Source organism: Leguminivora glycinivorella, chromosome 25, assembly GCF_023078275.1.
Source record: "Leguminivora glycinivorella isolate SPB_JAAS2020 chromosome 25, LegGlyc_1.1, whole genome shotgun sequence".
Classification (NCBI taxonomy): Eukaryota; Metazoa; Arthropoda; class Insecta; order Lepidoptera; family Tortricidae; genus Leguminivora; species Leguminivora glycinivorella.
The window spans coordinates 1,710,140-2,831,563 of NC_062995.1; the positions used below are offsets into that span (position 1 = coordinate 1,710,140).

At 38.7% G+C, this 1,121,424-nt stretch overlaps 41 protein-coding genes, 9 long non-coding RNA genes and 2 other non-coding genes across 68 annotated transcripts; 25 read left to right on the forward strand and 27 right to left on the reverse strand.

Annotated features, from left to right (window-relative positions):
- Nucleotides 1-18,147: 18,147 nt before the first annotated feature.
- Nucleotides 18,148-47,812, reverse strand: LOC125239057 (guanine nucleotide-binding protein-like 1). Of its 3 annotated transcripts, none has more exons than XM_048146515.1 (13): nucleotides 47,735-47,812; nucleotides 47,350-47,455; nucleotides 46,339-46,486; nucleotides 45,637-45,784; nucleotides 45,236-45,376; nucleotides 39,630-39,837; nucleotides 35,453-35,626; nucleotides 33,404-33,452; nucleotides 31,906-32,059; nucleotides 28,898-29,013; nucleotides 27,313-27,447; nucleotides 26,292-26,389; nucleotides 18,148-18,452 (listed from the first exon to the last, which is right to left on the reverse strand). In XM_048146515.1, the coding sequence occupies exons 2-13, from the start codon at nucleotides 47,441-47,443 to the stop codon at nucleotides 18,259-18,261; spliced, it is 1,659 nt and encodes a 552-aa protein (XP_048002472.1). In that variant the 5' UTR covers nucleotides 47,444-47,455; nucleotides 47,735-47,812; the 3' UTR covers nucleotides 18,148-18,258. The 3 variants fall into 3 exon arrangements, with proteins under 3 accessions (XP_048002472.1, XP_048002473.1, XP_048002471.1); XM_048146516.1 differs by having other exon boundaries at nucleotides 31,906-32,033; nucleotides 33,378-33,452; XM_048146514.1 differs by lacking the exon at nucleotides 31,906-32,059 and having other exon boundaries at nucleotides 33,250-33,452.
- A 1,222-nt stretch (nucleotides 47,813-49,034) lies between these two features.
- Nucleotides 49,035-53,512, reverse strand: LOC125239060. The gene is made up of 3 exons (XR_007178490.1): nucleotides 53,192-53,512; nucleotides 50,322-50,324; nucleotides 49,035-49,236 (listed from the first exon to the last, which is right to left on the reverse strand). It is a non-coding gene; the product is annotated as an uncharacterized LOC125239060 (long non-coding RNA).
- On the forward strand, nucleotides 49,258-52,255 carry LOC125239056. Its single transcript, XM_048146513.1, has 2 exons — nucleotides 49,258-50,206; nucleotides 50,551-52,255. Exons 1-2 carry the CDS (start codon nucleotides 49,907-49,909, stop codon nucleotides 52,129-52,131), a joined length of 1,881 nt encoding a protein of 626 aa, XP_048002470.1. The 5' UTR covers nucleotides 49,258-49,906; the 3' UTR covers nucleotides 52,132-52,255.
- Nucleotides 53,513-63,603: 10,091 nt separating the features above from the next.
- Nucleotides 63,604-85,165, reverse strand: LOC125239059. The gene is made up of 5 exons (XM_048146518.1): nucleotides 84,518-85,165; nucleotides 73,507-73,677; nucleotides 69,647-69,774; nucleotides 66,385-66,544; nucleotides 63,604-63,961 (listed from the first exon to the last, which is right to left on the reverse strand). The coding sequence occupies exons 1-5, from the start codon at nucleotides 84,685-84,687 to the stop codon at nucleotides 63,895-63,897; spliced, it is 696 nt and encodes a 231-aa protein (XP_048002475.1). The 5' UTR covers nucleotides 84,688-85,165; the 3' UTR covers nucleotides 63,604-63,894.
- Nucleotides 85,166-85,971: 806 nt separating this feature from the next.
- Nucleotides 85,972-99,488, forward strand: LOC125239493. The gene is made up of 11 exons (XM_048147107.1): nucleotides 85,972-86,046; nucleotides 87,123-88,217; nucleotides 88,631-89,260; nucleotides 89,738-90,001; nucleotides 91,043-91,144; nucleotides 94,772-94,830; nucleotides 95,502-96,258; nucleotides 96,459-96,532; nucleotides 96,704-97,835; nucleotides 99,001-99,072; nucleotides 99,454-99,488. The coding sequence occupies exons 2-11, from the start codon at nucleotides 87,137-87,139 to the stop codon at nucleotides 99,486-99,488; spliced, it is 4,206 nt and encodes a 1,401-aa protein (XP_048003064.1). The 5' UTR covers nucleotides 85,972-86,046; nucleotides 87,123-87,136.
- An 8,744-nt stretch (nucleotides 99,489-108,232) lies between these two features.
- LOC125239054 lies at nucleotides 108,233-121,485 on the reverse strand. Its single transcript, XM_048146510.1, has 7 exons — nucleotides 121,160-121,485; nucleotides 119,151-119,289; nucleotides 118,563-118,854; nucleotides 117,258-117,739; nucleotides 114,037-114,251; nucleotides 111,826-112,007; nucleotides 108,233-110,016 (listed from the first exon to the last, which is right to left on the reverse strand). Exons 1-7 carry the CDS (start codon nucleotides 121,362-121,364, stop codon nucleotides 109,228-109,230), a joined length of 2,304 nt encoding a protein of 767 aa, XP_048002467.1. The 5' UTR covers nucleotides 121,365-121,485; the 3' UTR covers nucleotides 108,233-109,227.
- A 1,765-nt stretch (nucleotides 121,486-123,250) lies between these two features.
- On the forward strand, nucleotides 123,251-149,561 carry LOC125239055 (zinc finger protein 700-like). Of its 2 annotated transcripts, XM_048146511.1 has the most exons (12): nucleotides 123,251-123,502; nucleotides 125,017-125,133; nucleotides 125,899-126,583; nucleotides 127,133-127,446; nucleotides 130,520-130,605; nucleotides 134,783-134,908; nucleotides 135,870-135,971; nucleotides 142,223-142,322; nucleotides 142,988-143,097; nucleotides 144,302-144,413; nucleotides 146,596-146,700; nucleotides 149,266-149,561. In XM_048146511.1, the coding sequence occupies exons 1-12, from the start codon at nucleotides 123,380-123,382 to the stop codon at nucleotides 149,449-149,451; spliced, it is 2,166 nt and encodes a 721-aa protein (XP_048002468.1). In that variant the 5' UTR covers nucleotides 123,251-123,379; the 3' UTR covers nucleotides 149,452-149,561. The 2 variants fall into 2 exon arrangements, with proteins under 2 accessions (XP_048002468.1, XP_048002469.1); XM_048146512.1 differs by lacking the exon at nucleotides 130,520-130,605.
- Nucleotides 149,562-150,855: 1,294 nt separating this feature from the next.
- LOC125239058 (uncharacterized protein PFC0810c-like) lies at nucleotides 150,856-155,255 on the forward strand. Its single transcript, XM_048146517.1, has 2 exons — nucleotides 150,856-150,908; nucleotides 153,511-155,255. The coding sequence occupies exons 1-2, from the start codon at nucleotides 150,866-150,868 to the stop codon at nucleotides 155,106-155,108; spliced, it is 1,641 nt and encodes a 546-aa protein (XP_048002474.1). The 5' UTR covers nucleotides 150,856-150,865; the 3' UTR covers nucleotides 155,109-155,255.
- A 1,229-nt stretch (nucleotides 155,256-156,484) lies between these two features.
- On the reverse strand, nucleotides 156,485-184,384 carry LOC125239471 (zinc finger protein 91-like). 2 transcript variants are annotated; one of them, XM_048147082.1, is made up of 12 exons: nucleotides 184,213-184,384; nucleotides 183,925-184,053; nucleotides 182,925-183,371; nucleotides 181,576-181,739; nucleotides 180,936-180,995; nucleotides 179,050-179,184; nucleotides 178,276-178,353; nucleotides 173,158-173,334; nucleotides 164,370-164,472; nucleotides 160,053-160,172; nucleotides 157,837-157,935; nucleotides 156,485-157,241 (listed from the first exon to the last, which is right to left on the reverse strand). In XM_048147082.1, exons 1-12 carry the CDS (start codon nucleotides 184,327-184,329, stop codon nucleotides 157,104-157,106), a joined length of 1,767 nt encoding a protein of 588 aa, XP_048003039.1. In that variant the 5' UTR covers nucleotides 184,330-184,384; the 3' UTR covers nucleotides 156,485-157,103. The 2 variants fall into 2 exon arrangements, with proteins under 2 accessions (XP_048003039.1, XP_048003040.1); XM_048147083.1 differs by lacking the exon at nucleotides 160,053-160,172.
- A 456-nt stretch (nucleotides 184,385-184,840) lies between these two features.
- LOC125239340 (zinc finger protein 239-like) lies at nucleotides 184,841-198,931 on the forward strand. The gene is made up of 10 exons (XM_048146891.1): nucleotides 184,841-185,026; nucleotides 185,318-185,425; nucleotides 186,845-187,255; nucleotides 189,394-189,482; nucleotides 190,559-190,681; nucleotides 191,910-192,020; nucleotides 193,365-193,577; nucleotides 195,350-195,461; nucleotides 196,608-196,712; nucleotides 198,701-198,931. The coding sequence occupies exons 1-10, from the start codon at nucleotides 184,859-184,861 to the stop codon at nucleotides 198,845-198,847; spliced, it is 1,587 nt and encodes a 528-aa protein (XP_048002848.1). The 5' UTR covers nucleotides 184,841-184,858; the 3' UTR covers nucleotides 198,848-198,931.
- Nucleotides 198,932-201,892: 2,961 nt separating this feature from the next.
- On the reverse strand, nucleotides 201,893-203,802 carry LOC125239413 (U-Asilidin(1)-Mar3a-like). Its single transcript, XM_048146984.1, has 2 exons — nucleotides 203,573-203,802; nucleotides 201,893-202,196 (listed from the first exon to the last, which is right to left on the reverse strand). The coding sequence occupies exons 1-2, from the start codon at nucleotides 203,666-203,668 to the stop codon at nucleotides 202,089-202,091; spliced, it is 204 nt and encodes a 67-aa protein (XP_048002941.1). The 5' UTR covers nucleotides 203,669-203,802; the 3' UTR covers nucleotides 201,893-202,088.
- Nucleotides 203,803-225,188: 21,386 nt separating this feature from the next.
- Nucleotides 225,189-235,799, reverse strand: LOC125239376 (zinc finger protein 154-like). The gene is made up of 10 exons (XM_048146940.1): nucleotides 235,620-235,799; nucleotides 235,184-235,288; nucleotides 234,361-234,810; nucleotides 233,445-233,591; nucleotides 232,850-233,055; nucleotides 230,407-230,520; nucleotides 229,224-229,424; nucleotides 228,124-228,235; nucleotides 226,846-226,950; nucleotides 225,189-225,320 (listed from the first exon to the last, which is right to left on the reverse strand). The coding sequence occupies exons 1-10, from the start codon at nucleotides 235,731-235,733 to the stop codon at nucleotides 225,189-225,191; spliced, it is 1,686 nt and encodes a 561-aa protein (XP_048002897.1). The 5' UTR covers nucleotides 235,734-235,799.
- Nucleotides 235,800-248,534: 12,735 nt separating this feature from the next.
- On the reverse strand, nucleotides 248,535-260,932 carry LOC125239444 (zinc finger protein 729-like). The gene is made up of 9 exons (XM_048147022.1): nucleotides 260,626-260,932; nucleotides 259,953-260,075; nucleotides 259,260-259,709; nucleotides 257,389-257,585; nucleotides 255,228-255,335; nucleotides 253,253-253,453; nucleotides 251,886-251,997; nucleotides 250,786-250,890; nucleotides 248,535-249,038 (listed from the first exon to the last, which is right to left on the reverse strand). The coding sequence occupies exons 1-9, from the start codon at nucleotides 260,752-260,754 to the stop codon at nucleotides 248,904-248,906; spliced, it is 1,560 nt and encodes a 519-aa protein (XP_048002979.1). The 5' UTR covers nucleotides 260,755-260,932; the 3' UTR covers nucleotides 248,535-248,903.
- A 292-nt stretch (nucleotides 260,933-261,224) lies between these two features.
- LOC125239422 lies at nucleotides 261,225-269,947 on the forward strand. Its single transcript, XM_048146991.1, has 8 exons — nucleotides 261,225-261,428; nucleotides 263,088-263,243; nucleotides 264,746-264,853; nucleotides 265,700-265,870; nucleotides 266,374-266,477; nucleotides 267,833-267,937; nucleotides 268,945-269,088; nucleotides 269,660-269,947. The coding sequence occupies exons 1-8, from the start codon at nucleotides 261,309-261,311 to the stop codon at nucleotides 269,793-269,795; spliced, it is 1,044 nt and encodes a 347-aa protein (XP_048002948.1). The 5' UTR covers nucleotides 261,225-261,308; the 3' UTR covers nucleotides 269,796-269,947.
- A 7,206-nt stretch (nucleotides 269,948-277,153) lies between these two features.
- Nucleotides 277,154-287,560, reverse strand: LOC125239329 (zinc finger protein 58-like). Its single transcript, XM_048146876.1, has 9 exons — nucleotides 287,386-287,560; nucleotides 287,191-287,301; nucleotides 285,709-286,296; nucleotides 284,356-284,570; nucleotides 283,331-283,435; nucleotides 281,432-281,638; nucleotides 280,365-280,476; nucleotides 278,640-278,741; nucleotides 277,154-277,398 (listed from the first exon to the last, which is right to left on the reverse strand). The coding sequence occupies exons 1-9, from the start codon at nucleotides 287,494-287,496 to the stop codon at nucleotides 277,249-277,251; spliced, it is 1,701 nt and encodes a 566-aa protein (XP_048002833.1). The 5' UTR covers nucleotides 287,497-287,560; the 3' UTR covers nucleotides 277,154-277,248.
- A 698-nt stretch (nucleotides 287,561-288,258) lies between these two features.
- On the forward strand, nucleotides 288,259-313,293 carry LOC125239494. Its single transcript, XM_048147108.1, has 10 exons — nucleotides 288,259-288,411; nucleotides 289,390-289,524; nucleotides 299,902-300,009; nucleotides 302,529-302,630; nucleotides 303,364-303,582; nucleotides 304,583-304,717; nucleotides 309,463-309,888; nucleotides 310,785-310,891; nucleotides 313,128-313,223; nucleotides 313,290-313,293. Exons 1-10 carry the CDS (start codon nucleotides 288,274-288,276, stop codon nucleotides 313,291-313,293), a joined length of 1,470 nt encoding a protein of 489 aa, XP_048003065.1. The 5' UTR covers nucleotides 288,259-288,273.
- A 1,636-nt stretch (nucleotides 313,294-314,929) lies between these two features.
- LOC125239245 lies at nucleotides 314,930-317,680 on the forward strand. Its single transcript, XM_048146779.1, has 5 exons — nucleotides 314,930-315,004; nucleotides 315,326-315,459; nucleotides 315,733-315,814; nucleotides 316,127-316,436; nucleotides 316,869-317,680. The coding sequence occupies exons 1-5, from the start codon at nucleotides 314,933-314,935 to the stop codon at nucleotides 317,615-317,617; spliced, it is 1,347 nt and encodes a 448-aa protein (XP_048002736.1). The 5' UTR covers nucleotides 314,930-314,932; the 3' UTR covers nucleotides 317,618-317,680.
- Nucleotides 317,681-319,385: 1,705 nt separating this feature from the next.
- LOC125239290 lies at nucleotides 319,386-322,785 on the reverse strand. Its single transcript, XM_048146832.1, has 2 exons — nucleotides 322,546-322,785; nucleotides 319,386-322,094 (listed from the first exon to the last, which is right to left on the reverse strand). Exons 1-2 carry the CDS (start codon nucleotides 322,718-322,720, stop codon nucleotides 320,827-320,829), a joined length of 1,443 nt encoding a protein of 480 aa, XP_048002789.1. The 5' UTR covers nucleotides 322,721-322,785; the 3' UTR covers nucleotides 319,386-320,826.
- An 831-nt stretch (nucleotides 322,786-323,616) lies between these two features.
- Nucleotides 323,617-329,458, forward strand: LOC125239415. The gene is made up of 5 exons (XM_048146986.1): nucleotides 323,617-324,076; nucleotides 324,901-325,201; nucleotides 327,455-327,541; nucleotides 328,076-328,267; nucleotides 329,308-329,458. The coding sequence occupies exons 1-5, from the start codon at nucleotides 323,692-323,694 to the stop codon at nucleotides 329,408-329,410; spliced, it is 1,068 nt and encodes a 355-aa protein (XP_048002943.1). The 5' UTR covers nucleotides 323,617-323,691; the 3' UTR covers nucleotides 329,411-329,458.
- A 1,757-nt stretch (nucleotides 329,459-331,215) lies between these two features.
- LOC125239495 lies at nucleotides 331,216-342,623 on the reverse strand. Its single transcript, XM_048147109.1, has 9 exons — nucleotides 342,617-342,623; nucleotides 342,262-342,429; nucleotides 341,587-341,727; nucleotides 340,367-340,545; nucleotides 339,483-339,630; nucleotides 338,453-338,613; nucleotides 337,794-337,878; nucleotides 337,431-337,610; nucleotides 331,216-337,140 (listed from the first exon to the last, which is right to left on the reverse strand). The coding sequence occupies exons 1-9, from the start codon at nucleotides 342,621-342,623 to the stop codon at nucleotides 336,980-336,982; spliced, it is 1,230 nt and encodes a 409-aa protein (XP_048003066.1). The 3' UTR covers nucleotides 331,216-336,979.
- A 36-nt stretch (nucleotides 342,624-342,659) lies between these two features.
- Nucleotides 342,660-343,387, forward strand: LOC125239299. Its single transcript, XR_007178516.1, has 2 exons — nucleotides 342,660-342,855; nucleotides 342,941-343,387. It is a non-coding gene; the product is annotated as an uncharacterized LOC125239299 (long non-coding RNA).
- Nucleotides 343,388-349,440: 6,053 nt separating this feature from the next.
- On the reverse strand, nucleotides 349,441-351,489 carry LOC125239496. Its single transcript, XM_048147110.1, has 3 exons — nucleotides 351,362-351,489; nucleotides 350,528-350,732; nucleotides 349,441-349,719 (listed from the first exon to the last, which is right to left on the reverse strand). Exons 1-3 carry the CDS (start codon nucleotides 351,439-351,441, stop codon nucleotides 349,441-349,443), a joined length of 564 nt encoding a protein of 187 aa, XP_048003067.1. The 5' UTR covers nucleotides 351,442-351,489.
- Nucleotides 351,490-351,548: 59 nt separating this feature from the next.
- Nucleotides 351,549-377,764, reverse strand: LOC125239498. The gene is made up of 17 exons (XM_048147111.1): nucleotides 377,687-377,764; nucleotides 376,896-376,999; nucleotides 376,145-376,312; nucleotides 375,212-375,284; nucleotides 374,356-374,489; nucleotides 374,201-374,275; nucleotides 372,355-372,412; nucleotides 371,492-371,629; nucleotides 371,082-371,140; nucleotides 370,447-370,492; nucleotides 356,697-356,857; nucleotides 356,154-356,198; nucleotides 355,567-355,651; nucleotides 354,120-354,495; nucleotides 353,210-353,383; nucleotides 352,221-352,338; nucleotides 351,549-351,732 (listed from the first exon to the last, which is right to left on the reverse strand). The coding sequence occupies exons 2-17, from the start codon at nucleotides 376,991-376,993 to the stop codon at nucleotides 351,549-351,551; spliced, it is 1,992 nt and encodes a 663-aa protein (XP_048003068.1). The 5' UTR covers nucleotides 376,994-376,999; nucleotides 377,687-377,764.
- Nucleotides 377,765-378,183: 419 nt separating this feature from the next.
- LOC125239319 (nuclear factor erythroid 2-related factor 2-like) lies at nucleotides 378,184-393,029 on the forward strand. The gene is made up of 5 exons (XM_048146863.1): nucleotides 378,184-378,365; nucleotides 383,685-383,821; nucleotides 387,544-387,717; nucleotides 389,987-390,470; nucleotides 392,705-393,029. Exons 1-5 carry the CDS (start codon nucleotides 378,308-378,310, stop codon nucleotides 392,743-392,745), a joined length of 894 nt encoding a protein of 297 aa, XP_048002820.1. The 5' UTR covers nucleotides 378,184-378,307; the 3' UTR covers nucleotides 392,746-393,029.
- Nucleotides 393,030-402,711: 9,682 nt separating this feature from the next.
- Nucleotides 402,712-472,702, forward strand: LOC125239111. The gene is made up of 14 exons (XM_048146604.1): nucleotides 402,712-403,142; nucleotides 443,192-443,289; nucleotides 445,681-445,845; nucleotides 447,441-447,554; nucleotides 449,207-449,360; nucleotides 450,832-450,977; nucleotides 453,787-453,886; nucleotides 455,888-455,985; nucleotides 457,161-457,334; nucleotides 458,823-458,930; nucleotides 461,657-461,806; nucleotides 463,614-463,727; nucleotides 467,231-467,317; nucleotides 468,506-472,702. The coding sequence occupies exons 1-14, from the start codon at nucleotides 402,962-402,964 to the stop codon at nucleotides 471,752-471,754; spliced, it is 4,938 nt and encodes a 1,645-aa protein (XP_048002561.1). The 5' UTR covers nucleotides 402,712-402,961; the 3' UTR covers nucleotides 471,755-472,702.
- Nucleotides 419,371-420,479, reverse strand: LOC125239112. Its single transcript, XR_007178493.1, has 2 exons — nucleotides 420,035-420,479; nucleotides 419,371-419,648 (listed from the first exon to the last, which is right to left on the reverse strand). It is a non-coding gene; the product is annotated as an uncharacterized LOC125239112 (long non-coding RNA).
- A 1,941-nt stretch (nucleotides 472,703-474,643) lies between the features above and the next one.
- LOC125239461 (ribonuclease H2 subunit C) lies at nucleotides 474,644-485,252 on the reverse strand. The gene is made up of 4 exons (XM_048147070.1): nucleotides 485,047-485,252; nucleotides 484,768-484,895; nucleotides 475,516-475,620; nucleotides 474,644-474,818 (listed from the first exon to the last, which is right to left on the reverse strand). Exons 1-4 carry the CDS (start codon nucleotides 485,192-485,194, stop codon nucleotides 474,804-474,806), a joined length of 396 nt encoding a protein of 131 aa, XP_048003027.1. The 5' UTR covers nucleotides 485,195-485,252; the 3' UTR covers nucleotides 474,644-474,803.
- Nucleotides 485,253-490,708: 5,456 nt separating this feature from the next.
- LOC125239421 lies at nucleotides 490,709-494,155 on the forward strand. Of its 2 annotated transcripts, XR_007178528.1 has the most exons (4): nucleotides 490,709-491,078; nucleotides 491,176-491,523; nucleotides 492,135-492,292; nucleotides 493,117-494,155. It is a non-coding gene; the product is annotated as an uncharacterized LOC125239421 (long non-coding RNA). The 2 variants fall into 2 exon arrangements; XR_007178529.1 differs by having other exon boundaries at nucleotides 490,709-491,523.
- A 128-nt stretch (nucleotides 494,156-494,283) lies between these two features.
- On the reverse strand, nucleotides 494,284-497,707 carry LOC125239420. Its single transcript, XR_007178527.1, has 4 exons — nucleotides 497,405-497,707; nucleotides 497,082-497,318; nucleotides 496,363-496,516; nucleotides 494,284-494,415 (listed from the first exon to the last, which is right to left on the reverse strand). It is a non-coding gene; the product is annotated as an uncharacterized LOC125239420 (long non-coding RNA).
- A 1,062-nt stretch (nucleotides 497,708-498,769) lies between these two features.
- On the reverse strand, nucleotides 498,770-499,669 carry LOC125239447. Its single transcript, XR_007178532.1, has 2 exons — nucleotides 499,330-499,669; nucleotides 498,770-499,216 (listed from the first exon to the last, which is right to left on the reverse strand). It is a non-coding gene; the product is annotated as an uncharacterized LOC125239447 (long non-coding RNA).
- Nucleotides 499,670-500,162: 493 nt separating this feature from the next.
- On the forward strand, nucleotides 500,163-566,610 carry LOC125239296 (GTP-binding protein 2-like). Its single transcript, XM_048146838.1, has 20 exons — nucleotides 500,163-500,493; nucleotides 504,662-504,778; nucleotides 507,518-507,661; nucleotides 509,731-509,798; nucleotides 511,742-511,861; nucleotides 514,012-514,118; nucleotides 515,855-515,987; nucleotides 518,992-519,204; nucleotides 526,722-526,815; nucleotides 527,281-527,396; nucleotides 535,225-535,389; nucleotides 536,866-537,024; nucleotides 547,187-547,293; nucleotides 550,969-551,089; nucleotides 551,687-551,801; nucleotides 552,152-552,291; nucleotides 555,136-555,183; nucleotides 561,351-561,446; nucleotides 562,770-562,897; nucleotides 566,040-566,610. Exons 2-20 carry the CDS (start codon nucleotides 504,667-504,669, stop codon nucleotides 566,080-566,082), a joined length of 2,229 nt encoding a protein of 742 aa, XP_048002795.1. The 5' UTR covers nucleotides 500,163-500,493; nucleotides 504,662-504,666; the 3' UTR covers nucleotides 566,083-566,610.
- On the reverse strand, nucleotides 527,612-527,684 carry Trnad-auc. Its single transcript has one exon. It is a non-coding gene; the product is annotated as a tRNA-Asp (tRNA).
- A 9,757-nt stretch (nucleotides 566,611-576,367) lies between the features above and the next one.
- On the reverse strand, nucleotides 576,368-583,675 carry LOC125239295 (zinc finger protein 91-like). The gene is made up of 3 exons (XM_048146837.1): nucleotides 583,538-583,675; nucleotides 582,191-582,311; nucleotides 576,368-581,034 (listed from the first exon to the last, which is right to left on the reverse strand). The coding sequence occupies exons 2-3, from the start codon at nucleotides 582,303-582,305 to the stop codon at nucleotides 576,440-576,442; spliced, it is 4,710 nt and encodes a 1,569-aa protein (XP_048002794.1). The 5' UTR covers nucleotides 582,306-582,311; nucleotides 583,538-583,675; the 3' UTR covers nucleotides 576,368-576,439.
- Nucleotides 583,676-584,004: 329 nt separating this feature from the next.
- On the forward strand, nucleotides 584,005-586,878 carry LOC125239440 (PCNA-associated factor-like). The gene is made up of 5 exons (XM_048147016.1): nucleotides 584,005-584,138; nucleotides 584,225-584,293; nucleotides 584,366-584,515; nucleotides 585,024-585,140; nucleotides 586,507-586,878. The coding sequence occupies exons 1-5, from the start codon at nucleotides 584,105-584,107 to the stop codon at nucleotides 586,695-586,697; spliced, it is 561 nt and encodes a 186-aa protein (XP_048002973.1). The 5' UTR covers nucleotides 584,005-584,104; the 3' UTR covers nucleotides 586,698-586,878.
- Nucleotides 586,879-595,202: 8,324 nt separating this feature from the next.
- Nucleotides 595,203-716,545, reverse strand: LOC125239204 (catenin alpha-like). 7 transcript variants are annotated; one of them, XR_007178504.1, is made up of 11 exons: nucleotides 716,454-716,545; nucleotides 617,818-617,963; nucleotides 613,449-613,521; nucleotides 611,133-611,200; nucleotides 609,364-609,545; nucleotides 608,022-608,127; nucleotides 605,978-606,112; nucleotides 603,982-604,098; nucleotides 599,740-599,905; nucleotides 595,997-598,021; nucleotides 595,203-595,883 (listed from the first exon to the last, which is right to left on the reverse strand). XR_007178504.1 is itself a non-coding variant. In XM_048146723.1 (10 exons), the coding sequence occupies exons 1-9, from the start codon at nucleotides 716,536-716,538 to the stop codon at nucleotides 599,741-599,743; spliced, it is 1,077 nt and encodes a 358-aa protein (XP_048002680.1). In that variant the 5' UTR covers nucleotides 716,539-716,545; the 3' UTR covers nucleotides 595,203-598,021; nucleotide 599,740. The 7 variants fall into 7 exon arrangements, 6 of the variants coding, with proteins under 6 accessions (XP_048002680.1, XP_048002681.1, XP_048002679.1 ...); XM_048146723.1 differs by lacking the exon at nucleotides 617,818-617,963 and adding an exon at nucleotides 617,351-617,496 and having other exon boundaries at nucleotides 595,203-598,021; XM_048146724.1 differs by lacking the exons at nucleotides 613,449-613,521; nucleotides 617,818-617,963 and adding exons at nucleotides 617,050-617,119; nucleotides 617,351-617,496 and having other exon boundaries at nucleotides 595,203-598,021.
- On the forward strand, nucleotides 658,792-658,864 carry Trnad-auc. The gene has a single exon. It is a non-coding gene; the product is annotated as a tRNA-Asp (tRNA).
- LOC125239207 lies at nucleotides 671,919-674,232 on the reverse strand. Its single transcript, XM_048146730.1, has 3 exons — nucleotides 673,857-674,232; nucleotides 673,183-673,437; nucleotides 671,919-672,108 (listed from the first exon to the last, which is right to left on the reverse strand). The coding sequence occupies exons 1-3, from the start codon at nucleotides 673,908-673,910 to the stop codon at nucleotides 672,070-672,072; spliced, it is 348 nt and encodes a 115-aa protein (XP_048002687.1). The 5' UTR covers nucleotides 673,911-674,232; the 3' UTR covers nucleotides 671,919-672,069.
- Nucleotides 677,527-689,148, forward strand: LOC125239209. The gene is made up of 3 exons (XR_007178505.1): nucleotides 677,527-677,617; nucleotides 688,287-688,427; nucleotides 688,924-689,148. It is a non-coding gene; the product is annotated as an uncharacterized LOC125239209 (long non-coding RNA).
- On the forward strand, nucleotides 707,763-715,397 carry LOC125239206 (larval cuticle protein LCP-17-like). Its single transcript, XM_048146728.1, has 4 exons — nucleotides 707,763-707,820; nucleotides 712,665-712,859; nucleotides 713,717-713,821; nucleotides 714,794-715,397. Exons 1-4 carry the CDS (start codon nucleotides 707,818-707,820, stop codon nucleotides 714,887-714,889), a joined length of 399 nt encoding a protein of 132 aa, XP_048002685.1. The 5' UTR covers nucleotides 707,763-707,817; the 3' UTR covers nucleotides 714,890-715,397.
- Nucleotides 716,546-716,828: 283 nt separating the features above from the next.
- LOC125239208 (catenin alpha-like) lies at nucleotides 716,829-749,602 on the reverse strand. The gene is made up of 14 exons (XM_048146731.1): nucleotides 749,501-749,602; nucleotides 746,969-747,138; nucleotides 745,187-745,333; nucleotides 743,424-743,590; nucleotides 742,226-742,435; nucleotides 740,769-740,904; nucleotides 739,039-739,219; nucleotides 737,363-737,447; nucleotides 736,565-736,680; nucleotides 734,382-734,499; nucleotides 729,296-729,388; nucleotides 719,240-719,396; nucleotides 718,079-718,184; nucleotides 716,829-716,974 (listed from the first exon to the last, which is right to left on the reverse strand). Exons 2-14 carry the CDS (start codon nucleotides 747,132-747,134, stop codon nucleotides 716,836-716,838), a joined length of 1,821 nt encoding a protein of 606 aa, XP_048002688.1. The 5' UTR covers nucleotides 747,135-747,138; nucleotides 749,501-749,602; the 3' UTR covers nucleotides 716,829-716,835.
- A 13,193-nt stretch (nucleotides 749,603-762,795) lies between these two features.
- LOC125239448 lies at nucleotides 762,796-764,399 on the forward strand. 3 transcript variants are annotated; one of them, XM_048147035.1, is made up of 3 exons: nucleotides 762,796-762,820; nucleotides 762,907-763,623; nucleotides 763,705-764,399. In XM_048147035.1, exons 1-3 carry the CDS (start codon nucleotides 762,799-762,801, stop codon nucleotides 764,256-764,258), a joined length of 1,293 nt encoding a protein of 430 aa, XP_048002992.1. In that variant the 5' UTR covers nucleotides 762,796-762,798; the 3' UTR covers nucleotides 764,259-764,399. The 3 variants fall into 3 exon arrangements, with proteins under 3 accessions (XP_048002992.1, XP_048002993.1, XP_048002991.1); XM_048147036.1 differs by having other exon boundaries at nucleotides 763,714-764,399; XM_048147034.1 differs by having other exon boundaries at nucleotides 762,907-764,399.
- A 580-nt stretch (nucleotides 764,400-764,979) lies between these two features.
- Nucleotides 764,980-770,422, reverse strand: LOC125239449. Its single transcript, XM_048147037.1, has 5 exons — nucleotides 770,342-770,422; nucleotides 769,257-769,920; nucleotides 768,349-768,452; nucleotides 767,801-767,983; nucleotides 764,980-766,322 (listed from the first exon to the last, which is right to left on the reverse strand). The coding sequence occupies exons 2-5, from the start codon at nucleotides 769,883-769,885 to the stop codon at nucleotides 765,577-765,579; spliced, it is 1,662 nt and encodes a 553-aa protein (XP_048002994.1). The 5' UTR covers nucleotides 769,886-769,920; nucleotides 770,342-770,422; the 3' UTR covers nucleotides 764,980-765,576.
- Nucleotides 770,423-770,889: 467 nt separating this feature from the next.
- LOC125239550 (serine/threonine-protein kinase PRP4 homolog) lies at nucleotides 770,890-791,917 on the reverse strand. Of its 2 annotated transcripts, XM_048147172.1 has the most exons (7): nucleotides 791,819-791,917; nucleotides 789,863-790,406; nucleotides 777,704-777,807; nucleotides 775,779-775,961; nucleotides 773,346-774,574; nucleotides 772,283-772,381; nucleotides 770,890-771,692 (listed from the first exon to the last, which is right to left on the reverse strand). In XM_048147172.1, exons 5-7 carry the CDS (start codon nucleotides 773,752-773,754, stop codon nucleotides 770,959-770,961), a joined length of 1,242 nt encoding a protein of 413 aa, XP_048003129.1. In that variant the 5' UTR covers nucleotides 773,755-774,574; nucleotides 775,779-775,961; nucleotides 777,704-777,807; nucleotides 789,863-790,406; nucleotides 791,819-791,917; the 3' UTR covers nucleotides 770,890-770,958. The 2 variants fall into 2 exon arrangements, with proteins under 2 accessions (XP_048003129.1, XP_048003128.1); XM_048147171.1 differs by lacking the exons at nucleotides 770,890-771,692; nucleotides 772,283-772,381 and having other exon boundaries at nucleotides 773,372-774,574.
- Nucleotides 791,918-837,039: 45,122 nt separating this feature from the next.
- Nucleotides 837,040-881,671, forward strand: LOC125239499. Its single transcript, XM_048147112.1, has 6 exons — nucleotides 837,040-837,199; nucleotides 870,827-871,008; nucleotides 872,994-873,487; nucleotides 874,167-874,980; nucleotides 875,877-876,048; nucleotides 880,436-881,671. The coding sequence occupies exons 1-6, from the start codon at nucleotides 837,150-837,152 to the stop codon at nucleotides 880,680-880,682; spliced, it is 1,959 nt and encodes a 652-aa protein (XP_048003069.1). The 5' UTR covers nucleotides 837,040-837,149; the 3' UTR covers nucleotides 880,683-881,671.
- Nucleotides 881,672-890,708: 9,037 nt separating this feature from the next.
- Nucleotides 890,709-899,206, reverse strand: LOC125239500 (high mobility group nucleosome-binding domain-containing protein 5-like). Its single transcript, XM_048147113.1, has 6 exons — nucleotides 899,073-899,206; nucleotides 896,999-897,112; nucleotides 896,287-896,401; nucleotides 894,264-894,336; nucleotides 893,498-893,709; nucleotides 890,709-891,314 (listed from the first exon to the last, which is right to left on the reverse strand). Exons 4-6 carry the CDS (start codon nucleotides 894,328-894,330, stop codon nucleotides 890,709-890,711), a joined length of 885 nt encoding a protein of 294 aa, XP_048003070.1. The 5' UTR covers nucleotides 894,331-894,336; nucleotides 896,287-896,401; nucleotides 896,999-897,112; nucleotides 899,073-899,206.
- A 58,164-nt stretch (nucleotides 899,207-957,370) lies between these two features.
- LOC125239386 lies at nucleotides 957,371-959,759 on the forward strand. Its single transcript, XR_007178524.1, has 3 exons — nucleotides 957,371-957,433; nucleotides 957,900-957,974; nucleotides 959,591-959,759. It is a non-coding gene; the product is annotated as an uncharacterized LOC125239386 (long non-coding RNA).
- Nucleotides 959,760-969,258: 9,499 nt separating this feature from the next.
- Nucleotides 969,259-1,034,062, forward strand: LOC125239368. 2 transcript variants are annotated; one of them, XM_048146929.1, is made up of 5 exons: nucleotides 969,259-969,385; nucleotides 1,011,543-1,011,560; nucleotides 1,025,176-1,025,297; nucleotides 1,027,935-1,028,029; nucleotides 1,030,266-1,034,062. In XM_048146929.1, the coding sequence occupies exons 1-5, from the start codon at nucleotides 969,383-969,385 to the stop codon at nucleotides 1,033,121-1,033,123; spliced, it is 3,096 nt and encodes a 1,031-aa protein (XP_048002886.1). In that variant the 5' UTR covers nucleotides 969,259-969,382; the 3' UTR covers nucleotides 1,033,124-1,034,062. The 2 variants fall into 2 exon arrangements, with proteins under 2 accessions (XP_048002886.1, XP_048002887.1); XM_048146930.1 differs by having other exon boundaries at nucleotides 1,025,176-1,025,284; nucleotides 1,027,934-1,028,029.
- A 1,309-nt stretch (nucleotides 1,034,063-1,035,371) lies between these two features.
- On the reverse strand, nucleotides 1,035,372-1,043,887 carry LOC125239192 (zinc finger protein 420-like). Its single transcript, XM_048146711.1, has 5 exons — nucleotides 1,043,641-1,043,887; nucleotides 1,041,526-1,041,695; nucleotides 1,040,783-1,040,868; nucleotides 1,039,339-1,040,406; nucleotides 1,035,372-1,036,704 (listed from the first exon to the last, which is right to left on the reverse strand). The coding sequence occupies exons 1-5, from the start codon at nucleotides 1,043,833-1,043,835 to the stop codon at nucleotides 1,035,479-1,035,481; spliced, it is 2,745 nt and encodes a 914-aa protein (XP_048002668.1). The 5' UTR covers nucleotides 1,043,836-1,043,887; the 3' UTR covers nucleotides 1,035,372-1,035,478.
- A 1,153-nt stretch (nucleotides 1,043,888-1,045,040) lies between these two features.
- On the reverse strand, nucleotides 1,045,041-1,054,719 carry LOC125239193. Its single transcript, XR_007178501.1, has 2 exons — nucleotides 1,052,765-1,054,719; nucleotides 1,045,041-1,045,149 (listed from the first exon to the last, which is right to left on the reverse strand). It is a non-coding gene; the product is annotated as an uncharacterized LOC125239193 (long non-coding RNA).
- Nucleotides 1,054,720-1,055,657: 938 nt separating this feature from the next.
- On the forward strand, nucleotides 1,055,658-1,067,364 carry LOC125239501 (zinc finger protein 135-like). Its single transcript, XM_048147115.1, has 5 exons — nucleotides 1,055,658-1,055,909; nucleotides 1,056,609-1,056,728; nucleotides 1,058,545-1,058,676; nucleotides 1,065,643-1,066,290; nucleotides 1,067,333-1,067,364. The coding sequence occupies exons 1-5, from the start codon at nucleotides 1,055,861-1,055,863 to the stop codon at nucleotides 1,067,362-1,067,364; spliced, it is 981 nt and encodes a 326-aa protein (XP_048003072.1). The 5' UTR covers nucleotides 1,055,658-1,055,860.
- Nucleotides 1,067,365-1,071,322: 3,958 nt separating this feature from the next.
- LOC125239151 lies at nucleotides 1,071,323-1,095,607 on the forward strand. Its single transcript, XM_048146653.1, has 16 exons — nucleotides 1,071,323-1,071,352; nucleotides 1,072,770-1,072,821; nucleotides 1,075,163-1,075,208; nucleotides 1,076,579-1,076,656; nucleotides 1,080,837-1,080,872; nucleotides 1,081,353-1,081,423; nucleotides 1,083,110-1,083,134; nucleotides 1,083,338-1,083,409; nucleotides 1,083,530-1,083,574; nucleotides 1,083,763-1,083,807; nucleotides 1,084,159-1,084,179; nucleotides 1,084,456-1,084,536; nucleotides 1,090,589-1,090,777; nucleotides 1,091,622-1,091,675; nucleotides 1,092,471-1,092,635; nucleotides 1,095,230-1,095,607. The coding sequence occupies exons 2-16, from the start codon at nucleotides 1,072,792-1,072,794 to the stop codon at nucleotides 1,095,397-1,095,399; spliced, it is 1,128 nt and encodes a 375-aa protein (XP_048002610.1). The 5' UTR covers nucleotides 1,071,323-1,071,352; nucleotides 1,072,770-1,072,791; the 3' UTR covers nucleotides 1,095,400-1,095,607.
- Nucleotides 1,095,608-1,098,867: 3,260 nt separating this feature from the next.
- On the forward strand, nucleotides 1,098,868-1,115,535 carry LOC125239427 (zinc finger protein ZFP2-like). 2 transcript variants are annotated; one of them, XM_048147000.1, is made up of 4 exons: nucleotides 1,098,868-1,098,997; nucleotides 1,109,693-1,110,465; nucleotides 1,111,183-1,111,314; nucleotides 1,114,253-1,115,535. In XM_048147000.1, the coding sequence occupies exons 2-4, from the start codon at nucleotides 1,110,351-1,110,353 to the stop codon at nucleotides 1,115,062-1,115,064; spliced, it is 1,059 nt and encodes a 352-aa protein (XP_048002957.1). In that variant the 5' UTR covers nucleotides 1,098,868-1,098,997; nucleotides 1,109,693-1,110,350; the 3' UTR covers nucleotides 1,115,065-1,115,535. The 2 variants fall into 2 exon arrangements, with proteins under 2 accessions (XP_048002957.1, XP_048002956.1); XM_048146999.1 differs by having other exon boundaries at nucleotides 1,098,875-1,098,997; nucleotides 1,109,697-1,110,465.
- Nucleotides 1,115,536-1,121,424: the final 5,889 nt, after the last annotated feature.

Here is a 1,121,424-nt window from a genome sequence, read left to right on the forward strand (position 1 = left end):
GTCAGAATGAAGGAGTAATTCATCTGTTATTTGCATTTAAGTAAGTGTAAACCGCTTTTGCACGCTCTAAGAATAAAATATTTAACCCTTAAATGCATGATTTTTTTATTTTAATGAGATATTAATATATGTGATAGACAACGGCTTTCTGACTCTGGGAAAAATAATTAAAAATTATATTTAATACCGATTTTAATATTAAATCAGTGTTAGAAATAGGCCAAAACTTATTTATATAAATACATAATTATTGGTAAGTTTTATTTGTAAAGTTTTACTACTATTAGAAAGGTACACTATTTGTGAAACCCCCATGATAAAATGTTTAAACATAAACTAATTATTACTAACTCCGAAAAAATCATCCTAAATCACATACCTACTAAAAATCGCCATCATCCTGTTTTTTCACACTTTTCCGCCATTTCATCTTTATCCTTAAATAATAAATAGTAAATCATTATATTATTTAATTATTTATTAAATAATAATAAATACTGAATAAATGTGATTTAATAGCTATAAATGTGATTTTGGATAGCTACATATTGAGCCACAGGCCATCAAATATATGATGCATATATACAACGTGTTTCCGGTATCACTCAAAACCTCAGACACCCCAACAGATTTTTATTTTTTTAAACTCATCTAGAGTATTCATCTTTTAATCTCATGGTTACTTTTTTTTTAAATTGAATTTTTAGATTTCTGTACAGCTCTACTTGACTTTTAGCTCTACACTCAATAAAATAATTGCTAACTACCATCATAAATTATGAAACTATTTATTTGTGTACGTTACTGCAACGACATAAGGTTTACCAATAGGCAGCTAAGATGTCATTTGTCACTTTAAAGCTTTGTCACAGTAAACTTCAAATTGATGGACAGGTAATCGCAGTAAGCAAATTTAAACCCAATATTCAGAATGACAAGGTTGTAATTAGGTACGAGTTCAGTTTGTTATGACTTTTATGATAAACATTAAGATTAAACTGACAAACAACGTCAAACTCGTAGCGGAAAAAATAATCGCCCAAGTAACCAGCCAGTATTAATACCCCTAAATACTGAAAAAGGTAAACAACCTCTAGCAATGCGATATACACAATGTTGTATTACGAATACAATAGAATAGGCACGTAAAAAATAACTAATCATACTAATTTAAATAAAAATATTACCCCCATCAAGATATAGCTCAATCGATTCTACTCTCGATTCTGAACAAACGGTTTTCAGGTTTTTAGTGTTAAGTGAAACACGGTGTATACATCACCGTCTACCAATTTTACAGCGCATTGGCCTATAAGTATAAGCTGTAATGCTGTGAATTTTTTTCTTGGAATAAATAAAATAAATAAATAAATTTAAGGGTTAAGCCCCCTTGTAAAACAAATATCTATTGTTTTTGAAGTGAAACTTCCACTGCGACTTCCAACTGACAGCGCGTAACACTCAATCATTGTTACTTTGCGTGGAATGCCGCTCACTCAGCGCGTAACATTCTGACTCGACGCGACTCACTCATTCCATTTATTCACTTATTCACTCAGTCAGTGACGGAACAGAATGCCCAGAATGGTTTTGAATGGTGGAATGGTTGGTTGGAATGTGTGTGTTTTATATTTAGATCGAGTGCAAAATGAGTTTGTTTTTCAATGATTTGAGCAAATAGCAATATAAAATATTTAAAACAGTAAAAAGATGGACGTAACTGAACGCAAACACATGATGGTCACTTGACAAAATGTTTTTGAGGTTATGTTAGGAAGTGTCACTTCTTCCGCGTGGAAGGAGTCCACGCCATCGACCTACAATAGGGACTGAGCTCACACTTTTTTTGCCATACTAAATTGAACCTTATCACCTGCGCATAAAGGCGTTCTTGACAGACTAGCAAAAGTGTGTCCACATGAGAGGGTCAAAGTTGGGGCTGGTGTCCCTCTCGCACGTGTGACCAGTGTTAAAAAATTACTATAGTAGTAGTATTTTTACCTGTATGATAACTAAGTTTATAAACTTCTTAAATTATTTTCGTATTATATCTAGGCAAGGGTATTAATACCTTGTAACGAATTGGTAAGTCATTATTATGAAGCCATAAAACCAAAAAATTGCGCAATTATTAAAAACCTTTAATTGGGTATTAGTAGATTTGGTAGTAACTTTGAATATTGACTGGTATCCCCAAATGATGACAGAGATGACGTCATTCAAATGATTTTGATAGTAGTAATAAGTGCGAGAGGGACACCAGCCCTAACTTTAACCTCTCATGTGGACACACTTTTTGGCCTAACAACTCATTCTGGTTTAATTATAATTCTGTGGTCCACGCACTGTTTTTTTTTATGGGATGACATAATTTTAATGTCACAGCATACAAAAATAAAATAGCAATTTCTTAGCAAACTTTAGTAGAGAAACTGTACTGCTGCTGGAAATAAAAAACACTTTCTAAAAGCAAAGCACGTCACGCAGTTTTCTTTGTTTTATCAGCAATTCCCGTTAAGTTTGTACATTTGGATCACGTCTCCGATTTTGATAAAAATTGGTAGGCTGATAGAGTCCATGATGCTGAGCAAGATCCACTAGGTTTCCCAAAATGTCCTAGGTTGATTGTATGAAACTTTCCTTTTTCGTTACCGAAAATGTATAGATATCTGCGGGTCGATTTTTGAGTCTCACGCGTTCGAATTCAGAAAATTGTCACTGAAAATAATAAGCAAGTAACCGTTTTCAACCGGTATTTTAGTGACAAAATCCCGTATGCGAGATTCAAAAATCGCCCCCCCCCCCCCCTGGTAACAAAAAAGGAAGGTTTCATACAAACTACATAGGACATTTTGGGAAACCTAGTGGATCTTGCTCAGCATCATGGACTATCAGCCTACCAATTTTTATCAAAATCGGAGACGTGATCCAAATGTACAAACTTAACGGGAATTGCTCTTATACCGTAGCTTGTCAAGAAATATGACGATGACCAGAAAAAATACCCATAGTTTTATGGTTAGTAAGCACTTTTTAAGAGCTATGTTACTTAGTATAATTACAGTTAGGTATTTTGTGGTTATTTCTACCATTCTGCACCGATATTGCTGGAAAAGTTACGATGCCTGTCGATGACATTAAGGGCCGGTTGCACCAAACCGTCTGTCTCCGTTAAAGCGTTCGTTAAATTTTATTGTATGGGAAGTTCCATAGATTTCTGCTGCGTGACGATGATGTGTCTGTCACTTGTGGTTGACGCAACTGGCCCTAATTCCGATAGTCCACCATCATATGTTTATCATAGAAATATGATCATAGGTCTCTATGCCTCCCTTTTTCTCCAACGTGAAAAAAAAGGATGGCATGTTGCCTATGATCATATTTCTATGATAAACATATGATAGTGGACTATCGGCCTAAGAAACAAAGTTTTGTTTTTTTAAAGCGCATATGAAAGAGGAGATACCTAGGTAGGTATATAAAAAGTTTCTGAAAACTCACCTTCTCACACTTGACAGGCGGCCTGACAATATACGGCATGGCGCCAAATATCGAAGGCATCATGGCCGGCGCGAATATCACTTTGACAGCTTGACAATTGTCACTTGACAGTTGACACTTGTCAACTTGCTCACGCTTACAACAACATTTACAACACTCCGTTTGTATGGACGCGGTTCTCATATCATTCGTTTCAGTGTCAGTATTGCACGTCACTATTGTTGTCTTTGGTGACTCAACTTTTTTAATTTCACTTTTTTTCGTTACAATAGGGCTAGACGCAGTTTTGTCGATCACTGTAGAAGTTGTCTTTGAGTCGACTTTTTTAATTTCACTTTTTTTCGTCACTATAGGGTCAGTTTTTTCAATAAACGGTTTAGGTTTTTTAGTAAAGTCCTTCGGTATTTCCAGTAAAGGCGTTTTTCTTTTTAAATCCTTTGGCAGTTCGAGTAAGTAGTTTTTCGTGCGTTTCTCTTGGTTGTTAAAAGGATGTACTAGTAGCGTTTTTGGTTTGGATGGTTTTTGAGAGACCCCAAGGGCCTCTGAGGACATTAATGCATCCAATTTGATGGTTTTTCGAAAACTTTTATGGAAACGAACATTTGATTTTTCGGTTGAATTCTTGGTATTTATTCACTTTGTCCAAATATAAGTGTTAAAGAATGTTTTGAATGTTAACCTGTGTTATAACCTTTTATTTTTATTATTTATACACTTTTTTTCACAAGCGACGGTACCAAAATGTTTATAAACTTTGGTACTTAATATTACATGTAGGTAATAGGTACTTATTCGTTTCAGTTAAAAAATGTTTAAATAGTAATTATTAATTAATCAATATTCATAGATTAAATATTAGTTTTTAGTTTTATTTTTAAACACACAGTTCAGTTTCAGAACTCCACTTTATACTTTTTGTGTACTTTTTTTTTCGTTTTAAACACGCACTAGTTACTAACTATAACACTACTATTTACACTTATATTTCACCGTCAACACAAGCATAATCCTATGTGTACAATTCCATAATTCCTTCCATACATTCAAAGTCAAAGTTCATTGACCCCCCCACGTGCGTTTGTTTACAAACAAACAACAAACAAATATCGAATTTCATCGAAAAAAACGCCCAAATAAATACCAACACGACCGCATCACTACAACTGTCAATCTGACATTTATTTACGCGCGAAAGTGTCATAAACAAATCAACTTTTTTTTAATTTCGGGGCAAAAGCAGCGCGCATACGTCCGCTCGGCGTCGATATTCTTGTAATACTGAAATGGGAGGTTCGGTGGGCGTGGGAGGGGGCGTGGTGAGAGCACGCCCATTGGACATTTAGTTTTTTTAAATTATTTAACGTCTAGACTTTGGAAGATGGCAGTGAAATCTAGGTATTATGAATAGAGTTAAGTATAGGTGACGAATGGTCTCGCATAGTCTGTAGTAGGTAACCCTGCCTGCTAGGCCACGGTCCTGGGTTCGAATTCCGGTTATCATCCTACTTGCGTTATCCCGGCATTTGCCTCGGCTCATCGGAGCCTGGGGTCCGCTTTGACAACTAATCTCAAGATTTGGTGTAGACACTAGTTTTTACGAAAGCGACTGCCATCTAACCTTCCAACCCAAAGGATAACTAGGCATTATAAAATAATAAAAATAAAAGAATAAACAATTTGTTCCTGAGTTATGGAGGTTTTCTATGTATATAAGGACTAGTTTTTACCCGAGGGTTCGCTCGAGTGAGAAAGAGACAAAAAGTAGCCTATGTCACTCTCTGTCCCTTCAACTATTTCCACTTAAAAAATCACGACAATTCGTTGCTCCGTTTTGTCGTGAAGGACGGACAAACAAACATACACACACACTTTCCTATTTATAATATTAGTATGGATAAAGAATAAAGAATTAGTTCCTGAGTTATGGACGTTTTCTATGTATATAATATAAGTATGTATATCGTCGCCTAGCACCCATAGTACAAGCTTTGTTTTAATTCAGGGCTAGGTTGATCTGTGTGTCCCCCTATATTTATTTATTTATTGACCCTTTTGTCTTGGAAATCATCATACTATGCAGACGGAATGACAGACAAATCCTAGGCTTTACTTAAACAGTTTAATTAGGACATTAACCGTTATTAAGCTACCTGGACGGGCGAAGGGTTAACTTAATCAACGGTAAGTGTCCCTAATTGCTCCCGAAATGGACAGGGTTCTAACCCTTCACTGTGTTGAGCAAATTTACGATATCTTTATGTCTGGACTTGTGCGGTATCGATTTTCTAAGCGCTTGAATCATAGAGGAATATGTACGGGAAGAGTTGTAAAGTTGTAATCAGTAAATACAAGTTATTTGTAGTGACATCTAGCGCCATCCACGCGTCAATCACGCGTCAACTAGTGTAAATTATCAGTACTGCTCTACAGCTACTTGTCAATAGATGTCGCGACGAACAAAAAGTCTAATGCACAACAATTTTAAGATAATAATATTACAATAGTATTAATCAGTATTCTGTTTTCAATTCCTTCTACTTCATCATCAAGATGAAAATATATACACATATTTAAATATTCTTGAACGCATTCACATTTTTCGTAATTGCAAACACGACTAGCCAAGTCTAAGAAGTGTATGCATACGGTAGGACCGAAAGTATATAACAAAATCCCGCTCGAATTGAAATCAACAACCAGCGATAAATGTTTCTTTGAAAAACTCAAATCTAAACTGGTGTCTGACGCACACTATTCAATTGATTCCTATTACGAGACCTAACACTGTATCAAATGAGTAAAACTGTAAGCATACAAATATACGGGTCTATATTAATTCGCATAACTGAATACTCCTAATATGAATTGGCATACCGTTTATTACGCATAACGTTTAATACGCATAACATTATTTCGCATAACATATTTCGTATAATGCTAATGCGCATAATGTAAATTGTTATAACGATGAATTGGTATAAATATAATACGCATAACTTTGTTTCGTAGAATGTTTAATTAAATGGCATACAATAAAATAATATTTTCACCACACTAACGAGTAACGGCTTACTTTTCTGTTCGAAAACAGATAGCAAAATTGCATTTTATCCACAAGAGTGCAAAGTAATTTCATACAAATGTTAACTTGATGTCTTAAGCTAGCTAATAGAATTTTACCTATAAATGATGATTTTGAATCATAAATATTGAAGAAATCGATGGATTTGATTTAGTTTGATGTTTTATAGTCAGTATTTTGTTCGTGTTGGGGTGGTGAAAAATTTGGTTTTCAAACTCGGTGGCAATGTTTAACGTGCCGTACGAAGGTTAATGTGCCTTGAAACCCTCGCAACGCTCAAGATTCCATATTGGAATCTTCCGCTTGCTCGGGTATCAGTATTGGCAGGTGCGATCTGGGAAAATCTGAACGATGAAATAATGTTATTTAAATACTATCCATTTTCAATTTCTTTAGTAAAGTACAGCGGGGCAAATCTAGACTAAAAGGCAATTGTAACTAATCCATTTTTTTCATTATTACACTATTTTCATTATACCATTATTACATGTATCCACTAAACACGCCTACTACATAACTAATAGACACTCTATTTTCTGAAAAACACTTATGAAAAACGAAAAAACTTAATATGTAATGTATAAATTAAATAAATACTCCTTAACTCAAATAATCCTTTTAATTTAAGATTGGCAGTTAAGTTCATAAATGCATGTATGTTTCTTAAAAATAAACAGGTTTTTTTTAATAATGCAGTCATTGTAAAACATAGAAGAAATTGACCAGTTATATTTGCCCCCCACTCGAGATTTGCCCCGCTGTACCTTACTTACTCCTATTTTCTTCATGCTTAATAAGTGAGACAGAATAAAATTAAACATTCAAAATCGAGCGCTCGAAATTGAAAAATCAGCCCCTGATTGAATCGCTTTGAATTGAATTGAAAATCGCTTGCTCCATACAGTTAGTAAGTATGGCAATTCATTTTAGGATAATTAAAGTTATACGAAATAATAGTATGCAAATTTCAATTATGCAGATTCATTGTTATGCGAAATAAGAATTATGCATTTTTAATATTATGCTTATTCAATGTTATAAACAATTATGTTATGCCAAATCTGTTATGCAAATTCAAATTATGCGAATTAATGATAGGCGAAATAGAGGGCACCCCAAATATACACATATAATTATAAAATTCGCTCGCTCAGCCTTGCCTATTAATAATTATTGTAATTTTTAATCTAGCAGTAAGCATGCCAATGTACCGTCCTGACGTGTAAAATTTTATTTTATCAATAAAGGATTGTATTGTATTGTATTGTATTGTATTGAGAACTGGCTTATTTTCTATTTATCTCGTCTATGGCTTGTTCGGCGCGAATTTTGTTGGTGTAAACTTTGGCGAAACCATGGCGAAACTATTTCAATGTTTTGTAGTTTATTATCGGTCGACGTTATTGTGCAAAATCTTAAGTTATTAATTATTATGAGTGATTCTGATGAACAATGTACTGAATTCTGAATCAAGGCTAAGGCGCTCAAAGTGACTGACAATTTGTTACCTGAAAAGTCGAAGAAAGCGTACAGGGAAATCAACCCATTTTATTGTTCTCGGATAGGTATGTACAGGGTGGCCCAAAATTACGTTGACAAAGAATAGTAAAATGTTGAAATAAACCAAAATATTGAAGTTACCGAAAATATTTTTTGAGCCTATATTTATTGTATATTTCTACATTCACCATGAATATTTCAACAGCATTCATGTCCATTTCGCAAGATTTGCTATGTAGACCAATTGTAAAACGGCGATTTTTTCAAATTCATACGTTCGATACGTTTCAGCCTACCTACGTAAATTCACCTCACTTAAAACTATAAATTATAGTTTGTAATCAATCTTGAAACCCTAGCCCGTTTATTGATTACAAAAATTAGGATATTTAAAAAGCTAAACGTGCAATAAGTTAGACGAAAGTCATACTAGAGGTGCAGCGGCATATCGTTATTTTTTTTTCTTACATTTGCGTTTGTACTTCAAAGCCAAAGGAGGGCATTTTGAAGGCGATTCGATTTATTTGGTCAAAAATTATTAAGGTTTCACATTTTAATTTGTTGGACAACCATTCGTATAAGGACAGAAAAATAATTATACAAACGTTTGTCAACGTATTTTTGAGCCACCCTGTATTTGGCAGTCGTAGAAAAAGTATAGTATACAAATTGTAACATTATGAAGGCTAAAAGTTTTACTTAAACGCGGTACTCAATTTTTATAGCCTTCATAAAGTTACCATTATATAATATACTATTCAGCTACACTAATTGAGTGGTAATTTTTCTCCAAATCTTTTCTTCCTCCCTTGATCAGTATGCGGACCGCGAACCGGAAAATCAACAGACTCTAACTACGCGATTGATTTTGTAAATCCGGGGACCTTTTGTCATTTAGGGAGTATTTTGCTAGATAAAAGAAATAATGAATTTTGAAGAAGCCCTGGTGGTTTAGCGGTAAGAGCGTGCGACTTTTGGAGGTCGCGGGTTCGAACCCTGGCTCGTACACTCACCGGCATAAATAAATGAAACACAAAATTTTTCACCACACCGACACGAACAAAATACCGACTATAAAAAATCAAACTAAATCAAATCTATCAATTTATTCAATATTTATAATTCAAAATCATCTTTTATATGTAATTTCTACCAGCCAGCTCAAGACATCAAGTTAAAATTTGTATGGAATTACTTTGCACTCTTGTGCACCGAAGGGAGTGTTTTAAATCGACACGAGTTACGAATTCCCTTTTCGGACGTGTATCGAACGACGTTTTTCAGTACAGATGGATCTCCGAAGTTTCGACCTGCCATATAATGAACCACTAGTGCGTAAAAAAAACTCCCTTCGGTCGTGTTTTAATTTATCGCCACTCGTTTCGAACTTCCTTTTTTACGCAGTTGTATCGTAATGTACTATTTTTGTAACTACAGTCAAGTTTAACCTATTAGGCAGTGAGTCCTACATTTTTCAAATTTGCAGCCTTTTGTTAGTGCCAAGATTTGGTTGACCGTTTTTATAAAGTAAATATGTTTGAAACTGGCTTAGGTACCTCCTGACCGCCGGTACAAAGGTTAATTTTTTACGCGCACCATTTATTTATTTATCTTCTTCAATATCCTTATAACTTATTTGCACTTTTGACACCATGTATTAAGATTGCATTAAAGTCCGCCACAAAACACTCAAAACATTCACTGTACACAGTTCATAATAATTTAATAAAATCACATAATATTTGTATCGAACAGTTACAGAGCTACAGACACAGAATAAGCACACCATATTTATAAATTGATCCAAACAATTTACAAAAGATCATAATCTAAAAATTCGTCGCACATTCACAAAGGAACTGAAAAAAAAACATCGACAACGGCATTCGAACCAGCCAGTGTGCAAACACTCGTGCAGCGCAAAGGTTGGTTTTGATATTTCGCCACACCAACTGGTAAAAAAGCAGGGAAATTTTTATTTTCTATGGGAATTAAAAGTTCGCCCGTAAATTTTCAATCAATTTTTAGGGTTCCGTTGTCAACTAGGAACCCTTATAGTTTCGCCATGTCTGTCTGTCCGTCCGTCCGTCCGTCCGTCCGTCCGTCCGTCCGCGGATAATCTTAGTAACCGTTAGCACTAGAAAGCTGAAATTTGGTACCAATATGTATATCAATCACGCCAACAAAGTGCAAAAATAAAAAGTGGAAAAAAATGTTTTATTAGGGTACCCCCCCTACATGTAAAGTGGGGGCTGATATTTTTTTTCATTCCAACCCCAACGTGTGATATATTGTTGGATAGGTATTTAAAAATGAATAAGGGTTTACTAAGATCGTTTTTTGATAATATTAATATTTTCGGAAATAATCGCTCCTAAAGGAAAAAAAAGTGCGTCCCCCCCCCTCTAACTTTTGAACCATATGTTTAAAAAATATGAAAAAAATCACAAAAGTAGAACTTTATAAAGACTTTGTAGGAAAATTGTTTTGAACTCGATAGGTTCAGTAGTTTTTGAGAAAAATACGGAAAACTACGGAACCCTACACTGAGCGTTGCCCGACACGCTCTTGGCCGGTTTTAAGTATTATGGCTCGTCGATGATTCCGTCAAATTGTTACCCACGCCACTTGTCTTTTTTGACCTCCTTTAAACGCCTGTTGCATAATAGTTATTTGTTATACAAGTAGGGCGTCATCCATATATTACGTCACAGTGTAAGGGGGAGGGGGGGGTCATACTAAATGTGACAAGCCCTGTTAAAGGGATACAAAAAAGCGTGACATAGGGGGGGGGGGTCCAAAAACCTGAAATTTGGTGTGACGTAATATGTGGATGATCCCTAGGGGCAAAGTTGTATTTTAACGCCGAGTGTAGAATTAAAACGAGCAAGTGAAAGGATTCTATAGTTGAACCACGAGCGAAGCGAGTGGTTCGAGAATAGAATCCTGACCTTGCGAGTTTTTTAACACACGAGAAGTACCCCGTTTGCACCCGAGTGTAACACAAAACTTCTACCCTCACTAGAGCGAGGAATCTACAACGCAAAAAATGCGTTTATTACTGCTTCCAGTAATTCCACAGGTGGTAAATCATCTTTATTACTAGATTCACCCTTTTACCAATTTTAAAGCTGTTAATTTGACTTTATTCAAGGTCAAATTACTTTACACTCTAGTGGATAAAATGCGTTTTTACCCGCTGGTATTGAAGGACAAAACACGTGTTTCCGAGCTAGTGAGGGGAAAAATACTATACAAGAACAAATGACATGCTTCTTTATTTTAATATCATGATATCACGTCAATACACATATTGAAAAAAATTTTTCTCAAACATGGTATGAAATATTGATGTTATGTGCCTTATAATTGGCAGCGAAGTATGACGTTGCAGGTGCGGCTAGGACGATTGATAGATAATGGAATTTCATACAAACCTTGCAGGCCAAGGCCGGCAAAGTCTTCTTTTTTAATTTCCAAACACAGATAATTGTGACATAACATCCAAGTATTTAGCCAATTAAAAAAAAACTATAAGGGGCTTTATAGACGTGCCGACTGCAACTGGTACGGGCCCTAGACAATATTTGATTTTAGGTGCGTTTTCATACAAAAAAAATTTTTTTCGTTTTTTTTGAATTTTTTTTAACTTTTTGTTTTTTTATAAGCGTATACGGGGCATCAAAGGGGAACGAAAATTCGATTATTTTTGCGCTACGACGCACCGTTTAGGAGATACAGCCATCCAAAGTTACTATTTTCAGTAGACTTTATTTATTTCATACCATGTTTGAGAAAAGCACTATACATACCTCGGCGGGAAATGGGGTTGCCCGCCTCAGACCTATCCTTCTCTAGTCTATATGTCTTCGGCCGGCAACCCCCTTTGTCCCGGCCTCTGTAGTAATGTACTATTTCAGGCATCATCAGTGTCAAATTGAGGTACGATATAGTGCGAAAAAGGTTTCCTTCGGAAGCGTTCGTATTTGTCATGCTAGTTCAGTCAATGTCAGTCACAGAACACCCCACTAGAAGCCAAATGCAAGCGATATTGTTCGAGACGCAAATCACCAATCCTTGCGGGGTGAGGCGGGCGCGCACGGTGCTGCCATTGGTCGTTTCAAATAATGGCGCGCCTTTATGATTAGCAGTAGGGATGGGAATGGGACATGTCTATTATAGACAATGGTACCGGTACCAGTACTGTGGTGAATTTGTTTTGCAACAAATTATAATATTATAATTAAATTATAATAAGGCCTAGTTACCCTTCGGGTTGGAAGGTCAGATGGCAGTCGCTTTCATAAAACTAGTGCCTACGCCAAATCTTGGTAGTAGTTTCCAAAGCGGACCCCAGGCTCCCATGAGCCGTGGCGAATGCCGATGCCGGGATAACGCAAGGAGGATGATAATTGTGATAGCATCTCAATAAAAATCATTCTAGTAACTAATAACTAAACTGTGCATTTTTACTTACGTTTACTAAGTTAAATAACCAACTAAATATTCTAAACTAATCAATGAACTAAATACCACTACAGACTCTACAGATTCTAGATAATTATTCACTATTACAAATCTGCTTTCTTTTATATTTCATAAAATGGTAGCACATGGTACGAACGGCAGTACGAAGTTCCCGCAACAGACATAAACTAACATGGCCCCATGCCTAGTCGTTTACGTGAAAGGGATAGCATATCACATTGTTAACTCGGTAAAGAGGGATGGACGCGCCTCGGCGCCGCTCAGCACAACCATATTGACCAGTATAAATGAACTCCGCGGACAATAAACAATATTCAACAAAATAATTAATTTGACTTAACTGTGGAATGTTGTTCCATCTTTTTTATATGTAGAAGTGTTAGAAGACTTGCCACACCACTTTATGCTGTAAGAGACCATTGTTTGCAACCAAAATTGATTATTTAAGATTTTTTCCCGAGCGGACACGGACACTGTTAGCGGGTCGTATACTTGGGCGCTACTGATCGGTGTCGCACGCGTTCAAACTTTTATAAACCTGATTTGTCGTATGCTTGGTGACCGCAAGTCGCCCTGTAAGGGCCATCTTGTTGTATTGATCTGTGATGTCAGTACATCTTGTATTGACACTGACTGAAATAGCATGACACGTTCGTACGTTTCCGTAACAATTCGAAGGCAAATCTTTTCGCACTACCTCTGTACGATTTTTTTTTTATGGGATAGGAGGCAAACGAGCAGACAGGTCGCCTGATGGTAAGCGATCACCGCCGCCCATGGACACTTAGTATGAAGATTGTAAATCTTATATAAATCATCCTTGTTACTACCTACCGATAGAACTTCGGAACCCTTTACAGATTGGCATCGTGAAGTTTTGAAAAGGGTCCGTTTGGCGCTGACAGCTGTTTATGATAACAGACGGAGAAATAGTGGATTTTAACTCGGAAGCCTGATAAGTGATAACCGACGCATACAGCAGCCATACTCAAAGTGTGCTCCGCGGATCCCTAGGGCTCCGCAAAGCCTCTCTGGGGGCTCCGTGTGAATTTTGGTTACCTGATATGCAACTTCAACTCTTGCATAAAATTAATTTAATTAATTAATTAATTTATGAGAGACATGTAACCTAATTTTGACATTGCCAGTAGCTTCTAATATTTAATTTCAACTTCTTTTTTATTTTATTTTATTTTAACCTTTATTTATTTTGCTTCTTAGGTTAAGCTTTTTATAATATGAATATAAAAGTAAAATACAAAAACACATACAAAACAATATAAAAAAACATATAAACACATTATAAAAAACCTAACCTAGCGTGCCGCCAGCAGCGGGGCAGGGCCCAAGCTGCCGGTGGTTAGGGCTGCAGAGAGAGGAACCGTCGGACTATCCGCGCCGCGTCCAAGATCACCGCCTTCTGCATCTGGCCCTTGATCCAGCCACCTAGCGAGAGTCTCTTAAGATGTTGGTCGAGACTCTTCGCTATGAGACCGTTCGCTGAAACGACTATCGGAACAATGATCGTTGAATCAACATCCCACATGGCGGTTATCTCGTGAGCCAAGTCTAGGTACTTACTGGACTTGTCCTTCTCGGCTTTCACGAGATTCTCATCATGGGGGATGGTGATGTCAACGAGCACGGCCCGGCGTTGCGGTCGATCTATTATCACAATGTCAGGCTTATTGGCTACAATAGTCCTGTCAGTGATAATAGATCGATCCCAATAGAGCGTGGCACGACCATTTTCAAGAACTGGCGCAGGCAAGTACTTGTAGTACGGTACTTCGCGGTCCACAAGGCCGTATTGAAGAGCAAGTTGCTGGTGAATAATCCTGGCTACGAGATTATGTCTGTGCAGGTACTCGCCGTTAGCAAGATGAGAACAACCGGAAATGATATGCCTGAGTGACTCTCCGGGACGGCGGCATGCCCGACAAATGTCAACCGTACCGTCCTTCAGGATATATTTCCGGTAGTTGTTCGTCATCATAACTTCGTCCGCAATTGCACAGGCAAAACCCTCGGTTTCTCCGAAGAGGTCCCCGAATCGTAACCAGTTCACCGATGCGAGCAGGTCTACATCGGGTCCCGTGAGGGCCTTGTAGAACCGCCCGTGTAGCTGCTTGCTCTCCCATACCGCCTTGCGGTCCGCAGTACTTAGTACCACAGGTTTGCGCCAGTTCTCTTTCGCCAAGGAGAGCGGCGTGAGGTTATTTTATTTTATTATTAAGTACTTATTTTTTATAATTTTTGACATGTTTCCTATAATTTAATTAATGCTTTATTGTTAATGTGCGTTATTTGATGTTTATTTTAATTTCTAAATTGTATAGGTACTTATGAGATGGCGGAAAGACCTGGACTCATTTTGTGGCGATTGGCGGGAGCATGCACAGAGCCGTGACGAGTGGCGGAAAACAGGGGAGGCCTTTGCCCAGCAGTGCGAAACAATATAGGCTATAAAATAAAATAAAATAGGTACTTAGTTATTTTGTCACTCATTGTATGAGCCATGTTGCTTGATTTAAATACTCGTAAATAAATGAAAATGAAAAAAATAAATAACACCAAATATTCACCAAGTGTTAAAAAAAAACAATTTCATGTATGTAAATACCTCACATTAGAATCTTATAATTAGATTTTACTATTATGATTATGTACTTATTGAAATAAAGATTGCAATTTTTTATTTAATTTGAGGGTTCCGTCAGATATGTTTGCTTTCTAAAAGGGTTCCATGGGAAAATAAGTTTGAGAACCGCTGGCATAGAGGAATAAATAAGGGAAGAGTTGCAACTCCATACATCAGTAAATGCGGGTTATTTGCATAGGCATAGTTAAGTGACATCTAGCGACAATCACGCGTCAAGTAGCGTGAATTATCAGTACCACTACTCGATACTAGGTGGCAACTGTGTCGTGTCGTGTCTGCCAAAAATGTAATATTACAACAATTTACAACTTATATTACAAGCAGAAGGAATTGAAAACAGAATACTGATTAATACTATTGTAATATTAGCTAAAAATTGGTGAGCATTAGACTTTTCGTTCGTCGCGACATCTATTGACAAGTAGCAGTACTGATAATTTACGCTATTTGACGCGTGATTGTCGCTAGATGTCACTTAGACAGTAGACAGTGTCTTAGCATGACAAATACGAACGTTTCCGGAAAGATACGAAGGAAAAGCTATTCGAACTACATCTGTAAAGCCTACCGGCGTAGCCGAATGGCAATAGTCAACGCCAGACGTCGACAGAAATGCGGTCTGGCTCTGTCGCGCCAATACGCAAAAGCGATAGAGATAAATAGCTACGAAAAAGATTTGGGTATGTACCCTGATAACTGATAGCCAGTTTAAAAGTAGAGCGTAACCTCGATAGCACAGTATAATAACGACTATCTTACAGTATGGCCACTCCCACTCCCCGCTGAAAGCGCCGCCCACCCCCTCTCGGTTACCTCACAGTTACCGCCAATCAAAATCGCGAACAGTCGACCTGTCACATCTAACTCATACAAGCATAGTACACGTTCACCTACACGAGCTTAGAATATGTGCTAGGAACGCGCCTCTTTCATATATTTGATCGCCAGTGTCCGAGGTTTGTCGATAGTATGATATTTCTAGCAGTTCTTAGGCCAGAGGCTGGCAACCTGTAACTGCACTGTCACAAATTCGTTTTCTTTCAACCCCTTATTTTCCAAGAGTGGCACTGAAACTTGAGTAGTTTCACGTGCTCTGCCTACCCCTTCATGGGATACAGGCGTGATTGTATGTTATGTTAGGATTAAAATTAAAACAATTTATTTTAAATAAAATAGTTTATTCGTAATAAATACAGCAACCATAGCGCAATCAGTCAGAATTGACTTAGAATACTTATAAATTAATGGACAAAAATTACTGATTATAACAAGACTAGTCAAATATATACAGTATGTAAACTAACGAAAACCATTTACTGTAACCCGTAAATGTCCAGGTGATATTGAGAAACTTTTACTATGGGACCAACACCCAAAACGCGAAATAAAAATTTACTCTCCCATAGGAAATACTTACTATAAAATAAAACTACCTATGAAACTGTCAGAAGATATTTTCGTGATTTCGGATTGATCCCATAGTAAAAGTTTCTCAGTATCACCTGGACATTTACGGGTTACAGTAAAATGGTTTTCGTTAGTTTACATACTGTATATTGTCATTCACATATTACTTATGTAAAGCCTGACCAGAAATATATGACAATTGTTAAGAGGGCGTAGGGTTGCAACAGAAAAAAAAACAATTTTTTTTTTCAGAATTGTGAAAAAAACATGAAAAAACCGAGCATCACTGTTTTTTTTTTCTAAATATGTTTTTTTTTTTAGATGAACAAATAAGACGACTATAATGGTTTTCGTGATTTGTAACGTTTCAATAACAATAACGTACATTTCAATTCGATAAACATTCAGTATACAAACGTTTATTGGGGAATCCCCAATGCAGGGTAGAGGCCGTGGTGTTGCCAACAGTAAATAGCGACAACTGCTAACTACAGATTTCGTAAATGTTAGTTTGTTAAAACCAGAAATTAAAATTATTAAATGAAATTCGTGTAATAGTAAACATAAAGTCCGAAAAACCGTATAAAAGTATTAATTATACTCTGTCAAACAAGTCTGTCAGTAAATAAGAACAAAGAAAACTATATGCATCCTTTTCTTTAGGGTGCTAGAGAAAAGGATACCTACAGTTTTCTTTGTTCTTATTTACTGACAGACTTGTTTGACAGTTTACTTAGCAAATTTTAAATTTAGTACTTTAGAAAAAAGACATACTCCAGAAAAAAAACTGTTTTTTTTCAAGCCAGACAAAAACCGTTTTTTTTTGCAACCCTAAGAGGGCGCTGTTCTGATGTATGCGGTGACAGGTTAGTATAGTATGAAGAAAATAGTTGTAATGAAATTCCGCAAGATGGCGCGTAGTCATATATTACTAGTCAGGCTTTAGCCATGAAACAAAATAAACAATGAGAACTATCGTATAACAATAAATGCGAACTTTAAGTTAATAACTTCATTTATTTAAATCTTCAGAAAATCACCTAAATGTACTTAAAGTACATAATAATAAGCTACTAGACTCGCATCGAATTTGGCACAATAAATGATTGTTTTCTGTAGTGTTTGACATCAATAAACAATATTTATAGATTTTGGATGTTAAAAGTGTATGATGACTACGTATTTTCGATTAAAGATGTGTGAATTTTTTTTTTTTTGACACCGAAAACGCTGTCAGCGATGAAGTGACGTCATCGAATTCAAACCTTACTGAATGTCAAAACAATAACTGACATATTGAACTTTATGCCTTCATAGTTAAAGTCAGAAAATGTTGTTTTCGAGTAGAATGACCTGATGCACAGATAATCTAAAGATCATTACTGTGATGTTTTGAAAAGAAGTTGCCCGCCGAGTTTCTTGCCGGTCCCATAGTGGATACCCCCCTCCCAACTGGGGGACTGAAATCTTCTCGAGGCTGAGGCGTAGGGTTAGAGCCGGCGTAGCTTTATTTGATGTCCATATGCGCATTATAATATGCCTACTTGAAAAATAAATATTTCATTTTCTGTTTCTTTTTTTTTCGCCTGATCAAGGTCAAGGACCCTATTATAAAAATCTACATATCGTTGCCCAAAGCGGCGAACTTATTAGCAATAGCGATGTCTTCCACCCCGCTACTGTCGCTGTCATCCGCGTCCGTCTGTGTGTCTGTCTCTTCTGACGATTCGCTTGTAGCCGGCTGTACTGATTCCGATGTGAGTTGTTGCACCCATTTCACGTATTTTAGCTCGTCGGCGGTTTCAAACGACTCTGGGGAAAAAAAGTAATGCATTTATGAAATTAAACAAGGATATTTCGTCACTACTTTTAAAAAATCTCGTATCTCACGCTGCTCCTCAAAGTTAAAACGCAGTAAGTCTATATGCATTCCATACATGCTTACTACAATTTTCTTTTCATTGACAGACGAAGATACAAGTTGTTTTAAAAGTAGTGACGATTTGTTTTGCATGGGGGCAAACTTGTTGTTTAAGACGCTGACAACGCCCAATGACCTTGACGCTAGCGTACTTTGTCTATTTGTATGGGAGTGAGAGCGCGACGTCACTAAAATAGGGCGTCACAAAACTGACTCTGAGTTAATTTCTGTTAACAAATTTCACTAATAGAGTCGTATCGAATTTAGCACATCAAGTTATTGTTTTCTGTAGTATTTGACGTAAGAAATCAATATTTATAGCTTGCGGGGATTAAAAGTGCGTGATGACTGCGTATTTTTAATTAAAGATGTGTGTATGTTTTTTTTAAATTATGGACTCCGAAAACGGTGCTGGCCAATGTAGTGACGTCACATAATTCAGATCAACTATGGAAATTAGAGGTAGTAATCTGATCTCCATAGAAGCAACCTCTATTGTATTAAAATTCATAGTCGTTGACGGGTGTGACAATGTGAAATATTTTTTCTAAATATACTGACGTCATGTCATAGATATTCTATAGATTAATATGGCTGATGTTGTTTTTGCCTGATGATCACGTAAAAGTAAACTTTAAATAATTTTTTTGCGGGTTTTTAAGTCGTAATAAAATATGGTACTATTTTTTTTTCGTTTAATTAGACAGTAATTAATAATATAAGACATACTTTGAAAAAGGGTCAAGTAGCCTATTGGGGGGTCCCAAGTTCTGAAAATGCCCAGATACGTTTGCTTGATCTATGGTTTAGATGACATCTGTGGGTTAAGCTAGGAACATACCAGGGACCGGCCCGCTATCCCTTATACGGGGTTTTGTATGGGTATTTCGTTAGGCTTAACTTACCCTACCCTTTTGACGCGATACCCTTTCATTTTGCTTTTAAAGCCCTAACGAAAGCGCTTACCTAAAATAGCCCAATACCCTTTCAAAACCCTTATCATCGGCTCAGCCTAACGCCATAAGGGTGAGCCTTATATTGGGTTTTATTTGCTTTCCCTTATAGATCATATCGTGCGAGTTTAAATCCTGTACCTCGCTCATAAAGCACACATTACTCCGAACGAAATAACATACGATCGTTACCTATGGCGGCACTGTGTGTGATATTTGCGCGTTTCTGTTTAATGGAAACGGCTGTAGATAAAATAAGGTTCAATTTTCAATACCAAATACTTATAGTTATGATAGGCTCCTGCTTTGCTCGGGTGTAACACAGGCAAACGCTGCTTTTTAGGGTTCCGTAGTTAACTAGGAACCCTTATAGTTTCGCCATGTCTGTCTGTCCGTCCGTCCGTCAGCGGATAATCTCAGTAACCGTTAGCACTAGAAAGCTGAAATTTGGTCCCAATATGTATATCAAATCAATCACGCCAACAAAGTTCAAAAATAAAAAATGGCAAAAATGTTTTATTAGGGTACCCCCCATGTAAAGTGGGGGCTGATTTTTTTTTTCATTCCAACCACAACGTGTGATATATTGTTGGATAGGTATTTAAAAATGAATAAGGGTTTACTAAGATTGTTTTTTGATAATATTGATATTTTCGGAAATAATCGCTCCTAAAGGAAAAAAAAGTGCGTCCCCCCTCTAACTTTTGAACCATAAGTTTAAAAAATATGAAAAAAATCACAAAACTAGAACTTTATAACGACTTTCTAGGAAAATTGTTTTGAACTTGATAGGTTCTGACCGTAGCCCGACACGCTCTTGGCCGGTTTTTTTTATCGGACTTGTCTTGATGAGTACCCGAAGTCTAGCTGATGCTGAACCCTGGCTGCACCTAGGGTTTAGTGTAACACAGGCAAACGCTGTTTTCGTCATCGGACTTGTCTTGATGAGTACTCGAGTGAGCAGTACCCGAAGTGCAGTTGATGCTGAACCCTGGCTGCACCTAGGGGAACTCGGGTTTAGTGTTACACAGGCAAACGCTGTTTTCGTCATCGGACTTGTTTTGATGAGTACTCGAGTGAGCAGTACCCGAAATCCAGCTGATGCTAAACCCTGGCTGCAGCTAGGGGAACTCGGGTTTAGTGTAACCCAGGCAAACGCTGTTTTCGTCATCGGACTTGTCTTGATGAGTACTCGAGCGAGCAGTACCCAAAGTCCAGCTGATGCTGAACTCTGGCTGCACCTATGGGAACTCAGGTTTAGTGTAACACAGGCAAACGCTGTTTTCGTCATCGGACTTGTCTTGATGAGTACTCGAGTGAGCAGTACCCGAAGTCCAGCTGATGCTGAACCCTGGCTGCATCTAGGAGAACTCGGGTTTAGTGTAACACAGGCAAACGCTGTTTTCGTCATCGGACTTGTCTTGATGAGTACTCGAGTGAGCAGTACCCGAAGTCCAGCTGATGCTGAACCCTGGCTGCACCTAGGGGAACTCGGGTTTAGTGTTACACAGGCAAACGCTGTTTTCGTCATCGGACTTGTCTTGATGAGTACTCGAGTGAGCAGTACCCGAAATCCAGCTGATGCTGAACTCTGGCTGCACCTATGGGAACTCGGGTTTAGTGTAACACAGGCAAACGCTGTTTTCGTCATCGGACTTGTCTTGATGAGTACTCGAGTGAGCAGTACCCGAAGTCCAGCTGATGCTGAACCCTGGCTGCATCTAGGAGAACTCGGGTTTAGTGTAACACAGGCAAACGCTGTTTTCGTCATCGGACTTGTCTTGATGAGTACTCGAGTGAGCAGTACCCGAGGTCCAGCTGTTGCTGAACCCTGGCTGCACCTAGGGGAACTCGGGTTTAGTGTTACACAGGCAAACGCTGTTTTCGTCATCGGACTTGTCTTGATGAGTACTCGAGTGAGCAGTACCCGAAGTCCAGCTGATGCTGAACCCTGGCTGCACCTAGGGGAACTCGGGTTTAGTGTTACACAGGCAAACGCTGTTTTCGTCATCGGACTTGTCTTGATGAGTACTCGAGTGAGCAGTACCCGAGGTCCAGCTGTTGCTGAACCCTGGCTGCACCTAGGGGAACTCGGGTTTAGTGTTACACAGGCAAACGCTGTTTTCGTCATCGGACTTGTCTTGATGAGTACTCGAGTGAGCAGTACCCGAAATCCAGCTGATGCTAAACCCTGGCTGCAGCTAGGGGAACTCGGGTTTAGTGTAACCCAGGCAAACGCTGTTTTCGTCATCGGACTTGTCTTGATGAGTACTCGAGCAAGCAGTACCCAAAGTCCAGCTGATGCTGATCTCTGGCTGCACCTAAGGGAACTCGGGTTTAGTGTAACACAGGCAAACGCTGTTTTCGTTATCGGACTTGTCTTGATGAGTACTCAAGTGAGCAGTACCCGAAGTCCAGCTGATGCTGAACCCTGGCTGCATCTAGAGGAACTCGGGTTTAGTGTAACACAGGCAAACGCTGTTTTCGTCATCGGACTTGTCTTGATGAGTACTCGAGCGAGCAGTACCCAAAGTCCAGCTGATGCTGAACTCTGGCTGCACCTATGGGAACTCAGGTTTAGTGTAACACAGGCAAACGCTGTTTTCGTCATCGGACTTGTCTTGATGAGTACTCGAGTGAGCAGTACCCGAAGTCCAGCTGATGCTGAACCCTGGCTGCATCTAGGAGAACTCGGGTTTAGTGTAACACAGGCAAACGCTGTTTTCGTCATCGGACTTGTCTTGATGAGTACTCGAGTGAGCAGTACCCGAAGTCCAGCTGATGCTGAACCCTGGCTGCACCTAGGGGAACTCGGGTTTAGTGTTACACAGGCAAACGCTGTTTTCGTCATCGGACTTGTCTTGATGAGTACTCGAGTGAGCAGTACCCGAAATCCAGCTGATGCTGAACTCTGGCTGCACCTATGGGAACTCGGGTTTAGTGTAACACAGGCAAACGCTGTTTTCGTCATCGGACTTGTCTTGATGAGTACTCGAGTGAGCAGTACCCGAAGTCCAGCTGATGCTGAACCCTGGCTGCATCTAGGAGAACTCGGGTTTAGTGTAACACAGGCAAACGCTGTTTTCGTCATCGGACTTGTCTTGATGAGTACTCGAGTGAGCAGTACCCGAGGTCCAGCTGTTGCTGAACCCTGGCTGCACCTAGGGGAACTCGGGTTTAGTGTTACACAGGCAAACGCTGTTTTCGTCATCGGACTTGTCTTGATGAGTACTCGAGTGAGCAGTACCCGAAATCCAGCTGATGCTAAACCCTGGCTGCAGCTAGGGAACTCGGGTTTAGTGTAACCCAGGCAAACGCTGTTTTCGTCATCGGACTTGTCTTGATGAGTACTCGAGCAAGCAGTACCCAAAGTCCAGCTGATGCTGATCTCTGGCTGCACCTAAGGGAACTCGGGTTTAGTGTAACACAGGCAAACGCTGTTTTCGTTATCGGACTTGTCTTGATGAGTACTCAAGTGAGCAGTACCCGAAGTCCAGCTGATGCTGAACCCTGGCTGCATCTAGAGGAACTCGGGTTTAGTGTAACACAGGCAAACGCTGTTTTCGTCATCGGACTTGTCTTGATGAGTACTCGAGTGAGCAGTACCCAAAGTCCAGCTGATGCTGAACTCTGGCTGCACCTAGTTGAACTCGGGTTTAGTGTAACACAACACAGGCAAACGCTATTTTGGTCATCGGACTTGTCTTGAGTACTCGAGTGAGCAGTAGCCAGTACCCAAAGTCCAGCTGATGCTGAACTCTGTTTGCACCTAGGGGAACTCGGGTTTAGTGTAACACAGGCAAACGCTGTTTTCGTCATCGGACTTGTCTTAATGAGTATTTGGGTGAGCTGTACCCAAGATAGAGCTGATGCTGAAACCTAGCTGTACCTAGGGGAACTCGGGTTTGGTGTAACATAGGCAAACGCTGTTTGCGTCATCGGACATGTCTTGACGAGGACTTGGGTGCGCAGTAGCGCAAGACAGCGCTGTAGCTGAGCCCTGGCGGTATCTAGGGCAACTCTGGTTTCGGTACATTATAATATAGAAATATTTCATGCAATCTCAAGTTAGGCATAAAAACATAATATTAATTGAACAAAAATCTTACCAGAAGTGAATATTAACATCAAGTAGTTAGAACACATTTATTAATTTGCCATACATGAAACACTTTATTTGTGTCTAAAAAAATACGTATGTATATCCATTTGAATATCAAAATTAAGTACAGTCGATTTCACTAATAGTAACACAGGGAATAAAGAGAATACTGGAGTTCCAAGCGTCCATAGACTACGGTAACTACTTACTATCAGACGCGCTGTATGCTTGATTTCCACCAGAAAAGTATTTCTGTTTCAAACGATCTTCATAGAATTCACAACAATCAACAGAAATAGTTTGACAGATTCTATGGTACTACTCAACTCAACCAAGTACCAGTCATAAAGACGAGTCTCAGATATTTCACGATGACGAAAACAGCGTTTGCCTATGTTACACCAAACCCGCGTTCCCTTAGGAATAGCCAGGGTTCAGCATCAGCTCTACCTTGGTTACTGCTCACACAAGTACTCATCAAGACAAGTCCGATGACGAAAACAGCGCTTGCCTATGTTACTCCAAACCCGCGTTCCCCTGGGAAAAGCCAGGGTTCAGCATCAGCTCTCTACTTTGGTTACTGCTCACTCAAGTACTCATCAAGACAAGTCCGATGACGAAAACAGCGCTTGCCTATGTTACTCCAAACCCGCGTTCCCCTAGGAAAAGCCAGGGTTCAGCATCAGCTCTCTACTTTGGTTACTGCTCACTCAAGTACTCATCAAGACAAGTCCGATGACGAAAACAGCGCTTGCCTATGTTACTCCAAACCCGCGTTCCCCTGGGAAAAGCCAGGGTTCAGCATCAGCTCTACCTTGGTTACTGCTCACTCAAGTACTCATCAAGACAAGTCCGATGACGAAAACAGCGTTTGCCTATGTTGCACGAAACCCGAGTTCCCCTAGGAATAGCCAGGGTTCAGCATCAGCTCTGCCCTGGTTACTCCTCACTCAAGTACTCACCAAAACAAGTCCGATGACGAAAACAGCGCTTGCCTATGTTACTCCAAACCCGCGTTCCCCAAGGAATAGCCAGGGTTCAGGATCAGCTCTACCTTGGTTACTGCTCACACAAGTACTCATCAAGAGAAGTCCGATGACGAAAACAGCGCTTGCCTATGTTACTCCAAACCCGCGTTCCCCTGGGAAAAGTCAGGGTTCAGCATCAGCTCTACCTTGGTTACTGCTCACTCAAGTACTCATCAATACAAGTCCGATGACGAAAACAGCGTTTGCCTATGTTGCACGAAACCCGAGTTCCCTTAGGAATAGCCAGGGTTCAGCATCAGCTCTACCTTGGTTACTGCTCACACAAGTACTCATCAAGACAAGTCCGATGACGAAAACAGCGCTTGCCTATGTTACTCCAAACCCGCGTTCCCCTGGGAAAAGCCAGGGTTCAGCATCAGCTCTACCTTGGTTACTGCTCACTCAAGTACTCATCAATACAAGTCCGATGACGAAAACAGCGTTTGCCTATGTTGCACGAAACCCGAGTTCCCCTAGAAATAGCCAGGGTTCAGCATCAGCTCTACCTTGGTTACTGCTCACTCAAGTACTCATCAAAACAAGTCCGATGACGAAAACAGCGCTTGCCTATGTTAAACCAAGCCCGCGTTCCCCTGGGAAAAGCCAGGGTTCAGCATCAGCTCTATCTTAGGAACTGCTCACCCAATTAACTCATCAAGGCGAGTTGGATGACGAAAACGGCTTATTTTTATGTTGGCAATTAACGTTTTCAATGTGTAATGATAATGGTTAATTGTATTGATTTTCGGCCAACACTGTATGCATGTAAATATACATGTATATTTACATGCATACATACATATTTACATATTTATATATTTATATTCATACATACATACCTACATACATTCATACATACCTACATACATTCATACGTACGAACATACATACTGATCTATGGGCGACGATGATCATTTACCATCAGGCGATCCATCAGTCCCTTGTCTCCCAGTTCATTAAAAATAATTTCTAGCCGTGTTCTACTTCTATCCAACGAAAACATGTTTCGTTGCAAAATTAAAAATGGGGCGCATAGTGCGGAGTGGCAACAGCGCATTTTCCTTCCGCCTCTTACACTAGCTTAGATTCATAATCCTGTCTCTTTCACGCAAGGCTCGACTACGCTTCAACAAAAGGGAAAGCCTTATAAATAGCGCTTAAAATAAGGGTAACCCTTATTAAAGGCTTGCAAGCCGTATCGGATAGCGGTAAGCCAATGCACAGGGCTAGCTTTATTGTTTTGCTAAGTTTTTTGTAAGGGCTAGTCAAATGAATGGGCTTGCAGTTCGAAAGGGAGAGTCTCTCGATTGGGTCGTCCTTACGTTAGGGATTCCCAATGAAAGGCTTGTAGCGCGGAAGGGGTTGTCCGGTCCCTGGAACATACTACGCGGACGTCCGTCGTAAAACGACCGCGACCGCGACCTATCAGTGTGCACGGAACAAAACATCCAGAGAGCCAGATTTCGATCGGACGTCCGTGCGCTCAAGGCCACGTCCGCGTCCGTCGACCGATAGTTTGCACGGTTAAGTGTAATGTCATTGTCCAGATTCCCGTCCGCGGTCGATTCACGACGGACGTCCGCGTAGTGTGTTCCTAGCTTTATACCATTATCCCTTATACCTTTCATCAACATCATCATCTTATACCTTTGTTAGCAGTGAATCCGGGCGGTCTAAGCCAAAGGCAGATCTTTCCATCTAGAGCCATGCGGAGAAGACTGTTCGCCGCTCTATACGTATCCAACCTGAAAACAGACCAATCATATTATTACTCCACTTTACAAAATAGCACATTAGGACACGGCCAAGGCTAAACTAGATGGCGCTGTTTCACGACCTGAAATCGAACGATACAATTTAACTTAGTCCTAGTCGATATAAAAAATCAATAAAAAAACGTGTCGCTTAACTTCAAACCTGGGTAAATCTATTCTGCTATAAGGTTGATTATCTTTCAGATCAATATTATATTTTTTAGTACAGATGGTGTTTTTTTTACGCACTAGTGCGAGAAGTGGTTCATTATATGCCAGGTTGAAACTTCGGAGTGCTATCTGTACTGAAAAACGTCGTACGATACACGTGCGAAGAGGAAATTCGTAACTCGTGTCGATTTAAAACACCCCCATCGTCACTCGTTTCGAACTTCCTTTTTTTCGCACTAGTATCGTAATGTACTATTTCAGAACAGATGGTGACTTTTTTACGCACTAGTGCGAGAAGTGATTCATTTCATTTCAGATCGAAACTTCGGATCGCCATCTGTACTGAAAAACGTACGATACACGTGAAAAAAAAAAAAAAATTCGATGTCGATTTAAAAATGTTCATCACTCATTTCGAACTTCACGTATGGATCAGAATGTTCGGCTCTAAAGGTGATGGACGAAAAGAGATTGCATATAGCGGAGATGAGAATGTTAAGATGGATGTGTGGAGACACAAGAATGGATAAGATTAGGAATGAGTATATAATAGGAAGTCTGAAAGTTGCACATATAGTAGAAAAAGTAAGAGCAAATCGACTAGCATGGTATGGGCAATATGGGCATGTGATGCGAAGGACATGTTGCGCCGACCCCAAATGACTGGGATAAGGGCAAGCGAATGATGACTAGTTTCGAACTTCCTCTTTTCCGCACTTGTATCGTAATGTAGAATTCCATACCTAGCAGCTTTAGCGGTGAGATAGCCTTTCTTCTTAGCCCATCCGTCACAGATATCCCTCGGAGACCACGAATCGTCATTCTCTGGGTGGTCTATGCGGAGCAGCGATGGGAGGTCTAGCCTCTCGCCGAGATATCTGTGGAAAATATGTACATAATAATAATAATAAAATCTTTTTCCCCTCACTTGCTCGAAAACACGTGTTTTGTCCTTTAATATCAGCGGGTAAAAACGCATTTTATCCACTAGTGGGTAAAGTAATTTGACCTTGAATAAAGTCAAATTAACTGCTTTAAAATTGATAAAAGTAGGTGAATCTAGTAATAAAGATGATTTACCACCTGTGGAATTACTGGAAGCAGTGATAAACGCATTTTTTGCGTTGTAGTTTCCTCGCTATAGTGAGGGGAAAAAAATTGTGTGACACTCGGGTGCAAATGTATTTTACTTCTCGTGTGTTAAAAAACTCGCAAGTTCAGGAATCCTTTCACTTGCTCGTTTTTCAATTCCACACTCGGCGTTAAAATACAACTTTGCCCCCTTGTATAACAAATAACTATTATTTCGGACAAACAGGGTATCCATAGAAAGTTAGTAAACATGCCGAATCTTAATCTAGTGTTAGTATTACAATATATCTAAACTTATGTGTACTAATTTATATTATTATTCTTCCTATTTTTCGTATACCGCTACACTTTTAATCTGCTTGGTCCAGTAGTGTAAGATCGGACAGTCAAACCTATCAGCGATTTCTCTTAAAATGCTGTTGGGAATGCCTGTGTGGTGACGGGTTAAGAATTTCACCACCCCCTTTCTTCCCGTGGGTGTCGTAGAAGGCGACTATGGGATACGGGTTAAATTGTGGCGTAGGCGAGAGGCTGGCAACCTGTCACTGCAATGTCACAGTTTCGTATTCTTTCAACCCCTTATTTGCCAAGAGTGGCACTGAAGCTTTAGTAGTTTCATGTGCTCTGCCTACCCCTTTATGGGATACAGGCGTGATTTTATGTTGTTTTTGTTGCTGTTGGAACTACGTCTCACACGACATAGCAATGACAGTATGTTTCTTCTTAGTATTGCCTGAAAACTATCCGTGGGAGCAGCCACAAACATAAAGAATGAAAAAAAGATTCGAGGTTTGGCTTGCTTCTATATTCGGTTCTGATCTGACAGAATACCAGCGCTGTGGGTCTCGGCTTTATGCTGAAAAAGCCCCTATTTCTAGCACCATCACATGGCTCAACTTATTTTTACCCCCGACGCATAAACACGGGGTGTTCTAAGTTTGACGTGTCTGTCTGTGTGTGTGTCTGTCTGTGGCATCGTAGCTCCCGAACGGATGAACCGATTTCGATTTAGTTTTTTTTGTTTGAAAGCTGAGTTAGTCGGGAGTGTTCTTAGCCATGTTTTATGAAAATCGGTCCACTATGTCGCGGTCGGGGGTTTTTTCTAAATTTTAATTACCTTACAGTGTTTGTTTGTATATGTTTGGGGATTAAGATTAATGCCTTATAGCATTAAGTTCGCCTTTTGTACGATGTTTTTATTTGTGCAATATAGATGAACAGCTGCCAGTAACTCACCTGATGGTGGTATAGGGCTCCCGTAGCTGTGCTATGGGGTAGGCTCCCATGAGGATCTGCACTGGCCGCGGGACTAGTGAAGGGAACACCAGGCCTGGGCAATCGCAGAGACGAACCTGAAAAATATGGAATTTTATTACTCATAGAAAAAATAAACAAACATTTATACAACATACAATCACGCCTGTATCCCATAAAGGGGTAGGCAGAGCACACGAAACTACCAAAGCTTCAGTGCCACTCCTGGCAAATAAGGGGTTGAAAGAAAACGAAACTGTGACGTAGAAAAAATAAAGTTTTGAAAAAAACCCCGACCGCGACATAGTGGACCGATTTTCATGAAACATGGCTAAGAACACTCCCGACTAACTCAGCTTTCAGACAAAAAAAAATCTAAATCTGTTCATCCGTTCGGGAGCTACGATGCCACAGACATACACACACACAGACAGACAGACAAACAGACAGACACGTCAAACTTATAACACCCCGTCGTTTTTGCGTCGGGGTTTAACAAATTAAATTATCTTCATCCATACTAATATTATAAATAAGACAGTGTGTGTGTCTGTTTGTTTGTCCGTCCTTCACGGCAAAACGGAGCGACGAATTGTCGTGATTTTTTAAGTGGAGATAGTTGAAGGGATGGAGAGTGACATAGGCTACTTTTTGTCTCTTTCTAACGCGAGCGAAGCCGCGGGCAAAAGCTAGTAGAAAATATTTTAATTTGTATTTTTAGACACGGCTCATGGGAGCTTGGGGTCCGCAGTGACAACTAATCCCAAGATTTGGAAGGGCATTTTCGCGCGAACAATCACCAAAAATATTTTTTCTAAGGTAGGTAAATTTTTTTGCTTGTTAAAATCAACTTTTTCGGGTTCCGTAGTCAACTAGGAACCCTTATAGTTTCGCCATGTCTGTCTGTCCGTCCGTCCGTCCGTCCGCGGATAATCTCAGTAACCGTAAGCACTAGAAAGCTGAAATTTGGTACCAATATGTATATCAATCACGCCAACAAAGTGCAAAAATAAAAAATGAAAAAAAATGATTTATTAGGGTACCCCCCCTACATGTAAAGTGGGGGCTGATATTTTTTTTTCATTCTAACCCCAACGTGTGATATATTGTTGGATAGGTATTTAAAAATGAATAAGGGTTTACTAAGATCGTTTTTTGATAATATTAATATTTTCGGAAATAATCGCTCCTAAAGGAAAAAAAAGTGCGTCCCCCCCCCTCTAACTTTTGAACCATATGTTTAAAAAATATGAAAAAAATCACAAAAGTAGAACTTTATAAAGACTTTCTAGGAAAATTGTTTTGAACTTGATAGGTTCGGTAGTTTTTGAGAAAAATACGGAAAACTACGGAACCCTACACTGAGCGTGGCCCGACACGCTCTTGGCCGGTTTTTTTTTTAATTTTACTGGCTTATGAGTTAACTACAAGTATGTTTGTTTACCTTAATGTATAATTATATTGTGCTGTATGTTTCCCAAATAAATAAAATTTAAAAAAAAAATTTCCTACTCAGAATCACGAGCCCTTTCGATCTAGGACAAAAATAAGAGGCAAAAAAATGGTCCCAAAAATTTTCTATTATTTTGCATACTTTCCACTTTTTAACCGCTGTACAAAGTGTTTGAAAAATAGTAACGAAGTGGAAAAATTAAATTTGGGACGCTTTTTTCCGGCCAGATCAAAAGGGCTCGTGTTCTGAGTAGGAAAAACATGAAATTTACCTATTTTAGAAAAATAAGTTTTTCAATCTTTTTTCGCGAAAACGCCCGTAAAGAAAGAAAGAAAGAAAAATATTTTATTTGCACACACACACCAACATAAACAGTAAGAACAAACAATCTTTCGCTTCGCTAATCGCTTTCGTAAAAACTGGTGCCTACGCCAAATCTTGGGATTAATAAATAAAAAAAGTAAATAAATATTATAGGACATTCTTACACAGATTGACTGAGGCCCACGGTAAGCTCAAGAAGGCTTGTGTTGTGGGTACTCAGACAACGATATATATATAATATATAAATACTTATATACATAGAAAACATCCATGACTCGGGAACAAATATCTGTGCTCATCACACTAATAAATGCCCTTACCGGGATTCGAACCCGGGACCGCGGCGTAGCAAGCAGGGCCACTACCGACTGCGCCAGACCGGTCGTCAAAATTACCGGATTAGTTGTCAAAGCGGACCCCAGGCTCCCATGAGCCGTGGCAAATTGATAACGCAAGGAGGATGATGATTACCTGTGGCGTAAGGAATATGGTCTGGAAGTGCTTCGTGTGCCCCGGGGTCTTGGAGACCGAGACCACCTTACGGCCCATGATCGCGTTCATGAGCGAGGACTTGCCCACGTTGGGCTGACCCACGCAGCCTATGGTTAGGACACCGCTTTTGTACTCCTGTCTGTTTGTCTGTCTGTTTGTCTGTGGCATCGTAGCTCCCGAACGGATGAACCGATTTAGATTTACTTTTTTTTGTTTGAAAGCTGAGTTAGTCGGGAGTGTTCTTAGCCATGTTTCATGAAAATCGGTCCACTATGTCAGAAGTTTTTTTTTTTTTTAATTGTGGTTAGGTAATTTTTTCCGTATGTAAAAAATTTAGCTATAGTTAGTAATTAGTTACCTGTGGCGTAAGGAATATGGTCTGGAAATGCTTCGTATGTCCCGGGGTCTTGGAGACCGAGACCACCTTACGGCCCATGATCGCGTTCATGAGCGAGGACTTGCCCACGTTGGGCTGACCCACGCAGCCTATGGTTAGGACACCGCTTTTGTACTCCTGTCTGTTTGTCTGTGGCATCGTAGCTCCCGAACGGATGAACCGATTTAGATTTACTTTTTTTTGTTTGAAAGCTGAGTTAGTCGAGAGTGTTCTTAGCCATGTTTCATGAAAATCGGTCCACTATGTCGGGGTTTTTTTTTTTTATTGTGGTTAGGTATTTTTTTCCGTAGGTAAAAACTTAAGCTATAGTTAGTAATTAGTTACCTGTGGCGTAAGGAATATGGTCTGAAAGTGCTTCGTGTGCCCCGGGGTCTTGGAGACCGAGACCACCTTACGGCCCATGATCGCGTTCATGAGCGAAGACTTGCCCACGTTGGGCTGACCCACGCAGCCTATGGTTAGGACACCGCTCTTGTACTTCTCGTACTTTTTAAGTTTGACTTTTTTTTTTTACTTTCGCTATAATTAGTAGTTAAGTGTGGAGCCCCACACGGTTTTCATCTAATTTGACAAGTTTTGAGTTGAAATATCTTAAATTTGCACTACAGGTATAGCCTGACAAGTTTTTATTTGACCCTCGCCACGTTGCGGATTTTCAGCTGAACTAATTTCTTTTACTGGCAAGGATTAATATTTGACACCCGTCGTCGAAAGTCATTGAATGTCAGTGATGTAAACGAGAAGTAAATATTTTAGATTTTCTAACGGTTTCATCGCAAATATGCCCAAAATAATATTTGAAAAAGTGAAAATAATTATACTTAACGAGATAAATTACTAACAACAAAAAAGGATGAAGGATTTCACAGTATTTCGATAACAATGTTCCGAAATCGGTTGTTGACATGTCCGGTACTGACAATGTATAGTGCAGTTCTCCTGTACTGATTATTTAATTTCGATTTAGCTTAATATATTTTTTGTTCTTATTTAAGGTGTCTGTAGCTCAGCCGTGAAAAAGATTTATAGAAATAAGGAAGCCGTTACATCATTGACACCAGTATAAAACAAGGTCCCACGCAAAAACAAAATAAACATCGACGACTTGGATAAAGGCACAAGATTCATGGATTTTAGGCTGTAAGTAGCGAGTATTTAAACCATGCTTATTAAACTTTGATTCTCTAAAACCCTGTTTTCATTTTCTACAAATATTTACGCGAAACCAGTACACGCTGTCCCCATTATACATGACGTCCGAACATTATTGCCATATGAAAGCGGTTCGTAGCGACACTCTTTCAGGGTCAAATAAAATCTTGTCAGGCTATAGAATTATAAGACGTTCGGCCATCGTTTCTTCGATCTTTTATCTCTATTCGTAAGTCATATTTAGAAAAAAACTAATAATTGTTTTTTTTTAATGATTTTTTTAAACATGGTCTAAAACACTTTTATCGAAATTTGATTTTAGTGAAAAAAACAGTTTTTGACCCTAAAATTGTTCAACTTTGATTCCAAATATCACAGAAACAATGAGCTGTGAAGGAATTATGAGATACTATTTTGTTTAAAGACGATGCTGTTAATATGATAGGCTTTAGAAACTATCATAATATCAATGGATTCAAATCGAAGGTTATTGGCGCAGGGAACGCCCCTAATTACCTGTGGCGTAAGGAATATGGTCTGGAAATGCTTCGTGTGCCCCGGGGTCTTGGAGACCGAGACCACCTTACGGCCCATGATCGCGTTCATGAGCGAAGACTTGCCCACGTTGGGCTGACCCACGCAGCCTATGGTTAGGACACCGCTCTTGTACTTCTCGTGTTTGTAGTAAGTGGTGTCAGCTTCTTGAAGAATTGTCTCGCCTGTCGACAATATAGATAATAGTACATTGTGCAACAAGGGGATAAGTTGAATAAGACCAAATTAAATTATTTCATAGGAAATATTTTAATTTGTGTTTTTTAGTAGACACACTACTATTATTTAACTATAAACTGAAATAAATGTCATATACAAATCCACCATCGGACACTTGGAGGCCTTGGTCATTTTTTCTTTGTATATGACATTTATTTCAGTTTATAAGTTGAATATTACTAACGAGAGTAAGTTAAATCGCGACGGCTTGCCGGATCACAATGTTTTTCATCACACTCGCAAAGTAAACAATAAGACGCTAGATGCGGGAGGCCCTTACACAGATTGACTGAGTCCCACGGTAAGCTCAAGAAGATTTGGGTTGCGGGTACTCAGACAACGATATATATCCCTACTAATATTATAAATGGGAGGGTGTGTGTGTGTCTGTTTGTCTGTGCGTCTTTCACGGCAAAACAAAGCGACATATTGACGTGATTTTTTTAAGTGGAGATAGTTGAAGGGATGGAGAGGAGACATAGGCTAATTTTTGTTTTTGGCAAAAGCTAGTACTTATGTACATAGAAAAACATCCATGACTCAGGAACAAATATCTGTGCTCATCACACAAATAAATGCCCTTACCGGGATTCGAACCCAGGACCGCGGCTTAGCCCATCCTCGCTTGAAATACTAGTAAATTACGATATAAGTGCTTAAAAACTACTTTGGTCACTAGTGCGGAAATACGAGTATAGCATGATAATGTAATAAAATAGAAAAACATTACAAGTGCGAAAAAGAGAAAATTTCTAACTTCGCACGTGTATTGTACGATGATTTACAGCCAAGGAATGTACTATTTTGCGAACTAGTGCGAGAAAAAATACCATATGTAATGCATTTTTATAAATTTTGACTTGAGTAACATATGTACCGACTTCAGCCTAAAAGACGAAATTTCCCTCTTCGCACGTGTATCGTACAACATTTTTACTGACAAGTAATGTACTATTTTGCGAACTTGTGCGGAAAAAAAAACACAATGTGTACTTTTTTTTAATCCTTTGCGTAACTCACCCACTTCCGCCTGATCTTCATAATCGAACTCCACATCAGTTTCCTCTTTAATCTTCTTCTCCCAAGAGCTGAGGTCCACCTCAGTGCCCGCCAGCTCTTTACAAGCCTCTAGGAGCTTGGTGGCCTCATACACTCCCTATACCATTCCTCGCTTATAATATATTACATTACGATAATCCCGTGTGGTGACGGGTTAAGAATTTCACCACCCCTTTTGTTCCCGTGGGTGTCGTAGAAGGCGACTGTGGGATATGGGTTAAATTGTGGCGTAGGCGAGAGGCTGGCAACCTGTCACTGCAATGTCACAATTTCGTTTTCTTTCAACCACTTATTTGCCAAGAGTGGCAATAAAACGAGTAGTTTCATGTGCTCTGCCTACCCCTTCATGGGATACAGGCGTGATTGTGTGTATGTATGTATATTACGATATTAGTGCTGAAAATCTCTTCACACGTATATCGTACGTTTTTCAACATGTGACTCATACATTCGCTGTACCATTCCTTGCTTAAAATATATTTTTCATCACACTTTCTCGGTTAGTGTAAAATTCCGGGCGGGCCGTGTGCTTGTTTGCCATCGACGTAGTATAAAAAAAAATCCACTCGTGAGTAACGGGAGATATATAAGTTTTTTTCCCCGAGGGAGTTATGAAACTGCTAGTAACATTATTAACCTTTTTTAACCGACTTCAAAAACGGAGGAGGTTCTCAAATCGTCGGGATCCTTTTTTTATTGCAAGTGGGATGAAAAACATTGTGTTTCACTCGGGAGGTAAGAATATTGCAAAAGTCGAGTGTTTATATTGCTGCCGATGCCGTCGCGATCGCGATTTATCTATACGCTTAGTTGCAATATTTAACTTACTCCCCATGTCACTATATAGATTCTCTTACTAATACTTTTTGTATAGATTCTGACTTACCCACTTCAGCTTGGTCATCATAATCGAACTCCACATCAGTTTCCTCTTTAATCTTCTTCTCCCAAGAGCTGAGGTCCACCTCAGTGCCCGCCAGCTCTTTACAAGCCTCTAGGAGCTTGGTGGCGCCCTCTGCGCACATGCGTTGGCGGCCGCGACGTCGGCGAACTTGGAGCCCTGAATACGACAGAGAATTTTCATTTTTAATAATAAAACTACCGTGAGACACTGACATTTTTTTTTTTTTTTTTTTTTTTTTTTCAATTTATTTGGGACAGCAAACAGTAACACACAAGGTTATAATAGAGAATTACAGTGTTAACAATAGTAAGGTATGAGACCAACAACATTGTCCACCGATTACTAGATATTAAACATTTAGACAGAGACACTGACATCCATACTAATATTATAAATGGGAAAGTGTGTGTGCCTGTTTGTTTGTCCGTCCTTCACGGCAAAACGGAGCGACGAATTGACGTTTATTGGGTCCGTATCATTTTTACCATATCGCTAAACGACAATATAGCTGAAACGTCTGGATTTTATTATGTCGTTGTGACCACAAAGACATGAATGTTAAATGCCTATTTAGCAAAACGTCTGGAACTCATAATGTTACAATTTAAAATGAGCTAGCAGCAAAACCTCTTTATCTTCGAATATCTTTATGGCTTAATTGACATTAACGCTAAATGGTCCGGTAGCAAAACATTTGCAACGCAAAATACCCATTAAGCAAAACGTCTGGATTGTGTGACGTCTTCATAATTAAATATGACAAACAAATTCTAATTCACACATATACTAATTATTTTACTTCAGACATTTCATGACGTTATGCTACTAACTCTTTCTGTGTTCATGTCAATCAACTTGTATCACTTTCGGCTTATTGGATATTCTAATCATAAGGGCTATTTATATTTCCAGACGTTTAACTACTTGTCCATTCTAATTCTTAGTCATTCAGCTAAATTGACGCTTTGCTGAGTGTGTATTATACTTTTATGTCGTCGCGGTTGAATTGACTCTATGCTGACCGTATATTTAACTTTTATGTCATCTAACTGAAATGGTCGTTTAGCGATAAGGTACATTCGATAGTGACCCCGTTTTTTAAGTGGAGATAGTTGAAGGGATGGAGAGTGACATAGGCTACTTTTTGTCTCTTTCTAACGCGAGCAACGCCGCGGGCAAAAGCTAGGAAAATACAAATAAATAAATATTATAGGGCATCGCGTGCTCAATGAAAATGCACCTCGCTACGGAGCGAAACAATCTCGAGCAATCTTCGACAATTTTCGCGTCAATTCGTCGCTCCCTTTTGCCGTGAAAGACGGACAAACAAACAGACACACAAACTTTCCCATATTTTATAATATTAAGTATGGATTTATGATTCAAAAACATCATTTATAGGTAAAATCTAACAGCCAGCTTAAGACATCAACTTAAAATTTATATGAAATTACTTTGCACTTGTGGATAAAATGCAATTTTGCTATCTGTTTTCGAATAGCAAAGAGAGCCTTTACCAGTTGGTGTGGTGAAAATAAATATTATAGGACATTCTTACACAGATTGACTGAGTCCCACGGTAAGCTCAAGAAGGCTTGTGTTGTGGGTACTCAGGCAACGATATATCCATACTAACATTATAAATGTGAAAGTGTGTGTGTCTGTTTGTTTGTCCGTCTTTCACGGCAAAACGGAGAAAGATATATGCTACTTTTTGTCTCTTCCGGGCTCAGCGGCCCATTGTCTTCAATAACCTAACCACAAAATCAAAATTTTTAAAAAACCCCCGACCGCGACATAGCGGACCGATTTTCATAAAACATGGCTAAGAACACTCCCGACTAGCTTTCAAACAAAAAAAAACTAAATAGAAATCGGTTCACCCGTTCGGGAGCTACGATGCCACAAACAGACACGTCAAACTCATAACACCCCGTCGTTTTTGCGTCGGGGGTTAAAAATAAAACTATTTATTTCTTTACTAGCTTTTGCCCGCGGCTTCGTTCCCGTTAGAAAGACAAAAAGTATAATGTGAAATATAGTATTTTTCTTCAAATAAATATATCTATCTATCTACAGTATCTACCAGCTTTGTCACTAGTATCCCCAATCAAATTGTACCCTGGGCAAGTCATACAGGGTGGGCCAGTGACAAATTCACTTTTGTCTCGACCTCCTTTGTCAAAATTACAAAACATTGGCATATAGTAATGGTGTCATTTAAAAGAAAAAAAAGTAAATTTTTATTCAAAATGGTGTCTTACACGGGAGAACAGCGAGCGTTTTGCATTCAAGCTTTTTATGAAAACAATCGATCTTATGTGTCTGTTCGTCGGCGTTTTCGACTTGAGTTCGGATTCGGGGTGATATTGCTTGGCCTCCCAGGAGCCCTGACTTAACTCCAGCTGACTTTTTTTATGGGGTTACTTGAAAAGTAAAGTGTACTCAAATAATCCGGCAACCACAGCAGAATTAAAGGAGAACATTCGCCAAGAAATCCAAGCAATATCTCCGCAACTTCTGACGAAAGTCTTTCAAAATTTACAAGCAAGGCTGGAAGAGTGCCGCAACCGCCACGGACGACATCTTGATGATTTAATTTTTAAAACGTAAAATTTATTTATTTGACATACTTTCTAAATATACTTTTTATTTCAAAACCACAAAAAAATCCTATTATTTCAATTTTCAAAAATGCATTTATCATTGGCCCACCCTGTACAAAATACAAAATAATTTATTTCTAAAATACATTTTTAACAATACATAAATTATAATAACTAGTCATTGGCTGCATCTTGGGTAACATAAAGTACACAACTTGATATTGTCTTCGGTCACCGCGATAGTTACTCATGAAATAAAACTATGGAAACGGATTAAATCGCGTATAATGAATTTAAAATACATCCCGACGTTTCGAACTTTTTACAGCGTTCGTGGGCAACGGGTGACTGAGGAAAAATTACAATGTGCAAAAGCTACCCACATACATGAAATATTAACGAACCATGACCACAAATATAGAAGATGGCTTTACTTTACCACCGGCTTGGGATCCAGTAGTACATCTGATAATGGAACAAGCACGACGAAGGCTGTGAGGCATTTGTGTTGTATGGTGTTGGTAAATTTTTTGAATATTGTATAACTATCTTTATTAATAGTGTGTGAACCTGCCTTAGAAATCTATAATATTTATGGTCATGGTTCGTTAATATTTCTTGTATGTGGGTAGCTTTTGCACATTGTAATTTTTCCTCAGTCACCCGTTGACCACGAACGCTGTAGAGTTCGAAACGTCGGGATGAATTTTAAATTCATTATACGCGATTTAATCTGTTTCCATAGTTTTATTACACAACTTGAGTAAATTTTATCAGCTTTTGCCCACGGCTTTGCACGCGTTAGAAAGAGACAAAAAGTAGCCTATGTCACTCTCCAGCCCTTCAACTGTCTCCACTTAAAAAATCACATCAATAGGCTAGTTTCCTATACTTAAAATAAAATATTTTATACATTGCACGAAATAAAGCACCACATAATTAGAAGAAAAATATGGCCAGCAGCTATGTTTAAAGATAATTTATATTTAATAAGTCAAAGAGAAAGATATAAAGTAAATGAATTGACCGTGACGTCACTCCTCAGTATTTCATAGTAAATCCATATTATCAAATCGTTTTGACAGTTCATAAAAAGAAGCGGATTTGACTAGTAGGAAACTAGCCTATTCTTAAACAAAGGATACTATAGACTAGACAACCAAATAATAATACCACTACCGAACGAGATGGTCACATACAAATTATAATAAGAGTGACAGAGAGCAAAATGTTATTTTTTGTCTTTGTCATAGTTTCACTTTTCCGCCGTTGCCACAAACGAGTTTGTGGCAAACAATAAGGACGTGACTTGTCAAGCTTATTATCCGCCCAAATTACGTAGGTTGTTTATGGTAAACTGTCAGCCATTTTTAAAGTGATTCTTAAATTCGCTCCATTATTCTATATCTGTCCCTTACGGGTGTACGCTTGCGTCAAGTCTATAGTATCCTTCGTCTGAGCATCAATTCGTCGCTCCGTTTTGCCGTGAAAGACGGACAAACAGACACACACACTTTCTCATTTATAACATTAGTATGGATACTATAACTTACCTGCTTTGTCACTAGTCGCCCCATTCAAATTGTACCCCGGGCAAGATGTAAAGTACACAACTTTGAGTCCAGGGTACGCTTCCATCAGGTATTTCTTCCAGGCAACGACTGCAGCTGCGGGCACTAAGTCCACCTTGTTGAGGACCAGGATCATGGACTTTTGCTGGTCCATGACGTGTTTGTAGAGGGAAGGGGGGAACATCATGCCCTGGGGGGAAAATGGGAATGTTAGTTAAAGTTATGCATGACTTGGGATTGAGAATACCGTCATAAGGAAGAGCCGCTATCGGTCACTATAGAGGTTAAAAACCGGCCAAGAGCGTGTCGGGCCACGCTCAGTGTAGGGTTCCGTAGTTTTTAGTATTTTGAAAAATCTAAATCAAAATCAAAATAATTTATTCAGCAAATAGGCCACAGAGGCACTTTTACACGTCACATGTACATATTTAGAAAATATTTAAAATTGAGTTGAAATTACAATTGATACTATTATCAGTCTCGCTCGCACAGCGTAACCGATCGGGTGTGCTCGGCGATTTTAAAAATATGGCGTTAAATACGTTAAAATGTAACAACTGCAATGTTGTTATTTGTGAAGTTCTGTGTTATATTCAGTACAAGTTTGATGTAATTGACACAGTAAGCCTGAAGAAAATGTGTGACTCCGCGTTCTCAGAGAAAGAAATTGAAAATGCAAAAAAGTTATTATTCGAATCGTCAATAAGTTCACAGCAATTCATAAGTAGACGTAAAGGAAACCAAGAAGGTGGTAAAAAGATGAGAGACTTGCAAGATATCATCAGCTTTTTCAAGGAAGTGGATCCTGATTCAGTGCCGATATTTGTGGCCCGTGATCTACAAAAATTACCACCAACATCGATCGACCATATAGATTGTGTGACGTTATTGAAAGATATCATTAAAATAAAAAACGAACTAAATTGTCTAAATGAAATATATGCAACAGTTTCTCAATTACAAAAAGTGCAAGCGGATTTAGATACCTTAAAATCGACGTCCATTGTTAACCATTACAATGTAAACGTGAGAAAAAGAGGAGCATATTTATTCGATAGTGGGCCTTATGGTTTACCACATAGCATAAATTCGGAATGCGCGGGTAGCTCTGTAACAGCTGAGCGCGACGTTGAGACCGTTGAGGCGATCGACGATACGACCGAAGTATCAGCAAACGAGTCATCGCACCCCTCTCTGTCGCTCCCGCGCGTAAGTGATGCCGCGCAAGCGAACTCTGTCTCTACCTCTATTGCGCATGCGCAATCACAACATGGCGTTGACAGCCAGAATCTATGCCTCTCTCAGTTGAACTCATCTGAATCTGTAACGGACATTGTGAACAAAGAAAGAAGTGAGAATACTAAAAATATGCCTAGTTTTGCGGACGTTGCTCGCAAGGAGGGCCAGTTTAAAGACAGTGAACCAAGTGAAGATTGGATCAAAGTGCAGAGGAAAAGGTTGCGAAATCGGTTCATCGGAAATACTGGCAAAGCAATACCGCAACCGGGAGCGAAGTTTAAAGCCGCCGACATTAAAGTGCCGTTATTTATTACTTTTGTAAACAAAGAATCTACTGAACAGGATATTTCTGAGTACATCTTGGAAAAAACTAGCGAAGTGGTTACAGTGGAAAAAATGACACTAAAGAAAGATCGACACTATAATTCATTTAAAATGTACGTGTATAAACATAATCTACACTTGTATTTAAATGATAATTTATGGCCAAATGGTGTCAGTTGTAGGCGTTTTATACGTTTCAAGAAGACTGACAGCGAAGAAGCAATGGATGATTCGAAGTTAACCTCTAAATGAATCAGGATAACATCATATTTATCAGTTATAATTGTAAAAATATTAAAAGAAGCTTTCACTGCGTCCGGGAACTATGCAAAAAAGCAGACATCGTGGCGCTTCAAGAAACTTGGCTGTACAGTCATGATATAAATATCTTAGGACAAATAGACAACCAATTCAGTTTCACGGGCAAGTCTTCAATAGATCTCTCCAGTGGCGTACTCCGCGGAAGACCGCACGGTGGCGTAGCTATTCTTTGGAGAAGCAGTGCGTTCCGTAACGTATCAGTGTTAAAGTGTACCAGTGAGCGCGTAGTAGCAATTAAGGCCTCAACAGCTGATTCACGTGAGATTATAGTTATGTGCGTATATATGCCGACTGACGAATCGTGTAATCTTCCACTTTTCACGCAGTGTTTAGGAGAAATGAACGCTATTATTGAGGACAACAGTGTCGAAAATGTGTATATGTTAGGGGATTTTAATGCCCATCCGTCAGCATGTTTTGGTGAAGAACTTTTCAATTTTTGTCACGAAAGGAGTTGGATATGTGCAGATGTGGTGCGATTAGGTATATCGTCTGACACTCATACATATGTAAGTGAAGCGCATGGTTGCCGTAGATGGCTGGACCACTGTGTGGTAAGTACCTCAGCAATGTCTACCATAGCAAATATTGAAGTAGTTGATGACATATACTGGTCGGACCACTATCCATTAAAAATTGTGTGTAATATGAAAATTATTAAAAATAAATTAAGTTTACAAAACGAATCACAAAATAATATTGTATGGGGTCTTAGGACTACAGAGGAATCAGACCAGTACCATGAATTATGTAATAAGTATCTTAAACAAATACATTTTCCTTATGAGTTAAATCAATGTGCTGATAGAATGTGCCACAACATAACACATAAAAAAGTTATTGATAAATTATATTCTGACATTATATGTGCTCTAAAGAGTGCAGCCGTGGACAGCCGGGCACGGACTCACAAGGCAGCTGTTAAAGGAAAATGTATCTTAGGGTGGAATAAGCATGTCGCTGACGCACATAGACAGGCCAGACTAGATTATAAAATGTTTGTACTTTATGGAAAACCTAACTGCGGGGTGGTGTATGAAAAAATGTGTTTGAGTCGTAAGGTTTTCAAATCTAGACTGAAATTTTGTCAAAATAATCAAGAACAAATCCGTTTTGATATACTTGCCTCGCAACATTCCAAAAAACAATTTAGTAAGTTTTGGAAGAGTACAAAAAACTTGAATGGGAAGGTGGGCCTGCCTGCAAGTGTCGATGGGATAAGCGACCAAAAAGATGTTGCAAATGTTTTTAAAGATCATTTTAAAGTATTCTCGCCATGCCCATCGTTACACAATGTGGTCGGAGACACGCTTAACTCTGGTTATATACCTATCCAAATTACTAGCGAACAGGTTGTAGATGCCATTAAGAACATGAAAAGAGGTAAATCGCCTGGCCATGACGGGCTCAGTATTGAGCACCTCCAATATGCAGGTGTTCATATTGCCAGACTGTTGTCAATGTTATACACCACATGCATAAGACACGCATATTTGCCATCAGATCTCACTAAAACTTTAGTTATACCACTGGTTAAAAATGGTACTGGTGACCTGTCAGATAAAACTAATTACAGGCCAATATCATTGGCAACAGTACTGGCAAAAGTCCTTGATAGAATATTGGATGTGTATTTAAGCCGGCAAATTAAATTAAATGATGCTCAGTTCGGGTTTAAAGAAGGATTATCAACAGAAAGTGCTATTTTAGCATTAAAACATACCGCCAGCTATTATGTTGAGAGGGAAACGCCCATCTATGCCTGTTTCTTAGATTTAACTAAGGCATTTGACTTAGTGTCTTACGATATACTGTGGGCGAAGTTAAGAGAGAGAGGCATTCCACCTGAATTAATAGGTATATTGTCACATTGGTACAAAACTCAAATTAATGTAGTTAAGTGGGCCAATGCCTATTCTGATCCATATACACTTAATTGTGGCGTGAGACAGGGCGGTTTAACTTCGCCTAGGCTCTTTAATCTATATGTTGACCAGCTCATCGGCAGACTCAGTAACATGCATGTTGGATGTAGAATAGACAACACAAGTGTTAATAATATCAGTTATGCTGATGATATGGTGTTGCTGAGTCCGTCGGTAGCGGGTATACGTAAATTATTGGAAGTGTGCCAAGAATATGCTGTGGAACATGGTTTAAAGTACAATGAGAAGAAAAGTGAATTTATGGTAATTACAGGTAAAAATAAGGGTCCGGCGACTGTGCCTCCTATAATCTTAAATGGAACTGCTTTGAACCGTGTTACCAATTTCAGATATTTAGGTCACATAGTGACTGAGGATTTAAAAGATGATATGGACATGGAGAGGGAGAGAAGGGCTTTATCTGTTAGAGGTGGCATGTTGGCGCACAGGTTCGCTAAATGTAGCATTGAGGTAAAAATTACTCTATTCCGATCATATTGCCAATGTTTTTATACTAGCGGCCTGTGGACCAACTTTAAGCAGAAAACCTTTCACTCTCTTAGGGTTCAATATAATAACATCTTCAGGGCCCTGTTGAGGCTTCCCCGATATTGTAGTGCCTCTGGCATGTTCGCGAATGCGCATGTAGACGACTTTTATGCCATTATGCGAAAGTCTAATGCTTCAGTGGTGCACCGTATGCGGGGGAGCGGCAATGGGATCCTGAAGATGATAGCAGAGCGTTTCGACTCTGACATTTTGGGGCGATATATCGAATTACATGTGTACAAGCATGTGATTCGGTAAATCACTCAATTCACTTTGTAGTCATTAAAATATGTTAGTAGATTATAAGAACGTAACATAGCATGTAAGTGTACACTAACAACTATGGACTGTAATTGTCTGAAAATAAACAATTTTTAATTTTTTAATTTTTAATTTATTATATACTAAGGGCCGGTTGCATCAATCTTTCTGTCACCGTTAAAGCGTTCGTTAAATTTTATTGTATGGGAAGTTCCATAGACATCTGCTGCGTGACGATGATGTTTCTGTCAAATGTGGTTGATGCAACTGACCCTAATTCTAAGTTCTAACTAAAGTTAACTCTATACAATTAATTAGAGATGTAGAAGGTCTTGAAAAACTGTTCAATCTATATAGTTCAAAATAATTTTCCTAGAAGTTCTTTATAAAGTTCTACTTTTGTGATATTTTTATATTTTTTAAACTTATGGTTCAAAAGTTAGAGGAGGGGGGGGACAAATTTTTATTTACTTTTGGAGCGATTATTTACGAAAATATTACCGATATAAAAAATGATTTTAGCAAACCTCTATTTATTTTTAAATACCTATCCGCAATATATCACACGTTAGGGTTGAAATGAAAAAAATCACTCCCCACTTTACGTGTAGGGGGAGTACCCTATTAGAACATTATTCCACCAGTATGTTTTTGTTCCACTTTTATTTACTCCCCAAACTACCCTTTTGTGACGTCATTGCCACAATAATCCGAGGTCTAATGATAAGTCTGTGAGAGAAACTTACCGCGAACCTCACATCAAACTAAACTAGTTAACTAAACAAGCTAAGTAACTAAACTACCTAGCTAACTAACTAAACTAACTTACTAAACTAACTTACTAAACTAGTTAACTAACTAACAATTCAAGCTCATTAACTAACTCACTAAACTAGCTCACTAACTAACTAAACTAGCTCACTAACGAACTAAACTAGCTAACTATTTAAGCTCACTAACTAAACTCACCGCAAATCTAACATCAACAATGAGTAGCAGGATATCACACATCTCCAAAACTCTCCAGAGTTGCCTCCAGGTCTCCAGGTTCAGTTCGAAGTAGGACATCTGTTTCCAGTAGTCAGTAGCCTGGAGGGCGTTTATGTACTCCTGGAAAAACAAAATGTATTTTAAATTATTTAGTTTAGTTCGATTTAGTTTTTTTTTGTTTGAAAGCTGAGTTAGTCGGAAGTGTTCTTAGCCATGTTTCATAAAAATCGATCCACTTTGTCGCGGTCGGGGGTTTTTTCAAAATTTTAATTTTGTGGTTAGGTTATAATATAAATTATTTGTTTTAACTGTGTGTCTGTATGTACCCATATCCCACAGTCGACTTCTACGACACCCACGGGAAGAAAGGCATGACTCACCGTGAAATATCTGTGTTCCTGAGCGTCGAGTTGAGCAGGTGACATATTGAAGTCCCACGGGGGGCGTTTCGGGAACGCCAAGTCTTCAGGGAAGTAGTCATGTGGGTCCACCTCTAGCTCTGACTCTTGAACCGGGTTTAAGGCTTTCCTGGTGATAAGACAGCTTGTTAGTATATTTTCTACAGTAAAAAAATCCATACAAAAATATATGGGATAAGTATGTGTCCGTTTGTTTGTCTCTTTCACGGCAAAAGGAGCGACGAATTGACGTGATATTTTAAATGGAGATAGTTGAATAGATGGAAAGTGATATAGGCTACTTTTTGAGTCTTTCTAACCCATCATACAGATTGTTTGTGAGGACCAAACATCGTAACTTTTTTAGCCATTGTCGCGTTAAAGGAATAAATATTTAATAATGAGTAAAAATGAGCCTTCATTGATCTACCTAGAAAAACACATGTATTGTATTTCTACCATGCTGCTTAGAAATTGCTAGAAAAGTTAATGTCTGTTCATCAGAATTAATGATTGGACTTAAAAAAAAATGTTTTACTAGAGGGTCATAAGAACCTACATACATACAATCACGCCTGTATCCCATAAAGAGGTAGGCTGAGCACCTGAAACTACTTAAGTTGCAGCGCCACTCTTGGCAAATGAGTGGTTGAATGAAAACAAAATTGTGACATAAGAACTCACAAAGCATTTTCCTTCTTCATATTAAGCTCCGCTTCGCTCTCTCGGTAGAACTTGAGAGCATATCTGTTCTGGTCCCTGCCACCGCCGCCACCTCTCGATGGCTGGTAGTTGACGGACACCACATCCTGAGCCGACTCGCCTGATGTGGCTGTAGAAATAACACAGTTCAAATTTAATCATGATGATATGATGATTATCAATTCCTAACCGTATTAGTAGTAGTAGTAACTCTTTATTGTACAAAAACACATTAAAAAATTGCATACATTGAGATGTGAAGTATAAAGGCGAACTTATCCCTTTGAGGGATCTCTTCCAGTTAACTTCGTATTCGTATTTTCTAACATACATTGCGGTCCCGGGTTCGAATCCCGATAAGGGCATTTGTTTGTGTGATGAGCACAGATATTTGTTCCTGAGTCATGGATGTTTTCTATGTATATAAGTATTTATATATTATGTATATCGTTGTCTGAGTACCCACAACACAAGCCTTCTTGAGCTTACCGTGAGCCTCAGTCAATCTGTGTAAGAATGTCCTACAATATTTATTTATTTATTTATTTACATAAAAAATGATCCACAGAGTTTAAGAAAAGTTAGTGTTGTTTTTTAAAAACCTTGCAGACAAAAATGGCAGTCAGTCTGTACTGTCTGTGTCTGTCTGTAGCTAAATATTCAGACAAGCTCTACAAAGTCCAACTTTCATTCTTGATAAAATGAGGAAAGACTGGCTCTAGGCTCTGAGTCTAAAATTTTTTTTTTTTTTTTTCAATTTATATTTAAAACATTAAGGACATAAAATTATCTTACAATAAAACTAAACTATTAAATCTAAAATTAAACTTAAAATAAAATAAAAAATTAAACAAACAAATCTAAGAAATATACAGTTTTGTGAAAATCTTTCAAACAGTACATGCAGAGAATCATACTACTATTTTTTTACTATAAAAATTGCTTGTCAAACTACTAAGTAGGTACTTAACATGTAGGCAGGAATCTACTTACTGGAGAGTAACAGAGTTTTATTCTGCTTCTTAAACTGTAGCTGCTGCTTCTTCGCTTTGCCGCTAAACGGCGTCTTGCGGCGCGCTTGAGGCATCTCGAAAATTCTCTGAAATTACGCCGAATTTGCTTAATCTAACCTTGAAACTGGCTCAATTGGGCAATAAAATGTCCATGTGCCCGGTATGAGCGTGTCTGGATGGCTAATTTACAGTTAACACGCGAAAGATAAGTACGTAATGTACGTATAGTCAATGTTTACAATTACGCGTTAAACGTCCAGCGTTGGATTTGACGGTTAAATGAGTACAAGCTCTTGGCAACGACTTTGATATGACGAAAAAGAATAAATACGTCAATTTTAATTAAAATATTTAATAATACTTACTTTAATAGCTCGATTTGTACAGTTTAAAACGAATACAATGCGGCAAATTCTCGAAGTGTGGAAAGGAAATGAAGTGAAGTGTCAAATGTGACAGAACAACTGTCATATTTTTTCATAACATTTGTTTGAGGTACATTTAAAAACTCTCATTTCTATGACCAAAAGTAGTTCTTTCGGTATGAAAAACGCCTCAAAAACATCAGATTGGCGAGATTATTATTAACAGACGAACGTACCTTGCGGATATTATGGACTACTATTGAAAGATACTGGCAGGATCTTCTTAGTAGTCTGTGCTGTGCTGGCAGGTCACTTTGTCTATGATCGTGCTTTATTTAAATTTTGAAGGATAATTATATTCTTTTTGTCTCCAGTTCCAGTCTCTCGCGGGTCTCGCGGCGACGACTGCTAAAAGCCTCCTTTGCTTGATTTTCTATTTTTTATACTAAATTCTATTCTAATAAGTGATTCAAAAATGTAAAAGTGTGAAAAACAGAATCGATAAATATAATTATTAATTATGTTATAGTACAGCGGTATTAGGCACTGGTCTCACCGCGAGCTAGTAAGCTATGAGCTATCGGCTATAAAAACGAACAAAATATAATCACTCCCATAAAAGAGACACGGCGATGTTTATAGTTACTCGCCCAGCGGTGAGCCAGTGCCATAAGGACTATTTATTGATTCAGTTGTTTACATCTTAACTTTTTGTATTTTTTTAAACATATTTTTTGTGGAAATAAATAAACTTTGACTTCATTTTTTTTGTTTCATTTTCTCTAAGTATGTATCCCAAGGCCTGATTTAGACGGCGTACGAACTCGCATTTATTTACATTGCCGTACCGTCTAAACGGGCCCTAAATGCTGTATGAGAATTCTTTCAAGGATCAGTTGACAATGCCAGAAAATAGTTGCTATTTTCTTACGTTTATAAATTGTCAATTTTATTTTAAATTGTGAAATAGTTTAAATAAACTGATTCAACAACATCATACGCCAACTTTTATAATACAAACTAGCTTTTGCTCGCGGCTTCGCTCGCGTTAGAAAGAGACAAAAAGTAGCCTATATCACTCTCCATCCCTTCAATTATCTCCCTTTAAAAAATCACGTCAATTCGTCGCCCCATTTTGCCGTGAAAGACGGACAAACAAACAGACACACACACTTTCCCGTTTATAATATTAGTATGGATTACAATATAAAAATATTATAAAAATTTCACTTCATAGAAATCGTTTTTTTTTACTTATGGGGTGTGGGGATATTTATGAATAAAAGTAAAAATAAAATCAAACATTAAAGGAACATTTACTAATATAATATACTTAATAGTAGCATATAATCATATGACAAATAAAAATAGATTCTTTCCTTAAGCAAATTAAAAATAGCGTTTACAGTAATATGGCAACACTAGGATTGCACCAAAGATCTGATGACACGGACAGAGATCATTTAAAAAAGCAAAGAATACCATAGACTATAGGCACTGGTCTCACCAAAATAGTGATGGGCGGTGGAAACATTCCCGTTACCAGTAAGTTTCCATTTGGGAACATTACTAGTAAGTTCCCAATGTTACCAGTAACATTCCCAAAAGACGGTAACATACGAAATTGATGATGTATTGAATTAAAATTCGTTGTAAACGTTATTGTCTCAGTGCACCATGTTATGTATATCTAACTATACATATAACAATTGTCCTGACTGACTGACTGACCGACTGACTGATTCATCATCGCAGAGCCGAAACTGTCAAAGCTAGAACGTTGAAATATGCACACTGGGTTGCAATTAAAAAGTGTACTAAGAGATGTAGAAAGATTTTGAAAAATTCCACCTTTAAGAATGTTAAAAAGAGAAGACAATCTGTATGCCAAAATAAATATTTTAAGTTTATTATTATTCCGAATTCATACATAAATATCGGGAAATTAATCCACGCGAATGAAGTCTTGGGGAACAGCTAGTATACTACACGTGTAGATATACATCTTTCTCTTTCATACTCAACGTTTATTTTCTCTTTCGCTCAAGCCTCTTATCGCAATTGTTACCTGGCATGGATCCCTTGGCTTGGGGTTAGTTTTATCTAAAACACGGCTTTGAGTGAACGTATTAATTGTGATAACAAGTGGAGTACAGAACTGAATATGTTACAATGAAGCCGAAAAGTCCAGTGTATAGTTATTTTACTGAAAATACTATAAACAATAAAAAAAGTTACACTTGTAACTTTTGCAGTGTTGTGTACAACTATAGAAATGCTACAAAGTTTGCGGTTCATATTATAAAATGTAAAAAGAGCCCCCAAGATGTAAAGGACAGTTTTAAGAAAAATGACAAAAACTCATCAACATTATGTGAAGCTCAAGTATTAAGCGACAGTGACCATAGCCGTGCCTATACATCACAAGATACAACAAATGTCAGACCAGCATTGATGGATAAAGACGAGCAGGTAAATATATTTTCAGCTTAATATAAATTGTATTGTAAAACTGACTTTGGTAGACGACTAAAAGAAGTTGATAATAATAATTGTATTATATAATTTAAATAAACAAAGTAGGTACCTACTAATTAATAAATAAGTTAAAAACACAACGTAGTATAAAAAAATACCCGACTGTTTCACTGTTTACCTATAATTAATTGGGTATGACCTGTTTGAAAACGTGGTGATTATTTTTTCCGCGTGTACCTTTTTTAAGTAAACGTGATTCAATTCGTCATTTGAAGATATAACATAATAACAAAATAATATAATAGCAATTGTTATATCTTTTAAACTTATTGTTTCAGATGAATATACACAAAGCTGTTGCAAGAGCAATGTATGTAACTGGCACACCTTTCTCTCAATTCGAGCACCCGCTATGGAAAGAAGCTTTTCATATGATGAACCCTTTATACGGTATGCCTTCAAGAAAGAGATTGGCTACATCTCTATTAGATGAAGAATATTCAGACGTTCAAAGCGAAATAGTGAGCAAAATCAATCAAGCCAGTATTATTCACTTGGCTATTGATGGATGGTCTAACCTAAGAAAAGAATCCATCCTAAATGTGATTCTCTATGCTCCGAAACCATACTTCTACAAATTTATAGAAACAAAGGAACAAAGACATACGGCCGAATATCTGTGTGAAGAAGTCACAAATATAATCGAAGAGTTTCATCCGTCAAAGTTTGTTGCAGTTGTTACGGACAATGCGGCAAACATGGTCAGATTTGGGAAGCTCTTGCACGACAAATATGAACAAACTCTATGGACAGGATGTTTGGCTCATACCCTGCATTTGTTTGTTGGGGACTCATTAAAAGTCATGAAAATACGTCGCATTTTTGCATTTACAGTGAGAGTAATAAAAACAATTACACGATCACATATCCTTGGAGCTGAATTCCGAAGACTCGCGGAGGAAAAAAGCGTCAATTCGAGTCTTCAGTTACCAGTTAAAACCAGATGGGGCAGTTATTTAGCATGTCTTCAAAGCTTTATCAAATCAAAAATTGTTGTGCAAAATATGGTAATAAATGAATCTACAACATCACTAAGACAATACAAAAATAAAATTTTAAACGAAGACACATGGACAGAGCTCCGTAACCTTGAAAGGTTTTTAGACCCCATTGTCCAATGGATATACATTCTAGAAGGGGATTATTTTGCAGTACATCTAGTGTACAAGGCATTTAAAGAATTAGATGCATTGCTTAACAATTACCAAACAACAAATCTTCTTGAAAATAATTTAGCAGACCTCAAAGCGAAATTTGAAGAAAGAAAGGCAAATGCTCTGAAACCCATCCATTTTGCAGCGACAATACTAGACCCAAAGAATCAAGGATCACAATTAACAGATCAAGAAAACGTTGATGGATGCGAAATCATATTTAATCTTGGGAATGAATCAACTGATATTTTAATGGAATTATCGGACTACAAGACACACAAAAGCATCTGGGCAAAGGATTTTGTGTGGAAAATGGCAGCTACTACAGAGCCAGTCACATGGTGGGAAACATTATTCTCCAATACAGTGTTAGGTAAAACAGCTGTCAAAATACTAACCATGCCTGCCACCTCTGCAGCGGTAGAGCGGTCTTTCTCTACATTTTCAAATATTCATACGAAACGAAGGAATCGGTTGAAGACAAACAGAGCGGGAAAATTAACTTATATATCTCACAACTGGAAGTTATCTCATCAATCAGAATCACAAAAACCTTTTGATCGGAGTACAATTGTCAACGAGGATATGCATGATACGGATTCGTCCAACTCTGAAGATGAATTTTCGGACGTTGAAGATATGGAAGATGGCACCTCAGATTCAATTTCATCAAACAGTATTTTTTCTACAGATTGTACAGATTGAATTTGAATTGATTAAAATTTTTAACAAGAATGAATGTTAAAGATTTCATTGTTGGAGATTATAGTAAATTTTAATATATTATACCTGTTATGTGAATTTTTACTAGTTGATTTGTGTGCCTGAAGCTGAGCTAACTTAACTGCATAACTGCTGCTGTGCTGAGCTGGATAACTTATTGCAAATAAGCTAATTGTATCTACTTAACTGATTTCATTTTTAAACTATATGGTCATGCTTAATATTTAAATTAAGATGATTTATATGTGAAACAACATTTAAATATACATACTAAAATTATACACAATGTTGATTGTTATATTTTTCAAATTAAAGTAAGCTAACTGCATGTACTTAATTTCATATAAAAATGATAATACATACTGATTTCATTTTAAAGTACTGACATACTTAATATTTAATTTATAATTATTTACACATATGTGAAACATCATTTAAACGTTACAAAAACTGTGATCATTATTATATACATAATGTTGATTGTTATATTTTCAAAATTAAAGTAAGCTTATTGCATGTACTTAATATAAACATTTATAATAAGTACTGATTTTATTTTAAAATATTGACGTACTTAATTTTTTATTTAAGGTTATTTATATGTGAAACAACATTCAAATATACGTAAAACTGTGATCATTATTATATTATACATAATGTTGATTGTTATATTTTCATAATTAAACTGATTTTTACACATATTTTCTTTTATTTTACATAATTATTGATCTTCGTTTCCAGATAAATAGTATTGATCCCAGTAACTTTGGAAAGTTTCCTGGTAATATTGGGAATGTTACCGGTAACATTGAGAATGTTACCAGTAATATTGGGAATTTACTCTCTTAGAGAACCCTGGACTGTTTTATTGTTGTAAAGAATAGCATTATTATTGAGTTAACTATTTGACACGAAAATAAATATACAATACTAATTATTTTTTGAAAGTTACTCAATGTTACCGCTCGGGGGTAACATTACTAGTAACATTACCGGGAATGTTCCCATTGTTAGTAAGTTACTGGTAACGACCCATCACTACACCAAAAGGAGTAAGCGATGAGATATTGGCTATAGAAACGAACAAAAGATAGCTCCCGTGTAAATAAAAGAGCGAGCGATTTAAGCCTGGCGTCCACTAAGGTGGAATGGAGCCGCGTCGAATCGAGTCCTCATACATTTTGAATGCGATTCGACGCGGCTCGAGACTCATAGGAAATGCAGAAAGCGAATTAGGGCCATTTTTCAAAGTTGTCCACCCCACTTTTTTTGTAACATGGGTATTTTTTACGCGATTCATACTCAGAATCGCGAGGTCTTTCAATCCTGATAGGAGAAAAAAAATGTCCCAAGATTTCCATACATTTTTCAAACCGTCCATTCCGTTACCGCCATACAAAATGTATGAAAAAATGGGAATGGAATGGGAAAAATCCTTGGGACACTTTTTTTCTCGTATTAGGATTGAAAGAGCTCGCTATCCTGAGTGGAAACCACATAAAAAACTAAAAACCAAAAATAAAGTGGGGTGGACAACTTTGAAAAAAAATGGCCCATTAACGAGGCTCGATTCGGTGGGCCTAGTGGGCTGTATAGTTCATCGCTCAGCGACGAACTATATCTCGCGCGGGCTTAGTTATAATGAGAGCATGTCTCCGCCAACAAACTGTTTTTACAGTTTGGCGGGCACGTTAATAAATGTAGCCAGGTTATTTTTTCTGAATAAATGTTTTTTTTTTTTTTTAATCATCCCGTCTCTTTTATTTACATGGCGATTATCTTCTGTTCGTGTCTATAGCCGATAGCTCATAGCTTACTCGCGTTTGGTGGCACAAGTGCTATGAGGCAAGCTGATGTTTCGTAACACCAGGTGGCGCCGCACAGGGCAATGAAAATATTAAAATGGATACAAGTTTTATGAAATAATATTAATGTACTTATTCAAAATCAACAAAATACCTTCAGGTGTCAGTTTTTTTTTAATAAATTGATGATCGCGGTTCATTTCCGAAAGGTTTTAATCAAGCATTTCTGACTCCAAAAGAAGGAAAAAATTATATGTAAGTTTAAGATTTTTTTTTTTAGTTTTTGAATGTATATATCTAAAATGAATGTTTAATATTTTTCTACTTAGAATCACAAGCACTTTTTATCTCAATAGCAGAAAAAAAATGTCCCATAATTCCCACACATTTTTTTTACTTTCCTCTTTTGTTACCCCATACAAACTATTATGAAAAGTGGTAACACAGTAGGAAAAATCGTGTGGGACACTTTTTTACCTATTATGATTGAAAAAGCTGATTCTGGGTAGGAATAACGTTATCAAAATGGGCATTTTCAGAGTTTGGGACCCCCCCCCCTAAACGTAAGTTGTTAACAAAAATTAACTCACTATCAGTTTTGTGACGACAGTTAAGCATACAATTTGTCTAAAAATTTACTTTTCTCGCATTCTGAATGTAGATTATCGCTTAAAGTTTATGTAATTAACACAAAAACAATCTTTTTATTCAAATTTCACGCTTAATTATCGTCAAAACTGACAGTGAGTTATTTTTTTGTTAACAACTTAGGTTTGATTTAGACGGCGTGCGAACTCGTATGCGATTTTAGTTACATTGCGGGCTGTTGAGGTTACATAGAAGTCAGCACAGCTATCAAATACCTCAATGTACCTCTAATAAACCTCGTATGCGAGTTCTCGTCCCGTCTAAATTGGCCCTTACGCTAATTGGGGGATCCCAAATTCTGAAAATGCCCAAATATCACATTAAAAAAAAGTTACCAAAAAAAGACACTCCCTCATAAAACTTGTATCAATTTATAGCAACTGTCAAAATGTTCATTATATAATGCAGAGCAGATCCTTAATCTACTATTAACTATAACCTTTCCATTTCCACAATTTTTGACTAGCTAAAATCAAATATACAGTGTGTAAATCTAATACGGGCGAATCTCTTAACGCTGGTTAGTAAAGGACGTAAGAAATGTAATTAGATAACTTTTAATTTTTAAAATTAAAATTTTACGAATACAAAATTCGACCCGCAATGTAATGCAAACACACTCGAGGTAAACACTCGTTGACAGTTTTAAAATCGCGCATGCCATTAACTGTCATCGCAACCATGTTTACATTACATTGCTGCTGAGAAAAAAAGGGGTGGCAATTAAGACTAACTAAAAAACACCTCTTAACCCCTCGTGTGCGGCCTGTCAATTTTAATCATTGAAAATATGACCTTGACATTTAAAACAATAGGTTAAATTTCCCACGCACGGATCCGTGCATACGAAGGGTTAACAAATGAATAAAATTATGTCTGGTCTAATTCATCGCTCGTATAAGGTTTACACACTGTATACAGTGCGACAAGACTTATAGGAACAATTTCAAACGTTTAAATGTCCGTTTTTTACAACATACTCAGACTGGCAAAGACATTTCATGTTGTCTAAGGCCTGACCAAAATATATGACTATTGTCAAGAGGGCGCTGTTATTCTGATGTATGCGGTGACAGTTCAGTATAGTATGAAGATAATAGTTTAGTTCTAATGGAATTCCGTAACATGGCATGTAGTCATATTTTTCTAGTCAAGTTTCAATACCTTAATGAAGTCAAGTTGTACTTATGTTTAGTTCATAAAATAGTTTAAATAAATTAGCATATTACATTAAAATCGCTGAAGACAATTAAAAGAACAGTGTCTAAAAGTAACTTAAAAAAGGTCGCATTAACATTAGAAGATGAATATGTTCTTGTATCGCAAGAGAAGCGACATCTATCTTTTTACCTTTAAGTCTTGTCACACTGTATAAAAAAGCAGCGAAATTATCATACAATATTTTCTCAATAAAATGAATAATTACTTAGCACCAATAATTTAAAAAAGAACATACATAAAGTATGGGAAACTTAATCAAAACTAATTATTTTTTCTTACTAGCAACACCTTAGCATAGACAACAAAAAACACTTTTTATCGCAACATTTTTTAACATCAAAAACACCGTCGTACCAAAAGGTTCTAACTACAGGACAGACTTATTTGAGCTGGCATTGAAACTATACTCTGTCAAACAAGTGTGTCAGTAAATAAGAACAAAGAAAACTATATGCATCCTTTTCTGTAGGGTGCCAGAGAAAAGGATACCTATAGTTTTCTTTGTTCTTATTTACTGACAGACTTGTTTGACAGAGTTTACTCGCACTTTCGCTTTTTTGGATGCAGTTTGCACTGCTGCGTACCAATTTGACGTGCTCCTAATTATATAATAAAAGGCAAACATTATTAGCCCGTTTATTAAGTTTCAAGTTTGAAATGGAGTATGTGCGTTGCATGCCTTTAAAATACCCATAGTATAATTTTACAGTGGATAGCGCGGTATTATTTTGTTATTGTCAAATCAACGCATATTTAATTTAGACGAACTTCACAGTTTTTTTTTTTTTGCTGGACATAATCATAAGTTTAGTTTTTGAGTTGACCAGAAACAATTTTTTACGCATTTTTTTACCATAAATTTCAAAATCATGTGAATGTTTTTTTTTATAGTATTGCCAGCTCAAATAAATCAGTGTACACTCCAAACGCACCTTATTTTACTAACTAGAAAGAGATAGACATTTTTCTTGACGAACTTTTAAAAACACTAATTTTTAAATAGAATTTTTGTACTGAAAAACGGCCAATTCTATTCTTTAACGAGTTTGCCATAGACAACGATTTTATTTTATTTTAGCCTTTTAAAAAGGTCAAGTGCGAGTCCGACTCTTACATAATACTTTTTTTTTAAACATTTAAATGCTTGGCATATCGAACAACTTTTTAATACAAGTAATGACATGCTTATATTCCAATATTTTTTCTCGCACAAGTAATAATTTCAATTTAAGTAATACCTACTATCTTTTACAAATGATTTTCTTTACTTATAATAAAGACAGCTGTCTATAGGATTCCTATATATACTCTGGCAATCCCACATTGTCAATAAGAAGGCGCGAAATCCAAATAGCACAATTCTTGTTGCCAACATTTTTATTTAATTTGCAATCTTTATCTACTGACAAATATGGCGAGTCAAACTATAATAAGGTCTCCATTTTTCTTCGAAAAATGTGAGGGTGTTTAGTAAACCGTCCCACTTTGTCGCTTACCATAAAGACGAGATTTACTTGTATCTTTATATGAATAAACTAACAAAGCGGATTTATAGCAATCGACAAAGTGTCCTACTTTATTAAACACACTTAGGACCAGTTGCATCAACCACATTTGACAGACACATCATCGTCACTCAGCCGACGTCTATGGAACTTCCCAATAAAATAAAATTTAACGAACGCTTTAAAGGTGACAGATGGTTTGATGCAACCGGCCCTTAATACAATTGTTAATTTTTTTGAAAAATATTTCCAAGTTTTTTTTTTAGTCTATGGAACTCAAAGTCCCTGTTTGTCTATGGCAAGCCCGTGGTCTTCGAGCTACTCTACAATCACATTATGCCTTCAATCACAGATATTTGACCCTGCCACGGGGTATACTTCGCGCTGTCTTTCCTTCACCATACAAAAGAAGATCAAGTATACATAGTGTTTTTTTCGGTTCGTTATCAGGAACCACCACGCTTTCTGTTAAATTTTCGTTTTCATACATGTACATAGAGGAATAAGTAAGGGGAGAGTTGTAACTCCATACATCAGTAAATGCGAGTTATTTGTAGTGACATCTATCGTCATTCACTCGTTAATCACGCGCCAACTAGCGTAAATTATCAGTACTGCTACTCGACACTAGGTGCCGACAGTGTTGCGTTTGCCAAAAATGTAATATTAAAACAGTTTACACCTTATATTATAAGCTGAAGTAATTGAAAGCAAAGTACTGATTAATACTATTGTAATATTAGCTAAAAATTGTTGAGCAATAGACTTTTTGTTCGTCGTGACGTCTATTGACAAGTAACAGTAATGATAATTTACGCTAGTTGGCGCGTGATTGACGAGTGAATGACGATAGATGTCACTACAAATAACTCGCATTTACTGATGTATGGAGTTACAACTCTTCCCTTACTTATATCCTCTATGTACATGTATAATAAATGAATTAATTAGTGTGTAAGGACCTTAATTATTTGTTTTGACATGTGTCTGACGGCACATGTCAAAACAAATAAATTAGGAGGTGGAAATGGTTGTCAAACACTTGTTCTGTAATTTAATATTTTTTTTATAACTCTATAACCGTAAAACGCTGGTATCTGAACGAAAGTAAACCTTATCTGTCAGCGTGACAATTTGACAGCGTCCGCCATAGCAACATTAACGTCCATCAATTTTGAAATTTGATTAATTAGAATAAAATGAAAATTACAATAACTCAAATTCAGTCCTACACTTAAGGAGTTGGGCCATTTTTTTTTCAAAGTTGTTACTACCTACTTTTTTGTAGGTAACATGGGTAATTTTTACGCTCAGAATCGCGAGATCTTTTTCATACACTTTAAGGCGTTACTGACATCGCGGACACGGCAGCACACGACGCCTTTAGCCGTTCTTGGCGGTAAACGGGTTAACCGAGACAGCACGAAGCAACCACCAATGCTTCAATTCCCACATATCACTTCAACCATTTTTAAAACGTCCAAAAACACCGAAACCCTTAACATTAGGAAACAAAACATACTTACCACTAAGACAAAGTTAAATTTGCGGTCGGCGAAATGTACAGTTAATACAAGTTGTACGAAACGTGGACGACGCCGAACGTATATTTAAGTTTGTATCTGTTCTCGTAGTCTTTATGTGGTATTTAAAATAATTAAAATAGTTATTTGTATCAAAGTTGTTGTAAATTGTAATAAATTTGACAAAAAGTTTACTATTGAAAATTAATATTTGTTTTACAAGGGGGCCAAGTTGTTGCTTAACCGCACGTGCCTATATTTATAACTAGCTTTTACCCGCGGCTTCGCTCGCGTTAGAAAGAGATAAAAAGTAGCCTATGTCACTCTCCATCCTTTCAACTATCCCTACTTAAAAAAATCACGTCAATACGTCGCTCCGTTTTGCCGTGAAAGACGGACAAACAAACAGACACACACACTTTCCCATTTATAATATTAGTATGGATCACAGAACTTTATTTAGATAGAAGAAACAAGTTCGTCTATTTGTATAGGGGCCGAGCGTGTCAAATTTTGTACTGAAGTTGTTTCTTGCCTGTAATTTTAAATATGTCTCAGGCTCTTGATTGTTCATAATTTTTGTGTTGTTGCAATTGAATATCACGTAACGAGTCATTTTTTATGTTTTGATTAACTTCAACTTACAAAAATTGACGCCCGAAAGCTGCAAGCTGCGATTAAAGACGGACAACTCAGTGGATTTCACTGAGTTCATTTGACACGCTAAGTAGATACGTTTGCTTGATCTATGGTATATATGACATCTGTGGTATGGATTATAAACATCATCATCATCATCCTCCTTGCGTTCTCCCGGCATTTGCCACGGCTCATGGGAGCCTGGGGTCCGCTTTGACAACTACTCCCAAGATTTGGCGTAGGCACTAGTTTTTACGAAAGCGACTGCCATCTGACCTTCCAACCCGAAGGGTAAAATAGACCTTATTGGAATTAGTCCGGTTTCCTCACGATGTTTTCCTTCACCGAAAAGCGACTGGCAAATATCAAATGACATTTCGCACATAAATTCCGAAAAACTCATTGGTACGAGCTGGAGCAAAAGATTTTAGTATTGAACCGTGAGCCTAGCGAGTGGTTCAAGCAATGGAATCTTTCACTTGCTCGGGTATCAATATATATCAATATTGGCACGTGCAGTTAAACAAGTTTGCCCTCTTATGAAAATGAAATATTTCTTTTCCAAGTAGGCATATTACAATGCGCATATGAACGTCAAATAAAGCTACGCCGGCTCTAACCCTACGCCTCAGCCTAGAGATTTCAGTCCCCCCCTCAGTTGGAGGGGGGTTTCCACTATGGGACCGGCAAGAAGTTGTAAAACATATATTAATCTTCAGTAGTAAACTTTTTATAAGTACAATTTATGTAATATTGAGTTTTTTGTGTTCTAGGAAAGTGCCCTTATATTTTTATTCCCATTTTGTTACTATTTTACACACACAATGTATGATGGTAACAAAATGGAATTGAATGAAGATTTTAGAACAGTTATTTTTAGTAATAATATAGAATTGATGATTATCAATGTACGAAAAAAAACACAGTAAATGACTAAATGTGAGTCCAACTTTGTCGGTTACAATTAAGGCGAGATTTACTTGTATCTTTATATGAATAAACTGACAAAGCGGCTTTATAGCAATCGACAAAGTGGGACGTTTTGACGTGCACACTCACAAATAGAAAAAAGAAGTTTAAATAAAAATAAACAAAGAATGAACTAATTATCATTTAACCTATTTCATATAATTTTAAATACCAACATAAAGACTATATTTTTTAAAACTACGAAAACAGGACTATAATTACATCTGTCCTCTTTCGACACATGGTCTCCTGATATGGTAAATAGAGACGGCATCACATTTCCCAGTTCACACTCTTCTAATTTCTTTAATATAATTTCGGTAGCATTTTTATCAACTTTAATGAGTAACAAAAAGGCAAGAAAATAAAAAAAACATAGGGAAATTGCCAGTTACTGGCTAGTGTCCAATAACTGGCCACTCTATACTGAAAATGAATTCTCTTTACCTATAGGATACAGCGGGGCGAATCTCGACTGGGGGACAATTGTAACTGATCCATTTTTTAACTATGATGTTGAGTTCTACATGTATCTGTCGCAGGGAAATGGCCAAAACAGAGATTTGATCAAATCTCTAAGGGATATGATCAAATCACGCAAGATGCCAAAATGGCGAATCCATTTCATCATTTATCTAGAAAATTTCAGTCATTTGACTAAATCCCTGACTCTGTTTAGTGGAATCACAAAATCGGCCAATAGACACGCCACGTTTCGTCATTTCACTAGATTTGTTTAGGGATTTGATAAAATCCCTGAACCACGGCAGTAAGTTGACGAAACGAGCTTATAAAGTCAATTTCTTTTAACATTTCGCTAAACGAATTTAGGGAAATGATAAAGTCTTAACTGAAATATGGTATACATATAATAAATATGGTGGTATGATCAAATCTCTGGACAGGTTTCGTCGCGAAATGATAAAACAAGTTGACTTTATAAGCTCGTTTCGTCAACTTACTATTGTGGTTCAGGGATTTTATCAAATCGCTAAACAAATCTAGTGAAATGACAAAACGTGCCATGTCTATTGCCCGATTTTGTGATTTCACTAAACAGAGTCAGAGATTTAGTCAAATGACTGAAATGTTCTAGAGAAATGATGAAATGGATTCGCCATTTTGACATCCTGCGTGATTTGATCATACCCCTTAGAGATTTGATCAAATCTCTGTTTTGGCCATTTCCCTGCGACATATCCACTGAACACGCCTACCATATATAACCGGTGGACACTCTATTTAATAATGCAAACATTGTAAAACATGGAAAAAATGGACCAGTTACATTTGCCCCCCAGTCGGGATTTTCCCTGCTGTACCTTAAACCCGGATGGCCTTACCCACTTTTTTTCGTTATAAAGCCAAAATATACATCATATTTTTACCGTCAAACCATTCTAAGTTAGCATCAATTTTAATAAAGCACATTTTGCAAGTATTGTGTATTCATTTAACATAAACATATCACAGAAGTTTGATTTTTAAACCGTCTGTGATATTAAAATCGTTGCATACATAAATTGGTCAGACTCTAGATTCAAATATTAATAATAATATATTATAACATAGAAAATAAATAAAGTTAATTTAAATTTCAATAATAAAGTTGATAAAAAAGCATTTTTATCTAAAAAATATGTCTTCATGAATTCTTCACATCGATGCTTCGGTCAACGAACTCAGTACAGGTATGTGTTAGAGTGAGATAGCGTTATCTAATATATAGAGACGGTCAATCGACCTTAGCACTAAAAAAGGCGGCAAATTTGAAAAATGTATAGGGCTCATTGACCAATTGTCTTCATAAAACCATAGATTAAATAGGAGATCATACCATCCCATACATTAAAATGCGACCGCCTAAGAACGCGCATACACTACACCACACATAGATGGCGCCACAAAAAAACGTTCTTATATTTAATTTATGATAAAACGCGTGCATTAAACCTTGACGTTGGCGGAATCATCGACGAGCCATAACACTTAAAAAAATATTAAAAATGTAGGGGCGAAGTCCTATTTTTAGTGCCAAAGCCGTAAACCGTCTATAGGACGCTGACAACACCCAATGACCTTGACGCTAGCGTACACTGTCTATTTGCATGTACGAAAAGTACTGAAAAATATTAAAATAAAATAGAAAGATGCATTATTTGTGCAATATGTTTCGTCAGTGTTCTAGATATGTATATTTTTGTTATTGTAATTTTAATTAAAGACAACTAAGTGAATAATTGACCGACATAGAACCGTTAAAAGACGAACTCGAGACCAATCTTTCCAATTTTTTTCTATCGAGCCAATTTCGTTAAATCGTGTATCGAGTACGACTATGTTCGTTGAAATATAATGAATAACAACATATAATTTACTTGACTTACTAAAACTAATAGTTTGTCTTAAAAAACTGCGCAAGTAACATCAATTTTGCGCAGTTGGGTGTTGTCAGCCCATAATATTAGAGAGCGGACAAACCGCCGGCAGTCAAGTCGCAGTTGTTACCATACAGTTGTCGTTGTGTGCGTGCGTGATGACACGTGTGCGCTGGTCGTTCGTACACACACATGGAAATGATGCGCGTGTGTCGCCTAATACCATAGAGGAATAAGTACCTAAGGGAAGAGTTGTAACTCCATATATTTGTAGTGACATCTAACGACAATCACTACTTGTCAATAGATGTCGCGACGAACGAAGAGTCTAATGCACATCAATTTTTAGCTAATATTACAATAGTATTAATCAGTACTCTGTTTTCAATTCCTTCTGTTTGTAATATCATAAATTAAATATAACAAGATCATACCATCCCATACATTAAAATGCGACCGCCTAAGACCGCACTTACACTCCACCACACATAGATGGCGCCACAAAAATGTCTTGTAGCTTTCGATTGTACTTGTAGATGGCGTTAAGTGTCACTTTTGACATAGATTTACGGCTCGGAATTGACACTTAATGCCAATCTACAAATAATCGGTGGCAACAAGGCATTTTTTTGTGGCGCCATCTATGTGTGGTGGAGTGTAAGCGCGGTCTTAGGCGGTCGCATTGTAATGTATGGGATGGTATGATCTTGTTATATTTAATTTATGGTAATATTAAGCTGTAAACTGTTTTAATATTATTTTTTTGACAGACTCGACACTGTTGACACCTAGTGTCGAGTAGTGGTACTGATAATTTACGCAATTTGACGAGTGTTTGACGCTAGATGTCACTACAAATAACTAGAATTTACTAATGAATTTACAGGAGTTACAATTCTTTCCTTAGGTAATTATTCCTCTATGGTGCGATGGACTAAAAAGGTGGCGCCATCTATTCTCAAGTGTGCCTCCTCATAGGAGCGTCCATATACAAGTTTGTGTCAAGAATGGCCGGCATGTTATATCTCCTATCTCTCTCCTTCCTTATGTTGGTACCTTAAGGACTGTCTCTGTCTCGCTTCCGGGTTTCGACGGGCGTGATGTGTGTCATATTCATGTGCCGCCTGTGAAAAAAAGGTTGATGATAAAACCTGGCAAAATCCATACTAATTAGAGATGGGCCGAATATGGACTTTGCCGAATACGAATATTCGGCCGAATATTCGGTTACACCATATTTTTAAAGCGAATGTTAAGATTAAAACTATGAAATGATTGATAATGTTCATACATACTACATCTATGTTCTTATGATTTAGTGGATAGCAAAAACTTAGTAAAACAACTCTGAACTCTTCTCAACTCTTAAACTACGGTTTTTAAACTTTTTACAGAACAATTGTGTTTACATTTTGACGCATTTTTAGTAGTTCCTTAGCAAGCCACTAAAATAGGAGCTTATTATCCAATGGAATACGTAAGATCTTCATTAGTTATTTACTTTGTTTATTCGGTAAATATTCGGCAATGCAACCGAACTATTCGGCCGAATACGAACATTGAAAAACTTGCCGAATATGCCGAATACCGAATATTTACCGAATATTCGGCCCATCTCTAATACTAATATTATAAATAGGAAAGTGTGTGTGTCTGTTTCTTTGTCCGTCCTTCACGGCAAAACGGAGCGACGAATTGTCGTGATTTTTGAAGTGGAGATAGTTGAAGGGATGGAGAGTGACATAGGCTACTTTTTGTCTCTTTCTAACCGCACTTCCCTAACATGGGGGGTGGAAGTTTGTATGGAACATTCCGCAATTTTCGAATTTAAGGCAAGCGAAGCCGCGGGCAAAAGCTAGTATTATATACAAATACCAAAGAGGATCGAGTATTAAAGAGACTTAGGCTCCCCACAGACAGTCTTAAAAATTCATAATCTTAAAAAAAACTTGTATGCAAATTGACAGTTCAAACTGTCAGTCAATCTGTCAGTGTCAGTTTGAACTGTCAATTTGCATACAAGTTTTTTTAAGATTATGAATTTTTAAGACTGTCTGTGGGGAGCCTTACTGTCAAAGTTTTTTTTTTTTTTTTTTTTTTTTTTTTTTATATAAACCTGATGGAAAGTGACGACAAGGCCGAGGTTGTAGCTCACTGGTAGTAAAATATGTAGTCACAGTGCATAGACTGCCATCTCTCGACACAGGCTTAAAACTTTTGAACCTCAGTTTTGACAATTTGGCCCATATTCTTAGCTTGATATGTTTTAAAATGTCAAATATTTATATTAGCGCCATCTAGCCGAGCGTACCCCAAAGGTGTATCGCCATCTAGCTCACCGTACCTTTTTCTGTATGGTTTTGGGGTACGTTTTTTTCTTAGACTTTATCTGTCTATACGAAGTTATATAGGTCTTTGCAAATACATACATAGACATTATCCATGACTCAGGCACATATATCTATGCTCATCACACAAATAAATGCCCTTACTGGGATTTGAACCTGGGACCGGGGCTTACCAGGCAGGGTCACTACGTGCTAGGCCAGACCGGTAGTCAGTGTCTTGTCTGTGGTATAGGGAACGTGCAATAACTATAGAGGGCAGCACTGGCCGACTAAAGCGACACTGCGCGGATAAAATGGAAAGCAAAAACTTATCTGTCAAACTGCGGTCACATAGTACAAACTGAAAAACATGAGTAAATAAATAAAATTATATTAAAATAATAAAGTACGGCTTTCTTCCCGTGAAGAGCGACATCGAGCGCGGTCAGAACAACGCCAAAGAGCTCAAATTATTTCAGGCGGGCCACGTTTTAGATGTGACTGAGAAAATCAACGTCGACAAAACATCCAAAATTTGTGGACGAATCGTGGCCCAAAACTATTATATAGATAATTTTATATACTAATCGTAAAAAAAAGAAACAAACTAGAACCGAAGTAAGTGTGTAATATAACACATTTGTCTCTGGTCCATGTCTGTCTAGTCTATGGTCCTCATCTGTCTTGTCTGTGGTATTATTACAATATTTACAGTACCTCAGCCCCCTCTCTCCCCTAAAGCACAGACTGCACATTTGTCTCTGGTCCATGTCTGTCTAGTCTATGGTCGTAATCAGTCTTGTCTGTGGTATTATTCCAATATTTACAGTACCTTAGCCCCCTCTCTCCCCTAAAGCACAGACTGCACATTTGTCTCTGGTCCATGTCTGTCTAGTCTGTTGTCCTCATCAGTCTTGTCCGTGGTATTATTACAATATTTACAGTACCTTAGCCCCCTCTCTCCCCTAAAGCACAGACTGCACATGGAGCAAGCCTTCAGCTCGCTTTTCTCCTTGTCTATGGATTCCTTGTCTCTGGTCCATGTCTGTCTAGTCTATGGTCCTCATCTGTCTTGTCTGTGGTATTATTACAATATTTACAGTACCTTAGCCCCCTCTCTCCCCTAAAGCACAGACTGCACATTTGTCTCTGGTCCATGTCTGTCTAGTCTATGGTCGTAATCAGTCTTGTCTGTGGTATTATTACAATATTTACAGTACCTTAGCCCCCTCTCTCCCCTAAAGCACAGACTGCACATGGTGCAAGCCTTCAGCTCGGTTTTCTCCTTGTCTGTGAGTTCCTTGTCTCTGGTCTCCTTGTCTGTCTTGTCTTTGGCGTTCCACGGTTTCCGCTCGGGCGTTTTTATACGTGGTTTAGCGTCTGAAAAGAATAAGGTAATGTTATAGAACGATAATAATATAAACATGGGATACCTTAGGGTTGCAAAAAAACGGTTTTTTTTCTGGCTTGAAAAAAATATGAAAAAAAACCTTGAAAAAAAAACAGTTTTTTTTCTGGAGTATGTTTTTTTTCTAAAGTACGAAATCTCAAAATTTGCAAAGCAGTTAATACTTCTATACGGTTTTTTAGACTTAATGTCAACTATTAAACGAATTTAATCAAATAACTTTAATTTCTGGTCAAAAAAGTAACATTTACGAAATCTGTAGTTGGTAGTTATCACTATTTACTGTTGGCAACACCACCGCCTTTCCACGCTGCACGCAGCATCGGGGATTCCCCAATAAACGTTTGTATACTGAATGTTAATCGAATTAAAATGTATGTTTTGTTATTGAAACAAGTTACAAGTCACGAAAAACCGGTACTGTCGAATTATTTGTTCATCTGAAAAAAACCATATTTAGAAAAAAAACCATGGTGCTCGGTTTTTTTTCATGTTTTTTTTCATAATTCTGAAAAAAAACATTTGGTTTTTTTTCTATTTGCAACCCTAGGATACCTACTCAAAATTCAAAATTTAAATGTGTTAATTCTAGACATTTTGTTTATTAAGTAGATACTTAGTTTGATAAGTTAGAGTAAGGCATGTGGCATTTATTAATATGCATTTTTAATCTAAAATCAGTTATGTTTAACATTACATATGTATATTTCGTTTGATTATAATTGTAGAACAAGTCATGTCTTCCCTGAGCAACCATAATTTTTTAAATTCAGTAGTGGAAACTGTTTTTGGCCTATGTATAATCTAAATTGTATTTCTTTTATATGTGTTATTTTCGCTGTTTGTTTCCCATTATCAATAATAAAAAAAAAATGAAATTGTAAGAACATAGGCAACTTTCCTTTTTTCATAGAGGAATAAGTATGGGATGAGTTGTAACTCCATACATCAGTAAATGCGGGTTATTTGTATAGGCATAGTTAAGTGACATCTAGCGACAATCACGCGTCAAATAGCGTGAATTATCAGTACCACTACTCGATACTAGGTGGCAACTGTGTCTCGTCTGCCAAAAATTTAATATTAGAACAGTTTACAACTTATATTACAAGCAGAAGGAATTGAAAATAGAATACTGATTAATACTATTGTAATATTAGCCAAAAATTGATGAACATTAGACTTTTCGCTCGTCGCCACATCTATTGACAAGTAGCAGTACTGATAATGTATGCTGGTTGACGCGTGATTGACGAGTGATTGTCGCTAGATGTCACTTAACTATGCCTATACAAATAACTCGCATTTACTGATGTATGGAGTTACTACTCTTCCCTTACAGTCCTCGACGTCCGGTCTGGCCTAGCGCGTAGTGACCCTGCCTGCTAAGCCGCGGTCCCGGGTTCGAATCCCGGTAAGGGCATTTATTTGTGTGATGAGCACAGATATTTGTTCCTGAGTCATGGATGTTTTCTATGTATATATATATGTATGTATTTATATATATAAGTAAGTATATCGTCGCTTAACACTCAGAGTACAAGCTTTGCTTAGTTTGGGGTTAGGTTTGATCTGTGTAAGGTGTCCCCCAATATTCATTTATTTATCAATGAGAAAAGTGGGACTATTCTCCATAATGGTATTAGCGCCGTTAAAAAAAAAAAGACCTCTATCACACCTCGGACACTGGCGATCAAATATATGAAAGAGGCGCGTTCCTAGCACACAGTCTAAGCTCGTGTAAGTGAACGCGTACTATGCTTGTATGAGTGAAATATGACAGGTCGACTGTTCGCGTTTTTGACATGCGGTAACTGTGAGGTAGCCGAGAGGGGGTGGGCGGCACTTTCAGCGGGGAGCGGGAGTGGCCATACTGTACGATAGTACTCTTTATTATACTGTGCCTCTATGCTACCAACAGATAAAGTCTAAGAAAAAATGTGTGTGTTTTTGTGTGTGCGGCATGCGTTCGTAAGTGCATGCGTGCATGGTGAATGATGATCACCCACCTTTAGTGATGATCACTATGTTAGGTACGATTCGTTCGGACAGCATTCGGCTGAGCGGCGCGGCCGAGTCGCTGGACGCGTGTATATGGTTGCAAAAAAAAAAAAAGACAGGTTTTTTTTTCTGAATTATGAAAAAAAAAATGAAAAAGGAACCGAGCCCCATGGATTTTTTTCTAAATATGGTTTTTTTCAGATGAACTCAACAATAACGGTTTTTCGTGAGTTGTAACGTGTTTCAATAACAATAACGTACCTACCTACATTTTAATTCAATTAACATTCAGTATACAAACGTTTATTGGGGAATCCCTGATGCGGCGTGCAGCGTGGAGAGGCGGTGGTGTTGCCAACAGTAAATTGTGATAACTCCCAACTACAGATTTCGTACATGTTACTTTTATAAGACCAGAAATTAAATTTATTTTATTAAATTCGTTTAATAGTTAACATTAAGTAACTATTAAACGAATAGTAACTTAAGTAACTAAAAAACATATAAAAGTATTAACAGCTTTGCAAATTTTGAGATTTCGTACATTAGAAAAAAAACATACAACAGAAAAAAAACTGTTTTTTTTTTCACGGTTTTTTTCATGTTTTTTTTTTTCAAGCCAGAAAAAACTACCGTTTTTTGCAACCCTATTGAGTGCGTGCGTGAGTAGTACACTAGTGCGTGAGTGTGCGTGAAGCGTGCGTGCGTGTGTGTGAGTGCCGCTCGTGTGTTTCTACACCCACCTTTAGTGATGATCACTATGTTAGGCACGACCCGTTCGGACAGCATTCGGCTGAGCGACGCGGCCGAGTCGCTGGACGCGTGCATGCGTGCGTGCGTGAGTCGTGCGTTGGTGCGTGCGTGTGCGTGACGCGTGCGTGCGCGCGTGTGTGTGTTTCTACACCCACCTTTAGTGATGATCACTATGTTAGGCACGACCCGTTCGGACAGCATTCGGCTGAGCGACGCGGCCGAGTCGCTGGACGCGTGCATGCGTGCGTGCGTGAGTCGTGCGTTGGTGCGTGCGTGTGCGTGACGCGTGCGTGCGCGCGTGTGTGTGTTTCTACACCCACCTTTAGTGATGATCACTATGTTAGGCACGACCCGTTCGGACAGCATTCGGCTGAGCGGCGCGGCCGAATCGCTGGACGCGTCTGAGTCGGGCTCCGCTACGGGACGCTTCTTGACTCGCTTGCGGAATCTGGGGACAAGTTGGGAATCAAAATGACACAATCTTATCTTATATTATACAAGGTGCTCGCGAGGAACCCGCATAACTTGAACCACGCGTTTCTGAGACAAAAAGAAAGAAAAAAATGTTATATGAATTTTAAAATTTTTCGCCAAAAAAAAATTTTTTTTTTTTTTACTTTTTTGGACGTATTTTCACATAAAAAATTTTTTTTATCCATAAAGTTGGCAATTAAAATGAGTTCCTTCATTTATTTTTCTAAAAACCAAATTACAGTAGAACCCGGTTAAAACGATCACGTTTAATACGATTTCCCGCATTATACGCCATTTTACGCCGGTAGAATCGTTTTAAGGCGATATATTTCCGTAGACGCTGCGCGCACTCGTTTTTTGAAGCCGTTAAAAACATAGGAAAACGCAATGGAAAAATCTGAAAACGATATATGTTAAATTTCAGCATCTGGTGAGTATGTTATGGAGTTGAACAACATGAATGTTACAACTTCGCTCGATAGAAAATGATCCCAAAGTTACCTCTTCTTTAAACAATAAATCGTTCCCATAGCTGGGATAAAAACTTTTTTGACTTCTTTTTTACTTCAATATATAGGTAATAAGATTATCTAGACGAATCTGATGAGTTTGTGCCGGTAGCGTCATTAAAATAATATAATATTTATCAAATACTACCAAATCCGCAGAGGAAAGATGGAACAACTATGAACCCAATTTTAAAGACCCGTTACTAATCCTGTTTTTGCAAAAAAAAAATTTTTTGAAAAATTTTTTGAAATTGAAAACATTTTCGATGGCACTTATGGCCTCTTCAGTCGCGCGGCGGCGCTTTCAGAGGACGGACCTGTGTCAGTTTTCTCCGCGTGGTCACGTGTCATTGAAACAATGGGAACAAAGCTTTGAGGAGGCAGAAAAAATAATTGCGTGCTAGAAAACAAATAAATAAAGAAAATTCTAACCAAAGACTGTGAAAAGGTAAGAAAATGATAATTTATATATACTCGTAAGTATTTAATTTTCATATGATGTTATCAAGTGACATTTACGATATCTAAACATCATAGATTGTAGAAACCCCTAGATGACGCGTCTGTGACGTCATTACAGCACAACTTTCCACTTAGAAAATATATGACTGATGTCCAACTAGTGAACAAACTTACGTATAATTTTCATAAACATATTGAGTTGTTCGAAAGAAAAGGCGGCGGTAGATACAGTACTGATTGAAGATCAGGTAGGGTAGGTATTTCTGTCTTTCAAAATTTGGTATAAGGTTAATTAGATCGTGCTACCCTCCGTCTATATTTTTTCTATGTCTATGCCAAACATGTGGCCAGCCTGACAGAAATTTTGTTTGTCAACTGTCGCCATTTTTCCATAATAGTTAAAAGATTTCAGTATTTTAACTTCTCAATAAATTTTGATGAAAGTCCATAATCATACATTGATAAAGCTGGACAATTTTTTTTATTTTTATTTGGTGGGTATGATTACGGTACTTTATATTTACAGATATTTGTCTAATTTGCAAGATTATACGAATCCTTCAGCAAGCTGTCTGACTCCTTTGACAAAAGTTGATACTTGATTTGAATATACTTGAGAATTCGAGGTAGGCATAGAATGGTATTGATTTATCAATAAATTATTATGAAGTATGATATTTTATCTTGTGCTGGGTTGTATTTTATTTGGAGATATTAGTGGCGGTAGTGCCCCCACCAACACGAGTCAAGCGAAGAGAAAAGCTGTTTTCTTGAAGCATTTTGTCGTTCTTCTGAATCCTCGAATTTGGGGTCTGGTTTAAACCAGATAAATATAATTGTCAGGATATGATATCAATAGCAACTTTATTAAATAGACAAAGTTTCAATTGCATAGTTTTCATACTTTAGATTTTATTCATATCTTAATATAAATAGCACAGATTTCATCAGTGACTGGATGAGTGATTTCATCATGATCATCAAAATACGTTATACGAGTAAGTAACCTGCTATTAGTAGGTTCATGAACAACAAGAATAAAATTCGAAACTTTGGCATGTATACAGGTTAAAGGCATTCAATATGAAAATGAAAAAGCGTTATTTATTCACGGCTGAAAAAAATAATGTGTATTTTTAAACAGCAGTGACATGACATAATATCTTTTTACATAAAGTTTATGGTCAAAGAAGCTGACGGTTACTAAGAAAAAACTTGTAAATGAAGTAGAAAACTCGCCGAGATGTTAATCTTCACCCTCCTACCCATTTTTATGTCCCCATTTTCAGTTTTTTTATATATTCAGGAAAAGCTACAGTTATGATGTTTAGGAGAAGTAGGTATATTTCCATAAAATTCTCTACACAGTATATATTTGCAGGTAAATAGTTGTAACTCGTAATTTCTAATCAAATCAAATTGTGCTTCTATTTACTGTGGGACTAATGCTGAAAACGCAAAAAAAATATCTATTTTATACATTTCGACTGTCATGATACAGCTCATTTCTATGGAACATCCAATTTTTTTTCGTATATGTTTCAGCATTGGACCCTTAATAAAAGTTGTTCATAATGACCTCAAAAGTCACTATGCAAAGTTTGAATGGTCCTTTTTATTTCACCCTGTCGATCTGTAAATAAGTGCGATTACTAGAAGTTCGATAAAATTGATTGTACTTTAGGTACGTCTTTAAAAGCTCCGACAACGCTGACCAAACACACTGTAACTATAAATCATTAGTATTACTTACACAAATGATGAAACCTAATAAAAAAAATAAAGGCGGTGATCGTTTACCATCAGGCGATGAGCTGCTCATTTGCCTCCTATTTCATGAAAAAACTAAGAAAGCCCAGTTAAAATACGGCGATCATTATGACTGCGATCCGTCTGTGTCATGCTGCCGCGCGAATTTGAGTTCCCGCGTGCGACAAGCGAACATCGCCGCGCGGGCGGGGCTGCCCGGACGCCGCGCACCTCACCCCTTGGATTGGTTAGTTTGACAGATCATCTCGCCTTAACAGATAGCCACAGATTTTTCAATCTCGACTTGAGCGATGCAACCGACTGTGCTTGCCTGATCGAAGCAGTATTTAGTAGTATTTACAGGCGAAACGACTAAAAAAAACCTAATTAGTCCGTCAGTTAGATTATCAAAGAATTTTAGACACGTATTTTTTCTTTTTTCTCGTAAACGAAAAATGACGATGGTACAGTGCGTTGAAGTTTCGCGTGACGTCACGCCTAGGTACATTTCTTTACATAGAAGTGACGTCACAAGCCCCCACTCCGGAACTTTGATGCTCTATATCTTTGTATTTTTTCATTAAATAGAAAAAGCGAAAAATATGTGTTCAGTATTTTTGGACGATCTAACTGACGAGCTAAACAGAATAAATAAATAAATATTATAGAACATTCTTACACAGATTGACTGAGGCCCACGGTAAGCTCAAGAAGGCTTGTGTTGTGGGTACTCAGACAACGATATATATAATATATAAATACTTGTATACATAGAAAACATCCATGACTCAGGAACAAATATCTGTGCTCATCACAAAAATAAATGCCCCTACCGGGATTCGAACCCGGGACCGTAGCAGGCAGGGGTCACTACCGACTTCGCCAGACCGGTCGTCATAAACCCATGCCATTTTTTTATGTAGTCGTCATCCCTATTATAGATTGGATTGCTTTTGGCCACAGACTAGCCAGAGGTAAAGTCATACCGTTTCCTTGGCCGCCGCGACACGGCCGCTTTCTTCTTCTCCTCGTTATTGTTGATGTTGACCGCCCTCGCCGGCGCCTCGGCCTCCAACTCGGAGCTGCTGGAGATGCTGCTCTTGTCGCAGGCGAACAGGTCTGTCTCGTTGCTTAGTTCGTTGCTGTCGATCAGGTCACTGTAACAAGTCAACTTATCAGTCTACCACATTTTTTGGGCCAATTTTTACGACGCAAAGACGACGAGGTGTTATAAGTTTGACGTGTCTGTCTGTCTGTCTGTTTGTCTGTCCGTGTGTGTGTCTGTCTGTGGCATCGTAGCTCCCGAACGGATGAACCGATTTCGATTTTTTTTTTGTTTGAAATCTGAGTTAGTCGGGAGTGTTCTTAGCCATGTTTCATGAAAATCGGTCTACTATATCGCGGTCGGGGGTTTTTTCAAAATTTTATACGCCGTGTCTTGCGATGGCGACGGTCGCCGCATCGTCTATTTCCATATCGATAAGGTTTGATTTCGTATGCGTCGCATCGCCGTCGCCCACGCAAGTCACGGCGTTATATTCACGCATAGAGGAATAAGTAACGGAAGAGTTGTAACTCCATACATCAGTAAATGCGGGTTATTTGTATAGGCATAGTTATAGTGACATCTAGCGACAAAGACATTTTTTTTCCCCTCACTAGCTCGGAAACACGTGTTTTATCCTTTAATACCAGCGGGTAAAAACGCATTTTATCCACTAGTGGGTAAAGTAATTTGACCTTGAATAAAATCAAATTAACTGCTTTAAAATTGATAAAAGTAGGTGAATCTAGTAATAAAGATGATTTACCACCTGTGGAACTACTGGAAGCAGTGATAAACGCATTTTTGCGTTGAAGTTTCCTCGCTATAGTGAGGGGAAAAGTTTTGTGTTACACTCGGGTGCAAATGTATTTTACTTCTCGTGTGTTAAAAAACTCGCAAGTTCAGGATTCTATTCTCGAACCACTCGCTTCGCTCGTGGTTCAACTATAGAATCCTTTCACTTGCTCGTTTTTCAATTCCACACTCGGCGTTAAAATACAACTTTGCCCCCTTGTATAACAAATAACTATTATACTCTGGGAGCGATTATTTCCGAAAATATGAGCATTATCAAAAAATAGTTTTAGTAAACCCCTATTTATTTTTAAATACCTATCCAACAATATATCACACGTTAGGGTTGAAATGCAAAAAAATCACTCAGTCAATATTAATATTTGACCATTTTAACACATATATACAAGTACGGAACATAAGAAATTCGAAATATACAAATACGGAAAATACGAAAGTGGCGTAAAACACACCCGAAGGGAGTGTTTTAAACCGCCACTCGTTAAAAATTACCTCTTTACTGCACTAGTATCGTAATGTACTATTTTACGATTTGGTCGCGTTATTTGGATAATAGTACATTACGATACAAGTGCGTCAAAAAGGAAGTTCGAAACGAGTGGCGATAAATTAAAACACGACCGAAGGGAGTGTTTTAAATCGACACGAGTTGCGAATTTCCTTTTCGCACGTGTATCGTACGACGTTTTTCAGTACAGGTGAGCTTCCGAAGTTTTGACCTGTTATATAATGAACCACTTCTCGCACTAGTGCGTAAAAAAAACACCATCTGTACTGAAAAAATAGTATCGGTCACCTCAAATGCTAATTTTCTATTTTTACTTGGAACAGGTTTCTATTATACATGCGTCTGGTCCCTAAATGCATTATAATGTGTTTATTTTATACCGAAACCAGTTTTGATCTCGGACTTCTGACTTTACGAGTGTATTAGACCACAAACATAAAATAAATGTCATATACAAAGAATTAAAATTTTGAAAAAACCCCCGACCGCGACCTAGTGGACCGATTTTCATGAAACATGGCTAAGAACACTCCCGACTAACTCAGCTTTCAGATAAAAAAAACTAAATCAAAATCGGTTCATCCGTTCGAGAGCTACGATGCCACAGACAGACACACACAGACAGACAGACAGACAAACAGACAGACAGACAGACAGACAGACATACACACAGACAGACACGTCAAACTTATAACACCCCTTCGTTTTTGCGTCGGGGGTTAAAAAGTGACCAAGGCCTCCAAGTGTTCTGAGCTGGAATCGAACCAGCGTACTCCGTTAACCGGACGGATGCCTGTAAAACCACTCGGCCATCGGATCACGAAAGCAAGGGTCGAAATTTCCAAGTATATGACACAATTTTTATAGCTTTCATCTGCATCGTTTCCAAATTGTTATTTAACTTAATTGTAGTACAAAATTCTTAAAATAAATATAAAACAAGAATAGCCACTTGTCCTTTCTCTTAATAGACTAATTAGCACGCATAACGAAGACATTTAACTGTCCGTCGGCGGAAATAATTCGTGTATAGGCGAATTTTCGCATAGTTGTAGGGAATGGTGTTCTAATCCACATACTCAAAGTACTGATGGGTAGGGGAGGAGCTAACGGGTGGAGGGGGGTGTAAAGGTCCCTTTTTTTAGTTTTTCGCGAATAACTCTTAAACTGTGGCACATAGCAAAAAATGTTCTGAAACACAAGTAATCTTCATAAAATTCTCTACAAAAAAGTCTTATACACTTTTTATCTGGGACCAATCGTTCATGAGATATGGAAGGGAAAAGATGGACAATAAAGGAATAAACTCATTTGTTTATGAACAATACGTTTATTCTTATAGAGACGCGGTAGCGTGTCAAGCCAGGTTCAAGTAACAAAAGTAGCAAGCAGCATCGTGTGTAATATTACACGAACCGTTTGGAGCCACATATGACCCCCTTCTAACTCAAAAACTATTTCACATAAAGTCGCCGTCAATAGAACTTGTGAACAATGTAAACAAACCATTCTATAAAATATCAATATTCTAGCACAATTTTATTGCTTTAAAGGTTGAGGAACATAATGTGATATGAATTGATTAAATAACACATGGATTTAGCCAGTATCTGATGAGTTAGAATGAAAATTAAAGACATTTTGACTACAAGGTTTGTTTACATTGTTCACAAGTTCTATTGACGGCGACTTTACACGTGTTATAATTCAACGTAAAAAGAAACCAACGCGCGTAGTAAAAGTATGAGCTATAAGCGCTCCTCAATAAGCCCGGTACTAGCAGCCCGCCTTACTGCGTTTTCACATTATCCGATCCGATATCGGATGTCGGAAGGATTTCAAAGGCAAAAATCCAAGACGGCGCCTTAAATGTACGGGATATCGGTCCTACTTCCGATATCGGATCGGATAATGTGAAAACGCACTTATCCCGCGCGCGCGCGCAGCCCTTTATAAGCCACCGCGCGGTCGGCGCTCGCTCATCCCAGTCGTCCTCAAAACGTCGACGTAAGACCGCCCCACAAGGATGGGGCGCGACCAGATACAGCCCTCACAGCGCCCAGCGCGGAAGGGACTACACACACCCCAGCAGGGGTGTTGAACGACATTACAGCAGCGCTCGCTCAGTTTGTCTCGCGCAGCGATCCGATCACATTGTAGCTGACTTGACGAGCAAAGCATCACGACCGCCCAGTATTGCTTTGGTGGGATAAATTCATAAATAAAATTCCTAACTATCTTCCGTCTCTACTTCGATGGGAGCTCCGTTAGTGCATGCTCCCGAGCATACACCACAGACACTGAAGCAGGCAATTCCTGCTTTTCGGCAGCCGCATCGCACCCCACACCCAGTCTTGCATCGGAAAAATATAGTTTTGAGAATGGAGTCAGGTGCCACTGGGTCGTTGGTTGTCACTGGCTTTCATATGCCATCGCCTCTTCTAGTTCATCCTCATTTATTTACCATCAGTAGGTGGTAAATAAATTGTACGTTAAATACAAAAATATTTGTACGCCTTTTTTTTCGGATTCAATAAGTAAAATTTTCCTAAAATAGAGGTAAGTTTAGCAGGTGCATTCAATATTCAAGCAGGCGTACAAATATTTTGTATTTAACGTACAATTTATTTACCACCTACTGAATGGGGATGAACTAGAAGAGGCGATGGCATATTAAAGCCAGTGACAACCAACGACCCAGTGGCACCTGACTCCATTCTCAAAACTATATTTTGCCGATGCAAGACTGGGTGTGGGGTGCGATGCGGCTGCCGAAAAGCAGGAATTGCCTGCTCCAGTGTCTGTGGTGTATGCTCGGGAGCATGCACTAACGGATCTCCCATCGAAGTAGAGACGGAAGATAGTTAGAAATTTTATTTATGAATTTATCCCATCAAAGGAATACCGGGCGGTCGTGATGCTTTGCTCGTCAAGTCAGCTACAATGTGATCGGATCGCTGCGCGAGACAAACTGAGCGAGCGCTGCTGTAATGTCGTTCAACACCCCTGCTGGGGTGTGAGTAGCCCCTTCCGCGCTGGGCGTTGTGAGGGCTGTATCTGGTCGCACCCCATCCTTGTGGGGCGGTCTCACGTCGACGTTTTGAGAACGACTAGGATGAGCTAGCGCCGGCCGCGCGGTGGCTTATAAAGGGCTGCGCGCGCGCGCGGGGTAAGTGCGTTTTTACATTATCCGATCCGATATCGGAAGTAGGACCGATATCCCGTACATTTAAGGCGCCGTCTTGGATTTTTGTCTTTGAAATCCTTCCGACATCCGATATCGGATCGGATAATGTGAAAACGCACTAAGGCGGGCTGCTAGTACCAGGCTTATTGAGGAGCGCTTATAGCTCATACTTTTACTACGCGCGTTGGTTTCTTTTTACGTTGCATTATAACACGTTTATGTGAAATAGTTTTTGAGTTAGAAGGGGGTCAAATGTGGCTCCAAACGGTTCGTGTAATATTACACACGGTGCTGCTTGCTACTTTTGTTACTTGAACCTGGCTTGACACGCTACCGCGTCTCTATAAGAATAAACGTATTGTTCATAAACAAATGAGTTTATTCCTTTATTGTCCATCTTTTCCCTTGCATATCTCATGAACGATTGGTCCCAGATAAAAAGTGTATAAGACTTTTTTGTAGAGAATTTTATGAAGATTACTTGTGTTTCAGAACATTTTTTGCTATGTGCCACAGTTTAAGAGTTATTCGCGAAAAACTAAAAAGGGACCTTTACACCCCCCCTCCACCCGTTAGCTCCTCCCCTACCCATCAGTACTTTGAGTATGTGGATTAGAACACCATTCCCTACAACTATGCCAAAATTCGCCTATACACGAATTATTTCCCGCGAGATAGGCTTCATTGAGTGTGCTAAATCGTCATAATTAATTGTTAGCGTCAAAATTTTTGTTAAGTACATATATGTATAATATAGGTATATAACCCTATATGTAGTAACTATAAATAGCTGCGTGCAACTACGCTCCCTACAGGTGTTCACGGAAGACCAGCGTCGGGTACTACTCCAGTAGGACCGGGCATTATGCTGAGTGTTCACCTTTTTCAGTGTAATTACCAGAGATCGGATTTTTGTGCGTCATCTCATACTAAAAGTCATTAAAATGACGTAAGTCACTAAGGGTCCCCCCACATCTAACGTCTCGCGAGCGTAGCGTCGGGCCAACTGTATGGAAAAAGACGCCGCGTCGACGCAACGTCGACGCGGCGTCAGGCTTTGCCCATACAGTTGGCCCGACGCGACGCTCGCGAGACGCTAGATGTGGGGGGACCCTAAGAATGTCGCAAATCCGTCCGATCTCTGGTAATTACCTACAGTGTACATGTTAGTTATAACTGTTATGTCTTCTTTTTTTTTTTTCATCTCATTGTGTATGCATTGTATAATTGTGTTTTTATATTGAAATAAATTATATTCTATTCTATTCTATTCTATAATTACCGAAGGCTTACGGCGGCGGCGGGCTTAAAAATACAAATTAAAATATTAAGAGAATAATTTGATTTGTTCTAAGATTTGTATTAGCCAGCGTTCCCACTTAAGCGTCGCGTGTCTCGGGGCGCGCAACGGACGTCCGCGCCACGCCACCTGAGTGTAATTGACAACATTTCATATTTTTGAGTACTACTTTTTATTGTTTGGTTTGAAAGAACTCAATACTAAAAGATACACGTATTTTTTTATTTTTCCAAAAACTGCTATTTTAATGAGAAATTCCCTTTTTATTACTGCTTCGAGCAGAAAGAGCGTAAGTTACAAACGTCAAGACACAGCTTCGTGACGTCACATGTGTTGTTTCATACACCTAAGAAAACGACAAAATCATTCCTAAAAAAAAGTTTTAACAGTCAGCTTAAACAGTCCGGTATGTCTGACTGTCAAGTGTCACTGTCAACCACTAGTGAATGACTACGAATCATAGACTAAGCCATGATTTTTTTAATATCTTTGCTACGAACTGTGATAAGTTTCACTGTCAAACTCAAGTGACATCCCAACTGGAAGATTTTTTTGATATAGTGGCAGCTCTAAATCAGCTATTTGACGTCACTTCCCCTTTAAACTATTTTTAAGATTTTTTATACTAAAAATGCGGAAAAAAAAATTTAAAAAATGATTTATGTGATCTACAAGCGTATATCTCGAAATGGTTTTCGATTTAGGGACATTGAAAATTTTGAAACATTGTCAATTCAAAAAACGTCTCCTCAGTACATTTTGTATAGGAAGGACGTAAGGCGCGCCCCGCCGCCGCCACGCCACCTGGGGCGCGTCTTACGTCTTTCCTATACAAAATGTACTGAGGAGACGTTTTTTGAATTACACTTAAGCGGCGTGGCGCGGACGCCCCTTGCGCGCCCCGAGACACGCGACGCATAAGTGGGAACGCTGCCTTAAGCGTCGCGTGTCTCGGGGCGCGCAACGGACGTCCGCGCCACGCCACCTGAGTGTAATTCAAAAAACGTCTCCTCAGTACATTTTGTATAGGAAGGACGTAAGACGCGCCCCAGGTGGCGTGGCGTGGCGCGCGCCGCGCCGCTTGGCGGCGCGTCTTACGTCCTTCCTATACAAAATGTACTGAGGAGACGTTTTTTGAATTACACTCAGGTGGCGTGGCGCGGACGTCCGTTGCGCGCCCCGAGACTCGCGACGCTCTGATGTGGCCGGTCCCTTAGACCACTTTCAGTGTTAACTATTTAAGGCAACTAGCGAACAAAATTATTTTATTAAATATTTATTGGTTTGTTGTTTTTAACCCCCCGACGCAAAAACGACGGGGTGTCTGTCTGTCTGTCTGTTTGTCTGTCTGTCTGTGTGTGTGTCTGTCTGTGGCATCGTAGCTCCTGAACGTATGAACCGATTTAGATTTAGTTTTTTTTGTCTGAAAGCTGAGTTAGTCGGGAGTGTTCTTAGCCATGTTTCATGAAAATCGGTCTACTATGTCGCGGTCGGGGGTTTTTTCAAAATTTTAATTTTGTGGTTAGGTTATTTCAAGTAGTCACCCTACTATATAAATTATAAACTGAAATAGATATCAATATCATACACGAAGGAAAAAAAAAAAAAAAGATGAAGACCCCGGTTCGATTCCCGGCTCGGCCACCAGTGGGCCTTGTCGTTTTTTCTTTCGTGTATGATATCTATTTCAGTTTATAATTTACTAGCTTCTGCCCGCGGCTTCGCTCGCGATAATTTTTTTTTCGAATTTAACAAAAAGCGATATACAGGATGATTCCTGATGATGAACCTAACTGCGTGTCGAATTTAACGGATAACAAAAAAACACGGTGTATACTAATATTATAAATGGGTGTGTGTCTGTTTGTTTGTCCGCCTTTCACGGCAAAACGGAGCGACGAATCAACGTGATTTAACCCCCGACGCAAAAACGAAGGGGTGTTATAAGTTTGACGTGTCTGTCTGTCTGTCTGTTTGTCTGTCTGTCTGTGTGTGTATCTGTCTGTGCCATCGTAGCTCCCGAACGGATGAACCGATTTAGATTTAGTTTTTTTTGTCTGAAAGCTGAGTTAGTCGGGAGTGTTCTTAGCCATGTTTCATGAAAATCGGTCCACTATGTCGCGGTCGGGGGTTTTTTCAAAACTTTAATTTTGTGGTTAGGTTATTTCAAGTAATCACCCTACTATATATAAATTATAAACTGAAATAGATATCAATATCATACACGAAGGAAAAGAAAAAAAAAGATGAAGACCCCGGTTCGATTCCCGGCTCGGCCACCAGTGGGCCTTGTCGTTTTTTCTTTCGTGTATGATATCTATTTCAGTTTATAATTTACTAGCTTCTGCCCGCGGCTTCGCTCGCGATAGATTTTTTTTCGAATTTAACAAAAAGCGATATACAGGGTGGTTCCTGATGATGAACCTAACTGCGTGTCGAATTTAACGGAAAACAAAAAAACACGGTGTATACTAATATTATAAATGGGTGTGTGTCTGTTTGTTTGTCCGCCTTTCACGGCAAAACGGAGCGACGAATCAACGTGATTTTTAACCCCCGACGCAAAAACGAAGGGGTGTTATAAGTTTCACGTGTCTGTCTGTCTGTCTGTTTGTCTGTCTGTCTGTGTGTGTGTCTGTCTGTGGCATCGTAGCTCCCGAACGGATGAACCGATTTAGATTTAGTTTTTTTTGTCTGAAAGCTGAGTTAGTCGGGAGTGTTCTTAGCCATGTTTCATGAAAATCGGTCTACTATGTTGCAGTCGGGGGTTTTTCAAAATTTTAATTTTGTGGTTAGGTTATTTAAGTGGAGATAGTTGAAGGGATGGAGAGTGACATAGGCTACTTTTTGTCTCTTTCTAATGCGAGCGAAGCCGCAGGTAAAAGCTAGTTGTGTTTTAAACATGGAAACTTTATTACCTTACTAGCTTTCGCCCGCCATAGAGAGAAGTGTCCTAAACATAAAATTAGTTGACAGAGTCAAAAACACAGAGATTAGAAAAAGAACAAACTTTATAGACGCCGCAAGACATATATTAAAACAAAAATACAACTGGGCAGGGCACATAGCCAGAATGAGGAACAACAGATGGACAAAAATTGCAACATACTGGAACCCAAAAATTGGCAAGAGAAAGAAGGGGAAACCCAAAACGAGATGGGAAAAAGACATCATAGAAAAAATAGGAAAAACCTGGACAGAAATAGCTACAGACAGGCAAAAATGGAAAGAAATGCTAGATAACTATCTATCCATATTAGATTCGGAAGAGGCCTAGGTCAAAAGACCATTACGAACATAAACAGAAGAATATACATAAAAAATAAGAATAAAAACAAATGAAACTAGTATTATTAAGTTAAAACGAATCAAATTAAATTGAAGCGATTGAAATCAGGAAACATCGTAATTTCAATCAAAATGAAGGGCAAGGGATTTCATCTTCGTGGAATCCAGTGATTAGCAAGTGTAAACGTGAGAAAACTTCCCGTCCCATACCATCGGATGTCGTGAGTGTTGTATGTAGGCAGAGTGGCAACCCTAGCGTAAAAGTGACTGATGACAATCAAGTGCGGGTAGTTCGAAAAACTCGTACAGCTAGAAGATGTTGATACAACTCCCAGCCAGTCTACCCGTGACCACGGACGTAATGTCATGTCCGAAACGTCGGGTTAAATATAAAACGTAAGTTTTACGCGATTAAGTCCCGTTTTAATTTAATAATATGAGTGAAGATCGTGTTAGTTTAAATCAATATAAATGAAACTAGTTCGTGAAAAGAAAGGCTTTAATAATAATAATAAAGCTTTCGCCCGCGGCTTCACTCGCGTTAAATTCGAAAATTGCGGAATGCTTGATACAAACTTCCCCCCCCTCCATTCCATTTTAGGGATGTGGGGGGTTATTCACTCTCCATCCCTTCTACTATCTCCACTTAAAAAATCACGTCAATTTGTTGCTCCGTTTTGAAAGATGGACAAACAAACAGACACACACTTTCCCATTTATAATATTAGTATGGATTATTATTGAATGACTTTAAAATGTATAATAGGATTCTGTGTAAGTCTCACTTTTAGATACAGCATCGCATCTTACAAGCATTGGAAGGTAAAATGGCAGTCACTCTCATAAAACTAGTGCCTACGCCAAATCTTAGGGTTAGTTGTCAAAGCGGACCCCAGGCTCCCATGAGCCATGGCAAATGTCGGGATAACACAACAGGGTGATGATTTTAAAATGTATATTATTTCTTTAAAGGAGAGGGCTGGTGGCCTAGTGGTAAGAGAGTGCGACTTTCAATTCAGAGGTTGCAGGTTGGAAACCAGAATGCATGTGCGAAATTCCTCTTGATATTTGACAGTTGCTTTTCAGTGAAGGAAAACATCATGAGGAAACCAGGCTAATTTTAGTAACACTTAATTTATTTTGTGAAAGATTGACCTTCAACTCAGTGTTGGTCAAAATCCATAATAATATTATACATGGGAAAGTGTGTGTGTCTGTTTGTTTGTCCGTCTTTCACGGCAAAACGGAACCACGAATTGACTTGATTATTTAAGTGGAGATAGTTGAAGGAATGGAGAGTGACATAGGCTACTTTTGGTCTCTTTCTAACACGAGCGAAGCCGCTGGAAAGAGCTATTTAGTTATATTTTTAAACGAGATTAAATCTCCATAGATTCCATATGTTGAATATAATAAAAAAATGGCAAAGAATATGTGTGTTGTGTGTGTTGTAGTCCTAAGGCACCCCAGAGGTGCAAAGGGCCTTCACAAGCTCGCGCCACGACTTCCTATCTTCAGCGACCCTTGTGGCCTCGCTCCAGCTCAAACCAGCCGCAGAAGAATATAATATTCGTTTAAAAAAACAATCATTTGATCCCTTCCATACTATTTTTTTTTATTATAAGAATTTTCTTTATTATATTATTATAAGAAACAAACAAAATAATAATTAAAGAATTTATGAAACTATTTACATCAATAATCAATATAAATTATTCTGTCGCATTGCTTTCCTTTACTACTCTAAAATAAACCATTTTCGGATCAATATGGCAAGGTAAATTGTCCACAACTGACAAACAAACATCGTGAAATAAATCATTCAGGAAAGAAGGAAAATATAACATAAATACCTTTGGTCCGAATCATCACTTTGAGTCCCCGTTTCCAGCTTTTTGATTTGAAATGTTATGTTTATCCTCTTGTATATCTCCTCGGTGATATTTCGACATTTCTCATATCTGTCGTCAAGGTTACCCCTTGATAGGTCGGGCCACACTTGCTTGGCATCAATAGCTGACATCCTTCTAATTCTTATTAGAATCTTATGTGTTTACCACCAAGTCTCTGTTTCAGGCTGTTTGAGAAGCTTCCACGGCCGAAATTGAGCAATACAGCCATGTTTCTCGTCGAAAAGACAAGGCGGACTGTTACGAAATATTACAACAAGCCACAATCTATGGTCGACGTATTTAACGTGATTTCACCTCGAAATACCTGCTTCTGAAGCTGTATAAGCAAAAACAGCGCGCAATAATGGTATTCTAGTCCACAAAACACTTAATCATTGGTCCACGGCCGCAGAAATAGGCGAGTTGCAAACAAAGGATCGTCAATCAACAGTTTTATGGCACAATAACATGGTCATTGCTTTGGAATTGCGAGCTAAAATACCGTACATACAACTAAGACTAGATAAAATTATGGTTGGAGCACTCTTTAGGAGTTTATGTTAATAATAATTAAACAAATAACACTAAAAACTAAATAAACTACGATCGCCTTTGCGGCTTTTTTGATTTTTTGACGTTTAAAATTTAGTGTTGCTTGACGTTAATTGCTCATAATTTTTAATGAAACATCATTTTTTTCCCATAGACAATCATGTACTTGGAAATTTTTAGTCTGGCAACTGAATCTTTACAATAGGACGGAATTGAGCCGAGCGAGCGGACGATGGATAATCGATACTAACCGTGATTCGTTTTTATATTATGTGGCTCCTTTTTCACAAGATTTCACCATTTTTCTCTCTATTTCATTAGCAAAGGCGTATGTGTTGAAAAGTAAGACTGTTTTTTTACTGTAATATAACTGTTTAATCAAAGAACATATCAAAACAAATCATACTGTAAGAAGAATTTTACCTAGATTTTGCCATAAACAATTCCAATTCTTCTTCTAAATGACATAAAATCAAAATCACACTGACATTTCAAAGAATGAAACATAAAAATTCAATAAATATTTTACTTAATTTATATAAGAGCTCTAATGTTATTAATTAATTTTATATGGTGAGTGTTGTACTAGAAAAGTGACTGTGTTTTCCTCCAGAAACTTATTACAATTGTGTTGGTTTAGGGTGTGCGCATCAAATAATCATCATCATATCATTTCAAGGCCATATCTGAGAGCCTACAGTGAACTATATCGTTCGTCTATTTGCCTCTCTATCGCTCAATAATGGAAGAACGAGAGAAAAATAGATAACGATAGTTTATAGGCCCCCTGCTTCTAACGACTTAATTTTTTTTCAGTATATTTTATTTAATGGTGCTTATAAGGTGCGATGCTATATCTAAAAGTGAGACTTATACAGAATCATATAATGGCGTAACATACCCTTTCAACGCGCTGTATTCGCGGCAGGATGATTCAGGTAAATAAAGTAGATCTAGACTGATTTTTACAGCCTGGCAAAAAATAGTAGAAACCCAGGCACACCCCGGACATTGGCTTCCCACAGACAGTCTTAAAAATTCATAATCTTAAAAAAAATTGTATGCAATCTGACAGTTCAAACTGACACTGACAAGACACTGACAGATCTGTCAGTGTCAATTTGCATATATTTTTTTTTAAGATTATGAATTTTTAAGACTGTCTGTGGGAAGCCTTCGGCGATCAAATATATGAAAGAGGCACGTTCCTAGCAAACAGTCTAAGCTCGTGTAGGCGAACGCGTACCATGCTTGTATGAGTGAAATATGGCAGGTCGACTGATTGCGTTTTTAACAGCCGGTAACTGTGAGGTAACCGAGAGGGGGTGGGTGGCACATTCAGCGGAGAGCGGGAGTGGCCATACTGTACGATAGTACTCTTTATTATACTGTGACCCAGGCGCCACCGTCTGTCAATCATTTTGTATGTGGCAACTATTGAGCCACTTTTGGTGCTATACTTCCGTGACTTTTGGACACCTTTTGGGCGCTCTCCACGCTCGCGCGCGTATCGCTTTGGACATGGATGACTCATGTATGAGAAAAGTAAGTGCTGCTAGGATAAAAAAAAAAGTTCCATTTCTACTGTTTTTGCCAAGATGTAGGGCCTACTGCGAATACTTACCGAAGTTGGGCACCTGCAATGCAAGTGCTAGCATCTCTACCTCTTTAAAGGCCAGACCAGACGGGGCAATTGTTCGTCAATCTGATTAAATTGTCTATACCTACTCTACATACCGATACATACATACATACAATACATACAATCACGCCTGTATCCCATAAAGGGGTAGGCAGAGCACATGAAACTACTAAAGCTTCAGGGCCACTCTTGGTAAATAAGGGGTTAAAGAAAACGAAACCGTGGCATTGCAGTGACAGGTTGCCAGCCTCTCGCCTACACCACAATTTAACCCATATCCCATAGTCGCCTTCTACGACACCCACGGGAAGAAAGGGGGTGGTGAAATTACCGATACTTTATTATACTTTATTATAAAATACTTTGTTTTAGATCCCGACCCTCGAATGGTGGAAAAACCACATCCAATTAACCAAAGAAAACCGTGGCTTATAGTGCCATACTCCGACTACAGTACGGCTGCCCTCGAGGAAGTCCTCAGCAAGCTAAAACAGAGAAATTTAAATCGTTATGCCACTTCCTCATTCGGAAGCGAGGCCATGATTTTCGCGACAGAACTCGCTTACGGGCAAGCGGTACAAAATTCAGAAGTTTCCTCAGACTTACCCAGAGACGTAAACAGAGAAACAGAAAGTACGAATCACAAAACGCTTGACGCAACCACAGAATTCGATGAATCCAATTATATAGACACCCTGAGAATGCAGGAAGCTAAAAATAAACCACGAAAAGTAAAAGAAGTAGAGAAAAGTACAAAAGAAGAAGATAAAAAGAAAAAAGATAAATGTAAATTCAAGTTTAGAGACTTCTTCAAGTTTCTTCATCCCAAGAAGAAAAAATGTGAAAATAAAACTGAAGATCCTAATAAAACCTTTTTAGAGCAAGCTTCAGTTATGCCTACTACGGAAATTAAAGATGAGAAAAGAATTTCTGAAGCTGTAAGTACAGTTGTAACTACAGCTGCAAGTATAAATACAACGACATGTAAAATGACGGACAAGAGTTTATTTAAGAAAACTACAGCGCTGAAGAAAAATAGGCAAAGACGAACAATCGACCGAGACAACCATGTGACCAGTGTGAATAGATACAATAAACAAAAATGGCAAATAAGCAAAACTAACTTTAAGAAACGAGAATCGACCCCAGATAACAGAGCTTACGAAGTTCTATCAAACAAAATGTCTTATAAAGACTTTGTGGATGGATTCAAGTATTATTTAAATTTCGAGAGAGATATGGCTAGATCCAACTTCTCGGATATGGTGCGGTATCAAGCGCACAAACATCATAATGTTGATGATATCGGAAAATTTATACTGGAGAAGATTCCGCAAGTGCCGGCCACTGACAGGCTGTATGAGTCTACTGGCCAAATGCTAGAGTTTAAAGAGCCAATACAAACTAGGAATTATTTTCAGAAGAAATTGACAGAACGGCTCAATGCGAGCACTGAATCCGATTCAGGTACTTAAATTCTGTTTTGGAAATTTTGAATTTTGATAAGTTTCTTATTTGAAAATGTTTAGGATATTTTTATACCATTCCATATCTCGTGAATCAGGAAATGAGGTCGTAGTAAACACTACAAAGAAACGTGGTGAAATTGAAAAAAAGGGCTGTAATAAACTAAATATATTGCATCATTCACTTATTAAATTATTAAACGAACATGTTTTAATTGAGGTTGAGGACATTGAAATTGAAATTGTATCATAGATTCTTTACAGCTCAAATAAAGCTTTTATCGATCTATCTATCTACAGTCTAGATGACCCGACTGTTTGTTAGGATGACCCTGATACAATAAAGATATAATAGTTTCCAATCTTTAGGTTATGATGTATACGGCATCAGAACATCTCAATTCTTGTTTTCAGATGTACGTTTAGAAAAATACGGAAGCACAACTCTCCCTACAGCCTTCCACGGTCTTGAGTCCCTCAGGAAAAGATTAATTGACGTCCAAGGGCCGTCCTGGCTCCACAAGAAGTCAATTAGTTCTTATTTCGACTCAAAATCTAGAAACCCTAGAATCAAGAGGGGACTCAAGCCGCGCACGCAAAACACCATCCCTTTTGAAACCACTCAATTCCCACAAACACTCAAAAGTGACACAGCACAATTGAGAGACTCCACGAAAAACGTGGCCTTCGCAAAAGTGCATTTGATCGAAACATCTAAAACTAAGAAGCCATTCAAAGGTTTCTTTGAAAAGTTTAAAAAACAGAAATCCAAACGTGATGCGAGTGGCCTTTTAAAGAAATTTAGGCAAATATTTTCGAACGGGCAAACGACTTCTGCCCAATCCAAAGGGTTGACAGCCAGATACCGGTACCCGTCCAATCTGTACGACTCGATAAAGTATCCGATGTACAAAGCTCCACAGATGGCCGATGATTTAGACGATATTATCGAGAATTTCAAGAAGGCAGTACCTCGAACTACCACTCCTTTGGCTTCGTATGTGGACGATTATGACAGGGATCCGAAAAGCTCGATATATCCTGGTCAGTAGTAGAATATAGTGTACAGTCAACCAATTAGAACCCTAGGCCACTCTACAACCATGTCAAAATGACAAGCAGAGATTTCTTACAATCTCATTTATAACGTCACTATGACATAGTTCTACAGTGGACTTGTGTTCCAATTGGTTGACTGTACCTACCCATTGTATCCAGGCGATAATTCCTTAAATATAACAGATATCAGAGAACTTCCAATTGATATCGAAAGAGCGGCACCCAATGAGTAAAATTACATTAATAACTTTTTTGAAATAAAAGTAATAATATAAATATTCAGTTCAACTTACAGCCGCCTCAAAGATGTCGGCGTCGTAAAGCGCCCTCCACACTCGCGCGCGTATCGCGGCACGATGGATTATTTCTGCGTATCGAATTCACACTCACGCTATACGCGCGCGAGTGTGGAGGCCGCTAAAGAGATTATCCTACAGTTATTTTTTTTTGCTTTCGTTACAGGGCCCTCGCGGTATATTCCAAGTGAATTTCATGGCGACCCAGCCATGCCTTTCGAGGTAACTACGCCACACCAGAAAGACAGCACCCTTCAGAAGAAATTTCACAAATTAGAAAAGGAATATGATGCCGTAGCAGCCAGGGCTATGGAATCGGAATACGACATCAAATCACGCAAGCTATGGCCGACATCGGCGACGTCTGATCATCTTTGGAAACCGGCGACTTTGAAAAAGCCTTTGATTGAAAATAAGGCTACGTACCCAGGTACGTAATTGAACAGACAGTTAACCAAATCTGGGTACAAAAAATGGCGCAAATTTCAAATTTTCAATTTTTTTACATGTTATGGCACGTCGATGATTCCGCCAACGTCAAGGTTTAGGAAGTTTTATGAAGACAATTGGAAGGTGAACGCTACATTTTTCAAAATTGGTGCCTTTTTTTGATGCCAAGATTAGGTTGACCGTCATCTACCGTATCTATACCTACCTAATTAATTGAATGTCTGCGATTTAGACGACAAATACATCCCATCTGCTAGCGAAATCGAGATTTCCGGACATCTGGGGGTCTGGGCTACTCCTCAATCTGACAATGTGACGACGCACATGTGAAAAAATCTTACTAGAATTTGTACCGTGATCATACTGAAATCTGGCGTCTATTTTAGTATAGGCATAAGGCATATGGTAGATAAACAGGATTTTAAACATAATGACTCAACGGTTGTACTCACGTTATTATATCGCTACTGTTGGTGAGCGTCAGAATGGCGGGTGTACATCAAGCAATCCTGGTGTGGTATACGTCAGGAGTTAGTGCTAGCAATGTGCCAAATGTGCGCCAAAATTCGAGCAATGTGCTCTTTGAACTCCAGAGATATTTAAGAAATCAATGACACCCGCCATTCTGACGTCAGGTTGGCGGGTGTACTTCCAGCGTATATATATTTATTCAATCCCATATTACTCTTCAACGGCTCTCTGAATTAGTGTGTCTTTCATACATGTGGAAGCACATTGCAAGCACTAACCTTAGGCAGTACTTTCACCCTCGAGTAAGCAGCCATTAGCTAGAACTGGAAGTACACCCGCCAACCTGACGTCAGAATGGCGGGTGTCATGATGGGTTACGACATGTTTCGGGCCATTTAGCCCTCTTCAGGCATATAGGAGTACTCGCGGCGGCTACACTCCGTGCACTGCCCGCGCCGCTCGCCGCGATATTTCTGCTTAAATGTTTTAACATGTCTCACGAAAGGTGGTATCTAGGATTTTATGCGCTAAAAAAGCTTCATTGTTATAGCGCTTCACAAGGGAGGCGGCCGGTTGAAAACGGTTACAGCGCCTCACAAATACCCCGAGGCCACAACTAACGACTTCGAATATGACGAGTTGCAAGATATGCGTAAGTCTACCGTTTAATAGTAATATTAACACTCCGTACATTTAACATAGAAACTGTCAAACTGCGGCTAGAGACGGTCAACTAAATTTTGGCACTAAAAAACGCGCGAAATACAAATTTTCGAATTAATCTTTCGCCCCCTACATTTTCAAGTGTCATGGCTCGTTGCTAATTTCCATCAAGGTCAATTCAAACACGCGCTCGGCCGGTAAGCCCTACATTTTTCAAATTTGCCGCCATTTTTGTGCCAAGATTTGGTTGACCGTCTATATTTTTCAGGGCCCGTTTTAGCAGCGATCGTAGCGCATTGTCACCGGACAAACAGTAGCGTGCCTGAAGACGCAAGCGAGAACGATAATAATGATTTGAATGCTGAGGGAAGACGAGTTTTGTAGGTGGGAGTGTTTTTTCTTAAGGGCTCTACACACTTTGCGACAGTCGCATGTAGTTCGCATAGGTTTGCAAAAAAACGGTATTTTTCTGGCATGAACTAAAAACCTGAAAAGAAACCATAAAAAGAACAGTTTTTTTTTTAAGTACGAAATCTCAAAATTTGCAAAGCAGTTAATACTTTTATACGGTTTTTTAAACTTTATGTTAACTGTATACGAATTTGATTTAATTTTTGTTTTATAAAATTAACGTTTACGAAATATGTCGTTGGTAGTTATCGCTATTTACTGTTGGCAACACCACTGACTCCACACTACTCCGCATCGGGGATTCCCCAATAACTTTACTTTTTTGTTTTATACTGAACTAGCTTTTGCCAAGGCTTCGCTCGCGTTAGAAAGAGACAAAAAGTAGCCTATGTCACTCTCCGTCCCTTCAACTATCTCCACTTAAAAAATCACGACCATTCGTCGCTCCGTTTTGCCGTGAAGGACGGACAAACAAACAGACACACACACTCTCCCATTTATATTGGGTTGGTAAGAAAGTAATGAGCGAATCATAACCAATATTGTAATTTTTATTTAATTTATTATTTTAATCATTTATCAAAAATATAATGGCCTTCGTTATCTACTACTTGTCTCCATCGTTCTGGTAAAGAATGAATAGCATCGGCGAAGAAGTTCTTAGGTTTAGATTCAAAAAACTCAGCTATGTACTGTCGTAGATGGGCTTGATCATCGAACTTTTTTTCATTCAAGGCATTGCTTAGCGATCTGAACAATGCGTAATCCGTAGGTGCCAAGTCTGGAGAGTACGGTGGATGAGGTATCACTTTCCAACCTAGCTCCAATAGCTTTAGCCGAGTCACTTTTGCAATGTGTGGGCGAGCATTGTCGTGTAAGAAAAAACTTTAGCATGCTGTGGACGATTCTGACAGATTTTTTGGTTTAAATTTTCAAGCTGATTACAGTATACTGATGCGGTAACAGTCATTCCACTTGGTAGGAGTTCCCAGTGAATAATACCATGAATATCCCACCAAACGGACAGCATAACTTTTTTCGGGTGAGGCTCTGTTTTTGGTGCCTCTATTCCTTTTTCGTTTGGAGCTAGCCACTGACGTTTGCGTGTGTGATTTATATATAAGACCCATTTTTCATCTCCAGTGATAAGATGGTCCAACCAGTTGAATGTGCGGCGAAAAGACAGAAGTTGTATGCAGATATCGGCACGGCGGTTTAGTTGATCTCTATCAAGTTCGTGCGGTATCCAAACACTGTATTTGTAGTTTTTTCCCAACTCGTGTAAATGTGTTTCTATGGTGACATGAGAACAGCCTAACTCGGTAGCAAGACTACGACTCGTTAGCCTCGGTTCTCCTTCAATTAAGGTTTTTAATTTGGCTACATCAATCTTCACCGGTCGACCAGACTTAGGTTGATCTGATAATGAAAAGTCGCCACTACGAAACCGCTGGAACCATCGTTTCGCCGTGGCCTCAGACACAACTTCAGGAGCAACACGCTGACATATATTACGCACTGCTTCGGCGGCTGAATGGCCAGACTGAAATTCATATAGTAAGCAATGCCTTACATGCACTTTTAATTTGTCCATTTTCTTCCTTATATTAGCTCGGCGACAGCTAGTGAATGACTGTCGAGAAACTGTGCGACTCGCCCTTTATATACTTTCGACCATAGAAGATTCTAGAACTCTCTCAAAAATGTTATGTGGAATTTAATCGATCGCTCATTACTTTCTTACCAACCCAATAATATTAGTATGGATGTTTATCGAATTCGAATGAACGTTATTTTTACGAAAAAGCGTTATCGTTGTATTATTTGTACATCTGAAAAAAAAACATATTTAGAAAAAAAAAATTGGTTGTCTGTAAAGTCGGTTTACGGACGGTAGTTTAACGTGATAACGTCAAACATTACAGTAGTATAGACAGGGGCGGTCAGAGTATAGCAAAAGGGGCCCGATACTGGGACTTTTATCACGTTTTTTTGTTCTTATTTGAAAGAATGCATTAAAATAAGCATCTTTTATAAATTAAAGTTTTTTTAAAAACCTACTAATTTAGGAGTTAGAGTGGTGCACAGTTGCAAAATTTTCCCGTAGCATTACTAAGGTGCCAGAGACAGAAAGCGATATCGACGACGGAGCCCCGCTTACGCTTACGCGGGGCTCCTATTCTGTGCAGTTTGGCCTTCGGCCGTTTGAAGATACCTAACGAACCTATAGTGGGCCTTTGTGTGTCACGTCGACCAAGAGAGATACGAACGAATAAAATATAACGAACCTAACCTATACCTATATAAAAGTCGTCATTTTGTATCCTAGACCGTTTGCGAGACACGCGTTAATTTTATTAAAGTGCTAGTGCCATTTACTAATCTTAGAACTCTAATATCTCAGTAAATATTAATGGAAAAGAAAAAGTTTATATAACAAAACATCCTTATTTAAACGTGTTCTATATGATTTATCACTATTAACATAGGTTATATTGGTAAAAAAAATCATCGTAAATTTTCTGTCTCTGGCGCCTTAGTAAATACTATGGGAAAATTCGCAACTTCGTACTGCTATAACTCCTAAATAAGTAGGTTTTTCAAGCAACTTCATTGTATAAAAGATGCTTATTTTAATGCAATCTTTCATGTTTTTAAATTACAAACACTCAAAAATAATAAATGAAAATTTTTAACAAAAGTCCTAAAATCGGGCCCCTTTTGCTTATACCCCAACCGTCCATACACAAACCACTTGCTCTTGCTTGGTGGCCTTGAGGAACGGGACAATGACGTCATCTTTTTCGTGCATGCTGCCCGTAGTAACGAGTTATTAGACGTTATCACGTCAAAAAACAATGGTGTCTAAACTCCAATCACGAGGGTGCTCGGCGTTTAGCCGTCGCGTGAACTCCTATATGCTTTAAGAGGGGCCTCCAAAAATTGGCCCGAAACATGTCACACGCAGTAGCGATATAATAATGTGATTACAACCGTAGATTTCATTAAATATTGAAATATGTCGCACGAAATTTTAACGTTTAAAGTAATGGTTTTAACGTTTTTTTTTTTTCATAAATATCATATCATTTCATAAAATCAGAAAAATATATTACTTGCTTATCTTCGAAAAACATTACCTACCCTACCCAATTGCCGTGATTTGTTATTATATTTATTTATAATTGAACTTTGCTATTTCCAGTCAGAAATAACCAGAAGCAAAGACACCACTCGATCCATGGATTTAACAAACCTGCCATTGTAAGTGAAACTATTATTAATTTATTATAGACGATCAACCACATCTTTTCACTAAAAAAGGCGGCAAACTTGAAAAACGTAGGGCTCACCGGCTAATGAGGAGGCATACTGACATTTTATCCCGCCAGGTGGCGCCTGTGCAACTGCCTAGGCATGCCACTGTCATTCATATGTGAGAGAGAGAAAAAACTTATCTGCGCCATTTGTCATAACCTTTTTTTTTTTTCAAAAAAACTAATGTATTAAATTTTTTTCTTTTCGCCAAACTGGAAACAGTTTGTTGGCGAATAGTGCGCTCTCTGAGTGTGCCCCCTCATTTTCTTCATAAAGCGCGTGCCTTCCTTAACCTTGACGTTGGCGGAATCATCGATGAGCCATAACACTTAAAAAAATATTCAAAATGTAGAGGCGAAGGTTTAATTCCTAAAAAAGATTTTAATTCTGCGCTATTTTTCAATGCCAACATTTGGTTGATATTAAATATATTGTCTATATTGATATATACCGTCTATAATATATTGATAAATTTTATCAAATGTCAGAATACCCCTTAATCGTTTCCAATAAGTTTACCAGCCTTTATAAGGTTGTTGCTACCGTATGGCAGATATATTAGTCTTCCTTGCTTTGATGACGTATGAAACCAATTTAAAATTATCATTTTGTTTTAGCTAAAGTCCAAAAGTAAGACTCAGGATTATGAAGAAAATTGGCAAATCAATGACTCAGAACTTGGAGTTAAAGAAAAGGAAGACTACAATCTAGAGGATGAATCTACTCTTACTTCATCCGAAATACCGGCAGGTGTCGCGCTTGACGACAATATATCAGTAAAACGTTATGACAATAAACTTAATAATTATGAAACTAATGAGTTAAAAACGAAACCTATATTCAACATGAATAGACTTAAAAAGAAGACAACAAGACAAGCAAATACAAAAATGGACTTATATAACAAAAATTGTCCAACACGCCGTAGTAATCTAGTCCACAATAAAGCAACAACTATGAATAATATAGAAAAAGGAATAAAAACTGGTAAAGGAAGAGAAAATCTTGCGAAAAGTTTAACAGGAAAAATCGTCAAAGATCTACTTATGATTCAAACTAGTACTGTCCTAATACCTAATGAAGATAATGCTAGAAATTATGATTACAATATTAATACTAAGATTCAAAAAAATCGAGTATCAACATCAAAACGGCCACAAGAACTCAACAAAGAAACACTTAACGATCATGATTATTATGATTCAGGAGAGATTAAAAACGAAGAACGAGTATCTTCAAAAACTGTTGGGGTAAAAGATGCACAATCAGTTGTTAAGGGGAAAACGATACCAGTTCACAACGCATTAATGTATGGAACAGTGCAGAGACAAAAACCCGTGGCGAAAGCAAAAAGTCCACCATATATGTCAACAGGTAATGATATTGCATTCTTACTAAATGTTTTCGTTAGTGTTTTTGTGAGCCGATGAGCCTGATGAAATTTTCCAAAATTAAAAATGTTGAATGGATAAATTAGAAATTTCTTATGATACTTTTCTGAAATTTCCCTGAAATAAAATTACCTTGCAATGACTTATATTCAAGTAACAAAGTAACAATGTAATATTTTACAGATAAACTCCAGCAAATCGCATTCAAATACCCTGCAAGCAAATATGACACAATTTTGCATCAAAAGCATGAGAAGGTTTGTAAAATCCATACAATAGAACATTTTGCGAAACCGACCTAAATTGTAGATAAATATAATAAATACAATTGAATATGTCGTTCTCAGGAAAAGGCACCTTTTGAAAGTAAGATATTACCACACTTCGGTCCCTTTTTCCTGAAAACAACACCAATGTGTTATTTGTAGACTACACCGAAAACCAGGCCACCTCCGCTGACCCAGTCCTCAACTGCTGACGGCTCGGAAACCCAGTCCAAATACGACGACGAAGATAAACCCCCGTATCCAAAAACAACTGATAAGGATACAAAAGAAACTGCACACACATCAAACATTGATTTATCCGATTTAGCTCATAAAATTGATCATGAGATATTTGGTTTTCCTAGCAAAGGCCACCCAAGTACGACAACAATGAAAAGTCTTATCGACTGGTTCGACAAACACTACTCCGTTTCGATAAATATAGACAGAAAAGCGAATTCTAATGGTCCATTTGAGACTACTAGTGTCGGGGCCCTTCCAACGAATTGGGAGCCACAATATATCTACGGTGATGAAAAAACTACAAAATCGATGAATCCTACACTAAATAAATATAAAAGTGACAATAAAAAAATTCCAGTTATAGAAGCCAACTTTGCCAAAAATGATAATAAACTACATGCAAAAATAGATAACTCTAATAACGATTATGTAGCGCAGTTATTAAAAATAAAAACATGCAAACCACCAGCTAAAACAACAACAAAAAAGGATGATTGTACTATAATTGATATAGGAAAAATAGTGAAGGATTGGATGACCTCACATTTAGAAATAGCAAAAGATGAAACTACGACAAAATGCAAAAATGGCAAAACTGCTAGAGATATGGCAACATATTTGGCTGACAATCTTTATAATTATGTAACTGAAACAACAACCAATAAAAACAAAATGATAACACCTTTCAATACCATCAACGCCTTTGCAACCCGAAAGCCAGAAATAGAGAAACATTATTTCACTAAAAAAATAGTATTTACAGATAATTACAATTCTTTATTCGATGAAATTCCAAATACTAAAGAGAAAATGCAAGGATACGGGAGGCCCAGCCAGAATCCATGCTTCAAAGAGAGACCTTATGCTGTTACGAAATCAAACAAAGCGAATAAAAAAACCTACGCTAAAGGGAAATATGATATCATGCAGAAAGAGACTGGTATCAAGAAACCACTAGAAGTTGAGCACAAAGTCCGCCCTGAACAAGTTAAGGTTGTGCATACTTTCGACATAATATATGCGCATGGCAATATGCCGTTCACCAATCAGTGTAAGTATATCTACACACACACACACACACACACACACACACACACACACACACACACATGAGGAAACCGAATTCCTGATCACATTTCAAAAGTGACGTCTAAAACATTTTGAAAAATGCAATTTTTTTGCCAAAACTTTGTTCCTTTACTGTAACATAGGTATTTGGCCCAAAAAATGCGTGGTGGAAATCTTTCGAGTTCCTCGTGCTTCAAAATGTATGTATGAATTCTGAAAAACTTTTAGCGAAAACCAGAATTAGTTTTAACATTGTCATTTATAAATCTTTATAATTTCATAGAGGGCGTTCTTAATTCTTATTTAATTCTTCTCCAGCATTTAAAAATGTACAAAAAATTTTGGAACAAATGTCTCATCTGAAAAAAAGGAACTTACGGAAATCAAAGTGTGAGTAACTATTAATTTTTAATTATAGACAGTCATCAAAATCTTAGCAAAAAAGGCAGCATATTTGAAAAATGTAGGGCTCAGCGGCCAATTGTCTTCATGAAACGCGTGCTTTCCTAAACCTTGACATTGGCGGAATCTTCGACGAGCCATATAACACTTTAAAAAAAATTCTCTAGCTCGGAAACACGTGTTTTGTCCTTTAATACCAGCGGGTAAAAACGCATTTTATCCACTAGTGGGTAAAGTAATTTGACCTTGAATAAAGTCAAATTAACTGCTTCAAAATTGATAAAAGTAGGTGAATCTAGTAATAAAGATGATTTACCACCTGTGGAACTACTGGAAGCAGTGATAAACGCATTTTTTGCGTTGTAGTTTCCTCGCTATAGTGAAGGGAAAAGTTTTGTGTTACACTCGGGTGCAAAATCAAATGTATTTTACTTATCGTGTGTTAAAAAACTCGCAAGTTCAGGATTCTATTCTCGAACCACTCGCTTCGCTCGTGGTTCAACTATAGAATCCTTACACTTGCTCGTTTTTCAATTCCACACTCGGCGTTAAAATACAACTTTGCTCCCTTGTATAACAAATTTTAACTATTTTTTTATATAAATTTTTGTGGTTTTATTAGTGCCAAGATTTAGATGACCGTCTACATAAATTGCCATAAGAGTATTTCAGACTGAGCGCTCAGTGATATAAATAAATAAAAATAATCAATGAACGGCCCTCAACATTATTTTTTTCTTTTTCAGTAGCATTAAAGCACAAGACATTAAAAGCAAACAAATATCGAAGACGAAAGAGATTTTCGGAACTTTCAAGAAGTAACAAACGGGAAAGAAATAAAGTAAGTTTACAATTTTTACATTATATATTTTAATATTTATAATAATTAATATCGCGCCCCTTACATTTCATTAAAGTGTCAAAAGTGCCTCAACGTGTTGGCATAGATTTGTGTGTGTTTTTTTTCGTACCAGATTTGTGTCTTAGTCTAGCCGATATCATAAGCACGTTTAAATTATTTTTTCCACAGAATGGCGGTTTTTTATGACGTCTCTTCTTTTTATTATGAATTAGACGCATAAAAGATGAAATAATCCAGCCAAGTAAATTCGGGCAGCAAAAATCCTCTTTGAATAGGCACTAAAAACTATGAAACTTAGAAAACTGTGGATAATACAAAGATATAATTTATTGAACAGGTGTGCTTCAATATCACCCCGGATCCAGTGGCTGAAAAGAGAGCACATAATAAAAAGAGAGAGGCAAATGAAAAGCAGAAAGTTAAAAATGTCGCTGCTTTAGAAATAGTAATGGATATGATGAAAACCGATTATAATCAACAAACCTTAGAAAAGCCTCCACTGAAGAATACTGAGCCGGCCAATGTCGTTCAAGTGCATATATCTGTGCCAAGAGACGAGAATATGAAGAGATCCCTAAAAAGAGTTAAGAACATATTTACAGCAAGACTTTCCAGTCCAGTTGATTTAGAATATCAGATAAATTCATATTATGAGAATGCCGAATCCACTACACTGCCGGGTCTTTCCCCGGGCGTCTATGTCCTGGCGGGAAACCAGAGCCTGACTAGTGATAGTCGATATATACTGAAACCGGTTCCAAGTAACATAAGTTTATCTGCAGTGTTGCAACGCCGGATGACCCCCGCTACGAACCCTGAGTCACACAATAAGGAACAAACTATTCGTAGCGATACATTCACTAAAGTTACTTTGAGTAAAAATTTTGTGTCAGCTGTTAATGAACATCTGCTACAATTATACGAGACGTTTGCAAAGGACGAAACTAAAATTCATGAAGCAATGTCTACCACTCAACTAAATAAAGTAATGTTCAATAATTACTTAATGACAGAGAGCATTCCTACAGAACTGCGCTTCAATAATTATCAGCCTAAAATAAAGAAAAGAGATACAAATTCGAAGAGTAAAACGGCTATGCCAGAGTGGAAAACGTTAAGGAATCTAAATGAAGAAGCTGACCGACTTAATAAAAGAGTAGTTGAACCACGCCCCGTCGATAATGAAGTCATGACGGCACTTGTGCTAGAAGTAAACACACTAGTCGAGTATATGCGCGAACATTGTACTGAAATACAAACCTATTTTTGGAATAATCCCACCGGCGGAAGGAAACTTAGAGCTACTGTGAGAAACGTTAACAAGTTACTAGAGAAATTTGCTAAAAATGCCTCACATCGCAGTTCTTGTTATTGTATTAATAAACCGCGTAGAAGAATATCTAAAAGAGATGTTGATGAAAAAGTCACTGTCCCTAAACACTACCAGCTAAATAATTTGATTGATGACATAGAACACTTAGCTTCTGATATTATTAACGCTACTAAATTAAGGGTATGTGTCACTGACACAATGCATGACAATTGTAATAACTTGAATAATATTGTAGATAAGTGTGTGTCTAGTGTAGAGAAAAGAAATAATATTCCCAAAGTAATAGACAATAAAGACGTGTATTCTATAGATAAGGTTAAGGTTAATATAATTTGTAATAATGATCATCCAATTAATTCGACTCAACCGCCTCCTTGGTTATTATTCCACAAACCATTTGAAGAGAGACTGAAAAAGAAATGGAAATTAAAAGATTTTCTCCGACGCAACTATATAAAAAAGAATAATAACAAGCTAATGATTGGAATCCAGAAAAGGGAAGTCGGAACCCTTGATAGCCCTTTAAATGCTGACACCGGTGGTTCTTTTTGGAGTAACTATATTCATAAGTTTGATAATCTACCTAAATTTGCAAATGGAAAATCGTTTACAGAAACCGATATAACTGTAAGAGATGCACTTAATTATAATATGACGAAACAAGAACAAGAAATGGCAAAAAACACCACGCACAAGATAAATTCAGTAAATAAACGATCGGAAGAGGAAACAAACATTACTAGTTTGAATCGAATTATAAACGAGATATTTAACAATAAAAAATTAAACACTACCGGTCTCAATACTATAGATGTAACGCCTACAGAACCTAATATATCAGTAGAATCTACAAAACTGAATTTAAATGACAAGGAGTTAAGAAATGTCACATCTAAATACAAAGAAAAACACATGAAATTTAAAATATCTAACACATCTATAGCGAGTAAAACAAAAAACAAGGACGGTTTTGATAAAGCAGTAATTACCGATGATCGGACTCGTTTTACTACTCCAAAAGTACCAAGGATTCATACGAAATATACCTCTGATGTAAAATCAAATCCTACCCAATCGACTTCTACTAGTTCTAGAACTAAACCGGAGATTTCTACAGAGAATACAACACAATTTAACATAATTATTCATATAATGGAGCAGATCAATAAACTAGCCAAGAAAAATGTTCAAGATCGGAGCAGCAGCACAGACAAGTTTCGTTATGAATACGATGTTAAATTAAGTCCGAAACCAAACGTTTCATCTACAGATTTTGTACAAATTAGTAAAATGAAGATATCGTCAAGACCTGTTAATAAAATTGACGATCACAGCTTTAAGCTTCTGCTCTTATCGATTCTCAAATATGAGACAAAGATGAAGAGCAAAGACACAAAGTTGCTGGATACTAATAATTTTAACGAAGAACAAGCTTATGAGGAAGATGATTCGAGCAAATATGTTGACATTAAAGGTTGACAATTTAAGGAGACTTTGAGGATTTCAAAATCGGCTTGGTTCATAAAAACCGATTAATTCCCAAAACTGAATCAGAAGTTTAGGATTGATATGAATTTAGGAAGAAACCGAAAATATTAATAGGATCAGCTAAAAATGTAAATCCTCTGAATAGAATAAAGTGTCTAAAAGATTATTCACGGATGCATCGTAGTCTCCAGCTTCTGTTTTCAGAGTTCTAAGGTTGACCCCTTTTAGGCTTATAGTACTTTTAGTGTGCCTACAAACTTCGAGGATTTATGTACAATTATCCCATCTGTCAATCTGAAACTTGTCTTGAATCTGTTATTCAAAAAACGATTGTAATTACAAATTTTACTGAACAGGTGCGCTCCGACGCCAACAAGGAAGGGAATGGCGAAATTAAAGCTCAAAAGAGAAAGAGACAGATACATCAAGGTATGGAATATCACGTTCTAACCGATGACCCTGTTATGGTGTTGTGTGAATCCAATCCCAACGCTATGCCTCCTGAAACGTACATATTGCTTGTGAACTGTAGCGCGACTTTACCAAGAGGTAATTACTTGTTGAAACCTCTCGGAGAAGGAGCTTTTAGCAATGTTTTGTCTAAAATCGGAAGACAAGCTAACAGAACTGAAAAGCCAGATGTCACAAGCGATGACCTTGAACTGCTGAACGAGTTAGGCAAGATGAAAGAGAAAAGAGAAAGTAGACAAAGACGCGCTTGTAGTTGGAAGAAGATAAAGAAATTGATCCACGGTGATAGGACATGTAGTTGTAAGTGTAAGCCTCATAAGACTATGTGTCCCGCTTGCGCTGCTAGTGACGCTGTCATGACAGATGTTCTTTTCCGAATAAAAACTGTAATTAATTACGTGAACGACCATGCAAATGCAATAGAGGAGTATTTTAAAGTGAACCCAGGCGGGGCGGCGGAATTCAGGAATGCGTTGAAGGAAACTGATAAATGTTTAAAGAACTATTCTAAGAGAACGAAGGGACAATGTAGGGGAAGCCCTGTGAAGCTTTCTTGGTCTCGGAAAAAGAGAATGATGATTAAAATATCCCAATACCGATTCGGATTGTATATAAAGTCTGTCAACCTCTTTCCGTCACTAGGCAAATTTAAATATGTAGGCGCGAACAGTTTTAATTTCACTTTTAAAATATTCACTTTTGTCAATCACATCCCTCTTTAATTAAAATTGAACTAACTTTTTTTTTAAACTCCGCGTTCCAACTGTTCCAAGTTATCTTTATTTTGCTGCCTGAACCATAAATAATTTAATTTTTTTTAATCGTGGCAGAAAGCACTAGCATCCAAAGTATCGCTAAAAAACATGTTGGCGGTGGCGCCAAAATATTTTAAAACACAATACTTCATGTAAAATAAATAATTTATTTAGTCAATTGTTTTGCTTGTAAGCGTTTACTTTTAGATATAATATTGTCTCATGTTCAAGGACCTATTTTAGTCGTTACGCTAAAATAAGTCTGTGAATATGAATCCTTAATTTTATAAGCACATTGTTAGTTTTATATTAGTGTTTGAGGAATGTATTTTTAGAAATATCATTATTAAAGTGAACCATGTTAAACGTATATGTTAATTAATTATCATTAATTACCGAAGTGGATTATGATATTTATGCTAAACCTATTCTTTATATATCGGATCATGTAATTGTATATTTTATCTCAAAAATGTGTTTTGTTTTTTACAATAGAAACGTTTGCCACTGACAACGAAAATTTTAAATTTTGATAATTGTCTCTATCGCTACCTATCAATATTTTGATTGTAATGTATTGGCTTTCTGTTTTTATCGTTATCAAAATTGTACATAAATTTGTTGAAACACTGCTAAACAGAAATATGCCTTTGTCTTATTTCACGCTAAATGTAATAAACAATGCTGGTTCCAAGGTGTTTTTTTCTCGACTATACTACATACAGCTTGGCAAAAAGAGTATTTAAGAAGATACTACGTATACTATAGCTATCCTTTCCTCTAGCACCCTAAAGAAAAGGATGCATATAGTTTTTCCCCTCACTAGCTCGGAAACACGTGTTTTGTCCTTTAATACCAGCGGGTAAAAACGCATTTTATCCACTAGTGGGTAAAGTAATTTGACCTTGAATAAAGTCAAATTAACTGCTTTAAAATTGATAAAAGTAGGTGAATCTAGTAATAAAGATGATTTGCCACCTGTGGAACTACTGGAAGCAGTGATAAACGCATTTTTTGCGTTATAGTTTCCTCGCTATAGTGAGGGGAAAAGTTTTGTGTTACACTCGGGTGCAAATGTATTTTACTTCTCGCTTCGCTCGTGGTTCAACTATAGAATCCTTTCACTTGCTCGTTTTTCAATTCCACACTCTGCGTTAAAATACAACTTTGCTCCCTTGTATAACAAATAACTATTCTTTGTTCTTATTTACTGACAGACTTGTTTGACAGAGTATATGAGATACCTATTTACTCTTGCGTTAAAGAGACCTGGATTGTTTTACGAAAGCGACTGCCATCTGACCTTCCAACCCGAAGGGTAACTAGGCCTTATTGGAATTAGTCCGGTTTCCTCACGATGTTTTCCTTCACCGAAAAGCGACTGGCAAATATCAAATGACATTTCGCACATAAGTTCCGAAAAACTCATTGGTACGAGCCGGGGTTTGAACCCGCGACCTCCGGATCGAAAGTCGCACGCTTTTACCTCTAGGCCACCAGCGCTTGGCCTTGTACTATGAGGGTGTTTTAATTAAAACTAGAAAAAATTGTGTAAAAGCAATCTTACTTTATTAATATGTACACACTTACATAAAAACAACATCTCGGATACATGCAAACTCGTTTTCTAGATACTATTTCACAAACCAAAGTCATAATTTAGGGAAATAAAATAACATAAACAGTCAACCAAATCTTGACACAAAAAAATGGCGCGAAATTTAAATTTTCTATAGGAGTCAAACCTTCGCCTATACATTTTCAGTAATTTTTTAAATGTTATGGGCTTGTCGATAATAGGAAACTTGGATGTAGTTAAAATAAAATATTTTATACCATGCACGAAATAAAGCATCAGATAATTATAAGAAAAATAAGGACAGAAGTTATTTTTTAAACCAATTTCTATTTCGAAATAGAGTAAAGTAAGCAGTAGAGAAATATATAAAGTAACTGAGTTGACCGTGACGTCACTCAATTCGATTTCATATAAATTCCATATTAGCAAGTCGTTCGAATTCGTTTTGACAGTTCTTAAAAAGAAGCTGATTTGACTAGGATGCAAGTCAGACTATTGCCCGCTGAGCCCTATATTTTTCAAATTTGCCACCTTTTTAGGGTTCCGTAGTCAACTAGGAACCCTTATAGTTTCGCCATGTCTGTCTGTCCGTCCGTCCGTCCGTCCGTCCGTCCGCGGATAATCTCAGTAACCGTAAGCACTAGAAAGCTGAAATTTGGTACTAATATGTATATCAATCACGCCAACAAAGTGCAAAAATAAAAAATGGAAAGAAATGTTTTATTAGGGTACCCCCCCTACATGTAAAGTGGGGGCTGATATTTTTTTTCATTCCAACCCCAACGTGTGATATACTGTTGGATAGGTATTTAAAAATGAATAAGGGTTTACTAAGATCGTTTTTTGATAATATTAATATTTTCGGAAATAATCGCTCCTAAAGGAAAAAAAGTGCGTCCCCCCCCTCTAACTTTTGAGCCATATGTTTAAAAAATATGGAAAAAATCACAAAAGTAGAACTTTATAAAGACTTTCTAGGAAAATTGTTTTGAACTTGATAGGTTCAGTAGTTTTTGAGAAAAAAACGAAAAACTACGGAACCCTACACTGAGCGTGGCCCGACACGCTCTTGGCCGGTTTTTAGTGCAAAGATTTGATTGACCGTCTATATGTGTATAGGTGAAAAATTTAAGAAAGTCACCTGTTGTATGTGTGAGTGACGTGTTCGAATAGGCGTTTGTTTTGTTTGTGTTACCAAATACTATATAAACTCTAGAGTTAATACGTGCAGCTTCTGACGTTTCCCATACAACGGAGCGGCAACAATTTTACTAGCGCCATCTAGCGGTACGAGTTGTTCAAAGTAGTTTGTCAGACTTTTATTTTAGTAAATTTAAATAGAAAATGCGATTACTTGATCTACTTTAACATTTTTAGACGAAATAAAACAAAAAAATAAAAATGTGTGACTTTTTTTAATTTTATACTGTATGAACTAAACTATTTTGATCAACTCATGCCGCTAGGGGCGCTAGTGCGCGTGTTGCCAACTTTGGCACCAAGCTGCACGTATAACTCGTAGAGTTTACATAGTATTTGGTGTTACTAATTTTAAACATGTGTTCTCTATTCGAACACGTCACTCACACATACTTACGTTTCTTAAGTTTTTCACCTATATAGCTTGGCAACAGAGGAATTCAAAAAGTGGCAAGAACGTAGTGCCGTCCCGTTTTCTCACACATATTGGTTTAATTGCCTGACGGGTTAAGAATTTCACCACCCCCTTTCTTCCCGTGGGTGTCGTAGAAGGCGACTATGGGATATGGGTTAAATTGTGGCGTAGGCGAGAGGCTGGCAACCTGTCACTGCAATGTCACAGTTTCGTTTCCTTACGACCACTTATTTGCCAAGAATGGCACTGAAGCTTTAGTAGTTTCATGTGCTCTGCCTACCCCTTTATGGGATACAGGCGTGATTGTATGTATGTATATTGATTTAAAAGGGAAGACACTGCGATATTGCCATTTTTCAATTTCTACTTTTTTTACAATAGAGGAATACGTAAGGGAAGAGTTGTTCCATACATCAGTAAATGCAAGTTATTTATAGTGACATCTAGCGTCAATCACGCGTCAACTAGAGTAAATTATCAGTACTGCTACTTGTCAATAGGTGTCGCGACGAATGAAGAGTCTAATGCTCAACAATTTTTAGCTAATATTACAATAGTATTAATCAGTACTCTGTTTTCAATTCCTTCTGCTTGTAATATAAGTTGTAAACTGTTTTAATATTACATTTTTGGCAGACGCTACACTGTTGACACCTAGTGTCGAGTAGTGGTACTGATAATTTACGCTATTTGAGGCGTGATTGACGCTAGATGTCACTACAACTTGCATTTACTGAATGGAGTTACAACTCTTCTTTCCTTACTTATTCCTCTATGCTTTTTTAACCCCCGACGCAAAAACGACGGGGTGTTATAAGTTTGACGTGTTTGTCTGTGTGTATGTCTGTCTGTCTGTGTGTGTGTGTGTGTGTGTGTGTGTGTGTGTGTGTGTGTGTGTGTGTGTGTGTGTGTGTGTGTGTGTGTGTCTGTGGCATCGTAGCTCTCGAACGGATGAACCGAATTAGATTTAGTTTTTTTGTCTGAAAGCTGAGTTAGTCGGGAGTGTTCTTAGCCATGTTTCATGAAAATCGGTCTACTATGTCGCGGTCGGGGGTTTTTTCAAAATTTTATTTTTACAGACTACAGTTGGTGGAAATATGGAAAATACTAAAACTATATAATAAATACACAGGTCTTTAAAGTTAAACGTTGATAACATAACATCATGCAGTAGGTAAAGCCAGAAATATATAACTACGCGCCATCTTGCGGAATTTCATGAGAACTATTTTCTTCATACTATACTGAACTGTCACCGCGTACATCAGAACAACAGCGCCCTCTTGACAATAGTCATTCTGAGGCTTTATATGATCGCATAAAAACCCGGCGAGCTAAACCTATTGGTTTATGGTACTTTTGATTCTCAACATACACAAAAAATCATTTACACTTATATGTTAACCCCCTAAGGCACTGGTCCCACCGCGAGCTAGTAAGCTGTGAGCTATCGGTTATAAAAACGAACAAAAGATAAGCACTCCCGTGTAAATAAAAATTAATAAATAAAATAAAAAGATATTTATTTACTAACACAGCACAAAATGGACATGTCAGGACTTATAAAAACTTAGTAAGTAAAATTACAGATGTGTGTGCAGTAAAATGGATGAGACTCGGCGAGACCGCTGATTTTCAGTCCCCAACCAAATAAAAGAGACATGGCGATGTTTATAGTTACTCGCCCAGCGGTGAGCTATCAATATCGCCGTGTCTCTTTTATTTACGCGGGAGTGCTTATTTTTTGTTCGTTTTTATAGCCGATAGCTCATAGCTTACTAGCTCACGGTGGGATCAGTGCCTTATAAACGTTCACTAAAGTTATCAAGCCGATAAAGTTCGTTTGTCCCTTTCCGACGTATTGGTGTGATGAAAAGGGACAAAAAAAACTTTATCGGCTTGATAACTTTAGTGAAAGTTTATGATTAAGGGCATTTTCAGAATTTGGGACCCCCCAATTAGCGTAAGTTGTTAACAAGAATTAACTCACTGTCAAAGGGAACCCAATCGAAAAAGTGACCAGCTTTTGCTACCTGGGCAGTTTTCGTTGACCAGAGTGGAGGAACTGAAGCTGACATTGAATCTCGAATAAACAAAGCCCGAGCCGCTTTCGGTCAGCTTAAACCGGTGTGGAGCTCCTCGACCCTGACTAGAAGAACTAAACTGAGGGTTTTCAATTCCAATGTAAAGGCCGTATTACTGTACGGGTGTGAGACCTGGTTTGTCCGCAAAGACCTAATGTCAAAACTCCAAGTGTTTGTGAACAAATGCTTGAGGCAGATCCTGCGTATCTTTTGGCCTAACTGGATCACAAACGCCCACTTATGGAGAATAACTGGACAAGCACCCGTACAGGAAGAAATACAAACGCGGAAATGGCATTGGATTGGACACATCCTCAGAAAACCTGATACCCACCTATCCAAAATGGCCTTCACCTGGAATGTACCCGGAAAGCGCAAACCATGCCGCCCTAAATCGACCTGGCGTCGTTCGGTTCAGCAGGAGCTCAGGGTGCTAGGCATGGGGTGGGAGGAGGTCACCCAAACTGCCTAAGACCGGAGTAAATGGAGAAATATGAGTCGAGCCCTACACCCCAGGGTAACAGGATGCAAAGAAGAACGAAGAACTCACTGTCAGTTTTGTGAGGATAATAAAATTAAGCATGAAATTTGAATTAAAATATTGTTTTTGTGTAGTACATAAACTTTAAGAGATAATCTACATTCAGAATGTGAAAATAGTAAATTTTTACACAGATTTTATGCTTAACTGTCGTCACAAAACTGACAGCGAGTTAATTTCTGTTAACAACTTACGCTAATTGGGGGTCCCAAATTCTAAAAATGCCCTTAAGGGACTTAGTTTTTCTAAATCTTTAAAATCAATATATTGCAGTCATTCTCTTGTTCTTTCACTTCATATTCTATATCCTTAACTTTTTTAGGAGAGATGTTAGTTGGAGAGAATGATACTTTCTTAGGAGGGCTTTTAGGTTTAAACTGACCTATTTTAGTTTTGACCGGAGGCGTCTTTTTACTAACTTTCACCGTCTTATCATCTTTCTTTGCTAAACTTTTCCCAACGAAATCTTGAAAAGTGTCTATAAATTTAGACTGATTCGGCGAAACATTTTTATTTTCTATAGTAAAAGATCTGTTATTTTTAGGCGTTTTCAAGTTCTCAGTGCTTTGAAAGATTTTGCTTCTTTTAGGGGAAATTTCATTCGATAAATCTGATTTTCTTTTAAAATTAGCTAAAGCTAACTTGACATCGTCTTGTAAATTATCTTTATCGGAATCCATTTTTAATACGGAGTTGGAGCTAGTGATTTCATCGTCATCATCTTCGACATAGTTGTTTATAATGTCCATCATGTCTAAAGCTTTTCGCATGAGTTTCTTTAGCCCGTTGACATTGATTCTGGCCGCTTCGTTGACAATGGTCTCTGTTATTTTCTGGAACTGTAGATACAGGTCCGGGGTGTTGAGTTCGGTTCTGAGCTTGTTGAAGTCTGTCCGGGGGGCGTTGGCTCTGGATTCTTCTAGAGTGCTCTTGGCAGTGAGGTTCATGAGCGATGTGATGGAATATTGCTCGAAAGCGCTGCTCAGTTTATATTTCTGGTGATCGTGGCCGTAGTGGTGGGGGTAGTAGTGGACCTGGAGAGTGATAAAATCATGCATTTAATTAGGATTTATGACATTTCAAATTTTGTACCAAAGAGGATCGAGTAAGGTATAGCGGGAGAAATCCCGACTAGGTGTCAAATATAACTGGTCCATTTTTTCCATATTTTCATTATTAAATAGTGTCCACCGGTTATATATGGTAGGCGTGTTTAGTGGATACATGTAGAAATCAACATCATAGTTCAATACAATAATGCGTTCCGGGTTTTGATGGGTGCGTCACAAATTGCTATTGTAGTGCGTCACAAATGTTCGCTGATGCAGGAGTAACGTGCTTTAAAGCGGCAATGCGCCTGCGAGCCGCCTCGCTCGTACGACGCGTGCGCGCCAGCCCCAACACCATCCTGGCCATGATTGCGGATAGACTTGACTGTCCGTACATAGTGCACTGTTGTGAACTTCACAAGCCCAGTAACGGTGTACCATTTAGTTAAGTTATTTATTGTATCACTAACATAGTTTTTAAGTATTATTGTATTATTCTATATTGTACATCTTATGAGCCATGAGCTTGAAATGAATGAAATTTAATTTAATTTAAATAATTAATTTAATTTAATAGTAGTATTGGTAACCACGTTTAGTAACCGGCTTCGAAACAGGCAAAAGAATCCCGTGTTGTAACCGGTTACAAAATGAGACTAAATTAGCGATTCGAAGGCATGGTTGGTAACCAGCTTCCAAACGGGAAAAAATATTTTTTTTGAAAAAATATTTTAATCCATGATTTATACGAATAATGCTGACATTGAGTAATTTTTGTTGGAACTTACGTAAGGTTATAAGTTTATTAACTATGAAGTTCGTATGTGTACCACTATAAACTCTACTGGTTGAATAGAATCGTCTTCTAGACCAGTGGTTTTCAAACTTTATGGTGTCACGGTCCTTTATGACTCCTTAATTTTTTCGCGACCCCCATAGCTCTTTCTTTGCCAAATATTAGCTATATCAATTATAACAAAACTGGATTTGCAGATTTATTTTCTGATTATGTTTGGCTATTGAAAGTAGCAAACGAGTATCTTGCCGCGATATCTTTGACGAAAACATAATTACAACAGATAAAGTTAACGGGTTTCTATAGCAAAAATAGAGTTGTGGGCAACGTCTTTACACAATATGAACGTGAACGTAGAAATCCATATTTCTGTTATGGTGGAGAGCTTGCAAAGTTAAAAAAACCAATTCTCAACATATCCATTTCAATTGGTTTTCAAATAATGGCTTGATCCCATTTGCTACTTCATATTTATGTGAGCTGACATTTTCAACAATGGTAGATATAAAAACAAAAAAAGGTATAAGAATTTGACTTTTCAAGAATTTGACTTCATTGAGTTAGAAAAAATCAAATCAGCCTGTCATAAGTTTCTCTTAAACCTAAACTTCGTGGCCCCCCAGGATAAGTGCCGCGACCCCCCTTGGGGTCGCGACCCACACTTTGAAAAACACTGTTCTAGACAATGTCACATAATGTAAACATGTCAGTTTGGTTCAGTTCGTTTGCCTGTGCGGTCGGCACAAATATACATTGGAAAACTATCTAGTATTTTATTTACTGTGTCCACGGATATTTCCAAGTATTTTTTAGGGTTCTGTAGTCAACAAGGTTTAATAGGAACCCTTATAGTTTCGCTCCATCTATCCGTCTGTCCGTATGTACACCGTCCTAGCTTCGATTTGGTAGAAACTGGAATCAAGATTCCCAGTTTGTAGCCGGTTACAAAAGTTTGGCTACTAAACGGTACTAAACCATGTCTTTGGTGTAGTCCATACCTGGAATCCCTTGGTGAACTCTTGAACGACCACCGAAGAAGGACACATCCGCTGTCGGTTGTAATTGCCAGCGATCCCAAACCGATATGTGCAGCGGTAGGTTTTCTTTGCTTCGTTCTGATCCAGCGTTGAGTATTTCGCCCGGGTTTGGTTTTCCATTTTCTGCTTCCAATGCTCTAATTCTGTGAATAAAAAAAACTCTTAATATTATATCATATCATAGAGCAGCCATACTCAAAGTGTGCTCCGCGGATCCCTAGGGCTCCGCAAAGCCACTCTGGGGGCTCCGTGTAAATTTTGGTTACCTGATATGCAACTTCAACTCTCGTCCATAAAACCAAATAAGGTGTACTCGGGTAATTCCGAACGTCGAAAACCGTCGGAAAATTCCGAAATTCAAATGATAATCACCCGTGATTCCATAGTAATAAGGGTCCCTTTTCGGAATTTGCCGACGGTTTTCGACGTTCGGAATTACCCGAGTACACCTTATTAACCAAATGGTTAAAAAAAAACATTTTCAGGTAACACCCCACATTAGAATTTAATGATTAGATTTTACTAATAGGATTACATTTAATTTAAGGGTTCCGTCAGATATGTTGCTTTCTAAAATGGTTCCATGGGAAAATAAGTTTGAGAACCGCTGTCATAGAGGAATAACACCTTATACTAAGTAAGGAGGAGAGAGTTGTAACTTCACACATCAGTAAATGGGAGTTATTTGTAGTGATATCTAGCGTCAATCACAAGGACAACTCTTCCTTTACTGATTCCTCTATGATCATATACACAAACTTGGCAAATATTTGTTGGCCTGTCTGGCGTGACAGTCGGTAGTGAATTGCTTGCTAACATAGCTGGGCACCGTTAATCAAATAGTTAACTTCGTTAATCGCTAATCCGTTACTAAAAAAGTTAACTTCGTTAATCGTTAAAGCGATACATTTCGACAAATTTAACGTAAGTTAAAGTTAATCGTTAATCCGTTAACACGTGAAAAAAAATTAACTTAAATTTTCTTTAAATATTTAGTTGCATCAGTATCCACTATAACGTATTATATTTCTGTAAAAGGCCGAAGTACCGCTAGCCTATTGAACTCTAGGCTGCACGTGGAAGGCAGTGATCGCCTGAGCTACTGCCAAGAGCTGTGTCAGGAGAGATGCTGGCGGTGACGGGACTGTTGTGGCACTTTGGGCGGTAGAGGCTAGGGAAGCGAATGTGGTCGTAAATAGGGCTTGAATTTGCTGCCCTATCACTACAACAGTCGCCATGGTAAAGCTTAGGATTCACCGAATCAAAGTAAGTAAAAGCAAATCCACGTGAAGAATACTTTTTTAGGTAATATTTCGGACTTTTAGCAATCGACATCGGTAAAACCTAGGATTTACCGGCAAATCATAGGATTTGCCGTACTTCGGGCTTTTATAGTAGCGTTCAGAACGTGTTTTTCGCAGCACAGATGGCGCCTGTGCCCTACTAGATTGACGATTAACGGACTCGAAGAAATTTAACGGAAGTTAACGAGTCCGTTAACATTTTTTCAAGTTAACTTAAAAGTTAATCCGTTAATCGAAATGTTAACTTCGTTAATTAACGATTAACGGATTAACGAGTTAATGCCCAGCTATGCTTGCTAAGCTCTGGTCCTGGGTTCGAGTCCTAATAAGGTCATTTATTTGTGTGATGAGCACAGTGAGCGGAGAGCAAAGTGTCCACAAAAACTTTGTTGTAAAATTTCACCCTTAAAATATGGATTTTATAGTTTTCACTTTATGATGTATGTAAAAACATTCAAACATTCAAAACCCTAACCATTAAATCCTATAAACTGAAAAGCCTATCATTAGAAGTTCGATTTCTTGGTAACTCCACAGACATTTTGAGTAACACTAAACTGTCGGTCAAAAAGTTGATTCGCCAAAATCTTACACTAAATTCATCTATTGATAATTTGTACTTGGGTGAATCAACTTTTTCTTGCCTGTTATTGCCATGGTTACGGTCTCCTGAGTCACGCTGGTTTTATGCAAAATTATGCTAGTTAAATTATTCAAACATGCATGTAGTCCATGTTTGTAGGTGGAAAATTAAGGAAAGGGCTTGTTAACACCAGAAAAATGCATGTTTGCATAGTTTAAGTAGCATAATTTTGCATAAAATCAGCGTGACTCAGGAGAAAACGTTGATTCACCCATTTGCTCTCACCATCTAAAGTAGAGAAGAACATGCTCTGAACTCCATCGCTGTGCATACTGCTCTTATGCATGTCGAACAGAGTGAGCGTCTTGTACTCCTGTTCACAGCCGATGCAGTACAGGCCGACTGCCTGCTTCAGCGGCCCAGCGCACACGTGGAAGTCATCCTCGACTGTCATGTTGCAGATTGTGCAGATCTCTATGCGGGTTGGTTTTGGGAGAATTCTGGAATATACAATAAGTCAGGATTAATTTGATGCTCTTAAGAAAACTTCAAATAGCTAGTACAGTTTGATATGAGTGGCGATAAATTAAAACACGACCAAAGGGTCTTTTTAGGGTTCCGTAGTCACTAGGAACCCTTATAGTTTCGCCATGTGTCTGTCCGTCCGTCCGTCCGTCCATCCGTCCGTCCGCGGATAATCTCAGTAACCGTTAGCACTAGAAAGCTGAAATTTGGTACCAATATGTATATCAATCACGCCAAAAAAAAAAATGGAAAAAAATGTTTTATTAGGGTACCCCCCCTACATGTAAAGTGGGGGCTGATTTTTTTTTTTTCATTCCAACCCCAATGTGTGATATATTGTTGGATAGGTATTTAAAAATGAATAAGGGTTTACTAAAATCGTTTTTTGATAATATTAATATTTTCGGAAATAATCGCTCCTAAAGGAAAAAAAAGTGCGTCCCCCCCCTCTAACTTTTGAACCATATGGTTAAAAAATATGAAAAAAATCACAAAAGTAGAACTTTATAAAGACTTTCTAGGAAAATTGTTTTGAACTTCATAGGTTCAGTAGTTTTTGAGAAAAATGCGGAAAACTACGGAACCCTACACTGAGCGTGGCCCGACACGCTCTTGGCCGGTTTTTTTAAATCAGCATGAACTACGAAATTTCCTTTCTACATGTGTAGCGTACGACGACGTGAAATGAACCACTTCTGACACTAGTGCGGGCAAGCACTATGTATATGAACTGGAAGAAAATAAACTTTTTCGGTCTGTTTTAATTTATCGGCATGCATATCTAACTTCCTTTGAACAGGGGCTCTTCCAACAGAACCATAGAAAACAATTTCTTTTTATAAAATAAACTTACTTACATGTTTTATTAAGACTGTTTCTCAAGGGATATAAAAAAGATAGGTAAACAGTTTTTGTTTTATGTGTTGCCATGGTTACAGTTGTCCAGGGAAAACAGGGAAAAATGTTTTTTTTTTTTCATAAAAAGCCAATAATGGTTTGGTTCCTAATAATGAGTCTAAATTAAACAGATAACAAAAAAGTGTGTGTGTGGATTGAGTGAGCACCTTCAAAAAAATATGCTGATCATTTAGTAAAAGTTCTAAAACAATTGTAAAACGAATCTCTGAATTTGTAAAAAGATAAATCAAAAGATACAGCCATTAACATGTGCTCACTCAGTTCTCACAAACTACCAACGAAAACAGTGAATATATTCATTTAACATATAATATTTATATACTAACATTTAGTAAAAAATAGGCCAACCTACCTCTATAAAATGTTAGATCACCTAGTGACGTATTTAATTTTTTACAAATAGTTTCTTATGCTCACTCAATCCTCACACTTTTGAAAAGCCGAATTTTGATGAAAAACATAAGATTTAGACCGCTATTATATGTGTATAGTTTAGTAAAAGTGAAATGGGAATTTGTAAAATACAAAACGAACCACTAACGTGTCAGGTTTTTTTATAATAAATTTTTGTAAGTGCTCACTCAGTCCACACGTTTTGAGAAAGTTAAAAATGTAAATATCTTACGATTTGAGTACCTAAGACACTCGAAAGTACTTCAAAATTTAGTAAAAATTTTTACTAAATATCCACCATCTAATATTTTATATTCGTTGTCTTGTTTTAAAGATATTCAGACATAACTTTTCTCATACAAATGTATCAAGTAGGGTGACCACACTATGTCGGCTCCTGATTTTCCCCACCTTCCCATTGTCATATTGAGATTGGGGAGTTTCGTTCAATTTTGATAATAGTTTATATTAAACTAATACCATATTAATTCTCCATCTGCAAACTGTTTTTAGGTTATGTTCTTGGCCTAGTGGTGATGTGTATTGTGTAATTTTTATCGACGTCAGGATAATTAAACTATTATCAAAATTGAACGAAACTCCCCAATCTCAATATGACAATGGGAAGGTGGGGAAAATCAGGAGCCGACATAGTGTGGTCACCCTACTTGATACATTTGTATGAGAAAAGTTATGTCTGAATATCTTTAAAACCAGACAACGAATATAAAATATTAGATGGTGGATATTTAGTAAAAATTTTTACTAAATGTTGAAGTACTTTCGAGTGTCTTAGGTGCTACAAATCGTAAGATATTTACATTTTTAACTTTCTCAAAACGTGTGGACTGAGTGAGCACTTACAAAAATTTATTATAAAAAAACCTGACACGTTAGTGGTTCGTTTTGTATTTTAAAAATTCCCATTTCACTTTTACTAAACTATACACATATAATAGCGGTCTAAATCTTATGTTTTTCATCAAAATTCGGCTTTTCAAAAGTGTGAGGATTGAGTGAGCATAAGAAACTATTTGTAAAAAATTAAATACGTCACTAGGTGATCTAATATTTATAGAGGTAGGTTGGCCTATTTTTTACTAAATGTTAGTATATAAATATTATATGTTAAATGAATATATTCACTGTTTTCGTTGGTAGTTTGTGAGAACTGAGTGAGCACATGTTAATGGCTGTATCTTTTGATTTATCTTTTTACAAATTCAGAGATTCGTTTTACAATTGTTTTAGAACTTTTACTAAATGATCAGCATATTTTTTTTTATTTTCGGAAGGTGCTCACTCAATCCACACACACACAACAAAAAAACCTGGTGTAAACAGTTAAACCAAAAACAGTCTATAAATAATCTGAAGTAGAAATATTCTACATACACATACATACATACAATCACGCCTGTTTCCCAGAGAGGTAGGCAGAGATCACGGATTTCCATTTACTACGATCCTGACAAATCACTTTCGCTTCACACACTTTCATAACGTTTCTCATACACGCTCGTCGGTTTCGAGTACTTCTGACCTGGCCTTTTTGCAATATTTCCCCGATTTGAACAAGAAAAGTTCGTCTAGGTCTTCCACTTCCAACTGACCCTTCCACTCTTTTATATGAAAAATATTCTAATATTATTCTAAAGTAATTTACTTACGATTTACTTCCATTAGGCGTCCCAGAGTGGTGCTTCTGTACATGCTTGTACGCCATAAAGTACACAGCGAAACGTCTCTTACACAACGGACACTCGAATTCAGTTTTCCGGTGCGCTTGGTTCTCAACAATCTCTTCCTTCACACTCACTTCGGAGTTACTCGCTAAGTAATCCCGATCACCTTGAAGTACTTTCTCTAATATACTCATAGATAGAGGTTGCGATTTCACAGGAGGTTTCGCGAGTAAATTTTCAGGACTTTTAACGGAAATTAAAGGGACTGTAGGTGGTTTCGGCGATGATTTAGCCTTATTATTCACTGGAGAGTCCTTCTTAGGGTTCATAAGACTGGTTCTAATGTTCTTATGCGCGAGTTGTTGGTGTGTTTGCAAGCCTTGCGGCGTGAGACACTTTCTGCCGCAATGTTCGCATTTTATCGTCCCCTCGCGTTGCCGGAGCCTTGTAGGACCGCGGGCGGGTGTCTTAAACAAAACATTGTACATAATTATACGTACTAAGGCACCATTTATCACGATATTTGATAAGTTTATTCTAAAAATAAGCTAAATACCAGCAAGTGGAGAGCCCGCTTTGACAGTTGGATTTGACGTTTTTTTTTTCGAATCTAGGATAAGGCAATGGTTGGTGGCATACAGCCAATCTAAAAAACGTTCAGACTGCAACGCTAATTATTAGTGACTAATATAGATCGTCAAGCAAATCTTGTCACTGAAGGGCGCAAAATAAGAACGTCACATTATTTGCAGCCTTTTTAGATAAGATTTTCTAGACCGTGTGTAATTTCAAATGGTTCTTTGTAGAACAACTAACGGTTAAATTAAACCAAATACTATGTAAACTCTACGAGTTAATACGTGCAGCTCGGTGCCAAAGTTGGCAACATGCACACTAGCGCCATGAGTTGATCAAAATAGTTTAGTTTCATACAGCATAAAATTAAAAAAAGTCACAAATTCTTATTTTTTTGTTTTATTCCGTCTAAAAATGTTAAAGTAGATCAAGTAATAGCATTTTCTATTTTATTTTACTAAAATAAAAGTCTGAACAAAGTTACTTTGATCAACTCGAACCGCTAGATGGCGCTAGTAAAATTGTTGCCGCTCAATTGTATGGGAAACGTCAGAAGCTGCACGTATTAACTCTATAAAGTTTATATAGTATTTGATTAAACACTAACTATACTATGGCACACCCACTTTATCAGAAACAAGCAGCACTTTCTTTACTGACAAAGTGGGTGTGTTTGAGTATAAACACAACAGTATTAATTCTATAAACACTTACATTATCTTTCTTAGCCTCTGAAGCTTCTGCACCTTCAGCAGTTTCTTCATTATTTTTATCAGTCTCTTCGTCATTCTCATCAATTTCTTCCTTTTTCTCCACAACCGGCTCAACGGATGTAGATTCATCTTCTTCACTTACCACCTCACTTTTTATAGATTCTGTCTTCTTTGTTTTTTCAGTTACTTCAGGTTTTTGATTAGATTCACTTTTCTTGGCAATTTCAAGTCTTTTTATTGGAGTTTCTGGTTTTAGTGCAGTTCCAGTTTTTGCGCCCGGAGAATCTGACACCCTGTAGCAGAAGGAATAATTAAATCACTCAACTAATTTATAAAAGAAAGAAATAAAAGCTTCACCAAACTTTCAGTTAATTTTTCAGGATGTTTTTCAGTACATTTTTTTTTAATACCACGTCGGTGGCAAACAGGTATACGGTCCGCCTGATGGAAAGCAAGAGCTTTTTGTTTGAAAGCTAGTCGGGAGTGTTCTTAGCCATGTTTCATGAAAATTAGTCCACTATGTCAGGGGTTTACAAAATTTAAATTTTTTGGTTATGTTATTTTTTGTCAGGCTATCATGGTCACTTACTTGGATAGTCGGTTCTTCAAGCGCTCCATGCGAGCCTTGGCCAGGCCAGGACTGACTCTCTTGTTCGGGAACTGCCACGGCAAATTCTGAGATGGAACCGCTGACTTCTTTAGCCTCTTCACTTTGGTGCCGCCATTATCTGCAACAAAATAATACATTTCAATACTAGTGCGGAAAAAAAGGAATCCCAAAAGGCGTGACAATAAATTAAAACACAACCAAAGGGGGTGTTTTAAATCGACTATTCGTAGAGGGTTTTGTTTGTCCCCAAAAATGTTTGATTTATTTATTCCCATAAATTATGTGTGTATTTATTTAATTATTTGTCTTTCTGGTACCTTGTTGTACATGTTGCTGCATTTGTCAGCCTCATCTCTTTTTATTCTCTCATTCACTCAAAGGTTAACTGGAAGAAATCCCTCAAAGGGATAAGTTCGCCTTTGTACTGTTTTACTGTAATTACTATGTTTTTTGTTATTAATTGTACAATAAAGAGTTTACTACTACTACTACTACGATTCCTGTGCTGAAAAAGTACTTATGATTGTGTTTGTTAGCTAAAACAGTTGGTAAGATTTTTACAAATCACCTCAACTACTAGACGATCATTCAAAACAACTCAAAGGCAACACACATATTAACACACACACACACACATATCTCTTTGTGGGTTAGCACATGTTTTCAGTGATAGAATAAGGTTTGACTAAAACTAATGTAATGAAGTGGTACAAGATATAAGTCAAAGCCGGGGTTCAGGCAGACCAAAAAAGAGATGGCGGGATGACTTGAACGCATTCCATCCAAGCTGGCAGAATTATGCACATGACAGGGTTGAGTGGAAGAAGCGAGGGGAGGCCTTTGCCCAGCAGTGGGACACTACAACAGGCTAATTTAAAAAAAAAAAATTTTTTTTTGCAAAAATTACATTTTTGGCACAAGCTATATTGCTGACTGTACCTTTCTTTCAACAGTCATATACTGCTCTCCGAGACGTTCTAGAAACCTCTATCTCAATGGGGATACAACGTTTCATAATAGAGTTCCTATGACGACCTTTCTGCTCCATGGTACCATAATATTGCATTAACACATGATTTACATATGTGTGCAAAAATCGGAAACCGGCAAGTGGGTCAAATTTAGCTTCTACAATTTGACGCACACTAACATACTAACAAGGCAAGTTGAATAAAAGCTTGTAAAAGAGCTGTGCAATCCGAACACCATCAATATCACAGACATAATGACTACTAGCTAAACCTGTCATAGTAAGATGGAATACAAAGAAACAAAAAGAATATAAGTGGAGTCATTATAATAGATAGCATGGAACACAAAGAACATAGAATAGAATAGAATAGAATAGAATATAAGCTCATTAGAAGTCTTTCAGATGCATAACACTGTACAGTCAAGTTTATAAATCCCCAACAGCATCTTGAGCGTATTTATGGAGCGTGAATTTGGCCCCATGCTCAACCGATGGCAAATGCTGCACACTGTCGCTATGTAGGTTTTGAGTGTGAGATGATTTAGTTTCTTTTAAGTCTTTATTAGGTAAATGTCTTACTAACACTAATATTAGTACTTCTACTAACCATTTATGGACCTTGAGTCAGAAATAAATGATTTTTATTTTATTCATTATTTTTTTTATAAATGTGTGTACATTTTTTCACGTTATTGCAATGAGTTAAGGTGAAGAAATGTTCACATATTAAATTTATGAACTCAACTGTACAGATGCAGTGTGAAATGTTTTTCCTTCGTTTTTTCACGGAAACGCACGAACGTGTCATGCTATTTAAGTCACCGACTAGCACGACAAATACGAACGTTACAGAGAAAATACGATGGATCCTTCCTTTCCTACACATCTGTAGACTGAGCTGCATTCATAAATGGAAATCAAGCAAACTGCGCAGAAATCAGCAGGGCCACATATTGCAAGCTAAGGTTAAACGTATTGTGTATGAAATACTGTTTATATTAGAACATTCACTGACCTGATATAATGTAATCACTTTTCACAAAGTGACGGCTGCAAACTTGCATGTTTGGAGTAATTTTACTCTCAATTTTGATAGCCTCCGTCCATTTTTTCCTCTGCGCCTCTTCTTTAGGATAACGATATAGTGTTATTTCATTCGTACTCCTAGATTTGCATTCCGGAACGGAGCAGGTAGAGTTCGAATCCCCGGTTTTTCCCATTTTCAGGACTTTTTATTCACATCACAACAACAGAGAGTATAAACGAGTATTTTGCGCTCGTATTATTGTGTTTTCACTTCACTTTAATCGCGATATTCTGGGGAAATCGACGGACGCCAATCCTGACGCCATCCACATCTACAATTTGACAATTGACGTATCTTTTTTTTTATGCGCTACTCTACGTTCAGAAATAAAAATTATATCCGAGCTCCATGTTTATTCGATTTTAAAAATATATAAATCGATTGTTGACGATTGTTCGTTACGATTACTGGCGCGAACTTCAAATTGACATTGATATTTTTACGTCAAGCTCACCTTAATCAACCAGAATATTGGTTCAATATGAAAAACACAACAATATATTTATAAATAGGCTCTGAGAATATTCTTACACTACAAATTTTCAGTTTGATTTAGAAAATTCCATTTTTACAATGTTCTGTAAAAGTATATGGATTCTATTAGTTTCTGTGGCACTGTTTGTTATTATTTCTTCCACTGAAGCTAAATGGACCAGACAGCGGCCTTGTGATGCATTCTGTAATAGAACAAACATGGTGAAGATGTTCTGCTGCCGACTACAAGGACACACGCTGTATGCGACTTGTGAAAACGGGAGAATGTATTGTTTGTAAAAACTTGTATGTACAGTGAAGCTTATACTAACCTCTTTTTTATTTTCTCCGAAAATTCAATATGTGTATGTTTTATATTATAACACAACAGCTAAGAGGAACTTCCTGGGCAATAGGCTGTTGAGCTTTGTAATCTTTTGCTACATCCCTCCTTACATCTATTCACTTCATGTCAGCAACTAGACTGAGGCTTCCTGAGCCAGTCTATGCTTGCCGACGCGACGATTCAACTGTTATACTATACTAGGTATTTTAAAACTATAAAATTAATGAATTTCCAATAGATGCCGCATTCGAGGGTCTGTAATTTCGTGCCCTAAACCAATCTTACCTCAAAACGGAAACATTTCATCTAAGCAAGTTTTGCTCCCTACGGTATTGTATGCATTTCGCCAAGGAATAGGAAAAAAAAACAGATATGGGACCACCCCCTTGACTGTGCTGCCTTTTATAGTTCTTGCACGTACCCTCCTTGCTATAACTACACAAACTAAACTCAAACTCTTTTGTAAGACGTCAACTGTCAGTTTTGTATTTTAGTTTTGCATTTTGCACGTCACAAACTTAAAACGTAAGGAAAAAATAAAAAGAATAAAACAACCTAAATTAACAAGTACATTTATTAAGCAAATAAGTAAAAAATATTCGTTTTAAAATGCTCAGCAAGTGTATATTTCTTCTTCTAAGTTTCGTCGTGTTATTTGCGTCCTTGGCCAGTCTTGCCGAGGCTCGCTTCACAAGGGAAGGAGCGTGCGACGGGTTTTGTTCTAAAACTAAAGAAGAAAAACATTTTTGCTGTAAATTGCGTGGGTATCGCATGTACGCAACTTGTGAAAATAATGAAATGTATTGTTTATAAGTTATAAGACTTGTGTACTTTTTCCCTTTTAAAACATTGTTTAAGTCCTTTTGGTACGTGATCCTGAATATAATGACGTGTAATAATGTGGTTTTATTTGTATTCAATATCCCTACTACACTAACAGTGCACCGCACCTCGACCTTGTATTTTTTTCAAGTGAGAGCGAAAGAAAAATATCTCTTTCTCGCTCTTTGGTGTAGTGCGGTAATGTGTTGGCCACGTTGGCAGCTACAACTCTGGCGGCAGAACATTGCCGTTATTCCTTATGATTCATGATCTAATTGTCAATTTGATCGTCCCCTATGCCCGACACAGGACATTTTCGAACGAAAATGTCATAACTGACAAGTGCAATTCCCTATTCCCTAGTTTCCCTACTACTGGACAATTGGACATGTACCTGAGACCTGAGGACCCTGAGTTCCTCCTGGAAGTCCTGGAGTTCCTAAGCAAGATTCTTCTTCTAGATGGTTCTAAATGCTATAAAATCTTCTGATTAGTGTCTTTCCAACATGAGTGCTTACAGTAGACCCCCACACGCAGTCTGCGCGACATGCCTAAGCCAAAATAGACAAATGTTTACATTGCCATTGCAACACATCAAACTAGTTTCTATGTTTTATAAGGATTTGACTGTAAGTAACTTACTAGAATCTATATTACTAGAATTTCTTATTGAGGTAGTCAAGTTAGACACAAATCATGAAAAATTTCGTACTCTGATTTGTCGTTTCATTTGTAAGCTGTGTTCTATAGAAACTGCGTTGCCTTCGATGATATCGGAGGTCAATGCCTTTGTGTGAGAGAGATAGCTATACAACCATTAGCGTGAAATGAAGATAGGTCAGTGAACGGAATTCTTTAGCTAGCTTACTGATTTCAGTTTACTTTAATAAATAAATACATTACGATACAAGTGCGTAAAAAAGGAAGTTCGAAATGAGTGTCGATAAATTGAAGCACGACCAAAGGGAGTGTTTTAAATCGACACGAGTTACGAATTTCCTTTACGCACGTGTATCGTACGACGTTTTTCATACAGAAAATATGATTATTGTGGAGAGAGTTGTTATTTATTTTTTTAATCTTTATTGCACAGCAAAATAAGGTACAAATGGTGGACTTAATGCCTCAAGGCATTCTCTACCAGTCAACCAATGGGCTTAACCCAAAAGATTAAGTAGGTGTGTCTAGGATTAAGTAGTTCAGTAGTATGAAGAAAATGGTTGTAATGAAATTCCATATCATTATGCACAGTCATAATTATGTGAGTGGGCACGGGAAATCATCCCACTTTTTCGATTGCTATGAAGCCGCTTTGTCAGTTTATTCATATTTATTTTATTTATTTTATTTTTTTATTTCAAATATGTTACACAGTATGACAGTAAAAACCAAAGCACTGAGTAACTAAAAATACATAAGAGCAAAAAAAATAAACACATAAAAGTAAGAAACGTCATCTAGATTTAGGTGACAACGTAACGTCGAGGCTTCGTTGCGTCGTCTGTCCGGGCGTACAATTCGGCAGGTTGCCCCGGAACCGTCGAAAGACTACACCCTTCGGCCAGAAGTCTGCACTCGCGATGGTGTCTCGTGGTGGTGATATAAAGATATATATCTTACCTTAATGGGAACCAACTAAGTGGACCGTTTTTAACCCCCGATGCAAAAACAATGGGGTGTTATAAGTTTAATGTGTCTGTCTGTTTGTATGTATATCTGTGTGTATGTCTGTCTGTGGCATCATAGCTCCCGAATGGATGAACCGATTTTGATTTAGTTTTTTTGTTAGAAAGCTGAATTAGTCGGGAGTGTTCTTAGCCATGTTTCATGAAAATCATGTCCACTATGTTGGGGGCTTTTTCAAAATTTTAATTTTGTGGTTTTATACTAAACACACTCACATATATTCTGGTCAGACCTTCACTGTCCTTACATACTAACACTACATTAGCACAACCATCTTTTAGGTTTTAGGTATCCAGAGGCCGTGAGTTCAAGTCTCACCCAAGGCAGACATTTTCCACTTTTAAATTTATTCTAAGCCTAGTGGCATCGATTGCAGACGTTTCTGCTAATCAGAAGTTAAAAAAAAAAACACAACTATCTTGTATTTTTATTTATATTTGTTAATTTTATATTTCAGCTGACTGAAAACGACCAAATTTGCTGGGAGTGCAAACATTTTGTTATAAAAATGGTAAATTTCAAAGATAGGGCCATAAAAGCACAAAGCACTCTGGCAGGCATGATTAATAAAAAGGTAATGTAACTTAGTAATTCAATTAAATAAATTAAATATTATAGGACATTCTTACACAGATTGACTGAGTCCCACGGACATTATATACATAGAAAATTCATGACTATGGAACAAATATCTGTGCTCATCACACAAATAAATGCCCTTACCGTGATTCAAACCCAGAACCGCGGCTTAGCAGGCAGGGTCGTCCTGGTCGTCAAGTTGATTGGATAAAGGAGAGACAGTTGATATTTATATAGTTACATCCAATGGTCAAGGGAAGTAAATAATAGGTCATATTTTGTGTTAGAAAATGTATTTTATTTAATACATTCGATAATTCAAAATAAATAATACTTAAAAATCAAACTACTGACTTGAAAACTGCAGGACTGAAGAAATATTTCATGTCAAGTGTAAAATAAAGCTATGGCATGGGGTTCTTCAATAAGCAGGTATTTAGGGTAACATTGTGTTTTATTTTTCGTTCTAGGTTCCCGACCTATCCTTCCAAAAATTAAATCAAAATCACCGAACACTCTCGTTAAAAAAAAAAGTCAAAAGTCACCACGACATTGGCAGAATCCACCTGGCTCAAAATAGCAAGGAGTAAAAGCCATGATAGGAAAAAAAAAAGGGTTGTCAAAAGTCGGCAATGCGTGGTGATGACTGCTTCGTCTGTTCCCCATCAGTCGGCTCATCTGCATGTTTGCTGCCTGTATCACAAAAAAAAATAGTTAAATAAGTATGGTTTCAGCATTTAAACTAATTTTATTATTTCAGCAAATCTCCATTGGAAGTCTATCCGCGCTCAAAATATGTAATGGAATATACTTGGAAATAACAAACACAACACCAAACATGCCTGAAGACCCACTTCTTATCGAGAGAGTAAAATCTGAACCAGATTTAAACAGACCAAGTAACAAATGCAATATGGAAAATAGCAATACCGAAGGCTTAACTCAGGAGTCCCATATTGTTAATACCCCTATTGGTATTCTTTTGGTCAAAGATGAAACTCTACTCGAAAACGAAACTCACGCTAGTGTGGTACAGGGATCTGTTCCTCAAATACATGAATCTGTGCCTCAAATACATGAGTCTGTACCTCAAATACATGAATCTGCACCTCAAATACATGACACAAATCCAGAGTGGGAGTCTGTACGTCAAATACATAACTCTGCACCTCAAATACATGAGTCTGTACCTCAAATACATGAATCAGTACCTCGAATACATGCATCTGTACCTCAAATACATGAATTTGTACCTCAAATACATGACTCTGTTCATCAAAAACATGAGTCTGTACCTCAAATACATGAGTCTGTACCTCAAAAACGTGCTGGAGTGTGGGAAAGTATGTTAAATCAGGAATGTGTGCCTCGAGTTGAAAACCCTGGTGTTTGGAGTGAGGTTGGGTTTGCAGATGCGACACTGATGTCACTTTTGAATAGGAAATGTAAGTATTTACATTATTATGGCTGCCGCCAGTTAAACCTAGGATTCAAGGTATGAAATTAAAACAACCTTAACGTTTAATCAATAAAGTAGTGTATAAATATTTTTTGGTACTTTATACGCATCTACATTCGATACGTGCATGTGGTATCTATGTGTAGACACTTACCCACTTATTCATAAACATTCACTAAAGTTAACAAATCGATAAAAATTGTTTGTCCCTTTCTATCACACTCATACGTCGGAAAGGGATGAAACGATTTTTATTTAGTTTATTACTTGCACAAAGTATCAATTTATTTACGATTTCGTTATTACTTTTAAGCTGGAAATGTGCTCGCGAGGTAAATGTTCAATGTAGATGTGCCTTGGCCGAGATAGGTTGCTTGTGGTTACATGTTATATTCATTATACAAAAGTATATATAGTCCTCCTCACCGATTTCGGCGATGGCGACCTCAGCAACTATGGATTACGCCTGTTATGGGCTCTAATATGGCTGGCCAGGCTAGACTAAAAAAAATCTCAAAGATTTTCGCTATTTCAGCCGTCGCATACCCTCCACCAATAAACATACCCCAACAAAAACTACCAATGATAGAAGTGCCTACATTAATTCTACCAAAAAACCCTACGACCGAGATAGATGCAGAAAAACCTGACACTTCGGAAAATCCTGATACGTCAGGTCCAAGTTTTACAGAAGAGAGATTGACAGAAGAGGAGAGAAGGAAATGGTGGGAGAGTAAGAAGGAGAACGCGTTCTATGCGAACAGTATAGATGTGTTTAGATGTGAGAAATGTGTGGAGCCCTTTTTTACAAGGAGAACGTTTTTGGGACATCAGAAGGTACATACCGAGGTATGTGGTTATTAACTTATTTATTTTACTTAGGTTTACAAAAACAATCTAAAATAGGCTACTTGCCTCCTAGTCAAATCAGCTTCTTTTTAAGAACTGTCAAATTTGAACGACTTGCTAATATGGGATTTATATGAAATCGAATTGAGTGACGTCACGGTCAACTCAGTTACTTTATATACCTGACTTATTAAATAGAAATTGGATTTAAAAATAATTTCTGCCCATGTTTTTCTTATAATTATCTGATGCTTTATTTCGTGGATGGTATAATAGTACATTTCGATACAAGTGCGAAAAAAAGGAAGTTTGAAACGAGTGGCGATAAATTAAAACACGACCGAATGGAGTGTTTTAAATCGACACGAGCTACGAATGTCCTTTTCGCACGTGTATCGAACGACGTTTTTCAGTACAGATGACCCTCCGAAGTTTCGACCTGACATATAATGAACCACTTCTCGCACTAGTGCGTAAAAAAAACACCATCTGTACTGAAAAATATTTTAACTACAGTCAAGTTCCCTATTAATTTACAACATCACTGTCAGAATCGAAGCGCTGGTGGCCTAGCGGTAAGAGCGTGCGACTTCCGAAGGTCGCTAATTCGAACCCCGGCTCGTACAGTCAGCCAAAAAATGGTTTACCACTTTTCGACTTTATGTTTAAAAATAGAGTAGAAAAGTGGTAAAAGAGGTGAGATGGCCCATCTTAAAGGCCGGCAACGCACCTCCAACGCTAGTGTTTCGGGTGTCCATGGGCGGCAGTGATCGCTTACCATCAGGCGACCTGTCTGCTCATTTGCGTCCTATCCCATATAGCCAGTCCTAGCCAGTCGCTTTTCGGTGAAGGAAAACATCGTGAGGAAACCGGACTAATATAAATAAGTACTTCCGGTCGGAAGGTCAGATGGCAGTCGCTTTCGTTAAAACTAGTGCTTACGCCAAAGGCTCCCATGAGCACACGCATTCGCCTTTGGCTCGTTTCATAAAACAACAATCGCGTTTAATGACTCTCACTATTCACCAGTTACATAAATTACTAATATAACATATCCGATTATAAATAACGTTGATCTAGACGGTTAACCAAATGTCGGCACTAAAAAAGGCGCAATTAAAAACTTCTACGAGAATTTTATTAAGCCTTCACCTCTACATTTTCAATCATTTTTTGGTCGTCGATGATTCCGCCAACGTCAAGGTTTAGGAAGGCACGCATTTTATGAAGACAATAGGCTAGTTTCCTATACTTAACATAAAATATGTTATGCAGTGCACGAAATAAAGCATCACATAATTAGAAGAAAAATATGGATAATAGTTATTTTTAAACATAACTTTTATTTAATAAGTCAATAAATTAACTTTTTAACAAAAAATAAAACCGCCTTCAAAAATAAGCGCGTTACAAAACACGGAGAAACTAAAAAGCAAAAAATAATAAACCTTTGAATTCAGATTTCTTATCGGATTGCAATAATCTAAACATCCAAATTATAAACAAATCAATTACTTTTGTAGTCGGTACCAGACCTGTTCATCGCCTTGCTATTCCTGTTTGCACCACCCAACCATACGCAGGCTGGTACCGACTCCAAAAATAATTGATTTGTTTATAATTTGGATGTTTAGATTATTGCAATCCGATAAGAAATCTGAATTCAAAGGTTTATTATTTTTTGCTTTTTAGTTTCTCCGTGTTTTGTAACGCGCTTATTTTTGAAGGCGGTTTTATTTTTTGTTAAAAAGTTAATTTATTTGTTGATTTTTAGTGGTTCCAATTGATATTTTACGTATCAGTCCGAATATATGTACAGTAGTGAAAGAATTATCCTTTAACTCCTAACCATTGAGGAGTTGACCTTCCATCATCAGCTCAGCCACATAAAGTTATCACCATCAGGCGTAAATACTGGTGTACCTTTGAAAAATACACTAAAAACATTACATGTGCCTATAACATTTGAGGAGTTCCCTCGATTTCTCCAAGATCCCATCATCAGACCCCGACTTGGTGCCAATGGGACCATCTCGGGGTTATACCTGATCGAATGAAAAAAAAATTTTGAAAATCGGTCCATGATTCTCGGAGATATCGAATAACATACATACAAAAAAAAAAAAAAAACATTCAGTCGAATTGAGAACCTCCTCCTTTTTTGAAGTCGGTTAAAAAGAATGATATAATAGTTATTTGTTATACAAGGGGGCAAAGTTGTATTTTAACGCCGAGTGTGGAATTGAAAAACGAGCAAGTGAAAGGATTCTATAGTTAAACCACGAGCGAAGCGAGTGGTTCGAGAATAGAATCCTGAACTTGCGAGTTTTTTAAAATACGAGAAGTAAAATACATTTGCATCCGAGTGTAACACAAAGCTTTTCTCCTCACTATAGCGAGGAAACTACAACGCAAAAAATGCGTTTATCCATGCTTCCAGTAGTTCCATACAGGTGGTAAATCATCTTTATTACTAGATTCACCTACTTTTATCAATTTCAAAGCAGTTAATTTGACTTTATTCAAGGTCAAATTACTTTACCCACTAGTGGATAAAATGCGTTTTTACCCGCTGGTATTAAAGGACAAAACACGTGTTTCCGAGCTAGTGAGGGGAAAAGTAAATTAATTGAGCGTGACGTCACTCCTCAGTACTTCATAGTAATTCCATATTAGCAAATCGTTTTGACAGTTCATAAAAAGAAGCTGATTTGACTAGTAGGAATAGGAAACTAGCCTATTGCCGGTGATCCCTACATTTTTCAAATTTTCCGCCATTTTTTAACCCCCGACGCAAAAACGACGGGGTGTTATAAGTTTGACGTGTCTGTCTGTCTGTTTGTCTGTCTGTCTGTGTGTGTGTCTGACTGTGGCATCGTAGCTCCCGAACGGATGAACCGATTTCGATTTAGTTTTTTTTGTTTGAAAGCTGAGTTAGTCGGGAGTGTTCTTAGCCATGTTTCATAAAAATCCACTATGTCGCGGTCAGGGGTTTTTTCAAAATTTTAATTAGTGTCAAGATTTGGTTATGTTTTAATGTAAATGATTTCCTTATATGTAATGATATGTACAGATATACGGCAAGCATATATGCAACATTTGCAAGTTGAGGTTCCACACTGCAGACGCTCTGGCGACGCATAAGGACACGCATTATAGGTAATCCATACTAATATTATAAATGGGAAAGTGTGTGTGTCTGTTTGTCCTTCCTTCACGGCAAAACGGAGCGACGAATTGTCGTGATTTTTTAAGTGGAGATAGTTGAAGGGATGGAGAGTGACATAGGCTACTTTTTGTCTCTTTCTAACGCGAGCGAAGCTGCGGGAAAGCTAATGTTCTATACCAGTGTTTTTCAAACTTTATGGTGCCACGGCCCATCTCTCAAATTTTTTCACGACCCCCATACCTCGTTTCTAATACTACATACATACATACATACAATCACGCCTGTATCCCATAAAGGGGTAGGCAGAACACATGAAACTACTAAAGCTTCAGTGCCACTCTTGGCAAATAAGGGGTTGAAAGAAAACGAAACTGTGACATTGCAGTGACAGGTTGCCAGCCTCTCGCCTACGACCTAATACTACCTATCTATAACTTACTGCTGAACGATGTAATAAATTTTTCAGTACAGATGGTCGTTTTTTTACGCACTAGTTCGAGAAGTGGTTCATTATATGCCAGGTCGAAACTTCGGAGGCTCATCTGTACTGAAAAACGTCGTACGATACACGTGCGAAAAGGAAATTCGTAACTCGTGTCGATTTAAAACACTCCCTTCGGTCGTGTTTTAATTTATCGCCACTCGTTTCGAGCTTCCTTTTTACGCACTTGTATCGTAATGTACTATTCATACATCTTTCAGCACATCCAATCGAATCGAATTTACAACTTTTATAAATAAAAGTTGTAAATTCGATCAAAGGTTCGCAAACTCGTCTATTGCGAATAGTATGCGTAGATATGGGTGTACTTTATCACTTATAACTCAGGGGTGAGATGGCTTTCGAGAGGAAGGGTTTTGACACGCGTTATAGAGCTTCAATCAGAATTATTAATATTTTTACAATATTGTTGCTGATAATGCTGATTATGTTACGATATTGAAAGTAGCATATCTTGCCGGTATCGTTGACCACTTAAATGTTATGATCGCAAGTCTGCAAAGAAAGGAACGAAAACATAATTAGAGAAAAAGATACAGTTAACGGATTTCTAGCAAAAATTGAGTTGTGGACTACATTTTAACACAGCATGCAGTTTGCGTATGCGTATGCAGTTTGATTATTTCCCTTGCATGGCTAAAATCATTCAAGAAATATCAGCAGATATGGTGGAGAGCTTGCAAAGTTTAAAAAACCAACTCCAAAGTTATTTCTCAACTGAAACATTGATTGATGATGGAAAGTTGGATTTTGAATATTTTTTAAATATGAAGTCCGTTGAGCTGGCCGATCTCAACGCCTCGGTGAAAGAAGCACCATTTCAATTGATGCGTTCTGGGTTAAAAGAATGGCTGCATTTAGTAAAAGAAGCCCTTAAAGTTTTGATTCCATTTGCTACTTCATATTTATGCGAGCTGACGTCTTCAACAAATAAACACAATTTATTTATTTATCATAAAAATAGTTTTTTAAGGTTAACCTTTTAATTTTAAAGAACTTGACTTTTTTAAGTTAAAAAAAAACGTAACCAGTTTATCATAAAGCTGAACTTCGCGACCCCCTTGGATAGATGCCGCGACCCCCCTGGGGGTCGCGACCCACACTTTGAAAAACACTGTTCTATACAACCTGTTTTTAGCCCCCGATGCAAAAACAACGGTGTTATAAGTTTGACGTGTCTGTCTGTTTGTGTGTGTCTGTCTGTGGCATCATAGTTCCTCATATAACCCGGCAACCTTCTAATCACAGATGTCATATATACCATAGATCAAGCAAACATATCTACTTAGCGTGTCAAATGAACTCAGTGAAATCCACTGAGTTGTCCGTCTTTACTCGCAGCTTGCAGCTTTCGGGCGTCAATTTTTGTAAGTTGAAGTCAATCAAAACATAAAAAATGCCTCGTTACGTGATATTCAATTGCAACAACACAAAAATTATGAACAATCAAGAGCCTGAGACATATTTAAAATTACAGGCAAGAAACAACTTCAGTACAAAATTTGACACGCTCGGCCCCTATACAAATAGATGAACTTGTTTCTTCTATCTAAATAAAGTTCTGTGCTTCTAATCAAGAGTGAACAGGCATCTTCTGGGCGAGCTCACTCCATGGTAGGCCACGTCTTTGCCTTTGGCTAGTCTGTGGCCAAGAGTAAGCACATTTATTTATTTATTTATTTAATCAAAAAGTAACACAGCATTACAGTTTACACTAAGGCACTGTGAAACTACAAAATACAAAACAAGACATAAACGATAAATATTACAAAAAAGAATACAAATTAAACATTAGATTTGGGCAACGACGTAACAGCGTGGCTCCGTTGCGTCGTCTGACTCAGCGTAGGATTCGGCAGGTTGCCCTGGAACCGCCGAAATACCACACCCTTCGGCCAGAAGTCTGCGCACGCGATGGTGTCCTGCAGCGTGCGCGGCACGCGCACAACAAATGAAGTGAAGTGCACGTAGTGACGCGACTGCAGCTGTTGCATCCTCAGCGTGTAGCCAGTCTTCCGGCGAACGTACTCCACCACCTCATCAGCCCCGGCGGAGTAATGCAAGCGCGACACGTAGAGCGCTTTACTCGGTGTAGCAACTCGCAGACCAGAAGTAATCGGCTCCGCGGTACCACACAGAGTCTTACGAGGCGCCCTACGCGCCTTGCTCTTTCCTTTCTTGTTCTTCCTTGCCTTTATAATAAATAAAAAAAACAACGGATAAACCGATTTAGATTTAGTTCTTTTGTTTGAAAGCTGAGTTAGTCGGGAGTGTTCTTAGCCATGTTTCATGAAAATTGGTCCACTATGTCTATGGTTTTTTCAAAATTTAAATTTTGTGGTTAGTTTATATAAGGTGTTGAGATTATATTGTCTTCGGTTACCGCGATAGTTACTCATGAAATATAACCTAACCACAAAATTAAAATTTTGAAAAACCCCCGACCTCGACATAGTGGTCCGATTTTCATAAAAACGTGGCTAAGAACACTCCCGACTAACTCAGCTTTCAAACAAAAAACTAAATCTAAATCGGTTCATCCGTTCGGGAGCTACAATGCCACAGACAGACACACACACACACACAGACAGACAGCCAAACAAACAGACAGACAGACAGACACGTCAAACTTATAACACCCCGTCGTTTTTGCGTCGGGGGTTAAAAACTACGGAAACGTTTTAAATCGCGTATAATGAATTTACAATTCATCCCGACGTTTCGAACACTTTACAGCGTTCGTGATGATCAAAGGGTGACTGAGGAAAAAATTACAATGTGCAAAAGCTACCCACATACAAGAAATATTAACGAACCATGACCATAAATAATATAGATTTTTAAGGCAGTATTATACGCGATTTTATCCGTTTCCATAGTTTTATTTCATGTGAGCTCAAACGAATACTATGTAAACTCTACGAGTTAATACGTGCAGCTCGGTGCCAAAGTTGGCAACACGCGCACTAGCGCTCCTAGCGGCATGAGTTGATCAAAATAGTTTAGTTTCATACAGCATAAAATTAAAAAAAATTACAAATTCTTATTTATATTATTCACAGGCTTGAAACTTTTGAACCTCAGTTTCGACAATTCGGCCCATATTCTTAACATGATATGTGTTAAAATGTCAAATATTAATATTAGCGCCATCTAGCCGAGCGCTCCCCAAAGGTGTAACGCCATCTAGGCGACCGTACCTCTTTCTCTATGGCTTTGAGGTACGTTTTTTTCTTAGACTTTATCCGTCTACACGGAGTTACATATGTCTTTGTTGTTGTTGTTGTAGTCCTAAGGCACCCCAGAGGTGCAAAGGGCCTTCACAAGCTCGCGCCACGCCTTTCTATCTTCAGCGACCCTCGTGGCCTCGCTCCAGCTCAGACCAGCCGCTCGTAGCTCATTTTCGACGGACCGCTTCCATGAGTGAACAGGGCGCCCGGGGCCACGGCTTGCATTCTGCGGTTTCCAGTCGAAAGCAATGCTCGCATTATTTCTTCCCCCTCTCCGAAGAGTGTGTCCAATCCATCTCCATTTTCGAGTCGCGATTTCCTCGTCAATGGGTGTTTGCTGGCATATACTCCACAGGTCTTGATTTCGGATAGTGTTTGGCCAGAAAACGCGAACATATGTCTTTGGTAGAGATTAATCAGTATTTTTCCCCACAGACTGTTGAAGTGTACCCGCTGTGATCATAAATGGGACTCCCCAAACTCGATGCGTCGCCACTGCGAGACGGAACACTCGATACCTGTTAGTGCTTGGAACTGTGACATTTGTACCAAGGAACTCACGTACGTACTCAGAAGTATATTATATGTATGTATGTATGAGCTTTATTGTACATAAAGGAAACAAAAGAGACACAGTTACAGAGCCAGTAATATACAATGTAGGCGAACTTATCCCTTAATGGGATCTCTTGCAGTCAACCTTTGAGGAAATGAGTAGAAGCGAATTAACGATGAGTGACAAATACGGTCATTATAGGTCATATAGTATTATAGGTACGGTCAACCAATTTGATTCCACTAGAACCCTGTCTCATTTGAACCGTGTTCTATTTGCCATAAGAAATCACATTGAAAATGAAAATGAAATATTTATTTTTCAAGTAGGCATATTACAATGCGCATATGAACGTCAAATAAAGCTACGCCGGCTCTAACCCTACGCCTCAGCCTCGAGAAAATTGACGTTTACTGTGGCCTATGATTGAAATAGGCTAGTTTCCTACTATTCAAATCAGGCCCCGTAACCGAATGGCATTTCTACGACGCGAAACGAAAACGAAACGCCGCGAAGGGTAGTCTGGCTCTGTCGCGCCAATACGCAAGAGCGATAGAGATAGATATCTACGAGCGTTTCGTGAGCGTTTGGGCTAAGCAGCTCCTTTTTAAGAACTGTCAAAACGATTTGCTAATATGGAATTACTATGAAATACTGAGGAGTGACGTCACGGTCAATTCATTTACTTTATATCATTCTCTTTGACTTATTAAATAGAAGTTATGTTTAAACTTAACTACTGTCCATATTTTTCTTCTAATTATGTGGCGCTTTATTTCGTGCACTGCATACAATATTTGTGAGTGTGCACGGGAAAACGTCCCACTTTGTCGATTGCTATAAAGCCGCTTTGTCAGTTTATTCATATAAAGATACAAGTAAATCTCGCCTTAATGGTAACCGACAAAGTGGAAAGTTTTACTAAACACACTCACAAATAACTGTTATAATTGTGTTTTTTTGCAGTGTGTACGGAAGATATCTCAACCACCTTCGGTGTCATGGACGCGAATATTGCAACCAGTGCGACAAGTGGCTGTTTATCAACCAAATGAAAGTTCACCAGCTGTGAGTACATACTTATATACACATACACTAACCAAAGACCTTTACAGGGGACAGCGGAATCACATTTTTTGCCATACGAAGTTGAACCTTATCACTGAGATAGAAAGTCGATCGTATCAGACTAGGGATTGCAGTACCGGTACTGTTTCAAAGAACCGGGATTTTCGGTACCGAAGCAATACGGAACCGGGATTTCCCGGGATTTTCGGTACTTTCGGAACTGGTCAATTTTTTTCGCTTTTTCAAATAAAACAACATATTTTTTGGCATTTCACATCTTTTATTATTATATTACCATAGCCGAACCGTACCGCCTTCGATGGGCGTATTATTTTATCTGTATGTTTTTATTATGTGGGTGAATCACTTTTTTCTTGCTTGTTATTGCCATGGTTACGGTCCCCTGGGTCACCCTGGTTTTATGCAAAATTATGCTACTTTAATTATGCAAACATGCAAGTAGTCCATGTTTGTAGATGGCCCATTAAGAAAGGGATGTATTAACAACAGAAAAATGCTTGTTTGCATAGTTTTAATAGCATAATTTTGCATAAAACCAGGGTGACCCAGGGGACCGTAACCATGGCAATAACAAGCAAGAAAAAGGTGATTCACCCATAAGGAAACGGGAGTCGGGAGAACAAGCAAAAAATCGTGAAGAATTCCGCTTAAACCCGACTATCTGGCCACCATAGGCTTTAATGGTTACCGTTGCAATACATTGCTCCGATTAAGCTATCTGCTATTACTGGGAGATGTTTAATGGATTAGTAAAAGAAATAAGACAAAATACTATTAAAGAAATATAATAATTGATTATAGACCGGCAGTAAAATTCACAAAATTCCCCAAATATGTAATTTGAAGCAAAGAATGTAAACTAAAGGAAACAAAACATTTGAGATGGTGCACAATTTTTTTGCTAGTCAAAGGGAACGTTCTCGAGAAAATTAGTAATTTTCTGGAAATTTCTGTGGAATACCGTAATACCACATTATACGTAAACATTTTTTTTAAGTTAAGCATGTTTATAGCAGTTATCCTTTAAAGTTAGACATAAGCCATTGCCGACTTTTTTTCTAGGCCTAAATTTATGTATAAGAGCGACAATTCCACCATACATTATTTTGTTATAAGTCGATCGGTACTTACGGGCAGGGTTTTCGATTGAAGCTCTTAAGCAGCGTGATTTTTACCGACTTTTAGCACATATAGTCATGTTTTAATAATCAATTTATAATAACAAAACCTTAAACATTCCTCAAGAATCACTCCATTCATACATAGGTGAAAAAAGCATAAATATCCGTTTAGTAGTTTTTGAGTCTATCGCAAAATTCGCGAACACAGTTTTATAACATGCAGAAAAATGAGTCAAATGAGAAATGAGATTGAGAGAGAAAAACTAAATACACAAATTAATATAACAAACCTTCACCAAAAATACAAAACTCGACTGCTGAACTGGCTAGTGGGGCTAGCTAGGGTATAGCGGTGGCCACAGCTGCCAGACTGCCACTGCCACCCTCTATTAAATAGTGATTAAGCGCGTTTTACTGTACCTATGCCTATTTTTTAACTGTTTACATAATTTAAACAGAAATAAATACATTTTGTAGCAAAAAATGGCATTAAAAAGTATTTCCCGAAAGTACCGAAAGTACCGGGATTTTTCAAGTTGATTTCCCGGTTCTTTGCTTGGCCAAAAATCCCGGGAATTCCCGGTACTTTCGGTACCGGTATTTCCCGGGAGCAAACCCTATATCAGACTAGCGAAAACGGTCCACATGAGAGGGCATTGTTTGGGCTGGTGTCCCTCTCGCACGTGTGGCCAGTGTTAATAAGGTTACCATAGTAGTAGTATTTTTATCTCTATATTACCTGACTTTATAACTTCTTATATTATTTTAGGGTTATATTCAAACTAGGGTTTCGATATATTTAGAAGAATTGGAAAATAATTATAATGTAATTATTTTGATGCCAATAAATTAAAGATTTGTATAATTAAAAATACCTTCCATTGGGTATTAGTAGATTTGGTAGTAACTTTGAAAATTTACTGGTATCCCCAATGTATGACAGTGATGACGTCACTGAATAATGTTGACATTGTCAGTAAGTGCGAGAGGGACACCAGCCCAAACAATGACCTCTCATGTGGACACACTTTTTGACCTAACTACACAATCTAGTTTAATAATTCTAAATCTATGACACTAACTGGAACTTAATACTATAACTTAATAATATAACTTAAATGGAACTTAATGTGTTTTATCAAAACGTCCGTGGCCTAAGAACAAAAAGTAAGATATTTTTTAGAAATGTTTTACTTAACGATTATGACGTCATTTGTTTAAGTGAGACTTGGTTGCTTCCCGGTATTTATGACACCGAATTGTTTGACAGCAGGTACAACGTTTATAGGACGGACCGCGACTATCAGCGTGTAGGTATGACCTTGGGAGGCGGTACGCTTATAGCCGTGCGCCGGCCATTTATTGTGAATATGCAAAAAACTAGTAGTTTACCAACATTTCCCGACGCTGATATAACTACTGTTACAATTTCGCTTGGACGGAGTCCTGTAACATTGAACTTGCATATCTTTTGTTGTTATTTTCCACAGAACCATCATCAAATACAATCTCAATTAATGTTTTTTGAACATTTATCTAACCTATATTTAGATAACTCAAATGACAGTTTCATATTGGTCGGAGATTTCAATATTAGAGACGCTGTGTGGGAGCTTGGATCGGTGGATGAGAAATTAATACTACAGAACCCTCTTTCTGACATATTGACCTCTCAATTATTTGCGTTTATGTGCTTTACGGGATGGAACCAGTATAATAATACGCCTAATACTAATAACAGATGTCTTGATTTAGTTATCACTAACAATCCCTGTTCGGTTTCACGCACGAATCCACTTTCATACCCAGAAGACCCTCATCATCCATCATTAGTATTAAAAACAACTCTTGGGTGCACCAAAGTCTTCTTAAAACCTGCACAACGTACTTCTCGACGCTTCCATTCGGCCGATTATGTCAATATCAATTTAGATTTGTCCGAAATAGACTGGGACTCGCAACTTAATAAAAAAAACGTAGAAGAGGCAGTTCAAATTTTTTATCGCGTCATTGATGGCGTGTTAGATAAACACATACCCTCAAAATTAATTACAGATAATCATAAATACCCGGTTTGGTTTAATAAAGAATTAATTAAATTAATACAGAAAAAACTTAAATTTCATAAAAAATGGAAAATTTATAACCGACAGAGTGATTACAATTCATTTTCATCATTGAGACGTGAAGTCAAAAATCTTGAAAAAGCTTGCTACGATTTGTTCATATCGCGCGCAGAGAGTAATATAAAATACAATTCTAAACAATTTTGGTCATTTATTAAATCCAAGCAGGGTAACAACGATATACCTGACTCAATATACTTGAATAGTTGCGTAGCATCGGATGGTCAAAGTATGGCAAACGTATTCAATACATTTTTTCAGTCAGTATTTGAAAACGATACTACTCATATTGCTGATAGCCCGCAACCTGTATCGGAAAGTAATAACATTTTGATTAGTACAATAGACACTAGCCCTAGCACCGTCGAAAGATATTTAGCACGACTTGACGTATCAAAAGGTATGGGCCCCGATGGACTTCATCCCGTATTTCTAAAAAAATGTTCAAAGCAATTAGCTTTACCACTGTCAATATTATTTACACTTTCGTTTAAACAGGGAATCTTACCAGATACGTGGAAGAGATCTCTGGTTGTACCCATCCACAAAAATGGAGACAAACACAATGTCAAGAATTATCGCGGTATTTCTAAATTATCAGTGATTCCCAAACTCTTTGAAAAAATCGTTTACGATCAATTGTTTCCAGCTGTTAAACCCTTATTGACTCCCCATCAACATGGTTTTGTGAGTGGTCGCTCGACAGAGTCTAATTTGTGTGAATTTCTTGACATTGTCCTTGAAGCCATGAGTAACGGCTATCAGGTGGACGCAGTGTATACCGACTACTCGAAGGCCTTTGATAAAATTTCCCACTTGTTGTTATTAAAAAAGCTAGAAGCGGTCGGTATACATGGCGATCTTCTGAGATGGCTCGAATCGTATTTACATAATAGAAGTCAAGCTGTAGCGGTGAAGGGTTACCTATCTAGTTTCGTTCCCATTTCTTCAGGTGTCCCTCAAGGTTCCCACCTTGGACCCCTGCTGTTTAATATATTTATAAATGATGTCACTAATTGTATATTAAACTCTCAAATTCTACTTTACGCAGATGATACCAAAATCTTTAAAATAATTAAGAACGAACAAGATTGCTTAGAACTTCAACAGGATTTGAACCGCCTGGGAGAATATTGTGTTAACAATAAGCTGGTTTTGAATGTTGATAAATGTTCCTTTATTTCTTATTCTCGAAAACGTAAACCTATTATTTATAACTATAATTTACTAAACACTAAACTTAGAAAGGTAACTGAGATCAGGGACCTGGGAATACAACTAGATCAGGAATTGCTATTCTCATCTCATATTCAGAAAATTACCGCGAAAGCTTATAAAATGTTGGGATTCATATTTAGACAAGGAAGTGATTTTAAAAACTGTAATACTCTTAAAATTTTATATAAAACACTTGTACGGTCTCAATTAGAATATGTATCTACGACGTGGAACCCACAATATCATTGTTATATTAACTCAATTGAACGCATTCAAAAGAAATTCATAAATCGTCTGAAAACTAAATTTAAGAATGTTACATTCAACGATATTGTACCCTTGCAGAAACGTAGAGAACACAGTGACCAGATCTTACTTTATAAAATTATCAATAATATTGTTGATTCTCCATATCTATTAAGTAACATATCTCTTAAATGCTCCGGTCTGCGTACTCGCTCCAAAAATACCTTTGCTGTAAAGCCATGTAGGAATAATTACTCAACAAATCGTTTTACTATAAGAGCCTGCTCCACCCATAATACTATGTATAGCCATACCGATATCTTTCATCAAAAGTATACTAGTTATGTAAACACGATTAGAAATACTTTATAATTAAGTTTTTGCATGCATTTGTATCAAAAAATAATAATTTTGTAACGTTTTGTACTAAAGTAACTTATGTTACACTAGCTTAAATTTATAACTTTGTGCATACTTTTACACATAAGTGTTACCTATTAGTGAAAACTTCATTGGCTTATGATCCACCTAAATGTACGATTTACAATGTATTATATAATGCTGTTTGTTTTCCTTAATAAAGAAAAAATAAAAAATAAAATAACATACAGTCAACCAATTGGAACCACTCTATAACCATGTCAAAATGACAAGCAGTAAGCGATTTCTTACAATCTGATATATTTGACGGAGGCCGGTCTGGCCTAGTGTGTAGTGACCCTGCCTGCTAAGCCGCGGTCCCGGGTTCGAATCCCGGTAAGGGCATTTATTTGTGTTTGTTTGTTCCTGAGTCATGGACGTTTTCTATGTATATGAGTATTTGTGTATTATATATAGCGTTGTCTTTAAAAAGCGCTGGTGGCCTAGCGGTAAGAGCGTGCGACTTACGATCCGGAGGTCGCGGGTTCGAACCCCGGCTCGTACCAATGAGTTTTTCGAAACTTATGTGTGAAATGTCATTTAATATTTGCCAGTCGCTTTTCGGTGAAGGAAAACATCGTGAGGAAACCGGACTAATTCCAATAAGGCCTAGTTACCCGTCGGGTTTGAAGATCAGATGGCAGTAGCTTTCGTAAAAACTAGTGCCTACGCCAAATCTTGGGATTAGTTGTCAAAGCGGATCCCAGGCTCCCAAAGCGGACCCCAGGCTCCCATGAGCCGTGGCAAATGCCGGGATTACGCAAGGAGGATAGCGTTGTCTGAGTACCCACAACACAAGCCTTCTTGTGGGACTCAGTTAATCTGTGTAAGAATGTTCTATAATGTTTATTTATTAACCCCCGACGCAAGAAGGACGGCGTGTTAAAGTTTGACGTGTCTGTCTGTTTGTGTGTGGTCTCTCTGTGGCATGGTAGCTCCTGAAAGGGTGAACCGATTTAGATTTAGTTCTTTTTGTTTGGAAGCTGAATTAGTCGGGTGTTCTTAGCCATGTTTAATGAAAATCGGTCCAATATGTCGGTGGTTATTTCAAAATTTTATTTTTTTGTTAGGTTATTGTCTTATTGTTGTTTGTCTGCAGGACTCATAAGGACGAGCGGCTGTTCAAGTGTTCTGAGTGTGAGAAAAGCTTCAAAACGCAGCTGAATCTTACTACTCACATAGCTCGAGTCCATTCTCCTGTAAGTATGTCATACCACAGTATAATAAAGAGTACTATCGTACAGTATGGCCACTCCCGCTACCAGCTGAAACAACCGCCGCCTATACGCTCTCGGGTACCTCATAGTTACCGCCTGTCAAAAACGCTAACAGTCGACCTGTCATATCTCACTCATACAAGCACAGTACGCGTTTACCTACACGAGCTTAGACTGTGTGCTACGAACGCGCCTCTTTCATATATTGGAACGCCAGTGTCCGAGGTGTGACCACAGTATAATAAAGAGTACTATCGTACAGTATGGCCACTCCCGCTACCCGCTGAAACAACCCCCCATACGCTCTCGGTTACCTCACAGTTTAGTGCGAGCAAGTCATTTAGTGCGAAAACAATATTTTCTTTCAGTACGAGGCAAAATGGTCATTATGTCAGTGATTGATTTGACATGAATTCTATGACGTCACTACACCGCTGACAGCATTTTCGGTGGCCAAAATAAAAAAAAATAATACTCACATTTTTTAATTAAAAATACGTAGCCATCGTACACATTTAATACCCAAAATCATTAAATATTGGTTTCTTATGTCAAATATTACAGAAGGCAATCATTTTTTGTGCCAAATTAGATATGAGTCTAGTAGTTACTAATTGCTGGCAACTTAGCTTGACTTTTTTTCACAGGAGGACGCAATGATGTATTGCGCGCAATGTGACAAACAGTTCAAAAATATGTTCTCGTACAGCTACCACCTGAGGAACGCGAGCGGACACGTCCCCAAAGAAAGGCTTATGTAAGTTTATGTATAATTTATAAGTCTAATAACCTAACCACAAAATTAAAATTTTGAAAAAAACCCCGACCGCGACATAGTAGACTAATTTTCATGAAACATGGCTAAGAACACTCCCGACTTACTCAGCTTTCAGACAAAAAAAAAACTAAATCCAAATCGGTTCATCCGTTCAGGAGCTACGATGCCACAGACAGACACACACACACACAGACAGACAGACAAATAGACAGACAGGCAGACAGACACACACAGAGAGACACGTCAAACTTATAACACCCCGTCGCTTTTGCGTCGGGGGTTAAAAATGGTTGAGTACATATTACTTTTCGTTCGTCGCGGCATCTATTGACAAGTAGCAGTGCTGATAATTTACGATATTCGACGCGTGATTGACGCTAGATGTCACTACAAATAACTCGACTTTACTGATGTATGGAGTTACAACTCTTTCCTTCTTATTCCTCTATATCGTCACTACTTTTAAAAAATCTCGTATCTCACGCTGCTCCTCAAAGTTAAAACGCAGTAAGTCTATATGCATTCCATACATACTTACTACAATTTTCTTTTCATTGACAAACGAAGATACAAGTTTTTTTAAAAGTAGTGACGATATGTCTATATGTGATTTATGTTAAGTATGTTATATCACAGAATTGTACTTAAGCCAGAATGAGTAGTTAGGTCAAAAAGTGTGTCCACATGAGAGGGCATTGTTTGGGCTGGTGTCCCTCTCGCACTTACTGACAATGTCAACATTATTCAGTGACGTCATCACTGTCATACATTGGGGATACCAGTCAATCTTCAAAGTTACTACCAAATCTACTAATACCCCATTGAACGTACTTTTTAATTATACAAATCTTTGATTTATTGGCATCAAAATACTTACATTATAGTTATTTGCCAATTCTTTAAAATATATCGAAACCCTAGTTTGAATATAACACTAAAATAATATAAGAAGTTATAAAGTCAGGGAATATACAGATAAAAATACTACTACTATGGTAACCTCATAAACACTGTCCACACGTGCGAGAGGGACACCAGCCCAAACAATGCCCTCTCATGTGGACCGTTTTCGCTAGTCTGATACGATTGCCTTTCTGTCTCAGGTTCAATTTAGTATAGCAAAAAATGTGATTGCGCTGTCCCCTGTAAAGGTCTTTGTGTTATATTTAATGAATGTGTACAGGTACAAATGCACGCAGTGTGAACGACAGTTCAGGATCAGGAGTCAGCTGGCGCGCCACGTGGAAGCCGCGCACAGTCACGAGCGCAGACACGAGTGCCAAGTGTGCCGCGAGGTGACTAACAATAATACATTACCTACGGTTAGAGATGTTACGGATATCCGGCCATTATCCGGTATCCACATTTTGCTATCCGGCCGGATACCGAATAGTAGCTTGGTATCCGGCCCGATGCCGGATAGTAGCTTGGTACTCGGCCTGATACCGGATAGTGACTTGGTATCCGGCCTGATACCGGTAGCTTGTTATTGCGCCGGATACCGGATAGTATCTTGGTATCCGGCCGGATACCGGATAGTAGCTTGATATTCCGCCGGATACCGGATAATGTCATGGTATCCGGCCTGATACTGGGTATTAGTAGCTTGCGGTGGCGGCTGGTGAAAATTTCTGCTAGGAAACACTGATCAAAAAGAAACCTACCGTAACATTAGGTACTTTACTAATAATCAATTTTAGGCAAGCCGGTGGGAATCGGCTTGTATCGACCAGCCGTTACTGGTAGTTTGGTATCCGGCCTGATACCGGATAGTAGCTTGGTATCTGGCCGGATACCGGATAGGAGTGTGATCGACAGTTCAGGATCAGGAGTCAGCTGGTGCGCCACGTGGAAGCCGCGCACAGTAACGAGCGCAGACACGAGTGCCAAGTGTGCCGCGAGGTGACTAGATACAGTACATTACGGTTGGAGATGCAACGGATATCCGGCCACTATCCGGTATACGGCCGCGTTTTACTATCCGGCCAGATACCGGATAGTAGCTTGGTATCTGGCCGGATACCGGATAGTAGCTTGGTATGTGGCCGTATACCGGATAGTAGCTTGGTACCCGACCGGATACCGGATAGTAGCTTAGTATGTGGCCGTATACCGGATATTAGCTTGGTATGTGGCCGGATACCGGATAGTAGCTTAGTATGTGGCCGTATACCGGATAGTAGCTTAGTATGTGGCCGTATACCGGATAGTAGCTTGGTATCTGGCCGTATACCGGATATTAGCTTGGAATGTGGCCGGATACCGGATAATGTCTTGGTGCCAAGTTTAAGCATGTTAGTTGTAAGTTGCATTGTGGTTTGTGGTAAACAACTTAATTAAGGTAAAATATATTTGAGAGCGCACTATTCGCCAACAAACTGGTTCCAGTTTGGCGAAAAAAAAAAATGTAATATAGTCATAAGTTTTTTGAAAAAAAAAAAAATAAAGGCGAAAGCTTGAAATATATGACTACGCGCCATGTTGCGGAATTTCATTAGAACTATTTTCTTCATACAAACTGAACTGTCTGAAGATAACAGCGCCCTCTGACCGACAGTACAGGATCAGGGGGTTTACCATGACGTGCTAAAGCCGTTCAGTTCAGGTTGAGAGAGAGGGACGGAGCTATGTAACTGCTATAGCTGTGTCCCTTTCTCTCAACCTAAACTGAACGTCTTTAGTACGTCATGGTAACCCCCCAGGAGTCTGTATTTCTGGTCAGGCTTTACAATATAAGAAATTTGAAACAAGTGACGTTTTAAATCGACACGAGTTTCTAACGCAACTGCAACGTTTTACCACAGTATAATAAAGAGTACTATCGTACAGTATGGCCACTCCCGCTCCCCGCTGAAAGGGCCGCCCACTCCCTCTCGGTTACCTCACAGTTACCACCTGTCAGAAACGCGAACAGTCGACCTGTCATATTTCACTTATACAAGCATGGTACGCGTTCACCTACACGAGCTTAGAATGTGTGCTAGGAACACGCCTCTTTCATATATTTGATCGCCAGTGTCCGAGGTGTGTCGTCAGTGTCTAAGGTGTGTCATCAATGTCCGACTTGTGTCGCCAGTGTCCGAAGTGTGGTTTTACAGTACATATGGCCATTTCAATTTTTGACATAGTTGCGTAATAAATATAAATATTAAATAAATAAATATTACAGGACATTCTTACACAGATTGACTGAGGCCCACGGTAAGCTCAAGAAGGCTTGTGTTGTGGGTACTCAGACAACGATATATACAATATATAAATACTTATATACATAGAAAATATCCATGTCTCAGAAACAAATATCTGTGCTCGTTACACAAATAAATGCCCTTACCGGGATTCGAACCCGGGACCGCGGCATAGCAGACAGGGTCACTCAGACCGGTTGCCTAGGTAATGAGCTCATTACCTAACAAGTGCGGTAATATACCGCCATATGTACTGTAATTAAGTACATATTATCTCTTTGCACTTCAGATGTTCAAAAGTGCGAAAAGCCGGCGTCGACACGTGCGGCTGGTGCACGAAAACTACATCGCGCCCAAGGACAAGATCTGCGACTACTGTGGAAAGGCCTTTAGGGTAATTATAATTATATTACCTACTACATATTATAAATGTTCTTACTGGGATTCGAACCCAAGACCAGTGCCTTCACTGGCTTTCACTACCTAGGTAGTTTGTTGCATGTAATTTTTGCCTCACATATTTGCCCACCAGGACCCCAAGATACAGGCTCAGCCTAGTTTGGGATTGGCTAGATATCTCAATTATGTATAAAAATACAAAATTGTTTATTTGAAAAATACACAAACATTTTCGAAATAAACAATTTTTTTTGTGACACTTAAGTAGTGGTTTTCGCATTTTCTTTTGAATAAGGATTAAAAATAACATACATACATACAATCACGCCTGTATCCCATGAAGGGGTAGGCAGAGCACATCAAACTACTCAGGTTTCAGTCCCACTCTTGGCAAATAAGGGGTTGAAAGAAAACAAAACCGTGACATTGCAGTGACAGGTTGCCAGCCTAAAAAAAAAAAAGTAAATCAAAAATAAAAGTCAATTAAAAATAAAAGTAAATCATTCACGATGCACGGCAATAAATGTGTGCTCTACTGCTCCCGTGCAGAACTACATTGAACAGCTGACCAAGGGCCGCCATCTTGTTGAGCAAATTTGCTCGGGCGAGGCAGTGCCGCCAGTGCTCAACGAGGGTGCGGTGTGCTGATGACGGGAGGACTAAAGGTACGAGTTCGCAGCCGACCGCAGGCGACAACTGCAGACGACGTGTCGCAACGACACTACTGGTTTCTATGTATTTCTATGAAATTCCCTCCGTAGTTAGCGACATGAAGCTAGCGACGCGTCGCCGAGCGGCAGACGGCAGTGTCGCCCGACCGCAGATCAGTAGTGTCGCTGACGCCGGAGCAACGATACGTCGAGCGTGTTTCATTTCAAAATGGATTTTTCCGATTGTGAAGAAGAAAAACTTATAAACCAGGTTGCCCAACATCCTGCACTGTACGATGCATCTCACAAAAACTATCTCTGCATTTAATCATAGGACATGTGGCTTGTCGTCTTTTTCTGTATAATAAAAGCAAGTCATCATCATCTTCTTCCTCTTCTAATAAAAGACGTAAAAAATTGCGATCACTATTCTCGAACACGTCAGACATCTTGTTTCACGGACCGCTCGGAATCAACTGGATGCCATCTGCAGTTGTCGTCTGCAGTCGGGATCGAAATCATGACTGCAGCGACAGGACGCAACGACGTGTCGCGACGACATGAAGCGACGACATGTCGTCTGCTGGTGCTGCGTGCGGTCGGCTGCCAACTTGTACCTTTACGGAACTGACTTATTCCGTCTATTGTCCTAGAGTCGTCGGCAACCCGAACCCTCCTTGGAACTTGTGCACTCCTTTTTACTGTGTATTTAACACAGCAAAAGGGAATGTACAAGCTTCTAATGGGGTAGCAACGCGCATGTGACGCTCTTTGAGTTGCAGGCGTCCATAGGTGACCGCTTTCCATCAGGCGGGCCGTACGCTTGTTTGCCACCGACGTAGTATTAAAAAAAAAAAAGTGTGGTTGCTTTGCTATTCAGAGAGGAATTGAACAGAATTAAACACTCAAATAAAATTCTATAAATTGAAGGTGGCGTCTTTATCTCTGAGCGAAAAAACAAGTAAATGAATGGATAGTGTGGTGACCCCTTTCTTCCCGTGGGTGTCGTAGAAGTCGACTGTGGGATATGGGTTAAATTATGGCGTAGACAAGAGGCTGGCAACCTGTCACTGCTATGTCACGATTTCGATTTCTTTCAACCCCTTTTTTCCAGGAGTGGCACTGAAACTTGAGTAGTTCATGTGCTCTGCCTACCCGTTTATGGGATACAGGCGTGATTGTATGTATGTATGTTGTGAATGAATACTTTAATTGAACTGCAAGATTTTGTTGAACACGTCTATAAGAATAGTTATTTGTTTTACAAGGGGGCAAAGTAGTTGTTTAACCGCACTTGCCAATATTGATACCCGAGCAAGCGAAAGATTCCATTATTGAACCGCGAGCGTAGCGAGTGGTTCAAAAAGTGGAATCTTGAGCTATGCGAGGGTTTCAAGGCACGAAGGTTAAATAAACTTTGCCACCGAGTGAAACACAAAATTTTTCACCACACCAACATGAACAAAATACTAACTATAAAACATCAAATTAAATCAAATCTATCAATGTATTCAATGTTTATGATTCAAAATCATCATTCATAGATAAATTCTACCAGCCAGTTAAAATTTGTATGAAATTACTTTGCACTCTTGTGGATAAAATGCAATTTTGCTATCTGTTTTCGAATAGGAAGGTAAGCCTTTAACAGTTGGTGTGGTGAAAAAGCATTTTACAGTACAGATGGTGTTTTTTTTACGCACTAGTGCGAGAAATGGTTCATTATATGCCAGGTCGAAACTTCGGAGGGCCATCTGTACTGAAAAACGTCGTACGATACACGTGCGAAAAGGAAATTCGTAACTCGTGTCGATTTAAAACACTCCCTTCGGTCGTGTTTTAATTTATCGCCACTCGTTTAGAACTTCCTTTTTTACGCACTTGTATCGTAATGTACTATTTCTTTTCAGGCTAAGAAAACCCTCTCAGATCATATAAACACGCACACAGGCCGCCGGCCGTTTGTGTGCAAGCTGTGCGGGGCGGATTTCTGCCACCAGAGCGCGCTGTATCTGCATGCCCGGTACAAGCATAGGATACCGAAGAAATCTGGCAGGACTCTCAAGAAAGTGGCTGGAGATAAGGTTGAAGCATAGGACAGACTTTCCTATACTTAAAATAATAGTACATTACGATACAAGTGCGTAAAAAAGGAAGTTCGAAACGAGTGGCGATAAATTAAAACACGACCGAAGGGAGTGTTTTAAATCGACACGAGTTACGAATTTCCTTTTCGCACGTGTATCGTACGACGTTTTTCAGTACAGATGGACCTTCGAAGTTTCGACCTGACGTATAATGAACCACTTCTCGCACTAGTGCGTAAAAAAAACACCATCTGTACTGAAAAATATTTTTCATCACCCTCACACACTAAATGTGCTATTGCAAGCAGGCGGAGCGTGAGTAATAGAAAAATCGTTCTCCCAAGGGAGTTATGAAATTTCTAGTACTGTACTTAACTGTTTTACATCTATTTACATATTTTTTACATTGCGAGTGTGATGAAAAACATTGTGTGTAACTCGGGGAGTATGAATATTACAAACTCGAGTCTTTAAATCGCTCCGGCAAGCCGTCGCGATTTAACTTACTCTCGTTAGTAATATTCAACTTCCTCCCCTTGTTGCACAATGTATACTATTATACAACCCCGTCGTTTTTGCGTCGGGGGTTAAAAACAGAGACTTTTGCCAACGGGCAGAAACCTTCCAATGACAAGCAAGTAATCTGTTATGTGTGATAATAAATAATAAATTATTTATATTGTATTATTTAAAAATCAACCTAGCTCCAAACTGAGCATACAGCCTGGCAAAAAGATTAGAAATATATTTTTTTTTATCATAGCAACACTTACTGCTCTTTACAATATACATACATATCTCATACGAAAGTGACTCGATATGCCACATGCAAAACGGTTACAGGGTGGCGCTCCTATTATTGTGTACTCTTTTTTTTTTTACCAGGCTGTAGCTTGTACATTACGATACAAGTGCGAAAAAAAGGAAGTTCGAAAACGAGTGGCGATAAATTAAAACACGACCGAAGGGAGTGTTTTATTTTTTCATTATTATTATATATGGGCCTACTCTTGGCCACAGACTAGCCAAAGGCAAAGACGTGGCCTACGATGGAGTGAGCTCGCCCAGAAGATGCCTGTTCACTCTTGATTTGAAGGTTGCCGGGTTATATGAGCTCGGAAATATAGCCGCCGGCAAGGAATTCCACTCCTTGGCAGTGCGCATAAGAAAAGAAGAAGCAACGAATTACGAATTTACTTTTCGCACGTGTATCGTACGACGTTTTTCAGTACAGATGGCCCTCCGAAGTTTAGACCTGACAAATAATGAACCACTCCACGCACTAGTGCGTAAAAAAAACACCATCTGTACTGAAAATATTGTAAATCGATTTTATAACCAAGTACATACCTATGAGTACTACTGATTGTTTGTTTTTTATAGCTAGTTTATCAGGTAATAAAAATCATAGCGATATTGACCAATGTTCTCGATTTTAAGAATAAGTGTGTTTGCTGCATACTTTGGTAAATATAATTTTGTATAGAACTCATTTGGTTTAAAGTAGAGATGGGCCGAATAAGGACTTTGCCGAATACGAATATTCGGCCGAACATTCGGTTTAGCTCTTAACGAACCGAAAATTCGGCCGAACATTCGGTTACGCCATATTTAGAAAGCATATGTTAAGATTAAAACTATTAAATGATTGGCAATGGTAATAATGGTTACATTATGTTACTAGAACTAAATTTGCTCTTATGATTTAGTGGTTAACTAAAACTTAGTTAAAACAACTCTGAACTCTTCTCAACTATACTTTTTCAGTTTTTTTTTAAATTTTGATTTATGTTTTGATGCAAAGGTAATTATTTCTTTTTAGTACTTCCTTAGAAAGCTACTAAAATAGGAGCTTATTATCCAATGGAATACATAAGATCTTCATTAGTTATTTACTTTGTTTATTCGGTATATATTCGGCATTGTAACCGAATTACTCGGCCGAATACATTGAAAAACTTGCCGCATATGCCGAATACCGAATATTCGGCCCATCTCTAGTTTAAACCAAAAACGATTTAATACTGGACTGACAAAGCCCATACTAAAAAGCGTACCCCTAAATGTATGGGCTTTTTAGGCTTAAAACTAGATGGCGCTGTTCGCCAAAGTGGCCAAAATCATATGTTCCTCAAATATGTTTGCCTGTTTTTATTTTTTATAAGAACAAATAACATATTTCTTTATTTTAAAATCATGATATCACGTCAATACACATTTTGAAAAAAATATACAAATTTTTAGGCATCATCAGTGTAGTTATGATAGTATTTAATAGATGGCGCTAAAAATCGAGGTACGATTTTTAGTATGAAGAATTGAAGATTATAAATCCATACTAATATTGTAAATGGGAAAGTGTGTGTATCTGTTTGTTTGTCCGTCTTTCACGGCAAAACGGAGCGACGAACTGACGTAATTATTTAAAGTGGAGATAGTTGAAGGGATGAACAGTGACATAGGCTACTTTTTGTCTCTTTCTAACGCGAGCGAAGCCGCGGGCAAAAGCTAGTCCTATATAAATAATCCTTGCCTCCAGCAATACAATCCATTGCTGTTACTTAATTGTCAAGAAACTCACAATTGGACGTAGTTACGCAGAAACGTTCCAATCCATCTAAAATTGTCATTGAAATTAAAGACTTGTTTTTCATACAAGGTCTAAAACTCAATGACAATTTCATGTGGATTGGAACGTTATTGCGTAACTACGTCCAATTATCAACATTAAAAATCATCAGAAAATTGATTGCGAATTGCGCCGTACAATAAGTCAAACTTTGAACTGAACGTGCCATGAAATGAGCATTTCTTTTTTTTGCCATTTTTTTTATTTTGATTTTTTTTAGGGAATTTTAGGTCAATTGTACTCAGAATCACGAGTCTTTTCAATCTCACTGGGAGACAAAGTGTCCCAGAATTTCCATACATTTTTGTTACTTTCCTCTTTTGTTACCACACACAACATGTACGGAAAATGGTAACAAAATAAGAAAAAATCGTATGGAACAATTTTTTTAACTACTAGGATTGAATAAGCTGGCAAAAAAAAGTATAATGCTCAAATATGGTTGTTGATTGACCGAGTTGTATTGAAAATAGATACTCCGTTCTATTGTTCAGGTAATCGACATAAGCAAAACCATTAAAGCTTTGATTTTTTAATTAATGCCATGAAATCGGGATATTTCGCCAGTGTGGGCTATGACGGATCTTAGGGGGCGTCTATTAATCACGTCATACTGTATAGTATGATTTTTGAGGTAAGGAACATATCTCAAAAATCATATTTCAATGTTTTACATAACCAGACTGTCAAAAATTTGAACTGAGTTTTAAAAATACGCGAACGGTGCACGCACGGCGGCACAAAACATGATCATTGAAATTTAAATTGTAAATAACTTAAAATAAACAGTTTCTAAGAGCTGTATGCAAAAAAGTATTGGCCCGGGGGGGGGGGGGGGGGGGGTCCTGATAATATCACCATAGCCTCGTAGCGCCCACCATACAAAATTTTTGCTAGGGAATTTTGATTCTCATTGTACTTGAGATTGGATTCAATTTCATTTCGAAAAATTTTAGAAACAAAAGAAATTGTACTTTATTTACAACTATACAACTAGGGAACAAATCAATCTTGTCGTTTTTTATTTCGTGTATGATATCTATTTCAATTTGTACTTTATTTGTTTACATGAAAATTAAAATTCCATTGAAACCAAATGTACCTACTTCAGAAAGTACATTGGGCGCCAAGAGGATAGAGGGGGTCAAAAATTTGCCAAAAACGTATGACGTTATTAATGGACGCTCCCTTATTGTCACGGATTCCGATCGGAGATATTACGAAAACGATCTGTCCCGTTTTAATTTACTGATAGGAAGGTATGTACCTACATTCGCGAATTTCTGTTTTGCCCTATGGTTGATTAGTAGAGAATGCCTTAAGGCATTAAGTCCGCCATTTGTACTTTTTTTTATTGTGCAATAAAGTTTAAATAAATAAATATGTGCGAAATCGTGTTTCAAATCAATATAAAATGAAACAGCTTATCTTAATTTCAGCTGTCGCACTCGCCATTGCCCCGAACAGCGTACAAATAAACTTGGAAACATCTATACGAATCGAACCAGACGAAAACATACACCATGTACTAGAAAACATCACAAGCTTCATAGACAAAATAAAATATGCCATTTTACCGACTGATAAAGTTGAAATCAAGCGGCGATCTTCAGAAATACCAAAAAAATACTTCACTAGATTTTTATATGATGTCTTAATAGTAATAAGTAGATTAAAAAACGTTATGATCGAGTGGTTTTTTAAAAGGCTTTACGAAGAGATACAATATTACTTCAAGTTTAAAGGATCAGCCTTTGCAGAGATTGTTAAGAATCCGATCGTGAAACGTTATCTAGAAGACAGTTTGAAGACTTGGTCGGAGACTGAGCCGTACGAAATAAAAACAAACATCAGAGAATATTTAATAGCCAAAAATAAAAATAAAATCATCTCTAAGCTTGGTAACTACATTGATGAGTTTTATGATAAAAAAGATGTTAAAAAATTCAAAGATACGATTAATAAATTAAAGAACTGCAGACAAGAGAAAGACTTTGCTAAAGTCATAAGAGATGCTATACACAATTTGATTATTAAACATTATGACAGTTTAAATTACATTACAAGAACTAGAATAACAGAAAAATTTGACAAATGGAGCGAATTTGCGATTAAAAGACGATTCAAAGCTGATAATGTTGGTAACTCTACAGTTAATGCTGCTAATATACATAATATTTCAAACATTACACAAACTAAAGTAACGGTACATAAATATCTACACGAAAACACGAGGACAACTGCTGATGATGTGGTAAATGATATTGAATCAATTAAAAATAAATATGTCATTAAAAATAATAATAATACTGCTTTGCGAGAAGATAATATAAACAACATAGTAGAAAATACAACTGAGGAAACTAACATAGTGAAAAGGTTTCAACTAAAACCTCGTACCAATGATAATATTAATGGAACTGAAGGAAATACAACTGTTCCACAAGATATTAACGATTCTAACATTACTATTCTAAACAATATTACAGACACTGAGGTGCCACTTAATATTAGTGTAAACGCTAAAAATGAAACATCAAACACTACTGCACCCAATATGACTACAGATAACACGACAGCTGTTCCAGAGAAATTGAATATTACAACTGTACCAGAGAATCTTAATATTACAACTGTACCAGAGAATAATAATACAATTGTCGAGAATCTTAATAATACAACACAGAATATGGAGCAAAGCGTAATGCCTGTTTTACAAGTGAAAGTGCAAAATACCACAGACTTGATACCAGTTCTGAGAGAAATAACAATACCTGGACACATTTTAAATATAAACGCTGCGTCTAAACCTAGTGATGTCCCAAAAGATATTCCTAGTGGAAAACCAAAAGAAAAGATTACAAGTAAAACAGTGAAAGTCAAAACGAAGAGAAAAATCGTGATTCGGCGGAAGAAAACCACACGCTATAGATCGCCTAGTGAGATACTGTTTCACAAGCACGAAGCGGAGAGAAAACGGCTCAATATGATGGATATTGAGGAACGGTTGGATGTGGAGGGCATTGATGGGAAATGAATGGGGGCAGTATAGACGGTCACCAAATCTTAGCACCGACATAGATTAAATATAAGAAAATCATACCATCCCATACATTAAAATGCGACCGCCTAAGAACACGCATACACTAATACATAGATGGCGCCACAAAAAAAATGTCTTGTAGCTTTCGATTATACTTGTAGATGGCGTTAAGTGTCACTTTTGACATAGATTTATGGCTCGAAAGTGACACTTAACGCCAATCTACAAATAATCGATGGCAACAAGGCATTTTTTGTGGCGCCATTTTAATGTATGGGATGGTATGATCTTTCAACGATTTAATACTGGTCTGACAAAGCCCATACAAAAAAGCGTACTGAAATGTATGGGCTTTGTAGGTTTAAAACTAGATGTCGCTGTTCGCAGCCTGGAAGTGGCCAAAATCATATTTTCCCCAAATATTTTTTTTTGTGCCGAGATTTGGTTGACCATCTATATGAGTAATTGGTTGAATCGAAACACAGTATTCAAAAAATCTTTTATTTACAGTTTTTATTAAAATATTTAAGTGTAATTGGTAAAAACTTATTAAGAAAATTATTTCTTAAACTGATATTATTTTATTTGTATACATAGGAATATACTTAACACTAAGTACTAGGAATATAATGACTATTCGTAAAAAAAAAATGAGCATACATACTTTAAAATTAGTAAAGTTCATATTAGAGATCAGACAAGCAGTCAATTGAGGTACTTAATTTCTAAAAAAATACACACTAAACTTGTCAAATTAAGCATCATAAAAAAAGAAATCAACACATGTACTATCACATAATTATTTTTAAAAACCGGGACTTAATCGCGTATAACTACATATTAAACTGACCTCCAACGTTTCAAGGACGGCGTTGTCCCCGTGGTCTCGGAGAAGACTGGCTTGAAATGACATCAACACCTTCTGACAGCCGCGCGAGTTTTTCGAACTACCCGCACTTGGTTTTGATTGACAACGCCGTCCTTGAAACGTTGGAGGTCAGTTTAATATGTAGTTATACGCGATTAAGTCCCGGTTTTTAAAAATAATTATGTGTAATAATCGTGAAAGTTTAAATCAGTGACATGTACTATCAGCTGCAAAAGTGCATTTTTTTATACTACGTCGGTGGCAAACAAGCATACGGCCCGCCTGATGTAAAGCGGTCACCGTAACCTATGGACGCCTGCAACTCAAACTGTCACATGCGCGTTGCCATCCCATTAGAAACTTGTACACTCCCTTTCGTTGTGTTAAGTACACAGCAAAAAGGAGTGTACAAGTTGTTCTAAGGAGGGTTCGGGTTGCCGACGACTCAAAGGACAATAGACGGAACAAGTTAGTTCGGTAAGTTCTCCTGTCATCAGCACACCGCACCCTCGTTGAGCTCTGGCAGCCTTACTCACCGACAGTAACACAACACTATGAGTAGGGTCTAGTGCATGGCGAATTTATCAATCAATTCATTCATAATTTCTCCATGCAATTTTGCTACTGATAGTACATTATTTGTACTGTTACTGTTACTGACGTCACTCACTTGCATGACTTGCACAAGCACAACAGAAAGTTGTTAATAAATATTCGTGTGTCTATATCAAATTTAATTTTTGATTTTAATGACGCGTGTTTGTCATCTTTTTTTCCGGCTTTTAAACAATGATTTTCATCGCCTGCGGTATTTCCGGACCGATACGACCTTCAAATCTTCAAGAAAAGAGCGTACACCCATCTTAAAGGCCGGCAACGCACCTCCAACACCTCTGGTGTTTCGGGTGTCCATGGGCGGCGGTGATCGCTTACCATCAGGCGACCTGTCTGCTCGTTTGCCTCCTATCCCATAAAAAAATCATCATCAGGCTACGGCTGGGCCAATATTCCACAGGTTACGTGACAAGAAATTAGACCCCTTCTCACCCCCTGTGACCAAGCGTAGTATTTTGACGCCCCCCTTCCTCCATAAACGCGTCACGTAGTTTGGGTACGTTCCATTACTTGCGCTTGTGTACTCTGCGTACGTGGCGCGACAGACAGGAATGCCAGCTGAAGCGAGCGGCGCAAGAAGTACATTTGTATGGAGACTCGGATGTGTGGAGCGCTATTATATGACTCCGGAGTTTTGCGTGGTTCTGAAATATATAAATGGATGTTATAGGAAATGAAAATTGGAAGTCGCGTTAGAAGTTTCCCTTCAAAAATAGACCAGTTGAAAATTGTCCCCCAATCTTAATTACAGTATTAATATTTTGACATTTTTAACTATAATTACTACTAATTACTACTAGTATATTAATTTTAATACACCATGTAATAATCATGTAACTAAATTTTGACGTGTTATGTAACAATATGATAAATAAATGAGTATGAGTATGAGCAAAGACATATAATATAACTCCGTATAGACAGATAAAGTCTAAGAAAAAAACGTACCTCAGTACCATAGAGAAAAAGGTACGGTGGCCTAGATGGCATTACACCGGGGTACGCTCAGCTAGATGGCGCTAATACTAATATTTGACATTTTAACACATATCAAGCTAGCAATATAGGCCAAATTGTCAAAACTGAGGTTCAAAAGTTATAAGCCTGTGTCAAGAGATGGCAGTCTATGCACTGTGATTACACATTTTACTTCGACAGTAACTCTCTATAATACTCGATCCTCTTTGGTATGAGTAATTGCCCAGAAAGTAGATAGTTTAATAATATCTTGTTACTTACCGGGAATGGTTTTCCACAATGGTCACAAAGATGCTCCGTGTGTTCCTTCTTATGAACCACCTGCTTGTGCAAATACAGCGACGTGTGGCTTTTGAATACCTGCAGACAATAGTCAAATTATGACGACTGGTCTGGCTCAGTTGGTAGTGACCCTGCCTGCTAAGCCGCGGTCCTGGGTTCGAATCCCGGTAAGGGCATTTATTTCTGCGATGAGCACAGATATTTGTTCCTGAGTCATGGATGTTTTCTATGTATATAAGTATGTATTTATTTATTTAAGTATGTATATCGTCGCTTAGCACCCATAGTACAAGCTTTGCTTAGTTTGGGGCTAAGTTGATCTGTGTAAGGTGTCACAAATATTAAAAAAAAAATACAGTTGACAATTAACTCACGTCCGTATTCACAACAGGGGTAGGCAGATCACGTGATACTGCTGATGCGAAAAGGACAAACTCAATAATAAGTTTTTTTCATAAATTTAATTTTTGGCACAAGCTTTTATCGCCGACTATACCTTTCTTTCAAAATTCATCTACTGCTCTCCGAGACGTTTCTAAAAACTATCTACCATGTCGGGGGTTTTATCAAATTTTAAATTTTGGGGTTATATTAGGTTATGGAGCCGAACCGGACCCCAGGCTCCCATGAGCTGTGGCAAATGCCGGGATAACGCAAGGAGGATGATGATGATTAAGTTATGGAGCCAACTTTATACCTATTTAATAGTTATTTGTTATACAAGGGGGCAAAGTTGTATTTTAACGCCGAGTGTGGAATTGAAAAACGAACAAGTGAAAGGATTATATAGTTGAACCAACTGCGAAGCGAGTGGTTCGAGAATAGAATCCTGAACTTGCGAGTTTTTTAAAACACGAGAAGTAAAATACATTTGCACCCGAGTGTAACACAAAACTTTTCCCCTCACTGTAGCGAGGAAACTACAACGCAAAAAATGCGTTTATCACTGCTTCCAGTAGTGCCACAGATGGTAAATCATCTTTATTACTTGATTCACCTACTTTTAAACCGACTTCAAAAAAGGAGGAGGTTCTCAATTCGACTGAATGTTTTTTTTTTTTTTTTTTTTTTTTTTGTATGTATGTTACTCGATATCTCCGAGAATCGTGGACCGATTTTCAAAATTTTTTTTTTGATAGAACCGGTATAACCCCGAGATGGTCCCATTGGCACCAAGTCAGGGTCTGATGATGGGATCCTGGAGAAATCGAGGGAACTTTTCAAATGTTATAGGCACATGTAATGTTTTTAGTCTATTTTTCAAAGGTACACCAGTATTTACGTCTGATGGTAATAATTTTATGTGGCTGAGCTGATGATGGAAGGTCAACTCCTCAATGGTTAGGAGTTAAAGGATAATTCTTTCACTACTGTACATGTATTCGGACTGATACATATAATATCACTAGGAACCACTAAAAATCAACAAATAAATAAACTTTTTAACAAAAAATAAAACCGCCTTCAAAAATAAGCGCGTTACAAAACACGGAGAAACTAAAAAGCCAAAAATAATAAACCTTTCAATTCAGATTTCTTATCGTATTGCAATAAGCTAAACATCCAAATTATAAACAAATCAATTATTTTTGGAGTCGGTACCAGCCTGTGTATGGTTGGGTGGGGCAAACAGGCAATAGCAAGGCGACGAACAGGTCTGGTACCGACTACAAAAATAATTGATTTGTTTATAATTTGGATGTTTAGCTTATTGCAATACGATAAGAAATCTGAATTGAAAGGTTTATTATTTTTGGCTTTTTAGTTTCTCCGTGTTTTGTAACGCGCTTATTTTTATCAATTTTAAAGCAGTTAATTTGGCTTTATTAGGTGTAAGTATTAACCTTGTATGGATTTTGTGGTCCGAAATAAATGATTTTTATTATTTATTTATTTTTATTTATTCAAGGTCAAATTATTTTACCCACTAGTGGATAAAATGCGTTTTTACCCACTGGTATTAAAGGACAAAACACGTGTTTCCGAGCTAGTGAGGGGAAAAAATATTTTAAGCGGGTTACTCATGTATTAACTATTAAGTCGGGTCGGTGTAGAGGCGGGGTCGCTACTCTTGAAAAAGCTCCTCGGAAAAAGAGCGAAACATGTTGAACGTTACAATATTGACTAATCCCCCACCCCCCGGTGAGTAACCCCTTTAAAATATGTCACGGGAGTTTTACAGTTAAACTTTATACCTTCTGGCACTGTGTGCAATGGTGAGCGAAGTGTCTTCTGTGGTCCCAGTCGATGTGGTCCTGCAGGCGAGTCTTATTCGCGAACCGCCGTCCGCATTCGTCGCACGCGTGGGGAAAATCCTGGAATTAGTATTACTATATTTACACATACAACATACATACAATCACGCCTGTATCCCGTAAAGGGGTAGGAAGAGCACATGAAACTACTAAAGCTTCAGTGCCACTCTTGGCAAATAAGGGGTTGAAAGAAAACGAAACTGTGACATTGCATTGACAGGTTGCCAGCCTCTCGCCTACGGCACAATTTAACCCATATCCCACAGTCGACTTCTACGACACCCACGGGAAGAAAGGGGGTGGTGAAATTCTTAACCCGTCACCACACAGGCGACTACTACACTCTTACTATATTTATTCGCTAAAAAAGGGTTTGTTAAATGATGCATTAGTATTATTAGATTATTCGGAATAGTTAGCCATGGCACCTTAAGTGCGTTTTCACGTTATACGATCCAATATCGGATGTAGGACCGATAATGGCTATTGTGTGTTTTTTTTTATAATTGATTTTTTTGTTTATTTTATTTCTTCTTTGTTTTTTAGGGTTCCGTAGTCAACTAGGAACCCTTATAGTTTCGCCATGTCTGTCTGTCCGTCCGTCCGTCCGTCCGTCCGCGGATAATCTCAGTAACCGTTAGCACTAGAAAGCTGAAATTTGGTACCAATATGTATATCAATCACGCCAACAAAGTGCAAAAATAAAAAATGGAAAAAAATGTTTTATTAGGGTACCCCCCCTACATGTAAAGTGGGGGCTGATATTTTTTTTCATTCCAACCCCAACGTGTGATATATTGTTGGATAGCTATTTAAAAATGAATAAGGGTTTACTAAGATCGTTTTTTGATAATATTAATATTTTCGGAAATAATCGCTCCTAAAGGAAAAAAAAGTGCGTCCCCCCCCCCCCCCCCCCCCCCTCTAACTTTTGAACCATAAGTTTAAAAAATATGAAAAAAATCACAAAAGTAGAACTTTATAAAGACTTTCTAGGAAAATTGTTTTGAACTTGATAGGTTCAGTAGTTTTTGAGAAAAATACGGAAAACTACGGAACCCTACACTGAGCGTGGTCCGACACGCTCTTGGCCGGTTTTTTTATATAATTGTTTTGTGTCGTTGGCGTACGTGCCGCCACTAAACCTAGATGTAGTCAGGTCCTCACAGAAAACCAGCGCTGCGGGTTGCCGTGGCATCATGCTGAGCGAGGGTCCTATTTAGCGTTCATTGTATGTTTTGTTTGCATGCCTTCTTCTTTTTGTGTGTACTATGTTGTGACGTTAAATAAATGAATTCTATTCTATTCTATATCCGATACTTTGAAGCCGCCATCTTTGATTTTTGCCTTTGGAATCCTTCCGATATTCGATATCGGATCGGATAATCTGAAAACGCACTTAGACTAAGAGACCAGGCCGAATGCGAATGGCATTTCTGCGACGCGAAACGAAAACGAAACGCCGCGAAAGGTAGTCTGGCTCTGTCGCGCCAATACGCAAGAGCGATAGAGATAGATATCTACGAGCGTTTCGTGAGCGTTTGTGCCATTCGGCTACGGGGTCAATGCCGCCAGCCCTTCCTCATTTTCTCAAGGATTAAACTTTGGGATAATGTAGAGTTCGTATCAACGTCTAACGTCTGCAATGTCCGCATATCACCTAATTCGGCCCGACGACCATTTTTTGCTACAATTTTTTTTAAACACTGTAATGGCATATTCGCCACTTTCCGTGTTTAGCAGTAACACAATGGTTTACTGCGACATAACGCATATTGCTTGGTCAGCGACAACCCAAACATGTATATATAGGCACACCTTTATACAATAAATGGGGATTCTCTCTCTCATCTTGACGGTTTCCCGGTTGCATCCTCAGCGCGGGCGCTTCGGAGCCCGGGGTCCGCTTTCCGGCTTTTTCTCCTCCACTTCGCACGGTCTTCTGCATCCCTTTTAGTGAGACCATTAACACGCATATCAACCCCAACGACATCAAGCCAACATTTCTTGGGTGCTCCCCTTCGTCCGGGGCCAGGCGGAGGTGCCATGGCAAGACATTTGTTCCCTATGTAACTTGCCGGTTTACGTAAGACATGGCCGTACCATCGTAGGCGGCTTTCTTGGAGCTTGTCTGCTATGTCACGGACATGAAGACTGCCGCGAATGCGGGAGTTTCTCACGCGGTCTCTCCGCGAAACTCCACACATCCAACGGAGCATGTTCATCTCCGTGACGCGCAGCAACTGCTTGTGCCGCTCAAGCACAGGCCACGCTTCGCTTCCATATAGGAGGACAGGTCTAATGATGGATTTATAGACCTGTCCCTTCAGTTTAACCGGCATTTTTGGGTCGCAAATGACACCAGTCACCTCACGCCACTTTGCCCACGCAGCCGTTATGCGAGTCTTGATGTCGTTGTCGATGTCCCCGGACGCATGAAGTACGGATCCCAGGTACTTAAATTGGTCAGTACAGTCGACCACTTTATCGCCTATGCGTACTGGCGCGGGGTCCTTAATATTGCAGGCCATGTACTCCGTCTTCGCCACATTTAGTTTGAGACCGCCGTTCTCAAGCGACTCCTTCCACGTAGTCGCACGTCGCACCAGTCTCCCTCTGTCCGCATCTGCCAGTGCGATATCGTCAGCATACATGAGAAGCCACGGGGTTGTTCATGTGTATTTCTGATGCTGTTTGAAACTTCATCTAATATCGCACTGAACAAGAAGGGACTGAGAACCGAGCCTTGGTGGACTCCGACTGAGATAGGGAAGGGCTTGGTGTCACCAACAGCAGTTCTAACCATTGATTTGGAATCACGGTACATGTCACGGATCATGCCAACATAGATCTCGGGAACCCCTTTGGCCCTCATTGCCCACCAGATCATCTCTCGGGGAACACAGTCGAAGGCCTTCTCCATATCCAGAAAGAGGAAATGGAGAGGCGTTTTCTTTCTTCTGTATTTCTCCATGACGATCCTTAGGGCAAAAATAGGGTCCATGGTCCCTAGTCCTGGTCGGAATCCATATTGGCACTCCGAGACAGAACACTCCTGTCGGATCCGGGAGTCCACAATCCGCTCAAGGAGCTTCATAGTGTGGGACATGACCTTTATACCGCGGTAATAGGCTAGTTTCCTACTAGTCAAATCAGCTTCTTTTTAAGAACTGTCAAAACGATTTGCTAATATGGAATTTCTATGAAATACTGAGGAGTGACGTCACGGTCAATTCATATACTTTATACCTTTCTCTTTGACTTATTAAATAAAAAATGTGTTTAAACATTACTACTGTCCATATATTTCTTCTAATTATGTGGCCCTTTATTTAATGCACCGCATAAAATATTTTATTTTAAGTATAGGAAACTAGCCTATTGCAACACTCTTGCACAGATCCCTTTCCCTTGAAGACTGGTGTAATAATACTCAGTCTCCACTGGTCGGGGATTTCACTGGTGAAAAGTGCGCGGTTAAAAAGGTCAGTTAAAGTGCCCACACCACAAGGGCCCATCGCCTTCCAGGCTTCGATGGGGACTCCGTCGGCTCCGACAGCTTTCCGATTCTGCATGCGGCGAAGAGCTGAGTGGACTTCTTCCGGCGTTATGGGTGGCACTAGTCCCTGATTTGGAGGGAGGTCTGGCGGCTGAACCTCTTTGTGCTGCTGGTTCAGCAGCTTGTGGAAATATGAGCGCCATCTCTCCTTTACTGCTTACAATAAATGGGGATTGATTGAGATTAATTACTTTACGCTTTACCTACTACTCGTGTCTATCATTTGAATACACCAGATTCCCGTGAAGCTGCCCATTCTCAACAGTAACATCATATATTGTTATTACATGGCGACCCTGACAGGATACACTAACTTTCCTCAAATTCTCAGGGCTGACTTTTATACTGTGAGGAATTGATAATCATCATTTCCTGACGACCATTTCTTAAATTTTACCAGACACTTGGAAGTCTCTTTGATTTACGCCAGGGGCGGCTCACTCCGCGATACTATCGCCACGCTACAAGTACATGTCGGCGGCCGCGAGTTCGCGGCCCATTCAGTGGCGACGACCTTCGCGCGGCGCAGTAAAATTCAATGTCGGCTGCTCGCGTGCGGTCCGTTTGTTAATGTAGGTAAGAATTTAATGGCGGCATTTTATAAACATCAAAGGAGTGAGCCTTCTGTACTTGTACTATTATATATTCTGTGCTTACGCTAATTTCTGAAGTCTTCAAAAGTAAAATGTGAGTAATACCTGTTCTGACACGTGAGCTCTGGACAGCCGCATGTGTTGCTTGTACGTGGCAACTGAGGAGAACGTGCGGTTACAGGGTGTACACACAAGCTCGCCGTTAGCTCTGCAAAATTAAACATGTACACGGTGTATAATAAGTAAATAAATAAATATTATAGGACATTCCTACACAGATTGACTGAGTCCCACGGTAAGCTCAAGAAGGCTTGTGTTGTGGGTACTCGGACAACGATATATAATTATACAAAATACAAAATACAAAATCATTTATTATGCAAATAGGCCACGGGGGCACTTTTACATGTCAACATTACAGAGTATTCATTAAAGTTAAACAAATGAAATTAATAGAAATATTAACTAAAAATATTAATCATAAGCAAAGTAGCTATACACTGATATAGAATTAGAGATGTATAAAGTCTCTAAATGTCATATTATTTGTGCCGTTTGTATATCCGAGGTCTTTATAGAGAGAGTACGTCGTAGACGTCGCATCGGACCGATAGATGGCGCCATCGTTCGTTGTAAGTCGCTCCGGCGTCTCACCGCCGCGATGTTGGTAGTCCCGTTTTTCCCCACCTGCAACACAAGGCCCCCCGCGCCCCGACCCGCCACCAGCCACCCTCATTGTTTCGTCGAACGCCGAAGTGACCGGTTGTCGCGTATTCCGTTCGAACATTTTTACAGCATGGTGTCTCGAAATTAATCTTTTAGTTTCTATTTCCTTGTTATTTCTGGTCAAACCAGAGTTATTCGTGTTTTTATTTAAAAAGTGGCTTATAACGTTTCGGAATTATGAAATTTTTCAATTTCATCCGTCAATTCTTTCTTCCCTTTTAATTTGCGCTCGTTCGTCTTGAATAATGAGATATATTATGCCTCGCTAGCGATCATTATTCGTCTTTCGGGGTTCTCACTATAGAAATGAACGAGCGGTGCTTTATGATTCTACCCACTTTTTTGTAAGAAAGTTCCATGCTGCAAAAATCGTTACCGTTAATCAGTTTTCTTTTTAAACTATTCGCATTTCCGAGACTAAAGTAGGAAGTGTTATCCGCGTATTAAAAGTTTCGCGCGAGAATATAAGCGGTAACGTAGGTAAGTTGCTCCGCCGGGGACCACGTGCTCCGGGGACCACGTGCTTCGCGACCGCGGGCTGCGCGACCTGCGGGCTGCGGCGGCGGCGGCGGCGGCGAGCGCGGTGGAGGAATACCGCGCTCCAAGGAGGTTTGAATTTCTCCGACGAATGGGTGAGCAGATTCATATTATTTTAGAAAGAATATGTTCGGTTTCCGATTCGGTGCGGAGGCCCCAAGCCACGTGTCGGCGCCGAAACTTACTGTAGCGCTGCGATAGCGCCGCTGACCGCGGCAGTGTTGTCCGCCGCGTCGGCGCCGCCGAGGTTGCGTAGAAGTTGCCTCCTCGTTAACGATGGCCATCTCTGCGGTGCCGCCGAACAACGTTGTGGCCGCCGCATAGGCGTCGCGTGCGACGCTGTAAGTATGTCTGCTGCTGCCCCGACGCGAGCGCCGTGCCGTTAGTGATCAGTCGTCAATACGCAGGCTACCAGCGCGGCCATGACAACGCCGCGATCCTGCTGAAGCTGTCCACCAGTATCGCTGGCCGCCACGCTTATGCTGGCGCCTCGATGGTGATGCAGAGCGTTCGTCTGCCGTGACAACGCCGCGATCCTGCTGAAGCTGTCCACCAGTATCGCTGGCCGCCACGCTTATGCTGGCGCCTCGATGGTGACGATGCAGAGCGTTCGTCTGCCGTGACAACGCCGCGATCCTGCTGAAGCTGTCCACCAGTATCGCTGGCCGCCACGCTTATGCTGGCGCCTCGATGGTGATGCAGAGCGTGCGTCTGCCTTGACAACGCCGCGAGCCTGCTGAAGCTGTCCACCAATATCGCTGGCCGCCACGCTTATGCTGGCGCCTCGATGGTGATGCAGAGCGTTCGTCTGCCGTGACAACGCCACGATCCTGCTGAAGCTGTCCACCAGTATCGCTGGCCGCCACGCTTATGCTGGCGCCTCGATGGTGATGCAGAGCGTGCGTCTGCCTTGACAACGCCGCGAGCCTGCTGAAGCTGTCCACCAATATCGCTGGCCGCCACGCTTATGCTGGCGCCTCGATGGTGATGCAGAGCGTTCGTCTGCCGTGACAACGCCGCGATCCTGCTGACTGTCCACCTGCTGTAGCTGTCCACCAGTATCGCTGGCCGCCACGCTTATGCTGGCGCCTCGATGGTGATGTAGAGCGTTCATATGCCGTGACAACGACGCGAGACGCGACCCTGCCGAAGCTGTCCACCAGTATTGCTGGCCGCCACGCTTATGCTGGCGCCTCAGTGGTGATGCGGAGCGTAATACTGTTAACCGCTGCACAGGCGTCGCAATCCTTCTGCTGCGTCTGCCGTGACAACGCCGCAAGCTACTTGAAGTTTTCCACCGGTGTCGTCGGCCGACACGCTCATGCTGGCGCCTTGATGTCGCCTCGATCGCACGAGGTAAGATTGCAGACGCGGCGACCTTCATCGCGCCACCGAGCGCAATACTGCGGCTGCCGCGAAGGCGTCGCTAATTTTCCTGCCGCGTTTGCCGTGACGACGCCGCGAACTCTGTTGATGCTGTTCACCGATGTAGCTGACTGCCACGCTGGCGCCGGTGCCTCCCGTGCTGACGGCGGCGACCTCAAGAAGGCCACCGAGCACGATACTGCGTGACGCGACAGGGCATCGAGACGCCTTTCGAGCTGACGACGGCCGTCTCAATCTCACCGCCGAACATAACAGCGTCTGCTGCAGTGACAAGCTGGTAAGATTGCTGATGTGGGCCCTTGGTGCTGCTAGCCGCCACGCTGATAACGCCCGTCGCGCCTAAGATGTCACGCTCACCGCGAACACTGTCTTCCCCTACAATGGTGCCACGACCACGACTATCCAGGCTCCGTCTGCTACGGTATCGTTGCAGACTCTGTTGCTGACCAGGCTGATACTACCCTCCAATGTGACGCCGGGCGCCGCTATCAGCTGACATCCCGTACACTATGGTATCCACTCTTCTCTTTCCAGTTCCCGTGAAGTACGACTGTATTTACACTCTATTTTGACCAAGGACTCCTCCGTCGCCGAAGTGAGAACAGATAAATTCTAAAGATGCTACGTCCTAACGAGGTTTGGACACCCATAGTTGAACGAGGTAAGACGTCAATAACCGGACGAGGAGCCGCACTGCTGCGAGGGTGTCCTGACGATGTTCGCGAGCTATCTAATCGGAGAGGCGCCTCGCGAGAAGACCCTGTGATTCCTGTACATCGCTCATTGTGTAGGTCAAAGACATCGTAAAGGTTTGCGGAATTAAAAAAAAAAATCCCTTTCAGAATGTCCAGATCTGAATTCGAGCCAGCGTCCTGCATCCTGAGCGTGCGTCTGTTTACCGGGCGGACACCAAAACCGATCGGCAATCTGGCCGCGGGGGTTCCAAGTACACGACGATTTCCCGGAGGCTTGTGGCGCCCCCTGTCCATTCGAGAGATTAACTTATTCGCCGAGCCTCTAATAAACAAATTGGGAAAAATAAACCTGCTTCGCCTTAGTGAACTTCAGATTCCAGCTCAAAGCGAAAGGGGCCAGGAACTCAGGAGTACTTCAGTAGTTATCATCTGGCTCGACTATACTCAATTAATATAGTGCTTGATTCGATCGTAGAACCTGATTTCATAAATTTCACAACTTTCGTGGTCTACAGAGGAAGGTTGCACCGCTGCAGTTTCCAGCATTACCTCGTACAGCTGCCGATAGCTGTAGGCCAATCGCCCCTGTTTTGCTTGCATCTGCAGCCCGATAAGACCTTCAATAATCGGAACATTGTACGAAGTAAAGCTCTTCCGATGGAGAATAATCTTCAACAGGCGGTGGCGCTGGCGACTGAAGTGACATGCAGCCGGCTTAAGGTTCGCATAGCACTATATGCTATGCACAGTTCAGTTGTATGTTATGTTATGCTGTACGATGGCAGGACTACATCTCTTCTGTTACGAGTAACTACGACAGTAACTGCTGACTCCAACAGACTGTCGTACGAGGTCAGTATGCACCCCCTGGGAGCCAAGTAAGTGACCTTCGGTGACCTCGCCTTCTTCTGCTTCGCCCGTCATCGTACCTCTTCGTCTGCGAGAGCCCTGCATTACGCCGTACAACGGTACGTATTAAGCCTCCGCCACACATAAAGCGCATTCCGCTTCGCTATCAGCGCGCTGAATGCGCGTGCATTCCGCTCGCGTCCCGCGCGTGTTGCGCTCGCTATCAGCGCTCGTTCGTTCCCGCTAGCGCCCACTGGGCGCAACGCCAGCGTTAGTGCGGTGCACCGCCATTATTGCGCTCCGCCTACGCTCTTAAAGCGCGCATGTGTGGCGGTGTTAAATTCACCCCTTGACCTGCTACCACGACGTGTTCAGCAACCACCAGCGATGCGACACGGACGTCTCCACCTCTCAGTCTACTCTGTCGACCTTCATTGCACGAAGTAGAAATCCGTCGCATCGGGTTTTGGATTAGGTAATGGATTACCCTAAGAGTCAATGACTGACTTAAAGAAATCGACTGATACCAGTGTAGTAGCAATCGACAGCGCTCGTACTTTTCATCTTCTAGGCTAGTCTTACCGAGCGATCGGTATCCTCAAATGCCCTCACTAAAAAGAGTTCAGAGTTCAGGAGTCTCGCTTGCAACCGCGCTCGCTTGACGCGAAATAGTCTGATCGAAAATACCAGTATTGTAACAAATAGCCCTTGGGCACGTGAGTGATGACCTTTTTCTGTGTTTGATATGGACGTAAGACGTTGGACTTTAAATAGTCATATCAAAGCTAATATTGATTTAGATAATTTTTACGAAGGGTTGACAAAAGCAGTATCAATTACGTTACCCTGCTACAGTACAGATAGTTACACTACTTTTACAGTTAATTTCCACACTTTGTGTCTGAAATTGGGTTTATAACCTGATAAAATAACGTGTCTGTTAATAATAATAGTGTATCTAAGGTTTTTGTATCTTGTTCAAGTCAGCCTCGCCTACATCTTTTTTTTTTTTTTTTGGTTTTGATCTGCGATGTATAATAATGTCATTTCTCTAACTATTCGCTGACTAAAGCTAAACGTCATCACGAAAATCTCTTTATGCGTTTCTGGCACCGAGATATTCGCGGATCGAAGGCTATTTCGACTGATACATCTGTCAAATCGGTTCAACTGATTCACTTATTCTTCTATGCTATGCCAATAGGGCTACCAAAGGCTTGCGCGCCAGCTGACTCGCCACCAGGAGATAATAAACAGGTCTCTATAAAGACCTCGGATATACAAACGGCACAAATAATATAAAAATTTTACCTTCCAATAAAATTTGTATTATTTTGCCTGGTATATCCGAGGTCTGAGTGATGCCTTCCTGGTAGGCTTAATATACCGTCGGCACTTCTCCTCAACAATGAGGGTGGCTGGTGGCGGGTCGGGGCGCGGGGGGCCTTGTGTTGCAGGTGGGGAAAAACGGGACTACCAACATCGCGGCGGTGAGACGCCGGAGCGACTTACAACGAACGATGGCGCCATCTATCGGTCCGATGCGACGTCTACGACGTACTCTCTCTATAAAGACCTCGGATATACCAGGCAAAATAATACAAATTTTATTGGAAGGTAAAATTTTTATATTATTACTAACTATAATCAATACATAAAGAAAGTGCAAACAGATACAAAGATAAAAGAAATCTATAATACTTCAATAGTTGTAAAAGACTGAATATTACAAGTAAAAATATTATACTTAATCAAATAATCCATGGAGATGTATAGCGTCTCCAAGAGTCAAATTTTATAAAATTAAAATATTTAAAAGTAAAAACCTTTGTCAAATAATACAAAAAAAAATAAAAAATACAGAAAATGAACAGCTAAATTACACATTTCAAGAGATGTACAAGTCTCTAGTTGTCAATCATTAAAGAACAAATCAAGTTTACAAATAAGGGCCAATCAAGGTTACAAATTAAGTTTAAAAATATAATCAAAATCTCAGAGATGTATAAGGTCTCTAAGTGTCCAAAAAACTAACATTAACTTAATCAAACGACAACAAGGTCATTAAAGTAAGGAGTCTATTTTAAAATAAAATATAATCAAAATCTCAGAGATGTATAAAGTCTCTAAGTGTCCAAAAGCTAAAATTAACTAAATTAAACGACAACGTGATGGTCTCTAGTGTCATCCTTAAGACATTACTTACTTAAGTTTAATTCTTACAAGAACCGAATGTAGTGTCTCGCAATCCGCTCAAAAGTAAAGTTAAATAATCTAACAAAACATGTGGCCCAGGTAAGCTTGAACAGACCAGTCTCCACAAACAGCACCCGTTCACGAGTATGACGCGTATCTCAGCCATCGCCTCCCTCAACCTCCATTCGGGAAGGTGGCGACCCGATCAACACGCCACCGTAAGCAAAGACTTTTAAGCGAGCATGACATGTTCAAGCTAACAGCAAATTGACAAAAGAAAAATCGACACAGTGAAACACGACATTAAGCTTGTAGGTGACATTAAAGAGGGCAACAATGCCTAGTATAGCTATACATAACTAATTACATGCTCAACGTGACTTAGAGATGTAAAGGTCTCTAAGGGTCAGTATATAACTACGCTATATAATGAAAACAAAAATCTTAGAGGTGTATAAGGTCTCTAAGCGTCCTACTAACATAACTAATGATACAATACAATCACATGAGAAAAATTACGCTGTGTCATTTTTACTGGATACTAGTACGGTTGTATTACAAACTTCTGCTACCATAATCAAGCTACTGGCTTAAAGGCATTTTTATCATTTATAAAATCATTTACCGTATAGTAAGCTTTACCTAGCAAACAGCGCTTAACATGTGACTTAAATTTGCCGAGTGGCAAGTTCACTACATCAATGGGGATTTTGTTATAAAAACGTGTACAGTTCCCAACGAAAGACGTACTAACCTTACGGAGACGGTGGAAGGGCACGGCAAGTTTATGTTTGTTTCTAGTGTTATAGTTATGGATATCACTGTTAAGCTTGTATTCATGGATGTTTTTCCTAGCATACATAATATTCTCAAGTATGTACTGAGAGGCAACGGTAAGAATGTTCACCTCTTTGAATTTCTCTCTTAGGGAAGCTCGAGCGCCCAGTCCATATATGGAACGTACAGCTCGCTTTTGCAGCACAAATATCGTCTGAATATCTGCGGCTTTACCCCATAACAGAATTCCATACGACATAACACTATGGAAGTAACCAAAGTATACCAGCCTGGCCGTCTCTACGTTTGTTAGCTGTCTGATTCTCCTTACTGCGTAGGCAGCTGAACTAAGTTTGTTAGCTAAAGTAGCAATATGTGCGTGCCATTGCAGTTTTGAGTCTAAAGTGACTCCCAGGAAAACAGTTTGGTCTTCAAACTCCAGCGTATCACCTTTTATTTGGATTTTGCTGTTATTTATCTGCTTGACGTTAGGTAACGCAAACTTGATGCATTTGGTTTTCTTGGCGTTCAAAAGTAGATTGTTTGCCGTAAACCAGTTAACTATAGTTGATAGGGCATCATTAATACTGTCGAAGCTATTTTCCTTCCTGTCCACTTTGAATATAAGAGAAGTGTCATCCGCAAATAACACTATATCATGTCTGCCTTTAACAAGAGTGGGTAGGTCATTAATATATACTAAAAAGAGGAAGGGACCAAGAATTGAACCTTGAGGCACTCCAGGGGCGGCTCACTCCGCGATTCTATCGCCGCGCTGCAAGTACATGCTTGCGGCCGCGAGTTCGCGGCTTAATCAGGGCTGGCGCGCGTTCTCACGGAACGCACGTTCGCACGTTCTATTGTTACTTTGCGTCGCGAGTTTTTTTTAAGTTTCTTATGCGATGTCCGCTTGTGGAATGGCTAATAATGCTTAGTTAAATAAATATCATGAATAAAATAAATACCATACGCCATTTTTACACAGATCTACTATTAATAAGTACCCCGGAAAGGTTCAATAAGGCTTGTGATGTTGGAACAAACAAAAATATATAAACACTATAGATATACCTAGAAAGTACCCAAGACTTGAATATAATAGTATAACATTTTATCTGAGTATTATTTCGTTTTAATCCATAGGTAACCCTATCGCCGGACGCCGCGCACGTGCGGCTCGTTTCTTTGTAAGAATTTTGTAGGCATTTAAAAAGGCGGCATGTCGTGAACATCAAAGCAGTGGGCCTTCTGTACTTGTACTATTATATATTCTGTGATATAACTAGCTTCTTCCCGCGGCTTCGCTCGCGTTAGAAAGAGACAAAAAGTAGCCTATGTCACTCTCCGTTCTTTCAAGTATCTCCACTTAAATAATCACGACAATTCGTCGCTCCGTTTTGCCGTGAAAGACGGACAAACAAACAGACACACACACTTTCCCATTTATAATATTAGTATGGATAATAGAAATTTCATGCTTAATTATCGTCACAAAACTGACAGTGAGTTAATTTTTGTTAACAACTTACGCTAATTGGGGGGGTCCCATAGTGGATACCCCCCTCCAACTGAGGGGGGACTGAAATCTTCTCGAGGCTGAGGCGTAGGGTTAGAGCCGGCGTAGCTTTATTTGACGTTCATAAGCGCATTGTAATATGCCTACTTGGAAAATAAATATTTCATTTCATTTCATTTCCCAAATTCTGAAAATGACTGTATAACTGTACCTGGCCGTGTGGCTATGCAGGTGCCTAAGCAAGTTGCCTCGCCACTGGAACTTCTTGCCACAGTGCTCGCAAGGGAAGTGCTGTTTCGACTCTACCACCGAGCTCTTTATCTCTTCTATGTGAGCTCTCTGCTTTTCTGGAGACGTGGAATCTTCTGGGAGAGAGTCTTTCAGCTTCCTGTGGAGATGAATAAATATTATGGGACTTTGTTACACAGATTGATTGTACCACGGTAAGCTCAAGAAGGATTGTTATGTGGGTACTCAGACAACGATATATACAGGGTGTCCCAAGAATATGGGACATGAAGGGAAAGTACCTAAAATATCACAGATAGGATATATTGCTGAAAGAAGACTTTATTTTATTTTTAAAACTTAGTAAAACTGCATTTAAAGATTTTTTTTTTTTTGAAAAATTGCATGGACAAAATTTAAGGCTAAGGAGTATGCTATGTAAAATGTTAAAATTCATGGTCTTCCTTTTATGTCCGACACTATGTTATTTAGAAAAAAATAATCCTTATGATGAAACGTATCGATCGGTATGACAAAATTACAGAATGATTTTTTTTTTCTCGTGTAGCGGGTTTGATTCCCGGTTTAACCATGTAATTATTTAAAAATCTATGAATGCAGTTTTACTTAGTTTTAAAAATAAAATAAAGTCTTCTTTTAGCAAAATACCCTATCCACGATATTTAAAGTACTTTCCGTTCATGTCCCATAGTCTTGGGACACCCTGTATAATATATAAATACTTATTACATAGAAAACATCCATAACTCAGGAACAACAGTCGAAATTGTCCCGCTGTACCTTACGTTTTACTTCACTACAGCCAGGGGCGGCTCACTCCGCGATTCTATCGCCGCGCTACAAGTACATGCTGGCGGCCGCGAGTTCGCGGCCTAATCAGGGGTGGCGCGCATTCTCACAGAACGCACGTTCGCACTTTCTATTGTTACATTACGTCGCGAGTTTTTTTTAAGGTTCATACGATGTCCACGTGTGGAATGGCTAATAATGCTTAGTTAAATAGACATCATGAATAAAATAGGACAATCTTACACAGATCTTATTGATTAAGTCCCACGGAAAAATCCAATAAGGCTTGTGATGCTGAAGGCTTAAACAAAAATATATAAATACTGTATATATAACTAGAAAGTACCCAAGACTTGAATATATAGTGTAACATTTTATCTGAGAATTGATTCGTTTTAATCCATAGGCAACCCTATCATCCGACGCTGCGCACGTGCGGCTCGTTTCTTTGTTAGAATTTTGTAGGCATTTAAAAAGGCGGCATTTCGTGAACATCAAAGCAGTGGGCCTTCTGTACTTGTACTATTATATATTCTGTGCTACAGCATAAAGCCTGACCATGCACTAATATGTGACTATTGTCAAGAGGGCACTGTTATTCTGATGTATGCAGAGACAGTTCAGTATAGTATGAAGAAAATAAGTTAAGGCTTTATAAGTTTCATGTGTCTATCTGTGTGTGTTTGATTGTCTGTCTGTCTGTCTATGGCATCGTAGCTCCCGAACGGATTAACAGATTTAAGTAGATTTCGTTTTTTTTGTTTGAAAGCTGAGTTAGTCGGGAGTGTTTCTTAGGCATTTTTCATCAAAATCGGTCCACTATGTCAGTTTTTAGGGTTCCGTACCTCAAAGAGGAAAAACGGAACCCTTATAGGATCACTCGCGTGTCTGTCTGTCCCTCTGTCACAGCCGATTTCTCCAAAAGTACTGGACCGATTTACTTGAAATTTGGCACACGTATGTAAACCTGTGGCCCAAAGACGGACATGTAATTTAATTAAATGAAATTTAATCACAGGGGCCACTTTTGGGGGGTAACATTGAAAATTAAAAATCAAAGTTATTAAAACTATATCGTGTTACATATCAAATGAAAGAGCATTTTATAAGCATTTGAAGTGTAATTTTTTTATTTTTTTTTATTTTGGTAATTTAGAAGTAATTTAAGAAAATACGCAAAAAACTGACCATTCCCCCCCCCTTATCTCCGAAATTACTTAGCGTAAAATTTTCAAAAAAATACACGAGATAGCCCTCTACCTGTAGATTACAGGAAAACCTATTAGAAATCTACAGTCAAGCGTAAGTCGGACTTAAGAGAAAAAAACTCAGATTACGAATTTCACTCACTGCCGCTGCAAGTAGTTACTAAACGTCTTAAAATGTTGTAATCGCGTTGGACAGGTATAAAGAAATTAATTTCTGTTTCGTTTGTTATAGAAATTGTTAAAAAAAAAAATCATTTTCCAAAATGACTTAAGTTCCTACTAAAAAAGAGGCACTTAAGACCGTTTAGAACTTCACTGACCATAATATTGCCCACATAGGTCCAAAAAAGGTGTATATATACGAAAACAAAAAAATTGTGCCATCGACAACCAAAATCAGAAGTCCATTTTGCTCTATCTCTTATCGTTTCCGAAATATACGCGAAATCTAAGTACGAAATTACTTAGTGTACGTTGCCATTACATTTCGTCAGGCGCTCATGACCTGTTTGTATGGAAATGTCGAAATCCGACTCGCACTTGACCAATTTTCATAGAAAGTTGTGTTTTATTATAGTTTTGAAGGAAGTTTCTTGTTTTTAACCACCAACGCAAAAACGACGGAGTGTTTTATAATAATTTAAGGTTTGACGCTTGACATGTCTGTCTGTGGCATCATAGCTCCCGAACGAATCAATCGATTTTGACTTTGTTTTTAATGTTTAAGGTGAATTCGTCGACAGTTTTTTTTGTACCACGTAGGTGGGAAACAGGCATACGGTCTGCCTGATGGAAAGCGGTCACTGTAACCTATGGACGCCTGCCACTCAAGGAGTGGCACATGTGCGTTGCCGACTCATTAGAAACTTGTACAAACCTGTACTTAGAAGGGGCCTGGGTGCCGACGACTCAAAGGACAATCTATTGTCCTAATTAGTTCCGTAGGTCCTCCCTCGTTGAGCTCTGGCTGCCTTACTCACCGGCAGGAACACAACAATGAGTAAGGTCTAGTCCTATTTGACCGCAGTCTTTTGTAAAGCGGAGGTACTTCCCCAGTTAGACTCTGCTCTACCTTAGATTATATTCAATTTAGTATTAGAGTTATCAGTCAAGATATTCAAATGCAGCGTCATCTATTATTAGTTTCGACAACTTTTCATGTAACTTTCCATGCCTAAAGGTCAACTAAAGGTTCACACAAGTCTCAAGTCGCGTAAATTACTTAGTAAATTTTGCCGAGAGATGGCGCTAAATACAATAATGCTCATTAGAGTACCTATACTTCTAGCCAAAGACATTATATAACTCGCCGTCGCGTCTCATCGCATCGTCTACTTCCATGTCGATAAGGTTTGATTTCGTATGCGTCGCATCACCGTCGCGCGACCATCGCGCAACCGTCGCCCACGCAAGCCACGGCGTCAATGGTTCGCATGGAATGGCTTAGCTTTAAATCTCAAAAAGACTCACTTTGTGCATTTTAATCTTTCGGGCCGCATGACCACGCCGTTGATAGTTCATATTAATGGGAAAATACTTGAATAGTGTGGAGCGTTAACAGAGCATTAGTATGAATGTCTAGTCCCGTCTGGCAGAAAGCATGAAACTTGGCATGTATATAGCTTATAGGGTTATAAGACAAAATTGAAGTAGAAACACGCCGAGGTGTCAATGTTTCCCCTTCTTCTCCCCACTTTTGTATGCCTGTTTTCAGTTTTTTTATATTTCCATGAAAACCGTAAAAGCTACAACAATAACGTCTAAGAGAAGTATATTCTCTATAAAATTCTCTACAATATTGTCTTTGGAAGTATATAGCTAGAACTTATAATTTTCAAACTATGCTCATTTTCCCTTTGCCATATTCGTGTCACCAATGACCAGTAGGATAAGTAAGGCCAGCGACTTTGCACTTTTGCCTGTGGCGATGCTGCTTGGCAAAATTGTTCCTTGGGTCAAACTGATCCGATTTATCCCAATAGTCATGAAATCGCACGTGACTACTCCCTACAAAGAGAAGGGTAAGGGGCCGGTTCCTTCGATGAAATCTATGCAATACTTCTTCTTGCTCATAGTGTGATGGACCCTGCCGTCTATAATAAATTGCCGCAATATGTGGTTGAAGCGCCTAGTGTGTCGAACTTTAAGTATTGCTTAAAAAATTGGCTGGTCGAGCACCCGTTCTACACTTATGACAATTTTTTTATTACCTAATTAGAAAAATAATTTTGTAAATTTTTTATGTGAATATTGCCTAACTTTTTGTAATTTCAATCTTCTGTCTATTTATTTTCTAAGTATTATTGTTGTATGAATATTATTTTTTTAAATCAAATCTTGACGTGTAAAATGGCGTTACAAATAAATGAGTATGAGTAGTATTAGATTATTTTGACCATTAAAAGTTTGTACTAGGCTTGTGCCGTTTCGTTCGTTGATCGGAGCGCTCCGATCTCGTTCAATCGCTCCCATGAACTAGTTCGCTCTTTTAGGTCTTTTGCTCATTTAGTTCAGCCAGACCAGCGACCACTGCGGTCGGAAAGATCAGAACGAATGGGACCGAATAGTGTCAAAATTATACAAATAGTCCACAGATAGTAACATTCCGGGCCGAAAGGTTGTAAGTAACCGAAGTTTAATATGAAAACTTGACTTTTTTTGTTGCTCTGCTAAGTAGCTCTCGCTCTCGGTCGGCGCAGTCACACATTCGTTCTCGATCCAAACCGCTCGCGCTCGCCGATCCTATACTGAACTAAATGAGCAAAGACCGATTCTGGTCTGAACCACGGAAAGATTCAGTTCATTTCGGTCATTGATGGGATTTTATTCCTAACAGTTCATAGTTTGTGAACGACACAAGCCTAGTTTGTACGGAACCCTCGGTGGGCGAGTCCGTCTCGCACTTGGCCGGTTTTTTTTTTTCAACATTTTAATGTGAAGTTAAGTGCGTTTTCACATTATCCGATGCGATATCGAATATCCCATATATTTACGCCGCCATCTTTGATTTTTGCCTTTGTAATCCTTCCTACATCCGATATCGGATCGGATAATGTGAAAACTTAGGTTAAGACGTTACGCACCTGAGCTTCAGCTGTATCTGGTGTTTGGAACTGGTCTTCACGTGTTTCTGAAGATTAGATGTAGTGGTGAACGACATCCTAGAACAGATATACAGGTATTACGAAATGTGGGAGGAAGTAATGGGAGAGCACCAAGGAAGGTAGTAACAGTCAAGTGCAAAAATAAGTATCGAAAAAATCGACTCAAAAATTTATTTTTTTATTTATTGATTCAAAAAAATTACACAGCACTACAGCGGACTAATACACTGTGAAATTGATAACAGACAGTATTTATACAACTAGGTAGATAATACAATCTAAAAAGGTAAAAAAGAAAAACACAGATAAACTAATACAAGACAGAAGATTCACGTTTATCCATCATCTCACAAAACCTCATACATTCTGTAAAATATGGTACTACGCTCTTATTACACCGGACTAAAATGCTTATAGGACATATTTTTGAGTAAGATGTGTACACCCATATTTTTACACTTGACTGTACCACACCTCGGACACTGGCGATCAAATATATTGAAAGAGGCGCGTTCCTAACACACAGTCTAAGCTCGTGTAGGTGAACGCGTACCATGCTTGTATGAGTGAGATGTGACAGGTCGACTGTTCGTGTTTTTGACAGGCGGTAACTGTGAAGTAACAGAGAGGGGGTGGGCGGCACTTTCAGCGGGGAGCGGGAGTGGCCATACTGTATGATAGTACTCTTTATTATACTGTGGCTATATACATACATATGTGTGGCTATATACATATATATAGAGGGTGACTTACTTGCATGGTTCGCAGTACGGCCTTCGTTTCTGCCCAGCCTCTATCCGGTGAGTCTCCAAATGTTTTCGCAGAGAAGTCTTCCATTTGAAAGTCTTCGCGCAGAGTTCGCAAGGAAACGAGTCTTCTGACTTTACACTAAAACCAATATATTACATTGCAGTTTTTCATTAGTATCAACTAGGGATGTCACGAATGTCGCATGTGTCACATTCGCGAATGCGAATATTCAGAATGCGAATGTGCGAATGCGAATTCGAATATCGCTGAATTTCATAAAAAACCAAGCAATCACCAACAACCCGCTAGGTAAAAATGCTTACTATTGGTCAAAATGCCGAGTACGAACTTCACGCCGTACGAATTTGAGCATCTGCGCATGCGCGAGTCGACAGTCGACAAGTAGCAATTGGAGCGGCCGGCGCGGGCGAGGAACAAACTGCGACTTGCACATATTCGCATTCGCAAAACATTCGCATCGTTTGAAGCGAATGCGAATGTCAATGCAAATGTTTAAAAGAATACGAATCTTTCGCATATGCGAATGCAAATATTCGTAACATCCCTAGTATCAACACTATTAAATACCCCACTTGACCTAGTAACTTGGCATTTACAGTTTGCCCCCCTTTCATTTTGGCCATTTTCTATAATCAATATTATTAAATTCAAAAAAATTATGTACAAATGAACTATTCCAAATTTCAAATACACAGCATTAGTAGTTCTCGAGATATTTAGTAATGTAATAATGTGACAGACGGACAGAGTCGCACCATAAGGGATCCTTTTGTATCTTTTTGGTACGGAACCCTAAAAACGTTATGTTTGAATAAGGGTTTATTTATCATTTTAGAATGTTTAATATTATTACTTTTTTACAGTACCCATGGCGCTATATTACCGCACTTGTTAGGTAATGAGCTAATTACGCAACTATGTCAAAAATTTAAATGGCCATATGGACTGTAAAACGTTGTACGTTGACTACAAAGAGATGTATACACTGGGACTACCTCTACATTCCTAATGACGTTTGTTCGAAAATCACTTGGCCTAACACATTTGGCCGAATTATGAATTGCCTAACGCTCTTTTGGCCTAACGATCATTTGGCATAATTTAAATTTTGCCCCAAAAATGACATTACCCAGAACCGATTCGCTGTTAGAAAGGTAGGTTTAGGTTAGGTTAGAACCGTGACCTCACACAAATCCGAATCGCTTCTAAAAAAGTGCCTGATTCCATCGATTATTTAAAAAAGTGGGTTTTAACGGCGTTAGGCGAAACAATATTAGGACATTTAAATTAGGCCAAATGATCATTATGCCAAAAAATATTAGGCGATCTAAAAATCGAAGAAAAAACTTTATTAAACTAGATATACATCCGTATACACTTTTCCACCTTATTGCATTGTAATAAGGTGAAAAAATGGAATAATGGATACTCCTTTCGGTCGTGTTTTAATTTATCGCACTTTCTTTTTTTCCGCACTAGGTATGTAAAATACTAGGTATGTTCATGTCTTCAGGTAAGTACCTATTTTTAACTCCCGACGCAAAAACGAAGGGGTGTTATAAGTTTGACGTGTCTGTCTGTCTGTGTGTGTGTCTGTCTGTGGCATCGTAGCTACCGAACGGATGAACTGATTTAGATTTCGTTTTTTTTTGTCAGAAAGCTGAGTTAATCGGGAGTGTTCTTAGCCATGTTTCATGAAAATCGGTCTACTATGTCGCGATCGGGGGTTTTTCAAAATTTTAATTTTGTGGTTAGGTTATTCCAATTTTTCTTTAATTTGAATAATTTCAATATCAATAATTAACCCAAAATGCCCACTCCATTTTCAACTTAAACTATTATTGTCTTTATCAGAGTTATAAACTTACCCGTTTGTATTAGTGATTGGAGCATCTGCAATCTGCTCATTCTCTGGATTCGGTTCAATTCTGGAAATAAAAATATTTTCCCTTCACTAGCTCGGAAACACGTGTTTTGTCCTTTAATACCAGCGGGTAAAAACGCATTTTATCCACTAGTGGGTAAAGTAATTTGACCTTGAATAAAGTCAAATTAACTGCTTTAAAATTGATAAAAGTAGGTGAATCTAGTGATAAAGATGATTTACCAGCTGTGGAACTACTGGAAGCAGTGATAAACGCATTTTTTGCTTTGTAGTTTCCTCGCTATAGTGAGGGGAAAAGTTTTGTGTTACACTCGGGTGCAAATGTATTTTACTTCTCGTGTGTTAAAAAACTCGCAAGTTCAGGATTCTATTCTCGAACCACTCGCTTCGCTCGTGGTTCAACTATAGAATCCTTTCACTTGCTCGTTTTTCAATTCCACACTCGGCGTTGAAATACAACTTTGCCCCCTTGTATAACAAATAACTATTATATTAAAACAAAATCAAATATATCAAAACGAAGTGTTGTATAGTAATGATTTTTTTATAGTGATAGCATAGGTCTTACTTTGCAAAGTTTGAACGATCCTTTTTATTTCACCCTGTATATAGATTATACTAACCCATGTGTGGTAGTATAATGTTTCTGCGCAGCCCGTTTGCTCCTCCACCTTGCTTGGCAGACGCAACACTCATAACGCCGCCTGTGTTTGTTCGCGTGGTAGTTGTACGAAATCTCGGAGACGAACGAACAGGTGCATATCGGGCATTTGTGGTGTGCGGCGTTCTGTGAAGAAAATCAGCTGATGAAATATAATCCATACTAAATATTATAAATGGGAAAGTGTGTGTCTGTTTGTTTGTTTGTTTCATGGCAAAACAGAACGAATAGACGTGATTTTTTTAAGTGAAGATAGTTGATGAGATGGAGAGTGACATGGGCTATGTTTTGTCTCTTTTTAATCAGCTTAGCTGCCCAAAGCCTTCCCGCGCACGCGCGCAGTATCGTTATAACAATGCGTTGTCATGGTTACAGAACCAAACAATGCGTTTTTAGTTTTTTTCGATACTGCGCGCATGCGCGGAAAGTCGGCGGGCGCTGGCTTTGGGGAATAGACTTTTATGTAGGGTTTTAAAGATCTATGCACGACCGTGTAAATGACGAATAACAGTTAGGTAGTAGAAAAAGGTATGAAAATTAAATACCTCCCCGGTTTTCAGGAATGATAAAATGACAAAACCCCACAGAACTTTATTTATATAGAAGAAACAAGTTCATCTATTTGTATAGGGGCCGAGCGTGTCAAATTTTGTACTGAAGTTGTTTCTTGCCTGTAATTTTAAATATGTCTCAGGCTCTTGATTGTTCATAATAAATAAATAAATAAATATTACATGACATTTTTACACAGATTGACTGAGGCCCACGGTAAGCTCAAGAAGGCTTGTGTTGTGGGTACTCAGACAACGATATATATAATATATAAATACTTATATACATAGAAAACATCCATGACTCAGGAACAAATATCAGTCAAATATCAGTGTTAATCAATTTAAAAATAGACTAGACAAACTATCTAAGTAGTGAAATCGTGCAAAGTGAACTATGATTTAGACGTACCAGCATCAGCTGCCTGTCTAAAACGAAATAATAATAATAATAATAAATATCTGTGTGCTCATCACACAAATAAATGCCCTTACCGGGATTCGAACCCGGGACCGGGGATAATTTTTGTGTTGTTGCAATTGAATATCACGTAACGAGGCATTTTTTATGTTTTGATTGACTTCAACTTACAAAAATTGACGCCCGAAAGCTGCAAGCTGCGATTAAAGACTGAGTTCATTTGACATTTGACACGCTAAGTAGATACGTTTGCTTGATCTATGGTATATATGACATCTGTGCACAACCCCAACATTTGATCATTCTTATTTTAGTTTGCAGAAACAGATTTGTACTCACCTGTTCATGTTTCACAGCTTCATGTTCTTTCATCATCTCCACGTTAGGAAACGCAATAATACACTTTTCGCACCGGAACATTGCGTGCACATACTCAAACCCCGACTCCATCTCCCGTCTCTCTCCCTCTATCTCCGTCTCTGTCAGTTCTATCTCTCTAAACTCCTCCGGCTTTTTCTTCCTCTTTTTCACTTTTTTTTTCTTTTGTATGTAATTTATAAGTAACTCATCGTTGTCCGAATGTGATTCTATTTCGGATTTTATTTGATTTGTCTCATTTTCTGGTTCAATTTTTATATCCTCTTGCGGTATGTCGTCAAAATCATTTATTATTGGTACCTCTATCTCTGTTATCTCTGGTTCCAAAGTAAGTTCAGGGATATTTATGTTGTTAAGTTTGTTTATGGTCAAATTCGGTTTCAGATTTGGCAATTTCATATCAATGTACTGTAATATAAAAAATAATTTTAGCACAGTAGTAAAAGTGTAATCCATGACAAAAGTTATATGTAATTTTAATTTCTGAGAAATATTAACGGGTTTTTAAAAGAAATTTTCAGCATTTGGGACCCAAAGTAAGCGAAAGTTCCTTGTATGTGGGTAGATTATGCACATTGTAATTTTTCCTCAGTCACCCGTTGACCAAGAATGCTGTAAAGTGTTCGAAACATCAGGTTGAATTGTAAATTCATTATATGCGATACAATCCATTTAGATAGTTTTATTTCATGAATAACAATCGCGGTAACCTTAGCGAGCTGTACTTAACACAGTAAAAAGGAGTGTACAAGTTTCTAATGGGTCGGCAATGCGCATGTGACAATCCTTGAGCTGCAGGTGTCCATAGGTTATGGTGACCGTTTTCCATCAGACGGACTACATGCTTGTTTGATAAAAAAAGTTTCTCTCAGCAAAATACCCTAGCTACAATATTTAAGATACATTCTCGTTACTTTAACATTCAGGTATAGTATCAGAATCAATTGGAATAATTACTTACCTGCAACCTATATGTCTGAAATATATTAAGACTGTGTGCAACTTGCTGTTTAAACTTTGCGAAGCGCCGCAGGAGCGCCTCACACTCCCAACACAAACGTTCTGGGACATACTCCTCCGATTTAAATACCTGTGGTACAACCATACTTATTCTGAATATGTAAAAAAGGTTTAGAAGTAATATCTTAAATTATATTAAAAATTTTGCTTTAAATCAACTATCAATGAAGCATGTGATTCAGTTGAAGTTCTATTAAGTCATTTTTAATAAAATACATGATGAACTTACTGGAACTTCGCGTAAAATTTGCAAAAAACACTGTTTCGTCCAATAGTCTTCTATTGCTATCATTTTACGATCTGAATTGAGGCAGCCGCAACAGAAATTGTGATCTTTAGCAGCCATTATTGTGAATTAAAAACGTATTGATTTAAATATTAATTTCAGTCAGTAAATTATAAATAAATAAACAAATCGACAAATAGAAGCATCAAACCAATTGCAAAAGATGCAACACGCTTGTCAACTGTCAATTTTACACGTTTAGTCTCTTCCTACTTACGAACCATTAAAAAACGGCTTGGGTCTTATTAAACGTTCCTTTCATTACATCAAAAGCAAGAATTTACTTTTTAATACATAAACTGACACTATTTATTCTATTTCTTGTTCAATTTGTTTCGATAAGTATATTTATATTATTGTATATTTATGAACTGACGAATTTCAATGGAGATACGAAACGCTACGTCATTTTGCGTTTCTTTTTACGCAAGGCATGTTTTTAACTGACTTCTTTTTCACAAGTACTGGCCAGTATTTTGTTTTGACATTTGAGAAAAAAACGCGCATAATGGAATTCATAGTCTCTGTAGTCTAGTCTGTCAGATGTTTTAAATAAAATTGAGGACAATATTATAATCTTATTATAAAAATGGATAATATTTCCCATTTAAATATGCCAGGGTTTAGCGGAGGACTAAATTTCAAACCGTTAACAGTACTAAATACTTGTGTCTGTTGTTTGTCAGTCAATGTTCCACTTGTGACATTAACTAACTGTAAACACGTAGAGTTTTTTGAATGTAATTTGGAATTTAAGGTAAGTGAAGCATGTTTTATTAATTACTTAACTTATTCTAGTTCTAAGTAAAATTATAAAGTTGCTCTATTAAACATTCTACCGCATTTTCGTTGTGTTTGGGTGAATATACTAGTGTCATTGTAAATTGGTACCTCGCAATTTCAAGATGGCTGATTTACAATAAAAAAATTGCGTTTTCAACTTAATGCATTTTTGAATGAAATAATAAATGAAATATAAGTTTTATACTTAAAACTGATTTTGTTTTTTATATTTGGAATAAATACAAGCAATATTTTACAATTTCAGTTAGAGTATCCAGCAAGTCATGTCTGTTATGCATGTCATGGCACACTCAAGGACATTTACCAGTTCAAGAGGCAGGTGGAAAATAGTCTGTCAAATCTTAACAAACAGGTAATATCAATTCTTATAAAAATTGCAGCAATCAAAGACCAAAATACACAACCAAATGATATCATATGTTTGATATCTTCATGTCAAAAAAAAAACCAAAATAGTAGGCAGAGACATTGGTGTGTTTGATTAAATGTATCTGATTTTAACTATTTGATAACTCTCATTGAAATCTCTGGCTAGTTGGACTAATACAGTAGTAAATTAATAATGTAACAATTTTCATATCCAGCAGCATATACATTTGCAAGTGTATTAAACAATAATATATAACATGTGGCTTTTCATCTTAAAATATTATATTATTATATTTGACAACCAGTCTGGCCTAGTGCGTAGTGACCCTGCCTGCTATGCCGCCGTCCTGGTTTTCAAACCCAGTAAGGGCATTTATTTGTGTAATGAGCACAGATATTTATTCCTGAGTCATAGATATTTTCTATGTAGGTATATAAAAAAAAAGTACAAAAAGCCTTTTATTTCTTGCAAAATAAATAAAATCTAGTATTAGAGTTTCTTTTCTTTTTTTTAATGATTCGGTTCTGTTGCATTGCAAGAACCCCTGTTTGGGTATAGGCCTCCTCCAAATGGTTCCATCTTTCTCTATTTTGGGCCACTTGTATCCACGAAGGTCCACCAATTTTGATGATTTCATCTACCCATCTTGTGTGAGGTTGTGCCATGCGACGTTTTCTATGTATATAAGTATTTGTATATTATACAGCGTGTGGATTCCATACGGGCGAATAATGTATCCAGTTATAGTATCTAATCATACGAACCGTATAGGATAATAATTTTGTTAAAAAGTGTTATTAATTAAGATAAATTTTTTTTTAATCTGACCAAGCAGCAATGTACCTACGCCGTCCAACTTAATTTTACATAATGACGTTTAAGTAGGTAGCTACGCTAGTTGATGTGGGTATAACACATTACGTGCTGAATTATTATGTATGAAAAAGAACTCATCTATTAAAAAAACATGTAGTTTTGCTCCTTAGGTCCGATACTAATCGTTATTAAGATATTCGCCCGTATGGAATACACACGCTGTATATGTAAGTATATCGTTGTCTGAGTACCCACAACACAAGCCTTCTTGAGCTTACCGTGGTACTGAGTCTGTGTAAGAATGTCCTACAATATTTATTTATTAAAAAAAAAATGAAAAAAAATATTTTTCAGTACAGATGGTGTTTTTTTTACGCACTAGTGCGAGAAGTGGTTCATTATATGCCAGGTCGAAACTTCGGAGGCTCATCTGTACTGAAAAACGTCGTACGATACACGTGCGAAAAGGAAGTTCGAAACGAGTGGCGATAAATTAAAACACGACCGAAGGGAGTGTTTTAAATCGGCACGAGTTTCCTTTTTTACGCACTTGTATCGTAATGTACTATTTTGTTACATTTACAGGTTACAAACTTAAACCCAAACAACACAAAACTTTCCAAACTCACACAAGCCGATATAGAAATATTCCACACTCAGAACTCAGAGCCTATTGAAAAAGAGGTCATCAAACGTCAGAGTTACATCGAAATAAAAACAGAAATTAAGATAGAAGAAGAATTCTCCGACCCGGACAATGATATCCCGTTGTCCGAGATAAAAGATGATAAAAATCCTAATACTCCGTTCTTCATGCATAAGCATAAAGGGAAGATCAAACTTGTTACGTTGAATGAAGAAGAATTGTTGGAAGAAAGGAGGAGAGAGGCGGCTAAGGAGAAATATTTGAAATTATTGTACAAGTGCGAGAGTTGTATCGTCGGGTTTGACCATGAGCTGGGGCTGAAAGAACATATGGAGAAGAAACATACTGAGGCAAGCAAAGCACATGAATTTTATTTGAAATAATTTAATAACCATTCTTAAATGAACATAAGTATAACATGGATAGAGTCTAACTCCCTTATTCATAAACGTTCTCCAAAATTATCAAGTCGATAAAGTTCGTTTTCCCCTCAGTAGCTCGGAAACACGTGTTTTGTCCTTTAATACCAGCGGGTAAAAACGCATTTTATCTACTAGTGGGTAAAGTAATTTGACCTTGAATAAAGTCAAATTAACTGCTTTAAAATTGATGAAGGTAGGTGAATCTAGTAATAAAGATGATTTACCACCTGTGGAACTACTGGTAGCAGTGATAAACGCATTTTTTGCGTTCTAGTTTCCTCGCTATAGTGAGGGGAAAAGTTTTGTGTTACACTCGGGTGCAAATGTATTTTACTTCTCGTGTGTTAAAAAACGAGCAAGTTCAGGATTCTATTCTCGAACCACTCGCTTCGCTCGTGGTTCAACTATAGAATCCTTTCACTTGCTCGTTTTTCAATTCCACACTCGACGTTAAAATACAACTTTAACCCCTTGTATAACAAATAACTATTGTCCCTTTCTATTACACCAATACGTTGGAAAGTGACAAACGAACTTTATCGGCTTGATAACTTTAGAGTACGTTTATGAATAAGGGGGTAAAAAAATAACGTACCTCGAAACCATGAAGAAATGTACGTTGTACGGTCGCCTATGGCCATGCCTTTGGTTGATTCTCCGCTAGATGGCGCTAGTATTATTATTTGACAGTTTTAACACATATCAAGTTAAGAATATGGGCCAAATGAAGAGGCACACTGACATTTTATCCCGCCAGGCGGCGCCTGTGTAAGTGCCTAGGTACGTCACTGTCATTCATATGTGTGAGAGAGAAAAACATATCATTTTCTCGCTCTCACCTATGAAATTCTTTATCTGTGCAATGGACTAGTAGGGTGGCGCCATCTGTCATAACCTTTGAGTGTGCCTCCTCATTGTCAAAACTGCGGTTCAAAAGTTTTAAGCCTGTGTCGAGAGATGGCAGTCTATGCACTGTGACTACACATTTTACTTTGACAGTAATTCTCTATATAAGAGTTTTGAATGATTCACGGTTAATTTCATTAGACTTATATTGACCGGGATATAGACCGTGATTACCTTTTTGATTTTTGTCGAGCTCTCGATATTTCGACGCAGTTGCATGCATCAGATCAGTTTTCCGTGATCATGATTTATTTGTGTGATAAGCACAGATATTTGTTCCTGAGTCATGGGTGTTTTCTATGTATATAAGTATGTATTTATCTATTTAAGTATGTATGTCGTCGCTTAGTACCCATATTACAAGCTTTGCTTAGTTTGGGGCTAAGTTGATCTGTGTAAGGTGTCCCCAATATTTATTTATTTATTTATCATGATGCATGCAACTGCGTCGAAAATGTCGAAATATCGGGAGCTCGACAAAAATCAAAAAGGTAATCACGGTCTATATCCCGGTCAATATAAGTCTAATTCTCTCTCTATATACTCGATCCGATAATATTGATTTATGTTAAACAAAACATAGGTTTAATGTGAAGCTGGATTTCAACCAGAGATGCGCTACGCGGATGTGTTTGATATCCACCAATCATGTTCATTGTTCCACAAAGCATAGCGCTAGCACAGAATATATAATAGTACAAGTACAGAAGGCTCACTCCTTTGATGTTCACAAAACGCCGCCATTCTAAACTCTTACCTACATTAACAAACGGACCGCACGCCTGCAGATGACATTGAATTCTATTGCGCCGCGCGAAGGTCGTCGCCACTGAATGGGCGGCGAACTCGCGGCCGCCGACATGTACTTGCAGCGCGGCGAAAGGATCGCGGAGTGAGCCGCCCCTGGCGCTAGTGGGAACGGGTTCGACTAAGTTGATTGGTGGATCAGACGCGTCCATAGCAACGTGGCATAGCACATCTCTGATGGAAAGGCACCTTAACCCCCTTATTCATAAACGTAAGTTATCAAACCGAAGTTCGTTTGTCCTTTTCTATCACACCAATACGTCGGAAAGGGACAAACGAACTTTATCGGCTTGATAACTTTGGAGTACTTTTATGAATAAGGGGCTAAGTGTATAAACTGAAATGATTTGCAGACAGATGGCAGCTTCACGTGTGCGATATGTAAGTCTGTGCTCATTTCTGTGGCGTCCTTCAAGGAGCATATGAGACGGCACTATCGGAGGTGAGTGATATAGCTATTTATTTATTCATTTTATATCAAATACGTTACACAGTATGTCGGTAAAAACCAAGCCGAGTAACTAAAAATACAAAGAAGCCATGTATTTAGACAGAATTATTCTTAACGACTTTTTTCTACACATTACATACATGTTATTTATCCCGGATTTATGTAAACGTCTCATGGGATCCGTGTTGAATTGCAATGTACGTACATCCCCTTTTCTATTCTTAATATTTTTTTATCTATGGATAAGGCTATGGTGAATCTTCTCTGTGGCCGTTACGATGGTGCACAAGATAAGCAAAATAATGTTTGTGTTATTAATTAAAAGTGTACGCAGAGACTAAATAAAACTACAGTAATTAAATATGGTGTTTAATTGAAACTAAAACTTAACAATCCTGGGGTTCCACCGGCAACTAATCCCAAAAATGGACGTGGTGTTTTTACAATAGCTACTGCCATCTTATCTTCCAAACCAGAGAAGAAACTAGCCTTTTTCGGAATGAGTTAACACACCCGTATTGACCTTACTTAAGACGATACGGGAGGGATTAATTCTCCATACAAACGCTCTCGACTATTTCCTCCCTGGTTTTTGACGATAGAGCAATGATTTTTTCAACACAGATTACTATAATTTTTATCTGTGTCGGACCGTTTTGATTTCTTTGATATTCTTATTTTAAAGACGTTAGAGCCCATCAAAAATTTCCAAAAACGGCTTTATTGATTATGGCGCAAAAAAAGGTGTGGTATTCAAAATTGGTCACAATTAGCCAAAAAACTAAACGGTCCGACACAGATTATTTCATTGTTATTCAGATTCTCAAATTTCGTTACGATTGATTAAGTTTTGAAGGAGGAAACAGTCGAGAACGGAACCTCGATTTTAAAGATTTTTTCGCAATATCTTTTAACTGAGTTGTTCTGAATGGACAATTTTATTTGATAAATCTAGTTAATAACACTAGTATATAACTAAAATTCCCAAATGGAAAGGGGGGCCTTTCCATTTTAGCATTTTCGCTCCTGTAGCCTCTTAAGTTTTTACCTTATTCCCTGTGCCATAGGGTCGACTGTGGCGTGTGCGGGGCGCGGTACAGTACAGTAATCTCTGCTCAGTCCCATTATGAGAAGATGCACGCGAAATCGCCCACTAAGTACAAGTGCGAGGAATGTGGACATACGGCATCGTAAGTATTTTGAAATAATACATTGCGATACAAGTGCGAAAAGTGAAAGTTCGAAACGAGCGGCGATAAATTAAAGTACGAGCGAAGGATGTGTTTTAAATGGAAACGAGTTACGAATTTCCTTTTCGCACGTGTATCAGTACAGATGGCGCTCCGAAGTTTCGATCTGACAAGAATAAGAATAATTTATTGAAAACTAGCTTTTGCCCGCGGCTTCGCTCGCGTTAGAAAGAGACAAAAAGTATAGCCTATGTCACTCTCCATCCCTTCAACTATCTCCACTTAAAAAATCACGTCAATTCGTCGCTCCGTTTTGCCGTGAAAGACCGACAAACAAACAGACACACACACTTTCCCATTTATAATATTAGTATGGATGAACCACTTCTCGCACTAGTGCGTAATAAAAAGCACCAGCTATACTGAAATAGTCATTACGATACAAGTGCGGAAAAAAGGAAGTTCGAAACGTGTGGCGATAAATTAAAACACGACCGAAGGGAGTGGTTTAAATCGACACGAGTTACGAATTTACTTTTCGTACGTGTATCGTACCACGTTTCTCAGTACAAATGGCCCTCCGAAGTTTCGACCTGACAAGAAATGAACCACTTTGCGCACTAGTGCTGGCAAAGAGCACCATCTGTATTGAAAAAATACGTAAAATACGTTATACGAACACACTATATTTTAGAATAGAATAGAATAAAAGGTTGATGGATGGAGAGGGAGGGGTAAACCCAAACAACGCTGGATGGATTTTGTGAAAGAGGATATGAGGAAGAAAGATGTGAGTGTTGAGATGACGAAAGATAGAGGAGAGTGGAAGAGGAAGACGTGTTGTACCGACCCCACATAACGTGGGATAAGGGTAGGAGGAAAAAGAAGAAGAGAATAGAATAGAATCAGTTATTCGTAAACACACAGACAATAAACAATATTTATGAATGACATAGAATAATAAAGTGCAACGAAATGGCCTCACCTCAGCATATTGCTGGCGACTTCAAGCGCTGGTCTTCCGGAGAGACCATTAAGTAAGAAACATGCAACAGACAAAAATAAAGAAGTTACTATATTTTTACAAATTTTCAGCCAAATCGATCGAACTGCTTTTATCGAACATTTTGTGCGGGGTTCTTTAGTATAGTTGACTTATATTTGAACTTGACTTATGTTTGAACTTGTGATTTTGCTTCCATGTATAATGATTATGTATGTTTGTCAGTTCGTACCGCGGGCTGCGTTACCATCGCGACACGCACAAGAAGGGCCGCGTGAGCTGCGGCCAGTGCGGCAAACAGTTCGTTAACAATTCCGGGCTCAAAGTGCATATGTAGTGAGTATATCACACCTCGGACAATGGAGACACAGCTCGGACACTGACGACACACCTTAGACACTGACGACACACCTGAGACACACGACATACCTTGGACAATGGCGATATTGGCGATCAAGTATATGAAAGACGCGTTCCTACGCACACAGTCTAAACTCGTGTAGAACGCGTACTATGCTTGTGTTAGTGAGATATGACTGGTCGCGGTGACAGGCGGTAACTGTAAGGTAGGATGAGCAAGACAAGCCGAGTGAGCTGCGGCCAGTGCGGCAAACAGTTCGTCAATAACCCCGGGCTCAAAGTGCACATGTAGTGAGTATCCATAAGAGTATCTATGATACAAACTTCTACCCCCCATTTTAAGGAAGTGGGGGGTCAGAAAGAGACAAATAATAGCATATGTCACTCCCCATCTCTTCAACTATCTCCACTCAAAAATCACTTCAATAGGCTACTAGACTCATATCGAATTTGGCACAGTAAATGATTGTCTTTTGTAGTATTTGACATAAAAAAACAATATTTATAGATTTTGGGTATTAAAAGTGTATTTTCGATTAAAATATGTGTATTTTTTTATTTATTTTGGTCACCGAAAACGCTGTCAGCGATGAAGTGACGTCATCGAATTCGAACACTACTGCATGTCAAAACATTCACTGACATATTGAACTTTATGCCTTCATACTTAAAAAGTCAGAAAATGTTGTTGTTAAACACTGTAAAAACATTTCTTGCTGTTTTAAGTCATAATAAAATATGATAATATTTTATTTGGGTTAATTGGACAACACTTAATCATATAAGGCGGATTTTAAAAAAAGGTCAAGTAGCCTATTCGTCTCTCCGCTTTGCCGTGAAAGACGGACAAACAAACAGACACATACACTTTCCCATTTATAATATTAGTATGGATGTACCTACCAGTGGCGACGCGTGAAAATTTTCGTTGATAAAGCCTGAGGGGTTTTTGGAATCTGTTTTTAACCCCCGACGCAAAAACGACGGGGTGTTATAAGTTTGACGTGTCTGTCCGTCTGTCTGTCTGTCTGTGTGTGTGTCTGTCTGTGGCATCGTAGCTCCCGAACGGATGAACCGATTTAGGTTTAGTTTTTTTTGTCTGAAAGCTGAGTTAGTCGGGAGTGTTCTTAGCCATGTTTCATGAAAATCGGTCTATTATGTCGCAGTCAAGGGTTTTTTCAAAATTTTAATTTTGTGTATGGACTTCTACAGATACTAGAGAATTTTAGGGAACCTGTTGGGAATCGAGTTGTATCGACGCTCCGCCACTGGTACCTACTTATATCGTTGTCTCTGATATTTAACATTTCTCTCCCCCAGCGCAGTCCACAAAGCCTCAAACCGGATGTATTCCTGCGACTCGTGCTCCAAGACCTACCGGCAGCGTTCCGGCCTCCTCTCCCACATGGAATCCGTTCACGGAACCCATGGAGGTGCCTACTGCGCGCCTTGCAGGACGCACTTCCGCACGGAAAATAACCTGAAGCACCACCTCAATACGCATAGTAAACATACCAGTGAGAATGATAAGAAGTTAGTACCGTTTGCTGTTCTACTGATCGGCGTAGCCGATAGAAATGTTAGGTACAGTGCTACGCGTAGCTTATAGTGCTTCGTGGGATATATTGTGCTACGACTGTCTGTCACTATTTCACCCCTAGAAACATTAGCGTGTGCTACGCGTAACTTCTAGTGCTACGCAATATGATGACCTTGGAAATATTAGCTACAGCGCTACAAGTGCTACGCGTAACTTATAGTGCTACGCAATAACGTGACCTTGGAAATATTTTAACTTCTGATTAGCAGAAACATCTGCAATCGATGCCGTTAGGCTTAGAATAAATTTAAAAGCGGAAAATGTCTGCCTTGGGTGAGACTTGAACTCACGGCCTCTGGATCGATACTCCAGCGCTCTGCCAACTGAGCCACCAAAACTTCAACCAAGCCAGCGAAATTTTCCACTACTAAGGTCAATGGGACCCGTAGCGACATCTACCGTAAGAGTGTTAAACTTCTTAAACGGCAACTGGAGTTCCAAGTCATATTGGAAATTCACCAGTTATGATGCGCTAACCATGCTAAATTTTAACTTCTGATTAGCAGAAACGTCTGCAATCGATGCCGTTATTAAAAAATATTAAAATATTAGCTTAGCTTGGAAATATTAGCTACTGCGCGACGAATGCTACGATTTTCTTATAGTGCTACGCGTGTGGATCTGCTACGTGGTAAGTTACACTGCTACGCTTTAGTGTATAATGTATAGACTGCTACGGACCTGCTAACAGCGTTCCGGCCTCCTCTCCCACATGGAATCCGTTCACGGAACCCATGGAGGTGCCTACTGCGCGCCTTGCAGGACGCACTTCCGCACGGAACATAACCTGAAGCACCACCTCAATACGCATAGTAAACATACCATACCAGTGAGAATGATAAGAAGTTAGTACAGTTTGTTACTGTTCTACTGATCAGCGTAGCCGATAGAAATGATCGGTACAGTCACATGGGCCATTTTTGTTTTCAAAATTGTCCACTCCACTTTTTTTTTAACATGGGTATTTTTTAAGCGATTAATACTCAGAATCGAAGAGATCTTTCGATCCTGATAGGAGAAAAAAAATGTCCCAAGATTTCCATACATTTTTTCAAACCTTCCATTCCGTTACCGCCATACAAAATGTATGAAAAAATGGTAACGGAATGGGGAAAAAACCTTGGCACACTTTTTTTCTCCTATTAGAATGGAAAGAGCTCCGGTTCTGCGTGGAAACCACATATAAATTTCCAAATAAAAAAAAAATGGGGTGGACAACTTTGAAAAAAATGGCCCACATCTCGGACACTGCCGATCAAATATATCGCGTTAGAAAGAGACAAAAAGTAGCCTATGTCATTTTCTATCCCTTCAACTCCACTTACAAAATCACGTCAATTCGGAAAGACGGACAAACAAACAGACACACACACTTTCCCATTTATAATAGGGAACTTGACTGTAGTTAAAATAAAATATTTTATACCATGCACGAAATAAAGCATCAGATAATTATAAGACAAACATGGACAGAAGTCATTTTTAAATCCAATTTCTATTTAATAAGTCAGATAGAAATATATAAAGTAACTGAGTTGACCGTGACGTCACTCAATTCGATTTCATATAAATTCCATATTAGCAAGTCGTTCAAATTCGTTTTGACAGTTTTTAAAAAGAAGCTGATTTGACTAGGAGGCAAGTAGCCTTTTAGTATGGATTGCGAATGAATAATTTAATAACAAAATATTAATTTTGTTTCTAGATTCGTGTGTAGCGAGTGCGACGCACGGTTCATATTGAAGGGTCAGCTGAGAGAACATATCGACTGGGTGCATCTCAAGAACACTAAGCACAAGTGTGACGAGTGTGATAAGGTATGTAGGTACACCGTGTTTTTTTTTGTTTTCCGTTAAATTCGACATATCGTTATAGAAATAGCGAGGAAATGTCGCCAGTATCCTTGGTACAATGCCTCAAGCCTATTTTAGACATTAGCTAGCTTTTAAGTTTAGTCTTAGTTTCTTATATAATTATGTAAATATGTTCATGTAAATAAATATATTTTTTATAGAAAATTAGCAAAATTTAATTACGTAGAATTTTAAAACCTAGATATATATTTTATGACGACCGGTTTGGCCTAGCGGGTAGTGACCTAGTGACCCTGCCTGCTAAGCCGCGGTCCCGGGTTCGAATCCCGGTAAGGGCGTTTATTTGTGTGATGAGCACATATTTGTTCCTGAGTCATGGATGTTTTCTATGTATATATAAGTATTTGTATTTTATATATATCGTTGTCTGAGTACCTACAACACAAGCCTTCTTGAGCTTACCGTCGGACTCAGTCAATCTGTGTAAGAATGTCCTATAATATTTATTTATTTATTTATAGATACGTGCATTATATTCTTCGTGGTAAATAGAGCCGGAATCACTTATTTTGTATTACGTTCAGTGAAACACCCGTAGAAGCCAGTACACATCTACAACTATTGTCCCGGATCTGTAAGTTCACATTTTTGACACATTTGTTTTGAAGTATGTTGCGATGTGGCTAAGACGTATCGTTTGCCAAATCTAACGGTTAATTTCGAATTGGTTGAATCGATTAGGCCCTATGTACAAGGAGGTGCTTAAACAAATATACTATTTCTATCAACTTAATGAAATGTCATTTGAATCGAAATGACAGACTCTGCCACAGCACTAGTTAAAAAAATGAATGATAAATGACATTTTAAGTAAATCCTGCGTGATGAATTAATATCGTAAAATACTCACTAACGAAGATCCGCAAAAATGTAACATGTGTTAGGTTATGTTTAAAGTAAGCGAAATATTGTTTTTCAGTACTTGATTTTTTTAAATATTACTACAGGATTTTATTTAAAATTTCATTAGGTTGCGTGAGTTTACGTTTTGTGGACGCTGTCATGTGTCAAAAAGAGGTTCTTACAGCTCTGGGACAATATCTATAGCTTTTGTTTCAGTGGAGTACCTAATTGTTTTTTTTTCCTTAGGCATTTAAGAGCGGCACGAAGCTGAGACGGCACATAAACTACGTCCACGAGAAGAAGCGGCCGCCGCGGAGCAAGATGTGCGACCACTGCGGGCGCGGGTTCACGGTTAGTGATCTCTAGCAGACTCATAGCTTTATATAAGTAAGGTAAGGTTGCCAGAGCTCATCGGAGGCGGCACATAAACTACGTCCACGAGAAGAAGCGGCCGCCGCGGAGCAAGATGTGCGACCACTGCGGGCGCGGGTTCACGGTTAGTGATCTCTAGCAGACTCATAGCTTTATATAAGTAAGGTAAGGTTGCCAGAGCTCATCGGAGGCGGCACATAAACTACGTCCACGAGAAGAAGCGGCCGCCGCGGAGCAAGATGTGCGACCACTGCGGGCGCGGGTTCACGGTTAGTGATCTCTAGCAGACTCATAGCTTTATATAAGTAAGGTAAGGTTGCCAGAGCTCATCGGAGGCGGCACATAAACTACGTCCACGAGAAGAAGCGGCCGCCGCGGAGCAAGATGTGCGACCACTGCGGGCGCGGGTTCACGGTTAGTGATCTCTAGCAGACTCATAGCTTTATATAAATTAAGTAAGGTAAGGTTGCCAGAGCTCATCGGAGGCGGCACATAAACTACGTCCACGAGAAGAAGCGGCCGCCGCGGAGTAAGATGTGCGACCACTGCGGGCGCGGGTTCACGGTTAGTGATCTCTAGCAGACTCATAGCTTTATATAAATTAAGTAAGGTAAGGTTGCCAGAGCTCATCGGAGGCGGCACATAAACTACGTCCACGAGAAGAAGCGGCCGCCGCGGAGCAAGATGTGCGACCACTGCGGGCGCGGGTTCACGGTTAGTGATCTCTAGCAGACTCATAGCTTTATATAAGTAAGGTAAGGTTGCCAGAGCTCACATGCATGTAACTCCTCCGGACGGTTACTTTACTACTCGTACACGTACAGTCACCGGCAAAAATAAGTGATGATTTATGTACCTTGTCTTTTTTTTTTTAATGGGCTTACTCTTAGCCACAGACTAGCCAAAGGCAAAAACGTGGCCTAAGATGGAGTGAGCTCGCCCAGAAGATGCCTGTTCACTCTTGATTTGAAGGTTGCCGGGTTATAACGTCTTGTGTGAAATGTCATACGAAATTGTCAACGATTAAAAGCGACAAGGTACAAAAATCATCACTTCTTTATGCCGGCGACTGTAAGCGTCAGGCGGGCTGTATTCTTTGGCATTGACGTTATGTTTGTAAAATATATTTTATAAGCTTTTTGCGAGAATTCCTAATAAACGGATACTAATATTATAAATGGGAAAGTGTGCCTCTGTTTTTTTGTACGTTTTTCACGGCAAAACGGAGCGACAAATTGACGTGATTTTTTAAATGGAGATAGTTGAAGGGATGGAGAGTGACATAGGCTACTTTTTGTACCTACCTATCCGCAATTTTCGACTTAACGCGAGCGAAGCAGCGGGCAAAAGCTAGTACATACATATAACGCCTGTATCTCATAAAGGGGTAGGCAGAGCACATGAACTCCTCAAGTTTCAGTGCCACTCTTGGCAAAAAGAAACTTTACTCACGATTAGTGTTAAAGGTTTTGAACTCTCAATAAACACTGATTATTGTTTTTTCTACTCCCGAATGTTATTCGTCATTTACAGGGTCGTGCATAGATCTTTAAAACCTTACATAAAAGTCAGCCAGCGTCCGCCGGCTTTCCGCGCATGCGTGCAGTATCGAAAAAACTGAAAACGCATTGTTTGGCTCTGTAACCATGGCAAGGCATTATTTGTTATAACGATACGGCGCGCGTGCGCGGGAAGGCTTTGGGCAGCTAAGCTGACAGCGCAAACCTTTGCGTCAAAATACAGGAAACACTGTGAATTTCATGAAAGTTATTCAAGAAAACTATTAAAAACTAAGTGCATGGTTGTAGAAAAAGTATTGTATGCAACGGTGTTTAACTGAGTCAAAAATTACTCTTGGCGCCTTAATAACAATTTTCGGCTTCGCCCCACGCCACTCGTCTTTTTTGACCTCCTTTAAACGCCTGTTGCATAAAATACTATATACATGTATTTTTTTATGTTTACAGACGATGTCGATCCTGCGTTCGCACATTCGCACGCACACTGGCGAGCGGCCGCACGCGTGCACACACTGCCAAGCCACGTTCGCGCACTCCGCCGCTCTGTACACACATAACAAGCTCCTACACACACAGAAAACCGCATTGACTTAAGTTTGCGAGGACACGTTAAAAGCAGGATGGCCGTGTCGGTGCAGCGCCATCTGTTATTTTAATAAAGACTTTATTGAAGTAAAATGTGTTTCTATATGACGATCCTGTACTAAGATTGCCAGATATATTAGAGTAGGTATTTGAGGCAAGACGAAAATGTGACTCATACTTTTTCTATCATACCCTAACCACACCTTGGACACTGCCAATCAAATATATTGAAAGAGGCGCATCCCTAGCACACAGTCTTAGCTCGTGTAGGTGAACGCGTACTATGCTCGTATGAGTGAAATATGACAGGTCTTCGTGTTTTTGACAGGCGGTAACTGTGAGGTAACCGAGAGGGGGTGGGTGGCACTTTCAGCTGGGAGCGGGAGTGGCCATACTGTACGATAATACTCTTTATTATACTGTGCCCTAAGGGATCATCCACATATTACGTCACACCAAATTTCAGGTTTTTGGACCCCTCCCCCCTCCTATGTCACGCTTTTTTGTATCCCTTTAACTGGGATTGTCACATTTAGTATGACCCCCCCCCCCCCCTTACACTGTGACGTAATATATGGATGACGCCTAACTCCGAAATGAAGGATAGAAGGGATAAATAAGCTCCTATAATATACGTACGGAATCCTCAGTCAACATTGTTGTTTAAAGATATTTTTATACATAATAATATAGTTAGCTGCCAAGCCATCTTCGCACACTCCGCCACACTATACACACATAACAAGCTGCTACACACAGAAAACTGCGTTGACTTGGTTTTGAGGACGCGTTAAAAGCAGGATGGCCGTGTCGGCACAGCGCCATCTGTTATTCTAATAAAAACTTAAAGTAAAATGTGTTTACTGTTTACCAAAGAGGATCGAGTATTATAGAGTTACTGTCAAAGTAAAATGTGTAATCACAGTGCATAGACTGCCATCTCTCGACACAAGCTTAATACTTTTGAACCTCAGTTTTGACAATTTGGCCCATATAGTGATAGTGCTTTTGATATGTGTTAAAATGTCAAATATTAATATTAGCGCCATCTAGCTGAGCGTCCCCCAAAGGTGTAACGCCATCTATGCCACCGTATCTTTTTCTCTAGGGCTTTGAGATACGTTTTTTTCTTAGACTTTATCCGTCTATACGGAGTTACATACTATAAAAGGTGACGATCCTACATTAAGGGCCACTTGTACCAAGAAAATGGAGGGTTAACCCACCATTTTATATGGAATTTGACAGATGACGTTCACTAACCCTGAGTTAAGTGGTTCGTGCAAGTGGGCCTAAACCTGGCAGACATTATAGAGTAGATATTTAGATAATGAAGCTAAGGTTAAAACTTGATTGAATGCCGAAATGACAACCGACCGAAAGGATTTTAATATTTTTTCTACTCCCGAACAACATTATTCGTCATTTACAGGGTCGTGCATAGATCTTTAAAACCCTACATAAAAGTCTATTCCTCAAAGCAAGCGTCCGCCGGCTTTCCGCGCATGCGCGCAGTATCGAAAAAACTGAAAACGCATTGTTTTGCTCTGTAACTATGGCAACGCATTGTTATAATGATACTGCGCGCGTGCGCGGAAAGGCTTTGGGCAGCTGAGCTGACAGTGCAAACCTTTGCGTCAAAATACAGGAAACAGTGTGAATTTCACAAAAGTTATTCAAGAAAACTAAGTGCATGGTCGTAGAAAAAGTATTGTATGCAACGGTGTTTAAAGGAGGTCAAAAAATACTCGTGGAGTCTTAATAGCAATTTTCGGCTTCGCCTCAAATTGTTACCCACGCCACTCGTCTTTTTTGACCTCCTTTAAACGCCTGTTGCATAAAATACTATTAACTAACTGACCAATATCTGTCGGGGTATCTGTCGTTAAAACACTTTTAAGGCAAACTTACTTTTTATAATATTTATTTAATAGAAAACATTACACAGGACAATCAAATTATTGCTGAAGATTGCTAGGTAGCTACTTATACAAATTATAGATTATGCATATAAAAGGTAATTTAGCAAGCACAAGGCTTGCTTGACAATAAAATTAACATGGTATAGCTTGACATCTGAAAACTGAGGACTCCTACTTATTTGGCAAAAAAAGAGTAGAAATTAGTAACCGTTTTGCATGCGGCAACTATTGAATCACTCATGCATGGGAACAGTAAGTGTTGCTATGATAAAAAAAATAGTACATTACGATACAAGTGCGTAAAAAAGGAAGTTCGAAACGAGTGGCGATAAATTTTAAACCGACACGAGTTACGAATTTCCTTTTCGCACGTGTATTGTAGGTACAACGTTTTTCAGTACAGATCCCGAAGTTTCGACCTGACATATAATGAACCACTTCTCGCACTAGTGCGTAAAAAAACACCATCTGTACTGAAAAAATACTCTTTGCCAAGTGGACTATCCTTTTCGAGATAAGAGTTTCCCAAACCTATCCAACGCTGTATCGGCTCTAGCCGAGCATAAATCGCTTACGCGTCGTCGACGCTGACGCATCTGTACTAGGATATAACCGACTATAGAAAACTTGACTGTTCTTAAAATAAAATATTTTATACCGTGCACGAAATAAAGCATCAGATAATTATAAAAAAACTGGGACAGATATTATTTTAAAATAAAAAATAAAAATAAAAATAAAAATAAAAATTGTTTATTTTCAGACAATTACAGTCCATAGTTGTTAGTGTACACTTACATGCTATGTTACGTTCTTATAATCTACTAAAAAAATCCAATTTCTATTTAATAAGTCAGGTAGAAATATATAAAGTAACTGAGTTGATCGTGACGTCACTCAATTCGATTTCATATAAATTCCATATTAGCAAGTCGTTCAAATTCATTTTGACAGTTCTTAAAAAGAAGCTGATTTGACTAGGAGGCAAGTAGCCTATTGATTTGGCCGACTAGGCCGACTACCGACTAGTCGGCGCTGGGGTGGCCGATTAGTCGGCTAGTCGGCCAAAACAGTTTTTGCTACTAAATTCACACTTTGAATGTCATTTTTGGTCCTTCGTTAGCGTTTTTTATGATTTTTTAGCTTTTTTACAGGTTCAATTGTCGATGAGAATATTTATAGTGTCGACTGATCGGCCTTTTTTGCCGACTAATCGCCGACTACAAATGTGGCCGGATATTCGGCTTGCCCGACTAGTCGGTACATCCCTAATCCGTACGCGTCGATGTTTGTGGAGACCCTTAGTCAAGCTTCGGGCATGGCGTAGTTTACGAAAAGTAGCAAAACAGGAAACCAGAGAGGTCACAGAAAGCAAACCCGCCGCGTCCCAGTCCCCTGCAGCAGTTCTCTTTCTGCAAGAAACCCAGCGAGCATTTCTGGAAAACAAACGACGGATGAGGACTTAGATACATAAATCGTCACTACTTTGAAAAAATCTCGTATCTCACGCTACTCCTCAAAACGCAGTAAGTCTATATGCATTCCATACATACTTACTACAATTTTCTTTTCATTAAAGTTTTTTTTTAAAGTAGTAACGAAATACATCTTCACCACACCACACCAACTGATAAAGCCTTTCTTTGCTATTCGAAAGCAGATAGCAAAATTGCATTTTAGCCACAAGAGAGCAAAGTAATTTCATACAAATTTTAAGGTAAGGTGTTGGAATTCACGTATAAATGATGATTTTGAATCATAAACGTTAAATAAATTGTTCGTATCTCGTATCGTTAAATAAGTTCATATTTTCATAGTGTTGGTGTGGTGAAAAATTTTGTGTTTCACTCGGTGGCAAAGTTCGTGCCTTGATACCCTCGCAACGCTCAAGATTCCACTTTTTGAACCGCGAGCGTAGCGTAGGGGCCTCGAATTGACCCGAAACATGTCGCAGCAATAGCGATATAATAACGTCAGTGCAACCGTAGATTCATTAATTATTTGAATATTTCTCACGAAAGTTTTACGTGTATAATAGTTATTTGTTATAGAAGGGGGCAAAGTTGTATTTTAACGCCAAGTGTGGAATTGAAAAACGAGCAAGTGAAAGGATTCTATAGTTGAACCACGAGCGAAGCGAGTGGTTCGAAAATAGAATCCTGAACTTGCGAGTTTTTTAACACACGAGAAGTAAAATACCCGAGTGTAACACAAAACTTTTCCCCTCACTGTAGCGAGGAAACTACAACGCAAAAAATGCGTTTATCACTGCTTCCAGTAGTTCCACAGGTGGTAAATCATCTTTATTACTAGATTCACCTACTTTTATCAACTTTAAAGCTGTTAATTTGACTTTATTCAAGGTCAAATTACTTTACCCACTAGTGGATAAAATGCGTTTTTACCCGCTGGTATTAAAGGACAAAACACGTGTTTCCGAGCTAGTGAGGGGAAAAATAATATACCTATACCATTGCGCTTTCTTTTAAAGAGTTTTAGGATCAAAAACAATAAAAATGTAAAACGACTATACATAAAAGCTAGCTAATATCTAAAATAGGCCCTTGAGGCATTGTACCAATTAAATAACTTTTTGAGAAACATTGTGTATATCACGGGCGGCTGAAGGGTTATAAACGCGAGTTATTATAGCGTCGGCGTCGGGATTCTAACAGCCTCTCGTTCGTAATCCTTCACTTTCCGTCTTTTATACACAATGTACAATTCATTCGATAGAAACCACCAGAGTAAAGGAAAATATAAGTACATTTTAAGCGTCTAATAGTACCTAAACTACAAATAGGTAACTAACCACATCACAACTGGGCTCGTGAATCGTCGATTCTTCAGCGCGAGCAACCATGATGGCCGCAAGCAAGACAATCAGGAATACAGCTTTCAACGCCATCTCTTGGTAGTCGACGAAATTAAGGAACGAAGCGCTGTGTTATCTGATCTTCTGAGACTGTGGTTGTCTGTGTTCAGTATCTCGTAGCGATGTTATGAATACGAATGACTTGACTCCGTTTATATAGTTTTATCTTTAGTACGAATAACGGTCGTAACGACCATTTGGAATTATTTTGAATTTAGAAATTATTCCCATGGAACACTGTTACAGAACTGTAATATTTACAATGATTGTAAGATGATTCTATTCTGTTAAGAAACAATATGAAACATTATGTACTTGTTTACGTGCATAATGGCTGACATCATTATTGGTACAGATGGCGTTATTTAAAGAGATAATAAATAAACTATTTATTTGTATACAGCCATGAATAAATTTAATTAGCAACCTGTCACTGCAATGTCACAATTTCGTTTTCTTCAACCCCCCTTTTTTATATAATTTTTTTTTTGCTCAGAGTGGCACTGAGGCTTGAGTAGTTTCATGATCATGAGCTCTGCCTACCCTATTATAATAGGCTACTAGACTCATATCGAATTTGGCACAGTAAATGAATGTATTTTGTAGTATTTGACATAAAAAAAAACAATATTCATAGATTTTTGGGTATAAAAAGTGTATTTTGACTACGTACTTTCGATTAAAAATGTGTGTAATTTTTTATTTATTTTGGCCACCGAAAACGCTGTCAGCGATGTAGTGACGTCATCGAATCAAACCTTACTGCATGTCAAAACAATCACTGACATATTGAACTTTATGCCTTTGTAAGGTGAGGGTTCGGAGTAGAGTGGAAACGACTGTTTAGATTAAACGATGATTTAATACTACTCTCATACATGAGTAATTGGTCCTTATATATAACTTATCAGCTACGTACATAACTATACATAGTATACACTACACCATCCATCGCATGTTAAAAAATAAAAATAATAAATATTTTATTTTTATTTTTGTTTAATATTACCTTCTTACAATAATAATATATTCTCCAATTATATTTAAAGTTTATAGTAAAATGAAGCTAAGACATAAAAAAAAAACTTATAAAATACAAGGTTTGGTGCGATTTTTATGCAAGACATCTTCTTTTCCATTTTTAAGTATTTTCACATTACATCCTAAATCCTCTAAAACTAAATAAGGTCCTACATAAATGCTTTGCATTTTATTATCTGATATATTTCTTAACCATAAGTAACTACTTTTGCTATAGCTAACAGGCTTTGAATGGGAATCATATTTCTCCTTCCTTTTAAGTTTGCTGTTTAGGGAACATACCCAAACTACGTGACACGTTTAGGGGGGGAAGGGGGTCGTCAAAATACTACGCTTGGTCACAGAGGGGGAGGGGGGGTCTAATTTCTTGTCACGTAACCTGTGGAATATTGGCCCAGCCGTGGTCAGCAGAGGAACGTTTATATAGGCTGGTGATGATGATGAAGGTGATGGGATGAAAATCATTGTTTAAAGGCCGGAAAAAAAGATGATAAACAGGCGTCATTAAACAAATACATACACTCAGCGTCAAAAAAATCGCACCTCGCCCAAAATTCGTTTCAAGAAAATACAGCTCTAATCTTATTGACTGTAACCTATCAATATTGGTATCATTTTAAAGTACAATGAAAGCCCTTTAAGAAAAAGGTGTACAACTTTCTTAAAAACAATAATCGCCAATCTACGATGGTTTTAAAAAATAGGGTAACGATGCGATTTTAATGGGTCTCTAGGTGTGCTACCCTAGACGGATTTAAAAGGAAGTGTAAAGGTGTCATGTGGATCAGCAGCAGCAGCAGAAGAAGAAGAACAAAAAAGCCATGACGGTCAATCCCGACCAGGCAAGGCTTAAAGAAGCTTGAGCTCTTTACAAGGGCAACGAAAAGACCCGCCCACGGTAGTGGGCGGCGGAAGATACCGCCAAATATCCTGCATCAAGGATGGGAAGGCCACCGATGTCCTCATCAGAGGAACATCGATGAAGACTCGTTCGTTCATGTGGATCATTTGCACTCCAAAAGTCACCGAGGACACTACTGAACACATGCAGAATGAAAAAGCCTTCAGAATACGGGTACAACTCCAGAAAAAGCAGCTCAAGTGGTGGCACTGCTCCTAAACGGACTACGGCAGTAGCAAGTTGCTGAACGCCTAAGCATAAGCCGTTTCCGGGTGCGACGAGGCTTGCTGCGGTTCCTGGAGATCTGTGGCTACATTAGGAAGCCTGAATCTGATAGAAGACGCTGCACCACCGCTAGAGAGGACCGGTACATTTGTATCGGCCTCTTTGCGGAACCGCTTTCGGACCGCTGCTGAGCTGCAGATACTGCTTAGGACAACTCGAAGAACTGCAGTGGGTGTCTCCACGATCAGAAGAAGATTGCTGGAGAAGAAAATGTTACCCCGAAGAGCTGGCAGGGGCCCCCAATTTAAGCCATCGAATTGCCAGAAGGAATTTTCACGAGGTTTGGACGTTGCAGCAATGGAGGAAAGTTTTGTTCCCCGATGAGACGAGGGGGTTCATTTACACAAACGACGGACGCAAGTACCTACAGTAGTCAAGGAGAGCAGTTTACACCCGTCTGCACCGAAGAAACAGTCAGAAACGGGAGCGGCTCGTGCATGTTCTGGGGCGGCACTTCCATCGACGGCAAAACGGATCTCGTCTGCGTTTCCCGCACTGGCTGTGGTCGTTTTGAGGGGTCCTTAACTGCTGGCAGTTACATTATGGAGATTTTTGAAGAACATGAGGTCCCATACGCTGAGTTTGTTGGACCTGACTTCCAATTTATGCACGTCAACGCCCGTTGCCATACTGCCTTGACAGTGCGGGAATCTCTGCATGAGGTCGGAATGTACCGTAATGGAGTGGCCAGCAACGAGTCCCGACCTGGACCCCATCGAGCATCTCTGGGATGAGTTAAAACGGCTTGTTTGGTCGCGGGATCATGCTCCAGCCACTCTCGACGAGCTGGAAGCCGCAGTTATTGAGGAGTGGGATAACATTCCTCAAAAACGGATTGTAACACTGATTAAAGGTCCATAACTGATTGCCTGGAAGCTACACGAAGGGCCAGAGGGAGAAAACACTAGGTTTTAAGTTTCGTTTTTTGTAATTTTTTTCGATATTTGTTGATTTAATTGTCTTAGATGTTTTTTTTAAACCTGAATGCACGTTGACTCCTTTTTCCTGAAAATTTTAATTTTTTGTGAAAAATGTCATGATGACTTATATGGCATTTTCCAATAGAGCGTTAGATTACCTTTCAAATAAGGCCACATAGTCATACTTTTCCTTGTATAATATAAGGGCTATAACCGCTTGAACGAAACCGATTGAGAGGTGCGATTTTTTTGACGCTGAGTGTATTAAATTTGATATACATAGACACACGAATATCTATTAACAACTTTCTGCAAAAATTTATTTAAAACTTCATTTATAAATACTACGTGACAACTAAAGGGGGAGGGGGGGGATCTCGGCATATACTACGCTTGGTCACGCAGGGGGGGGGGGTCAAAAATGGCACAAATATGGTCACGTAGTTTGGGTATGTTCCCTTATTTAATGAGTACGCGCATCTGCCTGTGCCAGCTCCACAGAACACCCCACTAGAAGCCAAATGCAAGCGATATTGTTCGAGACGCAAATCACCAATCCTTGCGGGGTGAGGCGGGCGCGCACGGTGCTGCCATTGGTCGTTTCAAATAATGGCGCGCCTTTATGATTAGCAGTAGGGATGGGAATGGGACATGTCTATTATAGACAATGGTACCGGTACCAGTACTGTGGTGAATTTGTTTTGCAACAAATTATAATATTATAATTAAATTATAATAAGGCCTAGTTAGTTACCCTTCGGGTTGGAAGGTCAGATGGCAGTCGCTTTCATAAAATGTTGTGTAGGTAAATTACATATTTAATGATATTGAGATTCATATTATCTTTTTCTTCTGTGACAATTTGATATGTTTTCTCTGAAGAAGAACGACGTATTATTAAGCCTGCTTTCAAAAAAAACGTCAAAAGAATGTAAAATTGATAGTTTTAGTCGGTGAAATACTACACTTTCCGTTATCCTATAGATTTATTTAATTCAAGTTCCAGTTAGAGCACCTTATTATCTTGATTTTTATAAGACTGAATTTTTGAAAACTAACTCACTAAATTAATTATGAATTTTTCTCTAATGCACGTTGAGAAAAACGCACGTATAGAGCTGAATCAGTCGATCTTATTTGTAAAATTTGGACAATTTTGAATATTAAAACGGGTAAATTTATAATTCGTATATCCTGTACCACAATCATTTCAGACTAGATTTTTATTTTAAGTTTTTGAAAAAGAGTAAACTAGCCAAAGGCGAATTCAATTTTTTTCAGAAATTACCTAAATATAAGTGACAATTTCTTTGAAAATCTACATCACATCGAAGTAAGTTTTGTACTAAATTAATCTGCAACGTTTACTTAAATTGCTGTTATGCCTTAATGATTATAAATTGCTATTATTGATTTTTGCCAATTTTTTGAAAACGAGCCTTCACCGGTACAATTATTACCACTTTTGGACATTTTCTCATATTTTGTTAGACCAAGTAGAAAAAGTCCTATAATGTGATATATATTTATAAACTACTCGCAAAGCCCTTTAATTTGATACCACACACGGTATGATCGAGCGCTTGGTTGCGATTTCACTATTTTTAACACGAAAGCCCTCTTAAGCAATAATATAATTTATTGAAATTAATTTCCATAGAGTACCTAGTCTGTTCATACTCTTTGATGAATACTTTTGCATGTTAAATTGTATCTTGTTATTTAATGCATGTTAGTTATAAGATGTAATGTTTTGAAAAGAAGTTGCCCGCCGAGTTTCTTGCCGGTCCCATAGTGGATACCCCCCTCCCAACTGAGGGGGGACTGAAATCTTCTCGAGGCTGAGGCGTAGGGTTAGAGCCGGCGTAGCTTTATTTGACGTTCATATGCGCATTGTAATATGCCTACTTGAAAAATAAATATTTCATTTTCATTTCATTTCATTTTCATTTTCAAACTAGTGCCTACGCCAAATCTTGGTAGTAGTTTCCAAAGCGGACCCCAGGCTCCCATGAGCCGTGGCGAATGCCGATGCCGGGATAACGCAAGGAGGATGATGATTGTGATAGCACCTCAATAAAAATCATTCTAGTAACTAATAACTAAACTGTGCATTTTTACTTACGTTTACTAAGTTAAATTACCAACTAAATATTCTAAACTAATCAATGAACTAAATACCACTACAGACTCTACAGATTCTAGATAATTATTCACAATTACAAATCTGCTTTCTTTTATATTTCATAAAATGGTAGCACATGGTACGAACGGCAGTAAGAAGTTCCCGCAACAGACATAAACTAACATGGCCCCATGCCTAGTCATTTACGTGAAAGGGATAGCATATCACATTGTTAACTCGGCAAAAAGGGATGGACGCGCCTCGGCGCCGCTCAGCACAACCATATTGACCAGTATAAATGAACTCCGCGGATAATAAACAATATTCAACAAAATAATTAATTTGACTTAACTGTGGAATGTTATTCCATCTTTTTTATATGTAGAAGTGTTAGAAGACTTGCCACACCAGTTTATGCTGTAAGAGACCATTGTTTGCAACCAAATTTGATTATTTAAGATTTTTTCCCGAGCGGACACGGACACTGTTAGCGGGTCGTATACTTGGGCGCTACTGATCGGTGTCGCACGCGTTCAAACTTTTATAAACCTGATTTGTCGTATGCTTGGTGACCGCGAAACGCCCTGTAAGGGCCGTCTTGTTGTATTGGTCTGTGGCCAGCTCTAATCTATACTTTAATTCTAAAGGATAACTACCATGATTATATAAGGGTTTAACGTTACTATTTCTTAAGTTGCTAGGAAGCATGCATAACTTACCGAAAACTAATTCATGGGGTGTGTACTTCGTCTCCGTGTGCACGGTGTTGTTATACGTAAAGCACCAGTAAGGCAACCAGTCACTCCAAGAATTCGGTTTATTTTCGCATTGTATTCTTAAATAAGCTCCCATGGTTTTATGCGAATTCTCTAGAGCACCGATTGACTCATGGTGATACGCTGTGGAGGGTAAATGAGTAATTTTTAATAAATCACATACCTCTTTCATCGTGTTACTGATGAACTCGGTTCCTCGATCAGTGGCTATTTCCAATGGAATTCCATACCGCAGTACAAAGTTTTCAACAAATGATCGAGCTACAGTAACTGTATCTTTGGAACGTAATGGATATGCTTCCACAAACTTTGACAGTTCACACTGTAGAGTTAGCACGTAACAATAACCATATTCATCTTTTGGCAAGGGTCCTACTGTGTCTAAATAAATCTTTTCTAACGCGCTATTGGCTGTAGTTGTTATTTCCATCGGCTGTTTAGTTGGTGCGCAATATTTTTGTTTTTGACATTGGGTGCATTTTGATACAAAATCTCGTATGTCTTTTTCCATACTAGGCCAATAATAGTGCTTTTTTATGTTATTAGACATCCTCCTAATCCCCGCGTGGCCACTTGTGGGGAGTAGGTGAAAGTCATTAATTATTACGCGTCTATCATGTAAATCATTTATTCTTTGTACATTACTTAACACACATATTCGTGGTCCGGACCAAACGTCATAGCTATTTATTTCTTGTATTAAGCCCGCAATAAAATCTTTATTGAATTCATTTCTTATGACGCATAATTCTTTTATATTTATTTTCTTGCAAATTGCATCCAAATCTCTCGCTAATTCGGATCGCGATAGTAGCGATTGAGATGTTGGATTAAAATAAATACACGATTTGCTGGGCACGTAATTAAAATATTTAGACGTCTCTTTTACGAAATTCTCTCTCATATTTTTTTTATAATCTCTACATGACGTAATACACAACTCAGTAAAATTTTCCGGTTTTTTAATGATATCCACAATTCTTGGGTGATCAAGCCTCGAATTAGTAGGTATATTAAGAACCGAAGAACTTGTACTGTCTGTACTTTGCATACTCTCGATCTTTCGTCTTTGCGCTCGTGTCATCACATTTATAACTTGCTCATTCATTTGTTTCAAATCCTCTGACGTAATATTTATGCGAGACAGAGCGTCTGCCACGGAATTCTGAGAACCTTTTAAGTATTCAACTGTAAAGTTATACTCCTCCAATTGTAAACGGAACTTTAATAACCTACTGGTAGGGTCTCTCATAGTAAACAAATACACTAGTGGTCGGTGGTCCGTTTGTACTTTAAACTTTCTACCATATAAATAAGGTCTAAAGTAGCGAATGCTCCATACTAACGCTAATAACTCTTTTTCAACTGTAGGGTAATTTAATTCTGCCTTGTTAAGACTTCGACTAGCGTAAGCGACTGGTCGACCATCACCGTTACACAAAACTGAACCTAAAGCTTTTCCTGACGCATCACATTGTAAAAGAAATTGGTTTTCCGCCGAAAAATTTGGATATTGCAGTACCGGTGGTTTAACTAGTGCAGATTTTAATGTTTGAAATGACTGTTCACACTCTTGGGTCCATATAAATGGTACATCTTTACAACACAATTTATTGAGTGGATAAGCTTTATCTGCGAAATTGACAATAAATTTACGATAGTAACTTGCAAATGCCACGAAACGTTTAACTTCGTCAGCTGTCTGAGGAGTCGGATAATTATTTAGAACTTTGGTTTTTTTGGGATCTGGCAAAATGCCCTTTTCTGAAACAACATGACCCAAATATAGGTAATATTTCTTTTCGTAAAAATTGACACTTGGCAGGGTTAAGCTTTAAATTTACTTTTCACCACACCAACTGGTAAAGGCTTTCTTTGCTATTCGAAAACAGATAGCAAAATTGCATTTTATCCACAAGGGGGCAAAGTAATTTCATACAAATTTTAACTCGATGTCTTAATCTGGCTGCTAGATTTTACCTATAAATGATGATTTTGAATCATAAATATTGAATAAATTTATGGATTTCATTTATTTTGATGTTTTATAGTCAGTATTTTGTTCGTGTTGGTGTGGTGAAAAAATTTGTGTTTCACTCGGTGGCAAAGTTTGTTTAACCTTCGCGCCTTGATACCCTCGCAACGCTCAAGATTCCACTTTTTGAACCACTCGCTACGCTCGCGGTTCAATATTGGAATCTTTCGCTTGCTCTGGTATCAATATTGGCACGTGCGGTTAAACAACTACTTTGCCCCCTTGTAAAACAAATAACTATTCCTTAATCTACTGAAAACGTCTAATAATTTATTGTGTATGGCTAAACTTCTTCCGAAAACAACTAAATCATCCTGATATACCAAACACTGCTCATAATTGAGGCCTGACATGGCCACAGTCATCATGCGTGAAAAAGCGTTAGGTGAAGTTTTACAGCCTTGGGGAAGTCTGGTCATTTGATATTGATTTTTACTTGTTTGAAATGCTGTGAGTGGTCGGCTTGATTTATCTAAATTTATTTGATAAAATCCTTGATATAAGTCTAGATGCGAAAAATATATAGAACCTGATAAGGAGTCTAAAACCTCAGTTATATTTGGAAGTGGGAATTTATCATCTTTAATTTGATTATTTAACTTTCTATAGTCGATGACCACGCGCCATTTCTTTTTCCCCTCACTAGCTCAGAAACACGTGTTTTGTCCTTTAATACCAACGGGTAAAAACGCATTTTATCCACTAGTGGGTAAAGTAATTTGACCTTGAATATAGAGTCAAATTAACTGCTTTAAAATTGATAAAAGTAGGTGAATCTAGTAATAAAGATAATTTACCACCTGTGGAACTACTGGAAGCAGTGATAAACGCATTTTTTTGCGTTGTAGTTTCCTCGCTATTATAGTGAGGGGAAAAGTTTTGTGTTACACTCGGGTGCAAATGTATTTTACTTCTCGTGTGTTATAAAACTCGCAAGTTCAGGATTCTATTCTACTCGCTTCGCTCGTGGTTCAACTATAGAATCCTTTCACTTGCTCGTTTTTCAATTCCACACTCGGCGTTAAAATACAACTTTGCCCCCTTGTATAACAAATAACTATTGTTTTGAAGCATCTAACTTTTTAGGAACCAATAATAACGGACTCGACCACGCACTTCTTGCCTCTTCAATTATTCCATCATCTAGCATTCCTTTAATTTGCCTATCAATTTCAGCCTTTTGCGAGTGTGGCAATCTGTAAGGTTTGACATAAACTGGTGAACTACCCGGTTTTAATTCTATCGTCTGGTTGTAAAGCATTGTAGTGGTCAATTTATCGCCCGGTAGGAAAAAGACATCCGGATATTTTGCGCATATATTCTCAATTGATTTCTGTTCCTCTTCGTTTAATTTACTCAAATCTAATGCAGAAAACAACGATTTTACCCTTTCGGCGTTCATAGTTGGCTTGCTAAATTTACAAATAAAGAAATCACTCAATCTACTCTTATTAATTGTGAAACGGCTTAAATTTACGTCACTATCCCTTGTGTTTAATATTTTAATGGGTATTTTACCTTGAATCGGTTTGACTATAACACTCGCAACGTATATTCCGTCGCATAATTCCTGACTATTTACTACAAAATCCTCCGTAATACTAGTATCCATGTAATGTATGATTTCACTACGCGCGGGTATAGTAAGGTAACTATTTACCATTTCTGATGAGCTTCTAAAATCTATGTTAACTACTTGTCCGTGTCGTGATAATAGTCGTAACGTGTTTGTTTCAAAATTAATATTTGCTTTATGCTTTCCAAAGAAATCCTGCCCTAAAATACCATCCGCGTTACATGATAAATTTTTAAAAACAAAAAATGAATGTTCGAATTCGCAACCGTTGTAATTTAATTTTAATATAACATATCCGTTAGATGTGACTTGTCCGCCTATGCCTGTGACATTTATTTTCTTGTCATGGAACGGAATGTCCCAATTTTGTATTAATTTCATACTTTATCGCGCACAAAGATGCTCCCGTATCCAATAACCAATTATAAGCGGTTTTTCCTATATTTAAGGTTGCTCTATTTAAATCATTGCACGTGTAAATGACATCAGTCTCGAAAAAAATGATTCAGCGATTCCGTATTTGGTGCACTCAGGTGTTGACCGGTCGAGCCATTCTCGCTGTGCGATATCACGTGTAGGCTGCCACGAGCGTTGACCCCTCGGGCACGGGACCCGAAATACGAACCCCCTCGTGCCGGCCTGCCTCGTGATTTGTTTCCACGGCCACCTCCTCGCAAGTTTCCTTGCGCGGTTTGGGATTGAGCATATCGACCATAAGAAAACTGTCTCGGACCCCTTTGCTTACGATAACGATGACCTCTGTGCGAGTTGTGAGCGAATCCTCTGTGGTACCTGTTAAAAGAGTTATGTGAGCGGTACATACCCATGATCTCCGGCTGGCTGGACGTTGTCGGTCTCGATACTTCTTCGTCCTGCGCTGCCTGTATCGCGTCCTTCAGGCTGCTGAAGTTACGCGCTGCAATGATAGTGCTGAGCCTTGGGTCCTACAAACCATCTGTGAACTTTTTAATACACATTTTTTCGTTCAACGGCTTTAGCACATCATAACTCGCCGAATTACCTTCTGCCTGAGTTATAGTTAACTCGAAAAAAAGTTTTTCTATCTCGGATCCATACTGATCTATTCTATACTACGCCAACCCTGACTTATATTCTGAAGCCGGGAATGGATTGCTGTAAAAGACTTTTTAGGTAAAAGCGAGTTACGTAAATCACTTAAGTTGCTCTACGGTCAAATAAGTAGCTGACACACGCAGTTTCGCACTTTCAGATAACCTTCCTTTTAACACAAATGTAATAAGCGACTTTTTGCCTATCTCGTTCAACATACCCGAATACATATCAACAGCATCGATCAATCTCTTTGTTGTTTCCTCAGTACCATCCATGAGAGGTATAAGACTACAAGCTGACTTTAAATCGAACTCCATGGTGTCACATTCACTATATTCGCTATCGCTACTTGTACTCGTATTTTCCTCTACCTCAGGCTTTGAACATAATTCTAAAATTTCTTTATGCAGAGTAGTAATTTTAATGTACAATTTATTGGTCTCCTCGATAACTCCTGAGTTTACGTCCTTTAACTGGGAAAATTGGGAGATAATATTGTTACCTACACCTATTTATAATATCATTCACTTTTGACAGTTGATTTTTTGTTATGTTACCCTCAAACCTTGATTTCCCTTTTTTAACTAAATATTTTTTTATGACAATTAACTCGTTGTAACATTTCAATAATTCATCTGCCATCACAAAATTATGTCTAAGTACCTAATTTAATACATACCTATTTTAACTTACATTGACGTCACATTATTGTCCTTAACTTACTTCACGCGAAATGATTGTTCACTGTATCACTTACTCGTAGTAATAGTTCATTTACTGTCCGTTGAAACACTGGCACCAAAAAAAAACGAAACGCACATTACACAATTTCCGTTAACACTTCAATCAAACACTTATCGGAGCCGTACAAGCAGCACGCTGCAGCTCAGCTAGAGCGACCTCCTGGCGCATCCATTTTTTGTAGGTTTTCTTACACCTTCTGTACAGGGCGTAGCCTCCTCCGATGACGATTATGACGAGCAATATACCCAAGATAATATTAGTGACACTTGCGTGGAATCGAAGTTCGTCGGTGCTCGCAGAAGCCTTATTGTCACCTCCGGCCGCAGTTTGTGCAATAATTACCTCTTCTTTTGATTTTGTAGCCCCCATAGTGAAACTTTTTAAATCAGAAAACCTTAACCGCGAGAAAAAACATCACGTTATTTACTTTTGTTCTAATTGTCCACTTGAGCTATGTTAACATGGTAATGAACTGCGCTCTCAATACCGATCGGTGACTGACCGCACGCGCGACACCGTATATGGCAGGGTCGCCATGTAAGGTGAGGGTTCGGAGTAGAGTGGAAACGACTGTTTAGATTAAACGATGATTTAATACTACTCTCATACATGAGTAATTGGTCCTTATATATAACTTATCAGCTACGTACATAACTATACATAGTATACACTACACCTTCATACTTTAAAAGTCAGAAAATGTTGTTTTCGAATAGAATGAACTGTTGAGAGACTTGAGAGATAATCTATAATTATATTAACATGGCTGTGTTGTTTTAGCTTATTTTTTGTTGTTTCTAAGTCATAATAAAATATGGTAATATTTTATTTCGGTTAATTGAACAGTGCTTAATCATATAAGACAGACTTTAAAAAAACCGGCCAAGAGCGTGTCGGGCCACGCTCAGTGTAGGGTTCCGTAGTTTTCCGTATTTTTCTCAAAAACTACTGAACCTATCAAGTTCAAAACAATTTTCCTAGAAAGTCTTTATAAAGTTCTACTTTTGTGATTTTTTTCATATTTTTTAAACTTATGGTTCAAAACCTAATGTTGGTAAAACATAGTGATACTAAGAAATTATTTTGTAACAACTATGTACTGTACCTATGTTTAACAAATAAATTGATTGATTGATTGATTGAAAAGTTAGAGGGGGGGGGACGCACTTTTTTTTCCTTTAGGAGCGATTATTTCCGAAAATATTAATATTATCAAAAAACGATCTGAAAAAACCCTTATTCATTTTTAAATACCTATCCAACAATATATCACACGTTGGGGTTGGAATGAAAAAAAATATCAGCCCCCACTTTACATGTAGGGGGGGTACCCTAATAAAACATTTTTTTCCATTTTTTATTTTTGCACTTTGTTGGTGTGATTGATATACATATTGGCACCAAATTTCAGCTTTCTAGTGCTAACGGTTACTGAGATTATCCGCGGACGGACGGACGGACGGACAGACAGACATGGCGAAACTATAAGGGTTCCTAGTTGACTACGGAACCCTAAAAAGGGTCAAGTAGCCTATACACACATACCTAAATACAAATCACGCAAATATCCCAAACTAAATTAAAGCCAGCAAGAGCAAGCGCGGATTCAGCTTCGTGCCCAGGGGGGGGTCACGTGGTAAAGGCCCAGGCCCCCCGGGGGGGTCACGTGGTCTATTTGTATGGCCAGCCTAGGCTCCAGGGGGGGGGGGGTCATGACCCCCCCCCCCCTGGATCCGCGCATGAGCAAGAGTAATTGACCTTAGTACTATTTGCTATTGCTGAATCAACAATCTTACTGGTTACCTTTTAAAAATGTTCAATTTTAAGCTTTAAATTTTATTATTCTCGTAGCAATATGCTCTCATACTTCTCAAATTATGCTGAAAACAAGTCTTACGTCACCACAGAGGTGCAAAGGGCCTTCACGAGCTCGCGACGCGACACCTTCCTATCTTCAGCTACCCTCGTGGCCTCGCTCCAGCTCGACCCGGTCGCTCGTAGTCCATCCTCAACGGACCGCTTCCATGAGTTTCTGTGACCACGACTCATGCGCGGATCCAGGGGGGGTCATGGGGGTCATGACCCCCCCTGGAGCCTAGGTTGGACATACAAATAGACCACGTGACCCCCCCGGGGGGCCTGGGCCTTTACCACGTGACCCCCCCCTGGGCACGAAGCTGGATCCGCGCTTGTGGCCAGCCTAGGCTCCAGGGGGGGGGGGGGTCATGACCCCCCCCTGGACCCGCGCATGAGCAAGAGTAATTGACCTTAGTACTATTTGCTATTGCTGAATCAACAATCTTACTGGTTACCTTTTAAAAATGTTGATTAAGCTTTAAATTTTATTATTCTCGTAGCAATATGCTCTCATACTTCTCAAATTATGCTGAAAACAAGACTTACGTCACCACAGAGGTGCAAAGGGCCTTCACAAGCTCGCGATGCCTTCCTATCTTCAGCTACCCTCGTGGCCTCGCTCCAGCTCGACCCGGTCGCTCGTAGTCCATCCTCAACCATTGCTGGGCACCGTTAATAAAATAGTTAACTTCGATAATCGTTAATCCGTTACTTAAAAAGTTAACTTCGTTAATCGTTAAAGCGATACATTTCGGTACATTTAACGGAAGTTAAAGTTAATCGATAATCCGTTAACACGTCATAAAAATAGGACTCCATTGTAGGTATTATGTATTTCTATTTACTAAGTATCCACCAAAAACCATTAAAACCTGTGACGCCAATCGGTAAAAAACCGAAATGTAATAATTACGGTTTCTTCGGGCTTTTACCGCTGTTGATTGGCTAAATCCTAGGTTTTACTTCGGATTGGTAATCATTGGGTCATTCATGCGATCGCGATCGTGGTGCGTGAGATTTGGGATGACAACTCGATTCTGTAGGACACGATAACTGAGTAGCGTCGGTTGCGCGATTTGTCTGTCATGCCTGATGATTGCACTCTATTCCCAGGTTAGTGATCGATCTAGCACGCGGAGCACGCCTAATAATTTAAGATTTAGAAGATCTCGAATAAGTGATCCAAAGTCGCTAATTGGTCTTTAGACTGTTTATAACCGATGGATCTGCTTTTACAGATAAACTTGGGGTGCTGGATTAACGATTAACGGACTCTATGAAATTTAACGGAAGTTAACGAATCCGTTAACATTTTTAAAAGTTAACTTAAAAGTTAATCCGTTAATCGAAATGTTAACTTCGTTAATTAACGATTAACGGATTAACGAGTTAATGCCCAGCTATGTCCTCAACGGACCGCTTCCATGAGTTTCTGTGACCACGACTTGCATTTTTTGTGTCTCAATTCTATTTTGATAAGATACAATATGAAAATGTATACTAGTTTATTTATTTTCGTAAAATGCTGACGTTATTGTTGATACAGATGGCCCTATTTATAGTGTGATACTGTGTACATATAAGAAAAAAACTTTTTTTTTAACCAACGCCATGCGCACCCTTGAAACCTTTTAGTTTTTGCGCAATTGAAATCTAAAATTTAAGTATGCATATTTGTGTTAGAGAGCGGATTTCAGATAGCGATTTAAATATTAATAAGGATATGACTCGCATAATTTTTTTTTCTACACACAAAAAATGTATCGGACATAAAAATAAAACCCTTTTCGATGCTTTTGTGAATATTGCGTAAAGATGACGATGATCTATACTAATATTATGAATGGGAAAGTGTGTGTGTCTGTTTGTTTGTCCGTCTTTCACGGCAAAACGGAGCGATAGTTGCGGAAGCGATGCGGAAGATAGGTGAAGGGATGGAGAGTGACATGGACTACTTTTTGTCTCTTTCTGACCCGAGCGAAGCCGCGGGCAAATGCTAGTAGTAAATAAAAGAATGTTTGTTATTTTTTTAAATAGTTTATTTACAAATATTTAAAAATATTTTAAGCGGGTTACTCACGTATTATATAAGTGTTGTGTGCAATCCTGCTTTTGACAAAAGTAACATAGTGGGTAGCTCCGATCTCGCCACGGTGACGTCGCCCGCGCCGCCGACCCCCCCTGCGCCTGTCCTCAGCAGCCGCGCGCACCGAGCAAGCGCCCGCAGTATGCGTCGCGCTCTCGACATGTAAAGGCGGGGTGTTGCTACTCTTGAGAAAGGCTCTCGAAATTGAGCCGAAACATGTCGAACGCTATATCGACTTAATACGTGAGTAACCCGCTTAAAATATTTTTAAATATGTATGAGTCTCACGGGAGTTTTATAGTTTATTTACAACTCAAATAATAGAAAAATGAAAATAATTCGATTCCTGTACACAAACTCCTTTATTTAGAATAAATTACTTTTTTTTTAGTTTTTCTGCAGGTTTTTGCAAAAATAACATTAATTTAATCTAATTATTCAGCGAAGTTTGAATAGCTTTTAAGACCTTAATTATAAACCACATTACATGTACTTTAAAAATTGCACTATTGTGCCAGAGCTGTAAGAACCTCTTTTTGACACATGACAGCGTCCGCAAAACGTAAGACTCGCGCAACCTAATGAAATTTTAAATAAAATCCTGTAATAACATAAAAAAAACAAGTACTTAAAAACAATATTTCGCATACTTTCAATATAATCTAACACATGTTACATTTTTGCGGATCTTCGTTAGTGAGTATTTTACGATATTAATTTATCACCCAGGATTTACTTATTATGTCATTTATCATTCATTTTTATTTTTGAACTAGTGCTGTGGCAGAGTCTGTCATTTCGATTCAAATGACATTTCAGTAAGTTAATAGAAATCGTATACATATTTGTTTAAGCGCCTCCTTGTACATAGGGCCTAATCAATTCAACCAATCTAAATTAATCTTTGGAAAAACGATACGTCTTAGCCACATCGCAACATACTTCAAAACAAATGTGTCAAAAATGTGAACTTACAGATCCGGGACAATAGTCCTATCCATATTAAACCGACGACCGGTCTGGCGCAGTCTGTAGTGACCCTGCCTGCTGCGCCGCGGTCCCGGGTTCGAATCTCGGTAAGGGCATTTATTTGTGTGATGAGCACAGATATTTGTTCCTGAGTCATGGATGTTTTCTATGTATATAAGTATTTTTATAATATATATATCGTTGTCTAAGTACCCACAATACAAGCCTTCTTGAGCTTACCGTGGGCCTCAGTCAATCTGTGTAAGAATGTCCTATAATATTTATTTATTTATTTATTAAAAATCGCTAGAGATCCGCTCTCTATGCATCAAAGACAAAGTCTACCCTCCATCTCCATGTCCGGTAAGTATACGGAGTTATAGTGTGAATTTTCTGAGATGAACTTTTCGCTTTAGCCGTAATCAGTTAAACAAAGGCCTTTGTTTTTCACGGCGGTTAGCTCCCGTTTAAACGGCACGTGCTATAGTCTCAGTGTAGTTAAAAAGCAACTATCATGATAGTAATAAGTTTCAAATCCATAAAAAGACCTTTCGGAGATAACGCGTTTTGTCATAAATAAATAAATAAATAAATATTATAGGACATTCTTACACAGATTGTCATCTTCAAAAAAAGTTACCTGCATACTGCAAACTGTTTAATAAATTTGAACCTTATTGCTATCATGATAGTTGCTTTTTAACTACACTGAGACTTTAGCACGTGCTGTGGAAACGGGAGCTAGCCGCAGTGAATAATAGAAACAAAGGCCTTTGTTTAACAGATTACGGCTAAAGCGAAAAGTTCATCTCAGAAAATTCATACTATACATGTCTTTGGTAAAATGTAGACCGGATCATCATCATCATCCTCCTTGCGTTATCCCGGCATTTGCCACGGCTCATGGGAGCCTGGGATCCGCTCTGACAACTACTCCCAAGATTTGGCGTAGGCACTAGTTTTACAAAAGCGACTGCCATATATCTGACCTTCCAACCCGAAGGGTAACTAGGCCTTATTGGAATTAGTCCGGTTTCCTCACGATGTTTTCCTTCACCGAAAAGCGGCAGAAATCAAATGACATTTCGCACATATGTTCCGAAAAACTCATTGGTACGAGCCGGGTTCGAACTCCGGATCGAAAGTGTAGACCTGATAGTGACCGGATATCCAAAGCATATCTAGTTCTAAGAACAAATTAAATTATTTTCATAGAAAATATTTTAACTTGTATTTTTTAAGTAGTAACACTACTATTATGTTATAAGCATTAAATAAATGTCATATACAAAGAAAAAGTGACCAAGGCCTCCAGTGTTCCGAGCTGGAATCGAACCAGCGTACTCCGCTTACCGGGCGAATGCCTGAACCACTCGGCCATCGGTGCACGAAGGCAAGGGTCGAAATTTCCAAGCCTTCGGGAATGTCATATACTTGGAAATTTCGACCCTTGCCTTCGTGCACCGATGGCCGAGTGGTTCAGGCATTCGCCCGGTAAGCGGAGTACGCTGGTTCGATTCCAGCTCGGAACACTGGAGGCCTTGGTCACTTTTTCTTTCTATATGACATTTATTTAATGTGCAAATTTGTGACAACGTCAACTCTTGAAAACGATCCCAGAAAATTATCATTTTATGTATTTTTCTCCTATCATTTTATAATAGAAAGTGCGCGCATATTAGTAAAAAGTACGACGAGCATAGTTATTAATCATAATTGCAGATACATGCAGAAATAATCGTTGCAAACGAGGAAGCAACGCGCCCCGCTTGAGATGACAGACGTCAGACAAGAAAATAACAACAAATAATAATACTTACTGAGTAATATTATATCTGGATATCTTGTTTATAAAGTGCATTTAGCATTCAAGGGGCGTGCTTGTGATATATATAGTTTGCACGTGTTCCGAAGTTATACAACCTTCCTTGGAATCAACAGAATCAACAGAACTTCACAAGCGGTTCTCTTACCTCAAAGAACCCTTGCAGCAGCAGCGCAGCACACAGCGGGCGGCCCAGGCCCTATTCTCCGTTCTCTTAGCCTGGGCCCGCGACGGGGAATCTTTATTTTTTGTTTTTATACATTATTTGTCCTTTTAAGCCTTTAGTTATAAGTATTGTGTAGTTTTTTTATGTATTTTAATTTTAAATAGTTTATTTTTCTTTTTAAGACTAGTTTGCTGATGCCTATTTCTATCCTTCCTAACTCCGCTCCATCCACTGCATCTTCAGAAATCATCCGTTGTCCCGAATGTACAGAGCCCAAGTTTTTTAAAGGCTCTAGAGGTCTGAATATTCATATAACTAAAAAACATAGAAAATCAGCTAGTCAACCAACACCTAGACCTACGTCATCTCAGCCCAACGTCGAACCCATCCCGGATCTCCAGGCTCCTAACTCAAATATACCATTTTGGAAAACCCTAACTAATTTAAAAAACACTTGCCCTGTTTTAAAACGCGTACCGCGTGGAGCGCGTGTGTCGGTAGCTAAATTTCTTAGTGAGACTATCAAATTAATTATTTCAACCAATTCCATTCACAGTTGGGAAAATATTTTAACTTTTACCTTTAAAGTGCTCCACATCAAACCTGATGAAATTACACATTCTAAATCGCTTACAAAAATAATCAAACAAAATTGTTGCCGCGATGTTTCACTTTGCCCTGCTGGCGATAGTTATAAACGTCTTAGTAATAATTTATTCAAAAAAGTTGAAACTAAAATCTCTGATGGTGACATTAAAGGAGCCGCCCGCCTCTTGTTTTCTGATGATGCAGTGGCACCGGCCAATTCGGAAACCCTCGCAGCTCTCGCCGCTAAACATCCACCTTCAGACCCGAACCTTCATCTTCCAGATCCCCCTCAAGCCAACCATCCCGCTCTGACCGCCTCCGCCGAGGATGTTCTCGGAGCCATACTATCATTTCCCAATGGCTCTGCAGGAGGCCTTGACGGTTTGTCTCCACAGCATCTCAAAGACCTCCTGTACTGTGGTTGCGGTGACACAAAGGAAAATCTCTTGAAGGACTTGACGGCCCTTGTAAACATCATGTTGGCTGGTCAAGTCCCTCCAGAGATTACAGACATCCTTTATGGCGCCAACCTATGCGCCTTGACTAAAAAAGACGGCGGCATTCGGCCCATTGCGGTTGGCTCCACTCTGCGTCGACTCGCAGCCCAGATAGCATGCCGCGCTATACTTAAGGACCTTGCCTCCGAACTGCAGCCTATACAGCTCGGTTTCGGCTCCAAGAGCGGCTGCGAAGCTGCTGTCCACGCTGTACGGACATATGTAGAGCGCCAAGCAGGAGATGTTATTCTGAAGGTGGATGTCTCCAATGCTTTTAATTCAGTAGACAGGGGCGCCTTGTTGACACAAATAAAGGATAAAATTCCATCTACTTATAACTTTCTCTGGCAGTGCTACAGTTCCCCCTCTAAATTGTTCTACCAAACTGACCCTTTGTTTTCTTCCGTAGGTTGTCAACAAGGCGACCCTCTCGGTCCAGCAATATTCAGTCTCGCCATTCATCCCATAATTAAAAATCTAAATTCTAAATTGAACATATGGTACCTAGATGACGGCACCCTCGGTGGTGAAGCAATTTCAGTTCTTGATGATTTAGAAAAATTAAAAACTGACTTAAAAAACATTGGCTTATCCCTCAACTTTTCGAAATGCGAACTCTTTGTTTCAGAGACTTGTCCAAATAAAGAGCAAGTATTTGAACAGTTCGAACAAGTAGCTCCTGGAATAAAAACTATTAACAAAGAAACGCTTCACCTCCTTGGTTGCCCCATCATGGACCAATCATTTAATAATTTCATAGACACAAAAATCGAAAATTTTAAAGCATCTACACATCGTCTGGCTCAAATTAACATACATTCGGCATATTGCATCATAAAACACTGTTTATTTGTACCAAAATTTACATACATCCTCCGTGGTTCACACCTCTGGAAACACCCTTCTTTGATCTCAAATTTGGATAACTTAGTTTTGGAAACTCTCACCACCATCTTCAATATATCCTTTGGCGAAAGAACATGGACCCAGGCTAGCCTACCCATCAGGTTGGGCGGCTTGGGCATCCGAAAAATTTCTAGTGTGGCGCTGCCTGCTTTCTTGGCTTCGGTACACGGTGCTCAAATCCTCATCGGGAAAATTTTAGCCCCTTCCATTGGGGTCCTGGAGGCTGCGCACTGTACCGAGGCCAAGAATGTTTGGCAGCTAACATGCCCCAACACAGACCCGCCTGTCAACCCATCTTCGCAGAGGCAATGGGACGAACCTCTCTGTCGTCTAACAAGGGACCGCCTTCTAGAGACGGCTCTTGATTCGACAGATCGGGCTCGCCTCCTCGCTACTGCGGAATGGGAGTCGGGTCTGTGGCTGCAGACACTACCATCCATCACAATAGGTACATTGCTGGACAATACCACATTCCGGTTGGCTACCTGCCTCAGAATAGGGGCATCAACAAATGTGCCCCATCGGTGTCAGTGCGGAGTTATGGTGGATAATCTTGGCCACCACGGCCTTTCATGCAGCCGAAGTGCTGGGAGAATTCCTCGCCACGCCAGCCTCAACGATGTCATCCGGAGGGCCCTTGTTAGTGCAAAAGTGCCGGCCGTCCTCGAACCCAATGGACTGGCCAGGGTTGACGGCAAGAGGCCTGACGGAATGACGCTGGTGCCTTGGAGTATGGGTCGGCCGCTTGTCTGGGATGCTACTTGTGTAGATACCCTGGCGCCGTCCCATGTTCCAGGCACCAAAGTTGGTGCTGGGGCGGCTGCATCATTGGCTGAAGACCTCAAGCGTCGCAAGTATGTCACCCTCGGCAGTAGTTACATATTTGCGGCGTTTGGGGTCGAAACCATGGGGCCGTGGGGGCCAAGTGCGCGTTGCCTCTACAAGGAGCTATCTAAGCGCCTTATAGACGCTTCTGGTGACCAGAGGGCTGGTCAATACCTTGCTCAGCGGATCAGCATTGCTATCCAGCGGGGCAATGCGGCCAGCCTTCTGGGCACCTTACCCATCGAGCAAGACCTGGGCCAAATATTTTATTTATAAGTTTTATTGTAAGTTTTAATTTAAGTGTATATTGTATTATTTTTATGTTGTTTATAAATAAATGAATTTTAATGTGCATATCTAGTTCTTATGCACCGTGCTAACATGCTTGATGAGCGCATGTTTCTGCGCGAACGCGGCCGAGCAATGCTCGCACGCGAACGGCCGCTCGCCCGTATGCGTTCGCTCGTGGTTCTCCAGTATGCGGTTAGCCTGAAACCAATATTTTTTTCTGCAAAAATTTCATTTTTGACACAAGCTTTTATCGCCGACTGTACCTTTCTTTCCAGTCATCTACTGCTCTCCGAGACGTTTCTAAAAACCCCTTACTCAATGGAATACGACATGACAGAGTTCCTATGACCACCTTTCTGCTCCATCATCAGATCAGCTCCATGATACCATAATATTGCATTGTCACGTGATTTACATATGTGTGCAAAATTTCAGCTCAATCGGAAACCGGAAAGTGGGTCACATTTTGCTTCTACGTTTTGATGCACACTCAGCCGGCGTACCATGCTTCCAATTTTATCACTTATTCACGTGGATAAGACATCTGTCACTCTCACACTGACATACTTGCCAAAGCGTGACAGATGTCTTATCCACGTGGATAAGACATCTGTCACTCTCACACTGACATACTTGCCAAAGCGTGACAGATGTCTTATCCACGTGGATAAGACATCTGTCACTCTCACACTGACATACTTGCCAAAGCGTGATAGATGTCTTATCCACGTGGATAAGACATCTGTCACTCTCACACTGACATACTAGCCAAAGCGTGACAGATGTCTTATCCATGTGGATAAGTGATAAAATTAGAAGCATGATACGCCGGCAGATGTCACTACAATTAACTCGCATTTGAGCATTTCTTTTTTTTTTGCCACTTTTATGAAGTGTCATATTTTTGAAAAAAAAAATGCTATTTCTACTCAGAATTACTAGCCTTTTCAATCCTAGTACATAGTTAAAAAAAATTGTCCCATACGATTTTTTTTTATTTTGTTACCATTTTCCGTACATTTTGTATGGGGTCACAAAAGAGAAAAGTAACAAAAATGTATGGAAATTCTGGGACACTTTTTGTCTCCCAGTGAGATTGAAAGTACTCGTGATTCTGAGTACAATTGACCTAAAATTCCCTAAAACAATTTAAAAAAAATTATTGACAAAAAAAAAGAAAGAAATGCTCATTTACTGATTTATGGATAGTTACAACTCGTCCCTTACTTATTCTTCTAAGACGCGGAGGGACACCACGCACTTTTTTTTTAATTTATTAATTTGACATAAAAGCTAGATTGAGCAAGACACGAATCTAGAGCACAGCCCAACTGGGGTAGTACCTCCGCCTTACAGAAGACCGCAGCCAAATAGCACTAGACCCTACTCATAGTGTTGTGTTCCTGCCGGTGAGTAAGGCTGCCAAAGCTCAACGAGGGTGCGGTGTGCTGATGACGGGAGGACTTTGTCCTATTGACTTTGTTCTATTGTCCTTTGAGTCGTCGGCAACCCGAACCCTTCTTAGAACTTGTACAATGTACATTCCTTTTTGCTGTGTACTTAACACAGCAAAAGGGAGTGTACAAGTTTCTAATAGGGTGGCAACGCGCTTGTGACACTGTTTGAGTTGCAGGCGTCCATAGATTGCGGTGACCGCTTTACATCAGGCGGGCCGTATGCTTGTTTGCCACCGACGTAGTATAATAAAAAAAAAGACACTTACACTGAAACCTTTCCCGCAGTAGTTGCAGATCTTATTCTTGGGCTTAGGTCGCTTTTCATGCACGTACTTCTGGTGGTATCTCAGTCGATACCCGTTCAGGAAATACTGTAACATAAATATTAAATTAGTTTTTGGCAAAAAAAAAAATATTAGCACAGATATTTTTGCCTGAGTCATGTCATTAAGTATGTATATCGTCGCTTAGCACCCATAGTACAAGCTTTGCTTAGTTTGGGGCTAAGATGATCTGTGTAAGTCCCCAATATTTATTTATTTTATTTTAATTCACTCCAGCCTGCGGCTATCGGGAATTATAACACTCGTTATTAATATCCCTCCGGTACTGATGAATACGTTTTTCTTTCATATATTTAATTTAAGCCCGTGTGGTGACGGGTTAAGAATTTCACCACCCCCTTTCATCCCGTGGGTGTCGTAGAAGGCGACTGTGGGATATGGGTTAAATTGTGGCGTAGGCGAGAGGCTGGCAACCTGTCACTGCAATGTCACAGGTTCGTTATCTTTGAACCCCTTATTTGCCAAGAGTGGCACTGTAACTTAAGCAGTTTCATGTGCTCTGCCACAGTATAATAAAGAGTATTATCGTACAGTATGGCCACTCCCGCTCCCAGCTGAAAGTGCCACCCACCCCCTCTCGGTTAACTCACAGTTACCGCCTGTCGAAAACACGAACAGACCTGTCATATTTCACTCATACGAGCATAATACGCGTTCACCTACACGAGCTAAGACTGTGTGCTAGGGATGCGCTTCTTTCAATATATTTGATTGCCAGTGTCCGAGGTGTGGCTCTACCCATAGAGTATATTGAATAGTATGGTACAGAGTTATCAGTCAAGATTTTCGAATGCAGCGCCATCTATTATTAAGTTACGACAACTTTTCATGTGACTTTCCATGCCTAAAGGTTCCTTTTAGAACATAAAGCATGTGGACCCTTTAAACATGGAACGCCACATATTTAGGGCAGGATTTCTAAATAGGTCATTCATCAACTAGTCACAAAAATAAATATTTGAACGCTAACTTATTTGACAAAAAAAAGAAGATTAATAAAATTTACAATTTAATACATGTAAATCATGTAATTAGCCATAGAATGCGGTTCGCTAGTTTGCGGGTGGGGTATTGTTAATTTTCCTAAACATATCGAAAGTACATCGGATTTATTATTTCCTTTGACTGAAAACACCATGGCTCTACCTACCCCTTTATGGGATACAGGCGTGATTGTATGTGTATGTGTATTTAATTTACCGTGTCGCAGATTGTGCAGAGGTAATTGGTCTTCTTGAGGTGCACGAGCGCGAAGTGGTTTGTCATGGTTACCCTTTTAGTGTACACTTTTCCGCACTCGGGACACGGGACACTGAAATGTATGTTTATACATAAATAAGTAATATGACCTAACCAATCAATGTATTTTTGGAAATATATATTTAGGTTTATGTATATTTATTATGAGCTGTCTCTGTCCATTTCTGACCTGCCATTGGACAGAGACAGCTCAAGACAGAGAGGAGTGGAATTCCTTGGGGGAGGCTTTTAGGGTCCCCCCACATCTAGCGTCTCGCGAGCGTCGCGTCGGGCCAACTGTATGGAAAAAGACGCCGCGTCGATTCGACGTCGACGCGGCGTCAGGCTTTGCCCATACAGTTGGCCCGACGCGACGCTCGCGAGACGCTAGATGTGGGGGGACCCTTACCGGAAAGGGGCCCACATATTAAGTTTAAGTTAATTTTATTTTTATTTTATCGCTAATTGTTTCTCATTAATGTTTTAAGTATGTGTGGAACAAATAACGCTTTTTTATTTTATTTATTTATATTTATTATGTAACTTTTTATGTAGGTAACTATGTAAAGTTTTAGTAATATCACCGCCCACAATATCTCTGCTTCGCCTAAAGGTTGACTGGTAGAGAATGCTGTCTGGCATTAAGTCCGCCTTTTGTACTATAAGTTTTTCTTTCTTTGTACAATAAAGATTAAATTAATAACCACACAGTTAAATTTTTGGAAAACCCCCAACATAGTGGACCGATTTTCATAAAAACGTGGCTAAGAACACTCCCGACTAACTCAGCTTTCAAACAAAAAATACTAAATCTAAATCGGTTCACCCGTACGGGAGCTACGATGCCACAGACAGACACACACACAGACAGAAAAACAGACAGACCGATACGACTTTCAAACCTTCAAGAAAAGAGTGTACAACCATCTTAAAGGCCGGCAACGCACCTCCAACCCTTCTGGTGTTTTAGGTGAACGAAAAAAATTAGAAAACCAATTGAAAAAATTAGAAAACATTTGGAAAAATGTTAAAAATGGAATAGATTTTTTATATATACTCACATCGGAGTCGCCTTGTGTTTTATACTGCTCTGCAGATGGTATTTATACTTCAATGTGTTCTGAAACTGCATGTTGCACTCGACGCAATAGTTGGCCTCGGTGGCATCGTCCACGTGACTGCGTTTGTTGTGCTGAGCGTAGTTGAAGCGTCCGGTGAACGATTTCGAACATATCTTGCAGTGATAGTTGGCGTGGAGTGAGCTGCAAACAAGTAAAATCACAGATGTCATATCCATACTTAATATTATAAATGGGAAAGTGTGTGTCTGTCTGTTTGTCCGTCTTTCACGGCAAAACGGAGCGACGAATTGACGTGATTATTTAGGTAGAGATATTTTTATATTAAAGGAAAAAATGGAAAAATTTACGCTTCCGGCGGGACTTGAACCCGCATCATTTGCAATCCGTGCAAGGCTCTTAACCAATTGAGCTACGGAAGCCGCGCCGGACATCGCAAATCTTTCCATGCCTTTCCTTATGTACACACGTCTTGGGGTGACGTCTAGCGCCATCTACCGACAGACTATTACATCTTGTAACGGCACTGGAGTCTCAAGTTATATTGAGAATTCACCAGTAACAATGTGCTAACCCATACTAAATTTATTTTTAAGAAGCAGAAACGTCTGCTAACGATTCTAAACATTTTTATATTAAAGGAAAAAATGGAAAAATTTACGCTTCCGGCGGGACTTGAACCCGCATGCGAAAAAATCGGCGGAGAGAAATGGAAAGAAATGGCAAAGGATAGAGATAACTGGAAACAACTGGAGGAGGCCTTCACCCAAAGAGACCACGAACCTTAATTAAATAATATTTTATTAAAATTATGACAAATAATTATAACAGTATAATTGCATGAATCTAATAATTCTGTATTTTATGTTTTAAGGAACAATAAAAAGGCTTTTTATTTTATTTTATTTATAGCGAGGAAACTACAACGCAAATAATGCGTTTATCACTGCTTCCTGTAGTTCCACAGGTGGTAAATCATCTTTATTACTAGAACCTAATACTTTTATCAATTTTAAAGCAGTTAATTTGACTTTATTCAAGGTTAAATTACTTTACCCACTAGTGGATAAAATGCGTTTTTACCCGCTGGTATTAAAGGACAAAACACGTGTTTCCAAGCTAATGAAGGGAAAATAACTATTAATGCTAGGCGATATTTGCTTACCCGATATGTCTTGCCAGACTTTTCTTCTGAGACCACTTCTTGCCGCAATAATCACAAATGAACTGTTGGTGCATCGCCCTGTAATGACTGAAGTATTCCTTGCGCTGTCGGCAACTGTAACAGGGCATTTCTATACCACACCTCGGACACTAGCGATCAAATATATGAAAGAGGCGCGTTCCTAGCACACAGTCTAAGCTCGTGTAGGTGAACGAGTACCATGCTTGTATGAGTGAGATATGACAGGGCGACTGTTCGCGTTTTTGACAGGCGGTAACTTTGAGGTAACCGAGAGGGGGTGGACGGCACTTTCAGCGGGGAGCGGGAGTGGCCATACTGTACGATAGTACTATTTATTATACTGTGTTTATACTGTGTGTTACCACCAAAGCGGATCGAGTATTATAGCGCTAATTCACTTGAGGCTCGAATAGAAAAGGTAATCGTGCTCTGGAATAGGCTTGTGTCGTTCACGAACTATGAACTGTTAGGAATAAAATCCTATCAATGACCGAAATGAACTGAATCTTTCCGTGCTCTGAGAATCGGTCTTTGCTCATTTAGTTCAGTATAGGATCGGCGAGCGCGAGCGGTTTGGATCGAGAACGAGCGTGTGACTGCGCCGACCGAGAGCGAGAGCTACTTAGCAGAGCTACAAAAAAATGTCAAGTTTTCATATTAAACTTCGGTTACTTACAACTTTTGGCCCGGATATACTATCTGTGGACTATTTTGTATCATTTTGACACTATTCGGTCCCATTCGTTCTGATCTTTCCGACCGCAGTGGTCGCTGGTCTGGTTGAACTAAATGAGCAAAAGACCTAAAAGAGCGAACTAGTTCGTGGGAGCAATTGAACGAGATCGGAGCGCTCCGATCAACGAACGAAACGGCACAAGCCTACTCTGGAATTATTTGACTGGTGGTTTAGCTGTAACAACCTGAAGGTGAACTCGAGTAAAACTTGCGCCATGCTCCTGAAGTCTACAGTCAGACAAAAGGACCAACTGAATCTGTCGTTCGTGTCGTTAATTTTAAATTAACTGCAAAATTAATTTTCCGAAACCCGCACATTCAAAATAAGTGAGAGGAAATCGCTTTTGTCATTATTCAGTTCTTGTATATTTACTTATATGTATATTTATATATTTGGAATTTGTTATGTGGGGATTTCGGGGGTGAAAAATAGATCTAGCTAAGTCTTAGGTCCCGGGTAATTTCGAGCCAATTTTCGAGTTTTCATTTGTGTTTTATCATACAGAAACGTCTGCGAGCGATATTACATATTTTTAAATTAAAGGAAAAATGGAAAAATTCACACCTTCGGCAGGACTCGAACCTGCGACCTCTGGCCTTGCCGGGGGGGCATCGCGCTCCCAACTGCGCCACGGAGGCCTCCATTTTTCCTTTAATTTAAAAGGGACTACCTCTACATTCCTAATGACGTTTGTTCGAAAATCACTTGGCCTAACTCATTTGGCCGAATTATGAAATGCCTAACGCTCTTTTGGCCTAACGATCATTTGGCATAATTTAAATTTTGCCCCAAAAATGACATTACCCAGAACCGATTCGCTGTTAGAAAGATAGGTTTAGGTTAGGTTAGAACCGTGACCTCACACAAATCCGAATCGCTTCTAAAAAAGTGGGTTTTAACGGCGTTAGGCGAAACAATATTAGGACATTTAAATTAGGCCAAATGATCATTATGCCAAAAAATATTAGGCGATCTAAAAATCGAAGAAAAAACTTTAGGAATCTAGATATACATCCAATTTAAAAATATGAGTTTTCATTTCGCATTAATTACTAAAATGGAGTTGGGCGGGACATGTTGCTAGGCAGAGTGACTAAAATATTAACAGAACGGTGGCCGCTCACTGTAAGATGTAAGAAGCGCTTGGCATCCGTTAGCTCGTTGGGTGGAATTGCGGGTCACAACTGGATGTGACTAGCTCAGGACCGGGACAAGTGGCGTACTAGAAGAGAGGCCTATGCTCAGCAGTGGGCGATAAAGGGCGGATATACTGATGATGATAATGTGTGTGTGTGTGTGTGTTGCTCACTCGAACCGCAGTCCACACTCCAAGCACTCCTTCATCCTGCCATGCGGCCCGTGGTTCAGATGTATGTGCATCTCGCTGAGTGTGTAATACGCCTCGCTGCACAGTTTACACACATACTGCACATAGTGTGCGGAGATGTGGTACTGTGTGGTGGATTTAACTATACTCTAGTTTGCAATATTGCACTACATTATTATGCCCCATGTTGCACTATATTATTTTGATCATAAGAGCGTGCGTTTATGATCGCACAAAAAGAAGGACGAAAAAATATCTAACACAATCTTATTTCTAGAGTCACAAGAGCGTGACAGAAGGCGTGTCCACATGGAGCGAGGCATGGTGTGTTTGTGTGTGTGTGTGTGTGTGTTACTCACTCGAACCGCAGTCCACACTCCAAGCACTCCTTCGTCCTGCCATGCGGCCCGTGGTTCAGATGTATGTGCATCTCGCCGAGTGTGTAATACGCCTCGCTGCATAGTTTACACACGTACTGCACATAATGTGCGGAGATGTGACGCTCGAGCGCGTGGCGGGTTGGGAACCTGTGGAGGCATATGTCGCATTCGTAACGGCCGAGGGTCTGAAAGAATAATGAGAAAAATATATAAACTCACGCCGGTATTTCCAAAGGGTTCCCTCTATTTGGCATAACTTTAATTGTCCTAAACGATTTTCGCATAACAAACTTCGCATAATCGATTTTCGCGACAGAAAACTTATTTGTCATAATCTAAAATAATACGAATATTACTTTGTCCGAAAATAAGTTCGCATAAGTGCGTTTTCCCGATATCCCATACATTACAGCCGCCATCTTGGATTTTTTCTATTGAAATTCTTCCGTTATCGGATCGGATAATGTGAAAACTGAAAACGGCCTAACGGGTTAGCACATATTAAGTAGCACGTTATCCATTCGCAGTTTAGCAAAGTAATCTTCAACATTTTGATATCTACTTAAGTGAATACCTTGGCGTGCTTCACCGCCACATGGTGATCATACAACTTCTGCTGACTGAATCCACAGTAGCAAAGTTGGCATTGGAACTTTTTGTGGCACAGCCTTTGCTTTTTCCTCTCCATCCACGCCTTTACCGCGTCTAGGTCAATTTTCACCTGAAATAGTACATTGTGCAACAACGGGAGTAAGTTGAACTTTATAACAAGAGTAAGTTAAATCGCGACGGCTTGCCGGATTGCCGGAGCGATTTAAAGACTCGAGTCAGTAATATTCATACTCCCCGAGTTACACACAATGTTTTTCATCACACTCGCAATGTAAAAAATATGTAAATAGATGTAAAAAACGTTTAGTATGGTTCAGGAAATTTCATTATTCCCTTGGGAGAACGATTTTTCCATAACTCACGCTCCGCCTGAGCACAATAGCACATTTAAAGTGCGGGTGTGATAAAAATATAAATCATGCAATAGTAATTACAGCTGAAATGAGATTCTAAGCGAGGGGCGATAAATTAAAACACGACCAAACGAGAGTTTTAAATCAACACGAGTTACGCATAGGTACAGTCGAGAGAAAAAAAAATAAAAAATAAAGTAGAGTTCATAAATACATATGTGTACATTTCTTCACATTAACTGGTTGCAATAAGATGAAAAAATGTACACATATTTATGAACTCGACTGTACGAACGTTTTAAAGTACCTACAACATTGGAAGAAGTTTCGACAAGTTTCGACATGATATGTAAAGCACTTTGTCAAACTAGTACGAAATGTATGCTACGGGGATTCGAACCTAACACCGTCTGCTTAGAAGACAGGGTCACTATCCACTAAACTAGACTAGTTGTCAAATTATTTTTTATTTTATAAAATTTTTAATTTTGTGTATACCCTAAAATCTTACTGAAGTGAACTTACCGTGTCATAAAAATCTCTTTTTTTACTATAATCCATAATAATAGTCTTAAATTTCTTCTTATAAACTGCTTTTTTCCTTTGTTTTCTGACAGAAACCTCAACTTTTTCACCTGGGTCTGAGACAGCGGGTTTATTATCAATACTTGAATCTTTAGCTTGAACTTCTGTAATATCATTATCATGAATCATTTCAATGTCATCTAAATGATCATCTTCATAATTAAGTTCGTTTTCATCTTCATATTTAACTTCTTCTTTCACTGTTTCGTATATTATGTTAATTTCAACAGGCATTTGTTCACCATTGTTCAACTTTTCATTAGTTTGTTGCAAAAAATTCGGCTCTTGTTTTATTTGAATTTCTTCTCTTAGATCTTCGTGTTTTATGGTTTTCTCATACTCGTTAACTTTAATGACTGTTGTTAAGTGCGAAAGTGATTCATATTTTGTCTGAAAATAAAATTAACAAATTATGATTTCCTTCGATTTACGTTTGGATAAACTTAACTTAATATTTGACATTTCTTTTTCCCCAAAAGAAAAGAATTGTCATACATAAGTTTTTCTATGATATAGGTGGCAAACAAGCAGATGAGCCACCAAGATACTTAAGCAACATCAGGGAAGCCACTGCATTGCCCACCTTCGAAAATTCACAGTTGTGCCAAGTTGGACCAAGTTAAGTTTTCAGTGATTTTAATAACATGAAATAGCAAATGTATGAGTCTTAAAAAAATAACAAGGTATAAAGTGAATTTTAAATACAACTTACACAAAGTTGTAAGCTTAAACTTAATATTTCTTAAATATTTAATGAACATACCAATTTACTATTTAACAGTTTCTGCGCTTCGGTGATTTTCTCACGAAACTTATGAATGTTGTGGAACATCTTTATGCATTCCCAACAGAAGAGCAGCTTAGAAGCCTGGAAAAATAAAAAAAATATATGTTTATCATATTTTAATTTTAGTATTAGAAATAAACAATGAAATTCTTTTATTTTTATAACCACATAGTGGACCGGTTTGTATCCAACATGGCTAAGAACACTCCCAACTAATTCAGCTATCAAACAAAAAAAGGAATACACACAGACAGACAGACACAACCAACTAATCTAACAACGTCAAGGGAACATAAATAGTTATCGGTATGTATAAGTGGTTAATTTCTTAAGTATACACTAAACATGTTCATCCTATAATAATATAATTAAGAAAATACAATGTATCCGCGGTGTACTCAAAAACACTTACATATGTATTTGTCTTGGTCAATAATAAGCGCTTGTATAACTTATCATGTATTTTAGCCGGCGCCAGGTGCCTTTTAGTCGAGAGACAGCCATGGCAACAATTTAAACTAGACATATTATTACGAGTTTCTAAAACAATTCTGATAATGGACGAGGGAAGCTGTTTTTGATGATGTCCCTCAACCTTTTCATTGCAAATGTCAAAATAGTGTTACTATAAGTTCATCACTTGTTTTTCACTCATGTTAATAGCCCGTTTGTTCTTTCATAAAATGAAGTATTCATGATTTTTAGATAATAGACTTCATTTCATTTGAAGACGCTTTGACTTACAATAATTCACATATTTTAAATTTATAATTTGAGCGCTGAAATTGGGAAACACTGGCAAATTACTGAGAACACGCAGGTAAGTGAGGTAAGTGAGAACAGAACACATAGTACCACTACCACTTTCCAGGGCCTATAAGATGCATACGTAAATGCCAACTATCTACACACGTGATTTAATATTCTTTGTATTTTTCTTAGTGTCGTATTTGTTCCATGTAATTTGTGTTTTTCGCTTTTGGGAGGCCGAATATTGCACTCTCTATCGAAACTTATTCGTTCGGATGTTGATCGGATGGATCTAATTGGCCCTTACATTATTTGTTATCTATGTCTACTGCTGTAATGGCTGTGGCATTCATTTATGTCAATTAGTAAATATGGCGTCGCCCTTTTGCGAGTATTTATTGAGTTTGTGCTCGTAAATGAGTTGATTGACGCATAATTTTACGAAGATTGCAGCATTAGCTAACTAAGTGAAGCCTATTTCAAGTTATCTAACTATCAAGATGAACGTACAAGTCCAAGAAGTACATGTTCTGAACCCCGTTCGTCCGGACCACACAATCCTACAAAATGCATTGGTTCAGTTACAAACACCGCAGGAGCAGCAAATGCAGCAGCCGATGACGGCAACAATAAGTGTAGAAGTACAATCGCTATCCAGCGGAAAGTCAAAGATTAAAACTAAACAAGAGAAAAAGGAGAAGAAAAAAGAGGCAATCGACGGGCAAGCCCGAGAAATTATTTTCAAGGTTATAAAATTTTTCGAAACCGAAAAGCAGAATAGAGGCTACTCGTTTCCTGTTGAGAATGTGGTTAAAAGAGCTTGCGCGGCCACAGGCTTGTCAGAAAGCACTATAAAGCGTATTAAAAGGGATGGTTTGAAAGCAGAGGCTACCCAGACTCGAATTCCCGGTCCGAAGAAAAAGCGAGTGAGAAAAACGAAAGTGCAGCTCGACTACTTCCAACTGTGCGCGCTCCGCGGCATAGTGAACAGTTACTCTGTGAGGAAAGAAGTCCCGACGCTTAGTAAAATCCTAGCGGCAGCCAAACACGAGTTGAACTACAGAGGGGGTAAGGAGAGTTTAAGGTTAATATTGTTGAATAAGCTCGGTATTAAGTTTAAGAAGTGCGAGAAGAAGAATAAGAAGCCTCCGGAGTTGCCGCAGCAGACTCAGCAGCAGCAGCCGCAGCAACAACAGCAACCGCAGGTGCAACAGCAGCAACAGCAGATGCCTCAAGTCCAACACATGATGGCGCCACCGCCCATGCCCACGATGAAGCCTTTAGAAACTCAGTGTGTCTACGCTAATATGATGCAGCAGGTGCCTCCAGTCTCATACTAGACTTAGCCTCGGCTTTGAACACTATACTATTTTACACCTTAGATGAGTTCGGCGACACTTCCAAAAATTCTATATTTGCTAAATATTCTTGAGAACTAAATTATATTTTTGGGTAAAATAAAGAAAAATATAGAGAAACTGCACTTTTTTAAACATAATATTGCATTATCAAGGTCTATTAACTAGATTTCATCAAATAAGAGAGAAAAATAATATTATTTTTAAATAACGTAATGCATGAAATGGAAAGTTCCATTTCATACATTGTTTATTTAAAAGTAACCTAATTTTTAAATGGAACGGATGTTCCATTTCATACATTGTTTATTTAAAAGTAACATAATTTTTCTCTCGCATTTCTTGGAATACGTTCAACAAAAGGATAGTTTTTAAATATTTTTTATTATATTTTGTCAAAGTATAAATTATTTTTCAAAAATAATTAGCTAATTTTTGTGTCACGGAACTCAACTAAGGTGAAAAAAAATAGTATAGTATGAACTGCCAGATTTCTCATTTCATAAATGTATGGCTAGTTTATAGAGTCAGGTATCATTTAGCATCTTTATGCAAGTGTCCAGTGCATTCTTGTGTTGATGCATCTGGTTTATGAGTACATGGATTTTTGCAGTGTTTCTGCATTAACTATTATACTATATGACAGCTACTCTGGTCTAGTTTGGAATCTATTTTACCAGAACTAATCGGCTAGTTTCCTATACTTAAAATATTTTATGCAGTGCACAAAATAAATTACCACATAATTAAAAGAAATACATGAACAGTAGTTACTTTTAAACATAATATCTATTTAATAATTCAAAGAGAAAGATATAAAGTAAATGAATTGACTGTGATGTCACTCCTCAGTATTTCATAGCAATTTCATATCAGGGTCATTCCAGCGAAACCGACACCACAGGCATAAAAATTAAATAACTTAATTTACATTTAAATCTACATCTAGAGAATAGAACATTATGCCTAATTTTATGAATCAATGAGTTTTTCCTTTTTATGACATTTTTTTGCATTTTATATGTGTCCAAACGTACCCCTAGCACCAGTTGTCTAAGGTGGCATATATATACCCTAAGTTGGCAGCGCTATTTCGCGCTTTTAATAAACATTATGGAGAAAGTGATATGTGTAAAAGAAAATATATTTAAAGCTGTTAAACCAGTGGCAAGTAAATTTAAATTAAGTTTCATGGTTAGGATTTATTGGGCGTCTACACAATGCGTAACTCACGTCCCGCCCGTCACAATAAAACAAAGTTTTTTCTTGTTTACCCTAAAAGTATCTAAACTCTTGATGTCTTACTTTGTGAAAGTAACAATTAGGTTGAAGTTGGTTATTTTAGCTAAAAAACGCGTTGCTCTTGTGAATAAAAGTATACTTTTAACGCTTTTCAAAGTAGGTCCCACCCGTCACAGTGACGGGTGAGCAAAATGGGTTATCTGATAAAACTTGAGTTAATGAGTATAAAATCCTTCTTTTAAGTTTAGTTAAACCTAACTGGGTTATATTAAAGCAAATTATATGTCTAATATTGCTTAATTCGGTTGTGGTATTACTTTTTAGAACACAATGAATGCAATGAGGCCTATGAGTCAGGAAGAAGTCTTTTTCATTAAAACTGGTAAAATTTTTGACATTATTTCTGACCCACTGATAAAAGTATGTGGTAATAGACTGTTTGACAAGGTTTGACAATTTTCTGAACCTTTAAAAATTCAAGTTGAAAAAATATTTTTTTTGGTTTAATGCTCTAAGAAAACTACTGAAATTATTACTTGTAACATTAAATAATTAATAAAAGAGCTGATTTAAAGTAAATACAAACGAACTGTCTTTATATTTTTCATATATTTGTATACTCAAATGTTACTCGTCCCACCCGTCACAAAGCGCTGTCCCACCCGTCACAAGCATTGAGAAGCAAAATTATTTTTGTTTTACGAGTTATTTGCGTAAATTATACTAATACCTAATCTATATAATATCAGGAATTAAATAAGAAATGGTTGTTTAACAAAAGTTTCGTAGTTTCTTACCAATTGCGAATTGTGTAAGTCAAGTCGGAGAGGAGAGGCACTTTGAAGTCCCACCCGTCACACTTTTATACCATCAATTTCTCATAATAATAATGACATTTTCATATTTTTTTTGATGGTACAGTACGCATTGATTATTCAAGTAATTGATAATGTCATATTTAATACGCCAATTGTTGCCGTTTGGCAGAAATAAAGCAAAATGTAGGCAAAAAAGAGTATAAATATCCCACCCGTCACAATGGAATGACCCATCAGCAAATTGTTTTGACAGTTTATAAAAAGAAGCTGATTTGACTAGTAGGAAACTAGCCTATTTGATATTTGAACAGAAAAAGTTTCCCTTAACATGTGATAAAAAGGGTCTGATTTATTTCTTACTCATACATTGAAATAGTTCAGTGTTAAATTGGAGCAAAAGTGTGAGAAAACTATGTTATTTTTATTAAGGCATTAGCTATTCAGGTATTTATAGCGTAAAAATCAATTAAACTTTAAATATCAAGTAGGTTTTCCTTTTTTATATGAAATCTGAATTTTTGTAAATTATGATCAAAAAACATATTTTTCCTGCATATTTTTTTTTGTATTAATTATTAGAATTATATCAAATAGGTGTACAAATAGTATTTATAGTTTTTGTACAGAAGTCATTTCTATACTTACAAAAATTTGATTCGAAAATTTTCACATGGCTTTAAAGTTATGTTTTGACCTAAATTATGTGTAAAAATAATCTTTTAGATTCTATTTGAGAATCATTTTATTTAATGTTATTTAACAATATCAATGCTATAAGAAGTTAAGACACAGATAGTAGTAAAGAGGATTTTGAATGCTAATATCTCAACATCATAGTATATCTATGATTTAACTTTAGAAATTATGATAGATACAAAAGGTAAATCCTAGCTAAGAAAAGTATTAGAGGGAATATGAAAAAACGAAATAGATGAAAAAATCTGGCAAATGTTTATAAAGCTTTTTTTATATTGCAGATGTTAAATAAACAGTTTGATTTACCATTAAGAGATGGTGTTTATCTATAAAGGATTTTCATCTCGACTAGATCCCCAGGCAGGCATGGTCGCGTAATAAACGATTTAATGTCAGAACGTCCTCGCACTATTTGTAAGTGCGATAGGGACGCCACCAATGCGATAAAGTTTAATCCACTATTGTGCTACGCCTGCGATCCGTCATTTTAATTTACAATTTGGAATCTACTGATCAGACTTAATTTAAAACATGCTAATGAATAAAAGAGAAGACCCGATTCACAATATGCAAACAAATTAAACTGATTGTACAAAATAAATCAAAAACTGCGCGTGACCGGCGTAACATAGCACCTATGCCCACATCTTTATATAAAAACTGGCAAACTTTAGTACCTTTGCATATACCTATTGTCCTGTTCAAATTGATATACAATGTGGCCACTTTTTTATTTATTTCTACACTCATGGGCCCATTTCTCAAAACTGGAAGTTACAAGCGAAGTCTCTTTCCAACTTGTCATATTACATATTGACTACCGCTTGTAAATTGTAGCTTTGAGAACTGGGCCCCATGTCGTAATCATGTGAGTTACGCGCAGTTTAATGGTGTAAATATTAGCACCTATACGCGCCTTCAATTTATCTTATTTGATCTTATGATAGGTAACTAAACGTTTTTAGACAAATTTGTTAATACATATAGATGGTCAACCAAAGCTTGGCATTAAACAATGCCGCAAAATTCAATTTTCTTAAGGGAATTCGACATTCGCCCCTGTATTTTAAATCAATTTTTAAGTGTTATGGCTCGTCAATGATTCCGCCAATGTCAAGGTTTAGGAAGGCCAGATTTTCATGAAGACGATTAGCCGTGAGCCCTATATTTTTTCAAATTTGCGACCTTATTTAGTGCCAAGATTGACTGATAATCTTCAGTTATCCATTAAGAAAAGGCGTTTTTGTACATTTATGTCGTTTGTCCTATTTACAGCCTTAAACGATGTAGGCAAGAAAGATTTGAGTCCTTCCGTATAAAAAGGCACTTGGGGTCATTTTATATGGAAAGGCACATTAGTATTTTAGTGCGATATTCATGGGCTATTATTATTTGTAAGAGTCAATGCAAAATACTGACCATCCACACGCTATAAAAAAACCAAGCTATCTTGAAAACCCACCTGTTGTAGGGTTATTTTAAACGTCAAAGTTCTATGAAAATATGACGTTTATTTAACCCTTACATAGGCGGGGCTATCAAAATTACTGTCATAATATATATGTAGTAGCTTGGTACAGTCAGCAACAAAGAGCTAAAGTTATTTTCAGTAGACTTATATTTTATTGACCGGGATATAGACCGTGATTATCTTTTCGATTTTTTTGTCGAGCTCCCGATATTGCGACGCAATTGCATGCATCATGATCACGGAAAACTGACGAAGGGTGGATTTACCCTCTTCGCGCGCGTCGGCTGCGTTCACTTTCAGCGTTACCACTAGTCGCATTCACACTCGATGGTCTGTCCAAACACACTACACTCACAGTGTCACTACGTTTGTTCAATTCTGAATTCACCGGTTTTTTACACAAACCGGTTTTTTGCGTCGAAATATCGGGATTCGGGAGCTCGACAAAAATCAAAAAGGTAATCAAAGAGCTAAAGTGCCCAAGAGGGCTTTACTACCTGTACATAATGGTCGTGTATGTGGAATTTCAGAAATTATGGTACAGCAATAGAGTAAAAAGTTATGTTGGTGTCATTGAAGCATTAGATATTTACAAAAGGAACTAATTCTGCGTTTTTATATTGTAATATAACTTACACTTTATGAAATGAACACGAAGCCAAATTATTGTAAATATTCACCCCCTTATTCATAAACGTTATCTAGTTATCAAGCCGATAAAGTTCGTTTGTCCCTTTCTATCACACCAATACGTCGGAAAGGGACAAACGAACTTTATCGGCTTGATAACTTTAGTGAATGTTTACGAATGGGTTAACGTCAATCAGAGTAGAGTGACCATGTTTGAAACCCTGTCTCATTTAAACCATGTTCTATATGCCATAAGAAGTCACATTGACATTTACTATGCAAAGGTTCTACAGTGGCCTAGGATTCAAATTGGTTGACTGTACATACTATTTCTATATGTCATTCTAAAAAAAAGGGATGTTGGACTCTAAAACTAAAGAAAATGTTACTTTTAGGCACTCGTTCCAAAAGAGAGTAAGCGATGAGCTTGGCGATAAAAAGTATAAAAACGAACAAAAGATAGTGCACTTCTGAATGAATAAAATGACGCGATTAATAGTTCATCGCCCAGTCACACTTCGGACACTGGCGATCAAATATATGAAAGAGGCGCGTTCCTAGCACACACTCTAAGCTCGTGTAGGTGAACGCGTACTATGCTTGTATGAGTGAAATTGACAGCTCGACTGTTCGCGTTTTGACAAGCTGTAACCGAGAGGGGGTGGGCGGCACTTTCAGCGGGGAGCGGAAGTGGCTAAGGTTGCAAATAGAAAAAGAAAACAAATGTTTTTTTTTTTTCAAAATTATGAAAAAAAAAACCGAGCACCATTGTTTTTTTTTTGTAAATATGGTTCTTTTTCAGATGAACAAATAATTGGACAATAACGGTTTTTCGTGATTTGTAACGTTTCAATAACAATAACGTACATTTTAATTCGATAAACATTCAGTATACAAACATTTATTGGGGAATCCCCGATGCAGCGTGGAGAGACGGTGGTGTTGCCAACAGTAAATAGCGATAACTACTAACTACAGATTGTGTAAATGTTAGGTTTATAAAACCAAAAATTAAAGTTTTTTAATTTTTGTTTAATAGTTAACATAAAGCCTAAAAAACAGTATAAAAGTATTAACTGTTCTGCAAATTTTGAGATTTCGACCTTTAGAAAAAAAACATACTCCAGAAAAAAAACTGTTTTTTTTTTTCACGGTTTTTTTTTTAGGCCAGAATAAAAACCTTTTTTTGCAACCCTAAGTGGGCGGCACTTTCAGCGGGGAGCGGAAGTGGCGTAAAGCGTAAAGAGTACTATACGATAGTACTCTTTATTATACTGTGGCCCAGTGATTAACTATAAATCGCTTGCTCTGTCTTTTACTTCAACGGGAGCAACTATCTTTAGTTCGTTTTTATCGCTGATAAGTCATCGCTTGCTCGTTTTTGGTGGAACGAGTGCCTGTATTTTAGTAGAACTAGGTACCCTCGAATACATTCATTATATTAATGGTAGGCTAGGAAATAAGGCTGAGTTTTACATTATGTATCATAATTATTTTTACTATAAATAAAACTAAAGAGTTGACATAAATTATGTATTTTTATTTACACGACCAGAATCAATAAAGTAAAATTTATTAGTACATGCCACGTCAGCAAATTTTAATTGTTCCTATTTTGTTACCAACATTTAGTAATATAAGTCGACTTTCGTAAGATATATACAGGTTAATTGTTATAATTAAGAAAATATAGATACTAGAGAACCTTAATGACGAAATAAAACTTAATAAAATCTCAATTCATCAACAAAATCTTGGTAACAAAATAGGAATTAATAAAAACAAATTTAACTTTTTCCTTAATTTTTGTACAAACTTTTCGAGAACTGCTGAGGTACTACATAAGCCTAGCCTAGGTGATTGTCAAACGCAGAACAGTAAATTAATCCTTATCACTTCTTGTGTATGGCGGCCTGGTTCGCCTTGAGCGCTACGCGATATTATTGAATTGTTTTTAGGATTATAATAGTGAGGTAATTATACACACGCGTGGCTTTTGCACACCTCGGACACTGGCGGTCAAATATATGAAAGAGGCGCGATCCTAGCACACAGTATAAGCTCGTGTAGGTGAACGCTTACCATGCTTGTATGAGTGACATATGACAGGTCGACTGGTCGCAGTTTCGACAGGCGGTAACTGTGAAGTAACCGAGAGGGGGTGGGCGGCACTTTCAGCGGGGAGCGGGAGTGGCCATACTGTACGATAGTACTCTTTATTAATTAAAAAATAATTTATTAATAACCAAATAAATACAAACCTGATCCGCCACATGCTTCGTCAAAACACAAATGTAATCCGCCCAAGCGTCGTCAGATTTTTATTCTACATTATCAATAAAACAAACCACAATATCTGCAACACGCTTCGTCAACACACAAAAACTAACATAACTACAAACTATTTCCATCCCCTCTCTGCATCGTGCCCGGCCCGAAAGTTCCCATCACACTGGCCGCATTCCCACGCTGTATAGCGATGGAAACTTGTTGGACCAGCCAAGATCCAGAGCGGGGATCACTACCCCTGTCCCGCAAACGTTTGCCCAACTCCCTAAATAGCCCTAACGCCTCAATACCCCAGGGTCCAGCAGTCTCAACAGCGACCGGTACAAACACTCTCTCTCTCTCTCTCTTATACTGTGGCTTTTGACTACATTACCGCGCTTGTGCGGTAATGGATGATAACCCGATAGAATTGAGATTGAGACATATCCATACTAATATTATAAATGGGAAAGTGTGTGTGTCTGTTTGTTTGTCCGTCTTTCACGGCAAAACTGAGTGACGAATTAACGTGTTTTTAGGGTTCCGTAGTCAACTAGGAACCCTTATAGTTTCGCCATGTCTGTCTGTCCATCCGTCCGTCCGTCCGTCCGTCCGTCCGTCCGTCCGTCCGTCCGTCCGTCCGTCCGTCCGTCCGCGGATAATATCAGTAACCGTAAGCACTAGACAGCTGAAATTTGGTATCAGTATGTATATCAATCACGCCAACAAAGTGCAAAAATAAAAAATGGAAAATAATGTTATGTTAGGGTACCCCCCTACATGTAAAGTGGGGGCTGATATTTTTTTTCATTCCAACCCTAACGTGTGATATATTGTTGGATAGGTATTTAAAAATGAATAAGGGTTTGCTAAGATCGTTTATTGATAATATTTATATTTTCGGAAATAATCGCTCCTAAAGGAAAAAAAAGTGCGTCCCCCCCCCTCTAACTTTTGAACCATATGTTTAAAAAATATGAAAAAAATCACAAAAGTAGAACTTTATAAAGACTTTCTAGGAAAATTGTGTTGAACTTGATCGGTTCAGTAGTTTTTGAGAAAAATACGGAAAACTACGGAACCCTACACTGAGCGTGACCCGACACGCTCTTGGCCGGTTTTTATTTTAAGTGGAGATAGTTGAAGGGATGGAGAGTGACATAGGCTACTTTTTGTCTCTTTCTGACGCGAGCGAAGCCGCGGGCAAAAGCTAGTAGAGGAATAAGTAAGGGAAGAGTTGCAACTCCACACATCAGTAAATGCGAGTTATTTGTATAGGCATAGTTAAGTGACATCTAGCGACAATCACGCGTCAAATAGCGTGAATTATCAGTACTGATACTTATCAGTACTGATAATTAAATTATTGCCCGTGTGGTGACGGGTTAAGAATTTTACCACCCCCTTTCTTCCACAGTGGGTGTCGTAGAAGGCGACTGTGGGATATGGGTTAAAGTGTGGCGTAGGCGAGAGGCTGGCAACCTGTCACTGCAATGTCACACTTTCGTTTTCTATCGACCCCTTATTTGCCAAGAGTGGCACTGAAACTTGAGTAGTTTCATGTGCTCTGTCTACCCCTTCATGGGATACAGGCGTGATTGTATGTATGTTGTATGTATGATACTTATCAATAGATGTCGCGACGAACGAATAGTATAATTATACTGACATCTGTCAATAAAGTAAAATTTATGCATACATACATACAATCACGCCTATTTCCAAGAGGGGTAGGCAGGGATCACGGATTTCCATTTACCACTTTCGCTTCACACACTTTCATAACGTTTCTCATACACGCTCGTCGGTTTCGAGCTAAGAGGATCGAGTATTATAGAGAGTTACTGTCGAAGTAAAATGTGTAATCACAGTGCATAGACTGCCATCTCTTGACACAGGCTTAAAACTTTTGAGCCTCAGTTTTGACAATTTGGCCCATATTCTTAGCTTGATATGTTTTAAAAAGTCAAATATTAATATTAGCGCCATCTAGCTGAGCGTACCCCAAAGGTGTAATGCCATCTAGGCCACCGTACCTTTTTCTGTATGGTACTGAGGTACGTTTTTTTCTTAGACTATCTGTCTATACGGAGTTATATATGTCTTTGGTTTCGAGTACTTCTGACCTGGCCTTTTTGCAATATTTCCCTAATATATAGTAAAATTTATAACGGCCATATATGGAACAATGTGCAGTAAAGTTCGAACGTCCACAAGTCCCTAAGGCCGAAGGCCGAGTTCCGCGAAGGGTGGAAAGCCTGGAGCGTCCAGGAAGTAAGCAATCCTCACTTCTCCTTGTGTATGGCGGCCAGGTGCGCCTTGAGCGCGAAGGCGGCCGGGCATAGTGGTTCGGAACTGTAATTCCGTAAGTTTCATACTAAGATGTTTAAAGTACGTCACGAGAGATGTCGCTGTGTCAAGTGTCACAATTTCTACATCGCGCTATTGAAATTTTTATTGGGAATGTAATTTAGGGTTTGCAAAAACCGGTTAACTTAAAAAACCGGTTAATAACCGAGACTTTTCCTTCAAAACCGGTTAACCGGTTATTAACCGGTTTTGAGGATTTTTAGTAAATGGCCGTACTACGCAATAATTACCATTACCTTTAAGAATTCTGATGTTGATGATATCGTAGCAGGTATTACTTGCACGATGAAGATCATTTTTATCCAGTTTTTTTGGAAATTTTGTAAAATGAGGAAATTGCAAAAAAAGGCTTGTGACGTCAGTTTTGCGTTTTATAGGCATGTGGTGAAGGTCTACAGCTCCCAGCGCCCCTAGTAATACAAGCAATTGATGTAAGAAAACCAAGATCTTCATTTTACCTTTCTTTTAAAAAATATAGTTTGAAATATACTCGTACGGTAAACTCCGGTTACAACAACGCTCAAGGGACAGCTGATATTACGTCGTACTAACCGGATGTCGTACAAAACGAATTTCATTTCTTTTAATTAAAAATAATATCTACATCTCTATTCATATTCATTTATTTCGTAAATGCACAGATACATTACACGTCAACAGTTACAGTTCATATATTAAAATTTAGAATAATAATTAACTTTAAATTTTTGAATTAAATTAAGAGATCTTTATTACTAAAACATTTCAATCAATAGGTTTATTTACAGGGTATTATTATCATAGTATTAATACCTTATTTTATTGTGACTAGTTTAGTTAGAAAAAGTCATTTTTAGTATGCGTGCTTGCTCATCATTTGTGTAAGTAAAGCTAGTTTATTCGCAATCAAAAATACAAATTGGGTTCTATTTAGCTTATAAGATTAGACCCGAGGCGAACAAATTGTTAAAATTTAAAAGCAATACTCCAAAAAGTTACATGGCCACAATGTAATCTTGCTACTTGTTGTAGGCAAGACAGGGGGCCGTGCTCGGGTGGAAGTAGCTTTGTTTCCTCAATTTACTAGTAAAACTATTCTGATTCTGGATTCTGTGTAAAATGTGTCGTAAAAAGCGGCTGGTCGTTAAAATCGGAGTCGTAATAAACGGATGTACTTTCATACTATAACATACGAAAACCAAATAAATACCTGTGCTTATTTCGTTGTAAGAGGTTGAACGTTAGGTCTATGCGGAGTCGTCGTAATAAACTAACCGGACTCTACTTTATTGTATAAAATGTATACTTGAGTAGACTCTGGACTAATTTTTAAAATAAAATCATTACAGATAACACAGATAGACACAGCAAAAGGGAATGTACAAGTTTCTAATGGGGTGGCAACGCGCATGTGACACTGTTTGAGTTGCAGGCGTCCATAGGTTACGGTGACCGCTTTACATCAGGCGGGCCGTATGCTTGTTTGTCACCGACGTAGTATAAAAAAAAAGATAATAATGTTGTCAATGAAAAGTAATTAATAAATCTTTATTAATACAAAACATTAAATAATTACGTATTTTTGAACCTTTTTATGGCTAATTTTCCAAATTTTGAGAAATAAATACAGTTTCGGTTATTAACCGGTTAGAGATTATAAAAACCGGTTTTTAACAGAGTCCAAAAAGTCTCGGTTAACCGGTTTTTCGGTTAACCGGTTAACCGGTTTGCACACCCTAGAATGTATATAAGGGATTGGGATTTTTTTTGTGACGTTTCACTGGTTGATTATTGCATAGTCAATCCTTCACTGTGTAAAGTGCGCTCTTTTTGAAGGAATTAGGAGTACATACAATTACATTAAAGAATGGCGCGAAATTCAAATTTTCTATGAGAATGAAATCTTTGCTACATTTTTAAATGTTATCGCTTGATGATTCCGGTAACGTCAAGGCTTAGGAAGGCACGCATTTTACGAAGACAATTGGCCGGTGAAACCCTACATTTTTCATTTTTTTTTTGCCTTTTCGAAATTACATCTCTCCATCCATTAGACAAAAAAAGTCTTAAAATCACGGGGGTATATATTGAGCCGCCATATTGAGCAGTAATCCTCACTTCTCCTTGTGTATGGCGGCCAGGTGTGCCTTGAGGGCGACGCGCTGCGCGAAGGCGGCCGGGCAGTGCGCGCACGAGAACGGACGCTCGCCCGTGTGCGTGCGCATGTGGTTCTCCAACACGCGGTTCGTCTGAAATAAAAATTGTAAAGCCTGACAAGATTTTATTTGACCCTAATAGAGTGTCGCTACAAACCGCTTTCATATGGCAATAATGTGCTGACGTCATATATAATTGGGACAGTGTGTACTGGTAGTTGATTAGGTTAAGTCTGTACACTTTCATTGTTTTATTGTAGTAAACATTGGACTTAATGGTATATTCAATAACATTATAGTATAATTTGTTTTCGTCTTCTGCACTGTGTTCGTCTATTTGTACTAGAGTTAGCTACATTGGCAATAATATGTATATAAAATAATTGTATACACATACTGTGCGACGTGGGCTGATGACATAACAGTAACATGACGTATGACGTCTTAGCGACAGACAAGATGGCGCTCGCCGCTGCGTTTAGTTATAACATTGCGCTGCGTTCACTATGTCACGGGTCCGCGTCGTACAGCTGCGTTCGTGACCAACAAAATGGTCCCGACGGAAGACCAGCGCTGACCCTTGGGTTAGCATTTTATGCTGAGTCGGGACCATTTCGTGGTACTTATATGTTTAATTTCTTTTATTTGCTGTTTCTGTTTTCTTACTTGTGTATTTTGTAGTTATCACGAATAAATAAAAAAAAAAAAAAAAACTAGTTCCGCTGAAAATCCGCAACGCGGCCAGGGTCAAATAAAATCTTGTCAGGCTATAATTTTTAACCCCCGACGCAAAAACGAAGGGGTGTTATAAGCATACATCGGGATTTTGGGTGCGGGAATGATTTACACCCCAAAAATGGTTAAAACAATAAAAGATAAACATTTCTAGGTACATTTGGAGCCAGTTACATAGTTAAATACATATTTCAGTAATTCAAATTACTATAAAGAAAGTTACAAATACACGAATTCATTCCCGCTCCCAAACCCTGACGTATGGTTATAAGTTTGACGTCTGTCTGTCCGTCTGGCTGTCTGTCTGTCTGTCTGTCTGTCTGTCTGTATGTCTGTCTGTCTGTCTGTCTGTCTGTGTGTGTGTCTGTCTGTGGCATCGTAGCTCCCGAACGGATGAACCGATTTAGATTTAGTTTTTTTTTGTCTGAAAGCTGAGTTAGTCGGGAGTGTTCTCAAAAAAAGGTGTTATACTCAAGATAGGTAACAATTAGCCAAAAAATCTAAACGGTCCGACACAGATTTTTTAAATTGTTATTCAGATTCTCAAATTTCGTTCCGTTTAAATAAGTTTTGAAGGAGGAAACAGTCGAGAGCGGAACCTCGATTTTAAAGATTTTTTCGCAATATCTTTTAACTGAGTTGTTCTTAATGGACATTTTTTTTTCGATAAATCTAGTTAATAACACTAGTATATTTAACTGAAATTCCCTAATTGAAAGGGGGACTCCTTTCCATTTTAGCATTTTTGCTCCCGTAGAAAAAAAAATGAAAAAACCCCCCGACTGCGACATATGAGACCGATTATCATCTCCCGATTAACTCAAAAATCAAAACTTTCAAACAAAAAAAAACTAAATCCAAATCGGTTCATCCGTTCGGGAGCTACGATGCCACAGACACACACAGACAGACAGACACGCCAAACTTATAACACCCCGTCGTTTTTGCGTCGGGGGTTAAAAACGAAACAACTTACGCTATTTATTCAGTTTGTTTATTCGGTAAATATTCGGCAATGTAACCGAACTATTCGGCCGAATACGAACATTGAAAAACTTGCCGAATACCGAATATTCGGCCCATCTCTAGTTGGATGGATACTCACCCCGAAGCCGCGGCCGCACACGCTGCAGATCTTGGTCTTCGGCAGTGACATCTTTTCGTGCACAAACTTGTGATGCTGCCGGAGACCCCAGCCATTCACGAAATACTGCAAGTCAATATTTTATTTTCCTCCTATTGGCGTGGTGAAATAGTACATACGATACAAGTGCGTAAAAAAGGAAGTTCGAAACGAGTGGCGATAAATTTTAAATCGACACGAGTTACGAATTTCCTTTTCGCACGTGTATCGCACGACGTTTTCCAGTACAGATGGCCCTACGAAGTTTCGACCTGACATATAATGAACCACTTCTCGCACTAATGCGTAAAAAAACACCATCTGTACTGAAAAAAAGTCCGTTTTCACATTATCCGATCCGATATCGGATGTCGGACCGATATCCCATACATTAAAGGCGCCATCTTGGATTTTTTCTATTCAAATCCTTCCGCCGGTGGACGACATAATAATCTTATAGCATAATATTACATTAGCAGAATTATTACATCAAAAAAGAAAAACTGCCCCAAAGTCACCGTTAGGTACGACGACGAGCGAAACGAGGAGGAGTGTTAGGTATCTTGCATCCCTAACACATCCAACTCGCCATCAAATAGCAAATTGCAACTTTATGCCGCCTAAATATTATCTGCGAAAGTATTGTTCGACTAGAAGACTATTGTGCTCATTAACATTATGACAACAGACGATTCGGTATTATAAAAATCTGCGAAATGATTTGTGCCAAAGCATATTCAGCGTAAGGTGTTTCTGCCAACCTACCTGTGTGGTGACGGGTTAAGAATGACACCACCCCCTTTCTTCCCGTGGGTGTCGTAGAAGGCGACTGTGGGATATGGGTTAAATTGTGGCGGAGGCTGGCAACCTGTCACTGCAATGTCACAGTTTCGTGTCCTTTCAACCCCTTATTTGCCAAGAGTGGCACTGAAGCTTTAGTAGTTTCATGTGCTCTGCCTACCCCTTTATGGGATACAAGCGTGATTGTATGTGTAAATGTGCGTGTTTCTGCCAAGAAGTATTATACGAATCAAATATATGCGTAAAAAGTTTATGCTTAATAATAGTGAACCGAGAAGTACCTTGTCGCACAGCGGGCAGTGGTGTCGCGACTGGTTGGAGTGGAACAGCTTCATATGGTTGTTCATATAGTTAGTTCTGGAGAACACTTTGCCGCACTCGGGACACGGGATACTGGAACGAATATATGAATTTTAATATAAATAACCTAACCACAAAATTAAAATTTTGAATAAACCCCCGACCGCGACTTAGTAGACCGATTTTCATGAAACATGGCTAAGAACACTCCCGACTTACTCAGCTTTCAGACAAAGAAAAATCCAAATCGGTTCATCCGTTCGGGAGCTACGATGCCACAGACACACACACACAGACAGACAAACAGACACACACACAGAGACACGTCAAACTTATAACACCCCGTCGTTTTTGCGTCGGGGGTTAGAAAACTAGCGACATGACTCGGTTTCACATGGGTAAAACAAAACTTAATCAACTTATTCTATTCTATTCCCATGTATGTCTCCGGTGTGTCTCCAGTATGTCTCCAGTATGTCTCCAGTGTGTCTCAAGTGTGTATCATGTGTAACTCTTGTGTTTCATGTGAATCTCACGTGTGTCTTGCCTGTGGACCTGTGCTCGCTAACCTGAGTTTCTGCTTGGGCCGGTGTAGCTGTGACTGGCTCAGGTGTCGCCGGTACTTGGCCGTGTTGATAAAGGTGCGGTCACACTCGACGCAGTACGCGGGGCCGGTGCGCTCGTGTGTGTCCCATGTATGTCTCCGGTGTGTCTCCAGTATGTCACAAGTGTGTCTCCAGTGTGTCTCAAGTGTGTCTCAAGTGTGTATCATGTGTAACTCTTGTGTTTCATGTGAATCTCACGTGTGTTTTGCCTGTGGACCTGTGCTCGCTAACCTGAGTTTCTGCTTGGGTCGGTGCAACTGTGACTGGCTCAGGTGTCGCCGGTACTTGGCCATGTTGATAAAGGTGCGGTCACACTCGACGCAGTACGCGGGGCCGGTGCGCTCGTGTGTGTCCCATGTATGTCTCCGGTGTGTCTCAAGTATGTCTCCAGTGTGTCTTAAGTGTGTATCATGTGTGACTCGTGTGTTTCATGTGAATCTCACGTGTGTTTTGCCTGTGGACCTGTGCTCGCTAACCTGAGTTTCTGCTTGGGCCGGTGTAGCTGTGACTGGCTCAGGTGTCGCCAGTACTTGGCCGTGTTGATAAAGGTGCGGTCACACTCTACGCAGTACGCGGGGCCGGTGCGCTCGTGTGTGTCCCATGTATGTCTCCGGTGTGTCTCCAGTATGTCTCCAGTATGTCTCAAGTATGTTTCCAGTGTGTCTTAAGTGTGTATCATGTGTAACTCGTGTGTTTCATGTGAATCTCACGTGTGTTTTGCCTGTGGACCTGTGCTCGCTAACCTGAGTTTCTGCTTGGGCCGGTGCAACTGTGACTGGCTCAGGTGTCGCCGGTACTTGGCCGTGTTGATAAAGGTGCGGTCACACTCTACGCAGTACGCGGGGCCGGTGCGCTCGTGTGTGTCTCGCGCGTGGCGCCGGAGTCGCTCCCATGTCGTGAAGGAGAGGTTACAGTAGGAGCATGTCGCGGGGAGGTGGTGGCGACTAGAGGAATACAAACATAGTACAGATGTAGGAAACATTTTTCTTCGTATTTTTCCGGAAGCGTTCGTATTTGGCATGCTAGTTCAGACAGCGTCCATAGTCCATACTCAGTACGTCTTGTACTGAGACTGACTGTAATAGCATGACACGTTCGTACGTTTCCGTAAAAATACGAAGGAAAAGCTTTTCGCACAATATATGTACTCAAATGTCATATTCAATAATTAAACCAAATGTCATCAAAAACAACAACACAACGAGACAAATGTTAAAAATATTTAATAAAATAATTTGATTTGTTCCCTATTTAAATGTTATACATTTAATAAATCTGATTTTTAAAAAATCTTGTCGTTTAAATACAAAGAAGATAAGAGGAGAGCAAAATTTCCATGATACGTCATATTGTCATATAAGTGATAAATTAAGTATTGTAGCACGACCAAGTTTCCCACGCGTAACGCAGGTAGAAGGTTCCGCCGGCCCTTCCGATTCCAACGGTACCGCACCATTTTTTCTACATTGCGATGGCCGGCCACTGCAGATGCGCGGGTCCAGCGTCCCGTTACTCCCGTTACACCCCCTCCACGCGGGGTGACGCTACACCGCAGGAAGGAAGGAAGCGTCGCTTTCACCCACGCCGTCGGGTGGTATAAAAGCCCGCCGGGGCACATCCCAAATCAGTTGACATCCCAGTCTGCTCCTAACTAGGACCTTACTCTAGGCCTAAGCTAGCTCCTTGCTAAGTACGGAGAAAGCCCGTTCCGATCACACATTGCGTAAACCCCTGCGTTTGGCGTAAGGTCGCAATTCCGATCACACACGGAGAGTCTTCTACTAGCAAGGTGTGAGCCCGGTTCGGAGTACGTCTCGTCACGTCACCTCTTTTCGGTACACCCGCTACCGTCGCGTCCATAGTCAAAGTGAAGTTCAGTGAAAGCAACAGTGTACAGTGCTAGATATACCACTCACGGCATTCGTGTTACTTAGTGTTACTAGACTACATTGTATAAGACTATTTGTGTAAACTTGCGTGTAACTCTTGTGTTGTCTAAATAAATCCAATTGGAATCGTTGTTGTTGTTCTGTTAAGCCAGGCCTGAACCCTCACCATCTTATAAGAGTGCCGACTTATTGGGAACCTCAACCCAATTAGTCTGCGCTCGGTAAAGGGAACACCATCACCCGTTTACCGCCTTTCACAGTATGAAAAAAATTAAATGTTTATCATTTAAAAATAGTATTTTATGCAACAGGCGTTTAAAGGAGGTCAAAAAAGACGAGTGGCGTGGCGCGTGGGTAACTGTTTGACGCGAAGCCGAAAATTGTTAATAAAGACGCCACGAGTATTTTTTGACTCGGTTAAACACCGTTGCATACAATACATTTTCTACGACCATGCACTTAGTTTTTTAGAATAACTTTCGTGAAATTCACACTGTTTCCTGTATTTTGACGCGGCGGTTTGCACTGCCAGCGCTCAAGCCGTCCCCCGCCGGCTTCGGTAACGTTATAACAATGCGTTGCCATGGTTACAGAGCCAAAAAATGCGTTTTAATTTTTTTCGTTATTGCGCGCATGCGCGAGAAGCCGGCGGACGCTGACTTTACAGAATAGACTTTTGTGTAGGGTTTAAAGATCTATGCACGACCCTGTAAATGACGAATAACAGTTCGGGAGTAGAAAAACTTCTTTACTCCTCTCTAAGATCCTTAGAGATTTTTTTTTTCAAAATGACTACATTATGAAATCAAAAACTTTGAGAAGTACTTACATGACATGTTTCTCCAGAGCTTTCTTGGTGGTAAGCGTGCGGTCACAATGCCCGCAGGTATACTTGGAATGCAGTTCCTTCTCGTGTCGCTCGTACAACTGCTTGTTTCTGGAACAACAGTTTAAGATAAAAGGTAAACAATGATTTCACATCACCCATTCGGAAAAGGGACTTTTCTTTCTTGTTACGACGACCGGTCTGGCTCAGTCGGTAGTGACCCTGCCTGCTGAGCCGCGGTCCCAGGTTCGAATCCCGGTAAGGGCATTTATTTGTGTGATGAGCACAGATAGATATTTGTTCCTGAGTCATGGATGTTTTCTATGTATATAAGTATGTATTTATCTATTTAAGTATGTATATCGTCGCTTAGCACCTATAGTACAAGCTTTGCTTAGTTTGGGGCTAAGTTGATCTGTGTAAGATGTCCCCCAATATTTATTTATTTATTTATTTGTTAACCCTAGCGGAGTCGAGCCGCATCGAATCGAGTCCTTATACATTTGAATTCGATTCGACGCTTGCTAATGGACGCAGTTTCATAAGAAATGCTGAAGGCGAATTAATGAGACTCGAGGACTCGACTCAGCGAGCCTAGTGGACGCTAGCCTTTAGTGCGTTTTCACATTATCCGATCCGAAATCGGATGTCGGACCGATATCCTATGCATCAAAGGCGCCATCTTTTATTTTTGCCTTTGAAATCCTTCCGACATCCGATATCGGATCGGATAATGTGAAAATGGTCTTAGGCAAAGCGGCAATCTGTTCAATGACTTCACTATAGTATAGTATAAAATATTAACACAACGAAAATTAAACGGAGCAACGAATTGCCGTGATTTTTTAAGTGGAGATAGTTGAAGGGATGGAGAGTGACATAGGTTATTTTTTGTCTCTTTCTGACCCCTCACATCCCTAAAAAGGAGGGTGGAAGTTTGTATGGAACATTCCGCAATTTTCGAATTTATAAGTAGTAGGCCTAAGTACGTAGTATATATTTATCACCTTCGTGTTAATATTAAACATTTTTTAAGAATCCATAATAATATTATAAATGGAAAAACGTGTGAGTCTGTTTCTTTGTCCGTCTTTCACGAGAAAACGACTTGATTAGAATTGACGTGATTTTTTAAGTGGAGATAGTTGAAGGGATGGAGAGTGACATAGGCTATTTTTTGTCTCTTTCTGACCCCCCACTTCCCTAAAGGGAGGGTGGAAGTTTGCATGGAGGATTCCGCAATTTTCTAATATAACGCGATCGAAGCCGCGGTCAAAAGCTAGTTCAAAAATAAAATTTTAATTTCGCGCTGTTGTTAATGAACTTTACAACCACCAATGAATGTGTATACCTAATGTTGATAAAACATAGTGATACTAAGAAATTATTTTGTTACACCTATGTACTGTACCTGTTTTTTTTAATTAGCCTATCGTAGTGTCCCACTGCTGGGCAAAGGCCTCCCCTCGCTTCTTCCACTCAACCCTGTCATGTGCGTAATTCTGTCAGCTTGGATAGAATGTGTACAAGTCATCCCGCCATCTCCTTTTTGGTTTCCCTGAACCCCGGCCTGCACCCTCTACGGTGTTCCGTAACCATTTTATCAAATAAAAACCGGCCAAGAGCGTGTCAGGCCACGCTCAGTGTAGGGTTCCGTAGTTTTCCGTATTTTTTTTAAACACTACTGAACCTATCAAGTTCAAAACAATTTTCCTAGAAAGTGTTTATAAAGTTCTACTTTTGTGATTTTTTTTCATATTTTTTAAACATATGGTTCAAAAGTTAGAGGGGGGGGGGGGACACTTTTTTCCTTTAGGAGCGATCATTTCCGAAAATATGAATATTTTCAAAAAACGATTGTAGTAAACCCTTATTCATTTTTAAATACCTATCCAACAATATATCACATACGTTAGGATTTCAGCTTTCTAGTGCTAACGGACCAAATTTCAGCTTTCTAGTGCTAACGGTCACTGAGATTATCCGAGGACGGACGGACGGACGGACAGACAGACATGGCGAAACTATAAGGGTTCCTAGTTGACTACGAAACCCTAAAAATGATTGATTGATTGATTGTTTTTCAGTCACAAGCTTATTTGGTTGACCGTCTATAGTAATACTGGTATTAGTAATCGTAGTTATCTAAGTAAAAAATACTCACTCGAAATCGAACCCGCACTTGAGACACCGATATCTAAACCGGTGCTTGCGCAGATGCGTCACTCTCTCTCGGTGCGCGACCACGCGCTCGCACAGAGAGCACCGGTGCGCCGCGTGCGAGCGCCAACAGTGCAGCTCCAGCTCCCAGAAGGATTTGTATGGGTGCGCGCAGTCGGGGCATTTGCCTGGTTTCGTACGCTGAAAGATGAAGTATTTAAGTTAAAGAATTAATTCAATTAATGGAAAACACATACACCCCTTAGTTGTTGACGACCGGTCTGGCTCAGTCGGTAGTGACCCTGCCTGCTAAGCCGCGGTCCTGGGTTCGAATCCCGGTACGGGCATTTATTTGTGTGATGAGCACAGATATTTGTTCCTGAGTCATGGATGTGTTCTATGTATATAAGTATGTATTTATCTATTTAAGTATGTATATCGTCGCTTAGCACCCATAGTACAAGCTTTGCTTAGTTTGGGGCTAAGTTGATCTGTGTAAACCACAAAATTAAAATTTAGAAAAAACCCCCCGACATAGTGGACAGATCTTCATGAAACATGGCTAAGAACACTCCCGACTAATTCAGCTTTCAAACAAAAAAACTAAACCTACATCGGTTCATTCGGTAGCTACCACAGTATAAGGACGGCTCAGTAGTTAATCTCCGGCACCGGCGACGCAATCGGGTCCGTACTGACGCGACCGGCATCCTCCGGTTCCGCAAGTACTCGCTGCACCTCGCTGCGTGCGAGCGCTACTCAAGGACAAACCGCGCGGCGCAAAATTTGTTACAAGTATTATTACTGGTTTTATACTGCAGTAGCTACGATGGCACACACACAAATAGACAGACAGACACTTCAACCTTATCGTCGTTTTTGCGTCGGAGTTAAAAATAGTTATTTTCACCACACCGACTGGTAAGAGTTCTTTTGATACTTCAAAAACGAATAGCGAAGTTGCATTTTACCCACAAGAGTGCAAAGCAATTTTATACAAATTTTAACTTGATGCTCAAAGCTAACTGGTAGAATTGATGTTTAAAATGATGATTTTTAATTAATAAATATTTAAAAGGGCTTTCATGTGAAAAATAGTGAAATCGCAACCGAGTGCTTAATCATACCATGTGTGGTATCATATTAAAGAGCTTTCCGAGTAGTTTACAAATATATAACATATTATAGTACTTTTTCTACTTGGTCTAACAAAATATGAGAAAATGTCCAGATGTGGCAATAATTGTGACGGGGAAGGCTCGTTTTCAAAAAATTGCCAATAATATATAATAGAAATGTATAGTCACTAAGGCATAAGAGCAATTTTAGTAAACGTTGCAGATTAATTTTGTACGAAAATAACTCTGATGTGATGTAGATTTTTAAAGAAATTGTCACATAATTTTAGATAATTTCTGAAAAAAATTGAATTCGTCTTAGTTTTTTAAAAACCTTATAATAAAAATGTAGTCTGAGAAGTTTGTAGTACAGGATATACGTATTATAAATTTACCAATTTCAGTATTTGGAAATTGTCCAAATTTTACAAATAAGATCGACTAATCCAGCACTACACGCGGGTTTTCCTAAACGTGCATCAGAGAAAAATTCATAATTAATTTAATGAGTTAGTTTTCTAAAATCCAGTCTGATATAAGTATCAAGATAATAAGATGCTCTAATTGAAACTTGAATTAAATATATCTATTACATAACGGAAAGTGTAGTATTTCACCGACTAAAACTATCAATTTTACATTATTTTGACGTTTTTCTCGAAAGCACCCTTAATAGAAAACAAGTCAAAATGGTAATAAAAAAAACCTATGCATGAGAAGAAAGTATCAAGTCAAATACCTTAGTAAAAATAAGTACCTGTCTATGCATCGTCTTCTTATGTTCATAAGCATCAGTTCTACTAAAAAACCAAAACCCGCAACCCCCACATTTGTGCGGCCGTCTAGCATCCCCCCTTCTCTCTTGCTCCAATATTTCATCCACCTCCTTTTCACTCAGACAAATCTCATTAAAATACTTCTCAGGATGATTCAAATCTAATCCGCTATCTATTTTCTTAAATTCCCTTTTCTCTGTATCTTTTTTTCTATATTTTCTTTGGTTTTGAAATAACTGTATCTCATTTTCTTCCTTTATATCACTGTATTCAATATTATCAGGTTCAAAATCTTCTATTTCCTCTTTGACGAGTGTCTCTGAGTTGTCTATGATTACTTCTTCGTTTTTGGACTCTATGGATTCTTCTATGATGTAGTCAAAATCCGGCTTGTGTTTGTATGATAATGTGGATAAAGATTTTGGCGAAACCTGTAACAGAAATGTAAAAATCAATGCTTAAATTAATTGTGAAAGTTATTGAAGTTCATTTTAACCCCTGACGTAAAAACGACGGGGTGTTATAAGTTTTACGTGTCTGTCTGTCTGTGGCATCGTAGCTCCCGAACGTATGAACTTAAAATATAGATTTACTTTTTTTGTTTGAAGGCTGAATTAGTCGGGAGTGCTCTTAGAAATCTTTCATGAAAATCGCTTCAATCAGAGTAAACTAACCTGTTCCGTATGAGCCACTGACAACAGGTACTGTGCACGCTGCAGGGTGTTCCGGAACTCCTGCGTGCGTCGCAGCAGCGCCTGGCACTCCCAGCATAGCAGGATATTCAGGTATTTGTATTCCTAGAACAAATGGAGAAAGGATTAACACTGTGAACTCCAATAATTTCCACAGAATGGAAAAGAGGTGGCCAAAGAAAACAATGGTTAGACGAAACGACGGAAGACCAGCACTGACTCTCGGGTTAGCATTTATGCTGAGTCGGGACCATTAAGTGGTAACTTATATAATTAATTTATTTTAATTGCTGTTTCTGTTTTTGTACCTGTGTATGTTTTTAGTTATCATGAATAAATAATTGATTGATTGAAATCAGGAAAACAGCAGGCCCATTATGGAAGAGCCGCCCAATCCAGATGGAAATGGAATGGAGGAAGTTCAAAGACACACAGATGTATAATAAAATCTATCAGCAATAGAGGCTCAAAGGACAATAGACGGAATAAATTAATTGGTTCCGTCCAGTATTATTGAACTTAGTGGATGCTGAATGATAAAGCCTTTGTACCTCTGGCCTTAGAATACAAATCAAATTTATAGGCATTGTTGGTCAAAAGTACATCAATGTGTAAATGATTATCAAGAGGATAAAAAGTAGGTGCAAAAACTTACCTCTAGCGTCTGTTTATTTCCTAACACACAGAAGTACATTTCATAATTTGTCAAGGGCGATAGCTTCCGGTTTGCACTGAGGCATCCGTGGCATAATATTTCTTCAGTTTCCCGTTTTACAGCATACATTTTAAAAACTTTTAACAGTGTCAACGAGTAACACTTAAAAGTAGTGGGCAAAAGCAGTTTCAGACCATTTTAGAACAGATATTAATGTATTCAGTTGTAATTGATGTAGTGAAACCATTGTTTACTGTATACAAATTGGTTTAAATCATCAAAATACGACAGAAAATCCCACTATAAATAATCGTGATAATCAAGTGATAATGTTGTGGGAAGCTGTCAGTGTCAATGTCATTTGCATTTTTGTTCTCTGGCAACACTTGAAAACTTTTAGTTTTACTACTCGTTACTAGATGGCGCTCAACTATGCCAGGCTGCTGTCAAACAAGAAAACTAGACTTTTTGTGAAAGAACCACACGTTTTAGCTACTCGCCAATAGATGGCTATAAACCAGCTTGTATTATTATTTGTGCCTTGGTAAAGTGGGCAACACTGATCACGTCATGTCATTGTCATCCAGTCACCTGCTGGCTGTGTTTGTTGTGATTCTGAATACTTTTATTTCAATATTCTCTCTTAGACTAGCAGTCAGTTGTAGTTTAATATTGTACCTAGAATGTCGTGCAACATGTCCTACATTTGCATGATCTGCACTCTAAACATTCCACCTTTGCTACCTCTCGCGATAGAGCACAGAAGATTACTTGAGGCTCTTGTTTCTCCCACGGTTTACATGGTATGTGTATTTTGTGTACTAAAAGTTTTTCTTCCATAGTTCGGAACTTTAATAATTATCATCATTCAATTGGAGATGTACGCTTTTGTCGGGACAGCTTGATCTGAAGCCTGTCTACAACACGACCCCTCATACTCCTTTACTTGGCTCATATAACTCTTTCTGGATCTTCTTTCTCTTTTCTACAGTAACAGAAAGTAGTCTTTGTACCTTTAAACATTTTTTATTTTGTTGTTGACATTTTGAGATGCGAGATAAATTTACAACACATAATTTCAGTATCAGTATTCATCTGATTAGCTTTCTTTTGGCTTTTAGAAGCCAAAAGAAAGCTATTCACATGACTTTTGGTTTTTGGCTTTTTGGTTTTTAGAAACTTTAGAGTTCTGCACGCTAGAATGAAATACTAGCTAGAATAGTTAAACCAAAAATAAGGAAGCTAGTTGATAACTTTTTTCTTATTAGAACTGTATTTTAGTTTTAGTAGTTATAAATGTATCTTGTTTTGTGTATTATGGGACACACAAATCTATGCACAGTACCAGTGATCGGGGATTTGGATGCCACACTGCGGGATGTCAAGTAGAAACAGTGATATGGATATGCTGTCCGGCCTGTGATAATTTTTCTTATGTCATAGTAGACGTCACAGATGGAGCGCCTAATGGTAAGCAACTATTAGCTCATAAACAATGGGATTACAAGTAACTGGTCGAAAAAGAAACACAACTCCCGTGTAAGTAATAATATTTATAACATAAATAATATTGAATAAGGTTGCTTAGGTAAATAGTAATGATTAGAACTGTAGGTATTATTTACGTGTAATATGAAAAAGTCAAACTTTCTTTGTCACTAAGAAAATAATATGTGAAAATTTTGCACTAAATTATTTATCGATAATAAAGTGAATTTCACTTTAATTTTTTTTTTTCTTTTTCTTTACTAAATTCTTTATTTACATGAACATATTTACATAATTATATAAGAAACTAAGACTATACTTAAAAGCTAGCTAATGTCTAAAATAGGCCCTTGAGGCATTGTACCAAGGATACTGGCGACATTTCCTCGCAGTATCGCAATGCTGATACGTTGAGCGAGGAAGTCGCCAGCTCTTCGGTCACCAGTTACCTCAACCAGACGCTTCGCGATTTCTGTGAACAACTTGTTCGCGCTGGACAACTTTAATTTATAAATCACATATTTTATTGTAAGTGAGGGAGGCCTATACTAAACTGATCAAGCAAAATAAATTCAGCAGTAATAACAATGATGATTTGATGTCGACTTTATTATTTAAAATATTGACCCGTAATAGCAATAAATTGATAACAATATAAAGGTACGTAAATAAATTATGATAAAAAAACTGTCCTTTTTCTAACCACATAACATATCCATACTAGCATAATGTTTGAGGTCATTCACCCCGTGTGGCATCCAAATCCCCAATCACTGCACATTACAGACAGGGAACGTTCATTATTTCATTTTGCTGATGTTGTATGTATTCCATGACAGGCAATGACACCATTCTCTCTCGATGTATCCCTTGCATCCCAATAAAATGTCAAAAGGGACTCAACATGTTAATAATGACTAATGAGATACAAAAAATTACCTATAAGTAATCTCTTTCTCAATCTTTTTTTTCAGGCGGACCTCAAAGCCTGCCACCTCCTGCTGTGCGTGGGCTGCCAGGTGAAGATGCTCTCTGTCCACCAGTTCCAGAAGACCGCCATCCAGGGCATCAGCAACCTCAAGTACCTGCTCAGTAAAGTCACTATTGCACCGTCATTCCCACCGATTATTGTAAGTTCAACCATTTGAAAATATATAGAATTAGCTTTACCCCCGGCTTCACTCGCGTTAGAAAAAGCCAAAATTAGCCTATGTCACTCTCCATCCCTTCAACTACCTCCAATTAAAAAATCATGTCAATTCGTTGCTCCGTTTTGCCGTGAAAGACGGACAAACAAACAGACACACACACTTTCCCATTTATAATATTAGTATGGATTGTAATACAAATAAACAGAACTGTTTGTGAAAATTCGTTCACTGTCTCAGAACTTGGAAGTCCTTTGAAATCACAATATAATGTATAACAACATACATACATACGATCACACCTGTATCCCATAAAGGGGTAGGCAGAGCACATGAAACTAAAGTCTCAGTGCCACTCTTGGCAATTAAGGGGTTGAAAGAAAACGAAAATTGTGACATTGCAGTGACAGGTTGCCAGCCTCTCGCCTACGCCACAATTTCACCCAAATCCCACAGTCGACTTCTACGACACCCACGGGAGGAAAGGGGGTGGTGAAATTCTTTCAGCACACGGGCAATGTATTACAATACAAGTTTGTTCTACTTATTAGGTAGTTTTATTAAAGATATTTATAAAATAATATAGGTACTCGTACCAAAGGAAGAAAAATAACAATAAACTGGTCTAATAATTTTTGTATAAAGATAAAATTGGGTAGAGCCCTGCATAATAATTTAGGCTAGCTAGCTAATTGTTACTAGCCAGGTCCACACTGGCCGCATGTGTAGGCAGGCAAATGGCCAGTGTGGACAGCTACTGAGAATTATCAATTTTTGGTATAAAATTGTCCTTTTATGCTATTAAACTCTAACTCGAAATAGTACATTCGCACGTGTATCGTACGACTTTTTTCAGTACAAATTTTTTTTTCTTCAGCTTTGGCTTTACTCCCTGCCAATTGCACAGGGTGAATTTGCCAATGTCAGTGTTGGCTAGGTGTAACCGTAGTGTTGACTTTCACACGTGAGGAGAATGTCAATTATAAAAATTATTATTCAATTCTCATCTCCATGTTTAGAATTATATTAAGACTAATTTTACTTTACTATACTTTTAGTTTACTAAGTAGTCCTTAAGATTATTGCCATGCCCTAACAGGGTATCATGTACCTACCTTATAATATTTGAATACCATCCTATGTAAAATGAACATGATTGCAATAAAGAATGATATGAATGTTCGGTATTTTTTTAGTTACGAATTTCCTTTTCGCACGTGTATCGTACGACGTTTTTCAGTACAGATGGCCCTCCGAAATTTCGACCTGACATATAATGAACCACTTCTCGCACTAGTGCGTAAAAAAAGCACCATCTGTACTAAAATAGCACATTACGATACAAGTGCGTAAAAAAGGAAGTTCGAAACGAGTGGCGATAAATTAAAACACGACCGAAGGGAGTGTTTTAAATCGACACGAGTTACGAATTTCCTTTTCGCACGTTTCATTTCAGTTTAATAAAGTTATAAAATTTCTTTCAGATTGAGGATGAAGATGTGAAGCCCGAGATAGTAACCATTAAAATAGAACCCGGGACCATATTACCTGGTACTGAAGAGGATTCCGACACCAATGATTCATCATCAGATGTAAGTTGTAGAGGTTCTCCCATTTTCAATCAATTTCAATCTATTATATTTATTCGTGATCATCATCCTCCTTGCGTTATCCCGGCATTTGCCACGGCTCAAGCGAGCCTGGGGTCCGCTTTGACAAGTAATCCCAAGATTTGGCGTAGGCACTAGTTTTTTCGAAAGCGACTGCCATCTGACCTTCCAACCCGAAGGGTAACTAGGCCTTATTGGAATTAGTCCGGTTTCCTCACGATGTTTTCCTTCTTCACCGAAAAGCGACTGGCAAATATCAAATGACATTTCGTACATAAGTTCAGAAAAACTCATTTGTACGAGCCGGGTTCGAACCCGCGACCTCCGGATCGAAAGTCGCACGCTCTTACCGCTAGGCCACCAGCGCTTCCTATTATTTATTATTTATTCGTGAAGACTACAAACAATACAGAAGTAAAAAAACAGAAACAGGAAATAAAAGAAAATAAATTAAAACATATAAGTTACCACGAAATGGTCCCGACTAACCCGAGGGTCAGCGCTGGTCTTCTGTCATTTTGAGCTTTTTGTCGCACAAACAATTTAAGCACACTCAGGCAATGCCCGTCGTTAGACGCGGAACGGACCGAGTGTAATTTAAAAAACGTCTCAGTACATTTTGTATAGGAAGGACGTAAGACGCGCCTCAAGCGACGTGTCGCTACACTCGGGCGGCGCGGCGCTGACGTCCGTTCCGCGTCTTACGACGTGCGTCGCCTGAGTGTGGGTTGCCGGTAAAGTCACATTTTTATCCTGTAATGTTGTGCCCTGCATGTCTATATATACATCCTTAATTTTATAAAAAGTGATCTGGTCTCAAATCTGCAGGAAGAGATGGATATCAAAACCGAGCCACAGCATCCACTGGAGGCACAGTCTTCTCAACCTGATGATGCTTTAAAACGCAAATCTCATCCAGAGGGCGTTCCTAAAGACAAATGTAAATCTGTTCGTGAACCAAGCGAACAGCCAACCACAAGTGTACAACCAACAATATTGGTAAGTTACTTTTATATACTTTTGACGACCGTCTGGCATAGTCGTGGTGACTTGGCCTGCTAATCCGATGGTCGTGGGTTCAAATCCCGGTAAGGGCATTTATTTGTTTGAGGAATGCACAAGCCCTCTTGAGTTAGAGTGCCTGTGGCATCGATGCATACGTTTATGAGCATTTTCAGAATTTAGGAGTCAAAATTAGCGTAAGTTACTAACAAAAATTAACTCGCTCTAACTTTTGTGACGACAATTAACCATAAAATCTGTCTAAAATTTACTTTTTTCAGGTCCTGAATGTACATTATCGCTAAAAGTTTATGTAATTAACACAAAACAATATTTTTATTGAAATTTCATGCTTAATTATCGTCACAAAACTGACAGCGAGTTAATTTTTTTTTAACGACTTTTGGGTCCCAAATTCTGGAAATGCCCTTAAGTCAAAAAAAAATAGTAGAACTTAGTGAGAACTTCCATTTAACATAAAAATAAATTACATTCAACAGTCCCAAACACCTGTGACGAAGGGAACCATATCAAGGAGTCCCGAAAATACTTCCAAACCAAAAACAGGCAAATACGGCACCAGAATTTTGAGGAGCAGCGTGAGGTAAACAAGATTTTAATAAAATATCTAAGATTTTAGCAAAAACTGATATTTACTTGTAAGTATTAATAGGGAACTTGACTGTAGTTAAAATAATAGTACACCACGATACAAGTGCGTTTTAAAACACGACCGAAGGGCAGCAATTCCCGTCAACTTTGTACAATGCCACGTCAGCAAATTTTAATTGATCCTATTTTGTTACCAACATTTAGTAATATAATTCGACTTTCGTAAGATATATACAGGATAATTGTTATAATTAAGAAAATATAGATACTAGAGAACCTTAATGACGAAATAAAACTTAATAAAATCTCAATTCATCAACAAAATCTTGGTAACAAAATAGGAATTAATAAAAACAAATTTAACTTTTCCCTTAATTTTTGTACAAAGTTGACGGGAATTGCTGAGGGAGTGTTTTAAATCGACACGAGTTACGAATTTCCTTTTCGCACGTGTATCGTACGACATTTTTCGGTATAGATGAGCCTCCGAAGTTTCGAACTGGCGTATAATGAACCACTTCTCGCACTAGTGCGTAAAAAAAAACACCATCTGTACTGAACAATATTTTATTTTTATTTTTTATCTATCGCCACTCGTTTCGAACTTCCTTTTTTACGCACTTGTATCGTAATGTACTATTATACAATGCACGAAATAAAGCATCAGATAATTTTAAGAAAAACATGGACAGGAGACATTTTTAAATCCAATTTCTATTTAATAAGTCATGTAGAAATATATAAAGTAACTGAGTTGACCGTGACGTCACTCAATTCGATTTCATATAAATTCCATATTAACAAGTCGTTAAAATTCGTTTTGACAGTTCTTACTTCTTAAAAAGAAGCTGATTTGACTAGGAGGCAAGTAGCTTATAATATAATAGAGGAGTGGAAACAGTTGTAACTCCATACATCATATCGTCACTACTTTTAAAAAAACTTGTATCTTCGTCTGTCAATGAAAAGAAAATTGTAGTAAGTATGTATGGAATGCATATAGACTTACTGCGTTTTAACTTTGAGGAGCAGCGTGAGATTCGAGATTTTTTAAAAGTAGTGACGAAATGCAAGTTATTTGTAGTGACATCTAGCGTCATCCACGCGTGCCTAGTGTGAAGGTCAGTATAATTGTGTCGCTTAACTTGGGCAAATCCATTCTGCTCTATGGTTGATTATTTTTCAGATCAATGTTATATTTGTTATGTAATCAACTTTAAAGCAGAATGGATTTACGTAAGTTTGAAGTTAAGTGACACAATTATCATCCATGTATAGTTATTTTCTCGGAAATAAACTAATTTTATTTGATTTTTGTTTTTTATTATATAAATAATTGTATTTCAGAAAGCGGTACAAGGTGAAACTGCGGCCGAAGCCTTCAACACTGCAGTGTCCGCATTGCGACCAAAAGCTCAGTCACTCTGTCAGCCTGCAAGCTCATATCAAAAGGTATATCATCCATACTAATATTATAAATGGGAAAGTGTGTGTGTCTGTTTGTTTCTCCGTCTTTCACGGCCAAACAGAGCGACGAATTGACGTGATTTTTTAAGTGTGGATAGTTGAAGGGATGGAGAGTTACATAGGCTACTTTTTGTCTCTTTCTAACCCCCACTTCCCTAAAATGGGGGGTGGAAGTCTGTATAGAGAATTCCGCAATCTTAGAATTTATCACTAGCGAAGCCGCGGGGCAGAAGCTAGTATCTCATAATATGGGGCGTTCTTGACTAAAAGGTGCAATAGGCTTCAAGACTCATATTGAATTTGGCACAATAAATATAAATATAAATAAATATAAATATAAATAAATATATTATAGGACATTCTTACACAGATTGACTGAGGCCCACGGTAAGCTCAAGAAGGCTTGTGTTGTGGGTACTCAGCAACGATATATATAATATATAAATACTTATATACATAGAAAACATCCATGACTCAGGAACAAATATCTGTACTCATCACACAAATAAATGCCCTTACCGGGATTCGAACCCGGGACCGCGGCGCAGCAGGCAGGGTCACTACCGACTGCGCCAGACCGGTCGTCAATAAATGACAAAATAAATGAATAAATGATTGTCTGTAGTATTTGACATAAAAAATCAATACTTTTTAGATTTTGGGCATTAAAAGTGTATGATGACTACGTATTTTCGATTAAAAATGTGTGTAATATTTTATTTATTTTGGCGATCGAAAACGCTGTCAGCGATGTAGTGACGTCATAGAATACAAACCTAACTTCATGTCGAAACAATCACTGACATAATGACATTTATGCCTCATACTTAAATGTCAGAAAATGTTGTTTTCGAGTCGAATGACGTCATGCACAGATAATTCTATCGATTAATATGGCTGATATTGTTTTCGCCTGAACGAATTATGTGCCAAGTGGATCATGATTCATTTAGTTTGATAAAACCTAGAGTTACTGAAATTTGTTATTTCAGCCATGAAACTACACCAAAAACGGACACGCAGCGGAAATATGGACTAAGACAAAAAAATACAAATGTCAGCGCAGAACCCAGCCCTGTACTCGTGCAGGTGATCCCGAGGCGAGACTTCGAGAAACTCGTCAATGACGTCAATTGGTAAGTCTATTTAAGTTCTATAACTCTAAATTTGTTTTTTATCATGCAGAAACGTCTGCGAGCGATATTACATATTTTAAAATTAAAGAAAAAATTGAAAAATTCACACATCAGGCAGGACTCGAACCTGCGACCTCTGGCCTTACCGGGGCCAATCCGCTTCCAACGGCGCCACGGATGCCTGCTGGATGTGTGCGAATTTATCCATGCCTTCCCTCAATTCTCAACCGCCTTAGGGTGGCGTTATAGCAAACATCTACCCGTAAGAATAGATCTTAACAGGCACGGGAGTCTCAATTGAGGGAAGGCATTTCCTTTCCTATTAAAGTTTATTTATTTTATTTTAAATGTTTGAACAAATATTACTAAACTAATTTTATAATTTCCTATGCCAATTTTATTTTTATCATATTTAGGTATAACTTTCAGTTTTGGTGGAACACGACAGAAAACATATTTCGGTCGCACAGTTCGGACACTATTTCATATCGGGCACGTGCATGTAATTTTATGCTAGAAAAAATGTTGATCATTTGAACTTCCGAATTAATTTCTCTCTTTTTATTCACAGCCACGAAAGGAACCCACTACCAAAACATGAACATAAAAAATCAAAGACTTCAGCTCAGAGGTCTCGCGAGTATCGACTTCGATTGAAGACAAGGCAGAAAAATAATAATATTACCGCACAGAAGCAAAAATCATGATCAACCAGTGGACTATTTCACCAGTGACATTGACATTTGCCACTGACATTTCTGTCCCTATTTCTGTGTTGATTAGTAAAAAAATAGGCTAGTTTCCTACTAGTTAGTCAAATCAGCTTCTTTTTAAGAACTGTCAAAACGATTTGCTAATATCAAAGAGGATCGAGTATTATAGAGAGTTACTGTCGAAGTAAAATGTGTAATCACAGTGCATAGACTGCCATCTCTCGACACAGGCTTAAAACTTTTGAACCTCAGTTTTGACAATTTGGCCCATATTCTTAGCTTGATATGTGTTAAAATGTCAAAAATTAATATTAGCGCCATCTAGCTGAGCGTATCCCAAAGGTGTAATGCCATCTAGGCCACCGTACCTTTTTCTGTATGGTACCGAGGTACGTTTTTTTCTTAGACTTTATCTGTCTATACGGAGTTATATATGTCTTTGCTAATATGGAATTACTATGAAATACTGAGGAGTGACGTCACGGTCAATTCATTTACTTTATATCTTTCTCTTTGACTTATTAAATATACATACATATAATCACGCCTGTATCCCATAAAGGGGTAGGCAGAACACATGAAACTACTAAAGCTGCAGTGCCACTCTTGGCAAATAAGGGGTTGAAAGAAATCGAAACTGTGACATTGCAGTGACAGGTTGCCAGCCTCTCGCCTACGCCACAATTTAACCCGTATCCCACAAATTAAATATAAATTATGTTTAAACATAATTACTGTCCATATTTTTCTTCTAATTATGTGGTGCTTTATTTCGTGCACTGCATAAAATATTTTATTTTAAGTATAGGAAACTAGCCTATTAGGAAATTAACTTGGAAACTAGCCTATTGTTACTCAGCGTCAATATTTCCTTGTTGAGCAGGCAATGAACGGCGAAGGGTCACTGTCCGGCGACCATAGGCTAGTTTCCTATACTTAAAATAAAATATTGTATGCACGAAATAAAGCACCACATAATTAGAAGAAAAATATGGACAGAACTTATGTTTAAACATAATTTCTATTTAATAAGTCAAAGAGAAAGATATAAAAAGTAAATGAATTGACCGTGTCGTCACTCCTCAGTATTTCATAGTAATTCCATATTAGCAAATCGTTTTGACAGTTCTTAAAAAGAAGCTGATTTGACTAGTAGGAAACTAGCCATTGTCACTATTGTGAAATAGGCCCCTGACAATTGGAAATGACAACATAAAATATTGACGTGTGCATTTTATCAACACGAAAGCGAAAAGTACATAATAAGCAGTGATCACAACTATGGGAGCAAAACTTTAACAAAACTTGCTAAGCGGACATTTTAGAGTACTTACAGCCATGAAAATATAAATATCCTAGTAGTACCCATACAACCATTTCAGTCGCAAAATCTTCAAATCAGTAACTAACTGTCAAATGTGACATAACGCGTGGTAACGTCGTGCAAACAATGCGACCGTATTGATACAATAACAAAATGTAGTCGTCGTGTGCACTCGTTACGGTAACAAAATGTGTACGAATTTGTGGCTGTCAATGTCACTGTCAGAATGACTTTTAACGACACTTTATTAGTCGACGTTTGCACACATAACGGTAACAACATGTGGACGAATTTGTGGCTGTCATTGTCACTGTCAGAACGGTTTCTGACATTGACATTGACAGAATTTGTAAACACATGTGTAGGTCTGATTACCGAACTGCTCCTAAACCACTGTATCCGCAAATGACAATCTGAAATACGAAGGTTTCTCAAACTGTCTTGTGAAGTTGTGGACTGGTTGCTTTGAATCATTTAAATATGAGCGAATTAAATAATAATAAACGACGACGACCATTAAAGCACTCTTCGATATTTTATAGAAATGTAGGAAAGTTAAGAAAAGTGCAGAATGATAATACAAATAGATAAGCACTTTATAGTTACTTAATGTATTAAATTTATAATTTTTAATTCTTATTGATAAAAATGAAGTGTAGTGTTGCTTTACACAATAAAAGTAGGAATCAAATGAAATAGAGTATTTACTGTGATATTAATAGAATTTCTGTTGCGCAATGATAGTTTTTTTTTCAGTACAGATGCTGCTTTTTTTAACGCAGTAGTGCGAGCAAATCAAGCAATGATTCATTTCTTGTCTGGTCGAAACTCTTAGCTTAGATTTAGGTACTGAAAATCGTCGTACGATACACGTGCGAAAAAGACATTCACAACTCGTGTCGATTTAAAACACTCCCTTCGTTCGTGTATTAATTTATCGCTACTCGTATCGATTTTATTCTTTTCCGCACTCGTATCTACAAGTATTTTGTTTGGGTTACAAAAAAAACACATTATTTACTCTACTACGTTTTATTTATGTCTCTTTAACATTACAAATTTGTAGACACTTATCTATACAAAAATCTTGACAAAAGAAGTACAGATCGCTGAAATTAATGTTGATAGTAATATTAATGACGACTACTTCAACAAGTGTCAATTGTGAAATGCCTCAAAATACTAGTTGCTCTATAGAAGACCATAATAATATGATCCCCGATCCTTTACAACCCAGCAGCTCGGTACGCACGTTACAATTTTTTTTAAATCTTCTTTAGAGAGGGCAACTGAGTACGATGGCATATTTAATTGTTTATAAAGTTTGAGGATACCTGGAAAAAAATAATACAAGAAGCCATTTTGAAAATATAATAAATATTCACTGCTTTCGGTCACGCGTGTACGCTGCGACCATTTTGCGACCGTTTGTCGACCGTTTGGTGACCGTTTGGCGACTGTTTTTTACATGGAATATTACCGTCTTAATCCATATTTTAACAACTTTGTTGGTTTTCTAGGCATTATTTTTATTATTTCAGTATAGTATATGCACCGGAGCACTAAAACTTCACCAATCAATATACATAACACGCAAACACCGAGTAGTTAATAATATTATTACTGGTTAAACTGAGGTAAATTGATGGCGCGTTGATAAATTTAGACTTATTTTATGAAATCACTCGAGCAATTTAATTGGCCATGGTAATTAGCCCACATTATATTACAAATGCAAACAATATTTATCTTTAACAAATTCTTACGCCATTACATTTTAATGTCAAATGATTTTATTTCTTTTTTACTTTGACGTCTCTGACAGTCGCCATTTGAAAAGAATGAAATGAACGAATGATTTTGGGAAAGTAGTCGCCAAACGGTAACAATGTGTGCACGCGTAGTGCACACTTCTGTCACTTCTGTGACCATTTGTGCCTGTTACCAATCGTCCCCATTTGGGTCGCCGCGACTAAACGTCGACCGTACTGCGACTAATCATTGAGACCCGAAGACCTGTGTGTACACAAAATAGGAGGATTTGCGTAGGAACGGCGACCGAATATGGTTATATGGGTAATGTATTAGAAATCTTGATTCAGGTATATAATCAAATTTAACACTGATCTGAAAATAATAATCTTGGTTTTATTTTAAATTTATGTTAGCTCTAAGGTTTTGTTAAAGTTTTGCTCCCATAGTTCCGATCACTGTTAATAAGTAAGTATAATAATAGTTCAAGTGTCAAAAAAAGGAAACAAACCAAACCTGATACGATACAAGTGCAGGAAAGAGCTATGTATTCCATCTTCGCACGTGTATCGTACGACTTTTTCAGTACATATGGCCCTTTGAAGTTTCGACCTGACAATGACAAGTAATATATTATGCTACTTTGCGAACTAGTGCGGAAAAAACATCATATGTACTGAAAAATTGTTTCTTTTTCAAATTTAGGATTTTTATTCTTAATTTTTGGGTGATATTTTTTTTTTTATAGATGGGCTTACTCTTGACCACAGACTAGCCAAAGGCAAAGACGTGGCCTATGATGGAGTGAGCTCGCCCAGAAGATGCCTGTTCACTCTTGATTTGATATTTTAAGTTTATGCCATGAAGTGTTCAATAGGTTAATAATTACAATAAAAATGGAATTTTATACATTCACTAAATAGCTTAAATTGTACATAGTAAAATAAACATGTTGAGTAATGTTATTCAAATAGTATATTTTAAAATTTAAGTATAGAATAGAATTAAATGTGTGAAGTCAATCGCTATTGATTTTTTAATGTTTAAATTAATCTATGGTGTGATACCTAACAGAGTGGCACTGATTGTCATAAAACTCATAAATAATATGTGAGTGTGTTTAGTAAAACGTCTCAGTTTGTGCGCGCGCGCGCGCGCGCGTTATAGAAACAAACCATACTAGTGCAAAACATGCAATAGTACAAATTGTAGGTTGTGCACCACTTTATAGAACATGCTGTGCTCTGTCACCTTCTTGTACAAGAAATGGAAACAAGATAAATTAAATTATGAAATAAAACACCTACGTATTTTGATTCTGTTTATTTCCATGAACAAAAATGGTTTATACACGGTGGAATAAAAAAGACCGTTCAAACTTTGCATAGTGACTTTTGAGGTCATAATGAACAACTTTTATTATGGGAACTTTTATAATGAAACCGCAAAAAAATTTTGCTGTTGCTACATTTTGACTGTCATGAATTCATGATTCCGCTCATTTATATGGAACAGACTATTTTTAGGGTTCCGTAATCAACTAGGAACCCTTAAAGTTTCGCCATGTCTGTCTGTCCGTCCGTCCGTCCGTCCGCGGATAATCTCAGTAACCGTTAGCGCTAGAAAGCTGAAATTTGGTAATAATATGTATATCAATCACGCCAACAAAGTGCAAAAATAAAAAATGGAAAAAATGTTTTATTAGGGTACCCCCCCCTACATGTAAAGTGGGGGCTGATATTTTTTTTCATTCCAACCCCAACGTGTGATATATTGTTGGATAGGTATTTAATAATGAATAAGGGTAATAATATGTATATCAATCACGCCAACAAAGTGCAAAAATAAAAAATGGAAAAAATGTTTTATTAGGGTACCCCCCCCTCCCCTACATGTAAAGTGGGGGCTGATATTTTTTTTCATTCCAACCCCAACGTGTGATATATTGTTGGATAGGTATTTAATAATGAATAAGGGTTTACTAAGATCGTTTTTTGATAATATTAATATTTTTGGAAATAATCGCTCCTAAAGGAAAAAAAAGTGCGTCCCCCCCCCCCTTTAACTTTTGAACCATATGTTAACAAAATATGAAAAAAATCACAAAAGTAGAACTTTATAAAGACTTTCTAGGAAAATTGTTTTGAACTTGATAGGTTTAGTAGTTTTTGAGAAAAATACGGAAAGCTACGGAACCCTACACTGAGCGTGCCCATACAACCATTTCAGTCGCAAAATCTTCAAATCAGTAACTAACTGTCAAATGTGACATAACGCGTGGTAACGTCGTGCAAACAATGCGACCGTATTGATACAATAACAAAATGTAGTCGTCGTGTGCACTCGTTACGGTAACAAAATGTGTACGAATTTGTGGCTGTCAATGTCACTGTCAGAATGACTTTTAACGACACTTTATTAGTCGACGTTTGCACACATAACGGTAACAACATGTGGACGAATTTGTGGCTGTCATTGTCACTGTCAGAACGGTTTCTGACATTGACATTGACAGAATTTGTAAACACATGTGTAGGTCTGATTACCGAACTGCTCCTAAACCACTGTATCCGCAAATGACAATCTGAAATACGAAGGTTTCTCAAACTGTCTTGTGAAGTTGTGGACTGGTTGCTTTGAATCATTTAAATATGAGCGAATTAAATAATAATAAACGACGACGACCATTAAAGCACTCTTCGATATTTTATAGAAATGTAGGAAAGTTAAGAAAAGTGCAGAATGATAATACAAATAGATAAGCACTTTATAGTTACTTAATGTATTAAATTTATAATTTTTAATTCTTATTGATAAAAATGAAGTGTAGTGTTGCTTTACACAATAAAAGTAGGAATCAAATGAAATAGAGTATTTACTGTGATATTAATAGAATTTCTGTTGCGCAATGATAGTTTTTTTTTCAGTACAGATGCTGCTTTTTTTAACGCAGTAGTGCGAGCAAATCAAGCAATGATTCATTTCTTGTCTGGTCGAAACTCTTAGCTTAGATTTAGGTACTGAAAATCGTCGTACGATACACGTGCGAAAAAGACATTCACAACTCGTGTCGATTTAAAACACTCCCTTCGTTCGTGTATTAATTTATCGCTACTCGTATCGATTTTATTCTTTTCCGCACTCGTATCTACAAGTATTTTGTTTGGGTTACAAAAAAAACACATTATTTACTCTACTACGTTTTATTTATGTCTCTTTAACATTACAAATTTGTAGACACTTATCTATACAAAAATCTTGACAAAAGAAGTACAGATCGCTGAAATTAATGTTGATAGTAATATTAATGACGACTACTTCAACAAGTGTCAATTGTGAAATGCCTCAAAATACTAGTTGCTCTATAGAAGACCATAATAATATGATCCCCGATCCTTTACAACCCAGCAGCTCGGTACGCACGTTACAATTTTTTTTAAATCTTCTTTAGAGAGGGCAACTGAGTACGATGGCATATTTAATTGTTTATAAAGTTTGAGGATACCTGGAAAAAAATAATACAAGAAGCCATTTTGAAAATATAATAAATATTCACTGCTTTCGGTCACGCGTGTACGCTGCGACCATTTTGCGACCGTTTGTCGACCGTTTGGTGACCGTTTGGCGACTGTTTTTTACATGGAATATTACCGTCTTAATCCATATTTTAACAACTTTGTTGGTTTTCTAGGCATTATTTTTATTATTTCAGTATAGTATATGCACCGGAGCACTAAAACTTCACCAATCAATATACATAACACGCAAACACCGAGTAGTTAATAATATTATTACTGGTTAAACTGAGGTAAATTGATGGCGCGTTGATAAATTTAGACTTATTTTATGAAATCACTCGAGCAATTTAATTGGCCATGGTAATTAGCCCACATTATATTACAAATGCAAACAATATTTATCTTTAACAAATTCTTACGCCATTACATTTTAATGTCAAATGATTTTATTTCTTTTTTACTTTGACGTCTCTGACAGTCGCCATTTGAAAAGAATGAAATGAACGAATGATTTTGGGAAAGTAGTCGCCAAACGGTAACAATGTGTGCACGCGTAGTGCACACTTCTGTCACTTCTGTGACCATTTGTGCCTGTTACCAATCGTCCCCATTTGGGTCGCCGCGACTAAACGTCGACCGTACTGCGACTAATCATTGAGACCCGAAGACCTGTGTGTACACAAAATAGGAGGATTTGCGTAGGAACGGCGACCGAATATGGTTATATGGGTGGCCCGACACGCTCTTGGCCGTTTTTTTTTTTCAGCATTGGTCCTTTAATAAAAGTTATTCATCATAACATCAAAAACGAACGGTACTTTTTATTTCACCCTGTATAAACATAGTACATATACTAAGTGGCATGTTTCTTAAGCCCCTGGTGCACGAGTCTCGTGTGTGTGTAGAGCGCCGGGCGCTGCTTGAACGTGTCTCCACAGTGCGCACACATGAACGTACGCGCGGACGAGTGTGTGAGTATATGCGCGCGCAGAGTTGTTGCCGTCTGGAAAACAAATGTAAGTTATTATCTCTGGGATATAATATAAGGTGCGACCACACCGCTGCTTAAATAACCTAACCACAAAATTAAAATTTTGAAAAAACCCCCGACCGCGACATAGTAGATCGATTTTCATGAAACATGGCTAAGAACACTCCCGACTAACTCAGCTTTCAGACAAAAAAACTAAATCCAAATAGGTTCATCCGTTCGGGAGCTACGATGCCACAGACAGACAGACACGTCAAACTTCAAAACACCCGTCGTTTTTGCGTCGAGGGTTAAAAACTAATTTTTAACTTCTGCCAAACCAGAAAAAAATTCCCAAATTATTTATTTAAACTTTATTACACAAAATATACAAATGGCGGACTTAATGCCAAAAGGCATTCTCTACCAGTCAACCATAGGGCCAAACAGAGATTCAATACAAATGGTGCAGAGAGAAAACAAAAAGGTGATTTACTAAGAAGAAAAGCAAACTATATATATACATATACAGCATATACTACACATACTTTTACATAAATAGATATTTATAATAAATATTTTAAATATTACATAATAATACATACAATGAAATACATATAATATTGACGGATATTATTCGAATTCTTGTTTTAGCAAGTGCTTGCGTAACAAACGCTTAAATGAAAACTTACTTGGAGCTTGTCTGATATTCAGCGGGAGTGAATTCCAAAGGCGACTAGCCTGAACGGCGAAAGAATTTGTCATAAAGCCAAATTTGTCAATTATCAGATCTGTATTCTCCGCACTTAATTGGTAAATCGTAGGATCAAAGCTCCAGTCCTCACGATACAGGCTAGACCTAGTGTGAGGGCTACTGTTTGTTCTAAGAAGCTCTTGTTTATTTCTACTGTTTAGTTTTCTATTATTAACTTAGGCTTTATGTAATGCAGATTTGGAAAATAACATACATACATACTATCACGCCTGTATCCCATAAAGGGGTAGGCAGAACACATGAAACTACTAAAGCTTCAGTGCCACTCTTGGCAAATAAGGGGTTGAAAGAAAACGAAACTGTGACATTGCAGTGACAGGTTGCCACTCTCGCCTACGCCACAATTTAACCCATATCCCATAGTCGCCTTCTACGACACACACGGGAAGAAAGGGGGTGGTGAAATTCTTAACCCGTCACCACACAGGCTCAGGCACAGGCAGGAAGATTTGGAAAATAAATGTATTGTATTGTATTAGAGTATGATGATCATGCTCACGTAGAACTTCTTGGCGCACTGGTCGCACGCGTGGTTCCGGAGCCGCTCGGCGCCGTGCCGCGTCTGCCGGTGGTGACGCAATCTGAAGTCCGATATGAACAACTGCAATAAACAATAACAATTATATCTATTTGATAGGAACGACAACTGCAACGTTTTAATAACCACAATTTTTTTTTTTTTTTTAACTCCCGACTAATAAACGGCCCGGCCACGACATTGGTCTAAGCGCGACAGCGGCGAGCGGCAGCCATACGTGCGAATGAAAAGTCCCATCGCTGTGTCTCGCTCGAATGTACATATGACCGCCGCTCACCGCCGTCGCGCTTAGACTAATGTCGTGGGTCGTGACTAAGCTCCCGACTAAGGCTTGCCACAGACAGTCTTAAAAATTCATAATCTTAAAAAAATATTGTATGCAAACTGACAGTTCAAACTGACACTGACAGATCTGTCAATGTCAGTTTTCATACAAATCTTTTTTAAGATTATGAAAATTAAGACTGTCTGTTGCCGGCCTAACTCAGCTTTCAAACAAAAAAAAAACTAAATCGAAATCAGTTCATCCGTTTGGGAGCTACGATGCCACAGACAGACAGACATGTCAAACTTATAACACCCGTCGTTTGCGTCGGGGGTTAATAACAAAACTACCGTGAGACACTTGACATATTAAACATGCAAAATCACTCACGTAAGATTGTCGAACATCGCTCGACATGTTTCACTCCGTAACCAGCTAGCATCGCTCGCGCTTATTGAAACTGCTCCTCGTTACGGAGAGAAACATGTCGAGCTATGTTCGATAATGTGACCCAATTTTACATGTCCAAGCAACATAGGGCCGCCCCACATCTAGCGTCTCGCGAGCGTAGCGTCGGGCCAGCTGTACCTATGGCACAGCCTGACGTCGACGCGGCATCTTTTTCCATACAGTTGGCCCGACGCTACGCTCGCGAGACGCTAGATGTGTGTGGGGGGGGGGGAATAGTTATATTGATCTGCCGGCGTATCATGCTTCCAATTGTATCACTTATCCACGTGAATAAGACATATGTCACTCTCACACTGACATACTTGCCAAAGCGTGACGGATGCTTTATCCACGTGGATAAGTGATAAAATTGGAAGCATAATAAGCCGGCAGAAAGGAACGACACTAAAATTTTAACACTTAATGAAGGTAATACTCTTTTTTTGTCCGGACGGATAGCATCAAATTTCAGGCCGCTGCGCTAAACGAAGCTACCGCTAACCGCTTCCCGGCTCCGTTGAATAGAAAAATTGTATACACACCTCCATCAGTAAATAACTAAGCCTCAGCTCAGATCACATGTCTGTTGACCTCGGCTCCGCGTCGGCTGACAATTACATGTGATCTATCAATCTATCAATCAATATCATTTATTGCAAACCATGGTATTACATTAAAGATGTTATAATACGAAGGAGGTCGCATGGCACCCCGGTAGGGTATGGCAATATTGGCAATTAACTATACATTAATTATTTACTAAATTATAAAATATATATATACATATATATAATTATATACTAAATTATCTACAATAGTAGTATCAGATACTAGTATCGCTGTTATGAGTCAGTTCTTTAAGGAAGTATAATTTTTTTGCTTTTCTGAATTGCGAAAAGAATTTGAATTTTCCATTTTTCATGTCACGCTAAGAAATAATTATTAATAAAGAAAACGAAATAAAATCTCACCCGGTCGCAAAGCTCGCATTTGTGGTTAGACTCCTTCTGGTGATAGAATGTATAGTGCCTTTTGTAATACACTTTTGACGCAAAAGTCTTGCCGCACTCTTCGCAGTGATACCTGAAATAACGAAATAAATTTAGCAATTAATAATTGTTCATCCTATATACTTCACTGCCGAGTAGGCTCTAGTTGCATATATCTCAGCAATAAGGGTGTGTACTGTATGTCGTACCAACTGAGACAAAATACATGTATTGACTTACTGACCGTGTCTCGCTATGATTCTTGCTGTTCACCAAATGATTCCTATACACATATACGTTCTTGTACTGGACACGGCACACCGCACAGTACAAGCGCGCAGTAGGCTGTAATTGCATATATCTCAACAATATGGGTGTCTGTTGTCTGTGTCGTGTGTCGACCATATGAGACAATAACATACTGGCCGCAACTCGTTATGATTCTTGCTATTCACCAAATGATTCCTATACACATATACGTTTTTGTGCTGTATATGGCACAGCACACAGTAACCAAGGACGCAGTAGGCTGTAGTTGCATAGCATATATCTCAACAATATGGTTGTGTGTCGTACCGTATCTCGCTACTCTCGCTATAATTGTTGCTGTTCATCAGATGATTCCTATACACGTATACATTCTTGTACTGAACTCTACACCGCGCAATAGACCATATAGTTGCATATCGTCACTACTTTTAAAAAAACTTGTATCTTCGTCTGTCAATGAAAAGAAAATTGTAGTAAGTATGTATGGAATGCATATAGACACTGCGTTTTAACTTTGAAGAACAGCGTGAGATACGAGATTTTTTAAAAGTAGTGACGAAATATCTCAGCTGTATGGGTGTGTGCCGTACCTACAGACACTAAAATACATACTGACCGCATTTCGCTATGATTCTTGATGTTCACCAAATGATTCCTATACATATATACTGGATGTAACATACCGCGCAATAGGCCAAGCGCGGTGGCCCCGTGTTGCATATATCTCAGTCTTATGGGTGTGTGTCGTACCCCCACCTTCAAATAGAATAGGTACTGACCGCATTTCACTATGATTCTTGCTGTTCACCAAATGGTTCCTATACACATATACGTTCTTGTACTGGATGTGACACACCGCGCAATAGGCCACACGGGCGGCGGCGGCGGGCCCGTGTGCGGCCATGTGCGCCTCCAGGCGGCCGCGAGAGCGGAACGCTCGAGGACACGCCTCGCATTTATGCTCGCGGACGGTGGCGTGGATGCGGCTGAAAAAAGAAACTAAGGTACAGCGTCCTAGTGATGTGCAAGTTTCATGAAAAATTCACGAAACTTTCACGAAAAATAAAGGGAATTTAAATTTATGAAATGGAAAGTTTTCATCCATACAATTGTCCATACAAAGTATGGAAAGTTTCCGAAGTTTTCCTATGTGAAAATTTCAGAATTTTGGAAACTTTCCGTACATCAGTACAGCGGGGCACATCTCGACTGGGGGGCAATCTTGCATTATTAAATAGAGTGTCCACCGGTTATATATGGTAGGCGTGTTCAGTGGATACATGTAGAACTCAACATCATAGTGTAATAATGAAAAAAATAGATTAGTTACAATTGTCCCCCAGTCGAGATTTGTCCTGCTGTACCTTAGTTTTAAAAAAACGTAAACGCGCGTTTGTAGAACCAAACTAAGAAAAGAAATAACGAATAAAGAATGCAATTACATAAACAATCAATATTTAAGGATTTTTCGGTCGAGACTACGAAACGAAAACTGATGAATGATGAATAAAATGCTGCTATAACGATAAAATAAACACGCTAAGCATGAAGGATTTTGTAAATTTACCCAGCATTAGAAATACATTAATGCTAGGTTCTATCGCATTCAAACGTGCATGTGATATTTGCCATTTCATATTATGTGATATGATTTTTTTTTTTTATCATATCATATCATATATTTATTCAAAGAAAACAATACAGGTATTGTGTTTGAATTGAAGCCTTAAAACTAAATATAATGGTACAATAAAAATGGTAAGCCTAGATATTAAACATTATGAAAAATTTCGTCTACGGTGTAAAAACAACTTCTCAATAAAAACTTTTTTAGTTCTTTTTGAAATAAAGCGTAATCTGTAATGATTTTAAGTTCTGTAGGCAATTGATTAAATAACACATGGATTTAGCCAGTATCTGATGAGTTAGAATGGAAATTAAAGACATTTTGACTACAAGGTTTGTTTACATTGTTCACAATTAATTCTATTGACCGCGACTTTACGAACCCTGTAAAGAGTTCGAAACGTCGGGGTATTGTAAATTCATAATAAGCGATATAATAATATAATATAATATTGAGTGCTAAGCGAGGATATACATACTTAAATAGATAAATACATACGTATATACTATATACATAGAAAACATCCATGACTAAGGAACAAATATCTGTGCTTATCACACAAATAAATGACCTTACCGGGATTCGTAGGAGGTAGGGCATAGCGAATGATATTCCGCTTTGTGAAAGAAAGAGCCCAACTGGGGAAGTACCTCCGCCTTACAGAAGACCGCAGCCAAATAGCACTAGACCCTACTCATAGTGTTGTGTTCCTGCCGGTGAGTAAGGCTGCCAGAGCTCAACGAGGGTGCGGCGTGCTGACGACGGGAGGACTTACGGAACTAATTTGTTCCGTCTATCCGCCAAACCCTCCTTTGAACTTGTACACTCCTTTTTGCTGTGCACACACAGCAAAAAGGGGAGTCATAGGTTACGGTGACCGCTTTCCATCAGGCGGACCGTATGCTTGTTTGACACCGACGTAGTATAAAAAAAAAATTTTTGAACCCAGGACCGCGGCTTAGCAGGCAGGGTCACTACCGACTGAGCCAGACCGGTCGTCAATCCGTTTTCAGTTTTATTTTATAGGGCCGTATTATTTAAAAATAGTTACCGTTTATGTGTTTTGAGCGTGTGGGAGCCTTTAAACTTTTCGCCGCACTCTTTGCAAACAAGATAATGTTGGGACTTCATGTGCTTTTCCAGCTCTTCGGGGGTCCTGTTAGCAAAACACTATTTTTACTATAGGTATGGTAAGATTGGTGAGTCGACCTTGATTCTTATTTTTGTTATTTTCTTTATTACGGAAACAAACAGCACATAATAATACAAAAAGTTAAATAATAATTCAAGACCCAAAACAGTTTCCACTTATAACAAACACACAACGCCTTTGCTCTGATGATCAGAGTAGTATAATATATAATTAATTATACATAGGTATGTTGGAGACAAACCGCACGTATTGGCACGGACAGTCAATTGTAGTTCAGCGCGCGAAGAGTTGAAGCTGGACAGCTGACGTCACAACCAACTAGTTCTCCCCACTTCGTGCGCTAGGACGGAGCCGGGATACCTGAGACCCGGCACTCTCTGACGGACCACGCTAGAGACAAGAGGTCTTAGAGTTACCTCGGAACTGTCCACGCACGCTATAATTGTTCTAGATCAAGTTGTTTACCTATCAGTTATCATAAATTAAATATAACATGTTATATTTAATCTATGTAGTTACTAGTTATATTAAAATTGAAAGTGTGTAAAATAAATCGTTGATTACTATCGTCGTCGTCTTAATCCTCGATGACCCAGTAACGCCCTGATGTCTGAAGATGGTGGCAATCCTCACCTATCCCCGTCAGGTATATGCTTTGATTGTAATGACTGAACTGTCAGTAAAAAAAGGGCGAAATATCAATATTTTCTGGCGCTTTTTTTAGTGACCACAAAAGCTTGCAAACCGTTCAGTAAATTGGACGTATAATAATGGTAAGTAAGTATTAAAGTATCAATTTAGCTAACAATCAACAATCGCGGTGCGCCATACACTCCCTTAACGCAAAAACACACCTTCGACTTTACATCAACTAGCAGTTTAGTCACATCGTACTGTATCTTCGGAGGTGCAATACAACTTACTTGGCAACATGGCTACACTTCTTGCAATGTATCCTGCCCTCTGCATCCCCACTATGCTTCACTTGTCCATGGCTAAGTGCTGACCACAGCTCTGTAGTCTCATATGAACACAGTTTGCAGCGGTAGCAGTGGTAGTGTTTCCGAACATGTTTGATCAGAGTTGCAGCGCTGGCGAAGCATACTTGGCATACTGGGCAGATGTGTCGACCAATACTCTAAATAATAAAAGTAAGACAATTCACTTAGTATCTACAGCTAAGCTAAAATTGGATTAGGTAAAATAGGTAATACTATCATATCTAGTTACCCTTCGGGTTGAAAGGTCAGATGGCAGTCGCTTTCGTAAAACTAGTGCCTACGCCAAATCTTGAGATTAGTTGACAAAGCGGACCCCAGGCTCCCATGAGCCGTGGCAAAACCCGGGATAACGCAAGGAGGATGATGAGGTAATACCATCATTTGTCCTAATGTCATGGAATGCTCCATTTATAATATTTTCAAATTTTTAAATAAGTAAATGTAAAGTTCAAAGTCTTGGTGAGACATAAATGTATAGTTATATTATATTTTAATATAACTATACATTATATATATCTAAAAAACGTATCTTGGAACCATCAAGGTAAATTGTCAAAAATGTAATCCTGTGTCGAGAGATGACTGTAAATTGTAATGCTCTGTATACTCAACTCAATCCTCTTTGGTCTCACTGTATATCGTATTCAATATATATTCAAATAATTGTGCAAACTTGCAAGGTCACAAAGTTTAAATCTCTTTTTTTATTATTATTATAAATGAGCTTACTCTTGGCCACAGACTAGCCAAAGGCAAAGACGTAGCCTACGATGGAGTGAGCTCGCCCAGAACATGCCTCTTTACCCTAGATTTGAAGATATCCTAGATTTCTCAAATATATTTAACTTACTATAAGAGTTGAAATATTCCAAAAATGTATTTAATTTATAGTTTAACAGAACTCTTTTTAAGATAACTTATTACATGTTATTTCAGCTTGTTAGTAAACTTATAAATGTTTAATTGCATCAACAACAATATTTTACATAATAAACTGAAATAGATACCATACACTAAAATAAAAGCGATCAAGCCCGCTGGTGGGAAGCCGGGAATCGAACCCGGGTCTCCAGCTAACGCGGCTGACGTGTTCGACCGCTACACCACCCCGACCGCCGGTATCTATTTCAGTTTATAATTTATATACGGTATAGTAGTGTTACCTACTATTTAAAAAAACAAATAAAAAAAATATATATAATAATTTTATTTGTTCCCTACATCAATATTTTACATGTTAATTTACAGCAAATCTTTTAAAATAATAGTCCTTACCGCATTATGCCTCTTTTCCATATGCATTTCATGATTTTCCTTTCTCGTAAACCCGAGCACACACATATCACAGTTGTATGGTAATTTCTTAAAGTTTGGGTGACTTCTTTTCTCTTCTCTGCTTTTTACCATCTGTTCTTCTGTAAACTCTACTTCTGTGAACTTATCTTTAATATCATCAAAATCTACTTTATCATCTACTGCTTTCATTTTCTTTTTCTTCTTGACAGTTAATTTATTTACTTTCTTTTTATTAGATAAGTTTTTAACTTTTTTACTAATTCTTTTACTATCTTTTCTTGTTTCTACATGTGTTTCTTTCTTTTGTTTTTCTGTATGTGTTGCTTTCTTTGGTCTGTGTATTACTTCTTTTTTAATTTCTATTTCTGTTTCGGCTTCACATTCAAGTGAATGTTTCTCATCATCATTGTGATCAGAAACATCGTCTGCATTATTAGTTTCTTGTTTTATTTCTTTAGGCTGGTTGTCTATGGTATCAGCATTAGCTAGTTCATTATGTAAGACAGAGAAATTGGGTGTAGTAGAAACCGCACATGATAATGAACTCAGACATTGCAGAACTTGGAGCTGAAAAGACAAGAGAATAATAAAAGTAAATAGATATCTTAAATTTTAAGTCTTAAAATGAACTCTCACAAATAACAAAATTTCCATGAGACTCTGACAATAAAATTAGTATGTAAAACCTCTTAACACAACCTAAAAGCACAAGGAAATCAAAAATAAACCACAAAAAACAGTAAGAAAAAAAAAACTTGTCTGTTTTAAGTGACACCCAGGACATAATAGTGAGATAGAGAAAAAAAATGTTTCTATTTCCGATTACAGTTTCACCCTGTATGTATAGAAAACATCTATGACTTAGGAACCAAAATCTGTGCTTATCACACAAATAAATGCCCTTACTAAAATTCAAACCTGGGTTAGCAGGCAGGGTCGCTACCGTCTGGTCGACACCGGTCAACAATAACATCAATTATGAGTGATTTAGTAAAGCGTCCCACTTTGTTGCTTACCATAAAGGCGAGATTTGCTTATATTTTTACATGAATAAACTGCCAAAGCGGCTTTATAGCAATCAACAAAGTGGGACGTTTTACTAAACACACTCACAATTTATATGATTTTACAAGAATACAAAAACAAATTACTCGAACGCCAAGTGTGTATTGCTTCAATAAATACAGACGACCGGTCTGGCGCAGTCGGTAGTGACCCTGCCTGCTGCGCCGCGGTCCCGGGTTCGAATCCCGGTAAGGGCATTTATTTGTGTGATGAGCACAGATATTTGTTCCTGAGTCATGGATGTTTTCTATGTATATAAGTATTTATATATTATATATATCGTTGTCTGAGTACCCACAACACAAGCCTTCTTGAGCTTACCGTGGGCCTCAGTCAATCTGTGTAAGAATGTCCTATAATATTTATTTATTTAATAATAACTGTGTTATGGCGTACCTGTTTCACTTGATGTAAAGATTCTTGAGCTAATTCTATTTGTTTCTTGAACGTAGAAAACTTTATGAAAATTCTTTTACATTCCCAGCATACGCCCGCTTCATTACTCAGCTGAAATAATTTAAAAAGTTATAAAAAACTTCACTGTTATAAAGAAACACTCTAAACACTATATTATTACATTTATATACAAACATTCAAGTCAAACAAGTTCACATTTATTAGTAAATCTTGTAATTCTTTTATCGGGAACAGGGTACGATCTGTGCTCAGACATGCGTGACAAATAATTAATTTATTGCTCATATTTCAAGTCAGCAAGTTTACTAGCAATTAGGGGATTATAAATAAAGAATTATCATAGCTATGATACGCAACATCGATTTGATTACAAATACAAATTCTATTTTGACATTTCACATCTGTTCCGTTTGACAATTCGAAGGATGTTGTTCGGAGGTCATAAAATATCCTATTAATTGTTATAACTGTAAAGAGATTTCATAGATGTAAGTGAGGTAAATTTATAACTTATTATAAAATATTGGGTAAACGTAAAGTCACATATACGATTCACTTTTATAATTGAATTTCTAGTTAATTGTTGAACATGAAACTGTTGATACCTAAGATTATTATTCTTTGTTTCAGAACGGTCGTACATGTACTTCCCATAAGTACGTTCTAATACCAAAAGTTACAAAATCACTTAAAACAAGCTAAAACAAACAAAGTTAACGTGCATCATGCGCATGCACTTTGTGTAAATCATGTGTAAATATTTTTAAGTAAACGTCGTACCAATACAAAATAAATAAAATAACACGTGTGTGCTCACACACAAACGTCAACAATTTTTAGATGAGGGATGTAAATGTGTATTGTATTATTGTCAATATTATTAATATGTTCATTATCATATCAAATTTCGAACAAAATTAATAGAAATTAATATATACTTATCATACGTATTTGTTATTTGTCAAACATTCAGAACGTATCCTATAAAAAAAACACTGTCACTTGCGTTTGTGATGTTTGTCGTTAAACAAAATATTGCAATGCTTTAGCAAGTTTTTCAAGATGTATTATTTATACGAAGATAATTATAGTTACATTTGCGCAATATGTATGTTCAAATCCAGGACTCTGTTGGAAGTAACCCCAAAACGCCGTTTTCTTTTGGAGGCAATAGTATCTATGGAGAATCACACCGAACTTGTAAGATCTTTACAAATCACTTACTTGTTTTTATTATTTTTGTTGTATCTTACATGGTATTTTTGTAGACTATCGGAAAAAAATGTTTCTTTATGTCATAAGATATTTGTTCATCTCAAAAATTTTGGTTTGCTATTATTTATAGTACAATGGCACATTCTGTATAAATGTAATAATACTATTTGTTTTTTTAATAAATCTACATGTACACTATTTTTGCTTTTTTTAGTTATGTATATGCATGAATGAATGCCTTGAAAATAAGTTAAATCACAGCTAGCTGTGGTATGCTTTTTATGCTATGCTTGACATTGCATGTTCAAGTGTCTCTGTTGCTCAATCATACAGTCAGCGTCACATAAATTGTGATGGCCAAGGCGCCATATATATTATAAAACACCTTGTTATCATAATAGTAAAGATTTTCCCCGACCACGGCTAGTGCAACCTGGCCGAAACGTTGGGTAAAAGGTATTAATGTTATTTTATCGCGATCAACCCGTGCATGTCTTAAAAAATGTAGTAAAGATCTGTTCCCCGCAGTCACAATGTATTTGTCGCTGACTGTACAAAAGTTAAAGCAAGCACTAACTAACAATCAGCATCCTTGCTAAGGCCAGCTTGTACAGCTAATGATAATTACCTCAGACTCACTAGAGATTTGGTACACTTTTTAGAATTGTACAATCATCGCTAAATATTGTAGTAACAGCCAGAGCTAATTACATCATACACACATATCGTCACTACTTTTAAAAAAACTTGTATCTTCGTCTGTCAATGAAAAGAAAATTGTAGTAAGTATGTTTGGAATACATATAGATTTACTGCGTTTTAACTTTGAGGAGCAGCATGAGATACAATATTCAAAGTAGTGACGATATGTTGCCATAAAGTTAAAGATCCGATAATTGCTTGTATATTTTCCTTTTTTGTGTATGTTTGTGTATAATTTACTTCTATTCTGTTATTATGCAGGCGGAGTATGTAAGAACCTCCCATTTGATGCTCTGCAACGACTGCAGCCGGCTGGTCAACACTATGCTGAAGTTTCAGCAGACTGTCGTCCGAGGACTCACGAATTTGATTGTTCTTCGTAAACTCTCCGATGAGGTAAATTATCTGATAAGACATCCTAACTTGGGTGGAGCCCTACACGCTAAAAAAAGGTTTTTTAATGCTTGTTTAAGATCTTGCCATGTGCTATACCAGATTTTATTAGTGTTCCGTATATACACATAAACTTTAAATAAAAAGTACCTCGCATCCATCAAGAAAATTGTAACAAAAAAAGAACAATAGCGTGTATTGGGGTAATTTCGAAGCACAGAAATGCTCGGATAATTTCGAAAGGGGAATCTTGGTATGATTGAAATAATGGTGATTTTTATGTGACTTTTGATTTTACTTGCCAATTTCTCACTACTATGGTTCAAAAGTTTTAACGCGGTTAAGGTTTTAACGCTGACAGCCTTATATATTTTAGAAACCTGCAAATTTGTTAAAAAAAACGTTAATCTATTCGAAGAAAATAAATACCATAGTTCAGAAACGTATAATTTGTATATTTTGTATATTTTTATTGTATTTCTGGGTTTCTTGCCTGCCAAATAAAGAATTATTATTATTATTTGTCTGTCTTTTCCATATCTCGGGACCATGGGGTCCCGGACCTTTGGGAGGCATGCGTGGGGCCGAAGCCAACAGCACAGAGGCCCTTTTAGACATTTTAATCTAAAGGCAAGGGATACACGTGGCGGATACCATCCCCGAGCGCACAATATGATACAACCGGAGATGGTCCCCGCCAGGTGCAAAGACTATTGCAGTGCAGCACTTTTGTGCTGCGATGGGAGCTAAGGTCATGGGTTATTGTTTTGAAAGTTGGATGAACTGGTTAAAGGGCTATGGGAGGAGACTATCGGACACCTGCCGTGACAATTAGTCTCACAATTGTAAAAGGCAGGCGGTGACTCGCCAACTCATTGAGTGGGCCCTGCAAAACGGCCGCACGCACGGTGCGACAACAGAGCAACACTTGAGAGTGGCTAAAAGGTTGTCGAGAGGTGAGTCTGCGGTAGCTTGGTTCCTGGTGTTCCATTCAGCAGGCCGCCGGCGTTATGACATTTTACACTTCCAACCTGGAGCATAGGTCCCGCTCTTGCGAATCCACTCTGGCCGGCCGGTTAAGGCAAGCGTAGAGGCGAGGGCTAGATGGAAGTGCCCTCTGGAATAGGGGTCCGCGGTGTCGCCACTCACCGTCAGCTCGCCACAAGCTGCCCCCGCGGGCTTATTATTATTATTATTATCTTTATTTCTTTCAAATCTTAGGCTAGGCTGTTTATAATATGAATATAAAAGTAAAATACAAAACCACTTACAAAACAATATAAAACACATATAAACACATTATAAAAAACCTAACCTAGGGTGCCGCCAGCAGCGGGGCAGGGCCCAAGCTGCCGGTGGTTAGGGCTGCAGAGAGAGGAACCGTCGAACTATCCGCGCTGTGTCCAAGATCACCGCCTTCTGCATCTGGCCCTTGATCCAGCCACCTAGCGAGAGTCTCTTAAGATGTTGGTCGAGACTCTTCGCTATGAGACCGTTCGCTGAAACGACTATCGGAACAATGATCGTTGATTCAACATCCCACATGGCGGTTATCTCGTGAGCCAAGTCTAGGTACTTACTGGACTTGTCCTTCTCGGCTTTCACGAGATTCTCATCATGGGGGATGGTGATGTCAACGAGCACTGCCGGCGTTGCAGTCGATCTATTATCACAATGTCAGGCTTATTGGCTACAATAGTCCTGTCAGTGATAATAGATCGATCCCAATAGAGCGTGGCACGACCATTTTCGAGAACTGGCGCAGGTAAGTACTTGTAGTACGGTACTTCGCGGTCCACAAGGCCGTATTGAAGAGCAAGTTGCTGGTGAATAATCCTGGCTACGAGATTATGTCTGTGCAAGTACTCGCCGTTAGCAAGATGAGAACAACCGGAAATAATATGCCTGAGTGACTCTCCGGGACGGCGGCATGCCCGACAAATGTCGACCGTACCGTCCTTCAGGATATATTTCCGGTAGTTGTTCGTCATCATAACTTCGTCCGCAATTGCACAGGCAAAACCCTCGGTTTCTCCGAAGAGGTCCCCGAATCGTAACCAGTTCACCGATGCGAGCAGATCTACATTATTATTATTTGTATGTCTTACCATATCTCGGGACCATGAGGTCCCGGACTTTTGGGAGGCATGTGTGGGGCCGAAGCCAACAGCACAGAGGCCCTTTTAGACACTTTAATCTAAAGGCAAGGGATACACCTGGCGGATACCATCCCCGAGCGCACAATATGATACATCCGGAGATGGTCCCCGCCAGGTGTAAAGACTATTTCAGTGCAGCACTTTTGTGTTGCGATGGGAACTAAGGTCATAGGCTATTGTTGTGCAAGTTGGATGGACTGGATAATGGTCTATGGGGGGAGACTATCGGACACCTGCCATGACAACTAGTCTCAAGATTGTAAAAGACAGGCGGTGACTCGCCAACTCATTGAGTGGGCCCTGCAAAACGGCCGCACGCATGGTGCGACAACAGAGCAACACTTGAAGAGTGGCTGAAAGGTTGTCGAGAGGTGAGACTGCGGTAGCCAGATCCCGGTGATCCGTTCAGCAGGCCGCCGGCGTTATGACATTTTACACTTCCAACCTGGAGCATAGGTCCCGCTCTTGCGAATCCACTCTGGCCGGCCGGTTAAGGCAAGCGCAGAGGCGAGGGCTAGATGGAAGTGCCCTCTGGAATAGGGGTCCGCGGTGTCGCCACTCACCGATGAAAATAAAATGGTACAATAACCTGCGCCAACGAAATAGAGTCTTTATGAATGTCCCTGCTACGCTGCAAATGTTCAATAAAGGACCTCATGCAATGGCTATGACGATTTTTAATAAAATTCCTCAAAATATATTAAGCGAGAGAAAATACAAAACTTTTGTAAACAAACTAAAGTCCTATCTACTGAATTTGTGCCCATATTCCTTGCATAACTTCCTAGGAGGCCAAACTTAGCTGTAAGTGCATGTTGTTTTTGTTTTGTTTTGTTGTACTATTTATAATATGTAAAAATGCTACACCCTAGTGGGGTCCATGTTTGTACCTACAATCTGTAAACACCTCTGTAAAATACCATGGTTGCATTGAATAAATGAATAGGAATATGAATATGAAAGGCTTAAAAAGAGAGAGATGGCAGTCTATACAGTGTGACTAAACATTTTACTTTGATAGTAATTATCTATATAATCAATCCTCTTTGGGGGATCCTTTTAATTTACCGAAGATTTTTTTGTCGAATTTCATTTCCCAAACGAATTTTGCCAACTACACGTTTGTCAACTCAATCTTTCCCATAATAACATTTGACAACGTTAAAATCCGTCAAATGATAATTTCCCAAACTGTTGTAATGCAACTTTTATAACCCCAACTGTTAATTTCGCAAATGTTTCACTTTGACTAGAAAAGTTTGCTCAACTTTACTTTCGTCAAATTAATTACTGGACAAAATTATTTAGTCAAATAATTTGTTTAGTAAAAAAATTTTTCCTTAAAAACACACTATGCAAAACCACTTTTTGACAAGTGTTTTAACATGATTGTTTTCATTTACCGAATTTCATTTCCCAAACAGATTAACAACTACTTACACGTTTGCTTCCCACAAACACTTTTGACGAAAATACCATAATTATGACGAGTCAAATAATCTTTAAAAACCTAAACATAGCCTAAAAACCTAAAAGTAGGTTTAGGTTAGGTTAGAACTGCGACCCCCACACAAAATGTTGCTAAAAAAGTAGGTTTAGGTTAGGTTGGAACTGCGACCCCCACACAAAATGTTGCTAAAAAAGTAGGTTTAGGTTAGGTTGGAACTGCGACCCCCACACAAAATGTTGCTAAGAAAATAGGTTTAGGTTAGGTTGGAACTGCGACCCCCACACAAAATGTTGTTAAAAAAGTAGGTTTAGGTTAGGTTGGAACTGCGACCCCCACACAAAATGTTGCTAAGAAAGTAGGTTTAGGTTAGGTTGGAACTGCGACCCCCACACAAAATGTTGTTAAAAAAGTAGGTTTAGGTTAGGTTGGAACTGCGACCCCCACACAAAATGTTGCTAAGAAAGTAGGTTTAGGTTAGGTTGGAACTGCGACCCCCACACAAAATGTTGCTAAAAAAGAAGGTTTAGGTTAGGTTAGAACTGCGACCCCCACACAAAACTGTTGCGAAGAAAGTAGGTTTAGGTTAGGTTAGAACTGCGACCCCCACACAAAACTGTTGCTAAGAAAGTAGGTTTAGGTTAGGTTAGAACTGCGACCCCCACACAAAATGTTGCTAAAAAAGAAGGTTTAGGTTAGGTTAGAACTGCGACCCCCACACAAAACTGTTGCGAAGAAAGTAGGTTTAGGTTAGGTTAGAACTGCGACCCCCACACAAAACTGTTGCTAAGAAAGTAGGTTTAGGTTAGGTTAGAACTGCGACCCCCACGCAAAACTTTGCTAAGAATGTAGGTTTAGGTTAGGTTCGAACTGCGACCCCCACACAAAACTGTTGCTAAGAAAGTAGGTTTAGGTTAGGTTAGAACTGCGACCGTCGGCGGCCATCATTATCAAGGCAAAGGAGGGAGCCAGTTATAAGGAGATAATGGAGCGAGCTACAACCCTTAAGTTAGCGGAGGTAGGGATTGAGTCCGTGCGTGTCCGGAAGTCAGCTTCCGGGGCAAGGCTGATTGAGGTTCCGGGCACTCAGAGTAGCGCCGCTGCCGACAGCCTAGCTGATAGGCTCAAACAGATTGTTGGAGAGTTGGCTGACGTCAATAGACCCATTAAAAAGGTGGAGATCCGAATCACCGGTCTGGATGAGTCGGTGACTCCAGACAAAGTGGCACAGGCGGTGAGCGTGGCTGGGCAATGCCCGGTAGCACAGGTCGAAGTGGGACGAACTCGTTGGCTACATAACGGCACGGGGGCCGTCATTGTTCGCTGTCCAGTGGCCGCTGCCAAGGCAACGGTGGAGACAGGTAGGCTCCTGCTCGGGTGGTCAGTGGCCAAGGTCGAGGCCCTTAACCCGTTACCCATGCGCTGTTACAGGTGCATGGGGGCGGGGCACACTAGTGCCATGTGTCCATCCCCAGTGGACCGGACGGGACTCTGCTTCCGCTGCAGTAGGCCGGGACACGTGAGTAAGGATTGCTCCGCCGACAAGCCGTGGTGCGTAGTCTGCCACCACGCCAAACTGCCAGCGGAACACGTAATGAGGGGGCTTGCATGCAAACCCCCGCCGGTAAGGGGAAAAGAGGCTCCCGCAAGGGCACCGGTTGCCTCCCCCAATAAAGAGGGTGGAACTCAGGCGGAGGTGGAGCAGCTCCAGATGGAGCAATAATGTCAGGAAGACCTGCATTGCTGAGAGAGGTGCTTCAGTGCAATGTCAACCACTGTGCCCGTGCCCAGGATCTACTGATCCACAATATGGCAGAGTGGGGTGTCAATGCTGCTGTAGTGGCGGAACCGTACCTCGTCCCCCCCCAGCCAAACTGGATAGGGGACGAAAGCGAGACGGTGGCCCTGGTGGTTTCACCACTGGGTGACCATCCACCGCTCATTAAAGTAGCAGTAGGCCCAGGATTCGCAGCGGCCCGGTGGGGGGACATAGTGCTCATTGGAGTCTACTTTTCCCCCAACAGGCCGCTCTTCGAGTTCGAGCGATACCTGGACCGCATAGCAAGAGTGGTGGAAGGAGTAAGGCCGGCACAAATACTGCTGCTGGGGGACCTCAACGCCAAATGCGCGGCATGGGGCTGCCCCAGAACAGACCCGAGGGGGGAGGTCCTCTGGGACTGGGCGGTGGGACTGGGACTGGAGGTTCTCAATAGGGGCTCCGTCAACACCTGCGTGCGTCGGCTGGGAGGGTCCATTGTGGACGTGACGTTTGCGACCCCTGCCATCGCAGAGCGTGTCGTAGAGTGGCGGGTACTGGAGGACGAAGAAACCCTCTCCGATCACCGCTTTATTCGGATGAAGGTCTCGGAGCGAGTGCATACCCCGCAACCACGACCAGTGGGAGGAGGGGGAACGGGACGGAAGGCCTTTCCCAGGTTTGCCTTGGCCAGCCTGGATAAGGACATGGCGACAGAGGCTGCCCTAATCGAAGCCAGGTGGGGCCATGCACCCGACCCAGCTTTGGGTGTGGACGAAGCAGCGCGGGAGCTCCGTAAATCCCTAACCAGGGTATGCGACGCCGCAATGAGAAGGGCAAGAAGACCGTCCCCCAAGAAAGGAGTATATTGGTGGACAGCGGAAGTTGCAGCCCTCCGGTACACGTGCAATCGGGCGCGGCGCGCGTACACCAGATGCCGCAGAAGAAGGCACACACCGGAGGAGGAGGAGGAGCTCTTCGAGGCGCTGAAAGGGGCAAAGGAAGAACTGGCCAAGGAAATAAGCAGAGCCAAAGACGCGGCGCATGCGGAATTCCTGGCCACTCTTGACAGGGACCCATGGGGAAGACCGTATAAGCTTGTGCGGAACAAGCTGCAAAGGGGCCCCACCATGGATTCTCTGGAGCCGGAGCTCTTGAACCGCGTCGTCGAGGGCCTGTTTCCACCGGAGGAGCCAATTTTCAACCCCCCGAGAATGGTTGAGCCTCAGGCAGTGGTGGAGGAAAACGAGGAGGTGCCACCGGTGGGAGAGGGGGAATTTGGCCGCGCGGTATACCGTCTGAGGGGCTGCAATAAGGCCCCGGGTCCAGATGGTGTACCAGGAAGAGTGCTGCCGCCAATCCTGGAACACCTGGGTGACCGCCTCAAGGCCCTAATGAACGAGTGCCTGCGGGTAGGGCGGTTCCCAGATGCTTGGAAGGAGGGGAAACTGTGCCTCCTCCGTAAGGGGACTCGACCGCACGACTCCCCCTCCGGATGGAGGCCCATAGTGCTGTTGGACGAGATCGGGAAGATATTTGAGCGCATTATATCTTCCCGAATCGTCCAGCACCTAGAGGAGGTGGGCCCAAACGTATCGGACCGTCAATACGGCTTCAGAGCCGGGAGGTCCACAATGGACGCGCTGGGGGCCCTCAAGCGATTCAGCGAGGAGGCGACAGAGCGGGGCGAGGGGGTGGTGGCGGTGTCCTTGGACATCGCCAACGCGTTCGGGACCATCCCCTACCCAGTATTGGGAGAGGCCCTCCGTTATCACGGGGTGCCTCTCTATCTGAGAGAGTGGTGGAGCACTACCTCACACGCAGGGTAGTGCTCTACCAGAAGGATGGCGTTACGCAGCACTGGCCCATGTCGCGCGGTGTTCCGCAGGGGTCCGTTTTAGGGCCCTTACTGTGGAACATCGGCTATGACTGGGCCATCCGCGCCGTTCTTCTCCCCCGGACAGCCGTCATCTGCTATGCGGATGACACGATGGTGGCTGTCCGAGGTAGGGAGTTAAGAGAGACCATGAGGAGGGCGGAGGCAGCCTCAGAGCATATCGTGGGAAGGATCGCGCTCCTCGGTCTGCGTGTGTCCCTTCCCAAGACCGAGGCTATCATATTTGGGGGGAAGGGGTGGCGCCCGCGTGCAGGGGCGGAATTAAAAGTGCAAGGCGAAGCGGTCCAGATTAGGGCTCACATCAAATACTTGGGCCTTACTCTGGACCGCAGGTGGGACTTCGGGGAGCACTTCCGCCAACTTGCTCCGAGGATCGTGGCGGCGGCGGCAGCCCTGGGCCGACTCCTGCCCAATGTCGGAGGGCCCTCTGCCGCGTGCAGAAACCTGTACGCTGGAGTGGCCAAAAGCATGGCCCTTTATGGCGCCCCGATATGGGTAGATAGGCTCGGGGCGTCAAATAAGGCGCTGTTGCGGAGGCCTCAAAGGCTTATTGCCCAACGGGCGTGCAGGGCCTACCGCACGGTGGGATGGATGGCTGCGTGCGCCTTGGCCGGCACACCGCCGTGGGAACTGGAAGCCGAAAGACTGGCTGAGGCGCACCAAAGAAGGGTCGAAAGCAGGGTAACTGGAGTGTACCCTGCTCCCGATGAAGCAAGAGCGGCCGAAGAGGAGGCAAAGCGAAGAGTAAGGGAGAGATGGCGAGTTGACCTCGAGGACAGCCCTTATGGGGTTCGAACGGTGGGGGCCCTCCTCGGCTCGTTTGAGGCGTGGGCAGACAGGACACATGGGAGGCTGACTTATAGATTGGTGCAGATAATGACCGGACATGGCTGTTTCGGTCATTACCTGCACCGAATTGGTAGAGAGGAAAGTCCTGTCTGTCACGACTGCGGGGAGATGGACGACACGGCCCAGCACACACTGGAGGTGTGTCCCCGCTGGGCTGTGGAAAGGGCGGAATTGGTGGCGGACTTGGGGTCGGGTGATCTCTCGCTTGGCAACGTCGTGGCGGCCATGTTGCGAAACGAGAGATCCTGGGATGCGGTTGCCTCCTTCTGCGAAGTAATCATTTCGCAGAAGGAGGCCTCGAAGGAGCGCGAGGATAGGGAAGATGCGCTTCCTCTCCGGCGCAGACGAAGGGGGCGAAGACGCGCGCGGTATGCCAGGGCATACCGCGTTCTCCCCAGTAGGGCAGAGGGTAGGGGACCCTCAATCTTGACCCTACACGCCTAGGAGGGGGTTCCGAGCGTTGCGGTTCCCCCTCTCCTTTGGTGCTGGTGTGCCGGCTCACTGTGAGCCGGGACAGTCGGGGGGCGTCGCGGATGTTATGACATTCCCTCGGCGTCCCTATTCAACGACAAGTGGTGGCAACGCCGCAGAGGTTTTAGTGGGTAGTCTCCTCCCCCCCTTCCGACTAGCGGAAAGGCTGCTGGAGGAGATAGTCCCACATACCCCCCACTCACGGGTCACCCCCAGGCCCCGGGGGGATGCGTAATGCATTTCCTCTGCGTCAAAAAAAAAAAAAGGTTAGAACTGCGACCCCCACACAAAACTGTTGCTAAGAAAGTAGGTTTAGGTTAGGTTAGAACTGCGACCCCCATACAAAACTGTTGCTAAGAGAGTAGGTTTAGGTTAGGTTAGAACTGCGACCCCCACACAAAACTGTTGCTAAAAAGTAGGTTTAGGTTAGGTTAGAACTGCGACCCCACACAAAACTGTTGCTAAGAAAGTAGGTTTAGGTTAGGTTAGAACTGCGACCCCCACACAAAACTGTTGCTAAGAAAGTAGGTTTAGGTTAGGTTAGAACTGCGACCCCCATACAAAATGTTGCTAAGAGAGTAGGTTTAGGTTAGGTTAGAACTGCGACCCCCACACAAAACTGTTACTAAGAAAGTAGGTTTAGATTTGGTAATATAAAAAAATGACAAAGTAAATGTGGTTTATTTATATTTTTGTCAACTACTCGGTTTGAGTAAACAAGGTTTGTTAAAATAAAAAATGCCCAAGAAATGTTTTACCAAATGTTAGATTTGGCTTTTTTTCTGTTGGGATAATATTGGTTGGCAATTAATCATTTTGATTAATTGAAGTTTGGTAAAATGAACATTGCCAAAGTAAAGAAATGTCTAAATATTTATTTGGATATCATTATTTTGGCAAATATGTATATGTCACACGATAAGTTGGGAAACGATGAGTTGCCTTTTATTTTTTTGGGATACATTGTTTGGGATGTGAAAATCTGCCAAATAACTTTCGGTAATACATTAGTAACCCCCTCTTTGGTTATACTAGTACATAATGAGTGGATAAGTAAAATAGAATAATCAGCCACAGCCAGAAGCAGTACCTACCTTAAATAATATAAAATCTGATAGATATGCTTATTGCAGAACTGGTTAACTTATTATTACTACACCCGACAAACTCTTTCTATTTATTTTTATTATGTATATATTAAAATAAATAAAATAAAAGTAGCCTTTATTTACTGAAGCTTTTTACATTCATCTACATGTATACTATCTTTGCTTATTTTCTATTTAATTTTGTTTTTAAACTTTTTTTTTTCCCATCGACAACTTCCAACTTCAGTCTTGTCCTTTGAAGACATAGGCCTCTTCCAATGCCGTATAATATATAAAATCTCAATAGAACTTGAAACTCTAAAGCTTTTAAGATGCAACCGACTTTCAGTGATGTCGGTATCAGTGAATTTTTACTTTAATATAAATTTATGTCCATCCGGACTGCAGCAGTCTGGTCGGTACCATGTTGAAGATTCAGCAGACAATCTTTTCGCTCTCCACAAACGCTCCCATGTAAGTTGTACCTCAATAGAAAACTGTAACTGAAATAAATAAGTTTTATATGATAGAGAAGATACTAGCATTTGCCCGCGGCTTCGCTCGCGTTAGAAAGAGACAAAAAGTAGGCTATGTCACTCTCCATCCCTTAACGTTTATTATAAGGGTGTACAGGTAATATTCATTTCTCTTTTGGTGTATTTTTTTAACATCACACCATCAATATATTTTTTATCAATATTTATATGTTGTAGCGGTCACAGACATCCCACAACCTGCCAGAAGTCATCAACGCTGACACTGACTTACTGCTACCAGTTGTCAACGAGGAGATAGTCTCTACTGCAGATAGTCCTCCTCCGGTAAGTACTTTAACCACAAACATAGATTAAATATAAGAAGATCATACCATTAAAATGCGACCGCCTAAGAACGCGCCTACACTACACCACACATAGATGGCGCGTCAAACAGTTGCATGGATGGGAAAGATACCAGAGCGCCATCTGTGCAAACGTTTGAGAGTTGCGAACTCTATGAACTTGGGGTACGGTACGGCAACGCCATCTATTGAAAAAGTATTGAAGTGCTTAGTACCTTGGCCTTCTTGTCAAAATAACTCAACTTTGTTTGGATAGATGGCGCTGAATGTTAGAGGAATACATGGTTTTCATGTTTTTATATTCATTTGTTCAGCTACATGACGAAAACAATATTATAACAAGTATGTGTTTTACGTGTTATATTGTTTTCAGTAGGTAGGTACAATAACCGTACTTATAACCACCATAAATAAAATATTGTCCTTATTTAGATAGACATTTGTTTAATATGGCGCTAATATTAATATTTGACAATTTTAAAAAGTTAATAATACGGGCCAATAGGCTACTTGACCCTTTTTAGGGTTCCGTAGTCAACTAGGAACCCTTATAGTTTCGCCATGTCTGTCTGTCCGTCCTCGGATAATCTAAGTAACCGTTAGCACTAGAAAGCTGAAATTTGGTACCAATATGTATATCAATCACGCCGACAAAGTGCAAAAATAAAAAAGGGAAAAAAATGTTTTATTAGGGTACCCCCCTACATGTAAAGTGGAGGCTGATATTTTTTTTCATTCCAACCCCAACGTGTGATATATTGTTGGATAGGTATTTAAAAATGAATAAGGGTTTACTGAGATCGTTTTTTGATAATATTAACTTTTTCGGAAATAATCGCTCCTAAAGGAAAAAAAAGTGCGCCCCCTCTTAACTTTTGAACCATATGTTTAAAAAATATGAAAAAAAATCACAAAAGTAGAACTTTATAAAGACTTTCTAAGATAATTTTTTTAAACTTGATAGGTTCAGTAGTTTTTGAGAAAAATACGGAAAACTACGGAACCCTACACTGAGCGTGACCCGACACGCTCTTGGCCGTTTTTTTTAAAGTCTATTTTATACTGTTATTTGACTGACATTTAAGTTATGAGTAGGGTTGTAAATAGAAAAAAAACCAAATGTTTTTTTTTCAGAATTGTGAAAAAAAACATGAAAAAAAACCGAGCACCATGGTTTTTTTTTCTAAATATGGTTTTTTTTCAGATGAACAAATAATACAACAATAAGGGTTTTTCGTGAGTTGTAACGTGTTTCAATAACAATAACGTACATTTTAATTCAATTAACATTCAGTATACAAACGTTTATTGGGAAATCCCCGATGTTGCGTGTAGTGTGGAGAGGCGGTTGTGTTGCCAACAGTAAATAGTGATAACTATCAACTACACATTTCGTAAATGTTACTTTTATAAGACCAGAAATTAAAGTATTTGATTAAATTCGTTTAATAGTTAACATTAAGTCTAAAAAACCGTATAAAAGTATTAACTATTTTGCAAATTTTGAGATTTCGTACTTTAGAAAAAAAACATACTCCAGAAAAAAAACTGTTTTTTTTTCATGTTTTTTTTCAAGCCAGAAAAAAAACCGTTTTTTTTGCAACCCTAGTTATGAGGCATAAAGTTCATCATGTCAGTGATTGACTCGGCATTAAGTTAGGTTCTATGACGTCACTACACGTCTGACAGCGTTTTCGGTGGCCAAGGTTAAAAAAATATTACACACATTTTTAATCGAAAATACGTAGCCAACATACACTTTTAATACCTAAAATATATAAAAATTAGTTTCTTATGTCAAATACTACAGGAAACAATCATTTCTTGTGCTAAATTCGATAAGAGTCTAGTAGCCTATTGTCAAAACTGAGGCTTAAATGTTTGTGTCGAGACGAGAGATGGCAGTGTACACGGTGACCACACATGTCACTTTCACAGTATATACTACTCGGTCCTCTTTGCTTGAACAGTCACCGGCATAAATATGTGATGATTTCTATACCTTGTCGCATTAACGTCTTGTTTGAAATATCACACAAAATTACAACTAGGGAACAAATCAAATTATTTAATTGAATATTTTTTGATTTGTTCTTTTTTTTCAAGTAGTCACATTACTATATATAAATTATAAATTGAAATAGATATCATACACGAAAGAAAAAACGGCTAGGCCCGCTGGTGGCCGAGCCGGGAATCGAACCCGGGTCTTCAGCTTACGCGGCTAACGTCTTTACCACTAGACCACACGCCCGCCCTAAACCCGCCGGCCTAGTGGTAAAGACGTTAGCCGCGTAAGCTGAAGACCCAGGTTCGATTCCCGGCTCGGCCACCAGTGGGCCTTGCCGTTTTTTCTTTCGTGTATGATATCTATTTCAATTTATCATACGAAATTGTCAAACGATTTAAAGCGACAAGGTATCAAGTATAGATATCATTTATTTATGCCTGTGACTGTACTGACATATTTTGTATGTTTATATTTCTCTACTGTTTCAGGTGTTCGAGCCGGTTGTAGGTAAAAACGCTCGTGGATTGAAAAATTGTAAAGTGGTCAGTTTGAATGAATTACGGAACTTGAAAATTTCAGAACTTATAAATGTAAGTATATTCATATGATTGAACAGTTTTTGAACATATTTACATCCATACTAATATTATATATGGGAAAGTGTGTGTGTCTGTTTGTTTGTCCGTCTTTCATGGCAAAACGGAGCGACGAATAGACCGGTGCATTGCAACAGTGTTTAACTGAGTCAATAAAATACTTTTTCAGTACAGATGGTGTTTTTTTTACGCACTAGTGCGAGAAGTGGTTCATTATATGCCAGGTCGAAACTTCGGAGGCTCATCTGTACTGAAAAACGTCGTACAATACGCGTGCGAAAAGGAAATTCGTAACTCGTGTCGATTTAAAACACTCCCTTCGGTCGTGTTTTAATTTATCGCCACTCGTTTCGAACTTCCTTTTTTACGCACTTGTATCGTAATGTACTATTTCGGCTTCGTCTCAAATTGTTACTCATAATAAACGCCAGTTGCATATAATACTATAATTTGCTAGGGGCCCGTTTCTCGAAAGGTACAAGCCTTGTATTACAAGTGCGTGAACTGTCAAATCGTATGGGTTGTCATGGAAACACACTTGTAATACAAGGCTTGTACCTTTCGAGAAACGGGCCCCTGGGGCCCGTTTTCGAAGCTACAAGTTACAATTTACAAGTGGTTGTCAATGTCTAATATGACAAGTTGGAAAGAGACTTCCACCCGTAACTTTCAGTTTTGAGATATGGGCCCCTGAAATCCGCTCTCTATTAATATTATTTATTTCCAGGTGTCGAACCAAATAAATTCGCCAAAATACAGACCTCCGATACTCAAAAAGGAGCCTAAAAAACAAAGGGAGTTGAAAAAGAAAGCCAAGCCTGAGGAAGATGTGGACAGATGTTGCGACTCTGACTTCTGTCTCTCTTGCAATCCACAGAACGTGCCGGGGTGTCAGCTGCTAGTCACTAAATCACAGATGGACCATGAATATAGTTCTACTAATACGGTATGTTAATGCATCGTAATGTACTAACCATATCGCACTTGCTATTAGGTACATAATACCTATTATTTGTGTAATTTTAAACTCGTTAGATGAAGTTGTCAAAACGAAGTTTTTGTGTTATTATCAGAGATCGGACGGATTTGCGACATTCTTAGTGACTTACGTCATTTTAATGATTTTTAGTATGAGATGACGCACAAAAATCCGATCTCTGGTTATTATTAAGATTTGCGTCTCTCAGGTTTTACTACAATCAGTTATAAATAGTATTTAAAAAAAATTTATTATTTATTTAGTAAAAGAACAATATAATAAAGAGTACTATCGTACAGTATGGCCACTCCCGCTCCCCGCTGAAAGTGCCGCCCACCCCCTCTCGGTTACCTCACTGTTACCGCCTATCAATAACGCGAACAGTTGACCTGTCATGTTTCACTCATACAAGCATAGTACGCGTTCATCTACACGAGCTTAGACTGTGTGCTAGGAACGCACCTCTCTCATATATTTGATCGCCAGTGTCGGAGGTGTGGTAAAAGTGAGACAGTTTGTTTTTTACATTACACTTTCCGCCAAACTGTAGTACAGTTTGTTGGCAGGAACAGTCAAGTGCAAAAATACGTATCGAAATAATCCTCTCATAAATATGGTACTACGCTCTTATCACACCGGACTAAGATGCTATGGGACATATTTTTGAGTAAGATGTGTACACCCATATTTTTACACTTGACTGAACATATAATCATATTTTTACACTTGACTGAACATATAATCATATTTTTACACTTGACTGAACATATAATCATATTTTTACACTTGACTGAACATATAATCATATTTTTACACTTGACTGAACATATAATCATATTTTTACACTTGACTGAACATATAATCATATTTTTACACTTGACTGAACATATAATCATATTTTTACACTTGACTGAACATATAATCATATTTTTACACTTGACTGAACACATAATCATATTTTTTACAGAATGAAATGGCAGTTTTACTCCCTATTAATAATGCTATAGAGAAACATGAATCGACAAACACAATTCAGTCGAGTCAAGTGAAAAAGACGAAACTTAACCGACAACTATATCAAGCCATCCAACTTGCTCTGAAGGTAAGATTTGATATAACATGTGAATTTCTCAATCATAAGGAACCGCATTGTCACGCTATAATGACGAAATTTGCTATTACATACAGCGTGTTTTTTTTTGTTTTCCGTTAAATTCGATACGCAGCTAGATTTATTATCAGGAACCACCCTGTATATATAACATGCAAAAATTCGCAATTCGCAAAAAAAAATTTCATCATTTTCATACATAATAAATGAATTTATTAGTGTGAGAGACCCTTAAGGATAACATTCAAGTTAGTGTCAAGTGATTTACAGCACATTTAATAACTCGATAACCGTAAGAGTTAAGACGCTAGTTTCTTAGAGAAATTAATTGTATTTGATCTAAAGAACCTTCCCTTACAGTTAACGGAATTCAATAAAAACAGGGTGTATAGACGGGCAACCAAATTTTGGCACTAAAACAAGGCGGCAAATTTGAAAAAGCTAGCTCACCGTCCGATTGTCTTCATAAAACGCGTGCCTTCCTAAACCTCAACGTTTGCGGAATCATCGACGAACCATAACACTTAAAAATCGTTTCAAAATTTGAATTTTGCGACATTTTGTTTCTGCCGAGATTTGGTTGACCGACTATATGTACAAAGTAAAATAAAAATGACCGTTCAAACTTTGCATAGTGATTTTTGAACAACTTTCATTACTTTAGTTTAGTTTTATTTATTTCATAATGATAAATTACATTATAAATTATGCTATGTGTCATATAGGTTAATGAATTTACATTATGATCGTCAATATAATTATTTCACATGCATTCATTCAATTGTATAATGTCAATAATAATAATCAAAACAAAAAGAGTTAAAATGAAAACGAAAACTATCAATTTACTCGATCAACTGCATTTACAGATAGTTAAACTAAAAAATAAATACATAATGGAATACATTTCAAATGAAAAAATCTAATAGGTAGATATAGATATCTCATAATGATCGTCATATTAAAACTAAGACCATTAATTAAGAAAAACACAATTAGCACACTCAATGAAGCCTATCTCGCGGGAAATAATTCGTGTATAGGCGAATTTTGGCATAGTTGTAGGGAATGGTGTTCTAATCCACATACTCAAAGTACTGATGGGTAGGGGAGGAGCTAACGGGTGGAGGGGGGTGTAAAGGTCCCTTTTTTTAGTTTTTCGCGAATAACTCTTAAACTGTGGCACATAGCAAAAAATGTTCTGAAACACAAGTAATCTTCATAAAATTCTCTACAAAAAAGTCTTATACACTTTTTATCTGGGACCAATCATTCATGAGATATGGAAGGGAAAAGATGGACAATAAAGGAATAAACTCATTTGTTTATGAACAATACGTTTATTCTTATAGAGACGCGGTAGCGTGTCAAGCCAGGTTCAAGTAACAAAAGTAGCAAGCAGCACCGTGTGTAATATTACACGAACCGTTTGGAGCCAAATTTGACCCCCTTCTAACTCAAAAACTATTTCACATAAACGTGTTATAATGCAACGTAAAAAGAAACCAACGCGCGTAGTAAAAGTATGAGCTATAAGCGCTCCTCAATAAGCCCGGTACTAGCAGCCCGCCTTAGTGTGTTTTCACATTATCCGATCCGATATCGGATGTCGGAAGGATTTCAAAGGCAAAAATCCAAGACGGTGCCTTAAATGTACGGGATATCGGTCCTACTTCCGATATCGGATCGGATAATGTGAAAACGCACTTATCCCGCGCGCGCGCGCAGCCTTTATAAGCCACCGCGCGGCCGGCGCTCTCTCATCCCAGTCGTCCTCAAAACGTCGACGTAAGACCGCCCCACAAGGATGGGGCGCGACCAGATACAGCCCTCACAGCGCCCAGCGCGGAAGGGGCTACTCACACCCCAGCAGGGGTGTTGAACGACATTACAGCAGCGCTCGCTCAGTTTGTCTCGCGCAGCGATCCGATCACATTGTAGCTGACTTGACGAGCAAAGCATCACGACCACCCGGTATTGCTTTGATGGGATAAATTCATAAATAAAATTCCTATCTTCCGTCTCTACTTCGATGGGAGCTCCGTTAGTGCATGCTCCCGAGCATACACCACAGACACTGGAGCAGGCGATTCCTGCTTTTCGGCAGCCGCATATCACCCCACACCCAGTCTTGCATCGGCAAAATATAGTTTTGAGAATGGAGTCAGGTGCCACTGGGTCGTTGGTTGTCACTGGCTTTAATATGCCATCGCCTCTTCTAGTTCATCCCCATTCAGTAGGTGGTAAATAAATTGTACGTTAAATACAAAATATTTGTACGCCTGCTTGAATATTGAATGCACGTGCTAAACTTACCTCTATTTTAGGAAAATTTTACTTATTGAATCCGAAAAAAAAGGCGTACAAATATTTTTGTATTTAACGTAAAATTTATTTACCACCTACTGAATGGGGATGAACTAGAAGAGGCGATGGCATATTAAAGCTAGTGACAACCAACGACCCAGTGGCACCTGACTCCATTCTTAAAACTATATTTTGCCGATGCAAGACTGAGTGTGGGGTGCGATGCGGCTGCCGAAAAGCAGGAATTGCCTGCTCCAGTGTCTGTGGTGTATGCTCGGGAGCATGCACTAACGGAGCTCCCATCGAAGTAGAGATGGAAGATAGTTAGGAATTTTATTTATGAATTTATCCCATCAAAGCAATACCGGGCGGTCGTGATGCTTTGCTCGTCAAGTCAGCTACAATGTGATCGGATCGCTGCGCGAGACAAACTGAGAGAGCGCTGCTGTAATGTCGTTCAACACCCCTGCTGGGGTGTGAGTAGCCCCTTCCGCGCTGGGCGCTGTGAGGGCTGTATCTGGTCGCGCTCCATCCTTGTGGGGCGGTCTTAGTGCGTTTTCACATTATCCGACCCGATATTGGATGTAGGACTGATATCCCATACATTTAAGCCGCCATCTTTGATTTTTACTATTGAAATCCTTCCGACATCCGATATCGGATCGGATAATGTGAAAACGCACTTACGTCGACGTTTTGAGGACGACTGGGATGAGCGAGCGCCGGCCGCGCGGTGGCTTATAAAGGGCTGCGCGCGCGCGCGGGGTAAGTGCGTTTTCACATTATCCGATCCGATATCGGAAGTAGGACCGATATCCCGTACATTTAAGGCACCGTCTTGGATTTTTGCCTTTGAAATCCTTCCGACATCCGATATCGGATCGGATAATGTGAAAACGCACTAAGGCGGGCTGCTAGTACCGGGCTTATTGAGGAGCGCTTATAGCTCATACTTTTACTACGCGCGTTGGTTTCTTTTTACGTTGCATTATAACACGTTTATGTGAAATAGTTTTTGAGTTAGAAGGGGGTCAAATGTGGCTCCAAACGGTTCGTGTAATATTACACACGTTGCTGCTTGCTACTTTTGTTACTTGAACCTGGCTTGACACGCTACCGCGTCTCTATAAGAATAAACGTATTGTTCATAAACAAATGAGTTTATTCCTTTATTGTCCATCTTTTCCCTTCCATATCTCATGAACGATTGGTCCCAGATAAAAAGTGTATAAGACTTTTTTGTAGAGAATTTTATGAAGATTACTTGTGTTTCAGAACATTTTTTGCTATGTGCCACAGTTTAAGAGTTATTCGCGAAAAACTAAAAAAAGGGACCTTTACACCCCCCTCCACCCGTTAGCTCCTCCCCTACCCATCAGTACTTTGAGTATGTGGATTAGAACACCATTCCCTACAACTATGCCAAAATTCGCCTATACACGAATTATTTCCGCCGACGGACAGTTAAATGTCTTCGTTAGGCGTGCTAAATGTCAAATAATATAATTATGGGATCAATGCTGAAATCGCGAAAAAATATTGGCTGTTTCATTCATTTCGAGTGTCATGATTTCGCTCATTTCTATGGATCAGCCAAATTTGTTTCGCGATTCCAACATTGGTCCCATGATAAAAGTTTACAGAGCCGATCTTTGACACATTAAATGGGCCATTTTTTTCAAAGTTGTCCACCCCACTTTTTATTTGGATTCGGAAATTTTTATATGTTTTCCACTCAGAATCGCGAGCTCTTTCAATCCTAATAGGAGAAAAAAAGTGTCCCAAGGTTTTTTTCCCATTCTGTTACCATTTTTTCATACATTTTGTATGGCGGTAAAAATGTATGGAAATCTTGGGACATTTTTTTTCTCCTATCAGGATCGAAAGAGCTCTCGAATCTGAGTATGAATCGCGGAAAAAACACCCATGTTACAAAAAAAGTGGGGTGGACAACTTCATACACGTTAAAGTTTCGTGAGACATATTCAAATAATTAATGAATCTACGGTTGTACTCACGTTATATACATCGCTATTGCTGCGACATGTTTCGGGCCAATTCGGAGGCCCCTAAGATCTAAGAATCTTCAGATTTTGAAGAGGGGCGATATAATAACGTGAGTACAACCGTAGATTCATTAATTTTTTTTTTATACTACGTCGGTGGCAAATAAGCATACGGCCCGCCTGATGTAAAGCGGTCACCATAACCTATGGACGCCTGCAACTCAAACAGTGTCACATGCGCGTTGCCACCCCATTAGAAACTTGTACATTCCCTTTTGCTGTGTTGAGTACACAGCAAAAAGGAGTGTACAAGTTCTAAGGAGGGTTCGGGTTGCCGACGACTCAAAGGACAATAGACGGAACAAGTTAGTAATTATGTGGACAACTTTGAAAAAATTGGCCCAAATATATTTTCTTTTTCAGTCTCGCTCCATAACAGACTTCGATATCGATCAATACGAGCCGGAATCCAAATCCGACTTTGAATACGAACTCGACGACATTCCAAACACAAAAAACCATCAAAACCACTCAAACTCGACACAAGACGATTTACTTGACGCCTCAAAGTCGTCAGATCTCGGCGCAAAGTCGCCAGATCACGACTCAAACTCCTCACATACAAAGTCTTGCCCCGACTCAGAAGTTACACTCAGCTGTGAATCAGACTATGGAGGTCATGACTCAAAGTCGTCACATGACGGCTCAAAGTCGTGTTTTGACTCAGAAATGACACTCAGTTGTGAGTCGGATTATGAAGATGCGGAGAATTTCCCGAATATCATGCTCGCTAAGGCGTTCAGAGATGTGGAGTGTAGAGTGGAAGATGGAGAGAAGAATGTTCATGTCGTAAGTAATAACTAGTATTATAATATGCAACTGGTGTTTAAAAGAGGTCAAAAAAGTTATATGTATATAAAGACAGGTATATTTTTCTCTGCTAAGCATTTTTTTTAACCCCTGACGCAAAAACGACGGGGTGTTATAAATTTGACTTGTCTGTCTGTCTGTGTGTGTCTGTCTGTGGCATCGTAACTCGCGAACAGATGGACCAATTTAAATTTAGGCCCGATTTAGACGGCGTACGAACTCGCACGCGATTTTAATTACATTGCGGGCTGTTGAAGTTACATACAAGTTTGCACAGCCATCAAATACCGCAATGTAATAAAACTCGTATGCGAGTTCTCGTACCGTCTAAATAGGCCCTTAGTTTTTTTTTGTTAGTCGGGAGTGTTGTTAGCCATGTTTTATGAAAATCGTCCACTGTACTGTTGGGGGTTTTTTTTTTTCAAATTTTTAATTATGTGTTGTACGACCATGCACTTACTTTTAAATCGTTTTCTAGAATATCTTTCTAGTTTCTAGAAATAGACACTGTTTACTGGGTTTTGACACTTAAGTTCTCATACTACACTGCCAACAAAAATTATGTCTACGGTTAACTTATTTCTCAGAGATGATGTATTTTTTTCTAAACATTTTTTTGGCCTCAGAAATCCGTGGTTAAAGTTATTCGGTTTCCTCATATTAAACCATTATCCATATTATATTATTTATTTTTAATATTCTAAATGGGAAAGTGTGTGTGTCTGTTTGTTTGTCCGTCTTTCACGGCAAAACGGAGGGACGAATTGACGTGTTTTTTTATGGATGGAGAGTGACATAGGCTACTTTTTGTCTCTTTCTAACACGAGCGTAACCGCGGGCAAAGGCTAGTGTTATTATAATCGTATCCTGTCCAGGTTTGGGACCCGCCGAGCGAGTGGCCTTGCTCTGTCGAGTGCTGCCCCCTCACTGAAGACGGTAGCAGCTCTGATGAGGTTCCAGAGATTCCAGAAGCAGACGACAAGTAAGTGTATTTTTTTCAAGATAACTTGTTTTTAAGCCATAGTAGGCAAATGAGCAGACAGGTTGCCTGATGATAAGTGATCACTGCCGCCCATGAAGAAACACCAGGCTTTAAAAATGGGTGTGCGCTCTTTTCTTGAAGTTTTCAAGGTCGTATAGATGCGGAAATATAGCAGTCGACAGTTCATTCCATAGTTTACCTGTAATCCACTATAGTGTTTTTTTTTTATTTCCGTTAAATTCAACGGTAACCTATCGATGTTTCGAAAATCCTTTGTCCGATTATCACTTGTCCGAAAACGGTTGACAGAATTTTTATAATCCAAATACATTGTTTACCATATTTTCAATATGTTGCTAGTTTGCTATCCCACATTATCGTTTTTCCGAAACTCAATAACCACAAGAACGGTTGCCAACTTTATCATTTGACAACCGATTTGTTAACCACCTTTTTATAAATCCCATGCTACGTAACATCGAAATGTCATTTTCCCTAATACCATTTTATAGAAACTCAATAACCAGAAGAACGGTTGTCAATCTTATCATTTGACAACCGTTTCGTTAACCACCTTTTCATAAATCCGATGCTAACGCGACATCGAAATGTCATGTTCTCTAATATCATTGTAAAAAAATACAAAAAAATTGTTTAGGTTACATCACGGAAACAAACATTTGCTAGAAAAGTGGGTTAGGTTAGGTTAGAACTGCGACCATACAGAAACAAACTTGTGCTAGAAAAGTGGGTTAGGTTAGGTTAGAACTGCGATCATACAGAAACAAACCTTTGCCATAAACCCTTATGGCAAGGATTATTAAGTCAAGTAAGAACTGCGACCGTGAGGGTCGGCAACAAACTTTTGTTAGAAAATTAAGGATTTACTGAACTTTTGATATAGCGGCTTAATAATATTTCGAATTATAAAACTATACGCCATACAAAATAGCTGTCAAATGATACTTAGGAATTTTAACAAGTGTTAATTCGAATTTCGAAGTTTTGATATAGCGGCTAAATAATATTTCGGATTAAAAACTTTACGCGACAAAAAGTAGTTGTCAAATGATTCTTAGGCATTTTAATAAGTGTTGATTCGAATCATAAGCGAAACAAAATTACAGCGAAATAAGAATGGGGAAAATAATAATAGGGGAAAAGTACTTTCGGGCAAACAAAACTTAGGGCAATTAATAAAATGGGAAGCGTTTTCGGGCTACTAATATTCGACATTACAATTTTCGACTTTTTGATAGGTAACCAAATTCAACACGTCGTTAGGTTCATTATCAGGAACCACCCTGTATATCACTTATAGTTAAATTCGCAAAAAAACTTTTTCATCATTTTCATACATAATAAATGAATTTATTAGTGTGAGAGACCCTTAACAATAACATTCAAGTTAGTCTCAAGTGATTTACGACACATGTCAAAACAATTAACATTAGGAATTGGTAAAGGCTGTGACACACGTGTTCAGCAATTATCTTTATTTTTTTAATAACTCGATAACCGCAAGAGTTAAGACGCTAGTTTCTTAGAGAAATTAATTGCATTTGATGTAATGAATCTTCCCTTTATAAAGTTAACGGAATTCAATAAAAACAGGTTGTATAGCCTAACGTTTTCAAGCAGAAAATACCTACACATATTAAGTACATTTTTACAAGCAGTAACATCTCTTCTTTGCTTAAAGGTTGACTGGTAGAGAATGCCACAATTAATGTGACCACATTTGCCGGTTTATTTATTTATCGTATGGCAAGTTTACAATCTTACATGTAAATTACAACTTAAATATAGCATTCCGTCGGAGCATAAAAAACTAATTAGTCCGTCAGTTAGATTATCAAAGAATTTTAGACACGATTTTTTTCTTTTTTCTCGTAAACGAAAAATGACGACGGTACAGTGCGTTGAAGTTTCGCGTGACGTCACGCCTAGGTACAATTTTTACTTGGAAGTGACGTCAAGCCCCCACTCCGAAACTTTAATGCTCTATATCTTTGTATTTTTTTCATTAATTATAATCTAACTGACTGACTAAACAGAATGCCATTTTTTTATGTAGTCGTCATCCCTATTATAGTATAAGCGAACACGATAAGATTTAAACCGTGAGATCGCTAAGACAGTTTCCAGTTCTATTGCCGGTGAGCCCAACATTTTTCAAATTTACCGCCTTTTTTATTGCCATTGATTTGGTTGACCTTCTATTTTTAAACTTTAGGCCCAAAACGAACGTGAGCCAGTGGCGCCGCATCGAGTGCAAACTCTGTGGAAAGAAGTTCGTCTCGCTATATCGTCTATTTGAACACTATGAAAGGTATTTTATGCATTTCTATTTCTTTATGAATTGGGGGGGTAATTATGGGTGTACTTTTTATAACAGGTGATATTTTATGGATACTATAATACTATAAATAGGAAAGAGTGTGTCTGTTTGTTTGTCCGTTTTTCACGTCCAAACGGAACGACGAATTGGCGTGATTTTTGAAGTAGAGACAGTTGGTATGGATGGAGTGACTTTTTTTATTTATACTACGTCGGTGGCAAACAAGTATACGGTCCGCCTGATGTAAAGCGGTCACCGTAACCTATGGACGCCTGCAACTCAAACAGTGTCACATGCGCGTTGCCACCCCATTAGAAACTTGTACACTCCCTTTTGCTGTGTTAAGTACACAGCAAAAAGGAGTGTACAAGTTCCAAGGAGGGTTCGGGTTGCCGACGACTCAAAGGACAATAGACGGAACAAGTTAGTTCCGTAAGTCCTCCCGTCATCAGCACACCGCACTCGTTGAGCTTTGGCAGCATTACTCACCGGCAGGAACACAACACTATGAGTAGGGTCTAGTGCTATTTGGCTGCGGTCTTCTGTAAGGCGGAGGTACTACCCCAGTTGGGCACTGCTCTAGATTCGAGCGAGACGATATCCGCTGTGCTGTGCCCTACCACACAAAGCGGAATATCATTCGCTATGCCCTACCTCCTTCCAAGGCTACTTTGTGTCTTTCTGACCCCCCACTTCCCTGAAATGGTGGTGGAAGTATCTATGGAGCATTCCGCAATTTTCGAATTTAACGCGACCAAAGCCGCGGGCAAAAGCTACTAATAAATAAATGAGTAATTACATATTTATGCGCTTCTTACATAGATTGACTGAGTCTCAACACGGTGAACTCAAGCAAGGCTTGTATTGTGGGTACTCAGACAACGATAGATATATTTTGTTAAGGTTTTGTTTTAAATTGATTGAAATATGTTTGGTAATCAAGTTGGTAATAAGTTTTTTTTCAAAAATTTCATTTTTGACACAAGCTCTTATCGTCGACTGTACCTTTCTTTCAACAGTCATCTGCTGCTCTCCGAGACGTTTCTAAAAACCCCTTACTCGATGGGGATACGACGTTTCAAAACAGAGTTCCTATGACCACCTTTCTGCTCCATCATCAGATCAGCTCCATGATACCATAATATTGCATTGTCACGTGATTTACATATGTGTGCAAATTTTTGAGCTCAATCGGAAACCGGGAAGTGGGTCAAATTTAGCTTCTACGTTTTGATGCACACTAACATACTAACAAGGCAAGTTGAATAAAAGCTTGCAAAAATGCCGCTGCTTAAGGGCTTTAGTCGAATATACTGCCCATACCGATTGAGATACATATAACAAAGCGATGTATGGTGGAATTCTACCTTTTACGGGTAACTTACATAAATGGCCATTTTCGCGAGAAGAATCACCAAAAATATATTTTCTAAGGTACGAGCCGTTTCGATCTAGGACAAAAAACAAGAGACAAAAAATGGTCCCAAAATTTTCTATTATTTTGCATACTTTCCGCTTGTAACCGTTGTACAAAGTGTTTGAAAAATGGTAACGAAGTGGAAAAATTAAATTCGGGACGCTTTTTCGTGATTCTGAGTAGAAAAAACATTAAATTTACCTATTTCATATATAGGACAAAAAAGTTTAGTGAATGTTTTTTTCGCGAAAATGTTCAAATACTTGTTTATTGCAGAGAGCACATGGAGGTATCCCGCAAGGAATGCAGTAACGGCACTGCGCTTAAGAATGACAACACCAAGCATCTTCCAAAGGTAAATACAGATGCAATGCGAAAAGATTTGCCTTCGTATTGTTATTGTTACGGAAACGTACGAACGTGTCATGCTGTTTCAGTCAGTCTCAGTACAAAATGTACTGACATTGATTGAACTAGCATGATAAATACGAACGTTTCCGGAAAAATACGAAGTGAACCCTTTTCGCACTACATTGTACTTAGATGTAATAATTGTCATACAAACAAATTTCTATTTGCATTATTTTTTAAATAGTGAAGACCCATGTTCCGGGCGACCGCCGATTTAGACTATTTCTGTTAACAATGAACAAAAAACGTTACAATATCTGTCCAGGTCCCGCATCTAGCACTCCAGAAGTTGCAGCACTCTCCGTACAGCTGCGCAGAGTGCGGCACAGACTGTCGCACCAAGACGCAGTTGGCACTACACCTGGTCACGCTGAGGCACAAACTCAGGAGCCAGTGGAGGTGAGCTACACCATTTATTCTGACTAGTAACGCCATCTAGCGAAAATCTTAGGAACTATTTAGTGGTGCCATCTAGCGAATGACCTAGGAACTAGCAAGAGGCGCCGCCTGGACTTTTGCTAAGGACTGTACATTCTAACTAGTAACGCTATCTAGCGGGCAACCTAGGAAGTAGCAAGAAGCCCCATATACTCTCTACCTGCATATACTGTCGGAGCAACACGAAATGAATTCATTCTTTGAAGTCATTTTATTTCAGAAATTATTTTACAGGTTCCAATGTGACGCTTGCAAGAGGAAATTCTTAGACAAAAAGGGAGTAGCGGAGCACATCCAGAGAGAACATTTCGCCAAGGTATTTTTTTTTACTTAATAAGAGTTTAATATACACTTTGCTTTTACAGATATACTATAAGTATATTTCGTATACATAAATAAATAATATTATTATTATAGGACATTCTTCAGATTGTCTGACTCCCTTCGGTCGTGTTTTAATTTATCGCCACTCGTTTCGAACTTCCTTTTTTACGCACTTGTATCGTAATGTACTATTATTTTAAATATAGTCAAGTCCCCTACTCAAAGGGTGTCACATAATGCTTGTTGTTGATAAGCCTTTTTTCCTCAATAAAGGTTAAATTAATAGACGATATTTTATTCGCAGCAAGCAAACAAGTGTCCCCTGTGCGAGGCCACATTCCACAGCGCCCGTGCGTTTGTGAAGCACGCCGCTACACACATCGTGGACACACAGACAGACACAAGCACGCAAGAGACGCGCAAGCCACGCGCACGCAAGGGGACAGACACAAGCGAGTCTACAGGAGCGTCCCACAGCGCTCGTGCGGTCCTCAAGCATACCGCGCACGCGCCAGAGACGCGCAAGCCACGCGCAAACACGCAAACGACACGCAAGCGACGCTCACGCAAGCAAGCGACGCGCAAGCCACGCGCACGCAAGGGAACAGACACAGGTGAGTCTAAAATTACATAAACATCAAAATTTTCTTAATTTTAATACAAATGTTGACACTATTTAAAACTATCAATCTATTTGAATTTTGAAATTAACCCAATGGTACACTGGTAGAGAATGCCTTTTGGCATTAAGTCCGCCATTTGTACATGTTTCTTTGGTTGTGAAATAAAGTTTAAATAAATAAATAATGTTTTAAAACACAACTTGGTCAATAGAAATTAAAGCTTGTTACATTATGCCAATTTAAGCTTAGCTTGAGAACAACTAACTAACAAAGAACAACTAAGGTTAACTGGAAGATTTCCCTATCAGAGATAAGTTCGCCTTTGTACTTTCTCCTTCTTTCTTTTATATTTTATGCCTTGTATATTTTATGTTGGTGGTACCTTAAAGAGTTTACTTACTTACCTACTTAAATTGTCCACAGGAACAACACCAGTTCCCCAAAACGTCTTAGAAACAGCTAATGTAACCACAGAAGCGCTTAACGGGAGGAAACTTATAGACACAGAGGAGACAACCATCCCCAACGGATCCACGAAAAGGACAAGAAAAATACAATCGACACGGCCACGCAAGCAAACACGCAAGACACACGCAAACGGCGCGCGGAAGACACGCAAGCGACGCAACCAGCTTGTGCAAGACTGGGACACATACTCAAAAGCGCAAGAGACTTTAAAACGAACAAAATTGACTCATCCACGCAAGAAACTCGCACAGAACTATAACACAAATATGGATATGCAAGGGACACAGCAACGCAAGTATTTCGCAGACAACTGTGACATATACTCTAACTTGCAATACACTCAATTTCACAAGCAACTTGCTCACAATGCCGACACATACACAAACGCGCAGACATATCCGCGCAAGGAATGTGAACACAATTATGGCATATACACTTACGCCCAAGATACCCAACTACTCAATACACCTAAGTACACACACGATATGCAAGACACACAGAACGAAGAACACCCATACTCACAGCGCACTACGCAAGTACGCAAGGGAACGCAAACTGTAGCGGAACTACGCAAGATGTTAAAAAGAAAATTAGAAACGAGAATAGAAGATGATGATCAAAGGCATACTTATTTTGCTGGGGAGCCAGACTCGTACTACCCTCCAAATAATGGTCCGGTGAAAAAATATTTCATAAATAAATAATAATGGCGGTGTGGTAACGGTAAGAGTCCCCCCTCCCCCACACACCTAGCGTCTCGCAAGCGTAGCGTCGGGCCAACTGTATGGTAAAATCTTGGTAAAGGCTTTGTCACATACTTGGCCCGACGCTACGCTCTCGAGACGCTAGATGTGTGTGGGGGGGGGGGGGGGGGTCAAATAAAGCTACGCCGGCTCTAACCCTAAATGTAACCTTCTGTAAATTTTAGGCGCTTAATAAGACGTAATTAGATAATTTGTAAATTTTCAGGTTACGCTTTTGGCAAGAGCGGTAAATCAATGAACTATTGCCAAATGAATGTTCCTCAAAATTCTTCTTGAAAGTCTAGTCGGATTAAGTAATTTTTTTTTTCATAGCAACCCTTTTTCCATACAAAAGTGACTCAATAGTTGCCACCATAGAGGAATAAGTAAGGGAAGAGTTGTAACTCCATAAGTAAATGCAGGTCATTTGTAGTGACATCTAGCGTCAATCACGCGTCAAATAGCGTAAATTATCAGTACTGCTACTTGTCAATAGGTGTCGCGACGAACGAAGAGTCTAATGCTCATCAATTTTTAGCAAACGAGTACTTTCAATCTCACTGGGAGACAAAAAGTGTCCCAGAATTTCCATACATTTTTGTTACTTTCCTCTTTTGTTACCACTCACAACATGTACGGAAAATGGTAACAAAAGAAGAAAAAATCGTATGGGACAATTTTTATAACTACTAGGAATGAAAAAGCTAGTGATTCTGAGTAGAAATAGCATATTTTTTTCAAAAATATCACATTTCATAAAAGTGGCACAAAAAAGAAATGCTCACTTACGGTAGTCGCTACATGCCTACAGGTCCCATTGACCAATATGGTGAATCTTGAAAGGTGATCTAGAGTGAGTTCAAGTCTCACCCTAGCCAGTAATTTTCCACTTTTAATTCTAAGCCTAGTGGCATCGATTGCAGATGTTTCTGCTTGTGATAGTGATAATATTTTATTGTTAATTTTTTTACCATTTGCCTACTGAATTTACTGACATTGATACTGATATGGATTATATTTGGTTTTACTTAGTCCTTATGTTTCATCTGCAGATTTTTATCAGAATTTTTATCGAAATTTTAGATGAAAACATCTTAATGCTTTTGAACCAATAGGACCCTTCTGTGACCTATTCCACAATAGGGTCAATAGGTATACAGAACTTTGCATTTAAGTGTGAATTATGTTTAATAATAGTCGTATTCCGTTATTCCGTAGCCAACATGCCGAGTGACGCACATGTTCAATAGAAAAAGGAACCCAAAAGTTTCTGTTGTATTCGCCAAGAACCACACAACAGAGACGGCTTCGTTTAGCATCTTGGCTACGCACGAAAAAAAGGGGGTGAATAGAGGATAAAAGTCATTATTATTAGTAATTAGTTGTAAGTGAAACATTTATGAAGTTTTTAACATGGGCTGTAAATAAAACAAACAAATGATTAAAGTTGCACTATTTTATTTGTATTTCTTTTTGTAAAAGGACTTGAATACAGGCATTTTCAATATTTGACCATCAAGAATGATACCAAGATAAGTTTACAGCGATATTGACAGACGGTGCAATTGTTGTTTTAAACTTCAAAATTCTATATTATAATTAGGGATGTACCGACTAGTCGGGAAAGCCGACTATCCGGCGATTAGTCGGCAAAAAAAGGCCGATTAGTCGGCACTTCATTACTGTTAGAAAAACAGTACAATACTAAATTATCAGCTGAAATTATGGTTGTATTATGTACCTATTCGTAATTCCTTTCTTTGTCAAAACAACAAATATCTGTAATCATCACAGAAATAAATTTCCTACCTAGGATTATAGATTTCATAAGCAGGATCACTACCCACTAAGCCAAGCCGTTTGTTAAAAATGGCAAATGTATATTAATATGGGAGTGAACCTTTGAACCTGTAAAAATACACGAAAAGCGCGAATGAAGGACCAAAACTGACATTCCAAATGTGAATTTAGTCGAAAATTATGTTTTGATCGACTAGCCGACTAATCGGCCACCCAAACGCCGACTAATCGGCCACCCAAGCGCCGACTAGTCGGTAGTCGGCCTAGTCGACCAAATCAATAGTCGGTACATCCCTAATTATAATACGTTTACCAAATTGAATCAGGCACTCTAGAACCCTGTCTCAGTGACATTGTGTCCTACTTCTACAGGTCCCTAAACCAACGCCAAAATGTAAAGGGGTATTAAGACACCTCATTATCTATCACATTATGCGAATTTGACCTTAATGAAAATGTCATGGTTTTCAAGATATTGGCACTATTTTTACTTTTTTCTTTACGGTTTATAAATTAAACGGCCAATATCTCAAAAAGATAATGTGATGCCCGAACACTCCTTTTTGTTTTGGCGTTAGTTTTAGAGACACCCGGAGCCCATTCTCGATGCTACAAGTTACAATTTACAAGTGGTAGTCAATGTCTAATATGACAAGTTGGAAAGAAACTTCCGTTTCCTTCAGTTTTGAGAAATGGGCCCCTGGTATATGCCATAGAAGTCAATACGTGTCAAAAATCACTGTCAACGTAGCTTTGTATGAATACGACTCACAAGGATAGGTACGTAAATAATAAATAACTAGTACTATGAGACTACAAAACAGTTAAAACAACTATATCATACATATCTGTAGAGTTAGCTAGTCTGTCTTACAATATTGGCAGCACATGGCTACTTAAAGGTTGTAAGAACCTATATGTGTCAAAGTCTTGGTCCGTTAGTCGCTTACATAGGACAAGATTTCCTAGTATCTTTAAACAAATAAACTGTCCAAGCGTTCTTATATATGGCAAGCGACTAATGAGGGTGTTCTGTTCTGAATCGTTTTTTTGCCAGGTAAGGACACTGAAGCGCCAGGTTTTTCTGACGGCAAACTTCAAAATCCACCAATCATATTAAATCTACTTTTATTTGATTAGTGGATTTTGAAGTTTGCTGCCAGAAAGAGCAGCAGGCAAGTACGGTCGCGTGATAAATGATTTGATTTGTGATTTTCATTTGTAAGTGCGATAGGGACGCACAGTTGCGATAAAGTTTATCCAACTAGTGTTCTACGCCCGCTGGGTGCCTCAGGATCGCCGTGTGGTGAAAAAAAAAACGATTCAGATTCCTCATAGCTTTTAGCTTGGAATGACACATGAATATTTTACTATTTCCAATAGTGCGAGACTGTCGAGATGCCTTCATTCAAGTTCGTGATGGACCTGATTCTGCTAATCGCCGTCTCTAATTCAGATGGCTCCATCTTCGGCTCCAAAAAATCATAGTCAAACCCTAGCACTTCCAAGGAATGACTAGACTCCTCTATAGAAGAAAGTGACCCGGTCCGGACTCCCCTGGTCGTTTTAGAATCACACCTACTTGCCGGCTTCACCCGTTTTGGCATTCTAGTGCTTGGCGAAATCACACTTCTTCCTTTGAATCTACACACCCTTTCTAAGTCGCTAGATTCTTTGGTTGTTTCAAAATATATCTGTTTCTTCTTTCGTTTGTTCTTCGCTATGTTGAGCAGCGCTTCGTACATGCTTTCCGGCTCTTCTTGCCTGCTTAAATCCATTGACAGTTCTTGTTTCAAAACGGCTAGAAGATTAGGCTTTTTCAACCTATTATCTGCTTTTGGATTCTCAGATTTATCAGTAAACGTGTATCTTATGTTTTTCTTTTTTCGCTTAGTATTCTTGTGCGGTGTCAAACGCAACTTGTTGTTGTAATAATCTGCCAGCTCTCGACTTTGGTCGTATACATAATTCTTATCATCGATCGTGTATTGCCTTGAATTATACTCTTGTAATTTCTGGGCAACGGGATCGTCTAACTCAAATTTGACGTCAGAAGACGCTGCGCTTACATCAGGGTTTGTCGCTACTTCTTCGTCATAAACAGATTCTATGAGGTCTTTGAAGAAGGTATAGATCTCTTCATCTTTCTTCTTCGTCTCAACGCCCGTCGATTTTGCTTTTTTATCCTTACCAGTATCATAGTTGCTGATATACTGTTGTAATAAGTTAGTATCTCTGTTTTCTTTGGCCGGGAAGATGGTAGACCAGTTAGTATCGAACGACATATCTCTGTTTATTTTAGAAGACGTGGACGGCGTTTGTAAGACCTTTCGTTGTGTTTTTTCTTCATCTTTCGGATGATTCTGTCTGAACTTGCTCAAATTTTTATTTTCTTCTACAATATTCCGTGGTTTGTCACGATTTGACTCTTTAGATGTTTTGGAAATTTTGGAGCTCTGTTTAGGAAGCTTTTCAGGAAGGGTCCTCTTTTTCCGCTTGATGAATCTGACGGCGGGATCGGGGGTGCCGAGGAGGCGTGTGAAGGTCGAGATGTTGGATTCCTTCGGGGCGGATGTTAGCAGCTTGTTTATTTGTGGCCGAGGTGGCGGCTGCGCTTTCGGTTTGCTTTTTTTGTTATCTGAAAATAATTTGAACGATGACCTAATTATTTATAAACTTAGGTTGGTATAATAATTATAAGAGCGTGCGACTTTCGATCCGGAGGTCGCGGGTTCGAACTATGTGCGAAATGTCATTTGATATTTGCCAGTCGCTTTTCGGTAAAGGAAAAACATCGTGAGGAAACCAGACTACTTAATTCCAATAAGGCCTAGTTAAGTACCCTTCGGTTGGAAGGTCAGATGGCAGTCGCTTTCGTAAAACTAGTGCCTCCTACGCTAAATCTTGGGATTAGTTGTCAATGCGTAGGTACCCCAGGCTCCTATGAGCCGTGGCAGATCCGGGATAACGCAAGGAGGATGATGATTAGGTAGGTCCAACAAAATATGTTCCTGAGTTCATTTGAAGTTATTGTTTCGAGACCCTACAGAGAAGACAAAAGTTTCTGAGGAGACACAGTAATTACTAACCTTGCGCTGCCTGTTTAGGGTTGACCCACTTCCAAACATAGACCCCTCGCCTTTTGTTCTCCATCTTGTGTCCCACGTCGCCTGTGCTCAAGTTCCTGATCTTTTTGGCGGTGCTACTCTGTGGGACAGCTTTGTTCGAAGACATAGATTTAAACAACGACCCTTCAACTTCCATAGTTCTTTCGATGAATCATTACGGCGAAATTATTTAATTTAATTATTTTTTTACTCGCATTTTGATTTTTTTTGTCATTTATCGCAATGACAATGAATGACGCAGAGTGACAAACAATTTACGATGTAAAATTTTTATAAAAAGGTCGTTTATGAGATTTTAGAAACAAAAAGGTGGACATGGACATAAGTATTACATAAGTATTATTATCAAAATATTTTATAAATTCTTCTGTTTTTTTTTTTTTTTGTAACGGCTGTTGTGTTTTTTATTTTTTATAATTTGATTTTGTATGTTTATTTTAATTATTCTTTTGTTTTTTTTTTTCTTAATTGTTTTTATGTGTCGTTGGCGTACGTGCCGCCACTAAACCTAGGTCCTCACAGAAAACCAGCGCTGCGGGTTGCCGTGGCACCATGCTGAGCGAGGGTCCTATTTAGCGTTCATTGTATGTTTTGTTTGCATGCCTTCTTCTTTTTGTGTGTACCATGTTGTGACGTTAAATAAATGAATTCTATTCTATTCTATTCTATTAGGACTCAGCCACTTTGTTTGTGCCTTTATTAAGTACTAGCTTTTACCCGCGGCTTCGCTCGCGTTAAATTCGAAGACTGCTGAATGCTCCATACAAAATTTCCACCCCCCTCCCCATTTCAGGGAAGTGGGGGGTTAGAAAAAGTAGCCTACGTCACTCCATCCCTTCAACTATCTCCACTTAAAAAATCACGTCAATTCATCGTTCCGTTTTGCCGTGAAAGACGGACAAACAAACAGACACACTCTTTCCCATTTATAATATTAGTATGGATTTTATTGAATAGGTCAACTAGAAAAAAGGTAACAACCGTTTTCAAAATAATACCATAATCTAGATGGATACAAAAACGTCATTAAGACAGTCAAACATCATGAAATTTTCAAGTAACAAAAACCTGGCACTTATCAAAATTACAGTGGACACATGTTAAAATATGAATACGCAAAAAAATCAGAGAAAAAATCAACCACACAAAGACCGGGGTGACACAATGCGTAGAAACAAGAAAGATGTTCACTCCTCCATCCCTCGCGATAGAGGGGACGTCAGGAAAAGTCTCAAGAAAGTATCTAAGCATGAAATTAAATCATTAATAGCAGAAAGCGTTCAAACGGATCTCGTGTCGCGTTCCACGAACACTTTCGCAGAGTCTCTGCCTTTATGCTTTGAGACTCAAATAAGTGCGGAGGAGGGTTCGGTAAAGACTCTAGATTTCCGAAAAAGAATTAAGGACAGATACACTTTTAAGCGGCATCAGGTTTTGAAGAATGAAGATATCTGTCAATTTAATAGTATCCTGCAATGTGATGTCAGAAATGGTAAGTATGTTTGTTCATCATCATCATTTCAGCCATTAATCGTCCACTGCTGAGCATAGGCCTCCCTTCGTGTACGCCACTTATCCCGGTCCTGGGCTAATCTCATTCAGAAGTACCCCGCAGTTTTTCGAATGTCGTCCACCCAACGAGCCAACGGATTCAACGCGTATGTTTGTTATAGGTACCTAGGCTACATCGTGTTTATAACCATATTTCCGAGCTCATATAACCCGACAACCTTCAAATCAAGGGTGAACAGGCATCTTCTGGGCGAGCTCACTCCATCGTAGTAGGCTTGTGTAGGACATGTACTAATACTTAGTACAAAAGACCCGATTCCCTGCACTGTACTAGACCGAACTAGTCCCAAATGATTCTGCTCTCTAGTACATTTAGTACACTCACACACGCGCAACAGAATGGGAGCGAAAGGAGCGAAGAGCCGAGGAGTGACAATGACAGCAAAGCGATCCGTGTGATCCTACTTACCGAAACCGAGTCAATGCTAAGTTGGTAGTAATTTTTATAGCTCAGAAGGTGCCGGTGTTAAGAAAAAATGTCGTCATGTCGTTAAAAATAAGCTAGGCTAGCAAAATAGCTGCCAATTACGACCCGGCCATGACATTGGTCTAAGCGCGACAGCGGTGAGCGGCAGCCATACGTGCGAATGAAAAGTCCCATCGCCGTGTCTCGCTCCAATGTATGGCCGCCGCTCACCGGCGGTGTCGCGCTTAGACCAATGTCGTGGCCGGGCCGTTAAGCTTGGTTAGATGATGTGTTGAAATGTTGGTACTGGACTACTGATATATTTGGTAATGTTACAGCCCCGCCGAAACACGATTATGAGTATGTCGAAAAACATAAGTTGAAAGATTTTCGAGATGCCAAGAAATCAGACAAGGCTTCGGTGCATAGAGCTGTCAGTGCTATCAAATTCAAGCGCTCGTCCAAAGCAGAAGAGGCTGAGCGCAAAAAAATGCCCCCCGAAACAGAGAAAAATGTCACTAGAAAAGACAGAAAACCTGTCATAAAAACTATTACGTCGAAAACGGATACGCGCGTGTATAAGGCGGTCACTTTCGTGGACCAGACCGCAAGGAAACCGCTGCACATAAAAATACCAAAGGAATTACACACAGACCAATACAACAAGACGGCCCTTACAGGGCGTTTCGCGGTCACCAAGCATACGACAAATCAGGTTTATAAAAGTTTGAACGCGTGCGACACCGATCAGTAGCGCCCAAGTATACGACCCGCTAACAGTGTCCGTGTCCGCTCGGGAAAAAATCTTAAATAATCAAATTTGGTTGCAAACAATGGTCTCTTACAGCATAAACTGGTGTGGCAAGTCTTCTAACACTTCTACATATAAAAAAGATGGAATAACATTCCACAGTTAAGTCAAATTAATTATTTTGTTGAATATTGTTTATTATCCGCGGAGTTCATTTATACTGGTCAATATGGTTGTGCTGAGCGGCGCCGAGGCGCGTCCATCCCTTTTTGCCGAGTTAACAATGTGATATGCTATCCCTTTCACGTAAATGACTAGGCATGGGGCCATGTTAGTTTATGTCTGTTGCGGGAACTTCTTACTGCCGTTCGTACCATGTGCTACCATTTTATGAAATATAAAAGAAAGCAGATTTGTAATTGTGAATAATTATCTAGAATCTGTAGAGTCTGTAGTGGTATTTAGTTCATTGATTAGTTTAGAATATTTAGTTGGTAATTTAACTTAGTAAACGTAAGTAAAAATGCACAGTTTAGTTATTAGTTACTAGAATGATTTTTATTGAGGTGCTATCACAATCATCATCCTCCTTGCGTTATCCCGGCATCGGCATTCGCCACGGCTCATGGGAGCCTGGGGTCCGCTTTGGAAACTACTACCAAGATTTGGCGTAGGCACTAGTTTGAAAATGAAAATGAAATGAAATGAAAATGAAATATTTATTTTTCAAGTAGGCATATTACAATGCGCATATGAACGTCAAATAAAGCTACGCCGGCTCTAACCCTACGCCTCAGCCTCGAGAAGATTTCAGTCCCCCCTCAGTTGGGAGGGGGGTATCCACTATGGGACCGGCAAGAAACTCGGCGGGCAACTTCTTTTCAAAACATTACATCTTATAACTAACATGCATTAAATAACAAGATACAATTTAACATGCAAAAGTATTCATCAAAGAGTATGAACAGACTAGGTACTCTATGGAAATTAATTTCAATAAATTATATTATTGCTTAAGAGGGCTTTCGTGTTAAAAATAGTGAAATCGCAACCAAGCGCTCGATCATACCGTGTGTGGTATCAAATTAAAGGGCTTTGCGAGTAGTTTATAAATATATATCACATTATAGGACTTTTTCTACTTGGTCTAACAAAATATGAGAAAATGTCCAAAAGTGGTAATAATTGTACCGGTGAAGGCTCGTTTTCAAAAAATTGGCAAAAATCAATAATAGCAATTTATAATCATTAAGGCATAACAGCAATTTAAGTAAACGTTGCAGATTAATTTAGTACAAAACTTACTTCGATGTGATGTAGATTTTCAAAGAAATTGTCACTTATATTTAGGTAATTTCTGAAAAAAATTGAATTCGCCTTTGGCTAGTTTACTCTTTTTCAAAAACTTAAAATAAAAATCTAGTCTGAAATGATTGTGGTACAGGATATACGAATTATAAATTTACCCGTTTTAATATTCAAAATTGTCCAAATTTTACAAATAAGATCGACTGATTCAGCTCTATACGTGCGTTTTTCTCAACGTGCATTAGAGAAAAATTCATAATTAATTTAGTGAGTTAGTTTTCAAAAATTCAGTCTTATAAAAATCAAGATAATAAGGTGCTCTAACTGGAACTTGAATTAAATAAATCTATAGGATAACGGAAAGTGTAGTATTTCACCGACTAAAACTATCAATTTTACATTCTTTTGACGTTTTTTTTGAAAGCAGGCTTAATAATACGTCGTTCTTCTTCAGAGAAAACATATCAAATTGTCACAGAAGAAAAAGATAATATGAATCTCAATATCATTAAATATGTAATTTACCTACACAACATTTTATGAAAGCGACTGCCATCTGACCTTCCAACCCGAAGGGTAACTAACTAGGCCTTATTATAATTTAATTATAATATTATAATTTGTTGCAAAACAAATTCACCACAGTACTGGTACCGGTACCATTGTCTATAATAGACATGTCCCATTCCCATCCCTACTGCTAATCATAAAGGCGCGCCATTATTTGAAACGACCAATGGCAGCACCGTGCGCGCCCGCCTCACCCCGCAAGGATTGGTGATTTGCGTCTCGAACAATATCGCTTGCATTTGGCTTCTAGTGGGGTGTTCTGTGGAATTACATAAACCAAAGTCAAAAATACCTAGGATTATACCTATCATTAAGGGTAAAACGACTGAAAGCACCAAACGGCTGCGTAGGTAAGTAGTTGCTAAGGCACTTATAACTCCATCCAAAAATTTGTCTGATGAAAACGTATAATACTCATGGATTATTTTTTATAATTTGCTACCTACATAAATAAATAAATATTATAGGATATTCTTACACAGATTGACTGAGTCCCACGGTAAGCTCAAGAAGGCTTGTGTTGTGGGTACTAAAATATATTTTCCCCTCACTACTTCGGAAACGTGTTTTATCCTTTAATGCCAGTGGGTAAAACCGCATTTTATCCACTAGTGGGTAAAGTAATTTTACCTTAATTTATAAAAGTAGGTCAATCTAGTAATGAAGATGATTTACCACCTGTGGAACTACTGGAAGCAGTGGGAAAAGTTTTGTGTTACACACGGGTGCAATGTATTTTACTTCTCGTGTAACTTATTGAAAAACTCGCTAAGTTCAGGATTCTATTTTTGAACCAACTCCTTTCACTTGCTCGTTTTTCAATTCCACACTCGGCGTTAAAATACAACATTGCCCCCTTGTATAACAAATAACTATTCTTGTAGGAGGACAGTGTCCCAGCGTTCGCCGTCCTTGAAAAGCGCGGATTCCTTGCCCACCGAGATAGCCAAGTGGGTGCCAGAGTCCGTGGACCCACACACGAAGCCCTACTACGACGCGTGGGTGAGCAAGACAGCCACGGCCTCCACGAAGCTGCTGAAGGAGGCCAGAATTGAAAAGTCGAAGCTACTCGATAGGTAGACTGCTTCTTAAGTTAATTTAACTTACACCTGCATATTAAAAACGACCGAATGAGGAGTGTCTTTTCAAAAGGGCTTATTTCCACTTTGAACTTTTTTTGGGAAATCGAGAAAAAAATAATTCCACGGTATTGATTTTGAAATTAATATTTAATTTGCAAAATTGTAAGTTGACGTTAATGCTATGATTACATCAAACGTAACATGTGTTACCTAAATACATATTTAATTACCATATGTTTTTGAGAATTAAGCACTTTTGATGCGAACTTTTAGGAATGAAGCCCTTTTGTTGTGGCCTTGTAGCGTAAATGACTAAATGTTATTATTTTAAAATAGCTTTTTTTTATTTTTGTTGGATTTTGTATTAACGTTAGTTGATATGAATGTTGTTGTACAACATACATTGGTTTAAAATGTGTTCTAAACTTTGATGTTAATCATTTTCTTAAAGATTAAGGCGAGACTTTGAACTTTTATCTCAAAACAACGCGTAATTTTCTACACTAAGAAAAACTGCATTCATAGTTTAAAAAAAAAGAAAAAATGGAAATAAGCCCTTTTGAAAAGACACTCCTTTAATGTAGTACGCACACACTCACACACAGCGCAGAATCACGATTATATAAATATTGTTCTCCCTTTACATATACACCTCTGTAGCGATCACTCTCAAGTCGCAGGGACCAGTTTGAAAACCAGCGCCAGGCTACCAAGCCTAGCACATGCTGAAACTGGAACCCATTTGCCATTGCTCGCTCAGGTTTTTATTTAATCTTATTTTTAGTTTTAGCCTGCAATTTATTTTAAATAATAATATTACATACATACAATCACGCCTGTATCCCATAAAGGGGTAGGCAGAACACATGAAACTACTAAAGCTTCAGTGCCACTCTTGGCAAATAAGGGGTTGAAAGAAAACGAAACTGACATTGCAGTGACAGGTTGCCAGCCTCTCGCCTACGCCACAATGTAACCCATATCCCATAGTCGCCATAAATAATAATATTCTATAAAACTATTCTTATTCTTAGGTACAAGTTGGAGATGAGGATATCGCCCGAGCTGGTCTACAAGAAGTTTGAAGAGGAAGAGTACGCGGGCCGGATACGGGTACGGAGGCGCGGAGAAAAGTGATTGTTCTGTCATTGTGGCGTTTTGTATAAATAAGAGACGTTTTATTCATTTGGTTTTTTATTTATCAAGTAATTTACAAAAACTCTCCTTATTTATAAAATAAGATGATGAGTGACGTAACTTCAATTTGAATGAGTGGGATCGTTACAATAGTTTACACATACCTAACACGGGGGAAATATTCTAATAACTTCAGTTCTCAGAAATCTCACGAGCCAAGGAAAAAAAATGGAAATATCAATAGCAGGGGCCCATTTCTCGAAGCTACAAGTTACAATTTACAAGTGGTAGTCAATGTCTAATATGACAATCAAGCTCATAGGTTGACTGGAAGAGATCCCTTATAGGGATAAGTTCGCCTTTGTACACCATAACTATACTGTATTTCTATGTCCACTTGTCTTATGTACAATAGTGTTTACATACATACAAGTTGGAAAGTGACTTCCGCTTGTAACTTGTAACTTTCAATAAATTTAAAAGTGGAAAATGTCTGCCTTGGGTGAGACTTGAACTCACGGCCTCTGGATTCTGTCTTCTGTCTTCATTCTGGGTTCAAGTCTCACCCAAGGCAGACATTTTCCACTTTTAAATTTATTCTAAGCCTAGTGGCATCGATTGCAGACGTTTCTGTTAATCAGAAGTTAAAATTTGTAACTTTCAGTTTTGAGAAATGGGCCCCAGGTACAAAAATATGATAATTATGTTAAATTGAACCTCGATCCTATCTCATTATTTACATGGGGCTAGCATAGGAGTCCCAAGAGACTGGTAGCCACTCAGTTGCTTTTGGCAGGACTAGTTACCAGCTGTCACATTTATTTGACATGATAATAGAGTCCATTGAAAATTTTAGAGCAACATTTCGCGGTCGATATACGCGTTCCTGTGCCAGCCATACAGGCTACAGCTGTTATATAATGTTTACAAAACAAAGCAGAGGAACTACCGCGATCTACGTACAAATTTACAACTGATGTTAACCTTTTTGTAATTGAAGATGTCATCAACATCAAAGCAATAAAATAATATCATAACGTTGCTGATACACGGCCAACACAATTGTCAGCAATTCACATACGAGCAATCACCAACTAAGTACAACGCGGCAATGATTTTCGAATTGCTGGCAATTGTGTTGCTCGTGTAACTGCACCTTAAGTCACAGATGAAAAATGATAAGTACTGGTTATTTTAACTGACATGTCGTTTCTTTTCGCCGAACAGATAGTTAAGTAGCTTGATGATTACATACCCAAGCGAGTAAAGTAAGAAATTTTTTGATCACATGTCTGCTTTCTCTTTTACTGGCCAAGGTGTGTATACTATTTTTCTGTTCGACGGAGCCGGGAAGGGGTAGCTTCGTTTATCGCAGCGGTCGGAAACTTGACGCTTTCCGGCCGAAGGACAGAACAAAATAATTACATAGCGGCGTAACATTTAGTCAATCTATAAAATAAACAACCTTTTGTACCTTTTCGGTACGGAACGCTAAAAACAACGCTAACTGGCCTCATGTGATAGTGCATCTCTGGATAGTGGTATAATTTAGAACTAACTTTATTAACCATCAGTAGTCCCGCCGGTGTAAGTTATGCATTGTTTCGTCCCGTTTTCACATCATCATCATCCTCCTTGCGTTATCCCGGCATTTGCTCACGGCCCATGGGAGCCTGGGGTCCGCTTTGACAACTAATCCCAAGAGTTGGCGTAGGCACTAGTTTTTACGATAGCGTCTGCCATCTGACCTTCCAACCCGAAGGGTAAACTAGACCTTAATGGAGTTAGTCCGGTTTCCTCACGATGTTTTCCTTCACCAAAAAGCGACTGGCAAATATCAAATGACATTTCGCACATAAATTCCGAAAAACTCAGTGGTGCTCAGTCGGGGTTCGAACCCGCGACCTCCGGAACGAAAGTAGCACGCACTTATCGATAGGCAAACAGCGCTTCCGCGCACAGTTTCACATCTGGAATAATTTCTGCATCATTCCAGATGATGATAGAAAGATGATTCAACATGTAAAGAAAGAAAAGAAAAACAAACATTAGATCTGTTCCATGAACGTAATGAAAAACTTCTAAAGGAAAAATGGTTCATAATTGAAAATCAAACCCCACAAGGAAATTGTACGACGACGGGTGTGTATTATGACCCACCCATAGATAAATTAAATATTGGAAATAGAAATAATTACCAGCTTTTTAAGGATGATATGGGGGCTCTTCGGGCCCGCCTCCGATCTGTGGAGCAGTTGTCTAGAAACTTTAATGTTGAAATTCAGGCAGTACCTGAGGGTAGGCATGAAAACTTGCTCGAGATATTTAGTACATTATGCACTAGTTATCCGATACGCCGAAGTTATTTATACCACGTCGATAGTGAATAAGCTAATCACCCGTGAATAAGTTAAAATTGGAAAACATGGAAGCGTTCATAAAAAGGTACTAATTATTTTGCCAAGTAATGGAAAAAATAGTACACATGTACTGTATATTATACTCTTCTCAACGAAGTTTTTCCCATAGCGATGACTGGGAATACAATCAGGGTCATCACCTTTAAACTGTTTGTTCATAATAAAAACTTTTACAAAAAAATACAACCGACTTCAAAAAGAACAATCATCATCCTGAGGTTCACTTTATGAAAGTGCTAGTTTTCGAGAGAAACTGCTTGAGTTTCAGAAAACACCGAAATCACCATACATATACCTTTAAAAATTGAGGAGTTCCCTCATCATAACAGCTTCGGATTAATATGGGACCACCTTGGAGGTAGCCTCCAAACAAAAAAAATTATTATTGAAATCGGACCATGGATCTCTGAGTAATCAGGTAACATACATAAAATGAACCCGAATATATAAAAACTCCTTTATTTTCAGTAAAGAAGTCGGGTTAAAAATTACGGAATATGCAACAGCTGTACTCGGAGGCAGTCTTCCTTTTAAGATCACCCACACGTTCACCTACTGAATGAACGTTCATCAAAAGTATCAAAACCAAATCTGAACGAGGAATAATACTGAAATAGATGTCATATACGAGTGAAGTCCCTAATGCGACCCCTGGAATTAAAACTTTTTTTGCATTCGTGGTAAACACCAAGAATTCGAACATCTCATAATTTTATTGTTGTGGGCAGTGTACCCTCCTTCAATGCAATGTACCGACCAAGTGAAGATTCTCACATGGCCACGTGCGAAAAGTAATAAATTGAGAAAAACTACGGAAAATAATAACGCAGACAGTCTTTGGTCAAACCGGGGATCCGGCAGACCACGTCGGCGAAGGCGGAATAACCTGGACTCATATTTGAGTGGTTAGCTAGACATAGCACCAAACAGAGACGAATGGAAAAAGAGGGGGAGACCTTTGCCCAACAGTGGGACACAGCAGGCTTCGAATAATAATAAAAACGTCCTATATCTTTAGCGACGTCAATACTATTCAACTATTTTCTTCGCCAAGATGAAATACAGTCTGTCCGTGACCACATTACATCAAAACTTAGGGTAATAATGAGATACCCGAGATACGGAATCACCAGGCTAGGTATTAGGCGGTTGAAAAAAGATTGCTAGCCAAAGGTTGACTAACACCTCAAAGAAATAATTTGACCTCCCCGTTCGTCATTGGGGATGAATGGCCGAAAACAATTATGAAATTTGTTTTGCCATTTTTTCTAATATGTACCCAAAGGTAAAAGTGATTTTCTCTTTAAGCGAATGTTAAATTTCTTTGAGGAATAAAGTTCTTTAAACCTAAATTCGTGGAAGCGAACACCACACAAGAAAGTTCTAACCACAAAAGCGATTGCCGCGTGGTACCGGCATCAGGAAAGAATAACACCACCCCTCATCCCGTGGTTGTCGGGAAAACTGATGGCGGCAAATATGCACATGAGCAAACGCCCGTATTCTTCGCGGGGTCTGTGTACCCGGCTACAATAATATAAAACAGGAAAAATATCAATACCCAAGAAGCTTTAGCATAGATTAAATATAAGAAGACCATACCATCCCATACATTAAAATGCGACCGCCTAAAACGCGCATACAATACACCACACAATTTTTTGTGGCGCCGTCTATGTGTATGTTATATTTAATTTATGGCTTTAGGTAAATATCTACAAGAACAAGGTATTGGTGGAATAATATTGACAAGTATTTTTTATGAGATAGGAGGCAAACGAGCAGACAGATCGCCTGATGTTATGCGATAACTACCGCCCATGGACTCCTCAAACACCAGAAGAGTTGGAGGTGCGTTGCCGGCCTTTAAAATGGGTGTACGCTCTTTCTTGAAGATTTGAAGATCGTATTGGTCCGGAAATACCGCAGGCGACAATTCATTCCACAGTTTAGCTGAAGGCAGGAAGTTTCTGGAGAAACGCATAGTTGAGGACTGCCAGCCATCTAAAGGTCTATTGACAGAGTCAAGGTAAATAATACGTCTATCCTAAAAATGCACTATCACTGACAAAACTAAAGCGTTGTCACAGTAAAAAACCAGTAATAATTCTTCAAACAATTTTTACGCCGCGCGGTTTGTCCTTGAGTAGCGCTCGCACGCAGCGAGGTGCAGCGAGTACATGCGGGACCGGAGGATGCCGGTCGCGTCAGTACTGGCCGCGCTGCCGTGCCGCGCGGCGCGTGCGAGAGCCACATACCGATCGCGTCGCCGCTGCCGGATATTAACTACTGAGATGTCTTCTTTCTTATTGTGCATTTTTAAGGTTTATCTGCTGGCTTTCATATAAATCCGTATATTATTAATTATTTGCTAATTATTACGCTTATTATAAACTAATAATGATCAGACAGTAATAATCGGTAACTTATAACAAATAACATGCTTATGTCAACTTACGAATAGAAAATGTCAAAGTATTAGATAAATTAAATCTCTAGACAAAAACATACAGTAAATATAGTGATATTAATATCAATAAAAGTGGTCAATACTGACAGATATATAATATAGCATACAATTCATTTTACAGTACCTACTGAAAAATGTACAATAACGCGCGAATGGGAAATTCTTAACTAGTATGTATGGACTATGGATTTAAAACACTCCCTTTGGCCGTATTTTAATTCGGCTCACTCGATTCTAATGTATTATTTCGTAGAGTTCAACCGTCAATTTGTCCAGTTTTCCGATATGTACTGAAATATCTAAATATTTACTGCAGTCTCGTTTAGGTACATGGTACAAGACTACATGTACAAACTTACACGAACATAAATACATATCTGAACATGACTTATGACTACGTTTTCAGATATATTTGTTCACGGAACTGTGTAGATGTAATTGAATGCGACTGAATGTGTAGTCTAGTATATTGACAGATCACAATATTTATCACAAAATGCGACATAGAATGCACACATAATTTAACTTTAGAGGTAAATATTGCGATCCGTCAATATCAGTAAGCCGCGGTATTTATTTACATATTATATGTAATTTACTAACATAACCTATTAGTTATTACTGAAAGTAATCTTATAACTATATAAACTGAAAAAATGAGAAATACACCAAAATGATTGTAATCTTTTCTCCATATTCATAAATTGTCAACTTATCAAAGCAAATAAAAATTACAACTATACCTAAAAAAACAAGCAAGGATAAATGTGGCTCTCAATGAGAAAAAGGTCCAGCCAGGCAAGTATGGTCGCGCGAAAAATGATAAAACATCTGGCCGTCCCTATCGCACTATTCCTAAGTGCGATAGGGACAGCCAGATGTTTTATCGTTTATCGCGTGACCATACTTGCCTGGCTGGATTCATCATTATCAGCAATCCAAAGATAATATGATCCCCTGTCAAGCAAAAGGTACATGTGGTTTACACTTAAGGACAATCTAACAGGTATCAGTTATAAATATGCGAGCAAATGTCACACTTATAGTAAGTGACAATGTGGTACCTTTTACTTACAAGCGTCACCACATATTACGTGCTAATATGATTACTTATTTATTAACGATTTGTCACATGTACAGCTTGGCAAAAAAAGTAGAAATCAGAAAGTAGCAACATTCTAAACAATATGTGTGATGGCCCCTGTACACATGGGGCCAACGGTTGGACCAACCCTTGGTGGAACCCCTTGGCCAAAATAAGAGTCGCTGTTTACACATTGGTGAACCAATCACTTGGCATTGGCCCTTCATACAGGATGGACGTAGAATGGAAAAGGCTAGATAATTCTAGGTCATTCACGTTGTCAGCAAAATTTAATTAATAAATAATAACCTCGTGATAAAATAAATTATCTGAAATATTAACAATTTTTTGAATATTCTGATAAGCACATTAATTATCTTTTTTAGGCAATACATAAAAAATTTGCAAGGGTATTGTATTTCCTAAAATCAACACTATTATTGGTATAGATAAACTATTTATTTTCGTAAATCTCTCACTACTGTCCTCTCTGACGGCTGACGACAAACTGAATGAGGCGCCAACGTGTGAACGCAGTTGGGCATTGGCGTCAAGATCCTTTGATGTGTGGACAAAAAACCGATACCAGTCGGTTGGCCGGCCAGCGCTAGCGCCAACTGCCAACAAGTAGCCCTCTACACGCTTGGCCAAGGGGTTCCACCAAGGGTTGGTCCAACCGTTGGCCCCATGTGTACAGCGGCCGTGAGAAAACGAGGTCACACTGATATTGCCACTTTCCAATTTCTACTTTTTTTTACCGGACTGTACAGTAGGCACAGAAAAATGTTGGTTACATTGTCAGTCTAACAGCGAACACGAAATACCATAACTGAGGTTACATGAGTACAATCTTAAGTAAAATACATCGATTTATTATGATTGATATGTTGAAAAAGCTGATGACAATTCACAAGTTTCACAACAGATAAATATTAATAAAAATGCTGGTTAAGAACCCTGACTACCGGTTGCAGGGGCATTCCATGAGAATGTAACTTACGACACGCTTCTGCCTTGTATTGGTAACTATTTCAATCAAATCCGTAAAGCTCGTGAAAATACTGCCGATTTGATAACCAAGTCATGAGAGGTTGGCAGACACAACTCCGCTTTCTTAGCGTCTTCAGAAGTATTAGAAGAATTGTTTTGCTTCTAAAAAGTCCCCTTTAGAAGCAAAACATGTAATTAAGAACTGGTTGAAACATCTGAACTATAGACAAATTGAAATGCTGCCACGTGACAGGCTTAGCCTAGTGTGGGGCCACAGGACAAATGTACCTATTGTAATCATTTCTTATTAATAATAAACTATTCTTATTCTAATTGCATGTCGTAAGCAACTTTCTTGTGGAATGTCCCAACATTGTTCAACATTTACTTACAGATCTAGCTATATTAAGCAAAAATGTGGTACCTCTTAGTTCGGAATCTCATAAATAAGGCCTGATTTAGACGGCGTGCGAACTCGCATGCGATTTTAGTTACATTGCGGGCTGTTGTTGAGCCACCAAATACCGCAATGTAATAAAACTCGTATACGAGTTCTCGTACCGTCTAAATGGGTCCTAACACTATCGGAACTCGCACGCTCGTCCCTACTGTATGGCCTGTATGAGGTCGGGCGCGGTGACGAGGTACTCGCCGACGTCGTGCTTGCTCACGCGCGTCACGCGCAGGCTGCCGACGCCCGCGGGGCTCACCTGCAGGTGCTTCTTGGCGCGCTCTAGCTGCTCTGCTGTCGGCTGCTCGGGGAAATCTGCCAATCAAAATTATAGTAAAATAAAAGTTAACACCTCAGTCGAAAATTTAATTACAATCATCATGAGATCATTACTTTGAAAAGTTAATTTTCGCAATTTAGCGAAGTAGGTGTAAGTCCGTGTAGTATATTCAATAAAACATTCAATAACTCGCAAGTCCAAGCGATCCACAAGGACAACAACCGAAATCCATCACTCATCCCCATTATTTTCTGCAAAATTTTAACAGCGCGATGTAGGATTTCCACCAGACTATACAGCACCATCTATCGGCGTGCACGCTAACCTTTGATGACCAGTGTGCAGACGGCGGCGGGAACGTCCCTGGCGAACTCGGGCATCATCTTGCGCAGCTGCGAGACGGGCAGCGTGGCGAGGTCGCCGCGGTCGTAGAACAGGATCTGCGCCTCCGCGCCGCCGGGGCCGCCTTCCTGCTGCAGCATCACGCCGCGGAGCCACTGCTTCTCTGTAATAACGGATTGTGGGTAACAGATTGCCAAACACCGTAAAGTAAAAGGTATAGACCGATACAATCTATGATTTATTTAATGTACAGGTGACACACTATTTGGAAGAGATTAGCCATAGGGCATATTATTACAGAGGGGTATATTACAGAACAATAAGGTTAGATTAGTTAGCTACTTACTGGTGGGACACATTGCGATGCACAGCTCCTCTGGTTTGGGAAGGTAGGGATCCTTGGCGAGCGCGCTATTGCAGTATGCCTCCAACTGTAACAAAACATTAATTTTAGATAAAGGTTTATTCGTATTGTTAATAGTTATGACTGCAGTGTATGTTGTTAACCCCCGACGCAAAAACGAAGGGGTGTTATGTTAGGTCTGTGAGACCGAGTGGGACATACCCGGGGCAAGAGAGCTGCGGCCTTGCGCGCGTGTTCAGCGTTCTTGGCGTGTTCTAGTAGACTGCACTGTATGTTGTGTTGTTAGGTCTGTGAGACCGAGTGGGACATACCCGGAGCAAGAGAGCTGCGGCCTTGCGCGCGTGTTCAGCGTTCTTGGCGTGTTCTAGTAGACTGCACTGTATGTTGTGTTGTTGGGTCTGTGAGACCGAGAGGGACATACCCGGGGCAAGAGAGCTGCGGCCTTGCGCGCGTGTTCAGCGTTCTTGGCGTGTTCTAGTAGACTGCACTGTATGTTGTGTTGTTAGGTCTGTGAGACCGAGTGGGACATACCCGGGGCAACAGAGCTGCGGCCTTGCGCGCGTGTTCAGCGTTCTTGGCGTGTTCTAGTAGACTGCAGTGTATGTTGTGTTGTTAGGTCTGTGAGACCGAGTGGGACATACCCGGGGCAAGAGAGCTGCGGCCTTGCGCGCGTGTTCAGCGTTCTGGACGTGTCCGGAAACCATAGCGTGTTCTAGTAGACTACAGTCGAGGATGACCATCTCGCCGCCGGTCGCCGGCGGGTCCACGTATGTGACTTGGTGGAAGTGGTACGTTTCCGTTTCTGAAGATGTGTTCATAAATTATTAGAACATACAATAGGTATTTGTTATACAAGGGAGCAAAGTTGTATTTTAACGCCGAGTGTGGAATTGAAAAACGAACAAGTGAAAGGATTCTATAGTTGAACCACGAGCGAAGCGAGTGGTTCGAGAATAGAATCCTGAACTTGCGAGTTTTTTAACACACGAGAAATACATTTGCACCCGAGTGTAACACAAAACTTTTCCCCTCACTATAGCGAGGAAACTACAACGCAAAAAATGCGTTTATCACTGCTTTCAGTAGTTCCACAGGTGGTAAATCATCTTTATTACTAGATTCACCTACTTTTACCAATTTGAAAGCAGTTAATTTGACTTTATTCAAGGTCAAATCACTTTACCCACTAGTGGATAAAATGCGTTTTTACCCGCTGGTATTGAAGGACAAAACACGCGTTTCCGAGCTAGTGAGGGGAAAAATTAATTTTCTCTTGGACGATTTGGTAGTGAAACTCCGTCTAATTTGTGATTAATTGATATATTTGAAATTAAAATACAAAAATGTGAATAACACACTTATTTCAGTTATGTGTCAGATACATTCAAATACAATATTAGGTACAGTCACCGGCATAAATAAGTGATGATTTCTGTACCTTGTCGTTTTTAATCATTTGACAACTTCGTATGACATTTTAAACAAGATGTTAATGTGACAAGGTACAGAAATCATCAGGGGGGTCATGACCCCCATGACCCCCCCCTGGAGCCTAAGTTGGCCATACAAATAGACCACGTGACCCCCCCTGGGCACGAAGCTGGATCCGCGCTTGTCTTTGTGTGGTATATGGAAGTATGCATAGTACTGTTTACTAAACTGTGGTATTACCTAGCACGTCCCCGCCTCGCTGCAGGATCTTCTGCCACTCGGGCGTGGAGAGCGCGTCCACGGTGCGGTTCACGTCTTCATTGGTCTCGACCACGGTCAGACGGACGGGAGTCTTACTGGGACCAGTCTTCTCGCCGGATGGAATGCTCTGAGAAAGAAGGTACCTTTTTAAAATAAAAATACAAAAAAGCATTTATTTAGTACACCGACGTCAAGAATATTGAGGATGAAATAGAGCCTGACTAAACTCAATGCTCAACATAGGCAAAGAAAAAAACTTTGTAGCACCGTTCCTAACAATTATCTAAAGTCAGCAGTGCAGTAGTTTTGAGGTAAGTAACTAAGTTTACTCAGGAGCATTTATTTTATTTATTTTTATTTTATTGGTATTCAGGATAACAACAGCCGTAAATATAACTAAGACATACTACTGCTTACGTATAAGAAGGCCAATAACAGTCATCCATTAAATTACATTTTGTAAGAATTAAATATATATTTAATTCTTACAAATATCTTATTCTTGCATATTTACATTAGAGCCAACTATGTCGTCGTTTAGGTGGAAAATTTAACTGGCTCTGGGCACCAAAACTGTATGTGTATTTTAATACGCCTATGCGGAGTTACTTGAAAATTGCAGTACTAAAAAAAGGAGCGAAATTCAAATTTTATATGGGAATTAAATCTTAGCCCCTACATTTTTAATAAATTTTATGTGTTATGGCTCGTCGATGATTTCGCCAGCGTCAAGGTTTAGGAAGGCACGCGTTTTATGAAGACAGTTGGCCGGTGAGCCCTTTTTCAATTTTGTCGCCTTTAAGTGCACAGATTTGGTTGCCCGTCTATAATTCCACGCAGCGTCATTTGCGTACAACACTCACCAGCTTCAACTCGGTGGCGTCGTCCTTCAGCTTGTCCAAGTAGGCGGTGGCGGCGTCCGAGAACGAGTCCTGCGTCAGCTGCAGCGTCACGTGCGACGTGAGCGTCGGTCGAGCGTCGAGGGAGAACTGCGGTGGGCACGGACAGAGGGAGTCTAGGTCTTCTACTACCATTGCGTTGCCTGCAGACAAAATTTTGTATTATCTGGCTGATCCTTTTACCGCCCTGGCTATGATTGCTGGCAGAGTTGACTGTTTATATATTCGCCATTGCTGCGACAGGCATGTTTAGCATAGCAATCAATAAAAGTAGTACCTAGTCTCTAGAATATTAGTATATAGTGTTATTTATTTTGTAATTATATTTAAATAGTGTAAATGTGTAATGAAATTATTATTTATTGTATGAGTCCTCGTTACTTGAAATAAATGAATTTTAATTTTAATTTAATTTAATTTTACCCTTATGTTGCGAAGCACAGGAGTGCTACTTTAGTATCAACAAAGAATACCCTGCCGAGGTATTCCCGATGAACTACAGTATGTGGTTCTTCAAAAAAGGAGTGTACAAGTTTCTAATGGGTCGGCAACGCACATGTGACACCCTTTGAGTTGCAGGCATCCATAGGTTACGGTGACCGCTTTCCATCAGGCGGACCGTATACCTGTTTGCCACCGACGTGGTATTAAAAAAAAAGAAGATAAATACAACTCCGTATAAAGTCTACAATAATCCTCTATATTCTCTTTGATAACAATGTCAAGCTTGTTTCTCCGCTTAAGATCAGGGTTCAATACCGTGTGAATTTTAGAAAATACCTCAGTTTCGGGAATTTAACCCTTCTTTGACTTAGTGTAGAGCGAGTCATGATTGTGTGACAACTGTAGCCGAGCGCGTCAATTGCTGCTGTTTTGGTAGTTAAAGAGATTACTGATAAGTTAATGATTTAGGTTGCAAAAAGACAGATGTGGGTTATTGTAGATTTCTATAATAGTAAAGTATCAATAAAAGGTACAACATTGCCATGAGCATGCGCAGATCCAGGGGGGGTTAAGGGGGTCCCCCCACTCCTGGAGCCTAGGTTGGCCATACAAATAGACCACTTAACCCCCCTGGGGCCTGGGCCTTTACCACGTGACCCCCCCCCCTGGGGCCTGGGCCTTTACCACGTGACCCCCCCCCTGGGCACGAAGCTGGATCCGCGCTTGGCCAGAGTACTCACCGTATTCGATGAACTCGAGCAGGCATCGCTTGAGCTTGGAGCTGACTCGCTGCACGAGCGCGCGGTAGTGATGCCCGTCCGTGAACCGCGCTACGACCGTCTGACCCGCTGTTGGCAGCTCTTTTAGCCGTGGTGTGTCTTCTGTGGGGGAAACCAGTTTGTTATCAATAAATTGTGATAGAGGGTTAAGTCAAGACGATATTCGTTGCTAGAAAGTGAAACTCTATTTGTTTCGCACTAGTTTGGAGGATTGATAGATAGAGTAACGATCAAGGTATAGTGTTTGTTTATTTATAAAGTCCTTTATTCATAATGAAACATTTCTTTTTTTTTTATATGTTTTAGTACTTTCTGCAAACGATTGTCATTTTGGCTAGGCTCCTTGAATAGAAAGTGCAATAAATGAGAGGCAAAACATCATATAGCAATTAGTAATTACTGATTAAGGAAAAGGTGGATTTGATGGTACGGCCACATTAATAAGAAGAGATGATAAAAAGGCAACACTGAAAGTTTTCGTAAGGCCTCGCCAACGTTATGTTTTCACTCGTTTCCGCCGCGTGTGATGGCCCATCGCCTGCGGCCTAATTGCGGCCACCCTTGGCCGAGAAGGATCATCGGTGAGCCAGTACGACCGAAGAGAAATGAGTTAGATGGGATGGTAGGAGAACTAACCCGCAGCGCCGTACAGAGCGACCTCGCACACGATCTCGTCGAACTCCCCCTGGCGCGCGCGGGCGGCGGGGCGCAGGAAGGCGCGCTCGGGCGCCGCGGCGTCCACCAGCACGTAGCTGCCGCCCGTCGTCACAGGCGGCCGCGATACTTGCGGGGGCTCTGAGGGACCTGGAAACGAATCATTACTTATATTAAGGCTGCTTTCAAAAAAAACGTCAAAAGAATGTAAAATTGATAGTTTTAGGGCCGGTTGCACCAGCACACTTTGACGCCCCCTTCATCGTTAAAGATGGCTCCGACGACCGTTAAGTCCATATTTGCGTTGCACCATGCCATCCGTCAGTAAAAGGGTTACGATTCATTTAACCGGTGCCAGAGCACCGGTTAACGGTTAACGGCTCGTATTAGGTAAATCTAGGAACCAAAATGGCGGCCAATGTTTTGAATTTGTCCCGTATTTCACGAGTTTATGCTTATTTTAAAATAATTTGAGCTATTAGCAATGTAAAATACTTATAAAACGTTTAAAACAGTAAAAATGTGGAAGTAACTAAACATAAAAAAGTGACAGTGACACACCAGAGTGGTTTTAAGGTTATTTTAATTGCGCGACGATTTGTGTTTGTAAACACCTTTAATTTAATTTATTTTGTTAATAAATGTGTGTGTTTATATTTAGATCGAGTGCAGAATGAGCTTCAGTTGAATATATAATCGATCGATGCTGTAAGAAATTCACAAGTGCGTCCTATGAGATCAAAATTCGACAGCAAATAATGAAAACTATTTGTCGACAATACAGTCTTTAAAAGGGTCTTGGTATATTTGGAATCACGAATAAAATAATAAATATCCTGGAAAAAGTTGTGGATCCATTATGACATCCGAAATCAGGGCGAGAATAACGACAAACATTGTATAAAATCCGACCTTCAAAATCGTATCTCGCGACAGGAATCAACTTTCGTTTTAAACTATACACGTCTATGAGACTTACGAAATGAAGTATTTTAGTGTGAAGCAAATGTGTTGGGACAATCTACACAACTTTTAGGCAACAGCATAGGCAAGATATCAGTGAAAAAATGTAAAGAAAATGTTATTATAATACTTCTGTTCATACCTACTTATCTGTGTTTTATTTCTCCTTTTATAACTTTTTCATAAACCTATAATGCAAAAACTTTGCAGTAGTCAACTTAAATTATTTACATTTAACATGTTCAGTGCTGGCGTCGCAAAGTTTGAGACCAAAATAATCCTCCTCCTATGTCGGTGACACAGCGAAGTTGACTTATGCCAGTGGCATAGGAATGAGAATTTATTTATTTCTACCAGCATAAATAGTGTAGGCTTTTAGTAAAACAGTGGGATGAACGTGAATTCATACTATTCGTAAACACTCCGGACAGAGAGATGCAATCTTGAGTTTGACTAGTGCAAAGGCTAAGTTGACAATCAAGCATGTATTTCAGCTAATTAAATACATAAAGCTAACCAACATGAAAGCAATACAGATTTTATATCCTAAAAATAGTAATGCAAACATAGTATCTGCTTGAAATTCACTTTACTTATACCTAAATTTTTCATGTCGGTCAGGGATAAATTCTTGACACCAAAATGTTCTAACCATTTTAAAGTATTATTACCTACTACTAAAAGTCCTCAAATTGTATTTCATAATTTGTGTTGCTTTGATATAAATGATGCAGCTGAACCTCAGAGGAAAAAATTCTATAGAGAGGACAAGCCGCGCGCGGCCTGGTCGCAGATGTAGGCCCATTGGGCCTACACCGCCGCCAGTTCGCCGTCCGCTGTCATCGAGTGTACACGCGCGCTGTTCACCGACGAAAAACGAGTTTTATCAAAAATGCCGAAGTGTGCAATAATAACTTGCAAACATCGCAGTGACCTGAATAGGATAACATTTCATAGGTAAATACTATTTATTTCCTTTTATTTCACATAAAACACGAATTCAACGTAATACTCCGAGTTGTACCATGTAACCTTACGTTTGCTTGTGCTTTAAAACGTTCATTATACATTGCGGCTACACAAGGAACATATTGTAAACAGTGTAGTGTTTTGCGCCGCAATGAACGGTGTACAAAACGATTCACTCAGTGAGACATTTTTCTCGGAAACGAGGCGAGGCGTTCCCGCTATTTATCGTTGTGTGCGTGCGCGATCGCGCTCGCTTATCGTTCGCGTGTACACATACATTGAAATGATGCGCGTGTATTGCGCAATAGGAGCGTCCAGCTACAAGTGTGTGTGGATTAGGTGTGTGCGTGCATTATCTTTACAATTACTGGTGCTTTGTGTGGGTTGCGCAGACCTTGCGACAGGCGTATTCTATACAAATCGCCCGGCATGACCTATCTCCCGAAATCTGTGAGCTTGTGACATAGCTATGTCACCAGCGCGCCATGTCATCACAGCGGCGCGCCCCGCGCGGAATCGAGCCCACCGGCAGCGCACGGCGCAGTGGAGGGGATCGCCGGCCGACCATATTTAAGTGCGCGCAGCCAGTGCAGCGGCCCTTTCCGTCCCCGTCGCTTCACGGCGACGCTCCCATCCACTTATCCTCCAACAACCAAGGCCGGGGTGTCCATACGCGCCTAGGCCGGGTTGATATCCGATTACCAGCGAATTCCCAAACCAGGGCCGGGGTGACCATTTCGCGCCTAGGCCGGGTTACCTATATATCCTACCTCTCCCGTGATCAGGGCCGGGGTGTCCATTACGCGCCTAGGCCGGGTTACGATTCCTACCTCCTGACCCTCGATAGGTCCCTGTAGTTGTAGGCCCTTCCGGCGCACCCTAGATTGATTCCGTTTAACCCCGGCCGGCCGGGGAAGGTTAGGTATCGCCTAGGATAAGCCGCGTTACCGCGATAGTATTAAGGTTATTTTTTTGTGTGTGAATAAACGGCATAAAAGCCCGATTAGTTAAGTGAAACCGGTGTTTCTCTCTATTCGCCTTGCACCCCCTTTCTCCCACATCTGAGACTAGCTCGGTAAAACCTCCCAGGCCCATCAGGCACGGAGGATATGTGAGTCCTGCGCAGGCAGAACATCACAAGCTGAACATTTCTAAAATAAATCAGAGTCTAAGATTTCATAGGCACTTATAGTTCTGTACTTATTTTTCAGCATACTGTTGAGGGTGGGCTTGTGAATATTGTGGCATGTCAGAGCGTTATCAGACTTTTCAGTAGCAGTATAATTATATAGGCAAAATAATTTCTAGTTGTGTCATGCTAATTTGGAAACTTTACTTACTATTCTGGAAAGAAGAAATATACCTCTGTGAAATTAAAACAACAGTAAATAATTCCATGGGTAATTTATCTACACCTCAAAAAAAGGATATTATAACTTGAATAAGCAGATAGTTATAATAAGAGTATAGTGGGAAACAATGACTATACAGGAAGGTAGATAAAATCCTGTATTGTTCATGAATAAAGTACTAATTATCATAAACTGTGACACTAGATATAAGTTACAAAAAAAGAAATATTATAGGTAGGACTTTATTTTTACACAGATTGACTGATTTCCATGATAGCTTAATAATGCTTGTGTTGTGGGTTACTCAGACAGTAATATAATTATGTAAACACTTGATTACATAGAAAACTTACATACTTGGAAAAAATGTGTCTGCCGGCCACATTTAAACTATCGGTGCTGTTCTCTAACATGTGAATAAATGGATTGATCCCAATAGATGCCAGCCTCAAACATATTGCAGTGAAAATGTGGTCTTTAGAATAAGCATTCAATTTCCAATTTTATAACCACAATTTTTAATGGGTTGGGGTCTATTAGTGGAGACTGTATAGTCATTTGGCACATAAAGTAACAAAAATATATTTTATTGACAAAATTGAAATTCTGATGATAATAATTTGTAAAACTTTATTTTCTACAAGTTTCTTCCAGACTTCCAGTTAATTTCATAGTATAATTTGTTGATTTCTAGAACAGATTCACTTGTAGAACTGTCATCTTGTAGTCCACATCAAATGGTGTAAATCAACTCTGAAAATCAAGCAACATGTAACTTATTATTATATTTAGTACTTAATAATACTTATCAACATAAATAAACTTAAATGTCTGCTACTACAAACAGTTTTGTCATTAATCTTATTGGAAATTTTGCCATAGGCTGTGTGCTGTGTATGACATTGAACTTACCTAGTACTGCACCAAAAGTATGCTAATTTGTTTCATAGCTAGTTCACGGAATAAAGGCTATGCATTTGGGTAAGAGGTCTGTAATAAGCTACCTATAATTATTATAATACTCATGAGAAAACTTGCCTGGTAATTGGTTCCTTCATTCCTTGTTACAAAGGCTTTTAGGTTGGAAATAGCCACTTGAAAGTCGTAGAGATGCGTCCTTTTCATGCGTCATGAATATACATTAAAGATAACCACGAACACAAGTGTACATAAGTGGTGTAAATTGTTAAATATTTCGATAAGAGCTGCAAAGAAAGTTTAGTTTGCGCCTAAGTTTTTTTTTAAATAAAGATTTTGACATTTATATGATTGGGTTGCTATATGAAAAATCAATTCTACCATAAAATGTTGGTAGGATTTCATTCACGACCTGGCATCACAGTTAGCGGTTACGTTCAGTAATTTTTGGGTTGGTGCAACGCAATTCATTAACAAATCGTTAAGTCCCCCACGTAATCGGTAAAATTTTACGAACAGAGCCTACATTTACAGGTGGTTTGGTGCAACTGGCCCTTAGTCGGTGAAATACTACACTTTCCGTTATCCAATAGATTTATTTAATTCAAGTTCCAGTTAGAGCATCTTATTATCTTGATTTTTATAAGACTGGATTTTAGAAAACTAACTCACTAAATTAATTATGAATTTTTCTCTAATGCACGTTTAGAAAAACGCACGTATAGAGCTGAATCAGTCGATCTTATTTGTAAAATTTGGACAATTTTGAATATTAAAACGGGTAAATTTGTAATTCGTATATCCTGTACCACAATCATTTCAGACTATATTTTTATTTTAAGTTTTTGAAAAAGAGTAAACTAGCCTAAGGCGAATTCAATTTTTTTCAGAAATTACCTAAAATTAAGTGACAATTTCTTTGAAAACCTACATCGCATCGAAATAAGTTTTGTACTAAATTAATCTGCAACGTTTACTTAAATTGCTGTTATGCCTTAGTGATTATAAATTGCTATTATTGATTTGTGCCAATTTTTTGAAAACGAGCCTTCACCGGTACAATTATTACCACTTTTGGACAATTTCTCATATTTTGTTAAACCAAGTAGAAAAAGTCCTATAATGTGATATATATTTATAAACTACTCGCAAAGCCCTTTAATTTGATACCACACGCGGTATGATCGAGCGCTCGGTTGCGGTTTCACTATTTTTAACACGAAAGCCCTCTTAACATTCACTACCAGATAAAAAATGCCGCACATCGCTTGTATGCAGGGTTCTCCGGCATCTGAGCAAAGTTCACGACTGCCCACCGGGCGAGTTCTCGGTTGCGAAAATGTCGGTGAATCTTTCACGCTCCACCCACAACTACACGAGTGAGAACTTTACGACTCCGCTCATCGACTTGTTTGGCGTATCCATACTAATATTATAAATGGGAAAGTGTGTGTGTCCGTTTGTTTGTCCGTCTTTCACGGCAAAACGGAGCGACGAATTGACGTGATTTTTAGGTGGAGATAGTTGAAGGGATGAAGAGTGACATAGGCTACTTTTTGTCTTTTTCTAACGCGAGCGAAGCTGCGGGCAAAAACTAGTAATATGTATAATAAACGGGCCGCGTTCACCGGAACGGTCAGCGTCTTGCCTAGTTTGAAGACTATGATATCACTGTGTGTTGGTCTCTCAATTATTGGAATGTACTCACCACTGGACTGTGCAGCAGGTGTAAATGCTGCAATAAAGTGACACAACAGGAATGACTGTAGCAACAGCAGGTACAGAAACTGACGTGTCCACTTGCGACAACCAACTTTGTACAGTACCAGTTTCATACGCGCCAGTTTCTAAAGCCGTGTCTCGATATAGCACGGCTGCGGCGCGAGCATTATTCGACCGCGGCAAATGTGTGTTTTGGCTCGCGAGCCACTTTTAGCACCATCTTGAACTTTAGCGCGGCAAGCGATCCAATGTTCGACGAGTTTGTACTCGCCAACAATGGACGCAGCTGCATTTATAATTATTTATCATATTATTCACAAGAAACCAAAATTTTGATTTGTTGCGATATTCACTACATTTTACTGTTCCATAGATACTGTTTAGATCCGTATAGTTTAATTAAAGTACGACACTTTTCCTTGTCCATGTTTGCGGCGCGCGAGCCAACTGAAATATACAAACATCCGTCCCAACTGCGAGCGAACACTCCTTTGAATGGTTCGTTGCGCGGCACCTTCGAGAGAGCTAATTTATTTTATTTTATTTGTTAGGAAAACTTACAGCTAAAGTTACAATAAGGCTTATAACATAAAAACAATGAGCCAATAACAAGTTTCCACAGATAAAAACTGGGCAAAGTACATACGTGCAAAGTTACAGAAGATTTTGAAATATATTTGAAGATTTAGTACTACGTATGTATCAGTATTTAAAGTTCCTACAGCAGTAATGAGTTTGAGCAATGATTGAGAACAAACAATAAGATAATAAGAGAAAAAGGAAAGAAAAAAAAACTAACCTATTTATGTGTTATTTGAGAGTTAACAGTGGGAGAAGTCATGGGTCAGTAGAGTGCGTACTGATGCAAAACTGTCACAGAACAGATCGATGAGGTCTCGATTCTTGCATATTTGATTGAAAGACTTAGTGGCTCTTATAATAAAGGAGTTCTTCCTAAAGTTAGTGTTAGCGTAGAGGATATGAAACGTTCGTTTAGCGCGACACGAAAGGCGTGAGGGGACTGAGAACTTCAAGCTTGACAGGAGATCCGGACAGTCAACATAGTTTTGAGCAATTTTCATAACATAGATTACGTCAGAGATATTGCGCCGGACGTAAGGAGGTAAAGAGGTTCGATAGATTAATAATGGTATGTAATGGTAATGTTCGATAGATTGCCGCGGTATATCGAGATGCGCTTTAAGGTTCACGAGGGACACGTTAAACATATCGACCGCTATTGGCCATTATAGTCAATAGTGTGTTGGTCTCCCAGCTGTGTGCACTCACCACTAGCCTGTGCAGCCGGAGCAGCAGCTGCAGGAGTGGCAGCAGGTGCAGCAGCAGGAGTGACAGGAGTGACAGCAACAGGAGCAGGAGCTGGCGTGTCCACTCGCGGCAGCCAGCGCTGCACGGTGCCAGTTCCGAGTGTCGCACCAGTCTCAAGGTTCACGAGGGACACGTTGAGAATGTCACCAGATTTGGAGACTACCGTGCATTGCACTTGGTCTTTGAGCTGTTGAGAAATATGAAAATATTATTTTTGATATAAAAAAAGTACAAAAATATTACAAAAAAAAAAATCTAGGGTCAGATTATGTAAGCGTTATCGGTCTTCAAGTGTGCGCAGAACTCTAATATGCCAGCAAAGCTGCAGACCCCAATGCACAAACGCTCACGATAATGTCTCTTTCGTAGCTATCTATCTCTATCGCTCTAGCGTATTGGCGCGACAGATGGCGTTTCGTTTCGCAGAAATGCCATTCGGCTACGGGGCCTGGTGTCAGATATTTATGTCACTATAGAACATACCAAGGTGCAAAACGTGAGTTTCGTCATTATCAAACTAAATTGGGCGGGAAATATCGCTAAGCAGAATGATGGCCGGTAGACTGAAATGTTAACGGAATGGTGGCAGCTTACAGGTATAAGAAGCACTTGACACCTGTTAGGTGGACGATAACGGTCTGATATGATGGTAATGAGTACATACCTGTGCCTTGTCAGAGTTATCAGTCTTCAAGTAAGCGCAGAACTCCCGTATCGCAGCGAAGTCTTTCGGCAGCCGTCGGCACTTGTTCTCCGGTGTGAGAGCCACGACTCTTGCCGCGTTAAGTATGGCAGCTTGTGTAGAAAAGACAGATATGTCACTATAGTACATACCTGTGCCTTGTCAGTTTTCAAGTGAGCGCAGAACTCCGGTATGGCAGCGAATTCTTTCGGCAGCCGTCGGCACTTGTTCTCCGGTGTGAGAGCCACGACTCTTGCTGCGTTAAGTATGGCAGCTTGTGTAGAAAAGACAGATATGTCACTATAGTACATACCTGTGCCTTGTCAGTCTTCAAGTGAGCGCAGAACTCGGGTATGGCAGCGAAGTCTTTCGGTAGCCGTCGGCACTTGTCCCCTGGCGTGAGAGCCACGATTTTGGCCGCGTCGAGTAGGGCGGCGTGTTTTTGTGAGAGTCGACGCGCGCGGTACCAGGCGCCTTCGGAAGTGTCCAGGTATGCGAACGAGTCGCCTGGGGCGGGCCTGTGGATAACAATATAGTTGAGTTTAGCACGACAGATGTATGAAGTAAGGAGATCGGACACGCCGGGCGATTTGTAACGCCTGTCGCTAGTTCTTGAACCGACACACGTTGAGCACACCTCGGACACTGGCGATCAAAAATATGAAAGAGGCGCGTTCCTAGCACACAGTCTTAGCTCGTATAGGTGAACGCGTACTATGCTTGTGCGAGTAAGAGAGACAGATCTACTGGGCGCATTTCTGACAGGTGGTAACTGTGAGGTAACCGAGAGGGGGTGGGCGGCACTTTCAGCGGGGAGCGGGAGTGGCCATACTGTATGATAGTACTCTTTATTATACTGTGCTTGATTCTAAACGAGCAGAACTATTCTGAACAGCTGACCGAGGGTCACGCCACCATCTTGTCGAGCAAATTGGCTCGGGCGAAGCAAACGTGTGCGCATGAGAAGGCACGTTTTGCGTGCGAAGCATGGCCTCGCGGCGCTGTTCGGTCAGTGGACTCATCTATCAAAACACGAGTTTTGTCTTGTGAAACGAGCCGCAAAGCAAAAAACATGAGAATCACACACTCATTGTGCAACAATGACATAATTATTACAGTATACATGATACAATATTTAATTACTCACTCAAACGTCTCGCTGGCCTCGCAAGCCTGCCCGAAGGGGTCCAACAAGCGCTCGTAGTGATCGGAGTAGTCGCCGTGCATCGTGACTCCGATGTAGCCGGTGTCAGTCTTGCAGCTCTCGGCTGTGGCGTCGGCGGAGAGGATGAAGGTGTCTTCGACGGGTAGAAGGTCACTCTCTAATAGTGTACTCACTCAAACGTCTCGCTGGCCTCGCAAGCCTGTCCGAAGGGGTCCAACAAGCGCTCGTAGTGATCGGAGTAGTCGCCGTGCATCGTGACTCCGATGTAGCCGGTGTCAGTCTTGCAGCTCTCGGCTGTGGCGTCGGCGGAGAGGATGAAGGTCTCTTTGACGGGTAGGAGGTCGATAACGCAACTGAAAATACCACATAAATTAACACTAACTTTATAAAACTAAGAGGATACTAAGTTTTAAGTGTATGGATCTTGTAGCATTTTATTTGGGGTTTTGAAGCGTAGCAAACCCGCTTCCTGTTTTTTTTTATTTAGTCATCAGGCCGGGCACCGGCACATAAAATAAATGTATTTTAAAACGGAGTGATTCTTTACTCCATTATATTAGAAGTTTAACTTTTTTTAAAGATATTTTTAGGGTTTTTTTTATATACACATACAACACATACAATCACGCCTGTATCCCATGAAGGGGTAGGCAGAGAAAGAATACGAAAATTGTGACATTGCAGTGAAAGGTCGCCAGCCTCTCGCCTACGCCACAATTTAACCCGTATCCCACAGTCACTTCTACGAAGAAAGGGGGTGGTGAAATTCTTAACCCGTCACCACTCGGGTTCGGGGCTATATAGTGACAAGGTTATGGCAAAGTATAATAAGATTTCTCACTTTTTAGGCACCAGAGCAGCCTTGGGAGCAGGAGCCGGGGCGGCAGGCGCGGGGACCGCCCGGGGCTTGAAGCCGAAGGCGGGCGCGGCGGGCCCTTCTGCTTTTTGCTCGGGTTTCGCTGCAATAATAAACGATTTAAGAATTAAAAAAGCACTGAAAAAATGTGCGGCGAGCGCGTATTTCGCTTCTCATTTGTCTCCCGGTCGTGATTGCGTTTACACGAGTATTCATTCGACATTTTGTATTTAAAAGGAGAAAATTTTCAACAAAAATAAAAGAATACATCCCCGATCATCATCCCCTGTTGCCTACTTCTTGTTTTTTCGGCGATCGTCGTTCTCGCTATTATAACGACTATTATACTATACGCAAAATACTACATCCCACATATGATGGCGGGTTAAGGCTCACTACCCCCTTTCCTTTATTGAGCGATTCCATATGCTCTGCCTACTCTTTTCTTGTAAATACAGACGTAAATTTATGTATATCGCGTATATACATACGTCACCATTCGTCGTCATCTTTCGTGTTCCTATAACCATCTTGAATTCTCCTCCGGTCCAGTTTTATCTATCATATTTAATTCTTACTAAAATAACTGTTATAAGTACACAAATTAATTACATCCCGCATATGATAACGAGTTAAGATTTTCACCACCCCCTTTCCTTCCTTGAGCGATTCGATGTACTCTACACTACTTTTGGAAATAAATAAATAAATATTATAAGACATTCTTACACAAATTGACTGAGTCCCACGGTAAGCTCAAGAAGGCTTGTGTTGCAGGTACTCAGACAACGATATATATATATATAATATACAAATACTTATATACATTGAAAACATCTATGATCCAGGAACAAATATCTGTGCTCATCACACAAATAAATACTCTTACCGGGATTCGAACCCGAGACCGCGGCGTAGCAGGCAGGGTCACTACGCGCATGAGTTTATCTGTATCGTTTATACTCTGTACTTACGTCCCCAGTCTTCATCGTCCTTCGGCTTGCCTCCTGCAGGTTGCCTCGTGTTCCTAAACCCACCATCTTGATTCCGGTCTTGTCTGTCATCATTCTTGCGACTAAACTCATTGTTCTTGGTTCCAAAGTAGCTGGTGTCTTTGGGCTTGTCATTTGGTCTTCTGTTATCGTCACCTGAAAACAATTGCGTGAATTTTTAATGAGCTGATTTTAGTACATATAATCTTCAAAATGTCTACTTAATGTGGTTAGCTCAGTATTTCAAGAACTCCTTTCTTCAGTATTTCAACTGTGCCAAAGTATCAAAAAATTGCTTAAATATATAATTATAGCGACAAAAATAAAACGTAAGTACTTTTTGGCACATTTTTTCTCCTTTCTAAGCTATTTTCAGGACATACTTTTAGTTTACAGTTTTCGCCGCCGAAGTCTGCAATAAGTACATTACGTGTCTCACACTCTACGATTTGATATATGACACGGGTTTATGTGAAAATATTTAAAATGGCGTGTTAAATGTTAATGACACTTTAAAAATGAACTCACGTGGTGGCGAAATTTGTCAGGTGTCTACTGACACCGCATTATGGAGCATTTACAAAAACACCTGTACCTGTGTGGTGACGGGTTAAGAATTTCACCACCCCCTTTCTTCCCGTGGGTGTCGTAGAAGGCGACTATGGGATATGGTTTAATTGTGGTGTAGGCGAGAGGCTGGCAACCTGTCACTGCAATGTCACAGTTTCGTTTTGTTCAACCCCTTATTTGCCAAGAGTGACACTGAAGCTTTAGTAGTTTCATGTGTTCTGCCTACCCCTTTATGGGATATAGGCGTGATTGTATGTATGTATGTTACAAAAACACGCGCTCTTTTTAATGCGGTGTCTATGTTACAAATACAGAAACTTACCATCATTGGACCGGTTCAATCTGGCCCGGTTATCACCCCGCTCCTGCCAGTTGTCCGAGCGTCCACGATTGTCCGGCCGACCGCGGTCACCACCTTGCCCGTAGTTGTCGCGTCCACGGTTCTCGTCGCGTCCACGATTGTCATCACGTCCACGGTTCTCGTTGCGTCCACGGTTCTCGTCGCGTCCACGGTTCTCGTCGCGTCCGCGATTGTCGTCGCGTCCGCGATTGTCGTCGCGTCCTCGGTTGTCGTCGCGATTGTCCGGACGAGCTCCCGAGCGGTTGTCGCGCTCGGGGCGACCTCTGTCGTCGTTGCGAGCGTTGTTCGCTCTGGCGAGCGGGGTGGGTACGGTCGCGCTGCCCGGAGGACCGAATTTCTGAAAGTGTGAGATGGGAATGTCATGTTATAGATTCAATTTTATGACGCAAAATCATGGTCGGACAAAAACTTGCCAGATTAAGGGTCTCCCCAAACTTATGGACGCGGAATCAGAGCAGATTTCGCGTCGATAGTCGAAATAAATATTATATATAAAATATAAAATTCTTACCTGTGTGGTGACGGGTTAAGAATTTCACCACCCCTTTTCTTCCCGTGGGTGTCGTAGAAGGCGACTGTGGGATATGGGTTAAATTGTGGCGTAGGCGAGAGGCTGGCAACCTGTCACTGCAATGTCACAGTTTCGGTTTCTTTCAACCCCTTATTTGCCAAGAGTGGCACTGAAACGAGTAGTTTCATGTGCTCTGCCTACCCCTTCATGGGACACAGGCGTGATTATATGTATGTATGTAAAATTCTTACACAGATTGGCTGAGTCCCACGTTAAGCTCAAGAAAGCTTGTGTTATGGGTGCTCAAACAAGGATACATATAAGTCATATAACATAAAAGAAAACATCCATGACTCAGGAACAAATATCTGTGCTCATTCTGACAAATAAATACCCTTACCGGGATTCTAACACAGGACCGGAGCTTGGGCCAGATCCATTAGCAAATAGTAATAGTGGCAGGTGGACCAAAATGTTAACGGAATGGCGGCCGCTTACAAAGGTAAGAAGTGCCTGGTACAGTGGGCCAAGAAAGTGGTCTACCAGTTTTGACAAAAGTTTCTGCGAGCTCTAACGATCGCTAAGGTTGACTTGACTCATGGCATAACGTAAAATATCATATATAGACAGAGCAATTGTCACTGACATAATATTATTGCAAGCAGAAATCGACTTTGTTGTCTCATGACGTTCAAACGAACCTCAACCGTAGGGTGGTAAACCACATTTTTGGTCGACTGTACCCGTTGCCTCGTTGGGTCGACGACATCCGGAAAAAAGCGGGTGAGACTACCCCAGGACCGGGAGAAGTGGCGTACCAGAAGAGAGGCTGTAAAGCAGTGGGCGATAAAAGGCTGATATGATGATGAATAATTTGAATATGAATAAATGTAGTACCTTCGGAGGCATCCTGTCGGGCCCGGAGTCTCTCGCGTCGGCGCCGGGCGAGCGCGGGCGGCGCAGCGGGGTGGCGGCGGCAATCCTAACAGAACACTCGATATTACCCAACACCAGGTTAATATGTACTTTTACCCCCTTAGAGCCGGTTGCACCAAACCGTCTGTCACCGTTACGACTAAGCGCGACAGCGGTGAGCGGCAGCCATACGTGCGAATGAAAAGTCTCGCTCCAACGTATGGCCGCCGCTCACCGCTGTCGCGCTTAGACCAATGTCGTGGCTGAGCTGTTAATGCATTCGCTAAATTTTATCGTATGTGAAGTTCTATAGACCTCTGCAGCGTGACGATGATGTGTCTGTCAAATGTGGTTGATGCAACTGGCCCTTATTCATAATTTACTGAACTGACTAGTTAAAAAGTGTTTTGACCCTTTCTCACAAATACAGTCAACATGATAGAAAGGGACAAAACACTTTCTAATCAGTACAGTAACTTTTTCTTTAATAACGGGGTACAGCACGACACGTATGAATTTATTCATGTAATAATATTTAAAATGTGAGATTTGCGATATAATATACTTACGCTGGCTCTGTATCTTCAAGTCTGGGTGCAACGCCACCGGATTGACTGAAAAAGAAATGCAACTTATATAACTCAGTTATTTAGTGTGAACATCCACCAGAGACAGAGAGTGGCGAAAGTGCGTTGGAGATGGTCGCAAGTTCGTCGATGAGACCTGGTTTGCGGCACTTGCTGACAAAAGGGAAAGAAGACACCATAGCGAAACGTCGCAATCGGTTGCAAGCTTCCCTTGTCAGCTATGTGGCAAAATATGTCGCTCTCGCATAGGTCTCTTTAGTCATCAAAAGCGATGTCTCTCGGACATTGCACCATAAATCGTCTGAAATAGACGCTAAGGCCAGTATGTACCACCAGAGAGCTTGGCTATTCAAAATCACCTCAAACCAACGTTTTACACACCTACACATCTAGTTTAGCTTTTATGTAACACTATAGTGATATAGCTTCGCGCGCACCTCTTCTTCAAGTATGGATACTATGAAGTCTCACGCGAGAACGCAAGTTGTGCTAGACCATCTGTTGAACAGTGTACTGTACACTCACCGGCGCAGGTTGTGGCACACAGTCTTGTGCCGGTGCGCCCAGTCGCGGCGCTGGCAGCCGGCCGAGCAGTAGGGGGTGACGCGGCAGCCGCTGCAGAAGGCGGAGGCGCGGTCGCCGCAAGCCACGCACGCGCCGACCGTCTGTAGCGCCGGAAGGTTAGGCTGCGGTTACAAATGGCTGGCATTACATTTGACACGTTGTGGAGTCGGTACAACTCATATTTCTCTTCCATTCCTATCTATATCAGAAATGCAATGAATAGTTGTTTGGCCGGATACCGAATATTCAGACAGCAGAATTTTACCTACAATACCTATAAATTAAGCAGGGAGCGGGCGCGTCCTGCAGGCTTTGACTTGTTTCGTAGTGAACTTCGCGCGGATTCCGTTTTTGTTTAAATGTTAATTTTTTTTTAATAATAAAGGGCTGTGATGATAAGTATTCAATCAATCAATCAATCAAATATATTTATTTCGTCATCACATGTAACAATTAGGTGACAATATGTTATATTATTTATATCAGCCATGATGAGCCGTGTAGGCGTACGAAATATAATTTAGTATAGTTTTTTTTTCACATTTAATTTGTTTACTCCAAAGCATTCAATCAAAAATAGCACATCCGGTATCCAGCCGGATAGTACGTCACTATCCGGTATTTGGCCGAATATTAAAATAAGGGCCGAATAGGCCGGATACCAAATAGTAACAGAATATTCGGTGCATCTCTACTTTCTATCATCATCTTAGCACTGACTTCTTTCTTCCTCATATCCTCTTTCATACGATCCATCCATTGGGTTTATTACCCCTCCCGCTCCATCCCTCAACATTCATCTCTTTATTCTGCCTATTGATCTGCACTAGATTGCGGGGTGAATTAGCAGTCTAAGGGTGTAGTCACATCTATCAGCATAGAGCCGCATTTGATGCATGAGAAGCCGCTCGTTAATAAGAAGACGCTTACGCATCGGAAAGCTAAAAGCATGCGTACCTACGCTTCTTCTTCTGGTGCCATGTCCATCTAATGGGCGTCGGCGGACAGCATGGCATTAAGTTTTCTGGTCTTTGCCAACATCTTGAGGGTGGCGGCGTCTTTCGTATGCGTCCAGACTCCAGTCTTTAATGTTATCTTATCTATCCATTTATATCTAGCATGTACCTACGCATGTTCATTTTAAATATCGATTTGTCATACACAAAATGCGGCTAAATGGTGATAGATGTGATTCCACTCTAAAGCGATCGAGGTCCGCAGTAGGTCAGTTACATAACCTACACGAGATCAAATGACAATTCTTTTGCTTTTCAGCTTTTTATACAGGGGTTCGTGGAAGTGGTGCACGTAGGTGGTCAAGTAGAAGTTTATAAAAGAAAAAAGCAATGCAGACATATAATTTCGCTCACGGCTGGTCTCCGAGATTAGCTTACGAGTTTTTGATACCTACCGATAATGTCAATAGAGTCAAAAATATATGATGCATATATGCATCACTATGCATTTAAGGGTTAAGTCTATTTAAAAAAATATATTGCAAAAGCTGACCGACAAAGAAATCAATGTAGGGAAAATGCTGTCGACTCAGTCTCTCTCTCATGCGCGGATCCAGGGGGGGGGGGGGGGTCATGGGGGTCATGACCCCCCCTGGAGCCTAGGTTGGCCATACAAATAGACCACGTGACCCCCCCTCCGGGGCCTGGGCCTTTACCACGTGACCCCCCCCTGGGCACGAAGCTGGATCCGCGCTTGCTCTCTCTTAAGGAACTTGACTGGAAACTAATACACGCTGACTTTTAAGTTGGAAGGCACTTCCCGTACCAATTACAGCCCATCCACATTCTCGTGGCGTTATACCGCCATCTGCCACGTCTAAGGCACTGGTCCCATCGCGAGCTAGTAAGCTATGAGCTATCGGCTGATAGCTCATCGCTGGGCGAGTAACTATAAACATCGCCGTGTCTCTTTTATTTAAACGGGAGTGCTTATCTGGGCATTTCTCAGAGCGTTTCAACTTTTTTGATTTCGGTGGCAGCATTATTACCCGAACCCCGTAAGCGTAGCATGAGTTTTCTTTGTTTCTGGTAGAAATCCGCTGCTTCTATTTAAATTGACAGAATTTCATGTGACTCTTACAGGATTCACGTAAAAATGTTGCCACCGAAATCAAAAAAATTTAAACGCTCTGAGAAATGCCCATCTTTTGTTCGTTTTTATAGCCGATAGCTCATAGCTTACTAGCTCGCGGTGGGACCAGTGCCTTAGGCAGTTTAGTGAGGTGCAGTTTATTGATATATGTTCCAGAACATAGTTCCCACACGTTAGGGCGATACATGGCTATGCGCGCCAAGCTGACGTCAGAACGGCGTGTAACTATCTATTTAATGCTTGATTGCTTGAGGTACAGTTTAGGTACAGTAATTTGGTGCTAATTTTGTGACTATTCAGACATCTCTCACGCCATCCTGACGGACTGACCAGTATTTTTCCTATTTTAATGGATCACTGTATTTATGGAACGTCTAGCATTTGCATACTTTGTTTTTATACAAACGGAGTTTTACATGTACTGAGAAACGAGTAGTTGATCTTGTTTGATAAGTCGAAGTTGGTATTTTAAACGTTTATAACGTAGGTATGTATCCAAATATGTATAAAATCCGTTTGTAAGAATATTTTTAAGGAAAAAGAAACACACAAGTAAAAAAGACTTCACTTTATTTAAAACTATGCTAAAATCACAATTACGATTACGAAATTAAAATTAACATTACAAATCACTACAAAAAATACTTACCGCAAATTATGTAAACATTAAAAAAATATTCGGAAATCGGAAATAGAAGAGTTCTAAAAATAACAATGTAATTAATTCAATTTTGTAACTTCGTGTAAGTTTAATTACAATATCACAAACACATTAGAGTATTAAGCGTACAATATGTTTAGTAAAATTTTTGAGCATATGTAATAGTACATTACTACAGAGGCCGGGACAAATGGCAACCCCATTTCCCGCCGAGGTATGTATAGTGCTTTTCTCAAACATGGTATGAAATAAATAAAGTCTACTGAAAATAGTAACTTTGGATAAAAAAATAAAAAAAAACAAAAAATTAAAAAAAAAAAACGAAATTTTTTTTTGTATGAAAACGCACCCAAAATCAAATATTGTCTAGGGTCCGTACCAGTTGCAGTCGGCACGTCTATAAAGCCCCTTATAGTTTTTTTTTAATTGGCTAAATACCTGGATGTTATGTCACAATTATCTGTGTTTGGAAATTAAAAAAGAAGACTTTGCCGGCCTTGGCCTGCAAGGTTTGTATGAAATTCCATTATCTATCAATCTTCCTAGCCGCACCTACAACGTCATACTTCGCTGCCAATTATAAGGCACATAACATCAATATTTCATACCATGTTTGAGAAAAAATTGATATAATACGGATGATAACAATGATGTGTACTTAGGCACTGTAAGGCAGTGGTCCCACCAAAAGCGAGTAAGCGATGAGCTATCGGCGGTAGAAACGAACATAAGATAGTGTAAGATAGCTCCCGTGTAAGTAAAAGGGAGAGCGAGCGAGTTATAGTTCATCGCTCGGCGACGAACTATAACTCGCTCGCGCTATCATCGCGTCTCTTATTTAGGCACTGGTCCCACCGCGAGCTAGTAAACTATGAGCTATCGGCTATAAAAACGAACACAAGATAATCACTCCCGTGTAAATAAAAGAGACACGGCGATGTTTATAGTTACTCGCCCAGCGGTGAGCTATCAAATCGCCGTGTCTCTTTTATTTGCACGGGAGTGCTTATCTTTTGTTCGTTTTTATAGCCGATAACTCATAGCTTACTAGCTCGCGGTGGGACCAGTGCCTAATAGACCCAGAGCCCAGGCCCGCCAGACCTTCCTCAAATTCTCAAGGATGAAACTTTGGGACAATGTAGAGTTCATATCGGCGGTTAATGTGTGCATATTTTCTAGTTCGGCCCATCGGCCAATTTTTTGCTATCAAGTGATGAAGGTGAAAAAAAAAAGTGCTTACTTTCCTTAAATTCTCAAGGCTGATTTTTATATATGTGTTAGAGCACGTTGTTAGAAATTGGTTATCATCAATGCCAGACCGTTTCCGCCGGCCATAACTTTTACCAGACGCGACAAAGTTGGCAAAAAACGACTCTAACTTACCTCATTTTCTCAAGCCTGATTTTGATATATGATACGCAGGGACCTGTAACTAGACCGTTTGTAAGCAGCCAGACCAATCGGATGGACCCAACCATCCGCCAGACCGACTTAAAGTTTCGATATGAGCATTAGTAGATTTGAAATATTCCGGGTCTATAAAAGCTAAAAACTTGAATTTTCTACATTAAGCTACGTGTATATTGTATACTTGACGTAATAAGCGACTTTCAAAAATTTTACTTCTAAGGAAATAAAAAAATGAAAGTTTATATGTGGTGCAAGATTAATTTTATGCTATGACTTTTATTTACACTGCGTAAGTACATGTGTATTTTATTATAAATATAACTTTTACCAGACGCGACAAAGTTGGCAAAAAACAACTCTAACTTACCTCATTTTCTCAAGCCTGATTTTGGTATATGATACGCAGGGACCTGTAACCAGACCGTTTGTAAGCAGCCAGACCAATCGGATGGACCCAACCATCCGCCAGACCAACTTAAAGTTTCGATATGAGCATTAGTAGAATTGAAATATTCTGGGTCTATAAAAGCTAAAAACTTGAATTTTCTACATTAAGCTACGTGTATATTGTATACTTGACGTAATAAGCGACTTTTAAAAATTTTACTTCTAAGGAAATAAAGAAATGAAAGTTTATATGTGGTGCAAGATTAATTTTAAGCTATGAATTTTTTTTACACTGCGTAAGTATATGTATATTTCATTATAAATATAACTTTTACCAGACGCGACAAAGTTGGCAAAAAACGACTCTAACTTACCTCATTTTCTCAAGCCTGATTTTGATATATGATACGCAGGGATCTGTAACTAGACCATTTGTAAGCAGCCAGACCAATCGGATGGACCCAACCATCCGCCAGACCGACTTAAAGTTTCGATATGAGCATTAGTAGAATTGAAATATTCCGGGTCTATAAAAGCTAAAAACTTGAATTTTCTACATTAAGCTACGTGTATACTGTATACTTGACGTAATAAGCGACTTTCAAAAATTTTACTTCTAAGGAAATAAAAAAATGAAAGTTAATCAATGTTACAACGGTATATAACTAAACGAATTTCCTTTCTCCTACAAAACATGGTAACATACCTAAGTGACGAACTTTAGAATTACAAGTTTAGGTAGTTTAAAAATTTGTACTCAATACGAACATCATCAACCCCGTTATAACCCATGTCGGAGATGCTGAATTTTCAGACACGAATACATTCTTCAAATACATGTATGCCGTTATAAAAAGTTTAGAATACTTTACGTGTGTACACAACATATACACTTAAACTTTCCACCTCATTTTAACTGAACTTATATAAATGCTTAAATAACTTTTCTAGTATGCGAGGGATTTGACATTATATGCAACATACCTACACATAGTGCCTTTATACAAAGTGTGAGGTCCCTCGTCCACAAATTAAAAAGGATCGATCTTAAAACTAATTTTAAACCACCTTGTTCGACGATCGAAAAAAAAGTTTAATTTACTTTTCTTCTTTAAATTTATAATAAAATACACATGTACTTACGCAGTGTAAATAAAATTCATAGCTTAAAATTAATCTTGCACCACATATAAACTTTCATTTTTTTATTTCCTTAGAAGTAAAATTTTTGAAAGTCGCTTATTACGTCAAGTATACAATATACACGTAGCTTAATGTAGAAAATTCAAGTTTTCACCTTTTATAGACCCGGAATATTTCAATTCTACTAATGCTCATATCGAAACTTTAAGTCGGTCTGGCGGATGGTTGGGTCCATCCGATTGGTCTGGCTGCTTACAAACGGTCTGGTTACAGGTCCCTGCGTATCATATACCAAAATCAGGCTTGAGAAAATGAGGTAAGTTAGAGCCGTTTTTTGCCAACTTTGTCGCGTCTGGTAAAAGTTATATTTATAATAAAATACACATGTACTTACGCAGTGTAAATAAAATTCATAGCTTAAAATTAATCTTGCACCACATATAAACTTTCATTTTTTTATTTCCTTAGAAGTAAAATTTTTGAAAGTCGCTTATTACGTCAAGTATACAGTATACACGTAGCTTAATGTAGAAAATTCAAGTTGTTAGCTTTTATAGACCCGGAATATTTCAATTCTACTAATGCTCATATCGAAACTTTAAGTCGGTCTGGCGGATGGTTGGGTCCATCCGATTGGTCTGGCTACTTACAAACGGTCTAGTTACAGGTCCCTGCGTATCATAATATCAAAATCAGGCTTGAGAAAATGAGGTAAGTTAGAGTCGTTTTTTGCCAACTTTGTCGCGTCTGGTAAAAGTTATATTTATAATAAAATACACATGTACTTACGCAGTGTAAATAAAATTCATAGCTTAAAATTAATCTTGCACCACACATAAACTTTAATTTTTTTATTTCCTTAGAAGTAAAATTTTTGAAAGTAGCTTATTACGTCAAGTTTACAATATACACGTAGCTTAATGTAGAAAATTCAAGTTTTTAGCTCTTATAGACCCGGAATATTTCAATTCTACTAATGCTCATATCGAAACTTTAAGTCGGTCTGGCGGATGGTTGGGTCCATCCGATTGGTCTGGCTGCTTACAAACGGTCTAGTTATAGGTCCCTGCGTATCATATATCAAAATCAGGCTTGAGAAAATGAGGTAAGTTAGAGTCGTTTTTTGCCATCTTTGTCGCGTCTGGTAAAAGTTATGGCCGGCGGAAACGGTCTGGCATTGATGATAACCAATTTCTAACAACGTGCTCTAACTCATATATAAAACTCAGCCTTGAGAATTTAAGGAAAGTAAGCACTTTTTTTTTTCACCTTCATCACTTGATAGCAAAAAATTGGCCGATGGGCCGAACTAGAAAATATGCACACATTACACGCCGATGTGAACTCTACATTGTCCCAAAGTTTCATCCTTGAGAATTTGAGGAAGGTCTGGCGGGCCTGGGCTCTTGATCTATAATGCATGTATCCTCATCACAAGAGACGCCACAAGGCAACGCACACGCAACGCGAGCAGTGTGGCGCGTTCTATGTATGCGTACATTACATCGAGCACTAGCACATACAATATGTTTTTGAAACTGCATCTATTTCTATCAATATTACAATTAATTAAAAAAACACAAAACATCACATTTATGGAATGTCAACATCAACAATAACGATTCGGTGGTAACATTTGTCTTGAACATGTTTAAGTATTATTATTTTATTGGTCAACCTGAATTAGAAATGACAGGTATTTTGGCACATGTCTTTGAAATTGGCAGTTTACTGAAAATCAGTATTAAAATGACAGCACTTCATAACAAAGAAGTTACATGTTTCACTTTATTACATTTACTCGGGAATGTCAACTTTTTCATATCCTTAATCAATATCATTATAGCCTGGCAAAAAATAGTAGAAATTGAACTATTTTTTTATGATAGCAACACTTTTGTCAAACTAAAGTGACTCAGTTGCCACATTCAAATTGGTTTGCATAGACAGTGGCGTCCCCGTCAGTCCCTATTATTTTGTACTCATTTTTGCCAGGCTTTACGCCTCACTGGATTGTATCAAGTATAAAGGCACATGACTACATTAAATCACAAATGGTCCACGCAATTTTAAATTCTAACTACAAGCTAGTACACAAACTATCAAAAATAGTCTTAAATCATTATAAATGCAACAATTACAACAGAAACTTCAACTTGTGACCAACCACCATCGGACAGAATTGGTTACCACGAATCACAGCCGCCGATTGCTTGTCAATAGACACAATAAACTTTCCCTTCTCATAATTCCCAAAATCGTTAGTAACCGTCCACAGTTCCGTGTTCAGACCAGGATTTTGATCTTCCAACAAATCAAATATCAAATTCAAGTCCTCCCGTTCTTTAGGAAGGATCTCAGCTGGTATTTTAACCACCATCTTACAAACTTCTTCTAATTCTACTGGTGACAGTTTCATGGTATCAGGCTCGATGATCTTAGGATCTAAATCGGACGCGTTCTCCACAGTATGTTTGATGTCAATGTGTTCTATTTGATTTTTGGCCTCTTTGACGTGTCCCAGAGAGTCCCAGTCACCGATTCTCAAATCGGGGAACTCATGCTTTAGCTCAGTCTTGAGCTCTTCGAAAGTAAATTCGGTAGATTGTTTGATTTCAATCTCTCTCTTAGTTGCGTTGGTTTTCATTAATTTCTTCTCCTGTTTCTTGCTTAGTTTTTCCATACTGGATAATGGTTTGAGGAGCGACTGTAGATGGCCCAATTGGAATTGAACAGCGTTGTCACCCACGAAGGTGTTGAAGGCGGTGCTTCTGATAACTTGAGCGGAGAGCTTATCAATTTGTAATACAACGTCTAACTTCGCCTTAGATCGTACTGTGCTTATGATCCTCCAGTATTTAGTTCTAAGTCGAGGATTATTCGATTGAAGAATCGATATGACTTCTTCAGTGTCCAAATAGGTTTTGACTACCATACTTATAATGCCTACTGCTCCTCTGTACTCCGTAGATTTCAAATTGATTTGCAACTTAGAACTAGCGATGGTTAAAGCTTCATCGATCCAACAGCGCGAAGTCATGTTAACACAAATAACGAATATGACGCCGTCGAAAAGATATATGTCGTGGAATTTAGGCATAGAAATTTCATTAATATCGCCATCAACAAATGTCTTGTAGACGATATTCTCTAAAGTTTTCTTAATAGTGTGGAAAAGGTTTTCGTCTACACGCGATTCCGGATAGTTAGTGGGGCCGACGTAAAGTTTGAGATCGTCGGCGACTACGTCAGAATAGTGATTCGTTCTTATCCTTGTAAGAGGAGAGTTCGACATGTCGGAATCGACAGGGACATACAAGAGTTTCAAAATTTTATCTTTCAACTCTTTGTTCTCATTTTCATCGTCATAATCCTGGTTATCTTCGAAGCAAGAGTCGCGTTTCTGCCTATCGATTATCCTGAAGCTTAGCTTCTCGCTGTCGTATTCTGGATCAAAATCTGGGCTTTTAATTATTTCTAGAGACTCAGGATCGACGCCGAACTGCCGTTTCTGCTTGCCAGCTACATCAGAATAATACTTCCAGCAATCCGGTTTCAAGCCAGGATATTTCTCTTGAAGTTTTGCAATAATTTCAACAGATTCCACGCTGGCAAGTTCTTTAGGCAGCCGGAGGACAATTCTGGTGTATCTAACTAAAGTTTTGATGTCTCTAAAGGTTAGCTTCCAGCCTGTGGAATTGACGAATTTGGGTAACACCTCGGTCAAGTAATCCTTCGTCTCCAAACTGTCACAGATATATATGACAGCGCCATTGGACAGGTAAATGTCTTGGAACTTTGGTATGATTAGGTTAGCAAAGCGCTGTTGTTTCATATCTCTGTGTAAATACTCTTTGAAGAGTTGTTTCAGCCGTCTGATATGCGTGCCTTCAAGTTTGTTCTGCGGGTAACCGTCGAGAGTGATCGCTATTTTCAGTTCTTGCTCAACATGAAGATAGTTTGTTCTTCTGTGGTAAGCAATACCCCGGTTACTGTCGATGTTTACATTACTGTTGCTCCTGATTAAGTTGTCACTGCTTTCAGCGATTGATTCAGTCTTCTCAGATTCCGGAGCTATAGATTCTGAAGCAGGTATTTGCTTGTCATTAGTAACATCAATTTTACTGTTATTGTTGATTTCCTCTGACCATATTATCATTTCGTTCTTTTCACTTCTGTAATTGACGTCTTTTAATTTCTTCAATACGTCACTTTCGTTATTATCCAGTTCAGTGATATTCACTTTGTCATCTTTATCCGTTTTATCAGGAAATTCTACAAAATAGCCATCTGTTGCTTTCTCCTCGTCTTGTTTTTGTACATCGTCATTTTGTGCGTCTCTACTGGACAGAGGTTTTCTCAAGCTGCAGTCAGAAAGATTTCTGGGAGTATCTTCCCCTCTAAGTTCGTTTAAGAGCTTCACTCTCGACGAGACGCTGTGCAGATCTTCTTTCATATCGGACATCAGACATTCATAGTAAATTTCAGTGTACCCGGACAGTTCAAACTCCATTTGCTCATAATCGATGACATTTTTGAAGGTGGAGCCTCGAATGATTTCACCAGACACCCTGTCTATTAGGAATGAAGTGTATTCAACATCATCAACCCTCTTTTGCGAGTAAATTCTCCAAAAATCAGTTTTCAATGTAGGGTTGAAGTACTGTAACAGTTTGAAAGCGTCCTGGGCGGTCGCAGGCCAGGTCGAGCTAGGTATCTTAAGGTAAGCTAGACATAACCTCTTGATCTTAGACTTGAGTAGGATAAGGTTGGAAGCCATACGTTCTTGTAGGCCTGGTGAGATCCTGATGATCCAGTTCCTAGTATCGATGTCCCTACAAACGCAGACGATGGCGCCTCTGTTCAAATAGTAATCTAGGAAGTAAGGCACGTTTTTTAAAAGGCCGGCCTTGATTTGCATATCCATGACTTCGGCTAGAGAACGTTGGAAGTGTTCCAACTGTCTGAGGCGCATCTTTGATTTGGGATAGCCAGCAAGCGCTATGACTACTTTCAGATTGTCTTCAATGATATCCGCGTAATCTGTGTTCCTTAGCTGTATGAGCCTGTTCGTCTCATCGGCCTCATCTTCGCTATCGCTGTAGAAATCGGCGTATTTAGTAGTGTCGCAGCTACTTTTAGATTTTTTACATCTAGACTTCTTACTAGTACCGTCAGTGACTTTGCTATGCTTACTAAAGGTGGTCTTACTGCCTACTTGACTATCGGTTTTCTGAGTACATTTGCTATCAGACTTATCTGCCGAGTTCTTAATTTTTCTGACATCGTCGGAGCAGAGAACGCAAGTGGAGGCTGTGGAGGCGGCGCCGTCGGAGTCCCAGGAGCACTTCTGTTCGCAACTGCACAGTTCGGGCGAGCTCTGTTGATAAAACACCGAGTTTGGTATGGGTTGTGTATCGCTACCATACCGGACCATGCAGGTTCAAGCGTTCATGCACAGCAAAGCCACTGGGGTCTGTCTGATCTGTCACTGCCGTCATTCAGTCAGGATTCGCCACTTCTGCACCATATCAACCACAATCAACACCAATCTTTCCAAAACCTCATTATAATAATCTACAACGCCAATGCTTGGAAACCGGTTGATTTCTATCCACATGGCACAAAACCTTTTAACTTTGGTTTCGTTCGTACCAGTTTTTTTTAACCAGATTTTAAAACAATTATATAAAGTTCTTGTCAGACTTGTTTGGAAAAAAAAGTTTCTTCCGAGTCGGTGTCTTTAGGTATTTACGCGACAATCCACTCGCTAGTAGAATAAATTTATTTATTTTTATTAGTTCAACCAAAGACCTTTACAGGGGACAGCTCAATCACATTTTTTGCCATACGAAATTAAACCTTATTTCTGAAACAGAAAGTCGATCGTATCAGACTAGCGAAAACGGTCCACATGAGAGGACATTGTTTGGGCTGGTGTCCCTCTCGCACGTGTTGCCAGTGTTAATGAGGTTCCCATATTAGTAGTATTTTTATCTGTATATTACCTGACTTTATAACTTCTTATTTTATTTTAATGTTATATTCAAACTAGGGTTTCGATATATTCCAAAAAATTTGAAAATAATTATAATGTAATTATTTTGATGCCAGTAAATCAAAGATTTGTATAATTAAAAAATACTTTCAATTGGGTGTTAGTAGATTTAGTAGTAACTTTGAAAATTGACTGGTATCCCCAATTTATGACAGTGATGACGTCACTGAATAATGTTGACATTGTCAGCAAGTGCGAGAGGGACACCAGCCCAAACAATTACCTCTCATGTGGACACACTTTTTGACCTAACCAAACAATCTAGTTTAATAATTCTAAATCTATGAGTTCAACACGTTTGCGATCAAAGGTTCGTGAAACCGAAATAAACCGGTATTTACAGCTATTTTAAAACTGGTTCCGAGTCTAATACACCGGTACTATGTCAACTCACGAACGCAACATTTCGGTTTCACATACCTAATTTGCTTGCCAAGGCTCCAGGAAGAGGTCATGACCCCCATATGCGCTTGTGGCAAAGCATAACATAGTTTTTGGTTTAGGGATAACCGGTTTCGGTCGGAAAAAAATGTTGTACCAACTTTTTTGAACATAAGATTTTATTTATTATATAACAAACAAGGCTCGGAACCGGTTTATTTTTTACCGGTTAAAACCGGTTTATTTCGATTTTACTCCGAACTTTGTAAAGAACGCGAACGTTATGAGAACTTTATTTTAACCGAAATAAACCGGTTTATTCGACGAGCGGCGAGACGCACCGGCGCCGCATATATACGTACGTTCACGCAGCGACTTTTTTGATTAGTTAGAACAGTATATTACCTATTACGCTGCGGAATAAACCGGTTTATTTCGTTCTATGCCGGTTAATCGAACGAAACCTTTATGAAAGCGTTCCCCTAAAAACCGGTTTAAAAATAGCGGTTTTTCGAGCGAAAACGAAATTTAAAGGTTTTGCCGCAAGTACAGATAACGGTTTGAAAATTTAACCGGTATCCGAGCCCTGATAACAAATAAACACTTTCAAAATGTATGTTTCATAAATATTTATGTCGAAAACAGCGTAAAAATATTATCATGCAAACCTACTTGGCCCTACTTTGTATTTCTCCACGGCACATATTTCTTTAGAAAGAGTTAATACCTTCATGTTAGCTATTTTAAGTCACACCACACCATCTTTGCATTTTCACCATAAAATAGAAGATATATGTATTATATTTATATGTAGATAGAATAAATAAATAGATTCGCGTAGAACCAGCATCAGCCATAGTTTAACATATCAAGTGTTAACAAAATGTTCCTCATTCATACAGGAGAAATAGTTTAACAGTTTATTATGTGGCGTTCCATTCTAAAAAGACCTTTATGCTTCATGTCTATTAAGAAATATCAGAATGTCTGTTGAATAAAATATTAATGTATTCACACACAAAAAAGGAAAAATATACAACAAGACGACTTTATGAATTAGAGAATTTAAATAGATATCATACACGAAAGAAAAATCGACAAGGCCCACTGGTGGCCGAGCCGGGAATCGAAACCGGGTCTTCAGCTTACGCGGCTAACGTCTTCACCACTAGACCACCCGCCCGCCGCGGTACCCGACGAAATTTCTCTAGTGTATGTTATCTATGATAAGGCTAGGCGCCTTTGATTTGTTCCCTAGTTGTGTATGAATAAGGTTATAGAAAAACGTCTGTGAAAAAGCAGGCAAAAGTGCCGGCGGAATTAACTCGTTTCAGGAACTTTAGGCATAATGATCCTTAATTCACTAGCTTAAAGACCCTATTGTATGGAAAGCCACATATAAAACCCGACCAGAAATATATGAATACGCGCCATGTTTCGCGGATTTCATTACAAGTATTTTCTTCATACTATACTTAACTGTCACCGCGTACAACAGAATAACAGCGCCCTCTATTATATTTCTGGCCAGGCTTTACAAGTGTATTGTTAATGTAACTCACCGCATCTCCGGCCGCGAAGCTGCCGTCTACGTCATTGGCTTCGCTCCTGAAACAAGCAATCAGTTATTTTTTCTACTCCCGTACTGTTATTAGTCATTTACAGGGTCATAAAAGAAGTCTATTCCCCAAAAACGCATTTGTAGCAGTGTTTTTGGATTTTAACTTAACAACCCAAAAAAAATGAGAACCATAGACATGTTTTTTCAAGCTGTCAAACTTTTTTCAAAATCCAGGAAACAAGTGTGTATTTCACGCAAGTTTTTCTAGATAACTATACTGCCCTCCTAATCTGAAAAGCGCTAATATCAAACGAAAATCCATAGCTAACTTAAGTATCTATATAGCTGACAGTTCGATTTTCAAAATCATTTGGTTTTGAGATAGCGCCACTCGGCTTAACAGGGCACTGGGCAGTATAAAACAGCATGGTCGTAGAAAAATTATTATACGCAACGGTGTTTAAATAGACAAAAAGTACTCGTGGCGTCTTTCTTAACAAATTTCAGCTTGACCTCAAATTGTTACCCACACCACTCGCCTTTTTTAAACCTCTTTTAATCGGGTGGCTTTAAAAATGTGTACAAAACGCGAAAATCTAATTGGGGTAAGTCTGCACTACAAATCATTCAACTTACTTGTCAATGGTGCGGACAACGATTCTACCATCCGGCAGAATTTGGCGACTACTGGAACTCTGTAACAATTAAAAAATATATATATTTCATTTCAATACACAATGAAAGCCTCTAAAACAGACTAACAAACTGTGGGCAAACTTTTTTGATTGGGGGGCCAAAATATGAAGGAATTTTAAGGGTGGTTCAGATTTACACCAAAAATGCATTTTAACTATTTAATAGTGGATAGAATATCTGCGGGTACCAGTTCGGTTCTAACTAGCAAGCCAGCACACATACGTCACACTAATGCTATACAATGTGCCTCCTGCAACTTTAGGCGCTCCGGGCTTTAGCTTCTCCAACTCCAGGTTCACATCCTCCAGGCTACCGCTCAACACCTGCTGTACAAGTCATGTTGTACTTACAGACTTCTTCTCGGCCTGCTTGAGAAGCAGCATCCGGTGCTTGCACATGACCTGCGCCTCCTGCAGCTTCAGGTGCTCCAGCTTTAGCTTCTCCAGCTCTAGGTTCACATCTGGCTCCAGGCTACCGCTCAACACCTGCTATACAAATAGTTTATGGTAATCATCATCCTCCTTGAGTTATCCCGGCTCATGGGAACCTGGGGTCCACCTTGACAACTAATCCCAAGATTTGGCGTAGGCACTAGTTTTACAAAAGCGACTGCCATCTGACCTTCCAATCCGAAGGGTAACTAGGCCTTATTGGGAGTAGGCCGGTTTCCTCACGATATTTCCCTTCACAGAAACACACGACAGGCAAACATCATATAAGCCGGGGATCGAACCCGCGACCTCCGGATTGAAAGTTGCACAATAGTTTATGGTAATCATAAGCAACTAATAATGTAGTCATACTAAGCAGTAAGTACTAAGTCAAACTATTAAATTATGATGTTTAGTTTAGATATCCCTTGCACAGATGGAATAGGCTAGTTTCCTAAACTTAAAATAAAATATTTTATGCTGTGCACGAAATAAGGCACCACATAATAAGAAGAAAAATATGGACAGTAGTTATTTTTAAACATAAGTTCTATTTAATATGTCAAGGAGAAAGATATAAAGTAAATGAATTGACCGTGACGTCACTCCTCAGTATTTCATAGTAATTATTATTAACAAATCGTTTTGACAGTTCTTAAAAAGAAGCTGATTTGACTAGTAGGAAACTAGCGTATTATGTAATGGACCTTCTAACTACTTTAGGCTAGTGTGCACATATAATCGGCCTTATAAAAGAATGGAAATACTATCTACAAACTTACTACATCATCATCCACAATGTCTTCCATGTTGTCTCCGTTAGCAAGAGATTCTGGTCTCCTGAAAAGATTAAGTAAATAATAGTTCTTTGTTTTACAAGGAGGCCAAGTTCTTGTTTAACCGCACATGCCAATATTGATACCCGAGCACTAAAGATTACAATATTGAACTGCAAAATCTGGAATCTTGATAGTGGCACACCTCGGACACTGGCGATCAAATACATATATGAAAGAGGCGTGTTCCTAGAAGCTCGTGTAGGTGAACGCATACCATGCTTGCATGAGTGAGATAGATATGATAGGTCAACTGTTCACGTTTTTTACAGGCGGTAACTGTGAGGTAACCGAGAGCGAGTGGGCGGTACTTTCAGCAGTGAGCGTAAGTGGCCACACTGTATGATAGTACTCTTTATGATACTGTGATAGTGACAAGGGTTTCAAGGCACGCAGGTTAAAGAAAGTTTGCTACCGAGTGAAACTTTTCAGCACACCAACATTAGAAAAATGTTAACCAGAGTTATCCCAGGTTTGTTTATGATTTAAAATCATAATGTTACCAGCTAGGTTTGGGCATAAGTTAAAATTTGTATGAAGTTACTTTTGCACTCTTGTGGATAAAATGCTACTTTCTCATTTGTTACAGAAAAATCACGAGCGCCTTTACCAGTTGATGTGGTGAAAATATTCTTGACTGCATCAGAAAGAAAACTAAAGAAAATTAAACCGAAAATATAGGTAGCAGCTTAAGCAGTTTATAATTAATTACAGGAATGGGAAATTACACAATACATTTAAGCAGTAGGCACATTTACAATTAAAATATAGTTAAATACAGAAAGCAGACGATTTTACCAATCACGATTTTAAAAATTGTTCAAGTTCCCTTGGACTTGGTACTTTAGATTAGAATCGTGAACAGGGATCAGTTTATCACTGGTGGGTCTCCTTTCAAAACAACGTGGAATAAATAGGTAGGTATACAAAATTCTCCATCAAATTTCACTTCGTGCTACAAGATAATGCCTGATTGACAACTTGAAGGTTGCAATTAAAATCCCGTTTGCAAAAATACGTCCTTAAAATCACATTTTAATACATAAAATAACTGTTATAACTACTATACATATTATGTATTGAGAATTTAATAACAAATGCTGATGCACGTTTCGGCTTATTTCGTCAAGAGGTTAGTAAAACCGGCTTTCTTCAGTAAAATTGAATAATGAATACACTGCACTAGACAAAGAACTATTCATCGGCATTCAAATACTTTCGGGATCTAATGAAGAACTTTTGTTTACAATAACAGGGACTTACGTTTTGGTCCTATCCATTTCAATAGATTGAAAATACTTATTTAGAAGCATGGCGATAATACTTCTTTCGATTTCAAACCAAATACACGGACAAAACACAAAAACAACTCCACACAATCTAAACCACACGTATACTAAACTTACTTACATCGTTTCAGCAAAAGTTTCAAATATCACAAAAGAAAAACGCAGTAACAAAAGTAAGCACAAGTTAGCGCTAAGTTGCGACGGCCATATTAGTATAGTACCGGAAATACATAAAGCGAAAAAGCGCTGCAGCTGACGAATAACAGATGATTTCCGTTATCGGAGTGCTGTAATTGGCCGAAACAGCGAGAAATAATAATGGCGGCGATGAACAAGAGTGGAACAAGACCGTTGATTGGTCAACAATTTTTTTTTTAATTGTCAAATAAAAGGAACCACGAAATTATTACAAACAGCCAAGGTGAAAATTAAATATGAAGAAATGTGGCAAAGTGCAATGCGAAGTTAATAATATGACGGAAACACTGTACCACCAAACTTACCGAAAGTTACTTTTGCGAACCAACAAATACGGAGTTTTTGTGTTAGCGGCTTTTCGGCGATCCTGTGGAGGCATGCTTTAAAAATAAACACTTATTTATCTGCTGTAGATATTTTATTAGTAAGCAAACATTCGTTGAGTTTTGATAAAACAAACCTTGTGTTGGATCGGCTGCCAGCGCTACCGTCGTCTCTGAAGCTGCGATCTTCGCGATTACGAGGGTTCGAGTTGTTACTCCGATATCCCGAGCCGTCTTTATTTTCGAATGTCCTTTTTGTTCTTGCATTGCTCTGTTAGGAAATAAACTTTCGTTATAAAAGCGGAAAATTTAAAAGAAAGCCCACGGCCTCAGGTCTAAAACTAGTTTCTCACGCCTTTTTCTACTGACAAAGTTTAACAAGCTATAATTATCATTATCAGATTTCATGTATACCAAATATAGTTTTGTGATAACTGATAACAATAATTAGGGTTGGGTAACACATAATAAATTTTAAATTTCTAGAAAACAGACCCAGATCCCACAGACTTCGCTGGTTCGGCCACCTACTAAGAATGGGAGAGGATCGGGCTGCCAAGGCTATCTGGGAAGACCAACTGGTGGCCGCCCGGCGGGTCGGCCCAGATACCGCTGGGGAGACAGCGTGATGGCGGATCTGTGTCAGCTACAAGCCGATAATTGGCAGGAAGCTGCGCAGGATCGGGATAAGTGGCGTGCTCTCGTTTTGGAGGCCAAGATCCTCTTTGGATCACAGTGCCATACTAGTTAGTTAGTTAGAAAACAAAACGACCATTTCACACTAGGTATTCACACAGGACTGAGCTAAAACAGTGCACCTCATCAGTGAAATGTGAGAGTGAATTAGACTGGCTCTCTGTCTCTTCCCTTTCAACGTAAGTAAGTATGAGAAAACACAAGGACCCTACAATGTTATGTTTTGAAATTTTTACTGGACTAAATAACTTCTAATTTTCACTAACTCAAAATCAATGCAAAAAGTGTATAAATTACCTTATGAGCAACATTGATATTGAGCTTCAGAGGTTCTGTCCTATTCAGCTTCATCATGGCAAATTTTGCTTCCCTGTGAACCAAATTTTATTTAAGTTAAGACAAATGGAGAAAATAATCTTCATAGACAAACATTTTTTTTTAGAAAGATAAACAGTTATTTAAGAAATAATAAATGAGTAAACTTCAGGATTGTTCAAATAGTTTCGCAAGGCAACTGCATGAGCTTATAGTAGCTGAGGCCCATGAAGAGCCCACATTGCTGGGCCAATGTTTACATTAACAGCATTAATAATAAAATAACAGGTGTCTTTGTTCTTTGAGATGGGGCGGACATTGTAAACACAGCTGAAATTAGTTATTTGTTATAAGCATTCCTTGAGGTGCGGAGAGGGTATTAAGATTTGGGACATGGCTGAATAAAGACGTGCCTACCAAGAGCTATCCTGTAACCCATAACCGTACCGTGAGATTACGTGTGCGCTTTAAGTATCGACTTGTACCACGACCCACGGATTTCTTTCCGTTTCTGAGAACTTAGTGATGTTCAAGCTTTGAGTGACTTGGTGTAATTTGGAACTTAATTTGTCATTGTGATTTAAAGTGCTGTTACACAGGCAATACAATTGCCAGCAATTCACATACCATTGCCGCGTTTGCTCCATAGTTTATTAGTTGGTGCATATTGAACAAACGAAGCAATGAAAGCAATGGGCACGTTAGTAAGGTTAGTAATATTTTTACTAGCTGGCTAACATTGGGAACTCAAGATCAAGTGTTGGTGTGTTTATTGTTTTAACATATATTGGACTTGTGTACATGAGATAAGCCCACCATAGAGCTGATGCCTGGCCCCTGATGCTTTCATAGAGCTACCGGCTTCCACATATACATAGGTATGACTATCTTTTGGTAAAAAAAATTGTTACATACCCTGGTGTCTCAAAAGCTACTAATGCGTATCTCTTGTCCGGGTTCTTACTGACAAAGACTTCAGTGAGCTGTCCATATTTCGAGAAGGCTGTCGTCAACCCATCGTCATTGAGGCCATTTGGAATATTGGTTATGTAGAGCCGGCAATGGTCTAGGTTCACAAAACCTCTGTTAAAAAAAAAAAACAATATTATAGACAGAGCTTGGAAATAATGTGCTATTTGGCTTTAATATTATATAACATACGGTACTTATGTTGCATTATAAGGTAAATAGCTCACAAAGTCATAATATTCTTTATTCAAATAGGCTCGACTTATTGTCTTACAGAAACAAATTAATTGTTACAAATCAATCAAATCATCTTGTCTGATCTCTGATTATAGGACATTGAATTTTACACACATCTCGGATAATTTGTATCTACAAATTATCTATTTCCTACACTTAATATTTATTGGCATGAAGAAAATCTTGTTAAAAACAATAAAAACCCCTGATCGCGACATAGTGGACCGACTTTCATGAAACATGGCTAAGAACACTCCCGACTAACTCAACTTTGCAACAATAAAATCTAAATCTTAATTGGTTCATCCGTTCGGGAGCTACAATGACACGGACAGATAGACAGACACGTCAAACGTATAACACCCCGTCGTTTTTGCGTCAGGTCAATCAATGTAAAATTTTGAGCTTTTTTTTCTATAGTTGAAGATTTTAGAAGCCTCGTAGTAGATGTTTGTTTTACCCATTGTTCTCATCAGCATTCTGAGGATCATAACTGGAGTTGTCAAAGTCCTCCTTCATCGGGTCCCAGTCCTGGTTATATCTGCTCCGGGATGTCATTGTGTGCTGCTGGTTCAAATTATGTATACTTGTAATACAAAATTTAATAAAAAAATTGATTTTTTCCTGTGTAAATATTAACCCTTCGAGTCCCAGCGACATCATATGATGTCAGTGCTATAGAAGATAATGATGTCAGTGTTACAAAAGATAAGATTCTGAGGTTCCAATGCTTGGGACTCAAAGGGAATAGTTTGTAGAAATTATGTGTATCTTATACTGTACTGTGTTTCTTTTATCTGCTAAAAATATCCCTAAATTTGGACAAATTCATATTAACCTCTAACATAAATGTAGGAGAAAGCCCGACAATAATCAACTATTGTGTTTAAGTTTAGAACATTCACGCAAGCTATGATAGTTAGATAAAGTTGTATTATAATAAAACAATTCTTAAAACGCGGGAAAAGTCTGACCTTGAAATTATTTGAAATATTGTACTGTCTTTTTAAAGGTAACCTAAATCACCTTATAGTATGAAAAACGAAATTAAATTATATTTGGCAGCGTATAGCGTGCGAAAAGGTTAAAGAAAATGTCAATGTCGTTAAGTTCCTTGTATTCAAAAATATACGTTAAAAGTAGGGACAAAACCAACACATGTTCCCAATACCAGAAATGGCATTAGTGTACAATATAATACATGATTTACTTACGATTACTTTGATCTATTTGGAATACTTTGTCACTCACCTTTCACAATTTCATGGAATGAATGACAGACAAAACAAAATGCTGCCGGTGAAATGAAAACAAAGACAAGCCAGTCAAGTAGTCAACTCAACAAAATTCAGGAAGACAACTGGCTGACTTTTTTTTCGTGCACGCCTCTTTTGTCTAGCGCCGTACACCGCCCGCCACATGGAAAATAATACATTTTGATGTCCCGAACTTATAGAAAATAATTTTGAACTGAAATAAGTTTAATATTGCTTGTTTTCTTTTTCTTAATAGAGAGGTTAGTAGATATTTGAATTTCTTTATTTATTACTTTTTATTTGATCCAATATTAGAATGCATCAAGCGCAGAACGAAACGCAATGTTATGACATCAACTTTGACAGCTGCAATTTCCTAACCAATTTACATTTGCTGTTATTTAGTATTCTTCCGATTGAGTCACATCCAGATTATACCTCTTATTACAAAGCGAGATGTTTTAAATTCGTCTGAATATTATTGTATCCTAATTTCCGAGAACGTAAGATGATGTTACAAAGACATACATAACCTATCTTCGTTCACTTGTGATAAGAAAATTTGTGAATAATATTGAGAAATATTCCATAGTAAATAAGAATTCAAATATGAAGAATGGATGATTTAGAGAAGCACGCTTCTTCCTATCAACAGGACCAAGAAATACTGGATGGTAAGTGTGGTTTTCGTGATATTGTAAAGAGTAATTTGAGACCAAGTAGATTTAATATGTTCTTAGAAATCAGCAACAGGTATGTGGAGTGTGACGCACTTTTTCGTTTTATGCGGTAATTTATATGTTTGTATACACTCGGTCTTGCAAAATTAGTTATTATTTACGGATTGACCTTTCTAAGCAACACATCTTAGTAAATAACTACTAAATGTCTCTATGGTACTTAATTTTTTCTAGTCTGTTATTGTATTAGGCGCATATAGATTCGTCAATTATATTATGTGGGCATTTCTTCTAAAAAAAAACCATTATTGACTCCTCAGTAACCCTTGACTCTTATACAACATGTGAAGCAAATACAAAACAAAAAAAATACAAAATCATTTATTCAGCAAATAGGCCTAAAGTTAATCAAATTAAATTAATAGAAATATTAACAACTAAAATTTTTAATCATAAGCAAAGTAGCTTTACACTGATAATTATAGAGTTAGAGATGTATAAATTCTCTAAATGTCATATTATTACTAACTATACTTAATACATTAAGGAAGCACAAACAGATACAAGGAAAAAAAATCTATAATAATTTTAGAGTTGTAAATGACTCTGAATGTTACAAGTAAAGATATAGGGCTGGCAGCTTCCTCGCCCAAAGAATAAGCCTAGCGATACAGCGAGGAAATGCTGCCAGTGTCTACAGCACCATGCCTAAGGAGTTCACCTAGTTTTTAATATTTTGAGTTTAGTTAGGTATTTATTTTAGATTAAGGTTTAGTATATTGTTTTTATTTTATTTTATTAGTATTATTGTTTTTGTTTATAATTATGTCTCCAGTAAAGATATTATACTTAACAATGCTATAGCAACAACATAGAATACATATATAGTAATAAAACATACACCTGCACGGGAAGCATGGTCGCGCGATAGACGATAAAATAGCAGGCCGTCCCTATCGCACAATTTGTAAGTGCGATAGGGACGGCCTGATATTTTATCATCTATCGCGTGACCATGCTTCCCGTGCTGATGATAATCACTGATATGCACAAAACTAAAATTCTTACTGGAAAGCAAGAATTATTGTATAATTCCTTATTAAGTCCCTATATCACATTTAAAACTATAATTTTATTGCAATAAAGTTCAAAATTCTTGCAGTATGTTTTTTTACATATTTCATGTCTTGATGTCAGTCAGTGCTTTGTACATACTGTATGTATGCACAAAGCACTGATATGTATCACGCCTGTTTCCCAGAGGGGTAGGCAGAGATCACGGATTTCCATTTACTACGATCCTGACATGCCACTTTTGCTTCACACACTTTCATAACGTTTCTAATTACACGCTCGTCGGTTTCGAGTACTTCTGATCTGGCCTTTTTGCAATATTTCCCCAATTTGATCAAGAAAAGTTCGCCTAGGTCTTCCACTTTATATTTTGTTGTAATTAAGTGTAAGTAATTAGATCTTCGCGTCTCTTTTATATACACTGGATGGAATGAGCTCCCAGCATCGGTGTTCCCTGTAGAATATGATCTTGGTCTTTTTAAATTTTAAATATTCTCATCATCAGCCCGTTGCAGTCCACTGCTGGACATAGGCCTCCCCCAAGGTACGCCACAGAGCCCGGTCTGCTGCTTTATGCGTCTAGTTTCCGCCGGCCCCCCTATGCAAATCATCCCGCCATCTAGCCACCCAAATATTCTCACCTCACTTCTTTGAAAAAAAACTTGTATCTTCTGTCAGTGGAGAAAAGAATATAGTATAGTACATTACGATACAAGTGCGTAAAAAAGGAAGTTCGAAACGAGTGGCGATAAATTAAAACACGACCGAAGGGAGTGTTTTAAATCGACACGAGTTACGAATTTCCTTTTCGCACGTGTATCGTACGACGTTTTTCAGTACAGATGAGCCTCCGAAGTTTCGACCTGGCATATAATGAACCACTTCTCGCACTAGTGCGTAAAAAAAACAACATCTGTACTGAAAAGTATGTATCATATCAGTAAATGCGGGTTATTAATAAAACAAATAGCGTAAATTATCAGTACTGCTACTTCTCAATAGATGTCGCGAGTCGCGACGAACGAAGAGTCTAATGCTCATCAATTTTTAGCTAATATTACAATTATTATTAATCTAATCACTATTCTGTGAAAACAGCCTTCCTTCTGCTTGTAATATAAATTTGAATTGTAAACTGTTCTAATATAAGATTTTTGGCAGAGGAGACACAGTTGCCACCTAGTATCGAGTAGTGGTACTGATAATTTACGCTATTTGACGCGTGATTGTCGCTAGATGTCACTACAAATAACCCGCATTTACTAATGTATGGAGTTACAACTCTTCCCTACTTATTCCTCTATCTATGGTATGTATGTAATGTATAATATAGGCTATTACTACCTATTAGGCTATTTACGACCGGTCTGGCGCAGTCGGTAGTGACCCTGCCTGCTACGCCGCGGTCCGGGGTTCGAATCCCGGTAAGGGCATTTATTTGTGTGATGGGCACAGATATTTGTTCCTGAGTCATGGATGTTTATGTATATAAGTATTTATATATTATATATTATATATATCGTTGTCTGAGTACCCACAACACAAGCCTTCTTGAGCTTACTGTGGGCCTCAGTCAATCTGTGTAAGAATGTCCTATATTTATTTATTTATTTATTTATTACTGAATCGGTGAGCTCGTTAGTATGACGCTTACGCGTCATCGTCGCTGAAAGCATGCGTACGCATGTTCACACTAACGAGAAATTTTTGGATTCCGCGTCGATGGTTGGGGAGACCATATGGGCCATTTTTAGGGTTCCGTAGTCAACTAGGAACCCTTATAGTTTCGCCATGTCTGGCTGTCCGTCCGTCCGTTCGTCCGCGGATAATCTCAGTGACCGTTAGCATTAGAAAGCTGAAATTTGGTACCAATACGTATATCAATCACGCTGACAAAGTGGTAAAATAAAAAGTGAAAAAAAAATGTTTTGTTAGGGTACCCCCCCTACATGTAAAGTGGGGACTGTTCTTTTTTTCATTCCAACCTCAACATGTGATATATTGTTGGATAGTTATTTAAAAATGAATAAGGGTTTACTAAAATCGTTTTTAGGGTTCCGTACCTCAAAAGGAAAAAACGGAACCCTTATAGGATCACTTTGTTGTCCGTCTGTCCGTCCGTCCGTCTGTCAAGACCCTTTTTCTCAGGAACGCGTGGAGGTATGAAGCTGAAATTTATATCAATTACTCAGGTCTACTGTCCCTTGAAGCTGTGAAAAAATCAAACTTCTAAGCCAACGCAATCAAAAGATACAGCCGTTTATGCCGCAAATTTTCGACACTTGCAAGGGAATCAAAACCTACAGGGTGCTTCCCGTGAACTCAGAATCTTGAAATTTGGTACGAAGCAACGCCTTATAGCATAGACAAAGGAAAAATTACGAAAACCATAAATTTTTAGTTACATCACATAATATATTTTTTTTTAATAATTTTAACCTTACTACCCATTTCCTCATAAACGCGTAGAGGTATTAAATTGAAATTCATACCAAATACTCAGGTCTATAATACCTTTAAGCTGTAACAAAATCAAACTTCTATGTCAACGCAATCAAAAGAAACCGCAATTTAAGCTGCATATTTTGAAGCTCGCAAGTACTCGCAAGGGAATCAAAACCTAAAGGGTACTTCCAGTCGACCTAGAATCTTGAAATTTGGCATGAAGCAACGTTTTATAGCACACATAAAGGAAAAATTCCGAAAACCTTAGGTTTGTACGGAACCCTCGGTGCGCGAGTCCGACTCGCACTTGGCCGGTTTTTTGATAATATTAATATTTTCGGAAATAATCGCTCCTAAAGGAAAAAAAAGTGTGTCCCCCCCCCTCTAACTTCTGAACCATAATTATGTTTAAAAAAAATATGAAAAAAATCACAAAAGTAGAACTTTACTTTACTTTTCTTTTTTTTCTTTACTTTTCTAGGAAAATTATTGTTTTCAACTTGATAGGTTTAGTAGTTTTTGAGAAAAATACGGAAAACTACGGAACCCTACACTGATCGTGGCCCGACACGCTCTTGGCCGTTTTTTTTTTCAAAGTTGACCACCCCACTTTTTTTGTAACATGGGTATTTTTTACGCGATTCATACTCAGAGTCGCGAGGTCTTTCGATCCTGAAAAAAAATGTCCCAAGATTTCCATGCATTTTTCAAATCTTCCATTCCGTTACCGTCATACAAAATGTATGAAAAAATGGTAACGGAATGGGAAAAAAACCTTGGGACACTTTTTTTCTCCTATTAGGATTGAAAGAGCTCGCGATTCTGAGTGGAAACCACATAATAATTTGCAAATACAAAAAAAAGTGCGGTGGACAACTTTGAAAAAAAAAATTGGCCCATATCCTATACATTAAGGACACCATCTTTGATTTATCCCTTTGAAATCCTTCCGACATCCGATATCGGATCGAATAATGTGAAAACGCACTAAGAGTGTCCTATTTATTTATTATTCAAATAAGTTACACAGCATAACAGTAAAACCAAAGACATATATAACTCCGTATAGACAGATAAAGTCTAAAAAACAAACGTGCCTCAGTACCATACAGAAAAAGGTACGGTGGCCTAGATGGCATCCACAGAACTTTATTTAGATAGAAGAAACAAGTTCATCTATTTGTATAGGGGCCGAGCGTGTCAAATTTTGTACTGAAGTTGTTTCTTGCCTGTAATTTTAAATATGTCTCAGGCTCTTGATTGTTCATAATTTTTGTGTTGTTGCAATTGAATATCACGTAACGAGGCATTTTTTATGTTTTGATTGACTTCAACTTACAAAAATTGACGCCCGAAAGCTGCAAGCTGCGATTAAAGACGGACAACTCAGTGGATTTCACTGAGTTCATTTGACACGCTAAGTAGATACGTTTGCTTGATCTATGGTATATATGACATCTGTGATGGCATCACACCTTTGGGGTACGCTCAGCTAATAGATGGCGCTAATATTAATATTTGACATTTAAAACATATCAAGATAAGAATATGGACCAAATTGTCAAAACTGAGGTTCAAAAGTTTTACGCCTATGTCAAGAGACGGCAGTCTATGCACTGTGATTACACATTTTACAGTAACTCTCTATAATACTCGATCCTCTTTGGTAAAACCAAGGCACTGTGAAACTAAAAAATAAAAACAATAGGTATAGCACATAAATAGTAAAAAACAGATTAAAACAGACGAAAAAAAAAACAAAAAAAAATATTTCATAAATTCTTCTGTTCCCAGCCCGAGGTATCAACATGACGGTGGAAGAGGTGGCCGGGCTCCCCACAGTCAAGTACTCTGAGAAGGTGCAGTCGCTACAGCTCAACGAGGGCGACTTGTCCTTCCTCAAGGGGCTGCGGAGGCGGATCAAGAACCGGGTGAGGACATTTTTTTTTCATTTTTAACCTCCGACGCAAAAACGACGGGGTGTTATAAGTTTGACGTGTCTGTCTGTGTGTGTGTGTGTGTCTGTCTGTCTGTCTGTGGCATCGTAGCTCCCGAACGGATGAACCGATTTCGATTTAGTTTTTTTTTGTTTGAAAGCTGAGTTAGTCGGGAGTGTTCTTGCCATGTTTTATGAAAATCGGTCCACTATGTCGCGGTCGGGGGTTTTTTCAAAATTTTAATTTTGTGCTCAGACGAAGGATACTATAGACTTGACACAAGCGTACACCCGTAAGGGACAGATATAGAGTAATGGAGCGAATTTAAGAATCACTTTAAAAATGGCTGACAGTTTACCATAAACAACCTACGTAATTTGGGCGGATAATAAGCTTGACAAGTCACGTCCTTATTGTTTGCCACAAACTCGTTTGTGGCAGCGGCGAAAAAGTGAAACTATGACAAAGACAAAAAATAACATTTTGCTCTCTGTCACTCTTATTATAATTTGTATGTGACCATCTCGTTCGGTAGTGGTATTATTATTTGGCTGTCTAGTCTATAGTATCCTTTGTTTAAGATTTTGTGGTTAGGTTAGGTTATATTACAGGCTTTTATTCAACTTGCCTTGTTAGTATGTTAGTGTGCGTCAAAGCGTAGAAGCTAAATTTGACCCACTTCCCGATTTCCGATTCAGTTGAAATTTTGCACACACATGTAAATCATCAAGGATCAAGGGGGAGAGGTCGCCCGCGGACGACCTGGAGGCGCACGGTGGAAAAGGAGGCTGGCTCAGTGGGCCTCGGCTGGGCGCGCCTGGAGGAGGCCGCGTCGGACCGGGAACAGTGGAAATCCTTTTTGAGAGCCCTATGTCCCTGATGAGGGACAACAGGATAAAATCATCATCATCATTTAAATCATGTGACAATGCAATGTTATGGTATCATGGAGCTGATTTGATAATGGAGCAGAAAGGCGGTCATAGGAACTTTGTTATGAAACGTCGTATCCTCATCGAGTAAGGGGTTTTTAGAAACGTCTCGGAGAGCAGTAGATGACTGTTGAAAGAAAGGTACAGTCGGCGATAAAAGCTTGTGCCAAAAATGATTTTTTTGCAAAAAAACTTATGTTTTACAACTCTCGGCTTCAAGTCAGTGACTGGCAAGAGGCTGCGCAGGATCGGGATAGGTGACTCTCGTGTCAGATGCCAAGATTCACTTTGGATCACTGAGCCAAAATAGTTAAGTCTTACATGCTCAGTGACACACCTCGGACACTGGCGATCAAATATATGAAAGAGGCGCGTTCCTAGCACACAGTCTAAGCTCGAGTAGGTGAACGGGTAGCATGCTTGTGTGAGTGAGAGACAGGTCGACGGGTCGCGATGACAGGCGGTAATTGAGAGCGACTTTCAAGGAGGTCTCAGGTTCGAACCCCAGCTCGTACCAATAAGTTTTTCGGAACTTATGTGCCAGTCGCTTTTCGGTGAAGGAAAACATCGTGAGGAAACCGGACTAATCCCAATAAGGCCTTTACCCTTCGGGTTTGAAGGTCAGATGGCAGACGCTTTCGTAAAACTGGTAATATCTACGCCAAATCTTGGGATTAGTTGTCAAATCAGGCTCTAGATTCCCATGAGCCGTGGCAAATACCGGGATATGGAGGATGATGATTTTATGTATCACTATTGAGTATTCCAGACATTATGATGGTGTGCGCGGAGCCGAAGCCGACACGTTCGACACTGTAATAAATAATAAATAAATATTATAGGATAGTCTTACATAGATTGACTGAGTTTCACGGTAAGCTCAGCAAGATGGCTTGTGTTGCAGGTACTCAGACAACGATATAATATACAAATATGTATATACATAGAAAACATCAATTACTCAGGAAGAAATACCTGTGCTCATCACACAAATAAATGCCCTTACCGGGATTCGAACCCGGGACCGCGGCGTAGCAGGCAGGGTCACTACGGACTGAGCCAGACCGGTCGTCAGCCAATATAGAAATATTTACAAGCCCTTGCTCAACAGAAATATGATCTAATGAGAAATGATAAATGATTCACACCTAACTAGTGAACACAATTATCAACTTTACCAGTACATTTTTAAAGCATATTTAACTTTAACATTGTAGTGTTGTAGTATTAATATCAACCACAAGGAATTGGAAACTGTCTGTTTTGTTCGTTTTAGAAGAACTTATTAACCGACTTTAGAAAAAGGAGGAGGTTCTCAATTCGACTGAATGTTTTTATTTTTTGTATGTATGTTACTCGATAATTATGTCCGATGTCCGATAATCGTGAACCGATTTTCAAATATTTTTTTTTAATCGAACGGGTATAACCCCGAGATGGTCCCATTGGCACCAAATCGGGGTCTGATGATGGGATCATGGAGAAATCGATAGGCACATGTAATTAATGTTTTAGTGTATTTTTTGCCTGTGTAGTGACGGGTTAAGAATTTCACCACCCCCTTTCTTCCCGTGGGTGTCGTAGAAGGCGACTGTGGGATATGGGTTAAATTGTGGCGTAGGCGAGAGGCTGGCAACCTGTCACTGCAATGTCACAGTTTCGTTTTCTTTTTTTTAACCCCTTATTTGCCAAGAGTGGCCGTGAAGCTTTAGTAGTTTCATGTGCTCTACCTACCCCTTTATGGGATACAGGCGTGAATTGTATGTTGTATGTTGTATTTTTCAAAGGTACCCCAGTATTTACGCTTGATGGTAATAATTTTATGTGGCTGAGCTGATGATGGAAGGTCAACTCCTCCATTGGTTAAAGGATAATTCTTTCACTACTGTACGCATATTCGGACTGATACTTATAATATCAATAGGAACCACTAAAAATCAAGAAATAAATAAACGTTTTAAAACAACCGCCTTCAAAAATAAGCGCCTTAGAAAACACGGAAAAACTAAAAAGCAAAAACCTTTGAATTCAGATTTCTTATCGGATTGCAATAATCTAAACATCCAAATTATAACCAAATCAATTATTTTTAGAGTCGGTTTGGAGTGCGTATGATTGGATGGGGCAAACAGGCAATAGCAAGGCGAGGAACAGGGCTGGTACCGACTACAAAAATAATTGATTTGGTTATAATTTGGAAGTTTAGATTATTGCAATCCGATAAGTAATTTGAATTCAAAGGTTTATTATTTTTTGCTTTTTATTTTATTGGAATTTATTTGGCATTTACGTCTTTATAAAATGAGTTTTAAGGTCGTTCACCAAGCTTCTTGTATTAATACGGTTGAAGACATATATAACTCTGTATAATTGTATATATATAATAATTAACCCCTGACTGCGACATAGTATACCGATTTTCATGAAACATGGCTAAGAACACTCCCGACTAATTCAGCTTTCGAACAAAAAAAAAACTAAATCTAAATCGGTTCATCCGTTCGGGAGCTACGATGCCACAGACAGACACACACAAAGGCAGACAGACAATTCAATTCAATATTTATTGATAAAACTATAATTTTACAGACAGACAGACACGTGAAACGTATAACAGGACAGGTATTAGTATGAACATGCGGGCGCATGCGTTCAGGGACGACGACTTGTAAGCGTCTTCATACTAACGAGCAATTTTTGGTCGGTTAGAGCTGATTCCACGTCAATAGGTTTGGGGAGACCCTGTCTAGCGAATCATACAAAGCTCTTATTTGTTGTTTCCAGTTGGCGTCCCAAAATAGCCGCCGGCGCAGCCTCGAGCACCTTCGCCGTCTCACGCGCGAGCTGCGCTGCGTGCGCGCACGACGCGACGCCGCACTGGCCGAGCGACGAGCGTTACTGCGCAGCAGAGATATGCAGCGGGATCGCTGTAGAACGCTGAGGTTACATATATCTCAGGTATATGGGTTTGTTGCATATATCTCAGGTGTATGGGTTTTATTACGACGCCGCGCGCGCAGGCCGAACGACGCGCGTTACTGCGCAGCAGTGTTATGCAGAGGAATTGCTGTACAACGCTGAGGTTACATATATCTCAGATATATGGGCTTTTATATAGGTTAGTAGGAAGTGACACTGCTCTGGCTGAGTGACGTTACTCCACAGCAGAGATATGCAGAGGGATTGCTGTAGAACGCTGTTACATATATCTCAGATATACGGGCTTTTATATAGGTTAGTAGGAAGTGACACTGCTCTGGCTGAGCGACGCGCGTTACTGCACAGCAGAGATATGCAGAAGGATTGCTGTAGAACGCTGAGGTTACATATATCTCAGGTATGTGGGTTTTTATATAGGTTATTAGGAAGTGACACCGCTCTGGCCGAGCAACTCGCTATAGCTCAGGTATATGGGTTTGTTGGTTGGCTATTCTGTGCACCCGACGTCTGCGGGTTTCGCTTTTATGACTCACCTGATGTTTTTCATACTTTCCAATCTAATATCGGTATCAGCTACGGAAACGCTACACTCTATCTATGTAATAAAACTATGGAAACGGATTTTATCGCGTATAATCGGGTGACATCCGTTGACCACGAACGCTGTAGTATTCGAAACGTCGGGATGTATTGCAAATTCATTATACGCGATATAATCCATTTCCATAGTTTCATTTCATGAGTAACCACTAACCACACCGTGCGGTTTCAAAGGAATTTCCTCCCGTGGACGCTTCGGCCACAACTCGGACACTGGCGATCAAATACATGAAAAAGGCGCGTTCCTAGCACACATTCTAAGCTCGTGTAGGTGAACGCGTACCATGCTTGTATGAGTGAGATATGACAGGTCGACTGTTCGCGTTTTTGACAGGCGGTAACTGTGAGGTAACTGAGAGGGGGTGGGCGGCAATTTCAGCATGGAGCGGGAGTGGCCATACTGTACGATAGTACTCTTTATTATACTGTGCTTCGGCTGTGGAATGAACTCCCTGCCGAGGTATTTCCGATGAACTACAGTATGGGGTTCTTTAAAAAAGTAGTGTTTCTAATTGGTCGACAACGCGCATGTGATACACCTTGAATTGCAGGCGTTCATAGGTTATGGTGACCGCTTTCCTTCAGGCGAACCGTATACCTGTTTGCCATCGACGTGGTATAAAGAAAAAAGCTAATATAAAATCCGCAACACGCTTCGTCAAAAAAAAACACACCAAACTAAAATTCGTATAAAAAAATGCTAACCCCATAATAGTATTTTATACAATCGTGATATAATACAACGCTTTTCAGTCGAGTACTTTAGGCCACGAAACTTGCTGAGTGGCCTAATAGTACGGTACGAGAGTGAAAAGCTTAGTTATATCACTATTGTATACAATACTTTTTCTACGAGTCATCATCTTCATCATCAATGGACGGAAATATCATCAATCATCATTCATTCAAGTTAAAATTAATGTTAATAGAGTCGTTCACCGTTGTATCAACATCGAATTACCTAGCAACCAATTGTTTGTAATAACCGTCTCTGATTGGCCGATAACGCGACAGATAAAAAAAATATGTTTTAGATGCAGGAAAATTTGCCAGGTATCGCAAATTAGGATAGAAATTGTATGAAGTTCTATTTTTGAAATTATTATAGTTAACTAAAGTCAACTATAATGAGCTTATTATAATTGAGTCGGAACTGCCATAGAGTATCCAACACTGAAAAGTTAGCACTTATAGTTTAGTCTGTGGTGGCCTAATTGACAGATTACAGTCGACAAGTAGAAAAAAAATTAAATACCCATTGTGAGCCCCTACGCATGTACTTAAACCCCAACCTGTTCTCTGCCCGGCCCAAAAGTCCCAAAAAAAGTAACTATCGCGTTAGCCGAAGACAAAACTACTCTTTAAGTCAATTGTATGTTTTTTTTTCTCTTTTTGTTGTTCTGTGTTGCATTTGTAATTGTGTGTTATTGCAGCATTCAAATAAAGCTTTTATCTATCTATCTATCTTTATGGTTTAACACCTCGCCCTGCCCATAATCACGCCTGTATCCCATAAAGGGATAGGCAGAGCACATGAACTACTAAGTTTCAGTACTTTCAGTGCCACTCTTGGCAAAAAGGGGTTGAAAGAAATCCAAATTGTGACATTGCAGTGACAGGTTGCCAGCCTCTCGCCTACGCCACAATTTAACCCATAAAATTAAAAATTCTACAATTGCATTTTCAGGTCCTGCAGTCGCGCTCAGACCTCACTCAACTTCCAGAATTAGATGACCTAGAATCTCCAAAGCCCAAAGAAATCAAAACTTCCAGTTCCCCAGACCTCAGCGAGAGTTATCGGGACAGCAGAGAGACCTTCGAATGTCGCATAGAGAAACTGGTTCAGAAAAGCGTCAACCATATTTTTGATAAGAAGAAAGTGGCCGCGAAAACTGTCTTCCTAGATGACAAGAAGTGTTTGGAAGATGGTTTTAAACATAAAATGTTTGAAAGAACAGGTGCCTTTGTGAAAGAAGAAATTTTCGATGACGGAAAAGATTTCAAAAATGATATTAGAAATGATTTTATGGACGTTGGGATAAAACAGGAGTATGACAATGTGTTGAAAGAGGAAAACGGGGGCGTGCTGGATTTGTGTGTGAAGGCGAAGAGGAGTCATGGGAGGAAACAGTCGGCGCCGAGGAGGATCGCGTACGTCCATGATTATGATGGTAAGGGTTTTTGTCCGTAGTAATAGGCGAGACGACTAAAAAAAACTAATTAATCCGTCAGTTAGATTATCAAAGAACTTAAAACACGTATTTTTTCTTTTTTCTCGTAAACGAAAAATAACGACGGTACAGTGCGTTGAAGTTTCGGGTGATGTCACGCCTAGGTACAATTTCTTAGAAGTGACGTCACAAGCCCCCACTCCGGAACTTTGATGCTCTATATCTTTGTATTTTTTCATTAATTAGAAAAAGCGAAAAATATGTGTTCAGTATTTTTGGACGATCTAACTGACGGACTAAACAGGATGCCATTTTTTTATGTAGTCGTCATCGTTATTTATTCTTGCATTAATGCTCTGGTCTCACCAAAATCGGGTAAGTGATGAGATATCGGCGAGAGAAACGAACGGTAATAGTCTCTTCCGTGTAAACGAAAGAGACGCGATGATACGCGAGCGAGTTATAGTTCGTCCTTACTCGTTTCTGGTAGGATCAGTGCCTAAAGCTTGCGATTCGATATATAAAAAAAATTGTGTAAAAATCTATAGGGCTATAGTGTAGCAATCTTTAAATTTACATTTTGTCAATTGACCATCACGTTTTATCATATCATTTGATCATCATGCGTTTAGTTACGTCCATCTATTCACTGTTTTAAATATTTTACATTGCTATTTGCACATTTTTTTTTATTATTATAAATGGGCTTACTCTTGGCCACAGACTAGCCAAAGGCAAAGACGTGGCCTACGATGGAGTGAGCTCGCCCAGAAGATGCCTGTTCACTCTTGATTTGAAGGTTGCCGTTGATTATTGAAAATACAAACATAAACTCATTTTGCACTCGATCTAAATATAAAACACATATTCCAACCAACCATTCCACCATTCAAAACCATTCTGGGCATTCTGTTCTGTCACTGAGTGAGTGAATAAGTGAATGAATGGAATTTAAATTTTCAATTTTAATTTATTTATTGTATACAATTAACACTAACGGTTAAACCTTACGTGCTAATTGACATTATATTTCTTAATATCTAACATGCATTAAACAATAACAAGTGCAGTGAAATGATTATTATAAATAGGTAAAGGTATTAAATTGAATTCAATGGACATTGCAAGATAATAAAATAAATAAACCGAGGGATTACATGTGAAAGGATAGATATGTCAAGGAAATACAATAATGATTTATAGTCATGGCAAAACAAAGAGGAAGTCATAATATTGATATAATATAAATAGTTCAAATGATTTATAAGCAACGATAAATTGGTCAATTTAATAAAATTAAAGTTAAGTCAAGTGACAGATATATAAACTTAATTATAAACAAATTTGAATAAAGTATTACTATTTATTGCGCGCATTATGTTAGGTTATGGAACTGGCGGTAACAATTGTCTCAACGTAGCGATTTGATGCAGCTAGAAATTTGGCTTCCGTTGTTAAGAAAATGTCCAGCTCTCTGTCACTGTCCAGGATGGCGTTTAGTAACGTCAGTGCCTGGTGGAGAGGGGACGCAGCGAGCAGGCGCGTGCGGCCCGCAGGCACGGCAAACAGACCACGGCTACGGGGCCGTAGCTGTTTCGCGGTGAGACGGGGGACTCGCAGTGTTATTTGCAGTAATAATGATGGGTTTGTTACTTGTCCTCGGATTAGTTGAAAAAAATATTTTATTAAGTAAATGTTTCTGCGTGCCTCTAAGGATGTATAATCTACCATACCTAAAATGAACAGAGTGGGATAAAGAAGGGGGTAAAAGCCGTAAAGCTTCTTATAAAGGAACCTTATAAAACATTTTTGTACCTTCTCTATTAGAAGCGTGTAGTATTTTTCGTGGGGGCTCCAAATAACAGTATTTGTTTCAAGTTTACTACGAACGAATGCGTTATAAAGTGTAGTCATAGCATGTTTATTAGTAAATGGTTTCGCTTGGCGTAAGACGAATCCCAGGCATCTACGGGCTTCATTACAGGTTTTTGCAATGTGCTCATTAAATGTAAGCTGAGTATCAAACCATGTTCGGAATGAGTGAGTCGCGTTGAGCGCAACGACACTGACAGAATGTTACGCGCTGAGTGAGAGTCATTTCACGCAACGTAACACTGACTGAGTGTTACGCGTTAGAATTTTCACTTCAAAAATATTTAAATCTGTCTCACGAAAGTTTAACGTCTATAATAATTAAATAGGTATTAAAACTAATGTTTTTTCTCTCATTTCAGATATGGTCCTGGATTTGAAAATTAAGAAAGAGAATCAGTGATATTGGTGACAAACACAAGTAAGAATATAAAATAAATGTAACCAAAAATGATAACAGTCCATACGAAAAAGTAAAATAAGAAAAATCAGGCTTATATCAGTTATGATGTTTTCACATTATCCGATGTCAAAGGCCAAAATCAAAGATGGCGCCTTGAATGTATATGTATGTTATCGCTGCCTCCGTTATATATCCTATATCGGATCGGATATAGGGAAATTGACTGTTCTTAAAATAAAATATTTTATACCATGCACGAAATAAAGCATCAGATAATTATTAGAAAAACATGGACAGAAGTTATTTTTAAATAGAATTCCTATTTAATAAGTTAGGTCAATTCAGTTACTTTATATATTTCTATAAAGTAACTGAATTGACCGTGACGTCACTCAACTCGATTTCATATTAATTCCATATTAGCAAGTCGTTCAAATTCGTTTTGGCAGTTCTTTAAAAGACGCTGATTTGACTAGGAGGCAAGCCTATTGTGAAATCGGACTTAGAGTCAAAAATATTAAGATTGTTTTTACTATAAATTACTAGGCCATACATTTTCTATACAAATATGTTTCATATTACTAATACTTATTTGTATTGGCAACTTGCCCGCGTGGATACCGAACGATTTTAACAGTGAAGTATATTAAGATACACGTGCGAAAAGGACATTCGTAACTCGTGTCGATTTAAAAGCACTCCCTTTGGTCGTGTTTTAATTTATCGCCACTCGTTTCGAAGTTCCTTTTTTACGCACTTGTATCATAATGTAATATTCCGTTTCCTCGTTAGCACCTTGACCTATGAATTATATCATAATATGTTTTTTTTGCGAACGTCCGCTGTATCTCCATTTTGTGTAGTCTAAGTCCATGTATTCTTGTGTAATTTAATATTTAAGTTATTTTTACAATAAACAAGTTCGTAAGTCTGTGTATATAACGAAAATTAACAATTTGTAAAGATCTTAGTATTATTTGGTTGTTTGATAAAATGTGCCGATCTCAAGCAAAAGGTACCATCGTCGCTTAACCCCTCAAATGTCTTGTTCCAGATCTGTCACAGACAATTTAGTAGAACATTTTAGTCAATGGCATGCCAGGGGTTAGGCTCTGGTCTCACTAGAAGCGAGTAACGGCCCAGCCACGACATCGGTCTAAGCGCGACAGCGGTGAGCGGCAGCCATACGTGCGAATGAAAAGTCCCATCGCTGTGTCTCGCTCCAATGTATGGCCGCCGCTCACCGCTGTCGCGCGTAGACCAATGTCGTGGCTGAGCCGTAAGCGATGAATTTTCAGCGATAGAGAGAACGACCGATTTATAGTCTCTCTCGCTATTATATTTCCTCGCTTCATTGTTCGATATAATTATTAAGTTTACATTATTGTAGTTTATTTAATCTACTGGCAACATATTGCACGCTTATTTTAGAGATTTATAAAAAATAAGTATTTCAATTGCCTCTAAACCCCACCCTCAGGTCGGTGTCAACCGGCGGTGGCAACCTCATTATTTTTTCGTGCACGGCAACAGACGCACGCGTCCACTGCACTATCTTTTGATACTAAGTTTATCTTGGTCGTTGGCAATGCCAAAGCGTAAAACGCACTGACCAAGAAAAACAGTGGACTAGTATTTTTATCATCATCTACGGATGATCACACAACGCGTACTTTTAACAAGACGCGAGCCTGGGGGTTGACCGTGAGTCAACACGAAGGCATAACTCATGTAAGACATGGTGATTCTATTACGAACACATGTTGATATGAACATTAGTTACTGAATGTTATCCGCGAGATAACACTAAGTAAGACGCGCATTCGCGCATATGGGTGAAATCTACACCGAGAGAAATTTGCATTGTGAATTCAACAAGTTCGACTTGTTGCGGTTTATCCGTTTGAATCAGCCAAACGTATGTTTAAAACAATATGTGTCAAGTTGTTTTTATAAAATCGACTTGTTGATTCAAATATATTGCCGATTCAAATGTCAAGTAGCTTGTTGTCTGAACCAAAGAGCACGTAGGTGCTATTTTAACCAAAAAATTTGTTGAACGAACATGAAACTGGTTGTATTTTCTCTCAGTGTACCCACAATTTTGGTACTATTTTTATTTTAGTTTTTATAAAACTAAATTATGGCTTGGTTTTTGTTCTGTTCAGAAAGCACCGTTGCTTTCTCGAACAAGAAGTCACGGAGACCGAAATGGTACATTCCGGACAACCAACTCGATTACCAGGACTCGAATTCTCCATACATCGAGAATGTTCCGGAGATCTTACCTGAAGACGCAACACCCTGCGGGTACGGCGCCAGGCTCAACTCCTGAAAATTCAGCTCCAAAAGTACCTGATTTGGACCCAGACCTGGTTACCGCGTTTAGGTGAGGCTATATACCGACCATACACCCATATTTGGGGAAAAATTCACGGTAACTTAGCCTCCCCTTGGTTATCATTAGTCCGCAAGGGTTTACCAAAGATTTGAAGGATAAGATATTAAAAGAATACCTTATCTCCGAAAATTGTACGTTTTTTTAAGCATTTAGATGCTTCATGCAGAAATTTCTGCGGCCATTACAGCCATGCTGTTTGTGGCAGCTGCCAGTTGGGTGTAGGCATTACAGCCATAAACCGAGCTATTACTGTTCTATTGACGTCTGATGATATATAAGATCACTGCTACCAAGCTGTTAAGCGACAGTTGTCGCATCTTATCAGACTTGCATTATTGCAAAACCCAAGCACGTGCAAGGCTTGTCACACCCAGGTTATAAAAACCCTTCTTGACCATAATTCAAGATGCGGGCGATTTACTCTATGGAAGTAAACTCCCGGAAAAAATAAAAGCCTCAAAAGTAATTGAGAAACAATGGCTACAGATAAAAAAGTCTGTATATTCGGGAAAGAGCAACACGGCTCCATCAACTTCGACAACAACGTCGGCGCGCAACCAATACCAGTTTCAGGGAAACGGGTCAGGCCTTCCTCGTTACCAGTCGAAAACGGCGGGGGGGGGGGAGCCCAGAGAAGGACAGCAGTCAACCAACCCCGAACCCTCCAGCCAGACCAGCAGGCCAGGGCAAGCCCCGTGCCACTCCTCAACAATGAGTCAGTTACCTCACGCTGGTAAAATAAAATATTTTTTATGATTGCTGGTCAAAAATAACATCAAATGAAGTTATTTTAGATTCGCTTAAAAACGGTTGCTCGGTAACTTTTGAACGTCCGGTTTTTCAAGACGTTGTACCCCAAATAAATTGGGCAAGTAGTGAAAAAGCCGTTATGGAGGTACGTCCAAAATTTAATTCAGCTGGATGCAGTTGTCCCTTGCATCCCACAGCATGACCAGTTTATTTCGAGAACGTTTTTGTCACAAAAATGTAATGACACCAAACGTTTTATTCCAAATCTCGAAAAGCTGAACAAATTTATTCCTAGAGAACATTTCAAAATGGAAAACCACAGACCAACTGTTAAGCTTATACTTACTAACAGGTAGCTTCATGGCTACAGTTGATTTGAAGGAAGCTTACCCACTGATTCTTATTGCGAGACAGTGCCGCAAATATCTGAGCGTCCATTTTGAAGATGAAAACCCTAGTTTATTAACTTAAATGAATTTACGGCTTTGTCTTATGGTCTTTTTTAGCGCGGTATTTTATGTGTCGGGTACTCTTATGTAGAGTGTTTACGAAACGTAAACGTTAACCTACTAGAATGCTTGTGCTTTGTCATAAACTATACTAATAGGACATTAAAACCGCGACAGGTTTGTCGAGACTTAGGTTTTATGTTCAACTCAGTCGATTTTTTTACCTACGGGAAAAATGAGAGAAAAATCGACGTGATGGTTAGAAAATCTCTGTCACTACACTCTTGTTCCGTTAGAGAATTATCTCAACTGATCGGAGTACTTATTGACGCATGCCCTGCAGCTAAATTTGGGTGGCTATATACTAAAATTCTAGAACGCCAAAAATTTCTAGCCTTGCAACGCGACCCAAACTATAGTAAGAAAATTAAATTACCGAAACTAATATTAAATGATCCGAACTGGGGGATGAATATTATATTCTCTTGCACACGGAGCGTCGAGATCCGAGGAAAAAGCTTTCCACATAAACCAATTGGAAATGTTAGCAGTATGTTTACCTCTTAATATTTCTTTAATGACCGTCGTTGTGACTGTTTTATATTAATTCGTATAGACAATACGAAAGCTATAACTGATATAAGCGATGAAAATCGCATGGGCAACGTTCAATTTCGAAATTTGACCGACCCTTTCAGACGGATTTGGCAGTGGTGCGAAGAAGCTAAACCTTTGGTTTTTTTGCATCGTATATAAATATTAAATATACGAAAAACAATATAGAAGTAGACCGGGTATCACGAAATGTGAATCTCGATACTGAATGGGAACTATCTCATGAAGCGTTTATACTGCTACGCATAATGTATACTGCTGGTGAGCCTGATATTGATCTTTTCTCTTCTCGCTCCAATGCCAAATGTACACTTACTTATCATGGTGGAAAGACCCAGATGCATCAGCTGTAGATGCTTTTACACTAGACTTTTACAGTTTTCCTCCATTGCCGATCATTTTAAAATCTTTAAAAAAGATAATTTATGACAAAGTAACAGGAAGTTTAGCTTCCCCGTCTGGCAATCCCAAGCGTAGTTTCCTTTGTTAATGTCACTAGTAAAATCCGATATTATTTACATGAGCCCCGAAGAACATAAGGTCTGTTCTGATCACAGCACCAGGAATCCGTTCCACAAGCGCCTTCTCCTGGGTGCAGCGGTGCTCTCCGGTAAAGGTTATCTGAGGAAACTTCATGTGATCGCATCTATTTCTAAAAATACCATTCAGCAATATAACGTTTCGTTTAAACGTGGTTTAAACTATGGTGGACATTTTGATCACAACTCGATCAAAACCTTTTTAGTAGTTCGATTAAGTTGATTCTAAGATTTTTAACGGACCAGTTTAACGCAGGATCGTCATATTATGGATCCATAAACAATCATAAGGTCAGCATTATCCCTGTTTCTCAGGACAAAAAAAAAAAAAAAAAAGAACATGTTAAACGTTTGTTAAAACGCACATTTAAAATGAGACCTATTTTTCCAAAATATAATTACTCTTGGGATCCAAAAATAGTATTGGATTACATTGATGAATGGTATCCAAATACGACTATAGAGCAGATTACCTAGGTACTAAAAAGCTTGTCGTATTATTGGCATTATGCACTGCCCATCGCGTGCCAACATTCTTACTGATTAAATGAGTGAATATACACTACCCAAATGGGGTAAAAATTATCGTGTCAGATATAACCATCTGCCCCGACATACTTATACTGTTCCTTTCGTACCTTAAAGAAACGTGTCACGCGACTTCGGTCCTTCGCGAGTATCTTACTCTAACAAGCGATAAAAGGGCCTCCGAACTCAGAACACCTCTTATTAACTGCGAAGCGCCCTCACAGGGACGCGATGGCACAGTCAATAAGCAGGTGGATAAAACAAGTTCTAGCGGAGATCGGGATGGACGTGGCAACATTTAGTGCACACAGGCACTCGCCATGCTACCACGTCTACTGCCGTTTCGGCAGGGGTCAATGTTTGACATTATCAAAAAAACTGCGGGTTGGACCTCAACCTCGCAAATATTTCCTAAATTCTGCCATCGTCAAATAGTTGACCTATTTGCAAGATCAGTTTGCTATAATTAATTATGAACTGTGTTACTGAATAAGACTGATCTTGTGTATAAATTACATAACTATGTAATTGCTAGTTGTTTAGTAATAATTATGCAACAAAATTGAATGATAAATATTTAATTTTGTTTTCACAATTGCCATACGCAAAACTTTGTCTCTAAACAACTACAATAATGTAAACTTAATAATTATATCGAACAATGAAGCGAGGAAATATAATATATGATCAAACGAGCTTCGCAAGCGAAGTTCGATCGATATTATATGACTCGCTTCATTGGAAGATATAATTACCCTCCCTCCCGATACACCCAGATTCCAAAGTTTTGCTTGGAATAATCTCTGAAAATAATGAGGTTGCCACCGCCGGTTGACACCGACCTGAGGGTGGGGTTTAGAGGCAATTGAAATACTTATTTTTTATAAATCTCTAAAATAAGCGTGCAATATGTTGCCAGTAGATTAAATAAACTACAATAATGTAAACTTAATAATTATATCTTCCAATGAAGCGAGTCATATAATATCGATCGAACTTCGCTTGCGAAGCTCGTTTGATCATATATCATTGCGTCTCTTTTATTTACACGGGAGCGACTATATTTTGTTCGTTTCTATTGCCGATATCTCATCGCTTACTGTGTGTGTTGTCATAGATTAAATATAACAAGGTCATACCATCCTATACATTAAAATGCGACCGCCTAAGACCGCGCTTACACTCCACTACACATAGATGGCGCCACAAAAAAAATGTCTTGTAGCTTTCGATTATACTTGTAGATGGCGTTAAGTGTCACTTTTGACATAGATTTACGGCTCGGAATTGACACTTAATGCCAATCTACAAATAATCGGTGGCAACAAGGCATTTTTTTGTGGTGCCATCTATGTGTGGTGGAGTGTAAGCGCGTTCGTAGGCGGTCGCATTTTAATGTATGGGATGGTATGATCTTACATACATACATACAATCACGCCTGTATCCCATAAAGGGGTAGGCAGAGCACATGAAACTACTAAAGCTTCAGGGCCACTCTTGGCAAATAAGGGGTTAAAAGAAAACGAAACTGTGACATTGCAGTGACAGGTTGCCAGCCTCTCGCCTACGCCACAATTTAACCCAAGTCCCATAGTCTCCTTCTACGACACCCACGGGAAGAAAGGGGGTGGTGAAATTCTTAACCCGTCACCACACAGGCTGGTATGATCTTGTTATATTTAATTTATGGTGTTGTGGGACCAATGTCTTAAGCAAGGACAGGGGCCCATTTCTCAAAACTGAAACTTACATGTTACAATTTACAAGTGGTTGTCAATGTAATATGACAAGTTGGGAAGAGACTTCCGCTTGTAACTTGTAACTTTCAGTTTTGAGAAATGGGCTACTGGTCTCACACAAAGATGCGGGCGAATTTCGCCCTTAATATAAGCGACAATGTGTACATTTTACGCGAGACGTCACACATATTTATACATGTCCAATATTGTTTATGTCAATTTGTAAAAAAGCGACTGTATTTCTTTAAGAGTCCAGGTTACCATGACAACAAAGTACTGAGTGAAAATGTGGCTTTCCTATGCAGAAGGATCGTTACTGTATGCTTTATTTTTATAATTAGATCCACCGTATCAGAAATCCTTAGGGATTTTAAGATAAAATGGTCCATTAGGGTCACCCTAAACCTGACGCAGAATTGGGTCTAGCCGACCAAGAATCGCTCGTTAAGGGGCTCCACACTGTTTTCATAGATTTTTGACAAGTTTTGATTTGAAACCAACGGACAACAATTATAAGACCAACGGCCATCTGTTCTTCAATCTTTTATCTCTATTCGTAAGAGCCATATTTTAAAAAAAGTTAATACTTATTTTTTTATGATTTTTTTTAAAAATTTTTACCGAAATTTGATTTTAGTGAAGGGTGTGTTACATACATGAAATCGACATGTTTGGATTTACCTTTGACTTTTTTAAAAATTCAAGTGAGATTTTATTTTTTAACTAATTAAAACAAAAGTTATGATTATGACCAAAAAACCAGTTTTTGGGCCTAAAATTGTTCAACTTTGATGCCAAATATCACAGAAACAATGAGCTGTGAAGGAATTATGAGATACTATTTTGTTTAAATACGATTCTGTTAATATGATAGGCTTTAGAAACTATCATATTATCAATGCATTCAAATCAAAGGTCATTGGCGCAGAAACGCCCTTAACAAAGACGCTTACGCGTCGTCGCTGAACGCAGTACGCATGTTCATGCTAAGGAGCGATTTTTGGTTGGCGATTCCGCGTCGTTGGGGAGATCCTAACTCCAATTTACAAAGTTTTGGTGACTCAAGTGCTTAAATATCTAAACAAAATTGGAATCCATTGACCTGATGTATTGGTAGGCATTGAATGTATTTTATCATACAAATAAATTAATAAATGGTAAAAGAATACTCTAAGAGTAAATGAAGTTTAAATCACAATTATACTGTAAAATATTTATATTATGATTTCCATGGGGAATGTAAAATTATACAAACAACAAATTATACAAAATATACGTTATACAAAGTGTATCGATGAAGTTATACAAAGTAGTTTAATGAAATAAGTTTGATAGCTAGTCTAAAGGATCCCTATGACGATAAAATGACGTATTTTTTATAAAGGTGATGTTCCAAGTTCCAAGCGAAAATAAGGTAATAAGGACCTCTTTACCAGAACTTCTATTGGAAAATATCTTATTACACTTGAAGAGAAAAGATAAAAGAGTTTAAATATAAATTAAAATGGTTTTCACCACACCAACTGATTCTTTTGATAATCAGAAACGAATGACAAAGTTACATTTTATCCAGGAGATTGTAAAGTAATTTCATAATAATTTTAACTCGAAGTCCTAAGCTGGCTGGTAAAATTGATTAAAAAAAATACGAATTTGATTTATAGTTAATATTTTCGCTCGTGATGGTGTGGTGATTTTTTTGTGTTTCACTCGGTGGCAAAATTTGTTTAAACTGCGTGCCTTGAAACCATGACAACGCTCAAGATTCCACATTCTGAACTACTCGCTACACTCGCGGTTCAATATTAGAATCTTTAGCTTGCTCGGGTATCAATATTGGCACATGCGGTTAAACACCAACTTTGCCCCCTATAACTATATGCGCGTGCAATATAAATAGTTTCATTAGAACAGTTGTGAGTAGGGAATTAGGGATCCTTTTGATTTTGACGCAGAATGTGTATGCAATGATAAAGTGACTATTATTATTATTAAGGTGATGTTAAATTTTGTAATAAATACATTTAGTTACCCATGAAAGAGTTTTATTCACTAGTGACCTGCCCTTGCTTCGCACGGGTGTACAAATAAACCTATGTATATATCCGTTAACTATAAAAAAAACGCATCAAAACCCGTGGTGTAATTTTAGTGTACGTGCGCATTAAATTGTGTTCCTTGTTTTGACTAAAATCACTACCCAAAATATAGTTGCAATGCCTGCTTGTGAGTTACTCAAGATATCAAAAAATTCTAAAATCCATAGCGGAATCAGTGTTCCTAACCACGGGCCTAACGAAATTCGTTATTTGGGGTGATCTTAATCGGTTACTCAAATTAATTACACCTTCATTGGAATAACAGAAAAAGATGCAAAAACACTTGCCCACCGGAGAAAAGGCTACGGCATAAGTATGTAGATAATTTTGGTACAGAGCTCCTAGTGAGTATTATATTATAATTTGGTATAGAGACAAAGAGTAGTATAATATATATGAGATATAGAGAGCAACGAGAAGGGGACCTTGTTGGCAAATGCCCTACCCTCGTTTACCCTCGTGATAAAAAAAATTAAAAAAGCTTTACAAAGTACTCTCTACACGACACAAAAATGTACCTGCGATGAAATTGTTATAAGCGCCATCTATGGTTAAGTAGCTAAACCACACGGACTGTAATGCTCTGCCAAGTTAAGCACGACCGGACTGCATAATCATTTGCTGATAAAAGATTTATTTTGAGTATGTGGCTAGAAAATTTGAATACATATTTATTATTAAATTAAGGAAGCTCTAAAATTATATCTGGTTTTGACAATCGAAATTATGCTTTGATTTTAATTATTTTATCTTTATATGGTATCCCTATTCGCGAAAAAGCACCCCCTAGCGTGCAAAATCTAAAACCTTCCTTTTGTCTCCTTCAATCCAATATGGCGGTAAACGATGTATGAAAGGTGCAGAATGTTATGATTTGAAACGAATAATAAAAATAGTAAAATAGCAACGAAACCCGTGAAATAAGAGCTTCGCCCGGTGTGTTAACGACAAAACACTGTTAATAATACAAACGGATCAATATTCAGTGACGTGTGTGTGAAAAAACGTGTTATTTATATTTGTGAAATATTATTTTTCTGTGTGGGTTTTCGCTAATGCATCACGGTGTATTGCTATGTGACAGAAAACGTAGATATGTCTACCGATGCTGATAAGGAAACGGCATGTCCGAGTGTTAGTGCAAATCAGAGTGGCGGGGACGAATCGACTGCGGAAAAAGCGAGCAAGAAAAAGAAACCCTCTAGGAAAGTCTGCTTTCCTGATGAGGAGCACCTTGTCACTCAGTATTTCGAGCCTGCGAACCCTTGGCACAATGGTAAGTCTTCGATTTTGGCAAAGCGTCAAACTTTTACTGTATGTTATATTTCCTTGTTTTGGTGGGGATTACCTTTGTTGCCTCTGATTTTGGAACTGTAAGTTACAAATCATGTAAATAACTTGCATTACACACCCTTCTCAAAACATCTTTGCAGAACATATCAACCTCTTGTCATAGAGAAGATATATTACTTGTTTTGACTAACCCCAATAAGAATGATTATACCCTGTATTACATTTTATATACACCTGATAAAAAAATATGTCTCAAGTCATATCAATACCATTGATTACCATAACAACATAATTATCTGAACTTATTCAAATAGAGTTACCTAATGTAGGTATGTTATTCCAGGGTTGGAAAATATCTTTATGATATTATATCCATTTTGTATGAAAGGCAGATTTTTTTTTTCATTATTTATGAATACTACTTTAGATAAGGAAAAATCTACTATAAAACATAACATTTAGTAGAAAAACAGTAACAAACACAAAAAGTGTATTTTTAACAATGTTACATTTTTTTAAACCATTGTTGTATTGCAATATTTATAAAAAAATTATATATATATCAGATATTTATATCCATTGATATATATTGTCGAACCCAGCTGGATATATATCCTCGAACCCTGTATTATTCATTACTTTAAATTAAATATACCTACTTGCGTAGAAAACAGCTTACATGCCACTAAACTCCTCCTCCACTCCTCACTCACTCCTTTTTGCTGTGTACTTAACACAGCAAAAGGGAATGTACAAGTTTCTAATGGGGTGGCAACGCGCATGTGACACTGTTTGAGTTGCAGGCGTCCATAGGTTACGGTGACCGCTTTACATCAGGCGGGCCGTATACTTGTTTGCCACCGACGTAGTATTAAAAAAAAAAAAAAACATAGTTTATTCATGGTATCATGGTGGCAAAAAATTCTAATAGGACAATTTGCAAAAATCCTACATTTGTGTCATAAACATTTTCAAATAACCGTTAAATAAGTTGTTGTGACCATAGAGGTGCAATTAAACATGACTGTTTTGATTATCGAAAGCTTGAAAATTTATGATTTAAAGACATTGTGTACATACTGGATATCAAATTATATTAAATCCTTATGCTACTTGCGAAAGATCACTTTTATGTAGATAAGAATGTACATTTTTAGACAATAAGGATGTTAATAAGTATGGCAAGTAGGCTTAATAATCAAATTTATTTAAATGGATGAAAAGTTGCTTTTTTCATTCATTTGTGACTTTACTATTGGATATAAACTTTTAATGCTTAATTTTCAAAATGATAACCTTTGAATGACTAACACCTATGGTACTTTGTTTACACATATTCTTCGTGGGATATACAATAGTATTAACCTCATCCTGCCCACCATATACAGTTATGCTCAACATATACAGTTATGCTCAACATATACAGTTATGCTCAACATATACAGTAGATTATCCTTTGTATCACGATATAGGTAAAACATTTAAAAAAAAGATATTTTTTGCCTATTCAGGCTTTTAATTCATAATTTCCAAAAATTGGAATATTATAAATCACATTTTGCAGGAAGAGGTTAAAAGGTATTTCATGTTTAATCTTACATTTCTATGTTAATAAATTGGATATTCTAATATAACCTAACCTCAATAGGCTGCAACTATGGGAACAAATCAAATTATTTTTTAACAAATATGCAAATATTACGGCGTTATGAGCGATGTTCGTGTACAAATACGACGCCGCGGGACGTAAGCGCCATCGACAATAAGGCCCCTTTACCCGATAACGTCACATATTTTGATTTGTGTTTTTAAAGTAGTCCCACTACTATATATATAAATTATATTTTAAACTCAATAGACTGTTTAATTTAAAGCTACCAACGAGGCTAAATATTTGGCTGGTTTTTATGCCAAAATGAAAACTGAAACTAACTATTATCACAGAATATATAATAGTACAAGTACAGAAGGCCCCCTACTTTGATGTTCGCGACATGCCGCCTTTTTAAATGCCTACAAAATTATAACAAAGAATTAAGCCGCACGTGCGCGGCGTTCGGCGATAGGGTTGCCTATGGATTAAAACAAATTAATACTCAATAAAATGTTATACTATTATATTCAGGTCTTGGGTACTTTCTGGGTATATATATAGTATTTATATATTTTTGTTTAAGTTCCATCATCACAAGCCTTATTGAACCTTTCCGGGGGTCCTAATCAATAGTAGATATGTGTAAAAATGTCCTATGGTATTTATTTTATTCAAGACATTTATTTAAGTAAACATTATTAGCCATACCACACGAGGACAACGCATATGAACCTTAAAAAAAATTCGCAACGTAAAGTAACAATAGAAAGTGCGAACGTGCGTTCCGCGAGAACGCGCGCTACCCCTGATTAGGCCGCGAACTCGCGGCCGCCAGCATGTACTTGTAGCGCGGCGATAGAATCGCGGAGTGAGCCGCCCCTGCTATTATAGGCTAGAAAACTAGTTATGTTAAAATAGTTGAATAAAAATATTAGTGATATCTTATTTCATGTAAAATTAAAGATAGTTGTTATAGGTTCAATTCCCACATTCTAGTCCAATAAAAAAAAACATAATGTAATTATGGATGAGTCCATGTTTAATTAAATAAATAAATATAAGGATACACCAAACACAATTCAACCAAGCCCTAAACATATATAATAGAGAGAATGTGAAAACGCTCTAAAGCTAAGTGTGTTTTCATATTATCCGATCCAATATCGGATGTCGGACCAATATCATAACATTAATGCGCCATCTTTGATTTTTGCCTTTGAAATCCTTCCGACATCCAATATCGGATCGGATAATGTGAAAACGGTCTGAGGGTAACAGCCAAGCAGATGATAGGACCATGTCACAGCAACACATGAAATGTAAACATTAGATAATGTCAGCTGTCTGGACACCTTATCAGTAGTCTTGTGCTAATATTTACATGCTCTTCCTATAGAATGCTCTTCATATATCTTCAACTTTGCAAAACAGTAGTATAATATAATGAGATTTGAAAATTTAAAGTTTAAACTAGTAATTTTGAACACTGTCCACACATTCGTTTAGCAATTTTAATCTTATACCTTTAAACAAGCAATTCTTGTATATTTATTTATTTATGTATTTATTTATCGTATGGGCGTATCATACCAGATCCATTGTCAGGACCCGTTGTAGTTGTTTATGAGAGCTTATATACTTTTATTACTTCACAAAACCGATTACACATTTAATCACATCAAATAATACATTCCACCTATTATTTCGAGCAAACCGCCGGATTAGACCGATAAATCTCCAACAACGCCAGCACTCAACCATTTTCCCTGCAGATCGATTGGTAGCCTCCAATCATCTCTTCATCATCTGTTTTTCGATTCTGTTCTTTTAGACAGTAGCGTCCTCTCTGACGTTTTGGCAGAACTCAGTTGAATACCAGCCAGGTTGTACAAAGTTTTAAAACCCTTGTTTGCTCTATTTGTCAAATATAGCGCCATAAAACGTATCTTTTTTTTTTTTTTTTTTTTTTTTTTTTTTTTTTTTTTTTTTTTTTTTTTTTTATTAAAGAACAAACAGTCATACAATATACATATGTAAACTTAGCTATATTGCCAAAATTTTATTAATTATAGACCTATAGTTCTCCAATTTACAAAAATCGAGTTACAATAAGAGTATTAAAGTATATTTATTACCTACCTACTATATGATAGGCAGTGTAGTTAAATACATTAAAAAGTGTAAGAGAAATTAATTCAAAATGGAAGTACAGTCTGAATACTTATAATATAGGTACTAATTATTTTTATTTTAATAGAGAATATACAGTACTTTTAAAGAGTCCTAGTGAACTGCCAAACAAATCTGCGTCCATACAAGTTTCGTTATACTGCTTACATGCGCGCCCTATATATGAATGCTGTGCATATTTTGTTCTACTGTTAGGAATGCTAAATAATGCCTTACTGCGACAAGTACGTTCATTTCGTCTGGGGACACGAAAACCTATTTTATGTAATAATGCGGGAGCATCTACAACGTTATTTATCAATTTATATAAAAATACCATATCTGTACAAGACCGTCTAAGTGAAAGTGGTTGGATGTTATGATGTTTAACCGAGGAAGAATAATTAACATAGCTACGACCGACTCGAAATTCCAGTGCTTTGATGAACTTTTTCTGCACTCTTTCAATGCGGGTCTTATGGACATTAAATAAAGGATTCCAAACCACAGAAGCAAATTCTAGTCTACTACGAACGTAACTATTATAAAGCAGTTTATACGTAAGTGGTCTTCGAAAAGGTTTTGCCACGCGAAGAACAAAGCCCAATTGTTTGTACGTCTTACTTAATATATGATCTATATGGGGATTAAACGTTAGTTTTGCATCCATTATTACCCCTAGGTCACGTATATTATACTGTCTTGTAAGAGTATTGCCACACAGACGGTAATTGAAAACGATGGGATCCCTTTTCCTGGTGAAACTAATAACTGAACATTTGTCACTATTTAAAAATAAATTATTATCCACACAATATGTTTCAAATCTAGTTAAATCATCCTGCAATAGAACACAATCGGCGTCAGTTTTAATGACTCTAAATATTTTAGTATCATCGGCGTATAAAAGTGCTTTAGAATTTCTCAGACAGTCTGTGATATCATTTATATATAAAATAAACAACAAGGGGCCCAAATGGGACCCTTGGGGGACACCTGAAGTGGTTATTTTAAAAACTGATGAGAAACCCTCGAGCACAACACTTTGGGACCTATTTTCTATATACGATTTTGGTCATTCTCCGACATATACATATATGTATATTATACCAACGATCTCGGAAACCGCTCTCTATACGTCCGCCGAACACTTCGCTCCGAGCGTCCACTCGGGCCTCACCACCTCATAAAGTCATGGTGTAGGCTCTTTTAATAATGGCTAGTTAATTAATGATGAATGCCTGGTTTGACATAGCGGGAGACTGCGCGGCACGCACGCTTGGCAGCGTTTCAATTTGTACTCACGATGTTGTGGATTGGTTCGTGTTTAAAAGTTTCATTGTTTTTTTTTTTATAAATGGGCTTACTCTTGACCACAGACTAGCCAAAGACAAAGACGTGGCCTAAGATGGAGTGAGCTCGCCCAGAAGATGCCTATTCACCCTGGATTTGTAGGTCGCCGGGTTATATGAGCTCGGAAACCTCGGCTCGGCTCGGTTATATGACCGTTTCTTGCTAAAACGACAACCAATTGGGTCCAACAAAATCGAACCCGGGGCCGCAGCAAACCTCGAGGGTGTTAGATGACCTTGACGCCTTTGACAAGGACTGGTGGGAAATGGGTAAAAACCGGGATACATGGGAAATGAAGATTGAGGCCTTTGCCCAGCAGTGGGACATTTTAGGCTCATAAAAAAAGTATATTTCACCCTTTGACTCTTTCAATGGGCTCGTGGCTTCGCTAGTAACTAATGATTGAAAATATTACTAATAATCATAGCTGGGCACCGTTAATCAAATAGTTAACTTCGATAATCGTTAATCCGTTACTTAAAAAGTTAACTTCGTTAATCGTTAAAGCGATACATTTCGGTAGATTTAACGGAAGTTAAAGTTAATCGATAATCCGTTAACACGTCATAAAAATAGGACTCCACTGTAGGTATTATGTATTTCTATTTACTAAGTATCCACCAAAAACTATTAAAACCTGTGACGCCAATCGGCAAAAAACCGAAATGTAACAATTAAATACGGTCTCTTCGGGCTTTTACCGCCGCTGGTTGGCTAAATCCTAGGTTTTACTTCGGATTGGTAATTATTGGGTCATTCATGCGGTCGCGATTGTGGTGCGTCGGTTCTTCGGATTGAGATAACAACTCGATGCTGTGGGCCACGATAACTTGGTAGAGTAATCTAAGGCCCGCGCCGGACTCTAACTCGATGCGTCGGTTGCGCGATTTGTCTGTCATGCCTGATGATTGCACTCTATTCCCTTCCCAGGTTAGTGATCGATCTAGCATGCCTAATAAGATTTAGGAGGTCTCGAATAGGTAAGTGATCCAAAGTCGCCAATTGGTCTTTAGACTGTTCATAACCGACGGATCTGCTTTTACCGATAAAACCTAGGTTTTGCCGTACTATGGGCTTTTACAGCTGCAGTAAGAACGTGGTTTTCGCGGCGCAGCAAGCCGCTTGGGGTGCTGGATTAACGATTAACGGACTCGATGAAATTTAACGGAAGTTAACGAATCCGTTAACATTTTTTAAAGTTAACTTAAAAGTTAATCCGTTAATCGAAATGTTAACTTCGTTAATTAACGATTAACGGATTAACGAGTTAATGCCCAGCTATGCTAATAATAACTAATAATCTGTGCTCGTGGGGCCCAATAAAAATGTCCTTGCATTCTGACAAAGGTTCGCGAGCTACAGCAAGAAGCCGCCATCAGATATATAGGGGATAATTCTTAGAACAAATTAACTTATCCTCATAGAAAATAATTTGTATTTTTAGTAGACACACTACTATTTTAACTATAAACTGAAATAAATGTCATATACAAAGAAAAAATTACCAAGGCCTCCAAGTGTCCAAAGCTGGCTGGCTTTTTTTCTTTGTATATGACATTTATTTCAGTATATAGGGATAAGAAATGTTCAGATATTTTTGATATCTGAATAGCGACACGATAGCGATATTATAAGCGTTTGTGCATTTGGCTACATACCCCGGTCAACCCATGCGCCTGATCTAAACTTTAAGCACACGCCATTTCAGAACAACCCGACTACACTAAATAATCACCTCGCAAGTACGAAGTGCCAAAACACCTCTAGAATATAGGAAAATGCCGTGGTTACTCCTAAATATAAAATAGAAATGTTTTCGCCCAAATTACTCCGCTGCCCGCACTTGTCGGACTTCTGTGATGAAAAACACGCATTGCTATGAGGTCATGATTACAACATAGCTGTACATATACATACATATAAACTACAATCGTAAGTTTCTTTTTGGCTGGTATCAATGGTTGACTGGTAGGGAATGCCTTAAGGCATTAAGTTCGCCATTTGTACTATATGTATATAAATAAACTCACGCCTGCGGTCCCAAGAGGGTTAGGCGGAGGGCGTGATACTGCGTCAATTCGTCGCTCTGTTTTGCCGTGAAAATCGGACCAACAAACAGACACACACACTTTCCCATTTATAATTAGTATGGATGGATATATCAAACATACATACAACATACAATCACGCCTGTATCCCATAAAGGGGTAAGCAGAGCACATGAACTACTCAAGTTGCAGTGCCACTCTTGGCAAAAAGGGGTTGAAAGAAAACGAAAATTGTGACATTGCAGTGACAGGTTGCCAGCCTCTCGCCTACGCCACAATTTAACCCGTATCCCACAGTCGACTTCTACAACACCCACGGGAAGAAAGGGAGTGGTGAAATTCTTAACCCGTCACCACACGGGCATATCAAAATATCAGAATATGCGTGTTGACATCATAACCACAGTGTCTTTCATATATTTGTAAACACAACACATTTGATAGGAAAAATACGAAATGCGTGGTAAATCGACTACAATGTGTTTCATTCAGATCTTAAAGTAAACAAAAATCACGTGACTCGTTCGTTCCACGAATTATTACTTATATTCGTCTGCATCTACAAACAAGGGTTCATTGTTGATTGGCAAGTGTCAATCGCGTATTTTTTGAGGTACCTAGGTGGCGTGCACTCGTTTTGGAGGCCAAGATTATCTTTAGATCGCAGAGCCATATTAGTTAGTTTTTTTTTACCAGTGGGCTATTTCGCCGATTGACATTTGACACTGATGATTCAGTATCTATTTCGAGGTTGATAAGTAACATTCGTATTTTCTTGTTGAACAGGCAATGAACGGTAAAGTGTCACTGTCGGGCGACAATTATTCCACCGTCCCCATTCTACCATCGGACTCTTAATTTACATGTGTATTTATACATGAGCATCAGTTTTATAATATTAGCGTCTTGTTGAGATATTTTTGTTCCCGTAAGCGTATATATGTAACCAAACGCTACTGTAACATTACTTAAACAAATACTATGAATAACTCCTCAGAGATACAATAAAAATGTTAATGAGCCGAATTCGTAGGTGGTACAGTTTGTTTACTATCCAGTATCCATTTGGCTGGTGAAATGAACCGGTTGTAACCAGATTCGATAAGATTATCCACCGAAATAATCCAGTATGTGTGCGATACGTGGGTATATTTAGATTTGGAGCGGGAACTAGTTTCCACTTAACTTATTATAGTTTATTATTTATATGGTTTGGCCATCTGATATATATTTGACGACCTGTCTGGCTCAGTCGGTATTGACCCTGCCTGCTAAGCCGCGGTCCTGGTTTCGAATCCCGGTAAGGGCATTTATTTGTGTGATGAGCACAGATATTTGTTCCTGAGTCTGTAATCTATGTCAGTCAGTCAGTGTATGTAATCTATACGGAATTATATATCGTCACTACTTTGAAAAAATCTCGTATCTCACGCTGCTCCTCAAAGTTAAAACGCAGTAAGTCTTTATGCATTCCATAGTTTCCATACATACTACAATTTTCTTTTCATTGACAGACGAAGATACAAGTTTTTTTAAAAGTAGTGACGATATGTTTACAATGTATACGTAAGGACTATTATTATTATTATTAATGTTTTCTTTTTATTGTATCATTGACTGACATGTAAATTAGCTTTACCAATAAAATGATTATGATTATTATGTCTTTGCGGGAATAGCAGATTGGTAAACGAAACGACTAAACAAACAAACATGGAATAAAACGTCTCCCAGTGATACCGATAACACATGACTTGTTGATAACGCGCCTTGAATCTGTTGTGTTGCCATTGCTGTGCTGAGGCGAGTCAAGCCTTATCAAGGCGTGAATAATGTTTTCTGGCATAAGTGCGCCTTTTGTAGTTATTTACCTGATATTACCTTTATAATTTACAGTACACTAGCTTTTGCCTGTGGTTAGAAAGCGATACGACACGACAAAAAGTAGCCTATGTCACTCTCTATCACGTCAATTATCTCCACTTAAAAAATCACGACAATTCGTCGCTCCGTTTTGCCCTGAAGGACGGACAAACAAACAGACACACATACTTTCCCATTTATAATATTAGTATGGATTATGGCGTTATATTACCTCACTAAACACTGTGGTTATGTAATGAACGTTTTACGCAACTATGTATATCAATAACCTAACCACAAAATAAAAAAAATGAAAAAACCCCGCGACATAGTAGACCGATTTTCATGGAACATGGCTAAGAACACTCCCGACTAACTTAGCTTTCAGACAAAAAAAAAACTAAATCTAAATCGGTTCATCCGTTCGGGAGCTACGATGCCACAGACAGACAGACACACACACAGACAGAAGACACACTCACAGACAGACACGTCAAACTTATAACACCCCTTCGTTTTTGCGTCGGGGGTTAAAAATTTAAATAAATTAATTTTATAGGACGTTATTATACAGATTGACTGGCCATGGCCATATGAACTGTAAAACGTAAGATACACGGGCGAATAAGTAATTCGCAATTCGTGTCTATTTAAAACACTTCACGTTCGTGTTTTAAGTTATCGCCACTCGTTTCGAATTTCTTATTTATCGCACTTGTATCATAATGTACTATAATTTTTATGGGGACGTTCCATACCGTTCCATACCCAGTATAATAATGAATACTATCGTACAGTATGGCCACTCCCGCTCCCCGCTGAAAGTGACGCCCATCCCCTCTCGGTCACCTCACAGTTACCGCCCGTCTAAAACGATAACAGTCCATCTGTCATATTTCACTCATACAAGGATAGTATACGTTCACCTACATGAGCTTAGACTGTGTGCTAGGAACGCGCCTCTTCCATATATTTGATCGCCAGTGTCCGAGGTGTGCCTAAATGGTCCAAACACAGACGATATTAAGCTATACGAATTGATCTGTGTAAGGTGAGGCAATATTTATTTATTCTATACCTATGACAACAATGTATAGGTAGGTGTGGTCACCTTTGAGCTATACTGGTCGACCGGAAATCGACTCGCTCAAACGTTTGTAATTACTTTAGATATTATCAGTTTAGCTTAGCTAATCAGACATTTTGTCCGTCGGTAGCGTCGGTACATAGGAACTCAAGTTTATGTAATGTAGCGTTACGAGTATGTAGTATTCAATATTCATGTCTTCTTGTTGAAAACATCTCAACATTGTTGCTAGTTATAATACTCGTGTAACCATATTCATTTTGGTGCCGCGACCAGGATATTTAGCTTTGATCTCTTGCTCTAACAGTACTGGCGACCTGTGGGCGTAGCACGCTAGTTGGATAAACTTTATCGCATCGCTGCGTCAAGGACTTACAAGTAGTGCGAAAAGGACGGCCTGACGTTATATCGTTTATCACGCGACCGTGCTTGCCTGTTTGGTGTTGTGCTCAAATGAAAAGTATTGTGTTGCGGGTAACATACACAGCACACAGCAAGGTCGCTTAACTCCGACGCCGCGCTGTCTACGCGCGCACCAGAGATCGACAACCGTTTGCACGGTTTAAAACTATAAATAAATTTTAATTTATAGTTCGCAATTTAAATCCTCTTGACGCCGAAACCGCTGAGACAATTTTGTTAAAATTTGGTAAAATTCCCCAGGAAGAACATAAAATGGTTCTTATATAAACCTCCATACAAACATCCATCCCACATTTCAGAGAAGTGGTGGAAAAAGTAGCCTATGTCACTCTTCATCCCATCAACTATCTCCACTTAAAAAAACACGTCATTTTGTTGGTCTGTTTTGCCACGAAAGACGGACAAACAAACAGACACACACACTTTCCCATTTATAATATTAGGTTGGATCGCCTCTGAACGTAATCAAAAATGTCAAAATACAAAAAGTAGATCTTAAAAACTTCTCAGTTATTCATATCGTCACTACTTTTAAAAAATCTCGTATCTCACGCAGTTCCTTAAAGTTAAAACGCAGTAAGTCTATATGCATTCCATACATACTACAATTTTCTTTTCATTGACAGACGAAGATACAAGTTTTTTTTAAAGTAGTGACGATATATAACATTTTATAGCAGCCAACGTGGCAATGGAAGCATATTAGAAGCACTGGTGTTCGAGTTGCCCGTGTAGTGACGGGTTAAGAATTTCACCACCCCGGTGGCTGTCGTAGAAGTTGACTGTGGGATGTGGGTTAAATTATGGCTGGCAACCTTTCACTGCAATTTTCGTTTTCTTCCAACCCCTTATTTGCCAAGAGTGGCATTGAAACAGTGGTCTCATGATACAGGCGTGATTGTATGTATGTAGTGTTCGGCATGTTTCGGCGATTGTACGTTGATAATAGCCAGCTTTATTTTACTCCGACAACCAAAGCACACCTCGGACACTGGTGATCAAATATATGAAAGAGGCGCGTTCCTAGCACACAGTCTAAGCTCGTGTAGGTGAACGCGTACCATGCTTGTATGAGTGAAATATGACAGGTCGAGGTTCGCGTTATTGACAGACGGTAACTGTGAGCTGTGAGCCGTGAGGTAACCGAGAGGGGATGGGAGGCACTTTCAGCGGGGAGCGGGAGTGGCCATACTGTACGATAGTACTCTTTATTATACTGTGACCAAAGGTTGCCGACCGCCTCTATAATAATTGACCGCACAACAATTACTATACGTATATTAAACGCTATAAATAATTACCCACTCTTCCATCTAGCTCGTTACTAACACTAGCTATTTAATATAGATACGAACGAAGCGTCAAAAGTATGTATACACCACTTTATCTATACTAATATTATAAATGGGAAAGTGTGTGTGACGTGTGTCTGTCTGTCCGTCTTTCACGGCAAAACGGAGCGACGAATTGACGCGATTTTTTAAGTGGAGATAGTTGAAGGGATCGAGAGTGACATAGGCTACTTTTTGTCTCTTTCTAACCTCCCACTTCACAAAAATGGGGGGTGGAAGTCTGTTTGGAGCATTCCGCAATTTTCGAATATAACGCGAGCGAAGCCGCTGGCAAAAGCTAGTCGCTGATAAGAGTTACACGTTGTGGATATATATCTTTGTATAACCGATAGCCCCATGTGCAGAGCGTGCATGGAAGCAGAAGAAACCACCAAACACTTTCTTCTAGAGTGTAAACAGGTAGAAGTATATAGGAACAAGTATCTAGGTACGCCAAACACACTGAAAGAGGTATTTAGCAACCTGAAAACACTGCTAGGATTCGTAGAGGAGCTAGGGTGGTTGGAGTAGTGCTACCCCGTCTTTCACGCAAAATAGGCACAATGGATGTCGACTTGCGGAAAATGCCCAATAAAACTAACTAAAACTATATATCTTTGGCGCTTTGTCCGCATACATGATTAATACCGTGACTTGTACGTTGAATATCATGATTGAGGATAACTACGGCATAAAAACGTATAGGTATCAGTTATTCTTGTTACTAGAGATATTGCAAATACCTAATAACTATAAATCTCTAGTATAGGATTTGTAGGTATGTTATAATCCATACTAATATTATAAATGAGAAAGTGTGTGTGTCTGTTTGTTTGTCCGTCTTTCACTGCCAAACGGAGCGACGAATTGACGTGATTTTTTAAGTGGAGATGTTTGAAGGGATGGAGAGTGACATAGGCTACTTTTTGTCTCTTTCTAACGCGTGCGAAGCCGCGAAAAAAACCTAGTATCTTATACTTTTAAACGAGCAATTCTTGTATATTTATTTATTTATTTATATATATATTTATTTACACTGACGATCTCGGAAACCGCTCTAACGATTTCGCAGAAATTTGTTATGTGGGGGTTTTTGGGGGTGAAAAATCGGTCTAACTTATCCTTAGGTCCCGGAAAACGCGAATTTTCGAGTTTTCATGCGTTTTTCTTCGCGCGCCATCTCGTGTGCAGTAGTTGTACTGTTAAGACAGAATTCTTTCGGTCGATGTAAGTACTATTTATTGCAAACACTAGATGGCGACACAGGTCAAGGCTAAAACGAATAGAAAATACACTATTTGAGTTTTTGTGGCGAAATGCGCGCCATCTCGTGTGGAGTAGTTGTGTTGTTAAGGCTGAGAATTCTTTCGCTCGATATAGGTACTATTCATTTTTGAACTAGATGGCGACACATGTCAAGGATACGAAACAAAACCGAGCGAAGCTCGGTTGCCCAGATATTAACTATATATGTGACGTGGCGTCCTGGCGTCCCATTTATTAAGGGGCCCTATACTTCATGAGAAGCAAGCATTATTTTATCAAAATTTAGAAAGGAGCTTATTAAATAACACCAACAATATTAAAATTTTGAAAAAAACCCCGACATAGTGAATCAAACATGGCTAAGAACACTCCCGACTAATTCAGCTTTAAAAAAAAATTAAATCTAAATCGATTCATCCGTTCAAAAGCTACGACGCCACAGAAAGACACACATACAGACAGACACGTCAAACTTATAACACCCCGTAGTTTTTTCGTTTGGGATTAAAAAAGGAAACATAATAATCTAAAGATATATATTTGAATGTGACGTTTTCTAGCAAAAGATGCTACATTTTTTTAAATTATAAATGGGCTTACGGCTCAGCCACGACATTGGTCTAAGCGCGACAGCGGTGAGCGGCGGCCATATATTGGAGCGAGACACAGCGATGGGACTTTTCATTCGCACGTATGCCTGCCGCTCACCGCTGTCGCGCTTAGCCCAATGTCGTGGCTGAGCCGTTACTCTTGGCCACAGACTAGCCAAAGGCAAAGACGTGGCCTACCATGAAGTGAGCTCGCCCAGAAGATGCCTGTTCAGTGTTCACTCTTGATTTGAAGTGCAACACCGCTCTTAACCAACTTCTGTGGTGGAGAGTGAAATGGGCACTGTTTGTATGGCACTAGTAAATGGTATTTTTCCACTATTTTTTGTTGGTAATTAATGTCGACCTTGACAATGTGACAGTTTGACGTGTGTAGGTTGAAGCGCTCTGTTTATAGCTTAGGATGTTGCATGTGCTATTACTGACTTTTTATGAACATATTTTAAATTATTGATAAGTACTTAACGTCAAACTTCTATGAATTATGATGTTTGCCAACCCTTGCGTGACTATCAAAATAACTGTCAACTGAACCTGTTACGTCTCTATCTTATCTGTAAAAAAACTGTCACCCATTTTATTTATCTATTTATATGAGCCTCGAGTGTCCCATTGCTGGGCAAAGGCCTCCCTCTTTCCTTTCCACGTTGCCCGGTCTTGACCCGTTTCCCACCAGTATTTATCAGAATAGCCAAGGTCATATGGACCGTTTTTCTGAGTCCTGACTGCACAGTCGACTACATAGACATGTATCCACTTTTTCACCCTATCGCATTGTAATGAGGTGAAAAAGTGGATACATCTCTTTGTAGTCCACTGTACCAAAATCACTGATTTAAACTTTCACGATTTTTACACAAATTTTAAATGGGACTTAATCGCGTATTATTATGTTTTAAACACTAACCTCCTACTCCGATACCACGGAGATAATGTCCTTGAAACGTCGGAGGTTATTCTTAAAACATAATAAAACGCTATTCAGTTCCTAATGCAATTTAAAATATTTACCAAAATCGTCTACTTGTATGCCGTCGCTGATGCCAAATAACAAAATCCTCAAAGACTTTAAACTTTCAGACACATGACAGTCATGACACACATTGAGACTCGTCTACAATATACGTATGCTGGAATAACTTTCCCCCGCCTCACTAAAACCATACCTCTGACAATGGCGATCAAATATATGAAAGAGGTGCGTTCCTACGCATACAGTCTATAAAGCTCGTGTAGGTGAACGCGTAACATGCTTGTATGAGTGAGATATGACAGGTCAACTTGTCGCGTTTTTACAGGCGGTAACTGTGAGCGAGAGCGGGTGGGCAGCAGCTGCAGCGGAGAGCTTGAGTGGCCATACTGTACAATAGTACTCTTTATTATACTGTCCTTTAAGAAATGACACACACTAAGATGGAGATGAGCTCCATTATGTGTGTTACATATGCTGGAATAACTTTCCTCCGCATCACTAAAACGTCTTATCTCCAAACTTTAGCACACACTGAAAGCCATTCTAGTAACGAACAGGAACGCTAATGAAGATTTATTTTAGCATTTATGGTCGCGACAATATGTGCTTCTATTCCTAGAGCTCTGGGTAATGCATTCCTGGTGGCTTGCAGTCTTGTAAATAGAGGTACATACACACATCATCCTCCTTGCGTTATCCCGGCATTTGCTGCGGCTCATTTGGCTTTTTTTTTTAAATTATAAATGGGCGTACTCTTGGCCACAGACTAGCCAAAGGCAAAGACGTGGCCTACGATGGAGTGAGCTCGCCCAGAAGATGCCTGTTCACTCTTGATTTGAAGGTTGCCGGGTTATATGAGCTCGAAAATATAGCCGCCGGCAAGGAATTCCACTCCTTGGCAGTGCGCATAAGAAACTTAGGCACTAGTTTTTACGAACGCGACTGCCATCTGACCTTCCAACCCGAAGGGTAAACTAGACCTTATTGGAGTTACTCCGGTTTCCTCACGATGTTTTCCTTCACCGAAAACCGACTGGCAAATATCAAATGACATTTCGCATATAAATTCCGAAAAACTCATTGGTACGAGCCGGGGTTCGAACCCGCGACCTCCGGCACGAAAGTCGCACGTACTCCACGTACGGTAAAATGGAGTAGGCAGAGCATATGAAACTGCTCGAGTTTTTGTGTCACTCTTAGCAATTCAGAAGTTGAAATAATAAAAATTGTGATATTACAATAACATGTTGATTGCCCGTAGTCTACAGTTGAACCCATATCCCGCTGTCGACTTCTACGACTCACGGCAGGAAAAGGTTAGTGAAATTCCTAACCCGTCAGCGTCATGCACCATACGGGAAACTTGAACCAGTGCTCCCACCACTGGTGTCTTGTAAATGTTGACAATAAATTACTTCCATCAGTGTCGCGTTCTCTAGCGTTCTAACTCCTATCGTCTCGTTAGGTATGAGGAAATTTAAATGAGGAGTCAGAAGAACGGTAAAACAATATTTATTCCCATGAAGCTCAGCCGGTAAGATGGGTAAAAGTCGTGGTTCGTAAAAAATACTAGTCAAGATCGGATTCCGCTAGTCGATTGTAGCCACAGTACTCCCCTGACGATGCCGAGGTGGTAGGCGCCGTTTTTCTGATCGGCGCTGAGTTCAGCGCTGCTCGAATCTGCGTGGCGCTGAGTCGGGGAAAGGGGCCAGAAGCAATACGGCAGGCGGGCGGCAAGCAGGAAGCCAAAAGAAGTCACTCTGGACTTGGGACCCTGGAACGCGCCATCATACCAAGCGTTAGAAACGGTTTATAAGCCTTTGTGAACACCAACGGCAAGAGGGAAAGCACTAGAGTAGTTGTGTTGCCGTGGAAATTCACAATTCAGATACGGAGATTACAAAAAGGCAATGTAAATTAAGAAAATGAGAAATTAAAATGCAATTATCACAAAATGGAGGGTTGGTTGACAAAAGGTCACAATGACTATGAGCAAATATATAATTAGGAAGATTACTTCTTTAGTTAAATGAGTACCTATGCATATTTAAATAGTGGCTATGGAATAGTTACTATTTCAATGTGCATGATAAAATTCCAAAGCAATAAAATAGCACTACGATATTCTAGGCAGCTAGCAAATAAGATATATCCACTTACCCAATTCGGGGTACACTATTAAGCATAATTAAAACACCACAGTAATTTAACAAGTTGAGGAACACGTAGGGACGCAGTTAAATTCGATTACGAATTTCGATAGGTATCTGATCCGTAGCAGAGATCGATAATTAACGACGTGCGTTCCACTCAACTCCAAAGATAAAATGGACGAGTGAGTGATGGGCGCAATGACACAGCGCCTCGACCCGTGCATTCATTCATGCACTCGCGAATGTGAACATTATTGGGAGTGAATGTTTACCGCGGCGCGACATATTTAAATCAATCAGCGTGATGATGATTTTATACTTGTAAATACGTAGTTTTAAGACATTATTGTTGTATATTTTAATATGTAATATAGTTTATTAGTAGTGTAGTATTTTTAGTTAGGTAATTTAGTAGTTTTAAATGTTTATTTTTTAAGAATGTAACGTATTACGTTACATCAGTTACAAAGAGAGTGACAAAAGATTATTGACGCAAGCAAACTCTAAAGGGGCACTGATGATCAACTGCCAGACGGTCACGGCCTGTCAGTTAGCAGTAAAAATTACGTCGGAGGAACTGACAGGCCTTGTTCAGCTGATCGCCTGTAAGGGGCCCCTGGTACTCGCGTCGTCTGCCTCTTATCATTCGTAAAATGTTTCGCATCGGCCGCTTACTAACGAATTAAAAATGGATTTGACAGAACATCATTGACTATTCCAAAGTTGACGAGGATTCAAATCGGGTACCTTTAGAGGTAAAATTATTATGAGCTTAGACCATTAATGGTTATTTGTTATACAAGGGGGCAAAGTTGTTTTTTAACACACGAGAAGTAAAATACATTTGCACCCGAGTGTAACACAAAACTTTTCCCCTCACTATAGCGAGGAAACTACAACGCAAAAAATGCGTTTATCACTGCTTCCAGTAGTTCTACAGGTGGTAAATCATCTTTATTACTAGATTCACCTACTTTTATCAATTTTAAAGCAGTTAATTTGACTTTATTCAAGGTGAAATTACTTTACCCACTAGTGGATAAAATGCGTTTTTACCCGCTGGTATTAAAGGACAAAACACGTGTTTCCGAGCTAGTGAGGGGAAAATTATATAATCATTAATCAACAACATAGCCTGAAAAACGAAGTATGATTTCTCTATTCTACCTCTTATAGTCTAGAGCCAATTTGGCCACAAGTCATCTCCTTCACGATTTTCGTCGACATCTCTTCTAAATACCTAAAACAGGTATGGATATGTTCCTCGTTCTCTCCAGATTACGAATTGACCTGTTTTAGTTTAAGAAGGGGGGGACGGGTCGAGAAAAAGGGGGGGAAAGATGGCGACCGACCATCATAGATATTTATTCACATCTCGAGTCCTATGGCACCAATCTGTTCGTGCGAGGTGTCATTTGAAAGCTTATTAAACCTACTTTAATTGTTTTCAAATAACTATGCTCATAAAAGTAACCGTTTAGGAAATATTTGAGAATATGTGTTTTTTTATCGCGCATGAATTGCACAAGTTCTAGTAAAAAATGCGTCTAACTCAATAAACAATAACTTTACCGCAATTGATGTTATTATAAAATTTTTGCGTCTATTCATGCTCTTTCTAAAAATATAAGTTTCATTGGTATATGATAATATATAACCATGTAATTAAGAATTTTGTTTGGCAGGGGTTATCCTCCAGGTCGCATAAACGGGCGCTGACCGTAGTAAAGTATTCAATATTTTTGAGGTCTTATTTTATGGATCCATATGTGAGAGGTATCGTTTGAAAGATAATTAAACCTACTATAATTGTTCGCACATAAATATAGTATTAAAGGTAGCTGTTTACATAATATTTGAAAATATGTGTTTTTTATCGAACATGAATCGCACAAGTACTGGTAAAAAATGCTTCTAAGTCAATAAACAATAACGTTACCGCAATTGATGTTATTATAAAATTTACGCGACTATTCATGAGCTTTCTAAAAATATAAGTTTTATTGGTAAGTGATAATATAACCATTAAATTACGAATTTTGTTTCGTAGTGGTCACTCCGCCGGTCGCATAAAAATGAGCGCTGACCGTAGTAAAGTATTCAATATTTTTAAGTTCCTTTTTTACGGATCCATATGTAAGAGGTATCATTTGAAAGCAAATTAAACCTACTATAATTATTTTTGAATAACTATAGTTATAAAGGTAGCTGTTTACAAAATATTTGAAAACATGAGTTTTTTTTCGAGCACGAGTTGCACATATACAGATAAAAAATGCTTCTAACTTAATAAACCATAACTTTACCGCAATTAATGTTATTATAAAATTTACGCGAAATTTCACGCGCTTTCTAAAAATATAAGTTTTATTGGTGTATGATAATATATGACCAAGTAATTACGAATTTGGTTTAGCAGGGGTCACTGCGCCCTGTCACGATATTGGGTGCTGACTGACCGTCGCCAAATTTTCTACGTTACTCAGATCCTATTTTACTGATAAATTTGTGAGAGGTATCATTTGAAAGCATATTATGCGTACTATCTTTAGTTCTAATATTTCAAGTCGAAACTGTAGAAGTTTACAAAATATTTGATTAGTAATATGTGTATTTTACTGTGCATTAATAGCATTGGCATTGATAAGACACGCTTCTAGCTCAATAAATTATAGTTTTCCGCAATTGAAATAATAACAAAATAAACGGAAAATGTATGACTTACACAAAAAATAAGTTTGGTTTGTATTGCATAAACAATTAATTTGAATTTGTTCAGCTCACCTACTGCGCACCATCATATAAATGGATGTCCACCGTCGTTGCCTTTTTTCATGATTTTTCAGATTTTATTTCACTAATCGTATATTCATAATAAATATAATCTATCACGTATCGAATTTACTTATATATTTAATTGATCAGTAAAATAAAATCTGTAAAATGATGAAAAAATTAAGGCAACGGCGGTGGACATCCGTTTATATGACGATTGACCGTGCGCAGTGGGTATGGTGGACAAATTAACATTAATTGTTTAAGCAAAACTAACAAAACTCATTTTTTGTAAAGGCCATACATTTTGCGGTTCATTTCGTTATTATATCAATTGCGAAAAAATATAATTTATTGAGATAGAAGCATGTTTCACTCGTATCAGTGCGAATGCTATTCATATACAGTAAAAATACACATATTGTCAAATATTTTGTAAACTTCTACAATTACGACTAAAATTATTAAAAAGTAACGATAGTACGCATAATATGCTTTCAAATGATACATCTCACAAATTGATCGCTAAAATAGGATCTGAGAAATACATAAAATTAGGCGACGGTTAGCACCTATTTACGTCACGGGGGTGCAGTGACACCTGCTAAACCAAATTCGTAATTACTTGGTTGTATAATATCATACATCAATAAAACTTATATTTTTAGAAAGCATATGAAATGTCCTGTAAATCTTATCCTAACATTATTTGCGGTAAAGTTATTGTTTATTGGTCATGCACCAAGATACAATCTTAAAAATTATGAAAACGGCAACGAAAATGGTCATCCATGTATATGACGGTGCGCAGTGAGTATGATGGATAAATTAACATTAATTGTTCATGCAATACTGACAAAACTTATTATTTGAAAAGGTCATACATTTCGCCGTTTATTTTGTTATTATATCAATTGCGGAAAAAATATAATTCATTGAGCTAGAAGCATGTTTTACTCACATCGGTTCCAATGCATATTTTCAAATATTTTGTTAGCTACTACAGTTACAACTAAAATTATTGAGAACTAATGATAGTACGCATAATATGCTTTCAAAAGATTCCTGTAAAATAAAATAGGATCTGAAAAATATAGAAAATTTGGCGACGGTCAGCATCCATACGTGGCCGGGCGCTGTGGCCCCTACTTAACCATATTTGTAATTACTTGGTTATATAATATTATACACCAATAAAACTTATGTTATTAGAAAACGCACGAAATTCCGCGTAAATCTTATACTAACATCAATTCCGGAAAAGTTGTTGTTTATTGATTAAGAAGCATTTTTTACCAGTAGGTACTTGTGCGACTCATGGTCTATAAAACACATATTTTCAAATATTTTCTAAACAGCTACCTTTATGATTATAGTTATTTGTAAAAAAATATAGTAGGTTTAATTAGCTTTGAAACGATACCTCTCGCATATGGATCTGTAAAATAGGACCTCAAAAATATTGAATACTTTACTACGGTGAGCGCCCATTTCTGCGACCGGGCAGAGTGACTTCTGCTAAACCAAATTCGTAATTACATGGTTATATATTATCATATACCAATGAAACTTATATTTTTAGAAAGAGCATGAATAGACGCAAAAATTTTATAATAACATCAATTGCGGTAAAGTTATTGTTTATTGAGTTAGACGCATTTTTTCTAGTACCTACTTGTGCAATTCATGCGCGATAAAAAAACACATATTTTCAAATATTTCGTAAACGGTTTTTTTTATGAGTATAGTTATTTATAATTAATTAAAGTAGGTTTAATAAGCTTTCAAACGACACCTTGCACGAACAGATTGGTGCCATAGGACTCGAGATGTGAATAAATATCTATGATGGTCGGCCGCCATCTTTCTCCCCCCTTTTTCTCAACCCGTCCCCCCCTCCTTAAACTAAAACAGGTCAATTCGTAATCTGGAGATAACGAGGAACACATCCATACCTGTTTTAGGTATTTAGAAGAGATGTCGACGACTTTTTGTAAAAGAGGTCGTTTGGTCCCTGACTATTATCTGTGCCTGTGTATATTGTATCAGTATTTATTATGAGTATTAGTTTACTTGCCCTTAGCGACAGGACATGAGATCACCGCGCCAATTACTATGAATTGACGCGGTTTTGTCTAATGATGGTAATAAATTATCATCGCCGCGAGTCATGTGTGCTCGCTAACCAATCATGAGCTCTTCAGATAATTACATCGGAGCGCCCCGTCCATGTTTAAAAAAAATTATTGGGGACACCTTACACAGATCAACTTAGCCCCAAACTAAGCAAAGCTTGTACTTATGGGTGCTAAGCGACGATATCCATAATTAAATAGATAAATACATACTTAATACATAGAAAACATCCATGACTCTGGAACAAATATCTGTGCTCATCACACAAATGAATGCCCTTACCGGGATTCGAACCCAGGACCGCGGCTTAGCAGGCAGGGTCACTACCGACTGAGCCAGACCGGTCGTCTGGAATCTGCGCAAGTGCGCACGCTCTTTTAACTTTAGAAACGTCAGAGATTTGTGAGCATTTTGACCGCTTCGTTGTTCATCCTGTCGAATTTTAGGATTGCATGCTGCAAGTCTTGTGCGTTTTCACATTATCCGTTCCGATATCGGATGTAGGAAGGATTTCAGAGCTAAAAATCAAAGATGGCGGCAAACTAAGGGCCCTAGCCCCTAGCTCTAGCGTCAAAGAAAAAGGCACCGGCTGCCATACAGTTGGCCCGACGCTACGCTTTGCGGTAAAGATGAGAAGTGCAGGAATCAGACAAAAACATTGGTTGTTATCATTGTCATATCTTCTCTACTCTGCTAGATTACTGATGCTAATGGTTGATTCCCACGCGCCACCTTTCATCTCAAAATATTCCGACAAAGATCAAGGAAACCTTTGTAACTAATTAGTGTCGTCATATCTTCACAACAAAAACCGTACAATGTTAACCCAGAACTTGAGATTTCCATTGTGTACGTTGGCACCGTTCCATACTGCGTAAGTTTGTCACAAAAATATGTGGTCTGAGTCACCTGCCTGTACCTTGTTGAGCCATGAGGTTTTACAAGAAATAATACTGAAAAACAGCATGCCGTCACCCCTGCACGAGTTACCATAAATAAAGTAATAAACATAGAATAAACTTCACAAGCTAGATTTAAGGCAGCGTTCCCACTTAAGCGTCGCGTGTCTCGGGGCGCGCAACGGACGTCCGCGCCACGCCGCCTGAATGTAATTCAAAAAAGTCTCCTCAGTACATTTTGTATAGGAAGGACGTAAGACGCGCCCCCAGGTGGCGCGGCGCGCGTCACGCCGCCGCGCGTTCCGCACCTCAGGACATGCGTCTCTTAGATGTGGCCGGTCCCTTAGGATCATCAAGAACCCTTCCACCCGAAAAGCTCTCGGTGTGATGAGTTGATGACGATACTGTGTAGCAGTGGCGGGGCGTGAACATTTTCGTTGGTAAAGCCGGAGGGGTTTTTGGAATCTGTTTTGTATGGGCTTCTACAGATTCTAGAGATTTTTAGGGAACCCGTTGGGAATCGAGTTGTATCGACGCTCCGCCACTGCTGTGTAGTCCTATCCCCTATTTCCTAAACCTTCACTAAAGTTATCAAGCCGATAAAGTTCGTTTGACCCTTTCTATCACACCAATACGTCGGAAAGGGACAAACGAACTTTATCGGCTTGATAACTTTAGTGATCGGTTATGAATGAGGGGACTAGTCTGGTATTTGGAAAGACGATGGGGTAGTTGGGGAGTGGATGGACCACTAAAATGAAATATATAATGTACCTTTTAATAATATGTGATGTTATGAATATTCAGATGTTTTATAGTTAACAGCTTTGACGACGACGTCTTAAATGTGGCAAATCGGTCGTACAAATCGCGATAGTCCATAACTCCAGATGTCATAATAATGAGATTTAACAGCTAAACTTTAGTTATTTTTCGTTGCCACGTCCAAAATATGAAAACACGTGCGTTCTAAGGCCAATCACCGCTGGCGGCGGCCCAAGATCACAGTTTTTTAACATATTACTATATTTACTAATATTCTAATAATTCACCTTGTTCCCACCGTGGCCAGTTGTCGACACGAAATACTTTAAAACAGCAGGTAGAATGTAGATTCTTGGACTTTGGCACTCTTGTACAGTCACCGGCATAAATAAGTGATGATTTCTGTACCTTGTCACATTAACGTCTTGTTTGAAATGTCATACGAAGTTGTCAAACGATTAAAAGCGACAAGGTACAGAAATCATTACTTATTTATGACGGTGACTGTATATCAGCAGCGGCTGGTCCATACAAGCCGATTCCCACCGGCTTGCCTAAAATGTATTACCAGTAAAGTACCTAATGTTGAGGTAGGTTCACAGAACTAAATCAAGATTGATTGATTTAGTTCTGTGGGTAGGTTTCTTTTTGCTCAGTGTTGCCTAGCAGAAATTTTCACCAGCCGCCACTGCTGTATACAGAGTGGGGCCTGTAACAAAGGCGAAGAATTGAACTGTAGGCTATTCTCCTTATACTGATCAACATTTGTTCAGTGACGTTTAAAAATTATGAAGTCTTAAAATTTTTAATTTTTCATACAAAATAAATATTAGCTTCAATGTACGCCATTATTGTTGTCATTGACGTTGTCTGTCACACTTTAGACTTAACAGAATTCGCAATACATTACCTCTTAGAAAAAACTTTCAAGGGTGATAAAAATCAAAATATAAGTTATTTTTAAATGTCGCCGAACAAATGTTGATCAGTATAAGGAGAATAGCCTAGAGTTCAATTCTTCGCCTTTGTTACAGGCCCCACTCTGTATACCATACCAACGTATGCTGGTGAAAGTGGTGAACAAATATTATGAAAAACTATGTTGTTCTCGAGATATTTAGAAATGTGACAGACAGACAGCCGGACAGAGTCGCACCATAGGGCTTCTTTTTGGCATGGAATTCTGAAAATAAATACCTATTAATTCCATAATTCCTACACACATGACATGATACCTACTTTGACAAAACTTAGTTTAGACGAAGCTTTGTCTGAGGAAAATTTAAGGTACATATTTATTCCAGAACTAATAAACTGATTACTGACTTTGGTTAGTAGCAATACTTTGATAGTTTTTATGTTCTCATTATTATTTTATTTATTTCTTTATTTCTTTCTTTATTGCACCATGGTAATTACAATATGTTTTTTACATGCGGAATAGTCAGTACCTCATGGACCCAAGATGGGTATGGCAATTTAAATCTTAAAATTAACTTATGTGCCAATACATATGTGCATGTATATCATTAAAATTAATTAAGAATTACAATGAATAAAATTTTAAATATGAACATAATTATTAAAATTAAAAAAACACACGCACAGTATAGATAAAATGGAAGACTCAGGTGTATTCATTGTTGATTGTGTCACATCACACATTACAATTAGGTCACGTATGTATTCAATATTATATTTTTACTATAAATTGTGTAATATTTATAATAATATAATAGTTAAGTAACTTGTGTATGTTCCTTTTTAGGGTTCCGTAGTCAACTAGGAACCCTTATAGTTTCGCCATGTCTGTCTGTCCGTCCGTCCGTCCGTCCGTCCGTCCGTCCGTCCGCGGATAATCTCAGTAACCGTTAGCACTAGAAAGCTGAAATTTGGTACCAATATGTATATCAATTACGCCAACAAAGTGCAAAAATAAAAAGTGGAAAAAAATGTTTAATTAGGGCACCCGCCCTACATGTAAAGTGGGGGCTGATATTTTTTTTTCATTCCAACCCCAATGTGTGATATATCGTTGGATAGGTATTAAAAAATGAATAATGGTTTACTAAGATCGTTTTTTGATAATATTAATAGTTTTGGAAATAATCGCTCCTAAAGGAAAAAAAAGTGCGTCCCCCCCCTCTAACTTTTGAACCATATGTTTAAAAAATATGAAAAAAATCACAAAAGTAGAACTTTATAAATACTTTCTAGGAAAATTGTTTTGAACTTGATAGGTTCAGTAGTTTTTGAGAAAAATACGGAAAACTACGGAACCCTACACTGAGCGTGGCCCGACACGCTCTTGGCCGTTTTTTTTTTAACCCCCGACGCTGCAAAAACGACGGGGTGTTATAAGTTTGACGTGTCTGTATGTGTATGTCTGTCTGTGGCATCGTAGCTCCCGAACGGATGAACCGATTTCGATTTAGTTTTTTTTTGTCTGAAAGCTGAGTTAGCCGGGAGTGTTCTTAGCCATGTTTCATGAATATCGGTCCACTATGTCGCAGTTAGGGGTAGGGTTTGCAAAAACCGGTTAACTTAAAAAACCGGTTAATAACCGAGACTTTTGCTTCAAAACCGGTTAACCGGTTATTAACCGGTTTTGAGGATTTTTAGTAAATGGCCGTACTACGCAATAATTACCATTACCTTTGAGAATTCTGATGTTGATGATATCGTAGCAGGTATTACTTGCACGATGAAGATCATTTTTATCCAGTTTTTGGAAATTTTATAAAATGAGGAAATTGCAAAAAAGGCTTGTGTGGTTTGAATATGACGTCAGTTTTGCGTTTTCTAGGCATGTGGCAAAGGTCTACAACTTCCAGAGCCCCTAGTAATACAAGCATTTGATGTAAGAAAACCAAGATCTCCATTTTACCTTTCTTTAAAAAAAATATAGTTTGAAATATACGGTAGACTCCGATTACAACGACGCTCAAGGGACAGCTGATATTACGTTGTACTAACCGGATGTCGTACAAAACGAATTTCATTTCTTTTAATTAAAAATAATATCTACATCTCTATTACTAAAACATTTCAATCAATAGGTTTATTTACAGTAGGCCTAACACATGATGGCCGCGGGAGTATGTCGCCGCGAGATAGATGACACGTCTTTGTCTAATTGTATTAATGACATAAGGACAGGTAGTCTATCTCGCGGCGACATACTCTCGCGGCCATCATATGCTAGGCCTGCTGGGTATTATTATCATAGTATTAATACCTTATTTTATTGTGACTAGTTTAGTTAGAAAAAGTAATTTTTAGTATGTGTGCTTGCTCATCATTTGTAAGTAAAGCTAGTCTATACGCAATCGAAAAATACAAACTGGGTTCTATTTAACTTATAAGATTAGACCCGAGGCGAACAAATTGTTAAAATTTTAAAAGCAAAACTCCAAAAAGTTACATGGCCACAATGTAATCTTGCTACTTGTTGTAGGCAAGACAGGGGGCCATGCTCGGGTGGAAGTAGCTTTGTTTCCTCAATTTACTAGTAAAACTAAAAACGTTGTCGCTCGTCGTTGCAACCGGACTTGACGGACGGATCCTGTGTAAAATGTGTCGTAAAAAGCGGCTGGTCGTTAAAATCGGAGTCGTAATAAACGGACGTACTTTCATACTATCACATACGAAAACCAAATAAATACCTGTGCTTATGTCATTGTAAGAGGTTGGACGTTAGGTCTATGCGGAGTCGTCGTAATAAACTAACCGGAATCTACTGTATTGTATAAAATGTATAATTGAGTAGACTCGGGACTAATTTTTAAAATAAAATCATTACAGATAATAATGTTGTCAATGAAAAGTAATTAATAAATCTTTATTAATACAAAACATTAAATAATTACGTATTTTTGAACCTTTTTATGGCTAATTTTCCAAAATTTGAGAAATAAATACAGTTTCGGTTATTAACCGGTTAGAGACTATAAAAACCGGTTTTTAACAGAGGCCAAAAAGTCTCGGTTAACCGGTTTTTCGGTTAACCGGTTAACCGGTTTGCACACCCTAGTTAGGGGTTTGTTTTAAAATTTTAATTTTGTGGTTAGGTTAGTGTGCATATACATATATATATATCAAGACAACTATTAGGTGGGCCATTTTTTTCAAAGTGGTCCACCCCACTTTTTGGATTTGGAAATTATGTGGTTTCTACTCAGAATCGCGAGATTTTTCAATCCTAATAGGAGAACAAAAGTGCCCCAAGGTTTTTTCCCATTCCGTTACAATTTTTTCATACATTTTGTAAAGCGGTAACGGAATGGAAGGTTTGAAAAATGTATGGAAATCTTGGGACATTTTTTTTCTTCTATTGTAACGGTTTCTTTTTACTCCAACCTTTTTTGTATTTTGCGTTTGGTGCTGGCCGATTTAACGATTCAAAATTCAACATTTTTATTCGTTCTAGAGATGATTCTGGAAAACGCCAGAATATCGCCGGTGGGCCTAGAGTCCAGTCCAGATCTGTTACGTTTTATATCTAAATTTCTACCTATATTTTTTTTACTAAGCTGTTTTATCTACATATAGTTTGTGTGCTATACGTTTCCCCGGTTCGGGTAAGTGTTGTAAATTTTGTATATAATCTAGTTGTAAGTTCTTTAGATCCTGTGTCCCTTCCTTTCTTTTATATCTGCTCTACCACACCTTCCTGTTTGGCTACTACATCCGTGAACACCAAAGTGATACTAATGGGTCACTTCCTGACTTTGGTGGGCCGGGTGTGGTAGTCACAAAACTGTTGTGACTATCTTAATGCCTAAATATTCTTAGGGCTCTTCCTCCGGGTTCGAGACTGCTACCCTTCCTCTCCGGACTCGAGGCACTTACCCTCTACTCGCCGCTCGAGTCCGGAACGCTGCTCTACAAGATCTTCCTGCAACTATTCTTCCTCTTCACGCCTGTTCCTTCTTCCGACAAGCCCGGGACAATCTACGTTCGACGCGTCGTCCCCGGCCTGCTATCAACTAACATCTGACCCCCAACCTCCCTTAACCTTCATCTGATCCCCACTCATAGCCAACTCAGGGGCAGCGTGACGCGCAGGCGTAACCAGCTGGTCGTGCCAGCGTGCCGCCTCGCAAAAACTAGAAAGTCTGTGCATGTAATGGGTATCAGACTTTACAATATACTGCATGATGACATAAAGCAATCTTCTAGCGATGCAATATTTGTCCGCAAACTAAAATCCATCCTACTTGAAATGGCTTGCTATACTTTGGATGAGTTCCTCGATACCTACGGGTCATTGACTGGATCGTGTACCTACTAATGTAATATGTGTGTCTGCATTACTTAGAATACCCAATGTGAAATGTGATTTTTTTTTTTTTCTAAATAATCATTGTATGTAAATAATTGACGTGTAAATGTGAATATTTTACCAATAAACATCTATATCTATATCTATATCTGCTCAGGGAAGTGAAACCTTAAGGCCTTGTTTCGCGGAATTTCCTACCTTCAGCTCAGTTACTTTCCCACGTCCCTCTGACTTTTATTTCTATTTTCTCTTCTCATATGTAAATAAACTTGTAAATATATATCTTCTTTTTCATTTTCTACCTCCAAATATAACGCCCTCATAAACGTTATATTGGCGCCCCACGTTGGGCGCCAATATAACGTTTAGGTCGTTATACGTAGAGGTAGCTAATGCGGTTTCTGAGTAGCCTGTGGCACGCGGATACGCACCCCATCCATAGTTTATTAGTAAACAGTGGGCGTGAGACGCCCTTGAACCTACCAAGGCCATTACAAACTTCCGGTTATAGAGTAAGGCTGGCTATACAATGACCAGCAAAGTTTATTATCTTTCTACTTAAAATAAATACAGTTCCTACGATTAAACCGAACAATTTGCTAATAACTCAACACTTGTCATTGTCACGAATAAATGTTTTCTATTTGTATAATGCTTACTTATTAAATTTACTATGAGCTTGTCTGATATTTAAATCGAGTAGACCCATCCTACTAGGCGGAAAAAAGCGTCCCAAATTTATTTTTTCCACTTTGTTACCATTTTTCAAATACTTTGTACAGCGGTTACAAAGTGGAAAGTATGCAAAATAATAGAACATTTTGGGACCATATTTTTGTTTCTTGTTTTTTGTCCTAAATCGAAAGTGCTCGTGATTCTGAGTAGGAAAAACATATTTACCTACCTTGGAAAAAATATTTTTGGTGATTCTTCTCGCGAAAATGCCCAAATACCGTTAAGAAAATTACAACCATTTATTATTTCTAAGTACAAAATGCTTTTTTAATCTATAAAAAAATACTAAGTTATGTTTTTGCCGAAATTTATGTAACTGAGATCTGAAGAAAATTTCTTGCTTTTTAACCCCCGACGCAAAAACGACGGGGTGTTATAAGTTTGAAGTGTCTGTCTGTCTGTGGCATCGTAGCTCCCGAACGGATTAACCGATTTAGATTTAGTTGTTTTTGTCTGAAAGCTGAGTTAGTCGGGAGTGTTCTTAGCCATGTTTCATGATAATCGGTCTACTATGCCGCGGTCGGGGGTTTTTCAAAATTTTAATTTTGTGGTTAGGTTATGACCATAGAAATACGTGGTTAAAATCATTAGAGTTCCTTGTGTTACAAGGTGTATAATGTCGCGCAAAACATTCCATTCTACTATCACTCGCTTTTATTTGGTGAATCGTGTATCCGTAAACATAGTATATTAGTAAACAGTAGGCGATGCCCTTGAACCCCGCAAGGTCGCGTGGCCTTCCGGCGATAAGGCCCGCTACAGCGCTACACACACGCAAAAACACATCCAATCCAACTATAAGGCACGCCACATAGTCCGTTGCTTCTGGAAAGTTATGTATGAAAATGTTGGCATAATTAATGGAAGATTTTTTTTGATTGGGATATGTACATTACAGGCCGAAGTTATTTTTCATCAACCCTCCCCATCCCTCCCCCCTCTGCGTCACCCTCTTCCCCCCCCTTAAATAGCCGAAAATGCGGTTTTTCGCGATTTCTGACAAAACCGTTGTAGATACAGAAAAAGCGTGTAGGAAAAAAGTAATCCTTGATAAATTTACTACAAATCGTTCATTGACACTTTGGTTCTAGCACTTATAGGTTTCGCGTGATCCATCACGAAAGTTGGTCCTTTACTGCAATTTTCTTTAGTGAATGTTAAGTTTTCTCCCAAATTGCTTACGAAATCTGTTTGATATTACTAAAATATTATAAACTGAAAATGAATTTCAGGGGGAAAAATCACTACCATGGGTGGGACTTGAACTCACGGCTACTGGATTGATACTCCAGGGCTCTACCAACAGCTACCAAAAGCTCATCCCCAGTCATAGATACACTATATAGATCAATGGTACTCCTAGCGACTACTACCATATAATAACTATGTACCTAAATCAATTGTGACGTGTAATATGTAACAATATTATAAATAAATGAGTATGAGTATGAGTATGAGTACTACCGTGAAAATATTACGTCTTAAATAGTTACTGGAATTCCAAGACATATTGGAAATTCCACCCATGGTAGTGATTTTTCCCCCTTAATTTTATTTTAGTCATGAGTTACAATATTTTAGTTATATCAAACAAATTTCGACGATTTCGTATGCATTTTGGGCGAAAACTTAACATTCACTAAAGAAGATTGCAGCAAAGGACCAACTTTCGTGACGGATCACGCGTAAACTATAAGTGCTAGAACCAAAGTGTTAATGAATGATTTGTAGTAAATTTATTAAGGATTACTTCGTTCCTACGCGCTTTTTCTGTATCTTCAACAGTTTTGTCAGAAATCGAGAAAAACCGCATTTTCGGCACTTTAAGGGAAGGTAGAGGGGTGACGCAGAGGAGGGAGGAGTGGGGAGGGTTGATGAAAAATAACTTCGGTCTATAACGTACATATTTCAATTTAAAAAAACCTTCCATTAATTATGCCGTAATTTTAGCTAATTTCCCCCTGCTAACAGACAGCCTGAAAAATTCATAATCTTAAAAAAGATTGTATGCAACCTGTCAGTTCAAACTGACAGAATTTTCAGATTGAACTGACAGGTTGCATACAAATCTTTTTTAAGATTATGAATTTTTCAGACTGTCTGTGGCGTGCCTTACTATTTCTATGTATGTATTTTTTTTATACGAGTTTATTTTTTTTCTGTACAGATGGTGTTTTTATTACGCACTAGTGCGAGAAGTGGTTCATTATATGTCAGGTAGAAACTTCGGAGGCCCATCTGTACTGAAAAACGTCGTACGATACACGTGTGAAAAAGAAATTCGTAACTCGTGTCGATTTAAAACCCTAACATAACATAGTATATTAGTAAACAGTAGGCGATGTCCTTGACACTGTTAAGGTCGAACTTCCGGCGATAAGGCTCGCTACACACTGTCACCGAATACGCTCTTTCGGTTGTATGAAGTGAAATATTATCCCATGGAAAAAATGGTTACGGTGGATGATTTTTCTGCTGAGGAGACTTAAAAAAAACAACGTTTAACAAGCTTGAATGTTTTATTTCCTTTTTGTAATTAAACATGTAGGTATGTAATTCTAATTATGAAAGTGCGTTTTTTATTAGTTTAGTGAATTAACAATGGCATATGTCAGTGTCATTTTATTTAGACGCCATGTCATATTAAACATCCTATTTAAAGTTCTATTTCTGCCAGCGAGTATGGTCACTAGAGCTCAATGAGGGGAGTGTTAGTGCGATTTCATATTATCCGATCCGATGTCGGGTGTTGGACTGATATCCAATACATTGAAGGCGCCATCTTTGTTTTCTGTCTTTGGCATCCTTCTTACATCCGATATCGGATCGGATAATGTGAAAGCGGACTTACACTCATATGCTCTATTTTTTAACCCCCTACGCAAAAACGACGGTGTGTTATATGTTTGACGTGTCTGTCTGTCTGTCTAAAACAAAAAAAACTAAATCGAAATCGGTTCATCCGTTCGGGAGCTACGATGCCACAGACAGACACACACACACAGACAGACATACACGTCAAACTTATAACACTCCGTCGTTTTTGCGTCGGATGTTAAAAAGTGACTTCGTCCTCTGACTCATTGCCAAGAACAGAGGACAATCCACTCAATCCAGATCCGGGTTTAGGGTCAGCAACGCAACGCTCGTAAAACACATTTCTAGGCATCCATAGGCTTCAGGATCGTATGCTCGTTTGCCACTTACCAGCGACATATATAAATAAAAAAATCATCAGTCAGTGTAGACAGACCCTTAGTCAATTCGATCGCTTATCACATTACATCATACCATTACCGGTAACGTGTGATTATAATACAATACCTTTCGCCTTTGTAAGTGCCGCCTGAAACGTTAACGTTTTTATTTTTAACCCCCGACGCAAAAACGACGGGGTGTTGTAAGTTTGACGTGTCTGTCTGTGTGTGTGTCTGTCTGTCTGTCTGTTTGTCTGTCTGTCTGTGTGTGTGTCTGTCTGTAACATTGTAGCTCCCGAACGGATGAACCGATTTAGATTTAGTTTTTTTGTCTGAAAGCTGAGTTAATGAGTGTTCTTAGCCATGTTTCATGAAAATCGGTCCACTATGTCACGGTTGGGGGTTTTTTTTTTTAATTTTAATTTTGTGGTTAGGTTATAGTGTCGCGCAGACCGACCGGGTGGAGCGATCCGCGCGACCAATTTGTACGAAGTTGATGTTGTCATCCGCGCGGACTTGTCTGCACTCAAACGCTCATGAGCTCATCTGTGTGCGTACCCGAATGCACAGACGCTCACGATAATATAATATCTCTTTCGTAGCTATCTTTAAAATAATTGTATTATGCAATCTGTCAGATCAATCAAATAATGTAAACAACGACAAGGGTAATTCTGTTCCACCGTGATACAGTTTTTAGTGGTACGGGGATCAGATGCCGCTTACTCAAGTTTCATTCCAGTTACCATAAAGTTATAAAATTATAACTTATGTAACCGTTATAAATTACGATATTTATAAGTTTACCATTAACTGTAAGCATATATGTACTACAATAATGCTAAATAAAGTTTTTTTTAATCTAAAAAATTCTGTCAAATTGATCTGACAGATTGTATACAACTCTTTCTTTCAGATTATTTAAGTCTGTCTGTGGCGAGCCTTAGTTCTTAGGTATGTCTAAAAACTCAAAACAGTTGCATCTCAATAATTGTAAGACAATTCATTACGCAATGGTTTAATTACCAGCTAGTGTGTGTGTTTCTCAGAACGGCCGTAACTGCAATCTCAAGAACACGCTGAAATGTTTCCTGTCACGCGATCTGCAGACTGCCTCATGTGCTCATCACTTTAAAGGCACAGTATAATAAAGAGTACTATCGTACGGTATAGCCACTCCCGCTCTCCACTGAAACCGCCGCCCACCCCCTCTCGGTTACCTCACCGTTACCGCCTGTCAAAAACGCGAACAGTCGACCTGTCATATTGCACTCATACAAGCATAGTGCGCCTTCACCTACACGAGCTTAGACTGTGTGCTAAGACGCGCCTCTTTCATATATTTGATCACCAGTGTCCGAGGTGTGACAAAAAAGTCTAAAATCATAATAGATTCTCAGTTAAACCCACAATATGTTGTTTGTTGTCCAAGCCGCCGTGACGTAACAGCTCGACCCTGGATTTCTAACGGGCCTGACGTCATGCTAATCCTATCAGCTCACCTGTTGGGCATGCTAGAGCTAATTTTAGCATTGTTGTTGATAATGATAAGAAGATATCAAGTATGAAAGGACTTTGGTTTGGACTCAGAAAAAAACGGTCAAAAACTTTATTCTCCCACAATAGGATGACGACTACATAAAAAAATGGCATTCTGTTCTGTTTAGTCCGTCAGTTAGATCGGCCATATCTTTTATTTCCTTCTACACCGTGTTTTCATTGAATTCCGTTAACTTCGGTGGTATAGTTAGGTCCATTATAGGAAACAGAATAGCATACAAATATTTTTTTAATTCGTATTTTTTCTTTTCTAAAAAAACACCATACACCTTCGATAGATGTTACATTAATTGCTGTTGAGAAACGGGCTTTGTGTACGTTCGATATGAGATTGACATGTCATAGTTTTGACACTTACTTAACTAGTAGAGTTAATTGTAAAGCCCGTATCTCAACAGCAATTGATGTAGTTTTAGAAAAAAAAACTAATTTCAGAAAACTAACTATGCCATTCTGTTTTCTATAATGGACCTAACTACACCGTGTTTTTTAGGGTTCCGTACCTCAAAAGGAAAAAACGGAACCCTTATAGGATCACTTTGTTGTCCGTCTGTCCGTCCGTCCGTCCGTCTGTCAAGACCCTTTTTCTCAGGAACGCGTGGAGGTATGAAGCTGAAATTTATATCAATTACTCAGGTCTACTGTCCCTTGAAGCTGTGAAAAAATCAAACTTCTAAGCCAACGCAATCAAAAGATACAGCCGTTTATGCCGCAAATTTTCGACACTTGCAAGGGAATCAAAACCTACAGGGTGCTTCCCGTGAACTCAGAATCTTGAAATTTGGTACGAAGCAACGTCTTATAGCATAGATAAAGGAAAAATTACGAAAACCATAAATTTTTAGTTACATCACATAATATATTTTTTTTTAATAATTTTAACCTTACTACCCATTTCCTCATAAACGCGTAGAGGTATTAAATTGAAATTCCCCATTGTAATGTTATGAATTTCATTTTGCAATAAAAATACCATAGTTATGACTCGATTGTCGTAATGAACGAACTTTGTAAACCTTGCAGGTTTGTACGGAACCCTCGGTGCGCGAGTCCGACTCGCACTTGGCCGGTTTTTTGTTTTCCGTTAAATTCAACATGTCGTTAGGTTCGTTATCAGGAACCACCCTGTAAAAGACTTTTAGTTAAATTCGCAAAAAAATTTTTTTCATCATTTTCATACATAATAAATGAATTAATTAGTGTGAGAGACCCTTAAGAATAATATTCAAGTTAGTGGCAAGTGATTGACGGCACATGTCAAAACAAATAACATTGGGAAGTGTTAAAGGCGGTTACACACGTGTTCAGTAATTATTTTTATTTTGTTAATAACTCGATAACCGTGAGAGTTAAGACGCTAGTTTCTTAGAGAAATCAATTGTATTTGATCTAAAGAACCATCCCTTAAAGTTAACGGAATTCAATAAAAACAGGGTGTATATGCCGAAGTTAAAGGAATTCAATAAAAACAAGGTGTATAATTTCTTGATTTTTGTCCTCTTAGTTTTTCTCCTAGACTATGAAATGGTTGATTTTCCGCTGCCCACACATTTCCCTTGACACACGTTACGCGACACGGACGCTAGAATGCAAGCAATGCGTATCTAATTTCTCCTTGACCACATAAACTATCCGCAGAGACATATAAAGCCGTAAATAGTTATTTGTTATACAAGGGTGCAAAGTTGTATGTTAACGCCGAGTGTGGAATTGAAAAACGAGCAAGGAAAGTGGATTGAAAAACAAGCAAGGAAAGTGGATTGAAAAAAAAGCAAGGAAAGTGGATTGAAAAACAAGCAAGGAAAGTGGATTGAAAAACAAGCAAGGAAAGTGGATTGAAAAACAAGCAAGGAAAGGAAAGTGGTTCAACTATAGAATCCTGAACTTGGCGAGTTTTTCACCACACGAGAAGTAAAATACATTTGCACCCGTGTGTAACACAAAACTTTTCCCCTCACTATAGCGAGGAAAGCACAACGCAAAAAACGCGTTTATCACTGCTTCCAGTAGTTCCACAGGTGGTAAAACATCTTCATCACTAGATTCACCACTTCTGTCAATTTTAAAGCAGAAAATTTGGCTATATTCAAGGTCAAATAACTTTACCCACTAGTGGATAAAATGCGTTTTTACCCGCTGGTATTAAAGGACAAAACACGTGTTTCCGAGCTAGTGAGGGGAAAAGATAAGTTGAAGAAAAAAAAATACATAAGGAAACATCAAGAAAAAATGGTCGTTCAGATGACGAAACATCCTAGGTTGATGCTCGGTTAGATGACGCTAATAATAATTTGACAACGAGGAGGCACACTGATATTTTATCCCGCCAGGCGGCGCCTGTGCAAGTGACCAGGCATGTCACTGTCATTCATATGTGTGAGAGAGAGAAAAATATGTCTTCTCTCAAAAAATATGGCTCTTACGTATGAAATTCTTTATCTGTGCAATGGACTAGTAGGGTGGCGCCATCTGTCATAACCTTTGAGTGTGCCTCCTCATTATGTTAACTCGATAGTTGTTACAAGTCAAATATTAATATTAGCCTAGTCTAAAATCACCCAAAAGTGTAGCGCCATCTAGACTACCGTATATTTTTCTTGACGGTTCCGAGGTACGTTTCTGAAGTGACACTTCTTATGCGACTTCCAACTGACAGCTCAAAGAGTAGTATAATATACTCTGTCAAACAAGTCTGTCAGTAAATAAGAACAAAGAAAACTATATGCATCCTTTCTTTTTGGGCGCTAGAGAAAAGGATACCTATAGTTTTTTCTTTGTTCTTATTTACTGACAGACTTGTTTGACAGAGTATATGTGACAGCGTTTAACGCTCAGTGTTGCCAACTCAAACTTTGAAAAACCAACATATTTCGAAGTTACACTTCTTCGCCGCGAAGGGACTCAACGCACAATTTTTTTTCTTAGACTTTATCCGTCTATACGGAGTTACATATATCTGTTCTACCATTGACCACATACATACATACATAAGTGTACGTAAACTTTAGAGCATGGAAATAAGGTTCTCGATTTGTAACTGTGTCAACTGTAAACGAGCTAGACATAGCGACGACGTAGTTTAAGAGACGACCGAGATTTAATTTGTCTCGTCGTTCTTTTATTTATTAAAACCTTTACGATTTATATTACACACATCCATACTAATATTATAAATGTGAAAGTGTGTGTCTGTTTGTTTGTCAGTCTTTCACGGCAAAACGAAGCGACGAATTGACGTGATTTTTTAAGTGGAGATAGTTGAAGCATTGGAAAGTGACATAGGCTAACTTTTTGTCTGTTTCTAACGCGAGCAAAGCCGCGGGTAAAAGCTAGTTAGCTTGATATTGTAAACGGAACTTAATCGCGTATGACCTACATGACTGTCACTTAGTTTAGCTCTTAGCTTAGTTTATTTGGTCCGGGACCCACTGAAAATCAGCGCTTCGGCATGCCGTGGCATATGCTGAGTGGGCTCCCAGTTTAACATCTAGATTGTGTTGTATTTATATCTCTGTTATATTTGTCCAAACTGATGTTAAATAAAAAATATTCTATTCTATTCTACATTTTTAAAGAGTCGTGGTCTGCATTTATTGATAATTTTTTTTATGCTTCTTCGCTCAGGGAGGTATTTTGTAGGTACAGTCTGAGCAAAAATAATAGAAATCAAAAAGTGATAACATCGTAATGCTGTCGCGTTTTCTCACTCATATCGATTTGAAAGGAATGACACTATTACAATGTTGTCACTTTTTAAATTCTTCTCTTTTTAACCCCCTACGCAAAAACGACGGGGTGTTATAAGTTTGACGTGTCTGTCTGTGAGTGTGTGTGTCTGTCTGTGGCATCGTAGCCCCCGAACGGATGAACCGATTTAGATTTAGTTTTTTTTTGTCTGAAAGCTGAGTTAGTCGGGAGTGTTCTTAGCCATGTTTCATGAAAATCGGTCTACTATGTCGCGGTCGGGATTTTTTTTTTCAAAATTTTAATTTTCTGGTTAGGTTATTGGTCAGAAGTCAGAAGGCTTTCATTCGAGGCTGAGACTCCTGAGACGCTTGATCATTTTTGTATTCTCAATAACTTCTCGTTTTGACACCGGGAATAGTATTTTATACAATCGTGATATAATACAAAGCTTTTCAGTCGAGTACCATGTTTAGGCCACGAAGCTTGCTGAGTGGCCTAATAGTATGGTACGAGAGTGAAAAGCTTAATTATATCACTATTGTATACAATACTTTTTCTACGAGTCATCATCTTCATCATCAATGGACGAAAAATATCATAATTCAAGTTAAAATTAAATGTTAATGTCGTTCACCGTCGTATCAACATCGAATTACTTGGCAACCAATTGTTTGTAATAACCTAATAACCATCTGTGATTAGTCGATAACGCGATAGATAAAAAAAATGTGTTTCAGATGCAGACAAATTTGCCAGGTATCGCAAATTAGTATAAAACTTGTATGAAGTTCTATTTTTGAAATTATTACAGTTAACTAAAAGTGAACTGTAATGAAATATTATAGTTGACTTAGTCTCAAAGACTATCTAACACTGAAAAGTCAGCACTTATAGTTTAGTCTGTGGTGTTCTAATTGACAGATTAAAGTCGACGAGTAGAAAAAACTATTTAAATAGCGTACTTGCAAACTTTTTAAGTATTAGAAAATCCTCATTAAGTCAACTGACCCCGTATTAAGCAGTTTTAAAGAGCAGTAAAACATTACTGCTATATTTAACGACTTGCCATTTACGTCGTCGTCGCCCGGACTACGGTGATGTCACTGTGGCCTGCTCGTGCTCGGATCTAGGTTTATGTCGGGGGTGGGCACTTTAACTGGGTTACTGGGAACTAGGGTTATACGTAAGTTCATTTTCAAGGGTCTCCACACGATTATCATCGATTTTTGACAAGTTTTGAGTTGAAACTCCTCACTACAGATAGAATGACCAACGGCCATCGGTTCTTCAATCTTTTATCTATTCGTAGGAACCATATTTAAAAAAAAATCTTAGAATAAATTTATAAGTGGAAAATGTCTGCCTTTGGTGAGACTTGAACTACAGCGCCCTGCCAACAGAGCCACCAAGACTACAACCAAGCCCGGACCCGTAGCGACATATACCGTAAGAGTGTTTCATCATCAGACGTTTCCGCTAATCAGAAGTTAAAAAAATCTTATCTTACTTATATTGTACGCGTATACCTACACGAGCTTAGATTGTGTGCGTAGGAACGCGCTTCTTTCATAAATTTGATCGCCATTGTCCGAGGTGTGGCCACGGTTTGTATTTTGCCGTTTTACGCGCAAAAATGAATGAATGGATGAATTTATTTGTCAATAGTGGGTTTACAAAAATGGTCTTAAAACTATTTACAACATGTAACTTCTACAGATCTCCACATTGTGCCTACAGACTGTAATCACATGCATACATTAAATATACGTTACTATAATGATCTGTTAAGAAACTCGCCAACACTATAGAAACATTTCTCACACAACCAAGCTTTCATCATTTTCTTAAATGCTGTAGTTCTTTGTTCTTTTATGTCATGCGGTAATTTATTATAAATTAAATGATAGCGGACATCAGGGTCGACTGTCCCTATTTAGCGCACTGCGAGGGATTGCATTCCCCAATGAGTGTTGTGTTGTTTTAAATTTAAGATTGTATGCACTAACCCCTTAGTTTGTAAGACCTACTAATAACATATGTGTCCATGGTTACACGAAATAAAAATATTCATTCATTTCATTCATTTTACCCGTATCGTATGCTCTAATGAAACTTCTTGTCCGCAGTGCCGGCGACGACGCGGGCGCAGCTGGCGGCGGAGTACCTCGAGTCGTGTCGGCGGCACAACACGCCCCCCATCGACTCCGTACTGCTTCAGATACGGGTAAGTTTGCCAGCGGTCACTTAGAAAAGAGGAGCTATATAGCATGGTATAGCTCCTGAAGCAACGTTTATAATATCATGGACGGATAGAGTGACTAACGAACGAGTTTTGCAGTTAGTAAATAAAGAGGTCGAGATTTTAAAATCAGTTCAAAAACGCAAACTACAGTATTTGGGTCATATCATGCGAAACGAGAAGTATGAAGTTTCTAATGGGTTGGCAACGCGCATGTGACACTCCTTGAGTTGCAGGCGTCCATAGGTTACGGTGACCGCTTTCCATCAGGCGGACCGTGTGCTCGTTTGCCACCGACGTAGTATAAAAAAATATGAACTCCTTTAACTCATAATCCAGGGAAAGATCCAAGGGAAACGATCATCCAGACGACGACGTAACTCCTGGGCTCAAAAGTCTACGAACATGGTTAAATCAAAGCACTCGCTCATTATTCCGCGCGGCTGTATCTAAAGTCCGTATAGCCCTTATGATAGCCAACCTCCGGTAGGAGATGGCACTGGAAGAAGTAGAAGAAGGTAGCTTCTGCAGCATGCTCCACTTTAGCTCTTCCAACTTCCCAATAGCCACTTCCACCCTTACTCCTCTGGCACAGCGACCCAAAGTGTCATGGCCTCCAATACGATTGTCCGCCACCGGCCCCGATACCCCTCAGTTTCTCTCCAGTTTTCAACCTGGAGCTCGAGCAGATCCACCCCTACATCATCCTCCCATCGATATCTATTACTTACTGCTTTCCCGGGAACGCTCTATTCAACTCAGGGTCGCCTCCCATCTGTCACTTCGACTCAATACTCAGAAATCTGACGTCTCACCGGTTCTGTGCTGCTGCAGGTACGGGTAAGCCGAAAATTATTAGACATATGTTGCTCGATCCTAAGTCACTACGGGAAAGAGCAGCTATAGCATCGTGCAGCTGTCCGCCGTTGACGATAAAGGTAACATGAAAATTTATAGACAGCTTCGCTCTCCCAACTTGCCGGTGCATGAAAAAAATAAAGTACCTAATAGCAACGGACCAATTTAAAAAAACTGATTTTAAAAAGCCTAAATTATATACCCGTAGTTTAAGAGATACGACTATTCAAAAGTATGTTGAACCTTTTGCTAGTAACTATTACGGGAAGAGAACGCGCAGTTACCTGACACCCCGAATTTTTAACAATGTTTTCCTTGAAGAAACATGTAACAATAGTAGTAGTAAAGTAGTCTTTAAAAACAGAGTGAAAAAGTTCCTATTAGATACTCTCATTTAGATCATTTTAGTGTTAGTTTAAAGAACATAGATACATTTATCAATAAGTAGCTTTAGTATACTATGCTTCTTGGGAGGCGGCGTAAGATGTAAACAACCTACGTGCATACATACCTAATGTAGATTGTAGCATAGGATATGACTGGATCTGTTGACATGTTACGTGTCCTCCAAATTCAAATTCAACTGTTAGCGGTTAGTTTTGTATTAACTGATGGTGCATGTTAATGAATAGTTATAAGTATTTAATATAAGAGTGCATAACCTCGCCGTTAAACTTTGGTTTGGCGAAATTGTAGCAGTAAGCATCTTTATAGTGTTATTAGAAATAAAAAAATAAATAAAAAAAACTCCCAACTTGCCAATAGCAGGGGCGACTCACTCCGTGATTCTTTCGCCGAGCGTCAAATACATGCCGGCGGCCGTGCGAGCCCATTCAGTGGCCCATCGCGGGGCGCAATACTCAATGTCGGCTGCTCGCGTGCGGTCCGCTTGTTACTGTAGGTAAGAATTATGAAAGGCGGCATTCTGGCAACATCAAAGCAGTGAGCCTTCTGTACTTGTATTATAATTATGTGCATATAGCCACTTCGACCCAATACTTAGAAATCTGAGGCCTCATCGGTTCTACCCTGCTGCAGTTACGGGTAAACCGAAAATTATTAGACGGAGGTTGCCAGCGGTCACTACGAAACAGCATAATCACCTAGAATGCTTAACTTAGGTCTCCGATGCCACTTCGATTCAAAACTCAGCAATCTGACATGCCATCAACTCTGTGCTGCTGCAGATACGGGCTAACGGGAAGTCTGACGCCTCGGCGGTTCTGTGCTGCTACAGAAATAAGCAGAAATCTGACAATTCAAATGACATATCAGGTCATAATGAACTCTGTTGTTGACTTCGACTAAGGGTCCCCCAAAATTTAGCGTCTCGCGGGCGTAGTGTCGGGCCAACTGTATGGAAAAAGACGCCGCGCCGACGCAGCGTCAGGCTTTGTCATACAGTTGGCCCGAAGCTACGCTCGCGAGACGCTAGATGTGGGGGGGGGGCTAAGTTTCACCAAGTCTGAAACCAGGTACATCGCTTTATTAACGAACTTTTCTGTCCCCTGTCCCCAGGAACTCCCGGAAGGCGTGATAGGCGGAGGCATCCGCGCGCCGCGTCTCACACTCTCCAGCTGTTCCCTTCTCGGCTCCGCGCCGTGTGACGCTTTAGAAGCAGTGCTACACCGCGCGCAGTTCCGCCGCCTGGAGCTGGAGTGTGATATAGACGATGAAGGCGCGGTGAGTGCTCTGTCGTTCTCTTCTGCTCCGTGCTACTTTAGAAGCAGTGCTACACCGCGCGCAGTTCCGCCGCCTGGAGCTGGAGTGTGATATAGACGATGAAGGCGCGGTGAGTGCTCTGCCGTTCTCTTCTGCTCCGTGCTACTTTAGAAGCAGTGCTACACCGCGCGCAGTTCCGCCGCCTGGAGCTGGAGTGCGATGTAGACGATGAAGGCGCGGTGAGTGCTCGTATTGTTTTCAGACTCAAGAAATGGCTCCCAAATAGTCCATCTCCTTGTGGAATTGTGTCAATATTCCCGGTATAGAATATATGAAACTTCCTCAAGTTTCAGTGTCACTCTAGGCAATTAAGGGGTTGAAAGGGGGTTTATAATTGATGAACTCATATCCCCATATATATTGCCTGTGTGGTGACGGGTTAAGAATTTCACCACCCCCTTTCTTCCCGTGGGTGTCGTAGAAGGCGACTGTGGGATTGGGTTAAATTGTGGCGTAGGCGAGAGGCTGGCAACCTGTCACTGCAATGTCGCAGTTTCGTTTTCTTTCAACCCCTTATTTGCCAAGAGTGGCACTGAAGCTTTAGTAGTTTCGTGATTGATGTATGTATGTATGAACTCATATCCCACAGTAGACTTCTACGACACTCACGGGTGGGGCTTGCAGATTTTTTTTAAATTATAAATTGGCTTACTCTTGGCCAAAGGCAAAGACGTGGCCTACGATGGAGTGAGCTCGCCCAAAAGATGCCTGTTCACCCTAGATTTGAAGGTTACCGGGTTATATGAGCTCGGAAATATAGCTGCCGGCAAGGAATTCGTAACGTAACCCATCACCATAATTAGACTTATATTGACTGGGATATAGACCGTGATTACCTTTTTGATTTTTGTCGAGCTCCCGATATTTCGACGCAGTTCCATGCATCATGATCATGGAAAACCATGTCATCGGATGTTTTCCGTGATCATGATGTATGCAACTGCGGTGAAATATCGGGAGCTCGGCAAAAATCAAAAAGGTAATCACGGTCTAGATTTAGATTTAGATTTTTTTATTTCATGATAAAAATTACACTATAAATTTGTTACATTCCAAAGTTATGTTTATCTTCTCATCATGATCGTCAAAAATTACATTATAAATTGAAAATAATAAAAGGAATAGTTTCTCCCAATAAGGATCGTCATTTACAAACAGAAATGCACAAAGCACAATAAAATTAACAAATGAAATAAAATGCGAAGTCAGTGTACTTAATCAAATGCATGCTATCTATCACAAATTCAATTCCATGTACTCATTTACAGAGTACAGAGGGTTATCTAACAAAAGGTTTCTCAATTTGAGCTTAAATGCTTCGTCACATGGCTCATTCCTAAGATCAGCAGGTAAGTGTTCGTAGTAAGTAGGACCAATGACACGCGGGTTCTATATCCCGGTCAATATAAGTTTAATGAAAATAACCGTGAATCATTCAAAACTCATCACCAGGGCCCGTAACTTTCATGCCGATGACATCAATTTGACGTCACGCTGCCCTGCTCATCACCATAATGTTAACTGATATGTGTCTGAAATGATTTTTCTATTTCCAGGAGGCGTTGTTTGACATGATCGAGTACTATGAGAGCGCCACGACGGTAGCGATCACCGGGCCGAGGCACTTCGGCATCCGGGGCTGGCAGGCGGCCTCTAGAATGATCAAGAAGGTATGTGTCTACCAGCAGCGGCTATCCATACAAGCCGATTCCCACCGTCTTGCCTAAAATTGGTTACTTAGTAAGGTACTTAATGTAAAGGTAGGTTTCTTTTTGCTCAGTGTTGCCTAGCAGAAATTTTCACCCGCCGCCACTGGTGTCTACTCCTCACAGGGTCGCTATACACGGTGTAATATAACTCATGAGGGAACCGAAAGATTTTAACTACGCATTTCTGAAAACAAAATAAAAATAAAATTTAATATGTGGTCAAGTTTCGCCAAAAAAATTTTTTGTGTAATTTTTTTTGGATGTATTTTCACATAAAAAATAAATGTTATTTGTAAAATTGGCAAATCTTATATATTAATTATAATTCTAGAATTATCAAGAAGACATAACACATTCCTGATTGTCGAGGTAGGGTCGCCATGTGAGGAGTGTGAAGAGTCTGTGACTCGGTATCTATTGAACCAAGGTACAGTGGGGCAAATCTCGACGGGCAATTGTAACTAATCCATTTTTAGGGTTCCGTAGCCAAAATGGCAAAAACGGAACCCTTATAGTTTCGTCATGTCCGTCTGTCCGTCTGTCCGTCTGTCCGTCTGTCCGTCTGTCACAGCCGATTTACTCGGAAACTATAAGTACTACAGTGATGAAATTTGATGGGAATATGTGTTGTATGAACCGCTACAAAATTATGACACTAAATAGTAAAAAAAAGAATTGGGGGTGGGGCCCCCCCATACATGTAACTGAGGGATGAAAATTTTTTTTTCGATGTACATACCCGTGTGGGGTATCAATGGAAAGGTCTTTTAAAATGATATAAAGTTTTCTAAAAAACATTTTTCTTAAAGTGAACGGTTTTTGAGATATCAGCTCTCAAAGTCGTAAAAAGTATGTCCCCCCCCCTCTATTTTTATAACTACGGGGTATAAAATTCTAAAAAAAATAGAGGTGATGCATGCTAATTAACTCTTTCAACGATTTTTGGTTTGATCAAAGTATCTCTTATAGTTTTTGAGATAGGTTGATTTAACTGTAATTTTGGTTAAGTTATTGGTTTATTATATTTGCTGCTACGGAACCCTTTGTGCGCGAGCCCGACTCGCACTTGGCCGGTTTTTTTCATTATTACACTATGATGTCGAGTCCTACATGTATCCACTGAACACGCCTACCATATATAACTAGTGGACACTCTATTTAATAATTCAAACATTGTAAAACAAGGAAAAAAATGGTAGAGAATGCCTTATGGACTGGTAGAGAATGCCTTAAAGCATTAAGTCCGCCTTTTTGTACTGTAAGATTTTTCTTTTGTGCAATAAAGATTAAATAAATAAAATGGATAAGCCGAATCCTACACCGAGTCAGACGACGCAACGGAGCCACGCTGTTACGTCGGCGCCCAAATCTAATGTTTAATTTGTATTATTTATCGTTTGTGTCTCGTTTCGTATTTTGTACTTTCACAGTGCCTTAGTGTAAACTGTAATGCTGTGTTACTTTTTGATTAAATAAATAAATTTGCCCCCCCAGTCGAGATTTGCCCCGCTGTACCTTATGTAAAATAATTCTTGTGTATTTGATCTAGCTATTCCTGCAAAAGCAATTAACGAAATCATATTCTTTATAAAACTTTTTTATTTTGTTTTCAGAGCGCGGAGCTATCCGAGCTGGAAGTGTCGGACGGGCCGGTGGAGGCGACGCACGCGCCGGTGCTCGCGCGCGCCCTACGCCCGGCCGCGTGTCGGCTGCGCTCGCTCTGCCTGCAGCGGGCCTCGCTCGCCGGCGAGCCTCTGCTCTGCCTCGGTGAGTCACACTAGTGTCTTACAGGCTCGCTCTAGAAGTGTCAGGTGGCGGTAGATTGCTCCAACACTTCGTGACGGCGTATTGAAAGCAGCTTGCTTCGTTAGCTGGAGAATCATTGCTGTGCCTCGGTGAGTGACACTAGTGTCTTACAGACTCGCTCTATAAGTGTCAGATGGCGGTAGATTGTTCCAACACTTCGTGACGGCGTATTGAAAACAGCTTGCTTCGTTAGCTGGAGGATCATTGCTGTGCCTCGGTGAGTGACACTAGTGTCTTACAGGTTACTACACAGGCTCGCTCTAGAAGTATCAGAAGGCGGTAGATTGTTCCAACACTTCGTAGCGGCATATTGCAGGCTGCTTGCTTCGTTACTTAGTGTTTACTTACAGCGGGCTTCGCTAGCCGGCGAGCCTCTGCTCTGCCTCGGTGAGTGACACTAGTGTCTTACAGGCTCGCTCTAGGAGTGTCAGGTGGCGGTAGATTGTTCCAACACTGCATGGCGACGTATTGGAAGCTGCTTGCTTCGTTAGCTAGAGGACCATTGCTGTGCCTCAGTGAGTGACACTAGTATCTTACAGGCTACTACACAGGCTCGCTCTAGAAGTGGCAGGTGGCGGTAGATTGTTCCAACACTTCGTGGCGGCATATTGCAGGCTGCTTGCTTTGTTAGTGTTTACTTACAGCGGGCTTCGCTAGCCGGCGAGCCTCTGCTCTGCCTCGGTGAGTGACACTAGTGTCTTACAGGCTCGCTCTAGAAGTATCAGAAGGCGGTAGATTGTTCCAACACTTCGTGGCGGCATATTGCAGGCTGCTTGCTTCGTTACTTAGTGTTTACTTACAGCGGGCTTCGCTAGCCGGCGAGCCTCTGCTCTGCCTCGGTGAGTGACACTAGAATAGAATAGAAATATGTTTATTTCCCTAGTTCATTTGTTACATTTTGTCCACCGGGGCGATGTGTTCGACCCTGTGGGTATGTCAGCTACTTACGATCTGCTTATATATGTCTAAAAGATATGTGTAAGGGACCGGCCACATCTAAGAGACGCATGTCCTGAGGTGCGGAACGGCCGTCCGCGCCACGCCGCCTGAATGTTATTCAAAAAACGTCTCCTCAGTACGTTTTGCGCGCGCCACGCCGCCGCCACGCCGCCTGGGGCGCGTCTTACGTCCTTCCTATACAAAATGTACTGAGGAGACGTTTTTTGAATTACATTCAGGCGGCGTGGCGCGGACGTCCGTTCCGCACCTCAGGACAGTCTCTTAAGTGTGGCCGGTCCCTAAGTGTCAATTAGTGTGTTATTATGAGTGACACTTCTAATAGGTGGTGGAAGATTGTTCCAACACTTCGTGGCCGCGTATTGGAAGCTGTCACGGAAATCAGACGTATGGTACTTCGTGCCGATTAGTAGTACATCCAGAGTAATTTAACTTCTCATTATGGCACAAACTAACCCGTATTTTTGTATTACAGTGATAGCGCTAAAATGCAACCGGTCCGTGCGAGAACTCCGCTTGTGCGACAACCGTCTAACCGCCGCCGACGCAGCGCAGATCGCCGGGTTACTCAAGATCAACTCCAGGATACAACTGCTAGACCTCTCCAATAACCAGATACAGGTGAACTCATTTCTATAGCATACTATAATAAAGAGTATTAGTTCTTAGGAGCAACTTTATTTAAATTAGTCGGTTATTTTGTAAAAAAAAAAAATCTAAAACATTTTTGTAACATGGGTATTTTTTACGCGATTCATACTCAGAATCGAGAGCTCTTTCGATCCTGATAGGAGAAAAATGTCCCAAGATTTCCATACATTTTTTCGAACCTTCCATTCCGGTACCGCCATACAAAATGTATGAAAAAATGGTAACGGAATGGGGAAAAAACCTTGGGACACTTTTTTTCTCCTATTAGGATTGAAAAAGCTCGCGATTCTGAGTGGAAAACACATAAAAAATTCCAAATACAAAAAAAGTGCGGTGGACAACTTTGAAAAAAATGGCCCATTTAATTAAAGAAAATACGATTACTAGTGCATTTCAATATTTGAATTATATTTATGATTAAAAATCTGAGAGCTAGTATTAATGTTTGTATGATGTTAATCGAGCGAGCGTCTACGGCCAAATAGGCAGAGTTTCGGTCCTCGCAGCCTGAGGAAGGGGTCCCGTCGGGAAGTCGCGCTGCCTCGTCAGCAGTTTGCAGACATTGTAGCTAAGAGTAATATCGTACAGTATGGCCACTACCTGCTTCCCGCTAAAAGTGCCGCCCACCCGCTCTTGGTTACCTCACAGTTACCGCCTGTCACCGCGACCAGTCGACCTGTCTTATCTCACTCATACAAGCATGACACGAACGCCTACACGAGCTTAGACTGTGTGCGTACGAACGCGCTTCTTTCATATATTTGATCGCTATTGTCCGAGGTGCTACTCTATATAAGCCAAAATATTAGGTAGGTATATGTATATTCGTATCGGGTTATTCATAAACGTTCACTAAAGTTGGTCAAAAACGTTCACTGTAGGAAGTAGGGCATAGCGAATGATATTCCGCTTTGTGTGGTAGGGCACAGCATAGCGGATATCGTCTCGCTCGAATCTAGAGCAAAGCCCAACTGGGGTAGTACCTCCGCCTTACAGAAGACCGCAGCCAAATAGCACTAGACCCTACTCATAGTGTTGTGTTCCTGCCGGTGAGTAAGGCTGCCAGAGCCCAACGAGGGTGCGGTGTGCTGATGACGGGAGAACTTACGGAACTAACTTGTTCCGTCTAACTATTGTCCTTTGAGTCGTCGGCAACCCGAACCCTCCGTAGAACTTGTACACTCCTTTTTGCTGTGTACTTAACACAGCAAAAGGGAATGTACAAGTTTCTAATGGGGTGGCAATGCGCATGTGACACTGTTTGAATTGCAGGCGTAGTAGTAGTAGTAGTAAAACACTTTATTGTACCAGAAAATAATACAACACACAGGAAAAAGAGCTTATTATAAGTACAAAGGCGAACTTATCCCTTTAAGGGATCTCTTCCAGTTAACCTTTGAGCAATTGAGGGAGAATTGGAGATGGTAGGCATACAGTACAAACGGCGCAGGAAACGGATTCTAGGTAATAATAAATTATAACTTACACTAACATGCAATATATACGAATAAATACATAATATACAACTATACAAATAGCAAATGACATAAATATATAATATATAAATTAAATATATATTTACATAATAAAAGCTACAACTACAAAACCGCATACATCCAATACCTTAGTCCTCATCAGAGAGCCAAAGCTTTTTTAGATTAGCCTTCAGCGACGCGACCGACTGACACTGTCGAAGAGATAAAGGCAAGGAGTTCCACAATTTAACTGCGTAGATTGTAAACGATTTATTATAGGACCTATGTTGGTGGGGCGGGATACTCAAAGTGAGATTCACACTGGAACGGAGCCGGTGCCCGCTACCGTCAGCCAAGTATTTAAATCGTTCTGAAAGATAGGGAGGGGAAGTAGGAGAAAATAAAACATTATACAGGAGAGAAACCACGTGCATGTCTCTACGGCGACGGATGGGCAGCCACTCCAGCTGGGAGCGGAAATGAGAGATGTGGTCAAATTTTCTTAAATTAAAAATGTATCTGATGCACACATTTTGCAAACGTTCGAGCTTGTCAAGTAGCTCCTCGGTAAGGTCCAAAAATGCGATATCCGCATAATCCAGAAGTGGAATCAAAAGCGACTGCGCAAGGACAACCTTTGTACGGAACGGAAGGAAGCTTTGGAGACGTCGAAGCGAGTGAAGAGAGGCAAAGAGGCGTCCATAGGTTCCGGTGACCGCTTTACATCAGGCGGGCCGTATGCTTGTTTGCCATCGACGTAGTATAAAAAAAAAGTTATCAAGCCGATAAAGTTCGTTTGTCCCTTTCTATCACACCAATACGTCGGAAAGGGAAAACTGTATAAGGGGGTTATGTTTTATGCCATAAAATATGACGTGTTGACTCTCTCTACAGTGCCGTTTGGTGCGGGATGTGTAAAAGCGATATCGACGGAGAAGTACCATGAACTCCTCGAAATGTTAGTAGTAGTAACTCTTTATTGTACAAAAACACATTAAAAATAACATACATTGAGATGCGAAGTACAAAGGCGAACTTATCCCATAGAGGGATTTCTTCCAGTTAACCTTTGAGTAAAAGAGAGGAAAGAGTTAAAGAGGGTAACAAAATCTAGCAATTTGTACAACAAGGTACCATAAAGACAATGGATAAAAATCTATATATAGTTATAGTTAGTTAGTTCATGATACTTCTCCGTCGATATTGTAAAAGTACGAATAAGGGATAAACCATTTCCAAAATCAACTTATTATCATACAATTAGATTACATGTACATAACTTATATAAATATGTTTTCTTGCAGGATGCGGGTGTGGGTCACATAGCGGACGCATTAGTGGAGCAGTCGACACAGTCGCCCCCCTCCGCTAATAGCTCCCCCATGTCTCCACACAACTGTCCACGTAAGTGCATGTCCAAAACTAACCTAACCACAAAATTACAATTTTGAAAAAACCCCGACCGCGTCATAGTAGACCGATTTTCATGAAACATGGCTAAGAACACTCCCGGTTAACTCAGCTTTCAGACAAAAAAAAACTAAATCTAAATCGGTTCATATGTTCGGGAGCTACGATGCCACAGACAGACACACACACAGACAGACACACACACAGACAGACAGACACGTCAATCTTATAATACCCCGTCGTTTTTGCGTCGGGGGTTAAAAAAATCAAACATGTAGCAAATATGCCACAGGGGCATTTTCATACAGTATCATTTACAGTTTTAACCCCAGACGCAAAACCGACGGGGTGTTTGACGTGTCTGTCTGTCTGTCTGTGGCATCGTAGCTCCCGAACGGATGAACCGATTTAGATTTAGTTTTTTTTTGCTTGAACACTGAGTTAGTCGGGAGTGTTCTTAGCCATGTTTCATGAAAATCGGTCCACTATGTGGGAGGTTTTTTCTAAACTTTAATTTTGTGGTTACGTTATTAAGTAAAAAACCGGCCAAGAGCGTGTCGGGCCACGCTCAGTGTAGGGTTCCGTAGTTTTCCGTATTTTTCTCAAAACTACTGAACCTATCAAGTTCAAAACAATTTTCCAAAAGTTAGAGGGGGGGGGGACGCACTTTTTTTTCCTTTAGGAGCGATTATTTCCGAAAATATAAATATTATCAAAAAACGATCTTAGCAAACCCTTATTCATTTTTAAATACCTATCCAACAATGTATCACACGTTAGGGTTGGAATGAAAAAAAAATTCAGCCCCCACTTTACATGTACCTACCCTAAAAATGGTGATCATGCAGAATTTTAAAATGGATAGATGTTAAACATGTGACATAAGCGATTTGTTGTCCCAAATATGATCCACTCAGCTTACTGCTTCAAAGCATTTAGTACATACAATGAAGCTGGTTTTGTCAAATCTTGGGATTAGTTGTCAAAGCGGACCCCAGGCTCCCATGAGCCATGGCAAATGCCGGGATAACGCAAGGAGGATGATGAATGAAGCTGGTTTTGAGTGTTTTTACTTTGGCGGAGGAATATTATTCCAGCATCTCGTGGCAGTATACTGAAATACTTTAGATGCCGGCTATTATTACCATATTATGTTAACCTATTTTTTTTATTACTTTATGAATTGTAATGGACTTGCAAGCATGCATATTAAAAATGAAAAGCTGAAACAGGCATGATCTACTTTAGCTACATCACAGTATAAGGACGACTCAGTAACTAGTTAATCTCCGGCAGCGGCAACGCGATCGGTATTTGGCTCGCACGTGCCGCGCGACACGGCCGGTACTGACGCGACCGGCATCCTCCGGTTCCGCAAGTTCTCGCTGCGTGCGAGCGCTACTCAAGGACAAACCGCGCGGCGCAAAATTTGTTTGAAGATTGATTACTGGTTTTATACTGTGGCTTAGAGATGGGCCGAATATGGACTTTGCCGAATACGAATATTCGGCCGAACATTCGGTTCAGCTCTTACCGAACCGAACATTCGGCCGAATATTCGGTTACGCCATATTTTTAATTTAAACTATTAATAATGATTGATAATGGTTACATATGTTACTAGAACTATGTTTTTATCATTTAGAGGATAACTTAAACTTAGTTAAAACAACTCTGAGCTCTTCTCAACTCTTAAACTATGGTTTTTGAACTTTTTTACAAAACAATTGTAATTATATTTTGACATAGGTTTCTCTCTTTTTCGCAGTTCCTTAAAAAGCTACTAAAATAGGAGCTTATTATCCAGTTGAATACGTAAGATCTTCATTAGTTATTTACTTTGTTTATTCGGTAAATATTCGGCAATGCAACCGAATTATTCGGCCGAATACGAACATTGAAAAACTTGCCGAATACCAAATATTTACCGAATATTCGGCCCATCTCTACGTGTGGCTACATGATGGCATAGTGTAACGTGCGATATTGTTGCAGTAATGGGCGGTGGTTACGAGGCGCGAGGGCTGGCGTTCCTCGTTCTGTGGAACAACCAGCTCACGAGGAACGCGGCGCATCATCTCACCAGGATGGTGGTATGTACACATTACTATCGTCTATGGACGTGAAGGATCGACAGATTCGACAGTCTCCTTTATTGATTCACGATTAGATATTACTTATTATTATTGCGTTCAAGTATTACGTAACGCAATTTGGGGGGGGAGGGAAAACGTTACGATCCGTTACAAGGGCGGGAGGAGGGTATTTAAACAACGCGTTACGTAACATTTTTTTAAATAAAAATAAATGTTTTTCCCGAGGGTCTACAGTGTATAGTTCTTAAAAAAATAATGTACAGATTACTAAAGGGGACGGCAACGCACAAGTAACACCTCTGGAGTTACTTCCGCGTTGTTACCAGGCATGCGGTTTGCTTGTTTGCCAACATGTGATAAAAAAAATTACTGCAAACGCGTACTTTGTGCAATATAATTGTAACTGTCATGGTCATTTAAATGTTACGTAACGTTTAGGGAGGGGGGGGGGGTACAACAATACGTTACGGTGCGTTACATGGGGGGAAGAGAGGGTCTAAAATATTCAAAGATTGCGTTACGTAATACTTGAACGCTCCCAAAGTATTTCGTAGATATTTCATTTTTGACACAAGCTTTTATCGCCGACTTTACAACTCTTTTACTTTTCTTTCAACTTTCAAATTAAATATATGAAGATCATATCATCTCATAAATTAAAATGCGACCGCCTAAGAACACGCATACACTACACCACACATAGATGGCGCCACAAAAAATGTCTTGTAGCTTTCGATTATACTTGTAGATGGCGTTAAGTGTCACTGTTGACATAGATTTATGGCTTGAAAGTGACACAACGCCAATCTACAAATAATCGATGGCAACAAAGGCATTTTTTGTGGCGCCGTCTATGTGTGGTGTAGTGTATGCGCGTTCTTAGGCGGTCGCATTTTAATGTATGGGATGGTATGATCTTCATATATTTAATTTGAAAGTTGAAAGAAAAGTAAAAGAAATAAAACTATGGAAACGGATTATATCGCGTATAATGAATTTAAAATACATCCCGACGTTTCGAACTCTTTACAGCGTTCGTGGTCAACGGGTGACTGAGGAAAAATTACAATGTTCATTATTCATTATACGCGATATAATCCGTTTCCATGGGTTCTATGGGTTAGGTTATGGATTTGCGCAAAAGCAACGCCTGATTTTTCGATGTGTTTCAGCGCGCGTCAAAATCCCTGTGCGTCCTCAACGTGGGTCGCAACGCCATCGGCAGCGCCGGCGTCCGCGTCGTGGGCGCCGGCGCCCTGCTGTCTCTAGGGCTGCAGGGCGCCAGGATACTGTCTGACGCTGCTCCGCTGCTGCAGCAAGCCCTGTTGCAGGACACACACCTGCAGGTACACTCGACTTATCCTGGCAAGGCCGCCATGTAACTGGTATATGTATTGCAGAAGTACGGGAGCAGTCACGGGAGTAAGTAGTATAATAAAACTCGTCGACGGTGGAGTAAAATGTGAACATTTATTCAGCTCTCCTTCAGGACACACCTGCAGGTATACTCTACTTATACACGTTCAAATTATACAACTCACTGACTATTTTGAACAGTTGATCGAAGGCCGCCATCTTGCCGAGGAAATTTGCTCGGGCGAGGCAAACGTCGCATGAGCACGGACGATCCATGACTCAGGAACAAATATATGTCTCATCACACAAATAAATGCCCTTACCGGGATTTGTAACATCTTATGTACCATTATATTGATTAGGTTAAATGAAATCTAACCTAATCACCTTTATTTTTAACTAGCTTTTGCCCGCGGCTTCGCTTGCGTTAGAAAGAGACAAAAAGTAGCCTATGTCACTCTCCATCCCTTCAACTATCTCCACTTAAAAAATCACGTCAATTCGTCGCTCCATTTTGCCGTGAAAGACGGACAAACAAACAGACACACACACTTTCCCATTTATAATGTTAGTATGGATAGTGATTCATAAATTGAAACCAACTAATCAATACAGGATATCCACACTATAAACTGACAGTACCGGACTTGTCAAGAACCGATTTCAGAACATTGTTATCGAAATATGGTGAAATCCTTCATCCTCTTTTGTTATAAGTAATTTATCTCGTTCAGTATAGTTATTTTCACTCTTTTTCATATTATTCTGCACGGGTAGCATGGTCGCACGATAGACGATAAAATATCAGGCCGTCCCTATCGCACTATTAGTAAGTGCGATAGGGACGGCCAGATGTTTTATCATTTATCGCGCGACCATAATTGCCTGCCTGGGCACATTAACGATAAAACCCTGAGAAAATTTAAAATATTTACTTCTTGTTTACATCACTGACATTCGATGAGTTTCGACGACGGGTGTCAAATAGTAATCCTTGCCAGTAAAAGAAATTACATACATACATACATACAATCACGCCTGTATCCCATAAAGAGGTAGGCAGAACACATGAAACTACTAAAGCTTCAGTGCCACTCTTGGCAAATAAGGGGTTGAAAGAAAACGAAACTGTGACATTGCAGTGACAGGTTGCCAGCCTCTCGCCTACGCCACAATTTAACCCATATCCCATAGTCGCCTTCTACGACACACACGGGAAGAAAGGGGGTGGTGAAATTCTTAACCCGTCACCACACAGGTAAAAGAAATTAGTTCAGCTGATAATCCGCAACGTGGCGAGTGTCAAATAAAATCTTGTCAGGCAGCGTTTCCACTTAAGCGTCGCGTGTCTCGGGGCGCTTCCGCACCTCAGGACATGCGTCTCATAGATGTGGCCGGTCCCTCAGGCTATAGTATGGAATTATGGAATCCACCTTTGTTACATTAGAATGATCTTAACGTTCGCTTCTGTCCAACAGAGGATAGACCTGCGCGACAACCGGCTGGGCGCGGAGGGTCTGCAGGCGATCCTCTCCGCCATGGAGACCAACACCTCGCTCACGCAGGTCGACCTCGACGACCCCAAGGTCAGTAAATAGTCTACCAACCAGATTATGGCAGTATCAATGTACAGAAAACTAAAGTCAAACAGCCGCAGATACAGTAATAGGCGAGACGACGGCCGTGTAAATCACACTCTATACAAAGCTAGCGTACACTGTCTAATCGTATGGGAGTAAGTGAGAGCGCGATGTCACTAAAAGAGGGCGGATAGGTACGAAAAGTGCGGAAAATATTAAAATAAAATAGAAAGATGCATTATTTGTGCAAAATGTTTCGTTAGTGTTTTAGATATGTATATATTTGTTATTATAATATTAACTAAAGACAACTAAGTGAATAATTGAACGACACACAACCGTTTAATGACGAACTCGAGACCAATCTTTGCAATTTTTTTCTATCGAGCCGATTTCATTAAATCGTGTATCGAGTACGGCTATGTTCTTTGAAATATAATGAATAATAACATATAATTTACTTGGCTTACTAAGACTAATAGTTTGTCTTAAAAAACTGCGCAAATAACATCAATTTTACGCAATTGGGTGTTGTCAGCCCCTTAATGATTTTGTGTACGAATTTTTTTTCGAGTCATCATCAGGGATATCTTAAAAATGCTGAAAAAGATACATATACCTACCCCCTTATTCATAAACGTACACTAAAGTTATCAAGCCGATAAAATCCGTTTGTCCTTTTCCGACGTATTGGTGTGACAGAAAGAGACAAACGAATTTTATCGGCTTGATAAGTTGATAACTTTAGTGTACGTTTATGAATAAGGGACCATCCATACACAGGCGACGCATGTCCTGAGACGTGGAACGGACGTCAGCACCGCGTCGCTTGAGTGTAATTTAAAAAACGTCCCCTCAGTACATTCTGTATAGGAAGGACGTAAGACGCGCTCCCAGGCGGCGCGGCGCGCGCCAAGCGACGTCCCTTGTGCGCCCTTCCTATACAAAATGTACTGAGGAGACGTTTTTTAAATTACACTCAAGCGACGCGGCGCTGACGTCCGTTCCACGTCTTAAGACATGTGTCGCCTGAGTCTGGATTGCCACTAAGGGGGTTAGTATACAAAATGTGTGCATATTCTTAAAGAAAGATTTTTGCGTGTAGGAACGTCTGCAAAAAATGTTATGAAACTTAGTCAAAAGTGGAAAAAATACTGCTTCTGGTGTAATGTAATCTTTCTTCCAAATTTCACCTCTATGCCGACGATCTCCAGATATACAGACAGGGAGTAATAGGTGATCTTCCTTCTGTTATAGAGAGTACCAATGATGACTTGTCGCGTATTCTAAAATGGAGTACCAGTCATGGTCTGAAAGTGAACCCTGAGAAGACCCAAGTCATCATTGTTGGCAGTAGCAAACTCATTCCCAGAGTAGACTTTGCGAATCTTCCTCCCATATACTTCGACGGTGTCCAGATTCCTTTATCACATCAAGTGAAAAATCTGGGTGTTGTTATGGACCGCTCCTTATCTTGGGCGCCTCAAGTAGGCGAGGTTAGTAGGAAAATTTTTGCTGCTGTTGGCTCTCTTAGGCGATTACGTAACTTCTTGCCAATCGCCACCAGAGTTGCGCTTGCACAGTCTCTTCTTCTGCCGATACTCGATTATGCTGACATCTCCTATCTTGATCTCACAGAGGAGCAACTGAGCAAGCTAGAGCGAATACAAAATCTCTGCATCCGGTTTATATTTGGATTGCGTAAATTTGATCACGTCTCTCATTTCCGCGCGCAACTCAAGTGGCTCCCAATCCGCTTTCGACGAAATTTTCATATTCTTTGTCTCTTATATAATATACTTTTTAATCCCACCACACCTCGTTACCTAAAAGAACGTTTCAGTTATTTAAACTCCACTAGATCCTCACAAAACTTGCTTCTCTCTGTTCCTCCTTCCTCTTCCAAATTCTACAATTCTTCTTTCACTTTTCGGGCTGTACGGCTCTGGAACTCTCTTCCTGTCGAATTGAGACGCGCTCAATCCCTTCCTACTTTTAAATCCCATCTGAAAGACTATTACTCGTATTTGTCCCTTCATTAGTGTCTCTGTAAATTCTCCACTTACACGTTTGGCACGAAATATTGTATGTATTATAATATATGTATGTAGGTATATAATATGTAAGTAGTATGTATGTATATGTATGTGTAGCTATTATATGTATTATGTAGGTATATGCTTTTTAGCTACAATTAATTACTTTTAATTTAGTTTTTTTGCACCTCCTAATTAGTTAAAGTTATGAATACCATTTTTCCACTACCCAAAGGTTGCCTGGAAGAGATCGCTCTTTAGCGATAAGGCCGCCTGTTGTTTACCTCTGTAATAAAATTTATTGTAATGTGTGTGTTCCTATGTACATTTCTGAGGTTGTGCAATAAAGTGGATTTGTATTGTATTGTATTGTGAACTCACGCACTCTATCACTTTACAAGTGAAATATGCAATACTGGCTTTTGCCCGCGGCTTAGCTCGCGTTAGAAAGAGACAAAAAGTAGCCTATGTCACTCTCCATCCCTTCAACTATCTCCACTTAAAAAATCACGCCAATTCGTCGCTCCGTTTTGCCGTGAAAGACGGACAAACAAACAGACACAAACACTTTCCCATTTATAATATTAGTATGGATAGTGATTTAGAGTTCATATCTCGCCCAAGGTAGTAATATTTTGAAATTTAATCTAAAAAATCGGGAGTTCAAATAAATAATGAATTGGTCGATGTTCACAGGAGTCTTCATCTCCAACGGATGACCCCGTAGTGCGCCTGACACGAGAAGTGCGCGCCCTCTGCCGGCGAAACGAGCCCGCCGCAGCCAGCCCGGAGCGAAGAGTCACTAGAAAAATCAGTTTGACGTGCCACACACATTGTTTACATCGGGTAACTAATTAACTATTGTACTGTACTCTTAGAAACTATTCACACTTAGCGATGACGCGACGAGTCCGCTGCGGCTAGCCCGGAGCGAAGAGTCACTAGAAAAATCAGTTTGACGTGCCACACACATTGTTTACATCGGGTAACTAATTAACTATTGTACTGTACTCTTAGAAACTGTTCACACTTAGCGGTAACGCAACGAGACCGCTGCGGCTAACCCGGAGCGAAGGGTCACTAGAACAATCAGTTTGACGTGCCACACACATTGTTTACATCGGGTAACTAATTAACTATTGTACTGTACTCTTAGAAACTATTCACACTTAGCAATGACGCGACGAGTCCGCTGCGGCTAGCCCGGAGCGAAGGGTCACTAGGAAGATCAGTTTGACGTGCCACACACACTGCTTACATCGGGTAACTAATTAACTATTGTACTGTACTCTTAGAAACTGTTCACACTTAGCGGTAACGCAACGAGACCGCTGCGGCTAGCCCGGAGCGAAGAGTCACTAGAAAAATCAGTTTGACGTGCAACACACATTGTTTACATCGGGTAACTATTGTACTGTACTCTTAGAAACTATTCACACTTAGCGATGACGCGACGAGTCCGCTGCGGCCAGCCCGGAGCGAAGGGTCACTAGAAAAATCAGTTTGACGTGCCACACACATTGTTTACATCGGGTAACTAATTAACTATTATATTGTATTCTTAGAAACTGTCCTCACCTAGCGATAACGCAACGAGACCGCTGCGGCCAGCCCCGAGCGAAGGGTCACTAGGAAGACCAGTCTGACGTGTCACACACACTGACATCGGGTAACTAATTAACTATTGTATTGTACTCTTAGAAACTGTCCTCATCGATGACGCAACGAGACCGCTGCGGCCAGCCCAGAGTGAAGTTACTAGGAAGATCTCTCCTTGCGTTATAATAATGCTTTGCCATGGTTAGGACCATCCACATATTATGTTACACCAAATTTCAAGTTTTTGGACCCCTCCCCCTTATGTCACGTTTTTTGTATCCCTTTAACATAGATTGTCACATTTAGTATGACCACTCTTCCCCCTTACGCTGTGACGTAATATATGGTTGACGCCTTACGGAGCCAAACAATGCGTTTTCAATTTTATCGTTACTGCGCGACGACTCTAACTTAAAGTGGACACTTTAAGTTAGAGGGCGCCTTGCGCGCCCGGTTTGGGGCCTACGCCGCGTCGCCTGGGGGCGCGTCTTACGTCCTTCCTATACAAAATAGACTGAGGAGACGTTTTTCAAATTATACTCGGGCGGTGCGGCGCTGGCGTCCGTTCCGCGCCTTAAGATATGCGTCGCCTGTGTGTGGATAGTCCCTAAATGTGTGTGATGTGTTAAAACCGAAATAAAAAGTTAAAATAATAAGTTAATAAGTTGAAATATTTTCAAGAGAATTTAATTTGACTTGTGTTAAATCATAAATTAAATATAACAAGATTATACCATCCCATATATTAAAATGCCACCGCCTAAGACCGCGCTTACACTCCACTACACATAGATGGCGCCACAAAAAAAATGTCTTGTAGCTTTCGGTTATACTTGTAGATGGCGTTAAGTGTCACTTTTGACATAGATTTACGGCTCGGAATTGACACTGGCAATCTACAAATAATCGATGGTAACAAGGCATTTTTTTGTGGCGCCATCTATGTGTGGTGGAGTGTAAGCGCGTTCGTAGGCGGTCGCATTTTAATGTATGGGATGGTATGATCTTGTTATATTTAATTTATGGTTAGTTAGAAGTGTGTGATGTGTCGCAGAGCCTGGCGGCGGAGGAGCCCCGCGCGCGGGAGCCGGCGCCGGCGCGCCTGCGCTCGCCCGCGCCCTCCCCCGCCGGCTCGCCCACGCCGCACGCGCACCCCTCGCGCTTCTCCGTGAGTACACCACCATGCATATATAGCCATTAAGTTCCGATAGCCTAGCTATCGCGGTAGGGCTAGCGATCACCGGATCGCCCGGCCGTCCCCAAAAAGACGGCGTCAGACCGCCCCACATGGATGGGGCGCGCCTAGGGTTGCAAAAAAAACGGTTTTTTTCTGACTTGAAAAAAAAAACCGTGAAAAAAACAGTTTTTTTCTGGAGTATGTTTTTTTTTCTAAAGTACGAAATCTCAAAATTTGCAAAGTAGTTAATACTTTTATACGGTTTTTTAGACTTAATGTTAACTATTAAACGAATTTAATCAAATAACTTTAATTTCTGGTCTTATGAAAGTAACATTTACGAAATCTGTAGTTGGTAGTTTATCACTATTTACTGTTGGCAACACCACCGCCTCTCCACCCTACACGCAGCATCGGGGATTCCCCAATAAACTTTTGTATACTGAATGTTAATTGAATTAAAATGTACGTTATTGTTATTGAAACACGTTACCACTCACGAAAAACCGTTATTGTCGTATTATTTGTTCATCTGAAAAAAAAAACCATATTTCTCGGTTATTTTTCATAATTCTGAAAAAAAACCGTTTGGTTTTTTTTTCTATTTACAACCCTAGGCGCGCCCCGACACGGCCCCAACAGCGCTTAGCGCGGAAAGGGCCGCTCACACCCCAGCAGGGGTGTCGAAAGAAGATTCACCACCACCCAAATGGCCGAGTTCAGGCATCCGTCGCGAAAACGAAGGACGCCGGATCGTATCCAGCATTGGACTCATTTTTTCTTTGTATATGACATTTAATTCAATTTATAGTTTAAATAGTAGTGTAGAACAGCCATACTCAAAGTTTGCTCCGCGGAGCCCTAGGGCTCCGCAAAACCTCTCTGGGGGCTCCGTGTGAATTTTGGTTGACTGATATGCGACTTCAACTCTCTTCCATAAAACCAAAGATTCCCCAATTGTAAAAATAAAAACAAATAGAATCTAATGATTAGATTTTACTATTATGTTTAAGACTTATTAAAATAAAGATTTCTATAAACTTTTTATACATAAGTACATACAATCACGCCTGTATCCCATAAAGGGGTAGGCAGAGCACATGAAACTACTGAAGCTTCAGGGCCACTCTTGGCAAATAAGGGGTTGAAAGAAAACGAAACTGTGGCATTGCAGTGACAGATTGCCAGCCTCTCACCTACACCACAATTTAACCCATATCCCACCCAAGTAACATTTTAGTGCTATAATTTTGGTTTTCGACGCCAAAAGGTACTATAGATGTCGTATAAAGGTTTTCGGCGTGACCGCCTGTCGTATAAAAGCCTCCAGTAACACCTTTTAGCGCTATAAGCTTATACCACTAAAAGGTGTTATTAGAAAGTGATGTAAACGTTTATATCACCATTTTATAGAGCCGCTATAGGCCTGGTCTATAACAGGATCAAATATGACTACTATAGAACAATATTATTATATAATGGTGTTAGAAATCACTGTTATGCAATCAATTTGCGCTATTGAGGTTCCCGACCAGCCGCTATAGTTGTTGCGTTATACAGCTAAAAGGTGTTATTAGGAAGTGATGTAAACGTTTATATCACCATTTTATAGAGCCGCTATAGGCCTGGTCTATAACAGGATCAAATATGACTACTATATAACAATATTATTATATAATGGTGTTAGAAATCACTGTTATGCAATCAATTTGCGCTATTAAGGTTCCCGACAAGCCGCTATAGTTGTTGCGTTATACAGCTAAAAGGTGTTATTAGGAAGTAATGTAAACGTTTATATCACCATTTTATAGAGCCGCTATAGGCCTGGTGTATAACAGGATCAAATATGACTACTATAGAACAATATTATTATATAATGGTATTAGAAATCACTGTTATGCAATCAATTTTCGCTATTAAGGTTCCCGACAAGCCGCTATAGTTGTTGTGTTATACAGCTAAAAGGTGTTATTAGGAAGTGATGTAAACGTTTATATCACCATTTTATAGAGCCGCTATAGGCCTGGTCTATAACAGGATCAAATAACCTACTAAAGAACAATATTATTGTATAATAGTGTTAGTAATCACTGTTATGCTATCAATTTGCGCTATTAAGGTTCCCAACAAGCCGCTTATAGTATTTTTAGTAGTCGTATTTTAACAGAAATTAAAACCTAACTATACCACTATTTTGGGATATAGTGGCTTTGGAAAACCATGCTACAGTATTTAACACTGTAGTAGTGATATGAATACCATTATAGAGCTATTTTGCTGTATAATGAAGTTTTCAGGATACGTTTATATAGCTTTGAAAAGCGTTAATAGTCGTTTTCTAATGCCTTTTATATCTCATCGCCGTATACGTCACAATGACTCTTTTAAATCACAGAACTGTGGAATAATGGTTTCGGTATCTCTTTTAAAACACAATAGCGTTATAGCTGAGTTTACTATATCTATATGTTTTATAAAAAAAATGTTTAGAAGATCTTTCTATAGTAAAACATTGAAAACAAGTGTTGTTTTCTATATAAAGAACTTATAAGTTAAACTGGATCATAGTTAAAGTCTCATGCAACCCTAATTGAATCCACAATGGCGGGCTTATGGCAGTGAATGCGTATGATAAGTGACATAGTCGAACTATAAAAGCGTATGTTTTACTTCTTGGATCCATAGTAGAAACTATGGTGCCAATAATTTTATTGTATTAAATTATATTTATTTATTTTATTCAAAACAGCTATAAATCGAGGGCGCACTTAAAATACTCCATTAAACTAATATTCTTTTAACGGTAAAATTTCCATCGCATACCTTTTTGCAGTAATGATGGAATTATACGAAATCCAAATTATTTTGATTGACACTACACTTCACAAGTTCACACGCCACTTTTCATAAAGTTCCTCGTTTAGAACAGTTTTTGTTAAATATTTACACACATTAAATTATTTTAGAAATTTCATTCATTCGCATTAAAAGGGACGGCAACTGCTATTACAGAACAAAAAACCTGTATAACGGAATCTCAAATGCTACTATAGCATAAATTGATACTATAATAGCGTTACTGTGTCCTCTATGTCAACAAATTAGCACAATAGTCATCATCACATCACCATTATAGACCTTAAACGTCACGGATGATACTGCTATAGCCCTATTATATCACTAAATGGCTGCATAATTGCGCCAAATCGGCTCTACAGTACCAATATAGACTATTTATAGGACCATTTAATGTGATTTAATTTGGTGCTCTCGACCACTATAGGACCAGAAATTGTTACTTGGGCACAGTCGCCTTCTACGACACCCACGGGAAGAAAGGAAACTTTTTATTTATTTATTTAATTTAAGGGTTCCGTCAGATATTTTGCTTTCCAAAAGGGTTCCATGGGAAAATAAGTTTGAGAACCACTGGTGTAGAATATTTTATTTTTAACAAAAACATATATTAATATATTTATTATGATAATATGTAGGTAACGCGAGTGACGCCGGAGCGGTCGCCAACGGACACGACGCTACGCTCGCCGTACTCCACCCCCTCTAGGTTCAAGGTCGTACAGGTACATACTTATTTGTATTTTTATAAAATACTCAAACTAAATTAATAAAATAAAAATAATTTATTTGAGACAAAAGCCCATCCCAAGATATTGTAGTTTTTTTTTCGTATATTCAAGTCAGTTTGAGTCGTCGGCAACCCGAACCCTCCTTAGATCTTGTACACTCCTTTTTGCTGTGTACTTAACACAGCAAAAGGGAGTGTAAAAGTTTAGGGTTAGCAACGCGCATGTGACACTCCTTGAGTTGCAGGCGTCCATATGTTACGGTGACAACTTTCCATCAAGCGGACCGTATGCTTGTTTGCCACCGACGTAGTGTAAAAAAATAATCTGTGTGCCTAACCTAATGCCCAGACACTCCACGATTCGTGAGCGTTTCGTGAAGCGTTTGTACACGGCTACGCTCACTGCAATTGGCTGTTCTAGCCATAATAAAATAATATATTTTTTATATAGGGGTGAATCAACTATTTCTTGCCTTTTATTGCCATGGTTACGGTCCCCTGTGTCACGCTGGTTTTATGCAAAATTATGCTACTGAAATTGTGCAAGCATGCATGTTGTCCATGTTTGTAGGTGGCAAATTAAAGAAAGGGCTTGTTAGACCAAAAAAATGCATGTTTGCATAGTTTAAGGAGCATAATTTTGCATAAAACCAGCGTGACTCAGGGGACCGTAACCATGGCAATAACAGGCAAGAAAAAGTTGATTCACCCAATAGATTGCTTATTAGGGTGGTGTTCCACTGAGCACTATCACCAATTTTCTCGGGGGCTTATTGTCTTTATTCTAAATACTAATGTTACATTAATCAACATGTTCGGGCAACAACAGCTGTTCGGGTTGACATTGTCACTAACAAAGTCGCTCTAAAACAAGTTTTGAAATACAAAGACAGGTATTTATTGAACGTGTACACAAAATACCATGGAATGTAGTTTAGAAATAGAACCTTTACGGCTCAGCCACGACATTGGTCTAAGCGCGACAGCGGTGAGCGGCGGCCATACATTGGAGCGAGACACAGCGATGGGACTTTTCATTCGCACGTATGGCTGCCGCTCACCGCTGTCGCGCTTAGACCAATGTCGTGGCTGGGCCGTTACAGACAAATTTATGATAGGATTTATAGAGATGGAGACACTAGCTCAAACTATGAAATTTTAATGCAAACCATAATTTTTACAGGTAGCAGAGCCGCCCCAAATCCAAGTACAGTCAGCCACACCAGAGCAACCGACCTTACGCTCCTCACGGTTCTCAGTGACGCGCAACATGGACACCCTGTACAATCCTTCCGCCCCCTCACCCCCGCCCACACCCATGGCCACCAAGAATATGAAAGAACACTGTAATGACGAAACAGTGAAAGACCAACCAACTGTTATACTTGTCAAAGACGCTAGTGATGTTAAAGAGAGTGACAAAGATAAAACTGAAAAGACAAAAAGTGATAATACGAGTGATGATACTGTTGTTAATAGTGTAAATAGCGTTACAGTTAGTGATAGTGACCTCGAGGACGTGTTCCGCGACAAAACTGAGACGCTGGCCCACGAAGAGGCCGTTAGTGTAATAGGTGATAATACAGTTACTAAAACCGAGACGAAATTAGTTAAAACTAGCAAAGCGGTCAGTGAGAGTGAGAAAATTGATGTGCAGGTGACGGTTACTGTCAAGAAGGAGACTATAGATCCGCCCAAAGCGCCCGTCAAACAAGAAAAGGTAGAGGTAGTCGAAAAACGTGACGATGTCGCCATGAAACAGATAGAAGCGATCACGGAAGACCTAGACAATCTCATACAGGAGATGCGCGACAGAACCAAACCCGCTAAACCTATCAAAGTGAAGAGTGACTGCACGCAAACTGATATAAATATAGATAGCAAATTAGATACCTTTGACGATGTACCTGTTATTAATCGAGATAATGTAGTTCTTAAGAAAAACAAAAGCGAATCGAGCCTGGACAGCCCCGATCTGGAAGTTTCGAGGCTTATGAACAAAAAATTAATCAGCAGCCCTTTCTGTGACAGCAGCTCCTCTTTGGAAATATCCGGGAGCTCCATGGAGAGTCTGAACGCGATAGACCAGCCGGCCAAACCGATCATCATACAGGAATCTGTTGAGTCTGATTCCGAACTTGATAGAAGAAAAACTGATGTGGTATTGTCTACCGAGAGTAGCATAGAATCCACGAGTGAAGTCACTCCCGTCAACAGCGGGAACTTCTTGAACATGTCTGTCAGCTCCAACGAGAGTGTGTCTCCGATAATATTTGGGAAAAACAAGAAGATACACGGATCCCTCTCCAGCTTGGAAGCGAGCGTGAGTTCCTTGGAATCCAGACAAGAAAAAGTTATGGTGACTTCAGCCGACTCGGGTATAGAGTATTCCTTGCAAAACCCCTCTGAGAATAAAGAAGATAACTCGTCCAATGAAGGCACTTTAACTAACAATTCGAGTCTAAAAGAAACTGTAAAGAAAGATGGCTTCCAACTGCAAGAAACCCTCACTTGCACTCCCAAGAGAACGTCCAGCTTGCTTGATGTGCCTGCGCTGAAAACTAAAGGTTTGGACAGAATGAGGAAAATATCGTGGGTCGCGCCTTCACCCAGCTTCCCTATACCGAGGCCGGAACCAGAAAAAGAATCCAAAATCCCGGGCCATTTAGAAAAATTACTAAGCCTCTTCCAACACCCTGCCAGCATATTTTCTAGAAGCTCAGAGGACGAAAAGAAATCCACTTCAAATACTCCTCCTAGGAAGGACTCTTCTCTCACCAGTTCCTTTTGGTCCTGGGGCAGCGCTACCGAGAAGACAGAAGAAAAAGAAGACGTGGAAAGCCTCTCCGAAGCCACAGATTCAACTCTTTCCGAGAGAGTCCAAGTTTCTTTCGTCGATGAATCTTTCTCGAAAAAACTCGACAGCAAAACGCCGTCAACAGACACAGATAACACGCTGAGCGAGTTCCAATCCCCGCAGGGCAACTCTGAGGCTAGCGAGTCTGAAATAGATAAAGTTACCGAAAAAACCACCGATGACAATTTAGTACAAAAATGTTTAGGTTTAAGCTTAAAGTGTGACGCTAGCGCCAACGGAAACAAGGACGTGGCGAGAGCGTGTGATATAGTAGATCTCAATAAACCCAACGACTTAAATAAAAACTATGATACGAGTAAGCCAGACACCAATAAGAATTCCGGCGAACCGGATTCTAAAGAAGATAAAGACAAAATAGAACCAGTTAGACCCAGATCCTTCGCTGCGGTCCTAAAAGCGTCCGGTTCGGAAAATTCTCTAGACAAACAGAGTCCGGAAACCGGACAACCCGTCGACAAACTACCCAGCAAGGTCATCCGAGGCATCAAAGAAAATATAAGCCCAGAGAACACATTAACATCCACTATGACTAAAGCTCTAGCTTTTGAACTAACGGAGAAACAGGTTAAAAGTCAACCGATAGTTAACACCGTTTGGGAAGTAACGTTAGACAATGAACCTAAAATAGAAAACAAGGTCCAAGATTTAGCGCCTATAGCTACTATAGAGGAGACCTGTGACGAAACTATAGAAAACGCGCAGTTAGATTACATTGACGACATCAAGTTCATTGATGACAAAAACACTTCGAGCGATAGCGGCGTCACTTTGGAAGGTACTGACAAAGTAAAAGATTTGGAAAACATAGATTTGGGTAAAGATGCACTTTCGTACCTCATTTACGAAAACCAGGGACCTGTACCTAATGAAGAAGCAACTAAGTCTGAAGCTGAACCTAGCTTAGCTCAAGAATTGAGAGACGCTGAAATTAAAGAGCAACTTCTCGATCTATCACCAGAATTAGTTGTAGATGAAGAAGCGATAGAGCCGGATGTATTCAAAGAAGTTTTAAAAACCTCTCCTGTCGTCCCTCAAGCGAAGCTCAAGAAAGCTAACTCAGCTGAAGACATCTCACAATGCGAGGAGAGTCAAAAGAAAACCATCGCGTTCAAAGTGCCTGAAGTAGTCTCAACACCGAGAGATATCCCGGAGAGGAGAACGAAATTACGATCACGCAGCGGTTCCAGCCCCAAATCTTTACCGGAGAGTTTGAACAAACCTTCCCCGTTATCCAAAATGGACTCTGTTTTGTTTAAGAAAAAGAAAAAGGTGTCGTCTCTAGGGAAAATAGCTAGAGATTCTCTCCTCGCTTTGAATATGAGCGAAGAAGAGATAGCAGAGTTCAGACGGTCGTACAAGCTTACTTCCGTAGAGAGTTTGAGGTCTTTGGAGTCTGTGTCGGAAGATGCAAACTCTCAAAGTGGGACTTCGGTTGATTCTAGATGCAGGTCATGTCTGCGGACGTCTCAAGAGAGCCTCATGTCGCTGGACTCTATAAACGAGGACTGCCGCTGCGGAGAGGAGTGTGAGAAGCCGACCCACTCGGGGAGGTAATCGGGTTCATCGGAGTTATTGGGAGACTATGGCTTCAAAGAGGGCTTGTTACTTGTTTGCTTCTCAAATGATTTTTTTGATCATATACATTTGTTTAAGTACAAATTATAATAATCAACGTTTTTGATGCTTGTATGCTAATGTAAATAAAGAAAGTAGAAATAACAAGTTTTATTACGCCCAGGCTGTTGTAAAATGTTATACAAATATACATAGTAATGACGTACTTTGCCAACGTCAAACGTGTATATATAAACTTATTCACTATCCATAGTACTCCCAAGATTCTAAGTGTATTAAATATTATGTACAGTGCGTTTTAAATTTTATATAAAAAGATAAGGTTATCCATTCTTAAATATATGCGTTTGCATAAAATATATGTACAGAAGGTAGAAGATTATATGACTTTGCATACTAATATTATTGTCTCTTTCCAAAAATAAGGAAATAGGGATAGATGTTTTCTCTCGGTAATATTAGTATGCGGAGTAAGATGTTTATAATAGTGGTTCAATATATCAAATTGATATGTTGACATTTCTTCTCAAAAGTTTATTACTATAGTAAATATATGAAATAATCATGTATCTAACATAATGTAGCGCACTTCGCTAGATTTTATAACATATCTAAAAATTTTATAGAGTTAAAACCATACAAGTTAAAATTAATAACCCTAAAAAACAAATATTGACGTAATAACAAGGACTTGTACTTAAAACACGTTGAATACTTAAATAAAATCAACAAACTTATTTTTATTATATTTTGTTCCTTGAGGAACTCAAAGCTTAAGGTGTCATATACTAACTTTTACAATCATGTATCTAATAATATTATATACATTATGTGATTCGGCCCTGAGCTTGAAATCCGCAAATTATTTTCGTTTGTTTTGATGAACAATTGTGAAATGGGCCCTATTTTATACAGTATTTATTGTCGCCTGACAGTGAAACTCATAGCCTGTTCAACAAGGAAATATTGACGCTGAGTAGCAATGTTACTTTTCAACCCAGAAATAGGCACAAAATGAGGAGGCACATTCAAAGCTGACAGATGGCGCCACCTTATTAGTCCATTGCACAGGTAAAGAATTTCATACGTGAGAGCGAGATGATATTTTTTCTCTCATACACATATGAATGACAGTGACATAGGCACTTGCACAGGCGCCTGGCGGGATAAAAAGTCAGTTGCCTCCTCATTGTCAATGTCACTGGTGAAATAGGCCACAGGACCCTAATAAACAGTGACATCAGGGGCGGCTCACTCCGCGATCCTTTCGCCGCGCTACAAGTACATGCCGGCGGCCGCGAGTTCGCGGCCCATTCAGTGGCGACGACCTTCGCGCGGCGCAATAGAATTCAATGTCGTCTGCACGCGTGCGGTCCGTTTGTTAATGTAGGTAAGAATTTAGAATGGCGGCGTTTTGTGAACATCAAAGGAGTGAGCCTTCTGTACTTGTACTATTATATATTCTGTGGTGACATATTGTATGTTTCTAGCGAAGTGAGCTACAACAGGCAGGCAAGCATGGTCGCGCGATAAATGATAAAACATCAGGCCGTCCCTATCGCACTATTTGTAAGTGCGATAGGGACGGCCTGTCGCACTATTTGTAGGTGCGATAGGGACGGCCTGATGTGTTATGTTATCATTTATCGCGCTACCATGCTTATACGCCAGGAGAATAATGTAGCGTTACGTCACTCACTCTAGTATTTTTAACAAATAATAATTGTTATTCAAATTTATTAAAATTTTAAAAAATCAAGTTACGTAGAAACAAAAAGTTGTATTAAAATTTAATTTTGATCGATTATCTTTAATTATAGAAAAAGTTGTGTCGTTAACCACAAGATTTGGCATTTTTAAGTTATAAATGATAATTATGTATATGGAGATGACACCTCTTACCTTGTCGAATTTTAAACATACTTTAGATTTTGTTTGGCAGATTTAGATATATTTTCAACCTTACCTATAGTAAAATTATGTATAAAACCATACTTAACCTCATGAGGCCTACCATATAAATTGATTGTAAAACTTATACAATATACGTGCGAAAAGATATCGCATCGCAATTCGCACCCAAGAACCCGCCTAGTGGGCACTCGTTTTTTTTTTATTTATAAATGGGCTTACTCTTGGCCACAGACTAGCCAAAGGCAAAGACGTGGCCTACGATGACGTGAGCTCGCCCAGAAGATGCCTGTTCACTCGTTTTACCCAGATGCCGGAGAACCCGCCGCAACCCGCGTTCACACCATACAATCATAATTTGCGGTTATAAATTACAACCGGTTTCTCGTAGTGCACTATTGGTCGTTGCTTGAGAACCTCATATTTGTCTAATATATGTGAGTGATGTTCCGCTATTGATACCTACAGATGTTAAAGAGATGTGTGTGAAATAAATAATGAAACTATTATCATATTGTTTTATTGATTCATAAAATATAACAATCAAAGAGGATCGAGTATCTAGTTACTAGTAAAATGTGTAATCACCGTGCATAGACTGCCATCTATTGACACAGGCTTAAAACTTTAGAACCTGTTTTGACCATTTAGCCCATATTCCTAGCTTGATATGTGTTAAAATGTCAAATATTAATATTAGCGCCATCTAGCTGAGCGTACCCCAAAGGTGTAACGCCATCTAGGTCACCGTACCTTTTTCTATATGGTACTGAAGTACGTTTTTTACATTGTTCACAAATTCAATTGACGGCGACTTTAGTCAAATCAGCTTCTTTTTATGAACTGTCAAAACGATTCGCTAATATGGAACTACTATGAAATACTGAGTGACGTTACGGTAAATTCATTTACTTTATATCTTTCTCTTTGACTTATTAAATTGAAATTATGTTTAAACATAACTACTGTCCATATAATTCTTCTAATTATGTGGTGCTTTACTTCGTGCACTGCATAAAACATTTTAAGTATAGGAAACTAGCCTCTTGTCATAAAATTAAACAGTTCATCTGATACAATGTTATAGATATTTCACAACAGCTTCTCTATTAGTTGATCAATCACCATGGATCTGAAAAATACAAACAATAATACTTAAACAAAAGAATATAGATATAGAAAAGCGAAAGAAAGTCTAACCTACTAAAGTGTTGGGTCCAGCAGGGCCCGTAACTTTCATGCCGATGACATCAATTTGACGTCACGCTGCATATAGGTGATTCAAGAGATTCATTTAATAATCAATCATAAATCATTTTAATCATGACTTCAAAATTATTCATATGTGAAATAATTAATATACTTGATACTTGAAAAGTAAATTAAATTATTTGTTTATTTTTTACACAATATGCATTTTTATTAAATAGTTTTGTTACCATATTTCAATAAATTATAAAAAACAAAACAAATTGTTTCCTTTTCGTTTCAGTATTGAGTAGGTATTAATTATTCCACGTTCACGTATGAATAGCTTACTTTTGAAGTCATTTGTAAACGATTAAATTGGTTAATGAATAATGATCAATTATTACAATAGTACTATTTGAATCATCGTATATGTACCGTGACGTCAAATTGATGTCATCGGCATAAAAGTTACGGACCCTGATTATAAAATAGCCACAGACTACATGATCAAGTAATAGCCACAGGTGATCTGGCTTTTAGTCCACTTAGCGAGTTCTGTGACCAGACTAGCTTCAAAGTGACGCGCCTGTGTCTGCACACTGCACGGTATGCTATTAAAAATTTGACAATCAACCTACCGCATCAGCGATCTCTATCCAATCCAGCGCTTTGACCATGTTGTCATTCTTGGACGGCTTCTTATCCCAATTCCAGTATATGAAGTCTTTGAAGCCTCCTACTACCTGAAAATTGAGAACAAAACTTCTCATTGTCAGATCATAATAATTCTTAGGCCGTTTTCACATTATCCGATCCGATATCGGATGTAGGAAGAATGTAAAATGTAAGATTTATGCGCTTCTAGGTTTTTATTTATGTATTTGATAGATCATTATTACTAAAAAACGATATAAAACGCAAAAATTGCGGATTTAATGCAGATGGCACTTTCCTACAACAGTTTTTGTCCGAGGCACCATCGAACTGCCGATATCGGCAGGACGCTTCCGACATTTTTGGCATGCCGGACCCCCCGCCAGCTGTCGGCCGATAATATTTGTATGTGTGCGTATATAATGTAGGTATACGTTTGTAGTAGTGTGCGTGACAAAAATGGCGTCTATTAAACAGCTGTTAATGATGAATTTCTGTTGAAAAAAAAAAGATTGTAATTCATCGGTCCGAATTGCGGATACTAATTTTTTCATGTTTTAGTAGATATAGTTAAATGTAAAATTATTTATTTTACCTGCACACACTTGAGTATTTTTATGCTCGTTATTTTAATTTTACAATAAAATATTTGAAATATAGTGCTTATAATTATTAAATATAAAACTTTTAAAAAATATTTTTTGATACAAAATCATACTTCATTGATTTGGAACAATGCGTTTTATCGGACCGACATCCGACACTTTCGGAAGCGTTTATCGGGTGTAGGATGTCGGTCCGACACCCGATATCGGATCGGATAATGTGAAAACGGCCTTAGAATCAATTTATTTGGGGGGGGGCCCACAAAATAATTTTATCTGACCAGCCACCTGGTCTGCAGGGTTAGCACATGATTGCTGTGAGCAGGGACCGGCCCGCTATCCCTTATACGGGGTTTTGTATGGGTATTTCGTTAGGCTTAACTTACCCTACCCTTTTGACGCGATACCCTTTCATTTTGCTTTTAAAGCCCTAACGAAAGCGCTTACCTAAAATAGCCCAATACCCTTTCAAAACCCTTATCATCGGCTCAGCCTAACGCCATAAGGGTAAGCCTTATATTGGGTTTTATTTGCTTTCCCTTATAGAGCATATCGTGCGAGTTTAAATCCTGTACCTCGCTCATAAAGCACACATTACTCCGAACGAAATAACATACGATCGTTACCTACGGCGGCACTGTGTGTGATATTTGCGCGTTTCTGTTTGATGGAAATGGCTGTAGATAAAATAAGGTTCAATTTTCAATACCAAATACTTATAGTTATGATAGGCTCCTGCTTTGCTCAGGTGTAACACAGGCAAACGCTGCTTTTTAGGGTTCCGTAGTCAACTAGGAACCCTTATAGTTTCGCCATGTCTGTCTGTCCGTCGGTCCGTCCGTCCGCGGATAATCTCAGTAACCGTTAGCACTAGAAAGCTGAAATTTGGTCCCAATATGTATATCAATCACGCCAACAAAGTGCAAAAATAAAAAATGGAAAAAAATGTTTTATTAGGGTACCCCCCCTACATGTAAAGTGGGGGCTGATAATTTTTTTTATTCCAACCCCAACGTGTGATATATTGTTGGATAGGTATTTAAAAATAAATAAGGGTTTACTAAGATTGTTTTTTGATAATATTAATATTTTCGGAAATAATCGCTCCTAAAGGAAAAAAAAGTGCCCCCCCCCCCCCGCTAACTTTTGAACCATAAGTTTAAAAAATATGAAAAAAATCACAAAAGTAGAACTTTGTAAAGACTTTCTAGGAAAATTGTTTTGAACTTGATAGGTTCAGTAGTTTTTGATAAAAATATGGAAAACTTCGGAACCCTACACTGAGCATGGCCCGACATGCTCTTGGCCGGTTTTTTTTATCGGACTTGTCTTGATGAGTACCCGAAGTCCAGCATGCTGAACCCTGGCTGCATCTAGGGGAACTCGGGTTTAGTGTAACATAGGCAAACTCTGTTTGCGTCATCGGACTTGTCTTGACGAGGACTTGGGTGCGCAATAGCCAAGACAGCGTTGTAGCTGAGCCCTGGCGGTATCTAGGGCAACTCTGGTTTCGGTGCATTATAATATAGAAATATTTCATGCAATGTCAAGTTAGGCATAAAACATAACTGAACAAAAATCCTACCAGAAGTGAATATTAACATCAAGTAGTTAGAACAAATTTATTAATTTGCCATACATGAAACACTTTATTTATGTCTAAAAAAATACGTATGTATATCCATTTGAATATCAAAATTAAGTACAGTCGATTTCACTAATAGTAACACAGGGAATAAGGAGAATACTGGAGTTCCAAGCGTCCATAGACTGCGGTAACTATTTACTATCAGACGGGCTGTATGCTTGATTGCCACCAGAAAAGTATTTCTGTTTCAAACGATCTTCATAGAATTCACAACAATCAACAGAAATAGTTTGACAGATTCTATGGTACTACTCAACTCAACTAAGTACCAGTCATAAAGACGAGTCTAAGATATTTCACACGAAACATACTATGAACAGAAAACAGCGTTTATTTATATTGCACCGAACCTGAGTTCCCCTAGGTACCACCAGGTCTCAGCTACAGCAGTGGCTTGGGTACTGCGCACCCAAGTCCTCATAAAGGCAGGGCCTATAACGGAAACCGGGTTTGTCTATGTTGCACCAAACCTAAGTTCCCCTAGGTACAGCCAGAGTTCAATATCATCTTTACCAGTACTCATCAAGACAAGTCCGCTGACAAAAACAGCGTTTACCTATGTTGCACGAAACCCGAGTTCCCCTAGGAATAGCCAGGGTTCAGCATCAGCTCTACCTTGGTTACTGCTCACTCAAGTACTCATCAAGACAAATCCGATGACGAAAACAGCGTTTGCCTATGTTGCACGAAACCCGAGTTCCCCTAGGAATAGCCAGGGTTCAGCATCAGCTCTACCCTGGTTACTGCTCACTCAAGTACTCATCAAAACAAGTCCGACGACGAAAACAGCGCTTGCCTATGTTACACCAAACCCGCGTTCCCCTGGGAAAAGCCAGGGTTCAGCATCAGCTCTACCTTGGTTACTGCTCACTCAAGTACTCATCAAGACAAGTCCGATGACGAAAACAGCGTTTGCCTATGTTGCACGAAACCCGAGTTCCCTTAGGAATAGCCAGGGTTCAGCATCAGCTCTACCTTGGTTACTGCTCACTCAAGTACTCATCAAGACAAGTCCGATGACGAAAACAGCGCTTGCCTATGTTACTCCAAACCCGCGTTCCCCTAGGAATAGCCAGGGTTCAGCATCAGCTCTACCTTGGTTACTGCTCACACAAATACTCACCAAGACAAGTCCGGTGAAGAAAACAGCGCTTGCCTATGTTACTCCAAACCCGCGTTCCCCTGGGAAAAGCCAGGGTTCAGCATCAGCTCTACCTTGGTTACTGCTCACTCAAGTACTCACCAAGACAAGTCCGGTGAAGAAAACAGCGCTTGCCTATGTTACTCCAAACCCGCGTTCCCTGGGAAAAGCCAGGGTTCAGCATCAGCTCTACCTTGGTTACTGCTCACTCAAGTACTCATCAATACAAGTCCGATGAAGAAAATAGCGTTTGCCTATGTTGCACGAAACCCGAGTTCCCTTAGGAGTAGCCAGGGTTCAGCATCAGCTCTACCTTGGTTACTGCTCACACAAGTACTCATCAAGACAAGTCCGATGACGAAAACAGCGCTTGCCTATGTTACTCCAAACCCGCGTTCCCCTAGGAATAGCCAGGGTTCAGCATCAGCTCTACCTTGGTTACTGCTCACTCAAGTACTCATCAAAACAAGTCCGATGACGAAAACAGCGCTTGCCTATGTTAAACCAAACCCGCGTTCCCCTGGGAAAAGCCAGGGTTCAGCATCAGCTCTATCTTAGGAACTGCTCACCCAATTAACTCATCAAGGCGAGTTGGATGACGAAAACGGCTTGTTTTTATGTTGGCAATTAACGTTTTCAATGTGTAATGTTAATGGTTAATTGTATTGATTTTCGGCCAACACTGTATATTTACATGCATACATACATATTTACATAATTATATTCATACATACATACCTACATACATTCATACATACCTACATACATTCATACGTACGAACGTACATACTGATCTATGGGCGGCGATGATCATTTACCATCAGGCGATCCATCACTTCCTTGTCTCCCAGTTCATTAAAAATAATTTCTAGCCGTGTTCTACTTTTATCCAACGAAAACATGTTTCGTTGCAAAATTAAAAATGGGGCGCATAGTGCGGAGTGGCAACAGCGCATTTTCCTTCCTGTTCTTACAATAGCTTAGATTCATAATCTTGTCTCTTTTACGCAAGGCTCGACTACGCTTTAACAAAACATTACTTTGTCTCATTTATGTGACCTTATTTCAAAGGGATGTTATGATAGCAGTACTACATTAGTAATTTTATTAGGAAATAGTCTTAATGTAGATAAGCTTAGCATAGATAAATTGATGTCCACACTAAATGTTATTGAAAAATCTGGTGTGGGGAAAATTATATTATGTGCACTACCTTATGCAGAAAATGTATCATATGACTATAATTGTAAGATAGCTTACTATAATTCTTTAATGTACCATGCCATAGCTGTTAATAAAAAGTACCATTTCTTTGACTTAAATAAATTCATTGAGCGCTTCATGCTAGCTCCACGGAAGGTATTTTTGCCAAAGAAATTATTTGTATATTTAGTGGAGTTATTGGCCTTCAATATTGAGCCAAATAGATGTAATAGTGTTATATATAAGTCTCAGTCAGCTGACAAAGCCAAGGACCCCATGCCTCATTTAAACTAGATTGTAAGACAGCGGAAAAACACCTGAATATGAACGTTGTTCACCAGAATATTCAGGGTTTTTCCAGCAAAGAATTAGAAGTAGGATTATTTTTAGATAGTAATAATGTTGAAGTTATGTGTATTACTGAACATTGGTTGAAACAAGAACAGTTGATATTTGATTATGTTAATTTTAAATTAGCTAGTTTTTTTGCCAGAAAATCTGCTGCTCATGGTGGCTCCCTTATTATTGTTAAAAATTGTATGAAGTGTAAAGAGCGCAAAGATGTTGTAAAATATTCCATAGAAAGAACTATAGAAATTTCATGTGTTGAATTAGACAGATATATTATTGTATGTGTTTATAGACCACCATCAGCTGACTTCAGCATATTTGAATCTACAATGGAAAATGTTCTGAATTTAGTATGCAAGGGCCAAAAACATGTTATTGTATGTGGAGATTTTAATGTTAACTTGCTCGAGTCATCTAGTAATACTGTTAAAATGTTCTGTTTGTTTAAATCATTTAATTTATTTAATTTATTTCTTGAACCTACCCGGGTAGGTGTGACTAGTGCAACATGCCTAGATAATATTTTTTTGTAACTGTGAATGTATAGATAAGAAATTATTTAACTGTTTTCATTCCGATCACAGCAGCCAAAGGGCAGCTTTCTTAAACGTTATTCATGATACTCCACAAACAATAACATATAGACCCATTACTGGATCTCGCTTGGAATCATTCAAAAATGAAATTCTACATAGTTTGTCTATAATACCATTTTCGCATTATGACTGTAATCATTTGTATCAAGATGTTTTCAATGTAATTCTTAATCAATTTAATAACAATTTCAAAGTGAAATCTATTAGTGGGTCAAAAGTTAAAACAAAGTTTAGTGAATGGGCTACTGTAGGTATTCACAAAAGTAGAAAAAGACTTTATGAACTTTATGGTGAGAGAGAGCTGAACAAGAATTCAGAATTCCTGGACTATGTAAGAAACTACTCAAGAATCTTCAAGAAAGTGTGTTTAACTGCCAAGAAAAACTTTATTAGTTCTAAATTGAAAGTGTCGGACAACAAAGTGAAAACAACTTGGAGTATTATAAATAAAGAAGCTGGTAAATGTAAATCACGCGATTGTCAAGTCAACATTGTATCAGATAATCAACAAATAGTGTCGAACAGCGATGTTGCCTCGGCATTCGAAGATTATTTCTCAAATATAGCCGTTAACACCACAAAATGTTTACATTCTTCTGCGGCTCAAGCCCATTCATTACTTTGTGCTAATGTTAAGAAATGTAATAATTCATTTGAATTTAGTCAAGTAGACTCTGTAAATATTGTTAAAACATTCAAGTCACTCAATTTAAAGAAAACGGAAGACTTATGGGGAACATCAGTTAAAGTAATTAGTCATGTCATAGATATAATAGCACCTTACTTGGCCGTAATATATAATATTTCAATTTCACAAGGCACCTTTCCAGATCTTATGAAATGTAGCAAAGTCATACCGCTTTTTAAATCGGGTGATTCGAGTGATATAACCAATTTCCGTCCCATATCAATACTTCCTGTACTAAGTAAAGTCTTTGAGAAGCTAATGTTAAATGATCTACTGGGACACTTCAACAGACATAGATTACTTACAAGCAAACAGTTCGGTTTCACAAGGGGCCGTTCCACGACCGATGCTGCTTCGGTACTCATTAAACATATATATAATTTTTGGGAAAATTCTTGTGATGCAATTGGCATATTTTGTGATCTTTCAAAAGCCTTTGATTGTGTGGATCATGGAACGCTCATTTTGAAATTAGAACACTATGGTTTGTCTATAAATGCCCTAAACTTTATGTCTTCTTACCTTAGCAATAGAACACAAACAGTAGTTGTTAACAAAACTCGCTCTAGCGGGACTGTAGTCCAATTAGGAGTGCCACAAGGCTCAATTTTAGGTCCATTCCTGTTTTTGGTTTATATAAATGATTTGCCATGTATAGTGAAAAACTTTTGTGAAATAGTACTTTTTGCTGATGATACATCACTGCTTTTTAATGTTGACCGAAAATCTACGGATTACAATGTAATTAATAGCACGTTAGCTGATGTACTGCAGTGGTTTACTGTCAACAATTTACTTCTTAATTCTAAGAAAACCAAATGTATTCGATTTTCTCTGCCGAATGTTAAACCAATCGATACAAAAATACTTTTGAATGATGAATGCTTAGAGATGGTAGATACAACACTGTTTCTTGGTTTAACATTGGACAAAAATCTACAATGGAGTCCTCATATAAAGAAACTAGCAAGCAAATTAAGTTCAGCCGCATACGCCGTTAGGAGAATCAGGCAACTGACTAATGTTGAGACAGCTCGCCTAGTGTATCATAGTTATTTTCACAGTGTAATGTCATACGGTATTCTGGTTTGGGGCAAAGCAGCTGACATACAGACTATCTTTGTATTACAAAAGAGAGCCATTCGTTCTATTTACAACTTAGGAACACGTGAATCAGTAAGAGAACTCTTCAAAGAAATTAATATCTTAACTGTAGCTTCCCAATACATTTATGATAGTATAATTTATGTTGTTAAGAATTTAGACTGTTTCACTAAGAATTCTGATATCCATAATTATAACACTAGAAACAAAAATAAGCTTGCCATAAAGAAGTTTCGTGTCCGTAAAGTACAGAAGTCATTTGTTGGGCAATGCATTCATTTTTATAATAAGTTACCTGACACTGCTTTGAGATTACCCCTCCCAGCTCTTAAGAACTACTTAAAAAAATCATTGATGTTAAAGGCTTATTACAGAGTCGAGGACTATTTGACAGACAAACATGCATGGCCCGAACCAGAAACTACAAAAAACGAATAGCAATTAAAATAATTGTATTATGTATAGAGGACACAGTTCAGATAAGAAAGCACATCAAATATTTTATATTTTATGTTGTGTAGGTAAATTACATATTTAATGATATTGAGATTCATATTATCTTTTTCTTCTATGACAATTTGATATGTTTTCTCTGAAGAAGAACGACGTATTATTAAGCAATAATATAATTTATTGAAATTGATTTCCATAGAGTACCTAGTCTGTTCATATTCTTTGATGAATACTTTTGCATGTTAAATTGTATGTTGTTATTTAATGCATGTTAATTATAAGATGTAATGTTTTGAAAAGAAGTTGCCCGCCGAGTTTCTTGCCGGTCCCATAGTGGATACCCCCCTCCCAACTGAGGGGGGACTGAAATCTTCTCGAGGCTGAGGCGTAGGGTTAGAGCCGGCGTAGCTTTATTTGACGTTCATATGCGCATTGTAATATGCCTACTTGAAAAATAAATATTTCAGTTTCATTTTCATTTTCATTTTCAAAAGGGAAAGCCTTATAAATAGCGCTTAAAATAAGGGTAACCCTTATTAAAGGCTTGCAAGCCGTATCGGATAGCGCTAAGCCAATGCACAGGGCTAGCTTTATTGTTTTGCTTAGTTTTTTGTAAGGGCTAGTCAAATGAATGGGCTTGCAGTTCGAAAGGGAGAGTCTCTCGATTGGGTCGTCCTTACGTTAGGGATTCCCAATGAAAGGCTTGTAGCGCGGAAGGGGTTGTCCGGTCCCTGGCTGTGAGTATTTGCCGCGAGAAAGACTACCCGTCCTTATGTCATTAATACAGTAAGGGCCACTTGCACCAACGAAAATGGAGGGTTATTTTTTTTCAGCTTTGGCTTTTACTCCCTGCCAATTGCACAGGGTGAATTTGCCAATGTCAGTGTTGGCTTGGTGTTACAGTAGTGTTGACTTTCACATGTGAGAATGTTCAGTTTTTTTTTTTTATATTTTTTGATGAAGGATGTGGAGGGAAAACCTAAAACAAAACAATGGAGGGTTAACCCATAATTTTATATGAAATTTGACTACCCCCGCCCACTAACCCCGAGTTAAATGTTTGGTGCAAGTGGGCCTTAGAAGAAGACATCTGATCTATCTTGCGGTGACATACTCTCGCGGCAGTCATGTGCTAGAATTACAGTCCTTTATAATAGTGTGAGATATGGCCAACACTGTAGTAAAAATAAATTTGGGCTAGGACTTTCTACATGTTTATAAAAGTAAACTTATTTTTTTAACATCTCTCCCTTTCTTTGTATCTCTATAACATTATTGTCAGATTTAGTATGGAGTAATAAATTTATACTTACTAACCTTGTTGGCGCGACAACCTAAAGTGAGTCTTGGCCTCCAACACAAGAGCACGCCACTACGCGGTCCAGAGCGACCTCTCGCCAGCCCTCGCTAAATAAATTTACACATTAGGTATAATTTTCGATCTTACGTGGAATTTGCGATCAGCGTCTTCTGAGAGTGGTCTCTTGGCCTCATTGGCGACTACGGCTCTGTAACCCTCAGGAAAACTCATCTTGGTGCCGTCTAGAGGGTGACCACGGAAGGACGCCGTTAATTCTAGAATTAAAACAAATTTTGCAAATTAGAACATATCTAACAAAGCATTGTACAAAGATAGTTGTACATGATTAGTAACGAATAGTTATTAAGCAGTTTTTGCTTTTTTTCCGAATCATCTATAAAAATAAACAATAGGTCGTAATCTTACCTCCATCTTCTTCAACAACGTACGGCTCGAAATATTTCTCAACATTAGCAGGTCCATCTTCTTCCACTTTACAAGGCACGTAATGTGCACGCTGTTCAAAGGCTTCTTTATTCGTTTTTTGTAATGTATTTTCTACGTGAATCGACATTGTTTTCTGTGATTTTAAGCTTAATTTAATTGGAGGTTAAGGTTATGCAGACTCCCGCCAAAATTGACTTCATTGACTTGACAGTGACAGTAGTTATGATGTTTATGTGGTGTGGTATTAGATATTTTTTACTTAGGGCCAGTTGCACCAAACCACCTGTAAATGTAGGCTCTGTTCGTAAAATTTTACCGATTACGTGGGGGACTTAACGATTTGTTAATGAATTGCGTTGCACCAACCCAAAAATTACTGAACGTAACCGCTAACTTTGTTGCCAGGTCGTGAATGAAATCCTACCAACATTTTTATGGTAGAATTGATTTTTCATATAGCAACCCAATCACATAAATGTCAAAATCTTTATTTAAAAAAAAAAATTGGTTGTCTGTAAAGTCGGTTTACGGACGGTAGTTTAACGTGATAACGTCAAACATTACAGTAGTATAGACAGGGGCGGTCAGAGTATAGCAAAAGGGGCCCGATTCTGGGACTTTTTTCACGTTTTTTTATTTATTTATTTATTTATTAAAAATACACAAAAGTTAACAGTATTTCACCAAAGCACTTATGTGGTAATATAATTATGTACATGTTAAATTGAGATAAATAAAAGCAAACACACTTAAAAGTTAAACTATGGTTATTACATTAATCACCTAAGGAGGGTAGAGTCTATGAACCTTAACAGTTTTCTGTAAAACACACCAACACTATCAGCAAATATGTCAATATCGTCTGTCTCCAACATGATGCGGTTAAGAGCAGCTCGGGCTCGAGCGGTGCGCCGGCCGCCGTGAACAGGCGCCGCCGCCGCCGCGCCGGCACCGCGCCCGGCATGCCAACCACCACATTCGCTCTTGGCACTTGCAGCCCCATTCTCTCAAGCACGGATGCGTCATCTACTCTATGGTGAAACAGTTGGCGGTAATGCATAATATGCAGCAGTTTCCGTCTGGTTTCTAGAGTTTGAAGACCAACCATTCCCGTTACGAATAGAGATGGATACATATATGGGTAATATCCGTACAGTCGTTTGTAAATGTGCCTACAGAACTTCCTCTGCACTCTTTCTAGCATAGTGTTTTGTTCTTATTAGAAAGAATGCATTAAAATAAGCATCTTTTATAAATTAAAGTTTTTTTAAAACCTACTAATTTAGGAGTTAGAGTGGTGCAAAGTTGCAAAATTTTCCCGTAGCATTACTAAGCCGCCAGAGACAGAAAGCGATATCGACGGAGCCCCGCTTATTACAGAAACTGCACAGAATAGGAGCCTTCGGCCGTTTGAAGATACCTAACGAACCTAACTTATACCTATATAAAAGTCGTCATTTTGTATCCTAGACCGTTTGCGAGACACGCGTTAATTTTATTAAAGTGCTAGTGCCATTTACTAATCTTAGAACCCTAATATTCGCAGCTGTGGTGCTTTACTCAGGCCACACGCTACAACCATACCGACTTTTGTGTCAAAATGACAGTCAGCAATGTCAGATTCCACAGAGGTCATTAATTTTGGAATCAGCACCCCCTAAAACCTATTTTACGACACCCATGATGACTTTTGTGTCAAAGTGACAGTCAGCAATGTCAGATTCCACATTGTTCATTAATTTTGGAATCAGCACCCTCTAAAACCCATTTTACGACACCCGTAACGACTTTTGTGTCAAAGTGACAGTCAGCAATGTCAGATTCCAAATTGGTTATTAATTTTGGAATCAGCACCCCTTAAAACCTATTTTACGACACCCATGACGACTTTTGTGTCAAAGTGACAGTCAGCAATGTCAGATTCCACATTGTTCATTAATTTTGGAATCAGCACTCCCTAAAACCTATTTTACGACACCCATGACGACTTTTGTGTCAAAGTGACAGTCAGCAATGTCAGATTCCACATTGGTCATTAATTTTGTAATCAGCACCCCTAAAACCTATTTTACGACACCCATGACGACTTTTGTGTCAAAGTGACAGTCAGCAATGTCAGATTCCACATTGTTCATTAATTTTGGAATCAGCACTACCTAAAACCTATTTTACGACACCCATGACGACTTTTGTGTCAAAGTGACAGTCAGCAATGTCAGATTCCAAATTGGTCATTAATTTTGGAATCAGCACCCCCTAAAACCTATTTTACGACACCCATGACGACTTTTGTGTCAAAGTGACAGTCAGCAATGTCAGATTCCACATTGTTCATTAATTTTGGAATCAGCACTCCCTAAAACCTATTTTACGACACCCATGACGACTTTTGTGTCAAAGTGACAGTCAGCAATGTCAGATTCCACATTGGTCATTAATTTTGTAATCAGCACCCCCTAAAACCTATTTTACGACACCCATGACGACTTTTGTGTCAAAGTGACAGTCAGCAATGTCAGATTCCACATTGTTCATTAATTTTGGAATCAGCACTCCCTAAAACCTATTTTACGACACCCATGACGACTTTTGTGTCAAAGTGACAGTCAGCAATGTCAGATTCCAAATTGGTCATTAATTTTGGAATCAGCACCCCTAAAACCTATTTTACGACACCCATGACGACTTTTGTGTCAAAGTGACAGTCAGCAATGTGAGATTCCACATTGTTCATTAATTTTGGAATCAGCACTCCCTAAAACCTATTTTGCGACACCCATGACGACTTTTGTGTCAAAGTGACAGTCAGCAATGTCAGATTCCACATTGGTCATTCATTTTGGAATCAGCACCCCTAAAACCTATTTTACGACACCCATGACGACTTTTGTGTCAAAGTGACAGTCAGCAATGTCAGATTCCAAATTGGTCATTAATTTTGGAATCAGCACCCCTAAAACCTATTTTACGACACCCATGATGACTTTTGTGTCAAAGTGACAGTCAGCAATCTGAGGTACTACATATTTGTAATCTGAAAGTAATCAAGTCAATAATTTCAGTTATTTTGAATCGACTATGATTCCGAATTATTGGTAATAGTAATTATTGTATAGATGATTAGTGATTCCTTTATATGTAATGGTAATTTACCGTTTCACTTGATTACATTACAAGTAATCTGACACCCAGTAGTGGATTACAAAGTAAAATCAAGTAATCGTGTAATCCGGAATCGATAACGATTTGCCCATCTCTGCGGCGCTGCTGCAAGTTTTGAGACAGAAGTATATGCTAGAAAGAGATGCAGATATTTGCCACTCACTCTTACCTATAGTTGCGTCTCAAAACTTGCAGCAATAACTTGCTGGTCTAAACTCAGCTTAACGAGAACAACACACGGGCGCGCCATCTGTCCCAGCTGTGGTGCTTTACTTAGGCCACACGCTATAACCATACCGAGCGCATCGATCAGCCGCTTAGTTCCAACGCGCGCCAATAGATGGCGCAAAAACTATATTGCGAAACGGGACAATGACGTCATCTTTTTCGTGCATGCTGCCCGTAGTAACGAGTTATTAGACGTTATCACGTCAAAAAAACTTAGGCGCAAACTAGCGCAAACTAAACTTTCTTTGCAACTCTTATCGAAATATGTAACAATTTACACCACTTATGTACACTTGTGTTCGTGGTTATCTTATTTGTATATTCATGACGCATGAAAAGGACGCATCTCTACGACTTTCAAGTGGCTATTTCCAACCTAAAAGCCTTTGTAACAAGGAATGAAGGAACCAATTACCAGGCAAGTTTTCTCATGAGTATTATAATAATTTTATTATAGGTAGCTTATTACAGACCTCTTACCCAAATGCATAGCCTTTATTCCGTGAACTGGCTATGAAACAACTTAGCATACTTTTGGTGCAGTACTAGGCTTGTACTAGGTAAGTTCAATGTCATACACAGCACACAGCCTATGGCAAAATTTCCATTAAGTTTAATGACAAAACTGTTTGTAGTAGCAGACATTTAAGTTTATTTATGTACTTTTACTTAAATTTTGTTGTGTTTGAAAAGGATTATTAAGTACTAAATATAATAATAAGTTACATGTTGCTTTCTTTTCAGAGTTGATTTACACCATTTGATATGGACTACAAGATGAAAGTTCTACAAGTGAATCTGTTCTAGAAATCAACAAATTATACTATGAAATTAACTGGAAGTCTGGAAGAAACTTGTAGAAAATAAAGTTTTACAAATTATTATCATCAGAATTTCAATTTTGTTAATAAAATATATTATTTTTGTTACTTTATGTGTCATTTCACACTAATATCCTGTTTAGGTAGGGAGAGTAAAGGCCAAATAACTATACAGTCTCACACTAATAGACCCAACCCATTGAAAATTGTGGTTGTAAAGTTGGAAATTGAATGCTTATTCTAAAGACCACATTTTCACTGCAATATGTTTGAGGCTGGCATCTATTGGGATCAATCCATTTATTCACATGTTAGAGAACAGCACTGATAGTTTAAATGTGGCCGGCAGACACATTTTTTCCAGAGTATGTAAGTTTTCTATGTTATCAAGTTTTTACATAATTATATTATTGTCTGAGTAACCCACAACACAAGCATTATTAAGCTATCATGGAACTCAGTCAATCTGTGTAAAAATAAAGTCCTACCTATAATATTTCTTTCTTTTTAACTTATCTAGTATCACAGTTTATGATAATTAGTACTTTATTCATGAACAATACAGGATTTTATCTACCTTCCTGTATAGTCATTGTTTCCCACTATACTCTTATTATAACTATCTGCTTATTCAAGTTATAATTTCCTTTTTTTGAGGTGTAGATAAATTACCCATGAAATTACTGTTTTAATTTCACACACACACAATTCTTCTTTCCAGAATAGTAAGTAAAGTTTCCAAATTAGCATGACACAACTAGAAATTATTTTGCCTATATATACTGCTACTGAAAAGTCTGATAACGCTCTGACATGCCACAAAATTCACAAGGCCACCCTCAACACTATGCTGAAAAATAAGTACAGAACTATATGTGCCTACTTATGAAATCTTAGACTGGTTTATTTTAGAAATGTTTAGCTGCATTATTTATATCAAAGCAACACAAATTATGAAATACAATTTGAGGACTTTTAGTAGTGGGTAATAATACTTTAAAATTGTTAGAACATTTTGGTGTCAAGAATTTATCCCTGACCGACATGAAAAATTTAGGTTCAAGTAAAGTGAATTTCAAGCAGATACTTACTATTTAGGATAATAAACTTTATTGCTTTCATGTTGGTTAGCTTTATGTATGTCGTATCGTGAGGCAGCTCCGACACCAATTCGCAACGAAAATTGTTATTTTTGTGTTAACGCGGGTAGTCGAATGTAAACAAACCATTTTAGTATCAATCGCAGATGATGTCGCGAAACATGGCAGTTGTTATTGATTTTATTTTGATTATTGGTAAAAGGCTTTTGGAACGTCAAGTGGTTTTAACTTGGGTGTTTTCGGCGCGAGGTGGCAATATTGTTGAGAGTTAAAACGTCAATTGATTATTTGGAAATTAACGTCACTTTGACGGTAAACGGAAATGTGACCAGCAGGGCAATTATGGTCTGTCATTAAATATATCTCTATCGTCTACCGAAAGTGGAATTATATTGTAGCTCAAAGCATACTAAAGTTATAAATCGGGGTTTAATAAAATGAACGCGTCGATAGATAAATGATAAGTGTGTGAGTGACCACTGTTGTCTTTTATAAAAATCCGTTCAATAGCTGCCTTTATTTCATTGCGGGATGTGTTTTGGAACAATAAAATGCACGGATTTTTCAAATTGACAGCTGTGACACCTGTCAAAGTTTGATTTGACATATTGACAAATGTCACATACACCCGAAAAACATAGAAGTCAAAGATGAAAGTAAGTTGTGTGTTGTAAAAACTAAAGGAATTCCACCAAAAATGGTAAGTTTAATGAAATAACAATACTTAGTATATTAATGGTAATATTTGGGTTCTTGTAGTTTGTTACATTATTAATTGCTTTTGTTATATTTTTCAGTTGATGCAAGACGGACAAGCGGGCAGGAGAATGATAGTGAAATATTTAAGAGGATACGTACCCGGGAGTACAAACGTTTACGATAATATCGTTATCTCTATCGCTCTTCAATATTGGCGCGACAGAGCCAGACTGTGTTTCAATCGGCGTCTAGCGACGGCGAATTTCCTCTGAGCAATTCAGTCAGGGTATGCTGCAAACATACCAAGGAGCCAACAAGGAATGTTGCTAGGCTTGCCGCGAGAGATGTGAAATGCCATGACACAAATTTTAAGTGGCCATGACATATACTCAACAACAGCGGGCACTACAAGGCTCTGGCATAGAGTACCTAGAGCATGGAATGAGGTACATAAATTAAATATTTATAAATATGTATTATAGGATGTTCTTACACATATTGACTGAGTCCCATGTTACGCTCAAGACGGCTTGTGTTGTAGGTACTCAGACAATGATATATATAATATACAAATACTTATATACATATCAACAAATCCATGACTTGGGAACAAATATCCGTGCCCATCACACAAGTAAATGCCTTTACCGGGATTCAAACCCAGGACCGCGGCTTAGTGAGCTGGGTCACTACCCGCTAGGCCAGACCGGTCATCTCATGCGAATACTATAATTTTTAATGGTTATGTAGCTACTAGCTGACCAATATAGAAAAAAAACTGAATGACATTTCAAACAGATAATTCTTAAAATTTATAATTGAAAGAATGATAGCGCATAAAGGCAGTATAAACTTCCATAACTTAATTCTAATTAACACAAGTCAAATTATAATCTATTGCCTCAAGCACTAGAGGCCTTGGTCACTTTTTCTTTCATATGTATAATTTATTTCGGTTTTAATTCCATAACTTAATTGATACATAATAACTATAATAAATGTCTCTTGTTAATCATATATATATATTCCCAAATCCAGTTTCTAATAATTGTTGCAGGCCACCATTGCATAGTTAAATATGATGGGGCTCCTTCTTGTTATACTTTCTACAGCTGCAGAAAAAGAAAAACAATGTAACACTGAACCAGTGAGGTGTAATTGAACTAAATGCCATAAAACCAACTTGTTTGAAATAGGTCCAGAAAAGTTATAAGTGTGAGTGTTACTTTTGTAATAATTAAGCCCTTTAGCGTGCCTGCGAGGTGACGGGTTAAGAATTTCACCACCCCCTTTCTTCCCGTGGGTGTTGTAGAAGGCGACTATGGGATATGGGTTAAATTGTGGTGTAGGCGAGAGGCTGGCAACCTTTCACTGCAATGCCACAGTTTCGTTTTCTTTTAACCCCTTATTTGCCAAGAGTGGCCCTGAAGCTTTAGTGGTTTCATGTGCTCTGCCTACCCCTTTATGGGATACAGGCGTGATTGTATGTATGTATGTTAAGTCCTTTATTCAACATCGTGAGGAAACCGGACTAATCCCAATAAGGCCTAGTTACCCTTCGGGTTGGAAGGTCAGATGGCAATCGCTTTCGTAAAAACTAGTGCCTACGCCAAATCTTGGGATTAGTTGGCAAAGCGGACCCCAGGCTTCCTTGAGCCATGGCAAACGCCGGGATAACGCAAGGAGGATGATGATGATTCATAAATATTTAACAGCCCCTCTAGCACAACTTGCCCTGTCGCGCGCGAGTCCATACTTGAAGTCGCGTTTGATGTATGGACTCGCGCGCGCGACTAGGCAAGTAGGCAAGTTGTGCTAAAGGGTCTAATGACCAGTTTGGCTTAGCGCATAGTGACCCTACCTTCTAAGCAGATATTCTAGGGATTGTATACGAGTATGTATATTTGTCCCGGAACCATGGATGTTTATTTTGAATATTATATACTTACATCATATGACTTATTTAAGATGGTTATTCATCATTAAAGTTACCATAAAAGGTGACCTCTCTAATTTAATTTATTTTGTTTTTGTTTCAGTCATGGTATATTAGAAAACACTCAAGATGTCGAGGAAACACAAGAAGTTGATGTCGATCTAATCAGAGATATTAATTATTAGAAATGAATGTATTTGAAATACAAATATAAAATACCTATTTTCAATTTTAAATACTTTTATCAAAAACTATTTTGTATTTTATTTCAAATACTATAAAGTGGATGTGTTTTGCATTTTTCTAAACTTTAAAATACAAAATTCTTTTTTCACCACACCAACTGGTAGAAGCTCTCTTCATTCTCCAAAAAACGGATGAGAAAGTTGAATTTTATCCGCAAGATTGCAAAGTTGTTTCATACAGATTTTAACTTGTCCTAAGCTGGCTGGTAGATTTTGCCTTTTAAGTAGGTATGGTGTTTTTGAATCATATCATACCTACTCGCATATGTTTAATAAATTGATGATTTTGATTTAGGTACAGTTAGTATTTTCCTCGTATTGCTATGGTGAAAAAATTGGTGTTTCCCTCGGGGCAAAATTTGTATAACCATTGTGCCTTGAAACCCTCGCAACGCTCAAAACTAATAGAGCTGCACCTAAGAAAGGTTACTTGTTAGATTAGTTTGTTTGTTTTTGCACTTCTTCGTTACTTTATGTAAACTGTATTAAGTTGTGACAATAAAGATTATTAATTCAATATTTTTATACGACATACATAAAAAATATGGAAATATATGGAGAATGGCTCTAATTTCCAGTTATCTGAACTTGTGAAAGTTTTAACAGTGCAGAACTTAATTTCAATGACCGAAGAGCTGGCGACTTCCTCACACAACTTATCAGCATTGCGGTACAGCGAGGGATACAATGCCTTAAGGGCCTATTTTAGACATTAGGTTTAGAAAAAGATAATGTACATTTCTGTGATGAAAAATAGTGTATTTATATTTTCTTTAATTTATATTTTTCTGGGTTTTGTAACACAACAGTACAGTACATTTTAACTCAGAACCTATATACAAATGTCTTAAGTACATTTTACACCTACTGTACCTGAAATTTACATACTAATGTTTTTTGTCAAATAAAAAAAATATGTTATTTTGGAAATTGTATTATTTACCTATTTCAATATTCTCGCCGGCACAGAGGTGACTATCAGATTTTATTAAGGCTGTATGCAGTGTGATAGTAAAACAAAATAATGTCCTAAATCATTGTTTATTGTGTACGCTCGCACGCCAGCTCTTGACAACAGCCAGCAGTTGCAGCATTGCATCATGCTTAGACAGGCCGAGAGGCACCTCTTCCATAGTTCCTCTTGAACCACGAATTTTCTGGAAGAATAAAAAAGAAACAGGTACAGGCAACCAATCTGAATCTTAGGCCACGGTAGGATCCTTTTACAGTAAAATTCAAACTGATTTATATAGCAAATAAAGCACAGTATCAATAAGAAGGGGTTCTAGAGTGGTCTAGGATGCTAATTAGCAGTGGCGGTACAGCCATATAAGCCCAAAAGCCGGGCTTGCCCTAACATTTTTAAAATCGCGCGCTAATATTAGATATTATTAAGTTCTCCATAAGTGAAGCTCACGGCCGACCGACCATACGGTACAGACCACAGCATGTTGCCATGTTTTGCCGTGGCGCTAGTGCAGCGCGGAAGAGCACGTTCACTACGTTCAGCTATATCTTGCTCGCTCGCACTCGTTGGCTTGCAATGGGGCTTGCTCTTGCATCCTTTTTTCCTAGCTTTTAGCCTACATTCTGCCTAGCAACTTATATAACTATTTGTAGGTATATATAGAACATTTGTTCCACGATTTAAGCCGGGCTTTTGGTATGAAGTGAGGAACAAGATTGAGCGCGCGTTTGATTGACAACTTCAAGTGTATTATTATTTAGTCGAAAGTTTTATTTGCGTTAAGTGAATGTGCTCTTCTTCGTTTTCTTGTTATTAAGTGTTTAATTCGTTTAAAAATCCAATTGACAATGGATGAATTTGTTCCTTGTGACGGTGACAAATGCGTGGTACACATATTACTCGACGAAGGCAAGGTAAAGTAGTTAAATTTTGCCCAAAAACGAGACATTATTTCCGCGCGAAAACCAACGCCCGGCTTGTGTATTTCTCAGAAAAGTGCGGCGCGTAATAGAACTAATAGAACATTTTGTAGGGCTGTGAGTTCGAAAATTGAAGATTAAGTAGTTAGATATTGCCAAAACGTACCTTTCGGCTTGCCTCACTTTGAAACCCTAGGCACGCCACTGCTAATTAGTTAACTGTAAATGTAAGCAGCAGTTTAGAAATTATTGTCACACAAGAAGTCTATTTTTAGGTTGTACCTACTTGGTTCAAAAAATGTGGCAAATTATCAATATAAAAAGAAACAGGGACAACGTGTCTGGTGGGAGGAGAGAGTAAACTTGAAAGTGAGTTGATACCTTATATAAAGGGAACATGATGTTTGAATTGCCTTAACTGACCTAGATAATAACTTTATTTTCATAAAATAAATGATGGTATATTCTGTGAAAGTGTTAAAACTACAGCATACTCCTATACAATTGGAATCCACTGGAACAGAATAAACACACTGTAACAGTGTAAAATTAATCATAAATAGTTGTTCTCCATTGTGTGAGTTTGTCTAAATTTATACCTAATTTTAATTTAATATAAACAGTTTAATAATAACGCGCTGGTGGACTGGCGGTAAGAGCCTGCGACTTTCGATCCGGAGGTCGCGGGTTCGAACCCCGGATCGTACCAATGAGTTTTTCGAAACTTATGTGCGAAATGTCATTTGATATTTTCCAGTCACTTTTCGGTGAAGTGAGGAAACCGGACTAATTCCAATAAGGTCTAGTTTACCCTTCGGGTTGGAAGGTCAGATGGCAGTCGCTTTCGTAAAAACTAGTGCCTATGCCAAATCTTGGGATTAGTTGTCAAAGCGGACCCCAGGCTCACATGAGCCGTGGCAAAACCGGGATAACGCAAGGAGGATGATGATGATAAACAGTTTAATAAAAAGGATAATTGCAATCAAGTTTACAAATTATAAACCTGCTTAAACTTAGCTACTTAAATCATTTATGGGGCAATACATATCCTTTGTAAACAAGGTACTAAAAACTTTCATTCTCAGAGGTAACTGATTAACATATCAACCAAACAATAGCTACCTACCTATCTCACTGCACAATCAATAGGTACTTATAGTGATAGTGCTAATTATTTTTTTATGTCTAATGGTTTAGTAGGTACTCAAATGACTTACTTGCCTTCTGTTGACAGCAGATATGTACAATGTCAATTGATTGAGATGCTGGGTCATATCACAGTAGTCTACCAAATGGATGAGCCATAATCTTGTCTAGTCTTGTGTTGGTAGTTGGCACTAGCTCTGCTAGGGTGGATAGGTAATTAAGAACCTAAAACAAATTAGTAAAATATGTAAAATAAAATAAAAAAGCCTTGTACAAATACCAGTGGCAGCTGGTGAAAATTTCTGCAAGGCAACACTTAGCAAAAAGAAACCTGTCTTAACATTAGGTACTTTACTATAGGCAAGCCGGTGGGAATCGGCTTGTATGGACCAGCCGCTGCTGACAAATACCTACTATTCTGGTAATTTGGATCCAATTTAGTCCCATAGATCTATCATTAAAACAAATAAGTAATCAGAACAGCTGCAATTTTTTCAAGTTGATATTTCTCCTTGGGATATGAATAAATAATTATTTTGCCAAAGTAATAGCTGATTTTGTGTGTTTGATCAACAGATATATTAGAGTAGGTATGGCAAAGATACTTTTGAAGTGCTTTTGATAACAATGATGATGCTATGTGGGAGTTTTGTGAAATGATGATGTTTGCTTGAAGCAGCTCTGTCTGTCTCTAACATACAAACTTTTACATTAACATTAGTTAGGCATCAAGAATGTATTTACTTAACTAGATACACTGCAATCATGTCAATTTTATAAGTAGCTTTACCTTAGGGCACTAGGTAATCCATCATGGTTGTTAGATTTGTGATTCTCGGCGTTAAGTTGGGGAATGTGAAATGCACTGTCGCCTCCTTATGCACTCTGTAAATACTTATTTATGCCATTTCTTCATCGTACTTATCAGACGGGTTGCGAGCGTCTCTTGAAGCGTCCGTGTATTGGAATTTTCGACTAAATTTTCTTTTACACCGGCGTCGAGTAGGTATAGCATAATTTGACTTTCCTGCAAAGAAATTATGAGAATAGTATACATAGCCGAACTTTCTAACTAATAAACTTCCAATATAATCATGGAAAACGGATGCTTACCGGATAATTATACTTTAAAATAGATCGATTCACTAGTTTTACTTCGACGATAAAGCTTATCGTGACCTCAGAACCACTTAGTTAAAATTAACTCCCCAAACTGTCAAAATGGGACGATCTGTCAAATGTATCCAACGAGCATGTTATGCGAATTGACGTTTATCAGCTCGGTCACTTACTGCTATAAATGTATAACTAACTTCATACTCTAACGAGCCAGCATGTTAAGAGCGATATATATCGAAAATTACTGTCATTTTATTGAACCCTAACTGTCAAATTATCTCTATCACATTTCCATGCTTCGCCCGCAGACCGCTCTGAGCGGAGATGGTGGGGATTCTCGTTGGAATCATGCCATAAAAAGGTTGCTAGATTCTTGATTCAACCGCGCTAGAGAAAGGTTGTACCTAGATTCTTGATCAGACCGTTGTAGCTTACGGACGTTGACCACGCTCGTGCCAAATTCGCCTCGTTCCTGAAGGCTTATACCTGAAGGATTATTTCGATAGCTTATTGAATCTTATCGCTCTTTAACCGTTTAACTAAGTAAGTGTTCTATCTCAAGTGTTATTGTGATTAAATAAGAAGTCTACTTTTGTAATAACCAAGATATTGTAATATGACTTGAAAAGACATGACCCTCCGGGTTTCTTGCCGGTCCCAAATGGGATACCCTTCTGAAAATTAAGAGGGGACTGAATTCTTCCCGGGAAAGTGGCGTAGGGTTAGAACCGGTGTAGCTTATTTGAAAATAAAGTCTTAACCGTTTTCATGTTGTTTCTCATTTCTGAGCAATCCGTCTTTATTAGAGCAATCCTTATTGATTTTTGGCACTGAGTAATAAATAGAGGTTAGCTAAGGAATGGTCAACGTGGTCCAGAGTAGCATGCGAGTGTAGCTGTGAGGTAAGCAATACACGAAGAACCACCCCACGCGCCCATGCCGCTCATCCTTTGGCCATCCATCCCGAACAGGCGCCGCCGCCAGCCGGTGGCTCTCCGTCATGTATTTAATTAGCTGAAATACATGCTTGATTGTCAACTTTGCCTTTGCACTAGTCAAACTCAAGATCGCATCTCTCTGCCCGGAGTGTTTATGAATAATATGAATTCATGTTCATCCCACTGTTTTTCTAAAAGCCTACACTATGCTGGTAGAAACAAATAAATTCTCATTCCTATGCCACTGGCATAAGTCAACTTTGCTGTGTCACCGACATAGGAGGAGGATTATTTTGGTCTCAAACTTTGTGACGCCAGCACTGAACAAGTTAAATGTAAATAATTTAAGTTGACTACTGCAAAGTTTTTGCATAATAGGTTTATGAAAAAGTTATAAAAGGAGAAATAAAACACAGATAAGTAGGTATGAACAGAAGTATTATAATAACATTTTCTTTACATTTTTTCACTGATATCTTATTATGCTGTTGCCTAAAAGTTGTGTAGATTGTCCCAACACATTTGCTTCACACTAAAATACTTCATTGCGTATGTCTCATGGACGTGTATAGTTTAGAACGAAAGTTGATTCCTGTCGCGAGATACGATTTTGAAGGTCGGATTTTATACAATGTTTGTCGTTATTCTCGACCTGATTTCGGATGTCATAGTGGATCCACAACTTTTTCCAGGATATTTATCATTTTATTCGTGATTCCAAATATACCAAGACCCTTTTAAAGACTGTATTGTCGACAAATAGTTTTCATTATTTGCTGTCGAGTTTTGATCTCATAGGACGCACTTGTGAATTTCTTACAGCATCGATCTGATTGTATATTCAACTGAAGCTCATTCTGCACTCGATCTTAATATAAATGTTTAATTGAGAATTGTTTAATTGTTTAACACACATTTATTAACAAAATAAATTAAATTAAAGGTGTTTACAAACACAAATCGTCGCGCAATTAAAATAACCTTAAAAACCACTCTGGTGTGTCACTGTCACTTTTTTATGTTTAGTTACTTCCACATTTTTACTGTTTTAAACGTTTTATAAGTATTTTACATTGCTAATAGCTCAAGTTATTTTAAAATAAGCATAAACTCGTGAAATACGGGACAAATTCAAAACATTGGCCGCCATTTTGGTTCCTAGATTTACCTAATACGAGCCGTTAACCGGTGCTCTGGCACCGGTTAAATGAATCGTAACCCTTTTACTGACGGATGGCATGGTGCAACGCAAATATTCACTTAACGGTCGTCGGAGCCATCTTTAACGATGAAGGGGGCGTCAAAGTGTGCTGGTGCAACCGGCCCTTAATCTGATAAACTAGATGAATCATACAAATTTCTAATTTCGAAACTCTCTTTTAGATGAATTGAAAATAAAGAATATTTTTCGGTAATTCAAATGCCTTTATCATTTTTATCTCATTATTGATTAAAGTTGGTTGACGTTACTGACTGTGCATAGCAAGCTCCTTAAACGAAGTAATTTTTAGTCTGGTATTACCAGTGCGTTCAGAGGTCTTACTACTAGTACTATTTTCTAATGTATATAAACATTTTCTAAGCTTTTAGCGACTCAAATGTTTTAATTTCATTTATATTTTATTTTTTTATGTTTTCTATTTCAATTACCATAACATATTTTTTTTATTTCTAAAACTTAGCAATGAATTGCGGGGAAAATACGAAAATAATTAATAGTTTCTGAACAAAACATGTGTACCTTGCCACAATAAAAAAATATTTTCTTCAAGTACTTCAAGTCAAGAAAACCTTTTCGCAAAATGTCAAACGGTCCAAATTTATATGTTGCGTTATATTTCACAATAGTTGTAAAATTTAATTAGTTACAGTTCCAGTTACTATATCTCATCAACGTTTTATTCCAAGCGTAACACCGTAACGCTACCATTTATTGTTATTGCACACGCTAATCCAGAGCGATTACGAGCGCGGAGACTGTTTGAACAGTTGTGTAGAAAATATTATTGTTATCGTTATTTACGTCATTGTAAATAATTTGGCAGTGTTCCCTTGTTGTGTTACGTTTTTGTTGACTCACAAGCGCTTGAATCGACGAGCTAGTGACTGGGGACCGCTTCGACCTTGAACCTACAACAGCTGTTTGTGAGTATATCCTTGTACTATTAATAAATTAAAATAAAATGCATTGCAAATATTAATCGTGATTTTTCTTTTTGAATTCGATTCCAAACTGGTAATATTCAGCTCGATTTAGTGGTAATATTTATATGTAAGTTGGGGGACCCTTTCAATTTCGCAACTTACTGTACTATTGCTTATTCTAACATGATTCATGAACTGATGCAATACATTAAAATAATTATTCGTATGATTATTATTTTCATGTGTGAATGATTTAACAATTCATTTCTTTTTCTATTTCTTTGTTTTTTTTCATAATGTTATAGTATAAGACTACAGTCTAAGATTTGAAAGTTCCTCTTTTTGGCACATGACAGCGCCCGTAACAGGTAAACCCGCACAACCTACTGGAATTTTAAATAAAATCCCGTAATAATATAAGTAATTGCTAGATTTGTCAAACAATACTTCTTAGCCACATCGCTACATACTTCAATATAAATGTCTCTAAAAGAGGAACTTACAGCTCGCAGAGAATGAACATATTAACTTGTGATATAAAGTTTAATGAGAAGTTGGTTTGGGTATTTTTTATTTATTTTAGGTTGTCAGTGTTTGCCTTGTTTAATATGTATTACTATTTATAGTATTTATTTACTGAAAAAGGAAGTATCCCGGGCATGACATAATTGACATAGACAAAAAATAATTTACTGAAAGTATTTACTATTACTTGATAAACATATCAAACGCCGCGCCCACGCCGCGGGCTCTAGCCCTATTCAATGTGATGGCTATCGAGGGTCACGATGTTGATGTGTTTGCGGACAATGCTGGTGAATTTTGCAGAAAATGTCTTTTATTTATAAACATATTTTGTTTTGGTTAATTTATTGTATTGCTTTCATAGTATCTTTTGACATTTTATTTTATTTTAATTACTATCGATATATGCTTAAATATTTTGGTGACATTGTTGTTTATGAACAAAATTTTATAGGGTTTTATGTCAATTTGAATGTTTATTTTATTTTGTACTGTTTCTTTTTTAGGGTTCCGTAGTCAACTAGGAACCCTTATAGTTTCGCCATGTCTGTCTGTCCGTCCGTCCGTCCGTCCGTCCGTCCGCGGATAATCTCAGTAACCGTTAGCACTAGAAAGCTGAAATTTGGTACCAATATGTATATCAATCACGCCAACAAAGTGCAAAAATAAAAAATCGAAAAAAATGTTTTATTAGGGTACCCCCCCTACATGTAAAGTGGGGGCTGATATTTTTTTTCATTCCAACCCCAACGTGTGATATATTGTTGGATAGGTATTTAAAAATCAATAAGGATTTACTAAGATCGTTTTTTGATAATATTAATATTTTCGGAAATAATCGCCCCTAAAGGAAAAAAAAGTGCGTCCCCCCCCTCTAACTTTTGAACCATATGTTTAAAAAATATGAAAAAAATCACAAAAGTAGAACTTTATAAAGACTTTCTAGGAAAATTGTTTTGAACTTGATAGGTTCAGTAGTTTTTGAGAAAAATACGGAAAACTACGGAACCCTACACTGAGCGTGGCCCGACACGCTCTTGGCCGGTTTTTTTTTATGTGTGGTTAGTGTTTTAGTTATAAAAAGGACTTGTAGTCTCATGTAAACGTTTTGGTGTTAAACTGTAAGTTTATATTGAAATTAAATAAATGAAATGAAATGAAAATACCATAAAACATTTAAAAAGAAACTTAAATAAGTATCTTAAAATACAGTATTTATTTGTAGTTTACAAAATATATAATGTTTGGTAATAAATTGAATTAATGCATAATTTATCATATTGCATAGATCATTAACAGATTGCATAATTATTTATTTATTTATTCTATCATGATAACTTATGAATCATATGTAAATCATACTAAGTCTAACCACATTAAAATATAATTTTCAAGAAAACATTTTTTTTTTATATTACATTTATTACATTACTTTTAAGTCAGTTCTATGTTTCAGTTTATCTATGAAGAGCCTTACATGTTTCAAATTTGTGGCCTTTTTTTGTGCAAAGAATTTAAATTACATATGTATGTATACTGGATGAGTTTAGCCCAGGACCGGGAGAAATGCTCAGCAGTGGGCGATAAAAGGCTGATATGATGATGATGATTTATGTGAGTGTGTTTAGTAAAACATCCCACTTTGTTGATTGCTATAAAGTCGCCTTGTCAGTTTATTCATATATGTTTCATCTTAATGGTACTCTAAAGAGACTCACATATACACTTGTTGCGCGTCTCTTACAGTTCTACTCTATGTGTGGCTTTACTTTATAAACTACTAGTTCTGGCCCTCGGCTTTGCTCGCGTTAGTAAGAGAAAAAAAGTAGCCTATGTCACTCTCCATCCCTTCAACTATCTCCACTTAAAAAATCACGTCAATTCGTCGCCCTGTTTTGCCGTGAAAGACAGACAAACAAACAGACACACATACTTTCTCATTTATAATATTAGTATGGATTTTCTATAGAAAAGGCCAGAGTTAAGCGTAAGAAAACTTCGGAATCTTCAATGACATAATAGAACTTTATTTATAATTATTTTTTGTTTACCAACAGAGATAGTCTGGCCAAATAGAATCAATGCCAAACCCCGTCTGATGTGCTGCCAACATTTTGGCTTGATATTTCTATTAAAAATGGTTGAATGAAAGCTGTTATTTCAGAATGCTGAAATGTTGTCCATTAATATTGTTGGGAAGCTGATTCATATATAATTTTTTTTTAACTTTTTTTCTTAAGTCTTATAGATCCAATCCAAGTCTTCAGTCTTTAAAACAATCTTGAATGTGTCTAAAATTTTGTTTTAAATATTAAGTAAACAATTTATAAAGATATATTGGTACAAATGTCACATAAAATGTGGAACTCAAATGCAAAAAAACCTAAACATACAATATTTAAAAGTAAATAAATTATATATATATTATACTAATAAATAGATTAACGAAGAAAGTATTTGAAAAAAAAAGTGGAAGGGTCAGTTGGAAGTGAAAGATCTAGGCGAACTTTTCTCGACCAAATCGGGGAAATATTGCAAAAAGGCCAGGTCAGAAGTACTCGAAACCGACGAGCGTGTATGAGAAACGTTATGAAAGTGTGTGAAGCGAAAGTGGTTTGTCATGATTTTAGTAAATGGAAATCCGCGATCTCTGTCTACCCCTCTGGGAAACAGGCGTGTTTGTATGTATGTATGTATGTATGTAAATTAATTGTAGATATTGTTGGCAAACACTTATCTACAAAATGTCACTGAATCGCCAGTTATACAGTTTCTACCCTTGATAATGACACATATACTTATCTATAAATACCTACCGCGCGTGCAAAACAAATACATATACTATACATTATTTATATTATATGTCAATGACCTTTGAGATTATCTGAAGATTTTATGTCTGATATAAAGCACAAGGCACTTCTTTTTAATTCTTTGTTAGAATCATCCGCGCATTATCCCGGCATTTGCCACGGCTCATGGGAGCCTGGGGTCCGCTTTGACAACCAATCTCAAGATTTGGCGTTTTTACAACAGCGACTGCCATCTGACCTTCCAACCCGAAGGGTAACTAGGCCTTATTGGGACTAATCCGGTTTCCTCACGATGTTTTCCTTCACCAAAAAGCGACTGGCAAATATCAAATCATCGCATCGCACATAAGTTCCGAAAAACCCATTGACACGAGCCGGGATCGAACCTGCGACCTCCGGATTGAAAGTCGCACGCTCTTTCTGCTAGATCACCAGCGCTTCTTCTTCTTTGTTACAATATAAACTGATAACCTAACCACACAATTAAAATTTTGAAAAACCCAGACATAGTGGACCGATTTTCATGAAATATGGCTTAGAACGCTTCCGACTAACTCAGCTTTCAAACAAAAAAAACTAAATCTAAATCGGTTCATCTGGCACTAGGGATGCTGCGAAATCCATACTAATATTATAAATGGGAAAGTGTGTGTGTCTGTCTCTGTTTGTTTGTCCGTCTTTCACGGCAAAACGGAGCGACGAGTTGACGTGATTTTTTAAGTGGAGATAGCTGGAGGGATGGAGAGTGACATAGGCTACTTTTTGTATCTTTCACAAAAGCTAGTAAACGATAAATATGTAGATATCATTATTGTTACTGTTTGTTACAGTGAGAATGGACTCCTTCTTCAGCTTATTCGACCCGTCGGACGGCAACCAGGGCAAGGCTAAGAGGAAACAGCAGAAACCCGACCAGGACAATGTTAAGAAGAAAGATCCGCCTAAGGGTAAGGACAATAGCCTAGTTTCCTATACTTAAAATAAAATATTCTATGCAGTGCACGAAATAAAGCACCATATAATTAGAAGAACCCTGCCCTGCTGAGGGTTGCCTGTGTGGTGACGGGTTAAGAATTTCACCACCCCCTTTCTTCCCGTGGGTGTCGTAGAAGGCGACTATGGGATATGGGTTAAATTGTGGCGTAGGCGAGAGGCTGGCAACCTGTCACTGCAATGTCACAGTTTCGTTTTCTTTCAACCCCTTATTTGCCAAGAGTGGCACTGAAGCTTTATTAGTTTCATGTGTTCTGCCTACCCCTTTATGGGATACAGGCGTGATTGTATGTATGTATGTAATTAGAAGAAAAACATGTAGTTATGTTTAAACATAATATATTATATTTCAAGTAGGCATATTACAATGCGCATATGAACGTACATACAGCGACGCTGGCTCTAACCCTAAGAGCGTGCGCAGACAGAGAGCGGTCTGGAGTTCTGCGTTCCGCGTTCAGAGTTCTGCGTTCTTTCGAATGTACCGAGTCTGTAGCAGCAACGCACACAGCGGGCAGGCTGCCCGTGGCGGTGAAAGCGGAACGCCGCGTTATAGCGTTCTCGTCCCGCCGAGACAGTAAGGCCTCGAGAAGATTCCAGTCCCCCCTTAGTTGGGAGGAATCCACTATGGGACCGGCAAGAAACTCGGCGGGCCACTTTTTTTCATAATTTCTATTTAATAAGTCAAAGAGAAAGATATAAAGTAAATTAATTGACCATGACGACACTCCTCAGTCATCAATTCATCATCCTCCTTGCGTTATCCCGGCATTTACCACGGCTCATGGGAGCCTGGGGCTTTGACAACTAATCCCAAGTTTTGACGACACTCCTCAGTATTTCAGTTCAGTTTTTAAAATTAAATGGCTTCAGTCCATTGGGACTATTTCGCCAGTGTCAAGGTGATATGAGCTAATATTAGTAATTTTTGTACGGTAAGTACGACATTGTACGGTGACTTAGCACTTGTAAATTGATAGCTAGATTTTACAAGAGCACGTGGACTACCGGCCGTTTACGACAAAAAAGAGGCTAAACGCGTTTCGAGAACAATTCTTCATCAGCTTCTCACTACACCATTAGTTTACTGCATAATACACTATCAATATTACACTTTAAACAACAGTAAAAGAAAAATAAATTATTCACGACACGAAACCGCTATGATGGCGTCCCAACCGGAAGTCCTCCTCAGTATTTCATAGTAATTACATATTAGCAAATCGTTTTGACAGTTCTTAAGGCTGCTTTCAAAAAAAACGTCAAAAGAATGTAAAATTGATAGTTTTAGTCGGTGAAATACTACACTTTCCGTTATCCAATAGATTTATTTAATTCAAGTTCCAGTTAGAGCATCTTATTATCTTGATTTTTATAAGACTGGATTTTTGAAAACTAACTCACTAAATTAATTATGAATTTTTCTCTAATGGACGTTTAGAAAAACGCACGTATAGAGCTAAATCAGTCGATCTTATTTGTAAAATTTGGACAATTTTGAATATTAAAACGGGTAAATTTATAATTTGTATATCCTGTACCACAATCATTTCAGACTAGATTTTTATTTTAAGTTTTTGAAAAAGAGTAAACTAGCCTAAGGCGAATTCAATTTTTTTCAGAAATTACCTAAAATTAAGTGACAATTTCTTTGAAAATCTACATCACATCGAAGTAAGTTTTATACTAAATTAATCTGCAACGTTTACTTAAATTGCTGTTATGCCTTAGTGATTATAAATTGCTATTATTGATTTTTGCCAATTTTTTGAAAACGAGCCTTCACCGGTACAATTATTACCACTTTTGGACATTTTCTCATATTTTGTTAGACCAAGTAGAAAAAGTCCTATAATGTGATATATATTTATAAACTACTCGCAAAGCCCTTTAATTTGATACCACACACGGTATGATCGAGCGCTCGGCTGCGATTTCACTATTTTTAACACGAAAGCCCTCTTAAAAAGGAGCTGATTTGACTAGTAGGAAACTAGCCTATTCGAAACTGCAGTCATCATCATCCTCCTTGAGTTATCCCGGCATTTGCCACGGCTCATGGGATGGTCCGCTTTGACAATTAATCCCAAGATGTGGCGTAGGCACTAGTTTTTACGAAAGCGACTGCCATCTGACCTTCTAACAAGGAGGGTAAACTGGACCTATTTGGAATTAGTCCTGTTTTTTTACGATGTTTTCCTGCACCGAAAAGCGACTGGCAAATATCAAATGACATTTCACACATAAATTCCGAAAAACTCATTGGTGAGAGTCAGGGTTCGAACCCGCGACCTCCGGAACGAAAGTCGCGCGTACTTACCGCTAGGCTACCAGCGCTTCGAAACTGTAGTAAATTTTTATATTATACACGTTCATTGTCGCGTAAAATAACGTCAAAATCAAAAGGGTTGATTAGGACATCTCATTAGTTATCATGTTAACCGAATTTTACCTTAATGAAAATGTCATAGTCTTCGAGATATTGCCACTTTTTTCTTTACGTTTTATAAATTAAACGGTCTATATCTCAAAAACCATGACATTATTCATTACTTTCATTAGGGTAAAATTCGCTTGATTTGACAGCTAATAGTGTGTTCGGATTCTGACCCCCATACTAAAAGTGGTCGTTTTGATTATGTATCTTTTGACATATTTAACACCTACTTATTTTTAAATTTTCTATTGATCAGGCAGGCGAAGAGGCAGGAAGACACAGGGCAAGAATGAAACTCTACCAGAAGAGTCCTCATTCCTCTGCGAGCCGGAGCTGAGCGCAGAACTGCTCATGAAGGACGGCAGCTACTTTGAGAGCTACATCGAGATGAAGAAAGAAGGTAAACATACAAAAAGTTTAAAAAGTAGTTAGTATTTCCAGTTTATGCCCCTTTCATGTTTCGCACGAGTAAGGTTTGGTGTTAGTAGACAGGATTGATCATGTCCTATAATCGTTCACCACAGGCGGAACATAAGTAGATGGCTATATTTCCGAGCTCATATAACCCGGCAACCTTCAGTTTCAAGGTCAATCTAGGGTGAACAGGCATCTTCTGGGCGAGTTCGCTCAATCGTAGGCCACGTCTCTGCCTTTGGCTGGTCTGTGGCCAAGAGTAAGCCCATTTATAATAAAAAAAAGTATGGGATTCTCCTGTTGTTGCCCCTATCACACTTTCAATGCCTTTGAAGCAATAGGGAAGTATGTCATCTGCTTCTAACGCTACATTAAGAAGGAACGAAGGTCTGTTGTTTACAAGACACAGGGCAAGAAAGAAACTACCGGAAGGGCTTTCTGTGCAAGCCAGAGCTAAGTGCAGAACTGCTCATGAAGGACGGCAGCTACTTTGAGAGCTACATCGAGGTGAAGAAGGAAGGTAAACATACAGATGTTACAAAGTAGCTAGTATTTCCAGTTTATGCCCCTTTCACGTTTCTCACGAGTATGGTTTGGAGTTAGTAGATAGGATTTCCCGATCATGACCCATACTCGTCCAACTAGGATTCTAGAGAGCTACACTATGAAGGAAGGAAAATATGTGAGTGTGTTTAGTAAAACGTCTTAATTTGCCGGTTACCATTAAGGCGAGATTTACTTGTATCTTTATATGAATAAACTGACAAAGCGGCTTTCATCGACAAAGTGGGACGTTTTCCCGTGCACACTCACATAATGTTGTCTATAGATAAGACACAAGGCATTGAACGATACTCTTCCCGAAGAGTCCTTCCGTAGGCACTGGTCCATCCAATAGGCTACTTGCCCCCTAGTCAAATCAGCTTCTTTTTAAGAACTGTCAAAACGAATTTGAACGACTTGCTAATATGGAATTTATATTAAATTGAATTGAGTGACGTCACGGTCAACTCAGTTACTTTATATATTTCTACCTGAATTGTTAAATAGAAATTGGATTTAAAAATAACTTCTGTCCATATTTTTCTTATAATTATCTGATGCTTTATTCCGTGCATGGTATAAAATATTTTAACTACAGTCAAGTTCCCTATAGCAAGTAAGCGATGAGCTAGAAACGAACGAAAGATAGTCGCGTGTAAATAAAAGAGACGCAATGATAGCGCCAGCGAGTTATACCAAGGGCGGCTCACTCCTCGTTTCTTCCGTACATTTCGACGGCCGCGAGTTTGCGACTCATAAAGTTTGACAACCTTCACGCTGCGCAATAGATAGAACTCAATGTCGCATGCAGTCCGTTGACAGGTTGTTGAGAGTGAGCCTTCTGTACTTGTACTTTTATATATTCTGTGGTTATAGTTCGTCTCCAAGCGAGCGATTTATAGTTCATATTATGAACTATAAATCGCTTTACACGGGAGTGATTATCTTTTGTTCGTTTTTATAGCCGATAGCTCATAGTTTACTAGCTCGCGGTGGGACCAGTGCCTAACGGCTCGGCCACGACATTGGTCTCAGCGCGACAGCGGTGAGCGGCAAACATACGTGCGAATGAAAAGTCCCATCGCTGTGTCTCGCTCCAATCACTCCAATGTATGACCGCCGCTCACCGCTGTCGCGCTTAGACCAATGTCGTGGCTGGGCCGTAGGTGTTTTCACATTATCCGATCTGATATCGGATGTTTGACGACCGGTCTGGCTCAGTCGGTAGTGACCCTGCCTGCTAAGCCGCGGTCCTGGGTTCGAATCCCGGTAAGGGCATTTATTTGTGTGATGAGCACTGATATTTGTTCCTGAGTCATGGATGTTTTCTATGTATATCGTCGCTTAGCACCCATAGTACAAGCTTTGCTTAGTTTGGGGCTAAGTTGATCTGTGTATCCCATACATTTTAGCAGCCATCTTTGATTTTTGCCTTTGAAATCCTTCCGACATCCGATATCGGATTATTAAAATTACTAAAGACTGAAATAACAAATGTTTGTATTGTTCTAGATCCTAAAGCGGACGACAAAAAGCCGAAGCGACGCAACTCTGGACGCAAGAACCGCAGACGGAAAAAGGTACTTTATACACCGTGTTTTTATTGATTTCCGTTAACTTCAGTATATATGTAGTTAAGTCCATTATAGGAAACACAATAGCATAGTTAGTTTTGGTAAATTCGTATTTTTTTTTTCTAAAAAGCACCATATAATTACCTGCGATAGATGTTACATCAATTACTGTTGAGACACGGGTTTTGTGTGTTCGATAGACGACATGTCACAGTTTTGACACTTACTTAGTAGAGTTAATTGTAAAGTCCGTTTCTTAACAGCTGCCTCGAGCAGATGGCTAGTGCTCGAGTAGCCCAACTGGCAGGATCGCCATGAAATGTTGGGCGTACCGGAGGTAATGACTTAGGCTTAGGACTTTTTATGGCATACCGTGGTTCTAAAATCCGTGGAGTCGCCATATGAAAAATTTTCAAAGTCAAAGTGAAAGTCCAACAGTATGATGTCACATTAAATATAAATATTTATACACACTGTCAATCGTTACTGAGTTCATTTTAATCGAACGTAGTTGATTTTGTCTTAATAGTAATTTTTTGGTATTATTATATAGTAGGTTTTATTTTCAACCCCTTATTTGCCAAGAGTGGCACTGAAGCTTTAGTAGTTTCATGTGTTCTGCCTACCCCTTTATGGGATACAGGCGTGATTGTATGTATGTATGTATTATATAGGATTATGATTGAATTGAATTGAATATAAATACTTATATTTAATATGACATCATACTGTTGGACTTTGACTTTGACTTCGAAAATTTTTCATATGTCGACTCCACGGATTTTAGAACACCACGGTATGGCATAAAAAGTCCTAATCCTAGTAATGACAAGTCAAGACTCTGGGAATAACTGTATATTTATTTGAAAATACATCGGGTTTATACACCGTGTTTCACTTAACACTAAAAACCTGAAAACACTTTGTTCAGAATCGAGAGTAGAATCGATTGAGCTATATCTTGATGGGGGTAATATTTTATTTAAATTAGTATTATTAGTTATTTTTTACGTGCCCATTCTATTGTACTCGTAATACAACATTGTGTATATCGCATTGCTAGAGGTTGTTTACCTTTTTTCAGTATTTAGGGGTATTAATACTGGCCGGTTACTTGGGTTTCCGCTACTAGTTTGACGTTGTTTGTCAGTTTAATCTTAATGTTTATCATAAGTCATAACAAATTGAACTCCTACCTAATTACAACCTTGTCATTTTGAATATTGAGTTTATTTGCTTACTGCGATTACCTGTCCAATTTGAAGTTTACTGTGACAAAGCTTTAAAGTGTTTTACAGTGACATCTTAGCTGTCTATTGGTAAACCTTATGTCGTTGCAGTAACGTCCACAAATAAATAGTCTTATGGTTTATGATGGTAGTTAGCAATTATTTTATTGAGTGTAGAGCTAAAAGTCAAGTAGAGCTGTACAGAAAATTAAAAATTCAATTAAAAAAAAAGTAACGATCAGATTGAAAGATGAATACTCTAGATGAGTTTAAAAAAATAAAAATCAGTTGGGGTGTCTGAGGTTTTGAGTGATACCGGAAACACCGTGTATATACTGTGGTTTAGTCTAAAATTATCAACTAATGGGGAGTTATCATGTCATGTGAAATGAAATGAAATGAAATATTTATTTTTCCAAGTAGGCATATTATAATGCGCTTATGAACGTCAAATAAAGCTGGCTGTGCTGTGTTTCAAGGTAGTGTGTTTTCATATTTCAAAGGTTATCCTTGTACTTAATAGCATAATTTAATGATCTGTAAAAGGTCGCTCTCTATATATATGTGTGTGTGTATGACGCTGCTATGACTGTGACCTCACTACAAATTATTTATTTAAGAAAGAAATCAGAGTTAGGTTTCTGCATTTCCAGGGGTCTCCGCACTAGGCTGTGCCTGTACTTTAATGTGTAATGTGTGCGGCTGTGCTTTAATTTGTAGGTGTCGCCCATCAAAGAAGAGCAGGCATGGAACAACACGACCTGTGTGCCGTCAGCCGACAACGTCAGCGATCTGCGCGACTATGATGATGTGCACGGCGTCATTGACAAACTGGAAAAGGTATCATTTTCATACCGTATTTACATAAGCTTGTCGCGTGAGCACAGTCAAGTGTAAGTAATTAAAATTTTGAAAAAACCCCCGACCGACATAGTGGACCGATTTTATATATTTATTTATTTATTTATTTAATCTTTATTGTACACAAAGAAAGAAAACTTATAGTACAAAAGGCGGACTTAATGCCAGACAGCATTCTCTACCAGTCAACCTTTAGGCAAAGCAGAGATATTGTGGGCGGTGATATTACTAAAACTTCATAAAACATGGCTAAGAACACTCCCGACTAACTCAGTTTTCAGACAAAAAAAACTAAATCAAAATCGGTTCATCCGTTCGGGAGCTACGATGCCACAGACAGACACACAGACAGACAGACAAACAGACAGACAGACACGTCAAACTTATAACACCCCTTCGTTTTTGCGTCGGGGGTTAAAAATATGGGTGTACACATCTTACTCAAAAATATGTCCTATAGCATCTTAGTCTGGTGTAGAGATGGGCCGAATATTCGGTAAATATTCGGTATTCGGCATATTCGGCAAGTTTTTCAATGTTCGTATTCGGCCGAATAATTAGGTTGCATTGCCGAATATTTACCGAATAAACAAAGTAAATAACTAATGTTAATCTTACGTATTCCATTGGATAATACCCTCCTATTTTAGTAGCTTTTTAAGGTACTGCTAAAAAGAGAGAGAAACCTATGCGTCAAAATATAAATACAATTGTTTTGTAAAAAAGTTCAAAAACCTTAGTTTAAGAGTTGAGAAGAGTTCAGAGCGGTTTTAACACTTTTAACGAAGTTTTTGTTATCTACTAAATCATAAAAACAAAGTTGTAGTAACATATGTAACCATTATCAATCATTTAATAGTTTTAATGAACATACCCTTTTAAAACATGGCGTAACCGAATATTCGGCCGAATGTTCGGTTCGGTAAGAGCTGAGCCGAATGTTCGGCCGAATATTCGTATTCGGCAAAGTCCATATTCGGCCCATCTCTAGTCTGGTGTAATAAGAGCGTAGTACCATATTTATAAGACGATTATTTCGATACGTATTTTTGCACTTGACTGTAACGTGCCTCACTCTGTGTAGACCGGGCTAATGGTGGAGGAATATTATTCCAGCATTTATATTCCTATTTTGAATTAGCCGGAATTATTGTAAACAAAGGTGTGGACGGTGCTATAAAAAAATTGCACCATTGCCGTAAAATTGCCGATATTTTACAAGTTTATTAAAAATCTTTACATATTCCATTATACAAATAATGACTCTGTATAAACGAAAATAAATTTGAACACAATACGTTTTGGTATATTTATTGAAATTAAAAAGCCGTTTCTGTGGGGTAGTTTATTTATTGCACTGGTATCACTGTGGAAATGTACCTGGGCGACCAAATAGCGTCATCGACACACTGGAAAAGGTATCTTACAGTATTTTCTAAGACGAGACAAAAATGACAACTGTTTGACATGCCAACGGCCACTTTTAATCATCGCACCGCTCGCCATCGACAGGGCGCTCATCCACACACCTTGCAACCTAAATGGTCGCGCACCGTACGGTTTCAGAGGAATTTCCTCCCACGAACGCTCCGGCTGTGGAATGAGCTCCCTGTCGAGGTATTCCCGATGAACTACAGTATGGGGTTCTTCAAAAAAGGAGTGTACAAGTTTCTAATGGGTCGGCAACGCGCATGTGACACCTCTTGAGTTGCAGGCGTACATAGGTTACGGTGACCGCTTTCCATCAGGCGGACCGTATACCTGATTGCCACCGACGTGGTTTAAAAAAGTGGCGCACTACGTCAGAAACCGGTCGAAATTTATAACCCAGCGGGTTCTCCGGCATCTGAGCAAAGTTCACGAGTGCCCACCAAGCGAGTTCTTGTGTTTGTCGTTAGCCGTTTCCACACAGAGCGAGGCCATGTGTTCACGCGGCAAATGTCCAATGTGTCTCGGCCGAGGCAACACGCGGGCGTGACTCGGCCGAAGCACGTCTGCACGTGAGCACATTGCCTTGTAACGTGCCTCGCTGAGTGGACCGGGCTAATGGTGGAGGAATATTATTCCAACATTTAGTTGCGAGATATCGAAAGTTAAAAGTGTTTATAAGTTTGAATGTTTGTCACCAGGTGATCCTGAAGGATGACACGTACCTCGCAGGAGAGTTTAATGCCGAGGATCTTCACAACGAGGCGTGGTACAGCTCAGATGATGTTGAGAGCTTGGATGACGACACGTGAGTTGAGATTTGTTACATTATAAAAAAAAATAGATAGAAAATAGTACATTACGATGCAAGTGCGTAAAATAGGAAGTTCGAAACGAGTGGCGATAAACCAGTACGGCGATGAAAAAGTACTTTTCAGTACAGATGGTGTTTTTTTTACGCACTAGTGCGAGAAGTGGTTCATTATATGCCAGGTCGAAACTTCGGAGGTCTATCTGTACTGAAAAACGTCGTTCGATACACGTGCGAAAAGGGAATTCGTAACTCGTGTCGATTTAAAACACTCCCTTCGGTCGTGTTTTAATTTATTGCCACTCGTTTCGAACTCCCTCTTTTTCGCACTTGTACCGAAATGTACTATTTTTACCGTACTGAAAAACGTCGTACGATACTCGTGCGAAAAGGAAATTCGAAACTCGTGTCGATTTAAAACACTTCCTTCGGTCGTGTTTTAATTTATCGCCACTCGTTTCGAACTTTCTTTTTTACGCACTTGTATCGTAATGTACTATTTTTGGGTCAGTTAAACACTGTTGCATACAATACTTTACCTCATTACCTCTCACTACCTTGATTTGCCTTTATATTTATATTAATATATTTGTGTATGTTTTTATATGTATATATTTTTTTGCTATGTATTGTATGTATTTTATTATTTAGGTATAAATAAAATATTTATGTTTATGTAACTACTTATTTCTTAGTTTTTGATGTGTGCAGTTTTATTCTACACGTAATTTTCATGTTGGCACTACCTGTTTCATTGTTTCTGGTAATTTGGTTCCTGCTACCCAAAGGTTGTCTGGTAGAGATCGCTTTTAAGCGATAAGACCGCCTGTTGTTACCTAGTTTTAATCGTTTTATTAATGTAATCTCCTTTTAATAAGTGGTGCACAATAAAGTATTATATATTATTACTATTTCTACGACCATGCACTTACTTCTCTAGAATAACTTTCGTGAAATAAACACTGTTTCCGGTATTGTTATTACAAAGTTTCACAGCTTAAAAACACGTATGGTTCACATGTTTTTTTTTTCTGGGTTGGTAGCAATTGTAATGTGTTTTTCATCACACCCGCACTTTAAATGTGCTATTGCACGCAGGCGGAGCGTGAGTTATAGAAAAATCGTTCTCCCGAGGGAATAATGAAATTTCTTGTACCTTACTTAACTTTTTTACATCTATTTACATATTTTTTACATTGCGAGTGTCATGAAAAACATTGTGTCTAACTCGGGGAGTATGAATATTACTAACTTACTCTCGTTAATAATATTCAACTTCCTCCCCTTGTTGCACAATGTACTATTATGGGGGGAGGGGGGGGAGGGCTAAAACCCAATTACAAATTGCTACAAACGCATTATTGGGGTATAGACCATAGACTTTTCTTGACATCTTTTACGTAGTGTTTTAAAGATCATTAAAAACCATGTAAATGACTAATAATAATAAAAATGACGAACCTTACACCCTGGCGGGTGCTGCCTCTGCGTGTGTCCCATGATACGGGCAAGGGCAACATCCGCTCGGTGTACCCCTTACATTGCATTAAAGTGTCGAAAGGGCCTCTACGCGTTGGCTTCGGCCCCGCGCACGCCTCCCAAAGGTCCGGAACACCATTGTTCCGTGATGGGAAAGACATAAAAATGACTAATAATAATAGAAAAAAATCAAACTTATATACTCTTTAAAGTTTTGATATTTAGTATAGATTAATATAAGAATCTTTTCACAGTAATTCTGAGTCGGAGGACAGCGGGAGCGAAGCCCACGGCAGCCTGCCCCCGGAGCCCCGGTTCGGCAACGTGGAGTACAAACTGCAGCTGGTGGCGCCCTGCGAGAGGCGCTTCCAGCATCTAGTCACACAGGTACAGTATGGTGAAGAGTAGTGTCGTACAGTATGGCCACTCCCGCTCCCCGCTCAAAATGTCACACATTCTCGGTTACCCAAGAACGCGACCACTCACACAAGCATGACGCGTTCGCCTACACGAGCTTGTAGTACGTTGCTTCTGGAAAGTTATGTATGAAAATATTGGCATAATTAATGGAACATTTTTTTTGGTTGGGATATGTACATTATAGGCCGAAGTTATTTTTCATCAACCCTCCCCATCTCTCCCCCCTCTGCGTCACCCCTCTTCCCCACCTTAAATAGCCGAAAATGTGGTTTTTCGCGATTTCTGACAAAACCGTTGAAGATACAGAAAAAGCGTGTAGGAACAAAGTAATCCTTAATAAATTTACTACAAATCATTCATTAACACTTTGGTTCTAGCACTTATAGTTTTCGCGTGATCCATCACGAAAGTTGGTCCTTTGCTGCAATTTTCTTTAGTGAATGTTAAGTTTTCTCCCAAATTGCTTACGAAATCTGTTTGATATTACTAAAATATTATAAACTGAAAATGAATTTCAGGGGGAAAAATCACTACCATGGGTGGAACTTGAACTCACGGCTTCTGGATTGAAACTCCAGAGCTCTACCAACAGCTACCAAAAGCTCATCCCCAGTCATCGATATACTATATGGATCAATGGTACTCCTAGCGACTACTACCGTGAAAATATTACGTCTTAAATAGTTACTGGAATTCCAAGACATATTGGAAATTCCACCCATGGTAGTGATTTTTCCCCCTTTTAATTTTATTTTAGTCATGGGTTACAATATTTTAGTCATATCAGACAAATTTCGACGATTTCGTAAGCATTTTGGGCGAAAACTTAACATTCATTAAAGAAAATTGCAGCAAAGGACCAACTTTCGTGACGGATCACGCGAAAACTATAAGTGCTAGAACCAAAGTGTTAATTAATGATTTGTAGTAAATTTATTAAGGATTACTTTGTTCCTACGCGCTTTTTCTGTATCTTCAACGGTTTTGTCAGAAATCGAGAAAAACCGCATTTTCGGCACTTTAAGGGAGGGTAGAGAGGTGACGCAGAGGGGGGAGGAGTGGGGAGGGTTGATGAAAAATAACTTCAGTCTATAACGTACATATTTCAATTAAAAAAAACCTTCCATTAATTATGCCGTAATTTTAGCTAATTTCCCCCTATTTAAAAAAAAAAAAATTTTAAGCGGGTTACTCACGTATTAAGTCGATATAGCGTTCGACATGTTTCGGTTCAATTTCGAGAACCTTTCTCAAGAGTAGCGACCCCGCCTTTACATGTCGAGAGCGCGACGCATGCGCAGGGATCGGATACCGGTATTTTCAACCAAACCGGTTTTGGCTCTAGACGTCAAACCGAAAAAATAGTGTTCTTGTTTTCGGTTACCGGTTTTTAACCGGTTAATATGAGAGAACTGTTCTTCAGCAGATCTGTTTCTGTTGAACGAAATTAACCGGTTTCTACGTCAGAGATGTCAACGTCAGAGATACAACGACTCTTTTCTCATTTGCAGGCAGCGAAACTTTGGTGCGAATGACAATTATTTTATGACGTCAAGCTACAAACTATTATGTTAAAAGTATCTTTGAAATGGACCTTATAGTCATGTATATAAGGCGTATCTTTCGGTGTAGGTAAATGCACTCCGATACGGTTCAATAATTTGGTCCGGTCAGTAATCTCTCTCCGTAGTCTAGCGGTCTGGGACATGGACTAGGAATATGGAGGTACCGGGTTCGATCCTCGTAGTGGGCAAGCTTTTTCCATGTTTGCATTTTATAATTTAGATTTTAAAATTTAATGTTGTTACACTGTGTAATGTGATTCCTAGTAGTTTTAAGTAGATTATGTGACAAGTAAAACATTTCAAAAAAAATTAACATTTACTTTTTTATGTGAAAATACATTCAAAAAGAGTAAAAAAACACAAAAAAAAAAGTCATAGAATATTTTTTGTTTTTACGTCAAAAATGCATGTGGTTAAAATCTTTCGGGTTATTCAGGCCCACGGTGTTTATTTTCTTTTCTTGTACAATAAAATATGATTTTTTTTTTCATAATTTCGAGTTAAAATGTAATAAATGAATATAACCTCTTTCTACCGAAGTCTCTGGCTAAAGGTATCAATTATTGCATTTAATGAGGAGGCACGGCACACTCAAAAGTTATGTTATGACAGATGGCGCCGTCCCGTCCTTCCATTGCACAGATGAAGAATTTCATACGTGAGAGAGAGAAGATGATATTTGTTTTCTCTCTCTCACATATGAATGACAGTGACATGGCTAGACACTTGCACAGGCGCCGCCTGGTGGGATAACTTTTAGTAATTATGTTAATAATTACTCAATGTGGGATAAAATGTCAGTGTGCCTCCTCATTTAAGTCAATGTCTGACATACCGATTTATAACTTCACAATAAAAAGGTGCAATATCAGTGTATTGCTGGTTGAAGAGGCTGTTATAGATATGTAAATAAAGTTATTGTCAAACTTGACACAGCATGTCATTTTATTAACCCGTTCAATAAACGTCACGGAACGAAATAAATTCTGTTCATCTTGAATACAGGTAACCGAAATTGATTTGTTCTCTGTCAAAACGTTATTGTAGATTACCGGTTAATGACAGAACAGAAATTTGAACTGTTTACGAACAATATTAACCGATATTTTGAAACCGGTTCCGATCCCTGCGCATGCGCTTAAAATATTTTTAAATATGTATGAGTCTCACGGGAGTTTTATAGTTAAAATTTCCCCCTACTACTTGAGACTGTGCGTAGGAACGCGCTTCTTTCATATATTTGTTTGCCAGTGTCCGAGGTATGTCGCCAGTGTCCGAGGTGTGTCGCCAGTGTCCAAGATATGTCGCCAGTGTCCGAGGCGTGTCGCCAGTGTCCGAGATGTGTCGCCAGTGTCAATAATATCCTCGTTTTGAGCAAGTGTGTTGAAAAAGCCTTTTCTTTCCAGCTGAAATGGCGCCTCCGTTCCGGCGGCGGCGCGGCCGTGTACCTGGTCGGCGTGCGCGACTGCGGAGCGCTGCGCGGGCTGCGCGCGCGCGCCCTGCGCGGCTCGCTGCACACGCTGCGCCGCATGGCCGCCGCGCTCGGCGCCTCCCTGCACCACGTCACCGCGCGCCAAGTGCGCCAGCACCGCGCCGTGGCCGAGGTCTACATCAGGAAGGTGAGTAATCAAATTAAATATAACCATGAAATAGGGAGTTGGTTGATGAAAACACTGTAGTCAGTTGTGATCTATCATAGGCCACAGCATCTTCAGCTCAGAAGAAGAAGAAGAAGTTAAGTGACATCTAGCGACAATTACGCGTCAAATAGCGTGAGTTATCAGTACCACTACTCGATACTAGGTGTCACGGTGTCTTGTCTGCCAAAAATTTAATATTAGAATAGTTTACAACTTATATTACAAGCAGAAGGAATTGAAAACAGAATACTGATTAATACTATTGTAATATTACAGCAATTCCCGTCAACTTTGTACAATGCCACGTCAGCAAAATTTAATTGATCCTATTTTGTTACCAACATTTAGTAATATAATTCGACTTTCGTAAGATATATACAGGATAATTGTTATAATTAAGAAAATATAGATACTAGAGAACCTTAATGACGAAATAAAACTTAATAAAATCTCAATTCATCAACAAAATCTTGGTAACAAAATAGGAATTAATAAAAACAAATTTAACTTTTCCCTTAATTTTTGTACAAAGTTGACGGGAATTGCTGATTAGCTAAAAATTAGTCAGCATTAGACTTTTCGTTCGTCGCGACATTATTGACAAGTAGTACTGATAATTTACGCTAGTTGACGCATGATTGTCGCTAGATGTCACTTGCTTGATTGAACTATGCCTATACAAATAACCCGCATTTACTGATGTATGGATTTACAACCCTACACGCGCAAGACGCGCAGACACTACACGACATGGCGCCACAAAAAATTGTCTTGTAGCTTTCGATTATAAATGGCGCTAAGTGTCACTTTTGACATATTGTCCCGGATTTGTAAGTTCACATTTTTGACACATTTGTTTTGAAGTATGTTGCGATGTGGCTAAGACGTATCGTTTGCCAAATCTGACGATTAATTTCGAATTGGTTGAATCGATTAGGCCTTATGTACAAGGAGGCGCTTAAACAAATATACGATTTCTATCAACTTACTGAAATGTAATTTGAATCGAAATGACAGACTGCCACAGCACTAGTTTAAAAATAAAAATGAATGATAAATGACATATACCCCAAGAGCTATCCGGTCTTGCTACTACTGGGAAAATAACTTAATTCTATAACAGTACTTTTTATCTCACCAAAAATTAAGTTTGGTAATTTGGTACAGTTTTTTTAGTTAAGCCACCAAAATTTGTGACAAGAAACGTATAATATAATAAAAAAAAGATTATTTTAATTCACTAAAAATCAGGCGAAAATGGTATCAGGACTTTTGTTTTAAATTCGACTACTTTAATTTATGACCTTTATAACACATTAAGAAACCACCTATTTTTGTGAATGATACTTCGTAGTAGCAAAAATCGGAGTAATTAAATTAGTTATGACGCAAGCAATAATAGGACAAGTGAACATATGTTTGTTTTGTATCTACATTATGTGTTGAAACACTATTTCTACTGAAACCACCCTAAAAACAAAACGGAATTTCAGTATTTTACTAGCTCAGAATAACATTCAGGGCAAAAATTATATCAGCAAAAAAATTGGAACAGACTTTTCGTTAAGATCAAAATAAAGAAGTATAAAAAATAATCCACCTTTAAATGCACACCAAGAAGCGCTAAAATCTGTACTGAAAGAAGTATTTTCATATTTTTCATTTACCTACAAACTCTACTATTGACGATTTGTCATTTTCTGCATTATTTCAAAAGTTAGTTATTCATTCGTATTTTCATTACATCGCGGTATAATAATATATTTCGCCACCTTCACTATCGCTTAAGTAGCTCAGTTATAGTAGCGTAAGACGATGGGCGCGCTCCTGACCTGACGTCGTGGGTTCGATCCTCGGCAGTGGAAATCTTTTTTTCTTGTTATTATTTTTTTATCTTTTACACCCTTTTCAACCCTCTCTTTTTAAATATTGATTTTTTAGTATTAGATTTACAACCCATTTCATTGAAATTTTGTTAGACACATGTAATGCAATAAGTTTAAAAATTGTCTTTCAGTATTAGTATTGATTGAAGGTAACCTAAGGTTCAACATCGTGCGTCGTTCCTACTAACCGCAATACTCTGTCTTAGCTAACCATCGCTAGACGTTATGCTCTTGTAATAAGTATTACAAGTGTACAGTGACAGTTGTCCAGTATGACTCATAGATTTATATATCATTAAGCTAGATTGCAAAGCAATAGAATATGTGAACAACTATGTATACTTAGGAAAAATGATTTCATTTGACCCTAACAGCAACGAAAACGAGGTAGATAGAAGGATAAACATAGCTTGGAGAAAATACTGGTCACATAAAGAAATCCTAAAAGGAAATTACAGTTTAAAAATAAAGAAAATAGTCATGGATTCCTGCATACTACCCAGTTTGACATATGGATGCCAGACATGGGTTTTCACCGAGAAAGTACGAGGAAAAATCTTATCTTGCCAACATGGGATGGAGAGAAGCCTTTTAAACCTAAAAAGAATAAATAAAGTCAGAAACACCATTATTAGATCGCAAACAAAAGTAACAGACGCGCTACAGTATAGCTTAAGGCAAAAATGGAGATGGGCCGGACATTTGGCAAGGTACAAAGATAATAGGTGGACTGTTCTGGCAACCAAATGGAAAGGTCCTCTTGGAAAAAGAAACAGAGGGAAACAAAGAAAAAGATGGAATGATGACATCACAGAAACCGCAGGAAATAATTGGGAGCATATTGCGGAAAACAAAATCAAATGGAAGAAGATAGAGGAGGCTTTTACCCTCAAGGGATCACACATCAATATATAATAAACAAAATACCTCTAATATAACAAAATAAATATGGGATGTGTGAGAACAAAGCTAAATAATAAAAAAAAAGCTAGATTGAGTTGTTAGGCCAAAAAGTGTGTCCACATGAGAGGGTAAAGTTGGGGCTGGTGTCCCTCTCGCACTTATTGCCACTGTCAAAATTATTTGAATGACGTCATCACTGTCATTATTTGGGGATACCAGTCAATATTCAAAGTTACTACCAAATCTACTAATACCGAATTAAAGGTTTTTTTTAATTGCGCAAATCTTTGGTTTTATGGCTTCATAATAATGACTTACCAATTCATTACAAGGTATTAATATCCTTGCCTCGATATAATACAAAAATAATTTAAGAAGTTTAGTTATCATCAAACACCGGTTTCGCGGGGGCAAAAATGTACCAGTGCTAGTGATTCATTAAATATCGACTTAGTTTATCGACATCCATAAAAATAAATTTTTAACCATCATTATCATAACTAAACTAATGGCTAAGTTTGAATACGTTTAACTATGTGCAAACCTCTTTCATTTATACTTATCGCAACTATAAACAACCGATATCTGACATTGACTGTGTCGAGACTGTAGAGTCACTTTTGACAACCATTGAATCGTTGAATAATTCATCTAGTACCTACAACAATATTATTTTGCATTCCGATCAATTACTCGTAAATCTACCTTTTTGTTTCTTAAGGCGGCTAAAAATGCCACGCAAGAAAAAAGATCATTCATCTTCCTGGAAACCTGACCATTCAGATATAGATGATAAAGGTACGACTTTGCAAAAAATGTCAAAATTCATATGTCACGAAAATGTGGAAAATGTGGAAAAAATTTTGATTGTATATTATGAAAATTATATTAAATATTAAAGAAAGTTAATTCCTCAAAAAGTTTATTTTTGTTTATGTAGTTTTTTTCTTCATTCAAATTCTTGAAATTACACGACGGTTGTACGACATTTTTATCGATATCAAATAATAAAATTAGTTTAATGTGTCCTCGCACTATTAAACGTCAGTACAGATTTGCCCCCGCGAAACCGGTGTATGGTTATCATACAGGTAAAAATAGTACTACTGTAGTAATCTCTTTAACACTGGTCACAGGTGCGAGAGGGACACCAGCCCCAACTTTGACCCTCTCATGTGGACACACTTTTTCTGACGACCGATCTGGCGCAGTCGGTAGTGACCCTGCCTGCTACGCCGCGGTCCCGGGTTCGAATCCCGGTAAGGGCATTTTATTAGTGTGATGAGCACAGATATTTGTTCCTGAGTCATGGATGTTTTCTATGTATATAAGTATTTATATATTATATATATCGTTGTCTGAGTACCCACAACACAAGCCTTCTTGAGCTTACCGTGGGCCTCAGTCAATCTGTGTAAGAATGTCTTATAATATTTATTTATTTATTTATTTATTTATTTATTTATTTTATTTATTTTACTAGTCTGATAAGAACGCCTTTCTGCACCGGTGATAAAGTTCAATTTAGTATGGCAAAAAAGTGTGAACTCAGTCCCTATTGAAAGTCCATGGTATGAGTCAATGAAAAATTGGCTAAATAGTAATCAGAAAACAAGCAAAAAGGGTAGAATATATTTTTTATAAGTTATTTCTTTGGATTACATTACAAAATGAATGTATTATACATTATATAGATGTAATTGTATAGATTTCAATGAATAATTTTATTTGTTCAAATTAATGACTTTCAAGGAACAAAAACTATTGAGTCGCTATTAGACCGTTTTCACATTATCCGATATGATAACGGATGTCGGAAGGATATCAATAGAAGAATCCAAGATTCCGCCTGTAATGTATGGAATATCGGTCCGACATCCGATATCGGATCGGATAATGTGAAAACGTACTACATTTTACTCTTTTTAATACCAAGATTAATTAGAGTCAGTTGTATGGTCGGTACGTAGTGTACATAAAAAGTCGAAAAGTAGGTCCTTTCTATACTTTTTGCTATGTATTTTATATTTCAATAGGCAGGCTTTTGTACCCATATTACAGTACTTTCAATATGTGCTATCCTATAATTAAATTCGAACACTCGCGTATTAGACACTTCTTATATTATTTGAATGGCATTACCAACATTAAATCTCCTTTTGAAAATAAATTTTAAAGAATATCCCACACTATCAGATCAGAACTACTGGTATTTAATTTAAAACAAATGCCTATAATAAATAAATCCGATAAACCTTTGGGTTGTCTGCTGTCGAATTTAATTATTTTCATAGAAAATATTTTAATTTGTATCCTTCCAGCTCGAGATTCTTGGAAGCCTTGTAAATTTTTCTTTGTGACAACAAGATATGACATTTATTTCAGGAAATTTACACATACATACATTACATACATTTATTGTAATAAACGGAGTACAAGTGACCAAGATAAAGATGATACAGTAGGGTATTTTTAAAGTTTATGTAATGAAGAAGTAAAATTGCGGCCTTTTTTTATGTATTTATATTTATGGAACAAATTGGAAATATCTAATACCTACATACTTATTATATATTGGTAGCGGCTCCATTCGTTCAATATTCGTTCGCAATTCATTTTGACATATAAGTCATTTGAGCATATTATGACAAAAGGTATTTTGATAAAGAGTTTTTAGTGTGTGGCAGTTCCATTTGCAATTTTGATACTTAGGTCTTTATACACTATGTTGGTTATGGCATGAACGATTTTTTTCCTAAGCAGATAAGAAGTTAACGTTATTAGCATCAACAAGAATGTTATAAATGCAATTTAGACCCAGATTTTTAAAACATTTTTGTTATGAATTGTGCGTCCTTGTATTTAATGTCATTGCAGTAGCTTGTACTCTGATGAGTAAGGTTTTATTTATATTATAAGTTGATACTTATAATATAAATAAAACCTTAAAAAATGAATTAAAAAAGCTGTAAAAACGTATGCGACGACTGAGATTTGAACTTGTGACCTGTGGCTTCTAAGTCTAACGATAATCGCCGGGGCTATACCTGGCCGTGACATATGGGTCGAAATTAGACTTTGCATAGCTTTCGCGTGTTTGTAACAAGCGTTGCTTCAACGATTCTGAAGAATGGAAGAATACATTTCACAAGATGACGGAGATCTGTCAAATGGTAGAAGAGAAAAACGTGAGATAGATGTATGTACTGACAAGTATATACTCTTTTCGACGACTGTCAAATCGCATGCCTAAAATAAATGTGTAATTTTTTTAATTACTTTGGACTTTATTATCGGTGGGAAACGTCTGTTTTTAATCTACTTAAAATATTACTTATGTAGAAACAGGCATGTAATGAGGAGGAACACTCAAAGTATATGACAGATGGCGCCACCCTATTAGTCCGTGAGACGTGAGAGCGAGAAGCTGATAATTATGTTTTTTCTCTCTCTCACATATGAATGACAGTGACATGCATAGGCGCCGCCTGGCGGGGTAAAATGTCAGTGTGCCTCCTCATTTACGTTAATGTGTAATAGAAGAACAGAATAAAAAGCATGCGACACGGCTCATCATCTACCCTCGGCCCAGCTCCACCGGCGTGGTGGTTTGCCATATGGATTCCTAAATGTAAGACACTAAGGTCCAAACCAAACCACGCAAAAAATGTAAATATATTAAATAAATTAAAGTATTTAATAAAGGTCAAACTTATTGGGTGGATTATCATGCTGTTAATATTGTTAAATAGGGACAATAAAAGTCAACCTCGTACTATTATCTGTTTCGAATTTGCCCGGTCAAATATTTAGATTTTTTTATTTCCATATAAATATATTGGTGGTTTTTATATGTTAAATATCTGAAAAATTATGTGCTATTGATTTCTGCTTAAAAATATCTGTTATTATATCAGCTCTAGAGCACGTTAGACAAAATTCAAAAATTCTATATCAATGAAAATAGTCTTATTTCCCGTCATATATTTAGGTGGCTTCGGGTTGTAAACCTTAAAACTGATTTTTTTCTACATGTTTCCACCATTAAATTACTGTGAGGTATTTTGCTGAAAGAAAACGCTTATTTTCTAGGCGCAGTTTTTTTTAATATCTTCCATTCCAAACTATTGGTGGATTCGAAAATATAGGTTTTTTAAATTGCGATTAAGCGCTGTATATGAAATAAAACTACTGTTATAGAATTATTTTCAAAAATATCGTACCGGTCTTAGGCTAATAATAAGTAAATCCTGCGTGATAAATTAATATCGTAAAATTCTCACTAACGAAGATCCGCAAAAATGTAACATGTGTTAGATTATGTTTAAAGTAAGCGAAGTATTGTTTTTAAGTACTTAATTTTTTAAAATATTATTACAGGATTTTATTTAAAATTTCATTAGGTTGCGCGAGTTTACGTATTGTGGACGCTGTCATGTGTCAAAAAAAGGTTCTTACAAATCTGGGACAATAGATTTATGGCTCAAACGTGACACTTAACGCCAATCTACAAATAATCGATGGCAACAAGGCATTTTTTTTGTGGCGTCATCTATGTGTGGTGTAGTGTATGCGCGATCTTAGGCGGTCGCATCTTAATGTATAGGATAGCATGATCTTCTTATATTTATTTTATGGTGTAATGTGCAAAAGGTCAATCCGCAATGTCAGAAATGTGCATAGTTTTAAATGTATGTATTGTTTTAGTTGGCAGACACGCAGCAGAGTGTGGAACTGAGGGTGGCAGTCATGGGGGCTAACGAGGCCGGCAAGTCTACGCTAATAGGAGTCCTAACTCAAGGTAGGATCATATATACCATACTAGCTTTTTCCCGCAACTTCGCTCGCGTTAGAAAGAGACAAAAAGTAGCCTATGTCACTCTCCATCCCTTCAACTATCACCACCGTCAAATCGTCGCTCCGTTTTGCCGTGAAAGACGGACAAACAAACAGACACACACACTTTCCCATTTACATAGTGGACCGATTTTCATGAAACATGGCTAAGAACACTCCCGACTAACTCAGCTTTCAGACAAAAAAACTAAATCGAAACCGGTTCATGCGTTCGGGAGCTACGATTCCACAGACAGACACACACACATACAAACAGACAGACAGACAGACACGTCACGTCAAACTTATAACACCCCGTCGTTTTTGCGTGGGGGGTTAAAAAGTAACAGTAAGGTACAGCGGGGCGATTGCAACTGGGGGACAACGTTCAACTGATGGATTTTCTTCCAACTTGTTTTCACGTTGACAGGTGAACTGGACAACGGGCGGGGGAGCGCTCGCCTGAACATGTTCCGTCATCTACACGAAGTGAAAAGTGGACGGACATCGAGCCTTAGCCACGAGATACTCGGGTTCGATGCTCAGGTGAGCACATCTTGTTTAATTTATGTAACTCAGTGACTGTGCCGACTGAGGGCGATCAAATTTTTCTTGCCTGTTATTGCCATGGTTACGGTCCCCTGAGTCACGCTGGTTTAATGCAAAGTTATGCTACTGAAATTATGCAAGCATGCATGTAGTCCATGTTTGTAGATGGCAAATTAAGGAAAGGGCTTGTGAATTTAAAAGTGGAAAATGTCTGCCTTGGGTGAGACTTGAACTCACGGCCTCTGGATCGATACTCCAGCGCTCTGCCAACTGAGCCACCAAGACTTCAACCAAGCCAGCGAAATTTTCCACTACTAAGGTCAATGGGACCCGTAGCGACATCGATTGCAGACGTTTCTGCTAATCAGAAGTTAAAATTTAGGGCTTGTGAACACCAGAAAAATACATGTTTGCACAGTTTAAGTAGCATAATTTCAAACCAAGCATTAACAGGAAAAAGTTGATTCACCCACTTATTTATTTATTTATTTATGTTATGGAGAACCAACAGCTATAAAACTAGCAGTATACAACAAGATATGATTCAGAAAGCCAACTACAGGATCTCACAGATAGATACAAAGTAATATTAATTAAACTAATGCTAGCACCTATACCAACGCACACACATTCTCACAAAAGTGGAATATAAAGAAAGAGAAAACAAAACAGAAAATTAAGTAAGATAAATGCACTAATAGTCAACATAAGTATTTAATTAACAAAATTAAAATTTTGAAAAAATCCGCGACCGCGACAGAGTGGACCGATTTTCATGAAACATGGCTAAGAACACTCCTGACTAACTCAGCTTTCAGACAATTCAATTCATTTATTTCGTCATCATGGGTTACATACATTACAATAGGTGTCAGTTTACATTATAAGTCCGACCATGGTGTGCCTTTCGGCGTACGATATAAAAAAAACTAAATCTAAATCAGTTCATCCGTTCAGGAGCTACGATGCCACAGACAGACAGACACACACACAGACAGACAGATGGACAGACAGACAGACAGACACGTCAAACTTATAACACCCCTTCGTTTTGCGTCGGGGGTTAAAAATAAATAATAATAATAATCACCCACAAAGAACACCGCTTAACCAATAATTGCCTCACATTCGAAACACAGTTAAAAATATCAATGTCAATTTCCTTCGACAACTCATTTAGCCGACGACTCGCTCCAACTAGGAAGCTATTCTGTCTTCCTAGTAGTAGTAGTGTCAACATATATTCTAAATATGCCGCACCACAACTGTTCCGACTGGCCGCCATTAGCGCACTGACAAGCTCCGTGGCACAATATTGAGGCCCCGCCTAACGTGGCACAATATTCGTGGGGTCATTTTTGAGAACTCTTTAGACATCTAGGTATATTAACAATCGCTGTTTGCATAGTTTAAGTAGCATAATTTAAAACCAAGCAATAACAGGAAAAAGTTGATTCACCCACTTACAACTTCTCGGCCCGGAATTGTTATTATTTGTGCCGTTTGTATATCCGAGGTCTTTATAGAGAGAGTACGTCGTAGACGTCGCATCGGACCGGTAGATGGCGCCATCGTTCGTTGTAAGTCGCTCCGGCGTCACACCGCCGCGATGTTGGTAGTCCCGTTTTTCCCCACCTGCAACACAAGGCCCCCCGCGCCCCGACCCGCCACCAGCCACCCACATTGTTTCGTCGAACGCCGAAGTGACCGGTTGTCGCGTATTCCGTTCGAACATTTTTACAGCATGGTGTCTCGAAATTAATCTTTTAGTTTCTATTTCCTTGTTATTTCTGGTCAAACCAGAGTTATTCGTGTTTTTATTTAAAAAAGTGGCTTATAACGTTTCGGAATTATGAAATTTTTCAATTTCATCCGTCAATTCTTTCTTCCCTTTTAATTTACGCTCGTTCGTCTTGAATAATGAGATATATTATGCCTCGCTAGCGATCATTATTCGTCTTTCGGGGTTCTCACTATAGAAATGAACGAGCGGTGCTTTATGATTCTACCCACTTTTTAGGGTTCCGTAGCCAAAATGGCAAAAACGGAACCCTTATAGTTTCGTCATGTCCGTCTGTCCGTCTGTCCGTCTGTCCGTCTGTCCGTCTGTCACAGCCGATTTACTCGGAAACTATAAGTACTACAGTGATGAAATTTGATGGGAATATGTGTTGTATGAACCGCTACAAAATTATGACACTAAATAGTAAAAAAAAGAATTGGGGGTGGGGCCCCCATACATGTAACTGAGGGATGAAAATTTTTTTTCGATGTACATACCCGTGTGGGGTATCAATGGAAAGGTCTTTTAAAATGATATAAAGTTTTCTAAAAAACATTTTTCTTAAAGTGAACGGTTTTTGAGATATCAGCTCTCAAAGTCGTAAAAAGTATGTCCCCCCCCCTCTATTTTTATAACTACGGGGTATAAAATTCTAAAAAAAATAGAGGTGATGCATGCTAATTAACTCTTTCAACGATTTTTGGTTTGATCAAAGTATCTCTTATAGTTTTTGAGATAGGTTGATTTAACTGTAATTTTGGTTAAGTTATTGGTTTATTATATTTGCTGCTACGGAACCCTTTGTGCGCGAGCCCGACTCGCACTTGGCCGGTTTTTTGTAAGAAAGTTCCATGCTGCAAAAATCGTTACCGTTAATCAGTTTTCTTTTTAAACTATTCGCATTTCCGAGACTAAAGTAGGAAGTGTTATCCGCGTATTAAAAGTTTCGCGCGAGAATATAAGCGGTAACGTAGGTAAGTTGCTCCGCCGGGGACCACGTGCTCCGGGGACCACGTGCTTCGCGACCGCGGGCTGCGCGACCTGCGGGCTGCGGCGGCGGCGGCGGCGGGCGCGGTGGAGGAATACCGCGCTCCAAGGAGGTTTGAATTTCTCCGACGAATGGGTGAGCAGATTCATATTATTTTAGAAAGAACATGTTCGGTTTCCGATTCGGTGCGGAGGCCCCAAGCCACGTGTCGGCGCCGAAACTTACTGTAGCGCTGCGATAGCGCCGCTGACCGCGGCAGTGTTGTCCGCCGCGTCGGCGCCGCCGAGGTTGCGTAGAAGTTGCCTCCTCGTTAACGATGGCCATCTCTGCGGTGCCGCCGAACAACGTTGTGGCCGCCGCATAGGCGTCGCGTGCGACGCTGTAAGTATGTCTGCTGCTGCCCCGACGCGAGCGCCGCGCCGTTAGTGATCAGTCGTCAATACGCAGGCTACCAGCGCGGCCACCTTCTGCCCCCGCCACAACGCCGCGAGCCTGCTGAAGCTGTCCACCAGTATCGCTGGCCGCCACGCTTATGCTGGCGCCTCGATGGTGATGCAGAGCGTTCGTCTGCCGTGACAACGCCGCGATCCTGCTGAAGCTGTCCACCAGTATCGCTGGCCGCCACGCTTATGCTGGCGCCTCGATGGTGATGCAGAGCGTGCGTCTGCCTTGACAACGCCGCGAGCCTGCTGAAGCTGTCCACCAATATCGCTGGCCGCCACGCTTATGCTGGCGCCTCGATGGTGATGCAGAGCGTTCGTCTGCCGTGACAACGCCGCGATCCTGCTGACTGTCCACCTGCTGTAGCTGTCCACCAGTATCGCTGGCCGCCACGCTTATGCTGGCGCCTCGATGGTGATGCAGAGCGTTCGTCTGCCGTGACAACGCCGCGATCCTGCTGACTGTCCACCTGCTGTAGCTGTCCACCAGTATCGCTGGCCGCCACGCTTATGCTGGCGCCTCGATGGTGATGCAGAGCGTTCGTCTGCCGTGACAACGCCGCGATCCTGCTGACTGTCCACCTGCTGTAGCTGTCCACCAGTATCGCTGGCCGCCACGCTTATGCTGGCGCCTCGATGGTGATGCAGCGAGCTCATCTGCCGTGACAACGCCGCGATGCTGCTGAAGCTGTCCATCAGTATTGCTGGGCGCCACGCTTATGCTGGCGCTTCAGTGGTGATGCGGAGCGTAATACTGTTAACCGCTGCACAGGCGTCGCAATCCTTCTGTTGCGTCTGCCGTGACAACGCCGCAAGCTACTTGAAGTTTTCCACCGGTGTCGTCGGCCGACACGCTGATGCTGGCGCCTTGATGTCGCCTCGATCGCACGAGGTAAGATTGCAGACGCGGCGACCTTCATCGCGCCACCGAGCGCAATACTGCGGCTGCCGCGAAGGCGTCGCTAATTTTCCTGCCGCGTTTGCCGTGACGACGCCGCGAACTCTGTTGATGCTGTTCACCGATGTAGCTGACTGCCACGCTGGCGCCGGTGCCTCCCGCGCTGACGGCGGCGACCTCGAGAAGGCCACCGAGCACGATACCGCGTGACGCGACAGGGCATCGAGACGCCTTTCGAGCTGACGACAGCCGTCTCAATCTCACCGCCGAACATAACAGCGTCTGCTGCAGTGACAAGCTGGTAAGATTGCTGATGTGGGCCCTTGGTGCTGCTAGCCGCCACGCTGATAACGCCCGTCGCGCCTAAGATGTCACGCTCACCGCGAACACTGTCTTCCCCTACAATGGTGCCACGACCACGACTATCCAGGCTCCGTCTGCTACGGTATCGTTGCAGACTCTGTTGCTGACCAGGCTGATACTACCCTCCAATGTGACGCCGGGCGCCGCTATCAGCTGACATCCCGTACACTATGGTATCCACTCTTCTCTTTCCAGTTCCCGTGAAGTACGACAGTATTTACACTCTATTTTGACCAAGGACTCCTCCGTCGCCGAAGTGAGAACAGATAAATTCTAAAGATGCTACGTCCTAACGTGGTTTGGACACCCATAGTTGAACGAGGTAAGACGTCAATAACCGGACGAGGAGCCGCACTGCTGGGAGGGTGTCCTGACGATGTTCGCGAGCTATCTAATCGGAGAGGCGCCTCGCGTGACGACCCAGTGATTCCTGTACATCGCTCATTGTGTAGGTCAAAGACATCGTAAAGGTTTGCGGAATTAAAAAAAAAAAAAAAAAATCTCTTTCAGAATGTCCAGATCTGAATTCGAGCCAGCGTCCTGCATCCTGAGCGTGCGTCTGTTTACCGGGTGGACACCAAAACCGATCGGTAATCTGGCCGCGGGGGTTCCAAGTACACGACGATTTCCCGGAGGCTTGTGGCGCCCACTGTCCATTCGAGAGATTAACTTATTCGCCGAGCCTCTAATAAACAAATTGGGAAAAATAAACCCGCTTCGCCTTAGTGAACTTGAGATTCCAGCTCAAAGCGAAAGGGGCCAGGAACTCAGGAGGACTTCAGTAGTTATCATCTGGCTCGATTATACTGAATTAATATAGTGCTTGATTCGATCGTAGAACCTGATTTCATCAATTTCACAACTTTCGTAGTCTACAGAGGAAGGTTGCACCGTTGCAGTTTCCAGCATTACCTCGTACAGCTGCCGATAGCTGTAGGCCAATCGCCCCTGTTTTGCTTGCATCTGCAGCCCGATAAGACCTTCAATAATCGGAACATTGTACGAAGTAAAGCTCTTCCGATGGAAAATAATCTTCAACAGGCGGTGGCGCCGGCGACTGAAGTGACATGCAGCCGGATTAAGGTTCGCATAGCACTATATGCTATGCACAGTTCGGTTGTATGTTATGCTGTACGATGGCAGGACTACATCTCTTCTGTTACGAGTAACTACGACAGTAACTGCTGACTCCAACAGACTGTCGTACGAGGTCAGTATGCACCCCCTGGGAGCCAAGTAAGTGACCTTCGGTGACCTCGCCTTCTGCTTCGCCCGTCATCGTACCTCTTCGTCTGCGAGAGCCCTGCATTACGCCGTACAACGGTACATATTAAGCCTCCGCCACACATAGCGCTAACGCTACGCTATCAGCGCGCTGAATGCGCGTGCATTCCGCTCGCGTCCCGCGCGCGTTGCGCTCGCAATCAGCGCTCGTTAGTTCCCGCTAGCGCCCACTGGGCGCAACGCCAGCGTTTGTGCGGTGCACCGCCATTATTGCGCTCCGCCTACGCTCTTAAAGCGCGCATGTGTGGCGGTGTTTTAATTCACCCCTTGACCTGCTACCACGACGTGTTCAGCAACCACCAGCGATGCGACACGGACGTCTCCACCTCTCAGTCTACTCTGTCGATCTTCATTGCACGAAGTAGAAATCCGTCGCATCGGGTTTTGGATTAGGTAATGGATTACCCTAAGAGTCAATGACTGACTTGAAGAAATCGACTGATACTTCCGTCCAGTGTAGTAGCAATCGACAGCGCTCGTACTTTTCATCTTCTAGGCTAGTTTTACCGAGCGATCGGTATCCTCAAATGCCCTCACTAAAAAGAGTTCAGAGTTCAGGAGTCTCGCTTGCAACCGCGCTCGCTTGACGCGAAATAGTCTGATCGAAAATACCAGTATTGTAACAAATAGCCCTTGGGCGCGTGAGTGATGACCTTTTTCTGTGTTTGATATGGACGTAAGACGTTGGACTTTAAATATCAAAGCTAAAATATATCAAAGCTAATATTGATTTAGATAATTTTTACGAAGGGTTGACAAAAGCAGTATCAATTACGTTACCCTGCTACAGTACAGATAGTTACACTACTTTTACAGTTAATTTCCACACTTTGTGTCTGAAATTGGGTTTATAACCTGATAAAATAACGTGTCTGTTAATAATAATAGTGTATCTAAGGTTTTTGTATCTTGTTCAAGTTAGCCTCGCCTACATCTTTTTTTTTTTTGGTTTTGATCTGCGATGTATAATAATGTCATTTCTCTAACTATTCGCTGACTAAAGCTAAACGTCATCACGAAAATCTCTTTAGGCGTTTCTGGCACCGAGATATTCGCGGATCGAAGGCTATTTCGACTGATAAATCTGTCAAATCGGTTCAACAACTGATTCACTTATTCTTCTATGCTATGCCAATAGGGCTACCAAAGGCTTGCGCGCCAGCTGACTCGCCACCAGGAGATAATAAACAGGTCTCTATAAAGACCTCGGATATACAAACGGCACAAATAATATAATAATTTTACCTTCCAATAAAATTGTTATTATTTTGCCTGGTATATCCGAGGTCTGAGTGATGCCTTCCTGGTAGGCTTAATATACCGTCGGCACTTCTCCTCAACAATGAGGGTGGCTGGTGGCGGGTCGGGGCGCGGGGGGCCTTGTGTTGCAGGTGGGGAAAAACGGGACTACCAACATCGCGGCGGTGTGACGCCGGAGCGACTTACAACGAACGATGGCGCCATCTACCGGTCCGATGCGACGTCTACGACGTACTCTCTCTATAAAGACCTCGGATATACCAGGCAAAATAATAACAATTTTATTGGAAGGTAAAATTATTATATTATCTGTGGACTATTCGTATCATTTTGACACTATTCGGTCCCATTCGTTCTGATCTTTCCGACCGCAATGGTCGCTGGTCTGGCTGGACTAAATGAGCAAAAGACTTAAAAGAGCGAACTAGTTCGTGGGAGCGATTGAACGAGATCGGAGCGCTCCGATCAACGAACGAAACGGCACAAGCCTAACGGTCCAGCCACGACATTGGTCTAAGCGCGACAGCGGTGAGCGGCAGCCATACGTGCGAATGAAAAGTCCCATCGCTGTGTCTCGCTCCAATGTATGGCCGCCGCTCACCGCTGTCGCGCTTAGACCGATGTCGTGGCTAGGCCGTAACGCGGTTCACGCCGCCACAGCAGGCGGAGCAGCCGTTGTTCCCAGCGCGGGCTCAAAACATCGACTGCCCGTCGGTCTGCGCACCGCGCGGGTGTAGCCGGAGTAGGCTGCTCGTCGCGCGTCGCGCTACACCGTTCACTTTATTAATAATGAATATCTCAACCAACAGGGCAACGTGGTGAACTACGGGTGCTCCGAGCTGATGACGGCAGAGCGGATCGGCGAGAGGAGCGCCAAGCTGGTGTCCTTCCTGGACTTGGCCGGCCACAGCAAGTACCAGCGCACCACTCTGCACGGCCTCACCGGATACTGCCCGCACTTCGCTATGCTTCTAGTGAGTACACTAGTTTCTGGTCCCATACAATTGAAAAATCATCATCATCATCATCATTATCAGCCTTTTATCACCCACTGCTGAGCATAGGCCTCTCTTCTAGTACGCCACTTCTCCCGGTCCTGGGCTAATCTCATCCAGTTGTGACCCGCAGTTTTTCGGATGTCGTCGACCCAACGAGCTAACGGATGCCAGGCACTTCTTACATTTGTTAGCGGCCACCATTCCGTTAACATTTTGGTCCACCTGCCATCACTCTGCCTAGCAACATGTCCCGCCCAACTCCATTTAGTAATAACGAAACCTACGTCTTGCACCTTAGTGCGACGACGGATCTCGGTATTCCTTACTCGATCTTGCATCTTAATACCGAGCATGGCGCGCTCCATGGCTCTCTGCTACTCGTATCATATGCACAGCCTTGAAAAATAAAGGTCGCTTTTGATAAAAAAAAATTCTGTCCTGCCAAATTTCAAGCCGTGCTATACGAAGTTACCGCTACTAGGCGATCAGAAAAATTGTAAACACCTTGGCCAGTAAATAAAAAAGCTTCAGATCTCATGTTTATTAAGCTTGGCTCCGCCTCGGGTCGACAACTACATGTGATCAGAGTTCAGACTCATTTCTTACTTTACTGGTATATTTTATACTAGGTAAGTAATCTATCGATTTATAGTTGAAATCCTCAGATCACATGCTTTTCGAACTCGGATCCGCCTCGACAATGTGTTTTTCGGAACTTGATCGGAACGAAATGTCATTTGATATTTGCCAGTCGCTGTTTGGTGAAGGAAGACATCGTGAGGAAACCGGACTAATTCCAATAAGGCCTAGTTACCCTTTAGGTTGGAAGGTCAGATGGCAGTCGCTTTCGTAAAACTAGTGCTTACGTCAAATCTTGGGATTAGTTGTCACATCGTACCCCAAGCTCCCATCATGAGCCGCGGCAACTGCCGGGATAACGCAAGGAGGATGATGAACAGGCCTTTATATTCCTTTTTAGGGTTCCGTAGTCAACTAGGAACCCTTATAGTTTCGCCATATCTGTCCGTCTGTCCGTCCGCGGATAATCTCAGTGTCCGTTAGCACTAGAAAGCTGAAATTTGGTACCAATATGTATATCAATCACGCCGACAAAGTGGTAGAATAAAAAGTGGAAAAACAGTTTTATTAGGGTACCCTCCCCCCCCTCCACCTCCTACACGTAAAGTGGGGAGTGATTTTTGTCATTTCAACCCTAACGTGTGATAATATTGTTGGAGCGGTATTTAAAATGAATAGGGGTTTACTAAAATCATTAATTGATATTGTTAATATTAAAAGTAAAAAACAATGTGTACAAAACAACCTATCAAGTAGAACTTGATAGGTTGAACAGTTTTTGAAAAACATACGAGAAACTACGGAACCCTACACTGAGCGTGGCCCGACACGCTCTTGGCCGGTTTTTATTAATTCTTAATTATTTTTTCGCAGATATCAGCGACGGCCGGCATCACCCGCATCACAGAAGAGCACATAGGCCTACTTCTAGCGCTGGACTTGCCATTCTTCTGCGTGGTCAGCAAGTGCGAACTGGCGGCTATACAACCGCTACTGACAAGGCTACAAGACATATTGGCAGCTCATAACAAGGTACAGTCGTGTTCATAAATATATGAGCAAATCCTAGGCTTCAAATATAAATGCGCATAAATAAATCAATATTATAGGACATTCATACACAGATTGACTGAGGCCCACGGTAAGCTCAAGAAGGCTTGTGGTGTGGGTACTCAGACAACGATAAATATATAACACTTTAAGTTCTCGCGCTTTGTACACATATTTAAAGTCACACACAGGTCGAACGCGATTAATTAACATTATTTTTACCTTTTTTCCCAAAAAATGTCCTAAAAACTTTAAGAGGCCTTATTCCTAAAGACGAGCGTTTTTTGCAAAATAGAACCTTTTTCATTCAAAATTATAAAGAAACTATAAATGATTATTAAAAAAATGATAATGTTCCTAAAAGTACATATCTTAAGCTAGAAAGTCAATTGGTACTACTTTAAAATATGTCTTTTTATACTTCCGAAAAATCAGTTTTTTCGAAAGACGTTTTCAATTTTCATAGTGGGATAGCTCGTTTAGAATCGTGATTGTGCTGTTAAAAATGTTATTTGGGGTAATAAATGATCACAATCCTATTTGTTATATCCTGTACGAGTTAGCTAATACTTTGACATTTTAAGATTTACTTGAAATGGTGGATAAATAACCTTCCGTATCCTCCCCATTTTTTCGATAAAAAGAGGTTTACATTATGTATTTTTCCTGCGATTCCTGCATTTTTTGTAACTCTTAAATAATATTATCCTAAACTAGAACTTCTTTTTGACCTATAAGAAAAAAATCATACATATAAGACATACCTTTCTGTCGATAGATATGTTTTTAAAACACCTAAAATTCGAATAAAAGACACTGTGCTAACGCGAGCCCGCTCAGTCTGCGCCGAGCGCTCGAAGACAACGGACCTGCGTTTGATCGTCCGGCGCACCTAGCTTTCGTAAGCAGCTCGATAGTTCCGAGAAGTGCCGTAAACTGCGACTAAACAAATCTTGATCCTTTTTACACCTTATGCAATTTTAGCATTCGACATGCTTTTCATATGATTTTGGATTTTAAGTTATACGTGAAGTTTGTTGAGAGTTTGAATTATTATTATATTTTGGGACCAGGATGAGGTTCTGGGTTCTCATGATGATGGAGTCAGGCAGGAGATGTTCAACAGAACTGCTATTCTACTTATCATAACTCCACCATGTTTGGGCTCATTAGATTTGGGCTGATGAGCACCATCGATCTAGATGAGGTCCAAGGTCTCATGATGGAGTCAGGAGGTGGCCAACAGAACTGCTATTCTCCTCATCATAACCCCATCATGTTCGGGCTCATTAGATTTGGGCTGACGAGCACCATCGAACTAGATGAGGTCCAAGGTCTGATGACGGGGTCAGCAGGTGGCCAACAGAACTGCTATTCTCCTCATCATAACCCCATCATGTTCGGGTTCATTAGATTTGGGCTGACGAGCACCATCGAACTAGATGAGGTCCAAGGTCTCATGATGGAGTCAGGAGGTGGTCAACAGAACTGCTATTCTCCTCATCATAACCCCATCATGTTTGGGCTCATTAGATTTGGGCTGACGAGCACCATCGAACTAGATGAGGTCCAAGGTCTCATGATGGAGTCAGGAGGTGGTCAACAGAACTGCTATTCTCCTCATCATAACCCCATCATGTTTGGGCTCATTAGATTTGGGCTGACGAGCACCATCGAACTAGATGAGGTCCAGGGTCTCATGATGGAGTCAGGAGGTGGCCAACAGAACTGCTATTCTCCTCATCATAACCCCATCATGTTCGGGCTCATTCGATTTGGGCTGACGAGCATCATCGAACTAGACGAGGTCCAAGTTCTCATGATGGAGTCAGGAGGTGGTCAACAGAACTGCTATTCTCCTCATCATAACCCCATCATGTTTGGGCTCATTATAAATATGTGGAAGGTCGTTAATAATAATAAATGTTTTATTAGGGTACCCCTACATGTAAAGAGGGAGCAGATTTTTTTTTTTATCTACTACTTTTTTTTATCTGTATTCATATACATTCAATGTTTTTTTTTTAAATCGGTCCAGTAACAACGGAGATATCGAGGAACAAACATAAAAAAATGAAAAAAATAAATAAACATACAGACGAATTGAGAACCTCGCCTCAAATCTCTCAGATTTGAGGCGACGGTTAAAAAGTGACACATCATGAGCAGTTCCAATGCACCAAATGTCACTGTTCTGGACGTAAGTGCATGCTGACGTAAGGCAATGCATTCATTTTTATAATAAGTTACCTGACACTGCTTTGAGATTACCCCTCCCAGCTCTTAAGAACTACTTAAAAAAATCATTGATGTTAAAGGCTTATTACAGAGTCGAGGACTATTTGACAGACAAACATGCATGGCCCGAACCAGAAACTACAAAAAACGAATAGCAATTAAAATAATTGTATTATGTATAGAGGACACAGTTCAGATAAGAAAGCACATCAAATATTTTATATTTTATGTTGTGTAGGTAAATTACATATTTAATGATATTGAGATTCATATTATCTTTTTCTTCTGTGACAATTTGATATGTTTTCTCTGAAGAAGAACGACGTATTATTAAGCAATAATATAATTTATTGAAATTAATTTCCATAGAGTACCTAGTCTGTTCATATTCTTTGATGAATACTTTTGCATGTTAAATTGTATCTTGTTATTTAATGCATGTTAGTTATAAGATGTAATGTTTTGAAAAGAAGTTGCCCGCCGAGTTTCTTGCCGGTCCCATAGTGGATACCCCCTCCCAACTGAGGGGGACTGAAATCTTCTCGAGGCTGAGGCGTAGGGTTAGAGCCGGCGTAGCTTTATTTGACGTTCATATGCGCATTGTAATATGCCTACTTGAAAAATAAATATTTCATTTCATTTCATTTCATTTCTGTTCTTATAAAAATATGAAAGTCACTATAACTGTGATAATTTCCGAAAATATTAATATTATCAAAAAACGATCTTAGTAAACCCTTATTCATTTTTAAATACCTATCCAAAAATATATCACACGTTGGGGTTGGAATGAAAAAAAAATCAGCCCCCACTTTACATGTAGGGGGGGGGGTACCCTAATAAAACATTTTTTTCCATTTTTTATTTTTGCACTTTGTTGACGTGATTGATATACATATTGTTACTAAATTTCAGATTTCTAGTGCTTACGGTTACTGAGATTATCCGCGGACGGACGGACGGACGGACAGACAGACATGGCGAAACTATAAGAGTTCCTAGTTGACTACTGAACCCTAAAAAACAGAAATCACTATTAAACTATTCTCTAATTTCAAGTTCCTAACTAAAATTTTCCTAATAAAATTAAAACAAATTGATCCCGCTACAAACTTTCACCCCTTTTTCCCTCTACTAGGGGTGTAAATTTTCATGATCGATTCTTATCTCTTCGAAATTTTGTTAATGCGATCTATACAAATTTCGACTTTCTAGCTTTCGTAGTTTCGGCTCAGCGGTGTTGGTTGTTGAATCAATCAATTAGGAAACCTGAATTTATACGAGCCCCAATGCAAATGATATCGTCTAGTCACACTTCAACGTGCGATATTTATTTCCGAAACTGGTGTTTAAACCCAGATTGACTTTGATGATAAATGGAATACACGACACACTAAGCCATTAAAACTAGTTTAATCTTGCGCCGTACAAAATGCCCTAATGTTATATGTTTTAATATAATCATATCATAAAAATAACATATCTAAAGCAAAAAAATACGCCTAGTTCATATTTGAGGCATAATAGGTCGTCTATTTTAAATAAAAATAGTTTAGTAAGATTTATATTATACAATAATATTTTAAATTGAATTAATAATATTATAAGTCGTCTGATATGATATACGGCTACATAAAAAGGTAAATTCTGTAAAAAATATAATTATTCTACAACATTTTTATACCAAAATAGCAAGAGGTAAGTCGGTGCCTGAATCAGTGAGGAAAATTATAATTTCCAGTAACAATAGCGGCAAATCTACGTTCCAAAATATCCAAAGACCTTTTTTGCCAAGATCTACGGCGCATACAATCATCCAGCATCAACTAAAACACGGAACCGTCTCCTGTTTAAATAAATCTGGCCGTCGAAGAATAACTGCCAAAGAGAAAACAGGATTTTGAGGAGCATCATCAGGAAAAATCGTCATGCAAGAGCAGGAGAACTTACCTAACTATGGCATGACGCGATCAAAATAAACATTTCAGTCGATACCTGAAAGACAGTAATGAAAATAATGGGCTTCGGTTTTCACACCGCTAAACAGAAACCATTACTTACTCAAAAGCAGAAAACTAACAGGTTGAAATTTGGACAAAAGTACAGAAACTGGACTGCCGATCAGTGGCGAAAAATAATATGGAGCGACAAATCCAAATTTGAGGTCATAGTTGGCGATGAACGAAGTAAAGTCATTCAAGAAAAAGGAGATGCATTTCACAAAGACTGTCTTGAACGCAAGGTGTAGTTTCCAGTATCTTTAAATGATTTGGGGCTGTATGTCGGCACAGGGTGTGGGATGTCTGCAATTTATAGATGGAACCGTCAATGCAGAGAAATACAAAAGCATCTTGGAATAGAGTTCACTACCGTCTATAAGAAAGTTCAAGTATATAAATGGATTTACTTTTCAACAAGATGGTGCCTTTATGTCATACTGGCAAGACAACGATGGAGTGGCTGAAACAAAAACAAATTCCTACCATATCATGGCCATCCAGCAGTCCAGACTTGTCTCCCATAAAAACTTTGTAGTGGTAAATGAAGAAAAAGTTGCGAAAAGATCCTTCTAAATCCAACTCTGATTTTAAGGAGAAACTTGTGGGTGTCTGGAATGGAATAACCCCTGAGGAGTATAGACAGTTGGTAGATACAATGCCGCTCAGAATTAAGGCCGTTTTAGATGCAAAAGGTGACGCCACCAAGTGGTAGTTGTTCTTTTCTGCATCGGCTACGCTGAAGACGAACATTTTTGCGAGTGTTACATTTGGTGAAATTATGTTTTTTTGTTTACTAGTGAGGAAAATTGTTAATTTATGTTTTGAATAAATAAAATATGCATTATAAGCTCTCTTGTTTTTATGTTACATGTTCTACTAATCATCTAATTCATCCTGAATTTTGAGGTCGAAGTTAGGACATAATATTTTTTTCATACTAGACGATATCATTTGCATTGGGGCTCGTATATGTACATGTAGACTAATACTATACTTTTACTACATTCATATACCTTATTTACTACTACCATACCATGAATATGAAATTAAATAAAGAGTCCCCATATAAAATTGAAAATTATGTTATTAGCAATTTAATTCAAAACTATCAAGATTATTCGTGTCTGCGTTGAAACGCGCGTTGAGTTGCCGGTGCTCGCGTACCGAGCGCCAACGCCATCTATCGATGGCCGTTTCGTGAAATTGATGAGCGCTCTAAGGAATAAGGGGTCTTAACAGGGAAGACGGGTATAGATTATCGCCAACATGGGGACCAGTGATTCAAATGTTCAAACCAAAAGATCTATCTTCGGACCAGTGCGCGGATGTTGTGAGTGCTGTGTGTCGTGCGGTGGGAAATAAACAATAACTAAAAGCGGGTAGATTATATTTATTTGTCTACCCCGAACATTTATATAAATTAATATCGGGTAGTTTTGTGTTGTTTACATCTCCGGTGACACTTTGCTGGGACGTCAGTCTTCCGCGACCACGGCCAGTGCAACCTGGCCGAAACGTTGGGAAAAAAGGTAAAAATAATGTTAATTAATCGCGTTCGACCTGTGTGTGACTTTAAATAAACGATAAATATAATATATAAATACTTATATACATAGAACACGTCCATGACTCAGGAACAAATATCTGTGCTCATCACACAAATAAATGCCCTTACCGGGATTCACCGGGATTCGGGGGGCATAGAAAGGTACATTTTTATCTGAACATGTGGGAGTTGCTCAGTTTAATATGACACATGATTTGTGCACATATTTATGAACAAGCGCTTTTCAATTATGATACAAGCGCGGATCTAGCTTCGTGCCCAGGGGGGGGAGGGGTCACGTGGTAAAGGCCCGGGGCCCCAGGGGGAGGTCACGTGGTCTATTTGTATGGCCAACTTAGGCTCCGGGGGTCATGACACCCCCCCCCCCCCTTGGATCCGCGCATGTTCAGATAAAAATGTACCTTTCTATGCGCATTTATTTTTGAAGCCTTGGATTTGCTCATATATTTACGAACTCGTCTGTACGTACCACAGAACTATATCACAGTATAATAAAGAGTAGTATCGTACAGTATGGCCACTCCCGCTCCCCGCTGAAAGTGCCACCCGCTCTCGGTTACCTCAGTTACCGCCTGTCACCGCGACCAGTGGACCTGTCTTATCTCACTCATACAAGCATGGTACGCGTTCACCTACACGAGCTTAGAATGTGTGTTAGGAACGCGCTTTCATATATTTGATCGCCAGTGTCCGAGGTGTGATTATTTATATCAGAGAGGATCGAATATACAAGACATACTGGCAAGTGGCAGTTCATAACAAGGTATCCTTATATCTAAATATATAAAAGAAGAAGCTGACTGACTGACTGACTGACTGACTGACTGACTGACTGACTGACTGACTGACTGACATATCAACGCACAGCCGAAACCGCTGGTCCTAGAGATTTCAAATTTGGCACGTAGGTTCCTTATGTAGTGTAGAGGAGCACTAAGAAAGGATTTTCCAAAATTCACCTCCTAAGGGGGTCAAATGGGGGTTCAAAGTTTGTATGGGGAAACAAGATTAGTTTGACTATTTTATTCGAAACTTCACAGGAAGATTCCTTAAGACATATGATTGGATACGTGTTTCAGATTTTTTGAAAATTTAACCCCTAAAAGGGTGAAAAGGGGGTGATAAAGTCAAAAAATCAATATGGGTATCGTTTTTATGGTTTATCGGGTCGCTGATCACGATAAATACAACGTTTTTAAAATCTAACGAGGCGGAAGTGAAATACCTTCTCCCCTGTTGTGGTGCAATGGGGTTTAAATATCAAAAATATATAAAAGAAGATATTGACTGACTGACTGACATATCAACGCACAGCCGAAACCGCCGGTCCTAGAGATGTCAAATTTGGCACGTAGGTTCCTTATATAGTGTAGAGGAGCACTAAGAAAGGATTTTTCAAAATTCGCCTCCTAAGGGACTCAAATGGGGGTTCAAAGTTTGTACGGGGAAACAAGATTAGTTTGACTATTTTATACGAAACTTCACAGGAGGATTCCTAAAGACATATGACTAAATACATGTTTCAGGTTTTTTGAAAATTTGACCCCTAAAGGGGTGCAAAGGGGGTAAAGTCAAAAACACAATATGGGTATCGTTTTTATGGTTTATCGGGTCGCTGATTACGATAAATACAACGATTTTAAAATCTAATGAGGTGGAAAAGAAATTTTCTCCCCTGTTGTAGTGCAATAGGGTTAAAATATCCAAAATAGCCATAAGAGGAGCACTAAGAAAGGATTTTTCAAAGTTCACCTCCCAGCATGATAATTTATAATTTAGGGTTAGGGTTAGGGACAGGGACAGGGATAGGGAAAGATAGGGATAGGGATAGAAATAGGGATAGGAATAGGGGACGGGGACGGGGACGGGGATAGGGATAGGGATAAGGATAGGTATAGATAGGGATAGGGATAGAAATAGGGATAGGAATAGGGGACGGGGACGGGGATAGGGGAGGGACGGGGACAGGGACGGGACGGGGACGAGGACAAGGATAGAGATAGGGACGGGGATAAGAATAGGGATTGGGGTCGGAATAGTTAATCGGTCGGCAATCGATATCTAAACAGTGTAAAATGCAGGTGGCTCAGTGGGAAGGGATTAGTAAGTAGGCATCGGCGAGTATCCTGCATCCGTGATAACTATTATATTCAATGTGCTATAAGAAGATCGTTGTTTGCTTGCCTTTTATATGTTTACGTTTGCAATAAGTATAAGCAAAATGGAAAAAATTGTAAGCGATAATGCAAGGAAGTACTTTTTACCCTACCGACCATAGCACAGTATAATAAAGAGTATTATCATACAGTATGGCCACTCCCGCTCCCCGCTGAAAGTGCCACCCACCCCCTCTCGGTTACCTCACAGTTACCGTCTGTCAAAAACGCGAACAGTCGACCTGTCATATGTCACTCATACAAGCATAGTACGCGTTCACCTACACGAGCTTAGACTGTGTGCTAGGAACGCGCCTCTTTCATATATTTAATCGCCAGTGTCCGAGGTGTGACCATAGCTACTAAATACTGGCTATGTGGGTTGTATGAAGTTTCCCCAGTATAAATATTTATATAGGTAAAATACATACATATTCGTACCTACTACCTACGCTGTGGTCGCTGTGTAACAATTCTACAATCATTGCAAGAATTTCTTTTAAAACAATAGTAATATGTGTAAGGTACAGTTAGCCAAAAAGCAGTGTAAGGTTCTTGGCTGACCGTACAGCAAATAGATCAGTTACAATGGCCCCCCAGTCGAGAATTGCCCCGCTTTACCTTAATCGAAATAATCGCGGACAGATGTACCTACAAAGAAACCTACGGATCCAAATGAAAATCTTATTTTTTGTAAACGTTTCAATAAGAATACTTTTATTACGCGGGCGAAGCCGCGGGTAAAAGCTAGTATATTTATATTTTCTAAATATTTAAAAGAAGAAACTGACTGACTGACATATCAACGCACAGCCGAAACCGCTGGTCTTAAAGATTCCAAATTTGGCACGTAGGTTCCTTATAAGGTGTAGAGGAGCACTAAGAAAGGATTTTTCAAAATTCACTTCCTAAAGGGGTCTAATGGGGGTCCAAAGTTTGTATGGGAAAACAAGATTAGATTAGTACGCGGGCGAAGCCGCGGGAAAAATCTAGTGTTAATATAAATGGGAAAGTGTGTGTGTCTGTTTGTCCGTCTTTCACGGCAAATCGGAGCGACTAATTGACGTGTTTTTTTGTAATAGAGATAGTTGAAGGGATGGAGAGTGACATAGGGTAGTTTTGGTCTCTTTCCAACCTCTCACTTCCCCTTAAATGGGGGGAGGGGGGAAGTTTGTATGGAACATTCATTCATGTAAAGTCGCCGTCAATAGAATTTGTGAACAATGTAAACAAACCTTGTAGTCAAAATGTCTTTAATTTCCATTCTAACTCATCAGATACTGGCTAAATCCATGTGTTTTTTAATCAATTCATCTCACACTATGATCCTCACCCTTAAAAATAATAAATTTGTGCTAAAACATTGATATTTTGTATAATAGTTTGTTTACATTGTTGACAATTTCTATTGACGGCGATTTTAATGATTGTCAGAATATGATTAGTCATAATTCTGAAACGGTTAACTTTTCAGGGTTTTCGTTAAGGTCATCTATAGATAGGTTAGGTTAGATTTATGGCAATCCTGAAAAATTACGCGTTTCTGATAAGAAGTAAATTATGACTAACAAAAATGCGAAGAAACGATACATAATGCCAATTAGCACGTAAGGTTAATCTGTCAGTGCCGATTGATTGAAATAAATAAATAAATATGAAATACATAGGCTACTTGCCTCCTAGTCAAATCAGCTTCTTTTTAAAAACTGTCAAAACGAATTTGAACGACTTGCTATATAATGGAATTTATATGAAATCGAATTGAGTGACGTCACGGTCAACTCAGTTACTTTATATATTTCTACTTGAGTTATTAAATAGAAATTGGATTAAAAAATAACTTCTGTCCATGTTTTTCTTATAAATATCTGATGGTTTATTTCGTGCATGGTATAAAATATTTTATTTTAACTACAGTCAAGTTCCATATTGACTTACGAGTTTATGGGAACCAATAGAAACCTCCGACAAACCTCAGCAAATCCGATTACTTTGTTAAATATTGTATTTATAAAAATTATAAACTATTGTATTTATGCCATAGTTTCGTTTTCTTTTAACCCCTTATTTGCCAAGAGTGGCCCTGAAGCTTTAGTAGTTTCATGTGCTCTGCCTACCCCTTTATGGGATACAGGCGTGATTGTATGTTATGTTGTAGTTTATAAAAACTATTTTGTCAACAGAAACCACTTCTGATATCCGACGAGAACATGGCTCGCAACTGCGTGGGTCCACAGAAGCTGATACTCGACACCATTGACGGAGTGGACATGGATGATAATGATGATGAGTAAGTTCTGTCACTTTTATACATATTTTGACGACCGGTCTGGCGCAGTCGGTAGTGACCCTGCCTGCTGCGCCGCGGTCCCGGGTTCGAATCCCGGTAAGGGCATTTATTAGTGTGATGAGCACAGATATTTGTTCCTGAGTCATGGATGTTTTCTATGTATATAAGTATTTATATATTATACATATCGTTGTCTGAGTACCCACAACACAAGCCTTCTTGAGCTTACCGTGGGCCTCAGTCAATCTATGCAAGAATGTCCTATAATATTTATTTATTTATTTATACCACACATCCTGATGGTAAGCAGTCACTGTAGCCTATAGACCTGTGGCCCGTTTCTCAAAACAAAAAGTTACAAGTTACAAGCGGAAGTCTCTTTTCAACCTGTCATATTAGCATACATCGGGGTTTTGGGAGCGGGAATGATTTACACTAGCCCAAAAATGGTGAAAACGATAAAATATAAACATTACTTTTACGTTTCTAGGTACATTTGGAGCCTGCAGTTTTGTAAAGTGTTGTCTTGTGTACCTACCTACTCTAGTATCTAAGTCTGAATTGTACAGTTATTTGGTATATTCTGTTAAATATACTGTATTAATTTTTGTTTGAATAAATAAATAAATAATAAATAAATAGTTAAATATATATTTCAGTAATTCAAATGACTATAAACAGAGTTACAAATACACTAATTCATTCCCGCTCCTAAAACCCCGATGTATGCATATTAGACATTGACAACTTGTAGCAATTGTAACTTGTAGCTTCGAGAAATGGGCCCCTGGGGCTTTCTCGAATGGTATACAAGTGTGTTTGCATGACAACCCATACGATATGACAGTTCGCGCACTTGTAATACAAGGCTTGTACCTTTCGAGAAACGGGCCCCTGGTCACAGTATAATAAAGAGTACTATCGTACAGTATGGCCACTCCCGCTCCCCGCTGATAGTTCCGCCCACCCCCTCTCGGTTACCTCACAGTTACCGCCTGTCAAAAACGCGAACAGTCAACCTGTCATATCTCACTCATAAAAGCATGGTACGCGTTCACCTACACGAGCTTAGACTGTGTGCTAGGAACGCGCCTCTTTCATATATTTGAGCGCCAGTGTCCGAGATGTGCCCTGGTGCCCATTTCTCGAAGCTACAATTAGTTACAATAGGCTAGTTTCCTATACTCAAAATAAAATATTTTATGCAGTGCACGAAATAAAGCACCACATAATTAGATGAAAAATATGGACAGTTGTTATGTTTAAACATAATTTCTATTTAATAAGTCAAAGAGAAAGATATAAAGTAAATGAATTGACCGTGACGTCACTCCTCAGTATTTCATAGTAATTCCATATTAGCAAATCGTTTTGACAGTTCTTAAAAAGAAGCTGATTTGACTACTGGGAAACTAGCCCATTTACAAGCGGTTGTCAATGTCTAATATGACAAGTCTGAAAGAGACTTCCGCTTGTAACTCGTAACTATCCGTTTTGACAAATGGGCCTCAGGGGTTCCAAAACTATTTCGAAGCACTCCTCTCTGTCGCCAAAAATGAAATGTCTACGCCACGTCTTAGTGCGTTTTCACATTATCCGATCCGATATCGGATGTCGGACCGATATCCCATACATTACAGGCGTCATCTTGGATTTTTTCTATTGAAATCCTTCCGACATCCGATATTGGATCGGATAATGTGAAAACGGCCTTACTTGCGCGTTGTCAACCCTTTAGGAATCACTACAATAATTTCAGGGTTCCGTAGTCAACTAGGAACCCTTATAGTTTCGCCTTGTCTGTCCGTCCGTCCGTCCGCGGATAATCTCAGTGACCGTTATAGTGGAAAGCTGAAATTTGGTACCAATATGTATATCAATGACGCCGTAAAAGTGGTAAAATAAAAAGTGGTAAAAAATGTTTTGTTAGCCCCTCCCCCCGCCCCTACATGTAAAGTGCGGGCTGGTTATTTTTTCATTCCACCCCCAACGTTTAAAAAATATGAAAAAAAAACACAAATGTCTTCATAAAGACTTTCTAGGAAAATTACGTTTTTGAAAAAAAAAAATACGGGCACTACAGAACCCTAGACTGAGCGTGGCCCGACGCGCTCTTGGTCGGTTTTTGAAGAACCTTCCATACTGTAGACTGTAGACCCACGGGAAAATCTATGGAACGTAGATTAATGAGCTCACTCCTCAACCGGAGCGTTCACGATAGGAAATTCCTCTTAAACATACACACAACATATATTATACAATCACGCCTGTATCTCATAAAGGGGTAGGCAGAGCACATGAAACTGCTAAAGCTTCAGTGCCACTCTTGGCAAATAAGGGGTTAAAAGAAAACGAAACTGTGACATTGCAGTGACAGGTTGCCAGCCTCTCGCCTACGCCACAATTTAACCCATATCCCATAGTCGCCTTCTAAGACACCCACGGGAAGAAAGTGGGTGGTGTAATTCTTAACCCGTCACCACACAGGTACCTCCTCCTCCTCCTCTTCTTCTTAAAGCTGGGCAAAAAAGAGTAGAAATAGAACTAATATTCTTTATCATAGCAACACTTATCAATACTTACTTAGCAACACTGAAGAACTGTTTGACATGATGCCAACGGCCACTTTTCATCATCGCACCGCTCGCCATCGACAGGGCGCTCATCCACACACGTTGCAACCTCAATGGTCGCGCACCGTGCTGTTTCAGAGGAATTTCCTCCCACGTACGCTCCGGCTGTGGAATGAGCTCCCTGTTGAGGTATTCCCGATGAACTACAGTATGGGGTCCTTCAAAAAAGGAGTGTACAAGTTTCTAATGGGTCGGCAACGCGCGCGTGACACCCCTTGAGTTGCGGGCGTCCATAGGTTACGGTGACCGCTTTCCATCAGGCGGGCCGTATACCTGTTTGCCACCGACGTGGTATAAAAAAAATCTTACTGTTCTGACAAAAAAGTGACTCAATAGTTGCCACATGAAAAACATAGACGGTGGCGCCTCTACTGTTTTTACTCTTTTTTTGCCAGGCTGTACTTGGAGACGAATTAAAAGTGGAAAATATGCTACTTTCCTCCTAGTCAAATCAGCTTTCCTTTCCCTCGAGGGTTGGAAGTGGCAACATATTGGCAAAATATTATCTAAGTTATAAGACTTATCAATCAATCAATCAAAATATTTATTCGTAATAAACTTAAAACTACACAATATGCTTTTGCAATATGTTTTTTTTAAAAAAACAGTATTACTAAAACTACAAACGTACAAGGGATTGACAAGTTTATCACGAAATGGTCCCGTCTCAGCATAATGCTGTCCCGGAGGTCAGCGCTGATCTTCCGACGAGACCATTTGTGAGACCACGAACGCAGCCGCGCGACACAGCCCCATCGTAATTCGAACGCATCCTTATTGAAGCGATCAACGCCATCTTGTGTACTATCTATGGCAGGGTATCATTGCGTCATTTTTGACAATCAATGGTGACATTTCACATTAATATCAATGGAGCCATGCCGCACAGCAAAGTAATTTAATTACGCTGATATGGCATAAAAGTTCTACTATAACTAAACATTGGTGGTGAAATATCATAATAAAGTGGCTATGAGCCCTTCACACGATAAGAAGAAGGAACAAATATCTTGTTGATAATGCTTTTTGTTTTCCTACACAGGCCGGCGATGGAACAGATCCCAGTGTTCCCAGTGAGCTGCGTAAAGGGCGCGGGTCTCAACGCGCTACATGCGTACCTGCTCGCTCTTCAACCAGCCACGGAGTTACCCCCACCCGACCATGTATGTCCCTATGGCCTGTTCTATTAAAGTCTTTTTGGATATAAATTTTTCACTATTGTCCCGGAGCTATAAGTTCATATTTTTGACACATGACAGCGTCCACAAAACGTAAACTGGCGCGACCGAATGAAATTTTAAATAAAATCCTGTAATAATATTTTAAAAAATCAAGTACTTAAAAACATTTTGCAGACCTTCGTTAGCGAGTATTTTACGATATTAATTTATCACGTAGGATTTACTTACTATGTCATTTATCATTCATTTTTATTTTTAAACTAGTGCTGTGATAGACTCTGTCATTTCGATTCAAATGACACTTCAGTAGGTTGATAGAAATCGTATATTTGTTTAAGCGCCTCCTTGTACATCCTAGGGCCTAATCGATTCAACCAATTCGTAAATAATCGCTAGATTTGGCAAACGATACATCGCAACATACTTCAAAACAAATGTGTCAAAAATGTGAACTTACAGCTCAGGCACAATACTATTTATTACTCACTATTACTACATTTAATACAACTATGAGAGATTTATTCTCATTCTTATGATATCCTGGTCACGGCACCCATTGAAATACCACCTCTTTTATAGGAGACGTGCGAGTTCCAAATAGACGAGATATTCCACGTGGGCGACTCGCTGGAACCTGTCGTGGGCGGGCTGCTGGCGCGAGGCACGTTGTATGAAGGAGACAACCTCATCATAGGTATGGTACCCTGGTCACGGCACCAATTGTAATCACCACTCTTATAGAGTTCCAAATAGACGAGATATTCCACGTGGGCGACTCGCTGGGACCTGTCGTGGGCGGACTACTAGCACGAGGCATGTTGTATGAAGGAGACAACCTCATCATAGGTATGTTACCCTGGTCACGGCACCTTGTTTATAGGTAAATTCTACCAGTCAGCTTAAGACATGGAGTTAAAATTTTGTATGAAATTACTGCACTCTTGTGGATAAAATATAATTTTGCTATATTTTTTCAAATAGCAAAGTATGTTTTAACAGTTGGTGTGGTGAAAAGTATATTCTTAACTATTTTCTCCCTCACAGGCCCCCTGGACACGGGCGAGTTCGTCCCCATCTCGGTGAAGAGTATCTACCGGAACCGCGTGCCGTGCGGCTGCGTGCGCGCCGGGCAGTCGGCGTCGCTCGGGCTGGCGGGCGCGGCGCCCGGCCTGCGCCCCGGCATGGTGCTGCTGGCGGCGCCCGAGCCGAGGGAAGGCCAGAGGCCTACGTTCGGGGGCTGTGTCCCAGGGAAGTGTACGAGGAAAGAGGTTAGTTACTTGGAAAAGAGGTGAAGCATTCAGTTGCGTGTATGTTATTGCGACTGTCTCCGGTGTCAAATGGCTTATTAAGTTATTATGAGTATCTTGCGGAGCCCGCGCCCGGCATGGTGCTGCTGGCGGCGCCCGAGCCGAGGGAAGGCCAGAGGCCTACGTTCGGGGGCTGTGTCCCAGGGAAGTGTACGAGGAAAGAGGTTAGTTACTTGGAAAAGAGGTGAAGCATTCAGTTGCGTGTATGTTATTGCGACTGTCTCCGGTGTCAAATGGCTTATTAAGTTATTATGAGTATCTTGCGGAGCCCGCGCCCGGCATGGTGCTGCTGGCGGCGCCCGAGCCGAGGGAAGGCCAGAGGCCTACGTTCGGGGGCTGTGTCCCAGGGAAGTGTACGAGGAAAGAGGTTAGTTACTTGGAAAAGAGGTGAAGCATTCAGTTGCGTGTATGTTATTGCGACTGTCTCCGGTGTCAAATGGCTTATTAAGTTATTATGAGTATCTTGCGGAGCCCGCGCCCGGCATGGTGCTGCTGGCGGCGCCCGAGCCGAGGGAAGGCCAGAGGCCTACGTTCGGGGGCTGTGTCCCAGGGAAGTGTACGAGGAAAGAGGTTAGTTACTTGGAAAAGAGGTGAAGCATTCAGTTGCGTGTATGTTATTGCGACTGTCTCCGGTGTCAAATGGCTTATTAAGTTATTATGAGTATCTTGCGGAGCCCGCGCCCGGCATGGTGCTGCTGGCGGCGCCCGAGCCGAGGGAAGGCCAGAGGCCTACGTTCGGGGGCTGTGTCCCAGGGAAGTGTAGGAGGAAAGAGGTTAGTTACTTGGAAAAGAGGTGAAGCATTCAGTTGCGTGTATGTTATTGCGACTGTCTCCGGTGTCAAATGGCTTATTAAGTTATTATGAGTATCTTGCGGAGCCCGCGCCCGGCATGGTGCTGCTGGCGGCGCCCGAGCCGAGGGAAGGCCAGAGGCCTACGTTCGGGGGCTGTGTCCCAGGGAAGTGTAGGAGGAAAGAGGTTAGTTACTTGGAAAAGAGGTGAAGCATTCAGTTGCGTGTATGTTATTGCGACTGTCTCCGGTGTCAAATGGCTTATTAAGTTATTATGAGTATCTTGCGGAGCCCGCGCCCGGCATGGTGCTGCTGGCGGCGCCCGAGCCGAGGGAAGGCCAGAGGCCTACGTTCGGGGGCTGTGTCCCAGGGAAGTGTAGGAGGAAAGAGGTTAGTTACTTGGAAAAGAGGTGAAGCATTCAGTTGCGTGTATGTTATTGCGACTGTCTCCGGTGTCAAATGGCTTATTAAGTTATTATGAGTATCTTGCGGAGCCCGCGCCCGGCATGGTGCTGCTGGCGGCGCCCGAGCCGAGGGAAGGCCAGAGGCCTACGTTCGGGGGCTGTGTCCCAGGGAAGTGTAGGAGGAAAGAGGTTAGTTACTTGGAAAAGAGGTGAAGCATTCAGTTGCGTGTATGTTATTGCGACTGTCTCCGGTGTCAAATGGCTTATTAAGTTATTATGAGTATCTTGCGGAGCCCGCGCCCGGCATGGTGCTGCTGGCGGCGCCCGAGCCGAGGGAAGGCCAGAGGCCTACGTTCGGGGGCTGTGTCCCAGGGAAGTGTAGGAGGAAAGAGGTTAGTTACTTGGAAAAGAGGTGAAGCATTCAGTTGCGTGTATGTTATTGCGACTGTCTCCGGTGTCAAATGGCTTATTAAGTTATTATGAGTATCTTGCGGAGCCCGCGCCCGGCATGGTGCTGCTGGCGGCGCCCGAGCCGAGGGAAGGCCAGAGGCCTACGTTCGGGGGCTGTGTCCCAGGGAAGTGTAGGAGGAAAGAGGTTAGTTACTTGGAAAAGAGGTGAAGCATTCAGTTGCGTGTATGTTATTGCGACTGTCTCCTGTGTCAAATGGCTTATTAAGTTATTATGAGTATCTTGCGGAGCCCGCGCCCGGCCTCCGGCCCGGCATGGTGCTGCTGGCGGCCTCCGAGCCGAGACAAGGGGAGAGGACTACGTTCGGGGGCTGTCCCCCAGGGAAGTGTAGGAGGAAAGAGGTGAGTTCTCTTCAGTAACTATGAGATGTGTTATTATGAGTATTTCTTGGGTGGCCTCAGGCTTGGCATGGTGTTACTAGCAGCCGCGGAGCCGAGGCAAGGCCAGAGGCCTACGTTCGGGGGCTGTCCCCCAGGGAAGTGTAGGAGGAAAGAGGTGAGTTTTCATCAACTGATGTCTAAAATATGAAGTTTCTCCAAACGTAGGGTGAGTTTTTAGTCACAACTGATATCTTATTTATTTATTAGCAAAACACGTGTACATGACATTACAGTATAACCAATGAATCACAAAGTGAACTGATAAACTGATAAGTGTATAAAAAAAGAGAAAAAAAATCGGATACAATATTAAAAGTATTAAAACTAAACAATTGATTTGGGAGATGACGTGACAGTGTGGCTTGTTCTGAATATCTATCGGGTATTATTTGTAACTAAAATCTAGATAGTACAGCCGAGCCGCTATTGTGAAATAACTGGATTGTACTAATAATATATTATAAATCCACAGGTGAACGAGATCCTCCAAAACCAGCCAAAACACAAGAAGCATAAAAACCGCAACGTCTACCAAAATCTCGCCAACCAGTCTCTCACACAAGACGCGTCTTACACACAAGACAACGTGTCATATACACAAGACGCGTCTTATAGACAAGACAATGTGTGCCAGAAGACGCCGTGGGCTGATGAAGACTCGTGCTTGTGCAACGATGAGGTGCTACTGGAGGACCCTAGCGACCCCAGGGGATGCATGTACTTCCAGGTAAGACAAGTATACAACCTGTTCTTAGCCTCGCAGTCTCTCACACAAGACAGCGTGTCAGACACACAAGACGCGTCTTATAGACAAGACAATATGTGCCAGAAGACGCCGTGGGCTGATGAAGACTCGTGCTTGTGCAACGATGAGGTGCTACTGGAGGACCCTAGCGACCCCAGGGGATGCATGTACTTCCAGGTAAGACAAGTATACAACCTGTTCTTAGCCTCGCAGTCTCTCACACAAGACAGCGTGTCACACACACAAGACGCGTCTTATAGACAAGGCAATGTGTGCCAGAAGACGCCGTGGGCTGATGAAGACTCGTGCTTGTGCAACGATGAGGTGCTACTGGAGGACCCTAGCGACCCCAGGGGATGCATGTACTTCCAGGTAAGACAAGTATACAACCTGTTCTTAGCCTCGCAGTCTCTCACACAAGACAGCGTGTCATACACACAAGACAACGTGTCATACACACAAGACACGTCTTATAGACAAGACAATGTGTGCCAGAAGACGCCGTGGGCTGATGAAGACTCGTGCTTGTGCAACGATGAGGTGCTACTGGAGGACCCTAGCGACCCCAGGGGATGCATGTACTTCCAGGTAAGACAAGTATACAACCTGTTCTTAGCCTCGCAGTCTCTCACACAAGACAGCGTGTCATACACACAAGACAACGTGTCATACACACAAGACGCGTCTTATAGACAAGACAATATGTGCCAGAAGACGCCGTGGGCTGATGAAGACTCGTGCTTGTGCAACGATGAGGTGCTACTGGAGGACCCTAGCGACCCCAGGGGATGCATGTACTTCCAGGTAAGACAAGTATACAACTTGTTCTTAGGTTTGCAGTCTCTCACACAAGACAGCGTGTCTTTCACACAAGACTTCTGGCGGTAAAGCATCCCACCGTCCTTTTCGCACTATTTGTAAGTGGGATAGGGACGCACCGACGCGATAAAGTTTATCACACTAGTGTGCTACGTCCGCTGATGTGCCAAAGGAAAATTTCCAAAATTGCGAAATTTTTAACATTGGAAAATTTTTAGTATGAAAATAGAAACTTGCCATGTCTTAAATTTAAATTTTCAAACATTCTTAAGGAACAAATTTCCAGGAAAATTTCCATTTTTTTGGAAAGTTTCCGCAACAACACACGACAAAGTTTCTTACACACAAGACGAGTCTTATACACAAGACGTGTCATACACACAAGACGCGTCTTATAGACAAGACAATATGTGCCAGAAGACACCATGGGCTGATGAAGACTCGTGCTTGTGCAACGATGAGGTGCTACTGGAGGACCCTAGCGACCCCAGGGGATGCATGTACTTCCAGGTAAGACAAGTATACAACCTGTTCTTAGGTTTGCAGTCTCTTACACAAGACAACGTGTCATACACACAAGACAACGTGTCATACACACAAGACGCGTCTTATAGACAAGACAATATGTGCCAGAAGACGCCGTGGGCTGATGAAGACTCGTGCTTGTGCAACGATGAGGTGCTACTGGAGGACCCTAGCGACCCCAGGGGATGCATGTACTTCCAGGTAAGACAAGTATACAACCTGTTCTTAGGTTTGCAGTCTCTCACACAAGACAGCGTGTCTTTCACACAAGACTTCTGGCGGTAAAGCATCCCACCGTCCTTTTCGCACTATTTGTAAGTGGGATAGGGACGCACCGACGCGATAAAGTTTATCACACTAGTGTGCTACGTCCGCTGATGTGCCAAAGGAAAATTTCCAAAATTGCGAAATTTTTAACATTGGAAAATTGTTAGTATGAAAATAGAAACTTGCCATGTCTTAAATTTAAATTTTCAAACATTCTTAAGGAACAAATTTCCAGGAAAATTTCCATTTTTTTGGAAAGTTTCCGCAACAACACACGACAAAGTTTCTTACACACAAGACGAGTCTTATACACAAGACGTGTCATACACACAAGACGCGTCTTATAGACAAGACAATATGTGCCAGAAGACGCCGTGGGCTGATGAAGACTCGTGCTTGTGCAACGATGAGGTGCTACTGGAGGACCCTAGCGACCCCAGGGGATGCATGTACTTCCAGGTAAGACAAGTATACAACCTGTTCTTAGCCTCGCAGTCTCTCACACAAGACAGCGTGTCATACACACAAGACGCGTCTTATAGACAAGACAATGTGTGCCAGAAGACGCCGTGGGCTGATGAAGACTCGTGCTTGTGCAACGATGAGGTGCTACTGGAGGACCCTAGCGACCCCAGGGGATGCATGTACTTCCAGGTAAGACAAGTATACAACCTGTTCTTAGCCTCGCAGTCTCTCACACAAGACAGCGTGTCATACACACAAGACGCGTCTTATAGACAAGACAATGTGTGCCAGAAGACGCCGTGGGCTGATGAAGACTCGTGCTTGTGCAACGATGAGGTGCTACTGGAGGACCCTAGCGACCCCAGGGGATGCATGTACTTCCAGGTAAGACAAGTATACAACCTGTTCTTAGGTTTGCAGTCTCTCACACAAGACAGCGTGTCTTTCACACAAGACTTCTGGCGGTAAAGCATCCCACCGTCCTTTTCGCACTATTTGTAAGTGGGATAGGGACGCACCGACGCGATAAAGTTTATCACACTAGTGTGCTATGTCCGCTGATGTTCCAAAGGAAAATTTCCAAAACTGCGAAATTTTTAACATTGGAAAATTTTTAGTATGAAAATAGAAACTTGCCATGTCTTAAAATTAAATTTTCTATCTTTCTTAAGAAACAAATTTCCAAGAAAATTTCCATTTTTTGGAAAGTTTCCGCAACAACACAAGACGAGTCTTATACCTACACAAGACGTGTCATACACACAAGACACGTCTTATAGACAAGACAATGTGTGCCAGAAGACGCCGTGGGCTGATGAAGACTCGTGCTTGTGCAACGATGAGGTGCTACTGGAGGACCCTAGCGACCCCAGGGGATGCATGTACTTCCAGGTAAGACAAGTATACAACCTGTTCTTAGGTTTGCAGTCTCTCACACAAGACAACGTGTCATACACACAAGACGCGTCTTATAGACAAGACAATGTGTGCCAGAAGACGCCGTGGGCTGATGAAGACTCGTGCTTGTGCAACGATGAGGTGCTACTGGAGGACCCTAGCGACCCCAGGGGATGCATGTACTTCCAGGTAAGCACATAGCAAAGAGGAAAGTTAAGCCTGACCAGAAATAGGGGGTAGGGCATAGCGAATGATGTTCCGCTTTGTGTGGTGGTAGGGCACAGCACAGCGGATATCGTCTCGCTCGAATCTAGAGCAGAACCCAACTGGGGTAGTCCGCCTTACAGAAGACCGCAGCCAAATAGCACTAGACCTTACTCATAGTGTTGTGTTCCTGCCGGTGAGTAAGGCTGCCAGAGCTCAACGAGGGCACGGTGTGCTGATGACGGGAGGACTTACGGAACTGACTTATTCCGTCTATTGTCCTTTGAGTCGTCGGCAACCCGAACCCTCCTTGGAACTTGTGCACTCCTTTTTACTGTGTATTTAACACAGCAAAAGGGAATGTACAAGTTTCTAATGGGGTGGCAACGCGCATGTGACACTCTTTGAGTTGCAGGCGTCCATAGGTTACGGTGACCGCTTTCCATCAGGCGGGCCGTACGCTTGTTTGTCACCGACGTAGTATAAAAAAAAATATCAAGACGCTGTTATTCTGATGTATGCGGCGACAGTTCAGTATAGGTAGTATGAAGATAATAGTTCTAATGAAATTCCGCAAGATGGCGCGTAGTAATATATTTTTGGTCAGGCTTTAAAATCACAGTGCAGAGACTGCCATCTCTCGACACTGACTCAAAGTCTAGCCGAGAATTAACCAAAGATATAACGCCATCTAGCCGACCGTGTTTTTTTCTTGATGGTTCCGAAGTTCGAGGTTCTTTCGAGTACGAGTACAGATATAAATGTGAAATGTTTGTCCTTCGTACTTTTACGGAAACGTTCGTATTTGTCATGCTAGCTCAGTCGATCTCAGTAGTTCTTGTACTGAGACATTTTTTTATTTTATTTATTTATTTAGGTAATTACAAACATAAATCTCTAATTAGTTTACATAGTATCGTTAAACCAATAAGGTTTGTCTCGATACCTATTCCATTCCGCGGTAGATGTTATACAATACAACAATCATATAATTATGTAGGTATTCTATTCATTATACATATTATAACCAAAACAAGAAACCGCCAACATTGCACTGAGCGCAAATAGCATTTACATCTGAGACTGACTCAAATAACATGACACGTTAGATAGATAGATAACTTTATTTGTATCCACAACATAACATACAAAGGCTGACGATATACAGGAAATAATATTAGTGGAAACCAGTTTATACGCGGACTCGTCGAGTGCACTTAGCAACACGGCGCGTCGACGATCACCCCCCGTTTCTGTTTTAATTATCGAGTTCGCACTGAGCCAGATGCTTAATCTTTCCTTAAACACCTTCCAGTCGCTGCCGACTTCAAAAACAGGTAAATTCCCGATCGTCGAATTCATTATGTTCATCAATATCGCGTGAGCACTTTAAAATAAATCCCATCCTCGTCGCCACTGTTAGAAATGAAACACATGCGCTCGCGTTGAAGCCATTTAATGCACTGACTAGCTCTAATTGTACAGGAGCGAAAGAGACAATGCGAACTAACCTAACAGTATAACCTAACCACAAAATTAAAATTTTGAAAAAACCCCCGACCGCGACATATTGGACCGATTTTCATGAAACATGGCTAAGAACACTCCCGACTAACTCAACTTTCAGACAAAAAAAACTAAATCTAAATCGGTTCATCCGTTTGGGAGCTACGATGCCACAGACAGACACACACACAGACAGACAGACATACAGACAGACAGACAGACAAACAGACAGACGGACAGACAGACAGACAGACACGTCAAACTTATAACACCCCTTCGTTTGCGTCGGGGGTTAAAAATAAATATGAGTCTCACACTTAACTTAACTAAACAAAGAAAAAGAAACAAAATTATTAAGAAACATTGTTGTCATCATGACATTTAACGCGCAGGCGCAAGATGGCGCCGATTGTCACCAACGACCAATGGACGCGTTCAGGCTGTAATGTTAAGACCGTGTTGCACGTTTATGCGTCCGTGGCACACAAATGGTCTCGCCGGAAGATCCCTGACCCTGTGGTTAGCATTACGCTGAGGCGGGACCATTTCGTGGTAAACTATTTTATCGATATGTGTTTTTTCTTTTTTAGCTATAAAACTCCTGTGAGACTCATACATATTTAAAAATATTTTAAGCGGGTTACTCACGTATTAAGTCGATATAGCGTTCGACATGTTTCGGTCCAATTTCGAGAACCTTTCTCAAGAGTAGCGACCCCGCCTTTACATGTCGAGAGCGCGACGCATACTGCTCGGCGAGCGCGGCTGCTGAGGACGGGCGCAGGGAGGGGGTCGGCGCTATATCGACTTAATACGTGAGTAACCCGCTTAAAATATTTTTAAATATGTTTTTTCTTTGTGTTTTTTTTCGTTAACTTTTGAATGTGCTTGTATTATTTTATATTGTGTTGTATCTTGTTTATCATGAAAAATGATTTGTATTGTATTGTAAACATGTTCGTACGTTTTCGTAAAAATGCGAAGGAAAATGATTTCGCATTACATATGTATAGTGTCAGAAAAGTTCGTCCAAGCTGAGTGGATTTTTTATTATTTTTTTTATTTTATATCTAGACATTCATGTTTGGCTTACAGCGGACCAAACGCCAAAACATGGACAAAAGTCAAAATACAAAGAGACAATTACAATTAAACAATGAAAAAAATAATAATCAAAATAAAATATTTCACAAGAATTAAAATAAAATCGCAATAACAAAAATAACAAAAAAAAAAAATTTACAAAATAAAATCGTGGCATAGCTCCTACCATCGCTTAGGGGCGACCAACATATTCATTCAGGAAACTACATAGTTTTGAGTGTAAAACACTCAACCTGTCGTTAAATAGGTCAGCCATCTTGGACCGAGCTGACGAAGCTATTTAGGAGTGCGAGGGCGCTAGACAGTTTATGGTAGTAGGGGGACATTTTGGGAGTATTTGAGCATTTTTGTTTGTATTGCAGGCCACTATCCACGTACTGAGACACTCTACAGCCATCTCGCCGGGCTTTCAGTGCACGGTTCACGTCGGGAACGTCAGACAGACCGCCATCATCGAGGTACGTTATGGTATATACACGGTGTTTCCGGTATCACTCAAAACCTCAGACACCCCAACTGATTTTTATTTTTTTAAACTCATCTAGAGTATTCATCTTTCAATCTGATCGTTACCTTTTTTTTAATTGAATTTTTAATTTTCTGTACAGCTCTACTTGACTTTTAGCTCTACACTCAATAAAATAATTGCTAACTACCATCATAAACCATAAGACTATTTATTTGTGTACGTTACCGCAACGACATAAGGTTTACCAATAGACAGCTAAGATGTCACTGTAAAACACTTTAAAGCTTTGTCACAGTAAACTTCAAATTGGACAGGTAATCGCAGTAAGCAAATAAACTCAATATTCAAAATGACAAGGTTGTAATTAGGTACGAGTTCAATTTGTTATGACTTATGATAAACATTAAGATTAAACTGACAAACAACGTCAAACTAGTAGCGGAAAAAATAATCGTCCAAGTAACCGGCCAGTATTAATATCCCTAAATACTGAAAAAAGGTAAACAACCTCTAGCAATGCGATATACACAATGTTGTATTACGAGTACAATAGAATGGGCACGTAAAAAATAACTAATAATACTAATTTAAATAAAAATATTACCCCCATCAAGATATAGCTCAATCAATTCTACTCTCGATTCTGAACAAAGTGTTTTCAGGTTTTTAGTGTTAAGTGAAACACGGTGTATAGGATAGAGCAGTGGGGGGGGGGGGGGAGTACGGCCCGCAGGCACAGTTTAAAACCAGTAATAACACTTCTAGAGATGGGCCGAATACGGACTTTGCCGAACCGAACATTCGGCCGTGGGTTAGAGTTAAAAACTTTTCAATGATTGGTAATGGGTACTAAGGCTCTTAATGTTCCTATAATTTAGTGCGTAAGAAAATTTACGTTATTTTTACTTTTTTACATAATTATTGTAGGTACTTATATTTTAACGCATTTTAACTCCCTTTGGTGGTTCCTTAGAATGCTGAAATAGGATGCCATTATCCGATGAATTACGAAGCAACTTACGCTATTTATTTACTTTGTTTATTCGGTAAATATTCGGCAATGTAACCAAACTATTCGCCCGAATACGAACATTGAAAAACTTGCCGAATATGACGAATACCGAATATTCGGCCCATTTCTACTTCTAACAAAATTGCGCCTCGCGGTTTGCCCTTGAGTAGCGCTCGCACGCAGCGAGGTGCAGCGAGTACATTCGGGACCGGAGGATGCCGGTCGCGTCAGGAACACAACACTATGAGTAGGGTCTTGTGTCTTTCATAAAGTGTTGAAACGTGTATTTTTTGTGTTCAGGGTATAATGTCTCACGACGCGTCCCTGCGGTGCGGCGAGTCTGCGCCGGCGCTGTTCCGCTTCCTGCGCTGCCCCGAGCACCTCGTGCGGGGGCGGCGCTTGCTGCTGGCCGCCGGCGGAGGCACCAGGTGTGACACCCGCCATACACCCCCATACTATAGATACACGTCGCCTGTGACACACCTCCATACTATACTGTTCCGCTTCCTGCGCTGCCCCGAGCACCTCGTGCGGGGGCGGCGCCTGCTGCTGGCCGCCGGCGGAGGCACCAGGTGTGACACCCGCCATACACCCCCATACTATAGATACACGTCGCCTGTGACACACCTCCATACTATACTGTTCCGCTTCCTGCGCTGCCCCGAGCACCTCGTGCGGGGCGGCGCCTGCTGCTGGCCGCCGGCGGAGGCACCAGGTGTGACACCCGCCATACACCCCCATACTATAGATACACGTCGCCTGTGACACACCTCCATACTATACTGTTCCGCTTCCTGCGCTGCCCCGAGCACCTCGTGCGGGGGCGGCGCCTGCTGCTGGCCGCCGGCGGAGGCACCAGGTGTGACACCCGCCATACACCCCCATACTATAGATACACGTCGCCTGTGACACACCTCCATACTATACTGTTCCGCTTCCTGCGCTGCCCCGAGCACCTCGTGCGGGGGCGGCGCCTGCTGCTGGCCGCCGGCGGAGGCACCAGGTGTGACACCCGCCATACACCCCCATACTATAGATACACGTCGCCTGTGACACACCTCCATACTATACTGTTCCGCTTCCTGCGCTGCCCCGAGCACCTCGTGCGGGGGCGGCGCCTGCTGCTGGCCGCCGGCGGAGGCACCAGGTGTGACACCCGCCATACACCCCCATACTATAGATACACGTCGCCTGTGACACACCTCCATACTATACTGTTCCGCTTCCTGCGCTGCCCCGAGCACCTCGTGCGGGGGCGGCGCCTGCTGCTGGCCGCCGGCGGAGGCACCAGGTGTGACACCCGCCATACACCCCCATACTATAGATACACGTCGCCTGTGACACACCTCCATACTATACTGTTCCGCTTCCTGCGCTGCCCCGAGCACCTCGTGCGGGGGCGGCGCCTGCTGCTGGCCGCCGGCGGAGGCACCAGGTGTGACACCCGCCATACACCCCCATACTATAGATACACGTCGCCTGTGACACACCTCCATACTATACTGTTCCGCTTCCTGCGCTGCCCCGAGCACCTCGTGCGGGGGCGGCGCCTGCTGCTGGCCGCCGGCGGAGGCACCAGGTGTGACACCCGCCATACACCCCCATACTATAGATACACGTCGCCTGTGACACACCTCCATACTATACTGTTCCGCTTCCTGCGCTGCCCCGAGCACCTCGTGCGGGGGCGGCGCCTGCTGCTGGCCGCCGGCGGAGGCACCAGGTGTGACACCCGCCATACACCCCCATACTATAGATACACGTCGCCTGTGACACACCTCCATACTATACTGTTCCGCTTCCTGCGCTGCCCCGAGCACCTCGTGCGGGGGCGGCGCCTGCTGCTGGCCGCCGGCGGAGGCACCAGGTGTGACACCCGCCATACACCCCCATACTATAGATACACGTCGCCTGTGACACACCTCCATACTATACTGTTCCGCTTCCTGCGCTGCCCCGAGCACCTCGTGCGGGGCGGCGCCTGCTGCTGGCCGCCGGCGGAGGCACCAGGTGTGACACCCGCCATACACCCCCATACTATAGATACACGTCGCCTGTGACACACCTCCATACTATACTGTTCCGCTTCCTGCGCTGCCCCGAGCACCTCGTGCGGGGGCGGCGCCTGCTGCTGGCCGCCGGCGGAGGCACCAGGTGTGACACCCGCCATACACCCCCATACTATAGATACACGTCGCCTGTGACACACCTCCATACTATACTGTTCCGCTTCCTGCGCTGCCCCGAGCACCTCGTGCGGGGGCGGCGCCTGCTGCTGGCCGCCGGCGGAGGCACCAGGTGTGACACCCGCCATACACCCCCATACTATAGATACACGTCGCCTGTGACACACCTCCATACTATACTGTTCCGCTTCCTGCGCTGCCCCGAGCACCTCGTGCGGGGGCGGCGCCTGCTGCTGGCCGCCGGCGGAGGCACCAGGTGTGACACCCGCCATACACCCCCATACTATAGATACACGTCGCCTGTGACACACCTCCATACTATACTGTTCCGCTTCCTGCGCTGCCCCGAGCACCTCGTGCGGGGGCGGCGCCTGCTGCTGGCCGCCGGCGGAGGCACCAGGTGTGACACCCGCCATACACCCCCATACTATAGATACACGTCGCCTGTGACACACCTCCATACTATACTGTTCCGCTTCCTGCGCTGCCCCGAGCACCTCGTGCGGGGGCGGCGCCTGCTGCTGGCCGCCGGCGGAGGCACCAGGTGTGACACCCGCCATACACCCCCATACTATAGATACACGTCGCCTGTGACACACCTCCATACTATACTGTTCCGCTTCCTGCGCTGCCCCGAGCACCTCGTGCGGGGGCGGCGCCTGCTGCTGGCCGCCGGCGGAGGCACCAGGTGTGACACCCGCCATACACCCCCATACTATAGATACACGTCGCCTGTGACACACCTCCATACTATACTGTTCCGCTTCCTGCGCTGCCCCGAGCACCTCGTGCGGGGGCGGCGCCTGCTGCTGGCCGCCGGCGGAGGCACCAGGTGTGACACCCGCCATACACCCCCATACTATAGATACACGTCGCCTGTGACACACCTCCATACTATACTGTTCCAAAGTTTGCAAAGTTTTAACGGTCCTAAATATACGTGCAACAACAACACGCAACAAATATCTGTGCTCATCACACAAATAAATTCCCTTACCGGGATTCGAACCCGGAACCGCGGCTTAGCAGGCAGGGTCACTACCGACTGAGCCAGAACGGTCGTCAAAAACGTATATTTGTGTAAGTGAGCATTTTCAAAAATTGGGATCAAAAATTAGTGAAAGTTGTTAACAAAAATTAACTCAATGACAATTAAGCAATTAAGCATGAATTTTTAATATAAATATTGTTTTTGTGTTAATTACATCAACTGCAAGCAATAATCTACATTTAGAACATGAAAAAAGTTGGTTTTTAGACAAATTTTATACTTATTGTCTTCACAAACGGACATTTAGTTAATTTTTGTTAACAACTATCACTAATTTTCAGTCCCAATTTCTGAAAATGTCCAAATAAACAATATGTTTTTCTTCTATTTCAGGGCCATCGGGCGCATCACGCAGATATTCCCCTACGTGCCGTGAACGTGCTCTTTTTGTACTCGGAATCAACATACTTCATGACTACAACTATACAGTCATGATGAACAAAATGAGGGTCTACTGGTGAAACCAACTTATCGTTGAGCAAACTTTTTTTTGAAATACGAACCATGTGCACTTTTTTTATGAGGAACAGGTAAACCATTTGACCACAATCTCACCTGATGGAAAGTGCATGTGCTCAAAATTTCCACTATGTTGTTATTTCAAGGACAAATTATCTCGATTTATCGGGTTACACCAGTAAACCGTCGAAATATCAGTTTTTTTTTCCTTTTAAACGATTAGAACATCGTCGATGCTCGTGGAAATGTACTCAGTACAGTCTGACAAAAAAGAGAAAATTAAAAAATGGCAACATCGTATTGTCCTCCCGTTTTGTAACTCACGTTTGTGCATTCGGTTACGCACACAGACTGTTCGCATTTTCACGAACGTGTCATGCTATTTCAGTCAGTCTCAGTACAATATGTACTGACATTGACTGAACTAGCATGACAAATACGAACGTTTCCGAAGGAAACCCTTTTCGCATTACATGTGTACTGTAAGAGAGTCGGCCTATCAGTGGAGAGCATCCAAACATTTAAACAACGCTTTGAATCAATATTTTTTTATATTTTAGGAGCTAATTACAACCGTTCACTCTCAATCGCAAATATATCACCCGGAATAGCTCTTCGTATTGGCGACGATGGTCACTTTGTTTTCCTTCTTCTTAAAGCGCGTTTGGCTTATCGCTTGGCATGCGCTTCCTCGCGCTATGAGGTCGGGGTTCGTTGTCTGAAAACTCTGAAACCGAAACTAGGGGAAACTTTCAGACGTTAGTGCCTCCACCATGTAAGAGAGTCGGCCTATCAGTGGAGAGCATCCAAACATTTAAACAACGCTTTGAATCAATATTTTTTTATATTTTAGGAGCTAATTACAACCGTTCACTCTCAATCGCTGCTTCTATATGAATGCCCCATTGAAGTGTCTGTTTTCCTTGACGTTCTTATACTGTTCCAATTTTAAATCAGGGACTGCCAGTCAGCGACCATGACTGCTGTAAAAGGTTTCATTCTGAATGCGAAACCTCTTACAGTACTAACACTAACGTTGACCGAATGTGCGTAGCACGAAAAAATACGATGTAAAACTATTGTGCACTACATCTGTAACGTCAAATAAAATGGCAATAGTACATTACGATACAAGTGAGATAAATAAGAAATTCGAAACGAGTGACGATAAATTAAAACATACCCTAGAGTGTTTTAAAGCGACACGCGTTGCGAATTATTTATTCGCACATGTATCGTACGACGTTTTTGAAATTTTTGACATAGTTGCGTAATGAGTTCATTACCGTTAGTGCGGTAATATAGCGAAATGTTAACCGTAAAATTATATATGACAATTTAAATTTAATTATATCGTATTTTAGTTTTAGTACAATCAAGTTGGCACGCCTTGCGCCTATTTTGCGTGCACATATATCTTTTAATAAGGTACAGCGGAACAATCTCGACTGGGGGGCAAATGTAACTGGTCCATTTTTTCCATGTTTTACAATATTTGCATTATTTAACAGTGTCCACTGGCTATATATAGTTGGCGTGTTCAGTGTATACATGTAGAACTCAACATCATAGTGTAATAATGGAAAAAGTGGATTGATTACAATTGCCCCCCAGTAGAGATTTGCCCCGCTGTACTTAGTTCTTTCACTATTTCTTTAATTTGCTAAATGATTAACGATGCTCATCATGAGGGCGGATTATGGAACCCAGAGCATAGCTAGGGTTCTCTCCGTCCAAGGTATAGATTTATTTTAAATTATCAATCATAGAGCTAATAATTATCGTATAATTTCATACGAACCTGATTAGTGATTAAGTATAAAAAAAAACTTTTTTGAATCTTTAGTTCTAGGGCGTAATAAAAGTACATAACTCACTACTAATATTATAAATGGGAAAGTGTATGTGTCTGTTTGTTTGTCCGTCTTTCACGGCAACACGGAGCGAAGAATTGACGTGTTTTTTTTAATTGAAGATAGTTGAAGGGGTGGAGATTGACATATGCTACTTTTTGTCTCTTTCTAGCGCGAGCGAAGCCGCGGGCAAAAGCTAGTATTACATAATTCGATTTTTATAATGTTCGCTATTAGGTTTAAAACATTTGCTGTTGTATTTTCTTTAGATGTAGCCACGTTTGTCAATTTAAACAACAGTATTTTAATTGTATTAGTTTAGTACAATATCAATTTATAAAAGGGGAGACTGGAGAAGTTTGATCCTAGGGTATAAATGGTCACCTGAATCATAAAATAATTTAATTGCCAATAATAGAAAATAATCTGAACGTAAGTTTTTTTTTTAGTAGTTACAATGTTCTGAATTTAACAACGCAGTTGTTTTATAACCAGAGATCGTAACTTTTCCAACAATAGGCTAGTTTCCTACTAGTCTTATCAGTTTTTAAGAACTGTCAAAACGATTTGCTAATATGGAATTATTATTTACTGAGGAGTGACGTCACTGTCAATTCATTTACTTTATATCTTTCTCTTTACTTACTTACTTATTAAATATAAATTATGTTGAAACCACTTTAAACGTAACGACTGTCTTTTTTTTTTTTTCAAATTATGTGGTGCTTTATTTCGTGTACTGCATAAAATATTTTATTTTAAGTATAGGAAACTAGCCTATTTTGGTGCAGCATTCCGCATGTCCAAACCCAACTGGAAAAGTTAATTTTTAATATATAATAACAGTAAAATGAGCCTTAATTGATCATCTACCAAGAAAACACATGTATGAATTCCTTTCTACCATGCTGCATCGAAATTGCTGGAATTACGATGTTTGGTTATAACCGGTATTTTAGATCTGTATTCAATGTAACTTCATAATCAACGAATCAAAGGACCGATTGTCTCTTTAGTCAAGTCTTCGTAACCCTGTGATTTATGCTAGTTCTAATAAAAAAAAATTACAGAGTAAAGCTAGGAACAAATTATGGGATGCGACCGCGGACGCGCGTCCACTGCAGCGATCTAGCTGATGAATATACACTGATTTGTGCAAACTATCGGACGTAAGCCGTGGACGTGACCTTGAGCGTTCGGACGTCATCTGTCGCGCTGGATGTTTTAAGACTGTGCACACTTATCAGTCGCGTCCGTGTGACGCGTCCCATAATTTGTTTCTAGCTTTAACTATCCCCTAAAGGGGCCATCCACATATTACGTCACAGCGTAAGGGGGAGGGGGGGCCATACTATGACAATCTATGTTAAAGGGATACAAAAAGCGTGACAAATGGGCCCCCATCACCATCCAAAAAATCGAAATTTGATGTGTCGTAATATGTGGACTGTGTAACTTTCGCTTTAAACAGACAACTGAAGATCTTAACCGATTAAAAAAAATCACTCTTAATTAATCATTAGAATCTTTAGGCTATAAATAATTCGTATAATTTTTAGTTATAAAAAGTTCGATGCTTGAATTTATTAGAAAAATAGTTTTTTTTCTAGTCCCTAGGTAGTGTTTTCTTGATTTAACCTTTTAACTGTGATGTGTGGCTGTGGTGGAAAGGTTAAAATTGATTTTGAGCACTAGATTACTAATTTCTTTTTCATATTTGTAGTAGAATTTACCTCATAAGATAACATATTATATATATTGGCACTTTATTATATATCTTTTTTCAAATGGTTCAAAGAGGTATAAAGAATTCTTTTTTGACATACCTACCTTTATGTCCTATTTCATTGTTTCCTATTATATACTTTTACATAATTACCTTGTTAAATTCAATATTGTAATATTATAATCGATTCAATACCTAGCATAATTTAGATTTAAGACTTGCTGTACCCTGTCAGGGTCCATGTGAAACCAATATAAATATGTAACACCTAGATGTAACCATGGATGCAATAAAGAAATTATGAATTATGAAGATCTACTAAAACTATGTTTTTATATTATAGCTATCACTGTGACATAAAAGATTTTTTGCTACATTTCTAGTTTATACCAGGGGCGGCTCACTCCGCGTTTATTTCGTACATTTCGACGTCCGCGAGTTCGCGGCCCATAAAGTTTGACATCCTTCACGCTGCGCAATAGAACTCAATGTCGCATGCAGTCCGTCGACAGGTTGTTGAGAGTGACCCTTCTGTACTTGTACTTTTATATATTCTGTGTTTATACTAACAATTTATGATTATATCCGACAAAGTAGTAGTTTATGTTAGTGTGTCTTTAATTTCCTTTGTATATATAAATCACATGGAAAGTCTTCCAATACACTTTCATATTACTTACTGAACAAAAAACAAAAGTTTATACGATTCTTATTTAAATAAATTAAAAGCCAAAAACTCAATTTTTACTTAATTAGTACCTGTTCCATAGTTGCTAACTGGACTATAGTTTGCAGTTATTAAACATACTTATAAATCATTATTCCTATCACTTGAATTCTATTTATGTTAATCATTAATATTTTTCAACTCCTGATTACCGATTTAATTTCACCGTGTCATACATAAAAAAAAAAAACAGAAAATGTTATGTTTCCTTGATTGTTAAGATTTTCACAATTGTCTTAAACTATTTTGTATGATTCTGAGTCGAAAACACAATCTTACGATTATTTTACAAGAAGCGATCATTTGTTTGTAATTTATATCATTAAATAATCTGACCTAATAGGTAAATAAATATTATTGTACATTTTTTTTATTATTAGCAAAAACTTGAAACGCTAAATTGTATAATATTTGATTGAACTATGTTAGCACTCCTGTTCCTTTTCAATTTTCATTGTTGAACCTCAATTGTCGATCAACCAATGTAACATACTGACACTCAATTTTGTACACCCAAGGACTTTAACTGTTGAGCCATCTTGAAGCTACAATAATTTTGTTAAATCATAGTTAGGCAATGACGTGTCCGGTATAAAATAAACTAAAGTGAATCAACAATTGTGTCGCTTAACTTCAAAACTGGGTAAATTCATTCTGCTATAAGGTTGATTATCTTTCAGTTCATATTATATTTTTCATATATTCAACCTAAAAGCAGAATGGATTTGCCCAGGTTTGAAGTTACGCGACACAATTAAAGTCCGTGACCGTACATCTATTTTGCGACGCGAGATGTTCTAAGACCGTTGATATTGCTTATAACTGGCGCCGCTTTGCCCTATGGTTCCATCCGCCCCGGATCTACCCAAGCCAATCGATAATGGATCGATCTTTATTTATGTGATTTACGATCGATTACTAAGCGAAAAATAGGATATCTAATAATATATAGACGGTCAACAAAATCTTGGCACTAAAAAAGGCGGCAAATTTGAAAAATGTACCTCACCGGCCAGTTGTCTTCATAAAGCGCGTGCCTTTCTAAACCTTGACGTTGGCGGAATCATCGATAAGCCATAACACTTAACTAACCTAACCACAAAATTAATATAAAAAACAACCGATATAGTGGACGGATTTTCGTGAAACATGGCTAAGAACACTCCCGACTAATTCGGCTTTCGAACAAAAAAATACTAAATCTAAATCGGTTCACCCATGAGCTACGATGCCACAGACAGACAGACACGTGAAACTTATAACACCCCGTCGTTTTTACGTCGGGGGTTAAAATTGATTGAAATGTAGGGGCAAATGTATAATTTCCATAGAAAGTTTGAAGTTTGTGTCAAGATGTGGTTGAGCGTCTATATATGGTGGAGACGGTTCAGCTAAAAAATATTTGTGATACTAATTCAATGGATAGCACACGCGCTGTAACTTAAGCACACTTTGACTCTAATAAAAATATCAATCTGATTTTCATTTTGTTTTATTTTTTATCGTGTGGTGACCAGGCAGGCAAGTATGGTCGCGCGATAAATGATAAAATATCTGGCCGTCCCTATCGCACTTACTAATAGTGCGATAGGGACGGCCTGATATTTTATCGTCTATCGCGCGACCATGCTACCCGTGCTGGTGATGGCACATCTCGGCCACTGGCGGTCAAATATATGAAAGTGGCGCGTTCCTAGCACACATTCTAAGCTCGTGTAGGTGAACGCGTACCATGCTTGTGTGCGTGAGATATGACAGGTCGACTGTTCGCGTTTTTGACAGGCGGTAACTGTGAGGTCACCGAGAGGGGGTGGGCGGCACTTTCAGCGGGGAGAGGGAGTGGCCATACTGTACAATAGTACTTTTTATTACCTATACAAAAGTCAAAAAGTTTATTGTACAGTGCCGTGGGTGTCGTAGAAGTCTACTGTGGGATATGGGTTAAATTGTGGCGTAGGCGAGAGGCTGGCAACCTGCCACTGCAATGTCACAGTTTCGTTTTCTTGCAACCCCTTATTTGCCCAGAGTGGCATAGGACTTGAGTAGTTTAATGTGCTCTGCCTACCCCTTCATGGGATACATGCGTGATTGTATGTATGTATGCATTATTTTTATCTTTGACCTTGATATGGGGTACAACTAAATCCAGAAATCCTGGCTCGTACAGCCTACATTTGTATTGTTCTTACCATTTTTTTTATCCTGGAGCATTTTCTTTATATTACGATTAGGGTGAGTACAGGTCAAAAGTACTCGAAACCGGCGAGCGTGTATGAAAAACGTTATGAAAGTGTGTGAAGCAAAAGTGGTTTGTCAGGATCGTAGTAAATGGAAATCCGTGATCTCTGCCTACCCCTTTGGGAAACAGGCGTGATTGTATGTATGATTAGGGTGAGTAACCAACATGCCTATACGATCCGTGACAAATGAAATTCAACTGTCAATTTCGGAAGTGTTCGGAATAATATGGAATGGAGCAGAGAAGGATTTTCGATATCGGAGGGCAAGCGGTCGTCACCTTGGCTAGCCGCCCTGATACAATTACATAATATTTACATTTTTGTCAATGTCACAATTTCGTTTTCTGTCAATCCCTTATTTGCCAAGAGTAGCACTGAAGCTTGAGTGGTTTCATGTGCTCTGCCTACCCCTTCGTGGGATGCAGGCGTGATTGTATGTATGTATGTATTTACATTTTTCAAACCAAATTAAACAAAAAATATAGAAAAATCATCCGTTTATTAAATAATTAACAAACAGCATCCTTAAATTAAATTTATCAATACTTATAGTAAGTAACAATTTATTAAAAACTAGTATTATTCTTAATTTAATAACACTTCAAACAGTTAACTTAAAGAAAATCGAGAAAACGCATCTTATCAAAATCTGACTAGCAGAGCAGCAGAAGTCGTTAACCCTAGTGCGTCTTCACATTATCCGATCCGACATCGGTCGTCGGATTTTTAACCTAAAGGTATACAGAGTGGGGCCTGTAACAAAGGCGAAGAATTGAACTCAAGGCTATTCTCCTTATACTGATCAACATTTGTTCGGCGACTTTTAAAAATAACTTTTATTTTGATTTTTATCACCCTTGAAAGTTTTTTCTAAGAGGTAATGTATTGCGAATTCTGTTAAGTTTAAAGTGTGACAGACAACGTCAATGACAACAATAATGGCGTACATTGAAGCTAATATTTATTTTGTATGAAAAATTAAAAATTTAAAGACTTCATAATTTTTAAAAGTCACTGAACAAATGTTGATCAGTATAAGGAGAATAGCCTACAGTTCAATTCTTCGCCTTTGTTACAGGCCCCACTCTGTATAATGTTGCTCCCACACTGGGCTGTTATGTAACATGGTGTGACAGGGACAGCGGCAGCGCGCCATCTTTCAAACTTGCCTTTGACATCCGATATCGGACCGTGACAACGCTCTTAATCTTACCACAAGATTAGAACTATTGTTAACCCTTCGTATGTTTCTGTCACAAAATTGTCATATGTGAGTGTGTTCAATAAAACGTCCCACTTTGTCGGTTACCATTAAGGCGAGATTTACTTGTATCTTTATATGAATATACTGACAAAGCGGTTTTATAGCAATCGACAAAGTGGGACGTTTTCCCGTGCACACTCACATATAATATTTAACTTTGACATATTTTTTTTAAAGTCCAACGCCACATGTTAGGATCCCTATCAAACACAGACAAAGGGTTAAGGCTACTGGGTTTTAGAACAATGTGGATAAAAACAAATAAGTTAAGGTAACTGTGGAGAAGATACAAGAACACAGTAATACTATTTTTAATTTTTTAAAGTTCGGTGAAGCGTTTTCATTCACTCGAAACACAAAACCGAATAAAATATCTACAAAGTTTAGACAACATTTTTGTCACATCGAAAGCAAAAAAAAAGAACACAACACCTTTGGGCGAAAAGCATGCGCGGATCGGGGGGGGGGGTCACCATGGATGTCCAAGATGACAATTAAATAGACCACGTCATGTGGATGACCACAATGACAATAGACCACGTGCCCCCCCCTCCTAGGGCCTGGGCCTTTACCCCCCCCTCTTCCTGGGGCCTGAGCCTTTACCACGTCGTCGTCGTTCTCCTGGGGCCAGGGCCTTTACCACGTGACCCCCCCCCTCCCGAGCTCGAAGCTGGATCCGCGCTTGGCGAAAAGAGATAAAAATATTTTAAGCAGGTTACTCACGTATTAAGTCGATATAACGCTCCCCCCTCCGCCCACCATCTGCGCCGCGACGAGTAAAGGCGGGGTCGCTACTATTGAAAAGGATCCTCGGAAATGGATCGAAACATGTCGACTTATATCGACTTAATACGTAAGTAACCCGCTTAAAATATTTTTAAATATGTCCGAGACTCACGTGACTTTTATAGTTAAAATATTAACTGTATCGAGAAAACAATATTTATTTATACTTAACAAAAGTTGATGAGGTAAGTAATCATTTTATGCATTTATTAAAATCGTTCAGTCTTCTAGATTCAGACATCACTGAGTCACTCGTAATAAATGTGTACCTAAGTCCTGCCTACACAAAATCAAATTGTGCAGTGTGCAAAACGAATTTCATATATTACTTCATATTACCATCATGAAATTGGTTCAGTAATTTCATTTGATTCGTCATTTATACTGTTTATTTTAATGTTATCCGCTGTACTAACTACTTCACTGTTTGTATTTGATGGATCAACTGTAGTTTTGTCTTCACATGAATTAGATTCAGTCATTTCTATATCATTACTAACTTTATTAATCAGTGTTGTGTTATCCTTAGCATCTATACTGTCTTGTATGCTATTGTTGTCGGCAGATTCAACTGGTCCATTACTTGGATTAGTTTCAGTAATGTCTTCAAAGTTGTCGACTTGACTATTTACTTCAGTTTTGTCATCCGCAAGATCTGTATCCATCGTGTTATCTGTTGAATCGACGACTTTACTTGAACTTGGTTTAATAACTTCCAAATCGTTACTTTTGCCTGTAATATCTACATCTTGTTTACTGTTATCCGACGAGTCAACACTTTCGGCTATTTCATTACAGCTTGAAACCTCAGAATCATTTTCTTTTCTTAAATTAAGTACGATCTTTACATCCTCACTTGTGCTCACTAAAGTAGACTGATCTTTTTCACTAGCGTAATAAGTTTCACACGTTTTTACATCGTCGGGTTGGTATTCTTCTATTAGCACTTCGTTTAAATTAAAGGGACTGTCGTGGTGTTTCTTAATGTGAGCTGGCAAACCCATTAAAGTGAATTGCAAGCCACAAAGCTTGCACTCTATGTATTCTTTGGGATCTAGCGGAGTATGTTTCACTATATGTTTGTGGCATCGCATCAGTGTAATATAGTGTACATTGCATTCAGCACATTTGTATAAAAAGTGTTTATTTGAAACGTTTGTCTCTTTCTTCGGTTCTTCGTTTTGAGGTTTGTCAAGCTCGATATTTTCTGTAGGTTCAAGAACTTTTGATTCCAGTGTAGAACTGGAATCTAAAGAATCTTCCTCAATTTCTCGTTTGTTCTGTGTCTTGCGTTGAATCCATCTGGGGTCTAAATCATCCAGAGTTAAAATAACGAAATCTTCTTTTTTGAAGTTATATTTCTCGTGAATTGATTTGTGACGTTTCAGGCTGTATTCTGTGAACAAGATGTCACATTCGTCGCATTTGGTACCGACATTAGGAATACAATCCTTATGTTTTTCCAGGGTAGATTGAGTCAAGTAATGCAGTTTGCAAACTGTACATTTATACAGTTTATTATCATATCTGTCTAGTACATGTTCTTTGTACGGTTTCTTCAGTGAAATTTGGTCGTTTTGGTCTTTTTTGGTTACATTGACAGGACTGGTTACATTAACAGGAGTTGCAGGTCTTTTGCCACAGTCAGCCGAAGTTAAAACGACGATATCTTCTTTTTTTAAATGATATTTCTCGTGAATAATCTTGTGACGGTAGAAACTCTTTTGGTGAAGCTGAGTTCACATATTTCACAATTTACAATCGCGGAAGGATTGCAGTCATGGCTGGACAGCGTGCTCTTGTTTAGATAATGCAAATTGCAGCCTAAGCATTTGTACAACGGATGTTGCTTTGGATCAAATGGTGTTGGGCTTAACTTTGTTTCATTATCAGGGATTTCACATGCCTGCACATCGTCTATGATATTCAGGGATACAGCCACCCCGGGTCCATGTTGTCTGTTATGCTCCTTGATATTTTTAGAAGCGAATTTAACACTGCACTCCTCGCATTCGTCAGTTAGCTCTTTACTGCACCTGTCTTCAAGATGCGTCAGCAAGGTGCTTTCATCGGTGAAGAGGAGCATACACTTCACGCATCTATATACTGTAGAAGACACGGTCTCTTTTTTCGGGATCACTTCTTCTGTCTTTAATTTTCTTGTCTTTTCTTCTGGTTTTACAGTTTCTGCTTTTTTAATAACTTTAGGCATTTTACTATTGACGCGAAAAGTGAGTTCTCTAACGTCAAATTCTTTAACCTTGTACTTTTTATGTTGCCACGCGATATGCCTCATGATGGATTTGACCGGGAACTTACGTTTGCATATCTTGCATGTCTCTGTTGCCGTGGAGCCACAGTCAGTGAGCTTCGTCATATGATTTCGGGCGCTAGTTCGTCTTAAGAAATGAATATCGCAAGATTTACACTTGTATATAACATTCGGATGTAGTCCTGTTTCGATTTCAGGAAGCGTCGCATCAGGGATCTCGACTATTACGTAGCAGTCGTTTCTGAGTTTATTGTTGCGCTCGTGGTCGACCATGTGGATGGCCAGGCTGCTAGCGTCGAAGGCCAGACCGCACTTCTCACATTTCTTCCCGCAAAATTGTCCAGTACATTTGGCTTTGTGTGGGAAGGCTGATATTTTGTTGTAGAACAGAACGTGACACAGGCTGCATTTGTACAAAGTCTTTTTGTTTGGAGTGACAATGTTGAACGATTTGGTTTGATTCTGGGCGTGGTGCTTGCAGAGATGGTTGACGACCTCGATGGGGTCAAAGAGTAAATTGCACTGGCTACATTTCTCCCGCGTGACAGTGTTGCAGTTCTTAGACTTGTAATGCCTCTCTATAGCATTCAGAGATGTGAAATGTAAGCCGCAGAAGCATTTGTACAGCTTCGGTCTTTGATCTACATCATCTTTGTTTTGAGTGTTGGTTTTAGACGAAAGTAAAGAAAAAAGCGAACCTTTGTCTTTCTTTTCTGGAGTTTGCTTTTTGATATTAATCACTTTTCCAGCTTTGTTCATTGTCTTGGTTATCACATTGGATCTATTGAAGGAGTAGCGCTGATGCAGGGTCTTATGCTGTGCACCATGCTTGGCGTTATAGAAGATTCCACATTGGTCACATTGTGTTTTACCCGAACTGTTGCAGGCATGTTTCGGGAAATTTTTAAAATGGGCAACACTTATCTGACATTCTGTGCACTTGTAAAAGACAAAGGACTTAAGAGGAGCACTATTCTGAATCTTAGGAGGTGGTTCGTCATCTATAAATGATATTTTGCTCTTACTTCCATGGTTGTCAGTGTCGTAGGACATGATGGTTTTGTTTGCTTCAGCGTCAATGGAGTTATTGAAAGAGACAATTCTGAAAGACTGCAGGTCGAGACCGGTTGATTCATGAGTCTTTTCATGTTCTTCGCAATCGCGCCTGATAGCAAAAGTCATGTGGCATACGGAGCACAGAATCTTGTTAGCTTTGCAACAGTTGGCTAGTTTGACGTGGTACACTATATTATCGGCCGTCAAACAGTTCGTACACTTCTCGCATTTATACAGGGTATACTCCGGAGGCCCTTGTTGTATCAGCTTCATTTTCACACATCTGTTCCCACCGTATATGCTCCGGTTGACAATCTGTGCTTTCTGCTCTTCCGGCAAGTCTATAAAGTCGAACCAATTTTCTGAGAACAGATTGTAGTGCTCGTATTTCAAGATCTGGAAGGTTTTCTTGTTGACCTTGTTCTCGGCGTGCAGCTCTAGATGGCGCTTGTAGCACTCGCTGTCGAATTTCATGTTGCACTTATCGCATTTCTTGATGACGACTCCGTAATTCTCCATATTGGTGAGGTGGTTCTGGCAGTGCTCTACGACTTTGTCGTACGAATCTGTGAAAGTGTCGCAAATAGCGCACAGGTAGAGTATGTTCCATAGAGTGGTAAGCGACTGGTATTTCATAAGCAAGTCTGGTAACTCGGTTAGAGATGTTTTTGTCTCTGTTTTGGTAAATTTATGTTTGATTGGTGACTTTTTGTCATTCTGAGATGTGTTTGGCATATTTATCATGTCATCAATAGTTTTAATCTGCCGGGGGATAACATAGTTATGTATGCGCCAATGTGTGTCAAACAGATTGGCCTGTATTTTCTTCTGACAGATCTGGCAGGTGGTACTGGCTGTTTCTTCACATTTGTGACGGAACCTGTGCAACTTGGTCAAGAAATTCACGTTGCAAGCCTTGCACGGATAGAGAACCTGAACCGGTTTGGTCTTTTTTGAGTCGGACAGCTTAACTATAGTGAAATCGTTGATTACCAGATTTGGACATCTAACATGCCACGACATATGCGTTGAATGATACTTCTTTTTAAAATGTATCCCACAAATGTGACAAAACCCGACAAATTGTTTAGTTTTTTCCGCACAACTTCCACTTAAATGCACTACAGATTGGTTCCCTATATACGACCTGCAGAACTGACAGTAGTACAAAATGAGATCATTCAAATTCTTCTTCCGTTTTCTTGAAGGAGCTTCTTGCAACTCTAATTTTCGTTTTAGTCCTTTCGGTGTCTCTCTCTCAACTTTGATCTTCACAGGGCTTCTTGCTTCAACTTCAGTTTCGATTTTCTTAACACCCAATGGTTTTGAACAAACATAATCGACTTTGATAAAGTCGTCCCTTGTAAAGTCTCCCTGCTTGTGTTTGCTGTCATGATTCGCCTTCGAATGTATGTCAATTGGTAGTTTACATTCGCTGCAAAAATACGAAGCGGCATCGTTGCATCCACTGTCAACATGCCTCCAGAACTTGTCTTCTTCGAAACAGACAAAACAATTTGGACACTGGCATAGTACCCGGACAATCATTTCTAAATACACTACGTACACTCTAAACTTGTTGGCGTTTAACACTCTGTGTTGATACTCGTGAGCGGCTCTCTCTGCACTCTTGAAGACTCGCTGGCACCGCGGGCAGGCCCAGTCTCGGATGTTGGAAGAACTCTCGCACACGATGGAGTGTTGGCAAGCTCCGGTGCAGGTCAAAAAGTGAACAGAACACCTATTGCATTTAAACAGAGTCGACTTTGAAACTAATATACCTTTATCTTCTTCTGCAACTTCTTTTTTAATAAATTTGGATGCATATTTCTTTACCACTGGCTTCACCTGCCCGGGTTCCTTCTTTAAGTAAGGATTCACAACAGCTTTGTTTTTGTTGACAAATTTCACGAAAATGTGCTGCCTTTTAGTCCTGGTCGGATGTTTTTTCCTATGTTTTTTCGCTCCATATTTAGTTGTGAAAATTTCACTACACAGGAGGCATTTGAACCTAACTTTTGTATCAGTCAACTTGATTTTATTAGGCTGGGTTTGGCTCTCGGAAAGATTTATTTTCGTACTGTTGGTATTTTCACTGATTGCCATAGGTTTAGATCCTAATATGATTCTATTTGGTTGAGGTGTCACTGTTACTTCATTTTTCATTGGAGAGTTAACAAGATTTAAATTCTTACTAGTTGTAGATTTGACTGCTTTAGGAGTATTTTTCCCTACATTCAACAGCGGTTTAGGTACCGGCTGACTAACAGTTCTCTTATCATCTTTAGTTGGACTTTTATTATCATTCAAAGGCAGCAATTCGTACAAATGTTTAACTAAAGAAGTATCATTTGGAAAATACAAATTGCAGTGGTTGCAAACCCTCCAGCTTTTGAAATCGCTGCTGTTCATAGTTTTTGGATCGACCCGGTGGACATTTCTGTAATGTCTGCACAGGTTTGATTTTATATTTCTAATATTTCCTTTGAATTCGGCATGGCATATTTTACAAGCCATATCGTCACTATTAGTTAGTGGTACATTACTAGGTTTAGCTGTGCTTTTAAATGCCTTATTTCTTTCCGGGCTTGGCAGTTTGTCCGTGGCTACGAGGAATGAGTGGGCTACCATTCTATGGGCATCTAAAGCGTTGACAGTAGCGAATAAGGTTTCGCATATTTTGCAATAGCAATCGCTGCTTTCTAAAATTGGTCCCCAATCTTCTAGAACGAGGGACATGTTGTAGTTATATTCCTCTTCGCTGAGTTGGCTCGTGCCTGCTGTTACCTGGCCATTCTCTTCTGTTAACCGGTCTGGTTTGCTGCCGAGTATGATCTTGCCGAATCGGAACTCGTCTGCATTTTCAGTTTGTTCTCGTGGTTCTATTTTTATTTCCACTTTGTCTTCCCACTGGTATTCGTAGTTGGGTTCTTCATAATTTGATTCTGAAACAAAGAACTATGCTTAGAAATAAACGCAGCAGACGAGAAGCATTTGCTCACTTGAAAGCTCCAAAGTCTGCAGACCAACTCGTCAACCTGGTGAGGGTGCTCACAGGGCACTGCCACCTGAACAAGGGCATTTTCAGAATTGGGGACACCCCAATTAGTGTAAGTTATTAGACAAGGAAAGCTGACCCCACCACCCTGTGGGATTTATAGCTAGAATAAGAGAGAGATAGAATTAGCGTAAGTTGATAACAAAAATTAACTCGCTGTCAGTTTTGTGACGACAATTAAGCATGAAATCTGTCTAAAATTTACTTTTTTCACATAGTGAATGTAGATTTCGATTTATCGCTTAATGTTTATGTAGAATAGAATAGAATAGAAACACTTTATTGACAAACTGTGTACAAAAGATAGCAGGTATGTGTAATTAACACAAAAACAATATTTTTATAGAAATATCATGCTCAATTATAATCACAAAACTAACAGTGAGTTAATTTTTGTTAACAACTTACTTAACTAATCCCAAATTCTGAAAATGCTCTAAGCACATGCAATCGGGAAACTGTTTAGTCTGAAGAAACGCCCCTGCACATCCTGGCAGAGTACCCCTCTGTAATGCGTACACGTAACATGATTCTGAGCAGCTTTCTAATACACCCTGATGATGTGAGGTATCTCGATTTCAAAAAGATACTACAAGTCTTTGAATTTGTAGGACTTGATCGAGAGTTGTAGTAGGCGATCAACAATAGATCAGAAATGGTCGCAGTGATACATAAGGCGCTAAGAAGCCTTACATAGCCCCTAACTAGAAGAAGTCTGTAGAGTTGGTTTATCTTAAATCTGCGGGGGGGCCCTTATGGATACACTTCGTACCATCGGGATCTTTTGTGCAATTACCGCCTACGATCCTAAGTTCCCTCAGCTATTCAGGAGCTTCTCAACCATCTCCACGTATCGGATGATGAGGCTCATGAGTAGCTCTCTGAAGTCCTTTGGCACCAGCTAACTGGCTCCAAAGTTCTTCATTCTTTATCTAGCGTGGGTGTATTCACACATTAGATGTCTGACGGTCTCTTCCTCTTCAGCACACATGTGACAATCAGTGTTGTCAGAGTTGACTTAGACAGTGTCTAGTGAACCATACCTTCATACTCGATCTCCAGTGGCTCGGACTTGACGATAGAGGTGTCGGGCTGCTCATGTCTCCGACGCAGGCTCTCCAGAACATCATGCTCTTCGATGTCTATGTCATCTGCCATTGTCAGCTGTCAAAATAAAACATAAATACAACCTGTTTTTATTAGAAGTGTGGAGTGGATGTAGATGTGGTGACAAAGATTGAGATGGGTATGTTAAGGTGGTTCGGGCATGTAGAGAGGATGGATGAGAGGAGAGTAATGAAGAAAGTATATGAAAAAAGAGTGGAAGGGTCAGTTGGAAGTGGAAGACCTAGGCGAACTTTTCTTGTTCAAATCGGGGAAATATTCCAAAAAGGCCAGGTCAGAAGTACTCGAAACCGACGAGCGTGTATGAGAAACGTTATGAAAGTGTGTGAAGCGAAAGTGATTTGTCAGGATCGTAGTAAATGGAAATCCGTGATCTCTGCCTACCCCTCTGGGAAACAGGCGTGATTGTATGTATGTATGTTTTTATTGATTTCCGTTGCCTTTAAGGGAAGATTCTTAAGGTCAATTACAATTGGGTAAACCAACTTAAAAGTAATATACCACATAAATGGAATATACCACAAAATCGATATGGCCCACGAGCCATACTTTGTCCACCACTACTTTAATATTTGGACATTGGCAAAGTAAAGCCTAAGCTCAAGGATAGTAAGACATCCCACAAGGAAATATGTTGAATAAAATGATAATAACGAGGTCAAGTTTTTAGATTAACATTAATAAAGAACTAAACCTAGAGAACAGCAAAGATACTAGTACAGATAATATTATGCAGTTGTGTTTAACTGAAAGAATTCCTCCACTAAAACAGTGAACAGATTCCAATCAAACTAGAACAAGATTGTCTAACCTTAGCACTAATCTTCTTAACAAATAACCAGGTACACAGTACGTACGATCGACGCTCACGCGAGCTCAGTAAACACAACAGCGATAGCGAAAGTGTCCCAAATTACTCAACATCAAACATTCATTCTAAATGTTCATGTTGTACACACCATGTCCTATTTAAAATCACTGATTTGGCAAATTCTTTAAATAATACACGGATCCTGTTACATTATGCCTTACGTTTGCGAAAATATCTATACGTTTACTGTTTTTGATAAGTTCTGTTTCAAAGTCAATCTTATTCATCGTAAACTATAATTGTATTTTTTTGTTTGTAAATTCCTATCTTAGTATGGAGTGTTCATGCTTTAACAGACTGTAGAAGTTCTATTAAAGAACAAGGTTTACAAGATAACTAAATTGTTGATATCCTCCGATCCATGAAAGTTTGGTTATAATAATAATAAACTTACATCTTAAAGTATCCGTTAATGTTATAATTCTACCAACGTCGTTAGTAGTACGGGCACCATCACGAATCTATTTTGAAGATATTTCAATGATAAAAGCTATTCAATTTAACCGAAATAATTTATCATGAAAAGGGTTTAGAAAAATCCAAGAAGGGTATACAAGTTTTTTTTTTCTGAAGGGTCGAGTTGATTGACGTATATGTCCGTATTGTAGATTTTGTCCAATTAAAACTCTCACTTTTATAAGACGGTTTATTACTGGCTATTAAAACAAAGTTTTATTTTTCATACGTTTCATACATATTCTGCTTTGATTGATTATCAATACTTGATCAATACCAAATTCAGTATTCTATTTCGATATTTTTATGGACGTGTTTAAAACTTGCGCTGAAACATACCGGCTTTTGGCGCCTTTTCGAATGTCAGTTGGTTGTCAGTCATGTCATGTCAAACTTTTTTTAGTATTTTATTTATGAAAGTAATAGAATTTGTTTATTGAAGTCATACAGTGTTTATTTCTATAAAATTATTACTTTGTATTTTATTCCTTCTATTTTTTAAAACATGGCCAGAACAAAAGCTTCTGCTGGCGCTAAAGGTAACGCTATGTTAATTTCACTTGTAATCTCGACGAAGTTTCGTGTTATGTTGTGACTTGTGATGCCTACTTTGTATTGTTTTTAGTGGCCTCCGGAAAAAGTAGCAAAGCAAGATGTAGCGTAGCGGTACCCGCTAGTTCATCAGGATCCTCAGGTAAGTGCAAATCTGTTTGTTTACATCAATATTTGAAGTTTGAGGTTATTATTGTAAGTTGTATTCGCTCAGGTAGCAGTGACCGTGCGGCGCGCGGCGGCGGCGGCGGTGGGAACCCCGTGTGTCCGCGGGAGACCCCGAAGTGGCAGAAGCCCATTACCACCTTCTTTATATGCAAGGAGCCTGCTCGCGGCTCTGATAGTGAGGATGAAGGTGTTGTAGGTATGTTTTTTGTTTACATGTGGTGTTAGATATCTTTAAGTATTTATTTTTTCGTTCTTTAAGAACACTTACTTAATAGGCTACTTTCCTATACTAATGAAATATTAAAAAATAAAATATTTAGAAGTAAAATATGACAGTAGTTATGTTTAAACATAATTTCTATTTAATAAGTCAAAGAGAAAGATATAAAGTAAATGAATTGACCGTGACGTCACTCCTCAGTATTTCATAGTAATTCCATATAAGCTAATCATATTGACAGTTCTTAAAAAGAAGCTGATTTGACTAGAAGGAAACCAGCCTATTGTTATCAATTACTTAATCATTTTCAGTTGGATCATGATTAGATGTCTATGTAAATGAAAAATAACACAGAAATAGTAATTTTTTTCTTAATACAAAAATTATAAAATTCAGAAAACTATTTAATAACTGATGTTTTTAAGTAAGCATTTGAGAATCGTGAATATTTCCTACATGGTCTTAAATCTATTGTATGTTTTAGCATCTAGCTCCAAGCCTCAGGCTCCAAAACCAACAGTAGACTCGGATGAGGAGCAGGTAGCGGAGAAACCAATAAACAAAGAATTGGACGAGTCTATCGAGCTGCAGCCATTAACAGGCATGTAAATAAGAAACCCCGTGTGGTGACGGGTTAAGAATTTCACCACCCCCTTTCTTCCCGTGGGTGTCATAGAAGTCGACTGTGGGATACGGGTTCAACTGTGGCGTAGGCGAGAGGCTAGCAACCTGTCACTGCAATGTCACAATTTGGATTTCTTTCAACCCCTTTTTGCCAAGAGTGGCACTGAAACTTAGTATTCATGTGCTCTGCCTACCCCTTTATGGGATACAGGCATGATTATATGTATGTATGTATGTAAATAAAAAAGAAGGATCCATAACTCAGCTAAAGATTTGTTGTTAAAATAACTGAAAATAAATAAGGCCCATGGACACTTTGTCATAAGCAACGTGCAGGAGGCTGTTTAGGAAACATTTGGCATTGACAGATACTCTGTTACTGAAATAAATAAATAAATATTTAATAATACCATTTTTTTTTTAATGGGATAGGAGGCAAACGAGCAGACAGGTCGCCTGATGGTAAGCGATCACCGCCGCCCATGGACACCCGAAACACCAGAGGTGTAGGAGGTGCGTTGCCGGCCTTTAAGATGGGTGTACGCTCTTTTCTTGAAGATTTGAAGGTCGATGTCCATGCCATGCTCCAAAACTTGCAACCCGCTTGGTGGGCCAGATTTGGCCCTCAAGCCCCAAACATTTTTAGTTCTGCTGTAATTAACTTGTTCAGTAAAGATGGTGTTTCTTTATGCACTTGTGCGAGAAGGTGCATTATATGCCAGGTCGAAAGTTAAGAGGCTCATCTGTACTGAAAAAACGTTGTACGATACACGTGCGAAAAAGAAATTCTTTAAAACACTCCCTTCAGTCGTGTTTTAATTTATCGCCACTCGTTTCGAACTTCCTTTTTTACGCACTTGTATCGTAATGTACTAATTCTTTTGAGTCTGTTAGTCACAAAAAACATTGATTTACATGTCGTTGTGAACGTTTAACAAAACCAACGTAACATGGTCTAGCTAATTATAAGCGCTGGTGGCCTAGCGGTAAGAGCGTGCGACTTTCGATCCGGAGGTCGCGGGTTCGAATTCGAACCCTGGCTCGTACCAATTAGTTTTTCGGAACTTATGTGCGAATGTCATTTGATATTTGCCAGTCGCTTTTCGGTGAAGGAAAACATCGTGAGGAAACCGGACTGATTCCAATAAGGCCTAGTTACCATTCGGGTTGGAAGGTCAGATGGCAGTCGCTTTCGTAAGACTAGTGCCTTCGCCAAATCTTGGGATTAGTTGCCAAAGCGGACCCCAGGCTCCCATGAGCCGTGGCAAATGCCGCGATAATGTAAGGAGGATGATGATGATGATGATGATGGTCTAGCTAATTCTAATCCGATATAATTACAGGAGAAGACAGCCACAAAATTGAAGAATATTACCCCAAAGGAGCCAAAGGCAAGGGAGTGGGCAAGAAAACTAAGGGCAAAGAAAACATTGACGGCAATGTTGAGAGGAGAAACTCGGCTAAACGGGAACTGGAAGAAATCACTTTTGGGGAAGAGTCGGAACATGCTAGTAAAAGGGTTAAAGTTAATTAAAATAATATTGTCTTCGGTTGCCGCGATAGTTTACTCATGAATACTGATGTGCCGAGGGAAAGTTTCCAAAATTCTGAAATTTTCACATAGGAAAAACTTCGGTAACTTTCCACACTTTGTATGGACAATTGTATGGATGGAAACTTTTCATTTCATAAATTTAAATTCCCTTTATTTTTCGTGAAAGTTTCTTGAATTTTTCAAGAAGTTTAAGATTTTTTTGGAAAGTTTCCGCAACTTGCACATCACTACTCATGAAATAAAACTATGGAAACGGATTATATCGCGTATAACGAATTGTAAATTCAAGTGTTCGAAACGTCGGGATAAATGGTCGCGATATAATCCGTTTCTATAGTTTTATTTTAATTAAAATAGTTTTTTTTTTATAAAAGATCTGACTGGTGCAGTACAAAATAAGGTATGTAGGGACCATTCTGTTTTAAGACCCACCAAAAGTTAGTAAGCCAGGGGCTATCGGCAATAGAAACGGACAAAAGATAGTCGCTCCTGTGTAAAAAAACCGGCCAAGTGCGAGTTGTACTCGCGTTGCAAGGGTTCCGTACGCTACAAGAAGGGCTTAAGCGCCTCCTTCTTAGTAGGAACTTAAGTCATTTTTGCGAATAATCGATATTTTGAACAAAACGAAACAGGAATGAGTTTATATGTAATATTCAAACGCGCTCACACAATTTCAAGAGATTTGGTAACTCCTTGCAGCGGCAGTGAGTGAAATTCGTGCCAAATTTCAAGTTAATCGGTTCAGTAGTTTCGGAGAAAATTGGCCGTGACGACGGACAGACACGAGTGATCCTATAAGGGTTCCGTTTTTCCTTTTTGAGGTACGGAACCTTAATAACTGTGCCTGGTAAGTATACATTATAGTAGTTATACTAAGCTAATATCACAGCGATTTTGATGGTCTCGCCTGTGAAGGGTCATAAGTTCATAGATTTTTGCCGTTTAAAATAGCACTTTGATTTTCAAAATCGTTGCGAATTTAGCTTGGTTTGAATCTAACGAGTTGTATACTTTATTATGGTGCTCCCACACTTGGTGTTATAAATGTTATATAACATTGCGTGACAAGGACAGTGTAATGTCAATGCCATCGCGCTGTCCTTGTCACACAATCTTATAACAGCTATTGTGGGATCACCACTATTGACACAGGTTTTTTTTACGTTTAGTGGTAAAATTAGTTTTAGTTAAACTATAGTTCTAAGTGTTTGCAAATACTATATAAACTCTAGAGTTAATACTTCATAAACATAGCTTCTGACGTTTCCCATACAATTGAGCGGCAACAATTTTACTAGCGCCATCTAGCGGTTCGAGTTGATCAAAGTAGTTGTTCAGACTTTTATTTGAGTAAATTAAAATAGAAAATGCTATTACTTGATCTACTTCAACATTTTTAGACGGAATAAAACAAAAAAATAAGAATTTGTAATTTTTTTTAATTTTATGCTGTATGAAACTAAACTATTTTGATCAACTCATGCCGCTAGGAGCGCTAGTGTGCATGTTGCCAACTTTGGCACCGAGCTGCACGTATTAACTCGTAGAGTTTACATAGTATTTGGTGTTTGACTATTATAATAAACTATCATTAAGTTGCTTTCTTTTGTTAAGTTTCAAAATGGACTGAAATGTGCGAATAAATTCTATGAACTTCCAGTATGCTTTTTATTTTTACTAGCTTTTACCCGCGGTTTCGCTCGCGATAAATTCGACATTGTGGAATGCTCCGTACAATCTTCCGCCCCCCAGTTTAGGGAAGTGGAGGGTTAGAAAAAGAAAAAAAAGTAACCTATGTAACTCAATAAACAACTATCTCCACTTAAAAAAATCACGTCAATCCGTCGCTCCGTTTTGACGTGATAGACGGACAAAACAGACACACACTTTTCCATTATATTAAGTAGGTATGTTTAATACACCTTGTTGTACCATATTTTTTGCAAATAAAGAATTTATTTATTATTTATTTATAATATTTAACGCAATATACTTCAAAACAAATGTGTCATTGTCAAAAAGAGGAACTTACAGTTCCGGGACAATAGGTATTTGATATTTATTATTTACATTAAAAAACCGCTGGCGGCCTAACGGTAAAAGCGTGCGACTTGTAACCCGGAGGTCGCGGGTTCGAACCCCGGCTCGTACCAATGAGTTTTTCGGAACTTTGTTTGCGAAATTTAATATTTGCTATATTCGGGATGTACGGTCAGATGGCAGTCGCTTTAACTATGGTGCCTACGCTTATTGTTAATTGCACCAATATTGAGAATAAGATGATAATTGTATATTGTTGACGATTTCAAAGTGCTTATTATACGCCTATTTATATCCATACTAATATTATAAATGGGAAAGTGTGTGTGTCTGTTTGTTTGTCCATCTTTCCAACGGAACGACAAATTGACGTGATTTCTTAAGTGGAGATAGTTGAAGGGATGGAGCAAAGAGAATATAATCACTACGTATGGAGAGTGACATAGGCTACTTTTTAGGGTTCCGTAGTCAACTAGGAACCCTTATAGTTTCGCCATGTCTGTCTGTCCGTCCGCGGTTAATCTCAGTAACCGTTAGCACTAGAAATCTGAAATTTGGTACCAATATGTATATCAATCTCGCCGACAAAGTGGTACTTAAAATAAAAAGTGGAAAAAATGTTTTGTCAGGGTACCTCCCCTACATGTAAAGTGGGGACTGATTTTTTTTGTCATTCTAACCCCAACGTGTGATATATTGTTGGATAGGTATTTTTAATATTTTCGGAAATAATCGCTCCTAAAGGAAAAAAAAAGTGTGTCCTCTAACTTTTGAACCATATGTTTAAAAAATATGAAAAAAATCACAAAAGTAGAACTTTATAAAGACTTTCTAGGAAAATTGTTTTGAACTTGATGGATTTAGTAGTTTTTGAGAAACCTTGGAAGTGCCTGTGTGGTGACGGGTTAAGAATTTCACCACCCCCTTTCTTCCCGTGGGTGTTGTAGAAGGCGACTATGGGATATGGGTTAAATTGTGGCGTAGGCGAGAGGCTGGCAACCTGTCACTGCAATGTCACAGTTCCGTTTTCTTTCAACCCCTTATTTGCCAAGAGCGTGGCACTGAAGCTTTAGTAGTTTCATGTGTTCTGCCTACCCCTTTATGGGATACAGGCGTGATTGTATGTTGAGAAAAATACGGAAAACTACGGAACCCTACAATGAGCGTGGCCCGACACGCTCTTGGCCGGTTTTTGTCTCTTTCTAACGCGAGCGAAGTCGCGGGCAAAAGCTAGTAAAGAATATTTTGATTGATTAAATTGTAGACAACTAATAGCCACTACCGCTCTTCTGATATGTACCTAATTAAGTAATCACTAACACTAACGACAAGTATTTAACTCCGTGTACACAGTAATGAACTAATGATCTAATTATTGCACATTGCAATAATATAACCCATGTGCCACTAAGTATTCTGTCACTGTCACCATTCAATTTCATATCGGTAAGGTTGTGTTCTGTTCCGTTACGTTTTTGGAAGTGCAAGTATTTTTATAACAATGGAAAGAGCTGTATCTGAAATGAAGAATGAGATTGACAAGGTATTTTTATATTATTTACTAATTGTATAAGGTATAGCGAAGCAAATCTCGACTGGGGGGCAAATGTAACTGCCTAACTGGTGCATTTTTTCCATGTTTTACAATGTTTGCATTATTAAATAGAGTGTCCGCCGGTTGTATATGGTAGGCGTGTTCAGTGGATACTTACATGTAGAATAAACATCATAGTGTAATAATGGAATGGGGGTTAAAAATGGATCAGTTACAATTGCCCCCAGTCGAGATTTGCCCCGCTGTACCTTACTTTTTTGATACTTCAAATATTAATGACCAAATTGCGTTTTATCCACAAGGATGCAAAGTTTCATCTATACAATTTTTAGCTTTCTGGCTGGTAGAATTCACTTTTAAATTATGGTTTTGAAACAGAAATGTTAATAAAATTTTCAGTACAGATGGTGTTTTTTTTACGCACTAGTGCGAGAAGTGGTTCATTATAATATGCCAGGTCGAAACTTCGGAGAGCCATCTGTACTGAAAAACGTCGTTCGATACACGTGCGAAAAGGAAATTCGTAACTAGTGTCGATTTAAAACACTCCCTTCGGTCGTGTTTTAATTTATCGCCACTCGTTTCGAACTTTCTCTTTTACGCAATTATATCGTAATGTACTATTATAAGTTGCTCGGGTATTATGTGTTACATGGGGGCAGAGTCGTTGTTTAACCTATTAGGGGATAGCAATAGCTGTTTGTCTGTGTGTGTGTCTGTCTGTGGCATCGTAGCTCCCGATAGGATGAACCGATTTAGATTTTTTTGTTTGAAAGCTGAATTCGTCGGGAGAGTTGAATGTTTCATGGTAATCGGTCCACTATGGCGGGGTTTCTTTCAAAATTTTGTTTTTGTGGTTAGATTATTGAACCTCTTTTACTGTTTCAGGCTAATTTTGAGCAGCAACTTCTGCACAGGGAGGAACTGAGGGAGGCATATCGCACAGCCGAACGCCTATTCTTCATATTAGTAGATAGTTGTAAAAGTCATTTAACAATGATTCCCGATGGAGCGGCAAAAGTAATAACAAATTACGAAGTACTCAAAGAGTTAGCTGATAAACTTTTTGAAGTAGAAACTAACTTGATGCATGGTATTATGGCATGTGCTGATTATCCTAAGATACGCACATCGTCCGTGGCTATATGTGAAGATGTGAGAGAGTATAGGAGACGATGGAATCTATTGAAGGCAAATAATAAGCAAATGATTATGGATGCATTGGAATTAGTAAAAATAAATCTGTGAGTTGTTCTCTATAGGCTACTAGACTCATATCAAAGTTGGCACAAGAAATGAGTGTTTTCTGAAGTATTTGACATATGAAACCAATGTTTATATATTTTGGGTATTAAAAGTGTTTGATGGCTCCGTATTTTCGATTAAAAATGTGTGTAATATTTTTTCTTTTTGCTTTGGCCACTGAAAGTGCTGTCAGCCAACATAGATAAATCGCTGACATAGGTACAAAAAAAAATGTAATGAACTTTATGCCTCATACTTAAAATCAGAAAATTTTGTGTTTAATTCTATTGACGTCATGCAAAGACAATGTGTAGATTAAGATGGCTAATGTTTTTGCCTGATTAAGTAAAAGTATACTTTGAAAATGTTTTTTGCGGTTTTCAAGTCATAATAAAATATGGTAATATTTTATTTCGGCTAATTGGACAGTACTTAATCAATTCGTATAAGACATACTTTAAAAAAGGGTCAAGTAGCCTATTGGGAATAGGGAATAATATATACACATAGAGTAGGACAGTAGGTAACTTAAATAGACGGCCAACCAAATCTTGGCACTAAAAACGGCGCGAAATTTAAATTTTCGATGGGAATCAAACCTTCACCCTTACATTTAAAATCAATTTTTAATTGTTATGGGTCGTTGAAGATTCACGTCATACCAACGTCAAGGTTTAGGAAGGCACGCGTTTTATGCAGACGGTTGGCCGGTGATCCCTACATTTTTCAAATTTGCCGCCTTTTTTTGAAGATTTGGTTGACGGTCTATAAAATTGTCAGTTGAGACGTGTAAATGGGCTCTAAATTTTAAATCATATCATGTAAGACCGTTCTCACATCATCCGATCCGAAATCGGGTATAGGAAGAATGTCAAAGATCGCCTTTAATATGTACAGAGATGTAATGCGAAAAGATTTGCCTACGAATTGTTACGGAAACGTACGAACGTGTCATGCTATTTTAGTCAGTGTCAGTACATCTTGTGAACTAGCAAGACAAATACGAACGTTTCCGAAGGAAACCCTTCGCACTACATCTGTATATGTAATGTAAGTATAAATAATTAGCATTATTAATAATAAGTATAAGCTAAAATATAATAAGTATAAGCTAATAAGTACTTGTGAATCTTGTGATACAAGATATTGTAAAGTACCAATTCTTGCTATACCTTTTCAGGGTCCATATAAGGTATGTACATATTGTAAAAATTATATGGTATGCAAATAAAGAACTATTGAAGTATCTATAGAATATCGGTCTTACATCCGATATCGGGTCGGATAATGTGAAAACGCACTAAGTCGAAATGTTTGAAATAAACTATGAACTTTCAGTATAGTTTTATTTTTATTCAAGAAACGGCCAACGTACATAGTATGTAGGCTATGAACTACCACATCTCGGACACTGGCTATTAAATACAATATGAAAGAGGCGCGTTTCTAGCACACATTCTAAGCTCGTGTAGGTGAACGCGTACCATGCTTGTATGAGTGAGATATGACAGGTCGACTGTTCGCGTGTTTGACAAGCGGTAACTGTGAGGTAACCGAGAGAGGGTGGGCGGCATTTTCAGCGGGGAGCGGGAGTGGCCATACTGTACGATAAGTACTCATTATACTGTGGTACTACAATCAACGCTGTTGACGTGACAGCTGTCATATAAAACTATATATTACAATCTACACAATATCATTTTGAGATGTGTTGCTTCATCTGGCCTTAAGCGTTACACAAACTATGAAACCTTGTCGAACACGTCAATGGACGACGTCCATAAGTTACGTTGACCGCTTACCAACAGGCGGGCCAAACATATTAAAAACGTACATACGTGTAGTACTACTTAAAAAAGGGTATTTAAAATAAAACCACATTTAAGATTATATATTTTATTGTACTACTAATTCAATCGTAAAATGTTGTAGAAAAATGGTAAAAACTGCAAAAAGTTACAAAATGTCGGGTAAAACGTTAACGCTATTTATATTTTAATGCATTTCTTAATTTATTGGGTTCTTGTCTCAGCAGCGATGAATCTGTGTTGAAATTCCTTTTATTTTGTATATGACATTTTCAATAAAGAGGTACCACATTGTGGGTAAGATCGATTTCTTATTGTAGCTATTATGGAAACGCCTTACTGACAACAAATAAATACCCTTTTGATTGAAAATGGCACAAATATAGAAAATAACTAAAAAAATTGGTCACATTGCTGACTATGGTTTTTCTGCAACAAGTTTCATAGAAAAACTGCAACATTTTGACATTTATTCGTAAAAGGTGCGGTAACTTTGGCGACATTTTACTGTATAAATGCTGATTATGCAAAACTTGTCACTAAAAAAAGGCGCAAATTTGAGAAATGTGGGGGCGAAGGTTTATCCTTCCATCGAAAATGGTAATTTCGCGCCTTTTTGAGTGATAAGCTATGCTGGCCGTCTATAAATGAGGGCGCCACTGTCTTAACTGTCACTTTCTCATTTTTTGCGGTAAAATCCTTAAACATGGCAACAATTCTGTACGGAAATTGTTTACGCAATTTTATTGTATTTCAACTATTTTATCCATGGTTCTTTGTTCACCACCGCTGAGACAGTAACCTTAACATGATTATATTTAGTGACATGTATATTGCTGTCGAAATACTAAGTAAGAGGAGGCATTTACTAAACACGAGTTTCTCGCTTATAAATAATTAAAACAACTTTATAACAGCTTGTAAATATGTAGTTATTTATTTTTTCTTCTCCCGTACTGTTATTCGTCATTTACAAGGTCGTGCATAGATCTTTAAAACCCTAAAATGCGTTTTTACCGGCTGGTATTAAAGGACAAAACACGTGTTTCCGAGCTAGTGAGGGGAAAAAAATTGTATCATACGAGTCATATGATACGACTTTGCTGTAATGTTAATGTGTAAGTAGATACCACTACTTTTCACCCATAAGTCTTACGAGAAACTCGTGGCATGTAATATTAGCCTTTATACATGCGAGTTTTGATCAGGTTTAGAACATCTGGGCCATTTTTTTCTAAGTTGTCCACTCCACTTTTTTTTGTAACATGGGCATTTTTTACGCGATTCATACTCAGAATCGCGAGCTCTTTCGATCCTGATAGGAGAAAAAAAATGTCCCAAGATTTCCATACATTTTTCAGACCTCCCATTCCGTTACCGCCATACAAAATGTATGAAAAAATGGTAACGGAATGGGAAAAAACCTTGGGACACTTTTTCTCCTATTAGAATTGAAAGAGCTCTCGATGCTGAGTGGAAATCACATAAAAATTTCCAAATCCAAAAAAAGCGGGGTAGACAACTTAAAAAAAAATGGCCCAACTACTCATTACACAAATTAAGGGTTTCCCCAAACATATCGACGCGAAATCGGTTCTGGCCGACCAAAACTTGCTCGATAGTATGAATGCTATCCGCGATTTTTGGTCGGCCATTCCATGTAGATAGGTTTGGGGAGGCTTCTACTAAGAATCCATACTAATATTATAAATGGGAAAGTGTGTGTGTCTGTTTGTATGTCCGTCTTTCACGGCAAAACGGAGCGACGAATTGACGTGATTTTTTAAGTGGAGATAGTTGAAGGGATGGAGAGTGACATAGGCTACTTTTTGTCTCTTTCTAACGCGAGCGAAGCCGCGGGCAAAAGCTAGTAAATAATAGTTCTACTGATTTACTACGAATTTTGACAGCGGTTCAGTGTTGATTTTTTTTAAGCTTGTCCATAAAACAAATTTTTCATCACACTCCCACAGTAAATGTGCAAATGCACGCAGGCGGAGCGGGAGTTATAAAAAAATCCTACTCCCCAGGGAATTATGAAATTTCTAGTACATTATTTAAACTTTTTTTATATTGCAAGTGCGATGCAAAACATTGCTTGTAGCTCAAGGTTTAAGAATATTGCAAACTCGAGATTTAACTTACTCTCATGTGTATCAAAAAACCCTTTCAAAACTCGCATGCACATGTTTTTTGGGATATAGAGGGTACAACGAGTACATTGTTTAAGTCTAATAGTGATATTAATTTATATAAACTGACGTCCGATTTACTTGTGTATGTGGCAAGAATACATATTTAATATTGTTTTAACAATAAATTGCAAGTTAAATATTCTACGGAAAAAAACTAAAAAAATGGCGAAAAATATTTCGGTTATATATTCGGACGTCTTTTAAGTAAAAAAAAATAAAACATATAGATGTACAAATTTAACCTTTTCGTAAATTACATCTTCATGTATATGGTTTTTATTGATATGAATTTTAATTCCGATATTAAATTCAAATATTAATCCTTAAATGCATGACCTTGACAAAGATTTATTCAAATTTGAATTTTGACATGCTGCCAATAGAGTCAAAAATGAATGATGCATATATACATCACTATGCATTTAAGGGTTAAACTTAACAATTTACTGTCGCGGTAAGTACTGGTTATATATGTACCTACAAGAAAAGAAAGAAAGAAAATTTCTTTAATAAAAGGTTAAATATGTACTTCAAATGATATTAAATAAGAATCGGTTACATAAAGTACAAGGTATATAAAGTATTGCTATGTATTTCTTACTTATACATATATCTAAGTTCTGATAGTAAATTTTGAGAGCTGCCCTTAAAACTAAACAATACAATATAAATGATTATATCCCTACTTAGAAAAGTAGCATTATTTTAGTGTATTGTCAATAGAAAATCTCATGAAATATAAAAAAAAACAGTAAGGTATGTAAAATAATACATAGATATATGCTGCATCATTGCGTTTGCATTTATTTTTGAGTATAGAAATTCTCTTGTTCCTTGTTTGTCAGCTAAAATAGATGGCGCTTTACTGCGCCATATTAAGTGGCATGCATATCATTGGATTTTAAGTAAACTAATGTTACTGTAGTTTTACAGCGCCATCTACACCAGCTGTCAAAGTAAGCAGTTAATGCAATGGATAGCGATCCTTTAAGAATAGGTTAAGAAAATTTGTCATTGTTAAACTTAAGGTAAAACCGAAAAAAATTAACTTGCAAGTAAGACATATTAAACAAAATGTTAGTAATTGCTTAACTAACTTAATGATAAAATATAAATAATTTGTCGTAACAAATAAACGAACAGCTCTTTCTTATACATTAATGTTAATTTTAATACTTTTCGTTACATTCGTTAATTCATAGTTATATAATATATGCTACAAACTTGACACCGTTAAAACAAAAACACTTATGAGCATTAGAAAGGGGCACAATGTATAGGACTAACTTTTGCTATATTCATAAGAGAAAAAAAAGTGTCAAAAAATAATATAATTTAGGCCATCTAAGAATTTCAAAAAAAGGCCCCAAAATGTTTGTTAACGCACGTAAAAATATGTTTTTTTCTGAAATTCTATAAGTAGTTGTGTTTTTATGGTCATTTAAATAGTACCTACCCCAATGAAATAGTAAAAATGAGTTTTCATAAAGCACTACAATACATATGGCGCTATATTACAGCACAGATATATTACATGTGCGAATAAGTCATTCGCAACTCGATCTCTACGTTCGTGTTTTAATGTATCGCCACTCGTTTTGAATTTCTTTTCGAATATCACTCGTTTCGAATATTTCTAGATTTTGTTATAACGGTGAAAAGTATGATTTACCTACGGGATATAAAACTACCGGACCTACATTTGGCTGCCTTATTGTACGTTAGGCGTCACACAATCATTGATGGCTTCCTTGTATCTGTTACAAACGCAAACCATACTTAAACTACGGGATGAGAAATATATAATCAAACGAGTATAAAAATATTAAAAAAAAGTTTGAGCTTCGGGTGAGACTCGATAGCTTAGTTGGTAGAGCGGGATTTTAATAGCTCTTATCCTGAAGTGGTGCGTTTAAGTCTCACACGAGGAGGAGTGGTTCACTAAGTGTGGTTTAAAAATGTATCTGTGTGAAACAAAATTAACCTCAATTTTAATACTTTTTAACCAAGTGTTAAAGTTCTTTTAAACCTTTCTTTATAGTATCATGAATGTTATTTATTTTACTTAATGTTCGGACACAGATAGTCAATGCAAATGTTAAAAGTGTGTATTATTTTAGTAAGTACTTAAGTTATTGTCAAAATAATTCTGAAACAATTATCATTTTCGATATGTTCAGATTGAGCTGTGTCTGCCGATTTCTTGTTGTTAATTTTAATATAATGTCCGCATTGACTATTTGTGTTAATAGAGAACATATAAAAAGTAACAGGTATGTGATTACATATTTCCCATCGAAATAAGATTAAATAATAATGAATAAAAATGTAAAAAATATTTTTCCAATACATTAAAAGAAAATCACACTTTTGGAATATAAATATGAGCTTAATGTTGAACAAATGCTTATAATTTTCTACTTCGTGATGCTGATGCGTGGTGAATGTCAGCTTCCCCACCTGGAGACGAAAATCGAAATTAGGTACGAATTTTAGAAAGACTCGTGTGATGACGGGTTAAGAATTTCACCACCCCCTTTCTTCCCGTGGGTGTCGTAGAAGTCGACTGTGGGATACGGGTTAAATTGTGGCGTAGGCGAGAGGCTGGCAACCTGTCACTGCAATGTCACAATTTTCGTTTTCTTTCAACGGTTTGAGTTGCAGGCGTCCATAGGTTACGGTGACCGCTTTACATCAGGCGGGCCGTATGCTTGTTTGCCACCGACGTAGTATATAAAAAAAAACCCCTTTTTGCCGAGAGTGGCACTGAAACTTGAGTAGTTCATGTGCTCTGCCTACCCCTTTATGGGATACAGGCGTGATTGTATGTATGTATGTATGTTTAGAAAGACAAAAAAAAAATAAGCAAGACGTATTTGTGTAGTATGTAGTCTAGTGTATATTTTTAACCTTTTGACCGTCTTGGAATTTTCACCGAGCCGCTCCGTAGTGCGAAGTTACACAAAGCAAGTTTTTTAGAATAGCTTCTTCATGCGATAGAGAGACTGACCTTGAGCGAATAGTAAGGGTAGGTACGGCTACTATTTTATCAGTAGGTAGTATAAAACGAAACTTAGAAAAATAAGACACAATGCTGCTTTCTAGACATTTTTGCACTCGGATAAAGTCTTTTTAGGGTTCCATAGTCAACTAGGAACCCTTATAGTTTCGCCATGTCTGTCTGTCCGTCCGTCCGTCCGTCCGTCCGTCCGCGGATAATCTCAGTAACCGTAAGCACTAGAAAGCTGAAATTTGGTACCAATATGTATATCAATCACGCCAACAAAGTGCAAAAATAAAAATGGAAAAAAATGTTTTATTAGGGTACCCCCCCCTACATGTAAAGTGGGGGACATATTTTTTTCATTCCAACCCCAACGTGTGATATATTGTTGGATAGGTATTTAAATAAAAAATAAAATAAATATAAATAAATATTATAGGACATTCTTACACAGATTGACTGAGGTCCACGGTAAGCTCAAGAAGGCTTGTGTTGTGGGTACTCAGACAACGATATATATAATATATAAATACTTATATACGTAGAAAACATCCATGACTCAGGAACAAATATCTGTGCTCATCACACAAATAAATGCCCTTACCGGGATTCGAACCCGGGACTGCGGCATAGCAGGCAGGGTCACTACCGACTGCGCCAGACCGGTCGTCAAAAAAAAAAATGAATAAGGGTTTACTAAGATCGTTTTTTGATATCAATATTTTTGGAAATAATCGCTCCTAAAGGAAAAAAAAGTGCGTCCCCCCCCTCTAACTTTTGAACCATATGTTTAAAAAATATGAAAAAAATCGCAAAAGTAGAACTTTATAAAGACTTTCTAGGAAAATTGTTTTGAACTTGATAGGTTCAGTAGTTTTTGAGAAAAATACGAAAAACTACGGAATCCTACACTGAGCGTGGCCCGACACGCTCCGGCCGGTTTTTTAGTATAAGAAAGGAAATACCTAGGAAGCTATTAAATAGTAGGTGTAGGGAAAAGAAGTTAGGGGCTGGTAGGGTCCAAACATAGGACCCCCCCCATATCTCGTCTTAACGGTCTCGCGAGCGTAGCGTCGGGCCAACAGTATGGAAAAAGAAAGCAAGCTTTGCCATACAGTTGGCCCGACGCTACGCTCGCGAGACGCTAGATGTGGGGGGGGTTAAATATGCTTACATTAAACGCTCTCGGCCGGTGATTGGAACTCTGCCAGCGCGTGCACGGGGCTTGGTTGTTTCTTCTGGCTGCCGCGGCGCACCTTGGCGCGGACCTCCTCGGGCTTCTCAGGACGCACGAGGGGCTTCTTCTCTGGGGCTTTCATGCGCCACACCACTATTGGGGACTGAAAAGAGGTTCACATTAAAATAGAGTTGCGTATTATGGAATGGTAAAATAACTTGGTACAGTGAAAATCAAATATACTGTGTTAGTCTAACCACCAAACTTATCTTAATAAGGGGTGTTACTAAAAATACAGATGTGTTTTGTAAATGATTATTAAATCGTACCTAATTTGTGATCCTAACGTATCTCTTGATTGAAATAATTTAAAATGGACATAATTTTGTTCTAAATAGTTAAGGATATGACATGTAAAGTGTTTGTAATCTGTATACATAATGGTATATTTGCTAACACGACTGTCGATACAGACTGTACTATGGATAAAAGTTATCGCTAATAGAAAAGGTGAGAAGAATAAAATATAGTGCTCAGGTGCTCCTTAAATTGACAGCTGAAATAGAGAGCGCCGTCTTGTTTAATACGTTCTATAGACTTTATAGTCAATACAGTTGTACATAATTATTTTTAAATCGGGACTTAATCGCGTATGACTACATATTAAACTGACGTCAAACATTTCAGGGACGCCGTCCCTACTATGTGTAATAATCGTGAAAGTTGAATACAGTTATAAACGATATTTTATTTATTCTAATACTATTAACAATAGAGCGTCTAATACAGCTGTCAAATAAAAAATAAAAGTTACACATTCCACAAAAATAGAGAATTGGGAAGATAGAGAAAAACATAATTGCAAAAAAAGTGTACAAAAAGAGATTACAGAATCTGACATCTGTTTTGCTTTAAAACAGTAAGCGATTTGTATTATTTCTATATCCACTTAGACAAAACTAGAAACATGCATCAAGACCGCGTTGCAACATGCAGAACATAGTGATCAAATATGTATTACAATATAAAAACATTATACACGTTAAACTTTCGTGGGACATATTCAAATAATTAATGAATCTACGGCTGTACTCACGTTATTATATCGCTATTGCTGCGACATGTTTCGGACCAATTCGGAGGCCCCTCTTCAGGCATATAGGAGTTCACGCGACGGCTTAACTCCTTGAACTGACAGTTCACGGAGTTTATTTATAAATAACTTGAGTACAACCGTAGATTCATTAATTATATAAGAACATATACCATATTACAATGCTAAAGTTTTTATTCAATGAAATGTACAAATTATAACATTACAAATAACTAACAAGTCAAAAGATCAGTAATATATCAAACTTAAGATCAAACCATCTTTGGGTACAATAAATATTTACAAAAAAAAAACTGAAAACACCGGTGCTATAGAGTGAAGTAATGGCTCTAAATTATTAAACTGAGGGCCAAAAAACTTGTGCACGCTGATTTGCACGACCTTACTAAGGCTCATTTAGGCTCTGGTCCCACAGCGAGTAAGCTATGAGCTATCGGCTATATATAAAAACGGACAAAAAATAATCACTCGTGTAAATAAAAGAGACAGGGCGATGTTTATAGTTACTCGCCCAGCGGTGAGTTATCATCGTATCTCTTTTATTTTCACACGAGTGCTCATCTTTTGTTCGTTTTTAACCCCCGACGTAAAAACGACGGGGTGTTATAATAAGTTTGACGTGTCTGTCTGTGTGTGTGTCTGTCTGTGGCATCGTAGCTCCCGAACGGATGAACCGATTTGGATTTAGTTTTTTTTGTCTGAAAGCTGAGTAAGTCGGGAGTGTTCTTAGCCATGTTTCATGAAAATCGGTATACTATGACGCGGTGCGGAGTTTTTTCAAAATTTTAATTTTGTGGTTAGGTTATTATAGCCGATATCTCATAGCTTACTAGCTCGCGGTGGGACCAGTGCCTTAACGACGCGCGAACTCGCAAGCGATTTAATTTTTACATTGCGGTGCGGACTGTTGAGGTTACATACAATCAAATACCGCAGTTTAATGAAACTCGCATGCGAGTTCTCGCACAGTATAAACAGGCCCCGTAGCCGAATGGCATTTCTGATGCGTTTCGCGTCGTATGGTAGTCTGGCTCTGTCGCGCCAATACGCAAGAGCGATAGAGATAGCTACGAAAGAGATATTATCGTGAGCGTTTGGGCATTCGACTACGCACACAGGCCCTTATGGTAAAAGGTCGTAGTTCTAACACCTATAGTTTAAATTAAAATATATAAATATATTCTGTCAAACAAGTCTGTCAGTAAATAAGAACAAAGAAAACTATAGGTATCCTTTTCACTAGCACCCTAAAGAAAAGGACGCATATAGTTTTCTTTGTTCTTATTTACTGACAAACTTGTTTGACAGAGTATATCAAAAGTACGGATAAAGCAACTAAAACTTACATAGTTCTGTTCCGGAGGCAGGGCAGCGTCAATTCATTAGATACTTATGCGTACGCTTAACTTACAGGTGAAAAGAGTAGAAAACGTTTATTTTTTCATCAATTCATGACTTTGGTTAATAATGAACAACGCTATCTTCACATGCCTCCAGATTTCTATCCAATAGCTTAGTAATTATATTTAGTGCAAAGCTCTCACCCAATAGTCTATTGCTACTCTAAAATAATAATAGTCTGTCGGTAGATGGCGCTAGACGTCACCCCAAGACGTGTGTACATAAGGAAAGGCATGGAAAGATTTGCGATGTCCGGCGCGGCTTCTGTAGCTCAATTGGTTAAGAGCCTTGCACGGATTGCAAATGATGCGGGTTCAAGTCCCGCCGGAAGCGTTAATTTTTCCATTTTTTCCTTTAATATAAAAATGTTTAGAATCGTTAGCAGACGTTTCTGCTTGTTAAAAATAAATTTAGTAAGTAGGTGTTGCCACAGCGTCCCTCCCATGACACGTGCAAGGACAGCACCCACTGTATAAAACATTTTTAATAAATTTTGCGATTACCTTCCCAAATTTAAAATAAGGTTAAAACTTAAAGTGATTAAAAGGTGAAATACTGTCCACGTTTTCTACTCTTTTACCTTGAATTTAAATAACTATGTTAAAAAGCGAGTTATCATAATATTTTTATAGTCTAGTAAGGGCCTTTTTACCATTCTTGAGCTTCATCCATCAAAGCGTCCAAAGCATTGTTGTTCATTTATATTTCAGCTCGCATTGCTCTAACTTAAAGCCTCTATAATTTCAAATGTCAAAGAAATATTTAATTTCTCATTTTTATCATGCTTCCGATTTCAAGTCGAATATAAACATTTACTGGGCATTTTCACGAGAACTATCACCAAAAAAATATTTTTTCTAAGGTAGGTAATTTTATGTTTCTCCTACTCAGAACTAAGTCGAGCCCTTGAGATCTAAAACAAAAAACAAGAGACAAAAAAAATGGTCCCAAAATTTTCTATTATTTTGCTTACTTTCCACTTTGTAACCGCTGTACAAAGTGTTTGAAAATGGAAACGAAGTGGAAAAATTAAATTTGGGACACTTTTTTTTACCTACTAGGACCGAAAGGGCTCGTGATTCTGAGTAGGAAAAACATTGAATCTACCTATTTTAGAAAAAAAACGTTTTTGAATCTTTTTTCGCGAATATTCGCGACCTACTCTAAGAACAACTTAAATTATTTTTATAGAAAATATTTTAATTTAAACTAACACGATCTTCACTCATATTATTATAATATTAATTTAATAATATAATATGTACGAGTGAAGAAAGTATTTTAATTTGCATTTTTTAAACATGAAATAAATTAAATGTCACATACATAGAAAAAGTGACCAAGACCTTCAAGTGTCCTGAGCTGGAATCGAACCAGGCGTCCTCCGTTTACCGGACGGATGTCTAAACCGCTCGGCCATCGGGTCACGAAGGCAAGGGTCGCAAAATCTAAGTATATGACATTTCCGTGGCGCCCTCTGCCATCCTTGAGGTAGAACAGTATGGTGCGACCTCCCAGCTGAATCAACTTTTGCAGGTTTTCTTTTTTTTTTTTTTAAGTATGAATAGGTAGACGTTTGACCACGATCACACCTGATGGTAAGTGATGATGCGGCCTACGCTGGATCACGCTTACCTATGAGATACCTATTTACTCTTGCTTTAAAGAGACCTGGAGACCTGGATGGCTTTCTAGGATAGAATAAGTATTGAAAGTATACTTACAGCGATGGTTCCCTGCCTCGTGTACTTGGTAGAAGCGACGTAGGACGCCTTCACCGTGAGCACGACGGCATTCATCAAGTTCTTGGCCGCTTGGATGAGAGACGTAGCGCTGTCGAGCTGTGGGACAAAATAGCACGTTACATCAGAGGCCGGGAAAATGAGGATTTCCGGCCAAGTGGGTATATACGGCCGAGCGAGCGTGCGAGCGAGGCCGGATAGGGATACGAGGCCGGGAATCCGTTTTCACGCCGAGGCATGTATAGTGCTTTTCTCAAACATACAATGAAATAAAAAAAAATGCTCTAAAGGACAATATTTTATAAAAAAAAAGTTACTTTGCAGGCCTAGGCCTAAAAAATAATATGAAATCCCTTTACAGTCCTCTCGAGTTGTTGCGCCCAAAAAGCGATACTTCCCAGCCCATTTTAAGAAACGTAAAGATAATATTTCATTGCATGTTTGAGAAATAGTACATTACTACAATGAACACTAACACATAACACTATACACTTGTATCCGATTTAATTTTGACAATAGAAAATCATAATTATATTATCTATTGTGACCTGAGGTCCGGCAGAAAATCAGTGCTGTGGTCGAGAGCGAAGCGTATCACCAAAGACATATCGTCACTACTTTAAAAAAAACTTGTATCTTCGTCTGTCAATAAAAAGAAAATTGTAGTAAGTATGTATGGAATGCATACAGGGTGTAACAAAAATGGTGGTGATCCGTTTAAGGGCGTATTCAGTATCGTATTCTCATCAGGAAAAAGTTAGATAAAATTTTTTTTTCGCAAAAAGTTTTTTTATCTTTGTATGGAGATTCGACCGATTCGCGCGGCCCGGCTCATACAAAAGTGAAAATTTTTTTAGCGAAAAAAAAATTTTCTTCTACTTTTTCCTGATAAGAATACGATACTGAGTACGCCCTTAAACGGATCACCACCATTTTTGTTACACTCTGTATATACTTAATGCGTTTTAACTTTGAGAAGCAGCGTGAGATACGAGATTTTTTCAAAGTAGTGACGATATATAACTCCGTATAGACAGCTAGTCTAAGAAAAAAAAACGTACCTCAGAACCATATAGAAAAAGGTAAGGGGGACTAAATGGTGTTACATCTTTGGGGGACGCTCGGCTAGGTGGCGTTAACATTAATATAATTATGACATTTTAACACACATCAAGCTAAGAATATGGCCCAAATTGTCAAAATTTATGTTTAAAAGTTTTAAGTTTGTGTTGAGAGTAGGGATGTCACGAATGTCGCATGTGTCACATTCGCGAATGCGAATATTCAGAATGCGAATGTGCGAATGCGAATATCGCTGAATTTCATAAAAAACCAAGCAATCACCAACAACCCGCTGGGTAAAAATGCTTACTATTGGTGTGCTATTAGTCAAAATGCCGAGTACGAACTTTACGCCGTACGAATTTGAGCTATCTGCGCATGCGCGAGTCGACAGTCGACAAGTAGCAATTGGAGCGGCCGGCGCGGGCGAGGAACAAGCTGCGACTTGCACATATTCGCATTCGCAAAACATTCGCATCGTTTGAAGCGAATGCGAATGTCAATGCAAATGTTTAAAAGAATACGAATCTTTCGCATATGCGAATGCGAATGCAAATATTCGTAACATCCCTAGTTGAGAGATGGCAGTGTATGCACTGTGATTACACATTTTACTTTGACAGTAACTCTCTATAATACTCGATCTTCTTTGGTATCACTGAGTCGCGACCCTTTACCCTACTGCAATGCCATGAGCCGTGTCAAACGCCGGGATAACGCATGGAGGAACGATGAGCTCTCTGGAGATGTTCTGCACGTCGGCCTTCACTTTGCTGGTGATCTGTATCTGGTGGCAGTATAAGGCGATACGCTGCAAGTACGTGCAAGTCTCGCTTGTTGGATACTATGGTATCCAACTCCGATCGGGCGAGTCCGGCAACATTCGGCTCGCATCGCTTATACAGTGTGTACTCACCCCGCTAACGATGAGCTCTCCGGAGATATTCTGCACGTCAGCCTTCACTTTGCTGGTGATCTGTATCTGGTGGCAGTATAAGGCGATACGCTGCAGGTACGCCAGTAAGTCTTGCTTCGTGGAAGATTCTGGGCACTGTAATATAAACAAACACATTAGGAATTGTATATTTTAACTTTAAGCTTCTCATGAAAGGTTTGTAATTGTAATTTAACATAATTGTGTTTTTTTTAATGTTTCCTATACTTTTATGATAAATACATACACTTTTAAAGTACTATTGTACCTTTAAAACCTAAGGAAGAGCGGTGGCTCCCAACATAAGCAATATTGCTTACCGGAGTCATCATCCCTGTATATCATGAAATTTGTGTTTTTTATAAATAAACTATTTTGTATATACGCAGCTTGGTACCTAAAGCCCGTCAAGCAATTTCCGTCACTAGAACAATAGCTACAAAATCTAAATTTAAAAAAAAAAAAAAAAACTCCGACATCAGCTTTCAAACAAAAAAAAAACTAAATCTAAATCGGTCCATGGGCTCGGGAGCTACGATTCCACAGACACACACATACAAACAGACAGACACGTGAAACTTTTAACATCTCGTCGTTTTTGCGTCGGGGGTTAAAGAGGAAATTTAAATAAATAAATAAATATTATAGGACATTCATACACAGATTGACTGAGGCCCACGGTAAGCTCAAGAAGGCTTGTGTTGTGGGTACTCAGGCAACGATATATATAATATACAAATACTTATATACAAAGAAAACATCCATGACTCAGGAACAAATATCTGTGCTCGTCACACAAATAAATGCCCTTACCGGGATTCGAACCCGGGACCGCGGCGCAGCAGGCAGGGTCACTACCGACTGCGCCAGAGCGGAAATTTAAAAACGAATGTTTGTGTACCCATAGAAAATAGGGCGCCTTTCTCTAGTGTCAAACTTGTTTGACCATAGCTTGGTCACTTTCTCGTTGCATGTCATTTATTTCATACTAGATTTTGCCCGCGGCCTCCCTCGAGTTCAATTTAAATATTAAAATTTTGAAAAAGCCTCCGACCGCGACATAGTAGACCGATTTTCATTAAACATGGCTAAGAACACTCCCGACTACCTCAGCAAAAAAAAACTAAATGTGAATCGGTTCATCCGTTCGGGATCTACGATGCCACACACAGACAGACAGACAGACACGTCAAACTTATAACACCCCGTCGTTTTTGCGTCGGGGGTTAAAAATTGCGGAATGCTCTATACAAAATTCCACCCCCCCCCCATTTTAGGGAAGTGGGGGTTAGAAAGAAACAAAAAAGTAGCCTATGTCACTCTCTATCCCTTCAACTATCTCCACTTAAAAACTCACGTCCATTCGTCGCTCCGTTTTGCCGCGAAAGGCGGACAAACAAACAGACACACAAACTTTCCCATTTATAATATTAGTATGGATGAAAACGATGTAATTTTTTTTTGCGATTTTAACTAAGGTTTAAGATCATTTAATCTCATAAGAATTACATACAATTCACTTAACGAGATTAGTACACAACAATATATAAATTTAGTTTAGAGCGCACAAAGAAACCTAATGACTTAACTAAAAGAGGTAGTTTTTTTTTTTTATGAAATAGGCAGCAGACGAGCCGAGCCGCCTGATGGTAAGCAGTCATCGCCGCCCATGGACATAGGCAACATCAGGGGAGCCACTCATGCGTTGCCGACCTTTGAAAACCATAAATACCTGCTTCTTGAAGAACCCCATGTCATAGCGCAAGGGAAACACCTCAGAAGGTCATTCCACAACTTGCACGTTCTGGGTAAAAACGAGCGGGCGGCCCGTTTGTTCTTGGTTTGCCACGTGTCGAGAAACGAAGTAGTGAACGTAGCAGTGAAGAAGTAAACGTTTAGTTATACAAAATAATGCTTATTCTAACTGGCCGCGCGCAAAGCTAAAAGTGATATACAGAATGGTTCCTGATAATGAACCTAACGACGTGTCGAATTTAACGGAAAACATAATAAACACGGTGTATACCTGTTCAGCGATCTCCCTAGTGAGTTTGTCCAGCTTGGTGCCAGCCTCGGAGATCTTCTTGGCTGCGTTGATGACGTCCATGGTGGTTTTCAGAGGACCGCGGCCCCTGGAACAAAATGTCAGGTCAAAACGATATCAAAATACCGATTGAAAAACCGGCCAATAGCGTGTCGGGCCACGCTCAGTGTAGGGTTCCGTAGTTTTCCATATTTTTCTCAAAAACTACTAAACCTATAAAGTTCAAAATAATTTTCCTAGAAAGTATTTATAAAGTTCTACTTTTGTGATTTTTTTCATATTTTTTAAATGTGGTTCAAAAGTTAGATGGGGGCACACTTTTTTTTCCATTAGGAGCGATTATTTCCGAAAATATAATATTAATAATGTCAAAAAACAATTTTAGTAAACCGTTATTCATTTTTAAATACCTATCCAACAAAATATCACACGTTGGGGTTGGAATGAAAAAAAGAATCAGTCCCCACTTTACATGTACGGGGGTTACCCTAACAAAACATTTTTTTTTCACTTTTTATTTTACCACTTCGTCACCGTGATTGATATACATATTGGTACCAAATTTCAGCTTTCTAGTGCTAACGGTCACTGAGATTATCCGCGGACGGACGGACGGACATACAGACATGGCGAAACTATAAGGGTTCCTAGTTGACTACGGAACCCTAAAAATATTTATATTTATATAGTATTTTACAAGTATTATAAGTACTTAGTATTTATGAGTATTTTTCCTAGTATTATACGATTATTATACCTAGTTTACTTAGTATTTTAACAGTATATTACATAGTATAAACTTATTTTACGAGTGATTAACAGTAGTAGTAATCACTTTTTTGTGTTCAACAGTTTATAATATACAATTTGTAGGATAGAGATACAAAGGCGAGCTTATCCCTATAAGGGATGTCTTCCAGCTAACCTTAGAGTAGATGAGAGGATCGTTACTAATTTTGTATGTTAAAAGGTTACAAGTATTTGACATGGTATTTCCCAAGTATTTTACCTAGTATTGTGTAAGTATTTTACCTAGTATTTTGCAAGTTTATTACCTAGTATATTCTAGTATTTCCCAAGTATTCTACCTAGTATTTTACCAGTATTATGCCTAGTACTTTTCCTAGTATTAAACTAGTATTTAACAAGTATTTACCCTAGTATTTTCTGAGAATGTTACCAAAAATTTGACGAGTATTTTACTTAGCATTTCGCGAGATCTTTACCTAGTATTTTACGAGTATTTTGCCTAGTATTTAGCCAAGTATTCCCCAAGTATTTTACCTAGCATTTTTTACATTTTGCCTAGTATTTTCCCACACACCTGGTGAAGTCCGTCATCTCGAGCATGATCATGCACATGTGCTTGGCGAGCGTGATGATGTCGTTGCCCGCGTCGTCCCACTTGCCGACCTCGTTGTCGAACGTCATCTTCTCGCGGCGGAACAGCTCCACTTGCTGCAGGATCTTGCGTTTGTCTTCCTCTGTCATCTTTCGCATGGCTTCCTGCAAGATGTTATTGATTAGTTGTTTGCTAAAAGACGGACAGAGCGACGCCATAAGGGTTCCTTTTGTACCTTTTTTGTACGGAACCCTGAAAAGGATTAGGATAGAAAGAATAACAGCTTTCTATAGTTTGGCAAAAGAGTACAAATGTAACCAATTCTTTTATCATAGAAACACTTACTTTTCTCATTCAGAAGTGTCAAAATAGTTGCCACAAGCAATGCATTATTTTCTACTCTTTTTTGCCAGACCGCAGCTTGTTTTAAGACCCTACATATCAAAACTCCTCATCCTTATATTTATCTAATTTCCTAAACCTATCCTAATTTCTTTCATTCTAAAGAAATGTAGTTTCAAATAAATACGAATAATTCATTTTAAAAAAAAACATTAAGAAAAACATAATTTTACGGTTTATTATTCTACATTAAAGACTAACACCCTTAAGCTAGGAACATACTACGCGGACGTCCGACGTAAATCGACCGCGACCGCGACCGATCAGTGTGCACGGAACAAAACATCCAGCGAGCCAGATTTCGATCGGACGTCCATGCGCTCAAGGCCACGTCCACGTCCGTTGACCGATAGTTTGCACGGTTAAGTGTATATTCATTGTCCAGATCCCCGTCCGCGGTCGATCGACGACGGACGTCCGCGTAGTATGTTCCTAGCTTTATTCATGAACGTTCACTAAAGTTATCAAGCCGATAAATATCGTTTGTCCCTTTCCGACGTATCGGTTTGATAGAAAGGGAGAAACGATTTTTATCGCCTTGATAACTTAACGTTTATGAATAAGAGGGTAAGAATTGTAGTAGTAGTAGTAAACACTTTATTGTACAGAACAAATTACATGTACAGAGAATAATTAGGCTACTAGACTCGTATCGAATTTAGCACATCAAGTTATTGTTTTCTGTAGTATTTGACTTAAGAAATCAATATTTATAGCTTGCGGGCATTAAAAGTGCGTGATGACTGCGTATTTTTAATTAAACATGTGTGTATATATTTTTTTAATTATGGACTCCGAAGACGGTGTTGGCCGATGGAGTGACGTAACATAATTCAGATCAACTATGGAAATTAGAGGTAGTAATCTGATCTCCATAGAAGCAACCTCTATTGTATTAAAATTCATAGTCGTTGACGGGTGTGACAATGTGAAATATATTTTCTAAATATACTGACGTCATGTCATAGATATTCTATAGATTAATATGGCTGATGTTGTTTTTGCCTGATCAAGTAAAAGTAAACTTTAAATAATTTTTTTGCGGGTTTTTAAGTCGTAATAAAATATGGTACTATTTTTTTCGTTTAATTAGACAGTAATTAATAATATAAGACATACTTTGAAAAAGAGTCAAGTAGCCTATTGTAACGGTTATGTACAAAGGCGAGCTTATACTTATAAGAGATGTTTTATACAAATGCCTGAGCTAGGACAGTTACAGTGTTTCAGACAAAACGAGGACAAAAATTGGTACCTAATTTATTAATAATGATTCACTTTAGTGTAAAAGTGCCCCCGTGGCCTATTTGCTGAATAAATGATTTTGTATTTTGTAGAAATATACTCACCCTAGCGTTGGTGATGCCGCTGATGTCAGGGTACTCGTCCACACCGTGTTCCCCGGTGTGCGCGCTCGCTGCAAAACACATACATTACAACTTTACGCTTGCCGCCAGTATGTAAAATTAGACCAAATGAACTGGGATCTTCTTAAGAGACATTATGTATTGAATTGAGACTTAATTATAGACGGTCAACCAAATGTTGCCACAGAAAAATGGCGCGAAATTCAAATGAAATCTTCGCCTCCACATTTTCAATCAAATTTTAAGTGTTATGGCTCATCGATGATTCCGCCAACGTCAAGATTTAGGAAAGCACGCGTTTGCCGGTGACAATTGGCTGGTGAGCCTACATTTTTCAAATTTCTCGCCATTTTTAGTGCCAAGATTAGGTTGACCGTCTAAACTCATTAAAGTTCAGGGTCAATCGGCGGCAAGAGTAACATGAGTCACGATTTTATGGCATGTTCCATTTATGTACGACGCAAGTTCAAGTGATAATCTATCTCTAAATAAGTGTTACTTTCCCGATACATGCATAGATCCTTTCATTTGCAGCTGTAGTTCAAATAAACACTCGATGAAGTCGTGACTCTCGTTACTTTTACGTGGCTTCGCCCTTCAATATTTGAGTTGGAGTAGTTTTTTCATCATGGTTTACCCTGTCTCAGTTCTTTTGGTCTAACCCCACAAATTTGAAATCAGACTGAGCTTTTTCTGTTAAGATTTAGCAGTAACAGTACAGTCATAAAAGTAATTCTTAATAGGAAAATCTTGTTCCCGTAGGAACTTCTCTTATTTATTACTGTATGGTAAAGTTTCCGAGCATAATTCTCTGACACACTGCACATTTCACCTTTATTACTGGCAAATCTGACAGAATTAACTAGTCCAAGTGTCAGCAGATTATGTATATACGTAAAGCCATATAAATAAGAATGGTTTCGCACTACGTCCGCTCTGAATCCGATTCAAACCCGTAAAATATGGTCCTGGCAGGGTCGCCATGTAATAATACATGAGATGTTGTAGGTTTATGAACGTTTATTCAGAGTGCGTACTTTATTTATACACGTACGTTAGCCGCTGTAGGCCTAGCACATGATTGCCGCGAAAGTATGTCGCCGCGAGATTAGATCACACGTCTTTACTGTATTAAAGACATAAGGGCGGGTAGTCTATCTCGCGACGACTTACTCTCGTGGCAGTCATGTGCTAACCCTGCTGATACCTACAAGCAATATGCAATTATGTTGCAGTAAACCAAAGTGTTACTGTTAAACCACAAAAGTAGCTAATATATGCCATTACAATGGTCCGTAATAGCCGTAGAACTATTTCTAAGGTAATTTACGCACTAGATCTGAAGAATGATGGAAAGAAATCGGATGACGGTGATCGGATTCGGAGTGAACCGGACATAGTGCGAAGTCACTCTAATGATGAAGTCACTAGTTTAATGAGAACCACCCACATGAAAACATACCACAAGAAAGTCGTCACAATCAACAATGAACACATATTAAACACCAAAGAGATCTCATGCCAGTACCTTCCATATTGAGTGGTTTTAGGCACGATGTTCTTGCAATCCATCGAGTCCTAGGCCGTGTGATGCTGATGTATTACTACACCTTATAAAACATAATCGCCCGCCGCGTCTGTCTATGTATGTGTGTTCGCGATAAACTCAAAAACTACTGAATGGATTTTCATGCGGTTTTCACCCATGACTAGAATGATTCTCAAGGAAGGTATATTTATTAAGGTCTTCTTTTAAACTGGTTGAAATATGACGATATTTGTTAATCAAGTCGGTAAAAATGGCGCTGCTCAAGAGCCTTGCTCGAATACGCTGTCTCATAGCCCTCAAGCAAACTAACCTAGATCAATAGGTAAGTATTTAAGATTTTCAACTAAGAAAGTCTAGTAGTAAACAGATTTTTAACAAAAAACATTGCTCGATAACTAAGGATTACATTAAGGCATGTATTTTGTAGCATTTCCAGCACTATTAGCAGCTGTTAGTGGAACTCTATTGCAATTGATCCAGATGGTCAGCTGAGGGTGTTGTTATTTATTTGTTTCCATTTATTTTCGAAGTTGTAGTTTAATATGCAGATGGACGGGGATATACTGATCATCACACTCGTTTTGTTATTAATATTATAGAGCGCCAACAAACTGTCCACAGTTTGGCGAAAAAACACCACTTAAATTTTTCTTTTGATATAAAAAAAAATTGGGAACTAATTTTAGGAAATATTCAAAGTCTATTGAGTATTTCGTAGTAAGAACTAGATAAGGGAAAGATGGACTCACATCGGCTTCTAGTCTCCATGGTCATGTCTTCGACGGGTTCGAACTCCGTGTCTGTGTCGAGATCGTCGCTCGTCTACAATATAACATGCGTTATGGACATGACACAAGCATGCGATGGATGATATTGTTTCACACTTTACCTTTTTAATCGATTCAATTATTAAATGGGCCATTTTTTTCAAAGTTGTCCACCCCACTTTTTTTGGATTTGGAATTTTTTATGTGATTTCCATTCAGAATCGCGAGCTCTTTCAATCTTAATAGGAAAAAAAACCGGCCAAGAGCGTGTCGGGCCACGCTCAGTGTAGGGTTCCGTAGTTTTTCGTATTTTTCTCAAAAACTACTAAACCCATCAAGTTCAAAACAATTTTCCTAGAAAGTCTTTATAAAGTTCTACTTTTGTGATTTTTTTCATATTTTTTAAACATATGGTTCAAAAGTTAGAGGGGGGGGACGCACTTTTTTTTCCTTTAGGAGCGATTATTTCCGAAAATATTAATATCATCAAAAAACGATCTTAGTAAACCCTTATTCATTTTTCAATACCTATCCAACAATATATCACACGTTGGGGTTGGAATTTAAAAAAATATCAGCCCCCACTTTACATGTAGGGGGGGTACCCTAATAAAACATTTTTTCCATTTTTTATTTTTGCACTTTGTTGGCGTGATTGATGTACATATTGGTACCAAATTTCAGCTTTCTAGTGCTAACGGTTACTGAGATTATCCGCGGACGGACGGACGGACGGACGGACGGACAGACAGACATGGCGAAACTATAAGGGTTCCTAGTTGATTACGGAACCCTAAAAAAGAGGGTCCCAAGATTTTTTTTACATTCCGTTACCATTTTTTCATACATTTTGTATGGCGGTAACGGAATGGAAGGTTTGAAAAAACGTATGGAAGTCTTGGGATTTTTTTTTCTTCTATCATGATCGAAAGGCCTCGCGATTATGAGTATGAATCGCGCAAAATACCCATGTTACAAAAAATGTGGGGTGGACAACTTTGAAAAAAAAAAAAAACTGGCCCAAATACACCTCTATCCATTACTGTACAGTGAGCTGCGAAATCGCATGGAGAAATTATGAATGAATTCATTAATAAATTCGCCATGCACTTTTACAGCTGATAGATAGTACATACAAACTAGTAATAGTAACCCTAAGCTTAACAGTTGAATTTGTGACGTTGTCTGGGTAAAGGGACCTCATTGTCGATGGCGCTTACGTCCCGCGGCGTCGTATTTGTACACGAACATCGCTTATAACGCCGTAAGCGCCATCGACATTAAAATCCCTTTACCCAGATACGTCACATACTTTGGTGAACGGAACTATCAAAATGTATAAAATAAATAAATAATAAATAAATATTATAGGACATTCTTACACAGATTGTCTGAGGCTCACGGTAAGCTCAAGAAGGCTTGTGTTGTGGGTACTCAGGCAACGATATATATAATATATAAATACGTATATACATAGAAAACATCCATGACTCAGGAACAAATATCTGTGCTCATCACACAATTATATTTCATCGCTTCATTCTCGATATAATGTTTTAACAGGTATAACCAAATATGGCGCTCCTCACACCATTGCCAAATAGATCTTGCTAGGAACCCTCTCGCAAAAGAATTCGAGTAATGCAATCCTCGTCTGACGAGGAAAATGAACAAGGTAAATTTGTGTTTTATATTGGTTAAAGAAATATTACTAAATTTACTAATTTAGTTTCTAAAGAGATCTTAAAAAGTTTAAGTGATTTTAAATGATTAATGTTAATTTTGGTCTACCCTCATTTATTTTTATAACTCAAAGAATAGATTTAAATGCTCGGTGTTAGCTGCGAGCTACCGCCGTGTTGTTTTTAAGGATATAAATATGATATAATAAAGAGTTTAAAGTCGGGATTGACTGCGAGTCAATTGCGACAACGTGATTAACTGCGAGTTAACCACGAGGCACTTGCCGAATATAAAATTATGAAATTAATAATAATTATCTGTATCTACTTAAGTTGTCTGGTCTGCGAGACAAGTACAACCGAGTTATATCATAACTCAACTACCTTCTTTTGGGTTTTCAAATAAAAATTCTAATTTTTATTATTTTTATTTGTAGATACAATTATTGCTGATGTCATTGTTCACTGTCCTCCAATGGACCAAATAAACCAAGAAAACAGAGTGACTGCACCTGTTCAATCTGAGGGGCACCAGTCCACCCAACAATTGCCAATTAATGACCTTGAGGATAATCCTCGCCAAAACACGGTTGAACATGAGATTGCTGATCTTGAAGTAGACCAAAGTACCCCCATGCCCGATGAAACCGCGCAAGCACCTGCAGAAGCACCGGTGGAACCGGAGCTGCTTATGGCCTTGGGTGAATCCACAGACGAATAAGGAATCGAATGAAGCGACTCATATAATAGTGATCGAACTTCACTTTAGGAAAGTTCGTTTAATTATCTAATAAATGCCCTTACCGGGATTCGAACCCGGGACCGCGGCGTAGCAGGCAGGGTCACTACCGACTGCGCCAGACCGGTCGTCATGTATAGTTTTAACAGTTCAGTTATTGCAACAATTTCTGCTGTCAAATTTAGAGGCACGATTTTTCCAAGACTATCCCCACTGCCAACATTATTTTTTTAAAAGAATAAGGTAAAGTGTGAAATAAACCAAAACACAATGAACAAATCACATACACGTTAAAACACACATGAAAATTCAGAATTCAGGAAGCCATACAATTACCCTGACCAGAAATGTGACAACGCGCCATCTTGCGGAATTTCATTAGAACTATTTTCTTCATACTGTGCTGAGCTCTTGACAATAGTCATATATTTCTGGACAGGCTTTAGTTGCACTTCATGAATTTTGAAGACACCCTCAGAACACACACGACATGAAAATGATTCCTTACTACCTGATCTGACGACATGATTACATTGATTTTAAGACTTTCATAAGTACACGGTGTATGAGAAACCCGAAATATTTTAACCACGCATTTCTGAGGTCAAAAGAAGGAATAAAATATGAGTTTAGGTAAATTTCGGGAAGATTTTTTTTTTAATACTACGTCGGTGGCAAACAAGCATACGGTCCGCCTGATGGAAAGCGGTTAAACTCAAGGAGTGTCACATGCGCGTTGCTAACCCATTAGAAACTTGTACACTCCCTTTAGATGTGTCCGTAGGTTACGGTGACCGCTTTCCATCAGGCGGGCCGTATACCTGTTTGCCACCGGACACACCTCGGACACTGGTGATCAAATATATGAAAGAGGCGCGTTCCTAGCACACAGTCTAAGCTCGTGTAGGTGAACGCGGACTATGCTTGTATGAGTGAAACATGACAGGTAAACTGTTCGCGTTATTGACAGGCGGTAACTGTGAGGTAACCGAGAGGGGGTGGGCGGCACTTTCAGCGGGGAGCGGGAGTGGCCATACTGTACGATAGTACTCTTTATTATTCTGTGCCACCGACGTGGTAAAAAAAAGTACTAAAAATATTAGTATTTTTGTATGTCATGTGATCAGATCTGGCAGCCAATCAGGGCCGTGTGTCGGCTCACATTTGCTTCTGGTCTCCAGAGTGTAGTTTTCATCCAGTTCCACATCTTCAGGGTCGAGGTCTTCCTCCTCCTAGCGATTATTATTAAACATGTTAAATATTTTACCTAGTATTTACCAAGTATTTTACGAGTATTCTCTCCTAGTATCTTTCAAGTATTTTCCCATATTTTTTACACGTATTTTTTCCTAGTATTATACGAGTATTTTTCCAAGTATCACCCAAGTATTTTTCCCTAGTATTTTACGAATATTTTTACTAGTATCTTCCAAGTATTTCCCGAGTGTTCCCTTCCCACTCACCCGGTTCATCAGCACGGCGCGCCGTATCTCCCTCACGCCGTCATACACCAGACGGGACGCGTCGATAAACTCGTTTTCATCCAAACCGGCGCCTCCTCCCAGAGCAGACACGGCCGCGTCCACGCGCACCGCGAATTTTGACATCACTCTCACATCTCACACACACCTACTATACTCACACTGGTATCTATACCAAGTATGTTTCCCTAGTCTCTGCCGAATATTTTTCCTAGTATCTTATGTGTGTTTTTCCAAGTATTTTCCCTTGTATTATACAAGTATTTATCCCTTGTGTCTACCAAGTATTTTCCCTAGTCTTTTACGAGTGTTTTCACTAGTATTATAAAGGTATTTTTCCCTAGTGTCCACCAAGTATTTTTCCCTGGTATTTTAAGAGTATTTAACAAGTATTTTTCCCTAGTATTTTCGAGTATTTTTCCTAGTATCTCCCGAGTGTTTCCACTCACCCGGTTCATGAGCACGGCGCGGCGTATCTCCCTCACGCCGTCATACACCAGACGGGACGCGTCGATAAACTCGTTTTCATCCAAACCGGCGCCTCCTCCCAGAGCAGACACGGCCGCGTCTACGCGCACCGCGAATTTTGACATCACTGTAACAATGGAAATTTCAATTATTATATATTCTGTGCTTTACTTTTACGAATTTACAGAAACGTACACAAATAATGTGTACATTTTCGGATAGTTACAACATTTTACAAAACCAAGCGAATCTATCACTGGCGACCTGATTTTTATAACCTCCTTATTTGGTCGTGTAATCTATCAACTTACCCTCAACTGGTTTAAGGAGCCTTTTGCGAAGAAAAAACGACAAGGTCCACTGGTGGCCGAGCCGGGAATCGAACCCGGGTCTTCAGCTTAGGTTTTTTTCTTTTTTGTATGATATCTATTTCAATTTATAAACAAATAGCTTTTGCCCGCGGCTTCGCTCGCGTTAGAAAGAGACAAAAAGTAGCCAATGTCACTCCACCTCTTCAACTATCTCCACTTAAAAAATCACGTCAATCCATCGCTCCGTTTTTCCGTGAAAGACGGACAAACAAACAGACACACACACTTTCCCATTTATAATATTAGTATGGATGGATGTTGCATTTCAGCAGTTCTCGAAAAGTTTGTACAAAAATTAAGGAAAAAGTTAAATTTGTTTGTATTAATTCCTATTTTGTTACCAAGATTTTGTTGATGAATTGAGATTTTATTAAGTTTTATTTCGTCATTAAGGTTCTCTAGTATATATATATATTTTCTTAATTATAACAATTAACCCGTATATATCTTACGATAGTCGACTTATATTACTAAATGTTGGTAACAAAATAGGATCAACTAAAATTTGCTGACGTGGCTATGTACAAAGGAATTGCTCATTTTGTAACAAAATAAAAAATGTACAGTAACCGAATAGCCACGGTCACCGATATTACGTTCGCTGGTAACGGATGTGATCTTTACCGCGCCTTGACCTGACAGTGGCATTTCTGTGACCCCATGGTGCGTATCTAATGCTTAACTTAAACTTTATTTTATTACCGACTGTGATTTACTACTTTATCACAAACTAACCGGACCGTATGCTTATTTGCCACCGACGTAGTATAAAAAAAAAACTAAAAGGTTTTAAGGGGCTGACAACACCCAATTGCGCAAAATTGATGTTACTTGCGCAGTTTTTTAAGACAAACTATTAGTTTTAGTAAGGCAAGTAAATTATATGTTGTTATTCATTATATTTCAACGAACATAGCCGTACTCGATACACGATTTATTGAAATCGGCTCGATAGAAAAAAATTGCAAAGATTGGTCTCGAGTGCGTCATTAAACGGTTCTATGTAGTTCAATTATTCATTTAGTTGTCTTTAATTAATATTACAATAACAAAAATATACATATCTAAAACACTAACGAAACATTTTGCACAAATTATTATTTCCTTTATTTATCTTTTTTCTTATGCTAGGTTTTTTACAATATGAGTATAAAGTAAAATAAAAAAACACTTACAAAACAATATAAAAACATATAAACATATTATAAAAAACCTAACCTAGGGTGCCGCCAGCAGCGGGGCAGGGCCCAAGCTGCCGGTGGTTAGGGCTGCAGAGAGAGGAACCGTCGAACTATCCGCGCTGTGTCCAGGATCACCGCCTTCTGCATCTGGCCCTTGATCCAGCCACCTAGCGAGAGTCTCTTAAGATGTTGGTCGAGACTCTTCGCTATGAGACCGTTCGCTGAAACGACTATCGGAACAATGATCGTTGATTCAACATCCCACATGGCGGTTATCTCGTGAGCCAAGTCTAGGTACTTACTGGACTTGTCCTTCTCGGCTTTCACGAGATTCTCATCATGGGGGATGGTGATGTCAACGAGCACTGCCCGGCGTTGCAGTCGATCTATTATCACAATGTCAGGCTTATTGGCTACAATAGTCCTGTCAGTGATAATAGATCGATCCCAATAGAGCGTGGCACGACCATTTTCGAGAACTGGCGCAGGTAAGTACTTGTAGTACGGTACTTCGCGGTCCACAAGGCCGTATTGAAGAGCAAGTTGCTGGTGAATGATCCTGGCTACGAGATTATGTCTGTGCAAGTACTCGCCGTTAGCTAGATGAGAACAACCGGAAATGATATGCCTGAGTGACTCTCCGGGACGGCGGCATGCCCGACAAATGTCGACCGTACCGTCCTTCAGGATATATTTCCGGTAGTTGTTCGTCATCATAACTTCGTCCGCAATTGCACAGGCAAAACCCTCGGTTTCTCCGAAGAGGTCCCCGAATCGTAACCAGTTCACCGATGCGAGCAGATCTACATCGGGTCCCGTGAGGGCCTTGTAGAACCGCCCGTGTAGCTGCTTGCTCTCCCATACCGCCCTGCGGTCCGCAGTACTTAGTACCACAGGTTTGCGCCAGTTCTGTTTCGCCAAGGAGAGCGGCGTGAGGTTTCCGTCCACTGCCACCACATCACGATGCATCCCACACTCGTTGTTAAGGAAGTAATTCCTGAGATTGTACACCTCACGGTTGTGAAGATCTTTGGCGTTTAGGAAGCCTCGACCTCCGCACTTCCGTGGGATGTACAATCTCATAACAGACGAGCGCGGGTGTAACATACGGTGTGTGGTAAGCAGTGAGCGGACCCTCCGATCCAGGGCGTCCAGTTCAGTCTGGGTCCACCTTAGTATGCCAAAGGAGTATGTGAGTAGAGGCATTATCCAGGCGTTAAAGGCGCGCACTTTGTTGCCTCCTGACAAAAGACTGTTAAGGACTTTTGTGAGCCGACTGAAAAAGCGCTCCTTCACCGACCGTCTAATGCCAACATCCTCAATACCCAACGACTGTGACATACCAAGGTACTTATAGGTTTCTGATTCAGAGATAGATCTGAACGACATCGTCTCAGAAAGTTGTAAATTTTCTGAATTTACAACCTCCCCCCGCTGTACATGCATGACCGCACACTTATCGACACCAAACTCCATTCTGATGGTGAAATTATTATTATTATTATTTATTTATTCATAATAAACAATTACACTTATGCAATACAATTAATGCGCCAAACGGGAATAACCAGTTTGTTGGCGCTGCGTTCTAACTTTAATCCTTACTGGTAATAATGCATCCTTCTATTTTATTTTAATATTTTTCCGTACTTTTCATAGCTAGCCGCCCTCTTTTAGTGACATCGCGCTCTCACTTACTCCCATACGAATAGACAGTGTACGCTAGCGTCAAGGCCATTGGGTGTTGTCAGCGTCTTAGTGTAGAGCCAGAGTGCGTAGCCGAATGCATAAACGCTCACGAAACGCTCGGGCATTTTCGCGAAAAAAGATTAAAAACTTTTATTTTAATAGGGTATATATCCTTGGATACAAACGTGCAAAACTCCACCTGTTTAATTCTGTTTACAAAGTATATACATATTGGAAATACTTGAATCGCAAATCTTGTTAGATCAATTTTAGCGAAAATGAACCGAAGTCACGCAATGCGTCAATAATAGCCTCGCGAACGTATGTGCGTCTGTCAAGGTTCAAGGATGAATAGCCTAAACAGAAGAAACTTTATTGAGTGAGGTCAGGTCAGGGCGAATTATAGACGGTCAACCGAATCTCGGCACTAAAAATGGCGGCAAATTTGAAAAATGTAGGGCTCACCGCCCAATAGGCTAGTTTCCTACTAGTCAAATCAGCTTCTTTTTAAGAGCTGTCACAACGAATTTATATGAAATTGAATTGAGTGACGTCGCGGTCAACTCAGTTACTTTATATATTTCTACCTAACTTATTAAATAGAAATTGGATTTAAAAATAACTTCTGTTCATGTTTTTCTTATAATTATCTGACGTTTTATTTCGTGCATGGTATAAAGTATTTTATTTTAACTACAGTCAAGTTCCCTATTATGTTCTGGCATTTCCAAAATGGCGGAGAAATGAAATGAGCTTAAGTTAAGACGCTACGGGAGCGAAAATGACAAAATTATATATTATACACCGTGTTTCCGGTATCACTCAAAACCTCAGACACCCCAACTGATTTTTATTTTTTTAAACGTATCTAGAATATTCATTTTTTAATTTGATGATTATTATTTTTTTAAATTGAATATTTAATTTTCTGTGCAGCTCTACTCGACTTTTAACTCTACACTCAATAAAATAATTGCTAGCTACTATCGTAAACCTTAAAACTGATTAATTGTGTACATTACTGCAACGACATAAGGTTTACCAATATACAGCTATGTCACTGTAAAGCACGTAAAACTGTGTCACAGTAAACTTCAAATTGGACAGGTGACGCAGTAAGCAAATTTAAACCTAACATTCAAAATGACAAGGTTGTAATTAGGTAAGAGTTCAATTTGTTATGACTTATGATAAACTTTAAAATTAAAGTGACGCACAACGTCAAACTCGTAGCGGAAAAAATAATCGTCCAAGTAACCAGCCAGTATTAATACCCCTAAATACTGAAAAAGGTATACAACCTCTTGCAATATGATATGCACAATGTTGTATTACGAATTTGTAGAATGGGCACGTAAACAATAACTAATAATACAAATTAAAACAAAAAATATTACCCCCATCAAGATATAGCTCAATCGATTCTACTCTCGATTCTGAACAAACGGTTTTCAGGTTTTTAGTGTTAAGTGAAACACGGTGTATATTTATAGTTTGTATGTAAGTTTATATTATTAGCTATATATTTATATATTATTCACTCATATATACATTTTCTTTTATTGGATACAGGTAATTTGATTTGTGTTTCTTGTCAAATCTCTATATTGACAATCCTGCACTAACTAAAGTTTCTGTTTGATCCAATGGTTGACTGGTAGAGAATGCCTTAAGGCATTAAGTCCGCCATTTGTTTATGTCGTGCAATAAAGTTTAAATAAATAAATAAATAAAATGGAAAGGAGCTTCCCTTTCAATTTGGGAATTTTACTAGTGTTATTAACTAGATTTAAAAAAAATGCGATTCAGAACAACTCAGTGAAGACATTGCGAAAGTCTTTAAAATCGAGGTTCCGCTCTCGACTGTTTCCTCCTTCAAAACTTAATCAATCGTAACGAAATTTGTGAAATAATCTGAATAACAATGAAATAATCTGTGTCAGATCGTTTAGTTTTTTTCCCAATTTGGAATACCATCCTTTTTTTGCGCCATCAATAAGGCCTTTTTTTGGAAATTTTTGATGGGCTTCTTTAAAAATAAGAATATCAAAAAAAAAAATCAAACCGGTCCGGCACAGATTAAAATAATAATAATCTGTGTTGAAAAATCATTGCTCTATCTTCAAAATGTAATTTAGTAGTAAGTAAGTAATATAATTATATTTATTGTAATATAGTGTATATAGTTAAAATATAGTGTATTGTTAATTAAGGATTATATTATAGACATTCGAATACAATGTATATTGTTACTGAATAAATGAAAATGAAATGAAAATGAAAATCCAGGGAGGAAATAGTGGGGAGCGTTTGATTGGAGAATTGACCCCTCCTGTATCGTCTTAAGGCCGTTTTAGACTTAACAATATTGAACCTCGAGCGTAGCTAGCGAGTGCCAAAAGTTGCAGCACAAATAAAACCATAATTAAGATCCATAAATCAATATTTCTAATCTAACAAGCAGGAGAAATCCTTTATAATTGGATTAGAGACCACTTCGGCCTTCACGGCAATGAGGCAGCTCATTAGGCCCATATTACATTATCCATACTTAATATTATAAGTGGGAAAGTGTGTGTGTCTGTTTGTCCGTCTTTCACGGCAAAACGGAGCGACGAATTGACGTGATTTTTTAAGTGGAAATAGTTGAAGGGATGGAGAGTGACATAGGCGACTTTTTGCCTCTTTCTAACGCGAGCGAAGCCGCGGGCTAAAGCTAGTAATATTATAAATGGGAAAGTGTGTGTCTGTTTGTCCGTCTTTCATGGCAAAACGGAGCGACGAATTTACGTGATTTTTTAAGTGGAGATAGTTGAAGGGATAGCTCATCACTCTCCGATGAGCTATTTTTTGTTTCTTTCAAACCCCGTGCCCAACGCCTGTGCCCACATGTCTGATGTCGGATCCGTATTTCCAGGGGCGGCTCACTCCGCGATTCTATCGCCGCGCTACAAGTACATGCTGGCGGCCGCGAGTTTGCGGGCTAATCAAGGGTGGCGCGTTCTCACGGAATGCACGTTCGCACTTTCTATTCTTACTTTACGTCGCGAGTTTTTTTAAGATTCATATTGCGATGTCCGCGTGTGGAATGGCTGATAATGCTTAGTTAAATCGGCATCATGAGTAAAATAGGGCAATCTTACACAGATCTAGGTAGTATTGATTAAGTTCCACGGTTCAATAAGACTTGTGATGTTGGGATTTAAACAAAAATATATAAATACTGTACAATATATACCTGCAAAGTACCCAAGACTTGAATATAATAGTAAATATAACATTCTATCTGAGTATTAATTCGTTTTAATCCATAGGCAACCCTATCGTCCGACGCTGCGCACGTGCGGCTCGTTTCTTTGTTAGAATTTTGTAGGCATTTAAAAAGGCGGCATTTCGTGAATATAAAAGCAATGGGCCTTCTGTACTTGTACTATTATATATTCTGTGGTATTTCAAACAGTTCGGTCGCTGGCGGGACACAGTGTCGGATCTGACACCCGACGAGTTTGAATAGCGCTTTGCTTCTTCTTTTTTTATGCGCACTACCAAGGAGCGGAATTCCTTGCCGGCGCTGGCAAGCTCATATATCCCGGCAACCTTCAAATCAAGGGTGAACAGGCATCTTCTGGGCGAGCTCACTCCATCGAAAGCCACGTATTTGCCTTTGGCTAGTCTGTGGCCAATAGTAAGCCCATTTATAATTAAAAAAAAACAGCTGTCAAAACGGCCGACATTTCTTGTCGGATCCGACACAAAATCGGTGTCGGGTATTTAAGTATGAATAGCTTCATATAAGAGCGTTTCTTTCTTTTTTCGCCACTTTTATGAAATGTGATATTTTTGAAAAAACAAAAAAAAGCTATTTATAATCAGAATCACTAGCTTTTTCAATCCTAGTAGTTAAAAAAATGTCCCATACGATTTTTTCTTATTTTGTTACCACTTTCCGTACATGTTGTGTGGGGTAACAAAAGAGGAAAGTAACAAAAATGTATGGAAATTCTGGGACACTTTTTGTCTCCCAGTGAGATTGAAAGTCCTCGTGATTCTGAGTACAATTGACTTAAAATTCCCTAAAAAAATCAAAATAAAAAAATGGCAAAAAAATAAGAAATGCTCATAAAACGTTTCGCCATCAGACCAAAAATCTGATCCGATCCGGTTCCGATTAAAATCCGGACCCGACACATGACAAGTGTGAACCGGCTCTAATTTAGCAGTAGTTTGTGCTCTGCCTATCCCTTTTGGGAATGCAGGCGTGAGTTTATGTATGCATGTATATACTTAATTAAGTTATTAAGTATCCAAATTAATATTGGCTAAGGCATATTTGCATTAAATCGCTTCAATTATGAACATAGCGTTTCGTGGAAAGGAAACGTCGATCTATGAAACCTTCAAATATTATTTGCTTTGTAGTAGCAGTGAGTTGTTTAAAGTGATCTGAGCTGGTTTTTATTGCTAAAAGTTAACTTCATTGAGTATAAAATAGTAATACAAAATAGTGCGTAGAGTACCTTCGCGCGGAAGAAGTGAAACTTCGTAACATTTTTTTTTTAATACGTTACACAGTATGACAGTAAAAACCAAAGCAACTAAAAAAAATACATAAAAGCATAAAAAATAAACACATATGAGTAAAAAAAAAAAACAACACATCACAAATTATCTAGATTTAGGTGACAACGTAACGTCGAGGCTTCGTTACGTCGTCTGTCGGGCGTAGAATTCGACAGGTTTTTTTAACGGTTTTTTAAAGGAGCGTAATATGACATTTATTTATTTTTTATTTATTTTCTTTATTGGAGAAACAACAGAATTAAGCACAAACAAAATTACATTAGATACGATATACACAGTTCAAGAGATGTGCACCTACCTCCTAAGACGCTCTCACTAAGAACAATTCAAAATATAGATAAGACACTTATATTACTACAGTAAATTAAGCTTAACGCACTTAACGGCTAAGTAATGATGGAACTAATAAGGTATCTCTATTCCTACAGCTTGTATATAAACACAATAAAGTGATTAATACTACTAATACTAATTAAATTGTACAAATAAGTATCAAGTTGTCTGTGCCAAAGTATCAAGGACTTGTCTTTGGAAACTTGTTCTACTTGTATTGAATAAATAAATAATAATAAATAAATATTATAGGACATTCTTACACAGATTGACTGAGGCCCACGGTAAGCTCAAGAAGGCTTGTGCTGTGGGTACTCAGACAACGATATATATAATATATAAATACTTATATACATAGAAAACATCCATGACTCAGGAACAAATATCTGTGCTCATCACACTAATAAATGCCCTTACCGGGATTCGAACCCGGGACCGCGGCGCAGCAGGCAGGGTCACTACCGACTGCGCCAGACCGGTCGTCAAAAATGACATGGTTATTTTATTAAGAAATATTTTTAATATTGTCTTCGGTTACCGCGATAGTTACTCATGAAATAAAACTATGGAAACGGATTAAATCGCGTATAATGAATTTAAAATACATCCCGACGTTTCGAACTCTTTACAGCGTTCGTGGTCAACGGGTGACTGAGGAAAAATTACAATGTGCAAAAACTACCCACATACATACATACATATATACATATGTGGTACACATACATATGTGGGTAGCTTTTGCACATTGTAATTTTTCCTCAGTCACCCGTTGACCACGAACGCTGTAAAGAGTTCGAAACGTCGGGATGTATTTTAAATTCATTATACGCGATTTAATCCGTTTCCATAGTTTTATTCCATAAATATTTTTAACTTTATATACTTTCTAAAATAAGAAATATTGAATGTATCGTTCGTTAATTAAGAACTAAAATTATAGACAAACACTTGTCAAGTAAAGGCAACTCTCATAAGTGTTAACGATATGATTAACGATAATTAATAATATAATTACGAAGTGCACGCAGTACATTAAATGTGCGGATTTCGGAAACCATATTTTGCAGTTATTTAGATAACCATAATTAGCTGATGCACGCAAACGATTCCTAATGGATCAAATTATTATCGATTTTACGACGTGTCTGTCTGTCGGTCTGTCTGTCTGTTTGTCTATCTGTCTGTGTGTGTCTGTTTGTGGCATCGTAGCTCCCAAACGGATGAACCGATTTAGTCGGGAGTGTTCTTAGCCATGTTTCATGAAAATCGGTCTACTATGTCGCGGTCGGGGTTTTTTTCAAAATTTTATTGAAAATTTTGAAAAATTAAATTATTGAAAAAAAAAAACATTTAATGAAATACGGTCAAGTTCAAGACATTCATTTCAAAAATTGACATATTTTTGGCATATTCCTGGCATCAGTCTAGCATTTTTTCAAAATTAGAGTTGGTAACGCTTTAACGAGTTAAACGTTTAACGCTGTCAGTTGGAAGTCGCATCAGAAGATTCAGAAGTTTCACTTCAAAAAACCGGCCAAGAGCGTGTCGGGCCACGCTCAGTGTAGGGTTCCGTAGTTTTCCGTATTTTTCTCAAAAACTACTAAACCTATCAAGTTCAAAACAATTTTCCTAGAAAGTCTTTATAAAGTTCTATTTTGTGATTTTTTTCATATTTTTTAAACATATGGTTCAAAAGTTAGAGGGGGGGGGGGGCGCACTTTTAATATTATCAGAAAACGATCTTAGTAAACCCATATTTATTTTTAAATACCTATACAACAATATATCACACGTTGGGGTTGGAATGAAAAAAATCCGCCCCCACTTTACATGTAGGGGGGGTACCCTAATAAAACATTTTTTTCCATTTTTTATTTTTGCAATTTGTTGGCGTGATTGATATACATATTGGTACCAAATTTCAGCTTTCTAGTGCTAACGGTTACTGAGATTATCCGCGGACGGACGGACGGACGGACGGACGGACGGACGGACGGACGGACAGACAGACATGGCGAAACTATAAGGGTTCCTAGTTGACTACGGAACTCTAAAAAGAAGGTTTCATACAAACTTTTAAAAAAATTATGAATGGGCTCTTGACCACAGACTAGCCAAAGGCAAAGACTTCACATTATTAAGTTTACAGTGAAATGAGATAAACAACAAATATCATTGTCATTGACCTAAGTGGTGGAATATTTCGCCGGCAAAGTTGAAGACTTGGTGGCTCAGTTGGCAGAGTGCTGGAGTATCGATCTAGAGGCCGGGAGTTCAAGTCCCACACATTTTTCACTTTGAGATTTATTCTAAGCCTATCAATATAGACTATCAAGATGATGTTGATAATATTGATGATATTGCGAGCGATAGAGGGCGCCATGTACGACACGTTTACTGGGGAGAGAGTAACACCAGTGAGGGAGGCCGAAATTAGGAGTTTGAACCTTATACCGTAAGTAATAATGATTCTTAATAATAGTAACAATGTCGCAGTTAATTGGTTAAATTAGCCCGACAATGAAGTGCCCAGGCCGTTCCATAAACGACGGGGCATATCTAATGGCGCAATTTCATTAGTCAATAACTCGTTTGGTATGCAGCATACGGGGAGTCCCCGCAGGCGAGATAACAACCAATGAAAGTGGTGCAATTTAATTGGTCGATAACTCGTTCAGTATGCAGCATACGGGGAGTCGCCGCAGGCGAGATAACAACCAATGAAAGTGGTGCAATTTAATTGGTCGATAACTCGTTCGGTATACTATACAGCATACGGGGAGTGCCCGCAGGCGAGATAACAACCAATGAAAGTGGTGCAATTTAATTGGTCGATAACTCGTTCAGTATGCAGCATACGGGGAGTCGCCGCAGGCGAGATAACAACCAATGAAAGTGGTGCAATTTAATTGGTCGTTAACTCGTTCAGTATGCAGCATACGGGGAGTCGTCGCAGGCGAGATAACAACCAATGAAAGTGGTGCAATTTAATTGGTCGCTAACCGTTCGGTATACTATACAGCATACGGGGAGTCCCCGCAGGCGAGATAACAATCAATGAAAGTGGTGCAATTTAATTGGTCGTTAACTCGTTCGGTATACTATACAGCATACGGGGAGTCCCCGCAGGCGAGATAACAACCAATGAAAGTGGTGCAATTTAATTGGTCGTTAACTCGTTCGGTATGCAGCATGCGGGGAGTCCCCGCAGGCGAGATAACAACCAATGAAAGTGGTGCAATTTAATTGGTCGTTAACTCGTTCAGTATGCAGCATACGGGGAGTCGCCGCAGGCGAGATAACAACCAATGAAAGTGGTGCAATTTAATTGGTCGCTAACTCGTTCGGTATGCAGCATACGGGGAGTCGCCGCAGGCGAGATAACAACCAATGAAAGTGGTGCAATTTAATTGGTCGTTAACTCGTTCGGTATGCAGCATACGGGGAGTCCCCGCAGGCGAGATAACAACCAATGAAAGTGGTGCAATTTAATTGGTCGTTAACTCGTTCGGAATACTATACAGCATACGGGGAGTCCCCGCAGGCGAGATAACAACCAATGAAAGTGGTGCAGTTTAATTGGTCGTTAACTCGTTCGGTATGCAGCATACGGGGTGTCGCCGCAGGCGAGATAACAACCAATGAAATAAATAAATAAATATTATACGACATTCTTACACAGATTGACTGTGTCCCACGGTAAGCTCAAGATGGCTTGTGTTGTATTTAGGTACTCAGACAACGATATACATAATATATAAATACTTATATACATAGAAAACATCCATGACTCGAACAAAATATATCTGTGCTCATCACAAAAATAAATGCCTATACCGGGATTCGAACCCGGGACCGCGGCGTAGCAGGCAGGGTCACTACCGACTGCGCCAGACCGGTCGGAAAGTGGTTGTTATCTCGCCTGCGGCGACTCCCCGTATGCTGCATACCGAACCAGTTATCGACTAATGAAATTGCGCCATAAATCGATACGAGATACGAATTTCCTTTTTGCACTTGTATCGTACAACGTTTTTCAGTACAGATGGCCCTCTGAAGTTCCGACTTGACAAGAAATGAACCTTTACCATTAGTGCGGGCAAAAGCGCCACCTGTACTGAAAATTTTTGAATAACTCGAAAACAGTAAGAGTTATGATATTTGTTTTTTAGAGGAATTAATTGTAATTGATCGAAAGAACATTTTTTTTTTAAGTTTGAATAGGTAGACGTTTGACCGCGATCACACCTGATGGTGAGATTGGTGAGTGATGATGCGGTCTAAGGTGGAGCACGCTTACCGATGAATGAGATAGGCCATTTTTTTCAAAGTTGTCCACCCCACTTTTTTTGTAACTATGGGTGTTTTTTACGCGATTCATAGTATTCATACACGGGCCATTTTTTTCAAAGTTGTCCACCCCACTTTTTTTGTAACTATGGGTGTTTTTTACGCGATCGAGAAAAAAAATGTCCCAAGATTTCCATACATTTTTTCGAACCTTCCATTCCGTTACCGCCATACAAAATGTATGAAAAAATGGTAACGGAATGGAAAAAAAACCTTGGGACACTTTTTTTCTCCTATTAGGATTGAAAGAGCTCGCGATTCTGAGTGGAAAACACATAAAAATTTCCAAATCCAAAAAAAAGTGGTGTGGACAACTTTGAAAAAAAAATGGCCCAGATACCTATTTACTCTTGCTTTAAAGTTAACGGTAATCAATAATACTACTTTTTCCGGCATAAGTGGGGATGGAGAGACTCCACGCTATGCGACTGCGGCACCGAGGACCAGACCATGGAGCACATCATACAGCGGTGCCCACTTCGCGCATACTCGGGTAGCCCGCATGATCTGCTGGACTTGACGCCCAACGCTGTGCAGTGGTTGCAAGACTTGGATGTTGCCTTATAATCTTTTATTTTGCCTATTTGTACATATCGCCATACGATTAAATAAATAAATAAATAAAAATACGTTGTATAATTGAACCCTGAGGTTAGCGACGGATTATAAAATAGAATGATTCTAAAATAGAATCCTGAGCGTAATGAAGGATTCAATTGTAAAGTTAATGTCTGTAACGTGTTTTTTTTTTCAGCTGGTGCGGTTTAGAAGTAGCCGACTGCCAACGCCACGAGCGCCGGCGTATGGACTATTCGTGCAACAATCTCCATTACCCCCCCAGTGGGGCCACACTCACCCCCTACTACCGCCTCTTACCCCCCGTGTTTGGGAGGAACTTTACAGCCCGCCCTGCGAAGGATGGAAGAGAGCTGCCCCCTGTTAGGGATGTCAGGTATCCCATTATCCCCTAAGACCCCATTTTCCCTTAGATACTACATTTCCCCCTAGCAAATTAGCGAACGGCATTCTATGGTTAAATTATGCAATTAATCCCTCCTTATCCGTAGAAATGATGTGTGTTATTATTTTTTTCCCGTTATATGTGTTTTTATTTTTGTACAATAAAGTGTATTACCACAGTACACTTTTTTTTTTAAATAAAAAGTGTATTACCACTCCCTCTCGGTTATCTCACAGTTACCGTCTGTCAAAAAACCGGCCAAGAGCGTGTCGGGCCACGCTCAGTGTAGGGTTCCGTAGTTTTCCGTATTTTTCTCAAAAACTACTGAACCTATCAAGTTCAAAACAATTTTCCTAGAAAGTTTTTATAAAAAGTTCTACTTTTGTGATTTTTTTCATATTTTTTAAACATATGGTTTAAAAGTTAGAGGGGGGGGGGACGCACTTTTTTTCCTTTAGAAGCGATTATTTCCGAAAATATTAATATTATCAAAAAACGATCTTAGTAAACCCTTATTCATTTTTAAATACCTATCCAACAATATATCACACGTTGGGGTTGGAATGAAAAAAAATATCAGCCCCCCACTTTACATGTAGGGGGGGTACCCTAATAAAACATTTTTTTCAATTTTTTATTTTTGCACTTTGTTGGCGTGATTGATATACATACATATTGGTACCAAATTTCAGCTTTCTAGTCCTAACGGTTACTGAGATTATCATCGGACGGACGGACGGACAGACAGACATGGCGAAACTATAAGGGTTCCTAGTTAACTACGGAACCCTAAAAATGCGAACAGTCGACCTGTCATATTTCACTCATACAAGCATAGTACGCGTTCACCTACACGAGCTTAGACTGTGTGCTAGGAACGCGCCCCTTTCATATATTTGATCGCCAGTGTCCGAGGTGTGGTATTACTACTACTATTACTACTACTACTACTACTACTATTTAAATTGTAAATTTCGTTACTGTTTTTTAGGGTTCCGTAGTCAACTAGGAACCCTTATAGTTTCGCCATGTCTGTCTGTCCGTCCGTCCGTCCGTCCGTCCGTCCGTCCGCGGATAATCTCAGTAACCGTTAGCACTAGAAAGCTGAAATTTGGTACCAATATATGTATTTCAATCACGCCGACAAAGTGCAAAAATAAAAAATGGAAAAAAATGTTTTATTAGGGTACCCCCCCTACATGTAAAGTGGGGGCTGAATTTTTTTTTCATTCCAACCCCAACGTGTGATATATTGTTGGATAGGTATTTAAAAATGAATAAGGGTTTACTAAGATGGTTTTTTGATAATATTAGTATTTTCGGAAATAATCGCTCCTAAAGGAAAAAAAAGTGCGTCCCCCCCTCTAACTTTTGAACCGTATGTTTAAAAAATATGAAAAAAATCACAAAAGTAGAACTTTATAAAGTCTTTCTAGGAAAATTGTTTTGAACTTGATAGGTTCCGTAGTTTTTGAGAAAAATACAGAAAACTACGGAACCCTACACTGAGCGTGGCCCGACACGCTCTTGGCCGGTTTTTCTTTTTTGGCAAATAAGGTCGTGATGAATTGGTTATTTCTGCTTTGCTCAGATTCAGGGAAATATCAAACCTATTTAAAAATCCCGCCATAAATATGTGGCGTTCCATGTCTGAAGGGTCCACAATCACATGCTACAATGGGATCATCCACATATTACGTCACACCAAATTTCAGGTTTTTGGACCCCTCCCCCCCTGTCACGCTTTTTTGTATCCCTTTAACAGGGATTGTCACATTTAGTATGACCCCCCTTCCCCCCTTACACTGTGACGTAATATATGGATGTCGCCCAAGGAACCTTTAGGAATGGAAAGTCACATGAAAAAACTGAATAATAGGCAGCGTCGATTCATTCGATAATCTTTGACTGATAACTCTATACCATACTATTCAATAAAATCTATTATCCTCTTTGCTTCGTCTTCTAGATTATAAATAAACACAATGTAGTTTCACGCAATGCTGGCCTGTAACACTGAATTTGAGAGAATAGAAAAAAGAAATATTCAAAAGCGTATTGACATATGACATTTCCATCAATTCACAAATTTTCAGTGCTAAACGTAACACTTTTTTCTTTCTTTAAAAGCTTTTTTTCAGCGTAAAATTAATTTTATACCTATAAGTATGGGGTAAAATAAACCAAAAGGATCGGCAACCCGAGTATCCACTGCATAACATAATGGAACTTAAACAAGAATAGAACAATATCACAAATTTATACAATTTCCAATCAACGTAAAAGGTCAGTCTTTTAATATTTCAGCAATAAACATCTATTTCAGCAACAAATACATTAGCTACAATGTATTAATAATAAAATATATGAAATCTTATGCTTGGATGAAATTGGAATAAGTGCAAAAGTATACACTTGATAATTCTCACGTACACGGTCAGCACTGCGGGCAGCTTATGGGGCTGTCACTTTGCTTACTAGCGTGCTTTGGTAAATATGCCTGGATGTAATTGAAATTACAAAAATATACAACTTGACATGGCTCACGTGCATTGTCGGCACTGCGGGCAGCTTTTGGGGCTGTCACTTTACCTACTAACGTGAATTCAATACTATGCCTGGAAGAAACTTAATGACATGACAAATATCTGCAGTTTGACAGTTTCTCACGTGTATGGTTCGTAATGCGGGCTGCTTCTGGGGCAGTCACTTTACGTTCTGACGTGAACCCATACGAGCACTGCGGGCAACCTGTGGGGTTGTCACTTTGCCGTCAAAGCCTGTTGCCGTTATGAAACCCTCTCATCAGGTGCATAAAAGTCATCTATGTCATGATCTATCGATATAATACTTACAGGCGAGTTGCGCGGCGATGTTTACTCGATAAGGGATGAGGATACTAATCAGCTTGAAACCATAAGAACGACCTTTGCCAGAACAATCAATGAGCCCCACTAATCCGCCGACCCGTCCATCATCGGAACTGTCCCCACCGGCAACTCCAGGCATACCACTGCAGACATCCGAAGCACCTACACAAGCAATTGAGCAACAAAAAAAACAACGGCCACCGCTTCTGCACCAGATGTTCCTGTACGCGATACACCGGAAGTAACTTTGCTACAAGGAGATGAGACTCTAGACAACACTCTTTTATAACTACTGGGTGAGGATCCGACACTAATCCAGCAATATGGAAAAGAAATTCAAACCGATTGGACAAAGCGTCTACAGTGCATTGCGACTAATGGCTTGACCACGGAAGCTCGCAAGGAACTATGTGACAGACACTTACCTCCTATAAACTGCATTTTGATTGACGCTCCAGAACTTAATCTGCAAATAATAGCTGCGGTCTCGGATGCAACAGTTAAGCGAGACAAAGGTATACAATTAAAACAAAAACAAATTGGACGAGCAATATCATTCGTTGGCGAGGCTCTCAGTACTTTAAAGTAGACAAGACCAGATATAAAACTTCTAATGGATGCCTGCCGTTTACTTTGTGATAACCAAAGCCTAGACTCAATCACACGACGAAACGTTATCCTCTACAAACTAAAAAAGATATGAAAGTACAAATACAAAGACGAACATAGATAAATTTCTATTTGGCTCGGAACATTCCGAAACATGTAAGACTGCAAAATCCATATCTAAGTCGGGAGCCGACCTGAAATTACCCATGTCATATAACAAAAACTTTGACCCTAAACATAATTTAATCTGGAAGGCTTCTCCTCCAAGTCACAGGCATCAGGAGATCAAGAAGAGCAGGGAGCCTGCCCCTTCCAGGAGTCAGCACGCGAGCAGCTCGCGCCCATCGCGTCGAGCGTCCCGCCACAGGTACTCGCTTCGCCGCTAGCTGGAACACCGGTGAGTCACACAGGGAGACTGTCCCATTTCTATTATCAATGGTCACTGCCGACACGAGATCCAGTGACGTTATCATGGATAGCCGGATACTAGATAATTACACAACGCCCGGTGGTGCAAGTTCACCCTCCCAAAGAAAGAACCTTTCCTATTAATGAATAGCTTCTATTTTTGAATGTAAACCATGTACTTAGTGGACAATATTTATCACCTATATTTTTAATCCCAAAACCAAATGGTAAACATAGATTTATCCTTAATCTTAAAAACTTTAACAAATTCATTGGCACAGAACATTTTAAACTGGAGGATTTAAGGACTGCCTTAAAACTGTTTTCTGAGAGATGTTTCATGAGTACTCTAGACCTTAAAGACGCTTATTTTTAATGTAAATGAAATTCACGAAAATATCTCCGATTTAAATTTAATACAAAATTGTATAAATTTAATGTATTACCATTTCGCCTTAGTACTGCTCTATTTGTATTCACCAAAATAATGGAACCAGTCACGAAATTGCTTAGAACTTGTGGTTACATATCCTCTGTGTATTTAGATGATTTTCTCTTAATAGGACGAACATAATTATAATACTTGTTGGAAAATATTTTAGCTACACTAGCATTTTAACATCTTTAAGATTCATTATAAACGAGGAGAAGAGTAACATGATACCCAGTACTAAGTGTAACTGTTTTAGATTATATAATAGACACTAAACATTTCCAAGTCACTTTGCCTGATGACAAAATCATAAAATTAAGAAATAATTAAATCTTTATACTGATTTTGCTCGTTTAATCGGCTTGCTTTACGTGTCCTGCGGTAGAGTACAGTCTCTCTTTATGTTAAAGAATTCGAAGGACAAAAATATCTCAGCTCAATGAACGATCCCGATGACTTTGAAAGATATATGAATATTCCTCAGTCACTAAAAGCAGACTTTGATTGGTGGTGTCGCGTCGCGCCATAACCAAACCTAAAAACAAAATTAAATATGACGCCTACTGCTTGGAAATTTTTAGTAACGCCTCTACTTCGGGATGGGGAGCTGCATGTGGAGAGGAAACTGCAGGTGGTCCTTGGTCCATAGAAGAAAACCACAACCATATTAACTTTCTAGAAATATTGGCAGCCTTTTATATTAATCGAATGGGTGGTATGCAGTTTCCTCACCTCAACCAAGTAACAAAGAATCTGTGGCAATGGTGTGAGACACGGAATATTTCAAATCGTCGGAGAACACTTTAGCAGACGTGGAATCGTGTCGCTCTCACTCAGATTTCGAATGGGAACTAAACAATTTCAGTTTCAATACGATCATCAAGACATTTAATATACCGGAAATAGACCTCCTTGCCAGTTATTTAAACAAAAAATGTCTTGCATACGTGTCTTGGTACAGGGATCCACAAGCATTTAACATAAATGCATTCACCATTCCAATAGAGTAAATTCTTCTTTTACGTGTTCCCCACTTTTACGACGATTCTAAAAACGACAAGAAATCATAAGAGACGAGGCTACAGGTATAATGGTAATCCTTTTATATTTTGGACCTAACAGCGACTTCATCATATCTAATTTCCAACGATCGCAGCGTACACTACCGAGTTACCGTAGTTACCGGAATCTTGTCCGGGAGTCGCTACTAAGACGGGACCCCCCGTCATCCATCAATATAATGGTTGCCTCCCTATCTGATAATCTTCTAAAAACAATACGACTCTTGCTTAAAGAAATGGTACAGTTTCTGCACTATCAATAACTTAGGGGGGGGGGGGGGGGCGTATGCTACGGGTCCCATTGACCTTAGTAGTGGAAAATTTCGCTGGCTTGGTTGAAGTCTTGGTTGCTCAGTTGGCAGAGCGCTGGAGTATCGATCCAGTGGCCGTGAGTTCAGGCCTCACCCAAGGCAGACATTTTCCACTGTTAAATACCTATATTAATTTTTCTTACTCAGTTATATGAAGCTAACGCTCAATAGGATACTTTAAACAGCTGTAGGTCCGCTCTGTCCCTGACTTTAGGCGCACATATCGGCAGCGATGATCGAATTAAACGCTGCTTTAAAGGCGTTTATAAAACACGCCCGCCTTTACCGAAATATAATCAAACATGGAACACTTCATTAGTACTAGATAATCTAGCATCCTGGTTCCCCAATCAAAATCTTCAATTAGATCAAGAACTAGAAACTCGTCACTTTGCTTACGCTCACAGAGACCAAACTTTGGCTAAACTTCTTCTAAATAATGTTACATTTCATACTAATGAAATCACTATTAATATTCCAGACCTCATTAAAACCTCCAGACCGGGCACAGCCCAACCTATGTTAACTTTGCCGGTTTTTTCGGGAAGTACCTGAAATCTGTCCGGTTAATACTGTCTGTTCACATAGTTAAAACCAAATTGTTACGTGCCAACCACGATTCTCTTTTAATAAATCTTTAAAAACCCCATAAGTCCGTAACCTCGTAAACGATAAGTCGTTGGATTCGACAAATTTTGGGAGAATGCGGTATAGATATTACCTTGTTTACCGCGCATAGTATGCGACCTGCAGCAACCTCTAAGGCGTGTAGCTTAAAATTTAACCTGGACTTAATAAGAAAGACCGCGGGATGGAGCGGCTCTTCAACTATATTTGGTAAATTCTGTAACAGATATACTAATGGGCCAAATAACTCAACCTTTGCCAAAACTAATAAATATGTCTAATGGCTTTATACTTATGTAACTATCCTAATGTAAACCAAAAAATTGTGCTCGAAGTAAATTAATTGTTGTTTACTGACTTGTTTCCTTCCTTTTTTGTTCGATATTTCACGATTTCTCTCAATATCTACATTGTGTTTATTTATAATCTAGAAGACGAAGCAAAGAGGATAATTAATGATTAAACGAACTTACCTGAAGTGAAGTTCTATCATAATTATCCGAGTTGCTTCGTCGAATAGATTAGAATCCCGCCCTCCCGTTCATTCTCAACCCCATCGTGAAATATCGTCAATACACAAACACACCTAACATAGGTAAGGGTGGACTGCATATTTAATTATGCATACAGGTATGCACTTATATTAAATATGGTTATATCTCTGAACTAAATGATGGAAATGTCATATGTCAATACGCTTTTGAATATTTCTTTTTTCTATTCTCTCAAATTCAGTGTTACAGGCCAGCATTGCGTGAAACTACATTGTGTTTATCTTATACTTTTAAACGAGCAATTCTTGTATATTTATTTATTTATTTATTTATTTATTTATATATATATTTATTTACACTGACGATCTCAGAAACCGCTCTAACGATTTCGCAGAAATTTGTTATGTGGGGGTTTTTGGGGGTGAAAAATCGGTCTAACTTATCCTTAGATCCCGGAAAACGCGAATTTTCGAGTTTTCATGCGTTTTTCTTCGCGCGCCATCTCGTGTGCAGTAGTTGTACTGTTAAGACAGAATTCTTTCGGTCGATGTAAGTACTATTTATTGCAAACACTAGATGGCGACACAGGTCAAGGCTAAAACGAATAGAAAAATACAGTATTTGAGTTTTTGTGGCGAAATGCGCGCCATCTCGTGTGGAGTAGTTGTGTTGTTAAGGCTGAGAATTCTTTCGCTCGATGTAGGTACTATTCATTTTTGAACTAGATGGCGACACATGTCAAGGATACGAAACAGAACCGAGCGAAGCTCGGTTGCCCAGATATTTTATAATCTATTCGACGAAGCAACTCGGATAATTATGATAGAACTTCACTTCAGGTAAGTTCGTTTAATCATTAATAATGGTTAGTAACCAAATTGGATAAATATAGTATTTTATTTTTCAGAGTGGCCATAGTATCGGACGGTCGCCGCTCCAGCGAGCACTACACACACCTGATCACGAACCTGGGCGTTTTCCTAACAGGCGACATTTCATCTCTACATGACACCGTCAACTACGTTATATTCACTACGCATTGCTGCACGCCAGCCGGATTGGTGGATCCGAGGTGTATCTCTATAAGGTAATGCACGTGTTGTCCACAGGCGACATGTCATCTCTACACGACACCGTCAACTACGTTATATTTACTACGCACTGCTGCACGCCAGCCGAATTGGTGGATCCGAGGTGTATTTCTATAAGGTAATGCACGTGTTGTCCACTGGCGTCATGTCGTCTCTACACGACACCATCAACTACGTTATATTTACTACGCACGCCAGCCAGATCGATGGATCAGAGGTGAATCTATATAAGGTATGCACGTGTCGTCTACAGGCGACATGTCTGCTCTACACGACACCGTTAACTACGTTATATTCACTACGCACTGTTACATGCCGGCCAAGATCGGTAGATCCGAGGTGTATCTCTATAATGCACGCGTCGTCCACAGGCGACATGTCCATGTCTTCTCTACACGACACAGTCAACTATTATTATTATAAATGGGCTACTCTTGGCCAGACTAGCGAAAGGCAAAGACGTGGCCAACGATAGAGTGAGCTCGCTCAGAAGATGCCTGTTCACCCTAGATTTGAAGCACTACGTTATATTTACTACGGCTACGGATTGTTGCACGCCAGCTGATGGGCGGATCCGAGGTGTATCCCAATAAGGCAACGGTCGTGTCGTCCACAGGTGACATGTTTTTTTTTCCATTTACATTTAATTACAAAATAATAGATTCCTTGTTATTACAGAGTGGCAAACGACGACGTACACTTGCGCAGAAGCAACGTCCGCTGCATGAATCTGACTGCGCCAATCACGTACCAAATACTTGGATGCGCACCAAACAGCTTGCCTCCTTCCAGGGTAACAGTCACTACACATTAGTTATACATCGAGGGTCTGAATAACCCGAAAGTATCTTTCTACCACTAGTTTTTAAACTCCAAAAATGACGGGGTGTTATAAGTTTGACGTGTCTGTCTGTATCTGTGTGTGTCTGACTGTGGCATCGTAGTAGCTTTCGAACGGATGAACCGATTTCGATTTAATTTTCTTTGTTCGAAAGCTGAGTTAGTCGGGAGTGTCCTTAGCTATCTTTGATGAAAATCTGTCCACTATGTCGGGGTTTTTTTTTTATTGAATTAGATAGATAAAAGCTTTATTTGATTGCTGCAATAACACACAGTTAAAAATAAAACACAAATATAACAAAAAAATTAATGAAACATACAAATTGATTTAAAAATTAAGAATTACATCCACCGTCACACTGTGTGCATTGCAGCAAAAACGAAAGGGTTCCGACTCAGCTACGAGTATACGCCTCACCCTTTCGAGTAAAGCACTGATATTCTGCCGGAACCCAGGTCAGAGGTCGTTACAGATTAATAAATGTGTGATTACTAACGTATTACAGATAAACACGTCCCCACCAATGCTAGACCTGTCGATCATGTATGGCAACTACGAGGACGCCGTGCGAAGGGGCAAAGCCGGGGTGGGTGGCCGCATACAGACGGAGCTCATCAACGGGAAGGAGTGGCCGCCCAGTGGCAGTCCATTATGCCTGCAGAATAGGCCTCAGGAGGGGGAGACTAGGTGTCATAACTCAGGTAAACTCTAGAGGTGCACGCTCTTATTGGGCGTATAAAACCAGTAATAATTCTTCTAACAAATTTTACGCCGGTTTGTCCTTGAGTAGCGCTCGCACGCAGCGAGGTGCAGAGAGTACATGTGATGCCGATGTGGATGCCGTGCGAAGGGGCAAAGCCGGGGTGGGTGGCCGCATACAGACGGAGCTCATCAACGGGAAGGAGTGGCCGCCCAGTGGCAGTCCAATATGCTTGCAGAATAGGCCTCAGGAGGGGGAGACTAGGTGTCATAACTCAGGTAAACTCTAGAGGTGCACGCTCTTATTGGGCGTATAAAACCAGTAATAATTCTTCTAACAAATTTTACGCCGGTTTGTCCTTGAGTAGCGCTCGCACGCAGCGAGGTGCAGAGAGTACATGTGATGCCGATGTGGATGCCGTGCGAAGGGGCAAAGCCGGGGTGGGTGGCCGCATACAGACGGAGCTTATCAATGGGAAGGAGTGGCCTCCCAGTGGCAGTCCAATATGCCTGCAGAATAGGCCTCAGGAGGGGGAGACTAGATGTCATAACTCAGGTAAACTCTAGAACTCTTATTGGGCGTATAAAACCAGTCATAATTCTTCTAACAAAGGGTCTAGCAGGCTAACCTAAGAAGATTGGCCTCCGCAGGGGATTTGGTTGTAATTTGAGGTGCAGTAGTGGCATCAGGCCCTAAGAACACTATATGCGTAATATCAGCCGTCGAACTTCTTTTGTTTTAGACTTATTTACGAAAATGCCAAAAAATCATGGTAATTTTTAAACTGTGAGCTAAACTAAGTAAACGAGAGTAACCAAATAAATTCAGAATTAAAGAACATGAAATGGGATTCATAATGCATATTTTTAAAGACATTCATATCTTTGAACTTGGATGAAAAAAAAAATAGTTCTATTTTTCGCTTGTGTTTTTTGCCACTTCTCGCGGAGACACAACTACCAAAAAAATTACTGAATAAGCCACAACTAGCAACTACGTATACATTAAAAAAGATTTTGAAAAATCATGGTGCGTCGTGTCAAAAAAAAACATTTACGAACGTATGTTTACTATTCTGTAGTGACAAATGAGTAGAGGCCTTCTAAAGGTAAGCCTGCTAATCTTCTTAGGTTAGCCTGCTAGACCCTTTTACGCCGGTTTGTCCTTGAGTAGCACTCGCACGCAGCGAGGTGCAGAGAGCACATTTGGAAACGGACGATCGCGGTCGCGTATTATATTAAATCCTAGTCACAATTTTTATGAAAATCACTGTTTTATGACATTCTCTGCGTTTGTTTTTTATGGAATAATATAAAACAAATAGTTATAGGCACTAATCCCAATAAAGCATATTTTGACAACCGGTCTGGCCAAGCGGGTAGTGGCCCTGCCAGCTAAACCGCATTCCTGGGTTCCAATCCCGGTAAGGGCATTTATTTATGTGATGAGCACAGATATTTGTTATTGAGTCATGTATGTTTTTATATGTATGTATTATATCGTTGTCGGAGTACCCTCATCACAAGCTTTCTTGAGGTTACCGTGGGACTCAGTCAATCTGTGAAAAAAAAAGTCCTCTAATCATCATCGTCTTTGCGTTACCCCCGGCACGCCCCAAGGGCCTGGAGTCTGCTTTGACAACTTATCCCAAGATTTGGCGTAGGCACTAGTTTTTACGAAAGCTTTTTCTTTATTCCTTTTTTTCTCCCAGCCAACCCCGGCATCAACTCGCTCCTAGGCGTGAATCTCTACGGCCTCTGGTTCATGCGCAACCACAACCTGATCGCCAGGCGCCTGGAAGAGCGGAACCCTTGCTGGAGCGACGACCAGCTGTTCGCTGAAGCGAGAGACATCAACATCGCTGTGTGGCAACAGATGATTTTCTATGAATTCATGCCTTCTATCATGGGTAAGTTGGATTCTAGAATGTTCTATCAGGCCGCCGAATGTCAAAAACAACTGAATCTACACGGAGCCTAAAGTTCAAGAGCCGATTTCGCATCGATATGTTTGGGGAAATCCTAATGCGTCTAGGATTGAACCCTACTGAATGACTGGTGGGAGCAGATACTTTTCTATGAGCATCATCATTCTCTTGTCCTCTTTCCATATTTGGGGTCAGCGCAGCAGATTTTCCTCCTCCATTCCTCTCTATCAGCCGTCATTTCCACTTTTCTATCTCTATCTCTTTTCATGCCTTCTATCATGGGTAAGTTGAATTCTAGAATGTTCTATCAGGCCGCCGAATGTCAAAAACAACTGAATCTACACTTGGAGCCTACTGCGGTAAGAGCAATTTCCCACTACGTCCGATCAGAATCCGTGAAAATAAGAACTAGCCGTAGAACTATTTGTATGGTACTTTACACACTACATCCGATCTCCGTCATCCGATTTCTTTCCGTGATTCTCGGATCCAGTGTGTAAAGTAGACATATGTAGAAGAGATGACTCTATTCTTGGACCCTGATGCGTTAGGAATACCTGAATCTCTGCTGGATATTTTTCTATGAGCTCATGGCGTCTATCATGGGTAAGTTGGATTCTAGGAAGTTCTATCAGGCCGCCGGACGTCAAAAACAACTGAATCTTCAGTTGGAGGCTACAGTTCTCGCCTAAAGTTCGCCGAATCTGTTTTAGCCGACCAAAAATCACTCGTTAGTATGAACATGCGTACGGCTGCATTCAGCGACGACGACGCGTAAGCGTTTTCATACTATAACGAGCGATTTTTGGTCGGCGTCGATATGTTTAGGAAAACCCTAATGCGTTTAGAATTGAATCCCTATTGAATGAATTGAGGGAGCAGATACTTTTCTATGAGCGCAAGCTTTCTATCATAGGTAAGTTGTTACACCTGGACTTCTCAACTATTACCAAACATCTAGAAACTCGAACTGAACCTACATTAGGAGCCTAGTGCAGACGTCTGTGCCCTGTGCAGTACTGGGAGTGTTTTTAATAAATTATGTTTATGTCTACAACCAAATCTTGGCACTAAAAAATGACGCGAAATTCTTATGTGATTCAAACCTTCGTGGGGGCATTTTCAATTTTTAAATGTTATGGCTCGTCGATGATTCCACCAACGTCAAGGTTTATTGGAGACAATTTGCCGATGAGCCCTACATTCTTCAAATTTGCCGTCTTTTAGTGCCAAAATTTGGTTGACCGTCTATAAAAGTTAGCACATCAATGTTTCAGGATACGAGTTCTTAGTGAAGCAAGGAGCTATCTACAACACGTACGGACATGTCAATGACTATAACGAGGAGCTGGAGCCGCGGCTGAGCATAGAGTTCGTGATGGCGACGCGATGGTTCCACAACATGCAGGAAGGAAGGCTCAGGTAATGCTGCAGACCATGCGCGGATTCAAGACCCCCCCCCACCCCGGAACCAAGGTTGGCCATACAAATAAACCGCGTGACCCCTCCCTGAGGCCTGGGCCTTTACCACGTGACCCCCCCTGGGCACGAAGCTGGATCCGCGCTTGCTGCAGACCCAGCCAAGATTATAATGGTAGACGCTATTGGTGCGACAATGACTGTTCTCAAAGCGTTGTATTTTTGGCTAGAGGGCCATGTATTAAGGCGTCTACATTTTGAGTCTAATGAACTGGAGCCTGGTGTAAAGTTAATGATAGGTATGGTCTCATACGATGCTTTCGTGAGGAAACCGGTCTAATCCCAATAAGGCCTAATTACCTCTCGGGTTGGATAGTCAGAACGGTCAGAAGGTCGCTTTGGTAAAAACTAGTGCTCAACGCCAAATCTTGGTGTTATTTGTCAAAGCGTGTTAGTTGTTCAAATACTACTTAAAATACTTTAAATACTTTTGTATGTTGCCTTCCGTGATTTTTCTCACTTAATGGTCTCACCGGAAGACCAGCGCTGGAAGTCGCCAGCAATATGCTGAGGTGAGGCCATTTCGTGGCTCTTCATATTTTATCTGTATAATAAATAAATAATAAATAAATAAATAAATATTATAGGACATTCTTGCACAGATTGACTGAGGCCCACGGTAAGCTCAAGAAGGCTTGTGATGTGGGTACTCAGACAACGATATATATATAATATACAAATACTTATATACATAGAAAACATCCATGACTCAGGAACAAATATCTGTGCTCGTCACACAAATAAATGCCCTTACCGGGATTCGAACCCAGGACCGCGGCGTAGCAGGCGGGGGTATGTCTCGAAAATTGTTTATTGTCTGTGTGCCTACGAATAAACCATTATTCTATTCTATTCTATTCTAAATAAGAATTAGGAACTTTTCAGAATTTAGGTAACTTTCCAAAGGCAACAGTATTCGTTGCATATCAAAAAATTATGTTCAACACGTTAATTTCATATTCGCAGGATGTACGACAATGAAGGGAAAATAGTAGGAGAGACCAACATAGTGGACTACACTCTAAGGACGGGTGCTCTGCTGGTGAACAATAGCATAGATAAAATAACGAGAGGCGCCTTCAGACAGCCTGCCGCTGCTTCCGACTACATCGTGGACCCAGATGTAAGTAGCCGGGTCCACACTGGCCGCACATATTTCCGTGGCACGTAATTCGTGGGTTTCGCATTTTCTTTTGAATACATACATACAATCACGCCTGTTTCCCAGAGGGGTAGGCAGAGATCACGGATTTCCATTTACTACGATCCTGACAAACCACTTTCGCTTCACACACTTTCATAGCGTTTCTCATAAACGCTCGTCGGTTTCGAGTATTTCTGACCTGGGGCCCATTTCTCGAAGCTACAAGTTACAATTTACTCAACTTCACACCACTCATGCTTCTTAACGCTCTCATTCACAGAATTAGATTTAGATAGAAGAAACGAGTTCATTTATTTGTATGGCGGCCGAGCGTGTCAGATTTTGTACTGAAGTTGTTACTTGCCTGTGATTTTAAATATGTCTCAGGCCCTTGAGTGTTGATAAGTTTTATGTTGTTGTAATTAAATATCATGTAACGAGGCATTTTTAATGTTTTTGTTGACTTCAACTTACAAAAATTGACGCCCGAAAGCTGCAAGCTGCGATTAAAGACGGACAACTCAGTGGATTTCACTGAGTTCATTTGACACGCTAAGTAGATACGTTTGCTTGATCTATGGTTTATATGACATCTGTGCTCTCATTTCATTTCTTTTGAATAAGGATTTAAAAAAAAGAAAAGTAAATCATTCACGGTAATAAAATGTTATGCCTCAATGAATGAATTGATTAATTTTAGGTGGGTGAGAGAATCCTAGGCAACCTCCAGACCGCGTCAGACGTGGTATCGTCCGACCTGCAAAAATTCCGTGTCCTGGGTATACCCAACTACAATGAGTACCGTCACCTCTGCGGGCTGCACACGGCTAAAGATTTCGATGACTTGAGACATTGGATGAAGGAAGAGGTATCATCATCATCATATCAGCCCTTTATCGCCCACTGCTGAGCATAGGCCTCTCTTCTAGTACGCCACTTGTCCCGGTCCTGAGCTAGTCTCATCCAGTTGTGAAGTCTTCATCCAGGAAGAGGTATACCTATTGATTAGTTAGCTTATAATCTAAATTTGCATTTCTCCAAGTAGGCAATGGCTGCGCTCGTTGTGTTTCTAAAATCTTCCAACGAACGAACAGTTTGCTTTGGGCATCCGCAGTCGTAACATTCCCGATCGCTCCATCCCCATTTTTTCCGGAGGTATGCGCAATGTCCGATTCCTGTTCTCAGTCGGTTAAGCAAATAAGCATGCACCAGACACGACGCGATTCACCGAATCCAGGCGCGCGGCTCTGAGGATCTAGCTCGAAGAGATGAGATGAGGTGCCATTTCTTCGGACCAGGCGTCATTCAGGTTCCACTCAGAGCGCGGTTGGCGAATTAGTATTGATTTAGTAGCTTTAGAAAATGTAAGGACAATCTAATAGTTACTTATTATAGACCGTGATTACCTTTTTGATTTTTGTCGAGCTCTCAATATCACGCGGTCTATATCCCGGTCAATATAAGTCTAATGAAAATAACAGTGAATCATTCAAAACTTTTAATCTAGTGGAAAAATTTTAGCTTTTTAGGGTTCCGTAGTCAACTAGGAACCCTTATAGTTTCGCCATGTCTGTCTGTCCGTCCGTCCGTCCGCGGATAATCTCAGTGACCGTTAGCACTAGAAAGCTGAAATTTGGTACCAATATGTATATCAATCACGCCAACAAAGTGCAAAAATAAAAAAAACCGGCCAAGAGCGAGTCGGACTCGCCCACCGAGGGTTCCGTACAAACTTTCAATGGTAAAATAATCATTACTCATACTCATATTCATATATTTGTAACGCCATTTTACACGTCAAGATTTGATTTAAAAAAATAATATTCATACAACAATAATACTTAGAGAATAAATAGACAGAAGATTGAAATTACAAAAAGTTAGGCAATATTCACATAAAAAATGCACAAAAATATTTTTCTAATTAGGTAATAAAAAAATTGTCATAAGTGTAGAACGGGTGCTCGACCAGCCAAATTTTTAAGCGATACTTAAGAGCGCTTTCAAAAAATCTGCTTGCTCGCATTTCGACGCCGGCGGCGCTGGCGTGCGCCTGTGTGCAGACGCACACTATAACCAGAAGCATAACGATTGTAGCCTGCGGTACAGACATAGCGTGCGATCCTCTTCGAACAAACCTTACGTGCGGCTAGAGCGAAAGGGATAGCATTCATGGTCGGTACCGCCACGCCGTCAGTGGCGTTGCGGACTAACCATTATTGATACTTGCGTAATAACACCACCATATATATTACATATTTGCATACATGATTTCGTGCATAAATACTTGACTTTTTAGTTTAATTATTAAACTTATCTTATTAATTTATTTATATTCGATAATTTGTATTGTTTTGTATATTAATATTTCTATGTAGATATAATCTAGCTTTAGATAGGTATTATTTATGTGCATGCATAGTACTAGACCTAGGTACAATCTGAGATTTGCATGTCACTGTGTGACAAGGTAGATTGGCTCACTTTATTGTAAACAAACACCTATGTATACCCTATCTTTCGCAAATAAATGACTTATGACTTATGACTTATGACAGTTTTTTTTATCAAAACGTGTGTAGCCTTGGAAGAAATAAATTAAAAAACTTTTATAATATAATAAATTGTGTATATAATATTGTCTTCTGTCACCGCGATAGTTACTCATGAAATAAATTTATGGAATCAGATTATATCGCGTATAATGAATATAATCCGTTTTCTTAGTTTTATTTTATTTTGTATAATTATGATATGTTTTCTAGGTTCTTTTCGGTGAAGGAAAACATCGTGAGGAAACCGGACTTATTCCAATAAGGTCTAGTTTACCCTTTGGGTTGAAAGGTCAGATGGCAGTCGCTTTCGTAAAAACTAGTGCCTACGCCAAATCTTGGGATTAGTTGTCAAAGTGGACCGCAGGCTCCCATGAGCCGTGGCAAATGCCGGGATAACGCAAGGAAGATGATGATGTTTTCTAGGTACATATACAGAGTGGGGCCTGTAACAAAGGCGAAGAATTGAACTCTAGGCTATTCTCCTTAAGCCGTTTTCACACTATCCGATCCGATATCGGATGTCGGAAGCATTTCAATAGAAAAAATCCAAGATGGCGCCTGTAATGTATGGGATATCGGTCCGACATCCGATATCGGATCGGATAATGTGAAAACGCACTTATACTGATCAACATTTGTTCGGCGACTTTTAAAAATAACTTGTATTTTGATTTTTATCACCCTTGAAAGTTTTTTCTAAGAGGTAATGTATTGCGAATTCTGTTAAGTCTAAAGTGTGACAGACAACGTCAATGACAACAATAATGGCGTACATTGAAGCTAATATTTATTTTGTATGAAAAATTAAAAATTTAAAGATTTCATAATTTTTAAAAGTCACTGAATAAATGTTGATCAGTATAAGGAGAATAGCCTACAGTTCAATTCTTCGCCTTTGTTACAGGCCCCACTCTGTATATAATGGAACTAAGATCGGTTTTCTTTAATTTTAAGTAGTTTTTTTTTATATTTAAAATGTAAGAGTTTTGACTTTTGAATGATTCGCGGTTATTTTCATTAGACTTATATTCACGGTCTATATCCCGGTCAATATAAGTTTAATATTTAAAATGTGTTTTTAGGGTTTCGTAGTCAACTAGGAACCCTTATAGTTTCGCCATGTCTGTCTGTCTGTCCCTCCGTCCGTCCGTCCGTCCGCGGATAATCTCAGTGACCGTTAGAACTAGAGAGCTGAAATTTGGTACCAATATGTATATCAGTCACGCCGACAAAGTGCAAAAATAAAAAGTGGAAAAAATGTTTTATTAGGGTACCCCCCTACACGTAAAGTAGGGAGTGATTTTTTTTTCATTTCAACCCTAACGTATGATTTATTGTTGGATAGGTATTTAAAAATGAATTACTGAAATCGTTTTTTGATAATATTAATATTTTCGGGAATAATCGCTCCTAAAGGAAAAAAAGTGTGCCCCCCCCCTCTAACTTTTTAACCATATATTTAAAAAATATTTAAAAATCACAAAAGTAGAACTTTATAAACTTTCTAGGAAAACTGTTTGAACTTGATAGGTTCTGTAGTTTTTGAAAAATATGGAAAACTACGGAAGAGCCGAGCGGCTATTTACCAACGCGGCTTTAAAACCCGGCCGAGAGCGTGTCGGGCCACGCTCAGTGTAGGCACTGAGCGTGACCCGACACGCTCTCGGCCGGTTTTTAAATATTATGTTGTTTTAATTGCATGGAGCACAGGAAGGTCCACATCTATGTATTGGTTTTTTGTAAGGAAATACAACTCTACGCTACGCCTACCTGCTTTAGTTGACTGTTGACACACTGAGACAGTGGATGCGCCAGAGTATAAAAGAGTGATTACCATCTCTTGGCAAAGATCTTGTTGAGACGAATGAAACGAACCCAAACACGAAGTGGTTTCAAGACCTGGTCGTGGAATACTCTTGACTACCTTCCAGCTTCATCATCAGATGCTGGGTACCATCTCTTGTCAAAGATCTTGTTGAGACGAATCAAACGAGCCCAAACACAGAAGAGTTTCAAGACCTGGTTGTTGAATACTCTTGACTACCTTCCGGCTTCACCATCAGATCCTGGTTACCATCTCTTGTCAAAGATCTTGTTGAGACGAACCAAACGAGCCCAAACACGGAGTGGTTTCAAGACCTGGTTGATGAATTCTCTTGACTACCTTCCAGCTTCATCATGAGATCCTGGGTACCATCTCTTGTCAAAGATCTTGTTGAGACGAACCAAACGAGCCCAAACACGAAATGGTTTCAAGACCTGGTTGATGAGAACTCATGACTACCTTCCGGCTTCATCATCAAATCCTGGGTACCATCACCTCTTGTCAAAGATCTTGTTGAGGCAAATCAAACGAGCCCAAACACGAAATGGTTTCAAGACCTGGTTGATGAGAACTCATGACTACCTTCCGGCTTCATCATCAGATCCTGGGTACCATCACCTCTTGTCAAAGATCTTGTTGAGGCGAATCAAACGAGCCCAAACACGAAATGGTTTCAAGACCTGGTTGATGAGAACTCATGACTACCATCTGACTTCATCATCAGATCCTGAGTACCATCTATTGTCAAAGATTTTGTTGAGACGAGTCAGTAACCTCAAATGATATTCAATAATAAATAATACTTACTAAAAATATTAGTCAAGTTAATTAGTTAGTTACCAAAGTCGTCAACCCAAGGATTAAAGTTTTCGGTCGCAGTATACATGCAACAGTACAGCCAAAAACGCACACAAGTGCGGTTTTAGACACGGCGGGTGCCGCACACAATGACAAAATAACTTCGCGATCGTCGAGCCGCGTGCGGAGCGGACTAACATACGTCCTGCCTCTACAAGCTCTGCCGCGGTACTGACATCGCAAGCGCGCGTAACCGGTAATAAGGAGGCATTTTTAAAAAATCGTCAAAAATATTAAATTGCAATTAATAGAATACTTTTGCATAAAATCTGTTTGAGTAAGCGTTGCAGATTATTTTTATATTAAAACTACTTCAAAAACACGTAAGTTTTCGAAGAAATTGACACTTATTCTGAGGTGATTTCTGAAACAAATTGGATTCATCATATCCTCATTTACTCTATTCTAAAGCCTTATAACAAAGAAGTAGTCTCAGATGATTGTAGTACAGGATATACATAATACAAATTTACCACTTGAAGCATTCAAAACTATCCAAATTTTACAAATTAGACGGACTAAGTCAGCACTTTTCGCGGGTTTTCCTAAACATGCATCAGAAAAAGAATCATAATTAATTGAGTTAGTTTTTAAAAATCCAGTCTCACAACATGTAAGTTAAGAAGATGTCCTAATCGAATCCTGAACTTAATAAGTCTTTTAGATGACGGAAAGTGTAGCATTTTGCCGACTAAAACTATCAATTTTACATTATTACGACGTTTTCGTTGAATGCCCTCTTAAAGTTCGACACATTAGGCGCTTCAACCACATATTGCGGCAATTTATTTTTCCCCTCACTAGCTCGGAAACACGTTTTGTCCTTCAATACCAGCGGGTAAAAACGCATTTTATCCACTAGTGGATAAAGTAATTAGACCTTGAATATAGTCATTTTTTATGCTTTAAAATTAATAAAAGTGAGTGAATTTAGTGATGACGATGATTTACCACCTGTGGAACTACTGGAAGCAGTGATAAACGCGCTTTTTGCGTTGTATTTTCCTCGCTATAGTGAGGGGAAAAGTTTTGTTTTACACTCGGGTGCAAATGTATTTTACTTCTCGTGTGTTAAAAAACTCGCAAGTTCAGGATTCTATTCTCGAACCACTCGCTTCGCTCGTGGTTCAACTATAGGATCCTTTCACTTGCTCGTTTTTCAATTCCACACTCGCCGTTAAAATACAACTTTGCACCCTTGTATAACAAATAACTAATAGACGGCAGGGTCCATCACATGTGTTAATTTGTTGGATTTCGCCAATTTACGGTCGATACCTACTATAACTTTCCGGCATTTCGAGTGTTGTACTTGGAACACACGTTGTTCGTTTTGTCACAGAATATATAATAGTACAAGTACAGAAGGCCCACTCCTTTGATGTTCCCAAAATGCCGCCATTCTAAATTCTAACCTACATTAACAAACGGACCGCACGCGAGCAGCCAACATTGAATTTTATTGCGCCGCGCGAAGGTCGTCGCCAATGAATGGGCCGCGAACTCGCGGCCGCTGACATGTACACTGACATAACTCTAATACTAAATTGAATATACTCTTTAGGCCGTTTTCACATTATCCGATCCGATATCGGATGTCGAACCAACATCCTACATCCGATAAACGCTTCCGATAATGTCGGATGTAGGTCCGATAAAACGCATTGTTCCAAATCAATGAAGTATGATTTTGTATCAAAAAATATTTAAAAAATAATTTATATTTAATAATTATAAGCACTATATTCCAAATATTATATTGTAAAATTAAAATAACGAACATAAAAAATATTCAGAGTGTCAGGCAAAATAAATAATTTTACATTCAACTATACAGGGTGGCCCATTCAAATCGGTCAGCATGGGAAAGTCTGAAACTGTAAGACATACGAAGATTTGTTCTTAGGAACCATGTCACCGATTTTGATAAAAAGAAAAACTGCATTCATACAATTAAAAAAAAAAGTGTACCCAGCTGGGGAATCGAACCCGGTTGTTTTGAAAAAATAAACTTACACTATTTCTATTCAGATATCGTTTGTGTAAGTCTTAAGCAGTAAATATCTCTAAGAAACATAATGTCTAAAATGAATAAAATGCATGGACCTATGTGGGCAATATTATGGTCAGTGAAGTTCTAAACGGTCATAAGCGCCTCCTTTTTAGTAGGAACTTAAGTCATTTTGTAAAATGTTTTTTTTTTTAACAATTTCTAAAGCAAAACGAAACAGAAATTGATTTCTTTATACCTGTCCAACGCGCTTACACCATTTTAAGACGTTTAGTAACTACTTGCAGCGGCAGTGAGTGAAATTCGTACTCTGAGTTTTTTTCTCTTAAGTCCGACTTACGCTTGACTGTAGATTTCTAATAGGTTTTCCTGTAATCTACAGGTAGAGGGCTATCTCGTGTATTTTTTTGAAAATTTTACGCTAAGTAGTTTCGGAGATAAGGGGGGGGAATGGTCATTTTTTGCTTATTTTCTTAAATTACTTCTAAATTACCAAAATAAAAAATATAAAAAAAATATATTTCAGATGCTGATAAAATGCTCTTTCATTTGATATGTAACACAATATAGTTTTAATAACTTTGATTTTTAATTTTCAATTTTACCCCCCAAAAGTGACCCCTGTGATTAAATTTCATTTAATTAAATTACATGTCCGTCTTTGGGCCACAGGTTTACATACGTGTGCCAAATTTCAAGTAAATCGGTCCAGTAGTTTCGGAGAAATTGGCTGTGACAGAGAGACAGACAGACACGCGAGTGATCCTATAAGGGTTCCGTTTTTCCTCTTTGAGGTACGGAACCCTAAAAATGGAAAAAATGTTTTATTAGGGTACCCCCCCTACATGTAAAGTGGGGGCTGATATTTTTTTTCATTCCAACCCCAACGTGAGATATACTATTGAATAGGTATTTAAAAATGAATAAGGGTTTACTACAATCGTTTTTTGATAATATTCATATTTTCGGAAATAATCGCTCCTAAAAGAAAAAAGTGTGCCCCCCCCCCTCTAACTTTTGAACCATATGTTTAAACAATATGAAAAAAATCACAAAAGTAGAACTTTATAAAGACTTTCTAGGAAAATTGTTTTGAACTTGATAGGTTCAGTAGTTTTTGAGAAAAATACGGAAAACTACGGAACCCTACACTGAGCGTGGCCCGACACGCTCTTGGCCGGTTTTTCCGGAGGTAGGCGCAATGTCCGATTCCTGTTCTCAGTCGGTTAAGCATGCACCAGACACGACGCGATTCACCGAACCCAGGCGCGCGGCTCTGAGGATCTAGCTCGAAGAGATCAGGTGAGGTGCCATCTTGCGACCATTCTTCGGACCAGGCGTCATTCAGTTTCCACTCAGAGCGCGGTTGGCGAATTAGTATTGATTTAGTAGCTTTAGAAAACGTAAGGACAATCTAATAGTGACTTATTATAGACCGTGATTACCTTTTTGATTTTTGTCAAGCTCGCGACATCACGGTCTATATCCCGGTCAATATAAGTCTAATGAAAATAACAGTGAATGAAGTGAATCATTCAAAACTTTGATCAATTGAAAATCTTTGAAAATAACAGAGGATCATTTTTAGTTAGCAATTCATCTATTGTATGGCGGCTATTCTTAAACTTCTCTTTTCATAGTTTTACCACACCTCGGACACTGGAGGCGCGTTCCTAGCACACAGTCTATGCTCGTGTAGGTGAACGCGTACTATGCTTGTATGAGTGAAATATGACAGGTCGACTGTTCGCGTTTTTGACAGACGGTAACTGTGAGGTAACCGAGAGGGGGTGGGCGGCACTTTCGGCGGGGAGCGGCAGTGGCCATACTGTACGATAGTACTCTTTATTATAATACTGTGGTCTTACATTAGACCTATTAAATATAACCATATCTAAAGCTGCATAAACAAAAGTTCATAGATTCTGATTCACCTTGACTTTTTAAAACAAAAAAATGGGACTAGGTACTATGTACGTAAAAAACTAACGATATTAATTTGGTATGAAATCGCGTGATGTCTTTTAAATGTCAGGATTGTTTATGAAATTCTGACTACTACTACTGGCCTTAGCGTCTATTTCAGACGATTTATGGTGCAATGTCCGAGAGACATCGCTTTTGATGACTAAAGATCGAGTAGTGAGATCTTGGAACAAGCTCCCAGAGGACGTGGTCTCAGCACAAAATGTGAATCAGTTTAAAAATAGACTAGACAAGCACATCACATCTACAACTCTGCTATGACCTATGTGGGCAATATTATGGTCAGTGAAGTTCTAAACGGTCATAAGCGCCTCCTTTTTAGTAGGAACTTAAGTCATTTTGTAAAATGTTTTTTTTTTTAACAATTTCTAAAGCAAAACGAAACAGAAATTGATTTCTTTATACCTGTCCAACGCGCTTACACCATTTTAAGACGTTTAGTAACTACTTGCAGCGGCAGTGAGTGAAATTCGTACTCTGAGTTTTTTTCTCTTAAGTCCGACTTACGCTTGACTGTAGATTTCTAATAGGTTTTCCTGTAATCTACAGGTAGAGGGCTATCTCGTGTATTTTTTTGAAAATTTTACGCTAAGTAGTTTCGGAGATAAGGGGGGGGAATGGTCATTTTTTGCTTATTTTCTTAAATTACTTCTAAATTACCAAAATAAAAAATATAAAAAAAAAATATTTCAGATGCTGATAAAATGCTCTTTCATTTGATATGTAACACAATATAGTTTTAATAACTTTGATTTTTAATTTTCAATTTTACCCCCCAAAAGTGACCCCTGTGATTAAATTTCATTTAATTAAATTACATGTCCGTCTTTGGGCCACAGGTTTACATACGTGTGCCGACGAACGATATTAATTTGGTATGAAATCGCGTGATGTCTTTTAAATGTCAGGATTGTTTATGAAATTCTGACTACTACTACTGGCCTTAGCGTCTATTTCAGACGATTTATGGTGCAATGTCCGAGAGACATCGCTTTTGATGACTAAAGATCGAGTAGTGAGATCTTGGAACAAGCTCCCAGAGGACGTGGTCTCAGCACAAAATGTGAATCAGTTTAAAAATAGACTAGACAAGCACATCACATCTACAACTCTGCTATGATTACTGTCACAATGATCACTGGATACAGGCTATATCAGTTCTTTAACTGCCTGCCTGCTTATTCAATAATAATAATAATAATAAAGAGACCTATGCGAGAGCGACATATTTTGCCACATAGCTGACAAGGGTAGCTTGCAACCGATTGCGACGTTTCGCTGTACTAGTTACACTTAACAAAATCTAACTTGTACTTTGTACCAAAGAGCTCGTAGGCCTTGACATATATTATGTAGGGTTGTGAAGATCTGCGCACGACCGTGTAAACGACAAATAAAAGTACGGGAGCAGAAAAAAATGAGAACATCAGTAGCACCGAATAAAACTAAATGAGCACGATCTCGATTAAAAGAGTTATCCTAATTATCATAATATTGTGATTTGGTTACTGGCACATAATTGCAGATGTATATTTATATTTATTTGAACAGCTTCCGTAAACAAAGTTGACCTTAACGTTGATAATCATAGCTTAGAAGGAAACCAAATAATTTTTCATCACATTTGCTGTTTAAAGGTATCATTACGTCTACGTGTACTGAAGCATAATGTACTATTTTATTCTCAAGGGAATAATGGATTTAGTTTTAAAAATGAATACAATCCGTACAATACTTCAGGCAAAGGATGTTTCAATCTGCCAAGGATTTTTATTGCACAAGCAAAATTTGTCTATTAAGCTATAAAAGATATTATACGGTATTAAAAATGCATTTTATTTATGTTTTACAATTATCTCAGTGTGTTTTGCATTTATTTCGTAAATTTAACTGAGATAAATTGTTATAATTTATAATCTGACAACATGCTCTCTACTCGCGCTTGACCGCGTGCGTACGCGACTCATACGCGAGGCACCCACCGTTGCCTAGCAACGGAGAGTACAACAGATAAAAATATTTAACTGAATGGAAAATAAATGAAATTTTAGTTCAATCATATGATTTATCTGCTTTTTTGTATATTGCATTTAATTTATACGCAGTATTTTCGAGTTTGTTTTCGTTCAAAAAGTGTTTGTTATCAAAAACAATGGATTTAATATGAATAATCTGATGTAAATCAAGATACACTACTAGTCGCAACGCCGCCGGTTGAAGGTTTTGCCTTATAAATGTTTCCTCTGTTTTCTCTCAAATGTGATTGTGTGTAACTCGGGGAGTATGAATATTACTAACTCGAGTCTTTAAATCGCTCCGGCAAGCCGTCGCGATTTAACTTACTCTCGTTAGTAATATTCAACTTCCTTCCCTTGTTGCACAATGTACTATTAACAGCGTATTCCTCATCATATTAGAAGAGTAAAATGTCATATCGTCACTACTTTTAAAAAATCTCGTATCTCACGCTGCTTCTCAAAGTTAAAACGCACTAAGTCTATATGCATTCCATACATACTTACTACAATTTTCTTTTCATTGACAGACGAAGATACAAGTTTTTTTAAAAGTAGTGACGATATAGATCTTCTATGATCAAGCAAGCCTAGGCGGGCAGTCCTGTTTTTAGGGTTCCGTATAGTACCATGTTTGAGAAAAACACTGTCTCCGGCCGGCAGCCCCTTTTGTCCCGGCTCTGTATTAATGTACTATTATTTAATGTTTCAGCAAGTGTCATCGCTTCAGACGACATACCGTGACGTGGAGGACATAGATTTGTACGCGGGCATAATATCTGAGCAACACATGGCCGGGGCAGCTGTTGGGCCCACTCTAGCCTGTATTATGGTGCTCCAGGTAATATTACTAATTTACTATAGTTCAGTATGAGGACGACTCAGTAGTTAATCATCGGCGACGCGATCGGTATTTGGCTCTCTCGTACGCGCCGCGCGCGACACGACAGCGCGGCCAGTACTGACGCGACCGGCATCCGGTTCAGCATATACTCGCTGCACCTCGCTGCGTGCGAGCGCTACTCAAGGACAAATCACAATGACAAAAGGTTAGAAGAATTATTACTCGTTTTATACTGTGCTACTAGTTCCGAAGTTTATAGCGTTATGTTCCCGCGAAAAAACATGACACCTGGCGCCCGTTTTTCGAAATTTATTAGTCTTGTGTTGTCATGGCAACCCATACGATCTGACAGTTCGAATTAGCCCCTGGAGCTCCTTTCTCGAACGATATTAGAAAATTGTATGGGTTGCCATGACAACACACTAATATCGCGAAATGGGGGCAGCTAACATAAGGATTTGCACACACTCACAGAACTACCACACATGTAGAACTGCTAATGCACGCATATACATAGTATATCGTGTGCACGCCTGCACACAATACTACAAGTATATGACGACCGGTCTGGCCTAGCGCGTAGTGACCCTGCCTGCTACGCCGCGGTCCTGGGTTCGAATCCCGGTAAGGGCATCTATTTGTGTGATGAGCACAGATATTTGTTCCCGAGTCATGAATGTTTTCTATGTATATCAGTATTTGTGTATTATATATATCGTTGTCTGAGTACCTGCAACACAAGCCTTCTTGAGCTTATACCGTGGGACTCGGTCAATCTGTGTAAGAATGTCCTATAAAAATTATTTATTTTATTTATTTATTTATATATTATATTTCTCGTACTACATTATACAGAACATCTTTAAAATATTTGTTCCTGAGAATCCTGAGTCATGGATGTTTTCTATGTATAAGTGTGTATCTGGGGCTAGGTTGGTCTGTTATGTGTCCTCCAATATTTATTTATTTGAAATTTAAATGAATAATAAAATTTGGTTCTAGATGAAACGGTGGCGAACGTCAGACCGGTTTTGGTTTGAGAACTCAGTGCATCCCGGATCGTTCACAGAAGGTAATACTCATTATATGGAATGTTCACATTTATTGCATTACTTATAATATAAAATATACTCATTATATAAGTACAATTGGGTTGGAACTTGCAGTCTGTCTTTATGTATATCGTGTATAAATACTAAAGATGATTATAAATAATAAATTATACGAGTCATATCCCCATATTAATATTGAAATCGCTACCTACCTGAAGTCCGCTCTGTAATTATAAATAAATAATTAAGATAATACTTTGTTTAATAAATTTAAAAGTGGAAAAACGGTAGATGTCGCTACGGGTCCCATTGACCTTAGTAGTGGAAAATTTCGCTGGCTTGGTTGAAGTCTTGGTGGCTCAGTTGGCAGAGCGCTGGAGTATCGATCCAGAGGCCGTGAGTTCAAGTCTCACCCAAGGCAGACATTTTCCACTTTTAAATTTATTCTAAGCCTAGTGGCATCGATTGCAGACGTTTCTGCTAATCAGAAGTTAAAACTTTGTTTAATGTTACAGAGCAGTTGTACGAAATCCGCAAGTCTCGCATGTCGCGGTTGCTATGCGACAACGGAGAAGGAGTGGACACCATACAGCCATACTCCTTCATTGTGCCAGGCCCGGGGTATTTATAAAACATAACCAGTGATCGGAACTATGGGAGCAAAACTTTAACAAAACCTTATTCATTCATATTCATATTCATTTATTCAATGCAACCATGGTATTTTACAGAGGTGTTTACAGATTGTAGGTACAAACATGGACCCCACTAGGGTGTAGCATTTTTACATATATTATAAATAGTACAACAAAACAAAAACAACATGCACTTACAGCTAAGTTTGGGCTCCTAGGAAGTCATGCAAGGAATATGGGCACAAATTCAGTAGATAGGACTTTAGTTTGCTTACAAAAATTTTGTATTTTCTCTCGCTTAATATATTTTGAGGAATTTTATTAAAAATCGTCATAGCCATTGCATGAGGTCCTTTATTGTACATTTGCAGCGTAGCAGGCTTAGAGCTGACATAAATTTAAAATAAAACCAAGATTATTATTTTCAGATCAGTGTTAAATTTGATTAATACCTGAATCCAAGATTTCTAATACATTACTACAAGGATATTAAGTGGAAACTGTATAAGTGGAATCGCAAGGGACCGCTGAGCCGGTTAAACTTATAACACCCCGACGCAAAAACGACGGGGTGTTATAAGTTTGACGTGTTTGTCTGTGGCATCGCAGCTCCCGAACGGATGAACCGATTTAGATTTAGTTTTTTTCGGGAGTGTTCTTAGCCATGGTTTATGAAAATCGGTCTACTATGTCGCGGTCGGGGGTTTTTTTAAATTTTAGTTTTGTGGTTAGGTTATTGTATATTATATAGATAGATAGAATACTCTTTATTGGCACACCTCAGCAAGAGATACAGAAAAAAGATACAGCGGAGACAAAACAAATGATTATAAATAGAGGCTGACAACAGGCGGTCTTATCGCTAAAGAGCGATCTCTACCAGACAACCTTTGGGTAGCGGAAATAAAAAACATAATCAGAAAGAGTAGGTGCTTCGAAATGAAAAATCATACTTATTCTAATTTCCAACACACAAATTGAATAAACATACACATATAAGAGAATATAAATAGACTTACATAAACATACTTAAATAGTAATATACAGCAAGACAGATATATAGTAACAAACCAACAATATACAGCAATCATACCAACCACAGAGTAAAAATAGCAATACGATCACTAAGGGAGAGATAAATAATGAGATATATATATCGTTGTCTGAGTACCCATAACACAAGCCTTCTTGAGCTTACCGTGGGACTCCGTCAATCTGTGTCAGATCAAGAGTTTTGAATGATTTACGGTTATTTTTATTTTCATTAGACTTATAATGACCGGGATATAGACCGTGATTAGTTGATTACCTTTTTGATTTTTATCGAGCTCCCGATGCATGCAACTGCGTCGAAATATCGGGAGCTCGACAAAAATCAAAAAGGTAATCACGGTCTATATCCCGGTCAATATAAGTCTGTGTCAGAATGTTCTATAATATTTATTTATTTATTAATATCTATGCTGGTGTATTACGTTTGGTTTCCAATTAAATTAACACTATAAGTATAAGTAAGTAACTATAAGTAAGTAAGTGGGTTAAATTGTGGCGTAGGCGAGAGGCTGTCAACCTGTCACTGCAATGTCACAGTTTCGTTTTCTTTCAACCCCTTATTTGCCAAGAGTGGCACTGAAGCTTTAGTAGTTTCATGTGTTCTGCCTACCCCTTTATGGGATACAGGCGTCATTGTATGTATGTATAAGTATAGAATGAGGAGGCACACTCAAAGGTTATGGCAGATGGCGCCACCATATTAGTCCATTTCATGATTTTTCTCACTCTCACATATGAATTACAGTGACTAGACTTGCACAGGCGCCGCCTGGCGGAATAAAATGTCAGTGTGCCACCTCATTAACGAAACTGTTGTTTACAGGAATGAAATAGTAAGTTGCACGGAGATACCAGAAATGAATATGGACTACTGGACGGACAATAGCTGCTCCAAGAAGAAACATATACGTCCTCGAGGAAAACAGAAGACTGACCATGGATACTATGCCCAGTTTGTCGAATACTTGCAAAAGATGTATGGGCATACCTATTGAAAGTAGGTTTAAGCATAGATTAAAAAGATCATACCATCCCTCCCATACATTAAAATGCGACCGCCTAAGAGGGCCATTTTTTTCAGTTTTTTTTTATTTGGAATTTTTATGTGGTTTCCACTCAGAATCGTGAGCTCTTTCAATTCTATAGGAGAAAAAAAGTGTCCCAAGGTTTTTTTCCCATTCCGTTACCATTTTTCCATACATTTTGTATGGCGGTAACGGAATGGAAGGTTCGTTTTTCTTCTATCAGGATCGAAAGAGCTCGCGATTCTGAGTATTATTCGCGTAAAAAATACCCATGTTACAAAAAAGTGGGGTGGACAACTATGAAAAAAATGGCCCAAGAACGCGCATATACTACACCACACATAGATGGCGTCACAAAAAAATGTCTTGTAGCTTTCGAGTATACTTGTAGATGGCGTTAAGTATCACTTTTGACATAGATTATGGCTCGAAAGTGACACTTAACGCTAATCTACAAATAATCGATGGCAACAAGGCATTCTTTTGCGGCGCCATCTATGTGTGGTGTAGTGTATGCGCGTTCTTAGGCGAACGCATTTTAATGTATGGGATGGTATGATCTTATATTTAATCTATGGTTTAAGTTTACAGCAAAAACAAGTAGAAATGGAACTATTTTTTTTATCATAGCAACACATACTTTTCTCGTAAAAAAGTTACTCGCTACACTCTAAAAAATGAAGGCCAACTAAGAGCAGTTTTCTCTTAGTTGATGTTAAGTTAATCACTACAATTACGATCTTATATAATTCAAATAAAGCTGATTACTAAAAACAATAAGGGAGTGTATGATTGAACTAATGACTTAGGTATTTTGTTATTCCTAACCATTGAACACCTTGAATCAATTATTTACTTGTTAGGCAAAACTATGTAACATAGGTTGATTCAATCCTGAACTAATTCATTAAAACAGATAAGTATATTAATAGTTCTGAATATTTTCATAGTCAATTTGATTATTTTATCTTTGTTGATTCAAATAAGATTAGATATTTGAAACAACTAAACATAGGTAGATTCAATCCTGTTCAAATTCATTAAAACAGATAGGTATGTTAATTGTTTTAAACATTTTCATAGTTGATTTGATTATTTTTTTCTATTGATTCAAATATGATTAGGTATTTCAAACAACTAAACGTGTAGGTACATTCAATCCTGAACTAATTCATTAAAACAGATAAGTATGATAATGGTTTTAATCATTTTCATGCTTAATTTGATTATTTTGTCTTTGTTGATTCAAATAAGACTTGGTATTTGACATAAATTAAATCTAGGTTGCTTCAATGCTCAACTAATTCTTTAAGACAGATAAGTATGTTAATAGTTCTAGACATATAAAATTTTGAAACAACGAAGATACATTTTTCAATCCCAGTGTACGCTACACGGCCAGGTCCTGGACCCGCCGGTCTGGTACACCGAAGAAATGGTGCTCGTAGCCGTCGACGCGTCGTCTCCGGCCCCTCACACCTAGGCTGGGCCACCACGCTCTTTTAAGGTCCAGAGCGAGGACCGGCGCCGTCCCCGAAGCTACCTCGGCCAGGGGATGGTATCTGGGCGTTGAATCAAACCACTGGGCTCAACTAACACTTATTTTAATGCAACGAGTTACACCTTAGACACTATTTTAACGCGCGTCGCGATACAAAAACAGCAAACTTATACAAATCGTTCTCAACGCATTTTTACCATGCTTGTTCTTACAAGCTCACAGGTCAACTCAAAACTCCAACTCTCGCCGCGAGAGGCAGCACTCACTGCTATATTAGCCAATACTGAATCACGACCAATGATGTCGCTCGATACTTCGTAGTTACAACTAACCTCGCTAGATGGCGCGCGGAACGCCATTGCGCTTCGAATTGCATGAACATCCTGGGGCCCCCAGGGGGGAGATTGACCTGAAGACTTGAAGCTGTTCAATTGTCTCGTTCTAGAGATCAAGTGAACAAAACAAACAAATTAAAAAATGCAGATACAAATACTACATGTGGCATCTAGCAAGAAGTGATCTGTGACCATGAGATACATCTTCACACAATTTTACATCAGTGAAATTAAACTTAAGGTAAACTATTTACTAGGTTGTTAGTTACAATGGTTCCCTGGTGGAACTCAAACAGACATACGTTAGTAGCAATATTTCAATTTACATTTATAATGAATTACTCCTTATGATTAATTACAGTTCCATGGGCAATTTACATAATTTAACAACAGGACGAACGAGTTCGCCTCCCTGAGTTTTTAATTTTACCGATCTGACAACATCGTCGGATCCTTTGAATATTTGTATTACTCTACCCCTACGCCATTGTAGAGGTGGCGTATTGTCATCTTTAATTAGGACTAAATCATTAATTGCAACATTAGGTACATGCCTATTCCATTTATTACGTGATTGTAAATTGTTCAAATACTCAAAATAATATTTAGCCCAAAATTTCTGAGTTATAGCTTGTACAAATTGGAAATGTGATAACCGTGACATATTTGTGTCCTTCCATGAAGGTTCAGGTAATGAATGTATTGGTCGAAGCTATTGGTGCATGTTCTATTCGGTAGGGATGTAGTAGAGTTTAATAAATGAAACACATGTTGACTCTCCAAGGCATCAATATGTAATGTCGATTAGAATACAGATAGAATAAGCTGATCATTATGAGTAATACAGTTTCCATATATAAAGCATCTAGCCTACTTAATCTAATTAGGTATGCTTACACATCACACCTTCCCCCCTATTTTTTTTTTTTTTTTTTTTTAGAAAAGAAAAAAAAATATTACACAAAAAAAAATCATGTTTAACAAACTTTCAAATTAACCTACAATAAAAATACAGGTCAATCACTTTTATGTGTTATTGTATAATACGACACGCTCATAATTATGGTGAGGTGATTACTCTCTTAGGTTACGATAACAATAATATAATGAAATGTGACGCACACCTGGTGCACCGATGAGTCAATGATTATGACTAACTTATTACTAGCATAACTCGTTACATAAAATAAGGAATAGTTCTATTTTTATGGATTACATTTTGTTTATTTCCTATAGAAACTTTTACATTAACATCCATGTCTTCAATAACAGAGTATGGACCTAAATACACTGGGTCCATTTTTTCACGTCCTTCTTTTTCACTAATAATAAATCGCCTATTTTATACTTAATTGGATTACATGTTTTATCATATCTTTCTTTTCTTAACTGCTTTGACATAATTAAATTATTTCTGGCGTCTTCCTGAGCCTTTTGCAATCTATACCTTAAAGCTATCGGATAATCATCGAAGTTATACACAGGATCTATATTATTATTAGTTATATTAGTTGGTAAATTACAAAGTTTTCCGAATACTAATTCGAAGGGAGTATACTTAGTTTCAGAATGCATAGTCGTGTTATAACTGAAGCACCAGAATTGAAGCCAGTTGCTCCATTCGTGAGCCTGGTTATCCGTCTGGATTCTGAGGAAAGCTCCCAGGGCCTTATGAGAGTTCTCCAAAGAACCGAGACTCTCATGGTGATATGCCGTGGATTGTATCTGATTTATTTTTAACAATTTACACGTATTTCGCATAGTTGAAGAAATAAATTCAGAACCTCGGTCTGTTGCTATCTCGCGCGGGATGCCGTAATGTAAAATAAAACCTTCAACGAATGCTCGCGCGACCGTTTCGGTCTCTTTATTGGGTAATGGGTAAGCCCATACGTACTTAGTGAGCTCGCACTGTATCGTCAATATGTAACTATACCCGTTGTTATCTTTAGTTAAAGGGCCAACTAGATCTAGATACACTTTTTCACATGCCGATGTGGCTGTGGTAGTAATAGACATCGGTTCTTTTATGTGTTTATGGAATTTTTGCTTTTGGCATTTATCGCATTTTTTTACAAAAGCTTTTATGTCATTTTCCATGCTTGGCCAGTAGTAGTGACGTTTTATATTATTCGTCATCCTACTACGCATACCCGCGTGTCCGCTAGTGGGTAAGATATGAAAATCATTCATGATGACTCGCCTGTCATCTTTATTCTTTACTTCTTTTGCACCCTTTATAATACATAGTCGTGGCCCGGACCACTTACTTATATTTTTTATATGTTGAGCTAGCTCTTTGATAATCTTTTCATTGTCTTTGTTTTTAATAACGCATATTTCGTTAATGTTTATAATATTGCAGAAAGCTTCCAATTCCCTCATGAAGAAAGCTCGTTTCATACATGATAGGGATACTGGTGCAACGCTAATAAGTGACAATGAGGGTGTATATACAAACGTATTGTTTCTGCTATAAATACAATCATTCATTTTCGCACACTTGCGATACTCTTCTGAATTAAAACTTAATTGTGTTGAATTGTTAGGTTTTTTTAGAATTTCGGCCACGTTTGGGTGATCAATCCAACCGTTTTGGAAATCCGTAGTGCCGGCATTTTTTTGCCTTTCTTTCTCTTCCATTCGCTTCTTTTGCCCACGTGTTGTTACGAACATAACTCTTTCACTCATGTCTTTCAGCTGTTCACTAGTTATCTCAACCCTTGATAATGCGTCTGCAGCCACATTATCTTTACCTTTCAAATACTCTACCACAAAATCGTACTCCTGTAAATACAATTTGAACTTGGTTAGGCGGCTGGAGGGATCCTTCATGTTAAATAAATAGACTAACGGCCTATGATCCGTAATTACTCTGAAACGTCGTCCAAATAAATAAGGTCTGAAATATTTTATTCCCCACAAAATAGCTAAAAGCTCTTTCTCAATGGTGGGATAATTTTTCTCCGCTTTGTTCAGGGGTCTACTGGCGTAAGCAACAGGTAAACCATCTCCGTTTGATAAAACGCAGCCTATCGCTATCCCTGACGCATCGGTGTGTATTCTAAACTCGTTATCTTCTGAAAAGTTAGGATATTGTAGCAATGGTGGGTTACTCATTGCTGTTTTTAGGGTATTAAATGCATCTGAACATTCATTAGTCCATACAAAGTCTACGTTTTTTTTAAATAAATTATTTATTGGCTGAGCTATTTCGGCAAACTTCGGAATAAATTTTCTGTAATAGTTCGCAAACGCTACGAACCTTCTAGCTTCATCTTCATTTTTTGGAGTTGGATAATTTTTAATCGCTAAAATTTTGCTTGGATCTGGTTTGATTCCATCTGACGTAACTAAATGGCCTAAATATAAAATTTCCTTTTTTAGAAACGTACATTTTAGTGGGTTAAGTTTAAAGTTGACTTTCCTCAGCCTCGAAAATACGTCTATTAAATTTTTGCTATGCTCCTGAAGATTTCGTCCCATGACGATAATATCGTCAAGGTAAACGATACATTGTAAGTAATTCAAACCCGTCATTGCAACTGTCATCGCTCTGCTAAACGCACTAGCACTCGTTTTTAGACCCATTGGGAGGCGCTTCATTTGGTAGTGCTTATCAGCCAAAAATGCCGTGTATTGCCTACTCTTAGGGTCGAGTTTTACTTGATAGTATCCTTGATTAAGGTCCAAGGTGCTGAAATAAATTGCACCAGACAGTGAATCCAATATCTCGGTAATATTCGGTAATGGAAATTTGTCATTCTCTATACGCTCGTTAACTTTTCTGTAGTCAATTACGACCCTCCATTTCTTTTCCCCGCTGGAATCTGCTTTTTTAGGTACTATTAACAAAGGACTAGCCCATTCCGAATAGGACTCTTCGATTATGTCATCTCGTAACATTTGATCGATTTGTTTTTTAATTTCCGCTTTTTGAGAGTGAGGCAATCTGTATGGCTTACTGTAAACTGGAGATTCATTAGGCTTTAAATGGATTTTTTGTTCGTAAAGGTTCATGGTATTCAGCTTATCACCTGGTAGGTGAAAAATATCGGCAAACTTAGCGCAAATACTTGAGATGCTGGCGTTTTCTTCCGAATTTAAATAATTCAATTTTAACAAAGAAAGCAACAGTTTCACTCTTTCGGCGTTATTTGGACATTCATCAAAATTAAGAACGTCAAATTCCTCCAGTCGCCTAATTTCGGGAGTAACACACTTAATCCTCACAACCTGCTCTCGCGTGTTCAATAGTTTAACAGTCAAATTACCATCCGTACTTCTAGACAAAGAATTTGCTATGAAAATACCCTCGCATACTTCGCTGGCATAAACAACAAAATCTCCCGCGACATTAATGGGAACTTTTACAAAAATTTCACTTCGCGAAGGTAACTCAATGAATGATTGTTCGTTACTGCTATGTGTAGAGTAAACGCGTACCGGTATAAAGGATGTGCGGTTACCGTTTTTCAATTTCAAAACGTCCGTTTCAAAATCTATATTGCCTCTATATTTTTTTAAGAAATCCTGACCCAGGATCCCGTCCGCGTCAACCGGTAAATTTTCAAAAACATGAAATTTGTGACTAAATGATTCATTTGTCTCATAAAATAAATCGAGATAGCTGTAACCAACAGATGTAATTACACCGCCTAGCCCATTTACGTTTGTTGTGTGTGGGTGAATCATCGGAGCTGTTGGTCTTATCGAACCATATTTGACTGCACTCAATGACGCTCCGGTGTCCAATAGCCATGTCAACGACTTTCCATTTACGTGAAGCTGAACTGAATTCACGTTACCGAAGGCCATAATATAAGGTAAGGTGTTAGTTACGAAAAAACTGAAGATCAGACGATCTGGCTGGTGACTCGTTCGTGTCATTGCACTCACGAGCCGTGTTTACGTACTGCTTATTATGGGGCTTACGGGGTCCGAAACCGTTACCATTATGCCCGTAGCTCTTACGATATCCATGGCCGCGTAAACCACCCCTGAAAGCGCCACCGCCTCTGCCTCTGGGCAAGTAGGAAGCGCGTCCTTCGGTTTTCCTGTACTCGTACTGCGGGTGTCTCGCTGCACCTACCCTACTGTTGAAATATACATTTCCACGACCCGAAGCTATTTGGGCTCTTGCACCCCTACCGCGCACCGCGAACACCTGCTCTGAGGGTGTTGGTGTCATCGCAATCTCTTCATCCTTAGCACCCTGTATTGCGTCTTTAAGAGACGTGTAATTGCGAGCCGATATTACCGTACTTAACCGGTCATTTCGCAAACCACTGGTAAACCTGTGAATAGCCTGCCTTTCATTAAGGGGTTTTAGAACACTGTAAGCACTCGAATCACCATTGGCTTGTGAAATTGTCAGCTTGACAAAAATATCCTCTAAATCTCTACCGAACTGCTCTATACTCTTTCCCGCCTGCCTAGCCGTCTGCAACTGTTTCTGCAAAGCGGTATCCGACCTCCGAGTTAGCAGATGAAGTTTCATATCTGCAATTAAACTCGCTACTGTGGTATAGGTACCTGTTAACCGCAGTTTTGCATTGTAAGACAAACGTGTTTTCAAAACGAAATTTATCAACACCGGGATGTCAGCTTCGACTATCATTGTCCCATACAACTCTATGGCGTCGATTAATTGCAAAGAAACCTTTTCAGTATCATCCATGACGGGCAAAAGAGAGACTGCCGTCTTCAAGTCGAAATTCGATTTGGAACCCATGTTTGAATTAATTAATTGTTGCGATTCCCCGAACAGTTGCAATATTTTAGCATATGCTCTTTCGACTTCCGCAATATACTGTTGTACCTTATTGTCGAGGGGCACTTCCCCCTTTTCTACCTTTGAAATATAAATCTCTAAATAGGCATTATACTCGTTATAAACCGACTTTGCTTCCGAAAATTTTTCCTGCCCTAACTTCTCGCTTCTTCTAACTGGCCCAAGCTTAAGCAAATATTCCTTAAAATAATTAATGCGCTTATAAAATTCTAAAACATCTGGCATAACTATAACGAGCCTTAAGCTAATATAACGCCACACGATAAGGTCTACAGTCCATAGGAAAATAATTCACTACACTTACATGATTTCCCGGCAGGCCGATGAAAGTCTTTGTCACTTCACTACACTTACATGATTTTTCCGGTAGTCCGATGAAAGTCTTTGTCACTTAGTTCGTGGTAGGACACTCACACTGCTTTGCCGATCCGCAGCGCTCCAGGAATCCCCACGACAGCCGCTGCCCGCCACCTTAGACGGACGCACGCCTGCGCATCACCATAGCAGCCGCCTGGCGCTCGATCTTCTGCGTCAGACACTTGTGGATCCTTTTCCAGACGAGATAGACGAAGATAACGGTGATCATCACTCCCATAGCCATCGTTATGTATGATTGCCCATCCGCGTGGCTGATGTCCTGACTCGTCCTGGCGCTATTGCCCTGACCGGCCTGAGCTATGATGACCTCTTCCTTCTCCACTCTAGACACAGTTTTCCCCATCTTGAAAATAGCAAACCGACGAAATGCTGCAGAGAAGCCTTAGTGGTCGTAGTTCCTCAACACGCTGACACGCTTTGGCAAGGTCGCCATGTATTGGTCGAAGCTATTGGTGCATGTTCTATTCGGTAGGGATGTAGTAGAGTTTAATAAATGAAACACATGTTGACTCTCCAAGGCATCAATATGTAATGTCGATTAGAATACAGATAGAATAAGCTGATCATTATGAGTAATACAGTTTCCATATATAAAGCATCTAGCCTACTTAATCTAATTAGGTATGCTTACACATCACAGTCCATCTATGATCCTTCGGAATAAGCAATGGGTGCTTCGCTTCATAGCGCAGGCTTGAATTACGGAGTCGGCCGCCGACTCGAATAAACTGGTCTTCATCTACGAAGACGCTTAATTTCTGGAGAGACTTGCATACTAATTTTCCTTTTTTCAGTAAGATGGCTTCATCCTTGTATGCATCCAACTGGACCTTCTTGATCCAGTGGCTCGTAGCGGCACGATTTTCATCTATAGACAGGGTCTGGTTCAAGTTTCGTTGCTGCTTCGGCAAACGAATATTCTTGCAAAACCGTAAAATGTATGACGTTACATTTATGAGCTTACTATAAGAGCTCACTCTGGATAGTAGGCAGTCTTCCCATGACTGCTCTTCAGCGACGACATGTACCAATTGTTTGAACCCTGGCAGCTCAGGTGACATGGTGACTGGCATCGTTGGCCACTGAGATTCCTCCTCGAGTAGCCAGTCTGGTGACCACCACAGCTTGCACTTGAGGAGCCTTTTCGCTGTGGTTCCCCGCGACGCGACGTCGGCCGGGTTCAACTCACCCCGGACATAGCGCCATGTCATTAGTCGCTTCGACTGTTGAATGTCTTGTACTCTATTACATTCAAATGTTTGGAGCAGGTGTGGCTTAGTGTTTAACCAACACAACGTTATCTTGCTATCGGACCATGCATTTATGCTGTCAATATCAAGTTCATCTTCATAGGCCGCTGCGGCGTGATTCAGCAATTTATAAACCATATGAGCCGCGTTTAGCTCATTCTTTGGAATGGTTTGCTTGGTCTTTTTCGACGCAACTCTAGTCTTAGCTATAATTAGTCGTACCATGACGTTTCCAGCGGCGTCTGCTGTCCGGAGGTATACGCACGCTCCGTAGCCCATCTCAGACGCATCTCCAAAACCGTGGAGTGAATATGATACCGATCCCGGTAGCGCGACGCATCGAGAGATCTGTAAGTGAGACAAATGGTTTAAATCCTGAACCATTTCGTTCCATTGACTTTCTTGAACCTCCGTGAGGGGTTCATCCCACGTCATTCCATCTGAAAAAAGTGATTGCATAAACAGTTTGAATCTGTAGACGATGGGAGCACAGTATCCACAAGGATCATATAATCGAGCGATAGTACTTAACACGCTTCGCTTGGTTATCGCTTGCCCTAGGGGTACGTTGATTTGATATGACATTGTGTCGTTTATCGGGTTCCATTGGATGCCTAATACCTTTATGAGGCTCTTATCTTCTGCGTCGAATTGATGAGGTATCTCACAATATTCCTGTGGTAGGTCCTGCAGTAACTCGCGGCAGTTGGACGACCATTTTCTAAGTTCATACCCAGCACTGCTCATGAGATCTGTGAGCTCCGATTTTAGCTGCTGGGCCTCCGCTATTGACTCTGCTCCCGCCAGTACGTCATCAACATATACCTGCCGTCGCACGACGTCTGCAGCTGGGGAGCCTGGATGCTGAGCTTGCCAATCATTGGCTAATTGTATTAGCGTCCTTATTGCGACAAAGGGGCTTGACCGTAGCCCGTAGGTATTAGTATTTAACTCATATACCTGTAGGTCCTGCGACGGATCCTCACGCCACAGGATCAGCTGATAGCGCCTATCGTCGGGGTGTATCCACGTCTGCCTGAACATCATGCGGATGTCGGCCGTGAAGACAAACTGGTGTCGTCTGAAATTCAACAATATCTTGGTAATATCATTCTGGAGCGGCTTTCCTGAGTGAAGACACTGATTTACAGATATTCCATTGCTACTTTGAGATGCCCCATTGAATACCACTCTGAGCTTATCAGAATCCCTCTTAAAAATACCATGATGTGGAATTATAAAGTGTTCTGAATCAAATTGATAGTTTGATTTCGACATATGTCCTAATGACTCATATTCTCGCATGAAATCCCTGTATTTCTCAGCAAAGACTGGATTCTTGGCTAACTTCGCCTCTAATGAATAAAACCTGCGTGCGGCAATGGCCCTCGACTCACCGAGTGCGGGTCTGTCTGTCAATAAGGGCAGCCGTACCATGTATTTGCCGTCAGGCATACGTGTAGTATTGGAGGTATACAACCTTTCACATTCGACATGCTCCGGATGCTCCACCGGATCCTCTGGAGGCTGCTCGACCTTCCAGAACTTCTCAAGTACCTCCTCGAGGCGTGTCGCATGGACTCCATAGTCCTCTACGGACGTCCCTCTCAGCTGCTTCGTTGAGATGTCAGCGGGATGCTTCCACAAAGCACCCATCAGTACATGGCCAAAGCACGTTCCATAGGCCTCCACACCTGGAATGTTAGTGAGAATCTTTGAGCCTGTATATATATAATTGAGTATATCCAGTCCAAAAATGATATCTACATCTTGAGATACATCAAACTTTGGGTCTGCCAACTTGAGCTGCGTCGCATCTAAGTGACCCTTGAGGTATGCATTTACATATGGAATATTCCCAGTAACTGTATACATAACTGTAGCTATAACGCTAATTATCGGAACTATTTTTCCTACCGGCCTGAATACTACCTTTGCTATTGTCCCGGGGACATTGACCTTTTGATCACCGATTCCAAATATATTAGTACCATTAAACTGTTGGTGCAAACCTACTTCATCTGCAAATGATTTCTTTACTATGGAGCAAGCCGCGCCGGTATCCAGCAAAGATCTAGCCTTAACGTAAGTACCATTACCTGATCTAACAAGAACAATGGCTGTAGGACTGACACGGATGGATGGCGTCATCCACCGTGCCTCTGGTTCACCAACAGTGAGATCATTTCATTGCCGGGGCTCAGGGCTGCGTCGAGTGCCAAAGCGCAAGGAGTGGAAGGTCTCCTGCGCCTGGCGGGCCCTCGCTCCAACCGGCAGGCGTGGAACGTGACCAGCAGCCACCAAAAGAGGTGTCTGGTTTGATAGGGAGGAGTCCTAGCTTCCTCCACACCCCACGGTAGTGGTGAGCATGATTGTGATGAGTGGGCCTGCTGCGGCCCTCTCTCCTGTGGCGGGGCCGGTCGAGGTGGTGACCGCCGCTGCGGTGGTGATCGCCTCCACGAGGCTGACTGAGCCGGTGGCTGATCTTGCACTCGGTGCACAGCCTTTGCAGCTGCTGGTTCCTCAACCGACATGCCTGCCACAGCCGAGCATAACAACGAATTATGCACTGATGATTGGCATGCCGCGCACCAATTGCGCGACATACATTCTCTAGCATAATGAGCGCGGAGACATTTGAAGCAGGCCCCTGTATCTCTAGCCCAGGTTCTGCGCTTCGAAGGTGGCAGTCCCAGGAAAGCGGGGCATTTGTACAGGGTGTGAGCACTGCTCGAGCAATAAGAGCAAGTTGCAAATGAACGATTCACCTGATCATTGGGTTCCGGTTGTGCTGCCAGGACCCGGGGGGCTGCCAGGTGGTGAGCCGGCGCTGCGCCGCCTCGACCTCTAGCAGTGGGTGACCGGCGTGCCGCAGGAGTTCGTTCCACTGCTGCAGGGGAGATCGCCTGCTGCACCCGGCATTGTTCATCTAGTAGCGACACTAGCTGGGTAAGGGTCGGTAGCACTTGCGGATCTGTCCCGTGCCGCTCCTCAAAGAGCATCTTTACGCGCAGGGGCAACTTCTGTAAAATTAAATGCAGTAATAAATACGACCATTCATCGACAGGTTGCTTCAGTTTCCTAAGCGCCTGGATGGCCTCTCTGAGAGGATCATAAAACTGGGTTCTTAAATTGACATTGGGGCCTCCCACGTTGGGCAGGTTTAGGATCTGTCCTATAAAGGTGTCTACCAGCTGCCTGCTGTTGTGATACCTTTGCTTTAGGAGGTCCAGGGCAACTGTATAGTTGTCGCCATCCATAGGCAAATGTTGAACAATCGATAGTGCCTCACTATTTAACGACGTCCTTAAATAATAGTGTTTTTCCGCGTCGGAAAGCGGTCCCGCATCAACAAGGGACATAAATAAGTCATAGAATGACAGCCATTCAGCTAGGCAGCCTGAAAATGTAGGCAATTGAACTAACGGAAGTTTGACCTTACCTTGATGTTTTGAGGTTGAGGGCCTCCCGGACTCCTCTTCCTCTGATGCCTCATCCAATTGAATGAGGAGTCGATTTACCTCGCTAAATTGCTGCTGGTACAGTAGTCTTTCCTCCTCTGCAAGTTCCGAATCACTCGCCACCAATGACTCGTATGCCGAAACATACGTTTTGTAGGCTTCTCGGAAATGCCTCCTTGCTACGGTCGCGGCGATCGTGCCTGGTCGTACCACAATTGTGCCAGCATAATCCGTTAACATTAAATAACGGGTCTTTAATTGAACCTTTGCGGCTTTTAGCGACATGTTTGCTATGAACACAAATATCTCACAGTAAAGTTAACTCTAAATTGTAACACTTGTTTTCTATATTATAATAGCGATTTTTTTTTTTTTTTTTTTAATTTGTGGCTTTCCCCTCTTTTGGCAGGAGGGATTTTGCCAATGACGACGTTATAGACATACAACGCACGATAAGAATGTTCGGTGAAAATTTTGCGGTAGGAAAGGAGCTGGAAACCTAAAACAAAAAACATTTAATGTTAAGGACATCACAGACAGCACAGGACGAATGTACAGTTTATTAGAGAGAAGAGCGAGAAAGGGCGGCAGTTTTGACAGTTAGTAAGCATGCCAACATAAGGAGAAATAAGAGATTGTCAATTATTGACAATATAATATTATGTTAGTAATAGAATAAGAAAAGAATTTAAAGTTTAATGTTATTTTCTTGAATGTGTTTGAGAAGCAATGCGGTAATGGGAGGGTCCATGAGGACCAGGAGCGTTTGAAAATTGATAGGGCGAGGGATGTCTTTTGGTAAAATGTCGTACATAGAGTGTTTAAGCCTGCTGCACGAAAAGAAAATGTGATCAGGAGTTCCTTCGTCAAGCCCGCATTCGCACAGGGAACTATCCCGAACCCTAATTTTGGCAAGGAACACCGGAGTACAGACGTGACCTAATCGGAGACGACAGAGTGTAGACGTGGCCCATTTAGTAGCTGAACGGAAGCGGAAGAACCATGGTTTATATGGAATAATTGGCTGTATGTTTCCATAATGTTTTCCAACATGGCGTCGGGAAGCGTCCCATAGTTTCTGCCAGTCATCTCTCAAATCACGGTGAGCTTTAATCATTAAATCGGATGCGAGAACCATGTTGTGTGAGTCTGATCCATTAAGGATAGCTTGTTTTGCCCACATATCGGTTTTCTATATTATAATAGCGATTAACAATATCGATCCGGCAAGTAAATGAATTTGACGTTTAATATGTCAACAACTTGAAGTTTGACGTAACTTAGAGTCTATACACTATGGCCGATTCTGACAGCTGACAGTTGTTCGATGTGAAGTTAGTCACTCAATGTTACCAACTTGGCAACTTAACCGGTAATCTGTTCAATGAAATTGGCACAACACTAATAACCTAAAAACCCATGCGGTTTTGATTTTCACTTCGTTATTTAGCGTCCAACGCACAGAATTTAACACTAAATGCTGGAATGACGCGAATCCTCGATTCTGCTGATTGTAGACCGCTTCGGTCCTGAATCTTGTCCCAATTCGAGGGTTATCTTCCAATATCGTGCTGATAACGGTTCGTTCCCCTTATGGGTTACACCAAAATGTACGCTACACGGCCAGGTCCTGGACCCGCCGGTCTGGTACACCGAAGAAATGGTGCTCGTAGCCGTCGACGCGTCGTCTCCGGCCCCTCACACCTAGGCTGGGCCACCACGCTCTTTTAAGGTCCAGAGCGAGGACCGGCGCCGTCCCCGAAGCTACCTCGGCCAGGGGATGGTATCTGGGCGTTGAATCAAACCACTGGGCTCAACTAACACTTATTTTAATGCAACGAGTTACACCTTAGACACTATTTTAACGCGCGTCGCGATACAAAAACAGCAAACTTATACAAATCGTTCTCAACGCATTTTTACCATGCTTGTTCTTACAAGCTCACAGGTCAACTCAAAACTCCAACTCTCGCCGCGAGAGGCAGCACTCACTGCTATATTAGCCAATACTGAATCACGACCAATGATGTCGCTCGATACTTCGTAGTTACAACTAACCTCGCTAGATGGCGCGCGGAACGCCATTGCGCTTCGAATTGCATGAACACCCAGTATGATAAAATTTTTGTATCAATTACGAAATGAATTGAGCTCTACTAAGAATGAATTGTTAAATCAATTATGATAATAAACAAATTAAATAATTGGTAATCTGATCAATCAAGTGAATAGTAGGGGTAAGCGTTTGTACATCCGCCTTCCGCCCGCGCCCCTCCCGCGGCGCGTGCGAGTGTTGCCAACTCGGAATAAAATATACCAGATCTGGGATATTTTCACGGCTCTTTCATCGAAATTTTCCATTTAGCATTGGGCACATACTTTTGCATATTTGGTCTAAGGCATCAACTTGAAAGCAACCATATTTGTCATCGCCATATGGTATTCAATTTTATTATGAATTTTGGTGTGTGGCGGACGTCGATGTAATATAACCATTTTCAAAATAAATGGAAGGGTGAGTTATTTACGGATTGCCATGCTGATCCTATTAAGCTAACCATGCTTTCCATAAATTTGATAGCCCACTATGAAAGTGTTGTCAGAATCGTTTAAGTTATTTAATAATCGCAATAAGGCTTACACACTGTTATCAAAAACGCTGCAGCGTTAGCATAGCCGGACTCGATTTGGGTTCAGTTTTGTATTCTTCATGAGTATCCAAGTCAGGAACGGATCCACCCCTTCCCATTTCGGTTACTCTATATATATGTATATATATAATTCGTAACTCGTGTCGATTTAAAACACTCACTTCGGTCGTGTTTTAATTTATCGCCACTCGTTTCGAACTTCCTTTTTACGCACTTGTATCGTAATGTACTATTTCAGTACAGATGTTGCGTTTTTTACGCACTAGTGCGAGAAGTGATTCATTTCTTGTCAGGTCGAAACTTCGGAGGACCATCTGTACTGAAAAACGTCGTACGATACACGTGCGAAAAGGAAATTCGTAACTCGTGTCGATTTAGAACACTCCCTTCTGTTGTGTTTTAATTTATTGCCACTCGTTTCGAACTTCCACCTTTTCGCACTAGTACCTATCGTAAATCGTAATGTACTATTATATAATTATGGTATGTATTGTAAAACGTTGTACGATACATGTACGAATAGAATAAGTATTATAGGTGTCACTATATCACTACTCGTGTCGATTTAAAAGACTCTCTTCGTTCGTGTTTTAATTACAACTCGTTTCGAATTTCCTATTTTTCGCACTTGTATCGTAGTTTACTATTGATTATTATCTATTAGTTAAAATAAAATTTTTATCGAATATATTGCTAAAAAACAACAGACTCGTAACCAAATAACAAATTACGGTGAATTTTACTGCACATTAGGTATCATTTGACGGCATTTCAATTTTAGATAGGTACTGAATTATTTTTAATCATTTATTTTAAATACCTTTATGCCTTTAATTCGAGGGAGACTCATTTAAATAAAATGTTAACGTATTTTAGACATCTTCTATACATTAGCCTAGCGTTTTTCAAAATCGGAGTTGGCAACACTGGCGCCGAACTGACTTGTCAACACGTGTTGACTGTTGTGTTGAAATTTTTTGCGGCGGTTATCATATCACATCACAGATCTAACAACTTACAAGTTCAATGGAGTAAGTGATCGAATTTTTGAAAAACATGGGAGTTGGAGAACTTAATACGAAAATTCACCAGTAAGTACAATGTATTTTTTTCATTATTTAGTCAAGTTGCTAATGACACGAGGCCAATAGCTTGCTGGGCTGCGGCCCCGGCCGATGATGGATGCAAGCTCGTAATAATACACATGTAAGGATAAGGACATTTGTATGATACAGAGGTTGCCGTGTCATGGGTGTTTTCTATTTACTTCAGTATTTGTATATCATCAGTACCCAGAACACATGCCTTCTTGATCTAACAGTGGGATTTATCAATTTGTGTAACAAAGTTTGGCCTAGTGTGATGAACACAGACATGACATGTATCTATGCATATAATCGTCTAGCATCTATAGAATAATCATTGCTTAGTTTGGAGCTAGGTTGATTAGTGTAAGGTGTCCCCAAATATTTATTTACAGTAGAATTAAGAACTGGATTATGCTAAGTAGAGGAGAGGAGGAGGAGCAGATGCCTTTTTACTTAAAAAACAGTGGTTTTTGAAAAGAAAAAACATTCCCTTCGACTTGGGTGTACGAGTGGGAGGTGGCCACTCAAGCTGTCCAGGACTAACAGTCAATGGAGAAATATGATTCAAACCCTACATAGATGGTAACAGGGATTAAAGATGAATATTGAAAAATATTAACTTTGAGTTAAGAGGGGGTCGTACGAAATCCTCGAAAAGAGCATTCGGCGTTTAACAAATGCTGCTCACATTTCTCAATAAAATGAAATAAAATGAATGTAGTTATTATCTTAAAGAGTGTGTCTACAACTTTTGACTATTCAGAATCTCTAATTATTAAGGGTATAATAAATAAACCCACGCAAAGTTGACCCAAAATGAGAAAAACGTATGTCGCCGTTTAGTAAACTTTGTTAAAAAAATTCAATACTTTAGTTATAACATTAAGTGATTCTAAAAGCCAGATAAATGGACTAGAACTTTTGAGGTTTTTTATATTTTTCCTCTCAAAGGCAACACAGAAATTTTACCTTAAATTTAAACTATCGTAAAATTTCCATACATTCGCCATTGCTGTCAGAATTCTCCTTTCGATTAGACGCCGTGAGCGGCTCATCGGAGGCAGACGTGTCGCCGGTCGCTCCGTGTTGACAATTAAATTTGACAAATATTTTGACAGAAAATAGTGTACGTACACGAAAAACCATACCAGTGTAAAACTGTGCTCAAAATAAATAGGGTAAATCAAATATGTCAGGTGGAGATCCAATTTCATTTAAAGTTTAAAGGTGCATGGCTTGTGCATAAAAAATAAATAAAAATATATCACATTATTAAAGAAAATAACGAACACAACCGAATGAGTATAAATTATTTCATTCTAGTTCGGTTAAATTGAAAAAAGTTTCATGTTTTCTTTTACTCATTGGAATACATTTTCATTACGCTGGTATTAACAGTACGTCATTTTAAAAATATATATGACAGCACCTACGTCAAATTTTGTCAACCAAACTTCACAGGTTGTATGTAAACAATTACAATTTAATTTATCCATACATATTTAGATACTTATTAATCGATTCTTACTTAGAATAGAAAAAAAGGGAATGCGAGCGGGTATAGGTATAGTGCTTCTGGTTCAAATTTAATTGTATATATAAAACAATGTCTCAATTTCATTAAAGATTTACTCTGTGCATACCGCGAACACGTAACCGTAAGTTGAAAACAATAATAATTATAAAGTACCTAAATACATCGTTGTTTAGAAAGCGCTTGTTTTGAATGGCACTTCTCCACTCAACTAGATATTCATGGAATACCAGCTGGTGACCAGCATAAAATGACTATGAACGGCCGTGCAAAAATATCTGATTTTCTATAGGGGGCCATAAGTAATTAAGTATATGACGACATGTTCCCGGCAAAAATTGGTGATGCTCCGTGACCGTCAAAAACATCGTCTCTCTTTCTAGCGTCTCGCGAGCGTAGCGTCGGGCCAACTGTATGGAAAAAGCCGCCGCGTCAGCCCGGCTTAGTCATACAGTTGGCCCGACGCTACGATCGCAAGACGGTAGATGTGAGAGGGTCCTTATCCGGATAAATATCTGATCGGGTCGCTTAAAAATTTTTGATTTGATTCCTTATAAAAACCTAAATTACACTCTCATCCGCATAAATATCTATCCATTGTTAAAGCAAATATATTAGGGATGTACCGACTATTGATTTGGCCGACTAGGCCGACTACCGACTAGTCGGCGCTTGGGTGGCCGATTAGTCGGCCGACTAGTCGGCTAGTCGGCCAGAACATAATTTTCGAGTAATTTACCAAAATTTTTGAATTACATTGGTAGTTTGTTGGCGCTTTTCATTATTTTTAAAGGTTCGAAGGTCAATGAGAATATTGATATACAATTTCCATTTTTAACAAACGGTTTGGCTTAAGGCACTGGTCCCACCACTAGCTAGTAAAGCGATGAGCTATCGGCTATTTATGCGACAAAAGATAGTCGTTGCCGTGTAAAAAAAGAAACAGATGTATTATAGCTGAGCGATGAACTATAAAATAGTCAATAGCTCAGCTATAATACATCTGTCACTTTTATTTACACGGGAGCGACTATCTTTTGTCGCACAAATAGCCGATAGCTCATAGTTTGCTAGCTCGCCGTGGGACCAGTGCCTAAGTGGGTAGGAATCCTGCCTATGAAACCGATAGTCCTTGGTAGGACGTTTCTTTTTGTGATTACCGCAGTTGTTCTTTTGACTAACAACATAACAAATAGGTTCATAATACAACAATATCAGCTGTTAATTTATGTTTGTACTGTTTTTCTATCACTTATAATGTACCGACTAATCGGCCTTTTTCGCCGACTAGTCGCCGACTAATCGCCGACTACAAATGTGGCCGGATAGTCGGCTTTCCCGACTAGTCGGCGACTAGTCGGTACATCCCTAAAATATATATCTTACGGGCTAGAAATCATTAATATGTAATTAATTTGCAATAACAAACCCTACTTAGTTGCCTTACAGCCGTAAGTTGTATGAGGTGATTTGACAGTTCATGAAAACGGTGTAGACTTATTGTCATTGGATATGTCTGTCTCATCTGTTTTTAAATTATGACAAGTAAACTTATTTGTCATACTTGTTATGGAGAATTTTTGGCCAAAAGCTGCACTTTTGGATGGAAGCAAGCCGCTTTGCATGGTGATAGTAGACATCATAGTAAACGATTTTTTCCGAGGATATCGAAATTTCATCCCTTAGGAAACCGAGCGTAGTGAGGTGTTTTATGAAAATAAAAAAAATTCTATCTTTTTATTGTATCGTCCGATTTTGACAAAACGTATCTCAAATGAAAGATATTGCTTTATATAATTAAAAAAAAAAATGAAACAAAAATTATTTTAAAAAAAGTAAGAAAAAAATTAAAAAAAGTAAATTTACGTCTCGCGCTGAATAACTTCAAATAATGACAGACAAATTTTGTACAATGTCGATATGATATATGAGTTTTTTTAAATCAAAGACAGATAAATTCATAGTTGAAAACTAAAGACCACATCGAAATCGGATTAGCATTTCTTAAGATACAAGTTGCCAAAGTTGGGAAAATTTGCTTTATATGGCCACTTTGAAATTCCTTTGCCAGAAAGTCAGAAATAATATATATTTCTTACACAGAAAAGTACATAGTGATAGTAGAACTCAAAATAATGTAAAAAATTTCGAGGATGTCATAATTTCATCCCTTAGGACGACGAGCGTAGCGAGGTCTGTTACGAAAACCGAAAAAAAAAATCTTATTTTTTTGTGCGTCGTCCGCTTTTGACAAAACATATTTCAGTTGAAAGGTATTGACTCATGTAACTAAAAAAAAAATATTGAAAAAAATTGGGAAAAAAATGTAAAAGTTTAAAAAAAAAACTTAAATTTTCGTATCACACTGAATAACTGCAAAAAACGGTAGACACGATGTATAATATCGATATATGAATTTTTTAAATTAAAGACAAATAGATTCATGATTATAAACTAAAAACCGAATCGAAATGTCTATTACCAATGCATACTTATAACTGTAAGAAAAATATAATGTTTCTGACTTTCTAGCTAAGGAATTTATAAGCGACCATATAAACAAACTAAGCCAACTTTGACAACTCGTATCTTAAAAACTACTGATCCGATTTCAATTCGGTTTTTAGTTTATAATCATGAATCTATTTGTCTTTAATTTAAAAAATTCATATATCGAGATTATACATCGTGTCTACCGTTTTTTGCAGTTATTCAGTGTGATACGAAAATTGAAGTTTTTTTTTTAAAAATCTTACATTTTTTTTCCAATTTTTTTTTCAATATTTTTTTTAATTTACATAAAGCAATACCTTTCAATTGAAATATGTTTTGTCAAAATCGGACGACGTACAAAAAAACTAGATTTTTTTTTCGGTTTTCGTAACAGACCTCGCTACGCTCGTCGTCCTAAGGGATGAAATTATGATATCCTCGGAATTTTTTATTTTATTTTGAGTTCTACTGTCACTATGTACTTTTCTGTGTAAGAAAAATACATTATTTCTGACTTTCTGGCAAAGGAATTTCAAAGTGGCCATATAAAGCAAATTTTCCCAACTTTGGCAACTTGTATCTTAAAAAATGCTAATCCGATTTCGATGCGGTTTTTAGTTTTCAACTACGAATTTATCTGTCTTTGATTTAAAAAAACTCATATATCGACATTGTACATTTCGTCTGTCATTCTTTGAAGTTATTCAGTGCGAGACGTAAATTTACTTTTTTTATTTTTTTTCTTACTTTTTTATAATTTTTTTTTAATTACAGAAAGCTATACCTTTCATTTGAGATACGTTTTGTCAAAATCGGACGATACAATAAAAAGATAGAATTTTTTTCATTTTCATAAAACACCTCGCTACGCTCGGCTTCCTAAGGAATGAAATTTCGATATCCTCGGAAAATATCGTTTACTAAGACGTCTACTATCACCATGCAAAGCGGCTTGCTTCCATCTAAAAGTGCAGCTTTTTTTTTCATAACTAGTATGACTATATTGCAAATCTAGTATCAGAAGCCTTTATACAAATTTTTATTCAACGTGCCTTGTTAGTAGGTATGTTAGTTTGAGTTAAAACGTAGAAGCTAAATTTGACCCACTTTCCGGTTTCCGATTGAACTGAAATTTTGCACACATATGTAAATCAAGTGACAATGCAATATTATGGTATCATGGAGCTAATCTGATGATGGAGCAGAAAGGTGATCATAGGAACTCTGTTATGAAACGTCGTATCCCCATTGAGTCAGGGTTTTTAGACATGTCTCGGAGAGCAATAGATGATTGTTGAATGAAAGGTAAAGTCGGCGAGAATAGCTTGTGCCAAAAATGAAATTTTTGCAAAAAAAAACTTATTATAAATTAGGAGGTGTAATTTTTTATTATCTCTTAAATAGCATTAAGAAGAAAAACCGATCAAGAGTGCGTCAGTGTAGGGTTCCGTAGTTTCCGACATTTTACATAATGACAATTTAATAAATACCGTATTTTGGGGTGAAAAGGGTTCCGGGGGTATATAATGTTATTATATTTCTAATATATAATGTTATTATATTTCTAATGTATATAATGTTACATATTCCTTCTATTTTCCGCAATCAAAGTAGGAAAATAATATATTTACAGTTTCATGTCTGTCAAAGTTGACGTTCAAATTTATTGGATTTTTACTTATTTTAATCGTTCATTATCCTTTTGAATGTGTATACACTTCTAAAGTTTATGTATAACAGAATATCATAAGACATATTTTCATTTTTATAATGGTTTTCATGAAGAAAGCGATGCAACTGTGTTGGGAGAATTTTTACGGGATGAATAAATATCCGCGGCCTGAGGGGTGAATGGGATCAGGAATGGGGGAATCGGGTCGCAAAGGGGTGAATAGGTTTACGAAGGGGGGATTAGGGTCGGATGAGGGGTGAATTGGGATGTATGGTCAATGCTTGTCACATTGTATAAAAGATATATAACTTGTTACCTAAAGTGATATTTTTATGAATGACCTCTCTGTATATGGACGCAATTTATACGTCAATGTATTGCTTCGTAGTTAGACTAAATACAAGAAATTAACACTTAGAAATATTAATCACACTTCTGTCAACCTCTACGTTTCTACTTAAGTCCAAAAAAATCACCCATGGTTGCTATAATATAAACGGATTACTTTAAAATAAAAATCATAAGTATGAAACTATACAACTAGGGAAGAAATAAAATTATTTTTAACCGACTTCAAAAAAGGAGGAAATTCTCAATTCGACTGAATGTTTTTTTTTTGTATGTATGTTACTCGATATCTCCGAGAATTGTGGACCGATTCCGACCGTACGGGTATAACCCCTAGATGGTCCCATTGGCACCAAGTCGGGGTCTGATGATGGGATCCTGGAGAAATCGAGGGAAATCTTCAAATGTTATAGGCACATGTAATGTTTTTAGTGTATTTTTCAAAGGTACACCAGTATTTACGCCTGATGGTAATAATTTTATGTGGCTGAGCTGATAATGGAAGGTCAACTCCTCAATGGTTAGGAGTTAAAGGATAATTCTTTCACTAGTGTGCATATATTCGGACTGATACATATAATATCAATAGGAACCACTAAAAATCAACAAATAAATAAACTTTTTACCAAAAAAAAATAAAACCGCCTTCAAAAATAAGCGCGTTACAAAACACGTAGAAACTAAAAAGCAAAAAATAATAAACCTTTGAATTCAGATTTCTTATCGTATTGCAATAATCTAAACATCCAAATTATAAACAAATCAATTATTTTTGGAGTCGGTACCAGCCTGTGTATGGTTGGGTGGGGCAAACAGGCAATAGCAAGGCGACGAACAGGTCTGGTACCGACTACAAAAATAATTGATTTGTTTATAATTTGGATGTTTAGATTATTGCAACACGATAAGAAATCTGAATTCAAAGGTTTATTATTTTTTGCTTTTTAGTTTCTCCGTGTTTTGTAACGCGCTTATTTTTGAAGGCGGTTTTTTTTTGTTAAAAAGTTTATTTTATTTTTGATTTGTTCTTTTTCAAGTTCATATAAATAATAAATTTTCAATTCGCTCAAAGGTTGGATGAGATCCCTTATAGGGATAAGATCGCCTTTGTACGTCATAACTATACTGTATTTTTATGTCCTAACTTGTCTTATGTACAATAAAGTGTCCACATACATACATACATAATATTTAAATAGATATCATACACGAAAGAAAAAAACGACAAGGCCCACGGTGGCTGAGCCGGAAATCGAACCCGGGCCTTCAGCTTACGCAGCTAACGTTATTACCACTAGGCCACCAGTAGGCCTAGCACATGATGGCCGCGGGAGTATGTCGCCGCGAGATAGACTACCCGTCCTTATGTCATTAATACAGTTAGAAGAAGACTTGGCATCTATCTCGCGGCGACATACTCCCGCGGCCATCATGTGCTAGGCCTACAGGCCAGGTTAAAAAAACCGGCCAATTGAGAATCTATTTTTGCACAATTGTAAAACTAAATTATTTTTACTAGTTACCTCCAAAATACCAATTAAAATTGGGCTACATAGTACATCGTTTTCTGAAGATTTTGGGTTCATGGGGTCGGAACGGGTATAAACTAACGTAATTTATTGTGAATATGGCCAAAACCGACTTTTGAACGTCGATAGCAGTTTTTTTATATGCGCCATGCTAATTTTTTACACAAAAAATCTTCCGACAGTGTGAACTTTGGTTTGTCTTTGAAAATATGACGTTTTATTTAGTAATTTTCGCTCACCCTAACGTTGGGGTGAATAGGGTCGGGAAGGGGGTGAATAGGGAAAAGTGCTAGGGTTGACTCTTTCGGATTGCGAACAAAATATGACCTGTCACGAGCATATTATATTTATTTGACCAAAAAAATAAGGATTTAATATGTTATGAGTAGTCGGTAATGAAATCTACACATATCATAACGCTTAACCAACCTCTATAGTTAGATGGTGCTCTGACGCGGTGAATAAGTAAGTATGGTCGTGGGCAGTGCGGATAACGTGTCAAAATAAAAGCATAGTTTGTTGCTATTTTTCATGTTTAAATAAACTTCTAAACTAACGAATTGGGTATTAAAGTAAAAGGTTCACAGTGAATATTAGCTTGCCAGAAATGTGTTTATCTATACCATTGTATTGAATTTTGTATCATAAAGTCAAACTAGGTATTTACTACTAATGATTTACTCTGTGGGGTGTCTTTGATCACTTGCATGGGGTAACATTGACCATAATGACACATAGTTGATTATTGTCTGATTATGTCACGGTACTTGTTGAGTTGAGGCTGATAATTGGATCTCTCCTTATGATAAATATTGAAACAATTGCAAATAAAGTTGGTTTTTTGAAGATGGTAATTTTTATTCTTGATCAAAGTAACCTCAAAATAGCGTTAAAGAGTTGTAATATTTGACTCTGCGAACCATTTTTTTTATCTTTTCTTGAGATAAAATACTTTTGTAAGGAATTACATTTGATTATCATTAAAAAAAATATAGTGTATCAAAGTAACCCCAATGTCAGTTTAAGTTTGATCACATCTTTTTTTTTCTGCGTACATTATTTTATTTATTTATTTATTCTTTATTGCACATAAAACACTAAGTACAAATGGTGGACATAATGCCTTAAGGCCTTCTCTACCAGTCAACCACTGGGTTAAAAAGAAACATTTGATACGTGCAGACATCGTTACAGAAAACAATAATCCTGATATCACTTATTTTGTTACCTTTTTATATTTTTAGCAGGAAAAGACTTAAAAAGTTGATGGTCCCATTTTTTTTTCTTTCTTAGTTACGTTACGTTGACCAATTTTGGAATTTATAGTTCTCTTACTCCTACATTTAATGGGTAAAAATACCCATTAAATGTAGAAACTAGAGAAGTTTAAATTCCCAAATCGGTCAATGTAACCCCAGTTTACGGTCGTCACACGTACGTTGACACCGTCAACCTATTCTAATAATTATCTTTTTATTTGAAAGAAAATTCGTTACGATACTAAAATATGCAATCTAAGATAAAAATGCTTTTCATATAGTTACAAACTTAGTTCAGATTTTTTTTGTACAACTTTTAAAAATTGTTCTACATATCAAGTTCAAAATAATTTTCCTAGAAAGTCTTATTAAAATTCTGCTTTTGAGATTTTTTCATATTTGAGAAAACAGCCCTTATGGCCTGAAATACGGCATACGGCAGTGATATTGACATTGACATATGCTTTTTCGTATTTTGATGGTATTTTGACTGCACTGTATTTTTTGCCATGCTAATTTGAACCTTATCTTTGAGCGATGTTTTTTAATTTTCAGTTACATCACAGATGTTTATGACATGACATCTAGGTATTTAGCCATTTAAAAGAAACTACAAGGGGCTTTACAGACGTGGCGACTGCAACTGGTACAGGGCCTAAGCCATAATTTAAAATTATATTGTGATTTTTATATGTATTTGTGTTTTATTTAATACTAAGTATGAGTTTCAACATTTTCAACTCAAGGAACTGAAATTAAGAGAAGAGACTCGGAAATTGGGTAAGATCAAGAGTCTGATGCAGATGGCGATGGCGGTATCGGTATTGGATAAGATATGCGTCGATATTCCTTGTCTTTCTTTGTGTCTCTGACTTGACTGCTACTAGCTCTGTACTCTATTCATTAGGTTTAATTTTATACACATGCTTTATTTTTGTATTAAAATAAATGATAAAAAACCTAACGACCAAAAAGAATAAAGAAAATATCTGATAGTCTTTAATACAACCCGTATATACGTAATGCGCAGCACAGGCAGGCAATTATGGTCCCGCGATAAGTGATAAAATAGCAGGCCGTCCCTATCGCACTATTTCTAAGTGCGATAGGGACGGCCTGATATTTTATCGTCTATCGCGCGACCATGCTTCCCGTACAGGCCTCTGAAGACCTGCAGGGCAATCATGGTCGCGCGATAAATGATAAAACATCGTGCCGTCCCTATCGCACTTACAAATAGTGCGATAGGGACAGCCTGATGTTTTATCATTTATCACGCGACCATAATTGTCTGCCTGGAGGTATCGGCCTTCACACGCGTCTTTGATTAATGTTTTGCAGAGATAGGCAGGCTGACGATTTTTTATCTAAATGTAGAAAAGTAACGCAAAATGAAGTGCAAAGTCATTTGAAATACACCTAGGTAAACAATCAACTGAGTAAGGAACGTTATCTACATATTTAGGTAAGTAAATTAAATTCACATGAGACATGAACAGAGGAGGAAAGCTAGATTACACGGATTTTATCTCTGTCTTCTTATAAGCGAACCTTTTTACAGTTTTAATTTTTCAAAGGAGGTCAGTAGTTAACTACAAACTCAAAATAACGCCCGTAAAAAAATTAAGGGTCACTGACCTTTCACAGTAAATTGAGGTAGTGTGAGTGAAGGGTGTTTGTGTGTGTAATGGGGTAATTTGACAGATTCTGAAAATTCTCCCTGCTCTACCCCCTCTTAAAAAAAGATGCACGGTTCCTTTAGGGCCAAATATTTTTTCCACGCTGTTCATAATTTTGTAGTATGGTATGTGATATTAATTGTATCATTCATTTCCAGACCCTGATGGATTTTGCACAGACCTAATAGTTATAGAAACTTCAGAAAAGGAAAACTTGCCCTCAGAAAAGGAAAATGTGCCAGAAAATGTGCCATCTGCAATTGCTGATAAGAAAACCAGAGCCCAGTTATAATTCCAGGGTAAGCAGTTTCTAACAAACTTCTTTACCTAGAAGGAGGAGGTTCTGTATTTTATTGTAAAAAACATATAAGAATTACAATTCAATAAATTAATACCACATAGGCAGACCAACATACCAGAGAGAGATTTTATTCCAACCATTTTTGAATTAACATATTGTTTCTCATGCACATTATCACAATAATATTTTTAATATAACTGCATTGTTAGGCAAGATACCGGGCTGGCCTAGCGAGTAGTGACCGTCCCTACTAAGTCGCAGTCCCGGGTTCGTTGTCTGAGTACCCTACCTACATCACAAGCCTTCTTGAGCTTACTGTGGGACCCAGTCAATCTGTGTAAGAATATCCTGTCACATTAATTTATTTATTTATTATTATGATACATTTATACTGTGAGTGTATATGTAGGTTACGACTGCAATTAATTGTATTATAATTATATTAATGCAAGAGAAGAGGCAAATGAAAACTAAAATTTCTAAATATTTTTCAGATTTTGGAAAAGCTCTTAAGATTCATTGGACTCTGCATCACTGCTGGCATTCAATTTGAAACAGAAGGCAATTTTGAAGATGATTTGCAATGGCTAGAAAATGCCTCGGATCCTAGTCGAAGAAAAATAGGACCAAAGTATAAAAAGAAGGACGCAGTTTTTATATGACGTTGCTGGTCAACAAACTATAGAAAATTACTTTTGAAAATATTCTGCTCTCAAAAAACCACAAGGATATTGAAACAAGTCTGTCAGTAAATAAGAACAAAGAAAACTATAGGTATCCTTTTCTCTAGCACCCTAAAGAAAAGGATGCATATAGTCGCATTGACCTTTCCTTATATTATATCGTTTGTAATAATATTTTACTAACTAGTCCCATTTTTATAGCGTCCTATGAGGAAACAACGAATATAACCGGATTTCTCACCATTCCATTTTTGCTGAACACTGCGGCAGTCCGCCAAAAGAAGAAGCGAGGTTCCGGTGCAAGTCAAAATTGGAAGCCCAGCAAAATGGAAGTAAGGGAAGGTTTCATAAAGCATATCCGCTCTAGTGCAGAAATTAGCCAGACCATCGAACTTTGCATAGCCACACTTCAAAAAATAGGATTGTCATGCCAGCCATACATAATTGTATTGTTGTGGGTGAGTCTCTTGAAAAAATCGTGTGCATCAGAATGACTGACCAAAATGGCAGATCGATGTTGGAGTAACATTAGCATTTACTACCTATTTACTACTATTTACTACCTATATGGGCACATTTGCTACCTAAGTTAAAAAAAAGATTTTCCAAAAATAAAGTGGGCAGTCATTCTGACGTCAGGATGACTGCCCAAACTGAGTATGTCGGAGTTGGACCCCTTAATTAGCAACAATGTATGTACTATGATTTACTGCCTATTTGCTTCCTACACATATATTTTTTCAGACTTTTTAGTTAAAAAAATAACGATTTTATGAGCAAAGTATTATTTTTAGAGATTTTTCCATAAAGTGGGCAGTCTTTCTGACGTCAGGACGACTGCCCAAACTGAGTCTGTCGGGGTTGGGCCCTCTAATTTGCAACCATGTATATACTATGATTTACTACTTATTTGCTACCTGCACATATATATTTTTCAGGTTTTTTAGACAACAAATAACGATTTTATGAGCAAAATGATTTTTTTTTGTAGAAATGTGTTACATAAAGTGCCAGTCATTCATACTTCAGGTTGGACCTCCTAATTTGAAACATACATATCCTACATAATATATGTATGTTTTCAGTTTTTTTTTATAAAATAAATAAAAATTTAGGCCCAATTTGCCTACCTACATAATATTTGCAAGTTTTCAGATTTTATTATAAAAAAATAAAAATCTGAATATAATGAAAATATATAGGTATATATGTAGGTAGCAAATAGGTAGTTAATCATAGGACAGAATGTTTGCAAATTAGGGGGTCCAACCTGATATATGAATGACTGCCCACTTTATGAAACACATTTCTACAAAAAAACTATTTTGCTTATAAAATCGTTATTTTTTGGCAAAAAAATCTAAAAAAAATATATGTGCAGCTAGCTAGCTAATAGATAGTAAATTATAGTACATACATTGTTGCAAATTAGGGGGTCCAACCCCGATATATTCAGTTTAGGCGGTCATCCTGACGTCAGAATGACTGCCCACTTTATTGAAAAAATCTCTAAAAATAATACTTTGCTCATAAAATCGTTATTTTTTAACTAAAAAATCTGAAAAAAGTATATGTGTAGGTAGCAAATAGGTAGTAAATCATAGTACATACATTGTTGCTAATTAAGGGGTCCAACCCCGACAAGTATGTCGGGGTTGGACCTGAACGGAGTACCGTTTGGGCAGTCATCCTGACGTCAGAATGACTGCCCACTTTTTTTTGGAAAATCTTTTTTTTTAACTTAGGTAGCAAATGTGTCAATACAGGTAGTAAATAGTAGCAAATAGGTAGTAAATGCTAATGTTACTCCAACATCGATCTGCCATTTTGGTCAGTCATTCTGATGCACACAAAAAATCTAATCATTTCTAGTTGTTGCTAGCAGATCGGTAATCTATGAAAGACAGTCCATTATGAACGCAATAAATACATGCTACAAAATCTTCGCTGACCTAAGATGATACTCTGAACAAACAAACAATAATCAATAATGAAAATATAATACATTGTACTTACTGGTGAACTCTGGTATTAAGACGATACAGGAGTGATCAATTCTCCATACAAACGCTCTCGACTATTTCCTCCCTGGTTTTTCAAGATACAGCCATTATTTTTTTCAGCACAGTATAATAATTTTTATCTGTGTCGGACCGTATTGATTTTTTGACTAGAAAGTCAAAAAATCAATACGGTCCGACACAGATAGTGTCTTTAGATAGTGTCTTTTAGTGTCTAGTGTCTTTAAAAATAAGAATATTTTTAAAGACACTAGAGCCTATCGAAAATTTCCAAAAACGGTTACGGTTGATTACGGTTACGGTTACGGTTGATTATGGCGTAAAAAAGGTGTGGCATTCAAAATTGGTGGCAATAGGCTAAGTTCCTATACTTAAAATAAAATATTTTGTGCAGTGGACGAAAGAAAGCACCACTTAATTAGAAGAAAAATGTAGACACTTAGTTGTGTTTAAACATAATTTCTATTTAATAAGTCAAAGAGAAAGATATAAAGTAAATGAATTGACCGTGACGTCACTCCTCAGTATTTCATAGTAATTCCATATTAGCAAATCGTTTTCTTAAAAATAAGCTGATTTGACTAGTAGGAAACTAGCCTGTTAGCCACAAAAACTGAACGGTCCGACACTGATTATTTCATTGTTATTCAGATTCTCAAATTTCATTACGATTGACTAAGTTTTGAAGGGGAAACAGTCGAGAGCGAAACCTCGATTTTAAAGCTTTTTTTGCAATATTTTTTTACTGAGTTGTTCTTAATGGACATTTTTTTTTGATAAATGTAGTGAATAACACTTGTATATTAAATTAGAATTCCCAAATTGAAAGGGGGGTTCCTTTCCATTTTAGCATTTTCGCTCCTGTAGCGTCTTAAGTTTCCAACTCCCATGTTTTTAAAATTTCGATTTCTTCCTCCATTGAACTTGTAAGTTGTTAGGTAATACTGTGATGTGATAACCGCCGCAAGAAAAGAACTATTTATTCTAAGTAGGTAGTAGTAGTAGGTGCCAAGTATATTATGAATAAATGTCATTTTTTATAACTTTTGTTTTATTTATGGCGTTATTCATAAACGCATCACCAGCCTGAATTAGATATGAATCGTTTTATGTTATCTGTCAAGTTAACGTATGTATTTGTAAATAGGTATAAAACATAATTTGTCTAATTCAGTCCCGTGGTGTTTTATGACAATTATCAATAAGGGGTTGTTGTCTTAGTAAATGAGACAAAGTAAGTCATAGTGCAATTGAACAAGAATGATAGTACTGAACAAGCTTCTCAGTTGAAATGTATAACAAAACAAAGATTCAAATTGAACAATATCATAGTTCACTCTCACAAAGTGTGTATATCGATGTAATCATGTCCTTAATTGAACTTATTTGGTTTTAATGGTTACTACAGTAATGCCTCATGTTAATATTGACCTACATCTTGGTTGAATCGATTAAACAATTCATGTTCAAATAGAAAAATATCTTAGTTCAGTCTCACAAGGTGCGTAAGTAGATGTAATCATGTTCTTAGTTGAACTTATTCGGATTAAATAGTTAATACAGTAATGCTTCATGTTAATATTGACAGATGTCTTAGTTGAATTGATTAAACAATTAATATTCAAATTGACCAATATCTTAGTTCAGACTCACAAGGTTCGTAAGTAGATGTAATCATGTTCTTAGTTGAATTTATTTAGGTCAAATAATTAATACAATCATTATCCATGTTAATATTGAGCAACGTCATAGTTGAACTAACTGATTTGCGTTAGTTGATACAGTTACGTATCATGATAATAATTATCAAGTGCTTAGTTGAACTTGCTAAGGTAATTTAGTTCGCCTAATTATTTTTCATGTAATTATTGAACAAGATCTTAATTGTCTCAGTTACGTTGCAAAAGTAAGAGCAATCAAAATTACCTTATTCCATTTGTCTAAGATCTTATCAGGCTCGTATGGAATCAAGATGCTTGACTACGACGATCAAAATATTGATAGGAGCAAACAAATTTTTTTTAGAGTGTAGTTGCCACATGCAAAATCCGCCAAATCCAAAATTCCGTCAAATTTAGTCAGACAATTGTGTCGCTTAACTTCAAAAGTGGGTAAAGCCATTATGCTATAAGGTTGCGTATATAATTTTTTTTTTTTTTTTCATTATAAATGGGCTTACTCTTGACCACAGACTAGCCAAATATAATATGATCTGACAGATAATCAACCTTATAGCAGAATGGATTTACCCACTTTTAAAGTTAAGCGACACAATTGTACTTTTTTTTATGTGCAATACAGTTTAAAATAAATAAAAGCAAAACGATTCACATAGACGGCCGCGCCCCTATTATTTTCTACTGTTTTTTCAAAAGTCCTAGAATGATTTGTGTGAAAGTAAATAAATTTGTACATATAATATTGGTTATTTTACTACCTTTTACTTTTTGACAAGCAGATACTAGAAATTAGGATAAATTTAAAAACCTTCTGCCTTGGTGTGACTTGGATCCAGGGGCCGTGAGTTCAAGCCACTCGCCTTTTTTGACTTCTTTTAAACACCGATTGCATAAAATACTATAAAATATGACAATATGAGAGGAGATTAACGAAGAAAGTATATGAAAAAGGAGTGAAAGGATCAGTTGGTAGTGGAAGACCTAGGCGATCTTTTCTTGATCAAATCGGGGAAATATTGCAAAAAGGCCAGGTCAGAAGTACTCGAAACCGACGAGCGTGTATGAGAAACGTTATGAAAGTGTGTGAAGCGAAAGTGGTTTGTCAGGATCGTAGTAAATGGAAATCCGTGATCTCTGCCTACCCCTCTGGGAAACAGGCGTGATTGTATGTATGTATGTATGTATGTATGTATGACAAAACATTTTCGAGCGTTTAACCCTTAGAACGCTTTGCCTCTCGCGTCAAATGTGGCCTATACGCCAATAACTCTACTAGTAAATAACGAAAATAAACGTTATCTGTCAGCGGGACAATTAGGTAACATGAAGTTTTTCGAAGATAGGCAAATAATATATTTTTCGAATAGAATAATTTTTAACGATCACGGAAAGGTGGCTCTTTAAGTTTGTATTATTTATTAATTATCTTTTTTTAACTGACCGAAATGACGTTTGTGAAATTTTATGGCGGATGAGGTGACAATGCCTTTGCGAGTTCTGAATGTATGAAATTAGAAAAAAAAACACCAATGACAGCTAAGTGACACTGACAATTGATATCCCTGTTTTTCTAATTTTATAAATTCAGCACGCACAAATAAGGCGTTGTCAACTTGTCACCTCATCTGCCATTAAATTTCACAAACGTCATTTCGGTCAGTAAAAAAAGATAATTAATAAATAATACAAAATAATAAATATAACCTGGATGAATAACCTTAGGAGCTGGACGGGAATAGACGCTGTCGCGCTAGGCAGAAAAACTGCAAATAGGCACTGGTCCCATCGCGAGCTAGTAAGCTATGAGCTATCGGCTTCAAAAACGAACAAAAGATAAGCACTCCCGTGTAAATAAAAAAGACACGGCGATTTTGATAGCTGACCGCTGGGCGAGTAACTATAAACATCGTCGTGTCTCTTTTGCGCGGGAGTGATTATCTTTTGTTCGTTTTTTATAGCCGATAGCTCATAGCTTACTAGCTCGCGTTGGGACCAGTGCCATAGAGAGGAGTTCCGGACTGTGGTAGCCGACATCCGAAGAGGATATGGCACCCGAAGAAGAAAAAAAATTACCTACTCCAATTGCTGTGACAGGGTCCGCCATAGCAACTTTAGACGTTGCTGGCGTCGTGGGCACAACGGCACACGACGCTTTTAGGCGTTATTGGCGGTCAAAGGGTTAAACTAGATTAACCATAACCCAGGCAAGATGTGAACAGAGTTACATCACTCAGGAAACCGGCCGGCATCCAAGTAATAAACCAATTTCGATACAAAAGGTCGAATTGTTATTTACGTTCGCGGAAGACATAAAAACAATGTTGACAAACAAATTCCAGTAAACATCTCGTTGGATCTTAAAACTGGTTTAGACGTCAGGTATTTTTATTGTGACATAACGTATGGTTGGATCATACCATAATACCATACCTACATATTTTATTGAATACTTTTTCACTATACTTTTTAACCCCCGAAACGACTGTCTGTGGCATTGTAGCTCCCGAACAGATGAACCGATTGAGATATAGTTTTTTTTTTTGTTTGAAAGCTGTATATTAGTCGAGAGTCTTCTAAGCCATGTTTCATGAAAATCAGTCCAATATGTCGGGGTTTTATCAAAATTTTAATTTCTTGGTTAGGTTTTTAAAGGCAAACGAGCGAACGAATCCACTGGTGGTAAGCGATCACCGCCGCACATAGACACGAGCATCAGACATCACCAGAGGGGTTGCGATTTCATTGGTCCCATAAAAAAAGTTGTTAATTATGACTCCAAAAGTCACTATGCAAAGTTTGAACGGTCCTTTTTTAGGGTTCCGTAGTCAACTAGGAACCCTTATAGTTTCGCCATGTCTGTCTGTCCGTCCGTCCGTCCGCGGATAATCTCAGTGACCGTTAGCACTAGAAACCTGAAATTTGGTACCAATATGTATATCAATCACGCCGACAAAGTGGTAAAAAAAAATTGAAAAAAAAAAAATGTTTTGTTAGGGTACCCGAAACATGTAAAGTGGGGACTGATTTTTTTTTCATTCCAACCCCAACGTGTGATATTTTGTTGGATAGGTATTTAAAAATGAATAAGGGTTTACTAAAATCGTTTTTTGATAATATTAACATTTTCGGAAATAATCGCTCCTAAAGGAAAAACAAGTGTCCCGCCCCCTCTCTAACTTTTGAACCATATGTTTAAAAAATATGAAAAAAATCACATGAGTAGAACTTTATAAAGACTTTCTAGGAAAATTATTTTCAACTTGATAGGTTTAGTAGTTTTTGAGAAAACTACGGAACCCCACGCTCTTGGCCGGTTTTTTTTTCACCTTGTATTACTGATTCTTACTTCTTAGACATGTCTTTTTTTTTTTTAATCTTTATTAAAGAGCTTTATCGCTTAGCGATTATGTCGCTCCATATAACTCACATAGTTACATTTACTTACGATTAATAAGGCCTATATTAACTAGCTTGATAGACATGTCTTATTAAAATCGGTTTCTGAGAATAATATGCTTTAAGGGCCCCACCATTGCCTCAGGCAGGATGAGTTATCGAGGCACGTAGCATATTTACCTCTTTGCCAACAGTTATGTAACGACATACCATCAGTCATTTTAAAAGGTCGCCTTACAACTCAGACAACAGTTTATTGCACAAAGTGAGTCACTCATTGTCTATACGTATATGCTAATTGTAAATTGCACTTTTACTTTATTCTTCATGACACTACAGGAATAAGTAATAAATAGTTATTTGTTATACAAGGGGGCAAAGTTGTAATTGAACGCCGTGTGTGGAATTGAAAAACGAGCAAGTGAAAGGCCTGAACTTGAACTTGCGAGTTTTTTAACACACGAGAAGTAAAATACATTTGAACCCGAGTGTAACACAAAACTTTTCCCCCCACTATAGCGAGGAAACTACAACGCAAAAAAATGCGTTTATCACTGCTTCCAGTAGTTCCACAGGTGGTAAATCATCTTTATTACTAGATTCACCTACTTTTATCAATTTTAAAGCAGTTAATTTGACTTTATTCAAGGTCAAATTACTTTACCCACTAGTGGATAAAATGCGTTTTTACCCGCTGGTATTAAAGGACAAAACACGTGTTTCCGAGCTAGTGAGGGGAAAAATACATTTGTCGACATCCATAATCATCATCCTCCATGCGTTATCCCGGCATTCGCCACGGCTCATGGGAGCCCGGGAACCGCTTTGACAACTAACCCCAAGATTTGGCTTAGACACTAGTTTTAACGAAAGCGACTTCCAACCCGAAGGGTAACTAGGATTTATTGACATTAGGCACATATTGTAAAAATCTTATAATATGTATGTAGAGACTATGCGTTACGCGCCATCTTGCGGAATTTTATTAGAACTATTTTCTTCATACTATACTGAACTGTCACCGCATACATAACAGCGCCCTCCTGACAATCCATCCATACTATACTATCCATCCATACTTAATATTATAAATGCGAAAGTAACTCTGTCTGTCTGTCTGTCTGTCTGTCTGTCTGTCTGTCTGTTACGCTTTCCCGCTTAAACCACGCAACCGATGTTGATGAAATTTGGAACAGACAATCTTTAGATCCTGAGACAGAACATAGGCTACTTTTTATTTCGAAAAAAAGGGATGAAGGGGTTGAAAAAGAGGTTGAAAGTTTGTATGGTATTTCTTAATTTTAAAAGATAAAACCATGAAACTTTATATTTTAGCACTTGATAAGAAATCATTAAACATATATTTAAAGTCACATACAGGTCGAACGCGATTAATTAACATTATTTTTACCTTTAAAATAAACATGGTGGGAAATAAACATTAACTAAAAGCGGGTAGATTATATTTATTTGTCTACCCCGAACATTTATATAAATTAATATCGGGTAGTTTTGTCTTGTTTACATCTCCGGTGACATTTTGCTGGGATGTCAGTCTTCCGCGACCACGGCCAGTGCAACGTGGCCGAAACGTTGGGAAAAAAGGTAAAAATAATGTTAATTAATCGCGTTCGACCTGTATGTGACTTTAAATCGAAACGTTGGGAAAAAAGGTAAAAATAATGTTAATTAATCGCGTTCGACCTGTATGTGACATTAAATATGTGTACAAAGCGCGAGAACTTAAAGTGTTATATCATTAAACATCTTGATAAGGGATAGGGATAGGGATAGGAATAGGGATAGGGATAGCGATAGGGAAAGCGATAGGGATAGCGATAGGGATAGCTATAGGGATAGCGACAGCGATAGCGTTAGCGATAGCGATAGCGATAGCGTTAGGGATACGGATATGGGTATCGTTAGAGGGATACGGATAATTGGTCGGCGGTCTCTTACAATCAATGTGCTCTAAGACGATCGTTGTTTGCTTGCTTGAAGATTACGTTTGCGATAAGTATAAGCAAAATGTAAAAAATTGTAAGGGATAATAGAAAAAAGTACTTTTTACCCACCGATCATAGTGTCGAAATACGGGCTATGTGGGATGTTTATAAAGGTTTCCCCAGCGTATATAGAATTACCTACGCTGTGGTCGATGTGTAATATTTCTACAATCATTGCAAGCAAAAGTATAAAGCTTGGAACATACTACGCGGACGTCCGTCGTAAATCGACCACGACCGCGACCGATCAGTGTACACGGAACTAAACATCCAGCGAGCCAGATTTCGATCGGACGTCCATGCGCTCAAGGCCACGTCCACGTCCGTCGACCGATAGTTTGCACGGTTATGTGTAATTTCATTGTCCAGATTCCCGTCCGCGGTCGATTCACGACTGACGTCCGCGTAGTGTGTTCCTAGCTTTACGTGCAATCGAAATAATCGCAGATAAATATACCTACAGAGAAACCTACGGTCCCTACGGATCCAAATGAAAATCTTAATGAATACTTTTATTACGCGGGCGAAGCCGCGGGTAAAAGCTAGTAATATTATAAATGCGAAAGTAACTCTGTCTGTCTGTCTGTCTGTCTGTCTGTCTGTCTGTCTGTTACGCTTTCCCGCTTAAACCACGCAGCCGATTTTGATGAAATTTGGAACAGACAATCTTTAGACCCTGAGACAGAACATAGGCTACTTTTTATTTCGAAAAAAAGGGATGAAGGGGTTGAAAAAGAGGTTGAAAGTTTGTATGGGATTTCTTAATTTTAAAAGATAAAACCATGAAACTTTATATTTTAGCACTTGATAAGAAATCATTAAACATATATTTAAAGTCACATACAGGTCGAACGCGATTAATTAACATTATTTTTACCTTTAAAATAAACATGGTGGGAAATAAACATTAACTAAAAGCGGGTAGATTATATTTATTTGTCTACCCCGAACATTTATATAAATTAATATCGGGTAGTTTTGTGTTGTTTACATCTCCGGTGACATTTTGCTGGGACGTCAGTCTTCCGCGACCACGGCCAGTGCAACCTGACCGAAACGTTGGGAAAAAAGGTAAAAATAATGTTAATTACCTCGACCTGTATGTGACTTTAAATATGTGTACAAAGCGCGAGAACTTAAAGTGTTATATCATTAAACATCTTGATAAGGGATAAGGATAAGGATAGGGATAGGGATAGGGATAGCGATAGGGATAGCGATAGGGATAGCGATAGGGATAGCGATAGCGTTAGCGATAGCGTTAGCGTTAGCGTTAGCGTTAGCGATAGCGTTAGCGATAGCGATAGCGATAGGGATACGGATACGGATACGGATACGGATACGGATAATATGGGTATCGTTAGAGGGATACGGATAATCGGTCGGCGGTCTCTTACAATCAATGTGCTCTAAGACGATCGTTGTTTGCTTGCTTGAAGATTACGTTTGCGATAAGTATAAGCAAAATGTAAAAAATTGTAAGGGATAATAGAAAAAAGTACTTTTTACCCACCGATCATTGTGTCGAAATACGGGCTATGTGGGATGTTTATAAAGGTTTCCCCAGCGTATATAGAATTACCTACGCTGTGGTCGATGTGTAATATTTCTACAATCATTGCAAGCAAAAGTATTATGTGCAATCGAAATAATCGCAGATAAATATACCTACAGAGAAACCTAAGGATCCAAATGAAAATCTTAATGAATACTTTTATTACGCGGGCGAAGCCGCGGGTAAAAGCTAGTAGTCATATAAAACTAAAACTATGGAAACGGATTAAATCGCGTATACGTTTCCATAGTTTTATTTCATGAGTAACTATCGCGGTAACCGAAGACAATAATAGTCATATCATGATCATAATACTTATGTAAATAAGAGGTTCACAGACACATAATAAGCTTATTTTAATTTTATAATCATTGGTTTTAAATTTAATTAAATAAAAATAAGGCGCATAAGTAGGTATTAAATATCAGCATTAAATATACACCGTGTTTTTTTTTTGTTTTCCGTTAAATTCGACACGTAGCTAGGTTCATTATCAGGAACCGCCCTGTATATCACTTTAAGTTAAAATCGCAAGAAAAAAAATCATTTTTATACATAATAAATGAATTTATTAGTGTGAGAGACCCTTAAGAATAACATTCAAGTTAGTGTCAAGTGATTGACGGCACATGTCAAAACAAATAACATTAGGAAGTGGTAAGGTATGCCATGCCACACACGTGTTCAGTAATTTTTTTTTTTTTAATAATTCGATAACCGTAAGAGATATTTATAGAGGGCAGTTTCTTAGAGAAATTGATTGTATTTGAACTAAAGAATCTTCCCTTAAAGTTAACGGAATACAATAAAAACAGGGTGTATATAGTTCGAAAAATCTTGAGAAGAAAAAATCCATCATCAATATCATCATCCTCCTTGCATTATCCCGGCATTAGTCACGCCTCATGGGAGCCTGAGGTCCGCTTTTGACAACTAATCCCCAGATTTGGCGTAGGCGCTAGTTTTACGAAAGCGACTGCCATCTGACCTTCCAACCTGAAGAGTAACTAAGCCTTATTGGAATTAGTCCGGTTTCCTCACGATGTTTTCCTTCACCGAAAAAACCAAGGTTTAAAAAAACGTGTAGATTCTTGGTATTATAGTTAATGGAATTTTGCACCTACATTGCTTTAACCAGGTAATTTATTTTAGCATACCGATGAAGAAACTGAATTAATGAGATAATTCTCAATGCTAGAAGAGTCCAACGATTTCGAGTAATAGTGCAATTTTAACAATTAGTACGTTTTCACCAAGTTTTCACAGATGTCGGAAGGATGACGACCGGTCTGGCGCAGTCGGTAGTGACCCTGCCTGCTACGCCGTGATCCTGGGTTCGAATCCCGGTAAGGGCATTTATTTGTGTGATGAGCACAGATATTTGTTCCTGAGTCATGGATTTTTTCTATGTATATAAGTATTTTTATATATATCGTTGTCTGAGTACCCACAACACAGCCTTCTTGATCTTACAGTGGGCCTCAGTCAATCTGTGTAAGAATGTCCTATAATATTTATTTATTTATTTACATGACAAAAATCAAAGATGGCCGCTTAAATATATGGGATATCGGACCTACATCCGATATCGGATCGGATAATGTGAAACCACACTTATAATGATACAGGCTCTTGTGAGCAGTGGCAAATTTCGGGGTAACGCAAACGGCTGTGGAATGAGCTCCCTGCCGAGGTATTCCCGATGAACTACAGTATGGGGTTCTTCAAAAAAGGAGTGTACAAGTTTCTAATGGGTCGGCAACGCGCACGTGACACCCCTTGAGTTGCAGGCGTAAATAGGTAACGGTAACCGCTTTCCATCAGGCGGACCGTATACCTGTTTGCCACTCTAAGCTCGTGTAGGCGTACCATGCTTGTATGAGTGAAATATTACAAGTCTACTGTTCGCGTTTTTGACATGCGGTAACTGTGAGGTAGCCGAGAGGGGGTGGGCGGCACTTTCAGCGGGGAGCGGGAGTGGCCATACTGTACGATAGTACTCTTTATTATACTGTGGTCGTGGTATATAAAGAAAAAAACATTATGACGAGTATTTTGTTTCAACTCAAGGAGAAGGCCGGTGTCATGTCGTATCAAGAACTAAAGAGGAAAGCGGAGAATAGGGAAATATGGCGCATACTCCACCGACAAGAGCTACATTAGCTCTTAAATAAGAAGAAGAAGAGAGTATTTTGTATATAGATATTATCGTGAGCGTTTGTGCATTCGGATACGCACGCTGGTATTTTTAAAAATAAATTTATTTTATGGCAACATTATTCACCGAAAGTGGCTCCAACGACGGCTTAACCAAATTTATGGTAGCGTTCTGATGATGAAACTGCATGCATAATGAGTAATGAGAACGCATATTCTTATTGCGTATAATACTGAGTAATACTATATTTTATTTTAGTAGTATATCCTCGAAACCTTGACGACTTCCTAAATAACTGGCCGGAAGTAACGGAGAATCGGGAATTATGGAGAGCCAGGGGAGAGGCCTTTGCCCAACAGTGGGACACTCCAATAGGCTAAGAAAAAAAAAAAAACCTCGAAACACTGGAGGCAGAAGTATATCACATAGTACAGCCACCGGCAATAGTATCGCACAAAAAGAAGGCTGCATAAATATCTGGCACGCTCCTAAAAATACTACTACTACGGTAATCTCTTTAACACTATTGTACATACATACATACAATACAACATACATACAATCACGCCTGTATCCCATATAGGGGTAGGCAGAACACATGAAACTACTAAAGTTTCAATGCCACTCTTGGAAAATAAGGGGTTGAAAGAAAACGAAACTGTGATATTGCAGTGACAGGTTGCCAGCCTCTCGCCTACACCACAATTCAACCCATATCCCATAGTCGCCTTCTACGACACCCACGGGAAGAAAGGGGGTGGTGAAATTCTTAACCCGTCACCACACAGTAAACTACACAGAGTAAGTACACTATTGTAACCATAATGTATTATAGGACCAAGTTACACAGAAACATATAACACCAGTGTTCGAAAATATCCGATATCCATACTAATATTATAAATGGGAAAGTGTGTGTATCTGTTTGTTTGTCCGTCTTTCACGGCAAAACGGAGCGACGAATTGTCGTGATTTTTTAGCGCTGCAGCAGAACCGCTCACTTTAAAGCATTAAGTCCGCCTTTTTGTACTGCATAATTTTTCTTTTTTTCTAATAAAGATTCAATAAATAAATAAATTCTTTAGTCGGGTTCTTAAAAAGCTGGCGTGGCTGAGATTTCGACTCAACATAGCGTTTACATCAGCACAGAACGGGTTATCTCCGATGAACAATTGATTATTCCTTATCGGCAGGTGACGGGTTAGGTAACCATTTACACGGTGACCAAGGTCGCGCCCAATAAGTACGTAAACAATACAAAAGTGGCTACTTTTCTCCAATGAGGATGAGCAATTGAGGATAATCAAGGCCGAAAGAAGGAGCTTTTTTGGAGTTACCATAATTATTTTTTCCCCTCACTACCTCGGAAACACGTGTTTTGTCCTTTAATGCCAGCGGGTAAAAACGCATTTTATCCACTAGTGGGTAAAGTAATTTGACTTTTAATAAAGTCAAATTAACTGCTTTAAAATTAATAAAAGCAGGTGAATCTAGTAATAAAGATGATTTACCACCTGTGGAACTACTGGAAGCAGTGATAAACGCATTTTTTAACCGTCGCCTCATATCTCAAGAAGGACGGTTATCAAGTCGTCTGTATGTTTTTTTTTTTTTTTTTTTTTTAATGTTTGTTCCTCGATATCTCCGTCGTTACTGGACCGATTTTGAATTTTTTTTTTTTAATTGAATGTATATGCATACAGATTGGTCCCATTTTTTCAGAACCCAGTTCTGATGATGGGATCCTGGAGAAATCGAGGGAACTCCTCGAATCTGAAAGGCATACATATAGTGATTTTTGTGTTTTTAAAGGAACAGCATGCATTTAGGTACGGAACAGTGACATTTGGTGCAGTGGAACTGCTGATGATGGCCAGAATAGAACTCTTCAAATCTGAACGGCACGCTTATAGTGACTTTGGTATTTTTATAAGAACAGCATGCACTTTCATCCAGAACAGTGACATTTGGTGCAGCGGAATTGCTGATGATGGTCAGAACCGAACTCCTCAAATCTGAACGGCACTCTTATAGTGACTTTGCCATTTTTATAAGAACAGCATGCGCTTACGTCTAGAACAGTGACATTTGGTACAGTGGAACTGCTGATGGTCAGAACCGAACTCCTCAAATCTGAACGGCACGCTTATAGTGACTTTGGTATTTTTATAAGAACAGCATGCACTTGCGTCCAGAACAGTGACATTTGGTGCAGTGGAACTGCTGATGATAGTCAGAACCGTACTCCTCAAATCTGAACGGCACACTCATAAGTGACTTTGGTATTTTTGCAAGAAAAGCATGCATTTAAGTTCAGAACAGTGACATTTATTTATTTAGTTATGTTTGTTAAGCATATTGAGTTTTCAAGTCAAAGTTTGTCAAGCTTCGATTTCTTATAATATAATATCGGATTCATGAGGAATTGAGGAAACTCCTCAAACCTTAACGTTATACGTATATTCATTTATGTTGCCATCTAATAATTAAAGCATTAAAAGCAGTTTTAAAAAATACCTACACATTTCTACATAATCCAACATTCGCAAGTAACTTTCACCAGAACCCGAAAGGCGACGGTTTTTTTTTCTTAAAAATTATTGCGTTGTAGTTTCCTCGCTATAGTGAGGGGAAAAGTTTTGTGTTACACTCGGGTGCAAATGTATTTTACTTCTCGTGTGTTAAAAAACTCGCAAGTTCAGAATTCTATTCTCGAACCACTCGCTTCGCTCGTGGTTCAACTATAGAATCCTTTCACTTGCTCGTTATTCAATTCCACACTCGGCGTTAAAATACAACTTTGCCCCCTTGTATAACAAATAACTATTTTACCACATATTGGTAAAGGCTCTATTGATACTTTTTTTTTAGTATGAATAGGTAGGCGTTTGACCACGATCACACCCTGATGGTAGGTGATGATGCGGTCTACTATGGGGCACGCTTACCTATGAGATACCTATTTACTCTTGCTTTAAAGATACCTGGATTGAAAAATGAATGAATTAATGACAAAGTTGCATTTCGTCACTACTTTTAAAAAAACTTGTATCTTCGTCTGTCAATGAAAAGAAAATTGTAGTAAGTATGTATGGAACGCATATAGACTTACTGCGTTTTAACTTTGAGGAACAGCGTGAGATACGAGATTTTTTAAAAGTAGTGACGATTTTGAACTTGATTGCAGCAGGTTTGACTGTCCAATTTAAAACTACTGGATCGGTCAAGTCAAGCCTGTTTGACAGTATGTCAAATGAATTAAATATAAATGGAAATACAATTTCAATGTGACTGTTAATTATTTTAATTTTATTTTATTTTTATTTTATAATTTTATCGGAATCGAAATGATTAAGTTTTTAAAATTTTAATTAGATATAAAATAAAAAAAAGATTGTATTATATTCTTTATTTTAATAATTCTATTGTATTGTAGTGTAAAATTGTATGTGCCTAATCTATAACAAATAACCTAGTTTTAAGCTAAATGTATTACTAAAATATGCGTCGATAGACCTGAAATTAAAAAAATTAAATTTATTCACAAGAGTGCAAAGTAATTTGAGACAAATTTTTACTTGACGCCCAAAGCTCGATGATAGAATTAGTTAACGTTTAAATGATGATTCTGAATCATAAATATTTTAAAAATTGATGAATTTAATTAAGTATACTACTATACCTACACCGTATACTTGTTTGCCACCGACGTAGTATAAAAAAAAGTATGATATTTTCCTCGTTGCAAAGTGGTGAAAATTGTTTCACTCGGCAGCAAAAGGGGCTGACAACACCCAACTGCGCAAAATTGATGTTACTTGCGCAGTTTTTTAAGACAAACTATTAGTTTTAGTAAGGCATGTAAATTATATGTTATTATTCATTATATTTCAACGAACATAGCCGTACTCGATACACAATTTAACGAAATCGGCTCGATAGAAAAAAATTGCAAAGATTGGTCTCGAGTTCATCATTAAACGGTTCTATGTCGTTCATTTATTCACTTAGTTGTCTTTAATTAAAATTACAATAACAAAAATATACATATCTAAAATACTAACAAAACATATTACACAAATAATGCATATTTCTATTTTATTTTAACATTTTTCCGTACTTTTCGTACCTAGCCGCCATGTTTTAGTGACATCGCGCTCTAATTTACTCCCATGCGAATAGACAGTGTACGCTAGCGTCAAGGTCATTGGGTGTTGTCAGCGTCTTAATCTTAGTGCCTTACAACCCTCGTAACGCTCAAGATTCCACTTTTAGAACCACTGACTACGCTCGCGGTTGAATATTGACATAACCATATTGTTTGCCGCAGTCGGGGTGCGCACGCGGCAAGCTGGTAATGCTCCCACCAATCGGGCACTCTCACTCCTAAATCAACTTTCAGTCGAACAGCCTCAGGTTGACGTATTTTTTGACTCCCCAGGGTCATTTTTGTCTGGGTTATATATGTTTTTAAATTTAAGTGTGTAATGTTTAAATATGTATTTGTTTTTGTGTAAGTAAATTGTAAATTATGTAGCATGTAAGCGTCTTGGTTTTAATACTGTAAGCTTGTATGTTGTATGAATAAATAAATATAAATAAATAACCTGGGAGTTGTCAAAGTAGACCTTAGGTTCTAGACCCGTGGTAAAAATTCCGGGTTAACGCTAACGACTGATGGCTCAATTGGGATGAGTGGGACTCAAAGGGGGACTGGGGGAGGCTTTTGCCCAGCAGTGGGACACAGTATAGACTTTAATAATAAAATGCTTGGAAATAATACATTACGATACATATGCGGAAATAAATGAAAACACGATCGGAGTGTTTTACATCGACACGAGTTACGAATTTCCTTTTCGCGCATGTATCGTATGTTTTTCATCGTCGTGTAATTTATCGCCACTAGTTTAGTTTCCCACACTTGTATCGTAATGTAGTATTAGGCATGTATATTTTGTAACCGGGAAGTGTTCTTTTTCTTATTGTGTACTGATCGGCGATTGACCCTAGTCACACCCGATGGAAAGAAGAGAGTCTAAGATGGAGCTCACCGATTCAGTACTAACCTATTCACTCTTGCTTTGAAGAGAGCGAGGTCGTATTTTTCAAGGAACACCGATGGGAATCGAAGGAAAAAAACCTTTGCTCAGCGGTGGGATATTATATAGTAGGTATAGGCACCTCGGACACTGGCGATCAAACATATGAAAGAGGCGCGTTCCTAGCACATAGTCTAAGCTCGTGCAGGTGAACGCGTACTATGCTTGTGTGAAATATGACAGGTCGATTGTTCGTGTTTTTGACAGGCGGTAACTGTGAGGTAACCGAGAGGGGGTGGGTGGCACTTTCAGCGGGGAGCGGAAGTGGCCATACTGTACGATAGTACTCTTTATTATACTGTGGTAAGTGTGGTATAGCCTAGGACCCCAGTCTCTCACGATGCTATAATAGGCTATATAATACGTTAGGGAAAATTATTTATGTATATTTATTGCCCGGACCCGTGTGGTGACGGGTTAAGAATTTCACCACCCCCTTTCTTCCCGTGGGTGTCGTAGAAGGCGACTGTGGGATATGAGTTAAATTGTGGCGTAGGCGAGAGGCTGGCAACCTGTCACTGCAGTGTCACAGTTTCGTTTTCAGTCAACCCCTTATTTGCCAAGAGTGGCACTGAAACTTGAGTAGTTTCATGTGCTCTGCCTACCCCTTCATGGGACACAGGCGTGATTGTATGTATGTATGTATGTATATTTATTTTGTATGGCAGCTTTCTTTGTAACATTCAGTATATAACAAAGCTACAGCGGCCGTGACCTCGGCGCGTCTCGGCTATATAAGCCGCGTGCACACTGACGGGGCACAGTTCAAGTGTGCACACGGCTTAAACATGGTGAGTGCCACAGAACTTAATTTAGATAGAAGAAACAAATTCATATATTTGTATAGGGGCCGAGCGTGTCAAATTTTGTACTGAAGTTGATTCTTGCCTGTAATTTTAAATATGTCTCAGGCTTTTGATTGTTCATAATTTTTGTGTTGTTGCAATTGAATATCACGTAACAAGGCATTTTTTATGTTTTGGTTGACTTCAACTTACAAAAATTGACGCCCGAAAGCTGCAAGCTGCGGGTAAAGACGGACAACTCAGTGGATTTCACTGAGTTCATTTGACACGCTAAGTAGATACGTTTGCTTGATCTATGGTATATATGACATCTGTGGTGAGTGCATTATTTTGGATAAAAATATAGTCAATAAAAACTATATTAGAAATGATGTCCGATCAAGTTTTGAGCCAAGTTTTTTTAAATTAAAATTGCTTAGAAATGGAAAAGATTATTGTTTGATGTTGATCTGGTACTTTAATTACATAATCGAGGTAATAATATAACTTACATTTGTAATTTAATACCTAAACTTGCATTAACACAAAACAGTTTCAATTAATATAAACAAATTAATTATCACGTGACGCTGTGAAACAATATGTTTACTTATTTAAAAAAACGCTTTATTAGTATAAAAGCGGATTTTTTAACCAAGACTTTAAATTCTTACCAATATAACGGTTTCATTAAAAAATAAATCCTTAAATGGTATCGAACTAAAAGTTGAAATAACTTATAGCTGAGTGAATTTCTAGATCTAATAATATTTTATTATATTATTGACTGTATTCTTTTAATTAAATATTTTTGAACATCTCAACTATTAATTACTATCAAAACAACATTTTTCTCAACTCAGAATCGAACTTGTGACCTCCAAATCAAACAGGGTCACTACCAACTAAACATCAGCGTCATCAAAACTAAACAAGTTTATTTTGAATAAATAACCAATTTGTGAAACCTTGATTGTGACAAGGACAAAAACATCTTTAATTTGACTATAAATTAGTATTATGCAAACAGATGTTATATTTTTAGACGTAATATGAATTTATTTATAGATTATAAAGCATTATGAATAAATAAATAGATATTGAGGGACACCTGACACAGATCAACCTAGCCCCAAACCACATCTCGGACACTGGCGATCAAATATATGAAAAAGGCGCGTTCCTAGCACATATTCTAAGCTCGTGTAGGTGAACGCGTACTATGCTTGTATGAGTGAAATATGACAGGTCGACTGTTCGCATTTTTGACAGGCGGTAACTGTGAGGTAACCGAGAGGGCGGCACTTTCAGCGGGCAGCGGAAGTGGCCATACTGTACGATAGTACTCTTTATTACTGTGACCAAACTAAGCAAAGCTTGTACTGTGGATGCTTGGCGACGATATACATACTGATAAAGATAAATACATACATACATATTTAAAAATATTTTAAGCGGGTTACTCACGTATTAAGTCGATATAGCGTTCGACATGTTTCGGTTCAATTTCGAGAACCTTTCTCAAGAGTAGCGACACCCCGCCTTTACATGTCGAGAGCGCGACGCATACTGAGCGCGTATTGAGAAAGGTTCTCGAAATTGAACCGAAACATGTCGAACGCTATATCGACTTAATACGTGAGTAACCCGCTTAAAATATTTTTAAATATGTATGAGTCTCACGGGAGTTTTATAGTTAAAATTGCAAATACATACATACATAGAAAATATCCATGACAGGAACAAATATCTGTGTTCATCACACAAATAAATGCCCTTACCGGGATTTGAACCCAGGATCGCACCCAAATAAATAAACAGTTTTATTATTGGACTTCAGTAATTAAATTATTAATTAAGCAATTACGAAGTGTGTTCGGTAAACATAGCAATAGTTTTACCGAGAATCGAACCTCGTCCTTGAGATGTCACATCGCATAGCTGGCGGGTCAAAACGCCTCTTCACGCGCTCATACTATCGTGATAAGCGGAGCGGTAGCGATTTAGGATATTTTCTCCTAATTCCGTATGTTATTGTATTGTTATGTCGTAACTTGTCTTATGTACAATAAAGTGTTAACATACAAACAATACATTATTATTTAAAAATACAGATTTGTTTAACGGGTAACTATAACTGTTTAAAATAAAGTCAGTTCGAGTTTGAAGTTAAGCGACTCAAGCGTATGCGTGAACTTTGCTTGAAATCAGTTATTTGCTCATAAGTTAAAAAAAAAACAAAATGGAAAAGAAATCAAATGTGCCCTTCATAGCTATAATTAAAATATTTCACATTGTTAATATTACTAATAATTTTAATACTCGTCTTAAATCGCTATCACTTAAACCGCTACCGCTGCCGCCTTTCAATACAACCCGATCCTAAGTTCATCCGAAGCGATGTTGTAACTTGACATTAAAATAACTCATAAATATTGCTAAGGCTGACCGCTCTCCGTCAAAAGGTTAAAGGGAATCACGTGACAAAGATTAGCGGCCATCTTTTATTGAGTATTTAGGATATACATAGAGCATGTGAAACCGCTCCCGCTTCCGCCTGTCAATACAGTCTGACCCTAAGTTCAAGAGATGTCGTAACATGACATTAACATAACTTATGAATATGGCTGAGGCTGACCGCTCTCCGTCAAAAGGTTAAAGGGTTCGACTCCCGGTGACGACACGTGACGAAGATGAGTAAGGTCATGTTTTATTACGTATTTTAGGTTATTAATTATTAACGTCAATGAATCAACTTGTAAAAGGTTAGATTTGACAAATCTACGTCTCGTAGTAGATGACATGAAGATCGAAATATATAGATATTTTATGGAATGCATATAAAATTATTGCGTTTCAATTTTATTTATTCATTTATTTAAATTTCATTGCACAGTTAAAATATTACTGTACTAAGGCCCGTGTGGTGACGGGTTAAGAATTTCACCACCCTCTTTCTTCCCGTGGGTGTCGTAGAAGGCGACTGTGGGATATGGGTTAAATTGTGGCGTAGGCGAGAGGCTGGCAACCTGTCACTGCAATGTCACAGTTTCGTTTTCTTTCAACCCCTTATTTGCCAAGAGTGGCAATGAAACCTGAGTAGTTTTATGTGCTCTGCCTACCCCTTCATGGGACACAGGCGTGATTGTATGTATGTATGTATGTATGTATGTACATAAGGCAAACTTAATGCCAAAAGGCGTTCTCTACCAGCTAACCTTTAGGCCAAACAAACAAGCACACAAACAAACAAACAACAAAAGTTTCGGACAAACTTTGTGCGTTTTCGGGAGGTTGCGGTGGCCACTTTCCATCGGTGCGGTGCGGTGGTTATAAATTGAAATAGATATCATACACGAAAGAAAAAACAACAAGGCCCACTGGTGGCCGAGCCGGGAATCGAACCCGGGTCTTCAGCTTACGCAGCTAACGTCTTTACCACTAGACCAAACACCCGCCCGCCGCTTCTAGTGGTACGTTAGCCGCGTAAGCTGAAGACCCGGGTTCGATTCCCGGCTCGGCCACCAGTGGACCTTGTCGTTTTTTCTTTCGTGTATGATATCTATTTCAATTTATAACTTATATATAGTAGTGTGACTACTTGAAACTAACCTAACCAAAAAATTTAAATTTTGAAAAAAGAACACTCTCGACTAACTCAGCTTTCAGACAAAAAAATTAAATCTAAATCGGTTCATCCGTTCGGGAGCTACGATGCCACAGACAGACACATACACAGACAGACAAACAAAGAGACAGACAGACAAACACACAGACAGACACGTCAAACTTATAACACCCCGTCGTTTTTGCGTCGGGGGTTAAAAACTATGAAAACGGATTAAATCGCGTATAATGAACTTACAATTCAAATTTAGAATTCCCAAATAGAAAGAGGTCCTTTCCATTTTAGAATTTTCGCTCCTGTATGTATTGTCTTAAGCTTAAATAGGGAACTTGACTGTAGTTAATAGTATTTTATGCAACTGGTGGTTAAAAGAGGTCAAAAAAGGTGAGTGGCGTGGGTAACAATTTGAGGCGGAGCCGAAAATTGTTAATAAAAACGCCACGAGCATTTTTTGACTCAGTTAAACACCGTTGCATACAATACTTTTTCTACGACCAAGCACTTACTTTGAAAGAAAATTATAAATTCAATAAATACCTACTTTCAGTCATCTTAGTTATCTAGTGGACCACCTACCATTTCGAATATGCAGTTTGAGTGCAAACATGAAAATAAAACTGTCTATGGTACATGGTTCTTTGAAGCCTGGCCACTAAGACGAATCGAGTCGAGTTGAATCGAGTTCTATACATTTGAATGCGATTCGACGCGTCGCCAATGAACGCAGCAGAAAACGAAGGAGTCTCGACTCTGCGAATTGGTTTGTTAAGTTGGTAGCAATGTATTTACTAAACTGTAAAACAGCTATATCGTGCGACTGCTACTAAATGTTTTCAGGGTATAGACTAGATAGACTTGTCCTGACATCTTTTATGTAGGGTTTTAAAGTTCTATGCACGACCTTGTAACTCACGAATAACAGTACGGGAGTAGAAAAAATATTTTATACCATGCACGAAATAAAGCATCAGATAATTATGTATAACATGTCACAGAAGTTATTTTTAAATCCAATTTCTATTTAATAAACTTCAGGCAGAAATATATAAAGTAACTGAGTTGACCGTGACGTCACTCAATTCGATTTAATATTAATTCCATGTTAGAAAGTCGTACAAATTCGTTTTGACAGTTCTTAAAAAGAAACTGATTTGACTAGGAGGCAAGTAGCCTATACCTGTGAATAATTCAAAACCCTACAGTTTATTCATTTGTGTTCCAGAAACTTCTAATCGTGTCCTGCCTCCTGGCCTTCGCGGCTGCCGATGTGTCGCACCTCAAGCAAGCCGGCGGCGAGCAAAACGCACAGATCCTGAGGCAGGAGTCCGATGTAGACCCGGAAGGCAACTTCCAGTATGCCTTCGAAACCGACAACGGTATCCAGGCTCAGGCGCAGGGACAACTCAAATCCGCTGGTGTAAGTATTTTGGATGCTCGAGGCATTTTTAAAATGCCTCGATCAAGGCAACTTCCATAATGCCTTCGATACCGACAACGGTATTCAGGCTCAGGCTCAGGGACAACTTAAGGCCGCTGGTGTAAGTACTTTTAATACTACAGCTAGAGGCATTTTTGAGGTGCCTCGCTGAAGGCAACTTTCAATATGCCTTCGAAACCGACAACGGTATTCAGGCTCAGGCTCAGGGACAACTTAAGGCCGCTGGTGTAAGTATTTTGCAACTTCCATAATGCCTTCGAAACCGACAACGGTATCCCGGCTCAGGCGCAGGGACAACTTAAAGCCACTGGTGTAAGTGTTTTAATGCTCGAGGCATTTTAAGGTGCCTCGCTGAAGGCAACTTCCAATATGCCTTTGAGTTTAAATCCGCTGGAGTAAGTATTTTTAATGCTCAAGGCATTTTTAAGATGCCTCTCTGAAGGCAACTTCTAATATGCCTTCGAAACCGACAACGGTATCCAGGCTCAAGAGCAGTGACAACCTAAAGCCACTGGTGTAAGTATTTTGAATGCTCGAGGCATCTCCCTACTAATTCAGCTTTCAACAAAAGAAACGAAATCTAAATCGGGGGCGGCACAACTTTATTCTTACATTAAGTACTTTATCGACACATAATAGAGCAGCACAGCTAATTAATCGAGTAGCGATCGACTTTGATATATTCTCTTGTTCTCTGAACGAATTCACAAAGGCTACGCTATATGTTTTGTGCTACGGCAATGTATAAAATGTTGTGTAAATTTCCATACTATCGTATTAGGATGCCCTGTTATTGATAGTTTATGTGTAATAAATAAATTGACCATTTATTACAGGAGGAAGCCGCCGTAGTTATCCAAGGCCAGAACGCGTGGAAGACCCCTGAGGGAGAACAGGTTCAGCTCACATACGTCGCTGATGAGAACGGTTACCAGCCCCAGGTATGTTCCAACCAACTAATATCGGGTTTAACTGACGTATAAGGGCATTTTCTGAATTCGGGACACCCCAATTAGCGTAAGTTGTTAACAAAAATTAACTCACTGTCAGTTTTGTGACGATAATTTAGCATGAAATTTCAATAAAAATATTGTTTTTGTGTTAGTTACATAAACTTTAAGCGATAATCTACATTCAGAATGTGAAAAAAGTAAATTTTTAGACATATCTTATGCTTAATTGTCGTCAAAAAACTGACAGCGAGTTAATTTTTGTTAACGACTGACGCTATTTAATTGGGGGTACCAAATTCAGAAAATGCTCATAATCTAAAGCCTGACCAGAAATATATAATTACTAGCTTTTGCCCGCGAATTCGCTCGCGTTAAATTCGAAACTTGCAGAATGTTCCAATTTCCATCCCCCATCTTAGGAAAGTGCGGGGTTAGAAAGAGACCAGAAGTAGCTTACGTCACTCTCCATCCCTTCAACTATCTCCACTTAAAAAATCACGTCAATTCGTAGCTCCGTTTTGCCGTATAGGACGGACAAACAAACAGACACACGCTTTCCCATTTATAATATTACGTATGGAATGTCAAGACGCTGTTATTCTGATGTATGCGGTGAAAGCTCAGTTTAGTATGAAGAAAATAGGTTCCAAATTAAATTCCGCAAAATGGCGCGTAGTCCATATATTTCTGGTGAGACTTTAATTTACTTGACACTCATTGTTAGGCGCACACAAAACGTTGCCCAAAACGTAATTCTCACAAATGCTTGTGATTTATCATGAAAAACGGCCAATAATACAATGTCAATAATTCAAAACAATAGAAATTACTGGTCAGTAAGCTCAGTCAGTTAAATTATTAATTTTGATTAGATTAGGAACTGCGAAATACACAAGATTGTTGAGTTTTTTTTTTCAACTTTTCTATATACTTTACTAATTTCCCCCTTTTTGTCCGCAGGGCTCTCATCTCCCCACCCCTTCCCCCATTCCGGAGGCCATCATCCGCGCCCTCGAGTACATCAGGGCGCACCCCCCACCACCAGAACAGAACTAAGTTAAACACGAAGTGACCCCGTCTTTTAACACCTGTTGCCTCGCGAGGCAACTTGACTTCCCCACGAGGCAACACCTTGAGCTACCTAAGGTCCCACTTAAATAAAAGGGAGACCGAGCGATTTATAGTTCATAGCTCGGCGGCGAACTATAACTCGCTTGCGATATAATCTCTTTTAGATGACTCGCGAGGCAACTACTCTACGAGGCAACTTATGCAGCCTAAATACTGCTTACTTTTTTAACAATTGAAAATCACTTATAACTTTTAAAATCTCGTATGTCAGTATAAAGTATTGAGATATGACATTTTTAAGTTTTTTTTTTGTGATTTTTTGTTGGTTACCTTTTCACCTTCTAGTCATAATTTTCTATTGCACATATCTTCTTTGCACTTCTGTATCTTGAAGACGAAAGGTCATGTTTATGTAGATAATATAATACTCAATTGCCATTAGATCCTAGTACATAGTGATACCTGGATTTTTTTAATAAATTTATGTTAAAAATATATTCTTTTATTTACCTTAGTTTTATGGTTAACGATTGGAACTAGAAGTAAGGTACAGCGGGACAAATCTCGACTGGGGGGGGGGGGTAATTGTAACTGATCCATTTTTTCCATTGTTACACTATGATTTAGAGTTCTACATGTATCCACTGAACACGCCTACCATATATAACCGGTGGAGACTCTATTTAATAATGCAAACATTGTAAAACATGGAAAAATGGACCAGTTACAATTACACAGTCGAGATTTGCCCCGCTGTACCTTACCTTAGTTTTATGGTCATCGATTGGAACTAGAAGTATCTCCTAATTGTAGTATTAATTTGTTGTACGGCATCATCAATAGCCGGGTCCACACCTGCCTCCGCCGAGGCACGTCTACATTGGAATTTTGCCGCGTGAGCACATTGCCTCATGGCGTGCTTCGCTCTGTGTGGACCGGGCTATTGGATAACTTGCAGGGACCGAGATATAAAAAAAAGTATAGTTGGTCATATAAATAGTTACTTTTCAAAAATAAAGGCAAAATAAAGATAAAATGTTCTATGACGTCAAGCAAATTGCGCAAAAAAATTATTTGTGTAATTTTTTTTAAAGTTTTTTGGATGTATTTTCACATAAGAAGTAAATGTTATTCGTAAAACTGGCACTTAAAATAAAAAATACTTTTTTGCAATGTGTCATTTTTTTTTTGGCACCTTACACAGATCAACTTAGCCACAAACTAAGCAAAGCTTGTACTATGGGTGCTAAGCGACGATATACATACTTAAATAGATAAATACATAGAAAACATCCATTTTCGATATCTATCAACGAGGATAGTTTAGATTATATTCGATAACGGCATCATCGCCATCACAACAGCGTTTTGCTCTGAGAAATAGTAAATTTTTTTTTAATGCTTATAACTCTGAAAGTAGACAAAATCCAGAAATGTTTATATGACATTTTACTCTTCTAATATGATGAGGAAATACGCTGTTCAAATTATTTGGTTTCCTCATCTTACGCCGTGTATATGGGAGAGCTATATGACAAGAGGCACTGACCTTGATCCCTGAGCACGGTGACTGCTTCCAGCACGCGCTTGGTGTAGATGCACGGCTCGTAGTTATCCATCTCCTGGGTCACCATGGAGCACACTCTGCTACACCGTGTATATGGGACAGTTATATGACAAGAGGCACTGACCTTGATCCCTGAGCACGGTGACCGCTTCCAGCACGCGCTTGGTGTAGATGCACGGCTCGTAGTTATCCATCTCCTGGGTCACCACGGAGCACACTCTGCTACACCGTGTATATGGGAGAGCTATATGACAAGAGGCACTGACCTTGATCCCTGAGCACGGTGATCGCTTCCAGCACGCGCTTGGTGTAGATGCACGGCTCGTAGTTATCCATCTCCTGGGTCACCACGGAGCACACTCTGCTACACCGTGTATATGGGAGAGCTATATGACAAGAGGCACTGACCTTGATCCCTGAGCACGGTGACCGCTTCCAGCACGCGCTTGGTGTAGATGCACGGCTCGTAGTTATCCATCTCCTGGGTCACCACGGAGCACACTCTGCGGACAAAACAAAGGGTTAGGGGGGCCAATTTTTTTCAAAGTTGTCCCCCCCACTTTTTTTGTAACATGGGTATTTTTTTACGCAATTATTACTCAGAATCGCGAGCTCTTTCGATCCTGATAGGAGAAAAAAAATGTCCCAAGATACATTTTTTCGAACCTTCCATTCCGTTACCGCCATACAAAATGTATGAAAAAATGGTAACGGAATGGGGAAAAAACCTTGGGACACTTTTTTTCTCCTATTAAAATAGAAAGAGCTCGCGATTCTGAGTGGAAGCCACATAAAAATTTCCAAATCCAAAAAAAAAGTGGGGTGGACAACTTTGAAAAAAATGGCCCAGGAATTTAAGGGTACAACTGGAACCAGACCGGTCCATTCCTAGCATAGAGGAATAAGTAAGGGAAGAGTTGTAACTCCATACATCAGTAAATGCGAGTTATTTGTAGTGACATCTAGCGTCATCCACGCGTCAACTAACGTAAATTATCAGTACTGCTACTTGTCAATAGATGTCGCGATTAACAAAAAGTCTTAATGCTCAACAATTTCTAGCTAATATTACAATAGTATTAATCAGTACTCTGTTTTAATAAGCTACTTGCCTCCTAGTCAAATCAGCTTCTTTTTAAGAACTGTCAAAACGAATTTGAACGACTTGCTAAGATGGAACTAATATGAAATCGAATTGAGTGACGTCACGGTCAACTGAGTTACTTTATATATTTCTACCTGACTTATTAAATAGAAATTGGATTTAAAAATAACTTAAGACCATGTTTTTCTTATAATTATCTGATGCTTTATTTCGTGCACGGTAAAAATATTTTATTTTAACTACAGTCATGTTCCCTATTCCTTCTGCTTGTAATATAAGTTGTAAATTGTTTTAATATTACATTTTTGGCAGACGCTATACCGTTGACACCTAGTGTCGAGTAGTGGTACTGATAATTTACGCTATTTGACGCGTGATAGACGCTAGATGTCACTACAAATAACTTTCATTTAGACGTATGGAGTTACAACTCTTCCCTTACTTATTCCTCTATGGTATGTATGTATGTATGTATGTATGTGTGTCATGTATGTATGTGTACCTGGCAGCGCGCCCGCGGATGGCGCCGGCGGTGCGCTCGAGTGAATCCGGGTCTCCCTCTTGCAGCGCCACCACACATTTGTTCACGTCCTCTAGGATGTGGTTTTCTGAGAACAAAAAATATGCGTTATTGTAGAGTTTGAAGTTAAATCACAGAATATATAATAGTACAAGTACAGAAGGCCCACTGCTTTGATGTTCACGAAATGCCGCCTTTTAAATGCCTACAAAATTCTAACAAAGAAACGAGCCGCACGTACGCAGCGTCGGACGATAGGGTTGCCTATGGATTAAAACGAATTAATACTGAGATACAATGTTATACTATTATATTCCAGTCTTGGGTACTTTCTAGGTATATATACAGTACATAGAGGTATATATTTTTGATTCGAGTCCCAACATCACAAGCCGTGGGACTTAATCAATAGTAGATCTGTGTAAGACTGTTCTATTTTATTCATGATGTCCATTTAACTAGCATTATTAGCCATTCACACGCGGACATCGCATATAAAACTTTAAAAAAAACTCGCGACGTAAAGTAACAATAGAAAGTGCGAACATGCGTTCCGTGAGAACGCGCGCCACCCCTGATTAGGCCGCGAACTCGCGGCCGCCAGCATGTACTTGTAGCGCGGCGATAGAATCGCGGAGTGAGCCGCCCCTGGTTAAATTAACACGTTAGACACCAAGAATTCGCCTGGTAAGCACTTGTAAACTTTGCTCAGAAGCCACAACCAAGCCGGCTCTCGCCATATAAGCGGGTGGTTATAGATAACGTCTCTGACGTAGTGCGCCATTCTTTGTCTGGTAGTGAATGTGGTCATATTAAATGTGTTGTTTCCAAAACATTTTTTTTTTCTCCGTCATGGCTTACATCCCAATTTTTCGTTCGCTTTAAGGAAGCTTTGACAGGTTATATGTAGTAAAGGTACATGTAAATCTCGTCATTATGGTAAGCGGTAAAAAAAATCCCGGTGAACAACTGAAAATGCGAGTTGCCTCGGCCGAGGCAAGTATGCATTGGCCGTTTGCCGCGCGGTGTCATTGCCTCGCAACGCGCCATCTTTATAACCTTATGCCATTGCCTCACAATACTGTTCGCTGTCCTCCTCCTTTAGACCTTATTGGTATTAAAAAAGTAAATGTTAAGTCTCACCGCTGACGGCCAAGAAGTCGTCAATAGTAGTGATGTCGTCCACAGCTTCCGTCAGTAGCTTGACGGCTTGCTCCCAGGCGCGCGCGAAAGCGGTAGCGTTCTCCTGCGCCACGCGCGAGCGCGGACGCGCGCCCAGCACGCGAGCCGCGTTGATCACCTATTTAAAAAACAATGTTTTATTACCACCACGATAAATTGAAAGTATTGCTAATATTTTTAGAGACATTAGCTAAGTTGTCAATGCCCCAATTTTGACAGCCCCGCCTGTGCGAGGGTTAAACAAACGTCATTTTTGTCATGGGGTCTCATCCGGAACAGTGCAAAATTATTTCCAAATAGAAATCATAGATGGCGCTAAGTGTCACGATTGACGATTATTATTTTTTTATCAAATAGATTTAAAGGTATTTGAAGCGTCATAAATTAAGTACATTATAAATTAAATACAAACATCGATGACAACACAAATTTAATGCATTATTTTAGAAATTTTCAAAGAAATAATATCACGTAATATATTGCTACTGACTATGACGCAACAACGTGAACAACCTGCGCGCGACAGTATCGAGCTACCTAAATTTTATTGCATATTGTCACTAGATGGAGCTGTCACTATCTACAGTATACTGCCAACGAAACGGTGCGATTGTGTGCGTTCCGTTCATTGAGATATATGTACTACGTACTATAGGCGACGTTGCCAGACGGAAACTCTGCACAAGCTGACAAATGCGCGGAGTGCGCGAAGCGGTAATTTACGCGTAGAGTAGTAAGTCCACCATCAGATGTGACACATTATTATATTCCGCCTGTCAAAATTATTTATTTATTTATTTACAACTTAAAAAATACAAAGTAAGCGATCACTGCCGCCCATGGACACCCGAAACACCAGGGGTGTTGGAGGTGCGTTGCCGGCCTTTAAGATGGATGTACGCTCTTTTCTTGAAGATTTATCTTCTTCTTTAAAATACAAATATATACTTGTCGGAGACAGACCGGATATTGGCACGGACAGTCAATTATAGCGCAGCGCGCGAAGAGTTGCAGCTGGACAGCTGACGTCACAACCAACCAGTTGTCCACCCAACCAGTTGTTGTCCCCACTTCGTGCGCTAGGACGGAGCCGGGATACCTGAGACCCAACACTCTCTGGCGGACCACGCTAGAGACAAGAAGTCTTAGAGCCTCCTCGGAACTGTCCACGCTATAATTGTTCTAAACCAAGTTGTTTACCTATCAGTTATTGTAAAATTTAAAGTGTGTAAAATAAATCGTTGATTACTATCGTCTTCGTCTCAATCCTCGATGACCCAGCAACGCCCCGATGTCTGAAAATGGTGCCAATCCTGACCTGTCCCCGACATCAGAAGTGGGATCACATCGAGGCAAAGAGACGCAATTGCACCGGAACGGAAGTACCGCCATATTGGCAATTTCTCGAAGCGCAAAATCAACAAATGCGCGCCCTTGACCTACTATCCACGGGTGACCTTTCCGGACTTAGAACCCGATAAACAAGAAACTAACGCCATGATATGGTGTGCTACCGCCGACGTGTGTATGGTCAACGCACCATTGGAGGGCGACCAGCTTGTCGTCGCCATCCGCAAGTTGCAGTGACTATGAAGCGATCAAGGAAAATGTTGTTTATGAGTGATAAGAATGGAAACGGTCATACTCGTTTTCATAACCGCGAAAAAAAAAAAAAAGAGGAAGTACCCTCTAAAAAATGTGTCAACGTGTTTAAAGGAGCAGCGTCTACGTTCGCAAATTGTTTACACAGTATAGCAGTAATAACTCTACTTACAAACTTCACGCCGCGCAGTGCGTCGAAAAACTACCCTCGCACGCAGCGAGTACCTACATGCAAAACTGGGAAATATTGAGTTGGACAGTTGCGGTCGCGTGTGCGCGCTGTGTTAACGTGTGTGTGAAAATGACGTCAGTGCCGAGGACATTTCGTTACTGAAGTGTTTATGGCGGTATGGAGAACAGTTCTAAAAATCTGGAAATAATATTCTTCAGAATTCCTAGATATCCAGAAAAATGCCGACCGCGTCGTCCCTGCCGGAGATTTACTACTGAGTCGTCCTTACACTGTGTCGTTTACCGTAACGTGGGACCAGTTCCAGGAGCTGTTTATTGCGAGCTAATTCCTAACCTAGAAACGTGGTAGTAAGGTCACGTGTCTAACCTTGAATGCAGGTGAGTTCATTTCATAATGTTATTTGGTGAATTGTGGATCCCATTTGTGGAAAGTTTGAGAATACCTACACTTGACGAGAATCATTTGAAACGTAGTGATTATAAAATTTCGAAAAGCGTAATTATTGTTTGTGTTAAAATTATTTAGTGTCTTTTGCTCTCAAAACAAAGATTCTTATTCTGATTTTGTTAGTTTCAAGATCCGTATTCTGTAACGTTCCGTAGTTTATCAAATTTGACAAGTTATTGCCAGTATTAGAGTAATACCTACCCCTTAATTCGTGATCTATCTCGAATTGTTTATTGTGTGAAAACAGAAGCTACGCATATGAAATTGTATGTTGCAGTGTGCTACAGTCAAGTCTACACAACGTGTGGTATCTAGGAATGTGTGCCATCACGCCAGTATCGCAGAAACTGCAGCACAGGGAGAATGGGAAAAAAAGGGGACAGGTTTCGTTCCAATTGTTTATTATTAAATTTTATTTAGTGCCATGGTTAAGCAGTTAAATAAGCCGTTTTATTTAGTAAAGGTTTAAAGACAAACAAACACGTGCTCACACTTGTTTGTCCATTTCAAGTTTTATTTTAATATCAGAGAAAGTTCATAAAATAATAATTGTTAAATCTCATATCTAAGACAATGCCAGTCGTTGTTTATTTGTGAATTTGTTTCCCTTTGAGTTTTTACTTCGGTAAACAAGGAAACTGATACCGTGCAAATTATTATTTCAGTAATGGCCAGCTATGAAACGACGTCGCGTCGTGATTTCATCTGATGCTGCAGCAGCGATAGCAGTGGCAACTGAAGCCTTGAGTTTTTGTGCGTGAATTGGTCATCGTGAGGTCTACGAATAAGAACACCTTTGGACTCTGATACTTTATCTGGTGAGCAGTTCTCATTTTATTGGGATATTGTTGAGATATTTGTTCTGTTTAGATTGTGAATTCTAAACAGAATGAAACTCATCTGTTGCTAATGCTAAAGTAAATTCATTTTTTTTTGGTAAACATTAGTTTGCAATCGAAGAATGAAACTCGTTGTTTTCATGGTTAACGTAATTTTTATTTTGTACCATATTGCTATGTGTTGCTTTGGCTCAGACTGCGTACACCATTACAATCATTCGTAAACGTAGGAGTAAAATTCGGATCTATTTTTCCGTTTCTGTGCGGCCACGTGTGGGTGGCGTGCGTTTGGTTTGGTGGTGTAATCGGTCGATGTTGGATGCCGTATGGAGGTAGTCCATATTCATGTGATGAACATCGGGTAGAGGTGGTTCATATGTCGCCGTGTGTCAGCTGTATGACGTGTGTCAAGTTGCCGAATGGATGCAACTGTTAGAGCACTGTAACTCATTACCTTGATTCTGATTTAGTGACATTTTGATCAGTGAGATCAACACGTTGAGTTTCATTCTACTATTGTTGACTTATTTTGGTACCTACATACAATTTTGAAAAGGTTTTTTTGTCCTTAACTAAAATGATAGGACAAAATATAAAACTGGTAAAGTTGACTTTTTGGTCATGTTTTTAGTTAGTTTCATAATAAAGAAAAAGTGAAAGGCTTTTTTGATCTTACAATTTTAATTGCGGATTAGAGTCGTTGTTTTGCGAACCGTGAATTTTAGGTAGTTCTGTGACAGCAAACAAATAGGTTAACATTTAATGGGCTCACGATAGATTGAGGAAAATGCCAGATAGCCACGTACCATTTGATGATTTAGATGTAAAGATAGCGAGTGTAATATTGAGAATGAGGATCTCAGTTCGGCTGGTCAGACCGTACCAGAGGCTTCACCGTAGTCGTAGCCCGTTAGAAGTCGGTATCTGCTGTGTGCAGTCCGTGGGTGCGCGATGCGCGGGGAGCTCTGGCGGAGGTCGGGTCTTGCAGAGACCGTAGAGTCACAGGGTTGACTCGGCGATCCCGTGGGGATGCGCGTAGTGTGTGGTTATGGTATAACCAATAGGCCACGAATGAGATACTTGTTTGGATTTTATGAAATTAAATGTGTTGAAGATTTTATTGTGAAAATGACAACATTTGGTACTCGGTTGTTTTGGCATTGCGTATAGTGTGTAAATAATGCTATCCATTTTATCAAATTTAAGATTTTATTGGGAAGAATAAATAACTAAATTGGAACTTGGTTGTTTTGGCATTGCGTATAGTGTGTAATAAATGCTATCCATTTCTTGAAATTTATAGTTTTGAAGGTTTTATTGTGAAGAATAACTAAATTGGCACTTGCTAATTAAACAACCGTTTTGGCACTACGTAATAGTGTGTAAATGCTATCTTAAAGTTTTTAACGTTGATCATTTTACTTTGAATTACCGAGTTTCTTTGAGATTTCGTCAGGAGTGACCGAACGGTGTACTTTGCGTGTCTATTATTGTTGCAGAGTAAAACACACGAGGACGTGTGTAAGCGCAGGAAGGCCGTGTCGGAGACAGACCGGATATTGGCACGGACAGTCAATTATAGCGCAGCGCGCGAAGAGTTGCAGCTGGACAGCTGACGTCACAACCAACCAGTTGTCCACCCAACCAGTTGTTGTCCCCACTTCGTGCGCTAGGACGGAGCCGGGATACCTGAGACCCAACACTCTCTGGCGGACCACGCTAGAGACAAGAAGTCTTAGAGCCTCCTCGGAACTGTCCACGCTATAATTGTTCTAAACCAAGTTGTTTACCTATCAGTTATTGTAAAATTTAAAGTGTGTAAAATAAATCGTTGATTACTATCGTCTTCGTCTCAATCCTCGATGACCCAGCAACGCCCCGATGTCTGAAAATGGTGCCAATCCTGACCTGTCCCCGACATACTTATATATAATAATATATATATAGTGCGGTCAGTTTTTTTGGACAAAGCGTAGGTATCCATTGTTCTCTTTTTTCATGACCAGGCCAAAGAAAACAGTAAAAAGTGAGCGTGCTAAAAATACAATTTTACTCAATAACTGTTAACAATCAATAAACAAATTAACTTTTTTTTTATATTATAGTAACATAATTCATAAAGTAGTAAGTAGTTACCTAATAATTTTCCAAATTGAAATAAATATATTTCGCAAATCTATTAGAGGTGAAACACATTAGTAGGAACAATGAAAATGGCACATCTGCGCGGTTAACTTTTTAGTCTATGATTGCGTCACCAAAATCGCGCAGCCTCGCTCCCGCTCGCGTGTTCGTAGAATATTCATCTGTCAGCCGATAATATTTGTTTGTGTACGTTAATAATGTAGGTATACGTTTGTAGTAGTGTGCGTGACAAAAATGTCGTCTATTTCTATTAAACAGCTGCCAATGATCGAAATTCAAATTAGTTGAACAATTTCCATTGAAAAAAAAAGTTTGTAATGCATCGGTCCGAATTGTGGATACTAGTTTTATCATCTTTTAGTAGATACAATTGAATGTAAAATTATTTATTTTGCCTGACACTCTTGAGTATTTTTTATGCCGTTATTTTAATTTTACAATATAATATTTGGAATATAGTGCTTATAATTATTAAATATAAAACATTTTTTAAATACTTTTTGATACAAAATCATACTTCATTGATTTGGAACAATGCTTTTTATCGGACCTACAGTCAACCAATTGGAACCCTAGGCCACTGTAGAACTATGTCATAGTAACGTTATAAATCAGATTGTAAGAAATCTCTTACTGCTTGTCATTTTGCATGGTTGTAGAGTGGCCTAGGGTTCCAATTGGTTGACTGTACATCCGACACTATCGGAAGCGTTTATCGGATGTAGGATGTCGATCTGACACCCGATATCGGATCGGATAATGTGAAAACGGCCTAAGGCGGATGTAGGACCGATATCCCATACATTGAAGCCGCCATCTTTGATTTTTGCCTTTGAAATCCTTCCGACATTTGCTACATGCACGACCGATGCGATGCATGCGAAATCAAACCTTATCGATATGGAAGTATGAGACGCGACGATTGCCGACTGGCTAGGATTTCCGAACGCACACGAATGCGCGCTCGGTCGCCGATTTGCGGCGGAGTGGGCCTAGACCTCGACGCGACGCCGCACTTGCGTCGCGCGAAGCGCAACAGCATTTTAAAACATTATTATTGTACAAATATAATTATAAATTAACCACATCAGCCCCCCCCCCCCCCCCCCGACCAAACCAAACCAAAACACACTACATTTTTGCATTTTTCCCCTCGCTAGGTCGGAAACACGCGTTTTGTCCTTCAATACCAGCAGGTAAAAACCCACTAAATTTGACCTTGAATATAGTCATATAGTGAATCTAGTGATGACGATATGTTTTACCACCTGTGGAACTCCTGGAAGCAGTGATAAACGCGTTTTTTGCGTTGTACTTTCCTCGCTATAGTGAGGGAAAATGTTGTTGTGTATCGTGGTTCAACTATAGAATACTTTCGCTTGCTCGTTTTTCAATTCCACACTCGCCGTTAAAATACAACTTTGCACTCTTGTATAACAAATAACTATGTATTTTATATTTTTGAATATATTTTTTCAGACTGGCACTTAAAAAGAGTTTAAACGTTTTTTTTTTCTAAAAACCTAAATTTTTCAACAAAGGTTTTACTTTTCACTTTTCGACATCTATCAATGAGAAAGGACCTTTTGTAGTAAGAAACAATACGATTTTTTTATGTAAAAACGATAATGTAAAAACGGCCTAAGGGTTACCAAGGCTCGATCGGCGCGCCTAGTGGACGCCAGGCTTAAATTGTCTGGTCTTGGTGTTTTAATAATTTTATGTGTTTATAGTCGTAATTTATTTGCGAAGTATTAATTTTATATCTGTATTTTTAAATTACACTATGTTGTGGTACCGGGAAGCATATTTTAACTTAAAAGGACGTAATGACAACATTTCATACCATGTTTCAGAAAATAAATAGTTTCGGAGTTTAAATTAAGTTTGCAGTGTTTGCACAATTTTATGAATAAAAATATTACTCTCGAAAATGTTTTATCAAATACGTACTTTACATTTTGTTCATTATGTTTACTACATGTACATTCTTAGCTATTATACTTATGTATTTCTTACATAATAATATTCATTTCCATATTTCTAATTAACTACGCGCCTGCTTTAGAGTGCTTTAAATTTTAACAAATCAATGCATCCTTTGGTCGGGGGCTGGGGCCTCTCAACTCAAGGTCGCCGGCGCCGTGGTCGCGGGGCGTGGGGCGCGGGGTGGGGCGCCGCGGATCTCGTTCATTCAATTCCGCTTGCATGTGTTGCGGACAGAGCGAGTATATTATACGTACGCGGCGAGCACACATACAAGCCGCACGGCAACGCCATCTAGTAATGTTCGACTTTAAACGTCCATGTGACGTTATAGGTTTAGTGCGTGAAAGCTAAAACAGATGTCGCAAGATGTTGCAGTTTGATGACTATTTCGACGTAGGATACTGATAAGAGTTTTGTTGGCCACGCCGCGTGGCTACTGGCGCCATCTAGCTCTTTGAGTGTGGATTAAATTTAGCCTACAGGTCTAGAATACTTAGGACGGCGCCCATTTTTAGTATGGGATTAGGTATCTGTACTAGTATTATTTGATCTGTGTTTTTGTTGAAAATAGAAGTTTAAAATGACTTTTGCACCGGCTGCTCAAAACTGCTGCCATGTTAACTCTACTAGAGCAAAGGAAATATTGCAAACTTGAACAGACAGATGTATCCACTTTCTCAGCTTATTACAATGCAATAAGGTGAAAAAGTGGATACATCTCTTTGTAGTCGACTGAACAAACGAACATAGCCAGAGATAGTAAAAAGTCAAAATACGAGGGTTAAACCACATAACATAATTCACCACACCAAAGCGAAAAAAAAAAGCAAACTATCAAACAAGTCAAAATACGAGGGCTGATTGAAAAGTTCGCGGCTTAAGTATGAAATCAAAACCAAAGTTTTTTTATAATATTTTTATTTCTCTACGTAGTCCCCGTTAAGATCTTTGCACTTATTCCATCTGGATTCCAAAGCCATTATACCACTTTAAAAAAAAAATCCTCCAGGCCTTCAAAATAGGTATCCACTTCAGCTTGGACCTCGTCGTTGGTCAAAAATTTCTTACCACCCATGTGTTTTTTTTAAGTTTGGAAATAAATGGAAGTCCGATGGTGCCAAATCGGGTGAATAAGGCAGATGCGGCAATAATTCAAACCCGCAATTATGAATTTCTGCCATTGACTTTAGTGACGTATGCACGCGTGCATTGTCCAGCACGGGAAGCATGGTCGCGCGATAGATGATAAAATATCAGGCCGTCCCTACCGCACTTACAAATAGTGCGATAGGGACGGCCTCCTATTTTATCGTCTATCGCGCGACCATGCTTCCCGTGCTGGTGGAAAAGAACTTTCTTTGTCAGCACTCCAGGTCTTTTTACTTTCAAAGTCGACGTAAAAGTCGACGTAATCGACGTAAAAGTTCGCAATAATAGTCCGAGTTTATAGTCGTACCTTTTTGGAGATAGTCAACCATTATTACACCCTTTGCGTCCCAGAACACTGATGCCATAACTTTATTTGCCGACAAAATGGCCTTTGCCTTTTTGGGTGGCGGAGATCCAGCACGAACCCACTGTTTTGATTGCTGTTTAGTCTCGGGCGTATAGTGGTAGACCCATGTCTCATCCATAGTAACATATCTGTCCAAATAGTCTTGAGGGTCAGCTTCATACAGGTCTAGACAGTCGCGTGAAATTGTTAGACGAGTGATTTTTTGTTCCACTGAAAGGAGCTTTGGAACCCATCTCGCCGACACCTTGGAAAACCCTAATTCGTTAACTATAATATTTTGAGTTTTTTCACAGGAGATGCCTACGATGTCGGCTATTTCTCTCACTTTTAACCGTCGGTCTTGGATTATCATTTTGCATACAGTTGCCACATTATTTGGATTGGTCGCAGTAGTTGGCCTCCGGAGCGAGGGTCATCTGCGATACTGACTCGTCCCCGCTTGAATTCAGCTGCCCACTTTTTTACCATCGTATATGATGGACCGGATTGCCCTAATGTACACTGCATATCTTCATAAATTTGTTTCGCAGTCAATCCTTTTCTATGAAGATATTTAATTACATCACGTTGCTCCAAATTGACCATTGTGAAAAAACTGCTTACACGTATTTTTAAATGAGAGGAAAAACTTATTTTAAAATATTGCATTTAATTAAAATTTCGCGGGATGACAACTAAATAATGACAGTTCAAAATGACGGCAGGAAAAAGAAACTAAGTTTTTTTTTTAATGGTCAGGCCGCGAACTTTCCAATCAGCCCTCGTAGTCACCAAAGTAATTCAGCTAGTGATGACGTGATTTGATAACGTTGCCTCGGACGAGGCAAGTCTCGACCCAGAGAGCAGTTTACGATGGGACCTTGGGGGCCCGGGGCTCGGCGCCTCTATAAAGATTTGGCGTCTCGTTTGGTAGATGTGACGGGTGACAAAAGGGCTGGCCAGTATTTTGCTCAGAGAATAAGCATCGCCATTCAGCGAGGCAATGCGGCCAGCCTTTTGGGCACGCTGCCTGTTGGTGGCGACTTGCAGGGTGTTTTTGAGTTGTAGGTGTGTGTGTGTTTTTTTTTTTTTTTTAGTATGTACTTTTAGGTTTAGTTTATTGACGATGCATGTTGCGGATTTTCCATTTTCTTACTTTTTGACGAAGCTTGTAGCTAATAACGGATTTTGTATTCAGTTGACGAAGCCTGCGTTGCGGATTTGAGAATATGGTCGAGGCAAGATTGTATTTGGAAACCTTTTTATGCATTTTTATTTTATTTTATTGTAACTTTGTGTAACTTTACCTGAGGACATAGCGCCTCGATCTGGCCGGCGGCGTGGCGAACCATCTTGACGCCATCTTCGTTATTCGACATCGAGCACACCAGGTTCGCCACCTGTAATCAAATATTCTATTAGGTACTGTTATAGTATGAATTAAATATTAAATATTATAGGACATTCTTACACAGATTGACTGAGGCCCACGGTAAACTCAAGATGGCTTATGTTGTGGGTACTCAGACAACGATATATATAATATCCATGACTCAGGAACAAATATCTGTACTCATCACAGAAATAAATGCCCTTACCGGGATTCGAACCCGGCACCGTGGCGTAGCAGGCAGGGTCACTACAGACTGCGCCAGACCGGTCGTCAAATTTCTGGATGATGGATGGATGAATTTTCTGAAATGATTTTATCATTCGGGCTTCAAGTTGTTAAAATCAGCACTATAAATTAAATTTTAGACGACCGGTCTGGCTCAGTTGGTGACCCTGCCTGCTAAGCCGCGGTTCTGGGTTCGAATCCCGGTAAGTGCATTTATTTGTGTGATTAGCACAGATATTTGTTCCTGAGTCATAGATGTTTTCTATGTATGTAAGTATGTATTTATCTATTTAAGTATGTGTACGCTTAGCACCCATAGTACAAGCTTTGCTTAGTTTGGGGCTAAGTTGATCTGTGTAAGGTGTCCCCAATATTTATTTATTTATTTATTACGTCAGCTGCCGGGAAGGGTTTACAGGCTGATGACATGAGGCAGATTGCTCGGCCGCATGCCTCGGCCGAGCGCGTGTACACTCGCCGCGCTCGCAGCCTGCCTCGCGGCTCGCTGTGTTGGCTAGTATCGAGCGGCGCTACCTCGGCCAGCTTGTTGGCGTGCTCGGTGAACACGAGGCGCGTGTACACTCGCCGCGTGAGCAGCCTGCCTCGCGGCTCGCTGTGTTGGCTAGTATCGAGCGGCGCTACCTCGGCCAGCTTGTTGGCGTGCTCGGTGAACACGAGGCGCGTGTACACTCGCCGCGTGAGCAGCCTGCCTCGCGGCTCGCTGTGTTGGCTAGTATCGAGCGGCGCTACCTCGGCCAGCTTGTTGGCGTGCTCGGTGAACACGAGGCGCGTGTACACTCGCCGCGTGAGCAGCCTGCCTCGCGGCTCGCTGTGTTGGCTAGTATCGAGCGGCGCTACCTCGGCCAGCTTGTTGGCGTGCTCGGTGAACACGAGGCGCGTGTACACTCGCCGCGCTCGCAGCCTGCCTCGCGGCTCGCTGTGTTGGCTAGTATCGAGCGGCGCTACCTCGGCCAGCTTGTTGGCGTGCTCGGTGAACACGAGGCGCGTGTACACTCGCCGCGTGAGCAGCCTGCCTCGCGGCTCGCTGTGTTGGCTAGTATCGAGCGGCGCTACCTCGGCCAGCTTGTTGGCGTGCTCGGTGAACACGAGGCGCGTGTACACTCGCCGCGTGAGCAGCCTGCCTCGCGGCTCGCTGTGTTGGCTAGTATCGAGCGGCGCTACCTCGGCCAGCTTGTTGGCGTGCTCGGTGAACACGAGGCGCGTGTACACTCGCCGCGTGAGCAGCCTGCCTCGCGGCTCGCTGTGTTGGCTAGTATCGAGCGGCGCTACCTCGGCCAGCTTGTTGGCGTGCTCGGTGAACACGAGGCGCGTGTACACTCGCCGCGTGAGCAGCCTGCCTCGCGGCTCGCTGTGTTGGCTAGTATCGAGCGGCGCTACCTCGGCCAGCTTGTTGGCGTGCTCGGTGAACACGAGGCGCGTGTATACTCGCCGCGTGAGCAGCCTGCCTCGCGGCTCGCTGTGTTGGCTAGTATCGAGCGGCGCTACCTCGGCCAGCTTGTTGGCGTGCTCGGTGAACACGAGGCGCGTGTACACTCGCCGCGCTCGCAGCCTGCCTCGCGGCTCGCTGTGTTGGCTAGTATCGAGCGGCGCTACCTCGGCCAGCTTGTTGGCGTGCTCGGTGAACACGAGGCGCGTGTACACTCGCCGCGCTCGCAGCCTGCCTCGCGGCTCGCTGTGTTGGCTAGTATCGAGCGGCGCTACCTCGGCCAGCTTGTTGGCGTGCTCGGTGAACACGAGGCGCGTGTACACTCGCCGCGCTCGCAGCCTGCCTCGCGGCTCGCTGTGTTGGCTAGTATCGAGCGGCGCTACCTCGGCCAGCTTGTTGGCGTGCTCGGTGAACACGAGGCGCGTGTACACTCGCCGCGCTCGCAGCCTGCCTCGCGGCTCGCTGTGTTGGCTAGTATCGAGCGGCGCTACCTCGGCCAGCTTGTTGGCGTGCTCGGTGAACACGAGGCGCGTGTACACTCGCCGCGCTCGCAGCCTGCCTCGCGGCTCGCTGTGTTGGCTAGTATCGAGCGGCGCTACCTCGGCCAGCTTGTTGGCGTGCTCGGTGAACACGAGGCGCGTGTACACTCGCCGCGCTCGCAGCCTGCCTCGCGGCTCGCTGTGTTGGCTAGTATCGAGCGGCGCTACCTCGGCCAGCTTGTTGGCGTGCTCGGTGAACACGAGGCGCGTGTACACTCGCCGCGCTCGCAGCCTGCCTCGCGGCTCGCTGTGTTGGCTAGTATCGAGCGGCGCTACCTCGGCCAGCTTGTTGGCGTGCTCGGTGAACACGAGGCGCGTGTACACTCGCCGCGTGAGCAGCCTGCCTCGCGGCTCGCTGTGTTGGCTAGTATCGAGCGGCGCTACCTCGGCCAGCTTGTTGGCGTGCTCGGTGAACACGAGGCGCGTGTACACTCGCCGCGTGAGCAGCCTGCCTCGCGGCTCGCTGTGTTGGCTAGTATCGAGCGGCGCTACCTCGGCCAGCTTGTTGGCGTGCTCGGTGAACACGAGGCGCGTGTACACTCGCCGCGTGAGCAGCCTGCCTCGCGGCTCGCTGTGTTGGCTAGTATCGAGCGGCGCTACCTCGGCCAGCTTGTTGGCGTGCTCGGTGAACACGAGGCGCGTGTACACTCGCCGCGCTCGCAGCCTGCCTCGCGGCTCGCTGTGTTGGCTAGTATCGAGCGGCGCTACCTCGGCCAGCTTGTTGGCGTGCTCGGTGAACACGAGGCGCGTGTACACTCGCCGCGTGAGCAGCCTGCCTCGCGGCTCGCTGTGTTGGCTAGTATCGAGCGGCGCTACCTCGGCCAGCTTGTTGGCGTGCTCGGTGAACACGAGGCGCGTGTACACTCGCCGCGTGAGCAGCCTGCCTCGCGGCTCGCTGTGTTGGCTAGTATCGAGCGGCGCTACCTCGGCCAGCTTGTTGGCGTGCTCGGTGAACACGAGGCGCGTGTACACTCGCCGCGCTCGCAGCCTGCCTCGCGGCTCGCTGTGTTGGCTAGTATCGAGCGGCGCTACCTCGGCCAGCTTGTTGGCGTGCTCGGTGAACACGAGGCGCGTGTACACTCGCCGCGTGAGCAGCCTGCCTCGCGGCTCGCTGTGTTGGCTAGTATCGAGCGGCGCTACCTCGGCCAGCTTGTTGGCGTGCTCGGTGAACACGAGGCGCGTGTACACTCGCCGCGTGAGCAGCCTGCCTCGCGGCTCGCTGTGTTGGCTAGTATCGAGCGGCGCTACCTCGGCCAGCTTGTTGGCGTGCTCGGTGAACACGAGGCGCGTGTACACTCGCCGCGTGAGCAGCCTGCCTCGCGGCTCGCTGTGTTGGCTAGTATCGAGCGGCGCTACCTCGGCCAGCTTGTTGGCGTGCTCGGTGAACACGAGGCGCGTGTACACTCGCCGCGCTCGCAGCCTGCCTCGCGGCTCGCTGTGTTGGCTAGTATCGAGCGGCGCTACCTCGGCCAGCTTGTTGGCGTGCTCGGTGAACACGAGGCGCGTGTACACTCGCCGCGTGAGCAGCCTGCCTCGCGGCTCGCTGTGTTGGCTAGTATCGAGCGGCGCTACCTCGGCCAGCTTGTTGGCGTGCTCGGTGAACACGAGGCGCGTGTACACTCGCCGCGTGAGCAGCCTGCCTCGCGGCTCGCTGTGTTGGCTAGTATCGAGCGGCGCTACCTCGGCCAGCTTGTTGGCGTGCTCGGTGAACACGAGGCGCGTGTACACTCGCCGCGTGAGCAGCCTGCCTCGCGGCTCGCTGTGTTGGCTAGTATCGAGCGGCGCTACCTCGGCCAGCTTGTTGGCGTGCTCGGTGAACACGAGGCGCGTGTACACTCGCCGCGTGAGCAGCCTGCCTCGCGGCTCGCTGTGTTGGCTAGTATCGAGCGGCGCTACCTCGGCCAGCTTGTTGGCGTGCTCGGTGAACACGAGGCGCGTGTACACTCGCCGCGTGAGCAGCCTGCCTCGCGGCTCGCTGTGTTGGCTAGTATCGAGCGGCGCTACCTCGGCCAGCTTGTTGGCGTGCTCGGTGAACACGAGGCGCGTGTACACTCGCCGCGTGAGCAGCCTGCCTCGCGGCTCGCTGTGTTGGCTAGTATCGAGCGGCGCTACCTCGGCCAGCTTGTTGGCGTGCTCGGTGAACACGAGGCGCGTGTACACTCGCCGCGTGAGCAGCCTGCCTCGCGGCTCGCTGTGTTGGCTAGTATCGAGCGGCGCTACCTCGGCCAGCTTGTTGGCGTGCTCGGTGAACACGAGGCGCGTGTACACTCGCCGCGTGAGCAGCCTGCCTCGCGGCTCGCTGTGTTGGCTAGTGAGCATTTCGTTTTTTTTTGCCACTTTTATAAAGTGTGATATTTTTGAAAAAAAAAATGCTTCATTATTTTTAAATCGGGACTTAATCGCGTATAACTACATATTAAACTGACCTCCAACGTTTCAAGGACGGCGTTGAAAATAATGATGTGTAATAATCGTGAAAGTTTAAATCAGTGTTTTAAAAAAAATGCTGTTTCTAGTCAGAATTACTAGCTTTTTCAATCCTAGTAGTAAAAAAAATTGTCCCATAAGATTTTTTCTTATTTTGTTACCATTTTCCGTACATGTTGTATGGGGTAACAAAAGAGGAAAGTAACAAAAATGTATGGAAATTCTGGGAAACTTTTTGTCTCCCAGTTAGATTGAAAGTACTCGTGATTCTGAGTACAATTGACCTAAAATTCCCTAAAACAATCAAATTTTTATTATTGGCAAAAAAAAAAAAGAAATGCGCTAGTATCGAGCGGCGTTACCTCGACCAGTTTGTTGGCGTGTTCGGTGAACACGGCGGCGTACTCCTCAACCTCCTTCTCGTGCCCGTTGCGCGCCGCCTCCATCAGAACCAGCAGGGGCACATTGCTTTCCAGGAAACTTAAAAAAAAAAAATTAGTAGTAGTAACTCTTTATTGTACAAAAACACATTAAAAATAACATACATTGAGATGCGAAGTACAAAGGCGAACTTATCCCATAGAGGGATTTCTTCCAGTTAACCTTTGAGTAAATGAGAGGAAAGAGTTAAAGAGAGTAACAAAATCTAGCAATTTGTACAACAAGGTACCATAAAGACAATGGATAAAAATCTATATATAGTTATAGGATAAACATAACTATATCACACAAAAAGGAATGAGAAAAATACACTAAGTTGAAAAGAAACACAAAATACATTTACATATACAGCAACAAAGGCAATTTAGTCAGATAACCACAGCTTCTTTAGCTTCTCCTAAATGTCTTACCCAAAATGACTTATTCCGTCTATTGTCCTTTGTGTCGTCGGCAACCCGAACCCTCCTTGGCACTTGTGCACTCCTTTTTACTGTGTATTTAACACAGCAAAAGGGAATGTACAAGTTTCTAATGGGGTGGCAACGCGCATGTGACACTCTGACTTGCAGGCGTCCATAGGTTACGGTGACCGCTTTCCATCAGGCGGGCCGTACGCTTGTTTGCCACCGACGTAGTATATAAAAAAATGAGTTTTGGCCTCCAACACCATACAGTATGGCCACTCCCGCAGAAACTCCCACCCCCTCTCGGTTACCTCACAGTTACCGTCTGTCAAAAACGCGAACAGTCGACCTGTCATATCTCACTCATACAAGCATGGTACGCGTTCACCTACACGAGCTTAGAATGTGGGCTAGGAACGCGCCTCTTTCATATATTTGACTGGCTTTTTTTCCGTGGCTTCGTCCGCGTACATAAGTAATTTTCAAAATTATAAGGAATTTTCAAAATTCACCTCCTAAGGGTATAAACCCTTAGGAGGTGAATTTTGAAAATTCCTTTATTAGTGCTCCTCTACACTTTATAAGGAACCTACGTACCAAATTTTGAATCTCTAGGACCAACGGTTTCGGCTGTGCGTTGATAGGTAATTAGGTATGTCAGTCAGTCAGTTTCTTCTTTTATCCATACTAAAATGGGAAAGTGTGTATGTCTGTTTGTTTGTCCGTCTTTCACGCCAACACGGAGCGACGAATTGTCGTTATTTTTTAAATGGTGATAGTTGAAGGGATGGAGAGTGACATAGGCTAGTATTATATAATTTATTGAAATTAATTTCCATAGAGTAGGTACCTAATCTGTTAATATTTTTTTTGTTGAATACTTTTGCTTATTAAATTGTATCTTGTTTTTTAATGCATGTTAATTATAAGATGTAATGTTTTGAAAAGAAGTGGCCCGCCGAGTTTCTTGCCGGTCCCATAGTGGATACCCCCCTCCAACTGAGGGGGGACTGAAATCTTCTCGAGGCTGAGGCGTAGGGTTAGAGCCGGCGTAGCTTTATTTGACGTTCATAAGCGCATTGTAATATGTCTACTTGGAAAATAAATATTTCATTTCATATTTGATGTGTCCGAGATGTGTTACTGTGAAATGACGACCGGTCTGGCGCAGTCGGTAGTGACCCTGCCTGCTGCGCCGCGGTCCCGGGTTCGAATCCCGGTAAGGGCATTGATTTGTGTGATGAGCACAGATATTTGTTCCTGAGTCATGGATGTCTTCTATGTATATAAGTATTTATATATTTTAAATATCGTTGTCTGAGTACCCATAACACAAGCCTTCTTGAGCTTACCGTGGGCCTCAGTCAATCTGTGTAAGGGACCGGTCACATCAGAGCGTCGCGTGTCTCGGGGCGCGCAACGGACGTCCGCGCCACGCCACCTGAGTGTAATTCAAAAGCGTCTCCTCAGTACATTTGGTATAGGAAGGACGTAAGACGCGCCCCAGGTGGCGTGGCGGCGGCGTGGCGCGCCCCTTACGTCCTTCCTATACCAAATGTACTGAGGAGACGCTTTTTGAATTACACTCAGGTGGCGTGGCGCGGACGTCCGTTGCGCGCCCCGAGACACGCGACGCTCTGATGTGGCCGGTACCTAAGAATGTCCTTATACTATTTATTTATTATTATAAATATAGTTACCTGTCAGAGACGTGGTCGACCACGGCTTTGCGAAGCTGCCTGCGGAGATCACGGGTCTTTCGGCACATGTTCTCGATGGCGCGCTCCAGGCCTGAAGACTGCTCCGGTTTACCAGCCTGTTATACACAAACAAAATTATAAAATATATAGTTTTTTTTTAATGGGATAGGAGGCAAACGAGCAGACAGGTCGCCTGATGGTAAGCGATCACCGCCGCCCATGGACACCCGAAACACCAGAGGTGTTGGAGGTGCGTTGCCGGCCTTTTAAGATGGGTGTACGCTCTTTTCTTGAAGATTTGAAGGTCGTATCGGTCCGGAAATACCGCAGGCGACAAGTCATTCCACAGTTTAGCTGTGCGGGGCAGGAAGTTTCTGGAGAAACGCACAGTTGAGGACTGCCAGCCTATAGCTTGAAGAACTCAAGTTTAAATTAAATGTTGACGACCGGTCTGGCTCAGTCAGTAAATATTTTTTTTAAGTTAATATTTAAGGATAAGACCGCCTGTTGTCTGCCTCTATTTATAATCATTTGTTTTGTCTCCACTGTATCTTTTGCTGAGGTGTGCCAATAAAGAGTATTCTATCTATCTATCTATATTTGGTTTAATTCAAATAGGGTAAACTCGCCTCATTACCCCGCCCCCTCGCCGCCTCGGGGGGGTGACCCGCCTAATTCGGTGATACAAGCATTGAAGCACTATTCCGAAAGACGATTTTTGGTTAGGCGTGTCACCGAATGAGGCGAGTTTACCCTACCAGGAAAAATAACAAATAGGTATTATGAGAGAATACATACGTTGGTCATGTACTCGTGGAGCAAATCCTGCAGCGCCTGACGCACCGCGTTGCATTCAGCCACGATGCGCTCGCGGCGTTCATCCCTGCAACAATATAAATAAATAAATATTGGACACCTTACACAAATCAACCTAGCCTACCTAGTCCCAAACTAAGCAATTACTTTGGGGCTAGGTTGATTTGTGTATGGTCTAGTCCTCAACCTGATCCTATATGATCTCCAGGCTCTCTTTCAGAGTATGGTCCTCAGCAGACATGATAGACTCCAGACATTCTTCTAGGGTCTGTTCTTCAGAAGAGCCAGAGAATCCATGTCCATACCTCTGTATACCTGATGCAGTCCTATCTTATATGACAGACCCCAGGCTTTTGTTCAGCGAAAGTCAGTTATCGCCGGAAGATCAGCGCTGACCCTGTGGTTAGCATTACGCTGAGGCGGGACCATTTCGTGGTAAACAATTATATCAATGTGTTTTTTTTTCTCTTTGTTTTTTAATTATTATTTTTTCTTTTAACTTTTGAATGTGCTTGTATTGTTTTATATGTGTTGTATGTTGTTTATCACGAATAAATGATTGACTTTGAATTTGAATTTTATGATAGACTCTAGACGTTTCTCCAGGGTCTATTCCTCAGAAAAAGCTAGAAGTTCCATGATATTATGTACCTGGTACGGGAACTATCCTATATGATAGACCCCAGGCTTCTCTTCAGCAAGGGTCTAGTCAGCAGCAGATATGATAGACTTCCGACGATTCTCCAGGGTCTGATCCTCAACAGACCTACGGGTTCCATGAGATTGTAGACCCCAAGATTTAGTCCTTAGCAGATATTTCTCCAGGGTCTGATCCTGACCCAGAGGATCCATGAGTCTGTACCTGGTGCAGGAGCTGTCAGCCATGAGCGCCGCTCCAGAGATGACGGACTCCAGACGCTCCTCCAGCGAAGGTCGGGTCCTCAACTCGGAGTAGGCCAGGGGTTCCATGACCATAGCTGTATACCTGATCCTATATTTAGGCTTTCAGAGTTTGGTCTTCAGCAGATATGATAGACTATAGATGTTGCATTCAGGATCTGTTCTTCAGAAGAGCCAGAGGATCCATGTCCATACCTCTGTATACCTGTAGGCCTAGCACATGATGGCCGCGGGAGTATGTCGCCGCGAGATAGACTACCTGTCCTTATGTCATTAATACAATTAGACAAAGACGTGTCATCTATCTCGCGGCGACATACTCCCGCGGCCATCATGTGCTAGGCCTACTGATGCAGAATCTATCCTATATGATAGACCCCAGGCTTCTCTTCAGCGAAGGTTTGATCCTAGTTTGTTATGATAGACACTAGACGTTTCTCCAGGGTCTGATCCTCATCAGACCCAGAGGTCCCATGAGTCTGTACCTGGTGCAAGAGCTGTCAGCCATGAGCGCCGCTCCAGAGATGATGGACTCCAGACGCTCCTCCAGCGAAGGTCGGGTCCTCAACTCGGAGTAGGCCAGGGGTTCCATGACCATAGCTGTATACCTGATCCTATATTTAGGCTTTCAGAGTTTGGTCCTCAGCAGATATGATAGACTATAGATGTTGCATTCAGGATCTGTTCTTCAGAAGAGACACTAGACGTTTCTCCAGGGTCTGATCCTCATCAGACCCAGAGGTCCCATGACTCTGTACCTGGTGCAGGAGCTGTCAGCCATGAGCGCCGCCCCAGAGATGATGGACTCCAGACGCTCCTCCAGCGAAGGTCGGGTCCTCAACTCGGAGTAGGCGAGGGGTTCCATGACCATGCGCTCGTCGAAGTCGTCTAACGCTTGAGCTAGCTCGCCGGGACCTTCGACCGGGGGACGGGCGTTGCCTAAAAAAATAAATTGTAATTAGACTAAAAATCGAAATAAGATGTCATATATTAAAGAAAAAATGACGAGCACCACCAGTGGTGAAGGCCGGATTCGAACCGGCGTCTTTTAGCAATCCGGGCCAAACGCCATCACCCCTAGGCCACCTCGCCACAGCGGAAGCCGTCGAAATTTCTCTTCTATATGTCATCTTTGTAAGACTAGGCGTCTTTGACCAACTCTAAGGGCAAAGTTGCGTATAGATGGCAGCACCAGTCTCTCTAGCTATATCGCAAACCTGTAAAGGTTTCGTATAGGAGGTGCAAGCACCTACTGCTTGCCCTTAGAGTTGGTCAAAGACGCCTAGTCTTACAAAGATGACATATAGAAGAGAAATTTCGACGGCTTCCGCTGTGGCGAGGTGGCCTAGGATGGCGTTTGGCCCGGATTGCTAAAAGACGCCGGTTCGAATCCGGCCTTCACCACTGGTGGTGCTCGTCATTTTTTCTTTAATATATGACATCTTATTTCGATTTTTAATTTATATATAGTAGTGTGACTACATAAAAAAACACAAATCAGAATATTTGTTAAAATAATTTGATTTGTTCCCATAGTTGCGTGTAATTAGACTAGCTTTTAGACTTAAGACTAGCTTCGCTCGAGTTAAATTCGTAAATTGTGGGATCCATATAAACTTCCAACCATTTCTGGGAAGTGGGGGGTTAGGAAAAGACAAAGTAGCCTATGTCACTCTCCATCCCTTCAACTATCTTCAGTTAAAAGATCATGTCAATCCGTCGCTCCGTTTTGCCGTGAAAGACGGACAAACAAACAGACACACACACTTTCCCATTTATAATATTAGTATTAGTATGGACTAGCTTTTGCCCGCGGTTTGCACGCGTTAAATTCGAAAATTGCGGAATGCTCCAAACAAACTTCCACCCCGCATTTTAGGGAAGTGGGGGGTTAGAAAGAGACAAAAAGTAGCCTATGTCACTCTCCATCCCTTCAACTATCTCCACTTAAAAGATCACGACAATCCGTCGCTCCGTTTTGCCGTGAAAGACGGACAAACCAACAGACACACACACTTTATAAGTAGTCATATTTGACCTTGATAAAATGTCAGCTGCCGCTCTGTTGGGTTAAGATTGTTAAGAAATTGCAAAATGAAATTGTATATTTATAGTTTTTAAGCATTATTTAAGAGATTTGTGATTGTTTTAATTTTAGACATTTTTCTATGAAATACATACATACATACATGCAATCACGCCTGTATCCCATAAAGGGGTAGGCAGAGCACATGAAACTACTAAAGCTTCAGTGCCACTCTTGGCAAATAAGGGGTTGAAAGAAAACGTAACTGTGGCATTGCAGTGACAGGTTGCCAGCCTCTCGCCTACGCCACAATTTAACCCATATCCCATAGTCGCCTTCTACGACACCCACGGGAAGAAAGGGGGTGGTGAAATTCTTAACCCGTCACCACACGGGCAAATGAATGCTGGCTATGAAATAAATTTATCTTATCTTACTAATAATTATATTTTATAAGATTACCTCCAGCAGGTGTTGTGTTGGGTAGGGCTCTGCCTTGGGCCACGCAGGCTATGGTGTCGACGGCGGAGCACACGGCACGTAGGACGTAGTCTCGGTTGGCCTTGGCGGCCGCCAGTTCGGGGTGGCGTACGTACACCTGGCAATTAAATAAATCAATATTACAGTTTTAACATATTTTTAAATTAAAGGAAAAATTCACACCTCCGGCAGGACTCGAACCTGCGACCTTTGGCCTTGCCGGGGCCATCGCGCTTCCAACTGCGCCACGGAGGCCTGCTGGATGTGTGCGAATTTATCCATGCCTTCCCTCAATTCTCAACCGCCTTAGGGTGGCGTTTAGCATTATTTTTCCATTTTTCCTTTAATTTAAAAATATGTAATATCGCTCGCAGACGTTTCTGCATGATAAAAAACAAATTACAGTTTTAAGTTTTAATACTGTTCAATTAAAAAAAGGCACAATACTGAAGCTATGTAGATCAGTACAGCTTGACAAAAAAATAGTAGAAATTGAACTAATTATTTTAATACCTAAACTACCGAACATACCGCTAGCAACTATTATGGCAAACGGACTCGCCGCTACATCACACTGCGATTACTTAACACATTAGGTACATTACAAGACGAATGTCGAAGTAAAAACATCTTTAAATCAAATACTAATAAGTTGTTATTAGGTACAAAGCCAGAATCACAGAATATATAAAAGTACCTACAAGTAAATGACCTTGGAAGCCTTGAGGATTTCAACTACACAGTGCTACTGAACTGTAGTGCTCAAGTTTGCCTCAGTTTTCTATGAAGTGTCATACAACACAGCGGCTAACTTGTTTGAAACATACTCCGATTCGCAACTACGGTGCCACTAACCTGTAGCACTCAAGTTTGCCTTATTTTTGTATGTATCTTCATACAAACCAGCGGCCAACTTGTTTGAAACATACTCCGATTCTCAACTAGACAGTGCCACTGACCTGTAGCACTCAAGTTTGCCTAAGTTTTTTATGCATCTTCATACACCTCAACGGCCAACTAAATTCTTTAGTTTTCACTGACCTTGGAAGCAGTCAGCAGCAGCAGTCAGCGTTTCTTCAGCACAGCCCTGGCCGCAGCCAGTTCATCCTTCATCCTTGGCTCCTTGAGCTCGTATTGGTGGCAGCTTTCAAGTTAGCCTAACACAGCCAACTTGTGTGAAACATACTCTACTTCTCAGCTAGACAGTGCTACTGACTTGTAGCACTCCAGTTTGCCTCAGTATATTAAATATTTTCATACAAACCGGCGGCCAACTTGTTTCAAACTGCCATTTAAAGGAGTTTGAGGAGTATGATGAGTGTTTTGGTTAGTGTCTGATCTTGGACAGTGCCACTGACCTGTAGCAAGTAGTAGTCAAGTTTGCCTCGGTTTTCTATGAAGTGTCGTATAAACCAACAGCCAACTTGAGTCACACTGACCTTTGAAGCAGTCAGCAGCATGGTGGAGTGTTTCTTCAGTACAGCCCTGGCCGCAGCCAGTTCTTCCTTCATCCTGGGCTCCTTCAACTCGTGCTGACGGCGCGCGGCGGCGGCGGCCAGCTCAGCAGCCGAGCGCCCGAGCTGGCGCGAGCACTCGACTAGCTCGGATTGGGAGGAGGCTGACTTTAGCTTGTCTAGGTCGGTTTCCACCTGTGGAGAAAGAGGAATATAAATACAAGTCGCAAATAAAACTACAGTCTTATTCAGTTACATGTAAATTAACAAGAAATAACCACAAAATTAAAATTTTGAAAAAAACCCCCAACCGCGACATTGTGTTAGTAATTAGTTTATGTTTAAACATTTTATCATAAAGGTTTCACAAATAGTGTACCTTTTTAATAGTAGTCATTTTTTTAAAATAAACCTTACCAATTACGATATTGCCCGTGCACGTGCCCGTGTGGTGACGGGTTAAGAATTTCACCACCCCCTTTCTTCCCGTGGGTGTCGTAGAAGGCGACTGTGAGATATGGGTTAAATTGTGGCGTAGGCGAGAGGCTGGCAACCTGTCACTGCAATGTCACAGTTTCGTTTTCTTTCAACCCCTTATTTGCCAAGAGTGGCATTGAAACCTGAGTAGTTTTATGTGCTCTGCGTACCCCTTCATGGGACACAGGCGTGATTGTATGTATGTACGTATGTAATTACGATATATTTGTATAAATCAGATTTGGCCTATTTAACTTCTAACACCGATTTAGTATAAAAATCGATCTATAATATTTTTTTTATTATTTTTCCCAGAGTCAGAGAACCATTGTCTATCCACATATATTAATATCCCGTTAAAAGAAAAATTCATGCATTTAAGGGTTAAATCTAAAAAAACCGTATAAAAGTATTAACTGCTTTGCAAATTTTGAGATTTCGTACTTTAGAAAGAAACGTATTTCAGAAAAAAAACTTTTTTTTCACGGTTTTTTTTTTCAAGCCAGAAAAAAAAAACTGTTTTTTTGCAACCCTACACTAGCTGCACTGGTACTTACAGCTCGGTGGCGGGAGAGAAGTTGGTGGACACACAGTCAGCCAGGATCAGGAGACTCACAGCTGAGAGCAGGTTCCTAGCAGCTCGCTCCAACAGTGAGACTTTTCAGAGAATCCTCCGGGAGTCAACACTAGCTGCACTGGTACTCACAGCTCGGTGGCGGGACAGTAGTTGGTGGACGTCCACACAATCAGCCAAGATCAGGAGACGGGTTACAGCAGACAGCAGGTTCCGGGCAGCTCGGACCATCGAAGAGCGGACAGCTGAGGCGCAGGGCTCTTCGGAGAACTCGCGCGCTGCGAGACTCATGGCCGCACCTGAAAATAACGATATGTGTAAGCGCGTTTTAAGATTATTCGATCCGATATCGGATGTGTGAAGGTTTCCAAAGGCAAACATCAAAGATGGCGGCTTATACACCGTGTTTTTTTTTTGTTTTCCCGTAAACTTCGACACGCAGTTAGGTTCATCATCAGGAACCAGCCTGTATATTGCTTTTTGTTAAATTCGAAAAAAATTCGAATTTTTGCCTTTCCCTACATAATAAATGGATTAATTAGTGTGAAAGGACCTTAATCACAACTCGGACACTGGCGATTAAATATATGAAAGAGTCGCGTTTCTAGCACACAGTCTAAGCTCGTGTAGGTGAACGCGTACTATGCTTGTGTGAGTGAAATATGACAGGTCGACTGTTCGCGTTTTTGACAGACGGTAACTGTGAGGTAACCGAGAGGGGGTGGGCGGCACTTTCAGCGGGGAGCGGGAGTGGCCATACTGTACGATAGTACTCTTTATTATACTGTGCCTTAATTATAACGTCAAAGACACTGTCAAGTGTTTGACGGCACATGTCAAAACAAATAACATTAGGAAGTGGTAAGGGATGCCACACATGTGTTCAGTAATTTTTTTTTTTAATAATTCGATAATCATAATAGTTAAGACTGGCTAATTTCTTAGAGAAATTGATTGTATCTGAACTAAAGAATTTTCCCTTAAAGTTAACGGAATTCAATAAAAACATGGTGTATATGGAATGTCCTACATCCGATATTGGATCGAATAATGTGAAACCTGGCACTAGCCTGAGTGCACACTATTATTGGGCGTTGTGCGCGGCGTGCATATCAAAACAATTAAAGCTCATACAAGTGTACTAAGTCGACACTGCGTAGGGTGTGTTAGAGAGTGGGGGGGTTAGAAAGAGACAAAAGGTAGCCTACGTCACTCTCCATCCCTTCAACTATCTCCACTTAAAAAATCACGTCAATCCGTCGCTCCGTTTTGACAAACAGACACGCACACTTTATAAGTACTCATATTTGACCTTGATAAAATGTCAGCTGCCGCTCTGTTGGGTTAATAAATTGTGACTGCCTTTTGGTTTATAAAGTACTAGCTTTTGCCCGCGGCTTCTCACGCGTTAAATTCGAAAATTGCGGAATGCTCCATACATACTTACACCCCCCCCACCCCCACCCCACCCCCCCCCATTTTAGGGAATTGGGAGTTAGAAAGAGACAAAAGGTAGCCTATGTCATTCTCCATCCCTTCAACTATATCCACTTAAAAAATCACGTCAATTCGTAGCTCCGTTTTGCCGTGAAAGATGGACAAACAAACACTTTCCCATTTATAATATTAGTATGGATTCTATCTATATCTATATAGCCTTTTCTTCTGAACATGGTCTGGTGTTTATGGTCGTTTGTTTAGATGAAATCGCGTAGTTCAGTGTGCCTGTTGGCAAAGGCCCAGCTCTTTCCAGTATTTCTTCTGCCTGGCCAGTCTAGTCCAGAAAGGCCCTACAGTGGTTATGATTTCGTCCTCCCATCGTTTGAGTGGTGGGCGTTGAGCTCTTGATCCATTTCTAGAAGAGAGATTAGTATGCATTATTCCTCAATACTCACCAGCCTTCCTGACCTCCTCCACAGCAGCCAGCATTTCCCTGGTAATCTCAGGGTTCTCATAGGCGATAGTCTGCCCTCGTTCGATGAAAATCTCAGTCGCTCGCTCCACTGTGGCCACGAGAGCGCTTGCACGCTTGGACTTGCCAGCTGAAATTATAGTTAACTTATTGGCAATTAAAGTTTTAATGAAATGAATGAAATGATATCTTTAATATTTCAGACAGACGTCCATATTTACACAAAATATTAGTAAAACAATAACACAATAAAAATAAAATTAAAGAACAATAAATTAAAACATCTTACGCTAGAGTTAGTAGAACACATAATGCTCGTTAGATCTCACATGCATTGACATCCAATGAGTAATAAGAGGGCCATCAACCCTTTCTGCAATCACCCTCAGGAGAGTGTTGGTGCTGTCCCTGACGCGCTGCCACAATGACGCCACCCTCTTACGCAACACTGCGTGGAAGCCATCCGTGTTCCACTCGGCGAACATTCCCGACGCGCTGCAGCGCCAGGGCAGCCCCAACAATCCCCTGAAGGCATTGTTATATTGAACACGCAGAGCACTAAAAGTTCTTTTGGTATAGTTACTCCACAGGTTGCACGTGTACAGGTTTTGACAGTAAGTTTTAAACAGTGTTAACTTCACCTCTCGGGAACAGCGCGCAAGCTTTAAATAAAAAAACTCTTAAAGATCTCCAAGACGAAGAGCAAGGGATATAATTCCTAATTATGCAACTAACCTAACCTTAGGGGTATCCTAGCCTATGTATGATATTAGATTTTAGGCACTGGTCCCACCGAGAGCTAGTAAGTAGTAGTTGTCCATTAATTACCGGGCACCCGGTATAGCCTATCTCCATGCAATGTAATAAAAATTAAACTTGCATACAGGTTCTTGAACCGTGTAAACGGCCCTAAATAAAATAAATAAATATTATAAGACATTCTTACACAGATTGACTGAGTCCCACGGTAAGCTCAAGAAGGCTTGTGTTGTGGGTACTCAGACAACGATATATACTTTGTCAAACAAGTCTGTCAGTAAATAAGAACAAAGAAAACTATATGCATCCTTTTCTTTAGGGTGCTATAGAAAAGGATACCTATAGTTTTCTTTGTTCTTATTTACTGACAGACTTGTTTGACAGAGTATACATAATATACAAATACTTATATACGCAGAAAACATCCATGACTCAGGAACAAATATCTGTGCTCATCACACAAATAAATGCCCTTACCGGGATTCTACCCAGGACCGCGGCGTAGCAGGCAGGGTCACTACGCGCTAGGCCACACTGGTCGCCTAATAGTTATTTGCTTATTTGTTATACAAGGGGGCAAAGTTATATTTTAACGCCGAGTGTGGAATTGAAAAACGAGCAAGTGAAAGGATTCTATAGTTGAACCACGAGCGAAGTGAGTGGTTCGAGAATAGAATCCTGAACTTGCGAGTTTTTTAACACACGAGAAGTAAAATACATTTGCACCCGAGTGTAACACAAAACTTTTCCTCTCACTATAGCGAGGAAACTACAACGCAAAAAATGCGTTTATCACTGCTTCCAGTAGTTCCACAGGTGGTAAATCATCGTTATTACTAGATTCACCTAATTTTATCAATTTTAAAGCAGTTAATTTGACTTTATTCAAGGTCAAACTACTTTACCCACTAGTGGATAAAATGCGTTTTTACCCGCTGGTATTGAAGGACAAAACACGTGTTTCCGAGCTAGTGAGAGGAAAATAAAAAAAATAATCTCCACTCACGTCTCTTCTTCTTCGCCTGTTTGTCCTTGCTGTTCACAAGCGTCGTCACCTGGAGCACCAGGGGCTCCAGGGTCCGCTCCACGGACGTGGTCCGGATCTCCAGGTTCTTGGGGTCCCATTTGAGGGTTATGCCCCCGGACGGCAGGGTTCCGTAGGTGTCCGTCATGGTGCTGTGGAATTGAAATAAAATAAAATAAATAAAAAATTAAAATTTTGAAAAAACCCCCGACTGCGACATAGTAGACCGATTTTCATGAAACATGGCTAAGAACACTCCCGACTAACTCAGCTTTCAGACAAAAAAAAAATCGAAATCGGTTCATCCGTTCGGGAGCTACGATGCCACCGACAGACAGACACACACACAGACAGACAGACAAACAGACGGACGGACGGACGGACGGACGGACGGACGGACGGATGGACAGACGGACAGACAGACAGACACGTCAAACTTATAACACCCCTTTGTTTTTGCGTCGGGGGTTATAAAAAGCCTTTTATTCTAATTGCACATATTACAATATAACATTAATTTTTGTTTAATTATGCTGGTGCATTAGATATAAGTGCTGGTAGCCTAGTGGTAAGAGCGTGTGACTTTCGATCCGGAGGTCGCGGGTTCGAACCCAGGCTCGTACCACTGAGTTTTTCGGAACATATGTGCGAAATATCATTTGATATTTGCCAGTTGCTTTTCGGTGAAGGAAAACATTGTGAGGAAACCGGACTAATTCCAATACGGCCTAGGTACCCTTCGGGTTGGAAGGTCAGATGGCAGTCACTTTTGTAAAACTAACTAAAACTAGTGCCTACGCCAAATCTTGGGATTAGTTGTCAAAGCGGACCCCAGGCTCCCATGAGCCGTGGCAAATGCCGGGAGAACGCAAGGAGGATGATGATGCTGGTGCATTGACAGCTAGTCTAAGAAAAAAATGTACCTCAGACTCAGAACCATGTAGAAATAGGTATGGTGGCCTAGATGGCATTACACCTTTGGGAGACGCTCGGCTAGATGGGGTTAATATTAATATTTGACTTTTTTTTTTTTTTTTTTTTTTTTTTTTTTAACACATATCAAGCTATATGGGCCAAATTGTCAAAACTGAGGTTTAAAAGTTGTAAGCTTGTGTCGAGAGATGGCAGTCTATGCACTGTGATTACATATTTTACTTTGACAGTAACTCTCTATAATACTTGATCCTCTTTGATAAAATGGAGTATAAATAAGCCAAAAAGTTACCAAAAGTATCTTGTGTCTTAAAAAAGTATTTAAAAGATATGTATTCCCGAACTGGAACCTCCGAGTATCTTGAATTTTGTATTTCAGATAGGATTACGGTATTTTGGGTACTAATACAGATTAGGGTATTTTGTATGTCTCAGTTACTGTACCCCTGATATGGGCATTTTCATAATTTGAGTCCCCCAAATTAGCAAAATTGGTAACAAAAATTAACTTATTGTCAATTTTGTGACAATTTTATTAAGCATAAAATCTGTGTAAAAATGTACTTTTTTCACATTCTGAATGTAGATTATCACTTAAAGTTTATGTAATTAACACAAAAACAATATTTTTATTAAAACTTCATGCTTAATTCGACGACCGGTCTGGCGCAGTCGGTAGTGACCCTGCCTGCTACGCCGCGGTCCCGGGTTCGAATCCCGGTAAGGGCATTTATTTGTGTGATGAGCACAGATATTTGTTCCTGAGTCATGGATGTTTTCTATGTATATAAGTATTTGTATATTATATATATCGGTGTCTGAGTACCCACAACACAAGCCTTCTTGAGCTTACCGTGGGGCTCAGTCAATCTGTGTAAGAATGTCCTATAATATTTATTTTATTTATTTATTTAATTTTCGTCACAAAATTGACAGTGAGTTAATTTTTATCAACAACTTTCCTAATTGGGGGGTCCCAAATTCTGGAAATGCCCATATATCTGTTACAAGTGATTATTTATTGCTTGAAACTTTTGTACTACTAAACTAAACAATTGCCTGATTGTTCGACGAATATAAACACTAATATATCATTTGATTTGCTAGGGATAGACAGGCGTGACATAATAAGCATTGTAAATCTACCTAACCATATTTACAAATAAAACACTAACATACTTACTACAGTAGTATTTTTGCGAGTGAGAGTTATCAGTTAGTGAATGTCTGAGACTTATGAGTCATACAACACAATCAACAGTTATAAGTACACTAAACACCACGATTTATTTCTGCAATGGATGCAAGTGATGAATTTTCTTAGATAAAAACTAAATTTGCGTATAAAACGAGGTAATTGTTAAACAAATAAACAAAGTACAATACAAAATACCAAATGTATTATACTGCCAATGTTAATATACAATGAATGCAAAGAAATGTTTAACAAAAGTAGACTTGTCACTTTGGTCGAGTGCATTATTGACAACATTCACATCACAGTTATAGCTTATTGCCGGAGTTGTTTCCCGGTATTTATTTGTAGTATGATATTTAAGGATATGATAAATAAGTACTCACTCAAATAATGATGAATAACACTCAAAATCACACACAATTTAATTAAAAATTAAACGATTATCGGGAAGGCGTGTCAAAAAACAGTACAACAGTGTTACTAGCGTGAAAAAATGTAAGCCAAATGTCAAAAATTAAGATCAGCATGCCACATGAAAAAAAGACGCTTGCACTTCATATTTACCATAATATTTTTTTTATATTATAAAAAGAAGATGTATTTTGGATAACAGAACGTAGTGAAAAAATTAAATGTAATTGAATAAAAACAATACTTGGAGCAGCTTGAAGAGCTTGAGTCAAGGCCTTGAGTGCACTTTCTATAATATGGTAAGTTTCCACAGACAGTGGTCAAGTTTTTTGTATGGCTCCCCACAGACAGTCTTAAAAATTCATAATCTTAAAAAAATTTTGTATGCAATTGACACTGACAGATCTGTCAGTGTCTTGTCAGTGTCAGTTTGAACTGTCAGATTGCATACAAGTTTTTTTTAAGATTATGAATTTTTAAGACTGTCTGTGGGGAGCCTATGACTTAATCTTTGCGTTTTGATGCATGTTTATATCAATTTATCATATTTTCAATTTAATTAGTTCCCCGTGTTTTTTTCGTCGACGCAAACAAGCGTGCGGCCCGCCTGATGGTAGCAGTCGCCGTAGCCTATGGACCCTTTTTAGAAATATGTACCCTCCTTTTTTGAAGAACTCCATACTGTAGACATTCGGCAGGGAGCTCATTCGACCGACCACGCGACCGACCCCCCCTTTCCGCTTGTAGGTGTAGTAGAAGTCGACCGTGGGATATGGGGTCAATTGTAGCGTAAGCCGAGTCACGAGAGGCTGGCAATCTGTCACAGCAATATCACAATTTTGTTTTTTTTTTGTTAAGAGCGGCACAGAAACTTTGAGTAGTTTCATTTGCTCTGCCTACCTCGAAAATAAAGGCATGAGCCGCATGAGTATATAGTATATGTATGTATGTAAAAAAAGGGTTATGGTTCGTCGATGATTCAGCCAACGTGTAACGTCAAGGTTTAGGAAAGTACACCCATCTTAAAGGCCGACAATGCACCTCCAAGTCCTCCAACACCGCTGGTGTTTCGGGTGTCCATGGGCGGCAGTCACCGCTTACCATCAGGCAACTTGAAGTAGTAGTAAACACTTTATTGCACAGAACAAATTACAAGTACAGTGAACAATTATAATGGTTATGTACAAAGGCGAGCTTATCCCTTTAAGGGATCTCTTCCAGCTAACCTTAGAATAACTGAGAGAGGAAAGTAGGAAATGGTGTACAAACACAACTAAAATGCATCGGCATATATACAAAGTACCTATCTACATATCTTTACTTATACATATACCTACACATAATATATACATCCCCACTCTAAAAATGAATACAATATCTACGTATAAATACATAAATCTTATATCTTTAAACGAGCAATTCTTGTATATTTATTTATTGATATATATGTTATGGACCAAGTGATTAATAAGGGCATTATGTATAATGCCCGGACATTATGAATAATGCCTAGCTGTATTGGGCAAAGTGATTAATCATTGTCTAGACGCCATTTTTTATCACATTGCCCGGTCATTATGATAATGCTACGTGATCGTTGGGCAAATTGATAATAAGTTTAACAAGTTTGCATGAACGCCATTTTTTATCACATTGCCCGGTCATTATGATACTATAGTGATTACTTTTTCCTGCCACTAACTATTACACTATATGTTATGGACCAAGTGATTAATAAGGGCATTATGAATAATGCCTAGCTGTATTGGGCAAAGTGATTAATCATTGTCTAGACGCCATTTTTTATCACATTGCCCGGTCATTATGATACTGCTACGTAATCGTTGGGCAATTTGTTAATAAGTTTAACAGGTTTTTCTGAACGCCATTTTTTATCACATTGCCGGGGCATTATGATACTGCTACGTGATTGTTGGGCAATTTGATAATAAGTTTAATATGTATACTGGGTGTTTCTTAACAAATAATGAAATGTAAATTGCGCTTTCTTTTTTACCGCCGCCCTTAAATCTCAAGGAAGGTGGTACTCAATTCGTCTGTATTTTTTTTATGTTTGTTTCACGATATCTCCGCCGTTACTGGACCGATTTAGAATTTTTTTTTGATTGAATGTACATGCATACAGATTGGTCTAATTTTTATCAGAACCCAGTTCTGATGATGGATCCTGGAGAAATCGAGGGAACTTCTCAAATCTGAAAGGCATACATATAGTTATTTTTATGTTTTTAAAGGAACAGCATGCATTTACGTACGCATTCTGCAGAGCTAGTTCATCATCTAAGTTTATTAACAATTGCTTTTTGACACCTAAAGTGCTATTTTATCCCTCTTCTAGCGAGAAAGGGACACTTGGTCATACCTACTAAACAAACTAGGTGTTTCACAATCTTTGCCATGCGTGAAAGTACACTTTTATGATAGCGCTTACCAGTAGCTCTGCCTTATGGCTCTCGCCCTCCCCCGACATCATCTATGTCTCACTAAGGCTCGAAGCGAGCTCTAATCTGAGGCATATGTCGGACTTGTCGTTAAACTCTAAATCATTGATTATAAGTCCTATCTTAGCCTTCCTTGACATCGAGAGGTCCTACGGCACTGCAGGCGGCTCGCGACGGTGTCTTTTGTAGTTTGATATGAAATGCATACATTCTCTTGAACAGATCGGCACGAAAGTCTGCTGAAGCTGCGCCAATCCATCTATTAGCTTTGCTACATGTTTTATTATTACTCTGCCCAACAGAGGACGGGCATTATGTATAATTCCCGGGCGAAATTGAGCTATTTGGCGTGTCTTTTGCATATCTCTGGATTGTGGACATTCGTGGACCTTTGGGAGGCATGCGTGGGGCCAAAGCCAACAGCACAGAGGCCTTTTAAGACATTTTAATCTAAAGGCAAGGGATACACGTGGCGGATACCACCCCGAGCGCACAATATGATATGATACCTACAACCGTAGATGGTCCCCGCCAGGTGCAAAGACTATTGCAGTGCAGCACTTTTGTGCTACGATGGGAGCTAAAGTCATGGGTTATTGTTTTATAAGTTGGATGAACTGGATAGAGGGCTATGGGAGGAAACTATCGGGCACCTGACAATAAGTCTCATAATTGTAAAAGACAGGCGGTGACTTGCCAACTCATTGAGTGGGCCCTGCAAAACGGCCGCACACACGGTGCGACAACAGAGCAACACTTAAAGAGTGGCTGAAAGGTTGTCGAGAGGCGAGACTGCGGTAGCCAGATTCCAGTGATCCGTTCAGCAGGCCGCCGACGTTATGACACTTTCCCATTTACGATATTAATTCTCAGACTGTGTAATTTTCTTTGTGTAAATAAAATAAAAAATCTCTATTCTTGGGCAAACTTCAGTTATTTGGTGTGTTAATATTACTTTGCCCAACAGAGTATGGGCACTATGTATAATGCCCGGGGAAAATTCAGCTATTCGGTATGTTATTATCACTTAGCCCAACAGAGGATGGGCATTATCCGGGCAAAACTCAGCTATTCAGTATGGTATTATTACTTTGCCCAACAGAGGATGGGCATTATGTATAATGCCCGGGCAAAATTCAGCTATTCGATATGTTATTATCACTTTGCCCAACAGAGGATGGGCATTATGTATAATGCCCGGGCAAAATTTTGCTATTCGATGTGTTATTATTACTTTGCCCAACAGAGGATGGGCATTATGTATAATGCCCGGGCAATTTAATTATTTGAATAGTTATTATCAAACTGCCCACTCACAATGGGCATTATTCATAATGCCCGGGCATTATGTATAGTGCCCGATTTATCACTTGGTCCATAACATATACATACCGACGATCTCGGAAACCGCTCTAACGATTTCGCAGAAATTTGTTATGTGGCGGTTGTCGGGGGTGAAAAATCGATCTAGCTTAGCCTTAGATCCCGGATAACGCGAATTTTCGAGTTTTCATGCGTTAAGTAGTAAACGTTGTTGCAGAATGTAGTTTGTATACCTATGTATGTCTTATGACTAGCAACATTAATATTCATGGTTTCCATGGTAACGTATGTACAATTTCTTCTTGGACAATATATCATTCGTCTCACACGTATTTCTGATTTTTATTTATTTAAAATACTTTATAGGACCCTAGGACATTGTTTCTTCCTTTAACAAACGTATAATATGTTTGTTAACATAGCTGGGCATTAACTCGTTAATCCGTTAATCGTTAATTAACGAAGTTAACATTTTGGTTAACGGATTAACTTTTAAGTTAACTTTAAAAAATGTTAACGGATTCGTTAACTTCCGTTAAATTTCTTCGAGTCCGATAATCGTTAATCCAGTTCCGCTGTTCCGCACGCGCTGAGTAAAACTTGCTCTGACCGCTACTGTAAAAGCCCGGAGTACGGCGAAACCTAGGATTTTCACGTAAATTCAGAGTCTACAGACAAATTGGTGCCTTTGGATCACTTGTTTGAGACCTGCTAAAGTTTATTAGTCCTACTGCACCCATCACTAACTGCGAAGTAGAATGTAAATCGCGCAACCGACGTATCAAATCAGAGTGCAGAGTTCGGCGGGACGCGCTATCTACCAAGTTAGTCCATGGGCCAGTGAAGAATTCGGTATAATTTGGGGGTACTAAGTTTCCTTTTTACAGCAGTTAGGTAGGCTTATAGGGATGTTAAAAAACCATGATTGCCATCTCAAAATGGTAGCTAAACAAAATGGCCGCCAATCCAAGATGGCGGATATTGAGTTTTAGAAAATCGACCATAACTCCAGATGTATTGGTCCGATTTCATTTTTATTTTTTTTAAACGAAAGCTCTTTTTGTGTACTCAAATACTTGTCATATTCATTGTTTCGGTAAATTCGACCATTAGTTAGTAATTAACGAAAAATGTAAAAAAAATATCTTTTTTTCTAAAACTTTTTGTCAAAAATCATGTTTCTACAAAATACCTTGCACATTCTAATAAATATTTAAATGTAGAAAAATAGTGCCATTAATCACCTTTAATTTGATCTATAAAAGATACAGATTTAATTTAGAAAAACCCATACAGGCTTAAATTTAATTCTGCCTTCGTTGAAATTCACCGTTGCGCATACAGTACTAAAAGCTTCAGGTAGATGTTGTAGAGTACGAATATGCCGTTTTTAGTTTATTTTAACAATTGTACAATTAGAATAATAGTTCTGGGCATGAGAGTATCCATGAATTTGTAGATATTCGATAGTAGGTACTAGGATAAAATTTGTTTAGATATCATATGTGCAACACACCTCGATGATGTAAATTAAGTATTTAAGTATACTAGATATATGACTAACATTTTGTGTCGAAAGTATCAAGATAGAACCATTAACCTTTTGACCGTCACGGACGGACACGGTGGTCACCGGAAATTCTTGTCAAGGACGCCAACGATACGGACGTCAAATGCAATGAAATTGGGACCCCGTAATGCCTAATTCGCAATGCAGTTTTGTTGCGATTGTGTCTGGGAGACTGCATACTCCTTCATCATCTTGCGTTTAAGGGTTAAAATCGTATTCCGGATTGAAAATCGTTTTGCATTCAAGGACTCGATTTGAAAAAAAAACCTACGCACGAGCGGGTTAAAGCAGAGCACCCCCAGAAGTCGGGCAAACTTTGGAAATGTTCTTTAGTACAGCATTAATAGATTTTCCTTACCTATATTTTACCGATTACTAAACAACGAAGACGTGAAATACCGGATGGACAAACTTTGAGACATTTATCACCGCTTAAAGTAGAGTCAAATAATGCTAACATCTATTGTTGGTAATTACCGAAGGGAAAACGTTAGAAGACGTTAATAAGAAACGTTTTAATTACCTACTAACATTAGTTGAATTTTCATAAAAGGTGTACCAAAATGCGAATATTTCTATGCAAACTGACATTGAATCAGAAGAAAATTTAGCAGCCGTATCGACGAATCTCAATTAGTAGAGTAGGACTCCGAGGTTTTGCAATCTGGACAAGTTTTTTTAACAGGAAGGCATTTATAAAAGCCTCAATAGGGATGATGGATGTACAAATGTATGTCTCAATTATCTCCGATATGCGGATTGCGGGTAACATCGGCATCTTCAAAGAAGCACATGGTCCCCAACAGATGCTGGAGGAACTGTATGCCGTCGGTGAGTGTTGGGTTAAAATAGTTAAGTTAAACCAGTTAAACATATATGTACAAATTGAAAGTTATGGCAAGGACAGGCTTATCCCAAGCTACAATTTTCAGGACAAGTTATCCTGTACAACAAATAAAGCTTGGGTTAAGGAATGCCATAAATGACTAACGGAGGTAAGTCATAATAACAAAATTATCCTTCAATGGACCAAAGGACACAGAGGATCTCGAGGTTATGATGCGACCGACGAGCTGGCCAGGCAGGGGTCGACTGCCGATTCTTCCGATGCCCTTCAGCAAGGTACGCTCAATGGGAAACTACACACAGTACACTGGCAAACCCAGATCAAATGCTGCGGTCAAACAAGCCAAGCCTAACATCAATGGAAAACTCACAAAGACGCTCCTTCAACTAGGGAAAGTCCGCCTGAGAATGGTAACCAATGTAAGAACAGGTGGTAGACTATTTAACAAACATATTTTCATAAAAAATGCTATGAACATTCCCCTGTGACGAGGGTGCGTGAAAACAGAGCAGACAGCCTCTCACCTGGTGCTGCAGTTAGCAGTGTGGCTCCATACAGGAAAAAACATCTCGGATCCCCGAGAGACTTCTCCGAGGCTCTCTTACTCAACATTAAAAGTTTAATAGGATTTCTCGAGGAGATGAGCTAGTAGGACTAGCTAAATCCCCTACATCACGCAAAATAGGCACAAAACGTCGAGTTGTGTCGAACTATAACACAATACAGAGACTTGGATCGGCCTTGCTGCCGGCGGAGATCACACAGAGGACTTGGATGTCTTTTGTAGGCTGAAGGACGTATTAAGGGCCAGAATACCAGACACTAAAGACCAACATGTTTGATCAGTGTGTACTTCCCACCGTGACATAAGCTTGCGAGACGTTGGACACTAGCAATGTACGAAATGAAGGTCGTTTAGTAGTCGGATACTTCATAGATATGCCTCATTAATGCATTATAGTGCATATCTCAAGACTAATTGTCATTTGGGGTGTGTTCTTCACCTCGTGTATGCAAGGATTATTTTAACTAAATATAAGTTTTCTCGAACACGGATCAGAGTTTCTGCAGTGAAAAAAATATGACAAGTCGTGGCCCGGACACCAGACGTGGATCGCGATTATTTGAGTAAAATTAGGCGTTAAAAAGGCTCGCATGGGTCCCAATTACATTGGCAAAACTGATGGTCATCGTTGGCGTCCTTAGGAATCATTTCCAGCGACAGCTATATCCGTCCATGGCGGTCAAAAATTTAATGTGTTGAGATAGAATCTCATACTCACTGTGTCTAGTTTATTTATTTTGTATTATCTCGGTTGGTTGGCCCAGCATCAATAAGGAAATTTTATTCAAATAATTAAATATCTAAAACTGTAGTTTACCTATGACATATTATATTATATTATTAAAGCTAATGGATGTCGGATACTATCATGTTCAGTTCTTCTCTTAATTGTAAGTACAATTGCAGAATTATACTAAACAGCGTATTAGCAATCTAAAACTTTGACCTGAAGCTTTTAGTACTGTATGCACAACGGTGAATTTCAACGAAGTCAGAATTAAATTTAAGACTCCACGTGTTTTTTTAAAATTAAATCTGTATCTTTTATACATCAAATTAAAGGTGATTAATGGAACTATTATTCTGCATTTAAATATTTATTAGAATATGCAAGATATTTTGTAGAAACATGATTTTTGACAAAAAGTCTAAGAAAAAAAAGATATTTTTTTATATTTTTCGTTAATTACTAATAATGGTTGAATTTACCGAAACAATGAATATGACAAGTATTTGAGTACACAAAAAGAGCTTTCGTTTAAAAAAAATAAAAATGAAATCGGACCAATACTTCTGGAGTTATGGTCGATTTTCTAAATCTCAATATCCGCCATCTTGGATTGGCGGCCATTTTGTTTAGCTACCATTTTGAGATGGCAATCATGGTTTTTTAACATCTCTATAAGCCTACCTAACTGCTGTAAAAAGGAAACTTAGTACCCCCAAATTATACCGTTTGGCAAAATTGGACCAGCTGGCCCATGGACTAAGTTACCGTGGATCACAACTTCGATTAGACGAAACCTACGCACCATGACTAAGACCGCATGATTGACCCAATAAAACATATAAAACCTAGAATTTACCGAACCAACGTCCATATAAGTCGAAAGAGAACAATATTCATTAACATTTCGCTTTTACCAATTGGCAGCTGGGATTTTTTAAGAGATTTTGGCGAACTTCAGGCTTTTACAGTAGTAAGTGTACTGTAAAGGAGAAATAGTTGGAGCCGTGCCGTAGAGAAAACTTAGACATTCTGTCATGCGTCATCCCCACTAGCTCCCATTTTCACTGCAACCAGCAAATATGTCAAACACCTGCCATTGAAATAAATATAGAGAAATAATTATAGTTTAGTATGAATCATGGTACGCATCCAAACTATAGATAAATTAACATTGATCGCCTAGCTAAGAATAATTCCTTCAACAAACTCCATACATATTCATCCAAATATCCCGTGTATGAATCACTGGCCCAGCCGATCATACAAATGCCCAAGTGTTTCCGTAAGAGTCAAAAGATGGGAATAAATAAACTTTACAGAGTGACATCTTACTCCAGTTTGAACAAGTTAGTTAAGCTCAGGGGGGTTATCATGACGTGCTAAAGCCGTTCAGTTTAGGTTGAGAGAGAGGGACGTAGCTATGTAACTGCTATAGCTGTAGGTAGTCGGTCTGTCCGTACATTAGTTCGAAGACCTCAAAGCTTAGCTCACTGATTAGGTACCTACTAGAAACCTCCAACTCAAAGTGTGAATCGATAAAAAATAAATTTAAAATAAAATTGGTACTTATTCTTAGACTCTTAGGCTTTTTATTAGCCACACCCTTATCATTATTGGATATACTGCACTTTTAATGGCACGGATTGGATATAGTGCAGGCACTTTAACGGCACTATATGTAAGTGCGATAGGGACGGCCAGATGTTCTATCATTTATCGCGCGACTATACTTGCCTGCCTGTTGAGCCGATGATTCCCTCACGTGCTTCCCTGTAAACCAGTGACGTTAAGCAAAACTGCGCCAAATGTAGCTAAAAAGTTTAATTAAAAGTTGTCACTCTGATCTGTTTCTCTACTCCCTCGCTCAAATCGTCGGACGTTTATGAGTATTTAGGGGGACTTATGCCCTAAACTGGTACGAGAGATGACTTGACCACCACAAGATAACGACGTGCATCCAATGAGAACAAGCATATTTCATTCACAACCTGGAGCTGAACTTACAAGAGTTACAAGTACAAATAGGTATTACCATATAGACAATCGGTCAGGCGTACAGATGTAGTGCGAAAAGCTTCTCCTTCGTATTTTTCTGGAAACGTTCGTATATTTTGGTCTGTGAAGACCGGTCTGTTTAAGCTTACTGGGGCTGTTATAACTTAGTAACTTTAATTCTAATTTTTATTAAATTAGGACACTTTGTTCGGTTGTCGTTCGTTTCCTTTCTTTTAGTGAATATTTTAAATATATGATTTTGACTCATGGAGACCATATACATCTCTAAGGAGAATTAGATTAAGTAGATATACATTTTATTTTTAGTTGTGACATTTAGAGTCATTTGCACCTCTAAAGTAATTTTAGACTTTTTTTTTTGTATTTGTACTTTTTATATTAAAATTTAGTGTAGTTCTTGGTTGTAATTCGACATTTAGAGACCTTCTACATCTCTAATTAATTGTATAGAGTTAACTTTAGTTAGAACTTAGAATTAGTATATAATAGTATCAATTGTAATTTCAACTCAATTTTAAATATTTTTTTAAATACCTATGTACATGTGACGTGTAAAAGTGCCCCTGTGGCCTATTTGCTGAATAAATTATTTTGATTTTGATTTTGATTTTTTTGTAAAAGCCTGAATCCTGTGAAACTGGAACTGCAAATACTAAATAGTTGATAACTGATGCAACTAGCAACAGTATAATTATTTTTCTGTAGCGATTAACGGATTATCGATTAACTTTAACTTCCGTTAAATTTGTTGAAATGTATCGCTTTAACGATTAACGAAGTTAACTTTTATAGTAACGGATTAGCGATTATCGAAGTTAACTACCTATATTTGATTAACGGTGCCCAGCTATGTTCGTTAATTTCACCGATCGCGCATCGGCTCCACGTAGCTCAGTCGTAAGAGATCGGTTTCATGTTCGCAGGCAGGCAGGGTTTCGAATTACGGCCACAAAATTTGTGGCCCACAAATTAAGTTTTTTTTTTGTAATTATAAGAGTGTTTTTATCTAAAGACGTGACATAATAAAACAGAACAGAGCGAAGCTCGATCGCCCAGATATTAAGTAAATATATACAATACTTTTCTACTCGATTACTTCCTGTCGCATTATGATAGGCACTAGTTTTAAGAAGACAGTTGGCCGGTAAACCCTACATTTTTTAACTTTGCCTCCCTTTTTAGTTTCAAGATTTGATTGACCGTCTATACCTAATACCTACTATCAAAATGATTCCCGTGAGAATCGCAAAAAGAACACGAGAGCGACAATCCTACTACGAATTCCATAAAAATCGAGTGCGGCCTTTTTTCTGCCAATCTCAATTTCCCTGTGATTTCACTTACTAGGGATTTCACGCCGAATCGGGCAGCCACGCATGGCATCCGGAATTTCATTCACAAAACGCGTATAACACTCGAAAAAAAACCGAATAGAATTCCACTAAACGCCGTTTGTGAACACCGACATCAATACAATAATAAAATACAAGTACAATACAAATAATACTTACGCCTTCATTCAAGTATTCGGAATTTCTAATACAATGCGGTGGCCAAAATTTGAGCTAATACCTTCATGTGATGAAACTTTTTTTAAGCGCCAACGTTTTAAAAAAAGTTTGCGGCGATTGTGAACGCATCCGTTTACGTTGGCGCCAAAATATTGACATAATGTGTCTGACGTTGGAATTCAGTTTCGAATTTCAAGCATCGTTCAAATCGACAATGGCTTTATTGTGTTTTATTTGAATTATTTGTTGTTGTTTTTATATTTTTGGTTTTCGCGGAATCATCAGGAGATAGGGAACCATACAATGTGCAAATCGTCACAGGCTTTTTGCGTCTATTGCAGACGATTTACGCATAAACGGGTTTGGTGACCTTGGAAGCACGCATCTGTCACATTTTTGGCAGAGAAAACTCATGCCGGCCGCCTGAAGAGGTTCCAGTTTCAGTGGTAATACGTCAATACGAATTGAATACATCCTAGTGAAAATCTATACTTACCTAAGCTTACAGAATGTACACGGATTGCTAGTAAAATCTAGTTTTCGTCCACATACAGTAGGTACAGCTATAGTACTTATATAATTATGTAATGTAACATTTTCGAATAGGTATGATCATTTAGTCCACACTCCACAGTGTGCACACACTGGAATCCAAGTAGAAAATAATGTATAAGGTACCTAGTACTAAATTTGTTCTATGCTAAGTATTTGCGAAATGTGATTTTTATGTAGGTACTTAGATTAGATATAATATTGTTTAGAGTCAAAACAATGTCTAAAAATGTTGTAATGTTAATTTTATTAAATAAAATGGAATTATTCGAATTACCGTTATATCCGGATAGTCAAATACCAAGTATAGAATTATCCACGCGGGACTCCGTCTATCTGTAAAGAAAGTCATATATTTAATAAGACAAAATAAAAATGTTTAGTCAATAGTTTATTTGTTATACACACAGTTGGGCATACTCACGGCCCTCACGGGACAATTTCCGGGTTATTTTGGGATTTGGTTGGATTTCTATATTAGGTACTTTTTCGAATAAATAATTTTCAACCCTTAAATCTGTTGAACCAACCTCTTGAACCTGTTGTTCGGTATTGATTGACAAGATTCGAAGCATTTGAATTTAGAACATAATAGAATTTTTGAGTGGATCTTGTTCGTTTTAATGGTTGTCTTAGTCCTAATCTAGGACCAAATTTGTTACGATCATTGTTTAGTTTTATAATTCCTTCTTCGTCTTTATAATGTTTTTGATATACTGTTTCTGCGCCTGTATGTTTGGATGTCGCATGTTTACGTCTACGAGTGATTTTTGCTCCAGATCTAGCACCAAATTTGTTACGTTTATTATTACTTGATTTTGTAGTTTCTTCGTATTTATTATGTATTTCATACGCTGTTTCTGCGTCTGTATGTTTGGATGCCGTATATTTACGTCTACGAGTGATTGTTGCTCCGACTCTAGCAATGAGACCATCATTTTCTTTTTTGTTTTCATCTAAAGTTGTAGTTCCATAATCATCTTTGATATCTTCGTATATTGTATACATCGTTTCTGGCGTGTCTGTTTTCGTCTTGGTTCCGTAATCATCTTTGATATCTTCGTATAATGAGTACATCGTTTCTGGCCTCTCTGTTTGTATCAGTCTCAAAGTCTCTCCTGCATTAATAGCATAGATATCTTCCTGTTTATCATTAGTAATTAAATATTCATTATCTCTTGTGCTGTCTTCAAGATCTCCGTATTGGTACTCCGTTTCTGGCGCGTCTGTCGTAGTTAATAGTTTCGGCAGTGTTGATGTTGATAATGACACCTTTGCTTGCAGCAAATATAATATGATAGTGTATAAGAGTACCATTGTTCATGAACGGATTTAAGTTGTGGAATTTTGAAACACCTCAAAATGGTTTGCTCTTACCTATCCATGCATCTCACTCTTGCTGACGTATTAGTGAGAGAGAGATGTATAGACAGTAAATTATACGCTGATGTTAGCGTATATGTCAGTACCAAAATCTACTGAAGTCTGGTCTGAAACAGTCACTGTCAGCATTAGCTAAGTTTGGTGAAATATAGCTTCAAATAAGACCAATTGCAGATCAATTGTACCCATAAATTTAACGTCTCTATTTTGTAGTAAACCAAATATTAGATTGAACAAATTGTATTCGATTTATTTTATTGAAAATAAACTTCAAGTGTATTTTGTTTAGTAATATGAATGTAATCGTGTGTATGGTGTTGCTCAGTGTTTCTAGTAAGTAAAATTTTATTTACTTGAATTTAAAAATTATTGTATTTTGAATACTTATAAATTTATACGTGTTATTATTATACTTCTAGTGAACACATCAAAAGGGATCCATCGTATACCAGTAAATGCTCGTTTCCGTGGACGCTCGGGTGAGAGTGATAACTCAGAAGAGGTGAGAATGGAGGTAGAAGATGATAATCCTCAAATAGAAATCACACTAAGTCCATTAGAAATAAACGATACAAATGATGACGTCAGCTTGAGTACGGAAATCAAGGCAGAATTAAAATTTACTGATTTTGTTTTAGAAGCTGCCAAAGTATTAAAAACATATAAGAACAACGTTCTAGAGCAAGCATTTGCGATACTAGATGATGAAGTGTGGAAAGATGTGTATAAAGGCTGTAAGCCTAACGAGTTAGGTGATATTAGAAAGTATGCATCTGACAAATTGGGACAACTCAAAGATGCACCTGCTGAAACGCTTCGTCAGCATCTAGATGATATAATAAATGTGATCAGAAACGAAGAGTATGGAGAGATAAAGGATTTGGTTGAATACATGAATTCGTTGTATGTTGGAGAAACTGACAAATTCATTGAAGCTTTACTAGCTCTGGTTCATATAAGGATATCGGATGACGTAGATTTAGCAGACATTATAAAGGGCGCATTAAAGTACTTTTTGTTTGATCATTATTGCAATCTCGACGATACCGTCAGACATGAATTGATGAAAATGATTAAACATTACTGGAGACAATTTATCTCTCAGTTAGTAAATAACGATATTCGCTCTCATAAAGGTACAGTTCCATACGTAACGCCGTTTATTTATGAAAAAGAGAATGAGAGAGAACTTTACAAAAAAAGACGATTTAATAAAGTTTTTTCAGGTCGATCACTGGCACTACGAATTGGTCAAAAAGGAGAGCAAAATGAGGAGAATCCACGCCATGGTGAAAATGGAATTAACATGAGGGCCGGTTCAGGAGAGATAGCTGAGGAAAGATTCGCGTCAATTGAGTGGAATGGCAATGATGATACCACGCGAGACAAAATCGCCGCTCTAAAGACGAATGATGAAATAAGTCGTTTCCTAACTTCTTTCAGCCAATCTGAGAGAAAACCTAAATTTCGAGGTGGCCAAAGTACTATAGCGGATAAAATAAATGGTCAGTCTAATTCTAATCAACATAATAACACCATAGAGAGATTAATAAACATTGGTAACCTTGCCAAAGAAATCAATGATATGATGCGGCCAGATAACAAAAATCTGCGGCATGGTCCGATGTTTATGAACTTGGACACTTTATTTGGTATGGACTTTCTCGGTTATACGGAGGGCGGCGAACCTACTACCACGGAAGTGACGAAAAAGGCAAAAGCAGATGACAAAAGTGTAATTATAACAATGAACGCTAAATACGGAGAATAAAATTGTTACTTAGTGAATTAGTTTTTAGGGTTCCGTACCAAAAAGGTACAACAGGAACCCTTATGGTGCGACTCTGTCCGTCTGTCTGTCCGTCTGTCACATTCCTAAATATCTCGAGAACTACTAATGCTATCAACTTGAAATTTGGAACAGTTGTGAACATTGTAAACCTCTACAAATAGAAAGTATAATTTTTTTAAATATATTAATTTTAATTGTAGAAAATGGCCAAAATGAAAGGGGGGCAAACTGTAAATTTCAAGTTACTAGGTCAAGTGGGGTATCGTTGGAAAGAGCTCAAATTGAACGTAAATAAGCTATTTTTTATATTTTTTTTGTTCTGAAAAAAAAATGAATTTTGAAGCAAAATGTAAAAAAAAATACCGAAAAATTATGAAAATTTTAGTAAACATTGTTTTTATGCTAAATATTACAGGAAAAATATAATCGTGTTTGTATTTTGAATACTTTTTTTTTTATTCACAAAAAACTTTTCAGATTTTTACTTTCAATTTACCCACCCTTGCGGATGCACATCGTACTTCAAATTAATACGAGATGTTACGTAAACCATCTTCTGTCCAATAAAGTAAAAACTGTTTAAATCGGTTAACATTATAAAGAATTATCCCTGAAAAACCAGGTCGCGCAAATTAGTTAGCAAATTGACCGGGAGATGGTGCTATACACAATAATACTCACTAGTGCCTATACTTTTGTCTTCTAGTCAAGTCATTAGAGTTATATGAAAATATGAGATTATTTTTACTAGGTAGTTTGAAAGAAAGTTTGTACGGAACCCTCGGTGGGCGAGTCCGACTCGCACTTGGCCGGTTTTTGTACATTACTATTTGTGTTGATTCGGGATAATTTAGAATAAAAAATATGCCTAGTAGTTTTGGTAGTTTATTTTTCCAGTGGATTGTAATGTAATACTAATAAATTCAACGACGTATGCCTACTGTAAACACACATAAGTGAGACATGGCTACAAGTTGATAAACTGACATTGTATTCTTTAAGTTCTTATATAAGATGTTTGATTCAATAAATAAGAAATAAGATGAATGTCTCAAGAGAAATCCCAAGTTTAAAGGTACCATTAGATTTGTTAATGAAACTTTAAACTATAATGAATAATTCCATTTAATATTTGTCTATGTGAACTAAAACTAACACGTTCCATGGGAACGAGTTGATAACATGCACGGCCATGATACAACTCTGCTACACGCTATATAATTAGTTTCCATAGTTTTACTTTCATGAGTGACTGACTCCGTAATATAACTGAAGACAATACATACTAAGAAACATTTTATTTGTTCAATAATTTATTTAACACTATAGAAATATTTCTATCTACTTCTCTCTCTAATTCTATGTCACTATCTTCCGCGCGCTTATCAACTTTGAGCTTTGTCGTGACCTTGTATTTCAATGTTCTAGATGTATTGTGGTTTACGTTACCCATACTTTTAAAAATATCATATATTTTAGATTCTAGTACCGTTTCAATATCACTAGATTCAGTCGTTTTTACATCATCATTAGATGTAGTATATGTGAATGTACTTGATGGAATACTTTTGTCAGAATTTCGTTGACCATATTGTTTTTCATTCATAGACCTGTTACTCGGTGTTTCTCTACTGCTAAATATGTATGTTTTCTTAAGATACGCAGATTTTATTGTTCTATTATTTCTAAACTCGTATTCCGTACGTTCTTTTATTTCCTTACTGCTCTCACTTGCCTCGCTAGAACTTGTGAATTCGGAACTTTCACTTAAATCACTACTGATGCCAGATAAATCTGTACTTTCATCGTCTTTACTTTCTTTACTTAGCATATGTTCATCTGTGTCAATGCTAGACTCGTGTTTGACATTTTTTGGTTCCTTTAAGTATTTACGATTGTATGCTAAATACTTTGGGGTTTGTAACAAGTCTGCAGGCGTTGCTAGTTTTACTAGAGCATTTGTAATCATATTTATCAGAACCTTGCCTCTTGAGGTTCCTACTACTCTCATCAGCGGTTTCAGGAACACGAAATCTACAAATCCTAAAAACATAAAATATTAATAAATGATTTATCTGGAAGGTTAATTGTTTCTTTGATGTTACTTAAGATTATATTAAAATTATGTGAGAGTGAGATAAATATAGCTCTTTCTCGTTCCCACTTATAGGATAGTAATTGGATGACCTTGATGCGGTACTGTCCTCGTAAGGTTATGTGTTAGCCCTATTACAAGAACACATATTAGAATTTGGAATGATACTTTTTGAACATACATCACAAATTAAAATATTATTATTATTTACATCTGAATTAGGTAGTATATTATATTTAATGCATACGACAGCTATTTAAAAAAAAAATCCTACTTTACGTTTTTTTTTAAATTAATATTTAAAACCACCACCCAACTACTTATGGTCACCAAGTTTAAAAAGTAATCAAATATCAAAACAAAATTAATTTTGGATTGGAACCGCGATATATTTTTTTTAATCACACCATTATTTTTCAGTGAAAAATAAAGATACCCAAATATTAAAGATAGTAATGCTGGACCATGGAAAACATCGTGAGGATTGGACTAATTCCAATAAGGTCTAGTTTACCCTTTGGGTTGGAAGGTCAGATGGCAGTCGCTTTCGTAAAAACTAGTGCCTACGCCAAATCTTGGGATTAGTTGTCAAAGCGGACCCCAGGCTCCCATGAGCCGTGGAGTTGCCGGGATAACGCAAGGAGGATGAGTGTTGGATTGCCCGGGGCGATTAGATTCAGTACAAGGAGCAATTTTGAGACCAGCGGGCCGATTTTTGAATCTCACGCGTTTTAATTCAGAAAATTGTCACTGCAAATAATAAGCAAGTTACCGTTTTCAACCGGTATTTTAGTGACAAAATCCCGCATGCGAGATTCAAAAATCGCCCTCCAGGCTTTTTAAAATTTCACAGTCGTGTCTATCAAAGTCGCTGCCATTATCATTATCCGAGTCTATGATAATTGATAACTGTATTAGTTTTCCACTACTAAGATCAATGGGACCCGTAGCGACATCTACCGTAAGAGTGTTAAACTTCTTAAACGGCAACCGGAGTTCAAAATCATATTGGAAATTCGCCAGTTACGATGCGCTAACCATGCTAAATTTATTCTAAGCCTAATAGTGGCATCGATTGCAGACGTTTCTGCTAACCAGAAGTTAAAAATTTAGCATGGTTAGCGCATCGTAACTGGCGAATTTCCAATATGACTTTGAACTCCGGTTGCCGTTTAAGAAGTTTAACACTCTTACGGTAGATGTCGCTACGGGTCCCATTGACCTTAGTAGTGGAAAATTTCGCTGGCTTGGTTGAAGTCTTGGTGGCTCAGTTGGCAGAGCGCTGGAGTATCGATCCAGAGGCCGTGAGTTCAAGTCTCACCCTAGGCAGAAATTTTCCACTTTTAAATTTATTCTAAGCCTAGTGGCATCGATTGCAGACGTTTCTGCTAATCAGAAGTTAAAAACTGTATTAGTTGTTTCATACCTTGAGCAATTTTATTTTTGTTTTTAGTATTAGGATACAGATAGGTCTCCCTTAAGACCACCTGCATAGCTTCTTCTTCTGCCTCAATGTATGTATCATCCATGTAGTCCAAAATATGGTTCACTTCTTTGGGAAGAGCCTTGTTTCTGTCGGCCAGCTTTTTATGAAGTTTATCAAAAAAATCTACAAGACAAACCAACGTTTTAGATTACGTGATACATTTATTTTGATCTATGTTTAGAGTAATGGCACTTCTGTGTCGCGTAACACCACCGAAACGCAGCAGAAATGTAGTCTGGCTCCGTCGTACCATTACGTAAGAGCAATAGAGATATTTTATTATCGAGAGCGTTTCGTGAGCGTTTTTGCATTCGGCTAGGCACACAGGATTGTAATTTAAATAAAAGAAGTGGATACAGAATCGTAATAACTTGAAAATTACAATCCGTAGTCTTTGCCGACCGCACCGGGAAACATAACACTGACTATAAACATGAACCTTAAAACCTAATTTGTTAAACAAGATGATAGAAACAGATAATACTCGCCATGCATCGCGTCTGAGGGGTAATCCTCTAATATTAAAAGCCTTGTTGCGATGTACGCACTGATTTTGACACCCAATGCATTTAGCTTACCGGTGTTAAGCAAGCTGGAACATTTGAAACGAAATTAACTGTCAAATGAAATTAGCAAATTAAAAAAGAATTGCAAAATTATTAAACCAAGCTCTATTTAAAATCAGTCCTAGCTAACCTTGTAACCTGGCAAGATAGTGTATAATACGATTTAACTAGAACGAGGTGATGTGTTCGTAAACATAAACACAATAGCTAGATAATAGCTACAAAAGTACAACAAAATTAAAAAAAAAAAAGAATAGATGAGATCGGCCGTTACGTGAAAGTTTCACCGTGTACGATTAGCAAATGACAAAAATGTGGAAAATAGAGAAAACAGAAGGAGCTTAATAAGATCATGAGCCTTCTTATGTGTAATCCACTTTGATAAATTACTGTAAGTACATGGAATAATTCCTTCTCATAACAGTTTGATGTTGTAAAATCTGTGCAGAGTTGAAAAGTAAATACTAAATATAAGTAAGTACGCAGGAACGGAAAAGTAAAGTTTGAAAATCTTTAGTTTTGTTACCTGAATCTGAGCCTGAACCTAAATTTAGATGTTTGATCACTTTGATCATATAACCACACGATCAAAGAGCTCATTGTCTTTGGCCTTAATAGATATTAGCTATAGACAAATTGTAGACAAACCCCTATTCATAAACGTTCACTAAAGTTATCAAGCCGATAAAGTTCGTTTGTCCCTTTCTATCACACCAATGCGTCGGAAAGGGACAAACGAACTATATCTATAGCTTAAAACTTTGGGATAAGTCTGTACTTAGTTTGTAATAAGTATGTTCGTAATGCCACGAGTTTAATGGAATACGTACATGTGTACATATTCTCTGAATTGATCCTTCAGCAATGGCAAATCGTCATCCCTTTTAGTTGACAAAACGATTAATAATTTCCGTAAAAACACGGAAAATGGCTCCGATGTAGGCTCTTCAAGCCCTCTCATAACTGGATCCATTTCTTCACGATATCCTCTCGTTGCTAAAACTGTAGTGGTTTCAGCTTTAGTGATTTCAACTTCTGTTGTTTCATCTTCCTTTCCTTTCCTTACTGATTTTTCTAACGCAACAGTTCGGTATGGTGGTGTGGTAGGTTCAAGACGTGTAGAGTAAACATCTTTATCACTTGGAGGTTCATTTTCAGTTACTGTTGTTTGCGTCTTCTCAGTTTCTGTTACAGAAACTTGAGTTACTGTCACTTTCTCTGTAGATTTATGTTCTGTAGTACTTGATACTTCTTTATTAGGTAACCATGATGGAAAGATGTCTGGTTTCTTGACAACTGATACTCCAGGAATAAAGATCGGCCCATGATTCCAATAGTCTGGCACATGGTCGGTTACATAGGTTGTTTTCCAGTACTTTTCTATGTTATCCGGTTTTGTCAGTGCAGTGCTCTTGGTTATCAATTGTAACAACAATGATGTGCAGGTTAGAGTCAACATTACTTGAGGTTTAGGATGTGTTCATGTCTATTAACCTGAAATTAAAAAGCATAGGTACGTAGTTGTCAGTGGACGGTTACAATATTCTAAATAAGCGGGTGCTTTCAATAGGGTTTCAACAAACACATTTCAGAAAAAAGTATCTTCTGTACAAAGTAAGGCGAAAATATTTGATAAAATTAAATGAGCGAGCTAAGTACTGACACAATGCAAGGCTCGTTTTAAATAGTTTTTCGGTCTTTCTACTTCTCGAATCTGTGCAAGAAAGACGAACAAATTTAGCTTACTATGTTTATCACTGAGCAATAAATTTGTCTCAAGTGGTTTTTTTAACACCTCAACATCTTTATTCATTCGGCTAATTTTATCAAACTCACACAAATAGCCAATTATTATTTTGATATACAACAATATGTCATTCAATGCAATGATCATTATCTAAGTTATTTACATTACCTGATTTTTTTTACCATTTTAAACGTTTAGATTCTTCATTACTTCCAACATGTTTCGTAGCTTCGCATCACTTAAAACTTTATCGACGTCTTTAAAATTTACAACCTGTGCTAAAATATAAAACTGAATTTGTTTCAGATTACGGTGTGAGGGAATATTTTCCATCACATTTTTAATATCCTTATCAAAACTAGTTACGTAAATGTATGTGAAATAAATAATAAAGTTCGATGATACATATACTTGACCAGCATTGGCTAGCGTGCGAGTTACTGAGCATTTGCCACAATTTTTAACGTTATTACGGAAAATGATTTCAATTGTACGGAGGAAGTCAAAAATGCCACAAAAACATAGTAGAAACTAGAAACAAATTTCCAAAATGCGGAAAAATTATATACCTGCCTAAAGGTCAATAGAAATGTTAATTCCTTTTCATGAAGATACAATTTACATCTAGTTACCTACTATCAGACCAGGAGAAACAAAAACCAATAGAATAATGACATATTCAAATAAAGACAACCTGTTTTGTTATTTATTGATATAAAAACGTTTTTTTTTTGCATATCTTTATAAATGAGCATCTTCTACAACTACAACAGACACATGGAGTTTCACTTTTTCAACAATTTCTTCACAGCTTTAAAAATGTTGCTTTTCAATACGGCCTCAACATCTGTCTCGGGGGATTCTGAGAAGCGGGCGGTAGACGCGTTATCATTGTGATAACTGGAGCTGGACACATTACTATGAACAAAACCCTCGTGTCGAATCGCATCATTAATATTCTTCTTTAGTTCTTTTTCTATGTCAGTAGAATCATTCGCATCAAAAACAACTGCTGGATTTCTGGTCACATTACTATGAACAAAACCGTCGTGTTGAATCGCATCTTTTATATTCTCCTTTATTTCTTTTTCTATATCAGTAGAATCATTCGCATCAAAAACAATTGTCGGATTTTGTTGAAGAGATTTTCTATAAACACCATGATTACGAATAGTAAAGGATTCAGGATCAATGTCCTCTTCAATACTGGCTTTAATATCATAGTCCTCTAAAAATATGTTGATTTTATCTGTTCTAAGGTGGCGTTCTCTTACTCCTCTTAATACTGGCGTTGAGTCCTCAGCATGGTACTTGAAATCTGCATCTGCCTTTTTCCTGATTTCAAAGCTTTTCGGTTTATCATATCTATCTATAAAATCGGCTTCCTTCGAGTTTATAGCTTTAGATTTCTTACTTTCTTCGGACTTTTCATTTTGTGCAGCCAATATTTCTTTTAATCTTATATATTTACGTTTCAAACGTTCGTACTTTCTTTTCCCGTAATGCGGATGTTTATGACCTGTAATTAGGTGTGTTATGTTTACATATAAAAATTAAACTACTTATAAATCTTTAAAAAATGTTTTTATTTCGAAGAAAAACATCTACATAACTGTTACAATACCTTATATATTCTTATATAGTCAGTTGAAACTGTTAAAAATCTAAATTGTAGATAATTGCAGTGTGCACAAATAAAGAGGCCAGTTTATGCCCCAAAAAGGATAAGTTTTTTTTTCTATACTCAAGGGAACCAAATTAATATAGGACGTAGAAACTCTAGGTCTATGGGGTCCCAGCACGAACAAGTTGTTCACAGAAATCGCGAAGCGTCTGGTTGAGGTAACTGGTGACCGAAGAGCTGGCGACTTCCTCGCACAACGTATCAGCATTGCGATACAGCGAGGAAATGTCGCCAGTATCTTTGGTACAATGCCTCAAGGGCCTAGACTTTTAGACATTAGCTAGCTTTTAAGTTTAGTCTTAGTTGTTAGACTCATTGAGTTGCAGACGTCTATAGGTGACGGAGACCGCTTTCCATCAGGCGGACCGTATGCTTGTTTGCCACCGACGTAGTATAAAAAAAGATGTGTTTACATCTTAACTTACCCTTGTGTTTTTTATGTTTATGTCTCTGACGATGTTTATACTTCTTTCCTCTTTCTCTTAATACTTCCTCGTTTTTACTCTCCAGCTCCAGACGGAGCCCTAAATGGAATTAAATATTAGTTTTTTTTTTTAGTTAAAAGTTCAATTATAATTATTATTCCAATATTAAAAAAAATAAATATAGTTCTCAATCACTATAGCTGAAATTCATTCAAGATTTATTTGACACATTTGATTCGCTATTATTATTTCATATGACGACGACGACGCAACGGAGCCACGCTGTTACGTCGTCGCCCAAATCTAATGTTTAATTTGTTTATTTTTTGTGTCTTTTGTATTATTTTTTTTTTGTAAGTCTTGTTTTGTATTTTTGTAGTTTCACAGTGCCTTGGTGTAAACTGTAATGCTGTGTTACTTTTTGATTAAAATAAAAAAATAAAAAATATTGATTTAGTAGAAAATACCTTTATGAAATCTAAGCCGTAGGTACTCTGCTTAGCATAAGGTACAGCAAGGCAATTTCGACTGGGAGACAAATGCAACTGATAATTTTTTTCCATGTTTTACAATGTTTGCATTATTAATTAAAGTGTCCACTGGTTATATATGGCACGCGTGTAGAGTGGATACATGTGGAACTCAACTTATTAGTATAATCATGGAAAACATTGATCAGTTACAATAGCACCCCAGTCGAGATTTGCCTCGGTGTACATTGCCTAAATAATATCTACCCAATTAGATTAGAGTCTGGCTAATGAAAGTTGAACCCAGTATTTTTTTAAAACAGCAACTCTGGATGTCATATCATCGATTGTCATCTGTCAGTGTGACTGTCAGTTTAACGAATTTCGGTAAAAGTTAACATCGAAATCTATAAATAATAATGAATAACACGGTAAAAATTAGCAAAGTAAGTGCTGTAAATAAATTAGAAATAATAAAAAAGAAACCATGTTATCAATGTGTTGCCAGCTCCAATTTTTTTGAAATTGCCACGCCAGACTCTAAATGCATAGTCAAGTCATAGCCTTCCAAATTATTTTTAGAGCTTCCTTACCTGTATCTTCTGAAGAGCCGTCTGCATCCGAAATACCGATCTTAGATTCTCTTGATGTATCTTCTTCTCCTTCAGCACCTTCCAAATTTTTATCACTCTTTTCATTTGTTATGTTTTTAACTCTTGTTGCAAATTTACCCAAGCTTTCAGTTAATAGCATTTCGATTTTCTCATTAGTATCTTTTGTTTTCGTTATTGACTCGCCGGTGTTTAATTGTTGTGTTGTCTCTAAAGGTTTTCTAAATTTCGAATGTTTATGCGTTCTTTTTTTAGTTCTTTTTCTAGTTTCTGCAGTAGACACATGTTTAGAGCGATAACGGGACTTATGAGTATTTGTGTTGTGTGATAGGGAAAAACTAGTTGTAAGTTTATTTCTTATTGAAATAGCCTGGTTAATATAGTGACCCATTATTTCATCTTCCGAGCTTAGTGCGACGGACTTGGTAATAGTTTTTTCTTCTCGTTTTTCCTATAAGTTGTTCGAGATATAATATAACTACTCGTTTGTCTGCCATCTACGAATTCGAATAGTCTATCTTTTATAAGTTTAGTCAATGATAATTTCGGGAGTAAGATCGTTTCTTTCTTACTTCTAAGCCCTTTCTCATCGCTATGAGCTTTATCATATTTTTGTCTTTGTTTCGTGAATTTTTCATTGCCCAATTCATGCAAATCTTTATAAGCAGTATCTTCTTCTTCGGCTTTGTTAAGTCGAAATTTAATGTCACGCTCCTTTAGTTTACTTTTAACTTTGTCTTCACTTTCGTCACTGCCAGTTAACTCGTATTCATTCGTTTCTGACGACGATACAACAACTTTATCCATAAACTCACGTATATCCTTCATATTATTTAATATGCTTTCGTATATTGTTTGCGTGAACTTTTTTATATTATCAGTTCGACCCCCTTTCTTATGTAGTTTGTGTACATGCTTTTTTTTCGTCTCCAGTCTGTTGATATTGATTTTTGGTGACACGCCACGCCGGTATATGCCATCTATTTCACTATTTGCATAGGTATTATAATTGTCTCTTGTTTTTGTTGGACGGAATGTGTCATCCATATCACTATTTGAATTTTTGTAATAATCACCTCTTCTTCGAAAGCTTGGAATGGTACCTGACTTTCTTTTTTGTACTATGTCTATCATCATAAGGAGCAAAGCTTTACCTTTTGGGGTACCAGCAATTCTATTTATAGGTACTACAACAAGATTGTCAAGTATATCTGGAATTTAAAAAAAATACTAAATATGTTGTCATTATTTTATATAATTATACTCACAGTACCAGAGGCTCATTTCTCAAAACTGAAAGTTACAAGTTACAAGCGGAAGTCTCTTTCCAACTTGTCATATTAGACCTAGCTACAACGAGTCCAATATTTATTCTAATCTCAATATTTACGGTCTGTCCAAAAAGAGTAAAAATGTATAAGTTTTTGCAAAAATTTCATTTTTGGCACAAGCTTTTATCACCGACCGTAACTTTCTTTCAACAGTCATCTACTGCTCTCGGAGACGTTTCTAAAAACCCCTTACTCTATGGGATACGACGTTTCATGTCAGAGTTCCTATGACCACCTTTCTGCTCCATCATCAGATCACCTCCATGATACCATAATATTGCATTCTCACGTGATTTACCTACATATTTGTGCAAAATTTCAGACCAATCGGAAACCGGGAAGTGGGTCAAATTTAATTGCTACGTTTAGACGCACACTAACATACTAACAAGGCAAGTTGAATAAGCTTGTAAAAAGTGGCAACATAGTAAGTGTCATTCCTTTCAAATCAATATGTATGAGAAAACGAGATGACACTACGATGTTGCCACATTTTAATTTCGACTCTTTTTGATCAGACCACAGTATAATAAAGAGTACTATCGTGCAGTATGGCCACTCCCGCTCCCCGCTGAAAGTCCCGCCCACCCCCTCTCGGTTACTTCACAGTAGCCTGTCAAAAATGCGAACAGTTGACCTGTCATATTTCACTCATACAAGCATAGTACGCGTTCACCTACACGAGCTTAGACTGTGTGCTAGGAACGCGCCTCCCTCAATATTTGATCGCCAGTGTCCGAGGTGTGGTCAGACTGTTACGTAGTTCTCCTCTTCTTCTGCTTCATCAAAGAAGTTCAGAAAGACGTCGATATTGACGTCTACCGTCGTGTCACATCTCGGACACTGGCGATCAAATAAGTATATGAAAGAGGCGCGTTCCTAGCACACAGTCTAAGCTCGTGCAGGTGAACGCGTACTACGCTTGTATGAGTGAAATATGACAGGTCGACTGTTAGCGTTTTTGACAGGCGGTAACTGTGAGGAAACCGAGAGGGGTTGGGCGGCACTTTCAGCGAGGAGCGAGAGTAGCCATACTGTACGATAGTACTCTTTATTATACTGTGGTCGTGTCGAGAAATCTCACCGTAAGAAATGTTCTGCGCAGGTCTAACAGAATTTGGGAACTTTTTTATGTCGCGCAGAATATCTTGCATGAACTCCTCTTCTGATACATCAAAGATATCGTCCAAGAGGCCTAGGAATCCGTCAATGTCGGGCTCCAGCGTGTCGCGGTTAGAAAGCTTTTGGTAATATTCGTAACATTTTGCTGGAAAATATTTATATTCCTATGTTGAATTAGCTGAAATTATTGTAAAATAATTTTTAAGAAAAAAAACCGTCGCCTTTCGGGTTCTGGTGAAAGCTACTTGCGAATGTTGGATTATGTAGAAATGTGTAAGTATTTTTTAAAACTGCTTTTAATGCTTTAATTATTAGATGGCAACACAAATGAATATACGTATAACGTTAAGGTTTGAGGAGTTTCCTCAATTCCTCATGAATCCGATTATATTATAAGAAATCGAAGCTTGACAAACTTTGACTTGAAAACTCAATATGCTTAACAAACATAACTAAATAAATGTCACTGTTCTGAACTTAAATGCATGCTTTTCTTCCAAAAATACCAAAGTCACTATGAGTGTGCCGTTCAGATTTGAGGAGTTCGGTTCTGACTATCATCAGCAGTTCCAAAGTACTAAATAGCACGGCCCGCCGAACTCTGGCTTGATGCGTCGGTTGCGCGATTTGTATATCATGCCTGATGATTTACATTTTATTTCCCAGTTAGTGATGGATGCAGTAGGACTAATAAAATTTAGCAGGTCTCGAACAAGTGATCCAAAGGCTGCGAATTTACGGGAAAATCCTAGGTTTGGCCGCACTCCGGGCTTTTACAGTAGCGGTCAGAGCAACTTTTACTCGACGCGCGCGGAACTGGATTAACGATTAACGGACTCGAAGAGATTTAACGGAAGTTAACGAATCCGTTAACATTATTTAAAGTTAACTTAAAAGTTAATCCGTTAACCAAAATGTTAACTTCGTTAATTAACGATTAACGGATTAACGAGTTAATGCCCAGCTAATATGGGTGTTAGAGGAGCACTAAGAACGGATTTTTCAAAATTCACCTCCTAAGGGGGTAAAATGGGTATCCAAAGTTAGAATTAGATTATTTCGAGGCCGAAGCCTCGAGAAATAATTTTTAAGAAAAAAAAACCGCCTTATTCCTTTGGGGTTCTGGTGATAAATACTTTCAAATGTTGGATTATTATTTTTTAATGTTTGTTATTCGATATCTCCGTCATTTCTGAACCAATTTTGAAATCTGGATGATTCTGAATTACTTACAGATGAGAATGATTATCAGAACGGAACTCTAACCAGGGGCGGCTCACTCTTCATCAGCAGTTCCACTGCACCAAATGTCACTGTTATGGACGTAAGTGCATGCTGTTCTTATAAAAATACCAAAGTCACTATAAGTGTGCCGTTCAGATTTGAGGAGTTCCGTTCTGACCATCATCAGCAGTTCCACTGCACCAAATGTCACTGTTCTGGACGTAAGTGCATGCTGTTCTTATAAAAATACCAATATAAGTGTGCCGTTCAGATTTGAGGAGTTCCATTCTGACCATCATCAGGAGTTTCACTGCACCAAATGTCACTGTTCCGTACGTAAATGCATGTTGTTCCTTTAAAAACACAAAAATCACCATATGTATGCCTTTCAGATTTGAGGAGTTCCCTCGATTTCTCCAGGATCCCATCATCAGAACTGGGTTCTGAGAAAAATAAGACCAATCTGTATGCATATACATTCAATCAAAAAAAAATTCAAAATCGGTCCAGTAACGACGGAGATATCGAGGAACAAACATTTAAAAAAAAAAAAACAGACGAATTGAAAACCCCTTCCTTTGAGATTTGGAAGGCGGTTAAAACCTAGTGCACAGCCTTGGGACGCCCTGTAACCCTGTATTGTAAATAACGAAACCAACTCACCACGCATTCCTTCTGAACCAGTACTGTCCCTAATACTTCGTATAAAATCCTTTACAAATTCGACGACTACTTTATCGAGATGTGGTTGTAGATCATCAAGTATTCTGAAACCAAAGAAAAACTAGACTAGTGCTAGAAGAAAAATTATTTATTGAATAAGAAAACAGTAGGTACACCACAGAGAAAAATATTCTTATCATTAATGCAATTGAGGAGCGTCTTTTCAAAAGGACTTTAAGTATTTCTATAAGTCAACAGAGGTTATTTTTATCTTCTTATTCTTCTTAGAGATAAAACTGACGTGACGTGGCGGATAAGCTGCAGGAAAGTCGCCTCCGATGGTATGGCCACATACGCCGCAGACCGGTAGACTACGTCGGAAACAGATGCCTCAACCTCACCGTCCAAGGCCCTAGGTCACGCGGCTGCGGTAGACCTAAGGCCGTTTTCACATTATCCGATCCGATATCGGATGTCGGAAAGATTTCAATAGAAAAAATCCAAGATGGCGCCTGTAATGTATGGGATAACGGTCCGACATCCGATATCGGAGCGGATAATGTGAAAACGCACTAAGAAGCGCTGGCTGGACGTCGTGACAGCGGACATGGAAGAGAACAATCTCTCACCTCAGGATGCCGAAGACCGGACAAAGTGGAGAAGGCTGAGCAGAAAAGCGGACCCTGGCGCTAGGCCGGGAAAACGCTAGGGTGAAGAAGAAGATTCTTCTTAGAGAAATAAACCTTGTTGACTTATAGAAATAAGTCCTTTTGAAAAGACATTCCTCAATTAGGTACTCGTTTAAAGGGATCTTTTCAGTTGACTTTTGACCAATTGAAGTAGGATTGGAGATGGTAGGCATCCATACCCATACAGTACAAAACGGAGCAGAAAACGGAATCATAAAGTTTGAGGGTTCACTAATTGTTGCAGAAACTTTTTTTGCATTTACTTGATTCGTATAAGTAATAGTTTTTGGCAGAAGTCACGTTTGACAGAAACACCTTACGCAGAATATGCTTTGGCATAAAACATTTCGCAGATGTTTATAACACCGAATTATATTGGCATAATGTTAATGAGCATAATAGTCTTCTAGTCGAATAGTACTTTCGCAGATAATATTTGTGCATAATATTTAGGTCCGTGGGTGTCGTAGAAGGCGACTATGGGATATAGGTTAAATTGTGGTGTAGGCGAGAGGCTGGCAACCTTTCACTGCAATGCCACAGTTTCGTTTTCTTTTAACCCCTTATTTGCCAAGGGTGGCCCTGAAGCTTTAGTGGTTTCATGTGCTCTGTCTACCCCTTTATGGGATACAGGCGTGATTGTATGTATGTATGTATGTATGTATAATATTTAGGCGGCATAGTTGTCCTTCTCCTTTCAATTTGGTGTTTGATAGCGAGTCCGGCGTATTAGGGATGCAAGATAACTAACACTCCTCCTCGTTTCGCTCGTCGTCGTACCTAACGGTGGCTCTGGGGCAGTATTTTTTTTTTTAGGGTTCCGTACCAAAAAGGTACAACAGGAACCCTTATGGTGCGACTCTGTCCGTCGTGTCTGTCCGTCTGTCACATTCCTAAATATCTCGAGAACTACTAATGCTATCAACTTGAAATTTGGAACATTGTGAACATTGTAAACTTCTACAAATAGAAAGTATATATTTTTTAATTTATTAATTTGAATGGTAGAAAATGGTCAAAATGAAAGGGGGGCAAACTGTAAATTTCAAGTTACCAGGTCAAGTGGGGTATCGTTAGGGGTAATTCTCAAAATAGTGGCATCGTACCCTGCCATCACGTTTTTGAATAGAAAGTATGCGAAATATATAATTTTCACATATAATTAAAATTTTCATGAGTAGGCATTAACGTGACACATCGAGGCCAAAACATATTTTTTCTATAAATATAATACTTTTGTAAAAAAAAAATTATTGAATACCGTTTTCTACTGTACCCTGCCTTGTCACAACGCGACACAGCTCAAGTTTTCGCTCTATAGATTATTGAATTGCAGTTGTATGATATTAAAATATCGTTTTTTGTAGAGAATAGACTACTATATTCTTAAATATACGTTGCGCGGGATGTCTCGATTACTTTTGAACACAAATTTTCACGTTCAAAGTTTGTCCAGCGATATTTTCTCCATATCCTGTGCGTCCGCGGAATTGCAACTCACTCACACACAGAAAGTCTTATTGAGACCCTAATATACGTAAAACACGTAGCCAGTATGGTTCTAGCCGCCGGTGTAAAGGTTTGTGTGTGAGGTGCTGCGGTCTTGTGGTTAGAAGTTTTCAAAGTGTGACGTTCGGAGTTTGTAACAGGTATGTCCACTTTATTCTGGCATGATTATTTTAAAATATTAATACGGCAGTTTTGTTACTAATAACATTTTAATGTTGTATTGAAGTATAACTATTTATATTAAAATTATGACAGTTGTATTATCAACAGTTTCGGAGATAATATCTAGTTAATCGGATTTTCACTACACCCTGTGTAACTTTATCCTGCCATCACTCTGCAGGGTAAAGTGACTGTTGACAGGATAAAGAAACACAAGTAAAAAAAAGCTATTTTGACATGGTTTTTACTAACTTGCAATGTATGTATGTATGTATGTTTGTGTGTATGTTGAGGTCAAATCTTGCAACCCAATTTGAAGCAGAAATGTTCAACCGACTGAGCTGAAATTTTGTATACACGCTGCGGATGACGTTCGCATATAAGCGCCGATATGGGGCATTGGGTCCTTCGATATTGGGCAATAGTCTGCTCTAGTGATGGGTAGGACATCATATTAAAATGAGTTTGTATGAGTACCTCATTTTCAAAAATGAGGTGTTACAATGTCTTACTTCAAATGAGGTGAGGTACTGGTACATAAAATTTTACAATCGGCAATTTGATAGACTCAATCGGGCAACAAATTCTAGTATGTATATGTATACTATGTAATAACATCCTTTATACCTATTAAATTTTATTTGCAAATAAATGTTAAGAATAGAACTTGAACAACAGAAGACTGAAATATTATTTAAGAATTCCAATCGTTGTAATAAGAAACTACATATAAAGCAAATTGAGTTGATGGTTCTATGAAACTTTTATTCTATTTTAGCTGTTGATTATTGTTATTTATCGTATGTTATATTCTTGATATCATGGTTTCATTTACAGTTTAATAATTATATATGTCAATTGAAATTGTAACCTTAAAAACTGCATATTTTTAACAAACGTGAGTTCATATTGTTTTCTAATTAGGTACCACTTTTGCGTAAAAAGAACCAACTTACCGCTGCGGATATTCTAACAGCAATATTATAGTAAATTAAATGAACACCAACATTCTCGACGCCGATCATACTTTTGACTATATTTTTGCACGTAAAAGACACCAAAGCAGAGCCACAAGCGTATTAAATCATGTATAAAATATCACCATTATTGTATTTTGGTGTATTTATTAGTAATATCACTGTATGACACAAATAAATTTGCCACTGAACTTTGGAAACAACAAACAACTTTTTTCTGTCTGTGTCAACTGACAACGTCAACTGTCTAGGAATTACGTTTCGTTTCACGACTCACGTTTATTATTTGATAATGTTGTAAAAATGTGTACATATTAATAAACAATGTTATTTTTATTAACAATGTTTATATACTCCGCGTCATAAATACCTTTTTATGGATAATAAACATTTGTCACTAAGAAAAAGAGAGAAATTCAAATTCATTGAGACGCTAACTCTTCATGCTTACAAAGTTCATATTTGTTGCATTTAAAATAACAACTACACCTACATAAGAATGTAAATTAAAAAAAATTGAATAATTTAAATAATATTTCGGTCATTAATCCTGTAATGTTGTCCAGCAAACTTCATAAATGCACATTTTGAGTCGTCCTTGGTATTCAAAACGCTTCGAAAACAATTATGTCACCGTCCAGTATAAGAGAGCTCCCTTATTACAAGTGACAACAGTCATACAAATCTGTTGGTCCGATAGGTCACGTTAAACTGGTAAAGTCGGTAGCTCAAGTAATAGCATCGAAACTATCGAATGTCGAAAATCGCGCGCCATTTTGACGAGATGCTTGGATCACAACGACGCAATATGTATGAAAGCTTGCGGCGCTTAAGACTGTTTTCTTTCGAGTCACGTGTAACGTATTTTGGCGAGGCAAATTTTGAGGTATAGCGCGTGTCTGTCTCACTCACTCTTACGGTAAACCTAACTAACTGTTTCACTTTGAAAGGATTTTTCAAGTAATGTTGGTAATGTGACATTGTCGCGAAGAGGTCTTCCGGTACAAAGCGATTTCCGGTACAAATCTATCGGTGGACCTTTTGTCTCGGCAATAAAGTTTGTAGTTCGGTGACAGCCTTTGAGGCTTGAGGAGCGCGAGGCGCGCGTGTGACAGATGAGTTTTTGAATGATTTGAAGTTTGTGTGTATTTGTGTGGCATGAGGTGTTTGTGTAGTGTCGACTCTCGCGAGGGAGTTTGAGAACCGCGAGGCGCGCGTGTGACAATGAGTTTTTGAATGATTTGTGTGGCATGAGGTGTTTGTGTTGTAAGACTTGCGCGCGAGGTTATGAGTTTTTACTCATTTTTGAGGTGAGGTGAGTTGAGGTGTGATGTAATACATTTTTTCCGTGTGAAGTGCTGCGACAAATTAACAATATGAGTGGTACAAATGAGGTGCCTCATGAGTGAGGAACTCAACACTAGTCTGCTCAGCGCCGAAGCAGTCCCGACGAGGCTAGGAACCAATTTGATAAAATGTTCCTCGGAATACCAATTTTGATTAGAATTTAAGCCCAAGTACTTAATTTGGGGCGTAAGAGGGACCGCCTCACCGCCAACAGGCAACATCCCTATCGTTCTTGCATGTAGGCACGACAGAACCAGATTGCATTTCGATCGGCGTATAGCGTCAACTATTATCATTTTGGCTAGGTCGGCAGTAATCACTTTCTTCGGGCAGAAGCCAACCTTTTCCCTCGAAAACCTCGTCATCGGTCGTGGCAAGTAACACCGCAAGCCCAAACAAATTAATGCGCCCAACTGTGAGCTCAGTTGCCACTGTGGCTCTCCTTATTATCTTGGTACTTTCTTCCACTCACGGCTACTATTGTGTCATCGGCATAAAAAATGGTTATCATGCGGAGAAGTTGGACTACTCTGATAGCCAAGTCAAAGCCAATGCTCCAGAGCAGGCGCCCAGTACCGACCCCTGTGGAAAACTGTGGGTAGGTTATGATTATTATGAATATGCATGTGGGTAAGAACCCAGAAGAATAAAGAAGTCAGTCTTGATTTGAGCACGTAGCCTCATTGACCTGTCCCTATACGTTTACATGGCGCAGCCGGTAGGAACACCACACTCCATTTGTCTTTCTAGGCATCTTCCTCCTGATTCATTGAGCACTACTCTATCTGCAAGGTAATGCCCTATGGTGAATGATGATCTTCAAATAGAAAGGCGCATCATGGAAGCAATGCGCCTATTTTATTACCACATAAAGAAGAGAGCCGAAGTAATTGGCAATGTCAAGAGATACTGCGATGGCTCCCTGCCTTTTCTCTGCTACCAGACCGCTGTATTTATGCAGGGCATCATTTGCGTCTATCGCTCCTCCCAGAACCCGATCTCTGATGTTTGGGCACGTGTCTTCCAAAATGCGTGCACAGCAGTAGATGAGACTTACGATGATGCGCTCAACATCGTGCCAGTTTCATCTAGGAAGGCAATGGGACGGTATCCTAAGGGACAGTCAGCTGGACTACCCTTTTTTCGAAAGGCACAGTCTGCCCACCTTACAACGAGAATGTATACCCTCTCGGAGGCAGTCGTCAATGTGGCCACGTAATCTACTTCCAAGATGTTTAAAGAGCCAAGGCACGCCGTCCGGCCCTAGAGTGGCCCTCATTTTAAATACTGACCTCATTATCTCGACATCTGTTACCAAGGAGACATCAAGGAGACGAACCAACTCTTCCACTGGGGCAGCCATTGCAGGCATTACACGCACAAGTATAACTCACATTGTGAATCATGATATGTGCTTTGTTGTTTTACAAGACTGTGATTATAGGTACTTATTTATTTAAAAAAGTACAAAATGGTGTACATAATGCCTTAAGGCATTCTCTACCAGTCAAACACTGGGTCAAAAAGAAACATTTGGTACGTGCAGGCATCGTGACAGAAAACAATAATCAGATATCACTTACTGTACTTCAACTGTTTTGAATAAAAAATAATGGATATTATTTAAAAAAATACTTTTTTTGCTTTTGTTTCTACTTAAAGAAAAAAAATTGAATTCTAATAAAATCATAATAGTCGATATACGTTGAATTATTCGTGGTAAACTTGTTTTTTTATTCAAACTCTCTTTATCCTGCCCTGTTTTCCCTGCTACCCTGTCTATTCACTTTCTCCTGTATGTCTAAAATTTCAACTCGCTATAAGTTCTACGTTTTTACGACTATTTCGTTCCCTCCCGCAAATTCCGTATCATTGATGCACTCAAAAACATATTGAAATCCAAAAAGGTACAAAAAAACCATTTTCATTTTTTCTCATTTACTTTACCCTGACGGTGCCACTTTTTTGAGAACGAACCTTAGAAAGAGCGCAAATTGAACGTAAATAAACAATTTTTTAAAAATTTTTTTGTAGTGGAAAAAAAATTTTTTGAAGGAAAATGTAAAAAAAAATACCATACCCGCCCTTATCTCCGAAGTTTACCAACGAAAAATTATGAAAACCTTACAAAATATTGGTTTTATGCTAAATATTACAGGAAAAATATAATCGTGTTTGTATTTAAAAAAAAAAAATTTAAATGACAAAAAACTTTTCAGACTTTTACTTTCAATTTACCCACCCTTGCGGATGTATATCGTTCTTCAAATTAATACGAGATGTTACCTAAACCATCTTCTTTCCAATAAAGTAAAAACTGTTTAAATCGGTTAACATTATAAAGAATTACCCTTGAAAAATCAACATACTAAATAGGTCGCGCAAATTAGTTAGCGAATTCACCCAGAGATGGCGCTATACATATGGCGCTATGCTCATTAGTACTGTAAGAGAGTCGGCCTATCAGTGGAGAGCATCCAAACATTTAAACAACGCTTTGAATCAATATTTTTTTATATTTTAGGAGCTAAGTACAACCGTTCACTCTCAATCGCTGCTTCTATATGAATGCCCCATTGAAGTGTCTGTTTTCCTTGACGTTTTTATACTGTTCCAATTTTAAATCAGGGACTGCCAGTCAGCGACCATGACTGCTGTAAAAGGTTTCATTCTGAATGCGAAACCTCTTACATATCCCTCCCCCTTATGTTAGAAGCAGCCATTGTTCACAATACTACACCCTATCCTATCCTATTCTACCCTAACTACCGGTTGGCCCTACCTAAGCCAGGCCCCCCTACACACAAAAAAAATCTCCTAACACCCAATAGTGACAGCCTCATTCAAGGTAGCCAACATCTAACGCTCTTTGCGTGGTTGCCTAGTCCACGGTTGAGACCGCCATAATTTGGATAGTTGGACTATAGCCAAGGTCCTCGCAAATTAGTCAGATATGGACTATGGTTAGGAAAACCAATGGCAAAAACCTAACCCCTGCCCATCGACTAAACCCTTTTATTTTGAACTTTCTGACAGCTAATTGTCTGTGGCCATGACTAGATGACATTGACATGACAGCTGTTAGCAAATTCACCTAACTTCAAGTAAAAAAACAAGGCAAAACGTTTATTTCACATGAAAAAACATAATAAATTTTGAAGATGCCGATTCTTGTTGGCGGTGGCGTTGAAGTGGGGGCTTCTCATGGCCGCCAATCTTCCCGCCGCGCCGGTTGCGAAGTGAAGTGGAGCCCGAACGGCTCATGAAGATTGCTGCAGCTGCAGTGCGCTGCACGTTGGTGATGACAACGAAGTGGGGTTGCATATGACCGCCAGCCATCTCGCCACACCGTGAACAGCTGGATCAACTGGTCATCTAGTCGGCCTTGTCTTGATACATGTAAAAGAAATGTGTATGAACGTTGTTCTTTGTAGTCAGGAAATTATAAGGGTGTTGTGACATTACTCTATAACTTTAAACGATTGTATCTATTTATTAAATATTTACAGTTTGGGGTGTGTTTTATTCCACAGTTTACATATTTTCATATAACTTAACCTTATTGGTAGCTATAGGAAAACATTATGGAATAAATAAGCCTATCAAATAGTTTTTATTCTAATATAAACATTGCATAAATAATATGTATAGTATTCTACATGTTATATATTGCGCCAAAATAATTAGTTCTATGTGGTTATTCACAAATAATTATCCTTTTTAACATTAGGGATAGGCAAATGACATTTTCTGTCACAAGTCGTTTTTCCTTTGAAATAATGTACATTTTAGTTCACTAATCACAATTATTCCCTAAGTTCTACAATATAATGTATAATTAAAAGATTGAAACTAAATTTACATTGCCTATCTAATGTAACCTACATATCTAGGAAGATTTACTGCATATGTGTATGATTAAGTATATAGGTATGATGGAGCTGATGTTCACGCAATTTGCGTCGACGCCCATGGTCACCGAAGAGGAGTCGTAGAGTTTCTTGAACAACACAATCTTAATCGCCCGTTGCTCTGTTGAATGTCTCGCATTCCATTTTTACGTCAATTCTGCACAGCTATATTTTAACTATGGAATGGGTGATAATGAGTATTAAATAATAAGAAGTATATCACCCGGAATAGCTCTTCGTATTGGCGACGATGGTCACTTTGTTTTCTTTCTTCTTAAAGCGCGTTTGGCTTATCGCTTGGCATGCGCTTCCTCGCGCTATGAGGTCGGGGTTCGTTGTCTGAAAACTCTGAAACCGAAACTAGGGGAAACTTTCAGACGTTAGCGCCTTCACCATGTAAGAGAGTCGGCCTATCAGTGGAGAGCATCCAAACATTTAAACAACGCTTTGAATCAATATTTTTTTATATTTTAGGAGCTAAGTACAACCGTTCACTCTCAATCGCTGCTTCTATATGAATGCCCCATTGAAGTGTCTGTTTTCCTTGACGTTTTTATACTGTTCCAATTTTAAATCAGGGACTGCCAGTCAGCGACCATGACTGCTGTAAAAGGTTTCATTCTGAATGCGAAACCTCTTACAGTACACATACTTTTGTCTTCTAGTCAAGTCATTAGAGTTATATGAAAACATGAGATTATTTTAACTAGGTAGTTTGAAAGAAAGTTTGTACGGAACCCTCGGTGGGCGAGTCCGACTCGCACTTGGCCGGTTTTTTTTGATATCGTGTCAGAATCTTGCTCTTCTAATAGTATGCTATATGATTATTATGTTACATAAAATTATGCTAAATCAAATTCGACCAAAGTAATGTTCTACAGAACAATATCCTGCCAAATGTGACGTATGCGTGGTAGTAATAATGCCAACTATTTTTTCTGCAAAATTAACATTCGACCAAAAGTGTTTCTACGAAACATGTTATGCGAAGTGTGTTTCTGACCAAAATTATTTTGCCAGAAGAGGGTAACCCAGTTTGAGATATCAATTGATACAATTTATTATTGTAAAATAAATAACAGAATCAATAAGAAAACCCGACTTTAAAATGGATAAAATAAAATAGATCTAGTTATGTGTATATAATATTGTAAAAAAAATAAAAAAAATATTTGAGGAATTCCCTCAGATCTTCAAGGATCGGATCATCAAAATTCGACATGACCAAAATAGTAAAAATGTGAAACTAAACAAACATAGGTACTGTTAGTCAGAAAACCTTTAAAATCGTTGCATACATGAAGCCTTTGAGCAAGAGGCTGATGATTTCTACAGCTGAATTTATCTTAAATATCTGGGCAACCGAGCTTCGCTCGGTTCTGTTTCGTATCCTTGACATGTGTCGCCATCTAGTTCAAAAATGAATAGTACCTACATCGAGCGAAAGAATTCTCAGCCTTAACAACACAACTACTCCACACGAGATGGCGCGCATTTCGCCACAAAAACTCAAATAGTGTATTTTCTATTCGTTTTAGCCTTGACCTGTGTCGCCATCTAGTGTTTGCAATAAATAGTACTTACATCGACCGAAAGAATTCTGTCTTAACAGTACAACTACTGCACACGAGATGGCGCGCGAAGAAAAACGCATGAAAACTCGAAAATTCGCGTTTTCCGGGACCTAAGGATAAGTTAGACCGATTTTTCACCCCCAAAAACCCCCACATAACAAATTTCTGCGAAATCGTTAGAGCGGTTTCCGAGATCGTCAGTGTAAATAAATATATATATAAATAAATAAATAAATATACAAGAATTGCTCGTTTAAAAGTATAAGATTACGAACTGGGGCCCATTTCTCGAAGCTACAAGTTACAATTTACAAGTGGTAGTCAATGTCTAATATGACAAGTTGGAAAGTTGTAACTTTCAGTAAGTTGTTATGATCATATATTTTGTGGTCATAAACATCACTAGTCATAATTTTTGTTACGAATAACGTTTAATGGCTCTAACAATAACAAACCATAATATTGGATATAATAATCTCAAAAGTCATAAAGTTGATGAGTATAAAATTGAAAATTATAACAATAATTATTCAGAAATATTATTAGGCATATATTTTGAAGCCCTACTGATTGTTCTGCATATAGATTTAATGTCTAAAATTCCTGAAGTATATTATATTTCAGACATACATATAAGTACACAGAAACATTTTTATACATAAAATAATCTCATTGGTGGGACTAAATTGTTTTAAAAATAACCCTTTTCCTCGTGTAGGTTCGTTAGTTTCCTTTTGTACCTTAGAGCGGAAATAGGAGGCCCGCGTAGCGGGGCTCCGTCGACTTATTGGCGGAACAAAATTGTTTCAAAAAATAACCCTACTCTTTTGCTAGTTATCTTTTGTCCTTAAAAGCGGATATAGAATATTGGAGAGAGCAATTGGTTTAATAGGTGCCATGAAAATTTAATAAATACTGAGGAAGTTGAGGAAGAAATGCAGACGAAAAAAACATTGCGACATTTTTTATGGGAAATAATACAGATCCCATTGAATGCTATTAGTGAAGAAACACATGGTTATTAATCATTATGACTTGTGATAAAATCCTTAGAACAATTATTCCGAATAAGTTTATTTCCTTCAACATTATGGATTTGTACAACTATGGACTTTGATTATTATGGCTAATAAATTTTATGACTAACAATAATTATGACTTTCGAAAATCGGAACTACAATTTCTGACGTTTAATTTTATGACTAGTGATAATATGACTAAGAAAAATTATGACGGAAAACGTTATGGATAGTAAAAATCGGACTTAAAAAATTATGGGAATCAATAGAGACCCCTTTATCTACTCGTACCTTATAGTATAGCGTCTTAATCTACCTTTCTATCGCACTTGAAGGGTGATAGAGAGGTAGATTAACCCCCTTATTCATAAACGTTCACTAAAGTTATCAAGCCGATAAAGTTCGTTTGTCCCTTTCCGACGTATTGGTGTGATAGAAAGGGACAAACGAACATTATCGGCTTGATAACTTTAGAGTACGTTTATGAATAAGGGGGTAAGACGCTATACTCTTGGGTCAACGCGTCACGTTCGTTTTTCGTCATGAATGTCACGATCCTAAATTTGTCCGATTTTGCTTTCGTCAGCCATTCTTCATTGGTCAACTTAGTCTGCAGTCATTATCGTCTTTCATCATAATGAGTTGTTGGCCTTTTTCTTATTTCGACTCAATCGTTTTTCGTCATTTCGTATTTGGTCATATTCTAAGTACCGACCTAAGACTACGAAAAAAACACAGAAACATAGATTTAACAGCGAACATGCCGAAAGAAAAGATTATGACGAGTATAGAACGAGACAGATTAAGATAAAGATGAACAAATTGACCGTAGTTGAGAAATGGCTGACGAAAGCAGAATCGGACAAATTTAGGAACGTGACGAAAAACGAACAAGAGTATATAAAGACATCTAGGAATTCGTCGATAGACTATAGCTTAGTGATTGATTAGGTTAATTAGGTTATACGTACGTGCGCAAATGAATAATGAAATGGTTGATCATAGGCGGCAGTTCGGTAAGACGTTTAAGTGACAAAGTCAAAAATAATTTCCTCAAAAACGCTGAGAACGGGTACGTCCCTTCCTCTTCTTCACTTTCCACTGGTTTTGTTGTTAAAGGTGTTGTTGTGATTATTGTATATTTTGTTGTTGGTGCAACCTTTGCTGTTGTTGTAACCAGATCAGGTGGATTTTCTGTTGTATATCCTATAGTGTAGGTAGTAAATGGTGGAGTCGTAATTATTGACACATCTTGTTTCGTTCCTCCCGCAGTTGTAGTAACTGTGCTTCTTTTCAGCCATGGGGGGAATACATCAACAGGTGTGGTAGATCCTGTGAAAACTTTTTGTAGTCCGGGGATATAAATTGGTCCATGGTTCCAATAGTCTTCGACTTTGTCGAATTCCCCTGTGGTCTTCCAAAAGTATGTAACGTACCTTTTAGTTGTCTGTGTGTGTGTCAAAGTAGACTGAAGTAGGAATATGGCTAGACATAGCATTTCTAGAAATGTAGTGCCTAAAATGGAAACCCCTGGATTAGAACAAACTTTGTCTTAAGCAAAAAATAGACAGTGATAGTGCGTTTTCACATTATGCGATCCGATGTAGGACCGATATTCCATATATTTAAGCCGCCGTCTTTGATTTTTGCTTTTGAAATCCTTCTTCCTACATCCGATACCGGATCTGATAATGTAAAATTCACATACAGAGGAACAAAACTGTATTAGGTAAGATAGTAATAATTATATATTACTAGATTTTGTCCGCGGCTTCGCTCGCGTTAAGAAAAAAGTAGCCTATGTCACCCTCAATCCCATCCCTTCAACTCACTTAAAAAAAACCGGCCAAGAGCGTGTCGGGCCACGCTCAGTGTAGGGTTCCGTAGTTTTCCGTATTTTTCTCAAAAACTACTGAACCTATCAAGTTGAAAACAATTTTCCTAGAAAGTCTTTATAAAGTTCTACTTTTGTGATTTTTTTCATATTTTTTTAACTTATGGTTCAAAAGTTAGAGGGTGGGGGGACGCACTTTTTTTTCCTTTAGGAGCTATTATTTCCGAAAATAATTATATTATCAAAAAACGATCTTAGTAAACCCTTATTCATTTTTAAATACCTATCCAACAATATATCACACGTTGGGGATGGAATGAAAAAAAATGTCAGCCCCCACTTTACATGTAGGGGGGGTACCCTAATAAAACATTTTTTTCCACTTTTTATTTTTGCACTTTGTTGGCGTGATTGATATACATATTGGTACCAAATTTCAGCTTTCTAGTGCTAACGGTTACTGAGATTATCCGCGGACGGACGGACGGACGGACGGACGGACGGACGGACGGACGGACGGACGTACGGACGGACAGACAGACATGGTGAAACTATAAGGGTTCCTAGTTGACTACGGAACCCTAAAAACGTCAATTCGACGCTCCGTCTTGCCGTGGAAGACGGACAAACAAATGGACAGTGGACACACACACTTTCCCATTTATAATATTAGTATGAATTTTCCACTTATTCTTTATTACTAACTATAACCATTGTGATATCTTTTGTAGGGGTTTTGCTTAGAACTTACAATGATAATTCAAATAAAAATTTTCTGTAGGTAAACTTTGTGTTATTTTGGGTTAAATTGTGGCGTAGGCGAGAGGCTGGCAACCTGTCACTGCAATGTCACAGTTTCATTTTCTTTCAACTCCTTACTTGCCAAGAGTGGCACTGAAGCTTTAGTAGTTTCATGTGCTCTGCCTACCCCTTTATGGGATACAGGCGTGATTGTATGTATGTTATTTGTTTAGTCTTAGAGAGTGTACTTTTGCAATGTTAAAATGTTTGTTTTCCCTTTTTCTGTACTAATTGCCTAAGTCTTGTTTTCTCTTATGATGAATATCACTCATATAAGACAATATAATATGACCTTGATATCCATTGTTGTCTTCGATAATGTTTATTTTAGATTAATTACACTGTTTGAGTTCAGTCTATTGGTTGCCCGTTCATTTCACTTAGGTTTTCACTAGGTACACAAAAAGTAATGCAAATGCAGTTTTATATTCCAACACATTTTTTATGAGCAATATCACAATTTTATTATTTTTAATGTCGACATATGTATTTGATAGGTTTTAGTTTCTCTGGCACGAGGCTCGAGTGCTATAGGATGAAATATTGTACTTTTTCACCACATCGACTGCCAATGGTAAGGGCTCTCTAGCTTGATTCTTCGAAAACAGATAGCAAAATTGCATTTTATCCACAAGACTTTAAAGTAATTTCACACTTTAAACTTAATGTCTTAAGCTGGCTGGTAGACTTTGACTGATAAATGGTGATTTTGATTTCACTCGGTGGCAAAGTTTGTTTAACTTTCGTGCCTCGAAACCCTCGCAACACTAGATTCCACTTTTTGAACCAATATTCCGAATAGAACCGATCAATATTGCTCTGAGCGAATTCTAGGTAAAGTACAGGTTCAAGTCTAAAATATAATTATAATAAAATTGACTGAGTTTGCATTGATTTATAAAATTTAATGCTTCCCAAATCCTGGCATATTTGTAAGATGGTATTCTACCTTAGATTCGATTACATAGTTAGTTACATTCGGTCGACCTACCGACCGAAAAGCGTGTTAAAAATACGCTGAACCTGCTCAATAAAATACAAAAGCGATATCTCTATAAATTCATTCTAACCTTCAAAAATTGGGCAACTTCTCACACTAACCTCAATTCTTTTCTGCTTTTCTAAAAAAGACCATTAGTATCTAACAATGCATCTAGAATAGAGAAGCTGTTGAATGACCGCCTACCTGTTGATCAAACGATTGACTTTTTGTTGCGGTCAAGTGTGAGTTGGCTTTTAACTCACCTGGCAGGCAATTATGGTCGCGCGATAAATGATAAAATAGCAGGCCGTCCCTATCGCACTATTTGTAAGTGCGATAGGGACGGCCCGATGTTTTATAATCTATCGCGCGACCATGATTGCCCTGCTGGGTACTTATGTCCAAAAACAAATGCACAAACGCTTACGATTATATTGTTATATGATCGTAAACTAGAACTTTCCTTTGTTAATCCGCGAATAGATAACGTGCAAGTCAATCAGTGCTAACCTGTTATAATTACTTGCGTATTTTTTACATGCAATTAATTTTCCCACCCTCCCACCGCAAAAATAAAAATAAATACGTAAATAAATATAACAACCCACCACCAAAAATATTATTTATTTGCGTATTTATTTTTATTTTTGCGGTGGGAGGGTGGGAAAATTAATTGCATGTAAAAAATACGCAAGTAATTATAACAGGTTAGCACTGATTGACTTGCACGTTATCTATTCGCGGATTAGCAAAGGAAAGTTCTAGTTTACGATTAACATGGATTTCCGCAAAGTAACGCCTGATTCCATCGATTATTGTTATATGATCGTTATCGTAGCTATCTCTATCGCTCTTCTTTATTGGAGCGACAGAGCAAGACTGGCGTTTCGATCGGCGTCTAGCGTCATTTCTGCTAAGAGGGTGCGCCCATAGACTATATTGAATAGTATGGCATAGAGTTATCAGTCAAGATTTTCGAATGCATCGCCATCTATTATTAAGTTACGACAACTTTACATGTGACTTCCCATGGCTAAAGGATCCTTATAGAACATAAATGATGTGGACCCTTTAAACATGGAACGCCGCATATTTATGGCGCGATCTTTGATGAATAAATTTTATGTAATTACTTAATCATTCATCAACCAGTCACGTAAATAACTATGTCAATATGGACTTACATTGTCAATAAAAATGACAATATTATAAGTAATTTACAATTTAATGACATGTAATTAACCATAGAATATCGTTCGCTAGTTTGCAGGTGGTACAGCGACATCTAGCGAAACATTTGTACATCAAAAAATACTTACAGATTTTACGACAACAAGTCATTACCCAGTTTGCGGGGGTAACAGTGATGTCTAGCGAACAACTTGCACTACGGCAAATAATTATTTTTCACGCCCTCTATCGTTGAGTTTCCTAAACATATCCTAAGTACATCGGATTTACTATTTCCTTTGACTGAAAACACCGTGGTGGGTGCGCCATAAGCTAGTATGAAAGTGCGCTCAGGAAGCGACGCAACTTTTCATACAAATACGTAAGTCGCCGAACAGTGCTATTTTTTTAATACTATGACGGTGGCAAACTGTGGGCAAACTAGTATAAGTGCGTTTTCACATTATCCGATCCGACATCGGATGTAGGACCGATATCCTATACATTACAGGCGCCATCTTGGATTTTTTTCTATTCCTTCTGACATCCGATAACGCATCGGATAATGTGAAAACGGACTAAGGCCCGCCTGGTGGTAAGCAATCACTGTAGACTATAGACGCCTACTACTTCAGAAGTGTTCAAAATTATTTTGTCCTTTTTTCCCGTCGTAGTCTGTTGTGTTGTGATATTGTAGAAAAAATTTTGTACTTAACAAATAACCACGGATCTCTAAAGATCTCGATGACCGTCCCATTCTACAATATCGAATGTATTGCGGTCATATATCGATCGTTTTGGGCATAGACAATTTTCCTTTGTTGCTTTTTTTTCTGGACGCGTGATTTGGGTGTGAGTTGTGTGGCCAATTGCAAAAAATATGAGGAATGTGCGAATTTCGGAGATTGTAGACGATTTTTTGATTTAATAGCTGACTATAAATTATAGTGTCACTAAAATTATGAAATCTATTAGACAAATCTGGGAGGCCCGTTTTGAATTTGGGCGCTACTATTACAGTCATGCAAAATAACTTTTTTAAATAAATAAGAGGCAAACAAGCAGACACCCAAACACCAAGCTACAGTTGCGTTTAGAATCCAGCGAACTAAATTGTTATAACTTTGACAAATAAAATGTTATCAATTATCAATTTATCATACAATCGAGAAGCCGAATATCATACAATAAGAAGAATAGTCATTTCATGGGTAATTTATCGATATTTACTAATTCAACTATCGATATGACATAAATATACACATGTATATACTTAAACATAACTTTGGCATGTAACAAATTTATAGTGTAATTTTTATCATGAAATAAAGAAATCGAATCTAATCTAATCTAATCTAATCTATAGACGTTCAACCAAATCTTGGCACTTAGAAACTTCGCGAAATTCAAATTTTCTATGGAAATCAAACTCTGCGTTGCCTGGCCTACGTTTTAACTCCATTTTTAACCCCCGACACAAAAATGACGGGGTGTTATAAGTTTGACGTGTCTGTCTGTGTCATCGTAGCTCCGGAACCGATGAACCGATTTCGATTTAGTTTTTTTTGTTTAAAAGCTGAGTTAGTCGGGAGTGTTCTTTGCCATGTTTTATGAAAATCGGTCCGCTAAGCTATGTCGCGGTCGGGGTTTTTTCGAAATTTTAATTTTACGATATTATTATGTGTTATGTTATTCGATGATGATTCCGCCAACGTCAAGGTTTAGGAAGGCACGCGTCTTATGAAGACAATTGTCCGGTGAGCCCTACACTTTTTAAATTTCCCGCCTTTTTTAGTGCCAAGATTTGGTTGAAATGAAATGAAATATTTATTTTCCAAGTAGGCATATTACAATGCGCTTATGAACGTCAAATAAAGCTACGCCGGCTCTAACCCTACGCCTCAGCCTCGAGAAGATTTCAGTCCCCCCTCAGTTGGAGGAGGGTATCCAACTATAATATCCACTATGGGACCGGCAAGAAACTCGGCGGGCCACTTCTTTTCAAAACATTACATCTTATAATTAACATGCATTAAAAAAACAAGATACAATTTAATAAGCAAAAGTATTCATAAAAAAAAATATTAAAACAAGAAATTATACAAAGTACAAAGCTATTATGATTATTAATAAGAGATGTTAGAGATGTATAGAGTCTCTAAGTGTCAAAGTACATCTAAAAAAATTATACTTACATGAAGAAAAAAAAACGAATAACTAAACCGTTTATAAAGCCGATAGTCCACTATCATATGTTTACCATAGAAATATGATCATAGGTCAGTATGCCTCCCTTTTTCACCAACGTGAAGAAAAAGGCATGTCGCCTATGATCATATTTCTATGACAGACATATTACTATTGGCCTAAAGCAGCTAATTTCCACGAAAGTGCTCATTTAAAGTGCCATTCACACTATTCACTTCAAACTTCAATATTATACCAAACCTTAGCAAAGAATACCGTTGGGAGTTGGGAGCAAGTAACCAAGGGTTTGAAATATTTGCCGATTTCCTGCCGATTATGAATAAAAGATGTTGTGTGTGTCATTGTCATATTGACAAATAAAGTGGGAATCCGCAAATTTGACTACACTTGACACTGCCAATGATGATCCGAACGACAGTTCTTTGTTAAAGCCTGATGGAAAAATATACTTATTATAGTTATGACTTCATGACGCGTTGAGAAATTTCATTAGAACGATTTTCTTCACACTATACTATAACCGTTTTTTTTTGTTTTCCGTTAAATTCGACACGTCGTAGCTAGGTTCATTATCAGGAACCACCCTGTATATCACTTTTAGTGAAATTCGCAAAAAAAAACATTTTTCATCGTTTTCATACATAATAAATGAATTTATTAGTGTGAGAGATTCTTAAGAATAACATTCAAGTTAGTGTCAAGTGATTGACGGCTCATGTCAAGACAAATAACATTAGGAATTGGTAAAGGCTGTAACACACGTAACGTGTTCAGTAGGTAAAGGTATAACTAACATTATAATAATGATGTCATTAAATTATTGCCGTGGTTCTGGATCTTGAGCAGTTTCATGTGCCCTGCCTACCCCGTTTAGGGAACATAGGCTAGCATTTAGATGTATATAACATTAATGTTTTATACAAATGTCACATGTTTGAAAATAAATGGACAATAAAATAAAACGAACCAGGGGGCCGATTTTTGAGTCTCACGCGTTCGAATTCAGAAAATTGTCACTGAAAATCACCGTTTTCAACCGGTATTTTAGTGACAAAATCCCGTATGCGAGATTCAAAAATCGCCCCCATATTTTAATAGTTTACATAAGTTCTTACATTATTATTCAAGATTTTACAGGTTATTATTAGGGGTAATTATTAATCTTATGTAAGGTTATTTTATCGATAAAAGGATTTTCGATGTTTTAATTTTGTCCAGCACTTACAACTTGACGTTCGTGCTAGAAAAAATATCTAGGTATAGTCACCACATACATCAGAATAACAGCGCCCTCTTGACAATAATAAGGAACTTGACTGTATTTAAAATAATATATTTTCAGTGCAGATGGTGTTTTTTTTACGCACTAGTGCGAGAAGTGGTTCATTATATGTCAGGTCAAAACTTCGAAGGCTCATCTGTACTGAAAAACGTCGTACGATACACGTGCAAAAAGGAAATTCGTACCTCGTGTCGATTTAAAACACTCCCTTCGGTCGTGTTTTAATTTATCGCCACTCGTTTCGAACTTCCTTTTTTACGCACTTGTATCGTAATGTACTATTATACCATGAACGAAATAAAGCATCAGATAATTATAAGAAAAACATGGTCAGAAGTTATTTTTAAATACAATTTCTATTTGATAAGTCAGGTATAAATATATAAAGTAACTGAGTTGACCGTGACGTCACTCAATTCGATTTCATATATTTTCCATATTAGCAAGTCGTTGAAATTCGTTTTGACAGTTCTTAAAAAGAAGCTGATTTGACTAGGAGGCAAGTAGCCTATTTCTGGCAGGTAAGTATGGTCGCGCGATAAGTAAATGATAAAACGGCCGTCCCTAACGCACTATTTGTAAGTGCGATAGGGACGGCCTGATGTTTTATCAAATTATCATTTTATCGCGCGACCATGCTTGCCTGCCTGGTCAGGCTATATGGAGTCATTGTCAGTGTCAATACTGTCAATTGTTTTTTGACTTCACCGTTTTACACGCTGTCACACACTGTATTTATTTTATGGTTGTAGGTTAGGTACTAGGTATATCTATGTGGTGGCGTTTTATAGTTATGTTAAATATCTATAGTAGTGATGTGCAAGTTGCGGAAACTTTCCAAAAAATCTTAAATTTCTTGAAAAATTCACGAAACTTTCACGTAAAATGAAGGAAATTTAAATTTATGAAATGGAAAGTTTCCATCCCTACAATTGTCCATACAAAGTATGGAAAGTTTCCGAAGCTTTCCTGTGTGAAAACTTCAGAATTTTGGAAACTTTCTTTCAGTAATCTATAGAAATAGCGGTAGCAATGTCAGTTTAGAATTTTCTATATTAAAGTCGGAGCTAAGTATATTTTTGAATTTTCATATTGCATTTAAAAATGAATGATTATGTTCTAAAACACGTGTACCGGCGAATTTTGGAGGTTATATTATAAAGCAGGACGGCTATATACGTCCATCTCACGGTTACGTCATGAGTGCACATGAGCTTCATATTAAATCACGGAAGGGGTTATTCGCGGAGCGCTCGATATTACCGTTCGATATATTGATTGCTTTGCACTTAATCTTGAATAGTATCATGTCAATCATGTGCTCTGCCTATCCCTTTATGGGATACATGCATGATTGTATGTATGTATATATTTTTTATTTCTTTCAAATACCTAAGCATATAGAGCGCTTGATATTATTATAAATAATATCAAGCGCTCAATATGAAGAATCCGATATAGGTGAAGATAGGCTTACTGGTCGCAGCGGCGCCGCCATTCATTGAAGGTTTTGCCTTATGATTTTTTCCTCTTGAGTTTTCCTCTCAAATGTGATGAAACATATTGTGTGTAACTCAGGAGGTAAGGATTTTGTAAACTCGTGTCTATAACTCTCTCCAGCCTGCAGCTGTCGCGAGTTATAACACTCGTTGACAAAATCCCCCTTATGTTGCATAATACTTATACTATTATTATTTAGTTCTATTTTATACTAAGTATCTCTACTATATGTCGCACCATAATTATGGAAAAAATATCAACCGATACACAAATATACCAGGTGGTCACACTGGTCACTTCAGCGCATTTCAAGCGTGACAGACCAACTAAAATAGGGATTTGTGTTATTATTCCGGATTACCTGCTTCGGTAGTAGACCTGCCCCGATAATTGTCAGTTTTTAGACCTTTTTACGACAATACAAGGTTCACTTTTAGCCAGTTATTTGAGTCGATATTAGGACAATGGATTTCTAAAGTAGGTAAGCTTCTGAAAAGTAATCTTTCTTTAACAGTTATAACCGTTAAAAGGGACAATGAGTTGTGCAATTGTATAAATTTTATTATTTTAGTGTTTTGAAACGAGTGCTCAGTTGAAATTATGCTCATTTATTTTACAATATTTCAATAATAAATATTTAGAGAAGTAACACGTCTACTCACCAAACCGTACTAACCCTAAGCACAGTATTAGAATATATACTCCCTAAGTATATAATATTATAGATATGACATAAATGTCTTCGTCAAATTAAAATCAATTTACAAATCCTGTACAATGAAGCCTTAATTCAAGGAAATGTCGAGAATTTATACACTGTGTAAAACAAATGATAAATGAATGAAATGCATACAATATTGGCAAAGAGTTCTATTTTTTAAATGTAAACTTAATTTTTAATAATTTATTCTTTACAAGTAGCCAGTTCTAACTGTTCTAATTAAAAACTTTCAGGGTCGCCCTCCTACTCGTAAGTATTTGCGTCAAGACAGTAAGCATGTAAGTGGTTGCGTCAAGCGTGTTCTGTTAAAGTTAGCTTATACTATTTATAAGCTAACTTTAACAGAACACGCTTGAACAGATAAAAGGGGAGGTCAAAATTAAGACGCTACGGGAGCGAAAATGGTAAAATGGAAAGAGGTCTCCCTTTCAATTTAGGAATTTCAGTTAAATATACTATAATTATGCGAAAAAATCTTTAAAATTATATATGTATAATTTTAAAGATTTTTTCGCATTTTTTTAAGTGGAAATAGTTGAAGGGGTGGAAAGTGACATCTTAGGCTACTTTTAGTCTCGTTCCAACCCCCCACTTCCCTAAACTGGAGGATGGAAGTTTGTATGGAGCATTTCATAATTTTCGAAGCGAGCGAAGCCGCGGACAAAAGCTAGTTTTATATAATTAGTACACCATTGTCAATGCAAACACCACGTTGAGTAGGCAATGTCCAGTAATAATCATAAATGTATTTATCCTTATAATGAGGTTTCTAAGCTTTAGGTTTAACGCACGTGTTTGATGCTTATCCCTTACAAAGAAGAATTTTATGGAGTTTTTAAGTACACTAACTTATCCATGGGTGTTTCTTTCAATATGACAAAAGAACCTTATTTCAAAAACTTCCTAATAAACCAATTTGAAAAGACAAGCGTTTATAATATACGGGACACGGGACAGACATTTATTTATTATGACTATGACTATCACTTCAGATGTCAGGTGTCTTTTATTAATCTTATTTAATAAATTACCTAACCACAAAATTAAAATTTTTGACCTTTATTGTACTCCTGTAAGTTTGTCTATCTTACGTACTGGAACGATCCTCTCATCTTCTCCAAGGTTAGCTGGAAGAGATCCCTTATAGGGATAAGCTCGCCTTTGTATCTCTATTCCTACAAATTGTATATAAACTGTTGTACACAATAAAGTGATTACTTCACTGATTTGGAACAATGCGTTTTATCGGACCGACATCCGACACTATCGGAAGCGTTTATCGGATGTAGGATGTCGGTCCGACATCCGATATCGGATCGGATAATGTGAAAACGGCCTAACGATGATGTGTCGCAAGTACCTTTCACAATTTAATTTATTAAAATTTCTTATTCTGTATGTGGACGAAAATTAGAACAAAGTCTGGATGTACTCGTCCATAGATTTCAATTTTCTACAAGTTCAATTTTAGTACCCTCCTTCCCCGTAGTGGACCGATTTTCATGAAACATGGCTAAAAACACTCTCGACTAACTCAGCTTTCAAACAAAAAATACTAAATCTAAATCGGCTCATACGTTCGGGAGCTAAGTTGCAGACAGACAGACAGACACGTTAAACGTCTAACACCCCGTCGTTTTTGCGTCTTGGTTAAAAATATACATATGACAAGTAACAAACATAATACGATTTTAACTTATATCTATATTTGTATTTTGTTAACCCCCGACTCAAAAACGACGGGGTGTTATAAGTTTGACATGTCTGTCTGTCGTATGTTTGTCTGTCTGTCTGTTTGTGTGTGTGTGTACGTCTGTGGCATCGTAGCTCCCGAATGGATCCCGGTTTAGGTTTTTTTGTTTGAAAGCTTTTGTTAAATTTTGTGGTTAGTTTATCTTATAAACGTTATAATAAATTCCTATAAATATATATGTCTAATTTACTGTGGTAAAAACTACATAGTTACAACAAAGGTGTTATTAATCGAACAATCGTCATGCAGTGAACATCGCTCGATATCAAATGTGCGATATGTTTTGCCGCTTCGATAATAGCCCCCCAATTCATAAGTAAACATATTACGTCGCCTGGCAACAAACCCGTTTGAGTTCCGAACGGAATTCAAGATGGCCATGGCTATTCGCGCCAAAACAGCTGATCGGACGTGAGAAACTAAAAATAAGACCTAAAACGTTCATTGTTAACACCAAAACACGATATTTAACGAGATATTTTCTAACAAAAGCAATTATAAAAGAGTGGTTTATTGTCTGAGCCGGCGGACTGACGCCATATTTTTGGCGGGAATCAGCTGTGACAGCAAAACAAGTTCGACCGGTGCCTGTACTATGAAACTTATAGTCGTTCTTTTTATTTTAAAACCATATGACTTGTTAAATTACTTGAAATTGCTGTTTTAATAACGCTCAACGTTGTAAAACACTTAAAAAACATTTAGTGCAAATGAATCGTCTTAAAATCATTGTGTAGATTTCCGAATGAAAACGACTTTAAAAACAATCCTAGTATATTTCTAAACTGCTAAGAAAATAATCTTTAGCAGATACAACTTGAGAACATTAGTAGAATGACCAAAATAGCAATTCCCGTCAACTTTGTACAATGCCACGTCAGCAAATTTTAATTGATCCTATTTTGTTACCAACATTTAGTAATATAATTCGACTTTCATAAGATATATACAGGATAATTTGTTATAATTAAGAAAATATAGATACTAGAGAACCTTAATGACGAAATAAAACTTAATAAAATCTCAATTCATCAACAAAATCTTGGTAACAAAATAGGAATTAATAAAAACAAATTTAACTTTTTCCTTAATTTTTGTACAAAGTTGACGGGAATTGCTGAAAAATATGTTTCCAAAAGCGACAGTTTAGCGATAAGACCGGTATCCCAAGATATCGTGGTACGGGGGCGCCTCAGCCAAATCAGCTGAGCCCACTTTTTTCAACGACCATTTTTTTTTCAATTTCGGAACAGGTTGGCTTTGTCGCGCCGCATTCCATTATTCCAACTTCTGGGAAGAGTCGTAGGAAACCTCATTGGAAAAAAGCAACCTTTTGGCTATGGTACAGGTATGTGGGCGTAGGCTCAACATGCAAGTTTTTTAAAAACGCCTTAACTGCCAGTGCTGAAACATTTTTTTTTAAAGAACTATTTCTTTGATACTAGTTATTTAAGCAAGTGAAATAAGGGCGCTTGAGACGTTTTAAAATATTTAAGGCCCGTTCTGGTTGTGTTGATGTAAAATGATACTAAATGTAGAAATTAAAGCAAAATGTATTGGTTGACTTGACTGGCGATTGATGGTTTTTGGGTATTTGGGTGTAAACTACACTTCTGGTGGCATCCACGGAGATCGCTCGACACTGATTAAATACCACATTCGTGTTTTAAATACATACTTTAAATTCGACTATAAGTACTTAAGTAGAGCACATTTTTGAAAGTGCTATGAGAATAAGCTTTGTCACTATAAGTACCACAAGTAATAATAACTTAGTATATACTGCTCTTATGTCAACGACAACGACTGATTTCAGCCTTGCTCGTCTATTTTAATAGTTTTAATCGGTATGTTTAATTAGGATCACTCACTACGCTCATGTTTTGCTCTCAGCTTAAAATTTTCTCTATTAACACATACACATGGATATACTATATCCTTTCTTAGTTATACATAACGATGTACCTATCATTAGCTAAATAATAGAGCTCTGTAGAGAAGAAAAATCTATTAATTATTGTAAAAACAACACAATTTGTGGATTATCTGCTCTGAATGTTCATATTTAACTTGCCAAAGCTATTTTAGTACTTAATACTTAAAATCCTAACATCAAAAACTAAAACATTAAAAAAAAAACTCAAAGTGGTACTTTTCAAATTTTGAATTCAGAATGCTGATCGTGAGAAAAAGACAGCACAAATCAATATCAACATTAAAATAATTGTTATAAGATTCAAATTGGATTGTCATAAACCGAAATACCTGTTCCATGACCGGCAATGAACCCTTGAAAAAGCGCGGGAAAACTAAACGAAGTGATGCGAACGATTTTTAACTTTATCAGCTTTATGTAAAGTTGATTTTGATTTGATGATGTTTTGACAGTTTAGGCAAAATTAAGTAAGTTAGGAAATAAAAGTTAAACCGGAACTTATACTTGTAAGGCTAGTTTGTATACTTAAAATAATATTTTATGCAGTGCACGAAATAAAGCACCACATACCTATCTAATTAAAAGAAAAATATGGACAGTCGTTATGTTTAAAACATAATTCCTATGTAATAAGTCAAAAAGAAAGATATAAAGTAAATGAATTGACCGTGACGTCACATGGGATTACTATGAAATACTGAGGATTTCGATCGTTTCGAAATCGTTTTGACAGTTCTTAAAAAGAAGCTGATTTGACTAGTAGGAAACTAGCATAATCACACTGGCGCCAACGGATGCCGCAAGATAACAGTGTTAACTGATAAATATCAGTTTAACTATTACCCTAGCTCGTAGTTTGATATACTTAGTTATGGCGTATGACTCTAGGCTTATAGTATGACTCAAGCCATGAAGTGCAAATCCCAAAAGTACACAACTTCGTTCCCCATGCAGAAACCTAAGCCTACGATATTTATACTTTTCTTCGGCCTATTTACTCGTACCTTTAAGTTCTCCGACCGGAGGCCAAATAGTAACATCCTTCCAAACATTGAGGTTTCACATTAACACGGGACTTCTTGCTAAACCCCGCCATCTTGGATTTGCGAATATACTCGTAGATAAGCCAGGGTGGCTAGCCGAATGGCACAATCGCTCACGAAACGCTCACGAAACGAAGCGCTAGTAGATATCTATCTCTATCGCGCTTGCGTATTGGCGCGACAGAGCCAGCGGCGTATCGCTTTCGTTTGGCGTCGGAGAAATGCCATTCGGCTACGGGGCCTGGCCAGAAATTTCTCACATAACACATTAATAGATTCAATAATATATACCTACAAAAGCAATTAATTACACACATTAAATACAAATACACGTAAATCAGTCTATCTAAAATTTCCCTTATAAAGTAAACTATCAAATATAGGTAACTTATATGCGTAGTCATATACATATTTATATAGTGTTTATATATGACTGCCTGTGTGGTGACGGGTTAAGAATTTCACCACCCCCTTTCTTCCGGTGGGTGTCGTAGAAGGCGACTATGGGATATGGGTTAAATTTTGGCGTGTAGGCGAGAGGCTGGCAACCTGTCACTGCAATGTCACAGTTTCGTTTTCTTTCAACCCCTTATTTGCCAAGAGTGGCACTGAAGCTTTAGTAGTTTCATGTGTTCTGCCTACCCCTTTATGGGATACAGGCGTGATTGTATATATGACTAGGACAGGCAATTAGCTAAAGAACCCTAACACTTTCCAAATTTGCCGTTTAGTGCCAAGTTTTGGTTGACCATTTATATCTGTAGTAAGACTAGTAAGCCTGCGCTGCGTTCTAGCTACCGGCCGCTGTTAATTTTGTTTGTTCTAATCTATTGTAACATTTCTGTTTTATCTAAAAAGATCACGAAACAGTAACGATTATAAAGTACCTGTATTGAGGAAACCGACAGATCTTAACAGTTACCCAAACACAAACAATAGTAATCATTTCATCTTGTCTTTGTCGGTGAAATCTTGCAATACTTTACAAACGATAAAAGGAAATATATTTGTACATATTATAATGAATGTCAAAAGAAATGCTATTAGGAAGGTATTTTTCCCCTCACTAGCTCGGAAACATGTGTTTTGTCCTTTAATACCAGTGAGTAAAAACGCATTTTATCCACTAGTGAGTAAAGTAATTTGACCTTGAATAAAGTCAAATTAACTGCTTTAAAATTGGTAAAAGTAGGTGAATCTAGTAATAAAGATGATTTACCACCTGTGGAACTACTGAAAGCAGTGATAAACGCATTTTTTGCGTTGTAGTTTCCTCGCTATAGTGAGGGGAAAAGTTTTGTGTTACACTCGGGTGCAAATGTATTTTACTTCTCGTGTGTTAAAAAACTCGCAAGTTCAGGATTCTATTCTAACTTTGCCCCCTTGTATAACAAATAACTATTATTTGTACATATTATAATGAATGTCAAAAGAAATGCTAGGAAGGTATTTTTTATACCACATCGGTGGCAAACAGACATACGGTCCGCCTGATGGAAAGCGGTCACCGCAACATATGGACGCCTGCAACTCGAGGGGTGTCACATGCGCGTTGCCGACCCATTAGAAACTTGTTACAGTCCTTTTTGCTGTTTACTTATTTCTAAGGACCATATTTTATTGCTTCGCCTTAAAGAGTGCGCCAAAAGGTAATTATTAATTAATAATTAGCAATCCACCTAAGAGAAGATTCCATAACCTAACCACAAAATTAAAATTTTGAAAAAACCCCCGACCGACATAGTGGTCCGATTTTCATGAAACACGTGGCTAAGAACACTCCCGACTAACTCAGCTTTCAAACAAAAAAAAACTAAATCTAAATCGGTTCATCCGTTCGGGAGCTACGATGCCACAGACAGACACACACACAGACAGACATACAGACAGACAAACAGACAGACAGACACGTCAAACTTATAACACCCCGTCGTTTTTGCGTCGGGGGTTAAAAATAGAACGTCTTATAGAAATTTCTCCGTAAGGCATTAAATATCAGACGCGGACAAAGGTCGAAAAATATGTATTCACAACTTTAAGGCCGGCAACAGACAGTCTTAATTTTCATAATCTTAAAAAATCATAATCTTATGTGTAATTTAATTTTCATAATCTTAAAAAATCATAATCATAATCAAATCATAATCTTATGTGTGTGGCAAGGCAGTCATGCCTTGCCACACACATTCTTAAAATTCAAATTACTCGCAATCTGACGATCAATCTGAAAAAAATCATAATCTAAAAAAATAAGACTGTGTGTGGACAGTTGCGAAATTGTATGGGAATTCGTGCACTCGATCTGATTTCATAAGATTATGATTTTTTAAGATTATGAAATTTAAGACTGTCTGTTGCCGGCCTAACTAACGTGCATGCAAGACTTATTTATATAGGACTAGCTTTTACCCGCGGCTTCGCCCGCGTAATAAAAGTATTCTTATTGAAACGTTTACAAAAAATAAGATTTTCATTTGGATCCGTAGGTTTCTTTGTAGATACATCTGTCCGCGATTATTTCGATTAAGGTAAAGCGGGGCAATTCTCGACTGGGGGGGCATTGTAACTGATCTATTTGCTGTACGGTCAGCCAAGAAAGTGGTTTACCACTTTTCGACTCTATTGATTGAAAAGTGATAAACCACTTTTTTGGCTGACTGTACCTTACACATATTACTATTGTTTTAAATGAAATTCTTGCAATGATTGTAGAATTGTTACACAGCGACCACAGCTTAGGTAGTAGGTACGAATATGTATGTATTTTACCTATATAAATATTTATACTGGGGAAACTTCATACAACCCACATAGCCAGTATCTCGACGCTATGGTCGGTAGGGTAAAAAGTACTTCCTTGCATTATCGCTTACAATTTTTTCCATTTTGCTTATACTTACTGCAAACGTTAACATATAAAAGGCAAGCAAACAACGATCTTCTTACAGCACATTGAATGTAATAGTTATTACGGATGCAGGATACTCGCCAATGCCTACTTAATCCCTTCCCACTGAGCCGCCTGCATTTTACACTGCCTAGATATCGATTGCCGACCGATTACTCCGACCCCAATCCCTATTCGTATCCCCGTTCCATCTCTATCCTTGTCCCCGTCCCCGTCCCCGTCCCATCCCTGTCCCCGTCCCTCCCCTATCCCTATCCCCGTCCCCGTCCCCTATTCCTATCCCTATTTCTATCCCTATCCCTATCTCTAGCCCCATCCCCATCCCCACCCCCACCCCCACCCCTACCCCTACCCCTACCCTACCCCTACCCCTATCCCTATCCCTATCCCTATCCCTATCCCTATCCCTATCCCTATCCCGATCCCTATCCCTATCCCTAACCCTATCCCTATCCCTATCTCTATCCCTATCCCTATCCCTTCCCTATCCCCATCCCTTCCCTATCCCTATCCCTATCCCTGACCCTATCCCGTTCCTGTCCCTGTCCCTGTCCCTGTCCCTGTCAAATTATCATGCTAGGAGGTGAACTTTGAAAAATCCTTTCTTAGTGCTCCTCTAAGGAACTTCCATGTCAATTTGAAATCTCTTGAACCAGAAGTAAAGATAAAAACTAAACCTATACTTATGGCTATTTTGGATATTTTAACCCCATTGGCCCATTGCACAACAACAGGGAAGAAAATTTCTTTTGCACCTCATTAGATTTTAAAATCGTTGTATTTATCGTGATCAGCGACCCGATAAACCATAAAAACGATACCCATATTGTGTTTTTAACTTTACCCCCTTTGCACCCCTCAACTCAAAAAAACCTGACTGATGATCACCAAACCAGACTGGTCAAATTTTCAAAAAAACCTGAAACATGTATTTAGTCATATGTCTTTAGGAATCTTCCTGTGAAGTTTCGAATAAAATAGTCAAACTAATCTTGTTTCCCCATACAAACTTTGAACCCTCTTTGAAAAATCTTTTCTTAGTGCTCCTCTACGCCATATAAGGAACCTATGTGCCAAATTTGAAATCTCTAGGACCAGCGGTTTCGGCTGTGTGTTGATATGTCAGTTAGTCAGTCAGTCAGTTTCTTCTTTTATATATTTTTTGATATTTAAATCCCATTGCACTACAACAGGGGAGAAGGTATTTCACTTCCGCCTCGTTAGATTTTAAAAGCGTTGTATTTATCGTGATCAGCGACCCGATTAGTCATAAAAACGATACCCATATTGTTTTTTTGACTTTATCACCCCCTTTTCACCCTTTTAGGGGTTAAATTTTCAAAAAACCTGAAACACGTGTTTAGTCATATGTCTTAAGGAATCTTCCTGTGAAGTTTCGAATAAAATAGTCAAACTAATCTTGTTTCCCCATACAAACTTTGAATCCCCATTTGACCCCCTTAGGAGGCGAATTTTGAAAAATCCTTTCTTAGTGCTCCTCTACACTATATAAGGAACCTACGTGCTAAATTTGACATCTCTAGGTCCAGCGGTTTCGGCTGTGCGTTGATATGTCAGTCAGTCAGTCAATATCTTCTTTTATATATTTTTTTGATATTTAAACCCCATTGCACCACAACAGGGGAGAAGGTATTTCACTTCCGCCTCGTTAGATTTTAAAAACGTTGTATTTATCATGATCAGCGACCCGATAAACCATAAAAACGATACCCATATTGATATTTTGACTTTATCACCCCCTTTTCACCCTTTTAGGGGTTAAATTTTCAAAAAACCTGATACACGTATTCAGTCATATGTCTTAAGGAATCTTCCTGTGAAGTTTCGAATAAAATAGTCAAACTAATCTTGTTTCCCCATACAAACTTTGAACCCCCATTTGACCCCCTTAGGAGGTGAATTTTGGAAAATCCTTTCTTAGTGCTCCTCTACACTATATAAGGAACCTACGTGCCAAATTTGAAAGCTCTAGGACCAGCGGTTTCGGCTGTGCGTTGATATGTCAGTCAGTCAGTCAGTCAGTCAGTCAGTCAGTCAGTCAGTCAGCTTCTTCTTTTATATATTTAGATTTACATACTTCATACTGAATCGTACCTCGATTTTTAGCGCCACCTATTAAATAAAGACTGTCAACCAAATCTTGTCACTAAGAAAAGGCGGCAAATTTGAAAAATCGCGGGCTAGCAACACTAGTTTTGAAAATAGGTGGAAATTCGCGAGTCATTTGTATCTTATCTGTGGAAACCTTCACCCTACCAAAAAGAGAAATAACTAGCATATATCCGTCCCTTTCTAATACATTATCTAATTCGTAAGGAAGTAAAGGATGAGTATACGCGTTTCATATGTTTTTTCTATTAGGGAGGCTTGGTGAAACCGCCATTTTTTACATTTATATTTTGATTGAAAGTTTGCAATTACGGTTTTTATAGAAAACTGTATAAAATCTTAATGTTGCTATTGAAAAATTTACTAATACTTTTGTGCGTCTTGTTTTTGACAAAGTTTAGCTAAAAACTGATGCCGTGGCAGGCATAATAATGTTTCAGTGATGTGAAGAGGTTATAATTTTATTATTGTACATGCAAAGTGAAGCGAATTATTCCTTTGTGTTAAAGGTATAAGAGAGAAATGGATGTCAAGAAATTTATAAACAATATACATTAATGTTTTACGTAGCTGGACCCTAATAATACGTTTATTCAGGAACACGATTTACACGATATTGATGCGTATAACATTTTCCCGCCAAAGGATCTTGAAAAGATTATAAAGGTACGTACCTACTTAAACATCTAGCAATTATATTAAAGATGATCATTATAACTTACTTTATATTTAGACGGATTATCGCTAAGTTCTTACGTACCCTTATTGTTACAGGTTTACAAGAACCTCGTCCAAGAAGAAGCAAAAAGCAAAGAATGAAGAGTAGGTACCTAGTAGGGTATGCAAAAACCGGTTAACTTAAAAAACCGGTTAATAACCGAGACTTTTCCTTCAAAACCGGTTAACCGGTTATTAACCGGTTTTGAGGATTTTTAGTAAATGGCCGTACTACGCAATAATTACCATTACCTTTAAGAATTCTGATGTTGATGATATCGTAGCAGGTATTACTTGCACGATGAAGATCATTTTTATCCAGTTTTTGGAAATTTGGTAAGTAAATGCGGAAATTGCTAAAAAAGGCTTGTGTGGTTTGAATGTGATTCGTCAGTTGCGTTTTCTAGGCATGTCGCGAAGGTCTACAGCTCCCAGAGCCCCTAGTAATACAAGCAATTGATGTAAGAAAACCAAGATCTCCATTTTACCTTTCTTTTAAAAAAATATAGTTTGAAATATACGGTAGACTCCGGTTACAACGACGCTCAAGGGACCGCTGATATTACGTCGTACTAACCGGATGTCGTACAAAACGATTTTTTTTTTTCTTTTAATTAAAAATAATATCTACATCTCTATTACTAAAACATTTCAGTCAATAGGTTTATTTACAGGGTATTATTATCATCATAGTATTAATACCTTATTTTATTGTGACTTGTTTAGTTAGAAAAGTCCTTTTTAGGATGCGTGCTTGCTCATCATTTGTAAGTAAAGCTAGTTTATACGCAGTCGAAAAATACAAATTGGGTTCTATTTAGCTTATGAGATTAGACCCGAGGCGAACAACTTGTTAAAATTTCAAAAGCAATACTCCAAAAAGTTACGTGGCCACAATGTAATCTTGCTACTTGTTGTAGGCAAGACAGGGGGCCGTAAAACTAAAAACGTTGTCGCTCGTCGTTACAACCGGACTTGACGGACGGATTTTGTGTAAAATGTGTCGTAAAAAGCGGCTGGTTGTTAAAATCGGAGTCGTATAGACGGCTGTACTTTCATACTATCACATACAAAAACCAAATAAATACCTGTGCTTATGTCGTTGTAAGAGGTTGGACGTTAGGTCTATGCGGAGTCGTAATATACTAACCGGACTCTATTGTATTGTATAAAATGTATAATTGAGTAGACTCGGGATCGGGACTAATTTTTAAAATAAAATCATTACAGATAATAATGTTATTTATTTATTTAAACTTTATTGCACAAATTATCAATAAAAGTACAAATGGCGGACTTAACGCCTTAAGGCATTCTCTACCAGTCAACCATTGGGCAAAACAGAAATAGTAATGTTGTCAATGAAAAGTAATGAATAAATCTTTATTATTACAAAACATTAAATAATTACGTATTTTTGAACCTTTTAATGCCTAATTTTCCAAATTTTGAGAAATAAATACAGTTTCGGTTATTAACCGGTTATAGACTATAAAAACCGGTTTTTAACAGAGGCCAAAAAGTCTCGGTTAACCGGTTTTTCGGTTAACCGGTTAACCGGTTTGCACACCCTAGTACCTAGCCTCTAATGTTAATCTGCAAATTTATACAGTTACCTATTCTTACAACATCAACAACGTGTAAAAAAGAAATAAACACCAAATTAAAATATATCATGTGTTTAATTTATCAAAAATTTATGAAGGATTGTACAAGTCACATAATATATAGTCATAGTATTTTATTCAATAACAATATGTACATCCTGGTTATAATTACATAAAATTTGTACCTTACATAAAATTAAAATAAGGAAATTATATCTTGTTTTGATCTTTAAAGTACGTATGCAATGCACAAAATTAGTGGATATAAAGTAACACGCAAATAATGTAATGTATCTAGGGAATGCAATTACCGGTCGTTTTTCAAAACCGGTAATTTACCGACATAGCGTCGCCAAAACCGGTAAACCGGTAATTTCCCGGTTTTTATTGTATTTCATGAAAAATCAATATTTTCATGTAAAATCGATATTTAAGTAGTTTTTTAGTAGTGTTCATTAAACTACCACTTTTAAAAGACAAATATTAATAATGAAAATATTAATAATAGTATTAAGCTAGATATAAGTAATTTGTGTGCCCTGACAGGGTGTCATGGAAGCTATTTGTAAAATTTTAAGATCCTATGTACATGACTTATACAAATAAACATCTTATCTTATCTTATCTTATCTGAAATCTTGAGAAAAGCGGGTTTTAGGTCTTTGTTACAAAAAATAAATACATTTTAGATGCTAAATGTTACAGTTAGCAATCATCTTCGATAAAATCAACTAAGACACTAGAAATTATGACAGGTTATTATCTGTATATTATAAATTTTGTAATTGTGTAAAGGACAACTACAGGACCCTTATACCTACCACAAGCCAGAAAGGTGCTATTACACAGCAGGTTATATCACATCCTGGACTGGCAGATCCAGCAAAAACAGGCAAGTTTCGTCAAGGGCAAAGGTGGGAACAGATCCTAAATGTACGTCCATTGAGAGAGATGGCTTACGAATTCAGTACTTCGATGATCCTCTGCTTCATCGACTATAGCAAAGCCTTTGACTGCATCGTTTTGACATCAAGCATAATTGGTAGCTTTCATTGAAACTCCGTTGAAAAAGGAAACTGAATCGGTAGAGTAACTTCGAGCCCTTTTACTTTTGTACCTACGGTGAAAATATCATCAGGAGAACCTGCGGAAGCTGGGAGGGAGGAATCATCATTGGTGGACACCAAAATAACGAATCTTAGATAGGCAAATAACACTAATTTTCTAACCGCCAATGAAACGGAAATGGTTGATATCAGTGGTAAAATGGAGCGCATCAGTCTGGAAACGGATCTCAAGATTAACCACAGTAAAAACCAAGCTCATGGTGGTGGATTGTGGTAGGTAGATACAACACACAGGTGCTCTTAGGCCAGTAACACTAGATGACTTCATATACTTCGGCGCAAACATCGACAATCCCGGTTCCTCTGAAAAAGAAATCAGAATAAGCATAGGAATGGCCAAAAGAGACCCAGCTACAAGAATTATTTCCATAATTCTTGGTTCCTAAGAACCGCATGTCTGTAGAAAAACCAAAACTGGAGCTGAGACTTGGAGTCTGAAAAAGGCTGCAACCGCATTGACGCTTTCGAGATGTGGTGCTAGATGAAGATTTTGCAAATACCCTGGATTGCCTTCCGTACAAATGTGTCTATGTCTATCTTACGCGAATTGAAAATCAACACCAGGTTAATGGCTAACGATCCAGAGGTCGCAGTCCAACAAGATGGACAGATGAGATCCCTTCCACCCTCTACACCCAACATCAGAATCGGAACAGAAAGTCAGAATAAAATTGATTCTATTGGGACTTCACCAATGAATCCAGCCTCAACCAGCAATCAACCTCGGCAATGAAGATATCAATGAGAAGAGGAGGGGTCTTATCTTTAAAGCTAATCAAATATTTGTATAACAATGAGTGAATTAATGGAGGATAATCATTCGGGGTCTGGAATTTATGAAACCAACTGTGGACTTTCCACACTTGTTGGTTTTATAGAAATCAGATTTTTTTATCTTGGAACCGACAATGCAGGCACGCACAGTGCAGGCAGGAATATACGGACTCTAGCCGCCGCGAGCACTCATGCCTGATGATGGGTCTCCAACTCTCCATATGACATGAAACATGTCGCCAGACATAGGAACGTTTATGAAACGACAACCATTCATCCCTCTCGCACATGGCTAAGATAATTATAACAGACATGCTTTCAATACCACAATATAGCGTAGAATTGACACAAAAAATAAACGTTTTCGTGGAGAAAACGAATTCTTGCTAAATAAAGTGTCTACCAGAAGTATCTATAAGTGTTTATTTAAGAAGAAATGGCGACAGAAGTGTTTTTTGTAGTAATTTTTAAGTAAATTTAAATTTCGGTAAAAAACCGGTTTTGGAGTATAATTACCGGTAATTTACCGAACCCAAATTGGGAAAAATTACCGGGAAACCGGTAAACCGGTTTACCGGTTTGCATTCCCTAAATGTATCACATTTCTCTCGACAAAAATAAAACTCCCTACAAGATGTGGTTTAGGATTTTCACGTTTTTATATTTGTACACTTTTCCACTAGAATCCAATATTTATTGGCCGCATAATCAGCTTCTGTGTTGTAATTTTTTAACTTCATAACGAAATCTATAAAAAACATCAAAAACGAATGTTTCATTTTGATCCGACTACCATTTCAATTCCAATGCTGCAGGCCCAACGAGCCCCTTGAAAAAAAGTATCTGTGGCTGTTCGACGTACATTGCTGGTTTTTGTTCGTTTCATAGGGATACCATACTTTAGTTTGATGTACATTGCTATTTGCTACTGCCAAAATTTGGTTGACAGGCTATAGGTACTATCATAACTACACTGATGAAGCCTACAAATTTATTTTTTCAAAATGTGAACGTGATATCATGATTTTAAAATAAAGAAATATGTCATTTGTTCTTATAAAAAAAATATGATTTTGGCCACTTCCAGGCTGCGAACAGCGGCATCTAGTTTTAAGCCTAAAAGGCCCATTCATTTCAGGAGTACGCTTTTCTTAACCCCCGACGCAAAAACGAAGTGGTGTTATAAGTTTGACGTCTCTGTCTGTCTGTCTGTCTGTCTGTTTGTCTGTGTGTGTGTCTGTCTGTGGCATCGTAGCTCCCGAACAGATGAACCGATTAGGTTTAGTTTTTTTTTGTCTGAAAGCTGAGTTAGTCGGGAGTGTTCTTAGCCATGTTTCATGAAAATCGGTCTACTATGTCGGAGTCGGGGGTTTTTTCAAAATTTTAATTTTGTGGTTAGATTATATACCTTGAGTGCGCATGTGTCATGTCATGGGTGAATGTATCGGCACTTGTATTCTATAAAATAGACACATGATATCAGAAAGAATCGCCGGCTTAACAAACGATTTAAACTTTAAAATCGATAACGTACCGGTAATAAATAAAGTAGATCCGTTTTGTACGAGATAAGATAAAAATACGGTAAAAGGCCCTTTCCCGTGGGCTTTCTGGCCATTGATAATTCATAGATTAAAGTATCTTCATTTCAATACATTTATTTTATTAGGTATACCTACTAAAATACTACATGCAAAGTTTCACGGACATATAGGTACAATGACCTTATAGGCCAACTTTTTTTGCTAGTAGGTTTAATTCTAATTAATAATTTCAACGTGATCGAATAGCTGCTACACGTCTTTTCTATAATTTCTAGAAAATGTTCCTAATCACTTAATCTTTGCCACCATTTTGAATGACCATTTTCAAATATTTAAAATTACCTATTTAACAATCGAACGAACTTTAAGAGCGATGTAATAGGGACCAAAACTGCATCTGAGTTTTTTAACAAAACGCAAATAGTAAATTTGTCTCAATTTCAGTAAAACCACGATAAATATGCACTTGAAATTACAAACAGATCATAAAGTACATCTTAAGCTTAAGCAATAAAGTTTAATGTGAAAGTAATAAAATTAAAGCACTGATAGATACGTGGTCTCACTTGGCGGGAGAGTTCAGTTCAGGATTACACATTCCAGATTTGAAAGTCAACGCCTACAACGGTACTGCAACGGCCGGCGGTTTCGCGCGCTTTTGCGACCAGAGATAACAGTAAACATAGAGTTGATTTTCGAACAGCGCTAGCCACTTGACAGATAACTTTTTTTCAATGACCGAAACAGATTATAGGCGATAGTTTTTTTTTTTTCTGAGAAACATGTGTTTTTTCTTACAAGAACATCCGTTTTTGCCCATGCCTTTGGACAGGTACCGATTTTGCAATGTTTAGCAAATCGGAATGCTAAATGGCGGACATAGGTATATACATGGTATATAATTAAATGGGAAATTTAATTGAAAACGACAAAACAAATATAAACGATATAACAGTAGTATTTGTAGCTAAGTATTTCTAGTTTTACAGGAAAAACGACCGTTATTATGTATAAATATTTTTAAAACTATTGGCTTTGTATTAGATATTTTTAATAGGTAATATTAATAGCCAATTAAATTGTGTTTTCCTTCGTTATGTTTTACACAGGGAAAACATTTATATTATGTACTATTTAATATATACAATTAATAGATACATTTATACATACAGAGCGTAATTAATGATGAACTACAGAACACAAACAAAATTTGTTTATATTATGGTTATTACTTATTGATTATATTATGCATATGTGAACCATTTCTTTCAAAATTGTCCACCCCACTTTTTTTGTAACATGGGTATTTTTTACGCGATTCATACTCAGAATTGAGAGCTCTTTCGATCCTGATAGGAGAAAAAAAAAGTCCCGAGATTTCCATACATTTTTTCGAACCTTCCATGGCGTTACCGCCATACAAAACGTATGAAAAAACGGTAACGGAATGGGAAAAGACCTTGGGACACTTTTTTTCTCATATTAGGATTGAAAGAGCTCGCGATTCTGAGTGGACAACACATAAAAAAGTCCAAATCTAAAAAAAGTGGGGTGGACAAGTTTGAAAAAAATAGCCCATGTATATATTATTATTTGCATATATTACTTACTAGCTTTTGCCCGCGGCTTCGCTCGCGTTAGAAAGGGACAAAAAGTAGCCTATGTCACTCTCCATCCCTTCAACTATTTCCACTCAAAAAATCACGTCAATTCCGCTCCGTTTTGCCGTGAAAGACCGACAAACAAACAGACACACACACTTTCCCATTTATAATATTAGTATGGATTTCATACATTATGGTTATTACTTATTACTCCTAATGGTAAAAAATGGTAGAAAACGAATCATTCATTCACTTGTTCACTTGTCTCTCAACTTCAAACTCGGGTAAATCTATTCTGCTACAAGGTTGATAATTTTTCAGATTAATATATATTATTATACATAATCAACCTTAAATCAGAATGGATTTAGAAGAACGAAGTTAAGCGACACAGCGTGAAAGTATCAACTTTTTAGGGTTGTCAGCAACATTTTTTTTATTTCTACCATTTTTTTACCATTATCTGTAATAATAATAAGTAAGAACCATAATATACGTACGGACATCCCTAGAACCGACTAGTCGCCGACTAGTCGGGAAAGCCGACTATCCGGCCACATTTGTAGTCGGCGATTAGTCGGCGACTAGTCGGCAAAACAGGCCGATTAGTCGGCACTTTATAAGTCACAGAATAACAGTACAAAAATAAATTAACAGCTGATATAATTGTATTATGTACCGGTTCGTTATAGCTTTGTTAGTCAAAAGAACAAATATCTGTGATCATCACAGAAATAAATATCCTACCTAGGACTATCGGGTTTCATAGGCAGGATGACTACCCTACCCACTAAGCCAAACCGGTTGTTAAAAATGGAAAATGTGTAAATATTCTCATAGACCTTTGAAAAATTGAACCTGTAAAAAAATTAAAAGCGCAAACGAAGGACCAGAAATGTAATTCAAAAATTCTGATGAATTTAGTCGCAAACTATGTTCTGGCCGACTAGCCGACTAGTCGGCCGACTAATCGGCCACCCAAGCGCCGACTAGTCGGTAGTCGGCCTAGTCGGCCAAATCAATAGTCGGTACATCCCTAATACTGGGGACGCTATTGCACAACACCCTGCATTTTATGATTAAGCACTGAGACTTGGCACAGGTTGTTCCTTGGGTGGCCCTGAGTAGATAAAGATCGGGAGGCATTGAGAGCCCCCCTTAATTTAGGAGGGAAGAGGGGGAAGGCTGGCGCCGCCGCGCTTCCTTTGAAACCATATTTCTCTAAAACTATACAAAATAGGGCATGCGATATATCATTTTCGGATAAATGAAGGACGAGGAATTCATTTTTGGAACAAAAAAAATGTATTTTAGAACAAAAATACAAAATAAAATGGGAAAATCTGAAAACGAGATTTTTTTTTATACATATTATTGCACATTTTATGAAAACTGTAATGGTTTTTTCTAAATAAAAAATATTATTTAATAGCTATATTTATCTAGTTTTAGAAAATGTATAATTTGTTATAGAAATATATTATAGGACGAGTGATAAAAAATAATTTACATCGCCCGATAGGGTGATTTGAATGCTCATTTCAATAAGTTTTGTCAATGATTTCAGGTATAATCACTATTTTTAACACACGAAAGCCGTAATAATTGTAGTTTATTGCTATTTTAGTGATTAATGTACTTAAAATAAAAAAAAATACAAAAATTTTAAAAAATATTAAAAATGTGATAATTTTTTTTAACTTTATCCTATTTTGTTCTTTCTACACAATATATATCTAAAAGAAATAAATATCAATAAAAAGCCACATTTATGCAGTTTATAAAAATATATATTTTGTTATATAAATATATTACGAAACGCGAGATAAAAAATAATGAAAATGAAAATTTTAATGTACGGGTCAGCTTGCATTATTCGATGAGGTGAGGTAAAGGTACTACCCGCTATGCAGTGGAGTTCGTCTAGTAATACAGAAATATACTTATTCTAATAACGTTTACACATGTAGGTATATCATACTGGGGACGCTATTGCTATGTCTTGTATGGGAACCCTGCATTTTATGATTAAGCACTGAGACTTGGCACAGTTGTTCATTGGGTGGCCCTGAGTAGATAAAGATCGGGAGGCATCGAGAGCCCCCCTTAATTTAGGAGGGAGGAGGGGGGGAAGGCTGGCGCCTCCACGCTTCCTTTGAAACCATATTTCTCAAAAACTATACAAAATAGGGCATGCGACATATCATTTTCGGATAAATGAAGGACGAGGAATTCATTTTTGGAACAAAAAAAATGTATTTTAGAACAAAAATACAAAATAAAATGGGAAAATCTGAAAATTAGATTTTTTTTATACATATTATTGCACATTTTATGAAAACTGTAATGGTTTTTTCTAAATAAAAAATATTATTTAATAGCTATATTTATCTAGTTTTAGAAAATGTATAATTTATTATAGAAATATATTATACAACGAGTGATAAAAAATAATTTACATCGCCCGATAGGGTGATACGAATGCTCACTTCAATAAGTTTTGTCAATGATTTCGGGTATAATCACTATTTTTAACACACGAAAGCCGTAATCATTGTATTTTATGGCTATTTTAGTGATTAATGTAGTACTTAAAATAAAAAAAAATACAAAAATTAAAAAAAAAAATTAAATGTGATTACTTTTTTATAACATTATCCTATTTTGTTCTTTCTATATAATATATACCTAAAAGAAATAAATATGAATGAAAAGCCACATTTATGTAGTTTATAAAAATATATAGTTTGTTATATAAATACATTACGAAACGCGAGATAAAAAATAATGAAAGTGACGTGGCAGGGCGATCTTGATGTACGGGTCAGCTTGTATGATTCGATGAGGTGAGGTAAAGGTACTCAAAGCTCTCAAAAAGTGTAGTTATTTAGAGTACTTCAAATTAAACAACATACTCCTATATACTTAGTCTGAATTTAACTATTTATATTACATGAAATGAGCGATTGATATGATAGGTCAGATATATACATCTGATCCTAATACATCTTGTGAAATAGTAGTTATCTATATGATTTGCATAATTTATGGATAATTCTTACTTGACATATTTATTATTCCAGGGGGCCGATTTTTGAGTCTCACGGCGTTCGAATTCAGAAAATTGTCACTGAAAATAATAGGCAATTCACCGTTTTCAACCGGTATTTTAGTGACAGTGAGACTCAAAAATCGGCCCCCAGATCTGCGTCCTGTACTTTGGTTAACGAGTGCCGAAAATAGTTATTAACCAAAAAAGACCGCCAAATTAACAGCATTTCACCGACAAAAGCTGCCTTGCACCATTTTTGTAAGGGTTATAGGTATATCAAGGTGTCCATGTATGGGGTCAACTAAGTAAACCCAATTCAAAATTTGCCATTATTTGCTACTTGTGGCTGGACGAAAGTCTGTAACAATTGGGATTTGGGAGCCTACTTGCCCGCAACGTTGCCTGTTGCTGCAGAAACATGCCTCGAAATTGTCGGATGCAGGTGTAAAAAACAGTGCCGCGTAAGGTGCAATCGTAAAAAAAGACTTTTTCTCAAACATGCAATGAAATATTGTCTTTACGTTCCTTAAAATGGGCTGGGAAGTATCGCTTTTGGGCGCAACAACTCGAGAGGACTGTAAAGGGATTTCATATTATTTTTCAGTCCTAGGTCTGCAAAGTAACTTTTTTTATAAAATATTGTCCTTTAGAGCATTTTTTTTTATTTCATTGTATGTTTGAGAAAAGCACTATACATGCCTCGGCGTGAAAACGGATTCCCGGCCTCGTATCCCTATCCGGCCTCGCTCGCACGCTCGCTCGGCCGTATATACCCACTTGGCCGGAAATCCTCATTTTCCCGGCCTCTGATGTAATGTACTATTTAAATTAAATGTGCGGAGCTGATGTGCTTATGCAGTGGATGTTGTGATATATACATAATTAAATTCAGACTATTCATGTTGTTTTATTGAATAACTCAAAATAGCTACACTTTTTGAGAGCCTTGAGTACTAGTCCCGATACACATGTTTTCGTCTAGTCAGACCATTTTTTGAGGTTCTCCTTTGTACAAAAGCAATGTCTTAGTTCAAAAATCATTAATGTTTAATGCTAATACGAATCTAGTTTATTTTTTATGGCACTATTGCGCAATAACTAACTATCATTGATACTGAAAGGAAGAATATGACGATTTTTATTTTATCTTTTATGGATGGGTAAAACCAATTTAAGGGGGCCCAAAGGAAGTAACTAAATTCTGCTAGTAAACTAAAAAATCTTCAAGCCTATGCATGCAGAACTGCTTTAGGAGAGGAGAACGTGATTAAGACATTTTTTTTGCAATATAAGTCACATGCAATTTTATTTTACAATCAAAATAAACTATATTATAGGACTTTTACAATTTTCTGTACTGGGTCGTGATATACCTACATGTGTAAACGTTATTAGAATAAGTATTAGGGTGGAGCGAAAAAACACTTTTCTGGAATTAGCAAACCTAATAGTTATCAATCAATGCCCCTTAGTCTATGAAGCCTTTGTGTAAATTTTCAGCTTTTTAAATCAACATCTTCTGCCTCCGCATTAGGTTTGAAATTTTGAAAATCTCATACAAACCTGAAAATTCAACTTTTAGATAAAAAATTTTTTTCAGCAGTATTATGTTCAGTATACATTATTGATAAATATTATTACAAGAAACTATCAAAAATTGCGAAAATAGCGTCAAGAATCGCCAAAGTTTGTCTAGTTTCAGTACATTTGCCAAAATAGCCGCTAAAATACTGAAAATTGGCGATTTTTACCGCTATTGTCGCAATTTTTGGTAGTTTCTTGTAATAATATGTATCAATAATGTATACTGAACATAATACTGCTGAAAAACATTTTTTATCTAAAAGTTGAATTTTCAGGTTTGTATGAGATTTTCAAAATTTCAAACCTAATGCGGAGGCAGAAGATGTTGATTTAAAAAGCTGAAAATTTGCACAAAGGTTTCATAGACTAAGGGGCATTGATTGATAACTATTAGATTTGCTAATTCCAGAAAAGTGTTTTTTCGCTCCACCCTAATAAGTATATTTCTGTATTACTAGACGAACTCCACTGCATAGCGGGTAGTACCTTTACCTCACCTCATCGAATAATGCAAGCTGACCCGTACATTAAAATTTTCATTTTCATTATTTTTTATCTCGCGTTTCGTAATATATTTATATAACAAAATATATATTTTTATAAACTGCATAAATGTGGCTTTTTATTGATATTTATTTCTTTTAGATATATATTGTGTAGAAAGAACAAAATAGGATAAAGTTAAAAAAAATTATCACATTTTTAATATTTTTTAAAATTTTTGTATTTTTTTTTATTTTAAGTACATTAATCACTAAAATAGCAATAAACTACAATTATTACGGCTTTCGTGTGTTAAAAATAGTGATTATACCTGAAATCATTGACAAAACTTATTGAAATGAGCATTCAAATCACCCTATCGGGCGATGTAAATTATTTTTTATCACTCGTCCTATAATATATTTCTATAACAAATTATACATTTTCTAAAACTAGATAAATATAGCTATTAAATAATATTTTTTATTTAGAAAAAACCATTACAGTTTTCATAAAATGTGCAATAATATGTATAAAAAAAAATCTCGTTTTCAGATTTTCCCATTTTATTTTGTATTTTTGTTCTAAAATACATTTTTTTTGTTCCAAAAATGAATTCCTCGTCCTTCATTTATCCGAAAATGATATATCGCATGCCCTATTTTGTATAGTTTTAGAGAAATATGGTTTCAAAGGAAGCGCGGCGGCGCCAGCCTTCCCCCCCTCTTCCCTCCTAAATTAAGGGGGGCTCTCAATGCCTCCCGATCTTTATCTACTCAGGGCCACCCAAGGAACAACCTGTGCCAAGTCTCAGTGCTTAATCATAAAATGCAGGGTGTTGTGCAATAGCGTCCCCAGTATCACGACCCAGTACAGAAAATTGTAAAAGTCCTATAATATAGTTTATTTTGATTGTAAAATAAAATTGCATGTGACTTATATTGCAAAAAAAATGTCTTAATCACGTTCTCCTCTCCTAAAGCAGTTCTGCATGCATAGGCTTGAAGATTTTTTAGTTTACTAGCAGAATTTAGTTACTTCCTTTGGGCCCCCTTAAATTGGTTTTACCCATCCATAAAAGATAAAATAAAAATCGTCATATTCTTCCTTTCAGTATCAATGATAGTTAGTTATTGCGCAATAGTGCCATAAAAAATAAACTAGATTCGTATTAGCATTAAACATTAATGATTTTTGAACTAAGACATTGCTTTTGTACAAAGGAGAACCTCAAAAAATGGTCTGACTAGACGAAAACATGTGTATCGGGACTAGTACTCAAGGCTCTCAAAAAGTGTAGCTATTTTGAGTTATTCAATAAAACAACATGAATAGTCTGAATTTAATTATGTATATATCACAACATCCACTGCATAAGCACATCAGCTCCGCACATTTAATTTAAATAGTACATTACATCAGAGGCCGGGAAAATGAGGATTTCCGGCCAAGTGGGTATATACGGCCGAGCGAGCGTGCGAGCGAGGCCGGATAGGGATACGAGGCCGGGAATCCGTTTTCACGCCGAGGCATGTATAGTGCTTTTCTCAAACATACAATGAAATAAAAAAAAATGCTCTAAAGGACAATATTTTATAAAAAAAAGTTACTTTGCAGACCTAGGACTGAAAAATAATATGAAATCCCTTTACAGTCCTCTCGAGTTGTTGCGCCCAAAAAGCGATACTTCCCAGCCCATTTTAAGGAACGTAAAGACAATATTTCATTGCATGTTTGAGAAAAAGTCTTTTTTTACGATTGCACCTTACGCGGCACTGTTTTTTACACCTGCATCCGACAATTTCGAGGCATGTTTCTGCAGCAACAGGCAACGTTGCGGGCAAGTAGGCTCCCAAATCCCAATTGTTACAGACTTTCGTCCAGCCACAAGTAGCAAATAATGGCAAATTTTGAATTGGGTTTACTTAGTTGACCCCATACATGGACACCTTGATATACCTATAACCCTTACAAAAATGGTGCAAGGCAGCTTTTGTCGGTGAAATGCTGTTAATTTGGCGGTCTTTTTTGGTTAATAACTATTTTCGGCACTCGTTAACCAAAGTACAGGACGCAGATCTGGGGGCCGATTTTTGAGTCTCACTGTCACTAAAATACCGGTTGAAAACGGTGAATTGCCTATTATTTTCAGTGACAATTTTCTGAATTCGAACGCCGTGAGACTCAAAAATCGGCCCCCTGGAATAATAAATATGTCAAGTAAGAATTATCCATAAATTATGCAAATCATATAGATAACTACTATTTCACAAGATGTATTAGGATCAGATGTATATATCTGACCTATCATATCAATCGCTCATTTCATGTAATATAAATAGTTAAATTCAGACTAAGTATATAGGAGTATGTTGTTTAATTTGAAGTACTCTAAATAACTACACTTTTTGAGAGCTTTGAGTACCTTTACCTCACCTCATCGAATCATACAAGCTGACCCGTACATCAAGATCGCCCTGCCACGTCACTTTCATTATTTTTTATCTCGCGTTTCGTAATGTATTTATATAACAAACTATATATTTTTATAAACTACATAAATGTGGCTTTTCATTCATATTTATTTCTTTTAGGTATATATTATATAGAAAGAACAAAATAGGATAATGTTATAAAAAAGTAATCACATTTATTTTTTTTTTTAATTTTTGTATTTTTTTTTATTTTAAGTACTACATTAATCACTAAAATAGCCATAAAATACAATGATTACGGCTTTCGTGTGTTAAAAATAGTGATTATACCCGAAATCATTGACAAAACTTATTGAAGTGAGCATTCGTATCACCCTATCGGGCGATGTAAATTATTTTTTATCACTCGTTGTATAATATATTTCTATAATAAATTATACATTTTCTAAAACTAGATAAATATAGCTATTAAATAATATTTTTTATTTAGAAAAAACCATTACAGTTTTCATAAAATGTGCAATAATATGTATAAAAAAAAATCTAATTTTCAGATTTTCCCATTTTATTTTGTATTTTTGTTCTAAAATACATTTTTTTTGTTCCAAAAATGAATTCCTCGTCCTTCATTTATCCGAAAATGATATGTCGCATGCCCTATTTTGTATAGTTTTTGAGAAATATGGTTTCAAAGGAAGCGTGGAGGCGCCAGCCTTCCCCCCCTCCTCCCTCCTAAATTAAGGGGGGCTCTCGATGCCTCCCGATCTTTATCTACTCAGGGCCACCCAATGAACAACTGTGCCAAGTCTCAGTGCTTAATCATAAAATGCAGGGTTCCCATACAAGACATAGCAATAGCGTCCCCAGTATAATACGTACTAAATACATGGTATCTTCATTGAATTCCGTTACAGGTGTCAACTTCGGGGTATTTATAAGTAAATAGCCCTAGCAGTAAGGTAAAGAGCCCTAGTGGCCTATAGGCCAGACCGGCCGTCAAAATTTATAAAAAATAGTTTATATTAAAAGAGTTATAAATTTAATTTAAACTTGTATTACTGAAGTAACTTTATGCAACCTCACGTATTTCTCTGCACGCAATTTTTGCGCTACGAAACACTAAACTAAGTGTGGAGGAGGATGGGGAGAATTGGTACTCTTTTAAATTTGTTTAGAACTAAGGAGGTACTACCAAAATATTTTCATTTAAAATGACTAACGAAAAACTATTAATGACTAACGAACACATAAGGCCCTCGAATTTAAAAAAGTTATCAGATCTAAGTTAGAGTTGGAACTTATACATAGTTATATATATGTATAGTCTTTACACGCCCTAGTTTTGGTATTTTTATAAACTCTACACACGTTAGCTAAAATAGTTTATTTATTTATTTAAACAAATTATCAATATAAAGTACAAGCGGCGGACTTAACGCCTTAAGGCATTCTCTACCAGCCAACCATTGGGCAAAACAGGGACAGTTAGTTTGGTGCACAAGTCTATAAAGCCAGTATAAGATTGTAATGATTAAATACAATAATATATGCGACTTGGTCGTTTCGTTATAGGAACAGTATTAACAGGAAAGTAATGAATAGTCAATTAATAATTCGTTTTCATACATCAATAGTTAAATATTTTATCCATTATAATAAATAATCAATAAATATTATACGACATTCTTACACAGATTGACTGAGTCCCACGGTAAGCTCAAGAAGGCTTGTGTTGCGGGTCAGACAACGATAAATATAATATACAAATACTTATAAACAATTAAGTAAACATAGAAAACATCCATGACTCAGGAACAAACATCTGTGCTCATCACACAAAAAATGCTCTTACCGAGATCCGAACCCAGGACCGCGGCTTAGTAGGCAGGCGGTCGTCGAATTAATTTTGATATCACTGACGAAACCAGTATGTCCACTGTATGAATCACAGATGTCATATATACCATAGATCAAGCAAACGTATCTACTTAGCGTGTCAAATGAACTCAGTGAAATCCACTGAGTTGTCCGTCTTTACTCGCAGCTTGCAGCTTTCGCACGTCAATTTTTGTAAGTTGAAGTCAACCAAAACATAAAAAATGCCTCGTTACGTGATATTCAATTGCAACAACACAAAAATTATGAATAAGTACCTAATCAAGAGCCTGAGACATATTTAAAATTACAGGCAAGAATCAACTTCAGTACAAAATTTGACACGCTCGGCCCCTATACAAATATATGAATTTGTTTCTTCGTGGTATGAATCCTCCCAGCTTTCCCCTAAGTACTTTGAGAGTTCCCCTGTTTTTGAGAAACTAACAGTGCTTACCTACAGCAAATACTGTTTACATAATAAACGTGCACAAAACGGTGCGAGGTGTTTTATGGCAAGAACAACTTCCATTCATTTACATTAGCACGAGTGGAAAATAGTTAGGGATGTACCGACTATAAAAAAAAATATAGTGCCGACTAGTCGGTTAAGCCGACTATCCGGCCACATTTGTAGTCGGCGATTAGTCGGCGACTAGTCGGCCAAACAGGCCGATTAGTCGGCACTTTATAAGTATGTAATAGAAAAACAATACAAAAATAAATTAACAGCTGATATAATTGTATTATGTAACGATTCGTTATACCTTTGTCAGTCAAAAGAACAAATTTAATATCTGTGATTCTGATTATCACAGAAATAAATATCCGAGGCACTAGTTTTCATTAAAGCGACTGCCATCTAACCTTCCAACCCGAAGGGTAACTAGGCCTTATTGGAATTACTTAGTCCGGTTTCCTCACGATGTTTTCCTTCACCGAAAAGCGACTGGCAAATATCAAACGACATTTCGCACATAAGTTTCTAAAAACTCATTGGTACGGTTCGAACCCGATCCGGAGATCGTAATCAATGTAGACAATTGTCGATGTCAGCAACAATAGTAATTTTCGGGGCTTGTTATATGTACTACATATAAAAACGAAGCTTACAGCCTTAAAATGGTACCGGTATCATACCGTGTATCAACATCCTGGTATTCTTCATAAATCTCATTCTTTTCTTAAGTGTCCGTGGCCAGTATGTGCCACAATGGACGGACCGTATTGTCAGGACTCAGGATGAACTGAGGTGTCAATTATTAGGCCCACAGGAAGTAACAAACTTGTAAAACTTTTGAGGGCTTTGTGTATTGTTAGAAAGTGCAAATAAGACTACTTTGGTTTTTGGAGTGTTTTTAGATAATATTCCGTATTGTGGGCAAAGCTTCTTCTTCTTCTTCTTCCTGCTAGACCTGTTCCCATTTACTTGGGGTCGGCCTTCCTTGTCCTCAATTTCCATCTAGCACGGTCTTGTGCTATGTCTTTATTTAAATGAGCTTCTTTTAGGTCTTTTTCAACCGTCGTCCACCAGGTGGTAGGTGGTCTGCCTGAGTTGCGTTTGGCGGTTGGCAGTTTTAGGGCAAGCTTCACCATATGGTCATTGTGGGCAAAGCGAGCATACAATTATTTAACAAAAAGCTTGGCATCGGCGACGGGTGGTCTTATCGCTATTTGTATCTCTGCTAGACAACCTATGGATAGGAGCAAAATCATCATCATCCTTCCCGTTATCCCGGCATTCGCCACGGCTCATAGGAGCCTGGGGTCCGCTTTGACAACTAACCCCAAGGGGCGTAGGCGTACTAGTTTTACGAAAGCGACTGCCGTCTGACTTTCCAACCCGAAGGGTAACTAGGCATTGTTGGGATTAGTCCGGTTTCCTCGCGATGTTTTTGGATAGGAATAGGAGCAAAAATATCATGTATCTACGGCGAAGGCGTAGATTGAATCAAGAACAAAGCAAGGGATTTTATAATAAAATTCGGAGTGTAGCGAAGGAGTCTAAATAGAATACTGAACGTAGTGAGGGATTCAAGTGATAACAAATACTTATGTACTAGAAATAATTTACCTACTTATGCTAGAACAGAAGTATGCCATTTTTTCCCTCGTTAACAGAAAATAAAAGTGTAAATTTCTTAAAAATGTTTTATACGCATTTTGTGAGGGCATGTAGTGAGGGATTCAAGTGATAACAAATATGTACTAGAAATAATTTACCTACTTATGCTAGAACAGAAGTATGCCATTTTTTCCCTCGTTAACAGAAAATAAAAGTGTAAATTTCTTAAAAATGTTTTATACGCATTTTGATGTAAGTATTTTAATCACTGCTAAGTGCATCTCTACGTTTATTGGATTATGATTAGACTTAGACCGTTCTCACATTATCCGATTCGATGTAGGATGTCGGAAGGATTTCAATAGAAAAAATCCAAGATGGCGCTTGTAACGTGTGGGATATCGGTCCGACATCCGATATCGGTACGGATAATGGAAAACGCACTTATGTCCGTATCTACGATTATTTATAACTTTTTATACCTCAAAGTTTTCCAAAGAGGAAACTAAACGCAAAAATCGTTTAAAGTATCTTCCTATACCTATCTCGCAAAGTATTTGTGCAACACTGTGACCATCTGTAGCGGTTCTCAGAATTCATATTTGGCCATCGTTTTTATCTCACTTAACCGGAAACGTCACCCGACCATAGTTCTTCATTATTGTTAAACACTACAGAAGCCTTTATGGTCATTACTTCCTTTGCAAACAACTAATTGTCTATGGGAAAGTTACGAGAATCGCCGCGTCCATAGGATGTGTTGTTCGCTTTAAATAAACTTCATCCTGTTTAAGGTCGTACCAACTACCAAGATAAATTGACAGCATATAGGTTTCAGAGCGTAGTGAGAGATTCTAATGTCAGCGCCCAAGGTGCCAATTATTTTGCCACCATATGATATATACTGGTCTAACATCACCTATAAGTCCTATAACTCCTAGAAAATTATTGCGTTCGAATATATTTTTAAATAGCGACCCGCCCCGGCATCGCACGGGTACTATACCTACATGTAGGTAAACCTTCCTCTAGAATCACTCTATCTATTAAAAAAAACCGCATCAAAATCGTAGTTCCAAAGATTTAAGCATACATAGGGATGAGGGAGGGATATAGGGACAGAGAAAGCGACTTTGTTTTATAGTATGTAGTGAAGTCAATAAAAATAAAGGAATAAATTGTGCCTTAAAATAGAAAAGAACACTTTTTTTCTTCCTGGCAGGGACAGGAGAATCAAGCCGCTATGTGACAGCGCCGCGCGCCGCTATCCAAAGAAACCGACGCATAACAGTTCGGTATCAGTCGTTATAGAGTTACACCCTATGCATATGTTTGGCTAGATATCAGCAAAGAGGATAGACAGTTAGGCACGCCACAGACAGTCTTAAAAATTCATAATCTTAGAAAAGTTTTGTATGCAAACTGACACTGACAGATCTGTCGAAGTAAAATGTGTAATCACAGTGCATAGACTGCCATCTCTTGACACAGGCTTAAAAATTTTGAACCTCTGACAATTTGGCCCATATTCTTAGCTTGATATGTGTTAAAATGTCAAATATTAATATTAGCGCCATCTAGCTGAGCGTACCCCAAAGGTGTAATGCCATCTAGGCCACCGTACCTTTTTCTGTATGGTACTGAGGTACGTTTTTTTCTTAGACTATATCTGTCTATACGGAGTTATATTATGTCTTTGATATCAGTCAGCCGTTACGCTATCAGTGACGTCACTCACCAGTGTGACACGGGCATTCACCGGAAGTTTTGCGCGTGCGTAGAATACGACTTACACGACACGGGTACAGGAATGTCTGAGATGCTAGATATTACCTTAGGAATCGAGTTGAATGAAGTACAATCATTCATAACATAACACTGAATAGATTCTCTACATTTTTCAAATTTGCCCCTTTATTTTTAGTGACAAGACAAGATTTGCTTAACCGTCCACACAGGGTGATTTTTAACCCCCGACACAAAAACGACGAGGTGTTATAAGTTTGACGTGTCTGTCTGTAAGATTTAGTTTTTTTTTGTCTGAAAGCTGAATTAGTCGGGAGTGTTCTTAGCCATATTTCATGAAAATCGTTCTACTATGTCGCGGACGGAGGTTTTTTCAAAATTTTAATTTTGTAAGTGTAGTTAATAAACTTGTTGCATAATGCATTAGTGACTTTTGAGGTCATTAATGAATAACTGTTCTTACGGGATCAATGCTGAAATCGCGAAAAAAACTTTGGCTTTTACATAGAAATGAGTGACATTGACATCAAGTCAGTCGAAATGAATGAAAACAGCAATTTTTTTGGCGAGTCCATATTTTAAGTTTACGTAATTTTTAGTTGTTCATTATGACTCCAAAAAGTATAGGAGGCAAACTAAAAGACAGGTCGCCTGATGGTAAGCGATCACTGCCGCCCATGGACACCCGAAACACCAGAGGTTTTGGAGGTGCGTTGCCGGCCTTTAAGATGGGTGTACGCTAGTTAAGTTTGGCCAGTACTTACAAAATCACCCTGTATAAATAAGAGTCGATAATATGACTAGTTTAATCCTTATACCTACACCCAGAGCCGGAGCTAAAAAACCTCAAACATGACGTAAATCTAGATCTAGCTAGACTTACGCAAATTCATTATCATAAAAAGTTTACTCGACGCAATCAGCTGTTCGGCTAAAAAACTAATTTAGAACAGGTTACACAGATTTATAAATATGGCTGATGCTCGGCAAAAACTGGATATGGGAAACATGTCACGAAGCTCTATTACTATTACGATATATAAAAAAAAATATATCGAGTGAGGCATAGATCGAAAATGAATATTCTCAACCGGCTTCAAGAAAATGGTATAATTGATAGTGATACTGATGTGACTTAAGTATATACATTTATTTCCAAATGAAATAAATAAATATGCCCACGAAATAATTGATAGGGTAAGCCCTTATTGCCCCCGTCTCCTCCTAAGTACATTATCCGATCCGACAGCGGATGCCGGAAGGATTTCAAAGGAAAAAATCAATGATAGCGGCTTAAATATATGGGATATTCGGTCCTACATCCGATATCGGATCGGATAATGCGAAAACGCACTAACAACCTCATCTCATCAATCATCATACTAGTAAATAAAAAATTGAATAGAAAACGTCATTGCTTCATCAAGTAACCGAAAGTGTTACCAGCGTTGTAATTCACAAATCTACCAAAAAATTAATTTAATAAATGTAAGCAGTAAGTATATCATTTCATAATAAAAATAAAACCAATTAAAATAGTAGATACCTGGTAGTATACACTATTTATTGCAATATAATATCAGTAGGAGTCCGACTAGCGACTATATTAACTTGAACAGAAGTAGTATGACAATCTGAGAGAATGTTATATATTTTTATTAAAATTCGACATGACAGACTGCCACACTTTGTCATTTTATTGTCATTCAGAATCAGCTTAGCACGACACTAAATTACATAACAGGCACAACTAAAGATTTCTATAATCCTTTTATTCAATTTGAGGTTTTTTATAACTCTGTTAATCTTTCGGTGACTTTTAAGTTCTCACTATTACGTGCCCAGCATTTTATTTATTAGCCTGGATTACCTTTAATTTGGTCTTTTTGTTACTTCTTAAACTACTGGGCAGGTAGCATAAAGGGACAATAGTTTTCTGGGTGAAGTTTTTCCTTAATTTTGGTATAAACCCGGGTCGTAAACAAGATGAAAGTGTTTGTGAACACTAATAAGTAAATAACCGAGCGTTAGCGAAGGTATACATTTCAAATAGGGTTTCTTTGAAATATCCAGATTCCAGATGTTCTTTTCTTCTAAACTTCTCATTTGCAAAGCACAACCGAAAAATGTTTATCATTTTATCAAAAATATTTGTTCGTGGTATATTTCATTATTAAAATTTGTATGTAAGTAAATCATACCCACAAGCGCAATACAAGCATCTGACCTTTAGGTTAGGTATGTGTAAGACTATACTATAGTATAATAAGTAGTAAATTTAAATGAAATAGGTCTTTGAGTACATTTATTAACTTTATTTATTTACATTTATGTTATCTAAATAAATGTTTCCTCTTGGTTGTTACTCCAAACCACCTTACTTTGTATAGATAAAACGTACTAACCCAAGTTTCTAGTATTATTCCTTATGTCCGTGGGCACAAAAAACGACAACGCTATCGGAATAACTTTGCAAGCGAAGAGATTGGCTATTATTACCACGTGTGATAAAATAACGTTTAGCTTTTATTATTACTTGTATATGTATATTCACGTGTCAAATCTTTTTTTGGGATTGTCTAAGTATGAGTAACCGGTTTGGTAATTTATTTTTCCCCTCACTAGCTCGGAAACACGTGTTTTGTCCTTTAATATCAGCGGGTAAAAACGCATTTTATCCACTAGTGGGTAAAGTAATTTGACCTTGAATAAAGTCAAATTAACTGCTTTAAAATTGATAAAAGTAGGTGAATCTAGTAATAACGATGATTTACCACCTGTGGAACTACTGGAAGCAGTGATAAACGCATTTTTTGCGTTGTAGTTTCCTCGCTATAGTGAGGGGAAAAGTTTTGTGTTACACTCGGGTGCAAATGTATTTTACTTCTCGTGTGTTAAAAAACTCGCAAGTTCAGGATTCTATTCTCGAACCACTCGCTTCGCTCGTGGTTCAACTATGGAATCCTTTCTCTTGCTCGTTTTTCAATTCCACACTCGGCGTTAAAATACAACTTTGCCCCCTTGTATAACAAATAACTATTTATTTAGAGAAAGATGTACAAAATATTTTAGCACCACTTTGCCAAATAAAAAGCTTTTCCCCTCACTAGCTCGGAAACACGTGTTTTGTCCTTTAATACCAGCAGGTAAAAACGCATTTTATCCACTAGTGGGTAAAGTAATTTTACCTCGAATAAAGTCAAATTAACTGCTTTAAAATTGATAACAGTAGGTGAATCTAGTAATAAAGATGATTTACCACCTGTGGAACTACTGGAAGCAGTGATAAACGCATTTTTTGCGTTGTAGTTTCCTCGCTATAGTGAGGGGAAAAGTTTTGTGTTACACTCGGGTGCAAATGTATTTTACTTTTCGTGTGTTAAAAAACTCGCAAGTTCAGGATTCTATTCTCGAACCACTCGCTTCGCTCGTGGTTCAACTATAGAAACCTTTCACTTGCTCGTTTTTCAATTCCACACTCGGCGTTAAAATACAACTTTGCCCCCTTGTATAACAAATAACTATTATTTGTGTACTAATGTACTAATTTTTGAATTCATAATAGACAGGCAAAGTTAAAACTACAATTAAGTTACGACTTATTTTATAGTTATGACGTTAAAAATATCGCCTTGATCAGTTTGAACTTTGGTTGTCAATAATAAACTAATACCTATCAGATGTTAATACCATGTTAAGTTAACATTTATGCGAAGTTTCATGTTGTTTTAAAATTAAAGACATGGATACAGCTTTTTAGCGGTGTAAAATTGTTTCTATTTCATCAACATCTGTGAGGACTGTGAGCGAGCTTTCAAACGTCAAATACGAGTAAGACCACATTCTAAGCTAACTGTAGGGCGTGGTTCTACCCAAACATTAATTTTGGCTTTAGATAGATAAATTAACTTAAACAAAACATTGCAACTGCATTTATATGGCCATTTATCATGATTTTATGTGCCAGTAAAAAAATCCTGTGCAATATTTATGCATATAAGGTAATAATAATAATAGTACAATATTTACATTACGATACATGTTGCGAAAAAGAGGAGGTTCTAAACGACATTTTTCAGTAGTTGAAACCTGAGTCATTTAGCTTAGAATCGTCCCACGATAAGTCTGCATAGATTTTAATAGCCCCGTCTCTGCAAGGGTTAAGTAAACGTCATAATTTCATCAAAGTTTGACGTTTAAAATAACATCTGCACTGGCGAGGCTGTGAAAATCATTGCAAACTTATCGTGGGACAATTCTACACTCTTTTAATTTTATACGATTAATTATACGTATAAGGTCATTCACTGATATTGGTGTGTCATTTAAATTCCAAAAGTCTCAATCTTTCCTTAACACATATAAAACCTGAAGATTATATCACTTAAAAGGTAAACGAAGCGTCGAGGAGGTCTAATTTTAGTTAATATAATATCAGTTTTTGCTCGACTTTGCCTAATATTGTCGTATCATTTCCTTGGATATGACTCATATGACGTTAAAATAGTACATTACGATACAAGTGCGTAAAAAAGGAAGTTCGAAACGAGTGGCGATAAAAAATCGACACGAGTTCCGAATTTCCTTTTCGCACGTGTATCGTACGACGTTTTTCAGTACAGATGAGCCTCCGAAGTTTCGACCTGGCATATAATGAACCACTTTTCGCACTAGTGCGTAAAAAAAACACCATCTGTACTGAAATAGTACATTACGATACAAGTGCGTAAAAAAGGAAGTTCTAAACGAGTGGCGATAAATTAAAACACGACCGAAGGGAGTGTTTTAAATCGACACGAGTTACGAATTTCCTTTTCGCACGTGTATCGTACGACGTTTTTCAGTACAGATGATCTTACGAAGTTTTGACCTATCATATAATGAACCACTTCTCGCACTAGTGCCTAAAAAAAACACCATCTGTACTGAAAACGTTATTTACTTATCATGAACACAGAATATATAATAGTACAAGTACAGAAGGCTCACTCCTTTGATGTTCACAAAATGCTGCCATTCTAAATTCTTACCTACATTAACAAACGGACCGCACGCGAGTAGCCGACATTGAATTTTATTGCGCCGAGCGAAGGTCGTCACCGCTGAATGGGCCGCGAACTCCCGGCCACCGGCATGTACCTACTTGTAGCGCGGCGATAGAATCGCGGAGTGAGCCGCTGCTGCCATAAACCATATTAAATTTGAACCTAATGAACGAAATAACTAATAAACATTTCACCTGAAATAGTTTAGAGTCGAAAGCACCCCTTTGATTTTCTTGTCATAAGCACCTAACTACTAGATAACTGATAGATAACACGCTGACAGGTTATCTTCTAGTTGGTTTACTAATCTTTTCTACCGTTATTTTAATATTATTAGCATGGCAAACTAGAACTTTCATGTCTTCCGTGGTAAATACTGAAAGTGATGCGTTCATTTTTTGAAGCATTGGTGGTCCAAAAATATCAATACTCATTGTGAACCATTTTATCTCTACGGTTGAAACCGTTGCTGACCCCATGCGAATTATTGAAGTTGCAACAGAGCACACTTAGCTACAGTTCTCATTGTCGGCAAAACCAAATTTGTGGCGCTATAAAGCTTTACCAGAGACATTCCTCTTAGCACAACCATATGATTTGACAGGAATTCTCAGGAACGACCAAAAAGCGCTTGCAGTTGTCGAAATAAAGTTGGAGCAACAATGTGCGTTACGTCATTAAAGTCAGTGTTGTCTCGTCAGCTGATCGCTCGCAGAATAACTTTGTACATTATGTATGGGCTTAGGTTATTGTGTATTTATAATACTATGTAACTTATAGTCGCTTCCTTAAAGTTTAAATTCATTTAAGTTGGCAGGAGCCGCATTATCGTTTAACTTTGAATGTGGTATGATAGTGTGTGTGCGACGCGGGATAAAATCACATCCTGTTCAAATATAAACTTTACTTCAATGACATAAGCAGTTTGATGAATGTAGCATGTTTATGTGTGAGTGGAAACAGGATTCGTTTCCCATATGATTTTTGTATGACATTCCATTTCAATGATTACAAGTATGGTTTCGGTTTTGTGGGTATAGGTATAAGGTTGGGTACAGCTCGACAAAGGATCAAGATAGCCGATCTAGTTAGGTGGTGAGGCCAGACGGGTGGCCCAGGCGCAGGATTTGTGGCCAGCTTTGAAAATTAAATCACTACTATTTATTTGAATCTCAACAGTTTCTTAAAACAAATATCTATTTTATTTCCAAAATGTTTTATTTACTATTTTGATTATTTTTAAGTTCAATGAAGTTTATTTCACTATTAAATTAAATTTCAGTTTTTTAAATTGTATACCTATATCAATTGATTTTTTTATTGATTGAATAAATTGCATAAAAATCTTTCATTATATTTGTGACACCGAAAGCTGATAAGTGATCGATAACATTGGTCCTATTGTAATTAAGGAGATTTGGAAACATAAAAATAGTAAATTTGAAAATATACTTATGTAAGCGTAAATGTACCTCTAGCTTAAAATAAAAGCCGTATGAGTAGTAAAAACAACAGCAATTGTTATTGTCACTATATACAGAGTGGGGCCTGTAACAAAGGCGAATAATTGAACTCTAGGCTATTCTCTTTATACTGATCAACATTTGTTCGGCGACTTTTAAAAATAACTTGTATTTTGATTTTTATCACCCTTGAAAGTTTTTTCTAAGAGGTATTGCGAATTCTGTTAAGTCTAAAGTGTGACAGACAACGTCAATGACAACAATAATGGCGTACATTGAAGCTAATATTTATTTTGTATGAAAAATTAAAAATTTAAAGACTTCATAATTTTTAAAAGTCACTGAACAAATGTTGATCAGTATAAGGAGAATAGCCTACAGTTCAATTCTTCGCCTTTGTTACAGGCCCCACTCTGTATATTTTTAATGCAGTGCAGCGCCAAAAAGCAACTGTAAAAGTTGTGAGTATAAATAACTAGTTTATTTTTGTAAAATAATCTTTAAAAGAATAGCCATATCACTTTTAAAATCAATATATCAATCACGAATAATAAAAACTTAAAAAAAGCTTATTGGCCGCATTAATAAAAATACGTTACAAATTCTACCATAAGTCATCCCCAAAAATCTACCACAATGGTAAGCTTTTTCTACCCGTCGCTCCCAGATCGCAGGGGTGGCAGACAGGACGAAAACCGAAGGCACGGGAACTCAAATTCGTTCAGCCATTCAGTCGCTCGCTAACCGTGGTTCGAGGCGGATCACGGCGCTACGCGCTCCCGAAATAAAAATCAGCTGTGAGAGAGATAAAAGACTGATAAGACAACTATGGACTTGTGATTGTGCAGTGAGAACTTTTGTGTATCAAAATGTGGGGCGAGAGCAGTAAGGCTTGTGAAAATAACTGCCAGTGTTCTGGGTGAGTAGCTTTGGAAAAAAAAAAAGTTTGTTGTGGGCCGGCCGCCGGCGAGGAATGGTTCTGAAACTACTCTGTTTTATCTGTTTATTTCAACTTTACATCCTTACTACGTTTTATATCGTGTTACGATACGTTTATTTATATTTTTTAAACTTCCAAAAAGGTTTTAATCTTCACTGACTGTTACTCTGTATCCGCATCGACATTGTTTTTTTTTTAATTAAAAAATCATTGACCCACGAAGTTGTCATGATTATAAAGTTTATAAATTATCGCCGTTTTCGTAATGAAATGGCCAAAACAACACTAGGAGGCCACGCTTTATCAATTCGTTCTACTTTTTTAATGAACTGAGTGCTCTCCTAATGGATTTGTGGACCAGGACTCCTGATAACCTTATCTCTTATGCATATATTGATAGTTTTCATTCATACTTTTATCTTTGCATGAATTTTAGTTAGGTATTTTTACTTGTGGGTGGTCTTGGTTTAAAATCTACATATATTTACTTATATGTACTAAAAACACCTAAGAATATAATCCTGTTCTTTTATTTACACAAATATTGAACAATAAAACACCTAAAACAGTTTTTTAAAGACGATTTTTAAGGTTATGTGAAGTTCCCGCCAAGGTTGTATACTTGTCTCGCTCGTATTTTGCTAGGTGTTGCGAGAGTGAGCGAGAAAGGTATATAAACACACTGATGACGTTTGGGATTGATAAATTTGAATAACGAATGAAATTGACGTACGTACTTTATTTTTCATAGTGGATATTTACATAATAATACAATTATATCTAGTTATCTTATTTATAGATATTTCTCAAGAAATGATCGCTAAAAAAATTGAAGCACATTTTTGGTAGTTTTATATTTTGAGATCATGCCGTTCTTACGTTGAAGTTGAAGACCTAATTTCAAATACCTATTGTGTACGTACCTAACCTACAGGCAATACTTACTGTTTGTTGTGTTTTATTCATATTTTACATTTACCAAGACCAAGCTAACTTTATAGCAGCGATTTTAGCAGCAAGCTTATAAATTATAAGTAAAGGGCATAATTTTCTTAAAATTTCTAAGTTTAAAATAACAACTTGATCAGTCTGTGCTATCAAAATATCAAAGCTTAGAAGAGTTTGACACTCTACCCATCTCTCTCCCTCTTCGTACGTCAAAAAGAGACTAATAACTGGCACGCATTAGGCCTCATTTACATCTAAATGCCTAGATTTCATCTATTCAGTTTTTTTCTGACACGTGCAAAAATGCCATATTATAAATTTTAAGTCATTGCGTCACCCGCCATTTTAGGCAACCTTGACCATAGAGCCACGGAGGAAGGTTCTTGAACTTTTTGGTGAAAGAAATGGTAAAAAACGAGAGTAACTTTCGTCTTTCATTGCGCTAGTTCTAATAACCTCATTTTGTTACACCGTTTTTCGTATGAAAATCGTGGTTTAGCAGAAAGTTTGGTACTTTTCGGATAAACAATTATTGTAGATTTCGGTCGAACCTGTTGTGTTTATTTCCCGCATTAGTTTAGGTTTTTTCAGGTTGAAACTTCTAAGGGTCATATGTACTGGAAAACGTCGTTTGATACACGTGCGAAGAGGAATTTCGTGACTCGTGTTGGTTTTAATTATCGGTTGTGTTTGATCAACCAATCTCGTTTTCTACGGGTTCAATTCTGAGAGGTAATCATGGTCGCGCGATAAACGATAAAACACCAGGCCGTCCCTATCGCACTTACAAGTAGTGCGAAAGCACAGTATTAATAAAGAGTACTATCGTACAGTATGGCCACTCCCGCTCCCCGCTGAAAGTGCCGCCCACCCCCTCTCGGTTACCTCACAGTTACCACCTGTCAAAAAGTCGAACAGTCGACCTGTCATATCTCACTCATACAAGCATAGTACGCGTTAGCCTACACGAGCATAGACTGTGTGCTAGGAACGCGCCTCTTTCATATAATTATTTGATCTCCAGTGACCGAGGTGCCGAAAGGGATGATTCACTATTAGTAAGTGCGATAGGGACGGCCTGATGTTTTATCATTTATGGCGCTACCAGCCTACCATGCTTGCCTGCCAGTGCTGAATTTCAAACACATCAACGCAGCACATGTGGTGGAAAGGCGCCCTTTACTCATTCTCTATGAAACGGTTATTTTTTAATGAATTCAGTAAAAACAATAGAATCTAAACTGTTCCTTCCTCTTTACTAGCAGAAAGCAAAAAGGTCTTAACAGCCAGGACTGTTATCATACTTAAGTACTCTTTTTTTTTTTAAGTCGGTTATTAACCTCTTTGAACCGTGACGAGAAGTTACGCTTTGAAAAAGTTAAATGCCAACTTTTAAGTACATTTAACCTTTTATGTGTCCAAAATCGTGAGTTTAAAATGGTTGGTTGTTCTTTTACTGAATATAATAAAAAATAAAATTTGAAAAAAACCCCGACTGCGACATAGTAGACCGATTTTGATGTGAAACATAGCTAAAAATACTCCCGACTAACTCAGCTTTCAGACAAAAAAAAACTTAATCTAAATCGGTTCATCCGTTCGGGAGCTACGATGCCACCGACAGACACATACACAGACAGACAGACACGTCAAACTTAGAACATCCCTTCGTTTTTGCGTCGGAGGTTAAAAAAAAAGAATAGGTAAGTAGGTATGCTCTGTAGTGTGCGTACACCCATCTTAAAGGCCGGTAACGCACCTCCAACACTTCTGGTTTACTGGTGTTTGGGGTGTCCATGGGGCGCTATAGGTATTACTGCACTAGTTCGGTAATGAGCTCATTACGCAACTATTTCAAACATTGAAATGGCCATAATGTACTGTAAAACGTCGTACGATACACATACGAAGAGGTAATTCGTAACTCTTGTCGATTTAAAACATTTCGGTCGTGTTTTATTTTTTTCCCCTCACTAGCTCGGAAACACGTGTTTTGTCCTTTAATACCAGCGGGTAAAAACGCATTTTATCCACTAGTGGGTAAAGTAATTTGACCTTGAATAAAGTAAAATTAACTGCTTTAAAATTGATAAAAGTAGGTGAATCTAGTAATTAAGATAATTTACCACCGGTGGAACTACTGGAAGCAGTGGTAAACGCATTTTTTTCCGTTGTAGTTTCCTCGCTATAGTGAGGGGAAAAGTTTTATGTTGCACTCGGGTGCAAATGTATTTTACTTCTCGTGTGTTAAAAAACTCGCAAGTTCAGGATTCTATTCTCGAACCACTCGCTTCGCTCGTGGTTCAACTATAGAATCCTTTCACTTGCTCGTTTTTCAATTCCACACTCGGCGTTAAAATACAACTTTGCCCCCTTGTATAACAAATAACTATTATCACCACTCGTTTAAAATTTGGCCTTTGCCGCACTTGTGTTGTAATGTACTTATACTTATATATTTATTTAGAATGTTGGCTAGTACCTATACTATATGACGATAAAGTTTCGTGAGATACGTTTATTACATAATAAAACACCTTTTATAAAAATCAGTGACAAACACATAACCCATATAAATAACCACTTGCAACCCTCGCCTAAAAAAAGCCATAGACAACAAAAGTTTATGGCTGTGGTCTATGGTACAATGGACCCCTATGCTATACTCCTATTCTGTGCTGCAAAATGAAACTTTGGTTTTGTTTTTTCAGTATAGAGGGATTAAATAGGTATTATAATAGGTACTTTACACAATCAACATTGTTCAGGTTCAGATAGTAGAGTCCGATAGAAGTTTCGTTGTCTATTCTTCTTCTATCATAAATATCATAATAGTACATTACGACACAAGTGCGTAAAAAAGGAAGTTCGAAACGAGTGGCGATAAATTAAAACACGACCGAAGGGAGTGTTTTAAATCGACACGAGTTACGAATTTCCTTTTCCCACGTGTATCGAACGACGTTTTTCAGTACAGATGGCGCTCCGAAGTTTCGACCTGGCATATAATGAACCACTTCTCGCACTAAAAAACACCATCTGTACTGAAAAATAAATTTTAATAACCTAACCACAAAATTAAAATTTTGAAAAAACCCCCGACCGCGACATAGTAGACCGATTTTCATGAAACATGGCTAAGAACACTCCCGACTAACTCAGCTTTCAAACAAAAAAACTAAATCGAAATCGGTTCATCCGTTCGGGAGCTACGATGCCACAGACAGACACACACACAGACAGACAAACACACAGATAGACACGTCAAACTTATAACACCCCTTCGTTTTTGCGTCGGAGGTTAAAAATAAATAAATAGGTAAATAAATATTATAGGAAACTAGCTTTTGCCCGCGGCTTCGCTCGCGTTAGAAAGAGACAACAAAAAGTAGCCTATGTCACTCTCCATCCCTTCAACTATCTCTACCTAAAAAATCACGTCAATTCGTCGCTCCGTTTTGCCGTGAAAGACGAACAAACAAACAGACACACACACTTTCCCATTTATAATATTAGTATGGATTTATAACCTTCATAACTAAGAATCGTACTTCAATTTTTTAGCGCCACCTATTAAATACTATCGTACTACACTGATGATGCCTACATTTTTTTTTTTTTCAAAATGTGTATTGATACATTTGATACTATTGATTGACGTGATATCATGATGATATTATAGAACCATGTCAATTGTTCTTATAGAAAATAAAAACGCAAAAATATTTGGGGAAAATATGATTTTGGCCACTTCCAGGCTGCGGAACAGCGCCATCTAGTTTTAAGCCTAAAAGGCCTATACATTTCAGGAGTACGCTTTTAAGTGTGAGTTTTTTCTGTAACTTTAAGGCCACCCCGGTTGACCGTACTGGTACAATATTATAATGTATCGTCCTTGATCAAAAGTGTCAAAACTTAGGAATTCTGTCTGTCACTAGTTTAGGTCCTAGTGATTTCGTCTATTGCCTGACAGTTGACAGTGACATGTGTTTATCTAACGTACAACGTGTACGTTAACGGCGCGTCACGGTGCGCGGGCGCATGCGTACGCGACAAGCGGCAGCGGGAGCGGGCGCGGATTGTGCGTCGATGCAGAACGCTAAAACGGAAACGGTGAACGGGAAATTGACTTGAAGAATTTTAATCGTACATCAGTTTCAGAAGGAACTAATAAGACAATTATTACTTTCGAAATTGTCTTTCCAAAAATTGCATTCATTATTAGAATAATGAAACTCTCATTATTAGAAATAAACTTGGGTAGAACTGGAAGGAAAAAAGTCAGAATTGGAATCTAAAATTCTTTTAATTTTTTTTTACTAGTGGTAGGTATTTATACATAAACTAGCTTTTGCCTGCGGCTTCGCTCGCATTAAATAGAGACAAAACTTAACCTATGTCACTCTCCATCCCTTCAACTATCTCCACTTAAAAAATCACGTCAACTCGTCGCTCCGTTTTGCCGTGAAAGACGGACAAACAAACAGACACACACACTTTCCCATTTATAATATTAGTATGGATAAATGCTTAAGAAAGTATAGAAAGTGTCTTATATGTAGTTAATCGCTTAATTTTATAAATTAGACCATAGACAAACCATTTAGACCTAGTACACCTTTTTCATTGACCTTTCTGTGCCGATTTTTCTTGGACAATGAGGAGGCACACTACCATTTTATCCCGCCAGGCGGCGCCTGTGCAAGTGTCTAGGCATGTCACTGTCATTCATATGTGTTATGAAATTCTTTATCTATGCAATGGACTAATAAGGTGGCGCCATCTGTCATAATCTTTGAGTGTGCCTCCTCATTATATTTATTGCTATTTTCAGGGAGTCTCTTCATGCTAGGAATAGGAAAAGATGTTTCAAAACACCTTAAAAACCTAGATTTTATGTATTTCTCCCACCGACTCATATGTCACTGTCATTCATATGAGAGAGAGAGAAAAAACATATCATCTCGCTCTCACGTATGGACTAGTGGCGCCATCTGTCCATAACCTTTGAGTGTGCCTCCTCATTAACTTTTGTTTTATATTACATAGACTCATACCAAATGAAATTAGTAAGTAGATAAGATACATTTATTTGCGCACCATTTTTGATAGCCCCGCGGCCCCGCCATTATAAATGTTAAACGTGAAAACTATGACGTCACTTAACCCTTGTAAAACCGGGGTTTATAAAGTCACTGCCAACTTACATTGGAAAGCTAGCATTTTTTTCGATTGTGGCTTGATGTGGGTTTATTCTTATCAATTATAAATATTATGCCATAACTCAGCCAAAAACAAGGCCTATGTGAAATCACCGTATGCTTTTGACAAATGAAAGTAATGATGATAAAATTGTACCAATCTGATTGTATGATACATTGTAACGTAATTGACAAGCGGTGCACACATGTCATGATATTTAGCATTTTATGCGTCATACAATACAGACAGACATATCATTACATTTGTATGAGATGCCATTACTGAAATCACAACCTTACAAATATTTCTTTTGTATTAAAACGTGCACAAAGTACAAAGATTTCCTTATTAGCGAAAATTGCGTGCAAATTTTCGAATTCCGAATCCTAAATTGCTCGCTATTGTTCGAAATTTGAAAGCGGTTTAAAAAGTTTAAAAGGTACTTTTACATGCCGCCTTCAGTGCTGAGATAATTTAAATGAGATACGACATTTTTAAAACAACGCATGGGGTTGCTATTGCTAAATAAATTCATTTATTTAGGGTGATACCACCTGCGTTTCGCAAAGGGTGTATCCGTTATACAAAAATGTGCTTTATCATTACTTAATTTGAGTTTAAGTTTATAGATACATTTTTATAGCTATTGTTATTTTTATTGCATCAAATATCGATCTGTGAGAGTCTGTTTACGTTTGGCTGTTTGGTTGCAATCTAAAACACGTTCTGTAAAAAAAGGAAGGCATAGAGTATAGAGGTAATGGCCGCAGCCGGTTTAGCTGGAATGTTGCTGGATTAGAAGGAAGTGTGGGAATAGACAAGATAGGGCAGGTCAGTTTTATTATCTGGTTGTAAAGGCAATATCAATCTTGCTGCTTTTAGCGAGTTCTGAGCTTGCACCGACTTAATGAATAGAGTTACTTAGTCATAATCCTAGATTATTGACATTATTAAAATATGTTGTGGCAAATGGATTATAAACTAGAGCATAAAATGATAATAAAGAGCCATAAAAACTTTACTCGCATTTTTAACACTCTTGTTTATTTTTTTTATTTCAATGCACTAGATTTTAATTCGCTTAATTCATCCCAGTTTCACGAACTTCAATTGTATGGAGCTAGTTTTTTTGCGGCATATTTGTTGACGATTTTGACTTCGTTCTTTCAAACTCGTCTCGGGTTATACTTTTATTTCAAGTCACCTAGTAATAAGTTAAAGGAACAGTTTATTTTCCTAGTTTTCCGTCACACCCCGCTAAGTATAACGGCGGGGGTACATCTGTCGGGGTGAACGAACGCACGCGCAGGGTTAGCAGGGGCTGTTGGATCGATACCCCAAACTACTAGAGGACCTATCGCTTACGTACGTAGCATATTCGCGTGAGGATAGTTTCCCCAAATAATCGTGACATAGTATATCGTTAGCCAAAATTACGCAAAATACTTGAATGGAGGAGGACTGGAAGACCATTCCATTCGATTTTTTACGCTATACTTTGAAGATCTTCGTAATAAGTTGAAATAACGTATACAAAAATCCGTGTGGACCAATAAAAACATTAGGTAAGCTCGAAAGTTATGTTTTTAAAAGTCCGCTTTCCATCAGGCGGGCCGTATACCTGTTTGCCACCGACGTGGTATAAAAAAAGTCACAAGTCGAGTTATTTTACGTTTTGTAAGTGTCTTTCAATATGTGTACAAAACGCAAGAACTTAAAGTGTTATTTTATTTTGTCACAAAAACCCAAAAATTTAAAGGTTTTTTAACCCCCGACGCAAAAACGAAGGGGTGTTATAAGTTTGACGTGTCTGTCTGTCTGTCTGTCCGTCCGTCTGTCTGTCTGTCTGTCTGTCTGTCTGTCTGTCTGTCTGTCTGTCTGTTTGTCTGTCTGTGTGTGTGTCTGTCTGTGGCATCGTAGCTCCCGAACGGATGAACCGATTTTGATTTAGTTTTTTTTGATATTGATGTTGCGTTCAAAGCCATTAGCAAATGACAGAACTTAAATCTGAGAAACTAGATGTCTTTATCTTTACATCAACATAAAACTGGAATGTTACGGTCATCCCTCCGCCATCTTGGATCTAACGCTGGATCGATTGCCGAGGATGATTGTATGGAGCAGGGACTCAGGAGAGGGCTCTGGGGTGCTGAGGGCGTAATGGCTGCGCGCACGCAGGGGCGCTAGGGTTGCCACTAAAATGATTCATAATAAAAACATGAAGTCTATTTTTAACCGACTTCAAAAAAGGAGGAGGTTCTCAATTCGACTGAATTTTTTTTTTTTTTTTTGTATGTTTGTTCCTCGATATCTCCGAGAATTGTGGACCGATTTTCAAAATTTTTTTTTTGATCGAACGGGTATAACCCCGAGATGGTCCCATTGGCACCAAGTCAGGGTCTGATGATGGGATCCTGGAGAAATCGAGGGAACTCTTCAAATGTTATAGGCACATGTAATGTTTTCAGTGTATTTTTCAAAGGTAAACCAGTATTTACGCCTGATGGTAATAATTTTATGTGGCTGAGCTGATGATGGAAGGTCAACTCCTCAATGGTTAGGAGTTAAAGGATAATTCTTTCACTAGTGTACATGTATTCGGACTGATACATATAATATCAATAGGAACCACTAAAAATCAACAAATAAATAAACTTTTTTAACAAAAAATAAAACCGCCTTCAAAAATAAGCGCGTTACAAAACACGGAGAAACTAAAAAGCAAAAAATAATAAACCTTTGAATTCAGATTTCTTATCGTATTGCAATAATCTAAACATCCAAATTATAAACAAATCAATTATTTTTGGAGTCGGTGCCAGCCTGCGTATGGTTGGGTGGGGCAAACAGGCAATAGCAAGGCGACGAACAGGTCTGGTACCGACTGCAAAAATAATTGATTTGTTTATAATTTGGATGTTTAGATTATTGCAATACGATAAGAAATCTGAATTCAAAGGTTTATTATTTTTTGCTTTTTAGTTTTATGATATAAAACTGGCATTACACTAAAATGATTCATAATAAAAAAAAAACATGAAGTCTATTTTACATATGAAATAAAACTATGGAAACGGATTAATCGCGTATAATGAATTTATAATACTTTCCGACGTTTTCATGGTTTTATTTCATGAGTAACTGTCGCGGTAAGCGAAGACCAAATTCTATTTTACATCTTTACTTTTTTTCGGGTATACTTTTACCAGTTTAGATAATACTTAGCCTTAACAAAAAAATGTGTTTTTCGCTCTCATATACCCGTATTCCAATTATAATTATTTTTAATAAATCATCTATCTCATCTTCGGTTTCCTCTCTCACTTCTTCATTAATTTTCACATTTTAGATTTAGAGTGGCGATCAATACTTAGTAATTTTTGATCTGATGCTGTCATCAAGTGCGACTAAAATTAAAAAAAAAAACAGATTTTGACAACTGGTAACCCTAACCGGTCCCTTCGTCCAATCACGTAATCTCCCATAATGGAGGGCATTGAGAGTCGTGAGGCGGCTCTATAAAGGACCTAAAAAAACACGCCTTTGTCTATGGACCACGGACGTGTATGTATATCGGACTGAGCTCGACAAAAAAGTGAAAAACTCGCATCGCATCTTTTTGATTATGTTGTGACATCATTAGATGACAGGGTGTCCACTTTCTGGAAAGTCAGGGAAAAGTCAGGGAAGCTCATAGTGGTCATGGAAAGTCAGGGAAAGTCAGGGAAATGATTTGGAGGTCAGGGAAAAATTTGGCACCAAGAAAAAAAAAACAAAAAGTATTGAAAAATGTAAATGATTTCTTGGGTTGGCCACATCTATGACAGCAAAGATGGATCCCGGTAGAGATTTAAAGGCAACTTAGAATTGTCTCTTTAGACTTTTTATGACAAGTATAGTGCCTGGCCTCCATGCCAGTGATTACTAATGAGGGATATCTTCATGCTCTAGCTGACCTTAATTTATTTATATATATTTGTACAACATTCATAATGGGCGACGTGAAAACGACAAAGTTACGTTACGTCGCTGTCCAAATTCTAAGTATCTATCCGACGTTCCAAAGCGGAGTTCCTCATAAAGCCAATGGCGCAAAACACACAGACACATAGAGGCGCAGTTTTGTATAAGTCAAAGGAGCATAGGAGGATAATAAGCCTGACGATAAGAATCACTTTGTAACCTAAAGGCATGTTGTGGCAAAACACCCAAATGGGCATCCCGACGCTGACAACAGACAAAAAATTTCGCGCTCCCTTCGCTCGCGTTTACTACTTTTACATAGGTCATGTTTTCAGTTCTTGGTCAATACTTCGCGCTCACTACGCTTGAAATCTCGTTTTCATTTCAAGCCTGATTTCCTGCTCGCTCTGGTACTACTTTTTGTTTGCTATGTTATGTGCTATCAGCTGCAAAAATGCATGGCGAATTTATCAATGAGTTCATTTATACTTTCTCCATGCAATTTTGCAGCTCACTGTACGTAATAACTACTATCAGCCCCAGGGACGTATAAAAGGGGAAAAATTTTCGCGATATTTTTTTTTGCTACCATATCCACGGGTGCCGAAATTCAAACTCGCTCTACCCTGATAGAATGCACGGGCCGGCACTGGTATAGCCAAAAGTAAATGGCGATAACTACCAATACAGATTTCGTTAATGTTAGTTTTATAAAACCAGGAATTAAAGTTTAATAATTAACAAAAAGGTAAAAAAGCCGTAGGTATAAAAGTATGAACTGCCTTGCAAATTTTAACATTTCGTACTTTACGTACGTGAGAAAACAAACATATTCCAGAAAAAAAATTGCTGTGACAGACGGACAGACAGACGCACAATGATATAACGGTTCCGTTTTTCTAAAAAAAACTGCTTTTTTTCAGGTTTTTTTTTTCAAGTCAAAAAAAAAACCGTTTTTACACAACCCTGAGCAAAAGTGTTAAAAATGTCATCATAAAATGAAAATTAGGTCAGGGAAATTTTCTTAAATGGTCATGGAAAGTCAGGGAAAAGTCAGGGAATTTTTTTTGGGTTTAGTAGTGGACACCCTGGATGATTATTGAGGACATTTTGAGGCTTTCTAGCGCAGAATGGTTTTCTTTTAGTGCAGGAAGGTATTTTCCAATATAAATTTCTTTCCAACTACGCAATATGAGTATTAAAAACTCATGTTATCTACAACTACATAAATGGCCTCAGAAGACTCTTTGACGTTACATTACATCATATAAAATTGTATTTTTAAATTTACGTTATGAAATAGTACATTACGATACAAGTGCGTAAAAAAGGAAGTTCGAAACGAGTGGCGATAAATTACACGACCAAAGGGAGTGTTTTAAATCGACACGAGTTACGAATTTCCTTTTCGCACGTGTATCGTAATGTACTATTTCCACCGTTTAATCTGGCTGCATATTCGGATACCACTACAACTTAGAAGAAAGTTCAATTTTCTCAAAATATCCGTTTACAATTTGCTTACCATCCAGTAGGCCGTAATGGCCGTATGATTATTTGCCACCACGTAAGAAAAAAACAGTTACACTTCCTCTGCTGTCTTCACTTCGCGTCGGTAAAGTTGGCTTAATCTCTATCTCACTTAAAAACGCGTTATCAGCTATGTTAAGCTCGAGCAGTAACCAGTAAATCTTGATGACATAACAGGAATGTTAAACAGAGACCGAAGATGAGACGCAAGATAACGGCTGAATGAAGCCAGTTCTAGCTTTTTATAGTCTATGTTTTTTTTTCGGTGGTACTGAGCAGTGATTGATATATAAAGAACCTTATTTACTTGAATTACGAATTATGTGTGGGAGATGGTAGGTTCTTTAAAGTGTAATAAGAATTAGGTACAAGGTACAAATTGTATCCATGGTACTGGCCAACACAGTGATTGATCAATAAAGAGCCTTATTTATTTGAATTAGGAATCGTTTAAAAGTGTGGGAGATGGTAGGTACTTTAATGTGTAATAAAAATAGGTACAAATACATTCATGAAGCCTATGTTGTAAAAAATAAATCCAGGTCATACACAGATTATTGATAGTATAGTATGCTTAACTAGTTCCCATGTTTTTTGTAGATATCGCAAAGTTGATGGAATCAAAATCTTTTTGGGCTTACAGGTTGGAAACTTACATTTTTTCAATAATTCAGTATTGAATGAAAAATAAAGAAACACGTACATTTTCAGGTCTTTAACTATTATTGGAACAGAAGTGATATTTTTGTGAAAATTGGTATGATCCTTAAGTTAGTTAAGTACCACACGATAATTATTTATTTGTATAAGGTGTATTAGGGTAATTCCGAATGACTGAAATGCTCTGGTAATTTTGAAAAGGGAATCTTGATATGATGGAAATAATGGTGATTTTTGTGCGACTTTCGGAATTACCCTAATGCGCCTTAAATCTTTTGTCTCCTATAAATAATAATAAATAAATAAAATGTTAACAAAACACCGTTACCAATAGGTACGTTTATTATTATTTATGACTACTTCCCGTTTTCCCTGCATATAAATAATGTCAAGGTTATTTGATATCAATTGACGGAAGTATCCATATTAGGAAGTCGGATAGAAAGGAAGAGTTATTGCTAATGTAACTGTGTTTGAGAGTAAAAGTATAATGATGATCGGATCGTTAGTCGAAACTAACAAAAAACGCACTCCGTTTATAGTTATTTGTTATACAAGGGAGCAAAGTTGTATTTTAACGCCGACTCGCCGAGTGTGGAATTGAAAAACGAGCAAGTGAAAGGATTCTATAGTTGAACCACGAGCGAAGCGAGTGGTTCGAAAAACGAATCCTGAACATGGCGAGTTTTTCAACACACGACAAGTAAATTACATTTGCACCCGTGTGTAACACAAAACTTTTCCCCTCACTATAGCGAGGAAATTACAACGCAAAAAAACACGTTTTTATCATTGCTTCAAGTAGTTCCACAGGTGGTAAAACATCTTTATGACTAGATTAATCCACTTTTATCAATTTTAAAGCAAAACATTTGGCTATATTCAAGGTCAAATTACTTTATCCACTAGTGGATAAACTGCGTTTTTACCCGCTGGTATTAAAGGACAAAACGCGTGTTTCCGAGCTAGTGAGGGGAAAAGATCTTTTCACCACATCAACTGGTAATAAGCTGTCTTTGCTATTCGAAAACAGATAGCAAAATTCCATTTTATTCACAAGAGCTTTTACCTATTAAGTAGGTAAATGATGATTTTGCATCATATATATTGAATACACTGATGGAAATTATTTAGTTAGATGTTTTATAGTCAGTGTTTTGTTCGTGTTGGTGTGGTAAAAAATATTGTGTTTCACCCGGTGGCAAAGTTTGTTTAACCTTTATGCCTTGAAACCACTCGCTACGCTCGCGGTTCAATAGAATTTTTCTCTTGCTCGGGTATCAATATTGGCACGTGCGGTTAAACAACAATTTTGCCCCCTTGTGAAACAAATAGGTAACTGTTTCAGACTTTGAGAGGAGTCCTTTTATTTCATACCTTTTCCTTATTCGAAACACAACATTGCCCATCTCATAGTTATTTATTGAATAGTTATCGGAAATTCAAAGAAATGTTAACCTTTTGATATAAATAACCATAAAGTCAAATTGACTTGTCGAGCACGTTCGAATATAGTGACGTCACTTCCTATTACATCATAGGCATGCCGCTGGCAAAAAAATACAAGGATGTATATTATATTATGTATTAAAAACGGCATACCTATGACTTATTGTATTTTATTATGGAAGCCTTCTCTGAATCTAAATAGAAAATTCGTTTCTGCTTGTGTTGTTATTGTTGTATACACCGTGTTTCACTTAACACTAAAAACCTGAAAACCGTTTGTTCAGAATCGAGAGTAGAATAGATTGAGCTATATCTTGATGGGGGTAATATTTTTATTTAAAATAGTATTATTAGTTATTTTTTATGTGCCTATTCTATTGTATTCGTAATACAACATTGTGTATATCGCATTGCTAGAGGTTGTTTACCTTTTTCAGTATTTAGGGGTATTAATACTTTAATACTGGCTGGTTACTTGGGCGATTATTTTTTCCGCTACGAGTTTGACGTTGTTTGTCAGTTTAAAAATCTTAATGTTTATCATAAGTCATAACAAATTGATCTCGTACCTAATTACAACCTTGTCGTTCTGAACATTGGGTTTAAATTTGCTTACTGCGATTGGGTTTAAATTTGCTTACCTGTCCAATTTGAAGTTTACTGTGACGGTGCATTTTGTTATTTGAATAAGGTGACAAAGCTTTAAAGTGTTTTACAATGACATCTTAGCTGTCTATTGGTAAACCTTATGTCGTTGCAGTAACGTACACAAATAAATAGTTTTATGGTTTATGATGGTAGTTAGCAATTGTTTTATTGAGTGTAGAGCTAAAAGTCAAGTAGAGCTGTACAGAAATCTAAAAATTCAATTTAAAAAAATGTAACCATCAGATTAAAATATGAATGCTCTAGATGAGTTTAAAAAAATAAAAATCTGTAGGGGTGTCTGAGGTTTTGAGTGATACCGGAAACACGTTGTATAGGATAGAGAACAAGAAAATGACAAATTTGTATGAAAAAATAACCATTCATGTTTCCATTGTATGAAAAAATTGTTGGAAATTTTACAGTTGAACCTTCTGCATGTTAACATATATACTCCAGTCACTAACTGTTAGATTTTCAGGTCGAATAAAAAAGCTATCCTCATATTAGTTCTAAGACTAAAATACTCTAAAATACCTAGTAGTGTAATATGTAGTTGTTGGAATAAAAAAAAAAATACCTTTCAGTCTTGATGACGTAACACTTCAGTATATACGATGCAATAAGTTCCCTATTCCCTAAAAGTGAGTTTTTATTTTTAGACTTAATCGATATTAGATTTTCACGGTAGGTCTTCAGTCGTATCCGCCATTAAAACTACCATTAAAGCACACAACTTTGTCAATCTAAGTTCTACGAACTATAAAAATATTCATAGTTTATATCTCTAATAGTCAACTCAGGACTCGTAACCTTTTATTACTTTTTTTTTAAAACAACTCTCCTGATGGCCGAACTCATTTGAATGCCTCAGCGTAACGTCTAAACACGTTTTAAAAAAAGAATATGGGAAAAGGACTAGTACAAAATCAGTGTCTTAGAAAAAAACAACCTGCTCTATGGAACAGGCTTCAACGGTCGTCCGCTATCTCTTTCTAATCTTTCATCTCTGTCTCGCGAGTTCAAAATAAACGGATGGAAATTATGTGGTTTTTCTTTGGTTTGAGGTTTTTAATGGGGATGCAAAGACTAGAATCGTGGGAAACCTAAAATTAGGATTAAGATAATACTGGAAAAAGTTTTGAGTACAAAATTAGCTGTTTTGGTCTTTAAATCGTAGTTTCCTATCCCTACAATATAGTTAACTTGTTTTACCTAGGCCTACTTAGTATATTAAGGATTAAACTTTTTTTTTAAATCGGGGTTTCAAAATATAAACTATAAACAGTATACTATTTTGTAAATGTATTGAATTAATTGAATATTTCCTGTTTTTGCCAAGCGTTAGTAGATAAGGCATTCAGGTATCTAAAAAAAACAATTTTATACGTGCCTTTCTTATTTCGTTAAAAATCCTAATTAAGAGCAAGAGATAGGCGTAAAAATCGTATTAAAAGATCATGCGTGAAGAGTGAAGACCCTACTGAAGATTTTAAAATTCGAAGCTTCGAACAGGAAGGCCGTTAAGACGTTGGAGTTTGAAATAGGAACGGGATTCGAATTTCGAAAGCTAAAAGCGTTTGCTTTTTTAATAAGTACTTTAAAGTGTCAAATACGGGAGACGAGTGTTAAATTATGTTGTAAATTTTACTTTGAAAAGGTACAATGGCTAGGTTTTGTAGCTTGTTTGAGTATTTTCGTTGCATGTTGCGTTCTAATTTTGTCGGGAAATAAGTACTTTTTAAATTGACATACCCAGAGAAAGTTCAAATAGATATTAGTAATTTATTTTTATTAATTTCATACTTTCTTGCACAACAGACGGACTCTAGGCATTCTGTACCAGTCAGTCATGGACGACAATTTTCAAATTTAAGGTTTAAAGTTTCTCAGGACCATATTTGATTGACATTTTGATTTTTTCTAAAGCAGAGCGCGGGAACTTTTGTCGAACCATAGACAGTTGGCGAATGCATTATTCGGCGGGGTCATGACCTTTCCCGTGCGAATCTGTATCATCTGATTTGTCTATTGTTGTTTTTTTTTCTCAAGCTTCCGCATCGCATTGTGCAAATTTAGGGGCATTCTTGATATCTGTAGCTCTTATTTCTTAAAATTTAAAGTCGAAGTAACTGCGAGTTTTTGTGATAATGGCAATAAATTTAAAGGCGCGAAATTGTTTCTATTCTCTATGGTCAGAGCTTCCCAGGAAGCTGTTTAGGGTTGACCAAGATGTCGATGGACAGATGTTGATCTAATTTTAGACAGATGTCAATGTGGGAGCTGTCAAACTATTTAATGGAATTATTTATTTTATTACACGTTTATTAGAGATTACGGATTTTTTAATAGGTTTATGGTGCTCCTACACTGGCTGCTATAAATGTTATATAACATTGTATAACAGAGATACGTAATGTCAATGCCATCGCGCTGTCCCTGTCAAACATTGTTATATAACATTTATATCAGCCAGTGTGGCGGCTCCATTACGGTTTTGTAAATAGGTTTTAAGACAATACTGACAAGAAATGACTCAAATGTTAGCTGGCCTTAGTAACAATAAATATGTGTATAACAAATTTAATGTTTGTTTTCTACTAAGTGATAAAAATCTCCGCTCACCTTATCCTACATTTGTATGGCGAGCAAGTATTTGTCATACGCGTCAAAAGCTCAAATTAGCGGTCGTTGACCCCGGTCTAACTTTATCAACGGCAGGATGTAGGCAATAAACAAGCTTTGTTTTGTTTTAACACTGGGGGAGCTAGTGTGCACAAGCTTTCGTCTTACAATAGCTTGGGTCGGCAACGCGCATGTGACATCCCTTGAGTTGCAGGCGTCCATAGGTGACGGTGACCGCTTTCCATCAGGCGGACCGTATGTCTGTTTGCCACCGACGTGGTAGGAAAAAGAGTTCGGCCAGATTTTTTTTTATATTAAAATTACAGTATTTACAGTCTATTTTTCTTTATATTTAAATATTCACCTCTTAATTTGCCAAAAAGAAAACACAAAAAAATTGCATAAAAATGCAAACCGTAAACAAAACGTTGAACTAAACTAGTTTCTATTACCATAGACAAGATTCTTCGACAATAGATTACGGCATAGATAATAGCCCACCCTTTTTTAAGGAAGGCGATGACAAAAGACTACTTTCTAGCAGGTTAGACACTCCATTTTTATTCATTAATTTTTTTCTAGTTCTCACGAGACTGGTAATTAGCATTTTTTTGCGTAGTTTTTTTTTGGGGTGAGCAAAAAATTTAGCTCGTTAAACTTCATTCATTATTACATTCAACTCGCTTTGGGTATTTTAGACTTTACTGTCTACGTGAGTCGGGCCAAGGTAACTATGCACAGAATTGCAGGGACAAAGTTTGGTAATATCAAATTTCTTTGAAAATATGACAGTTATAATTGTTTTCTGGTTACGTCAGGTAAATTTAACTTACACGAACTTAGCAATAGCATTACAACCTGGCAAAAAAGAGTACTAAATAATAGGGGCGCCACCGTCTATGCCGTTTTGCATGTGGCAACTATAGAGTCACTTTTATATGAGAAAAGTAAGTGTTGCTATGATAAAAATTAGTTCAATTTCTACTCTTTTTAAGCTCCTCTAGCTAACTTTATTATTTTTAGATTTGCTTCATTCCTCATTTATTTTTAACCGACTTCAAAATATGTTCTCAATTCGACTTAATATTTTTAATATTAAAACAAATAGGTACCTACAATTTTTTTGTCATTCACCAATGACCTATATTATATTGCATTATAAACCGTTGCTTATCAGCAAGGTCCACCATATTTATATTTATGCGATAAAAAAACGGTCGTCCATGTTTTGTTTAGATTGCATAATCTTCGTCCTGTTTTGTTTAAAACATAATAATATGTGTATGTAAACATTACTGAATAAATCGTTTTTAATATGAACAAATTTACATATAGTAACTAAGACTAAGCATGAAACGTAATAGGTAGCTTATGTTATAGCTAAAAAGAGTCTAGGTAATAACAAAAAGTTTAACATTAGTGACCAAGTTTTTAACATATTTTTCAGTACAGATGGTGTTTTTTTTACGCACTAGTGCGAGAAGTGGTTCATTATATGCCAGGTCGAAACTTTGGAGGCTCATCTGTACTGAAAAACGTCGTACGATACACGTGCGAAAAGGAAATTCGTAACTCGTGTCGATTTAAAACACTCCCTTCGGTCGTGTTTTAATTTATCGCCACTCGTTTCGAACTTCCTTTTTTACGCACTTGTATCGTAATGTACTATTATGGTCGTTTTTTATATAAAATTCGTTCTTTAATATTTAGAAAGGGCATTTTATTCAACTAATACTTATTGAATTTTATTTTTAACTGAATTATGTGAATAAAAACATTTATAATCTATTTTAATCCGGAAACCGCAAAATGAACTAAAAAAATAAACATTATTATAAACATCGTTATACCTGATAGAACATATTATTGTTTAAATGTTTTTTTTTTGTTTTACGATTCTCATGTTATATGCTATAGAGTGCTCTTAGCTTGAATAGATATATACTTGGACTCTAGATATTTGATCTAGGTACACTACAATGTATAAATCTTTCTAACATTGTGATGAGACCTATTGAGTTTCGTTAGCGATTTCTACGAAGTCCTATTGAGACTAAATAAATAAACATATAAGTATGTTAGCATCGTGAGAACGAAGATGTTATATGACTTATATGTTAATTTACATATGTAAATTCATCATGGTGTCTTGATATGTCTAAACCAGTTTTAGTTTGTCTACTTTGTCTAATCATCTGTAAGAACTCTATAAATAAAATTAGTTTAAGCCAAGTTAAAACAATGTTAGCAACATAACATGTAAGATACAAGAGTAGGCCTAGTTTGTAATCGAGCAGCGTAGTTAAGGGAGCCTGAAAGGAGTAAATAGAGCTGGTTTTCCATACTTAATATTATAAATGTGAAAGTGTGTCTGTTTGTTTGTCCGTCTTTCACGGCTCAAACGGAGCGACGAATTGACGTGATTTTATAAGTGGAGATAGTTGAAGGGATGGACAGTGACATAGGCTACGCTTTTTCTCTTTCTAACGCGAGCGAAGCCGCGGGCAAAAGCTAGTAATTTATAAAGATATAAAAGCACAATAGGCTAGGACATGGACGTAAAATCAAATGGTTGTTTTTAAAAGATGAGGATTTCGACATCACAAATAGACTCCACAAATTTCCTAAAACATGAAAATGGGTATTTTAGCTCTGAAAAATAGTGTTAGGTCTGTTTAGAATTTATTAGTTCTTATTTTAACCACAAAGCGCTCTTTATGAACTCATAAGTCATAACTCACAATAATCCAAAACATTCCATTTTCAAACTGTAAACCGCAAACGGTCGTTCTAAGTTTAAAACTAAGTCTTTTCAGCGGTGACGTCACTAACGGTTTCGAGTCTCCCGTCTCTTTCTTACCTACTGGACAATGTGAGATAGCTACATAGCACCCTCAGTGCGATATGCTCCAGGAATTGTTACTGTATTTATAGATTTTTAAAGTTTGTATTTGATTGTAAGTTTATTTGGATGTTAATTTCAGATGAATGAGTATAAATGGAATGTCCCTTGTTTATGTTTTGGATTTCATCTAAGAAGTTACTTTTAAAGTACTCATTAAGTTTTTTTATTTCCTTCTGAACTTAGAATTTTCTTTCTTGTTGTTTATTTTCTATTGTTGTAGTTTTTAAATTAGACTTTTTGAATCCCTCGTTACGCTCGTGGCTCTATTTTGGAAATGTCTGTGTGTAATTAGTATTAGCTGTGTAAACAACAGTGCTCCCTTGTAAAATGTACTAGCTGTGTAATTAGTATTAGCTGTGTAAACAACAGTGCTCCCTTGTAAAATAAATACCTACTGTTATAATCCAAAGTTCCAAAGACTCGATATAATACTTTAGTGTTAGTCGAAACAAATATAAACTAAATGGCCACAATGATCTCATTGTATACTTAAAGTTAACTAGGCCACTTAGTATGATTAGATTTATCGCAGTCTGCTCAAAATGAGGTCGTTGCTGTAGTCCTCAGATATAAAAAACAAAAGTTTTGTCTAAAAAAATGAACATTCCGCCCACTAAAAAGTAAAGGAAGTATACTTTTTAGTGGGCGGAATGTTCATTTTTTTCTTATCATTTTCAGAGACAATTGCAATGAGGAACGCTTCTAAGTTCAGTTGCTGGCCTATGATCTAACAAATTACTCAAGTGATAAGCGGATGTGTTGACCCATTTATTTCAATTGACATTTAGGCCAAGGAAGCTCTCAATGCCATAGACAAGATAAAAAAATTGGGTGACAATTTAACTTAAATATTAGTATCTTGAGTTTGGTCGGTGATTATTAGAAAAAGCTCCTGTAATATACATATTTACTTGTCTGACTTTCGTTACGATATTATTGTTTGATATAAAGGTCTAAAATCCAAAGTTTATCTAGTTTAAAAAAAAAGTTCAAGCAAAATTTTTTTTTGTAAAAAGTTAAAAAAGGTGTAAAATAATGTATCTCAAGTCAAGATACACTTCCAAGAAAAAAGGGGCTAACTTCATAACAATTTTGAGCAGAAAAGGCTGCTGACTTGTGCGATGTTACTTTCCTAGAATTGAACGATTTGCGAACTTGTTACTGAAAGCTCTGGCCTTCGCGAATTTAAAGCAAAATAAACTGTAAAATAATTGAAATAAGAGCCTCGGGAATGTCACAAAAGCCGGCCAAATTTCGAGGATGCCACAGCCCGCCATAATTAAAACATTAGTCAAAGAGTCTCGAGGGCATCCTGTTTTGCTTGAGTTCCAAAATGGCGTCTTGTCAGTTGAGAAAGGCGGCAAATATGCAAAAGGTTTTTTATTGCGTGAGTTATGGTAGTTTTTGCGGCTAATAATCTCTTAACGGCTTTTAGAATTTAAGTTTACAGGGATGAAAATATTCACTTAAACCACTTGTGTGTTGATTTAAACCGAAGTTCTCGACATCTATTTGCCCTTTCTAGAACTATTTTTGTGCTTTATAAATAACAACTATAGTTTTTACTCCCGAGTTTTGTTCACCAAATAGATATCAAAGTGAAAGAATGGACTCTTTGAAGACTGAAGCCGTGTGTTCAACTGTTCATTTAACTTTACTTGCGATACCTACAATTGTCACTACAGAAAAAGTGCAGAAATGTCATTAAAATACAATTCATCATACAATGTTGCAATCCTTGCAATTAAATACAGCTTTACATTACAATGTAAGGGCATATTATTGAAATGAGATGCGATTCAGCATTGCCAATTAAATAGCAATAAAATTTACCGTATATTTAGCTTTAGTGCCGTAAAGACAGCTTGGTTTAAAAAAAAGATGTTCAAAATATCTGCTCAGTGGCGGCTGGTGAAAATTTCTGCTAGGCAACACTGTGCAAAAAGAAAACTACCTTAACATTAGGCTCTTTACTAGTAATCAATTTTAGGCAAGCCGATGGCAATCGGCTTGTATGGACCAGCCGCTGCTGCTGGACAGGTGCTGTGGGATTTTTGTCTTACTTATTTATGACCCAGTCGGTGGTGGCACTGGTGGCTGAGGAAAACCGAAGAAGAGGTCGGACTGTATGATATGGAACGAAAATAAGTTAATGATGAGATGACGAGTGATAGAGATGTATGGAAGAGGAAGACATGATGCACCGACCCCAAGTGGCTGGGATAAGGGCAAGAGAATGATGATGATGATGATTTATGACCAAATCGGTGGGAGAAATACATAAAATTCGAATCTAGGTTTTGAAACATCTGTTCCTATTCCTAGCATGAAGAGACTGCCTGTAGGCCTAGCACATGATGGCCGCGGGAGTATGTCGCCGCGAGATAGATGACACGTCTTTGTCTAATAGTATTAATGACATAAGGACAGGTAGTCTATCTCGCGGCGACATACTCCCGCGGCCATCATGTGCTAGGCCTGCTGAAAATGACAATAAATATAATGAGGAGGCACACTCAAAGATTATGACAGATGGCGCCACCTTATTAGTCCATTGCACAGATAAATAATTTCATAACACTTGCACAGGCGCCGCCTGGCGGGAGAAAATGTCAATGTGGCTCATCATTCATAAATATGTGTTTTTCGTCTGATTTTCTCAAAATCCAGTACATAATTAAGTTCATCACGAAGCCTCTGTATCAGACAGTCATGTTCTCAATTACTTGCCGGATGTGGCATCAACGCCTTATCCTTTCCGGTCACCGGACAATGGGAACGAATTTATCTTGTTTATGGTCTTTCATCTGGCCTGTCATTTAGTTCGGCCCGGCTTACGATTTTCAATATTTGAAAAAAAAAAATCATGCTTTGTGGCTGTGCGCTGCGAATCTGCATATTAGTTGTTTCTAATTTCACCCATCTAGTCACTCTAGTTTTCATACAACTTTTCACATGAATATAATTTGGCGAACCATAGACAACGTTTTTTTTTTAATTTAGGTATATAATTGTTGGAATTCACAAAACTAAATCTGTCTTACTCTTAACAAGTATATTGTTATACTTTCTCTCTCATACATGTAAACTATTGAATAAAAAACAACAGCCCATAGTTCCTAATCTTAAGGACTTCGTTTGTACTTTAGTCGCTTGGTAGCTATTAATAGGAGCACACCTTGCCTTACTATATTGCGATAATATATTTCAACTCTTATAAATCGCCATGTGTCTTTTAATTAATTGCCCTAATTCTAATAATAATTTCATAATTCTGGACATGTAATAAAGTTGTTGACTCTCTACGGCTTCATAACCGTTAGTGTAAGCCAATATTTGATTAAACATGCAAAATTTCATGTCCCATTGCGTACGCCATATGCTCCACGCGTGAGGGCTATAGTGGGAGGTCTCATACATACATACAATATGGCGTCCAGCTCAGAATAAACGCTTTGCGTGTGACTAAACACTTATGTTTCATATTAATAATTGTAGGACATCTGCATAAACTAAAGTTACTAACTAAACGGCAACATACAGTACGAGCACCAATGAGCACCAATACAGCGAACATGAACGCATATTTGGATACACTAAGTTTTAAGTTCTGCAGGTATTTTATTCAAAAAGTAAGCCTTTATTTGGGTTCTTTCAAATCGTCTGTCGCTAAGATTGTCTCGAAGAGATCTTTTTAATGTTAATGATAACGCGCCCTACTAGAGACCTGAAACATTATCTGTAGTCAATGACAGTAGCCAGACTACAGACGATAAAAAAGCTCTAATCAATGCCCTTGAACAGTGCACAATAAAAAACCTAACACATGTTCGAAGCGATTCAAAAACGGAACAAAAACTTATAGTGACGCCGGGAAAATTTCAAATCACAATTCTTTCATACTAAATTCAAGAATCGCTAAACGAATAGCTGTTTGACAACTGCAAATGTTAAGTTGGCAAGTCTGGAACCAACGCGAGTTTTCGTTCGGGATTCTGGATGGTGTTTGTCTATGGTTCAAGTTGAGACCACACACGCCTTCTTAGAAATGTCAGGTGATTTTGGGTTTCCGCTAACGGATTTTAAGTACATGGTACTTGAGTTTAGGGTAGAGTGGTACGCCAACCCACCAGAACAAAACATTTAAATACTGTAACAATCCAAGTAATATTTGTAAACAATATCATTAGATGTAGTTTAAACTGTCGTGATTCATATGTTCTTATGATTAAGCTAATCATTTCCTCGGCATGTTTCGAAGAGTCTAGATATTAATGTTCAAGCACTATCAGTAACAGTGCAAGACGCGTACCTAAAAATGTCTAAATTGAACCGTAAGATACCAACATGATGAATGCAATTGAGCTTTGACATCCGAATTCCTTCGCACAAAGACAATTCGAGCCGATAAAGAACTTTAAAATAGTGAATGGATCCGTTGAATGTCTTAAGAAGGACTTAAGTACATTTTATAGTAAAGTCTCTTAGGTTATTTATGGGAGGGTATTCTACAACGGATGTCGTGGGCGACCGCAGGATTCAAGCTTGGCTTGCTTCTTGCCCCTTGCGCAGGACAGAGATTTCCGTCTATAAATTGCGTCATATTTTCCGGTTTTTAACGCTTTTCTTGGTAGAACACTTAAAGTAATACTTGGGGCATTTTATTTCCTTATAGCTCTTAATATAAGATACGAATGCTGAAGCTGCCATATCAAAAAGTAATAACAAATTATAGATGTTTTAATACTCAATGTGTTTGTTTTGACTAAAACGGTCTTTATTATAAGTATAACCAATGGTTTAAGGATATCCAATTAACCACAATATTTTATGTAGGGTAAAAAAATAAATACAATATTAATGGTCAACGCAATCAACTCAACTTGTTCAATAAAACCAACTTATCCTTGGTAACAAACAAATTACCAACTAACTTTAAACTCTATACAGATCCAACTCGCACTTCGTGAAAAATGCCGCTCATGACGGCAAATGTAACTTTGTAATGTACCACAGATAGTCAATACGTCATAATACCATAATGCACCCTTGATTTTGAATAGCGAACAACATGCACAATGGCGGGTATCGATCGCTAACGGTCTGCTGCGGGGATGCGAAAAAAAAAGTTTAGTCGGGATTGTTTTTGGTTTCGTTTGGAAATCAGTTGAAACAATAAGATGTTCGTTTCAATATAGGTACTTTATCATGCTCGCTTTGTTATTTTAAGCTTGTTTTACCGACTCTTTTGGTATTTTATTTTTCTTTATTTTAACCGAAAAGTTTGTTTTATTCGGTTTCTTTATTTTTAGAGTCCAGTTATGAATATAAAGTCTAAATATATTATTTTATTTGACAGCTAACGGTAACTAGGATAATTATCTCATAAAGGTGTCAATAACCAAGTGACACCATACACCATTGTTGTCATACAACTCTTTCATACATCAATGAAAGTGAATCGGATGCGCGATCTATTATTTGAATGAAGCGCACGTGCTCTTCCGGTTCCATTTTTTCGCTTTCAATTGCGGTCTAGAAAAAAAAAAGTTTTTTTTGTTGTACAGTTTTAAAAAAATAAGACAAACAAGTCTGTTTCCTATAGTATGGACAAAATGTAAGTTATCCGAAAAAAACCCTAATATAGATAAAAAATAAATGTAAGTTAGTCTATTTACCTAATTTTATATCCAACGCGGAAGTGCTGCAAACTTAATGGGCTCTTTTGCACCGGGAACGACATGGAACAGTTTATTCGGTTTTTTTTTATTATGGGTTATTAGATATTGTTTTAGGTTTTAGTATATAAAATTTGTTAGGTTATTTAGTTTTAGTTTAATTTACCTAGTTAGTGTACCATTTTTTTATGTAAATATTGAATGACAATAAATTTAGTTTATTTTGAAAGAAGAAAGAGAAAGAAAATACATTTATTCAGTACAGAACACATACACAGGACAAAATGGTGAAATTATAAAAAAGAAACAAATACAAACATTTTGTATTATTGTCTTCGGTTACCGCGATAGTTACTCATGAAATAAAACTATTTATTAACTATTTAAACGGATTAAATCGAGATTATACTCGATTTAATCGGATTAAATCGAGATTATACTCGATTTAATCCGTTTCCATAGTTTCATTTTATTTTGTATTGTTTTGTGAGACAGTATCATTGTAAATATCAAATGTTTCATTATTTTCGGTGTTGCAACAAACTTCAAATTTCAGGGATATGTTCTTTCGAAGTTATTTCTTAAGAAAATTTGGGGCTACTTGTATTGGTCACATACTGCACAATATAAGACGCCTTTCAGACTCCCTTCGTTATAATGTGTTTGGATCAAGCACAGATCAGTGATCATAGCAGCTGCCTGGTTACACTTGTTACTTATTGTTATGTTGGCAGATGTGCCGCCCCCGCACGCGCCAAGATTACAAATAAGATTGTCTACGGTATTAAAAAGAAATTCGATTTTCAAATTTTGAGATTCGAATGTTCCTTTTATAAAAGATTGAATGCAGTTTAGAATAGGGTGCAAAATGCGAAAACCGTTGGTGGGAACTTTGACCTAATGTTATTGTTATATTGTGAAGATGCTGACTTTTATTGATACGTAACGTCTTTTCCTTCCTTCCTTATTTCATCATCTGCTACTGTAATAACGGTTTTTCTTATTTATTTATAGATTATCATTTTAAAATAATTTTATTAATTGGAATGAAAACTATATTTTTGTTTGTAACATTACATGATTACATTTCACCGGTGGACGGTATTTACAAGCGCGGTAAAGGCCCGGGCCCCAGGGGGTCATGACCCCTATGGCACGTCGTCTATTCGTGGATCCGCGCATGGGTATTTATACCATTTATCTGTCTGTATCATTATAAATAAATTTGAATTGTGGGCAAAAAAAAAGATAAGTAGGCATTTTTTCTACTTCCCATAAATAGTCTAAGACGTAGTCAGCTGCAGAGAAAAGTAGACCCCCCTGCATACAAATTTGTATGCAAGGGGGTTTACTTTTCTGCAGCTGACTGTACCTAAGTTATCGCAAAATCTTCTGCATATTTAATTTGCGCGACTTTCTCACTCTTTCTTATCATTGACTGACCATGACCATACCCAAGGGTCCAGTAGTATAATCGACCAGAACACCCCTCAATCTGCTTACAGTTACGAAAAACATCATTTATAGCAAAAACCGTGGATAGACGTCAAATTTACAATGACTTCCGTTATCAGGTCATAGGTAACGGCGCGTGCGCCCACATCTGCCAACATTACGAACTTAACGTAACAATACCATAGATTATGCGACAAGTGAATTTTCAATCTGAACGCAGCTGTTACAGCTGCCGATCGCACCTTTGCGTCTTGAGACGAAGGCGTTACGTTCTGCCCTATTTTTTTTTTCTATTTTTTTTTTGCTGTACGATGACCTTTGCTAGATGGGTAACACGTCGATATCGAGTTTTCTGTTTTTTACTAAATTTATAGCGGTAATAAATGTGTTAGCCAATTGTTTTGCTTATTTATTGCAATTCTGATATCAGTAATTGGTTATTTATCTGCTTTATGATTTTCTTCGCTCTTGATTATCATATTTATAGTTTCTATCTTATCTTAATGATCATTTTTTGCCACTTTAGATGCACTTACATTACACGTTTATATGAATATATGTATACATTTATTTTTAAATTAAATTACTTAAGTAAACATAACATTGACATATTTTATTGTTTATGCGGCTAACTTTTTTATCACTAGACCACCCGGCAATCATACAAAACAAAACTAAGTAAACACACTTACTTATTTAATAATTTGACTTATTCTTATAATGTTAACCAATAAAACACCCAATAATTATAGTAAACTTTTTTTTAAGACTGTTACACTAGGGTTGGGCTATACCGGTGCAGCCAGTAACGGTTTTTCGATCGATTTTCGCCTCCCCAAAGTTATATATGATAGCGTCCTGGATAGGGTCTGATTTAATCATGCTTTAGTTTTTGTGGATTTTATATAATTGACTGATATTACTGGCATCTGTAAACGTCCCTATTTTGTTTTGATTAACCGATTTTGCTATGAGGAAGACATTAGAAATAAAATAGGTTAGGTACAGTACACTGTACCTACACTATTTTATTTCATATTTATATTCTACTAGGAAATACTCTCATGTAAATTAATTAAATTAAATATTAATTACATAGTTTCTAGTGTGGCAGTGCCTAACGAAGTGCGAAGTTGGTGGGTCTACTTTCCCTGTATTACCGGTCCGAATTGACATGTTTCTGACTTACAGCAATTTTCTTTGTACATGTAATTACCTATATCCAAATACTACTATCGTATTTCTTTGTATATCGTTGTAATACCCATACCACAAGCTTTATTAAACTTACTAATTAAACTTATTGTCCCAAGTTACCGCAAAAATGCCGCAAAACTCGATTTGACGACTACTTTCGTAGTGAAATTAAAATAGGCGTTTAATTCTAGATCTGCAGGTGTTCCAATGTGGTAAAAACAGGAAGCCACGCCGCGTTTGAGCCGATATCCTTCCTACAACCTTGAATCTATATTTGGCTGACACATGTGGTATCCGAATCTTTTGCCGTTAATCATAAGTGACATCTGCATATTTAGTTGTGTTTATAGGATTTAGGGCTCGTTTAAATTCATGCATACGAATACGATACGAGGCAACGTTTGTTGCAATTGAAGTCAGAGCAACACGCTGAAATCTAAGGTAACTATAACTGAAGTGTAACAAATACTTTTGTAATGATATGCATGAATGAGACAAAATATTGCATGAAAATTAACGTAGGTACGTATATCAGTCTTTTATCGACTAGTTCTCATTGATAGATTATTTTTTCACAAAAAGCCTAGTAGAAGTTTTATATGTCAACATTTTACTTTGATTGCTTTTAAAAAATGTAACGTAAACTATTGCCCGAAAAGGATCTATGTTACTTAAATGTTCATGTTATATTTTTTTACGTTTCTTGTCATGTCTCGTTTTGAAATGAGAGTACTCTATGGCGGTGGCTAGGTTCATGTGACTCTTAATAAGTTCATTTCACAATACAGTCGTTAGTTTGAATGAAGCTCATCAAAGCAACAAGTACCTAATGTCACTGGTCACTGCAACCGCCATATTGCCCATGCGCATCCTTCAGCGTAAGCGCCGACCCTTTCCCCGCATACTTAAACCTTATTTACATATGATAAAGTATGAAATGCAATGTAGTTTAAATGTCACTTAATACGTTATAGTTAGTTTATTGATGCACTTGATTCTGACAATAAAAGACGTAACGAACGATTTAAATAACTGTAATGTTTTGGGTTTTTGAACCTTAATCGAGTATTTTTAAAGTTGATTTGAAGGGGATTTGTGAACACTAGGATGCGGATGGGGTATTGATTTCTAAATTTGTTTTTTATTGATGACTTAACGAACCTGTTGATAAATAAGAGGTAGCTGTTCATGTAAGTTAGTTACTACTTAGTTTATATTTCTCCATGATCTAGTTAAAAAAATGGTATTTACATTTTTCGGCATAAGGGAAGTCTAAAAACACATTATGGAAGTAAATTTTAGAAAAAAAATGAGCGGCAATGATCACTTACCATCAGACGACCTGTCTGCTCGTCTGCCTCCAACCAATTGCATAACAAAATCTGAGGCCTGAGCTAGGGCTCAAAAATTCATGTAGGTATGTTACATTTTTTTGTCAGCCTAAAGAATATTAATTGAAAAATGAGTAAAAAAGCAAATTTCACGCTTATTAGCAATCTGCCTCGAACTATTTATATAACTTTTGAGGCCATAATGAACAATTTTTATTATGGGACCAATGCTGAAACCCCAAAAAAATTGGCTTTTCCCGAAATGAGCGGCATTATGACAGTCGAAATGTATGAATCAGCCAAATTTTTGCCATTTCAGCATTGGTCCCATAATAAAAGTTAATTATGACCTCAAAAGTCACTATGCAAAGTTTGAACGGTCCTTTTCACTCTGTATATTCCGTTAGGCGTTTAACGGCATTCGTTGAGAATCCGCGAGTCCCCTCGCCGTTATAAAAACCACCCTTAACATTGTGATAAGAAAACGGTAAGTGCACCGAATGCAGCTATTGTTGGGGCAGGCTGCACGCGTGGTGATAGGCGGAGCGGGGAGCGGACACTGACACTAATTAAGCACCTTAACTTTTTACTATTAACCATCATTCAGTACCACAAGGTCCACAAGTTCAATACGATTCGGAGTCTTTTATTCTACGTTGCGTTGGGTTGATTTTTGATTTTGATTGATAGTCAAGTGTTAAGTAAACTTCAAATATCCATAGAAGTTTGACATTGAACAAATGAACATCCGACTATCATATCAACATCTCTGCCAACTTTGCTTGTTCTGACTCTAAAGGTAAATCGCTTTTGCTTATAAACCCGCTGCCGCTAGTGTAGACCGCCCTAAAAGTCGTCCGACGACAGAAATCCTGCTCCGACACCGACCCTCGCGTCGCTAACCGGTGACGTTTTGCTCATTGTCGACAACTCTATACACTGATAAAAAGCTCTCTCTCAAAGAAATGCTCAATTGAAGACGAACCGTTTTAAAAAAGCCGGCTTTCACTTTAAATCCCACCAAACTTACAGTAAAGTTGGACCTTTCTTCCACATGTGTAATGTAATGTAATGTAATGTTTGAATTTACATACACATAGCCAGAAATATTGCGTCAAAACTTACCTACCCTACGACAGAGCCACACAGAGCAAACTTTGAAAAAATACATACATATATAAATTCACGCCTGTATTACCAGAAGGGGCCTGTATTACGAAACTACTCAAGTTTCAGTTACACTTCTGAAAATTAAGCCAAAATAATTATATCTGTCCCAAGTGTCGAAAAGAGTAAATAAATACAACGTCTATATAAATTGTCTATTATTTACAATTTAATTGTTAAACACAAGAAAAATATCACAAGCGATGACTTTAAGAAAATCCATAAACACAACTGTAAAAAAAGTTTCCGTTAAAAAATCAAAACGGTTATTCAAAAACCGATATTAATGAATGCGGGACCCCAACCCTATTTTACTTGATAAATATTGATCGTGTAACCGATTTGCTTGTTGAACGTATTACCTATTGTAAATAATGCACATAATTCAATAAAAAGCTAATTTCATTGAACGTCTTTTACGTAATAAAGGGAGACAGTGATATGAATATGATAATGTTATGTCTAGTCCTTTTTACATTAACGGGATTATGGCGATATGGACTTATAACAGTGGTAGGTTAAGTACACTAAATTTAACACAACTGGGATTGCAGCCGTCCATTGGCTACGGTGACTGCTTACAATCAGGTGTTTGCCACCATGTAGTATAATAAAAAAGGTAGATACCTCAGAATTAGAAAAACAAACATTAAATTAGGCTGACATGCTGTCAAAACTTTGCATTTGGAATGAGCTAGAGCGAATAACTCGTCATGTATTTTATCTAAAGCAAAATATTAAACATTCATAAACAGACATCATTAAAAACTTCGCATATAAAGTACCTAAACGCGTTTCCGAACGAAACGCAACTTGACAGCTCAATGAAAAAAAAAACAAAGCGCGCGAATCACATATCGCACAGCTGACTGACTCATAACTTCCATCTACCTGAAATATCTTTATTAAAACAATCTTTTCGACTCCAAAAACCGTGTGTTACAGTGAAATATCGTGTATGACAATCGTTTCCGAGTGTTCGCACGAGAAATTGACCTTAAAATTCGGTTTAAGTTCTCATAACCTTAAAAAGTTTCGATGTCTATTGTTATCTTTGAGAAATAAAACACAATAAGAAGGGGTTTAGGTAAGGAACTGGTTTTTTCGATTTATTTACGGCCCTTGATAGGCGATGTTGATGGCGGAGGGTCCCGATGAGCTTAAGGGCAGCATTGTTAAAACACTTTGTCTTTTACACCCGTAGTGGCTATTTGGTTTTTTTGTGAAACTTTGTGTCTTCGTATTTACTATGGATTGTTAAAAGCAGGTATACTTTTATAACAATATTACAATTGTATCATGTAGCAAATATTTGAAAGTATATAATATAAATTTGTTGTTGAAACATTAGATCGATATAAAAATTTTCTGTATATATAATTAATACTACTTTAAATGTACATTTTTTTCATGTCATACAAAAATACATATTCTTTTTTCGGGCCCATCCATAATTACGTCACATCAATTTCATGATTTGATTATGAAATCCATACTATCCATACTAATATTATAAATGGGAAAGTGTGTGTGTCTGTTTGTTTGTCCGTCCTTCACGGCAAAACAGGGCGACGGATTGTCGTGATTTTTTAAGTGGAGATAGTTGAAGGGATGGAGAGTGACATAGACTACTTTTTGTCTCTTTCTAACGCGAGTGAAGCCCACCTAGTAGTGATAATTTACGCTATTTGACGCGTGAATGACGCTAGATGTCACTACAATAACTGCATTTACTGATGTATGGAGTTACAACTCTTCCCTTTTTTTTATTTTATTCGTCCATTCGGACAGGCTAAGACCATAGGCCATGCTGCCTCGTACAACTCTTCCCTTTTATTATTTCCTCTATGGTACCATAGATTAAATATAACAAGATCATACCATCCCATACATTAAAATGCGACCGCCTAAGACCGCGCTTACACTCCACCACACATAGATGGCGCCACAAAAAAAAATGTCTTGTAGCTTTCGATTACACTTGTAGATGGCGTTAAGTGTCACTTTTGACATAGATTTACGGCTCGGAATTGACACTTAATGCCAATCTACAAATAATCGGTGGCAACAAGGCATTTTTTGTGGCGCCATCTATGTCTGGTGGAGTGTAAGCGCGTTCGTAGGCGGTCGCATTTTAATGTATGGGATGGTATGATCTTGTTATATTTAATTTATGATGGTACCTATTGATATTGACTTGTAAAAGAACTATGTAAATATTTGTTTATTATATGTCATTGCCTGAGTACCCACAACATATTATAAGCCTTCTTGAGCTTACTTTGACTCAGTCAGTCTGTGTGTAAAGTCCCATAATATTTATTATTTATAACCACAGATGTCATATATACCATAGATCAAGCAAACGTATCTACTTAGCGTGTCAAATGAACTCGGTGAAATCCACTGAGTTGTCCGTCTTTACTCGCAGCTTGCAGCTTTCGGGCGTCAATTTTTGTAAGTTGAAGTCAACCAAAACATAAAAAATGCCTCGTTACGTGATATTCAATTGCAACAACACAAAAATTATGAACAATCAAGAGCCTGAGACATATTTAAAATTACAGGCAAGAATCAACTTCAGTACAAAATTTGACACGCTCGGCCCCTATACAAAATATATTAATTTGTTTCTTCTATCTAAATTAAGTTCTGTGTGTTTTTTTTTTTTTTTTTTTTTTTAAGTTGGCTTTCACTCCTCGGTCTTTTTTCCGAGGTGTATTTTGCCAATAACGACGTTTCTCAACATACAACGCACGTAAAGAATGTTCGGTGAACTGAGAATTTTGATTGTTTATAACTCTGTGGTCTACTCGAATAAATTTTTAAATTTCGAACATTATCTTTCCAGGCTCATCACAGACACCTTTACCATCAACAGTGGCAACAGTGCCAGCAAGCGACGGCGGGATGAAGCGCTCCTGACCAGCTTCAAGTATAAGATGAACCCACACACCCTTAACCTGTCGCCCAAGTCCCCGACACCGCCCAAACGGAGGTTGGGATCTAAAGAGAACTCCTCACCTAATATTGGTAAGACTTCTTTTTAGGGTTCCGTAGTCAACTAGGAACCCTTATAGTTTCGCCATGTCTGTCTGTCCGTCCGTCCGTCCGTCCGTCCGCGGATAATCTCAGTAACCGTAAGCACTAGAAAGCTGAAATTTGGTACCAATATGTATATCAATCACGCCAACAAAGTGCAAAAATAAAAAATGGAAAAAAATGTTTTATTAGGGTATCCCCCCTACATGTAAAGTGGGGGCTGATTTTTTTTTCATTCCAAGCCCAACGTGTGATATATTGTTGGATAGGTATTCAAAAACGAATAAGGGTTTACTAATATCGTTTTTTGATAATATCAATATTTTAGGAAATAATCGCTCCTAAAGGAAAAAAAGTGCGTCCCCCCTCTAACTTTTGAACCATATGTTTAAAAAATTTGAAAAAAATCACAAAAGTAGAACTTTATAAAGACTTTCTAGGAAAATTGTTTTGAACTTGATAGGTTCAGTAGTTTTTGAGAAAAATACGGAAAACTACGGAACCCTACACTGAGCGTGGCCCGACACGCTCTTGGCCGGTTTTTTTTTTAATATATACACATGATGTATAGTCAGCCAATTGGAACCCTAGGCCACTGTAGAACCACAGTATAATAAAGAGTACTATCGTACAGTATGGCCACTCTCGCTCCCCGCTGTAAGTGCCGCCCACCCCCTCTCGGTTACCTCACAGTTACCGCTTGTCAAAAACGCGAACAGTCGACCTGTCATATCTCACTCATACAAGCATGGTACGTGTTTACCTATACGAGCTTAGAATGTGTGCTAGGAACGCGCCTCTTTCATATATTTGATGGCCAGTGTCCGAGATGTGGTAGAACTATGTCATAGTGACGTTATTAATCAGGTTGTAAGAAATCTCTTACGGCTTGTCATTTTGACATGGTTGTAGAGTGGCCTGGGGTTTCAATTGGTTGACTGTACTTAGCAGCAGCGTGCAGCGGCTGGTCCCATACAAGCCGATTCCCAACGGCTTGCCTAAATGATTACTAGTGCAGGTTTCTTTTTGCTCAATATTGCCCGTCAGAAATTTTCACCAGCCGCCACTGGTACATAATAGTACATTACGATACAAGTGCGTAAAAAAGGAAGTACGAATTTCCTTTTCGCACGTGTATCGTACGACGTTTTTCAGTACAGATGAGCCTCCGAAGTTTCGACCTGGCATATAATGAACCACTTCTCGAACTAGTGCGTAAAAAAACGACCATCTGTACTGAAATAGTACATTACGATACAAGTGCGTAAAAAAGGAAGTTCGAAACGAGTGGCGATAAATTAAAACACGACCGAAGGGAGTGTTTTAAATCGACACGAGTTACGAATTTCCTTTTCGCACGTGTATCGTACGACGTTTTTCAGTACAGATGAGCCTCCGAAGTTTCGACCTGGCATATAATGAACAACTTCTCGCACTAGTGCGTAAAAAAAACACTATCTGTACTGAAATAGTTGTATGGTAGAGTCGTAGAGAACTGGATAATACTAGCTCAGGACCGGGACAAGTGATGTACTGCACAGCAGTGGGCGATAAAGGGCTGATATTATGATGGTAGAGAATGCCGTTTGGCATTAAGTTCGCCTTTTGTACACGTTTCACTGTGCAATAAAGTTTAAATAAATAAATATATGCAGTAAACGGCCATAAAGAATGCACACCGGTTTTTCGTCTTTGTATAGCGTTGTCTCTTTCTTGCTTATGTGACGTTAATTGTCTCTTTCCAAACACCGATGTGAATTCTTTATGGCCTTACTGTACACATACATAAGCTCACGTCTGTATTTCCAAATGGGGTAGGCAGAGCACATGAAACTTGAAATCAAAGACCATAGCCCATGGTTGATGACAACCTATTAAAAACTTGCTTAGTTATTAAAATTAACTTATTCCCTCTACTTTATTTAACGTAACTATATGTTTGGCAAAGGTGTTTACATTGCCATAACTTGTTCCAGGCCTTTCCTACGAAAACAGAATAGAAAGAGACTTCTCACTCACACCGAAACCATACAAAACATCATATGAGAACAGCCAGAAGTCACCGTTCAACCCGACACCTAGAAAAGTTCTTGGCGAACAAAACTCTCCATTCAACCGAACACCAAGAAAGATTCTCGGCGAGCTACAAAATTCTCCCTTCAACCCGACACCAAAAAAGGTGCTCGGTGAACTTCAGAACTCTCTACCGACACCGAGAAAGGTCCTAGGAGAGCTGCAGAACTTCACACCGACTTCAGCACCGAAAGACTTAAGCTCGCTAACTCGTTCTCCACTTTTCAAACTGCTTGATACCCCGGTGTTGTCTCCGGTGAGCAGCCAGCGTTCCTTCAAGAAGATTAACAGGATTTTTGAGGAGCGGAGTCAGTTCAAGATGGAGAATATGGACAAGTTTGAAGAGGAAACTAGGGCTCCGTTCCAGTTTGAACAGGAGAATTGGACTGCTACTAAGGTGAGATTTTATACTTTAACGCTTTACTTATCCTCGTAGCGCCCACCATACAACATTTTTGCTAGGGAATTTTGATTCTTATTGTACTTGAGATTGAATTCAATTTCATTTGTTCGAAAAATTTTAGAAACAAAATAAATTATATTTTATTTGTTTACACGAAAGTTAATATTCAATTGAAACCATTGTGTACTTTAGAAAGTACATTGGGCGCCACGAGGTTATAGTATAAGGTGCAGTGGGGTAATTTCGATTAACAGAAATGCTCTGGTAATTTTGAAAGGGGAATCTTGATGTGATGGAAATAATGGTGATTTTTATATGACTTTTGAAATTACCCCACTGCTTACTCCATTTGAATGCTAGCACATGAGACTAGGCGTTAACTATACATAGGAATAGTGAAAACAAAAGAAATCTGGTCAGATCCTTTTTCGGCGTAACATTTTTAACCCCCGACGCAAAAACGACGGGGTGTTATAAGTTTGACGTGTCTGTCTGTCTGTGTGTGTTTTTTTTGAAAGCTGAATTAGTCGGGAGTGTTCTTAGCCATGTTTCATGAAAATCGGTCCACTATGTCGCGGTCGGGGGTTTTTTCAAAATTTTAATTTTGTGCTTAGGTTATCATAATGAACATCTCAAATAATTTTAATAAAAAATGTATATTTCTAATTTCCAGCTGGACTTCACAGACGTCCTCCAAACGACCTTCAAAGAAGATTTCAAGACTGAAGACACTTTCGTACCCGAGAAAGAAGAATTGGACCAAGAATTCGACACTCTCCACGATTTAGAAGAAGAATTCGATAACGACACATTCGACCAATGCAATAAGTACGAAATCATATCAACGGATAGCCCGGATATCATATCCAGAGGCAGGAATCCTTCAAACAGGAAAATCAATGGCAGTTTTGTCTTTGGAGCACCGTTAGCCGACACCGAGCAGTCTACCTCCTTCAACCGGCCAGCGAGGGCTTTAAACTTCGAAGACAGCTTCGAATTCCCTTCGCCGGTCATCAAGAAAAGCTCAAGCTCCGGCTCGGTTAAGAAATCTCTAAAATTCTGCGAGACACCGACAAAAGACTCCATGAATCGGATATTCACTTCAGACAGCACTACTTCGATGGAGAGCGGATTTGTCTCAGAATTCGATGACCAGTTATTAGATATTGAAGAGTCAAACTCTCCGAAAGTAGCTAATTTTGACACTTTGCTGTCGGGACAGATTAAAAATAATGTCATAAGAAGTGGTAAGCAGCCACTCTATAGAAGTAAGAGCTTTAACCCAGCTCAGAGCAAAGCAAGAGTGTCTCTGCTGTCGATACTAGAGTCTCCGCAGTCTATCCTGGAGTCTCCACAGAAGAGGAGTAAGCGAAGTGAGCCGGGGGAAGGGGGAGAGAGTAAGAGGAGGAAGTGTGAGGAAGTCAGGCCGGTGCTGCAGAGATGCTTCTCTGAGAATAACGCGTTGATTATGTCCGCTTTTGACCGATGTGAGTATAATTTAACATTATTATTAAACATTAACATTCGTAGTTGGCTACACTCCTGGTCCATGTATGTAATACTAGCTTTTACCCGCGGCTTCGCTCGCGTTAGAAAGAGACAAAAAATAGCCTATGTCACTCTCCATCCCTTCAACTATCTCCACTTAAAAAATCACATCAATTCGTCGCTCCGTTTTGCCGTGAAAGACGGACAAACAGACACACACTTTCCCATTTATAATATTAGTATGGATTCAGTGTCACAATGTGGGAGTTAAAATTTATCTTGCATCCATACTAACATTATAAATGGGAAAGTGTGTATCTGTTTGTTTCTCTGTCTTTCACGGCAAAACGGAGCGACGAATTGTCGTGATTTTTAAGTGGAGATAGTTGAATTGATGGAGAGTGACATAGGCTACTTGTTGTCTCTTTCTAACCCCCCACTTCCCTAAAAAGGGGGTGGAATTTTGTATGGAGGATTCCGCAGTTCTTGAATTTACCGCGAGCGAAGCCAAAGCTAAATTATTTTAGAATAGAATAGAATAGAATATAATTTATTTCAGTATAAAAACACAGTTATACAATGCATACACAATGAGATGAAAAAAAAAGAAGACTTATAACTAACATGTACACTGTAGGTAATTACACTGAAAAAGGTGAACACTCAGTATAATGCCCGGTCCTACTGGAGTAGTACCCGACGCTGGTCTTCCGTGAACACCTGTCGGGAGCGTAGTTGCACGCAGCTATTTATAATTACTACATATAGGGTTATATACCTATATTTTATACATATATGTACTTCACAAAATTTTTGACGCTAACAATTAATTATGACGATTAGTCTATTAAGAGAAAGGACATTTTGTATATTAATGAAGTAATTTTGCCCCCAGCGGATGGGAACCCGGACCTGATAGGCGATTTCAGCCAGCCCTTCGCCCTGCCCCTAACCAGGGGCAATCACTCCGACCTCAAGAGCATCTCGTGTGATACCCTAGCTGGTCTTATCAGGGGGGACTTTGAGAACATCACGGATTTTCAGGTAAATGATCAGGGTCGTTTTAAGTAATGGGTAAAATTTCTATGTATATAAGTATTTGTAAGGTACAGCGGGGCAAATCTCGAATGGGGGGCAATTGTAACTGATCCATTTTTTCCGTTATTACCAAAGACATATATAACTCCGTATAGACAGATAGTCTAAGAAAAAAACGTACCTCAGTACCATACAGAAAAAGGTACGGTGGCCTAGATGGCATTACACCTTTGGGGTACGCTCAGCTAGATGGCGCTAATATTAATTTGACATTTTAAAACATATCAAACTAAGAATATGGGCCAAATTGTCAAAACTGAGGTTCAAAATTTTTAAGCCTGTGTCAAGAGATGGCAGTCTATGCACTGTGATTACACATTTTACTTCGACAGTAACTCTATAATACTCGATCCTCTTTGGTAATTACACTATGATGTTGATTGTTGAGTTCTATATGCATCCACTGAACACGCCTACCATATATAGTGGACACTTGAATAATGCAAACATTGTAAATCATGGAAAAAAAATGGACTAGTTACATTTGCCCCACTGTCGAGATTTGCCGCGCTGTACCTTATATTAATATATTATATATCGTTGTCTGAGTACCCACAACGCCTTCTTGAGCTTACCGTGGGACTCGGTCAATCTGTGTAAGAACGTCCTATAATATTTATTTTGAAAAAAAAAAATCTACTACAACAAATTGCTTTACTTTGTTATTGGATAGTGATCCTGCCTGCTATGATGGTCCTGGGTTCGAATTCCGGTGAGGGCATTTATTTGTGGGATGAACACAGATATTTGTTCCTGAGTCATTACACCGGTCAAATCTTACATGAAAATCGGCTAAAAAAACAAAGTGTGATGTAAAGCTGGATTTTTGGTATGTTATTTGGAGTCCTTGGGGGAATGTAAGACTATATTTTGCAAGCAAAAAAAAAGTGTGCTAACATCGTAATTTAAAAAAAAAAGTAAAAAAATCGGACTTTTTTTGGTTTTTATTTTTTTATTAAAAAACTATGCGTTTTTGGTCAAAAGTTGCTATGTAATGTTGAAAGCGCATTAAATTTCAAACAGTTTGACATCTTTTTTATCAATATCCGTCAAATAGTTTTCGAGATATGAAGCGTCAAAAAGGTTAATTTTTGACGCATTTATAAAATGTAGCGTTTTGCCAATATTTTTAGACAAATATCTGCAAAATACTTCATGATATGATATATATTGCAATATAACATTGTATAAAATTTATTTTGCTTTAGTTTTAGTGCAAATAAAGGTCAGTAAGACGAATAGTTACTTTGGTAAACAAAAAAAAAGCTATAAATAGAGAAGCCAAGAGTCTGGTAGATTGGTTAAGGTAAAATAGTTTACGCTAAAAGTTTTAGGTTGAAAGTGCTATCTATTCGATCTTACTTTCTTTGATATCCGTTTATCTGAAAAAATTGTCTAAGCTAACTTTGCATCGATTTGACTATTACTAATGAAGAAATAAAATACAGTAAAATTTTGAAGTTTAGTAAATTAGAAAAATAAAACAGAATTAGTCACATTTTCCTGGTTCTGCATCTTGATGGCACAATTCCTGTAGTGATAGAAAGTCCACTTGAGTTGTATTTGACCACCAATTGCTGTGGAATAAACTACGGGAACGGAAAGCGCCCACGCCAATTATTAAGATACTGGAGAAGTGGTATTCCCAGCAGAAGAACGTAGTAAGATGGAAGTCAACTCTGTCCACAGCCAGCGGGCTAAACTGTGGCGTGAGACAATCACATCGCATATATGCAGAGGGTCTCTATTGGTTCCCATAATTTTTTAAGTCCGATTTTTACTATTCATAACGTTTTCCGTCATAATTTTTCTTTGTCATATTATCACTAGTCATAAAATTAAACGTCAGAAATTGTAGTTCCGATTTTTGAAAGTCATAATTATTGTTAGTCATAAAATTTATTAGCCATAATAATTAAAGTCCATAGTTGTACAAATCCATAATGTTGAAGGAAATAAACTTATTCGGAATAATTGTTCTAAGGATTTTATCACAAGTCATAATGAATAATAACCATGTGTTTCTTCACTAATAGCATTCAATGGGATCTCTATTGTTTCCCATAAAAAAATGATCCAATGTTTTTTCGTCTGCATTTTCGTAAGTTGTAATTTGGCTTACTTAACTTCCTCAGTATTTATTAAATTTTCATGGCGCCTATTAAACCAATTGGTCTCGCCAAGGAGCTGACGTCGACAACTTCTATATCCGGTTTTAAGGACAAAAGATAACTTGCGAAAGGAAACTAACGAAACTAACTACACGAGGCAAAAGGTTGCTTTTGAAACAATTTTGTTCCGCCAATAAGTCGACGGAGCCCCGCTACGCGGGCCTCCTATTTCCGCTCTAAGGTACTAAAGGAAACTAACGAACCTACACGAGGAAAACGGTTATTTTTAAAACAATTTAGTTCCACCAATGAGTAGACGGAGCCCCGCTACTCGGGGCTCCTATTTCCGCTCTAAGGAATCAAAGGAAACTAACAACCTACCTGAGGAATAGGGTTACTTTTTGTTTTGAAGTCATAAATAATATTTTATGTATAAAAATTTGCTGTGTAATTTTATGTATGTCTGAATTATAATATACTTTAGGAATTTTAGACATTAAATCTATATGCAGAACAATCAGTAGGGCTTCAAAATATATGCTTAATAATATTTCTGAATAATCCTTGTTATACTTTTCAATTTTATACTCATCAACTTTATGACTTTTGAGATTATGATATCCAATATTATGGTTTGTTATTGTTAGAACCATGAAACGTTATTCGTAACAAAAATTATGACTAGTGATGTTTATGACCACAAAATATATGAACAACAACTTCTGACTAAATGAAATTATGAACAATAAGTTTATGGGAAAGAAAGGGATCCCATATGCAGACGATATGGTCCTACTAGCACCATCTGTGGGAGCTATGCGTAAGTTACTTGCAGAATGCGAGAGATACGCCAGCCAGCATAACATGAGATACAATCCGGACAAGTCTGAATTTATGCTCATGGAGGCAGCACATATGCCCACACATGTACCACCTCTTTTGCTTGATGGAGTTCAATTGCGGAGAGTACACGAAGTCAAATATCTTGGCCACATCTTGTTCTCCAGTTTAAAATACCAGGAGGACATAGAAAGGCAGAGGCGAGCCACCGCAGTAAGGGCAAACATGTTGGCTAGAAGATTCGCCAAATGTAGTGACAGCGTAAAAAGACAGCTGTTCCTTAGTTTTTGTACAAGCGTGTATACTGTCGAGTTATGGTCCGACTACACCTGCGCGGCGGTGAGAGACCTGCGCGTGCAATACAACACATACTATGTACTGATATTTCGTTAAACGGAGAATACTATGATTCGGGCACGTCCACGACAACGCTCGTGAGATTGCATCGATGTTATTGGCCCTCAGTGATATGCTTTATAAACCAGTCCGTACAAGAACAATTTCGGAATAATCTGATACAATTAATGAGGGTTTTCTACTCGTAAATATTTTTTTCCGGCAAGCGGCGAGCCTGAGGTCTTTCTGACCGTAAACTTAACTTACTAAATAAATGTTGATTTGATATACGCAAATATGTGTCTGAGTAATACTTGAACAGCCCCCAAATAATAATAATTCGTTCTCCGCTACGCCTCCTGTAAATATATGTAAACTATCCCATTTGGCCATTACCATCCACCGATTATTTCTGATCCAGTTATACTAGACTTATGATATAATCCTATTTTTTTAAATAACTGGCACTCTTTTGGTCTTAAATGAAAGCTAGTGAAATTTTCTACATTTTTATTTTACAATTTATGTAATAGCCTGAGTTGTTTTGCTGATATCTGTCTCAAAATATTAGCAAAACGAATATTTTCATAGAAAGGGGAAAAATGCTCTTTTTTTGACGCTTCATATCTCAAAAAATATTTGACAGATATTGATAAAAAAGATGTCAAACTGTTTGGAATTTAATGCGCTTTCAATATTACAAAGCAATTTTTGACCAAAAATGCATAGTTTTTTAATAAAACGGCAAAAACCAAAAAAAGTCTGATTTTTTTACTTTTTTTTTTAAATTACGAAGTTAGCACACCATTTTTTTGCTTGCAAAATATAGTCCTACATTCCCCCAAGGACCCCAAATAACATACCAAAAATGCAGCTTTACATCACACTTTGTTTTTTTATTTCTCTTTTTGACCAGTGTACGAATTTGAGGTGGTCTACTCGAAAGACCTTCGGTCTACTCAAAAGACCTTAGGTCTTAAAGTACTTTTAAATACATGAAAGTCTTGTTTTTTTTCTCGGATTACATTTGTTCTCACAGTTGATTGAAATTTATTTTTTCCTTTTTCAGTTCTCGCTTCCTCCGCTCATCCGACCGCGAGAAGAACAAGGAAAACTACCCCTCCCTCCACTACCCCGAAATCTACCTCCTCCACGAAGGCTACCGCGCGTTCTACCAGCGACATCCGGATCTCTGCTCCCCAGCAGGATATACCGCCATGTTGGATCCTAAACACAGGGACTTACTGAGGCAACACCGCTCTGTGCAGCAACCGTCATCTTCTACGCATCATAGGAGGAATAGACTGCTGTTTTAGAGGGTGAAAAGGCTTGGTCTACTGGAAAGACCAATGGTCTACTTGGAAAGACCGACGGTCTTTTGCCCAAGACAAGCTTTTCTGGATGTGGTCTACTTGAAATAACAGAGATCTATGGAAAAAGACTTGGTCTACTGGAAAGACCGACAGTCTTTTTTCAAGACAAGCTCTTCTGGATGTGGTCTACTTGAAATAATAGGGATCTATGGAAAAAGGCTATGGTCTACTGAAAAGACCGATGCCCCACTGAAATACCTCTCTCTTCCGTGCGAAAGTGATAGTTACGTTTCGAGCTACAGTGCGGGAACAATTGGCATACTGGCCATGCGTTCTGGTCCCTAAAGCATTTCTAAATTATTATAAAAGGTCTGATTTTAGATAACTAAGAGCATGGTCTATTGGGAAGACTGGTCTACTTGATCTTTTCAGTAGACCATGGTCTTTTAAAGACTAAATTTTGGTAAAAATACCGCAATAAGCCTCTAATATAACACTAAATATAATTTCTAATTTGTAAATACGAAAAATGCCATATTATTGTTAAAAACTAAGTTTTTAGTACAAAAATAGGCTTAAATTATCCCACCTATCTTAGTTATGCCATAGTTTTAGATTCATTCGACTTTGCAATATAGTTTTAATTTAGGAAAATAATCGGGGAAATATCCACAAACGAAACTTTTCCATATTTGTATAGCCAGGAAAAACAGTAGAAAATATATGGCGCTACCATCTAAATGTAGTGCTAAAAGATTTGCCTTCGTATTGTTACGGAAACATACGAACGTGTCATGCTGTTTCAGTCAGTCTCAGTACAAAATGTACTGACATTGACTGAACTAGCATGACAAATACGAACGTTTCCAGAAAAATACGAAGTGAACCTTTTTCGCAATACATTTGTAAACCGTTTTGCATGTCGCAACTAGGGATGTTACGAATATTTGCATTCGCATTCGCATATGCGAAAGATTCGTATTTTAAACATTTGCATTGACATTCGCATTCGCTTCAAACGATGCGAATGTTTTGCGAATGCGAATATGTGCAAGTCGCAGCTTGTTCCTCGCCCGCGCCGGCCGCTCCAATTGCTACTTGTCGACTGTCGACTCGCGCATGCGCAGATAGCTCAAATTCGTACGGCGTGAAGTTCGTACTCGGCATTTTGACCAATAGTAAGCATTTTTACCTAGCGGGTTGTTGGTGATTGCTTCAAACTTCAAACTTCAAACTTTTTTATTTTGCAAGAATACACGTAAATACGGTCTTAAAACTAGGGAAGTGTCAGTGTATTCGACCAACAGGCATGCAAAAATACTTAAACAGATTAAAAATTGAAGTTATAAAATGTCAAACATGTAACTGTAAAAAACATGTAAAATGTCAAACATGTTGCTTGGTTTTTATTTTGGTTTTTTATGAAATTCAGCGATATTCGCATTCGCACATTCGCATTCTGAATATTCGCATTCGCGAATGTGACACATGCGACATTCGTGACATCCCTAGTCGCAACTATCGAGTCACTTTTGTATAAGTGTTGCTATGATAAAAAAATTGTTCCAAATTCTACTCTTTTCTACTGTACATAAAAATTGTTGGAATTGTTCGTTTGATTGTCCTATCTAAAACCTAAAACTTGGTTATGAATCTTGGTTAGAAAATTGTGTGAATTGTAAAAAAATTCTCGAAGCTGCAAGTTACAATTTACAAATGGTTGTCAATGTCTAATATGACAAGTTGGAAAGAGACTTCCGCTTGTAACTTGAGGATTTCTTTTTTTTGCCACTTTTATGAAGTGTGATATTTTTGAATATAATATGCTATTTCTACTCAGAATTACTAGCTTTTTCAATCCTAGTAGTTAAAAAAATTGTCCCATACGATTTTTTCTTATTTTGTTACCATTTTCCGTACATGTTGTATGGGGTAACAAAAGAGGAAAGTAACAAAAATGTATGGAAATTTTGGGACACTTTGTCTCCCAGTGAGATTGAAAGTACTCGTGATTCTGAGTACAATTGACCTAAAATTCCCTAAAACAATCAAAATTTTTTTATTGGCAAAAGAAAAGAAATGCTTGAGAAATGGGCCCCTGTATACTTAGTAGTGTAGTGTGGAACGGCCACTAGAAACGTTAAAATTTCATAATTTGACGTGTTCACACTGTCAATGCAAATATGTGCAAATTTAGCTTGGTCCGACTAGTGTATTACGAAATATTGTAGCTTTAAAGTCTGATCAGAAATGTATGACAACGCGCCATCTTGCGGAATTTCATTGGAACTATTTTCTTCATACTATACTGAACTGTCAACCCATACGTCAGAACAGCGCCCTCTTGACAATAGTCACATATTTCTAGTCAGGCTCTATAGTGTCATGATTCGACTGAACTGCTGTCAAATTTCAGTGAATATGTCAGTCAGGGGCTAAAATAGTATACGATACAAGTGCGTAAAAAAGGAAGTTCGAAACGAGTGGCTATAAATTAAAACACGACCGAAGGGAGTGTTTTAAATCGACACGTTACGAATTTCCTTTTCGCACTTGTATCGTACGACGTTTTTCAGTACAGATGGCCGTCCGAAGTTTCGACCTGGCATATAATGAACCACTTCTCGCACTAGTGCGTAAAAAAAACACCATCTGTACTGAAAATACTCTTACATACGTCTCAGGTCGAAACTTCGGAGGGCCATCTGTACTGAAAAACATCGTACGATATACGTGCGACAAGGGAATTCGAACTTCCTTTTTTACGCACTTGTATCGTAATGTACTATTTTTATTTAAATTACACAATTTTCTATCCAAGGTTTGACCTTCCCCCATCCCTTCCCTTATATTCGTATAGGTGAAAAGCTTTAATAAAAAAATGTGCCGTTTAAAACCCAAGATAAAACTGTAAATATTTTAGAAATTATGCTATTTTGTGTTTGAGTATAAGTTATCTTAAAACTGTTTGCAATAGTTATATTTATTTAAAAAATTTAAAATCATCTGACATCGTAACTTTTTCAGCAATTTCGGTGCATCATGGGCAACTTTGTAACATGCGAGGTCTTTCGACCCAGATAGGAGAAAAAAAATGTCTCACGACTTCCATACATTTTTCAAACTTTCCATCTTGTTACCGTCATACAAAATGTATGAAAAAATGGTAACGGAATGGAAAAAACCTTGGGACAGCTTTTTCTCCTATAAAGATTGAAAGCGCTCGCGATTCTGAGTGGAAACCACATAAAAATTTCCAAATCCAAAAAAAATTGTCGCCTGCGGTATTTCCGGACCGATACGACCTTCAAATCTTCAAGAAAAGAGCGTACACCCATCTAGGCCGGCAACACACCTCCAACACCTCTGGTGTTTCGGGCGTCCATGGGCGGCGGTGATCGCTTACCATCAGGCGACCTGTGCTCGTTTGCCTCCTATCCCATAAAAAAAAATGGGGTGAACAACAAAAATGGCTCAAATATAGGAATACATAACATACACGTGTTTTTTAGGTAGGTGACCAATTAAGGCTCATTTTACTGTTATTTAGCCCAATTAACTATTTATCGCGACAATGCTGCACCAAAATTGCTGAAAAAGTTACAATATCTGGGACCGATTTTTGAGTCTCACGCGTTCGAATTCAGAAAATTGTCACTGAAAGTAATAGGCAATTCACCGTTTTCAACCGGTATTTTAGTGACAGTGAGACTCAAAAATCGGCCCCCTGTTCATCAATAATTTCATGCTTACAGATGTGCGAAAAGATTTCCCTTCGTATTCCTACGGAAAAGTCCGAACGTGTCATGCTATTTCAGCCAGTCTCAGTACAAGACAGACACTGTTTGAACTAGCATGACAAATACGAACGTTTCCGGAAAAATACGAAGGTATTTTCTATGCTATTTATTAAATATTTCAAAAACTAAGACTATGACTCATTTTTTAATTGAATATAAATATTGCAAACAAAATAAATTGTTCGTCATGGCAATATTATTATTAAATACGCTTTATATGATAAGTTAAAGAAGATATTATATTATTATTAATAAAATAAGAGATTATGACAAACTCGATTTTAAGTAAAATATGTTCAAAGTCGAAGTTATGTGTTTAGAAGAAAATTATGACAATTATATCAACGTCGTCATAATAAAATACCGATTATGATAGTACATTACGATACAAGTGCGGAAAAAAGATATAACGAAGAGAGAGAGATTCGATACGAGTTCCCTCTTCGTACGTGTGTCGTATGACGTTTAACAGTAGAAACATATGGCCATTTAAATTTTTGACATAGTTGCGTAATGAGCTTATTACCTAACTAGTGCCACAGTATAAGGACGACCCAGTAGTGAATCTCCCGCGATCGGTGTTTGGGTCTCTCGCACGCGCCGCTCGCCGCGATCGCGATCGTCCACATATACTCTCTGCACCTCGCTGCGTGCGAGCGCTACTCGAGGATAAACCTCGCGGCGCAAAATTTGTTAGAAGAATTACTACTGGTTTTATACTGTGCTAGTGCATTAATATAGTGCCATATGTACTGAAAAAATTCAAGCTACATATACTTCGACTAAGAATGATATGGAAATTCGAGACAGTACGCTTACTAGAATTATTATTAAGTTGTAAATATTTGTTTTAATTCTAGATTTATTTTATTATGAAATAAACGTGTTAAAAATGGATAGTTTGAAGATTTCGATATGACAGTTGTATCTGTTTAAAAATTAAGTTATTATAAAATTTTATATCTTTTCGTTTTTCTAAAATAAATTACCTAAATGTTGAACAGGACTTACAATTTTTTTCTTTTCTTAATTTTTGATTTCACATAATTTTTGGTTCTTATTTAAAACTATGGAAAAAACATAATTTGAACACTTATAATGTTAGGGTATCAAATATGATTTCTTATTCACTTCAATAACAACTATGCTTATATATTTTGATACCATATTCATTTCAAGGGTTAAGATCGTGGCACCTATGTCTGTTTTTTTGTCAAATTTCTCAAAAATTTTACATGATATAAACGGTTTAACTTATTTTTCACCACACCAACTGGTAAAGGCTCTCTTGACACTTCAAAAACGGATGAGGCATTAGCATTTTATCCACAAGAGTGCTAAGTGATTTGAAACAAATCTTAACTTGTCCTATGACTGATAGTTGACCTGAAAATATTTATTAAATTGATAGTATTTTCCTAGTGTTGGTGTGGTGAAAAATGTTGCTTCACTCGGGAACAGAATCTGTTTAACCTTCGTTCTTTGAAACCCTCGCAACGCTCAAGATTCTATTTCTTGAACTCCCTCTTTCCAAAATTTGAAGCCTAAATTAAGATTATGTCAATATTATATTTTAAAATGGAAATGTTTACCGTTTGAATGGAATTTTTTCAAGTATTTTTATTTCGTTTTTATCTGTTTTTCGTATCATACACATTGTCATACATTTAGGTGTTGAATGAAAGAGATTTTTGGTTTTAACTGCATGCGACTCTATTATAAACGCGAGATATTAAATAAATTGTGTACTTATAGATTAAGTTAAATAAATTATAAAAATATAATTACTTCGTATCATTGATATTTACCCTAAATACCTCTAAAACCTACTTAATATTTTTTTCCCCTCACTAGCTAGGAAACACGTGTTTTTTCCTTTAATACCAGTGAGTAAAAACGCATTTTATCCACTGGTGAGTAAATTTGACCTTGAATAAAGTCAAATTAACTGCTTTAGAATTGATAAAAGTAGTTGAATCTAGTAATAAAGATGATTTACCACCTGTGAAACTACTGGAAGCAGTGATAAACGCAGTTTTTGCGTTGTAGTTTCCTCGCTATAGTGAGGGGAAAAATTTTGTGTTACACTCGGGTGCAAATGTATTTTACTTCTCGTGTGTTAAAATGTTTCAATTCCACACTCGGCGTTAAAATGCAACTTTGCCCCCTTGTATAACAAATAACTATTTCAGCACCAACTGTTGAAAGATTCATTGGTAAAATCGTATTTTATCCAGTTATTGATACCCGAGCAAGCAAAAGATTCCAATATTGAACCGCTAGCGTAGCGAGTGGAAAAGTGGAATCTTTAGCGTTGCTAGGGTTTCAAGGCACGAAATCGAGTGAAACTAAAATTTTTCACCAACACGGAACAAAATACTAACTGTAAAACATGAAAGTATATCAAATCCTAATGTAAATACCTAACCTAAAATACTTATTTTTTCACTACCGAAAGTACAGCGCCATCTATTGGTCAGATGTTGAGATAAAAAATCGAATTGAAAGTTTCTAAATATTTCATTTTCCGTTGAACAGATGGCGCTGAATACTCCTACACTTACAGCCGAGTGCATGAGTGGTTGACAATATTATTTTGATTGAATAAAATCGCATTTTATAAACGCATAAAATATTTATTTACAAAATATGCTTACACTGAAACACGTACATACAACAACCATTTTGGCAAAAGATTAAAAAATATGACTATTCGCGGTGACTAGATTAAGTTTCATACTTAAGGTACAGTCAACCAAATTGGAACCCCAGGCCATGACCGTAGAACTACGTCATAGTGACGTTATAAATCAGATTATAAAAGAAATCTTTTACTGCTTGTCATTTTGATATGGTTGTAGAGTGACCTAGGGTTCCAATTGGTTGACTGTACATAATTTGTGGCGTTCTCGGGATAAAAGGTATCACATTGCCGCTTAAACATAAGGATGCTCTAACAGATTATTAGCATGAAGATACGAGAAAAATCGTCCTTATGGTAGGCGGAAATGTGGTATATTTTTAACCCCCGACGCAAAAACGACGGGGTGTTATAAGTTTGACGTGTCTGTCTATCTGTCTGTCTGTCTGTCTGTCTGTATGTCTGTCTGTCTGTCTGTCTGTCTGTCTGTTTGTCTGTCTGTGTGTGTGTCTGTCTGTGGCATCGTAGCTCCCGAACGGATGAACCGATTTAGATTTAGTTTTTTTTGTCTGAAAGCTGACTTAGTCGGGAGTGTTCTAAGCCATGTTTCATGAAAATCGGTCTACTATGTCGCAGTCGGGGGTTTTTTCAAAATTTTAATTTTGTGGTTATACTTGAGAACGTCATAATGAATCCTAGGGAATTCTCTTAAAATACTGGGTTACTGTGCTAGTTTATGTCCATTAAAAAAAGAACAATATAATGTAGGTAGTATACATACATTTTATATTTTGCAATTACCATATAAATATTGCTATCTATACTGTGTGTTAATGCAAACTAGAACTAGAATAACCACAAAATTTAAATTTTTAAAAAACCCCCGATCGCGACATAGTGGACCGATTTTCATGAAACATGGCCTAGAACACTCCCGACTAACTCAGCTTTCAGACAAAAAAAACTAAATCAAAATCGGTTCATCCGTTCGGGAGCTACGATGCCACAGACAGACACACACACAGACACAAACAGACAGACAGACGGACAGACAGACAGAGAGACAGACACGTCAAACTTATAACACCCCTTCGTTTTTGCGTCGGGGTTAAACTAAACAGTATATAAACTAGCACAATGACCCTTCTTCAGTTTCATCATTCATCACCCTTTGACAACCTAAGAGTAAATATATATATATGTATAGTTTTTTTATACCACGTCGGTGGCAAACAGGTATACGGCCCGCCTGATGGAAAGCGGTCACCGTAACCTATGGACGCCTGCAACTCAAGGGGTGTCACGTGCGCGTTGCCGACCCATTAGAAACTTGTACACTCTTTTTTTGAAGAACCCCATACTGTAGTTCATCGGGAATAACAGAGCATTTCTTTTTTTTTGCCACTTTTATGAAGTGTGATATTTTTGAAAAAAAAAATATGCTATTTCTACTCAGAATTACTAGCTTTTTCAATCCTAGTAGTTAAAAAAAATGTCCCATACATTTTTTAGGGTTCCGTAGTCAACTAGGAACCCTTATAGTTTCGCCATGTCTGTCTGTCCGTCCGTCCGTCCGTCCGTCCGTCCGTCCGTCCGTCCGTCCGTCCGCGGATAATCTCAGTAACCGTAAGCACTAGAAAGCTGAAATTTGGTATCAATATGTATATCTATCACGCCGACAAAGTGCAATAATAAAAAATGGAAAAAAATGTTTTGTTAGGGTACCCCCCCTACATGTAAAGTGGGGGCTGATTTTTTTTTTCATTCCAATCCCAACGTGTGATATATTGTTGGATAGGTATTTAAAAATGAATAAGGGTTTACTAAGATCATTTTTTGATAATATTGATATTTTCAGAAATAATCGCTCCTAAAGGAAAAAAAAGTGCGTCCCCGCCCTCTAACTTTTAAACCATATTTTTAAAAAATATGAAAAAAATCACAAAAGTAGAACTTTATAAAGACTTTCTAGGAAAATTGTTTTGAACTTGATAGGTTCAGTAGTTTTTGAGAAAAATACGGAAAACTACGGAACCCTACACTGAGCGTGGCCCGACACGCCCTTGGCCGGTTTTTTCTTATTTTGTTACCATTTTCCGTAGGTACATGTTGTATGGGGTAACAAAAGAGGAAAGTAACAAAAATGTATGGAAATTCTGGGACACTTTTTGTTTCCCAGTGAGATTGAAAGTACTCGTGATTGACCTAAAATTCCCTAAAACAATCAAAACTTTTTTTATTGGCAAAAAAAAAAAGAAATGTTCACCTCGGCATGGAGCTCATTCCACAGCCGGAGCGTTCGTGGGAGGAAATTCCTCTGAAACCGCACGGTGCGCGACCATTTAGGTTGCAAGGTGTGTGGATGAGCGCCCTGTCGATGGCGAGCGGTGCGATGATGAAAAGTAATCATCAAATGCATTGAGTATGATGACCACATGGCGACAGATGTCACGATATATAATTTCCTGTCAGTCTAGCACAACTTGCACTCTCGCCCGCAACCACAGAATATATAATAGTACAAGTACAAGTACAGAAGGCTCACTCCTTTGATGTTCACAAAATGCCGCCATTCTAAATTCTAACCTACATTAACAAACGGACCGCACGCGAGCAGCCAACATTGAATTTTATTGCGCAACGCGAAGATCGTCACCAATGAATGGGCCGCGAACTCGCGGCCGCTGACATGTACTTGTAGCGCGGCGATAGAATCGCGGAGTGAGCCGCCCCTGCCGCAACTCCATACTTACGACGATACAGGAGGGGTCAATTCTCCATACAAACGCTCTCGATTATTTCCTCTCTGGTTTTTGAAAATAGAGCACTGTTTTTTTATTTATTTAATCTTTACTGTACACAAAGAAAGAAAACTTATAGTACAAAAGGCGGACTTAATGCTAGACTTCTCTGCCAGTCAACCTTTAGGCAAAGCAGAGATATTGTAGGCTGTGATACTACTAAAACTTTTTTCAACAAAGATTATTATTATTTATGTCTGTGTAGGACCGTTTTGATTTTTTTGATATTCTTATTTTTAAACACGCTAGAGCCCATCAAAAATTCCCAAAAACGGCCTTATTGATAATGGCGCAAAAAAGGTGTGGTAACATTTAGCCAAAAAAACTAAACGGTCCGAAATAGATAATTTTATTGTTCTTCAGATTCTCAAATTTCGTTACGATTAATTAAGTTTTAAACGAGGAAACAGTCGAAAGCGGAACCTCGATTTTAAAGATTTTTCGCAATATCTTTTAACTGAGTTGTTCTGAATGGACAATTTTTTTCGATAAATCTAGTTAATAACACTAGTATATTTAACTAAAATTCCCAAATTGAAAGGGGGGGGGCTCCTTTCCATTTTAGTATTTTCGCTCCTGTAGCGTCTTAAAGTCGCGCTTGATGTATGGACTCGCGCGCGAGAACGCAAGTGTTTTTTTTTTTATGGGATAGGAGGCAAACGAGCAGACAGGTCGCCTGATGGTAAGCGATCACCGCCGCCCATGGACACCCGAAACACCAGAGGTGTTGGAGGTGCGTTGCCGGCCTTTAAGATTGCTAAAGTGTCTGTAAGAAAGAGTAGACATTTTATATCACCTCAGTTTTCTCTTCCTTTCGTTCTATTTCTTCATTTTTACCATTTTCTTCCTTTTTGCCATTTTCTTCCTTTTTACCATTTTCTTCTTTTTTACCATTTTCTTCCTTTTTACCATTTTCTTCTTTTTTACCATTTTCTTCTTTTTTACCATTTTCTTCTTTTTTACCATTTTCTTCTTTTTTACCATTTTCTTCCTTTTTAACAATTTCTTCCTTTTTACCATTTTCTTCCTTTTTACCATTTTCTTCCTTTTTACCATTTTCTTCTTTTTTACCATTTTCTTCTTTTTTACCATTTTCTTCTTTTTTACCATTTTCTTCCTTTTTAACAATTTCTTCCTTTTTACCAACTTCTTTCTTCCCAACTTCCAAGCTCTCCTTCGCCTTTCTCAAAGACCCCTCGTCTATGGAACTTCTCGACAACTGCCTGAGAATGTTCTCAAATATTCTCGGCGCGCTCTTTGTGTTCGGTAGGGAGATATCTGTTTGTGTGGTTACGGTTTCGCTTCTCTTTTCCTCCTTAACTTCGGCGGGTATATTTGTCTCTTTCAGGTCTAGTGTCATTGATTTTTTCTTCTGATCTTTTTCGGCGTCGACCTGAAATAGAAAGATAACTATTACATATTATCTTATTATAGATATACTCTAGCACTTACAACATATCAGTAGAAAGACGAAAGAGTAGTTATTTGTTTTCCCCTCACTAGCTCGGAAACACGTGTTTTGTCCTTTAATACCAGCGGGTAAAAACGCATTTTATCCACTAGTGGGTAAAGTAATTTGACCTTGAATAAAGTCAAATTAACTGCTTTAAAATTGATGTAAGTAGGTGAATCTATTAATAAAGATGATTTACCACCTGTGGTACGGTCACGGACTTTAATTGTTGATCCACTTCTAGCTCATTTTATACTGGATATATCATAGTTAAGCATAGTTAAGCTATGACTTTCCAGTATAAAATGAGCTAGAAGTGGATCAACAATTAAAGTCCGTGACTGTACTACTGGAAGCAGTGATAAACGCATTTTTTGCGTTGTAGTTTCCTCGCTACAGTGAGGGGAAAAGTTTTGTGTTACACTCGGGTGCAAATATATTTTACTTCTCGTGTGTTAAAAAACTCGCAAGTTCTGGATTCTATTCTCGAACCATTCGCTTCGCTCGTGGCTCGTGGTTGGTGGTATAGAATCCTTTCACTTGCTCGTTTTTCAATTCCACACTCGGCGTTAAAATACAACTTTGCCCCCTTGTATAACAAATAACTATTACTAGGGGGCAAAGTATACCATGAATTTTCTGAGATGAATTTTTGGGTTGTGCCGTAATTTGTTAAACAAAAGCCTTTGTTTCTATTATTCACAGCGGCTAGCTCCCGTTTCCACAGCACGTGCTAAAGTCTCAGTGTAGTTAAAACGCAACTATCATGATAACAATAAGGTTCAAATCCATAAAAAGCCCTTTCGGAGATAACACGTTTTGTCATCTTCAAAAAAAGTTACCTGCATACTGTAAACTGTTTCATAAATTTGAACCTTATTGTTATGTGCTACACTCACGGTTCAATATATTGGAATATTTCGCTTGCTCGGGTATCAATATTGGCACGTGCGGTTAAACAACAACTTTGACCCCTTCTATAACAAATAACTATTACAAGTACTCAGTAGCATACTAAAAATTGCTATACCGTGTGTTTAAAGCAAAAGAGAAAAAGTAGACATAAACTAGCACAATTAATCCTTCTCCAAGATCATTCATACATTAAAATGCGACCGCCTAAGAACGCGCATACACTACACCACACATAGATGGCGCCACAAAAAGATGCCTTGTTGCCATCGATTATTTGTAGATTGGCGTTAAGTGTCACTTTCGAGCTATAAATCTATGTCAAAAGTCACTTAACGCCATCTACAAGTATAATCGAAAGCTACAAGATTTTTTTGTGGCGCCATCTATGTGTGGAGTAGTGTACGCGCGTTCTTAGGCGGTCGCATTTTAATGTATGGGATCGTATGATCTTCTTATATTTAATCTATATAATGTATATATTTTTTTTCAATAATATTTTTTTTAATAGGTATTGACATTTTGACCTAGGTTAGCCCTAGCTAATTATACACTAGCATTTGTTTTTATTGTATGTGACATCTATGACATTGTTTTATTTATTGATTTGATTTTTTTTGTATAATTTTAAGTTGATTACTTACTACTTGTATTCTTTGTTATCATTTTGTAAAAATTTGGAATGACGATCTTTTAGTGAAAGCCTTTGTTTTATAATTGTGTGAAATACTGTGTATTTTTCTTCAAGAAATAAAGATATCTATCTATCTATCTATCTATCTATCTATGGTTCCTTCACGCTTTGACAAATAACTATTGTCCTGGGGCCCGTTTCTCGAAAGGTACAAGCCTTGTATTACAAGTGCGCGAACTGTCAAATCGTATGGGTTGTCATGGAAACACACTTGTAATACACGGCTTGTACCTTTCGGGAAACGGGCTCCTATTATAGGCTAGTTTCCTACTAGTCAAATCAGCTTCTTTTTAAGAACTATCAAAACGATTTGCTAATATGGAATTACTATGAAATACTGAGGAGTGACGTCACAGTCAATTCATTAACTTTATATCTTTCTCTTTGACTTATTAAATAGAAATTATGTTTAAACATAACTTCTGTCCATATTTTTCTACTAATTATGTGGTGCTTTATTTCATGCACTGCATATAATATTTTATTTTAAGTGTAGGAAACTAGCCTATTATTTTACCTTAGGCTCAGGATGAACTTCCTGCACTTTATCCGGTTCTTTTTCCCTACTCCTCCTCTCTATAGCTTTACTCAGCACGTTGCCAAGTATGTGGGCACACTTGATGATGTTCTGCGTCTCTCGCGGCGTGAGGTGGAGACCCTCGTTTTTGATGATGCTGCTGATGTTGTTCAAGTCTTCGGGGGAGCGTTTGCGTGAGGTTTCTGAGAATTCTGGAATGTTTAGACTTTTGCTCACAAAGGATCATAGAGGAATAAGTAAACGAAGAGTTGTAACTATGGAGTTATGTCTGTAGTAAATGCGAGTTTTTTGTATAGGCATAGTTAAGTGACATCTAGCGACAATCACGCGTCAAATATCGTGAATGATCAGTACCACTACTCGATACTCGGTGTCAACAGTGTCGCGTCTGCCAAAAATGTAATATTAAGACAGTTTACAACTTATATTACAAACAGAAGGAATTGAAAACAGAATACTGATTAATACCTACTATTGTAATGTTAGCTAAAAATTGTTGAGCATCAGACTTTTCGTTTGTCGCGACATTTATTGACAAGTAGCAGTACTGATAAAATACGCTATTTGACGCTAGATGTCACTACAAATAACTCGCATTTATTGATGTACTTAGTTAGAATTCTTTCCTTACTTATTCCTTTATGCTAGCACGCTACATGACAAATAAAAATATTTCCGTGAAACTACGAAGGAAAGATATCTCGTATTACTATCTATAAGTGTAATGGTATTGAAGTTGAAATACCTAAGTCTGCCAAGTCTATATTTTCTGTTCTGTACGGCGTGGGGCACTGGTCGTAGTAACTCTTCATTGGGACCTAGCAACAAAATTATTCTTGTTAGGAATATTCGCAGTATTGCAATCGTAATTTGAAACATCAGATACAACGTGTTACACCATCCACTGAAAACCCGAAAACAGTTTGTTCAGAATCAAGAGTAGAATCGATTAGGCTATATTTTAATGCAGGTTGTTTTTTGTATTTAGTTTTTATTTTTTGCGTGTCCGGTCTAAAAGTTACAAACGCAACAGTTACTACCGTATCATTGAATTCACTGATAGAGGATTGCATAGGTATCTACTTGGTACTGTTTTAATACTGGCTGTTCTTCTTATTAAAGATTGAATAGTCAAAAGTTCCCTCTTCTGGCTCAGTGACAAGGTTCAATTTAGCATGGCAAAAATACGACAGTGCAGTTCCTATTACTACAAAGCGAATGTCAGTTGCTAATGTCACTACCGTATTTCAGGCAATAAGGGCTGTTTTTCTTATAATTTGTAACAAACTATCGCCTTATCGACTTTTGTTCGTGCCCAGTTTGTATGACTGACAATTGATAAGATACCTAAAGCTTATGCCTTTGCAATAAGGATTACGAATTGCCAGTAATCTGTGTGGTGGACCATGATGACACACTTACACGTCACACATACGTGATCAACGAACGTAGAGTTACTAATCAACTAGAATTTCGAAAATAAAAGAAATAACAATATCTTTAGAGATAATAGTTGGGGTGTCTGAGGTTTTCAGTGGCTGGTGTAACACGTTGTATAATTATTTTCCCCTCACTAGCTCGGAAACACGTGTTTTGTCCTTGAATACCAGCGGGTAAAAACGCATTTTATCCACTGGTGGATAAAGTAATTTGGCCTTGAATATAGGCAATATTATGCTTTAAAATTGATAAAAGTGGGTTAATCTGTGGAACTACTGGAAGTACTTAGCGATAAACGCGTTTTTTTTGCGTTTTACTTTCCTCGCTATAAGTAGTGAGGGGAAAAGTTTTGTGTTACACACGGATGCAAATGAATTTTACTTCTCGTGTGTTGAAAAACTCGCCAAGTTCAGGATTCTATTTTCGTACCACTCACTCGCTCGTGGTTCATCTATAGAATCCCTTCACTTGCTCGTTTTGGAATTCCACACTCGTCGTTAAAATACAATTTTGCACCCTTGTATAACAAATAACTATTTCACCACACAACTACCATAGGCCCTCTTGGTACTTCAAAAACAAATGACGCATTTTATCTACAAGAGTGCAAAGCAATATCATATTTTTTTAACTTGATGCCCAAATCTGGCTGGAAGGTATTTGCATATTAATATTTTCCTCGTGTTGGTGTGGTGACAATTTTTGATTTTGTGTATAAGTCATTCTGTGATATGTATAAGTAACTCTGTGACGTGTATAAGTAATTCTGTGATGTGTATAAGTAATTCTGTGATGTGTATGAGTAATTCTGTGATGTGTATAAGTAATTCTGTGATGTGTATAAGTAATTCTGTGATTTATATCGTGAAAGTTTAAATTAGTGTTTTTAACCCCCGACGCAAAAACGACGGGGTATAAGTTTGACGTGTCAGACACACACACACACACACAGACAGACAAATAGATTTTTTTTAATGGGAGATGGGGCATCGTAGCTCCCGAACGGATGGACCGGAGATTTTTAGTGTTTTTTGTTTGAAAGTTAAATTAGTCCGGGGTGTTCTTAGCCATGATTCGTGAAAATCGGTCCACTATGTCAAGGGTTTTTTTCAAAAATTTAATTTTGTGGTCAAGGTGCGTAGCCGAAAGGGCATAAACGCTCACGAAACGAAACGCTAGTAGATATCTATCTCTATCGCTCTTGCGTATTGGCGCGACAAAGCCAGACTGCCTTTCGCGGCGATTCGTTTTCATTTCGCGTCGGAGAAATGCCATTCGGCTACGGGGCCAGGTTATTTACAGGTCAACCCTTCTCTAGTCCCCTCTACCTTAGCGATGGAGTTGTTGTAGTTGACCCAGAAGGTATTCCACTCCCCGTCTGCTCGCCGCGTCTCCTCCACTCTCGTATCGTCTGAATCTTCTCACCAGGTGCTTACGCAGCAACTGAAATGAATAATTAATAGTTATTTGCTCCCCGGGATGTCCCCTCGCTCCCCGAGATGTCCCCTCGGGACATCCCGGCGTCCATTATGTGGATAAGATAGAGGTTTCTCTAAATTCCCAAAACTCTCATCAAAAAAAAAAAGTTATTTGTTATACAAGAGTGCAAAGTTGTATCTTAACGCCGAGTGTGGAAATGAAAAACGAGAAATTTTTTTTGTTAGTTTTTTTTTCAACACGAGAAGTAAAATATATTTGCACTCGTGTGTAACACAAAACTTTTCCCCTCACTATAGCGAGGAAAGTAGGTACAACGCAAAAAACGCGTTTATCACTGCTTTCAGTAGTTCAACAGGTGATAAAACATCGTCATCACTAGATTCACTCATTTTTATCAATTTTAAAGCAGTAAAAATTACTATATTCAAGGTCTAATTACTTTATCCACTAGTGGATAAAATGCGTTTTTACCCGCTGGTATGGACAAAACATTTGTTTCCGAGCTAGTGAGGGGAAAATAACTATTATTTTAAGTATGTATAGGAAACTAGTCTATTGATACAAGCGTGATCGTATGATAATGGTGATGATTGAGTTTACCTGGATAAGTCCTGGCTGCATTCCATCTTGGTCTGAGCTGGGGAGGTCTCCACTGAGGATTGGGAGTACTCGGGAGACACGGAGGAATAGTCAGGCTCTGTAGATTGCCCGTGCCTTTGAAAAGAGAAACATGAGAAACCACATTTACAGTACTTAAGTAGGTACATTTTCATAATTCATATTCATATTCATTTATTCATAAAATTAAAAATGTTACATGTCAAAGTTGAAGTTAAATTATCATAATTAGGGTACAATACAATATTACATTTTAAAAATAGAAAGTATTCTCAAATAAATTCAATAATTAATTTAAAAAAAATTTAAGTCGAACAATAATAAATAATAATAATCTTGACACGGCGCGGATAGTCCGACGGTTCCTCTCTCTGCAGCCCTAACCACCGGCAGCTTGGGCCCTGGCTAGGGCTTGCATTCCGGAATTCCGGAATCTCGAAATTCCGGAATTTCGGACAATTTTTCCGATATTACAGTTCCGGAATTGAAACACATAATCTCGAAAATTCCGGAATTGAAAAAAAGATATATTTTTGGACGAAAACGTGTAATATCAGCCTGGTTATTTTACAAAACTACCACCGCGTCTATAAAAGATATGTAAATTCATTAAGTTAGACACTCCTCGGATTCAGGTAGTGCCTATTTTACCAGCCCACCAGAAAACCAAACCAAAAAAAATTGTTCAATTCCGGAACTAGTTCCGGAATTCCGGAATTGAAGTTCAATCTCGAAAACCAGTTCCGGAATTGAAAACCGTCCGATATTGCAAGCCCTAGGCCCTGCCCCGCTGCTGGCGGCACCCTAGGTTAGGGTTTTTATAATGTGTTTTAGTATATGTTTTATATTGTTTTGTCAGTTTTTTTTTTTACTTTTATACTCATATTGTAAAAAACCTAACTTAAGAAGGAAAATAAATAAAGGTTATAATTATAATAACATGTAATTGTATTAAACATTAAAATGCATTATTATTAGTATTATGGCACCATATTACCGCACTTGTTAGGTAACTTCCTTTTTTACGCACTTTGGTATCGTAATGATATAAATACTATTTATCTGTCATTTTTTTTACGGGATAGGAGGCAAACGAGCTGGCAGGTCGCCTGGTAGTAAGCGATCACTGCCGCCCATGGACACCCCAAACACCAGAGGTGTTGGAGGTGCATTGCCGGCCTTTAAGATGGGTGTACGCTCTTTTCTTGAAGATTTGAAGGTCATATCGGTCCGGAAATACCGCAGGTATGGCAGGCATGGGGTTCTTCAAGAAGCAGGTATTTAGTTAGGGTTCTTAAAGGTCGGCAACGCATAAGTGACTCCCCTGATGTTGCTTATGTCCATGGGCGGCGATGACTGCTTTCCACCAGGCGGCTCGTCTGCACGTTTGATGCCTATTTCATTAAAAAAAAGGTGACAATTCATTCCACAGTTTAGCCGTGCAAGGCAGGAAGTTTCTGGAGAAATGCACATTTATGTGACTGGTGTATAATGAGAGGATTGAGAGGCATTAAAACACCAGTGTTGTTTTATGAAACGAGCCAAAGGTGAGAGAGAAAAGGTGCGAGAGCTGTTCTCTCATCACCTGTAACTAACATTAAGTAGGTGGCCTTAACACGCTTCTGCCCACTCTGCCCACTTTGCCCTCTCTTATCCTACATGCTGATTTCTTACTTGTAACTAGCACTAGGTGGTCTAAACACGCTAACACTTCTCCCAGTCGTCTGCCCACTCTGCCCACTGTTCTCACTCTTGCCCTACATGCTTACATGTCACCTGTAACTAACACTAGGTGGTCTAAACACGCTAACACTCCTCCCAGTCTTCTGCCCACTCTGCCCACTGTCCCCACTCTTGTCCTACATGCTTACATCTCACCTGTAACTAACACTCCTCCCAGTCTTCTGCCCACTCTGCCCACTGTTCCCACTCTTGTCCTACATGCTTACATCTCACCTGTAACTAACACTAGGTGGTCTAAACACGATCAAACTCCCCTCAGTCTTCTGCCCACTCTGCCCACTTTTGCCATATATGCTGATTGCTGATTTCTCACCTGTAGCTAACACTGGGTGGCCTAAAGACGCTAACACTCCTCCCAGTCTTCTGCCCACTCTGCCCACTATCCTTGTCCCACTTGCACGGTTGCGGGAGGGACGCTCGTTTCTTTGGAGTGGATGTAGCCATGGCGCTGAATTTCTTTACGCCGCATTTTGAGTTGGTGTCTTCAAAATCTGATATCTGGAAGCCAGAAATATGGGAATTCAGTACAAACTATATCAAGTATGTACTGTGTATACAAAATGTACAATAGTTATTTGTTTCACAAGGGGGCAAAGCTGTTGTTAAAACGCACGTGAAAATATTGATACCCGAGCAAGCGAAAGATTCCAATATTGAACCGCGAGCGTAGCGATAGCGGTTCAAAAAATGGACTCTTGAGCGTTGCGAGGGTTTCAAGGCACGGAGGTTAAACAAACTTTGCCAAAGAGTGAAACACAAAATTTTTCACCACAGCACCAACACGATATTGACTATAAAACATCAAACTAAATCAAATCTATCGATTTATTCAATATTTGGGTGATTCTAAGTTAAGAGGTACTTTCGACGGCACTGACAAAAAAATATATTTTTTCAAGATAATACTTCATAATAACATATTTATTTTATAAAACTAAATGTTTTCTACCTGGGCACTCAAAATTATTACAGAAATTCATGTAAATTAGTCACAATCAGCTCTAATTGAGATGGCGCTGCCGTCACGTAAACAACTGATCCCGCGTAATTTATTTCTTTAAAATGTAAAAACAACACGAAAGTGACTTAATAATTCTTATTATTATAGACTTAAGTATAATTAATAACGGTGAATGTTATCTTAAAAAAAGACAGTGATTTAACAACACTAAGGGATAAAATAAGTGAAACTTAACCTATGTTGTATAACATCAGTGACGATTGATGTTTTACCAGAATATTATTCAACTTTGTCCCTCTCTGTGAGTAAAATCAGTGATAATATCCGTACATAAACAATATTTACTCAATACAATAAGTGTTTCTACCTATAAATGTAAAACCGGCCAAGTGCGAGTCGGGCTCGCGCACAAAGGGTTCCGTAGCAGCAAATATAATAAACCAATAACTTAACCAAAATTACAGTTAAATCAACCTATCTCAAAAACTATAAGAGATACTTTGATCAAACCAAAAATCGTTGAAAGAGTTAATTAGCATGCATCACCTCTATTTTTTTTAGAATTTTATACCCCGTAGTTATAAAAATAGAGGGGGGGGGACATACTTTTTACGACTTTGAGAGCTGATATCTCAAAAACCGTTCACTTTAAGAAAAATGTTTTTTAGAAAACTTTATATCATTTTAAAAGACCTTTCCATTGATACCCCACACGGGTATGTACATCGAAAAAAAAAATTTTCATCCCTCAGTTACATGTATGGGGGCCCCACCCCCAATTCTTTTTTTTACTATTTAGTGTCATAATTTTGTAGCGGTTCATACAACACATATTCCCATCAAATTTCATCACTGTAGTACTTATAGTTTCCGAGTAAATCGGCTGTGACAGACGGACAGACGGACAGACGGACAGACGGACAGACGGACATGACGAAACTATAAGGGTTCCGTTTTTGCCATTTTGGCTACGGAACCCTAAAAATGTAACTGCCGCCAAAATAAATAACAATTAGTGCATCTTTAAAAACTCAGTTTTAAGTAAAAACAATCCACCAAAATACATTTTAACCAGTGAAATTGAAAGTGAAATAACAATAATAGTACATGGAAAATAATTTCTGAAGTGAACTGCAAAAATAACCTCAATTTCATTTAAGCTATTATTTGAAATCGTAACTGCCGCCATAATCGACGCTAACTTTCCCGCCATTAATGAGTTTGGTCTAATCTGCTACTCGTCACTAGAGGGCGCAGAAACCAATCTCACCACCTATCATGTAGTAATCACCAAGAAAGCTATTCACCACTAGAGGGCGCTGTTTACAATAAGTACATTACTAAACTTCGTCAACAGAGGGCGTTATTATCAAAAATGCATTCAGATTACATGATGAGCACTAACTGTAATAAATTAATAGTTTAAAAAACACTATAAAACACGCTTTTATAAATGCACGTAAAAGCCAAAAATAAATTATGGATCGTTCAAGTTGTCTCTATTTGTGAGCTGAAGTTTAAAAACTATGTGCTTTTAATTATAATATTTGATTGTAAAAGCGTGGGGCGCTGGAACAGGAAAGACTTTTTGTATAACTTGCTGATAAATCAAATTATGCTATGTTACGGGAAGGAGGTTACACAGATTGACGCGCTAACTGGAGTTGCAGCATGACTAGTAGGTTCTACATTAAACAGTCAAATCAATTAAAAGTCAGTGTTCAAAGTAGGTACCAGTTTGTCGAACTCAGACAAAATATGCGCTAGTAGCGAGGAGAGTCGACAGTCACCGACACTTAGAACGCCGCTTTTTTCCGGTAATCAAAGTACAAAAGGGGAAAGTGCCTACAGTGACAGGATGCAGAGTTCTTGTTCGTGGACGAGATATCTTTGGTTCTCTTTGGTAACCCTTAGGCGGCATATGTAAACGTTATGTTCTTATGCAACTTCATTCGCCAGGAAGTTCGGATTAGTATTTGTTTACAAGAAAGTCTTTCCTGTTCCAGCGCCCCACGCTTTTACAATCAAATATTATAATTAAAAGCACATAGTTTTTAAACTTCAGCTCACAAATAGAGACAACTTGAACGATCCATAATTTATTTTTGGCTTTTACGTGCATTTATAAAAGCGTGTTTTATAGTGTTTTTTAAACTATTAATTTATTTTATACTTTTAAGTCATTAATAATGAAATACTTTTAACATTTATACATAAATTTATTTCATGTAGGCGGATTTTACATGCCATTTGTGGCTTAACGTGTACTTATTGCTAATTGCTACTTAATAATAACTAGCGGCTACCTTCTTATTACGGTATTATCATAAAAATGTTTATACCTAGTAAGTTATCCGTAAAAGATAGACAAAATAGACATGTGCCATCGCGGACTTTTTGAAGACATTAGAGAGACATACTTTCGCCATACATTGTTTTGAAGCTCTCAGCTAGTGGGATTTTGTTTGACTCGATTAGAAAATATTGTCACATTTCAACTAATTCAAACAAAATCTTAACAAATTATATACCTAAACCTTCCTCAAAAATCACTCTATGCGCAAGTGAAAACCGCATGAAAATCCGTTCAATAGTTTTTGAGTTTATCACGAACACACACACAGAGACAGACGCGATGGGGACTTTGTCTTATAAGGTGTAGAGAAGAGAAGAGAGAATGCACCACCAACCAAGTTTAAAGCAATAAAGTCATTCATTCGTTTATTGTGCCCGCATTCTCTCCATCTCCGCCAGTGCGTCTGTGTTGCACGGTGTTTTACCAGTAAGTTTTAAACAATCTATCTCTTCAATCTGGAGACCACTTAGTGATTTGACCCTACTTAGGGCCACGTACGCCTGTCCAGCCGCGAAAGTACGTGACCCTAAGTACACCACTGCGTGGTCTACCGTACAGCCTTGCATTTTGTGCACGGTGGACGCCCAACTTAAAATCACTGGTAGCATGCGCCTTTCCACCGTACCGTAGCTATACTTGGCCGGGAACTGGATACCTATAGGCTGAATTAAGTGCTCACCGTCGTGTCCGAAATTGACTTTGATGGACGGTATGACGGTTTCATACATCTGGTCGCGCCTAAAGTGCGGCCAGACGATGTTCGAGATGTATCCGATACTTCCATTTACTAGCCCCTTCTCCACGTTTATGTTGGATCGCAACATAATTTTAGCCCCTTTGAAAATTTTTAATTTATGCGGTAGTCCACCCGTTTTATTTATATCGCTGGGAATAATGGACTCCAATGAAGTATTTCCAAGGTTTCGGGTCGCGTCAATTAGTTGGTCTTGAGCCTTAATGTCGTACATTCGAGTACCTTTTTGTTCGTAAAATTTAAGAACTTCATTGTTGTGCTTCTCTACTTGGTCGTTTGTTGGATAAATACGCAGTGCTTTTTCAAGCGCAAATTCGCAGGTAGCATTTGATGAGACCTTAGTCAGCAATACTGCGAGATGCTCGCTGTTCAGCTCTCCGACCCTCAAGGCGTTCAAGATGTCGGTGAAAGTCGTATCTCCTCGCTGGCGCATGTTTTGTGTGAGTTCGACTAATGTGAAAAGCCGCCATAAATGAGTTGCTGGTCTCATGTGGTCCGGCTGTTGAAACACCTGTTTCCCACGCACTGGCGGAAGCTGCATAAGGTCGCCAAAGAGCATAATGTTTATTCCGCCAAAAGGTTCATCGGAATTCTTTAGCTGGCGTAAACGAGCGTCTATCATGCACAACATCTCATAGGGAACCATAGATATCTCGTCCACAAACAAGAACTCTACATTTTGCCATTGTTGACGCATAATTCTCAAGTAGTTGCCGGAGAGTTGAGGCATGTTCACTAAGACGCCATCTCTTTGAACTGGTAATTTGAGCATACTATGCAGTGTAGAGCCACCTACTAGTCGTGCTGCAACCCCAGTTAGAGCGCCAATCTTTGTAACCTTCTTACCGTAACATCTGTTCACTTGATTTTTTAACAAGTTAAACAAGAACGTCTTTCCTGTTCCAGCGCCACCTGTTACGAAAAGTTTCAACCTTTGTTGATCGCCTTGTTGTTGCGACTGAATGTTTAACGTGATAGTATTGAACAGTTGTCTTTGGTCCATGTTCATAGCCTGTCGTGCTGAGTCGAATTGATCATTGGTCATAGCCTGTTCGGGATAGTCTTCATCGTGTTCTATATTATCCAATACTGGAGGCTCTTCAAGGATCTGAAAAGCGTGCACCTGATTGAATGCAACTTCCAGCTGCCGGTCGCGCTCTCTGTGCTGCTCCATGTGATCGCTAATTGCCTTCAACTGCTCTTCCCGAGCTAAGAAAGCCTCTCTTGCACTATAAAACCCCTGTAACAGTTCTGCTTCTGAGCGATAAGGCATGTATTGAACCAGCAAACTGTAATAAAAGTTCTCTGGGTCAGTGGATGCTATGAAGTATGGCACTCGAACAGCAGCAGGCACGGTTCTTACGATCATTTTGCTGTTGTCTGTTAATGTAATCAATTGCCGACGTGTTCGAACTGATGTGTCCTCATTGTCTTGATCAATGTTTTCTTCGCTCTGGGTCGTCATGTAGTAAGTGTCAAAGAGCATTGCAAACTCAGTCAGGCTCATGTTAGAGAAGTCATATGTCGGGTGATCCGCGGGTCGCTTTTCGTACCGATCGAAGAGGTTGTTACAGTATCCTGTGGCGTGCCCATGTTCGTCAAAACGCAACACCCGATATCGCTGTTCCGGTTTCCGTGTATTCAAAAAAACACAACTTCGAGAGCTGTCACGAAGCGGTAGGTGACACAGGCGAAAAGCGCATTCTGGGGCTGACACTTGCCTTTCTTGGAGAATTTTCATACAAATTCGGAAAAGCCGCCGCGAAATGTCTAGCTCCTCTCGTTGTATCTGTTGAATGGCTTGAGCTATTCCCGAGTCTAAATTAGTTGGCTCTCCTTTCGATAAATATTTAGCGATATAGAAAGCTATCGCTTCATTCGACCCACAAGGTTGGATGTCCATATTTCCCGTCCAGACTTTTAACAAACCGGGATTGTAGTTGTTGACCCACGCATCTTCTGTCCGACGTTTGAGCAGACATATTCTTCCTCCACTTCGAATAAAATCGTCCGAAGAAAGTGCAACTATCCGGGTCTCACTGCATTCCTGCCGTGGAAGATTAAATCGGCACCTTCCTGTTGTGTTGTTTTTGGTACATGTGGAGGTATGTTTATGAATCTGGCATTTTTTTACCAAATCATGAAGTTCTGGGTCTTCATCTTGGGATGGCAACCTGCAGGAAGCGACGCGGTCAATCTGTTGGATACCTTCGGCAGTATCGAATGTTGGATGGTTTTCAATCCACACAACCATGTGCAGGTGAGGACTGCCTCGATTCTGGTACTCAATACGCCACCAGTAATCCTTCAATTTGCCACCCAGAATGTCATCGTTATTTTTCATATATTTTAACAACGCTCTAACTCTGACCATGAAATGCCGGCTTAATACCACTGGGTACTTTTCAATCAAGCACTGAGTTTCATGTATACTCAATGAACTGGGGTCCTCATCAGGCCGATTGTCAGCAATCAGCAGTGCTTTGCGTTGATCTAACCAATTTAGATCATTCGAACTAAATGTTAGAAAGTATGTTGGTGGACCCAACGTTCTGATTTGAGCCAAGAGGTCATTTAAAGCGGCTCTCCAATAGGCAGCGGATCCCCTGAGGTTTTTGATATACAGATGAACGTCCTCAATCTGTCCTTCTTGATTCCGTATTTTTTTACCACATGCCGAGATAGTACTTTTGACTCGATAGTACTCGAACAGCGATAGTGCATAGAATAAATAATCATTACGCTGAAATCGTCTATCATCGCCTAATATTCTTACTTGGAAATAGTCTAGCGGTGTAATCGACACTGGTCGCGGTTGCTGAAGACCATTAATGCCATAGGGAAACAGATAGAACCAAGCCAATTCTTCGGCTTTGAGTTCATGTGCAACATCAACAATATTATTTGTCGTTTTTCGCACTATGCTGTTGAGATTACTGGATACCTCAAACTCCTCCTCAACATTGGGCTGCACGACGTCAATCGGTGCCATTACAGACGTCTGCAAGGGAATATTTTGTGATGTTATTAACGGCAGGTCTGTAAGTGTGTGGTTTTCAGGAAATAGTCGGGGTTCTGTTTCTTCTGTTTCCATGATCTGAGTAGAAAAGGGCTCTATCGGCGCTGCATTAACTTGAACTGGCAAAGTAGAGGGGTAGACATCAATGTAGTCTAATGTAAACTGGGTGCTTCTTGACCCTGTCGCTCGCTTGATTATTCTTACAAACTCATCTATATTGTCACATTGAATGACACAAGCTTTGCCTGCAGTCTTTGCTTGTGCGCCTTTCGGTCCACATGAATGAGAGTCCGTAAAATAGTATTTTCCGTCGTACAGCATGACTCCTAGTGATTTTCCTTCTGCTATCAACACACCTGTCTTATGATTGTCAAACAACTCCTCAAGAGCTTGCTTAAGGGTCAGTCCAATGTTAGATTGGTTGTCTCTATCATTTAAGCTTCCGAACAGTGCAGATTCCAGATCATAGTTCAGGCAAAACGATTTACCGAACATATCACATTTGTTTTTGATTATGATTATATCAAAGTTACGAACCAACAAGTAACCATTAGTCTGAATCGGATAAGCGGCAGAATTTGATGCTGATAGTGACCTAATCATACTGTACATTTTATCGCCCTCTATCATATTCGTATTCAAAATATTAGTCGTCCAACTTGTCGGAGAAAGCATATTTGCGCGAATGATATTTGCTAGCACCATTGCACAACATTGCACACCTGCAAAGCCAGACGTAAATATCGCAGGGTTAGCTTGAGTCCACGAAGCGCGTAAAATTCGTGATGACACATTTATCGTCGTGTATGCAGAAATCTCCTGTCGCGGCTCTTCAGTTTCAAGGCCGTTTGACTGCGGCTCGTTATTTGGTTGTTGTACTGCGTCATTTGGCGGAGGAGCTTCGCTCAATCTAATGATATCTTCATCGTTTATCTGGGCATTGTTGTCAATAGTAACATCTTTATATAGTGGATTATTGTGGCAATCAACCATAGTAATGCGTTATTGACTTTTTCTCGAGATATTGTGAATTCTCTGGTGACGTTCAAATTATCGAGATGCTCCGTAACAACAATAATTCCAGCATTGCCAGTCGATCTAGGTAGCATATTTGGAAGTTTTTCAGTTATCTCAAATATGTCCTGAGCAAAAAGAACAGCTTGGCCGCGAAATGAATATTGCCCAAACACACCGCGTAATTTAATGACTTTGACGAAAGGAATTATTCTTGATAGTAATCTTTGCTCAACTTGCGATAAATCTGCGATTACGTCTGGAATCGGGCCTGGATCGAGATTGTTCCAGAACGCTGTTGATGGTGGTAAGTTTTTCTTTGTACTCACATATTTTTTGCAACGATGACACAAAAGTAACGTTGATTTCTGCTTCAGTTCGTCAGGTAAATATGGTGCATTTTCTATCAAAATTATCCATCGGGAGACTTGATGCTGATAGCATCTCTTTGTACAAATTTCACATACTACGTCACTAAACACATAAATGTCTTTCTCAAAAGTACTCGCTCTAGCGTTTTGTGCGGCTCTGGTAGCAGCATTATGTTCACGTAAGTGCTGCAACCGTATACTACGCTCTTCGTCTGTTTCTAAGGCTCTTGATTGAGCGATGTGATCTTGCATGTATTGAAGTCTCTCGGCCCGTTCTTCTTCTGACTGTGAAGCTCGTTTTTGAGAGTCGTAGTCTCGCAAGTGCTGAAGACGGGCATCTCGCTCTTCCTGTGATTGAGATGCCCGAACTTGGGATGCGTATTGTCTTAAATTTTCTAAACGTTTTATTCGTTGTTCTGGTGTCTCTTTGGCTCTATATTGTACCATATATGTTTTTGACTGGTACTTTTGTAGATATTTTTCGTTTTTACTGAGTTTTAGGTTTTTTTGTACGTGCTTTACATTTTTTTTATATAACCTACGTTTCCTTTGTGTCGTTGTCTCGGTTTTTGTACCTTTTGCCATTTTATGAGTAGTGAACAAACATACAATGTATTATGTTTACATGGGCAATGGGAGCTGTAAGTTCCTATTTTTGACACATTTATATTGAAGTAAATAGCGATGCAGTTAAAACGTATCGGTTGCCAAATCTAGCGATTATTTACGAATTGGTTGAATAGATTAGGCCATATGAACAAGGAGCTAAATGCTGTGTAAAACGGTATACGTTCATGGTTTGTTCGTTAGTATCATTTATAAACCTGTTTATCATCTTATTTGATTCTATTGTAATTTTTACTTAGTTGAAAATTATTGTATATTATAAACTATTCGATTTCTATCAACTAACGGAAATGTCATTAGAAACGAAGTGCTAAACTCTGTCACAGCACTAGTTTTTAATGATGACATAACAAGTAAATCCTTCATGATAAATTGATATCGTAAAATACTTCTACTCACTGAGACTGTTTACAAGTCAATATAACTAATTGCTCTGGGAGCTGTGCTGTAGACCTTCGCGACATGCTTAAAGAACGCAAAACTGAAAAATCCCTAACCTATAATTTATTTGACATAGGTACTGCGTTGGTCTATCTTTGTAGGTGCTAACCCCCCGTCCCCCATTTTAATTTTGTTATCAATTTTTGTTTTGTAAGCATATCAACGCTAGCCCGCGAAGTGGGCTGCCTATATTCACTTTTAAGGGTCACAAGAAAACCCTAATATAACTTATTGTAGATACTTAATTAAGTATTTCTTTTTTGCCGAGCTCCCCTTTATTTGCTCTTAAGGGTCACAGGAAAACCATTACCCAACTTATTTTAAATACAACGTTGATCTTTCTTTTATGCCGGGGGCTTCGCCCCCGAGCCCCTTTGTTTGCTCTTAAAGGTCACAAGAAAACGCTAACCCAACTTATCTTAAATACTACGTTGATCTTTCTTTTATGCGGGGGCTTCGCCCCCGAGCCCCTTTTCGTTACTCTTAAGGGTCACAAGAAAACCCTAACCCAACTTATTTTAAATACAACGTTTATCTTTCTTTTATGCGGGGGCTTCGCCCCCGAGCCCCCTTTGTTTGCTCTTAAAGGTCACAAGAAAACGCTAACCCAACTTATCTTAAATACTACGTTGATCTTTCTTTCATGCGGGGGCTTCGCCCCCGAGCCCCCCTTTGTTTGCTCTTAAAGGTCACAAGAAAACGCTAACCCAACTTATTTTAAATACTACGTTAATCTTTCTTTTATACGGGGGCTTCGCCCCCGAGCCCCCTTTGTTTGCTCTTAAAGGTCACAAGAAAACGCTAACCCAACTTATTTTAAATACTACGTTGATCTTTCTTTCATGCGGGGGCTTCGCCCCCGAGCCCCCTTTGTTTGCTCTTAAAGGTCACAAGAAAACGCTAACCCAACTTATCTTAAATACTACGTTGATCTTTCTTTCATGCGGGGGCTTCGCCCCCGAGCCCCCTTTGTTTGCTCTTAAAGGTCACAAGAAAACGCTAACCCAACTTATTTTAAATACTACGTTAATCTTTCTTTTATACGGGGGCTTCGCCCCCGAGCCCCCTTTGTTTGCTCTTAAAGGTCACAAGAAAACGCTAACCCAACTTATCTTAAATACTACGTTGATCTTTCTTTCATGCGGGGGCTTCGCCCCCGAGCCCCCCCTTTGTTTGCTCTTAAAGGTCACAAGAAAACGCTAACCCAACTTATTTTAAATACTACGTTAATCTTTCTTTTATACGGGGGCTTCGCCCCCGAGCCCCCCTTTGTTTGCTCTTAAAGGTCACAAGAAAACGCTAACCCAACTTATTTTAAATACTACGTTGATCTTTCTTTCATGCGGGGGCTTCGCCCCCGAGCCCCCCTTTGTTTGCTCTTAAAGGTCACAAGAAAACGCTAACCCAACTTATCTTAAATACTACGTTGATCTTTCTTTCATGCGGGGGCTTCGCCCCCCGAGCCCCCCTTTGTTTGCTCTTAAAGGCCACAAGAAAACGCTAACCCAACTTATTTTAAATACTACGTTAATCTTTCTTTTATGCGGGGGCTTCGCCCCCGAGCCCCTTTTCGTTAATCTTAAGGGTAACAAGAAAACCCTAACCCAACTTATTTTAAATACCACGTTGATCTTTCTTTTATGCGGGGGCTTCGCCCCCCGAGCCCCCCTTTGTTTGCTCTTAAAGGTCACAAGAAAACGCTAACCCAACTTATTTTAAATACTACGTTAATCTTTCTTTTATACGGGAGGCTTCGCCCCCCGAGCCCCCCTTTGTTTGCTCTTAAAGGTCACAAGAAAACGCTAACCCAACTTATTTTAAATACTACGTTGATCTTTCTTTCATGCGGGGGCTTCGCCCCCGAGCCCCCTTTGTTTGCTCTTAAAGGTCACAAGAAAACGCTAACCCAACTTATCTTAAATACTACGTTGATCTTTCTTTCATGCGGGGGGCTTCGCCCCCGAGCCCCCCTTTGTTTGCTCTTAAAGGTCACAAGAAAACGCTAACCCAACTTATTTTAAATACTACGTTAATCTTTCTTTTATACGGGGGCTTCGCCCCCGAGCCCCCCTTTGTTTGCTCTTAAAGGTCACAAGAAAACGCTAACCCAACTTATTTTAAATACTACGTTGATCTTTCTTTCATGCGGGGGCTTCGCCCCCCGAGCCCCCCTTTGTTTGCTCTTAAAGGTCACAAGAAAACGCTAACCCAACTTATCTTAAATACTACGTTGATCTTTCTTTCATGCGGGGGCTTCGCCCCCCGAGCCCCCCTTTGTTTGCTCTTAAAGGCCACAAGAAAACGCTAACCCAACTTATTTTAAATACTACGTTAATCTTTCTTTTATGCGGGGGCTTCGCCCCCGAGCCCCCTTTTCGTTACTCTTAAGGGTAACAAGAAAACCCTAACCCAACTTATTGTAAATACAACGTTTATCTTTCTTTTATGCGGGGGGCTTCGCCCCCCGAGCCCCCTTTGTTTGCTCTTAAAGGTCACAAGAAAACGCTAACCCAACTTATCTTAAATACTACGTTGATCTTTCTTTCATGCGGGGGCTTCGCCCCCCGAGCCCCCCTTTGTTTGCTCTTAAAGGTCACAAGAAAACGCTAACCCAACTTATTTTAAATACTACGTTTATCTTTCTTTTATGCGGGGGGCTTCGCCCCCCGAGCCCCCCTTTGTTTGCTCTTAAAGGTCACAAGAAAACGCTAACCCAACTTATTTTAAATACTACGTTGATCTTTCTTTCATGCGGGGGGCTTTGCCCCGAGCCCCCTTTGTTTGCTCTTAAAGGTCACAAGAAAACGCTAACCCAACTAATCTTAAATACTACGTTGATCTTTCTTTCATGCGGGGGGCTTCGCCCCCCGAGCCCCCCTTTGTTTGCTCTTAAAGGCCACAAGAAAACGCTAACCCAACTTATTTTAAATACAACGTTGATCTTTCTTTTATGCGGGGGGCTTCGCCCCCCGAGCCCCCCTTTGTTTGCTCTTAAAGGTCACAAGAAAACGCTAACCCAACTTATCTTAAATACTACGTTGATCTTTCTTTCATGCGGGGGCTTCGCCCCCGAGCCCCCTTTGTTTGCTCTTAAAGGTCACAAGAAAACGCTAACCCAACTTATTTTAAATACTACGTTTATCTTTCTTTTATGCGGGGGGCTTCGCCCCCTGAGCCCCCCTTTGTTTGCTCTTAAAGGTCACAAGAAAACGCTAACCCAACTTATCTTAAATACTACGTTGATCTTTCTTTCATGCGGGGGCTTCGCCCCCGAGCCGCCCTTTGTTTGCTCTTAAAGGTCACAAGAAAACGCTAACCCAACTTATTTTAAATACTACGTTGATCTTTCTTTTATGCGGGGGCTTCGCCCCCGAGCCCCCTTTTCGTTACTCTTAAGGGTAACAAGAAAACCCTAATCCAACTTATTTTAAATACAACGTTGATCTTTCTTTTATGCGGGGGGCTTTGCCCCCCGAGCCCCCCTTTGTTTACTCTGAAAGGTCACAAGAAAACGCTAACCCAACTTATTTTAAATACTACGTTGATCTTTTTTTCATGCTTCCCCCCTCGAGCCCCCCCCCCTTTTTCTGTTCTTATCTTCCGGCACCATCATCAGGCCTTGAAACCTAATCGTAGTCATAGTTCATTACAAGACTTTTCTAAGAAGCCCAAAAACAGCTATGATACGATGTTCCATCATGTAGTTCCAGTTCATATCTTCCAGCTCCATCATCAGACCTTGAAACCTAATCGTAGTCAAAGTTCATTACAAGACTTTTCTAAGAAGCCCAAAAACAGCTATGATACGATGTTCCATTATGTAGTTCCAGCTCATATCTTCCGGCTCCATCATCAGACCTTGAAACCTAATTGTAGTCAAAGTTCATTACAAGACTTTCCTAAGAAGCCCAAAAACAGCTATGATACGATGTTCCATCATGTAGTTCCAGTTCATATCTTCCGGCTCCATCATCAGACCTTGAAACCTAATCGTAGTCAAAGTTCATTACAAGACTTTTCTAAGAAACCCAAAAACAGCTATGATACGATGTTCCATCATGTAGTTCCAGTTCATATCTTTCGGCTTCATCATCAGACCTTGAAACCTAATTGTAGTCAAAGTTCATTACAAGACTTTTCTAAGAAACCCAAAAACGGCTATGATACGATGTTCCATCATGTAGTTCCAGTTCATATCTTCCGACTCCATCATCAGATCAGCTCAACAGTACCATATTATTGTATTGTCATCGGAACTACATATAGCTGCCAATTTTCATTACGCTACGACTCCTGGAAGATGGTTAAATTAGCTTCCTTAGATTCCATTACATACATAGTTACATACACGACGACCTAATAAAAGCGTGTTAAAAAGTGCAATAATATAATTAATGATAAATATAGATTACTGTGTGTAAACTGTAAAAATGCCTACCACATGGACTGTACACATGTCACGATAGGTAGATTTATCTTAATGGAAGAAGACAAGAGAACTTTTACATGTCAAACATGTATGAATGATACGGACATCGTTCTTTCTCCAAACTCACGTGAAAATGTTACGATTAGAAAACGATACATAATAAATGTACAGACAGAAAATTCATTCTCTGGATTATCCGAAGATGAATACGAAGATGCTACGCCATCGAAAACACCTGTAGGCTACCGAAATCTACGATTGAATACAAGTTACACGCTACAAGAAATGGCCAGTGAAATAAGTGAACTTAAAGAAAAATTAAATACTGCTGATAAAGAAATATTACACTTACTATCTGAAAACAAATTATTGACTAAGAGACTTACTGAATGTGAAATACAGTTAAATAAAACTTCACCTGTCAGCCCAACATCCAACAATACCAAGAAAGATTCTACTAATAAAAAACAGAAAGAAGTAAAGCGGACCAAATTAGATTTCTCGTCTCATGAAGGAAGAATTAAGAAAGGAAACGTGAATCAAGCTATAACTCAACTGTCTCCAAAGCTCCAGACAGTTGTACCCTCAGCACCTCCTGTAGAACAAATAGACCTGAAGCCATCACCAGAGCCCACCATAACAATAAATTCTACTACCAGGAGCACCCCGACAACAACCGTAATTGAAAATAGAAGCGGTAGATATACACAGTCTTCCCGACCACCTTCCAAAACGGTATATTCCAAAGTATATAGCAGGCAATTTCAAGATGATTTCGAGAACAGGATGAGTCATGGCTGGGCAAAGCGTAAAATTGTCGTATTAGCAGACCAACAGGGTAAAAATCTTGGATCATCGCTGAACACCATGTATGGATCATATTTTGATATTAAATGCTACTCAAACCCCGGAGCTGACACAAGCAATGTATTACGCTCACTACCAAACGATGGAGTACCGCTAAGCAAGGACGACTTCTTGATTATAATTACCGGAACCAATGACAGCAACCCAACTAAGCTACTAGCAAATATGTATTATTTAGTACAACAATTAGAATATACGAACATTATCGTATCCCAAGTGCCGCATAATCAATACTTAAATGAACGACCGTTGAACAATATGATTAAATCTATTGTTGACCAATTTAACCATTGTGAACTTCTTACTAATTATAATAAGCCACTACATAGTTTCAACAAAACCATGCACTTAAAACAATTAACAACAAGAATATTCCACCAAGTAGCCTCCATGCTCTACACTGACTCCTACCAGCTTCAGCTGCTTCAGCGTCGCACTGTCAAATCTGATACCGCGTATACTAATCTCAAGACTGTTGCAAAGGTAGCTAATTCCAAAACTAGACTCATCACAAATTCAACCATTGCTACAAATCTACACAACACAAGTGACAAACAAGTATCAACCACTAAGTTTTTTCGTCACTACTCCCTGTAATACAATAACTCACGAGCAAAATACAAGTAAGTCTGATTTAGTAGACAATGGAATTGAAGATAAAGTTATGATTTTACATCAAAATATTTGTGGATTATTGAATAAACTTGAAATATTAGAAATAACTCTTAACGAATTCCAAAATAATTACCAAAATATAGATGTGTTGTGTTTGAGTGAAACATTCGTAAAAAAGGGCTGTGAAAATAATATAAAACTCAAAAACTTTAAATTAGTAGCAACTTATTGCAGAGAAAAATGTAGAGGTGGCACTGCTATACTAGTGAGAAAAACGTTAGATGTTAAATCCATTCAGCTTATTCCTCAATTAGCGTCAAACTTCTATTTTGAATGTTGTGGTACGGAAATACATAGTATTAACTTAATAATAATTACCATATACAGGATACCACAAAATACTCAATCCCATTATGGTGTATTTCTTCACAAGCTTGAAAACTTGCTTCAATATTTAACATTTAAATACAAAAAGAAAAGGATTGTGATTTGTGGTGACTGGAATATAGACACTCTTAAAGATACTTCAGTTACAAAGGAACTATCAAGCATATTGAGAAGTTTTAACATAACAATGCATATCAGGTCGCCAACTAGAATTAACACCTGCATTGACCAAATCGCGAGTAATATGCGTAATGTTAAATCTAATACTCACCAATTTGAATTATCCGACCATGATCGGGCACAATCCATTACTTTGAACATTAACAAAATTAAGACTTGCACAACTTGGTTTGAACATAAAAGAGACTATTCTAAAGATAACATACGAAAATTTTATGATAGCATAAGCGCTCTCTCTTTTTGTGAGGTTTTTAGCTCCAATGACGCTCAGGAAGCGTTTAATCTCTTCTATGACTTATTGAGGCTTTTCTATGATTTGTGTTTCCCCATCATTAGAGTCAAAGTCAATAGCGGACAAAAAGGAATTAAGTGGTTATCTAAAGGTATACGCAAATCTTGTCAAGTTAAACGACAAATGCTTTTTCAAAGCAGATATAACACTAATGGCGATACTTCATCGCTTAAAATGTATAGTAAATTATTGAGAAAATGTATTCATAAGTCACAACAAATTTGTAATAGTAAATATATATCCACAAATAAGAACAAATGTAAGGCAACATGGAACATCATTTCCTCACAGGTTTCAAGCATAGATCAGACAACAAACATAAATAATTTAAAAATTGATAATAACATGTATAATAATCCCGAGGATATTTGTACTATACTAAATAATAACTTTATTGAAATATGCAATATTAATAAATTAACAAACAATAATAAGACTAACATAACTGTTGAAAATAGATTAACCACAATGTTCTTAATGCCTACAGACAGCAAAGAAATTCTCAAAATTATTATGTCATTGGGTAATAGCAAAACTTCTGGAATTGATGATATTACAACAGAACTAGTAAAATTAACTGGACTATTTTTAAGCAAACCTCTCGCTCATGTAATAAATCTATCATTTAGTCAAGGGCTCTTCCCCGATCAGCTCAAGATTTCTATTGTTAAGCCATTATTCAAGAAAGGGGAACGGGACGATCCAAACAATTATAGGCCCATATCCATTGTTCCAATATTATCAAAAGTAATAGAAAAAGTGTTTTACAACAGATTAGATAACTTCCTAACAAAACAGAATATTTTACACACTGCTCAGTTTGGTTTTCGTAAAGGACATAGTACAGAGTTAGCTTGTTTTGAATTAGTTAAATACGTAACTGAACAGATTAATAACAACTCTCCGGTTCTGTCAATATTTCTCGACATGACAAAAGCATTTGACTTAGTTGATCATACAAAGCTTCTCCAAAAATTATATGCTTATGGAGTGAGAGGTCTAGCAAATGACTGGCTTAGATCCTACTTAAACAATAGAAAGCAGTGTACGCAAATAAGTAAATTTGTCGAAAATAAAAACCAAATTCATAAAATAGTTTACAGGTCGCCCTTTCGTACGATAGTTTCAGGAGTTCCTCAAGGGAGCAATTTAGGTCCACTTTTATTTTTAGTTTTTATTAATGATCTCCCTACAGCCACTAAACCTAAATCTATACTTTTCGCAGACGATACCACTATAATAGTTAGTGGTCAAGAACAAAGTACTTATGAATCTGATGTAAATAATGCCTTAACAGACTTAAATAGATGGATACAAAACAATAATCTTCTTATTAATCTCAGTAAAACACAATATATGCAATTTCACTCATATGGATCAACACCTCCTCAACTCAACATTAATATTAATGAATCTGCGTTAGTTAAAACCGGTAACATAAAATTCTTAGGCTTAAATATAGATTCATTTTTAAATTGGAAGGACCATATTAATTCCGTATGTTCAAAACTGGATCGTTTCATTTTTGCATTACGTAAATTACGATTAACGGTATCTCGTGAAGCAGCCCTCACGGCGTATCATGGTCATGTCTCATCCGTAATTAATTACGGACTTATTCTTTGGGGTAACTCCGTGGATGTAGAAAGAGTATTCATACTCCAAAAAAAATGCGTGCGTGCCATAGAAAATGTTCATATAGGTACCAGTTGTAAGCCACTATTTAAGCAGTTGAACATATTACCTCTTGCTTGTATGTATATACTCAACATTTGTATTTTTACAAGAAAATATCCAAAATATTTCAAAAAACGGTCAGAAATGTGCCCTGTTAACCCAAGACCACAATACAGAGATATCTTGCACCAACCACGCTGTATTAAAGACATTTACAGAAAAAATGCGTACAACATGAGTATAAAGATATACAATCATTTGCCTGCTTACATAAAGTCACTAGAGGGTAATAGGTTTAATAATGTATTAAGAAGCTGGCTTCTTGACCGCTGCTTTTATAGCATAACTGATTACCTGGCTTACAAAGAATGACATTAATATTAAAAATTGTTACTTTTTGAAAATATTTTATTAATGTTTTACTATCATTGTCTGTTATAATATTTATTTTAGTGTTAAATGTAGTCTTACGTACGTAATTTAAGATTTTGTGTTAATGCATCATTAACAATGTACCTACAAATTTGCATGCTGTTTATGAACAGCAGAATAAGGTGAAACTGTTGTATTTTTATTATTAACCTAAGACCCTTGTTATACCCTTTTTCTGCAAATAAAACATTTCTATTTCTATTTCTATTTCTAATGTAGGAAAAATGTCTTTCCCCTGGCCTGTCCCCCAACCGAATTTATTTGTCAACAAGTAATTATGACTTTGTTAAAATTCACTTATTATTTTAATAGCCTTAATTTTACAAACACAAATAACTAAGGAACAGTATTTTATGAGTGGAATTTCTTATATTACTGTATTTAACAACAATTATGAACTCCAAACTTTGTCCTACGTGTTTCGTGTCTCGTCCCCTGGCTTTTTAGTTTTCGTTCAAAAGTCGGTTTAATTTGTTAATCTGTGGAGGTTCTGTCCTCTAATACACAGGGTGTTATGTGAAGTTACCGTCAAGAGGCGCGTAAGGCAACTATGCATCCGTTTTGTTGATTATTTCGGCCACGGCACTCGCTGGGTACAGAAATGTTGAGTGAATGCAGTCTTTCCTCTGGTCACTTTTATTTCACAATCATTTGTTTAAATACTAATATATATAACAATATCCACTGTAAATGTTGAATATATTGTTACGTTTATTTATGAATTGCGTACGAGAAACACTTTTACAGCTATTTTTGATTTTCATCGAAAATGTATCTCCCCTGGCGTATCAAAAAAGCCAGGGGAGATACTTTTGTACTAGTTTTGATAATTTTTATTTCCGTTTTCTCTTAACCTTTGTTTAGCGTTGTGCCTATTTTTATTTTAGTTTTACGATAGAAGGTTTTCTTTCCAGAAAAACGCAACTATTAAGAGAAAAATTAATAGTTTAAAAAACACTATAAAACACGCTTTTATAAATGCACGTAAAAGCCAAAAATAAATTATGGATCGTTCAAGTTGTCTCTATTTGTGAGCTGAAGTTTAAAAACTATGTGCTTTTAATTATAATATTTGATTGTAAAAGCGTGGGGCGCTGGAACAGGAAAGACTTTTTGTATAACTTGCTGATAAATCAAATTATGCTATGTTACGGGAAGGAGGTTACACAGATTGACGCGCTAACTGGAGTTGCAGCATGACTAGTAGGTTCTACATTAAACAGTCAAATCAATTAAAAGTCAGTGTTCAAAGTAGGTACCAGTTTGTCGAACTCAGACAAAATATGCGCTAGTAGCGAGGAGAGTCGACAGTCACCGACACTTAGAACGCCGCTTTTTTCCGGTAATCAAAGTACAAAAGGGGAAAGTGCCTACAGTGACAGGATGCAGAGTTCTTGTTCGTGGACGAGATATCTTTGGTTCTCTTTGGTAACCCTTAGGCGGCATATGTAAACGTTATGTTCTTATGCAACTTCATTCGCCAGGAAGTTCGGATTAGTATTTGTTTACAAGAAAGTCTTTCCTGTTCCAGCGCCCCACGCTTTTACAATCAAATATTATAATTAAAAGCACATAGTTTTTAAACTTCAGCTCACAAATAGAGACAACTTGAACGATCCATAATTTATTTTTGGCTTTTACGTGCATTTATAAAAGCGTGTTTTATAGTGTTTTTTAAACTATTAATTTATTTTATACTTTTAAGTCATTAATAATGAAATACTTTTAACATTTATACATAAATTTATTTCATGTAGGCGGATTTTACATGCCATTTGTGGCTTAACGTGTACTTATTGCTAATTGCTACTTAATAATAACTAGCGGCTACCTTCTTATTACGGTATTATCATAAAAATGTTTATACCTAGTAAGTTATCCGTAAAAGATAGACAAAATAGACATGTGCCATCGCGGACTTTTTGAAGACATTAGAGAGACATACTTTCGCCATACATTGTTTTGAAGCTCTCAGCTAGTGGGATTTTGTTTGACTCGATTAGAAAATATTGTCACATTTCAACTAATTCAAACAAAATCTTAACAAATTATATACCTAAACCTTCCTCAAAAATCACTCTATGCGCAAGTGAAAACCGCATGAAAATCCGTTCAATAGTTTTTGAGTTTATCACGAACACACACACAGAGACAGACGCGATGGGGACTTTGTCTTATAAGGTGTAGAGAAGAGAAGAGAGAATGCACCACCAACCAAGTTTAAAGCAATAAAGTCATTCATTCGTTTATTGTGCCCGCATTCTCTCCATCTCCGCCAGTGCGTCTGTGTTGCACGGTGTTTTACCAGTAAGTTTTAAACAATCTATCTCTTCAATCTGGAGACCACTTAGTGATTTGACCCTACTTAGGGCCACGTACGCCTGTCCAGCCGCGAAAGTACGTGACCCTAAGTACACCACTGCGTGGTCTACCGTACAGCCTTGCATTTTGTGCACGGTGGACGCCCAACTTAAAATCACTGGTAGCATGCGCCTTTCCACCGTACCGTAGCTATACTTGGCCGGGAACTGGATACCTATAGGCTGAATTAAGTGCTCACCGTCGTGTCCGAAATTGACTTTGATGGACGGTATGTCGGTTTCATACATCTGGTCGCGCCTAAAGTGCGGCCAGACGATGTTCGAGATGTATCCGATACTTCCATTTACTAGCCCCTTCTCCACGTTTATGTTGGATCGCAACATAATTTTAGCCCCTTTGAAAATTTTTAATTTATGCGGTAGTCCACCCGTTTTATTTATATCGCTGGGAATAATGGACTCCAATGAAGTATTTCAAGGTTTCGGGTCGCGTCAATTAGTTGGTCTTGAGCCTTAATGTCGTACATTCGAGTACCTTTTTGTTCGTAAAATTTAAGAACTTCATTGTCGTGCTTCTCTACTTGGTCGTTTGTTGGATAAATACGCAGTGCTTTTTCAAGCGCAAATTCGCAGGTAGCATTTGATGAGACCTTAGTCAGCAATACTGCGAGATGCTCGCTGTTCAGCTCTCCGACCCTCAAGGCGTTCAAGATGTCGGTGAAAGTCGTATCTCCTCGCTGGCGCATGTTTTGTGTGAGTTCGACTAATGTGAAAAGCCGCCATAAATGAGTTGCTGGTCTCATGTGGTCCGGCTGTTGAAACACCTGTTTCCCACGCACTGGCGGAAGCTGCATAAGGTCGCCAAAGAGCATAATGTTTATTCCGCCAAAAGGTTCATCGGAATTCTTTAGCTGGCGTAAACGAGCGTCTATCATGCACAACATCTCATAGGGAACCATAGATATCTCGTCCACAAACAAGAACTCTACATTTTGCCATTGTTGACGCATAATTCTCAAGTAGTTGCCGGAGAGTTGAGGCATGTTCACTAAGACGCCATCTCTTTGAACTGGTAATTTGAGCATACTATGCAGTGTAGAGCCACCTACTAGTCGTGCTGCAACCCCAGTTAGAGCGCCAATCTTTGTAACCTTCTTACCGTAACATCTGTTCACTTGATTTTTTAACAAGTTAAACAAGAACGTCTTTCCTGTTCCAGCGCCACCTGTTACGAAAAGTTTCAACCTTTGTTGATCGCCTTGTTGTTGCGACTGAATGTTTAACGTGATAGTATTGAACAGTTGTCTTTGGTCCATGTTCATAGCCTGTCGTGCTGAGTCGAATTGATCATTGGTCATAGCCTGTTCGGGATAGTCTTCATCGTGTTCTATATTATCCAATACTGGAGGCTCTTCAAGGATCTGAAAAGCGTGCACCTGATTGAATGCAACTTCCAGCTGCCGGTCGCGCTCTCTGTGCTGCTCCATGTGATCGCTAATTGCCTTCAACTGCTCTTCCCGAGCTAAGAAAGCCTCTCTTGCACTATAAAACCCCTGTAACAGTTCTGCTTCTGAGCGATAAGGCATGTATTGAACCAGCAAACTGTAATAAAAGTTCTCTGGGTCAGTGGATGCTATGAAGTATGGCACTCGAACAGCAGCAGGCACGGTTCTTACGATCATTTTGCTGTTGTCTGTTAATGTAATCAATTGCCGACGTGTTCGAACTGATGTGTCCTCATTGTCTTGATCAATGTTTTCTTCGCTCTGGGTCGTCATGTAGTAAGTGTCAAAGAGCATTGCAAACTCAGTCAGGCTCATGTTAGAGAAGTCATATGTCGGGTGATCCGCGGGTCGCTTTTCGTACCGATCGAAGAGGTTGTTACAGTATCCTGTGGCGTGCCCATGTTCGTCAAAACGCAACACCCGATATCGCTGTTCCGGTTTCCGTGTATTCAAAAAAACACAACTTCGAGAGCTGTCACGAAGCGGTAGGTGACACAGGCGAAAAGCGCATTCTGGGGCTGACACTTGCCTTTCTTGGAGAATTTTCATACAAATTCGGAAAAGCCGCCGCGAAATGTCTAGCTCCTCTCGTTGTATCTGTTGAATGGCTTGAGCTATTCCCGAGTCTAAATTAGTTGGCTCTCCTTTCGATAAATATTTAGCGATATAGAAAGCTATCGCTTCATTCGACCCACAAGGTTGGATGTCCATATTTCCCGTCCAGACTTTTAACAAACCGGGATTGTAGTTGTTGACCCACGCATCTTCTGTCCGACGTTTGAGCAGACATATTCTTCCTCCACTTCGAATAAAATCGTCCGAAGAAAGTGCAACTATCCGGGTCTCACTGCATTCCTGCCGTGGAAGATTAAATCGGCACCTTCCTGTTGTGTTGTTTTTGGTACATGTGGAGGTATGTTTATGAATCTGGCATTTTTTTACCAAATCATGATGTTCTGGGTCTTCATCTTGGGATGGCAACCTGCAGGAAGCGACGCGGTCAATCTGTTGGATACCTTCGGCAGTATCGAATGTTGGATGGTTTTCAATCCACACAACCATGTGCAGGTGAGGACTGCCTCGATTCTGGTACTCAATACGCCACCAGTAATCCTTCAATTTGCCACCCAGAATGTCATCGTTATTTTTCATATATTTTAACAACGCTCTAACTCTGACCATGAAATGCCGGCTTAATACCACTGGGTACTTTTCAATCAAGCACTGAGTTTCATGTATACTCAATGAACTGGGGTCCTCATCAGGCCGATTGTCAGCAATCAGCAGTGCCTTGCGTTGATCTAACCAATTTAGATCATTCGAACTAAATGTTAGAAAGTATGTTGGTGGACCCAACGTTCTGATTTGAGCCAAGAGGTCATTTAAAGCGGCTCTCCAATAGGCAGCGGATCCCCTGAGGTTTTTGATATACAGATGAACGTCCTCAATCTGTCCTTCTTGATTCCGTATTTTTTTACCACATGCCGAGATAGTACTTTTGACTCGATAGTACTCGAACAGCGATAGTGCATAGAATAAATAATCATTACGCTGAAATCGTCTATCATCGCCTAATATTCTTACTTGGAAATAGTCTAGCGGTGTAATCGACACTGGTCGCGGTTGCTGAAGACCATTAATGCCATAGGGAAACAGATAGAACCAAGCCAATTCTTCGGCTTTGAGTTCATGTGCAACATCAACAATATTATTTGTCGTTTTTCGCACTATGCTGTTGAGATTACTGGATACCTCAAACTCCTCCTCAACATTGGGCTGCACGACGTCAATCGGTGCCATTACAGACGTCTGCAAGGGAATATTTTGTGATGTTATTAACGGCAGGTCTGTAAGTGTGTGGTTTTCAGGAAATAGTCGGGGTTCTGTTTCTTCTGTTTCCATGATCTGAGTAGAAAAGGGCTCTATCGGCGCTGCATTAACTTGAACTGGCAAAGTAGAGGGGTAGACATCAATGTAGTCTAATGTAAACTGGGTGCTTCTTGACCCTGTCGCTCGCTTGATTATTCTTACAAACTCATCTATATTGTCACATTGAATGACACAAGCTTTGCCTGCAGTCTTTGCTTGTGCGCCTTTCGGTCCACATGAATGAGAGTCCGTAAAATAGTATTTTCCGTCGTACAGCATGACTCCTAGTGATTTTCCTTCTGCTATCAACACACCTGTCTTATGATTGTCAAACAACTCCTCAAGAGCTTGCTTAAGGGTCAGTCCAATGTTAGATTGGTTGTCTCTATCATTTAAGCTTCCGAACAGTGCAGATTCCAGATCATAGTTCAGGCAAAACGATTTACCGAACATATCACATTTGTTTTTGATTATATCAAAGTTACGAACCAACAAGTAACCATTAGTCTGAATCGGATAAGCGGCAGAATTTGATGCTGATAGTGACCTAATCATACTGTACATTTTATCGCCCTCTATCATATTCGTATTCAAAATATTAGTCGTCCAACTTGTCGGAGAAAGCATATTTGCGCGAATGATATTTGCTAGCACCATTGCACAACATTGCACACCTGCAAAGCCAGACGTAAATATCGCAGGGTTAGCTTGAGTCCACGAAGCGCGTAAAATTCGTGATGACACATTTATCGTCGTGTATGCAGAAATCTCCTGTCGCGGCTCTTCAGTTTCAAGGCCGTTTGACTGCGGCTCGTTATTTGGTTGTTGTACTGCGTCATTTGGCGGAGGAGCTTCGCTCAATCTAATGATATCTTCATCGTTTATCTGGGCATTGTTGTCAATAGTAACATCTTTATATAGTGGATTATTGGCAATCAACCATAGTAATGCGTTATTGACTTTTTCTCGAGATATTGTGAATTCTCTGGTGACGTTCAAATTATCGAGATGCTCCGTAACAACAATAATTCCAGCATTGCCAGTCGATCTAGGTAGCATATTTGGAAGTTTTTCAGTTATCTCAAATATGTCCTGAGCAAAAAGAACAGCTTGGCCGCGAAATGAATATTGCCCAAACACACCGCGTAATTTAATGACTTTGACGAAAGGAATTATTCTTGATAGTAATCTTTGCTCAACTTGCGATAAATCTGCGATTACGTCTGGAATCGGGCCTGGATCGAGATTGTTCCAGAACGCTGTTGATGGTGGTAAGTTTTTCTTTGTACTCACATATTTTTTGCAACGATGACACAAAAGTAACGTTGATTTCTGCTTCAGTTCGTCAGGTAAATATGGTGCATTTTCTATCAAAATTATCCATCGGGAGACTTGATGCTGATAGCATCTCTTTGTACAAATTTCACATACTACGTCACTAAACACATAAATGTCTTTCTCAAAAGTACTCGCTCTAGCGTTTTGTGCGGCTCTGGTAGCAGCATTATGTTCACGTAAGTGCTGCAACCGTATACTACGCTCTTCGTCTGTTTCTAAGGCTCTTGATTGAGCGATGTGATCTTGCATGTATTGAAGTCTCTCGGCCCGTTCTTCTTCTGACTGTGAAGCTCGTTTTTGAGAGTCGTAGTCTCGCAAGTGCTGAAGACGGGCATCTCGCTCTTCCTGTGATTGAGATGCCCGAACTTGGGATGCGTATTGTCTTAAATTTTCTAAACGTTTTATTCGTTGTTCTGGTGTCTCTTTGGCTCTATATTGTACCATATATGTTTTTGACTGGTACTTTTGTAGATATTTTTCGTTTTTACTGAGTTTTAGGTTTTTTTGTACGTGCTTTACATTTTTTTTATATAACCTACGTTTCCTTTGTGTCGTTGTCTCGGTTTTTGTACCTTTTGCCATTTTATGAGTAGTGAACAAACATACAATGTATTATGTTTACATGGGCAATGGGAGCTGTAAGTTCCTATTTTTGACACATTTATATTGAAGTAAATAGCGATGCAGTTAAAACGTATCGGTTGCCAAATCTAGCGATTATTTACGAATTGGTTGAATAGATTAGGCCATATGAACAAGGAGCTAAATGCTGTGTAAAACGGTATACGTTCATGGTTTGTTCGTTAGTATCATTTATAAACCTGTTTATCATCTTATTTGATTCTATTGTAATTTTTACTTAGTTGAAAATTATTGTATATTATAAACTATTCGATTTCTATCAACTAACGGAAATGTCATTAGAAACGAAGTGCTAAACTCTGTCACAGCACTAGTTTTTAATGATGACATAACAAGTAAATCCTTCATGATAAATTGATATCGTAAAATACTTCTACTCACTGAGACTGTTTACAAGTCAATATAACTAATTGCTCTGGGAGCTGTGCTGTAGACCTTCGCGACATGCTTAAAGAACGCAAAACTGAAAAATCCCTAACCTATAATTTATTTGACATAGGTACTGCGTTGGTCTATCTTTGTAGGTGCTAACCCCCCGTCCCCCATTTTAATTTTGTTATCAATTTTTGTTTTGTAAGCATATCAACGCTAGCCCGCGAAGTGGGCTGCCTATATTCACTTTTAAGGGTCACAAGAAAACCCTAATATAACTTATTGTAGATACTTAATTAAGTATTTCTTTTTTGCCGAGCTCCCCTTTATTTGCTCTTAAGGGTCACAGGAAAACCATTACCCAACTTATTTTAAATACAACGTTGATCTTTCTTTTATGCCGGGGGCTTCGCCCCCCGAGCCCCCCTTTGTTTGCTCTTAAAGGTCACAAGAAAACGCTAACCCAACTTATCTTAAATACTACGTTGATCTTTCTTTTATGCGGGGGGCGACCCCCCCCTTTTCGTTACTCTTAAGGGTAACAAGAAAACCCTAACCCAACTTATTTTTAATACAACGTTTATCTTTCTTTTATGGGGGGGGGCTTCGCCCCCGAGCCCCCTTTGTTTGCTCTTAAAGGTCACAAGAAAACGCTAACCCAACTTATCTTAAATACTACGTTGATCTTTCTTTCATGCGGGGGGCTTCGCCCCCCGAGCCCCCCTTTGTTTGCTCTTAAAGGTCACAAGAAAACGCTAACCCAACTTATTTTAAATACTACGTTAATCTTTCTTTTATACGGGGGCTTCGCCCCCGAGCCCCCTTTGTTTGCTCTTAAAGGTCACAAGAAAACGCTAACCCAACTTATTTTAAATACTACGTTGATCTTTCTTTCATGCGGGGGCTTCGCCCCCGAGCCCCCCTTTGTTTGCTCTTAAAGGTCACAAGAAAACGCTAACCCAACTTATCTTAAATACTACGTTGATCTTTCTTTCATGCGGGGGCTTCGCCCCCGAGCCCCCTTTGTTTGCTCTTAAAGGTCACAAGAAAACGCTAACCCAACTTATTTTAAATACTACGTTAATCTTTCTTTTATACGGGGGCTTCGCCCCCGAGCCCCCCTTTGTTTGCTCTTAAAGGTCACAAGAAAACGCTAACCCAACTTATCTTAAATACTACGTTGATCTTTCTTTCATGCGGGGGCTTCGCCCCCGAGCCCCCTTTGTTTGCTCTTAAAGGTCACAAGAAAACGCTAACCCAACTTATTTTAAATACTACGTTAATCTTTCTTTTATACGGGGGCTTCGCCCCCGAGCCCCCTTTGTTTGCTCTTAAAGGTCACAAGAAAACGCTAACCCAACTTATTTTAAATACTACGTTGATCTTTCTTTCATGCGGGGGCTTCGCCCCCGAGCCCCCTTTGTTTGCTCTTAAAGGTCACAAGAAAACGCTAACCCAACTTATCTTAAATACTACGTTGATCTTTCTTTCATGCGGGGGCTTCGCCCCCGAGCCCCCTTTGTTTGCTCTTAAAGGCCACAAGAAAACGCTAACCCAACTTATTTTAAATACTACGTTAATCTTTCTTTTATGCGGGGGCTTCCCCCCCCCGAGCCCCCCTTTTCGTTAATCTTAAGGGTAACAAGAAAACCCTAACCCAACTTATTTTAAATACCACGTTGATCTTTCTTTTATGCGGGGGCTTCGCCCCCGAGCCCCCTTTGTTTGCTCTTAAAGGTCACAAGAAAACGCTAACCCAACTTATTTTAAATACTACGTTAATCTTTCTTTTATACGGGAGGCTTCGCCCCCCGAGCCCCCCTTTGTTTGCTCTTAAAGGTCACAAGAAAACGCTAACCCAACTTATTTTAAATACTACGTTGATCTTTCTTTCATGCGGGGGGCTTCGCCCCCGAGCCCCCCCTTTGTTTGCTCTTAAAGGTCACAAGAAAACGCTAACCCAACTTATCTTAAATACTACGTTGATCTTTCTTTCATGCGGGGGCTTCGCCCCCGAGCCCCCCTTTGTTTGCTCTTAAAGGTCACAAGAAAACGCTAACCCAACTTATTTTAAATACTACGTTAATCTTTCTTTTATGGGGGCTTCGCCCCCGAGCCCCCCTTTGTTTGCTCTTAAAGGTCACAAGAAAACGCTAACCCAACTTATTTTAAATACTACGTTGATCTTTCTTTCATGCGGGGGCTTCGCCCCCGAGCCCCCTTTGTTTGCTCTTAAAGGTCACAAGAAAACGCTAACCCAACTTATCTTAAATACTACGTTGATCTTTCTTTCATGCGGGGGGCTTCGCCCCCCGAGCCCCCCTTTGTTTGCTCTTAAAGGCCACAAGAAAACGCTAACCCAACTTATTTTAAATACTACGTTAATCTTTCTTTTATGCGGGGGCTTCGCCCCCGAGCCCCCTTTTCGTTACTCTTAAGGGTAACAAGAAAACCCTAACCCAACTTATTGTAAATACAACGTTTATCTTTCTTTTATGCGGGGGGCTTCGCCCCCCGAGCCCCCTTTGTTTGCTCTTAAAGGTCACAAGAAAACGCTAACCCAACTTATCTTAAATACTACGTTGATCTTTCTTTCATGCGGGGGCTTCGCCCCCGAGCCCCCTTTGTTTGCTCTTAAAGGTCACAAGAAAACGCTAACCCAACTTATTTTAAATACTACGTTTATCTTTCTTTTATGCGGGGGCTTCGCCCCCCGAGCCCCCCTTTGTTTGCTCTTAAAGGTCACAAGAAAACGCTAACCCAACTTATTTTAAATACTACGTTGATCTTTCTTTCATGCGGGGGGCTTTGCCCCCCGAGCCCCCCTTTGTTTGCTCTTAAAGGTCACAAGAAAACGCTAACCCAACTAATCTTAAATACTACGTTGATCTTTCTTTCATGCGGGGGGCTTCGCCCCCCGAGCCCCCCTTTGTTTGCTCTTAAAGGCCACAAGAAAACGCTAACCCAACTTATTTTAAATACAACGTTGATCTTTCTTTTATGAGGGGGCTTCGCCCCCGAGCCCCCCTTTGTTTGCTCTTAAAGGTCACAAGAAAACGCTAACCCAACTTATCTTAAATACTACGTTGATCTTTCTTTCATGCGGGGGGCTTCGCCCCCCGAGCCCCCCTTTGTTTGCTCTTAAAGGTCACAAGAAAACGCTAACCCAACTTATTTTAAATACTACGTTTATCTTTCTTTTATGCGGGGGCTTCGCCCCTGAGCCCCCTTTGTTTGCTCTTAAAGGTCACAAGAAAACGCTAACCCAACTTATCTTAAATACTACGTTGATCTTTCTTTCATGCGGGGGGCTTCGCCCCCCCGAGCCGCCCTTTGTTTGCTCTTAAAGGTCACAAGAAAACGCTAACCCAACTTATTTTAAATACTACGTTGATCTTTCTTTTATGCGGGGGGCTTCGCCCCCCGAGCCCCCCTTTTCGTTACTCTTAAGGGTAACAAGAAAACCCTAATCCAACTTATTTTAAATACAACGTTGATCTTTCTTTTATGCGGGGGGCTTTGCCCCCGAGCCCCCTTTGTTTACTCTGAAAGGTCACAAGAAAACGCTAACCCAACTTATTTTAAATACTACGTTGATCTTTTTTCATGCTTCCCCCTCGAGCCCCCCCTTTTTCTGTTCTTATCTTCCGGCACCATCATCAGGCCTTGAAACCTAATCGTAGTCATAGTTCATTACAAGACTTTTCTAAGAAGCCCAAAAACAGCTATGATACGATGTTCCATCATGTAGTTCCAGTTCATATCTTCCAGCTCCATCATCAGACCTTGAAACCTAATCGTAGTCAAAGTTCATTACAAGACTTTTCTAAGAAGCCCAAAAACAGCTATGATACGATGTTCCATTATGTAGTTCCAGCTCATATCTTCCGGCTCCATCATCAGACCTTGAAACCTAATTGTAGTCAAAGTTCATTACAAGACTTTCCTAAGAAGCCCAAAAACAGCTATGATACGATGTTCCATCATGTAGTTCCAGTTCATATCTTCCGGCTCCATCATCAGACCTTGAAACCTAATCGTAGTCAAAGTTCATTACAAGACTTTTCTAAGAAACCCAAAAACAGCTATGATACGATGTTCCATCATGTAGTTCCAGTTCATATATTTTCATTACGCTACGACTCCTGGAAGATGGTTAAATTAGCTTCCTTAGATTCCATTACATACATAGTTACATACACGACGACCTAATAAAAGCGTGTTAAAAAGAGGACACATTCACATTCAACTTCATATGAAATTTTCGTGAAGCTGTTTAATAAAAAGGTTTAATACTGATATTAAAAGGATAGGTTTTTGTTTACTTGTTGCCTATTGATTGTACATTCAAATTATTTTTGTTTTAATGGATAATATGGAGAAGTGAAAAATAAGACAACTCATTAAGGAATTATCACTTTTCTTGCTGTAAGAATGTTATGAAATGTAAAGTCTGAGTATAAATAATCAATAATTATAATAAAAACAATAAATAGAGTTAATTCTTAAAAAATAAAACTAAATTTTTCATACAACTGTCTCTTCCCTGATCACAAAGTATCCTCCCATGTGCAACAGTATCTCCCCTGGACTGAGTATTTCCCCTGGTCGCTGATAAAACACGATAAAACAAATAAATTGACTGGTCCTCTTTGTAAACACTTCAAATTGGCAGTTTTAACTAATACAAATAAACAAATAGGTAAAAAACAACAAAAAAGTTCGCGCCGTCTCTCCATACAACGTATTACCTCTTAACTTAGAATCACCCATTTAAGACGTCCACTTAAACTTTGAATGAAATTACTTTGCACTCTTGGTCTTGTGGATAAAATGCAATCTTGCTATCTGTTTTCGTATAGCAAAAGTAAGTCTTTTACCAATTGGTGTGGTGAAAATTAATGTATGTTATAAAATACACACCTACAGTTTGTAATATAAATAGCAAATTATAAAACTATGGTTAATACTATTTAATACTAGATTAAGTACCTACTATTATTATTTTTACCCATACGAACTATAATAGAAATGCAAATTGTAATATGATGATGTGACGTGTAAATTATTATTTCTCAAACATGCAATGAAATATTGTCTTTACGTTCCTTAAAATGGGCTGGGAAGTATCGCTTTTTGGATGCAACAACTCGAGAGGACTGTAAAGGAATTTCATATTATTTTTTAGGCCTAGGCCTGCAAAGTAACTTTTTTTTATAAAATATTGTCCTTTAGAGCATTTTTTTTATTTCATTGTATGTTTGAGAAAAGCACTATACATGCCTCGGCGTGAAAACGGATTCCCGGCCTCGTATCCCTATCCGTATATACCCACTTGGCCGGAAATCCTCATTTTCCCGGCCTCTGATGTAATGTACTATTTATGAATAAATGATTGAATTGAATTGAAAAAATACCTGGCTGAGCTCCAAAGTCATGTCCTCCATTGACGTCTCCCGTTTGGAAGACCGGGACTCGTTGGAAAAGGTCTTCGGTGAAGGTTTTTGGGTCCGCGGGGTCCCCAGAGAAACCTGGATGAAATGAGATGTTTCTTAATATATTTATACTTGGGACATTTTTTTTCAAAGTTGTCCACCCCACTTTTTTTTGTATTTGGAAATTTTTATGTGGTTTCCACTCAGAATCGCGAGCTCTTTCAATCTTCAGTCCTAATAGGACAAAAAAAGTTTCCCAAGGTTTTTTCCCATTCCGTTACCATTTTTTCATACATTTTGTATGTCGGTAACGGAATGGGAGGTTTGAGAAATGTATTAAAATCTTGGGATATGGGTTAAATCGTGGCGTAGGCGAGAGGCTGGCAACCTGTCACTGCAATGTCACAATATGGATTTCTTTCAACCCCTTTTTGCCAAGAGTGGCACTGAAACTTAGTAGTTCATGTGCTCTGCCTACTTCTTTATGGGATACAGGCGTGATTATATGTATGTATGTATGAAAATCTTGGGACATTTTTTTTCTCCTATCAGAATCGTAAAAAAAATACCCATGTTACAAAAAAGTGAGGTGGACAACTTTGAAAAAAATGGCCCAGTCACGGACCACTTCCACAATTAGGAAAATTCTACGGACCCCTGTCGAAGACAAGATATATCTTCTTGTGGTTCCGTCTTGAGTTAGGTGGTTCGACACGGTTTCAGTACTGTCTCAAGTTCAAGATACTTACTTAATCCTAAGTACTAACATCGTAAGGAAACCGGACTAATAGGAAACTTGACTGTAGTTAAAATAAAATATTCTATACCATACACGAAATAAAGCATCAGATAATCTATAAGAAAAACATGGACAGAAGTAATTTTTAAATCCAATTTCTATTCAACAAATCAGGTAGAAATATATAAAGTAACTGAGTTGACTGTGACGTCACTTAATTCGATTTCATATAAATTCCATATTAGCAAGTCTTTCAAATTCGTTTTGACAGTTCTTAAAATGAATTTGATTTGACTAGGAGGCAAGTAGCCCATTCCAATAAGGCCTAGTTACCGTTCGGCTTGGAAGGTTAGATGGCATTCGCTTTCGTAAAACTAGAGCTTACGCCATCTTGGGATTAGTTGTCACAGCAGACCCCAGGCTCCCATCAGCCGTAGCTAATAACGCAAGGGAAATAAATGTGAGTGTGTTTAGTAAAGTCCCACTTTGTCGGTTACCATTAAGGTGAGATTTACTTGTATTCTTTATATGAATAAACTGACCAAGCGGCTTTATACGGGACGTTTTCCTTTGCACACTCACAAATGATGACTTTACCTGACTAAGCTCCAAAGACACTTCATCTTCCAGCGAAGTTTCCCGGCTTTTCGAAGACTGGGACTCCACTTTCTTCGGCGAGGGTAGTTTCCTGGTTTTGGGGGTGTCGAGGGAGGGGCGGCGGCGGTACGAGCCGGGGAGAGAGTTGGCGCGGTCACCCCTGGATAAAGAAATAAATAAAATAAATATTATTATTTATTTATTTATTTAATTTCTTAAGAAACAAACAGTCTCATATTATGACAATTGTTACAGTGTAAATTACTAATATTGTAGACTTACAGTTTCCTTATGATAAGGCCTCAGGGGGGGTCACGTGGTCTATTTGTATGGCCAACCTAGGCTCCAGGGGGTGGGGGGGGTCATGACCCCCATGACCCCCCCCCATCCGCGCGTGACTCAGACAACGATAATTAGTTATTTTCACTAATTACCCTAAGTGCGTTTTCACATTATCCGATCCGATATCGGATGTCGGACCGATATTCCATACATTACAGGCGCCATCTTGGAATTTTCCATTGAAATCCTTCCGACATCCAATATCGGATCGGATAGTGTGAAAACGGACTAACTGGTAAAGGCTCTGATGACATTGCTTCTTTATTTTAATATCACGTTTTGAATATCATTCAATACACATTTTGAAAAAAATAATTATAAACATCATCAGTGTAGTTATGATAGTAATTAATAGGTGGCGCTAAAAAATGAGTACGATTCTTAGTATGAAGGCCTCATGGAGACCGTAAATCCTTTGTGAATTATCCTTATTTTATACGTAAATTCTATCAGCTAGCTTCAGACATCAAGTTAAAATTTGTATGAAATTACTTTGCACTCTTGTGGATAAAATGCAATTTTGCTATCTGTTTTCGAATAGCAAAGTAAGCCTTTATCAGCTGGTGTGGTGTAAAATATGTTTTTGTTTTATAAGGTACTTATGACTACCTATAGTGATGATAGACTTACTTCTTTAAAAGCTGTTTCCCCGTAACCACAAACTCCAAGTTCTGTTGCTTAACAGTCTTCTTCGGCGTGGAAGTAGCCGAGGCTGGCGGCGACTTCTTCTTCTTGGAGCCTCTAGAAGATGCTGATCCGCGTCGCGAGCGAGGGTCCGGGTCGTAGTCAGACGGCCAGCGGTCGTTGCGTTGCATTCTAGAGGAAGTGAGAAGGAAATAATTTAGAAGAGACTTAACGCCTAGATAAAGATTAGAGCAATGTTTTCGATAATGTGCTTGATTGTATTTGACCTGTGTGCGTAGCCGAACGCTCACGATTAGAGATGGCCCGAATTTTGCCGAATACGAATATTCGGCCGAACATTCGGTTCAGCTGTTACCGAACCGAACATTCGATCGAATATTCGGTTCCACCACATTTTAAATCCTGGCTTAGAGTTAAAAACTTTTCAATGATTGGTAATGGGTACTGACTAAGGCTCTTAATGTTCCTATAATTTGGTGCATAAGAACATTTTGGTTATTGTTTCTTAAGCTACGTTATTTTTACTTTTTTTTGCATATTTATTTATATTTTACTTTATATTTTAACGCATTTTTAAACCCCTTTGGTCCTTAGAATGCTGAAATAGGATGTCATTATGCGATGAATTACGAAACAACTTACGCTATTTATTTAGCAATAAGGTTTTTCTATAAATTATTCTTATTTACTTGTTTAATACAAAACATATAGCGTGTAAGCTTAGCCTAAGTATTTTTATAGTTGCCTTATATTTGCATCTGGCAACTCTTTCTCTCTTCTCCCGCGATCCGACCCGACGACATGTACGCGACCACTTTCTTGTAACTTTAATTATTTAAAAAGTTAATAAAACTCCATTTAAATTAAAAAAGCGCATTTTGTTTTCTCCATCACTTATTCGGTAAATATTCGGCAATGTAACCGAACTATTCGGCCGAATACGAACATTGAGATACGAATATTCGGCCCATCGCTACTCACGATAATACCTATCACTTTCGTAGCTATCTATCTCTATCACCCTTGCATATTGGCGCGACAGAGCCAGACTGCATTTCTGCGGCTTTTGCCGGCGAATGCCGTTCGGCTACGGGTACGGGGCCAGTGTTGTCAGCGTTGTTCATCCTGCTTGTGTTATCCCGGCATTTGCCACTGCTCATGGCAGCCTGGGGATCGCTTTTGACTAAGCCCAAGATTTGGCGAAGGCACTAGTTTTACGGCGACTGCCACTGACCTTCCAACCCAAAGGGTATTACGCCTTAGTCCGTTTTCACATTATCAGATCCGATATCGGATATCGGAAGGATTTCAATGGAAAAAATCCAAGATGGCGCCTGTAGGGAATATCGGTCCGACATCCGATATCGAATCGGGTAATGAGAAAACGGACTTATTGAGATAAGTCCGGTTTCCTCACAATGTTTTCCTTCGCCGAAAAGCGACTGGCAAATATCAAATGACATTTCGCGCATAAGTTTTGTATTTGTTTTAGATTTTATATTATAAAATGTTACTTACATGTCTGTCTGTCAGCTGCTGTGCAAGGGCGGTGCTACACTGCGCGCGGGGCGCGACTCGCTTGGATGGGTATTGGTTGGGCTGCGGCTTTAGTCACGAGAGTAGCGATTATTAGGGTAGTTCACGCCCCCTATCATTTTTTATGTAATGCCCTTCGGCTATGAGGCTTGGTGGGCACTCATAACTACGAAACCTAACTGCATTTATAGACGGTCAACCACAAACCACTAAAAAAACCGGCCAAGAACGTGTCGGGCCACGCTCAGTGTAGGGTTCCGTAGTTTTCCGTATTTTTCAAAAACTACTGAACCTATCAAGTTCAAAATAATTTTCCTAGAAAGTATTTATAAAGTTCTACTTTTGTGATTTTTTTCATATTTTTTAAACATATGGTTCAAAAGTTAGAGGGGGGGGGACCCACTTTTTTTTCCTTTAGGAGCGATTATTTCCGAAAATATTGATATTATCAAAAAACGATCTTAGTAAACCCTTATTCATTTTTAAATACCTATCCAACAATATATCACACGTTGGGGTTAGAATGAAAAAAAATATCATCCCCCACTTTACATATAGGGGGGGGTACCCTAATAAAACATTTTTTTCCAATTTTTATTTTTGTACTTTGTTGGCGTGATTGATGTACATATTGGTACCAAATTTCAGCTTTCTAGTGCTAACGGTTACTGAGATTATCCGCGGACGGACGGACGGACAGACAGACATGGCGAAACTATAAGGGTTCCTAGTTGACTACGGAACCCTAAAAATGGCGAAATTCTCCGCCCCTACATTTATAATCAGTTTTTAAATGTTATTATTGTTATTGCTCATCAATGATTTCGCACACGTCAAGGTTTAGGAATTAGGAAGGAACGCGTTTTTGAAGACCCACGGTGCTTTAGTTTACCTGTTATGCTGTGTAATTTTTGGATATTAAAAAAAAAAGACCGCCGGCCGGCCGGTGAGACCTACATTTTTCTGCCGCCTCTTTTAGTGACCAGATTTGGTTGACTATTAATTAGTAAACTCGCTTGCGCTTGTGCTACCGCTCCCGCTCCGCTCGTGCGTGTATCGCGGCACCTAATTAAGGCGGCGGGGTGAGCAGTGGCGCATGCAACAGGTTAGGGAGGAATGGAGTCGCTTTGTCTTTATTATACCTATTAAATAAATTAATAAATATTATAGGACATTCTTACACAGATTGACTGAGCCCCACGGTAAGCTCAAGAAGGCTTGTATTGTGGGTACTCAGACAGCGATATATATAATAAACAAATACTTATATACATAGAAAACGTCCATGACTCAGGAACAAATATCTGTGCTCATCACACAAATAAAATGCCCTTACCGGGATTCGAACCCAGGACCACGGCTCAGCAGGCAGGGTCACTACCGACTGAGCCAGACCGGTCGTCAGTCGGACCTATTGAGTTGAAGTTATTCATCAATAGCCTCATTTTCAAAAACAAATAAAAATCTTTCTTGTTAGAGAAATGAATGCGGCAGATAAGTTTTAGAAAAGAAAAAGAATGGACTTTCTTTATTAACAAGATTTGTTTGACGTCTATAAAAAAATGTCCGCTTGAGTCCGAGACTGGTCAACTCTCTCAATCTTGACAAAATTTTTACTTAAATCACAGACATTTTGATCGCCGGTTGATGGATTTGCTGTGAAGCTTTTCATAGGCGCTATAAACTACAGTATGGGGTCCTTCAAAAAAATAATTTACAAGTTTCTAATGGTTCAGCATTTAACGCCGCTTGAGTTGCAGGCGTCCATATGTTACGGCGATATAAGTGAAATAAGTATTTGTATATTATATATATATCGTTGTCTGAGTACCTACAACATAAGCCACCTTGAGCTTACCGTGGGAGTCAGTCAACCTGTGTAAGAATGTCCTGCAAAATTTATTTTTTATTTAAAACCGTTACTCGATATATCATAAACGTTACAGAAAAGCGTCAGCTTTTTGTTTTTACATCCTCTCCACACCTCCGCTGTTCGTCCGACCGTGTAGACCTCAAATTAACCTTATAAACCTAAACATAGACCTTGTGATCGATACCTCTGTTTTGATACTCTAATACACTTATTTGTTGACCGACTTTTAAAAAGGATCTTTTAACATGGAGAAACGTCTGCAAGTGATAGTAGGTACTTACATACATACATACGTACATACAATCACGCCTGTATCCCATAAAGGGGTAGGCAGAGCACATGACTACTAAGTTTCAGTGCCACTCTTGGCAAAAAGGGGTTGAAAGAAATCCAAACTTTGACATTGCAGTGACAGGTTGCCAGCCTCTCGCCTACGCCACAATAGACTACTTGCCTCCTAGTCAAATCAGCTTCTTCTTAAGAACTGTCAAAACGAATTTGAACGACTTGCTAATATGGAATTAATATGAAATCGAATTGAGTGACGTCACGGTCAATTCTGGCCCCGTAGCCGAATGGCATTTCTCCGACGCCAAACGAAAGCGATACGCCGCTGGCTCTGTCGCGCCAATACGCAAGCGCGATAGAGATAGATATCTACTAGCGCTTCGTTTCGTGAGCGTTTCGTGAGCGATTGTGCCATTCGGCTAGCCACCCAGTTACTTTATATATTTCTACCTGACTTTTTTTTACTTATTAAATAGAAATTGGATTTAAAAATAACTTCTGTTCATATTTTTCTTATAATTATCGGATGCTATATTTCGTGCATGGTATAAAATATTTTATTTTAAGAACAGTCAAGTTCCCTATTTAACCCATATCCCACAGTCAACTTCTACGACGCCAGCGGGCGGAAAGGGGGTGGGGGGGGGGGGAATCTTAACCCGTCATCACCAGACGGGGCGATAACATTATAAACTAATCTAAATAATATATATTAACTTGCGTTGCGAAAGTTTTAGTAATCTTTTATTCATATCTACTAGTTTAAAGTCTGAGCAGAAATAATTATGACTACGCGCCATCTTGCGGAATTTCATTAGAACTATTTTTAACCCCCGACGCAAAAACGACGGGGTGTTATAAGTTTGACGTGTCTGTCTGTGTGTGTGTCTGTCTGGGGCATCGTAGCTCCCGAACTGATGAACCGATTTCGATTTAGTTTTTTTTGTTTGAAAGCTGAGTTAGTCGGGAGTGTTCTTAGCCATGTTTCATGAAAATCTGTCTACTATGTCGCGATCGGGGGTTTATTCAATGTTATTTCTTCATACTATACTGATCTGTCCACCCCATATATCAGAATAGCAGCGCCCCCTCGACAATAGTCATATATTTCTGGGCTTTACTGTGATTGACCAATAAATAAGTTAACAAAATGGCGTCGCCCATTCATACCTCTCGATGTTGGAAGAAAGCGAAACCGGATAGAAATCAGAAGGTCGTCGGTCAGCCACAGACAGGTTTTATACATACACAGATATCTCTACACAGATACCCCGTGTGGTGACGGGTTAAGAATTTCACCACCCCCTTTCTTCCCGTGGGTGTCGTAGAAGGCGACTGTGGGAAATGGGTTAAATTGTGGCGTAGGCGAGAGGCTGGCAACCTGTCACTGCAATGTCACAGTTTCGTTTTCTTTCAACCCCTTATTTGTCAAGAGTGGCACTGAAACCTGAGTAGTTTTATGTGCTCTGCCTACCCCTTCATGGGACACAGGCGTGATTGTATGTATGTATGTACAGATATCTCTACAAACAGGCATCGACATGACAGAAAAACATATACATGTCTCTAAGGCAAGCCACGAAATGAAACTCCGCTAGGATTCTACTGGGCATTTCAAAATATGTCAAGGTACTGAGGGGCCAATCTCGACTGGGGGGGCAAATGTATCTGGTCCCTTTTTTCCATGTTTTACAATGTTTTCATCATTAAATAGAGTGTCCACCGGTTAGAAGTTCAGTGTAGAACTCAACATAGTGTAATAATGGAAAAAATTGATCAGTTATAATTGTCCCCAACTCGAGATTTGCCCCGCTGTACCTTATATTTATTTCACCACACCAACTGGTAATAAAGACGCTCTTGGTTCTTAGAATACAAAATTGCATTTTTTCCACAAGAGTGCAGTAGGTACTTTAATACTAATTCAAATTTGATGATCACTGGCGGGTAGAAATTAAGTACCTAAAACAACGAAGATTTAATAACGAGACAGACAAATAGCACTAGACTATTACTCATAGTGTTGTGTTCCTGCTGGTGAGTAAGGCTGCCAGAGCTCAACGAGGGTGCGGTGTCTTGGTGACGGAAGGACCTACGGAACTAATTTGTTCCGTCTATTGTCCTTTGAGTCGTCGGCAACCCGAACCCTCCTTAGAACTTGTACACTCTTTTTTGATGTGTACTTAACACAGCAACAAGGAGTGTACAAGTTTCCAATGGGATGGCAACTCGCATGTGACACTCCTTGAGTTGCATGCGTCCATAGGTTACGGTGACTGCTTTCCATCACGCGGACCGTATGCTTGTTTGCCGCCGACGTAGTATTAAAAATTAAAATTTTGAAAAATCCCCCGACCGCGACATAGTTTACCGATTTCCATGAAACATGGCTAAGAACACTCCCGACTAACTCAGCTTTCAGACAAAAAAAAACTAAATCTAAATCGGTTCATCCGTTCGGGAGCTACGATGCCACGCCACAGACAGACACACACACAGACAGACAGACAAACAGATAGACAGATAGACAGACAAACAGACAGACACAGACACATACACAGACAGACACGTCAAACTTATAACACCCCGTCGTTTTTGCGTCGAGGGTTAAAAAAGAGTCCCAAAATTATTTTTTCCACTTTGTTACCATTTTTCTAACACTTCGTAAGTACCGTGGTTACAAAGTGGAAAGTATACTTACAAAATAATAAAATGGAACCATTTTTTTGTCTCTTGTTTTTTGTCCTAGATCGAAATTAAAGGCTCGTGATTCTGAGTAGGAAAAACATAAAATTCACCTACCTTAGAAAAAATATTTTTTCATCACACCAACTGGTAAAGACTTCCTTTGCTATTCGAAAACAGATAGCAAAATTGCATTTTATCCACAAGGGGGCAAAGTAATTTCATACAAATTTTAACTCGATGTCTTAATCTGGCTGCTAGATTTTACCTATTATAAATGATGATTTTGAATCATAAATATTGAATTAATTGATGGATTTCATTTATTTTCAGTATTTTGTTCGTGTTGGTGTGGTGAAAAAATTTGTGTTTCACTCGGTGACAAAGTTTGTTTAACCTTCGTGCCTTGCAACCCTTGAAATCGCTTGTTAGCTATAAGACCGCCTGTTGTTACCTAGTTATACTCTCACTCAACATTCTGTATATTTTTTTACATGTAAAATGCTAAAATGGTGCAATAAAGAATATTTATTTATTTATATTTATAATTACCCTCGCAACGCTAAAAATTCCACTTTTTGAACCTCTCGCTACGCTCGCGGTTCTATTGGAATCTTTCGCATGCTCGGGTATAAATAAATAAATAAATAAATATTATAGGACATTCTTACACAGATTGACTGAGGCCCACGGTAAGCTCAAGAAGGCTTGTGTTGTGGGTACTCAGACAACGATATACATAATATATAAATACTTATATACATAGAAAACATCCATGACTCAGGAACAAATATCTGGGTATCAATATTGGCACGGGCGGTTAAACATCTACTTTGCCCCCTTGTAAAAACAAATAACTATTGGTGGTCGAAAATGCCCAGTAAAAGGGCACAGGTGTATGGAAGATGATCCGTGTGATCGGTTATGAGCGGCCATATTGTTTCTGCGTTTCGGCGAAAGCGTGCGTGGGCGCAGCTTTCACTGGTGCGAGAAAACGGCCGGTGGCCACGAGACAGGAGGCTGCGGGACAGTCTCGAAAAATAGTTATTTGTTTTACAAGGGGGCAAAGTTGTTGTTTAGTCTTGAGTTTAGTTTTGAGTCTTCAGGGGTCTGTAGAGTTCTATGAATAACATTTTGATGGTATAATTTACCTACAAATAATTATTTTGAATCATAAATATTGAATAGATTGCTGGATTTGATTTAGTTTGATGTTTTATAGTCAGTATTTTGTTCGTGTTGGTGTGGTGCAAAATATTTGTGTTTCACTCGGAGGCAAAGTTTGTTAACCCTTCGTGACGTGAAAACCTCGCAACGCTCAAGATTCCACTTTTTACTTACAAGACACTACGCTCGCGGTTCAATATAAGAATCTTTCGCTTGCTCGGGTATCAATATTGGCACGTGCGGTTAAACAACAACTTTGCCCCCTTGGAAAACAAATAACTATAGTCCACAAGGTCTTGTTCAACTTTCTCATTCGTTTTTGAAGTATCAAGAGAGCCTTTACCAGTTGTGGTAAAAATATTTTGTAGCCTCGACGTGTGGGCACCGTCCTATTACGTCAGCGCACACACAACGCATTCCGCAGGTGAACGCCCATCCGACCTTCAGGTTTTATTCTTTTTATTAATTACAACTTTTTATTAATGTCAATTAAACTGAGAAGGTTTAAACTTTTATGATTAATTATTACTTTATTATTGAACCAACTTTTGCCCGCTGATTTGCTCGCGTTAGAAAGAGACAAACTGTAGCCTATGTCACTCTCCATCCCTTCAACTATCTCCACTTAAAGGGATAAGCTCGCCTTTGTACATAACCATTATAGTTATTCACTGTACTTGTAATTTGTTCTGTGAAATAAAGTGTTTACATACTATAAAAACAGTGAAAACCTTATAAACATACGAAATATTTAAAAAAAAATGAGTTATCAAAAGTAAGAAAAAAAAATGAAAATTACAAAACTTCCGTCGATAAAAATAATATACTTAGGCCAATTTAAACCGGAAGTCCAAAACCATAAAACAAATAAAGAGATTGAACTCTATGACCAGTTCGAAATTTTATTATCTATTCTCCATCTTGCATAATATATTTGAGTGATGGAGAGGCGGATTCCAAAACTTTTATCACATGTTTATGTTCTCGACAGCGTGTTAAGCCAAGTTCCAAAGAGACTTTTGACAGTTTTTTGACCGCGGTGTTTTCAGTCAAAGGAAATAGTAAATCTGACGTACCTACTTAGGATATGTTTAGGAAAGTTAACGACAGAGGGCGTGAAAAACAATTTAACGCAAATTTACGCGTACAAATATACCGTAGTGCAAGTTGTCACTAGATGTCACTATCACCCTTGCAAATTGGATAACGACTTGGCGTTGTAAAATGTATAAGTATTTTTTGATGTCCTAATTTTTACTGCATTCTATGCATTATATGTAATTAAATTCTGAGGTGTTCCCCTTGCGCAATGACATGGGGTTCTTAAAGGTCGGCAACGCATAGGTGACTCCCCTGATGTTGCTTATGTCCATGGTCGGCGATGACTGCTTTCCATCAGGCGGCTCGTCTGCTCGTTTGCTGCCTATTTCATAAAAAAAATAATTGTAAATTTTACTATTGTTTTTGTAATATTGCAAATAAGTTCGTTATTTTGCTCAGATTCAGAACGAAAAAACATCAAACCTGTATTAAAATCCCGCCATAAATATGTGGCGTTCCATGTCCAAAGGGTCCAAATATTTTATGTGCTATATGGAACCTTTAGGAATGGAAAGTCACATGAAAAGTTGTAACAATAATAGATGGCGCTGCATTCGAAAATCTTGACTGATAACTCTATACTTCAGCTCGTTCGTGGTGCGCGTGCCGCGGCCGCTGCAGGACACCATCGCGAGCGCAGACTTCTGGCCGAAAGGTGTGGTTTTTCGGCGGTTCCGGGGCAATTTGCCGAATCCTACACCGGGGCAAACGACGCAACGGAGCCACGCAGTTACGTCATCGCCCAAATCAATTGTTTAGTTTTAAACTTTACTGTTTGTTTTTTTTTTTTCATGTTCTTACAAACTGTTTTTTTCTTTTATGTTATCTAAGTTTCGTGACGCATTGGTTTTACTGTAATGTCATGTAAACATGTTTTTACTAATAAATAAATAAATAAATAAATATACCATACAATTCAGTATACTCTATGATTCTATGGTTATATGTGATTGAATTGTAAATTTTATTATTGTTTTTGTAAAGTGCCAAGATTTGGTTGACCATCTATATGTCTGTATTTTGTTTATCTAATAATGATCTTGGCTCTCATTCCACGTTTATGTTTTTATGGTAGGTACAGTCAACAACACAGCTGTGAACACAGACAAAGTGCCAAAAATATATATACACACCTTAATGTACAGGCAATGAAGTTCTTTAGGGTGCATTCGGGTAATTCCGAATGACAAAAATGCTCTGGTAATTCCGAAAGGGGAACCTTGATATGATGGAATTAATGGTGATTTTTGTGCGACTTTCGAAATTAGACCACTTCCGGAATTACCCTAATGCACCTTATACATATTTTAAGCACTTTGTGTTCGCAGCTGTGTTGTTGACTGTACGTACCTATAGACTGTTTCGAAATATACCGGGAACACTAAATCTCGGAACCCGATATCATCGTAAACATGGAGTCAGTTACGTTACGAAACGGATTCACGAAAAATAGGACCAATTATAGGTCATTCACTTAAAGAATTTCACGGTACATTTAAGACAAGTAATGTAAACATTTTTTTTTTTATACTACGTCGGTGGCAAACAAGTATACGGCCCGCCTGATGTAAAGCGGTCACCGTAACCTATGGACGCCTGCAACTCAAACAGTGTCACATGCGCGTTGCCACCCCATTAGAAACTTGTACATTCCCTTTTGTTGTGTTAAGTACACAGCAAAAAGGAGTGTACAAGTTCCAAGGAGGGTTCGGGTTGCCGACGACTCAAAGGACAATAAACGGAACAAGTTAGTTCCGTAAGTCCATGTTTGTGGAGCCGATCCTCACTGCATTTTTTGAAAATGATTATAGACATAGTTAGATATCATACCATAGAGGTATAAGTAAGGAAAGAGTTGTAACTCCATACATAAATACACGTTATTTGTAGTGACATCTAAATTATCAGTACTGCTACTTGTCAATAGATGTCGCGACGAATAAAAAGTCTAATGCTCAACAATTTTTAGCTAATATTACAATTTTAGTATTTGTGACAAGACTTCCATGCGATGGTGTATATTCTGTGGTTCTGATTATAACTTCGTACAAATCGCAGAACATTTTCAATATTTCCGTAAATTACTGGTGCTCTAAGACATGAGAACCCGAACGTTCCCATTTATAATATGGAATATCGGTCCTACATTCGATATCGGATCGGATACTGTGGAATTGACCCAAAGTTGGCACATCAATTTCTATATGTCGGATCGTGGGCGTATCATAACAGAACCGTTGTCAGGACCTGCCGTAGTCGTTTATCAGGGCTTGTTTGCTCTATTTGTCAAATATAGCGTCATAAAACGTATCTTAAACCACATTTTGGTCATTCTCCGACATATATAATGAGTCGTATAAAAATAGGAGTAACATAAAGTAATTGATTTGCCCGTGACGTGACTCAACTCGAATTAATATTAATTCTAATAATTATGTTTAATTCATAAATAAACAATAAATAAAATAAAATAAACAATATATTTTTTGTATTCAGAACTAAATAGTGGGATGGTCTTTTTTTTTTATGAAATAGGCAGCAAACGAGCAGACGAGCCGCCTGATGGTAAGCAGTCATCGCCGCCCATGGACATAAGCAACATCATGGGAGCCACTTATGCGTTGCCGACCTTTGAGAACCCTAAATACCTGCTAAAACAAATCTTTAAATAAATAAAGAAAGAAGTAATTAAAATTTACTTGCAATCAATTAAAAAAAAACCTTATTAAATTAGCAAATCGTTCAAATTCAGTTTGACCGTTCTGAAAAAGAAGCTGAATTGACTAAAAGGAAAGTGACCCATTGTCTTTAATTGTATTATGGGTACTATGATGCAAAAGTGACTCGCATATTTCTAGTACACCCACCAACTTGTTAGTGTTAGGCAGGTGTCATAATACAATTCATACAAGCACCATTCATACAATGATTTACATATTCATTCGTAAGGACGGGCCTCACGTGCATCGATAGTAGGCATCAGGGCCGGATTAAGGGTAGAGCGAGTGGAGCCGCTCTAGGCGCCGAATGGTAAGGGGGCGCCAAAATCGTCATTGCGTGGGCGCACACATAGCCCAAAATGGCGAGAGGAGCCGGAAATGAATTTTATTCAGATATTGAAAATCTAGATTTGTGATTGTGATTCAGATTATCTGAAAAGTTGCACCACAATGCCACCATATACAACAATCATAAGGTGGGAGCCGTTGCTACTGTTGCTAGGGCGCCGCGAAAGATGTTTCTAGCTCTTGACGAACCACATTGTTGCGAGGCCGAACGGCAAAGACAATATTACGTCGCTATCCAAACGCTCAGTGTTTATCCGCAATTCAAAGCGGAGTTCATAAGGATCATAATGTGACATAAATTGATTAAATAACACATGGATTTAGCCAGTATCTGATGAGTTAAAATGGATATTAAAGACATTTTGACTACAGGGTTTGTTTACTTACATTGTTCACAAATTCTATTGAGGTGACTTTAGAAGAGGTTGATGTCAACTTCAGCCAGTCTGCTCCGAGACCACGGGGACAATACCGTCCTTGCACCGTCAGAGGTTTGTGTTTAATACATAGTAATACGCGATTAAATCCCGTTTGCAATTTGAAATAACTACTATTATGTTTCTAAAACCCTACCGCCGAATATCACAGTGTATAATGAGACGGTACATACATAGCAAGTATAATGACATCTGTACAGAACCTACTGTCGTACCTGAGTACAACGCAGACAACGCTAACGCTCATCACACAAATAAATGCCCATACCGGAATTCGAACCCAGCACCGCGGCTAACAGCCAGGGTCACTACGCCCTAAGCCAAACCAGTCGTCGAAGTCATGCACGTCGCGATGAACGGGCCTATCCTTACATTTGGAATCTTTACATTCATAATTGAAAAGTGACTTGCTCATCCCACTCTCACTGCGAGTGCGAAAGGCAGTCAGACCACTTAGCGGTGTTTGCTTCGGTCACAGCTTGAACAAGCTTTACGAATCCACCGTTTCTAAATGGCATATTAATTTCCTTATTAAATACTTTAGCAAAGACATATATAACTCCGTATAGACAGATAAAGTCTAAGAAAAAAACGTACCTCAGTGCCATACAGAAAAGGGTACGGTGACCTAGATGGCATTACACCTTTGGGGTACGCTCAGCTAGATGGCGCTATTATTAATATTTGATAATTTAAAACATAATTATCAAGCTAAGAATATGGGCCAAATTGTCAAAACGGAGGTTCAAATTGTTCAAAAGTTTCAAGCCTGTGTCAAGAGATGGCAGTCTATGCCCTGTGATTACACATTTTACTTCGACAGTAACTCTCTATAATACTCGATCCTCTTTGCTAGTATCTAGTAGTTCGAATAAGCGTATATATGTGATGTAATAACCACAAAACTAAAATTTTTAAGAAACCCCCGACCGCGACATAGTAGACCGATTTTCATGAAACATGGCTAAGAACACTCCCGACTAACTCAGCTTTCAAACAAAAGAAATTAAATCGGAATTAGTTCATCCGTTCGGGCGCTACGATGCCACAGACAGACACACACACAGACAGACAAACAGACAGACAGACACGTCCACCCCGTCGTTTTTGCGTCGGGGGTTAAAAAATTAAGTAAAATGTAGTAGTACATTACGATACCAGTGCGGAAAAGAGGAAGTTTTTTTATGATATAGGCAGAGCAGAACGTACACGTACGTATAGGAAGTTCGGAACGAGTGGCGATGAATTGAAACACAACCAAAGGAAATGTTTTAAGGCTGCTTTCGCGAAAAACGTCAAAATAATGTAAAATTGATAGTTTTAGTCGGTGAAATACTACACTTTTCGTTATCTAATAGATATATTTAATTCAAGTTTTAATTAGAGCATCTTATTATCTTGATACTTATAAGACTGGATTTTAGAAAACTTACTTACTAAATTAATTACGATTTTTTTTCTGATGCACGTTTAGGAAAACCCGCGAATAGTGCTGGATTAGTCGATCTTATTTGTAAAATTTGGATGATTTGGAATACTGAAACTGGTAAATTTATAATACGTTTATCCTGTACTACAAACTTCTCAGACTACATTTTTATTATAAGGTTTTTAAAAAGAGTAAACAAGGCTATGACGAATTCAATTTTTTTCAGAAATTACCTAAAATTAAGTGACAATTTCTTTAATATCTACATCACATCGGAGTTATTTTCATAAAAAATTAATCTGCAACGTTTACTTAAATTGCTCTTATGTCTTAGTGATTATAAATGTCTATTATATATTTTTGTCAATTTTTTGAAAACGAGCCTTCCCCGTCACAATTATTGCCACTTCTGGACATTTTCTCATATTTTGTTAGACCAAGTAGAAGAAGTCCTATAATATGTTATATATTTGTAAACTACTCGGAAAGCTCTTTAATTTGATACCACACACGGTATGATTAAGCGCTCGGTTGCGATTTCACTATTTTTCAGATGAAAGGGCTCTTAAATCGACATGAGTAACGACTTCCTTCTTCGCACGTGTATCGTACGACGTTTTTAGTACATAATATGGCCCTTTGAAGAGTTTGAAGTTGTTGTTGATCCGATGCCTATGGGTCAAACAAAAGCTTGTGAAACAAAAGAAAATTCCGACTAGAAAAGCCTCAATTTGAGGAATCTTTTCTATAAAAAACATCTTTTGGCGGGTTTTCGTATCTCATTCATTCATTTGAATTAAATCAAAATATGGGAATGAAATCAAAATAATGGTGGTTTTTTTTTTAAGGTTAGGGTCGGTAAGGTTAGGTTAGGGTAGGCATCTTCTGGGCGAGCTCACTCCATCGTAGGCCACGTCTTTGCCTTTGGCTAGTCTGTGGTCAAGAGTAAGCCCATTTATAATTTAAAAAAAAAAAATCGAAGTCGTAAAAAACCACCATTATTTCCATCATATCCAGATTCCCCTTTCGAAATTACCCAAGCATAATGCACCTTAATACATTCTGTAAATAAAGATCAATTGAATGTTATCCATTTTATTGTTTTAACCTGAAATAATAGTGTACCTATTCAAGTAACATTAAAAATAGCCTACTAAACTTGTACTGAACATTGTACAAAACTGAAAGTCGCAAAACCAAAACGAGTAATTTATTAACAAAAGGGCCGAAAATGCGTGACATTTGACGCCATGTAACTAAACCTCCGCTCACCTTACTTATTTACTTACTTACTTGACTAATCAACAGTATAGTTAACCCCCCTTTAAATATACCCCGTAATTTGGCCTTGTGATCGTCTAGCGTGAATAAGTAGAACCCTTCGATGTGAACCGCGATAACCTAGATCCTTTAATGAGTATCAGCTGTATTTTTGACTAATTTTTAAAATTTTATTTATTTATAATTTAAAGAAGAATAAAGGTTATTGTAGCATAATAATATAGTGTTATAGAAGAGTATTTTATCAGATTTAGGCCTAGAAAGTTATATGTGAGAAAATTAATGACGTGATGAAGAAATTTTAGAATAAAAGTTAGTGAGTGAAACATACATGAAATAAATATTAAAAAATATTTTGGTAATCATCCGCTACGCCTTATTAGTGGTCCCGGCTTGGGCAAGGGCTTGCGATACGGTATGGGACCCTGACCTGATCAAACCACTTTATCAGGATCCTAAGCAAGTAAGCCTGAAGGGCTATCTATCTACAAACTAACCCCTTTTTTATTTTGTTTCTTTTTCCCTAGCTAAACCCCCTTTCCCCAATACTGCTAATAGACCATAACTTCTCGATCTTTCTAATGTTTTATCGAAACACCGAGCAGTTGCTAACTTTTATAAGAAATAAGTAAGTCAAACTTTTCTAAGCTTTAGACTTTCCATCAGTGGACGGCGCTCGCATGCCACTGGGCCCTATAACAAACCTATGCTTTTTATTCCAAAGAATAGTTTGTTTCCCTAACCATCTTGATAGAATTTACCTTTAAAACCAGTTAGCAACACTAAGTGTCCCGCAGCCACACCGAAAGATCAGAAATTGCTACCACAATTATTAATTTCACTCAGATAAATTAAGTAATAAGAGATTTTATAAATTACCAGTTCTACCACTTATTTTAAGATAGTAAACACCACATTTAAAGTCCATTTAAACCATATAAATAGTAGTAGTTAAATTATTTCTCCACAATACACATTGACCAATTATATTCCAAGACCAATCATAAAAGAACTCTACTTTCATAGAAATAGTGTGTGACTTTACCCTAGTCCTATCGTTTTCCCTACTCTAGCATATCTGAAACACAGACCATCACTTACCATAGATCTTGTGTTCAGAATATGTACAACAAGTGTATCCCTACCATAAGCTGTACAGTTCAGCCAGCGAAGCTGAGATAGGTAACCTATAGGCTTGAGTTCTGATCCCCCCTCTGCTCTTGCCCGCGGGCTAGGGTAGCAGAGAGTAGATCGCCCTATCCGTGTATATATCCAGTATTCTAGGACACACCAGTACCAGCCACATGAGAGACCCAGCTGCGATCAACTTTACTTAGATGTGGATCGATCACAACCGAAATCCCCAGCAACCAACGCCAGCATGGACCAGAGCACCGAGTAAATAAATATATATATATATAGGACCCCAGCCTCAAATACTGCCGACTTCTGTGAGCAAGGATTACTCCTAATGCCTTTCGTCAATCGTGAAAGTCCTCACTTCCATCTAACAGTTGGACTCTTTGAGACCGGTGAGAAAATACGCTTTTGTAAGTAAATAAAAGCGCCCAAGCCCTCCACTTGGAACAAAAAGACTCCTAAACGCCTTATGTTTAACACCGCGAGGTATAAAGCGCTTAGCCGGACAACAGTCTGTCACAAACAATGATCTGGCTTATAACTTTCACAAAATAACCCCATAGAAAATTACTAAGTTCAATTTTACTGACCAACTAAACAAACGAGTGAAGTTTCCTTTACGTGCTATAATCTAAGCTTAGTTTTGCAAGAATTACTCCCTACAAAACCAAACACAGACTTATCTCCAAGCACCATCCATACATCGACCCAGTCTTTGTATTGCTTGACGGCACTCATGAAACAAAGCACAGAAAACTTCACTATACACAACAATTTAAATGTAACACTACACTATAAATAGAACACTAAATTAACCCCACAACTGACAGTAAAGCAATTCCACCATAGGTCTAAGTTCAACTGTACGACGATATTGTCCCCGCACAATCAAACAAAGACACAATTTCAAAGTTTACAATCACTTAGAATAATTTCCAAGTAAAAACAAACAGAGAAATAATAGCAGAACAACTTCATTCACCAGTATAACACACGAAAGCCAGAGACACTGTTAGTCTTGTAGATATTTTAAGAATGACGCGCGTCGGCTCGCTCCGACCCTTTTATAGTATCTAATGGAGACACAACAGAGACTGGGGACATAATGGAGACTGGAGACCTACTGGGGACATAATGGAGACTGGTTTGTTTACTAAGCCGTACACCCTATACATTTAACGTCCATGTTCTCTCAGCAAATAATCGTTTACCTATCAGTAGTAACATCTGCATGCTTGCACGTGTTTTAGAGAGAGACAGAGCTATTGATATTGTTACCTATGTAGTCCAATAGTGGAGTGTTTCGTAAATATTTTTACGTAAATATTATTTTGTGAAAGATTGTTTAAATCAATTTAATAAGTAACTTCGCAATAAAAGATCACATTTGTTCCTAATTGTTACATTGAATGATATATTCAGGAAGTATAATAATCAATATCAGTGATTATTATTTCTTTGACTTGTAAATGAAACCCAGACATAATATCGGAACGTTACGCAGCTGACAACTGTCAGTGTCAGTATTCCGTCCATGTGAATGTAGTTTGTTGATAAATACGTTTTTCCAACCTGTTTTGCACCAAATAATAGTGAATTTTATGAGTGAAGACGTGACTAAACATGTGATAAACCATCAAAGATATTATTTGTTAAAATATTCAATGAAATCCCGAAGGAAATATGCACCAAAAAGTTGGTCAAGGAAAAGTTGATTCGCCGTAAGTTTTATATGTAATAACGAGTCCATTTCCTCGTCATAGACGCTTGTTCTGTTACAACTCGCCCCCAAGATTGACTATTTTTTACAAATTACAAAGTAGTTTTGTAAAAAATTGCAATCTGATCTAGCAAAAGAAGCAATAAAACTGAATAAAAGAATAAAAGAAAAATATTTCTAGATCAGTCGGAAATATCCCTCCATTTCTAATCGTGTGGTGTGTATTCCAATACTATGCAACTGCTAGTGACTCAGTTTTGAAATCAGCTCATCAGAATCTCGACAATGAACCATGATAACCCCTTTCTCAGAGTCCACGCATCGCCAGGGATACCAGGTTGTGAATCTGATAGGTCCTATTAACCCGTTCTTGCTAGCTCGTTCCCCGGTCGCGGCGAATATTCATTCCATCCACACTGTTGGACCGGAATAATTATCGTAATAATTTCAACGAGTTCACAATAACTTCCCACGCAATTACGAAGAAACCTTTAGAGCTCTCATTATAAGTCCAGAGCCTTCAATCTCCATTGTCGGAACTCAAACCAATTTCTCTACCTAATCACTCCAGCCACATGTTTTGGCGCATGTCTCATACTTGAATAAAATATACCGACTTAAAGTTTGCTGGGGTGTTTTTTTTTTTTTATAAAACAAACCTTAAATGACATAGGCATGTACCTCAACTCGGTACCATATCATGATCAAATGAAGAAATGATTTGATGATACTAAACTTCACATATTTGAACACATAACAAGGAACCAAATATTGAAAAGAGCCTCGTTCTCACTAGACGATATCGGCCCTTAATTATGTCGATTGTCAAATACATCCCATTCAAGATGAGGTGTGTGGTTTTCGTATGGGTCTTATTACCTTGTGTAGTAGTAGTCACAAAAAACTACCCTTGAAATGGGTCGAATCCATTGGATTTTAACCTAACCAATAAGAATTTTATGACTAATGTGTTCCCAAAATTCCCCCCTTGTTTGTTCCCGCAAATTCCGACCAAACTAGTTTTGACCACTTTCCAGCGCTGTCTGTCCGTATCAATCCACTCATTCCATAAAAAAAAATCATTCAAGACACATCATTCAGTCATTCATCCCATTCAAAACATTCTTACATCTATAAACATTCATCATCTCTAAATTATTCACACACACACACACAATGTAACCATTCTTACTTCCTCATTCGCTCTTTCACTCGATCTCAACAGAAAGCCAACGCTTTTAAAAGTAATCAAAATAAAGAATAAAAATGGAAATAAAATAACATAATAACTTCAAAATTCACGTATCCCATTTTACTCCACTCTACCCTGACTCGAAAGCAAAGAAAATTAATTTTATTTATGATAGGTTTCATTTTATACATCTATATTTAATTTTATAAAGTAATTACTAACCGCAAACAAATTTGACAATGTGTGAAAATTGTTTGATGCACATACTAAAAATAAAATGTTCGTACGAAACAAAATATTATATTTTATGTTCACATTTTAACTAGAGTCAATTACTGTAAGTTCACTACCCTACTTTCAATTTTCCTGTCTTTGTTTTTTTTTCCTGCAGTTCATAATGCAAAATTGATAGCATAAAATGCAAAAAATTATAAAAGTAAGTAAGCAAAAAAAGAATAGTGGCCCTCCCTACTCTGATCTTTGTAGGATAAAATACTGACCAAGTTATGCTTAGGAACGAGGATCTGCTGTGTCTGTGATCTGAGTGATTACCGATATCGTACAGTATACCACCCTATATAATGTAATAAATGATAACGCATAAATAATAAATATCACTGCTAACTGTAATAACTAAAATGAAAAATAGCTTTTCCACCAATCTCGATTTTCCTAACGTCTACCCCAGGCAGACTAGCTACTATGATGTCCAGTTATTGTTATATTAAAATAATCTAACCATACAATGTATATCCAATACATTCTTCTTACAAAATAAAGATTTAAAAAAAAAATTGTTGTCCATATAATGAACCGACTTCTTTATCTAGATAATAAAAAAGATCCGTATTATAGATTTACATCCACCATACACCACTTTATAATCCTAGGAATGAAACTACTAAATGACAGTGAAACTTTACGATGGGCTAGCCAATAAGGCCCTTTATCACACAGATCACTATAGAAATAAAATTAATTTCAGACAAAATTTTGACTTCTACCACCCCTATAATAATAACAGTGAATCTCAATAAAATTTTGAAGAACTCATGACACGTTTAAAATAATGATAATGATGATAAGAAAGAAAAATAATAATTTTCCCTATAAGTATGCTACAATTAAAGAAAACTCTTTACTAAAAGGTTATTGACTTGTAACCAATGTACACATCAAATTTACATTACACATCATGTAATGTTCATAATAAGCGCATAATACAATTTTGCAAAAAAAAATAATTGCAATTTTGAAGTGGTTTTGATATTTTCAATTTTTTCCCGCAAAATATGATGTATCCTTAATTTTGATATGGTTTTGATATTTTTTGTAAAATATAATATAACATCAAATTTGATGTGGTTTTGATAAAATATATTCCTTTTTTTTTTTCAAACTATCTGCAAAATTTTATTTTGGTTTTAATTGCCTTATGATAAAATACAAAATGATGCCATAAGTAGGTTCAAAATACTTTTATTTGATTGAATAATAATGTAACAAAATAATAAATTTCTTAAAGCGAGCTTAAACTTGCATTGTCCTCTTCTATGTTCGTGTCCCCAATATTGTAAAACATGCCCCGACAGTCCTTTGCAATTTCAGACAATCCATTCCTTCTTCATGGCATTCGCAGCTGCAACAAACTTAGAAAATTGTTAACAAACACGACAATGGGCTGAGGAACTTGATCATGGTGTCTCTCTTCCTTTTTTTTCTTTTCATACTTGGCTAGTTCTATGATGAGTTCTTGAGTAGCTAATGATGATGATTAGATCCTGCTGGCCTCCTGGTAATATTTCAAAATTTTCCAAACTATTCTCTTCTCAGTCGGTGTCATAACCCAGGACACCATGAAACCTCTTCCGAAGACACGTTGCACACTTGATCACAATCAGCATAACCGCAAAAGATCCAGTTACTTATTTTTGAACACAGCAAGTAACTTGAAACCAATGAATATTTCTTCAACTCTAAAGTTGGCTAGTCCTTATTTGTCCAATCATTGGTCAAAAAATAAAATATTGCATAAATCGAATATCATAAACACTTGTTATTTCACTAGCGTTACTAAGCATGCACTTAAACACACACTGAAGTTTTCACCGCATGTCTCCACCGTCCTCGCTGATCCACTATGTTCAATGACAGAACACTGCTGTGGTAAGAATCTATCTTAGGTTAAAACTAAAGTTAAGTTAAAGACTTCCAATAAACAGAGGGAAAGATAAAATAAAAATCACAAGCGTTAAAATATTTTCCAAAAAAAAAATATGCCAACTAAGGTTGCAGGACCATCTAGATACTTTAACCATATGAGACGTACGTCTCATTTACGTTCACCTACAATTATTATTATTATTATTTTTTTTTTCCTCAAGTATGATGTCTGATCGCTAAGTGACTTTAATTTTTCTAACTCAAAAATTACTGCAGACTATAAAACTCCGTCTTGTTTGCTCAATAAAACTAGAATAGGGTAAATTAACTGGGGTTTTGAACACTTACATATATGTATTTTTCTTGATCCGCATTTTCTGTTCCATTCTTCTGTTTAGTGTGGCATAATATGGCACCACTAACAACATAATCATATTGAAAATCTTCAGTAACACATTGGTCCTATGAGCAGGTATGAGACCAGGCTCAAAAACTCTTACTCCTCCGTTAGTTGACATCAAAAGCCGGGTACTTCAACTCGAACGTCCCACGAAATATCTCAATGTTCACTTCATGTTTTTCGCGTCCAAACTGTTGCTAACTCTGTCTCCATGTACTCAAGTCTTGCACTATTGCACTAACACCTTTTTTAACTAACTAATTATGGCCTAAAACTAATTGAAATTACTATGTTTTCACTAACAGAGCTCTTCGTTTCAAAACGTAGTTAACTCTCACATTTCTCTACGTCTGATAATAAGACGTCACTAAAAATCACACGTGCTTCTACACAATCAACTATACTAATTATTGGAAGCTACACAACACTGTAATTTCTGTGAAATCGCTTTCTTAAATAAAATTCAATAACTTCGCGCTCAATTTTTTTCGTAAGGAACTGTCACTGTCAATATTGTCATCCTTAACCGTTTTTTTTTCTTTTACAATTGTCCTCATGGGCGTATAAGGCGTATTTTCATTGTAAACACACTAAAGTGTTTTGTGTAGTCACAAACATTAAATCAACAAAACAATTATTTGATATCATAAATTTAGCCTATCATAATGTTCAAATATTTGACTAGTTATTAGAAATATATAATTGATTTTTTTTTTTCATAATTTATTGAAATCGAACGAAAACTATCGTGTAGGTTTGCCTTTATGCGTAGGAAATTGCGTGTGCGCATCGGTTTACAAAAGTGTGATCAGATTAAAAATATATTGTGAGATTCTTTAAGGATCTAACAGACGGTCGGACCGCACTTGTAAGGGGACATGTGTTAGGCCCTATTTACAAAATACCGTTCAAAATCTACACAACTTGAATAGTTTGATGTGATTTAAGCAATAGAAAATTAAATTAACAAAGTCTTTTGTATTTAAATACATCTATTGTATTAATTTTACTATAATGAAGTAGAGAAAAATGAAGTAAAGTTTTGTAAATGACAACACCGGACAATAAATTACTGAATTACTGAATATTTTTTTTGTCGAAAATTGTATGACCGATCAAGCGTACCAACTTAAAAACAATGATAGTTTGTGTAATGTCACCGATAGAACACCTTTTGGCGAAGATATATGTTATCTGTGGTTAAATTATTTTCTCTAATCTATGTCATGCTTACCGCTAATATGCCGCTTGTTCGCGAAAAAATGGCAGATCCGTTTTTGTTTTCTTTAGCTCATTATTAATTACGTGATCTACAACTAGAATTATTTAAATATTCGCTTTATTTTACTCGGCTTAAACAAACGACAGACAATTCTGCGCCGACGCCGGTCATGAACCGTCCATATTCGCCATTTTGTCATTTAGCAAACTAAGAAAATGCAAACAAAACATTATTTGCCCTAAACACGCGTTACTTCTAAATAATTTTGTCGACAAAGTGAGCCTGTTTTATCAAATTGAACTCTGAACTGCAATTGCAATGTAATTTTCCGTTAGCGAAAGTGAGGTTACGAAATTGACATGACATTATTGTTGGAAAAAAAAAACGTGAATGCAATGGACATGTGTTTTGTTGTGTTTCTCATCAAGATAATAGAAGAATTTAGTGCTCATACTCATGATCTAATGAGCAAACAGCCCATGCAAAGGATGTCTTATCGGGCTATGCCTCAATTGATAAAGTGAACTAATTGCCTACTTCAAAAGCAGTTTTGCATGAAAGGTAAGCTTTTGTTTTATTATTTGATGTGTTTTCAAACTAGTCGTCGTTTTCGAAACCCAGCAGAACATACTTGCGAACTACAACGACTAGACCGAATATATTGGTGAAATGTTGCTTATTTCATTGTTCTGTCGTCAGATAAGTTAATGATAATAAATTTCCCCACGTTACTCGTACTTTCTGACTTTCACATTCCCTAAGAGGATCTTAAATATTCTAAATGTACGTGAAATAGTCCTAACTGTCAAAATATATTTGCTACTTTCAAAGAGGTTTATATGGTTGTTTGATTTTTCAGTCAACATCTAATTGGAATTTACAATGCCCGATATTTCTACACATCTGCCACAAATTTTATGGAAAACAATATTTATGAAACTGAACATACCTTGGTTAAACGGTAAGCATTAAAATTATATCTTTGACTAATTTATTTGATCTAGGCTACCTAACTGTTCTTGGAAATTGTAACGTTGTTTCCGTACCAACATATATACTTCTCAATTATTTTTCTGAAGCGCTGGCTTATGGGCTATGGAAAATAATATTTGTAGGACCTCAAATGAATGTCATGACATTTAAAAATAGGCATTGAATCTTGTCTAAACTTTAATTTTGTATTTTTCAAAGATAAAACTTGACGTCTGATACTTAAATAAAATTATGTAGACTAAAAATCCAGACTTAGCATAGATTTTATTTCTGCTACATTGAGTTTAAACAATGTATGCATTAATTTTCAGTATATGAAATGGGTAACCATCCTTGAAGAACATCAACCAGCTGTCGGCAATGTGCAGGTGGACTGAGGAATTTTCCGGTGTGTCCTTTATGGACTGTACTCCGTCTTAGCACTATCCTCAAGTAAGTACAAAAAATCATTGCCACTAAACAGCTACTTTTTAACTTAATTAACTCTACTTAGTGAGTAAAACGACTCGGCAGGAAATTTTACATAGAAACATGGATATGGTTGTTCTTCTTTTTTTTTTTCTTAACCATGAATGGCCTAGATAAATATAAACAATCTTAATGATACATATTTACAAATAAGATTCCTTAAACATACATATACCCTTTTTTTAACTAATCTTTCAATATGTACAATTTCAGGTTTTACCCGAAAGGCCATGCCTCAGGTTGGACCGTCTTCCATATATCTACTGACTTCATATAAATGAAAGGTACTTATGTTTTATTATAATAACACGTTCTAATTATTAAATTTAAAAGTGAACAGCTCATGGCCTTAATATTATATCTAGAAAATTTAAGCGAAGTATGCAAGACGGCGAGGCATGAGCTACCGGGCAAAAATCAAACTTAACTGACTCATCCTCATTTTATTGGCTAAGCAAACTTCTTACTAACTTATTTATGTACTAACTCATGTAGTTATGAACTGCAAGGCAGAGGTTCTCAAACTTTTTAATATTTTTTTTCCTTTTGTACATTTTTCTGTATGCGTTGTTTTTTCTGACACAATATTTCTCATGGGCGTGTCTTAGTTCCAAAAATTAAGCGACGCGCCCCCGTGAATAGATAAATGAAATAATATTGAACCCAATTTGGCAGAACCCCACTCTAAACAATACCCCTTTCTTACACTATCTATATGAATATTTCTAATGTCTGACTATTTCCTTTCAGTGTACTGAGGACTCACTAATCTGCACTACCAGTAACAAAGTAATCCGACAATCAGACTGGACCCGGTCATGTTAGGTAAGTTTACATACTTAATGTGTACCACATACCACATACTATTTCTGAACCTCAGTAAAATATGGTTTTATAATGATAATAGCGCTTATTACCTATGCCTATTTAACAGGAATATTACAAATTTCAATCAATTTTCATGAAATTCATTAAGCAATTGTGACAATGATCAAGCAGTGGTGGAGTTAAGGTATGGCAAGGTACGACCTCCCAGATGCTGGTAATTTCGTAGGAAATCTGGTGACGATTGTGTAGCTATTTAACTTAACTAATAAAATATGTATGTTGGCATTTGGCATATGCCTGATCCGTGAAATATTGCGACAGTGTAAGGTTCCGTATAAAAGCTGTGTACACAATCTAAGTGAGATAACATGTCATGTGTACCAGTTGAAAATATTGTTCATACATACATACTTGTTTGTACTATAGCAAAAATATATACTTATAGAAAGTTGAAATTCGCACTGTGCATTTAATTTATTGAAATAATTGGCAGATATAGGCTACAGTGACCTCTCACCATCAAGAGGGACGTATGCCTGTCTACCACGGATGTAATATGAAAATGTATGACAACTTATAAGTTAATGAACTTAAATTAGTCCTAAAATGATTAATACCTATATCTTAACAGACAGAAACCTGTTCTTCTCACGGCTGCACTACAGTGACAATATTTGGTACAAACCGTACAAACAATATGCCAAATTATTGTATGATGTATGAAATCCTGTGAGCCAATTTGTAGATTATAGAGTTACAACTGAAATGCAAACAAGCCATCCATCGAAGGATGTACTTGTCATAATACCACATGCGTGTAGCTATTCAGCATTCATAGAAAAATGGCGGGACGCCCCATATAATATTGTACTTCAGCGCGACAATGAATAATCGCGCCCCCATAGCCATTAGACTAGAGCCTATCTTCTTGTATTACTAGGTCTTAAATCTAGGGCTTAGGTATCCTAGATTATTTTAGGAAAATAACCTTACATCTAGACTGTAGTTATCCTGCCTATGAATGAAATTCTGTATAACAAGCCTGCTAGGAATATGTATATCATCAGAGTGTTCATAGACTATATAAAACAGCATCGAAGCTATCCGATCTCCGGTGTGAAGTGCAAACGTGATGTGAGATTTCAAAATAGCCCTGAAGATGGCAGAGCCTGCTATGAAAATGTACTGGGCATATAGAGAACTATTTGTTTTAACATGAAATTCTATTACTATTGTACATTGTGTACACACTTATGTTTCCAATTCCGGTCACGAGGTGGCAAACTCTTCTAAAGTGCTACAGCTCCGCGCTTCCTATTATTTTAGATACATGGGTATTTTCTATATAAGTACCTAGTATTTCCAGTACTTGCCCTGCCTATACAACAGCCATAAAACATACATTAAGACACAGAATAAATAATAGTACTACGCACAGGCGCAAGGGAACGTCAAGATGCGCCAATGCCAACAATTGCTACGTAGCAATGCAACCCGAATCGCCTATTGGGGACGATGTTTAACCACTACGACTATGAACTAATTTCCTAGAAATATTTTTTTTGTCTTAGTTTACTACGCTACTTTACTTTTATTACTATGTTTTTTTTTAGATACCAGTGGAAGGAGATGAACATACAATTGACTCCGCATCGATGCATGACTTCGCCCGGAACGCGGCAAGAACCAACAATGGAAGAAAAACTACAGACGTGTTTATTAACAATAAAGTTATTTTTGTTTTTATGAAATAGCGATTGAATAAAAATATTAGGTATATGAGTTTTATTTAGAGATGAAATAAGTCAGGAAATACAGCACACCCACTCGTTTTCACAACAACAAATGTAGCCTGGTAAGGCTAATTCCTATTATTTATTTATAAACCTTGGTATCCAAGATGTGTTCTACAGAGCACATCTTAGATCCCTTGGGCACGGAACCAAATGTAACTAAACCTCCGCTCACCTTACTTATTTACTTACTTACTTGACTAATCAACAGTATAGTTAACCCCCCTTTAAATATACCCCGTAATTTGGCCTTGTGATCGTCTAGCGTGAATAAGTAGAACCCTTCGATGTGAACCGCGATAACCTAGATCCTTTAATGAGTATCAGCTGTATTTTTGACTAATTTTTAAAATTTTATTTATTTATAATTTAAAGAAGAATAAAGGTTATTGTAGCATAATAATATAGTGTTATAGAAGAGTATTTTATCAGATTTAGGCCTAGAAAGTTATATGTGAGAAAATTAATGACGTGATGAAGAAATTTTAGAATAAAAGTTAGTGAGTGAAACATACATGAAATAAATATTAAAAAATATTTTGGTAATCATCCGCTACGCCTTATTAGTGGTCCCGGCTTGGGCAAGGGCTTGCGATACGGTATGGGACCCCTGACCTGATCAAACCACTTTATCAGGATCCTAAGCAAGTAAGCCTGAAGGGCTATCTATCTACAAACTAACCCCTTTTTTATTTTGTTTCTTTTTCCCTAGCTAAACCCCCCTTTCCCCAATACTGCTAATAGACCATAACTTCTCGATCTTTCTAATGTTTTATCGAAACACCGAGCAGTTGCTAACTTTTATAAGAAATAAGTAAGTCAAACTTTTCTAAGCTTTAGACTTTCCATCAGTGGACGGCGCTCGCATGCCACTGGGCCCTATAACAAACCTATGCTTTTTATTCCAAAGAATAGTTTGTTTCCCTAACCATCTTGATAGAATTTACCTTTAAAACCAGTTAGCAACACTAAGTGTCCCGCAGCCACACCGAAAGATCAGAAATTGCTACCACAATTATTAATTTCACTCAGATAAATTAAGTAATAAGAGATTTTATAAATTACCAGTTCTACCACTTATTTTAAGATAGTAAACACCACATTTAAAGTCCATTTAAACCATATAAATAGTAGTAGTTAAATTATTTCTCCACAATACACATTGACCAATTATATTCCAAGACCAATCATAAAAGAACTCTACTTTCATAGAAATAGTGTGTGACTTTACCCTAGTCCTATCGTTTTCCCTACTCTAGCATATCTGAAACACAGACCATCACTTACCATAGATCTTGTGTTCAGAATATGTACAACAAGTGTATCCCTACCATAAGCTGTACAGTTCAGCCAGCGAAGCTGAGATAGGTAACCTATAGGCTTGAGTTCTGATCCCCCCCTCTGCTCTTGCCCGCGGGCTAGGGTAGCAGAGAGTAGATCGCCCTATCCGTGTATATATCCAGTATTCTAGGACACACCAGTACCAGCCACATGAGAGACCCAGCTGCGATCAACTTTACTTAGATGTGGATCGATCACAACCGAAATCCCCAGCAACCAACGCCAGCATGGACCAGAGCACCGAGTAAATAAATATATATATATATAGGACCCCAGCCTCAAATACTGCCGACTTCTGTGAGCAAGGATTACTCCTAATGCCTTTCGTCAATCGTGAAAGTCCTCACTTCCATCTAACAGTTGGACTCTTTGAGACCGGTGAGAAAATACGCTTTTGTAAGTAAATAAAAGCGCCCAAGCCCTCCACTTGGAACAAAAAGACTCCTAAACGCCTTATGTTTAACACCGCGAGGTATAAAGCGCTTAGCCGGACAACAGTCTGTCACAAACAATGATCTGGCTTATAACTTTCACAAAATAACCCCATAGAAAATTACTAAGTTCAATTTTACTGACCAACTAAACAAACGAGTGAAGTTTCCTTTACGTGCTATAATCTAAGCTTAGTTTTGCAAGAATTACTCCCTACAAAACCAAACACAGACTTATCTCCAAGCACCATCCATACATCGACCCAGTCTTTGTATTGCTTGACGGCACTCATGAAACAAAGCACAGAAAACTTCACTATACACAACAATTTAAATGTAACACTACACTATAAATAGAACACTAAATTAACCCCACAACTGACAGTAAAGCAATTCCACCATAGGTCTAAGTTCAACTGTACGACGATATTGTCCCCGCACAATCAAACAAAGACACAATTTCAAAGTTTACAATCACTTAGAATAATTTCCAAGTAAAAACAAACAGAGAAATAATAGCAGAACAACTTCATTCACCAGTATAACACACGAAAGCCAGAGACACTGTTAGTCTTGTAGATATTTTAAGAATGACGCGCGTCGGCTCGCTCCGACCCTTTTATAGTATCTAATGGAGACACAACAGAGACTGGGGACATAATGGAGACTGGAGACCTACTGGGGACATAATGGAGACTGGTTTGTTTACTAAGCCGTACACCCTATACATTTAACGTCCATGTTCTCTCAGCAAATAATCGTTTACCTATCAGTAGTAACATCTGCATGCTTGCACGTGTTTTAGAGAGAGACAGAGCTATTGATATTGTTACCTATGTAGTCCAATAGTGGAGTGTTTCGTAAATATTTTTACGTAAATATTATTTTGTGAAAGATTGTTTAAATCAATTTAATAAGTAACTTCGCAATAAAAGATCACATTTGTTCCTAATTGTTACATTGAATGATATATTCAGGAAGTATAATAATCAATATCAGTGATTATTATTTCTTTGACTTGTAAATGAAACCCAGACATAATATCGGAACGTTACGCAGCTGACAACTGTCAGTGTCAGTATTCCGTCCATGTGAATGTAGTTTGTTGATAAATACGTTTTTCCAACCTGTTTTGCACCAAATAATAGTGAATTTTATGAGTGAAGACGTGACTAAACATGTGATAAACCATCAAAGATATTATTTGTTAAAATATTCAATGAAATCCCGAAGGAAATATGCACCAAAAAGTTGGTCAAGGAAAAGTTGATTCGCCGTAAGTTTTATATGTAATAACGAGTCCATTTCCTCGTCATAGACGCTTGTTCTGTTACAGCCATATTGTACCACAGACAATTGCGTCATTGCCAAATATTTTAAAAAGAAAGCAGACCCGGATGCCAAGTTGCCAACATGACGAATATGTTAAGTACGTGTTTTAAAACAATACACCTACTAGAATCACTTAATCAGTCATCTTCCTAATTAGTGTGTCAAAACAATTTTGTCGAAAAAAAGGCTGTGAATTTGGACGTGGGCGAAACAGTTCGATGTGTTATGGTTTTTAATTTAGATATTTTATACTTACTGACATTATATTATCGATTATCTATTTTTCCCCCTTTATTCAAAAGCTTTATTATTGTTTACATAATCTTAATAAAAATGTTAGTAATAACACAGAATATATAATAGTACAAGTAATAATTACAAAAAACACACAAATCACACACTTACAAACTAACACAAAACTTAAACAAAGTTTAAAAATAAAAGCTTCAAATACAAATGTCTCAATTAAAAGTAACTTGCTTGACTAATCAAGTCAAACGGATACGGATGCAGTATAAAAGAGGCTTTTTACTGACTCACTTCCGCCGGCATCTTATAAGATGTTGTATGTTGTAGTCATAGATTTAGAATTATTAAACTAGATTGTTTAGTTAGGTCAAAAAGTGTGTCCACATGAGAGGTAATTGTTTGGGCTGGTGTCCCTCTCGCACTTGCTGACAATGTCAACATTGTTCAGTGACGTCATCACTGTCATAAATTGGGGATACCAGTCAATTTTCAAAGTTACTACTAAATCTACTAACACCCAATTGAAAGTATTTTTTAATTATACAAATCTTTGATTTACTGGCATTAAAATAATTACAATATAATTATTTTCAAATTTTTTGAAATATATCGAAACCCTAGTTTGAATATAACATTAAAATAAAATAAGAAGTTATAAAGTCAGGTAATATACAGATAAAAATACTACTAATATGGGAACCTCATTAACACTGGCAACACGTGCGAGAGGGACACCAGCCCAAACAATGCCCTCTCATGTGGACCGTTTTCGCTAGTCTGATACGATCGACTTTCTGTTTCAGTAATAAGGTTTAATTTCGTATGGCAAAAAATGTGATTGAGCTGTCCCCTGTAAAGGTCTTTGGTTGTAGTTTGTCATCAAAAGCTTCATGGTGCCTTTTTTGTTAAACTTTCTCACCTACACTAATAAGGTAATTCCTGTGGATATTGTGAAATAAATATTAATAAGAGATTTAGTAGAGAGAGATTTAGTATGGGTTAGCACATTGTTACTGGCGAATTCTCAATGTAAATTGAGACTCCAGTGACTGTTAAGAGCTATTTTTACGGGTAGATGTTTGCTATAACGCCACCCTAAGGCGGTTGAGAATTGAGGGAAGGCATGGATAAATTCGCACACATCCAGCAGGCCTCCGTGGCGCTGTTGGAAGCGCTATGGCCCCGGCAAGGCCCCGACAAGGCCAGAGGTCGCAGGTTCGAGTCCTGCCGGAGGTGTGAATTTTTCTATTTTTTTCCTTTAATTTAAAAATATGTAATATCGCTCGCAGACGTTTCTGCATGATAAAAAAAACAAAATTATTAATAAGAGAGTTTTCTGATTTTTAATAACTTAAGCTGTGAGAGGCACAAATATTGAATTTCTTATACTTATACTAGCTTTTACCCGCGGCTTCGCTCGCATTAGAAAGAGACAAAAAGTAGCCTATGTCACTCTCTATCCCTTCAACTACCTCCACTTAAAAAATCACGACTATTCGTCGCTCCGTTTTGCCGTGAAGGACGGACAAACAAACAGACACACACACTTTCCCATTTATAATATTAGTATGGAAATATGGATTTAGGGACCACTATAAAAATACTGTTACATAGACATAGACATAGACATCATTTATTGGTAATAACATATTACAGGTCACAATTGGTACTTATTTCTACATATCTTATATCTACTGTACAATTATTGCATCAATTATATATTAAATTTATTATTATTACATATTACATTATTCTTTATAGTCAATAAATTATTTAAAGTTGTAGAAGCTTTTCTTGATGAGCCAACACATTGTCTTCTATGGTTTTTTTTAATGAATAGATGGATTTGATTTAGGGCCGGCAGACAGTCTTAAAATTCATAATCTTAAAAAAAGACCTGTATGCAATCTGTCAGATCAATCTTAAAAAACAAGAGTGTGTGTGGACAGTCGCGAAATTGTACGGAACTCCGTGCACTCAATCTGATTTTTGTAAGATCATGATTTTTTCAGATTATGAATTTTAAGACTGTCTGTAGCCGTTCTAAAGTGGTTTGATGGTTTATAGTTCATTTTTACCTGTGTCACTCGGAGGCAAAATTAGTTTAACCTTCGTTCCTTGAAACCCTCGCAACGCTCAAGATGCCACTTCTCAAACCACTCGTTACGATTCAATATTGGATCTTTTGCTTACTCCGGTATTAATATTGGCACGTTGGATTAAACAATAACTTTGCCAAGTAAAATAAATCTTTGTAAAATAAATCACCATTCTTTGTACGTCCCTTCATTGCTAAAGAATGGCTGGCACTGAAAATTCAGCAGTTTCTTATGGTAAGGTACAGCGGGGTAAATCTCGACTGGGGGTCAATTGTAACTGATAAATTTTTTCCATTATTACACTATGATGTTGAGTTCTACATGTATCTACTGAACACACCATATATGGTAGGCACCATATACCGTATAACCGGTGGATAATACACCAGTCCCAATGGTAAATTTAAATTTAATTTAATTTAATGTGATTTATTTAATTATTGTAGTATTATTTATTTGTAATTGAAATGTCTGTAATGATGGGACTTGTATTTAATATTAATATTTATTCTAAATGTAATAATTGTTATTTAATTTTTTAATGTTGAAATGTATTAAAAAAAAAAAAAATTTTAAATAATTTTTATGTTTAAATGTTTGTTTATATGTAAAATGTGTAATAATATGGATTTTTTTATCTGAAATAAATGAATTTTATTTTTATTTTTATTTTATTTTATTTAATACTCTATTTAATAATGCAAACATTGTAAAACATGGAAAAATGGACCAGTTACATTTGCCGCCCAGTCAAGATTTGCCCCGCTGTACCTTATACCCCTTACTTTGGGAATACAAGCGTAAGTTTACGTATGTATTAGGTATCTAATGTACGTAACAAGATTTGTTTCAAATTGAGGTCATAAGGTGTGAATAACGGTAAAGAAAATATCCGATAATATTTTGGCGCGCAAGGCCGTATTGAGTTGAGACGGCTAACTTACGTCATACTGCCAAATTTATTTAAAAGAAAGCTGTTTCGCAAACAATCATGGAAATAACATGGTTACGTGTCATTCGTTATTTTTTTTTATTTCGTTATAAGAAAAGAAAACTTACAATAAAGTTTTGTACTTATCTGCCAAACTGCACAGCAGCACTGCATATCTGGGACAGCTAGATTTTGGGAAACATTAAGTGCGTTTTCACATTATCCGATCCGATATTAATAATACGCGATTAAGTCCCGTTTGCAATTTTAAATAGGTATGTGTAAAAACTAAGTTGTATGGAAACTATCATTTTGGTGTGTAATATTTCTTCAATTTCCGCTACCTTAAGGTTGTCTGGAAGAAGTCGCTCTTTAGCGATAAGACCGCCTGTTGTTTACCTTTGTTCGTGTTTCTTCCTTGTTTTGTATTGTTGTATTTTATCAAGGTGTGCAATAAAGAGTATTTGTATTGTATTGTATTTCTATGTGTAAAAATCGTGAAAGTTTAAATCTGTGTTAATGCATAGATATTTTTGTATTAAAGGAAAAAATGGAAAAAATTACGCTTTTTTTAATTTAGGCTTATTTAGTTTTTATTTATGTAATAGTCTGTCGGTAGATGGCGCTAGACGTCACCCCAAGACGTGTGTACATAACATAAGGAAAGGCATGGAAAGATTTGCGATGTCCGGCGTGGCTTCCGTAGCTCAATTGGTTAAGAGTAAGAGCCTTGCACGGATTGCAAATGATGCGGGTTCAAGTCCCGCCGGAAGCGTAAATTTTTCCATTTTTTTCTTTAATATAAAAATGTTTAGAATCGTTAGCAGACGTTTCTGCTTGTTAAAAATAAATATGCATAGATAATTTTTTTTTAACAAAAGATCAATAGAGGATACAAAAACCTCTTTGATATTATTAACGTTAAAGTACCTCCTTTCTTATGTCAGGTGTTAACGAACGAATCATACAAGTATGTTAGATCATATCACATTGACAGGTCGACACTTGACACGGCAGATTGTCTGTGATTACCAGCTTTCTATTATGTTATGTCAAATAATAGGCTTATACAGATTTGAACGGCAAATGGTATTTGATATTTGCCAGTCGCTTTTCGGTGAAGGAAAACATCGTGAGAAAACCGGACTAATTTCAATAAGCCCCAGTTACCCTTCGGGTTGGAAGGTGAGATTGCAGTCGCTTTCGTAAAACTAGTGCCTACGTTAAATCTTGGGATCAGTTGACAAAGCGGACCCCAGGCTCCCATGAGCCGTGGCAAATGCCGGGATAAAGGAGGATGATGACAGATTTAAATCACAAGTTTTTCAGCAGAAGCAGTAAGTAGAAGTGGTTTTAAAGCTTTTCGGAATATTTTTTTCTTACGCTTCCTACAAACTACTTATGATGAAATTTAGTTGCAATCAACCGATGAATATCCTAAAACATATCGAATTATATGTATTACCTATGCATAGAATTGACGACCGGTCTGGCGCAGTCGGTAGTGACCCTGCCTGCTACGCCGCGGTCCCGGGTTCGAATCCCGGTAAGGGCATTTATTTGTGTGATGAGCACAGATTTGTTCCTGAGTCATGGATGTTTTCTATGTATATAAGTATGTATATATTATATATATCGTTGTCTGAGTACCCACAACACAAGCCTTCTTGAGCTTACCGTGGGCCTCAGTCAATCTGTGTAAGAATGTCCTATAATATTTATTTATTTATTTATTTATTTATTTATTTATAGAATGTATCGTGATTTGGGGTGAGTAGGGCTCGCGCAAAATTCGTTATAGAAAAACAGACATAGTAAAACGCTGTTTTTGAAATTATCTAGTCATATCGATCGCACGTTTCCAATGCCACACGAAAGGGAGCGCTCGAGTTTCTAAAGTAGCACTATCTCCATCAGCTGTCAAATACTAAACACGAATTTGTCTATGATTCTACAAAAATCTTAACGATCAACTTCCTCTATATTTATTGCAAGAAAACACCTTTTCAAAAAACACGCAGCTATATAATCGAACATAAATGCGCTCATTTCATTATATGTCTTACTTAAAACCATGAAACTTCGCTAAAAGACGCTAAGAAACGTTGGATTTTATATGTTATATATGTAATTATACCCCCATACCATCCTTCTTTTCACCTATAGCCTAACCACACAATTAAAACTTTGAAAAAAACCCCGACATAGTTTGCCGATTTTCATGAAACATGGCTAAGAACACTCCCGGCCCGACTAAAATTTAGCTTTCAAACAAAAAAAGCTTAATCTAAATCGGTTCATCCATTCGGGAGCTACGGTGCCACAGACAGACACACACGTCAAACTTATAACACCCCGTCGTTTTTGCGCCGGGGTTTAAAAAGGTTAGTAGCGATTTTACTGCTAGTAAAAGGTCACTCATTTGACCGGATATTAGCCAAAAAGCTCGCCAACTGGCGCCAACGTCGCAAATTCAAACTTGCGGAGAAATGCGATCCATTCACCAATTGTCAATATGGCCGACATTAACACACATTTTAATTTAGAAACCTTATCAAATACCAAAGAATTCTTGAACAACGCCCCGAATTAAAAATGTCGTAACCAAAACCGACTCACTTTCATACTCACTTATGTAAATTTGCAAAATTCTTTACAGATCCGCCACGGGCGCGGCTCACAAATAAAAGAGAAAATTTACGTATAAAATATCCTGGTTAACAACTACTACAACATCAAAGCAAAAACACCTTTAAATCTTATATTTAAGAGTCGTTATCGCTATTGGATCAACGAAGATGGTCTCAAGCTTTATGTGCACGAAAACAAACTGAATTTAAGAATCAAATCATTCACAACTTTAAAATTTTAAGGTTAAAATCCACATTTCACCGCGCGGTGTTAATGTCAACTGACAACAAAGTTGAATCGTGAAGGATTTGAAAATATATCTTACTACATTCAAGATGGAGTCGAGAATAAGATACGGTGGTCCCAATAAGAGATTGGCTACAGGTTTTCATACACCGCTCCGCCATATGGGAAACAACATCCCACTTTCTTCGGCTGAGATCTTGACACCGCAGTCTCGATTCGACCTCGAAGCGCGGCTGTCAGCCGCTAAAAAAAACAATTAAAAAAGTTCAAGCGCGCCAAAGTGTGTTACATTTGTGGGTGTTTTTTATAAGACTATTTTGTGTCTGGATTTTGGATACTTTATACTGGAAAAATGGTGAGTTTTTTTTTAAATTATATGTACTAAATAACAACAAATAATAAATATTAATAAATCAATTCGCAATATATTAGACAAAATTTTCCTTTTAAAAAGTTTTCCACCACCGGAAGTCATAGAGCTTGCGGCGTTTTTTCTTAAAAAGTCGGTCAAGTGCGAGTCTAAACGATGTCACAGGTGCAATTAAAATGCATTGCGGCGGCCGATGCGAAAACGACCATTTAATTAATTAGTCAACGGTTTTACTCATTAAAACGTCGTATGAATTATCCTGGAATTTCCTTCCGGTTATAGGTCTGCTTAATTTTTTTTAGAATCTGAACGTTCCAAATTTGGTTGCTGGACAGGATATAGAAAATCTTAAAAATTAAAATCTGTTGCAAAGTTGGGCAAGAGTAGATCGTGTAAAGAGAGAGCAAAATTAAAAAATTACGGCGAAAGGGTAAACCTGAACGAAGCAAAGGATTCAAATATAGTATCCTAAGCGTAGTGAGGGATTCAAATATTAACTATTAACGCCCAAGGTATAAATAATTTTGCTACCATGTAACACATCGTCACTACTTTGAAAAAATCTCGTATCTCACGCTGCTCCTCAAAGTTAAATCGCAGTAAGTCTATATGCATTCCATACATACTTACTACAATTTTCTTTTCATTGACAGATGAAGATACAAGTTTTTTTAAAAGGAGTGACATAATGCTTTTCACATCACCTATGAGGAAATTTATACACCGTGTCCCATAACTCAACGATAAGCCGGCACCAGAGGATGGAGCTGCTTATGATTAGTCGAGAAAAAATAAGAAAATAACCTAACCACAAAATAAAAATTTTGAAAAAAAACCCCGACATAGTGGACCGATTTTCATGAAACATGGCTAACAACACTCCCGACTAACTCGGCTTTCAAACAAAAAAAACCAAATCTAACTCGGTTCCTCGCTTTGCTCGTTCGTCTATAAGACTTCGGCCCGCAACTCCATATTTCCCGCCGAGAGTAAGGCCGGCAAGAGACTTACATAATCTTAAAAAATCATAATCTTATGAAATCAGATCGAGTGCACGGATTTCCATACAATTTCGCAACTGTCCACACCACACAGTCTTATTTTTTAAGATTATGATTTTTTCAGATTAATCTGACAAATTGCGAATAATCGGAATTTTAAGAATGTGTGTGACTAGGCACTCGATCTGATTTTATAAGATTCAACATCATCATCCTCCTTGCGTTATCCCGGCATTTGCCACGGCTCATGGGAGCCTGGGGTCCGCTTTGACAACTAATCCCAAGATTTGGCGTAGGCACTAGTTTTACGAAAGTGACTGCCAATGAAATTTATTAAAAAATCATATTGTTGCTGGCCTAATAAGAGTAATACTTCTGTCATTTATTCTGGCACCTACACACAAAAATACATACCTATTTATGATACATACATAGACTGAGGTGAAAAATATTTTGACTAATTAAGTAATAAAAAATACAGCGAAAGTTGTTGTTATTAGCACGTATAAAAATGTTATTTTTGCATAATTTGAGCTCACGACGACCAGCAACTGATAGGTACATTTGAAGTCGGTGCCAAGTCAAATAGTTACGGTTAAAGATTATTCCCATAAGAATTACAAATTCATAGTTGCAATTACAATAGGTACTATTTTTAACCCTATCTCTCAAGAAGGACGGTTATCAAGTCGTCTGTATGTTTTTTTTTTTTTTTTTTTTTTTTTTTTTAATGTTTGTTCCTCGATATCTCCGTCGTTACTGGACCGATTTTGAAATTTTTTTTTTGATTGAATGTATATGCATACAGATTGGTCCCATTTTTCTCAGAACCCAGTTCTGATGATGGGATCCTGGAGAAATCGAGGGAACTCCTCGAATCTGAAAGGCATATATGTAGTGATTTTTGTGTTTTTAAAGGAACAGCATGCATTTAGGTACGGAACAGTGACATTTGGTGCAGTGGAACTGCTGATGATGGCCAGAACGGAACTCTTCAAATCTGAACGGCACGCTTATAGTGACTTTGGTATTTTTATAAGAACAGCATGCACTTTCATCCAGAACAGTGACATTTGGTGCAGTGGAATTGCTGATGATGGTCAGAACCGAACTCCTCAAATCTGAACGGCACGCTTATAGTGACTTTGGTATTTTTATAAGAACAGCATGCACTTTCGTCCAGAACAGTGACATTTGGTGCAGTGGAACTGCTGATGATGGCCAGAACCAAACTCCTCAAATCTGAACGGCACGCTTATAGTGACTTTGGTATTTTTATAAGAACAGCATGCACTTTCTTCTTTCTCAATCTTTTGCAGTGCGAGCGGTTCAACTTTGGAATGAGTTGCTTCCGTCCTTAAGGAAATCGCAGTCCGTTGCCTCGCTCAAGGGGCAGTTAAAAAAGCTGTGGCTATCGGAACATGGATGACTTGTTTGTAACTAGTTATAGATACTATATATAAATATATATTTATTTACTATATATATTGTTATATATTCTTTATATTTGATGTACCTTTTATTCCAATTTTATTTTATTATTTTTTGTTTTAGTCTCTTTTATATTTTTATGGGCTTTCCTATAAACTGTTGTACTAAGTGCTATATTTGTCTACCATTCTTCATCACATTTCACCTACTCAAAGGTTAGCTGGAAGAAATCCCTTAAAGGGATAAGTTCGCCTTTGTACTGTCTATCCTGTGTCATATTTGTGTTTTGTGTTTTGTACAATAAAGAGTTTATACATACATACATACTTTCGTCCAGAACAGTGACATTTGGTGCAGTGGAATTGCTGATGATGGTCAGAACCGAACTCCTCAAATCTGAACGGCACACTCATAGTGACTTTGGTATTTTTGTAAGAAAAGCATGCATTTAAGTTCAGATCAGTGACATTTGGTACAGTGGAACTGCTGATGATGGTCAGAAACGAACTCCTCAAATCTGAACGGCACGCTTATAGTGACTTTGGTATTTTTATAAGAACAGCATGCACTTACGTCCAGAACAGTGACATTTGGTGCAGTGGAACTGCTGATGATAGTCAGAACCGAACTCCTCAAATCTGAACGGCACACTCATAGTGACTTTGGTATTTTTGTAAGAAAAGCATGCATTTAAGTTCAGAACAGTGACATTTATTTAGTTATGTTTGTTAAGCATATTGAGTTTTCAAGTCAAAGTTTGTCAAGCTTCGATTTCTTATAATATAATCGGATTCATGAGGAATTGAGGAAACTCCTCAAACCTTAACGTTATACGTATATTCATTTGTGTTGCCATCTAATAATTAAAGCATTAAAAGCAGTTTTAAAAAATACTTACACATTTCTACATAATCCAACATTCGCAAGTAGCTTTCACCAGAACCCGAAAGGCGACGGTTTTTTTTTCTTAAAAATTATTTTTATCAAGTTTAATCCAGGGTTGATGGCTTATTAATATAGCATTTATACTAATATAAATATATGTTTCGCTATTTGAAGGTTGGCTGGTAGAGATCGCTGCTCAGCGATAAGCTCGCCTGTTGTCACCCTAGTTTGTTAATTTCATTGGATCTAACTGTATCTTATGTTTTGTAGTGTGCAATAAAGTATTTTATTATTATTATTATAAGCTAACGCGGGGCTAGTGAAATCTAAATCTTATACATATTTGCATATCATGCGTATTTGCATATTAAATGCATGATTTTCACAGTCAGCGTCTATACAATCTTAAAAACCGGCCAAGAGCGTGTCGGGCCACGCTCAGTGTAGGGTTCCGTAGTTTTCCATATTTTTCTCAAAAACTACTGAACCTATCAAGTTCAAAATAATTTTCCTAGAAAGTCTTTATAAAGTTCTACTTTTGTGATTTTTTTCATATTTTTTAAACATGTGGTTCAAAAGTTAGAGGGGGGGGACGCACTTTTTTTTCCTTTAGGAGCGATTATTTCCGAAAATATTAATATTATCAAAAAACGATCTTAGTAAACCCTTATTCATTTTTAAATACCTATCCAACAATATATCACACGTTGGGGTTGGAATGAAAAAAAATATCAGCCCCCACTTTACATGTAGGGGGGGTACCCTAATAAAACATTTTTTCCATTTTTTATTTTTGCACTTTGTTGGCGTGATTGATATACATATTAGTACCAAATTTCAGCTTTCTAGTGCTAACGGTTACTGAGATTATCCGCGGACGGACGGACGGACGGACGGACAGACAGACATGGCGAAACCATGGGGTCTCATCCGGAACAGTGCAAAATTATTTCCAAATAGATCTCATAGATGGCGCTAAGTGTCACGATTGACGATTATTATTTTTTTATCAAATAGATTTAAAGGTATTTGAAGCGTCATAAATTAAGTACATTATAAATTAAATACAAACATCGATGACAACACAAATTTAATGCATTATTTTAGAAATTTTCAAAGAAATAATATCACGTAATATATTGCTACTGACTATGACGCAACAACGTGAACAACCTGCGCGCGACAGTATCGAGCTACCTAAATTTTATTGCATATTGTCACTAGATGGAGCTGTCACTATCTACAGTATACTGCCAACGAAACGGTGCGATTGTGTGCGTTCCGTTCATTGAGATATATGTACTACGTACTATAGGCGACGTTGCCAGACGGAAACTCTGCACAAGCTGACAAATGCGCGGAGTGCGCGAAGCGGTAATTTACGCGTAGAGTAGTAAGTCCACCATCAGATGTGACACATTATTATATTCCGCCTGTCAAAATTATTTATTTATTTATTTACAACTTAAAAAATACAAAGTAAGCGATCACTGCCGCCCATGGACACCCGAAACACCAGGGGTGTTGGAGGTGCGTTGCCGGCCTTTAAGATGGATGTACGCTCTTTTCTTGAAGATTTATCTTCTTTTTTAAAATACAAATATATACTTATATATAATAATATTATATATAGTGCGGTCAGTTTTTTTGGACAAAGCGTAGGTATCCATTGTTCTCTTTTTTCATGACCAGGCCAAAGAAAACAGCAAAAAGTGAGCGTGCTAAAAATACAATTTTACTCAATAACTGTTACCAATCAATAAACAAATTAACTTTTTTTTTTTATATTATACATAGTAACATAATTCATAAAGTAGTAAGTAGTAAGTAGTTACCTAATAATTTTCCAAATTGAAATAAATATATTTCGCAAATCTATTAGAGGTGAAACACATTAGTAGGAACAATGAAAATGGCACATCTGCGCGGTTAACTTTTTAGTCTATGATTGCGTCACCAAAATCGCGCAGCCTCGCTCCCGCTCGCGTGTTCGTAGAATATTCAGCTGTCAGCCGATAATATTTGTTTGTGTACGTTAATAATGTAGGTATACGTTTGTAGTAGTGTGCGTGACAAAAATGTCGTCTATTTCTATTATGGCCCCTGTACACACATGGCCAACGGTTCCACCAGCCCTTTGTGAAACCCCTTGGCCAAGATAAGAGCCGCTGTTTACACATTGGCGAACCAATCACTTGGCATTGGCTCTTCATGAAAGATGGACGTGTAATGGAAAAGTCTAGGAAATTCTAGATCATAGACATTGACAGAAAAATTTGATTAAAAAATAATAACCCCATAGTAAAATTTAATTATTTGATATATTAACAATTTTTTTAATATTATGATAAGAACATTTATCTTTTTTAGGAAATACATTAAACATTTGCAAGGTTATTTTATTTCCTAAAATCTACACTATTATTGACATAGATAAACTTATTATTTTCGTAAATATTTCACTACCGTCCTCTCTGACGGCTGACGACCAACTGAATGAAGCGCCAACGTGTAAACGCAGTTGGCAATTGGCGCCAAGATCCTTTGATGTGTGGACAAAAAACCGACACGAATCGGTTGGCCGGCAAGCGCAAGCGCCAACTGCCAACTTACGGCCAAGTAGCCCTCTACACACATGGCCAAGGGGGTTGGTGGAACTGTTGGCCATGTGTGTACAGCGGCCATTAAACAGCTGCCAATGATCGAAATTCAAATTAGTTGAACAATTTCCATTGAAAAAAAAAAGTTTGTAATGCATCGGTCCGAATTGTGGATACTAGTTTTATCATCTTTTAGTAGATACAATTGAATGTAAAATTATTTATTTTGCCTGACACTCTTGAGTATTTTTTATGCCGTTATTTTAATTTTACAATATAATATTTGGAATATGGTGCTTATAATTATTAAATATAAAACATTTTTTAAATACTTTTTGATACAAAATCATACTTCATTGATTTGGAACAATGCTTTTTATCGGACCTACAGTCAACCAATTGGAACCCTAGGCCACTGTAGAACTATGTCATAGTAACGTTATAAATCAGATTGTAAGAAACCTCTTACTGCTTGTCATTTTGACATGGTTGTAGAGTGGCCTAGGGTTCCAATTGGTTGACTGTACATCCGACACTATCGTTTATCGGATGTAGGATGTCGATCTGACACCCGATATCGGATCGGATAATGTGAAAACGGCCTAAGCATTAACCGTTAGTGCGTTTTCACATTATCCGATCCGATATCGGATGTAGGACCGATATCCCATACATTGAAGCCGCCATCTTTGATTTTTGCCTTTGAAATCCTTCCGACATTTGCTACATGCACGACCGATGCGATGCATGCGAAATCAAACCTTATCGATATGGAAGTATGAGACGCGACGATTGCCGACTGGCTAGGATTTCCGAACGCACACGAATGCGCGCTCGGTCGCCGATTTGCGGCGGAGTGGGCCTAGACCTCGACGCGACGCCGCACTTGCGTCGCGCGAAGCGCAACAGCATTTTAAAACATTATTATTGTACAAATATAATTATTTATTAACCACATCAGCCCCCCCCCCCCCGACCAAACCAAACCAAAACACACTACATTTTTGCATTTTTCCCCTCGCTAGGTCGGAAACACGCGTTTTGTCCTTCAATACCAGCAGGTAAAAACCCACTAGTGGATAAAGTAATTTGACCTTGAATATAGTCATATAGTGAATCTAGTGATGACGATATGTTTTACCACCTGTGGAACTCCTGGAAGCAGTGATAAACGCGTTTTTTGCGTTGTACTTTCCTCGCTATAGTGAGGGAAAATGTTGTTGTGTATCGTGGTTCAACTATAGAATACTTTCGCTTGCTCGTTTTTCAATTCCACACTCGCCGTTAAAATACAACTTTGCACTCTTGTATAACAAATAACTATGTATTTTATATTTTTGAATATATTTTTTCAGACTGGCACTTAAAAAGAGTTTAAACGTTTTTTTTTCTAAAAACCTAAATTTTTCAACAAAGGTTACCAAGGCTCGATCGGCGCGCCTAGTGGACGCCAGGCTTAAATTGTCTGGTCTTGGTGTTTTAATAATTTTATGTGTTTATAGTCGTAATTTATTTGCGAAGTATTAATTTTATATCTGTATTTTTAAATTACACTATGTTGTGGTACCGGGAAGCATATTTTAACTTAAAAGGACGTAATGACAACATTTCATACCATGTTTCAGAAAATAAATAGTTTCGGAGTTTAAATTAAGTTTGCAGTGTTTGCACAATTTTATGAATAAAAATATTACTCTCGAAAATGTTTTATCAAATACGTACTTTACATTTTGTTCATTATGTTTACTACATGTACATTCTTAGCTATTATACTTATGTATTTCTTACATAATAATATTCATTTCCATATTTCTAATTAACTACGCGCCTGCTTTAGAGTGCTTTAAATTTTAACAAATCAATGCATCCTTTGGTCGGGGGCTGGGGCCTCTCAACTCAAGGTCGCCGGCGCCGTGGTCGCGGGGCGCGGGGCGTGGGGCGCGGGGTGGGGCGCCGCGGATCTCGTTCATTCAATTCCGCTTACATGTGTTGCGGACAGAGCGAGTATATTATACGTACGCGGCGAGCACACATACAAGCCGCACGGCAACGCCATCTAGTAATGTTCGACTTTAAACGTCCATGTGACGTTATAGGTTTAGTGCGTGAAAGCTAAAACAGATGTCGCAAGATGTTGCAGTTTGATGACTATTTCGACGTAGGATACTGATAAGAGTTTTGTTGGCCACGCGTGGCTACTGGCGCCATCTAGCTCTTTGAGTGTGGATTAAATTTAGCCTACAGGTCTAGAATACTTAGGACGGCGCCCATTTTTAGTATGGGATTAGGTATCTGTACTAGTATTATTTGATCTGTGCCTCCGAGTGACACAGGTAAAAATGAACTATAAACCAGCAAACCACTTAGACCGGCAACAGACAGTCTTAAAATTAATAATCTGAAAAAATCATGATCTTACAAAAATCTGATTGAGTGCACGGAGTTCCGTACAATTTCGCGACTGTCCACACACACTCTTGTTTTTTAAGATTGATCTGACAGATTGCATACAGGTCTTCCGGCCCTAAATCAAATCCATCTATTCATTAAAAAAAAACCATGGAAGACGAATGTGTTGGCTCATCAAGAAAAGCTTCTACAACTTTAAAGAATTTATTGACTGCAAAGAATAATGTAATATGTAATAATAATAAATTTAATATTTCATTGATGCAATAATTGTACAGTAGATATAAGATATGTAGAAATAAGTACCAATTGTGACCTGTAATACGTTATTACCAATAAATGATGTCTATGTCTATGTAACAGTATTTTTATAGTGGTCCCTAAATCCATACTTCCATACTAATATTATAAATGGGAAAGTGTGTGTGTCTGTTTGTTTGTCCGTCCTTCACGGCAAAACGGAGCGACGAATTGTCGTGATTTTTTAAGTGGAGGTAGTTGAAGGGATAGAGAGTGACATAGGCTACTTTTTGTCTCTTTCTAACGCGAGCGAAGCCGCGGGCAAAGTATAAGTATAAGAAATTCAATATTTGTGCCTCTCACAGTTTATGTTATTAAAAATCAGAAAACTCTCATTTATTTATTTCACAATATCCACAGGAATTACCTTATTAGTGTAGGTGAGAAAGTTTAACAAAAAAGGCACCATGAAGCTTTTGATGACAAACTACAACATATAACATCTTATGGCCCCTGTACACACATGGCCAACGGTTCCACCAACCCCCTTGGCCAAGCGTGTAGAGGGCTACTTGGCCGTAAGTTGGCAGTTGGCGCTTGCGCTTGCCGGCCAACCGATTGGTGTCGGTTTTTTGTCCACACATCAAAGAATCTTGGCGCCAATGGCCAACTGCGTTTACAGGTTGGCGCTTCATTCAGTTGGTCGTCAGCCGTCAGAGAGGACGGTAGTGAAATATTTACGAAAATAATAAGTTTATCTATGTCAATAATAGTGTAGATTTTAGGAAATAAAATAACCTTGCAAATGTTTAATGTATTTCCTAAAAAAGATAAATGTTCTTATCATAATATTCAAAAAATTGTTAATATTTCAAATAATTTAATTTTACTACGGGGTTATTATTTTTTAATCAAATTTTTCTGTCAACGTCTATAATCTAGAATTTCCTAGACTTTTCCATTCCACGTCCAAGAGCCAATGCCAAGTGATTGGTTCGCCAATGTGTAAACAGCGGCTCTTATCTTGGCCAAGGGGTTTCACAAAGGGTTGGTGGAACCGTTGGCCATATGTGTACAGCGGCCATTATAAGATGCCGGCGGAAGTGAGTCAGTAAAAAACCTCTTTTATACTGCATCCGTATCCGTTTGACTTGATTAGTCAAGCAAGTTACTTTTAATTGAGACATTTGTATTTGAAGCTTTTATTTTTAAACTTTGTTTAAGTTTTGTGTTAGTTTGTAAGTGTGTGATTTGTGTGTTTTTTGTAATTATTACTAACATTTTTATTAAGATTATGTAAACAATAATAAAGCTTTTGAATAAAGGGGGAAAAATAGATAATCGATAATATAATGTCAGTAAGTATAAAATATCTAAATTAAAAACCATTACACATCGAACTGTTTCGCCCACGTCCAAATTCACAGCCTTTTTTTCGACAAAATTGTTTTGACACACTAATTAGGAAGATGACTGATTAAGTGATTCTAGTAGGTGTATTGTTTTAAAACACGTAACATATTCGTCATGTTGGCAACTTGGCATCCGGATCTGCTTTCTTTTTAAAATATTTGGCAATGACGCAATTGTCTGTGGTACAATATGGCGTCAAATGTCACGCATTTTCGGCCCTTTTGTTAATAAATTACTCGTTTTGTTTTGCGACTTTCAGTTTTGTACAATGTTTAGTACAAGTTTAGTAGGCTATTTTTAATGTTACTTGAATAGGTACACTATTATTTCAGGTTAAAACAATAAAATGGATAACATTCATTTTATCTTTATTTGCAGAATGTATTAAGGTGCATTATGCTCGGGTAATTTCGAAAGGGGAATCTGGATATGATGGAAATAATGGTGGTTTTTTACGACTTTCGATTTTTTTTTTGTTTTTATTATGAATGGGCTTACTCTTGACCACAGACTAGCCAAAGGCAAAGACGTGGCCTACGATGGAGTGAGCTCGCCCAGAAGATGCCTACCCTAACCTAACCTTACCGACCCTAACCTTAAAAAAAAAACCACCATTATTTTGATTTAATTCCCTTATTTTGATTTAATTTAAATGAATGAATGAGATACGAAAACCCGCCAAGAGATGTTTTTTATAGAAAAGATTCCTCAAATTGAGGCTTTTCTAGTCGGAATTTTCTTTTGTTTCCCAAGCTTTTGTTTGACCCATAGGCATCGGATCCACAACAACTTCAAACTCTTCAAAGGGCCATATTATGTACTAAAAACGTCGTACGATACACGTGCGAAGAAGGAAGTCGTTACTCATGTCGATTTAAAACATTTCCTTTGGTTGTGTTTCAATTCATCGCCACTCGTTCCGAACTTCCTATACGTACGTTCTGCTCTGCCTAGGTATATCATAAAAAAACTTCCTCTTTTCCGCACTGGTATCGTAATGTACTACTACATTTTACTTCATTTTTTAACCCCCGACGCAAAAACGACGGGGTGGACGTGTCTGTCTGTCTGTCTGTGTGTGTGTGTCTGTTTGTGGCATCGTAGCTCCCGAACGGATGAACCGATTTCGATTTAATTTCTTTTGTTTGAAAGCTAAGTTAGTCGGGAGTGTTCTTAGCCATGTTTAATGAAAATCGGTCAACTATGTCGCGGTCGGGGGTTTCTTAAAATTTTTAGTTTTGTGGTTATTACATCACATATATACGCTTATTCGAACTACTAGATACTAGCAAAGAGGATCGAGTATTATAGAGAGTTACTGTCGAAGTAAAATGTGTAATCACAGGGCATAGACTGCCATCTCTTGACACAGGCTTGAAACTTTTGAACCTCAGTTTTGACAATTTGGCCCATATTCTTAGCTTGATATGTTTTAAATTGTCATTGCGCCATCTAGCTGAGCGTACCCCAAAGGTGTAATGCCATCTAGGTCACCGTACCCTTTTCTGTATGGCACTGAGGTACGTTTTTTTCTTAGACTTTATCTGTCTATACGGAGTTATATATGTCTTTGCTAAAGTATTTAATAAGGAAATTAATATGCCATTTAGAAACGGTGGATTCGTAAAGCTTCTACTAGCTGTGACCGAAGCAAACACCGCTAAGTGGTCTGACTGCCTTTCGCACTCGCAGTGAGAGTGGGATGAGCAAGTCACTTTTCAATTATGAATGTAAAGATTCCAAATGTAAGGATAGGCCCGTTCATCGCGACGTGCATGAGTTGCATGACTTCGACGACTGGTCTGGCTTAGGGCGTAGTGACCCTGGCTGTTAGCCGCGGTGCTGGGTTCGAATTCCGGTATGGGCATTTATTTGTGTGATGAGCGTTAGCGTTGTCTGCGTTGTACTCAGGTACGACAGTAGGTTCTGTACAGATGTCCTTACTTGCTATGTATGTACTGTCTCATTATACACTGTGATATTCGGCGGTAGGGTTTTAGAAATATAATAGTACTTAGTTATTTACAAATGCAAACGGGACTTAATCGCGTATTGCTATGTTTTAAACACTAACCTCTGACGTTGCAAGGACGGCATTGTCCCCGTGGTTTCGGAGCAGACTGGCTAAAGTTGACATCAACCACTTCTAGCTGTACTTACTACGCACTACGCACTTGAACAGTTTGTGCACTAGAAATGTCACCTTGTCGACACACAAACGACACCACACAACATCACAAACTACTAAGAAGATACTACGTATACAACACTCACGATATTCGGTTTTTCATAACCTGCGATATTTGTGAAAATTGTGAAAATTTAAATCCGTGTTTCTTTTGTTTCAATAATAGGGAACTTGACTGTAGTTAAAATAATAGTTATTTGTTAAGGCGGCAAAGTTGTATTTTAACGCCGAGTGTGGAATTGAAAAACGAGCAAGTGAAAGGATTCTATAGTTGAACCACGAGCGAAGCGAGTGGTTCGAGAATAGAATCCTCAACTGCAACTTTTTTTAACACACGAGAAGTAAAATACATTTGCACCCGAGTGTAACACAAAACTTTTCCTCTCACTATAGCGAGGAAACTACAACGCAAAAAATGCGTTTATCACTGCTTCCAGTAGTTCCACAGGTGGTAAATCATCTTTATTACTAGATTCACCTACTTTTATAAATTTTAAAGCAGCTAATTTGATTTTATTCAAGGTCAAACTACTTTACCCACTAGTGGATAAAATGCGTTTTTGCCTGCTGGCATGGGGTCTCATCCGGAACAGTGCAAAATTATTTCCAAATAGATCTCATAGATGGCGCTAAGTGTCACGATTGACGATTATTATTTTTTTATCAAATAGATTTAAAGGTATTTGAAGCGTCATAAATTAAGTACATTATAAATTAAATACAAACATCGATGACAACACAAATTTAATGCATTATTTTAGAAATTTTCAAAGAAATAATATCACGTAATATATTGCTACTGACTATGACGCAACAACGTGAACAACCTGCGCGCGACAGTATCGAGCTACCTAAATTTTATTGCATATTGTCACTAGATGGAGCTGTCACTATCTACAGTATACTGCCAACGAAACGGTGCGATTGTGTGCGTTCCGTTCATTGAGATATATGTACTACGTACTATAGGCGACGTTGCCAGACGGAAACTCTGCACAAGCTGACAAATGCGCGGAGTGCGCGAAGCGGTAATTTACGCGTAGAGTAGTAAGTCCACCATCAGATGTGACACATTATTATATTCCGCCTGTCAAAATTATTTATTTATTTATTTACAACTTAAAAAATACAAAGTAAGCGATCACTGCCGCCCATGGACACCCGAAACACCAGGGGTGTTGGAGGTGCGTTGCCGGCCTTTAAGATGGATGTACGCTCTTTTCTTGAAGATTTATCTTCTTTTTTAAAATACAAATATATACTTATATATAATAATATTATATATAGTGCGGTCAGTTTTTTTGGACAAAGCGTAGGTATCCATTGTTCTCTTTTTTCATGACCAGGCCAAAGAAAACAGCAAAAAGTGAGCGTGCTAAAAATACAATTTTACTCAATAACTGTTACCAATCAATAAACAAATTAACTTTTTTTTTATATTATACATAGTAACATAATTCATAAAGTAGTAAGTAGTAAGTAGTTACCTAATAATTTTCCAAATTGAAATAAATATATTTCGCAAATCTATTAGAGGTGAAACACATTAGTAGGAACAATGAAAATGGCACATCTGCGCGGTTAACTTTTTAGTCTATGATTGCGTCACCAAAATCGCGCAGCCTCGCTCCCGCTCGCGTGTTCGTAGAATATTCAGCTGTCAGCCGATAATATTTGTTTGTGTACGTTAATAATGTAGGTATACGTTTGTAGTAGTGTGCGTGACAAAAATGTCGTCTATTTCTATTATGGCCCCTGTACACACATGGCCAACGGTTCCACCAGCCCTTTGTGAAACCCCTTGGCCAAGATAAGAGCCGCTGTTTACACATTGGCGAACCAATCACTTGGCATTGGCTCTTCATGAAAGATGGACGTGTAATGGAAAAGTCTAGGAAATTCTAGATCATAGACATTGACAGAAAAATTTGATTAAAAAATAATAACCCCATAGTAAAATTTAATTATTTGATATATTAACAATTTTTTTAATATTATGATAAGAACATTTATCTTTTTTAGGAAATACATTAAACATTTGCAAGGTTATTTTATTTCCTAAAATCTACACTATTATTGACATAGATAAACTTATTATTTTCGTAAATATTTCACTACCGTCCTCTCTGACGGCTGACGACCAACTGAATGAAGCGCCAACGTGTAAACGCAGTTGGCAATTGGCGCCAAGATCCTTTGATGTGTGGACAAAAAACCGACACGAATCGGTTGGCCGGCAAGCGCAAGCGCCAACTGCCAACTTACGGCCAAGTAGCCCTCTACACACATGGCCAAGGGGTTGGTGGAACTGTTGGCCATGTGTGTACAGCGGCCATTAAACAGCTGCCAATGATCGAAATTCAAATTAGTTGAACAATTTCCATTGAAAAAAAAAGTTTGTAATGCATCGGTCCGAATTGTGGATACTAGTTTTATCATCTTTTAGTAGATACAATTGAATGTAAAATTATTTATTTTGCCTGACACTCTTGAGTATTTTTTATGCCGTTATTTTAATTTTACAATATAATATTTGGAATATGGTGCTTATAATTATTAAATATAAAACATTTTTTAAATACTTTTTGATACAAAATCATACTTCATTGATTTGGAACAATGCTTTTTATCGGACCTACAGTCAACCAATTGGAACCCTAGGCCACTGTAGAACTATGTCATAGTAACGTTATAAATCAGATTGTAAGAAACCTCTTACTGCTTGTCATTTTGACATGGTTGTAGAGTGGCCTAGGGTTCCAATTGGTTGACTGTACATCCGACACTATCGTTTATCGGATGTAGGATGTCGATCTGACACCCGATATCGGATCGGATAATGTGAAAACGGCCTAAGCATTAACCGTTAGTGCGTTTTCACATTATCCGATCCGATATCGGATGTAGGACCGATATCCCATACATTGAAGCCGCCATCTTTGATTTTTGCCTTTGAAATCCTTCCGACATTTGCTACATGCACGACCGATGCGATGCATGCGAAATCAAACCTTATCGATATGGAAGTATGAGACGCGACGATTGCCGACTGGCTAGGATTTCCGAACGCACACGAATGCGCGCTCGGTCGCCGATTTGCGGCGGAGTGGGCCTAGACCTCGACGCGACGCCGCACTTGCGTCGCGCGAAGCGCAACAGCATTTTAAAACATTATTATTGTACAAATATAATTATTTATTAACCACATCAGCCCCCCCGACCAAACCAAACCAAAACACACTACATTTTTGCATTTTTCCCCTCGCTAGGTCGGAAACACGCGTTTTGTCCTTCAATACCAGCAGGTAAAAACCCACTAGTGGATAAAGTAATTTGACCTTGAATATAGTCATATAGTGAATCTAGTGATGACGATATGTTTTACCACCTGTGGAACTCCTGGAAGCAGTGATAAACGCGTTTTGGTTCAACTATAGAATACTTTCGCTTGCTCGTTTTTCAATTCCACACTCGCCGTTAAAATACAACTTTGCACTCTTGTATAACAAATAACTATGTATTTTATATTTTTGAATATATTTTTTCAGACTGGCACTTAAAAAGAGTTTAAACGTTTTTTTTTTCTAAAAACCTAAATTTTTCAACAAAGGTTACCAAGGCTCGATCGGCGCGCCTAGTGGACGCCAGGCTTAAATTGTCTGGTCTTGGTGTTTTAATAATTTTATGTGTTTATAGTCGTAATTTATTTGCGAAGTATTAATTTTATATCTGTATTTTTAAATTACACTATGTTGTGGTACCGGGAAGCATATTTTAACTTAAAAGGACGTAATGACAACATTTCATACCATGTTTCAGAAAATAAATAGTTTCGGAGTTTAAATTAAGTTTGCAGTGTTTGCACAATTTTATGAATAAAAATATTACTCTCGAAAATGTTTTATCAAATACGTACTTTACATTTTGTTCATTATGTTTACTACATGTACATTCTTAGCTATTATACTTATGTATTTCTTACATAATAATATTCATTTCCATATTTCTAATTAACTACGCGCCTGCTTTAGAGTGCTTTAAATTTTAACAAATCAATGCATCCTTTGGTCGGGGGCTGGGGCCTCTCAACTCAAGGTCGCCGGCGCCGTGGTCGCGGGGCGCGGGGCGTGGGGCGCGGGGTGGGGCGCCGCGGATCTCGTTCATTCAATTCCGCTTACATGTGTTGCGGACAGAGCGAGTATATTATACGTACGCGGCGAGCACACATACAAGCCGCACGGCAACGCCATCTAGTAATGTTCGACTTTAAACGTCCATGTGACGTTATAGGTTTAGTGCGTGAAAGCTAAAACAGATGTCGCAAGATGTTGCAGTTTGATGACTATTTCGACGTAGGATACTGATAAGAGTTTTGTTGGCCACGCGTGGCTACTGGCGCCATCTAGCTCTTTGAGTGTGGATTAAATTTAGCCTACAGGTCTAGAATACTTAGGACGGCGCCCATTTTTAGTATGGGATTAGGTATCTGTACTAGTATTATTTGATCTGTGGCGAAACTATAAGGGTTCCTAGTTGACTACGGAACCCTAAAAATGAAGAAGGCCTGGACCAAATCTACTTAGCAAACTTTTCAACTATAATCAATGATCGAAGAGCCGCTCAAAATATTTTTCACCACACTAACGGGTAAAGGCTTACTTTACCATTCGAAAACAGATAGCAAAATTGCATTTTATCCACTAGAGTGTAAAGTAATTTCATACAAATTTTAACTTGACGTCTTAAGCTAGCTGATAGAATTTACCTATAAATGATGATTTTTAATCATAAATATTGAATAAATCGATGGATTTGATTTAGTTTCATGTTTTATAGTCAGTATTTTGTTCGTGTTGGTGTGGTGAAAAAATTTTGTGTTTCACTCGGTGGCAAAGTTTGTTTAACCTTCGTGCCTTGAAACCCTCGCAACGCTCAAGATTCCACTTTTTGGACCACTCGCTGCACTCGCGGTTCAATATTGGCACGTGCGGTTCCGGTTAAACAACTACTTTGCCCCCTTGTAAAACAAATAACTATTGTCAGCAAGTTTATCGAACTAGTGTGCCACACTCGCATGCTTGCCGGCCAGGCAGGCACTTACTAATAGTGCGATAGGGACGGCTTAGGGTTGCAAAAAAACGGTTTTTTTCTGGCTTGAAAAAAAAACATGAAAAAATACCGTGAAAAAAAAAACAGTTTTTTATTCTATAGTATGTTTTTTTCTAAAGGTCGAAATCTCAAAATTTGCAAAACAGTTAATACGGTTACGATACGGTTTTTTAGACTTTATGTTAACTATTAAACGAATTTCATTTATTAACTTTAATTTCTGGTTTTATAAAAGTAACATTTACACAATCTGTTAGTTAGTAGTTGTCACTATTTACTGTTGGCAACACCACCGCCTCTTCACGCTCCACGCCGCATCGGGGATTCCCCAATAAATATTGTTTATGAAAAGTAAAAATCACGAAAAACCGTTACTGTCGTATTATTTGTTCATCTAAAAAACCATATTTAGAAAAAAAACCATGCTGCTTGGTTTTTTTTTCATAATTCTGAAAAAAAAACATTTGTTTTTTTTTCTATTTGCAACCCTAGGACGGCCAGATGTTTTATCATTTATCGAGCGACCATACTTGCCTGCCTGATCTTTAGTCATGTCCGTGTCATAGCATAGCTCTTGTCGTGCATTGGGCACGAGTGATAGCTCTGACAGTTTACCATAAACAACCTACGTAATTTGGGCAGATAATAAGCTTGACGTCACGTACATATCTCTTACCGCATGTGACGTATACAATATTTGTTCAAATTTGAACTATAACAGTTGTCAGTAGAGTAGAATTTATAAAGGCCAAATGTGGAACAATATGCGGTAAAGGGTTATTGTTTGCCACAAACTCGTTTGTGGCAGCGGCGGAAAGGTGAAACTGACAAAAAATAACATTTTGCTCTCTCTCACTCTTATTATAATTTGTATGTGACCATCTCGTTCGGTAGTGGTATTATTATTTGGCTGTCTAGTCTATAGTATCCTTTATTTAAGTTGATTTTTAACCGACTTCTAACATTTTAAAATGAGTGTTTATGTATTTTAGAGTTACCAAATCCTTTTGAAAGCAATATTGATAGCAAAAAACTTCGCTTTTCGGTGAAGGAAAACATCGTGAGGAAACCGGACCAATCCCAATAAGGCCTAGTTACCCTTCGGGTTGGAAGGTCAGATGGCAGTCGCTTTCGTAAAACTAGTGTCTACGCCAAATCTTGGGATTAGTTGTCAAAGCGGACCCCAGGCTCCCATGAGCCTGATGATGATGATGATTGATAGCAAAAAAAATGAAGAAATTATTCACGACACGAGACCGCTAAGATGGCGCTCGAACCGGAAGTCCCCAAATACATACATACATACATATAATCACGCCTGTATCCCATAAAGGGGTAGCCAGAGCACATGAACTACTAAGTTTCAGTGCCACTCTTGGCAAAAAGGGGTTGAAAGAACTCCAAATTTCATTGCAGTGACAGGTTGCCAGCCTCTCGCCTACGCCACAATTTGACCCATATCCCACAGTCGACTTCTACGACACCCACGGGAAGAAAGACAAATGAGAATATATTGTCATTACAAAATATGACATTGACAAGTTTGACAGGAAGTTGCGTTACCACAGACAATTTTCGCGTTCCATAGACAATTGAAGGTGAATCTTGTCTTTGTTGTCGCTTGGGACATATTTTTAATGATTTCATTGTAAACTTCACAATGACATATTTTACTTAAGGTACAGCGGGACAAATCTCCATTGGCGGTCAAATGTAACTGATCCATTTTGCAACACTATGATATTGAGTTCTGCATGTATCCACTGAACACGCCTACCATATACAGGGTGTACACCTAATACGGGCGAACCTCTTAATGGTGGTGAGTATACGACATAAAAAATGGAATTAGATAACTTTTACTTAAAATTGAAATATTTTTTTTATCCATACAAATTAATTCGGCCCGCAACGTAATGCAAACACACTCGCGTTAAACGCTCGTTGACAGTTGTCATTGTCTGTCATCGCAACCACGTTTACAGTACATTGCAGCTGGGAAATTTTTCAAAAAATAATTATGGGTTGAAAATTAAGAGTAACTCAAAAACACCTCTTAATTGATGATAACAATATTGAATTACATGCCTGGTTTCATTTATCGCCCTTCTTAGGTTTACGCGCTGTATAACCGGTGGACACTATTGCAAACATTGTAAAACATGGAAAAAATGAACCAGGTTACATTTGACCGCCAATGGAGATTTCCCCGCTGTACCTTATGTGTATCTGTGAAAAACATTGTCATAATTGTAACGTAACTCTAACGACAAACTGATGACGTAAGAATATGTCATGCCATTTATACTCCGTCACAACCAGTGCGTCAGAAAAAACGCCGGCTAATTAAAACTAAAGGTAGATTTTCAAAATATATACCTAGACGGTAACCCAAATCATGGCACTAAAAAAATTTGACAACAGTAGGGCTCACCGGAAAATTGTCTTCATAAAACGTGTTCCTTCCTAAACCTTGACGTTGGTGGAATCATTGACGAGCCATAACACTTAAAAATTGATTGAAAAATTGTACAACATAATTTGAATTTCGCGCCATATTTTAGTAACAAGATTTATCTTATCTTTATTGCGCTGACAAACTGGGTATGTCAAAGTATAGCTTTTAAGATGTCCAACTTTCGACACAGCATGGAGTCGGAACTCTCAACTTATCGCCGACTTTGTGAGAACTAGAGAACTAGTCAAAAACCATTGTTTCTTAATTTATGTAAATTGGACTCCTAAAGTTGCGAAGTTTTACTTTTGTCGTAATAATTAGTGCGTTTTCACATTATCCGATCCGATATCGGATGTCGGACCGATATCCCATACATTACAGGCGCCATCTTGGATTTTTTCTATTGATATCCTTCCAACATCCGATATCGGATCGGATAATGTGAAAACGCACTTACAGTTTTCCCGTGTACAATTAAAGTAGGCTTCACAACTTCGCGTAGAAATGTGGTAGACATTGTAAATTATAATAAGTTTTTTTTTAGTAGACGTTTGACCACGATCACACCTGATGGTAGGTGATGATGCGGTCTACGGTGGAGCACGCTTACCTATGACTCCTATGAGATACCTATTTACTCTTGCTTTAAAGAGACCTGCAGGGCAATCATGGTCGCGCGATAAATGATAAAACATCGGGCCGTCCCTATCGCACTTACAAATAGTGCGATAGGGACAGCCTGATGTTTTATCATTTATCACGCGACCATAATTGTCTGCCTGGATTGTAATACTCATGCGGAACAAGGGGCGGCTGACTCCGCGATTCTATCGCCGCGCTACAAGTACATGCGAGTTCGCGGCCCATTCAGTGGTGACGACCTTCGCGCGGCGCCATAAAATTCAATGTCGGCTGCTCGTGTGCGGTCCCGTTGTTAATGTAGGCAAGAATTTAGAATGGCGGCATTTTATGAACATCAGAACAGTGAGCCTTCTGTACTTGTACTATTATATATTCTGTGGCGGAACCACAAACTCAGGCAGGGCAGGGCATTCCACTCCTTGGCGGTTCGCAAAAGAAATGTTAAAGCGAAACGCTTAGTGCGTATTTTTGGAATACTAACCGTGAAGCGATGCCGCATTGCCGATTGTCTGGTGGTCCTAAGGTGAAATGGGGACGGAGGAACAAAGGTTGTACAGTTCCTCAGCGCACTCTCCGAAATGTATCCTGTAGAATACCGATAAGCTGGCAACCTTCCGACGATGCTCCAGGCTGTAGTCGAGAATTGGTTAGCTCGTCGTCATTGATAATTCTCTTGGCCCACCTCTCGACGGACTCGAGCGCCCCTAGATATATAATAGGCGTAGTTTGGATTAAGTACAACAGAAAAGCATCGATTGCTATTCAATGTATATCAACCACAAACGACATGATATAATAGTTATTTGTTTTACAAGGGGGCAAAGTTGTTGTTTAACCGCACGTGCCAATATTGATACCCGAGCAAGCGAAAGATTCCAATATTGAACCGCGAGCGTAGCGAGAGGTTCAAAAAGTGGAATCTTGAGCGTTGCGAGGGTTTCAAGGCACGAAGGTTAAACAAACTTTGCCACCGAGTGAAACACAAAATTTTTCACCACACCAACACGAACAAAATACTGACTATAAAATATCAAACTAAATTAAATCCATCAATCTATTCAATATTTATGATTCAAAATCATAATTTATAGGTAAATTCTACCAGCAAGCTTAAGACATCAAGTTAAAATTCGTATGAAATTACTTTGCACTCTTGTGGATAAAATACAATTTTGCTATCTGTTTTCGAATAGCAAAGTAAGTCTTTATACCAGTTGGTGTGGTGAAAATGTATTTCCTATAATTTAATTTGCCCTAATTCCACCGGAACTTGCGGTTTTGTCATAATGCATCATTTCTTCTTATGTATGTCATCGTGTCATTACTTTTAAGGATTCGTATCTTGACAAATTTTAAATATCATAAGCTAATTATAACCACAAAATTAAAATTTTGAAAAAACCCCCGACCGTGACATAGTGGACCGATTTTCATGAAACATGGCTAAGAACACTCCCGACTAACTCAGCTTTCAGACAAAAAAAACTAAATCAAAATCGGTTCATCCGTTCGGGAGCTACGATGCCACAGACAGACACACACACAGACAGACAAACAGACAGACAGACAGACAGACAGACGGACAGACAGACAGACAGACGGACAGACAGACAGACAGACACGTCAAACTTATAACACGTACCCCATCGTTTTTGCGTCGGGGGTTAAAAATAGTACATTACGATACAAGTGTGTAAAAAAGTTCGAAACGAGTGGCGATAAATTAAAACACGACCGAAGGGAGTGTTTTAAATCGACACGAGTTACGAATTTCCTTTTCGCACGAGTATCGTACGACGTTTTTCAGTACAGATGGCCATCCGAAGTTTCGACCTGGCATATAATGAACCACTTCTCGCACTAGTGCGTAAAAAAACGACCATCTGTACTCCCTTCGGTCGTGTTTTAATTTATCGCCACTCGTTTCGAACTTCCTTTTTTACGCACTTGTATCGTAATGTACTATATTTACTGATTATAAATAAAACCAACGAAATTTATTAATAAATCCATACTAATATTATAAATGGGAAAGTGTGTGTGTCTGTTTGTTTGTCCGTCTTTCACGGCAAAACGGAGCGACGAATTGACGTGATTTTTTAGGTGGAAATAGTTGAAAGGATGGAGAGTGACATAGGCTACTTTTTGTCTCTTTCTAACGCGAGCGAAGCCGCGGGAAAATGCTAGTAATGTTTTAAATAAAAAAAACACAAACGATATACAAAATAACAGTAAGTATACAAATTTTAAATTACATTGCTAATAACCACGGTACGCGGTATATAAAGAGGTATAATATCTACCTCCACATTAATTCAATGATTTCTTGTCTGTATTACTTTAATAAGGTATGCTACAACACAAGTGCGGAAAAGAGGAAGTTCGAAAAGAGTTAGGATAAATTTCACACGTGTATCGTAGGTACAGCTTTCTTCAGTACAGGCCCCGTAGCCGAATGGCATTTCTCCGACGCCAAACGAAAGCGATACGCCGCTGGCTCTGTCGCGCCAATACGCAAGCGCGATAGAGATAGATATCTACTAGCGCTTCGTTTCGTGAGCGTTTCGTGAGCGATTGTGCCATTCGGCTAGCCACCCTGGGCCCTTTGAAGTTTTCACCTGACAAGAAATGTACTACCGAACTAGTGCGGAAGTCGGAACTAACGCACCATCTATTAAAATGTTTATAATTCAATTCCACACTCTGAACACCTTTTTTTAACCCTCGACGCAAAAACGATGGGGTGTTATAAGTTTGACGTGTCTGTCTGTCTGTGTGTGTGTCTGTCTGTGCCACCGTAGCTCCCGAACGGATGAACCGATTTAGACTTAGTTTTTTTGAAAGCTTTTTGTTTGAAAGCTGAGTTAGTCGGGAGTGTTCTTAGCCATGTTTCATGAAAATCGGTCTACTATGTCGGGGTTTTTTTCAAAATTTTGATTTTGTGGTTAGGTTATTTTATTTATAAATGGGCTTACTCTTGGTCACAGACTAGCCAAAGGCAAAGACCTTATACCCAATTATTGCAAGCGCAAAGTCTCAAAGGTCATTATAAAATGTTCTTGTCATGGCATAATCTATTCGATAAAAACTTCAAAAAATTGTCACTTGGTAATTAACATGTCAGGCACAATGTAAGAGATGTAACCATTTCATAACTGTGGTTTTCATTGAGAACTCCAGTCCAGGGGTCATTGTACCTATTAAGGTCAAAGCTATTATGCAAGCGGACATATTTTTAATAGCGCTTATGCAACCCCGCATCATATGTTTACCGCGGCTGCGCCTCGGCCGACATTTACTTACAGTGTGGTCTGAGACATTTCTACTTATGTTATCTACTATAACATTGATCACGCCTGTATCCCACAAAGGGGGTAGGCAGAGTACATGAAGGTTCAAGTTTAAGTGCCACTCTTGGCAATTAAGGGGTTGAAAGAAAATTGTGACATTGCAGTGACATGTTGCCAGACTCTCGCCAATACGCTAGGTACAATTTAACCCATTTTTTAATAAATATTATAAATGGGCGTGGACGTGGCCTACGATGAAGTGAGCACAAGATGGTCGCGGTCGGGGGTTTTTTCGACTTAAGCTATATGTACTAAGAATCCAAACTAGTATTCAATACTTAGGTATAGATATATTTAGTTAAGTAATATACTGAACTCCAACGTTTTGCCAACGATGGGTCTTGTGTAAAAAAGTGTAATTTTTCTTTTATTATTCAATTAATTAAAAAAAAAATGTCTGTTCACCCTTGATTTGAAGGTATATCCCACAGTCGACTTCTACGACACCCACAGGAATAAAAGACGTGGTGAAATTCTTAACACGTCACCGCACGGGCATATTGATTACTTCTCTATATTAAATTTGTATGAAAGCTTGTAAGATAGTAACTTTACATAAAAAAGCATTTCAATATAACGTGAGATAAAATCAGTCAGATCCGGAAGTTTCGAAACAGCGAGAAAGGCTTCTGACCGGTTGTCGGTGCCACAGTATAATAAGTACGACCAGTACTGAGACCACAGTTTATGTACTTCATTTTCATTACACTCGCACACTAAAGGCCGGTTGCACCAATGTTTTTTTAATGTTTTTTTTTAATTAAAAAAATATTAAACTGTTTATTTCTATAAATAATTACAAATAACATGTTTTTTCTTAACTACTAATCTTAAACAATAAAGATTTTTTGAGTTAAGGAGTCCTATATTTTATGGCTAAGTAATTATACTAATGATTGCATGCATTTTTACATATTTATCTGAGGGTTAATTATTCAATTAATTGGCGTCGTTAGACTGCCTTATCTTAAACAAATATTTCTTTACAATATTTCTTACCTGCTTATTCGTTCGTCCCTCCAACGAATTTAACAGTTCGTTAAAGAGTTCGTTAAATTTTATTGTTTGGGAAGTTCCATAGACGTCTGCTGCGTGATGATGATGTGTCTGTCAAATGTAGTTGATGCAACTGGCCCTAAATGGTCCCGACGAAGACCAGCGCTGACTCTCGGGTTAGCATTTATGCTGAGTCGGGACCATTTTCTGGTAACTTATATGTTGAATTTATTATAATTGTTGTTTCTGTTTTAGTATTTGTGTATGTTTTTAGTTACCACAAACAAATAGGTAATTCATTGTTTGATTGATAAATGTGCTATTGCACGCAGACGTAGTTATGCTAGAAAAATCGTTCTTCCTTAGGGAGTTATGAAATTTCTAGTACCGTATTTAACTTTTTTACATATTTTTATATTGCAAGTGTGATGGAAAACATTTTGAGTAACTCGGGGCGTAAGAATTTTGCAAACTCGAGTCTTTAAATCGCTCTGGCAAGCCGTCGCGATTTAACTTACTCTAACAATAATCAAATTCCGTCCCACGTTGCATGCAATAGTACATTACGATACAAGTGCGTAAAAAAGGAAGTTCGACACGAGTGGCGATAAATTAAAATACGACCGAAGGGAGTGTTTTAAATCGACACGAGTTACGAATTTCCTTTTCGCACGTGTATCGTACGACGTTTTTCAGTACAGATGAGCCTCCGAAGTTTCGACCTGGCATATAATGAACCACTTCTCGCACTAGCGCGTAAAAAAACACCATCTGTACCGAAAAATGTACTATTATTTCCAACCACAGACTACTTAGTGCGTATTCACATTATGCGATCCGATATCGAATGTAGGAGCAATATCCTATATATCAGAACCGTCATTTTTGAAATTTGCCTTTGACATCATTTCTACATCCAATATCGTATCGTATAATGTCGAAAACACACTTACAGCCTGGCAAAAAAACGTCTATGTAAACGGTTTTGCATGTGGCAACTATTGAGTCACTTTTGTATGTAAAAGGTAATAATTGCTATGATAAAAAAAAATTGTTCCATTCTATTCTCTTTTGCCAAGATGTAGTTGATTATTTTTAATATTACTTCGTAAGTTCAATGACCTGTCATTAAGTAATCAAGTTATTATACTGCATATTACTACACTGTAAACTAATAGATGCAACGTTTCCCACAAGTTCATTGTGAAGGTCGCCTCATCATAGAATCAGCGTCAAAAGTAACTACACATTCTTATAAGGGAGTGAGAAACAAAATTGTATAGATAATTTTGATGTTGAGAATTTTATACAAGTTTGAGCGAAAGTCGTGTTGTGTTCCTGCCGGTGAGTAAGGCTGCCAGAGCTCAACGAGGGTGCGGGGTGCTAACGACGGGAGGACTTACGGAATTAATTTGTTCTGTCTATTCTCCTTTGAGTCGTCGGCAACCCAAACCCTCCTTTGAACTTGTACACTCCTTTTTGCTGTGCACACACAGATATTTTTGAGCATTTTATTTCATTAGAGCCCTTTCATCTGAAAAATAGTGAAATCGCAACCGAGCGCTTAATCATACCGTGTGTGGTATCAAATTAAAGAGCTTTCCGATTAGTTTACAAATATATAACATATTATAGGACTTCTTCTACTTGGTCTAACAAAATATGAGAAAATGTCCAGAAGTGGCAATAATTGTGACGGGGAAGGCTCGTTTTCAAATATATAATATATAATAGACATTTATAATCACTAAGGTATAGCAACGTTGCAGATAATTTTTTAGGGTTCCGTAGTCAACTAGGAACCCTTATAGTTTCGCCATGTCTGTCTGTCCGTCCGTCCGTCCGTCCGTCCGTCCGTCCGTCCGTCCGTCCGTCCGCGGATAATCTCAGTAACCGTAAGCACTAGAAAGCTGAAATTTGGTACCAATATGTATATTAATCACGCCGACAAAGTGCAAAAATAAAAAATGGAAAAAAATGTTTTATTAGGGTACCCCCCCTACATGTAAAGTGGGGGCTGATATTTTTTTTCATTCCAACCCCAACGTGTGATATATTGCTGGATAGGTATTTATATTTAATAATGAATAAGGGTTTACTAAAATCGTTTTTTGATAATATTAATATTTTCGGAAATAATCGCTCCTAAAGGAAAAAAAAGTGCGTCCCCCCCCTCTAACTTTTGAACCATACGTTTAAAAAATATGAAAAAAATCACCAAAGTAGAACTTTGTAAAGACTTTCTAGGAAAATTGTTTTGAACTTGATAGGTTCAGTAGTTTTTGAGAAAAATACGAAAAACTACGGAACCCTACACTGAGCGTGGCCCGACACGCTCTTGGCCGGTTTTTTTATGAAAATAACTCCGATGTGCTGTAGATTTTAAAAGAAATTGTCACTTAATTTTAGGTAATTTCTGAAAAAAATTGAATTCGTCTTAGGCTTGTTTACCTACTCTTTTTAAAAACCTTATATAATAAAAATGTAGTCTGAGAAGTTTGTAGTACAGGATACACGTATTATAAATTTACCAATTTCAGTATTCAAATTATCCAAATTTTACAAATAAGATCGACTAATCCAACACTATACGCGGGTTTTCCTCGTGCATCAGAGAAAAATTCGTAATTAACTTAGTAAGTAAGGTTTCTAAAATCCAGTCTTATAAGTATCAATATAATAAGATGCTCTAATTGAAACCTGAATTAAATATATCTATTAGATAACGGAAAGTGTAGAATTTCACCGACTAAAACTATCAATTTTACATTATTTTGACGTTTTTCGCGAAAGTATACTTAAGCGCACCTAAGTATTTTGTGTTAACTCAGTGAGACTCGTTTGAGAATGATGTTTAGTTTGTAAGTACTTAGTCCGAATGTCTAAAGAAAATGTATGGTTTGTTATAAACGCTTTACAAATTTTGAAATAAATGGCTGGCATTTGATTTTATGAACGTATAGTGGACCGATTTTCATGAACATGGCTTAGAACACTCCCGACTAACTCAGCTTACAAACAAAAAAGACTAAATCTAAATCTGTTCATCCGTTCGGGAGCTACGATGCCACAGACAGACACACATGTTTGATGTAAATTGTGGCGTAGGCGAGAGGCTGGCAACCTGTCACTGCAATGTCACAGTTTCGTTTTCTTTCAACCCCTTATTTGCCAAGAGTGGCACTGAAGCTTTTGTAGTTTCATGTGTTCTGCCTACCCCTTTATGGGATAAAGCCGTGATTGTATGTAGTGACGATTTTTTTTTTTTTTTATTATGGACTGATCGGCGATTGACCCTAGTCACACCTGATGGGAAGTGAAGACAGAGTCTAAGATGGAGCTCACCGATTCAGTAATAGCCTATTCACTCTACGTTTAAAGAGACCGAGGTCGTATTTCTCTGGGAACACCGATGCTGGGAGCGCATCCCACTCCTTTTAAAAAAATGCTTAAAGAACATTATTTATCTCTCCCTTAGTGATCGTATTGCTATTTTTACTCTGTGGTTGGTATGATTGCTGTATATTGTTGGTTTGTTACTATATATCTGTCTTGTTGTATATTACTATTTAAGTATGTTTATGTAAGTCTATTTATATTCTCTTATATGTGTATGTTTATTCAATTTGTGTGTTGGAAATTAGAATAAGTATGATTTTTCATTTCGAAGCACCTACTCTTTCTGATTATGTTTTTTATTTCCGCTACCCAAAGGTTGTCTGGTAGAGATCGCTCTTTAGCGATAAGACCGCCTGTTGTCTGCCTCTATTTATAATCATTTGTTTTATCTCCGCTGTATCTTTTTTCTGTATCTCTTGCTGAGGTGTGCCAATAAAGACTATTCTATCTATCTATCTATCCTTTGCAGTCCGCATTACAAAGGATGAGGCAAATCGCTTTGGGCGTTTCCTTCAATATTATAATAATATATGTTTTCTACCCCGTGTGGTGACGGGTTAAGAATTTCACCACCCCCTTTCTTCCCGTGGGTGTCGTAGAAGTCGACTGTGGGATATATGGGTTTAATTGTGGCGTAGGCGAGAGGCTGGCAACCTGTCACTGCAATGTCACAATTTGGATTTCTTTTAACCCCTTTTTGCCAAGAGTGGCATTGAAACTTGGTAGTTCATGTGCTCTGCCTACCCCTTTATGGGATACAGGCGTGATTATATGTATGTATGTATGTATGTATGTTTTCTACTCTTCTCTGTCCACTTTAAACTTTCACGTTCGGCATTCGCACGCTCCCGTGTTTGATTTGACACAGTCAGTCAGTCATGCCAATTTGACACATGCCAATGACGTTTGGCATTACGTCACACGTTTGGAAAGTCATTGTTTTTGTCACGGAAGTTTTCCGTAAAAAGGTTTTCAATGAAGTTTCAGTTTTCGCTTTTGTTATTTTTGCTTTAAGGAAGTTAAGAGTCCGTCAAAGTCAAATAGTGAGAAAACGTAAAACGCGTTCACACTCGATGGTAACCACGCGCGACCAGTGGTAACGCTGAAAGTGGACGCAGCCGACGCGCGCGAAGGAGGGTAGATCGCGCGCTGTCTATACAACTTTAACATCCACCCGCCTTCGTCAGTTTTTCCGTGATCATGATGCATGCAACTGCGTCGAAATATCGGGAGCTCGACAAAAATCAAAAAGGTAATCACGGTCTATATCCCGGTCAATATAAGTCTAATGAAAATAACCGTGAATCATTCAAAACTCTCACATTATTATAAATCTAAAACACGGACTTATATATATTCCAATTTATCTAAATGCCGACAGTGAAAAGCGTACCTAAATTTTATGTAAAACATTTAATTTTACATCTAATTTAATTCAATTTTACATTTAATTTTAATTTCATTTGTGTTATTTGTTGTATTTTAATATGGGCTCTAGGTCTGAAATAAATGATATTTTATTTTTATTTATTTTATTTTTTTATTTACACTACCGATGGGACAAGCGCGGATCCAGCTTCGTGCCCAGGGGGGGGTCACGTGGTAAAGGCCCAGGCCCCAGAGGGGGGGTCACGTGGTCTATTTGTATGGCCAACCTTGGCTCCAGGGGGGGGGGGGGGTCATGACCCCCATGACCCCCCCTGGATCCGCGCATGCGATGGGAGTATTTTAAATTGACTCGAGTTACGAATTTCGACACAAGAGATGAACCACTTTGCGCACTAGTGCGGTCAAAAAACACCATCTGTACTGAAATAGTACATTTCGATACAAGTGCGTAAAAGAGGAAGTTCGAAACGAGTGGCGATAAATTAAAACACGACCGACGGGAGTGTTTTAAATCGACACGAGTTACGAATTTCCTTTTCGCACGTGTATCGAACGACGTTTTTCAGTAGGTACAGATGGCTCTCCGAAGTTTCGACCTGGCATATAATGAACCACTTCTCGCACTAGTGCGTAAAAACAACACCATCTGTACTGAAATAGTACATTACATCAGAGGCCGGGAAAATGAGGATTTCCGGTATATACCGGATAGGGATACGAGGCCGGGAATCCGTTTTCACGCCGAGTCATGTATAGTGCTTTTCTCAAACATACAATGAAATAAAAGAAAATGCTCTAAAGGACAATATTTTATAAAAAAAAGTTACTTTGCAGGCCTAGGCCTAAAAAATAATATGAAATCCCTTTACAGTCCTCTCGAGTTGTTGCGCCCAAAAAGCGATACTTCCCAGCCCATTTTAAGGAACGTAAAGACAATATTTCATTGCATGTTTGAGAAATAGTACATTACGATACAAGTGCGAAAAAGAGGAAGTTCACGAATTTCCTTTTCGCACGTGTATAGTACGACGTTTTTCAATACTAATAGCCCTCCGAAGTTTCGACCTGGCAACCTGCACTGGTGCGTAAAAAAAGCACCATCTGTACTGAAAATGATATTCCTGTACTAGTCTAGAAGCTAAATGCGAGTGTGCACGGGAAAACGTCCCACTTTGTCGATTGCTATAAAGCTGCTTTGTCAGTTTATTCATATAAAGATATATACAAGTAAATCTCGCCTTAACCGACAAATGGGACGTTTTACTAAACACACTCACAAATAATGACATAACTTGGCATACTTTCTACCATCTTTGTTTTAACTTTGCGCACGACTGTGTCATATTAAGCATAACTATCATTACTTACTTAAGTTTGGTAAAAATACTTCTTACATTCTAGTTCGATATGGCGTGGATTTCAGGGTGGCTAGCCGAATGGCACAAACGCTCACGAAACGAAGCGCACCATGCCCCGTAGCCGAATGGCATTTCTCCGACGCCAAACGAAAGCGATACGCCGCTGGCTCTGTCGCGCCAATACGCAAGCGCGATAGAGATAGATATCTACTAGCGCTTCGTTTCGTGAGCGTTTCGTGAGCGATTGTGCCATTCGGCTAGCCACCCTGACGTAGGACCGATATCTCATACATTTAAGCCGCCATCTTTGATTTTTACTATTGAAATCCTTCCGACATCCGATATCGGATCGGATAATGTGAAAACGCACTTAGGTAGGTACCCACACTCTATGGAGTAAAGTATTTAAAATGTCAAAAACTCATCCATATTATTAATATTATAAATGGCAGTGTGTGTATGTTTATCCGTCTTTCACGACCGGATCGACCAATTGACGTGATTTTTAAGTGGATATAGTTGAAGGGATGGAGAGTGACGTATTATGTTACTTTTTGTCTCTTCTTAACTTCCCACTACTAAAATGGCGGATGGAAGTTTGTAAACGAGCGATGCCGCGGGCGAAAGCTATTAGTAGGTAATAGTTATTTGTTGTACAAGGGGGCAAAGTTGTATTTTAACGCCGAGTGTGGAATTGAAAAACGAGCAAGTGAAAGGATTCTATAGTTGAACCACGAGGGAAGCGAGTGGTTCGAGAATAGAATCCTAAACTTGCGAGTTTTTTTTTAACACACGAGAAGTAAAATACATTGCACCCGAGTGTAACACAAAACTTTTCCCCTCACTATAGCGAGGAAACTACAACATAAAAAATGCGTTTATCACTGCTTCCAGTAGTTCCACAGGTGGTAAATCATCTTTATTACTAGATTCACCTACTTTTATCAATTTTAAAGCAGTTAATTTGACTTTATTCAAGGTCAAATTACTTTACCCACTAGTGGATAAAATGCGTTTTTACCCGCTGGTATTAAGGGACAAAACACGTGTTTCCGAGCTAGTGAGGGGAAAATGTAATAAACATCTTCGTCGTCATCTATTTTGTCTTCACCTACGTTAGAAGCTTGATTAACAGTAATTTAGCGAAACACGTTTCGATTTCGTTTCACATATCGTCAGCATGTCGAATGTCGACTAATTTTCGCTACGCACCAGTTTGCCGGCTCGATTTCACTCGGAACTAATCGATTATGCATATTTGTGTCGTAGTCGCCAAACATGGCTTTTTACTAATTAAGATTAAGTACTTGTGTCGCTTACGTGGTCTAATGAATCAGACATTTAAACACCAAAGAGGAATCAGTTCGTTTTTAACCCCCGACGCAAAAACGGGGTGTTATAAGTTTGACAAAAAAAAAAAAGTTTGACGTGTCTGTGTGTGTGTCTGTCTGTGGCATTGTAGCTCCCGAACGGATGAACCGATTTAGATTTGGTTTTTTTTTCTGAAAGCTGAGTTAGTCGGGAGTGTTCTTAGCGATGTTTCATGAAAATCGGTCTACTGTGTCGCAGTCGGGGGGTTTTCAAAATTTTAATTTTGTGGTTCTTAGATTATAACCATACCACACTCACTGTTAAAGTATTTCTTGATTCCTAAAAAACGAACTAGAAAGAAGCCTAGTTTTTTTTTTCTACTCTTGAACTGATATTCGTCATTTACAAAGTCGATTCCCCAAAGGCAGCGTCCACCGGCTTGCCACGCATGCGCGCAGTAACGAAAAAATTGAAAACGCATTGTTTGGCTATGTTACTATGGCAACACTTTGTTATAATGATACTGCGCACGTGCGAGGGATGGATTTGGGCATGTAGGCTGACAGTGCAAACCTTTGCGTCAAAATACAGGAAACAGTGAATTTCACGAAAGTTATTCTAGAAAATTATATAAAAAACTAAATAAGGGCATGGTCGTAGAAAAAGTATTGTATGCAACGGTGTTTAACTGGGCTAAAAAATAAGCGTGGCGTTTTTATTAACAATTTTCGGCTTCATGGCATTCATAACAATTTCAGGCCATCACGCCACTCGTCCTTTTTGACCTTCTGTAAACGCTTGCTGCATAAAATACTATATTTGATTTATTTATGTTTTATGTTCACAAGAGTTGTCAGAGCGGACCCCAGGCTCCCATGAGCCGTGGCAAATGCCGGGATAACGTAAGGAGGATGATGATGTTCACAAGAGTGCAAACTAATTTCATACAACATTTGAAGATGTAAGCTAGCTGGTAAAACTGACATAAAAATATTGGGGGTGACATTGGGGCCTGGGAGACAGAGACACCTTACACAGATATGATTTTGAATCATAAATTTCATTTGACTTACTTTGATGTCATACAAGTTACAGCTGACGATTACATAGTAGGTACCTAAATCATCATACTCATATCCTTGCGTAGCCGAATGCCACAAACGCTCACGAAACGAAACGCTCGAAGATATCTATCTAGCCAGCCAGACCACCTTTCGCGGCGTTTCGCTTTCGTTTCGCGTCGTAGAAATCAACTGCTGCTGAACGTAGGCCTCTCTTCTAGTAGGTATTGGGTACGCCACCTGTCTCAATCCTGAGCTAGTCTCGTCAGCAGGCCTATTATGCTTCCAATTTTATCACTTATCCACGTGGATAACACATCTGTCACTCTTACACGGACATTTTTTGCCAAAACGTGATGGATGCTTCATGCTTTATCCACATAGATAAGTGATAAAATTGCAAACATAATAGGCCAAGTTGTAACCCGAAATTTTCCGGATGTCGTCATGCGCGGGTCCTGTTGGGGGGTGACCTCCCCGGAGCCTAGGTTGGCCATACAAATTGACCACGTGACCCCCTGGGCTGGGCACACACATTTACCGCGTAACACCCCTTATTATGAAACATATACATAATATCGCATTGTATATAAGTATTTATATATTATATATATAGTTGTCTGAGTACCCACAACACAAGCCTTCTTGACCTTACCGTGGGCCTCAGTCAATCTGTGTAATAATGTCCTATAATATTTATTTATATTTATTTATTGTAATTTCACTTGACATACATACGCATGACATAATCAAAACATCGCAATTGAGTAGGAAGTACAAAAAATACAAAATACAAAATCATTTATTCAGCAAATAGGCCACGGGGGCACTTTTACATGTCAACATTACAGAGTATTCATTAAAGTTAAACAAATGAAATATTAACTAAAAATATTAATCATAAGCAAAGTAGCTATACACTGATATAGAATTAGAGATGTATAAAGTCTCTAAATGTCATATTATTACTAACTATAATCAATACATAAAGAAAGTGCAAACAGATACAAAGATAAAAGAAATCTATAATACTTCAATAGTTAATTGTAAAAGACTGAATATTACAAGTAAAAATATTATACTTAATCAAATAATCCATGGAGATGTATAGCGTCTCCAAGAGTCAAATTTTATAAAATTAAAATATTTAAAAGTAAAAACCTTTGTCAAATAATACAAAAAAAAATACAGAAAATGAACAGCTAAATTACACATTTCAAGAGATGTACAAGTCTCTAGTTGTCAATCATTAAAGAACAAATCAAGTTTACAAATAAGGGCCAATCAAGGATACAAATTAAGTTTAAAAATATAATCAAAATCTCAGAGATGTATAAGGTCTCTAAGTGTCCAAAAAACTAACATTAACTTAATCAAACGACAACAAGGTCATTAAAGTAAGGAATCTATTTTAAAATAAAATATAATCAAAATCTCAGAGATGTATAAAGTCTCTAAGTGTCCAAAAGCTAAAATTAACTAAATTAAACGACTACGTGATGGTCTCTAGTGTCATCCTTAAGACATTACTTACTTAAGTTTAATTCTTACAAGAACCGAATGTAGTGTCTCGCAATCCGCTCAAAAGTAAAGTTAAATAATCTAACAAAACATGTGGCCCAGGTAAGCTTGAACAGACCAGTCTCCACAAACAGCACCCGTTCACGAGTATGACGCGTATCTCAGCCATCGCCTCCCTCAACCTCCATTCGGGAAGGTGGCGACCCGATCAACACGCCACCGTAAGCAAAGACTTTTAAGCGAGCATGACATGTTCAAGCTAACAGCAAATTGACAAAAGAAAAATCGACACAGTGAAACACGACATTAAGCTTGTAGGTGACATTAAAGAGGGCAACAATGCCTAGTATAGCTATACATAACTAATTACATGCTCAACGTGACTTAGAGATGTAAAGGTCTCTAAGGGTCAGTGTACTATCATACTTTAAATAAATTTTATATAACTACGCTATATAATGAAAACAAAAATCTTAGAGGTGTATAAGGTCTCTAAGCGTCCTACTAACATAACTAATGATACAATACAATCACATGAGAAAAATTACGCTGTGTCATTTTTACTGGATACTAGTACGGTTGTATTACAAACTTCTGCTACCATAATCAAGCTACTGGCTTAAAGGCATTTTTATCATCTATAAAATCATTTACCGTATAGTAAGCTTTACCTAGCAAACAGCGCTTAACATGTGACTTAAATTTGCCGAGTGGCAAGTTCACTACATCAATGGGGATTTTGTTATAAAAACGTGTACAGTTCCCAACGAAAGACGTACTAACCTTACGGAGACGGTGGAAGGGCACGGCAAGTTTATGTTTGTTTCTAGTGTTATAGTTATGGATATCACTGTTAAGCTTGTATTCATGGATGTTTTTCCTAGCATACATAATATTCTCAAGTATGTACTGAGAGGCAACGGTAAGAATGTTCACCTCTTTGAATTTCTCTCTTAGGGAAGCTCGAGCGCCCAGTCCATATATGGAACGTACAGCTCGCTTTTGCAGCACAAATATCGTCTGAATATCTGCGGCTTTACCCCATAACAGAATTCCATACGACATAACACTATGGAAGTAACCAAAGTATACCAGCCTGGCCGTCTCTACGTTTGTTAGCTGTCTGATTCTCCTTACTGCGTAGGCAGCTGAACTAAGTTTGTTAGCTAAAGTAGCAATATGTGCGTGCCATTGCAGTTTTGAGTCTAAAGTGACTCCCAGGAAAACAGTTTGGTCTTCAAACTCCAGCGTATCACCTTTTATTTGGATTTTGCTGTTATTTATCTGCTTGACGTTAGGTAACGCAAACTTGATGCATTTGGTTTGGATGAAGTGGCTCATATTTCAACAGAGATGAAAATCAGAGAAACGAATATTGAAATACAATAGGTTATAACAATATTATGTAATTTCATACGCATTTTCGAAGTATGTTTTCTGTAGGAAGAGAAAACGACAAATATGTGTACATCGTAAAATTATTTCTTAAGCAAAAAGTACCATACTGTATAAGCATAAGGTAAGGACTAATAACTACTAAATGTTTTATATTTAAAACAAAAAAACATTAGCAAAGAGTTGGAAAAGACAATAAAAAATATGTGTCAGGTTAGGACTCTAATAGGCAAATCGTATGAAGCTAATTTAGTCCCTATAGTAATCTATATTGGGGTACCAGTAAATTTAGATCGTCACAAATAGGTAATAATTGTCACTGGTCCACCCACCGCGAGCTAGTAAGCTATGAGCTATCGGCTATAAAAACGAACAAAAGATAAGCACTCCCGTGTAAATAAAAGAGACACGGCGATATTGATAGCTCACCGCTGGGCGAGTAACTATAAACATCGCCGTGTCTCTTTTATTTACACGGAAATGATTAGCTTTTGTTCGTTTTTATAGCCGATAGTTCATAGTCCCAATAGTTCATAGTAGTAGTAGAGCCGATAGCTCGCGGTAGGACCAGTGCCTTATGTGATCTACAAACATTGCGTAATGACATGACATGACATGACATGGCGAAGACTGGACAAATATGTAAATGACAAAATGACAGCATGACAGCAAATATTTGGAAATTATGTAAAATAGGGCGAGTCAAATGAAATTTTATGTAACTTTAAACAAACATACAATTTACCATACAGGGTGTCCCACGGCGATGCCACATGGAGGGAAAGTACCTTAAATATCATAGATAGCATATTTTGCTGAAAAAGACTTCATTTTATTTTCAAAACTTAGTAAAAGTGCATTCAAATCTGTAAAATGGCATTTACAGATTTTGGAAAAAACATACAGGGTGCGAGAAAAAGGGCATTTTTGACAAATTTTTTTTTTGACACCAATCGATCCCATTCCTATCCAGGATCAAAAGCTTGTATGGGACCAAAAAAAAATTTCCGGATAGAAAAGTCACAAATTACGAAAAACTTTTCCCATACAATTTCTATGAAAACATTTTTTTTTTTTCCACATGGTATTTTTATGATGCCAATCGATTCCATTCCTATTCAGTATCAATAATTGCTTAGGGGTCAACTCACGACAATGCACTAAAAAAAAAGTTTGTCAAAAATGTCCTTTTTCTCGCACCCTGTATGTTTTTTCCAAAATCTGTAAATGCCGATTTTCATCAGTTTGAAATTGATGGCTGGTCCCGTTAGACTATTTTCATGTAGGACTACGGGATCTCATTCCGGCCTTACTGACCCGCTATCAAAATACACCCTGTATAAGTCCTCATAGTAAAAATTAAAGAAATTTGAATGCAACTTTACTAAGTTTTGAAAATAAAATAAAGTCTTCTTTCAGCAAAATATGCTATCTATGATATTTAAGGTACTTTCCCTCCATGTGGCATCGCCGTGGGACACCCTGTATATACTGATATATTGTGAGACAAGGGTGTTATATGTATGTTAGTTTTCAAAACCGACGTAATGACTAGGCTTAGTTTAGCTTATTTAGTAACATTATCAGTAGGTATGTATAAATATTTATATTTAATATGGTCTTTGACTTCGAAAATCTTTCATATGGCGATTCCACGGATTTTAGAACCACGGTATGCGATAAAAAGTCCTAAGCCTAGTAATGACCTAATGACACTGATAAAGGTATACAACAATTTGTTTAACGTAATTGCTAATGATACTGAGATTCCCAATGACCTCTTTTCGCTTTGGCACCCGGTAAAAATCAATCAAGTATATTATAACAGTTTAATATATTACGATACACGTGCGAAAAGTAGGCACTTTGAACTTGTATTGCTTTACAATGCATATGACCTTATATTTTGCGATATACGCGTTCGCCTACACCAGCTTAGACTGTGTGCTATAATAGGAACGCGCCCCTTTCATACATTTGATCGCCAGTGTCCGACATATGCTTTGGAGCTTTTCGTGAGACGCACTCTACGTAATACAAGCCCCATAGCCGAATGGCATTTTTGCGACGCGGAACGCCACCGAAACGCCGCAGAAATGTAGTCTGGCTCTGTCGCGCCAATACGCAAGAGCGATAGACATAGATAGCTACGAAAGAGATTTTTAGCGTTTCGTGAGCGTTTGTGTATTCGGCTAATACGGACGCACACAGTCCGGAAATGCAAGCGACGGTTCCTTACACAAGTGTTAACTTTGCCGACTGGTCTAACATTTCCTGTGCCTACCGTGAAAGCGTTGTCGAACGATGACCTGCGGCGGTGCCCTCTAAAGGCCGGAAGTACGGTGACTCATCACTCAGTTACGTCAGAAATTGGACAAAAAGTCATGCCTGAGCTTCACGTAAACTTATAACTCAGCTTTCGGACAGAAAAACTAAATCTAAATCGGTTCATCCGTTCGGGAGCTACGATGGCACAGACAGACACACAAACAGTCGTTTTTGCGTCGGGGGTTAAAAATGTAATCTGAATTTGGGGCCCATTTCTCGAAGCTACAAATTACATTTTACAAGTGGTTGTCAAATGTTTAATAAGACAAGTTGGAAAGGCAGGAAGGTCCTATCATGCCTTTTGATTTTGGCGTAGATTTTAGGGACACCCGGTATGCCTTAATCGGTTCAGAGACTTTAGATTTTTAGGACGTTAAAACTTTAGACCACAAGGCCACATAGAAATGGTCAAACGGTCAATATTATGTAAGGAACAAATCTAATTATTTTATTAAATATTTTTTGATTTGTTTTTTTTTTTAAGTAACAACACTACTATATATAAATTATAAACTGAAATAGATACCACACACTAAAGAAAAAGCGATCAAGCCCACTGGTGGCGAAGCCGGGAATCGAACCCGCGTCTCCAGCTAACGCGGCTGACGTGATAAACCGCTACACCACCTCGACCGCCGAGGTACCCGTCGTTCGGTCAATATTAGTTCAAAGTTCCTAGAGCGGTCAAACAACATTCCGTGAGTGAAAGTGAACGAAAGTCAACATCATCCTTATTGATATTATACGAAAGCAAACCGGCGTTTTGGCCATGTCACCTTACCGGTTTGGGCGAGGTCGATTGGCTAGACACCTGCCAAAAATGTTTATGCAATAGTAAGAGCCACACAATAAGCTTTTTGGCGATAAGACCGTCCGTTGTTGAAGCGTAATTCCAAAAGGCATTACTTTAAATTTATAGGCACCTCTACCAACAACATTAAATGTGACTTATCTTGCGAATCCTTATTCAAGATATCGTCACTACTTTTACAAAATCTCGTATCTCACGCTGATCCTCAAAGTTAAAACGCAGTAAGTCTATATGCATTCCACACATACTAACTACAATTTTCTTTGCCAAAAGCAACAAAGTTGTAATTGGCGTCGAGACCTCCGTAATTATTTGCAAAGATTATTTGGTATTTGCGTCTTTTATGTCTCTGAAGCCTCTGTAGCCGCGTCCGCTTTCTTTATTTTGGTACGGAACCTTAAAAGTGAATATAATATAATACATATTCAGAATGGGCCCATGTCGCAATCTTAAACTGAAGTAAGTAGAATAGGGCCCGTCCGCATATTACGTAATTTCGGAGATGTCTCACTCGAATGCGCGCGAGTGTAATGATACGTATTTTTGGTACTTTGGGTTTATTTTGACGCATTTCTGTGTTTAATTGAGCGAGAAGATTGTGTGTTATGCAATACTTATAAAGGTTACGTTTGGGTGCACCAGTGTTACAACATCGTGATTATCGTGAATGAAGATATACATTGTTTTCAGTGCAAGATAGATATCATCGCCCGTCTGAATATATATGATGTGTTTAATAAAGATGACTGAAAGAAAATACTAGTATGTCTATTTCATGCGTTCGTTGTGATTCATAGGATTAAGTAGCTTCAATGGCTAACATAGTCTCATGTTATCAATCCTAGCCAAAATTTAAGGAAGTTTTTGGAAAAACAAAGAAAATATCAAATGTTATTCTGAATTATACCCACTTTGCCTACTTTAGTAGGCACACAGGAAAAAGCTTGGGTTAGATAAATACCTTCAGTTTGTAACTGAAAATGTTCCTCCGAGACAAGCAGCCATATCTAAAGCAGATGAAAGCCATACACACTTATACATTGCATTTCATTCGTATTTTAATTACTGTATGATCAAATTTGTCCAGAGCCAAAAGTACTAATATTTATATTTATACCCATGTAAAACAATAATTGTCCAATCATTGATATGTTATTGTCTGTATGTTGTACGCCATGAAATTAGCTAAAAGTTTTCCAACACAACTGTGATGTTAAGTTTAAGGGTAAAGAAATTATGATAGAAAGTTTATTTTATATGTCGGTGTATGATGCATTTTGTCCAGCACTGTAGATAGATGTACTCTTTATTGGCACACCTCAGCAAAAGATACAGTGGAGACAAAACAAATGATTATAAATAGAGGCAGACAACAGGCGGCCTTATCGCTAAAGAGCGATCTCTACCAGACAACCTTTGGGTAGCGGAAATAACAAACATAATCAAAAAGACTAGGTGCTTCGAAATAAAAAAAAAACATAATTATTCTAATGTCCAACATACAAATTGAATAAACATACACATATAAGAGAATATAAATAGACATACTTAAATAGTAATATACAACAAGCCAGATATACACCAAGAGTGGTTCATTAAATACAACTAGGAAACAAATCAAAATATTTTTTGATTCGTTGTTTTTCAAGTAGTCACACAACTATAACCATACTAATATTATAAATGGGAAAGTGTGTGTGTCTGTTTGTTTGTCCGTCCTTCACGGCAAAACGGAGCGACGAATTGTCGTGATTTTTTAAGTGGAGATAGTTGAAGGGATGGAGAGTGACATAGGCTACTTTTTGTCTCTTTTTAACGCGAGCGAAGCCGCGGGAAGAAGCTAGTTAAATTATAAACTGAAATAGATATCATACACGAAGGAAAAACGACAAGGCCCACTGGTGACCCACGCGGGCGGGCGGGTGGTCTAGTGGTAAGGACGTTAGTCGCGTAAGCTGAAGACCCGGGTTCCATTCCCGGCTCGGCCACCAGTGGGCTTTGTCGTTTTTTCCTTTCGTGTATGATAACTATTTCAGTTTGGTTCATTAAATGTTAGGTCGAAACTTCGGAGGGCCATCTGTACTGAAAAACGTCGTACGATACACGTGCGAAAAGTAAATTCGTATAACAATAAAATCAACAATAAAGTTAGCAAATGAACATAATAAATCAACTTAAACCTAAACAGCCGATTATAAATATTACTTAGGTACTAGCTTTTCCCGCAGCTTCGCTTGCGTCAGAAAGAGACAAAAAGTAGCCTATGTCACTCTCTATCCCTTCAACTATCTCAAAAAATCACGTCAATTCGTCGCTCCGTTTTGCCGTGAAAGACGGACAAACAAACAGACATACACACTTTCCCATTTATTTATGGACTAGCTTTTACTCGCGGCTTCGCTCGCGTCAGAAAGAGACAAAAAGTAGCCTATGTCACTCTCCATCCCTTCAACTATCTCAAAAAATCACGACAATTCGTCGCTCCGTTTTGCCGTGAAAGAAGGACGAACAAACAGACACACACACTTCCCCATTTATAATAAATGGTCATCAGACACCAAGCAGATAGTGAAGGAGGTTTCCACCAAACTTGTCTGGGTGTCTGGTGGTCAATTTCCTTGCACAACAGAGGTCTCCATCGCCGTACAGCGGGGTAACGCTGCTAGCGTGATGGGGACCTTTGGACCCGGCATGGCCCAGAACGGGTTCCTTTAGGTATCCTACCTTTTTTTATGTGTGTCTGTTTTGTAATTTTTAATGTATGGTACTTATTAAGTAATTAACTATTTATAACTTTTGTAAGAACACTGAATAAATGTTTACTTAATAATTATTTATTTGTTTCAGATTACGCGGCGGAGATCGGTAAGAGATGGTAAAGATTCAACTAACAGAACAACCTACGGCTAAAGGCATTCATGTTTTCACTTTCTGCCTCACGACACGACATCGCGCTAATTAAACTCTTTAAAATGATGATTTGATGATCTCGCAACGATTTATATTCATTAAGATTTCGTTTTATATTTATATGCAAAATTCTCTTCAAAAGAAGATAAGAAATCATATATATGTATAGAAATAGCTAGTGTTCAGAACCAGTATTTAAAAGTTTTCTTAGAGAGCGCGCACACGCTCAACTTTTGGCGGCGACTTTTTTGTCGCTTAGCTTACATCATCGATGGGCTTAGTATGAAAGTGCGCACACGAAGCGACGCAACTTTTCATACAAATACGTAAGTCGCCGAGCAACTTTGTCGCCCGTGGGCGCGCACCCTTAAGTGTAAGTGCGTTTTCACGATCCGATACATTGAAGCGAGACACAGCGATGGGACTTTTCATTCGCACGTATGGCTGCCGCTCGCCGCTGCCGCGCTTAGACTAATGTCGTGGCAGTGCAGCGGGGCGGACGAGCGTAAATGAAAATGAAAATGAAATATTTATTTTTCAAGTAGGCATATTACAATGCGCATTTGAACGTCAAATAAAGCTACGCCGGCCCTAACTCTACGCCTCAGCCTCGAGAAGATTTCAGTCCCCCCTCAGTTGGGAGGGGGGTATCCACTATGGGACCGGCAAGAAACTCGGCGGGCAACTTCTTTTCAAAACATTACGTCTTATAATTAACATGCATTAAATAACAAGATACAATTTAACATGCAAAAGTATTCATCAAAGAATATGAACAGACTAGGTACTCTATGGAAATTAATTTCAATAAATTATATTATTGCTTAATAATACGTCGTTCTTCTTCAGAGAAAACATATCAAATTGTCACAGAAGAAAAAGATAATATGAATCTCAATATCATTAAATATGTAATTTACCTACACAACATAAAATATAAAATATTTGATGTGCTTTCTTATCTGGCCCCGTAGCCGAATGGCATTTCTCCGACGCCAAACGAAAGCGATACGCCGCTGGCTCTGTCGCGCCAATACGCAAGCGCGATAGAGATAGATATCTACTAGCGCTTCGTTTCGTGAGCGTTTCGTGAGCGATTGTGCCATTCGGCTAGCCACCCTGAACTGTGTCCTCTATACATAATACAATTATTTTAATTGCTATTCGTTTTTTGTAGTTTCTGGTTCGGGCCATGCATGTTTGTTTGTATTTCTCAGCGTCGTCTCAGTACACTTGTATGAGCTTCAATTGTTTTACATGCACGCCGCACGCCCCGCCCCGCTGACGCCCAATATGAGCTCGCACTCAGGCCTTACGCCGTGTCTTGCGTCGCGCGACCGTCGCCGTCGCGTCTCATCGCATCGTCTACTTCCATATCGATAAGGTTTGATTTCGTATGCGTCGCATCGCCGTCGCGCAAGCGTCGCCCACGCAAACCACGGCGTTACACTAAGGCAGAACCGCGTTCAGTTACGTTCATGTAGATGAACGTCTGTAGAGACACAGTTAGTGCATTTTTAAATTATCCAATTTCGGTAAATTAAAATTTTGAAAAAACCCCCGACCGCGACATGGTGGACCGATTTTCATGAAACATGGCTAAGAACACTCCCGACTAACTCAGCTTTCAGACAAAAAAAACTAAATCTAAATCGGTTCATCCGTTCGGGAGCTACGATGCCACAGACAGACACACACACAGACAGACAGACGAACAGACAGACAGACAGACAGACACGTCAAACTTATAACACCCCTTCGTTTTTGTATCGGGGGTTAAAAAAAAATAAACAGTCTTTAATAGTTTTTCTTCGCTCATTGTTGTAAGCTTGTAAGTATTTTTATTTTTTCGCAACAGTATTAAAAACGCCGTCGTTCGTTACACATGCAGAAACGTCATTACGAGTCCCCCCGAGATATCTTGACACGAGATATCTGGACTTTCTGCACTAGTAACGAAATATACCTACCTACATGTATTTCAGCACATAATTGTCTATAGTGCCATAACATGCGCGGATCCAGGGGGGGTCATGGGGGTCATGACCCCCCCCCTGGAGCCTAGGTTGGCCATACAAATAGACCACGTGACCCCCCCTCTGGGGCCTGGGCCTTTACCACGTGACCCCTCCCCCCCCCCCTGGGCACGAAGCTGGATCCGCGCTTGTGCCATAAAGTAGCACCAGTGAGCACTAATATTATAAATGGGAAATTGTGTGTGTCTGTTTGTTTGTCCGTCTTTCACGGCAAAACGGAGCGACGAATTGACGTGATTTTTTAAATGGAGATAGTTGAAGGGACGGAGAGTGTCATAGGCTACTTATTGTCTCTTTATAACGCGAGCGAAGCCGGGGGCAAAGGCTAGTAAATAAATAAATATAAAACGTCATTACGAGATTACATTACATATTTTAAAACACTCCCGGTCGTGTTTTAATTTATCGCCACACGTTTCGATTTATCCGCACTTGTATCGTAATATACCTACTATTACCGCATTGCCTCAAACATTTAGGTATTGCAAACAAGTGCGAAAAAACCTAACCACAATCACTAAACAAGCAATCTGAAACCAATCTCGTTTGGTTTACACTTGTGAGTTGGTTGACCGCAGCTTTCACTTATTAAGTTATTACATTATACGTTACAAGGTATTATATTACGGATGACTTTTACTCTTGAACCCGGGGTCAACTTACCAGTTTTGCTGCAAGTATTTTTGTTCGTCGATTAAATGATATTAATGAAAAAAAAAAAAACACTTTATTTATTCAAAAGGCATCGGTACAATGTAAAACTAACTTAAAAATACTAATTAATATAATACTACTCAATTAAAACAAACATTACTATAAAACTAAATTCTATTCACAAAACTCGTTCCAAGCCTCCCCAGACGCAAAGGTGCCCATCACACTCGATGCGTTCCCACGCTGAATTGCGATAGACAGCCTTTGCATCAGAAAAGACCCGGTACGGATTAATGAATGGGATTTGTATGAATGATATCTTAAACTTGTTAGCACCCATGATTTTATTAGTACCTACAAGCTTTGAAGCTACGTAGATTTGTGCCAGGGGCCCGTTTCTCGAAAGGTACAAGCCTTGTATTACAAGTGCGCGAACTGTCAAATCGTATGGGTTGTCATGGAAACACACTTGTAATACAAGGCTTGTACCTTTCGAGAAACGGGCCCCTCGTGTCCCCCAACATTTAGGTATCATCATCATCCTCCTTGCGTTATCCCGGCATATTGCCACGGCTCATGGGAGCCTGGGGTCCGCTTTGACAAATAATCCCAAGATTTGGCGTAGGCTTAGTTTTTACGAAAGCGACTGCCATCTGACCTTCCAACCCGAAGGGTAACTAGGCCTTATTGGGATTAGCCCGGTTTCCTCACGATGTTTTCCTTCACCGAAAAGCGACTGGCAATTTTCAAATGACATTTCGCACATAAGTTCCGAAAAACTCATTGGTACGAGCCAGGGTTCGAACCCGCGACCTCCGGATTAGAAGTCGCACGCTCTTACCGCTAGGCTACTTACCAACGCTTTTGCTCCAACATTTATATTTAATTATTTTAATATATTTATATTAATTATCATTAGCTATGCTAGCAATGAAGGTCCAAAAGAAGCAATTTTTCGCCTAACTGATAAAATTCTTGACTCGATTGTAAGAAATCTATCAAATATCTGCTCTCGTGATTGATATAATTCAGTGAATTCCTAACCATATGAATTTCCTGTTCATAAAAAAATATTTCTGAGGTTACTACTTAGGTATTTTATATAATGGTTAAATTTATTTTGTTGCTGTTTGATGTTTTCTAGTTTTAAGTTATTATAATATTGTACGCCCGAAATGGGCAAACTGTTGGAATTATTTATGTATGCATGCGATCTCACTGTACACAGTTATAACAATAAATGAAATGAAATGAAATGAAATAAAATCTGCGCCTAGTAGTACCTAGCTTACCTACGTGAGGTCGATATTCACGACAATTTATTCCAATCGAATCGGTAAATAAATCCGTCTAGACCGGCCTTTACAACATTTTCACCGATCTCATCTCGTAGAATATCGAAGCGCCCGTGAACCGGCGTGAGGTCATTGACCCCTAACCTCACATTAGCATACGAAGAGAAAACGAAAGGCGACAGGTAACCGATAATCGATTTCCATTTAATGCGAATATCGGATTATTCTTTGACCTCGTTGACTTTTGAAAATTAAAATCAACATTTAACAGTCAAGCAAATCAAATGGGAACTTTCGGGCCAAGCTCCGTGCAGAGAGGGGATGGAAAAGGTTTGTTATGTTAGTTTTTGTGTGTTGACGAAGCGTGTTGCAGATATTGTGGTTTGTTTTATTGATAATGTAGAATAAATATCTGACGACGCTTGGGCGGATTACATCTGTGTTTTGACGAAGCATGTGGCGGATCAGGTTTGTATTTATTTGGTTATGAAAAATGGATTTCAAATGTAGCAAATCTTGTCACCATAAAAGGCGGCCATTTTGAAAAATGTCCAGCTCACCGGCCAACCTTGACGTTGGCGGAATGATCGACGAGCCAACACATAACAATTATTTGTTTTACATGGGAGCAAATCTTGAAGAGCGTTGCGAGGGTTTCAAGGCACGAAGGTTAAACAAACTTTGTCACCGAGTGAAACACAACATTTTTCACCACACCAACACGAACAAAATACTGACTATAAAACATCAAACTAAATCAAATTCATCAATCTAAATGGTAAATTCTACCAGCAAGCTCAACACATCAAGTTAAATTTTGTATGAAATTACTTTGCACTCTTGTGGATAAAATCTGATAAAATGCAATTTTGCTATCTATTTTCGAATAGCAAAGGGAGTCTTTTACCTGTTGGTGTGGTGAAAAAAACATACCTAGACCTCCCTTGTGGTTTGGAAGTCGGTTAAAAAATATTGAAAATGTAAGAGCGATGTTTTATCGTCAACAGAAAATTTTAATTCCGCGCCTTTTTTTGGGTTTCGTACCAAAAATGTACAGAAGAAACCCTTATAGTGCGACTCTGTCCGTCTGTCTGTCTGTCAGATTTCTAAGTATCTCGAGAACTACTCATGCAACCGTTTAAAAATTTGGAATAGTTATGATATTGTTATGATTGTTAGCCTCTACAAATTGAAAGCATTATTATTTATAATTTTAGAACAAAACGGGACTTAATCGCGTAAACACTTACATTTATATTAGGCCCGACGTTTCGAACATCACATTATGTTCGTATCACATTATGTGTGTATTATTTAGTAGGGATGTACCGACTATTGATTTGGCCGACTAGGCCGACTACCGACTAGTCGGCACTGGGGTGGCCGATTAGTCGGCCGACTAGTCGGCGAAAACAGTTTTTTCGACTAAATTCACATTTTGAATGTCGTCTTTGGTCCTTCGTTCGCGCTTTTCATGTTTTTTTTACAGGTTGAAAGGTCCATGAGAATATTTATGTACATTTTCCATTTTTAACAACCGGTTTGGCATAGCAGGTAGTGAATTAGTGATCCTGCCTATGATGTTGATAGTCCTAAGTTTCTGTGATGACTGATATTTGTTGTTTTGACTAAGAAAGGCATAACAAATAGGTATAATACAACCACATCAGCTGTTGATTTATCTTTATACTGTTTTTCTATCACTTGTAAAGTGCCGACTAATCGGCCTTTTTTGCCGACTAGTCGCCGACTAATCGCCGACTACAAAAGTGGCCGGATAGTCGGCTTTCCCGACTAGTCGGTACATCCCTAAGTATTATTTAGTGACAAGATTTGCTTAGAGCGGTCCTATTACATACATTTACAGGTATAAAATGAGTCTCTAAAGCGCTGGTGGCCTAGCGGTAAGAGCGTGCGACTTTCGATCCGGAGGTCGCGGGTTCGAAACCCGGCTCGTACCAATGAGTTTTTCGGAACTTATGTGCGAAATGTCATTTGATGTTTGCCAGTCGCTTTACGGTGAAAGAAAACATCGTGAGGAAACCGGACTGATTCCAATAAGGCCTAGTTACCCTTCGGGTTGAAAGGTCACATGGCAGTCGCTTTCGTAAAACTAGTGCCTACGCCAAATCTTGGGATTAGTTGCCAAAGCGGACTCCAGGCTCCCATGAGCCGTGGCAAAGGCCGGGAGTCTTCAAAACTTATCATCTACTCGGGACACTGTCGAGCATTGGTACTACACCTTAGAGCTCAACAAAACCAAAATCTGATCAGGGTGCGTAGCCGAATGGCACAAACGCTCACGAAACGCTCGTAGATATCTATCTAGAGCAGAGCCCAACTGGGGTAGTACCTCCGCCTTACAGAAGACCGCAGCCAAATAGCACTCACTAGACCCTACTCATAGTGTTGTGTTCCTGTCGGTGAGTAAGGCTGCCAGAGCTCAACGAGGGTGCGGTGTGCTGATGACGGGAGGACTTACGGAACTAACTTGTTCCGTTTATTGTCCTTTGAGTCGTCGGCAACCCGAACCCTCCTTGGAACTTGTACACTCCTTTTTGCTGTGTACTTAACACAGCAAAAGGGAATGTACAAGTTTCTAATGGGGTGGCAACGCGCATGTGACACTGTTTGAGTTGCAGGCGTCCATAGGTTACGGTGACCGCTTTACATCAGGCGGGCCGTATACTTGTTTGCCACCGACGTAGTATAAAAAAAAAAAATCTATCGCTCTTGCGTATTGGCGCGACAGAGCCGGACTACCTTTCGCGGCGATTCGTTTTCGTTTCGCGTCGCAGAAATGCCATTCGGCTACGGCACCAGGGGACCAATTTTTGAAAATCGAGCGCAAGTCTTCGCCATTCAAAAGTCTGTAAAAAACGGTCGAATGCTATGTTTGAAAATCTTGTGGTATTGGCCGTTCGTTTTCAATCCTATTGGTACAATTTAAATGGCTGTCCATTGCTATTCAACGCGGTAACGCGGCGAGAGTGATGGGCACCTTTGCACCAGGGGTTACGCGGGGAGGCCTCTTCCAGTAGGTTTTTTTTTATACCTAATGTAAGATATTTAGGTATTTTAGATTTAATTTAGTTTTATTTGTAGGATAAGTTGTACTACATTCATTGTTTGTAATTTACCTACATTCTTTATGTAGAATGGTGTCCTTTACTTTAGGTATTAGTTATGTGTTGTGTTAAATGGCTAGTAGTGGAGATCAGCAATTCCCGATAAGCCTATTGTAAGACCTTGTGTAACACATGATTACAAATGCAATAAATGAATTATGAATTATGAATTATGAATTAAGTTTGTACATTTGGATCACGTCTCCGATTTTGATAAAAATTGGTAGGCTGATAGAGTCCGTGATGCAAGATCCACTAGGTTTCCCAAAATGTCCTAGGTTGATTGTATGAAACTTTCCTTTTTTGTTACCGAAAATGTATAAACATCTGGTAACAAAAAAGGAAGGTTTCATACAAACTACATAGGACATTTTGGGAAACCTAGTGGATCTTGCTCAGCATCACGGACTCTTATCAGCCTCTCTACCAATTTTTATCAAAATCGGGGACGTGATCCAAATGTACAAACTTTTCAGGAATTGCACAGATATTGAAAGAAAATGAAATCTAGTGGCTGACGTTCAAAAATCGGTCTGAAAAAATCAGCCGCTATTCTAGAAATAGCCCATTAATGAATGAATGAATAAATGAATGAATGAATGAGTGAATGATTTATTCACAAGACCATTAACCAATCACGAACTAAAATCTAAAAGCGACCCTGAGGCAACCCCAGTCGTGAGTGAAAGAGAAAGCCATCTTAACTTATGATAAGTATAGTATAGTCAGGTTAATAGCAAACTGGTTGTTGACGTAACAGAGGTCGCGGTGGAAAGTTTGAGAACCGGTCTCATCGTCCTTTAAGTTGCTCGAACATAAAGGCTGGTATCCACTTCGAATCGAGCCGCGTCGAATCGAGTCCTCCATACATCCATACTAATATTACAAATGGGAAAGTGGCCAAAATCATAGTATCTCCAAATAATTTAGCATGTTTTTATTTTTTATAAGAACAAATGACATGCTTCTTTATTTTAATATCTTGATATCACGTCAATACACATTTTGAAAAAAAAAATTGTAGGCATCATCAGTGTAGTTATGATAGTATTTAATAGATGGCGCTAAAAATGGAGGTACGATTCTTAGTATGTAGATTGTAAATCCAAACTAATATTTTAAATGGGAAAGTGTGTGTGTCTGTTTGTCCGTCTTTCACGGCAAAACGGAGCGACGAATTGACGTGATTTTTTAAGTGGAGATAGTTGAAGAGATGGAGAGTGACATGCTACTTTTTGTCTCTTTCAAACCCCCCTTTCCCTAAAATGGGGGATGGTCGTTTATATGAATCATTTCGCAATTTTCGTATTCAATATGAGCTAGTCCTATATAAGTAATCCTTGATGCTAATCTGTTTTCCCCGGCAAGCAGGGGTCGCAGGTTCGAGTCCTGACGGAGGTGTGAATTTTTCTATTTTTCCTTTAATTTATAAACATATTTTCCCTTCCTTACATTGTTGTTGTGGGTTGTTTTCATTGTCCGGTTTCCTCGCGATATTTTTCTTCACCGAAAAGTGACTGGAAAATATCAAAATGACGTTTCGTTCAATAAGTTTCAAATAACTCATTGGTGCGAGCCGGGATTTCTCAGGCTTGCCACAGTCTTAAAAATTCATAATCTTAAAAAAAAATTGTATGCAAACTGACAGTTCAAACTGACACTGACAGATCTGTCAGTGTCAATTTGCATACAATTTTTTTTTAAGATTATGAATTTTTAAGACTGTCTGTGGCAAGCCTCAAAGTCGCACGCTCTTCGAGTTGTTTTAAATAACTTTTTAAGCCTTTCAATAATATTATTGCAATATTTAACAAAACATCTCTCATTTCATTAATCATTAACCACGATGGGAAATCGTCAAATCAATCAACTCACACGGAAATCAGAACTTCTCTTAACAAGCTAAAACTAGCGGAAGGAAACGTAACCATTACCTACCGACGTGGTTCGTTTCTTTAGTGATTTCGGAAGACTGTCATTATAGTACAATTAAAAGGTGTATTGCAGTGACAGGTTGCCTGCCTACGCCACAATTGCGCGGTCCTGGGTTCGAATCCCGGTAAGGGCATTTATTTGTGTGATGAGCACAAAATAATATTTGTTCCCGAGTCATGGATGTTTTCTATGTATATAAGTATGTATTTATCTATTTAAGTATATATATCGTCGCTTAGCACCCATAGTACAAGCTTTGCTTAGTTTGGGGCTAAGTTGATCTGTGTAAGGTGTCCCCCAATATTTATTTATTTATTATTTATTTAATTTAAAACCCATATCCCACAGTCGACTTCTACGACACCCACGGGAAGAAAGGGGGTGTTGAAATGAAATTCTTAACCCGTCACCACACTGACAAATATAAGTGTTCCTTCTAGAGGACTATTACGGACTGATTTTTGTCTTGGCAATGAACCTTTAATGAACTTTTAAGAAATTATAAATGTCATTACTGTACTAGTAAATAGAAGCGCTGGTGGCCTAGCGGTAAGAGCGTGCGACTTACGATCCGGAGGTCGCGGGTTCGAACCCCGGCTCGTACCAATGAGTTTTTCGAATGTGCGAAATGTCATTTGATATTTGCCAGTCGCTTTTCGGTGAAAAAAACATCGTGAGGAAACCGGACTAATTCCAACAAGGCCTAGGTACCCTTCGGGTTGGAAGGTCAGATGGCAGTCGCTTTCGTAAAACTAGTTTCTGGCAATCTTGGGATAAGTTGTCAAAGCGGACTCCAGGCTCCCATGAACCCTGGCAAAATGCCGGGATTAACGCAAGGAGGATGACGACACTGTCCTAGTAAATGTATGAAAAATGTTTTCATTGATTTTTACCCATTATAATTAAAATTACACACACGCAAGTCTATAATTCGATTTGGCAGTAACATTAACATCCATCGTCTACCCAGATTAAAAAAAAAACAGTCTATGTCTACATTCACTTCCGCCACGATACTTCCCATGACGACAAAAAGCGCGGGAACACCGCTCGTCTGTAATTGGGTCCGATTGTCTATGGTTGTGGCGTAATAGACAATAGAGGGAAGTATTGTTGTAGTGTTGTTATCGATAAACTATCGATAAACTTGTCTTTTACAAAATAATTCTCCTGTCTTCTGGCCGCACAAATTTGAGGCTGCTGCGCTAAACGAAGTTACCGCGTCCTTAGCTACGTCGAACAGAATAATAGTATACACACCTTGGACAGTAAATAAGAAAGCTTCAAATCACATGTTTGAGCCTACGCTACGCCTCGGCCGACAATTACTTGAGTAAAATCTACTATTACTAACTAATTCTGCCCTCAAGAAAAGAATATATACTTATAACCATTTTAAAGGCCGGCAACGCACCTATAACCTTTCTGGAGTTTCGGGTTCCCATGGGCGGCGATGGTCGCTTACCATCAGGCGTTTTGTCTGTTTGTTTGCCTCAAGTTTAAAAAAAATACTTTTACTATTTGGAAATGTACTTGTTTTATACGGGGGCAAAGTTGTGCAAAGGCAAAGTTAAACATTTGTGCTGAAATTGATTGATATTGATCAAGCGTAGATTCCAAAATTGAATCAAATCACAAGCGAAGCGAGAGATTTGTTACTTAAATTGAATCTTGAGAATTGGTCATAAGCATAAATATTATGGAGAACCTATGATATGGATAAAATAAGTTACGTTCAAACTGTGGGGCTCGCCTCCCTTTGGTAAGACAAGGGCATACATTACATTACCTTATTAATAGCTTACTATAGGAGGGGGAAGGGGGGCGTGTACATTTAATTTTTAACAGGGGGGGGGGCCTGCATAAAAAGTTTAGTAACCCCAGCTGACTCTGGTGATTTCATGACACTGTAAAACTTGTGTAAAGTTTACTTATACATAATAAATAAACATATATTGACAAATGAATAAACAAAAATATATAGATAACTTGTCCCGCACTGCTCTGTAATCTAGTTTGCGTTCTCATTGCCGGCGAGAGTGTACTCTATGGAGATTAGTCATTGGTCTATGATACAAGGTCATTACCGTACAGATCCGTACAGAACCTTATCATACAGATCGGTCATCTACATCACATTATCTTTGTATCTCTTCTATCTTGACATTCTTAGTTTCTCAATATGCAACTATTCTTAGTACCTGACTTTTAAATTATTTTTCAGTACAGATGGTGTTTTTTTACGCACTAGTTCGAGAAGTGGTTCATTATATGCCAGGTTGAAACTTCGGAGACTCATCTGTACTGAAAAACGTCGTACGATACACGTGCGAAAAGGAAATTCGTAACTCGTGTCGATTTAAAACACTCCCTTCGGTCGTGTTTTAATTTATCGCCACTCGTTTCGCACTTCCTTTTTTACGCACTTGTATCGTAATGTACTATTTCAGTACAGATGGTGTTTTTTTACGCACTAGTGCGAGAAGTGGTTCATTATATGTCAGGTCGAAACTTCGGAGGGCCATCTGTACTGAAAAACGTCGTTCGATACACGTGCGAAGAGGAAATTCGCCACTCGTTTCGAACTTCCTCTTTTTCGCACTTGTATCGAAATGTACTAATTATTATTTTATTCTTAATCGTATTCCCTTTTTATAACTTTGTTTTCTCTTATTCTAATTGTAATCTATTTCTATTTTAATTATTATTTTGACATTACCAGTGATGTAATGTTCGTTACAACCATAGAGTATATTGAATAGAATGGTAGGTATATAATAGAACAACCATGTTTGCATGCATTGTATCATGTTTTATCAGCAAATAAAAATTTGATTGATTGATTGATTGAACTAATATTCCTGATGGATTAAGAGCCCAGAGACGCCAGATTCTCCTCATTTTCTTAAGGATGAGACTTTGGGATAACGTAGAGTTCGTATCGGCGTTTAATGTCTGCATATTAAGGTGTGGTGACGGGTTAAGAATTTCACCACCCCCTTTCTTCCCGTGGGTGTCGTAGAAGTCGACTGTGGGATATGGGTTCAATTGTGGCGTAGGCGAAAGGCTGGCAACCTGTCACTGCAATGTCACAATTTCGTTTTATTTCAACCCCTTTTTGCCAAGAGTAGCACTGAAACCTGAGTAGTCATGTGCTCTGCCTACCCCTTTATGGGATACAGGCGTGATTGTATGTATGTATGTATATTAAGGTGACATTAGTTGGCCCGTCGACCTTTTGTTTGCTATCAGGTTTTTTTTAAATAACAGTAACTTTCCTTAAATTCTCAAGGCTGATTTTTATGTGTTAGAAAATACTGTTAGGAATTGATAATCATTTCCTAACTATTTGCGCCGGCCGTAGCTTAAGAAATTAGGGTAAGTTCAAAGAGAGAATTTCAAGCGTCTGGTAAAAGTTATGATGATTATCAAATCCTTAGTTTTTTCTATTAAGTACATATATAAAAGTCAGCCTTGAGAATTTAAGGAAAGTTAGTGTTTTAAAAAAAAAACCTTATAGCAAGAAAATGGCCGACAGATAGTTGAAGGGATGGAGAGTGACGTAGGCTACCCCCCCCCCCCTCCCCAGTTCCCTAAAATGGGGGTTAGAAGTTTGTATTCTGTTTTCGAATGTAGTAAATTATAAAACCTTGTGGTTTTGGACTTAATACTTTCTTGAATAATCGTAGCGATATTGGCATGGTGGTAATTTAAAGGTTTGGGTATAAAGTGGTCTATAACAATCATCATCATCAACACACGCAAGCGTTTCGCAGGCAGAAATAAACAAAACTGCTCAATAAAAAAGGAAAGTTGATAATTTCTTTCCAAGCTGTGCGTCAAATAATTCTCTAAATGGCCTGCCGTGGTATTACGGTTACATATTAATAGTATTAATGCTAGGTTTCGTTGTTTGTGTAGGTAATGAAAAGTAAATAGATGAAGGTTTAATATTCTAGGAGGTAGGGCATAGCGAATGATATTCCGCTTCGTGTGGTAGGGCACAGCACAGCGGATATCATCTCGCTCGAATCTAGAGCAGAGCCCAACTCGGGAAGTACCTCCGCCTTACAGAAGACCGCAGCCAAATAGCACTAGACCCTACTCATAGTGTTGTGTTCCTGCCGGTGAGTAAGGCTGCCAGAGCTCAACGAGGGTGCGGTGTGCTGGTGACGGAAGGACCTACGTATAATTTGTTCCGTCTATTGTCCTTTGAGTCGTCGGCAACCCGAACCCTCCTTGGAACTTGTACACTCCTTTTTGCTGTGTACTTAACACATTATACGTAAGTCCTTCCGTCACCAGCACACCACACCCTCGTTGAGCTCTGGCAGCCTTACTCACCAGCAGGAACACAACACTGTGAGTAGGGTCTAGTGCTATTTGGCTGCGGTCTTCTGTAAGACGGAGGTACTTCCCCAGTTGGGCTCTGCTCTAGATCTAGATTCGAAAACACGAAAAAAACGGTTCTAGCTATAGTCTGTCCCCACTGTCAATTACTAACCCGTGTCTTCTCTTCCAGACGCTGCTCCTCTGGTGTCTCATCTCACTGTCATTGGCAGAAGACACTCCCCCCGGCCTCGTGGCGAAAGACAGCGAGCAAGACCTAGTGGCTGAAGCGACGCAGTCAGGTAATTGTACAGGGTTGTCTATTGTTTGCCCGACAGCCATTTAACATAATATTCATATGCCCGAATCTAACTTGCCTGAATTTCATTTGCCCGAATGATTTGTTTACCATAAAAATTGTATGACATACTGGTTGTTTATCTGAACATTACCTTCCATAATCATACAATGCCATACTATTTGTTAGCCATATTGGCCATATTATTAAGTGCAATAATATGGTTTAATATAATATTCAAACGCCATAAGCAATTATTGCCATTGCCAGTTTCATTTTCCAGGGGGTCACAGTTCTAACCTAAACTAACCTACTTTCTGATAGCAGTTTCATTTTCCAGGGGTCACAGTTCTAACCTAACCTAACCTACTTTCTGATAGCAGTTTTATTTTCCAGGGGGTCACAGTTCTAACCTAACCTAACCTACTTTCTGATAGCAGTTTCATTTTCCAAGGGGTCACAGTTCTAACCTAACCTAACCTACTTTTCAAGCAGTTTCATTTTCCAGGGGGTCACAGTTCTAACCTAACCTAACCTACTTTCTGATAGCAGTTTTATTTTCCAGGGGGTCACAGTTCTAACCTAACCTAATCTACTTTCTGATAGCAGTTTCATTCTCTAGTGCTTCTAGTAGTGTCGTCTCTGTGATAATTACGAATTTATGATTCATATTGATGATTCTGCCAAATCACATTATGGAAATTGACTTTTCTGGTCGCTAATTTGGATGACAAATGATGGTATGGAATGTGGTAATTACTGATTTCGATGATTCTGACAAATGACATTATGGAAACTGACTTTATGGGAAACAAAGTTTCTGGCACTTGATTAATATAGTAAACAATGATTATGGCATAAGATGTTATGAGAAACAATATTATGATTGTTGAATATGGTGGCAAATAAAATTATGGCAAATGATATTCTGGCAAATGGGGGTATCCCATTGTACAGGTACTGCTTACAGTGCTTCTAGTTTCCTACTAGTCAAATCAGCTTCTTTTTAAGAACTGTCAAAACGATTTGCTAATATGGAATTGCTATGAAATACTGAGGAGTGACTTCACGGTCAATTCATTTACTTTATATCTTTCTCTTTGACTTATTAAATATAAATTATGTTTAAACATACTACTGTCCATATTTTTCTTCTAATAGGATAGTTTCCTATACTTAAAATAAAATATTTTATGCAGTGCACAAAATAAAGAACCACATAATTAGACGAAAAATATGGACAGTAGTCATGTTTAAACATAATTTATATTTAACAAGTCAAAGAAAAACATATAAAGTGAATGAATTGACCGTGACGTCACTCCTCAGTATTTCATAGTAATTCCATATTAGCAAATCGTTTTGACAGTTAATAAAAAGAAGCTGATTTGACTAGTAGGAAACTAGCCCATTATGTGGTGCTTTATTTCCTGCACTGCCTAAACTATTTTATAATATAAGTATAGGAAACTAGCCTATTGTACAGGTACTGATTACAGTGCTTATATGTAGTACTAGAGCCTTCTTTTCTTCACAGGGTTGCCTTCCTAGGTTCATATACAGTAGTCCTCTCTATGGCATTTCTAATAGGTATGAAAATGGGTTGCTTCCTCGAGCTGTTTCACGACCTCTCTGTAGCTCGGCTGGCAGCTCTTTGAACGCCTCAGCTTATTGATAGCCGACTTTTTGTTGTTTTCGAGATAATCATTTTAGAAACTTTTTACCTTTAAGAATTTCGGGTGAAGAATTTTATTACTTACTTGAAAAAAAGCATTTGGTTTTTTGCAACATAATCCGTAGCATTTTTTTTGGATTTGGAATTTTTTATGTGCTTTCTACTCAGAAACGCGAGCTCTTTCAATCCTAATAGGAGAAAAAAAAGTGTCCCAAGGTTTTTTCCCATTCCGTTACCATTTTTTCATACATTTTGTATGGCGGTAACGGAAAGGAAGGTTTAAAAAATGTATGGAAATCTTTCGACTTTTTTTTCTCCTATCAGGATCGAAAGGCCTCGCGCTTCTGAGTATGAACTGCGTAAAAAATACCCATGTTAAAAAAAAAGTGGGGTGGACAACTTTGAAAAAAAAATGGACCATAGCTGCAACTCGTGCAATAACTGAATAAAATTCAGCTTCCTCGCTTTCCATTAAAAAAATTAGAACTTAAACTTTGCGTTAAAACTTTATGTCAATATGATTTCTATGGCAAATAGTACACGGTGTCAATAAGACAGGATCCAAAAGTTGATTGTATGATGGGTAGCTCCTAAAACATTTGTCGGACTTTCGATTGATCCATGGAACATGGCGGATCGTTCTCTAAATACGTATTTTTTATTTTTGCATTCTGCTACTTAATGTATAAGTTTGATAGGATATTATGCAGTAAATAGCCTACGCAAAGGATGCAGTTGACGAAGAATTCATTTGGAGATGCGAATATCCAATTCTACGAACATCACTCGGCAGTTCCTCGTCCCGGCCGCCATCACGCTTTGTACTGCTGCTCCAGCTATCCTCCAGTGCAACGTGAAGGCCTAATCACTTACATGCACACATTGGTGTTTTTTATTATGTAATACACTTGTCATTGGCAAAGGCCCACGAGGCTGCCATATTGAATAAATGAATGAAAACATTTGTCTAACTTTCAGGTGCACAGGCTCAGAAGCGCGAGGCATCGTTATCAAACTCTTACGGAGAGCCGCTGCCTGCCGACGCCTATGGACCCCCGAGAGATAACTCCAATGGTGAATATATTTACTTTGATTATCTAATAGGGGCCAGGCACACACACCAAAAGCGAGGCAATGGATGAGCTATAGAAACAAACAAAAAATAGACGCGCTCTCGTGTAAATAAAAGAGGCTCTGTTTTATACGGGAGTGACATCTTTTGTTTGTTTTTCTACTCCCGAACTGTTATTCGTCATTTACAGGGTCGTGCATAGATCTTTAAAACCCTGCATAAAAGTCTATTCCCCAAAGCCAGCGCCCGCCGGCTTTCCGCGCATGCGCGCAGTATCGAAAAAACTGAAAACGCATTGTTTGGCTCTGTAACCATGGCAACGCATTGTTATAACAATACTGCGCGCGTGCGCGGGAAGACATTGGGCAGCTGAGCTGACAGTGCAAACCTTTTCGTCAAAATACAGGAAACAGTGTGAATTTCACGAAAGTTATTCAAGAAAACTATTAAAAACTAAGTGCATGGTCGTAGAAAAAATATTGTATGCAACGGTATTTAACTGAATCCAAAAATACTCGTGGCGTCTTAATAACAATTTTCGGCTTTGCCTCAAATTGTTACTACGTCACTCGTCTTTTTTGACCTCCTTTAAACGCCTGTTGCATAAAATACTAGGGATGTACCGACTATTGATTTGGCCGACTAGGCCGACTACCGACTAGTCGGCGGTTGGGTGGCCGATTAGTCGGCTAGTCGGCCAGAACATAATTTTCGACTAAAATCACCAGAATGTTTATTCAATCGTAATTTTCATTATTTTTACAGGTGCAAAGTTCTATGAGAAATTTTTCCTTTTTTATCAATTGGTTTGGCGTGGTGGGTATTGATCCTGGTTATGAAACCGACAGTCATAGGTTCGAATTTTAATGAGGGCAATTTATTTTTGTAATGATCACAGATATTTCTTGTTTTGACTAACAAAGGCATAACCAATAGGTACATAATACAACTATTTCTGCTGTTAACTTATTTTTGTCCTGTTTTTCTATCATTTATAAGGGGCCGACTAATCGGCCTTTTTGCCGACTAGTCGCCGACTAATCGCCGACTACAAATGTGGCCGGATAGTCGGCTTTCCCGACTAGTCGGCGACTAGTCGGTACATCCATATAAAATACTATTCTATCGCCGATAGTCCATTGCTTACTCGCTTTTGATGGGACTAGTGCCTAACCTTGCCTGCAAGCGATGACCTGGGTTCGAATCCCAGCTTACCGGAAATATCTTTAAGTATTCATAAATATACTAGCTTTTGCCGGCGGCTTTGCTCGCGTTGGAGAGACACATAGTAGCCTATGTCACTCTCCATCCCTTCAACTATCTCCACCTAAAAAATCACGGCAATTCATCGATCCGTTTTGCCGTGACAGACGGACAAACAAACAGACACACACACTTTCCCATTTATAATATTAGTATGGATTATGATTATTGTATACCCACAACCCAATAGTATTTTATGCAACAGGCGTTTAAAGGAGGTCAAAAAAGACGAGTGGTGTGGGTAACAATTTGAGGCGAAGCCTAAAATTATTAACAAAGACGCCACGAGTATTTTTTGACTCAGTTAAACACCGTGCACCGTTGCATACAATACAATACTTTTTCTACGACCATGCATTTAGTTTTTAAATAGTTTTCTAGAATAACTTTCGTGAAATTCACACTGTTTCCTGTATTTTGCACTGCCAGCGCAGCTGTCTAAAGCCGTCCCCCGCAGGCTTACTACGCACGCGCAGTATCGTTACAACAATGCGTTGCCTTGGTTACAGAGCCAAACAATGAGTTTTCAAATTTTTCGTTACTGCGCGCGTGCGCGGAAGTCGGCGGGCGCTGGCTTTGGGGAATAGATTTTTATGAAGGGTTTTAAAGATCTATGCACGACCCTGTAAATGACGAATAACAGCTCGGCAGTAGAAAATAGTTATTTGTTATACAATGGGGCAAAGTTGTATTTTAACGCCGAGTGTGGAATCGAAAAACGAGCAAGGGAAAGGATTCTACAGTTGAACCACGAGCGAAGCGAGTGGTTCGAGAATAGAATCCTGAACTTGCGAGTTTCTTAACACACGAGAAGTAAAATACATTTGCACCCGAGTGTACCTAACACAAAACTTTTCCCCTCACTACCTCTATAATTGCACTGAGCTCTCGAAAAAACATAGGAATGTTCACGATAATATTATCAGATATAACTTACTCATCATACATTTAACATCCTCCTTCATGTGATTCCAGGTCTCCAGCACCCAGCGCCCGTATTCCAGCAGCAGGACTTCCAGAACAACGTCTTCGACACCCCACCTGGCGCCTACGGACCCCCTCAGCCCATCGTCTTCCCCAGCCAGGGCTACGAGGGACCCCCGCCCCCCGTGCGCAAACCTCAGCCCATCTACGGACCCCCCAAACAAACCTACGGACCCCCTAAACAAATATACGGACCCCCCAAACCCGTCTACGGACCCCCTAAGAAAACCTACGGCCCCCCAAAACAGACCTATGGAGCACCTTTCAAACCACCGAAAATTCAATTCCCTAAACCAGTTTACGGCATCCCGAAACAAATGTATGGACCCCCTAAACCTGTTTATGGACCGCCTAAAATACAGACCACCTACGGCGCTCCAGTGAACAACATACCTTTGCCAGCGCTACCTGAGCTGCCACCGATTAATCTGCCACAGAACTTCGGCACAGGAATCGGAAACATCGATTTACCAGCGACCATCTACGGAACCCCCATCCCATCTTTACCTTTAGACCTGAAACCTAACTTCCCCGTCCCATCTGACACTTACGGGCCTCCTGGACACGCTATCGGACCTATGGGACCTAACGAGCAAGTTGTCGTTCAAGATATCGGCAGCATCGGACATTATGGTCCTCCCCAACCTGATCCGAACCCAAGGCCACCGCATCCAGGCATCCCCGCCCCGCCTACTCCCCCTCATGTACTCTACGATGGATGGAAACCGATTCCTGGAGTCTCCAAACCTTTTATTGAGAACGTAGACAATCATATCGGAGACCAATACGGACCGCCACCGCCAGCGCCTGTCCAAGAAATCCATTTGAATTTAGATGGCCATTCGCTCCCAAATGTGAACTCAGGCCACTCTTTCTCTCATGGATCTGGAGCTCAAATATCTACAGGCTACTCCAACGTACACCAGGATATCTTAGCTAATATTGACTTGAACGCTATTGTCGGTGGAGACTCGAACCACATTGATCAATCTAAGACTGTGTTTGAAGCGCATTATACTGAACCGAGCCATGATCTTGGTGTTCAAAGTCTTCCGCTGTCGCAGAATAAGCCTTTTGATACTTACGGCGCACCACCTGTGGAGTCCCTGTCAGGAGGATCATATCCTGCTTCGATTAGACAACAGGGCGCCAAAGGCTTAGTTCCGCCTTCAGGTGTTTATGGAGTACCGCCTGGAAGCCAATATGGAGCTCCCCCGCGCCCACCGCCAGCGAATCTCCCCATTCCTTACGGAAGTCACTCCGGCGGCGGACATTCAGGCGGCAGCTCTCCTCGACACCCTATCAAATTTAGGGATTCCGTCCCAGAAGGACTGTTCCAAAACATCGGCCAAACTACACGCGTGAAAGATGCCCATAACATCGACCATATCAAACAAGGACCGGCGTATCTCCCTCCACCTGTCAGGGAAGTTAAGGACGCGAATCATCAGATCGGCAACTTTGGCATTGGAAACCTTGCCTTATCCATCGAGCCTTCGAGCCTTTTCACTCTGCCGCATGCCGGGAACCCTATCAACTTCCAACATGTACAGCAACCTAGCAATCTGTATGGCTCTCCTATCGACTCTTATTCAGCACCCCTTGGAACCATTGCCGACCATACAGCTTCTGGCTCTAACACAAATACAGTAACAGCTTCTTTAGACGGTACGATCTTGGCTAACCTTTCAAACTTGGACGCGGCCGCCATTTTGAAACACTGTCCGTACCACGAAGCTATTCTTAAAGCGGCTCAATTGGGGGAGAAGATACCTTCAGACTTAGCATCCAGCTACGTCGCCAGTCTGAGCTCTTTAGGATCGACCTTATCTAAGAGCCAACAGACTTTAATGTCGCCTCAGAACGGGTTCAACACACCCGTGCCTGGAAGCGAGTCAGTCTCATACAATTCTAAAGACCTAGACACTGCCTCTCACACATTAGTTCAAGCGATTCTTCCAACCAATAACATAAAGAGTGAAAAGACGGAAAAGACAAGCATACAGAAAGGTAAATCTATAAAAGACGAGTCTGGCAAGCATAGTTACAAACATGAAGGTCTGCAGCAGCAAATCTTACAAACGTCTGAGAAAATCAGGAATTTGAGTGAGGAGACTAAGCAACTACAACAGAAGATTGTATCGACGAGCCAAAGCTTGAATCAAGTCAATGGGCAAATATCACAATTCGGGCAGAGAGAGAAGAGCAAAGGCAACAGCTATTCGTATCAAATACAGTCTTCCGCTGACCACAATGGCAAAGGACAACCTTCGATTCCTCACGAGCAATTACTATCCGAAGGTCTGCTGCAAAGTATCTTGCAAGCAATTGAACAGCCTTCTCAGAAACCTAGGCAAGTGAAGGTACAGAACCAGAACATCAATTTTGAACAAGCCAGCACTTTAGATTTAGCTAATTTAGACGCTGGTGGTCTCATCCTGCCTGCTGGTTACGAACCAATCGATAGAACCAAAGAAAAAGAAAAAGGTCAAAAACAAGAGAAGCAGGTAACTGTTGATCAAGAGATACAGAGCACTAATAAAGACATCAAACAGATACTTAACAGTGAAATAATACACAGACATAGAGGAGACATTCCACACACAGAATGCGATTTAAGAGCTGACCACTCGGTCACTCACACTATTGTAGTGCCTCCACCAAACGTTGATAAAGTAGCGCCAGTGGAAGAAATCGATGATAACGATGTAGCCATCTATTTTGACGAGAAAACTGAAGTGACTGAAAAGCAGGAGCCGGTCACTGAAATCTCAGTAGCGACGAGTATAAGCGAAGGGGAGTATGAAAAACCTGAATTTGGCGATAAAATTGAGAAGAAGCAATCGTAGGTAATGTCTGGAGAATCTAGTCTGTAGAACAGTGAGTTGATAAAAGAATTAATAAGACTCTTAGAAACAATGAAAGATTTTGGCTGGGAGAAGAAAAAAAGAAAGGGATTTGGTAAAAAAATGAATGACAAGACATAATACAATCTAATAACATCACGTCCGCAAATAGATGGACAATTATTTGTGATTTTGATGCCATAATACGAAGAATAACTTTTGGCTCAGAAGCAGGATTAAGTCACGTATTTTCAATTAGTCATACCTTTCTAAATTGTTTTCTTTGATAGTTTAGTTAAACACAAGTCAGAAGAGGCTCACTGGAATCAAAATGCCATCTGTTTGCTGATTTCTAAATATCCCTTTGTTAAAGTAAATTATTTAAAAAAAAATTACCACTAGATTTTGCCCGCGGTTTCTCTCGCGTTAGCCTATCTCACTTTCCATCCCTTCAACTATCTCCGCCTAAAAAATCACGTCAATTCGTCGTTCCGTTTTGCCGTTAAAGACGGACAAACAAACAGACACACACACTTTTAAATTTACAATATTAGTACGGATATTTTTTTTTCAAGGGATATATTTAGAAATAAGCACTCTAAAAAGTGTCTGGATTAAAACAATGATTCGACATCTTTTTCAAATGATTTTAAAATTAACGAATTTAATCTAACTTATTTATTAATAACGCCATCTATTACAGATCTGAGAAAACTCCACCGTTTAAGAGCTCTATTTCTTTAGATCTTTGTAAACTGCTTGAGATTTCTCAGATCATTATTTAACTATCATTATTTATGTCTTTAACCTTAGTTGTAGTTTTAATTTTAAGCAATTCAGTATTTTCTTGTCTCTCCACTATTTATTGATCTTTGGTAAGTGGATGTCTGTATGTACGGTAGTACAAATGTATTTCTTTAAGATTAAAGGAAATGTACAGTACATACTATTGTTTTATTTCTTAATTCCTGAGATTTGATCAATGACCATTCAATCGGGTGGACTACCATCATCCTCCTTGCGTTATCCCGGCATTTGCCACGGCTCATGGGAGGAGTCCACTTTGACAACTAATCCCAAGATTTGGCGTAGGCAATAGTTTTTACGAAAGCGACTGCCATCTGACCTTCCAACCCGAAGGGTAACTAGACCTTATTGGAATTAGTCCAGTTTCCTCACGATGTTTTCCTTCACCGAAAAGCAACTGGCAAATATCAAATGACATTTCGCACGTAAATTCCGAAAAACTCATTGGTGCGAGCCGGGGTTCGAACCCGCGACTTCAGGAACGAAAGTCGAACGTACTTACCGGTAGGCTACCAGCGCTTCAAATCGGATGGACTACCACACGATGAATAAATCACAGTATCTACCTGGGCGACCGAGCTTTGCTCGGAGTTCGAAGAATCGAAAAAATCCGTGAATTATAGAGTTACTATCGAAGTAAAATGTGTAATCACAGTGCATAGACTGCCATCTCTCGACACAGGCTTAAAACTTTTGAACCTCAGTTTTGACAATTTGGCCCATAGTCTTAGCTTGATGTGTTATAATGTCAAATATTCATATTAGCGCCATCTAGCTGAGCGTACCCCAAAGGTGTAATGCCACTAGGCCATCGTACCTTTTTCTGTATGGTACTGAGGTATGTTTTTTTCTTAGACTGTATCTGTCTATACGGAGTTATATATGTATTTGCCTAAGACTAAGCTAGATCTATTATTCACCCCTAGAAAACCCCCACTTAACACATTCCAGCGAAATCGTTAAAGCGGTTTCCGAGATTGACGGTATATATTATTTACGGTGTTTAATCGGTAATCAGGAGTCAAAAACTATCAATTAAGATTAACGTAAATAGAATTCACTAAGTGAGGTCTCATCGAATTTACTACCCCATCCAATTAATAACAGTGGCTAGTAGAGTAATAACTGTAATAAGACACGATATAATAATTAAAGTATTTATTCAAGTTAAAGCTAGTTGTACATATGAGAAAAACTCTTATTACATACAGCAAAAGGGAATGTACAAGTTTCTAATGGGGTGGCAACGCGCATGTGACACTGTTTGAGTTGCAGGCGTCCATAGGTTACGGTGACCGCTTTACATCAGGCGGGCCGTATACTTGTTTGCCACCGACGTAGTATAAAAAAAAATATATGTATTCTTTTTTAGCAATATTTACATTAAAAAAACCTGTGCATACAATCGAGTTCATAAATATGTGTATGTATTTATTTATCTATTTATGTATGTATATCGTCGCTTAGCACCCATAGTACAAGCTTTGCTTAGTTTGGGGCTAAGTTGATCTGTGTAAGGTGTCCCCAATATTTATTATTTATTTCTATACCTTAACTCGTTGCAATACGGTTCTGCATCTGTTCACACTTGTGGCTGAATAAACCGCTGCGGTTCGTAAACCTCTTCTTACACGTCTTACACGAGAATGGTTTGTCACCTGTGTGAAGCCTTTCATGATTTATTAATGTAACCCGTTGAGAAAAACTCTTATTACATACATTACAGGCATATGGTTTGTCACCGCTGTGTACACGTTCGTGGCAAAGTAGACTGTGGCGGGTGCTGAATGCTTTCTCACATGACCCGCACGAAAACGGTCTCTCACCCGAGTGAGTACGTATGTGAACCTTCAAAGTGTTCCGGTGTGAAAAGGTTTTCTTACATATGTCACAATAGTATGGCCGTTCACCAGAATGAGTACGTAGATGACTCTTTAAAGAACTACTATAAATGAAGGTTTCCTTACATATTTTACAGGAATAAGGTTTTTGCCCGCTGTGTATACGCTCGTGAACCTTTAAATGGTCGCTGTTAGAAAACTTTTTATCACAAGTTTCACATGAATATGGTTTCTGTCCTGTGTGGGTCCGTTCATGACATATTAAAGCACTTTGCTGAGTAAACGTTTGGTTACATATTCCACAAGAATAGGGCTTGTCACGGGTATGGATACGCTCATGATTCTTCAAGTGACTACGAACTGTAAACTTTTTTTCGCAATATCTGCAAGAATAAGGTTTGTCACCCGTGTGACTTCGTTCATGTACTTTCAAATTACTTAGTTTCGAAAACTCTTTATTACACGTACTACACGAGTGTGCTTTTATTCCTTTATGGAGTTTCTCGTGGCTGTTTAATGAACTTCGCTGGGTAAATCTCTTTTCGCACAAGTTACAAGAAAAAGGCTTTTCATCAGCGTGTCTTCGTTTGTGACTCTTTAAATTACTTAAACAAATGAAGGTTTCGTTGCACATAGTGCAGGCATATGGTTTTTCCCCTGTGTGTGTCCGTTCATGTATCGTTAAACCGCTTTTGTATGCAAACTGTTTGTCACACGAGCTACAGGAGTAAGGTCTAGCGCCAGTATGGACGCGCTTGTGTTGTTCTAAACTGTATCGTACAGTGAATTTTTTGTTACATTGTTTGCATGAGAAAGGTTTCTGTTTCGTGTGTCTTCGAATGTGTACCTTTAAATGGCTGGGATACTTGCACACGAGAGAGCAGATGTGGCATTCGACTTGGTCCGAACTCGCGACGATCAGCAAATCCTCTTTATCTATAACAAAAAAAAGTCAGGATAACTGTGTAATTACCTTTTTTATTATTATAACTAGGATTCGCTCGCGTTAGAAAGAGACGACAAGTAGCCTATATCACTCTCCCTCCCTTCAACTAGCTCCACTTAAAAAATCACGTCTATTCGTCGCTCCGTTTCGCCGTGAAAGACGGATAAACAAACAGACACACACTTTCCCATTTATAATATTAGTACGGACAAATGGGCTTACTCTTGGCCACAGACTAGCCAAAGACAAAGACGTGGCCTACAATGGAGTAAGCTCGCCCAGAAGATGCCTGTTCACCCTGGATTTGAAGGCTTACAACCTGGGGCCCGTTTCTCGAAAGGTACAAGCCTTGTATTACAAGTGCGCGAACTGTCAAATCGTATGGGTTGTCATGGAAACATACTTGTAATACAAGGCTTGTACCTTTCGAGAAACGGGCCACAGGCCACGAAATTGGTCTAAGTGTAACGGCCCAGCCACGACATTGGTCTAAGCGCGACAGCGGTGAGCGGCACCCATACATTGGAGCGAGACACAGCGATGGGACTTTTCATTCGCACATATGGCTGCCGCTCACCGCTGTCGCGCTTAGACCAATGTCGTGGCCGGGCCGTAAGCCTTGAGTGCACGCTAATATAGGGCGTGAAGCGGGGAGGGGCGTACAGCGTGCTTGTCAAACAATAGGCTACTTGACCCCTTTTTAAAGTATGTCTTATATGATTAAGTACTGTCCAATTAACCGAAAAATGTAAAAAAACAGTTACGGTTATAATACTTATAATCATAGCCCTTTATTATTAAAAAAATAAACATTTAAAGCAAAAACGTACTCCAAACAACGCACGATGCGCCCGCTCCCTGCTTAAATTGTAGGTATTGTACGTAAAATTCTGCTGTCCGAATATTCGGTATCCGGTATCCGGTCAAACAACTATTCGTTGCATCTCTACAAAAAACAAAGATGGCTGAAATGGGTTATCGGTCCGACATTTGTATATAATAAAGAAATGTGTCATCAGGGGCCTATTGCATAACAATTTACAACTCATATTACAAGCGGTAGTCCCCCTCCAATTCATTTTATAAGAAAGAGAGTTCCACTTGTAATACAAGTTGTAAATTGTTATGCAATAGGCCCCTGAATATTTCTTTATTTTAACACACAGACCAACCCCTATAGACATCCATCCCTATAGTACATAAAAAAATTGAAAAAGGGTATTTTGATGCCTTAAAGATGTCCACCTGTATTGTGAAATGGTGTGGAAAGGTAACAACAAGCTCAAATTTAAAAATAGACGGCATTACATTCCACAAATAAGTCATATTTATAATTTATTCAGAGCCGGCATAGGTCAACTTACACTGGCTACTTACGCGACAGTAGAGGGACAGTCATACTTCTGTCCCTTTTCATCTGGCGCGACTGCCCGCCGTCCTTGAAAGACCAATCGCAGCGCGCCAGCGTAGCCAGATCTACGGAAAAGTCTGTAGATCTACGGATTTCGGGGCTTCAACACAGACCTACGGATTTTTTTGAAATTTCTACGGAATTCCAATAAACACAATTTTTTACTAAATTATACATGTAAGAAATAAAGATATTGTGAGTTATTGCTAATAACGAAACGTGATTCCCGTCTGTCACGCTTCGGATGTGCTTCGGACTCAATTCGGACCATAGCGACTATTTATACTTTTGCGTTTCGTTTCGTTTCGTTTTTCGTTGTACACGTTATCACGCTGTACAAGATCTAACTTTCTAAGGCTACACTAATGTAGTAAAAGGGAACGGAATTTAAGGGTACCAATACCTTTGGTAGGTACGCACTGTAATAATATGGCGAAAAAGTAGAAGTGCTACATACACTTCTACTTTTCATTACTCATTATTTATGCTTCAATATAGTCTGTCAAACAGAGGTGTGTCACAGTAAAAAGGCGCGAAATTTTAATTCTTCGTGTCTTTTAATTATCCAATTTTTTTTTTAATTTTCCGCTTTTTCTAGAGACGGAATCGGCCATAAAAACTTAAAAGAAAAGTCTGTAGAACTACGGATTTTTTAAATTGCAATCTACGGAATTCTACGGATATTTTGGCCGCAGCCTACAGATTTACAGAATTATAATCTGGCAACACTGCAGCGCGCTAAACACATTCCCCTCCCACTCCTCGCGCTCCAAGCACTGGTGATTTGTACCGCGCACAAAATTTACAATATTCGTACTCTATAGGAGGTTCTCTGTGTTTTAACACCATGATATCACGTCAACACATTTAAAAAAAAATTGTAGGCGTCACCAGTGTAGTTATGATAGTATTTAATAGGTGGCGCAAAGAAATGAGGTTCGATTCTTAGTATGATGATTGTAAATGTAAATCCATACTAATATTATAAATGCGAAAGTGTGTGTGTCTGTTTGTTTGTCCGTCTTTCACGGCAAAACGGAGGGACGAATCGACGTGAATTTTTTAGGAGGAGATAGTTGAAGGGATGGAGAATGACATAGGCTACTTTTTGTCTCTTTCTAACGCGAGCGAAGCCGCGAGCAAAAGCTAGTCCTATATAAATCAGCCTTGTTTAGAGTATTCTTAAAATTTTAACGGTATGCAGTTTACTAACCTTTCCTTGTAGATTTTGCACGAGTCTCAACAACGACAGGGCCCACCACAATTTCTTCTAGCACCTCATGTTCCGAATACAGATCTTCCATCTCTTTCTTTATTTGCACTGCCTTCTGCAAACCCTTGTCCTTCGCATCTATCTCTTCCTTTGTTTGCTTCTGTAAACCCATCTGCTTTGCATCTATCTCTTTCTGTGTTTGCTCTTTCTGCAAACCCGAATGATTGGCATCTATCTCTTTCTGTATTTGCTCGTTCTGCAGACCTGTTTGCTTTGCATCTGTCTCTTTTTTTATGTCCTTCTTCTGCAAACCCATCTGCTTTGCATCTATCTCTTTCTTTGTTTGCTTCTGCAGACCAGTCTCACTACTGATGTCATCTTGTATGTCAAACTCATGTTTTGGATCAATATTTTGCAAATCAGCTTGGCTTACTTCTTCAAAATGATCTTGTACATCCACTTCTTGCTTAACACTGACATCTTTATTTTGCAATTCAATATTGTCTTGATTTACGTCATCAACATCCTCTCGTTTAATAAATTCTTCATTAACATTGAAATCTTTATCATTTGTATCAATAACTTCTTGCTTACCATTGACATCTTTATTTTGCAGTTCAATATCGTCTTGATTTACGTCATTAACATCCTCTCGTGTATTAAATTCTTCATTAACATTGAAATCTATATCATGTATATCAATAACTTCTTGCTTAACCTTCACATATTTATCTTGCAATTCAATAAAATCTAGATTTACATCAACTTCATCACCCGCGTTGGGTTCTTCTTTAATTCTGACTTCTGTTTTCATATCAGTATTTATTTTCATGTCAATATCATGATCATGTGAGTTGATTACTTCTTCGTTTATATTTTCTTTCTTTTGGCTGATCTCTTCTTCTATATCAATATCATCTACTACTGGATCATATGCATATTCATATACATATTGTTCCTTTATGTGGATTTCTTGTTTATCAAACTGTTTTATCTCTTCCTGTAGATCTACAATTTCTTTCTTGATTCGGAAATCATTGGTTTCTAGAGACACAGCTTCAGAATGCCCTAAAAAGAATTTAAAGTCCAGCATAAATGTATTGAACATTTCATAATATTTTTATATTAACATTGAACATGAAATGTGCTCCATGATATGTGCCCCAGACATATGTACATACATAGGACACAAAAGGAGTAAGCAGAGTACACGACACTGCTAAAGTTTCAGTGCCACTTAAGAGTGACCTCCTTAGGGCCACTTGCACCAACGAAAATGGAGGGTTAACCCACCATTTTATATGGAATTTGACAGATGACAGCCCACCAGTTGAAGGGATGGAGGGTGACATAGGCTAACTTTTTGTCTCTTTCTAACGCGACCAAAGCCGCGGGCAAAAGCTAGGAATTAACAATCGGTCAATTGGACATGAAAGATACTCACTGCTCGAAGACGGCCAACAAGCGTCCCCCGGGACATCGTAAGGTTCCTTTACATACTCTGTATCCATTCTTGATCGGTTATTTGAACTAAAACAATACAATAATTACTGCAACAAGCTTTCTTGAGCTTACTGTGGAACTTAGGGCCGGTTGCACCAAACCGTCTGTCACCGTTAAAGCGTTAGTTAAATTTTATTGTATGGGAAGTTCCATAGACGTCGGCTGCTTGACAATGATGTGTCTGTCAAATGTGGTTGATACAACTGGCCGGCGGTTAATAGAAGTAGAATTTAAATCGTTAGTAGATATTATTGAACGAATTTCACGAAATCGAATGGCCGAGATTCAAAAATCGGCCCCAGGGAGAGGAATATATTCAGTCAATAGTTTTATTAAATAATATGTGTTTTTAGCCGACCTCATAACATTTTTGGTTTCTTTTCTATGGCAATCATACCTTGATATCATTTGATATTTGCCAGTAGCTTTTCAGTGAAGGAAAACATCGTGAGAAAACCGGCCTAATTTCAATAAGGCCTAGTTACCCTTCAGGTTGGAAAGTCAGATGGCAGTCGCTTTCGTAAAACTAGTGCCTACGCCAAATCTTGGGATTAGTTGAACCAAAACAAATACTGGAATAACACAAGGAGAATGATGACATCCATATAATATGGTACTGATGCCGTACTGGGACTGGCTTCAGCAAAATCAACTTCATATATTAATTCTTCAACCGGTGCTTACCTTTTTCTTTTGCTAGGACAGTTGCTCTCCGGTGGTGGCTGCAACTTAACTTTGTTCTGACATTTAAATATATATGGTACTACTCCTCTTTTTAAGCGTAATGTCACTTTTTGTCCATGTTCTAATGTCATTATTTTGTATTCCATGTAATTCTCTGTATCCTTTTCAATCTGTAACCCAGAAAAGTAAATATAAATAGTTTTAAGCTTAACCCATTAACGGCTGATTTTTTTTCATGTCGCCGATTTTGATAATTTTTAAATATATTACTATATTTCTCTCCAGGATCAGAGACCGAAAGTTAAAATTTAAATCGGACCAATAGTTTTGGAGAAAAATACTGATGCCATATGGCACCTCTAGCCTTGTACCGTGTCAACAATTACAAGTTGTTATTTTTTAAATATTTATGTAACTTGTAAGTTTTACGTACATTAAGGATATAGGCCTAAATCGTACTGGCAACTACGTTATCTGGATTGTTTTTTACACTATTATAAGACCCATGTAGGAGGTACACCCTCAGCGCATGGTACCAGAAAATGACTGATTGTTTAGGTAGATTCCAGACATAGCCAACTGCTTTATATTGATCTCACTAATTTTGTTCTAAACCGTTTGTGAAACAGTCTGAATATATCTGTATATTATTAGTAACCACTAAGTGACCAAAATCTTCATCACAATGTAGCATTGACATCCTAATTGTTCTATAATGGCTAAAAACGAGGTATATGAAGCTCCGGTGTAAGGTTATACTATATGAAGCTTTTAATTAAATTGATACCGGTATTGAGATTTCTTAGCTGTAAAAAGCATCATCCTACCACGCCATCATCCTATCTTAATCTCAACCAGTGTTGTTAGAAATTAATTTATAACAAAGTGGGTTAAACCTTGATATACTGTATGGGAAAGAGGACCAACATAGATGTTATAACTCAAAACCTTACTTTTCTTGAAGCAATTTCACTAGATATGTTGAAATAGGACAATAATAGTCTAAAACTAATCAAAACGCTAAAACATAAGAGGAATTAAAACATAATACACGTAATATTATATCATTTGAAAAGACAACATACTCGGCTACTGATGCCGTACGGCATCGGCAAATTTTGCCGTGCTATACACGGAAAGTGAAATTAAAATTTAATAGTTTTTGAGTACCATTGGATCAATAATATATACCAAAATAGAATAAAATGCATTTAATTTATACTTTACTAGAAATAAAACCATTTTTGACCATTTTCCTCAGACCGAACATGAAGAATTTGCCCATTTTTAGATACTATATTTTTGGGTACTCGAAATTAGTAGATATAATCCAAATTGCTACAACATATGTGGTTATAGTGATAACTGGTACCCTTAGGTATCTAATTCATCAAAAATCTGTTTAGTTTTTCAATAATTGTAACCTTAGACAGCGAAATACTAAGCACAGGAAAAGCGATGCCGTATGGCACCGCTAGCCGTTAATGGGTTAACACTTAATCATGAAATAAAAGTATGGAAATGGATTAAATTGTGTATAATGAATTTTCAATTCATCCCGATATTTTACAGCATTCATGGTCATGGTGACTGCGGAAAAATTACAATGTGCAAAAGCTACCCACATACAAGAAATATTAACGAACCATGACCACAAATAATATAGATTTTTGAAGCAGGTGCACACACTATTAATAAAGCTAGTTATATTCAAAAAAATTACCATTACTATGTTAAAAAACAATTAATCAATGAATCTACGCAAAATTGACAAAGAAACAAACTGCAAATGTCCAACACCATACAACACAAATGCCTCACAGCCTTCGTTGTGCTTGTTCCATTATCAGATGTACTACTGGATCCCAAGCCGGTTGCTTTTGCTACAGGGCCCATCCGGCAAAAATACATAGATAGATAGATAGATAAATTCTTTACATATTAAGAATATATTTAGAAACTTTTCGTAAACAAGGTTTTTATAGAATTAAAGTTTATTAATAACACTTCAAATAGGTTATGTTTTTGTCGAGATTTGTAAACAGAAATTATGTCCAGATACCTAAATAAAAATATTGTTATATGTCTTTTAGGTCTTTTAATGTCCTCACTTACGTCAAAGTGATCTTCACAACAATATAAACAGCTCGATAAAGATACCATTTCCCTGCTCATCGCCAAGCACCAGGTTTTCCTTACATCTCCACCTTTCGGCATTAGGAAATAAACTTTGTCAGGTGCAGTTTTTATATTATTTTCGCACATAGGAACGACGCAATATTTATAATATGGTTTTTTGTTGTTTTCCATATTAATACTAACGTTTATTTTATTACACACTAGCTAACTTTCAGTAACTTTGTGAACCATACTAAACTAAACACTGGTTTGACTAGTTGACAGATCGATATTTTGATAGATAATTAGATAAACTAGATAGAGTCGATTTGTCAAAAAGGGTGTCGACATGAGAGGGCAAAGTTGGGGCTGGTGTCCCGTTCGCACTTATTGCCAGTATTGCCACCGTCAACATCATCTGAGTGACGTCATCACTGTCATATCCAAATATATTAATACTCAATTGAATGATTTTGTTTAATTTATGCAAACCTTTGGTTTAATAGCTTCAGAATAATGACTTACCAATTATATAATTAATACGTACAAGGAATTAGTACGTCTGGTTATAAAACAAAAATAGTTTAAGATAGTCATAGTACTTTATTCATGAACAATATTAGGTAACATGTAATGAAGAGAATGACTGGACAGGTGTGCTAGATGATGCTAAAAGTAACATAGGTATGGTGAAAGAGATTACTGTAGAAGAAGTAAAAATGGCAGTGCAAGGTATGAAGAATGGGAAAGCGGTAGGGCCAGATGATATACCAGTGGAAGTATGAAAGGTTCTGAAAGCGGATGGTTGGAAGTGGCTGACTTTATTCTTTAATAAGTTGTTGCAAGAAGAGGCGATCCCTGATGAATCGTGCAGCAGTGCATTGGTGCCCATTTTTAAGAATAAGGGTGATGTACAGGATTGCAACAACTACCGGGGAATAAAGCTCATGTCACATAGTATGAAGATATGGGAAATAGTGGTAGCGAGACGAATAAGAGAAGAGAGTGAGGTAACACAGAACCAATTTGGGTTTATGCCGGGCCGGGGAACCACGGACGCCATATTTGCAGTTCGCCAACTATGCGAGAAATACAGAAAAGCCAAAAAGAACTTGCACATGGTGTTCGTGGATCTGGAAAAGGCATACGATAGAGTTCCGCGTAAGGTTCTGTGGTGGTGTATGAGAGAGAAGGGAGTTCCAGAGAAGTATGTGCGGCTTGTTCAGGCGATGTATGATAGAGCTAGTACTCACGTTGTTCCAAACTCTGGGGAATAAGTTTGGAACAAAGAGAATTAAAACATTGCCTGAATTCATCTCCAAAGGTTTATCACTATAACTGCTATCATTATAACTCAATCTGTATAAACGTCAGTCAAGTAAAGGAATGATTCATACCTTTGGTTAGCAGTGGCTACACTGCATGTATGGAATGACTGTTAGAGCCTTTCTCTAACCGCTGTCCTCGTTGCCTCCACACTGGTCAGCATGACTGGCATCTCAAGATCTGTATTAAAAAAGGGGTAACTATGACTTACAAAGTCACTAAATTATCTCTATATAATATCACACATTTAGTTCTATGCAAGTATTATTACAAGGTTAATTTCATGTTATATTCTTTCCATTATAGGTTCTCAAATCTCACTGAAATCATTAATTCCAAGATGCTTATTGAAGTTATTACAGTTCCAACTATTTATCATCATCATCATTATCATGACCATCATCATGTTAGTTCCCTTTGAACTACATAAATGTAGTACTTAAATACATATGTAAAGTATCTCAAAGATACTTTCCAGCCACCATTATGGTGCATCAATATTCATACCAAAGTACTACACAAATAATGCAGTAAATCAGTAAACAAAGTCAATTTCTAACAACATTTGTCTTTCATTATAGTTGCTATTATCTCAACTAATGCATTGAGATATATCAACTCAATTCAGCATATTCAGGATACAAATTCCACATATGATAGTCAAACTCAATATGAAAGCTTTGTAACCATTCTCTTACAAAGTACACTTCTCAAATATAGAGAATAAATGCAGATGGTATATCACATATACAACATCAGATCAAATCAGTACAACATCATCATAAACATTGTAAGTATCAACACCACTCATAAACACAACTATGGCAAGTACATTAACATCACACATAGATCAACACATTACAGATTATTAGAGATATTTCATAAACCACAGAACACCTCTGTAGTACACACATTATCAAAGCCACCTTTTGGTAAATCATAGATGTTTCATAAACCACAGAACCTCTCCGTGGTAACCACATTATCAAAGCCACTTTTATCTTTCATATACCACAGAACCTCTCTGTGGTAACCACATTATCACATCAGTAATTACTTTCATAAACATGAATTTAACCAACACATGAAGAACCCATAGGGAAATCAGGTAGTTCTTTCATCTGGCACATTACCAAATCCATCTTTATCAAATCATACATTTTCTTAGACACAATATACAAACTTAAAGCTATACATTTACATGGTGTCACAACGCTCCACACTAGTGGCCAACGCTTGACAAATATCATTATTAGACCCAAAATGTGTATGAAGGTTCGTCAACCCTCTCAGAGTAGCGCTAGTCTGTACACATGCCCGAGGGCCCTTACAGTGATCACCATCTTGGGGGGTCCTCCCAGAGGATGCGTGAACCCATGGCCTTCAGGTGTCAGCGGCCAGGTCTCACAAACTCACTGGCGTTTACCAAGGCCTGGGGCGCGACTCCAACCCCAGCCAAACTCATAACTTTCCTCATATTAAATAGATAGCACAATTACTAAGGCTGGACCGCACCCCCAGCCCCCGGTGGCGGTCATACCAGCATCAGGGCTACCCGATGCCTGGTCCCAAACTCGTTGGGGCCGCGCTGACTTACAGCCACGTTGGCTCTTTCCCGCATTCAACATGCGCCATTTTGTGATGCAATCATGTTAACTACATGATCTTTATATGCATAAACGTGTAACAACTCTCTGCCACACTCATTTCAATATATCATCCATAACGGAAACACCATCATCGTAAACTTTGTAATAATGCATAGCAATAATATTCAATTATGAAAAGTTAGTTTTAGGTTAAATGTACGAGAACGTTTTGGGAAAATAACTCCTCTTTTATCATAGAGATATAAAACACCACTTAGCTTTCTTTGGTGACTCAGCTCCCCTTGATGAGCACTGATTCGAATATTAATTTACATAATTAAATTCAACACGCCATAAAGTGACAAACAGGTTTTTACTGGTTTGAATGGAGGTTGTTTCGTTCAGTTGGTAGTGTTGCCAGGTAACTCGCGAAACGTCGCGACACACCCGACGACGAAAGTTTAATGAAAAGGAGTTAGTGTAAGCAACAAGTGGCGGGACCACTCTTTGATCTTCTCCAATTGCTTGGACCGCTGTTGCTCTCTTTTGTCTCTCATCTCTAGGCGTCACTGACTCTATGCCATCTTGTGCAAATCACTCTGACATATTTTCAGAGGTATACATGATTTCTGTTTCATTGATGCCTTCTACTTAAGCCTATATCCACCTTATTTTATCTCTGAGTACTTAGTATGTTATTATCCACTATCTCTTCCTTTGATCTATTTTCCATTATGTTTCACATCTTCTCTTTGAACCGGTATATCTACTTCTATATCAAGATCCATCACTTCTTCCTCATGAGATGTTTATCATTTAATATATCCTTTGCAGGATCCACAGACACCATTGATTCTCCTATCTCAAGGACACAAATGTGCTATATATCCTATAAATATAGTATTACCTAATTTGCTTTGGCCACTCTACATTGCCCATTTATTTCTGTAATTAATTTTGATATACGATCAACTTTCTGCGTCTCTCTGTTCTCTTGATTTTTTCTTAATTTGTACATACTATGTCACCAACACAACACGTGGTGCCACCTTAACTTGAACTCTCACTTGTTTATTCTTAACCTCTCACAATTCGAGAGACCCTCCCGCGCCAGAAAAAGTGTTGTCAATCATCTGATTGCTCAGACATTTAGACGGGCTATATAACAAGAACTTCGGGACAATTTAAGTAGCCAAAAATGTAACTTTTCTATGTCACTTAACGGTCCTTTTGCCACATCAGCCGGATTCAATTTGGAGGGTATATTAACGCAGATCCAAGTTTCTGTTCTTTTACATTTCTTCTATCCCTTTTGTTACAAATAGTACAAGTAACTTGTTTGACTGCCACCTATAACAATCTGACTGTTATACTCTAATAAATGTTTACTTAGTCACTTTTTATTGGGCGATCTTTTTACATATTATATTAATCTATTTTCTATTGAGGTGCCTCATAGTTCTAAACGGACTATTTTTAAATCATCTTTGATTTCTTATGAGAGTCAGTCTATTTCAGTTAATACCTTTGCTGTATATATTATAGTTAGTATCTCTATGCACTATAGCAGAATATGCATTGACTAATGCGTCTGTGAAACCATATATTTGACAAGTTTCTTCCCTGGATATATTTCTAGGTAAGTATACCTACATATTTCTTTTACTACCTCTACACAGTTATATAGTTTTCCAGTATGTTACAATTTCTTTTAATAAAGTAGAGTTCTATCTAATATATTTTACCCATAAAGATTGTAAGAGCAATTTAGCTGGTAAAACGATAGGCGCTGCAATTTCACACGGATCATAGATGTAAGCTATGGTATTTAGTATTTCTCTTTTGGTGAAAGTATTTTTGTTAGATTTGTTCTTAATTTAAGTATCTTTGCACATATCACAAACCAAACCTAAGGTTTTTACTGTGCCTCCACTGTTTATTTCTGGAATTTTCCAGATCCATAGGATTCGTATCCATAGAATACGTTTTGTTAATGTTCTATAGCCATAAAATCTAGTCACATCTCTTATCCTTTTCATTTCGTCCGATTTATAAGAAAGCTTTTTCTATATCAGCTATTTGTTATTCTATGACATCTGAACTTGACCACGAGTTGGAGGAGATCTTTTAGCATCAGAGGGCCATGATAATTATAGACTCAATCAAGCTTTTACCTTCTCTACCCTCTGCTGAAACATTGTACAGTTCTCATGGCCTTTCCACTCAAGGAAATTCCATGGTGGGCCAAATTAATCTACCTGGCTGTGATTAGGGACAAACTCTATAATCTCTTTATTCAATCGGTCTTATGGGATTTTTTCATAAATGAGCAGTGCGACTCTCTATAGCCCCTTTCACTTAACTGACTAGGCTACCATTACATAGGCCAATTCGAAGCTTGCAGGTAGACCCGTAGGGTACTCATTACATAGCTAGCCAACCGTATAGCGGTTGTTAATAATAGTAGTGGTCTCGTTAATTATTAATAGTTTCTTCGTCTCTATCCGTGCTAGAAGTATCTGTGATAATAATGGATTCTAGTTCTTTTCTAGTTCTTTTCTAGTTCTAGTACTTTTACATTTCCTAACATCTAAAGTAGGGTCAGGTTTTGTTAATTTATTCTCATACAGAGTCTGAAAGTAAGTTAAAACCATCAGGTCATTTTGTCTTTATGATCAGGTTTTCCTGATAAGATCTAGCCTAATATAGATTTTCTGAAAATTCTGTTTCTCAGTATTCATAAAGAATAATAATAATAATAAATGAGCAGGCTCGAAAGACCCGAGAATTTTAAACGGAGATGCAAATAATAATAATAATCTCTTCCTATAAGTATGTCAATACGATCTGACAAAGGGTTATCATCTACTAAATTTATCCTTTTATTGTAATTGCTCACATATGTAAGCAGATCTTCTCTGGGACATGATACACTTGGTGTAATTGCTGGTACCATATTGGTAAACAATAATCTTAATACCTATATTTTCAAGTAAATTCCAACCAGTTTACTTTTAATTTCCTTTAGTTACTCAGTTTCAAATATGAAAATAAATAGGCCAATTTTCTGTTCTGTGCTTAAATATAATTTATTTTCAATTCTTTGTGTCATATAACTTCTTTGAGAACTACTGTCCCTCAATAAGTGACATTTATTTCTTGACAATTCCATTCCTATTTATAGCAGACAATGCAGCTGTTTGTAAAACAGTGGTTCCTTCTCTGTGTATGTGTAAGGTGTTGACAGGTTTTATTTACTATTTGAAAGTCATAGCTTCGGACACAAGGCCTTGTTAATTTCCCTGTAGTATTGTAATGAACGCATTTGACATTTTGATTATATTCTTTTCTCTATGTCTTCCTTTAACACAAATATAGCAGCTGTTTGTTAATTTCTTATACGGTTTTTCATGACCTCATAGATAAGGCAAAATCACTGTAATAATACATACATACATACAATCACGCCTGTATCCCATAAAGGGGTAGGCAGAGCACATGAAACTACTAAAGCTTCAGGGCCACTCTTGGCAATAAGGGGTTAAAAGAAAATAAAACTGTGGCATTGCAGTGACAGGTTGCCAACCTCTCGCCTACACCACAATTTAACCCATATCCCATAGTCGCCTTCAACGACACCCACGGGAAGAAAGGGGGTGGTGAAATTCTTAACCCGTCACCACACAGGCAGGCTGTAATAATTGTTTTCACAATTTTCTAGCTTTCCATTTAAGTTGATATTTTATATTTTCACTTTTGGTGTCATAAGGCCTCTTTAAAAAAGGAGAGCCTAAATTTTAATAGGTGATGAAGTATAGATAACCAACCTTAGTTATCAGATTGCTGTCGATATACTCAAAAATAGGTCTGAAAACCCAAGCAAGTGGTTAATATCCATTATGCCACTCTATACAGAGTGAAAGGTTTGAAGATTGGCACAAGACCATAAATGAGATCCAATAACATCTCATATTCTTAACATTCATTAGGGGAAAATATTGATCATCATCACTTGAGGTTCATAGTCATAGAAAAGTTTCCAGAATATATAATATATGAAGTGAAACTAAGTAAGTTTAAATCTACTCAAGAACTTAGAAAACAACTTGATATTGTTATAATGGCAAGAGAATCCTCTCTCTCCTTTCGAGGTCACATGAAAATTAACAAAACTGAAGAAGTTCAATTTAGTACTGAGGTCCTCCATACCTCCTTTAGGTATATTAATTTATCAACATCACATCAGTCCCACTGACTTATACAAGAATGAAACTGGTCCCATCAAGGGGTACCAGTCCAATACATTTCACTTAAACTTGTGGAGTATAAACTCAGATAATTTGCTTCGCTTATTAACCCGTAGTTTACTTAATTGTATGTTAGACACCTTTATATTAAATTGTAGAATTAAGGCATTTTCAAATTCAGCTAGTACTTCTTCACCTTCGAGCTGTGAGGTAGTCACTTTAGAAATTTCATTGGTTCTTGTTTGTTTACAATTTTAAAATACTGATAAAGTTCAGTATTTAACCGGTGTATGGTGTGTAATTTTTGATGAAATGATGACGCTTTGTTCTGATTTGTTTTTAACTCGTGGTATTTGTGCACTTGGTGTCAGTGGTTAACTTCTCTATATTACTAACAAATGTGGATACTTGGGCAAGCAGGCTTTGTTAATATTGGCATAAAATGGTTGATTCCAATAAGAAGTATTTTAACGACGTCAATTATGCGGTTATTTCGTAGTTCATTTTCAGTAAATTTTCATGTGATTAAATTGCAAATAATGAATCATATCAATATTTTAATTTTATGTGATGTCAAACAGCACAATTCACAATAACACTATAATGATGAGTATACTCAGTGCGTAAAGATATTTTGAGATGAACACACTCGTACAATACAAATTCGCGTGGAATTTCATTTATCATTTGCCAAAAGATGCAAAACTGAACATGTACAAAACGCCCCCATCATTCATATCCCCTGACTTTAAAGTAGTTAAAAGCTTTTACAACACTCACCGAGTCTTTCAACCTTTTGCCCCAAGGGCGCTCACATCGCCACAAGGGCGGCCTTATTAGGGATTAAACCCCAAACCTCTTTGCTGTGCCTGCTTCCCAATGAGCCATAAAACCGAATGTCTCCATTGGGACCACAGTGGCTAGAATTAGTGTAGATTTATCCTGGTACTACCTCCCTGTGTAGAAACGGACTCATTCGTCATATTTTCAGGTAATCAACAAGTAATTTCACTACCTTTGTTTATATAAACACATATTTTGCCGGTCACAATATTTACATTTACAATCCTTTAATGTCATATGTCAAAGACAGACGTTCGGAAATCGACTGTTTTTTATGCGTGTTTATCGATCACATCGATTTTTCATTTATGTTTTAAGAACCAATAATTACAGAAAGCAATTATTTGTACTTTTATTTGTGTATTAATTTTGTTAATGTTTAACATATTTATTAATTTATAATGTGCTTTTGAAAACAAAATGTTGTAAGTACTAACAAACCTCGTAAACTTGAGCTCAACAAACTTCGTAAACTTGTACTTATCAAACTTCGTAAACTTGCACCAATTGTCAACCTCACTTTGTCGAACAACAAACGTGCAACAAACAAACATTCCTTATCAATATTTCTACACATAATTGGTATGAAGGGAAATCACAATAAAATAAGTATACAATTCGTACATTCATGCTTAAATAAAGGAGCAATATATCTTTATTATAACACACATAACGTAAATGCTATGCTGCCAATTTCTGTGTCCATCTCGTGGCTATCACTTCTACTCGACGCTGGATAACATTAATAGTTTCAAATCAGCTTCTTCTAGTACCTGTTAAACCTATTTTTCATTAAATTGATGAATGTAGAACACAAATAAATAATTTTAAATGATATGAATCACACATCCCATGAACTGACGTCTTTATGCAATTTCTCAGATACTCAAATTGTACTTTTGACTCTACTCTCTGTGATTCTGGCAGTGTCTCCCCAGCCACTACCAAATATCCCAGACTAACTCAACCAATTTTGTTCCAAACTCTGGGGAATAAGTTTGGAACAAAAAGAATTAAAACATTGCCTGAATTCATCTCCAAAGGTTTATCACTATAACTGCTATCATTATAACTCAATCTGTATAAACGTCAGTCAAGTAAAGGAATGATTCATACCTTTGGTTAGCAGTGGCTACACTGCATGTATGGAATGACTGTTAGAGCCTTTCTCTAACCGCTGTCCTCGTTGCCTCCACACTGGTCAGCATGACTGGCATCTCAAGATCTGTATTAAAAAAGGGGTAACTATGACTTACAAAGTCACTAAATTATCTCTATATAATATCACACATTTAGTTCTATGCAAGTATTATTACAAGGTTAATTTCATGTTATATTCTTTCCATTATAGGTTCTCAAATCTCACTGAAATCATTAATTCCAAGATGCTTATTGAAGTTATTACAGTTCCAACTATTTATCATCATCATCATTATCATGACCATCATCATGTTAGTTCCCTTTGAACTACATAAATGTAGTACTTAAATACATATGTAAAGTATCTCAAAGATACTTTCCAGCCACCATTATGGTGCATCAATATTCATACCAAAGTACTACACAAATAATGCAGTAAATCAGTAAACAAAGTCAATTTCTAACAACATTTGTCTTTCATTATAGTTGCTATTATCTCAACTAATGCATTGAGATATATCAACTCAATTCAGCATATTCAGGATACAAATTCCACATATGATAGTCAAACTCAATATGAAAGCTTTGTAACCATTCTCTTACAAAGTACACTTCTCAAATATAGAGAATAAATGCAGATGGTATATCACATATACAACATCAGATCAAATCAGTACAACATCATCATAAACATTGTAAGTATCAACACCACTCATAAACACAACTATGGCAAGTACATTAACATCACACATAGATCAACACATTACAGATTATTAGAGATATTTCATAAACCACAGAACACCTCTGTAGTACACACATTATCAAAGCCACCTTTTGGTAAATCATAGATGTTTCATAAACCACAGAACCTCTCCGTGGTAACCACATTATCAAAGCCACTTTTATCTTTCATATACCACAGAACCTCTCTGTGGTAACCACATTATCACATCAGTAATTACTTTCATAAACATGAATTTAACCAACACATGAAGAACCCATAGGGAAATCAGGTAGTTCTTTCATCTGGCACATTACCAAATCCATCTTTATCAAATCATACATTTTCTTAGACACAATATACAAACTTAAAGCTATACATTTACATGGTGTCACAACGCTCCACACTAGTGGCCAACGCTTGACAAATATCATTATTAGACCCAAAATGTGTATGAAGGTTCGTCAACCCTCTCAGAGTAGCGCTAGTCTGTACACATGCCCGAGGGCCCTTACAGTGATCACCATCTTGGGGGTCCTCCCAGAGGATGCGTGAACCCATGGCCTTCAGGTGTCAGCGGCCAGGTCTCACAAACTCACTGGCGTTTACCAAGGCCTGGGGCGCGACTCCAACCCCAGCCAAACTCATAACTTTCCTCATATTAAATAGATAGCACAATTACTAAGGCTGGACCGCACCCCAGCCCCCGGTGGCGGTCATACCAGCATCAGGGCTACCCGATGCCTGGTCCCAAACTCGTTGGGGCCGCGCTGACTTACAGCCACGTTGGCTCTTTCCCGCATTCAACATGCGCCATTTTGTGATGCAATCATGTTAACTACATGATCTTTATATGCATAAACGTGTAACAACTCTCTGCCACACTCATTTCAATATATCATCCATAACGGAAACACCATCATCGTAAACTTTGTAATAATGCATAGCAATAATATTCAATTATGAAAAGTTAGTTTTAGGTTAAATGTACGAGAACGTTTTGGGAAAATAACTCCTCTTTTATCATAGAGATATAAAACACCACTTAGCTTTCTTTGGTGACTCAGCTCCCCTTGATGAGCACTGATTCGAATATTAATTTACATAATTAAATTCAACACGCCATAAAGTGACAAACAGGTTTTTACTGGTTTGAATGGAGGTTGTTTCGTTCAGTTGGTAGTGTTGCCAGGTAACTCGCGAAACGTCGCGACACACGTCAGGTCTGAAGCTGTAGTCACCGACAAGTTCAATGTGGCGGTAGGTCTACACCAGGGGTCGGCTTTAAGTCCGTATTTGTTCCTCCTGGTTATGGATGCTCTGACATCGGACATACAGGAGGAAGCACCCTGGTGTATGCTGTTTGCCGATGACATTGTTCTTGTTGGGGAAAATGCACTTGAGGTCCAGAGCAGACTGGGAAAATGGCAAGAAACACTGGAAAGTGTGGGACTGAAAATCAGCAGAACCAAAACTGAACAGATGTTCTGCGATTTCGGTGGTCTATCCAGTTTTTCCCCTATTGCCTTAGATGGTGTATACCTACCAGTCTGCTCCGACTTCCGGTACCTTGGGTCAGTATTCCAAAATGACGGAAGCATCGACCGTGATGTGAAAAATAGAATAAATGCGGGATGGATGAAATGGCGACAGGTCTCAGGGACAACATGCGATCGACGGATGCCCCTTAAACTTAAGGGGAAAATCTATAAGACGATTGTGAGGCCTGTTGTATTGTATGGATCTGAATGCTGGGCGACAAAGGTGGAGGATGAAAGGAGAGTGCACGTAGCGGAAATGAGAATGTTGAGATAGATGTGTGGAGTGACCAGAATGGATCGGATCAGGAATGAGTATATTAGGGGAAGTTTGAAAGTTGCGCCTATAACGGAAAAGATGAGGAGTGGCAGGTTGGCGTGGTACGGTCATGTAATGAGGAGGGATGAGTGTCATATAGGCAAAAGAATGTTGGAGATGAATGTTGATGGATGGAGAGGGAGGGGTAGGGCGTGTGTGTCAAAAAAAGTGAGTGCGCTGTCCTCTTTAAAGGTCCCTGGTGTTTTATGCTGGTCATAATCATATGGCAACTGGCTGTCAGAATCACTGTCACCTGTCAATACTGTTTGTTATGGTTTATTAAGCGAAGTGGACTAAAAATCGATGCTAATGAAAATATTCGTTCCTTTGTAATATATTATTGTTTAGTCCTATAATTCTTGAAGATTTACAATACTAAAAGAAAAATGATTTGCAGCTACATTGTAAAAACTGATAAGTATTTCAACGATACCTGACAAGATGGAAGGTCTGTGGCCGAATAAGTGAGGGCTAGAACTCTTAACTCAATAGTTATGGAGTCTAATGAACTGGAAATCTTACGGGTGAAGACAGAGGTGAACGGTGAGTTTCGTATACTTTTTTGTTCAGTAAAATTAGCACTACTTAGGAATAAAGTACGAATCAATAAGTTTCCCTAGCAGACCCTTTATAATATTATTTTTATTAGCCTGATTTATTATCTTACTGCTAGGCAAAGGCCTTCTCGCTTCTTCCACTTAACCCTGTCATTTAATAAACCTCTGTTATTTTAATAAATCTGGATTGAATGCGTCCAAGTCATCCCACTATCTCTTTTCTGGCCTGCATCCACTTCGGTGTTCCGTGGATTCCAGTTGGTGACCATTTCAAGCCCACCATTTAGGGTGCATGCGGCAGACATGTCCAGCCCAGTTCCACTTAAGGGTAGCGATCATGACACCCATGACACCTAACATCTGCAACTCGAGTTCTGGGGCATAGGTCCGTGTTTCTGTTTTTTTCTTTATTCTTATTATAGGAAACAAACAGCTAATATTAATATAGATAAGATATTACATAATATAGACAATACATTGACCAAAACAGTTTCCACTTATAAGTTAAAACATAGATGTTGCTTGGGAAGAACATTCTCTTACAATAAGTTTACAGTACATTTGATGAGATTCTTCAAATTTAGACTCATAAGACTCATAAGCCTTAAAGTTCACACCAACCCTATGTATAAATAAAGAAAGAAAGAAAATACATTTGTATAAGTTTTCAGTGCCTTCTTTATAGACGACACTGACACCGAGCCCTCAGAGGTTGCAGCTATCAAACTAGAACCCGTGGAGGATGGAATTGAACAATACTTGCCCAAAGTACTGCAGCCTCATGACTTGGTGTTTACCGAACACAGTGAGTAATTTTCACACATTCTTGGCTAAAACAATATCAATTAAACAAATAACACTGCAAAAGAGGCGTGAACATGGAGATTTGTTCGAGACCTTTAAAATCATTCAAATGACTGTCCAGAACTAGTCAACCTGTTCACTCGAAATTCAAACACGCGCACAGGAGGACACAATCTAAAACTTGTAACAATAAAGCACAAAACAAATAAACTTGGTGTGAGGCCTTCCATTTCATGCGCGGATCCAGGGGGGGGGTCATGGGGGTCATGACCCCCCCTGGAGCCTAGGTTGGCCATACAAATAGACCACGTGACCCCCCCCTGGGGCCCCGGGCCTTTACCACGTGACCCCCCCGCCTGGGCACGAAGCTGGATCCGCGCTTGTTCCATTTTGCCAAATTTAAACAAAGCAAGTTATAAATATTGAAATATGTGCTTTATGACATGTCACCTAAGACCTGCATGTGACGTTAATATTAAAAAACAAATTTAAAAAAATTTGTGGCCAGAAACAGTTGTCCCTATAATTATCGATACAATCTTTATTGGCAAAAACTTCATTACAAACAGAATAGTGTAAGCTTGGAATGAATTACCATCTGAACCTACCAGTGTTAATCAGTTTAAAAATAGACTAAACAAACTATCTATCAGTGAAATCGTGCAAAGTGAATTATTATTTAGACGTGCCAGCATCAGCTGCCTGTCTAAAACGAAATAATAATAATTAATAAGTTACAGATACATAGTGCGAAAAGCATTACCTTCGTATTTCCGGAAACATTTGTGTCACAGCACAGTATACATCTTGTACTGACACTGACTGGAAGTATCATAAATAGCATAACACATTCATTCGTTTCCTTAAAAATACGAACGAAAATCTTTTCACAATACATCTGTACTTATACTGAAAAGGATCAAGTATAATATAGAGAATTACTGTCAAAGTAAAATGTGTAGACACAGTGCACAGACTGCCATCTCTCGACACAGGATTAATATTTTGAACCTCGGTTTTGAGCTAAATAAAGCTTTTTAAATCGACATGTCTGCCTAATAGTTCTTTACTTGCTAGAGGTCTTAGTTTTAGTTATTATATTATATTAGTGTTTAATGTACTATCAGCTGCAAAAGTGCATAGAGAAATTATGAATGAATTCATTGATAAATTCGCCATTGCAGCTGACAGTACATACTAACTAACATAGCTTTTTAATTTAAATTTTAAATTTTTGTACTAACATCGTATGGATCAATGATGGATCTGAAATAAAAGTTTTTTTTTTTTTTTTGATAATTTGACCGATAAATATTAATACTAGCACCATCTTGCGGAGAATCAACCAATGGATTAGAACAAAGGTGGCTAGAAAGAGATAAAAAGTAGCCTTTGTCACTTTTCATCCCTTCAACCATCTTCACTTAAAAAATCACGACAATTCGTCGCTCCGTTTTGCCGTGAAGGACGGACAAATAATGAGACACATACACATACACTTTCCCATTTTTAAGTTTAGTTTAGAATGACTTATATTGACCGGGATATAGACCGTGATTACCTTTTTGATTTTTGTCGAGCTCCCGATATTTCGACGCAGTTGCATGCATCATGATCACGGAAAACTGACGAAGACGGGAAACTGATGATGCATGCAACTGCGTCGAAATATCGGGAGCTCGACAAAAATCAAAAAGGTAATCACGGTCTATATCTCGGTCAATATAAGTCTAATGAAAATAACCGTGAATCATTCAAAACTCTTAGTTTAGAACGGCTGGATTTGTACTTTACAATAACAGTTTGATTGTTGCCAGTGTGCATCAAGGTTGAGGCTGAATTCGTAAATAATGAAGAGGGAGAGAGCACAAGAGGAAAAGAGACAGCAGATCATTGCGAGAACAAAACAAATGCATGCAACAACAAGGTGACAGAGGAAGCGCCACAAGGTATACCATCTGTCTTTCTAAGCTATGTGTCACGTACACAAGGCGTCCCAAGACTGACAATAAATTAAAAAAAAAGACTGGGTCATGAAGGGAAAGTACCTTAATATCGTAGGTTTTTTTTAGTAGGTGTTAAGGATTGTAGCTTTAAAAATATATTAAAAATAATTTCGCCTGGCAACATTATGCAAAAAAGTAAAAAAAAAAATATAACCGTCGATTCACTTTCCTCTTTTCCCATGTCGTCTCGAGGAGCATGTCGCGCTAACCTTTTCGAAATTAAAGTAAAATATAATATACTCGTGAAAAATCGTGTGTGAGTTTGTGGAAGGCTGATCGATTGAAGAAGCACGTCTCCTGTTCCATTTTCGGTGTCTGAGCTGGTTAAGGTAACTCGGATTCAAGGTAAGTCTGGACGAGCCGAGATTCGAGGAGCCTGGCCAGCCACCGCCGACTGCTGCATCGTCGCCTACAGCCGAACAAGGTGAGTGCTTCCCACAATTGACCCAGCCTATCTTAAATTCCCTAATTTCTTGTCGTGTCGTTCGTGTCGTTAAGCTATAAAATTAATCGAATACAGTCCACATATATAATTTAAAGATATCGAAGTAAAATAATCCCCTACATTTTTTGTTCCCTCGACCGGATAATTGTAAAGTGACCGTGGTTAATTTTCGATTTAAAACCCTTTCATTATTAGTTAAATTGTTCGTTGTGAAATCATAAAAACATTGGAGGGTAAGATTAGAAACACTTGGCTTGGGCGTTTTTCCATTAGTTAAGAAGGTGCGTGTTCATACTGTGCATAGACTAAAATTTGTTTCGAGTTTCGATTTAGTGAATTTCTGAACGCAACCATAACTGTCATCGCTGTTGTGTCAAAGTGAAAAGTAAACATAACCTCAATTGATTCCTTACATAAATTAAATTTATATTAAATAGTTTACTAGAGTAACATGGCAACGGAAAGTTTTGATAAAAACCGTGTAGGGCGGGATTACGCCTTTGTGCGGATGGAGTTTATTCATAGCAGTTGCGACTTAAAAGGTTATTGTTTGAGTGACGTGATCAGGCTGGAAGAGGAATTTCACGCCTTTCAAGTTGATTTATTGACGGCGACTGCAGCTGGTGACCGTAAAAGCGAGCTGGAAATATCGGCGCAGTTCGAAAAAATGGTAAAATCTATAAAAATACGTTTATCGGAAACAGGACCCACCGTGTTAAAGACCAATGAAAATACGACTTCAAGTGCTAAATTGCCTAAAATAACTATAGTTCCCTTTGACTCTAAAATTGAAAATTGGGTATCGTTTATTCAGATTTTCGACTCACTAGTTCATAGGAAAAGTATACCTGCAGTTGAAAAGCTTCACTATTTGTTATCAAGTGTGACCGGGTATGCCTTCGATTTGATAAAAAATTACCCATTGTGTGACGAAAATTACATGATCGCGTACAACACACTTAAGGAGCATTTTGATAAAAAAAGAATAATTGCTAGTCTGTTTTATGAAAAAATATTAAACTGTGAGGTGGCAAGATCTAAAAGTCCTTCTGAATTAGTGAGAATTTGTCGAACTTTTAAAGAAAATATTGAAATTTTGTCAAAGTATAAATTACCCGACAGGAATTTTATGCTATTCCATTCATTGTGGTCTAAATTGGACGCTAGCACAAAAGAAGCTTTTGAGCTTCAACTTAATTCAACCACGGAGATTCCTAGTTATGAAGAATTAATGTCGTTTATTGAAAAGCGGAGCCAAGCATTAGAAAACAGTCTCGGTAAGTCGTTAACAGTTAGTAGTAAACCGGTGTCGAATAAAGTTAATTCTTCATTTCTTGTTCCACCAGTGAATAATGTGAGTGACTGTGTTATATGTGCCACACCAGGGCACACATTTGAGCATTGTTCAAAATTTTTGGAATTGCGGCCAATGGATAGGTTCGCCCAAGTTAAGGAAAAGAAACTTTGTATAATGTGTTGTAGGCCATCCCATTCAGTTAAGAATTGCAAGTCCTCAGTGTCTTGTGGCGTTTGTAAACATAGACACCATACATTATTGCACTTTGATAAGGAGTTGGAACCGTCCACTCGGCAAACTCAAGTGACATTGACTGTCCATAATGCAAATGCACCAAGCCTGTTCTCGACGGCTATTGTAATGATAAAAAATAAACATAACCATTTAGTACCAATTCGTATGCTATTGGATAATGCTTCTGCATGTAATTTTATTACATTAGAGTGCGCTCGAAAACTAGGAATACCAATTAAAGTTAACTCACCATCGGTGAACGGTGTCGGTCTAGCGTCAACGGACACTTTTGGAATTGTCGATTGTGAGATAGTCCCGGCAAATGGGGACTCATCTTGCATATTTTCGTTTGAAGCGTATGTGCTTCCTAAGATCTGCCCTGATATGCCACTGGAGCCACTTAATGTGTCGTCCTGGATGCATCTAAAGGATTTAGATCTCGCTGATCCATATTTTCATAAGTCTGGACCAATAGACATGTTGGTTAGTGTCAACCTTTTTGCTGCGGCATTACAGTCTGGTGTTGTCAAGGGCAACCCAGATGAGCCCATAGCCGTCCGCACGGTGTTTGGCTGGTTGGTGATGGGTGAGTGCCCTAGAGACATTAACACTTCTCGTTCTCGTTGTTCTAAGGGGTCCGGAGGTGATACGGAGAGGTGTTTTCTCGTGTCGAGTCTTTCATTAGACAACAGCATCAAACGCTTCTGGGAGTTGGAAGGCTTTGATCTGCCTAAAAATATCGTTTTGTCGAAATCGGAATTATCGTGTGAAAACCAAATGGAAAATTCATATTGTCGCAGTCCCGAGGGAAGGATGGTAGTACCATTAACTTATGTCGACCCTCAGGACAAACCAAGGTTTTCAAATTCTCGTGAGATAGCTCTCAAGCGTCTCTTAAATTTAGAGAGGAAATTTAAATTAAATCCTCAATTTCGGACAGCTTATGTCAATTTCATGGACGACTACTTAAGTTGTGGTCACATGGAGGAGGTTGGTCCTCCAGTGGTGTCTGAGGGTCAGTTCTATTACATACCTCACCATGGAATTTTGCGGCCAGACTCCGTCACTACGCCTCTGCGTTGCGTTTTTGACGCTAGCGCCCAAGACTCTTCGGGGCAGTCCTTGAATAGTGCGCTGCTGCCAGGTCCAAAATTGCAAAATAATATATTTGATTTGCTGGTTCGTTTTCGATGGCATGCAGTAGTGTTCACCGGGGACATCAAGCAGATGTACCGGCAGTTTCTTGTCGCTTTACAGGACTGCGACTATCAACGCATTTTATGGCGTCCATCATCTGATGAGCCTGTGAAAGATTATCGTTTGCTCACAGTGACCTATGGCGTGTCCTGTGCTCCCTATCAGGCGCTTTGGTGTATATCCAAGCTAGCAAAGGAGTTTTCGTCTCGCTCTCCCCAAGGTGCTGCAGTATTGGCTAGGGATGCATATGTCGATGACATTGTCTCAGGTGCAGACTCTGTTGAGGATGCGTTAGTGCTACGCCAACAGTTGGTGGAAATATTATCGTCTGCGCAACTTCATTTGCGCAAATGGACATCAAATAACCCCGAGTTTCTAAAAGGTGTACCTGGTTCAGAACTATATTCGGAACAACTTCACAACTTTGAAAACGTTAATGATCTGTCGCTAAAAATTCTCGGCCTGTCATGGCTTCCCAAGGAAGATACCTTCACATTCAAGACCTCCTTGAATGATTGTCGTTGTACAAAGCGATCGATCCTTTCGGATATCGCCCGTATTTTTGACCCTCTGGGCCTATTGTCGCCTGTCGTATTTTTCGCAAAATATTTAATTCAACTCCTATGGGTTTCTGGTGTCGATTGGGACAACGAGGTTCCTACTGACATCGCCCAAGAGTGGCGTAAATTTAAGTCACAATTGGTGAAGATGAATTCGTTATCCATTCCCCGTAGAATGGTTGAATCTTTCGTATCGTTGCAGCTTCACGGGTATTGTGACGCCTCGGAGAAGGGGTACTGTGCTGTCATTTATTGTCGTGTCGTTCAAAATGACGGAACTGTTGTCGTGCGCCTTTGTTGCGCTAAAACTAAGGTGGCTCCACTTCGTAAATGTTCCATTCCGAGGTGCGAGCTGCTAGCTGCTGTTTTGTTGTCGGATCTAGTCGTCTCGTTTACAGACGCTTTAAAGGATGTTCATACTTTCGATGACATCTATGCTTGGTCAGACTCGACTGTCGCGCTGACTTGGATTCGTTCGTGTTCATCCAAGTGGAAAACCTTTGTAGCTAATAGGGTTGCGCACATACAAGAGAATATTTCTCCTGAAAAGTGGCACCATGTTTCTGGTTTGGATAATCCTGCGGACTGCGGCTCCCGCGGCTTGTTACCTGCTGACTTAATCGAGCATACGCTATGGTGGGCGGGGCCTACCTGGCTTTCCAAACCTCAAGAATCTTGGCCACAATCTGAGATCTTTCCAGATCAAGCCGCTTCGAACGAGCAAAAGATTTATAGTTTGCTCACGGCGTCTAATATGTCTATGATCGATGACATATTAAATCGATTTTCGTCCCTACAACGCATATTGCGCATTCTTGCCTATTGTTTTAGGTTCATGCACAACTTACAAATGTCATCTTCGAGATATACAGATTTGAATCTGTCACCAGAAGAAATTTCTAAGGTTCTTCTTTTTCTAGTAAAGCATGTTCAGGAGCAAGCCTTTGCTTCGGAATTGCGTTGTTTATCGAAAGATAAAGCCACTCACTCCCTATCGAAACCCATGCGGAAATTGGCGCCGTTTCTGGGCGACCGTGAATTGCTAAGGGTGGGCGGTCGCCTTTCTAAAGGAGACCTGTCGTTCGATGTGAAACATCCACTACTATTGCCTCGCGATCATAGGTTGACCACGCTGATCATAGAGGATTATCATCACCGTTTTATGCACCCTGGATTGCAAACATTGCAAAACTTATTAGCCCAAGAATTATGGGTTCTATCGGCAAAAAGGGCTATAAACTCTGTTGTTTCATCCTGCATGAAATGTTTTCGGGCTCGTCCTAAAGCGGCATCCGCTCCAATAATGGGAAATTTACCCGCGTTTCGGATTAATCAAATCAAACCATTTTCGTCAGCGGCAGTAGATTACGCAGGTCCTTTTGATACTAGTTTGGCCCGGGGCCGCGGTTTACGCACATTTAAATCATACATTTGCGTTTTCGTATGCACTGCTACCAAGGCAGTACACCTTGAGCTTGCCTCCGAGCTCACGACAGAGGCTTATCTTGCAGCTCTGCGCCGTTTTATTTCCCGCCGGGGCCGGTGTTCCAGGCTGATCTCAGACCAGGGCCGAAACTTTGTCGGCGCATCTAACATGCTTCAAGACTTCATGGCTAAAGCTTCACGTGCCGAACAAATAAAATTTGTTTTCAACCCACCTGGCAGTCCACATTTCTCTGGGTTAGCGGAAGCCAGTGTAAAGTCAGTAAAGACTCACCTCTCTCGAGTAGTAGGATCACAACGCCTCACATTCGAAGAGTTTTACACAATATTGACTCAAATCGAGGCAATGTTGAACTCGAGGCCATTGTCGCCCATTAGCTCCGATCCCAACGATCTGTCGGTTTTGACCCCCGGACATTTCCTTACTTTGGAACCGCTCACCATATTACCTGAAAGCAATATGGTTGATGCAAAATTAGGTCCACTTCAGAGATGGAAATTGCTCCAAAAGATCCATCAAGATTTCTGGCGCAAGTGGCACGTCGAATACCTGCACACCTTGCAGCAACGCCACAAGTGGTTCGATGACCAGAAAAACATCATCGTCGGGACGCTCGTGCTCATTGTCAATGAGCAATGTAGCCCCATGAAGTGGAAGATTGGCCGGGTGGTACAACTCCATCCAGGGAGCGATGGGATCTGTCGAGTAGTCACGGTCCGCACAGAATCGGGCGAACTTAAACGCCCAGTAGTTAAACTGTGTCCACTGCCTCTACAAAATTAAATTATCTAATAATTCACTATCGTATCGTATCATTGTAAGCACTAACTTTATCGTAGATTCAGATTAAACTTCATATTTAAACGTATGTAAACTTAAACTAGGGAATTAACCCAAGCCATATTGTTCCTTTTTTTTCTTATCCTTAGCATACAGTACTTGTGGAAAATACGTTGCATTTTGGCGGGCGGAAAATGTTAAGGATTGTAGCTTTAAAAATATATTAAAAATAATTTCGCCTGGCAACATTATGCAAAAAAGTAAAAAAAAAAAATATAACCGTCGATTCACTTTCCTCTTTTCCCATGTCGTCTCGAGGAGCATGTCGCGCTAACCTTTTCGAAATTAAAGTAAAATATAATATACTCGTGAAAAATCGTGTGTGAGTTTGTGGAAGGCTGATCGATTGAAGAAGCACGTCTCCTGTTCCATTTTCGGTGTCTGAGCTGGTTAAGGTAACTCGGATTCAAGGTAAGTCTGGACGAGCCGAGATTCGAGGAGCCTGGCCAGCCACCGCCGACTGCTGCATCGTCGCCTACAGCCGAACAAGGTGAGTGCTTCCCACAATTGACCCAGCCTATCTTAAATTCCCTAATTTCTTGTCGTGTCGTTCGTGTCGTTAAGCTATAAAATTAATCGAATACAGTCCACATATATAATTTAAAGATATCGAAGTAAAATAATCCCCTACAGTAGGTAGATTTTATTTTTTAAAGTTATTCTGCATTCAACGATGGTGGTCGGACGGACACCTGATCGGCTGATTCCGGTAACGTTCCGCCCACATTGCTACGTAGCAATTATTAGGAAGAGTACACTTGACGTCCTTTTCACTTGACTTTACGACTTTGAACTGCTGTCAAAGTTTGATTTTGTAGAAACTGTCCTTTCTGTACGTTAGTACTGTTATATATGTATTCTGTGGTGAAATCCTGTCGATATTTTGTTCTAGTGGAAGATTCTCTACCTGTGAAGCTCCAAATCCGAAATAAACGTTCCATTCCCCTCTCGGAAAGATACAAATGCGAATGTGGCAAACAATTCAAACAATCAAGCAACTTAAAGGAGCACAGACGAATACACACGGGTGAGAAACCTTATGCCTGCGACATGTGCGAACAGCGCTTCACCAAACAGGACGCGCTAAAGACCCACGAGCGCTTACATACAGGGGACAAGCCTTATGCTTGCAAACACTGCAATAAGCGCTTCAGGCTCTCAGGCACTTTGAAGAAACATGAACGACTACACACAGGAGAAAAGCCGTATTTGTGTAAAATATGCCCGAAAGCGTTTACACAAATGATCGGCTTGAAAAGACATGGACGAGTTCATTTAGAAACTCCTACTCCCCTTCCTCATCCATGTCAAATTTGTGACAAACGATTTTCGGCTCCAAGCGAATTGGATAGACATCAGCGCGTACATACTGGTGAAAAACCGTTTCGATGCGATATTTGTCAAAAAAGGTTCGCACAACTAGTTGCGCTGAATCAGCACAAAAGAATACACACCGGACTCAAACCACACACTTGTGGAACATGCAAAAGGAGTTTCGCAGATTTGAGAGTTTTAAAAGATCACGAACGAACACATACAGGTGAAAAACCTTATCCTTGTGAACATTGTAAAAGAGAGTTTGCGCGATTAAGCACTTTGAGGAAACATGAGCAAATTCACACGGGTGAGAAAAGGTTTTCTTGCGATATATGTAGGAAAGAGTTTAGGCAGTCTGGCGCGCTCAGTCAGCATATAAGAGTACACACGGGAGAAAGACCTTTCTCTTGTCAAACGTGTAAGAAAGAGTTTCGCCGAACAGATGCTTTGAAAAGACACGAAAGAATACACACGGGTGATAAACGTTATTCCTGTGTAGTATGTCAGAAGGAATTTACGGATTGTGGCAATTTGAGGAAGCACGAACGGGTTCACACTGATGTGAAACCATATTCATGTGAAATATGTAAGAAAAGTTATAGAGAATTAGGCAGCTTGAAGAAACATACCCAAACTCACGCAGCTGATAACTGAACATTTTATATATTTTAACTAGTTTTTTCCCGCGGCTTCGCTCGCGTTAGAAAGAGACAAAAAGTAGCCTATGTCACTCTTCATCCCTTCAACTATCTCCACTTAAAAAATCACGACAATTCGTCGCTCCGTTTTGCCGTGAAAAGCGGACAAACAAACAGACACTCACACTTTCCCATTTATAATATTAGTATGGATAGTAGAATACGTATGTTGCGTTTTCTTTTTCATACCTACCTAAAAGGTTCTTATAATAGAATAGAATAGAAAACATTTATTTAACGCCACAACAAAGTACAAATAAAACAGAAGTCATGCAAACAAAAAACATTAGACGCTAAAATAGGACCCCCACTCAGCATAATGCCGCGGACATCCGCAGCGCTGGTTTTCTGCGGGGACCTCACTTACACTAGGTTAAATGGCGGCGCTTACGCCAACAACACACAATGGATACAAATATTGTTTTTTTTTATAATATGCAATAAGGTTTTTTTTATCTGTTTTATTTGTTCAAATTTTAGATTGAATGGACCTGATTGCACTTCATGGGTCCTTGTTCCTTCTCTGACGAGAAGTCCAATATATACCTACATTACATTAATTTGTAGGGCTGTTGTACCTCTACCTGCATATGTTCTAGTCTAGTATAACCTAAGCAGATGTTTATTTTATTTACCTACTTAATTAATAGTTTGTTATTTATATTTTCTGGTTTTCTAATAAAAGTTATTAACGGTTAGAAAACTCTTTCTTTTAAAAAGCAGCAATAATATAGACTAGTTTCCTAATTTGCCTGTGTGGTGACGGGTTAAGAATTTCACCACCCCCTTTCTTCCCGTGGGTGTCGTAGAAGGCGACTATGGGATATGGGTTAAATTGTGGCGTAGGCGAGAGGCTGGCAACCTGTCACTGCAATGCCACAGTTTCGTTTTCTTTCAACCCTTTATTTGCCAAGAGTGGCACTGAAGCTTTAGTAGTTTCATGTGCTCTGCCTACTCCTTTATGGGATACAGGCGTGATTGTATGTATGTATGTATGTAGTTTCCTAATAGTCAAAACAGCTTCTTTTTAACTGAAGTGATCAAGAGTTAAGTTTGTTACTCGTGCGAAAAGGACATTCGTAACTCGTGTTGACTTCCATCCCACTTCCGTCGGTTGTGTAAATCACGTGACAATGCAATATTATGGTATCATGGAGCTTATCTGATGATGGAGCAGAAAGGTGGCCGTAGGAACTTTGTAATGAAACGTCGTATCCCCATCGAGTAAGGGGTTTTCAGAAACGTCTCGAAGAGCAGTAGATATTATACATATAGGACATTCTTACACAGATTGACTGAGGCCCACGGTAAGCTCAAGAAGGCTTGTGTTGTGGGTACTCAGACAACGATATATATAATATATAAATACTTATATACATAGAAAACATCCATGACTCAGGAACAAATATCTGTGTTCATCACACAAATAAATGCCCATACCAGGATTCGAACCCGGGACCGCGGCGCAGCAGGCAGGGTCACTACCGACTGCGCCAGACCGGTCGTCGATGCTTGAGTAGATGCTTGTTGAAAGAAAAGTACAGTCGACGATTGAAACTTGTGCTAAAAATTAAATATTTGCGAAAATACTTATTCCTTTCGATGTACGGAACCGTAAAAGAAACACGTGTACTACTAGAATTTTTCCGACCTTCATCTAATAGTGTTTGAACAGATGTAACTTACACGGAATATAGTACAAAGTACAATACACCCAGAAGCAAAGGTGTAATGATCTTTTATTCTTTTAACAATAAATATTATTTCGTTTATTAACAAATAGTACTTTAGTCGCTTCGCAACTGTGCAAACTTTCAGCCTAGGGATTAAGAATGTCGAAAACAAATTGGTAGGCTTTTCATTTAATTTTGATCTAAGGGAAAATGCCATGAATATACATATTTTTCTATGTCATGAACATTTAATGTTACTAAAGCTCACGCCTGTATTCCCAAAAGGGTAAGCAGGGACATGAAACTGCTCAAGTTTAGTGCCTCTTAAACTGACGTAAGAATCAAATGAACTATATTGACATAACCAATTAACCCATGACGTGCCAACAAGACGTGAAAGTTGTGGAATGAGCTACCTTCTGAGGTGTTCCCCTTGCGCTATGATATAGGGTTCCAGGGTGTCCACTTTCTGGAAAGTCAGGGAAAGTCAGGGAAGCTCATAGTGGTCATGGAAAGTCAGGGAAATGATTTGGAGGTCAGGGAAAAACTTGGCACCAAGAAAAAAAATCAAAAAGTATTTAAAAAATAATATGATTTCTTGGGTTGACCACATCCATGACAGCAAAGATCGATTCCCGGTAGTGATTTTTAAAATTGTCACTTATTTAGACTTTTCATTACATGTAACTATAGTACCTGGCCTCCATCCCAGTGATTGCTAATGAGAGATGTCAGAGATATCTTCATGCTCTAGCTGACCTTAATTTATCCGGCCCAAAATCGTAAATGCGGAAAAATCCAGATTTTTTTTTACATTGCGTGCCCTACCCACTTATTGTGATTCAAATTAACTGGAAAGTTGCACCACAATGTCACCATATACAACATTCATAATTTGCTTTTGCTAGGGCGATGTGAAAACGACAAAGACAAAGTTACGTCGTATCGTAAGTATCTATCCGACAATCCAAAGCGGAGTTCCTCTTAAAGCCAATGGCGCATAACGTCACATAGAGGCGCAATTTTGTATAAGTCAAAGGAGCATAGGAGGATAATAAGCGTGACGATGAGAGAACTTCAAAACACTTGGAAAGGCATGTAGTGGCAAAACACCTAAATGGGCATCCCGACGCTGACAACAAAGAAAAAATTTCGCGCTCGCTACGCTCGCGTTTAGTATTTTCCATTTCATCCATTTTAATTCCGTTTATTTTTCGTGAAAGTTTCATGAAATTTAGATTTTTTGGAAAGTTTCCGCAACTTGCTCATAACTACTCTGCTCTGACAGACTAGGTACTACATTTTGTTTCCTATGTTATGTACATAACAACTACTATCAGCCCCAATGGACGTATAAAAGTAGAAAAAAATTTCGCGCTCGCTGCGCTCGCGATGTTTTTTTTTTGCGTGGATTACCCAAAGGCGCCGAAATTCAAACTCGCTCTACCCTGATAGAGTGCACGGGCCGGCACTGGTATAGCCAAAAGTAAATGGCGATAACTACCAACTACAGATTTCGTTAATGATAGTTTTATAAAACCAGAAATTAAAGTTTGATAGTGAACATAAAGATAAAAAAAACTGTAGGTATAAAAGTATGAACTACGTTGCAAATTTTAATATTTCGTACTTTAGAAAACAAACATATTCCAGAAAAAAAAATCTGTGACAGACGGACAGACAGACGCACGAGTGATCCTATAAGGATTCCGTTTTCCCTTTTTGAGGTACGGTAAAAACTTATTTTTTTCAGGTTTTTTTTTTCAAGACAGAAAAGAAAACGTTTTTTGCAACTCTAAGCAAAAGTGGTAATAGTTGAATGAAAATTTGGTCAGGGAAAATTTCTTAAATGGTCATGGAAAGTCAGGGAAAAGTCAGGGAATTTTTTTTGGGTTTAGTAGTGGACACCCTGGGTTCTTCAAAAAGCAGGTGTTTAGGGTTCTCAAAGGTCGGCAATGCATAAGTGGCTCCCCTGATGCTGCTTATGTCCATGGGCGGCGATGACTGCTTCCCATCAGGCGGCTCGTTTGCTCGTTTGCAGCATATTTCATTAAAAAAAATATCACTGTAGACGACAGAACCTAGGAGAAAGACTTAAAACTAATACTTACCTATACTTATATCTATACATACCTTTTTTATTTACCTATTCTGTATTTTTGTTGTACTCCTTATATAAATAAATATGTATTACTTATGGTATAGTGAGCGCGAGCGATATGTCCTACTATATATACATAGATGCATACGTACCTGTACCGAACTCGAATCAGTTGCTAACTGACCACTGTCACACATGCACGCTGTCCCTCGCGACCGCTACCTATTGTTACTTTCATTTCGTAAACTAGTGTTTTTATTCTGCTACTGTTCTACCCTGTACCCCTACTCACCGTCTACAGTCTACAGTCACCATGCAAGCATGGTCGCGTGACAAACCATATAATATAACGTGAGGCCATTCCTGTCGCAGTTACAAAGAGTGCGAAAAGGACGGCCTGATGACGTTAAATGGTTTATCGCGAGACCATGCTATCGGTTCAAGAATAGCAATGAAAAAAAAGTGAATAGTACATGTCGATAAAATTACATGGATAAGTACTTAATGAATGTTTTAAACAATTTAGATAGGTGTGGTATAATCATAAGCAAAGTGGTTTTGCTACATAAAATAAAAGCACAGTATAATAAAGAGTACTATCGTACAGTATGGCCACTCCCGCTCCCAGCTGAAAGTGCCGCCCATCCCCTTTCGGTTACCTCTCAGTTACCGCCTTTCAAAAACGCGAACAGTCGACCTGTCATATTTCACTCATAAAAGCATAGTACGCGTTCACCTACACGAGCTTAGACTGTGTGCTAGTAACGCGCCTCTTTCATATATTTGATCGCCAGTGTCCGAGATGTGATAAAAGTTAGTAAATCTTATGATCAACCTAGTGTGAGGGCTACTGTTTGTTCTAAGAAGCTGTTTTATATTCCTGTGATTTATTTTTCTATTATTACTTGGCTTTATTTAATGTAGATTTAGAAAATAAATGTATTGTTTGTTTGTTAATAAGTTTTTTTGCAAAAATGTAATTTTTGGCACAAGCTTTTTTATCGCCGAATGTACCTGTCTTTCAGCAGTGATCTACTGCTCTCCGAGACGTTTTTAAATACCCCTTACTCGATGGGGATACGGCGTTTCATAACATAGTTCCTATGACCACCTAGGGTTGCAAATAGAAAAAATGCCAAATGTTTTTTTTTTTTCAGAATTTCGAAAAAAAAAAACATTAAAAAAAACCGAGCACCCTTGTTTTTTTTCTAAATATGGATTTTTTTCAGATGAACAAATAATTCGTCAATAACGGTTTTTCGTGAGTTGTAACGTCCTTCAATAATAATAACGTACATTTTAATTCGATTAACATTCAGTATACAAACGTTTATTGGGAAATCCCCGATGCGGCGTGCAATGCGGAGCCAACAAGTTGCCAACAGTAAATAGTGATAACTACCAACTACAGATTTCGTAAATGTTACTTTATAAGACCAGAAATTAAAATTATTTGATTAAATGTTTTTAATAGTTAACATTAAGTCTAAAAAACCGTATAAAAGTATTAATTGCTTTGCAAATTTTGAGATTTCGTACTTTAGAAAAAAACATGATCCAGAAAAAAAACTGTTTTTGTTTCACGGTTTTTTTTTCAAGCCAGAAAAAAACCGTTTTTTTGCAACCCTATGACCACCTTTCTGTTCCATCATCAGATCAACTCCATGATACCATAATATTGCATTGTCACGTGATTTACGTATCTGAGCAAAATTTCAGCTCAATCGGAAACAGTGACAGGAAACAGTGGGTCAAATTTAGCTTCCAAACTTTGACCCAAAGTAACATACTAACAGGGCAAGTTAAATAAAAAAAAAAAAGCTTGTGAAATAGTTCCTTCACCTGCCTTAGGTAATACAAAATTATGGCTGACAATACTGGCTACAAAGGACTGGTTAAAACACCGACAAAATAGTAAAATAATTATGTTTCGACCCGGAAATAACATGGAACGTACTTACGCACGAACGCAAGTTAGAAGTGGTATACTACGTCGAATATAAAACTAGTATACTGCGCTGAAAACCGTGAAAAACATAAAATCTCTTTGTTTCTCCAATCTAATATTTGCTTCCTTGAGCCAACATGATAATACGTCAAATGTAAAGTATATACAAATTATAGTTAGTTTGTGTTCCCATACACTTGTGTAAATGGTAAATGTAAGTACTTATTAATAAAGCATTTCGGAAGTAGGTATAAAATGAGAATTTTCGGCAATTTTTTTCAGTTGTTAACAAACTTTTGGCAACATGAAGGGGCTCCTTGTATTGCTCTCTGCGGTAAGTACATCGTATATTTTAATTATAGTTTGTTATCATGCAGTATTTAAATTAAATGAAAATGAGAGCTAAAGTATTCATCTAGAATTGGCGCAGTCGGTAGGATAAAACATTTTCACTACACCAACTGGTAAAGGCTTACTTTGCTACTCGAAAACAGATAGAAAAATTGCATTTCATCCACAAGAAAGCAAAGTAATTTCATACAAAATTTAACTTGATGTCTTAATTAATTTTAGTAATAAAACGATACTAAATATTTATTCAAAAGTCATCGGTACATGTAAAACTAACTTAAAAATACTAATTAATATAATACTACTCTATTAAAACTAACATTACTACAAAACTAAATTCTATTCACAAAACTCGTTCCGAGCCCTCTCAGATGCAAAGGTGCCCATCACACTCGATGCGTTCCCACGCTGAATTGCGACAGCCTTTGCATCAGAAAGTTAAAGTTAGCTAAAGTTAACTAAACTCGCTTTTAGTAAATGTACAATTGTACTAGTAGTTAGAAGTTACCTTTCTATTTTATTTTCGTTAAGAAAAAATAAAATTTTGAAAAAACCGCCGACCGCGACATAGTAGACCGACTTTCATGAAACATGGCTAAGAACACTAATAAATGTAAGAGGGTGCGCACACGGGCAACTTTTCGAAGCAACTTTTTTGTCGCGACCATGGCCTTGTATGAAAGTGCGCACACGAAGCGACGCAACTTTTCATACAAATACGAAAGTCGCCGAGCAACTGTGTCGCCCGTGGGCGCGGACCCTAAATCGGTTCATTCGTTCGGGAGCTACGATGCCACAGACAGACAGACACGGCAAACTTATAACACCCCGTCGTTTTTGCGTCGGTGGTTAAAGTAGCAATTTTTTTTTTGTTTATAATTAAAGTTAATATGCAGATTTGATTGTAAAATGTTCGAACGGATCTCAATTTTCTATAAAGACGCGTATAGTGTGACCAAGAAGAGTAGATATTAAAAAAAGTGGCATCACTGTAGTGTCATCCCTTTCAAATCAATGAAAATGAAATGAAATGAAAATGAAATATTTATTTTTCAAGTAGGCATATTACAATGCGCATATGAACGTCAAATAAAGCTACGCCGGCTCTAACCCTACGCCTCAGCCTCGAGAAGATTTCAGTCCCCCCTCAGTTGGGAGGGGTATCCACTACGGGACCGGCAAGAAACTCGGCGGGCCACTTCTTTTCAAAACATTACATCTTATAATTAATATGCATTAAATAACAAGATACAATTTAACATGCAAAAGTATTCATCAAAAAAAAGTGTTAAGACTAGGTACGTACTCTATGGAAATTAATTTATATGCGTGAGAAAACGGGACGACAATACGATTTTGCCTTTTTTTGATTTGTACTCTTTTTGGTCAGACTGTACTTGAAATACCTGAAAAATAGCAATAATACATACATACATATATACAATCACGCCTGTATCCCATGAAGGGGTAGGCAGAGCACATGAAACTACTCAAGTTTCAGTGCCACTCTTGGCAAATAAGGGGTTGTCAGAAAACGAAACTGTGACATTGCAGTGACAGGTTGCCAGCCTCTCGCCTACGCCACAATTTAGCGCATATCCCACAGTAGCAATAACATAAAATATTTATTTAAACTTTAATGCACATTACATAACAATGCCATATGGAGAACTTAATGTAAAAATGTATTATCTAACAGTTAACCATAGAGCCTAACGTAGGTACAATAGGCTACTTGCCTCCTAGTCAAATCAGCTTCTTTTTAAGAACTGTCAAAACAAATAGACTAGTTTCCTACTAGTCAAATCAGCTTCTTTTTAAGAACTGTCAAAATGATTTGTTAGCATGGAATTACTATGAAATACTGAGGAGTAACGTCACGGTCAATTCATTTACTTTATATCTTTCTCTTTGACTTATTAAATATAAATTAAGTTTAAAAATAACTACTGTCCATATTTTTCTTCTATGTGGTGCTTTATCTCGCGCACTTCATAACATATTTTATTTTAAGATAGGAAACTAGCCTATTTGGACGACTTGCTAATATGGAATTTATATGAAATCGAATCGAGTGACGTCACGGTCAACTCAGTTACTTTATATATTTCTACCTGAGTTATTAAATAGAAATTGGATTTAAAAATAACTTCTGATAAAAATTGGATTTAAAAATAACTTCTGTCCATGTTTCTTTATTTCGTGCATTGTATACAATATTTTATTTTAACTACAGTCAAGTTTCCTATTGGTTGGTGAAATATTTTGTGTACGAGAACGACTCGCACTTGACCATCCTTCAATAATCTGTTTTATTTATTCAGGTGGCATTCGCGGCCTGCACGCCAACAATCGGAATTCTTTCTAATGGTAAGTACTTGTCATCATCATTTTCCTTGCGTTATCCTGGCACTTGCCACGGCTCATGAGAGGCTAAGGTCCGCTTTGACAACTAATCCCAAGATTAGGCGTTGACACTAGTTTTACCAAAGCGACTCCCATCTGACCTTCCAACCCGAAGGGTAACTAGGCCTTATTGGAATTAGTCCGGTTTCCTCACGATGTCTTCCTTCGCCGAAAAGCGACTGGCAAATCTAACGACATTTCGCACATAAGTTCCGAAAAACTCAATCGAACCCCGGCTCGTACCTTCCGGGGTTCGATCCGAACCCGCGACCTCCGGATTGAAAATCGCACGCTCTTACCGCTAGGCCACTATCAGCGCGATGGTAAGTACTTGTATACGAACTAATTATTTTATTAAAGAGGATTTGTAGTGCCAACATAACACTATTTTTCTTTCTTTCGAGGGATATAGGCTACTTGCCCCCTAGTCAAATCAGCTTCTTTGTCAAAATGAATTTGAACGACTTGCTAATATGGAATTTATATGTAAATTGAGTGACGTCACGGTCAACTCAGCTACTTTTTATATTTCTACCTGACTTATTAAATAGAAATTTTATTTAAAAATAATTTCGGTCCATGTTTTTCTTATAATTATCTGATGCTTTATTTCGTACATGGTATACAATTATTTTCACCACACCAACTGTTAAAGGCTTACTTTGCTATTCGAAAACAGATAGCAAAATTGCATTTTATCCACAAGAGTGCAAAGTAATTTCATACAAATTTTAACTTGATGTCTTAAGCTGGCTGGTAGAATTTACCTATAAATGATGATTTTGAATCATAAATATTGAATAAATTGATGGATTTGATTTAATTTGATGTTTTGTAGGTAGTATTTTGTTCGTGTTGGTGTGGTGAAAAATTGTGTGTTTCACTCGGTGGCAAAGTTTGTTTAACCTACGTGCCTTGAAACCCTCGCAACGCTCAAGATTCCACTTTTTAAACCACTCGCTACGCTCGCGGTTTAATATTGGAATCTTTCGCTTGCTCGGGTATCAATATTGGCACGTGCGGTTAAACAACTACTTTGCCCCCTTGTAAAACAAATAACTATTATTTGAACTACAGTCAAGTTCCTTATTTGGGTGTGTGGCTGTTCGCTACACTAGGTACTGTTATAGACGGTCAGCTCAGCCAAATCTTGGCACAAAAAAAGGCGGCAAATAAAAAAAAAGCGACAAATTGACTTCATAAAGCGTGAATCATCGACGAGCCATAACAATTTTTTGAAAATGTAGTCAGGAGAGAAGGTTTATTTTCCATCGAAAATTTAATTTGACGTAATTTTTTGGTTTTTACGATTATTTATTGTGCCTTGTTCACAGTTGCTGGGGGTCTACTAGGACACGGCGGCGGCGTTGGGACCGGATCCGTACTAGGAGGGGGCCAGGGGGGAATCTCAGGTAATTAGGGTTCCGTACCAAAAAGGTACAACAGGAACCCTTATGGTGCGACTCTGTCCGTCTGTCTGTCCGTCTGTCACATTGTTAAATATCTCGAGAACTACTTATGCTATCGATATGAAATTTGGAATAGTTATAAACATTGTGAACCTCTACAAGTTGAAAGAATTTTTTTTTAAATTAATTAATATAAATGATAGAAAATGGCCAAAATGAAAGAGGGTCAAACTGAAAATTTCAAGTAACTAGGTCAAGTGGGGTATCGTTAGAAAGAGCTCAAACTGTGCATATCAAAACTATTTTTTATAATTTTTTGGTTGTGGAAAAAAAATGTTTTTTGAAGGAAAATGTAAAAAAAAATACCGTTCCCCCCCCTTATCTCCGAAGTTTACCAACATAAATTTATGAAATTTTCACCAAACATGGCTATTACAATGAATATTACAGGAAAAATATTGGGTTGGTAAGAAAGTAATGAGCGAATCATAACCAATATTGTAATTTTTATTTAATTTATTATTTTAATCATTTATCAAAAATATAACGACCTTCGTTATCTACTACTTGTCTCCATCGTTCTGGTAAAGAATGAATAGCATCGCCGAAGAAGTTCTTAGGTTTAGATTCAAAAAACTCAGCTATGTACTGTCGTAGATGGGCTTGATCATCGAACTTTTTTTCATTCAAGGCATTAATTGCTTAGTGATCTGAACAATGCGTAATCCGTAGGTGCCAAGTCTGGAGAGTACGGTGGATGAGGTATCACTTTCCAACCTAGCTCCAATAGCTTTAGCCGAGTCACTTTTGCAATGTGTGGGCGAGCATTGTCGTGTAAGAAAAAAACTTTAACATGCTGTGGACGATTCTGACAGATTTTTTGGTTTAAATTTTCAAGCTGATTACAGTATACTGATGCGGTAACAGTCATTCCACTTGGTAGGAGTTCCCAGTGAATAATACCATGAATATCCCACCAAACGGACAGCATAACTTTTTCGGGTGAGGCTCTGTTTTTGGTGCCTCTATTCCTTTTTCGTTTGGAGCTAGCCACTGACGTCTGCGGCGTGTGTGATTTATATATAAGACCCATTTTCCATCTCCAGTGATAAGATGGTCCAACCAGTTGAATGTGCGGCGAAAAGACAGAAGTTGTATGCAGATATCGGCACGGCGGTTTAGTTGACCTCTATCAAGTTCGTGCGGTATCCAAACACTGTCATTGTAGTTTTTTCCCAACTCGTGTAAATGCGTTTCTATGGTGACATGAGAGCAGCCTAACTCGGTAGCAAGAGTACGACTCGTTAGCCTCGGATCTCCTTCAATTAAGGTTTTTAATTTGGCTACATCAATCTTCACCGGTCGACCAGACTTAGGTTGATCTGATAATGAAAAGTCGCCACTACGAAACCGCTGGAACCATCGTTTCGCCGTGGCCTCAGACACAACTTCAGGAGCAACACGCTGACATATATTATGCACTGCTTCGGCGGCTGAATGGCCAGACTGAAATTCATATAGTAAGCAATGCCTTACATGCACTTTTAATTCGTCCATTTTCTTCCTTATATTAGCTCGGCGACAGCTAGTGAATGACTGACGAGAAACTGTACGACTCGCCCTTTATATACTTTCGACCATAGAAGATTCTAGAACTCTCTCAAAAATTCTATGTGGAATTCAATCGATCGCTCATTACTTTCTTACCAACCCAATAAAATCGTACACATATCGTGAAAACTTTTTTTTTAATTTATAAAAAACCTTTCAGATTTACATTTTCAATTTCAACACCCTTGCAGGTGTTTATTGTACCTGTATTTTTTAACAAAATAACAATGAAATTACCTGCTTTCAAATAGAGGCAAAATGGTTAAAATCGGTTCACGCAATAAACAATTATTCTATAAAAATCATCTTCCATACTAGCTCGCGCGCATTAGTTTACTCAATTTGCCGATAGATGTCGCTGTACGTTGAACGCTCATTTCCTACATCGCGTTTTTCCTGATATAATGAGGTCGGTTCAGGAGCGTCCTTGCTACATGTCGTAAGTCGTAAACTATTGAAGTCGAATAGTCTTGATTTTATTTGGACGTTGTCTAACAATAAAATTGTATATTAAAATATTACTTGTTATGTGGGAAATTGAGTCTTGAGGGATTTAGTCAAATCTGTAGAGTTCTATGAATAACATTTTGATGATTCAACTATTGAAAGTTTGTACGGAACCCTCGGTGAGCGAGTCCGACTCGCACTTGACCGGTTTTTTTTTATTTTTTTTATCTTTAAAGGAGAGAGGCCTTCGCCCAGCAGTGGGACACACAATAGGCTAATCCTTCTAGTCAAATCAGCTTCTTTTTGAAAACTATCAGAACGAATTTGAACGAATTTCAAAAAATAGTTCAACTATTTGCTAATCCATACTTCCATACTATACTTACTTACTATACTAATATTATAAATGCGAAAGTAACTCTGTCTGTCTGTCTGTCTGTCTGTCTGTCTGTCTGTCTGTCTGTCTGTTACGCTTTCCCGCTTAAACCACGCAACCGATTTTGATGAAATTTGGATCAGACAATCTTTAGACCCTGAGACAGAACATAGGCTACTTTTTATTTCGAAAAAAAGGGATGAAGGGGTTGAAAAAGAGGTTGAAAGTTTGTATGGGATTTCTTAATTTTAAATGATAAAACCATGAAACTTTATATTTTAGCACTTGATAAGAAATCATTAAACATATATTTAAAGTCACATACAGGTCGAACGCGATTAATTAACATTATTTTTACCTTTAAAATAAACATGGTGGGAAATAAACATTAACTAAAAGCGGGTAGATTATATTTATTTGTCTACCCCGAACATTTATATAAATTAATATCGGGTAGTTTTGTGTTGTTTACATCTCCGGTGACATTTTGCTGGGACGTCAGTCTTCCGCGACCACGGCCAGTGCAACCTGGCCGAAACGTTGGGAAAAAAGGTAAAAATAATGTTAATTAATCGCGTTCGACCTGTATGTGACTTTAAATATGTGTACAAAGCGCGAGAACTTAGTGTTATTATCATTAAACATCTTGATAAGGGATAGGGATAGGGATAGCGATAGGGATAGCGATAGGGATAGCGATAGGGATGGCGATAGGGATAGCGTTAGGGATAGCGACAGCGATAGCGATAGCTATAGCGATAGCGATAGCGATAGCGATAGCGATAGCGATACGGATACGGATAATATGGGTATCGTTAGAGGGATACGGATAATCGGTCGGCGGTCTCTTACAATCAAGGTGCTCTAAGACGATCGTTGTTTGCTTGCTTGAAGATTACGTTTGCGATAAGTATAAGCAAAATGTAAAAAATTGTAAGGGATAATAGAAAAAAGTACTTTTTACCCACCGATCATAGTGTCTAAATACGGGCTATGTGGGATGTTTATAAAGGTTTCCCCAGCGTATATAGAATTACCTACGCTGTGGTCGATGTGTAATATTTCTACAATCATTGCAAGCAAAAGTATTATGTGCAATCGAAATAATCGCAGATAAATATACCTACAGAGAAACCTACGGTCCCTACGGATCCAAATGAAAATCTTAATGAATACTTTTATTACGCGGGCGAAGCCGCGGGTAAAAGCTAGTATTGAATAAATGTGAAATTGAATGACGTCACGGCCACTTCATTTCATGTATTTTATATAATATTCCTATTCGACTTGGAATGTGGTGGTTGACAGGAACCAATTGTCAGGAATATGCAGGAAATTATTTGGTTTCCTCATGTTACACCGCGTATATCGGCCCTAAGTGAGCATTTCTTTTTTTTTGCCACTTTTATGAAGTGTGATATTTTTGAAAAAAAAAAAGCTATTTCTACTCAGAATTACTAGCTTTTACAATCCTAGTAGTTACAAAAAATTTTCCCATACGATTTTTTCTTATCATGTTACCATTTTCCGTACATGTTGTATGGGGTAACAAAAGAGGAAAGTAACAAAAATGTATGGATATTCTGGGACACTTTTTTTCTCCCAGTGAGATTGAGAGTACTCGTGATTCTGAGTACAATTGACCTAAAATTCCCTAAAACAAACATTTTTTATTGAAAAAAAAAAATGCTCAAGTGACGTTTTTTATGTTGGTACACTGCTTTTTAATTTCGTTTTATCGATTTACAGATACCCTTGGATCAGCTGTAGGAGGTCTTATTGGAGGTGAGCATCATCATCATCATCCTCCTTGCGTTATCCCGGCATTTTCCACGGCTCATGGGAGCCTGGGGTCCGCTTTGACAACTAATCCTAAGATTTGGCGTAGGCACTAGTTTTACGAAAGCGACTGTCGTCTGACCTTCCAACCCGAAGGGTAACTAGGCCTTATTGGGATAAGTGCGGTTTTCTCACGATGTTTTCCTTCGCCGAAAATTAACGGCATTGTATTAACGTCACTGAAAAGGTCTCCCCTCAGCATTTTGTCAAGTTACTTGCCAGGTAACTTGACGCTGGTCTTCCGTGGAGACCTGTCCAAGCGATCGCGTCAGTACATATTTATAACAAAAATTATACTTAAGAGATCTTGAAAGAGAATATAAATATTAAAACTAGATATATGACCTACTATTACATTAAAATTGAGCATAATGATATTCTGCACTTGTATCGTAATATACCAAACGTTTTTTTTATGTTTTCTAGGAAAGAGGACAGCCGATGGCAAAACCGACAATGGCTACAAGCAACTCGGGTACGTCGACCCAAAATACGCGGTAAGTTTATTTTAGGTTAATTAACCGTTATTTACTAGAACCGTTTTTTTATAATAACGTTATTTTCAAAGATACCGTTATGGTTTGCCTTGCCTACCTCTAAAATTTAATTAAAATATCCTAAAATTCCCTAAAACAATCAAAATAAAAAAAATTGCAAAAAAAAGAAATGCTCAAAAAGAAATTTCTAGCCAATAACATATGTCCCTAAGTATACAATAAACATGCAAAAAAAAATGGTAACAAAAAACAGACGTACGAGTGGTCCTATAAGGGTTCCGTTTTTCCATTAGAGAGCCTTAAAAAATACAAATTCAGTAAGGAATAAAGACAAAACTGCTGCTTATGAAGTAGGCAAGGCAAGGTACTAAGTACATATCTAGAGGAGGTAGGGCATAGCGAATGATATTCCGCTTTGTGTGGTAGGGCACAGCACAGCGGATATCGTCTCGCTCGAATCTAGAGCAGAGCCCAACTGGGGTAGTACCTCCGCCTTACAGAAGACCGCAGCCAAATAGCACTAGACCCTACTCATAGTGTTGTGTTCCTGCCGGTGAGTAAGGCTGCCAGAGCTCAACGAGGGTGCGGTATGCTGATGACGGGAGGACTTACGGAACTAACTTGTTCCGTCTATTGTCCTTTGAGTCGTCGGCAACCCGAACCCTCCTTAGAACTTGTACATTCCTTTTTGCTGTGTACTTAACACAGCAAAAGGGAGTGTACAAGTTTCTAATAGGGTGGCAACGCGCTTGTGACACTGTTTGAGTTGCAGGCGTCCATAGGTTACGGTGACCGCTTTACATCAGGCGGGCCGTATGCTTGTTTGCCACCGACGTAGTATTAAAAAAAAAAAAAAAAAAATCTAGGTATGGCTTGTTGGCTCGCATAATGTAAAGTGTGTGTAAAATTAATATTATGTAGGTGTATCTGTAGCATGTAGCATGTGTAGCCTGCCATTGAGGTCATGTTTTGCAACTAAAACAAAACTCAGATTTGTAGTGGCCTCAATTAATTTTCTTGAAGGTTGTTTGTCATTTGCGATATGATGACGTTACGAAGGTCATTGAAAGGTTTAAGCATGCTCTGACGAAAGCGTGTTAGAAGTAGGTACATTTGTTCAATATAGTATTTTATGCAACAGGCGTTTAAAGGAGGTCAAAAAAGACGAGTGGCGTGAGTAACAATTTGAGGCGAAGCCGAAAATTGTTATTGAGACGCCACGAGTATTTTTTGACTCAGTTAAACACCGTTGCATACAATACTTTTTCTACGACCATGCACTTCGTTTTTAATAGTTTTCTTGAATAAATTTCGTGAAATTCACACTGTTTCATGTATTTTGACTCAAAGGTTTGTACTGTCAGCTCGGCTGCGCAAAGCCTTTCCGCGCACGCCCGCAGTGTCGTTATAAGGCGTTGCCATGGTTACAGAGCCAAACAATGCGTTTTCAGTTTTTTCGATACTGCGCGCATGCGCGGAAAGCCGGCGGACGCTGGCTTTGGGGAATAGACCTTTATGTAGGGTTTTAAAGATCTGTGCACGACCCTGTAAATGACGAATAACAGTTCGGGAGTAGAAAAAATCTTGAAATGGTTGTTAGGAAAAAAATAACGAAATGATTTTTCCCCTTATGGTTTAGACATAATACACCATCAAAATTTTTCTTTAATCATTTTTCTTTTCTAGGGTACTGGTCTCGGCGGTGCTCTTGGTAAGTGACAATAATAAATAATATCTACATTATAAATATTTAACTAATAGGGTTCCGGTATTCCAGCTTGAAATTCTTATAATTAAAACTTACATCACTGGAAATGAGGAGCAATAATTTAGCTTTCATATTTGCCAATAACATAGCCATATATGTGTATTCATATGTTGACCTACATTTAATAAACTTATCCTTTATTCCAGCATCTTTCACCCAAGGTCTGACTGACCACGTCGGAAATGCTGGCAGCATCTTGGATGATGTTCTTCACCTAAGTAAGTACCAAAAGTTATTATAGACGGTCAACCAAATCATGGCAGTAAAAATCGTCTTCATAAAATCCGTGCCTTCCTCGAGTCCTTGATCCTGTTTTATTTTTTCCTTTATAATTTCAGGAATCCCTGCTGTTCTCGATGATGGATTCAACGCTATCATTGGTGGTAAGTAAATTTCACCTGACTCTTAACCTCCTCTAAGACCCAACGTACAACTATTTAAATATTCATGTTCCAAAATATATCTGTACAGAAGGATCTAAATTAAAAAAAACAATTGCTTCTATCAGGAGGTAAACTCTTATATATATATATATATATATATCTTATCTTATTTTTTTTTTAATTCACAGTGGGTCGCGGTCTGGGCAGCATCATTGATTCCTTAATCCCGGGACGTAAGTGTCATATACTCTTAAGTTCTTTTAACAGACAACAAAGAAAATCAATGTTATCAAGAGAATTGTAATTATACGAGTATTGAGATAATTTAACACATTTGTCACAGTTTCGTTTTCTTTCAACCCCTTATTTGCCAAGAGTGGCACTGAAGCTTTAGTAGTTTCATGTGTTCTGCCTACCCCTTTATGGGATACAGGCGTGATTGTATGTATGTATGTATGTATTGAGATAATAATTTTCATTATTTTTGCTACTTCATATCTATTGGTCACTTTGTTTTACTTATGTGACTACTGAAGACCTTTTAAATGTGACCCGTTTTTTATTTTGCTGTTTTTCTTTTTCAGTTGGTTCTCTGTTTGGAAACTGTGAGTATTTCATTTTTTATAATTTAAATGTGTTATCACTATTTTTATATTTACTTTACATTGAATTCGACATAGTAGGTATTTTTTTTCAATTACGTTAGTTTAAAACAATTAAATATAGGTAAATAAACATAAGGGCGATATTAGCTCGTAACTTTATATGAACATCATTTCAAAGCGCAAAAACCCTTATTTCTTTATTAACGGTGCGGTAACGGTATGGCAACGGTCGGTACGGTAACGGTATATCTGATTAACATTTTTCATTATTTCCAGTGGTGGTTTCCATCGGAAAGATCCTCATCTGTCTCTACGGGTCTCCAGGCTTATCTGGCAGTCTTCTCGGCAGAACTCCAGGTATACCTGTATAATATAAAAATTTTACCTTCCAATAAAATTGTTATTATTTTGCCTGGTATATCCGAGGTCTTTATAGAGAGAGTACGTCGTAGACGTCGCATCGGACCGATAGATGGCGCCATCGTTCGTTGTAAGTCGCTCCGGCGTCACACCGCCGCGATGTTGGTAGTCCCGTTTTTCCCCACCTGCAACATAAGGCTCCTCGCGCCCCGACCCGCCACCAGCCACCCTCATTGTTGAGGAGAAGTGCCGACGGTATATTAAGCCTACCAGGAAGGCATCACTCAGACCTCGGATATACCAGGCAAAATAATAACAATTTTATTGGAAGGTAAAATTTTTATATTATTTGTGCCGTTTGTATATCCGAGGTCTTTATAGAGACCTGTTTATTATCTCCTGGTGGCGAGTCAGCTGGCGCGCAAGCCTTTGGTAGCCCTATTGGCATAGCATAGAAGAATAAGTGAATCAGTTGTTGAACCGATTTGACAGATGTATCAGTCGAAATCGCCTTCGATCCGCGAATATCTCGGTGCCAGAAGCGCCTAAAGAGATTTTCGTGATGACGTTTAGCTTTAGTCAGCGAATAGTTAGAGAAATGACATTATTATACATCGCAGATCAAAACCAAAAAAAAAAAGATGTAGGCGAGGCTGACTTGAACAAGATACAAAAACCTTAGATACACTATTATTATTAACAGACACGTTATTTTATCAGAGTATAAACCCAATTTCAGACACAAAGTGTGGAAATTAACTGTAAAAGTAGTGTAACTATCTGTACTGTAGCAGGGTAACGTAATTGATACTGCTTTTGTCAACCCTTCGTAAAAATTATCTAAATCAATATTAGCTTTGATATGACTATTTAAAGTCCAACGTCTTACGTCCATATCAAACACAGAAAAAGGTCATCACTCACGCGCCCAAGGGCTATTTGTTACAATACTGGTATTTTCGATCAGACTATTTCGCGTCAAGCGAGCGCGGTTGCAAGCGAGACTCCTGAACGCTGAACTCTTTTTAGTGAGGGCATTTGAGGATACCGATCGCTCGGTAAAACTAGCCTAGAAGATGAAAAGTACGAGCGCTGTCGATTGCTACTACACTGGACGGAGGTATCAGTCGATTTCTTCAAGTCAGTCATTGACTCTAAGGGTAATCCATTACCTAATCCAAAACCCGATGCGACGGATTTCTACTTCGTGCAATGAAGGTCGACAGAGTAGACTGAGAGGTGGAGACGTCCGTGTCGCATCGCTGGTGGTTGCTGAACACGTCGTGGTAGCAGGTCAAGGGGTGAATTAAAACACCGCCACACATGCGCGCTTTAAGAGCGTAGGCGGAGCGCAATAATGACGGTGCACCGCACAAACGCTGGCGTTGCGCCCAGTGGGCGCTAGCGGGAACTAACGAGCGCTGATTGCGAGCGCAACGCGCGCGGGACGCGAGCGGAATGCACGCGCATTCAGCGCGCTGATAGCGTAGCGTTAGCGAAGCGGAATGCGCTTTATGTGTGGCGGAGGCTTAATACGTACCGTTGTACGGCGTAATGCAGGGCTCTCGCAGACGAAGAGGTACGATGACGGGCGAAGCAGAAGAAGGCGAGGTCACCGAAGGTCACTTACTTGGCTCCCAGGGGGTGCATACTGACCTCGTACGACAGTCTGTTGGAGTCAGCAGTTACTGTCGTAGTTACTCGTAACAGAAGAGATGTAGTCCTGCCATCGTACAGCATAACATAACATACAACCGAACTGTGCATAGCATATAGTGCTATGCGAACCTTAATCCGGCTGCATGTCACTTCAGTCGCCAGCGCCACCGCCTGTTGAAGATTATTTTCCATCGGAAGAGCTTTACTTCGTACAATACAATGTTCCGATTATTGAAGGTCTTATCGGGCTGCAGATGCAAGCAAAACAGGGGCGATTGGCCTACAGCTATCGGCAGCTGTACGAGGTAATGCTGGAAACTGCAGCGGTGCAACCTTCCTCTGTAGACTACGAAAGTTGTGAAATTGATGAAATCAGGTTCTACGATCGAATCAAGCACTATATTAATTCAGTATAGTCGAGCCAGATGATAACTACTGAAGTCCTCCTGAGTTCCTGGCCCCTTTCGCTTTGAGCTGGAATCTCAAGTTCACTGAGGCGAAGCGGGTTTATTTTTCCCAATTTGTTTATTAGAGGCTCGGCGAATAAGTTAATCTCTCGAATGGACAGGGGGCGCCACAAGCCTCCGGGAAATCGTCGTGTACTTGGAACCCCCGCGGCCAGATTACCGATCGGTTTTGGTGTCCACCCGGTAAACAGACGCACGCTCAGGATGCAGGACGCTGGCTCGAATTCAGATCTGGGACCCATTTCTCAAAACTGAAAATTACAAGTTACAACCGGAAGTCTCTTTCCAAGTTTTCATATTAGACATTGACAACCACTTGTAAATTGTAACTTGTAGCTTCGAGAAATTGGCCCCTGGACATTCTGAAAGAGATTTTTTTTTTTAATTCCGCAAACCTTTACGATGTCTTTGACCTAAACAATGAGCGATGTACAGGAATCACAGGGTCGTCTCGCGAGGCGCCTCTCCGATTAGATAGCTCGCGAACATCGTCAGGACACCCTCGCAGCAGTGCGGCTCCTCGTCCGGTTATTGACGTCTTACCTCGTTCGACTATGGGTGTCCAAGCCACGTTAGGACGTAGCATCTTTAGAATTTATCTGTTCTCACTTCGGCGACGGAGGAGTCCTTGGTCAAAATAGAGTGTAAATACTGTCGTACTTCACGGGAACTGGAAAGAGAAGAGTGGATACCATAGTGTACGGGATGTCAGCTGATAGCGGCGCCCGGCGTCACATTGGAGGGTAGTATCAGCCTGGTCAGCAACAGAGTCTGCAACGATACCGTAGCAGACGGAGCCTGTAGGCCTAGCACATGATGGCCGCGGGAGTATGTCGCCGCGAGATAGATGACACGTCTTCTTCTAACTGTATTAATGACATAAGGACGGGTAGTCTATCTCGCGGCGACATACTCTCGCGGCCATCATGTGCTAGGCCTACTGGATAGTCGTGGTCGTGGCACCATTGTAGCGGAAGACAGTGTTCGCGGTGAGCGTGACATCTTAGGCGCGACGGGCGTTATCAGCGTGGCGGCTAGTAGCACCAAGGGACCACATCAGCAATCTTACCAGCTTGTCACTGCAGCAGACGCTGTTACGTTCGGCGGTGAGATTGAGACGGCCGTCGTCAGCTCGAAAGGCGTCTCGATGCCCCTGTCGCGTTACGCAGTATCGTGCTCGGTGGCCATCTCGAGGTCGCCGCCGTCAGCGCGGGAGGCACCGGCGCCAGCGTGGCAGTCAGCTACATCGGTGAACAGCATCGACAGAGTTCGCGGCGTCGTCACGGCAAACGCGGCAGGAAAATTAGCGACGCCTTCGCGGCAGCCGCAGTATTGCGCTCGGTGGCGCGATGAAGGTCGCCGCGTCTGCAATCTTACCTCGTGCGATCGAGGCGACATCAAGATCAAGGCGCCAGCATCAGCGTGTCGGCCGACGACACCGGTGGAAAACTTCAAGTAGCTTGCGGCGTTGTCACGGCAGACGCAGTAGAAGGATTGCGACGCCTGTGCAGCGGTTAACAGTATTACGCTCCGCATCACCACTGAGGCGCCAGCATAAGCGTGGCGGCCAGCTTCGGCAGGGTCGCGGCGTTGTCACGGCAGATGAACGCTCTACATCACCATCGAGGCGCCAGCATAAGCGTGGCGGCCAGCGATACTGGTGGACAGCTTCAGCAGGATCGCGGCGTTGTCACGGCAGATGAGCTCGCTGCATCACCATTGAGGCGCCAGCATAAGCGTGGCGGCCAGCGATACTGGTGGACAGCTACAGCAGGTGGACAGTCAGCAGGATCGCGGCGTTGTCACGGCAGACGAACGCTCTGCATCACCATCGAGGCGCCAGCATAAGCGTGGCGGCCAGCGATATTGGTGGACAGCTTCAGCAGGCTCGCGGCGTTGTCAAGGCAGACGCACGCTCTGCATCACCATCGAGGCGCCAGCATAAGCGTGGCGGCCAGCGATACTGGTGGACAGCTTCAGCAGGATCGCGGCGTTGTCACGGCAGACGAACGCTCTGCATCACCATCAAGGCGCCAGCATAAGCGTGGCAGCCAGCGATACTGGTGGACAGCTTCAGCAGGATCGCGGCGTTAAGTCACGGCAGACGAACGCTCTGCATCACCATCGAGGCGCCAGCATAAGCGTGGCGGCCAGCGATATTGGTGGACAGCTTCAGCAGGCTCGCGGCGTTGTGGCGGGGGCAGAAGGTGGCCGCGCTGGTAGCCTGCGTATTGACGACTGATCACTAACGGCACGGCGCTCGCGTCGGGGCAGCAGCAGACGGCGGCGGCCACAACGTTGTTCGGCGGCACCGCAGAGATGGCCATCGTTAACGAGGAGGCAACTTCTACGCAACTTCGGCGGCGCCGACGCGGCGGACAACACTGCCGCGGACAGCGGCGCTATCGCAGCGCTACAGTAAGTTTCGGCGCCGACACGTGGCTTGGGGCCTCCGCACCGAATCGGAAACCGAACATGTTCTTTCTAAAATAATATGAATCTGCTCACCCATTCGTCGGAGAAATTCAAACCTCCTTGGAGCGCGGTATTCCTTCCCCGCGCCCTCCGCCGCCGCCGCCGTCGCCGCAGCCCGCAGGTCGCGCAGCACGCGGTCGCGAAGCACGTGGTCCCCGGAGCACGTGGTCCCCGGCGGAGCAACTTACCTACGTTACCGCTTATATTCTTGCGCGAAACTTTTAATACGCGGATAACACTTCCTACTTTAGTCTCGGAAATGCGAATAGTTTAAAAAGAAAACTGATTAACGGTAACGATTTTTGCAGCATGGAACTTTCTTACAAAAAAGTGGGTAGAATCATAAAGCACCGCTCGTTCATTTCTATAGTGAGAACCCCGAAAGACGAATAATGATCGCTAGCGAGGCATAATATATCTCATTATTCAAGACGAACGAGCGTAAATTAAAAGGGAAGAAAGAATTGACGGATGAAATTGAAAAATTTCATAATTCCGAAACGTTATAAGCCACTTTTTAAATAAAAACACGAATAACTCTGGTTTGACCAGAAGTAACAAGGAAATAGAAACTAAAAGATTAATTTCGAGACACCATGCTGTAAAAATGTTCGAACGGAATACGCGACAACCGGTCACTTCGGCGTTCGACGAAACAATGTGGGTGGCTGGTGGCGGGTCGGGGCGCGAGGAGCCTTATGTTGCAGGTGGGGAAAAACGGGACTACCAACATCGCGGCGGTGTGACGCCGGAGCGACTTACAACGAACGATGGCGCCATCTATCGGTCCGATGCGACGTCTACGACGTACTCTCTCTATAAAGACCTCGGATATACAAACGGCACAAATAATATAATATTTTTATATATTTTATAGGTAGGACATTCTTACACTGATTGACTGAGCCCCACTGTAAGCTCAAGAAAGCTTGTACTGTGGGTACAACAGACAACGATATACATAGAACACATCCATGACTCAGGAACAATAAATATCTGCACGATACAAAAATAATTTAAGTTACAGCGGGGCAATTAAAACAGGGGGACAACTTTCAACTACTCGATTTTTTCCACAATTTTTGAATGCCCACTGGTCACATATGGTATGCGTGTTCGGTGGATAGTGGATACAAATAGAGCTCAAGTTAATAGTGTAAATCATGGAAACAATTTGATCAGCCGTATAGCCATACTAATATTATTAATGGGAAAGTGTGTGTGTCTGTTTGTTTGTCCGTCTTTCATAGCAAAACGGAGCGACGAATTGACGTGATTTTTAGGTGGAGATAGTTGAAGGGATGGAGAGTGACATAGGCTACTTTTTGTCTTTTTCTAACGCGAGCGAAGCTGCGGGAAAAAGCTAGTAATATATATATATATATATATATATATATATATTATAAAATAGTGTTTAAGTAAAGTGTTTAAATCCATATCAATTTCAGGACAGGACAACCCACGCGATATTCCATACATTTGCACTCCAGCGTATGGTCGCAACTGGGGCTCCGCCTACGACGGGCCATACAACGCCAATTCCATAATCAGCCACTACCATGTTAGCAACGCTAAGCAACAGGCCCTGGACTTCATTAACGAATTCACAAATGGACAGGGTCTTGATGGATTAACCGGTAAGAAAAAAAAACGTTATTTTAGTAGAAACGAAGTATAGTATTAGGGCCCATATGACGACAATTCCAATAACAGTGACTACCATGTTAGCAACGCTAAGCAACATGCCTTGGACTTCATTAACAAGTTCACAAATGGACAGGGTCTTGATGGATTAACCGGTAAGAAAAAAAAGAACAAAAATAACGTTATTTTTGTAGAAACGAGTATAGTATTAGGGCCCATATGACGACAATTCCAATAACAGTGACTACCATGTTAGCAACGCTAAGCAACAGGCCTTGGACTTCATTAACAAGTTCACAAATGGACAGGGTCTTGATGGATTAACCGGTAATTGAAAAAAAAAACGTTATATTAGTAGATAGGAGCATAGTATTGTGGTGCCTATGATATTTGTTGCGTCATCAGCCACTAGCATATGAACAATGCTAAGCAACAGGCTTTGGAGTTCATTAATAAGTTCACTAATGGGCAAGGACTTGATGGATTAACAGGTAAGAAAAAAATAAAAAACGTTATTTTAGTAGAAACGAGTATAGTATTATGGCCCTACGACGCTAATTCAATCGTTAGCCACTACTGTGTCAACAAAACAGGCTTTAGAGTTCACTAACGGACAAGGTCTTGATAAATATAATAAATAAAATGGTAATAACGTAATAATAAACGTTACATTAGTAGAAAGGAATATAGTATTATGACCCCAATTTTGATTTGAGAAATCAATATCTACAATCATCAGCAACGGAAAACAACAAACCTCCATTTTTTCATATTTTTTAAAACTAATTTGTAACTTGTTTAATTTATGTTTATTTAATATTCAATTTTTTTTTACAGGATCCCGCAAGATTGTCTGCTCTCACATCCTCAACCTAGCTGAAATCATGGACAGTAAGTATTTTACAATTAATAATCATAATATCAGTGCCAGTACTTCCACAAATTCTACATTTAAATAACAATCTGCTTCAATTCAAGCCAACTTCGGACATCAAGTTAAAATTTGTAAATTACTTTGCACTCTTGTGGATAAAATGCAACTTGCTATTCGTTTTTGAAGTATCAACAAAGTTTTCACTGGTGATAAAATATTCTTACAATCTACATGACATATAAATGTATACCTACGGTCTTACAAATTGGTATTGATATCATAAAACTCCAATGAAAAATCTCTAAGATGTGGTGAATTTTCTTTATGATAAAAATTTCCTGTCATAGATGTATGTATGGAAGATGCCTTAAGTAAAGAATATTACTTAAAGCATCTTCCATATATACAAATATTTTTTCACCACACCAACTCGTAAAGGCTCTCTTTGCTTTTCAAAAACGGATAGCAAAATTTCATTTTATCCACAAGAGTGCAAAGCGATTTCATACAAATTTTTACTTGATAGGTGACTGGTAGATTTTACCTATAAATGATGATTTTGAATCATAAATGTTGAACAAATTGATGGATTTGATTTAGTTTGATGTTTTGTAGTCAGTGTTTTCGTGTTGGTGTGGTGAAAAATTTTGTGTTTCACTCGGTGGCAAAGTTTGTTTAACCTTCGTGCCTTGAAACCCTCGCAACGCTCAAGATTCCATTTTTTACTAGAATCTTTCGCTTGCTCGGGTATCGATATTGGCACGTGCGGAACAACTTTGCCCCCTTGTAAAACAAATAACTATCATTCGCAGAGGGCTCAAACAACTGGTCAGACGCTGACGTAACCAACGTCGCGATCAACCTGCTGATTGTGCAAGGAGCCCTAGCTGAGAGCCAGCAGAAGGGACTTGGGGTTCAAGTGGTGGACCAATGGATCGCCACTCTCAACAAGAGCAATAAAAACAAGAGATTCCCTGGTAATTATATTGATTTTTGACAGAACATTTTAGAGACACACACCAAAACGTCCATTTTTAATCAAAAATGTCGTCTAAATACAGTGCGACATAAAGATAACCAAAATAAAAATGAAATGGAACAAAACAAAATTCATATATTCGTTAATCAAAAAAGCCCCCAAATAAAGATTTAAAAAAAATTGTTGCCATGTTTAAGCATTTTACGTCAAAATTGACAGTTATAGCCTGTCAACCAAATTTTGGCAGTAGCAATGTACATCAAACTAAAGTATGGTATCCCTATGAAAGGAACAAAAACCAGCAAACCGTGAAAAATCTTTAATAATCATAACAATAGTGTAGTGCAGTGTAATCAGTGACATAAAATTAAAGATTTGGCTTAAAGGTCTCGTAACCAGGCCATAAAATCCCAAAAAAAAAAAAACCAGCAATGTACGTCGAACAGCCACAGATATATTTTTTTCAAGGGGCTCGCTCCTTCCTTACGAATTAGATAATGTATTAAAAAGAGACGGATATATGCTAGTTATTTCTCTTTTTGGTAGGGTGGAGATTTCCACAGATAAGATACAAATGACAGGCGAATTTCCACCGATTTTCAAAACTAGTGTTGCTAGCCCGCGATTTTTCAAATTTGCCGCCTTTTTCTAGTGACAAGATTTGGTTGACGGTCTTTATATAGAAAGTCACTTTATGGCATAATATGGCAACAATTTCGTATGCACATTGTTCCGTTTTATTTTATATATTCCCCACTATTTTCTAATAATAGGAAAATATGTCGCACAGCATATATGGACGTAAAAAGTGTCGGTCTAAAAGTTCGCCATGTTATCAACTAAGGAGAGTACAAAAGGGCTTAACACATTCCTCGACTTGTCGCATCGCGATCAACCTCGTGATAGTGCAATGAGCCCTAGCTGAGAGCCAGCAGAAGGAACTCGGGGCTCAAGTGGTGGACCAATGGATCGCCACTCTCAACAAGAGCAATAAGAACAAAAGATTCCCTGGTAATTATATTGATTTTTGACAGAGACTAAAACATTCAGGGCGTTTTTTACTGAAAAATTACGCTTCAAAATAGAAAAAATGTGGCAAGAATTTTCATACTAAATTGTTGATGTTTAAGTAACATGCGACATTACGACGTAAAATGCTAAAAACCTGCCAAAAAAGAGTAGATATTAAAAAGTGGCAACATCGTAGTACCACACCTCGGACACTGGCGGTTAAATATATGAAAGAGGCGCGTTCCTAGCACACAGTCTAAGCTCGTGTAGGTGAACGCGTACTATGCTTGTATGAGTGAAATATGACGGGTCGACTGTTCGCGTTTTTGACAGGTGATAACTCTGAGGTAACCGAGAGAGGGTGGGCGGCACTTTCAGCGGGGAGCGGGAGTGGCCATACTGTACGATAGTACTCTTTATTATACTGTGGTAGTACCCTCCCGTTTCTCACACAAATTGATTATAAACGGTCTAAACGGACGATGCGACGATGTTGCCTCTTTTTGTTTACTACTCTTTTCTACTTCAAATCAAAATTGACAGTCTTGTAGGCGCCCCATTTTTTTTTTATATATACTACGTCGATGGCAAACAAGCATACGGCCCGCCTGATGTAAAGCGGTCACCGTAACCTATGGACGCCTGCAACTCAAACAGTGTCACATGCGCGTTGCCACCCCATTAGAAACTTGTACATTCCCTTTTGCTGTGTTAAGTACACAGCAAAAAGGAGTGTACAAGTTCTAAGGAGGGCTCGGGTTGCCGACGACTCAAAGGACAATAGACGGAACAAGTTAGTTCCGTAAGTCCTCCCGTCATCAGCACACCGCACCCTCGTTGAGCTCTGGCAGCCTTACTCACCGGCAGGAACACCACTATGAGTAGGGTCTAGTGCTATTTGGCTGCGGTCTTCTGTAAGGCGGAGGTACTACCCCAGTTGGGCTCTGCTCTAGATTCGAGCGAGACGATATCTACTTAACTGTCACCTTTTATTTTTATTACAAGCTTTTTACATTCACATGTCCCGTTGTCTGTCTGCAACTATCAAAATCAAATCTTGCAAGTAAAACTTGAGCCACTTCCCGGTTTCCGATTGAGCAAAAAGTTTGCACACATATGTATATCACGTGACAATGCAATATTATGGTATCATAGGAACTCTGTAATGTCGTATCCCCATCGAGCCTTTAGAAAAGTCTCGGAGAGTAGTAGAAATCTGGCTCTGCCGGCGTATTATGATTCCAATTTTATCACTTATCCACGTGGATAAAGCATCCGTCACGCTTTGGCAAGTATGTCAGTGTGAGAGTGACAGTTGTGTTATCCACGTGGACAAGTGATAAAATTGTAAGCATGATACGCCGGCAGGGCGCTGGTAGTGATAAACTGGCACTGGATAAAAGCTTGTGCCAAAAATGAATTAAGTATGATGTAATTGCCATATTGCTACCATTTTGTAAGAAAACTCTTTAGTTCCATTTTCCAAAACGGGAGGACAGTACAATGTTGCCACTTTTTTATATATTTTTTGGTAGTCTTTAAACAGCAGGCCGTTTTTAAAATTCTCAATTCCCTTTCCAGATCTCTCCAAATACCGTTCTCAAATCATCGCGGTCCTCAACTACTCAACCCAAGATAGCTGGGGCGGAGCTTTCATCCAATCTGGTTCCGGCAAAGTTATTTCATCTGGCAACACTGGCTACGGATCCAGTGGCAATGGAAATGATGACGGATCAAACGATGACTGCTAAAAAATTACTTTTAAAACAGGACGTCTTTTAAAAAGCTTCTAAAATGTGTTCACTCTGTTAGTAATAATATACATGCATATAGTCCCACCTGTATTGTCGGCGGGTTGTGCAGAAACCACAAATTTCCACTTGCTACGATAATAACAATAGTTATGGTTTTAAAAAGGCCTTATACAGATTATAAAAAATAAATTAAGTCACATAACAATTTTGTAGTTTTATTGATTCTACATAAATTAAGCTGCAGAGTTAAGTAACCTCTGCACAGAAATTTATTTGCAGACTTCACCCTACAGCTTATAGTACCTAAGTACCTATCCCCAAATAACAGAATTGTTGTTGTTGTATGTCCTAAGGCACCCCATAGGTGCATAGGGCCTCCACAAGATCCTTCCACGCCTTTCTATCTTGAGCCACCGCCTTGGCCTCGTTCCAGCTCAGTCCATATTCCCTCAGCTCGTTCTCAACGCTCCGCCTCCAGGTGTGTACGGGGCGTTTGCGGGCCCTCTTTCCTCCTTGAGGCCGCCACTCAAACGCGATACTGGCGCTGTTGGCAGCTCCTCTTCGAAGGGTATGACCGATCCATCTCCATTTCCGCTGAGCCACTTCCTGGGCGATCGGAGGTTGTCGGCACATACTCCACAGATTCTCATTCCTTATAGTTTTCGGCCAGAAGATACGGAGGATCGACCGGAGGGACTTATTGACAAACACTTGAAGTTTGTGCGTCAGCCCCTTTGTCACTCTCCATATCTCACAGCCGAAGAGAAGCACGGTCTTGACAATAGATTCGAAGAGGGAGATTTTCACGCGGCGAGTAAGCACGTTTGAATCCCAAACAGGCTTGAGTTGAGCAAATGCAGCTTTTGCCTTCTTAATTCTGCTCTCGACGTCATCGTCTGCACCTCCCTGACACGACAGTGTACTGCCGAGGTACACAAACTTGGAGACTGATTCAAGGCGGTCGTTTTTGAGCAACAAAGGTTCCTTACAAGCTGATTGTACTCGCATATTGACAGTCTTCCGTCGGTTGATTCGCAGGCCCATGGCTTCAGCTTCCTCTTGAAGACTCTCAAGTTTCGCTTTTAGGTGGGCTAAAGATGGCGAAATCAGCACGATGTCATCGGCGTAATCAAGATCTTCCAGTACCTTTGTATGCCAGGAAATGCCTCTTGGCGTTTTGACCACTCTTCTCATGACGTCGTCGAGCAGAATTATAAATAGCAGTGGAGACAGGAGGCATCCCTGCTTCACACCGGCACTTATTTGTATAGGCGCTCCCATTTCCTTTTCATGTATCACCCTACATGTGCTCCCCTCGTACAGGGAGCGGATGATGCGGATGACACACTCGGGTATGCCCCTGCGACGAAGGCTGGACCACAGCGCGCTCCACTTCACGGTATCGAAGGCTTTTTCAAAGTCCACAAAGGCGAGGAACAACTCCGACTGCCATTCGACACTCTGTTCGCGTAGGGTATTGGTGTGGTCTGTGCAGGAGCGACCAGGGCGAAAACCTGCTTGCTCGTCCCTCAGCGTCTCTGCCACTCTTGGAGCAATGCGATTGAGCAGTATCTTTGCTAAAACTTTTGCGGCTGTGGGCAGGAGCGTTATGCCGCGCCAGTTATCGCATTGCGATAGATCACCCTTCTTTGGGACTTTCACCAAGAGTCCCTGCTTCCACTCATCGGGTACTCGTCCAGCTTCCCAGATACGGGTCAGTAGAGGATACAGTAGAGTTGCAGATGTCCCAGGATCGACCTTCAACATGTCCACGTGGATGCTATCAATGCCCGGCGCTCTCCCCGGTTTCAGGGACTTCACCGCCACCAAAACTTCTGCAAAGGACGGTGGAGCCGTTGGCACACCCAGTAGCTCGTCTGGGAGATCATTACTGGTATGCTGGGTGTCAGGGGATTGGGCTTGCTCCAGCAGGCTCGAGAAGTGTTCGGTCCACCTTTGCAGCTGCTCGCTTGAGGTGCACAGGAGACTGCCGTCTTTACCTTTCAGCGGTTTCTTTGCTGTACGTGCCCGACGGCCGCTGAGGCGGTGCGTTACGTCGTACAGCTCGCGCATGTCGCTGCGGCGTGCGGCGGTATTTGCGCGCTCCGCCAGCTCGTCTGCGGCTCGGCGGCGGTCTCTGCGCGCGAATTTCCTGATCCTCGAACGGAGGGTGCTGTACCGTTCTCGGAGACTGGACGTTTCTGGCTCTGTAGAAGATTGCAGCAGGAGATTAATTTGGTGCCTATCTTCTATAAGCTGCCATAGATCTGCTGACATCCAGCTCTCCCTAATCGGCTTCGTGTACCCGAGCACCTCTTCACCGGCTCTCGTATAGGCGGTGCGGATGCGGCTCCAAGTTTCGTCCAACTGTTCATCTTCAAGTTCCTCTAGAAGTTCGTACTGATTCCTGAGATATAGGCGAAATTTCTCCCGCGATTCAGGGTTCCGGAGTTTGCGTACATCGAAACTTCTAGAGATCTTCTCGGACTTGCGGCGGGGGACCGCCAATTTTAGCCGCACTTCAGCAAATAACAGAATAAGTAACCTAAAATAAACAAGTGTACAGCCTGGGAAAAAGTGAGTAGAAATAAAAAAGTAGCAACATTACGCAGTCGTCTCTATCAAATCGATATTATGTGAGGTGAGAAAACGGGCCGGCACTACGATAGACTACTAGATGGAACCACGATGGAACCATGGACCTTCGATGGAACTGGAACAATCCTTGGCCAATAAAATGTTGCCCTACTAAAGTAACTAACAAACGACCGCACACGACACGACCTTGGAGAGTTATTCTTTTCTCGCTCTAACATCCATGGTTACCGTACGGTGCGGTCGTTTTTTAGCTACTTAAGAAAGGATAAATTAAATTAAAGACTAAGATATAATGTCAGAAGCATATTACCGTCTGTAGAGCCCTCGACATAGTAGTTTTCTAGATTTTGAGCTGGTCACACTGGAACTTGTGTCAATGTCAAACTTCATGTAATGTATGAAATGATTTGGGGATTAGGCTTGTGCTGTTTCGTTCATTGATCGGAGCGCTCCGATCTCGTTCAATCACTCCCACGAACTAGTTCGCTCTTTTAGGTCTTTGCGCATTTAGTTCAGTCAGACCAGCGACCACTACGGTAGGAAAGATCAGAACGAATGGGATCGACTAGTGTCAAAATGATACGAATATTGCACAGATAATAACAATTCCGGGCCGAAAGGTTGTAAGTAACCGAAGTTCAATATGAAAACTTGACGTTTTTTGTTGCTCTGCTAAGTAGCTCTCGCTCTCGGTCGGCGCAGTCACACACTCTTTATCGATCCAAACCGCTCGCGCTCGCCGATCCTATACTGAACTAAATGAGCAAAGACCGATTCTCAGAGCACGGCAAGATTCAGTTCATTTCGTTCATTGATGGGATTTTATTCCTAACAGTTCATAGTTCGTGAACGACACAAGCCTATTGGGGATTCCGTTGTCAGCGGTTTTTGCTAACGCACGTGCCGGGCTTAAATTCTCGACTTTGTGTGGTTTCTCCTGCTAATAATCACTGAGGATTGAATATTTGTGTTGGTTGTGGGTTAATAACCACTTAAGGTAAGTTTTGTTGGTGTATGGTAGTGTAAACATGGATACGGGAGAAGACGCCGTGCCTCCAGATAAAAATGGTGGCCCTTCGGGTAATCAAAAGCGTCCTAGTTCTGAAGATGATAGTGGAGCAGATCTTCACGGGAAAAAATCTAGTCCCCCAAGCGCGTCCATTCAACATACGTACGTCCGTCCGGGATATGAAAACGCTAACGATTACAAGTATGCACCGACTGATTTAGGCCCATTTGTAGTTCATGTGTCCCGAGAGGATACCGCAAGCACGAACACTTCAAGTCGTATGAAAGCCTTAAAAATGGCCCAAATAATATATAATAATAAAGTACCAGGCATCAAAGAAATAAAAGCATTAGGGAAAACAAAAATGGAAATCCACTTCGCAACAGCGTCAGAGGCAAATTCATTTCTATCTCATGACATTTTGACGACGCATAAGCTTTCTGCAGCAATCCCGCGGTTCCAGGTATCTCGCATGGGGGTAGTTAGGCAAATTCCTCTGGACTGGACCCTGGAGGAATTCGTAAATAGCATTGAATGCCCTACAGGGTCTGGCCCAGTGGTCAAGGCACGTAGGCTAAATAAGAAAAGAGAAGTGGAAGGTCGTCGTGTTTGGGAACCCACAGGAACAGTTGCACTAACTTTCCTCGGACAGGTTTTACCTGAAAAATTTATAGCTTTAGCATGTCCTTACCCGTCTCCACATATAAACTACCTATAATTCAATGTAGAAAATGTGTAAGATTCGGCCATATTAAAGAACAATGCCGCTCCAATCCTAGATGTTCACGTTGTTCGCAAAATCACGAAACAACTGAGTGTTCAGTCCCCGATGCTGAGGTATCCTGTCTTTTCTGTTCGGGCCCGCATGCCGCAACCAACCAAAGCTGTCCAGAATTTGCCCGCCAAAGGTCTATCAAGTTGGTAATGGTAGAAGAAAATATAGGATATATTGAAGCTGCGAGACGCTTCCGTCCAGTTAGAACATCATTTGCTGACATTGCAAAGACTAGCCAAGCAAACCAACCAAACCGAGAAATCAGGTCGCTCTCCCCCTCATCTAAAAGTCCAGCGCAGTCTTCATCATCTCAAAATTCCCCAACAACTCAGACGACTCAGTCATATAGAAAAACTATCCTAGTGCAAAGAAGACCCAAGCCTGTGCTTGGTAAGTCTTATGATGTAGAGGCTCACAGAAACATCACATCCACCCCTCAATCGTCTCAATCAAATGGATGTGCACTGGGACAGCAGGTCTCAGAGACACCTAATGACAACCTTAGCTATGGCGTGTCACTGATTATTGATGATCTCCTGAGCAGATTTGGAGACATCTTACAGTGCTCTAGAAGCCTTCCAGGCTCAAATCTGTGCTTCGATTAATAAAGCCATTCAAAACGGCCTCACACAACCTGATACAATGGAATGCTAGAAGTATTAAAAATAAAAAGCATGAAATTATAAATTTAATTAATTTACATAGCCCTTCTATCCTTGCCATCTCGGAGACTTGGTTGGCGCCTGGATCCCACTTTAGGGTTACAGGCTACTCCTGTCTTAGGGATGACAGGGATGACGGGCATGCTGGCTGTGCTATTTTAATTAAAAGAAATATAACCTTCTCACAACTTATTCTCCCTCCCCATTCACCTAATTTCAATATCGTGGCAGTCCGCTGTCTCAACTTATCATTTATTTCTGTATATATCCCACATCCTAATAGAGAAATAATTCAAGAAATTGATTCTATTTTGCAGTCATTGCCTTCCCCAATTATAGTACTAGGTGATTTTAATTGCCACCACCCCCTGTGGGGATCAGTAGATTATGACGCGAATTCCAGGTATGTAATAGATCTTATGGACAATGTTAACCTATGCGTATTAAACGACGGAACCCCAACACGTTGAGTCTCGCCTATGCAAAATGTAAGTGTCCCTGACCTAACAATGGCATCACCTGGCTTGGTACAATCTTTGGTATGGACAGTTTGTTCTAATTCTTTTGGGAGCGACCACCTTCCAATCTTAATAATTCTGCATTCTCTGATCACCCCAACGCCCCCACAGGTCCCACTTCTTAAATATACGAGCCCCAATGCAAATGATATCGTCTAGTCACACTTCAACGTGCGATATTTATTTCCGAAACTGGTATTTAAACCCAGATTGACTTTGATGATAAATGGAATACACGACACACTAAGCCATTAAAACTAGTTTAATCTTGCGCCGTACAAAATGCCCTAATGTTATATGTTTTAATATAATCATATCATAAAAACAACATATCTAAAGCAAAAAAATACGCCTAGTTCATATTTGAGGCATAATAGGTCGTCTATTTTAAATAAAAATAGTTTAGTAAGATTAATATTATACAATAATATTTTAAATTGAATTAATAATATTATAAGTCGTCTGATATGATATACGGCTACATAAAAAGGTAAATTCTGTAAAAAATATAATTATTCTACAATATTTTTATACCAAAATAGCAAGAGGTAAGTCGGTGCCTGAATCAGTGAGGAAAATTATAATTTCCAGTAACAATAGCGGCAAATCTACGTTCCAAAATATCCAAAGACCTTTTTTTGCCAAGATCTACGGCGCATACAATCATCCAGCATCAACTAAAACACGGAACCGTCTCCTGTTTAAATAAATCTGGCCGTCGAAGAATAACTGCCAAAGAGAAAACAGGATTTTGAGGAGCATCACCAGGAAAAATCGTCATGCAAGAGCAGGAGAACTTACCTAACTATGGCATGACGCGATCAAAATAAACATTTCAGTCGATACCTGAAAGACAGTAATGAAAATAATGGGCTTCGGTTTTCACACCGCTAAACAGAAACCATTACTTACTCAAAAGCAGAAAACTAACAGGTTGAAATTTGCACAAAAGTACAGAAACTGGACTGCCGATCAGTGGCGAAAAATAATATGGAGCGACAAATCCAAATTTGAGGTCATAGTTGGCGATGAACGAAGTAAAGTCATTCAAGATAAAGGAGATGCATTTCACAAAGACTGTCTTGAACGCAAGGTGTAGTTTCCAGCATCTTTAAATGATTTGGGGCTGTATGTCGGCACAGGGTGTGGGATGTCTGCAATTTATAGATGGAACCGTCAATGCAGAGAAATACAAAAGCATCTTGGAATAGAGTTCACTACCGTCTATAAGAAAGTTCAAGTATATAAATGGATTTACTTTTCAACGAGATGGTGCCTTATGTCATACTGGCAAGACAACGATGGAGTGGCTGAAACAAAAACAAATTCCTACCATATCATGGCCATCCAGCAGTCCAGACTTGTCTCCCATAAAAACTTTGTAGTGGTAAATGAAGAAAAAGTTGCGAAAAGATCCTTCTAAATCCAAAGCTGATTTTAAGGAGAAACTTGTGGGTGTCTGGAATGGAATAACCCCTGAGGAGTATAGACAGTTGGTAGATACAATGCCGCTCAGAATTAAGGCCGTTTTAGATGCAAAAGGTGACGCCACCAAGTGGTAGTTGTTCTTTTCTGCATCGGCTACGCTGAAGACGAACATTTTTGCGAGTGTTACATTTGGTGAAATTATGTTTTTTTGTTTACTAGTGAGGAAAATTGTTAATTTATGTTTTGAATAAATAAAATATGCATTATAAGCTCTCTTGTTTTTATGTTACATGTTCTACTAATCATCTAATTCATCCTGAATTTTGAGGTCGAAGTTAGGACATAATATTTTTTTCATACTAGACGATAATATTTGCATTGGGGCTCGTAGCATATGTAGAGCTGATTGGTCTAAGTTTAGATCTGAGCTGGACCTCTGTTTGGCAAATTCTCCCAGCACAAGTCATGCAAATAACATGGATAGGTATAATTCATTCATTGAGGCAGTTCTTTCAGCGGCTAATAACTCTATCCCTTTGAAAAATTCTGCTCACAACAAACTTCCATCTCCAGCTTGGTGGGATGCTGAATGCTCTGCCGCAGTTAAGGAGCGTAAACAAGCGGAGTCTCTTTTTGCTCAAGACCTTTCCCTAGATAATTATATCAATTTTAAGCATGTTTCTGCCAAAACTAGGAGATTCTTGAATAAAAAGAAATTTCAGGGTTGGCGTACCTTTTGTGAATCACTGTCCCCAAGAACTCCTTCCACTTTGATATGGAAAAAGATTAAAGCTTTTCGGCACTCTCAAACCAATAATAATATCACCTCTAATGAATCTATCTGGATTGAAGATTTTATATCTAGGTTGGCTCCTCCTTTTGTTCCAAGCCAGGATGGTATTGGAGGGTACTGCTCTAGTGCGGCGCCATCAGAAAAAATGAATGAGGCTTTTTCTTTTGCTGAGCTTTGCTGCGCGATTGACCACCTCAGAGACTCTACTCCGGGATGTGATGGAATCCCATACTCCTTTTTGGTCCAAAGCTCTGAATGTACAAAGAAAACATTTTTAGAAATTCTTAATAACATTTTTTTAACAGGTAATATCCCAGACTCCTGGAAAACCCAGATAATATTACTAATACTAAAACCTGGTAAAGACCCAGCTAGTCCAAACTCATATAGGCCTATTGCCTTATCATCAGTAATAGCAAAAATAATGGAACATCTTGTAAAAAATAGATTAGAGTGGATCGTAGAAAGTAAAAACATCATATCAAAAACCCAGTTTGGTTTCAGAAAGGGTATGGGTACTACAGATAGCCTGAGCGTTCTCACCTCGGACATTCGTCTGTCGCTTACTGAGGGCAAGCACGTTATCGGTGCCTTTTTGGATATCACGGCCGCATACGACAATGTAGATCTTCCTATAGTCAGGCAGAAACTGCTTAATCTGAGTATCCCTGTGAGGATCATCAACATTATATGTAATATGTATATGGGTCGTTCCATTATTGTTCGAGCCAATGGGAAAATGTCAGCAGCTAATCTAGTGTGGAAGGGTCTGCCTCAGGGGTCGGTACTCAGCCCCCTCCTCTATAGTCTCTACACTTCCGACCTGGACACCTCTGTTAACTGTTTCTGCAATTTTACAGTACGCTGATGACATTGTCCTTTATGCTTCGTCTAAGGTATTTTCAGAAGCTGAGCAATCACTGAATTCTGCTCTCTACTATTTAAGCTCGTGGCTATCTGACCATGGCCTTTCCTTATCAGCCGAAAAAGTAATGCGGTCATTTTTACCAGAAAACGTTATGTGCCGGAAGTTAATATAGTAGTTGAGGAAGCAAATGTCAGGGTTGTAAACGAGGTGAAATTTTTGGGCATCATTCTGGATGGAAAGCTTTTGGGTGTAAGTCATCTTCGATACTTGTGTCAAAAAGTAGAAAAGAATATTAATATCATGCGTCGTTTGTCCGGTGTGAGATGGGGTTCTCATCCATATTGTCAGAAACTTTTATACAATGCAATTATTAGGAGCCACTTTGACTATGGCAGCATTATTCTGGAACCATGTAACAAGAAAGCAATAAGTAGATTAGATTGTATACAAGCAAGATGTTTAAGAATAATTACAGGGTCTATGAGATCTTCCCCGACAATCGGTCTTCAGGTTGAATGCATGGATCCCCCTTACTCTTTACGGAGACAGTTCTTGGCAGACCGATTTTTGTTCAAGACGCTTCAAACAGCGTCCCATCCTCTGCTTCCAATCTTAGAAACTTTACATGAACTTGTTGCTACCTCTCAGTACTGGTCATGTAAAACGCCTCCTTTACTGGTTAACAGTTACAAAAAGTATTTAGATTTACCGGCTCCAATTTTCCAAAATTATATAAACCCGAACTATTTTCGAAACGAGTTACGATAGCCTTATATATCAGCCCAATGTAATTTATAGCTTAGGCATTTATAAAAACCAAATCGGTGCTGATAGTATCTTTAATAAGATAATTGCAAATCAATTTCCAGACCACTTGACTATTTTTACAGACGCGTCCAAAATAAATAACGACGGCCCTGTAGGCTCTGCAGTGTGGATCCCCAAATACAAAATTATTCTGAGTTTTAAACTTCCTCCTGGTAATTCGGTTTTCTCTGGTGAAGCGGTTGCCTTGATGGAAGCTGTTTCATACGTTTATTCCCACCGCCTTAACAAAACCATTATTTTAACTGATTCGTTTAGCTGCTTGCAAGATATAGCTAAAAACCTTTTCATGCTAAAGATAACTTCAGTATCAGTCTTCAAACCAAAGACCTGCTTCATAAATGTTATATGGAGAATATACAGGTAACCCTGGCCTGGATCCCAAGCCATAGCGGAATAACAGGCAATGAAATAGCAGACCGTTGTGCCAAGGAAGCGATAACAATTGGTATTAACGTCCATGACCGTTGCTTCCCTCGCGACATAAAAGCCCAAGCTCTGTCCTACTTGCGAGATGCCTGGAACACCCGATGGCAAACTACCAAACTAGAAATTGCTAAACATTATCGTAGAATCCAACCAAATATACCTTGTAAACCGTGGTTTGCTGGTACACGGAAGGCTATGTCGAAAAAAATTACTTCTACTATCATCCGCCTTCGGTTAGGCCACATTTGCACTCCGGTTCGTTTAAAAAAAATGCGTATACGAGACAACTCTCTGTGTGAATGTGGACTAGCGGAAGGTACGCTCAATCACATATTTTGGGATTGTAATCGTCTTGTAACTCCCCTATATGATATCCTCCCCCATAGTAGAGCGGCGAGAGGGTCTCGGAAAAAGTTGATGTGACTGGAGAGTATACTGCTGACAAGTGGTATCGTTGTGATCGGTAGACTTTACTGAGTACGAAATAATGACTTGTCGCATTCTCAGACTGTGGGGGGGTTAACTATGACGTTACAAAGATCCCGGTCCCGGGTTTCAATTTTTTGCCAATTTGTCTAGAACCCCTTATCCAATTTTGAAAAATGAGGTGTCGATTGAAAGCGTATAACATGCTGATTAAGATTTCTTATATGTGAAAAGTATAGTTTTGTTAGTTATTTTTTAATTAACAATAATGCAAAAAATACTTTTTTTTACTCTCTTTTTTGATTTTTGTGACTCAAAAAAGCAATGAAAACGGCCACTTAGCTAAAAAATATGTTATATAAATCATTTAACTACATTATTAAGCTTTCTGTTGCTTTTTAAATTTCTACGATCGGATAATAAATAAGCAAACTACAACCACATACCTGTAGGCGGGGAGTACCGCTTGACACGCGTTCCCATACATTCGGCGTCTACCAAATTACACCTCGCGCAAAATTCGTTTCAAGCAGATATACCTCTAATCTTATTCATCGTAACCTACCAATATTGGTATCATTTGAAAGTACAATTAAAGTACTTTAAGAAACAATGTCAATCATTTTCTTAAAATCAATAATCGCCAGTCTGCGGTGGTTACAAAGGAAAAAAGTGGGTATGCAATTTGACTGGTTTCCTAGGTTTGATACCCTATACGAGTTTAAAAGGGGAGGTAAAGGTGACATATGGGTTGTTCTCTGGCCTAAAAGCTACACAGAGGGTCAGGGGAGAAAAAAACTAGGGTTTAAGTTTAGTTTTAAGTTATTTTTTCTTTTATTTGTTGATTTTATTGTGTTTAATTTTTTTGTAATTTTATCAAGGATACACGTTGGTTTCTTTTGCTGAAAATTCCCTTTTTTATGAGAAATGTTGTGAATTTCATGGCATTTTCCGATAGAGACTAAAATTAACTTTCAAATAAGGCCACATAGTCATACTTTTACTTATATAATATTAAGGGTAATACCAAGTAATACCGTTTGAACTCAAACGACTTAGAGGTGCGGTTTTTTGACTCAGTAGGTATTAAAAAGTAATCGTAAAATCAAAACGATTGGACTTCGGTCGTTATACACATTAAATCACTAAAATGAAGTTACCTATAATGTTTTAGTAATTATAATCCTCACTTTAGCTACGTTTCTCAAAACATAATTATTCAACAGAAGTCAAGATAACATTATGAGCATATTTATTATTAATAATATGTTATAAATATGAAATAGTTGTTGAGGTACACTTGTTAAGTACATGCAGCTCCTGCAAATACACTCAGTGTCAAAAAAATCACACATCTCAATCGTTTGCGTTGAAGCAGTATTGACCCACATATTAGAGAGCAGGGCACGCAGGCCGCCTCGTAAGACTATGTGTGGCACTGAGGAACCAGTGAAGTCAGGTCTATGGATTGCTACACTGCTGTCCCGCTTGCACTACTTCGCCGGGGCTATTACCCTTAAGAGGATACGGTAGCGAAAATGCTAAAATGGAAAGGAGCCCCCTTTTCAACTTCGGAATTTTAGTTAAATATACAAGTGTTATTAACTAGATTTATCGAAAAAAAATTGTCCATTAAGAACAACTCAGTCAAAAGATATTTCAAAAAAATCTTTAAAATCGAGGTTCCGCTCTCGACTCTTTCCTCCTTCAAAACTTAATCAATCGGAACGAAATTTGAGAATCTGAATAACAATGAAATAATCTATGTCGGACCGTTTCGCTTTTTTGGTTAATCGTTACCAATCTTGAGTATCACACCTTTTTTTGCGCCACAATGAAAAAGGCCGTTTTTGGAATTTTTTGATTGGCTCTAGAATCTTTAAAAAGCAGAATATCAAAAAAATCAAAACGGTCCGACACAGATAAAAATAATAACAATCTGTGTTGAAAAAATCATTGCTCTATCTTCAAAAACCAGGGAGGAAATAGTCGAGAGCGTTTGTATGGAAAATTGACCCCTACCGTATCGTCTTATATAAGTAAAAGTATGACTAAGTGGCCTCATTTGAAAGTTAATTTTAGTCTCTATCGGAAAATGCCATGAAATTCATAACATTTCTCATAAAAAAGGGAATTTTCAGCAAAAGAAACCAACGTGTATCCTTGATAAAATTACAAAAAAAATTAAACACAATAAAATCAACAAATAAAAGAAAAAATAACTTAAAACTAAACTTAAACCCTAGTTTTTACTCCCCTCCTCCTAGTTTTGACCCTCGTGTGTAGCTTTTAGGCCAGAGAACAACCCATATGTCACCTTTACCTCCCCTTTTAAACTCGTCTAGGGTATCAAACCTAGGAAACCAGTCAAATTGCATACCCGCTTTTTTCCTTTGTAACCACCGCAGACTGGCGATTATTGATTTTAAGAAAATGATTGTCATTGTTTCTTAAAGTACTTTAATTGTACTTTCAAATGATACCAATATTGGTAGGTTACGATGAATAAGATTAGAGGTATATCTGCTTGAAACGAATTTTGCGCGAGGTGTAATTTGGTAGACGCCGAATGTATGGGAACGCGTGTCAAGCGGTACTCCCCGCCTACAGGTATGTGGTTGTAGTTTGCTTATTTATTATCCGATCGTAGAAATTTAAAAAGCAACAGATAGCTTAATAATGTAGTTAAATGATTTATATAACATATTTTTTAGCTAAGTGGCCGTTTTCATTGCCTTTTTGAGTCACAAAAATAAAAAAAGAGAGTAAAAAAAAAGTATTTTTTGCATTATTGTTAATTAAACAATAACTAACAAAACTATACTTTTCACATATAAGAAATCTTAATCAGCATGTTATACGCTTTCAATCGACACCTCATTTTTCAAAATTGGATAAGGGGTTCTAGACAAATTGGCAAAAAATTGAAACCCGGGACCGGGATCTTTGTAACGTCATAGTTAACCCCCCCACAGTCTGAGAATGCGACAAGTCATTATTTCGTACTCAGTAAAGTCTACCGATCACAACGATACCACTTGTCAGCAGTATACTCTCCAGTCACATCAACTTCAAAACTAGACGACTTTTTTCAATTCCGCCGCCTTACTACCAGTTAACATTGATTTCCTCCTCTCGTTAGTTAACTCGCCCTTTGTGTCTTCTTCTTCCTGCTAGACCTGTTCCCATTTACTTGGGGTCGGCCTTCCTTGTCCTCAATTTCCATCTAACACGGTCTTGTGCTATGTCTTTATTTAAATGAGCTTCTTTTAGGTCTTTTTCAACCGTCGTCCACCAGGTGGTAGGTGGTCTGCCTGAGTTGCGTTTGGCGGTTGGCAGTTTTAGGGCAAGCTTCACCATATGGTCATCTGAACGCCTTTGGATGTGACCATACCATCTTAAGCGTTTCTCCTTAAGCTTTTCAACAATGGGTGCGATCTTAAATCTTCCTCGGATATACTGGTTACGGATTTTATCCAGTAGCGTGACTCCCGCTGACCAGCGTAGCATGCGCATTTCTGTAACGTGTAGCTTATCAAGATGCTGCTTGTTGGTTGCCCAACATTCTGACCCATACAGAACAGCTGGTCTTATGGCGGTCTTATACAAATGGCCTTTTACTTTGAGCGGCATCTTCCTATCACACATCACGCCTGTTAGTTGACGCCACTTCATCCATCCAGTTGTGGTTCTATGCGTAACATCGTTGTCAATTTTGCCGTCATTACAGAGAACGGAGCCTAGATATCTAAATTGCGTTACCGTAGGTATAAACGTGTCTCCTATCGCAATCTTGATACTGCCAGCATCTGTGGCACCATCGAAAACGCAGGACATGTGTTCCGTCTTTTTTTCTCGCCCTTTGTGTATGTCTTAGGTAAATATATAAAAAAGAATAACCTGTATTTGTAGTAGATAGTCTAATAATATTTGTTTGTTTTGTCCTGGTTCTGTTTTAGGCAGATCTACATTCGATCCTCATCTGATCTACCCAGCTGATTGCTCACTGGCCAATTGTCTTCATAAAGCGCGTGCCTTCTTAAACCTTGACGTTGGCGGAATCATCGACAACATCGATGGAGCCATAACGCTTAAAGATTGATGTATTTATTTATTTACTAATTTTACTATAGATTTGGAAATGAGAGTTGTAAACAAATTGTAAACGAGTACAGTACATCGATTCTTCTGTAGCAACCTCGTCTGTGACGTAGCGGAGTACCTTCAGGAATATCGTCTGGTGCTTCGATTTGTCGCAAGTCGCAAACCAGCTTGCGTGGGAAACATGAATAAAATTGTATAATTTTGGTATAACTAACTGAATAATCTTACCGGCCTGAAATCACTAAAAAAACACAACGGATGACTTGGCAGTTTGGCGTAGAGCTTTAGCCTGCCCAGATATAAATATCAGAATGAAAATCAAAATATTCATTCGGAATAAACTTGGAACTGGAAATAACTCTAGTTAACTACAAGTATAATAGATAAAATTGAAATGTTTACAATGGAAAATCTTTATTGAAAATACATTAACAATTTTTACAAGAATAAGAACATTAAGATGCTAGGACACTGAGAATATATCAAAATAAGACAATTTCAAGCTCTTTATGCATGATGGAGTCTCGGGGAACAATCAGGAGTCTACAAATGCAAGAAGAGCTGTCGGAGAGTCTCAGTGACTCCACGCCAGAGTTGCGGCCAAGTGATTTAGTGTTCACGGACCACAGTGAGTTTCTTGAATACACATAGTTGTCATGTAGTTTCTATTAACAAGTTATTTATTTAACTTTTGCTTGCCATAAAAGTATAAGTAGATTTTTTTTTTAATCAATGGTATTTGAAAATAGAGTTACATTGTTTTCTTTTCAAATTGAATGAAACAAGCCAAAATATCTGTTGCAAAAAAAGTTGCATTTTATCCACAAGAGTGCAAAGTATGTTAGAAAAATATTTAAATTGTGCCCAAAGTGCCTAAGAATTGAAATTTAAATTAAAATCATAAATGCTTGAGAAACATTGATGTGGTGAAAATTGATATGTTTCACTTGGAGCCAAAATTTGTTTAACCTTTTTTTATTTATTTATTTAGCCTTCTTTCCACATTCTTGTCTTTAACCTTATGTGCCTCGAAACCCTTGCAACACCATCTGAACCACTCTCTATGCTCGCGTATAAATATTGGAATCTTTCGCTTGCTCAGGTATCAATATTGGCATGTGCGATTAAACAACTTTGCCCCCTTGTAAAAAAGATATTTTTTCGTTATATGTGAGTGTGTTTACTAAAACATCCCACTTTGTTGATTGTTATAAAGCCACTTTGTCAGTTAACTCATATAAAGATACAAGCAAATCTCGTCTTTATGGCAAGCATCATAGTGGGATATTTTACTAAACACACTCACATATAACTGTGCTATAATAACAAATTATTTTACTGACAGTGTGCATCAAAGTTGAAGCCGAGTTCGTAGGGAATGATGACGAGTCGGACCAAGCGGGTACAAATGAGACAGTTCCCTGCAAGAATGAGACAGCTTGTGAAACTGACACATTAGGAGACAAAGAAACGCAAGGTACATTACATGTATATTTAAATTGTTGTGTGAGTACCCACAACACAAGCCTTCTTGAGCTTACCTTGGGATTCAGTCAATATATGTAAGAATGTCCTGTATATAAATTTATCTTTGTATTTCTGGGTCTTCTTTTATGGAGTTATATATGTATATTCGTATCTTGAGACTGATTTTACCTGCGCTGACCCAAGCAACTGGGATTACGACAAGCAAGTGATGATTCAGTCAGTACTACATTTTCTTATTAACTATCTGACATTTATGCGCATATTACCTTTTTGACGGTTTTTAGTAGTTACACGTTTTTTGTGTGTGTGTGGATTGAGTGAGCACCTTCCGAAAATAAAAAAAAATATGCTGATCATTTAGTAAAAGTTCTAAAACAATTGTAAAACGAATCTCTGAATTTGTAAAAAGATAAATCAAAAGATACAGCCATTAACATGTGCTCACTCAGTTCTCACAAACTACCATCGAAAACAGTGAATATATTCATTTAACATATAATATTTATATACTAACATTTAGTAAAAAATAGGCCAACCTACCTCTATAAATATTAGATCACCTAGTGACGTATTTAATTTTTTACAAATAGTTTCTTATGCTCACTCAATCCTCACACTTTTGAAAAGCCGAATTTTGATGAAAAACATAAGATTTAGACCGCTATTATATGTGTATAGTTTAGTAAAAGTGAAATGGGAATTTGTAAAATACAAAACGAACCACTAACGTGTCAGGTTTTTTTATAATAAATTTTTGTAAGTGCTCACTCAGTCCACACGTTTTGAGAAAGTTAAAAATGTAAATATCTTACGATTTGTAGCACCTAAGACACTCAAAAGTACTTCAACATTTAGTAAAAATTTTTACTAAATATCCACCATCTAATATTTTATATTCGTTGTCTGGTTTTAAAGATATTCAGACATAACTTTTCTCATACAAATGTATCAAGTAGGGTGACCACAATATGTCGGCTCCTGATTTTCCCCACCTTCCCAATGCAAGAAATAAGAGTATAACAGAACAAACATACATACATACAATCACGCCTGTGTCCCATGAAGGGGTAGACAGAGCACATCAAACTACTCAGGTTTCAGTGCCACTCTTGGCAAATAAGGGGTTGAAAGAAAACGAAACTGTGACATTGCAGTGACAGGTTGCCAGCCTGTCGCCTACGCCACAATTTAACCCATATCCCACAGTCGCCTTCTACGACACCCACGGGAAGAAAGGGGGTAGTGAAGTTCTTAACCCGTCACCACACGGGCACAGACAGAAATCAATAGATTATCTTCTTCTCCTTTCGCAAAAACCTAAGTAATGATTAAGTCTACTTACCTCAATAATATCTTCTCTGCCAAATGAAAAAAAAAACAAGAGGATGTTATCAATTTACTATTTCAATAGTTTCTTTTCAATCATTTTTGAAAATTTCTAGAAAACTAAAAACTATAAAAAAAGTTAAGTTTGACCCGACAGATCAGGGTGCGTAGCCGAATGGCACTAATTACGAAACGCTCACGAAACGAAACGCTAGTAGATATCTATCTATATCGCTCGTGCGTATTGGCGTGACAGAGCCAGACTAACTGTCACGGCGTTTCGTTTTCGTTTGGCGTCGGAGTAATGCCATTCGGCTACGCACGCTGTAAAGCTGCTAACACATGACCGTACGAGCACCATACCGCACCAAGGTCATCCATATAGATGCTTGCTAGCTTGTAAATGGGAGCGAGAAATAGTTATTATTTTCTCGCTCCCACTTACAAATCCAGTACGCTCATCTGTTAGCACGATTAGATTACCAGGTTCTGGTTTCTTACTAGTGAAGTATTATATTCTTTGTTTCTTACCAATTATCATTTATGTCTTTTTTAATGCATGAATGTCGATATGGTTATTATCCTGACGTCGATAAAAATTACACAATACACATCATCACTAGGCCAAGAACATAACCTAAAAACAGTTTGCAGATGGAGAATTAATGTGGTATTAGTTTAATATAAACTATTATCAAAATTGAACGAAACTCCCCAATCTCAATATGACAATGGGAAGGTGGGGAAAATCAGGAGCCGACATAGTGTGGTCACCCTACTTGATACATTTATATGAGAAAGTTATGTCTGAATATCTTTAAAACCAGACAACGAATATAAAATATTAGATGGTGGATATTTAGTAAAAATTTTTACTAAATGTTGAAGTACTTTCGAGTGTCTTAGGTGCTACAAATCGTAAGATATTTACATTTTTAACTTTCTCAAAACGTGTGGACTGAGTGAGCACTTAGAAAAATTTATTATAAAAAAACCTGACACGTTAGTGGTTCGTTTTGTATTTTACAAATTCCCATTTCACGTTTACTAAACTATACACATATAATAGCGGTCTAAATCTTATGTTTTTCATCAAAATTCGGCTTTTCAAAAGTGTGAGGATTGAGTGAGCATAAGAAACTTCTTCTTCTTCAACCTAGCGTTTTCCCGGCCTAGCGCCAGGGCCCGCTTTCCTGCTCAGCCTTCTCCACTTTGCCCGGTCTAGTGAGCATAAGAAACTATTTGTAAAAAATTAAATACGTCACTAGGTGATCTAATATTTATAGAGGTAGGTTGGCCTATTTTTTACTAAATGTTAGTATATAAATATTATATGTTAAATGAATATATTCACTGTTTTCGATGGTAGTTTGTGAGAACTGAGTGAGCACATGTTAATGGCTGTATCTTTTGATTTATCTTTTTACAAATTCAGAGATTCGTTTTACAATTATTTTAGAACTTTTACTAAATGATCAGCATATTTTTTTTTATTTTCGGAAGGTGCTCACTCAATCCACACACACACGTTTTTTTACAAGTGTTTCATATTAATTACGTAATTCATATTAACATATGTTTCATATTAAAACATGTTTCAGAGAAACAATGTCCTCTCAAGACTAAAAGCCCTGCAATTCCGAAAAAAGCTTACCAATGTGAAACATGTCAGAAAAACTTCTGCTCTTCAAGAGACCTGAAGACGCACCAACGGATACACACTGGTGAAAAACCATATACGTGTAACGTATGCCACAAAACGTTTGCTCACAGAAACTCTTTAAAACTGCATATGAGCCATCACACCGGTGACAAACCTTACTCTTGTAGTGTTTGCGACAAACGGTTCGCCCTATCGTGTCATCTGAAGAGGCATGAACGCCGTCACTCAGATGACAGACCTTTTTCTTGCAAAATCTGTGATAATAAATTCACGAATGCGAATTCTCTTAAATCTCATGAAAGGATACACTCAGGTGAAAGACCTTATGTATGTGGAATATGTCAAAAACGTTTCACACAGTCGAGCGCGTTGAATCTGCACAAGAAAAACATCCACGATACAGAATCGCACCACTGTGATAAGTGTATAAGAAAGTTTGCGCACTTAGATGAGTTGAAAGAACATCAAAAAGTCCATACAGATGAAAAGAGGTTTTCCTGTGACATTTGCAAAAAGAAATTTAAGCAATTATGCCAGTTAAACAACCATATTCGGAGTCACACGGGTGAGAAACCTTATGATTGTGAAACGTGTGGTAGAAGTTTCGCTCGTGTACTCTATTTGAAGAAACATGAAGAACGAGTACACATCGAAGCAAAACCGTTTTGCTGTAAAGTATGTAAAATGTTGTTTTCGAATTCGGGCAATTTGAAGAAACATGAACGCGTACATACGGGTGACAAGCCGTAATTGTGCGAATTGTGTAGCAAAGTGTTTTCAGCTTCGGGCAGCTTGAAGCATCATAAACGAACTCGCACAAGAAAAGTACATGTTGATTAAAGGTGTTTTTTTTTATATTATTTTTGACTTACTGCGGTATTGGAATGGCGTGACTTGCTGTAAATCTGTTTAGAATTGTAGTCGCCATTTGCTTTAAGGTGGCTCGCCTAGGTTACCCGAAGCTCAGGCTGCGTTAGATGGCGTTAATCTGCAAATTACCGGTCTTATTTTTTTTGTGGAGTCGTACAGGCATTTATATACTTTCAATTATGCTTCGCGAACATTTAATATTAAAATTGACGTATTACAACATACATTCAACTTTTCATTGTAACGTAAATCCCCTTAGGCACTGGTCCCACGGCGAGCTAGTAAAGCGATGAGCTATCGGCTATTTATGCGACACAAGATAGTCGTTGCCGTGTAAACAAAAGAAAGAGATGTATTATAGCTGAGCGATGAACTATAAAATAGTCAATAGCTCAGCTATAATACATCTGTCACTTTTATTTACACGGGAGCGACTATCTTTTGTCGCACAAATAGCCGATAGCTCATAGTTTGCTAGCTCGCCGTGGGACCAGTGCCTTAATGTAAACTAATTTACTATTTTTAAGTACCACTCACACATACAAACAGTGTTTTTGTATTCCTTCTAGTCGATAATTTCACGCGGCGACAGCTTGTTTAAATAGCCTTGCGGTAAATACGTGTTATCGCATGATTTGCATGGAAGTATTGGGTTCGAATCCAGGACTTTTTCTCTTTTTTTTTTTTAATACTACGTCGGTGGCAAACAAGCATACGGTCCGCCTGATGGAAAGCAGTCACCGTAACCTATGGACGCCTGGAACTCAAAGAGTGTCGCATGCGCGTTGCTGCCCCATTAGAAACTTGTACACTCCCCTTTGCTGTGTGTGTGTGTGCGTGCGCACAGCAAAAAGGAGTGTACAAGTTCAAAGGAGGGTTTGGGTTGCCGACGACTCAAAGGACAATAGACGGAACAAATTAGTTCCGTAAGTCCTCCCGTCGTCAGCACCCCGCACCCTCGTTGAGCTCTGGCAGCCTTACTCACCGGCAGGGAACACCACACTATGAGACACTATTTTTTGTTTTATTATTATACATAAATGTATATGTACTCGTACAGTAGTTACTGAGCGTTTTCCACAAAAAAGATTAAAAACCTATTCTCTTACATGGTAATAATTTTTGGGTTCGTCGAACTCAGAATTTCTAACATAATTATCCTAATCTGACATTTTAAAAAAATCCAAAAGTATAGATAAATTTTAGTTTCTAAACTACGATTCGAATGATTTTTTTTTCTAATTGTTTATTTTCGATGAAGCAAGGGTATTGAAATCGCTTTTGAAATCTTAAATTAGTAAATGAAAATGCAATAGTTAACTGAGTAACGTAATGCTTTAAAAACTCAAGTGGACTTTTTTTCCTTTTTTCCCACCCTCTTTTTGGCTTACATAAACGATATAACATCGGTGCACCTTAAAAGTGGCAATATCCTGTGCTATGCAGACGACACCGCTTTAATTTTTCATGGTCAGTCTTGGGAAAACGTCCACGATATAGCCACTTCTGGTCTCAGAAATATATCTGCATGGTTGAGTCAAATCCTTCTAACCTTAAATACTGGAAAAACTCAGTTTATATGTTTCCACAAAACCGCTCGATCTATGCCCCCTTCCTCAATTACGTATCTAAAAATACATAATAAGGATTGTCGCTCCACTGATCATATATGTAGCTGTGGCATGATAAACAAAACGAGCTCAATTAAGTATCTTGGAGTAGTGTTGGACGAAAACTTAAATTTCAAAAAGCATGTATGTCTCACAGCAGCACGAGTTCGCAAACTAATTTATACAATGAAACTACTCCGAGACGCTACCAGTGGACACCTCTTAAAAACAGTATATTTTGCCTTGTGCCAATCTGTCATAAACTACTGTATTCTTGTATGGGGAGGGATCGCAAAGACAACTCTTTTGATACTTGAAAGGGCCCAAAGAGCTGTCCTAAAGGTGTCCTTGCGTAAACCCCGCAGGTATCCAACTGTGGACTTGTACAGAGACGCCCAGGTCCTCAGCGTTAGAGGGTTGTTCTTGTTGCGGGCCGCCATGCGCGTACACAAGACCACGATCAACCTCTCGTCGTACGGGGAGATGTTGTCGAAGAGAATTTTTAAAGTTCCCACCGCTGCAGTTAAAACCACTTTTGCTAAGCAATTCCCTAACTTCCTTCTGCCTTTTATTTACAACCAACTCGTCAAAGATATTGAGATTGGAAGCTGCACCGTCCTAGAGGCTAAAAAGAAATTGCAAGTTCTTCTGTTAACTTGGGATTACGATAAAACCGAATCAATACTCCATGTAATATCGTAATATCTTGGCTTGGACGCTTTTTACACACATACATGCATATTAACATACACACAAGCTCACACACATACAACGCTCGCGCGCACACACACACACACACACACACACACACACACACACATTCATTCCCCTTTCTGCACTTCACATACGCGTAGTTACATAGGTACTGCAATGTAATTTAAGTTAAATAGTTTAATACTAATTTAATATTAACTAGAATAGTTTTAAAATTAATTAGAATAGGTACTTTTTGTTTGCATTGTTTCAAACCTAAGCCGCATGGCCTGTTAATCTGTAATTGCTTGGTTTCCACGGGACAGGCTTCGCCTAATGTGGGACCATAGAACTAATTGTCTAAGGTAAATCTTTATGTTAAATAAATATTTCATTTCATTTCATTTTTTCATTTCATTTCATTTTATCTAAGGAGCAATTTCGAGAAAATATTATATTTAGCGAGGGTATTAAAAGTTGTGTTTTATATCTCAACTTAATAAATAGAAAATCAAAATGACAATAAAAAAATTAATATGTTCTCTAAGATACTCGTAAAATTGGATCCGGTCACCTACGGCCACTTCCCCGAACGACCACCATGCAAATTCATATATGGGCCATTTCTTAGTTCGGCCGTTTCCTTGTCCGACCATTTCCCCGATAGACCACTGTTGGAATTCTTTCTACGTCCAGTTCTTGGAACGGCCACTGTGAAAATTCTTTGTGGGGCCACCCATTTCCGGAACGACCATCGTTAAAATGACCAGTTTGTCTAATTCCTCGATCGGCCACTACAACATTTACTAGTTTGTCCTATTCCCCGATTGGCTACTTTTTAACCGCCGCCTCAAATATCTCAAGGAAGGACGGTTCTCAATTCGTCTGTATGTTTTTTTTTTTTTTTTTGTTCTACGATATCTCCGTAGTTGTTGGACCTATTTTGAAAAATTTTTTTTGATTGAATGTATATGCAATATGCATACAGATTGGTCCCATTTTTCTCAGGACCCAGTTCTCATGATGGTGCAACGACCTATCTAAGAGATATGCCCGGCTGTTGACATAATACCTAGGGTTCGGGAAAGAATAAAGAAACACCAGAATTTTATACAAAATTCTTTATTATGTACACCCTAAATAAAACCTAACTCAGTAACTTGGTAGAGCAAGATTTGGTTCGTTAAACTGTTATTTACATCAAGTTCAGTTCGATCATAAAACCTAGGAAAAACACAGATCCTATGTGTAAACACCATCCATAGATCAAACTAATTTTAAGATAAACCTAATATCAGGGATCGGATACCGGTATTTTCAACCAAACCGGTTTTGGCTCTAGACGTCAAACCGAAAAAATAGTGTTCTTGTTTTCGGTTACCGGTTTTTAACCGGTTAATATGAGAGAACTGTTCTTCAGCAGATCTGTTTCTGTTGAACGAAATTAACCGGTTTCTACGTCAGAGATGTCAACGTCAGAGATACAACGACTCTTTTCTCATTTGCAGGCAGCGAAACTTTGGTGCGAATGACAATTTTATGACGTCAAGCTACAAACTATTATGTTAAAAGTATCTTTGAAATGGACCTTATAGTCATGTATATAAGGCGTATCTTTCGGTGTAGGTAAATGCACTCCGATACGGTTCAATAATTTGGTCCGGTCAGTAATCTCTCTCCGTAGTCTAGCGGTGTGGGACATGGACTAGGAATATGGAGGTACCGAGTTCGATCCTCGGAGTGGGCAAGCATTTCAAAAAAATTAACATTTACTTTTTTATGTGAAAATACATTCAAAAAGAGTAAAAAAATAAAAAAGTCATAGAATATTTTTTGTTTTTACATCAAAAATGCATGTGGTTAAAATCTTTCGGGTTATTCAGGCCCACGGTGTTTATTTTCTTTTCTTGTACAATAAAATATGATTTTTTTTTCATAATTTCGAGTTAAAATGTAATAAATGAATATAACCTCTCTCTACCGAACTACTCGGTTCAGAGGGTGGATCCATCACGTTACCTGTCCGGTAAGTGAATGGAACCACTACGGGTACGCGACCCCGGACTGCTCTAGCTGCTAGTGTCACACATCCCTCTGTCTCCGTGACCCTAGTATCCCAAACCCTTGCCCTTAATATCCTTTCCTTTTCCTTACCTTAATTATCTTTCTATACTTCTAAGCTAAGAATTCCCAAGGAGGGTTGATGTCTGGCAGGCGGCCGATCGTAAAAAGACATGCCAAATCCTACACAACATGAATATGAGTGCAACGGATGGAATATGTGACAATTAGTGATGTGCCATGGGAATATTCCCGGGAATGGGTATATTCCCTTTGGGAATATTCCCGGGTATATTCCCTTGTTTCCGGGAATATTCCCAAAACAGGGGAATATACAATTCAAGTTAAATACATTTAAAAATAAATAAAAAATTGTTGAAATTAATAGTATGTTCAATTATTAACTGACTCTCATTAAAAACAACGTCTTTAATATTATACATAATTAAATATAAGTTTTTGTTCAATCATAAAATAATTTTTCCCTTTCGTGATGCACTTATGTGCAATATTTCTTTGTTTTGTTACTAGAGCTTTCATGTCTCTATCTCTTTCTTTCGATATATAGGTTATCTCGCTTCCTCCAAAAGCATTTACCGTGTTGCACTTATTTAGTTATCCAATATATCTGTTGCTTGTAACACGTGCGTAGATGTGCTCAAACCATGAGACCGAAAAGTAAAGTGTTTGAACATTTTACTACTCACACAGTGAACAATAAAGTCACGTATTGTTGTAAATACTGCAATAATGTGTATTTATTTAAAAACGCTACAAAATTCGCGTGCCATTTAGGCAAATGTCCCAAAACACCTTGTGACGTTGTGTTTATTTAAAAACCGTGAAAGACCTAAGTCCACCAGTGATTTTAGTGAATCGTACGGTGAATCGAGTTCTTCACCACCCGGCAGTCAAAATCGAGAGACAAGCCAAGCCTCTGCTGTGATCGATATCACAGATAGTTCAAGTACATCGATGAGCAGCATGAGCACTTCAGAAACAGTAAGTTTACAATAGAATATATACTATATATTATATTGCATGACCGAAATGTCCACGACAGTGCAACACGTGGTAATTTAACTGTGTTAAAAACGAGATAATAATACAATATTCTTTATTTATTCCTTAAATTAACATTAACAGCCTAGCTAAACATGCCAATCGTACAGGAGGGTATAGACATGATATATTATTATATATAAACATAATATTGTCGTTTGATGTAAATAGAATGTTACGCTATTCAGTAGTTATAAAATTAAACATCACATGTTGCACTGCCACTGTTATAAAAAAATTACCATCACGTGTTTTTCAGGACCAACATAACATGATTTCTTTTTTTGTTCAAGTTGGAATCCACGAAGCTATTGCAAGAGCGATTTGCGAGCACAAAATAATGCCAGATCCGGCATTCATTATTTAATTTAAGTGCTAGTGCTACACCGTTACAAAAACAAACAAGGCACATAATTTACTGTGATTTTTAAATTCAACTGTGATGATTTGTATTAATTTAGTGAATTAAAAAAAAAATTTTTTTTTAAATTGGGTTTTATTTCAACTTTCCCAGCAACTATGGGAATTTACCCGGGAACATTGGGAATAAGCCCCGGGAAGAATGGGAATTTACCGGGGAACATTGGGAAATTACTTCTGTATGCGAGTTACACTAGTTAATGTCTCGGTATATATATTTATTATAATGTTTCAATAGAATCTTCGACAACATAACATATAAACATATTCAATTTCAAAATTCCCCAATATTTCCTTACTGAGGGAATATTCCCGGGAATATTTCTGGGTATTTTCCCACCTAGGGAATATTCCCGGGAACGGCACATCACTAGTGACAATGCTAGGGCGTACC

Excerpts from the sequence above, each read along its gene's own strand:
- LOC125239057 (XM_048146515.1), bottom strand. The coding sequence starts at position 47,443 with ATGCCTCAAGCGCGCCGCAAGACGCCGTTTAGCGGCAAAGCGAAGAAG. Across the intron at positions 45,377-45,636 it reads AGGAACACAGATATTTCACG|GAGTACATAAACGCCCTCCA; the intron begins GTGAGTCATGCC and ends TTGTTTTTCCAG. Across the intron at positions 35,627-39,629 it reads GGCGACTAGTGACAAAGCAG|GGCTCCAAGTTCGCCGACGT; the intron begins GTAAGTTATAGT and ends TGTCGTATTCAG.
- LOC125239056 (XM_048146513.1), top strand. The coding sequence starts at position 49,907 with ATGAAGCCGAAAAGTCCAGTGTATAGTTATTTTACTGAAAATACTATA. Across the intron at positions 50,207-50,550 it reads TGATGGATAAAGACGAGCAG|ATGAATATACACAAAGCTGT; the intron begins GTAAATATATTT and ends TTATTGTTTCAG.
- LOC125239059 (XM_048146518.1), bottom strand. The coding sequence starts at position 84,687 with ATGTCAGCTATTGATGCCAAGCAAGTGTGGCCCGACCTATCAAGGGGT. Across the intron at positions 73,678-84,517 it reads AGTGATGATTCGGACCAAAG|TGACCTGATCGACAGCAACG; the intron begins GTATTTATGTTA and ends GACTTGTTACAG. Across the intron at positions 63,962-66,384 it reads AGGGGAGAGAGGGGGCTAAG|GCGGCACATGAATATGACAC; the intron begins GTACTGTAAATA and ends TTTTTTTCACAG.
- LOC125239493 (XM_048147107.1), top strand. The coding sequence starts at position 87,137 with ATGGTGGAAAAACCACATCCAATTAACCAAAGAAAACCGTGGCTTATA. Across the intron at positions 96,259-96,458 it reads TCCACCATATATGTCAACAG|ATAAACTCCAGCAAATCGCA; the intron begins GTAATGATATTG and ends AATATTTTACAG. Across the intron at positions 97,836-99,000 it reads TATGCCGTTCACCAATCAGT|TAGCATTAAAGCACAAGACA; the intron begins GTAAGTATATCT and ends TTTCTTTTTCAG.
- LOC125239054 (XM_048146510.1), bottom strand. The coding sequence starts at position 121,364 with ATGGGAAAAACCGGGGATTCGAACTCTACCTGCTCCGTTCCGGAATGC. Across the intron at positions 118,855-119,150 it reads TTGAAGAACCGACTATCCAA|GGTGTCAGATTCTCCGGGCG; the intron begins GTAAGTGACCAT and ends CTTCTGCTACAG. Across the intron at positions 117,740-118,562 it reads CAGAGGCTAAGAAAGATAAT|ACACCCGCCCGCGGTCCTAC; the intron begins GTAAGTGTTTAT and ends GTTTTGTTTAAG.
- LOC125239055 (XM_048146511.1), top strand. The coding sequence starts at position 123,380 with ATGAGTGCTTACAGTAGACCCCCACACGCAGTCTGCGCGACATGCCTA. Across the intron at positions 125,134-125,898 it reads CAGGCATGATTAATAAAAAG|CAAATCTCCATTGGAAGTCT; the intron begins GTAATGTAACTT and ends TTATTATTTCAG. Across the intron at positions 143,098-144,301 it reads GTCCCCAAAGAAAGGCTTAT|GTACAAATGCACGCAGTGTG; the intron begins GTAAGTTTATGT and ends GAATGTGTACAG.
- LOC125239058 (XM_048146517.1), top strand. The coding sequence starts at position 150,866 with ATGTTCTCGATTTTAAGAATAAGTGTGTTTGCTGCATACTTTG. Across the intron at positions 150,909-153,510 it reads TGTGTTTGCTGCATACTTTG|CTGTCGCACTCGCCATTGCC; the intron begins GTAAATATAATT and ends TCTTAATTTCAG.
- LOC125239471 (XM_048147082.1), bottom strand. The coding sequence starts at position 184,329 with ATGGCTGCTAAAGATCACAATTTCTGTTGCGGCTGCCTCAATTCAGAT. Across the intron at positions 184,054-184,212 it reads AAATTTTACGCGAAGTTCCA|GTATTTAAATCGGAGGAGTA; the intron begins GTAAGTTCATCA and ends GTTGTACCACAG. Across the intron at positions 179,185-180,935 it reads CCAATCACTAATACAAACGG|TGTAAAGTCAGAAGACTCGT; the intron begins GTAAGTTTATAA and ends TATTGGTTTTAG.
- LOC125239340 (XM_048146891.1), top strand. The coding sequence starts at position 184,859 with ATGGATAATATTTCCCATTTAAATATGCCAGGGTTTAGCGGAGGACTA. Across the intron at positions 185,027-185,317 it reads AATGTAATTTGGAATTTAAG|TTAGAGTATCCAGCAAGTCA; the intron begins GTAAGTGAAGCA and ends TTACAATTTCAG. Across the intron at positions 195,462-196,607 it reads AGTGTGACGAGTGTGATAAG|GCATTTAAGAGCGGCACGAA; the intron begins GTATGTAGGTAC and ends TTTTTTCCTTAG.
- LOC125239413 (XM_048146984.1), bottom strand. The coding sequence starts at position 203,668 with ATGGCGTTGAAAGCTGTATTCCTGATTGTCTTGCTTGCGGCCATCATG. Across the intron at positions 202,197-203,572 it reads ACGAGCCCAGTTGTGATGTG|AAATGCTCGCTGGGTTTCTT; the intron begins GTTAGTTACCTA and ends TTTGTTTTCCAG.
- LOC125239376 (XM_048146940.1), bottom strand. The coding sequence starts at position 235,733 with ATGTCTAGTTTAAATTGTTGCCATGGCTGTCTCTCGACTAAAAGGCAC. Across the intron at positions 235,289-235,619 it reads TGACCAAGACAAATACATAT|GCTTCTAAGCTGCTCTTCTG; the intron begins GTAAGTGTTTTT and ends TTATTTTTCCAG. Across the intron at positions 234,811-235,183 it reads AACTGTTAAATAGTAAATTG|ACAAAATATGAATCACTTTC; the intron begins GTATGTTCATTA and ends TTTTATTTTCAG.
- LOC125239444 (XM_048147022.1), bottom strand. The coding sequence starts at position 260,754 with ATGTATGCTGTAAAACGGGAAACTGAAGAAATATTATGCCACGGATGC. Across the intron at positions 260,076-260,625 it reads GAAATAAACAGACGCTAGAG|GAATACAAATACCTGAATAT; the intron begins GTAAGTTTTTGC and ends CATTTGTTCTAG. Across the intron at positions 255,336-257,388 it reads AAGTGCGGGTTCGATTTCGA|AAACAAGCAGTTGTACGAGC; the intron begins GTGAGTATTTTT and ends CTGTTGTTCCAG.
- LOC125239422 (XM_048146991.1), top strand. The coding sequence starts at position 261,309 with ATGTCGTGCAACATGTCCTACATTTGCATGATCTGCACTCTAAACATT. Across the intron at positions 265,871-266,373 it reads GTGTACAACCAACAATATTG|TCCCAAACACCTGTGACGAA; the intron begins GTAAGTTACTTT and ends TACATTCAACAG. Across the intron at positions 267,938-268,944 it reads CTGCAAGCTCATATCAAAAG|CCATGAAACTACACCAAAAA; the intron begins GTATATCATCCA and ends TTGTTATTTCAG.
- LOC125239329 (XM_048146876.1), bottom strand. The coding sequence starts at position 287,496 with ATGAGCAATAAATTAATTATTTGTCACGCATGTCTGAGCACAGATCGT. Across the intron at positions 284,571-285,708 it reads TGGAAAAGAGGCATAATGCG|AGTATTGGTCGACACATCTG; the intron begins GTAAGGACTATT and ends TTTATTATTTAG. Across the intron at positions 280,477-281,431 it reads AAGAATCATAGTGAAATGCG|GTATCACTGCGAAGAGTGCG; the intron begins GTCAGTACCTAT and ends TCGTTATTTCAG.
- LOC125239494 (XM_048147108.1), top strand. The coding sequence starts at position 288,274 with ATGTATTATTTATACGAAGATAATTATAGTTACATTTGCGCAATATGT. Across the intron at positions 309,889-310,784 it reads GAGAGAAGAATGTTCATGTC|GTTTGGGACCCGCCGAGCGA; the intron begins GTAAGTAATAAC and ends TATCCTGTCCAG. Across the intron at positions 310,892-313,127 it reads ATTCCAGAAGCAGACGACAA|GCCCAAAACGAACGTGAGCC; the intron begins GTAAGTGTATTT and ends TTTAAACTTTAG.
- LOC125239245 (XM_048146779.1), top strand. The coding sequence starts at position 314,933 with ATGGAGGTATCCCGCAAGGAATGCAGTAACGGCACTGCGCTTAAGAAT. Across the intron at positions 315,005-315,325 it reads ACACCAAGCATCTTCCAAAG|GTCCCGCATCTAGCACTCCA; the intron begins GTAAATACAGAT and ends ATATCTGTCCAG. Across the intron at positions 315,815-316,126 it reads AGAGAGAACATTTCGCCAAG|CAAGCAAACAAGTGTCCCCT; the intron begins GTATTTTTTTTT and ends TTTTATTCGCAG.
- LOC125239290 (XM_048146832.1), bottom strand. The coding sequence starts at position 322,720 with ATGGAAGTTGAAGGGTCGTTGTTTAAATCTATGTCTTCGAACAAAGCT. Across the intron at positions 322,095-322,545 it reads CCCTAAACAGGCAGCGCAAG|ATAACAAAAAAAGCAAACCG; the intron begins GTTAGTAATTAC and ends AATTATTTTCAG.
- LOC125239415 (XM_048146986.1), top strand. The coding sequence starts at position 323,692 with ATGAATACGCAAAAAAATCAGAGAAAAAATCAACCACACAAAGACCGG. Across the intron at positions 324,077-324,900 it reads GCAATGTGATGTCAGAAATG|CCCCGCCGAAACACGATTAT; the intron begins GTAAGTATGTTT and ends GTAATGTTACAG. Across the intron at positions 325,202-327,454 it reads CTGCACATAAAAATACCAAA|GGAATTACATAAACCAAAGT; the intron begins GGAATTACACAC and ends GGGGTGTTCTGT.
- LOC125239495 (XM_048147109.1), bottom strand. Across the intron at positions 341,728-342,261 it reads CGCTCTGTACGGCGCTGCGG|AAGACACACCACGGCTAAAA; the intron begins GTTAGTTCTCCT and ends TTTCCCCCACAG. Across the intron at positions 337,879-338,452 it reads CCGCAGCTCTCTTGCCCCGG|TTGGAGGCATACTGCAATAG; the intron begins GTATGTCCCACT and ends GTTTTGTTACAG.
- LOC125239496 (XM_048147110.1), bottom strand. The coding sequence starts at position 351,441 with ATGCACGGCGACTACTCCGATCACTACGAGCGCTTGTTGGACCCCTTC. Across the intron at positions 350,733-351,361 it reads GAGGCCAGCGAGACGTTTGA|GCCCGCCCCAGGCGACTCGT; the intron begins GTGAGTAATTAA and ends TGTTATCCACAG. Across the intron at positions 349,720-350,527 it reads TGAAGACTGACAAGGCACAG|CTCAAAGACCAAGTGCAATG; the intron begins GTATGTACTATA and ends ATTTCTCAACAG.
- LOC125239498 (XM_048147111.1), bottom strand. The coding sequence starts at position 376,993 with ATGACATCCCGGAGCAGATATAACCAGGACTGGGACCCGATGAAGGAG. Across the intron at positions 371,630-372,354 it reads ACATTGTGGATGATGATGTA|CAGGTGTTGAGCGGTAGCCT; the intron begins GTAAGTTTGTAG and ends CTATTTGTATAG. Across the intron at positions 354,496-355,566 it reads CCGACAGGATGCCTCCGAAG|AAATTCGGTCCTCCGGGCAG; the intron begins GTACTACATTTA and ends TCACACTTTCAG.
- LOC125239319 (XM_048146863.1), top strand. The coding sequence starts at position 378,308 with ATGGATGATTTAGAGAAGCACGCTTCTTCCTATCAACAGGACCAAGAA. Across the intron at positions 378,366-383,684 it reads GGACCAAGAAATACTGGATG|CCCGAGGTATCAACATGACG; the intron begins GTAAGTGTGGTT and ends TTCTGTTCCCAG. Across the intron at positions 387,718-389,986 it reads TGAGGTTACATATATCTCAG|GTCCTGCAGTCGCGCTCAGA; the intron begins GTATATGGGTTT and ends TTGCATTTTCAG.
- LOC125239111 (XM_048146604.1), top strand. The coding sequence starts at position 402,962 with ATGTCTACCGATGCTGATAAGGAAACGGCATGTCCGAGTGTTAGTGCA. Across the intron at positions 450,978-453,786 it reads TCTCCAATAACCAGATACAG|GATGCGGGTGTGGGTCACAT; the intron begins GTGAACTCATTT and ends GTTTTCTTGCAG. Across the intron at positions 453,887-455,887 it reads GTCTCCACACAACTGTCCAC|TAATGGGCGGTGGTTACGAG; the intron begins GTAAGTGCATGT and ends ATATTGTTGCAG.
- LOC125239461 (XM_048147070.1), bottom strand. The coding sequence starts at position 485,194 with ATGTCGATTCACGTAGAAAATACATTACAAAAAACGAATAAAGAAGCC. Across the intron at positions 484,896-485,046 it reads CGTTGTTGAAGAAGATGGAG|AATTAACGGCGTCCTTCCGT; the intron begins GTAAGATTACGA and ends TTTTAATTCTAG. Across the intron at positions 475,621-484,767 it reads ACGCTGATCGCAAATTCCAC|GTAGTAGGAGGCTTCAAAGA; the intron begins GTAAGATCGAAA and ends CTCAATTTTCAG.
- LOC125239296 (XM_048146838.1), top strand. The coding sequence starts at position 504,667 with ATGGACTCCTTCTTCAGCTTATTCGACCCGTCGGACGGCAACCAGGGC. Across the intron at positions 515,988-518,991 it reads TCCAGCATCTAGTCACACAG|CTGAAATGGCGCCTCCGTTC; the intron begins GTACAGTATGGT and ends TTTTCTTTCCAG. Across the intron at positions 537,025-547,186 it reads TATTGGCAGCTCATAACAAG|AAACCACTTCTGATATCCGA; the intron begins GTACAGTCGTGT and ends TTTTGTCAACAG.
- LOC125239295 (XM_048146837.1), bottom strand. The coding sequence starts at position 582,305 with ATGGCAGATGACATAGACATCGAAGAGCATGATGTTCTGGAGAGCCTG. Across the intron at positions 581,035-582,190 it reads ACTGGAGATCGAGTATGAAG|AATCAAATTATGAAGAACCC; the intron begins GTATGGTTCACT and ends TCTTTGTTTCAG.
- LOC125239440 (XM_048147016.1), top strand. The coding sequence starts at position 584,105 with ATGGCCAGAACAAAAGCTTCTGCTGGCGCTAAAG. Across the intron at positions 584,139-584,224 it reads AGCTTCTGCTGGCGCTAAAG|TGGCCTCCGGAAAAAGTAGC; the intron begins GTAACGCTATGT and ends TATTGTTTTTAG. Across the intron at positions 584,294-584,365 it reads TAGTTCATCAGGATCCTCAG|GTAGCAGTGACCGTGCGGCG; the intron begins GTAAGTGCAAAT and ends GTATTCGCTCAG.
- LOC125239207 (XM_048146730.1), bottom strand. The coding sequence starts at position 673,910 with ATGAGGCATCAGAGGAAGAGGAGTCCGGGAGGCCCTCAACCTCAAAAC. Across the intron at positions 673,438-673,856 it reads CTCAACCTCAAAACATCAAG|AAGTTGCCCCTGCGCGTAAA; the intron begins GTAAGGTCAAAC and ends TTAATTTTACAG. Across the intron at positions 672,109-673,182 it reads AACCGGAACCCAATGATCAG|GTGTGGAGGCCTATGGAACG; the intron begins GTGAATCGTTCA and ends CTAACATTCCAG.
- LOC125239206 (XM_048146728.1), top strand. Across the intron at positions 712,860-713,716 it reads GACAACTCAAATCCGCTGGT|GAGGAAGCCGCCGTAGTTAT; the intron begins GTAAGTATTTTG and ends CATTTATTACAG. Across the intron at positions 713,822-714,793 it reads AGAACGGTTACCAGCCCCAG|GGCTCTCATCTCCCCACCCC; the intron begins GTATGTTCCAAC and ends TTTTGTCCGCAG.
- LOC125239204 (XM_048146723.1), bottom strand. The coding sequence starts at position 716,538 with ATGGTGACCCAGGAGATGGATAACTACGAGCCGTGCATCTACACCAAG. Across the intron at positions 613,522-617,350 it reads GCGCCGTGCTGATGAACCGG|ACGAGCGACGATCTCGACAC; the intron begins GTGAGTGGGAAG and ends GTTATATTGTAG. Across the intron at positions 609,546-611,132 it reads GCGGCATCACCAACGCTAGG|GAAGCCATGCGAAAGATGAC; the intron begins GTGAGTATATTT and ends AACATCTTGCAG.
- LOC125239208 (XM_048146731.1), bottom strand. The coding sequence starts at position 747,134 with ATGACGGACACCTACGGAACCCTGCCGTCCGGGGGCATAACCCTCAAA. Across the intron at positions 729,389-734,381 it reads ACGCCAACAAACTGGTCGAG|GTGGCGAACCTGGTGTGCTC; the intron begins GTAACGCCGCTC and ends ATTTGATTACAG. Across the intron at positions 716,975-718,078 it reads ATCCGCGGGCGCGCTGCCAG|AGTGTGCTCCGTGGTGACCC; the intron begins GTACACATACAT and ends TTTTGTCCGCAG.
- LOC125239448 (XM_048147034.1), top strand. The coding sequence starts at position 762,799 with ATGGTGTTGCTCAGTGTTTCTA. Across the intron at positions 762,821-762,906 it reads GGTGTTGCTCAGTGTTTCTA|TGAACACATCAAAAGGGATC; the intron begins GTAAGTAAAATT and ends TTATACTTCTAG.
- LOC125239449 (XM_048147037.1), bottom strand. The coding sequence starts at position 769,885 with ATGTTGACTCTAACCTGCACATCATTGTTGTTACAATTGATAACCAAG. Across the intron at positions 767,984-768,348 it reads CCCCTCAGACGCGATGCATG|ATTTTTTTGATAAACTTCAT; the intron begins GCGAGTATTATC and ends TTTGTCTTGTAG. Across the intron at positions 766,323-767,800 it reads CAAAAATAAAATTGCTCAAG|GATTTGTAGATTTCGTGTTC; the intron begins GTATGAAACAAC and ends TTATGTTTTTAG.
- LOC125239550 (XM_048147171.1), bottom strand. The coding sequence starts at position 790,389 with ATGCTATGTCTAGCCATATTCCTACTTCAGTCTACTTTGACACACACA. Across the intron at positions 777,808-789,862 it reads TTCATTATTCATTTGCGCAC|AATACTTGATGATCTACAAC; the intron begins GTACGTATAACC and ends CTTTGGTTTCAG. Across the intron at positions 775,962-777,703 it reads TGGTTCAGAAGGAATGCGTG|CAAAATGTTACGAATATTAC; the intron begins GTGAGTTGGTTT and ends AATATTTTCCAG.
- LOC125239499 (XM_048147112.1), top strand. The coding sequence starts at position 837,150 with ATGTGGGGCGAGAGCAGTAAGGCTTGTGAAAATAACTGCCAGTGTTCT. Across the intron at positions 837,200-870,826 it reads AATAACTGCCAGTGTTCTGG|GCTCATCACAGACACCTTTA; the intron begins GTGAGTAGCTTT and ends TTATCTTTCCAG. Across the intron at positions 876,049-880,435 it reads AATGATCAGGGTCGTTTTAA|TTCTCGCTTCCTCCGCTCAT; the intron begins GTAATGGGTAAA and ends TTCCTTTTTCAG.
- LOC125239500 (XM_048147113.1), bottom strand. The coding sequence starts at position 894,330 with ATGAAGAGTTACTACGACCAGTGCCCCACGCCGTACAGAACAGAAAAT. Across the intron at positions 893,710-894,263 it reads TATAGACTTGGCAGACTTAG|AATTCTCAGAAACCTCACGC; the intron begins GTATTTCAACTT and ends TAAACATTCCAG. Across the intron at positions 891,315-893,497 it reads AAGTTCATCCTGAGCCTAAG|GTCGACGCCGAAAAAGATCA; the intron begins GTAAAATAATAG and ends TTTCTATTTCAG.
- LOC125239368 (XM_048146929.1), top strand. Across the intron at positions 1,025,298-1,027,934 it reads CAGTCAGGTAATTGTACAGG|TGCACAGGCTCAGAAGCGCG; the intron begins GTTGTCTATTGT and ends CTAACTTTCAGG. Across the intron at positions 1,028,030-1,030,265 it reads CCCGAGAGATAACTCCAATG|GTCTCCAGCACCCAGCGCCC; the intron begins GTGAATATATTT and ends ATGTGATTCCAG.
- LOC125239192 (XM_048146711.1), bottom strand. The coding sequence starts at position 1,043,835 with ATGGAAAACAACAAAAAACCATATTATAAATATTGCGTCGTTCCTATG. Across the intron at positions 1,040,407-1,040,782 it reads TTGTTGGCCGTCTTCGAGCA|GGCATTCTGAAGCTGTGTCT; the intron begins GTGAGTATCTTT and ends AATTCTTTTTAG. Across the intron at positions 1,036,705-1,039,338 it reads TGCAAAATCTACAAGGAAAG|ATAAAGAGGATTTGCTGATC; the intron begins GTTAGTAAACTG and ends TTTTTGTTATAG.
- LOC125239501 (XM_048147115.1), top strand. The coding sequence starts at position 1,055,861 with ATGGAGTCTAATGAACTGGAAATCTTACGGGTGAAGACAGAGGTGAAC. Across the intron at positions 1,058,677-1,065,642 it reads GACAGAGGAAGCGCCACAAG|TGGAAGATTCTCTACCTGTG; the intron begins GTATACCATCTG and ends ATTTTGTTCTAG. Across the intron at positions 1,066,291-1,067,332 it reads TCACGAACGAACACATACAG|GGCTGTTGTACCTCTACCTG; the intron begins GTGAAAAACCTT and ends ATTAATTTGTAG.
- LOC125239151 (XM_048146653.1), top strand. The coding sequence starts at position 1,072,792 with ATGAAGGGGCTCCTTGTATTGCTCTCTGCG. Across the intron at positions 1,083,135-1,083,337 it reads TGGTCTCGGCGGTGCTCTTG|CATCTTTCACCCAAGGTCTG; the intron begins GTAAGTGACAAT and ends CCTTTATTCCAG. Across the intron at positions 1,083,808-1,084,158 it reads TGATTCCTTAATCCCGGGAC|TTGGTTCTCTGTTTGGAAAC; the intron begins GTAAGTGTCATA and ends TTTCTTTTTCAG.
- LOC125239427 (XM_048147000.1), top strand. The coding sequence starts at position 1,110,351 with ATGATGGAGTCTCGGGGAACAATCAGGAGTCTACAAATGCAAGAAGAG. Across the intron at positions 1,110,466-1,111,182 it reads TTTAGTGTTCACGGACCACA|TGTGCATCAAAGTTGAAGCC; the intron begins GTGAGTTTCTTG and ends TTTTACTGACAG. Across the intron at positions 1,111,315-1,114,252 it reads AGGAGACAAAGAAACGCAAG|AGAAACAATGTCCTCTCAAG; the intron begins GTACATTACATG and ends AACATGTTTCAG.